Source organism: Heptranchias perlo, chromosome 42 (assembly GCF_035084215.1).
Source record: "Heptranchias perlo isolate sHepPer1 chromosome 42, sHepPer1.hap1, whole genome shotgun sequence".
NCBI classification, from domain to species: domain Eukaryota; kingdom Metazoa; phylum Chordata; class Chondrichthyes; order Hexanchiformes; family Hexanchidae; genus Heptranchias; species Heptranchias perlo.
In genome coordinates, this window is record NC_090366.1 from 6,042,291 (window position 1) to 7,048,407 (window position 1,006,117).

At 49.7% G+C, this 1,006,117-nt stretch overlaps 3 protein-coding genes across 3 annotated transcripts in view; 2 read left to right on the forward strand and 1 right to left on the reverse strand.

The window, feature by feature from the left end:
- Positions 1-140,196: 140,196 nt before the first annotated feature.
- LOC137306166 (POU domain, class 2, transcription factor 2-like) lies at positions 140,197-705,560 on the reverse strand. The gene is made up of 16 exons (XM_067975227.1): positions 705,366-705,560; positions 677,423-677,488; positions 665,936-665,970; positions 664,172-664,234; positions 577,580-577,693; positions 571,127-571,321; positions 568,183-568,300; positions 558,246-558,337; positions 544,976-545,161; positions 252,818-252,959; positions 251,204-251,352; positions 244,611-244,784; positions 162,965-163,031; positions 155,593-155,722; positions 154,283-154,356; positions 140,197-140,720 (listed from the first exon to the last, which is right to left on the reverse strand). Exons 1-16 carry the CDS (start codon positions 705,391-705,393, stop codon positions 140,452-140,454), a joined length of 1,902 nt encoding a protein of 633 aa, XP_067831328.1. The 5' UTR covers positions 705,394-705,560; the 3' UTR covers positions 140,197-140,451.
- A 233,122-nt stretch (positions 705,561-938,682) lies between these two features.
- LOC137306167 (DNA-binding death effector domain-containing protein 2-like) lies at positions 938,683-976,282 on the forward strand. The gene is given in 7 exon segments (XM_067975228.1): positions 938,683-940,020; positions 951,562-951,672; positions 962,153-962,296; positions 965,028-965,080; positions 965,333-965,356; positions 965,359-965,425; positions 972,306-976,282. Coding segments are annotated over 7 exon segments (1,230 nt in total). The 5' UTR covers positions 938,683-939,554; the 3' UTR covers positions 972,671-976,282.
- Positions 976,283-1,005,719: 29,437 nt separating this feature from the next.
- LOC137306117 (uncharacterized) overlaps positions 1,005,720-1,006,117 on the forward strand; it is a 44,542-nt gene continuing 44,144 nt past the window's right edge. The window contains exon 1 of the mRNA XM_067975178.1: positions 1,005,720-1,005,936. The gene's annotated coding sequence lies outside the window, so the exon portion shown is untranslated. The remainder of the gene's footprint in view (positions 1,005,937-1,006,117) is intronic.

Here is a 1,006,117-nt window from a genome sequence, read left to right on the forward strand (position 1 = left end):
TGAGGGAGGGGCGGGGTCAGGGGCATAGGGACGGGGACGGGGTCAGGGAGAGAGGGGCAGGGTCAGGGGATAGCGGTGGGGTCAGGGGGTGAGGGGCTGAATCAGGGGGATGAGTCGGGGTCAGTGGGATAGGGGCGGGGTCAGGGGGATGGGGCGGAGTCAGGGGATAGGGGCGGGGTCATGGAGGGTGGGTCGGGGTCAAGGGGATAGGGACGGGGTCAGGGAGAGAGGGGCGGGGTCAGGGAGAGAGGGGCAGGATCAGTGGGATGGGGCGGGGTCAGGAGGATGGGGCGGGGTCAGGGAGATAGGGGTGGGGTCAGCGAGATGGGACGGGGTCAGGGGGATTGGGGCGGAGTCAGGGAGATAGGGGCGGGTTCAGGGGGATAGGGGCGGGTTCAGGGGGATAGGGGCGGGGTCAGGGATATGGGGGTTTGGGGGGATGGGGCGGGGGTCAGGAGGAATGTGGCGGAGTCAGGGGTTTGGGGGGATGGGGCGGGGTCCCTTTATCTCTCCCCCCCCCCCCATATCCCACTCCTTCTCGTAACCTAGTCAAGGAGTTCGGGTCGATAGAGAGAAACTATTTCCTCTGGTGGGGGGAGTCCAGAACAAGGGGGCAGAACCTTAAAATTAGAGCCGGGCCGTTCAGGGGTGATGTCGGGAAACACTTGTTCACACAAAGGGGAGTGGGAATCTGGAACTCTCTCCCCCCAAAAAAACTGCGGTTCAATTGGAGCTTTCAAGACTGAGGTCGATAGATTTTTGTTGGGTGAGGATATCAAGGGAAATGGAGCAAAGGCAGGTAAATGGAGTTGAGGTGCAGATCAGCCATGATCTGATTGAATTGTGGAACGGGCTAGAGGGGCTGAATGGCCTCCTCCTGTTCCTATGTCCCTGAGACTGGCATATGACAAGGGAACAGGCAGGGCTGGGACATGAACGAGAGATGGGGTGAGGGTAACGGCAGGGCTGGGACATCAACAACTTGCATTTATATGGCGCCTTTAACGTAGTGAAACGTCCCAAGGAGCTCCAACCAAAACAAAATTTGACACCGAGCCCCTTAAGGAGATATTAGGACAGGTGACCAAAAGCTCGGTCAAAGAGGTAGGTTTTAAGGAGCATCTTAAAGGAGGAGAGAGAGGCGGAGAGGTTTAGGGAGGGAATTCCAGAGCTTAGGGCCGAGGCAGCTGACTGCACGGCCGCCAATGGTGGAGCGATTAAAATCGGGGATGCACAAGAGGCCAGGGGGTGATGGGAGAACGGGACTTGGTGCCAGTTAGGGTACGGGCAGCAGAGTTTTGGATGAGCTGGAGTTTATGGAGGTTGGAAGATGGGAGACCAGGAGAGCATTGGAATCGTCCAGTCTGGAGGTAACAAAGACATGGATGAGGGTTTCAGCAGCAGATGAGCTGAGCCAGGGGCGGGGACGGGCGATGTTACGGAGGTGGAAGTAGGCGGTCTTGGTGATGGAGCAGATATGGGGTCGGAAACTCATCTCAGGGTCAAATAGGACGCCGAGGTTGCCAACAGTCTGGTTCAGTCTCAGACAGCGGCCGGGGAGAGGGGTGGAGTCGGTGAGTCGGGAACGGAGTTTGTGGCGGGGACCAAAGACAATGGCTTCAGTCTTCCCAATATTTAGTTGGAGAAAGTTTTTGCTCACCCAGTACTGGATGTCGGACAAGTAGTGTGACAAATGAGAGAGAGTGGAGGGGTCGAGAGAGGTGGTGGTGAGGTAGAGCTGGGAGTCGTCAGTGTACATGTGGAATCTGACGTCGTGTTTTCGGATGATTTCACCGAGGGGCAGCATGTAGATGAGAAATAGGAGGGGGCCAGAGTGGGAAGAGAAGACATTGCAGGTGATTCTCTGGCTACGACTGGATAGATAAGAATGGAACCAGGAGAGTGCAGTCCCACCCAGCTGGACCACGGAGGAGAGGCGATGGAGGAGGATGGTGTGGTCAACTGTGTCAAAGGCTGCAGACAGGTGGAGAAGGATGAGGAGGGATAGTTTACCACGGTCACAGTCAGAGGATATGATTTGTGACTTTGATGAGGGCCGTTTCTGCACTGTGGCCGGGGCGGAAACCTGATTGGAGGGATTCAAACATGGAGTTGCGGGAAAGATGGGCACGGATTTGGGAGGCGACAACATGTTCAAGGACTTTGGAGAGGAAAGGGAGATTGGAGATGGGGCGGGAGTTTACAAGGACAGAGGGGTCAAGGGTGGGTTTTTCGAGGAGATTTGAAGGGGAGGGGGACAGTACCTGAGGAGCTAACCTTATCAGCTAACATGGGGGCCAGGAAGGGAAGTTGAGTGGTCAGCAGTTTGGTGGGAATAGGGTCGAGGGAGCAGGAGGTGGGGTCACATGGTCAAGATGAGCTCGGAGAGGACATGAGGGGAGATAGGAGAGAAACTAGAGTTCAGGGCTAAGGCAGGGGGAACATAGAATTACATAGAATGTGCAGCACAGAGACAGGCCATTCAGCCCAACAGGTCTGTGCTGGTGTTTTTGCTCCACACGAGCCTCCTCCCACACTTCTTCACCATATCCTTCTATTCCTTTCTCCCTCATGTGTTTATCCAGCTTCCCCTTAAATCCATCGATGTTATTCACCTCAACAACTCCTTGTGGGAGCGAGTTCCACATTCTCACCACTCTCTGGGTAAAGAAGTTTCTCCTGAATTCCCGATTGGATTTATTAGTGACTATCTTATATTTATGGCTCCTACTTCTGGTCTCTCCACAAGTGGAAACATCTTCTCTACGTCTACCCCATCGAACCCCTTCATAATTTTAAAGACCTCTAGAGAAAAGAGCCCCAGCCTGTTCAATCTTTCCTGATCGGTATAACCTCCCAGTTCTGGTATCATCCTAGTAAATCTTTTTTGCACCTTCTCCAGTGCCTCTATATCCCATTTACAACATGGAGACCAGAACTGTTCACAATACTCCAAGTGTGGTCTAACCAAGCTTCGATACAAGTTTAACATAACTTCTCTGCTTTTCAATTCTATCCCTCTAGAAATGAACCCCAGTGCTTGGTTTGTTTTTTAATGGCCTTATTAACCTGTGTTGCTACTTTCAGTGATTTGTGTATCTGTACCCCCAGATCCCTCTGCTCCTCTCCCCCATTGAGACTCTTATTATCCAAGCAGTATGTGACCTCCTTATTCTTCCTACCAAAATGCACCACCTCACATTTATCTATATTGAAATTTATTTCCCAATTACCCGCCCATTCTGTAAGTTTATTAATACCCTCTTGCATTTTAACATGTTCTTCCTTTGTATTAATTCCACCCCCCAATTTCATGTCGTCCGCAAGTTTTGAAATTGTACTTCTGACTCCCGAGTCCAAATCATTAGTGAACTCCAGTGGTCCCAGCACCGATCCCTGTGGAACACCACTTCCACCTTTTGCCAGTCTGAGTAACTGCCTTTAACCCCCACTCTCTATTTTGTAGCCAGCTTGTTATCCATTCTGCTACCTGTCCCCTGACCCCACATGCTCTGACCTTATCCAAATATATTACATCTACCACATTACCCTTGTCTACTCTTTCTGTTACTTCCCTTCTGAAATCCGTGTTGACTATTCTTTATTATATTTTTCATTTCTAGATGTTTTTCTATTACATCTTTGAGTAAGGATTCCATTATCCTACCTACCACTGACCTTAAACTAATTGGTCTATCGTTCCCTGGACTTGTTCTCTCTCCCTTTCTAAATCTGGGAATAACATCAGAAGTCGGCCAGTCCTCTGGCACTAGTCCCTTTTCCAATGAACTTTTATATATATGTAATCGTGCCTCTGCTATCTCCTCCCTAACTCCTTTTAATATTCACGGATGCAATCCATCCGGACCAGGGGTCTTATCCTCTCTAAGTTTGATTAATTTATCAATTATCTCCCCCCCTTTCTACCTTAAATGTCTTTATATCTTTTTTGAGCTCCTCTTCTATTGTCCTGCCCACCTTGTTAGTCTCCCTGGTAAATACTGAGGCAAAGTAATTATTTAATATTTCTGCCATTTCGCTGTCATTACCTGTGAGTTTATTGTGTGTATCCCTTAGTGGCCCTATCACGACACTGATTGTTCTTTTGTTATTCGTGTGATTGTCGAATACTTCACCATTCCTTTATATATTCCTTGATAATTTAATTTTGTAGTTTCTCTTTGCCTTCCTGATTGTATTTTTAGCATCTTTCCCACCTTTCCATATTCCCTCTCGTCACCCTCTCCTTTATTGTCTGTGTACTTAGTGTGTTCCTTTCTCTTTAGTTTCAATTTTGCCCTTATTTCTTGATTCATCCATGGTGTATCATTACTGGCGAGTTTGTTCTTGCTTTTTAGTGGGATATATTATTCCTGGACTCTATTAATCACCGTTTTAAATGTTTCCCACTGCTGTTCTGTTTCTTTGTTAATCAGTAAATTTTTCCAGTTTATTTTCCCTAGTTCCATTCTCATTGCCTAAAAATCAGCTTTATTCCAATTTATTACTTTGGTCTTTATTTATCTTAAACCTTATTATGTTGTGATCGCTATTGCCTCGATGCTCCCCTACGCTTACTTCTCTTATCTGCTCTGGTTCATTTCCCATTACTAGGTCCAGCAGTGATTCCTCTCTTGTTGGGCTTCTCACATACTGGCTACAAAAGGAGTCCTGCACACATTGTAAAGTCTCAATTCCCTGTATCCCTTTACCTACCTCTTCTTGACAGTTTATTTGGAGATTAAAGGAAATGTCCTGTACTCATCTCACTTATTTGTTCCTTCACCTCCTTTCCACTATCAGGTGGTCTGGAGTATACTCCCATTAGTGTGATTGATCCCTGATCTTTTATGTCAATCCATATGGATTCTGTTTCTATCCTTCTGTTAGTTTCATATCATAGTATCATGGTATGGTACAACACAGGAGGAGGCCGTTCGGCCCATCGTGCCTGTGCCGGCTCTTTGAAAGAGCTACCCAATTAATCCCAATTGGTTCGGCCACAGCTGGAGTATTGCGTCCAATTCTGGGCACCGCACTGTAGGGAGGATGTGAAGGCCTTAGAGAGGGTGCAGGAGAGATTTACTGGAATGGTGCCAGGGATGAGGGACTTCAGTTATGTGGAGAGACTGGAGAAGCTGGGGTTGTTCTCCTTAGAAGAGAGAAGGTTGAGAGGAGATTTGATAGAAGTGTTCAAAATCATGAAGGGTTTAGATAAAGTAAATAAAGAGAAACTGTTCCCATTGGCGGAAGGGTCGAGAACCAGAGGACACAGATTTAAGGTGATTGGCAAAAGAACCAAAGGCGACATGAGGAAAAACTTTTTTACGCAGCGAGTTGTGATGATCTGGAATGCACTGCCCGAGGGGGTGGAAGCAGATTCAATCTGTAAGATTCTCAAAATTCACAGATCCCCCAAAAACTCAGAGAAAAACCCTAAAGAAATTCACCTTTTCCCTGAGTATGGAAAAACTGTGGCCCCTGACTAAAATCCTAAGATGGAAGGATAGGTGAGAGGTCACCAGACAAATCCACAACCCACACGTGGAAGGTGGGAGAATTACTGCTTCAGACGGGTCTCTGTTCTAATGCAAAACGGACAGCAGGGGGTCGACAATCACTCCCATTGAAAGAGGCAACTTTTTCCAGACATGGTGGGGCCATGCTTTTGTTTAAAGCAAAACCAACAACACCTAGGACGTTGGATACAAAAGGAAGCCTTATGTGACAAGCTCTAAATCAGAATTAAAACAATGACACATTGGGAGAAGCAATTTGCAATATGATTGGGACCATCAAAAGGCCATCAAAGAACTTTGTAAGAACTGTTTAAACAGACCATTGTCGAAGAGACAGCCGCAAGGCGAAAGCTCTCTCTCTCTCTCTCTCTGGCTTGCTGGCTGTGGTGGGCTGCTGGTCTTAGTTCTGCCTGTGTCTGGAAAGAAGGGCAGTTTCCAGCAGACAACGAGGAAAGCAGTTCGACAGGGAAGGACAGCAGCTCTAGAAGCAGGCCGACACACAAGAAGAAACCAGAGCAACAGTCCCAGTGACCATCAGACACCTCGCGGCAACAAGGGCCTTACGAAACAACCAACCGAATATTACCACCAACCGACCGGGTAATATTGAGCCACCGCGACCAAAGAAAACCAACTCGGGAGAAAACCGAAGATCCGCAAAGTTTCCACTCTACAATCTATTTCTGACTTACCTCTGGGTGAATTACTGTCAAGGTTTCGTTTGGTGAACATTATCCCTGGTCCTTTCGAGTCCAACCTAACTAGTACAGTGGGATTGGGAGGGGTGAGATATCCTTCCGACTGTAATTTCCCTCGCGTGTACTGTAGTGTTCCCCATTTTATTAGAGCGTTAAGATTCTTGTGTTGTATTTCCTCTCTTGAATAAAGGTCAAAGTTTCTTGCACCAAAATCAGTTGTCTGCTGCACTTTTTGTCACAACCTCCAAATAAGTCCAAGGTCCAGAACCCAGGGAGTGGGAGCGATTCGGACCGCTCAGTAGTCAGAGGTGAAGCTGACACAGACCAAACCCCCTACAAATCATGGCTTTCAAAAAGGAATTGGATAAATACTTGGAGGGAAAACATTTGCAGGGCTGCGGGGAAAGAGCGGGGGAATGGGACTGACTGGATTGCTCGACGGGCCAAATTATTTTTTTATTCGTTCACGGGATGTGGGCGTCGCTGGCGAGGCCGGCATTTATTGCCCATCCCTAATTGCCCTTGAGAAGGTGGTGGTGAGCCGCCTTCTTGAACCACTGCAGTCCGTGTGGTGACGGTTCTCCCACAGTGCTGTTCGGGAGGGAGCTCCAGGATTTTGACCCAGCGACAATGAAGGAACGGCGATATATTTCCAAGTCGGGATGGTGTGTGACTTGGAGGGGAACGTGCAGGTGGTGTTGTTCCCATGTGCCTGCTGCCCTGGTCCTTCTCGGTGGTAGAGGTCACCTCCTTCTGTGCTGTAACCATTCCATGATTCTGTGTATCAGTCATTCCTGCTGCATCTGGTTCCTCGCTACGGATTATTGCCTCCAGTTGTTTACGTTGGACGCTGTTTACGTTTAATTCACCTTTAATAATTCTTTCTTTTACTTTTAACAGTCCTTTTCTTCTTCTGTTTTATAATTGTATTTGTTCCTTGACTGTTTATGTTATCTTCCCTACTCCGATCTGACCTTTGCACTCATCTCCTGTTTCTTTTATCTTTAAGCTTGTCTTATTGCTACCCAATCCCATCCCCCATCTTGCCAGTTTGAAGTCCAACCCTCTGCCCTTTTATCCTCTCCGCTGGGACTCTGGTCCCGTTCTGCTCCAGGTGGAGCCCGTCCCAGCGCTACAGCTCCTTCCTGTCCCAGTCAGTGTCCCGTGAAATGGACCCCCCCCCCCCAACTTAGGGGAAGTTTGGCTCGGTGGGCAAGGGGAAGGGAGGAAAGGGGAAGAGGCAGCTGAACGGATGGTCTCAATCTTAGTGACAAAGAAGTCCATGAGCTCCTGGCACTTGTTGTCGGAGGTGAGGGCGAAGGGGGCAGGGGAGAGGGGTTTAAGAGGACGGTTTGTAGCGGAGGAGAAGCCGGGGGTTATCTTTGCATTCCAGGATGATCTGGTGTCCGGCCTGGGTCGAAACTTGTCAGAGGCACTTTACATTGAACTGCATTGAATTTATAGCCCAGAAACAGGCCATTCGGCCCAACAGGTCCGTGCTGGGGTTTATGCTCCACATGAGCCTCCTCCCTCCCTATCAGCAAAGCCTGCTAGTGTGGTACATGATGAGGGAACAGGCAGGTCTAGAGATAAAGGGAATTGCAACAGGCAAGGTGGGAGATAGCAAGGGGACATGGGAATCTTGGCAATGAGGAGGATTCAGTCTTGATATGGGGAGGGGTGGCATATGGGTGGAGGGGGTGGATTGGGGAGTGGAGTGGCAGAGTGGGGTATGGGGTTAAGGACAGGGGGGTGAAAGAGGCAGGGGTGGGATAAGAGGCAGGCAACAGCGTATGGAGGAACAGACTCGCTGGGGGAGGAGAAGGCAAGCGAGGGATATGGATTGAAGGAGCGGGGGAGGGATATGGATTGAAGGAGCGGGGGAGGGATATGGATTGAAGGAGCGGGGGAGGGATATGGATTGAAGGAGCGGGGGTGGGATATGGATTGAAGGAGCGGGGGTGGGATATGGATTGAAGGAGCGGGGGTGGGATATGGATTGAAGGAGCGGGGCAGGGATATGGATTGGAGGAGTGGGGGGGGATATGGATTGAAGGAGTGGGGGGGATATGGATTGAAGGAGCGGGGGTGGGATATGGATTGAAGGAGCGGGGGTGGGATATGGATTGAAGGAGCGGGGGGGATATGGATTGAAGGAGTGGGGGGGATATGGATTGAAGGAGTGGGGGGGATATGGATTGAAGGAGTGGGGGGGGGATATGGATTGAAGGAGCGGGGGACGGATATGGATTGAAGGAGTGGGGGGGATATGGATTGAAGGAGTGGGGGGGATATGGATTGAAGGAGCGGGGGAGGGATATGGATTGAAGGAGCGGGGGGGGATATGGATTGAAGGAGCGGGGGAGGGATATGGATTGAAGGAGCGGGGGAGGGATATGGATTGAAGGAGCGGGGGAGGGATATGGATTGAAGGAGCGGGGGGGATATGGATTGAAGGAGTGGGGGGGGGATATGGATTGAAGGAGTGGGAGGGGATATGGATTGAAGGAGTGGGGGGGATATGGATTGAAGGAGTGGGGGGGATATGGATTGAAGGAGCGGGGGGGGATATGGATTGAAGGAGTGGGGGGGGATATGGATTGAAGGAGTGGGGGGGATATGGATTGAAGGAGTGGGGGGGATATGGATTGAAGGAGTGGGGGGGGATATGGATTGAAGGAGCGGGGGAGGATATGGATTGAAGGAGCGGGGGAGGGATATGGATTGAAGGAGCGGGGGTGGGATATGGATTGAAGGAGCGGGGGAGGGATATGGATTGAAGGAGCGGGGGTGGGATATGGATTGAAGGAGCGGGGGAGGGATATGGATTGAAGGAGCGGGGTGGGATATGGATTGAAGGAGCGGGGGGGATATGGATTGAAGGAGCGGGGGAGGGATATGGATTGAAGGAGCGGGGGGGGATATGGATTGAAGGAGCGGGGGGGGATATGGATTGAAGGAGCGGGGGAGGGATATGGATTGAAGGAGCGGGGGGGATATGGATTGAAGGAGTGGGGGGGATATGGATTGAAGGAGCGGGGGAGGGATATGGATTGAAGGAGCGGGGGGGGATATGGATTGAAGGAGCGGGGGAGGGATATGGATTGAAGGAGCGGGGGGGATATGGATTGAAGGAGCGGGGGAGGGATATGGATTGAAGGAGCGGGGGGGGATATGGATTGAAGGAGCGGGGGAGGGATATGGATTGAAGGAGCGGGGGAGGGATATGGATTGAAGGAGCGGGGGAGGGATATGGATTGAAGGAGCGGGGGAGGGATATGGATTGAAGGAGCGGGGGGGATATGGATTGAAGGAGTGGGGGGGGGATATGGATTGAAGGAGTGGGGGGGGATATGGATTGAAGGAGTGGGAGGGGATATGGATTGAAGGAGTGGGGGGGATATGGATTGAAGGAGCGGGGGGGATATGGATTGAAGGAGCGGGGGGGGATATGGATTGAAGGAGCGGGGGAGGGATATGGATTGAAGGAGCGGGGGGGGATATGGATTGAAGGAGTGGGGGGGGATATGGATTGAAGGAGTGGGGGGGATATGGATTGAAGGAGTGGGGGGGATATGGATTGAAGGAGTGGGGGGGGATATGGATTGAAGGAGCGGGGGAGGGATATGGATTGAAGGAGCGGGGGAGGGATATGGATTGAAGGAGCGGGGGTGGGATATGGATTGAAGGAGCGGGGGAGGGATATGGATTGAAGGAGAGGGGGGGGATATGGATTGAAGGAGTGGGGGGGGATATGGATTGAAGGAGTGGGGAGGGATATGGATTGAAGGAGCGGGGGAGGGATATGGATTGAAGGAGTGGGGGAGGGATATGGATTGAAGGAGCAGGGGAGGGATATGGATTGAAGGAGCGGGGGGGGGATATGGATTGAAGGAGTGGGGGTGGGATATGGATTGAAGGAGCGGGGGAGGGATATGGATTGAAGGAGCGGGGGGGGATATGGATTGAAGGAGTGGGGGGGATATGGATTGAAGGAGCGGGGGGGGGATATGGATTGAAGGAGTGGGGGGGGATATGGATTGAAGGAGTGGGGGTGGGATATGGATTGAAGGAGCGGAGGAGGGATATGGATTGAAGGAGTGGGGGTGGGATATGGATTGAAGGAGCGGGGGTGGGATATGGATTGAAGGAGCGGAGGAGGGATATGGATTGAAGGAGCGGGGGAGGGATATGGATTGAAGGAGCGGGGGAGGGATATGGATTGAAGGAGTGGGGGGGATATGGATTGAAGGAGCGGGGGAGGGATATGGATTGAAGGAGCGGGGGGGGATATGGATTGAAGGAGTGGGGGGGGATATGGATTGAAGGAGCGGGGGGGGATATGGATTGAAGGAGCGGGGGAGGGATATGGATTGAAGGAGCGGGGGAGGGATATGGATTGAAGGAGCGGGGCAGGGATATGGATTGAAGGAGCGGGGGGGATATGGATTGAAGGAGCGGGGGGGGGATATGGATTGAAGGAGCGGGGGGGGATATGGATTGAAGGAGTGGGGGGGGATATGGATTGAAGGAGTGGGGGAGGGATATGGATTGAAGGAGAGGGGGGGGGATATGGATTGAAGGAGTGGGGGAGGGATATGGATTGAAGGAGCGGGGGAGGGATATGGATTGAAGGAGCGGGGGGGGATATGGATTGAAGGAGCGGGGGAGGGATATGGATTGAAGGAGAGGGGGGGGATATGGATTGAAGGAGCGGGGGAGGGATATGGATTGAAGGAGCGGGGGTGGGATATGGATTGAAGGAGCGGGGGAGGGATATGGATTGAAGGAGCGGGGGGGGGATATGGATTGAAGGAGCGGGGCAGGGATATGGATTGAAGGAGCGGGGGAGGGATATGGATTGAAGGAGTGGGGGGGGATATGGATTGAAGGAGAGGGGGGGGATATGGATTCAAGGAGTGGGGGGGGATATGGATTGAAGGAGAGGGGGGGGATATGGATTGAAGGAGCGGGGGTGGGATATGGATTGAAGGAGCGGGGGTGGGATATGGATTGAAGGAGCGGGGGAGGGATATGGATTGAAGGAGCGGGGGAGGGATATGGATTGAAGGAGCGAGGCAGGGATATGGATTGAAGGAGCGGGGGTGGGATATGGATTGAAGGAGCGGGGGTGGATATGGATTGAAGGAGCGGGGGAGGGATATGGATTGAAGGGGCGGGGGTGGGATATGGATTGAAGGAGCGGGGGTGGGATATGGATTGAAGGAGAGGGGGGGGATATGGATTGAAGGAGCGGGGCAGGGATATGGATTGAAGGAGCGGGGGAGGGATATGGATTGAAGGAGCGGGGGAGGGATATGGATTGAAGGAGCGAGGCAGGGATATGGATTGAAGGAGCGGGGGTGGGATATGGATTGAAGGAGCGGGGGAGGGATATGGATTGAAGGAGTGGGGGGGGGATATGGATTGAAGGAGCGGGGGTGGGATATGGATTGAAGGAGCGGGGGTGGGATATGGATTGAAGGAGCGGGGGGGGGATATGGATTGAAGGAGCGGGGGTGGGATATGGATTGAAGGAGCGGGGGAGGGATATGGATTGAAGGAGCGGGGGTGGGATATGGATTGAAGGAGCGGGGGTGGGATATGGATTGAAGGAGCGGGGGAGGGATATGGATTGAAGGAGCGGGGGTGGGATATGGATTGAAGGAGCGGGGGTGGGATTTGGATTGAAGGAGCGGGGGAGGGATATGGATTGAAGGAGCGGGGGTGGGATATGGATTGAAGGAGGGGGGGGGGATATGGATTGAAGGAGCGGGGGAGGGATATGGATTGAAGGAGCGGGGGTGGGATATGGATTGAAGGAGCGGGGGAGGGATATGGATTGAAGGAGGGGGGGGGATATGGATTGAAGGAGCGGGGGAGGGATATGGATTGAAGGAGCGGGGGTGGGATATGGATTGAAGGAAAGGGGGGGGGATATGGATTGAAGGAGCGGGGGTGGGATATGGATTGAAGGAGCGGGGGAGGGATATGGATTGAAGGGGCGGGGGTGGGATATGGATTGAAGGAGCGAGGGGGTGGGATATGGATTGAAGGAGCGGGGGTGGGATATGGATTGAAGGAGCGAGGGGGTGGGATATGGATTGAAGGAGCGGGGGTGGGATATGGATTGAAGGAGCGGGGGAGGGATATGGATTGAAGGAGCGGGGGTGGGATATGGATTGAAGGAGCGGGGGGGGGATATGGATTGAAGGAGCGGGGGAGGGATATGGATTGAAGGAGCGGGGGTGGGGTATGGATTGAAGGAGCGGGGGAGGGATATGGATTGAAGGAGCGGGGGAGGGATATGGATTGAAGGAGCGGGGGTGGGATATGGATTGAAGGAGCGGGGGAGGGATATGGATTGAAGGAGCGGGGGTGGGATATGGATTGAAGGAGCGGGGGAGGGATATGGATTGAAGGAGCGGGGGAGGGATATGGATTGAAGGAGCGGGGGTGGGATATGGATTGAAGGAGCGGGGGAGGGATATGGATTGAAGGAGCGGGGGAGGGATATGGATTGAAGGAGAGGGGGAGGGATATGGATTGAAGGAGCGGGGGGGGATATGGATTGAAGGAGCGGGGGAGGGATATGGATTGAAGGAGCGGGGGAGGGATATGGATTGAAGGAGCGGGGGGGGATATGGATTGAAGGAGCGGGGGTGGGATATGGATTGAAGGAGCGGGGGAGGGATATGGATTGAAGGAGAGGGGGAGGGATATGGATTGAAGGAGCGGGGGGGGATATGGATTGAAGGAGCGGGGGAGGGATATGGATTGAAGGAGCGGGGCAGGGATATGGATTGAAGGAGCGGGGGTGGGATATGGATTGAAGGAGTGGGGGGGGATATGGATTGAAGGAGCGGGGGAGGGATATGGATTGAAGGAGCGGGGGAGGGATATGGATTGAAGGAGCGGGGGAGGGATATGGATTGAAGGAGCGGGGGGGGTGGGATATGGATTGAAGGAGCGGGGGGGTGGGATATGGATTGAAGGAGCAGTGGGAGTGGGATATGGATTGAAGGAGCAGTGGGGGTGGGATATGGATTGAAGGAGCAGTGGGGGTGGGATATGGATTGAAGGTGCGGGGGGGTGGGATATGGATTGAAGGAGCAGTGGGGGTGGGATATGGAATGAAGGAGCGGGGGGTGGGATATGGATTGAAGGAGCGGGGGGAGGGGGAGATATGGATTGAAGGAGCAGGTGGGGGATATGGATTGAAGGAGCTGCGGGGTGGGATATGGATTGAAGGAACGTGGGAGGGATATGGATTGAAGGAGCTGCGGGGTGGGATATGGATTGAAGGAACGGGGGGGGGATATGGATTGAAGGAGCTGCGGGGTGGGATATGGATTGAAGGAGCGGTGGGGTGGGATATGGATTGAAGGAGCGGGGGGGGTGGGATATGGATTGAAGGAGCGGGGGGGGTGGGATATGGATTGAAGGAGCTGCGGGGTGGGATATGGATTGAAGGAGCGGGGGGGGTGGGATATGGATTGAAGGAGCGGGGGGGGTGGGATATGGATTGAAGGAGCAGTGGGGGTGGGATATGGATTGAAGGAACGGGGGGGGTGGGATATGGATTGAAGGAGCGGGGGGGGTGGGATATGGATTGAAGGAGCGGGGGGAGGTTATGGATTGAAGGAGTGGGGGTGGGATATGGATTGGAGGAGTGGGGGGATATGGATTGAAAGAGAAGTGGGTGGGATATGGATTGAAGGAGCAGTGGGGGTGGGATATGGATTGAAGGAGCGGGGGTGGGATATGGATTGAAGGAGCGGGGGTGGGATATGGATTGAAGGAGCGGGGGAGGGATATGGATTGAAGGAGCTGGGGGGGATATGGATTGAAGGAGCAGGTGGGGTGGGATTTTTTTTTTCTTTATTCGATCACGGGATGTGGGCGTCGCTGGCGAGGCCGGCATTTATTGCCCATCCCTAATTGCCCTTGAGAAGGTGGTGGTGAGCCGCCTTCTTGAACCGCTGCAGTCCGTGTGGTGAAGGTTCTCCCACAGTGCTGTTAGGAAGGGAGTTCCAGGATTTTGACCCAGCGACGATGAAGGAACGGCGATATATTTCCAAGTCGGGATGGTGTGTGACTTGGAGGGGAACGTGCAGGTGGTGTTGTTCCCATGTGCCTGCTGCCCTTGTCCTTCTAGGTGGTAGAGGTCGCGGGTTTGGGAGGTGCTGTCGAAGAAGCCTTGGCGAGTTGCTGCAGTGCATCCTGTGGATGGTACACACTGCAGCCACAGTGCGCCGGTGGTGAAGGGAGTGAATGTTTAGGGTGGTGGATGGGGTGCCAATCAAGCGGGCTGCTTTATCTTGGATGGTGTCGAGCTTCTTGAGTGTTGTTGGAGCTGCACTCATCCAGGAAAGTGGAGAGTATTCCATCAGACTCCTGACTTGTGCCTTGTAGATGAAGGAAAGGCTTTGGGGAGTCAGGAGGTGAGTCACTCGTCGCAGAATACCCAGCCTCTGACCTGCTCTTGTAGCCACAGTATTTATATGGCTGGTCCAGTCAAGTTTCTGGTCAATGGTGACCCCCAGGATGTTGATGGTGGGGGATTCGGCGATGGTAATGCCGTTGAATGTCAAGGGGAGGTGGTTAGACTCTCTCTTGTTGGAGATGGTCATTGCCTGGCACTTATCTGTCGCGAATGTTACTTGCCACTTATCAGCCCAAGCCTGGATGTTGTCCAGGTCTTTCTGCATGCAGGCTCGGACTGCTTCATTATCTGAGGGGTTGCGAATGGAACTGAACACTGTGCAATCATCAGCGAACATCCCCATTTCTGACCTTATGGTGGAGGGAAGGTCATTGATGAAGCAGCTGAAGATGGTTGGGCCTAGGACACTGCCCTGAGGAACTCCTGCAGCAATGTCCTGGGACTGAGATGATTGGCCTCCAACAACCACTACCATCTTCCTTTGTGCTAGGTATGACTCCAGCCACTGGAGAGTTTTCCCCCTGATTCCCATTGACTTCAATTTTACTCGGGCTCCTTGGTGCCACACTCGGTCAAATGCTGCCTTGATGTCAAGGGCAGTCACTCTCACCTCACCTCTGGAATTCAGCTCTTTTGTCCATGTTTGGACCAAGGCTGTAATGAGGTCTGGAGCCGAGTGGTCCTGGCGGAACCCAAACTGAGCATCGGTGAGCAGGTTATTGGTGAGTAAGTGCCGCTTGATAGCACTGTCGACGACACCTTCCATCACTTTGCTGATGATTGAGAGTAGACTGATGGGGCGGTAATTGGCCGGATTGGATTTGTCCTGCTTTTTGTGGACAGGACATACCTGGGCAATTTTCCACATTGTCGGGTGGATGCCAGTGTTGTAGCTGTACTGGAGCAGCTTGGCAAGAGACGCGGCTAGTTCTGGAGCACAAGTCTTCAGCACTACAACCGGGATGCTGCCGGGGCCCATAGCCTTTGCTGTATCCAGTGCACTCAGCCGTTTCTTGATATCACGTGGAGTGAATCGAATTGGCCGAAGACTGGCTTCTGTGATGGTGGGGATATCGGGAGGAGGCTGAGATGGATCATCCACTCGGCACTTCTGGCTGAAGGTATGGAATGAAGGAGCGGGGTGGTGGGATATGGATTGAAAGAGAAGGTGGGTGGGATATGGATTGATGGAGTGGGGGGGTGGGATATGGATTGAAGGAGCATGGGGAGTGTGATATGGATTGAAGGAGCATGGGGGGATATGGATTGAAGGAGCGGGGGGGGGGATATGGATTGAAGGAGCATGGGGGGATATGGATTGAAGGAGCGGGGGGGGGATATGGATTGAAGGAACGGGGGGGGATATGGATTGAAGGAGCATGGGGGGGGATATGGATTGAAGGAGCGGGGGGGTGGGATATGGATTGAAGGAGCAGTGGGGGTGGGATATGGATTGAAGGAGCATGGGGGGGGATATGGATTGAAGGAACGGGGGGGGGATATGGATTGAAGGAGCATGGGGGGGGATATGGATTGAAGGAGCGGGGGGGGGATATGGATTGAAGGAGCGGGGGGGTGGGATATGGATTGAAGGAGCGGGGGGGGGATATGGATTGAAGGAGCAGTGGGGGTGGGATATGGATTGAAGGAGCGGGGGAGTGAGATATGGATTGAATGAGCGGGGGGGTGGGATATGGATTGAAGGAGCAGGGGAGTGGGATATGGATTGAAGGAGCGGGGGGGGTGGGATATGGATTGAAGGAGCATGGGGGGGATATGGATTGAAGGAGCGGGGGGGGGGATATGGATTGAAGGAGCGGGGAGGTGGGATATGGATTGAAGGAGCGCGGGGGGTGAGATATGGATTGAAGGAGTGGGGGAGTGTGATATGGATTGAAGGAGCGAGGGGGGTGGGTTATGGATTGAAGGAGTGGGGGTGGGATATGGATTGGAGGAGCTGGGGGTGTGATATGGATTGAAGGAGCGGGGGAGTGTGGGAAATGGATTGAAGGAGCGGGGGGGTGAGATATGGATTGAAGGAGCGGGGGAGTGTGGGAAATGGATTGAAGGAGCGGGGGGGGGTGATATGGATTGAAGGTGCAGGGGTGGGTGGGATATGGATTGAAGGAGCGGGGGGGGGTGATATGGATTGAAGGTGCAGGGGTGGGTGGGATATGGATTGAAGGAGCGGGGGTGTGGGATATGGATTGAAGGAGCGGGGGGGTGAGATATGGATTGAAGGAGCGGGGGGGTGGGATTTGGATTGAAGGAGAAGGGGGTGGGATATGGATTGAAAGAGAAGGGGGTGGGATATGGATTTAAGGAGCAGGGGGGATGGGATATGGATCGAAGGAGCAGGTAGGGTGAGATATGGATTGAAGGAGCGGGGGGGTGGGATATGGATTGAAGGAGCGGGGGGGTGGGATATGGATTGAAGGAGCAGGGGAGTGGGATATGGATTGAAGGAGCAGGGGGGGTGGGATATGGATTGAAGGAGCATGGGGGGGGATATGGATTGAAGGAGCAGGGGAGTGGGATATGGATTGAAGGAGCGGGGGGACGGGATATGGATTGAAGGAGCAGGGGGGGTGGGATATGGATTGAAGGAGCAGGGGAGTGGGATATGGATTGAAGGAGCAGGGGGGTGGGATATGGATTGAAGGAGCGGGGGGACGGTATATGGATTTAAGGAGCAGGGGGGATGGGATATGGATTGAAGGAGCAGGTGGGGTGGAATATGGATTGAAGGAGCAGGTGGGGTGGGATATGGATTGAAGCAGCCGGGGTGGGTGGGATATGGATTGAAGGAGCTGGCAGGGTGGGATATGGATTGAAGGATCTGGCAGGGTGGGATATGGATTGAAGGAGCAGGGTGGGTGGGATATGGATTGAAGGAGCAGGTGGGGTGGGATATGGATTGAAGCAGCCGGGGTGGGTGGGATATGGATTGAAGGAGCTGGCAGGGTGGGATATGGATTGAAGGAGCTGGCAGGGTGGGATATGGATTGAAGGAGCGGGGGATGGGATATGGATTGAAGGAGCAGGTGGGGTGGGATATGGATTGAAGGAGCGAGGGGGTTAGGATATGTGTGAGGATACCTATTTCATAGAATCATAGAAAATTTACGGCACAGAAGGAGGCCATTCGGCCCATCATGTCCGTTCCGGCTGAGAATGAGCCGCCCAGCCGAATCCCACTTTCCAGCTCTTGGTCCGTAGCCCTGTAGGTTACAGCACTCCAAGTGCACATCCAGGTACTTTTTAAATGAGTTGAGGGTTTCTGCCTCTCCCACCCTCTCAGGCAGTGAGTTCCAGACCCCCACCACCCTCTGGGTGAAAACATTTCTCCTCAGCTCCCCTCTAATCCTTCTACCAATTACTTTAAATCTATGTCCCCTGGTTATTGACCTCTCTGCTATGGGAAATTGGTCCTTCCTATCCACTCTATCTGGGCCCCTCATAATTTTGTACACCTCAATTAAATCTCCCCTCATCCTCCTCTGTTCCCAGGAAAACAACCCCAGCCTATCCAATCTTTCCTCATAGCTAAAATTCTCCAGTCCTGGCAACATCCTCGTAAATCTCCTCTGCACCCTCTCTAGTGCAATTACATCCTTCCTGTAATGTGGTGACCAGAACTGTACACAGTACTCAAGCTGTGGCCTAACTAGTGTTTTATACAGTTCCAGCATAACCTCCCTGCTCTTATATTCTATGCCTCGGCTAATAAAGGAAAGTATTCCATATGCCTTCTTAACCACCTTATCTACCTGTCCTGCGACCTTCAGGGATCTGTGGACATGCACTCCAAGGTCCCTCACTTCCTCTACACCTCTCAGTATCCTCCCATTTATTGTGTATTCCCTTGCCTTGTTTGCCCTCCCCAAATGCATTACCTCACACTTCTCTGGATTGAATTCCATTTGCCACTTTTCTGCCCACCTGACCAGTCCATTGATATCTTCCTGCAGTCTACAGCTTTCCTCCCCACTATCAACCACACGGTCAATTTTTGTATCATCTGCAAACTTCTTAATCAAGCCCCCGACATTTAAGTCCAAATCATTAATATATACCACAAAAAGCAAGGGACCCAGTACTGAGCCCTGTGGAACCCCACTGGAAGCAGCCTTCCAGTCACAAAAACATCCATCAACTATTACCCTTTACTTCCTGCCACTGAGACAATTCTGGATCCAATTTGCCACTTTCCCTTGGATTCCATGGACTTTTACTTTTTTGACCAGTCTGCCATGTGGGACCTTGTCAAAAGCCTTGCTAAAATCCATGTAGACTGCATCAAACCCATTACCCTCATCGACCCTCCTTGTTTCCTCCTCAAAAAACTCAATCAAGTTAGTCAGACATGACCTTCCCTTAACAAATCCATGCTGACTGTCCTTGATTAACCCGTGCCTTTCTAAATGACGATTTATCCTGTCCCTCAGAATTGATTCCAATAATTTGCCCACCATCGAGTTTAGACTGACTGGCCTGTAATTACTCGGTCTATCTCTTTCTCCCTTTTTAAACAACGGTACAACGTTAGCAGTCCTCCAATCCTCCGGCACCACGTCTGTATCCAGGGAGGATTGGAAAATGATGGTCAGAGCCTCTGCTATTTCCTCCCTTGCTTCTCTTAACAGCCTGGGATACATTTCATCCGGGCCTGGCGATTATCTACTTTCAAAGATGCTAAACCCCTGAATACTTCATCTCTCACTATGTTTATCCCATCCAATATTTCACACTCCTCCTCCTTAACTACAATCTCTGCATTGTCCCCGTCTTTTGTGAAGACAGACGCAAAGTATTCATTTAGAACCAGACCCACATCTTCCACCTCCACACACAGGTTACCTTTTTGGTCTCTAATAGGCCCTTCTCTTTCCTTAGTTATCCTCTTTCTCTTTATGTATTTATAAAAGATCTTTGGGTTTTCCTTGATTTTACTTGCCAGTATTTTTCATGCCCTCTCTTTGCTTTCCTAATTTCCTTTTTAATTTCACCCCTGCACTTACTATACTCCTCGAGGCTTTCTGCAGTATTGAGCTCTCGGTGTCTGACATAATCTTCCCTTTTTTGCCTTATCTTACCCTGTATGCTCCTTGTCATCCAGGGAGCTCTAGATTTGACAGTCCCTCCCGTTCTCTTTGTGGGAATGTGTTTACTCTGAACCCCTTGAATCTCCCCCTTGAATCTCTCCCACTGCTCTGACACTGATTTACCTTCAAGCAGCTGTTTCCAGTCCACTTTTGCTAAATCATTTCTCAGCTGAGTAAAATTGGCCTTTCCCCAATTGAGAACTTTTACTCCTGTTCAATCTTTGTCCTTTTCCATAACTACGCTAAATCTAACTGAATTATGATCACGACCACCAAAATACTCTCCCACTGATACTCCATTTGGTCGGGATATAATAGAGGAGACAGGAATGGGTGGATTATGAGGAGCGGGCTGGTTGGAGTGATATTTGAGAATCTGCCTGTCCCCATCACATACCCAACCCTTTATAGTACCGTTCCCGCCCCCCTTTTTACACTGTCACTGTCCTGCATGTCACCTTCACCTGGTCCCTCCATCATATTCCACCAGGTCTGTTTCTCCACTGGATCACAGCTCGCACCACCCATGCTTGTTCCCATCCCCCATCCTCACTTCTCCCCAGACCTTAACCCACCCCGACCTGTATGCTCCCCATTGCCCACACACACATGTACCCCCAATCCCATCGCAGCCTGTACGTTCTCCATATACCATCCCCATCTACTCCTTCCCCATATACCAACCCCATCTACTCCTTCCCCATATACCAACCCCATCTACTCCTTCCCCATATACCATCCCCATCTACTCCTTCCCCCATATACCAACCCCATCTACTCCTTCCCCATATACCAACCCCATCTACTCCTTCCCCCATATACCACCCCCATCCACTCCTTCCCCCATATACAATCCCCATCAACTCCTTCCCCCATATACCAACCCCATCTACTCCTTCCACCCATATACCACCCCCATCTACTCCTTCCCCCATATACCAACCACATCCACTCCTTCCCCATATACCAACCCAATCTACTCCTTCCCCCATATACCAACCACATCCACTCCTTCCCCATATACCATCCCAATCTACTCCTTCCCCCATATACCAACCACATCCACTCCTTCCCCATATACCACCCCCATCTGCTCCTTCCCCCATATACAATCCCCATCAACTCCTTCCCCCATATACCATCCCCATCCACTCCTTCCCCCATATACCATCCCCAACCACTCCTTCCCCCATAGACCACCCCCATCTACTCCTTCCCCCATACACCATCCTCGTCTACTCCTTCCCCCATATAGCACCCCTTCTACTCCTTGCCTCATATACCACCCCCGTCTACACCTTCCCCCATATACCACCCCCGTCTACTCCTTCGTTCATATACCACCCCCGTCTACTCCTTCCCTCATATACCACCCCCATCTACTCCTTCCCCCATATACCACCGCGTCTACTCCTTCCCTCATATACCACCGCGTCTACTCCTTCCCTCATATACCACCCCCGTCTACACCTTCCCCCATATACCACCCCGTCTTCTCCTTCCCTCATATACCACCCCCGTCTACTCCTTCCCTCATATACCACCCCCGTCTACTCCTTCCCCCATATACCACCCCGTCTTCTCCTTCCCTCATATACCACCCCCGTCTACTCCTTCCCTCATATACCACCCCCGTCTACTCCTTCCCCCATATACCAACCCGTCTACTCCTTCCTCACATACCACCCGTCTACTTCTTCCCCGTCTAATCCTTCCCACATATACCAGCCCGTCCACTCCTTCCCTCATATACCACCCCAGTCTTCTATTTCCCTCATATACCAACCCCGTCTACTCCTTCCCCATATACCACCCCCATCGACTCCTTCCCCCATATACCACCCCCGTCTACTCCTTCCCTCATATACCACCCCCGTCTACTCCTTCCCCCATCTACCACCCCCGTCTACTCCTTCCCCCATATACCACCCCCGTCTACTCCTTCCCTCATATACCACCCCCGTCTACTCCTTCCCCATATACCACCCCCGTCGACTCCTTCCCCCATATACCACCCCCGTCTACTCCTTCCCTCATATACCACCCCCGTCTACTCCTTGACCCATATACCACCCCCGTCTACTCCTTCCCTCATATACCACCCCCGTCTACTGCTTCCCTCATATACCACCCCCGTCTACTCCTTCCCCATATACCACCCTCGTCTACTCCTTCCCAATATACCACCCCCGTCTACTCCTTCCCAATATACCACCCCGTCATCTCCTTCCCTCATATACCACCCCTGTCTACTCCTTCCCCAGATACCACCCCCATCATCTCCTTCCCTCATATACCACCCCCGTCTACTCCTTCCCCATATACCACCCCCGTCTACTCCTTCCCTCATATACCACCCCTGTCTACTCCTTCCCCAGAGACCACCCCCGTCGACTCCTTCCCTCAATTACCACCCCCGTCTACTCCTTCCGCCATGTACAACCCCGTCTACTCCATCCATCATATACCACCCCCGTCTACTCCTTCCCCCATATACCACCCCCGTCAACTCCTTCCCAATATACCACCCCGTCATCTCCTTCCCTCATATACCACCCCCGTCTACTCCTTCACTCATATACCACACCCGTCTACTCCTTCCCTCATATACCACCCCCGTCTAATCCTTCCCTCATATACCACCCCCATCTAATCTTTGCCTCATATACCACCCCCGTCTACTCGTTGCTTCATATACCACCCCCGTCTACTCCTTCCCCCATATACCACCCCAGTCTTCTCCTTCCCTCATATACCACCCCCGTCTACTCCTTCCCAATATACCACCCCGTCATCTCCTTCCCTCATATACCACCCCCGTCTACTCCTTCCCTCATATACCACCCCCGTCTACTCCTTCCCCCATATACCACCGCGTCTACTCCTTCCCTCATATACCACCCCCGTCTACTCCTTCCCCATATACCACCCCCGTCTACTCCTTCCCCCATATACCACCCCCATCTACTCCTTCCCTCATATACCACCCCCGTCTACTCCTTCCCCCATATACCAACCCGTCTACTCCTTCCTCACATACCACCCGTCTATTTCTTCCCCGTCTAATCCTTCCCACATATACCAGCCCGTCCACTCCTTCCCTCATATACCACCCCAGTCTTCTATTTCCCTCATATACCACCCCCGTCTACTCCTTCCCCATATACCATCCCCGTCTACTCCTTCCCTCATATACCACCCCCGTCTACTCCTTCCCCCATATACCACCCCCGTCTACTCCTTCCCCCATATACCACCCCCGTCTACTCCTTCCCCCATATACCACCCCCGTCTACTCCTTCCCCCATATACCATCCCCGTCTACTCCTTCCCTCATATACCACCCCCGTCTACTCCTTCCCCCATATAGCACCCCCGTCTACTCCTTCCCCCATATACCACCCCTGTCTACTCCTTCCCTCATATACCACCCCCGTCTACTCCTTCCCCCATATACCACCCCCGTCAACTCCTTCCCTCACATACCATCCCCGTCTACTCCTTCCCTCATATACCACCCCCGTCAACTCCTTCCCTCATATACCACCCCCGTCTACTCCTTCCCCATATACCATCCCGTCTACTCCTTCCCAATATACAACCCCGTCTACTCCTTCCCCCATATACCACCCCCGTCTACTCCTTCCCCCATATACCACCCCCGTCTACTCCTTCCCCCATATACCATCCCCGTCTACTCCTTCCCTCATATACCACCCCCGTCTACTCCTTCCCCCATATAGCACCCCCGTCTACTCCTTCCCCCATATACCACCCCCGTCTACTCCTTCCCCCATATACCACCCCCGTCAACTCCTTCCCTCACATACCATCCCCGTCTACTCCTTCCCTCATATACCACCCCCGTCATCTCCTTCCCTCATATACCACCCCCGTCGACTCCTTCACCCATGTACCACCCCCGTCCACTCCTTCCCTCAGATACCACCCCCGTCTACTCCTTCCCCAAATACCACCCCCGTCGACTCCTTCCCTCATATACCACCCCCGTCTACTCCTTCCCTCATATACCACCCCTGCCTACTCCTTCCCCATATACCACCCCCGTCTACTCCTTCCCTCATATACCACCCCCGTCTACTCCATCCCTCATATACCACCCGTCTACTCCTTCCCTCATACACCACCCCCGTCTACTCCTTCCGCCATATACCACCCCAGTCTACTCCTTCCCTCATATACCACCCCCGTCTACTCCTTCCCCCATATACCACACCCGTCTACTCCTTCCCTCATATACCACCCCGTCTACTCCTTCCCCCATATACCACCCCCGTCTACTCCTTCCCCCATATACCACCCCCGTCTACTCCTTCCCCCATATACCACCCCGTCAACTCCTTCCCTCATATAACACCCCCGTCTACTCCTTCCCCCATATACCACACCCGTCTACTCCTTCCCTCATATACCACCCCGTCTACTCCTTCCCCCATATACCACCCCCGTCTTCTCCTTCCCCCATATACCACTCCGTCTACTCCTTCCCTCATATAACACCCCCGTCTACTCCTTCCCCCATATACCACCCCCGTCTACTCCTTCCCTCATATACCACCCCGTCTACTCCTTCCGTCATATACCACCCCCGTCTACTCCAGCCCTCATATACCACCCCGTCTACTCCTTCCCCCAGATATCACCCCCGTCTACTCCTTCCCCCATATACCATCCCCGTACACTCCTTCCCCCATATACCACCCCCGTCGACTCCTTCCCTCATATACCACCCCCGTCTACTCCTTCCCCATATACCACCCCCGTCGACTCCTTCCCCCATATACCACCCCCGTCTACTCCTTCCCTCATATACCACCCCCATCTACTCCTTGACCCATATACCACCCCCGTCTACTCCTTCCCTCATATACCACCCCCGTCTACTGCTTCCCTCATATACCACCCCCGTCATCTCCTTCCCCCATATACCACCCCCGTCCACTCCTTCCCCCATATACCACCCCCGTCTACTCCTTCCCTCATATACCACCCCTGTCTACTCCTTCCCCCATATACCACCCCCGTCTACTCCTTCCCCCATATACCACCCCCGTCTACTCCTTCCCCCATATACCACCCCCGTCCATTCCTTCCCCCATATACCACCCCCGTCTACTCCTTCCCCATATACCACCCCCATCGACTACTTCCCCCATATACCACCCCCGTCTACTCCTTCCCTCATATACCACCCCCGTCTACTCCTTCCCCAGATACCACCCCCGTCGACTCCTTCCCCCATATACCACCCCCGTCTACTCCTTCCCTCATATACCACCCCCGTCTACTCCTTCCCCATATACCACCCCCGTCGACTCCTTCCCCCATATACCACCCCCGTCTACTCCTTCCCTCATATACCACCCCCATCTACTCCTTGACCCATATACCACCCCCGTCTACTCCTTCCCTCATATACCACCCCCGTCTACTGCTTCCCTCATATACCACCCCCGTCTACTCCTTCCCCATATACCACCCTCGTCTACTCCTTCCCAATATACCACCCCGTCATCTCCTTCCCTCATATACCACCCCTGTCTACTCCTTCCCCAGAGACCACCCCCGTCTACTCCTTCCCTCATATACCACCCCCGTCTACTCCTTCCCCATATACCACCCCCGTCGACTCCTTCCCCCATATACCACCCCCGTCTACTCCTTCCCTCATATACCACCCCCATCTACTCCTTGACCCATATACCACCCCCGTCTACTCCTTCCCTCATATACCACCCCCGTCTACTGCTTCCCTCATATACCACCCCCGTCATCTCCTTCCCTCATATACCACCCCTGTCTACTCCTTCCCCAGATACCAACCCCATCATCTCCTTCCCTCATATACCACCCCTGTCTACTCCTTCCCCAGAGACCACCCCCGTCTACTCCATCCCTCATATACCACCCGTCTACTCCTTCCCTCATACACCACCCCCGTCGACTCCTTCCGCCATATACAACCCCGTCTACTCCATCCATCATATACCACCCCCGTCTACTCCTTCCCAATATACCACCCCGTCATCTCCTTCCCTCATATACCACCCCCGTCTACTCCTTCACTCATATACCACACCCGTCTACTCCTTCCCTCATATACCACCCCCGTCTAATCCTTCCCTCATATACCACCCCCATCTAATCTTTGCCTCATATACCACCCACGTCTACTCGTTGCCTCATATACCACCCGCGTCTTCTCCTTCCCCCATATACCACCCCAGTCTTCTCCTTGCCTCATATACCACCCCCGTCTACTCCTTCCCAATATACCACCCCGTCATCTCCTTCCCTCATATACCACCCCCGTCTACTCCTTCCCTCATATACCACCCCCGTCTACTCCTTCCCCCATATACCAGCCCGTCCACTCCTTCCCTCATATACCACCCCAGTCTTCTATTTCCCTCATATACCACCCCCGTCTACTCCTTCCCCAAATACCACCCCCGTCTACTCCTTCCCTCATATACCACCCCCGTCTACTCCTTCCCTCATATACCACCCCTGCCTACTCCTTCCCCATATACCACCCCCGTCTACTCCTTCCCTCATATACCACCCCCGTCTACTCCATCCCTCATATACCACCCCCGTCTACTCCTTCCCTCATACACCACCCCCGTCTACTCCTTCCGCCATATACAACCCCGTCTACTCCATCCATCATATACCACCCCAGTCTACTCCTTCCCTCATATACCACCCCCGTCTACTCCTTCCCTCATATACCACACCCGTCTCCTCCTTCCCTCATATACCACCCCGTCTACTCCTTCCCCCATATACCACCCCCGTCTACTCCTTCCCCCATATACCACCCCCGTCTACTCCTTCCCCCATATACCACCCCGTCAACTCCTTCCCTCATATAACACCCCCGTCTACTCCTTCCCCCATATACCACACCCGTCTACTCCTTCCCCCATATACCACCCCCCGTCTACTCCTTCCCCCATATACCACCCCCGTCCACTCCTTCCCCCATATACCACCCCCGTCTACTCCTTCCCTCATATACCACCCCGTCTACTCCTTCCCCCATATACCACCCCCGTCTACTCCTTCCCCCATATACCACCCCCGTCTACTCCTTCCCCCATATACCACCCCCGTCTACTCCTTCCCCCATATACCACCCCCGTCCATTCCTTCCCCCATATACCACCCCCGTCTACTCCTTCCCCATATACCACCCCCGTCTACTCCTTCCCTCATATACCACCCCCGTCTACTCCTTCCCCCATCTACCACCCCCGTCAACTCCTTCCCCCAGATACCACCCCCGTCTACTCCTTCCCTCATATACCACCCCCGTCTACTCCTTGACCCATATACCACCCCCGTCTACTCCTTCCCTCATATACCACCCCCGTCTACTGCTTCCCTCATATACCACCCCCGTCTACTCCTTCCCCATATACCACCCTCGTCTACTCCTTCCCAATATACCACCCCGTCATCTCCTTCCCTCATATACCACCCCTGTCTACTCCTTCCCCAGATACCACCCCCATCATCTCCTTCCCCCATATACCACCCCCGTCTACTCCTTCCCCATATACCACCCCCCTCTACTCCTTCCCTCATATACCACCCCTGTCTACTCCTTCCCCAGAGACCACCCCCGTCGACTCCTTCCCTCAATTACCACCCCCGTCTACTCCATCCCTCATATACCACCCGTCTACTCCTTCCCTCATACACCACCCCCGACTACTCCTTCCGCCATATACAACCCCCGTCTACTCCTTCCCCCATATACCACCCCCGTCTACTCCATCCATCATATACCACCCCCGTCTACTCCTTCCCAATATACCACCCCGTCATCTCCTTCCCTCATATACCACCCCCGTCTACTCCTTCACTCATATACCACACCCGTCTACTCCTTCCCTCATATACCACCCCCGTCTAATCCTTCCCTCATATACCACCCCCATCTAATCTTTGCCTCATATACCACCCCCGTCTACTCGTTGCCTCATATACCACCCCCGTCTACTCCTTCCCCCATATACCACCCCAGTCTTCTCCTTCCCTCATATACCACCCCCGTCTACTCCTTCCCAATATACCACCCCGTCATCTCCTTCCCTCATATACCACCCCCGTCTACTCCTTCCCTCATATACCACCCCCGTCTACTCCTTCCCCCATATACCAACCCGTCTACTCCTTCCTCACATACCACCCCGTCTACTTCTTCCCCGTCTAATCCTTCCCACATATACCAGCCCGTCCACTCCTTCCCTCATATACCACCCCAGTCTTCTATTTCCCTCATATACCACCCCCGTCTACTCCTTCCCCATATACCACCCCCATCGACTCCTTCCCCCATATACCACCCCCGTCTACTCCTTCCCGCATATACCACCCCCGTCTACTCCTTTCCCCATATACCACCCCCGTCTACTCCTTCCCCCACATACCACCCCCGTCTACTCCTTCCCTCATATACCACCCCCGTCTACTCCTTCCCCCATATACCATCCCCGTCTACTCCTTCCCTCATATACCACCCCCGTCAACTCCTTCCCTCATATACCATCCCCGTCTACTCCTTCCCTCATATACCACCCCCGTCAACTCCTTCCCTCATATACCACCCCCGTCTACTCCTTCCCCATATACCATCCCGTCTACTCCTTCCCAATATACCACCCCGTCATCTCCTTCCCCCATGTACCACCCCCGTCCACTCGTTCCCTCAGATACCACCCCCGTCTACTCCTTCCCCAAATACCACCCCCGTCTACTCCTTCCCTCATATACCACCCCCGTCTACTCCTTCCCTCATATACCACCCCCGTCTACTCCTTCCCTCATATACCACCCCCTCTACTCCATCCCTCATATACCACCCGTCTACTCCTTCCCTCATACACCACCCCCGTCTACTCCTTCCGCCATATACAACCCCGTCTACTCCTTCCCTCATATACCACCCCGTCTACTCCATCCATCATATACCACCCCAGTCTACTCCTTCCCTCATATACCACCCCCGTCTACTCCTTCCCTCATATACCACACCCGTCTCCTCCTTCCCTCATATACCACCCCGTCTACTCCTTCCCCCATATACCACCCCCGTCGACTCCTTCCCCCATATACCACCCCCGTCTACTCCTTCCCCCATATACCACCCCGTCAACTCCTTCCCTCATATAACACCCCCGTCTACTCCTTCCCCCATATACCACACCCGTCTACTCCTTCCCTCATATACCACCCCGTCTTCTCCTTCCCCCATATACCACCCCCGTCTACTCCTTCCCCCATATACCACCCCCGTCCACTCCTTCCCCCATATACCACCCCCGTCTACTCCTTCCCTCATATACCACCCCGTCTACTCCTTCCGTCATATACCACCCCCGTCTACTCCAGCCCTCATATACCACCCCGTCCACTCCTTCCCCCAGATATCACCCCCGTCTACTCCTTCCCCCATATACCATCCCCGTCCACTCCTTCCCCCATATACCACCCCCGTCTACTCCTTCCCTCATATACCACCCCCGTCTACTCCTTCCCCCATATACCACCCCCGTCAACTCCTTCCCCCATATACCACCCCGTCTACTCCTTCCCCCATATACCACCCCCGTCTACTCCTTCCGTCATATACCACCCCGTCTACTCCTTCCCCCATATACCACCCCGTCTACTCCTTCCACCATATACCACCCCCGTCTACTCCAGCCCTCATATACCACCCCGTCTACTCCTTCCCCCATATACCACCCCCGTCTACTCCTTCCCCCATATACCACCCCCGTCTACTCCTTCCTCCATATACCACCCCCGTCCACTCCTTCCCTCATATACCACCCCCGTATACTCCTTCCCCCATATACCACCCCCGTCTACTCCTTCCCCCATATACCACCCCCGTCTACTCCTTCCCCCATATACCACCCCGTCTACTCCTTCCCCCATATACCACCCCCGTCCACTCCTTCCCCCAGGTACCACCCCCGACTACTCCTTCCGTCATATACCACCCCCGTCTACTCCTTCCCTCATATACCACCCCCGTCTACTCCTTCCCTCATATACCACCCCCGTCTACTCCTTCCCCATATACCATCCCGTCTACTCCTTCCCAATATACCACCGCGTCATCTCCTTCCCTCATATACCACCCCCGTCTACTCCTTGCCTCATATACCACCCCCGTCGACTCCTGCCCCCATGTACCACCCCCATCCACTCCTTCCCTCATATACCACCCCCGTCTACTCCTTCCCCATATACCATCCCCGTCTACTCCTTCCCTCATATACCACCCCTGCCTACTCCTTCCCCATATACCACCCCCGTCTCCTCCTTCCCTCATATACCACCCCAGTCTTCTCCTTCCCTCATATACCACCCCCTTCTACTCCTTCCCTCATATACCACACCCGTCTACTCCTTCCCTCATATACCACCCCGTCTACTCCTTCCCCCATATACCACCCCCGTCTACTCCTTCTCCCGTACACCACCCCGTCTACTCCTTCCCTCATATAACAGCCCCGTCTACTCCTTCCCCCATATACCACACCCGTCTACTCCTTCCCTCATATACCACCCCGTCTACTCCTTCCGTCATATACCACCCCCGTCTACTCCAGCCCTCATATACCACCCCGTCTACTCCTTCCCCCAGATACCACCCCCGTCTACTCCTTCCCCCATATACCACCCCCGTCAACTCCTTCCATAATATACCACCCCCGTCTACTCCTTCCCCCATATACCACCCCGTCTACTCCTTCCCTCATATACGACCCACGTCCACTCCTTCCCTCATATACCACCCCATCTACTCCTTCCCCCAGATACCACCCCCGGCTACTCCTTCCCCCATATACCACCCCGTCTACTCCTTCCGTCATATACCACCCCCGTCTACTCCAGCCCTCATATACCACCCCGTCTACTCCTTCCCCCATACACCACCCCGTCTACTCCTTCCCCCATATACCACCCCCGTCTACTCCTTCCCCCATATACCACCCCCGTCTACTCCTTCCGCCATATACAACCCCGTCTACTCCATCCATCATATACCACCCCAGTCTACTCCTTCCCTCATATACCACCCCCATCTACTCCTTCCCTCATATACCACACCCGTCTCCTCCTTCCCTCATATACCACCCCGTCTACTCCTTCCCCCATATACCACCCCCGTCTACTCCTTCCCCCATATACCACCCCCGTCTACTCCTTCCCCCATATACCACCCCCGTCTACTCCTTCCCTCATATACCACACCCGTCTCCTCCTTCCCTCATATACCACCCCGTCTACTCCTTCCCCCATATACCACCCCCGTCTACTCCTTCCCCCATATACCACCCCCGTCTACTCCTTCCCCCATATACCACCCCCGTCTACTCCTTCCCCCATATACCACCCCCGTCTACTCCTTCCCCCATATACCACCCCGTCAACTCCTTCCCTCATATAACACCCCCGTCTACTCCTTCCCTCATATACCACCCCCGTCTACTGCTTCCCTCATATACCACCCCCGTCTACTCCTTCCCCATATACCACCCTCGTCTACTCCTTCCCAATATACCACCCCGTCATCTCCTTCCCTCATATACCACCCCTGTCTACTCCTTCCCCAGATACCACCCCCATCATCTCCTTCCCTCATATACCACCCCCGTCTACTCCTTCCCCATATACCACCCCCGTCTACTCCTTCCCTCATACACCACCCCCGTCTACTCCTTCCGCCATATACAACCCCGTCTACTCCATCCATCATATACCACCCCCGTCTACTCCTTCCCAATATACCACCCCGTCATCTCCTTCCCTCATATACCACCCCCGTCTACTCCTTCACTCATATACCACACCCGTCTACTCCTTCCCTCATATACCACCCCCGTCTAATCCTTCCCTCATATACCACCCCCATCTAATCTTTGCCTCATATACCACCCCCGTCTCCTCCTTCCCTCATATACCACCCCAGTCTTCTCCTTCCCTCATATACCACCCCCTTCTACTCCTTCCCTCATATACCACACCCGTCTACTCCTTCCCTCATATACCACCCCGTCTACTCCTTCCCCCATATACCACCCCCGTCTACTCCTTCTCCCGTACACCACCCCGTCTACTCCTTCCCTCATATAACAGCCCCGTCTACTCCTTCCCCCATATACCACACCCGTCTACTCCTTCCCTCATATACCACCCCGTCTACTCCTTCCGTCATATACCACCCCCGTCTACTCCAGCCCTCATATACCACCCCGTCTACTCCTTCCCCCAGATACCACCCCCGTCTACTCCTTCCCCCATATACCACCCCCGTCAACTCCTTCCATAATATACCACCCCCGTCTACTCCTTCCCCCATATACCACCCCGTCTACTCCTTCCCTCATATACGACCCACGTCCACTCCTTCCCTCATATACCACCCCATCTACTCCTTCCCCCAGATACCACCCCCGGCTACTCCTTCCCCCATATACCACCCCGTCTACTCCTTCCGTCATATACCACCCCCGTCTACTCCAGCCCTCATATACCACCCCGTCTACTCCTTCCCCCATACACCACCCCGTCTACTCCTTCCCCCATATACCACCCCCGTCTACTCCTTCCCCCATATACCACCCCCGTCTACTCCTTCCGCCATATACAACCCCGTCTACTCCATCCATCATATACCACCCCAGTCTACTCCTTCCCTCATATACCACCCCCATCTACTCCTTCCCTCATATACCACACCCGTCTCCTCCTTCCCTCATATACCACCCCGTCTACTCCTTCCCCCATATACCACCCCCGTCTACTCCTTCCCCCATATACCACCCCCGTCTACTCCTTCCCCCATATACCACCCCCGTCTACTCCTTCCCTCATATACCACACCCGTCTCCTCCTTCCCTCATATACCACCCCGTCTACTCCTTCCCCCATATACCACCCCCGTCTACTCCTTCCCCCATATACCACCCCCGTCTACTCCTTCCCCCATATACCACCCCCGTCTACTCCTTCCCCCATATACCACCCCCGTCTACTCCTTCCCCCATATACCACCCCGTCAACTCCTTCCCTCATATAACACCCCCGTCTACTCCTTCCCTCATATACCACCCCCGTCTACTGCTTCCCTCATATACCACCCCCGTCTACTCCTTCCCCATATACCACCCTCGTCTACTCCTTCCCAATATACCACCCCGTCATCTCCTTCCCTCATATACCACCCCTGTCTACTCCTTCCCCAGATACCACCCCCATCATCTCCTTCCCTCATATACCACCCCCGTCTACTCCTTCCCCATATACCACCCCCGTCTACTCCTTCCCTCATACACCACCCCCGTCTACTCCTTCCGCCATATACAACCCCGTCTACTCCATCCATCATATACCACCCCCGTCTACTCCTTCCCAATATACCACCCCGTCATCTCCTTCCCTCATATACCACCCCCGTCTACTCCTTCACTCATATACCACACCCGTCTACTCCTTCCCTCATATACCACCCCCGTCTAATCCTTCCCTCATATACCACCCCCATCTAATCTTTGCCTCATATACCACCCCCGTCTACTCGTTGCCTCATATACCACCCCCGTCTACTCCTTCCCCCATATACCACCCCAGTCTTCTCCTTCCCTCATATACCACCCCCGTCTACTCCTTCCCAATATACCACCCCGTCATCTCCTTCCCTCATATACCACCCCCGTCTACTCCTTCCCCCATATACCACCGCGTCTACTCCTTCCCTCATATACCAACCCCGTCTACTCCTTCCCCAATATACCACCCCCGTCTACTCCTTCCCCCATATACCAACCCGTCTACTCGTTCCTCACATACCACCCGTCTACTTCTTCCCCGTCTAATCCTTCCCACATATTGCAGCCCGTCCACTCCTTCCCTCATATACCACCCCAGTCTTCTATTTCCCTCATATACCACCCCCGTCTACTCCTTCCCCCACATACCACCCCCGTCTACTCCTTCCCTCATATACCACCCCCGTCTACTCCTTCCCCCATAGACCATCCCCGTCTACTCCTTCCCTCATATACCACCCCCGTCAACTCCTTCCCTCATATACCATCCCCGTCTACTCCTTCCCTCATATACCACCCCCGTCAACTCCTTCCCTCATATACCACCCCCGTCTACTCCTTCCCCATATACCATCCCGTCTACTCCTTCCCAATATACCACCCCGTCATCTCCTTCCCTCAGATACCACCCCCGTCTACTCCTTCCCCAAATACCACCCCCGTCTACTCCTTCCCTCAGATACCACCCCCGTCTACTCCTTCCCTCATATACCACCCCCGTCTACTCCATCCCTCATATACCACCCGTCTACTCCTTCCCTCATACACCACCCCCGTCTACTCCTTCCGCCATATACAACCCCGTCTACTCCATCCATCATATACCACCCCAGTCTACTCCTTCCCCATATACCACCCCCGTCTACTCCTTCCCTCATATACCACCCCCGTCTACTCCTTCCGCCATATACAACCCCGTCTACTCCATCCATCATATACCACCCCAGTCTACTCCTTCCCTCATATACCACCCCCGTCTACTCCTTCCCCCATATACCACCCCCGTCTCCTCCTTCCCTCATATACCACCCCGTCTACTCCTTCCCCCATATACCACCCCCGTCTACTCCTTCCCCCATATACCACCCCCGTCTACTCCTTCCCCCATATACCACCCCGTCAACTCCTTCCCTCATATAACACCCCCGTCTACTCCTTCCCCCATATACCACACCCGTCTACTCCTTCCCTCATATACCACCCCGTCTTCTCCTTCCCCCATATACCACCCCCGTCTACTCCTTCCCCCATATACCACCCCCGTCCACTCCTTCCCCCATATACCACCCCCGTCTACTCCTTCCCTCATATACCACCCCGTCTACTCCTTCCGTCATATACCACCCCCGTCTACTCCAGCCCTCATATACCACCCCGTCTACTCCTTCCCCCAGATATCACCCCCGTCTACTCCTTCCCCCATATACCATCCCCGTCCACTCCTTCCCCCATATACCACCCCCGTCTACTCCTTCCCTCATATACCACCCCCGTCTACTCCTTCCCCCATATACCATCCCCGTCAACTCCTTCCCCCATATACCACCCCGTCTACTCCTTCCCCCATATACCACCCCCGTCTACTCCTTCCGTCATATACCACCCCATCTACTCCTTCCCCCATATACCACCCCGTCTACTCCTTCCACCATATACCACCCCCGTCTACTCCAGCCCTCATATACCACCCCGTCTACTCCTTCCTCCATATACCACCCCCGTCCACTCCTTCCCCCATATACCACCCCCGTCTACTCCTTCCCTCATATACCACCCCCGTCTACTCCTTCCCCTATATACCACCCCCGTCTACTCCTTCCCCAATATACCACCCCCGTCTACTCCTTCCCCCATATACCACCCCCGTCCATTCCTTCCCCCATATACCACCCCCGTCTACTCCTTCCCTCATATACCACCCCCGTCGACTCCTTCCCCCATGTACCACCCCCGTCTACTCCTTCCATCATATACCACCCCCGTCTACTCCTTCCCCCATATACCACCCCCGTCTACTCCTTCCCCCATATACCACCCCCGTCTACTCCTTCCCCCATATACCACCCCGTCTACTCCTTCCCCCATATACCACCCCCGTCCACTCCTTCCCCCAGGTACCACCCCCGTCTACTCCTTCCGTCATATACCACCCCCGTCTACTCCTTCCCTCATATACCACCCCCGTCTACTCCTTCCCTCATATACCACCCCCGTCTACTCCTTCCCTCATATAACAGCCCCGTCTACTCCTTCCCCCATATACCACACCCGTCTACTCCTTCCCTCATATACCACCCCGTCTACTCCTTCCGTCATATACCACCCCCGTCTACTCCAGCCCTCATATACCACCCCGTCTACTCCTTCCCCCAGATACCACCCCCGTCTACTCCTTCCCCCATATACCATCCCCGTCAACTCCTTCCATAATATACCACCCCCGTCTACTCCTTCCCCCATATACCACCCCGTCTACTCCTTCCCTCATATACGACCCACGTCCACTCCTTCCCTCATATACCACCCCATCTACTCCTTCCCCCATATACCACCCCCGTCTACTCCTTCCCCCATATACCACCCCGTCTACTCCTTCCCCCATATACCACCCCCGGCTACTCCTTCCCCCATATACCACCCCGTCTACTCCTTCCGTCATATACCACCCCCGTCTACTCCAGCCCTCATATACCACCCCGTCTACTCCTTCCCCCATACACCACCCCGTCTACTCCTTCCCCCATATACCACCCCCGTCTACTCCTTCCGCCATATACCACCCCCGTCTACTCCTTCCGCCATATACAACCCCGTCTACTCCATCCATCATATACCACCCCAGTCTACTCCTTCCCTCATATACCACCCCCGTCTACTCCTTCCCTCATATACCACACCCGTCTCCTCCTTCCCTCATATACCACCCCGTCTACTCCTTCCCCCATATACCACCCCAGTCTACTCCTTCCCCCATATACCACCCCCGTCTACTCCTTCCCCCATATACCACCCCGTCAACTCCTTCCCTCATATAACACCCCCGTCTACTCCTTCCCTCATATACCACCCCCGTCTACTGCTTCCCTCATATACCACCCCCGTCTACTCCTTACCCATATACCACCCTCGTCTACTCCTTCCCAATATACCACCCCATCATCTCCTTCCCTCATATACCACCCCCGTCTACTCCTTCCCCATATACCACCCCCGTCTACTCCTTCCCTCATATACCACCCCTGTCTACTCCTTCCCCAGAGACCACCGCCGTCGACTCCTTCCCTCAATTACCACCCGCGTCTACTCCATCCCTCATATACCACCCGTCTACTCCTTCCCTCATATACCACCCCCATCATCTCCTTCCCTCATATACCACCCCCGTCTACTCCTTCCCCATATACCACCCCCGTCTACTCCTTCCCTCATATACCACCCCTATCTACTCCTTCCCCAGAGACCACCGCCGTCGACTCCTTCCCTCAATTACCACCCCCGTCGACTCCATCCCTCATATACCACCCGTCTACTCCTTCCCTCATATACCACCCCCGTCTACTCCTTCCGCCATATACAACCCCGTCTACTCCATCCATCATATACCACCCCCGTCTACTCCTTCCCAATATACCACCCCGTCATCTCCTTCCCTCATATACCACCCCCGTCTACTCCTTCACTCATATACCACACCCGTCTACTCCTTCCCTCATATACCACCCCCGTCTAATCCTTCCCTCATATACCACCCCCATCTAATCTTTGCCTCATATACCACCCCCGTCTACTCGTTGCCTCATATACCACCCCCGTCTACTCCTTCCCCCATATACCACCCCAGTCTTCTCCTTCCCTCATATACCACCCCCGTCTACTCCTTCCCTCATATACCACCCCCGTCTACTCCTTCCCCCATATACCACCGCGTCTACTCCTTCCCTCATATACCAACCCCGTCTACTCCTTCCCCAATACACCACCCCCGTCTACTCCTTCCCCCATATACCAGCCCGTCCACTCCTTCCCTCATATACCACCCCAGTCTTCTATTTCCCTCATATACCACCCCCGTCTACTCCTTCCCCATATACCACCCCCGTCTACTCCTTCCCTCATATACCACCCCCGTCTACTCCTTCCCTCATATACCACCCCCGTCAACTCCTTCCCTCATATACCATCCCCGTCTACTCCTTCCCTCATATACCACCCCCGTCAACTCCTTCCCTCATATACCACCCCCGTCTACTCCTTCCCCATATACCATCCCGTCTACTCCTTCCCAATATACCACCCCGTCATCTCCTTCCCTCATATACCACCCCCGTCTACTCCTTCCCCAATACACCACCCCCGTCTACTCCTTCCCTCATATACCACCCCCGTCTACTCCTTCCCCCATATACCATCCCCGTCTACTCCTTCCCTCATATACCACCCCCGTCAACTCCTTCCCTCATATACCATCCCCGTCTACTCCTTCCCTCATATACCACCCCCGTCAACTCCTTCCCTCATATACCACCCCCGTCTACTCCTTCCCCATATACCATCCCGTCTACTCCTTCCCAATATACCACCCCGTCTACTCCTTCCCCAAATACCACCCCCGTCTACTCCTTCCCTCATATACCACCCCCGTCTACTCCTTCCCTCATATACCACCCCTGCCTACTCCTTCCCCATATACCACCCCCGTCTACTCCTTCCCTCATATACCACCCCCGTCTACTCCATCCCTCATATACCACCCGTCTACTCCTTCCCTCATACACCACCCCCGTCTACTCCTTCCGCCATATACAACCCCGTCTACTCCATCCATCATATACCACCCCAGTCTACTCCTTCCCCATATACCACCCCCGTCTACTCCTTCCCTCATATACCACCCCCGTCTACTCCTTCCGCCATATACAACCCCGCCTACTCCATCCATCATATACCACCCCAGTCTACTCCTTCCCTCATATACCACCCCCGTCTACTCCTTCCCCCATATACCACCCCCGTCTCCTCCTTCCCTCATATACCACCCCGTCTACTCCTTCCCCCATATACCACCCCCGTCTACTCCTTCCCCCATATACCACCCCCGTCTACTCCTTCCCCCATATACCACCCCGTCAACTCCTTCCCTCATATAACACCCCCGTCTACTCCTTCCCCCATATACCACACCCGTCTACTCCTTCCCTCATATACCACCCCGTCTTCTCCTTCCCCCATATACCACCCCCGTCTCCTCCTTCCCCCATATACCACCCCCGTCCACTCCTTCCCCCATATACCACCCCCGTCTACTCCTTCCCTCATATACCACCCCGTCTACTCCTTCCGTCATATACCACCCCCGTCTACTCCAGCCCTCATATACCACCCCGTCTACTCCTTCCCCCAGATATCACCCCCGTCTACTCCTTCCCCCATATACCATCCCCGTCCACTCCTTCCCCCATATACCACCCCCGTCTACTCCTTCCCTCATATACCACCCCCGTCTACTCCTTCCCCCATATACCATCCCCGTCAACTCCTTCCCCCATATACCACCCCGTCTACTCCTTCCCCCATATACCACCCCCGTCTACTCCTTCCGTCATATACCACCCCGTCTACTCCTTCCCCCATATACCACCCCGTCTACTCCTTCCGCCATATACCACCCCCGTCTACTCCAGCCCTCATATACCACCCCGTCTACTCCTTCCTCCATATACCACCCCCGTCCACTCCTTCCCCCATATACCACCCCCGTCTACTCCTTCCCTCATATACCACCCCCGTCTACTCCTTCCCCCATATACCACCCCCGTCTACTCCTTCCCCCATATACCACCCCCGTCTACTCCTTCCCCCATATACCACCCCCGTCTACTCCTTCCCCCATATACCACCCCCGTCCATTCCTTCCCCCATATACCACCCCCGTCTACTCCTTCCCTCATATACCACCCCCGTCGACTCCTTCCCCCATGTACCACCCCCGTCTACTCCTTCCCTCATATACCACCCCCGTCTACTCCTTATCCCATATACCACCCCCGTCTACTCCTTCCCCCATATACCACCCCCGTCTACTCCTTCCCCCATATACCACCCCGTCTACTCCTTCCCCCATATACCACCCCCGTCCACTCCTTCCCCCAGGTACCACCCCCGTCTACTCCTTCCGTCATATACCACCCCCGTCTACTCCTTCCCTCATATACCACCCCCGTCTACTCCTTCCCTCATATACCACCCCCGTCTACTCCTTCCCCATATACCATCCCGTCTACTCCTTCCCAATATACCACCGCGTCATCTCCTTCCCTCATATACCACCTCCGTCTACTCCTTGCCTCATATACCACCCCCGTCGACTCCTGCCCCCATGTACCACCCCCATCCACTCCTTCCCTCATATACCACCCCCGTCTACTCCTTCCCCATATACCACCCCCGTCTACTCCTTCCCTCATATACCACCCCTGCCTACTCCTTCCCCATATACCACCCCCGTCTCCTCCTTCCCTCATATACCACCCCCGTCTACTCCTTCCCTCATATACCACCCCCGTCTACTCCTTCCCTCATATACCACCCCCGTCTACTCCTTCCCCATATACCACCCCCGTCTCCTCCTTCCCTCATATACCACCCCCGTCTCCTCCTTCCCTCATATACCACCCCCGTCTACTCCTTCCCTCATATACCACCCCTGCCTACTCCTTCCGCCATATACAACCCCGTCTACTCCATCCATCATCTACCACCCCAGTCTTCTCCTTCCCTCATATACCACCCCCGTCTACTCCTTCCCTCATATACCACACCCGTCTACTCCTTCCCTCATATACCACCCCGTCTACTCCTTCCCCCATATACCACCCCCGTCTACTCCTTCCCCCATATACCACACCCGTCTACTCCTTCCCTCATATACCACCCCGTCTACTCCTTCCGTCATATACCACCCCCGTCTACTCCAGCCCTCATATACCACCCCGTCTACTCCTTCCCCCAGATACCACCCCCGTCTACTCCTTCCCCCATATACCACCCCCGTCCACTCCTTCCCCCATATACCACCCCCGTCTACTCCTTCCATAATATACCACCCCCGTCTACTCCTTCCCCCATATACCACCCCGTCTACTCCTTCCCTCATATACGACCCACGTCCACTCCTTCCCTCATATACCACCCCATCTGCTCCTTCCCCCATATACCACCCCCGTCTGCTCCTTCCCCCATATACCACCCCGTCTACTCCTTCCCCCATATACCACCCCCGGCTACTCCTTCCCCCATATACCACCCCCATCTACTCCTACCCCCAAATACCACCCCGTCTACTCCTTCCGTCATATACCACCCCCGTCTACTCCAGCCCTCATATACCACCCCGTCTACTCCTTCCCCCATATACCACCCCGTCTACTCCTTCCCCCATATACCACCCCCGTCTACTCCTTCCCCCATATACCACCCCCGTCTACTCCTTCCGTCATATACCACCCCCGTCTACTCCAGCCCTCATATACCACCCCGTCTACTCCTACCCCCATATACCACCCCGGTCTACTCCTTCCCCCATATAGCACCCCCGTCTACTCCTTCCCCCATATACCACCCCCGTCAACTCCTTCCCCCATATACCACCCCCGTCCACTCCTTCCCCCATATACCACCCCCGTCTACTCCTTCCCTCATATACCACCCCCGTCTACTCCTTCCCCCATATACCACCCCCGTCTACTCCTTCCCCCATATACCACCCCCGTCTACTCCTTCCCCCATATACCACCCCCGTCTACTCCTTCCCTCATATACCACCCCCGTCGACTCCTTCCCCCATGTACCATCCCCGTCCACTCCTTCCCCCATATACCACCCCCGTCTACTCCTTCCCTCATATACCACCCCCGTCGACTCCTTCCCCCATGTACCAACCCCGTCCACTCCTTCCCTCATATACCACCCCCTTCTACTCATTCCCCCATATACCACCCCGTCTACTCCTTCCGTCATATACCACCCCCGTCTACTCCAGCCCTCATAAAGCACCCCGTCTACTCCTTCCCCCATATACCACCCCCGTCTACTCCTTCCCTCAAAAACGACTCCCGTCGACTCCTTCCCTTATATACCACCCCCATCTACTCCTTCCCCCATATACCACCCCCGTCTACTCCTTCCCCCATATACCACCCCCGTCCTCTCCTTCCCCCATATACAACCCCCGTCCTCTCATTCCCCCATATACCACCCCCGTCTACTCCTTCCCCGATATACCACCCCCATCTACTCCTTCCCCCATATACCACCCCCGTCCACTCCTTCCCTCATATACCACCCCCGTCTACTCCTTCCCCCATATACCACCCCCATCTACTCCTTCCCTCATATACCACCCCGTCTGCTCCTTCCCCCATATACCACCCCGTCTACTCCTTCCCCCATATACCACCCCCGGCTACTCCTTCCCCCATATACCTCCCCCATCTACTCCTACCCCCAAATACCACCCCCGTCTACTCCTTCCGTCATATACCACCCCCGTCTACTCCAGCCCTCATGTACCACCCTGTCTACTCCTACCCCCATATACCACCCCGGTCTACTCCTTCCCCCATATACCACCCCCGTCTACTCCTTCCCCCATATACCACCCCCGTCAACTCCTTCCCCCATATACCACCCCCGTCCACTCCTTCCCCCATATACCACCCCCGTCTACTCCTTCCCTCATATACCACCCCCGTCTACTCCTTCCCCCATATAGCACCCCCGTCTACTCCTTCCCCCATATACCACCCCCGTCTACTCCTTCCCCCATATACCACCCCCGTCAACTCCTTCCCCCATATACCACCCCCGTCGACTCCTTCCCCCATGTACCATCCCCGTCCACTCCTTCCCTCATATACCACCCCCTTCTACTCCTTCCCCCATATACCACCCCCGTCTCCTCCTTCCCTCATATACCACCGCCGTCCACTCCTTCCCCCATACACCACCCCCGTCTGCTCCTTCCCTCATATACCACCCCGTCTACTCCTTCCGTCATATACCACCCCCGTCTACTCCAGCCCTCATAAAGCACCCCGTCTACTCCTTCCCTCATATACCACCGCCGTCCACTCCTTCCCCCATACACCACCCCCGTCTACTCCTTCCCTCATATACCACCCCGTCTACTCCTTCCGTCATATACCACCCCCGTCTACTCCAGCCCTCATATACCACCCCGTCTACTCCTTCCCTCATATACGACTCCCGTCGACTCCTTCCCTTATATACCACCCCCATCTACTCCTTCCCCCATATACAACCCCCGTCCTCTCCTTCCCCCATATACCACCCCCGTCTACTCCGTCCCCCATATACCACCCCCGTCTACTCCTTCCCTCATCTCCGACTCCCGTCTATTCCTTCCCTTATATACCACCCCCATCTACTCCTTCCCCCATATACCACCCCCATCTACTCCTTCCCCGATATACCACCCCCATCTACTCCTTCCCCGATATACCACCCCCGTCCACTCCTTCCCTCATATACCACCCCCGTCTACTCCTTCCCCCATATACCACCCCCATCTACTCCTTCCCTCATATACCACCCCGTCTACTCCTTCCATCATATACCACCCCAGTCTACTCCTTCCCTCATATACCACCCCGTCTACTCCTTCCCTCATATACCACCCCAGTCTACTCCTTCCCCCATATACCACCCCGTCTACTCCATCCCCCATATACCACCCCCGTCCACTCCTTCCCTCATATACCACCCCCGTCTACTCCTTCCCCCATATACCACCCCCATCTACTCCTTCCCTCATATACCACCCCGTCTACTCCTTCCATCATATACCACCCCAGTCTACTCCTTCCCTCATATACCACCCCGTCTACTCCTTCCCTCATATACCACCCCAGTCTACTCCTTCCCTCATATACCACCCCGTCTACTCCTTCCCCATATACCACCCCAGTCTACTCCTTCCCTCATATACCACCCCGTCTACTCCTTCCCTCATATACCACCCCAGTCTACTCCTTCCCCCATATACCACCCCGTCTACTCCATCCCCCATATACCACCCCCATCTACTACTTCCCCATATACCACCCCCGTCTACTCCATCCCCCATATACCACCCCCGTCTACTCCTTCCCCCATATACCACCCCCGTCTACTCCAGCCCTCATAAAGCACCCCGTCTACTCCTTCCCCCATATACCAACCCCGTCTACTCCGTCCCCCATATACCACCACCGTCTACTCCTTCCCTCATATACCACACCAGTCTACTCCTTCCCCCATATACCACCCCGTCTACTCCATCCACCATATACCACCCCCATCTACTCCTTCCCCATATACCACCCCCGTCTACTCCATCCCCCATATACCACCCCCGTCTACTCCTTCCCCCATATACCACCCCCGTCTACTCCAGCCCTCATAAAGCACCCCGTCTCCTCCTTCCCCCATATACCACCCCCGTCTACTCCGTCCCCCATATACCACCACCGTCTACTCCTTCCCTCATATACGACTCCCGTCTACTCCATCCCTTAGATACCACCCCCATCTACTCCTTCCCCCATATACCACCCCCGTCTACTCCTTCCCCCATATACCAGCCCCGTCCTCTCCTTCCCCCATATACCACCCCCATCTACTCCTTCCCCCATATACCACCCCCGTCTACTCCTTCCCCCATATACCACCCCCGTCCTCTCCTTCCCCCATATACCACCCCCATCTACTCCTTCCCCCATATACCACCCCCGTCTACTCCTTCCCTCATGTACCACCCCCATCTACTCCGTCCCCCATGTACCACCCCCGTCTACTCCTTCCCCCATATACCACCCCCGTCTAGTCCTTCCCCCATATACCACCCCCGTCTACTCCTTCCCCCATATAACACCCCCGTCCATTCCTTCCCCCATATACCACCCCCGTCTACTCCTTCCCTCATATACCACCCCCGTCGAGTCCTTCCCCCATGTACCAACCCCATCTACTCCTTCCCTCATATACAACCCCCGTCTACTCCTTCCCCCATATACCACCCCCGTCTACTCCTTCCCCCTTATACCACCCCCGTCTACTCCTTCCCCCATATACCACCCCCGTCTACTCCTTCCCCCATATACCACCCCCGTCTACTCCTTCCCCCATATACCACCCCCGTCCATTCCTTCCCCCATATACCACCCCCGTCTACTCCTTCCCTCATATACCACCCCCGTCGACTCCTTCCCCCATGTAACGCCCCCGTCTACTCCTTCCCTCATATACAACCCCCGTCTACTCCTTCCCCCATATACCACCCCCGTCTACTCCTTCCCCCATATACCACCCCCGTCTACTCCTTCCCTCATATACAACCCCCGTCTACTCCTTCCCCCATATACCACCCCCGTCTACTCCTTCCCCCATATACCACCCCCGTCTACACCTTCCCTCATATACCACCCCCGTCTACTCCTTGCCTCATATACCACCCCCGTCGACTCCTTCCCCCATGTACCACCCCCGTCCACTCCTTCCCTCAAATACCACCCCCGTCTACTCCATCCCTCATATACCACCCCCGTCGACTCCTTCCCCCATGTACCACCCCCGTCCACTCCTTCCCTCAAATACCACCCCTGTCTACTCCATCCCTCATATACCACCCCCGTCTACTCCTTCCGCCATATACAACCCCGTCGACTCCATCCATCATAGACCACCCCAGTCTTCTCCTTCCCTCATATACCACCCCCGTCTACTCCTTCCCTCATATACCACCCCGTCATCTCCTTCCCTCATATACCACCCCCGTCTACTCCTTCCGCCATATACAACCCCGTCTACTCCATCCATCATATACCACCCCCGTCTACTCCTTCCCAATATACCACCCCGTCATCTCCTTCCCTCATATACCACCCCCGTCTACTCCTTCACTCATATACCACACCCGTCGACTCCTTCCCTCATATACCACCCCCGTCTAATCCTTCCCTCATATACCACCCCCATCTAATCTTTGCCTCATATACCACCCCCGTCTATTCGTTGCCTCATATACCACCCCCGTCTACTCCTTCCCCCATATACCACCCCAGTCTTCTCCTTCCCTCATATACCACCCCCGTCTACTCCTTCCCCCATATACCACCCCAGTCTTCTCCTTCCCTCATATACCACCCCCGTCTACTCCTTCCCAATATACCACCCCGTCATCTCCTTCCCTCATATACCACCCCCGTCTACTCCTTCCCTCATATACCACCCCCGTCTACTCCTTCCCCCATATACCACCGCGTCTCCTCCTTCCCTCATATACCACCTCCGTCTACTCCTTCCCCCATATACCAACCCGTCTACTCCTTCCTCACATACCACCCGTCTACTTCTTCCCCGTCTAATCCTTCCCACATATACCAGCCCGTCCACTCCTTCCCTCATATACCACCCCAGTCTTCTATTTCCCTCATATACCACCCCCGTCTACTCCTTCCCCATATACCACCCCCATCGACTCCTTCCCCCATATACCAACCCCGTCTACTCCTTCCCTCATATACCACCCCCGTCTACTCCTTCCCCCATCTACCACCCCCGTCTACTCCTTCCCCCATATACCACCCCCGTCTACTCCTTCCCTCATATACCACCCCCGTCTACTCCTTCCCCATATACCACCCCCGTCGACTCCTTCCCCCATATACCACCCCCGTCTACTCCTTCCCTCATATACCACCCCCGTCTACTCCTTGACCCATATACCACCCCCGTCTACTCCTTCCCTCAGATACCACCCCCGTCTACTGCTTCCCTCATATACCACCCCCGTCTACTCCTTCCCCATATACCACCCTCGTCTACTCCTTCCCAATATACCACCCCGTCATCTCCTTCCCTCATATACCACCCCTGTCTACTCCTTCCCCAGATACCAGCCCCATCATCTCCTTCCCTCATATACCACCCCCGTCTACTCCTTCCCCATATACCACCCCCGTCTACTCCTTCCCTCATATACCACCCCCGTCTACTCCTTCCCCAGAGACCACCCCCGTCGACTCCTTCCCTCAATTACCACCCCCGTCTACTCCATCCCTCATATACCACCCGTCTACTCCTTCCCTCATTCACCACTCCCGTCTACTCCTTCCGCCATATACAACCCCGTCTACTCCATCCATCATATACCACCCCCGTCTACTCCTTCCCAATATACCACCCCGTCATCTCCTTCCCTCATATACCACCCCCGTCTACTCCTTACCTCATATACCACCCCCGTCTAATCCTTCCCTCATATACCACCCCCATCTAATCTTTGCCTCATATACCACCCCCGTCTACTCCTTCCCCCATATACCACCCCAGTCTTCTCCTTCCCTCATATACCACCCCCGTCTACTCCTTCCCAATATACCACCCCGTCATCTCCTTCCCTCATATACCACCCCCGTCTACTCCTTCCCTCATATACCACCCCCGTCTACTCCTTCCCCCATATACCACCGCGTCTACTCCTTCCCTCATATACCACCCCCGTCTACTCCTTCCCCAATATACCACCCCCGTCTACTCCTTCCCCAATATACCACCCCCGTCTACTCCTTCCCCCATATACCACCCCCGTCTACTCCTTCCCCCATATACCACCGCGTCTACTCCTTCCCTCATATACCACCCCCGTCTACTCCTTCCCCAATATACCACCCCCGTCTACTCCTTCCCCAATATACCACCCCCGTCTACTCCTTCCCTCATATCCCACCCCCGTCTACTCCTTCCCCCATATACCAACCCGTCTACTCCTTCCTCACATACCACCCGTCTACTTCTTCCCCGTCTAATCCTTCCCACATATACCAGCCCGTCCACTCCTTCCCTCATATACCACCCCAGTCTTCTATTTCCCTCATATACCACCCCCGTCTACTCCTTCCCCATATACCACCCCCATCGACTCCTTCCCCCATATACCACCCCCGTCTACTCCTTCCCTCATATACCACCCCCGTCTACTCCTTCCCCCATATACCACCCCCGTCTACTCCTTCCCCCATATACCACCCCCGTCTACTCCTTCCCTCATATACCACCCCCTTCTCCTCCTTCCCCCATATACCATCCCCGTCTACTCCTTCCCTCATATACCACCCCCGTCAACTCCTTCCCTCATATACCATCCCCGTCTACTCCTTCCCTCATATACCAGCCCCGTCAACTCCTTCCCTCAGATACCACCCCCGTCTACTCCTTCCCCAGAGACCACCCCCGTCGACTCCTTCCCTCATTCACCACTCCCGTCTACTCCTTCCGCCATATACAACCCCGTCTAATCCATCCATCATATACCACCCCCGTCTACTCCTTCCCAATATACCACCCCGTCATCTCCTTCCCTCATATACCACCCCCGTCTAATCCTTCCCTCATATACCACCCCCATCTAATCTTTGCCTCATATACCACCCCCGTCTACTCCTTCCCAATATACCACCCCGTCATCTCCTTCCCTCATATACCACCCCCGTCTACTCCTTCCCTCATATACCACCCCCGTCTACTCCTTCCCCCATATACCACCGCGTCTACTCCTTCCCTCATATACCACCCCCGTCTACTCCTTCCCCAATATACCACCCCCGTCTACTCCTTCCCTCATATACCACCCCCGTCTACTCCTTCCCCCATATACCACCGCGTCTACTCCTTCCCTCATATACCACCCCCGTCTACTCCTTCCCCCATATACCAACCCGTCTACTCCTTCCTCACATACCACCCGTCTAATTCTTCCCCGTCTAATCCTTCCCACATATACCAGCCCGTCCACTCCTTCCCTCATATACCACCCCAGTCTTCTATTTCCCTCATATACCACCCCCGTCTACTCCTTCCCCATATACCACCCCCATCGACTCCTTCCCCCATATACCACCCCCGTCTACTCCTTCCCTCATATACCACCCCCGTCTACTCCTTCCCCCATATACCACCCCCGTCTACTCCTTCCCCCATATACCACCCCCGTCTACTCCTTCCCTCATATACCACCCCCTTCTACTCCTTCCCCCATATACCATCCCCGTCTACTCCTTCCCTCATATACCACCCCCGTCAACTCCTTCCCTCATATACCATCCCCGTCTACTCCTTCCCTCATATACCAGCCCAGTCAACTCCTTCCCTCAGATACCACCCCCGTCGACTCCTTCCCCAAATACCACCCCCGTCTACTCCTTCCCTCATATACCACCCCCGTCTACTCCTTCCCTCATATACCACCCCCGTCTACTCCTTCCCCATATACCACCCCCGCCTACTCCTTCCCCATATACCACCCCCGTCTACTCCTTCCCTCATATAACACCCCCGTCTACTCCATCCCTCATATACCACCCGTCTACTCCTTCCCTCATACACCACCCCCGTCTACTCCTTCCCTCATATACCACACCCGTCTACTCCTTCCCTCATATACCACCCCGTCTACTCCTTCCCCCATATACCACCCCCGTCTACTCCTTCCCCCATATACCACCCCCGTCTACTCCTTCCCCCATATACCCCCCGTCAACTCCTTCCCTCATATAACACCCCCGTCTACTCCTTCCCCCATATACCACACCCGTCTACTCCTTCCCTCATATACCACCCCGTCTACTCCTTCCCCCATATACCACCCCCGTCTTCTCCTTCCCCCATATACCAGCCCCGTCAACTCCTTCCCTCATATACCACCCCCGTCTACTCCTTCCCCAAATACCACCCCCGTCTACTCCTTCCCTCATATAACACCCCCGTCTACTCCATCCCTCATATACCACCCGTCTACTCCTTCCCTCATACACCACCCCCCTCTACTCCTTCCCTCATATACCACACCCGTCTACTCCTTCCCTCATATACCACCCCGTCTACTCCTTCCCCCATATACCACCCCCGTCTACTCCTTCCCCCATATACCACCCCCGTCTACTCCTTCCCCCATATACCACCCCGTCAACTCCTTCCCCCATATACCACCCCCGTCTACTCCTTCCCCCATATACCACCCCGTCTACTCCTTCCCCCATATACCACCCCCGTCTACTCCTTCCGTCATATACCACCCCCGTCTACTCCAGCCCTCATATACCACCCCGTCTACTCCTTCCCCCATATACCACCCCGTCTACTCCTTCCCCCATATACCACCCCCGTCTACTCCTTCCCCCATATACCACCCCCGTCCACTCCTTCCCCCATATACCACCCCCGTCTACTCCTTCCCTCATATACCACCCCCGTCTACTCCTTCCCCCATATACCACCCCCGTCTACTCCTTCCCCCATATACCACCCCCGTCTACTCCTTCCCCCATATACCACCCCCGTCCATTCCTTCCCCCATATACCACCCCCGTCTACACCTTCCCTCATATACCACCCCCGTCGACTCCTTCCCCCATGTACCACCCCCGTCTACTCCTTCCCTCATATACCACCCCCGTCCACTCCTTCCCCCAGGTACCACCCCCGTCTACTCCTTCCCTCATATACCACCCGCGTCTCCTCCTTCCCTCATATACCACCCCCGTCTACTCCTTCCCCATATACCATCCCGTCTACTCCTTCCCAATATACCACCGCGTCATCTCCTTCCCTCATATACCACCCCCGTCCACTCCTTCCCTCATATACCACCCCCGTCTACTCCTTCCCCATATACCACCCCCGTCTACTCCTTCCCTCATATACCACCCCTGCCTACTCCTTCCCCATATACCACCCCCGTCTCCTCCTTCCCTCATACACCACCCCCGTCTACTCCTTCCGCCATATACCACCCCTGCCTACTCCTTCCCTCATATACCACCCCAGTCATCTCCTTCCCTCATATAACACCCCCGTCTACTCCTTCCCTCATATACCACACCCGTCTACTCCTTCCCTCATATACCACCCCGTCTACTCCTTCCCCCATATAACACCCCCGTCTACTCCTTTCCCCATATACCACCCCCGTCTACACCTTCCCCCATATACCACCCCCGTTTACTCCTTCTCCCATATACCACCCCTTCTACTCCTTCCCTCATATAACACCCCCGTCTACTCCTTCCCCCATATACCACCCCCGTCTACACCTTCCCCCATATACCACCCCGTCTACTCCTTCCGTCATATACCACCCCCGTCTACTCCAGCCCTCATATACCACCCCGTCTACTCCTTCCCCCAGATACCACCCCCGTCTACTCCTTCCCCCAAACACCACCCCCGTCCACTCCTTCCCCCATATACCACCCCCGTCTACTCCTTCCATAATATACCACCCCCGTCTCCTCCTTCCCCCATATACCACCCCGTCTACTCCTTCCCTCATATACGACCCATGTCCACTCCTTCCCTCATATACCACCCCGTCTGCTCCTTCCCCCATATACCACCCCCGTCTACTCCTTCCCCCATATACCACCCCGTCTACTCCTTCCCCCATATACCACCCCCGGCTACTCCTTCCCCCATATACCACCCCCGTCTACTCCTTCCCCCAAATACCACCCCGTCTACTCCTTCCGTCATATACCACCCCCGTCTACTCCAGCCCCCCTATACCACCCCGTCTACTCCTTCCCCCATATACCACCCCGTCTACTCCTTCCCCCATATACCACCCCCGTCTACTCCTTCCCCCATATACCACCCCCGTCTACTCCTTCCGTCATATACCACCCCCGTCTACTCCAGCCCTCATATACCACCCCGTCTACTCCTACCCCCATATACCACCCCCGTCTACTCCTTCCCCCATATACCACCCCCGTCTACTCCTTCCCCCATATACCACCCCCGTCAACTCCTTCCCCCATATACCACCCCCGTCCACTCCTTCCCCCATATACCACCCCCGTCTACTCCTTCCCCCATATACCACCCCCGTCTACTCCTTCCCCCATATACCACCCCCGTCTACTCCTTCCCCCATATACCACCCCCGTCAACTCCTTCCCCCATATACCACCCCGTCTACTCCTTCCCCCATATACCACCCCCGTCTACTCCTTCCCCCATATACCACCCCCGTCTACTCCTTCCCCATATACCACCCCCCTCTACTCCTTCCCTCATATACCACCCCTGCCTACTCCTTCCCCATATACCACCCCCGTCTACTCCTTCCCTCATATACCACCCCTGTCTACTCCATCCCTCATATACCACCCGTCTACTCCTTCCCTCATACACCACCCCCGTCTACTCCTTCCGCCATATACAACCCCGTCGACTCCATCCATCATAGACCACCCCAGTCTTCTCCTTCCCTCATATACCACCCCCGTCTACTCCTTCCCTCATATACCACCCCCGTCTGCTCCTTCCGCCATATACAACCCCGTCTACTCCATCCATCATATACCACCCCCGTCTACTCCTTCCCAATATACCACCCCGTCATCTCCTTCCCTCATATACCACCCCCGTCTACTCCTTCACTCATATACCACCCCCGTCTACTCCTTCCCTCATATACCACCCCCATCTAATCTTTGCCTCATATACCACCCCCGTCTACTCGTTGCCTCATATACCACCCCAGTCTTCTCCTTCCCTCATATACCACCCCCGTCTACTCCTTCCCTCATATACCACCCCCGTCTACTCCTTCCCCCATATACCACCGCGTCTACTCCTTCCCTCATATGCCACCCCCGTCTACTCCTTCCCCAATACACCACCCCCGTCTACTCCTTCCCTCATATACCACCCCCGTCTACTCCTTCCCCAATACACCACCCCCGTCTACTCCTTCCCTCATATACCACCCCCGTCTACTCCTTGACCCATATACCACCCCCGTCTACTCCTTCCCTCATATACCACCCCCGTCTACTGCTTCCCTCATATACCACCCCCGTCTACTCCTTCCCCATATACCACCCTCGTCTACTCCTTCCCAATATACCACCCCGTCATCTCCTTCCCTCATATACCACCCCTGTCTACTCCTTCCCCAGATACCACCCCCATCATCTCCTTCCCTCATATACCACCCCCGTCTACTCCTTCCCCATATACCACCCCCGTCTACTCCTTCCCTCATATACCACCCCTGTCTACTCCTTCCCCAGAGACCACCCCCGTCGACTCCTTCCCTCAATTACCACCCCCGTCTACTCCATCCCTCATATACCACCCGTCTACTCCTTCCCTCATATACCACCCCCGTCTACTCCTTCCCCCATATACCACCCCCGTCTACTCCTTCCCTCATATACCACCCCCGTCTACTCCTTGATCCATATACCACACCCGTCTACCCCTTACCTCATATACCACCCCCGTCTAATCCTTCCCTCATATACCACCCCCATCTAATCTTTGCCTCATTTACCACCCCCGTCTACTCGTTGCCTCATATACCACCCCCGTCTACTCCTTCCCCCATATACCACCCCAGTCTTCTCCTTCCCTCATATACCACCCCAGTCTTCTCCTTCCCTCATATACCACCCCCGTCTACTCCTTCCCAATATACCACCCCGTCATCTCCTTCCCTCATATACCACCCCCGTCTACTCCTTCCCCCATATACCACCCCAGTCTTCTCCTTCCCTCATATACCACCCCCGTCTACTCCTTCCCAATATACCACCCCGTCATCTCCTTCCCTCATATACCACCCCCGTCTACTCCTTCCCTCATATACCACCCCCGTCTACTCCTTCCCCCATATACCAACCCGTCTACTCCTTCCCCGTCTAATCCTTCCCACATATACCAGCCCGTCCACTCCTTCCCTCATATACCACCCCAGTCTTCTATTTCCCTCATATACCACCCCCGTCTACTCCTTCCCCATATACCACCCCCATCGACTCCTTCCCCCAGATACCACCCCCGTCTACTCCTTCCCTCATATACCACCCCCGTCTACTCCTTCCCCCATATACCACCCCCGTCTACTCCTTCCCCCATATAACACCCCCGTCTACTCCTTCCCTCATATACCACCCCCGTCTACTCCTTCCCCCATATACCACCCCCGTCTACTCCTTCCCTCATATACCACCCCCGTCTACTCCTTCCCTCATATAACACCCCCGTCAACTCCTTCCCTCATATGCCATCCCCGTCTACTCCTTCCCTCATATACCAGCCCCGTCAACTCCTTCCCTCATATACCACCCCCGTCTACTCCTTCCCCATATACCATCCCGTCTACTCCTTCCCAATATACCAGCCCCGTCAACTCCTTCCCTCATATACCACCCCCGTCGACTCCTTCCCCCATGTACCACCCCCGTCCACTCCTTCCCTCATATACCACCCCTGCCTCCTCCTTCCCCATATACCACCCCCGTCTACTCCTTCCCTCATATACCACCCCCGTCTACTCCATCCCTCATATACCACCCCCGTCTACTCCATCCCTCATATACCACCCCCGTCTACTCCATCCATCATATACCACCCCAGTCTACTCCTTCCCTCATACACCACCCCAGTCTACTCCTTCCGCCATATACAACCCCGTCTACTCCATCCATCATATACCACCCCAGTCTACTCCTTCCCTCATATACCACCCCCGTCTACTCCTTCCCTCATATACCACACCCGTCTACTCCTTCCCTCATATACCACCCCGTCTACTCCTTCCCCCATATACCACCCCCGTCTACTCCTTCCCCCATATACCACCCCCGTCTACTCCTTCCCCCATATACCACCCCGTCAATTACTTCCCTCATATAACACCCCCGTCTACTCCTTCCCCCATATACCACACCCGTCTACTCCTTCCCTCATATACCACCCTGTCTACTCCTTCCCCCATATACCACCCCGTCTACTCCTTCCCTCATATAACACCCCCGTCTACTCCTTCCGTCATATACCACCCCCGTCTACTCCAGCCCTCATTTAACACCCCCGTCTACTCCTTCCCCCATATACCACCCCGTCTACTCCTTCCCCCAGATATCACCCCCGTCAATTCCTTCCCCCATATACCATCCCCGTCCACTCCTTCCCCCATATACCACCCCCGTCTACTCCTTCCCTCATATACCACCCCCGTCTACTCCTTCCCCCATATACCACCCCCGTCTACTCCTTCCCCCATATACCACCCCGTCTACTCCTTCCCCCATATACCACCCCCGTCTACTCCTTCCGTCATATACCACCCCCATCTACTCCAGCCCTCATATACCACCCAGTCTACTCCTTCCCCCATATCCCACCCCCGTCTACTCCTTCCCCCATATACCACCCCCGTCTACTCCTTCCCCCATATACCACCCCCGTCCACTCCTTCCCCCATATACCACCCCCGTCTACTCCTTCCCTCATATACCACCCCGTCTACTCCTTCCCCCATATACCACCCCCGTCTACTCCAGCCCTCATATACCACCCAGTCTACTCCTTCCCCCATATCCCACCCCCGTCTACTCCTTCCCTCATATACCACCCCCATCTACTCCTTCCCTCATATACCACCCCCGTCCACTCCTTCCCTCATATACCACCCCCGTCCACTCCTTCCCTCATATACCACCCCCGTCTACTCCTTCCCCCATATACCACCCCCGTCCACTCCTTCCCCCATATACCATCCCCGTCCACTCCTTCCCTCATATAACACCCCCGTCTACTCCTTCCCCCATATACCACCCCGTCTACTCCTTCCCTCATATAACACCCCCGTCTACTCCTTCCGTCATATACCACCCCCGTCTACTCCAGCCCTCATATAACACCCCCGTCTACTCCTTCCCCCATATACCACCCCGTCTACTCCTTCCCCCAGATATCACCCCCGTCTATTCCTTCCCCCATATACCATCCCCGTCCACTCCTTCCCCCATATACCACCCCCGTCTACTCCTTCCCTCATATACCACCCCCGTCTACTCCTTCCCCCATATACCACCCCCGTCTACTCCTTCCCCCATATACCACCCCGTCTACTCCTTCCCCCATATACCACCCCCATCTACTCCTTCCGTCATATACCACCCCCATCTACTCCAGCCCTCATATACCACCCAGTCTACTCCTTCCCCCATATCCCACCCCCGTCTACTCCTTCCCCCATATACCAACCCCGTCTACTCCTTCCCCCATATACCACCCCCGTCCACTCCTTCCCCCATATACCACCCCCGTCTACTCCTTCCCTCATATACCACCCCGTCTACTCCTTCCCCCATATACCACCCCCGTCTACTCCAGCCCTCATATACCACCCAGTCTACTCCTTCCCCCATATCCCACCCCCGTCTACTCCTTCCCTCATATACCACCCCCATCTACTCCTTCCCTCATATACCACCCCCGTCCACTCCTTCCCTCATATACCACCCCCGTCCACTCCTTCCCTCATATACCACCCCCGTCTACTCCTTCCCCCATATACCACCCCCGTCCACTCCTTCCCCCATATACCACCCCCGTCTACTCCTTCCCTCATATACCACCCCTGTCTACTCCTTCCCCCATATAACACCCCCATCTACTCCTTCCCCCATATACCACCCCCATCTACTCCTTCCCCCATATACCACCCCCGTCCACTCCTTCCCCCATATACGACCCCAGTCTACTCCTTCCCTCATATACCACCCCGTCGACTCCATCCCCCATATACCATCCCCATCTACTCCTTCCCCATATACCACCCCCGTCTACTCCATCCCCAATATACCACCCCCATCTACTCCTTCCCACATATACCACCCCGTCTACTCCATCCCCCATATACCATCCCCATCTACTCCTTCCCCCATATACCACCCCCGTCTACTCCATCCCCCATATACCACCCCCATCTACTCCTTCCCCATATACCACCCCCGTCTACTCCATCCCCAATATACCACCCCCATCTACTCCTTCCCCCATATCCCACCTCCGTCCACTCCTTCCCTCATATACCACCCCCGTCTACCCCTTCCCCATATACCACCCCCGTCTACTCCTTCCCTCATATCCCACCCCCGTCCACTCCTTCCCTCATATACCACCCCCGTCTACTCCTTCCCCCATATACCACCCCGTCTACTCCTTCCGTCATATACCACCCCCGTCTACTCCAGCCCTCATATACCACCCCCGTCTACTCCTTCCCCCATATACCACCCCGTCTACTCCTTCCGTCATATACCACCCCCGTCTACTCCTTCCCTCATATCCCACCCCCGTCCACTCCTTCCCTCATATACCACCCCCGTCTACTCCTTCCCCCATATACCACCCCGTCTACTCCTTCCGTCATATACCACCCCCGTCTACTCCTTCCCTCATATACCACCCCCGTCTACTCCTTCCCTCCTATACCACCCCCGTCTACTCCTTCCCCCAAATACCACCCCGTCTACTCCTTCCGTCATATACCACCCCCGTCTACTCCTTCCGTCATGTACCACCCCCGTCTACTCCAGCCCTCATATACCACCCCGTCTACTCCTTCCCCCATATACCACCACCGTCTACTCCTTCCCCCATATACCACCCCCGTCTACTCCTTCCCCCATATGCCACCCCCGTCTACTCCTTCCCCCATATACCACCACTGTCCACTCGTTCCCCCATATACCACCCCCGTCTACTCCTTCCCTCATATACCACCCCCGTCTCCTCCTTCCCCCATATACCACCCCCGTCTACTCCTTCCCCCATATACCACCCCCGTCTACTCCTTCCCCCATATACCACCCCCGTCTACTCCTTCCCCCATATACCACCCCCGTCCACTCCTTCCCCCATATACCACCCCCGTCCACTCCTTCCCCCATATACCACCCCCGTCTACTCCTTCCCCCATATACAACCCCCGTCCACTCCTTCCCCCATATACCACCCCCGTCTACTCCGTCCCCCATATACCACCCCCGTCCACTCCTTCCCCCAGGTACCACCCCCGTCTACTCCTTCCGTCATATACCACCCCCGTCTACTCCTTCCCTCATATACCACCCCCGTCTACTCCTTCCCTCCTATACCACCCCCGTCTACTCCTTCCCCCAAATACCACCCCGTCTACTCCTTCCGTCATATACCACCCCCGTCTACTCCTTCCGTCATGTACCACCCCCGTCTACTCCAGCCCTCATATACCACCCCGTCTACTCCTTCCCCCATATACCACCACCGTCTACTCCTTCCCCCATATACCACCCCCGTCTACTCCTTCCCCCATATGCCACCCCCGTCTACTCCTTCCCCCATATACCACCACCGTCCACTCCTTCCCCCATATACCACCCCCGTCTACTCCTTCCCTCATATACCACCCCCGTCTCCTCCTTCCCCCATATACCACCCCCGTCTACTCCTTCCCCCATATACCACCCCCGTCTACTCCTTCCCCCATATACCACCCCCGTCTACTCCTTCCCCCATATACCACCCCCGTCCACTCCTTCCCCCATATACCACCCCCGTCTACTCCTTCCCTCATATACCACCCCGTCTACTCCTTCCCCCATATACCACCCCCGTCCACTCCTTCCCCCATATACCACCCCCGTCTACTCCTTCCCCCATATACCACCCCCGTCCACTCCTTCCCCCATATACCACCCCCGTCTACTCCTTCCCCCATATACCACCCCCGTCCACTCCTTCCCCCATATACCACCCCCGTCTACTCCTTCCCCCATATACCACCCCCTCTACTCCTTCCCTCATATACCACCCCCGTCTACTCCTTCCCTCATATACCACCCCCGTCTACTCCTTCCCTCATATACCACCCCCGTCTACTCCTTCCCCCATATACCACGCCCGTCCACTCCTTCCCTCATATACCACCCTGTCTACTCCTTCCCCCATATACCACCCCCTCTACTCCTTCCCTCATATACCACCCCCGTCTACTCCTTCCCTCATATACCACCCCCGTCTACTCCTTCCCTCATATACCACCCCCGTCTACTCCTTCCCCCATATACCACCCCCTCTACTCCTTCCCTCATATACCACCCCCGTCTACTCCTTCCCCCATATACCACCCCCGTCTACTCCTTCCCCCATATACCACCCCCGTCTACTCCTTCCCCCATATACCACCCCCGTCCACTCCTTCCCTCATATACCACCCTGTCTACTCCTTCCCCCATATACCACCCCCGTCTACTCCTTCCCTCATATACCACCCCCGTCTACTCCTTCCCCCATATACCACCCCCGTCCACTCCTTCCCTCATATACCACCCCCGTCTACTCCTTCCCTCATATACCACCCCCGTCTACTCCTTCCCTCATATACCACCCCCGTCTACTCCTTCCCCCATATACCACCCCCATCCACTCCTTCCCTCATATACCACCGCCGTCTACTCCTTCCATCATATACCACACCCGTCTACTCCTTCCCCATATACCACCCCAGTCTACTCCTTCCCTCATATACCACCCCGTCTACTCCTTCCCTCATATACCACCCCAGTCTACTCCTTCCCTCCTGTACCACCCCCGTCTACTCCTTCCCCCAAATACCACCCCGTCTACTCCTTCCGTCATATACCACCCCCGTCTACTCCTTCCGTCATGTACCACCCCCGTCTACTCCAGCCCTCATATACCACCCCGTCTACTCCTTCCCCCATATACCACCACCGTCTACTCCTTCCCCCATATACCACCCCCGTCTACTCCTTCCCCCATATACCACCACCGTCTACTCCTTCCCCCATATACCACCCCCGTCTACTCCTTCCCCCATATGCCACCACCGTCCACTCCTTCCCCCATATACCACCCCCGTCTACTCCTTCCCTCATATACCACCCCCGTCTCCTCCTTCCCCCATATACCACCCCCGTCTACTCCTTCCCCATATACCACCCCCGTCTACTCCTTCCCCCATATACCACCCCCGTCCACTCCTTCCCCCATATACCACCCCCGTCCACTCCTTCCCCCATATACCACCCCCGTCTACTCCTTCCCCCATATACCACCCCCGTCCACTCCTTCCCCCATATACCACCCCCGTCTACTCCTTCCCTCATATACCACCCCCGTCTCCTCCATCCCCCATATACCACCCCCATCTACTCCTTCCCCCATATACCACCCCCGTCTACTCCTTCCCCCATATACCACCCCCGTCTACTCCTTCCCCCATATACCACCCCCGTCCACTCCTTCCCCCATATACCACCCCCGTCCACTCCTTCCCCCATATACCACCCCCGTCTACTCCTTCCCCCATATACCACCCCCGTCCACTCCTTCCCCCATATACCACCCCCGTCTACTCCTTCCCCCATATACCACCCCCGTCCACTCCTTCCCCCATATACCACCCCCTCTACTCCTTCCCTCATATACCACCCCCGTCTACTCCTTCCCTCATATACCACCCCCGTCTACTCCTTCCCTCATATACCACCCCCGTCTACTCCTTCCCCCATATACCACCCCCGTCCACTCCTTCCCTCATATACCACCCTGTCTACTCCTTCCCCCATATACCACCCCCTCTACTCCTTCCCTCATATACCACCCCCGTCTACTCCTTCCCTCATATACCACCCCCGTCTACTCCTTCCCTCATATACCACCCCCGTCTACTCCTTCCCCCATATACCACCCCCTCTACTCCTTCCCTCATATACCACCCCCGTCTACTCCTTCCCCCATATACCACCCCCGTCTACTCCTTCCCCCATATACCACCCCCGTCCACTCCTTCCCTCATATACCACCCCCGTCTACTCCTTCCCCCATATACCACCCCCGTCTACTCCTTCCCCCATATACCACCCCCGTCTACTCCTTCCCTCATATACCACCCCGTCTACTCCTTCCCCCATATACCACCCCCGTCTACTCCTTCCCCCATATACCACCCCCGTCTACTCCTTCCCCCATATACCACCCCGTCTACTCCTTCCCTCATATACCACCCCCGTCCACTCCTTCCCCATATACCACCCCCGTCTACTCCTTCCCTCATATACCACCCCCGTCTACTCCTTCCCTCATATACCACCCCCGTCTACTCCTTCCCTCATATACCACCCCCGTCTACTCCTTCCCTCATATACCACCGCCGTCAACTCCTTCCCCCATATACCACCCCCGTCTACTCCTTCCCCATATACCACCCCGTCTACTCCTTCCCCATATACCACCCCCATATACCACCCCGTCTACTCCTTCCCCCATATACCACCCTGTCTACTCCTTCCCCCATATACCACTCCTGTCTACTCTTTCCCCCATATACCACCCCTTGTTCCCTACTCCCATAACTCTCCCTTATATACACCTCCATATCCGGGGCTGGGAAATGAATGAGAGGCCAAGTTGGAGGGGGATATAAGGGAGGGAACTGGCAGGTGTGGGATATGGGCAGCTGGACAGGCAGTGGGGGGCATGAGGCAGGTTCAGGGTGAGATAAGACATGGTGGAAGGGACAGGCATCGGTGGGATATGGTGCAGGGCAGGGAGGTGGTTTATGGGTGGGAACAGTGGCAGAGATAGGATATAGAGAGGGGCAGACAGGACTGGGATATGGGCAGGGTTCAGGAATTCAACAAGTCGGGGAGTGATTTTGTGAGAAAGAAAGTCTTGGATTTATATCATGCCTTTCATGGCCTCAGGATGTCCCAAAGTGCTTCACAGCCAATCAAGTAACTTCGCAGTGTAGTGACTGTTGTAATGTAGGAAATTCGGCAGTTAATTTGCGCACAGCAAGATCACACAAACAGCAATGTGATAAATGACCAGATCATCTGTTTTCTACTGATGTTGGTTGAGGGATAAATATTGGTCAGCACACTGGGGAGAACTCCCGCCCTGCTCTTTGAAATAGTGGCCGTGGGATCTTTTACGTCCACCTGAGCGGAAGACAGGGCCCTCCGACAGTGCAGCGCTCCCTCAGTACTGACCCTCCGACAGTGCAGCGCTCCCTCAGTACTGACCCTCCGACAGTGCAGCGCTCCCTCAGTACTGACCCTCCAACAGTGCAGCGCTCCCTCAGTACTGACCCTCCAACAGTGCAGCGCTCCCTCAGTACTGACCCTCCGACAGTGCAGCGCTCCCTCAGCACTGACCCTCCGACAGTGCGGCGCTCCCTCAGTACTGACCCTCCGACAGTGCAGCACTCCCTCAGTACTGACCCTCCGACAGTGCAGCACTCACTCAGTACTGACCCTCTGACAGTGCAGCCATCCCACAGTACTGACCCTCCGACAGTGCAGCGCTCCCTCAGTACTGACCCTCTGACAGTGCTGCACTCCCTCAGCACTGACCCTCCGACAGTGCAGCGCTCCCTCAGTACTGACCCTCCGACAGTGCAGCGCTCCCTCAGAACTGACCCTCTGATAGTGTATATCAGTGAGGGGGTGTGGTGTATATCAGTGAGGGGGTGTGGTGTATATCAGTGAGGGGGTGTGGTGTATATCAGTGAGGGGGTGTGGTGTATATCAGTGAGGGGGTGTGGTGTATATCAGTGAGGGGGTGTGGTGTATATCAGTGAGGGGGTGTGGTGTATATCAGTGAGGGGGTGTGGTGTATATCAGTGAGGGAGTGTGGTGTATATCAGTGAGGGGGTGCGGTGTATATCAGTGAGGGGGTGTGGTGTATATCAGTGAGGGGGTGTGGTGTATATCAGTGAGTGGTTTGGTGTATATCAGTGAGGGGGTGTGGTGTCTATCAGTGAGGGGGTGTGGTATATATCAGTGAGGTGGTGTGGTGTAGATCAGTGAGGGGTGTGGTGTATATCAGTGAGGGGGTGTGGTGTATATCAGTGAGGGGGTGTGGTGTATACCAGTGAGGGGGTGTGGTGTATATCAGTGAAGGGGTGTGGTGTATATCAGTGAGGGGGTGTGGTGTATATCAGTGAGGGGGTGTGGTGTATATCAGTGAGGGGGTGTGGTGTATACCAGTGAGGGGGTGTGGTGTATATCAGTGAGGGGGTGTGGTGTATATCAGTGAGGGGGTGTGGTGTATATCAGTGAGGGGGTGTGGTGTATATCAGTGAGGGGGTGTGGTGTATATCAGTGAGGGGGTGTGGTGTATACCAGTGAGGGGGTGTGGTGTATATCAGTGAGGGGGTGTGGTGCATATAAGTGAGGGGTGTGGTGTATACCAGTGAGGGGGTGTGGTGTATATCAGTGAGGGGGTGTGGTGTATATCAGTGAGGGGGTGCGGTGTATATCAGTGAGGGGGTGTGGTGTATATCAGTGAGGGGGTGTGGTGTATATCAGTGAGGGGGTGTGGTGTATATCAGTGAGGGGGTGTGGTGTATATCAGTGAGGGGGTGTGGTGTATATCAGTGAGGGGGTGCGGTGTATATCAGTGAGGGGGTGTGGTGTATATCAGTGAGGGGGTGTGGTGTATATCAGTGAGGGGGTGTGCTGTATTTCAGTGAGGGGTCTGGTGTCGATCAGTGAGGGGGTGTGGTGTATATCAGTGAGGGGGTGTGGTGTATACCAGTGAGGGGTGTGGTGTATATAAGTGAGGGGGTGTGGTGTATACCAGTGAGGGGGTGTGGTGCATATCAGTGAGGGGGTGTGGTGTATATCAGTGAGGGGGTGTGGTGTACATCAGTGAGGGGGTGTGGTGTATATCAGTGAGGGGGTGTGGTGTATATCAGTGAGGGGTTTGGTGTATATCAGTGAGGGGTGTGGTGTATATAAGTGAGGGGGTGTGGTGTATATCAGTGAGGGGGTGTGGTGTACATCAGTGAGGGGGTGTGGTGTATATCAGTGAGGGGGTGTGGTGTATATAAGTGAGGGGGTGTGGTGTATAACAGTGAGGGGTGTGGTGTATATAAGTCAGGGGGTGTGGTGTGTATCAGTGAGGGGGTGTGGTGTATATCAGTGAGGAGGTGTGGTATATATCAGTGAGGGGGTGTGGTGTATATCAGTGAGGGGTGTGGTGTATATCAGTGAGGGTGTGGTGTATATAAGTGAGGGTGTGTTGTATATCAGTGAGGGTGTGTGGTGTATATCAGTGAGGGGGTGTGGTGTATATCAGTGAGGGGGTGTGGTGTATATCAGTGAGGGGGTGTGGTGCATATCATTGAGGGGTCTGGTGTCGATCAGTGAGGGGGTGTGGTGTATATCAGTGAGGGGGTGTGGTGTATATCAGTGAGGGGTCTGGTGTCGATCAGTGAGGGGGTGTGGTGTATATCAGTGAGGGGTGTGGTGTATATCAGTGAGGGGGTGTGGTGTATAACAGTGAGGGGTGTTGTGTATACCAGTGAGGGGTGTGGTGTATATAAGTGAGGGGGTGTGGTGTATATCAGTGAGGGGGTGTGGTGTATATCAGTGAGGGAGTGTGGTGTACATCAGTGAGGGGGTGTGGTGTATAACAGTGAGGGGTGTTGTGTATACCAGTGAGGGGTGTGGTGTATATAAGTGAGGGGGTGTGGTGTATATCAGTGAGGGGGTGTGGTGTATATCAGTGAGGGAGTGTGGTGTACATCAGTGAGGGGGTGTGGTGTATATCAGTGAGGGGTGTGGTGTATATCAGTGAGTGGTTTGGTGTATATCAGTGAGGGGGTGTGGTGTATATAAGTGAGGGTGTGTTGTATATCAGTGAGGGTGTGTTGTATATCAGTGAGGGTGTGTTGTATATCAGTGAGGGTGTGATGTATATCAGTAAGGGGGTGTGGTGTATATCAGTGAGGGGGTGTGGTGTATATCAGTGAGGGGGTGTGGTGTATATCAGTGAAGGGGTGTGGTGTATATCAGTGAGGGGGTGTGGTGTATATCAGTGAGGGGGTGTGGTGTATATCAGTGAGGGGTCTGGTGTAGATCAGTGAGGGGGTGTGGTGTATGTAAGTGAGGGGGTGTGGTGTATACCAGTGAGGGGTGTGGTGTATATAAGTGAGGGGGTGTGGTGTATACCAGTGAGGGGTGTGGTGTATACCAGTGAGGGGGTGTGGTGCATACCAGTGAGGGGTGTGGTGTATATAAGTGAGGGGGTGTGGTGTATATCAGTGAGGGGGTGTGGTGTATATCAGTGAGGGGGTGCGGTGTATATCAGTGAGGGGGTGTGGTGTATATCAGTGAGGGGGTGTGGTGTATATCAGTGAGTGGTTTGGTGTATATCAGTGAGGGGGTGTGGTGTCTATCAGTGAGGGGGTGTGGTATATATCAGTGAGGTGGTGTGGTGTATATCAGTGAGGGGGTGTGGTGTATATCAGTGAGGGGTGTGGTGTATATCAGTGAGGGGGTGTGGTGTATATCAGTGAGGGGGTGTGGTGTATCAGTGAGGGGGTGTGGTGTATATCAGTGAGGGGTGTGGTGTATATCAGTGAGGGGTGTGGTGTATATCAGTGAGGGGGTGTGGTGTATATCAGTGAGGGGGTGTGGTGTATATCAGTGAGGGGGTGTGGTGTATACCAGTGAGGGGTGTGGTATATATCAGTAAGGGGGTGTGGTGTATATCAGTGAAGGGGTGTGGTGTATATCAGTGAGGGGGTGTGGTGTATATCAGTGAGGGGGTGTGGTGTATATCAGCGAGGTGTGTGGTGCATATCAGTGAGGGGGTGTGGTGTATATCAGTGAGGGGGTGTGGTGTATATCAGTGAAGGGGTGTGGTGTATATCAGTGAGGGGGTGTGGTGTATATCAGTGAGGGTGTGTGGTGTATATCAGTGAGGGGGTGTGGTGTATATCAGTGAGGGGGTGTGGTGTATATCAGTGAGGGGGTGTGGTGTATATCAGCGAGGGGTGTGGTGTATATCAGTGAGGGGGTGAGGTGTATATAAGTGAGGGGGTGTGGTGTATATCAGTGAGGGGGTGTGGTGTATATCAGTGAGGGGGTGTGGTGTATACCAGTGAGGGATTGTGGTGTATATCAGTGAGGGGGTGTGGTGTATATCAGTGAGTGGGTGTGGTGTATATCAGTGAGGGGGTGTGGTGTATAGCAGTGAGGGGGTGTGGTGTATGTCAGTGAGGGGGTGTGGTGTATATCAGTGAGGGGGTGTGGTGTATAGCAGTGAGGGGGTGTGGTGTATATCATTGAGGGGTGTGATGTATATCAGTGAGTGGTGTGGTGTATATCAGTGAGGGGGTGTGGTGTATATCAGTGAGGGGGTGTGGTGCATATCAGTGAGGGGGTGTGGTGTATGTCAGTGAGGGGGTGTGGTGTATATCAGTTAGGGGGTGTGGTGTATATCAGTGAGGGGGTGAGGTGTATGTCAGTTAGGGGGTGTGGTGTATATCAGTGAGGGGGTGTGGTGTATATCAGCGAGGGGGTGTGGTGTATATCAGCGAGGGTGTTTTGTGTATATCAGCGAGGGGGTGTGGTGTATATCAGCGAGGGGGTGTGGTGTATATAAGTGAGGGGGTGTGGTGTATATCAGTGAGGGGGTGTGGTGTATATCAGTGAGGGGGTGTGGTGTATACCAGTGAGGGGGTGTGGTGTATATCAGTGAGGGGGTGTGGTGTATATCAGTGAGGGGGTGTGGTGTATATCAGTGAGGGGGTGTGGTGTATATCAGTGAGGGGGTGTGGTGTATATCAGTGAGGGGGTGTGGTGTATATCAGTGAGGGGGTGTGGTGTATATCAGTGAGTGGTTTGGTGTATATCAGTGAGGGGGTGTGGTGTCTATCAGTGAGGGGGTGTGGTATGTATCAGTGAGGTGGTGTGGTGTATATCAGTGAGGGGTGTGGTGTATATCAGTGAGGGGGTGTGGTGTATATCAGTGAGGGAGTGTGGTGTATATCAGTGAAGGGGTGTGGTGTATATCAGTGAGGGGGTGTGGTGTATACCAGTGAGGGGTGTGGTTTATATCAGTGAGGTGGTGTGGTGTATACCAGTGAGGGGTGTGGTGTATATCAGTGAGGGGGTGTGGTGTATATCAGTGAGGGGGTGAGGTGTATGTCAGTTAGGGGGTGTGGTGTATATCAGTGAGGGGGTGTGGTGTATATCAGTGAGGGTGTGGTGTATATCAGAGAGGGGGTGTGGTGTATATCAGCGAGGGGTGTGGTGTATATAAGTGAGGGGGTGTGGTGTATATCAGTGAGGGGGTGTGGTGTATATCAGCGAGGGGTGTGGTGTATATAAGTGAGGGGGTGTGGTGTATATCAGAGAGGGGGTGTGGTGTATATCAGTGAGGGGGTGAGGTGTATATAAGTGAGGGGTTGTGGTGTATATCAGAGAGGGGGTGTGGTGTATATCAGTGAGGGGTGTGGTGTATATCAGAGAGGGGGTGTGGTGTATATCAGTGAGGGGTGTGATGTATATCAGTGAGTGGTGTGGTGTATATCAGTGAGGGGGTGTGGTGTATATCAGTGAGGGGGTGTGGTGCATATCAGTGAGGGGGTGTGGTGTATATCAGTGAGGGGGTGAGGTGTATGTCAGTTAGGGGGTGTGGTGTATATCAGTGAGGGGGTGTGTTGTATATCAGTGAGGGTGTGGTGTATATCAGAGAGGGGGTGTGGTGTATATCAGCGAGGGGTGTGGTGTATATAAGTGAGGGGGTGTGGTGTATATCAGTGAGGGGGTGTGGTGTATATCAGCGAGGGGTGTGGTGTATATAAGTGAGGGGGTGTGGTGTATATCAGAGAGGGGGTGTGGTGTATATCAGTGAGGGGGTGAGGTGTATATAAGTGAGGGGTTGTGGTGTATATCAGAGAGGGGGTGTGGTGTATATCAGTGAGGGGTGTGGTGTATATCAGTGAGGGGTGTGATGTATATCAGTGAGGGTGTGATGTATATCAGTGAGGGTGTGGTGTATATCAGTGAGGGGTGTGGTGTATATCAGTGAGGGGGTGTGGTGTATATCAGTGAGGGGTTGTGGTGTATATCAGTGAGGGGGTGTGGTGTATATCAGTGAGGGGGTGTGGTGTATATCAGTGAGGGGGTGTGGTGTATATCAGTGAGGGGGTGTGGTGTATATCAGTGAGGGGGTGTGGTGTATATCAGTGAGGGGGTGTGGTGTATATCAGTGAGGGGGTGTGGTGTATATCAGTGAGGGGGTGTGGTGTATATCAGTGAGGGGGTGTGGTGTATATCAGCGAGGGGTGTGGTGCATATCAGTGAGGGGGTGTGGTGTATATCAGTGAGGGGTCTGTTGTAGATCAGTGAGGGGTGTGGTGTATATCAGTGAGGGGGTGTGGTGTATATCAGTGAGGGGGTGTGGTGTATATCAGTGAGGGGTCTGTTGTAGATCAGTGAGGGGGTGTGGTGTATATCAGTGAGGGGGTGTGGTTTATACCAGTGAGGGGTGTGGTGTATATAAGTGAGGGGGTGTGGTGTATATCAGTGAGGGGGTGTGGTGTATACCAGTGAGGGGTGTGGTGTATATAAGTGAGGGGGTGTGGTGTATATCAGGGAGGGGGTGTGGTGTATATCAGTGAGGGGTGTGGTGTATACCTGTGAGGGGTGTGGTGTATATAAGTGAGGGGGTGTGGTGTATATCAGAGAGGGGGTGTGGTGTATATCAGTGAGGGGTGTGGTGTATATCAGTGAGGGGGTGTGGTGTATACCAGTGAGGGGTGTGGTGTATATCAGTGAGGGGGTGTGGTGTATATCAGTGAGGGGGTGTGGTGTATATCAGTGAGGGGGTGTGGTGTATATCAGTGAGGGGGTGTGGTGTATATCAGTGAGGGGTGTGGTGTATATCAGTGAGGGGGTGTGGTGTATATCAGTGAGGGGGTGTGGTGTACATCAGTGAGGGGGTGTGGTGTATATCAGTGAGGGGGTGTGGTGTATATCAGTGAGGGGGTGTGGTGTATATCAGTGAGGGGGTGTGGTGTATATCAGTGAGGGGGTGTGGTGTACATCAGTGAGGGGGTGTGGTGTATATCAGTGAGGGGGTGTGGTGTATATCAGTGAGGGGGTGTGGTGTATACCAGTGAGGGGTGTGGTGTATATCAGTGAGGGGGTGTGGTGTATACCAGTGAGGGGTGTGGTGTATATAAGTGAGGGGGTGTGGTGTATACCAGTGGGGGGTGTGGTGTATATAAGTGAGGGGGTGTGGTGTATACCAGTGAGGGGTGTGGTGTATATAAGTGAGGGTGTGTGGTGTATACCAGTGAGGGGTGTGGTGTATATAAGTGAGGGGGTGTGGTGTATATCAGTGAGGGGGTGTGGTGTATATCAGTGAAGGGGTGTGGTGTATATCAGTGAGGGGGTGTGGTGTATATCAGTGAAGGGGTGTGGTGTATATCAGTGAAGGGGTGTGGTGTATATCAGTGAGGGGTGTGGTGTATATCAGTGAGGTGGTGTGGTGTATACCAGTGAGGGGTGTGGTGTATATAAGTGAGGGGGTGTGGTGTATACCAGTGAGGGGGTGTGGTGTATATCAGTGAAGGGGTGTGGTGTATATCAGTGAAGGGGTGTGGTGTATATCAGTGAGGGGGTGTGGTGTATACCAGTGAAGGGGTGTGGTGTATATCAGTGAGGGGGTGTGGTGTATACCAGTGAGGGAGTGTGTTGTATATCAATGAATGGGTGTGGTGTATATCAGTGAGGGGTGTGGTGTATATCAGTGAGGGGTGTGGTGTATATCAGTGAGGAGTGTGGTGTATATCAGTGAAGGGGTGTGGTGTATATCAGTGAGGGGGTGTGGTGTATATCAGTGAGGGAGTGTGTTGTATATCAGTGAATGGGTCTGGTGTATATCAGTGAGGGGTGTGGTGTATATCAGTGAGGGGTGTGTTGTATATCAGTGAGGGGTGTGGTGTATATCAGTGAGTGGTGTGGTGTATATCAGTGAGGGGGTGTGGTGTATATCAGTGAAGGGGTGTGGTGTATATCAGTGAGGGGGTATGGTGTATATCAGTGAGGGGTGTGGTGTATATCAGTGAGGGGTGTGGTGTATATCAGTGAGGAGTGTGGTGTATATCAGTGAAGGGGTGTGGTGTATATCAGTGAGGGGGTGTGGTGTATATCAGTGAGAGGGTGTGGTGTATATCAGTGAGGGGGTGTGGTGTATATCAGTGAGGGGTGTGGTGTATATCAGTGAGGGGGTGTGGTGTATATCAGTGAGGGGGTGTGGTGTATATCAGTGAGGGAGTGTGGTGTATATCAGTGAATGGGTGTGGTGTATATCAGTGAGGGGGTGTGGTGTATATCATTGAGGGGGTGTGGTGTATATCAGTGAGGGGTGTGGTGTATATCAGTGAGGGGGTGTGGTGTATATCAGTGAGGGGGTGTGGTGTATATCAGTGAGGGGGTGTGGTGTATACCAGTGAGGGGTGTGGTATATATTAGTAAGGGGGTGTGGTGTATATCAGTGAAGGGGTGTGGTGTATATCAGTGAGGGGGTGTGGTGTATATCAGTGAGGGGGTGTGGTGTATATCAGCGAGGTGTGTGGTGCATATCAGTGAGGGGGTGTGGTGTATATCAGTGAGGGGGTGTGGTGTATATCAGTGAAGGGGTGTGGTGTCTATCAGTGAGGGGGTGTGGTGTATATCAGTGAGGGGGTGTGGTGTATATCAGCGAGGGGTGTGGTGTATATCAGTGAGGGGGTGAGGTGTATATAAGTGAGGGGGTGTGGTGTATATCAGTGAGGGGGTGTGGTGTATATCAGTGAGGGGGTGTGGTGTATATCAGTGAGGGGGTGTGGTGTATACCAGTGAGGGAGTGTGGTGTATATCAGTGAGGGGGTGTGGTGTATATCAGTGAGGGGGTGTGGTGTATATCAGTGAGGGGGTGTGGTGTATATCAGTGAGGGGGTGTGGTGTATATCAGTGAGGGGGTGTGGTGTATAGCAGTGAGGGGGTGTGGTGTATAGCAGTGAGGGGGTGTGGTGTATGTCAGTGAGGGGGTGTGGTGTATATCAGTGAGGGGGTGTGGTGTATAGCAGTGAGGGGGTGTGGTGTATATCAGTGAGGGGGTGTGGTGTATATCAGAGAGGGGGTGTGGTGTATATCAGTGAGGGGTGTGATGTATATCAGTGAGTGGTGTGGTGTATATCAGTGAGGGGGTGTGGTGTATATCAGTGAGGGGGTGTGGTGCATATCAGTGAGGGGGTGTGGTGTATGTCAGTGAGGGGGTGTGGTGTATATCAGTTAGGGGGTGTGGTGTATATCAGTGAGGGGGTGAGGTGTATGTCAGTTAGGGGGTGTGGTGTATATCAGTGAGGGGGTGTGGTGTATATCAGCGAGGGGGTGAGGTGTATATAAGTGAGGGGGTGTGGTGTATATCAGTGAGGGGGTGTGGTGTATATCAGTGAGGGGGTGTGGTGTATATCAGTGAGGGGGTGTGGTGTATACCAGTGAGGGAGTGTGGTGTATATCAGTGAGTGGGTGTGGTGTATATCAGTGAGGGGGTGTGGTGTATATCAGTGAGGGGGTGTGGTGTATATCAGTGAGGGGGTGTGGTGTATATCAGTGAGGGGGTGTGGTGTATATCAGCGAGGGGTGTGGTGTATATAAGTGAGGGGGTGTGGTGTATATCAGCGAGGGGGTGTGGTGTATATCAGCGAGGGGGTTTTGTGTATATCAGTGAGGGGGTGTGGTATATATCAGTGAGGTGGTGTGGTGTATATCAGTGAGGGGTGTGGTGTATATCAGTGAGGGGGTGTGGTGTATATCAGTGAGGGAGTGTGGTGTATATCAGTGAAGGGGTGTGGTGTATATCAGTGAGGGGGTGTGGTGTATATCAGTGAGGGTGTGGTGTATATCAGAGAGGGGGTGTGGTGTATATCAGCGAGGGGTGTGGTGTATATAAGTGAGGGGGTGTGGTGTATATCAGTGAGGGGGTGTGGTGTATATCAGCGAGGGGTGTGGTGTATATAAGTGAGGGGGTGTGGTGTATATCAGAGAGGGGGTGTGGTGTATATCAGTGAGGGGGTGAGCTATATATAAGTGAGGGGTTGTGGTGTATAACAGAGAGGGGGTGTGGTGTATATCAGTGAGGGGTGTGGTGTATATCAGAGAGGGGGTGTGGTGTATATCAGTGAGGGATGTGATGTATATCAGTGAGTGGTGTGGTGTATATCAGTGAGGGGGTGTGGTGTATATCAGTGAGGGGGTGTGGTGCATATCAGTGAGGGGGTGTGGTGTATGTCACTGAGGGGGTGTGGTGTATATCAGTTAGGGGGTGTGGTGTATATCAGTGAGGGGGTGTGGTGTATATCAGTGAGGGGGTGTGGTGTATATCAGTGAGGGGGTGTGGTGTATGTCAGTGAGGGGGTGTGGTGTATGTCAGTGAGGGGGTGTGGTGTATATCAGTGAGGGGGTGAGGTGTATGTCAGTTAGGGGGTGTGGTGTATATCAGTGAGGGTGTGTGTTGTATATCAGTGAGGGTGTGGTGTATATCAGAGAGGGGGTGTGGTGTATATCAGCGAGGGGTGTGGTGTATATAAGTGAGGGGGTGTGGTGTATATCAGTGAGGGGGTGTGGTGTATATCAGCGAGGGGTGTGGTGTATATAAGTGAGGCGGTGTGGTGTATATCAGAGAGGGGGTGTGGTGTATATCAGTGAGGGGGTGAGGTGTATATAAGTGAGGGGTTGTGGTGTATATCAGAGAGGGGGTGTGGTGTATATCAGTGAGGGGTGTGGTGTATATCAGTGAGGGGTGTGATGTATATCAGTGAGGGTGTGATGTATATCAGTGAGGGTGTGGTGTATATCAGTGAGGGGTGTGGTGTATATCAGTGAGGGGGTGTGGTGTATATCAGTGAGGGTGTGGTGTATATCAGTAAGGGGGTGTGGTGTATATCAGTGAAGGGGTGTGGTGTATATCAGTGAGGGGGTGTGGTGTATATCAGTGAGGGGGTGTGGTGTATATCAGTGAGGGGGTGTGGTGTATATCAGTGAGGGGGTGTGGTGTATATCAGCGAGCGTTGTGGTGTATATCAGTGAGGGGGTGAGGTGTATATCAGTGAGGGGGTGTGGTGTATATCAGTGAGGGGGTGTGGTGTATATCAGCGAGGGTTGTGGTGTATATCAGTGAGGGGTGTGGTGTATATCAGTGTGTGGTTTGGTGTATATCAGTGAGGGGGTGTGGTGTATATCAGTGAGGGGTGTGGTGTATATCAGTGAGGGGGTTTTATGTATAACAGTGAGGGGTGTGGTGTATATCAGTGAGGGGTTGTGGTGTATATCAGTGAGGGGTTGTGGTGTATATCAGTGAGGGGGTGTGGTGTATATCAGTGAGGGGGTGTGGTGTATATCAGTGAGGGGGTGTGGTGTATATCAGTGAGGGGGTGTGGTGTATATCAGTGAGGGGGTGTGGTGTCTATCAGTGAGGGGGTGTGGTGTATATCAGTGAGGGGGTGTGGTGTATATCAGTGAGGGGGTGTGGTGTATATCAGTGAGGGGGTGTGGTGTATATCAGCGAGGGGTGTGGTGCATATCAGTGAGGGGGTGTGGTGTATATCAGTGAGGGGTCTGTTGTAGATCAGTGAGGGGTGTGGTGTATATCAGTGAGGGGGTGTGGTGTATATCAGTGAGGGAGTGTGTTGTATATCAATGAATGGGTGTGGTGTATATCAGTGAGGGGTGTGGTGTATATCAGTGAGGGGTGTGGTGTATATCAGTAAGGGGGTGTGGTGTATATCAGTGAAGGGGTGTGGTGTATATCAGTGAGGGGGTGTGGTGTATATCAGTGAGGGGGTGTGGTGTATATCAGCGAGCGTTGTGGTGTATATCAGTGAGGGGGTGAGGTGTATATCAGTGAGGGGGTGTGGTGTATATCAGCGAGGGGGTGTGGTGTATATCAGCGAGGGGGTGTGGTGTATATCAGTGAAGGGGTGTGGTGTATATCAGTGAGGGGGTGTGGTGTATATCAGTGAAGGGGTGTGGTGTATATCAGTGAAGGGGTGTGGTGTATATCAGTGAGGGGTGTGGTGTATATCAGTGAGGTGGTGTGGTGTATACCAGTGAGGGGTGTGGTGTATATAAGTGAGGGGGTGTGGTGTATACCAGTGAGGGGGTGTGGTGTATATCAGTGAAGGGGTGTGGTGTATATCAGTGAAGGGGTGTGGTGTATATCAGTGAGGGGTGTGGTGTATATCAGTGAGGGAGTGTGTTGTATATCAATGAATGGGTGTGGTGTATATCAGTGAGGGGTGTGGTGTATATCAGTGAGGGGTGTGGTGTATATCAGTGAGGGGTGTGGTGTATATCAGTGAGGGGTGTGGTGTATATCAGTGAGGGAGTGTGTTGTATATCAATGAATGGGTGTGGTGTATATCAGTGAGGGGTGTGGTGTATATCAGTGAGGGGGTGTGGTGTATATCAGTGAGGGGTGTGGTGTATATCAGTGAGGGGGTGTGGTGTATATCAGTGAAGGGGTGTGGTGTATATCAGTGAGGGGGTGTGGTGTATATCAGTGAGGGGTGTGGTGTATATCAGTGAGGGGTGTGGTGTATATCAGTGAGGAGTGTGGTGTATATCAGTGAGGGGGTGTGGTGTATATCAGTGAAGGGGTGTGGTGTATATCAGTGAGGGGGTGTGGTGTCTATCAGTGAGAGGGTGTGGTGTATATCAGTGAGGGGGTGTGGTGTATATCAGTGAGGGGTGTGGTGTATATCAGTGAGGGGGTGTGGTGTATATCAGTGAGGGGGTGTGGTGTATATCAGTGAGGGAGTGTGGTGTATATCAGTGAGGGGGTGTCGTGTATATCAGTGAGGGGTCTGTTGTAGATCAGTGAGGGGGTGTGGTGTATATCAGTGAGGGGGTGTGGTTTATACCAGTGAGGGGTGTGGTGTATATAAGTGAGGGGGTGTGGTGTATATCAGTGAGGGGGTGTGGTGTATACCAGTGAGGGGTGTGGTGTATATAAGTGAGGGGGTGTGGTGTATATCAGGGAGGGGGTGTGGTGTATATCAGTGAGGGGTGTGGTGTATACCTGTGAGGGGTGTGGTGTATATAAGTGAGGGGGTGTGGTGTATATCAGAGAGGGGGTGTGGTGTATATCAGTGAGGGGTGTGGTGTATACCAGTGAGGGGTGTGGTGTATATAAGTGAGGGGGTGTGGTGTATATCAGTGAGGTGGTGTGGTGTATATCAGTGAGTGGGTGTGGTGTATATCAGTGAGGGGTGTGGTGTATATCAGTGAGGGGGATTTGTGTATACCAGTGAGGGGGTGTGGTGTATATCAGTGAGTGGGTGTGGTGTATATCAGTGAGGGGTGTGGTGTATATATGTGAGGGGGTGTGGTGTATATCAGTGAGGTGGTGTGGTGTATATCAGTGAGTGGTTTGGTGTATATCAGTGAGGGGGTGTGTTGTATATAAGTGAGGGGTGTGGTGTATATCAGTGAGGGGTGTGGTGTATATCAATGAGGGTGTGGTGTATATCAGTGAGGGTGTGTTGTATATCAGTGAGGGTGTGGTGTATATCAGTAAGGGGGTATGGTGTATATCAGTGAGGGGTGTGGTGTATATCAGCGAGGGGTGTGGTGCATATCAGTGAGGGGGTGTGGTGTATATCAGCGAGGGGTGTGGTGTATATCAGTGAGGGGGTGTGGTGTATATCAGTGAGGGAGTGTGGTGTATATCAGCGAGGGGTGTGGTGTTTATCAGTGAGGGGGATTTGTGTATACCAGTGAGGGGGTGTGGTGTATATCAGTGAGTGGGTGTGGTGTATATCAGTGAGGGGTGTGGTGTATATCAGTGAGGGGGATTTGTGTATACCAGTGAGGGGGTGTGGTGTATATCAGTGAGGGGGTGAGGTGTATGTCAGTGAGGGGGTGTGGTGTATATCAGTGAAGGGGTGTGGTGTATATCAGTGAGGGGGTGTGGTGTATATCAGTGAGGGGGTGTGGTGTATATCAGCGAGGGGTGTGGTGTATATAAGTGAGGGGGTGTGGTGTATATCAGAGAGGGGGTGTGGTGTATATCAGTGAGTGGTGTGGTGTATACCAGTGAGGGGTGTGGTGTATACCAGTGAGGGGTGTGGTGTATATAAGTGAGGAGGTGCGGTGTATATCAGTGAGGTGGTGTGGTGTATATCAGCGAGGGGTGTGATGTATATCAGTGAGGCGGTGTGGTGTATATCAGTGAGGGGTGTGGTGTATATCAGTGATTGGGTGAGGTGTATATCAGCGAGGGTTGTGGTGTATATCAGTGAGGGGGTGTGGTGTATATCAGTGAGGGGGTGTGGTGTTGATCAGTGAGTGGTTTGGTGTATATCAGTGAGGGGGTGTGGTGTATATAAGTGAGGGGTGTGGTGTATATCAGTGAGGGGTGTGGTGTATATCAGTGAGGGTGTGGTGTATATCAGTGAGGGTGTGTTGTATATCAGTGAGGGTGTGGTGCATATCAGTGAGGGGGTGTGGTGTATATCAGCGAGGGGTGTGGTGTATATCAGTGAAGGGGTGTGGTGTATATCAGTGAGGGTGTGTGGTGTATATCAGTGAGGGAGTGTGGTGTATATCAGCGAGGGGTGTGGTGTATATCAGTGAGGGGGATTTGTGTATACCAGTGAGGGGGTGTGGTGTATATCAGTGAGGGGGTGTGGTGTATATCAGTGAGGGGTGTGGTGTATATCAGTGAGGGGGATTTGTGTATACCAGTGAGGGGGTGTGGTGTATATCAGTGAAGGGGTGTGGTGTATATCAGTGAAGGTGTGGTGTATATCAGTGAGGGGGTGTGGTGTATATCAGTGAAGGTGTGGTGTATATCAGTGAGGGGGTGTGGTGTATGTCAGTGAGGGGGTGTGGTGTATATCAGTGAGGGGGTGTGGTGTATATCAGCGAGGGGTGTGGTGTATGTCAGTGAGGGGGTGAGGTGTGTATCAGTGAGTGGTTTGGTGTATATCAGTGAGGGGGTGTGGTGTATAACAGTGAGGGGGTTTTGTGTATATCAGTGAAGGGGTGTGGTGTATATCAGTGAGGGGGTGTGGTGTATGTCAGTGAGGGGGTGTGGTGTATATCAGTGAGTGGGTGTGGTGTATATCAGTGAGGGGGTGTGGTGTATAGCAGTGAGGGGGTGTGGTGTATATCAGTGAGGGGGTTTTGTGTATAGCAATGAGGGGGTGTGGTGTATATCAGCGAGGGGTGTGGTGTATATCAGCGAGGGGTGTGGTGTATATCAGTGAGGGTGTGTTGTATATCAGTAAGGGGTTGTGGTGTATATCAGTGAGGGGGTGTGGTGTATATCAGTGAAGGGGTGTGGTGTATATCAGTGAGGGTGTGGTGTATATCAGTGAGGGGTGTGGTGTATATCAGTGAGGGGGTGTGGTGTATATCAGTGAGGGGGTGTGGTGTATATCAGTGACTGGTTTGGTGTATATCAGTGAGGGTGTGTGGTGTATATCAGTGAGTGGGTGTGGTGTATATCAGTGAGGGGGTGCGGTGTATATCAGTGAGTGGGTGTGGTGTATATCAGTGAGGGGGTGTGGTGTATATCAGTGAGGGGGTGCGGTGTATATCAGTGAGTGGGTGTGGTGTATATCAGTGAGGGGGTGTGGTGTATATCAGTGAGGGGGTGTGGTGTATATCAGTGAGGGGTTGTGGTGTATATCAGCAAGGGGTGTGGTGTATATTAGTGAGGGGGTGTGGTGTATATCAGTGAGGGTGTGGTGTATATCAGTGAGGGGGTGCGGTGCATATCAGTGAGGGGGTGTGGTGTATATCAGTGAGGGTGTGGTGTATATCAGTGAGGGTGTGTGGTGTATATCAGTGAGGGGGTGCGGTGTATATCAGTGAGTGGGTGTGGTGTATATCAGCGAGGGGTGTGGTGTATATCAGTGAAGGTGTGTGGTGTATATCAGTGAGGGGGTGCGGTGTATATCAGTGAGTGGGTGTGGTGTATATCAGTGAGGGGGTGTGGTGTATATCAGTGAGGGTGTGGTGTATATCAGTAAGGGGGTGTGGTGTATATCAGTGAAGGGGTGTGGTGTATATCAGTGAGGGGGTGTGGTGTATATCAGTGAGGGGGTGTGGTGCATATCAGTGAGGGGGTGTGTTGTATATCAGTGAGGGTGTGGTGTATATCAGTGAGGGGTGTGGTGTATATCAGTGAGGGGGTGTGGTGTATATCAGTGAGGGTGTGGTGTATATCAGTAAGGGGGTGTGGTGTATATCAGTGAAGGGGTGTGGTGTATATCAGTGAGGGGGTGTGGTGTATATCAGTGAGGGGGTGTGGTGTATATCAGTGAGGGGGTGTGGTGTATATCAGTGAGGGGGTGTGGTGTATATCAGCGAGCGTTGTGGTGTATATCAGTGAGGGGGTGAGGTGTATATCAATGAGGGGGTGTGGTGTATATCAGTGAGGGGGTGTGGTGTATATCAGCGAGGGTTGTGGTGTATATCAGTGAGGGGGTGTGGTGTATATCAGTGTGTGGTTTGGTGTATATCAGTGAGGGGGTGTGGTGTATATCAGTGAGGGGTGTGGTGTATATCAGTGAGGGGGTTTTATGTATACCAGTGAGGGGTGTGGTGTATATCAGTGAGGGGTTGTGGTGTATATCAGTGAGGGGTTGTGGTGTATATCAGTGAGGGGGTGTGGTGTATATCAGTGAGGGGGTGTGGTGTATATCAGTGAGGGGGTGTGGTGTATATCAGTGAGGGGGTGTGGTGTATATCAGTGAGGGGGTGTGGTGTATATCAGTGAGGGGGTGTGGTGTATATCAGCGAGGGGTGTGGTGCATATCAGTGAGGGGGTGTGGTGTATATCAGTGAGGGGTCTGTTGTCGATCAGTGAGGGGTGTGGTGTATATCAGTGAGGGGGTGTGGTGTATATCAGTGAGGGGGTGTGGTGTATATCAGTGAGGGGTCTGTTGTAGATCAGTGAGGGGGTGTGGTGTATATCAGGGAGGGGGTGTGGTGTATATCAGTGAGGGGTGTGGTGTATACCTGTGAGGGGTGTGGTGTATATAAGTGAGGGGGTGTGGTGTATATCAGAGAGGGGGTGTGGTGTATATCAGTGAGGGGTGTGGTGTATACCAGTGAGGGGTGTGGTGTGTATAAGTGAGGGGGTGTGGTGTATATCAGTGAGGTGGTGTGGTGTATATCAGCGAGGGGTGTGGTGTATATCAGTGAGGGGGTGTGGTGTATATCAGTGAGGGGGTGAGGTGTATATCAGCGAGGGGTGTGGTGTATATCAGTGAGGGGGTGAGGTGTATATCAGCGAGGGGTGTGGTGTATATCAGTGAGGGGGTGAGGTGTATATCAGTGAGGGGGTGTAGTGTATATCAGTGAGGGGTGTGGTGTATATCAGTGAGGGGGTGTGGTGTATATTAGTGAGTGGTTTGGTGTATATCAGTGAGGGGGTGTGTTGTATATAAGTGAGGGGTGTGGTGTATATCAGTGAGGGGTGTGGTGTATATCAATGAGGGTGTGGTGTATATCAGTGAGGGTGTGTTGTATATCAGTGAGGGTGTGGTGTATATCAGTAAGGGGGTATGGTGTATATCAGTGAGGGGTGTGGTGTATATCAGCGAGGGGTGTGGTGCATATCAGTGAGGGGGTGTGGTGTATATCAGCGAGGGGTGTGGTGTATATCAGTGAGGGGGTGTGGTGTATATCAGTGAGGGAGTGTGGTGTATATCAGCGAGGGGTGTGGTGTTTATCAGTGAGGGGGATTTGTGTATACCAGTGAGGGGGTGTGGTGTATATCAGTGAGTGGGTGTGGTGTATATCAGTGAGGGGTGTGGTGTATATCAGTGAGGGGGATTTGTGTATACCAGTGAGGGGGTGTGGTGTATATCAGTGAGGGGGTGAGGTGTATGTCAGTGAGGGGGTGTGGTGTATATCAGTGAAGGGGTGTGGTGTATATCAGTGAGGGGGTGTGGTGTATATCAGTGAGGGGGTGTGGTGTATATCAGCGAGGGGTGTGGTGTATATAAGTGAGGGGGTGTGGTGTATATCAGAGAGGGGGTGTGGTGTATATCAGTGAGGGGTGTGGTGTATACCAGTGAGGGGTGTGGTGTATACCAGTGAGGGGTGTGGTGTATATAAGTGAGGGGGTGCGGTGTATATCAGTGAGGTGGTGTGGTGTATATCAGCGAGGGGTGTGATGTATATCAGTGAGGCGGTGTGGTGTATATCAGTGAGGGGTGTGGTGTATATCAGTGATTGGGTGAGGTGTATATCAGCGAGGGGTGTGGTGTATATCAGTGAGGGGGTGTGGTGTATATCAGTGAGGGGGTGTGGTGTTGATCAGTGAGTGGTTTGGTGTATATCAGTGAGGGGGTGTGGTGTATATAAGTGTGGGGTGTGGTGTATATCAGTGAGGGGTGTGGTGTATATCAGTGAGGGTGTGGTGTATATCAGTGAGGGTGTGTTGTATATCAGTGAGGGTGTGGTGTATATCAGCGAGGGGTGTGGTGCATATCAGTGAGGGGGTGTGGTGTATATCAGCGAGGGGTGTGGTGTATATCAGTGAAGGGGTGTGGTGTATATCAGTGAGGGGGTGTGGTGTATATCAGTGAGGGAGTGTGGTGTATATCAGCGAGGGGTGTGGTGTATATCAGTGAGGGGGATTTGTGTATACCAGTGAGGGGGTGTGGTGTATATCAGTGAGGGGGTGTGGTGTATATCAGTGAGGGGTGTGGTGTATATCAGTGAGGGGGATTTGTGTATACCAGTGAGGGGGTGTGGTGTATATCAGTGAAGGGGTGTGGTGTATATCAGTGAAGGTGTGGTGTATATCAGTGAGGGGGTGTGGTGTATATCAGTGAAGGTGTGGTGCATATCAGTGAGGGGGTGTGGTGTATGTCAGTGAGGGGGTGTGGTGTATATCAGTGAGGGGGTGTGGTGTATATCAGCGAGGGGTGTGGTGTATGTCAGTGAGGGGGTGAGGTGTGTATCAGTGAGTGGTTTGGTGTATATCAGTGAGGGGGTGTGGTGTATAACAGTGAGGGGGTTTTGTGTATATCAGTGAAGGGGTGTGGTGTATATCAGTGAGGGGGTGTGGTGTATGTCAGTGAGGGGGTGTGGTGTATATCAGTGAGTGGGTGTGGTGTATATCAGTGAGGGGGTGTGGTGTATAGCAGTGAGGGGGTGTGGTGTATATCAGTGAGGGGGTTTTGTGTATAGCAATGAGGGGGTGTGGTGTATATCAGCGAGGGGTGTGGTGTATATCAGCGAGGGGTGTGGTGTATATCAGTGAGGGGTTGTGGTGTATATCAGTGAGGGGGTGTGGTGTATATCAGTGAAGGGGTGTGGTGTATATCAGTGAGGGGTGTGGTGTATATCAGTGAGGGGGTGTGGTGTATATCAGTGAGGGGGTGTGGTGTATATCAGTGACTGGTTTGGTGTATATCAGTGAGGGTGTGTGGTGTATATCAGTGAGTGGGTGTGGTGTATATCAGTGAGGGGGTGCGGTGTATATCAGTGAGTGGGTGTGGTGTATATCAGTGAGGGGGTGTGGTGTATATCAGTGAGGGGGTGCGGTGTATATCAGTGAGTGGGTGTGGTGTATATCAGTGAGGGGGTGTGGTGTATATCAGTGAGGGGGTGTGGTGTATATCAGTGAGGGGTTGTGGTGTATATCAGCAAGGGGTGTGGTGTATATTAGTGAGGGGGTGTGGTGTATATCAGTGAGGGTGTGGTGTATATCAGTGAGGGGGTGCGGTGCATATCAGTGAGGGGGTGTGGTGTATATCAGTGAGGGTGTGGTGTATATCAGTGAGGGTGTGTGGTGTATATCAGTGAGGGGGTGCGGTGTATATCAGTGAGTGGGTGTGGTGTATATCAGCGAGGGGTGTGGTGTATATCAGTGAAGGTGTGTGGTGTATATCAGTGAGGGGGTGCGGTGTATATCAGTGAGTGGGTGTGGTGTATATCAGCGAGGGGTGCGGTGTATATCAGTGAGTGGGTGTGGTGTATATCAGCGAGGGTGTGGTGTATATCAGTGAGGGGTGCGGTGTATATCAGTGAGGGTTGTGGTGTATATAAGTGAGGGTGTGGTGTATATCAGTGAGGGGGTGTGGTGTATATCAGTGAGGGGGTGTGGTGTATATCAGTGAGGGGGTGTGGTGTATATCAGTGAGGGGGTGTGGTGTATATCAGTGAGGGGGTGTGGTGTATATCAGTGAGGGGGTGTGGTGTATATCAGTGAGGGGTGTGGTGTATATCAGTGAGGGTGTGTTGCATATCAGTGAGGGGGTGTGGTGTATATCAGTGAGGGGGTGTGGTGTATATCAGTGAGGGGGTGTGGTGTATATCAGTGAGGGGTGTGGTGTATATCAGTGAGGGGGTTTTGTGTATACCAGTGAGGTGGTGTGGTGTATATCAGTGAGGTGGTGTGGTGTATGTCAGTGAGGGGGTGTGGTGTATACCAGTGAGGGGTGTGGTGTATATCAGTGAGGGGGTGTGGTGTATATCAGTGAGGGGGTGTGGTGTATATCAGTGAGGGGGTGTGGTGTATATCAGTGAGGGGGTTTTGTGTATACCAGTGAGGGGGTGTGGTGTATATCAGTGAGGTGGTGTGGTGTATGTCAGTGAGGGGGTGTGGTGTATATCAGTGAGGGGTGTGTTGTATATAAGTGAGGGGTGTGGTGTATACCAGTGAGGGGTGTGGTGTATATAAGTGAGGGGGTGTGGTGTATAACAGAGAGGGGGTGTGGTGTATATCAGTGAGGGGTGTGGTGTACATCAGTGAGGGGGTGTGGTGTATATCAGTGAGGGTGTGGTGTATATCAGTGAGGGGTGTGGTGTATATCAGTGAGGGGTGTGGTGTATATCAGTGAGGGGGTGTGGTGTATATCAGTGAGGGGGTGTGGTGTATATCAGTGAGGGGTGTGGTGTATAACAGAGAGCGGGTGTGGTGTATATCAGTGAGGGGTGTGGTGTATATCAGTGAGGGTGTGGTGTATATCAGCGAGGGGTGTGGTGTATATCAGTGAGGGTGTGGTGTATATCAGTGAGGGGTGTGGTGTATATCAGTGAGGGGGTGTGGTGTATATCAGTGAGGGGGTGTGGTGTCCATCAGTGAGGGGTGTGCTGTATATCAGTGAGGGGGTGTGGTGTATATCAGTGAGGGGTGTGGTGTATATCAGTGAGGGGGTGTGGTGTATACCAGTGAGGGGGTGTGGTGTATATCAGTGAGGGGTGTGGTGTATATCAGTGAGGGGTGTGGTGTATATCAGTGAGGGGGTGTGGTGTATATCAGTGAGGGTGTGGTGTATATCAGTGAGGGGTGTGGTGTATATCAGTGAGGGGGTGTGGTGTATATCAGTGAGGGGGTGTGGTGTATATCAGTGAGGGTGTGGTGTATATCAGTGAGGGGTGTGGTGTATATCAGTGAGGGGGTGTGGTGTATATCAGTGAGGGGGTGTGGTGTATATCAGTGAGCGGGTGTGGTGTATATCAGTGAGCGTGTGTGGTGTATATCAGTGAGGGGGTGTGGTGTATATCAGCGAGGGGTGTGGTGTATATCAGTGAGGGGTGTGGTGTATATCAGTGAGGGGGTGTGGTGTATATCAGTGAGGGGGTGTGGTGTATAACAGTGAGGGGGTGTGGTGTATATCAGCGAGGGGTGTGGTGTATATCAGTGAGGGGGTGTGGTGTATATCAGTGAGGGGGTGAGGTGTATATCAGTGAGGGGGTGAGGTGTATATCAGTGAGTGGTTTGGTGTGTATCAGTGAGGGGGTGTGGTGTATATCAGTGAGGGGGTTTTATGTATACCAGTGAGGGGTGTGGTGTATATCAGTGAGGGGGTGTGGTGTATATCAGTGAGGGGGTGTGGTGTATATCAGTGAGGGGGTGTGGTGTGTATCAGTGAGGGGTGTGGTGTATATCTGTGAAGGGGTGTGGTGTATATCAGTGAGGGGGTGTGGTGTATATCAGTGAAGGGGTGTGGTGTATATCAGTGAGGGGTGTGGTGTATATCAGTCAGGGGGTGTGGTGTATATCAGTGAGGGGGTGTGGTGTATATCAGTGAGGGGGTGTGGTGTATATCAGTCAGGGGGTGTGGTGCATATCAGTGAGGGAGTGTGGTGTATATCAGTGAGGGGGTGTGGTGTATATCAGTGAGGGGGTGTGGTGTATATCAGTGAGGGGGTGTGGTGTATATCAGTGAGGGGTCTGGTGTATATCAGTGAGGGGTGTGGTGCATATCAGTGAGGGGGTGTGGTGTATATCAGTGAGGGGTCTGGTGCATATCAGTGAGGGAGTGTGGTGTATATCAGTGAGGGGGTGTGGTGTATATCAGTGAGGGGTCTGGTGCATATCAGTGAGGGAGTGTGGTGTATATCAGTGAGGGGGTGTGGTGTATATCAGTGAGGGGGAGTGGTGTATATCAGTGAGGGGGTGTGGTGTATATCAGTGAGGGGTGTGGTGTATATCAGTGAGGGGTGTGGTGCATATCAGTGAGGGGGTGTGGTGCATATCAGTGAGGGGGTGTGGTGTATATCAGTGAGGGGTGTGGTGTATATCAGTGAGGTGGTGTGGTGTATATCAGTGAGGGGGTGTGGTGTATATCAGTGAGGGGGTATGGTGTATATCAGTGAGGGTGTGGTGTATATCAGTGAGGGGGTGTGGTGTATATCAGTGAGGGGGTGTGGTGTATATCAGTGAGTGGGTGTGGTGTATATCAGTGAGGGGGTGTGGTGTATATCAGTGAGGGGGTGTGGTGTATATCAGTGAGGGGGTGTGGTGTATATCAGTGAGGGGGTGTGGTGTATATCAGTGAGTGGGTGTGGTGTATATCAGTGAGGGGGTGTGGTGTATATCAGTGAGGGGGTGTGGTGTATATCTGTGAGGAGGTGTGGTGTATATCAGTGAGGGGGTGTGGTGTATATCAGTGAGGGGTGTGGTGTATATCAGTGAGTGGGTGTGGTGTATATCAGTGAGGGGGTGTGGTGTATATCAGTGAGGGGGTGTGGTGTATATCAGTGAGGGGGTGTGGTGTATATCAGTGAGGGGGTGTGGTGTATATCAGTGAGGGTGTGGTGTATATCAGTGAGTGGGTGTGGTGTATATCAGTGAGGGGGTGTGGTGTATATCAGCGAGGGGGTGTGGTGTATATGAGAGAGGGGGTGTGGTGTATATCAGCGAGGGGTGTGGTGTATATCAGTGAGGGGGTGTGGTGTATATCAGTGAGGGGGTGTGGTGTATATCAGCGAGGGGTGTGGTGTATATCAGCGAGGGGTGTGGTGTATATCAGTGAGGGGGTGTGGTGTATATCAGTGAGGGGGTGTGGTGTATATCAGCGAGGGGTGTGGTGTATATCAGTGAGGGTGGTAGTGTATATCAGCGAGGGGGTGTGGTGTATATCAGTGAAGGGGTGTGGTGTATATCAGTGAGGGCGTGTGGTGTATATCAGCGAGGGGTGTGGTGTTTTTCAGTGAGGGGGTGTGGTGTATATCAGCGAGGGGTGTGGTGTATATCAGTGAGGGGGTGTGGTGTATATCAGTGAGGGGGTGTGATGTATATCAGCGAGGGGTGTGGTGTATATCAGTGAGGGGGTGAGGTGTATATCATTGAGGGGTGTGGTGTATATCAGTGAGGGGGTGTGGTGTATGTCAGTGAGGGGGTGTGGTGTATAGCAGTGAGGGGTGTGGTGTATATCAGTGAGGGGGTGTGGTGTATATCAGTGAGGGGTGTGGTGTATAGCAGTGAGGGGTTGTGGTGTATATCAGCGAGGGTTGTGGTGTATATAAGTGAGGGGGTGTGGTGTATATCAGAGAGGGGGTGTGGTGTATATCATTGAGGGGTGTGGTGTATATCAGTGAGGGTGTGTGGTGTATATCAGTGAGGGGGTGTGGTGTATATCAGTGAGGGGTGTGGTGTAAATCAGCGAGGGGTGTGGTGTATAACAGCGAGGCGTGTGGTGTATATCAGTGAGGGGTGTGGTGTATATCAGTGAGGGGGTGTGGTGTATATCAGTGAGGGGGTGTGGTGTATATCAGCGAGGGGTGTGGTGTATATCAGTGAGGGTGTGTGATGTATATCAGTGAGGGGTGTGGTGTAAATCAGCGAGGGGTGTGGTGCATATCAGTGAGGGGGTGAGGTGTATATCAGTGAAGGGGTGTGGTGTATATCAGTGAGGGGTGTGGTGTTTATCAGTGAGGGGGTGTGGTGTATACCAGTGACGGGTGTGGTGTATATCAGTGAGGGGGTGTGGTGTATATCAGTGAGGGGGTGTGGTGTATATCAGTGAGGGGGTGTGGTGTATATCAGTGAGGGGGTGTGGTGTATATCAGTGAGGGGGTGTGGTGTATATCAGTGAGGGGTGTGGTGTATATCAGTGAGTGGTTTGGTGTATATCAGTGAGGGTGTGTGGTGTATATCAGTGAGGGGTGTGGTGTATATCAGTGAGGGTGTGGTGTATATCAGTGAGGGTGTGTTGTATATCAGTGAGGGGGTGTGGTGTATATCAGTGAGGGGGTGTGGTGTATATCAGTGAGGGGTGTGGTGTATATCAGTGAGGGGTGTGGTGTATATCAGTGAGGGGGTGTGGTGTGTATCAGTGAGGGGTGTGGTGTATATCAGTGAGGGGTGTGGTGTATATCAGTGAGGGGGTGTGGTGTATATCAGAGAGGGGGTGTGGTGTATATCAGAGAGGGGGTGTGGTGTATATCAGTGAGGGGTGTGGTGTATATCAGTGAGGGGGTGTGGTGTATATCAGTGAGTGGTTTGGTGTGTATCAGTGAGGGGGTGTGCTGTATATCAGTGAGGGTGTGTTGTATATCAGTGAGGGGATGTGGTGTATATCAGTGAGGGGGTGTGGTGCATATCAGTGAGGGGGTGTGGTGTATATCAGAGAGGGGGTGTGGTGTATATCAGTGAGGGTGTGGTGTATATCAGTGAGGTTGTGGTGTATATCAGTGAGGGGTGTGGTGTATATAAGCGAGGGGTGTGGTGTATATCAGTGAGGGGGTGTGGTGTATATCAGTGAGGGGGTGTGGTGTATATCAGTGAGGGGGTGTGGTGTATGTCAGTGAAGGGGTGTGGTGTATATCAGTGACGGGTGTGGTGTATATCAGTGAGGGGGTATGGTGTGTATCAGTGAGGGGGTGTGGTGTATATCAGTGAGGGGTGTGGTGTATATCAGAGAGGGGGTGTGGTGTATATCAGTGAGGGGGTGTGGTGTATATCAGTGAGTGGTTTGGTGTATATCAGTGAGGGGTGTGGTGTATATCAGTGAGGGTGTGGTGTATATCAGTGAGGGTGTGTTGTATATCAGTGAGGGGGTGTGGTGTATATCAGTGAGGGGGTGTGGTGTATATCAGTGAGGGTGTGGTGTATATCAGTGAGGGTGTGTTGTATATCAGTGAGGGGGTGTGGTGTATATCAGTGAGGGCGTGTGGTGTATATCAGTGAGGGGGTGTGGTGTATATCAGTGAGGGGTGTGGTGTATATCAGTGAGGAGGTGTGGTGTATATCAGTGAGGGGGTGTGGTGTATATCAGCGAGGGGTGTGGTGTATATCAGCGAGGGGTGTGGTGCATATCAGTGAGGGGGTGTGGTGTATATCAGTGAGGTGGTGTGGTGTATATCAGTGAGGGTGTGGTGTATATCAGTGAGGGGTGTGGTGTATATCAGTGAGAGTGTGGTGTATATCAGTGAGGGGTGTGGTGTATATCAGCGAGGGGTGTGGTGTATATCAGTGAGGGGTGTGGTGTATATCAGTGAGGGTGTGGTGTATATCAGTGAGGGTGTGGTGTATATCAGCGAGGGGTGTGGTGTATATCAGCGAGGGGTGTGGTGTATATCAGTGAGGGGGTGTGGTGTATATCAGTGAGGGGGTGTGGTGTATGTCAGTGAGGGGGTGTGGTGTATGTCAGTGAGGGGGTGTGGTGTATATCAGTGAGGGGGTGTGGTGTATATCAGAGAGGGGGTGTGGTGTATATCAGTGAGGGGTGTGGTGTATATCAGTGAGGGGTGTGGTGTATATCAGTGAGGGGGTGTGGTGTTTATCAGAGAGGGGGTGTGGTGTATATCAGTGAGGGGTGTGGTGTATATCAGTGAGGGGGTGTGGTGTATACCAGTGACGGGTGTGGTGTATATCAGTGAGGGGGTGTGGTGTATATCAGTGAGGGGTGTGGTGTATATCAGTGAGGGGGTTTGGTGTATATCAGTGAGGGGGTGTGGTGTATACCAGTGACGGGTGTGGTGTATATCAGTGAGGGGGTATGGTGTGTATCAGTGAGGGGGTGTGGTGTATATCAGAGAGGGGGTGTGGTGTATATCAGTGAGGGGTGTGGTGTATATCAGTGAGGGGGTGTGGTGTATATCAGTGAGTGGTTTGGTGTATATCAGTGAGGGGTGTGGTGTATATCAGTGAGGGTGTGGTGTATATCAGTGAGGGTGTGTTGTATATCAGTGAGGGGGTGTGGTGTATATCAGTGAGGGGGTGTGGTGTATATCAGTGAGGGTGTGTTGTATATCAGTGAGGGGGTGTGGTGTATATGAGTGAGGGGGTGTGGTGTATATCAGTGAGGGGGTGTGGTGTATATCAGTGAGGGGGTGTGGTGTATATCAGTGAGGGGGTGTGGTGCACATCAGTGAGGGGGTGTGGTGTATATCAGCGAGGGGTGTGGTGTATATCAGTGAGGGGTGTGGTGTGTATCAGTGAGGGTGTGGTGTATATCAGTGAGGGGTGTGGTGTATATCAGCGAGGGGTGTGGTGTATATCAGTGAGGCTGTGTGGTGTATATCAGTGAGGGGGTGTGGTGTATATCAGTGAGGGGGTGTGGTGTATACCAGTGAGGGGGTGTTGTGTATATCAGTGAGGGGTGTGGTGTATATCAGTGAGGGGTGTGGTGTATATCAGTGAGGGGTGTGGTGTATATCAGTGAGGGGGTGTGGTGTATATCAGTGAGTGGTTTGGTGTATATCAGTGAGGGGGTGTGGTGTATATAAGTGAGGGGTGTGGTGTATATCAGTGAGGGTGTGTTGTATATCAGTGAGGGGGTGTGGTGTATATCAGTGAGGGGGTGTGGTGTATATCAGTGAGGGGGTGTGGTGTATATCAGCGAGGGGTGTGGTGTATATCAGTGAGGGGGTTTTGGTGTATATCAGTGAGGGGGTGTGGTGTATATCAGTGAGGGGTGTGGTGTATATAAGTGAGGGGGTGTGGTGTATATCAGAGAGGGGGTGTGGTGTATATCAGTGAGGGGTGTGGTGTATATCAGTGAGGGGGTGTGGTGTATATCAGTGAGTGGTTTGGTGTATATCAGTGAGGGGGTGTGGTGTATATAAGTGAGGGGTGTGGTGTATATCAGTGAGGGGTGTGGTGTATATCAGTGAGGGGTGTGGTGTATATCAGTGAGGGGGTGTGGTGCATATCAGTGAGGGGGTGAGGTGTATATCAGCGAGGGGGTGAGGTGTATATCAGTGAAGGGGTGTGGTGTATATCAGCGAGGGGTGTGGTGCATATCAGTGAGGGGGTGAGGTGTATATCAGTGAAGGGGTGTGGTGTATATCAGTGAGGGGTGTGGTGTATATCAGTGAGGGGGTGTGGTGTATACCAGTTACGGGTGTGGTGCATATCAGTGAGGGGGTGTGGTGTATATCAGTGAGGGGGTGTGGTGTATATCAGTGAGGGGGTGTGGTGTATATCAGTGAGGGGGTGTGGTGTATATCAGTGAGGGGTGTGGTGTATATCAGTGAGTGGTTTGGTGTATATCAGTGAGGGTGTGTGGTGTATATCAGTGAGGGGTGTGGTGTATATCAGTGAGGGTGTGGTGTATATCAGTGAGGGTGTGTTGTATATCAGTGAGGGGGTGTGGTGTATATCAGTGAGGGGGTGTGGTGTATATCAGTGAGGGGGTGTGGTGTATATCAGTGAGGGGGTGTGGTGTATATCAGTGAGTGGGTGTGGTGTATACCAATGAGGGGTGTGGTGTATATCAGTGAGGGGGTGTGGTGTATATCAGCGAGGGGTGTGGTGCATATCAGTGAGGGGGTGTGGTGTATATCAGTGAGGGGGTGTGGTGTATATCAGTGAGGGGGTGTGGTGTATATCAGTGAGGGGGTGTGGTGTATATCAGTGAGGGGTGTGGTGTATATCAGTGAGGGGTGTGGTGTATATCAGTGAGGGGGTGTGGTGTATATCAGTGAGTGGTTTGGTGTATATCAGTGAGGGGGTGTGGTGTATACCAGTGAGGGGGTGTGGTGTATATCAGTGAGGGGGTGTGGTGTATATCAGCGAGGGGTGTGGTGTATATCAGTGAGGGGGTGTGGTGTATATCAGTGAGGGGTGTGGTGTAAATCAGCGAGGGGTGTGGTGGATAACAGCGAGGGGTGTGGTGTATATCAGTGAGGGGTGTGGTGTATATCAGTGAGGGGGTGTGGTGTATATCAGTGAGGGGGTGTGGTGTATATCAGCGAGGGGGTGTGGTGTATATCAGCGAGGGGTGTGGTGCATATCAGTGAGGGGCTGAGGTGTATATCAGTGAGTGGTTTGGTGTATATCAGTGAGGGGGTGTGGTGTATATCAGTGAGGGGGTGTGGTGTATATCAGTGAGGGGGTGTGGTGTATATCAGTGAGGGGTGTGGTGTATATCAGTGAGGGGGTGTGGTGTATATCAGTGAGGGGGTGTGGTGTATATCAGTGAGGGGGTGTGGTGTATATCAGTGAGGGGTGTGGTGTATATCAGTGAGGGGGTGTGGTGTATATCAGTGAGAGGGTGTGTTGTATATCAGTGAGGGAGTGTGGTGTATATCAGTGAGGGGGTGTGGTGTAGATCAGTGAGGGGGTGTGGTGTATATCAGTGAGGGGGTGTGGTGTATATCAGTGAGGGGGTGTGGTGCAGATCAGTGAGGGGGTGTGGTGTATATCAGTGAGGGGGTGTGGTGTATATCAGTGAGAGGGTGTGTTGTATATCAGTGAGGGAGTGTGGTGTATATCAGTGAGGGGGTGTGGTGTAGATCAGTGAGGGGGTGTGGTGTATATCAGTGAGGGAGTGTGGTGTATATCAGTGAAGGGGTGTGGTGTATATCAGTGAGGGAGTGTTGTGTATATCAGTGAGTGGGTGTGGTGTATATCAGTGAGGGAGTGTGGTGTATATCAGTGAAGGGGTGTGGTGTATATCAGTGAGGGAGTGTGGTGTATATCAGTGAGGGGTGTGGTGTATATCAGTGAGGGAGTGTGGTGTATACCAGTGAGGGGGTGTGGTGTATATCAGTGAGGGGGTGTGGTGTATATCAGCGAGGGGTGTGGTGTATATCAGTGAGGGGATGTGGTGTATATCAGTGAGGGGTGTGGTGTAAATCAGCGAGGGGTGTGGTGGATAACAGCGAGGGGTGTGGTGTATATCAGTGAGGGGTGTGGTGTATATCAGTGAGGGGGTGTGGTGTATATCAGTGAGGGGGTGTGGTGTATATCAGCGAGGGGTTTGGTGTATATCAGTGAGGGGGTGTGGTGTATATCAGCGAGGGGGTGTGGTGTATATCAGCGAGGGGTGTGGTGTATATCAGTGAGGGGCTGAGGTGTATATCAGTGAGTGGTTTGGTGTATATCAGTGAGGGGGTGTGGTGTATATCAGTGAGGGGGTGTGGTGTATATCAGTGAGGGTGTTTTATGTATACCAGTGAGGGGTGTGGTGTATATCAGTGAGGGGGTGTAGTGTATATCAGTGAGGGAGTGTGGTGTATATCAGTGAGGGGTGTGGTGTATATCAGTGAGGGGTGTGGTGTATATCAGTGAGGGGGTGTGGTGCAGATCAGTGAGGGGGTGTGGTGTATATCAGTGAGGGGGTGTGGTGTATATCAGTGAGGGGGTGTGGTGTATATCAGTGAGGGGTGTGGTGTATATCAGTGAGGGGGTGTGGTGCAGATCAGTGAGGGGGTGTGGTGTATATCAGTGAGGGGGTGTGGTGTATATCAGTGAGGGGTGTGGTGTATATCAGTGAGGGGGTGTGGTGCATATCAGTGAGGGGGTGTGGTGTAGATCAGTGAGGGGGTGTGGTGTATATCAGTGAGGGGGTGTGGTGTATATCAGTGAGGGGGTGTGGTGTAGATCAGTGAGGGGGTGTGGTGTATATCAGTGAGGGGGTGTGGTGTATATCAGTGAGGGGTGTGGTGTATATCAGTGAGGGGGTGTGGTGCAGATCAGTGAGGGGGTGTGGTGTATATCAGTGAGGGGGTGTGGTGTATATCAGTGAGGGGTGTGGTGTATATCAGTGAGGGGGTGTGGTGCATATCAGTGAGGGGGTGTGGTGTAGATCAGTGAGGGGGTGTGGTGTATATCAGTGAGGGGGTGTGGTGTATATCAGTGAGTGGGTGTGGTGTATATCAGTGAGGGAGTGTGGTGTATATCAGTGAAGGGGTGTGGTGTATATCAGTGAGGGGGTGTGGTGTATATCAGTGAGTGGGTGTGGTGTATATCAGTGAGGGAGTGTGGTGTATATCAGTGAAGGGGTGTGGTGTATATCAGTGAGGGAGTGTTGTGTATATCAGTGAGTGGGTGTGGTGTATATCAGTGAGGGAGTGTGGTGTATATCAGTGAAGGGGTGTGGTGTATATCAGTGAGGGAGTGTGGTGTATATCAGTGAGGGGTGTGGTGTATATCAGTGAGGGAGTGTGGTGTATATCAGTGAGGGGGTGTGGTTTATATCAGTGAGGGAGTGTGGTGTATATCAGTGAGAGGTGTGGTGTATATCAGTGAGGGAGTGTGGTGTATATCATGTGAGGGGGTGTGGTGTATATCAGTGAAGGGGTGTGGTGTATATCAGTGAGGGAGTGTGGTGTATATCAGTGAGGGGGTGTGGTGCATATCAGTGAGGGGTGTGGTGTATATCAGTGAAGGGGTGTGGTGTATATTAGTGAGGGGGTGTGGTGTATATCAGTGAGGGTGTGGTGTATATCAGTGAGGGGTGTGGTGCATATCAGTGAGGGGTGTGGTGTATATCAGTGAGGGGGTGTGGTGTATATCAGCGAGGGGTGTGGTGTATATCAGTGAGGGGGTGTAGTGTATATCAGCGAGGGGGTGTGGTGTATATCAGTGAAGGGGTGTGGTGTATATCAGTGAGGGCGTGTGGTGTATATCAGCGAGGGGTGTGGTGTTTTTCAGTGAGGGGGTGTGGTGTATATCAGCGAGGGGTGTGGTGTATATCAGTGAGGGGGTGTGGTGTATATCAGTGAGGGGGTGTGGTGTATAGCAGTGAGGGGTGTGGTGTATATCAGTGAGGGGGTGTGGTGTATATCAGTGAGGGGTGTGGTGTATAGCAGTGAGGGGTTGTGGTGTATATCAGCGAGGGGTGTGGTGTATATAAGTGAGGGGGTGTGGTGTATATCAGAGAGGGGGTGTGGTGTATATCAGTGAGGGGTGTGGTGTATATCAGCGAGGGTTGTGGTGTATATAAGTGAGGGGGTGTGGTGTATATCAGAGAGGGGGTGTGGTGTATATCAGTGAGGGGGTGTGGTGTATATAAGTGAGGGGGTGTGGTGTATATCAGAGAGGGGGTGTGGTGTATATCAGTGAGGGGGTGTGGTGTATATCAGTGAGGGGTGTGGTGTATATCAGTGAGGGGGTGTGGTGTATATCAGTGAGGGGTGTGGTGTATAGCAGTGAGGGGTTGTGGTGTATATCAGCGAGGGTTGTGGTGTATATAAGTGAGGGGGTGTGGTGTATATCAGAGAGGGGGTGTGGTGTATATCATTGAGGGGTGTGGTGTATATCAGTGAGGGTGTGTGGTGTATATCAGTGAGGGGGTGTGGTGTATATCAGTGAGGGGTGTGGTGTAAATCAGCGAGGGGTGTGGTGTATAACAGCGAGGGGTGTGGTGTATATCAGTGAGGGGTGTGGTGTATATCAGTGAGGGGGTGTGGTGTATATCAGTGAGGGGGTGTGGTGTATATCAGCGAGGGGTGTGGTGTATATCAGTGAGGGGGTGTGATGTATATCAGTGAGGGGTGTGGTGTAAATCAGCGAGGGGTGTGGTGTATATCAGTGAGGGGTGTGGTGTATATCAGTGAGGGGTGTGGTGCATATCAGTGAGGGGGTGTGGTGTATATCAGTGAGGGGGTGTGGTGTATAACAGCGAGGGGTGTGGTGGATATCAGTGAGGGGTGTGGTGTATATCAGTGAGGGGGTGTGGTGTATATCAGTGAGGGGGTGTGGTGTATATCAGCGAGGGGTGTGGTGTATATCAGTGAGGGGGTGTGGTGTATATCAGCGAGGGGGTGTGGTGTATATCAGCGAGGGGTGTGGTGCATATCAGTGAGGGGCTGAGGTGTATATCAGTGAGTAGTTTGGTGTATATCAGTGAGGGGGTGTGGTGTATATCAGTGAGGGGGTGTGGTGTATATCAGTGAGGGGGTTTTATGTATACCAGTGAGGGGTGTGGTGTATATCAGTGAGGGGGTGTAGTGTATATCAGTGAGGGAGTGTGGTGTATATCAGTGAGGGGTGTGGTGTATATCAGTGAGGGGGTGTGGTGTATACCAGTGAGGGGGTGTGGTGTATATCAGTGAGGGGGTGTGGTGTATATCAGTGAGGGGGTGTGGTGTATATCAGTGAGGGGGTGTGGTGTATATCAGTGAGAGGGTGTGGTGTATATCAGTGAGGGAGTGTGGTGTATATCAGTGAAGGGGTGTGGTGTATATCAGTGAGGGAGTGTGGTGTATATCAGTGAGGGGGTGTGGTGTAGATCAGTGAGGGGGTGTGGTGTATATCAGTGAGGGAGTGTGGTGTATATCAGTGAGGGGGTGTGGTGTATATCAGTGAGAGGGTGTGGTGTATATCAGTGAGGGGGTGTGGTGTATATCAGTGAGGGGGTGTGGTGTATATCAGTGAGGGAGTGTGGTGTATATCAGTGAGGGGGTGTGGTGTATGTCAGTGAGGGTGTGTGGTGTATATCAGTGAGGGGGTGTGGTGTATATAAGTGAGGGGGTGTGGTGTATATCAGAGAGGGGGTGTGGTGTATATCAGTGAGGGGTGTGGTGTATATCAGTGAGGGGGTGTGGTGTATATCAGTGAGTGGTTTGGTGTATATCAGTGAGGGGGTGTGGTGTATATAAGTGAGGGGTGTGGTGTATATCAGTGAGGGGTGTGGTGTATATCAGTGAGGGTGTGGTGTATATCAGTGAGGGGTGTGGTGTATATCAGTGAGGGGTGTGGTGTATATCAGTGAGGGGGTGTGGTGTATATCAGTGAGGGGGTGTGGTGTATATCAGTGAGGGGGTGTTGTGTATATCAGTGAGGGGGTGTGGTGTATATCAGTGAGGGAGTGTGGTGTATATCAGTGAGGGGGTGTGGTGTATATAAGTGAGGGGTGTGGTGTATATCAGTGAGGGGTGTGGTGTATATCAGTGAGGGGTGTGGTGTATATCAGTGAGGGTGTGGTGTATATCAGTGAGGGGTGTGGTGTATATCAGTGAGGGGGTGTGGTGTATATCAGTGAGGGGGTGTGGTGTATATCAGTGAGGGGGTGTTGTGTATATCAGTGAGGGGGTGTGGTGTATATCAGTGAGGGAGTGTGGTGTATATCAGTGAGGGAGTGTGGTGTATATCAGTGAGGGGGTGTGGTGTATGTCAGTGAGGGGGTGTGGTGTATAGCAGTGAGGGGTGTGGTGTATATCAGTGAGGGGGTGTGGTGTATGTCAGTGAGGGGGTGTGGTGTATAGCAGTGAGGGGTTGTGGTGTATATCAGCGAGGGGTGTGGTGTATATAAGTGAGGGGGTGTGGTGTATATCAGAGAGGGGGTGTGGTGTATATCAGTGAGGGGTGTGGTGTATATCAGAGAGGGGGTGTGGTGTATATCAGTGAGGGGGTGTGGTGTATATAAGTGAGGGGTGTGGTGTATATCAGTGAGGGGTGTGGTGTATATCAGTGAGGGTGTGGTGTATATCAGTGAGGGGTGTGGTGTATATCAGTGAGGGTGTGGTGTATATTAGTGAGGAGGTGTGGTGTATATCAGTGAGGGGGTGAGGTGCATATCAGTGAGGGGTGTGGTGTATATCAGTGAGGGGTGTGGTGTATATCAGCGAGGGGTGTGGTGTATATCAGTAAGGGGGTGTGGTGTATATCAGTGAGGGGGTGTGGTGTATATCAGCGAGGGGTGTGGTGTATATCAGTGAGGGGGTGAGGTGTATATCATTGAGGGGTGTGGTGTATATCAGTGAAGGGGTGTGGTGTATATCAGTGAGGGGGTGTGGTGTATATCAGTGAGGGTGTGGTGTATATCAGCGAGGGGTGTGGTGTATATCAGTGAGGGGGTGTGGTGTATATCAGTGAAGTGGTGTGGTGTATATCAGTGAGGGGGTGTGGTGTATATCAGCGAGGGGTGTGGTGTATATCAGTGAGGGGGTTTTGTGTCTATCAGTGAGGGGGTGTGGTGTATATCAGTGAGGGGGTGTGGTGTATATCAGTGAGGGGGTGTGGTGTATATCAGTGAGGGGGTGTGGTGTATATCAGTGAAGGGGTGTGGTGTATATCAGTGAGAGGGTGTGGTGTATGTCAGTGAGGGGGTGTGGTGTATATAAGTGAGGGGGTGTGGTGTATAGCAGTGAGGGGTTGTGGTGTATATCAGCGAGGGGTGTGGTGTATATAAGTGAGGGGGTGTGGTGTATATCAGAGAGGGGGTGTGGTGTATATCAGTGAGGGGTGTGGTGTATATAAGTGAGGGGGTGTGGTGTATATCAGTGAGTGGTTTGGTGTATATCAGTGAGGGGGTGTGGTGTATATAAGTGAGGGGTGTGGTGTATATCAGTGAGGGTGTGGTGTATATCAGTGAGGGGTGTGGTGTATATCAGTGAGGGGTGTGGTGTATATCAGTGAGGAGGTGTGGTGTATATCAGTGAGGGTGTGGTGTATATCAGTGAGGGGTGTGGTGTATATCAGTGAGGGGTGTGGTGTATATCAGTGAGGGGGTGTGGTGTATATTAGTGAGGAGGTGTGGTGTATATCAGTGAGGGTGTGGTGTATATCAGTGAGGGGTGTGGTGTATATCAGTGAGGGGGTGTGGTGTATATCAGTGAGGGGTGTGGTGTATATCAGTGAGGGGGTGTGGTTTATATCAGCGAGGGGTGTGGTGTATATCAGTGAGGGGGTGTGGTGTATATCAGTGAGGGGGTGTGGTGTATATCAGTGAGGGGGTGTGGTGTATATCAGCGAGGGGTGTGGTGTATATCAGCGAGGGGTGTGGTGTATATCAGTGAGGGGGTGAGGTTTATATCAGCGAGGGGTGTGGTGTATATCATTGAGGGGTGTGGTGTATATCAGTGAGGGGGTGTGGTTTATATCAGCGAGGGGTGTGGTGTATATCAGTGAGGGTGTGGTGTATATCAGTGAGTGGTTTGGTGTATATCAGTGAGGGGGTGTGGTGTATATCAGTGAGGGGTGTGGTGTATATCAGTGAGGGGTTTTTGTGTATACCAGTGAGGGGTGTGGTGTATATCAGTGAGGGGGTGTGGTGTATATCAGTGAGGGGGTGTGGTGTATATCAGTGAGGGGGTGTGGTGTATATCAGTGAGGGGGTGTGGTGTATATCAGTGAGGGGTGTGGTGTATATCAGTGAGGGGGTGTGGTGTATATCAGCGAGGGGTGTGGTGTATATCAGCGAGGGGTGTGGTGTATATCATTGAGCGTGTGGTGTATATCAGTGAGGGTGTGGTGTATATCAGTGAGTGGTTTGGTGTATATCAGTGAGGGTGTGGTGTATATCAGTGAGTGGTTTGGTGTATATCAGTGAGGGGGTGTGGTGTATATCAGTGAGGGGTGTGGTGTATATCAGTGAGGGGTTTTTGTGTATACCAGTGAGGGGTGTGGTGTATATCAGTGAGGGGGTGTGGTGTATATCAGTGAGGGGGTGTGGTGTATATCAGTGAGGGGGTGTGGTGTATATCAGTGAGGGGGTGTGGTGTATATCAGTGAGGGGTGTGGTGTATATCAGTGAGGGGGTGTGGTGTATATCAGTGAGGGGGTGTGGTGTATATCGGTGAGGGGGTGTGGTGTATATCAGTGAGTGGGTGTGGTGTATATCAGCGAGGGGTGCGGTGTATATCAGTGAGGGGGTGTGGTGTATGTCAGTGAGGGTTGTGGTGTATAGCAGTGAGGGTTGTGGTGTATATCAGTGAGGGGGTTTGGTGTATATCAGTGAGGGGGTGTGGTGTATATCAGTGAGTGGTTTGGTGTATATGAGTGAGGGGGTGTGGTGTATATCAGTGAGTGGTTTGGTGTATATCAGTGAGGGGGCGTGGTGTATATCAGTGAGGGGTGTGGTGTATATCAGTGAGGGTTGTGGTGTATATCAGTGAGGGGTGTGGTGTATATCAGTGAGTGGTTTGGTGTATATCAGTGAGGGGGTGTGGTGTATATCAGTGAGTGTTGTGGTGTATATCAGTGAGGGGTGTGGTGTGTATCAGTGAGGGGTGTGGTGTATATCAGTGAGGGGTGTGGTGTATATCAGTGAGTGGGTGTGGTGTGTATCAGTGAGGGGTGTGGTGTATATCAGTGAGTGGGTGTGGTGTATATCAGTGAGGGTTGTGGTGTATATCAGTGAGGGGTGTGGTGTATATCAGTGAGTGGTTTGGTGTATATCAGTGAGGGGGTGTGGTGTATATCAGTGAGGGGGTGTGGTGTATATCAGTGAGGGTTGTGGTGTATATCAGTGAGGGGGTGTGGTGTATATCAGTGAGAGGGTGTGGTGTATATCAGTGAGGGGGTGTGGTTTATATCAGCGAGGGGTGTGGTGTATATCATTGAGGGTGTGGTGTATATCAGTGAGGGGTGTGGTGTATATCAGTGAGGGGGTGTGGTTTATATCAGCGAGGGGTGTGGTGTATATCATTGAGGGTGTGGTGTATATCAGTGAGGGTGTGGTGTATATCAGTGAGTGGTTTGGTGTATATCAGTGAGGGGGTGTGGTGTATATCAGTGAGGGGTGTGGTGTAAATCAGTGAGGGGTTTTTGTGTATACCAGTGAGGGGTGTGGTGTATATCAGTGAGGGGGTGTGGTGTATATCAGTGAGAGGGTGTGGTGTATATCAGTGAGGGGGTGTGGTGTATATCAGTGAGGGGGTGTGGTGTATATCAGTGAGGGGTGTGGTGTATATCAGTGAGGGGGTGTGGTGTATATCAGTGAGGGGGTGTGGTGTATATCGGTGAGGGGGTGTGGTGTATATCAGTGAGTGGGTGTGGTGTATATCAGCGAGGGTTGCGGTGTATATCAGTGAGGGGGTGTGGTGTATGTCAGTGAGGGGGTGTGGTGTATATCAGTGAGGGTTGTGGTGTATATCAGTGAGGGGGTTTGGTGTATATCAGTGAGGGGGTATGGTGTATATCAGTGAGTGGTTTGGTGTATATCAGTGAGGGGGTGTGGTGTATATCAGTGAGTGGTTTGGTGTATATCAGTGAGGGGGCGTGGTGTATATCAGTGAGGGGTGTGGTGTATATCAGTGAGGGTTGTGGTGTATATCAGTGAGGGGTGTGGTGTATATCAGTGAGTGGTTTGGTGTATATCAGTGAGGGGGTGTGGTGTATATCAGTGAGGGTTGTGGTGTATATCAGTGAGGGGTGTGGTGTATATCAGTGAGTGGGTGTGGTGTATATCAGTGAGGGGTGTGGTGTGTATCAGTGAGGGGTGTGGTGTATATCAGTGAGGGGTGTGGTGTATATCAGTGAGTGGGTGTGGTGTGTATCAGTGAGGGGTGTGGTGTATATCAGTGAGTGGGTGTGGTGTATATCAGTGAGGGTTGTGGTGTATATCAGTGAGGGGTGTGGTGTATATCAGTGAGTGGTTTGGTGTATATCAGTGAGGGGGTGTGGTGTATATCAGTGAGGGGGTGTGGTGTATATCAGTGAGGGTTGTGGTGTATATCAGTGAGGGGGTGTGGTGTATATCAGTGAGAGGGTGTGGTGTGTATCAGTGAGGGGGTGTGGTGTATATCAGTGAGGGTTGTGGTGTATATCAGTGAGGGGTGTGGTGTATATCAGTGAGGGTTGTGGTGTATATCAGTGAGGGGTGTGGTGTATATCAGTGAGGGGTGTGGTGTATATCAGTGAGGGTTGTGGTGTATATCAGTGAGGGGGTGTGGTGTATATCAGTGAGAGGGTGTGGTGTGCATCAGTGAGGGGGTGTGGTGTATATCAGTGAGGGGGTGAGGTGTGTATCAGTGAGGGGGTGTGGTGTATATCAGTGAGGGGGTGTGGTGTATATCAGTGAGGGGGTGTGGTGTATATCAGTGAGGGGGTGAGGTGTATATCAGTGAGGGGGTGAGGTGTATATCAGTGAGGGGGTGTGGTGTATATCAGTGAGGGGGTGTGGTGTATATCAGTGAGGGGGTGTGGTGTATATCAGTGAGGGGGTGTGGTGTATATCAGTGAGGGGGTGTGGTGTATATCAGTGAGGGGGTGTGGTGTATATCAGTGAGGGGATGTGGTGTATATCAGTGAGGGGGTGTGGTGTATATCAGTGAGGGGGTGTGGTGTATATCAGTGAGGGGGTGTGGTGTATATCAGTGAGGGGGTGTGGTGTATATCAGTGAGGGGGTGTGGTGTGTATCAGTGAGGGGGTGTGGTGTGTATCAGTGAGGGGGTGTGGTGTATATCAGTGAGGGGATGTGGTGTATATCAGTGAGGGGATGTGGTGTATATCAGTGAGGGGGTGTGGTGTATATCAGTGAGGGGGTGTGGTGTATATCAGTGAGGGGGTGCGGTGTATATCAGTGAGGGGGTGTGGTGTATATCAGTGAGGGGATGTGGTGTATATCAGTGAGGGGATGTGGTGTATATCATTGAGGGAGTGTGGTGTATATTAGTGAGGGGTGTGGTGTATATCAGTGAGGGAGTGTGGTGTATATTAGTGAGGGGGTGTGGTGTATATCAGTGAGGGAGTGTGGCGGATATCAGTGAGGGAGTGTGGTGTATATCAGTGAGGGAGTGTGGTGTATATCAGTGAGGGAGTGTGGTGTATATCAGTGAGGGAGTGTGGTGTATATCAGTGAGGGGGTGTGGTGTATGTCAGTGAGGGGGTGTGGTGTATAGCAGTGAGGGGTGTGGTGTATATCAGTGAGGGGGTGTGGTGTATGTCAGTGAGGGGGTGTGGTGTATATCAGTGAGGGGGTGTGGTGTATCGCAGTGAGGGGTTGTGGTGTATATCAGTGAGGGGTTGTGGTGTATATCAGTGAGGGGTGTGGTGTATGTCAGTGAGGGTGTGTGGTGTATATCAGTGAGGGGGTGTGGTGTATAGCAGTGAGGGGTTGTGGTGTATATCAGCGAGGGGTGTGGTGTATATAAGTGAGGGGGTGTGGTGTATATCAGAGAGGGGGTGTGGTGTATATCAGTGAGGGGTGTGGTGTATATCAGTGAGGGGGTGTGGTGTATATCAGTGAGTGGTTTGGTGTAGATCAGTGAGGGGGTGTGGTGTATATAAGTGAGGGGTGTGGTGTATATCAGTGAGGGGTGTGGTGTATATCAGTGAGGGTGTGGTGTATATCAGTGAGGGGTGTGGTGTATATCAGTGAGTGTGTGGTGTATATTAGTGAGGAGGTGTGGTGTATATCAGTGAGGGGGTGAGGTGCATATCAGTGAGGGGTGTGGTGTATATCAGTGAGGGGTGTGGTGTATATCAGCGAGGGGTGTGGTGTATATCAGTGAGGGGGTGTGGTGTATATCAGTGAGGGGGTGTGGTGTATATCAGCGAGGCGTGTGGTGTATATCAGTGAGGGGGTGAGGTCTATATCATTGAGGGGTGTGGTGTATATCAGTGAGGGGGTGTGGTGTATATCAGTGAGGGGGTGTGGTGTATATCAGTGAGGGTGTGGTGTATATCAGTGAGGGGTGTGGTGTATATCAGTGAGGGGGTGAGGTGCATATCAGTGAGGGGTGTGGTGTATATCAGTGAGGGGTGTGGTGTATATCAGCGAGGGGTGTGGTGTATATCAGCGAGGGGTGTGGTGTATATCAGTGAGGGGGTGTGGTGTATATCAGTGAAGTGGTGTGGTGTATATCAGTGAGGGGGTGTGGTGTATATCAGCGAGGGGTGTGGTGTATATCAGTGAGGGGGTGAGGTGTATATCATTGAGGGGTGTGGTGTATATCAGTGAGGGGGTTTTGTGTCTATCAGTGAGGGGGTGTGGTGTATATCAGTGAGGGGGTGTGGTGTATATCAGTGAGGGGGTGTGGTGTATATCAGTGAAGGGGTGTGGTGTATATCAGTGAGAGGGTGTGGTGTATGTCAGTGAGGGGGTGTGGTGTATATAAGTGAGGGGGTGTGGTGTATAGCAGTGAGGGGTTGTGGTGTATATCAGCGAGGGGTGTGGTGTATATAAGTGAGGGGGTGTGGTGTATATCAGAGAGGGGGTGTGGTGTATATCAGTGAGGGGTGTGGTGCATATCAGTGAGGGGGTGTGGTGTATATCAGTGAGTGGTTTGGTGTATATCAGTGAGGGGGTGTGGTGTATATAAGTGAGGGGTGTGGTGTATATCAGTGAGGGGTGTGGTGTATATCAGTGAGGGTGTGGTGTATATCAGTGAGGGGTGTGGTGTATATCAGTGAGGGGTGTGGTGTATATCAGTGAGGGTGTGGTGTATATTAGTGAGGAGGTGTGGTGTATATCAGTGAGGGTGTGGTGTATATCAGTGAGGGGTGTGGTGTATATCAGTGAGGGGGTGTGGTGTATATCAGTGAGGGGTGTGGTGTATATCAGTGAGGGGGTGTGGTTTATATCAGCGAGGGGTGTGGTGTATATCAGTGAGGGGGTGTGGTGTATATCAGTGAGGGGGTGTGGTGTATATCAGTGAGGGGGTGTGGTGTATATCAGCGAGGGGTGTGGTGTATATCAGCGAGGGGTGTGGTGTATATCAGTGAGGGGGTGAGGTGCATATCAGTGAGGGGTGTGGTGTATATCAGTGAGGGGGTGTGGTTTATATCAGCGAGGGGTGTGGTGTATATCATTGAGGGTGTGGTGTATATCAGTGAGGGTGTGGTGTATATCAGTGAGTGGTTTGGTGTATATCAGTGAGGGGGTGTGGTGTATATCAGTGAGGGGTGTGGTGTATATCAGTGAGGGGTTTTTGTGTATACCAGTGAGGGGTGTGGTGTATATCAGTGAGGGGGTGTGGTATATATCAGTGAGGGGGTGTGGTGTATATCAGTGAGGGGGTGTGGTGTATATCAGTGAGGGGTGTGGTGTATATCAGTGAGGGGGTGTGGTGTATATCAGTGAGGGGGTGTGGTGTATATCGGTGAGGGGGTGTGGTGTATATCAGTGAGTGGGTGTGGTGTATATCAGCGAGGGGTGCGGTGTATATCAGTGAGGGGGTGTGGTGTATGTCAGTGAGGGTTGTGGTGTATATCAGTGAGGGTTGTGGTGTATATCAGTGAGGGGGTTTGGTGTATATCAGTGAGGGGGTGTGGTGTATATCATTGAGTGGTTTGGTGTATATCAGTGAGGGGGTGTGGTGTATATCAGTGAGTGGTTTGGTGTATATCAGTGAGGGGGCGTGGTGTATATCAGTGAGGGGTGTGGTGTATATCAGTGAGGGTTGTGATGTATATCAGTGAGGGGTGTGGTGTATATCAGTGAGTGGTTTGGTGTATATCAGTGAGGGGGTGTGGTGTATATCAGTGAGGGTTGTGGTGTATATCAGTGAGGGTTGTGGTGTATATCAGTGCGTGGGTGTGGTGTATATCAGTGAGGGGTGTGGTGTGTATCAGTGAGGGGTGTGGTGTATATCAGTGAGGGGTGTGGTGTATATCAGTGAGGGGGTGTGGTGTATATCAGTGAGGGGGTGTGGTGTATATCAGCGAGGGGTGTGGTGTATATCAGTGAGGGGGTGAGGTGTATATCATTGAGGGGTGTGGTGTATATCAGTGAGGGGGTGTGGTGTATATCAGTGAGGGGGTGTGGTGTATATCAGTGAGGGTGTGGTGTATATCAGTGAGGGGTGTGGTGTATATCAGTGAGGGGGTGAGGTGCATATCAGTGAGGGGTGTGGTGTATATCAGTGAGGGGTGTGGTGTATATCAGCGAGGGGTGTGGTGTATATCAGTGAGGGGGTGTGGTGTATATCAGTGAAGTGGTGTGGTGTATATCAGTGAGGGGGTATGGTGTATATCAGCGAGGGGTGTGGTGTATATCAGTGAGGGGGTGAGGTGTATATCATTGAGGGGTGTGGTGTATATCAGTGAGGGGGTTTTGTGTCTATCAGTGAGGGGGTGTGGTGTATATCAGTGAGGGGGTGTGGTGTATATCAGTGAGGGGGTGTGGTGTATATCAGTGAGGGGTTGTGGTGTATATCAGTGAAGGGGTGTGGTGTATATCAGTGAGAGGGTGTGGTGTATGTCAGTGAGGGGGTGTGGTGTATATAAGTGAGGGGGTGTGGTGTATAGCAGTGAGGGGTTGTGGTGTATATCAGCGAGGGGTGTGGTGTATATAAGTGAGGGGGTGTGGTGTATATCAGAGAGGGGGTGTGGTGTATATCAGTGAGGGGTGTGGTGCATATCAGTGAGGGGGTGTGGTGTATATCAGTGAGTGGTTTGGTGTATATCAGTGAGGGGGTGTGGTGTATATAAGTGAGGGGTGTGGTGTATATCAGTGAGGGGTGTGGTGTATATCAGTGAGGGTGTGGTGTATATCAGTGAGGGGTGTGGTGTATATCAGTGAGGGGTGTGGTGTATATCAGTGAGTGTGTGGTGTATATTAGTGAGGAGGTGTGGTGTATATCAGTGAGGGTGTGGTGTATATCAGTGAGGGGTGTGGTGTATATCAGTGAGGGGGTGTGGTGTATATCAGTGAGGGGTGTGGTGTATATCAGTGAGGGGGTGTGGTTTATATCAGCGAGGGGTGTGGTGTATATCAGTGAGGGGGTGTGGTGTATATCAGTGAGGGGGTGTGGTGTATATCAGCGAGGGGTGTGGTGTATATCAGCGAGGGGTGTGGTGTATATCAGTGAGGGGGTGAGGTGCATATCAGTGAGGGGTGTGGTGTATATCAGTGAGGGGGTGTGGTTTATATCAGCGAGGGGTGTGGTGTATATCATTGAGGGTGTGGTGTATATCAGTGAGGGTGTGGTGTATATCAGTGAGTGGTTTGGTGTATATCAGTGAGGGGGTGTGGTGTATATCAGTGAGGGGTGTGGTGTATATCAGTGAGGGGTTTTTGTGTATACCAGTGAGGGGTGTGGTGTATATCAGTGAGGGGGTGTGGTGTATATCAGTGAGGGGGTGTGGTGTATATCAGTGAGGGGGTGTGGTGTATATCAGTGAGGGGGTGTGGTGTATATCAGTGAGGGGTGTGGTGTATATCAGTGAGGGGGTGTGGTGTATATCAGTGAGGGGGTGTGGTGTATATCGGTGAGGGGGTGTGGTGTATATCAGTGAGTGGGTGTGGTGTATATCAGCGAGGGGTGCGGTGTATATCAGTGAGGGGGTGTGGTGTATGTCAGTGAGGGTTGTGGTGTATATCAGTGAGGGTTGTGGTGTATATCAGTGAGGGGGTTTGGTGTATATCAGTGAGGGGGTGTGGTGTATATCATTGAGTGGTTTGGTGTATATCAGTGAGGGGGTGTGGTGTATATCAGTGAGTGGTTTGGTGTATATCAGTGAGGGGGCGTGGTGTATATCAGTGAGGGGTGTGGTGTATATCAGTGAGGGTTGTGGTGTATATCAGTGAGGGGTGTGGTGTATATCAGTGAGTGGTTTGGTGTATATCAGTGAGGGGGTGTGGTGTATATCAGTGAGGGTTGTGGTGTATATCAGTGAGGGTTGTGGTGTATATCAGTGCGTGGGTGTGGTGTATATCAGTGAGGGGTGTGGTGTGTATCAGTGAGGGGTGTGGTGTATATCAGTGAGGGTTGTGGTGTATATCAGTGAGGGTTGTGGTGTATATCAGTGCGTGGGTGTGGTGTATATCAGTGAGGGGGTGTGGTGTATATCAGTGAGGGTTGTGGTGTATATCAGTGAGGGTTGTGGTGTATATCAGTGCGTGGGTGTGGTGTATATCAGTGAGGGCGTGTGGTGTATATCAGTGAGGGGGTGTGGTGTGTATCAGTGAGGGGTGTGGTGTATATCAGTGAGGGTTGTGGTGTATATCAGTGAGGGTTGTGGTGTATATCAGTGCGTGGGTGTGGTGTATATCAGTGAGGGGTGTGGTGTGTATCAGTGAGGGGTGTGGTGTATATCAGTGAGGGGTGTGGTGTATATCAGTGAGTGGGTGTGGTGTGTATCAGTGAGGGGTGTGGTGTATATCAGTGAGGGGTGTGGTGTATATCAGTGAGTGGGTGTGGTGTGTATCAGTGAGTGGGTGTGGTGTATATCAGTGAGGGTTGTGGTGTATATCAGTGAGGGGTGTGGTGTATATCAGTGAGTGGTTTGGTGTATATCAGTGAGGGGGTGTGGTGTATATCAGTGAGGGGGTGTGGTGTATATCAGTGAGGGTTGTGGTGTATATCAGTGAGGGGGTGTGGTGTATATCAGTGAGAGGGTGTGGTGTGTATCTGTGAGGGGGTGTGGTGTATATCAGTGAGGGTTGTGGTGTATATCAGTGAGGGGTGTGGTGTATATCAGTGAGGGTTGTGGTGTATATCAGTGAGGGTTGTGGTGTATATCAGTGAGGGGGTGTGGTGTATATCAGTGAGAGGGTGTGGTGTGTATCAGTGAGGGGGTGTGGTGTATATCAGTGAGGGGGTGTGGTGTATATCAGTGAGGGGGTGTGGTGTATATCAGTGAGGGGGTGAGGTGTATATCAGTGAGGGGGTGAGGTGTATATCATGAGGGGGTGTGGTGTATATCAGTGAGGGGGTGTGGTGTATATCAGTGAGGGGGTGTGGTGTATATAAGTGAGGGGGTGTGGTGTATATCAGTGAGGGGGTGTGGTGTATATCAGTGAGGGGGTGTGGTGTATTTCAGTGAGGGGATGTGGTGTATATCAGTGAGGGGGTGTGGTGTATATCAGTGAGGGGGTGTGGTGTATATCAGTGAGGGGGTGTGGTGTATATCAGTGAGGGGGTGTGGTGTGTATCAGTGAGGGGGTGTGGTGTGTATCAGTGAGGGGGTGTGGTGTATATCAGTGAGGGGATGTGGTGTATATCAGTGAGGGGGTGTGGTGTAAATCAGTGAGGGGGTGTGGTGTATATCAGTGAGGGGGTGTGGTGTATATCAGTGAGGGGGTGTGGTGTATATCAGTGAGGGGGTGCGGTGTATATCAGTGAGGGGGTGTGGTGTATATCAGTGAGGGGATGTGGTGTATATCAGTGAGGGGATGTGGTGTATATCAGTGAGGGGGTGTGGTGTATATCAGTGAGGGGGTGCGGTGTATATCAGTGAGGGGGTGCGGTGTATATCAGTGAGGGGGTGCGGTGTATATCAGTGAGGGGGTGCGGTGTATATCAGTGAGGGGGTGTGGTGTATATCAGTGAGGGGGTGTGGTGTATATCAGTGAGGGGGTGTGGTATATATAAGTGAGGGGTGTGGTGTATATCAGTGAGGGGTGTGGTGTATATCAGTGAGGGTGTGTGGTGTATATCAGAGAGGGGGTGTGGTGTATATCAGTGAGGGGGTGTGGTGTATATCAGTGAGGGGGTGTGGTGTATATCAGTGAGGGGTGTGGTGTATATCAGTGAGGGGGTGTGGTGTATATCAGAGAGGGGGTGTGGTGTATATCAGTGAGGGGGTGTGGTGTATATCAGTGAGGGGTGTGGTGTATATCAGTGAGGGGGTGTGGTGTATATCAGTGAGGGGTGTGGTGTATATCAGTGAGGGGGTGTGGTGTATATCAGAGAGGGGGTGTGGTGTATATCAGTGAGTGGTTCGGTGTATATCAGTGAGGGGGTGTGGTGTATATCAGTGAGGGGGTCAGGTGTATATCAGTGAGGGGGTGTGGTGTATATCAGTGAGGGGTGTGGTGTATATCAGTGAGGGGGTTTTGTGTATACCAGTGAGGGGTGTGGTGTATATCAGTGAGGGTGTGTGGTGTATATCAGTGAGGGGGTGTGGTGTATATCAGTGAGGGGGTGTGCTGTATATCAGTGAGGGGGTGTGGTGTATGTCAGTGAGGGGGTGTGGTGTATATCAGTGAGTGGGTGTGGTGTATATCAGCGAGGGGTGCGGTGTATATCAGTGAGGGGGTGCGGTGTATATCAGTGAGTGGTTTGGTGTATATCAGTGAGGGGGTGTGGTGTATATCAGTGAGTGGGTTTTGTGTATACCAGTGAGGGGTGTGGTGTATATCAGTGAGGTGGTTTTGTGTATACCAGTGAGGGGTGTGGTGTATATCAGTGAGGTGGTTTTGTGTATACCAGTGAGGGGTGTGGTGTATATCAGTGAGGGGGTTTTGTGTATACCAGTGAGGGGTGTGGTGTATATCAGTGAGGGGGTTTTGTGTATATCAGTGAGGGGGTGTGGTGTATATCAGTGAGGGGGTGTGGTGTATATCAGTGAGGGGTGTGGTGTATATCAGTGAGGGGGTGAGGTGTATATCAGTGAGGGGGTGTGGTGTATATCAGTGAGGGGGTGTGGTGTATATAAGTGAGGGGGTGTGGTGTATATCAGTGAGTGGGTGTGGTGTATATCAGTGAGGGGGTGTGGTGTGTATCAGTGAGGGGTGAGGTGTATATCAGTGAGTGGGTGTGGTGTATATTAGTGAGGGGGTGTGGTGTATATCAGTGAGTGGGTTTTGTGTGTATCAGTGAGGGGGTGTGGTGTATATCAGTGAGGGGGTGTAGTGTATATCAGTGAGGGGGTGTAGTGTATATCAGTGAGGGGGTGTGGTGTGTATCGGCGAGGGGTGTGGTGTATATCAGTGAGGGGTGTGGTTTATATCAGTGAGGGTGTGGTGTATATCAGTGAGTGGTTTGGTATATATCAGTGAGGGGGTGTGGTGTATATCAGTGAGGGGGTGTGGTGTATATCAGTTAGTGGTTTGGTGTATGTCAGTGAGGGGGTGTGGTGTATATCAGTGAGGGGGTGTGGTGTATATCAGTGAGGGGGTGTGGTGTATATCAGTGAGGGGTTGCGGTGTATATCAGTGAGGGGGTGCGGTGTATATCAGTGAGGGGGTGCGGTGTATATCAGTGAGGGGGTGCGGTGTATATCAGTGAGGGGGTGCGGTATGTATCAGTGAGAGGGTGCGGTGTATATCAGTGAGGGGGTGCGGTGTATATCAGTGAGGGGGTGCGGAGTATATCAGTGAGGGGGTGCGGTGTATATCGTTGAGGGGGTGTGGTGTATATCAGTGAGGGTGTGGTGTATATCAGTGAGGGGGTGTGGTGTATATCAGTGAGGGGGTGTGGTGTATATCAGTGAGGGTGTGTGGTGTATATCAGTGAGGGGGTGTGGCGTATATCAGTGAGGGTGTGGTGTGTATCAGTGATGGTGTGTGGTGTATATCAGTGAGGGGTGTGGTGTATATCAGTGAGGGGGTGCGGTGTATATCAGTGTGGGGGGGCGCTGTATATCAGTGAGGGTGTGGTGTATATCAGTGAGGGGGTGTGGTGTATATCAGTGTGGGGGGGCGCTGTATATCAGTGAGGGTGTGGTGTATATCAGTGAGAGGGTGTGGTGTATATCAGTGAGGGGGTGTGGCGTATATCAGTGAGGGTGTGGTGTATATCAGTGAGGGGGTGTGGTGTATATCAGTGAGGGGGTGCGGTGTATATCAGTGAGGGTGTGGTGTATATCAGTGAGGGGGTGTGGTGTATATCAGTTAGGGTGTGGTGTATATCAGTGAGGGGGTGTGGTGTATATCAGTGAGGGGGTGTGGTGTATATCAGTGAGGGTTGTGGTGTATATCAGTGAGGGGGTGTGGTGTATATCAGTGAGGGGGTGTGGTGTGTATCAGTGAGGGGGTGTGGTGTATATAAGTGAGGGGGTGTAGTGCATATCAGTGAGGGGGTGCGGTGTATATCAGTGAGGGTGTGCGGTGTCTATCAGTGAGGGGGTGCGGTGTATATCAGTGAAGGTGTGGTGTGTATCAGTGAGGGTGTGTGGTGTATATCAGTGAGGGGGTGTGGTGTATATCAGTGAGGGGGTGTGGTGTATATTAGTGAGGGGGTGTGGTGTATATCAGTGAGGGGGTGTGTTGTATATCAGTGAGGGGGTGTGGTGTATATCGGTGAGTGGGTGTGGTGCATATTAGTGAGGGGGTGTGGTGTATATTAGTGAAGGGGTGTGGTGTATATCAGTGAGGGGGTGTGTTGTATATCAGTGAGGGGGTGTGGTGTATATTAGTGAAGGGGTGTGGTGTATATCAGTGAGGGGGTGTGGTGTATATCGGTGAGTGGGTGTGGTGCATATTAGTGAGGGGGTGTGGTGTATATTAGTGAAGGGGTGTGGTGTATATCAGTGAGGGGGTGTGGTGTATATCAGTGAGGGGGTGTGGTGTATATAAGTGAGGGGGTGTAGTGTATATCAGTGAGGGGGTGTGGTGTATATCAGTGAGGGGGTGTGGTGTGTATCAGCGAGGGGTGTGGTGTATATCAGTGAGGGGTGTGGTTTATATCAGTGAGGGTGTGGTGTATATCAGTGAGTGGTTTGGTATATATCAGTGAGGGGGTGTGGTGTATATCAGTGAGGGGGTGTGGTGAATATCAGTGAGTGGTTTGGTGTATGTCAGTGAGGGGGTGTGGTGTATATCAGTGAGGGGGTGTGGTGTATATCAGTGAGGGGGTGCGGTGTCTTTCAGTGAGGGGGTGCGGTGTATATCAGTGAGGGGGTGCGGTGTATATCAGTGAGTGGGTGCGGTGTATATCAGTGAGGGGGTGCGGTGTATATCAGTGAGGGGGTGCGGTGTATATCAGTGAGGGGGTGCGGTGTATATCAGTGAGGGGGTGCGGTGTATATCAGTGAGGGGGTGCGTTGTATATCAGTGAGGGGGTGTGGTGTATATCAGTGAGTGTGTGGTGTATATCAGTGAGGGGGTGTGGTGTATATCAGTGAGGGGGTGTGGTGTATATCAGTGAGGGTGTGGTGTGTATCAGTAAGAGGTGCGGTTTATATCAGTGAGGGTGTGTGGTGTATATCAGTGAGGGTGTGGTGTGTATCAGTGAGGGTGTGGTGTATATCAGTAAGAGGTGCGGTGTATATCAGTGAGGGGGTGGTGTATATCAGTGAGGGGGTGCGGTGTATATCAGTGTGGGGGTGCGCTGTATATCAGTGAGGGTGTGGTGTATATCAGTGAGGGGGTGTGGTGTATATCAGTGAGGGGGTGTGGCGTATATCAGTGAGGGGGTGCGGCGTATATCAGTGAGGGGGGTGGTGTATATCAGTGAGGGGGTGCGGTGTATATCAGTGAGGGTGTGGTGTATATCAGTGAGGGGGTGTGGTGTATATCAGTGAGGGTGTGGTGTATATCAGTGAGGGGGTGTGGTGTATATCAGTGAGGGGGTGTGGTGTATATCAGTGAGGGGGGTGGTGCATATCAGTGAGGGGGTGTGGTGTATATCAGTGAGGGGGTGTGGTGTATATCAGTGAGGGTTGTGGTGTATATCAGTGAGGGGGTGTGGTGTGTATCAGTGAGGGGGTGTGGTGTATATAAGTGAGAGGGTGAAGTGCATATCAGTGAGGGGGTGCGGTGTATATCAGTGAGGGTGTGCGGTGTCGATCAGTGAGGGGGTGCGGTGTATATCAGTGAAGGTGTGGTGTGTATCAGTGAGGTGGTGTGGTGTATATCAGTGAGGGAGTGTGGTGTATATCAGTGAGGGGGTGTGGTGTATATAAGTGAGGAGGTGTGGTGTATATCAGTGAGGGGGTGTGGTGTATATTAGTGAGGGGGTGTGGTGTATATCAGTGAGGGGGTGTGGTGTATATCAGTGAGGGGTGTGGTGTATATTAGTGATGGGGTGTGGTGTATATCAGTGAGGGGGTGTGTTGTATATCAGTGAGGGGTGTGGTGTATATTAGTGAGGGGGTGTGGTGTATATCAGTGAGGGGGTGTGGTGTATATCAGTGAGGGGTGTGGTGTATATCAGTGAGGGGGTGTGGTGTATATCAGTGAGGGTGTGTGGTGTATATCAGTGAGGGGGTTTGGTGTATATCTGTGAGGGGGTGTGGTGTATACCAGTGAGGGGTGTGGTGTATATCAGTGAGGGGTGTGTTGTATATCAGTGAGGGTGTGTGGTGTATATAAGTGAAGGGGTGTGGTGTATATCAGTGAGGTGGTGTGGTGTATATCAGTGAGGGGGTGTGGTGTATATTAGTGAGGGGGTGTGGTGTATATCAGTGAGGGGTGTGGTGTATATCAGTGAGGGTTGTGGTGTATATCAGTGAGGGTTGTGGTGTATATCAGTGAGGGGGTGTGGTGTATATCAGTGACGGGGTGTGGTGTATATAAGTGAGGGGGTGTCGTGTATATCAGTGAGGGGGTGTGGTGTATATAAGTGAAGGGGTGTGGTGTATATCAGTGAGGTGGTGTGGTGTATATCAGTGAGGGGGTGTGGTGTATATTAGTGAGGGGGTGTGGTGTATATCAGTGAGGGGGTGTGGTGTATATCAGTGAGGGTTGTGGTGTATATCAGTGAGGGGGTGTGGTGTATATCAGTGACGGGGTGTGGTGTATATAAGTGAGGGGGTGTCGTGTATATCAGTGAGGGGGTGTGGTGTATATAAGTGAAGGGGTGTGGTGTATATCAGTGAGGTGGTGTGGTGTATATCAGTGAGGGTTGTGGGGTATATCAGTGAGGGGGTGGTGTATATCAGTAAGATGTGCGGTGTATATCAGTGAGGGGGTGTGGCGTATATCAGTGAGGGGTTGCGCTGTACATCAGTGAGGGGGTGTGGTGTATATCAGTGAGGGGGTGTGGTGTATATCAGTGAGGGGGTGTGGCGTATATCAGTGAGGGGGTGCGCTGTATATCAGTGAGGGGGTGTGGTGTATATCAGTGAGGGGGTGCCGCGTATATCAGTGAGGGGGGTGGTGTATATCAGTGAGGGGGTGCGGTGTATATCAGTGAGGGGGTGCGGTGTATATCAGTGAGGGGGTGCGGTGTATATCAGTGAAGGTGTGGTGTGTATCAGTGAGGGAGTGTGGTGTATATCAGTGAGGGGGTGTGGTGTATATCAGTGAGGGGGTGTGGTGTATATTAGTGAGGGGGTGTGGTGTATATAAGTGAAGGGGTGTGGTGTATATCAGTGAGGGGGTGTGGTGTATATCAGTGAGGGGGTGTGGTGTATATCAGTGAGGGGGTGTGGTGTATACAAGTGAGGGGGTGTGGTGTATATCAGTGAGGTGGTGTGGTGTATATCAGTGAGGGTTGTGGTGTATATTAGTGAGGGCGTGTGGTGTATATCAGTGAGGGGTGTGGTGCATATTAGTGAGGGCGTGTGGTGTATATCAGTGAGGGCGTGTGGTGTATATCAGTGAAGGGGTGTGGTGTATATCAGTGAAGGGGTGTGGTGTATATCAGTGAGGGTTGTGGTGTATATCAGTGAGGGGTGTGGTGTATATAAGTGAAGGGGTGTGGTGCATATCAGTGAAGGGGTGTGGTGTATATCAGTGAGGGGTGTGGTGTATATCAGTGAGGGGGTGTGGTGTATATCAGTGAGTGGTTTGGTGTATATCAGTGAGGGGGTGTGGTGTATATAAGTGAGGGATGTGGTGTAAATCAGTGAGGGGTGTGGTGTATATCAGTGAGGGGGTGTGGTGTATATAAGTGAAGGGGTGTGGTGTATATCAGTGAGGGGGTGTGGTGTATATTAGTGAGGGGGTGTGGTGTATATCAGTGAGGTGGTGTGGTGTATATCAGTGAAGGGGTGTGGTGTATATCAGAGAGGGGGTGTGGTGTATATCAGTGAGGGGTGTGGTGTATATCAGTGAGGGGGTGTGGTGTATATCAGTGAGGAGGTGTGGTGTATATCAGTGAGGAGGTGTGGTGTATATAAGTGAGGGGTGTGGTGTAAATCAGTGAGGGGTGTGGTGTATATCAGTGAGGGGTGTGGTGTATATCAGTGAGGGGGTGTGGTGTATACCAGTGAGGGGGTGTGGCGTATATCAGTAAGGGGGTGTGGTGTATATCAGCGAGGGGTGTGGTGTATATCAGTGAGGGGGTTTTGTGTATACCAGTGAGGGGTGTGGTGTATATCAGTGAGGGGGTGTGGTGTATATCAGTGAGGGGGTGTGGTGCATATCAGTGAGGGGGTGTGGTGTATGTCAGTGAGGGGGTGTGGTGTATATCAGTGAGTGGGTGTGGTGTATATCAGCGAGGGGTGCGGTGTATATCAGTGAGGGGGTGCGGTGTATATCAGTGAGTGGTTTGGTGTATATCAGTGAGGGGGTGTGGTGTATATCAGTGAGGGGGTTTTGTGTATCCCAGTGAGGGGTGTGGTGTATATCAGTGAGGGAGTGTGGTGTGTATTAGTGAGGGGTGTGGTGTATATCAGTGAGGGGGTTTTGTGTATACCAGTGAGAGGTGTGGTGTATATTAGTGAGAGGGTGTGGTGTATATCAGTGAGGGTGTGTGTTGTATATCAGTGAGTGGGTGTGGTGTATATCAGTGAGGGGGTGTGGTGTATATCAGTGAGTGGGTTTTGTGTATATCAGTGAGGGGGTGTGGTGCATATCAGTGAGGGGGTGTGGTGTATATCAGTGAGGGGGTGTGGTGTATATCAGTGAGGGGGTGTGGTGTATATCAGTGAGGGGGTGTGGTGTATATCAGTGAGGGGGTGTGGTGTATATCAGTGAGGGGGTGTGGTGTATATAAGTGAGGGTGTAGTGTATATAACTGAGGGGGTGTGGTGTATATAACTGAGGGGGTGCGGTGTATATCAGTGAGGGGGTGTGGTGCATATCAGTGAGGGGGTGTGGTGTATATCAGTGAGGGGGTGTGGTGTATATCAGTGAGTGGTTTGGTATATATCAGTGAGGGGGTGTGGTGTATATTAGTGAGGGGGTGTGGTGTATATCAGTGAGGGGGTGTGGTGTATATTAGTGAGAGGGTGTGGTGTATATCAGTGAGGGGGTGTGGTGTATATCAGTGAGAGGGTGTGGTGTATATCAGTGAGGGGGTGTGGTGTATATTAGTGAGAGGGTGTGGTGTATATCAGTGAGAGGGTGTGGTGTATATCAGTGAGGGGGTGTGGTGTATATCAGTGAGGGGGTTTGGTGTATATCAGTGAAGGGGTGTGGTGTATATCAGTGAGGGGTGTGGTGTATATCAGTGAGAGGGTGTGGTGTATATCAGTGAGGGGGTGTGGTGTATATCAGTGAGTGGGTGTGGTGTATATCAGTGAGGGGGTGTGGTGTATATCAGTGAGGGGGTGTGGTGTATACCAGTGAGGGGGTGTGGTGTATATCAGTGAGTGGGTGTGGTGTATATCAGTGAGGGGGTGTGGTGTATATCAGTGAGGGGGTGTGGTGTATATCAGTGAGGGGGTTTGGTGTATATCAGTGAAGGGGTGTGGTGTATATCAGTGAGAGGGTGTGGTGTATATCAGTTAAGGGGTGTGGTGTATATCAGTGAGGGGGTGTGGTGTATATCAGTGAGGGGTGTGGTGCATATCAGTGAGGGGGTGTGGTGTATATCAGTGAAGGGGTGTGGTGTATATTAGTGAAGGGGTGTGGTGTATATCAGTGAGGGGGTGTGGTGTATATCAGTGAGGGGGTGTGGTGTATATCAGTGAGGGTGTGTGGTGTATATCAGTGAGGGTTGTGGTGTATATCAGTGAGGGGGTGGTGTATATCAGTAAGATGTGCGGTGTATATCAGTGAGGGGGTGTGGTGTATATCAGTGAGGGGGTGTGGCGTATATCAGTGAGGGGTTGCGCTGTACATCAGTGAGGGGGTGTGGTGTATATCAGTGAGGCGGTGTGGTGTATATCAGTGAGGGGGTGTGGCGTATATCAGTGAGGGGGTGCGCTGTATATCAGTGAGGGGGTGTGGTGTATATCAGTGAGGGGGTGTGGTGTATATCAGTGAGGGGGTGCGCTGTATATCAGTGAGGGGGTGTGGTGTATATCAGTGAGGGGGTGTGGTGTATATCAGTGAGGGGATGCCGCGTATATCAGTGAGGGGGGTGGTGTATATCAGTGAGGGGGTGCGGTGTATATCAGTGAGGGGGTGCGGTGTATATCAGTGAGGGGGTGCGGTGTATATCAGTGAAGGTGTGGTGTGTATCAGTGAGGGAGTGTGGTGTATATCAGTGAGGGGGTGTGGTGTATATCAGTGAGGGGGTGTGGTGTATATAAGTGAAGGGGTGTGGTGTATATCAGTGAGGGGGTGTGGTGTATATCAGTGAGGGGGTGTGGTGTATATCAGTGAGGGGGTGTGGTGTATACAAGTGAGGGGGTGTGGTGTATATCAGTGAGGTGGTGTGGTGTATATCAGTGAGGGTTGTGGTGTATATTAGTGAGGGCGTGTGGTGTATATCAGTGAGGGGTGTGGTGCATATTAGTGAGGGCGTGTGGTGTATATCAGTGAGGGCGTGTGGTGTATATCAGTGAAGGGGTGTGGTGTATATCAGTGAAGGGGTGTGGTGTATATCAGTGAGGGTTGTGGTGTATATCAGTGAGGGGTGTGGTGTATATAAGTGAAGGGGTGTGGTGTATATCAGTGAAGGGGTGTGGTGTATATCAGTGAGGGGTGTGGTGTATATCAGTGAGGGGGTGTGGTGTATATCAGTGAGTGGTTTGGTGTATATCAGTGAGGGGGTGTGGTGTATATAAGTGAGGGATGTGGTGTAAATCAGTGAGGGGTGTGGTGTATATCAGTGAGGGGGTGTGGTGTATATAAGTGAAGGGGTGTGGTGTATATCAGTGAGGGGGTGTGGTGTATATTAGTGAGGGGGTGTGGTGTATATCAGTGAGGTGGTGTGGTGTATATCAGTGAAGGGGTGTGGTGTATATCAGAGAGGGGGTGTGGTGTATATCAGTGAGGGGTGTGGTGTATATCAGTGAGGGGGTGTGGTGTATATCAGTGAGTGGTTTGGTGTATATCAGTGAGGAGGTGTGGTGTATATCAGTGAGGAGGTGTGGTGTATATAAGTGAGGGGTGTGGTGTAAATCAGTGAGGGGTGTGGTGTATATCAGTGAGGGGTGTGGTGTATATCAGTGAGGGGCCTGGTGTATACCAGTGAGGGGGTGTGGTGTATATCAGTAAGGGGGTGTGGTGTATATCAGCGAGGGGTGTGGTGTATATCAGTGAGGGGGTTTTGTGTATACCAGTGAGGGGTGTGGTGTATATCAGTGAGGGGGTGTGGTGTATATCAGTGAGGGGGTGTGGTGCATATCAGTGAGGGGGTGTGGTGTATGTCAGTGAGGGGGTGTGGTGTATATCAGTGAGGGGGTGTGGTGTATATCAGTGAGTGGGTGTGGTGTATATCAGCGAGGGGTGCGGTGTATATCAGTGAGGGGGTGCGGTGTATATCAGTGAGTGGTTTGGTGTATATCAGTGAGGGGGTGTGGTGTATATCAGTGAGGGGGTTTTGTGTATCCCAGTGAGGGGTGTGGTGTATATCAGTGAGGGAGTGTGGTGTATATCAGTGAGGGGGTGTGGTGTATATCAGTGAGGGGGTTTGGTGTATATCAGTGAAGGGGTGTGGTGTATATCAGTGAGAGGGTGTGGTGTATATCAGTTAAGGGGTGTGGTGTATATCAGTGAGAGGGTGTGGTGTATATTAGTGAGGGCGTGTGGTGTATATCAGTGAGGGGTGTGGTGCATATTAGTGAGGGCGTGTGGTGTATATCAGTGAGGGCGTGTGGTGTATATCAGTGAAGGGGTGTGGTGTATATCAGTGAAGGGGTGTGGTGTATATCAGTGAGGGTTGTGGTGTATATCAGTGAGGGGTGTGGTGTATATAAGTGAAGGGGTGTGGTGTATATCAGTGAAGGGGTGTGGTGTATATCAGTGAGGGGTGTGGTGTATATCAGTGAGGGGGTGTGGTGTATATCAGTGAGTGGTTTGGTGTATATCAGTGAGGGGGTGTGGTGTATATCAGTGAGGGGGTGTGGTGTATATCAGTGAGGGGGTTTGGTGTATATCAGTGAAGGGGTGTGGTGTATATCAGTGAGAGGGTGTGGTGTATATCAGTTAAGGGGTGTGGTGTATATCAGTGAGAGGGTGTGGTGTATATCAGTGAGGGGTGTGGTGTATATAAGTGAAGGGGTGTGGTGTATATCAGTGAGGGGGTGTGGTGTATATCAGTGAGGGGGTGTGGTGTATATCAGTGAGGGGGTGTGGTGTATATCAGTGAGGGGGTGTGGTGTATATCAGTGAAGGGGTGTGGTGTATATTAGTGAAGGGGTGTGGTGTATATCAGTGAGGGGGTGTGGTGTATATCAGTGAGGGGGTGTGGTGTATATCAGTGAGGGGGTGTGGTGTATATCAGTGAAGGGGTGTGGTGTATATTAGTGAAGGGGTGTGGTGTATATCAGTGAGGGGGTGTGGTGTATATCAGTGAGGGGGTGTGGTGTATATCAGTGAGGGTGTGTGGTGTATATCAGTGAGGGTTGTGGTGTATATCAGTGAGGGGGTGGTGTATATCAGTAAGATGTGCGGTGTATATCAGTGAGGGGGTGTGGTGTATATCAGTGAGGGGGTGTGGCGTATATCAGTGAGGGGTTGCGCTGTACATCAGTGAGGGGGTGTGGTGTATATCAGTGAGGCGGTGTGGTGTTTCTCAGTGAGGGGGTGTGGCGTATATCAGTGAGGGGGTGCGCTGTATATCAGTGAGGGGGTGTGGTGTATATCAGTGAGGGGGTGTGGTGTATATCAGTGAGGGGGTGCGCTGTATATCAGTGAGGGGGTGTGGTGTATATCAGTGAGGGGGTGTGGTGTATATCAGTGAGGGGGTGCCGCGTATATCAGTGAGGGGGGTGGTGTATATCAGTGAGGGGGTGCGGTGTATATCAGTGAGGGGGTGCGGTGTATATCAGTGAGGGGGTGCGGTGTATATCAGTGAAGGTGTGGTGTGTATCAGTGAGGGAGTGTGGTGTATATCAGTGAGGGGGTGTGGTGTATATCAGTGAGGGGGTGTGGTGTATATTAGTGAGGGGGTGTGGTGTATATCAGTGAGGTGGTGTGGTGTATATCAGTGAGGGTTGTGGTGTATATTAGTGAGGGCGTGTGGTGTATATCAGTGAGGGGTGTGGTGCATATTAGTGAGGGCGTGTGGTGTATATCAGTGAGGGCGTGTGGTGTATATCAGTGAAGGGGTGTGGTGTATATCAGTGAAGGGGTGTGGTGTATATCAGTGAGGGTTGTGGTGTATATCAGTGAGGGGTGTGGTGTATATAAGTGAAGGGGTGTGGTGTATATCAGTGAAGGGGTGTGGTGTATATCAGTGAGGGGTGTGGTGTATATCAGTGAGGGGGTGTGGTGTATATCAGTGAGTGGTTTGGTGTATATCAGTGAGGGGGTGTGGTGTATATAAGTGAGGGATGTGGTGTAAATCAGTGAGGGGTGTGGTGTATATCAGTGAGGGGGTGTGGTGTATATAAGTGAAGGGGTGTGGTGTATATCAGTGAGGGGGTGTGGTGTATATTAGTGAGGGGGTGTGGTGTATATCAGTGAGGTGGTGTGGTGTATATCAGTGAAGGGGTGTGGTGTATATCAGAGAGGGGGTGTGGTGTATATCAGTGAGGGGTGTGGTGTATATCAGTGAGGGGGTGTGGTGTATATCAGTGAGTGGTTTGGTGTATATCAGTGAGGAGGTGTGGTGTATATCAGTGAGGAGGTGTGGTGTATATAAGTGAGGGGTGTGGTGTAAATCAGTGAGGGGTGTGGTGTATATCAGTGAGGGGTGTGGTGTATATCAGTGAGGGGGTGTGGTGTATACCAGTGAGGGGGTGTGGTGTATATCAGTAAGGGGGTGTGGTGTATATCAGCGAGGGGTGTGGTGTATATCAGTGAGGGGGTTTTGTGTATACCAGTGAGGGGTGTGGTGTATATCAGTGAGGGGGTGTGGTGTATATCAGTGAGGGGGTGTGGTGCATATCAGTGAGGGGGTGTGGTGTATGTCAGTGAGGGGGTGTGGTGTATATCAGTGAGGGGGTGTGGTGTATATCAGTGAGTGGGTGTGGTGTATATCAGCGAGGGGTGCGGTGTATATCAGTGAGGGGGTGCGGTGTATATCAGTGAGTGGTTTGGTGTATATCAGTGAGGGGGTGTGGTGTATATCAGTGAGGGGGTTTTGTGTATCCCAGTGAGGGGTGTGGTGTATATCAGTGAGGGAGTGTGGTGTGTATTAGTGAGGGTTGTGGTGTATATCAGTGAGGGGGTTTTGTGTATACCAGTGAGAGGTGTGGTGTATATTAGTGAGAGGGTGTGGTGTATATCAGTGAGGGTGTGTGTTGTATATCAGTGAGTGGGTGTGGTGTATATCAGTGAGGGGGTGTGGTGTATATCAGTGAGTGGGTTTTGTGTATATCAGTGAGGGAGTGTGGTGCATATCAGTGAGGGGGTGTGGTGTATATCAGTGAGGGGGTGTGGTGTATATCAGTGAGGGGGTGTGGTGTATATCAGTGAGGGGGTGTGGTGTATATCAGTGAGGGGGTGTGGTGTATATCAGTGAGGGGGTGTGGTGTATATCAGTGAGGGGGTGTGGTGTATATAAGTGAGGGTGTAGTGTATATAACTGAGGGGGTGTGGTGTATATAACTGAGGGGGTGCGGTGTATATCAGTGAGGGGGTGTGGTGCATATCAGTGAGGGGGTGTGGTGTATATCAGTGAGGGGGTGTGGTGTATATCAGTGAGTGGTTTGGTATATATCAGTGAGGGGGTGTGGTGTATATTAGTGAGGGGGTGTGGTGTATATCAGTGAGGGGGTGTGGTGTATATTAGTGAGAGGGTGTGGTGTATATCAGTGAGGGGGTGTGGTGTATATCAGTGAGAGGGTGTGGTGTATATCAGTGAGGGGGTGTGGTGTATATTAGTGAGAGGGTGTGGTGTATATCAGTGAGAGGGTGTGGTGTATATCAGTGAGGGGGTGTGGTGTATATCAGTGAGGGGGTTTGGTGTATATCAGTGAAGGGGTGTGGTGTATATCAGTGAGAGGGTGTGGTGTATATCAGTGAGGGGTGTGGTGTATATCAGTGAGAGGGTGTGGTGTATATCAGTGAGGGGGTGTGGTGTATATCAGTGAGGGGGTGTGGTGTATATCAGTGAGGGGGTGTGGTGTATATCAGTGAGGGGGTGTGGTGTATATCAGTGAGGGGGTGTGGTGTATACCAGTGAGGGGGTGTGGTGTATATCAGTGAGTGGGTGTGGTGTATATCAGTGAGGGGGTGTGGTGTATATCAGTGAGGGGGTGTGGTGTATATCAGTGAGGGGGTTTGGTGTATATCAGTGAAGGGGTGTGGTGTATATCAGTGAGAGGGTGTGGTGTATATCAGTGAGGGGTGTGGTGTATATCAGTGAGGGGGTGTGGTGTATATCAGTGAGGGGGTGTGGTGTATATCAGTGAGGGGGTGTGGTGTATATTAGTGAGGGGGTGTGGTGTATATCAGTGAGGGGGTGTGGTGTATATCAGTGAGAGGTTGTGGTGTATATCAGTGAGGGGGTGTGGTGTATATCAGTGAGGGGGTGTGGTGTATATCAGTGAGGGGGTGTGGTGTATATCAGTGAGGGGGTGTGGTGTATATCAGTGAGAGGGTGTGGTGTATATCAGTGAGGGGGTGTGGTGTATATCAGTGAGAGGGTGTGGTGTATATCAGTGAGGGGGTGTGGTGTATATCAGTGAGGGGTGTGGTGTATATCAGTGAGGGGGTGTGGTGTATATCAGTGAGGGGGTGTGGTGTATATTCGTGAGAGGGTGTGGTGTATATCAGTGAGGGGTGTGGTGTATATCAGTGAGGGGGTGTGGTGTATATCAGTGAGGGGGTGTGGTGTATATCAGTGAGGGGGTGTGGTGTATATCAGTGAGGGGGTGTGGTGTATATCAGTGAGGGGGTGTGGTGTATATTAGTGAGGGGGTGTGGTGTATATCAGTGAGGGGGTGTGGTGTATATCAGTGAGAGGGTGTGGTGTATATCAGTGAGGGGGTGTAGTGTATATCAGTGAGGGGGTGTGGTGTATATCAGTGAGGGGGTGTGGTGTATATCAGTGAGGGGGTGTGGTGTATATCAGTGAGAGGGTGTGGTGTATATCAGTGAGAGGGTGTGGTGTATATCAGTGAGGGGGTGTGGTGTATATCAGTGAGGGGTGTGGTGTATATCAGTGAGTGGGTTTTGTGTATATCAGTGAGGGGGTGTGGTGCATATCAGTGAGGGGGTGTGGTGTATATCAGTGAGGGGGTGTGGTGTATATCAGTGAGGGGGTGTGGTGTATATCAGTGAGGGGATGTGGTGTATATCAGTGAGGGGGTGTGGTGTATATCAGTGAGGGGGTGTGGTGTATATCAGTGAGTGGTTTGGTATATATCAGTGAGGGGGTGTGGTGTATATTAGTGAGGGGGTGTGGTGTATATCAGTGAGGGGGTGTGGTGTATATTAGTGAGAGGGTGTGGTGTATATCAGTGAGGGGGTGTGGTGTATATCAGTGAGAGGGTGTGGTGTATATCAGTGAGGGGGTGTGGTGTATATTAGTGAGAGGGTGTGGTGTATATCAGTGAGAGGGTGTGGTGTATATCAGTGAGGGGGTGTGGTGTATATCAGTGAGGGGGTTTGGTGTATATCAGTGAAGGGGTGTGGTGTATATCAGTGAGAGGGTGTGGTGTATATCAGTGAGGGGTGTGGTGTATATCAGTGAGAGGGTGTGGTGTATATCAGTGAGGGGGTGTGGTGTATATCAGTGAGGGGGTGTGGTGTATATCAGTGAGGGGGTGTGGTGTATATCAGTGAGGGGGTGTGGTGTATACCAGTGAGGGGGTGTGGTGTATATCAGTGAGTGGGTGTGGTGTATATCAGTGAGGGGGTGTGGTGTATATCAGTGAGGGGGTGTGGTGTATATCAGTGAGGGGGTTTGGTGTATATCAGTGAAGGGGTGTGGTGTATATCAGTGAGAGGGTGTGGTGTATATCAGTGAGGGGTGTTGTGTCTCTCAGTGAGGGGGTGTGGTGTATATCAGTGAGGGGGTGTGGTGTATATCAGTGAGGGGGTGTGGTGTATATTAGTGAGGGGGTGTGGTGTATATCAGTGAGGGGGTGTGGTGTATATCAGTGAGAGGGTGTGGTGTATATCAGTGAGGGGGTGTGGTGTATATCAGTGAGGGGGTGTGGTGTATATCAGTGAGGGGGTGTGGTGTATATCAGTGAGGGGGTGTGGTGTATATCAGTGAGAGGGTGTGGTGTATATCAGTGAGGGGGTGTGGTGTATATCAGTGAGAGGGTGTGGTGTATATCAGTGAGGGGGTGTGGTGTATATCAGTGAGGGGTGTGGTGTATATCAGTGAGGGGGTGTGGTGTATATCAGTGAGGGGGTGTGGTGTATATTAGTGAGAGGGTGTGGTGTATATCAGTGAGGGGTGTGGTGTATATCAGTGAGGGGTGTGGTGTATATCAGTGAGGGGGTGTGGTGTATATCAGTGAGGGGGTTTGGTGTATATCAGTGAAGGGGTGTGGTGTATATCAGTGAGAGGGTGTGGTGTATATCAGTGAGGGGTGTGGTGTATATCAGTGAGAGGGTGTGGTGTATATCAGTGAGGGGGTGTGGTGTATATCAGTGAGGGGGTGTGGTGTATATCAGTGAGGGGGTGTGGTGTATATCAGTGAGGGGGTGTGGTGTATATCAGTGAGGGGGTGTGGTGTATACCAGTGAGGGGGTGTGGTGTATATCAGTGAGTGGGTGTGGTGTATATCAGTGAGGGGGTGTGGTGTATATCAGTGAGGGGGTGTGGTGTATATCAGTGAGGGGGTTTGGTGTATATCAGTGAAGGGGTGTGGTGTATATCAGTGAGAGGGTGTGGTGTATATCAGTGAGGGGTGTTGTGTATATCAGTGAGGGGGTGTGGTGTATATTAGTGAGGGGGTGTGGTGTATATCAGTGAGGGGGTGTGGTGTATATTAGTGAGGGGGTGTGGTGTATATCAGTGAGGGGGTGTGGTGTATATCAGTGAGAGGGTGTGGTGTATATCAGTGAGGGGGTGTGGTGTATATCAGTGAGGGGGTGTGGTGTATATCAGTGAGGGGGTGTGGTGTATATCAGTGAGGGGGTGTGGTGTATATCAGTGAGGGGGTGTGGTGTATATCAGTGAGGGGGTGTGGTGTATATTAGTGAGGGGGTGTGGTGTATATCAGTGAGGGGTGTGGTGTATATCAGTGAGGGGGTGTGGTGTATATTAGTGAGGGGGTGTGGTGTATATCAGTGAGGGGGTGTGGTGTATATCAGTGAGGGGTGTGGTGTATATCAGTGAGGGGGTGTGGTGTATATCAGTGAGAGGGTGTGGTGTATATCAGTGAGGGGGTGTGGTGTATATTAGTGAGAGGGTGTGGTGTATATCAGTGAGGGGGTGTGGTGTATATCAGTGAGGGGGTGTGGTGTATATTAGTGAGAGGGTGTGGTGTATATCAGTGAGGGGGTGTGGTGTATATCAGTGAGGGGGTGTGGTGTATATCAGTGAGGGGGTGTGGTGTATATCAGTGAGGGCTGAGATTGCTCACTGTGACCTGTGTCAGTGGTGATTCTGTGAATCTCAGTCATGGATCCTCGGAGCCGAGCGTTCTTTAACTGTACAGTTTATTTTTGATGTTTGACACTCAAGTTACAAAAATGACGTGGATTAACGTCACTGTACACATCAAGCTCGTGAAACACACCAGAACATCTACTCACTAGCACAGGACGGAGAGACTAGCACATCTTAACAGACGCCCAAATAAAATCAAAATCTGGGAGAGAGGCAGCGAGAGACAGACACAGGCCCTCCCTTCACTACCGGTGTGAGCTGGGACCGAGGGAGAAGGCTCAGGGGCCGAGAGACAGACGGTGGGGGGTTAGAATCAGCCCCTGGGGCAGGCTCGGAGTGCACAGGAGTAGTTGGAGGCTGTTTGGGCTGTCAGGCTCCACGTTGGACAGTGCGGCATCGATCGTTACTCTTTGACCCTTCCTTCGCGTGTGAGCTGCCTGTCCTGATCAGTGTGTCACTGGCGCACAGGCCCCGTTACCAGGGTTACCCTCAGGCTGAGTGTGTCACTGGCGCACAGGCCCCGTTACCAGGGTTACCCTCAGGGTGAGTGTGTCACTGGCGCACAGGCCCCGTTACCAGGGTTACCCTCAGGGTGAGTGTGTCACTGGCGCACAGGCCCCGTTACCAGGGTTACCCTCAGGGTGAGTGTGTCACTGGCGCACAGGCCCCGTTACCAGGGTTACCCTCAGGGTGAGTGTGTCACTGGCGCACAGGCCCCGTTACCAGGGTTACCCTCAGGGTGAGTGTGTCACTGGCGCACAGGCCCCGTTACCAGGGTTACCCTCAGGGTGAGTGTGTCACTGGCGCACAGGCCCCGTTACCAGGGTTACCCTCAGGGTGAGTGTGTCACTGGCGCACAGGCCCTGTTACCAGGGTTACCCTCAGGGTGAGTGTGTCACTGGCGCACAGGCCCTGTTACCAGGGTTACCCTCAGGGTGAGTGTGTCACTGGCGCACAGGCCCTGTTACCAGGCTTGCTCTTTCGAGGGCCTGAGACACTGCGCCGCTTCTCTTGTTAAAGACTCACAGTGACAGTGGGAGCTCATTTCAATGCCAGATTTATCTGTGAATGGGGTCAGGAAACCTTGTACACAGGTCAGGGACCGAGTACAGCCGGTCTCAGAATGGTCTGAGAACAATCTGAGAACGGTCCGAGAACAGTCTGAGAACAGTCTGAGAACAGTCTGAGAACAGTCCGAGAACGGTCCGAGAACAGTCCGAGAACAGTCCGAGAACAGTCTGAGAACAGTCTGAGAACGGTCCGGGAACAGTCTGAGAACAGTCTGAGAACGGTCCGAGAACAGTCTGAGAACAGTCTGAGAACGGTCCGAGAACAGTCTGAGAACAGTCTGAGAACGGTCCGAGAACAGCCCGAGAACAATCTGAGAACAGCCTGAGAATGGTCTGAGAACAGCCCGAGAACAATCTGAGAACAGACTGAGAACGGTCTGAGAACAGCCCGAGAACAATCTGAGAACAGCCCGAGAACAATCTGAGAACAGCCTGAGAACAATCCGAGAACGGTCCGAGAACAGCCCGAGAACAGTCTGAGAACGGTCTGAGAATGGCCCGAGAACAGTCTGAGAACTATCTGAGAACAGTCCGAGAACAGTCTGAGAGCAGTCTGAGAACAGCCTGAGAACGGTCTGAGAACAGCACGAGAACCGAGAACTGTCTGAGAACAGCATGAGAACAGTATGAGAATGACCCGAGAACAGCCCAAGAACTGTCTGAGAACAGCCCGAGAACAGCCAGAGAACAGCCAGAGAACAGTCCATGAACGGCCCGAGAACAGCCCGAGAACTGTCTGAGAACAGCCCGAGAACTGTCTGAGAACAGCCCGAGAACTGTCTGAGAACAGCCCGAGAACTGTCTGAGAACAGCCCGAGATCTGTCTGAGAACAGCCCGAGAACTGTCTGAGAACAGCCCGAGAACTGTCTGAGAACAGCCTGAGAACTGTCTGAGAACAGCCTGAGAACAGTCTGAGAACGGTCTGAGAACAGCCCGAGAACTGTCTGAGAACAGCCCGAGAACTGTCTGAGAACAGCCCAAGAACTGTCTGAGAACAGCCTGAGAACAGTCTGAGAACGGTCTGAGAACAGCACAAGAACAGTCTGAGAACAGTCTGACAACAGCCTGAGAACAGCCCAAGAACAGCCCGAGAACAGCCTGAGGACGGTCTGAGAACAGCACACGAACAGTCTGAGAACAGCCTGATAGCAGTCTGAGAACAGCCCGAGAACAGTCGGAGAACAGTCTGAGAACAGCATAAGAACAGCCCGAGAACTGTCTGAGAACAGCCCAAGAACAGCCTGAGAACAGTCTGAGAACAGCACAAGAACAGTCTGAGAACAGTCTGACAACAGCCCAAGAACAGCCCGAGAACAGCCTGAGAACGGTCTGAGAACAGCACACGAACAGTCTGATAGCAGTCTGAGAACAGCCCGAGAACAGTCGGAGAATAGTCTGAGAACAGCCCGAGAACTGTCTGAGAACAGCCCGAGAACTGTCTGAGAACAGCCAGAGAACTGTCTGAGAACAGCCCGAGAACTGTCTGAGAACAGCCCGAGAACTGTCTGAGAACAGCCCGAGAACTGTCTGAGAACAGCCCAAGAACTGTCTGAGAACAGCCTGAGAACAGTCTGAGAACAGCACAAGAACAGTCTGAGAACAGTCTGACAACAGCCTGAGAACAGCCCAAGAACAGCCCAAGAACAGCCTGAGGACGGTCTGAGAACAGCACACGAACAGTCTGAGAACAGCCTGATAGCAGTCTGAGAACAGCCCGAGAACAGTCGGAGAACAGTCTGAGAACAGCATAAGAACAGCCCGAGAACTGTCTGAGAACAGCCCAAGAACAGCCTGAGAACAGTCTGAGAACAGCACAAGAACAGTCTGAGAACAGTCTGACAACAGCCCAAGAACAGCCCGAGAACAGCCTGAGAACGGTCTGAGAACAGCACACGAACAGTCTGATAGCAGTCTGAGAACAGCCCGAGAACAGTCGGAGAATAGTCTGAGAACAGCACAAGAACAGCCCGAGAACAGCCCAAGAACTGTCTGAGAACAGCCCGAGAACTGTCTGAGAACTGTCTGAGAACAGCCCGAGAACTGTCTGAGAACAGCCAGAGAACAGTCCATGAACGGCCCGAGAACAGCCCGAGAACTGTCTGAGAACAGCCCGAGAACTGTCTGAGAACAGCCCGAGAACTGTCTGAGAACAGCCCGAGAACTGTCTGAGAACGGTCTGAGAACAGCACAAGAACAGTCTGAGAACAGTCTGACAACAGCCTGAGAACAGCCCAAGAACAGCCCAAGAACAGCCCAAGAACAGCCCGAGAACAGCCTGAGGACGGTCTGAGAACAGCACACGAACAGTCTGAGAACAGCCTGATAGCAGTCTGAGAACAGCCCGAGAACAGTCGGAGAACAGTCTGAGAACAGCATAAGAACAGCCCGAGAACTGTCTGAGAACAGCCCAAGAACAGCCTGAGAACAGTCTGAGAACAGCACAAGAACAGTCTGAGAACAGTCTGACAACAGCCCAAGAACAGCCCGAGAACAGCCTGAGAACGGTCTGAGAACAGCACACGAACAGTCTGATAGCAGTCTGAGAACAGCCCGAGAACAGTCGGAGAATAGTCTGAGAACAGCCCGAGAACTGTCTGAGAACAGCCCGAGAACTGTCTGAGAACTGTCTGAGAACTGTCTGAGAACAGCCCGAGCACTGTCTGAGAACAGCCCGAGAACTGTCTGAGAACAGCCCGAGAACTGTCTGAGAACAGCCCGAGAACTGTCTGAGAACAGCCCGAGAACTGTCTGAGAACAGCCCGAGAACTGTCTGAGAACAGCCCGAGAACAGCCTGAGAACAGTCTGAGAACAGCACACGAACAGTCTGATAGCAGTCTGAGAACAGCCCGAGAACAGTCGGAGAATAGTCTGAGAACAGCACAAGAACAGCCCGAGAACAGCCCAAGAACTGTCTGAGAACAGCCCGAGAACTGTCTGAGAACTGTCTGAGAACAGCCCGAGAACTGTCTGAGAACAGCCAGAGAACAGTCCATGAACGGCCCGAGAACAGCCCGAGAACAGCCCGAGAACTGTCTGAGAACAGCCCGAGAACTGTCTGAGAACAGCCCGAGAACTGTCTGAGAACAGCCCGAGAACTGTCTGAGAACAGCCAGAGAACAGTCCATGAACGGCCCGAGAACAGCCCGAGAACTGTCTGAGAACAGCCCAAGAACTGTCTGAGAACAGCCCGAGAACTGTCTGAGAACAGCCAGAGAACTGTCTGAGAACAGCCAGAGAACAGTCTGAGAACGGTCTGAGAACAGCACAAGAGCAGTCTGAGAGCAGCACAAGAGCAGTCTGAGAGCAGCACAAGAACAGCCTGAGAACGGTCTGAGAATAGTCCGAGAACAGCCTGAGAACAGCCTGAGAACAGCCCAAGAACAGCCCGAGAACAACCTGAGAACGGTCTGAGAACAGCACAAGAACAGTCTGTGAACAGCCTGATAGCAGTCTGAGAACAGCCCGAGAACAGTCGGAGAATAGTCTGAGAACAGCACAAGAACAGCCCGAGAACAGTCTGAGAACAGCCTGAGAACAGCCTGAGAACAACCTGAGAACGGTCTGAGAACAGCACACGAACAGTCTGAGAACAGCCTGATAGCAGTCTGAGAACAGCCCGAGAACAGTCGGAGAACAGTCTGAGAACAGCATAAGAACAGCCCGAGAACTGTCTGAGAACAGCCCAAGAACAGCCTGAGAACAGTCTGAGAACAGCACAAGAACAGTCTGAGAACAGTCTGACAACAGCCCAAGAACAGCCCGAGAACAGCCTGAGAACGGTCTGAGAACAGCACACGAACAGTCTGATAGCAGTCTGAGAACAGCCCGAGAACAGTCGGAGAATAGTCTGAGAACAGCCCGAGAACTGTCTGAGAACAGCCCGAGAACTGTCTGAGAACAGCCAGAGAACTGTCTGAGAACAGCCCGAGCACTGTCTGAGAACAGCCCGAGAACTGTCTGAGAACAGCCCGAGAACTGTCTGAGAACAGCCCGAGAACTGTCTGAGAACAGCCCGAGAACTGTCTGAGAACAGCCCGAGAACAGCCTGAGAACAGTCTGAGAACAGCACACGAACAGTCTGATAGCAGTCTGAGAACAGCCCGAGAACAGTCGGAGAATAGTCTGAGAACAGCACAAGAACAGCCCGAGAACAGCCCAAGAACTGTCTGAGAACAGCCCGAGAACTGTCTGAGAACAGCCCGAGAACTGTCTGAGAACAGCCAGAGAACAGTCCATGAACGGCCCGAGAACAGCCCGAGAACTGTCTGAGAACAGCCCGAGAACTGTCTGAGAACAGCCCGAGAACTGTCTGAGAACAGCCAGAGAACAGTCCATGAACGGCCCGAGAACAGCCCGAGAACTGTCTGAGAACAGCCCAAGAACTGTCTGAGAACAGCCCGAGAACTGTCTGAGAACAGCCAGAGAACTGTCTGAGAACAGCCAGAGAACAGTCTGAGAACGGTCTGAGAACAGCACAAGAGCAGTCTGAGAGCAGCACAAGAGCAGTCTGAGAGCAGCACAAGAACAGCCTGAGAACGGTCTGAGAATAGTCCGAGAACAGCCTGAGAACAGCCTGAGAACAGCCCAAGAACAGCCCGAGAACAACCTGAGAACGGTCTGAGAACAGCACAAGAACAGTCTGTGAACAGCCTGATAGCAGTCTGAGAACAGCCCGAGAACAGTCGGAGAATAGTCTGAGAACAGCACAAGAACAGCCCGAGAACAGTCTGAGAACAGCCTGAGAACAGCCTGAGAACAACCTGAGAACGGTCTGAGAACAGCACAAGAACAGTCTGTGAACAGCCTGATAGCAGTCTGAGAACAGCCCGAGAACAGTCGGAGAATAGTCTGAGAACAGCACAAGAACAGCCCGAGAACGGTCTGAGAACAGCCCGAGAACAGCCCGAGAACAGCCTGAGAACGGTCTGAGAACAGCACGAGAACAGTCTGAGAACAGTCGGAGAACAGCCAGAGAACAGTCCATGAACGGCCCGAGAACAGCCCGAGAACTGTCTGAGAACAGCCCAAGAACAGTCTGAGAACGGTCTGAGAACAGCACAAGAACAGTCTGTGAACAACCTGAGGACGGTCTGAGAACAGCACAAGAGCAGTCTGAGAGCAGCACAAGAACAGCCCGAGAACGGTCTGAGAATAGTCCGAGAACAGCCTGATAGCAGTCGGAGAACAGCCCAAGAACAGTCGGAGAACAACCTGAGAGCAGCCCGAGAATGGTCTGAGAACGGTTTGAGAACAGCACAAGAACAGCCCGGGAACAGTCTGAGAACGGCCTGAGAACCATCTGAGAACAGCCCGAGAACAGTCGGAGAATAGTCTGAGAACAGCACAAGAACAGCCCGAGAACGGTCTGAGAACGGCCTGAGAACCATCTGAGAACAGCCCGAGAACAGTCGGAGAATAGTCTGAGAACAGCACAAGAACAGCCCGAGAACGGTCTGAGAACAGCACAAGAACGGTCTGAGAACAGCCCAAGAACAGTCTGGGAGCAGTCTGAGAACAGCCCGAGAACGGTCTGAGAACAGCCCAAGAACAGTTGGAGAACAGTCTGAGAACAGCCCGAGAACAGTCGGAGAACAGCCGGAGAACAGCCCAAGAACAGCCCGAGAACAGTCTGAGAATAGCCTGAGAACAGTCGGAGAACAGTCTGAGAACAGCCTGAGAACAGCCTGAGAACTGTCTGAGAACAGCCCAAGAACAGTCGGAGAACGGCCTGAGAGCAGTCTGAGAACGGTCTGAGAACGGCCCGAGAACAGCCTGAGAACGGTCTGAGAACAGCCCAAGAACAGTCGGAGAACGGCCTGAGAGCAGTCTGAGAACAGTCTGAGAATGGTCTGAGAACAGCCTGAGAACGGTCTGAGAACAGCCCAAGAACAGTCGGAGAACGGCCTGAGAGCAGTCTGAGAACCATCTGAGAACAGCCCGAGAACGGTCTGAGAACAGCCTGAGAACGGTCTGAGAACAGCCTGAGAACGGTCTGAGAACAGCCTGAGAAAGGTCTGAGAACAGCCTGAGAACGGTCTGAGAACAGTCTGAGAACGGTCTGAGAACAGTCTGAGAACGGTCTGAGAACAGCCTGAGAACGGTCTGAGAACAGCCTGAGAACGGTCTGAGAACAGTCTGAGAATGGTCTGAGAACAGTCTGAGAACGGTCTGAGAACGGTCTGAGAACAGCCTGAGAACGGTCTGAGAACAGCCCAAGAACAGTCGGAGAACGGCCTGAGAGCAGTCTGAGAACAGCCCGAGAACGGTCTGAGAACAGCCCAAGAACAGTCGGAGAACGGCCTGAGAGCAGTCTGAGAACAGCCCGAGAACGGTCTGAGAACAGCCCAAGAACAGTCGGAGAACGGCCTGAGAGCAGTCTGAGAACGGTCTGAGAACAGCCCGAGAACGGTCTGAGAACGGTCCGAGAACAGCCTGAGAACGGTCTGAGAACGGTCTGAGAACGGTCTGAGAACAGCCTGAGAACGGTCTGAAGCTGCAGCTGCAGTCATGCCCCAGGATCGCAAGCTCATCAATTCAGCCCAAGTAACATTCACAATCATGTCCCACTGGCTCAGAGTCCCTCTGGGATGAGGATCGCACTGGAATGTGGGTCCCACTGGGATGAGGAGTCCGACTGGGATGAGGGTCGTGCTGGATTAAGGGTCCCACTGGGATGGAGGTCGCACTGGGATGAGGCCAGTAACTGTCAGTAACATCACTGCAGAGGAGGGACAGTGCGAGTGTGGGCCAGTGAATCTCACTGCACAGTCTGGTCACCTGGAGCTGTACCAGAGGGCAGAACAGGTGCTCACACTCAGAGCTCACACTCAGTGCTCACACCCTTCAGGAGCCCCGCTCCACACCATTAACGGGAATCATGCGACACAGCCTGCGGCAGAATCTGCAGGGCATGAATCCATCCCAAATTCTACACAGCGGGACCCCCACTATCTCAGTGGAGAGGGTCCCACCCGCTGTGGGACCGAGGCCCCCACACAGAGCAGGAAAGGCCCAGGTTGATCCCCGGCCTGTGCCGGGTCAGCTGATCTCCTGAAAAACCCAGCGAGATGGCAGTCCTTGCCCAGGGACGGGAGCACTGGGCACAGCTGGTGAGGGGGTGAGGGCGATACTTGCACTGCCGTCTGATACACGTCAACAGGAGGCCTGGCCCAGGTCTGTCTCTCTCTGAATAGGTTGGGGAGGTTGATTGAGGTGGGAAAGGGAGGGGGTGGGGAGAGGGCAGTGGGGTACGTGAGGAATGGGGAGGGCTCGGGATATGGGAAGGGGATGATGGGAAGGGGATATGGGGAGGGGTGGAGTGGGGAATATGGGGAGAGGGATATGGGGAGGGAATGGGGTGGGGATATGGGGAGGGAATGGGGTGGGGATATAGGGAGGGGTTGGGGAGAGGGATATGGGGAGGGGTTAGGAGAGGGATATGGGGAGGTGGGATATGGGGAGAGGGATATGGGGAGGTGGGTTATGGGGAGGTGGGATATGGGGAGGTGGGATATGGGGAGGTGGGATATGGGGAGGGGTTGCGGTGGGGATATGGGGAGGGGGTGGGGATATGGGGAGGGAGTGGGGAGAGGGATATGGGGAGGGGGGATATGGGGAAGGGATGGGGTGAGGGGGAGGGGGGATATGGGGAAGGGGTGGGGTGAGGGGGATGGGGAGGCGGTGGGGAGTGATATGGGGAAAGGGATACAGGGAGGGGGGATACAGGGAGGGGGGATACAGGGAGGGGGGATACAGGGAGGGGGGATATGGGGAGGGGGGATACGGGGAGGGGGGATATGGGGAGGCGGGGTGGGGGACAGGTTCACAAACAAGAGGAGAAAAGATTTGTTTACAAAGACGTACAGAAATACAGACAAACAGCTTCTCATCTCCTAGGTGTAGTGGCGTCCCCCAGCATCGGGTGCTGTCGGTACAAGAGATCGAACAAGATACAGAACATTACAAAGCTAAACCCAGGACAATATAATAAAATATACAATTTCACTTTGGATAGCTGAGGTCAAAGGTTAAAGTTCACTTTGGCTGGGTAATTAGATTTAAACACTGAAGGTAGTGGAGTTGTGGACTTTGAAGTTTCTTTGGTTTTATTCCGCAAGAAAAGCGTTTTAATCACATTTTCATTTATTTAATACTTTGTTTCTAGCTTTGGGTTCGAGCTGTTGTTCAGGTCAATGCTCTCACTGAATGGAGGTAAGGCCATCTCGCTGTGGTCTCTCTCCCTCGCCCCTCACCCTCTCCCCTCGCCCTCTCTCCCTCGCTCTCTCCCTCGCCCTCTCCCCTCACACCCACTCCCCTCACACCCACTCCCTCTCCCCTCGCCCTCTCCCCTCACCCTCTCCCCTCACACCCACTCCCCTCACACCCTCTCTCCCTCGTCCCTCACCCTCGCCCTCTCCCCTCGCCCTCTCCCCTCACCCTCTCCCCTCACACCCACTCCCCTCACCCTCTCCCCTCACCCTCTCCCCTCACCCACTCCCCTCACACCCACTCCCCTCACACTCCCCTCACACCTCACCCACTCCCCTCACACCCTCTCCCCTCACACCCTCCCCCCTCACCCACTCCCCTCACACCCTCTCCCCTCACACCCTCCCCCCCTCACCCACTCCCCTCACACCCTCTCCCCTCACCCTCTCCCCTCACACCCTCCCCTCACACCCTCCCCTCACCCACTCTCCCCTCACACCCACTCACCTCTCACACTCCCCTCACTCACTCCCCTCACACCCACTCCCCTCACCCTCTCCCCTCACACCGACACCCCTCGCCCCCACTCCCCTCCACTCCCCTCACCGCTCACACTCCCCTCACACTCACTCCCCTCACCCCCACTCCCTCTCCCCTCACCCCCACTCCTCACCCTCTCCCCTCACCCACTCCCCTCATCCCCTTTCCCCTCACCCTCTCCCCTCACCCACTCCCCTCATCCCCTTTCCCCTCACCCCTCACACCCTCTCCCCTCACACCCTCTCCCCTCACACCCACTCCCCTCCTCCCCTTTCCCCTCACACTCCCCTCACCCACTCCCTCACACCCTTTAGAATTGTCTGTCATAACCAGGCTGCTCTGGAACTCGGGTGCCTGGAATTTCAAACCCACTCCCCACACCCACACTCTCACACCCACTCCCCACACCCACACTCTCACACCCACTCCCCACACCCACACTCTCACACCCACTCCCCACACCCACACTCTCACACCCACTCCCCACACCCACACTCTCACACCCACTCCCCACACCCACACTCTCACACCCACTCCCCACACCCACACTCTCACACCCACTCCCCACACCCACACTCTCACACCCACTCCCCACACCCACACTCTCACACCCACTCCTCACACCCACACTCTCACACCCACTCCCCACACCCACACTCTCACACCCACTCCTCACACCCACACTCTCACACCCACTCCTCACACCCACACTCTCACACCCACTCCTCACACCCACACTCTCACACCCACTCCCCACACCCACACTCTCACACCCACTCCCCTCACACCCACTCCCCTCACACCCAGTCTCCTCACCCACTCCCCTCACCCACCCACCTCACACCCACTCCCTCAAACCCACTCCCCTCACACCCACCCACCTCACACCCACTCCCCACACCCACTCCCTCAAACCCACTCCCCTCACACCCACCCACCTCACACCCACTCCCCACACCCACTCCCTCAAACCCACTCCCTCAAACCCACTCCCCACACCCACTCCCTCAAACCCACTCCCTCAAACCCACTCCCCACACCCACTCCCTCAAACCCACTCCCTCAAACCCACTCCCCTCACACCCACTCCCCACACCCACTCCCTCAAACCCACTCCCTCAAGCCCACTCCCCTCACACCTACCCACCTCACACACCCACTCCCCACACCCACTCCCCACACACCCACTCCCCTCATCCCACTACCCCACCCACCTCACCCCCACTCCCCTCACACCCAGTCTCCTCACCCACCTCACACCTGTCCAATGTCTCTGTGGGTGATGGAGTGATGGGATTCTACCTATGGGTGTTGAGAGGAGAGAGAGAGGCAGAGACACCCCCGATGCCCATCATTCAGCGAGACACGCGCCCTGGAGTGCATAAATGCGAATCACCCAGCTGGGAGCAATGCCGCCCTTGGATCAGTGTTGGTGCCAGCAAATCACCCGCTTTCCCCTCCTGCTTCCTGCGGTTTACACTCCTCACCCCTCACATGCAGAATGTCACAAAATGGCAGCCCTGGCTCGGCTGGTGGAAGTGAGAACAGTGCCAGGGAGTCAAAGTGGTCTCCTCGCGGGGAGAGGGCATCATGCCAATCGCCCATCGCACCCACCCCCCGCCGGGGTCAGGTCCGGGGAGAGACACAGAGCTCCCTCTGCATTACTCACACGCACCTCAGTGTCTAAACAGCTCCCCTCCCCGCCCCGGTGACTGGGCTCTGTGAGATGTGTGGGTCGCACATCTCACTGTAGACTGGTGCCCAGTCCGGGGGGAACGTGGAAAGGGCCTTCAGTGATAGCGGGGGTGTTGGGAGAGGGGGCAGTGCCATCTCTCCCGGGTCTGGATTTGATCCCAGGGAGGGGAGAGACGTACTTGTACCCACTGCTTCATGTTAAGGCCCTGAGGCTAAACCAGAGCGGGCACCCAAGGGTGCCCGGGCAAGGGTGCTGGGTAGCAGTCCCCCTCCAACAACCAGGTACCACAATCGCCCTGTCTTTGGTTGTAGATAAAAGTTACTGAGCTTTTCTTTGTATATTTTGGTTTCCCCCCTCGCGTCCACAGTACAAAGTTTACAAGTTATTGAGAACACAAGTCGTTTGCCCAGAGATTTAGGCGATGTAACCTTTGGTAAGTTCCTTTGGAGCTTTATTCGATATTTTTTTTTTTACAAAAGTTTTTGTCTTTTCCCGTTTGGTTATAATGGTTTGAGGGAAGCACTGAGACGGTCACAGTGTGACTGCTGCCCCAATTATACTGGAGGGCTTTCCAATGTCCAGAAATCACAAACGACAGCACGGACTCGAGCGGCCAGCCCAGCAGGCTCATGGCTGTTTGCTCTCTCTCTGTTGAAGGGGCTTTCTTTGATTCCAGATTCTGGGAACTGCCTCAGAAAACCCCTCAGGGACAATATGGCGACTCGGTCCAGTCCCACACGGAACGGCCAATAACCCAGCAGCAAGAGTAACAGAGCATCCCACAATCCTCTCACTACAATCCTACAGGCCCAGAGCCCGATACCTGCCTTCACCCAGGTCTCCCTCAAATTCATCACCTTCTGCAAACCATTTGCTATCCTATCTTCACCCAGAGATTCTCAGCCTCTAATCCTTTCTCTCTCTGGATTTCTCAGGGTTGCATTGCACACTGTGCTCTCCCTCTGGATTACACTGGATGCTCAGCTCTCTCTCTCTCTCTCTCTGGATTACACTGGACGTTCTGATCTCTCTCTGGATGCTCTGTTCTTTTTCTCTCTCTGGATTACACTGGGTGCTCCGCTTTCTCTCTGGGTTGCACTGTACACTGTTCTCTCTCTCTGGATTACACTGGATGCAATTACACTGGATGCACTATTCTCTCTCTGGATAACACTGGGTGCTCTGTTCTCCCTCTCTGGGTTGCACTGTACACTGTTCTCTCTCTCTCTGGATTACACTGGATGCAATTACACTGGATGCATTATTCTCTCTCTGGATAACACTGGGTGCTCTGTTCTCCCTCTCTGGATTAGACTGGATGCTCTGTCCTCTCTCTGGGTTGCACTGTACTCTGTTCTCCCTCTCTGGATTACACTGGATGCTCTGTGCTCTGTCCGGGTTGCACTGCATGCTGTGCTGAGATATTTGGTAAAGTGTTGTTCCAGGGCAGGTAGTGAGGGTTCTGGAATCAAAGAGAGGATCCCTCTGTTTCCCCCCCTGGATTCAGCATTTGTTGCATGTGGTACAGTCTGAGACACAGGGGGCAGGACGAGCCCCACCCTAAACACTGAGTGGAGTGGAGGGAGAGTCCTTGGACAGGGTGAGGACATCACCTCACCAGTGAGTGCCCTCGTGGGTCAACTCACTATCCCCAGGGTCGGCCTGAGAGAGCAAACCGTATTGAGACGGACCGTACTGAGCCGAGCCAGACCGTATCGAGCAGTGCCATACCGAGCCGGACCGAGCCGAGCGGTACCGTACCGAGCCGAGCCGTACCGAGCCAGACCGTACCGAGCCGGACCGAGCCGAGCGGTACCGAGCCAGACCGTAACCGTACCGAGCCGAGCCGTACCGAGCCAGACCGTACCGGGCCGAGCGGTACCGTACCGAGCCGAGCCGTACCGAGCCGAGCCGGACCGAGCCGAGCGGTACCGTACCGAGCCGGACCGTACCGAGCCGAGTGGTACCGTACCGAGCCGGACCGTACCGAGCCGAGCCAGACCGAGCCGAGCCAGACCGAGCCAAGCGGTACCGTACCGAGCCGAGCCAGACCGAGCCGAGCGGTACCGTACCGAGCCGGACCGAGCCGAGCCAGACCGAGCCGAGCGGTACCGTACCGAGCCGAGCCAGACCGAGCCGAGGTACCGTACCGAGTAGTGCTGTGCCGAACGGTGCCGTACCGAGCCGGACCGTACAGGGCTGGCCTGGGCCCGCGCTGTCCAGTGTTCCGCAAAAGCCTTTATTTGGTTCATCAAAGTATATGAGGTATATGACGGGCTATCTCCCTACTCCAGGGTGGTGCCATGGCGCATTCGTTAGTCAAGGTATCTGCGGTTTATTTGGTTGCGTTTATTTAAAGCTCTTTATGTGCACGGACTTGGCCCAGACAATGTTCACTCAGCGTTGGCATGGACCCCCTGACACGGGATAGACCCCCTGACACGGGATGGACCCCCTGACACGGGATAGACCCCCTGACACGGGATGGACCCCCTGACACGGGATGGACCCCCTGACACGGGATAGACTCCCGACACAGGATAGACCCCCTGACACGGGATGGACCCCCAACCCGGGATAGACCCCCTAACACGGGATAGACCCCCTGACACGGGATAGACCCCCTGACACGGGATAGACCCCCGACACAGGATAGACCTCCTGACCCGGGATGGACCCCCTGACCCGGGATAGACCCCCTGACCTGGGATAGAACCCCTGACATGGGACAGGCCCCCTGGCATGGGAAAGAGCTCTGACCCAGGATAGACCCCCTGACACTGGGTAGATTTCCTGACCCAAAATAATCAGATTATCCAAACCCAATGAGTAACAGTGAATATCAGTCAAATAATGGCCATCAACGATACTAATTAATATGAACGATACTAATTAACATTAATGCCACTACTTGATATGAATGGTGCTAATTAAAATTAGTGATGTTAATTGCCACTAAACGACTGTGCTGAACATTATGAGACTGAGATTCACTGGGATGCTCTGGTCAGACGGGTTGGTCCCAGCGCTGAGTGAGTGGGAGGGGCCGGGGTCAGGGTCAGGGCTGGGGTCAGGGTTGGGGGTCAGGACTGGGATCGGGGTTGGGGTCAGGGTCGGGGTTGGGGTCAGGGCCGGGGTTGGGGGTCAGGACTGGGGTCGGGGTTGGGGTCAGGGCCGGGGTTGGGGTCAGGGCTAGGGTCAGGGCCGGGGTCGTGATTGGGGTCAGAGTCAGGGTTTGGGGTCAGGGTTGAGGTTGGGGCCGGAGTTGGGGTCAGGGCTGGGGTCAGGATTGGATTCAGGGCTGGGGTCAGGGTTGGGGTCAGAATCAGGGTTGGGGTTGGGGCCAGGGCTGGGGTCAGGGCCGGGGTCAGGGTCGGGGTTAGGGTCGGGGCCAGGGTCGGGGTCGGGGTCAGGGCCGGGGTCGGGGTCGGGGTCGGGGCCGGGGTCGGGGTCGGGGTCAGGGCCAGGGTCGGGGTCGAGGCAGGGGTCGGGGTCGGGGCCGGGGTCAGATCCGGTTTTATTTTTGGTATTTCTGTGCATCAGTTCTGCGATGACAACCACCAGGCAGTTAATGTAGAGATAGGAGAATTTTTGGTCTAAAGTCAAGTTTCCTTTGTTTTTTTTATACATATGCAATAAAAGCCGAACATAGATTTCTTCTATAAAAACTATTTAGCTAAACAGATACATTCCATCTAAAGTAGGTGAGGATCATTTCAGTTCCAGGTTTAAAGGGGGTTTAAAGGGAGGCAGTGAGGAGGAGGCTGGGGCTCCCTATGACCCCTGCACACACACTCCTAAAGCTGTACTCGTGTACACATTGGTTCACACACTCGTATACACACTGGATCACAGTCCTGTGTACACGCTGGTTCACACACACACATGCACACACACACGTGTACACGGTGGTTCACACACTTGTGTACACGCTGGTTCACACACTCATGTACACACCGGTTCACAGTCCTGTGTACACACTGGTTCACAGTCCTGTGTACACACTGGTTCACAGTCCTGTGTACACACTGGTTCTAACACTTGTGTACACGCTGGTCCACAGTCTCGTGTACACACTGGTTCACAGTGCTGTGTGCACACAGGTTCACATACTCGTGTACGCACTGGATCACAAACCCGTGTACACACTGGTTCACACACTCATGTACACACTGATTCACAGTCCTGTGTACACACTGGTTCATAGTCCTGTGTACACACTGGTTCTCACTTGTGTGCACGCTGGTCCACAGTCTCGTGTACACGCTGGTTCACACTCATGTATACACTGGCTCACAGTGCCATGTGCACACAGATTCACATACTCGTGTACACACTGGATCACAAACCCGTGTACACACTGGTTCAGTCTCGTGCACACACTGGTTCACACTCGTGTATACACTGGCTCACACGCTCGTGTACACACTGGTTCGCAATCTAGAGTTAAACACCTGAAATCAGAAAGCTAAACTGAGGTCAGAGATTTGGGGATCAGGATGGGAGATGGTGGCCCCCTCCACCCCATTTAGTCCCATCCTGTTGACATGTCCCACCCCTCTCAACTATACTTTGGTTTTTTTTATTTATTATTAAATATATTTAGGAGGAAAGTCATTTGGAGAAAAGCCAGGGCTTGTACGTGGGAGAGGGGAAGCCCCTGGGAGCAGAGCGAGAGGAGAGTCTGGGTCTTTCATTGTCACCTGCCCCTGGCTATGAGGTATATTGGAGCAGAGACAGACTGCTCACTCTCTGTCACATCTCGAAATAAAACCCACTCTTGTTTTATTTTAAATATTCAAATGCTGGAGAAACGTTTTAAAAAGCATTGTTATTTTCTTTTGGTGACTGTTATAACCAGGAGTTCAGGCACTGGATTGTAGTAATAATAATGAGATGATTCTTTGTTTTTTTTGGTTAGAGGGAGGTGTTTGTATCTGAATAAAATATTTCAAAATGTAAATAAATAGATAAATTCCCTCCCCACTGGGACATACAAAATAAACACTACAAATGATATAAAACCCCCAAAATCCCAGAGAAAACATAAAGGTGAAGCGAAATAATTCCAGAATCCATTTGAAGAAATAAAAGTCGGGAGTCAGGCTGTGAGCCTCACCCTCCGGGAGCACAGGTGAAGGGGCTGTCGGAGTAAGCTTCACCCCTCTGGGCTTACTCCTCCGTGGGTCCAGAGGGAGCTGATGAAGTGGAGTCAGAGCGAGTGTTGCTCCCCTCCCCTGGGTCACTCTGCACTGGTTCCCGCTGGGCCAATGCTAACCTCGGCCAGCCCTGGCTCACTGCAGGCTGGGAGGGGTTTGGTTTGGAGTGAGGCAGCCGAGGCCAGACTGACAGCGGCTGGGTTACTGGCGAGGAGAGGCAGGCCGGGGTGGTTGAGGAAGAGGGGTGAGGTAACAATGCTCTGTGTCGCTGAACAGCCAGCACCGGTCGACAGCACCAGGTGACCACCGGCGTCAAGGCTGGTAATTGGAATGTTTCCACCACTCGCGAGGGCTGCAAGAGAAGAGGGAAGAACGTGAGGCACAGGCAGTGACAAGATAGCATATACAGTGAGAATACAGTGAGAATACACCATATACAGTGAGAATACACAGTGAGAATACACCATACACAGTGAGAATAGTGAGAATACACCATATACAGTGAGAATACAGTGAGAATACACCATATACAGTGAGAATACAATGAGAATACACCATATACAGTGAGAATACAGTGAGAATACACCATATACAGTGAGAATACACCATATACAGTGAGAATACACAGTGAGAATACACCATATACAGTGAGAATAGTGAGAATACACCATATACAGTGAGAATACACAGTGAGAATACACCATATACAGTGAGAATACAGTGAGAATACACCATATACAGTGAGAATACAGTGAGAATACACCATATACAGTGAGAATACACAGTGAGCATACACCATATACAGGGAGAATACAGTGAGAATACACCATATACAGGGAGAATACAGTGAGAATACACCATATACAGTGAGAATACACTATATACAGTGAGAATACAGTGAGAATACACCATATACAGGGAGAATACAAAGTGAGAATGCACAGTGAGAACACACCATATACAGGGAGAATACATAGTGAGAACACACCATGTACAGTGGGAATATACAGTGAGAATACACAGTGAGGATACACAGTGAAGATACACAGTGAGGATACACCAAATACAGGAGAATACACAGTGAGAATACACCATATACAATGAGAACACATAGTGAGAATACACAGTGAGAACACAACATATACAGTGAGAATACAGTGAGAACACAACATATAGTGAGAATACAGTGAAAACACACCATATACAGTGAGAACACACCAAATACAGTAAGAATACAGTGAAAACACACCATATACAGTGAGAAAACACAGTGAGGACACACCATATACAGTGAGAATATACAGTGAGAACACAACATATACAATGAGAATACACAGTGAGAACACACCATATAGTGAGTAAAGACAGTGAGAACACAGGTGAGAACACACCTTATGCAGTGAAAATACACAGTGAGAACACAACATATACACTGAGTATACACAGTGAGAACACGCCGTATACACAGTGAGAACACACCACATACAGTGAGAACACAGAGTGAGGACATACCATATACATTGAGAATACATGATGTGGAGATGCCGGTGATGGACTGGGGTGTACAAATGTAAGGAATCTTACAACACCAGGTTATAGTCCAACAATTTTATTTGAAAATCACAAGCTTTCGGAGGCTTTCTCCTTCGTCAGGTGAGTGTTGGATTCCTTGAAAATTACTGCATATATAGACAGAGAACAATGCCTGATGATTACAGATAATCTTTCCAACTGCCCGTTATCAAGGCAATCAAAGGAATTGAATAATGTTCAGACAGAGAGATATTAGATACAAGACTACTGAATATACAAACGGCCAGAACCAAAGACAGAGAGAGAGAGAGAGAGAGAGAAACATCCGAAAGGAAGAGAAAGAGAGAGAATGACCAGTTGTATTAAAAACAGATAACTTTTTTTCGCTGGTGGGGTTACATGTAGCGTGACATGAACCCAAGATCCCGGTTGAGGCCGTCCTCATGGGTGCGGAACTTGGCTATCAATTTCTGCTCGACGATTTTGCGTTGTCGTGTGTCTCGAAGGCCGCCTTGGCGAACGCTTACCCGAAGATCGGTGGCTGAATGTCCTTGGCTGCTGAAGTGTTCCCCGACTGGGAGGGAACCCTCCTGTCTGGCAATTGTTGCACGGTGTCTGTTCATCCGTTGTCACAGTGTCTGCAGTCAAGGACATTCAGCCACCGATCTTTGGGTAAGTGTTCTCCAAGGTGGCCTTCGAGACACACGATAACGCAAAATCGTCGAGCAGAAATTGATAGCCAAGTTCCGCACCCATGAGGACGGCCTCAACCGGGATCTTGGGTTCATGTCACGCTACATGTTACCCCACCAGCGAAAAAAAAGTTATCTGTTTTTAATACAACTGGTCATTCTATCTCTTTCTCTGTCTTTCGGATGTTTCTCTCTCTCTCTCTCTCTGTCTTTGGTTCTGGTCGTTTGTATATTCAGTAGTCTTGTATCTAATGTCTCTCTGTCTGAACATTATTCAATTCCTTTGATTGCCTTGATAACGGGCAGTTGGAAAGGTTATCTGTAATCACCAGGCATTGTTCTCTGTCTATATATGCGGTAATTTTCAAGGAATCCCGACACTCACCTGACGAAGGAGAAAGCCTCCGAAAGCTTGTGATTTTCAAATAAAACTGTTGGACTATAACCTGGTGTTGTAAGATTCCTTACAATTGAGAATACAGTGACAATACAACATAAACTGCGAGAGCACACAGAGAGAAAACACCATAAATAGTGAGAACACACAATATGCAGCGAGAATACACCGTGAGAACACACCATCTACAGTGAGAACACAATATATAATGAGAATACAGTGAGAACACACCATATATGGTGAGACTACACAGTGAGAACAGACCATATACAGTGAGAATACACATTGAGAACACATCATGAGAACACACCATATACATTGAGAACACACGATGAGAACACAGCGAGAACACACCATATACAGTGAGAATACATTGTGAAAACACACCATATACAGTGAGAATACACATTGAGAACACATAGTGAGAACACACCATATACATTGAGAACACATGGTGAGAACACAGTGAGAACACACCATATACAGTGAGAATATGCAGTGAAAACATACCATTTACAGAATGGAGAATACACAGTGGTGATACACCAAATACAGTAAGAATACACAATGAGAACACACCATATATAGAGAGAATACACAGTGAGAACACACCAAATACAGTGAGAACACAGGGCTGAGAACACACCATATACAGTGAGAATAACTGTGAAAACACACCATATATAGCGAGAACACACAGTGAGAACATACCATATACAGTGAGAATACACAGTGAGAACATACCATAGAGTGAGAACACAGTGAGAACAGACCATAGTGAGAACACACAGTAAAAACACAACATATAGTGAGAATAGTGAGAACGCACCATATACAGTGTGACTACACTGTGAGAATACAGTGAGAACGCACCATATACAGTGAGAATACACAGTGAGAACACACCATATTCAGTGAGAATACTCATTGAGAACACATAGTGAGAACACACCATACACATTAAGAACGCACGATGAGAACACACCATATACAGTGAGAATACACAGTGAGAACACACCATATTACAGTGAGAATACACAGTGATGATACACCAAATACAGTAAGAATACATATTGATAATAGTGAGAACACACAATATACAATGTGAATACAGTGAGAACACACCGGATACAGTGAGAACACACCGTATACAGTGAGAACACACAGTGAGAACACACCGTTAGAACACACCATATGCAGTGAGTACACACCATAGACAGTGAGAATACATGTCGAGAATACACAGTGGGAACATACAGTGAGAACACACAATATACACTGAGAATACGTAATGAGAACACACCATAAATAGTGAGAATACACAGTGTGAACACTCCATAAATAGTGAGAACAGTGAGAACATACCATATACAGTCAGAATGTATAGTGAGAACAAAACATATAGAGTTAGAACACACCATATACAGTGAGTATGCACAGTGAGAACACATGTACAGTGAGAAGACAGTGAGAACACACCATACACCGTGAGAACACCAAGAGAGAACACACCATGTACAGTGAGAACACACAGAGAGAACACACCATGTACACTGAGATTTCAGTGAGAACACATCGTATATAATGAGAGTACACCATACACAGTGAGAAAACACAGTGAGAGCACACCATATGCAGTGAGAGCACAAAGTGAGAACACACCATATACAGTGAGAATACAGTGAGAACACACCATGTATAGTGAGAACACACAGTGAGAACACACCATAAATAGTGAGAATGCAGTGAGAACACAGCATATACAGTGAAAGTACAGAGAGAACACACCATATACAGTGAGAATACACATTGAGAATACACTGTGAGAACACATCATCTAAAGTGAGTATGCACAGTGAGAACACAGTGAGAAATCACCACCAATTATTGCCTGAGCCATGGGAAAATTGGCATTGGGTCAAACAGATCAGAGAGTTAAATGGATGGAGCAAAGAGTGGGGTCGGAGACAGGGGTTTCGATTCATGGGGCACTGGCTCCAGTACTGGGGAAAGAGGGGGCTGTTCCGATGGGACGCGCTCCACTTAAACCGGGCTGGGACCAGCGTCCTGGCGAATCAAATAACTAGGGCGGTAGATAAACTAAAAAGGGGGGAGAAGGGGTCAGGTGAGGGGAAATTTAGAAATCTAATGAGAAAAGTTAAGACAATAGAACAGCGTAGTGATTTGGGTAAAGATAAGCAGAGTGTGGCAGGAGGGACAGAGAGTTTACCAATAATAGTGCAACAAGTAAAGTCAAAGCAGAAAAAACTGGTTAAAAAGTCAAAATTAAAGACTCCATCTGAATGCACGGAGCATTCGTAACAAGATGGATGAATTAATTGCACAAATAGAGATAAATGGGTTTGATCTGATAGCCATTCCAGAGCAGTGGTTGCAAAATGACCAAGGTTGGGAACTAAATATTCCAGGGTACTTGACATTTAGAAAAGACAGGCAGAATGTAAAAGGAGGGGGTGGAGCCCTGATAATAGAGGATGAGATAAGGACAGTGGTGAGAAAGGATCTTGGGTCGGAGAATCGGGAAGTAGAATCAGTCTGGGTGGAAATAAGAAATAACAAGGGGCAGAAAACACTGGTGGGAGTGGTTTACAGGCCCCCTAACAGTAGCTATACTGTCGGACAGAGTATTAATCATGAAATAATAGAAGCTTGTAACAAAGGTAATGCAATAATCGTGGGGGACTTTAATCTGCATATAGACTGGGCAAATCAAATTGGCAAAAGGTAGTTTGGAGGACAAGTTCATGAAATGTATTCAAGATATTTTCCTAGAGCAATACATCATGGAACCAACTGGGGAACAGGCTATTTTAGATTTCGTATTGTGTAATGAGATAGGGTTAATTGGTAATCTCACAGTCAAAGAACCTCCGGGGAAGAGCGATCATAATATGATAGAATTTCACATTCAGTTTGAAAGTAATATTCTTAAGTCAGAAACTAGAGTCTTAAACTTCGATAAAGACAATTACGTCGGTATGAGGGGCAAGTTGGCTGAGGTAGATTGGGAAATTAAATTAAAGGGTTTGACAGTTGAAAAGCAATGGCAAACATTTAAAGAAATATTTCAATATTCTCAATGAATGTACATTCCATTGAGAAATAAGAACTCCACAGGAAAAGTGATCCACCCATGGCTAACTAAAGAAGTTAAGGATAGTATTAGATTAAAAGAAGAGGCTTATAATGTTGCCTAGAAGAGTAGTAAGCCTGAGGATTGGGAGAGATTTAGAAACCAGCAAAGGATGACCAAAAAATTGATTAAAAAGGAGAAAATAGAATATGAGAGTAAACTAGCAAGAAATATAAAAACGGATTGTAAGAGCTTCTACAAGTATGTAAAAAGGAAGAGAGTAGCAAAAGTAAACGTTGGTCCCTTAGAGGCTGAGACAGGAGAAATTATAATGGGGAATCAGGAAATGGCAGATGCGTTAAACAAATATTTTGTATCTGTCTTCACAGATGATGACCCAAAAAGCATACCAGAAATAGTGGGGAACCAAGGGGCTAATGAGAGTGAGGAACTTAAAGCAATTAATATCACGAAAGAAAAATTGCTGGACAAACTATATAGTGAGAATACACAGTAAGAACACAGTATACACAGTGAGAATACACAGGGAGAACACACCTTATACACTGAGAATACAGTGAGAACACACCATATGCAGTGAGAATACAGTGAGAACACACCATATGCAGTGAGAATACACAGTGAGAACACACCATACACAGTGAGAATACACAGTGATAATACACCATATACAGTGAGAATACACAGGGAGAACACACCTTATACACTGAGAATACAGTGAGAACACACCATATGCAGTGAGAATACAGAGTGAGAACACGCCATATACAGTGGGTATCCATCATGTACAGTGAGCACACACCATATACATAAGATTACACAGTGAGAACACAACATATTCACTGAGAATACATAGTGAGAATGCACCACATACAGTGCAAATACACCATATACAGTGAGAATACACCGTATACAGTGAGAATACACCGTATACAGTGAGAATACACAATGAGAACTCACCATATACAGTAAGAATACACCATATACAGTAAGAATACACCATATACAGTGAGAACTCACTACATGCAGTAAGAACACAAAATATACAATGAGAACACACCATACACAGTGAGAACACACCATGTACAGTGAGAATACACAGTGCAAAAACACCGTATACAGAGAATACACAGTAAGAACTCACCATATATATGTGAGAATTTAGTGAGAATACACCGTATACAGTGAGAATACACACTGCACAGTCAGAATAGCCAGTGCAGTGAGAATACCCTGTGCACTTTGACCAGCCAGTTCAGTCATAAAACCCTGTACACTGTCAATAGCCAGTACAGTGAGAAAAATCTGTGCCCAAAAGTGGGATATAGAGGGCACACACTAGGGAGCGGTGGGATGTAGAGGGGACAGACTGGAGAACACAGGGGTATAGAGGGGACACATTGGGGAACAGAGGGGTATAGAGGGCACATTGGGGAAGAGAGGGATATAGAGGGGACACACTGGGGAACAGTGGGGTATAGTGGGACACACTGGTGAACAGAGGGATATAGAGGGGACACACTGGGGAACAGAGGGATATAGAGGGGACACACTGGGGAACAGAGGGATATAGAGGGGACACACTGGGGAACAGAGGGATATAGAGGGGACACACTGGTGAACAGTGGGATATAGTGGGACACACTGGGGAACAGAGGGATATAGAGGGGACACACTGGGGAACAGAGGGATATAGAGGGGACACACTGGGGAATAGAGGGATATAGAGGGGACACACTGGGGAACAGTGGGATATAGTGGGACACACTGGGGAACAGTGGGATATAGTGGGACACACTGGTGAACAGAGGGATATAGAGGGGACACACTGGTAAACAGAGGGATATAGAGGGGACACACTGGGGAACAGTGGGATATAGAGGGGACACACTGGGGAACAGTGGGATATAGGGGAGACACACTGGGGAAAAGTTGGGTACAGGATGGAGACACTGGGGAACAGAGGGATATAGAGGGGACACACTGGGGAACAGAGGGATAGAGAAAGGACACACTGGGAAGAGAGGGAAACAGAGGAGACACTTTAGGGTACATTGGGAAACATAGGGGACACACAGGAGAACAGTGGGATATAGAGGGGACACACTGGAGAACAGTGGGGAAAAGAGGGGACATGCAGGAATAACAGTGGGATATAGAGGAGACAAACTAGGGAACAGAGGATTACAGAGAGGATGCATTGAGGAACAGGGGTATAGAGGGGACACACTGGGGAACAGAAGGAACACACTGGGAAACAGTTGGATATAGACAGGGCACAATTGTGAACAGAGGGATATAGAAAGGACACACTGTGGAACACAGAGATATAGAGGAGACACACTGGGGTACAATGGTATCTCGAGGGGCAAAACTGGGTAACAGCGGGGTATCGAGGGGACACACTGGGGAACAGAGGGATATCGAGAGGACACACTGGGGAGCAGTGCGATATAGAGGGGACACACTGGGGAACAGAGGGATGTAGAGGGGACACACTGGGGATCAGAGGGATATAGACGGGGCACGCTGGCAAAACAGAGGCAATTAGAGGGGACACACTGGGGAACAGTGGTACATAGAGAGGATATCCTGGGGAACAGAGGGAAAAAGAGGGGATGCACTGGGGAACAAAAGGATATAGAGGGGACACACTGGGGAACAGTGGAATATAGAGGGGACACACTGGGGAACAGAGGGATAGAGAAAGGACACACTGAGAAGAGAGGGAAACAGAGGAGACACATTGGGGTACATTGGGAAACACAGGGGACACACCTGAGAATAGTGGGATAAGGAGGGGACACACTGGGGAAAAGAGGGAAATAGAGAGCACACACTGGGGAACTAGGCGATATAGAAGGGACACACTGGGAAGCTGTGGGATATAGAGGGGACACACTGGGGAACAGGGGGATATCGCAGGGACACACTGGGGAACAGTGGGCTATAGAGGGGACACACTGGGGAACAGTGGGCTATAGAGGGGACACACTGGGGAACAGAGGGATATAGAGGGGACACACTGGGGAACAGAGGGATATAGAGGGGACACACTGGGGAACAGAGGGATATAGAGGGGACACACTGGGGAACAGAGGGATATAGAGGGGACACACTGGGGAACAGAGGGATATAGAGGGGACACACTGGGGAACAGTGGGATACAGAGGAGACACACTGGGGAACAGTGGGATATAGAGGAGACACACTGGGGTACAGAGCGATATAGACACACTGGGGAACAGTGGTATATGGAGGGGACACACTGGGGAACAGTGGGATATCGAGGAGACACAGTGGGGTACAGAGGGATATAGACACACTGGGGAACAGTGGTATTTCGAGGGGCAAAATTGGGTAACAGCGGGGTATAGAGGGGACACACTGGGGAACAGTGGGATATCGAGGGAACACACTTGAGAACAGAAGGATATAGAGGGGGCACGCGGGGGAACAGGGTGATATAGAGGAGACACAGTGCGGAACAAGGGGATTATGGGGAGACGTATTGGGGAACAGTGGGATGAGGAGGGGACACACTGGGGAACAGAGGGGCATAGAGAGGAAACTCTGGGGAACAGAGGGATATGGAGGGGACACACTGGGGAATATAGCGATATGGTGGGGACACGACAAAGGCAAACCAAGCCCAGTCGACCCTGCAAAGTCCTCCTCACTAACATCTGGGGACTTGTGCCAAAATTGGGAGAGCTGTCCCACAGACTAGTCAAACAACAGCCTGACATAGCCAGACTCACAGAATCATATCTTTCAGCCAACGTCCCAGACTCTTCCATCACCATGCCTGGGTATGTCCTGTCTCACCGGCAGGACAGACCCACCAGAGGTGGCGGTACAGTAATATACAGTCAGGAGGGAGTGGCCCTGGGAGTCCTCAACATTGACTCTGGACCCCATGAAATCTCATGGCATCAGGTCAAACATGGGCAAGGAAACCTCCTGCTGATTACCACCTACCGTCCTCCCTCAGCTGATGAATCAGTCCTCCTCCATGTTGAACACCACTTGGAGGAAGCACTGAAGGTAGCAAGGGTACAGAATATACTCTGGGTGAGGGACTTCAATGTCCATCACCAAGAGTGGCTCGGTAGCACCACTACTGACCGAGCTGGCCGAGTCCTGAAGGACATAGCTGCCAGACTGGGCCTGCGGCAGGTGATGAGCGAACCAACACGAGGGAAAAACCTACTAGACCTCGTCTTCACCAATCTACCTGACGCAGATGCATCTGTCCATAACAGTATTGGTAGGAGTGACCACTGCACAGTCCTCATGGAGATGAAGTCCTGTCTTCACACTGAGGACACCATCCAACGTGTTGTGTGGCACTACCACCGTGCTAAATGGGATAGATTCAGAACAGATCTAGCAGCTCAAAACTGGGCATCCATGAGACACTGTGGGCCATCAGCAGCAGCAGAATTGTATTCCAGCACAATCTGTAACCTCATGGCCTGGCATATTCCTCACTCTACCATTACCAACAAGCCAGGGGATCAACCCTGGTTCAATGAGGAGTGTCGAAGAGTATGCCAGGAGCAGCACCAGGCATACCTAAAAATGAGGTGCCAACCTGGTGAAGCTACAACTCAGGACTACATGCATGCTAAACAGTGGAAGCAACATGCTATGGACAGAGCTAAGCGATTCCACAACCATCGGATCAGATCAAAGCTCTGCAGTCCTGCCACATCCAGTCGTGAATAGTGGTGGACAATTAAACAACTAAAGGGAGGAGGAGGCTCTGTAAACATCCCCATCCTCAATGATGGCGGAGTCCAGCACGTGAGTGCAAAAGACAAGGCTGAAGTGTTTGCAACCATCTTCAGCCAGAAGTGCCGAGTGGATGATCCATCTCGGCCTCCTCCCGATATCCCCACCATCACAGAAGCCAGTCTTCAGCCAATTCGATTCACTCCATGTGATATCAAGAAACGGCTGAGTGCACTGGATACAGCAAAGGCTATGGGCCCCGGCAGCATCCCGGTTGTAGTGCTGAAGACTTGTGCTCCAGAACTAGCTGCGCCTCTAGCCAAGCTGCTCCAGTACAGCTACAACACTGGCCTCTACCCGACAATGTGGAAAATTGCCCAGGTATGTCCTGTCCACAAAAAGCAGGACAAATCCAACCCGGCCAATTACCGCCCCATCAGTCTACTCTCAATCATCAGCAAAGTGATGGAAGGTGTCGTCGACAGTGCTATCAAGCGGCACTTACTCACCAATAACCTGCTCATCGATGCTCAGTTTGGGTTCCGTCAGGACCACTCGGCTCCAGACCTCATTACAGCCTTGGTCCAAACATGGACAAAAGAGCTGAATTTCAGAGGTGAGGTGAGAGTGACTGCCCTTGACATCAAGGCAGCATTTGACCGAGTGTGGCACCAAGGAGCCCGAGTAAAATTGAAGTCAATGGGAATCGGGGGAAAACTCTCCAGTGGCTGGAGTCATACCTAGCACAAAGGAAGATGGTAGTGGTTGTTGGAGGCCAATCATCTCAGCCCCAGGGCATTGCTGCAGGAGTTCCTCAGGGCAGTGTCCTAGGCACAACCATCTTCAGCTGCTTCATCAATGACCTTCCCTCCATTATAAGGTCAGAAATGGGCATGTTCGCTGATGATTGCACAGTGTTCAGTTGCATTCCTCAGATAATGAAGCAGTCCCTGCCCGCATGCAACAAGACCTGGACAACACCCAGGCTTGGGCTGATAAGTGGCAAGTAACATTTGCTCCAGACAAGTGCCAGGCAATGACCATCTCCAACCTCCCCTTGACATTCAACGGCATTACGATCACCGAATCACCCACCATCAACATCATAGGGGTCACCACTGACCAGAAACTTAACTGGACCAGCCACATAAATACTGTGGCTACAAGAGCAGGTCAGAGGCTGGGTATTCTGCGGCGAGTGACTCACCTCCTGACTCCCCAAAGCCTTTCCACCATCTGCAAGGCACAAGTCAGGAGTGTGATGGAATACTCTCCACTTGCCTGGATGAGTGCAGCTCCAACAACACTCAAGAAGCTCGACACCATCCAGGACAAAGCAGCCCACTTGATTGGCACCCCATCCACCACCCTAAACATTCACTCCCTTCACCGCTGGCGCACTGTGGCTGCAGTGTGTACCATCCACAGGATGTACTGCAGCAACTCGCCAAGGCTTCTTCAACAGCACCTCCCAAACCCATGACCTCTACCACCTAGAAGGACAAGGGCAGCAGGCACATGGGAACAACACCACCTGCACGTTCCCCTCCAAGTCACACACCATCCCGACTTGGAAATATATCGCCGTTCCTTCATCATCGCTGGGTCAAAATCCTGGAACTCCCTTCCCAACAGCACTGTGGGAGAACCGTCACCACACGGACTGCAGCGGTTCAAGAAGGCGGCTCACCACCACCTTCTCAAGGGCAATTAGGGATGGGCAATAAATGCCGGCCTCGCCAGCAATGCCCACATCCCATGAACGAATAAAAAAAAACACTGGGGAATAGTGGGATATGGAGGGGACACACTGGGGAATAGAGGGATATGGAGGGGACACACTGGGGAATAGAGGGATATGGAGGGGACACACTGGGGAATAGAGGGATATGGAGGGGACACACTGGGGAACAGAGGGATATGGAGGGGACAGACTGGGGAATAGAGGGATATGGAGGGGACACACTGGGGAATAAAGGGATATGGAGGGGACACACTGGGGAACAGAGGGATATGGAGGGGACAGACTGGGGAATAGAGGGATATGGAGGGGACACACTGGGGAACAGGGGGATATAGAGGGGACACACTGGGGAATAGAGGGATATAGAGGGGATACACTGGGGAATAGAGGGATATGGAGGGGACACACTGGGGAATAGAGGGATATGGAGGGGACACACTGGGGAATAGAGGGATATGGAGGGGACACACTGGGGAACAGGGGGATATAGAGGGGACACACTGGGGAATAGAGGGATATGGAGGGGACACACTGGGGAACAGAGGGATATGGAGGAGACACACTGGGGAACAGAGGGATATAGAGGGGACACACTGGGGAACAGAGGGATATGGAGGGGATACACTGGGGAATAGAGGGATATGGAGGGGACACACTGGGGAACAGAGGGATATGGAGGGGACACACTGGGGAACAGAGGGATATGGAGGGGACACACTGGGGAACAGAGGGATATGGAGGGGACACACTGGGGAACAGAGGGATATAGAGGGGACACACTGGGGAACGGAGGGATATAGAGGGGACACACTGGGGAACAGAGGGATATGGAGCGGACAGACTGGGGAATAGAGGGATATGGAGGGGACACACTGGGGAACAGAGGGATATGGAGGAGACACACTGGGGAACAGAGGGATATAGAGGGGACACACTGGGGAACAGAGGGATATGGAGGAGACACACTGGGGAACAGAGGGATATAGAGGGGACACACTGGGGAACAGAGGGATATGGAAGGGACACACTGGCGAACAGAGGGATATGGAAGGGACACACTGGCGAACAGAGGGATATAGAGGGGACACACTGGGGAACAGAGGGATATAGCCACACTGGGGAACAGAGGGATATGGAGGGGACACACTGGGGAACAGTGGGATATAGAGGGGACACACTGGGGAACAGAGGGATACAGAAGGGACACACTGGGGAACAGAGGGATATAGAGGGGACACACTGGGGAACAGAGGGATATAGAGGGGACACACTGGGGAATAGAGGGATATGGAGGGGACACACTGGGGAACAGAGGGATATAGACAGGACACACTGGGGAACGGTCAGATCTGGCCCACTGTCTGTAAGAGCTGTCACCTCAAACGTCCTCAAGGTCACAGAGGCCAGAGGCCGGGGACACAGGGGCGGCAAAATAGGTAGTCTGCATTCAAATGGAAGAAATATGATTCAGCCCTTTGGGGTGGGGGGAGAGTCAGCACCTTCAGTGAAACATATGAAGTGCTTTGTGTGACACGGATGAAGTGCTTTGTGTGACACGGATGAAGTGCCATGTGTGACACGGATGATGTGCTATGTGTGACACGGATGATGTGCTATGTGGTATGATCACTGCACAGACAGCACTATGGAGTGTGTGTGGGAAATGGAGTGAGTTCACACACAGATACAAACAAACCTTGGATGGTGGCCAAGGGATTGTTGGCCATTAGCGAGGGATTAATCCCGTGGTTCACACCCAGCACTGAACTCCTGTAATCCAACCAAATAAAAGGCATTCAGAACCTGTGCTCACCCTGTGCACACATGGTGATGTCGGTGAGGGGGGTAGAGTGGAGACGAACTCCCAGAGCCCAGTGACCCTTCCACAAGCTCTCGTCAGACACCAGCTCACCCCACATCACAAGCTCCTTCTCCATCTCACTCACTCTCTCTCCTCTCTCCAACTCTCTCTCTGCCTCCCTCGATTTCTGTCTCCCTCTCCTTTCTCGCTATCTCCCTCTCTCTTTCTCTCACTATCATTCCCTTTCCTTTCTCCCTATCTCTCCTTCTCTCTCTACTTTCTCCCTCTCTCTCCCCTCTCTCTCTTTATCCCCGTCTCCTCTCTCTCCATCTCCTTTCTCCCCATCTCACCAACTCCCCTCTCGCTTCTTTCTTTCTGTCTTCCTCTCTTTTTCCTTGTCTCTCCCTCTCTGTCTCCTTGTCTCTTCCTCTCTCCCTCTCCGTCTCCCCTTGTCTCTCTCTCCTTCCCTGTGTCTCTCCCTGTTTCCCTGCCTGTCTCCTTGTCTCGCCCTCTGTCTCTCCTAGTCTCTCCGTCTGTCTGCCTCTCCCTGTCTCTCTCCCTCTCCCCTTGTCTCTCCCTCTCTCCCTGTCCCTCCCCCTCTCTGTCTCCCTCTCTCTATCTCTTTCTCCCTCCCTCTCTCTCTCTGTCTCCCCTTGTCCCTCCCTCTCTCTCTCCATCTCGCCTTGTCCCTCCATCCCTCTCTCTCCCTCTCTCTTTCTCCCTCCCTCTCCTTGTCTCTCCCTGTCTCTCCTTGTCCCTCCCTCCCTCTTTTCCTCTCACTTTTTCTCTCTCCATCTCCCTATTTTTCCGAGACCCTCTGTCTCTCTCTCTCTCTCTCTCCTCTATCTCTCCCTCCCTCCCTCTCCCTGTCTCACTCACTCTCCTTCTCCCTGTCTCTCTCTCTCTCTCCGTCTCTCCCTCCCTGTCCCTCTCTCTCTCTCTCCCTCCCTGTCTCCCTCTCTCTCTCCCTCCCTGTCTCCCTCTCTCTCTCTCCCTCCCTGTCTCCCCCTCTCCCTGTCTCTCTCCCTCTCCCTGTCTCTCCACCTCTCCCTTTCTCTCTCCCTCTCCGTCTCTCTCCCTCTCCCTGTCTCTCTCCCTCTCGCTCCCTGTCTCTCTCCATTGTTCCTTGTGAGGATGAGAGAGTGGGTGAGTGTTTGTCAGGTGTACGTTCTGGCCCCTGGTGACGGCCATTTCTTGCTGCTTACCCTGTGCTTGAGGTGAGGCCGGTCAGTGCCAGTGAGTGGCTGCTGTTTGTGCTGTTATTGGGTGGGGTGGGAGAGGAGTTCAGTGCAGACATTGAGCACCCAGTAATCCCCGCAGTGTTCATCACACCAGCTGAAAGGGCAAAGAGTCACAGTCAAAATTATTGCTCAGAGCGACACAATCACGGCCAGGACCTGTCCCAAACCATGTCCCAGTCCCGCACCCTGTCCCGGTCCCGCACCCTGTCCCATTCCCGTACCCTGTCCCGGTCCCACACCCTGTCCCATTCCCGCACCCTGTCCCGGTCCCGCACCCTGTCCCATTCCCGTACCCTGTCCCGGTCCCACACCCTGTCCCATTCCCGCACCCTGTCCCGGTCCCGCACCCTGTCCCATTCCCGCACCCTGTCCCATTCCCGCACCCTGTCCCATTCCCGCACCCTGTCCCGGTCCCGCACCCTGTCCCATTCCCGCACTCTGTCCCATTCCCACACCCTGTCCCATTCCCGCACCCTGTCCCGGTCCCACACCCTGTCCCATTCCCGCACCCTGTCCCATTCTCGCACCCCGTCCCATTCCCGCACCCCGTCCCATTCACGCACCCTGCACCGGTCCCGCACCCAGTCCCGTTCCCGCACCCCGTCCCGGTCCCGCACCCCGTCCCGGTCCCGCACCCCGTCCCGGTCCCGCACCCTGTCCCATTCCCGCACCCTGTCCCATTCCCGCACCCTGTCCCATTCCCGCACCCCATCCCATTCCCGCACCCCGTCCCATTCCCGCACCCCGTCCCGGTCCCGCACCCCGTCCCATTCCCGCACCCCGTCCCATTCCCGCACCCCGTCCCGGTCCCGCACCCTGTCCCATTCCCGCACCCCGTCCCGGTCCCGCACCCCGTCCCATTCCCGCACCCCGTCCCATTCCCGCACCCCGTCCCATTCCCGCACCCCGTCCCGGTCCCACACCCCGTCCCATTCCCGCACCCCGTCCCATTCCCGCACCCCGTCCCATTCCCGCACCCCATCCCATTCCCGCACCCCGTCCCATTCCCGCACCCCGTCCCATTCCCGCACCCATTCCCGCACCCATTCCCGCACCCTGTCCCATTCCCGCACCCCGTCCCGGTCCCGCACCCCGTCCCGGTCCCGCACCCCGTCCCATTCCCGCACCCCGTCCCGGTCCAGCACCCCGTCCCATTCCCGCACCCCGTCCCGGTCCCGCACCCCGTCCCATTCCCGCACCCCGTCCCATTCCCGCACCCCGTCCCATTCCCGCACCCCGTCCCATTCCCGCACCCCGTCCCGGTCCCGCACCCCGTCCCATTCCCGCACCCCGTCCCGGTCCCGCACCCCGTCCCATTCCCGCACCCTGTCCCGGTCCCACACCCTGTCCCATTCCCGCACCCCGTCCCGGTCCCGCACCCCGTCCCATTCCCGCACCCCGTCCCGGTCCCGCTCCCCGTCCCATTCCCGCACCCTGTCCCGGTCCCACACCCTGTCCCATTCCCGCACCCCGTCCCATTCCCGCACCCCGTCCCATTCCCGCACCCCGTCCCGGTCCCGCACCCCGTCCCGTTCCCGCACCCCGTCCCATTCCCGCACCCCGTCCCGGTCCCGCACCCCGTCCCGTTCCCGCACCCCGTCCCGGTCCCGCACCCCGTCCCATTCCCGCACCCCGTCCCATTCCCGCACCCCGTCCCGGTCCCGCACCCCGTCCCATTCCCGCACCCCGTCCCATTCCCGCACCCCGTCCCGGTCCCGCACCCCGTCCCATTCCCGCACCCCGTCCCGGTCCCGCACCCCGTCCCATTCCCGCACCCCGTCCCATTCCCGCACCCCGTCCCATTCCCGCACCCCGTCCCGGTCCCGCACCCCGTCCCATTCCCGCACCCCGTCCCATTCCCGCACCCCGTCCCATTCCCGCACCCCGTCCCGGTCCCGCACCCCGTCCCGGTCCCGCACCCCGTCCCGGTCCCGCACCCCGTCCCGGTCCCGCACCCCGTCCCGTTCCCTCACCCCGTCCCGTTCCCGCACCCCGTCCCATTCCCGCACCCCGTCCCGGTCCCGCACCCCGTCCCATTCCCGCACCCCGTCCCATTCCCGCACCCCGTCCCATTCCCGCACCCCGTCCCGGTCCCGCACCCCGTCCCGGTCCCGCACCCCGTCCCGGTCCCGCACCCCGTCCCGGTCCCGCACCCTGTCCCGTTCCCTCACCCCGTCCCATTCCCGCACCCCGTCCCATTCACGCACCCTGCACCGGTCCCGCACCCTGCCCCGGTCCCGCACCCTGTCCCGTTCCCGCACCCCGTCCCGGTCCCGCACCCCGTCCCGGTCCCGCACCCTGTCCCATTCCCGCACCCTGTCCCATTCCCGCACCCCGTCCCGGTCCCGCACCCCATCCCATTCCCGCACCCCGTCCCATTCCCGCACCCCGTCCCGGTCCCGCACCCCGTCCCATTCCCGCACCCCGTCCCGGTCCCGCACCCCGTCCCATTCCCGCACCCCGTCCCATTCCCGCACCCCGTCCCATTCCCGCACCCCGTCCCATTCCCGCACCCCATCCCGGTCCCGCACCCTGTCCCATTCCCGCACCCTGTCCCGGTCTCACACCCTGTCCCATTCCCGCACCCTGACCCGGTCCCACACCCTGTCCCATTCCCGCACCCCGTCCCGGTCCCGCACCCCGTCCCATTCCCGCACCCCGTCCCGGTCCCGCACCCCGTCCCATTCCCGCACCCTGTCCCGGTCCCACACCCTGTCCCATTCCCGCACCCCGTCCCGGTCCCGCACCCTGTCCCATTCCCGCACCTCGTCCCATTCCCGCACCCTGTCCCATTCCCGCACCCTGTCCCATTCCCGCACCCCGTCCCGGTCCCGCACCCCGTCCCATTCCCGCACCCCGTCCCATTCCCGCACCCCGTCCCATTCCCGCACCCCGTCCCATTCCCGCACCCCGTCCCATTCCCGCACCCCGTCCCATTCCCGCACCCCGTCCCATTCCCGCACCCCGTCCCATTCCCGCACCCCGTCCCATTCCCGCACCCCGTCCCATTCCCGCACCCCGTCCGGGTCCCGCACCCCGTCCCATTCCCGCACCCCGTCCCGGTCCCGCACACCGTCCCATTCCCGCACCCCGTCCCGGTCCCGCACCCCGTCCCATTCCCGCACCCCGTCCCATTCCCGCACCCCGTCCCATTCCCGCACCCCGTCCCGGTCCCGCTCCCCGTCCCATTCCCGCACCCCGTCCCGGTCCCGCACCCCGTCCCATTCCCGCACCCTGTCCCGGTCCCACACCCTGTCCCATTCCCGCACCCTGTCCCGGTCCCACACCCTGTCCCATTCCCGCACCCCGTCCCGGTCCCGCACCCCGTCCCATTGCCGCACCCCGTCCCTGTCCCGCACACCGTCCCATTCCCGCACCCCGTCCCATTCCCGTACCCCGTCCCATTCCCGCACCCCGTCCCATTCCCGCACCCCGTCCCATTCCCGCACCCCGTCCCGGTCCCGCACCCCGTCCCATTCCCGCACCCCGTCCCATTCCCGCACCCCGTCCCGGTCCCGCACCCCGTCCCGGTCCCGCACCCCGTCCCGGTCCCGCACCCCGTCCCGGTCCCGCACCCTGTCCCGTTCCCTCACCCCGTCCCATTCCCGCACCCCGTCCCGGTCCCGCACCCTGCACCGGTCCCGCACCCTGCCCCGGTCCCGCACCCTGTCCCGTTCCCGCACCCCGTCCCGGTCCCGCACCCCGTCCCGGTCCCGCACCCCGTCCCATTCCCGCACCCTGTCCCATTCCCGCACCCCGTCCCGGTCCCGCACCCCGTCCCATTCCCGCACCCTGTCCCGGTCCCGCACCCCGTCCCATTCCCGCACCCCGTCCCATTCCCGCACCCCGTCCCATTCCCGCACCCCGTCCCGGTCCCGCACCCCGTCCCATTCCCGCACCCTGTCCCGGTCCCGCACCCCGTCCCATTCCCGCACCCCGTCCCATTCCCGCACCCCGTCCCGGTCCCGCACCCTGTCCCGGTCCCGCACCCCGTCCCATTCCCGCACCCCGTCCCATTCCCGCACCCCGTCCCGGTCCCGCACCCCGTCCCATTCCCGCACCCCGTCCCATTCCCGCACCCCGTCCCATTCCCGCACCCTGTCCCGGTCCCGCACCCTGTCCCATTCCCGCACCCTGTCCCGGTCCCACACCCTGTCCCATTCCCGCACCCTGTCCCGGTCCCGCTCCCTGTCCCCGTCCCGTACCCTGTCCCATTCCCGCACCCTGTCCCATTCCCGCACCCCGTCCCGGTCCCGCACCCCGTCCCATTCCCGCACCCCGTCCCATTCCCGCACCCCGTCCCATTCCCGCACCCATTCCCGCACCCTGTCCCATTCCCGCACCCCGTCCCATTCCCGCACCCCGTCCCGGTCCCGCACCCCGTCCCATTCCCGCACCCCGTCCCATTCCCGCACCCCGTCCCGGTCCCGCACCCCGTCCCATTCCCGCACCCCGTCCCGGTCCCGCACCCCGTCCCATTCCCGCACCCTGTCCCGGTCCCACACCCTGTCCCATTCCCGCACCCCGTCCCGGTCCCGCACCCCATCCCATTCCCGCACCCCGTCCCATTCCCGCACCCCGTCCCGGTCCCGCACCCCGTCCCATTCCCGCACCCCGTCCCGGTCCCGCACCCCGTCCCATTCCCGCACTCCGTCTCATTCCCGCACCCCGTCTCATTCCCGCACCCCGTCCCATTCCCGCACCCTGTCCCGGTCCCGCACCCTGTCCCATTCCCGCACCCTGTCCCGGTCCCACACCCTGTCCCATTCCCGCACCCTGTCCCGGTCCCGCACCCTGTCCCCGTCCCGCACCCTGTCCCATTCCCGCACCCCGTCCCATTCCCGCACCCCGTCCCATTCCCGCACCCCGTCCCATTCCCGCACCCCGTCCCGGTCCCGCACCCCGTCCCATTCCCGCACCCTGTCCCGGTCCCGCACCCTGTCCCGGTCCCACACCCTGTCCCATTCCCGCACCCTGTCCCGGTCCCGCACCCTGTCCCGGTCCCGCACCCTGTCCCGGTCCCGCACCCTGTCCCCGTCCCGCACCCTGTCCCAGTCCCGCACCCTGTCCCATTCCCGCACCCTGTCCCAGTCCCGCACCCTGTCCCAGTCCCGCACCCTGTCCCAGTCCCGCACCCTGTCCCGGTCCCGCACCCTGTCCCATTCCCACACCATGTCCCGGTCCCACACCCTGTCCCATTCCCGCACTCTATCCCGGTCCCGCACCCTGTCCCGGTCCCGCACCCCGTCCCATTCCCGCACCCCGTCCCATTCCCGCACCCCGTCCCATTCCCGCACCCCGTCCCATTCCCGCACCCCGTCCCGGTCCCGCACCCCGTCCCATTCCCGCACCCTGTCCCGGTCCCGCACCCTGTCCCGGTCCCACACCCTGTCCCATTCCCGCACCCTGTCCCGGTCCCGCACCCTGTCCCGGTCCCGCACCCTGTCCCGGTCCCGCACCCTGTCCCATTCCCGCACCCTGTCCCAGTCCCGCACCCTGTCCCAGTCCCGCACCCTGTCCCATTCCCGCACCCTGTCCCATTCCCGCACCCTGTCCCATTCCCGCACTCTGTCCCGGTCCCACACCCTGTCCCATTCCCGCACCCTGTCCCAGTCCCGCACCCTGTCCCAGTCCCGCACCCTGTCCCAGTCCCGCACCCTGTCCCAGTCCCGCACCCTGTCCCTGTCGCGCACTCTGTCCCATTCCCGCACCCTGTCCCGGTCCCGCACCCTGTCCCGGTCCCGCACCCTGTCCCGGTCCCGCACCCTGTCCCATTCCCGCACCCGGTCCCATTCCCGCACCCCGTCCCGGTCCCGCACCCCTTCCCATTCCCGCACCCCGTCCCATTCCCGCACCCCGTCCCATTCCCGCACCCCGTCCCATTCCCGCACCCCGTCCCATTCCCGCACCCCGTCCCATTCCCGCACCCTGTCCCGGTCCCGCACCCTGTCCCGGTCCCGCATCCTGTCCCATTCCCGCACCCTGTCCCATTCCCACACCATGTCCCGGTCCCGCACCCTGTCCCATTCCCGCACTCTATCCCGGTCCCGCACCCTGTCCCGGTCCCGCACCCCGTCCCATTCCCGCACCCCGTCCCATTCCCGCACGCCGTCCCATTCCCGCACCCCGTCCCATTCCCGCACCCCGTCCCGGTCCCGCACCCTGTCCCGGTCCCGCACCCTGTCCCGGTCCCGCACCCTGTCCCATTCCCGCACCCTGTCCCATTCCCGCACTCTGTCCCGGTCCCACACCCTGTCCCATTCCCGCGCCCTGTCCCAGTCCCGCACCCTGTCCCAGTCCCGCACTCTGTCCCATTCCCGCACCCTGTCCCGGTCCCACACCCTGTCCCGGTCCCACACCCTGTCCCATTCCCGCACCCCGTCCCATTCCCGCACCCCGTCCCATTCTCGCACCCTGTCCCGGTCCCGCACCCTGTCCCGGTCCCACACCCTGTCCCATTCCTGCACCCCGTCCCATTCCCGCACCCCGTCCCGGTCCCGCAGCCCGTCCCATTCCCGCACCCCGTCCCATTCCCGCACCCCGTCCCATTCCCGCACCCCGTCCCATTCCCGCACCCAGTCCCATTCCCGCACCCCATCCCATTCCCGCACCCCGTCCCATTCCCGCACCCTGTCCCACACCCTGTCCCATTCCCGCACCCCGTCCCATTCCCGCACCCCGTCCCATTCTCGCACCCTGTCCCGGTCCCGCACCCTGTCCCGGTCCCACACCCTGTCCCATTCCTGCACCCCGTCCCATTCCCGCACCCCGTCCCGGTCCCGCAGCCCGTCCCATTCCCGCACCCCGTCCCATTCCCGCACCCCGTCCCATTCCCGCACCCTGTCCCGGTCCCGCACCCTGTCCCAGTCCCGCACCCTGTCCCAGTCCCGCACCCTGTCCCATTCCCGCACCCTGTCCCATTCCCACACCCTGTCCCGGTCCCACACCCTGTCCCATTCCCGCACCCTGTCCCAGTCCCGCACCCTGTCCCATTCCCGCACCCTGTCCCATTCCCGCACCCTGTCCCAGTCCCGCACCCTGTCCCATTCCCGCACCCTGTCCCAGTCCCGCACTCTGTCCCATTCCCGCACCCTGTCCCATTCCCACACCCTGTCCCGGTCCCACACCCTGTCCCGGTCCCACACCCTGTCCCATTCCCGCACCCTGTCCCAGTCCCGCACCCTGTCCCATTCCCACACCCTGTCCCAGTCCCACACCCTGTCCCGGTCCCACACCCTGTCCCAGTCCCGCACCCTGTCCCAGTCCCACACCCTGTCCCAGTCCCACACCCTGTCCCAGTCCCACACCCTGATGCAGAATTAACCCGTTCCTTTACCTGTTGTGCTCAGGCTGTTTGTGCCTTGTGACACCGGGACGTTCAAACCGGTCGGGTGAGGGGAAACCTGAATGAGAGGAGCAAAGGGAGAAATGGTTTGAGTTGTGTAACAGAGTGCAAGCAGGTCGATCTGTGTGCCATAAGATCATAGGAATCATAGAAAGGTTACAGCACAGAGGGAGGCCATTTGGCCCATCGATTCCGTGCCGACTCGAGACACGAATAATCCAGCCAGTCCCACTCCCCCGCCCTATCCCCGTAGCCCTGCAAATTTTTTCCTTTCAAGTACTTATCCAGTTCCCTTTTGAAGGCCATGATTGAATCTGCCTCCACCACCCCCTCGGGCAGTGCATTCCAGATCCTAAACACTCGCTGTGTAAATAAGTTTTTCCTCATGTCGCCTTTGGTTCTTTTGCCAATCACCTTAAATCCATGCCCTCTGGTTCTTGACCCTTCCGCCAATGGGAACAGTTTCTCCCGATCTACTCTGTCTGGACCCTTCATGATTTTGAAAACCTCGATCAAATCTCCTCGCAACCGTCTCTGTTCCAAGGAGAACAATCCCAGCTTCTCCAGTCTATCCACGTAACTAAAGTCCCTCATCCCTGGGATCATTCTAGTAAATCCCACTCTAAGGCCTTCACATCTTTCCTAAAGTGCGGTGCCCAAAACTGGGTAACATTAAAGGGAAACCAAAAGTTTCTAGAGGGAGGTGTGCAGAGCCACTTCCTTTAGTACGCCATGTTCCCAGTGCATTTCTCTCCCGGTGTTGCCAGTGTATTCACCATTTCCCAGTTTTCCCAGTGTATTTACTGTCTGCCTATTTTCCCACTTTATTCAATCTCTTCAAGTCTACCCAGTGTATTTATTGTCTCCCAGTGTTCCCACTGTATTCACTCTCCAAGTTTTCCCAGTTTCTCTTCAAGTATTCCCAGTGTATTGATTCTCTCCCAGTATTCCCTGTGTTATTATTGTCTCCCAGTGTTCCCAGTGAATTGAACTCTCTTCACTTGTTCCCTGTGTGTTTACCCTGGTTCAGTGTTTCCAGTGTATTTACTCTCTCACAGTGTTCCCAGTATATTTACTCTCTCCCAGTGTTCCCAGTATATTTACTCTCTCACAGTGTTCCCAGTGTATTTACTCTCTCCCAGTGTTCCCAGTATATTTACTCTCTCCCAGTGTTCCCAGTATATTTACTCTCTCACAGTGTTCCCAGCATATTTACTCTCTCCCAGTGTTCCCAGTATATTTACTCTCTCCCAGTGTTCCCAGTATATTTACTCTCTCCCAGTGTTTCCAGTATATGTACTCTCTCCCTCTGATCCCTGTATATTTACTCTGTCCCTGTGTTCCCAGTATATTTACTCTCCCCCTGTGTTCCCAGTGTATTCACTCTCAAGTGTTCAGTATTTTACCCATTTCTGGTATTTATGCAGTCTCTGTATATTGACTATGTTTCAGTGTTCCCAGTGAATTTACTGTCTCCCAGTGTTCACAGTGTAATCTCTCTCTCCAAGTGTTCATAGTATATTTATTTTCTCCCAGTTACGATATGCATTGTAGCCCACTGTTCCCTGTGTATTCATTCTCTTCAAGCATTCCCAGTGTATTTGCCCTGTTTCAATGTTTCCAGTATATTGACTCTGTCCCAGTTGTCCCCAAATTATTCACTCTGTTCAAGTGTTCCACGGATATTTACCGTGCGTCAGGTTTCCCTGCATGAATAACGTGTGTCAGGTTTCCCTGTATATTTACCGTGCGTCAATGTTCCCTGTATATTTACAGTGTGTCAGTGTTCCCTGTATATTGACCGTGCGTCAGTGTTCCCTGTATATTTACAGTGTGTCAGTGTTCCCTGTATATTTACAGTGTGTCAGTGTTCCCTGTATATTTACCGTGCGTCAGTGTTCCCTGTATATTTACAGTGTGTCAGTGTTCCCTGTATATTAACCGTGCGTCAGTGTTCCCTGTATATTTACCGTGTGTCAGGTTTCCCTGTACATTAACCGTGCGTCAGTGTTCCCTGTATATTTGCCGTGCGTCAGTGTTCCCTGTATATTTACCGTGCGTCAGTGTTCCCTGTATATTTACCGTGCGTCAGGTTTCCCTGAAAATTTACCGTGCGTCAGTGTTCCCTGTATATTTACAGTGTGTCAGTGTTCCCTGTATATTTACCGTGCGTCAGGTTTCCCTGAAAATTTACCGTGCGTCAGTGTTCACTGTATATTTACCGTGCGTCAGTGTTCCCTGTATATTTACCGTGCGTCAGTGTTCCCTGTATATTTACAGTGCGTCAGTGTTCCCTGTATATTTACCGTGCGTCAGTGTTCCCTGTATATTTACAGTGTGCCAGTGTTCCCTGTATATTTACAGTGCGTCAGTGTTCCCTGTATGTTTACCGTGCGTCAGGTTTCCCTGTATATTTACCGTGCGTCAGTGTTCCCTGTATATTTATCGTGCGTCAGTGTTCCCTGTATATTTACTGTGCGTCAGGTTTCCCTGTATATTTACCATGCGTCAGTGTTCCCTGTATATTTATCGTGCGTCAGTGTTCCCTGTATATTTACCGTGCGTCAGGTTTCCCTGTATATTTACCGTGCGTCAGTGTTCCCTGTATATTTACCGTGCGTCAGGTTTCCCTGTATATTTACCGTGCGTCAGTGTTCCCTGTATATTTATCGTGTGTCAGGTTTCCCTGTATATTTACCGTGCGTCAGTGTTCCCTGTATATTTACCGTGCGTCAGGTTTCTCTGTATATTTATCGTGTGTCAGGTTACCCTGTATATTTACCGTGCGTCAGTGTTCCCTGTATATTTACCGTGCGCCAGGTTTCCCTGTATATTTACCGTGCATCAGTGTTCCCTGTATATTTACCGTGCATCAGTGTTCCCTGTATATTTACCGTGCATCAGTGTTCCCTGTATATTTACCGTGCGTCAGTGTTCTCTGTATATTTACCGTGCGTCAGGTTTCTCTGTATATTTACCGTGCATCAGTGTTCCCTGTATATTTACCGTGTGTCAGTGTTCCCTGTATATTTACCGTGTGTCAGTGTTCCCTGTATATTTACCGTGCGTCAGGTTTCCCTGTATATTTACCGTGTGTCAGTGATCCCTATATATTTACCGTGCGTCAGTGTTCCCTGCATATTTACTGTGCGTCAGTGATCCCTGCATATTTACCGTGTGTCAGGTTTCCCTGTATATTTACCGTGCGTCAGTGTTCTCTGTATATTTACCGTGCGTCAGGTTTCCCTGTATATTTACCGTGCGTCAGTGTTCCCTGTATATTTACCGTGCGTCAGGTTTCCCTGTATATTTACCGTGCGTCAGGTTTCTCTGTATATTTACCGTGTGTCAGGTTTCCCTGTATATTTACTGTGTGTCAGTGTTCCCTGTATATTTACCGTGCGTCAGTGTTCCATGGATATTTACCGTGCGTCAGGTTTCCCTGTATATTTACCGTGCGTCAGGTTTCTCTGTATATTTACCGTGCGTCAGTGTTCCCTCGATATTTACCGTGCGCCAGGTTTCCCTGTATATTTACAGTGTGTCAGGTTTCTCTGTATATTTACCGTGCGTCAGTGTTCCCTGTATATTTACCGTGCGTCAGGTTTCCCTGTATATTTACTGTGTGTCAGTGTTCCCTGTATATTTACCGTGCGTCAGTGTTCCCTGGATATTTACCGTGCGTCAGGTTTCCCTGTATATTTACCGTGCGTCAGGTTTCTCTGCATATTTACCGTGCGTCAGTGTTGCCTCGATATTTACCGTGCGTCAGGTTTCCCTGTATATTTACAGTGTGTCAGGTTTCTCTGTATATTTACCGTGCGTCAGTGTTCCCTGTATATTTACCGTGCGTCAGTGTTCTCTGTATATTTAACGTGCGTCAGTGTTCCCGGTATATTCACCGTGTGTCAGTGTTCCCTGTATATTTACCGTGCGTCAGTGTTCCCTGTATATTTACCGTGCGTCAGTGTTCCCTGGATATTTACCGTGCATCAATGTTCCCTGGATATTTACCGTGCGTCAGGTTTCCCTGTATATTTACCGTGCGTCAGGTTTCCCTGTATATTTACCGTGCGTCAGTGTTCCCGGTATATTCACCGTGTGTCAGTGTTCCCTGTATATTTACCGTGCGTCAGTTTTCCCTGTATATTTACCGTGCGTCAGGTTTCTCTGTATATTTACCGTGCGTCAGGTTTCTCTGTATATTTATCGTGTGTCAGGTTTCCCTGCATATTTACCGTGCGTCAGGTTTCTCTGTATATTTACCGTGCGTCAGGTTTCCCTGTATATTTGCCGTGCGTCAGTGATCCCTGTATATTTACCGTGCGTCAGTGTTCCCTGTATATTTACCGTGCGTCAGTGTTCCCTGTATATTTACTGTGCGTCAGTGATCCCTGTATATTTACCGTGTGTCAGGTTTCCCTGTATATTTACCGTGCGTCAGTGTTCCCTGTATATTTACTGTGCGTCAGTGATCCCTGTATATTTACCGTGTGTCAGGTTTCCCTGTATATTTACCGTGCGTCAGTGATCCCTGTATATATACCGTGTGTCAGGTTTCCCTGTATATTTACCGTGCGTCAGTGTTCTCTCTATATTTACCGTGCGTCAGTGTTCTCTGTATATTTACCGTGCGTCAGTGTTCCCTGTATATTTACCGTGCGTCAGGTTTCCCTGCATATTTACCGTGCGTCAGGTTTCCCTGTATATTTACCGTGTGTCAGGTTTCCCTGTATATTTACTGTGTGTCAGTGTTCCCTGTATATTTACCGTGCGTCAGTGTTCCCTGTATATTTGCCGTGCGTCAGGTTTCCCTGTATATTTACCGTGCGTCAGTGTTCTCTGTATATTTAACGTGCGTCAGTGTTCCCTGTATATTCACCGTGTGTCAGTGTTCCCTGTATATTTACCGTGCGTCAGGTTTCCCTGTATATTTACCGTGCGTCAGTGTTCCCTGTATATTTACCATGCGTCAGTGTTCCCTGTATATTTACCGTGTGTCAGGTTTCCCTGTATAATTACCGTGCGTCAGTGTTCCCTGGATATTTACCGTGCGTCAGGTTTCTCTGTATATTTACCATGCGTCAGTGTTCCCTGGATATTTACCGTGCGTCAGGTTTCCCTGTATATTTACCGTGCGTCAGGTTTCTCTGTATATTTACCGTGCGTCAGGTTTCTCTGTATATTTATCGTGTGTCAGGTTTCCCTGTATATTTACCGTGCGTCAGGTTTCTCTGTATATTTACCGTGTGTCAGGTTTCCCTGTATATTTACCGTGCGTCAGTGTTCCCTGTATATTTCCGTGCGTCAGGTTTCCCTGTATATTTACCGTGCGTCAGTGTTCCCTGTATATTTACCGTGCGTCAGGTTTCCCTGTATATTTGCCGTGCGTCAGTGTTCCCTGTATATTTACCGTGCGTCAGTGTTCCTTGTATATTTACCGTGCGTCAGTGTTCCCGAAATATATAACTTGCGTCAGTGTTCCCTGGAAATTTACCGTGCGTCAGGTTTCGCTGTATATTTACCGTGCGTCAGTGTTCCCTGTATATTTACCGTGCGTCAGTGTTCCCTGTATATTTGCCGTGCGTCAGTGTTCCCTGTATATTTGCCGTGCGTCAGTGATCACTGTATATTTACCGTGCGTCAGGTTTCTCTGTATATTTACCGTGCGTCAGTGTTCCCTGTATATTTACTGTGCGTCAGTGTTCCCTGTATATTTGCCTGCGTCAGTGTTCCCTGTATATTTACCGTGCGTCAGTGTTCCCTGTATATTTGCCGTGCGTCAGTGTTCCCTGTATATTTACCGTGCGTCAGTGTTCCCTGTATATTTGCCGTGCGTCAGTGTTCCCTGTATATTTACCGTGCGTCAGGTTTCTCTGTATATTTACCGTGCGTCAGTGTTCCCTGTATATTTGCCGTGCGTCAGTGATCACTGTATATTTACCGGGCGTCAGGTTTCTCTGTATATTTACCGTGCGTCAGTGTTCCCTGTATATTTACCGTGCGTCAGTGTTCCCTGTATATTTACCGTGCGTCAGTGTTCCCTGTATATTTACCGTGCGTCAGGTTTCTCTGTATATTTACCGTGCGTCAGAGTTCCCTGGATATTTACCGTGCGTCAGGTTTCCCTGTATATTTACCGTGTGTCAGTGTTCCCTGTATATTTACCGTGTGTCAGTGTTCCCTGTATATTTACCGTGCGTCAGGTTTCTCTGTATATTTACCGTGTGTCAGGTTTCTCTGTATATTTACCGTGTGTCAGTGTTCCCTGTATATTTACCGTGTGTCAGTGTTCCCTGTATATTTACCGTGTATCAGGTTTCCCGATATATTTACCGTGCGTCAGTGTTCCCTGTATATTCACCGTGTGTCTGTGTTCCCTGTATATTTACCGTGCGTCAGGTTTCCCTGTATATTTACCGTGCGTCAGTGTTCCCTGTATATTTACCATGCGTCAGTGTTCCCTGTCTATTTACCGTGCGTCAGGTTTCCTTGTATATTTACCGTGCGTCAGTGTTCCCTGGATATTTACCGTGCGTCAGGTTTCTCTGTATATTTACCGTGCGTCAGTGTTCCCTGGATATTTACCGTGCGTCAGGTTTCCCTGTATATTTACCGTGCGTCAGGTTTCTCTGTATATTTACCGTGCGTCAGGTTTCTCTGTATATTTATCGTGTGTCAGGTTTCCCTGTATATTTACCGTGTGTCAGGTTTCCCTGTATATTTACCGTGCGTCAATGTTCCCTGTATATTTACAGTGTGTCAGTGTTCCCTGTATATTTACAGTGTGTCAGTGTTCCCTGTATATTTACCGTGCGTCAGTGTTCCCTGTATATTTACAGTGTGTCAGTGTTCCCCGTATATTAACCGTGCGTCAGTGTTCCCTGTATATTTACCGTGTGTCAGGTTTCCCTGTATATTAACCGTGCGTCACTGTTCCCTGTATATTTGCCGTGCGTCAGTGTTCCCTGTATATTTACAGTGTGTCAGTGTTCCCTGTATATTTACCGTGCGTCAGGTTTCTCTGAAAATTTACCGTGCGTCAGTGTTCCCTGTATATTTACAGTGTGTCAGTGTTCCCTGTATATTTACCGTGCGTCAGGTTTACCTGAAAATTTACCGTGCGTCAGTGTTCCCTGTATATTTACCGTGCGTCAGTGTTCCCTGTATATTTACCGTGCGTCAGTGTTCCCTGTATATTTACAGTGCGTCAGTGTTCCCTGTATATTTACTGTGCGTCAGTGTTCCCTGTAAATTTACAGTGTGTCAGTGTTCCCTGTATATTTACAGTGCGTCAGTGTTCCCTGTATGTTTACCGTGCGTCAGGTTTCCCTGTATATTTACCGTGCGTCAGTGTTCCCTGTATATTTATCGTGCGTCAGTGTTCCCTGTATATTTACCGTGCGTCAGGTTTCCCTGTATATTTACCATGCGTCAGTGTTCCCTGTATATTTATCGTGCGTCAGTGTTCCCTGTATATTTACCGTGCGTCAGGTTTCCCTGTATATTTACCGTGCGTCAGTGTTCCCTGTATATTTACCGTGCGTCAGGTTTCCCTGTATATTTACCGTGCGTCAGTGTTCCCTGTATATTTATCGTGTGTCAGGTTTCCCTGTATATTTACCGTGCGTCAGTGTTCCCTGTATATTTACCGTGCGTCAGGTTTCTCTGTATATTTATCGTGTGTCAGGTTTCCCTGTATATTTACCGTGCGTCAGTGTTCCCTGTATATTTACCGTGCGTCAGGTTTCTCTGTATATTTACCGTGTGTCAGGTTTCCCTGTATATTTACTGTGTGTCAGTGTTCCCTGTATATTTACCGTGCGTCAGGTTTCCCTGTATATTTACCGTGCGTCAGTGTTCCCTGTATATTTACCGTGCGTCAGTGTTCCCTGTATATTTACCGTGCGTCAGTGTTCCCTGTAAATTTACAGTGCGTCAGTGTTCCCTGTATGTTTACCGTGCGTCAGGTTTCCCTGTATATTTACCGTGCGTCAGTGTTCCCTGTATATTTATCGTGCGTCAGTGTTCCCTGTATATTTACCGTGCGTCAGGTTTCCCTGTATATTTACCATGCGTCAGTGTTCCCTGTATATTTATCGTGCGTCAGTGTTCCCTGTATATTTACCGTGCGTCAGGTTTCCCTGTATATTTACCGTGCGTCAGTGTTCCCTGTATATTTACCGTGCGTCAGGTTTCCCTGTATATTTACCGTGCGTCAGTGTTCCCTGTATATTTATCGTGTGTCAGGTTTCCCTGTATATTTACCGTGCGTCAGTGTTCCCTGTATATTTACCGTGCGTCAGGTTTCTCTGTATATTTATCGTGTGTCAGGTTTCCCTGTATATTTACCGTGCGTCAGTGTTCCCTGTATATTTACCGTGCGTCAGGTTTCTCTGTATATTTACCGTGTGTCAGGTTTCCCTGTATACTTACTGTGTGTCAGTGTTCCCTGTATATTTACCGTGCGTCAGTGTTCCCTGGATATTTACCGTGCGTCAGGTTTCCCTGTATATTTACCGTGCGTCAGGTTTCTCTGTATATTTACCGTGCGTCAGTGTTCCCTCGATATTTACCGTGCGTCAGGTTTCCCTGTATATTTACAGTGTGTCAGGTTTCTCTGTATATTTACCGTGCGTCAGTGTTCCCTGTATATTTACCGTGCGTCAGTGTTCTCTGTATATTTAACGTGCGTCAGTGTTCCCGGTATATTCACCGTGTGTCAGTGTTCCCTGTATATTTACCGTGCGTCAGGTTTCCCTGTATATTTACCGTGCGTCAGTGTTCCCTGTATATTTACCATGCGTCAGTGTTCCCTGTATAATTACCGTGCGTCAGTGTTCCCTGGATATTTACCGTGCATCAATGTTCCCTGGATATTTACCGTGCGTCAGGTTTCCCTGTATATTTACCGTGCGTCAGGTTTCCCTGTATATTTACCGTGCGTCAGTGTTCCCGGTATATTCACCGTGTGTCAGTGTTCCCTGTATATTTACCGTGCGTCAGGTTTCCCTGTATATTTACCGTGCGTCAGTGTTCCCTGTATATTTACCATGCGTCAGTGTTCCCTGTATATTTACCGTGCGTCAGTGTTCCCTGGATATTTACCGTGCATCAATGTTCCCTGGATATTTACCGTGCGTCAGGTTTCCCTGTATATTTACCGTGCGTCAGTGTTCCCTGGATATTTACCGTGCGTCAGGTTTCCCTGTATATTTACCGTGCGTCAGGTTTCCCTGTATATTTACCGTGCGTCAGGTTTCTCTGTATATTTACCGTGCGTCAGGTTTCTCTGTATATTTATCGTGTGTCAGGTTTCCCTGTATATTTACCGTGCGTCAGGTTTCTCTGTATATTTACCGTGCGTCAGGTTTCCCTGTATATTTGCCGTGCGTCAGTGATCCCTGTATATTTACCGTGCGTCAGTGTTCCCTGTATATTTACCGTGCGTCAGTGTTCCCTGTATATTTACTGTGCGTCAGTGATCCCTGTATATTTACCGTGTGTCAGGTTTCCCTGTATATTTACCGTGCGTCAGTGATCCCTGTATATATACCGTGTGTCAGGTTTCCCTGTATATTTACCGTGCGTCAGTGTTCTCTCTATATTTACCGTGCGTCAGTGTTCCCTGTATATTTACCGTGCGTCAGGTTTCCCTGCATATTTACCGTGCGTCAGGTTTCTCTGTATATTTACCGTGTGTCAGGTTTCCCTGTATATTTACTGTGTGTCAGTGTTCCCTGTATATTTACCGTGCGTCAGTGTTCCCTGTATATTTGCCGTGCGTCAGGTTTCCCTGTATATTTACCGTGCGTCAGTGTTCTCTGTATATTTAACGTGCGTCAGTGTTCCCTGTATATTCACCGTGTGTCAGTGTTCCCTGTATATTTACCGTGCGTCAGGTTTCCCTGTATATTTACCGTGCGTCAGTGTTCCCTGTATATTTACCATGCGTCAGTGTTCACTGTATATTTACCGTGCGTCAGGTTTCCCTGTATATTTACTGTGTGTCAGTGTTCCCTGTATATTTACCGTGCGTCAGTGTTCCCTGTATATTTGCCGTGCGTCAGGTTTCCCTGTATATTTACCGTGCGTCAGTGTTCTCTGTCTATTTAACGTGCGTCAGTGTTCCCTGTATATTCACCGTGTGTCAGTGTTCCCTGTATATTTACCGTGCGTCAGGTTTCCCTGTATATTTACCGTGCGTCAGTGTTCCCTGTATATTTACCATGCGTCAGTGTTCACTGTATATTTACCGTGCGTCAGGTTTCCCTGTATATTTACCGTGCGTCAGTGTTCCCTGGATATTTACCGTGCGTCAGGTTTCTCTGTATATTTATCGTGTGTCAGGTTTCCCTGTATATTTACCGTGCGTCAGTGTTCCCTGTATATTTACCGTGCGTCAGGTTTCTCTGTATATTTACCGTGTGTCAGGTTTCCCTGTATATTTACTGTGTGTCAGTGTTCCCTGTATATTTACCATGCGTCAGTGTTCCCTGGATATTTACCGTGCGTCAGGTTTCCCTGTATATTTACCGTGCGTCAGGTTTCTCTGTATATTTACCGTGCGTCAGTGTTCCCTCGATATTTACCGTGCGTCAGGTTTCCCTGTATATTTACAGTGTGTCAGGTTTCTCTGTATATTTACCGTGCGTCTGTGTTCCCTGTATATTTACCGTGCGTCAGTGTTCTCTGTATATTTAACGTGCGTCAGTGTTCCCGGTATATTCACCGTGTGTCAGTGTTCCCTGTATATTTACCGTGCGTCAGGTTTCCCTGTATATTTACCGTGCGTCAGTGTTCCCTGTATATTTACCATGCGTCAGTGTTCCCTGTATATTTACCGTGCGTCAGTGTTCCCTGGATATTTACCGTGCATCAATGTTCCCTGGATATTTACCGTGCGTCAGGTTTCCCTGTATATTTACCGTGCGTCAGGTTTCCCTGTATATTTACCGTGCGTCAGTGTTCCCGGTATATTCACCGTGTGTCAGTGTTCCCTGTATATTTACCGTGCGTCAGGTTTCCCTGTATATTTACTGTGCGTCAGTGTTCCCTGTATATTTACCATGCGTCAGTGTTCCCTGTATATTTACCGTGCGTCAGTGTTCCCTGGATATTTACCGTGCATCAGTGTTCCCTGGATATTTACCATGCGTCAGTGTTCCCTGTATATTTACCGTGCGTCAGTGTTCCCTGGATATTTACCGTGCGTCAGGTTTCCCTGTATATTTACCGTGCGTCAGTGTTCCCTGGATATTTCCCGTGCGTCAGGTTTCCCTGTATATTTACCGTGCGTCAGGTTTCCCTGTATATTTACCGTGCGTCAGGTTTCTCTGTATATTTACCGTGCGTCAGGTTTCTCTGTATATTTATCGTGTGTCAGGTTTCCCTGTATATTCACCGTGCGTCAGGTTTCTCTGTATATTTACCGTGCGTCAGGTTTCCCTGTATATTTGCCGTGCGTCAGTGATCCCTGTATATTTACCGTGCGTCAGTGTTCCCTGTATATTTACCGTGCGTCAGTGTTCCCTGTATATTTACTGTGCGTCAGTGATCCCTGTATATTTACCGTGTGTCAGGTTTCCCTGTATATTTACCGTGCGTCAGTGATCCCTGTTTCTATACCGTGTGTCAGGTTTCCCTGTATATTTACCGTGCGTCAGTGTTCTCTCTATATTTACCGTGCGTCAGTGTTCCCTGTATATTTACCGTGCGTCAGGTTTCCCTGCATATTTACCGTGCGTCAGGTTTCTCTGTATATTTACCGTGTGTCAGGTTTCCCTGTATATTTACTGTGTGTCAGTGTTCCCTGTATATTTACCGTGCGTCAGTGTTCCCTCTATATTTGCCGTGCGTCAGGTTTCCCTGTATATTTACCGTGCGTCAGTGTTCTCTGTATATTTAACGTGCGTCAGTGTTCCCTGTATATTCACCGTGTGTCAGTGTTCCCTGTATATTTACCGTGCGTCAGGTTTCCCTGTATATTTACCGTGCGTCAGTGTTCCCTGTATATTTACCATGCGTCAGTGTTCACTGTATATTTACCGTGCGACAGGTTTCCCTGTATATTTACCGTGCGTCAGTGTTCCCTGGATATTTACCGTGCGTCAGGTTTCTCTGTATATTTACCGTGCGTCAGTGTTCCCTGGATATTTACCGTGCGTCAGGTTTCCCTGTATATTTACCGTGCGTCAGGTTTCTCTGTATATTTACCGTGCGTCAGGTTTCTCTGTATATTTATCGTGTGTCAGGTTTCCCTGTATATTTACCGTGCGTCAGGTTTCTCTGTATATTTACCGTGTGTCAGGTTTCCCTGTATATTTACCGTGCATCAGTGTTCCCTGTATATTTCCGTGCGTCAGGTTTCCCTGTATATTTACCGTGCGTCAGTGTTCCCTGTATATTTACCGTGCGTCAGGTTTCCCTGTATATTTGCCGTGCGTCAGTGTTCCCTGTATATTTACCGTGTATCAGGTTTCCCGATATATTTACCGTGCGTCAGTGTTCCCTGTATATTCACCGTGTGTCTGTGTTCCCTGTATATTTACCGTGCGTCAGGTTTCCCTGTATATTTACCGTGCGTCAGTGTTCCCTGTATATTCACCGTGTGTCAGTGTTCCCTGTATATTTACCGTGCGTCAGGTTTCCCTGTATATTTACCGTGCGTCAGTGTTCCCTGTATATTTACCATGCGTCAGTGTTCACTGTATATTTACCGTGCGTCAGGTTTCCCTGTATATTTACCGTGCGTCAGTGTTCCCTGGATATTTACCGTGCGTCAGGTTTCTCTGTATATTTATCGTGTGTCAGGTTTCCCTGTATATTTACCGTGCGTCAGTGTTCCCTGTATATTTACCGTGCGTCAGGTTTCTCTGTATATTTACCGTGTGTCAGGTTTCCCTGTATATTTACTGTGTGTCAGTGTTCCCTGTATATTTACCATGCGTCAGTGTTCCCTGGATATTTACCGTGCGTCAGGTTTCCCTGTATATTTACCGTGCGTCAGGTTTCTCTGTATATTTACCGTGCGTCAGTGTTCCCTCGATATTTACCGTGCGTCAGGTTTCCCTGTATATTTACAGTGTGTCAGGTTTCTCTGTATATTTACCGTGCGTCAGTGTTCCCTGTATATTTACTGTGTGTCAGTGTTCCCTGTATATTTACCATGCGTCAGTGTTCCCTGGATATTTACCGTGCGTCAGGTTTCCCTGTATATTTACCGTGCGTCAGGTTTCTCTGTATATTTACCGTGCGTCAGTGTTCCCTCGATATTTACCGTGCGTCAGGTTTCCCTGTATATTTACAGTGTGTCAGGTTTCTCTGTATATTTACCGTGTGTCAGGTTTCCCTGTATATTTACTGTGTGTCAGTGTTCCCTGTATATTTACCATGCGTCAGTGTTCCCTGGATATTTACCGTGCGTCAGGTTTCCCTGTATATTTACCGTGCGTCAGGTTTCTCTGTATATTTACCGTGCGTCAGTGTTCCCTCGATATTTACCGTGCGTCAGGTTTCCCTGTATATTTACAGTGTGTCAGGTTTCTCTGTATATTCACCGTGTGTCAGTGTTCCCTGTATATTTACCGTGCGTCAGGTTTCCCTGTATATTTACCGTGCGTCAGTGTTCCCTGTATATTTACCATGCGTCAGTGTTCACTGTATATTTACCGTGCGTCAGGTTTCCCTGTATATTTACCGTGCGTCAGTGTTCCCTGGATATTTACCGTGCGTCAGGTTTCTCTGTATATTTGCCGTGCGTCAGTGTTCCCTGGATATTTACCGTGCGTCAGGTTTCCCTGTATATTTACCGTGCGTCAGGTTTCTCTGTATATTTACCGTGCGTCAGGTTTCTCTGTATATTTATCGTGTGTCAGGTTTCCCTGTATATTTACCGTGCGTCAGGTTTCTCTGTATATTTACCGTGTGTCAGGTTTCCCTGTATATTTACCGTGCATCAGTGTTCCCCGTATATTTCCGTGCGTCAGGTTTCCCTGTATATTTACCGTGCGTCAGTGTTCCCTGTATATTTACCGTGCGTCAGGTTTCCCTGTATATTTGCCGTGCGTCAGTGTTCCCTGTATATTTACCGTGTATCAGGTTTCCCGATATATTTACCGTGCGTCAGTGTTCCCTGTATATTCACCGTGTGTCTGTGTTCCCTGTATATTTACCGTGCGTCAGGTTTCCCTGTATATTTACCGTGCGTCAGTGTTCCCTGTATATTCACCGTGTGTCAGTGTTCCCTGTATATTTACCGTGCGTCAGGTTTCCCTGTATATTTACCGTGCGTCAGTGTTCCCTGTATATTTACCATGCGTCAGTGTTCACTGTATATTTACCGTGCGTCAGGTTTCCCTGTATATTTACCGTGCGTCAGTGTTCCCTGGATATTTACCGTGCGTCAGGTTTCTCTGTATATTTATCGTGTGTCAGGTTTCCCTGTATATTTACCGTGCGTCAGTGTTCCCTGTATATTTACCGTGCGTCAGGTTTCTCTGTATATTTACCGTGTGTCAGGTTTCCCTGTATATTTACTGTGTGTCAGTGTTCCCTGTATATTTACCATGCGTCAGTGTTCCCTGGATATTTACCGTGCGTCAGGTTTCCCTGTATATTTACCGTGCGTCAGGTTTCTCTGTATATTTACCGTGCGTCAGTGTTCCCTCGATATTTACCGTGCGTCAGGTTTCCCTGTATATTTACAGTGTGTCAGGTTTCTCTGTATATTTACCGTGCGTCAGTGTTCCCTGTATATTTACCGTGCGTCAGTGTTCTCTGTATATTTAACGTGCGTCAGTGTTCCCGGTATATTCACCGTGTGTCAGTGTTCCCTGTATATTTACCGTGCGTCAGGTTTCCCTGTATATTTACCGTGCGTCAGTGTTCCCTGTATATTTACCATGCGTCAGTGTTCCCTGTATATTTACCGTGCGTCAGTGTTCCCTGGATATTTACCGTGCATCAATGTTCCCTGGATATTTACCGTGCGTCAGGTTTCCCTGTATATTTACCGTGCGTCAGGTTTCCCTGTATATTTACCGTGCGTCAGTGTTCCCTCTATATTTGCCGTGCGTCAGGTTTCCCTGTATATTTACCGTGCGTCAGTGTTCTCTGTATATTTAACGTGCGTCAGTGTTCCCTGTATATTCACCGTGTGTCAGTGTTCCCTGTATATTTACCGTGCGTCAGGTTTCCCTGTACATTTACCGTGCGTCAGTGTTCCCTGTATATTTACCATGCGTCAGTGTTCACTGTATATTTACCGTGCGTCAGGTTTCCCTGTATATTTACCGTGCGTCAGTGTTCCCTGGATATTTACCGTGCGTCAGGTTTCTCTGTATATTTACCGTGCGTCAGTGTTCCCTGGATATTTACCGTGCGTCAGGTTTCCCTGTATATTTACCGTGCGTCAGGTTTCTCTGTATATTTACCGTTCGTCAGGTTTCTCTGTATATTTATCGTGTGTCAGGTTTCCCTGTATATTTACCGTGCGTCAGGTTTCTCTGTATATTTACCGTGTGTCAGGTTTCCCTGTATATTTACCGTGCATCAGTGTTCCCTGTATATTTCCGTGCGTCAGGTTTCCCTGTATATTTACCGTGCGTCAGTGTTCCCTGTATATTTACCGTGCGTCAGGTTTCCCTGTATATTTGCCGTGCGTCAGTGTTCCCTGTATATTTACCGTGTATCAGGTTTCCCGATATATTTACCGTGCGTCAGTGTTCCCTGTAGATTCACCGTGTGTCTGTGTTCCCTGTATATTTACCGTGCGTCAGGTTTCCCTGTATATTTACCGTGCGTCAGTGTTCCCTGTATATTTACCATGCGTCAGGTTTCTCTGTATATTTACCGTGTGTCAGGTTTCCCTGTATATTTACTGTGTGTCAGTGTTCCCTGTATATTTACCGTGCGTCAGTGTTCCCTGGATATTTACCGTGCGTCAGGTTTCCCTGTATATTTACCGTGCGTCAGGTTTCTCTGTATATTTACCGTGCGTCAGTGTTCCCTCGATATTTACCGTGCGTCAGGTTTCCCTGTATATTTACAGTGTGTCAGGTTTCTCTGTATATTTACCGTGCGTCAGTGTTCCCTGTATATTTACCGTGCGTCAGTGTTCTCTGTATATTTAACGTGCGTCAGTGTTCCCTGTATATTCACCGTGTGTCAGTGTTCCCTGTATATTTACCGTGCGTCAGGTTTCCCTGTATATTTACCGTGCGTCAGTGTTCCCTGTATATTTACCATGCGTCAGTGTTCACTGTATATTTACCGTGCGTCAGGTTTCCCTGTATATTTACCGTGCGTCAGTGTTCCCTGGATATTTACCGTGCGTCAGGTTTCTCTGTATATTTACCGTGCGTCAGTGTTCCCTGGATATTTACCGTGCGTCAGGTTTCCCTGTATATTTACCGTGCGTCAGGTTTCTCTGTATATTTACCGTGCGTCAGGTTTCTCTGTATATTTATCGTGTGTCAGGTTTCCCTGTATATTTACCGTGCGTCAGGTTTCTCTGTATATTTACCGTGTGTCAGGTTTCCCTGTATATTTACCGTGCGTCAGTGTTCCCTGTATATTTCCGTGCGTCAGGTTTCCCTGTATATTTACCGTGCGTCAGTGTTCCCTGTATATTTACCGTGCGTCAGGTTTCCCTGTATATTTGCCGTGCGTCAGTGTTCCCTGTATATTTACCGTGTATCAGGTTTCCCGATATATTTACCGTGCGTCAGTGTTCCCTGTATATTCACCGTGTGTCTGTGTTCCCTGTATATTTACCGTGCGTCAGGTTTCCCTGTATATTTACCGTGCGTCAGTGTTCCCTGTATATTTACCGTGCGTCAGGTTTCTCTGTATATTTACCGTGTGTCAGGTTTCCCTGTATATTTACTGTGTGTCAGTGTTCCCTGTATATTTACCGTGCGTCAGTGTTCCCTGGATATTTACCGTGCGTCAGGTTTCCCTGTATATTTACCGTGCGTCAGGTTTCTCTGTATATTTACCGTGCGTCAGTGTTCCCTCGATATTTACCGTGCGTCAGGTTTCCCTGTATATTTACAGTGTGTCAGGTTTCTCTGTATATTTACCGTGCGTCAGTGTTCCCTGTATATTTACCGTGCGTCAGTGTTCTCTGTATATTTAACGTGCGTCAGTGTTCCCGGTCTATTCACCGTGTGTCAGTGTTCCCTGTATATTTACCGTGCGTCAGGTTTCCCTGTATATTTACCGTGCGTCAGTGTTCCCTGTATATTTACCATGCGTCAGTGTTCCCTGTATATTTACCGTGCGTCAGTGTTCCCTGGATATTTACCGTGCATCAATGTTCCCTGGATATTTACCGTGCGTCAGGTTTCCCTGTATATTTACCGTGCGTCAGGTTTCCCTGTATATTTACCGTGCGTCAGTGTTCCCGGTATATTCACCGTGTGTCAGTGTTCCCTGTATATTTACCGTGCGTCAGGTTTCCCTGTATATTTACCGTGCGTCAGTGTTCCCTGTATATTTACCATGCGTCAGTGTTCCCTGTATATTTACCGTGCGTCAGTGTTCACTGGATATTTACCGTGCATCAATGTTCCCTGGATATTTACCGTGCGTCAGGTTTCCCTGTATATTTACCGTGCGTCAGTGTTCCCTGGATATTTACCGTGCGTCAGGTTTCCCTGTATATTTACCGTGCGTCAGGTTTCCCTGTATATTTACCGTGCGTCAGGTTTCTCTGTATATTTACCGTGCGTCAGGTTTCCCTGCATGTATAACGTGTGTCAGGTTTCCCTGTATATTTACCGTGCGTCAATGTTCCCTGTATATTTACAGTGTGTCAGTGTTCCCTGTATATTTACAGTGTGTCAGTGTTCCCTGTATATTTACCGTGCGTCAGTGTTCCCTGTATATTTACAGTGTGTCAGTGTTCCCTGTATATTAACCGTGCGTCAGTGTTCCCTGTATATTTACCGTGTGTCAGGTTTCCCTGTATATTTACCGTGCGTCAGGTTTCTCTGTATATTTACCGTGCGTCAGGTTTCTCTGTATATTTATCGTGTGTCAGGTTTCCCTGTATATTTACCGTGCGTCAGGTTTCTCTGTATATTTACCGTGCGTCAGGTTTCCCTGTATATTTGCCGTGCGTCAGTGATCCCTGTATATTTACCGTGCGTCAGTGTTCCCTGTATATTTACCGTGCGTCAGTGTTCCCTGTATATTTACTGTGCGTCAGTGATCCCTGTATATTTACCGTGTGTCAGGTTTCCCTGTATATTTACCGTGCGTCAGTGTTCCCTGGATATTTACTGTGCGTCAGTGATCCCTGTATATTTACCGTGTGTCAGGTTTCCCTGTATATTTACCGTGCGTCAGTGTTCTCTCTATATTTACCGTGCGTCAGTGTTCCCTGTATATTTACCGTGCGTCAGGTTTCCCTGCATATTTACCGTGCGTCAGGTTTCTCTGTATATTTACCGTGTGTCAGGTTTCCCTGTATATTTACTGTGTGTCAGTGTTCCCTGAAAATTTACCGTGCGTCAGTGTTCCCTGTATATTTGCCGTGCGTCAGGTTTCCCTGTATATTTACCGTGCGTCAGTGTTCTCTGTATATTTAACGTGCATCAGTGTTCCCTGTATATTCACCGTGTGTCAGTGTTCCCTGTATATTTACCGTGCGTCAGGTTTCCCTGTATATTTACCGTGCGTCAGTGTTCCCTGGATATTTACCGTGCGTCAGGTTTCTCTGTATATTTACCGTGCGTCAGTGTTCCCTGGATATTTACCGTGCGTCAGGTTTCCCTGTATATTTACCGTGCGTCAGGTTTCTCTGTATATTTATCGTGTGTCAGGTTTCCCTGTATATTTACCGTGCGTCAGGTTTCTCTGTATATTTACCGTGTGTCAGGTTTCCCTGTATATTTACCGTGCGTCAGTGTTCCCTGTATATTTCCGTGCGTCAGGTTTCCCTGTATATTTACCGTGCGTCAGTGTTCCCTGTATATTTACCGTGCGTCAGGTTTCCCTGTATATTTGCCGTGCGTCAGTGTTCCCTGTATATTTACCGTGTATCAGGTTTCCCGATATATTTACCGTGCGTCAGTGTTCCCTGTATATTCACCGTGTGTCTGTGTTCCCTGTATATTTACCGTGCGTCAGGTTTCCCTGTATATTTACTGTGCGTCAGTGTCCCCTGTATATTTACCATGTGTCAGTGTTCCCTGTATATTTACCGTGCGTCAGGTTTCCCTGTATATTTACCGTGCGTCAGTGTTCCCTGGATATTTACCGTGCGTCAGGTTTCTCTGTATATTTACCGTGCGTCAGTGTTCCCTGGATATTTACCGTGCGTCAGGTTTCCCTGTATATTTACCGTGCATCAGGTTTCTCTGTATATTTACCGTGCGTCAGGTTTCTCTGTATATTTATCGTGTGTCAGGTTTCCCTGTATATTTACCGTGCGTCAGGTTTCTCTGTATATTTACCGTGCGTCAGGTTTCCCTGCATGTATAACGTGTGTCAGGTTTCCCTGTATATTTACCGTGCGTCAATGTTCCCTGTATATTTACAGTGTGTCAGTGTTCCCTGTATATTTACAGTGTGTCAGTGTTCCCTGTATATTTACCGTGCGTCAGTGTTCCCTGTATATTTACAGTGTGTCAGTGTTCCCTGTATATTAACCGTGCGTCAGTGTTCCCTGTATATTTACCGTGTGTCAGGTTTCCCTGTATATTAACCGTGCGTCAGTGTTCCCTGTATATTTGCCGTGCGTCAGTGTTCCCTGTATATTTACAGTGTGTCAGTGTTCCCTGTATATTTACCGTGCGTCAGGTTTCCCTGAAAATTTACCGTGCGTCAGTGTTCCCTGTATATTTACCGTGCGTCAGTGTTCCCTGTATATTTACCGTGCGTCAGTGTTCCCTGTATATTTACAGTGCGTCAGTGTTCCCTGTATATTTACCGTGCGTCAGTGTTCCCTGTAAATTTACAGTGTGTCAGTGTTCCCTGTACATTTACAGTGCGTCAGTGTTCCCTGTATGTTTACCGTGCGTCAGGTTTCCCTGTATATTTACCGTGCGTCAGTGTTCCCTGGAAATTTACCGTGCGTCAGGTTTCGCTGTATATTTACCGTGCGTCAGTGTTCCCTGTATATTGACCGTGCGTCAGTGTTCCCTGTATATTTGCCGTGCGTCAGTGCTCCCTGTATATTTGCCGTGCGTCAGTGATCACTGTATATTTACCGTGCGTCAGGTTTCTCTGTATATTTACCGTGCGTCAGTGTTCCCTGTATATTTACTGTGCGTCAGTGTTCCCTGTATATTTGCCTGCGTCAGTGTTCCCTGTATATTTACCGTGCGTCAGTGTTCCCTGTATATTTGCCGTGCGTCAGTGTTCCCTGTATATTTACCGTGCGTCAGTGTTCCCTGTATATTTACCGTGCGTCAGTGTTCCCTGTATATTTGCCGTGCGTCAGTGTTCCCTGTATATTTACCGTGCGTCAGTGTTCCCTGTATATTTACCGTGCGTCAGGTTTCTCTGTATATTTACCGTGCGTCAGTGTTCCCTGTATATTTGCCGTGCGTCAGTGATCACTGTATATTTACCGTGCGTCAGGTTTCTCTGTATATTTACCGTGCGTCAGTGTTCCCTGTATATTTACCGTGCGTCAGTGTTCCCTGTATATTTACCGTGCGTCAGTGTTCCCTGTATATTTACCGTGCGTCAGGTTTCTCTGTATATTTACCGTGCGTCAGTGTTCCCTGGATATTTACCGTGCGTCAGGTTTCCCTGTATATTTACCGTGTGTCAGTGTTCCCTGTATATTTACCGTGTGTCAGTGTTCCCTGTATATTTACCGTGCGTCAGGTTTCTCTGTATATTTACCGTGTGTCATGTTTCTCTGTATATTTACCGTGTGTCAGTGTTCCCTGTATATTTACCGTGTGTCAGTGTTCCCTGTATATTTACCGTGTATCAGGTTTCCCGATATATTTACCGTGCGTCAGTGTTCCCTGTATATTCACCGTGTGTCTGTGTTCCCTGTATATTTACCGTGCGTCAGGTTTCCCTGTATATTTACTGTGCGTCAGTGTCCCCTGTATATTTACCATGCGTCAGTGTTCCCTGTATATTTACCGTGCGTCAGGTTTCCCTGTATATTTACCGTGCGTCAGTGTTCCCTGGATATTTACCGTGCGTCAGGTTTCCCTGTATATTTACCGTGCGTCAGGTTTCTCTGTATATTTACCGTGCGTCAGGTTTCTCTGTATATTTATCGTGTGTCAGGTTTCCCTGTATATTTACCGTGCGTCAGGTTTCTCTGTATATTTACCGTGCGTCAGGTTTCCCTGCATGTATAACGTGTGTCAGGTTTCCCTGTATATTTACCGTGCGTCAATGTTCCCTGTATATTTACAGTGTGTCAGTGTTCCCTGTATATTTACAGTGTGTCAGTGTTCCCTGTATATTTACCGTGCGTCAGTGTTCCCTGTATATTTACAGTGTGTCAGTGTTCCCTGTATATTAACCGTGCGTCAGTGTTCCCTGTATATTTACCGTGTGTCAGGTTTCCCTGTATATTAACCGTGCGTCAGTGTTCCCTGGATATTTACCGTGCGTCAGGTTTCTCTGTATATTTACCGTGCGTCAGTGTTCCCTGGATATTTACCGTGCGTCAGGTTTCCCTGTATATTTACCGTGCGTCAGCGTTCCCTGTATATTTACCGTGCGTCAGGTTTCCCTGTATATTTACCGTGCGTCAGTGTTCCCTGGATATTTACCGTGCGTCAGGTTTCTCTGTATATTTATCGTGTGTCAGGTTTCCCTGTATATTTACCGTGCGTCAGGTTGCTCTGTCTATTTACCGTGTGTCAGGTTTCCCTGTATATTTACCGTGCGTCAGTGTTCCCTGTATATTTACCCTGCGTCAGGTTTCCCTGCACATTTGCCGTGCGTCAGTGTTCCCTGTATATTTCCGTGCGTCAGGTTTCCCTGTATATTTACCGTGTGTCAGTGTTCCCTGTATATTTACCGTGCGTCAGGTTTCCCTGTATATTTGCCGTGCGTCAGTGTTCCCTGTATATTTACCGTGCGTCAGTGTTCCTTGCATATTTACCGTGCGTCAGTGTTCCCTATATATATAACTTGCGTCAGTGTTCCCTGGAAATTTACCGTGCGTCAGGTTTCCCTGAAAATTTACCGTGCGTCAGTGTTCCCTGTATATTTACCGTGCGTCAGTGTTCCCTGTATATTTGCCGTGCGTCAGTGTTCCCTGTATATTTGCCGTGCGTCAGTGATCACTGTATATTTACCGTGCGTCAGTGATCACTGTATATTTACCGTGCGTCAGTGTTCCCTGTATATTTACTGTGCGTCAGTGTGCCCTGTATATTTGCCTGCGTCAGTGTTCCCTGTATATTTACCGTGCGTCAGTGTTCCCTGTATATTTGCCGTGCGTCAGTGTTCCCTGTATATTTACCGTGCGTCAGTGTTCCCTGTATATTTGCCGTGCGTCAGTGTTCCCTGTATATTTACCGTGCGTCAGTGTTCCCTGTATATTTACCGTGCGTCAGGTTTCTCTGTATATTTACCGTGCGTCAGTGTTCCCTGTATATTTGCCGTGTGTCAGTGATCACTGTATATTTACCGTGCGTCATGTTTCTCTGTATATTTAACGTGCGTCAGTGTTCCCTGTATATTTACCGTGCGTCAGTGTTCCCTGTATATTTACCGTGCGTCAGGTTTCTCTGTATATTTACCGTGCGTCAGTGTTCCCTGGATATTTACCGTGCGTCAGGTTTCCCTGTATATTTACCGTGTGTCAGTGTTCCCTGTATATTTACCGTGCGTCAGTGTTCCCTGTATATTTACCGTGTGTCAGTGTTCCCTGTATATTTACCGTGTGTCAGTGTTCCCTGTATATTTACCGTGCGTCAGGTTTCTCTGTATATTTACCGTGTGTCAGGTTTCTCTGTATATTTACCGTGTGTCAGTGTTCCCTGTATATTTACCGTGAGTCAGTGTTCCCTGTATATTTACCGTGCATCAGGTTTCCCGATATATTTACCGTGCGTCAGTGTTCCCTGTATATTCACCGTGTGTCTGTGTTCCCTGTATATTTACCGTGCGTCAGGTTTCCCTGTATATTTACCGTGCGTCAGTGTTCCCTGTATATTTACCATGCGTCAGTGTTCCCTGTATATTTACCGTGCGTCAGGTTTCCCTGGATATTTACCGTGCGTCAGGTTTCTCTGTATATTTACCGTGCGTCAGTGTTCCCTGGATATTTACCGTGCGTCAGGTTTCCCTGTATATTTACCGTGCGTCAGGTTTCTCTGTATATTTACCGTGCGTCAGGTTTCTCTGTATATTTATCGTGTGTCAGGTTTCCCTGTATATTTACCGTGCGTCAGGTTTCTCTGTATATTTACCGTGCGTCAGGTTTCCCTGCATGTATAACGTGTGTCAGGTTTCCCTGTATATTTACCGTGCGTCAATGTTCCCTGTATATTTACAGTGTGTCAGTGTTCCCTGTATATTTACAGTGTGTCAGTGTTCCCTGTATATTTACCGTGCGTCAGTGTTCCCTGTATATTTACAGCGTGTCAGTGTTCCCTGTATATTAACCGTGCGTCAGTGTTCCCTGTATATTTGCCGTGCGTCAGTGTTCCCTGTATATTTACAGTGTGTCAGTGTTCCCTGTATATTTACCGTGCGTCAGGTTTCCCTGAAAATTTACCGTGCGTCAGTGTTCCCTGTATATTTACAGTGTGTCAGTGTTCCCTGTATATTTACCGTGCGTCAGGTTTCCCTGAAAATTTACCGTGCGTCAGTGTTCCCTGTATATTTACCGTGCGTCAGTGTTCCCTGTATATTTACAGTGCGTCAGTGTTCCCTGTATATTTACCGTGCGTCAGTGTTCCCTGTAAATTTACAGTGTGTCAGTGTTCCCTGTATATTTACAGTGCGTCAGTGTTCCCTGTATGTTTACCGTGCGTCAGGTTTCCCTGTATATTTACCGTGCGTCAGTGTTCCCTGTATATTTATCGTGCGTCAGTGTTCCCTGTATATTTACCGTGCGTCAGGTTTCCCTGTATATTTACCATGCGTCAGTGTTCCCTGTATATTTATCGTGCGTCAGTGTTCCCTGTATATTTACCGTGCGTCAGTGTTCCCTGTATATTTACCATGCGTCAGTGTTCCCTGTATATTTATCGTGCGTCAGTGTTCCCTGTATATTTACCGTGCGTCAGGTTTCCCTGTATATTTACCGTGCATCAGTGTTCCCTGTATATTTACCGTGCGTCAGGTTTCCCTGTATATTTACCGTGCGTCAGTGTTCCCTGTATATTTATCGTGTGTCAGGTTTCCCTGTATATTTACCGTGCGTCAGTGTTCCCTGTATATTTACCGTGCGTCAGGTTTCTCTGTATATTTATCGTGTGTCAGGTTTCCCTGTATATTTACCGTGCGTCAGTGTTCCCTGTATATTTACCGTGCGCCAGGTTTCCCTGTATATTTACCGTGCGTCAGTGTTCCCTGTATATTTACCGTGCATCAGTGTTCCCTGTATATTTACCATGCGTCAGTGTTCCCTGTATATTCACCGTGTGTCTGTGTTCCCTGTATATTTACCGTGCGTCAGGTTTCTCTGTATATTTACCGTGCGTCAGTGTTCCCTGTATATTTACTGTGCGTCAGTGTGCCCTGTATATTTGCCTGCGTCAGTGTTCCCTGTATATTTACCGTGCGTCAGTGTTCCCTGTATATTTACCGTGCGTCAGTGTTCCCTGTATATTTACCGTGCGTCAGGTTTCTCTGTATATTTACCGTGCGTCAGTGTTCCCTGTATATTTGCCGTGTGTCAGTGATCACTGTATATTTACCGTGCGTCATGTTTCTCTGTATATTTAACGTGCGTCAGTGTTCCCTGTATATTTACCGTGCGTCAGTGTTCCCTGTATATTTACCGTGCGTCAGGTTTCTCTGTATATTTACCGTGCGTCAGTGTTCCCTGGATATTTACCGTGCGTCAGGTTTCCCTGTATATTTACCGTGTGTCAGTGTTCCCTGTATATTTACCGTGCGTCAGTGTTCCCTGTATATTTACCGTGTGTCAGTGTTCCCTGTATATTTACCGTGTGTCAGTGTTCCCTGTATATTTACCGTGCGTCAGGTTTCTCTGTATATTTACCGTGTGTCAGGTTTCTCTGTATATTTACCGTGTGTCAGTGTTCCCTGTATATTTACCGTGTGTCAGTGTTCCCTGTATATTTACCGTGTATCAGGTTTCCCGATATATTTACCGTGCGTCAGTGTTCCCTGTATATTCACCGTGTGTCTGTGTTCCCTGTATATTTACCGTGCGTCAGGTTTCCCTGTATATTTACCGTGCGTCAGTGTTCCCTGTATATTTACCATGCGTCAGTGTTCCCTGTATATTTACCGTGAGTCAGGTTTCCCTGGATATTTACCGTGCGTCAGGTTTCTCTGTATATTTACCGTGCGTCAGTGTTCCCTGGATATTTACCGTGCGTCAGGTTTCCCTGTATATTTACCGTGCGTCAGGTTTCTCTGTATATTTACCGTGCGTCAGGTTTCTCTGTATATTTATCGTGTGTCAGGTTTCCCTGTATATTTACCGTGCGTCAGGTTTCTCTGTATATTTACCGTGCGTCAGGTTTCCCTGCATGTATAACGTGTGTCAGGTTTCCCTGTATATTTACCGTGCGTCAATGTTCCCTGTATATTTACAGTGTGTCAGTGTTCCCTGTATATTGACCGTGCGTCAGTGTTCCCTGTATATTTACAGTGTGTCAGTGTTCCCTGTATATTTACAGTGTGTCAGTGTTCCCTGTATATTTACCGTGCGTCAGTGTTCCCTGTATATTTACAGTGTGTCAGTGTTCCCTGTATATTAACCGTGCGTCAGTGTTCCCTGTATATTTGCCGTGCGTCAGTGTTCCCTGTATATTTACAGTGTGTCAGTGTTCCCTGTATATTTACCGTGCGTCAGGTTTCCCTGAAAATTTACCGTGCGTCAGTGTTCCCTGTATATTTACAGTGTGTCAGTGTTCCCTGTATATTTACCGTGCGTCAGGTTTCCCTGAAAATTTACCGTGCGTCAGTGTTCCCTGTATATTTACCGTGCGTCAGTGTTCCCTGTATATTTACAGTGCGTCAGTGTTCCCTGTATATTTACCGTGCGTCAGTGTTCCCTGTAAATTTACAGTGTGTCAGTGTTCCCTGTATATTTACAGTGCGTCAGTGTTCCCTGTATGTTTACCGTGCGTCAGGTTTCCCTGTATATTTACCGTGCGTCAGTGTTCCCTGTATATTTATCGTGCGTCAGTGTTCCCTGTATATTTACCGTGCGTCAGGTTTCCCTGTATATTTACCATGCGTCAGTGTTCCCTGTATATTTATCGTGCGTCAGTGTTCCCTGTATATTTACCGTGCGTCAGGTTTCCCTGTATATTTACCGTGCATCAGTGTTCCCTGTATATTTACCGTGCGTCAGGTTTCCCTGTATATTTACCGTGCGTCAGTGTTCCCTGTATATTTATCGTGTGTCAGGTTTCCCTGTATATTTACCGTGCGTCAGTGTTCCCTGTATATTTACCGTGCGTCAGGTTTCTCTGTATATTTATCGTGTGTCAGGTTTCCCTGTATATTTACCGTGCGTCAGTGTTCCCTGTATATTTACCGTGCGCCAGGTTTCCCTGTATATTTACCGTGCGTCAGTGTTCCCTGTATATTTACCGTGCGTCAGTGTTCCCTGTATATTTACCATGCGTCAGTGTTCCCTGTATATTCACCGTGTGTCTGTGTTCCCTGTATATTTACCGTGCGTCAGGTTTCCCTGTATATTTACTGTGCGTCAGTGTCCCCTGTATATTTACCATGCGTCAGTGTTCCCTGGATATTTACCGTGCGTCAGGTTTCTCTGTATATTTACCGTGCGTCAGTGTTCCCTGGATATTTACCGTGCGTCAGGTTTCCCTGTATATTTACCGTGCGTCAGGTTTCTCTGTATATTTACCGTGCGTCAGGTTTCTCTGTATATTTATCGTGTGTCAGGTTTCCCTGTATATTTACCGTGCGTCAGGTTTCTCTGTATATTTACCGTGCGTCAGGTTTCCCTGCATGTATAACGTGTGTCAGGTTTCCCTGTATATTTACCGTGCGTCAATGTTCCCTGTATATTTACAGTGTGTCAGTGTTCCCTGTCTATTTACAGTGTGTCAGTGTTCCCTGTATATTTACCGTGCGTCAGTGTTCCCTGTATATTTACAGTGTGTCAGTGTTCCCTGTATATTAACCGTGCGTCAGTGTTCCCTGTATATTTACCGTGTGTCAGGTTTCCCTGTATATTAACCGTGCGTCAGTGTTCCCTGTATATTTACCGTGCGTCAGGTTTCCCTGAAAATTTACCGTGCGTCAGTGTTCCCTGTATATTTACCGTGCGTCAGTGTTCCCTGTATATTTACCGTGCGTCAGTGTTCCCTGTATATTTACAATGCGTCAGTGTTCCCTGTATGTTTACCGTGCGTCAGGTTTCCCTGTATATTTACCGTGCGTCAGTGTTCCCTGTATATTTACCGTGCGTCAGTGTTCCCTGTATATTTGCCGTGCGTCAGTGCTCCCTGTATATTTGCCGTGCGTCAGTGATCACTGTATATTTACCGTGCGTCAGGTTTCTCTGTATATTTACCGTGCGTCAGTGTTCCCTGTATATCTACTGTGCGTCAGTGTTCCCTGTATATTTGGTGCGTCAGTGTTCCCTGTATATTTACCGTGCGTCAGTGTTCCCTGTATATTTGCCGTGCGTCAGTGTTCCCTGTATATTTACCGTGCGTCAGTGTTCGCTGTATATTTACCGTGCGTCAGTGTTCCCTGTATATTTGCCGTGCGTCAGTGTTCCCTGTATATTTACCGTGCGTCAGTGTTCCCTGTATATTTACCGTGCGTCAGGTTTCTCTGTATATTTACCGTGCGTCAGTGTTCCCTGTATATTTGCCGTGCGTCAGTGATCACTGTATATTTACCGTGCGTCAGGTTTCTCTGTATATTTACCGTGCGTCAGTATTCCCTGTATATTTACCGTGCGTCAGTGTTCCCTGTATATTTACCGTGCGTCAGTGTTCCCTGTATATTTACCGTGCGTCAGGTTTCTCTGTATATTTACCGTGCGTCAGTGTTCCCTGGATATTTACCGTGCGTCAGGTTTCCCTGTATATTTACCGTGTGTCAGTGTTCCCTGTATATTTACCGTGTGTCAGTGTTCCCTGTATATTTACCGTGCGTCAGGTTTCTCTGTATATTTACCGTGTGTCAGGTTTCTCTGTATATTTACCGTGTGTCAGTGTTCCCTGTATATTTACCGTGTGTCAGTGTTCCCTGTATATTTACCGTGTATCAGGTTTCCCGATATATTTACCGTGCGTCAGTGTTCCCTGTATATTCACCGTGTGTCTGTGTTCCCTGTATATTTACCATGCGTCAGTGTTCCCTGGATATTTACCGTGCGTCAGTGTTCCCTGGATATTTACTGTGCGTCAGTGTCCCCTGTATATTTACCATGCGTCAGTGTTCCCTGTATATTTACCGTGCGTCAGGTTTCCCTGTATATTTACCGTGCGTCAGTGTTCCCTGGATATTTACCGTGCGTCAGGTTTCTCTGTATATTTACCGTGCGTCAGTGTTCCCTGGATATTTACCGTGCGTCAGTGTTCCCTGGATATTTACCGTGCGTCAGGTTTCCCTGTATATTTACCGTGCGTCAGGTTTCTCTGTATATTTACCGTGCGTCAGGTTTCTCTGTATATTTATCGTGCGTCAGGTTTCCCTGTATATTTACCATGCGTCAGTGTTCCCTGTATATTTATCGTGCGTCAGTGTTCCCTGTATATTTACCGTGCGTCAGGTTTCCCTGTATATTTACCGTGCATCAGTGTTCCCTGTATATTTACCGTGCGTCAGGTTTCCCTGTATATTTACCGTGCGTCAGTGTTCCCTGTATATTTATCGTGTGTCAGGTTTCCCTGTATATTTACCGTGCGTCAGTGTTCCCTGTATATTTACCGTGCGTCAGGTTTCTCTGTATATTTATCGTGTGTCAGGTTTCCCTGTATATTTACCGTGCGTCAGTGTTCCCTGTATATTTACCGTGCGCCAGGTTTCCCTGTATATTTACCGTGCGTCAGTGTTCCCTGTATATTTACCGTGCATCAGTGTTCCCTGTATATTTACCATGCGTCAGTGTTCCCTGTATATTCACCGTGTGTCTGTGTTCCCTGTATATTTACCGTGCGTCAGGTTTCCCTGTATATTTACTGTGCGTCAGTGTCCCCTGTATATTTACCATGCGTCAGTGTTCCCTGGATATTTACCGTGCGTCAGGTTTCTCTGTATATTTACCGTGCGTCAGTGTTCCCTGGATATTTACCGTGCGTCAGGTTTCCCTGTATATTTACCGTGCGTCAGTGTTCCCTGTATATTTATCGTGTGTCAGGTTTCCCTGTATATTTACCGTGCGTCAGTGTTCCCTGTATATTTACCGTGCGTCAGGTTTCTCTGTATATTTATCGTGTGTCAGGTTTCCCTGTATATTTACCGTGCGTCAGTGTTCCCTGTATATTTACCGTGCGCCAGGTTTCCCTGTATATTTACCGTGCGTCAGTGTTCCCTGTATATTTACCGTGCATCAGTGTTCCCTGTATATTTACCATGCGTCAGTGTTCCCTGTATATTCACCGTGTGTCAGTGTTCCCTGTATATTTACAATGCGTCAGTGTTCCCTGTATGTTTACCGTGCGTCAGGTTTCCCTGTATATTTACCGTGCGTCAGTGTTCCCTGTATATTTACCGTGCGTCAGTGTTCCCTGTATATTTGCCGTGCGTCAGTGCTCCCTGTATATTTGCCGTGCGTCAGTGATCACTGTATATTTACCGTGCGTCAGGTTTCTCTGTATATTTACCGTGCGTCAGTGTTCCCTGTATATCTGCTGTGCGTCAGTGTTCCCTGTATATTTGGTGCGTCAGTGTTCCCTGTTGATTTACCGTGCGTCAGTGTTCCCTGTATATTTGCCGTGCGTCAGTGTTCCCTGTATATTTACCGTGCGTCAGTGTTCGCTGTATATTTACCGTGTGTCAGGTTTCCCTGTATATTAACCGTGCGTCAGTGTTCCCTGTATATTTACCGTGCGTCAGGTTTCCCTGAAAATTTACCGTGCGTCAGTGTTCCCTGTATATTTACCGTGCGTCAGTGTTCCCTGTATATTTACCGTGCGTCAGTGTTCCCTGTATATTTACAATGCGTCAGTGTTCCCTGTATGTTTACCGTGCGTCAGGTTTCCCTGTATATTTACCGTGCGTCAGTGTTCCCTGTATATTTACCGTGCGTCAGTGTTCCCTGTATATTTGCCGTGCGTCAGTGCTCCCTGTATATTTGCCGTGCGTCAGTGATCACTGTATATTTACCGTGCGTCAGGTTTCTCTGTATATTTACCGTGCGTCAGTGTTCCCTGTATATCTACTGTGCGTCAGTGTTCCCTGTATATTTGGTGCGTCAGTGTTCCCTGTATATTTACCGTGCGTCAGTGTTCCCTGTATATTTGCCGTGCGTCAGTGTTCCCTGTATATTTACCGTGCGTCAGTGTTCGCTGTATATTTACCGTGCGTCAGTGTTCCCTGTATATTTGCCGTGCATCAGTGTTCCCTGTATATTTACCGTGCGTCAGTGTTCCCTGTATATTTACCGTGCGTCAGGTTTCTCTGTATATTTACCGTGCGTCAGTGTTCCCTGTATATTTGCCGTGCGTCAGTGATCACTGTATATTTACCGTGCGTCAGGTTTCTCTGTATATTTACCGTGCGTCAGTGTTCCCTGTATATTTACCGTGCGTCAGTGTTCCCTGTATATTTACCGTGCGTCAGTGTTCCCTGTATATTTACCGTGCGTCAGGTTTCTCTGTATATTTACCGTGCGTCAGTGTTCCCTGGATATTTACCGTGCGTCAGGTTTCCCTGTATATTTACCGTGTGTCAGTGTTCCCTGTATATTTACCGTGTGTCAGTGTTCCCTGTATATTTACCGTGCGTCAGGTTTCTCTGTATATTTTCCGTGTGTCAGGTTTCTCTGTATATTTACCGTGTGTCAGTGTTCCCTGTATATTTACCGTGTGTCAGTGTTCCCTGTATATTTACCGTTTATCAGGTTTCCCGATATATTTACCGTGCGTCAGTGTTCCCTGTATATTCACCGTGTGTCTGTGTTCCCTGTATATTTACCGTGCGTCAGGTTTCCCTGTATATTTACTGTGCGTCAGTGTCCCCTGTATATTTACCATGCGTCAGTGTTCCCTGTATATTTACCGTGCGTCAGGTTTCCCTGTATATTTACCGTGCGTCAGTGTTCCCTGGATATTTACCGTGCGTCAGGTTTCTCTGTATATTTACCGTGCGTCAGTGTTCCCTGGATATTTACCGTGCGTCAGGTTTCCCTGTATATTTACCGTGCGTCAGGTTTCTCTGTATATTTACCGTGCGTCAGGTTTCTCTGTATATTTATCGTGTGTCAGGTTTCCCTGTATATTTACCGTGCGTCAGGTTACTCTGTATATTTACCGTGCGTCAGGTTTCCCTGCATGTATAACGTGTGTCAGGTTTCCCTGTATATTTACCGTGCGTCAATGTTCCCTGTATATTTACAGTGTGTCAGTGTTCCCTGTATATTTACAGTGTGTCAGTGTTCCCTGCATATTTACCGTGCGTCAGTGTTCCCTGTATATTTACAGTGTGTCAGTGTTCCCTGTATATTAACCGTGCGTCAGTGTTCCCTGTATATTTACCGTGTGTCAGGTTTCCCTGGATATTAACCGTGCGTCAGTGTTCCCTGTATATTTGCCGTGCGTCAGTGTTCCCTGTATATTTACAGTGTGTCAGTGTTCCCTGTATATTTACCGTGCGTCAGGTTTCCCTGTATATTTACCGTGTGTCAGTGTTCCCTGTATATTTACCGTGTGTCAGTGTTCCCTGGATATTTACCGTGCGTCAGGTTTCCCTGCATATTTACTGTGCGTCAGTGATCCCTGTATATTTACCGTGTGTCAGGTTTCCCTGTATATTTACCGTGCGTCAGTGTTCTCTGTATATTTACCGTGCGTCAGGTTTCTCTGTATATTTACCGTGCGTCAGTGTTCCCTGTATATTTACCGTGTGTCAGTGTTCCCTGTATATTTACCGTGTGTCAGTGTTCCCTGGATATTTACCGTGCGTCAGGTTTCCCTGTATATTTACCGTGTGTCAGTGATCCCTGTATATTTACCGTGCGTCAGTGTTCCCTGCATATTTACTGTGCGTCAGTGATCCCTGTATATTTACCGTGTGTCAGGTTTCCCTGTATATTTACCGTGCGTCAGTGTTCTCTGCATATTTACCGTGCGTCAGGTTTCCCTGTATATTTACCGTGCGTCAGTGTTCCCTGTATATTTACCGTGAGTCAGGTTTCCCTGTATATTTACCGTGCGTCAGGTTTCTCTGTATATTTACCGTGTGTCAGGTTTCCCTGTATATTTACTGTGTGTCAGTGTTCCCTGTATATTTACCGTGCGTCAGTGTTCCCTATATATATAACTTGCGTCAGTGTTCCCTGGAAATTTACCGTGCGTCAGGTTTCCCTGAAAATTTACCGTGCGTCAGTGTTCCCTGTATATTTACCGTGCGTCAGTGTTCCCTGTATATTTGCCGTGCGTCAGTGTTCCCTGTATATTTGCCGTGCGTCAGTGATCACTGTATATTTACCGTGCGTCAGGTTTCTCTGTATATTTGCCTGCGTCAGTGTTCCCTGTATATTTACCGTGCGTCAGTGTTCCCTGTATATTTGCCGTGCGTCAGTGTTCCCTGTATATTTACCGTGCGTCAGTGTTCCCTGTATATTTACAGTGCGTCAGTGTTCCCTGTATATTTACCGTGCGTCAGTGTTCCCTGTATATTTACAGTGCGTCAGTGTTCCCTGTATATTTACCGTGCGTCAGTGTTCCCTGTATATTTACCGTGCGTCAGGTTTCTCTGTATATTTACCGTGCGTCAGTGTTCCCTGTATATTTGCCGTGTGTCAGTGATCACTGTATATTTACCGTGCGTCAGGTTTCTCTGTATATTTAACGTGCGTCAGTGTTCCCTGTATATTTACCGTGCGTCAGTGTTCCCTGTATATTTACCGTGCGTCAGGTTTCTCTGTATATTTACCGTGCGTCAGTGTTCCCTGGATATTTACCGTGCGTCAGGTTTCCCTGTACATTTACCGTGTGTCAGTGTTCCCTGTATATTTACCGTGCGTCAGTGTTCCCTGTATATTTACCGTGTGTCAGTGTTCCCTGTATATTTACCGTGTGTCAGTGTTCCCTGTATATTTACCGTGCGTCAGGTTTCTCTGTATATTTACCGTGTGTCAGGTTTCTCTGTATATTTACCGTGTGTCAGTGTTCCCTGTATATTTACCGTGTGTCAGTGTTCCCTGTATATTTACCGTGTATCAGGTTTCCCGATATATTTACCGTGCGTCAGTGTTCCCTGTATATTCACCGTGTGTCTGTGTTCCCTGTATATTTACCGTGCGTCAGGTTTCCCTGTATATTTACCGTGCGTCAGTGTTCCCTGTATATTTACCATGCGTCAGTGTTCCCTGTATGTTTACCGTGCGTCAGGTTTCCCTGGATATTTACCGTGCGTCAGTGTTCCCTGTATATTTACCGTGTGTCAGTGTTCCCTGCATATTTACCGTGTGTCAGTGTTCCCTGTATATTTACAGTGTGTCAGTGTTCCCTGTATATTGACCGTGCGTCAGTGTTCCCTGTATATTTACAGTGTGTCAGTGTTCCCTGTATATTTACAGTGTGTCAGTGTTCCCTGTATATTTACCGTGCGTCAGTGTTCCCTGTATATTTACAGTGTGTCAGTGTTCCCTGTATATTAACCGTGCGTCAGTGTTCCCTGTATATTTGCCGTGCGTCAGTGTTCCCTGTATATTTACAGTGTGTCAGTGTTCCCTGTATATTTACCGTGCGTCAGGTTTCCCTGAAAATTTACCGTGCGTCAGTGTTCCCTGTATATTCACAGTGTGTCAGTGTTCCCTGTATATTTACCGTGCGTCAGGTTTCCCTGAAAATTTACCGTGCGTCAGTGTTCCCTGTATATTTACCGTGCGTCAGTGTTCCCTGTATATTTACCGTGCGTCAGTGTTCCCTGTATATTTACAGTGCGTCAGTGTTCCCTGTATATTTACCGTGCGTCAGTGTTCCCTGTAAATTTACAGTGTGTCAGTGTTCCCTGTATATTTACAGTGCGTCAGTGTTCCCTGTATGTTTACCGTGCGTCAGGTTTCCCTGTATATTTACCGTGCGTCAGTGTTCCCTGTATATTTATCGTGCGTCAGTGTTCCCTGTATATTTACCGTGCGTCAGGTTTCCCTGTATATTTACCATGCGTCAGTGTTCCCTGTATATTTATCGTGCGTCAGTGTTCCCTGTATATTTACCGTGCGTCAGGTTTCCCTGTATATTTACCGTGCATCAGTGTTCCCTGTATATTTACCGTGCGTCAGGTTTCCCTGTATATTTACCGTGCGTCAGTGTTCCCTGTATATTTATCGTGTGTCAGGTTTCCCTGTATATTTACCGTGCGTCAGTGTTCCCTGTATATTTACCGTGCGTCAGGTTTCTCTGTATATTTATCGTGTGTCAGGTTTCCCTGTATATTTACCGTGCGTCAGTGTTCCCTGTATATTTACCGTGCGCCAGGTTTCCCTGTATATTTACCGTGCGTCAGTGTTCCCTGTATATTTACCGTGCATCAGTGTTCCCTGTATATTTACCATGCGTCAGTGTTCCCTGTATATTTACCGTGCGTCAGTGTTCTCTGTATATTTACCGTGCGTCAGGTTTCTCTGTATATTTACCGTGCGTCAGTGTTCCCTGTATATTTACCGTGTGTCAGTGTTCCCTGCATATTTACCGTGTGTCAGTGTTCCCTGTATATTTACCGTGCGTCAGTGTTCCCTGTATATTTACCGTGCGTCAGGTTTCTCTGTATATTTACCGTGTGTCAGTGTTCCCTGTATATTTACCGTGTGTCAGTGTTCCCTGTATATTGACCGTGCGTCAGTGATCACTGTATATTTACCGTGCGTCAGTGTTCTCTGTATATTTACCTTGCGTCAGTGTTCCCTGTATATTTACCGTGCGTCAGTGTTCCCTGTATATTTGCCGTGCGTCAGTGTTCCCTGTATATTTACCGTGTGTCAGGTTTCCCTGTATATTTACCGTGCGTCAGTGTTCCCTGTATATTTACCGTGCGTCAGTGTTCCCTGTATATTTGCCGTGCGTCAGTGTTCCCTGTATATTTGCCGTGCGTCAGTGATCACTGTATATTTACCGTGTGTCAGGTTTCCCTGTATATTTACCGTGCGTCAGTGTTCCCTGTATATTTACCGTGCGTCAGGTTTCCCTGTATATTTACCGTGCGTCAGGTTTCCCTGTATATTTACAGTGCGTCAGTGTTCCCTGGATATTTACCGTGCGTCAGTGTTCCCTGTATATTTACCGTGCGTCAGGTTTCCCTGTATATTTACCGTGCGTCAGTGTTCCCTGGATATTTACCGTGCGTCAGTGTTCCCTGGATATTTACCGTGCGTCAGGTTTCCCTGGATATTTACCGTGCGTCAGGTTTCCCTGTATATTTACCGTGCGTCAGTGTTCCCTGTATATTTACCGTGCTTCAGTGTTCCCTGTATATTTACCGTGCGTCAGTGTTCCCTGTATATTTAACTTGCGTCAGTGTTCCCTGTATATTTAACGTGCGTCAGGTTTCCCTGTATATTTACCGTGCGTCAGTGTTCCCTGGATATTTACCGTGCGTCAGTGTTCCCTGTTTATTTACCGTGCGTAAGGTTTCCCTGTATATTTACCGTGCGTCAGTGTTCCCTGTATATTTACCGTGCGTCAGTGTTCCCTGTTTATTTAACTTGCGTCAGTGTTCCCTGTATATCTACCGTGCGTCAGGTTTCTCTGTATATTTACTGTGCGTCAGTGTTCCCTGTATATTTACCGTGCGTCAGGTTTCGCTGTATATTTACCGTGCGTCAATGTTCCCTGGATATTTACCGTGCATCAGTGTTCCCTGTATATTGACCGTGCGTCAGGTTTCCCTGTATATTTGCCGTGCGTCAGTGTTCCCTGTATATTTAACGTGCGTCAGTGTTCCCTGTATATTTACCATGCGTCCGTGTTCCCTGTATATTTACCGTGCGTCAGTGTTCCCTCTGTGTTTACCGTGCGTCCGTGTTCCCTCTATCTTTACCTTGCGTCAGCGTTCCCTGTATATCTACCGAGCGTCAGGTTTCCCTGTATATTTAACGTGCGTCAGTGTTCCCTGGATATTTACCGTGTGTCACGTTTCCCTCGAAATTTACCGTGCGTCAGTGTTCCCTGTATATTTACCGTGCGTCAGTGTTCCCTGTATATTTACCGTGCGTCAGGTTTCTCTGTATATTTACCGTGCGTCAGGTTTCCCTGTATATTTATCGTGTGTCAGTGTTCCCTGTATATTTACCGTGCGTCAGTGTTCCCTGTATATTTACCGTGCGTCAGTGTTCCCTGTATATTTACCGTGTGTCAGGTTTCTCTGCATATTTACCGTGCGTCAGTGTTCCCTGTATATTTACCGTGCGTCAGTGTTCCCTGTATATTTACCGTACGTCAGTGTTCCCTGTATATTTACCGTGTGTCAGGTTTCCCTGTATATTTACCGTGTGTCAGGTTTCTCTGCATATTTACCGTGCGTCAGTGTTCCATGTATATTTACCGTGCGTCAGTGTTCCCTGTATATTTACCGTACGTCAGTGTTCCCTGTATATTTACCGTGCGTCAGTGTTCCCTGTATATTTACCGTACGTCAGTGCTCCTTGTACATTTACCGTGCGTCAGTGTTCCCTGTATATTTACCGTGCGTCAGTGTTCCCTGTATATTTACCGTGCGTCAGTGTTCCCTGTATATTTACCGTGCGTCAGTGTTCCCTGTATATTTACCGTGTGTCAGGTTTCCCTGTACATTTACCGTGCGTCAGTGTTCCCTGTATATTTACCGTGCGTCAGTGTTCCCTGTATATTTACCGTGTGTCAGGTTTCCCGATATATTTCCCGTGCGTCAGTGTTCCCTGTATATTTACCGTGCGTCAGTGATCACTGTATCTTTACCGTGCGTCAGTGTTCCCTGTATATTTACCTTGCGTTAGGGTTCCCTGTATATTTACCGTGCGTCAGTGTTCCCTGTATATTTACCGTGCGTCAGTGTTCACTGTATATTTACCGTGCGTCAGTGTTCCCTGTATATTTACCGTGCGTCAGTGTTCCCTGTATATTTACCGTGTGTCAGGTTTCCCTGTATATTTACTGTGCGTCAGTGTTCCCTGTATATTTACCGTGCGTCAGGTTTCCCTGTATATTTACCGTGCGTCAGGCTTCCCTGTATATTTACCGTGCGTCAGTGTTCTCTGTATATTTACCGTGCGTCAGTGTTCCCTGTATATTTGCCGTGCGTCAGTGTTCCTTGTTTTTTTGCCGTGCGTCAGTGATCACTGTATATTTACCGTGTGTCAGGTTTCCCTGTATATTTACCGTACGTCAGTGTTCCCTGGATATTTCCCGTGCGTCAGTGTCCCCTGTATATTTACCGTGCGTCAGTGTTCCCTGTATATTTACCGTGCGTCAGGTTTCCCTGTATATTTACCGTGCGTCAGGTTTCCCTGTATATTGACCGTGCGTCAGTGTTCCCTGTATGTTTACCGTGCGTCAGGTTTCCCTGTATATTGACCGTGCGTCAGTGTTCCCTGTATATTTACCGTGCGTCAGAGTTCCCTGGATATTTACCATGCGTCAGGTTTCCCTGTATATTTACCGCGTGTCAGTGTTCACCGTATATTTACCGTGCGTCAGTGTTCCCTGTATATTTACCGTGCGTCAGGTTTCGATGGATATTTGCCGTGCGTCAGTGTTCCCTGTATATTTATCGTGCGTCAGGTTTCGATGGATATTTGCCGTGCGTCAGTGTTCCCTGGATATTTACCGTGCGTCACTGTTCCCTGTATATTGACCGTGCGCCAGGTTTCCCTGTATATTTACCGTGTGTCATTGTTCCCTGTATATTTACCGTGTGTCAGTGTTCCCTGTATATTTACCGTGCGTCACTGTTCCCTGGATATTTACCGTGCGTCAGGTTTCCCTGTATATTTACCGTGCGTCAGGTTTCCCTGTATATTTACCGTGCGTCAGCTTTCCCTGTATCTTTACCGTGCATCAGGTTTCCCTGTATATTTACCGTGCAGCAGTGTTCCCTGTATATTTACCGTGCGTCAGTGTTCCGTCGATATTTACCGTGCGTCAGGTTTCCCTGTATATTTACCGTGCGTCAGGTTTCCCTGTATATTTACCGTGCGTCAGTGTTCCCTGTATATTTCCCGTGCGTCAGTGTTCCCTGTATATTTACCGTGCGTCAGGTTTCTCTGTATATTTACCGTGCGTCACTGTTCCCTGGATATTTACCGTGCGTCAGTGTTTCCTGTATATTTACCGTGCGTCAGGTTTCCCTGTATATTTAACGTGCGTCATGTTTCCCTGTATATTTACCGTGCTTCAGTGTTCCCTGTATATTTACCGTGCGTCAGTGTTCCCTGTCTATTTACCGTGCGTCAGTGTTCCCTGTATATTTACCGTGCGTAAGTGTTCCCTGTATATTTACCGTGCGTCAGTGTTCCCTGTATATTTACCGTGCGTCAGTGTTCCCTGTATATTTACCGTGCGTCACTGTTCCCTGTATATTTACCGTGCGTCAGGTTTCCCTGTATATTTACCGTGCGTCAGTGTTCCCTGGATATTTACCGTGCGTCAGTGTTCCCTGTATATTTACCGTGCGTCACTGTTCCCTGTATATTTACCCTGAGTCAGTGTTCCCTGTATATTTACCGTGCGTCAGGTTTCCCTGTATATTTACCGTGCGTCAGTGTTCCCTGTATATTTACCGTGCGTCAGGTTTCCCTGTATATTTACCGTGCGTCAGTGTTCCCTGTATATTTACCGTGCGTCACTGTTCCCTGGATATTTACCGTGTGTCTGTGTTCCCTATATATTTACCGTGCGTCAGTGTTCCCTGTATATTTACCATGCGTCAGGGTTCCCTGTATATTTACCGTGCGTCAGTGTTCCCTGTATATTTACCGTGCGTCAGTGTTCCCTGTAAATTTACCGTGTGTAAGGTTTCCTTGTCTATTTACCGAGCGTCAGGTTTCCCTGTATATTTACCGTGCGTCAGTGTTCCCTGTATATTTACCGTGCGTCAGGTTTCCCTGTATGTTTACCGTGCGTCAGGGTTCCCTGTATATTTACCGTGCGTCAGTGTTCCCTGTATATTTACCGTGCGTCAGTGTTCCCTGTATATTTACCGTGTCAGGTTTCCCTTTCTATTTACCGTGCGTCAGTGTTCCCAGTATATTTACCGTGCGTCAGGTTTCCCTGTATATTTACCGTGCGTCAGTGTTCCCTGTATATTTACCGTGCGTCAGTGTTCCCTGTATATTTACCGTGCGTCAGGTTTCCCTGTATATTTACCGTGCGTCAGTGTTCCCTGTATATTTACCGTGCGTCAGTGTTCCCTGTATATTTACCGTGCGTCACTGTTCCCTGTATATTTACCGTGCGTCAGGTTTCCCTGTATATTTACCGTGCGTCAGTGTTCCCTGGATATTTACCCTGAGTCAGTGTTCCCTGTATATTTACCGTGCGTCAGGTTTCCCTGTATATTTACCGTGCGTCAGTGTTCCCTGTATATTTACCGTGCGTCAGGTTTCCCTGTATATTTACCGTGTCAGGTTTCCCTTTCTATTTAACGTGTGTCAGTGTTCCCTGTATATTTACCGTGCGCCAGGTTTCCCTGTATATTTACCGTGTCAGGTTTCCCTTTCTATTTACCGTGTGTCAGTGTTCCCTGTATATTTACCGTGCGCCAGGTTTCCCTGTATATTTAACGTGCGTCAGTTTTCCCTGTATATTTACCGTGCGTCAGTGTTCCCTGTATATTTACCGTGTGTCAGTGTTCCCTGTAGATTTACCGTGCGCCAGTGTTCCCTGTCTATTTACCGTGCGTCAGGTTTCCCTGTGTATTTACCGTGTGTCAGGTTTCCCTGTATATTTACCGTGTGTCAGTGTTCACCGTATATTTACCGTGCGTCAGTGTTCCCTGTATATTTACCGTGCGTCAGGTTTCGATGGATATTTGCCGTGCGTCAGTGTTCCCTGTATATTTATCGTGCGTCAGGTTTCGATGGATATTTGCCGTGCGTCAGTGTTCCCTGTATATTTACCGTGCTTCAGTGTTCCCTGTATATTTACCGTGCGTCAGTGTTCCCTGTATATTTAACTTGCGTCAGTGTTCCCTGTATATTTAACGTGCGTCAGGTTTCCCTGTATATTTACCGTGCGTCAGTGTTCCCTGGATATTTACCGTGCGTCAGTGTTCCCTGTTTATTTACCGTGCGTAAGGTTTCCCTGTATATTTACCGTGCGTCAGTGTTCCCTGTATATTTACCGTGCGTCAGTGTTCCCTGTTTATTTAACTTGCGTCAGTGTTCCCTGTATATCTACCGTGCGTCAGGTTTCTCTGTATATTTACTGTGCGTCAGTGTTCCCTGTATATTTACCGTGCGTCAGGTTTCGCTGTATATTTACCGTGCGTCAATGTTCCCTGGATATTTACCGTGCATCAGTGTTCCCTGTATATTGACCGTGCGTCAGGTTTCCCTGTATATTTGCCGTGCGTCAGTGTTCCCTGTATATTTAACGTGCGTCAGTGTTCCCTGTATATTTACCATGCGTCCGTGTTCCCTGTATATTTACCGTGCGTCAGTGTTCCCTCTGTGTTTACCGTGCGTCCGTGTTCCCTCTATCTTTACCTTGCGTCAGCGTTCCCTGTATATCTACCGAGCGTCAGGTTTCCCTGTATATTTAACGTGCGTCAGTGTTCCCTGGATATTTACCGTGTGTCACGTTTCCCTCGAAATTTACCGTGCGTCAGTGTTCCCTGTATATTTACCGTGCGTCAGTGTTCCCTGTATATTTACCGTGCGTCAGGTTTCTCTGTATATTTACCGTGCGTCAGGTTTCCCTGTATATTTATCGTGTGTCAGTGTTCCCTGTATATTTACCGTGCGTCAGTGTTCCCTGTATATTTACCGTGCGTCAGTGTTCCCTGTATATTTACCGTGTGTCAGGTTTCTCTGCATATTTACCGTGCGTCAGTGTTCCCTGTATATTTACCGTGCGTCAGTGTTCCCTGTATATTTACCGTACGTCAGTGTTCCCTGTATATTTACCGTGTGTCAGGTTTCCCTGTATATTTACCGTGTGTCAGGTTTCTCTGCATATTTACCGTGCGTCAGTGTTCCATGTATATTTACCGTGCGTCAGTGTTCCCTGTATATTTACCGTACGTCAGTGTTCCCTGTATATTTACCGTGCGTCAGTGTTCCCTGTATATTTACCGTACGTCAGTGCTCCTTGTACATTTACCGTGCGTCAGTGTTCCCTGTATATTTACCGTGCGTCAGTGTTCCCTGTATATTTACCGTGCGTCAGTGTTCCCTGTATATTTACCGTGCGTCAGTGTTCCCTGTATATTTACCGTGTGTCAGGTTTCCCTGTACATTTACCGTGCGTCAGTGTTCCCTGTATATTTACCGTGCGTCAGTGTTCCCTGTATATTTACCGTGTGTCAGGTTTCCCGATATATTTCCCGTGCGTCAGTGTTCCCTGTATATTTACCGTGCGTCAGTGATCACTGTATCTTTACCGTGCGTCAGTGTTCCCTGTATATTTACCTTGCGTTAGGGTTCCCTGTATATTTACCGTGCGTCAGTGTTCCCTGTATATTTACCGTGCGTCAGTGTTCACTGTATATTTACCGTGCGTCAGTGTTCCCTGTATATTTACCGTGCGTCAGTGTTCCCTGTATATTTACCGTGTGTCAGGTTTCCCTGTATATTTACTGTGCGTCAGTGTTCCCTGTATATTTACCGTGCGTCAGGTTTCCCTGTATATTTACCGTGCGTCAGGCTTCCCTGTATATTTACCGTGCGTCAGTGTTCTCTGTATATTTACCGTGCGTCAGTGTTCCCTGTATATTTGCCGTGCGTCAGTGTTCCTTGTTTTTTTGCCGTGCGTCAGTGATCACTGTATATTTACCGTGTGTCAGGTTTCCCTGTATATTTACCGTACGTCAGTGTTCCCTGGATATTTCCCGTGCGTCAGTGTCCCCTGTATATTTACCGTGCGTCAGTGTTCCCTGTATATTTACCGTGCGTCAGGTTTCCCTGTATATTTACCGTGCGTCAGGTTTCCCTGTATATTGACCGTGCGTCAGTGTTCCCTGTATGTTTACCGTGCGTCAGGTTTCCCTGTATATTGACCGTGCGTCAGTGTTCCCTGTATATTTACCGTGCGTCAGAGTTCCCTGGATATTTACCATGCGTCAGGTTTCCCTGTATATTTACCGCGTGTCAGTGTTCACCGTATATTTACCGTGCGTCAGTGTTCCCTGTATATTTACCGTGCGTCAGGTTTCGATGGATATTTGCCGTGCGTCAGTGTTCCCTGTATATTTATCGTGCGTCAGGTTTCGATGGATATTTGCCGTGCGTCAGTGTTCCCTGGATATTTACCGTGCGTCACTGTTCCCTGTATATTGACCGTGCGCCAGGTTTCCCTGTATATTTACCGTGTGTCATTGTTCCCTGTATATTTACCGTGTGTCAGTGTTCCCTGTATATTTACCGTGCGTCACTGTTCCCTGGATATTTACCGTGCGTCAGGTTTCCCTGTATATTTACCGTGCGTCAGGTTTCCCTGTATATTTACCGTGCGTCAGCTTTCCCTGTATCTTTACCGTGCATCAGGTTTCCCTGTATATTTACCGTGCAGCAGTGTTCCCTGTATATTTACCGTGCGTCAGTGTTCCGTCGATATTTACCGTGCGTCAGGTTTCCCTGTATATTTACCGTGCGTCAGGTTTCCCTGTATATTTACCGTGCGTCAGTGTTCCCTGTATATTTCCCGTGCGTCAGTGTTCCCTGTATATTTACCGTGCGTCAGGTTTCTCTGTATATTTACCGTGCGTCACTGTTCCCTGGATATTTACCGTGCGTCAGTGTTTCCTGTATATTTACCGTGCGTCAGGTTTCCCTGTATATTTAACGTGCGTCATGTTTCCCTGTATATTTACCGTGCTTCAGTGTTCCCTGTATATTTACCGTGCGTCAGTGTTCCCTGTCTATTTACCGTGCGTCAGTGTTCCCTGTATATTTACCGTGCGTAAGTGTTCCCTGTATATTTACCGTGCGTCAGTGTTCCCTGTATATTTACCGTGCGTCAGTGTTCCCTGTATATTTACCGTGCGTCACTGTTCCCTGTATATTTACCGTGCGTCAGGTTTCCCTGTATATTTACCGTGCGTCAGTGTTCCCTGGATATTTACCGTGCGTCAGTGTTCCCTGTATATTTACCGTGCGTCACTGTTCCCTGTATATTTACCCTGAGTCAGTGTTCCCTGTATATTTACCGTGCGTCAGGTTTCCCTGTATATTTACCGTGCGTCAGTGTTCCCTGTATATTTACCGTGCGTCAGGTTTCCCTGTATATTTACCGTGCGTCAGTGTTCCCTGTATATTTACCGTGCGTCACTGTTCCCTGGATATTTACCGTGTGTCTGTGTTCCCTATATATTTACCGTGCGTCAGTGTTCCCTGTATATTTACCATGCGTCAGGGTTCCCTGTATATTTACCGTGCGTCAGTGTTCCCTGTATATTTACCGTGCGTCAGTGTTCCCTGTAAATTTACCGTGTGTAAGGTTTCCTTGTCTATTTACCGAGCGTCAGGTTTCCCTGTATATTTACCATGCGTCAGTGTTCCCTGTATATTTACCGTGCGTCAGGTTTCCCTGTATGTTTACCGTGCGTCAGGGTTCCCTGTATATTTACCGTGCGTCAGTGTTCCCTGTATATTTACCGTGCGTCAGTGTTCCCTGTATATTTACCGTGTCAGGTTTCCCTTTCTATTTACCGTGCGTCAGTGTTCCCAGTATATTTACCGTGCGTCAGGTTTCCCTGTATATTTACCGTGCGTCAGTGTTCCCTGTATATTTACCGTGCGTCAGTGTTCCCTGTATATTTACCGTGCGTCAGGTTTCCCTGTATATTTACCGTGCGTCAGTGTTCCCTGTATATTTACCGTGCGTCAGTGTTCCCTGTATATTTACCGTGCGTCACTGTTCCCTGTATATTTACCGTGCGTCAGGTTTCCCTGTATATTTACCGTGCGTCAGTGTTCCCTGGATATTTACCCTGAGTCAGTGTTCCCTGTATATTTACCGTGCGTCAGGTTTCCCTGTATATTTACCGTGCGTCAGTGTTCCCTGTATATTTACCGTGCGTCAGGTTTCCCTGTATATTTACCGTGTCAGGTTTCCCTTTCTATTTAACGTGTGTCAGTGTTCCCTGTATATTTACCGTGCGCCAGGTTTCCCTGTATATTTACCGTGTCAGGTTTCCCTTTCTATTTACCGTGTGTCAGTGTTCCCTGTATATTTACCGTGCGCCAGGTTTCCCTGTATATTTAACGTGCGTCAGTTTTCCCTGTATATTTACCGTGCGTCAGTGTTCCCTGTATATTTACCGTGTGTCAGTGTTCCCTGTAGATTTACCGTGCGCCAGTGTTCCCTGTCTATTTACCGTGCGTCAGGTTTCCCTGTGTATTTACCGTGTGTCAGGTTTCCCTGTATATTTACCGTGTGTCAGGTTTCCCTGTATATTTACCGTGTGTCAGTGTTCCCTGGATATTTATCGTGCGTCAGGTTTCCCTGTATATTTACCGTGCGTCAGTGTTCCCTGTGTATTTACCGTTCGTCACTGTTCCCTGTATATTTACCGTGCGTCAGTGTTCCCTGTATATTTACCATGCGTCAGGGTTCCCTGTATATTTACCGTGCGTCAGTGTTCCCTGTATATTTACCGTGCGTCAGTGTTCCCTGTATATTTACCGTGCGTCAGGTTTCCCTGTATATTTTCCGTGTGTCAGGTTTCCCTGTATATTTACCATGAGTCAGGGTTCCCTGCATATTTACCGTGCGTCAGGTTTCCCTGTATATTTACCGTGTGTCAGTGTTCCCTGCATATTTACCGTGCGTCAGTGTTCCCTGTATATTTACCGTGCGTAAGTGTTCCCTGTATATTTCCCGTGCGTCAGTGTTCCCTGTATATTTACCGTGCGTCAGTGTTCCCTGTATATTGACCGTGCGTCAGGTTTCCCTGTATATTTACCGTGCGTCAATGTTCCCTGTCTATTTACCGTGCGTCAGGTTTCCCTGTGTATTTACCGTGTGTCAGGTTTCCCTGTATATTTACCGTGTGTCAGGTTTCCCTGTATATTTACCGTGTGTCAGTGTTCCCTGGATATTTATCGTGCGTCAGGTTTCCCTGTATATTTACCGTGCATCAGTGTTCCCTGTGTATTTACCGTTCGTCACTGTTCCCTGTATATTTACCGTGCGTCAGTGTTCCCTGTATATTTACCATGCGTCAGGGTTCCCTGTATATTTACCGTGCGTCAGTGTTCCCTGTATATTTACCGTGCGTCAGTGTTCCCTGTATATTTACCGTGCGTCAGGTTTCCCTGTATATTTTCCGTGTGTCAGGTTTCCCTGTATATTTACCATGAGTCAGGGTTCCCTGCATATTTACCGTGCGTCAGGTTTCCCTGTATATTTACCGTGTGTCAGTGTTCCCTGCATATTTACCGTGCGTCAGTGTTCCCTGTATATTTACCGTGCGTAAGTGTTCCCTGTATATTTCCCGTGCGTCAGTGTTCCCTGTATATTTACCGTGCGTCAGTGTTCCCTGTATATTTACCGTGCGTCAGGTTTCCCTGTATATTTACCGTGCGTCAATGTTCCCTGTACATTTACTGTGTGTCAGTGTTCCCTGTATATTTGAGGTGCGTCAGTGTTCCCTGTATATTTGCCGTGCGTCAGTGTTCCCTGTATCTTTACCGTGCGTCAGGTTTCCCTGTATATTTACCGTGCGTCAGTGTTCTCTGTATATTTACCGTGCGTCAGTGTTCCCTGTATATTTGCCGTGCGTCAGTGTTCCTTGTTTTTTTGCCGTGCGTCAGTGATCACTGTATATTTACCGTGTGTCAGGTTTCCCTGTATATTTACCGTACGTCAGTGTTCCCTGGATATTTCCCGTGCGTCAGTGTTCCCTGTATATTTACCGTGCGTCAGTGTTCCCTGTATATTTACCGTGCGTCAGGTTTCCCTGTATATTTACCGTGCGTCAGGTTTCCCTGTATATTGACCGTGCGTCAGTGTTCCCTGTATGTTTACCGTGCGTCAGGTTTCCCTGTATATTGACCGTGCGTCAGTGTTCCCTGTATATTTACCGTGCGTCAGAGTTCCCTGGATATTTACCATGCGTCAGGTTTCCCTGTATATTTACCGCGTGTCAGTGTTCACCGTATATTTACCGTGCGTCAGTGTTCCCTGTATATTTACCGTGCGTCAGGTTTCGATGGATATTTGCCGTGCGTCAGTGTTCCCTGTATATTTATCGTGCGTCAGGTTTCGATGGATATTTGCCGTGCGTCAGTGTTCCCTGGATATTTACCGTGCGTCACTGTTCCCTGTATATTGACCGTGCGCCAGGTTTCCCTGTATATTTACCGTGTGTCATTGTTCCCTGTATATTTACCGTGTGTCAGTGTTCCCTGTATATTTACCGTGCGTCACTGTTCCCTGGATATTTACCGTGCGTCAGGTTTCCCTGTATATTTGCCGTGCGTCAGGTTTCCCTGTATATTTACCGTGCGTCAGCTTTCCCTGTATCTTTACCGTGCATCAGGTTTCCCTGTATATTTACCGTGCAGCAGTGTTCCCTGTATATTTACCGTGCGTCAGTGTTCCGTCGATATTTACCGTGCGTCAGGTTTCCCTGTATATTTACCGTGCGTCAGGTTTCCCTGTATATTTACCGTGCGTCAGTGTTCCCTGTATATTTCCCGTGCGTCAGTGTTCCCTGTATATTTACCGTGCGTCAGGTTTCTCTGTATATTTACCGTGCGTCACAATTCCCGGTATATTCACCGTGCGTCACTGTTCCCTGGATATTTACCGTGCGTCAGTGTTTCCTGTATATTTACCGTGCGTCAGGTTTCCCTGTATATTTAAGGTGCGTCATGTTTCCCTGTATATTTACCGTGCTTCAGTGTTCCCTGTATATTTACCGTGCGTCAGTGTTCCCTGTATATTTACCGTGCGTCAGTGTTCCCTGTATATTTACCGTGCGTAAGTGTTCCCTGTATATTTACCGTGCGTCAGTGTTCCCTGTATATTTACCGTGCGTCAGTGTTCCCTGTATATTTACCGTGCGTCAGTGTTCCCTGTATATTTACCGTGCGTCACTGTTCCCTGTATATTTACCGTGCGTCAGGTTTCCCTGTATATTTACCGTGCGTCAGTGTTCCCTGGATATTTACCGTGCGTCAGTGTTCCCTGTATATTTACCCTGAGTCAGTGTTCCCTGTATATTTACCGTGCGTCAGGTTTCCCTGTATATTTACCGTGCGTCAGTGTTCCCTGTATATTTACCGTGCGTCAGGTTTCCCTGTATATTTACCGTGCGTCAGTGTTCCCTGTATATTTACCGTGCGTCACTGTTCCCTGGATATTTACCGTGTGTCTGTGTTCCCTATATATTTACCGTGCGTCAGTGTTCCCTGTATATTTACCATGCGTCAGGGTTCCCTGTATATTTACCGTGCGTCAGTGTTCCCTGTATATTTACCGTGCGTCAGTGTTCCCTGTAAATTTACCGTGTGTAAGGTTTCCTTGTCTATTTACCGAGCGTCAGGTTTCCCTGTATATTTACCGTGCGTCAGTGTTCCCTGTATATTTACCGTGCGTCAGGTTTCCCTGTATGTTTACCGTGCGTCAGGGTTCCCTGTATATTTACCGTGCGTCAGTGTTCCCTGTATATTTACCGTGCGTCAGTGTTCCCTGTATATTTACCGTGTCAGGTTTCCCTTTCTATTTACCGTGCGTCAGTGTTCCCAGTATATTTACCGTGCGTCAGGTTTCCCTGTATATTTACCGTGCGTCAGTGTTCCCTGTATATTTACCGTGCGTCAGTGTTCCCTGTATATTTACCGTGCGTCAGGTTTCCCTGTATATTTACCGTGCGTCAGTGTTCCCTGTATATTTACCGTGCGTCAGTGTTCCCTGTATATTTACCGTGCGTCACTGTTCCCTGTATATTTACCGTGCGTCAGGTTTCCCTGTATATTTACCGTGCGTCAGTGTTCCCTGGATATTTACCCTGAGTCAGTGTTCCCTGTATATTTACCGTGCGTCAGGTTTCCCTGTATATTTACCGTGCGTCAGTGTTCCCTGTATATTTACCGTGCGTCAGGTTTCCCTGTATATTTACCGTGTCAGGTTTCCCTTTCTATTTAACGTGTGTCAGTGTTCCCTGTATATTTACCGTGCGCCAGGTTTCCCTGTATATTTACCGTGTCAGGTTTCCCTTTCTATTTACCGTGTGTCAGTGTTCCCTGTATATTTACCGTGCGCCAGGTTTCCCTGTATATTTAACGTGCGTCAGTTTTCCCTGTATATTTACCGTGCGTCAGTGTTCCCTGTATATTTACCGTGAGTCAGTGTTCCCTGTAGATTTACCGTGCGCCAGTGTTCCCTGTCTATTTACCGTGCGTCAGGTTTCCCTGTGTATTTACCGTGTGTCAGGTTTCCCTGTATATTTACCGTGTGTCAGGTTTCCCTGTATATTTACCGTGTGTCAGTGTTCCCTGGATATTTATCGTGCGTCAGGTTTCCCTGTATATTTACCGTGCGTCAGTGTTCCCTGTGTATTTACCGTTCGTCACTGTTCCCTGTATATTTACCGTGCGTCAGTGTTCCCTGTATATTTACCATGCGTCAGGGTTCCCTGTATATTTACCGTGCGTCAGTGTTCCCTGTATATTTACCGTGCGTCAGTGTTCCCTGTATATTTACCGTGCGTCAGGTTTCCCTGTATATTTTCCGTGTGTCAGGTTTCCCTGTATATTTACCATGAGTCAGGGTTCCCTGCATATTTACCGTGCGTCAGGTTTCCCTGTATATTTACCGTGTGTCAGTGTTCCCTGCATATTTACCGTGCGTCAGTGTTCCCTGTATATTTACCGTGCGTAAGTGTTCCCTGTATATTTACCGTGCGTCAGTGTTCCCTGTATATTTACCGTGCGTAAGTGTTCCCTGTATATTTACCGTGCGTCAGTGTTCCCTGTATATTTACCGTGCGTCAGTGTTCCCTGTATATTTACCGTGCGTCAGTGTTCCCTGTATATTTACCGTGCGTCACTGTTCCCTGTATATTTACCGTGCGTCAGGTTTCCCTGTATATTTACCGTGCGTCAGTGTTCCCTGTATATTTACCGTGCGTCACTGTTCCCTGTATATTTACCCTGAGTCAGTGTTCCCTGTATATTTACCGTGCGTCAGGTTTCCCTGTATATTTACCGTGCGTCAGTGTTCCCTGTATATTTACCGTGCGTCAGGTTTCCCTGTATATTTACCGTGCGTCAGTGTTCCCTGTATATTTACCGTGCGTCACTGTTCCCTGGATATTTACCGTGTGTCTGTGTTCCCTATATATTTACCGTGCGTCAGTGTTCCCTGTATATTTACCATGCGTCAGGGTTCCCTGTATATTTACCGTGCGTCAGTGTTCCCTGTATATTTACCGTGCGTCAGTGTTCCCTGTAAATTTACCGTGTGTAAGGTTTCCTTGTCTATTTACCGAGCGTCAGGTTTCCCTGTATATTTACCGTGCGTCAGTGTTCCCTGTATATTTACCGTGCGTCAGGTTTCCCTGTATGTTTACCGTGCGTCAGGTTTCCCTGTATGTTTACCGTGCGTCAGTGTTCCCTGTATATTTACCGTGCGTCAGTGTTCCCTGTATATTTACCGTGTCAGGTTTCCCTTTCTATTTACCGTGCGTCAGTGTTCCCAGTATATTTACCGTGCGTCAGGTTTCCCTGTATATTTACCGTGCGTCAGTGTTCCCTGTATATTTACCGTGCGTCAGTGTTCCCTGTATATTTACCGTGCGTCAGGTTTCCCTGTATATTTACCGTGCGTCAGTGTTCCCTGTATATTGACCGTGCGTCAGTGTTCCCTGTATATTTACCGTGCGTCACTGTTCCCTGTATATTTACCGTGTGTCAGGTTTCCCTGTATATTTACCGTGCGTCAGGTTTCCCTGTATATTTACCGTGCGTCAGTGTTCCCTGGATATTTACCCTGAGTCAGTGTTCCCTGTATATTTACCGTGCGTCAGGTTTCCCTGTATATTTACCGTGCGTCAGTGTTCCCTGTATATTTACCGTGCGTCAGGTTTCCCTGTATATTTACCGTGTCAGGTTTCCCTTTCTATTTAACGTGTGTCAGTGTTCCCTGTATATTTACCGTGCGCCAGGTTTCCCTGTATATTTACCGTGTCAGGTTTCCCTTTCTATTTACCGTGTGTCAGTGTTCCCTGTATATTTACCGTGCGCCAGGTTTCCCTGTATATTTAACGTGCGTCAGTTTTCCCTGTATATTTACCGTGCGTCAGTGTTCCCTGTATATTTACCGTGTGTCAGTGTTCCCTGTATATTTACCGTGCGTCAGTGTTCCCTGTCTATTTACCGTGCGTCAGGTTTCCCTGTGTATTTACCGTGTGTCAGGTTTCCCTGTATATTTACCGTGTGTCAGGTTTCCCTGTATATTTACCGTGTGTCAGTGTTCCCTGGATATTTATCGTGCGTCAGGTTTCCCTGTATATTTACCGTGCGTCAGTGTTCCCTGTGTATTTACCGTTCGTCACTGTTCCCTGTATATTTACCGTGCGTCAGTGTTCCCTGTATATTTACCATGCGTCAGGGTTCCCTGTATATTTACCGTGCGTCAGTGTTCCCTGTATATTTACCGTGCGTCAGTGTTCCCTGTATATTTACCGTGCGTCAGGTTTCCCTGTATATTTTCCGTGTGTCAGGTTTCCCTGTATATTTACCATGAGTCAGGGTTCCCTGCATATTGACCGTGCGTCAGGTTTCCCTGTATATTTACCGTGTGTCAGTGTTCCCTGCATATTTACCGTGCGTCAGTGTTCCCTGTATATTTACCGTGCGTCAGTGTTCCCTGGATATTTCCCGTGCGTCAGTGTTCCCTGTATATTTACCGTGCGTCAGTGTTCCCTGTATATTTACCGTGCGTCAGTGTTCCCTGGATATTTCCCGTGCGTCAGTGTTCCCTGTATATTTACCGTGCGTCAGTGTTCCCTGTATATTTACCGTGCGTCAGTGTTCCCTGTATATTTACCGTGCGTCAGTGTTCCCTGTATATTTACCGTGCGTCAGGTTTCCCTGTATATTTTCCGTGTGTCAGGTTTCCCTGTATATTTACCATGAGTCAGGGTTCCCTGCATATTTACCGTGCGTCAGGTTTCCCTGTATATTTACCGTGTGTCAGTGTTCCCTGCATATTTACCGTGCGTCAGTGTTCCCTGTATATTTACCGTGCGTCAGTGTTCCCTGGATATTTCCCGTGCGTCAGTGTTCCCTGTATATTTACCGTGCGTCAGTGTTCCCTGTATATTTACCGTGCGTCAGTGTTCCCTGGATATTTCCCGTGCGTCAGTGTTCCCTGTATATTTACCGTGCGTCAGTGTTCCCTGTATATTTACCATGCGTCAGGGTTCCCTGTATATTTACCGTGCGTCAGTGTTCCCTGTATATTTACCGTGCGTCAGTGTTCCCTGGATATTTATCGTGCGTCAGGTTTCCCTGTATATTTACCGTGCGTCAGTGTTCCCTGTATATTTACCGTGCGTGACTGTTCCCTGTATATTTACCGTGCGTCAGTGTTCCCTGTATATTTACCATGCGTCAGGGTTCCCTGTATATTTACCGTGCGTCAGTGTTCCCTGTATATTTACCGTGCGTCAGTGTTCCCTGTATATTTACCGTGTGTCAGGTTTCCTTGTATATTTACCGAGCGTCAATGTTCCCTGTATATTTACCGTGCGTCAGTGTTCCCTGTATATTTACCGTGCGTCAGGTTTCCCTGTATGTTTACCGTTTGTCAGTGTTCCCTGTATATTTACTGTGCGTCAGTGTTCCCTCTATATTTACCGTGCGTCAGGTTTCCCTGTATATTTTCCGTGTGTCAGGTTTCCCTGTATATTTACCGTGTGTCAGTGTTCCCTGTATATTTACCGTGCGTCAGTGTTCCCTGTATATTTACCGTGTGTCAGGTTTCCCTGTATATTTACCGTGCGTCTGTGATCCCTGTATATTTACCGTGCATCAGGTTTCCCTGTATATTTACAGTGCGCCAGGTTTCCCTGTATATTTATCGTGTGTCAGTGTTCCCTGTATATTTACCGTGTGTCAGTGTTCCCTGTATATTTACCGTGTGTCAGGTATCCCTGTATATTTACCGTGCGTCAGTGTTCCCTGTATATTTACCGTGCGTCAGTGTTCCCTGTATATTTACCGTGCGTCAGTTTTCCCTGTATATTTACAGTGCGTCAGTGTTCCCTGTATATTTACCGTGCGTCAGTTTTCCCTGTATATTTACAGTGCGCCAGGTTTCCCTGTATATTTATCGTGTGTCAGTGTTCCCTGTATATTTACCGTGTGTCAGGTTTCCCTGTATATTTACCGTGCGTCAGTGTTCCCTGTATATTTACCGTGCGTCAGTGTTCCCTGTATATTTACCGTGCGTCAGTGTTCCCTGTATATTTTCCGTGTGTCAGGTTGACCTGTATATTTACCATGCGTCAGGTTTCCCTGTATATTTACCGTGCGTCAGGTTTCCCTGTATATTTACCGTGCGTCAGTGTTCCCTGTATATTTCCCGTGCGTCAGTGTTCCCTGGATATTTCCCGTGCGTCAGTGTTCCCTGTATATTTACCGTGCGTCAGTGTTCCCTGTATATTTACCGTGCGTCAGTGTTCCCTGGATATTTCCCGTGCGTCAGTGTTCCCTGGATATTTACCATGCGTCAGTGTTCCCTGTATATTTACCGAGCGTCAGGTTTCCCTGTATATTTACCGTGCGTCAGTGTTCCCTGGATATTTACAGTGCGTCATTGTTCCCTGGATATTTACCGTGCGTCAGGTTTCCCTGTATATTTACCGTGCGTCAGGTTTCCCTGTATATTTACCCTGCGTCAGTGTTCCCTGTATATTTACCGTGCGTCAGTGTTCCCTGTATATTTATCGTGCGTCAGTGTTCCCTGTATATTTACCGTGCGTCAGGTTTCCCTGTATATTTACCGTGCGTCAGTGTTCCCTGTATATTTACCGTGCGTCAGTGTTCCCTGTATATTTACCTTGCGTCAGTGTTCCCTGTATATTTACCGTGCGTCAGGTATCCCTGTATATTTACCGTGTGTCAGGTTTCCCTGTATATTTACTGTGTGTCAGGGTTCCCTGTATATTTACCGTGTGTCAGGTTTCCCTGTATATTTACCGTGCGTCAGGTTTCCCTGTATATTTACCGTGCGTCAGGTTTCCCTGTATATTTACCGTGCGTCAGGTTTCCCTGTATATTTACCGTGCGTCAGTGTTCCCTGTGTATTTACCGTTCGTCACTGTTCCCTGTATATTTACCGTGCGTCAGTGTTCCCTGTATATTTACCATGCGTCAGGGTTCCCTGTATATTTACCGTGCGTCAGTGTTCCCTGTATATTTACCGTGCGTCAGTGTTCCCTGTATATTTACCGTGCGTCAGGTTTCCCTGTATATTTTCCGTGTGTCAGGTTTCCCTGCATATTTACCATGAGTCAGGGTTCCCTGCATATTTACCGTGCGTCAGGTTTCCCTGTATATTTACCGTGTGTCAGTGTTCCCTGCATATTTACCGTGCGTCAGTGTTCCCTGTATATTTACCGTGCGTAAGTGTTCCCTGTATATTTACCGTGCGTCAGTGTTCCCTGTATATTTACCGTGCGTAAGTGTTCCCTGTATATTTACCGTGCGTCAGTGTTCCCTGTATATTTACCGTGCGTCAGTGTTCCCTGTATATTTCCCGTGCGTCAGTGTTCCCTGTATATTTACCGTGCGTCACTGTTCCCTGTATATTTACCGTGCGTCAGGTTTCCCTGTATATTTACCGTGCGTCAGTGTTCCCTGTATATTTACCGTGCGTCACTGTTCCCTGTATATTTACCCTGAGTCAGTGTTCCCTGTATATTTACCGTGCGTCAGGTTTCCCTGTATATTTACCGTGCGTCAGTGTTCCCTGTATATTTACCGTGCGTCAGGTTTCCCTGTATATTTACCGTGCGTCAGTGTTCCCTGTATATTTACCGTGCGTCACTGTTCCCTGGATATTTACCGTGTGTCTGTGTTCCCTATATATTTACCGTGCGTCAGTGTTCCCTGTATATTTACCATGCGTCAGGGTTCCCTGTATATTTACCGTGCGTCAGTGTTCCCTGTATATTTACCGTGCGTCAGTGTTCCCTGTAAATTTACCGTGTGTAAGGTTTCCTTGTCTATTTACCGAGCGTCAGGTTTCCCTGTATATTTACCGTGCGTCAGTGTTCCCTGTATATTTACCGTGCGTCAGGTTTCCCTGTATGTTTACCGTGCGTCAGGTTTCCCTGTATGTTTACCGTGCGTCAGTGTTCCCTGTATATTTACCGTGCGTCAGTGTTCCCTGTATATTTACCGTGTCAGGTTTCCCTTTCTATTTACCGTGCGTCAGTGTTCCCAGTATATTTACCGTGCGTCAGGTTTCCCTGTATATTTACCGTGCGTCAGTGTTCCCTGTATATTTACCGTGCGTCAGTGTTCCCTGTATATTTACCGTGCGTCAGGTTTCCCTGTATATTTACCGTGCGTCAGTGTTCCCTGTATATTGACCGTGCGTCAGTGTTCCCTGTATATTTACCGTGCGTCACTGTTCCCTGTATATTTACCGTGCGTCAGGTTTCCCTGTATATTTACCGTGCGTCAGGTTTCCCTGTATATTTACCGTGCGTCAGTGTTCCCTGGATATTTACCCTGAGTCAGTGTTCCCTGTATATTTACCGTGCGTCAGGTTTCCCTGTATATTTACCGTGCGTCAGTGTTCCCTGTATATTTACCGTGCGTCAGGTTTCCCTGTATATTTACCGTGTCAGGTTTCCCTTTCTATTTAACGTGTGTCAGTGTTCCCTGTATATTTACCGTGCGCCAGGTTTCCCTGTATATTTACCGTGTCAGGTTTCCCTTTCTATTTACCGTGTGTCAGTGTTCCCTGTATATTTACCGTGCGCCAGGTTTCCCTGTATATTTAACGTGCGTCAGTTTTCCCTGTATATTTACCGTGCGTCAGGTTTCCCTGTATATTTTCCGTGTGTCAGGTTTCCCTGTATATTTACCATGAGTCAGGGTTCCCTGCATATTTACCGTGCGTCAGGTTTCCCTGTATATTTACCGTGTGTCAGTGTTCCCTGCATATTTACCGTGCGTCAGTGTTCCCTGTATATTTACCGTGCGTCAGTGTTCCCTGGATATTTCCCGTGCGTCAGTGTTCCCTGTATATTTACCGTGCGTCAGTGTTCCCTGTATATTTACCGTGCGTCAGTGTTCCCTGGATATTTCCCGTGCGTCAGTGTTCCCTGTATATTTACCGTGCGTCAGTGTTCCCTGTATATTTACCGTGCGTCAGTGTTCCCTGTATATTTACCGTGCGTCAGTGTTCCCTGTATATTTACCGTGCGTCAGGTTTCCCTGTATATTTTCCGTGTGTCAGGTTTCCCTGTATATTTACCATGAGTCAGGGTTCCCTGCATATTTACCGTGCGTCAGGTTTCCCTGTATATTTACCGTGTGTCAGTGTTCCCTGCATATTTACCGTGCGTCAGTGTTCCCTGTATATTTACCGTGCGTCAGTGTTCCCTGTATATTTACCGTGCGTCAGGTTTCCCTGTATATTTACCGTGTCAGGTTTCCCTTTCTATTTAACGTGTGTCAGTGTTCCCTGTATATTTACCGTGCGCCAGGTTTCCCTGTATATTTACCGTGTCAGGTTTCCCTTTCTATTTACCGTGTGTCAGTGTTCCCTGTATATTTACCGTGCGCCAGGTTTCCCTGTATATTTAACGTGCGTCAGTTTTCCCTGTATATTTACCGTGCGTCAGTGTTCCCTGTATATTTACCGTGTGTCAGTGTTCCCTGTATATTTACCGTGCGTCAGTGTTCCCTGTCTATTTACCGTGCGTCAGGTTTCCCTGTGTATTTACCGTGTGTCAGGTTTCCCTGTATATTTACCGTGTGTCAGGTTTCCCTGTATATTTACCGTGTGTCAGTGTTCCCTGGATATTTATCGTGCGTCAGGTTTCCCTGTATATTTACCGTGCGTCAGTGTTCCCTGTGTATTTACCGTTCGTCACTGTTCCCTGTATATTTACCGTGCGTCAGTGTTCCCTGTATATTTACCATGCGTCAGGGTTCCCTGTATATTTACCGTGCGTCAGTGTTCCCTGTATATTTACCGTGCGTCAGTGTTCCCTGTATATTTACCGTGCGTCAGGTTTCCCTGTATATTTTCCGTGTGTCAGGTTTCCCTGTATATTTACCATGAGTCAGGGTTCCCTGCATATTTACCGTGCGTCAGGTTTCCCTGTATATTTACCGTGTGTCAGTGTTCCCTGCATATTTACCGTGCGTCAGTGTTCCCTGTATATTTACCGTGCGTCAGTGTTCCCTGGATATTTCCCGTGCGTCAGTGTTCCCTGTATATTTACCGTGCGTCAGTGTTCCCTGTATATTTACCGTGCGTCAGTGTTCCCTGTATATTTCCCGTGCGTCAGTGTTCCCTGTATATTTACCGTGCGTCAGTGTTCCCTGTATATTTACCGTGCGTCAGTGTTCCCTGTATATTTACCGTGCGTCAGTGTTCCCTGTATATTTACCGTGCGTCAGGTTTCCCTGTATATTTTCCGTGTGTCAGGTTTCCCTGTATATTTACCATGAGTCAGGGTTCCCTGCATATTTACCGTGCGTCAGGTTTCCCTGTATATTTACCGTGTGTCAGTGTTCCCTGCATATTTACCGTGCGTCAGTGTTCCCTGTATATTTACCGTGCGTCAGTGTTCCCTGGATATTTCCCGTGCGTCAGTGTTCCCTGTATATTTACCGTGCGTCAGTGTTCCCTGTATATTTACCGTGCGTCAGTGTTCCCTGGATATTTCCCGTGCGTCAGGTTTCCCTGTATATTTACCGTGTCAGGTTTCCCTTTCTATTTAACGTGTGTCAGTGTTCCCTGTATATTTACCGTGCGCCAGGTTTCCCTGTATATTTACCGTGTCAGGTTTCCCTTTCTATTTACCGTGTGTCAGTGTTCCCTGTATATTTACCGTGCGCCAGGTTTCCCTGTATATTTAACGTGCGTCAGTTTTCCCTGTATATTTACCGTGCGTCAGTGTTCCCTGTATATTTACCGTGTGTCAGTGTTCCCTGTATATTTACCGTGCGTCAGTGTTCCCTGTCTATTTACCGTGCGTCAGGTTTCCCTGTGTATTTACCGTGTGTCAGGTTTCCCTGTATATTTACCGTGTGTCAGGTTTCCCTGTATATTTACCGTGTGTCAGTGTTCCCTGGATATTTATCGTGCGTCAGGTTTCCCTGTATATTTACCGTGCGTCAGTGTTCCCTGTGTATTTACCGTTCGTCACTGTTCCCTGTATATTTACCGTGCGTCAGTGTTCCCTGTATATTTACCATGCGTCAGGGTTCCCTGTATATTTACCGTGCGTCAGTGTTCCCTGTATATTTACCGTGCGTCAGTGTTCCCTGTATATTTACCGTGCGTCAGGTTTCCCTGTATATTTTCCGTGTGTCAGGTTTCCCTGTATATTTACCATGAGTCAGGGTTCCCTGCATATTTACCGTGCGTCAGGTTTCCCTGTATATTTACCGTGTGTCAGTGTTCCCTGCATATTTACCGTGCGTCAGTGTTCCCTGTATATTTACCGTGCGTCAGTGTTCCCTGGATATTTCCCGTGCGTCAGTGTTCCCTGTATATTTACCGTGCGTCAGTGTTCCCTGTATATTTACCGTGCGTCAGTGTTCCCTGTATATTTCCCGTGCGTCAGTGTTCCCTGTATATTTACCGTGCGTCAGTGTTCCCTGTATATTTACCGTGCGTCAGTGTTCCCTGTATATTTACCGTGCGTCAGTGTTCCCTGTATATTTACCGTGCGTCAGGTTTCCCTGTATATTTTCCGTGTGTCAGGTTTCCCTGTATATTTACCATGAGTCAGGGTTCCCTGCATATTTACCGTGCGTCAGGTTTCCCTGTATATTTACCGTGTGTCAGTGTTCCCTGCATATTTACCGTGCGTCAGTGTTCCCTGTATATTTACCGTGCGTCAGTGTTCCCTGGATATTTCCCGTGCGTCAGTGTTCCCTGTATATTTACCGTGCGTCAGTGTTCCCTGTATATTTACCGTGCGTCAGTGTTCCCTGGATATTTCCCGTGCGTCAGTGTTCCCTGTATATTTACCGTGCGTCAGTGTTCCCTGTATATTTACCATGCGTCAGGGTTCCCTGTATATTTACCGTGCGTCAGTGTTCCCTGTATATTTACCGTGCGTCAGTGTTCCCTGGATATTTATCGTGCGTCAGGTTTCCCTGTATATTTACCGTGCGTCAGTGTTCCCTGTATATTTACCGTGCGTGACTGTTCCCTGTATATTTACCGTGCGTCAGTGTTCCCTGTATATTTACCATGCGTCAGGGTTCCCTGTATATTTACCGTGCGTCAGTGTTCCCTGTATATTTACAGTGCGTCAGTGTTCCCTGTATATTTACCGTGTGTCAGGTTTCCTTGTATATTTACCGAGCGTCAATGTTCCCTGTATATTTACCGTGCGTCAGTGTTCCCTGTATATTTACCGTGCGTCAGGTTTCCCTGTATGTTTACCGTTTGTCAGTGTTCCCTGTATATTTACTGTGCGTCAGTGTTCCCTCTATATTTACCGTGCGTCAGGTTTCCCTGTATATTTTCCGTGTGTCAGGTTTCCCTGTATATTTACCGTGTGTCAGTGTTCCCTGTATATTTACCGTGCGTCAGTGTTCCCTGTATATTTACCGTGTGTCAGGTTTCCCTGTATATTTACCGTGCGTCTGTGATCCCTGTATATTTACCGTGCATCAGGTTTCCCTGTATATTTACAGTGCGCCAGGTTTCCCTGTATATTTATCGTGTGTCAGTGTTCCCTGTATATTTACCGTGTGTCAGTGTTCCCTGTATATTTACCGTGTGTCAGGTATCCCTGTATATTTACCGTGCGTCAGTGTTCCCTGTATATTTACCGTGCGTCAGTGTTCCCTGTATATTTACCGTGCGTCAGTTTTCCCTGTATATTTACAGTGCGTCAGTGTTCCCTGTATATTTACCGTGCGTCAGTTTTCCCTGTATATTTACAGTGCGCCAGGTTTCCCTGTATATTTATCGTGTGTCAGTGTTCCCTGTATATTTACCGTGTGTCAGGTTTCCCTGTATATTTACCGTGCGTCAGTGTTCCCTGTATATTTACCGTGCGTCAGTGTTCCCTGTATATTTACCGTGCGTCAGTGTTCCCTGTATATTTTCCGTGTGTCAGGTTGACCTGTATATTTACCATGCGTCAGGTTTCCCTGTATATTTACCGTGCGTCAGGTTTCCCTGTATATTTACCGTGCGTCAGTGTTCCCTGCATATTTACCGTGCGTCAGTGTTCCCTGTATATTTCCCGTGCGTCAGTGTTCCCTGGATATTTCCCGTGCGTCAGTGTTCCCTGTATATTTACCGTGCGTCAGTGTTCCCTGTATATTTACCGTGCGTCAGTGTTCCCTGGATATTTCCCGTGCGTCAGTGTTCCCTGGATATTTACCATGCGTCAGTGTTCCCTGTATATTTACCGAGCGTCAGGTTTCCCTGTATATTTACCGTGCGTCAGTGTTCCCTGGATATTTACAGTGCGTCATTGTTCCCTGGATATTTACCGTGCGTCAGGTTTCCCTGTATATTTACCGTGCGTCAGGTTTCCCTGTATATTTACCCTGCGTCAGTGTTCCCTGTATATTTACCGTGCGTCAGTGTTCCCTGTATATTTATCGTGCGTCAGTGTTCCCTGTATATTTACCGTGCGTCAGGTTTCCCTGTATATTTACCGTGCGTCAGTGTTCCCTGTATATTTACCGTGCGTCAGTGTTCCCTGTATATTTACCTTGCGTCAGTGTTCCCTGTATATTTACCGTGCGTCAGGTATCCCTGTATATTTACCGTGTGTCAGGTTTCCCTGTATATTTACTGTGTGTCAGGGTTCCCTGTATATTTACCGTGTGTCAGGTTTCCCTGTATATTTACCGTGCGTCAGGTTTCCCTGTATATTTACCGTGCGTCAGGTTTCCCTGTATATTTACCGTGCGTCAGGTTTCCCTGTATATTTACCGTGCGTCAGTGTTCCCTGTGTATTTACCGTTCGTCACTGTTCCCTGTATATTTACCGTGCGTCAGTGTTCCCTGTATATTTACCATGCGTCAGGGTTCCCTGTATATTTACCGTGCGTCAGTGTTCCCTGTATATTTACCGTGCGTCAGTGTTCCCTGTATATTTACCGTGCGTCAGGTTTCCCTGTATATTTTCCGTGTGTCAGGTTTCCCTGCATATTTACCATGAGTCAGGGTTCCCTGCATATTTACCGTGCGTCAGGTTTCCCTGTATATTTACCGTGTGTCAGTGTTCCCTGCATATTTACCGTGCGTCAGTGTTCCCTGTATATTTACCGTGCGTAAGTGTTCCCTGTATATTTACCGTGCGTCAGTGTTCCCTGTATATTTACCGTGCGTCAGTGTTCCCTGTATATTTACCGTGCGTCAGTGTTCCCTGTATATTTACCGTGCGTCAGTGTTCCCTGTATATTTACCGTGCGTCACTGTTCCCTGTATATTTACCGTGCGTCAGGTTTCCCTGTATATTTACCGTGCGTCAGTGTTCCCTGTATATTTACCTTGCGTCACTGTTCCCTGTATATTTACCCTGAGTCAGTGTTCCCTGTATATTTACCGTGCGTCAGGTTTCCCTGTATATTTACCGTGCGTCAGTGTTCCCTGTATATTTACCGTGCGTCAGGTTTCCCTGTATATTTACCGTGCGTCAGTGTTCCCTGTATATTTACCGTGCGTCACTGTTCCCTGGATATTTACCGTGTGTCTGTGTTCCCTATATATTTACCGTGCGTCAGTGTTCCCTGTATATTTACCATGCGTCAGGGTTCCCTGTATATTTACCGTGCGTCAGGGTTCCCTGTATATTTACCGTGCGTCAGTGTTCCCTGTATATTTACCGTGCGTCAGTGTTCCCTGTAAATTTACCGTGTGTAAGGTTTCCTTGTCTATTTACCTAGCGTCAGGTTTCCCTGCATATTTACCGTGCGTCAGTGTTCCCTGTATATTTACCGTGCGTCAGGTTTCCCTGTATGTTTACCGTGCGTCAGGTTTCCCTGTATGTTTACCGTGCGTCAGTGTTCCCTGTATATTTACCGTGCGTCAGTGTTCCCTGTATATTTACCGTGTCAGGTTTCCCTTTCTATTTACCGTGCGTCAGTGTTCCCAGTATATTTACCGTGCGTCAGGTTTCCCTGTATATTTACCGTGCGTCAGTGTTCCCTGTATATTTACCGTGCGTCAGTGTTCCCTGTATATTTACCGTGCGTCAGGTTTCCCTGTATATTTACCGTGCGTCAGTGTTCCCTGTATATTGACCGTGCGTCAGTGTTCCCTGTATATTTACCGTGCGTCACTGTTCCCTGTATATTTACCGTGTGTCAGGTTTCCCTGTATATTTACCGTGCGTCAGGTTTCCCTGTATATTTACCGTGCGTCAGTGTTCCCTGGATATTTACCCTGAGTCAGTGTTCCCTGTATATTTACCGTGCGTCAGGTTTCCCTGTATATTTACCGTGCGTCAGTGTTCCCTGTATATTTACCGTGTCAGGATTCCCTTTCTATTTAACGTGTGTCAGTGTTCCCTGTATATTTACCGTGCGCCAGGTTTCCCTGTATATTTACCGTGTCAGGTTTCCCTTTCTATTTACCGTGTGTCAGTGTTCCCTGTATATTTACCGTGCGCCAGGTTTCCCTGTATATTTAACGTGCATCAGTTTTCCCTGTATATTTACCGTGCGTCAGTGTTCCCTGTATATTTACCGTGTGTCAGTGTTCCCTGTATATTTACCGTGCGTCAGTGTTCCCTGTCTATTTACCGTGCGTCAGGTTTCCCTGTGTATTTACCGTGTGTCAGGTTTCCCTGTATATTTACCATGTGTCAGGTTTCCCTGTATATTTACCGTGTGTCAGTGTTCCCTGGATATTTATCGTGCGTCAGGTTTCCCTGTATATTTACCGTGCGTCAGTGTTCCCTGTGTATTTACCGTTCGTCACTGTTCCCTGTATATTTACCGTGCGTCAGTGTTCCCTGTATATTTACCATGCCTCAGGGTTCCCTGTATATTCACTGTGCGTCAGTGTTCCCTGTATATTTACCGTGCGTCAGTGTTCCCTGTATATTTACCGTGCGTCAGGTTTCCCTGTATATTTTCCGTGTGTCAGGTTTCCCTGTATATTTACCATGAGTCAGGGTTCCCTGCATATTTACCGTGCGTCAGGTTTCCCTGTATATTTACCGTGTGTCAGTGTTCCCTGTATATTTACCGTGCGTCAGTGTTCCCTGGATATTTCCCGTGCGTCAGTGTTCCCTGTATATTTACCGTGCGTCAGTGTTCCCTGTATATTTACCGTGCGTCAGTGTTCCCTGGATATTTCCCGTGCGTCAGTGTTCCCTGTTTTATTTACCGTGCGTCAGTGTTCCCTGTATATTTACCGTGCGTCAGTGTTCCCTGGATATTTACCATGCGTCAGGGTTCCCTGTATATTTACCGTGCGTCAGTGTTCCCTGTATATTTACCGTGCGTCAGTGTTCCCTGTATATTTACCATGCGTCAGGGTTCCCTGTATATTTACCGTGCGTCAGTGTTCCCTGTATATTTACCGTGCGTCAGTGTTCCCTGGATATTTATCGTGCGTCAGGTTTCCCTGTATATTTACCGTGCGTCAGTGTTCCCTGTATATTTACCGTGCGTCACTGTTCCCTGTATATTTACCGTGCGTCAGTGTTCCCTGTATATTTACCATGCGTCAGGGTTCCCTGTATATTTACCGTGCGTCAGTGTTCCCTGTATATTTACCGTGCGTCAGTGTTCCCTGTATATTTACCGTGTGTCAGGTTTCCTTGTATATTTACCGAGCGTCAATGTTCCCTGTATATTTACCGTGCGTCAGTGTTCCCTGTATATTTACCGTGCGTCAGGTTTCCCTGTATGTTTACCGTTTGTCAGTGTTCCCTGTATATTTACTGTGCGTCAGTGTTCCCTCTATATTTACCGTGCGTCAGGTTTCCCTGCATATTTTCCGTGTGTCAGGTTTCCCTGTATATTTACCGTGTGTCAGTGTTCCCTGTATATTTACCGTGCGTCAGTGTTCCCTGTATATTTACCGTGTGTCAGGTTTCCCTGTATATTTACCGTGCGTCTGTGATCCCTGTATATTTACCGTGCATCAGGTTTCCCTGTATATTTACAGTGCGCCAGGTTTCCCTGTATATTTATCGTGTGTCAGTGTTCCCTGTATATTTACCGTGTGTCAGTGTTCCCTGTATATTTACCGTGTGTCAGGTATCCCTGTATATTTACCGTGCGTCAGTGTTCCCTGTATATTTACCGTGCGTCAGTGTTCCCTGTATATTTACCGTGCGTCAGTTTTCCCTGTATATTTACAGTGCGTCAGTGTTCCCTGTATATTTACCGTGCGTCAGTTTTCCCTGTATATTTACAGTGCGCCAGGTTTCCCTGTATATTTATCGTGTGTCAGTGTTCCCTGTATATTTACCGTGTGTCAGGTTTCCCTGTATATTTACCGTGCGTCAGTGTTCCCTGTATATTTACCGTGCGTCAGTGTTCCCTGTATATTTACCGTGCGTCAGTGTTCCCTGTATATTTTCCGTGTGTCAGGTTGACCTGTATATTTACCATGCGTCAGGTTTCCCTGTATATTTACCGTGCGTCAGGTTTCCCTGTATATTTACCGTGCGTCAGTGTTCCCTGCATATTTACCGTGCGTCAGTGTTCCCTGTATATTTCCCGTGCGTCAGTGTTCCCTGGATATTTCCCGTGCGTCAGTGTTCCCTGTATATTTACCGTGCGTCAGTGTTCCCTGTATATTTACCGTGCGTCAGTGTTCCCTAGATATTTCCCGTGCGTCAGTGTTCCCTGGATATTTACCATGCGTCAGTGTTCCCTGTATATTTACCGTGCGTCAGGTTTCCCTGTATATTTACCGTGCGTCAGTGTTCCCTGGATATTTACAGTGCGTCATTGTTCCCTGGATATTTACCGTGCGTCAGGTTTCCCTGTATATTTACCGTGCGTCAGGTTTCCCTGTATATTTACCCTGCGTCAGTGTTCCCTGTATATTTACCGTGCGTCAGTGTTCCTTGTATATTTACCGTGCGTCAGTGTTCCCTGTATATTTACCGTGCGTCAGGTTTCCCTGTATATTTACCGTGCGTCAGTGTTCCCTGTATATTTACCGTGCGTCAGTGTTCCCTGTATATTTACCTTGCGTCAGTGTTCCCTGTATATTTACCGTGCGTCAGGTATCCCTGTATATTTACCGTGTGTCAGGTTTCCCTGTATATTTACTGTGTGTCAGGGTTCCCTGTATATTTACCGTGTGTCAGGTTTCCCTGTATATTTACCGTGCGTCAGGTTTCCCTGTATATTTACCGTGTGTCAGGTTTCCCTGTATATTTCCCGTGCGTCAGGTTTCCCTGTATATTTACCGTGCGTCAGTGTTCCCTGTATATTTACCGTGCGTCAGTGTTCCCTGTATATTTACCGTGCGTCAGTGTTCCCTGTATATTTACCGTGCGTCAGGTTTCCCTGTATATTTACCGTGCGTCAGTGTTCCCTGTATATTTACCGTGCGTCAGTGTTCCCTGTATATTTACCTTGCGTCAGTGTTCCCTGTATATTTACCGTGCGTCAGGTATCCCTGTATATTTACCGTGTGTCAGGTTTCCCTGTATATTTACCGTGTGTCAGGGTTCCCTGTATATTTACCGTGTGTCAGTGTTCCCTGTATATTTACCGTGCGCCAGGTTTCCCTGTATATTTACCGTGCGTCAGTTTTCCCTGTATATTTACCGTGCGTCAGTGTTCCCTGTATATTTACCGTGTGTCAGTGTTCCCTGTATATTTACCGTGCGTCAGTGTTCCCTGTATATTTACCGTGCGTCAGGTTTCCCTGTATATTTACCGTGTGTCAGGTTTCCCTGTATATTTACAGTGCGCCAGGTTTCCCTGTATATTTACCGTGTGTCAGTGTTCCCTGTATATTTACCGTGTGTCAGGTTTCCCTGTATATTTACCGTGCGTCAGTGTTCCCTGTATATTTACCGTGCGTCAGTGTTCCCTGTATATTTACCGTGCGTCAGTGTTCCCAGTATATTTACCGTGCGTCAGTTTTCCCTGTATATTTACAGTGCGTCAGTGTTCCCTGTATATTTACCGTGCGTCAGTGTTCCCTGTATATTTACCGTGCGCCAGGTTTCCCTGTATATTTACCGTGCGTCAGTGTTCCCTGTATATTTACCGTGCGTCAGTGTTCCCTGTATATTTACCGTGCGTCAGGTTTCCCTGTATATTTACCGTGCGTCAGTGATCCCTGTATATTTACCGTGCGTCAGTTTTCCCTGTATATTTACAGTGCGTCAGTGTTCCCTGTATATTTACCGTGCGTCAGTGTTCCCTGTATATTTACCGTGCGCCAGGTTTCCCTGTATATTTACCATGCGTCAGTGTTCCCTGTATATTTACCGTGCGTCACTGTTCCCTGTATATTTACCGTGCGTCAGTGTTCCCTGTATATTTACCGTGCGGCAGTGTTCCCTGTATATTTACCGTGCGTCAGGTTTCCCTGTATATTTTCCGTGTGTCAGGTTTCCCTGTATATTTCCCGTGCGTCAGGTTTCCCTGTATATTTACCGTGCGTCAGTGTTCCCTGCATATTTACCATGCGTCAGTGTTCCCTGTATATTTACCGTGCGTCAGTGTTCCCTGGATATTTCCCGTGCGTCAGTGTTCCCTGTATATTTACCGTGCGTCAGTGTTCCCTGTATATTTACCGTGCGTCAGTGTTCCCTGGATATTTCCCGTGCGTCAGTGTTCCCTGTATATTTACCGTGCGTCAGTGTTCCCTGGATATTTATCGTGCGTCAGGTTTCCATGTATATTTACCGTGCGTCAGTGTTCCCTGAATGTTGACCGTGCGTCACTGTTCCCTGTATATTTACCGTGCGTCAGTGTTCCCTGTATATTTACCGTGCGTCAGTGTTCCCTGTATATTTACCGTGCGTCAGGTTTCCCTGTATATTTACCGTGCGTCAGTGTTCCCTGTATATTTACTGTGCGTCAGTGTTCCCTGGATATTTACCGTGCATCAGGTTTCCCTGTATATTGACTGTGCGTCAGTGTTCCCTGTATATTTACCGTGTGTCAGGTTTCCCTGTATATTTGCCGTGCGTCAGTGTTCCCTGTATATTTACCGTGCGTCACAATTCCCTGTATATTTACCGTGCGTCAGGTTTCCCTGTATATTGACCGTGCGTCAGTGTTCCCTGTATATTTACCGTGTGTCAGTGTTCCCTGTATATTTACCGTGCGTCAGGTTTCCCTGTATATTTACCGTGCGTCAGTGTTCCCTGTATATTTACCGTGCGTCACAATTCCCTCTATATTTACCGTGCGTCAGCGTTCCCTGTATATTTACCGTGCGTCACGTTTCTCTGTATATTTACCATGCGTCAGGGTTCCCTGTATATTTACCGTGTGTCAGGTTTCCCTGTATATTTGCCGTGCGTCAGTGTTCCCTGTATATTTACCGTGCGTCAGTGTTCCCTGTATATTTGCCGTGCGTCAGTGTTCCCTGGATATTTACAGTGTGTCAGGTTTCCCTGTATATTAACCGTGCGTCAGTGCTCCCTGGATATTTACCGTGTGTCAGGTTTCCCTGGAAATTTACCGTGCGTCAGGTTTCCCTGGATATTTACCGTGCGTCAGTGTTCCCTGTATAATTACCGTGCGTCAGTGTTCCCTGTATATTTACCGTGCGTCAGTGTTCCCTGTATATTTACCGTGCGTCAGGATTCCCTGTATATTTATCGTGCGTCAGTGTTCCCTGTATATTTACCGTGCGTCAGTGTTCCCTCGATATTTACCGTGCGTCAGGTTTCCCTGTATATTTACTGTGCGTCAGTGTTCCCTGTATATTTACCGTGCGTCAGTGTTCCCTGTATATTTACCGTGCGTCAGGTTTCCCTGTATATTTACCGTGCGTCAGGTTTCGATGGATATTTCCCATGCGTCAGTGTTCCCTGTATATTTACCGTGCGTCAGGTTTCCCTGTATATTTACCGTGCGTCAGGTTTCGATGGATATTTGCCATGCGTCAGTGTTCCCTGGATATTTACCGTGCGTCACTGTTCCCTGTATATTTACAGTGTGTCAGTGTTCCCTGTATATTTACCGTGTGTCAGTGTTCCCTGTATATTTACCGTGCGTCAGTGTTCCCTGTATATTTACCGTGCGTCACTGTTCCCTGGATATTTACCGTGCGTCACTGTTCCCTGGATATTTACCGTGTGTCAGTGTTCCCTGTATATTTACCGTGTGTCAGTGTTCCCTGTATATTTACCGTGCGTCAGGTTTCCCTGTATATTTACCGTGCGTCAGTGTTCCCTGTATATTTACCGTGCGTCAGGTTTCCGTGTATATTTACCGTGCGTCACGTTTCTCTGTATATTTACCATGCGTCAGGTTGCCCTGTATATTTGCCGTGCGTCAGTGTTCCCTGTATATTTACCGTGCGTCACGTTTCTCTGTATATTTACCATGCGTCAGGGTTCCCTGTATATTTACCGTGTGTCAGGTTTCCCTGTATATTTGCCGTGCGTCAGTGTTCCCTGTATATTTACCGTGCGTCAGTGTTCCCTGTATTTTTGCCGTGCGTCAGTGTTCCCTTGATATTTCCCGTGCGTCAGTGTTCCCTGTATATTTACCGTGCGTCAGTGTTCCCTGTATATTTACCGTGCGTCAGTGTTCCCTGGATATTTACCGTGCGTCAGTGTTCCCTGGATATTTATCGTGGGTCAGGTTTCCCTGTATATTTACCGTGCGTAAGTGTTCCCTGTATATTTACCGTGCGTCACTGTTCCCTGTATATTTACCGTGCGTCAGTGTTCCCTGGATATTTACCATGCGTCACTGTTCCCTGTATATTTACCGTGCGTCAGTGTTCCCTGGATATTTATCGTGCGTCAGGTTTCCCTGTATATTTACCGTGCGTCAGTGTTCCCTGTATATTTACCGTGCGTCAGTTTTCCCTGTATATTTACCGTGTGTCAGTGTTCCCTGTATATTTACAGTGCGCCAGGTTTCCCTGTATATTTATCGTGTGTCTGTGTTCCCTGTATATTTACCGTGTGTCAGGTTTCCCTGTATATTTACCGTGCGTCAGTGTTCCCTGTATATTTGCCGTGCGTCAGTGTTCCCTGTATATTTACCGTGCGTCAGGTTTCCCTGTATATTTTCCGTGTGTCAGGTTTCCCTGTATATTTACCGTGCGTCAGGTTTCCCTGTATACTTACCGTGCGTCAGGTTTCCCTGTATATTTACCGTGTGTCAGTGTTCCCTGCATATTTACCGTGCGTCAGTGTTCCCTGTATATTTACCGTGCGTCAGTGTTCCCTGGATATTTCCCGTGCGTCAGTGTTCCCTGGATATTTAACGTGCGTCAGTGTTCCCTGTATATTTACCGTGCGTCAGTGTTCCGTGGATATTTCCCGTGCGTCAGTGTTCCCCGTATATTTACCGTGCGTCAGTGTTCCCTGTATATTTACCGTGCGTCAGTGTTCCCTGGATATTTACCGTGCGTCAGTGTTCCCTGGATATTTATCGTGGGTCAGGTTTCCCTGTATATTTACCGTGCGTAAGTGTTCCCTGTATATTTACCGTGCGTCACTGTTCCCTGTATATTTACACTGCGTCAGTGTTCCCTGGATATTTACCATGCGTCAGTGTTCCCTGTATATTTACCGTGCGTCAGTGTTCCCTGTATATTTACCGTGCGTCAGGTTTCCCTGTATATTTACCGTGCGTCAGGTTTCGATGGATATTTGCCATGCGTCAGCGTTCCCTGTATATTTACCGTGCGTCAGGATTCCCTGTATATTAACCGTTCGTCAGTGTTCCCTGTATATTTACCGTTTGTCAGTGTTCCCTGTATATTTACCGTGTGTCAGTGTTTGCTGTATATTTACCGTGCGTCAGGTTTCCCTGTATATTTACCGTGTGTCAGGTTTCCCTGTATATTTACCGTGTGTCAGTGTTCCCTGTATATTTACCGTGCGTCAGTGTTCCCTGTATATTTACCGTGTGTCAGGTTTCCCTGTATATTTACCGTGCGTCAGTGTTCCCTGTATATTTACCGTGCGTCAGGTTTCCCTGTATATTTTCCGTGTGTCAGGTTTCCCTGTATATTTACCGTGCGTCAGATTTCCCTGTATATTTACCGTGCGTCAGGTTTCCCTGTATATTTACCGTGTGTCAGTGTTCCCTGCATATTTACCGTGCGTCAGTGTTCCCTGTATATTTACCGTGCGTCAGTGTTCCCTGGATATTTCCCGTGCGTCAGTGTTCCCTGGATATTTACCGTGCGTCAGTGTTCCCTGTATATTTACCGTGCGTCAGTGTTCCCTTGATATTTCCCGTGCGTCAGTGTTCCCTGTATATTTACCGTGCGTCAGTGTTCCCTGTATATTTACCGTGCGTCAGTGTTCCCTGGATATTTACCGTGCGTCAGTGTTCCCTGGATATTTATCGTGGGTCAGGTTTCCCTGTACATTTACCGTGCGTAAGTGTTCCCTGTATATTTACCGTGCGTCACTGTTCCCTGTATATTTACCGTGCGTCAGTGTTCCCTGGATATTTACCGTGCGTCACTGTTCCCTGTATATTTACCGTGCGTCAGTGTTCCCTGGATATTTATCGTGCGTCAGGTTTCCCTGTATTTTTACCGTGCGTCAGTGTTCCCTGTATATTTACTGTGCGTCAGTGTTCCCTGTATATTTACCGTGCGTCAGTGTTCCCTGTATATTTACCGTGTGTCAGGTTTCCTTGTATATTTACCGAGCGTCAATGTTCCCTGTATATTTACCGTGAGTCAGTGTTCGCTGTATATTTACAGTGCGTCAGGTTTCCCTGTATGTTTACCGTGCGTCAGGTTTCCCTGTATATTTACCGTGCGTCAGTGTTCCCTGTATATTTACCGTGCGTCAATGTTCCCTGTATATTTACCGTGCGTCAGGTTTCCCTGTATATTTACCGTGTGTCAGGTTTCCCTGTATATTTACCGTGTGTCAGTGTTCCCTGTATATTTACCGTGCGCCAGGTATCCCTGTATATTTACCGTGCGTCAGTGTTCCCTGTCTATTTACCGTGTGTCAGTGTTCCCTGTATATTTGCCGTGCGTCAGTGTTCCCTGTATATTTACCGTGCGTCAGGTTTCCCTGTATATTTACCGTGTGTCAGGTTTCCCTGTATATTTACCGTGTGTCAGTGTTCCCTGTATATTTACCGTGCGTCAGTGTTCCCTGTATATTTACCGTGTGTCAGGTTTCCCTGTATATTTACCGTGCGTCTGTGATCCCTGTATATTTACCGTGCGTCAGGTTTCCCTGTATATTTACAGTGCGCCAGGTTTCCCTGTATATTTATCGTGTGTCAGTGTTCCCTGTATATTTACCGTGTGTCAGTGTTCCCTGTATATTTACCGTGTGTCAGGTTTCCCTGTATATTTACAGTGCGCCAGGTTTCCCTGTATATTTATCGTGTGTCAGTGTTCCCTGTATATTTACCGTGTGTCAGTGTTCCCTGTATATTTACCGTGTGTCAGGTTTCCCTGTATATTTACCGTGCGTCAGTGTTCCCTGGATATTTACCGTGCGTCAGGTTTCCCTGTATATTTACCGTGCGTCAGTGTTCCCTGTATATTTACCGTGTGTCAGGTTTCCCTGTATATTTACCGTGCGTCAGTGTTCCCTGGATATTTACCGTGCGTCAGGTTTCCCTGTATATTTACCGTGCGTCAGTGTTCCCTGTATATTTACCGTGTGTCAGTGTTCCCTGTATATTGACCGTGTGTCAGGTTTCCCTGTATATTTACCGTGCGTCAGTGTTCCCTCGATATTTACCGTGCGTCAGGTTTCCCTGTACATTTACCGTGCGTCAGTGTTTCCTGTATATTTACCGTGCGTCAGTGTTCCCTGCATATTTACCGTGCGTCAGGGTTCCCTGTATATTTACCGTGCGTCAGTGTTCCCTGCATATTTACCGTGCGTCACGTTTCTCTGTATATTTACCATGCGTCAGGTTTCCCTGTATATTTACCGTGTGTCAGTGTTCCCTGTATATTTGCCGTGCGTCAGTGTTCCCTGTACATTTACCGTGTGTCAGTGTTCCCTGTATATTTACCGTGTGTCAGTGTTCCCTGTATATTTGCCGTGCGTCAGTGTTCCCTGTATATTTACCGTGTGTCAGTGTTCCCTGTATATTTACCGTGTGTCAGTCTTCCCTGTATATTTGCCGTGCGTCAGTGTTCCCTGTCTTTTACCGTGTGTCAGTGCTCCCTGTATATTTACCGTGAGTCAGTGTTCCCTGTATATTTACCGTGCGTCAGTGTTCCCTGTATATTTGCCGTGCGTCAGTGTTCCCTGTATATTAACGTGCGGCAGTGTTCCCTGTATATTTACCGTGCGTCAGGTTTCCCTGTATATTTACCGTGCATCACTGTTCCCTGTATATTTACCGTGTGTCAGGTTTCCCTGTATATTTACAGTGCGTCAGGTTTCCCTGTATATTTACCGTGCGTCAGAGTTCCCTGGATATTTACCGTGTGTCAGGTTTCCCTGGAAATTTACCGTGCGTCAGTGTTCCCTGTATAATTACAGTGCATCAGTGTTCCCTGTATATTTACCGTGTGTCAGTGTTCTCTGTATATTTACCGTGTGTCAGTGTTCCCTGTATATTTACCGTGCGTCACTGTTCCCTGGATATTTACCGTGCGCCAGGTTTCCCTGTATATTTACCGTGCGTCAGGTTTCCCTGTATATTTACCGTGCGTCAGTGTTCCCTGTATATTTACCGTGCGTCAGTGTTCCCTGTATATTTACCGTGCGTCAGGTTTCCCTGTATATTTACCGTGCGTCAGGTTTCCCTGTATATTTCCCGTGCGTCAGTGTTCCCTGTATATTTACCGTGCGTCAGGTTTCCCTGTATATTTACCGTGCGTCAGTGTTCCCTGTATATTTACCGTGCGTCAGTGTTCCCTGTATATTTACCGTGCGTCAGGTTTCCCTGTATATTTACCGTGCGTCAGTGTTCCCTGTATATTTACCGTGCGTCAGGTTTCCCTGTATATTTTCCGTGTGTCAGGTTTCCCTGTATATTTACCATGCGTCAGGTTTCCCTGTATATTTACCGTGCGTCAGGTTTCCCTGTATATTTACCGTGTGTCAGTGTTCCCTGCATATTTACCGTGCGTCAGTGTTCCCTGTATATTTACCGTGCGTCAGTGTTCCCTGCATATTTACCGTGCGTCAGTGTTCCCTGTATATTTACCGTGCGTCAGTGTTCCCTGTATATTTACCGTGCGTCAGTGTTCCCTGGATATTTACCGTGCGTCAGTGTTCCCTGTATATTTACCGTGCGTCAGTGTTCCCTGTATATTTACCGTGCGTCAGTGTTCCCTGGATATTTATCGTGCGTCAGTGTTCCCTGGATATTTCCCGTGCGTCAGTGTTCCCTGTATATTTACCGTGCGTCAGGTTTCCCTGGATATTTACCGTGCGTCAGTGTTCCCTGTATATTTACCGTGCGTCAGTGTTCCCTGTATATTTACCGTGCGTCAGGTTTCCCTGTATATTTACCGTGTGTCAGGTTTCCCTGTATATTTACCGTGTGTCAGTGTTCCCTGTATATTTACCGTGCGTCAGTGTTCCCTGTATATTTACCGTGTGTCAGGTTTCCCTGTATATTTACCGTGCGTCTGTGATCCCTGTATATTTACCGTGCGTCAGGTTTCCCTGTATATTTACCGTGCGTCAGTGTTCCCTGTATATTTACCGTGCGTCAGTGTTCACTGTATATTTACCGTGCGTCAGTTTTCCCTGTATATTTACAGTGCGTCAGTGTTCCCTGTATATTTACCGTGCGTCAGTTTTCCCTGTATATTTACAGTGCGCCAGGTTTCCCTGTATATTTATCGTGTGTCAGTGTTCCCTGTGTATTTACTGTGTGTCAGGTTTCCCTGTATATTTACCGTGCGTCAGTGTTCCCTGTATATTTACCGTGCGTCAGTTTTCCCTGTATATTTACCGTGCGTCAGTGTTCCCTGGATATTTCCCGTGCGTCAGTTTTCCCTGTATATTTACCGTGCGTCAGTGTTCCCTGTATATTTACCGTGCGTCAGTGTTCCCTGTATATTAACCGTGCGTCAGTTTTCCCTGTATATTTACAGTGCGCCAAGTTTCCCTGTATATTTATCGTGTGTCCGTGTTCCCTGTATATTTACCGTGCGTCAGGTTTCCCTGTATATTTACCGTGCGTCAGTGTTCCCTGTATATTTACCGTGCGCCAGGTTTCCCTGTATATTTACCGTGCGCCAGGTTTCCCTGTATATTTACCGTGCATCAGGTTTCCCTGTATATTTACCGTGCGTCAGTGTTCCCTGTATATTTACAGTGTGTCAGGTTTCCCTGTATATTTACCGTGCGTCAGTGTTCCCTGTATATTTACCGTGCGTCAGGTTTCCCTGTATATTTACCGTGCGTCAGTGTTCCCTGTATATTTCCCGTGCGTCAGTGTTCCCTGTATATTTACCGTGCGTCAGGTTTCCCTGTATATTTTCCGTGTGTCAGTGTTCCCTGCATATTTACCGTGCGTCAGTGTTCCCTGGATATTTCCCGTGCGTCAGTGTTCCCTGTATATTTACCGTGCGTCAGTGTTCCCTGTATATTTACCGTGCGTCAGTGTTCCCTGTCTATTTACCGTGCGTCAGTGTTCCCTGTATATTTACCGTGCGTCAGTGTTCCCTGGATATTTACCGTGCGTCAGGTTTCCCTGTATATTTTCCGTGTGTCAGGTTTCCCTGTATATTTACCGTGCGTCAGATTTCCCTGTATATTTACCGTGCGTCAGGTTTCCCTGTATATTTACCGTGTGTCAGTGTTCCCTGCATATTTACCGTGCGTCAGTGTTCCCTGTATATTTACCGTGCGTCAGTGTTCCCTGGATATTTCCCGTGCGTCAGTGTTCCCTGGATATTTACCGTGCGTCAGTGTTCCCTGTATATTTACCGTGCGTCAGTGTTCCCTTGATATTTCCCGTGCGTCAGTGTTCCCTGTATATTTACCGTGCGTCAGTGTTCCCTGTATATTTACCGTGCGTCAGTGTTCCCTGGATATTTACCGTGCGTCAGTGTTCCCTGGATATTTATCGTGGGTCAGGTTTCCCTGTACATTTACCGTGCGTAAGTGTTCCCTGTATATTTACCGTGCGTCACTGTTCCCTGTATATTTACCGTGCGTCAGTGTTCCCTGGATATTTACCGTGCGTCACTGTTCCCTGTATATTTACCGTGCGTCAGTGTTCCCTGGATATTTATCGTGCGTCAGGTTTCCCTGTATTTTTACCGTGCGTCAGTGTTCCCTGTATATTTACTGTGCGTCAGTGTTCCCTGTATATTTACCGTGCGTCAGTGTTCCCTGTATATTTACCGTGTGTCAGGTTTCCTTGTATATTTACCGAGCGTCAATGTTCCCTGTATATTTACCGTGAGTCAGTGTTCGCTGTATATTTACAGTGCGTCAGGTTTCCCTGTATGTTTACCGTGCGTCAGGTTTCCCTGTATATTTACCGTGCGTCAGTGTTCCCTGTATATTTACCGTGCGTCAATGTTCCCTGTATATTTACCGTGCGTCAGGTTTCCCTGTATATTTACCGTGTGTCAGGTTTCCCTGTATATTTACCGTGTGTCAGTGTTCCCTGTATATTTACCGTGCGCCAGGTATCCCTGTATATTTACCGTGCGTCAGTGTTCCCTGTCTATTTACCGTGTGTCAGTGTTCCCTGTATATTTGCCGTGCGTCAGTGTTCCCTGTATATTTACCGTGCGTCAGGTTTCCCTGTATATTTACCGTGTGTCAGGTTTCCCTGTATATTTACCGTGTGTCAGTGTTCCCTGTATATTTACCGTGCGTCAGTGTTCCCTGTATATTTACCGTGTGTCAGGTTTCCCTGTATATTTACCGTGCGTCTGTGATCCCTGTATATTTACCGTGCGTCAGGTTTCCCTGTATATTTACAGTGCGCCAGGTTTCCCTGTATATTTATCGTGTGTCAGTGTTCCCTGTATATTTACCGTGTGTCAGTGTTCCCTGTATATTTACCGTGTGTCAGGTTTCCCTGTATATTTACAGTGCGCCAGGTTTCCCTGTATATTTATCGTGTGTCAGTGTTCCCTGTATATTTACCGTGTGTCAGTGTTCCCTGTATATTTACCGTGTGTCAGGTTTCCCTGTATATTTACCGTGCGTCAGTGTTCCCTGGATATTTACCGTGCGTCAGGTTTCCCTGTATATTTACCGTGCGTCAGTGTTCCCTGTATATTTACCGTGTGTCAGGTTTCCCTGTATATTTACCGTGCGTCAGTGTTCCCTGGATATTTACCGTGCGTCAGGTTTCCCTGTATATTTACCGTGCGTCAGTGTTCCCTGTATATTTACCGTGTGTCAGTGTTCCCTGTATATTGACCGTGTGTCAGGTTTCCCTGTATATTTACCGTGCGTCAGTGTTCCCTCGATATTTACCGTGCGTCAGGTTTCCCTGTACATTTACCGTGCGTCAGTGTTTCCTGTATATTTACCGTGCGTCAGTGTTCCCTGCATATTTACCGTGCGTCAGGGTTCCCTGTATATTTACCGTGCGTCAGTGTTCCCTGCATATTTACCGTGCGTCACGTTTCTCTGTATATTTACCATGCGTCAGGTTTCCCTGTATATTTACCGTGTGTCAGTGTTCCCTGTATATTTGCCGTGCGTCAGTGTTCCCTGTACATTTACCGTGTGTCAGTGTTCCCTGTATATTTACCGTGTGTCAGTGTTCCCTGTATATTTGCCGTGCGTCAGTGTTCCCTGTATATTTACCGTGTGTCAGTGTTCCCTGTATATTTACCGTGTGTCAGTCTTCCCTGTATATTTGCCGTGCGTCAGTGTTCCCTGTCTTTTACCGTGTGTCAGTGCTCCCTGTATATTTACCGTGAGTCAGTGTTCCCTGTATATTTACCGTGCGTCAGTGTTCCCTGTATATTTGCCGTGCGTCAGTGTTCCCTGTATATTAACGTGCGGCAGTGTTCCCTGTATATTTACCGTGCGTCAGGTTTCCCTGTATATTTACCGTGCATCACTGTTCCCTGTATATTTACCGTGTGTCAGGTTTCCCTGTATATTTACAGTGCGTCAGGTTTCCCTGTATATTTACCGTGCGTCAGAGTTCCCTGGATATTTACCGTGTGTCAGGTTTCCCTGGAAATTTACCGTGCGTCAGTGTTCCCTGTATAATTACAGTGCATCAGTGTTCCCTGTATATTTACCGTGTGTCAGTGTTCTCTGTATATTTACCGTGTGTCAGTGTTCCCTGTATATTTACCGTGCGTCACTGTTCCCTGGATATTTACCGTGCGCCAGGTTTCCCTGTATATTTACCGTGCGTCAGGTTTCCCTGTATATTTACCGTGCGTCAGTGTTCCCTGTATATTTACCGTGCGTCAGTGTTCCCTGTATATTTACCGTGCGCCAGGTTTCCCTGTATATTTACCGTGCGTCAGGTTTCCCTGTATATTTCCCGTGCGTCAGTGTTCCCTGTATATTTACCGTGCGTCAGGTTTCCCTGTATATTTACCGTGCGTCAGTGTTCCCTGTATATTTACCGTGCGTCAGTGTTCCCTGTATATTTACCGTGCGTCAGGTTTCCCTGTATATTTACCGTGCGTCAGTGTTCCCTGTATATTTACCGTGCGTCAGGTTTCCCTGTATATTTTCCGTGTGTCAGGTTTCCCTGTATATTTACCATGCGTCAGGTTTCCCTGTATATTTACCGTGCGTCAGGTTTCCCTGTATATTTACCGTGTGTCAGTGTTCCCTGCATATTTACCGTGCGTCAGTGTTCCCTGTATATTTACCGTGCGTCAGTGTTCCCTGCATATTTACCGTGCGTCAGTGTTCCCTGTATATTTACCGTGCGTCAGTGTTCCCTGTATATTTACCGTGCGTCAGTGTTCCCTGGATATTTACCGTGCGTCAGTGTTCCCTGTATATTTACCGTGCGTCAGTGTTCCCTGTATATTTACCGTGCGTCAGTGTTCCCTGGATATTTATCGTGCGTCAGTGTTCCCTGGATATTTCCCGTGCGTCAGTGTTCCCTGTATATTTACCGTGCGTCAGGTTTCCCTGGATATTTACCGTGCGTCAGTGTTCCCTGTATATTTACCGTGCGTCAGTGTTCCCTGTATATTTACCGTGCGTCAGGTTTCCCTGTATATTTACCGTGTGTCAGGTTTCCCTGTATATTTACCGTGTGTCAGTGTTCCCTGTATATTTACCGTGCGTCAGTGTTCCCTGTATATTTACCGTGTGTCAGGTTTCCCTGTATATTTACCGTGCGTCTGTGATCCCTGTATATTTACCGTGCGTCAGGTTTCCCTGTATATTTACCGTGCGTCAGTGTTCCCTGTATATTTACCGTGCGTCAGTGTTCACTGTATATTTACCGTGCGTCAGTTTTCCCTGTATATTTACAGTGCGTCAGTGTTCCCTGTATATTTACCGTGCGTCAGTTTTCCCTGTATATTTACAGTGCGCCAGGTTTCCCTGTATATTTATCGTGTGTCAGTGTTCCCTGTGTATTTACTGTGTGTCAGGTTTCCCTGTATATTTACCGTGCGTCAGTGTTCCCTGTATATTTACCGTGCGTCAGTTTTCCCTGTATATTTACCGTGCGTCAGTGTTCCCTGGATATTTCCCGTGCGTCAGTTTTCCCTGTATATTTACCGTGCGTCAGTGTTCCCTGTATATTTACCGTGCGTCAGTGTTCCCTGTATATTAACCGTGCGTCAGTTTTCCCTGTATATTTACAGTGCGCCAAGTTTCCCTGTATATTTATCGTGTGTCCGTGTTCCCTGTATATTTACCGTGCGTCAGGTTTCCCTGTATATTTACCGTGCGTCAGTGTTCCCTGTATATTTACCGTGCGCCAGGTTTCCCTGTATATTTACCGTGCGCCAGGTTTCCCTGTATATTTACCGTGCATCAGGTTTCCCTGTATATTTACCGTGCGTCAGTGTTCCCTGTATATTTACAGTGTGTCAGGTTTCCCTGTATATTTACCGTGCGTCAGTGTTCCCTGTATATTTACCGTGCGTCAGGTTTCCCTGTATATTTACCGTGCGTCAGTGTTCCCTGTATATTTCCCGTGCGTCAGTGTTCCCTGTATATTTACCGTGCGTCAGGTTTCCCTGTATATTTTCCGTGTGTCAGTGTTCCCTGCATATTTACCGTGCGTCAGTGTTCCCTGGATATTTCCCGTGCGTCAGTGTTCCCTGTATATTTACCGTGCGTCAGTGTTCCCTGTATATTTACCGTGCGTCAGTGTTCCCTGTCTATTTACCGTGCGTCAGTGTTCCCTGTATATTTACCGTGCGTCAGTGTTCCCTGGATATTTATCGTGCGTCAGTGTTCCCTGGATATTTCCCGTGCGTCAGTGTTCCCTGTATATTTACCGTGCGTCAGTGTTCCCTGTATATTTACCGTGCGTCAGGTTTCCCTGGATATTTACCGTGCGTCAGTGTTCCCTGTATATTTACCGTGCGCCAGGTTTCCCTGTATATTTACCGTGCGTCAGTGTTCCCTGTATATTTACCGTGCGTCAGTGTTCCCTGGATATTTACCGTGCGTCAGGTTTCCCTGTATATTTACCGTGCGTCAGGTTTCGATGGATATTTGCCATGCGTCAGTTTTCCCTGTATATTTACAGTGCGTCAGTGTTCCCTGTATATTTACCGTGCGTCAGTTTTCCCTGTCTATTTACCGTGCGTCAGTGTTCCCTGTATATTTACCGTGCGTCAGTGTTCCCTGGATATTTATCGTGCGTCAGTGTTCCCTGGATATTTCCCGTGCGTCAGTGTTCCCTGTATATTTACCGTGCGTCAGTGTTCCCTGTATATTTACCGTGCGTCAGGTTTCCCTGGATATTTACCGTGCGTCAGTGTTCCCTGTATATTTACCGTGCGCCAGGTTTCCCTGTATATTTACCGTGCGTCAGTGTTCCCTGTATATTTACCGTGCGTCAGTGTTCCCTGGATATTTACCGTGCGTCAGGTTTCCCTGTATATTTACCGTGCGTCAGGTTTCGATGGATATTTGCCATGCGTCAGTTTTCCCTGTATATTTACAGTGCGTCAGTGTTCCCTGTATATTTACCGTGCGTCAGTTTTCCCTGTATATTTACCGTGTGTCAGTGTTCCCTGTATATTTACAGTGCGTCAGGTTTCCCTGTATATTTACCGTGCGTCAGTGTTCCCTGTATATTTGCCATGCGTCAGTGTTCCCTGTATATTTACCGTGCGTCAGGTTTCCCTGTATATTTACCGTGCGTCAGTGTTCCCTGTATATTTGCCGTGCGTCAGGTTTCCCTGGATATTTACCGTGCGTCAGGTTTCCCTGTATATTTACCGTGCGTCAGTGTTCCCTGTATATTTACCGTGCGTCAGGTTTCCCTGGATATTTACCGTGCGTCAGTGTTCCCTGTATATTTACCGTGCGTCAGGTTTCCATTCCCTCTCTCTCACTCTCGGGGGGCTGCGACTCTCACTCTCGGGGGGCTCTTGCTCTCACTGTCTCAGGGGGCTGTGACTCTCACTCTCGGGGGGCTCTCGCTCTCACTCTCGGGGGGGCTCTTAATCTCACTCTCTTCAGGGGCTCTCAATCTCACTCTCTCGGGGGGCTGTGAATCTCACTCTCTCGGGGGGCTCTTAATCTCACTCTCTCGGGGGGCTGTGACTCTCAATCTCAGGGGCCCTCCCTCTCACTCTCGGGGGCCCTCGCTCTCACTCTCTCGGGGGGCTGAGATTCTCACTCTAGTTGGCTCTCAATCTCACTCTCTCGGGGGTCTCTCACGCTCGCTGTCTCGGGGGGGGGCTCTCGCTCTCTCTCACTCTCTCGGGGGTCTCTCACGCTCGCTCTCTCGGGGGGGGCTCTCGCTCTCTCTCACTCTCTCGGGGGGCTCTCACGCTCGCTCTCTCGGGGGGGGCTCTCGCTCTCTCTCACTCTGTCGGGGGGCTCTCACGCTCGCTCTCTCGGGGGGGGCTCTCGCTCTCTCTCACTCTCTCAGGGGGCTCTCACGCTCGCTCTCTCGGGGGGGGCTCTCGCTCTCTCTCACTCTCTCAGGGGGCTCTCACGCTCGCTCTCTCGGGGGGGGCTCTCGCTCTCTCTCACTCTCTCGGGGGGCTCTCACGCTCGCTCTCTCGGGGGGTCTCTCGCTCTCTCTCACTCTCTCGGGGGGCTCTCACGCTCGCTCTCTCGGTGGGGGCTCTCGCTCTCTCTCACTCTCTCGGGGGGCTCTCACGCTCGCTCTCTCGGGGGGGGCTCTCGCTCTCTCTCACTCTCTCGGGGGGCTGCGACTCTCACATTCACACTGTGGGGTTTGTAAGGCTCACTCTCGGGGGACTGTAACACTCACGCTGTGTGGTCTGTAACGCTCACCATGTGGGGTCTGTAACGCTCACTGTGTGGGGTCTGTAACGCTCACTCTGTGGGGTCTGTAACGCTCACTCTGTGGGGACTGTAACGCTCACTCTGTGGGGACTGTAACGCTCACTCTGTGGGGACTGTAACGATCACTGTGGGGACTGTAACGATCACTCTGTGGGGACTGTAACGATCACTATGTGTGGACTGTAACGTTCACTCTGTGGGGACTGTAACGCTCACTCTGTGGGGTCTGTAATGTTCACTCTCGGGGGACTGTAACGCTCACTCTTGGGGGTCTGTAACGCTCACTCTGTAGGGACTGTAACGCTCACGGTGGGTTCTGCAACGCTCACTCTGTGGGGACTGTTATGATCACTCTGTGGGGACTGTTACGATCACTCTGTGGGGACTGTAACGCTCACTCTGTGGGGACTGTAATGCTCATTATGTGGGGTACGTAACGCTCTCTCTGTGGGGACTGTAACGCTCTCCCTGTGGGGACTGTACTCACCATGTGAGTGTTGTAGATGGACGGTTTGCTGTGTGTGGACAGCCCACTGTTGCTGGCTGGATTGATTCGTTTTTCTTTCTGTCTCCTGTTACAGAACCAGACGCGAATCACCTCCTTTTCCATCGTAAGCTGCTCCGCAATCAGCAGAATCTCCTCTGAGTTCGGCTTCTGATTCTGGAGGAACACAGAGACACAGTCGCTGTCACACAGAGTCGCCGTCACAGTGTCCCCGTCACACAGTGTCCCCGTCACACAGTGTCCACGTCACAGTGTCCCCGTCACACAGTGTCCCCGTCACACAGTGTCCCCGTCACACAGTGTCCCCGTCACACAGTGTCCCCACTTCACACAGTGTCCCCGTCACACAGTGTCCCCGTCACACAGTGTCCCCGTCACACAGTGTCCCCACTTCACACAGTGTCCCCGTCACACAGTGTCCCCGTCACACAGTGTCCCCGTCACACAGTGTCCCCACTTCACACAGTGTCCCCACTTCACACTGTGTCCCCGTCACACAGTGTCCCCGTCACACAGTGTCCCCGTCACACAGTGTCCCCACTTCACACAGTGTCCCCGTCACACAGTGTCCCCGTCACACAGTGTCCCCACTTCACACAGTGTCCCCACTTCACACAGTGTCCCCGTCACACAGTGTCCCCGTCACACAGTGTCCCCGTCACACAGTGTCCCCGTCACACAGTGTCCCCACTTCACACAGTGTCCCCGTCACACAGTGTCCCCACTTCACACAGTGTCCCCGTCACACAGTGTCCCCGTCACACAGTGTCCCCACTTCACACAGTGTCCCCGTCACACAGTGTCCCCGTCACACAGTGTCCCCGTCACACAGTGTCCCCACTTCACACAGTGTCCCCACTTCACACAGTGTCCCCGTCGCACAGTGTCCCCGTCACACAGTGTCCCCACTTCACACAGTGTCCCCGTCACACAGTGTCCCCGTCACACAGTGTCCCCACTTCACACAGTGTCCCCGTCACACAGTGTCCCCGTCACACAGTGTCCCCACTTCACACAGTGTCCCCGTCACACAGTGTCCCCGTCACACAGTGTCCCCACTTCACACAGTGTCCCCGTCACACAGTGTCCCCACTTCACACAGTGTCCCCGTCACACAGTGTCCCCACTTCACACAGTGTCCCCGTCACACAGTGTCCCCGTCACACAGTGTCCCCGTCACACAGTGTCCCCGTCACACAGTGTCCCCGTCACACAGTGTCCCCACTTCACACAGTGTCCCCGTCACACAGTGTCCCCACTTCACACAGTGTCCCCGTCACACAGTGTCCCCACTTCACACAGTGTCCCCGTCACACAGTGTCCCCACTTCACACAGTGTCCCCGTCACACAGTGTCCCCACTTCACACAGTGTCCCCGTCACACAGTGGCCCCGTCACACAGTGGCCCCGTCACACAGTGTCCCCACTTCACACAGTGTCCCCGTCACACAGTGTCCCCACTTCACACAGTGTCCCCGTCACACAGTGTCCCCGTCACACAGTGTCCCCATCACACAGTGTCCCCACGTCACACAGTGTCCCCACTTCACACAGTGTCCCCACTTCACACAGTGTCCCCGTCACACAGTGTCCCCGTCACACAGTGTCCCCGTCACACAGTGTCCCCACTTCACACAGTGTCCCCGTCACACAGTGTCCCCACTTCACACAGTGTCCCCGTCACACAGTGTCCCCACTTCACACAGTGTCCCCACTTCACACAGTGTCCCCGTCACACAGTGTCCCCGTCACACAGTGTCCCCGTCACACAGTGTCCCCACTTCACACAGTGTCCCCGTCACACAGTGTCCCCGTCACACAGTGTCCCCGTCACACAGTGTCCCCACTTCACACAGTGTCCCCGTCACACAGTGTCCCCGTCACACAGTGTCCCCGTCACACAGTGTCCCCGTCACACAGTGTCCCCACTTCACACAGTGTCCCCGTCACACAGTGTCCCCGTCACACAGTGTCCCCACTTCACACAGTGTCCCCGTCACACAGTGTCCCCGTCACACAGTGTCCCCGTCACACAGTGTCCCCACTTCACACAGTGTCCCCACTTCACACAGTGTCCCCGTCACACAGTGTCCCCACTTCACACAGTGTCCCCGTCACACAGTGTCCCCGTCACACAGTGTCCCCGTCACACAGTGTCCCCACTTCACACAGTGTCCCCACTTCACACAGTGTCCCCGTCACACAGTGTCCCCGTCACACAGTGTCCCCACTTCACACAGTGTCCCCGTCACACAGTGTCCCCGTCACACAGTGTCCCCACTTCACACAGTGTCCCCACTTCACACAGTGTCCCCGTCACACAGTGTCCCCGTCACACAGTGTCCCCGTCACACAGTGTCCCCACTTCACACAGTGTCCCCACTTCACACAGTGTCCCCGTCACACAGTGTCCCCACTTCACACAGTGTCCCCGTCACACAGTGTCCCCACTTCACACAGTGTCCCCACATCACACAGTGTCCCCGTCACACAGTGTCCCCATCACACAGTGTCCCCACTTCACACAGTGTCCCCGTCACACAGTGTCCCCGTCACACAGTGTCCCCGTCACACAGTGTCCCCACTTCACACAGTGTCCCCGTCACACAGTGTCCCCGTCACACAGTGTCCCCGTCACACAGTGTCCCCACTTCACACAGTGTCCCCGTCACACAGTGTCCCCGTCACACAGTGTCCCCGTCACACAGTGTCCCCACTTCACACAGTGTCCCCGTCACACAGTGTCCCCACTTCACACAGTGTCCCCACTTCACACAGTGTCCCCACTTCACACAGTGTCCCTGTCACACAGTGTCCCCGTCACACAGTGTCCCCACTTCACACAGTGTCCCCACTTCACACAGTGTCCCCGTCACACAGTGTCCCCGTCACACAGTGTCCCCACATCACATAGTGTCCCCCCCGTCACACAGTTTTGGACGTGGGGCCTGGGTGAGGGGCTGTGACTGGTTCCTGGGGCCTGGGTGAGGGGCAGTGACTGGGCCGAGGGGCCTGGGTGAGGGGCAGTGACATGGCCCTGGGGCAAGGGTGAGGGGCAGTGACTGGGCTGAGGGGCCTGGGTGAGGGGCAGTGACAGGGCCCTGGGGCCTGGGTGAGGGGCAGTGACTGGGTTCTGGGCCCTGGGTGAGGGGCAGTGACTGGGCCCTGGGGCCTGGGTGAGGGGCAGTGACTGGGCCCTGGGTGAGGGGCAGTGACTGGGCCCTGGGGCCTGGGTGAGTGGCAGTGACTGGGGACTGGGGCCTGGGTGAGGGGCAGTGACTGGGCCCTGGGGCCTGGGTGAGGGGCAGTGACTGGGGACCTGGGCCCTGGGTGAGGGGCAGTGACTGGGGACCTGGGCCCTGGGTGAGGGGCAGTGACTGGGGACCTGGGCCCTGGGTGAGGGGCAGTGACTGAGCCCTGGGTGAGGGGCAGTGACTGGGCCCTGGGTGAGGGGCAGTGACAGGGCCCTGGGTGAGGGGCAGTGACAGGGCCCTGGGTGAGGGGCAGTGACTGGGCCCTGGGGCCTGGGTGAGGGGCAGTGACTGGGGACTGGGCCCTGGGTGAGGGGCAGTGACTGGGCCCTGGGGCCTGGGTGAGGGGCAGTGACTGGGGACTGGGCCCTGGGTGAGGGGCAGTGACTGGGGTCTGGGGCCTGGGTGAGGGGCAGTGACTGGGGTCTGGGGCCTGGGTGAGGGGCAGTGACTGGGGACTGGGGCCTGGATGAGGGGCAGTGACTGGGGACTGGGCCCTGGGTGAGGGGCAGTGACAGGGCCCTGGGTGAGGCGCAGTGACTGGGCCCTGGGCCCTGGGTGAGGGGCAGTGACTGGGCCCTGGGGCCTGGGTGAGGCGCAGTGGCTGGGCCCTGGGGCCTGGGTGAGGGGCAGTGACTGGGGACTGGGGCCTGGGTGAGGGGCAGTGACTGGGGACTGGGGCCTGGGTGAGGGGCAGTGACAGGGGACTGGGGCCTGGGTGAGGGGCAGTGACAGGGGACTGGGCCCTGGGTGAGGGGCAGTGACTGGGGACTGGGCCCTGGGTGAGGGGCAGTGACTGGGGACTGGGGCCTGGGTGAGGGGCAGTGACTGGGGACTGGGGCCTGAGTGAGGGGCAGTGACTGGGGACTGGGCCCTGGGTGAGGGGCAGTGACTGGGGACTGGGCCCTGGGTGAGGGGCAGTGACTGGGCCCTGGGGCCTGGGTGAGGGGCAGTGACTGGGCCCTGGGGCCTGGGTTTGGGGCAGTGACTGGGCCCTGGGTGAGGGGCAGTGACTGGGGACTGGACCCTGAGTGAGGGGCAGTGACTGGGGACTGGGCCCTGGGTGAGGGGCAGTGACTGGGCCCTGGGGCCTGGGTGAGTGGCAGTGACTGGGCCCTGGGGCCTGGGTGAGTGGCAGTGACTGGGGACTGGGGCCTGGGTGAGGGGCAGTGACTGGGCCCTGGGTGAGGAGCAGTGACTGGACCCTGGGGCCTGGGTGAGGGGCAGTGACTGGGCCCTGGGTGAGGGGCAGTGACTGGGCCCTGGGTGAGGGGCAGTGACTGGGGACTGGGGCCTGGGTGAGGGGCAGTGACTGGGGACTGGGGCCTGAGTGAGGGGCAGTGACTGGGGACTGGGCCCTGGGTGAGGGGCAGTGACTGGGGACTGGGCCCTGGGTGAGGGGCAGTGACTGGGCCCTGGGGCCTGGGTGAGGGGCAGTGACTGGGCCCTGGGGCCTGGGTTTGGGGCGGTGACTGGGCCCTGGGTGAGGGGCAGTGACTGGGGACTGGACCCTGAGTGAGGGGCAGTGACTGGGGACTGGGCCCTGGGTGAGGGGCAGTGACTGGGCCCTGGGGCCTGGGTGAGTGGCAGTGACTGGGCCCTGGGGCCTGGGTGAGTGGCAGTGACTGGGGACTGGGGCCTGGGTGAGGGGCAGTGACTGGGCCCTGGGTGAGGAGCAGTGACTGGACCCTGGGGCCTGGGTGAGGGGCAGTGACTGGGCCCTGGGTGAGGGGCAGTGACTGGGCCCTGGGTGAGGGGCAGTGACTGGGGACTGGGCCCTGGGTGAGGGGCAGTGACTGGGGACTGGGCCTTGGGTGAGGGGCAGTGACTGGGCCCTGGGGCCTGGGTGAGGGGCAGTGACTGGGCCCTGGGGCCTGGGTGAGGGGCAGTGACTGGGCCCTGGGTGAGGGGCAGTGACTGGGGACTGGACCCTGAGTGAGGGGCAGTGACTGGGGACTGGGGCCTGGGTGAGGGGCAGTGACTGGGCCCTGGGGCCTGGGTGAGGGGCAGTGACTGGGCCCTGGGTGAGGGGCAGTGACTGGGCCCTGGGTGAGGGGCAGTGACTGGGCCCTGGGCCCTGGGTGAGGGGCAGTGACTGGGCCCTGGGTGAGGGGCAGTGACTGGGCCCCGGGGCCTGGGTGAGGGGCAGTGACTGGGGCCTGGGTGAGGGGCAGTGACTGGGCCCTGGGTGAGGGGCAGTGACTGGGCCCTGGGCCCTGGGTGAGGGGCAGTGACTGGGCCCTGGGTGAGGGGCAGTGACTGGGCCCTGGGTGAGGGGCAGTTTCTGGGGACTGGGGCCTGGGTGAGGGGCAGTGACTGGGCCCTGGGTGAGGGGCAGTGACTGGGGACTGGGGCCTGGGGCCTGGGTGAGGGGCAGTGACTGGGCCCTTGGTGAGGGGCAGTGACTGGGCCCTTGGTGAGGGGCAGTGACTGGGCCCTGGGCCCTGGGTGAGGGGCAGTGACTGGGCCCTGGGTGAGGGGCAGTGACTGGGCCCTGGGTGAGGGGCAGTGACTGGGCCCTGGGTGAGGGGCAGTGACTGGGGACTGGGGACTGGGGCCTGGGTGAGGGGCAGTGACTGGGCCCTTGGTGAGGGGCAGTGACTGGGGCCTGGGTGAGGGGCAGTGACTGGGCCCTGGGTGAGGGGCAGTGACTGGGCCCTGGGCCCTGGGTGAGGGGCAGTGACTGGGCCCTGGGTGAGGGGCAGTGACTGGGCCCTGGGTGAGGGGCAGTGACTGGGCCCTGGGTGAGGGGCAGTGACTGGGGACTGGGGCCTGGGTGAGGGGCAGTGACTGGGCCCTGGGTGAGGGGCAGTGACTGGGGACTGGGGCCTGGGTGAGGGGCAGTGACTGGGCCCTTGGTGAGGGGCAGTGACTGGGCCCTGGGCCCTGTGTGAGGGGCAGTGACTGGGCCCTGGGTGAGGGGCAGTGACTGGGCCCTGGGTGAGGGGCAGTGACTGGGCCCTGGGTGAGGGGCAGTGACTGGGGACTGGGGCCTGGGTGAGTGGCAGTGACTGGGCCCTGGGTGAGGGGCAGTGACTGGGCCCTGGGTGAGGGGCAGTGACTGGGCCCTGGGTGAGGGGCAGTGACTGGGCCCTGGGCCCTGGGTGAGGGGCAGTGACTGGGGACTGGGGCCTGGGTGAGGGGCAGTGACTGGGCCCTTGGTGAGGGGCAGTGACTGGGCCCTGGGCCCTGGGTGAGGGGCAGTGACTGGGCCCTGGGCCCTGGGTGAGGGGCAGTGACTGGGCCCTGGGCCCTGGGTGAGGGGCAGTGACTGGGCCCTGGGTTCTCACACACACCGTTCCTGTCTAGTATTTGATTATTTACTGCGAGAAAGCTCTTCTCTAAGGCCACTCGGACATTGGTCTCGATGCTCGTGCGCTTTTTCCGCCGGCGCCCTCCGATGCCCTCGATGCCGATTGGCGGACTGCTCATTGCATTCGGGCTTGGCAGTGTGGAGTCTGCGGACATGTTTTCTAAAGAAAGAGTCACATGGAAGGGAGGTGAACACACTCGCTAACAGCAGCCCCTCCTCCAACTCCCCCTCCCCAACAACCCTTCCCCCAACTCCTCCATCTCCCCCTCCCCAACTCTCCCTTCCCCCAACCCCCTCCCCAACAACCCTTCCCCCAACTCCTCCATCTCCCCCTCCTCAACACCCCTTTCTCCAACTCCCCCTCCCCCAACTCCCCTGCCCTCACTCCCTCACCCAATTCCCCCCCAACTCCCCCTCCCGAATGCCCCTTCTTCTCCCCCAACTCCCCGTCCCCCAATTACCCCTCCACTGACTCCCCAACATCCTCTCCCCAACTCCATTCCCAGAACAACGTTACCCCTTCCCCTACTCCTGTTTCCCCCGCGACTCCCCCTCCCGAACACCCCTTCCTCTCACCCAAATCCACCGCTCCCAATTCCCCCAACACCACTTCCCCAATTCCTCCTCCCCTGACTCCCCCAATTCCTCCTCCCCTGACTCCCCCAATTCCTCCTCCCCTGACTCCCCCAATTCCTCCTCCCCTGACTCCCCCAACTCACCTACCCCTCCCCAACTCCTCATCCTCCCGCAACACCCCCAGCCCAACTCCTCGTCCCACAACATCCCTACCCCTTTCCTTACTCCTGTTCCCCTCCCCCGAATGCACCTCCCCAACTCCCCTCCCCCAACCCCGAATCTGCCTCCCCAACTCCCTTCCCCCAACCCCGAATCTGCCTCCCCAACTCCCCTCTCCATCCCCCTCCCCAACTCCCCTCTCCATCCTCCTCCCCAACTCCCCTCTCCATCCTCCTCCCCAACTCCCCTCTCCATCCCCCTCCCCAACTCCCCTCTCCATCCCCCTCTCCATCCCCCTCCCCAACTCCCCTCTCCATCCCCCTCCCCAACTCCCCTCTCCATCCCCCTCCCCAACTCCCCTCCCCAACTCCCCTCTCCATCCTCCTCCCCAACTCCCCTCTCCATCCCCCTCCCCTCTCCATCCCCCTCCCCAACTCCCCTCTCCATCCCCCTCCCCAACTCCCCTCTCCATCCCCCTCCCCAACTCCCCTCTCCATCCCCCTCCCCAACTCCCCTCTCCATCCCCCTCCCCTCTCCATCCCCCTCCCCAACTCCCCTCTCCATCCCCCTCCCCTCTCCATCCCCCTCCCCAACTCCCCTCTCCATCCCCCTCCCCAACTCCCCTCTCCAACCCCCTCCCCAACTCCCCCTTCCTGCCCCAGATTCCCGCTCCGCTCCTATTCCCCACCCCGGTAACCCCCTCCCCGATGCACCTTCCCCCGTCCCACATTCCACCCCTCCCATGTTCCCCCCTGCCCGTCGCCCACTCCCCTGAGACCTTTCTCACCGGAACCTGAGAGGTGACCAATTCCAGGAGCAGATCAGAGAAGAATATCCAATTAAAGCAGGAGGTTGACTGGAGAGAGTTGAAGACCCAGGTCTTCACCTACCTGCATCATTCAGCCACTTCTCCAGTAAGGGTTTCAGTTTACACATGTTCTTAAAGCTCAGATTCAGGGCCTCAAAACGGGAGATTGTCGTCTGGCTGAAGTCATTTCCGTAGAGTTTCCCCATCGCCAGTCCGACATCACCCTGGAGACACAGAACAAACCATGGGTCACAGAGTCAGTTACAGGAGTGAGAATCACCGACACACACAGTTACTGGAGAGAGACTCACCGACAAACTCAGTGACAGCAGAGAGACTCACCGACAGACTCAGTTACAGCAGAGAGACTCACCGACAGACTCAATTACAGGAGAGAGAGTCACCGACAGACTCAGTTACTGGAGAGAGACTCACCGACGGACTCAGTTACAGGAGAGAGAGTCACCGACAGACTCAGTTACAGGAGAGAGAGTCACCGACAGACTCAGTTACAGGAGAGAGAGTCACCGACAGACTCAGTTACAGGAGAGAGAGTCACCGACAGACTCAGTTACAGGAGAGAGAGTCACCGACAGACTCAGTTACAGGAGAGAGAGTCACCGACAGACTCAGTTACAGGAGAGAGAGTCACAGACAGACTCAATTACAGGAGAGAGAGTCACCGACAGACTCAGTTACTGGAGAGAGACTCACCGACAGACTCAATTACAGGAGAGAGAGTCACCGACAGACTCAGTTGCAGGGGAGAGAGTCAACGACAGACTCAGTTACAGGAGAGAGACTCACCGACGGACTCAGTTAGAGGAGAGAGAGTCAGCGACAGACTCAGTTACAGGAGAGAGAGTCACCGACAGACTCAGTTACAGGAGAGAGCCACCGACAGACTCAGTTACAGGAGAGAGTCACCGACAGACTCAGTTACAGGAGAGAGACTCACCGACAGACTCAGTTACAGGAGAGAGACTCACCGACGGACTCAGTTACAGGAGAGAGAGTCACCGACAGACACAGTTACAGGAGAGAGAGTCACCGACAGACTCAGTTACAGGAGAGAGAGTCAGACAGACTCAGTTACAGGAGAGAGAGTCATCGACAGACTCAGTTACAGGAGAGAGACTCACCGACAGACTCAGTTACAGCAGAGAGACTCACCGACAGACTCAGTTACAGGAGAGAGAGTCACCGACAGACTCAGTTACAGGAGAGAGAGTCACAGACAGACTCAGTTACAGGAGAGAGAGTCACCGACAGACTCAGTTACAGGAGAGAGAGTCACCGACAGACTCAGTTACAGGAGAGAGAGTCACCGACAGACTCAGTTACAGGAGAGAGAGTCACCGACAGACTCAGTTACAGGAGAGAGATTCACCGACAGACTCAGTTACAGGAGAGAGAGTCACAGACAGACTCAGTTACAGGAGAGAGAGTCACCGACAGACTCAGTTACAGGAGAGAGATTCACCGACAGACTCAGTTACAGGAGAGAGAGTCACCGACAGACTCAGTGACAGGAGAGAGACTCACCAACAGACTCAATTACAGGAGAGAGAGTCACCGACAGACTCAGTTACTGGAGAGAGACTCACCGACAGACTCAGTTACAGGAGAGAGATTCACCGACAGACTCAGTTACAGGAGAGAGAGTCACCGACAGACTCAGTGACAGGAGAGAGACTCACCAACAGACTCAATTACAGGAGAGAGAGTCACCGACAGACTCAGTTACAGGAGAGAGAGTCACCGACAGACTCAGTTGCAGGAGAGAGACTCACCGACAGACTCAGTTACAGGAGAGAGAGTCAGACAGACTCAGTTACAGGAGAGAGAGTCATCGACAGACTCAGTTGCAGGAGAGAGAGTCACCGACAGACTCAGTTACAGGAGAGAGACTCACGGACAGACACAGTTACAGGAGAGAGAGTCACCGACAGACTCAGTTACAGGAGAGAGAGTCAGACAGACTCAGTTGCAGGAGAGAGAGTCACCGACAGACTCAGTTACAGGAGAGAGTCACCGACAGACTCAGTTACAGGAGAGAGAGTCACCGACAGATTCAATTACAGGAGAGAGTCACCGACAGACTCAGTTACAGGAGAGAGACTCACCGACGGACTCAGTTACAGGAGAGAGACTCACCGACGGACTCAGTTACAGGAGAGAGAGTCACCGACAGACACAGTTACAGGAGAGAGAGTCACCGACAGACTCAGTTACAGGAGAGAGAGTCAGACAGACTCAGTTACAGGAGAGAGAGTCATCGACAGACTCAGTTACAGGAGAGAGACTCACCGACAGACTCAGTGACAGCAGAGAGACTCACCGACAGACTCAGTTACAGGAGAGAGAGTCACCGACAGACTCAGTTACAGGAGAGAGAGTCACAGACAGACTCAGTTTCAGGAGAGAGATTCACCGACAGACTCAGTTACAGGAGAGAGAGTCACCGACAGACTCAGTGAAAGGAGAGAGACTCACCAACAGACTCAATTACAGGAGAGAGAGTCACCGACAGACTCAGTTACAGGAGAGAGAGTCACCGACAGACTCAGTTTCAGGAGAGAGACTCACCGACAGACTCAGTTACAGGAGAGAGAGTCAGACAGACTCAGTTACAGGAGAGAGAGTCATCGACAGACTCAGTTGCAGGAGAGAGACTCACGGACAGACACAGTGACAGGAGAGAGAGTCACCGACAGACTCAGTTACAGGAGAGAGAGTAAGACAGACTCAGTTACAGGAGAGAGAGTCACCGACAGACTCAGTTACAGGAGAGAGTCACCGACAGACTCAGTTACAGGAGAGAGAGTCACCGACAGACTCAGTTACAGGAGAGAGTCACCGACAGACTCAGTTACAGGAGAGAGACTCACCGACGGACTCAGTTACAGGAGAGAGACTCACCGACGGACTCAGTTACAGGAGAGAGAGTCACCGACAGACACAGTTACAGGAGAGAGAGTCACCGACAGACTCAGTTACAGGATAGAGAGTCAGACAGACTCAGTTACAGGAGAGAGAGTCATCGACAGACTCAGTTACAGGAGAGAGACTCACCGACAGACTCAGTTACAGCAGAGAGACTCACCGACAGACTCAGTTACAGGAGAGAGAGTCACCGACAGACTCAGTTACAGGAGAGAGAGTCACAGACAGACTCAGTTTCAGGAGAGAGAGTCACCGACAGACTCAGTTACAGGAGAGAGAGTCACCGACAGACTCAGTTACAGGAGAGAGAGTCACCGACAGACTCAGTTACTGGAGAGAGACTCACCGACGGACTCAGTTACAGGAGAGAGAGTCACCGACAGACTCAGTTACAGGAGAGAGAGTCACCGACAGACTCAGTTGCAGGAGAGAGAGTCACCGACAGACTCAGTTACAGGAGAGAGAGTCACCGACAGACTCAGTTACAGGAGAGAGAGTCACCGACAGACTCAGTTACTGGAGAGAGAGTCACCGACAGACTCAGTTACAGGAGAGAGAGTCACAGACAGACTCAATTACAGGAGAGAGAGTCACCGACAGACTCAGTTACTGGAGAGAGACTCACCGACAGACTCAATTACAGGAGAGAGAGTCACCGACAGACTCAGTTACAGGGGAGAGAGTCAACGACAGACTCAGTTACAGGAGAGAGACTCACCGACGGACTCAGTTAGAGGAGAGAGAGTCAGCGACAGACTCAGTTGCAGGAGAGAGAGTCACCGACAGACTCAGTTACAGGAGAGAGTCACCGACAGACTCAGTTACAGGAGAGAGAGTCACCGACAGACTCAGTTACAGGAGAGAGTCACCGACAGACTCAGTTACAGGAGAGAGACTCACCGACGGACTCAGTTACAGGAGAGAGAGTCACCGACAGACACAGTTACAGGAGAGAGAGTCACCGACAGACTCAGTTACAGGAGAGAGAGTCAGACAGACTCAGTTACAGGAGGGAGAGTCATCGACAGACTCAGTTGCAGGAGAGAGACTCACCGACAGACTCAGTTACAGCAGAGAGACTCAGCGACAGACTCAGTTACAGGAGAGAGAGTCACCGACAGACTCAGTTACAGGAGAGAGAGTCACAGACAGACTCAGTTACAGGAGAGAGAGTCACCGACAGACTCAGTTACAGGAGAGTCACCGACAGACTCAGTTACAGGAGAGAGAGTCACCGACAGACTCAGTTACAGGAGAGAGAGTCACCGACAGACTCAGTTACAGGAGAGAGATTCACCGACAGACTCAGTTACAGGAGAGAGATTCACCGACAGACTCAGTTACAGGAGAGAGAGTCACCGACAGACTCAGTGACAGGAGAGACTCACCGACAGACTCAATTACAGGAGAGAGAGTCACCGACAGACTCAGTTGCAGGAGAGAGAGTCACCGACAGACTCAGTTGCAGGAGAGAGTCACCGACAGACTCAGTTACAGGAGAGAGAGTCACCGACAGACTCAGTTACAGGAGAGAGTCACCGACAGACTCAGTTACAGGAGAGAGACTCACCGACGGACTCAGTTACAGGAGAGAGACTCACCGACGGACTCAGTTACAGGAGAGAGAGTCACCGACAGACACAGTTACAGGAGAGAGAGTCACCGACAGACTCAGTTACAGGAGAGAGAGTCAGACAGACTCAGTTGCAGGAGAGAGAGTCATCGACAGACTCAGTTACAGGAGAGAGACTCACCGACAGACTCAGTTACAGCAGAGAGACTCACCGACAGACTCAGTTACAGGAGAGAGAGTCACCGACAGACTCAGTTACAGGAGACAGAGTCACAGACAGACTCAGTTCCAGGAGAGAGATTCACCGACAGACTCAGTAACAGGAGAGAGAGTCACCGACAGACTCAGTGACAGGAGAGAGACTCACCGACAGACTCAATTACAGGAGAGAGAGTCACCGACAGACTCAGTTACAGGAGAGAGAGTCACCGACAGACTCAGTTTCAGGAGAGAGACTCACCGACAGACTCAGTTACAGGAGAGAGAGTCAGACAGACTCAGTTACAGGAGAGAGAGTCATCGACAGACTCAGTTGCAGGAGAGAGACTCACGGACAGACACAGTTACAGGAGAGAGAGTCACCGACAGACTCAGTTACTGGAGAGAGACTCACCGACAGACTCAGTTACAGGAGAGAGATTCACCGACAGACTCAGTTACAGGAGAGAGAGTCACAGACAGACTCAGTTACAGGAGAGAGAGTCACCGACAGACTCAGTTACAGGAGAGAGATTCACCGACAGACTCAGTTACAGGAGAGAGAGTCACCGACAGACTCAGTGACAGGAGAGAGACTCACCAACAGACTCAATTACAGGAGAGAGAGTCACCGACAGACTCAGTTACTGGAGAGAGACTCACCGACAGACTCAGTTACAGGAGAGAGATTCACCGACAGACTCAGTTACAGGAGAGAGAGTCACCGACAGACTCAGTGACAGGAGAGAGACTCACCAACAGACTCAATTACAGGAGAGAGAGTCACCGACAGACTCAGTTACAGGAGAGAGAGTCACCGACAGACTCAGTTGCAGGAGAGAGACTCACCGACAGACTCAGTTACAGGAGAGAGAGTCAGACAGACTCAGTTACAGGAGAGAGAGTCATCGACAGACTCAGTTGCAGGAGAGAGAGTCACCGACAGACTCAGTTACAGGAGAGAGACTCACGGACAGACACAGTTACAGGAGAGAGAGTCACCGACAGACTCAGTTACAGGAGAGAGAGTCAGACAGACTCAGTTGCAGGAGAGAGAGTCACCGACAGACTCAGTTACAGGAGAGAGTCACCGACAGACTCAGTTACAGGAGAGAGAGTCACCGACAGATTCAATTACAGGAGAGAGTCACCGACAGACTCAGTTACAGGAGAGAGACTCACCGACGGACTCAGTTACAGGAGAGAGACTCACCGACGGACTCAGTTACAGGAGAGAGAGTCACCGACAGACACAGTTACAGGAGAGAGAGTCACCGACAGACTCAGTTACAGGAGAGAGAGTCAGACAGACTCAGTTACAGGAGAGAGAGTCATCGACAGACTCAGTTACAGGAGAGAGACTCACCGACAGACTCAGTGACAGCAGAGAGACTCACCGACAGACTCAGTTACAGGAGAGAGAGTCACCGACAGACTCAGTTACAGGAGAGAGAGTCACAGACAGACTCAGTTTCAGGAGAGAGATTCACCGACAGACTCAGTTACAGGAGAGAGAGTCACCGACAGACTCAGTGAAAGGAGAGAGACTCACCAACAGACTCAATTACAGGAGAGAGAGTCACCGACAGACTCAGTTACAGGAGAGAGAGTCACCGACAGACTCAGTTTCAGGAGAGAGACTCACCGACAGACTCAGTTACAGGAGAGAGAGTCAGACAGACTCAGTTACAGGAGAGAGAGTCATCGACAGACTCAGTTGCAGGAGAGAGACTCACGGACAGACACAGTGACAGGAGAGAGAGTCACCGACAGACTCAGTTACAGGAGAGAGAGTAAGACAGACTCAGTTACAGGAGAGAGAGTCACCGACAGACTCAGTTACAGGAGAGAGTCACCGACAGACTCAGTTACAGGAGAGAGAGTCACCGACAGACTCAGTTACAGGAGAGAGTCACCGACAGACTCAGTTACAGGAGAGAGACTCACCGACGGACTCAGTTACAGGAGAGAGACTCACCGACGGACTCAGTTACAGGAGAGAGAGTCACCGACAGACACAGTTACAGGAGAGAGAGTCACCGACAGACTCAGTTACAGGATAGAGAGTCAGACAGACTCAGTTACAGGAGAGAGAGTCATCGACAGACTCAGTTACAGGAGAGAGACTCACCGACAGACTCAGTTACAGCAGAGAGACTCACCGACAGACTCAGTTACAGGAGAGAGAGTCACCGACAGACTCAGTTACAGGAGAGAGAGTCACAGACAGACTCAGTTTCAGGAGAGAGAGTCACCGACAGACTCAGTTACAGGAGAGAGAGTCACCGACAGACTCAGTTACAGGAGAGAGAGTCACCGACAGACTCAGTTACTGGAGAGAGACTCACCGACGGACTCAGTTACAGGAGAGAGAGTCACCGACAGACTCAGTTACAGGAGAGAGAGTCACCGACAGACTCAGTTGCAGGAGAGAGAGTCACCGACAGACTCAGTTACAGGAGAGAGAGTCACCGACAGACTCAGTTACAGGAGAGAGAGTCACCGACAGACTCAGTTACTGGAGAGAGAGTCACCGACAGACTCAGTTACAGGAGAGAGAGTCACAGACAGACTCAATTACAGGAGAGAGAGTCACCGACAGACTCAGTTACTGGAGAGAGACTCACCGACAGACTCAATTACAGGAGAGAGAGTCACCGACAGACTCAGTTACAGGGGAGAGAGTCAACGACAGACTCAGTTACAGGAGAGAGACTCACCGACGGACTCAGTTAGAGGAGAGAGAGTCAGCGACAGACTCAGTTGCAGGAGAGAGAGTCACCGACAGACTCAGTTACAGGAGAGAGTCACCGACAGACTCAGTTACAGGAGAGAGAGTCACCGACAGACTCAGTTACAGGAGAGAGTCACCGACAGACTCAGTTACAGGAGAGAGACTCACCGACGGACTCAGTTACAGGAGAGAGAGTCACCGACAGACACAGTTACAGGAGAGAGAGTCACCGACAGACTCAGTTACAGGAGAGAGAGTCAGACAGACTCAGTTACAGGAGGGAGAGTCATCGACAGACTCAGTTGCAGGAGAGAGACTCACCGACAGACTCAGTTACAGCAGAGAGACTCAGCGACAGACTCAGTTACAGGAGAGAGAGTCACCGACAGACTCAGTTACAGGAGAGAGAGTCACAGACAGACTCAGTTACAGGAGAGAGAGTCACCGACAGACTCAGTTACAGGAGAGTCACCGACAGACTCAGTTACAGGAGAGAGAGTCACCGACAGACTCAGTTACAGGAGAGAGAGTCACCGACAGACTCAGTTACAGGAGAGAGATTCACCGACAGACTCAGTTACAGGAGAGAGATTCACCGACAGACTCAGTTACAGGAGAGAGAGTCACCGACAGACTCAGTGACAGGAGAGACTCACCGACAGACTCAATTACAGGAGAGAGAGTCACCGACAGACTCAGTTGCAGGAGAGAGAGTCACCGACAGACTCAGTTGCAGGAGAGAGTCACCGACAGACTCAGTTACAGGAGAGAGAGTCACCGACAGACTCAGTTACAGGAGAGAGTCACCGACAGACTCAGTTACAGGAGAGAGACTCACCGACGGACTCAGTTACAGGAGAGAGACTCACCGACGGACTCAGTTACAGGAGAGAGAGTCACCGACAGACACAGTTACAGGAGAGAGAGTCACCGACAGACTCAGTTACAGGAGAGAGAGTCAGACAGACTCAGTTGCAGGAGAGAGAGTCATCGACAGACTCAGTTACAGGAGAGAGACTCACCGACAGACTCAGTTACAGCAGAGAGACTCACCGACAGACTCAGTTACAGGAGAGAGAGTCACCGACAGACTCAGTTACAGGAGACAGAGTCACAGACAGACTCAGTTCCAGGAGAGAGATTCACCGACAGACTCAGTAACAGGAGAGAGAGTCACCGACAGACTCAGTGACAGGAGAGAGACTCACCGACAGACTCAATTACAGGAGAGAGAGTCACCGACAGACTCAGTTACAGGAGAGAGAGTCACCGACAGACTCAGTTTCAGGAGAGAGACTCACCGACAGACTCAGTTACAGGAGAGAGAGTCAGACAGACTCAGTTACAGGAGAGAGAGTCATCGACAGACTCAGTTGCAGGAGAGAGACTCACGGACAGACACAGTTACAGGAGAGAGAGTCACCGACAGACTCAGTTACTGGAGAGAGACTCACCGACAGACTCAGTTACAGGAGAGAGATTCACCGACAGACTCAGTTACAGGAGAGAGAGTCAGACAGACTCAGTTACAGGAGAGAGAGTCATCGACAGACTCAGTTGCAGGAGAGAGAGTCACCGACAGACTCAGTTACAGGAGAGAGACTCACGGACAGACACAGTTACAGGAGAGAGAGTCACCGACAGACTCAGTTACAGGAGAGAGAGTCAGACAGACTCAGTTGCAGGAGAGAGAGTCACCGACAGACTCAGTTACAGGAGAGAGTCACCGACAGACTCAGTTACAGGAGAGAGAGTCACCGACAGATTCAGTTACAGGAGAGAGTCACCGACAGACTCAGTTACAGGAGAGAGACTCACCGACGGACTCAGTTACAGGAGAGAGACTCACCGACGGACTCAGTTACAGGAGAGAGAGTCACCGACAGACACAGTTACAGGAGAGAGAGTCACCGACAGACTCAGTTACAGGAGAGAGAGTCAGACAGACTCAGTTACAGGAGAGAGAGTCATCGACAGACTCAGTTACAGGAGAGAGACTCACCGACAGACTCAGTGACAGCAGAGAGACTCACCGACAGACTCAGTTACAGGAGAGAGAGTCACCGACAGACTCAGTTACAGGAGAGAGAGTCACAGACAGACTCAGTTTCAGGAGAGAGATTCACCGACAGACTCAGTTACAGGAGAGAGAGTCACCGACAGACTCAGTGAAAGGAGAGAGACTCACCAACAGACTCAATTACAGGAGAGAGAGTCACCGACAGACTCAGTTACAGGAGAGAGAGTCACCGACAGACTCAGTTTCAGGAGAGAGACTCACCGACAGACTCAGTTACAGGAGAGAGAGTCAGACAGACTCAGTTACAGGAGAGAGAGTCATCGACAGACTCAGTTGCAGGAGAGAGACTCACGGACAGACACAGTGACAGGAGAGAGAGTCACCGACAGACTCAGTTACAGGAGAGAGAGTCAGACAGACTCAGTTACAGGAGAGAGAGTCACCGACAGACTCAGTTACAGGAGAGAGTCACCGACAGACTCAGTTACAGGAGAGAGAGTCACCGACAGACTCAGTTACAGGAGAGAGTCACCGACAGACTCAGTTACAGGAGAGAGACTCACCGACGGACTCAGTTACAGGAGAGAGACTCACCGACGGACTCAGTTACAGGAGAGAGAGTCACCGACAGACACAGTTACAGGAGAGAGAGTCACCGACAGACTCAGTTACAGGATAGAGAGTCAGACAGACTCAGTTACAGGAGAGAGAGTCATCGACAGACTCAGTTACAGGAGAGAGACTCACCGACAGACTCAGTTACAGCAGAGAGACTCACCGACAGACTCAGTTACAGGAGAGAGAGTCACCGACAGACTCAGTTACAGGAGAGAGAGTCACAGACAGACTCAGTTACAGGAGAGAGAGTCACCGACAGACTCAGTTACAGGAGAGAGAGTCACCGACAGACTCAGTTACAGGAGAGAGAGTCACCGACAGACTCAGTTACTGGAGAGAGACTCACCGACGGACTCAGTTACAGGAGAGAGAGTCACCGACAGACTCAGTTACAGGAGAGAGAGTCACCGACAGATTCAATTACAGGAGAGAGTCACCGACAGACTCAGTTACAGGAGAGAGACTCACCGACGGACTCAGTTACAGGAGAGAGACTCACCGACGGACTCAGTTACAGGAGAGAGAGTCACCGACAGACACAGTTACAGGAGAGAGAGTCACCGACAGACTCAGTTACAGGAGAGAGAGTCAGACAGACTCAGTTACAGGAGAGAGAGTCATCGACAGACTCAGTTACAGGAGAGAGACTCACCGACAGACTCAGTGACAGCAGAGAGACTCACCGACAGACTCAGTTACAGGAGAGAGAGTCACCGACAGACTCAGTTACAGGAGAGAGAGTCACAGACAGACTCAGTTTCAGGAGAGAGATTCACCGACAGACTCAGTTACAGGAGAGAGAGTCACCGACAGACTCAGTGAAAGGAGAGAGACTCACCAACAGACTCAATTACAGGAGAGAGAGTCACCGACAGACTCAGTTACAGGAGAGAGAGTCACCGACAGACTCAGTTTCAGGAGAGAGACTCACCGACAGACTCAGTTACAGGAGAGAGAGTCAGACAGACTCAGTTACAGGAGAGAGAGTCATCGACAGACTCAGTTGCAGGAGAGAGACTCACGGACAGACACAGTGACAGGAGAGAGAGTCACCGACAGACTCAGTTACAGGAGAGAGAGTAAGACAGACTCAGTTACAGGAGAGAGAGTCACCGACAGACTCAGTTACAGGAGAGAGTCACCGACAGACTCAGTTACAGGAGAGAGAGTCACCGACAGACTCAGTTACAGGAGAGAGTCACCGACAGACTCAGTTACAGGAGAGAGACTCACCGACGGACTCAGTTACAGGAGAGAGACTCACCGACGGACTCAGTTACAGGAGAGAGAGTCACCGACAGACACAGTTACAGGAGAGAGAGTCACCGACAGACTCAGTTACAGGATAGAGAGTCAGACAGACTCAGTTACAGGAGAGAGAGTCATCGACAGACTCAGTTACAGGAGAGAGACTCACCGACAGACTCAGTTACAGCAGAGAGACTCACCGACAGACTCAGTTACAGGAGAGAGAGTCACCGACAGACTCAGTTACAGGAGAGAGAGTCACAGACAGACTCAGTTTCAGGAGAGAGAGTCACCGACAGACTCAGTTACAGGAGAGAGAGTCACCGACAGACTCAGTTACAGGAGAGAGAGTCACCGACAGACTCAGTTACTGGAGAGAGACTCACCGACGGACTCAGTTACAGGAGAGAGAGTCACCGACAGACTCAGTTACAGGAGAGAGAGTCACCGACAGACTCAGTTGCAGGAGAGAGAGTCACCGACAGACTCAGTTACAGGAGAGAGAGTCACCGACAGACTCAGTTACAGGAGAGAGAGTCACCGACAGACTCAGTTACTGGAGAGAGAGTCACCGACAGACTCAGTTACAGGAGAGAGAGTCACAGACAGACTCAATTACAGGAGAGAGAGTCACCGACAGACTCAGTTACTGGAGAGAGACTCACCGACAGACTCAATTACAGGAGAGAGAGTCACCGACAGACTCAGTTACAGGGGAGAGAGTCAACGACAGACTCAGTTACAGGAGAGAGACTCACCGACGGACTCAGTTAGAGGAGAGAGAGTCAGCGACAGACTCAGTTGCAGGAGAGAGAGTCACCGACAGACTCAGTTACAGGAGAGAGTCACCGACAGACTCAGTTACAGGAGAGAGAGTCACCGACAGACTCAGTTACAGGAGAGAGTCACCGACAGACTCAGTTACAGGAGAGAGACTCACCGACGGACTCAGTTACAGGAGAGAGAGTCACCGACAGACACAGTTACAGGAGAGAGAGTCACCGACAGACTCAGTTACAGGAGAGAGAGTCAGACAGACTCAGTTACAGGAGGGAGAGTCATCGACAGACTCAGTTGCAGGAGAGAGACTCACCGACAGACTCAGTTACAGCAGAGAGACTCAGCGACAGACTCAGTTACAGGAGAGAGAGTCACCGACAGACTCAGTTACAGGAGAGAGAGTCACAGACAGACTCAGTTACAGGAGAGAGAGTCACCGACAGACTCAGTTACAGGAGAGTCACCGACAGACTCAGTTACAGGAGAGAGAGTCACCGACAGACTCAGTTACAGGAGAGAGAGTCACCGACAGACTCAGTTACAGGAGAGAGATTCACCGACAGACTCAGTTACAGGAGAGAGATTCACCGACAGACTCAGTTACAGGAGAGAGAGTCACCGACAGACTCAGTGACAGGAGAGACTCACCGACAGACTCAATTACAGGAGAGAGAGTCACCGACAGACTCAGTTGCAGGAGAGAGAGTCACCGACAGACTCAGTTGCAGGAGAGAGTCACCGACAGACTCAGTTACAGGAGAGAGAGTCACCGACAGACTCAGTTACAGGAGAGAGTCACCGACAGACTCAGTTACAGGAGAGAGACTCACCGACGGACTCAGTTACAGGAGAGAGACTCACCGACGGACTCAGTTACAGGAGAGAGAGTCACCGACAGACACAGTTACAGGAGAGAGAGTCACCGACAGACTCAGTTACAGGAGAGAGAGTCAGACAGACTCAGTTGCAGGAGAGAGAGTCATCGACAGACTCAGTTACAGGAGAGAGACTCACCGACAGACTCAGTTACAGCAGAGAGACTCACCGACAGACTCAGTTACAGGAGAGAGAGTCACCGACAGACTCAGTTACAGGAGACAGAGTCACAGACAGACTCAGTTCCAGGAGAGAGATTCACCGACAGACTCAGTAACAGGAGAGAGAGTCACCGACAGACTCAGTGACAGGAGAGAGACTCACCGACAGACTCAATTACAGGAGAGAGAGTCACCGACAGACTCAGTTACAGGAGAGAGAGTCACCGACAGACTCAGTTTCAGGAGAGAGACTCACCGACAGACTCAGTTACAGGAGAGAGAGTCAGACAGACTCAGTTACAGGAGAGAGAGTCATCGACAGACTCAGTTGCAGGAGAGAGACTCACGGACAGACACAGTTACAGGAGAGAGAGTCACCGACAGACTCAGTTACTGGAGAGAGACTCACCGACAGACTCAGTTACAGGAGAGAGATTCACCGACAGACTCAGTTACAGGAGAGAGAGTCAGACAGACTCAGTTACAGGAGAGAGAGTCATCGACAGACTCAGTTGCAGGAGAGAGAGTCACCGACAGACTCAGTTACAGGAGAGAGACTCACGGACAGACACAGTTACAGGAGAGAGAGTCACCGACAGACTCAGTTACAGGAGAGAGAGTCAGACAGACTCAGTTGCAGGAGAGAGAGTCACCGACAGACTCAGTTACAGGAGAGAGTCACCGACAGACTCAGTTACAGGAGAGAGAGTCACCGACAGATTCAGTTACAGGAGAGAGTCACCGACAGACTCAGTTACAGGAGAGAGACTCACCGACGGACTCAGTTACAGGAGAGAGACTCACCGACGGACTCAGTTACAGGAGAGAGAGTCACCGACAGACACAGTTACAGGAGAGAGAGTCACCGACAGACTCAGTTACAGGAGAGAGAGTCAGACAGACTCAGTTACAGGAGAGAGAGTCATCGACAGACTCAGTTACAGGAGAGAGACTCACCGACAGACTCAGTGACAGCAGAGAGACTCACCGACAGACTCAGTTACAGGAGAGAGAGTCACCGACAGACTCAGTTACAGGAGAGAGAGTCACAGACAGACTCAGTTTCAGGAGAGAGATTCACCGACAGACTCAGTTACAGGAGAGAGAGTCACCGACAGACTCAGTGAAAGGAGAGAGACTCACCAACAGACTCAATTACAGGAGAGAGAGTCACCGACAGACTCAGTTACAGGAGAGAGAGTCACCGACAGACTCAGTTTCAGGAGAGAGACTCACCGACAGACTCAGTTACAGGAGAGAGAGTCAGACAGACTCAGTTACAGGAGAGAGAGTCATCGACAGACTCAGTTGCAGGAGAGAGACTCACGGACAGACACAGTGACAGGAGAGAGAGTCACCGACAGACTCAGTTACAGGAGAGAGAGTCAGACAGACTCAGTTACAGGAGAGAGAGTCACCGACAGACTCAGTTACAGGAGAGAGTCACCGACAGACTCAGTTACAGGAGAGAGAGTCACCGACAGACTCAGTTACAGGAGAGAGTCACCGACAGACTCAGTTACAGGAGAGAGACTCACCGACGGACTCAGTTACAGGAGAGAGACTCACCGACGGACTCAGTTACAGGAGAGAGAGTCACCGACAGACACAGTTACAGGAGAGAGAGTCACCGACAGACTCAGTTACAGGATAGAGAGTCAGACAGACTCAGTTACAGGAGAGAGAGTCATCGACAGACTCAGTTACAGGAGAGAGACTCACCGACAGACTCAGTTACAGCAGAGAGACTCACCGACAGACTCAGTTACAGGAGAGAGAGTCACCGACAGACTCAGTTACAGGAGAGAGAGTCACAGACAGACTCAGTTACAGGAGAGAGAGTCACCGACAGACTCAGTTACAGGAGAGAGAGTCACCGACAGACTCAGTTACAGGAGAGAGAGTCACCGACAGACTCAGTTACTGGAGAGAGACTCACCGACGGACTCAGTTACAGGAGAGAGAGTCACCGACAGACTCAGTTACAGGAGAGAGAGTCACCGACAGACTCAGTTACAGGAGAGAGAGTCACCGACAGACTCAGTTACAGGAGAGAGAGTCACCGACAGACTCAGTTACTGGAGAGAGAGTCACCGACAGACTCAGTTACAGGAGAGAGAGTCACAGACAGACTCAATTACAGGAGAGAGAGTCACCGACAGACTCAGTTACTGGAGAGAGAGTCAGCGACAGACTCAGTTACAGGAGAGAGAGTCACCGACAGACTCAGTTACAGGAGAGAGTCACCGACAGACTCAGTTACAGGAGAGAGAGTCACCGACAGACTCAGTTACAGGAGAGAGTCACCGACAGACTCAGTTACAGGAGAGAGACTCACCGACGGACTCAGTTACAGGAGAGAGAGTCACCGACAGACACAGTTACAGGAGAGAGAGTCACCGACAGACTCAGTTACAGGAGAGAGAGTCAGACAGACTCAGTTACAGGAGGGAGAGTCATCGACAGACTCAGTTACAGGAGAGAGACTCACCGACAGACTCAGTTACAGCAGAGAGACTCACCGACAGACTCAGTTACAGGAGAGAGAGTCACCGACAGACTCAGTTACAGGAGAGAGAGTCACAGACAGACTCAGTTACAGGAGAGAGAGTCACCGACAGACTCAGTTACAGGAGAGAGAGTCACCGACAGACTCAGTTACAGGAGAGAGAGTCACCGACAGACTCAGTTACAGGAGAGAGATTCACCGACAGACTCAGTTACAGGAGAGAGAGTCACAGACAGACTCAGTTACAGGAGAGAGAGTCACCGACAGACTCAGTTACAGGAGAGAGATTCACCGACAGACTCAGTTACAGGAGAGAGAGTCACCGACAGACTCAGTGACAGGAGAGAGACTCACCAACAGACTCAATTACAGGAGAGAGAGTCACCGACAGACTCAGTTACTGGAGAGAGACTCACCGACAGACTCAGTTACAGGAGAGAGATTCACCGACAGACTCAGTTACAGGAGAGAGAGTCACCGACAGACTCAGTGACAGGAGAGAGACTCACCCACAGACTCAATTACAGGAGAGAGAGTCACCGACAGACTCAGTTACAGGAGAGAGAGTCACCGACAGACTCAGTTGCAGGAGAGAGACTCACCGACAGACTCAGTTACAGGAGAGAGAGTCAGACAGACTCAGTTACAGGAGAGAGAGTCATCGACAGACTCAGTTGCAGGAGAGAGAGTCACCGACAGACTCAGTTACAGGAGAGAGACTCACGGACAGACACAGTTACAGGAGAGAGAGTCACCGACAGACTCAGTTACAGGAGAGAGAGTCAGACAGACTCAGTTGCAGGAGAGAGAGTCACCGACAGACTCAGTTACAGGAGAGAGTCACCGACAGACTCAGTTACAGGAGAGAGAGTCACCGACAGATTCAATTACAGGAGAGAGTCACCGACAGACTCAGTTACAGGAGAGAGACTCACCGACGGACTCAGTTCCAGGAGAGAGACTCACCGACGGACTCAGTTACAGGAGAGAGAGTCACCGACAGACACAGTTACAGGAGAGAGAGTCACCGACAGACTCAGTTACAGGAGAGAGAGTCAGACAGACTCAGTTACAGGAGAGAGAGTCATCGACAGACTCAGTTACAGGAGAGAGACTCACCGACAGACTCAGTGACAGCAGAGAGACTCACCGACAGACTCAGTTACAGGAGAGAGAGTCACCGACAGACTCAGTTACAGGAGAGAGAGTCACAGACAGACTCAGTTTCAGGAGAGAGATTCACCGACAGACTCAGTTACAGGAGAGAGAGTCACCGACAGACTCAGTGAAAGGAGAGAGACTCACCAACAGACTCAATTACAGGAGAGAGAGTCACCGACAGACTCAGTTACAGGAGAGAGAGTCACCGACAGACTCAGTTTCAGGAGAGAGACTCACCGACAGACTCAGTTACAGGAGAGAGAGTCAGACAGACTCAGTTACAGGAGAGAGAGTCATCGACAGACTCAGTTGCAGGAGAGAGACTCACGGACAGACACAGTGACAGGAGAGAGAGTCACCGACAGACTCAGTTACAGGAGAGAGAGTCAGACAGACTCAGTTACAGGAGAGAGAGTCACCGACAGACTCAGTTACAGGAGAGAGTCACCGACAGACTCAGTTACAGGAGAGAGAGTCACCGACAGACTCAGTTACAGGAGAGAGTCACCGACAGACTCAGTTACAGGAGAGAGACTCACCGACGGACTCAGTTACAGGAGAGAGACTCACCGACGGACTCAGTTACAGGAGAGAGAGTCACCGACAGACACAGTTACAGGAGAGAGAGTCACCGACAGACTCAGTTACAGGATAGAGAGTCAGACAGACTCAGTTACAGGAGAGAGAGTCATCGACAGACTCAGTTACAGGAGAGAGACTCACCGACAGACTCAGTTACAGCAGAGAGACTCACCGACAGACTCAGTTACAGGAGAGAGAGTCACCGACAGACTCAGTTACAGGAGAGAGAGTCACAGACAGACTCAGTTTCAGGAGAGAGAGTCACCGACAGACTCAGTTACAGGAGAGAGAGTCACCGACAGACTCAGTTACAGGAGAGAGAGTCACCGACAGACTCAGTTACTGGAGAGAGACTCACCGACGGACTCAGTTACAGGAGAGAGAGTCACCGACAGACTCAGTTACAGGAGAGAGAGTCACCGACAGACTCAGTTGCAGGAGAGAGAGTCACCGACAGACTCAGTTACAGGAGAGAGAGTCACCGACAGACTCAGTTACAGGAGAGAGAGTCACCGACAGACTCAGTTACTGGAGAGAGAGTCACCGACAGACTCAGTTACAGGAGAGAGAGTCACAGACAGACTCAATTACAGGAGAGAGAGTCACCGACAGACTCAGTTACTGGAGAGAGACTCACCGACAGACTCAATTACAGGAGAGAGAGTCACCGACAGACTCAGTTACAGGGGAGAGAGTCAACGACAGACTCAGTTACAGGAGAGAGACTCACCGACGGACTCAGTTAGAGGAGAGAGAGTCAGCGACAGACTCAGTTGCAGGAGAGAGAGTCACCGACAGACTCAGTTACAGGAGAGAGTCACCGACAGACTCAGTTACAGGAGAGAGAGTCACCGACAGACTCAGTTACAGGAGAGAGTCACCGACAGACTCAGTTACAGGAGAGAGACTCACCGACGGACTCAGTTACAGGAGAGAGAGTCACCGACAGACACAGTTACAGGAGAGAGAGTCACCGACAGACTCAGTTACAGGAGAGAGAGTCAGACAGACTCAGTTACAGGAGGGAGAGTCATCGACAGACTCAGTTACAGGAGAGAGACTCACCGACAGACTCAGTTACAGCAGAGAGACTCAGCGACAGACTCAGTTACAGGAGAGAGAGTCACCGAAAGACTCAGTTACAGGAGAGAGAGTCACAGACAGACTCAGTTACAGGAGAGAGAGTCACCGACAGACTCAGTTACAGGAGAGTCACCGACAGACTCAGTTACAGGAGAGAGAGTCACCGACAGACTCAGTTACAGGAGAGAGAGTCACCGACAGACTCAGGTACAGGAGAGAGAGTCAACGACAGACTCAGTTACAGGAGAGAGATTCACCGACAGACTCAGTTACAGGAGAGAGATTCACCGACAGACTCAGTTACAGGAGAGAGAGTCACCGACAGACTCAGTTGCAGGAGAGAGACTCACCGACAGACTCAGTTGCAGGAGAGAGTCACCGACAGACTCAGTTGCAGGAGAGAGAGTCACCGACAGACTCAGTTACAGGAGAGAGTCACCGACAGACTCAGTTACAGGAGAGAGACTCACCGACGGACTCAGTTACAGGAGAGAGACTCACCGACGGACTCAGTTACAGGAGAGAGAGTCACCGACAGACACAGTTACAGGAGAGAGAGTCACCGACAGACTCAGTTACAGGAGAGAGAGTCAGACAGACTCAGTTGCAGGAGAGAGAGTCATCGACAGACTCAGTTACAGGAGAGAGACTCACCGACAGACTCAGTTACAGCAGAGAGACTCACCGACAGACTCAGTTACAGGAGAGAGAGTCACCGACAGACTCAGTTACAGGAGACAGAGTCACAGACAGACTCAGTTCCAGGAGAGAGATTCACCGACAGACTCAGTAACAGGAGAGAGAGTCACCGACAGACTCAGTGACAGGAGAGAGACTCACCGACAGACTCAATTACAGGAGAGAGAGTCACCGACAGACTCAGTTACAGGAGAGAGAGTCACCGACAGACTCAGTTTCAGGAGAGAGACTCACCGACAGACTCAGTTACAGGAGAGAGAGTCAGACAGACTCAGTTACAGGAGAGAGAGTCATCGACAGACTCAGTTGCAGGAGAGAGACTCACGGACAGACACAGTTACAGGAGAGAGAGTCACCGACAGACTCAGTTACTGGAGAGAGACTCACCGACAGACTCAGCTACAGGAGAGAGATTCACCGACAGACTCAGTTACAGGAGAGAGAGTCAGACAGACTCAGTTACAGGAGAGAGAGTCATCGACAGACTCAGTTGCAGGAGAGAGAGTCACCGACAGACTCAGTTACAGGAGAGAGACTCACGGACAGACACAGTTACAGGAGAGAGAGTCACCGACAGACTCAGTTACAGGAGAGAGAGTCAGACAGACTCAGTTGCAGGAGAGAGAGTCACCGACAGACTCAGTTACAGGAGAGAGTCACCGACAGACTCAGTTACAGGAGAGAGAGTCACCGACAGATTCAGTTACAGGAGAGAGTCACCGACAGACTCAGTTACAGGAGAGAGACTCACCGACGGACTCAGTTACAGGAGAGAGACTCACCGACGGACTCAGTTACAGGAGAGAGAGTCACCGACAGACACAGTTACAGGAGAGAGAGTCACCGACAGACTCAGTTACAGGAGAGAGAGTCAGACAGACTCAGTTACAGGAGAGAGAATCATCGACAGACTCAGTTACAGGAGAGAGACTCACCGACAGACTCAGTGACAGCAGAGAGACTCACCGACAGACTCAGTTACAGGAGAGAGAGTCACCGACAGACTCAGTTACAGGAGAGAGAGTCACAGACAGACTCAGTTTCAGGAGAGAGATTCACCGACAGACTCAGTTACAGGAGAGAGAGTCACCGACAGACTCAGTGAAAGGAGAGAGACTCACCAACAGACTCAATTACAGGAGAGAGAGTCACCGACAGACTCAGTTACAGGAGAGAGAGTCACCGACAGACTCAGTTTCAGGAGAGAGACTCACCGACAGACTCAGTTACAGGAGAGAGAGTCAGACAGACTCAGTTACAGGAGAGAGAGTCATCGACAGACTCAGTTGCAGGAGAGAGACTCACGGACAGACACAGTGACAGGAGAGAGAGTCACCGACAGACTCAGTTACAGGAGAGAGAGTCAGACAGACTCAGTTACAGGAGAGAGAGTCACCGACAGACTCAGTTACAGGAGAGAGTCACCGACAGACTCAGTTACAGGAGAGAGAGTCACCGACAGACTCAGTTACAGGAGAGAGTCACCGACAGACTCAGTTACAGGAGAGAGACTCACCGACGGACTCAGTTACAGGAGAGAGACTCACCGACGGACTCAGTTACAGGAGAGAGAGTCACCGACAGACACAGTTACAGGAGAGAGAGTCACCGACAGACTCAGTTACAGGATAGAGAGTCAGACAGACTCAGTTACAGGAGAGAGAGTCATCGACAGACTCAGTTACAGGAGAGAGACTCACCGACAGACTCAGTTACAGCAGAGAGACTCACCGACAGACTCAGTTATATGAGAGAGAGTCACCGACAGACTCAGTTACAGGAGAGAGAGTCACAGACAGACTCAGTTTCAGGAGAGAGAGTCACCGACAGACTCAGTTACAGGAGAGAGAGTCACCGACAGACTCAGTTACAGGAGAGAGAGTCACCGACAGACTCAGTTACTGGAGAGAGACTCACCGACGGACTCAGTAACAGGAGAGAGAGTCACCGACAGACTCAGTTACAGGAGAGAGAGTCACCGACAGACTCAGTTACAGGAGAGAGAGTCACCGACAGACTCAGTTACAGGAGAGAGAGTCACCGACAGACTCAGTTACTGGAGAGAGAGTCACCGACAGACTCAGTTACAGGAGAGAGAGTCACAGACAGACTCAATTACAGGAGAGAGAGTCACCGACAGACTCAGTTACTGGAGAGAGAGTCAGCGACAGACTCAGTTACAGGAGAGAGAGTCACCGACAGACTCAGTTACAGGAGAGAGTCACCGACAGACTCAGTTACAGGAGAGAGAGTCACCGACAGACTCAGTTACAGGAGAGAGTCACCGACAGACTCAGTTACAGGAGAGAGACTCACCGACGGACTCAGTTACAGGAGAGAGAGTCACCGACAGACACAGTTACAGGAGAGAGAGTCACCGACAGACTCAGTTACAGGAGAGAGAGTCAGACAGACTCAGTTACAGGAGGGAGAGTCATCGACAGACTCAGTTACAGGAGAGAGACTCACCGACAGACTAATTTACAGCAGAGAGACTCAGCGACAGACTCAGTTACAGGAGAGAGAGTCACCGACAGACTCAGTTACAGGAGAGAGAGTCACCGACAGACTCAGTTACAGGAGAGTCACCGACAGACTCAGTTACAGGAGAGAGAGTCACCGACAGACTCAGTTACAGGAGAGAGAGTCACCGACAGACTCAGTTACAGGAGAGAGAGTCACCGACAGACTCAGTTACAGGAGAGAAATTCACCGACAGACTCAGTTACAGGAGAGAGATTCACCGACAGACTCAGTTACAGGAGAGTCACCGACAGACTCAGTGACAGGAGAGAGACTCACCGACAGACTCAATTACAGGAGAGAGAGTCACCAACAGACTCAGTTGCAGGAGAGAGAGTCACCGACAGACTCAGTTGCAGGAGAGAGTCACCGACAGACTCAGTTACAGGAGAGAGAGTCACCGACAGACTCAGTTACAGGAGAGAGTCACCGACAGACTCAGTTACAGGAGAGAGACACACCGACGGACTCAGTTACAGGAGAGAGACTCACCGACGGACTCAGTTACAGGAGAGAGAGTCACCGACAGACACAGTTACAGGAGAGAGAGTCACCGACAGACTCAGTTACAGGAGAGAGAGTCAGACAGACTCAGTTGCAGGAGAGAGAGTCATCGACAGACTCAGTTGCAGGAGAGAGACTCACCGACAGACTCAGTTACAGCAGAGAGACTCACCGACAGACTCAGTTACAGGAGAGAGAGTCACCGACAGACTCAGTTACAGGAGAGAGAGTCACAGACAGACTCAGTTCCAGGAGAGAGATTCACCGACAGACTCAGTAACAGGAGAGAGAGTCACCGACAGACTCAGTGACAGGAGAGAGACTCACCGACAGACTCAATTACAGGAGAGAGAGTCACCGACAGACTCAGTTACAGGAGAGAGACTCACCGACAGACTCAGTTGCAGGAGAGAGACTCACCGACAGACTCAGTTACAGGAGAGAGAGTCAGACAGACTCAGTTACAGGAGAGAGAGTCATCGACAGACTCAGTTGCAGGAGAGAGAGTCACCGACAGACTCAGTTACAGGAGAGAGACTCACGGACAGACACAGTTACAGGAGAGAGAGTCACCGACAGACTCAGTTACAGGAGAGAGAGTCAGACAGACTCAGTTACAGGAGAGAGAGTCACCGACAGACTCAGTTACAGGAGACGGTCACCGACAGACTCAGTTACAGGAGAGAGAGTCACCGACAGACTCAGTTACAGGAGAGAGTCACCGACAGACTCAGTTACAGGAGAGAGACTCACCGACGGACTCAGTTACAGGAGAGAGACTCACCGACGGACTCAGTTACAGGAGAGAGAGTCACCGACAGACACAGTTACAGGAGAGAGAGTCACCGACAGACTCAGTTACAGGAGAGAGAGTCAGACAGACTCAGTTACAGGAGAGAGAGTCACCGACAGACTCAGTTACAGGAGAGAGACTCACCGACAGACTCAGTTACAGCAGAGAGACTCACCGACAGACTCAGTTCCAGGAGAGAGAGTCACCGACAGACTCAGTTACAGGAGAGAGAGTCACCGACAGACTCAGTTGCAGGAGAGAGACTCACCGACAGACTCAGTTACAGGAGAGAGAGTCAGACAGACTCAGTTACAGGAGAGAGAGTCATCGACAGACTCAGTTGCAGGAGAGAGAGTCACCGACAGACTCAGTTACAGGAGAGAGACTCACGGACAGACACAGTTACAGGAGAGAGAGTCACCGACAGACTCAGTTACAGGAGAGAGAGTCAGACAGACTCAGTTACAGGAGAGAGAGTCACCGACAGACTCAGTTACAGGAGACGGTCACCGACAGACTCAGTTACAGGAGAGAGAGTCACCGACAGACTCAGTTACAGGAGAGAGTCACCGACAGACTCAGTTACAGGAGAGAGACTCACCGACGGACTCAGTTACAGGAGAGAGACTCACCGACGGACTCAGTTACAGGAGAGAGAGTCACCGACAGACACAGTTACAGGAGAGAGAGTCACCGACAGACTCAGTTACAGGAGAGAGAGTCAGACAGACTCAGTTACAGGAGAGAGAGTCACCGACAGACTCAGTTACAGGAGAGAGACTCACCGACAGACTCAGTTACAGCAGAGAGACTCACCGACAGACTCAGTTACAGGAGAGAGAGTCACCGACAGACTCAGTTACAGGAGAGAGAGTCACAGACAGACTCAGTTTCAGGAGAGAGATTCACCGACAGACTCAGTTACAGGAGAGAGAGTCAGCGACAGACTCAGTGACAGGAGAGAGACTCACCAACAGACTCAATTACAGGAGAGAGAGTCACCGACAGACTCAGTTACAGGAGAGAGAGTCACCAACAGACTCAGTTGCAGGAGAGAGACTCACCGACAGACTCAGTTACAGGAGAGAGAGTCACCGACAGACACAGTTACAGGAGAGAGAGTCACCGACAGACTCAGTTACAGGAGAGAGAGTCAGACAGACTCAGTTACAGGAGAGAGAGTCACCGACAGACTCAGTTACAGGAGAGAGACTCACCGACAGACTCAGTTACAGCAGAGAGACTCACCGACAGACTCAGTTACAGGAGAGAGAGTCACCGACAGACTCAGTTACAGGAGAGAGAGTCACCGACAGACTCAGTTGCAGGAGAGAGACTCACCGACAGACTCAGTTACAGGAGAGAGAGTCAGACAGACTCAGTTACAGGAGAGAGAGTCATCGACAGACTCAGTTGCAGGAGAGAGAGTCACCGACAGACTCAGTTACAGGAGAGAGACTCACGGACAGACACAGTTACAGGAGAGAGAGTCACCGACAGACTCAGTTACAGGAGAGAGAGTCAGACAGACTCAGTTACAGGAGAGAGAGTCACCGACAGACTCAGTTCCAGGAGACGGTCACCGACAGACTCAGTTACAGGAGAGAGAGTCACCGACAGACTCAGTTACAGGAGAGAGTCACCGACAGACTCAGTTACAGGAGAGAGACTCACCGACGGACTCAGTTACAGGAGAGAGACTCACCGACGGACTCAGTTACAGGAGAGAGAGTCACCGACAGACACAGTTACAGGAGAGAGAGTCACCGACAGACTCAGTTACAGGAGAGAGAGTCAGACAGACTCAGTTACAGGAGAGAGAGTCACCGACAGACTCAGTTACAGGAGAGAGACTCACCGACAGACTCAGTTACAGCAGAGAGACTCACCGACAGACTCAGTTACAGGAGAGAGAGTCACCGACAGACTCAGTTACAGGAGAGAGAGTCACAGACAGACTCAGTTTCAGGAGAGAGATTCACCGACAGACTCAGTTACAGGAGAGAGAGTCAGCGACAGACTCAGTGACAGGAGAGAGACTCACCAACAGACTCAATTACAGGAGAGAGAGTCACCGACAGACTCAGTTACAGGAGAGAGAGTCACTAACAGACTCAGTTGCAGGAGAGAGACTCACCGACAGACTCAGTTACAGGAGAGAGAGTCAGACAGACTCAGTTACAGGAGAGAGAGTCATCGACAGACTCAGTTGCAGGAGAGAGAGTCACCGACAGACTCAGTTACAGGAGAGAGTCACCGACAGACTCAGTTACAGGAGAGAGTCACCGACAGACTCAGTTCCAGGAGAGAGACTCACCGACGGACTCAGTTACAGGAGAGAGACTCACCGACGGACTCAGTTACAGGAGAGAGAGTCACCGACAGACACAGTTACAGGAGAGAGAGTCACCGACAGACTCAGTTACAGGAGAGAGAGTCAGACAGACTCAGTTACAGGAGAGAGAGTCATCGACAGACTCAGTTACAGGAGAGAGACTCACCGACAGACTCAGTTACAGCAGAGAGACTCACCGACAGACTCAGTTACAGGAGAGAGAGTCACCGACAGACTAAGTTCCAGGAGAGAGAGTCACAGACAGACTCAGTTTCAGGAGAGAGAGTCACCGACAGACTCAGTTACAGGAGAGAGAGTCACCGACAGACTCAGTGACAGGAGAGAGAGTCACCGACAGACTCAGTTACAGGAGAGAGAGTCACCGACAGACTCAGTTACAGGAGAGAGAGTCACCGACAGACTCAGTTACAGGAGAGAGAATCACCGACAGACTCAGTTACTGGAGAGAGAGTCACCGACAGACTCAGTTACAGGAGAGAGAGTCACAGACAGACTCAATTACAGGAGAGAGAGTCACCGACAGACTTCGTTGCTGGAGAGAGACTCACCGACAGACTCAATTACAGGAGAGAGAGTCACCGACAGACTCAGTTACAGGGGAGAGAGTCAACGACAGACTCAGTTACAGGAGAGAGACTCACCGACGGACTCAGTTCGAGGAGAGAGAGTCAGCGACAGACTCAGTTACAGGAGAGAGAGTCACCGACAGACTCAGTTACAGGAGAGAGTCACCGACAGACTCAGTTACAGGAGAGAGAGTCACCGACAGACTCAGTTACAGGAGAGAGTCACCGACAGACTCAGTTACAGGAGAGAGTCACCGACAGACTCAGTTACAGGAGAGAGAGTCACCGACAGACTCAGTTACAGGAGAGAGTCACCGACAGACTCAGTTACAGGAGAGAGACTCACCGACGGACTCAGTTACAGGAGAGAGAGTCACCGACAGACACAGTTACAGGAGAGAGAGTCACCGACAGACTCAGTTGCAGGAGAGAGAGTCAGACAGACTCAGTTACAGGAGAGAGAGTCACCGACAGACTCAGTTACAGGAGAGAGACTCACCGACGGACTCAGTTACAGGAGAGAGACTCACCGACGGACTCAGTTACAGGAGAGAGAGTCACCGACAGACACAGTTACAGGAGAGAGAGTCACCGACAGACTCAGTTACAGGAGAGAGAGTCAGACAGACTCAGTTACAGGAGAGAGAGTCACCGACAGACTCAGTTGCAGGAGAGAGACTCACCGACAGACTCAGTTACAGCAGAGAGACTCACCGACAGACTCAGTTACAGGAGAGAGAGTCACCGACAGACTCAGTTACAGGAGAGAGAGTCACAGACAGACTCAGTTTCAGGAGAGAGATTCACCGACAGACTCAGTTACAGGAGAGAGAGTCAGCGACAGACTCAGTGACAGGAGAGAGACTCACCAACAGACTCAATTACAGGAGAGAGAGTCACCGACAGACTCAGTTACAGGAGAGAGAGTCACTAACAGACTCAGTTGCAGGAGAGAGACTCACCGACAGACTCAGTTACAGGAGAGAGAGTCAGACAGACTCAGTTACAGGAGAGAGAGTCATCGACAGACTCAGTTGCAGGAGAGAGAGTCACCGACAGACTCAGTTACAGGAGAGAGTCACCGACAGACTCAGTTACAGGAGAGAGTCACCGACAGACTCAGTTCCAGGAGAGAGACTCACCGACGGACTCAGTTACAGGAGAGAGACTCACCGACGGACTCAGTTACAGGAGAGAGAGTCACCGACAGACACAGTTACAGGAGAGAGAGTCACCGACAGACTCAGTTACAGGAGAGAGAGTCAGACAGACTCAGTTACAGGAGAGAGAGTCATCGACAGACTCAGTTACAGGAGAGAGACTCACCGACAGACTCAGTTACAGCAGAGAGACTCACCGACAGACTCAGTTACAGGAGAGAGAGTCACCGACAGACTCAGTTCCAGGAGAGAGAGTCACAGACAGACTCAGTTTCAGGAGAGAGAGTCACCGACAGACTCAGTTACAGGAGAGAGAGTCACCGACAGACTCAGTGACAGGAGAGAGAGTCACCGACAGACTCAGTTACAGGAGAGAGAGTCACCGACAGACTCAGTTACAGGAGAGAGAATCACCGACAGACTCAGTTACTGGAGAGAGAGTCACCGACAGACTCAGTTACAGGAGAGAGAGTCACAGACAGACTCAATTACAGGAGAGAGAGTCACCGACAGACTTCGTTGCTGGAGAGAGACTCACCGACAGACTCAATTACAGGAGAGAGAGTCACCGACAGACTCAGTTACAGGGGAGAGAGTCAACGACAGACTCAGTTACAGGAGAGAGACTCACCGACGGACTCAGTTCGAGGAGAGAGAGTCAGCGACAGACTCAGTTACAGGAGAGAGAGTCACCGACAGACTCAGTTACAGGAGAGAGTCACCGACAGACTCAGTTACAGGAGAGAGAGTCACCGACAGACTCAGTTACAGGAGAGAGTCACCGACAGACTCAGTTACAGGAGAGAGTCACCGACAGACTCAGTTACAGGAGAGAGAGTCACCGACAGACTCAGTTACAGGAGAGAGTCACCGACAGACTCAGTTACAGGAGAGAGACTCACCGACGGACTCAGTTACAGGAGAGAGACTCACCGACGGACTCAGTTACAGGAGAGAGAGTCACCGACAGACACAGTTACAGGAGAGAGAGTCACCGACAGACTCAGTTGCAGGAGAGAGAGTCAGACAGACTCAGTTACAGGAGAGAGAGTCATCGACAGACTCAGTTGCAGGAGAGAGACTCACCGACAGACTCAGTTACAGCAGAGAGACTCACCGACAGACTCAGTTACAGGAGAGAGAGTCACCGACAGACTCAGTTACAGGAGAGAGAGTCACAGACTGAATCAGTTTCAGGAGAGAGATTCACCGACAGACTCAGTTACAGGAGAGAGAGTCACCGACAGACTCAGTGACAGGAGAGAGACTCACCAACAGACTCAATTGCAGGAGAGAGAGTCACCGACAGACTCAGTTACAGGAGAGAGAGTCACCGACAGACTCAGTTGCAGGAGAGAGACTCACCGACAGACTCAGTTACAGGAGAGGGACTCACGGACAGACACAGTTACAGGAGAGAGAGTCACCGACAGACTCAGTTACAGGAGAGAGAGTCAGACAGACTCAGTTACAGGAGAGAGAGTCACCGACAGACTCAGTTACAGGAGAGAGTCACCGACAGACTCAGTTACAGGAGAGAGAGTCACCGACAGACTCAGTTACTGGAGAGAGAGTCACCGACAGACACAGTTACAGGAGAGAGAGTCACCGACAGACTCAGTTACAGGAGAGAGAGTCAGACAGACTCAGTTACAGGAGAGAGAGTCACCGACAGACTCAGTTACAGGAGAGAGACTCACCGACAGACTCAGTTACAGCAGAGAGACTCACCGACAGACTCAGTTACAGGAGAGAGAGTCACCGACAGACTCAGTTACAGGAGAGAGAGTCACAGACAGACTCAGTTTCAGGAGAGAGATTCACCGACAGACTCAGTTACAGGAGAGAGAGTCAGCGACAGACTCAGTGACAGGAGAGAGACTCACCAACAGACTCAATTACAGGAGAGAGAGTCACCGACAGACTCAGTTACAGGAGAGAGAGTCACTAACAGACTCAGTTGCAGGAGAGAGACTCACCGACAGACTCAGTTACAGGAGAGAGAGTCAGACAGACTCAGTTACAGGAGAGAGAGTCATCGACAGACTCAGTTGCAGGAGAGAGAGTCACCGACAGACTCAGTTACAGGAGAGAGTCACCGACAGACTCAGTTACAGGAGAGAGTCACCGACAGACTCAGTTCCAGGAGAGAGACTCACCGACGGACTCAGTTACAGGAGAGAGACTCACCGACGGACTCAGTTACAGGAGAGAGAGTCACCGACAGACACAGTTACAGGAGAGAGAGTCACCGACAGACTCAGTTACAGGAGAGAGAGTCAGACAGACTCAGTTACAGGAGAGAGAGTCATCGACAGACTCAGTTACAGGAGAGAGACTCACCGACAGACTCAGTTACAGCAGAGAGACTCACCGACAGACTCAGTTACAGGAGAGAGAGTCACCGACAGACTAAGTTCCAGGAGAGAGAGTCACAGACAGACTCAGTTTCAGGAGAGAGAGTCACCGACAGACTCAGTTACAGGAGAGAGAGTCACCGACAGACTCAGTGACAGGAGAGAGAGTCACCGACAGACTCAGTTACAGGAGAGAGAGTCACCGACAGACTCAGTTACAGGAGAGAGAGTCACCGACAGACTCAGTTACAGGAGAGAGAATCACCGACAGACTCAGTTACTGGAGAGAGAGTCACCGACAGACTCAGTTACAGGAGAGAGAGTCACAGACAGACTCAATTACAGGAGAGAGAGTCACCGACAGACTTCGTTGCTGGAGAGAGACTCACCGACAGACTCAATTACAGGAGAGAGAGTCACCGACAGACTCAGTTACAGGGGAGAGAGTCAACGACAGACTCAGTTACAGGAGAGAGACTCACCGACGGACTCAGTTCGAGGAGAGAGAGTCAGCGACAGACTCAGTTACAGGAGAGAGAGTCACCGACAGACTCAGTTACAGGAGAGAGTCACCGACAGACTCAGTTACAGGAGAGAGAGTCACCGACAGACTCAGTTACAGGAGAGAGTCACCGACAGACTCAGTTACAGGAGAGAGTCACCGACAGACTCAGTTACAGGAGAGAGAGTCACCGACAGACTCAGTTACAGGAGAGAGTCACCGACAGACTCAGTTACAGGAGAGAGACTCACCGACGGACTCAGTTACAGGAGAGAGAGTCACCGACAGACACAGTTACAGGAGAGAGAGTCACCGACAGACTCAGTTGCAGGAGAGAGAGTCAGACAGACTCAGTTACAGGAGAGAGAGTCACCGACAGACTCAGTTACAGGAGAGAGACTCACCGACGGACTCAGTTACAGGAGAGAGACTCACCGACGGACTCAGTTACAGGAGAGAGAGTCACCGACAGACACAGTTACAGGAGAGAGAGTCACCGACAGACTCAGTTACAGGAGAGAGAGTCAGACAGACTCAGTTACAGGAGAGAGAGTCACCGACAGACTCAGTTGCAGGAGAGAGACTCACCGACAGACTCAGTTACAGCAGAGAGACTCACCGACAGACTCAGTTACAGGAGAGAGAGTCACCGACAGACTCAGTTACAGGAGAGAGAGTCACAGACAGACTCAGTTTCAGGAGAGAGATTCACCGACAGACTCAGTTACAGGAGAGAGAGTCAGCGACAGACTCAGTGACAGGAGAGAGACTCACCAACAGACTCAATTACAGGAGAGAGAGTCACCGACAGACTCAGTTACAGGAGAGAGAGTCACTAACAGACTCAGTTGCAGGAGAGAGACTCACCGACAGACTCAGTTACAGGAGAGAGAGTCAGACAGACTCAGTTACAGGAGAGAGAGTCATCGACAGACTCAGTTGCAGGAGAGAGAGTCACCGACAGACTCAGTTACAGGAGAGAGTCACCGACAGACTCAGTTACAGGAGAGAGTCACCGACAGACTCAGTTCCAGGAGAGAGACTCACCGACGGACTCAGTTACAGGAGAGAGACTCACCGACGGACTCAGTTACAGGAGAGAGAGTCACCGACAGACACAGTTACAGGAGAGAGAGTCACCGACAGACTCAGTTACAGGAGAGAGAGTCAGACAGACTCAGTTACAGGAGAGAGAGTCATCGACAGACTCAGTTACAGGAGAGAGACTCACCGACAGACTCAGTTACAGCAGAGAGACTCACCGACAGACTCAGTTACAGGAGAGAGAGTCACCGACAGACTCAGTTCCAGGAGAGAGAGTCACAGACAGACTCAGTTTCAGGAGAGAGAGTCACCGACAGACTCAGTTACAGGAGAGAGAGTCACCGACAGACTCAGTGACAGGAGAGAGAGTCACCGACAGACTCAGTTACAGGAGAGAGAGTCACCGACAGACTCAGTTACAGGAGAGAGAATCACCGACAGACTCAGTTACTGGAGAGAGAGTCACCGACAGACTCAGTTACAGGAGAGAGAGTCACAGACAGACTCAATTACAGGAGAGAGAGTCACCGACAGACTTCGTTGCTGGAGAGAGACTCACCGACAGACTCAATTACAGGAGAGAGAGTCACCGACAGACTCAGTTACAGGGGAGAGAGTCAACGACAGACTCAGTTACAGGAGAGAGACTCACCGACGGACTCAGTTCGAGGAGAGAGAGTCAGCGACAGACTCAGTTACAGGAGAGAGAGTCACCGACAGACTCAGTTACAGGAGAGAGTCACCGACAGACTCAGTTACAGGAGAGAGTCACCGACAGACTCAGTTACAGGAGAGAGAGTCACCGACAGACTCAGTTACAGGAGAGAGTCACCGACAGACTCAGTTACAGGAGAGAGTCACCGACAGACTCAGTTACAGGAGAGAGAGTCACCGACAGACTCAGTTACAGGAGAGAGTCACCGACAGACTCAGTTACAGGAGAGAGACTCACCGACGGACTCAGTTACAGGAGAGAGACTCACCGACGGACTCAGTTACAGGAGAGAGAGTCACCGACAGACACAGTTACAGGAGAGAGAGTCACCGACAGACTCAGTTGCAGGAGAGAGAGTCAGACAGACTCAGTTACAGGAGAGAGAGTCATCGACAGACTCAGTTGCAGGAGAGAGACTCACCGACAGACTCAGTTACAGCAGAGAGACTCACCGACAGACTCAGTTACAGGAGAGAGAGTCACCGACAGACTCAGTTACAGGAGAGAGAGTCACAGACTGAATCAGTTTCAGGAGAGAGATTCACCGACAGACTCAGTTACAGGAGAGAGAGTCACCGACAGACTCAGTGACAGGAGAGAGACTCACCAACAGACTCAATTGCAGGAGAGAGAGTCACCGACAGACTCAGTTACAGGAGAGAGAGTCACCGACAGACTCAGTTGCAGGAGAGAGACTCACCGACAGACTCAGTTACAGGAGAGAGAGTCAGACAGACTCAGTTACAGGAGAGAGATTCATCGACAGACTCAGTTGCAGGAGAGAGAGTCACCGACAGACTCAGTTACAGGAGAGGGACTCACGGACAGACACAGTTACAGGAGAGAGAGTCACCGACAGACTCAGTTACAGGAGAGAGAGTCAGACAGACTCAGTTACAGGAGAGAGAGTCACCGACAGACTCAGTTACAGGAGAGAGTCACCGACAGACTCAGTTACAGGAGAGAGAGTCACCGACAGACTCAGTTACAGGAGAGAGTCACCGACAGACTCAGTTACAGGAGAGAGACTCACCGACGGACTCAGTAACAGGAGAGAGACTCACCGACGGACTCAGTTACAGGAGAGAGAGTCACCGACAGACACAGTTACAGGAGAGAGAGTCACCGACAGACTCAGTTACAGGAGAGAGAGTCAGACAGACTCAGTTACAGGAGAGAGAGTCACCGACAGACTCAGTTGCAGGAGAGAGACTCACCGACAGACTCAGTTACAGGAGAAAGAGTCAGACAGACTCAGTTACAGGAGAGAGAGTCATCGACAGACTCAGTTGCAGGAGAGAGAGTCACCGACAGACTCAGTTACAGGAGAGAGACTCACGGACAGACACAGTTACAGGAGAGAGAGTCACCGACAGACTCAGTTACAGGAGAGAGAGTCAGACAGACTCAGTTACAGGAGAGAGAGTCACCGACAGACTCAGTTACAGGAGAGAGTCACCGACAGACTCAGTTGCAGGAGAGAGAGTCACCGACAGACTCAGTTACAGGAGAGAGTCACCGACAGACTCAGTTACAGGAGAGAGACTCACCGACGGACTCAGTTACAGGAGAGAGACTCACCGACGGACTCAGTTACAGGGGAGAGAGTCACCGACAGACACAGTTACAGGAGAGAGAGTCACCGACAGACTCAGTTACAGGAGAGAGAGTCAGACAGACTCAGTTACAGGAGAGAGAGTCATCGACAGACTCAGTTACAGGAGAGAGACTCACCGACAGACTCAGTTACAGGAGAGAGAGTCACAGACAGACTCAGTTTCAGGAGAGAGATTCACCGACAGACTCAGTTACAGGAGAGAGAGTCACCGACAGACTCAGTGACAGGAGAGAGACTCACCAACAGACTCAATTACAGGAGAGAGAGTCACCGACAGACTCAGTTACAGGAGAGAGAGTCACCGACAGACTCAGTTGCAGGAGAGAGACTCACCGACAGACTCAGTTACAGGAGAAAGAGTCAGACAGACTCAGTTACAGGAGAGAGAGTCATCGACAGACTCAGTTGCAGGTAAGAGAGTCACCGACAGACTCAGTTACAGGAGAGAGACTCACGGACAGACACAGTTACAGGAGAGAGAGTCACCGACAGACTCAGTTACAGGAGAGAGAGTCAGACAGACTCAGTTACAGGAGAGCGAGTCACCGACAGACTCAGTTACAGGAGAGAGTCACCGACAGACTCAGTTACAGGAGAGAGAGTCACCGACAGACTCAGTTACAGGAGAGAGTCACCGACAGACTCAGTTACAGGAGAGAGACTCACCGACGGACTCAGTTACAGGAGAGAGACTCACCGACGGACTCAGTTACAGGAGAGAGAGTCACCGACAGACACAGTTACAGGAGAGAGAGTCACCGACAGACTCAGTTACAGGAGAGAGAGTCAGACAGACTCAGTTACAGGAGAGAGAGTCATCGACAGACTCAGTTACAGGAGAGAGACTCACCGACAGACTCAGTTACAGCAGAGAGACTCACCGACAGACTCAGTTACAGGAGAGAGAGTCACCGACAGACTCAGTTACAGGAGAGAGAGTCACAGACAGACTCAGTTTCAGGAGAGAGAGTCACCGACAGACTCAGTTACAGGAGAGAGAGTCACCGACAGACTCAGTTACAGGAGAGAGAGTCACCGACAGACTCAATTACAGGAGAGAGAGTCACCGACGAACTCAGTTACTGGAGAGAGACTCACCGACGGACTCAGTTACAGGAGAGAGAGTCACCGACAGACTCAGTTACAGGAGAGAGAGTCACCGACAGACTCAGTTACAGGAGAGAGAGTCACCGACAGACTCAGTTACAGGAGAGAGAGTCACCGACAGACTCAGTTACTGGAGAGAGAGTCACCGACAGACTCAGTTACAGGAGAGAGAGTCACAGACAGACTCAATTACAGGAGAGAGAGTCACCGACAGACTCAGTTACTGGAGAGAGACTCACCGACAGACTCAATTACAGGAGAGAGAGTCACCGACAGACTCAGTTACAGGGGAGAGAGTCAACGACAGACTCAGTTACAGGAGAGAGACTCACCGACGGACTCAGTTAGAGGAGAGAGAGTCAGCGACAGACTCAGTGACAGGAGAGAGAGTCACCGACAGACTCAGTTACAGGAGAGAGTCACCGACAGACTCAGTTACAGGAGAGAGAGTCACCGACAGACTCAGTTACAGGAGAGAGTCACCGACAGACTCAGTTACAGGAGAGAGACACACCGACAGACTCAGTTACAGGAGAGAGACTCACCGACGGACTCAGTTACAGGAGAGAGAGTCATCGACAGACTCAGTTACAGGAGAGAGAGTCAGACAGACTCAGTTACAGGAGAGAGAGTCACCGACAGACTCAGTGACAGGAGAGAGTCACCGACAGACTCAGTTACAGGAGAGAGAGTCACCGACAGACTCAGTTACAGGAGAGAGTCACCGACAGACTCAGTTACAGGAGAGAGACTCACCGACGGACTCAGTTACAGGAGAGAGACTCACCGACGGACTCAGATACAGGAGAGAGAGTCACCGACAGACTCATTTACAGGAGAGAGAGTCACCGACAGACTCAGTTACAGGAGAGAGAGTCAGACAGACTCAGTTACAGGAGAGAGAGTCATCGACAGACTCAGTTACAGGAGAGAGACTCACCGACAGACTCAGTTACAGCAGAGAGACTCACCGACAGACTCAGTTACAGGAGAGAGAGTCACCGACAGACTCAGTTACAGGAGAGAGAGTCACAGACAGACTCAGTTACAGGAGAGAGAGTCACCGACAGACTCAATTACAGGAGAGAGAGTCACCGACAGACTCAGTTACTGGAGAGAGACTCACCGACGGACTCAGTTACAGGAGAGAGAGTCACCGACAGACTCAGTTACAGGAGAGAGAGTCACCGACAGACTCAGTTACAGGAGAGAGAGTCACCGACAGACTCAGTTACTGGAGAGAGAGTCACCGACAGACTCAGTTACAGGAGAGAGAGTCACAGACAGACTCAATTACAGGAGAGAGAGTCACCGACAGACTCAGTTACTGGAGAGAGACTCACCGACAGACTCAATTACAGGAGAGAGAGTCACCGACAGACTCAGTTACAGGGGAGAGAGTCAACGACAGACTCAGTTACAGGAGAGAGACTCACCGACGGACTCAGTTAGAGGAGAGAGAGTCAGCGACAGACTCAGTTGCAGGAGAGAGAGTCACCGACAGACTCAGTTACAGGAGAGAGTCACCGACAGACTCAGTTACAGGAGAGAGAGTCACCGACAGACTCAGTTACAGGAGAGAGTCACCGACAGACTCAGTTCCAGGAGAGAGACTCATCGACAGACTCAGTTACAGGAGAGAGACTCACCGACAGACTCAGTTACAGCAGAGAGACTCACCGACAGACTCAGTTACAGGAGAGAGAGTCACCGACAGACTCAGTTACAGGAGAGAGAGTCACAGACAGACTCAGTTACAGGAGAGAGAGTCACAGACAGACTCAGTTTCAGGAGAGAGATTCACCGACAGACTCAGTTACAGGAGAGAGAGTCACCGACAGACTCAGTGACAGGAGAGAGACTCACCAACAGACTCAATTACAGGAGAGAGAGTCACCGACAGACTCAGTTACAGGAGAGAGAGTCACCGACAGACTCAGTTGCAGGAGAGAGACTCACCGACAGACTCAGTTACAGGAGAAAGAGTCAGACAGACTCAGTTACAGGAGAGAGAGTCATCGACAGACTCAGTTGCAGGAGAGAGAGTCACCGACAGACTCAGTTACAGGAGAGAGACTCACGGACAGACACAGTTACAGGAGAGAGAGTCACCGACAGACTCAGTTACAGGAGAGAGAGTCAGACAGACTCAGTTACAGGAGAGAGAGTCACCGACAGACTCAGTTACAGGAGAGAGTCACCGACAGACTCAGTTACAGGAGAGAGAGTCACCGACAGACTCAGTTACAGGAGAGAGTCACCGACAGACTCAGTTACAGGAGAGAGACTCACGGACAGACACAGTTACAGGAGAGAGAGTCACCGACAGACTCAGTTACAGGTGAGAGAGTCAGACAGACTCAGTTACAGGAGAGAGAGTCACCGACAGACTCAGTTACAGGAGAGAGTCACCGACAGACTCAGTTACAGGAGAGAGAGTCATCGACACACTCAGTTACAGGAGAGAGACTCACCGACAGACTCAGTTACAGCAGAGAGACTCACCGACAGACTCAGTTACAGGAGAGAGAGTCACCGACAGACTCAGTTACAGGAGAGAGAGTCACCGACAGACTCAGTTACAGGAGAGAGAGTCAGACAGACTCAGTTACAGGAGAGAGAGTCATCGACAGACTCAGTTACAGGAGAGAGACTCACCGACAGACTCAGTTACAGCAGAGAGAATCACCGACAGACTCAGTTACAGGAGAGAGAGTCACCGACAGACTCAGTTACAGGAGAGAGAGTCACAGACAGACTCAGTTTCAGGAGAGAGAGTCACCGACAGACTCAGTGACAGGAGAGAGAGTCACCGACAGACTCAGTTACAGGAGAGAGAGTCACCGACAGACTCAATTACAGGAGAGAGAGTCACAGATGGACTCAGTTACTGGAGAGAGACTCACCGACGGACTCAGTTACAGGAGAGAGAGTCACCGACAGACTCAGTTACAGGAGAGAGAGTCACCGACAGACTCAGTTACAGGAGAGAGAGTCACCGACAGACTCAGTTACAGGAGAGAGAGTCACCGACAGACTCAGTTACTGGAGAGAGAGTCACCGACAGACTCAGTTACAGGAGAGAGAGTCACAGACAGACTCAATTACAGGAGAGAGAGTCACCGACAGACTCAGTTACTGGAGAGAGACTCACCGACAGACTCAATTACAGGAGAGAGAGTCACCGACAGACTCAGTTACAGGGGAGAGAGTCAACGACAGACTCAGTTACAGGAGAGAGACTCACCGACGGACTCAGTTAGAGGAGAGAGAGTCAGCGACAGACTCAGTTACAGGAGAGAGAGTCACCGACAGACTCAGTTACAGGAGAGAGTCACCGACAGACTCAGTTACAGGAGAGAGAGTCACCGACAGACTCAGTTACAGGAGAGAGTCACCGACAGACTCAGTTACAGGAGAGAGACACACCGACAGACTCAGTTCCAGGAGAGAGACTCACCGACGGACTCAGTTACAGGAGAGAGAGTCATCGACAGACTCAGTTACAGGAGAGAGAGTCAGACAGACTCAGTTACAGGAGAGAGAGTCACCGACAGACTCAGTTACAGGAGAGAGTCACCGACAGACTCAGTTACAGGAGAGAGAGTCACCGACAGACTCAGTTACAGGAGAGAGTCACCGACAGACTCAGTTACAGGAGAGAGACTCACCGACGGACTCAGTTACAGGAGAGAGACTCACCGACGGACTCAGATACAGGAGAGAGAGTCACCGACAGACACATTTACAGGAGAGAGAGTCACCGACAGACTCAGTTACAGGAGAGAGAGTCAGACAGACTCAGTTACAGGAGAGAGAGTCATCGACAGACTCAGTTACAGGAGAGAGACTCACCGACAGACTCAGTTACAGCAGAGAGACTCACCGACAGACTCAGTTACAGGAGAGAGAGTCACCGACAGACTCAGTTACAGGAGAGAGAGTCACAGACAGACTCAGTTTCAGGAGAGAGAGTCACCGACAGACTCAGTTACAGGAGAGAGAGTCACCGACAGACTCAGTTACAGGAGAGAGAGTCACCGACAGACTCAATTACAGGAGAGAGAGTCACCGACAGACTCAGTTACTGGAGAGAGACTCACCGACGGACTCAGTTACAGGAGAGAGAGTCACCGACAGACTCAGTTACAGGAGAGAGAGTCACCGACAGACTCAGTTACAGGAGAGAGAGTCACCGACAGACTCAGTTACAGGAGAGAGAGTCACCGACAGACTCAGTTACTGGAGAGAGAGTCACCGACAGACTCAGTTACAGGAGAGAGAGTCACAGACAGACTCAATTACAGGAGAGAGAGTCACCGACAGACTCAGTTACTGGAGAGAGACTCACCGACAGACTCAATTACAGGAGAGAGAGTCACCGACAGACTCAGTTACAGGGGAGAGAGTTAACGACAGACTCAGTTACAGGAGAGAGACTCACCGACGGACTCAGTTAGAGGAGAGAGAGTCAGCGACAGACTCAGTTGCAGGAGAGAGAGTCACCGACAGACTCAGTTACAGGAGAGAGTCACCGACAGACTCAGTTACAGGAGAGAGAGTCACCGACAGACTCAGTTACAGGAGAGAGTCACCGACAGACTGTTACAGGAGAGAGACTCACCGACAGACTCAGTTACAGGAGAGAGACTCACCGACAGACTCAGTTACAGCAGAGAGACTCACCGACAGACTCAGTTACAGGAGAGAGAGTCACCGACAGACTCAGTTACAGGAGAGAGAGTCACAGACAGACTCAGTTTCAGGAGAGAGATTCACCGACAGACTCAGTTACAGGAGAGAGAGTCACCGACAGACTCAGTGACAGGAGAGAGACTCACCGACAGACTCAATTACAGGAGAGAGAGTCACCGACAGACTCAGTTACAGGAGAGAGAGTCACCGACAGACTCAGTTGCAGGAGAGAGACTCACCGACAGACTCAGTTGCAGGAGAGAGAGTCAGACAGACTCAGTTGCAGGAGAGAGAGTCACCGACAGACTCAGTTACAGGAGAGAGACTCACGGACAGACACAGTTACAGGAGAGAGAGTCACCGACAGACTCAGTTACAGGAGAGAGAGTCAGACAGACTCAGTTACAGGAGAGAGAGTCACCGACAGACTCAGTTACAGGAGAGAGTCACCGACAGACTCAGTTACAGGAGAGAGAGTCACCGACAGACTCAGTTACAGGAGAGAGACTCACGGACAGACACAGTTACAGGAGAGAGAGTCACCGACAGACTCAGTTACAGGAGAGAGAGTCAGACAGACTCAGTTACAGGAGAGAGAGTCACCGACAGACTCAGTTACAGGAGAGAGTCACCGACAGACTCAGTTACAGGAGAGAGAGTCATCGACAGACTCAGTTACAGGAGAGAGACTCACCGACAGACTCAGTTACAGCAGAGAGACTCACCGACAGACTCAGTTACAGGAGAGAGAGTCACCGACAGACTCAGTTACAGGAGAGAGAGTCACAGACAGACTCAGTTACAGGAGAGAGAGTCACCGACAGACTCAGTTACAGGAGAGAGAGTCACCGACAGACTCAATTACAGGAGAGAGAGTCACCGACAGACTCAGTTACAGGAGAGAGAGTCACCGACAGACTCAGTTACAGGAGAGAGAGTCACCGACAGACTCAGTTACAGGAGAGAGATTCACCGACAGACTCAGTTACTGGAGAGAGAGTCACCGACAGACTCAGTTGCAGGAGAGAGACTCACCGACAGACTCAATTACAGGAGAGAGAGTCAGACAGACTCAGTTACAGGAGAGAGAGTCATCGACAGACTCAGTTGCAGGAGAGAGAGTCACCGACAGACTCAGTTACAGGAGAGAGACTCACGGACAGACACAGTTACAGAAGAGAGAGTCACCGACAGACTCAGTTACAGGAGAGAGAGTCAGACAGACTCAGTTACAGGAGAGAGAGTCACCGACAGACTCAGTTACAGGAGAGAGTCACCGACAGACTCAGTTACAGGAGAGAGAGTCACCGACAGACTCAGTTACAGGAGAGAGTCACCGACAGACTCAGTTACAGGAGAGAGACTCACCGACGGACTCAGTTGCAGGAGAGAGACTCACCGACGGACTCAGATGCAGGAGAGAGAGTCACCGACAGACACAGTTACAGGAGAGAGAGTCACCGACAGACTCAGTTACAGGAGAGAGAGTCAGACAGACTCAGTTACAGGAGAGAGAGTCATCGACAGACTCAGTTACAGGAGAGAGACTCACCGACAGACTCAGTTACAGCAGAGAGACTCACCGACAGACTCAGTTACAGGAGAGAGAGTCACCGACAGACTCAGTTACAGGAGAGAGAGTCACAGACAGACTCAGTTACAGGAGAGAGAGTCACCGACAGACTCAGTTACAGGAGAGAGAGTCACCGACAGACTCAGTTACAGGAGAGAGAGTCACCGACAGACTCAGTTACAGGAGAGAGAGTCACCGACAGACTCAGTTACTGGAGAGAGAGTCACCGACAGACTCAGTTACAGGAGAGAGAGTCACAGACAGACTCAATTACAGGAGAGAGAGTCACCGACAGACTCAGTTACTGGAGAGAGACTCACCGACAGACTCAATTACAGGAGAGAGAGTCACCGACAGACTCAGTTACAGGGGAGAGAGTGAACGACAGACTCAGTTACAGGAGAGAGACTCACCGACGGACTCAGTTAGAGGAGAGAGAGTCAGCGACAGACTCAGTTACAGGAGAGAGAGTCACCGACAGACTCAGTTACAGGAGAGAGTCACCGACAGACTCAGTTACAGGAGAGAGAGTCACCGACAGACTCAGTTACAGGAGAGAGTCACCGACAGACTCAGTTACAGGAGAGAGACTCACCGACAGACTCAGTTACAGGAGAGAGACTCACCGACAGACTCAGTTACAGCAGAGAGACTCACCGACAGACTCAGTTACAGGAGAGAGAGTCACCGACAGACTCAGTTACAGGAGAGAGAGTCACCGACAGACTCAGTTACAGGAGAGAGAGTCACCGACAGACTCAGTTGCAGGAGAGAGAGTCAGACAGACTCAGTTACAGGAGAGAGAGTCACCGACAGACTCAGTTACAGGAGAGAGAGTCACAGACAGACTCAGTTTCAGGAGAGAGAGTCACCGACAGACTCAGTTACAGGAGAGAGAGTCACCGACAGACTCAGTTACAGGAGAGAGAGTCACCGACAGACTCAATTACAGGAGAGAGAGTCACCGACGGACTCAGTTCCTGGAGAGAGACTCACCGACGGACTCAGTTACAGGAGAGAGAGTCACCGACAGACTCAGTTACTGGAGAGAGAGTCACCGACAGACTCAGTTACAGGAGAGAGAGTCACAGACAGACTCAATTACAGGAGAGAGAGTCACCGACAGACTCAGTTACTGGAGAGAGACTCACCGACAGACTCAATTACAGGAGAGAGAGTCACCGACAGACTCAGTGACAGGGGAGAGAGTCAACGACAGACTCAGTGACAGGGGAGAGACTCACCGACGGACTCAGTTAGAGGAGAGAGAGTCAGCGACAGACTCAGTTACAGGAGAGAGAGTCACCGACAGACTCAGTTACAGGAGAGAGTCACCGACAGACTCAGTTACAGGAGAGAGAGTCACCGACAGACTCAGTTACAGGAGAGAGTCACCGACAGACTCAGTTACAGGAGAGAGACTCACCGACAGACTCAGTTACAGGAGAGAGAGTCACCGACAGACTTAGTTACAGGAGAGAGAGTCATCGACAGACTCAGTTACTGGAGAGAGAGTCACCGACAGACTCAGTTACAGGAGAGAGAGTCACAGACAGACTCAATTACAGGAGAGAGAGTCACCGACAGACTCAGTTACAGGAGAGAGACTCACCGACAGACTCAATTACAGGAGAGAGACTCACCGACAGACTCAATTACAGGAGAGAGAGTCACCGACAGACTCAGTTACAGGGGAGATAGTCAACGACAGACTCAGTTACAGGAGAGAGACTCACCGACGGACTCAGTTAGAGGAGAGAGAGTCAGCGACAGACTCAGTTACAGGAGAGAGAGTCACCGACAGACTCAGTTACAGGAGAGAGTCACCGACAGACTCAGTTACAGGAGAGAGAGTCACCGACAGACTCAGTTACAGGAGAGAGTCACCGACAGACTCAGTTACAGGAGAGAGACTCACCGACAGACTCAGTTACAGGAGAGAGACTCACCGACGGACTCAGTTACAGGAGAGAGAGTCACCGACAGAAACAGTTACAGGAGAGAGAGTCACCGACAGACTCAGTTACAGGAGAGAGAGTCAGACAGACTCAGTTACAGGAGAGAGAGTCATCGACAGACTCAGTTACAGGAGAGAGACTCACCGACAGACTCAGTTACAGCAGAGAGACTCACCGACAGACTCAGTTACAGGAGAGAGAGTCACCGACAGACTCAGTTACAGGAGAGAGAGTCACAGACAGACTCAGTTACAGGAGAGAGAGTCACCGACAGACTCAGTTACAGGAGAGAGAGTCACCGACAGACTCAGTTACAGGAGAGAGAGTCACCGACAGACTCAGTTACAGGAGAGAGAGTCACCGACAGACTCAGTTACAGGAGAGAGAGTCACCGACAGACTCAGTTACAGGAGAGAGATTCACCGACAGACTCAGTTACAGGAGAGAGAGTCACCGACAGACTCAGTTGCAGGAGAGAGACTCACCGACAGACTCAATTACAGGAGAGAGAGTCAGACGGACTCAGTTACAGGAGAGAGAGTCATCGACAGACTCAGTTGCAGGAGAGAGAGTCACCGACAGACTCAGTTACAGGAGAGAGACTCACGGACAGACACAGTTGCAGAAGAGAGAGTCACCGACAGACTCAGTTACAGGAGAGAGAGTCAGACAGACTCAGTTACAGGAGAGAGAGTCACCGACAGACTCAGTTACAGGAGAGAGTCACCGACAGACTCAGTTACAGGAGAGAGAGTCACCGACAGACTCAGTTACAGGAGAGAGTCACCGACAGACTCAGTTACAGGAGAGAGACTCACCGACGGACTCAGTTGCAGGAGAGAGACTCACCGACGGACTCAGATACAGGAGAGAGAGTCACCGACAGACACAGTTACAGGAGAGAGAGTCACCGACAGACTCAGTTACAGGAGAGAGAGTCAGACAGACTCAGTTACTGGAGAGAGAGTCACCGACAGACTCAGTTACAGGAGAGAGAGTCACAGACAGACTCAATTACAGGAGAGAGAGTCACCGACAGACTCAGTTACTGGAGAGAGACTCACCGACAGACTCAATTACAGGAGAGAGAGTCACCGACAGACTCAGTGACAGGGGAGAGAGTCAACGACAGACTCAGTGACAGGGGAGAGACTCACCGACGGACTCAGTTAGAGGAGAGAGAGTCAGCGACAGACTCAGTTACAGGAGAGAGAGTCACCGACAGACTCAGTTACAGGAGAGAGTCACCGACAGACTCAGTTACAGGAGAGAGAGTCACCGACAGACTCAGTTACAGGAGAGAGTCACCGACAGACTCAGTTACAGGAGAGAGACTCACCGACAGACTCAGTTACAGGAGAGAGAGTCACCGACAGACTTAGTTACAGGAGAGAGAGTCACCGACAGACTCAGTTACTGGAGAGAGAGTCACCGACAGACTCAGTTACAGGAGAGAGAGTCACAGACAGACTCAATTACAGGAGAGAGAGTCACCGACAGACTCAGTTACAGGAGAGAGACTCACCGACAGACTCAATTACAGGAGAGAGACTCACCGACAGACTCAATTACAGGAGAGAGAGTCACCGACAGACTCAGTTACAGGGGAGATAGTCAACGACAGACTCAGTTACAGGAGAGAGACTCACCGACGGACTCAGTTAGAGGAGAGAGAGTCAGCGACAGACTCAGTTACAGGAGAGAGAGTCACCGACAGACTCAGTTACAGGAGAGAGTCACCGACAGACTCAGTTACAGGAGAGAGAGTCACCGACAGACTCAGTTACAGGAGAGAGTCACCGACAGACTCAGTTACAGGAGAGAGACTCACCGACAGACTCAGTTACAGGAGAGAGACTCACCGACGGACTCAGTTACAGGAGAGAGAGTCACCGACAGAAACAGTTACAGGAGAGAGAGTCACCGACAGACTCAGTTACAGGAGAGAGAGTCAGACAGACTCAGTTACAGGAGAGAGAGTCATCGACAGACTCAGTTACAGGAGAGAGACTCACCGACAGACTCAGTTACAGCAGAGAGACTCACCGACAGACTCAGTTACAGGAGAGAGAGTCACCGACAGACTCAGTTACAGGAGAGAGAGTCACAGACAGACTCAGTTACAGGAGAGAGAGTCACCGACAGACTCAGTTACAGGAGAGAGAGTCACCGACAGACTCAGTTACAGGAGAGAGAGTCACCGACAGACTCAGTTACAGGAGAGAGAGTCACCGACAGACTCAGTTACAGGAGAGAGAGTCACCGACAGACTCAGTTGCAGGAGAGAGACTCACCGACAGACTCAATTACAGGAGAGAGAGTCAGACGGACTCAGTTACAGGAGAGAGAGTCATCGACAGACTCAGTTGCAGGAGAGAGAGTCACCGACAGACTCAGTTACAGGAGAGAGACTCACGGACAGACACAGTTGCAGAAGAGAGAGTCACCGACAGACTCAGTTACAGGAGAGAGAGTCAGACAGACTCAGTTACAGGAGAGAGAGTCACCGACAGACTCAGTTACAGGAGAGAGTCACCGACAGACTCAGTTACAGGAGAGAGAGTCACCGACAGACTCAGTTACAGGAGAGAGTCACCGACAGACTCAGTTACAGGAGAGAGACTCACCGACGGACTCAGTTGCAGGAGAGAGACTCACCGACGGACTCAGATACAGGAGAGAGAGTCACCGACAGACACAGTTACAGGAGAGAGAGTCACCGACAGACTCAGTTACAGGAGAGAGAGTCAGACAGACTCAGTTACAGGAGAGAGAGTCATCGACAGACTCAGTTACAGGAGAGAGACTCACCGACAGACTCAGTTACAGCAGAGAGACTCACCGACAGACTCAGTTACAGGAGAGAGAGTCACCGACAGACTCAGTTACAGGAGAGAGAGTCACAGACAGACTCAGTTTCAGGAGAGAGAGTCACCGACAGACTCAGTTACAGGAGAGAGAGTCACCGACAGACTCAGTTACAGGAGAGAGAGTCACCGACAGACTCAATTACAGGAGAGAGAGTCACCGACAGACTCAGTTACTGGAGAGAGACTCACCGACGGACTCAGTTACAGGAGAGAGAGTCACCGACAGACTCAGTTACAGGAGAGAGAGTCACCGACAGACTCAGTTACAGGAGAGAGAGTCACCGACAGACTCAGTTACAGGAGAGAGAGTCACCGACAGACTCAGTTACTGGAGAGAGAGTCACCGACAGACTCAGTGACAGGAGAGAGAGTCACAGACAGACTCAATTACAGGAGAGAGAGTCACCGACAGACTCAGTTACAGGAGAGAGACTCACCGACAGACTCAATTACAGGAGAGAGAGTCACCGACAGACTCAGTTACAGGGGAGAGAGTCAACGACAGACTCAGTTACAGGAGAGAGACTCACCGACGGACTCAGTTAGAGGAGAGAGAGTCAGCGACAGACTCAGTTACAGGAGAGAGAGTCACCGACAGACTCAGTTACAGGAGAGAGTCACCGACAGACTCAGTTACAGGAGAGAGAGTCACCGACAGACTCAGTTACAGGAGAGAGTCACCGACAGACTCAGTTACAGGAGAGAGACTCACCGACAGACTCAGTTACAGGAGAGAGACCCACCGACGGACTCAGTTACAGGAGAGAGAGTCACCGACAGACACAGTTACAGGAGAGAGAGTCACCGACAGACTCAGTTACAGGAGAGAGAGTCAGACAGACTCAGTTACAGGAGAGAGAGTAATCGACAGACTCAGTTACAGGAGAGAGACTCACCGACAGACTCACTTACAGCAGAGAGACTCACCGACAGACTCAGTTACAGGAGAGAGAGTCACCGACAGACTCAGTTACAGGAGAGAGAGTCACAGACAGACTCAGTTCCAGGAGAGAGAGTCACCGACAGACTCAGTTACAGGAGAGAGAGTCACCGACAGACTCAGTTACAGGAGAGAGAGTCACCGACAGACTCAGTTACAGGAGAGAGAGTCACCGACAGACTCAGTTACAGGAGAGAGAGTCACCGACAGACTCTGTTGCAGGAGAGAGATTCACCGACAGACTCAGTTACAGGAGAGAGAGTCACCGACAGACTCAGTGACAGGAGAGAGACTCACCAACAGACTCAATTACAGGAGAGAGAGTCACCGACAGACTCAGTTACAGGAGAGAGAGTCACCGACAGACTCAGTTGCAGGAGAGAGACTCACCGACAGACTCAGTTACAGGAGAGAAAGTCAGACAGACTCAGTTACAGGAGAGAGAGTCATCGACAGACTCAGTTGCAGGAGAGAGAGTCACCGACAGACTCAGTTACAGGAGAGAGACTCACGGACAGACACAGTTACAGGAGAGAGAGTCACCGACAGACTCAGTTACAGGAGAGAGAGTCACCGACAGACTCAGTTACAGGAGAGAGACTCACCGACGGACTCAGTTACAGGAGAGAGACTCACCGACGGACTCAGTTACAGGAGAGAGAGTCACCGACAGACACAGTTACAGGAGAGAGAGTCACCGACAGACTCAGTTACAGGAGAGAGAGTCAGACAGACTCAGTTACAGGAGAGAGAGTCATCGACAGACTCAGTTACAGGAGAGAGACTCACCGACAGACTCAGTTGCAGCAGAGAGACTCACCGACAGACTGAGTTACAGGAGAGAGAGTCACCGACAGACTCAGTTACAGGAGAGAGAGTCACAGACAGATTCAGTTTCAGTAGAGAGAGTCACCGACAGACTCAGTTACAGGAGAGAGAGTCACTGACAGACTCACTTACAGGAGAGAGAATCACCGACAGACTCACTTACAGGAGAGAGAGTCACCGACAGACTCAGTTACAGGAGAGAGATTCACCGACAGACTCAGTGACAGGAGAGAGAGTCACCGACAGACTCAATTACAGGAGAGAGAGTCACCGACAGACTCAGTTACAGGAGAGGGAGTCACCGACAGACTCAGTTACAGGAGAGAGAGTCACCGACAGACTCACTTACAGCAGAGAGACTCACCGACAGACTCAGTTACAGGAGAGAGAGTCACCGACAGACTCAGTTACAGGAGAGAGAGTCACAGACAGACTCAGTTGCAGGAGAGAGAGTCACCGACAGACTCAGTTACAGGAGAGAGAGTCACCGACAGACTCAGTTACAGGAGAGAGAGTCACCGACAGACTCAGTTACAGGAGAGAGAGTCACCGACAGACTCAGTTACAGGAGAGAGAGTCACCGACAGACTGAGTTACAGGAGAGAGAGTCACCGACAGACTCAGTTGCAGGAGAGAGATTCACCGACAGACTCAGTTTCAGGAGAGAGAGTCACCGACAGACTCAGTGACAGGAGAGAGACTCACCAACAGACTCAGTTGCAGGAGAGAGAGTCACCGACAGACTCAGTTACAGGAGAGAGACTCACGGACAGACACAGTTGCAGAAGAGAGAGTCACCGACAGACTCAGTTACAGGAGAGAGAGTCAGACAGACTCAGTTACAGGAGAGAGAGTCACCGACAGACTCAGTTACAGGAGAGAGTCACCGACAGACTCAGTTACAGGAGAGAGAGTCACCTACAGACTCAGTTACAGGAGAGAGTCACCGACAGACTCAGTTACAGGAGAGAGACTCACCGACGGACTCAGTTGCAGGAGAGAGACTCACCGACGGACTCAGATACAGGAGAGAGAGTCACCGACAGACACAGTTACAGGAGAGAGAGTCACCGACAGACTCAGTTACAGGAGAGAGAGTCAGACAGACTCAGTTACAGGAGAGAGAGTCACAGACAGACTCAGTTACAGGAGAGAGAGTCACCGACAGACTCAGTTACAGGAGAGAGAGTCACAGACAGACTCAGTTTCAGGAGAGAGAGTCACCGACAGACTCAGTTACAGGAGAGAGAGTCACCGACAGACTCAGTTACAGGAGAGAGAGTCACCGACAGACTCAGTTACAGGAGAGAGACTCACCGACGGACTCAGTTAGAGGAGAGAGAGTCAGCGACAGACTCAGTTACAGGAGAGAGAGTCACCGACAGACTCAGTTACAGGAGAGAGTCACCGACAGACTCAGTTACAGGAGAGAGAGTCACCGACAGACTCAGTTACAGGAGAGAGTCACCGACAGACTCAGTTACAGGAGAGAGACTCACCGACAGACTCAGTTACAGGAGAGAGACTCACCGACAGACTCAGTTACAGCAGAGAGACTCACCGACAGACTCAGTTACAGGAGAGAGAGTCACCGACAGACTCAGTTACAGGAGAGAGAGTCACCGACAGACTCAGTTACAGGAGAGAGAGTCACCGACAGACTCAGTTGCAGGAGAGAGAGTCAGACAGACTCAGTTACAGGAGAGAGAGTCACCGACAGACTCAGTTACAGGAGAGAGAGTCACAGACAGACTCAGTTTCAGGAGAGAGAGTCACCGACAGACTCAGTTACAGGAGAGAGAGTCACCGACAGACTCAGTTACAGGAGAGAGAGTCACCGACAGACTCAATTACAGGAGAGAGAGTCACCGACGGACTCAGTTCCTGGAGAGAGACTCACCGACGGACTCAGTTACAGGAGAGAGAGTCACCGACAGACTCAGTTACTGGAGAGAGAGTCACCGACAGACTCAGTTACAGGAGAGAGAGTCACAGACAGACTCAATTACAGGAGAGAGAGTCACCGACAGACTCAGTTACTGGAGAGAGACTCACCGACAGACTCAATTACAGGAGAGAGAGTCACCGACAGACTCAGTGACAGGGGAGAGAGTCAACGACAGACTCAGTTACAGGAGAGAGACTCACCGACGGACTCAGTTAGAGGAGAGAGAGTCAGCGACAGACTCAGTTACAGGAGAGAGAGTCACCGACAGACTCAGTTACAGGAGAGAGTCACCGACAGACTCAGTTACAGGAGAGAGACTCACCGACAGACTCAGTTACTGGAGAGAGAGTCACCGACAGACTCAGTTACAGGAGAGAGAGTCACAGACAGACTCAATTACAGGAGAGAGAGTCACCGACAGACTCAGTTACTGGAGAGAGACTCACCGACAGACTCAATTACAGGAGAGAGACTCACCGACAGACTCAATTACAGGAGAGAGAGTCACCGACAGACTCAGTTACAGGGGAGATAGTCAACGACAGACTCAGTTACAGGAGAGAGACTCACCGACGGACTCAGTTAGAGGAGAGAGAGTCAGCGACAGACTCAGTTACAGGAGAGCGAGTCACCGACAGACTCAGTTACAGGAGAGAGTCACCGACAGACTCAGTTACAGGAGAGAGAGTCACCGACAGACTCAGTTACAGGAGAGAGTCACCGACAGACTCAGTTACAGGAGAGAGACTCACCGACAGACTCAGTTACAGGAGAGAGACTCACCGACGGACTCAGTTACAGGAGAGAGAGTCACCGACAGAAACAGTTACAGGAGAGAGAGTCACCGACAGACTCAGTTACAGGAGAGAGAGTCAGACAGACTCAGTTACAGGAGAGAGAGTCATCGACAGACTCAGTTACAGGAGAGAGACTCACCGACAGACTCAGTTACAGCAGAGAGACTCACCGACAGACTCAGTTACAGGAGAGAGAGTCACCGACAGACTCAGTTACAGGAGAGAGAGTCACAGACAGACTCAGTTACAGGAGAGAGAGTCACCGACAGACTCAGTTACAGGAGAGAGAGTCACCGACAGACTCAGTTACAGGAGAGAGAGTCACCGACAGACTCAGTTACAGGAGAGAGAGTCACCGACAGACTCAGTTACAGGAGAGAGAGTCACCGACAGACTCAGTTACAGGAGAGAGATTCACCGACAGACTCAGTTACAGGAGAGAGAGTCACCGACAGACTCAGTTGCAGGAGAGAGACTCACCGACAGACTCAATTACAGGAGAGAGAGTCAGACAGACTCAGTTACAGGAGAGAGAGTCATCGACAGACTCAGTTGCAGGAGAGAGAGTCACCGACAGACTCAGTTACAGGAGAGAGACTCACGGACAGACACAGTTGCAGAAGAGAGAGTCACCGACAGACTCAGTTACAGGAGAGAGAGTCAGACAGACTCAGTTCCAGGAGAGAGAGTCACCGACAGACTCAGTTACAGGAGAGAGTCACCGACAGACTCAGTTACAGGAGAGAGAGTCACCGACAGACTCAGTTACAGGAGAGAGTCACCGACAGACTCAGTTACAGGAGAGAGACTCACCGACGGACTCAGTTGCAGGAGAGAGACTCACCGACGGACTCAGATACAGGAGAGAGAGTCACCGACAGACACAGTTACAGGAGAGAGAGTCACCGACAGACTCAGTTACAGGAGAGAGAGTCAGACAGACTCAGTTACAGGAGAGAGAGTCATCGACAGACTCAGTTACAGGAGAGAGACTCACCGACAGACTCAGTTACAGCAGAGAGACTCACCGACAGACTCAGTTACAGGAGAGAGAGTCACCGACAGACTCAGTTACAGGAGAGAGAGTCACAGACAGACTCAGTTTCAGGAGAGAGAGTCACCGACAGACTCAGTTACAGGAGAGAGAGTCACCGACAGACTCAGTTACAGGAGAGAGAGTCACCGACAGACTCAATTACAGGAGAGAGAGTCACCGACAGACTCAGTTACTGGAGAGAGACTCACCGACGGACTCAGTTACAGGAGAGAGAGTCACCGACAGACTCAGTTACAGGAGAGAGAGTCACCGACAGACTCAGTTACAGGAGAGAGAGTCACCGACAGACTCAGTTACAGGAGAGAGAGTCACCGACAGACTCAGTTACTGGAGAGAGAGTCATCGACAGACTCAGTGACAGGAGAGAGAGTCACAGACAGACTCAATTACAGGAGAGAGAGTCACCGACAGACTCAGTTACAGGAGAGAGACTCACCGACAGACTCAATTGCAGGAGAGAGAGTCACCGACAGACTCAGTTACAGGGGAGAGAGTCAACGACAGACTCAGTTACAGGAGAGAGAGTCACCGACAGACTCAGTTACAGGAGAGAGAGTCAGACAGACTCAGTTACAGGAGAGAGAGTAATCGACAGACTCAGTTACAGGAGAGAGACTCACCGACAGACTCACTTACAGCAGAGAGACTCACCGACAGACTCAGTTACAGGAGAGAGAGTCACCGACAGACTCAGTTACAGGAGAGAGAGTCACAGACAGACTCAGTTCCAGGAGAGAGAGTCACCGACAGACTCAGTTACAGGAGAGAGAGTCACCGACAGACTCAGTTACAGGAGAGAGAGTCACCGACAGACTCAGTTACAGGAGAGAGAGTCACCGACAGACTCAGTTACAGGAGAGAGAGTCACCGACAGACTCTGTTGCAGGAGAGAGATTCACCGACAGACTCAGTTACAGGAGAGAGAGTCACCGACAGACTCAGTGACAGGAGAGAGACTCACCAACAGACTCAATTACAGGAGAGAGAGTCACCGACAGACTCAGTTACAGGAGAGAGAGTCACCGACAGACTCAGTTGCAGGAGAGAGACTCACCGACAGACTCAGTTACAGGAGAGAGAGTCAGACAGACTCAGTTACAGGAGAGAGAGTCATCGACAGACTCAGTTGCAGGAGAGAGAGTCACCGACAGACTCAGTTACAGGAGAGAGACTCACGGACAGACACAGTTACAGGAGAGAGAGTCACCGACAGACTCAGTTACAGGAGAGAGAGTCACAGACAGATTCAGTTTCAGCAGAGAGAGTCACCGACAGACTCAGTTACAGGAGAGAGAGTCACTGACAGACTCACTTACAGGAGAGAGAATCACCGACAGACTCACTTACAGGAGAGAGAGTCACCGACAGACTCAGTTATAGGAGAGAGATTCACCGACAGACTCAGTGACAGGAGAGAGAGTCACCGACAGACTCAATTACAGGAGAGAGAGTCACCGACAGACTCAGTTACAGGAGAGGGAGTCACCGACAGACTCAGTTACAGGAGAGAGAGTCACCGACAGACTCACTTACAGCAGAGAGACTCACCGACAGACTCAGTTACAGGAGAGAGAGACACCGACAGACTCAGTTACAGGAGAGAGAGTCACAGACAGACTCAGTTGCAGGAGAGAGAGTCACCGACAGACTCAGTTACAGGAGAGAGAGTCACCGACAGACTCTGTTGCAGGAGAGAGATTCACCGACAGACTCAGTTACAGGAGAGAGAGTCACCGACAGACTCAGTGACAGGAGAGAGACTCACCAACAGACTCAATTACAGGAGAGAGAGTCACCGACAGACTCAGTTACAGGAGAGAGACTCACCGACAGACTCAGTTGCAGGAGAGAGACTCACCGACAGACTCAGTTACAGGAGAGAGAGTCAGACAGACTCAGTTACAGGAGAGAGAGTCATCGACAGACTCAGTTGCAGGAGAGAGAGTCACCGACAGACTCAGTTACAGGAGAGAGACTCACGGACAGACACAGTTACAGGAGAGAGAGTCACCGACAGACTCAGTTACAGGAGAGAGAGTCACAGACAGATTCAGTTTCAGCAGAGAGAGTCACCGACAGACTCAGTTACAGGAGAGAGAGTCACTGACAGACTCACTTACAGGAGAGAGAATCACCGACAGACTCACTTCCAGGAGAGAGAGTCACCGACAGACTCAGTTACAGGAGAGAGATTCACCGACAGACTCAGTGACAGGAGAGAGAGTCACCGACAGACTCAATTACAGGAGAGAGAGTCACCGACAGACTCAGTTACAGGAGAGGGAGTCACCGACAGACTCAGTTACAGGAGAGAGAGTCACCGACAGACTCACTTACAGCAGAGAGACTCACCGACAGACTCAGTTACAGGAGAGAGAGACACCGACAGACTCAGTTACAGGAGAGAGAGTCACAGACAGACTCAGTTGCAGGAGAGAGAGTCACCGACAGACTCAGTTACAGGAGAGAGAGTCACCGACAGACTCAGTTACAGGAGAGAGAGTCACCGACAGACTCAGTTACAGGAGAGAGAGTCACCGACAGACTCAGTTACAGGAGAGAGAGTCACCGACAGACTCAGTTGCAGGAGAGAGATTCACCGACAGACTCAGTTTCAGGAGAGAGAGTCACCGACAGACTCAGTGACAGGAGAGAGACTCACCAACAGACTCAGTTGCAGGAGAGAGAGTCACCGACAGACTCAGTTACAGGAGAGAGACTCACGGACAGACACAGTTGCAGAAGAGAGAGTCACCGACAGACTCAGTTACAGGAGAGAGAGTCAGACAGACTCAGTTACAGGAGAGAGAGTCACCGACAGACTCAGTTACAGGAGAGAGTCACCGACAGACTCAGTTACAGGAGAGAGAGTCACCGACAGACTCAGTTACAGGAGAGAGTCACCGACAGACTCAGTTACAGGAGAGAGACTCACCGACGGACTCAGTTGCAGGAGAGAGACTCACCGACGGACTCAGATACAGGAGAGAGAGTCACCGACAGACACAGTTACAGGAGAGAGAGTCACCGACAGACTCAGTTACAGGAGAGAGAGTCAGACAGACTCAGTTACAGGAGAGAGAGTCACAGACAGACTCAGTTACAGGAGAGAGAGTCACCGACAGACTCAGTTACAGGAGAGACAGTCACCGACAGACTCAGTTACAGGAGAGAGAGTCACCGACAGACTCAATTACAGGAGAGAGAGTCACCGACAGACTCAGTTACTGGAGAGAGACTCACCGACGGACTCAGTTACAGGAGAGAGAGTCACCGACAGACTCAGTTGCAGGAGAGAGAGTCACCGACAGACTCAGTTACAGGAGAGAGAGTCACCGACAGACTCAGTTCCAGGAGAGAGAGTCACCGACAGACTCAGTTACTGCAGAGAGAGTCACCGACAGACTCAGTGACAGGAGAGAGAGTCACAGACAGACTCAATTACAGGAGAGAGAGTCACCGACAGACTCAGTTACTGGAGAGAGACTCACCGACAGACTCAATTACAGGAGAGAGAGTCACCGACAGACTCAGTTACAGGGGAGAGAGTCAACGACAGACTCAGTTACAGGAGAGAGACTCACCGACGGACTCAGTTAGAGGAGAGAGAGTCAGCGACAGACTCAGTTACAGGAGAGAGAGTCACCGACAGACTCAGTTACAGGAGAGAGTCACCGACAGACTCAGTTACAGGAGAGAGAGTCACCGACAGACTCAGTTACAGGAGAGAGTCACCGACAGACTCAGTTACAGGAGAGAGACTCACCGACAGACTCAGTTACAGGAGAGAGACCCACCGACGGACTCAGTTACAGGAGAGAGAGTCACCGACAGACACAGTTACAGGAGAGAGAGTCACCGACAGACTCAGTTACAGGAGAGAGAGTCAGACAGACTCAGTTACAGGAGAGAGAGTAATCGACAGACTCAGTTACAGGAGAGAGACTCACCGACAGACTCACTTACAGGAGAGAGAGTCACCGACAGACTCAGTTACAGGAGAGAGAGTCACAGACAGACTCAGTTACAGGAGAGAGAGTCACCGACAGACTCAGTTACAGGAGAGAGAGTCACCGACAGACTCAGTTATAGGAGAGAGAGTCACCGACAGACTCAGTTACAGGAGAGAGAGTCACCGACAGACTCAGTTACAGGAGAGAGAGTCACCGACAGACTCTGTTGCAGGAGAGAGATTCACCGACAGACTCAGTTACAGGAGAGAGAGTCACCGACAGACTCAGTGACAGGAGAGAGACTCACCAACAGACTCAATTACAGGAGAGAGAGTCACCGACAGACTCAGTTACAGGAGAGAGAGTCACCGACAGACTCAGTTGCAGGAGAGAGACTCACCGACAGACTCAGTTACAGGAGAGAGAGTCAGACAGACTCAGTTACAGGAGAGAGAGTCATCGACAGACTCAGTTGCAGGAGAGAGAGTCACCGACAGACTCAGTTACAGGAGAGAGACTCACGGACAGACACAGTTACAGGAGAGAGAGTCACCGACAGACTCAGTTACAGGAGAGAGAGTCAGACAGAATCAGTTACAGGAGAGAGAGTCACCGACAGACTCAGTTACAGGAGAGAGTCACCGACAGACTCAGTTACAGGAGAGAGAGTCACCGACAGACTCAGTTACAGGAGAGAGACTCACCGACGGACTCAGTTACAGGAGAGAGACTCACCGACGGACTCAGTTACAGGAGAGAGAGTCACCGACAGACACAGTTACAGGAGAGAGAGTCAGACAGACTCAGTTACAGGAGAGAGAGTCATCGACAGACTCAGTTACAGGAGAGAGAGTCACCGACAGACTCAGTTACAGGAGAGAGAGTCAGACAGACTCAGTTACAGGAGAGAGAGTCATCGACAGACTCAGTTACAGGAGAGAGACTCACCGACAGACTCAGTTGCAGCAGAGAGACTCACCGACAGACTCAGTTACAGGAGAGAGAGTCACCGACAGACTCAGTTACAGGAGAGAGAGTCACAGACAGATTCAGTTTCAGTAGAGAGAGTCACCGACAGACTCAGTTACAGGAGAGACAGTCACTGACAGACTCACTTACAGGAGAGAGAATCACCGACAGACTCACTTACAGGAGAGAGAGTCACCGACAGACTCAGTTACAGGAGAGAGATTCACCGACAGACTCAGTGACAGGAGAGAGAGTCACCGACAGACTCAATTACAGGAGAGAGAGTCACCGACAGACTCAGTTACAGGAGAGGGAGTCACCGACAGACTCAGTTACAGGAGAGAGAGTCACCGACAGACTCACTTACAGCAGAGAGACTCACCGACAGACTCAGTTACAGGAGAGAGAGTCACCGACAGACTCAGTTACAGGAGAGAGAGTCACAGACAGACTCAGTTGCAGGAGAGAGAGTCACCGACAGACTCAGTTACAGGAGAGAGAGTCACCGACAGACTCAGTTACAGGAGAGAGAGTCACCGACAGACTCAGTTACAGGAGAGAGAGTCACCGACAGACTCAGTTACAGGAGAGAGAGTCACCGACAGACTCAGTTGCAGGAGAGAGATTCACCGACAGACTCAGTTACAGGAGAGAGAGTCACCGACAGACTCAGTTACAGGAGAGAGTCACCGACAGACTCAGTTACAGGAGAGAGACTCACCGACGGACTCAGTTGCAGGAGAGAGACTCACCGACGGACTCAGATACAGGAGAGAGAGTCACCGACAGACTCAGTTACAGGAGAGAGAGTCAGACAGACTCAGTTACAGGAGAGAGAGTCACAGACAGACTCAGTTACAGGAGAGAGAGTCACCGACAGACTCAGTTACAGGAGAGACAGTCACCGACAGACTCAGTTACAGGAGAGAGAGTCACCGACAGACTCAATTACAGGAGAGAGAGTCACCGACAGACTCAGTTACTGGAGAGAGACTCACCGACGGACTCAGTTACAGGAGAGAGAGTCACCGACAGACTCAGTTGCAGGAGAGAGAGTCACCGACAGACTCAGTTACAGGAGAGAGAGTCACCGACAGACTCAGTTCCAGGAGAGAGAGTCACCGACAGACTCAGTTACTGCAGAGAGAGTCACCGACAGACTCAGTGACAGGAGAGAGAGTCACAGACAGACTCAATTACAGGAGAGAGAGTCACCGACAGACTCAGTTACTGGAGAGAGACTCACCGACAGACTCAATTACAGGAGAGAGAGTCACCGACAGACTCAGTTACAGGGGAGAGAGTCAACGACAGACTCAGTTACAGGAGAGAGACTCACCGACGGACTCAGTTAGAGGAGAGAGAGTCAGCGACAGACTCAGTTACAGGAGAGAGAGTCACCGACAGACTCAGTTACAGGAGAGAGTCACCGACAGACTCAGTTACAGGAGAGAGAGTCACCGACAGACTCAGTTACAGGAGAGAGTCACCGACAGACTCAGTTACAGGAGAGAGACTCACCGACAGACTCAGTTACAGGAGAGAGACCCACCGACGGACTCAGTTACAGGAGAGAGAGTCACCGACAGACACAGTTACAGGAGAGAGAGTCACCGACAGACTCAGTTACAGGAGAGAGAGTCAGACAGACTCAGTTACAGGAGAGAGAGTAATCGACAGACTCAGTTACAGGAGAGAGACTCACCGACAGACTCACTTACAGGAGAGAGAGTCACCGACAGACTCAGTTACAGGAGAGAGAGTCACAGACAGACTCAGTTACAGGAGAGAGAGTCACCGACAGACTCAGTTACAGGAGAGAGAGTCACCGACAGACTCAGTTATAGGAGAGAGAGTCACCGACAGACTCAGTTACAGGAGAGAGAGTCACCGACAGACTCAGTTACAGGAGAGAGAGTCACCGACAGACTCTGTTGCAGGAGAGAGATTCACCGACAGACTCAGTTACAGGAGAGAGAGTCACCGACAGACTCAGTGACAGGAGAGAGACTCACCAACAGACTCAATTACAGGAGAGAGAGTCACCGACAGACTCAGTTACAGGAGAGAGAGTCACCGACAGACTCAGTTGCAGGAGAGAGACTCACCGACAGACTCAGTTACAGGAGAGAGAGTCAGACAGACTCAGTTACAGGAGAGAGAGTCATCGACAGACTCAGTTGCAGGAGAGAGAGTCACCGACAGACTCAGTTACAGGAGAGAGACTCACGGACAGACACAGTTACAGGAGAGAGAGTCACCGACAGACTCAGTTACAGGAGAGAGAGTCAGACAGAATCAGTTACAGGAGAGAGAGTCACCGACAGACTCAGTTACAGGAGAGAGTCACCGACAGACTCAGTTACAGGAGAGAGAGTCACCGACAGACTCAGTTACAGGAGAGAGACTCACCGACGGACTCAGTTACAGGAGAGAGACTCACCGACGGACTCAGTTACAGGAGAGAGAGTCACCGACAGACACAGTTACAGGAGAGAGAGTCAGACAGACTCAGTTACAGGAGAGAGAGTCATCGACAGACTCAGTTACAGGAGAGAGAGTCACCGACAGACTCAGTTACAGGAGAGAGAGTCAGACAGACTCAGTTACAGGAGAGAGAGTCATCGACAGACTCAGTTACAGGAGAGAGACTCACCGACAGACTCAGTTGCAGCAGAGAGACTCACCGACAGACTCAGTTACAGGAGAGAGAGTCACCGACAGACTCAGTTACAGGAGAGAGAGTCACAGACAGATTCAGTTTCAGTAGAGAGAGTCACCGACAGACTCAGTTACAGGAGAGACAGTCACTGACAGACTCACTTACAGGAGAGAGAATCACCGACAGACTCACTTACAGGAGAGAGAGTCACCGACAGACTCAGTTACAGGAGAGAGATTCACCGACAGACTCAGTGACAGGAGAGAGAGTCACCGACAGACTCAATTACAGGAGAGAGAGTCACCGACAGACTCAGTTACAGGAGAGGGAGTCACCGACAGACTCAGTTACAGGAGAGAGAGTCACCGACAGACTCACTTACAGCAGAGAGACTCACCGACAGACTCAGTTACAGGAGAGAGAGTCACCGACAGACTCAGTTACAGGAGAGAGAGTCACAGACAGACTCAGTTGCAGGAGAGAGAGTCACCGACAGACTCAGTTACAGGAGAGAGAGTCACCGACAGACTCAGTTACAGGAGAGAGAGTCACCGACAGACTCAGTTACAGGAGAGAGAGTCACCGACAGACTCAGTTACAGGAGAGAGAGTCACCGACAGACTCAGTTGCAGGAGAGAGATTCACCGACAGACTCAGTTTCAGGAGAGAGAGTCACCGACAGACTCAGTGACAGGAGAGAGACTCACCAACAGACTCAATTACAGGAGAGAGAGTCACCGACAGACTCAGTTACAGGAGAGAGAGTCACCGACAGACTCAGTTGCAGGAGAGAGACTCACCGACAGACTCAGTTACAGGAGAGAGAGTCAGACAGACTCAGTTACAGGAGAGAGAGTCATCGACAGACTCAGTTGCAGGAGAGAGAGTCACCGACAGATTCAGTGACAGGAGAGAGACTCACGGACAGACACAGTTACAGGAGAGAGTCACCGACAGACTCAGTTACAGGAGAGAGAGTCACCGACAGACACAGTTACAGGAGAGAGAGTCACCGACAGACTCAGTTACAGGAGAGAGAGTCAGACAGACTCAGTTACAGGAGAGAGAGTCATCGACAGACTCAGTTACAGGAGAGAGACTCACCGACAGACTCAGTTACAGCAGAGAGACTCACCGACAGACTCAGTTACAGGAGAGAGAGTCACAGACAGACTCAGTTTCAGGAGAGAGATTCACCGACAGACTCAGTTACAGGACAGAGAGTCACCGACAGACTCAGTGACAGGAGAGACACTCACCAACAGACTCAATTACAGGAGAGAGAGTCACCGACTGACTCAGTTACAGGAGAGAGAGTCACCGACAGACTCAGTTGCAGGAGAGAGACTCACCGACAGACTCAGTTACATGAGAGAGAGTCAGACAGACTCAGTTACAGGAGAGAGAGTCATCGACAGACTCAGTTGCAGGAGAGAGAGTCACCGACAGACTCAGTTACAGGAGAGAGACTGACGGACAGACACAGTTACAGGAGAGAGAGTCAGACAGACTCAGTTACAGGAGAGAGAGTCATCGACAGACTCAGTTGCAGGAGAGAGAGTCACCGACAGATTCAGTTACAGGAGAGAGACTCACGGACAGACACAGTTACAGGAGAGAGTCACCGACAGACTCAGTTACAGGAGAGAGAGTCACCGACAGACACAGTTACAGGAGAGAGAGTCACCGACAGACTCAGTTACAGGAGAGAGAGTCAGACAGACTCAGTTACAGGAGAGAGAGTCATCGACAGACTCAGTTACAGGAGAGAGACTCACCGACAGACTCAGTTACAGCAGAGAGACTCACCGACAGACTCAGTTACAGGAGAGAGAGTCACCGACAGACTCAGTTACAGGAGAGAGAGTCACAGACAGACTCAGTTTCAGGAGAGAGATTCACCGACAGACTCAGTTACAGGAGAGAGAGTCACCGACAGACTCAGTGACAGGAGAGACACTCACCAACAGACTCAATTACAGGAGAGAGAGTCACCGACAGACTCAGTTCCAGGAGAGAGAGTCACCGACAGACTCAGTTGCAGGAGAGAGACTCACCGACAGACTCAGTTACATGAGAGAGAGTCAGACAGACTCAGTTACAGGAGAGAGAGTCATCGACAGACTCAGTTGCAGGAGAGAGAGTCACCGACAGACTCAGTTACAGGAGAGAGACTGACGGACAGACACAGTTACAGGAGAGAGAGTCACCGACAGACTCAGTTACAGGAGAGAGAGTCAGACAGACTCAGTTACAGGAGAGAGAGTCACCGACAGACTCAGTTACAGGAGAGAGTCACCGACAGACTCAGTTACAGGAGAGAGAGTCACCGACAGACTCAGTTACAGGAGAGAGTCACCGACAGACTCAGTTACAGGAGAGAGACTCACCGACGGACTCAGTTACAGGAGAGAGACTCACCGACGGACTCAGTTACAGGAGAGAGAGTCACCGACAGACACAGTTACAGGAGGGCGTCTCCGACAGACTCAGTTGCAGGAGAGAGAGTCACCGACAGACTTAGTTATTCGAGAGAGACTCATCGACAGACTCAGTTGCAGGAGAGAGAGTCACCGACAGACTCAGTTACAGGAGAGAGAGTCACAGACAGACTCAGTTACAGGAAAAATAGTCACCGACAGACTCCGTTGCAGGAGAGTCACCGACAGACTCAGTTACAGGAGGGCGTCTCCGACAGACTCAGTGACAGGAGAGACACTCACCAACAGACTCAATTACAGGAGAGAGAGTCACCGACAGACTCAGTTACAGGAGAGAGAGTCACCGACAGACTCAGTTATTCGAGAGAGACTCATCGACAGACTCAGTTGCAGGAGAGAGAGTCACCGACAGACTCACTTGCAGGAGAGAGAGTCACCGACAGACTAAATTACAGGAGAGAGAGTCACCGACAGACTCAGTAATTGGAGAGAGAGTCACCGACAGACTCAGTTACAGGAGAGAGAGTCACCGATAGACTCAGTTACAGGAGAGAGAGTCACCGACAGACTCAGTTACAGGAGAGAGAGTCACCGACAGCCTCACTTGCAGGAGAGAGAGTCACCGACAGACTAAATTACAGGAGAGAGAGTCACCGACAGACTCAGTTACAGGAGAGAGAGTCACCGACAGACTCAGTTACAGGAGAGAGAGTCAGACAGACTCAGTTACAGGAGAGAGAGTCACCGACAGACTCAGTTACAGGAGAGAGAGTCACCGACAGACTCACTTGCAGGAGAGAGAGTCACAGACAGACTCAGTTACAGGAAAAAGAGTCACCGACAGACTCAGTTGCAGGAGAGAGAGTCACCGACAGACACAGTTACAGGAGGGAGTCTCCGACAGACTCAGTTGCAGAAGAGAGAGTCACCGACAGACTCAGTTACAGGAGGGAGTCTCCGACAGACTCAGTTGCAGGAGAGAGAGTCACCGACAGACTCAGTTATTCGAGAGAGACTCATCGACAGACTCAGTTAAAGGAGAGAGACTTGCCGACAGACTCAGTTACAGGAGAGAGAGTCATCGACAGACTCAGTTGCAGGAGAGAGAGTCACCGACAGATTCAGTTACAGGAGAGAGACTCACGGACAGACACAGTTACAGGAGAGAGTCACCGACAGACTCAGTTACAGGAGAGAGAGTCACCGACAGACACAGTTACAGGAGAGAGAGTCACCGACAGACTCAGTTACAGGAGAGAGAGTCAGACAGACTCAGTTACAGGAGAGAGAGTCATCGACAGACTCAGTTACAGGAGAGAGACTCACCGACAGACTCAGTTACAGCAGAGAGACTCACCGACAGACTCAGTTACAGGAGAGAGAGTCACCGACAGACTCAGTTACAGGAGAGAGAGTCACAGACAGACTCAGTTTCAGGAGAGAGATTCACCGACAGACTCAGTTACAGGAGAGAGAGTCACCGACAGACTCAGTGACAGGAGAGACACTCACCGACAGACTCAGTTGCAGGAGAGAGAGTCACCGATAGACACAGTTACAGGAGGGAGTCTCCGACAGACTCAGTTGCAGAAGAGAGAGTCACCGACAGACTCAGTTACAGGAGGGAGTCTCCGACAGACTCAGTTGCAGGAGAGAGAGTCACCGACAGACTCAGTTATTCGAGAGAGACTCATCGACAGACTCAGTTAAAGGAGAGAGACTTGCCGACAGACTCAGTTACAGGAGAGAGAGTCATCGACAGACTCAGTTGCAGGAGAGAGAGTCACCGACAGATTCAGTTACAGGAGAGAGACTCACGGACAGACACAGTTACAGGAGAGAGTCACCGACAGACTCAGTTACAGGAGAGAGAGTCACCGACAGACACAGTTACAGGAGAGAGAGTCACCGACAGACTCAGTTACAGGAGAGAGAGTCAGACAGACTCAGTTACAGGAGAGAGACTCACCGACAGACTCAGTTACAGCAGAGAGACTCACCGACAGACTCAGTTACAGGAGAGAGAGTCACCGACAGACTCAGTTACAGGAGAGAGAGTCACAGACAGACTCAGTTTCAGGAGAGAGATTCACCGACAGACTCAGTTACAGGAGAGAGAGTCACCGACAGACTCAGTGACAGGAGAGACACTCACCAACAGACTCAATTACAGGAGAGAGAGTCACCGACAGACTCAGTTACAGGAGAGAGAGTCACCGACAGACTCAGTTGCAGGAGAGAGACTCACCGACAGACTCAGTTACATGAGAGAGAGTCAGACAGACTCAGTTACAGGAGAGAGAGTCATCGACAGACTCAGTTGCAGGAGAGAGAGTCACCGACAGACTCAGTTACAGGAGAGAGACTGACGGACAGACACAGTTACAGGAGAGAGAGTCACCGACAGACTCAGTTACAGGAGAGAGAGTCAGACAGACTCAGTTACAGGAGAGAGAGTCACCGACAGACTCAGTTACAGGAGAGAGTCACCGACAGACTCAGTTACAGGAGAGAGAGTCACCGACAGACTCAGTTACAGGAGAGAGTCACCGACAGACTCAGTTACAGGAGAGAGACTCACCGACGGACTCAGTTACAGGAGAGAGACTCACCGACGGACTCAGTTACAGGAGAGAGAGTCACCGACAGACACAGTTACAGGAGGGCGTCTCCGACAGACTCAGTTGCAGGAGAGAGAGTCACCGACAGACTTAGTTATTCGAGAGAGACTCATCGACAGACTCAGTTGCAGGAGAGAGAGTCACCGACAGACTCAGTTACAGGAGAGAGAGTCACAGACAGACTCAGTTACAGGAAAAATAGTCACCGACAGACTCCGTTGCAGGAGAGTCACCGACAGACTCAGTTACAGGAGGGCGTCTCCGACAGACTCAGTGACAGGAGAGACACTCACCAACAGACTCAATTACAGGAGAGAGAGTCACCGACAGACTCAGTTACAGGAGAGAGAGTCACCGACAGACTCAGTTATTCGAGAGAGACTCATCGACAGACTCAGTTGCAGGAGAGAGAGTCACCGACAGACTCACTTGCAGGAGAGAGAGTCACCGACAGACTAAATTACAGGAGAGAGAGTCACCGACAGACTCAGTAATTGGAGAGAGAGTCACCGACAGACTCAGTTACAGGAGAGAGAGTCACCGATAGACTCAGTTACAGGAGAGAGAGTCACCGACAGACTCAGTTACAGGAGAGAGAGTCACCGACAGCCTCACTTGCAGGAGAGAGAGTCACCGACAGACTAAATTACAGGAGAGAGAGTCACCGACAGACTCAGTTACAGGAGAGAGAGTCACCGACAGACTCAGTTACAGGAGAGAGAGTCAGACAGACTCAGTTACAGGAGAGAGAGTCACCGACAGACTCAGTTACAGGAGAGAGAGTCACCGACAGACTCACTTGCAGGAGAGAGAGTCACAGACAGACTCAGTTACAGGAAAAAGAGTCACCGACAGACTCAGTTGCAGGAGAGAGAGTCACCGATAGACACAGTTACAGGAGGGAGTCTCCGACAGACTCAGTTGCAGAAGAGAGAGTCACCGACAGACTCAGTTACAGGAGGGAGTCTCCGACAGACTCAGTTGCAGGAGAGAGAGTCACCGACAGGCGCAGTTACAGGAGAGAGACTCACCGACAGACTCAGTCATTGGAGAGAGAATCACCGAGAGACTCAGTTACAGGAGAGAGAGTCACTGACAGACTCACTTACAGGAGAGAGAGTCACCGACAGACTCACTTACAGGAGAGAGACTCATCGACAGACTCAGTTAAAGGAGAGAGACTTGCCGACAGACTCAGTTACAGGAGAGAGAGTGACCAACAGACTCAGTTGCAGGAGAGAGAGTCACCGACAGACTCAGTTCCAGGCGAGAGAGTCACCGACAGGCGCAGTTACAGGAGAGAGACTCACCGACAGACTCAGTCATTGGAGAGAGAATCACCGAGAGACTCAGTTACAGGAGAGAGAGTCACTGACAGACTCACTTACAGGAGAGAGAGTCACCGACAGACTCACTTACAGGAGAGAGAGTCACCGACAGACTCAGTTACAGGAGAGAGAGTCACCGACAGACTCAGTGACAGGAGAGAGAGTCACCGACAGATTCAATTACAGGAGAGAGAGTCACCGACAGACTCAGTAACAGGAGAGGGAGTCACCGACAGACTCAGTTACAGGAGAGAGAGTCACCGACAGACTCAGTTACAGGAGAGAGAGTCACCGACAGACTCAGTTACAGGAGAGAGAGTCACCGACAGACTCAGTTACAGGAGAGAGACTCACCGACAGACTCAATTACAGGAGAGAGAGTCACCGACAGACTCAGTTGCAGGAGAGAGACTCACCGACAGACTCAGTTACAGGAGAGAGAGTCAGACAGACTCAGTTACAGGAGAGAGAGTCATCGACAGACTCAGTTGCAGGAGAGAGAGTCACCGACAGACTCAGTTACAGGAGAGAGACTCACGGACAGACACAGTTACAGGAGAGAGAGTCACCGACAGACTCAGTTACAGGAGAGAGAGTCAGACAGACTCAGTTACAGGAGAGAGAGTCACCGACAGACTCAGTTACAGGAGAGAGAGTCACCGACAGACTCAGTTACAGGAGAGAGAGTCACAGACAGACTCAGTTACAGGAAAAATAGTCACCGACAGACTCAGTTGCAGGAGAGAGAGTCACCGACAGACTCAGTTACAGGAGGGCGTCTCCGACAGACTCAGTTGCAGGAGAGAGAGTCACCGACAGACTCAGTTATTCGAGAGAGACTCATCGACAGACTCAGTTGCAGGAGAGAGAGTCACCGACAGACTCACTTGCAGGAGAGAGAGTCACCGACAGACTAAATTACAGGAGAGAGAGTCACCGACAGACTCAGTAATTGGAGAGAGAGTCACCGACAGACTCAGTTACAGGAGAGAGAGTCACCGATAGACTCAGTTACAGGAGAGAGAGTCACCGACAGACTCAGTTACAGTAGAGAGAGTCACCGACAGACTCACTTGCAGGAGAGAGAGTCACCGACAGACTAAATTACAGGAGAGAGAGTCACCGACAGACTCAGTTACAGGAGAGAGAGTCACCGACAGACTCAGTTACAGGAGAGAGAGTCAGACAGACTCAGTTACAGGAGAGAGAGTCACCGACAGACTCAGTTACAGGAGAGAGAGTCACCGACAGACTCAGTTACAGGAGAGAGAGTCACAGACAGACTCAGTTACACGAAAAAGAGTCACCGACAGACTCAGTTGCAGGAGAGAGAGTCACCGACAGACTCAGTTACAGGAGGGAGTCTCCGACAGACTCAGTTGCAGGAGAGAGAGTCACCGACAGACTCAGTTACAGGAGGGAGTCTCCGACAGACTCAGTTGCAGGAGAGAGAGTCACCGACAGACTCAGTTATTCGAGAGAGACTCATCGACAGACTCAGTTAAAGGAGAGAGACTTGCCGACAGACTCAGTTACAGGAGAGAGAGTGACCAACAGACTCAGTTGCAGGAGAGAGAGTCACCGACAGACTCAGTTCCAGGCGAGAGAGTCACCGACAGGCGCAGTTACAGGAGAGAGACTCACCGACAGACTCAGTCATTGGAGAGAGAATCACCGAGAGACTCAGTTACAGGGGAGAGAGTCACCGACAGACTCAGTTGCAGGAGAGAGACTCACCGAAAGACTCAGTTACAGGAGAGAGAGTCACAGACAGACTCAGTTACAGGAGAGAGACTCACCGAAAGACTCAGTTACAGGAGAGAGAGTCACAGACAGACTCAGTTCCAGGAGAGAGAGTCAACGACAGACACAGTTACAGGAGAGAGAGTCACCGACAGAATCAGTTACAAGAGAGAGAGTCACAGACAGACTCAGTTCCAGGAGAGAGAGTCACCGACAGACTCAGTTACAGGAGGGAGAGTCACCGACAGACTCAGTTACAGGAGAGAGAGTCACCGACAGACTCAGTTACAGGAGAGAGAGTGACCGACAGACTCAGTTACAGGAGAGAGACTCACCGACAGAAACAGTTACAGGAGAGAGAGTCACCGACAGACTCAGTTACAGGAGAGAGAGTCACCGACAGACTCAGTTACAGGAGAGAGAATCAACGACAGACTGCGTTGCAGGAGAGAGAGTCACCGACAGACTCAGTTGCAGGAGAGAGAGTCACAGACAGACTCAGTTGCAGGAGAGAGAGTCACCGACAGACTCATTTGGAGGAGAGAGAGTCACCGACAGACTCAGTTACAGGAGAGAGAGTCACCGACAGACTCAGTTACAGGAGAGACAGTCACCGACAGACTCAGTTACAGGAGAGAGAGTCACAGAAAAACTCAATTACAGGAGAGAGACTCACCGACAGACTCACTTACAGCAGAGAGACTCACCGACAGACTCAGTTACAGGAGAGAGAGTCACCGACAGACTCAGTTACAGGAGAGAGAGTCACAGACAGACTCAGTTACAGGAGAGAGAGTCACCGACAGACTCAGTTACAGGAGAGAGAGTCAGACAGACTCAGTTACAGGAGAGAGAGTCATCGACAGACTCAGTTGCAGGAGAGAGAGTCACCGACAGACTCAGTTACAGGAGAGAGACTCACGGACAGACACAGTTACAGGAGAGAGAGTCACCGACAGACTCAGTTACAGGAGAGAGAGTCAGACAGACTCAGTTACAGGAGAGTCACCGACAGACTCAGTTACAGGAGAGAGTCACCGACAGACTCAGTTACAGGAGAGAGAGTCACCGACAGACTCAGTTACAGGAGAGAGTCATCGACAGACTCAGTTACAGGAGAGAGAGTCACCGACAGACTCAGTTACAGGAGAGAGAGTCAGACAGACTCAGTTACAGGAGAGAGAGTCACCGACAGACTCAGTTACAGGAGAGAGAGTCACCGACAGACTAAATTACAGGAGAGAGAGTCACCGACAGACTCAGTTACAGGAGAGAGAGTCACCGATAGACTCAGTTACAGGAGAGAGAGTCACCGACAGACTCAGTTACAGTAGAGAGAGTCACCGACAGACTCAGTTACAGGAGAGAGAGTCAGACAGACTCAGTTACAGGAGAGAGAGTCACCGACAGACTCAGTTACAGGAGAGAGAGTCACCGACAGACTCAGTTACAGGAGAGAGAGTCACAGACAGACTCAGTTACAGGAAAAAGAGTCACCGACAGACTCAGTTGCAGGAGAGAGAGTCACCGACAGACTCAGTTACAGGAGGGAGTCTCCGACAGACTCAGTTGCAGGAGAGAGAGTCACCGACAGACTCAGTTACAGGAGGGAGTCTCCGACAGACTCAGTTGCAGGAGAGAGAGTCACCGACAGACTCAGTTATTCGAGAGAGACTCACCGACAGAAACAGTTACAGGAGAGAGAGTCACCGACAGACTCAGTTACAGGAGAGAGAGTCACCGACAGACTCAGTTACAGGAGAGAGAATCAACGACAGACTGCGTTACAGGAGAGAGAGTCACCGACAGACTCAGTTGCAGGAGAGAGAGTCACAGACAGACTCAGTTGCAGGAGAGAGAGTCACCGACAGACTCATTTGGAGGAGAGAGAGTCACCGACAGACTCAGTTACAGGAGAGAGAGTCACCGACAGACTCAGTTACAGGAGAGACAGTCACCGACAGACTCAGTTACAGGAGAGAGAGTCACAGAAAAACTCAATTACAGGAGAGAGACTCACCGACAGACTCACTTACAGCAGAGAGACTCACCGACAGACTCAGTTACAGGAGAGAGTGTCACCGACAGACTCAGTTACAGGAGAGAGAGTCACAGACAGACTCAGTTACAGGAGAGAGAGTCACCGACAGACTCAGTGACAGGAGAGAGACTCACCAACAGACTCAATTACAGGAGAGAGAGTCACCGACAGACTCAGTTACAGGAGAGTCACCGACAGACTCAGTTGCAGGAGAGAGACTCACCGACAGACTCAGTTACAGGAGAGAGAGTCAGACAGACTCAGTTACAGGAGAGAGAGTCATCGACAGACTCAGTTGCAGGAGAGAGAGTCACCGACAGACTCAGTTACAGGAGAGAGACTCACGGACAGACACAGTTCCAGGAGAGAGAGTCACCGACAGACTCAGTTACAGGAGAGAGAGTCAGACAGACTCAGTTACAGGAGAGAGAGTCACCGACAGACTCAGTTACAGGAGAGAGTCACCGACAGACTCAGTTACAGGAGAGAGAGTCACCGACAGACTCAGTTACAGGAGAGAGTCATCGACAGACTCAGTTACAGGAGAGAGAGTCACCGACAGACTCAGTTACAGGAGAGAGAGTCAGACAGACTCAGTTACAGGAGAGAGAGTCACCGACAGTCTCAGTTACAGGAGAGAGTCACCGACAGACTCAGTTACAGGAGAGAGAGTCACCGACAGACTCAGTTACAGGAGAGAGTCACCGACAGACTCAGTTACAGGAGAGAGACTCACCGACGGACTCAGTTACAGGAGAGAGACTCACCGACGGACTCAGTTACAGGAGAGAGAGTCACCGACAGACACAGTTACAGGAGAGAGAGTCACCGACAGACTCAGTTACAGGAGAGAGAGTCAGACAGACTCAGTTACAGGAGAGAGAGTCATCGACAGACTCAGTTACAGGAGAGAGACTCACCGACAGACTCAGTTACAGCAGAGAGACTCACCGACAGACTCAGTTACAGGAGAGAGAGTCACCGACAGACTCAGTTACAGGAGAGAGAGTCACAGACAGACTCAGTTTCAGGAGAGAGATTCACCGACAGACTCAGTTACAGGAGAGAGAGTCACCGACAGACTCAGTGACAGGAGAGAGACTCACCAACAGACTCAATTACAGGAGAGAGAGTCACCGACAGACTCAGTTACAGGAGAGAGACTCACCGACAGACTCAGTCATTGGAGAGAGAATCACCGAGAGACTCAGTTACAGGGGAGAGAGTCACCGACAGACTCAGTTGCAGGAGAGAGACTCACCGAAAGACTCAGTTACAGGAGAGAGAGTCACAGACAGACTCAGTTACAGGAGAGAGACTCACCGAAAGACTCAGTTACAGGAGAGAGAGTCACAGACAGACTCAGTTCCAGGAGAGAGAGTCAACGACAGACACAGTTACAGGAGAGAGAGTCACCGACAGAATCAGTTACAAGAGAGAGAGTCACAGACAGACTCAGTTCCAGGAGAGAGAGTCACCGACAGACTCAGTTACAGGAGGGAGAGTCACCGACAGACTCAGTTACAGGAGAGAGAGTCACCGACAGACTCAGTTACAGGATAGAGAGTGACCGACAGACTCAGTTACAGGAGAGAGACTCACCGACAGAAACAGTTACAGGAGAGAGAGTCACCGACAGACTCAGTTACAGGAGAGAGAGTCACCGACAGACTCAGTTACAGGAGAGAGAATCAACGACAGACTGCGTTACAGGAGAGAGAGTCACCGACAGACTCAGTTGCAGGAGAGAGAGTCACAGACAGACTCAGTTGCAGGAGAGAGAGTCACCGACAGACTCATTTGGAGGAGAGAGAGTCACCGACAGACTCAGTTACAGGAGAGAGAGTCACCGACAGACTCAGTTACAGGAGAGACAGTCACCGACAGACTCAGTTACAGGAGAGAGAGTCACAGAAAAACTCAATTACAGGAGAGAGACTCACCGACAGACTCACTTACAGCAGAGAGACTCACCGACAGACTCAGTTACAGGAGAGAGAGTCACCGACAGACTCAGTTACAGGAGAGAGAGTCACAGACAGACTCAGTTACAGGAGAGAGAGTCACCGACAGACTCAGTGACAGGAGAGAGACTCACCAACAGACTCAATTACAGGAGAGAGAGTCACCGACAGACTCAGTTACAGGAGAGTCACCGACAGACTCAGTTGCAGGAGAGAGACTCACCGACAGACTCAGTTACAGGAGAGAGAGTCAGACAGACTCAGTTACAGGAGAGAGAGTCATCGACAGACTCAGTTGCAGGAGAGAGAGTCACCGACAGACTCAGTTACAGGAGAGAGACTCACGGACAGACACAGTTCCAGGAGAGAGAGTCACCGACAGACTCAGTTACAGGAGAGAGAGTCAGACAGACTCAGTTACAGGAGAGAGAGTCACCGACAGACTCAGTTACAGGAGAGAGTCACCGACAGACTCAGTTACAGGAGAGAGAGTCACCGACAGACTCAGTTACAGGAGAGAGTCATCGACAGACTCAGTTACAGGAGAGAGAGTCACCGACAGACTCAGTTACAGGAGAGAGAGTCAGACAGACTCAGTTACAGGAGAGAGAGTCACCGACAGTCTCAGTTACAGGAGAGAGTCACCGACAGACTCAGTTACAGGAGAGAGAGTCACCGACAGACTCAGTTACAGGAGAGAGACTCACCGACGGACTCAGTTACAGGAGAGAGACTCACCGACGGACTCAGTTACAGGAGAGAGAGTCACCGACAGACACAGTTACAGGAGAGAGAGTCACCGACAGACTCAGTTACAGGAGAGAGAGTCAGACAGACTCAGTTACAGGAGAGAGAGTCATCGACAGACTCAGTTACAGGAGAGAGACTCACCGACAGACTCAGTTACAGCAGAGAGACTCACCGACAGACTCAGTTACAGGAGAGAGAGTCACCGACAGACTCAGTTACAGGAGAGAGAGTCACAGACAGACTCAGTTTCAGGAGAGAGATTCACCGACAGACTCAGTTACAGGAGAGAGAGTCACCGACAGACTCAGTGACAGGAGAGAGACTCACCAACAGACTCAATTACAGGAGAGAGAGTCACCGACAGACTCAGTTACAGGAGAGAGAGTCACCGACAGACTCAGTTGCAGGAGAGAGACTCACCGACAGACTCAGTTACAGGAGAGAGAGTCAGACAGACTCAGTTACAGGAGAGAGAGTCATCGACAGACTCAGTTGCAGGAGAGAGAGTCACCGACAGACTCAGTTACAGGAGAGAGACTCACGGATAGACACAGTTACAGGAGAGAGAGTCACCGACAGACTCAGTTACAGGAGAGAGAGTCACCGACAGACTCAGTTACAGGAGAGAGAGTCAACGACAGACTGCGTTACAGGAGAGAGAGTCACCGACAGACTCAGTTGCAGGAGAGAGAGTCACCGACAGACTCATTTGGAAAAGAGAGAGTCACCGACAGACTCAGTTACAGGAGAGGGAGTCACCGACAGACTCAGTTACAGGAGAGAGAGTCACAGAAAAACTCAATTACAGGAGAGAGAGTCACCGACAGACTCAGTTACAGGAGAGACAGTCACCGACAGACTCAGTTACAGGAGAGAGAGTCACAGAAAAACTCAATTACAGGAGAGAGAGTCACCGACAGACTCAGTTACAGGAGAGAGAGTCACCGACAGACTCAATTACAGGAGAGAGAGTCACCGACAGACTCAGTTACAGTAGAGAGAGTCAACGACAGACTCAGTTGCAGGAGAGAGAGTCACCGACAGACTCAGTTACAGGAGAGAGAGTCACCGGCAGACTCAATTGCAGGAAAGAGTCACCGACAGACTCAGTTACAGGAGAGAGAGTCGCCGACAGTCTCAGTTCGAGGAGAGTGAGTCACCGACAGACTCAATTGCAGGAAAGAGTCACCGACAGACTCAGTTACAGGAGAGAGAGTCGCCGACAGACTCAGTTACAGGAGAGAGAGTCACCGACAGACTCAGTTGCAGGAGAGAGAGTCACCGACAGACTCAGTTACAGGAGAGAGAGTCACCGACAGACTCAGTTCCAGGAGAGAGAGTCACCGACAGACTCAGTGACAGGAGAGAGACTCACCGACAGACTCAGTTCCAGGAGAGAGAGTCACCGACAGACTCAGTGACAGGAGAGAGAGTCACCGACAGACTCAGTTGCAGGAGAGAGAGTCGGCGACAGACTCAGTTAAAGGAGAGAGAGTCACTGACAGACTCAGTTACAGGAGAGAAAGTCACAGACAGACTCAGTTACAGGAGAGAAAGTCACCGACAGACTCAGTTACAGAAGAGAGAGTCAACGACAGACTCCGTTACAGGAGAGAGAGTCACCGACAGACTCAGTTACAGGAGACAGAGTCACCGACAGACTCAGTTACAGGAGAGAGAGTCACCGACAGACTCAGTTACAGGAGAGAGAGTCACCGACAGACTCGGTTACAGGAGAGAGAGTCACCGACAGACTCAGTTGCAGGAGAGAAAGTCACAGACAGACTCAGTTACAGGAGAGAGAGTCACCGACAGACTCAGTTACAGGAGAGAGAGTCACCGACAGACTCAGTTACAGGAGAGCGAGTCACTGACAGACTCAGTTACAGGAGAGAGAGTCACCGACAGACTCAGTTACAGGAGAGAGAGTCACCGACAGACTCAGTTACAGGAGAGAGAGTCACCGACAGACTCAGATGCAGGAGAGAGAGTCACCGACAGACTAAGTTACAGGAGAGAGAGTCACCGACAGACTCAGTTACAGGAGAGAGAGTCACCGACAGACTCAGTTACAGGAGAGAGAGTCACCGACAGACTCAGTTACAGGAGAGAGAGTCACCGACAGACTCAGTAACAGGAGAGAGAGTCACCGACAGACTCAGTTACAGGAGAGAGAGTCACCGACAGACTCAGTTACAGGAGAGAGAGTCACCGACAGACTCAATTACAGGAGAGAGAGTCACCGACAGACTCAGTTGCAGGAGAGAGAGTCACCGACAGACTCAGTTACAGGAGAGAGAGTCACCGACAGACTCAGTTACAGGAGAGAGAGTCACCGACAGACTCAGTTCCAGGAGAGAGAGTCACCGACAGACTCAGTTGCAGGAGAGAGAGTCACCGACAGACTCAATTACAGGAGAGAGAGTCACCGACAGACTCAGTTACAGGAGAGAGAGTCACCGACAGACTCAGTTACAGGAGAGAGAGTCACCGACAGACTCAGTTACAGGAGAGAGAGTCACCGACAGACTCAGTTACAGGAGAGAGAGTCACCGACAGACTCAGTTACAGGAGAGAGACTCACCGACAGACTCAGTTACAGGAGAGAGAGTCACCGACAGACTCAGTTACAGGAGAGAGACTCACCGACGGACTCAGTTACAGGAGAGAGAGTCACCGACAGACTCAGTTACAGGAGAGAGAGTCACAGACAGACTCAGTTACAGGAGAGAGAGTCACCGACAGACTCAGTTACAGGAGAGAGAGTCACCGACAGACTCAGTTGCAGGAGAGAGTCACCGACAGACTCAGTTACAGGAGAGAGACTCACCGACCGACTCAGTTACAGGAGAGAGACTCACCGACGGACTCAGTTACAGGAGAGAGAGTCGCCGACAGACTCAGTAACAGGTGAGAGAGTCACCGACGGACTCAGTTACAGGTGAGAGAGTCACCGACAGACTCAGTTACAGGAGAGAGAGTCAACGACAGACTTCGTTACAGGAGAGAGAGTCACCGACAGACTCAGTTACAGGAGAGAGAGTCGCCGACAGACTCAGTTACAGGAGAGAGAGTCAACGACAGACTTCGTTACAGGAGAGAGAGTCAACGACAGACTTCGTCACAGGAGAGAGAGTCACCGACAGACACAGTTGCAGGAGAGAGAGTCACCGACAGACTCAGTTGCAAGTGAGAGAGTCAACGACAGACTTCGTTATAGGAGAGAGAGTCACCGACAGACTCAGTTGCAGGAGAGAGAGTCACCGACAGACTCAGTTACAGGAGAGAGACTCACCGACAGACTCAGTTGCAGGAGAGAGAGTCACAGACAGACTCAGTTACAGGAGAGAGAGTCACAGACAGACTCAGTTACAGGAGAGAGAGTCACCGACAGACTCAGTTGCAGGAGAGAGACTCACCGACAGACTCAGTTACAGGAGAGAGAGTCAGACAGACTCAGTTCCAGGAGAGTCATCGACAGACTCATTTGCAGGAGAGAGACTCACGGACAGACACAGTGACAGGAGAGAGAGTCACCGACAGACTCAGTTACAGGAGAGAGAGTCACCGACAGACTCAGTTGCAGGAGAGAGAGTCACAGACAGACTCAGTTACAGGAAAAAGAGTCACCGACATACTCAGTTGCAGGAGAGAGAGTCACCGACAGACTCAGTTACAGGAGGGAGTCTCCGACAGACTCAGTTACAGGAGAGAGAGTCGCCGACAGACTCAGTAATTGGAGAGAGAGTCACCTCCAGACTCAGTTACAGGAGAGAGAGTCACCGACAGACTCAGTAATTGGAGAGAGAGTCACCGACAGACTCAGTTACAGGAGAGAGAGTCACCGACAGACTAAATTACAGGAGAGAGAGTCACCGACAGACTCAGTCATTGGAGAGAGAGTCACCGACAGACTCAGTTACAGGAGAGAGAGTCGCCGACAGACTCAGTTACAGGAGAGAGAGTCGCCGACAGACTCAGTTGCAGGAGAGAGAGTCACAGACAGACTCAGTTACAGGAGAGAGAGTCGCCGACATACGAAGTTACAGGAGAGAGACTCACCGACAGACTCAGTTACAGGAGAGAGAGTCACCGACAGACTCAGTTACAGGAGAGAGAGTCAACGACAGACTCCGTTACAGGAGAGAGAGTCACCGACAGACTCAGTTACAGGAGACAGAGTCACCGACAGACTCAGTTACAGGAGAGAGAGTCACCGACAGACTCAGTTACAGGAGAGAGAGTCACCGACAGACTCGGTTACAGGAGAGAGAGTCACCGACAGACTCAGTTGCAGGAGAGAAAGTCACAGACAGACTCAGTTACAGGAGAGAGAGTCACCGACAGACTCAGTTACAGGAGAGAGAGTCACCGACAGACTCAGTTACAGGAGAGCGAGTCACTGACAGACTCAGTTACAGGAGAGAGAGTCACCGACAGACTCAGTTACAGGAGAGAGAGTCACCGACAGACTCAGTTACAGGAGAGAGAGTCACCGACAGACTCAGATGCAGGAGAGAGAGTCACCGACAGACTAAGTTACAGGAGAGAGAGTCACCGACAGACTCAGTTACAGGAGAGAGAGTCACCGACAGACTCAGTTACAGGAGAGAGAGTCACCGACAGACTCAGTTACAGGAGAGAGAGTCACCGACAGACTCAGTAACAGGAGAGAGAGTCACCGACAGACTCAGTTACAGGAGAGAGAGTCACCGACAGACTCAGTTACAGGAGAGAGAGTCACCGACAGACTCAATTACAGGAGAGAGAGTCACCGACAGACTCAGTTGCAGGAGAGAGAGTCACCGACAGACTCAGTTACAGGAGAGAGAGTCACCGACAGACTCAGTTACAGGAGAGAGAGTCACCGACAGACTCAGTTCCAGGAGAGAGAGTCACCGACAGACTCAGTTGCAGGAGAGAGAGTCACCGACAGACTCAATTACAGGAGAGAGAGTCACCGACAGACTCAGTTACAGGAGAGAGAGTCACCGACAGACTCAGTTACAGGAGAGAGAGTCACCGACAGACTCAGTTACAGGAGAGAGAGTCACCGACAGACTCAGTTACAGGAGAGAGAGTCACCGACAGACTCAGTTACAGGAGAGAGACTCACCGACAGACTCAGTTACAGGAGAGAGAGTCACCGACAGACTCAGTTACAGGAGAGAGACTCACCGACGGACTCAGTTACAGGAGAGAGAGTCACCGACAGACTCAGTTACAGGAGAGAGAGTCACAGACAGACTCAGTTACAGGAGAGAGAGTCACCGACAGACTCAGTTACAGGAGAGAGAGTCACCGACAGACTCAGTTGCAGGAGAGAGTCACCGACAGACTCAGTTACAGGAGAGAGACTCACCGACCGACTCAGTTACAGGAGAGAGACTCACCGACGGACTCAGTTACAGGAGAGAGAGTCGCCGACAGACTCAGTAACAGGTGAGAGAGTCACCGACGGACTCAGTTACAGGTGAGAGAGTCACCGACAGACTCAGTTACAGGAGAGAGAGTCAACGACAGACTTCGTTACAGGAGAGAGAGTCACCGACAGACTCAGTTACAGGAGAGAGAGTCGCCGACAGACTCAGTTACAGGAGAGAGAGTCAACGACAGACTTCGTTACAGGAGAGAGAGTCAACGACAGACTTCGTCACAGGAGAGAGAGTCACCGACAGACACAGTTGCAGGAGAGAGAGTCACCGACAGACTCAGTTGCAAGTGAGAGAGTCAACGACAGACTTCGTTATAGGAGAGAGAGTCACCGACAGACTCAGTTGCAGGAGAGAGAGTCACCGACAGACTCAGTTACAGGAGAGAGACTCACCGACAGACTCAGTTGCAGGAGAGAGAGTCACAGACAGACTCAGTTACAGGAGAGAGAGTCACAGACAGACTCAGTTACAGGAGAGAGAGTCACCGACAGACTCAGTTGCAGGAGAGAGACTCACCGACAGACTCAGTTACAGGAGAGAGAGTCAGACAGACTCAGTTCCAGGAGAGTCATCGACAGACTCATTTGCAGGAGAGAGACTCACGGACAGACACAGTGACAGGAGAGAGAGTCACCGACAGACTCAGTTACAGGAGAGAGAGTCACCGACAGACTCAGTTGCAGGAGAGAGAGTCACAGACAGACTCAGTTACAGGAAAAAGAGTCACCGACATACTCAGTTGCAGGAGAGAGAGTCACCGACAGACTCAGTTACAGGAGGGAGTCTCCGACAGACTCAGTTACAGGAGAGAGAGTCGCCGACAGACTCAGTAATTGGAGAGAGAGTCACCTCCAGACTCAGTTACAGGAGAGAGAGTCACCGACAGACTCAGTAATTGGAGAGAGAGTCACCGACAGACTCAGTTACAGGAGAGAGAGTCACCGACAGACTAAATTACAGGAGAGAGAGTCACCGACAGACTCAGTCATTGGAGAGAGAGTCACCGACAGACTCAGTTACAGGAGAGAGAGTCGCCGACAGACTCAGTTACAGGAGAGAGAGTCGCCGACAGACTCAGTTGCAGGAGAGAGAGTCACAGACAGACTCAGTTACAGGAGAGAGAGTCGCCGACATACGAAGTTACAGGAGAGAGACTCACCGACAGACTCAGTTACAGGAGAGAGAGTCACCGACAGACTCAGTTGCAGGAGAGAGAGTCACCGACAGACTCAGTTACAGGAGAGAGACTCACCGACAGACACAGTTACAGGAGAGAGACTCACCGACAGACTCATTTACAAGAGAGAGAGTCACCGACAGCCTCAGTTGCAGGAGAGAGAGTCACCGACAGACTCAGTTCCAGGAGAGAGAGTCACCGACAGACTCAGTTACAGGAGACAGAGTCACCGACAGACTCAGTTAAAGGAGAGAGAGTCACCGACAGACTCAGTTACAGGAGAGAGAGTCACCGACAGACTCGGTTACAGGAGAGAGAGTCACCGACAGACTCGGTTACAGGAGAGAGAGTCACCGACAGACTCAGTTGCAGGAGAGAAAGTCACAGACAGACTCAGTTACAGGAGAGAGAGTCACCGACAGACTCAGTTACAGGAGAGAGAGTCACCGACAGACTCAGTTACAGGAGAGCGAGTCACTGACAGACTCAGTTACAGGAGAGAGAGTCACCGACAGACTCAGTTACAGGAGAGAGAGTCACCGACAGACTCAGTTACAGGAGAGAGAGTCACCGACAGACTCAGATGCAGGAGAGAGAGTCACCAACAGACTAAGTTACAGGAGAGAGAGTCACCGACAGACTCAGTTACAGGAGAGAGAGTCACCGACAGACTCAGTTGCAGGAGAGTCACCGACAGACTCAGTTACAGGAGAGAGAGTCACCGACAGACTCAGTTACAGGAGAGAGAGTCACCGACAGACTCAGTTACAGGAGAGAGAGTCACCGACAGACTCAGTTACAGGAGAGAGAGTCACCGACAGACTCAATTACAGGAGAGAGAGTCACCGACAGACTCAGTTACAGGAGAGAGAGTCACCGACAGACTCAGTTACAGGAGAGAGAGTCACCGACAGACTCAGTTACAGGAGAGAGAGTCACAGACAGACTCAGTTCCAGGAGAGAGAGTCACCGACAGACTCAGTTGGAGGAGAGAGAGTCACCGACAGACTCAATTACAGGAGAGAGAGTCACCGACAGACTAAATTACAGGAGAGAGAGTCACCGACAGACTCAGTTACAGGAGAGAGACTCACCGACGGACTCTGTTACAGGAGAGAGAGTCACCGACAGACTCAGTTACAGGAGAGAGAGTCACAGACAGACTCAGTTACAGGAGAGAGAGTCACCGACAGACTCAGTTGCAGGAGAGAGAGTCACCGACAGACTCAGTTGCAGGAGAGAGTCACCGACAGACTCAGTTACAGGAGAGAGACTCACCGACGGACTCAGTGACAGGAGAGAGACTCACCGACGGACTCAGTTACAGGAGAGAGAGTCGCCGACAGACTCAGTTACAGGTGAGAGAGTCACCGACGGACTCAGTTACAGGTGAGAGAGTCACCGACAGACTCAGTTACAGGAGAGAGACTCACCGACAGACTCAGTTACAGGTGAGAGAGTCACCGACAGACTCAGTGACAGGAGAGAGAGTCAACGACAGACTTCGTTACAGGAGAGAGAGTCAACGACAGACTTCGTTACAGGAGAGAGAGTCACCGACAGACTCAGTTACAGGAGAGTCACCAACAGACTCAGTTGCAGGAGAGAGAGTCACCGACAGACTCAGTTACAGGAGAGAGACTCACCGACAGACTCAGTTACAGGAGAGAGAGTCACCGACAGACTCAGTTGCAGGAGAGAGAGTCACAGACAGACTCAGTTACAGGAGAGAGACTCACCGACAGACACAGTTACAGGAGAGAGACTCACCGACAGACTCATTTACAAGAGAGAGAGTCACCGACAGACTCAGTTGCAGGAGAGAGAGTCACCGACAGACTCAGTTCCAGGAGAGAGAGTCACCGACAGACTCAGTGACAGGAGAGAGAGTCACCGACAGACTCAGTTACAGGAGAGAGAGTCACCGACAGACTCAGTGACAGGAGAGAGAGTCACCAACAGACTCAGTTGCAGGAGAGAGAGTCGGCGACAGACTCAGTTAAAGGAGAGAGAGTCACTGACAGACTCAGTTACAGGAGAGAAAGTCACAGACAGACTCAGTTACAGGAGAGAAAGTCACCGACAGACTCAGTTACAGAAGAGAGAGTCAACGACAGACTCCGTTACAGGAGAGAGAGTCACCGACAGACTCAGTTACAGGAGACAGAGTCACCGACAGACTCAGTTACAGGAGAGAGAGTCACCGACAGACTCAGTTACAGGAGAGAGAGTCACCGACAGACTCGGTTACAGGAGAGAGAGTCACCGACAGACTCAGTTGCAGGAGAGAAAGTCACAGACAGACTCAGTTACAGGAGAGAGAGTCACCGACAGACTCAGTTACAGGAGAGAGAGTCACCGACAGACTCAGTTACAGGAGAGCGAGTCACTGACAGACTCAGTTACAGGAGAGAGAGTCACCGACAGACTCAGTTACAGGAGAGAGAGTCACCGACAGACTCAGTTACAGGAGAGAGAGTCACCGACAGACTCAGATGCAGGAGAGAGAGTCACCGACAGACTAAGTTACAGGAGAGAGAGTCACCGACAGACTCAGTTACAGGAGAGAGAGTCACCGACAGACTCAGTTGCAGGAGAGAGAGTCACCGACAGACTCAGTTACAGGAGAGAGAGTCAACGACAGACTCCGTTACAGGAGAGAGAGTCACCGACAGACTCAGTTACAGGAGAGAGAGTCACCGACAGACTCGGTTACAGGAGAGAGAGTCACCGACAGACTCAGTTGCAGGAGAGAAAGTCACAGACAGACTCAGTTACAGGAGAGAGAGTCACCGACAGACTCAGTTACAGGAGAGAGAGTCACCGACAGACTCAGTTACAGGAGAGCGAGTCACTGACAGACTCAGTTACAGGAGAGAGAGTCACCGACAGACTCAGTTACAGGAGAGAGAGTCACCGACAGACTCAGTTACAGGAGAGAGAGTCACCGACAGACTCAGATGCAGGAGAGAGAGTCACCGACAGACTAAGTTACAGGAGAGAGAGTCACCGACAGACTCAGTTACAGGAGAGAGAGTCACCGACAGACTCAGTTGCAGGAGAGAGAGTCACCGACAGACTCAGTTACAGGAGAGAGAGTCACCGACAGACTCAGTTACAGGAGAGAGAGTCACCGACAGACTCAGTTACAGGAGAGCGAGTCACTGACAGACTCAGTTACAGGAGAGAGAGTCACCGACAGACTCAGTTACAGGAGAGAGAGTCACCGACAGACTCAGTTACAGGAGAGAGAGTCACCGACAGACTCAGATGCAGGAGAGAGAGTCACCGACAGACTAAGTTACAGGAGAGAGAGTCACCGACAGACTCAGTTACAGGAGAGAGAGTCACCGACAGACTCAGTTGCAGGAGAGAGAGTCACCGACAGACACAGTTACAGGAGAGAGAGTCACCGACAGACTCAGTTACAGGAGAGAGAGTCACCGACAGACTCAGTTACAGGAGAGAGAGTCACCGACAGACTCAGTTACAGGAGAGAGAGTCACCGACAGACTCAATTACAGGAGAGAGAGTCACCGACAGACTCAGTTACAGGAGAGAGAGTCACCGACAGACTCAGTTACAGGAGAGAGAGTCACCGACAGACTCAGTTACAGGAGAGAGAGTCACAGACAGACTCAGTTCCAGGAGAGAGAGTCACCGACAGACTCAGTTGCAGGAGAGAGAGTCACCGACAGACTCAGTTACAGGAGAGAGAGTCACCGACAGACTCAGTTGCAGGAGAGAGAGTCACCGACAGACTCAGTTACAGGAGAGAGAGTCACCGACAGACTCAGTTACAGGAGAGAGAGTCACCGACAGACTCAGTTACAGGAGAGAGACTCACCGACAGACTCAGTTACAGGAGAGAGAGTCACCGACAGACTCAGTTACAGGAGAGAGACTCACCGACGGACTCAGTTACAGGAGAGAGAGTCACCGACAGACTCAGTTACAGGAGAGAGAGTCACAGACAGACTCAGTTACAGGAGAGAGAGTCGCCGACAGACTCAGTTACAGGTGAGAGAGTCACCGACGGACTCAGTTACAGGTGAGAGAGTCACCGACAGACTCAGTTACAGGAGAGAGACTCACCGACAGACTCAGTTACAGGTGAGAGAGTCACCGACAGACTCAGTTACAGGAGAGCGAGTCACTGACAGACTTCGTTACAGGAGAGAGAGTCACCGACAGACTCAGTTACAGGAGAGAGAGTCGCCGACAGACTCAGTTACAGGAGAGAGAGTCAACGACAGACTTCGTTACAGGAGAGAGAGTCAACGACAGACTTCGTTACAGGAGAGAGAGTCACCGACAGACACAGTTGCAGGAGAGAGAGTCACCGACAGACTCAGTTGCAAGTGAGAGAGTCAACGACAGACTTCGTTATAGGAGAGAGAGTCACCGACAGACTCAGTTGCAGGAGAGAGAGTCACCGACAGACTCAGTTACAGGAGAGAGACTCGCAGAAAGACTCAGTTACAGGAGAGAGAGTCACAGACAGACTCAGTTGCAGGAGAGAGAGTCAGACAGACTCAGTTCCAGGAGAGTCATCGACAGACTCAGTTGCAGGAGAGAGACTCACGGACAGACACAGTTACAGGAGAGAGAGTCACCGACAGACTCAGTTACAGGAGAGAGAGTCACCGACAGACTCAGTTGCAGGAGAGAGAGTCACAGACAGACTCAGTTACAGGAAAAAGAGTCACCGACACACTCAGTTGCAGGAGAGAGAGTCACCGACAGACTCAGTTTCAGGAGGGAGTCTCCCACAGACTCAGTTACAGGAGAGAGAGTCGCCGACAGACTCAGTTACAGGAGAGAGAGTCACCGACAGACTCAGTTGCAGGAGGGAGTCTCCGACAGACTCAGTTGCAGGAGAGAGAGTCACCGACAGACTCAGTTCTTCGTGAGAGACTCATCGACAGACTCAGTTAAAGGAGAGAGACTTGCCGACAGACTCAGTTACAGGAGAGAGAGTGACCAACAGACTCAGTTGCAGGAGAGAGAGTCACCGACAGACTCAGTTCCAGGAGAGAGAGTCACCGACAGGCGCAGTGACAGGAGAGAGACTCACCGACAGACTCAGTCATTGGAGAGAGAATCACCGACAGACTCAGTTACAGGGGAGAGAGTCACCGACAGACTCAGTTGCAGGAGAGAGACTTGCTGACAGACTCAGTTAAAGGAGAGAAAGTAACCGTCAGACTCAGTTACAGGAAAGAGAGTCACTGACAGACTCAGTTCCATAAGAGAGAGACACCGACAGACTCAGTTACAGGAGAGAGAGTAACCGACAGACTCAGTTACAGGAGAGAGACTCACCGACAGACTCAGTCATTGGAGAGAGAATCACCGACAGACTCAGTTACAGGGGAGAGAGTCACCGACAGACTCAGTTGCAGGAGAGAGACTTGCCGACAGACTCAGTTAAAGGAGAGAGAGTCACCGACAGACTCAGTTCCAGGAGAGAGCGTCACCGACAGACTCAGTTAAAGGAGAGAGACTCACCGAAAGACTCAGTTACAGGAGAGAAAGTCACAGACAGACTCAGTTGCAGGAGAGAGAGTCACCGACAGACACAGTTGCAGGAGAGAGAGTCACCGACAGACTCAGTTGCAGGAGAGAGAGTCACAGACAGACTCAGTTCCAGGAGAGAGAGTCACCGACAGACTCAGTTGCAGGAGAGAGAGTCACCGGCAGACTCAGTTACAGGAGAGAGACTCACCGACAGAATCAGTTACAGGAGAGAGAGTCACCGACAGACTCAGTTACAGGAGAGAGACTCACCGACAGACACAGTTACAGGAGAGAGAGTCACCGACAGACTCAGTTACAGGAGAGAGAGTCACCGACAGACTCAGTTACAGGAGAGAGAGTCAACGGCAGACTGCGTTACAGGAGAGAGAGTCACCGACAGACTCAGTTACAGGAGAGAGAGTCACCGACAGACTCAGTTACAGGAGAGAGAGTCACCGACAGACTCAGTTACAGGAGAGAGAGTCACCGACAGACTCAGTTACAGGAGAGAGAGTCACCGACAGACTCAGTTACAGGAGAGAGAGTCACCGACAGACTCAGTTACAGGAGAGAGACTCACCGACAGACTCAGTTACAGGAGAGAGAGTCACCGACAGACTCAGTTACAGGAGAGAGACTCACCGACGGACTCAGTTACAGGAGAGAGAGTCACCGACAGACTCAGTTACAGGAGAGAGACTCACCGACAGACTCAGTTACAGGAGAGAGAGTCACCGACAGACTCAGTTACAGGAGAGAGAGTCACAGACAGACTCAGTTGCAGGAGAGAGAGTCACCGACAGACACAGTTACAGGAGAGAGAGTCACCGACAGACTCAGTTGCAGGAGAGAGAGTCACAGACAGACTCAGTTCCAGGAGAGAGAGTCACCGACAGACTCAGTTACAGGAGGGAGTCTCCGACAGACTCAGTTACAGGAGAGAGAGTCGCCGACAGACTCAGTTACAGGAGAGAGAGTCACCGACAGACTCAGTTACAGGAGGGAGTCTCCGACAGACTCAGTTGCAGGAGAGAGAGTCACCGACAGACTCAGTTCTTCGTGAGAGACTCATCGACAGACTCAGTTCAAGGAGAGAGACTTGCCGACAGACTCAGTTACAGGAGAGAGAGTGACCAACAGACTCAGTTGCAGGAGAGAGAGTCACCGACAGACTCAGTTCCAGGAGAGAGAGTCACCGACAGGCGCAGTTACAGAAGAGAGAGTCAACGACAGACTCAGTTCCATAAGAGAGAGACACCGACAGACTCAGTTACAGGAAAGAGAGTCACTGACAGACTCAGTTCCATAAGAGAGAGACACCGACAGACTCAGTTACAGGAGAGAGAGTAACCGACAGACGCAGTTACAGAAGAGAGAGTCAACGACAGACTTCGTTACAGGAAGAAGAGTCACCGACAGACTCAGTTGCAGGAGAGAGAGTCACCGACAGACTCAGTTACAGGAGGGAGTCTGCGACAGACTCAGTTACAGGAGAGAGAGTCGCCGACAGACTCAGTTACAGGAGAGAGAGTCACCGACAGACTCAGTTGCAGGAGAGAGACTCACCGACAGACTCAGTTACAGGAGAGAGAGTCAGACAGACTCAGTTCCAGGAGAGTCATCGACAGACTCAGTTGCAGGAGAGAGACTCACGGACAGACACAGTTACAGGAGAGAGAGTCACCGACAGACTCAGTTGCAGGAGAGAGAGTCACCGACAGACTCAGTTATTCGTGAGAGACTCATCGACAGACTCAGTTAAAGGAGAGAGACTTGCCGACAGACTCAGTTACAGGAGAGAGAGTGACCAACAGACTCAGTTGCAGGAGATAGAGTCACCGACAGACTCAGTTCCAGGAGAGAGAGTCACCGACAGGTGCAGTTACAGGAGAGAGACTCACCGACAGACTCAGTCATTGGAGAGAGAATCACCGACAGACTCAGTTACAGGGGAGAGAGTCACCGACAGACTCAGTTGCAGGAGAGAGAGTCACCGACAGGCGCAGTTACAGGAGAGAGACTCACCGACAGACTCAGTCATTGGAGAGAGAATCACCGACAGACTCAGTTACAGGGGAGAGAGTCACCGACAGACGCAGTTGCAGGAGAGAGACTTGCCGACAGACTCAGTTAAAGGAGAGAGAGTCACCAACAGACTCAGTTCCAGGAGAGAGCGTCACCGACAGACTCAGTTACAGGAGAGAGACTCACCGAAAGACTCAGTTACAGGAGAGAGAGTCACAGACAGACTCAGTTGCAGGAGAGAGAGTCACCGACAGACACAGTTACAGGAGAGAGAGTCACCGACAGACTCAGTTGCAGGAGAGAGAGTCACAGACAGACTCAGTTCCAGGAGAGAGAGTCACCGGCAGACTCAGTTACAGGAGAGAGACTCACCGACAGACTCAGTTACAGGAGAGAGAGACACCGACAGACTCAGTTACAGGAGAGAGACTCACCGACAGACACAGTTACAGGAGAGAGACTCACCGACAGACACAGTTACAGGAGAGAGAGTCACCGACAGACTCAGTTACAGGAGAGAGAGTCACCGACAGACTCAGTTACAGGAGAGAGAGTCAACGGCAGACTGCGTTACAGGAGAGAGAGTCACCGACAGACTCAGTTACAGGAGAGAGAGTCACCGACAGACTCAGTTACAGGAGAGAGAGTCACCGACAGACTCAGTTACAGGAGAGAGAGTCACCGACAGACTCAGTTACAGGAGAGAGAGTCACCGACAGACTCAGTTGCAGGAGAGAGAGTCACCGACAGACTCAGTTACAGGAGAGAGACTCACCGACAGACTCAGTTACAGGAGAGAGAGTCACCGACAGACTCAGTTCCAGGAGAGAGACTCACCGACGGACTCAGTTACAGGAGAGAGAGTCAACGACAGACTCAGTTACAGGAGAGAGACTCACCGACAGACTCAGTTGCAGGAGAGAGACTCACCGACAGACTCAGTTACAGGAGAGAGAGTCACCGACAGACTCAGTTACAGGAGAGAGAGTCACAGACAGACTCAGTTACAGGAAAAAGAGTCACCGACAGACTCAGTTGCAGGAGAGAGAGTCACCGACAGACTCAGTGACAGGAGAGAGACTCACCGACAGACTCAGTTACAGGGGAGAGAGTCACCGACAGACTCAGTTGCAGGAGAGAGACTTGCCGACAGACTCAGTTAAAGGAGAGAGAGTCACCGACAGACTCAGTTCCAGGAGAGAGCGTCACCGACAGACTCAGTGACAGGAGAGAGACTCACCGAAAGACTCAGTTACAGGGGAGAGAGTCACAGACAGACTCAGTTGCAGGAGAGAGAGTCACCGACAGACTCAGTTACAGGAGAGAGAGTCACCGGCAGACTCAGTTACAGGAGAGAGACTCACCGACAGACTCAGTTACAGGAGAGAGAGTCACCGACAGACTCAGTTACAGGAGAGAGACTCACCGACAGACAGTTACAGGAGAGAGAGTCACCGACAGACTCAGTTACAGGAGAGAGAGTCACCGACAGACTCAGTTGCAGGAGAGAGAGTCAACGGCAGACTGCGTTACAGGAGAGAGAGTCACCGACAGACTCAGTTACAGGAGAGAGAGTCACCGACAGACTCAGTTACAGGAGAGAGAGTCACCGACAGACTCAGTTACAGGAGAGAGAGTCACCGACAGACTCAGTTACAGGAGAGAGACTCACCGACGGACTCAGTTACAGGAGAGAGACTCACCGACGGACTCAGTTACAGGAGAGAGAGTCGCCGACAGACTCAGTTACAGGTGAGAGAGTCACCGACGGACTCAGTTACAGGTGAGAGAGTCACCGACAGACTCAGTTACAGGAGAGAGACTCACCGACAGACTCAGTGACAGGAGAGAGAGTCAACGACAGACTTCGTTACAGGAGAGAGAATCAACGACAGACTTCGTTGCAGGAGAGAGATTCACCGACAGACTCAGTTACAGGAGAGAGAGTCGCCGACAGACGCAGTTACAGGAGAGAGAGTCAACGACAGACTTCGTTACAGGAGAGAGAGTCAACGACAGACTTCGTTACAGGAGAGAGAGTCACCGACAGACTCAGTTGCAGGAGAGAGACTCACAGACAGACTCAGTTACAGGAGAGAGAGTCACCGACAGACTCAGTTCCAGGAGAGAGAGTCATCGACAGACTCAGTTGCAGGAGAGAGACTCACGGACAGACACAGTTACAGGAGAGAGAGTCACCGACAGACTCAGTTACAGGAGAGAGAGTCACCGACAGACTCAGTTGCAGGAGAGAGAGTCACAGACAGACTCAGTTACAGGAAAAAGAGTCACCGACAGACTCAGTTGCAGGAGAGAGAGTCACCGACAGACTCAGTTATTCGTGAGAGACTCATCGACAGACTCAGTTAAAGGAGAGAGACTTGCCGACAGACTCAGTTACAGGAGAGAGAGTGACCAACAGACTCAGTTGCAGGAGAGAGAGTCACCGACAGAATCTGTTCCAGGAGAGAGAGTCACCGACAGGCGCAGTTACAGGAGAGAGACTCACCGACAGACTCAGTCATTGGAGCGAGAATCACCGACAGACTCAGTTACAGGGGAGAGAGTCACCGACAGACTCAGTTGCAGGAGAGAGACTTGCTGACAGACTCAGTTAAAGGAGAGAAAGTAACCATCAGACTCAGTTACAGGAAAGAGAGTCACTGACAGACTCAGTTCCATAAGAGAGAGACACCGACAGACTCAGTTACAGGAGAGAGAGTAACCGACAGACTCAGTTACAGAAGAGAGAGTCAACGACAGACTTCGTTACAGGAGAGAGAGTCACCGACAGACTCAGTTGCAGGAGAGAGACTCAACGACAGACTCAGTTGCAGGAGAGAGAGTCACCGACAGGCTCAGTTACAGGAGAGAGAGTCGCCGACAGACTCAGTTGCAGGAGAGAGAGTCACCGACAGACTCAGTTCCAGGAGAGAGACTCAACGACAGACTCAGTTACAGGAGAGAGAGTCACCGACAGACTCAGTTGCAGGAGAGAGACTCAACGACAGACTCAGTTGCAGGAGAGAGAGTCACCGACAGGCTCAGTTACAGGAGAGAGAGTCGCCGACAGACTCAGTTGCAGGAGAGAGAGTCACCGACAGACTCAGTTCCAGGAGAGAGAGTCACCGACAGACTCAGTTGCAGGAGAGAGAGTCACCAACAGACTCAGTTCCAGGAGAGAGAGAGAGACCGACAGACTCAGTTACAGGAGACAGAGAGAGTCACCGACAGACTCAATTGCAGGAGAGAGACTCATCGACAGACTCAGTTACAGGAGAGAGAGTGACCAACAGACTCAGTTATTGGAGAGAGAGTCACCGACAGACTCAGTTACAGGAGAGAGAGTCAGCGACAGACTCAGTAATTGGAGAGAGAGTCATCGACAGACTCAGTTCCAGGAGAGAGAGTCACCGACAGACTCAGTTACAGGAGAGAGAGTCACCGACAGACTCAGTTACAGGAGAGAGAGTCACCGACAGACTCACAAACAGGAGAGAGAGTCACCGACATACGAAGTTACAGGAGAGAGACTCACCGACAGACTCAGTTACAGGAGAGAGAGTCACCGACAGACTCAGTTGCAGGAGAGAGAGTCGCCGACAGACTCAGTTTCAGGAGAGAGAGTCAACGACAGACTTCGTTACAGGAGAGAGAGTCAACGACAGACTTCGTTACAGGAGAGAGAGTCACCGACAGACACAGTTGCAGGAGAGAGAGTCACCGACAGACTCAGTTGCAAGTGAGAGAGTCAACGACAGACTTTGTTATAGGAGAGAGAGTCACCGACAGACTCAGTTGCAGGAGAGAGAGTCACCGACAGACTCAGTTACAGGAGAGAGACTCACCGAAAGACTCAGTTACAGGAGAGAGAGTCACAGACAGACTCAGTTACAGGAGAGAGAGTCACCGACAGACTCAGTTGCAGGAGAGAGAGTCACAGACAGACTCAGTTACAGGAGAGAGAGTCACCGACAGACTCAGTTACAGGAGAGAGAGTCACCGACAGACTCAGTTGCAGGAGAGAGACTCACCGACAGACTCAGTTGCAGGAGAGAGAGTCAGACAGACTCAGTTCCAGGAGAGAGAGTCATCGACAGACTCAGTTGCAGGAGAGAGACTCACGGACAGACACAGTTACAGGAGAGAGAGTCACCGACAGACTCAGTTACAGGAGAGAGAGTCACCGACAGACTCGGTTGCAGGAGAGAGAGTCACCGACAGACTCAGTTGCAGGAGAGAGAGTCACCGACAGACTCAGTTATTCGTGAGAGACTCATCGACAGACTCAGTTAAAGGAGAGAGACTGGCCGACAGACTCAGTTACAGGAGAGAGAGTGACCAACAGACTCAGTTGCAGGAGAGAGAGTCACCGACAGAATCAGTTCCAGGAGAGAGAGTCACCGACAGGCGCAGTTACAGGAGAGAGACTCACCGACAGACTCAGTCATTGGAGCGAGAATCACCGACAGACTCAGTTACAGGGGAGAGAGTCACCGACAGACTCAGTTGCAGGAGAGAGACTTGCTGACAGACTCAGTTAAAGGAGAGAAAGTAACCATCAGACTCAGTTACAGGAAAGAGAGTCACTGACAGACTCAGTTCCATAAGAGAGAGACACCGACAGACTCAGTTACAGGAGAGAGAGTAACCGACAGACTCAGTTACAGAAGAGAGAGTCAACGACAGACTTCGTTACAGGAGAGAGAGTCACCGACAGACTCAGTTACAGGAGAGAGACTCAACGACAGACTCAGTTGCAGGAGAGAGAGTCACCGACAGGCTCAGTTACAGGAGAGAGAGTCGCCGACAGACTCAGTTGCAGGAGAGAGAGTCACCGACAGACTCAGTTCCAGGAGAGAGAGTCACCGACAGACTCAGTTGCAGGAGAGAGAGTCACCAACAGACTCAGTTCCAGGAGAGAGAGAGAGACCGACAGACTCAGTTACAGGAGACAGAGAGAGTCACCGACAGACTCAATTGCAGGAGAGAGACTCATCGACAGACTCAGTTACAGGAGAGAGAGTCACCGACAGACTCAGTTACAGGAGAGAAAGTCACCGACAGACTCAGTTACAGAAGAGAGAGTCAACGACAGACTCATTTTCAGGAGAGAGAGTCACCGACAGACTCAGTTGCAGGAGAGAGAGTCACCGACAGACTCAGTTCCAGGAGAGAGACTCATCGACAGACTCAGTTAAAGGAGAGAGACTTGCCGACAGACTCAGTTCCAGGAGAGAGAGTCACCGACAGACTCAGTTCCAGGAGAGAGAGTCACCGACAGACTCAGTGACAGGAGAGAGAGTCACCGACAGACTCAGTTGCAGGAGAGAGAGTCACCGACAGACTCAGTTCCAGGAGAGAGACTCATCGACAGACTCAGTTAAAGGAGAGAGACTTGCCGACAGACTCAGTTCCAGGAGAGAGAGTCACCGACAGACTCAGTTCCAGGAGAGAGAGTCACCGACAGACTCACCAACAGGATAGAGAGTCACCGACAGACTCACTAACAGGAGAGTCATCGACAGACTCAGTTCCAGGAGAGAGAGTCACCGACAGACTCAGTTGCAGGAGAGAGAGTCGCCGACAGACTCAGTTACAGGAGAGAGAGTCACCGACAGACTCAGTTAAAGGAGAGTGAGTCACTGACAGACTCAGTTGCAGGAGAGAAAGTCACCGACAGACTCAGTTACAGAAGAGAGAGTCAACGACAGACTCAGTTGCAGGAGAGAGAGTCACCGACAGACTCAGTTACAGGAGAGAGACTCAACGACAGACTCAGTTGCAGGAGAGAGAGTCACCGACAGGCTCAGTTACAGGAGAGAGAGTCGCCGACAGACTCAGTTGCAGGAGAGAGAGTCACCGACAGACTCAGTTCCAGGAGAGAGAGTCACCGACAGACTGAGTTGCAGGAGAGAGAGTCACCAACAGACTCAGTTCCAGGAGAGAGAGAGAGACCGACAGACTCAGTTACAGGAGACAGAGAGAGTCACCGACAGACTCAATTGCAGGAGAGAGACTCATCGACAGACTCAGTTACAGGAGAGAGAGTGACCAACAGACTCAGTTATTGGAGAGAGAGTCACCGACAGACTCAGTTACAGGAGAGAGAGTCACCGACAGACTCAGTAATTGGAGAGAGAGTCATCGACAGACTCAGTTACAGGAGAGAGAGTCACCGACAGACTCAGTTACAGGAGAGAGAGTCACCGACAGACTCAGTTACAGGAGAGAGAGTCACCGACAGACTCACTAACAGGAGAGAGAGTCACCGACATACGAAGTTACAGGAGAGAGACTCACCGACAGACTCAGTTGCAGGAGAGAGAGTCGCCGACAGACTCAGTTGCAGGAGAGAGAGTCGCCGACAGACTCAGTTTCAGGAGAGAGAGTCAACGACAGACTTCGTTACAGGAGAGAGAGTCAACGACAGACTTCGTTACAGGAGAGAGAGTCACCGACAGACACAGTTGCAGGAGAGAGAGTCACCAACAGACTCAGTTGCAAGTGAGAGAGTCAACGACAGACTTCGTTATAGGAGAGAGAGTCACCGACAGACTCAGTTGCAGGAGAGAGAGTCACCGACAGACTCAGTTACAGGAGAGAGACTCACCGAAAGACTCAGTTACAGGAGAGAGAGTCACAGACAGACTCAGTTACAGGAGAGAGAGTCACCGACAGACTCAGTTGCAGGAGAGAGAGTCACAGACAGACTCAGTTACAGGAGAGAGAGTCACCGACAGACTCAGTTACAGGAGAGAGAGTCACCGACAGACTCAGTTGCAGGAGAGAGACTCACCGACAGACTCAGTTACAGGAGAGAGAGTCAGACAGACTCAGTTCCAGGAGAGAGAGTCATCGACAGACTCAGTTGCAGGAGAGAGACTCACGGACAGACACAGTTACAGGAGAGAGAGTCACCGACAGACTCAGTTACAGGAGAGAGAGTCACCGACAGACTCGGTTACAGGAGAGAGAGTCACCGACAGACTCGGTTGCAGGAGAGAGAGTCACAGACAGACTCAGTTACAGGAGAGAGAGTCGCCGACAGACTCAGTTACAGGAGAGAGAGTCACCGACAGACTCAGTTACAGGAGGGAGTCTCCGACAGACTCAGTTGCAGGAGAGAGAGTCACCGACAGACTCAGTTATTCGTGAGAGACTCATCGACAGACTCAGTTAAAGGAGAGAGACTTGCCGACAGACTCAGTTACAGGAGAGAGAGTGACCAACAGACTCAGTTGCAGGAGAGAGAGTCACCGACAGACTCAGTTGCAGGAGAGAGAGTCACCGACAGACACAGTTACAGGAGAGAGACTCACCGACAGACTCAGTTCCAGGAGAGAGAGTCACCGACAGACTCAGTTCCAGGAGAGAGAGTCACCGACAGACTCACTAACAGGAGAGAGAGTCACCGACAGACTCACTAACAGGAGAGAGAGTCACCGACAGACTCACTAACAGGAGAGTCATCGACAGACTCAGTTCCAGGAGAGAGAGTCACCGACAGACTCAGTTGCAGGAGAGAGAGTCGCCGACAGACTCAGTTACAGGAGAGAGAGTCACCGACAGACTCAGTTAAAGGAGAGTGAGTCACTGACAGACTCAGTTACAGGAGAGAAAGTCACCGACAGACTCAGTTTGCAGAAGAGAGAGTCAACGACAGACTCATTTTCAGGAGAGAGAGTCACCGACAGACTCAGTTGCAGGAGAGAGAGTCACCGACAGACTCAGTTCCAGGAGAGAGACTCATCGACAGATTCAGTTAAAGGAGAGAAACTTGCCGACAGACTCAGTTCCAGGAGAGAGAGTCACCGACAGACTCAGTTCCAGGAGAGAGAGTCACCGACAGACTCAGTGACAGGAGAGAGAGTCACCGACAGACTCAGTTGCAGGAGAGAGAGTCACCGACAGACTCAGTTGCAGGAGAGAGAGTCACCGACAGACTCAGTTCCAGGAGAGAGACTCATCGACAGACTCAGTTAAAGGAGAGAGACTTGCCGACAGACTCAGCTCCAGGAGAGAGAGTCACCGACAGACTCAGTTCCAGGAGAGAGAGTCACCGACAGACTCACCAACAGGATAGAGAGTCACCGACAGACTCACTAACAGGAGAGTCATCGACAGACTCAGTTCCAGGAGAGAGAGTCACCGACAGACTCAGTTGCAGGAGAGAGAGTCGCCGACAGACTCAGTTACAGGAGAGAGAGTCACCGACAGACTCAGTTAAAGGAGAGTGAGTCACTGACAGACTCAGTTACAGGAGAGAAAGTCACCGACAGACTCAGTTACAGAAGAGAGAGTCAACGACAGACTCAGTTGCAGGAGAGAGAGTCACCGACAGACTCAGTTACAGGAGAGAGAGTCACCGACAGACTCAGTTACAGGAGAGAGAGTCACCGACAGACTCAGTTGCAGGAGAGAGAGTCACAGACAGACTCAGTTACAGGAGAGAGAGTCACCGACAGACTCAGTTACAGGAGAGAGACTCACCGACAGACTCAGTTACAGGAGAGAGAGTCAGACAGACTCAGTTCCAGGAGAGAGAGTCATCGACAGACTCAGTTGCAGGAGAGAGACTCACGGACAGACACAGTTACAGGAGAGAGAGTCACCGACAGACTCAGTTACAGGAGAGAGAGTCACCGACAGACTCGGTTACAGGAGAGAGAGTCACCGACAGACTCAGTTGCAGGAGAGAGAGTCACAGACAGACTCAGTTACAGGAGAGAGAGTCGCCGACAGACTCAGTTACAGGAGAGAGAGTCACCGACAGACTCAGTTACAGGAGGGAGTCTCCGACAGACTCAGTTGCAGGAGAGAGAGTCACCGACAGACTCAGTTATTCGTGAGAGACTCATCGACAGACTCAGTTAAAGGAGAGAGACTTGCCGACAGACTCAGTTACAGGAGAGAGAGTGACCAACAGACTCAGTTGCAGGAGAGAGAGTCACCGACAGACTCAGTTGCAGGAGAGAGACTCACCGACAGACACAGTTACAGGAGAGAGACTCACCGACAGACTCAGTTCCAGGAGAGAGAGTCACCGACAGACTCAGTTCCAGGAGAGAGAGTCACCGACAGACTCACTAACAGGAGAGAGAGTCACCGACAGACTCACTAACAGGAGAGTCATCGACAGACTCAGTTCCAGGAGAGAGAGTCACCGACAGACTCAGTTCCAGGAGAGAGACTCAACGACAGACTCAGTTAAAGGAGAGAGAGTCACCGACAGACTCGGTTACAGGAGAGAGAGTCACCGACAGACTCGGTTACAGGAGAGAGAGTCACCGACAGACTCAGTTGCAGGAGAGAGAGTCACAGACAGACTCAGTTACAGGAGAGAGAGTCGCCGACAGACTCAGTTACAGGAGAGAGAGTCACCGACAGACTCAGTTACAGGAGGGAGTCTCCGACAGACTCAGTTGCAGGAGAGAGAGTCACCGACAGACTCAGTTATTCGTGAGAGACTCATCGACAGACTCAGTTAAAGGAGAGAGACTTGCCGACAGACTCAGTTACAGGAGAGAGAGTGACCAACAGACTCAGTTGCAGGAGAGAGAGTCACCGACAGACTCAGTTGCAGGAGAGAGACTCACCGACAGACACAGTTACAGGAGAGAGACTCACCGACAGACTCAGTTCCAGGAGAGAGAGTCACCGACAGACTCAGTTCCAGGAGAGAGAGTCACCGACAGACTCACTAACAGGAGAGAGAGTCACCGACAGACTCACTAACAGGAGAGTCATCGACAGACTCAGTTCCAGGAGAGAGAGTCACCGACAGACTCAGTTGCAGGAGAGAGAGTCGCCGACAGACTCAGTTACAGGAGAGAGAGTCACCGACAGACTCAGTTAAAGGAGAGTGAGTCACTGACAGACTCAGTTACAGGAGAGAAAGTCACCGACAGACTCAGTTTGCAGAAGAGAGAGTCAACGACAGACTCATTTTCAGGAGAGAGAGTCACCGACAGACTCAGTTGCAGGAGAGAGAGTCACCGACAGACTCAGTTCCAGGAGAGAGACTCATCGACAGACTCAGTTAAAGGAGAGAGACTTGCCGACAGACTCAGTTCGAGGAGAGAGAGTCACCGACAGACTCAGTTCCAGGAGAGAGAGTCACCGACAGACTCAGTGACAGGAGAGAGAGTCACCGACAGACTCAGTTGCAGGAGAGAGAGTCACCGACAGACTCAGTTCCAGGAGAGAGACTCATCGACAGACTCAGTTAAAGGAGAGAGACTTGCCGACAGACTCAGTTCCAGGAGAGAGAGTCACCGACAGACTCAGTTCCAGGAGAGAGAGTCACCGACAGACTCACCAACAGGATAGAGAGTCACCGACAGACTCACTAACAGGAGAGTCATCGACAGACTCAGTTCCAGGAGAGAGACTCACTGACAGACTCAGTTGCAGGAGAGAGAGTCGCCGACAGACTCAGTTACAGGAGAGAGAGTCACCGACAGACTCAGTTAAAGGAGAGTGAGTCACTGACAGACTCAGTTACAGGAGAGAAAGTCACCGACAGACTCAGTTACAGAAGAGAGAGTCAACGACAGACTCAGTTGCAGGAGAGAGAGTCACCGACAGACTCAGTTACAGGAGAGAGAGTCACCGACAGACTCAGTTACAGGAGAGAGAGTCACCGACAGACTCAGTTACAGGAGAGAGAGTCACCGACAGACCCAGTTACAGGAGAGAGAGTCACCGACAGACTCAGTTGCAGGAGAGAGACTCACCGACAGACTCAGTTACAGGTGAGAGAGTCAGACAGACTCAGTTCCAGGAGAGAGAGTCATCGACAGACTCAGTTGCAGGAGAGAGACTCACGGACAGACACAGTTACAGGAGAGAGAGTCACCGACAGACTCAGTTACAGGAGAGAGAGTCACCGACAGACTCGGTTACAGGAGAGAGAGTCACCGACAGACTCAGTTGCAGGAGAGAGAGTCACAGACAGACTCAGTTACAGGAGAGAGAGTCGCCGACAGACTCAGTTACAGGAGAGAGAGTCACCGACAGACTCAGTTACAGGAGAGAGAGTCACCGACAGACTCAGTTACAGGAGGGAGTCTCCGACAGACTCAGTTGCAGGAGAGAGAGTCACCGACAGACTCAGTTATTCGTGAGAGACTCATCGACAGACTCAGTTAAAGGAGAGAGACTTGCCGACAGACTCAGTTACAGGAGAGAGAGTGACCAACAGACTCAGTTGCAGGAGAGAGAGTCACCGACAGACTCAGTTGCAGGAGAGAGACTCACCGACAGACACAGTTACAGGAGAGAGACTCACCGACAGACTCAGTTCCAGGAGAGAGAGTCACCGACAGACTCAGTTCCAGGAGAGAGAGTCACCGACAGACTCACTAACAGGAGAGAGAGTCACCGACAGACTCACTAACAGGAGAGTCATCGACAGACTCAGTTCCAGGAGAGAGAGTCACCGACAGACTCAGTTGCAGGAGAGAGAGTCGCCGACAGACTCAGTTGCAGGAGAGAGAGTCACAGACAGACTCAGTTACAGGAGAGAGAGTCACCGACAGACTCAGTTACAGGAGAGAGAGTCACCGACAGACTCAGTTGCAGGAGAGAGACTCACCGACAGACTCAGTTACAGGAGAGAGAGTCAGACAGACTCAGTTCCAGGAGAGAGAGTCACCGACAGACTCAGTTGCAGGAGAGAGAGTCACAGACAGACTCAGTTACAGGAAAAAGAGTCACCGACAGACTCAGTTGCAGGAGAGAGAGTCACCGACAGACTCAGTTATTCGTGAGAGACTCATCGACAGACTCAGTTAAAGGAGAGAGACTTGCCGACAGACTCAGTTACAGGAGAGAGAGTGACCAACAGACTCAGTTGCAGGAGAGAGAGTCACCGACAGAATCAGTTCCAGGAGAGAGAGTCACCGACAGGCGCAGTTACAGGAGAGAGACTCACCGACAGACTCAGTCATTGGAGAGAGAATCACCGACAGACTCAGTTACAGGGGAGAGAGTCACCGACAGACTCAGTTGCAGGAGAGAGACTTGCTGACAGACTCAGTTAAAGGAGAGAAAGTAACCATCAGACTCAGTGACAGGAAAGAGAGTCACTGACAGACTCAGTTCCATAAGAGAGAGACACCGACAGACTCAGTTACAGGAGAGAGAGTAACCGACAGACTCAGTTACAGAAGAGAGAGTCAACGACAGACTTCGTTACAGGAGAGAGAGTCACCGACAGACTCAGTTACAGGAGAGAAAGTCACCGACAGGCTCAGTTGCAGGAGAGTGAGTCGCCGACAGACTCAGTTGCAGGAGAGAGAGTCACCGACAGACTCAGTTCCAGGAGAGAGAGTCACCGACAGACTCAGTTGCAGGGGAGAGATTCACCAACAGACTCAGTTCCAGGAGAGAGAGAGAGACCGACAGACTCAGTTACAGGAGACAGAGAGAGTCACCGACAGACTCAATTGCAGGAGAGAGACTCATCGACAGACTCAGTTACAGGAGAGAGAGTGACCAACAGACTCAGTTATTGGAGAGAGAGTCACCGACAGACTCAGTTACAGGAGAGAGAGTCACCGACAGACTCAGTAATTGGAGAGAGAGTCATCGACAGACTCAGTTACAGGAGAGAGAGTCACCGACAGACTCAGTTACAGGAGAGAGAGTCACCGACAGACTCAGTTACAGGAGAGAGAGTCACCGACAGACTCACTAACAGGAGAGAGAGTCACCGACATACGAAGTTACAGGAGAGAGACTCACCGACAGACTCAGTTACAGGAGAGAGAGTCACCGACAGACTCAGTTGCAGGAGAGAGAGTCGCCGACAGACTCAGTTTCAGGAGAGAGAGTCAACGACAGACTTCGTTACAGGAGAGAGAGTCAACGACAGACTTCGTTACAGGAGAGAGAGTCACCGACAGACACAGTTGCAGGAGAGAGAGTCACCGACAGACTCAGTTGCAAGTGAGAGAGTCAACGACAGACTTCGTTATAGGAGAGAGAGTCACCGACAGACTCAGTTGCAGGAGAGAGAGTCACCGACAGACTCAGTTACAGGAGAGAGACTCACCGAAAGACTCAGTTACAGGAGAGAGAGTCACAGACAGACTCAGTTACAGGAGAGAGAGTCACCGACAGACTCAGTTGCAGGAGAGAGAGTCACAGACAGACTCAGTTACAAGAGAGAGAGTCACCGACAGACTCAGTTACAGGAGAGAGAGTCACCGACAGACTCAGTTACAGGAGAGAGAGTCACCGACAGACTCAGTTGCAGGAGAGAGACTCACCGACAGACTCAGTTACAGGAGAGAGAGTCAGACAGACTCAGTTCCAGGAGAGAGAGTCATCGACAGACTCAGTTGCAGGAGAGAGACTCACGGACAGACACAGTTACAGGAGAGAGAGTCACCGACAGACTCAGTTACAGGAGAGAGAGTCACCGACAGACTCGGTTACAGGAGAGAGAGTCACCGACAGACTCGGTTACAGGAGAGAGAGTCACCGACAGACTCAGTTGCAGGAGAGAGAGTCACAGACAGACTCAGTTACAGGAGAGAGAGTCGCCGACAGACTCAGTTACAGGAGAGAGAGTCACCGACAGACTCAGTTGCAGGAGGGAGTCTCCGACAGACTCAGTTGCAGGAGAGAGAGTCACCGACAGACTCAGTTATTCGTGAGAGACTCATCGACAGACTCAGTTAAAGGAGAGAGACTTGCCGACAGACTCAGTTGCAGGAGAGAGAGTGACCAACAGACTCAGTTGCAGGAGAGAGAGTCACCGACAGACTCAGTTGCAGGAGAGAGACTCACCGACAGACACAGTTACAGGAGAGAGACTCACCGACAGACTCAGTTCCAGGAGAGAGAGTCACCGACAGACTCAGTTCCAGGAGAGAGAGTCACCGACAGACTCACTAACAGGAGAGAGAGTCACCGACAGACTCACTAACAGGAGAGTCATCGACAGACTCAGTTACAGGAGAGAGAGTCACCGACAGACTCAGTTAAAGGAGAGTGAGTCACTGACAGACTCAGTTACAGGAGAGAAAGTCACCGACAGACTCAGTTACAGAAGAGAGAGTCAACGACAGACTCATTTTCAGGAGAGAGAGTCACCGACAGACTCAGTTGCAGGAGAGAGAGTCACCGACAGACTCAGTTCCAGGAGAGAGACTCATCGACAGACTCAGTTAAAGGAGAGAGACTTGCCGACAGACTCAGTTCCAGGAGAGAGAGTCACCGACAGACTCAGTTCCAGGAGAGAGAGTCACCGACAGACTCAGTGACAGGAGAGAGAGTCACCGACAGACTCAGTTGCAGGAGAGAGAGTCACCGACAGACTCAGTTCCAGGAGAGAGACTCATCGACAGACTCAGTTAAAGGAGAGAGACTTGCCGACAGACTCAGTTCCAGGAGAGAGAGTCACCGACAGTCTCAGTTCCAGGAGAGAGAGTCACCGACAGACTCACCAACAGGATAGAGAGTCACCGACAGACTCACTAACAGGAGAGTCATCGACAGACTCAGTTCCAGGAGAGAGAGTCACCGACAGACTCAGTTGCAGGAGAGAGAGTCGCCGACAGACTCAGTTACAGGAGAGAGAGTCACCGACAGACTCAGTTAAAGGAGAGTGAGTCACTGACAGACTCAGTTACAGGAGAGAAAGTCACCGACAGACTCAGTTGCAGGAGAGAAAGTCACCGACAGACTCAGTTACAGAAGAGAGAGTCAACGACAGACTCAGTTGCAGGAGAGAGAGTCACCGACAGACTCAGTTACAGGAGAGAGAGTCACCGACAGACTCAGTTACAGGAGAGAGAGTCACCGACAGACTCAGTTACAGGAGAGAAAGTCACCGACAGACTCAGTTGCAGGAGAGAAAGTCACAGACAGACTCAGTTGGAGGAGAGAGAGTCACCGACAGACTCAGTTCCAGGAGAGAGACTCAACGACAGACTCAGTTCAAGGAGAGAGACTTGCCGACAGACTCAGTTCCAGGAGAGAGAGTCACCGACAGACTCAGTTCCAGGAGAGAGAGTCACCGACAGACTCACTAACAGGAGAGAGAGTCACCGACAGACTCAGTTACAGGAGAGTCATCGACAGACTCAGTTCCAGGAGGGAGAGTCACCGACAGACTCAGTTGCAGGAGAGAGAGTCGCCGACAGACTCAGTTGCAGGAGAGAGAGTCACCGACAGACTCAGTTAAAGGAGAGTGAGTCACTGACAGACTCAGTTACAGGAGAGAAAGTCACCGACAGACTCAGTTACAGAAGAGAGAGTCAACGACAGACTCAGTTGCAGGAGAGAGAGTCACCGACAGACTCAGTTACAGGAGAGAGACTCACCGACAGACTCAGTTACAGGAGAGAGAGTCACCGACAGACTCAGTTACAGGAGAGAAAGTCACCGACAGACTCAGTTGCAGGAGAGAAAGTCACAGACAGACTCAGTTGGAGGAGAGAGAGTCACCGACAGACTCAGTTCCAGGAGAGAGACTCAACGACAGACTCAGTTACAGGAGAGAAAGTCAACGTCAGACTCAGTTACAGGAAAGAGAGTCACTGACAGACTCAGTTCCATAAGAGAGAGACACCAACAGACTCAGTTACAGGAGAGAGAGCAACCGACAGACTCAGTTACAGAAGAGAGTGTCAACGACAGACTTCGTTACAGGAGAGAGAGTCACCGACAGACTCAGTTACAGGAGAGAAAGTCACCGACAGACTCAGTTACATGAGAGAGACTCAACGACAGACTCAGTTACAGGAGAGAGAGTCGCCGACAGACTCAGTTGCAGGAGAGAGAGTCACCGACAGACTCAGTTACAGGAGAGAGAGTCACCGACAGACTCAGTTACAGGAGAGAGAGTCACCGACAGACTCAGTAATTGGAGAGAGAGTCACCGACAGAATCAGTTACAGGAGAGAGAGTCACCGACAGACTCAGTTACAGGAGAGAGAGTCACCGACAGACTCAGTTACAGGAGAGAGAGTCACCGACAGACTCACTAACAGGAGAGAGAGTCACCGACAGACTCAGTTACAGGAGAGTCACCGACAGACTCAGTTGCAGGAGAGAGAGTCACCGACAGACTCAGTTACAGGAAAGAGACTCACCGACAGACACAGTTGCAGGAGAGAGAGTCACCGACAGACTCAGTTACAGGAGAGAGAGTCACCGACATACGAAGTTACAGGAGAGAGACTCACCGACAGACTCAGTTAAAGGAGAGAGACTTGCCGACAGACTCAGTTGCAGGAGAGAGAGTCACCGACAGACTCAGTTACAGAAGAGAGAGTCAACGACAGACTCAGTTGCAGGAGAGAGAGTCACCGACAGACTCAGTTACAGGAGAGAGAGTCACCGACAGACTCAGTTACAGGAGAGAGAGTCACCGACAGACTCAGTTACAGGAGAGAAAGTCACCGACAGACTCAGTTGCAGGAGAGAAAGTCACAGACAGACTCAGTTGGAGGAGAGAGAGTCACCGACAGACTCAGTTCCAGGAGAGAGACTCAACGACAGACTCAGTTAAAGGAGAGAGACTTGCCGACAGACTCAGTTCCAGGAGAGAGAGTCACCGACAGACTCAGTTCCAGGAGAGAGAGTCACCGACAGACTCACAAACAGGAGAGAGAGTCACCGACAGACTCAGTTACAGGAGAGTCATCGACAGACTCAGTTCCAGGAGAGAGAGTCACCGACAGACTCAGTTGCAGGAGAGAGAGTCGCCGACAGACTCAGTTACAGGAGAGAAAGTCACCGACAGACTCAGTTACATGAGAGAGACTCAACGACAGACTCAGTTACAGGAGAGAGAGTCGCCGACAGACTCAGTTGCAGGAGAGAGAGTCACCGACAGACTCAGTTACAGGAGAGAGAGTCACCGACAGACTCAGTTACAGGAGAGAGAGTCACCGACAGACTCAGTAATTGGAGAGAGAGTCACCGACAGAATCAGTTACAGGAGAGAGAGTCACCGACAGACTCAGTTACAGGAGAGAGAGTCACCGACAGACTCAGTTACAGGAGAGAGAGTCACCGACAGACTCACTAACAGGAGAGAGAGTCACCGACAGACTCAGTTACAGGAGAGTCACCGACAGACTCAGTTGCAGGAGAGAGAGTCACCGACAGACTCAGTTACAGGAAAGAGACTCACCGACAGACACAGTTGCAGGAGAGAGAGTCACCGACAGACTCAGTTACAGGAGAGAGAGTCACCGACATACGAAGTTACAGGAGAGAGACTCACCGACAGACTCAGTTGAAGGAGAGAGACTTGCCGACAGACTCAGTTGCAGGAGAGAGAGTCACCGACAGACTCAGTTGCAGGAGAGAGACTCACCGACAGACTCAGTGACAGGAGAGAGAGTCACCGACAGACTCAGTTGCAGGAGAGAGAGTCACCGACAGACTCAGTTCCAGGAGAGAGACTCATCGACAGACTCAGTTAAAAGAGAGAGACTTGCCGACAGACTCAGTTCCAGGAGAGAGAGTCACCGACAGACTCAGTTCCAGGAGAGAGAGTCACCGACAGACTCACTAACAGGAGAGAGAGTCACCGACAGACTCAGTTACAGGAGAGTCATCGACAGACTCAGTTCCAGGAGAGAGAGTCACCGACAGACTCAGTTGCAGGAGAGTCGCCGACAGACTCAGTTACAGGAGAGAGAGTCACCGACAGACTCAGTTAAAGGAGAGTGAGTCACTGACAGACTCAGTTACAGGAGAAAGAGTCACCGACAGACTCAGTTACAGGAGAGAAAGTCACCGACAGACTCAGTTACAGAAGAGAGAGTCAACGACAGACTCAGTTGCAGGAGAGAGAGTCACCGACAGACTCAGTTACAGGAGAGAGACTCACCGACAGACTCAGTTACAGGAGAGAGACTCACCGACAGACTCAGTTACAGGAGAGAAAGTCATCGACAGACTCAGTTGCAGGAGAGAAAGTCACAGACAGACTCAGTTGGAGGAGAGAGAGTCACCGACAGACTCAGTTCCAAGAGAGAGACTCAACGACAGACTCAGTTAAAGGAGAGAGACTTGCCGACAGACTCAGTTCCAGGAGAGAGAGTCACCGACAGACTCAGTTCCAGGAGAGAGAGTCACCGACAGACTCACTAACAGGAGAGAGAGTCACCGACAGACTCAGTTACAGGAGAGTCATCGACAGACTCAGTTCCAGGAGAGAGAGTCACCGACAGACTCAGTTGCAGGAGAGAGAGTCGCCGACAGACTCAGTTGCAGGAGAGAGAGTCACCGACAGACTCAGTTAAAGGAGAGTGAGTCACTGACAGACTCAGTTACAGGAGAGAGACTCACCGACAGACTCAGTTACAGGAGAGAGAGTCACCGACAGACTCAGTTACAGGAGAGAAAGTCACCGACAGACTCAGTTGCAGGAGAGAAAGTCACAGACAGACTCAGTTGGAGGAGAGAGAGTCACCGACAGACTCAGTTCCAGGAGAGAGACTCAACGACAGACTCAGTTACAGGAGAGAAAGTCAACGTCAGACTCAGTTACAGGAAAGAGAGTCACTGACAGACTCAGTTCCATAAGAGAGAGACACCGACAGACTCAGTTACAGGAGAGAGAGTAACCGACAGACTCAGTGACAGAAGAGAGTGTCAACGACAGACTTCGTTACAGGAGAGAGAGTCACCGACAGACTCAGTTACAGGAGAGAAAGTCACCGACAGACTCAGTTACAGGAGAGAAAGTCACCGACAGACTCAGTTACATGAGAGAGACTCAACGACAGACTCAGTTACAGGAGAGAGAGTCACCGACAGACTCAGTTACAGGAGAGAGAGTCACCGACAGACTCACTAACAGGAGAGAGAGTCACCGACAGACTCAGTTACAGGAGAGTCACCGACAGACTCAGTTGCAGGAGAGAGAGTCACCGACAGACTCAGTTACAGGAAAGAGACTCACCGACAGACACAGTTGCAGGAGAGAGAGTCACCGACAGACTCAGTTACAGGAGAGAGAGTCACCGACATACGAAGTTACAGGAGAGAGACTCACCGACAGACTCAGTTAAAGGAGAGAGACTTGCCGACAGACTCAGTTGCAGGAGAGAGAGTCACCGACAGACTCAGTTACAGAAGAGAGAGTCAACGACAGACTCAGTTGCAGGAGAGAGAGTCACCGACAGACTCAGTTACAGGAGAGAGAGTCACCGACAGACTCAGTTACAGGAGAGAGAGTCACCGACAGACTCAGTTACAGGAGAGAAAGTCACCGACAGACTCAGTTGCAGGAGAGAAAGTCACAGACAGACTCAGTTGGAGGAGAGAGAGTCACCGACAGACTCAGTTCCAGGAGAGAGACTCAACGACAGACTCAGTTAAAGGAGAGAGACTTGCCGACAGACTCAGTTCCAGGAGAGAGAGTCACCGACAGACTCAGTTCCAGGAGAGAGAGTCACCGACAGACTCACAAACAGGAGAGAGAGTCACCGACAGACTCAGTTACAGGAGAGTCATCGACAGACTCAGTTCCAGGAGAGAGAGTCACCGACAGACTCAGTTGCAGGAGAGAGAGTCGCCGACAGACTCAGTTACAGGAGAGAAAGTCACCGACAGACTCAGTTACATGAGAGAGACTCAACGACAGACTCAGTTACAGGAGAGAGAGTCGCCGACAGACTCAGTTGCAGGAGAGAGAGTCACCGACAGACTCAGTTACAGGAGAGAGAGTCACCGACAGACTCAGTTACAGGAGAGAGAGTCACCGACAGACTCAGTAATTGGAGAGAGAGTCACCGACAGAATCAGTTACAGGAGAGAGAGTCACCGACAGACTCAGTTACAGGAGAGAGAGTCACCGACAGACTCAGTTACAGGAGAGAGAGTCACCGACAGACTCACTAACAGGAGAGAGAGTCACCGACAGACTCAGTTACAGGAGAGTCACCGACAGACTCAGTTGCAGGAGAGAGAGTCACCGACAGACTCAGTTACAGGAAAGAGACTCACCGACAGACACAGTTGCAGGAGAGAGAGTCACCGACAGACTCAGTTACAGGAGAGAGAGTCACCGACATACGAAGTTACAGGAGAGAGACTCACCGACAGACTCAGTTGAAGGAGAGAGACTTGCCGACAGACTCAGTTGCAGGAGAGAGAGTCACCGACAGACTCAGTTGCAGGAGAGAGACTCACCGACAGACTCAGTGACAGGAGAGAGAGTCACCGACAGACTCAGTTGCAGGAGAGAGAGTCACCGACAGACTCAGTTCCAGGAGAGAGACTCATCGACAGACTCAGTTAAAAGAGAGAGACTTGCCGACAGACTCAGTTCCAGGAGAGAGAGTCACCGACAGACTCAGTTCCAGGAGAGAGAGTCACCGACAGACTCACTAACAGGAGAGAGAGTCACCGACAGACTCAGTTACAGGAGAGTCATCGACAGACTCAGTTCCAGGAGAGAGAGTCACCGACAGACTCAGTTGCAGGAGAGTCGCCGACAGACTCAGTTACAGGAGAGAGAGTCACCGACAGACTCAGTTAAAGGAGAGTGAGTCACTGACAGACTCAGTTACAGGAGAAAGAGTCACCGACAGACTCAGTTACAGGAGAGAAAGTCACCGACAGACTCAGTTACAGAGGAGAGAGTCAACGACAGACTCAGTTGCAGGAGAGAGAGTCACCGACAGACTCAGTTACAGGAGAGAGACTCACCGACAGACTCAGTTACAGGAGAGAGACTCACCGACAGACTCAGTTACAGGAGAGAAAGTCATCGACAGACTCAGTTGCAGGAGAGAAAGTCACAGACAGACTCAGTTGGAGGAGAGAGAGTCACCGACAGACTCAGTTCCAAGAGAGAGACTCAACGACAGACTCAGTTAAAGGAGAGAGACTTGCCGACAGACTCAGTTCCAGGAGAGAGAGTCACCGACAGACTCAGTTCCAGGAGAGAGAGTCACCGACAGACTCACTAACAGGAGAGAGAGTCACCGACAGACTCAGTTACAGGAGAGTCATCGACAGACTCAGTTCCAGGAGAGAGAGTCACCGACAGACTCAGTTGCAGGAGAGAGAGTCGCCGACAGACTCAGTTGCAGGAGAGAGAGTCACCGACAGACTCAGTTAAAGGAGAGTGAGTCACTGACAGACTCAGTTACAGGAGAGAGACTCACCGACAGACTCAGTTACAGGAGAGAGAGTCACCGACAGACTCAGTTACAGGAGAGAAAGTCACCGACAGACTCAGTTGCAGGAGAGAAAGTCACAGACAGACTCAGTTGGAGGAGAGAGAGTCACCGACAGACTCAGTTCCAGGAGAGAGACTCAACGACAGACTCAGTTACAGGAGAGAAAGTCAACGTCAGACTCAGTTACAGGAAAGAGAGTCACTGACAGACTCAGTTCCATAAGAGAGAGACACCGACAGACTCAGTTACAGGAGAGAGAGTAACCGACAGACTCAGTGACAGAAGAGAGTGTCAACGACAGACTTCGTTACAGGAGAGAGAGTCACCGACAGACTCAGTTACAGGAGAGAAAGTCACCGACAGACTCAGTTACATGAGAGAGACTCAACGACAGACTCAGTTACAGGAGAGAGAGTCGCCGACAGACTCAGTTGCAGGAGAGAGAGTCACCGACAGACTCAGTTACAGGAGAGAGAGTCACCGACAGACTCAGTTACAGGAGAGAGAGTCACCGACAGACTCAGTAATTGGAGAGAGAGTCACCGACAGAATCAGTTACAGGAGAGAGAGTCACCGACAGACTCAGTTACAGGAGAGAGAGTCACCGACAGACTCAGTTACAGGAGAGAGAGTCACCGACAGACTCACTAACAGGAGAGAGAGTCACCGACAGACTCAGTTACAGGAGAGTCACCGACAGACTCAGTTGCAGGAGAGAGAGTCACCGACAGACTCAGTTACAGGAAAGAGACTCACCGACAGACACAGTTGCAGGAGAGAGAGTCACCGACAGACTCAGTTACAGGAGAGAGAGTCACCGACATACGAAGTTACAGGAGAGAGACTCACCGACAGACTCAGTTAAAGGAGAGAGACTTGCCGACAGACTCAGTTGCAGGAGAGAGAGTCACCGACAGACTCAGTTGCAGGAGAGAGACTCACCGACAGACTCAGTGACAGGAGAGAGAGTCACCGACAGACTCAGTTGCAGGAGAGAGAGTCACCGACAGACTCAGTTCCAGGAGAGAGACTCATCGACAGACTCAGTTAAAGGAGAGAGACTTGCCGACAGACTCAGTTCCAGGAGAGAGAGTCACCGACAGACTCAGTTCCAGGAGAGAGAGTCACCGACAGACTCACTAACAGGAGAGAGAGTCACCGACAGACTCAGTTACAGGAGAGTCATCGACAGACTCAGTTCCAGGAGAGAGAGTCACCGACAGACTCAGTTGCAGGAGAGTCGCCGACAGACTCAGTTACAGGAGAGAGAGTCACTGACAGACTCAGTTACAGGAGAAAGAGTCACCGACAGACTCAGTTACAGGAGAGAAAGTCACCGACAGACTCAGTTACAGAAGAGAGAGTCAACGACAGACTCAGTTGCAGGAGAGAGAGTCACCGACAGACTCAGTTACAGGAGAGAGACTCACCGACAGACTCAGTTACAGGAGAGAGACTCACCGACAGACTCAGTTACAGGAGAGAAAGTCATCGACAGACTCAGTTGCAGGAGAGAAAGTCACAGACAGACTCAGTTGGAGGAGAGAGAGTCACCGACAGACTCAGTTCCAGGAGAGAGACTCAACGACAGACTCAGTTACAGGAGAGAAAGTCAACGTCAGACTCAGTTACATGAGAGAGACTCAACGACAGACTCAGTTACAGGAGAGAGAGTCGCCGACAGACTCAGTTGCAGGAGAGAGAGTCACCGACAGACTCAGTTCCAGGAAAGAGCGTCACCAACAGACTCAGTTGCAGGAGAGAGAGTCACCGACAGACTCAGTTGCAGGAGAGAGAGTCGCCGACAGACTCAGTTGCAGGAGAGAGAGTCACCGACAGACTCAGTTGCAGGAGAGAGAGTCACCGACAGACTCAGTTCCAGGAGAGAGAGTCACCGACAGACTCAGTTCCAGGAGAGAGAGAGAGACCGACAGACTCAGTTACAGGAGACAGAGAGAGTCACCGACAGACTCAATTGCAGGAGAGAGAGTCACCGACAGACTCAGTTGCAGGAGAGAGAGTCACCGACAGACTCAGTTACAGGAGAGAGAGTCACCAACAGACTCAGTTCCAGGAGAGAGAGAGAGACCGACAGACTCAGTTACAGGAGACAGAGAGAGTCACCGACAGACTCAATTGCAGGAGAGAGACTCATCGACAGACTCAGTTACAGGAGAGAGAGTGACCAACAGACTCAGTTGCAGGAGAGAGAGTCACCGACAGACTCAGTTACAGGAGAGAGAGTCACCGACAGACTCAGTTACAGGAGAGAGAGTCACCGACAGATTCAGTGACAGGAGAGAGAGTCACCGACAGACTCAGTTACAGGAGAGAGCGTCACCGATAGACTCAGTTACAGGAGAGAGACTCACCGACAGACACAGTTGCAGGAGAGAGAGTCACCGACAGACTCAGTTACAGGAGAGAGAGTCACCGACATACGAAGTTACAGGAGAGAGACTCACCGACAGACTCAGTTAAAGGAGAGAGACTTGCCGACAGACTCAGTTGCAGGAGAGAGAGTGACCGACAGACTCAGTTGCAGGAGAGAGACTTGCCGACAGACTCAGTTCCAGGAGAGAGAGTCACCGACAGACTCAGTTCCAGGAGAGAGAGTCACCGACAGACTCACTAACAGGAGAGAGAGTCACCGACAGACTCAGTTACAGGAGAGTCATCGACAGACTCAGTTCCAGGAGAGAGAGTCACCGACAGACTCAGTTGCAGGAGAGAGAGTCGCCGACAGACTCAGTTACAGGAGAGAGAGTCACCGACAGACTCAGTTAAAGGAGAGTGAGTCACTGACAGACTCAGTTACAGGAGAGAAAGTCACCGACAGACTCAGTTACAGAAGAGAGAGTCAACGACAGACTCAGTTGCAGGAGAGAGAGTCACCGACAGACTCAGTTACAGGAGAGAGACTCACCGACAGACTCAGTTACAGGAGAGAGAGTCACCGACAGACTCAGTTACAGGAGAGAAAGTCACCGACAGACTCAGTTGCAGGAGAGAAAGTCACAGACAGACTCAGTTGGAGGAGAGAGAGTCACCGACAGACTCAGTTCCAGGAGAGAGACTCAACGACAGACTCAGTTACAGGAGAGAAAGTCAACGTCAGACTCAGTTACAGGAGAGAGAGTCACCGACAGACTCAGTTACAGGAGAGAAAGTCACCGACAGACTCAGTAACATGAGAGAGACTCAACGACAGACTCAGTTACAGGAGAGAGAGTCACCGACAGACTCAGTTGCAGGAGAGAGAGTCACCGACAGACTCAGTTACAGGAGAGAGAGTCACCGACAGACTCAGTGACAGAAGAGAGAGTCAACGACAGACTCCGTTACAGGAGAGAGAGTCACCGACAGACTCAGTTACAGAAGAGAGAGTCAACGACAGACTCCGTTACAGGAGAGAGAGTCACCGACAGACTCAGTTACAGGAGAGAGAGTCACCGATAGACTCAGTTACAGGAGAGAGAGTCACCGACAGACTCAGTTACAGGAGAGAGAGTCACCGACAGACTCAGTTACAGGAGAGAGAGTCACCGATAGACTCAGTTACAGGAGAGAGAGTCACCGACAGACTCAGTTACAGGAGAGAGAGTCACCGACAGATTCAGTGACAGGAGAGAGAGTCACCGACAGACTCAGTTACAGGAGAGAGTGTTACCGATAGACTCAGTTACAGGAGAGAGAGTCACCGACAGACTCAGTTACAGGAGAGAGACTCAACGACAGACTCAGTTGCAGGAGAGAAAGTCACCGTCAGACTCAGTTACAGGAGAGAGAGTCACCGACAGACTCAGTGCCAGGAGAGAGACTCACCGACAGACTCAGTTACTGGAGACTCACCGACAGACTCAGTTACAGGAGAGAGACTCACGGACAGACTCAGTTACAGGAGAGAGAGTCACCGACAGACTCAGTTGCAGCAGAGAGAGTCACCGACAGACTCAGTTACAGCAGAGAGAGTCACCGACAGACTCAGTTGCAGGAGAGAGACTCACCGACAGACTCAGTTGCAGGAGAGAGAGTCACCGATGGACACAGTTGCAGGAGAGTCACCGACAGACTCAGTTGCAGGAGAGAGACTAACCGACAGACTCAGTTGCAGGAGAGAGAGTCACCGATAGACTCAGTTGCAGGAGAGAGAGTCACCGATGGACTCAGTTGCAGCAGAGTCACCGACAGACTCAGTTGCAGGAGATGGAGTCACCGACAGACTCAATTGCAGGAGAAAGAGTCACCGACAGACTCAGTTGCAGGAGCGAGAGTCACCGACACACTCAGTTACAGGAGACTCACCGACAGACTCAGTTGCAGGAGAGAGAGTCACCGACAGAGTCAGTTACAGGAGAGAGAGACACCGACAGACACAGTTACAGGAGAAAGAGTCAACGACAGACTCATTTACAGGAGAGAGAGTCACCGACAGGCTCAGTTGCAGGAGAGAGAGTCACCGACAGACTCAGCTACAGGAGAGAGAGTCACCGACAGACTCAGTTGCAGGAGAGAGAGTCACCGACAGACTCAGTTGCAGGAGAGAGAGTCACTGACAGACTCAGTTACAGGAGGGAGACTCACCGACAGACTCAGTTACAGGAGGGAGAGACACCGACAGACTCAGTAACAGGAGAGAGAGTCACCGACAGACTCAGTTCCAGCAGAGAGACTCACCGACAGACTCAGTTACAGGAGACTCACCGACAGACTCAGTTCCAGGAGAGAGAGTCACCGACAGACTCAGTTACAGGTGAGAGAGTCCCCGACAGACTCAGTTACAGGAGAGAGAGTCACCGACAGACTCAGTTACAGGAGAGAGAGTCACTGATAGACTCAGTTACAGGAGAGAGAGTCACCGACAGACTCAGTTACAGGTGAGAGAGTCACCGACAGACTCAGTTGCAGGTGAGAGAGTCACCGACAGACTCAGTTCCAGGAGAGAGAGTCACCGACAGACTCAGTTGCAGGTGAGAGAGTCACCGATAGACACAGTTACAGGAGAGAGAGTCCCCGACACATTCAGTTACAGGAAAGAGATTCACCGACAGGCTCAGATTGAAGAGAGAGAGTCACCGACAGACTCAGTTACAGGAGGGAGACTCACCGACAGACTCAGTTACAGGAGAGAGAGTCACCGACAGACTCAGTTACAGGAGAGAGAGTCACTGACAGACTCAGTTACAGGAGAGAGCATCACCGACAGACTCAGTTCGAGGAGAGAGAGTCACCGACAGACTCAGTTACAGGAGAGAGAGTCACCGACAGGCTCAGTTACAGGAGAGAGAGTCACCGACAGACTCAGTTGCAGGAGAGAGAGTCACTGACAGACTCAGTTACAGGAGAGATAATCACCGACAGACTCAGTTACAGGAGAGAGAGTCACCGACAGACTCAGTTCCAGCAGAGAGACTCACCGACAGACTCAGTTACAGGAGAGAGAGTCACCGACAGACTCAGTTACAGGAGACTCACCGACAGACTCAGTTCCAGGAGAGAGAGTCACCGACAGACTCAGTTGCAGGAGAGAGAGTCACCGACAGACTCAGTTCCAGCAGAGAGACTCACCGACAGACTCAGTTACAGGAGACTCACCGACAGACTCAGTTCCAGGAGAGAGAGTCACCGACAGACTCAGTTGCAGGAGAGAGAGTCACCGACAGACTCAGTTCCAGCAGAGAGATTAACCGACAGACTCAGTTCCAGCAGAGAGACTCACCGACAGACTCAGTTACAGGCGACTCACCGACAGACTCAGTTCCAGGAGAGAGAGTCACCGACAGACTTCGTTGCAGGAGAGAGAGTCAGTGACAGACTCAGTGCCAGGAGAGAGAGTCACCGACAGACTCAGTTGCAGGAGACTCACCGACAGACTCAGTTGCAGGAGAGAGAGTCACCGACAGACTCAGTTGCAGGAGAGAGAGTCACCGACAGACTCAGTTACAGCAGAGAGAGTCACCGACAGACTCAGTTACAGGAGAGAGAGTCGCCGACAGATTCAGTTGCAGGAGAGAGAGTCACCGACAGACTCAGTTCAAGGAGAGAGAGTCACCGACAGACTCAGTACCAGGAGAGAGAGAGAGACCGACAGACTCAGTTACATGAGACAGAGAGAGTCACCGACAGACTCAATTGCAGGAGAAAGATTCACCGACAGACTCAGTTACAGGAGAGAGAGTCACCGACAGACTCAGTTACAGGAGAGAGAGTCAAAGATAGACTCAGTTACAGGAGAGAGAGTCGCCGACAGACTCAGTTCCAGGTGAGAGAGTCACCGACAGACTCAGTTCCAGGTGAGAGAGTCACCGACAGACTCAGTTCCAGGAGAGAGAGTCACCGACAGACTCAGTTGCAGGAGAGAGACTCAACGACAGACTCAGTTACAGGAGAGAGAGTCACCGACAGACTCAGTTACTGGAGACTCACCGACAGACTCAGTTCCAGGAGAGAGCGTCACCGACAGACTCAGTTCCAGGAGAGAGAGTCGCCGACAGACTCAGTTACAGGAGAGAGAGTCACCGACAGACTCAGTTGCAGCAGAGAGAGTCACCGACAGACTCAGTTACAGCAGAGAGAGTCACCGACAGACTCAGTTCCAGCAGAGAGACTCACCGACAGACTCAGTTACAGGTGAGAGAGTCCCCGACAGACTCAGTTACAGGAGAGAGAGTCACCGACAGACTCAGTTACAGGAGAGAGAGTCACTGATAGACTCAGTTACAGGAGAGAGAGTCACCGACAGACTCAGTTACAGGTGAGAGAGTCACCGACAGACTCAGTTGCAGGTGAGAGAGTCACCGACAGACTCAGTTCCAGGAGAGAGAGTCACCGACAGACTCAGTTGCAGGTGAGAGAGTCACCGATAGACACAGTTACAGGAGAGAGAGTCCCCGACACATTCAGTTACAGGAAAGAGATTCACCGACAGGCTCAGATTGAAGAGAGAGAGTCACCGACAGACTCAGTTACAGGAGGGAGACTCACCGACAGACTCAGTTACAGGAGAGAGAGTCACCGACAGACTCAGTTACAGGAGAGAGAGTCACTGACAGACTCAGTTACAGGAGAGAGCATCACCGACAGACTCAGTTCGAGGAGAGAGAGTCACCGACAGACTCAGTTACAGGAGAGAGAGTCACCGACAGGCTCAGTTACAGGAGAGAGAGTCACCGACAGACTCAGTTGCAGGAGAGAGAGTCACTGACAGACTCAGTTACAGGAGAGATAATCACCGACAGACTCAGTTACAGGAGAGAGAGTCACCGACAGACTCAGTTCCAGCAGAGAGACTCACCGACAGACTCAGTTACAGGAGAGAGAGTCACCGACAGACTCAGTTACAGGAGACTCACCGACAGACTCAGTTCCAGGAGAGAGAGTCACCGACAGACTCAGTTGCAGGAGAGAGAGTCACCGACAGACTCAGTTCCAGCAGAGAGACTCACCGACAGACTCAGTTACAGGAGACTCACCGACAGACTCAGTTCCAGGAGAGAGAGTCACCGACAGACTCAGTTGCAGGAGAGAGAGTCACCGACAGACTCAGTTCCAGCAGAGAGATTAACCGACAGACTCAGTTCCAGCAGAGAGACTCACCGACAGACTCAGTTACAGGCGACTCACCGACAGACTCAGTTCCAGGAGAGAGAGTCACCGACAGACTTCGTTGCAGGAGAGAGAGTCAGTGACAGACTCAGTGCCAGGAGAGAGAGTCACCGACAGACTCAGTTGCAGGAGACTCACCGACAGACTCAGTTGCAGGAGAGAGAGTCACCGACAGACTCAGTTGCAGGAGAGAGAGTCACCGACAGACTCAGTTACAGCAGAGAGAGTCACCGACAGACTCAGTTACAGGAGAGAGAGTCGCCGACAGATTCAGTTGCAGGAGAGAGAGTCACCGACAGACTCAGTTCAAGGAGAGAGAGTCACCGACAGACTCAGTACCAGGAGAGAGAGAGAGACCGACAGACTCAGTTACATGAGACAGAGAGAGTCACCGACAGACTCAATTGCAGGAGAAAGATTCACCGACAGACTCAGTTACAGGAGAGAGAGTCACCGACAGACTCAGTTACAGGAGAGAGAGTCAAAGATAGACTCAGTTACAGGAGAGAGAGTCGCCGACAGACTCAGTTCCAGGTGAGAGAGTCACCGACAGACTCAGTTCCAGGTGAGAGAGTCACCGACAGACTCAGTTCCAGGAGAGAGAGTCACCGACAGACTCAGTTGCAGGAGAGAGACTCAACGACAGACTCAGTTACAGGAGAGAGAGTCACCGACAGACTCAGTTACTGGAGACTCACCGACAGACTCAGTTCCAGGAGAGAGCGTCACCGACAGACTCAGTTCCAGGAGAGAGAGTCGCCGACAGACTCAGTTACAGGAGAGAGAGTCACCGACAGACTCAGTTGCAGCAGAGAGAGTCACCGACAGACTCAGTTACAGCAGAGAGAGTCACCGACAGACTCAGTTGCAGGAGAGAGACTCACCGACAGACTCAGTTGCAGGAGAGAGAGTCACCGATAGACTCAGTTGCAGGAGAGTCACCGACAGACTCAGTTGCAGGAGAGAGACTCACCGACAGACTCAGTTACAGGAGAGAGAGTCACCGACAGACTCAGTTACAGGAGAGAGAGTCAGACAGACTCAGTTACAGGAGAGAGAGTCATCGACAGACTCAGTTGCAGGAGAGAAAGTCACAGACAGACTCAGTTGGAGGAGAGAGAGTCACCGACAGACTCAGTTCCAGGAGAGAGACTCAACGACAGACTCAGTTCAAGGAGAGATACTTGCCGACAGACTCAGTTCCAGGAGAGAGAGTCACCGACAGACTCAGTTCCAGGAGAGAGAGTCACCGACAGACTCACTAACAGGAGAGAGAGTCACCGACAGACTCAGTTGCAGGAGAGTCATCGACAGACTCAGTTCCAGGAGAGAGAGTCACCGACAGACTCAGTTGCAGGAGAGAGAGTCGCCGACAGACTCAGTTACAGGAGAGAGAGTCACCGACAGACTCAGTTAAAGGAGAGTGAGTCACTGACAGACTCAGTTACAGGAGAGAAAGTCACCGACAGACTCAGTTACAGAAGAGAGAGTCAACGACAGACTCAGTTGCAGGAGAGAGAGTCACCGACAGACTCAGTTACAGGAGAGAGACTCACCGACAGACTCAGTTACAGGAGAGAGAGTCACCGACAGACTCAGTTACAGGAGAGAAAGTCACCGACAGACTCAGTTGCAGGAGAGAAAGTCACAGACAGACTCAGTTGGAGGAGAGAGAGTCACCGACAGACTCAGTTCCAGGAGAGAGACTCAACGACAGACTCAGTTACAGGAGAGAAAGTCAACGTCAGACTCAGTTACAGGAGAGAGAGTAACCGACAAACTCAGTTACAGAAGAGAGTGTCAACGACAGACTTCGTTACAGGAGAGAGAGTCACCGACAGACTCAGTTACAGGAGAGAAAGTCACCGACAGACTCAGTTACATGAGAGAGACTCAACGACAGACTCAGTTACAGGAGAGAGAGTCACCGACAGACTCAGTTACAGGAGAGAGAGTCACCGACAGACTCAGTTACAGGAGAGAGAGTCACCGACAGACTCAGTGACAGAAGAGAGAGTCAACGACAGACTCCGTTACAGGAGAGAGAGTCACCGACAGACTCAGTTACAGAAGAGAGAGTCAACGACAGACTCCGTTACAGGAGAGAGAGTCACCGACAGACTCAGTGGCAGGAGAGAGAGTCACCGATAGACTCAGTTACAGGAGAGAGAGTCACCGACAGACTCAGTTACAGGAGAGAGAGTCACCGACAGACTCAGTTACAGGAGAGAGAGTCACCGATAGACTCAGTTACAGGAGAGAGAGTCACCGACAGACTCAGTTACAGGAGAGAGAGTCACCGACAGATTCAGTGACAGGAGAGAGAGTCACCGACAGACTCAGTTACAGGAGAGAGTGTCACCGATAGACTCAGTTACAGGAGAGAGAGTCACCGACAGACTCAGTTACAGGAGAGAGACTCAACGACAGACTCAGTTGCAGGAGAGAAAGTCACCGTCAGACTCAGTTACAGGAGAGAGAGTCACCGACAGACTCAGTGCCAGGAGAGAGACTCACCGACAGACTCAGTTACTGGAGACTCACCGACAGACTCAGTTACAGGAGAGAGACTCACGGACAGACTCAGTTACAGGAGAGAGAGTCACCGACAGACTCAGTTGCAGCAGAGAGAGTCACCGACAGACTCAGTTACAGCAGAGAGAGTCACCGACAGACTCAGTTGCAGGAGAGAGACTCACCGACAGACTCAGTTGCAGGAGAGAGAGTCACCGATGGACACAGTTGCAGGAGAGTCACCGACAGACTCAGTTGCAGGAGAGAGACTAACCGACAGACTCAGTTGCAGGAGAGAGAGTCACCGATAGACTCAGTTGCAGGAGAGAGAGTCACCGATGGACTCAGTTGCAGCAGAGTCACCGACAGACTCAGTTGCAGGAGATGGAGTCACTGACAGACTCAATTGCAGGAGAAAGAGTCACCGACAGACTCAGTTGCAGGAGCGAGAGTCACCGACACACTCAGTTACAGGAGACTCACCGACAGACTCAGTTGCAGGAGAGAGAGTCACCGACAGAGTCAGTTACAGGAGAGAGAGACACCGACAGACACAGTTACAGGAGAAAGAGTCAACGACAGACTCATTTACAGGAGAGAGAGTCACCGACAGGCTCAGTTGCAGGAGAGAGAGTCACCGACAGACTCAGCTACAGGAGAGAGAGTCACCGACAGACTCAGTTGCAGGAGAGAGAGTCACCGACAGACTCAGTTGCAGGAGAGAGAGTCACTGACAGACTCAGTTACAGGAGGGAGACTCACCGACAGACTCAGTTACAGGAGGGAGAGACACCGACAGACTCAGTAACAGGAGAGAGAGTCACCGACAGACTCAGTTCCAGCAGAGAGACTCACCGACAGACTCAGTTACAGGAGACTCACCGACAGACTCAGTTCCAGGAGAGAGAGTCACCGACAGACTCAGTTACAGGTGAGAGAGTCCCCGACAGACTCAGTTACAGGAGAGAGAGTCACCGACAGACTCAGTTACAGGAGAGAGAGTCACTGATAGACTCAGTTACAGGAGAGAGAGTCACCGACAGACTCAGTTACAGGTGAGAGAGTCACCGACAGACTCAGTTACAGGTGAGAGAGTCACCGACAGACTCAGTTCCAGGAGAGAGAGTCACCGACAGACTCAGTTGCAGGTGAGAGAGTCACCGATAGACACAGTTACAGGAGAGAGAGTCTCCGACACATTCAGTTACAGGAAAGAGATTCACCGACAGGCTCAGATTGAAGAGAGAGAGTCACCGACAGACTCAGTTACAGGAGGGAGACTCACCGACAGACTCAGTTACAGGAGAGAGAGTCACCGACAGACTCAGTTACAGGAGAGAGAGTCACTGACAGACTCAGTTACAGGAGAGAGCATCACCGACAGACTCAGTTCGAGGAGAGAGAGTCACCGACAGACTCAGTTACAGGAGAGAGAGTCACCGACAGGCTCAGTTACAGGAGAGAGAGTCACCGACAGACTCAGTTGCAGGAGAGAGAGTCACTGACAGACTCAGTTACAGGAGAGATAATCACCGACAGACTCAGTTACAGGAGAGAGAGTCACCGACAGACTCAGTTCCAGCAGAGAGACTCACCGACAGACTCAGTTACAGGAGAGAGAGTCACCGACAGACTCAGTTACAGGAGACTCACCGACAGACTCAGTTCCAGGAGAGAGAGTCACCGACAGACTCAGTTGCAGGAGAGAGAGTCACCGACAGACTCAGTTCCAGCAGAGAGACTCACCGACAGACTCAGTTACAGCAGACTCACCGACAGACTCAGTTCCAGGAGAGAGAGTCACCGACAGACTCAGTTGCAGGAGAGAGAGTCACCGACAGACTCAGTTCCAGCAGAGAGATTCACCGACAGACTCAGTTCCAGCAGAGAGACTCACCGACAGACTCAGTTACAGGCGACTCACCGACAGACTCAGTTCCAGGAGAGAGAGTCACCGACAGACTTCGTTGCAGGAGAGAGAGTCAGTGACAGACTCAGTGCCAGGAGAGAGAGTCACCGACAGACTCAGTTGCAGGAGACTCACCGACAGACTCAGTTGCAGGAGAGAGAGTCACCGACAGACTCAGTTGCAGGAGAGAGAGTCACCGACAGACTCAGTTACAGCAGAGAGAGTCACCGACAGACTCAGTTGCAGGAGAGAGAGTCGCCGACAGACTCAGTTGCAGGAGAGAGAGTCACCGACAGACTCAGTTCAAGGAGAGAGAGTCACCGACAGACTCAGTACCAGGAGAGAGAGAGAGACCGACAGACTCAGTTACATGAGACAGAGAGAGTCACCGACAGACTCAATTGCAGGAGAAAGATTCACCGACAGACTCAGTTACAGGAGAGAGAGTCACCGACAGACTCAGTTACAGGAGAGAGAGTCAAAGATAGACTCAGTTACAGGAGAGAGAGTCGCCGACAGACTCAGTTCCAGGTGAGAGAGTCACCGACAGACTCAGTTCCAGGTGAGAGAGTCACCGACAGACTCAGTTCCAGGAGAGAGAGTCACCGACAGACTCAGTTGCAGGAGAGAGACTCAACGACAGACTCAGTTACAGGAGAGAGAGTCACCGACAGACTCAGTTACTGGAGACTCACCGACAGACTCAGTTCCAGGAGAGAGAGTCACCGACAGACTCAGTTCCAGGAGAGAGAGTCGCCGACAGACTCAGTTACAGGAGAGAGAGTCACCGACAGACTCAGTTGCAGCAGAGAGAGTCACCGACAGACTCAGTTACAGCAGAGAGAGTCACCGACAGACTCAGTTGCAGGAGAGAGACTCACCGACAGACTCAGTTGCAGGAGAGAGAGTCACCGATAGACTCAGTTGCAGGAGAGTCACCGACAGACTCAGTTGCAGGAGAGAGACTCACCGACAGACTCAGTTACAGGAGAGAGAGTCACCGACAGACTCAGTTACAGGAGAGAGAGTCAGACAGACTCAGTTACAGGAGAGAGAGTCATCGACAGACTCAGTTGCAGGAGAGAAAGTCACAGACAGACTCAGTTGGAGGAGAGAGAGTCACCGACAGACTCAGTTCCAGGAGAGAGACTCAACGACAGACTCAGTTCAAGGAGAGAGACTTGCCGACAGACTCAGTTCCAGGAGAGAGAGTCACCGACAGACTCAGTTCCAGGAGAGAGAGTCACCGACAGACTCACTAACAGGAGAGAGAGTCACCGACAGACTCAATTGCAGGAGAAAGATTCACCGACAGACTCAGTTACAGGAGAGAGAGTCACCGACAGACTCAGTTACAGGAGAGAGAGTCAAAGATAGACTCAGTTACAGGAGAGAGAGTCGCCGACAGACTCAGTTCCAGGTGAGAGAGTCACCGACAGACTCAGTTCCAGGTGAGAGAGTCACCGACAGACTCAGTTCCAGGAGAGAGAGTCACCGACAGACTCAGTTGCAGGAGAGAGACTCAACGACAGACTCAGTTACAGGAGAGAGAGTCACCGACAGACTCAGTTACTGGAGACTCACCGACAGACTCAGTTCCAGGAGAGAGAGTCACCGACAGACTCAGTTCCAGGAGAGAGAGTCGCCGACAGACTCAGTTACAGGAGAGAGAGTCACCGACAGACTCAGTTGCAGCAGAGAGAGTCACCGACAGACTCAGTTACAGCAGAGAGAGTCACCGACAGACTCAGTTGCAGGAGAGAGACTCACCGACAGACTCAGTTGCAGGAGAGAGAGTCACCGATAGACTCAGTTGCAGGAGAGTCACCGACAGACTCAGTTGCAGGAGAGAGACTCACCGACAGACTCAGTTACAGGAGAGAGAGTCACCGACAGACTCAGTTACAGGAGAGAGAGTCAGACAGACTCAGTTACAGGAGAGAGAGTCATCGACAGACTCAGTTGCAGGAGAGAAAGTCACAGACAGACTCAGTTGGAGGAGAGAGAGTCACCGACAGACTCAGTTCCAGGAGAGAGACTCAACGACAGACTCAGTTCAAGGAGAGAGACTTGCCGACAGACTCAGTTCCAGGAGAGAGAGTCACCGACAGACTCAGTTCCAGGAGAGAGAGTCACCGACAGACTCACTAACAGGAGAGAGAGTCACCGACAGACTCAGTTACAGGAGAGTCATCGACAGACTCAGTTCCAGGAGAGAGAGTCACCGACAGACTCAGTTGCAGGAGAGAGAGTCGCCGACAGACTCAGTTACAGGAGAGAGAGTCACCGACAGACTCAGTTAAAGGAGAGTGAGTCACTGACAGACTCAGTTACAGGAGAGAAAGTCACCGACAGACTCAGTTACAGAAGAGAGAGTCAACGACAGACTCAGTTGCAGGAGAGAGAGTCACCGACAGACTCAGTTACAGGAGAGAGACTCACCGACAGACTCAGTTACAGGAGAGAGAGTCACCGACAGACTCAGTTACAGGAGAGAAAGTCACCGACAGACTCAGTTGCAGGAGAGAAAGTCACAGACAGACTCAGTTGGAGGAGAGAGAGTCACCGACAGACTCAGTTCCAGGAGAGAGACTCAACGACAGACTCAGTTACAGGAGAGAAAGTCAACGTCAGACTCAGTTACAGGAGAGAGAGTAACCGACAAACTCAGTTACAGAAGAGAGTGTCAACGACAGACTTCGTTACAGGAGAGAGAGTCACCGACAGACTCAGTTACAGGAGAGAAAGTCACCGACAGACTCAGTTACATGAGAGAGACTCAACGACAGACTCAGTTACAGGAGAGAGAGTCACCGACAGACTCAGTTACAGGAGAGAGAGTCACCGACAGACTCAGTTACAGGAGAGAGAGTCACCGACAGACTCAGTGACAGAAGAGAGAGTCAACGACAGACTCCGTTACAGGAGAGAGAGTCACCGACAGACTCAGTTACAGAAGAGAGAGTCAACGACAGACTCCGTTACAGGAGAGAGAGTCACCGACAGACTCAGTGACAGGAGAGAGAGTCACCGATAGACTCAGTTACAGGAGAGAGAGTCACCGACAGACTCAGTTACAGGAGAGAGAGTCACCGACAGACTCAGTTGCAGGAGAGAGAGTCACCGATAGACTCAGTTACAGGAGAGAGAGTCACCGACAGACTCAGTTACAGGAGAGAGAGTCACCGACAGATTCAGTGACAGGAGAGAGAGTCACCGACAGACTCAGTTACAGGAGAGAGTGTCACCGATAGACTCAATTACAGGAGAGAGAGTCACCGACAGACTCAGTTACAGGAGAGAGACTCAACGACAGACTCAGTTGCAGGAGAGAAAGTCACCGTCAGACTCAGTTACAGGAGAGAGAGTCACCGACAGACTCAGTGCCAGGAGAGAGACTCACCGACAGACTCAGTTACTGGAGACTCACCGACAGACTCAGTTACAGGAGAGAGACTCACGGACAGACTCAGTTACAGGAGAGAGAGTCACCGACAGACTCAGTTGCAGCAGAGAGAGTCACCGACAGACTCAGTTACAGCAGAGAGAGTCACCGACAGACTCAGTTGCAGGAGAGAGACTCACCGACAGACTCAGTTGCAGGAGAGAGAGTCACCGATGGACACAGTTGCAGGAGAGTCACCGACAGACTCAGTTGCAGGAGAGAGACTAACCGACAGACTCAGTTGCAGGAGAGAGAGTCACCGATAGACTCAGTTGCAGGAGAGAGAGTCACCGATGGACTCAGTTGCAGGAGAGTCACCGACAGACTCAGTTGCAGGAGATGGAGTCACCGACAGACTCAATTGCAGGAGAAAGAGTCACCGACAGACTCAATTGCAGGAGCGAGAGTCACCGACACACTCAGTTACAGGAGACTCACCGACAGACTCAGTTGCAGTAGAGAGAGTCACCGACAGAGTCAGTTGCAGGAGAGAGAGACACCGACAGACACAGTTACAGGAGAAAGAGTCAACGACAGACTCATTTACAGGAGAGAGAGTCACCGACAGGCTCAGTTGCGGGAGAGAGAGTCACCGACAGACTCAGCTACAGGAGAGAGAGTCACCGACAGACTCAGTTGCAGGAGAGAGAGTCACCGACAGACTCAGTTGCAGGAGAGAGAGTCACTGACAGACTCAGTTACAGGAGGGAGACTCACCGACAGACTCAGTTACAGGAGGGAGAGACACCGACAGACTCAGTAACAGGAGAGAGAGTCACGGACAGACTCAGTTCCAGCAGAGAGACTCACTGACAGACTCAGTTACAGGAGACTCACCGACAGACTCAGTTCCAGGAGAGAGAGTCACCGACAGACTCAGTTACAGGTGAGAGAGTCCCCGACAGACTCAGTTACAGGAGAGAGAGTCACCGACAGACTCAGTTACAGGAGAGAGAGTCACTGATAGACTCAGTTACAGGAGAGAGAGTCACCGACAGACTCAGTTACAGGTGAGAGAGTCACCGACAGACTCAGTTACAGGTGAGAGAGTCACCGACAGACTCAGTTCCAGGAGAGAGAGTCACCGACAGACTCAGTTGCAGGTGAGAGAGTCACCGATAGACACAGTTACAGGAGAGAGAGTCCCCGACACATTCAGTTACAGGAAAGAGATTCACCGACAGGCTCAGATTGAAGAGAGAGAGTCACCGACAGACTCAGTTACAGGAGGGAGACTCACCGACAGACTCAGTTACAGGAGAGAGAGTCACCGACAGACTCAGTTACAGGAGAGAGAGTCACTGACAGACTCAGTTACAGGAGAGAGCATCACCGACAGACTCAGTTCGAGGAGAGAGAGTCACCGACAGACTCAGTTCCAGGAGAGAGAGTCACCGACAGGCTCAGTTACAGGAGAGAGAGTCACCGACAGACTCAGTTGCAGGAGAGAGAGTCACTGACAGACTCAGTTACAGGAGAGATAATCACCGACAGACTCAGTTACAGGAGAGAGAGTCACCGACAGACTCAGTTCCAGCAGAGAGACTCACCGACAGACTCAGTTACAGGAGAGAGAGTCACCGACAGACTCAGTTACAGGAGACTCACCGACAGACTCAGTTCCAGGAGAGAGAGTCACCGACAGACTCAGTTGCAGGAGAGAGAGTCACCGACAGACTCAGTTCCAGCAGAGAGACTCACCGACAGACTCAGTTACAGGAGACTCACCGACAGACTCAGTTCCAGGAGAGAGAGTCACCGACAGACTCAGTTGCAGGAGAGAGAGTCACCGACAGACTCAGTTCCAGCAGAGAGATTCACCGACAGACTCAGTTCCAGCAGAGAGACTCACCGACAGACTCAGTTACAGGCGACTCACCGACAGACTCAGTTCCAGGAGAGAGAGTCACCGACAGACTTCGTTGCAGGAGAGAGAGTCAGTGACAGACTCATTGCCAGGAGAGAGAGTCACCGACAGACTCAGTTGCAGGAGACTCACCGACAGACTCAGTTGCAGGAGAGAGAGTCACCGACAGACTCAGTTGCAGGAGAGAGAGTCACCGACAGACTCAGTTACAGCAGAGAGAGTCACCGACAGACTCAGTTACAGGAGAGAGAGTCGCCGACAGACTCAGTTGCAGGAGAGAGAGTCACCGACAGACTCAGTTCAAGGAGAGAGAGTCACCGACAGACTCAGTACCAGGAGAGAGAGAGAGACCGACAGACTCAGTTACATGAGACAGAGAGAGTCACCGACAGACTCAATTGCAGGAGAAAGATTCACCGACAGACTCAGTTACAGGAGAGAGAGTCACCGACAGACTCAGTTACAGGAGAGAGAGTCAAAGATAGACTCAGTTACAGGAGAGAGAGTCGCCGACAGACTCAGTTCCAGGTGAGAGAGTCACCGACAGACTCAGTTCCAGGTGAGAGAGTCACCGACAGACTCAGTTCCAGGAGAGAGAGTCACCGACAGACTCAGTTGCAGGAGAGAGACTCAACGACAGACTCAGTTACAGGAGAGAGAGTCACCGACAGACTCAGTTACTGGAGACTCACCGACAGACTCAGTTCCAGGAGAGAGAGTCACCGACAGACTCAGTTCCAGGAGAGAGAGTCGCCGACAGACTCAGTTACAGGAGAGAGAGTCACCGACAGACTCAGTTGCAGCAGAGAGAGTCACCGACAGACTCAGTTACAGCAGAGAGAGTCACCGACAGACTCAGTTGCAGGAGAGAGACTCACCGACAGACTCAGTTGCAGGAGAGAGAGTCACCGATAGACTCAGTTGCAGGAGAGTCACCGACAGACTCAGTTGCAGGAGAGAGACTCACCGACAGACTCAGTTGCAGGTGAGAGAGTCACCGATAGACACAGTTACAGGAGAGAGAGTCCCCGACACATTCAGTTACAGGAAAGAGATTCACCGACAGGCTCAGATTGAAGAGAGAGAGTCACCGACAGACTCAGTTACAGGAGGGAGACTCACCGACAGACTCAGTTACAGGAGAGAGAGTCACCGACAGACTCAGTTACAGGAGAGAGAGTCACTGACAGACTCAGTTACAGGAGAGAGCATCACCGACAGACTCAGTTCGAGGAGAGAGAGTCACCGACAGACTCAGTTCCAGGAGAGAGAGTCACCGACAGGCTCAGTTACAGGAGAGAGAGTCACCGACAGACTCAGTTGCAGGAGAGTCACCGACAGACTCAGTTGCAGGAGAGAGACTCACCGACAGACTCAGTTACAGGAGAGAGAGACACCGACAGACACAGTTACAGGAGAAAGAGTCACCGACAGACTCAGTTACAGGAGAGAGAGTCACCGACAGAGTCAGTTACAGGAGAGAGAGATACCGACAGACACAGTTACAGGAGAAAGAGTCACCGACAGACTCAGTTACAGGAGAGAGAGTCACCGACAGGCTCAGTTGCAGGAGAGAGAGTCACCGACAGACTCAGTTACAGGAGACAGAGTCACCGACAGACTCAGTTGCAGGAGAGAGAGTCACCGACAGACTCAGTTGCAGGAGAGAGAGTCACCGACAGACTCAGTTGCAGGAGAGAGAGTCAACGATCGACATAGTTACAGGAGAGAGAGTCCCCGACACATTCAGAAACAGGAGAGAGATTCACCGACAGACTCAGTTACAGGAGAGAGAGTCAACGATCGACATAGTTACAGGAGAGAGAGTCCCCGACACATTCAGAAACAGGAGAGAGATTCACCGACAGACTCAGTTACAGGAGAGAGAGTCACAGACAGACTCAGTTACAGGAGCGAGACTCACCGACAGACTCAGTTACAGGAGAGAGAGTCACCGACAGACTCAGTTCCAGCAGAGAGACTCACCGACAGACTCAGTTACAGGAGACTCACCGACAGACTCAGTTCCAGGAGAGAGAGTCACCGACAGACTCAGTTGCAGGTGAGAGAGTCCCCGACAGACTCAGTTGCAGGAGAGAGAGTCACTGATAGACTCAGTTACAGGAGAGAGAGTCACCGACAGACTCAGTTACAGGTGAGAGAGTCACCGACAGACTCAGTTACAGGAGAGAGAGTCACCGACAGACTCAGTTACAGGTGAGAGAGTCACCGATAGACACAGTTACAGGAGAGAGAGTCCCCGACACATTCAGTTACAGGAAAGAGATTCACCGACAGGCTCAGATTGAAGAGAGAGAATCACCGACAGACTCAGTTACAGCAGAGAGAGTCACCGACAGACTCAGTTACAGGAGAGAGAGTCACCGACAGACTCAGTTACAGGAGAGAAAGTCACCGACAGACTCAGTTACAGGAGAGAGAGTCACCGACAGACTCAGTTACAGGAGAGAGAGTCACCGACAGACTCAGTTACAGGAGAGAGACTCAACGACAGACTCAGTTACAGGAGAGAGACTCACCGACAGAAACAGTTACAGGAGAGAGAGTCACCGACAGACTCAGTTACAGGAGAGAGAGTCGCCGGCAGACTCAGTTGGAGGAGAGAGACTCACCGACAGACTCAGTTACAGGAGAGAGAGTCACCGACAGACTCAGTTACAGGAGAGAGAGTCACCGACAGACTCAGTTACAGGAGAGAAAGTCACCGACAGACTCAGTTACTGGAGACTCACCGACAGACTCAGTTACAGGAGAGAGACTCACGGACAGACTCAGTTACAGGAGAGAGAGTCACCGACAGACTCAGTTACAGGAGAAAGAGTCACCGACAGACTCAGTTACAGGAGAGAGAGTCACCGACAGACTCAGTTACAGGAGAGAGAGTCACCGACAGACACAGTTACAGGAGAAAGAGTCACCGACAGACTCAGTTACAGGAGGGAGAGTCACCGACAGGCTCAGTTGCAGGAGAGAGAGTCACCGACAGACTCAGTTACAGGAGTCAGAGTCACCGACAGACTCAGTTGCAGGAGAGAGAGTCACCGACAGACTCAGTTACAGGAGAGAGCATCACCGACAGACTCAGTTCCAGGAGAGAGAGTCACCGACAGACTCAGTTGCAGGAGAGAGAGTCACCGACAGGCTCAGTTACAGGAGAGAGAGTCACCGACAGACTCAGTTGCAGGAGAGAGAGTCACTGACAGACTCAGTTACAGGAGAGAGACTCACCGACAGACTCAGTAACAGGAGAGAGAGTCACCGACAGACTCAGTTCCAGCAGAGAGACTCACCGACAGACTCAGTTACAGGAGAGAGAGTCACCGACAGACTCAGTTGCAGGAGGGAGAGACACCGACAGACTCAGTTACAGGAGAGAGAGTCACCGACAGACTCAGTTACAGGAGACTCACCGACAGACTCAGTTCCAGGAGAGAGAGTCACCGACAGACTCAGTTACAGGTGAGAGAGTCCCTAACAGACTCAGTTGCAGGAGAGAGAGTCACTGATAGATTCAGTTACAGGAGAGAGAGTCACCGACAGACTCAGTTACAGGTGAGAGAGTCACCGACAGACTCAGTTACAGGTGAGAGAGTCACCGACGGACTCAGTTCCAGCAGAGAGACTCACCGACAGACTCAGTTACAGGAGAGAGAGTCACCGACAGACTCAGTTGCAGGAGGGAGAGTCACTGACAGACTCAGTTGCAGGAGAGAGACTCACCGACAGACTCAGTTACAGGAGACTCACCGACAGACTCAGTTACAGGAGACTCACCGACAGACACAGTTACAGGAGAGAGCATCACCGACAGACTCTGTTACAGGAGAGAGAGTCACCGACAGACACAGTTACAGGAGAGAGAGTCACCGACAGACTCAGTTGCAGGAGAGAGAGTCACCGACAGACTCAGTTCCAGCAGAGAGACTCACCGACAGACTCAGTTACAGGAGAGAGAGTCACAGACAGACTCAGTTGCAGGAGCGAGACTCACCGACAGACTCAGTTACAGGAGAGAGAGTCACCGACAGACTCAGTTCCAGCAGAGAGACTCACCGACAGACTCAGTTACAGGAGACTCACCGACAGACTCAGTTCCAGGAGAGAGAGTCACCGACAGACTCAGTTGCAGGTGAGAGAGTCCCCGACAGACTCAGTTGCAGGAGAGAGAGTCACTGATAGACTCAGTTACAGGAGAGAGAGTCACCGACAGACTCAGTTACAGGTGAGAGAGTCACCGACAGACTCAGTTACAGGTGAGAGAGTCACCGACAGACTCAGTTACAGGAGAGAGAGTCACCGACAGACTCAGTTACAGGTGAGAGAGTCACCGATAGACACAGTTACAGGAGAGAGAGTCCCCGACACATTCAGTTACAGGAAAGAGATTCACCGACAGGCTCAGATTGAAGAGAGAGAATCACCGACAGACTCAGTTACAGCAGAGAGAGTCACCGACAGACTCAGTTACAGGAGAGAGAGTCACCGACAGACTCAGTTACAGGAGAGAAAGTCACCGACAGACTCAGTTACAGGAGAGAGAGTCACCGACAGACTCAGTTACAGGAGAGAGAGTCACCGACAGACTCAGTTACAGGAGAGAGACTCAACGACAGACTCAGTTACAGGAGAGAGACTCACCGACAGAAACAGTTACAGGAGAGAGAGTCACCGACAGACTCAGTTACAGGAGAGAGAGTCGCCGGCAGACTCAGTTGGAGGAGAGAGACTCACCGACAGACTCAGTTACAGGAGAGAGAGTCACCGACAGACTCAGTTACAGGAGAGAGAGTCACCGACAGACTCAGTTACAGGAGAGAAAGTCACCGACAGACTCAGTTACTGGAGACTCACCGACAGACTCAGTTACAGGAGAGAGACTCACGGACAGACTCAGTTACAGGAGAGAGAGTCACCGACAGACTCAGTTACAGGAGAAAGAGTCACCGACAGACTCAGTTACAGGAGAGAGAGTCACCGACAGACTCAGTTACAGGAGAGAGAGTCACCGACAGACACAGTTACAGGAGAAAGAGTCACCGACAGACTCAGTTACAGGAGGGAGAGTCACCGACAGGCTCAGTTGCAGGAGAGAGAGTCACCGACAGACTCAGTTACAGGAGTCAGAGTCACCGACAGACTCAGTTGCAGGAGAGAGAGTCACCGACAGACTCAGTTACAGGAGAGAGCATCACCGACAGACTCAGTTCCAGGAGAGAGAGTCACCGACAGACTCAGTTGCAGGAGAGAGAGTCACCGACAGGCTCAGTTACAGGAGAGAGAGTCACCGACAGACTCAGTTGCAGGAGAGAGAGTCACTGACAGACTCAGTTACAGGAGAGAGACTCACCGACAGACTCAGTAACAGGAGAGAGAGTCACCGACAGACTCAGTTCCAGCAGAGAGACTCACCGACAGACTCAGTTACAGGAGAGAGAGTCACCGACAGACTCAGTTGCAGGAGGGAGAGACACCGACAGACTCAGTTACAGGAGAGAGAGTCACCGACAGACTCAGTTACAGGAGACTCACCGACAGACTCAGTTCCAGGAGAGAGAGTCACCGACAGACTCAGTTACAGGTGAGAGAGTCCCTAACAGACTCAGTTGCAGGAGAGAGAGTCACTGATAGATTCAGTTACAGGAGAGAGAGTCACCGACAGACTCAGTTACAGGTGAGAGAGTCACCGACAGACTCAGTTACAGGTGAGAGAGTCACCGACGGACTCAGTTCCAGCAGAGAGACTCACCGACAGACTCAGTTACAGGAGAGAGAGTCACCGACAGACTCAGTTGCAGGAGGGAGAGTCACTGACAGACTCAGTTGCAGGAGAGAGACTCACCGACAGACTCAGTTACAGGAGACTCACCGACAGACTCAGTTACAGGAGACTCACCGACAGACACAGTTACAGGAGAGAGCATCACCGACAGACTCTGTTACAGGAGAGAGAGTCACCGACAGACACAGTTACAGGAGAGAGAGTCACCGACAGACTCAGTTGCAGGAGAGAGAGTCACCGACAGACTCAGTTACAGGAGAGAGCATCACCGACAGACTCTGTTCCAGGAGAGAGAGTCACCGACAGACTCAGTTACAGGAGAGACAGTCACCGACAGACTCAGTTACGGGTGAGAGAGTCCCCGACAGACTCAGTTACAGGAGAGAGAGTCACCGACAGACTCAGTTACAGGTGAGAGAGTCCCCGACAGACTCAGTTACAGGAGAGAGAGTCACCGACAGACTCAGTTACAGGGGAGAGAGTCACCGACAGACTCAGTTACAGGAGAGAGAGTCACTGACAGACTCAGTGACAGGAGAGAGACTCACCGACAGACTCAGTGACAGGAGAGAGCGTCACCGACAGACTCAGTTGCAGGAGAGAGAGTCACCGACACATTCAGTGACAGGAGAGAGATTCACCGACAGGCTCAGATTGAAGAGAGAGAGCCACCGACAGACTCAGTTACAAGAGGGAGACTCACCGACAGACTCAGTTGCAGGAGAGAGAGTCACCGACAGACTCAGTTGCAGGAGAGAGAGTCACCGATAGACACAGTTATTGGGGAGAGAGTCACCGACACATTCAGTTGCAGGAGAGTGATTCACCGAAACACTCAGTTACAGGAGAGAGAGTCACCGACGGACTCAGTTACAGGAGAGTCACCGACAGACACAGTTACAGGAGAGAGAGTCACCGACAGACTCAGTTGCAGGAGAGAGAGTCACCGACAGACTCAGTTGCAGGAGAGGGAGTCACTGACAGATTCAGTTACAGGTGAGAGAGTCACCGACGGACTCAGTTCCAGGAGAGAGAGTCACCAACAGACTCAGTTACAGGTGAGAGATTCACCGATAGACACAGTGACAGGAGAGAGAGTCCCCGACACATTCAGTTACAGGAAAGAGATTCACCGACAGGCTCAGATTGAAGAGAGAGAGTCACCGACAGACTCAGTTACAGGAGGGAGACTCACCGACAGACTCAGTTACAGGAGAGAGAGTCACCGACAGACTCAGTTACAGGAGAGAGAGTCACCGACAGACTCAGTTACAGGAGAGAGCATCACCGACAGACTCAGTTCCAGGAGAGAGAGTCACCGACAGGCTCAGTTACAGGAGAGAGAGTCACCGACAGACTCAGTTGCAGGAGAGAGAGTCACCGACAGACTCAGTTACAGGAGAGAGACTCACCGACAGACTCAGTAACAGGAGAGAGAGTCACCGACAGACTCAGTTCCAGCAGAGAGACTCACCGACAGACTCAGTTACAGGAGAGAGAGTCACCGACAGACTCAGTTGCAGGAGGGAGAGACACCGACAGACTCAGTTACAGGAGAGAGAGTCACCGACAGACTCAGTTACAGGAGACTCACCGACAGACTCAGTTCCAGGAGAGAGAGTCACCGACAGACTCAGTTACAGGTGAGAGAGTCCCTAACAGACTCAGTTGCAGGAGAGAGAGTCACTGATAGATTCAGTTACAGGAGAGAGAGTCACCGACAGACTCAGTTACAGGTGAGAGAGTCACCGACAGACTCAGTTACAGGTGAGAGAGTCACCGACGGACTCAGTTCCAGGAGAGAGAGTCACCAACAGACTCAGTTACAGGTGAGAGAGTCACCGATAGACACAGTGACAGGAGAGAGAGTCCCCGACACATTCAGTTACAGGAAAGAGATTCACCGACAGGCTCAGATTGAAGAGAGAGAGTCACCGACAGACTCAGTTACAGGAGGGAGACTCACCGACAGACTCAGTTACAGGAGAGAGAGTCACCGACAGACTCAGTTACAGGAGAGAGAGTCACTGACAGACTCAGTTACAGGAGAGAGCATCACCGACAGACTCAGTTCCAGGAGAGAGAGTCACCGACAGACTCAGTTACAGGAGAGAGAGTCACCGACAGGCTCAGTTACAGGAGAGAGAGTCACCGACAGACTCAGTTGCAGGAGAGAGAGTCACTGACAGACTCAGTTACAGGAGAGAGACTCTCCGACAGACTCAGTAACAGGAGAGAGAGTCACCGACAGACTCAGTTCCAGCAGAGAGACTCACCGACAGACTCAGTTACAGGAGAGAGAGTCACCGACAGACTCAGTTGCAGGAGGGAGAGTCACTGACAGACTCAGTTGCAGGAGAGAGACTCACCGACAGACTCAGTTACAGGAGACTCACCGACAGACTCAGTTCCAGGAGAGAGAGTCACCGACAGACTCAGAAACAGGAGAGAGAGTCATTGACAGACTCAGTTACAGGAGACTCACCGACAGACTCAGTTCCAGCAGAGGGAGTCACCGACAGACTCAGTTACAGGAGAGAGAGTCACCGACAGACTCAGTTCCAGCAGAGAGACTCACCGACAGACTCAGTTACAGGAGACTCACCGACAGACTCAGTTCCAGGAGAGAGAGTCACCGACAGACTCAGTTGCAGGAGAGAGAGTCACCGACAGACTCAGTTCCAGCAGATAGACTCACCGACAGACTCAGTTACAGGAGGGAGAGACACCGACAGACTCAGTTACAGGAGAGAGAGTCACCGACAGACTCAGTTCCAGGAGAGAGACTCACCGACAGACTCAGTTACAGGCGACTCACCGACAGACTCAGTTCCAGGAGAGAGAGTCACCGACAGACTCAGTTACAGGAGAGAGAGTCACCGACAGACTCACTAACAGGAGAGAGAGTCACCGACAGACTCAGTTGCAGGAGACTCACCGACAGACTCAGTTGCAGGAGAGAGAGTCACCGACAGACTCAGTGACAGGAGAGAGAGTCACCGACAGACACAGTTACAGGAGAGAGCATCACCGACAGACTCTGTTACAGGAGAGAGAGTCACCGACAGACACAGTTACAGGAGAGAGAGTCACCGACAGACTCAGTTGCAGGAGAGAGAGTCACCGACAGACTCAGTTACAGGAGAGAGCATCACCGACAGACTCTGTTCCAGGAGAGAGAGTCACCGACAGACTCAGTTACAGGAGAGACAGTCACCGACAGACTCAGTTACGGGTGAGAGAGTCCCCGACAGACTCAGTTGCAGGAGAGAGAGTCACCGACAGACTCAGTTACAGGTGAGAGAGTCCCCGACAGACTCAGTTACAGGAGAGAGAGTCACCGACAGACTCAGTTACAGGGGAGAGAGTCACCGACAGACTCAGTTACAGGAGAGAGAGTCACTGACAGACTCAGTGACAGGAGAGAGACTCACCGACAGACTCAGTGACAGGAGAGAGCGTCACCGACAGACTCAGTTGCAGGAGAGAGAGTCACCGACACATTCAGTGACAGGAGAGAGATTCACCGACAGGCTCAGATTGAAGAGAGAGAGCCACCGACAGACTCAGTTACAAGAGGGAGACTCACCGACAGACTCAGTTGCAGGAGAGAGAGTCACCGACAGACTCAGTTGCAGGAGAGAGAGTCACCGATAGACACAGTTATTGGGGAGAGAGTCACCGACACATTCAGTTGCAGGAGAGTGATTCACCGAAACACTCAGTTACAGGAGAGAGAGTCACCGACGGACTCAGTTACAGGAGAGTCACCGACAGACACAGTTACAGGAGAGAGAGTCACCGACAGACTCAGTTGCAGGAGAGAGAGTCACCGACAGACTCAGTTGCAGGAGAGGGAGTCACTGACAGATTCAGTTGCAGGAGAGAGAGTCACCGATAGACTCAGTTACAGGAGAGAGAGTCACTGACAGATTCGGTTGCAGGAGAGAGAGTCACCGATAGACTCAGTTACAGGAGAGTCACCAACAGACTCAGTTGCAGGAGAGGGAGTCACCGACAGACTCAATGACAGGAGAGAGAGCGTCACCGACAGACTCACTTACAGGAGAGAGAGAGTCACCGACAGACTCAGTTACAGGAGAGAGAGACACCGACAGACACAGTTACAGGAGAAAGAGTCACCGACAGACTCAGTTGCAGGAGAGAGAGTCGCCGACAGGCTCAGTTGCAGGAGAGAGAGTCACCAACAGGCTCAGTTGCAGGAGAGAGAGTCACCGACAGACTCAGTTGCAAGAGAGAGAGTCAATGACAGACTCAGTTACAGGAGAGAGAGTCACCGACAGACTCAGTTTCAGGAGAGAGAGTCACCGATAGACTCAGTTACAGGAGACTCACCGACAGACTCAGTTGCAAGAGAGAGCGTCACCGACAGACTCAGTTGCAGGAGAGAGAGTCACCGACAGACTCAGTTACAGGAGAGAGAGTCACCGATAGACACAGTTACAGGAGAGAGAGTCACCGACACATTCAGTTCCAGGAGAGAGATTCACCGACAGGCTCAGATTGAAGAGAGAGAATCACCGACAGACTCAGTTACAGCAGAGAGAGTCACCGACAGACTCAGTTGCAGGAGAGAGACTCACCGACAGACTCAGTTGCAGGTGAGAGAGTCACCGACAGACTCAGTTGCAGGAGAGGGAGTCACCGACAGACTCAATTACAGGAGAAAGAGTCACTGACAGACTCAGTTACAGGAGCGAGAATCACCGACACACTCAGTGACAGGAGGGAGAGACACCGACAGACTCAGTTGCAGGAGAGAGAGTCACCGACAGACTCAGTTCCAGGAGAGAGACTCACCGACAGACTCAGTTACAGGCGACTCACCGACAGACTCAGTTCCAGGAGAGAGAGTCACCGACAGACTCAGTTACAGGAGAGAGAGTCACCGACAGACTCACTAACAGGAGAGAGAGTCACCGACAGACTCAGTTGCAGGAGACTCACCGACAGACTCAGTTGCAGGAGAGAGAGTCACCGACAGACTCAGTGACAGGAGAGAGAGTCACCGACAGACACAGTTACAGGAGAGAGCATCACCGACAGACTCTGTTACAGGAGAGAGAGTCACCGACAGACACAGTTACAGGAGAGAGAGTCACCGACAGACTCAGTTGCAGGAGAGAGAGTCACCGACAGACTCAGTTACAGGAGAGAGCATCACCGACAGACTCTGTTCCAGGAGAGAGAGTCACCGACAGACTCAGTTACAGGAGAGACAGTCACCGACAGACTCAGTTACGGGTGAGAGAGTCCCCGACAGACTCAGTTACAGGAGAGAGAGTCACCGACAGACTCAGTTACAGGTGAGAGAGTCCCCGACAGACTCAGTTACAGGAGAGAGAGTCACCGACAGACTAAGTTACAGGGGAGAGAGTCACCGACAGACTCAGTTACAGGAGAGAGAGTCACTGACAGACTCAGTGACAGGAGAGAGACTCACCGACAGACTCAGTGACAGGAGAGAGCGTCACCGACAGACTCAGTTGCAGGAGAGAGAGTCACCGACACATTCAGTGACAGGAGAGAGATTCACCGACAGGCTCAGATTGAAGAGAGAGAGCCACCGACAGACTCAGTTACAAGAGGGAGACTCACCGACAGACTCAGTTGCAGGAGAGAGTCACCGACAGACTCAGTTGCAGGAGAGAGAGTCACCGATAGACACAGTTATTGGAGAGAGAGTCACCGACACATTCAGTTGCAGGAGAGTGATTCACCGAAACACTCAGTTACAGGAGAGAGAGTCACCGACGGACTCAGTTACAGGAGAGTCACCGACAGACACAGTTACAGGAGAGAGAGTCACCGACAGACTCAGTTGCAGGAGAGAGAGTCACCGACAGACTCAGTTGCAGGAGAGGGAGTCACTGACAGATTCAGTTGCAGGAGAGAGAGTCACCGATAGACTCAGTTACAGGAGAGAGAGTCACTGACAGATTCAGTTGCAGGAGAGAGAGTCACCGATAGACTCAGTTACAGGAGAGTCACCAACAGACTCAGTTGCAGGAGAGGGAGTCACCGACAGACTCAATTACAGGAGAGAGAGCGTGACCGACAGACTCACTTACAGGAGAGAGAGAGTCACCGACAGACTCAGTTACAGGAGAGAGAGACACCGACAGACTCAGTTGCAGAAGAGAGAGTCGCCGACAGGCTCAGTTGCAGGAGAGAGAGTCACCAACAGGCTCAGTTGCAGGAGAGAGAGTCACCGACAGACTCAGTTGCAAGAGAGAGAGTCAATGACAGACTCAGTTACAGGAGAGAGAGTCACCGACAGACTCAGTTTCAGGAGAGAGAGTCACCGATAGACTCAGTTACAGGAGACTCACCGACAGACTCAGTTGCAAGAGAGAGCGTCACCGACAGACTCAGTAACAGGAGAGAGAGTCACCGACAGACTCAGTTACAGGAGAGAGAGTCACCGATAGACACAGTTACAGGAGAGAGAGTCACCGACACATTCAGTTCCAGGAGAGAGATTTACCGACAGGCTCAGATTGAAGAGAGAGAATCACCGACAGACTCAGTTACAGCAGAGAGAGTCACCGACAGACTCAGTTGCAGGAGAGAGACTCACCGACAGACTCAGTTGCAGGTGAGAGACTCACCGACAGACTCAGTTACAGGAGGGAGAGACACCGACAGACTCAGTTACAGGAGAGAGAGTCACCGACAGACTCAGTTCCAGCAGAGAGACTCACCGACAGACTCAGTTACAGGAGACTCACCGACAGACTCAGTTCCAGGAGAGAGCATCACCGACAGACTCTGTTCCAGGAGAGAGAGTCACCGACAGACTCTGTTCCAGGAGAGAGAGTCACCGACAGACTCAGTTACGGGTGAGAGAGTCCCCGACAGACTCAGTTACAGGAGAGAGAGTCACCGACAGACTCAGTTACAGGTGAGAGAGTCCCCGACAGACTCAGTTACAGGAGAGAGAGTCACCGACAGACTCAGTTGCAGGGGAGAGAGTCACCGACAGACTCAGTTACAGGAGAGAGAGTCACTGACAGACTCAGTGACAGGAGAGAGACTCACCGACAGACTCAGTGACAGGAGAGAGCGTCACCGACAGACTCAGTTGCAGGAGAGAGAGTCACCGACACATTCAGTGACAGGAGAGAGATTCACCGACAGGCTCAGATTGAAGAGAGAGAGCCACCGACAGACTCAGTTACAAGAGGGAGACTCACCGACAGACTCAGTTGCAGGAGAGAGTCACCGACAGACTCAGTTGCAGGAGAGAGAGTCACCGATAGACACAGTTATTGGAGAGAGAGTCACCGACACATTCAGTTGCAGGAGAGTGATTCACCGAAACACTCAGTTACAGGAGAGAGAGTCACCGACGGACTCAGTTACAGGAGAGTCACCGACAGACACAGTTACAGGAGAGAGAGTCACCGACAGACTCAGTTGCAGGAGAGAGAGTCACCGACAGACTCAGTTGCAGGAGAGGGAGTCACTGACAGATTCAGTTGCAGGAGAGAGAGTCACCGATAGACTCAGTTACAGGAGAGAGAGTCACTGACAGATTCAGTTGCAGGAGAGAGAGTCACCGATAGACTCAGTTACAGGAGAGTCACCAACAGACTCAGTTGCAGGAGAGGGAGTCACCGACAGACTCAATTACAGGAGAGAGAGCGTCACCGACAGACTCACTTACAGGAGAGAGAGAGTCACCGACAGACTCAGTTACAGGAGAGACAGACACCGACAGACACAGTTACAGGAGAAAGAGTCACCGACAGACTCAGTTGCAGGAGAGAGAGTCGCCGACAGGCTCAGTTGCAGGAGAGAGAGTCACCAACAGGCTCAGTTGCAGGAGAGAGAGTCACCGACAGACTCAGTTGCAAGAGAGAGAGTCAATGACAGACTCAGTTACAGGAGAGAGAGTCACCGACAGACTCAGTTTCAGGAGAGAGAGTCACCGATAGACTCAGTTACAGGAGACTCACCGACAGACTCAGTTACAGGAGAGAGAGTCACCGATAGACACAGTTACAGGAGAGAGAGTCACCGACACATTCAGTTCCAGGAGAGAGATTTACCGACAGGCTCAGATTGAAGAGAGAGAATCACCGACAGACTCAGTTACAGCAGAGAGAGTCACCGACAGACTCAGTTGCAGGAGAGAGACTCACCGACAGACTCAGTTGCAGGTGAGAGACTCACCGACAGACTCAGTTACAGGAGGGAGAGACACCGACAGACTCAGTTACAGCAGAGAGAGTCACCGACAGACTCAGTTCCAGCAGAGAGACTCACCGACAGACTCAGTTACAGGAGACTCACCGACAGACTCAGTTCCAGGAGAGAGAGTCACCGACAGACTCAGTTACAGGTGAGAGAGTCCCTCACAGACTCAGTTGCAGGAGAGAGAGTCACTGATAGACTCAGTTACAGGAGAGAGAGTCACCGACAGACTCAGTTACAGGTGAGAGAGTCACCGACAGACTCAGTTACAGGTGAGAGAGTCACCGACAGGCTCAGTTACAGGAGAGAGAGTCACCGACAGACTCAGTTGCAGGAGAGAGAGTCACTGACAGACTCAGTTACAGGAGAGAGACTCACCGACAGACTCAGTAACAGGAGAGAGAGTCACCGACAGACTCAGTTCCAGCAGAGAGACTCACCGACAGACTCAGTTGCAGGAGAGAGAGTCACCGACAGACTCAGTTGCAGGAGAGAGAGTCACTGACAGACTCAGTTGCAGGAGAGAGACTCACCGACAGACTCAGTTGCAGGAAACTCACCGACAGACTCAGTTCCAGGAGAGAGAGTCACCGACAGACTCAGAAACAGGAGAGAGAGTCACTGACAGACTCAGTTACAGGAGACTCACCGACAGACTCAGTTACAGGAGACTCACCGACAGACTCAGTTCCAGGAGAGAGAGTCACCGACAGACTCAGTTGCAGGAGAGAGAGTCACCGACAGACTCAGTTCCAGCAGATAGACTCACCGACAGACTCAGTTACAGGAGGGAGAGACACCGACAGACTCAGTTACAGGAGAGAGAGTCACCGACAGACTCAGTTCCAGGAGAGAGACTCACCGACAGACTCAGTTACAGGCGACGCACCGACAGACTCAGTTCCAGGAGAGAGAGTCACCGACAGACTCAGTTGCAGGAGAGAGAGTCACCGACAGACTCACTAACAGGAGAGAGAGTCACCGACAGACTCAGTTGCAGGAGACTCACCGACAGACTCAGTTGCAGGAGAGAGAGTCACCGACAGACTCAGTGACAGGAGAGAGAGTCACCGACAGACACAGTTACAGGAGAGAGCATCACCGACAGACTCTGTTACAGGAGAGAGAGTCACCGACAGACACAGTTACAGGAGAGAGAGTCACCGACAGACTCAGTTGCAGGAGAGAGAGTCACCGACAGACTCAGTTACAGGAGAGAGCATCACCGACAGACTCTGTTCCAGGAGAGAGAGTCACCGACAGACTCAGTTACAGGAGAGACAGTCACCGACAGACTCAGTTCCGGGTGAGAGAGTCCCCGACAGACTCAGTTACAGGAGAGAGAGTCACCGACAGACTCAGTTACAGGTGAGAGAGTCACCGACAGACTCAGTTGCAGGGGAGAGAGTCACCGACAGACTCAGTTCCAGGAGAGAGAGTCACTGACAAACTCAGTGACAGGAGAGAGACTCACCGACAGACTCAGTGACAGGAGAGAGCGTCACCGACAGACTCAGTTGCAGGAGAGAGAGTCACCGACACATTCAGTGACAGGAGAGAGATTCACCGACAGGCTCAGATTGAAGAGAGAGAGCCACCGACAGACTCAGTTACAAGAGGGAGACTCACCGACAGACTCAGTTGCAGGAGAGAGAGTCACCGACAGACTCAGTTGCAGGAGAGAGAGTCACCGATAGACACAGTTATTGGAGAGAGAGTCACCGACACATTCAGTTGCAGGAGAGTGATTCACCGAAACACTCAGTTACAGGAGAGAGAGTCACCGACGGACTCAGTTACAGGAGAGTCACCGACAGACACAGTTACAGGAGAGAGAGTCACCGACAGACTCAGTTGCAGGAGAGAGAGTCACCGACAGACTCAGTTGCAGGAGAGGGAGTCACTGACAGATTCAGTTGCAGGAGAGAGAGTCACCGATAGACTCAGTTACAGGAGAGAGAGTCACTGACAGATTCAGTTGCAGGAGAGAGAGTCACCGATAGACTCAGTTACAGGAGAGTCACCAACAGACTCAGTTGCAGGAGAGGGAGTCACCGACAGACTCAATTGCAGGAGAGAGAGCGTCACCGACAGACTCACTTGCAGGAGAGAGAGAGTCACCGACAGACTCAGTTACAGGAGAGAGAGACACCGACAGACACAGTTACAGGAGAAAGAGTCACCGACAGACTCAGTTGCAGGAGAGAGAGTCGCCGACAGGCTCAGTTGCAGGAGAGAGAGTCACCAACAGGCTCAGTTGCAGGAGAGAGAGTCACCGACAGACTCAGTTGCAGGAGAGAGAGTCAATGACAGACTCAGTTACAGGAGAGAGAGTCACCGACAGACTCAGTTTCAGGAGAGAGAGTCACCGATAGACTCAGTTACAGGAGACTCACCGACAGACTCAGTTGCAAGAGAGAGCGTCACCGACAGACTCAGTTACAGGAGAGAGAGTCACCGACAGACTCAGTTACAGGAGAGAGAGTCACCGATAGACACAGTTACAGGAGAGAGAGTCACCGACACATTCAGTTCCAGGAGAGAGATTCACCGACAGGCTCAGATTGAAGAGAGAGAATCACCGACAGACTCAGTTACAGCAGAGAGAGTCACCGACAGACTCAGTTGCAGGAGAGAGACTCACCGACAGACTCAGTTGCAGGTGAGAGAGTCACCGACAGACTCAGTTGCAGGAGAGGGAGTCACCGACAGACTCAGTTGCAGGAGAGGGAGTCACCGACAGACTCAATTACAGGAGAAAGAGTCACCGACAGACTCAGTTACAGGAGCGAGAATCACCGACACACTCAGTGACAGAAGACTCACCGACAGACTCAGTTACAGGAGAAAGAGTCACCGACAGACTCAGTTGCAGGAGAGAGAGTCACCGACAGGCTCAGTTGCAGGAGAGAGAGTCACCGACAGACTCAGTTGCAGGAGAGAGAGTCACCGACAGGCTCAGTTACAGGAGAGAGAGTCACCGACAGACTCAGTTGCAGGAGAGAGAGTCACCGACAGACTCAGTTACAGGAGAGAGAGTCACCGACAGACTCAGTTACAGGAGAGAGAGCCACCGACAGACTCAGTTACAGGAGAGAGAGTCACCGACAGACTCAGTTACAGGAGAGAGAGTTACCGATAGACACAGTTACAGGAGAGTGATTCACCGAAACACTGTTACAGGAGAGAGAGTCATCGACAGACTCAGTTGCAGGAGAGTCACCGACAGACTCAATTGCAGGAGAGAGAGTCACCGACAGACTCAGTTACAGGAGAGAGAGTCACCGACAGACTCAATTGCAGGAGAAAGAGTCACCGACAGACTCAGTTACAGGAGAGAGAGTCACCGACAGACTCAGTTACAGGAGAGAGAGTCACCGACAGACTCAGTTACAGGAGAGAGAGTCACCGACAGACTCAGTTGCAAGAGAGAGAGTCAATGACAGACTCAGTTGCAGGAGAGAGAGTCACCGACAGACTCAGTGACAGGAGAGAGAGACACCGACAGACTCAGTTACAGGAGAGAGAGTCACCGACAGACTCAGTTACAGGAGAGAGAGTCACCGACAGACTCAGTTGCAGGAGAGTCACCGACAGACTCAGATTCAGGAGAGAGAGTCACCAACAGACTCAGTTACAGGAGAGAGAGTCACAGACAGACTCAGTTGCAGGAGAGACAGTCACCGGCAGACTCAGTTACAGGAGAGAGAGAGTCACCGACAGACTCAGTTACAAGAGAGTCACCGATAGACTCAGTTTCAGGAGAGAGCGTCACCGACAGACTCAGTTACAGGAGAGAGAGTCACCGACACACTCAGGTATAGGAGAGAGAGTCACCGACAGACTCAGTTACAGGAGAGAGGGTCACCGACAGACTCAGTGACAGGAGAGAGAGTCACCGACAGACTCAGTTGCAGGAGAGAGACTCACCGACAGATTCAGTTAAAGAACAGAGAGTCACCGATAGACTCAGTTCCAGGAGAGAGAGTCACCGACAGACTCACATACAGGAGAGAGAGTCACCGACACACTCAGTTATTGGAGAGAGAGTCACCGACACACTCAGTTACAGGAGAGAGAGTCACCGACAGACTCAGTTACAGGAGAGAGAGTCACCGACAGTCTCAGTTACAGGAGAGACAGTCACCGACAGACTCAGTTGCAGGAGAGAGAGTCACCGACAGACTCAGTTACAGGAGAGAGACTCACCGACAGACTTCGTTACAGGAGAGAGAGTCACCGACAGACTCAGTTACAGGAGAGAGAGTCACCGACAGACTCAGTTACAGGAGAGAGAGTCACCGACAGACTCAGTTGCAGGAGAGAGAGTCACCGACAGACTCAGTTACAGGAGAGAGAGTCACCGACAGACTCAGTTCCAGGAGAGAGATTCACCGACAGGCTCAGATTGAAGAGAAAGAGTCACCAACAGACTCAGTTACAGGAGAGAGCATCACCGACAGACTCAGTTACAGGAGAGAGACTCACCAACAGACTCAGTTGCAGGAGAGAGAGTCACCGACAGAGTCAGTTACAGGGGAGAGAGTCACCGAAAGACTCAGTTGCAGGAGAGAGAGTCACCGACAGACTCAGATACAGGAGAGAGTCACCGACAGACTCACTTACAGGAGAGAGAGTCACCGACAGACTCAGATACAGGAGAGAGTCACCGACAGACTCACTTACAGGAGAGAGAGTCACCGACAGACTCAGTTGCAGGAGAGAGAGTCACTGACAGAGTCAGTTACAGGAGAGAGAGTAACCAACAGACTCAGTTGCTTGAGAGTCACCGACAGACTCAGTTACAGGGGAGAGAGTCACCGACAGACTCAGTTACAGGAGAGAGAGTCACTGACAAACTCAGTGACAGGAGAGAGACTCACCGACAGACTCAGTGACAGGAGAGAGCGTCACCGACAGACTCAGTTGCAGGAGAGAGAGTCACCGACACATTCAGTGACAGGAGAGAGATTCACCGACAGGCTCAGATTGAAGAGAGAGAGCCACCGACAGACTCAGTTACAAGAGGGAGACTCACCGACAGACTCAGTTGCAGGAGAGAGAGTCACCGACAGACTCAGTTGCAGGAGAGAGAGTCACCGATAGACACAGTTATTGGAGAGAGAGTCACCGACACATTCAGTTGCAGGAAAGTGATTCACCGAAACACTCAGTTACAGGAGAGAGAGTCACCGACGGACTCAGTTACAGGAGAGTCACCGACAGACACAGTTACAGGAGAGAGAGTCACCGACAGACTCAGTTGCAGGAGAGAGAGTCACCGACAGACTCAGTTGCAGGAGAGGGAGTCACTGACAGATTCAGTTGCAGGAGAGAGAGTCACCGATAGACTCAGTTACAGGAGAGAGAGTCACTGACAGATTCAGTTGCAGGAGAGAGAGTCACCGATAGACTCAGTTACAGGAGAGTCACCAACAGACTCAGTTGCAGGAGAGGGAGTCACCGACAGACTCAATTGCAGGAGAGAGAGCGTCACCGACAGACTCACTTGCAGGAGAGAGAGAGTCACCGACAGACTCAGTTACAGGAGAGAGAGACACCGACAGACACAGTTACAGGAGAAAGAGTCACCGACAGACTCAGTTGCAGGAGAGAGAGTCGCCGACAGGCTCAGTTGCAGGAGAGAGAGTCACCAACAGGCTCAGTTGCAGGAGAGAGAGTCACCGACAGACTCAGTTGCAAGAGAGAGAGTCAATGACAGACTCAGTTACAGGAGAGAGAGTCACCGACAGACTCAGTTTCAGGAGAGAGAGTCACCGATAGACTCAGTTACAGGAGACTCACCGACAGACTCAGTTGCAAGAGAGAGCGTCACCGACAGACTCAGTTACAGGAGAGAGAGTCACCGACAGACTCAGTTACAGGAGAGAGAGTCACCGATAGACACAGTTACAGGAGAGAGAGTCACCGACACATTCAGTTCCAGGAGAGAGATTCACCGACAGGCTCAGATTGAAGAGAGAGAATCACCGACAGACTCAGTTACAGCAGAGAGAGTCACCGACAGACTCAGTTGCAGGAGAGAGACTCACCGACAGACTCAGTTGCAGGTGAGAGAGTCACCGACAGACTCAGTTGCAGGAGAGGGAGTCACCGACAGACTCAGTTGCAGGAGAGGGAGTCACCGACAGACTCAATTACAGGAGAAAGAGTCACCGACAGACTCAGTTACAGGAGCGAGAATCACCGACACACTCAGTGACAGAAGACTCACCGACAGACTCAGTTACAGGAGAAAGAGTCACCGACAGACTCAGTTGCAGGAGAGAGAGTCACCGACAGGCTCAGTTGCAGGAGAGAGAGTCACCGACAGACTCAGTTGCAGGAGAGAGAGTCACCGACAGGCTCAGTTACAGGAGAGAGAGTCACCGACAGGCTCAGTTACAGGAGAGAGAGTCACCGACAGACTCAGTTGCAGGAGAGAGAGTCACCGACAGACTCAGTTACAGGAGAGAGAGTCACCGACAGACTCAGTTACAGGAGAGAGAGTCACCGACAGACTCAGTTACAGGAGAGAGAGTCACCGACAGACTCAGTTACAGGAGAGAGAGTTACCGATAGACACAGTTACAGGAGAGTGATTCACCGAAACACTGTTACAGGAGAGAGAGTCATCGACAGACTCAGTTGCAGGAGAGTCACCGACAGACTCAATTGCAGGAGAGAGAGTCACCGACAGACTCAGTTACAGGAGAGAGAGTCACCGACAGACTCAATTGCAGGAGAAAGAGTCACCGACAGACTCAGTTACAGGAGAGAGAGTCACCGACAGACTCAGTTACAGGAGAGAGAGTCACCGACAGACTCAGTTACAGGAGAGAGAGTCACCGACAGACTCAGTTGCAAGAGAGAGAGTCAATGACAGACTCAGTTGCAGGAGAGAGAGTCACCGACAGACTCAGTGACAGGAGAGAGAGACACCGACAGACTCAGTTACAGGAGAGAGAGTCACCGACAGACTCAGTTACAGGAGAGAGAGTCACCGACAGACTCAGTTGCAGGAGAGTCACCGACAGACTCAGATTCAGGAGAGAGAGTCACCAACAGACTCAGTTACAGGAGAGAGAGTCACAGACAGACTCAGTTGCAGGAGAGACAGTCACCGGCAGACTCAGTTACAGGAGAGAGAGAGTCACCGACAGACTCAGTTACAAGAGAGTCACCGATAGACTCAGTTTCAGGAGAGAGCGTCACCGACAGACTCAGTTACAGGAGAGAGAGTCACCGACACACTCAGGTATAGGAGAGAGAGTCACCGACAGACTCAGTTACAGGAGAGAGGGTCACCGACAGACTCAGTGACAGGAGAGAGAGTCACCGACAGACTCAGTTGCAGGAGAGAGACTCACCGACAGATTCAGTTAAAGAACAGAGAGTCACCGATAGACTCAGTTCCAGGAGAGAGAGTCACCGACAGACTCACATACAGGAGAGAGAGTCACCGACAGACTCAGTTATTGGAGAGAGAGTCACCGACACACTCAGTTACAGGAGAGAGAGTCACCGACAGACTCAGTTACAGGAGAGAGAGTCACCGACAGTCTCAGTTACAGGAGAGACAGTCACCGACAGACTCAGTTGCAGGAGAGAGAGTCACCGACAGACTCAGTTACAGGAGAGAGACTCACCGACAGACTTCGTTACAGGAGAGAGAGTCACCGACAGACTCAGTTACAGGAGAGAGAGTCACCGACAGACTCAGTTACAGGAGAGAGAGTCACCGACAGACTCAGTTGCAGGAGAGAGAGTCACCGACAGACTCAGTTACAGGAGAGAGAGTCACCGACAGACTCAGTTCCAGGAGAGAGATTCACCGACAGGCTCAGATTGAAGAGAAAGAGTCACCAACAGACTCAGTTACAGGAGAGAGCATCACCGACAGACTCAGTTACAGGAGAGAGACTCACCAACAGACTCAGTTGCAGGAGAGAGAGTCACCGACAGAGTCAGTTACAGGGGAGAGAGTCACCGAAAGACTCAGTTGCAGGAGAGAGAGTCACCGACAGACTCAGATACAGGAGAGAGTCACCGACAGACTCACTTACAGGAGAGAGAGTCACCGACAGACTCAGTTGCAGGAGAAAGACTCACCGACAGACTCAGTTCCAGGAGAGAGAGTCACCGACAGACTCAGTTCCAGGAGAGAGAGTCACCGACAGACTCAGTTGCAGGAGAGAGAGTCCCCGACAGACTCAGTTGCAGGAGAAAGACTCACCGACAGACTCAGTTGCAGGAGAAAGACTCACCGACAGACTCAGTTCCAGGAGAGAGAGTCACCGACAGACTCAGCTCCAGGAGAGAGACTCACTGACAGACTCAGTTGCAGGAGAGAGAGTCACCGACAGACTCAGTTACAGGAGAGAGACTCACCGACAGACTCAGTTACAGGAGAGAGAGAGACCGACAGACTCAGTTGCAGGAGAGAGAGTCACCGACAGACTCAGTTACAGGAGAGAGAGTCACCGACAGACTCAGTTACAGGAGAGAGAGTCCCCGATATATTCAGTTCCAGGAGAGATTCACCGACAGAGTCACTTACAGGAGAGAGAGTCACCGACAGACTCAGTTGCAGGAGAAAGACTCACCGACAGGCTCAGATTGAAGAGAAAGAGTCACCAACAGACTCAGTTACAGGAGAGAGCATCACCGACAGACTCAGTTACAGGAGAGAGACTCACCAACAGACTCAGTTGCAGGAGAGAGAGTCACCGACAGAGTCAGTTACAGGGGAGAGAGTCACCGAAAGACTCAGTTGCAGGAGAGAGAGTCACCGACAGACTCAGATACAGGAGAGAGTCACCGACAGACTCACTTACAGGAGAGAGAGTCACCGACAGACTCAGTTGCAGGAGAAAGACTCACCGACAGACTCAGTTCCAGGAGAGAGAGTCACCGACAGACTCAGTTCCAGGAGAGAGAGTCACCGACAGACTCAGTTGCAGGAGAGAGAGTCACCGACAGACTCAGCTCCAGGAGAGAGACTCACTGACAGACTCAGTTGCAGGAGAGAGAGTCACCGACAGACTCAGTTACAGGAGAGAGACTCACCGACAGACTCAGTTACAGGAGAGAGAGAGACCGACAGACTCAGTTGCAGGAGAAAGACTCACCGACAGAGTCAGTTGCAGGTGAGAGAGTCACCGAAAGACTCAGTTGCAGGGGAGAGAGTCACCGACAGACTCAGTTACAGGAGAGAGAGTCACCGACAGACTCAGTTACAGGAGAGAGAGTCCCCGATATATTCAGTTCCAGGAGAGATTCACCGACACACTCACTTACAGGAGAGCGAGTCACCGACAGACTCAGTTGCAGGAGAAAGACTCACCGACAGACTCAGTTCCAGGAGAGAGAGTCACCGACAGACTCAGTTACACGAGAGTCACCGACAGACTCAGTTGCAGGAGAGAGAGTCACCGACAGACTCAGTTACAGGAGAGAGACTCACCGACAGACTTCGTTACAGGAGAGAGAGTCATCGACAGACTCAGTTACAGGAGAGAGAGTCACCGACAGACTCAGTTGCAGGAGAGAGAGTCACCGACAGACTCAGTTACAGGAGAGAGAGTCACCGACAGACTCAGTTCCAGGAGAGAGATTCACCGACAGGCTCAGATTGAAGAGAAAGAGTCACCAACAGACTCAGTTGCAGGAGAGAGCATCACCGACAGACTCAGTTACAGGAGAGAGACTCACCAACAGACTCAGTTGCAGGAGAGAGAGTCACCGACAGAGTCAGTTACAGGGGAGAGAGTCACCGAAAGACTCAGTTGCAGGAGAGAGAGTCACCGACAGACTCAGATACAGGAGAGAGTCACCGACAGACTCACTTACAGGAGAGAGAGTCACCGACAGACTCAGTTGCAGGAGAAAGACTCACCGACAGACTCAGTTGCAGGAGAAAGACTCACCGACAGACTCAGTTCCAGGAGAGAGTCACCGACAGACTCAGTTCCAGGAGAGAGACTCACTGACAGACTCAGTTGCAGGAGAGAGAGTCACCGACAGACTCAGTTACAGGAGAGAGACTCACCGACAGACTCAGTTACAGGAGGGAGATTCACCGACAGACTCAGTTACAGGAGAGAGAGTCACCGACAGACTCAGTTACAGGAGAGAGAGTCACCGACAGACTCAGTTGCAGGAGAGAGAGTCACTGACAGAGTCAGTTACAGGAGAGAGAGTAACCAACAGACTCAGTTGCTTGAGAGTCACCGACAGATTCAGTTGCAGGGGAGAGAGTCACCGAAAGACTCAGTTGCAGGGGAGAGAGTCACCGACAGACTCAGTTACAGGAGAGAGAGTCACCGACAGACTCAGTTACAGGAGAGAGCGTCACTGACAGACTCAGTTACAGGAGAGAGCGTCACTGACAGACTCAGTTACAGGAGAGAAAGTCACCAACAGACTCAGTTACAGGAGAAAGACTCACCAACAGACTCAGTTACAGGAGAGAGAGTCACCGACAGATTCAGTTACAGGAGAGAGAGTCACCGACAGACGCAGTTACATGAGAGAGATTCACCGACAGACTCAGTTACAGGAGAGAGAGAGACCGACAGACTCAGTTGCAGGAGAAAGACTCACCGACAGAGTCAGTTGCAGGGGAGAGAGTCACCGAAAGACTCAGTTGCAGGGGAGAGAGTCACCGACAGACTCAGTTACAGGAGAGAGAGTCACCGACAGACTCAGTTGCAGGGGAGAGAGTCCCCGACATATTCAGTTCCAGGAGAGATTCACCGACACACTCAGTTGCAGGAGAGAGAGTCACCGACAGACTCAGTTACAGGAGAGTCACCGACAGACTCAGTTGCAGGAGAGAGAGTCACCGACAGACTCAGTTACAGGAGAGAGACTCACCGACAGACTTCGTTACAGGAGAGAGAGTCACCGACAGACTCAGTTACAGGAGAGAGAGTCACCGACAGACTCAGTTGCAGGAGAGAGAGTCACCGACAGACTCAGTTACAGGAGAGAGAGTCACCGACAGACTCAGTTCCAGGAGAGAGATTCACCGACAGGCTCAGATTGAAGAGAAAGAGTCACCAACAGACTCAGTTACAGGAGAGAGCATCACCGACAGACTCAGTTACAGGAGAGAGACTCACCAACAGACTCAGTTGCAGGAGAGAGAGTCACCGACAGAGTCAGTTACAGGGGAGAGAGTCACCGAAAGACTCAGTTGCAGGAGAGAGAGTCACCGACAGACTCAGATACAGGAGAGAGTCACCGACAGACTCACTTACAGGAGAGAGAGTCACCGACAGACTCAGTTGCAGGAGAAAGACTCACCGACAGACTCAGTTCCAGGAGAGAGAGTCACCGACAGACTCAGTTCCAGGAGAGAGAGTCACCGACAGACTCAGTTGCAGGAGAGAGAGCCCCCGACAGACTCAGTTGCAGGAGAAAGACTCACCGACAGACTCAGTTGCAGGAGAAAGACTCACCGACAGACTCAGTTCCAGGAGAGAGAGTCACCGACAGACTCAGCTCCAGGAGAGAGACTCACTGACAGACTCAGTTGCAGGAGAGAGAGTCACCGACAGACTCAGTTACAGGAGAGAGACTCACCGACAGACTCAGTTACAGGAGGGAGACTCACCGACAGACTCAGTTACAGGAGAGAGAGTCACCGACAGACTCAGTTGCAGGAGAGAGAGTCACTGACAGAGTCAGTTACAGGAGAGAGAGTAACCAACAGACTCAGTTGCTTGAGAGTCACCGACAGACTCAGTTGCAGGGAGAGAGTCACCGAAAGACTCAGTTGCAGGGGAGAGAGTCACCGACAGACTCAGTTACAGGAGAGAGAGTCACCGACAGACTCAGTTACAGGAGAGAGAGTAACCAACAGACTCAGTTGCTTGAGAGTCACCGACAGACTCAGTTACAGGAGAGAGAGTCACCGACAGACTCAGTTACAGGAGAGAGCGTCACTGACAGACTCAGTTACAGGAGAGAAAGTCACCAACAGACTCAGTTACAGGAGAAAGACTCTCCAACAGACTCAGTTACAGGAGAGAGAGTCACCGACAGACTCAGTTACGGAAGAGACAGTCACCGGCAGACTCATGTTACAGGAGAGAGAGTCACCGACAGACTCAGATGCAGGAGAGAGAGTCACCGACAGACTCAGTTACAGGAGAGTGAATCACCGACAGACTCAGTTACAGGAGAGAGAGTCACCGACAGACTCAGTTACAGGAGAGAGGCTCACCGACTGACTCAGTTACAGGAGAGAGAGTCACCGACAGACTCACTTGCAGGAGAGAGAGTCACCGACAGACTCACTTACAGGAGAGAGAGTCACCGACAGACTCACTTACAGGAGAGAGAGTCACCGACAGACTCACTTACAGGAGAGAGAGTCACCGACAGACTCAGTTGCAGGAGATACAATCACCGACAGACTCAGTTCCAGGAGAGAGAGTCACCGACAGACTCAGTTACAGGAGAGAGAGTCACCGACAGACTCAGTTACAGGAGAGAGAGTCACCGACAGACTCAGTTACAGGAGAGAGAGACACCGACAGACTCAGTTGCAGGAGAGAGAGTCACCGACAGACTCAGTTGCAGGAGAGTCACCGACAGACTCAGATTCAGGAGAGAGAGTCACCAACAGACTCAGTTACAGGAGAGAGAGTCACAGACAGACTCAGTTGCAGGAGAGAGACTCACCGACAGATTCAGTTAAAGAACAGAGAGTCACCGATAGACTCAGTTCCAGGAGAGAGAGTCACCGACAGACTCACATACAGGAGAGACAGTCACCGGCAGACTCAGTTACAGGAGAGAGAGAGTCACCGACAGACTCAGTTACAAGAGAGTCACCGATAGACTCAGTTTCAGGAGAGAGGGTCACCGACAGACTCAGTTACAGGAGAGAGAGTCACCGACACACTCAGGTACAGGAGAGAGAGTCACCGACAGACTCAGTTACAGGAGAGAGGGTCACCGACAGACTCAGTTGCAGGAGAGAGACTCACCGACAGATTCAGTTAAAGAACAGAGAGTCACCGATAGACTCAGTTCCAGGAGAGAGAGTCACCGACAGACTCACATGCAGGAGAGAGAGTCACCGACAGACTCAGTTATTGGAGAGAGAGTCACCGACACACTCAGTTACAGGAGAGAGAGTCACCGACAGACTCAGTTACAGGAGAGAGAGTCACCGACAGACTCAGTTACAGGAGAGAGAGTCACCGACAGTCTCAGTTACAGGAGAGACAGTCACCGACAGACTCAGTTGCAGGAGAGAGATTCACCGACAGGCTCAGATTGAAGAGAAAGAGTCACCAACAGACTCAGTTACAGGAGAGAGCATCACCGACAGACTCAGTTACAGGAGAGAGACTCACCAACAGACTCAGTTGCAGGAGAGAGAGTCACCGACAGAGTCAGTTACAGGGGAGAGAGTCACCGAAAGACTCAGTTGCAGGAGAGAGAGTCACCGACAGACTCAGATACAGGAGAGAGTCACCGACAGACTCACTTACAGGAGAGAGAGTCACCGACAGACTCAGTTGCAGGAGAGAGAGTCACTGACAGAGTCAGTTACAGGAGAGAGAGTAACCAACAGACTCAGTTGCTTGAGAGTCACCGACAGATTCAGTTGCAGGGGAGAGAGTCACCGAAAGACTCAGTTGCAGGGGAGAGAGTCACCGACAGACTCAGTTACAGGAGAGAGAGTCACCGACAGACTCAGTTACAGGAGAGAGCGTCACTGACAGACTCAGTTACAGGAGAGAGCGTCACTGACAGACTCAGTTACAGGAGAGAAAGTCACCAACAGACTCAGTTACAGGAGAAAGACTCACCAACAGACTCAGTTACAGGAGAGAGAGTCACCGACAGATTCAGTTACAGGAGAGAGAGTCACCGACAGACGCAGTTACATGAGAGAGATTCACCGACAGACTCAGTTACAGGAGAGAGAGAGACCGACAGACTCAGTTGCAGGAGAAAGACTCACCGACAGAGTCAGTTGCAGGGGAGAGAGTCACCGAAAGACTCAGTTGCAGGGGAGAGAGTCACCGACAGACTCAGTTACAGGAGAGAGAGTCACCGACAGACTCAGTTGCAGGGGAGAGAGTCCCCGACATATTCAGTTCCAGGAGAGATTCACCGACACACTCAGTTGCAGGAGAGAGAGTCACCGACAGACTCAGTTACAGGAGAGTCACCGACAGACTCAGTTGCAGGAGAGAGAGTCACCGACAGACTCAGTTACAGGAGAGAGACTCACCGACAGACTCCGTTACAGGAGAGAGAGTCACCGACAGACTCAGTTACAGGAGAGAGAGTCACCGACAGACTCAGTTGCAGGAGAGAGAGTCACCGACAGACTCAGTTACAGGAGAGAGAGTCACCGACAGACTCAGTTCCAGGAGAGAGATTCACCGACAGGCTCAGATTGAAGAGAAAGAGTCACCAACAGACTCAGTTACAGGAGAGAGCATCACCGACAGACTCAGTTACAGGAGAGAGACTCACCAACAGACTCAGTTGCAGGAGAGAGAGTCACCGACAGAGTCAGTTACAGGGGAGAGAGTCACCGAAAGACTCAGTTGCAGGAGAGAGAGTCACCGACAGACTCAGATACAGGAGAGAGTCACCGACAGACTCACTTACAGGAGAGAGAGTCACCGACAGACTCAGTTGCAGGAGAAAGACTCACCGACAGACTCAGTTCCAGGAGAGAGAGTCACCGACAGACTCAGTTCCAGGAGAGAGAGTCACCGACAGACTCAGTTGCAGGAGAGAGAGCCCCCGACAGACTCAGTTGCAGGAGAAAGACTCACCGACAGACTCAGTTGCAGGAGAAAGACTCACCGACAGACTCAGTTCCAGGAGAGACAGTCACCGACAGACTCAGTTGCAGGAGAGAGATTCACCGACAGGCTCAGATTGAAGAGAAAGAGTCACCAACAGACTCAGTTACAGGAGAGAGCATCACCGACAGACTCAGTTACAGGAGAGAGACTCACCAACAGACTCAGGTGCAGGAGAGAGAGTCACCGACAGAGTCAGTTACAGGGGAGAGAGTCACCGAAAGACTCAGTTGCAGGAGAGAGAGTCACCGACAGACTCAGATACAGGAGAGAGTCACCGACAGACTCACTTACAGGAGAGAGAGTCACCGACAGACTCAGTTGCAGGAGAGAGAGTCACTGACAGAGTCAGTTACAGGAGAGAGAGTAACCAACAGACTCAGTTGCTTGAGAGTCACCGACAGATTCAGTTGCAGGGGAGAGAGTCACCGAAAGACTCAGTTGCAGGGGAGAGAGTCACCGACAGACTCAGTTACAGGAGAGAGAGTCACCGACAGACTCAGTTACAGGAGAGAGCGTCACTGACAGACTCAGTTACAGGAGAGAGCGTCACTGACAGACTCAGTTACAGGAGAGAAAGTCACCAACAGACTCAGTTGCAGGAGAAAGACTCACCAACAGACTCAGTTACAGGAGAGAGAGTCACCGACAGATTCAGTTACAGGAGAGAGAGTCACCGACAGACGCAGTTACATGAGAGAGATTCACCGACAGACTCAGTTACAGGAGAGAGAGAGACCGACAGACTCAGTTGCAGGAGAAAGACTCACCGACAGAGTCAGTTGCAGGGGAGAGAGTCACCGAAAGACTCAGTTGCAGGGGAGAGAGTCACCGACAGACTCAGTTACAGGAGAGAGAGTCACCGACAGACTCAGTTGCAGGGGAGAGAGTCCCCGACATATTCAGTTCCAGGAGAGATTCACCGACACACTCAGTTGCAGGAGAGAGAGTCACCGACAGACTCAGTTACAGGAGAGTCACCGACAGACTCAGTTGCAGGAGAGAGAGTCACCGACAGACTCAGTTACAGGAGAGAGACTCACCGACAGACTCCGTTACAGGAGAGAGAGTCACCGACAGACTCAGTTACAGGAGAGAGAGTCACCGACAGACTCAGTTGCAGGAGAGAGAGTCACCGACAGACTCAGTTGCAGGAGAGAGAGTCACCGACAGACTCAGTTCCAGGAGAGAGATTCACCGACAGGCTCAGATTGAAGAGAAAGAGTCACCAACAGACTCAGTTACAGGAGAGAGCATCACCGACAGACTCAGTTACAGGAGAGAGACTCACCAACAGACTCAGTTGCAGGAGAGAGAGTCACCGACAGAGTCAGTTACAGGGGAGAGAGTCACCGAAAGACTCAGTTGCAGGAGAGAGAGTCACCGACAGACTCAGATACAGGAGAGAGTCACCGACAGACTCACTTACAGGAGAGAGAGTCACCGACAGACTCAGTTGCAGGAGAAAGACTCACCGACAGACTCAGTTCCAGGAGAGAGAGTCACCGACAGACTCAGTTCCAGGAGAGAGAGTCACCGACAGACTCAGTTGCAGGAGAGAGAGCCCCCGACAGACTCAGTTGCAGGAGAAAGACTCACCGACAGACTCAGTTGCAGGAGAAAGACTCACCGACAGACTCAGTTCCAGGAGAGAGAGTCACCGACAGACTCAGCTCCAGGAGAGAGACTCACTGACAGACTCAGTTGCAGGAGAGAGAGTCACCGACAGACTCAGTTACAGGAGGGAGACTCACCGACAGACTCAGTTACAGGAGAGAGAGTCACCGACAGACTCAGTTGCAGGAGAGAGAGTCACTGACAGAGTCAGTTACAGGAGAGAGAGTAACCAACAGACTCAGTTGCTTGAGAGTCACCGACAGACTCAGTTGCAGGGAGAGAGTCACCGAAAGACTCAGTTGCAGGGGAGAGAGTCACCGACAGACTCAGTTACAGGAGAGAGAGTCACCGACAGACTCAGTTACAGGAGAGAGAGTAACCAACAGACTCAGTTGCTTGAGAGTCACCGACAGACTCAGTTACAGGAGAGAGAGTCACCGACAGACTCAGTTACAGGAGAGAGCGTCACTGACAGACTCAGTTACAGGAGAGAAAGTCACCAACAGACTCAGTTACAGGAGAAAGACTCTCCAACAGACTCAGTTACGGGAGAGAGAGAGTCACCGACAGACTCAGTTACAAGAGAGTCACCGATAGACTCAGTTTCAGGAGAGAGAGTCACCGACAGACTCAGTTACAAGAGAGTCACCGATAGACTCAGTTTCAGGAGAGAGGGTCACCGACAGACTCAGTTTCAGGAGAGAGAGTCACCGACACACTCAGGTACAGGAGAGAGAGTCACCGACAGACTCAGTTGCAGGAGAGAGACTCACCGACAGATTCAGTTAAAGAACAGAGAGTCACCGATAGACTCAGTTCCAGGAGAGAGAGTCACCGACAGACTCACATGCAGGAGAGAGAGTCACCGACAGACTCAGTTATTGGAGAGAGAGTCACCGACACACTCAGTGACAGGAGAGAGAGTCACCGACAGACTCAGTTACAGGAGAGAGAGTCACCGACAGTCTCAGTTACAGGAGAGACAGTCACCGACAGACTCAGTTGCAGGAGAGAGAGTCACCGACAGACTCAGTTACAGGAGAGAGACTCACCGACAGACTTCGTTACAGGAGAGAGAGTCACCGACAGACTCAGTTACAGGAGAGAGTCACCGACAGACTCAGTTGCAGGAGAGAGAGTCACCGACAGACTCAGTTACAGGAGAGAGAGTCACCGACAGACTCAATTCCAGGAGAGAGATTCACTGACAGGCTCAGATTGAAGAGAAAGAGTCACCAACAGACTCAGTTACAGGAGAGAGCATCACCGACAGACTCAGTTACAGGAGAGAGACTCACCAACAGACTCAGTTGCAGGAGAGAGAGTCACCGACAGAGTCAGTTACAGGGGAGAGAGTCACCGAAAGACTCAGTTGCAGGAGAGAGAGTCACCGACAGACTCAGATACAGGAGAGAGTCACCGACAGACTCACTTACAGGAGAGAGAGTCACCGACAGACTCAGTTGCAGGAGAAAGACTCACCGACAGACTCAGTTCCAGGAGAGAGAGTCACCGACAGACTCAGTTCCAGGAGAGAGAGTCACCGACAGACTCAGTTGCAGGAGAGAGAGTCCCCGACAGACTCAGTTGCAGGAGAAAGACTCACCGACAGACTCAGTTGCAGGAGAAAGACTCACCGACAGACTCAGTTCCAGGAGAGAGAGTCACCGACAGACTCAGTTCCAGGAGAGAGACTCACTGACAGACTCAGTTGCAGGAGAGAGAGTCACCGACAGACTCAGTTACAGGAGGGAGACTCACCGACAGACTCAGTTACAGGAGAGAGAGTCACCGACAGACTCAGTTGCAGGAGAGAGAGTCACTGACAGAGTCAGTTACAGGAGAGAGAGTAACCAACAGACTCAGTTGCTTGAGAGTCACCGACAGACTCAGTTGCAGGGGAGAGAGTCACCGACAGACTCAGTTACAGGAGAGAGAGTCACCGACAGACTCAGTTTGCAGGAGAGAGCGTCACTGACAGACTCAGTTACAGGAGAGAAAGTCACCAACAGACTCAGTTACAGGAGAAAGACTCTCCAACAGACTCAGTTACAGGAGAGAGAGTCACCGACAGACTCAGTTACGGAAGAGACAGTCACCGGCAGACTCAGTTACAGGAGAGAGAGAGTCACCGACAGACTCAGTAACAGGAGAGTCACCGACAGACTCATGTTACAGGAGAGAGAGTCACCGACAGACTCAGATGCAGGAGAGAGAGTCACCGACAGACTCAGTTACAGGAGAGTGAATCACCGACAGACTCAGTTACAGGAGAGAGAGTCACCGACAGACTCAGTTACAGGAGAGAGACTCACCGACAGACTCAGTTACAGGAGTGAGAGTCACCGACAGACTCACTTACAGGAGAGAGAGTCACCGACAGACTCACTTACAGGAGAGAGAGTCACCGACAGACTCACTTCCAGGAGAGAGAGTCACCGACAGACTCACTTACAGGAGAGAGAGTCACCGACAGACTCAGTTGCAGGAGATACAATCACCGACAGACTCAGTTCCAGGAGAGAGTCACCGACAGACTCAGTTACAGGAGAGAGAGTCACCGACAGACTCAGTTACAGGAGAGAGAGTCACCGACAGACTCAGTTACAGGAGAGAGAGTCACCGACAGACTCAGTTGCAGGAGAGAGAGTCACCGACAGACTCAGTTGCAGGAGAGAGAGTCACCGACAGACTCAGTTACAGGAGAGAGAGTCACCGACAGACTCAGTTACAGGTGAGAGAGACACCGACAGACTCAGTTGCAGGAGAGAGAGTCACCGACAGACTCAGTTACAGGAGAGAGAGTCACCGACAGACTCAGTTGCAGGAGAGTCACCGACAGACTCAGATTCAGGAGAGAGAGTCACCAACAGACTCAGTTACAGGAGAGAGAATCACAGACAGACTCAGTTGCAGGAGAGAGACTCACCGACAGATTCAGTTAAAGAACAGAGAGTCACCGATAGACTCAGTTCCAGGAGAGAGAGTCACCGACAGACTCACATACAGGAGAGACAGTCACCGGCAGACTCAGTTACAGGAGAGAGAGAGTCACCGACAGACTCAGTTACAAGAGAGTCACCGATAGACTCAGTTTCAGGAGAGAGGGTCACCGACAGACTCAGTTGAAGGAGAGAGAGTCACCGACACACTCAGGTACAGGAGAGAGAGTCACCGACAGACTCAGTTACAGGAGAGAGGGTCACCGACAGACTCAGTGACAGGAGAGAGAGTCACCGACAGACTCAGTTGCAGGAGAGAGACTCACCGACAGATTCAGTTAAAGAACAGAGAGTCACCGATAGACTCAGTTCCAGGAGAGAGAGTCACCGACAGACTCACATACAGGAGAGAGAGTCACCGACAGACTCACATACAGGAGAGAGAGTCACCGACACACTCAGTTACAGGAGAGAGAGTCACCGACAGACTCAGTTACAGGAGAGAGAGTCACCAACAGACTCAGTTACAGGAGAGAGAGTCACCGACAGACTCAGTTACAGGAGTGAGAGTCACCGACAGACTCACTTACAGGAGAGAGAGTCACCGACAGACTCACTTACAGGAGAGAGAGTCACCGACAGACTCACTTCCAGGAGAGAGAGTCACCGACAGACTCACTTACAGGAGAGAGAGTCACCGACAGACTCAGTTGCAGGAGATACAATCACCGACAGACTCAGTTCCAGGAGAGAGTCACCGACAGACTCAGTTACAGGAGAGAGAGTCACCGACAGACTCAGTTACAGGAGAGAGAGTCACCGACAGACTCAGTTACAGGAGAGAGAGTCACCGACAGACTCAGTTGCAGGAGAGAGAGTCACCGACAGACTCAGTTGCAGGAGAGAGAGTCACCGACAGACTCAGTTACAGGAGAGAGAGTCACCGACAGACTCAGTTACAGGTGAGAGAGACACCGACAGACTCAGTTGCAGGAGAGAGAGTCACCGACAGACTCAGTTACAGGAGAGAGAGTCACCGACAGACTCAGTTGCAGGAGAGTCACCGACAGACTCAGATTCAGGAGAGAGAGTCACCAACAGACTCAGTTACAGGAGAGAGAATCACAGACAGACTCAGTTGCAGGAGAGAGACTCACCGACAGATTCAGTTAAAGAACAGAGAGTCACCGATAGACTCAGTTCCAGGAGAGAGAGTCACCGACAGACTCACATACAGGAGAGACAGTCACCGGCAGACTCAGTTACAGGAGAGAGAGAGTCACCGACAGACTCAGTTACAAGAGAGTCACCGATAGACTCAGTTTCAGGAGAGAGGGTCACCGACACACTCAGGTACAGGAGAGAGAGTCACCGACAGACTCAGTTACAGGAGAGAGGGTCACCGACAGACTCAGTGACAGGAGAGAGAGTCACCGACAGACTCAGTTGCAGGAGAGAGACTCACCGACAGATTCAGTTAAAGAACAGAGAGTCACCGATAGACTCAGTTCCAGGAGAGAGAGTCACCGACAGACTCACATACAGGAGAGAGAGTCACCGACAGACTCACATACAGGAGAGAGAGTCACCGACACACTCAGTTACAGGAGAGAGAGTCACCGACAGACTCAGTTACAGGAGAGAGAGTCACCGACAGACTCAGTTACAGGAGAGAGAGTCACCGACAGACTCAGTTACAGGAGAGACAGTCACCGACAGACTCAGTTGCAGGAGAGAGAGTCACCGACAGACTCAGTTACAGGAGAGAGACTCACCGACAGACTTCGTTACAGGAGAGAGAGTCACCGACAGACTCAGTTACAGGAGAGAGAGTCACCGACAGACTCAGTTGCAGGAGAGAGAGTCACCGACAGACTCAGTTACAGGAGAGAGAGTCACCGACAGACTCAGTTCCAGGAGAGAGATTCACCGACAGGCTCAGATTGAAGAGAAAGAGTCACCAACAGACTCAGTTACAGGAGAGAGCATCACCGACAGACTCAGTTACAGGAGAGAGACTCACCAACAGACTCAGTTGCAGGAGAGAGAGTCACCGACAGAGTCAGTTACAGGGGAGAGAGTCACCGAAAGACTCAGTTGCAGGAGAGAGAGTCACCGACAGACTCAGATACAGGAGAGAGTCACCGACAGACTCACTTACAGGAGAGAGAGTCACCGACAGACTCAGTTGCAGGAGAAAGACTCACCGACAGACTCAGTTCCAGGAGAGAGAGTCACCGACAGACTCAGTTCCAGGAGAGAGAGTCACCGACAGACTCAGTTGCAGGAGAGAGAGTCCCCGACAGACTCAGTTGCAGGAGAAAGACTCACCGACAGACTCAGTTGCAGGAGAAAGACTCACCGACAGACTCAGTTCCAGGAGAGAGAGTCACCGACAGACTCAGTTCCAGGAGAGAGACTCACTGACAGACTCAGTTGCAGGAGAGAGAGTCACCGACAGACTCAGTTACAGGAGAGAGACTCACCGACAGACTCAGTTACAGGAGGGAGACTCACCGACAGACTCAGTTACAGGAGAGAGAGTCACCGACAGACTCAGTTGCAGGAGAGAGAGTCACTGACAGAGTCAGTTACAGGAGAGAGAGTAACCAACAGACTCAGTTGCTTGAGAGTCACCGACAGACTCAGTTGCAGGGGAGAGAGTCACCGAAAGACTCAGTTGCAGGGGAGAGAGTCACCGACAGACTCAGTTACAGGAGAGAGAGTCACCGACAGACTCAGTTACAGGAGAGAGCGTCACTGACAGACTCAGTTACAGGAGAGAAAGTCACCAACAGACTCAGTTACAGGAGAAAGACTCACCAACAGACTCAGTTACAGGAGAGAGAGTCACCGACAGATTCAGTTACAGGAGAGAGAGTCACCGACAGACGCAGTTACATGAGAGAGATTCACCGACAGACTCAGTTACAGGAGAGAGAGAGACCGACAGACTCAGTTGCAGGAGAAAGACTCACCGACAGAGTCAGTTGCAGGGGAGAGAGTCACCGAAAGACTCAGTTGCAGCGGAGAGAGTCACCGACAGACTCAGTTACAGGAGAGAGAGTCACCGACAGACTCAGTTACAGGGGAGAGAGTCCCCGACATATTCAGTTCCAGGAGAGATTCACCGACACACTCAGTTGCAGGAGAGAGAGTCACCGACAGACTCAGTTACAGGAGAGTCACCGACAGATTCAGTTACAGGAGAGAGAGTCACCGACAGACGCAGTTACATGAGAGAGATTCACCGACAGACTCAGTTACAGGAGAGAGCGTCACCGACAGACTCAGTTACAGGAGAGAAAGTCACCGACAGACTCAGTTACAGGAGAAAGACTCACCAACAGACTCAGTTACAGGAGAGAAAGTCACCGACAGACTCAGTTACAGGAGAAAGACTCACCAACAGACTCAGTTACAGGAGAGAGAGTCACCGACAGACGCAGTTCCATGAGAGAGATTCACCGACAGACTCAGTTACAGGAGAGAGCGTCACCGACAGACTGAGTGTGCTGAGAGTTCGGTACGTGTGGGAGTTGAAGGGTTAATCTCTTTAAGGGTTAATCTCTTTAAACCTAGTGCATGTTGCTTCAACTGTTTAAGGTCAATTTAAAAGTTTAAATTTCTAAGTTTCTGTCTGGCTTCAGCAGAGAGCTGCTGTTGCAAGTTAATTGGTTAGCCAGATTCAATTGGTCCCTGAAGGTGGGGCAGGCCTGATTCATCTGAGTCTCAACTGTAGAAATACAGGGGCCTGTCAGTGCGGACAGCACGGTGTGAGGACAACAGTGTGCTGAGAGTTCGGTACGTGTGGGAGTTGAAGGGTTAATCTCTTTAAGGGTTAATCTCTTTAAATCTAGTGCATATTGCTTCAACTGTTTAAGGTCAATTTAAAAGTTTAAATTTCTAAGTTTCTGTCTGGCTTCAGCAGAGAGCTGCTGTAGCAAGTTAATTGGTTAGCTAGATTCAATTGGTCCCTGAAGGTGTGAGGACAACAGTGTGCTGAGAGTTCGGTCCGTGTGGGAGTTTGGTAAAGTGGGGGAAGGAGGTGCTGCTTTGCCTTGCTTTTCCTGCAGAGCGGTAGTGGACCTGAGAGCGGTGAGCGGCGGTAAAGAGCGAGACCAGAGCGGGGATAAAAACAGCGCAGAGAGAGCGAGAGTTCAGTCGGTGAGCGGCGGGAGAGAGCGAGACCAGAGCGGAGATATAAACAGCGCGGAGAGAGCGAGAGTTCAGTCGGTGAGCGGCGGGAGAGAGCGAGACCAGAGCGGAGATATAAACAGCGCGGAGAGAGCGAGAGTTCAGTCGGTGAGCGGCGGGAGAGAGCGAGACCAGAGCGGAGATGTAAACAGCGCGGAGAGAGCGAGAGTCCAGTCGGTGAGCGGCGGGAGAGAGCGAGACCAGAGCGGGGATATAAACAGCGCGGAGAGAGCGAGAGTTCAGTCGGTGAGCGGCGGGAGAGAGCGAGACCAGAGCGGAGATATAAACAGCGCGGAGAGAGCGAGAGTCCAGTCGGTGAGCGGCGGGAGAGAGCGAGACCAGAGCGGAGATATAAACAGCGCGGAGAGAGCGAGAGTCCAGTCGGTGAGCGGCGGGAGAGAGCGAGACCAGAGCTTACTCTGAGAGCGAGACTCTGAGACCAGCGGCAGAGTTCAGGGTGACGTCACCAGTCAGAAAGTGACGCGGCACAGGGGAGGCAGCTGATTGGTGAGTAGGTTCAGGTGAGTATTTCTACCATTTTACTGTAAGTAAAGTAATCAGAAAGGGAAGATCTGCAGGTTTTATAGCAGATAGTGTTTTTTGTTCGTGAACCTAGGTCCCTAGTATAGTTAACATTTTCTAATTTCAACGTAATTTAAAAGGGGTAACTCAGCTCAGGCAAGTCATGGCAGCAGACCTCGCACCCGTGATATGCTCCTCCTGCAAGATGTGGGAAGTCATGGACACTACCAGTGTCCCTGCCGACCATGTGTGCGGGAAGTGTGTCCACCTGCAGCTACTGACCAATCGTATCTCGGAGCTGGAGCTGCGGGTGGACTCACTGTGGAGCATTCGCGATGCAGAGAAACTCGTGGATAGCACGTTTAGCGAGTTGGTCACACCGCAGGTAAAGGGTATACAGGCAGGAAGTGAATGGGTGACCACCAGGAAGAGTAAGAGATGCAGGCAGGTAGTGCAGGGGTCCCCTGTGGCCATCCCCCTCTCAAACAGATATGCCACTTTGGATGCTGTTGGGGGGGATGACTTATCAGGGGAAGGCAGCAGCAGCCAACTTCCTGGCACCACGGGTAGCTCTGCTGCACAGGCTGGGAGGAAAAAGAGTGGCAGAGCTATAGTGATAGGGGACTCAATTGTAAGGGGAATAGACAGGCGTTTCTGCGGCCGCAACCGAGACTCCAGGATGGTGTGTTGCCTCCCTGGTGCAAGGATCAAGGATGTCTCGGAGCGGCTACAGAACATTTTGGAGGGGGAGGGCGAACAGCCAGCTGTCGTGGTGCACATAGGCACCAACGATATAGGTAAAAAAGGGGATGAGGTCCTAAAAGCAGAATATAGGGAGTTAGGAGGTAAATTAAAAAATAGGACCTCAAAGGTAGTAATCTCAGGATTGCTGCCAGTGCCACGTGCTCGTCAGAGTAGAAATAGGAGGATATTTCAAATGAATACGTGGCTAGAGGAATGGTGCAAGGGGGAGGGATTCAAATTCCTGGGACACTGGAAACGGTTCTGGGGGAGGTGGGACCAGTACAAACCGGATGGTCTGCACCTGGGCAGGGCCGGGACTGCTGTCCTAGGAGGAGTGTTTGCTAGTGCTGTTGGGGAGGGTTTAAACTAAAGTGGCAGGGGGTTGGGAACCTGAGCAGGGAGAGAGAGGAAAGCGTAACAGGAAGGGACAGAAGGTATGGAGTAATAGGTAAAGTGTTAAAAAAGGAAAAAGCAGGAACTAAGCGTCACAAAACAGATTTGAAAGTTCTTTATCTGAATGCACGTAGCATTCGTAATAAAATGGACGAGTTAACGGCACAAATAACTACGTATGGGTATGATCTTGTGGCCATTACAGAAACATGGCTGCAGGGTGACAACGACTGGGAATTAAATATGCCAGGGTATTTAACAATCAGGAAGGACAGGCAGGAAGGAAGGGGAGGTGGGGTGGCTATGTTAATAAAGGAAGGAATCACTGTAATACAGAGAAATGATATTGGGACAAAGCATCAAGATAATGAAACAGTTTGGGTGGAGATAAGGAATAATAAGGGAAAAAAAACATTAGTGGGCGTAGTATATAGGCCTCCTAATAGTTGCAACTCTGCTGGAAGAAGTATTAATCAGGAGATAGTCGGGGCATGTAATAAGGGAACAGCCATAATTATGGGGGATTTTAATTATCATATTAACTGGACAAATCAAATTGGGCAGAGCAGCCTTGAGGACGAGTTCATTGAGTGCATCAGGGATGGATTTCTTGAGCAGTATGTAACTGATCCCACAAGGGGGCAGGCAACCTTGGACCTGGTCCTGTGTAATGAGTCAGGATTAATTAATAATGTCCTAGTTAAGGATCCCCTTGGAACGAGCGACCACAACATGGTTGAATTCCATATCCAATTAGAGGGTGAGAAGGTTGATTCTCAAACAAGCGTACTGAGCTTGAATAAAGGAGACTATGATGGTATGAGAGCGGAATTGATTAAAGTGGACTGGGAAAATAGATTAAAGGGTAAGACGGTACATGAGCAGTGGTGTTCATTTCGGGAGTTATTTTACAACTTTCAAAATAAATATATTCCACTGAGGAAAAAAGGGTGTAAAAGAAATGACAGCCATCCGTGGCTAAGTAAAGAAATCAAGGAGAGTATCCGACTAAAAACAAGGACATTTTAGGTAGCCAAACTTAGTGGGAGGACAGAAGATTGGGAATTCTTCAAAAGACAGCAAAAAGTAACTAAAGGATTGATTAAGAAAGGGAAGTTAGATTATGAAAAGAAATTAGCAAAAAATATAAAAACAGATAGCAAGAGTTTCTATAGTTATATAAAAAGAAAAAGGGTGGCTAAGGCAAACATAGGTCCCTTAGAGGATGAGACCGGGAAATTAATGGTGGGAAACATGGAGATGGCAAAAATGCTGAACAAATATTTTGTTTCAGTCTTTACAGTAGAGGACACTAAGAATATCCCAACACTGGACAAACAGGGGACTCTCGGGGGGGGGAGGAGCTAAATACGATTAAAATCACTCAGGAGATGGTACTCAGTAAAATAATGGGACTCAAGGCGGATAAATCCCCTGGACCTGATGGCTTCCATCCTAGGGTCTTGAGGGAAGTGGCAGTAGGGATTGTGGATGCTTTGGTGATAGTTTTCCAAAATTCCCTGGACTCAGGAGAGGTCCCGGCAGATTGGAAAACTGCTAATGTAACACCGTTATTTAAAAAGGGTAGTAGGCAGAAGGCTGGAAATTATAGGCCAGTTAGCTTAACATCTGTGGTGGGTAAAATTTTGGAGTCTATTATTAAGGAGACAGTAACGGAACATTTAGATAAGCATAATTTAATAGGACAAAGTCAGCATGGCTTTATGAAGGGGAAGTCATGTCTGACAAATTTGCTTGAGTTCTTCGAGGATATAACGTATAGGGTGGATAAAGGGGAACCAGTGGACGTAGTGTATTTAGACTTCCAGAAGGCATTCGACAAGGTGCCACATAAAAGATTATTACTTAAGATAAAAAATCACGGGATTGGGGGTAATATTCTGGCATGGGTGGAGGATTGGTTATCGAACAGGAAGCAGAGAGTTGGGATAAATGGTTCATTTTCGGACTGGCAACCAGTAACCAGTGGTGTTCCACAGGGGTCGGTGCTGGGTCCCCAACTCTTTACAATCTATATTAACGATTTGGAGGAGGGGACCGAGTGCAACATATCAAAATTTGCAGATGATACAAAGATGGGAGGGAAAGTAGAGAGTGAGGAGGACATAAAAAACCTGCAAGGGGATATAGACAGGCTGGGTGAGTGGGCGGAGATTTGGCAGATGCAATATAATATTGGAAAATGTGAGGTTATGCACTTTGGCAGGAAAAATCAGAGAGCAAGTTATTTTCTTAATGGCGAGAGACTGGAAAGTACTGCAGTACAAAGGGATCTGGGGGTCCTAGTGCAAGAAAATCAAAAAGTTGGTATGCAGGTGCAGCAGGTGATCAAGAAAGCCAACGGAATGTTGGCTTTTATTGCTAGGGGGATAGAATATAAAAACAAGGAGGTATTGCTGCAGTTATATAAGGTATTGGTGAGACCGCACCTGGAATACTGCATACAGTTTTGGTCTCCATACTTAAGAAAAGACATACTTGCTCTCGAGGCAGTACAAAGAAGGTTCACTCGGTTAATCCCGGGGATGAGGGGGCGGACATATGAGGAGAGGTTGAGTAGATTGGGACTCTACTCATTGGAGTTCAGAAGAATGAGAGGCGATCTTATTGAAACATATAAGATTGTGAAGGGTCTTGATCGGGTGGATGCAGTAAGGATGTTCCCAAAGATGGGTGAAACTAGAACTAGGGGGCATAATCTTAGAATAAGGGGCCACTCTTTCAAAACTGAGATGAGGAGAAACTTCTTCACTCAGAGGGAAGTGGGTCTGTGGAATTTGCTGCCCCAGGAAGCTGTGGAAGCTACATCATTAGATAAATTTAAAACAGAAATAGACAGTTTCCTAGAAGTAAAGGGAATTAGGGGTTATGGGGAGCGGGCAGGAAATTGGACATGAAGCTGAGTTCGGATCGGTCAATGCCCTGTGGGTGGCGGAGAGGGCCCAGGGGCTATGTTACCGGGTCCTGCTCCGACTTCTTGTGTTCTTTAGATTTGTGGTTGGGATCAGATCAGCCATGATCTTATTGAATGGCGGAGCAGGCTCGAGGGGCCGATTGGCCTACTCCTGCTCCAATTTCTTATGTTCTTATGTTCTTGTTCACCGACAGATTCAGTTGCAGGAGAGAGAGTCACCGACAGATTCAGTTACAGGAGAGAGAGTCACCGACAGACGAAGTTACATGAGAGAGATTCACCGACAGACTCAGTTACAGGAGAGAGAGAGACCGACAGACTCAGTTGCAGGAGAAAGACTCACCGACAGACTCAGTTACATGAGAGAGATTCACCGACAGACTCAGTTACAGGAGAGAGAGAGACCGACAGACTCAGTTGCAGGAGAGAGAGTCAGCGACAGACTCAGTTACAGGAGAGAGAGTCACCGACAGACTCAGTTACAGGAGAGAGAGTCACCGACAGACTCAGTTATGGGAGAGAGAGTCACCGACAGACTCAGCTGCAGGAGAGAGCGTCACCGACAGACTCAGTTACAGGAGAGAAAGTCACCGACAGACTCAGTTACAGGAGAAAGACTCACCGACAGACTCAGTTACAGGAGAGAGATTCACCGACAGACTCAGTTACAGGAGAGAGACTCACCGACAGACTCAGTTGCAGGAGAGAGAGTCACCGACAGACTCAGTTATGGGAGAGAGAGTCACCGACAGACTCAGCTGCAGGAGAGAGCGTCACCGACAGACTCAGTTACAGGAGAGAAAGTCACCGACAGACTCAGTTACAGGAGAAAGACTCACCGACAGACTCAGTTACAGGAGAGAGATTCACCGACAGACTCAGTTACAGGAGAGAGACTCACCGACAGACTCAGTTGCAGGAGAGAGAGTCAGCGACAGACTCAGTAATTGGAGAGAGAGTCATCGACAGACTCAGTTGCAGGAGAGAGAGTCACCGACAGACTCAGTTCCAGGAGAGGGAGTCACCGACAGACTCAGTTCCAGGAGAGGGAGTCACCGACAGACTCAGTTACAGGAGACTCACCGACAGACTCAGTTCCAGGAGAGAGAGTCACCGACAGACTCAGTTCCAGGAGAGAGAGTCACCGACAGACTCAGTTCCAGGAGAGAGAGTCACCGACAGACTCAGTTCCAGGAGAGAGAGTCACCGACAGACTCAGTTACAGGTGAGAGAGTCACCGACCGACTCAGATACAGGGGAGAGAGTCCCCGACACATTCAGTTAAAGGAGAGAGATTCACCGACAGACTCAGTTACAAGGGAAAAAGTCCCCGACACATTCAGTTCCAGGAGAGATTCACCGACACACTCAGTGACAGGGGAGAGAGTCACCGACAGACTCAGTGACAGGGGAGAGAGTCACCGACAGAATCAGTTGCAGGAGAGAGAGTCACCGACAGACTCAGTTACAGGAGACTCACCGACAGACTCAGTTACAGGAGAGAGACTCACCGACAGACTCAGTTACAGGAGGGAGACTCACCGACAGACTCAGTTACAGGGGAGAGAGTCACCGACAGACTCAGATACAGGGGAGAGAGTCACCGACACATTCAGTAAAAGGAGAGAGATTCACCGACAGACTCAGTTGCTTGAGAGTCACCGACAGACTCAGTTACAGGAGAGAGAGTCACCGACAGACTCATTTACAGGAGAGAGAGTAACCAACAGACTCAGTTGCTTGAGAGTCACCGACAGACTCAGTTACAGGAGAGAGAGTCAACGACAGACTCAGTTACAGGAAAGAGAGTCAACGACAGACTCAGTTACAGGAGAGAGAGTCAACGACAGACTCAGTGACAGGAGAGAGAGTCACCGACAGACTCAGTGACAGGAGAGAGAGTCACCGACAGACTCAGTTACAGGAGAGAGAGCAACCAACAGACTCAGTTGCTTGAGAGTCACCGACAGACTCAGTTACAGGAGAGAGAGTCACCGACAGACTCAGTTACAGGAGAGAGAGTCACCGACAGACTCAGTAGCAGGAGAGAGCGTCAACGACAGACTCAGTTACAGGAGAGTGAATCACCGACAGACTCAGTTACAGGAGAGAGAGTCACCGACAGACTCAGTTACAGGAGAGAGAGTCACCGAGAGACTCAGTTACAGGAGAGAGAGTCACCGAGAGACTCAGTTACAGGAGAGAGAGTCACCGAGAGACTCAGTTACAGGAGAGAGAGTCAACGACAGACTCAGTTACAGGAGAGAGAGTCAACGACAGACTCAGTTACAGGAGAGAGTCAACGACAGACTCAGTTGCAGGAGAGAGCGTCACCGACAGACTCAGTTACAGGAGAGAAAGTCACCGACAGACTCAGTTACAGGAGAAAGACTCACCAACAGACTCAGTTACAGGAGAGAGAGTCACCGACAGATTCAGTTACAGGAGAGAGATTCACCGACAGATTCAGTTACAGGAGAGAGAGTCACCGACAGATTCAGTTACAGGAGAGAGAGTCACCGACAGATGCAGTTACATGAGAGAGATTCACCGACAGACTCAGTTACAGGAGAGAGAGAGACCGACAGACTCAGTTGCAGGAGAAAGACTCACCGACAGACTCAGTTACATGAGAGAGATTCACCGACAGACTCAGTAACAGGAGAGAGAGAGACCGACAGACTCAGTTGCAGGAGAAAGACTCACCGACAGACTCAGTTACAGGAGAGAGAGTCAACGACAGACTCAGTTGCAGGAGAGAGAGTCACCGAGAGACTCAGTTCCAGGAGAGGGAGTCACCGACAGACTCAGTTCCAGGAGAGGGAGTCACCGACAGACTCAGTTACAGGAGAGAGATTCACCGACAGACTCAGTTACAGGAGAGAGATTCACCGACAGACTCAGTTCCAGGAGAGAGAGTCACCGACAGACTCAGTTCCAGGAGAGAGAGTCACCGACAGACTCAGTTCCAGGAGAGAGAGTCACCGACAGACTCAGTTACAGGTGAGAGAGTCACCGACCGACTCAGATACAGGGGAGAGAGTCCCCGACACATTCAGTTAAAGGAGAGAGATTCACCGACAGACTCAGTTACAAGGGAGAGAGTCCCCGACACATTCAGTTCCAGGAGAGATTCACCGACACACTCAGTTGCAGGGGAGAGAGTCACCGACAGACTCAGTGACAGGGGAGAGAGTCACCGACAGAATCAGTTGCAGGAGAGAGACTCACCGACAGACTCAGTTACAGGTGAGAGAGTCCCCGACACATTCAGTTAAAGGAGAGAGATTCACCGACAGACTCAGTTACAGGAGACTCACCGACAGACTCAGTTACAGGAGAGAGAGTCACCGACAGAGTCAGTTACAGGGGAGAGAGTCACCGAAAGACTCAGTTGCAGGGGAGAGAGTCACCGACAGACTCAGTGACAGGAGAGAGAGTCACCGACAGACTCAGTTACAGGAGAGAGAGTAACCGACAGACTCAGTTGCTTGAGAGTCACCGACAGACTCAGTTACAGGAGAGAGAGTCACCGACAGACTCAGTTGCAGGAGAGAGCGTCAACGACAGACTCAGTTACAGGAGAGTGAATCACCGACAGACTCAGTTACAGGAGAGAGAGTCACCGACAGACTCAGTTCCAGGAGAGGGAGTCACCGACAGACTCAGTTACAGGAGAGAGAGTCACTGACAGACTCAGTTACAGGAGAGAGAGTCACCGACAGACTCAGTTCCAGGACAGAGAGTCACCGACAGACTCAGTTGCAGGAGAGGGAGTCACCGACAGACTCAGTTACAGGAGAGAGCGTCACCGACAGACTCAGTGACAGGAGAGAGCGTCACCGACAGACTCAGTTGCAGGAGAGAGAGTCACCGACAGACTCAGTTGCAGGAGAGGGAGTCACCGACAGACACAGTTACAGGAGAGAGAGTCCCCGACACATTCAGTTACAGGAGAGAGATTCACCGACAGACTCAGATACAGGGGAGAGAGTCCCCGACACATTCAGTTGCAGGAGAGAGATTCACCGACACACTCAGTTACAGGGGAGAGAGTCACCGACAGAATCAGTTACAGGGGAGAGAGTCACCGACAGAATCAGTTGCAGGAGAGAGAGTCACCGACAGACTCAGTTACAGGAGACTCACCGACAGACTCAGTTACAGGAGAGAGACTCACCGACAGACTCAGTTACAGGAGGGAGAGTCACCGACAGAGTCAGTTGCAGGGGAGAGAGTCACCGACAGACTCAGTTACAGGAGAAAGCGTCACCGACAGACTCAGTTACAGGAGAGAAAGTCACCGACAGACTCAGTTACAGGAGAAAGACTCACCAACAGACTCAGTTACAGGAGAGAGAGTCACCGACAGATTCAGTTACATGAGAGAGATTCACCGACAGACTCAGTTACAGGAGAGAGAGAGACGACAGACTCAGTTGCAGTAGAAAGACTCACCGACAGAGTCAGTTACAGGGGAGAGAGTAACCGAAAGACTCAGTTGCAGGGGAGAGAGTCACCGACAGAATCAGTTACAGGGGAGAGAGTCACCGACAGAATCAGTTGCAGGAGAGAGACTCACCGACAGACTCAGTTACAGGAGACTCACCGACAGACTCAGTTACAGGAGAGAGACTCACCGACAGACTCAGTTACAGGAGAGAGACTCACCGACAGACTCAGTTACAGGAGGGAGAGTCACCGACAGACTCAGTTGCAGGGGAGAGAGTCACCGACAGAGTCAGTTGCAGGGGAGAGAGTCACCGACAGACTCAGTTACAGGAGAAAGCGTCACCGACAGACTCAGTTGCAGGAGAGAAAGTCACCGACAGACTCAGTTACAGGAGAAAGACTCACCAACAGACTCAGTTGCTTGAGAGTCACCGACAGACTCAGTTGCAGGAGAGAGAGTCACCGACAAACTCAGTTGCAGGAGAGAGAGTCACCGACAGACTCAGTTGCAGGAGAGAGAGTTACCGACAGACTCAGTTCCAGGAGAGAGACTCAACGACAGACTCAGTTGCAGAAGAGAGAGTCACCGACAGACTCACGTACAGGAGAGAGAGTCACCGACAGACTCACTAACAGGAGAGAGAGTCACCGACACATTCAGTTAAAGGAGAGAGATTCACCGACAGACTCAGTTACAAGGGAGAGAGTCCCCGACACATTCAGTTCCAGGAGAGATTCACCGACACACTCAGTTGCAGGAGAGAGAGTCACCGACAGATTCAGTTGCAGGAGAGAGAGTTACCGACAGACTCAGTTGCAGGAGAGAGAGTTACCGACAGACTCAGTTCCAGGAGAGAGAGTCACCGACAGAATCAGTTGCAGGAGAGAGAGTCACCGATAGACTCAGTTACAGGAGACTCACCGACAGACTCAGTTACAGGAGAGAGACTCACCGATAGACTCAGTTACAGGAGGGAGACTCACCGACAGAGTCAGTTACAGGTGAGAGAGTCACCGACAGACTCAGTTACAGGTGAGAGAGTCACCGACAGACTCAGATACAGGGGAGAGAGTCCCCGATACATTCAGTTCAAGGAGAGAGATGCACCGACAGACTCAGTTACAGGGGAGAGAGTCCCCGACACATTCAGTTCCAGGAGAGATTCACCGACACACTCAGTTGCAGGAGAGAGAGTCACCGACAGACTAAGTTACAGGGGAGAGAGTCACCGACAGAATCAGTTGCAGGGGAGAGAGTCACCGACAGACTCAGTGACAGGAGAGAGAGTCACCGACAGACTCAGTTACAGGAGAGAGAGTAACCAACAGACTCAGTTGCTTGAGAGTCACCGACAGACTCAGTTACAGGAGAGAGAGTCACCGACAGACTGAGTTGCAGGAGAGAGAGTCACCGACACTCAGTTGCAGGAGAGAGAGTCACCGACACTCAGTTGCAGGAGAGAGAGTCACCGACAGACTCAGTTGCAGGAGAGAGAGTCACCGACAGACTCAGTTGCAGGAGAGAGACTCAACGACAGACTCAGTTACAGGAGAGAGAGTCACCGACAGACTCAGTTACAGGAGAGAGAGTCAACGACAGACTCAGTTACAGGAGAGAGAGTCACCGAGAGACTCAGTTACAGGAGAGAGAGTCACCGAGAGACTCAGTTACAGGAGAGAGAGTCACCGAGAGACTCAGTTACAGGAGAGAGAGTCAACGACAGACTCAGTTACAGGAGAGAGAGTCAACGACAGACTCAGTTACAGGAGAGTCAACGACAGACTCAGTTACAGGAGAGAGAGTCACCGAGAGACTCAGTTACAGGAGAGAGAGTCACCGACAGACTCAATTCCAGGAGAGGGAGTCACCGACAGACTCAGTTACAGGAGAGGGAGTCACCGACAGACTCAGTTGCAGGAGAGAGAGTCACCGACAGACTCAGTTACAGGAGAGAGACTCACCGACAGACTCAGTGACAGGAGAGAGCGTCACCGACAGACTCAGTTGCAGGAGAGGGAGTCACCGACAGACTCAGTTGCAGGAGAGAGAGTCCCCGACACATTCAGTTCCAGGAGAGATTCACCGACACACTCAGTTGCAGGCGAGAGAGTCACCGACAGACTCAGTTACAGGGGAGAGAGTCACCGACAGAATCAGTTACAGGGGAGAGAGTCACCGACAGAATCAGTTACAGGAGAGAGAGTCACCGACAGACTCAGTTACAGGAGAGAGAGTCACCGACAGACTCAGTTACAGGAGGGAGAGTCACCGACAGACTCAGTTACAGGGGAGAGAGTAACCGAAAGACTCAGTTGCAGGGGAGAGAGTCACCGACAGACTCAGTTACAGGAGAGAGAGTCACCGACAGACTCAGTTACAGGGGAGAGACCCCGACACATTCAGTTCCAGGAGAGATTCACCGACAAACTCAGTTGCAGGGGAGAGAGTCACCGACAGACTCAGTTGCAGGGGAGAGAGTCACCGACAGAATCAGTTACAGGGGAGAGAGTCACCGACAGAATCAGTTGCAGGAGAGAGAGTCACCGACAGACTCAGTTACAGGAGAGAGAGTCACCGACAGACTCAGTTACAGGAGAGAGAGTCACCGACAGACTCAGTGACAGGAGGAAGAGTCACCGACAGAGTCAGTTGCAGGGGAGAGAGTCACCGACAGAGTCAGTTGCAGGGGAGAGAGTCACCGACAGACTCAGTTACAGGAGAGAAAGTCACCGACAGACTCAGTTACAGGAGAAAGACTCACCAACAGACTCAGTTGCTTGAGAGTCACCGACAGACTCAGTTGCAGGAGAGAGTCACCGACAAACTCAGTTGCAGGAGAGAGAGTCACCGACAGACTCAGTTGCAGGAGAGAGAGTTACCGACACACTCAGTTCCAGGAGAGAGAGTCACCGACAGACTCAGTTGCAGGAGAGAGAGTCACCGACAGACTCAGTTCCAGGAGAGAGTCTCAACGACAGACTCAGTGACAGGAGAGAGACTCACCGACAGACTCAGTTACAGCAGAGAGAGTCACCGACAGACTCAGTTACGGGAGAGACAGTCACCGGCAGACTCAGTGACAGGAGAGAGAGAGAGTCACCGACAGACTCAGTTACAGGAGAGAGAGTCACCGACAGACTCAGTTCCAGGAGAAAGACTCTCCAACAGACTCAGTTGCAGGAGAGAGAGTCACCGACAGACTCAGTTACGGAAGAGACAGTCACCGGCAGACTCAGTTACAGGAGAGAGGGAGTCACCGACAGACTCAGTCACAGGAGAGTCACCGACAGACTCATGTTACAGGTGAGAGAGTCACCGACAGAATCAGTTGCAGGGGAGAGAGTCCCCGACAGAATCAGTTGCAGGGTAGAGAGTCACCGACAGACTCAGTTGCAGGAGAGAGAGTCACCGACAGAGTCAGTTACAGGGGAGAGAGTCACCGACAGAATCAGTTGCAGGAGAGAGAGTCACCGACAGACTCACTTACAGGAGACTCACCGACAGACTCAGTTACAGGAGAGAGAGTCACCGAAAGACTCAGTTGCAGGGGAGAGAGTCACCGAAAGACTCAGTTGCAGGGGAGAGAGTCACCGAAAGACTCAGTTGCAGGGGAGAGAGTCACCGAAAGACTCAGTTGCAGGGGAGAGAGTCACCGACAGACTCAGTGACAGGAGAGAGAGTAACCAACAGACTCAGTTGCTTGAGAGTCACCGACAGACTCAGTTACAGGAGAGAGAGTCACCGACAGACTCAGTTACAGGAGAGAGAGTCACCGACAGACTCAGTTGCAGGAGAGAGCGTCAACGACAGACTCAGTTACAGGAGAGTGAATCACCGACAGACTCAGTTACAGGAGAGAGAGTCACCGACAGACTCAGTTACAGGAGAGAGAGTCACCGACAGACTCAGTTACAGGAGAGAGAGTCACCGACAGACTCAGTTACAGGAGAGAGAGTCACCGACAGACTCAGTTACAGGAGAGAGAGTCAACGACAGACTCAGTTACAGGAGAGAGAGTCAACGACAGACTCAGTTACAGGAGAGAGAGTCACATACAGACTCAGTTACAGGAGAGAGAGTCACCGACAGACTCAGTTACAGGAGAGAGAGTCACCCACAGACTCAGTTCCAGGAGAGGGAGTCACCGACAGACTCAGTTCCAGGAGAGGGAGTCACCGACAGACTCAGTTCCAGGAGAGGGAGTCACCGACAGACTCAGTTGCAGGAGAGAGACTCACCGACAGACTCAGTGACAGGAGAGGGAGTCACCGACAGACTCAGTTCCAGGAGAGGGAGTCACCGACAGACTCAGTTCCAGGAGAGGGAGTCACCGACAGACTCAGTTCCAGGAGAGGGAGTCACCGACAGACTCAGTTCCAGGAGAGAGAGTCCCCGACACATTCAGTTCCAGGAGAGAGATTCACCGACAGACTCAGTTGCAGGAGAGAGAGTCACCGACAGAATCAGTTGCAGGAGAGAGAGTTACCGACAGACTCAGTTCCAGGAGAGAGAGTCACCGACAGAATCAGTTGCAGGAGAGAGAGTCACCGACAGACTCAGTTACAGGAGACTCACCGACAGACTCAGTTACAGGAGGGAGACTCACCGACAGACTCAGTTACAGGAGGGAGACTCACCGACAGACTCAGTTACAGGGGAGAGAGTCACCGACAGACTCAGTTACAGGTGAGAGAGTCACCGACAGACTCAGATACAGGGGAGAGAGTCCCCGACACATTCAGTTAAAGGAGAGAGATTCACCGACAGACTCAGTTACAGGGGAGAGAGTCCCCGACACATTCAGTTCCAGGAGAGATTCACCGACACACTCAGTTGCAGGAGAGAGAGTAACCAACAGACTCAGTTGCTTGAGAGTCACCGACAGACTCAGTTACAGGAGAGAGAGTCACCGACAGACTGAGTTACAGGAGAGAGAGTCACCGACAGACTCAGTTGCAGGAGAGAGCGTCAACGACAGACTCAGTTACAGGAGAGTGAATCACCGACAGACTCAGTTCCAGGAGAGAGAGTCACCGACAGACTCAGTTCCAGGAGAGAGAGTCACCGACAGACTCAGTTCCAGGAGAGAGAGTCACCGACAGACTCAGTTGCAGGGGAGAGAGTCACCGACAGACTCAGTTGCAGGGGAGAAACTCACCGACAGAATCAGTTGCAGGAGAGAGAGTCACCGACAGACTCAGTTACAGGAGACTCACCGACAGACTCAGTTACAGGAGAGAGAGTCACCGACAGACTCAGTTACAGGAGGGAGAGTCACCGACAGACTCAGTTACAGGGGAGAGAGTAACCGACAGACTCAGTGACAGGAGAGAGAGTCACCGACAGACTCAGTTACAGGGGAGAGAGACCCCGACACATTCAGTTCCAGGAGAGATTCACCGACAAACTCAGTTGCAGGGGAGAGAGTCACCGACAGACTCAGTTGCAGGGGAGAGAGTCACCGACAGAATCAGTTACAGGGGAGAGAGTCACCGACAGAATCAGTTGCAGGAGAGACAGTCACCGACAGACTCAGTTACAGGAGACTCACCGACAGACTCAGTTACAGGAGGGAGAGTCACCGACAGACTCAGTTGCAGGAGGGAGAGTCACCGACAGAGTCAGTTGCAGGGGAGAGAGTCACCGACAGAGTCAGTTGCAGGGGAGAGAGTCACCGACAGACTCAGTTACAGGAGAGAAAGTCACCGACAGACTCAGTTACAGGAGAAAGACTCACCAACAGACTCAGTTGCTTGAGAGTCAACGACAGACTCAGTTGCAGGAGAGAGAGTCACCGACAAACTCAGTTGCAGGAGAGAGAGTCACCGACAGACTCAGTTGCAGGAGAGAGAGTTACCGACAGACTCAGTTCCAGGAGAGAGAGTCACCGACAGACTCACTTACAGGAGAGAGAGTCACCGACAGACTCAGTTACAGGAGAGAGAGTCACCGACAGACTCAGTTACAGGAGAGAGACTCACCGACAGACTCAGTTGCAGGAGAGAGAGTCACCGACAGACTCAGTTACAGGAGAGAGAGTCACCGACAGACTCAGTTACAGGAGAGAGAGTCACCGACAGACTCAGTGACAGGAGAGAGACTCACCGACAGACTCAGTTACAGCAGAGAGAGTCACCGACAGACTCAGTTACAGGAGAAAGACTCTCCAACAGACTCAGTTACAGGAGAGACAGACACAGACAGACTCAGTTACGGGAGAGACAGTCACCGGCAGACTCAGTTGCAGGAGAGAGAGAGAGAGTCACCGACAGACTCAGTTACAGGAGACTCACCGACAGACTCAGTTACAGGAGAGAGAGTCACCGACAGACTCAGTTCCAGGAGAAAGACTCTCCAACAGACTCAGTTACAGGAGAGAGAGTCACCGACCGACTCAGTTACGGAAGAGACAGTCACCGGCAGACTCAGTTACAGGAGAGAGGGAGTCACCGACAGACTCAGTAACAGGAGAGTCACCGACAGACTCATGTTACAGGTGAGAGATTCACCGACAGACTCAGTTCCAGGGGAGAGAGTCACCGACAGACTCAGTTGCAGGAGAGAGAGTCACCGACAGACTCAGTTGCAGGAGAGAGAGTCACCGACAGACTCAGTTACAGGAGAGAGACTCACCGACAGACTCAGTTGCAGGAGAGGGAGTCCCCGACACATTCAGTTCCAGGAGAGATTCACCGACACACTCAGTTGCAGGGGAGAGAGTCACCGACAGACTCAGTTGCAGGGGAGAGAGTCACCGACAGAATCAGTTGCAGGGGAGAGACTCACCGACAGACTCAGTTCCAGGAGACTCACCGACAGACTCAGTTACAGGAGAGAGAGTCACCGACAGACTCAGTTACAGGAGGGAGAGTCACCGACAGACTCAGTTACAGGGGAGAGAGTAACCGAAAGACTCAGTTGCAGGGGAGAGAGTCACCGACAGACTCAGTGACAGGAGAGAGACTCACCGACAGACTCAGTTACAGGGGAGAGAGACCCCGACACATTCAGTTCCAGGAGAGATTCACCGACAAACTCAGTTGCAGGGGAGAGAGTCACCGACAGACTCAGTTGCAGGGGAGAGAGTCACCGACAGAATCAGTTACAGGGGAGAGAGTCACCGACAGAATCAGTTGCAGGAGAGACAGTCACCGACAGACTCAGTTACAGGAGGGAGAGTCACCGACAGAGTCAGTTACGGGGGAGAGAGTCACCGACAGACTCAGTTACAGGAGAAAGACTCACCAACAGACTCAGTTGCTTGAGAGTCAACGACAGACTCAGTTGCAGGAGAGAGAGTCACCGACAAACTCAGTTGCAGGAGAGAGAGTTACCGACAGACTCAGTTCCAGGAGAGAGAGTCACCGACAGACTCAGTTCCAGGAGAGAGACTCAACGACAGACTCAGTGACAGGAGAGAGACTCACCGACAGACTCAGTTACAGCAGAGAGAGTCACCGACAGACTCAGTTACAGGAGAAAGACTCTCCAACAGACTCAGTTACAGGAGAGAGAGACACAGACAGACTCAGTTACGGGAGAGACAGTCACCGGCAGACTCAGTTGCAGGAGAGAGAGAGAGTCACCGACAGACTCAGTTACAGGAGACTCACCGACAGACTCAGTTGCAAGAGAGAGAGTCAATAACAGACCCAGTTACAGGAGAGAGAGTCACCGACAGACTCAGTTACAGGAGAGAGAGTCACCGACAGACTCAGTTACAGGAGAGAGAGTCACCGACAGACTCAGTTACGGAAGAGACAGTCACCGGCAGACTCAGTTACAGGAGAGAGGGAGTCACCGACAGACTCAGTAACAGGAGAGTCACCGACAGACTCATGTTACAGGTGAGAGAGTCACCGACAGACTCAGATACAGGGGAGAGAGTCCCCGACACATTCAGTTAAAGGAGAGAGATTCACCGACAGACTCAGTTCCAGGGGAGAGAGTCCCCGACACATTCAGTTCCAGGAGAGATTCACCGACACACTCAGTTGCAGGAGAGAGAGTCACCGACAGAATCAGTTGCAGGAGAGAGACTCACCGACAGACTCAGTTACAGGAGACTCACCGACAGACTCAGTTACAGGAGAGACACTCACCGACAGACTCAGTTGCAGGAGAGAGAGTCACCGAAAGACTCAGTTGCAGGGGAGAGAGTCACCGACAGACTCAGTTACAGGAGAGAGAGTAACCAACAGACTCAGTTGCTTGAGAGTCACCGACAGACTCAGTTACAGGAGAGAGAGTCACCGACAGACTCAGTTACAGGAGAGAGAGTCACCGACAGACTCAGTTACAGGAGAGAGACTCACCGACAGACTCAGTTACAGGAGAGAGAGTCAACGACAGACTCAGTTACAGGAGAGAGAGTCACCGACAGACTCAGTTACAGGAGAGAGAGTCACATACAGACTCAGTTACAGGAGAGAGAGTCACATACAGACTCAGTTCCAGGAGAGGGAGTCACCGACAGACTCAGTTCCAGGAGAGGGAGTCACCGACAGACTCAGTTACAGGAGAGAGACTCACCGACAGACTCAGTGACAGGAGAGAGCGTCACCGACAGACTCAGTTGCAGGAGAGAGAGTCACCGACAGACTCAGTTCCAGGAGAGGGAGTCACCGACAGACTCAGTTACAGGAGAGAGATTCACCGACAGACTCAGTTACAGGGGAGAGAGTCCCCGACACATTCAGTTCCAGGAGAGATTCACCGACACACTCAGTTGCAGGAGAGAGATTCACCGACAGACTCAGTTCCAGGGGAGAGAGTCACCGACAGACTCAGTTCCAGGGGAGAGAGTCACCGACAGACTCAGTTCCAGGAGAGAGAGTCACCGACAGACTCAGTTCCAGGAGAGAGACTCAACGACAGACTCAGTTACAGCAGAGAGAGTCACCGACAGACTCAGTTACAGGAGAAAGACTCTCCAACAGACTCAGTTACAGGAGAGAGAGACACAGACAGACTCAGTTACGGGAGAGACAGTCACCGGCAGACTCAGTTGCAGGAGAGAGAGAGAGTCACCGACAGACTCAGTTACAGGAGACTCACCGACAGACTCAGCTGCAAGAGAGAGAGTCAATAACAGACTCAGTTACAGCAGAGAGAGTCACCGACAGACTCAGTTACAGCAGAGAGAGTCACCGACAGACTCAGTTACAGGAGAGAGAGTCACCGACAGACTCAGTTCCAGGAGAAAGACTCTCCAACAGACTCAGTTACAGGAGAGAGAGTCACCGACAGACTCAGTTACGGAAGAGACAGTCACCGGCAGACTCAGTTACAGGAGAGAGGGAGTCACCGACAGACTCAGTTACAGGAGAGTCACCGACAGACTCATGTTACAGGTGAGAGAGTCACCGACAGACTCAGATACAGGGGAGAGAGTCCCCGACACATTCAGTTCCAGGAGAGATTCACCGACACACTCAGTTGCAGGAGAGAGAGTCACCGACAGACTCAATTACAGGAGAGAGAGTCACCGACAGACTCAGTTACAGGAGAGGGAGTCAACGACAGACTCAGTTACAGGAGAGAGAGTCAACGACAGACTCAGTTGCAGGAGAGAGAGTCAACGACAGACTCAGTTACAGGAGAGAGAGTCAACGACAGACTCAGTTACAGGAGAGAGAGTCAACGACAGACTCAGTTACAGGAGAGAGAGTCACCGAGAGACTCAGTTGCAGGAGAGAGAGTCACTGACAGACTCAGTTACAGGAGAGAGAGTCACCGACAGACTCAGTTGCAGGAGAGAGCGTCAACGACAGACTCAGTTACAGGAGAGTGAATCACCGACAGACTCAGTTACAGGAGAGAGAGTCAACGACAGACTCAGTTGCAGGAGAGAGAGTCAACGACAGACTCAGTTGCAGGAGAGAGAGTCAACGACAGACTCAGTTGCAGGAGAGAGAGTCAACGACAGACTCAGTTACAGGAGAGAGAGTCAACGACAGACTCAGTTGCAGGAGAGAGAGTCACCGACAGACTCAGTTCCAGGAGAGAGAGTTACCGACAGACTCAGTTCCAGGAGAGAGAGTCACCGACAGACTCACTTACAGGAGAGAGAGTCACCGACAGACTCAGTGACAGGAGAGAGACTCACCGACAGACTCAGTGACAGGAGAGAGAGTCAACGACAGACTCAGTTGCAGGAGAGAGAGTCACCGACAGACTCAGTTCCAGGAGAGAGACTCACCGACAGACTCAGTTGCAGGAGAGAGAGTCACCGACAGACTCAGTTCCAGGAGAGAGACTCACCGACAGACTCAGTTACAGGAGAGAGAGACACAGACAGACTCAGTTACAGGAGAGAGAGAGAGTCACCGACAGACTCAGTTACAGGAGACTCACCGACAGACTCAGTTGCAAGAGAGAGAGTCAATAACAGACTCAGTTACAGGAAAGAGAGTCACCGACAGACTCAGTTACAGGAGAGAGAGTCACCGACAGACTCAGTTCCAGGAGAAAGACTCTCCAACAGACTCAGTTACAGGAGAGAGAGTCACCGACAGACTCAGTTACGGAAGAGACAGTCACCGGCAGACTCAGTTACAGGAGAGAGGGAGTCACCGACAGACTCAGTAACAGGAGAGTCACCGACAGACTCATGTTACAGGTGAGAGAGTCACCGACAGACTCAGATACAGGGGAGAGAGTCCCCGACACATTCAGTTAAAGGAGAGAGATTCACCGACACACTCAGTTCCAGGGGAGAGAGTCACCGACAGACTCAATTACAGGAGAGAGAGTCACCGACAGACTCAGTTACAGGAGAGGGAGTCAACGACAGACTCAGTTACAGGAGAGAGAGTCAACGACAGACTCAGTTACAGGAGAGAGAGTCAACGACAGACTCAGTTACAGGAGAGAGAGTCACCGAGAGACTCAGTTGCAGGAGAGAGAGTCACCGACAGACTTAGTTACAGGAGAGAGAGTCACCGACAGACTCAGTTGCAGGAGAGAGCGTCAACGACAGACTCAGTTACAGGAGAGAGAGTCACCGACAGACTCAGTTGCAGGGGAGAGAGTCACCGACACATTCAGTTCCAGGAGAGATTCACCGACAAACTCAGTTGCAGGAGAGAGAGTCACCGACAGACTCAGTTACAGGGGAGAGAGTCACCGACAGAATCAGTTGCAGGGGAGAGAGTCACCGACAGACTCAGTTACAGGAGGGAGAGTCACCGACAGACTCAGTTACAGGAGGGAGAGTCACCGACAGACTCAGTTACAGGGGAGAGAGTAACCGAAAGACTCAGTTGCAGGAGAGAGAGTCAACGACAGACTCAGTTACAGGAGAGAGAGTCAACGACAGACTCAGTTACAGGAGAGAGAGTCAACGACAGACTCAGTTACAGGAGAGAGAGTCACCGAGAGACTCACTTGCAGGAGAGAGAGTCACCGACAGACTTAGTTACAGGAGAGAGAGTCACCGACAGACTCAGTTGCAGGAGAGAGCGTCAACGACAGACTCAGTTACAGGAGAGTGAATCACCGACAGACTCAGTTACAGGAGAGAGAGTCACCGACAGACTCAGTTACAGGAGAGAGAGTCAACGACAGACTCAGTTACAGGAGAGAGAGTCAACGACAGACTCAGTTGCAGGAGAGAGAGTCAACGACAGACTCAGTTGCAGGAGAGAGAGTCAACGACAGACTCAGTTACAGGAGAGAGAGTCAACGACAGACTCAGTTACAGGAGAGAGAGTCAACGACAGACTCAGTTACAGGAGAGAGAGTCAACGACAGACTCAGTTACAGGAGAGAGAGTCAACGACAGACTCAGTTACAAGAGAGAGAGTCACCGAGAGACTCAGTTGCAGGAGAGAGAGTCACCGACAGACTCAGTTACAGGAGAGAGAGTCACCGACAGACTCAGTTGCAGGAGAGAGAGTCACCGACAGACTCAGTTGCAGGAGAGAGAGTCACCGACAGACTCAGTTGCAGGAGAGAGAGTCACCGACAGACTCAGTTACAGGAGAGAGACTCACCGACAGACTCAGTGACAGGAGAGAGCGTCACCGACAGACTCAGTTGCAGGAGAGGGAGTCACCGACAGACTCAGTTACAGGAGAGAGAGTCCCCGACACATTCAGTTACAGGAGAGAGATTCACCGACAGACTCAGTTACAGGGGAGAGAGTCCCCGACACATTCAGTTCCAGGAGAGATTCAACGACAAACTCAGTTGCAGGAGAGAGAGTCACCGACAGACTCAGTTACAGGGGAGAGAGTCACCGACAGAATCAGTTGCAGGGGAGAGAGTCACCGACAGAATCAGTTGCAGGAGAGAGAGTCACCGACAGACTCAGTTACAGGAGACTCACCGACAGACTCAGTTACAGGAGGGAGAGTCACCGACAGACTCAGTTACAGGAGACAGAGTCACCGACAGACTCAGTTACAGGGGAGAGAGACCCCGACACATTCAGTTCCAGGAGAGATTCACCGACAAACTCAGTTGCAGGAGAGAGAGTCACCGACAGACTCAGTTGCAGGGGAGAAAGTCACCGACAGACTCAGTAACAGGAGAAAGACTCACCAACAGACTCAGTTGCAGGAGAGAGAGTCACCGACAGACTCAGTTGCAGGGGAGAAAGTCACCGACAGACTCAGTAACAGGAGAAAGACTCACCGACAGACTCAGTTGCAGGAGAGAGAGTCACCGACAGACTCAGTTGCAGGAGAGAGAGTCACCGACAGACTCAGTTGCAGGAGAGAGAGTCACCGACAGACTCAGTTGCAGGAGAGAGAGTCAATGACAGACTCAGATACAGGAAAGAGAGTCACCGACAGACTCAGTTCCAGGAGAGAGAGTCACCGACAGTTACAGGAGAGAGACTTGCTGACAGACTCAGTTACAGGAGGGAGAGTCACCGACAGACTCAGTTGCAGGAGGGAGAGTCACCAACAGACTCAGTTACAGGAGAGAGAGACACAGACAGACTCAGTTACGGGAGAGACAGTCACCGGCAGACTCAGTTACAGGAGAGAGAGAGTCACCGACAGACTCAGTTACAGGAGACTCACCGACAGACTCAGTTGCAAGAGAGAGAGTCAATAACAGACTCAGTTACAGGAGAGAGAGTCACCGACAGACTCAGTTACAGGAGAGAGAGTCACCGACAGACTCAGTTACAGGAGAGAGAGTCACCGACAGACTCAGTTACAGGAGAGAGAGTCACCGACAGACTCAGTTACAGGAGAGAGAGTCACCGACAGACTCAGTTACAGGAGAGAGAGTCACCGACAGACTCAGTTTCAGGAGAGAGAGTCACCGACAGACTCAGTTGCAGGAGAAAGACTCTCCAACAGACTCAGTTACAGGAGAGAGAGAGTCACCGACAGACGCAGTAACAGGAGAGTCACCGACAGACTCATGTTACAGGAGAGAGAGTCACCGACAGACTCAGTTGCAGGAGAGTCACCGACAGACTCAGTTACAGGAGAGTGACTCACCGACAGACTCAGTTACAGGAGAGAGAGTCACCGACAGATTCACTTGCAGGAGAGAGAGTCACCGACAGACTCACTTGCAGGAGAGAGAGTCACCGACAGACTCACTTACAGGAGAGAGAGTCACCGACAGACTCAGTTGCAGGAGAGAGAGTCACCGACAGACTCAGTTGCAGGAGATACAATCACCGACAGACTCAGTTACAGGAGAGAGAGTCACCGACAGACTCAGTTGCAGGAGAGAGAGTCACCGACAGACTCAGTTACAGGAGAGAGAGTCACCGACAGACTCAGTTACAGGAGAGAGAGTCACCGACAGACTCAGTTACAGGAGAGAGAGTCACCGACAGACTCAGTTACAGGAGAGAGAGTCACCGACAGACTCAGTTCCAGGAGAGAGACTCAACGACAGACTCAGTTACAGAAGAGAGAGTCACCGGCAGACTCAGTTACAGGAGAGAGAGAGTCACCGACAGACTCAGTTACAGGGGAGAGAGTCACCGACAGACTCAGTTACAGGAGAAAGACTCACCGACAGACTCAGTTGCTTGAGAGTCACCGACAGACTCAGTTGCAGGAGAGAGAGTCACCGACAAACTCAGTTGCAGGAGAGAGAGTCACCGACAAACTCAGTTGCAGGAGAGAGAGTTACCGACAGACTCAGTTCCAGGAGAGAGACTCAACGACAGACTCACTTACAGGAGAGAGACTCAACGACAGACTCACTGACAGGAGAGAGAGTCACCGACAGACTCACTGACAGGAGAGAGAGTCACCGACAGACTCACTGACAGGAGAGAGAGTCACCGACAGACTCACTGACAGGAGAGAGAGTCACCGACAGACTCACTTACAGGAGAGAGAGTCACCGACAGACTCACTTACAGGAGAGAGAGTCACCGACAGACTCACTTACAGGAGAGAGAGTCACCGACAGACTCACTTACAGGAGAGAGAGTCACCGACAGACTCACTTACAGGAGAGAGAGTCACCGACAGACTCACTTACAGGAGAGAGAGTCACCGACAGACTCACTTACAGGAGAGAGAGTCACCGACAGACTCACTTACAGGAGAGAGAGTCACCGACAGACTCACTTACAGGAGAGAGAGTCACCGACAGACTCACTTACAGGAGAGAGAGTCACCGACAGACTCACTTACAGGAGAGAGAGTCACCGACAGACTCACTTACAGGAGAGAGAGTCACCGACAGACTCACTTACAGGAGGGAGAGTCACCGACAGACTCACTTACAGGAGAGAGAGTCACCGACAGACTCACTTACAGGAGAGAGAGTCACCGACAGACTCACTTACAGGAGAGAGAGTCACCGACAGACTCACTTACAGGAGAGAGAGTCACCGACAGACTCACTTACAGGAGAGAGAGTCACCGACAGACTCACTTACAGGAGAGAGAGTCACCGACAGACTCACTTACAGGAGAGAGAGTCACCGACAGACTCACTTACAGGAGAGAGAGTCACCGACAGACTCACTTACAGGAGAGAGAGTCACCGACAGACTCACTTACAGGAGAGAGAGTCACCGACAGACTCACTTACAGGAGAGAGAGTCACCGACAGACTCACTTACAGGAGAGAGAGTCACCGACAGACTCACTTACAGGAGAGAGAGTCACCGACAGACTCACTTACAGGAGAGAGAGTCACCGACAGACTCACTTACAGGAGAGAGAGTCACCGACAGACTCACTTACAGGAGAGAGAGTCACCGACAGACTCACTTACAGGAGAGAGAGTCACCGACAGACTCACTTACAGGAGAGAGAGTCACCGACAGACTCACTTACAGGAGAGAGAGTCACCGACAGACTCACTTACAGGAGAGAGAGTCACCGACAGACTCACTTACAGGAGAGAGAGTCACCGACAGACTCACTTACAGGAGAGAGAGTCACCGACAGACTCACTTACAGGAGAGAGAGTCACCGACAGACTCACTTACAGGAGAGAGAGTCACCGACAGACTCACTTACAGGAGAGAGAGTCACCGACAGACTCACTTACAGGAGAGAGAGTCACCGACAGACTCACTTACAGGAGAGAGAGTCACCGACAGACTCACTTACAGGAGAGAGAGTCACCGACAGACTCACTTACAGGAGAGAGAGTCACCGACAGACTCACTTACAGGAGAGAGAGTCACCGACAGACTCACTTACAGGAGAGAGAGTCACCGACAGACTCACTTACAGGAGAGAGAGTCACCGACAGACTCACTTACAGGAGAGAGAGTCACCGACAGACTCACTTACAGGAGAGAGAGTCACCGACAGACTCACTTGCAGGAGAGAGAGTCACCGACAGACTCACTTGCAGGAGAGAGAGTCACCGACAGACTCACTTGCAGGAGAGAGAGTCACCGACAGACTCACTTGCAGGAGAGAGAGTCACCGACAGACTCACTTGCAGGAGAGAGAGTCACCGACAGACTCACTTGCAGGAGAGAGAGTCACCGACAGACTCACTTGCAGGAGAGAGAGTCACCGACAGACTCACTTGCAGGAGAGAGAGTCACCGACAGACTCACTTGCAGGAGAGAGAGTCACCGACAGACTCACTTGCAGGAGAGAGAGTCACCGACAGACTCACTTGCAGGAGAGAGAGTCACCGACAGACTCACTTGCAGGAGAGAGAGTCACCGACAGACTCAGTTGCATGAGAGAGAGTCACCGACACATTCATTTACAGGAGACTCACCGACAGACTCAGTTACTTGAGAATCACCGACAGACTCATGTTACAGGAGAGAGAGTCACCGACAAACTCATGTTACAGGAGAGAGAGTCACCGACAGACTCAAGTTGCAGGAGAGTCACCGACAGACTCAGTTACAGGAGAGTGACTCACCGACAGACTCAGTTGCAGGAGATACAATCACCGACAGACTCAGTTGCAGGAGAGAGAGTCACCGACAGACTCAGTTACTTGAGAATCACCGACAGACTCAGTTACTTGAGAATCACCGACAGACTCAGTTGCAGGAGAGAGAGTCACCGACAGACTCAGTTACAGGAGAGAGAGTAACCGACACACTCAGTTGCAGGAGAGAGAGTCACCGACAGACTCAGTTACAGGAGAGAGAGTCACCGACAGACTCAGTTGCAGGAGAGAGAGTCACCGACAGACTCAGTGACAGGAGAGAGAGTCACCGACAGACTCAGTGACAGGAGAGAGAGTCACCGACAGACTCAGTTACAGGAGAGAGAGACACCGACAGACTCAGTTACAGGAGAGAGAGTCACCGACAGACTCAGTTGTAGGAGACTCACCGACAGACTCAGATTCAGGAGAAAGACTCACCGACAGACTCAGATTCAGGAGAAAGACTCACCGACAGACTCAGTTGCAGGAGAGAGAGTCACCGACAGACTCAGTTACAGGAGAAAGCGTCACCGACAGACTCAGTTACAGGAGAGAAAGTCACCGACAGACCCAGTTACAGGAGAGAGAATCACCGACCGACTCAGTTACAGGAGGGAGACTCACCGACAGACTCAGTTGCATGAGTCACCGACAGACTCAGTTACAGGAGAGAGACTCACCGACAGACTCAGTTGCAGGAGAGAGAGTCACCAACAGACTCAGTTGCAGGAGAGAGAGTCACCGACAGACTCAGTTGCATGAGAGAGAGTCACCGACACATTCATTTACAGGAGACTCACCGACAGACTCAGTTACAGGAGAGAGATTCACCGACAGACTCAGTTGCATGAGAGAGAGTCACCGACACATTCATTTACAGGAGACTCACCGACAGACTCAGTTACAGGAGAGAGATTCACCGACAGACTCAGTTACAGGAGAGAGAGTCACCGACAGACTCAGTTACAGGAGAGAGAGTCACCGACAGACTCAGTTACAGGATAGAGAGTCACCGACACATTCATTTACAGGAGAGAGATTCACTGACAGACTCAGTTACAGGAGAGGGAGTCACCGACAGACTCAGTTACATGAGAGAGAGTCACCGACACATTCATTTACAGGAGAGAGAGTCACCGACAGACTCAGTTGCAGGAGAGAGAGTCACCGACAGACTCAGTTGCAGGCGACTCACCGACAGACTCAGTTACAGGAGAGAGAGTCACCGACAGACTCAGTTACAGGAGAGAGAGTCACCGACAGACTCAGTTACAGGAGAGAGAGTCACCGACAGACTCAGTTACAGGAGAGAGATTCACCGACAGACTCAGTTGCAGGAGAGAGTGTCAGCGACAGACTCAGTTACAGGAGAGAGAGTTACCGACAGACTCAGTTACAGGAGAGAGAGTCACCGACAGACTCAGTTGCAGGAGAGGGAGACGCACCAACAGACTCAGTTGCATGAGAGTCACCGACAGACTAAGTTACAGAAAAGAGCGTCACCGACAGACTCAGTTACAGGAGAAAGACTCACCGACAGACTCAGTTCCAGGAGAGAGAGTCACCGACAGACTCAGTTCCAGGAGAGAGAGTCACCGACAGACTCAGTTACAGGAGACTCACCGACAGACTCAGTAACTGGAGGGAGAGTCACCGACAGACTCCGTAACAGGAGAGAGAGTCACCGACACATTCATTTACAGGATAGAGAGTCACCGACACATTCAATTACAGGAGAGAGAGTCACCGACAGACTCAGTTGCAGGAGAGAGAGTCACCGACAGACTCAGTTGCAGGAGAGAGAGTCACCGACAGACTCAGTTGCAGGAGAGAGAGTCACCGACAGACTCAGTTGCAGGAGAGAGAGTCACCGACAGACTCAGTTGCAGGAGAGAGAGTCACCGACAGACTCAGTTGCAGGAGAGAGAGTCACCGACAGACTCAGTTGCAGGAGAGAGAGTCACCGACAGACTCAGTTGCAGGAGAAAGATTCACCGACAGACTCAGTTGCAGGAGAAAGATTCACCGACAGACTCAGTTGCAGAAGAGAGAGTCGCCGACAGACTCAGTTGCAGGAGAGAGGGTCACCAACAGACTCAGTTGCAGGAGAGAGAGTCACCAACAGACTCAGTTGCTTGATAGTCACCGACAGACTCAGTTGCAGGAGAGAGAGTCACCGACAGACTCAGTTGCTTGAGAGTCACCGACAGACTCAGTTACAGGAGAGTGAGTCACCGACAGACTCAGTTACAGGAGAGTGAGTCACCGACAGACTCAGTTACAGGAGAGTGAGTCACCGACAGACTCAGTTGCAGGAGAGTGAGTCACCGACAGACTCAGTTACAGGAGAGAGAGTCACCGACAGACTCAGTTACATGAGAGTCACCGACAGACTCAGTTACAGGAGAGAGAGTCACCAACAGACTCAGTTGCAGGAGAGAGAGTCACCGACAGACTCAGTTGCATGAGAGAGAGTCACCGACACATTCATTTACAGGAGACTCACCGACAGACTCAGTTACTTGAGAATCACCGACAGACTCATGTTACAGGAGAGAGAGTCACCGACAAACTCATGTTACAGGAGAGAGAGTCACCGACAGACTCAAGTTGCAGGAGAGTCACCGACAGACTCAGTTACAGGAGAGTGACTCACCGACAGACTCAGTTGCAGGAGATACAATCACCGACAGACTCAGTTGCAGGAGAGAGAGTCACCGACAGACTCAGTTACTTGAGAATCACCGACAGACTCAGTTACTTGAGAATCACCGACAGACTCAGTTACTTGAGAATCACCGACAGACTCAGTTGCAGGAGAGAGAGTCACCGACAGACTCAGTTACAGGAGAGAGAGTAACCGACACACTCAGTTGCAGGAGAGAGAGTCACCGACAGACTCAGTTACAGGAGAGAGAGTCACCGACAGACTCAGTTGCAGGAGAGAGAGTCACCGACAGACTCAGTGACAGGAGAGAGAGTCACCGACAGACTCAGTGACAGGAGAGAGAGTCACCGACAGACTCAGTTACAGGAGAGAGAGACACCGACAGACTCAGTTACAGGAGAGAGAGTCACCGACAGACTCAGTTGTAGGAGACTCACCGACAGACTCAGATTCAGGAGAAAGACTCACCGACAGACTCAGATTCAGGAGAAAGACTCACCGACAGACTCAGTTGCAGGAGAGAGAGTCACCGACAGACTCAGTTACAGGAGAAAGCGTCACCGACAGACTCAGTTACAGGAGAGAAAGTCACCGACAGACCCAGTTACAGGAGAGAGAATCACCGACCGACTCAGTTACAGGAGGGAGACTCACCGACAGACTCAGTTGCATGAGTCACCGACAGACTCAGTTACAGGAGAGAGACTCACCGACAGACTCAGTTGCAGGAGAGAGAGTCACCAACAGACTCAGTTGCAGGAGAGAGAGTCACCGACAGACTCAGTTGCATGAGAGAGAGTCACCGACACATTCATTTACAGGAGACTCACCGACAGACTCAGTTACAGGAGAGAGATTCACCGACAGACTCAGTTGCATGAGAGAGAGTCACCGACACATTCATTTACAGGAGACTCACCGACAGACTCAGTTACAGGAGAGAGATTCACCGACAGACTCAGTTACAGGAGAGAGAGTCACCGACAGACTCAGTTACAGGAGAGAGAGTCACCGACAGACTCAGTTACAGGATAGAGAGTCACCGACACATTCATTTACAGGAGAGAGATTCACTGACAGACTCAGTTACAGGAGAGGGAGTCACCGACAGACTCAGTTACATGAGAGAGAGTCACCGACACATTCATTTACAGGAGAGAGAGTCACCGACAGACTCAGTTGCAGGAGAGAGAGTCACCGACAGACTCAGTTGCATGAGAGTCACCGACAGACTAAGTTACAGAAAAGAGCGTCACCGACAGACTCAGTTACAGGAGAAAGACTCACCGACAGACTCAGTTCCAGGAGAGAGAGTCACCGACAGACTCAGTTCCAGGAGAGAGAGTCACCGACAGACTCAGTTACAGGAGACTCACCGACAGACTCAGTAACTGGAGGGAGAGTCACCGACAGACTCCGTAACAGGAGAGAGAGTCACCGACACATTCATTTACAGGATAGAGAGTCACCGACACATTCAATTACAGGAGAGAGAGTCACCGACAGACTCAGTTGCAGGAGAGAGAGTCACCGACAGACTCAGTTGCAGGAGAGAGAGTCACCGACAGACTCAGTTGCAGGAGAGAGAGTCACCGACAGACTCAGTTGCAGGAGAGAGAGTCACCGACAGACTCAGTTGCAGGAGAGAGAGTCACCGACAGACTCAGTTGCAGGAGAGAGAGTCACCGACAGACTCAGTTGCAGGAGAGAGAGTCACCGACAGACTCAGTTGCAGGAGAAAGATTCACCGACAGACTCAGTTGCAGGAGAAAGATTCACCGACAGACTCAGTTGCAGAAGAGAGAGTCGCCGACAGACTCAGTTGCAGGAGAGAGGGTCACCAACAGACTCAGTTGCAGGAGAGAGAGTCACCAACAGACTCAGTTGCTTGATAGTCACCGACAGACTCAGTTGCAGGAGAGAGAGTCACCGACAGACTCAGTTGCTTGAGAGTCACCGACAGACTCAGTTACAGGAGAGTGAGTCACCGACAGACTCAGTTACAGGAGAGTGAGTCACCGACAGACTCAGTTACAGGAGAGTGAGTCACCGACAGACTCAGTTGCAGGAGAGTGAGTCACCGACAGACTCAGTTACAGGAGAGAGAGTCACCGACAGACTCAGTTACATGAGAGTCACCGACAGACTCAGTTACAGGAGAGAGAGTCACCAACAGACTCAGTTGCAGGAGAAAGATTCACCGACAGACTCAGTTGCAGGAGAGAGAGTCACCAACAGACTCAGTTGCAGGAGAGAGAGTCACCGACAGACTCAGTTGCAGGAGAGAGAGTCACCGACAGACTCAGTTTCAGGAGAGAGAGTCACCGACAGACTCAGTTGCAGGAGAGAGAGTCACCGACAGACTCAGTTGCTTGAGAGTCACCGACAGACTCAGTTACAGGAGAGAGAGTCACCGACAGACTCAGTTACAGGAGAGAGAATCACCGACAAACTCAGTTACAGGAGAGTGAGTCAACGACAGACTCAGTTACAGGAGAGAGAGTCACCAACAGACTCAGTTCCAGGAGGGAGACTCACCGACAGACTCAGTTGCATGAGTCACCGACAGACTAAGTTCCAGGAGAGAGAGTCACCGACAGACTCAGTTCCAGGAGAGAGAGTCACCGACAGACTCAGTTACAGGGCAGAGAGTCCCCGAAACATTCATTTGCAGGAGAGAGATTCATCGACAGACTCACTTGCAGGAGAGGGAGACTCACCAACAGACTCAGTTGCATGAGAGTCACCGACTGACTCAGTTACAGAAAAGAGCGTCACCGACAGACTCAGTTACAGGAGAAAGACTCACCGACAGACTCAGTTACAGGAGAGAGAGTCACCGACACATTCAGTTACAGGAGAGAGATTCACTGACAGACTCAGTTACAGGAGAGAGTCACCGACACATTCAGTTACAGGAGAGAGAGTCACCGACAGACTCAGTTACAGGAGAGAAAGTCACCGACACATTCATTTCCAGGAGAGAGAGTGACCGACAGACTCAGTTGCAGGAGACTCACCGACAGACTCAGTTGCAGGAGAGAGAGTCACCAACAGACTCAGTTGCAGGAGAGAGAGTCACCGACAGACTCAGTTGCAGGAGAAAGATTCACCGACAGACTCAGTTGCAGGAGAGAGTGTCACCGACAGACTCAGTGACAGGAGAGAGAGTCACCGACAGACTCAGTGACAGGAGAGAGAGTCACCGACAGACTCAGTTGCAGGAGAGAGAGTCACCAACAGACTCAGTTGCTTGAGAGTCACCGACAGACTCAGTTACAGGAGAGAGAGTCACCGACATACTCAGTTACAGGAGAGAGAATCACCGACAGACTCAGTTACAGGAGAGAGAGTCACCGAGAGACTCAGTTGCAGGAGAGTCACCGAGAGACTCAGTTGCAGGAGAGAGCGTCACCGACAGACTCAGTTACAGGAGAGAGCGTCACCGACAGACTCAGTTACAGGAGAGAGCGTCACCGACAGACTCAGTTACAGGAGAGAGCGTCACCGACAGACTCAGTTACAGGAGAGAGCGTCACCGACAGACTCAGTTACAGGAGAGAGAGTCACCGACAGACTCAGTTCCAGGAGAGAGAGTCACCGACCGACTCAGTTACAGGAGGGAGACTCACCGACAGACTCAGTTGCATGAGTCACCGACAGACTCAGTTACAGGAGAGAGAGTCACCGACCGACTCAGTTGCAGGAGAGAGAGTCACCGACAGACTCAGTAACAGGAGAGAGAGTCACCGACCGACTCAGTTACAGGAGGGAGACTCACCGACAGACTCAGTTGCATGAGTCACCGACAGACTCAGTAACAGGAGAGAGAGTCACCGACTGACTCAGTTACAGAAAAGAGCGTCACCGACAGACTCAGTTACAGGAGAAAGACTCACCGACAGACTCCGTTACAGGAGATAGAGTCACCGACAGACTCAGTTACAGGAGACTCACCGACAGACTCAGCGACAGGAGAGAGAGTCACCGACAGACTCAGTTACAGGAGAGAGAGTCACCGACAGACTCAGTTACAGGAGAGAGAGTCACCGACAGACTCAGTTGCAGGAGAGAGAGTCACCGACAGACTCAGTTACAGGAGACTCACCGACAGACTCAGTTACAGGAGAGAGAGTCACCAACAGACTCAGTGACAGGAGAGAGAGTCACCGACAGACTCAGTGACGGGAGAGAGAGTCACCGACAGACTCAGTGACAGGAGAGAGAGTCACCGACAGACTCAGTTACAGGAGAGAGAGTCACCGACAGACTCAGTTGCACGAGAGAGAGTCACCAACAGACTCAGTTGCTTGAGATTCACCGACAGACTCAGTTGCAGGAAAGAGAGTCACCGACACACTCAGTTGCAGGAGAGTCACCGAGAGGCTCAGTTGCAGGAGAGAGAGTCACCGACAGACTCAGTTACAGGAGAGAGCGTCACCGACAGACTCAGTTCCAGGAGAGAGAGTCACCGACAGACTCAGTTCCAGGAGAGAGAGTCACCGACCGACTCAGTTACAGGAGGGAGACTCACCGACAGACTCAGTTGCATGAGTCACCGACAGACTCAGTTACAGGAGAGAGAGTCACCGACAGACTCAGTTACAGGAGAGAGAGTCACCGACAGACTCAGTTACAGGAGAGAGAGTCACCGACAGACTCAGTTACAGGAGAGAGAGTCACCGACAGACTCAGTTACAGGAGAGAGAGTCACCGACAGACTCAGTTACAGGAGAGAGAGTCACCGACAGACTCAGTTACAGGAGAGAGAGTCACCGACAGACTCAGTTACAGGGCAGAGAGTCCCCGACACATTCATTTGCAGGAGAGAGAGTCACCGACAGACTCAGTTACAGAAAAGAGCGTCACCGAAAGACTCAGTTACAGGAGAAAGACTCACCGACAGACTCAGTTACAGGAGAGAGAGTCACCGACAGACTCAGTTACCGGACAGAGAATCCCCGACACATTCAGTTACAGGAGAGAGATTCACTGACAGACTCAGTTACAGGAGAGGGAGTCACCGACAGACTTAGTTACATGAGGGAGAGTCACCGACACATTCATTGACATGAGAGAGAGTCACCGACACATTCATTTACAGGAGAGAGAGTCACCGACAGACTCAGTTGCAGGAGAGAGAGTCACCGACAGACTCAGTTACAGGAGACTCACCGACAGACTCAGTTACAGGAGAGAGACTCACCAACAGACTCAGTTACAGGAGGGAGAGTCACCGACAGACTCAGTGACAGGAGAGAGAGTCACCGACAGACTCAGTTGCTTGAGAGTCACCGACAGACTCAGTTACAGGAGAGAGAGTCACCGACAGACTCAGTTACAGGAGAGAGAGTCACCGACAGACTCAGTTGCAGGAGAGAGAGTCACCGACAGACTCAGTTACAGGAGAGAGAGTCACCGACAGACTCAGTTACAGGAGAGAGAGTCACCGACAGACTCAGTTACAGGAGAGAGAGTCACCGACAGACTCAGTTACAGGAGAGAGAATCACCGACAGACTCAGTTCCAGGAGAGCCACCGAGAGGCTCAGTTGCAGGAGAGAGAGTCACCGACAGACTCAGTTGCAGGAGAAAGACTCACCGACAGACTCAGTTGCAGGAGGGAGACTCACCGACAGACTCAGTTACAGGAGAGAGAGAGTCACCGACAGACAGTTGCAGGAGAGAGAGTCACCGACCGACTCAGTTGCAGGAGAGAGAGTCACCGACAGACTCAGTTGCAGGAGAGAGAGTCACCGACAGACTCAGTTACAGGAGAGAGAGTCACCGACAGACTCAGTTGCAGGAGAGAGAGTCACCGACAGACTCAGTTACAGGGCAGAGAGTCCCCGACACATTCATTTGCAGGAGAGAGATACACCGACAGACTCACTTGCAGGAGAGGGAGACTCACCAACAGACTCAGTTGCATGAGAGTCACCGACAGACTCAGTTACAGGAGAGAGAGTCACCGACAGACTCAGTTGCAGGAGAGTCACCGAGAGGCTCAGTTGCAGGAGAGAGAGTCACCGACAGACTCAGTTACAGGAGAGAGCGGCACCGACAGACTCAGTTACAGGAGAGAGAGTCACCGACAGACTCAGTTACAGGAGAGAGAGTCACCGACAGACTCAGTTGCAGGAGAGAGAGTCACCGACCGACTCAGTTGCAGGAGAGAGAGTCACCGACAGACTCAGTTACAGGAGAGAGAGTCACCGACCGACTCAGTTGCAGGAGGGAGACTCACCGACAGACTCAGTGACAGGAGAGAGACTCACCGACAGACTCAGTTACAGGAGAGAGACTCACCGACAGACTCAGTTACAGGAGAGAGAGTCACCGACAGACTCAGTTACAGGAGAGAGAGTCACCGACAGACTCAGTTACAGGAGAGAGAGTCACCGACAGACTCAGTTACAGGAGAGAGAGTCACCGACAGACTCAGTTACAGGAGAGAGACTCACCGACAGACTCAGTTACAGGAGAGAGACTCACCGACAGACTCAGTTACAGGAGAGAGAGTCACCGACAGACTCAGTTACAGGAGAGAGAGTCACCGACAGACTCAGTTGCAGGAGAGAGAGTCACTGACAGACTCAGTTGCAGGAGAGAGAGTCACCGACAGACTCAGTTACAGGAGAGGGAGTCACCGACACATTCATTTCCAGGAGAGAGTCACCGACAGACTCAGTTGCAGGAGAGAGAGTCACCGACAGACTCAGTTGCAGGAGAGAGAGTCACCGACAGACTCAGTTACAGGAGAGAGAGTCACCGACAGACTCAGTTACAGGAGAGAGAGTCACCGACAGACTCAGTTGCAGGAGAGAGAGTACCCAACAGACTCAGTTGTAGGAGAGAGAGTCACCGACAGACTCAGTTGCTTGAGAGTCACCGACAGACTCAGTTACAGGAGAGAGAGTCACCGACAGACTCAGTTACAGGAGAGAGAGTCACCGACAGACTCAGTTCCAGGAGAGTCACCGACAGACTCAGTTCCAGGAGAGTCACCGACAGACTCAGTTCCAGGAGAGTCACCGACAGACTCAGTTCCAGGAGAGTCACCGACAGACTCAGTTCCAGGAGAGTCACCGACAGACTCAGTTCCAGGAGAGTCACCGACAGACTCAGTTCCAGGAGAGTCACCGACAGACTCAGTTCCAGGAGAGAGCGTCACCGACAGACTCAGTGACAGGAGAGAGAGTCACCGACAGACACAGTTCCAGGAGAGAGAGTCACCGACAGACACAGTTCCAGGAGAGAGAGTCACCGACAGACTCAGTGACAGGAGAGAGAGTCACCGACAGACTCAGTGACAGGAGAGAGAGTCACCGACAGACACAGTTCCAGGAGAGAGAGTCACCGACAGACTCAGTTGCAGGAGAAAGACTCACCGACAGACTCAGTTACAGGAGAGAGAGTCACCGACAGACTCAGTGACAGAAGAGAGACACCGACAGACTCAGTGGCAGGAGAGAGAGTCACCGACCGACTCAGTTGCAGGAGAGAGAGTCACCGACAGACTCAGTTACAGGAGAGAGAGTCACCGACAGACTCAGTTACAGGAGAGAGAGTCACCGACCGACTCAGTTGCAGGAGGGAGACTCACCGACAGACTCAGTGACAGGAGAGAGACTCACCGACAGACTCAGTTACAGGAGAGAGACTCACCGACAGACTCAGTTACAGGAGAGAGAGTCACCGACAGACTCAGTTACAGGAGAGAGAGTCACCGACAGACTCAGTTACAGGAGAGAGACTCACCGACAGACTCAGTTACAGGAGAGAGACTCACCGACAGACTCAGTTACAGGAGAGAGAGTCACCGACAGACTCAGTTGCAGGAGAGAGAGTCACCGACAGACTCAGTTGCAGGAGAGAGAGTCACCGACAGACTCAGTTGCAGGAGAGAGAGTCACCGACAGACTCAGTTGCAGGAGAGAGAGTCACCGACAGACTCAGTTGCAGGAGAGAGAGTCACCGACAGACTCAGTTACAGGAGAGGGAGTCACCGACACATTCATTTACAGGAGAGAGTCACCGACAGACTCAGTTGCAGGAGAGAGAGTCACCGACAGACTCAGTTGCAGGAGAGAGAGTCACCGACAGACTCAGTTACAGGAGAGAGAGTCACCGACAGACTCAGTTACAGGAGAGAGAGTCACCGACAGACTCAGTTGCAGGAGAGAGAGTACCCAACAGACTCAGTTGTAGGAGAGAGAGTCACCGACAGACTCAGTTGCTTGAGAGTCACCGACAGACTCAGTTACAGGAGAGAGAGTCACCGACAGACTCAGTTACAGGAGAGAGAATCACCGACAGACTCAGTTCCAGGAGAGTCACCGACAGACTCAGTTCCAGGAGAGTCACCGACAGACTCAGTTCCAGGAGAGTCACCGACAGACTCAGTTCCAGGAGAGTCACCGAGAGACTCAGTTGCAGGAGAGAGCGTCACCGACAGACTCAGTGACAGGAGAGAGAGTCACCGACAGACACAGTTCCAGGAGAGAGAGTCACCGACAGACTCAGTGACAGGAGAGAGAGTCACCGACAGACTCAGTGACAGGAGAGAGAGTCACCGACAGACACAGTTCCAGGAGAGAGAGTCACCGACAGACTCAGTTGCAGGAGAGAGACTCACCGACAGACTCAGTGACAGGAGAGAGAGTCACCGACAGACACAGTTCCAGGAGAGAGAGTCACCAGACAGGCTCAGTTACAGGAGAGAGAGTCGTCGACAGACTCACTTACAGGAGAGAGTCGTCGACAGACTCACTTACAGGAGAAAAACTCACCGACAGACTCAGTTACAGGGAAGAGAGTCACCGAAAGACTCAGTTACAGGAGAGAGAGAGTCACCGACAGACTCAGTTACAGGAGAGAGAGAGTCACCGACAGACACAGTTCCAGGAGGGAGAGTCACCGACAGACTCAGTTACAGGAGAGAGAGAGTCAGCGACAGACACAGTTACAGGAGAGAGAGGCACCGACCGACTCAGTTGCAGGAGAGAGAGTCACCGACAGACTCAGTTGCAGGAGAGAGATTCACCGACAGACTCACTTGCATGAGAGTCACCGACAGACTCAGTTACAGGAGAGAGAGAGTCACCGACAGACACAGTTCCAGGAGGGAGAGTCACCGACAGACTCAGTTACAGGAGAGAGAGAGTCAGCGACAGACACAGTTACAGGAGAGAGAGGCACCGACCGACTCAGTTGCAGGAGAGAGATTCACCGACAGACTCAGTTGCAGGAGAGAGATTCACCGACAGACTCACTTGCAGGAGAGGGAGTCTCACCAACAGACTCAGTTGCATGAGAGTCACCGACAGACTCAGTTACAGGAGAGAGAGTCACCGACACATTCATTTACAGGAGAGAGAGTCACCGACAGACTCAGTTGCAGGAGAGAGAGTCACCAACAGACTCAGTTACAGGAGACTCACCGACAGACTCAGTTACAGCAGAGAGAGTCACCAACAGACTCAGTTACAGCAGAGAGAGTCACCGACAGACTCAGTTACAGGAGAGAGAGTCACCAACAGACTCAGTTCCAGGAGGGAGACTCACCGACAGACTCAGTTACAGGAGAGAGAGAGTCACCGACAGACACAGTTACAGGAGAGAGAGTCACCGACCGACTCAGTTGCAGGAGAGAGAGTCACCGACCGACTCAGTTGCAGGAGAGAGAGTCACCGACAGACTCAGTTACAGGAGAGAGAGTCACCGACAGACTCAGTTACAGGAGAGAGAGTCACCGACCGACTCAGTTGCAGGAGGGAGACTCACCGACAGACTCAGTGACAGGAGAGAGACTCACCGACAGACTCAGTTACAGGAGAGAGACTCACCGACAGACTCAGTTACAGGAGAGAGAGTCACCGACAGACTCAGTTACAGGAGAGAGAGTCACCGACAGACTCAGTTACAGGAGAGAGACTCACCGACAGACTCAGTTACAGGAGAGAGACTCACCGACAGACTCAGTTACAGGAGAGAGAGTCACCGACAGACTCAGTTGCAGGAGAGAGAGTCACCGACAGACTCAGTTGCAGGAGAGAGAGTCACCGACAGACTCAGTTGCAGGAGAGAGAGTCACCGACAGACTCAGTTGCAGGAGAGAGAGTCACCGACAGACTCAGTTGCAGGAGAGAGAGTCACCGACAGACTCAGTTACAGGAGAGGGAGTCACCGACACATTCATTTACAGGAGAGAGTCACCGACAGACTCAGTTGCAGGAGAGAGAGTCACCGACAGACTCAGTTGCAGGAGAGAGAGTCACCGACAGACTCAGTTACAGGAGAGAGAGTCACCGACAGACTCAGTTACAGGAGAGAGAGTCACCGACAGACTCAGTTGCAGGAGAGAGAGTACCCAACAGACTCAGTTGTAGGAGAGAGAGTCACCGACAGACTCAGTTGCTTGAGAGTCACCGACAGACTCAGTTACAGGAGAGAGAGTCACCGACAGACTCAGTTACAGGAGAGAGAATCACCGACAGACTCAGTTCCAGGAGAGTCACCGACAGACTCAGTTCCAGGAGAGTCACCGACAGACTCAGTTCCAGGAGAGTCACCGACAGACTCAGTTCCAGGAGAGTCACCGACAGACTCAGTTCCAGGAGAGTCACCGAGAGACTCAGTTGCAGGAGAGAGCGTCACCGACAGACTCAGTGACAGGAGAGAGAGTCACCGACAGACACAGTTCCAGGAGAGAGAGTCACCGACAGACTCAGTGACAGGAGAGAGAGTCACCGACAGACTCAGTGACAGGAGAGAGAGTCACCGACAGACACAGTTCCAGGAGAGAGAGTCACCGACAGACTCAGTTGCAGGAGAGAGACTCACCGACAGACTCAGTTACAGGAGAGAGAGTCACCGACAGACTCAGTGACAGAAGAGAGACACCGACAGACTCAGTGGCGGGAGAGAGAGTCACCGACACATTCATTTATAGGAGAGAGAGTCACCGACAGACTCAGTTCCAGGAGAGAGAGTCATCGACACATTCATTTACAGGAGAGAGAGTCACCGACACATTCATTTACAGGAGAGAGAGTCACCGACAGACTCAGTGACAGGAGAGAGAGTCACCGACAGACTCAGTTGCAGGAGAGAGAGTCACCAACAGACTCAGTTGCTTGAGAGTCACCGACAGACTCAGTTGCAGGAGAGAGAGTCACCGACAGACTCAGTTGCAGGAGAGAGAGTACCCAACAGACTCAGTTGCTTGAGAGTCACCGACAGACTCAGTTGCAGGAGAGAGAGTCACCGACCGACTCAGTTGCAGGAGAGAGAGTCACCGACAGACTCAGTTACAGGAGAGAGCGTCACCGACAGACTCAGTTCCAGGAGAGAGAGTCACCGACGGACTCAGTTCCAGGAGAGTCACCAAGAGACTCAGTTGCAGGAGAGAGAGTCACCGACCGACTCAGTTACAGGAGGGAGACTCACCGACAGACTCAGTTGCATGAGTCACCGACAGACTCAGTTACAGGAGATCGACTCACCGACAGACTCAGTTACAGGAGAGAGAGTCACCGACACATTCATTCACAGGAGAGAGAGTCACCGACAGACTCAGTTGCAGGAGAGAGAGTCACCGACAGACTCAGTTGCAGGAGAGAGAGTCACCGACAGACTCAGTTGCAGGAGAGAGAGTCACCGACAGACTCAGTTGCAGGAGAGAGAGTCACCGACAGACTCAGTTACAGGAGAGAGAGTCACCGACACATTCATTTACGGGAGAGAGCATCACCGACAGACTCAGTTGCAGGAGAGAGAGTCACCGACAGACTCAGTTGCAGGAGAGAGAGTCACCAACAGACTCAGTTACAGGAGAGAGAGTCACCGACAGACTCAGTTGCAGGAGAAAGATTCACCGACAGACTCAGTTGCAGGAGAGAGTGTCACCGACAGACTCAGTTACAGGAGAGAGAGTCACCGACAGACTCAGTGGCTTGAGAGTCACCGACAGACTCAGTTACAGGAGAGAGAGTCACCGACAGACTCAGTTGCAGGAGAGAGAGTACCCAACGGACTCAGTTGCTTGAGAGTCACCGACAGACTCAGTTACAGGAGAGAGAGTCACCGACATACTCAGTTACAGGAGAGAGAATCACCGACAGACTCAGTTACAGGAGAGAGAGTCACCGACAGACTCAGTTACAGGAGAGAGAGTCAACGACAGACTCAGTTGCATGAGTCACCGACAGACTCAGTTACAGGAGATAGACTCACCGACAGACTCAGTTACAGGAGATAGACTCACCGACAGACTCAGTTACAGGAGAGAGATTCACCGACAGACTCACTTGCAGGAGAGGGAGACTCACCAACAGACTCAGTTGCATGAGAGTCACCGACAGACTCAGTTACAAGAGAAAGACTCACCGACAGACTCAGTTACAGGAGAAAGACTCACCGACAGACTCAGTTACAGGAGAGAGAGTCACCGACAGACTCAGTTGCAGGAGAGAGAGTACCCAACGGACTCAGTTGCTTGAGAGTCACCGACAGACTCAGTTACAGGAGAGAGAGTCACCGACATACTCAGTTACAGGAGAGAGAATCACCGACAGACTCAGTTACAGGAGAGAGAGTCACCGACAGACTCAGTTACAGGAGAGAGAGTCACCGACAGACTCAGTTGCAGGAGACTCACCGACAGACTCAGTTACAGGAGGGAGATTCACCGACACATTCATTTACAGGAGAGAGAGTCACCGACAGACTCAGTTACAGGAGAGAGAGTCACCGACAGACTCAGTTGCAGGAGAGAGAGTCACCGACAGACTCAGTTACAGGAGACTCACCGACAGACTCAGTTACAGGAGAGAGACTCACCGACAGACTCAGTTGCAGGAGAGAGAGTCACCGACAGACTCAGATTGAAGAGAGAGACTCACCGACAGACTCAGTTGCAGGAGAGAGTCACCGACAGGCTCAGATCGAAGTGAGAGAGTCACCAACAGACTCAGTTCCAGGAGGGAGACTCACCGACAGACTCAGTTACAGGAGAGAGAGAGTCACCGACAGACTCAGTTACAGGAGAGAGAGTCACCGACAGACTCAGTTACAGGAGAGAGAGAGTCACCGACAGACTCAGTTACAGGAGAGAGAGAGTCACCGACCGACTCAGTTGCAGGAGAGAGAGTCACCGACAGACTCAGTTGCAGGAGAGAGAGTCACCGACCGACTCAGTTACAGGAGAGAGAGTCACCGACAGACTCAGTTACAGGAGAGAGAGTCACCGACAGACTCAGTTACAGGAGAGGGAGTCACCGACAGACTCAGTTACATCAGAGAGAGTCACCGACACATTCATTTACAGGAGAGAGAGTCACCGACAGACTCAGTTGCAGGAGAGAGAGTCACCGACATTCTCAGTTACAGGAGAGAGAGTCACCAACATTCTCAGTTACAGGAGAGAGAGTCACCGACAGACTCAGTTGCAGGAGAGACAATCACCGACAGACTCAGTTACAGGAGAGAGAGTCACCGACAGACTCAGTTCCAGGAGAGCCACCGAGAGACTCAGTTGCAGGAGAGAGAGCCACCGACAGACTCAGTTACAGGAGAGAGCGTCACCGACAGACTCAGTTCCAGGAGAGAGAGTGACCGACAGACGCAGTTGCAGGAGAAAGACTCACCGACAGACTCAGTTACAGGAGAGAGAGTCACCGACAGACTCAGATTGAAGGGAGAGACTCACCGACAGACTCAGTTACAGGAGGGAGACTCACCGACAGACACAGGTCCAGGAGAGAGAGTCACCGACAGGCTCAGTTCCAGGAGAGAGAGAGTCACCGACAGACACAGTTACAGGAGAGAGAGTCAACGACAGACTCAGTTACAGGAGAGAGAGTCATCGACCGACTCAGTTGCAGGAGGGAGACTCACCGACAGACTCAGTTGCATGAGTCACCGACAGACTCAGTTACAGGAGAGAGACTCACCGACAGACTCAGTTGCAGGAGAGAGAGTCACCGACAGACTCAGTTACAGGAGAGAGAGTCACCGACAGACTCAGTTACAGGAGAGAGACTCACCGACAGACTCAGTTACAGGAGAGAGAGTCACCGACAGACTCAGTTACAGGGCAGAGAGTCCCCGACAGACTCAGTTACAGGAGACTCACCGACAGATTCAGTAACAGGAGAGAGAGTCACCGACACACTCATTTTCAGGAGAGAGAGTCACCGACGGACTCAGTTGCAGGAGAAAGACTCACCGACAGACTCAGTTACATGAGAGAGAGTCACCGACAGACTCAGATTGAAGGGAGAGACTCACCGACAGACTCAGTTACAGGAGGGAGACTCACCGACAGACTCAGGTCCAGGAGAGAGAGTCACCGACAGACTCAGTTCCAGGAGAGAGAGTCACCGACAGACACAGTTACAGGAGAGAGAGTCACCGACCGACTCAGTTACAGGAGAGAGAGTCACCGACATACTCAGTTGCAGGAGAGAGAGTCACCGACATACTCAGTTGCAGGAGAAAGACTCACCGACAGACTCAGTTGCAGGAGAGAGAGTCACTGACAGACTCAGTTGCAGGAGAGAGAGTCACCGAGAGACTCAGTTACAGGAGAGAGAGTCAACGACAGACTCAGTTACAGGAGAGAGAGTCATCGACCGACTCAGTTGCAGGAGGGAGACTCACCGACAGACTCAGTTGCATGAGTCACCGACAGACTCAGTTACAGGAGAGAGAGTCACCGTCAGTCTGAGATTGAAGGGAGAGTGTCACCGAAAGACTCAGTTATAGGAGGGAGACTCACCGACAGACTCAGTTGCAGGAGAGAGAGTCGCCGACAGACTCAGTTACAGGAGAGAGAGTCGCCGACAGACTCAGTTACAGGAGAGAGAGTCGCCGACAGACTCAGTTGCAGGAGAGAGAGTCGCCGACAGACTCAGTTGCAGGAGAGAGAGTCACCGACAGACTCAGTTGCAGGAGAAAGAGTCACCGACAGACTCAGTTACAGGAGAGAGAGTCACCGACAGACTCAGTTACAGGAGAGAGAGTCACCGACAGACTCAGTTGCAGGAGAGAGACTCACCGACAGACTCAGTTACAGGAGAGAGACTCACCGACAGACTCAGTTGCAGGAGAGAGAGTCACCGACAGACTCAGTTGCAGGAGAGAGAGTCACCGACAGACTCAGTTGCAGGAGAGAGAGTCACCGACAGACTCAGTTGCAGGAGAGAGAGTCACCGACAGACTCAGTTACAGGAGAGAGACTCACCGACAGACTCAGTTACAGGAGAGAGACTCACCGACAGACTGAGTTACAGGAGAGAGAGTCATCGACAGACTCAGTTACAGGAGAGAGAGTCACCGACAGACTCAGTGACAGGAGAGAGAGGCACCGACGGACAAAGTTACAGGAGAGAGAGTCACCGACAGACTCAGTAACAGGAGAGTCACCGACAGACTCAGTTACGGGAGAGAGAGTCACCGTCAGTCTGAGATTGAAGAGAGAGAGTCACCGAAAGACTCAGTTACAGGAGACTCACCGACAGATTCAGTTGCAGGAGAGAGCGAGCCAAGGACAGACGCAGATACAGGAGGGAGCGTGGCCGACAGGCTCAGTTACAGGAGAGAGAGTCACCGACAGGCTCAGTTCCAGGAGAGAGTGTCACCGACAGACTCAGTTGCAGGAGAGAGAGAGACACCGACAAGCTCAGATTGAATAGAGAGAGTCACCGACAGACTCAGTTACAGGAGAGAGAGTCACCGACAGACTCAGTTGCAGGAGAGTGATCGACAGACTCAGTTGCAGGAGAGAGAGTCACCGACAGACTCAGTTGCAGGAGAGAGAGTCACCGACAGACTCAGTTACGGGAGAGAGAGTCACCGACGGACAAAGTTACGGGAGAGAGAGTCACCGACAGACTCAGTAACAGGAGAGAGAGGCACCGACAGACTCAGTTACAGGAGACTCACCGACAGACTCAGTTACGGGAGAGAGAGTCACCGAAAGACTCAGTTACAGGTGAGAGAGTCACCGACGGACAAAGTTACAGGAGAGAGAGTCACCGACAGACTCAGTAACAGGAGAGAGAGGCAGCGACAGACTCAGTTACAGGAGACTCACCGACAGACTCAGTTACGGGAGAGAGAGTCACCGAAAGACTCAGTTACAGGTGAGAGAGTCACCGACGGACAAAGTTACAGGAGAGAGATTCATCAACAGACTCAGAAACAGGAGAGAGAGTCACCGAAAGACTCAGTTGCAGGAGAGAGACTCCCCGACACATTCAGTTACAGGAGAGAGATTCACCGACAGACTCAGTTGCAGGAGAGAGAGTCACCGTCAGTCTGAGATTGAAGAGAGAGTGTCACCGAAAGACTCAGTTTTTGGAGGGAGACTCACCGACAGATTCAGTTTCAGGAGAGAGAGTCACCGACAGACTCAGTTACGGGAGAGAGAGTCACCGACGGACAAAGTTACGGGAGAGAGAGTCACCGACAGACTCAGTAACAGGAGAGAGAGGCACCGACAGACTCAGTTACAGGAGACTCACCGACAGACTCAGTTACGGGAGAGAGAGTCACCGAAAGACTCAGTTACAGGTGAGAGAGTCACCGACGGACAAAGTTACAGGAGAGAGAGTCACCGACAGACTCAGTAACAGGAGAGAGAGGCAGCGACAGACTCAGTTACAGGAGACTCACCGACAGACTCAGTTACGGGAGAGAGAGTCACCGAAAGACTCAGTTACAGGTGAGAGAGTCACCGACGGACAAAGTTACAGGAGAGAGATTCATCAACAGACTCAGAAACAGGAGAGAGAGTCACCGAAAGACTCAGTTGCAGGAGAGAGACTCCCCGACACATTCAGTTACAGGAGAGAGATTCACCGACAGACTCAGTTGCAGGAGAGAGAGTCACCGTCAGTCTGAGATTGAAGAGAGAGTGTCACCGAAAGACTCAGTTTTTGGAGGGAGACTCACCGACAGATTCAGTTTCAGGAGAGAGAGTCACCGACACACTCAGTTTCAGGAGAGAGAGTCACCGACGGACTCAGTTACAGGTGAGAGACTCACCGACAGACTCCGTTACAGGAGAGAGAGTCACCGACAGACTCAGTTGCAGGAGAAAGACTCACCGACAGACTCAGTTGCAGGAGAGAGAGTCACTGACAGACTCAGTTGCAGGAGAGAGAGTCGCCGACAGACTCAGTTACAGGAGAGAGAGCCGCCGACAGACTCAGTTGCAGGAGAGAGAGTCGCCGACAGACTCAGTTACAGGAGACTCACCGACAGATTCAGTTGCAGGAGAGAGCGAGCCAAGGACAGACGCAGTTCCAGGAGGGAGCGTGGCCGACAGGCTCAGTTGCAGGAGAGAGAGAGACACCGACAGGCTCACTTGCAGGAGAGAGAGTCACCGACAGACTCAGTTGCAGGAGAGAGAGTCACCGACAGACTCAGTTACAGGAGAGAGAGTCACCGACAGACTCAGTTACAGGAGAGAGAGTCACCGACAGGCTCAGTTACAGGAGAGAGAGTCACCGACAGACTCAGTTGCAGGAGAGAGAGAGACACCGACAGGCTCAGTTGCAGGAGAGAGAGTCACCGACAGACTCAGTTCCAGGAGAGAGAGTCACCGACAGACTCAGTTGCAGGAGAGAGAGAGACACCGACAGGCTCAGTTGCAGGAGAGAGACTCACCGACAGACTCAGTTACAGGAGAGCGAGTCACCGACAGGCTCAGTTGCAGGAGAGAGAGTCACCGACAGACTCAGTTGCAGGAGAGAGAGTCACCGACAGACTCAGTTGCAGGAGAGAGAGTCACCGACAGACTCAGTTGCAGGAGAGAGAGTCACCGACAGACTCAGTTGCAGGAGAGAGAGTCACCGACAGACTCAGTTGCAGGAGAGAGAGTCACCGACAGACTCAGTTGCAGGAGAGAGAGTCACCGACAGACTCAGTTAAAGGAGAGAGAGTCACCGACAGACTGAGTTACAGGAGAGAGAGTCATCGACAGACTCAGTTGCAGGAGAGAGAGTCATCGACAGACTCAGTTGCAGGAGAGAGAGTCATCGACAGACTCAGTTGCAGGAGAGAGAGTCACCGACAGACTCAGTTGCAGGAGAGAGAGTCACCGACAGACTCAGTTACAGGAGAGAGAGTCACCGACAGACTCAGTGACAGGAGAGAGAGGCACCGACGGACAAAGTTACAGGAGAGAGAGTCACCGACAGACTCAGTTACAGGAGGGAGACTCACCGACAGACTCAGGTCCAGGAGAGAGAGTCACCGACAGACTCAGTTACAGGGGAGAGAGTCACCGAAAGACTCAGTTACAGGAGAGAGAGTCACCGACAGACTCAGTGACAGGAGAGAGAGGCACCGACGGACAAAGTTACAGGAGAGAGAGACACCGACAGGCTCAGATTGAAGTGAGAGTCACCAACAGACTCAGTTCCAGGAGGGAGATTCACCGACAGACTCAGTTACAGGAGAGAGAGAGAGTCACCGACAGACACAGTTACAGGAGAGAGAGTCACCGACCGACTCAGTTGCAGGAGAGAGAGTCACCGACAGACACAGTTACAGGAGAGAGAGTCAACGACAGACTCAGTTCCAGGAGAGAGAGTCATCGACCGACTCAGTTGCAGGAGGGAGACTCACCGACAGACTCAGTTGCATGAGTCACCGACAGACTCAGTTACAGGAGAGAGAGTCACCGACAGACTCAGTTGCAGGAGAGAGAGTCACCGACAGACTCAATTACAGGAGACTCACCGACAGACTCAGTTACGGGAGAGAGAGTCACCGACAGACTCAGTTACGGGAGAGAGAGTCACCGACGGAAAAAGTTACAGGAGAGAGAGTCACCGACAGACTCAGTTACAGGAGAGAGAGTCGCCGACAGACTCAGTTGCAGGAGAGAGAGTCACCGTCAGTCTGAGATTGAAGAGAGAGTGTCACCGAAAGACTCAGTTATAGGAGGGAGACTCACCGACAGATTCAGTTGCAGGAGAGTCACCGACACACTCAGTTTCAGGAGAGAGAGTCACCGACGGACTCAGTTGCAGGAGAAAGACTCACCGACAGACTCAGTTAGAGGAGAGAGAGTCACTGACAGACTCAGTTGCAGGAGAGAGAGCCCCCGACAGACTCAGTTGCAGGAGAAAGACTCACCGACAGACTCAGTTACAGGAGGGAGACTCACCGACAGACTCAGGTCCAGGAGAGAGAGTCACCGACAGACTCAGTTACAGGGGAGAGAGTCACCGAAAGACTCAGTTACAGGAGAGAGAGTCACCGACAGACTCAGTGACAGGAGAGAGAGGCACCGACGGACAAAGTTACAGGAGAGAGAGACACCGACAGGCTCAGATTGAAGTGAGAGTCACCAACAGACTCAGTTCCAGGAGGGAGATTCACCGACAGACTCAGTTACAGGAGAGAGAGAGAGTCACCGACAGACACAGTTACAGGAGAGAGAGTCACCGACCGACTCAGTTGCAGGAGAGAGAGTCACCGACAGACACAGTTACAGGAGAGAGAGTCAACGACAGACTCAGTTCCAGGAGAGAGAGTCATCGACCGACTCAGTTGCAGGAGGGAGACTCACCGACAGACTCAGTTGCATGAGTCACCGACAGACTCAGTTACAGGAGAGAGAGTCACCGACAGACTCAGTTGCAGGAGAGAGAGTCACCGACAGACTCAATTACAGGAGACTCACCGACAGACTCAGTTACGGGAGAGAGAGTCACCGACAGACTCAGTTACGGGAGAGAGAGTCACCGACGGAAAAAGTTACAGGAGAGAGAGTCACCGACAGACTCAGTTACAGGAGAGAGAGTCGCCGACAGACTCAGTTGCAGGAGAGAGAGTCACCGTCAGTCTGAGATTGAAGAGAGAGTGTCACCGAAAGACTCAGTTATAGGAGGGAGACTCACCGACAGATTCAGTTGCAGGAGAGTCACCGACACACTCAGTTTCAGGAGAGGGAGTCACCGACGGACTCAGTTGCAGGAGAAAGACTCACCGACAGACTCAGTTAGAGGAGAGAGAGTCACTGACAGACTCAGTTGCAGGAGAGAGAGTCGCCGACAGACTCAGTTGCAGGAGAGAGAGTCACCGACAGACTCAGTTACAGGAGAAAGACTCACCGACAGACTCAGTTAGAGGAGAGAGAGTCACTGACAGACTCAGTTGCAGGAGAGAGAGTCGCCGACAGACTCAGTTGCAGGAGAGAGAGTCGCCGACAGACTCAGTTGCAGGAGAGAGAGTCGCCGACAGACTCAGTTGCAGGAGAGAGAGTCACCGACAGACTCAGTTGCAGGAGAGAGAGTCACCGACAGACTCAGTTGCAGGAGAGAGAGTCACCGACAGACTCAGTTACAGGAGAGAGACTCACCGACAGACTCAGTTGCAGGAGAGAGAGTCACCGACAGACTCAGTTGCAGGAGAGAGAGTCACCGACAGACTCAGTTGCAGGAGAGAGAGTCACCGACAGACTCAGTTACAGGAGAGAGACTCACCAACAGACTCAGTTCCGGGAGAGAGAGTCGCCGACAGACTCAGTTACAGGAGAGAGAGGCACCGACGGACAAAGTTACAGGAGAGAGAGTCACCGACAGACTCAGTAACAGGAGAGTCACCGACAGACTCAGTTACGGGAGAGAGAGTCACCGACAGACTCAGTTACGGGAGAGAGAGTCACCGACAGACTCAGTTGCAGGAGAGAGAGTCACCGACAGACTCAGTTCCAGGAGACTCACCGACAGATTCAGTTGCAGGAGAGAGAGAGCCAAGGACAGACTCAGTTACAGGAGGGAGCGTGACCGACAGGCTCAGTTACAGGAGCGAGAGTCACCGACAGACTCAGTGACAGGAGAGAGACTCACCGACAGACTCAGTGACAGGAGAGAGAGTCACCGACAGGCTCAGTTAAAGGAGAGAGAGTCGCCGACAGGCTCAGTTGCAGGAGAGAGAGTCACCGACAGACTCAGTTGCAGGAGAGAGAGTCACAGACAGACTCAGTTGCAGGAGGGAGACTCACCGACAGACTCAGTTACAGGGGAGAGAGTCACCGAAAGATTCAGTTACAGGGGAGAGAGTCACCGAAAGACTCAGTTACAGGAGAGAGAGTCACCGACAGACTCAGTTCCAGGAGAGAGAGTCACCGACAGACTCAGTTCCAGGAGAGAGAGTCACCGACAGGCTCAGTTACAGGAAAGAGAGACACCGACAGGCTCAGATTGAAGTGAGAGAGTCACCAACAGACTCAGTTCCAGGAGGGAGATTCACCGACAGACTCAGTTACAGGAGAGAGAGAGTCACCGACAGACTCAGTTGCAGGAGAGAGAGTCACCGACCGACTCAGTTGCAGGAGAGAGAGTCACCGACCGACTCAGTTGCAGGAGAGAGAGTCACCGACAGACTCAGTTACAGGAGAGAGAGTCAACGACAGACTCAGTTACAGGAGAGAGAGTCATCGACCGACTCAGTTGCAGGAGGGAGACTCACCGACAGACTCAGTTGCATGAGTCACCGACAGACTCAGTTACAGGAGAGAGAGTCACCGTCAGTCTGAGATTGAAGAGAGAGTGTCACCGAAAGACTCAGTTGCAGGAGAGAGAGTCACCGACAGACTCAGTTGCAGGAGAGAGAGTCACCGACAGACTCAGTTGCAGGAGAGAGACTCACCGACAGACTCAGTTGCAGGAGGGAGAGTCACCGACAGACTCAGTTGCAGGAGGGAGAGTCACCGACAGACTCAGTTACAGGAGAGAGAGTCACCGACAGACTCAGGTACAGGAGAGAGACTCACCGACAGACTCAGTTACAGGAGGGAGACTCACCGACAGACTCAGTTGCAGGAGAGAGACTCACCGACAGACTCAGTGGCAGGAGAGAGAGTCACCGACAGACTCAGTGGCAGGAGAGAGAGTCACCGACAGACTCAGTGGCAGGAGAGAGAGTCACCGACAGACTCAGTGGCAGGAGAGAGAGTCACCGACAGACTCAGTGGCAGGAGAGAGAGTCACCGACAGACTCAGTTGCAGGAGAGAGAGTCACCGACAGACTCAGTTACAGGAGGGAGACTCACCGACAGACTCAGGTCCAGGAGAGAGAGTCACCGACAGACTCAGTTACAGGGGAGAGAGTCACCGACAGACTCAGTTCCAGGAGAGAGAGTCACCGACAGACTCAGTTCCAGGGGAGAGAGTCACCGAAAGACTCAGTTCCAGGAGAGAGAGTCACCGACAGACTCAGTTCCAGGAGAGAGAGTCACCGACAGGCTCAGTTACAGGAAAGAGAGACACCGACAGGCTCAGATTGAAGTGAGAGAGTCACCAACAGACTCAGTTCCAGGAGGGAGATTCACCGACAGACTCAGTTACAGGAGAGAGAGAGTCACCGACAGACACAGTTACAGGAGAGAGAGTCACCGACCGACTCAGTTGCAGGAGAGAGAGTCACCGACCGACTCAGTTGCAGGAGAGAGAGTCACCGACAGACTCAGTTACAGGAGAGAGAGTCAACGACAGACTCAGTTACAGGAGAGAGAGTCATCGACCGACTCAGTTGCAGGAGGGAGACTCACCGACAGACTCAGTTGCATGAGTCACCGACAGACTCAGTTACAGGAGAGAGAGTCACCGTCAGTCTGAGATTGAAGAGAGAGTGTCACCGAAAGACTCAGTTGCAGGAGAGAGAGTCACCGACAGACTCAGTTGCAGGAGAGAGAGTCACCGACAGACTCAGTTGCAGGAGAGAGACTCACCGACAGACTCAGTTACAGGAGGGAGAGTCACCGACAGACTCAGTTGCAGGAGGGAGAGTCACCGACAGACTCAGTTACAGGAGAGAGAGTCACCGACAGACTCAGGTACAGGAGAGAGACTCACCGACAGACTCAGTTACAGGAGAGAGACTCACCGACAGACTCAGTTACAGGAGAGTCACCGACAGACTCAGTTACAGGAGAGAGAGTCACCGACAGACTCAGTTGCAGGAGAGAGAGAGTCACCGACAGACTCAGTTGCAGGTGAGAGAGTCACCGACAGACTCAGTTACAGGAGAGAGAGTCCCCGACACATTCAGTTACAGGAGAGAGATTCACCGACAGACTCAGTTGCAGGAGAGAGAGTCACCGACAGACTCAGTAACAGGAGGGAGACTCACCGAGAGATTCAGTTACATGAGTCAACGACAGACTCAGTGACAGGAGAGAGAGTCACCGATAGACACAGTTATTGGAGAGAGAGTAACCGACACATTCAGTTGCAGGAGAGAGAGTCACCGACAGACTAAGTTACAGGAGAGAGAGTCACCGACAGACTAAGTTACGGGAGAGAGAGTCACCGAAAGACTCACTTGCAGGAGAGAGAGTCACCGACAGACTCAGTTGCAGGAGAGAGAGTCACCGACAGACTCAGTTGCAGTCGAGAGAGTCACCGACAGACTCAGTTGCAGTCGAGAGAGTCACCGACAGACTCAGTTGCAGGAGAGAGACTAACCGACAGACTCAGTTACAGGTGAGAGAGTCACCGACAGACTCAGTTGCAGGAGAGTCACCGACAGACTCAGTTACAGGAGATAGTCACTGACAGACTCAGTTACAGGAGAGAGAGTCACCGACATACTCAGTTGCAGGAGAAAGACTCACCGACAGACTCAGTTACAGGAGAGAGAGTCACCTACAGACTCAGTTACAGGAGAGAGAGTCGCCGACAGACTCAGTTACAGGAGAGAGAGTCACCGACAGACCCAGATACAGGAGAGAGAGTCGCCGACAGGCTCAGTTGCAGGAGAGAGACTCACCGACAGACTCAGTTGCAGGAGAGAGAGTCACCGACAGACTCAGTTGCAGGAGAGAGAGTCATCAACAGACTCAGTTACAGGAGAGATACTCAATGACAGACTCAGTTGCAGGAGAGAGAGTCGCCGACAGACTCAGTTACAGGAGAGAGACTCAATGACAGACTCAGTAACAGGAGAGAGAGTCACCGACAGACTCAGTTACAGGAGACAGAGAGCCAACGACAGACTAAGTTAGAGGAGAGAGAGTCACCGACAGACTCAGTGACAGGAGAGAGAGTGACCGACAGACTCAGTTACAGGAGAGAGAGTGACCGACAGACTCAGTTACAGGAGAGAGAGTCACCGACAGACTCAGTTACAGGAGAGAGACTCACCGACAGACTCAGTTACAGGAGAGAGAGTCACCGACAGACTCATTGACGGGAGAGAGAGTCACCGACAGACTCATTGACAGGAGAGAGAGTCACCGACAGACTCAGTAACAGGAGAGAGAGTCATCGACAGACTCAGTTGCAGGAGAGAGAGTCGCCGACAGGCTCAGTTACAGGAGAGTCACCGACAGACTCAGGAACAGGAGAGAGAGAGACACCGACAGGCTCACTTGCAGGAGAGAGAGTCACCGACAGACTCAGTTGCAGAAGAGAGAGTCACCGACAGACTCAGTTGCAGGAGAGAGAGTAACCGACAGACTCAGTTGCAGGAGAGAGAGTCACAGACAGACTCAGTTGCAGGAGAGAGAGTCACAGACAGACTCAGTTGCAGGAGAGAGAGTCACAGACAGACTCAGTTGCAGGAGAGAGAGTCACCGACAGACTCAGTTGCATGAGAGTCACCGACAGACTCAGTTACAGGAGAGAGAGTCACCGAAAGACTCAGTTACAGGAGAAAGACTCACCGACAGACTAAGTTTGAGGAGAGAGACTCACCGACAGACTCAGTTACAGAAGAGAGAGTCGCCGACAGACTCAGTTGCAGGAGAGACAGAGACACCGACAGGCTCAGATTGAAGAGAGAGAGTCACCAACAGACTCAGTGACAGGAGAGAGAGTCACCGCCAGACTCAGTGACAGGAGAGAGAGTCACCGAAAGACTCAGTTGCAGGAGAGAGAGTCACCGTCAGTCTGAGATTGAAGAGAGAGTGTCACCGACAGACTCAGTGACAGGAGCGAGAGTCACCGACAGACTCAGTAACAGGAGGGAGACTCACCGAGAGATTCAGTTGCAGGAGAGAGAGAGACACCGAGTGGCTCAGATTGAAGAGAGAGAGTCACCAACAGACTCAGTTGCAGGAGAGACACCGACGGACTCAGTTACAGGAGAGAGAGTCACCGACAGACTCAGTCACAGGCGAGAGACTCACCGACAGACTCCGTTGCAGGAGAGAGAGTCACCGACAGACTCAGTTACAGGAGATAGTCACTGACAGACTCAGTTACAGGAGAGAGAGTCGCCGACAGACTCAGTTACAGGAGAGAGAGTCGCCGACAGGCTCAGTTGCAGGAGAGAGACTCACCGACAGACTCAGTTGCAGGAGAGAGAGTCGCCGACAGACCCAGAGACAGGAGAGAGAGTCGCCGACAGGCTCAGTTGCAGGAGAGAGACTCACCGACAGACTCAGTTGCAGGAGAGAGACTCAATGACAGACTCAGTAACAGGAGAGAGAGTCGCCGACAGACTCAGTTACAGGAGAGAGAGTCACCGACAGACTCAATTGCAGGAGAGAGAGTCACCGACAGAGTCAGTAACAGGAGAGAGACTCACCGACAGACTCAGTTGCAGGAGATAGACTCAGCAACAGACTCAGAAACAGGAGAGAGAGTCACCGAAAGACTCAGTTGCAGGAGGGAGACTCACCGACAGATTCAGTTGCAGGAGAGAGAGTCACCGACAGATTCAGTTGCAGGAGAGAGAGTCACCGACAGACTCAGTTGCAGGAGAGAGAGTCACCGACAGACTCCGTTGCAGGAGAGAGAGTCACCGAAAGACTCAGTTGCAGGAGAGAGACTCCCCGACAGACTCAGTTGCAGGAGAGAGAGTCACCGACAGACTCAGTTGCATGAGAGTCACCGACAGACTCAGTTACAGGAGAGAGAGTCACCGAAAGACTCAGTTACAGGAGAAAGACTCACCGACAGACTAAGTTTGAGGAGAGAGACTCACCGACAGACTCAGTTACAGGAGGGAGAGTCGCCGACAGACTCAGTTGCAGGAGAGACAGAGACACCGACAGGCTCAGATTGAAGAGAGAGAGTCAACAAGAGACTCAGTTACAGGAGACCCACCGACAGACTCAGTTGCAGGAGAGAGAGTCACTGACACACTCAGTTACAGGAGAGAGAGTCACCGACAGACTCAGTTACAGGAGAGTGATCGACAGACTCAGTTGCAGGAGAGAGAGTCACCGACAGACACTGTCGCAGGAGAGAGAGTCACCGACAGACTCAGTTGCAGGAGAGTCACCGACAGACTCAGTTGCAGGAGAAAGACTCACCGACAGACTCAGTTACAGGAGAGAGAGTCACCGACAGACTCAGTGACAGGAGGGAGCATCACCGACAGCCTCAGTGACAGGAGAGAGAGTCACCAACAGCCTCAGTGACAGGAGAGAGAGTCACCGACAGACTCAGTTGCAGGAGAGAGACTCGCCGACAGGCTCAGTTGCAGGAGAGAGAGTCGCCGACAGACTCAGTTGCAGGAGAGAGAGTCGCCGACAGACTCAGTTGCAGGAGAGAGAGTCGCCGACAGACTCAGTTACAGGAGCGAGAGTCGCCGACAGGCTCAGTTACAGGAGAGAGAGTCACCGACAGACTCAGTTACAGGAGAGAGAGTCGCCGACACATTCAGTTACAGGAGAGAGATTCACCGACAGACTCAGTTGCAGGAGAGAGCATAACCGACAGACACAGTTACAGGAGAGTCACCGACAGACTCAGTTACAGGAGAGAGACTCACCGACAGACTCAGTTACAGGAGAGAGAGTCACCGACAGACTCAGTTACAGGAGAGAGAGTCACCGACAGACTCAGTAACAGGAGAGAGAGTCATGGACAGACTCATTGACAGGAGAGAGAGTCACCGACAGACTCAGTTACAGGAGAGAGAGACACCGACAGACTCGGTGAAAGGAGAGAGAGTCACCGACAGACTGAGTTACAGGAGAGAGAGTCACCGACAGACTCAGTTACAGGAGGGAGAGTCGCCGACAGACTCAGTTGCAGGAGAGAGAGAGACACCGACAGGCTCAGATTGAAGAGAGAGAGTCAACAAGAGACTCAGTTACAGGAGACCCACCGACAGACTCAGTTGCAGGAGAGAGAGTCACTGACACACTCAGTTACAGGAGAGAGAGTCACCGACAGACTCAGTTACAGGAGAGTGATCGACAGACTCAGTTGCAGGAGAGAGAGTCACCGACAGACACTGTCGCAGGAGAGAGAGTCGCCGACAGACTCAGTTGCAGGAGAGAGAGTCACCGACAGACTCAGTGACAGGAGAGAGAGTCGCCGACAGACTCAGTTGCAGGAGAGAGAGTCGCCGACAGGCTCAGTTGCAGGAGAGAGAGTCGCCGACAGACTCAGTTGCAGGAGAGAGAGTCGCCGACAGACTCAGTTGCAGGAGAGAGAGTCGCCGACAGACTCAGTTGCAGGAGAGAGAGTCACCGACAGACTCAGTGACAGGAGAGAGAGTCACCGACAGACTCAGTGACAGGAGAGAGAGTCACCGACAGACTCAGTGACAGGAGAGAGAGTCACCGACAGACTCAGTGACAGGAGAGAGAGTCACCGACAGACTCAGTGACAGGAGAGAGAGTCACCGACAGACTCAGTGACAGGAGAGAGAGTCACCGACAGACTCAGTGACAGGAGAGAGAGTCACCGACAGACTCAGTGACAGGAGAGAGAGTCACCGACAGACTCAGTTACAGGAGAGAGAGTCACCGACAGACTCAGTTGCAGGAGAGGGAGTCACCGACAGACTCAGTTGCAGGAGAGAGACTTGTCGACAGACTCAGTTACGGGAGAGAGAGTCACCGACAGACTCAGTTACAGGAGAGAGAGTCACCGACAGACTCAGTTACAGGAGAGAGACTCACCGACAGACTCAGTTACAGGAGAGAGAGTCACCGACAGAATCAGTTGCAGTCGAGAGAGTCACCGACAGACTCAGTTACAGGAGAGGGAGTCACCGACAGACTCAGTTGCAGGAGAGTCACCGACAGACTCAGTTACAGGAGAGAGAGATTGACACCGAGAGGCTCAGATTGAAGAGAGTGAGTCACCGACAGACTCAGTTGCAGGAGAGACACCGACAGACTCCGTTACAGGAGAGAGAGTCACCGACGGACTCAGTTGCAGGAGAGAGTGTCACCGACGGACACAGTGACAGGAGAGAGAGTCACCGACAGACTCAGTTACAGGAGAGAGAGTCACTGACAGTCTCAGTCACAGGCGAGAGACTCACCGACAGACTCAGTTGCAGGAGAGAGAGTCACCGACAGACTCAGTTACTGGAGAGAGAGTCGCCGACAGACTCAGTTGCAGGAGAGAGAGTCACCGACAGACTCAGTTGCAGGAGAGAGAGTCGCCGACAGGCTCAGTTGCAGGAGAGAGAGTCGCCGACAGGCTCAGTTACAGGAGAGAGTCACCGACAGACTCAGTTACAGGAGATAGAGTCACCGACAGACTCAGTGACAGGAGAGAGAGTCACCGACAGACATAGTTACAGGAGAGTCACCGACAGGCTCAGTTACAGGAGATAGAGTCACCGACAGACATAGTTACAGGAGAGAGAGTCACCGACAGACTCAGTTACAGGAGAGAGACTTGCCGACAGACTCAGTGACAGGAGTGAGAGTCACCGACAGCCACAGTTCCGGGACAGAGAGTCATCGACAGACTCAGTTACAGGAGAGAGAGTCACCGACAGACTCAGTTCCGGGAGAGAGAGTCATCGACAGACTCAGTTACAGGAGAGAGAGGCACCGACGGACAAAGTTACAGGAGAGCGAGTCACCGACAGACTCAGTTACAGGAGAGAGAGTCACCGACAGACTCAGTTACAGGAGAGAGACTCACCGACAGACTCAGTTGCAGGAGAGAGACTCACCGACAGACTCAGTTACAGGAGAGAGACTCACCGACAGACTCAGTTACAGGAGAGAGAGTCACCGACAGACTCAGTTACAGGAGAGAGACTCACCGACAGACTCAGTTACAGGAGAGAGAGTCACCGACAGAAGCAGTTCCAGGAGAGAGAGTCACCGACAGACTCAGTTCCAGGAGAGAGAGTCACCGACAGACTCAGTTGCAGGAGAGTCACCGACAGACTCAGTTGCAGGAGAGACACCGACAGACTCAGTTGCAGGAGGGAGAGTCACCGACAGACTCAGTTACAGGAGAGAGACTCACCGACAGACTCAGTTGCAGGGGAGAGACTCACCGACAGACTCAGTTACAGGAGCGAGAGTCACCGACAGACTCAGTGACAGCAGATAGAGTCACCGACAGACTCAGTGACAGCAGATAGAGTCACCGACAGACTCAGTGACAGCAGATAGAGTCACCGACAGACTCAGTTACAGGAGAGAGAGTCACCGACAGACTCAGTTCCAGGAGAGAGAGGCACCGACAGACTCAGTTACAGGACAGGGATTCACCGACACACTCAGTTGCAGGAGAGAGAGACACCGACAGGCTCAGTTACAGGAGAGAGAGTCACCGACAGACTCAGTTACAGGAGAGAGAGTCACCGACGGACTCAGTTACAGGAGAGAGAGTCACCGACAGACTCAGTTGCAGGAGAGTCACAGACAGACTCAGTTGAAGGAGAGAGAGACACCGACAGACTAACTGACAGGAGAGAGAATTGCCGACAGACTGAGTTACAGGAGACTCACCGACAGGCTCAGTTGCAGGAGGGAGAGTCACCGACAGACTCAGTTGCAGAAGAGAGAGTCACCGACAGACTCAGTAACAGGAGACTCACCGACAGACTCAGTTACAGGAGAGAGAGTCGCCGACAGACTGAGTTACAGGAGAGAGAGTCACCGATTGACTCAGTTACAGGAGACTCACCGACAGACTCAGTTACAGGAGAGAGAGTCGCCGACAGACTGAGTTACAGGAGAGAGAGTCACCGATTGACTCAGTTACAGGAGACTCACCAACAGACTCAGTTACAGGAGAGAGAGTCACCGACAGACTCAGTGACAGGAGGGAGAGTCACCGACAGACTCAGTTACAGGAGAGAGAGTCACCGACAGACTCAGTTACAGGAGAGAGAGTCACCGACAGACTCAGTTACAGGAGAGAGACTCACCGACAGACTCAGTTACAGGAGAGAGAGTCACCGACAGACTCAGTTACAGGAGAGAGACTCACCGACAGACTCAGTTACAGGAGAGAGAGTCACCGACAGAAGCAGTTCCAGGAGAGAGAGTCACCGACAGACTCAGTTCCAGGAGAGAGAGTCACCGACAGACTCAGTTGCAGGAGAGTCACCGACAGACTCAGTTGCAGGAGAGACACCGACAGACTCAGTTGCAGGAGGGAGAGTCACCGACAGACTCAGTTACAGGAGAGAGACTCACCGACAGACTCAGTTGCAGGGGAGAGACTCACCGACAGACTCAGTTACAGGAGCGAGAGTCACCGACAGACTCAGTGACAGCAGATAGAGTCACCGACAGACTCAGTGACAGCAGATAGAGTCACCGACAGACTCAGTGACAGCAGATAGAGTCACCGACAGACTCAGTTACAGGAGAGAGAGTCACCGACAGACTCAGTTCCAGGAGAGAGAGGCACCGACAGACTCAGTTACAGGACAGGGATTCACCGACACACTCAGTTGCAGGAGAGAGAGACACCGACAGGCTCAGTTACAGGAGAGAGAGTCACCGACAGACTCAGTTACAGGAGAGAGAGTCACCGACGGACTCAGTTACAGGAGAGAGAGTCACCGACAGACTCAGTTGCAGGAGAGTCACAGACAGACTCAGTTGAAGGAGAGAGAGACACCGACAGACTAACTGACAGGAGAGAGAATTGCCGACAGACTGAGTTACAGGAGACTCACCGACAGGCTCAGTTGCAGGAGGGAGAGTCACCGACAGACTCAGTTGCAGAAGAGAGAGTCACCGACAGACTCAGTAACAGGAGAGAGAGTCACCGACAGACTCAGTAACAGGAGAGAGAGTCACCGACAGACTCAGTTGAAGGAGAGAGAGTCACCGACAGACTCAGTTACAGGAGAGAGAGTCACCGACAGACTCAGTTACAGGAGAGAGTCAATGACAGACTCAGTTACAGGAAAAAGAGTCACCGACAGACTCAGTTACAGGAGAGAGATTCACCGACAGACTCAGTTGCAGGAGAGAGAGTCACCGACAGACTCAGTTGCAGGAGAGAGAGTCACCGACAGACTCAGTTAGAGGAGAGAGTCAATGACAGACTCAGTTACAGGAGAGAGATTCACCGACAGACTCAGTTGCAGGAGAGAGTCAATGACAGACTCAGTTACAGGAGAGAGAGTCGCCGACAGACTCAATTACAGGAGAGAGAGTCACCGACAGACTCAGTTACGGGAGAGGTCGTCACCGACAGACTCAGTTACGGGAGAGGTCGTCACCGACAGACTCAGTTACGGGAGAGGTCGTCACCGACAGACTCAGTTACGGGAGAGAGTCAATGACAGACTCAGTTACAGGAGAGAGAGTCACCGACAGACTCAGTTGCAAGAGAGAGACGCACCGACAGACTCAGTTACAGGAGACTCACCGACAGACTCAGTTACAGGAGAGAGGGTCACCGACAGACTGAGTTACAGGAGAGAGAGGAACCGACAGACTCAGTTACAGGAGAGAGAGGCACCGACAGACTCAGTTACAGGAGATAGGGTCACCGACAGACTCAGTTACAGGAGAGAGAGGCACCGACAGACTCAGTTACAGGAGAGAGAGGCAACGACAGATTCAGTTCCAGGAGACTCACCGACAGACTCAGTTACAGGAGAGAGAGTCACCGACAGACTCAGTTACAGGAGAGAGAGTCACCGACAGACTCAGTTGCAGGAGGGAAAGGCACCGACAGACTCAGTTACAGGAGAGTCACCGACAGACTCAGTTACAGGAGAAAGAGTCACCGACAGCCTCAGTTACAGGAGAGTCACCGACACACTCAGTTACAGGAGAGACAGTCACCGACAGACTCAGTTACAGGAGGGAGAGTCACCGACAGACTCAGTTGCAGGAGAGAGAGTCACCGACACACTCAGTTACAGGAGAGAGAGAGTCACCGACAGACTCAGTTGCAGGAGAGAGAGTCACCGACAGACTCAGTTGCAGGAGAGAGAGTCACCGACAGACTCAGTGACAGGAGAGAGAGTCACCGACAGACTCAGTTACAGGAGAGAGAGGCACCGACAGACTCCGTTACAGGAGACTCACCGACAGACTCAGTTACAGGAGAGAGAGTCACCGACAGACTCAGTTGCAGGAGTGAGAGTCACCGACAGACTCAGTTGCAGGAGAGAAAGGCACCAACAGACTCAGTTGCAGGAGAGAAAGGCACCGACAGACTAAGTTACAGGAGAAAGAGTCACCGACGGACTCAGATGCAGGAGAGTCACCGACAGACTCAGTTGCAGGAGAGAGAGTCACCGACCGACACAGTTGCAGGAGTGAGTCACCGACAGACTCAGTTCCAGGAGAGAGAGTCCCCGACACATTCAGTTACAGGAGAGAGAGTCACCGACAGACGCAGATTGAAGAGAGAGAGTCACCGACCGACTCAGTTGCAGGAGAGAGACTCACCGACAGACTAAGTTACAGGAGAGAGACTCACCGACAGACTCAGTTACAGGCGAGAGACTCAACGACAGACTCAGTTGCAGGAGAGAGAGAGTCACCGACAGGCTCAGATTGAAGAGAGAGACTCACCGACAGACTCAGTTACATGAGAGTCACCGACAGACTCAGTTGCAGGAGAGAGCATTACCGACAGACTCAGTTGCAGGAGAGAGAGTCACCGACAGACTCAGTTACAGGAGAGAGAGTCACCGACAGACTCAGTTACAAGAGAGAGAGTCACCGACAGACTCAGTTACAGGAGAGAGAGTCACCGACAGACTCAGTTACAGGAGAGGGAGAATCACCGACAGACTCAGTTACAGGAGAGAGAGTCACCGACAGACTCAGTTACAGGAGAGAGAGTCACCGACAGACTCAGTTCCAGGAGAGAGACTCACCGACAGACTCAGTTGCAGGAGAGAGAGTCACCGACAGACTCAGTTGCAGGAGGGAGAGTCACCGACAGACTCAGTTGCAGGAGACTCACCGACAGACACAGTTGCAGGAGAGAGAGTCATCGACAGACTCAGTTGCAGGAGAGAGAGTCATGGACAGACTCAGTTACAGGAGAGAGACTTACCGACAGACTTCGTTACAGGAGAGAGAGTCACCGACAGACTGAGTTACAGCAGAGAGAGTCACCGACAGACTCAGTTGCAGGAGAGAGAGTCATCGACAGACTCAGTTACAGGAGAGAGACTTACCGACAGACTTAGTTGCAGGAGAGAGAGTCACCGATAGAATCAGTTACAGGAGACTCACCGACAGACTCAGTTACAGGAGAGAGAGTCACCGACAGACTGAGTTACAGGAGAGAGAGTCACCGATAGAATCAGTTACAGGAGACTCACCGACAGACTCAGTTACAGGAGAGAGAGTCGCCGACAGACTGAGTTACAGGAGAGAGAGTCACCGATTGACTCAGTTACAGGAGACTCACCGACAGACTCAGTTACAGGAGAGAGAGTCGCCGACAGACTGAGTTACAGGAGAGAGAGTCACCGACAGACTCAGTGACAGGAGGGAGAGTCACCGACAGACTCAGTTACAGGAGAGAGAGTCACCGACAGACTCAGTTACAGGAGAGAGAGTCACCGACAGACTCAGTTACAGGAGAGAGAGTCACCGACAGACTCAGTTGCAGGAGAGAGACTCACCGACAGACTCAGTTGCAGGAGAGAGACTCACCGACAGACTCAGTTACAGGAGAGAGACTCACCGACAGACTCAGTTACAGGAGAGAGAGTCACCGACAGACTCAGTTACAGGAGAGAGACTCACCGACAGAAGCAGTTCCAGGAGAGAGAGTCACCGACAGAAGCAGTTCCAGGAGAGAGAGTCACCGACAGACTCAGTTGCAGGAGAGAGAGTCACCGACAGACTCAGTTGCAGGAGAGTCACCGACAGACTCAGTTGCAGGGGAGAGACTCACCGACAGACTCAGTTACAGGAGCGAGAGTCACCGACAGACTCAGTGACAGCAGATAGAGTCACCGACAGACTCAGTTACAGGAGAGAGAGGCACCGACAGACTCAGTTCCAGGAGAGAGAGGCACCGACAGACTCAGTTGCAGGAGTGAGAGTCACCGACAGACTCAGTTGCAGGAGTGAGAGTCACCGACAGACTCAGTTGCAGGAGAGAAAGGCACCAACAGACTCAGTGACAGGAGAGAAAGGCACCAACAGACTCAGTTACAGGAGAGTGAGTCACCAACAGACTCAGTTACAGGAGAGTGAGTCACCGACAGACTCAGTTGTCGGAGAGACAGTCACCGACCGACACAGTTACAGGAGAGAGAGGCACCGACAGACTCAGATACAGGAGAGTGAGTCCCCGACACATTCAGTTGCAGGAGAGAGAGACACCGACAGACTCAGTTACAGGAGAGAGAGTCACCGACAGACTCAGCAACAAGAGAGAGAGTCACCGATAGACTCAGTTACAGGAGAGAGAGTCACCGACAGACTCAGTTGCAGGAGAGAGAGTCATGGACAGACTCAGTTACAGGAGAGAGACTTACCGACAGACTTCGTTACAGGAGAGAGAGTCACCGACAGACTGAGTTACAGCAGAGAGAGTCACCGACAGACTCAGTTGCAGGAGAGAGAGTCATCGACAGACTCAGTTACAGGAGAGAGACTTACCGACAGACTTAGTTGCAGGAGAGAGAGTCACCGATAGAATCAGTTACAGGAGACTCACCGACAGACTCAGTTACAGGAGAGAGAGTCACCGACAGACTGAGTTACAGGAGAGAGAGTCACCGATAGAATCAGTTACAGGAGACTCACCGACAGACTCAGTTACAGGAGAGAGAGTCGCCGACAGACTGAGTTACAGGAGAGAGAGTCACCGATTGACTCAGTTACAGGAGACTCACCGACAGACTCAGTTACAGGAGAGAGAGTCGCCGACAGACTGAGTTACAGGAGAGAGAGTCACCGATTGACTCAGTTACAGGAGACTCACCAACAGACTCAGTTACAGGAGAGAGAGTCACCGACAGACTCAGTGACAGGAGGGAGAGTCACCGACAGACTCAGTTACAGGAGAGAGAGTCACCGACAGACTCAGTTGCAGGAGAGAGACTCACCGACAGACTCAGTTGCAGGAGAGAGACTCACCGACAGACTCAGTTACAGGAGAGAGACTCACCGACAGACTCAGTTACAGGAGAGAGAGTCACCGACAGACTCAGTTACAGGAGAGAGACTCACCGACAGACTCAGTTACAGGAGAGAGAGTCACCGACAGAAGCAGTTCCAGGAGAGAGAGTCACCGACAGACTCAGTTGCAGGAGAGAGAGTCACCGACAGACTCAGTTGCAGGAGAGTCACCGACAGACTCAGTTGCAGGAGAGACACCGACAGACTCAGTTGCAGGAGGGAGAGTCACCGACAGACTCAGTTGCAGGAGAGAGAGAGTCACCGACAGGCTCAGATTGAAGAGAGAGACTCACCGACAGACTCAGTTGCAGGAGAGAGAGTCACCGACAGACTCAGTTACAGGAGAGAGACTCACCGACAGACTCAGTTGCAGGGGAGAGACTCACCGACAGACTCAGTTACAGGAGCGAGAGTCACCGACAGACTCAGTGACAGCAGATAGAGTCACCGACAGACTCAGTTACAGGAGAGAGAGTCACCGACAGACTCAGTTCCAGGAGAGAGAGGCACCGACAGACTCAGTTCCAGGAGAGAGAGGCACCGACAGACTCAGTTGCAGGAGTGAGAGTCACCGACAGACTCAGTTGCAGGAGTGAGAGTCACCGACAGACTCAGTTGCAGGAGAGAAAGGCACCAACAGACTCAGTGACAGGAGAGAAAGGCACCAACAGACTCAGTTACAGGAGAGTGAGTCACCAACAGACTCAGTTACAGGAGAGTGAGTCACCGACAGACTCAGTTGTCGGAGAGACAGTCACCGACCGACACAGTTACAGGAGAGAGTCACCGACAGACTCAGTTACAGGAGAGAGAGGCACCGACAGACTCAGATACAGGAGAGTGAGTCCCCGACACATTCAGTTGCAGGAGAGAGAGACACCGACAGACTCAGCAACAAGAGAGAGAGTCACCGACAGACTCAGCAACAAGAGAGAGAGTCACCGATAGACTCAGTTACAGGAGAGAGAGTCACCGACAGACTCAGTTACAGCAGAGAGAGTCACCGACACACTCAGTTACAGGAGAGAGAATTGCCGACAGACTGAGTTACAGGAGACTCACCGACAGGCTCAGTTGCAGGAGGGAGAGTCACCGACAGACTCAGTTGCAGAAGAGAGAGTCACCGACAGACTCAGTTGAAGGAGAGAGAGTCACCGACAGACTCAGTTGAAGGAGAGAGAGTCACCGACAGACTCAGTTGAAGGAGAGAGAGTCACCGACAGACTCAGTTACAGGAGAGAGAGTCACCGACAGACTCAGTTACAGGAGAGAGTCAATGACAGACTCAGTTACAGGAAAAAGAGTCACCGACAGACTCAGTTACAGGAGAGAGATTCACCGACAGACTCAGTTGCAGGAGAGAGAGTCACCGACAGACTCAGTTGCAGGAGAGAGAGTCGCCGACAGACTCAGTTACGGGAGAGGTCGTCACCGACAGACTCAGTTGCGGGAGAGGTCGTCACCGACAGACTCAGGTCCGGGAGAGAGATTCACCGACAGACTCAGTTACAGGAGAGAGTCAATGACAGACTCAGTTACCGGAGAGAGAGGCACCGACAGACTCAGTTACAGGAGAGAGAGGCACCGACAGACTCAGTTACAGGAGACTCACCGACAGACTCAGTTACAGGAGAGAGAGTCACCGACAGACTCAGTTCCAGGAGAGAGCATCACTGACAGACTCAGTTACAGGAGAGAGAGTAACCGACAGACTCAGTTACAGGAGAGAGAGGCACCGACAGACTCAGTTCCAGGAGAGAAAGGCACCGACAGACTCAGTTACAAGAGACTCACCGACAGACTCAGTTACAGGAGTGAGAGTCACCGACAGACTCAGTTCCAGGAGAGAGAGTCACCGACAGACTGAGTTACAGGAGAGAGAGTCACCGATAGAATCAGTTACAGGAGACTCACCGACAGACTCAGTTACAGGAGAGAGAGTCATCGACAGACTCAGTTGCAGGAGAGAGACACCGACAGACTCAGTTGCAGGAGAGAGAGTCACAGACAGACTCAGTGACAGGAGAGAGAGTCACAGACAGACTCAGTGACAGGAGAGAGAGTCACAGACAGACTAAGTGACAGGAGAGAGAGTTACAGACAGACTCAGTTACAGGAGAGAGAGTCACAGACAGACTCAGTTACAGGACAGGGATTCACCGACACACTCAGTTGCAGGAGAGAGAGACACCGACAGGCTCAGTTACAGGAGAGAGAGTCACCGACAGACTCAGTTGCAGGAGACTCACCGACAGGCTCAGTTGCAGGAGGGAGAGTCACCGACAGACTCAGTTGCAGAAGAGAGAGTCACCGACAGACTCAGTTCCAGGAGAGAGTCACCGACAGACTCAGTTACAGGAGAGAGAGTCACCGACAGACTCAGTTACAGGAGAGAGAGTCACCGACAGACTCAGTTGCAGGAGACTCACCGACAGGCTCAGTTGCAGGAGGGAGAGTCACCGACAGACTCAGTTGCAGAAGAGAGAGTCACCGACAGACTCAGTTGCAGGAGAGAGAGTCACCGACAGACTCAGTTGCAGAAGAGAGAGTCACCGACAGACTCAGTTGCAGGAGTGAGAGTCACCGACAGACTCAGTAACAGGAGAGAGAGTCACCGACAGACTCAGTTACAGGAGAGAGTCAATGACAGACTCAGTTACAGGAAAAAGAGTCACCGACAGACTCAGTTACAGGAGAGAGATTCACCGACAGACTCAGTTACAGGAGAGAGAGTCACCGACAGACTCAGTTACAGGAGAGAGAGTCACCGACAGACTCAGTTACAGGAGAGAGTCAATGACAGACTCAGTGACAGGAGAGAGATTCACCGACAGACTCAGTTTCAGGAGAGAGAGAGTCACCGACAGACTCAGTTACTGGAGAGAGAGTCACCGACAGACTCAGTTACAGGAGAAAGACTCACCGACAGACTCAGTTACGGGAGAGGTCGTCACCGACAGACTCAGTTACGGGAGAGGTCGTCACCGACAGACTCAGTTACGGGAGAGGTCGTCACCGACAGACTCAGTTACGGGAGAGGTCGTCACCGACAGACTCAGTTCCGGGAGAGAGATTCACCGACAGACTCAGTTACAGGAGACAGAGTCACCGACAGACTCAGTTGCAGGAGACTCACCGACAGACTCAGTTACAGGAGAGAGAGTCACCGACGGACTCAGTTCCAGGAGAGAGCATCACCGACAGACTCAGTGACAGGAGAGAGAGTCACCGACAGACTCAGTTGCAGGAGTGAGAGTCACCGACAGACTCAGTTACAGGAGAGAGAGTCATCGACAGACTCAGTTACTGGAGAGAGACTTACCGACAGACTTCGTTGCAGGAGAGAGAGTCACCGACAGACTGAGTTACAGGAGAGAGAGTCACCGATTGACTCAGTTGCAGGAGACTCACCGACAGACTCAGTTACAGGAGAGTCATCGACAGACTCAGTTACAGGAGAGAGACACCGACAGACACAGTTACAGGAGAAAGAGTCACCGACAGACTCAGTGACAGGAGAGAGAGTCACAGACAGACTCAGTTACAGGAGAGAGAGTCACAGACAGACTCAGTTACAGGACAGGGATTCACCGACACACTCAGTTGCAGGAGAGAGAGACACCGACAGGCTCAGTTACAGGAGAGAGTCACCGACAGACTCAGTTACAGGAGAGAGAGTCACCGACAGACTCAGTTGCAGGAGACTCACCGACAGGCTCAGTTGCAGGAGGGAGAGTCACCGACAGACTCAGTTGCAGAAGAGAGAGTCACCGACAGACTCAGTTACAGGAGAGAGAGTCACCGACAGACTCAGTTGCAGAAGAGAGAGTCACCGACAGACTCAGTAACAGGAGAGAGAGTCACCGACAGACTCAGTAACAGGAGAGAGAGTCACCGACAGACTCAGTAACAGGAGAGAGAGTCACCGACAGACTCAGTTACAGGAGAGAGTCAATGACAGACTCAGTTACAGGAAAAAGAGTCACCGACAGACTCAGTTACAGGAGAGAGATTCACCGACAGACTCAGTTACAGGAGAGAGAGTCACCGACAGACTCAGTTACAGGAGAGAGAGTCACCGACAGACTCAGTTACAGGAGAGAGTCAATGACAGACTCAGTGACAGGAGAGAGATTCACCGACAGACTCAGTTACGGGAGAGGTCGTCACCGACAGACTCAGTTACGGGAGAGGTCGTCACCGACAGACTCAGTTACGGGAGAGGTCGTCACCGACAGACTCAGTTCCGGGAGAGAGATTCACCGACAGACTCAGTTGCAGGAGACTCACCGACAGACTCAGTTACAGGAGAGAGAGTCACCGACGGACTCAGTTCCAGGAGAGAGCATCACCGACAGACTCAGTTGCAGGAGTGAGAGTCACCGACAGACTCAGTTACTGGAGAGAGACTTACCGACAGACTTCGTTGCAGGAGAGAGAGTCACCGACAGACTGAGTTACAGGAGAGAGAGTCACCGATTGACTCAGTTGCAGGAGACTCACCGACAGACTCAATTACAGGAGAGAGACACCGACAGACACAGTTACAGGAGAAAGAGTCACCGACAGACTCAGTTGCAGGAGAGAGAGTCACCGACAGACTCAGTTGCAGGAGAGAGAGTCACCGACAGACTCAGTTGCAGGAGAGAGAGTCACCGACAGACTCAGTGACAGGAGAGAGAGTCACAGACAGACTCAGTGACAGGAGAGAGAGTCACAGACAGACTCAGTGACAGGAGAGAGAGTCACAGACAGACTCAGTGACAGGAGAGAGAGTCACAGACAGACTCAGTGACAGGAGAGAGAGTCACAGACAGACTCAGTGACAGGAGAGAGAGTCACAGACAGACTCAGTTGCAGGAGAGAGAGTCACAGACAGACTCAGTTGCAGGAGAGAGAGTCACAGACAGACTCAGTTACAGGAGAGAGACTCACCGACAGACTCAGTTGCAGGAGACTCACCGACAGACTCAGTTGTAGGTGAGAGAGTCACCGACAGACTCAGTTGCAGGAGAGAGAGTCACCGACAGACTCAGTTACAGGAGAGAGAGTCACCAACAGACACAGTTACAGGAGAGAGAGTCACCAACAGACACAGTTACAGGAGAGAGAGTCACCGACAGACTAAGTTACAGGAGAAAGAGTCACCGACCGACACAGTTACAGGAGAGAGAGTCACCGACAGACTCAGTTCCAGGAGAGAGAGTCCCCGACACATTCAGTTACAGGAGCGAGATTCACCGACAGACACAGTTACAGGAGAGAGAGTCACCGACAGACGCAGATTGAAGAGAGAGAGTCACCGACCGACTCAATTGCAGGAGGGAGACTCACCGACAGACTCAGTTACAGGAGAGAGAGTCACCGACAGACTCAGTTGCAGGAGAGAGACTCACCGACAGACTCAGTTGCAGGAGAGAGACTCACCGACAGACTCAGTTGCAGGAGAGAGACTCACCGACGGACACAGTTTCAGGAGAGAGAGTCACCGACAGACTCAGTTGCAGGAGAGAGAGTCACCGACAGACTCAGTTGCAGGAGAGAGACTCACCGACAGACTCAGTTACAGGAGAGAGAGTCACCGACAGAATCAGTTACAGTCGAGAGAGTCACCGACAGAATCAGTTACAGTCGAGAGAGTCACCGACAGACTCAGTTCCAGGAGAGAGCATCACCGACAGACTCAGTTGCAGGAGTGAGAGTCACCGACAGACTCAGTTGCAGGAGTGTGAGTCACCGACAGACTCAGTTGCAGGAGAGAAAGGCACCGACAGACTCAGTTACAGGAGAGAAAGGCACCGACAGACTCAGTTGCAGGAGAGTGAGTCACCGACAGACTCAGTTGTCGGAGAGACAGTCACCGACAGACTAAGTTACAGGAGAAAGAGTCACCGACAGACTCAGTTGCAGGAGAGTCACCGACAGACTCAGTTACAGGAGAGAGAGTCATCGACAGACTCAGTTACAGGAGAGAGAGTCAACGACAGACTCAGTTACAGGAGGGAGAGTCACCGACAGACTCAGTTACAGGAGAGAGAGTCACCGACCGACACAGTTGCAGGAGTGAGTCACCGACAGACTCAGTGACAGGAGAGAGAGTCACCGACAGACTCAGTTCCAGGAGAGAGAGTCCCCGACACATTCAGTTACAGGAGAGAGAATCACCGACCGACGCAGATTGAAGAGAGAGACTCACCGACCGACTCAGTTGCAGGAGGGAGACTCACCGACAGACTCAGTTACAGGAGAGAGAGTCACCGACAGACTCAGTTGCAGGAGAGAGACTCACCGACAGACTAAGTTACAGGAGAGAGACTCACCGACAGACTCAGTTCCAAGAGAGAGAGTCACCGACAGACTCAGTTGCAGGAGAGAGACTCACCGACGGACACAATTTCAGGAGAGAGAGTCACCGACAGACTCAGTTACAGGAGAGAGACTCACCGACAGACTCAGTTACAGGAGAGAGAGTCACCGACAGAATCAGTTGCAGTCGAGAGAGTCACCGACAGACTCAGTTCCAGGAGAGAGAGTCACCGACAGACTCAGTTGCAGGAGAGTCACCGACAGACTCAGTTACAGGAGAGAGAGAGAGACACCGAGAGGCTCAGATTGAAGAGAGAGAGTCACCAACAGACTCAGTTGCAGGAAAGACACCAACAGACTCAGTTACAGGAGGGAGAGTCACCGACAGACTCAGTTGCAGGAGAGAGAGTCACCAACAGACTCAGTTACAGGAGCGAGAGTCACCGACAGACTCAGTTACAGGAGAGAGAGTCACCGACAGACTCAGTTACAGGAGAGAGAGGCACCGACAGACTCAGTTACAGGAGAGAGAGGCACCGACAGACTCAGTTGCAGGAGACTCACCGACAGACTCAGTTACAGGAGAAAGAGTCACCGACCGACACAGTTACAGGAGAGAGTCACTGACAGAATCAGTGACAGGAGAGAGCGTCACCAACAGAGTCAGTTGCAGGAGAGTGAGTCACCGACAGACTCAGTTGTCGGATAGACAGTCACCGACAGACTAAGTTACAGGAGAAAGAGTCACCGACCGACACAGTTACAGGAGAGAGTCACCGACAGACTCAGTTCCAGGAGAGAGAGTCCCCGACAGACTCAGTTGCAGGAGAGAGACTCACCGACAGACGCAGATTGAAGAGAGAGAGTCACCGACAGACTCAGTTACAGGAGAGAGAGTCACCGACTGACTCAGTTGCAGGAGAGAGACTCACCGACAGACTCAGTTACAGGAGAGAGACTCACCGACAGACTCAGTTACAGGAGAGAGACTCACCGACAGACTCAGTTGCAGGAGAGAGAGTCACCGACAGAATCAGTAAGTCGAGAGAGTCACCGACAGACTCAGTTCCAGGAGAGAGAGTCACCGACAGACTCAGTTGCAGGAGAGTCACCGACAGACTCAGTTACAGGAGAGAGAGAGACACCGAGAGGCTCAGATTGAAGAGAGTCACCAACAGACTCGGTTGCAGGAGAGACACCAACAGACTCAGTTACAGGAGGGAGAGTCACCGACAGACTCAGTTGCAGGAGAGAGAGTCACCGACACACTCAGTTACAGGAGAGAGAGAGAGTCACCGGCAGGCTCAGATTGAAGAGAGAGACTCACCGACAGACTCAGTTACATGAGAGTCACCGACAGACTCAGTTGCAGGAGAGAGAGTCACCGACAGACTCAGTTACAGGAGTGAGAGTCACCGACAGACTCAGTTACAGGAGTGAGAGTCACCGACAGACTCAGTTGCAGGAGGGAAAGGCACCGACAGACTCAGTTACAGGAGAGTGAGTCACCGACAGACTCAGTTGTCGGAGAGACCGTCACCGACAGACACAGTTACAGGAGAGTCACCGACAGACTCAGTTACAGGAGAAAGAGTCACCGACAGCCTCAGTTGCAGGAGAGTCACCGACACACTCAGTTACAGGAGAGACAGTCACCGACAGACTCAGTTACAGGAGGGAGAGTCACCGACAGACTCAGTTACAGGAGAGAGAGGAACCGACAGACTCAGTTGCAGGAGACTCACCGACAGACTCAGTTACAGGAGAGAGAGTCACCGACAGACTCAGTTCCAGGAGAGAGCATCACCGACAGACTCAGTTACAGGAGAGAGAGTCACCGACAGACTCAGTTGCAGGAGTGAGAGTCACCGACAGACTCAGTTGCAGGAGAGAAAGGCACCAACAGACTCAGTTGCAGGAGAGTGAGTCACCGACAGACTCAGTTGTCGGAGAGACAGTCACCGACAGACTAAGTTACAGGAGAAAGAGTCACCGACCGACACAGTTACAGGAGAGAGTCACCGACAGACTCAGTGACAGGAGAGAGCGTCACCAACAGACTCAGTTGCAGGAGAGTGAGTCACCGACAGACTCAGTTGTCGGAGAGACAGTCACCGACAGACTAAGTTACAGGAGAAAGAGTCACCGACCGACACAGTTACAGGAGAGAGTCACCGACAGACTCAGTGACAGGAGAGAGAGTCACCGACAGACTCAGTTCCAGGAGAGAGAGTCCCCGACAGACTCAGTTGCAGGAGAGAGACTCACCGACAGACGCAGATTGAAGAGAGAGAGTCCCCGACAGACTCAGTTGCAGGAGGGAGACTCACCGACAGACTCAGTTGCAGGAGAGAGACTCACCGACAGACTAAGTTACAGGAGAGAGACTCACCGACAGACTCAGTTACAGGAGAGAGAGTCACCGACAGACTCAGTTGCAGGAGAGAGACTCACCGACGGACACAGTTTCAGGAGAGAGAGTCACCGACAGACTCAGTTACAGGAGAGAGACTCACCGACAGACTCAGTTGCAGGAGAGTCACCGACAGACTCAGTTACAGGAGAGAGAGAGACACCGAGAGGCTCAGATTGAAGAGAGAGAGTCACCAACAGACTCGGTTGCAGGAGAGAGAGTCACCGACAGACTCAGTTGCAGGAGAGAGAGTCACCGACAGACTCAGTTACAGGAGAGAGACTCACCGACAGACTCAGTTGCAGGGGAGAGACTCACCGAATGACTCAGTTGCAGGAGAGAGAGTCACCGACAGACTCAGTTACAGGAGCGAGAGTCACCGACAGACTCAGTTGCAGGAGGGAAAGGCACCGACAGACTCAGTTACAGGAGAGTGAGTCACCGACAGACTCAGTTGTCGGAGAGACCGTCACCGACAGACACAGTTACAGGAGAGTCACCGACAGACTCAGTTACAGGAGAAAGAGTCACCGACAGACTCAGTTACAGGAGAAAGAGTCACCGACAGCCTCAGTTACAGGAGAGTCACCGACACACTCAGTTACAGGAGAGACAGTCACCGACAGACTCAGTTACAGGAGGGAGAGTCACCGACAGACTCAGTTACAGGAGGGAGAGTCACCGACAGACTCAGTTGCAGGAGAGAGAGTCACCGACACACTCAGTTACAGGAGAGAGAGAGTCACCGACAGACTCAGTTGCAGGAGAGAGAGTCACCAACAGACTCAGTTACAGGAGAGAGAGGCACCGACAGACTCAGTTGCAGGAGAGAGAGGCACCGACAGACTCAGTTCCAGGAGAGAGCATCACCGACAGACTCAGTTACAGGAGAGAGAGTCACCGACAGACTCAGTTGCAGGAGTGAGAGTCACTGACAGACTCAGTTGCAGGAGAGAAAGGCACCTACAGACTCAGTTACAGGAGAGAAAGGCACCGACAGACTCAGTTACAGGAGAGAGAGTCACCGACAGACTCAGTTTCAGGAGGGAGAGTCACCGACCGACACAGTTGCAGGAGTGAGTCACCGACAGACTCAGTTCCAGGAGAGAGCATCACCGACAGACTCAGTTACAGGAGAGAGAGTCACCGACAGACTCAGTTGCAGGAGTGAGAGTCACTGACAGACTCAGTTGCAGGACAGAGCGTCACCGACAGACGCAGATTGAAGAGAGAGCGTCACCGACCGACTCAGTTACAGGAGGGAGACTCACCGACAGACTCAATTACAGGAGAGAGACTCACCGACAGACTCAGTTGCAGGAGAGAGACTCACCGACAGACTCAGTTGCAGGAGAGAGACTCACCGACAGACTAAGTTACAGGAGAGAGACTCACCGACAGACTCAGTTACAGGAGAGAGACTCAACGACAGACTCAGTTGCAGGAGAGAGAGAGTCACCGACAGGCTCAGATTGAAGAGAGAGACTCACCGACAGACTCAGTTGCATGAGAGTCACCGACAGACTCAGTTGCAGGAGAGAGAGTCACCGACAGACTCAGTTAAAGGAGAGAGACTCACCGACAGACTCAGTTGCAGGAGAGAGGCTCACCGAAAGACTCAGTTGCAGGAGAGAGAGTCACCAACAGACTCAGTTACAGGAGCGAGAGTCACCGACAGACTCAATTACAGGAGAGAGACTCACCGACAGACTCAGTTGCAGGAGAGAGACTCACCGACAGACTCAGTTGCAGGAGAGAGACTCACCGACAGACTAAGTTACAGGAGACAGAGTCACCGACTGACACAGTTACAGGAGAGAGTCACCGACAGACTCAGTGACAGGAGAGAGCGTCACCAACAGACTCAGTTGCAGGAGAGTGAGTCACCGACAGACTCAGTTGTCGGAGAGACAGTCACCGACAGACTAAGTTACAGGAGAAAGAGTCACCGACCGACACAGTTACAGGAGAGAGTCACCGACAGACTCAGTTGCAGGAGAGAGACTCACCGACAGACTCAGTTGCAGGAGAGAGAGTCACCGACAGACTCAGTTGCAGGAGAGAGACTCACCGACAGACTCAGTTGCAGGAGAGAGACTCACCGACAGACTAAGTTACAGGAGAGAGACTCACCGACAGACTCAGTTACAGGAGAGAGACTCACCGACAGACTCAGTTACAGGAGAGAGAGTCACCGACAGACTCAATTACAGGAGAGAGACTCACCGACAGACTCAGTTGCAGGAGAGAGACTCACCGACAGACTCAGTTGCAGGAGAGAGACTCACAGACAGACTAAGTTACAGGAGAGAGACTCACCGACAGACTCAGTTACAGGAGAGAGACTCAACGACAGACTCAGTTGCAGGAGAGAGAGAGTCACCGACAGGCTCAGATTGAAGAGAGAGACTCACCGACAGACTCAGTTACATGAGAGTCACCGACAGACTCAGTTGCAGGAGAGAGAGTCACCGACAGACTCAGTTACAGGAGAGAGACTCACCGACAGACTCAGTTGCAGGAGAGAGGCTCACCGACAGACTCAGTTGAAGGAGTGAGTCACCGACAGACTCAGTGACAGGAGAGAGAGTCACCGACAGACTCAGTTACAGGAGAGAGAGGCACCGACAGACTCAGTTCCAGGAGAGAGCATCACCGACAGACTCAGTTGCAGGAGTGAGAGTCACCGACAGACTCAGTTGCAGGAGTGAGAGTCACTGACAGACTCAGTTGCAGGAGAGAAAGGCACCTACAGACTCAGTTACAGGAGAGAAAGGCACCGACAGACTCAGTTACAGGAGAGAGCGTCACCGACAGACTCAGTTACAGGAGGGAGAGTCACCGACAGACTCAGTTTCAGGAGGGAGAGTCCCCGACACATTCAGTTACAGGAGCGAGATTCACCGAGAGACACAGTTACAGGAGAGAGAGTCACCGACAGACGCAGATTGAAGAGAGAGCGTCACCGACCGACTCAGTTACAGGAGGGAGACTCACCGACAGACTCAGTTGCAGGAGAGAGACTCACCGACAGACTCAGTTACAGGAGAGAGACTCAACGACAGACTCAGTTGCAGGAGAGAGAGAGTCACCGACAGGCTCAGATTGAAGAGAGAGACTCACCGACAGACTCAGTTGCATGAGAGTCACCGACAGACTCAGTTGCAGGAGAGAGAGTCACCGACAGACTCAGTTGCAGGAGTGAGAGTCACCGACAGACTCAGTTGCAGGAGAGAAAGGCACCAACAGACTCAGTTGCAGGAGAGTGAGTCACCAACAGACTCAGTTGCAGGAGAGTGAGTCACCGACAGACTCAGTTGTCGGAGAGACAGTCACCGACCGACACAGTTGCAGGAGTGAGTCACCGACAGACTCAGTGACAGGAGAGAGAGTCACCGACAGACTCAGTTACAGGAGAGAGACTCACCGACAGACTCAGTTACAGGAGAGAGAGTCACCGACAGACTCAGTTCCAGGAGAGAGAGTCACCGACAGACTCAGTTGCAGGAGAGTCACTGACAGACTCAGTTACAGGAGAGAGAGAGACACCGAGAGGCTCAGATTGAAGAGAGAGAGTCACCAACAGACTCAGTTGCAGGAGAGACACCAACAGAATCAGTTACAGGAGGGAGAGTCACCGACAGACTCAGTTGCAGGAGAGAGAGTCACCGACACACTCGGTTACAGGAGAGAGAGAGTCACCGACAGACTCCGTTACAGGAGAGAGAGTCACCGACAGACTCAGTTACAGGAGAGAGAGGCACCGACAGACTCAGTTCCAGGAGAGAGAGTCACCGACAGACTCAGTTGCAGGAGTGAGAGTCACCGACAGACTCAGTTGCAGGAGAGAAAGGCACCTACAGACTCAGTTACAGGAGAGAAAGGCACCGACAGACTCAGTTACAGGAGAGAGCGTCACCAACAGACTAAGTTACAGGAGAAAGACTCACCGACAGACTCAGTTGCAGGAGAGTCACCGACAGACTCAGTTGCAGGAGAGAGAGTCACCGACAGACTCAGTTACAGGAGAGAGACTCACCGACAGACTCAGTTGCAGGGGAGAGACTCACCGAAAGACTCAGTTGCAGGAGAGAGAGTCACCGACAGACTCAGTTACAGGAGCGAGAGTCACCGACAGACTCAGTTACAGGAGTGAGAGTCACCGACAGACTCAGTTGCAGGAGGGAAAGGCACCGACAGACTCAGTTACAGGAGAGTGAGTCACCGACAGACTCAGTTGTCGGAGAGACCGTCACCGACAGACACAGTTACAGGAGAGTCACCGACACACTCAGTTACAGGAGAGACAGTCACCGACACACTCAGTTACAGGAAAGAAAGGCACCTCCAGACTCAGTTACAGGAGAGAAAGGCACCGACAGACTCAGTTACAGGAGAGAGCGTCACCAACAGACTCAGTTGCAGGAGAGTGAGTCACCGACAGACTCAGTTGTCGGAGAGACAGTCACCGACAGACTAAGTTACAGGAGAAAGACTCACCGACAGACTCAGTTGCAGGAGAGTCACTGACAGACTCAGTTCCAGGAGGGAGAGTCACCGACAGACTCAGTTCCAGGAGGGAGAGTCACCGACAGACTCAGTTACAGGAGAGAGAGTCACCGACCGACACAGTTGCAGGAGTGAGTCACCGACAGACTCAGTGACAGGAGAGAGAGTCACCGACAGACTCAGTTCCAGGAGAGAGAGTCCCCGACACATTCAGTTACAGGAGAGAGAGTCACCGACAGACGCAGATTGAAGAGAGAGAGTCACCGACAGACTCAGTTGCAGGAGGGAGACTCACCGACAGACTCAGTTACAGGAGAGAGAGTCACCGACAGACTCAATTACAGGAGAGAGACTCACCGACAGACTCAGTTGCAGGAGAGAGACTCACCGACAGACTCAGTTGCAGGAGAGAGACTCACCGACAGACTAAGTTACAGGAGAGAGACTCACCGACAGACTCAGTTGCAGGAGAGAGAGAGTCACCGACAGGCTCAGATTGAAGAGAGAGACTCACCGACAGACTCAGTTACATGAGAGTCACCGACAGACTCAGTTGCAGGAGAGAGAGGCACCGACAGACTCAGTTCCAGGAGAGAGCATCACCGACAGACTAAGTTGCAGGAGTGAGAGTCACCGACAGACTCAGTTGCAGGAGTGAGAGTCACCGACAGACTCAGTTGCAGGAGAGAAAGGCACCAACAGACTCAGTTACAGGAGAGAAAGGCACCGACAGACTCAGTTGCAGGAGAGAGACTCACCGACGGACACAGTTTTAGGAGAGAGGGTCACCGACAGACTCAGTTACAGGAGCGAGATTCACCGACAGACACAGTTACAGGAGAGAGAGTCACCGACAGACTCAGTTACAGGAGAGAGAGTCACCGACAGACTCAGTTGCAGGAGAGAGACTCACCGACGGACACAGTTTCTGGAGAGAGGGTCACCGACAGACTCAGTTACAGGAGAGAGCCTCACCGACAGACTCAGTTACAGGAGAGAGAGTCACCGACAGACTCAGTTGCAGGAGAGTCACCGACAGACTCAGTTACAGGAGAGAGAGAGACACCGAGAGGCTCAGATTGAAGAGAGAGAGTCACCAACAGACTCAGTTGCAGGAGAGACACCAACAGACTCAGTTACAGGAGGGAGAGTCACCGACAGGCTCAGATTGAAGAGAGAGACTCACCGACAGGCTCAGATTGAAGAGAGAGACTCACCGACAGACTCAGTTGCAGGAGAGAGAGTCACCGACAGACTCAGTTGCAGGAGAGAGAGTCACCGACAGACTCAGTGACAGGAGATAGAGTCACCGACAGACTCAGTTACAGGAGAGAGAGTCACCGACAGACTCAGTTACAGGAGAGAGAGGGACCGACAGACTCAGTTACAGGAGAGAGAGTCACCGACAGACTCAGTTACAGGAGACTCACCGACAGACTCAGTTACAGGAGGGAGAGTCACCGACAGACTCAGATCCAGGAGAGAGCATCACCGACAGACTCAGTTGCAGGAGTGAGAGTCACCGACAGACTCAGTTGCAGGAGTGAGAGTCAACGACAGACTCAGTTACAGGAGAGAGCGTCACCGACAGACGAAGTTACAGGAGAAAGAGTCAACGACAGACACAGTTGCAGGAGAGTCACCGACAGACTCAGTTGCAGGAGGGAGAGTCACCGACAGACTCAGTTGCAGGAGGGAGAGTCACCGACAGACTCAGTTACAGGAGAGAGAGTCACCGACCGACACAGTTGCAGGAGTGAGTCACCGACAGACTCAGTTGCAGGAGAGAGACTCACCGACAGACTTAGTTGCAGGAGAGAGACTCACCGACAGACTCAGTTGCAGGAGAGAGACTCACCGACAGACTCAGTTGCAGGAGAGAGACTCAACGACAGACTCAGTTGCAGGAGAGAGAGAGTCACCGACAGGCTCAGATTGAAGAGCGAGACTCACCGACAGACCCAGTTACATGAGAGTCACCGACAGACTCAGTTACATGAGAGTCACCGACAGACTCAGTTGCAGGAGAGAGAGTCACCGACAGACTCAGTTACAGGAGCGAGAGTCACCGACAGACTCAGTTGCAGGAGACTCACCGACAGACTCAGTTACAGGAGAGAGAGTCACCGACAGACTCAGTTCCAGGAGAGAGCATCACCGACAGACTCAGTTCCAGGAGAGAGAGTCACCGACAGAATCAGTTCCAGGAGAGAGAGTCACCGACAGACTCAGTTGCAGGAGAGTCACCGACAGACTCAGTTACAGGAGAGAGAGAGACACCGAGAGGCTCAGATTGAAGAGAGAGAGTCACCAACAGACTCAGTTGCAGGAGAGACACCAACAGACTCAGTTGCAGGAGAGAGAGTCACCGACAGACTCAGTTACAGGAGAGAGACTCACCGACAGACTCAGTGACAGGAGATAGAGTCACCGACAGACTCAGTTACAGGAGAGAGAGTCACCGACAGACTCAGTTACAGGAGAGAGAGTCACCGACAGACTCAGTTACAGGAGAGAGAGTCACCGACAGACTCAGTTACAGGAGAGAGAGGCACCGACAGACTCAGTTACAGGAGAGAGAGGCACCGACAGACTCAGTTACAGGAGACTCAACGACAGACTCAGTTGCAGGAGGGAGAGTCACCGACAGACTCAGTTCCAGGAGAGAAAGGCACCAACAGACTCAGTCACAGGAGAGAAAGGCACCGACAGACTCAGTTACAGGAGAGTGAGTCACCGACAGACTCAGTTACAGGAGAGAGAGGCACCGACAGACTCAGATACAGGAGAGTGAGTCCCCGACACATTCAGTTACAGGAGCGAGAGACACCGACAGACTCAGTTACAGTAGACTCACCAACAGGCTCAGTTACAGGAGACTCACCGACAGACTCAGTTGCAGGAGAGAGAGACACCGACAGACTCAGTTACAGGAGCGAGAGACACCGACAGACTCAGGAACAGCAGACTCACCGACAGGCTCAGTTACAGGAGACTCACCGATAGACTCAGTTACAGGAGAGAGAGTCACCGACAGACTCAGTTACAGGAGAGAGAGTCACCGACAGACACAGTTGCAGGAAAGAGAGTCACCGACAGACACAGTTGCAGGAGAGAGAGTCACCGACAGACACAGTTGCAGGAGAGAGAGTCCCCGACAGACTCAGTTACAGGACAGGGATTCACCGACACACTCAGTTACAGGAGAGAGAGACACCGACAGACTCAGTTGCAGGAGAGAGAGTCACCGACAGACTCAGTTGCAGGAGAGAGAGTCACCGACAGACTCAGTTGCAGGAGAGTCACAGACAGACTCAGTTGCAGGAGAGAGAGTCACCGCCAGACTCAGTTACAGGAGAGAGTCACCGACAGACTCAGTTACAGGAGAGAGAGTCCCCGACAGACTCAGTTACAGGAGAGAGAGTCCCCGACAGACTCAGTTACAGGAGAGAGAGTCACCGACAGACTCAGTTGCAGGAGAAAGACTCAACAACAGACTCAGTTAAAGGAGAGAGAGACACCGACAGACTCACTGACAGGAGAGAGAATTGCCGACAGACTCAGTTACAGGAGACTCACCGACAGGCTCAGTTACAGGAGAGAGAGTCACCGACAGACTCAGTTACAGGAGAGAGAGAAACCGACAGACTCACTGACAGGAGAGAGAATCGCCGACAGACTCAGTTACAGGAGACTCACCGACAGGCTCAGTTACAGGAGAGAGAGTCACCGACAGACTCAGTTGCAGAAGAGAGAGTCACCGACAGACTCAGTTGAAGGAGAGAGAGTCACCGACAGACTCAGTTACAGGAGAGAGAGTCACCGACAGACTCAGTTACAGGAGAGTCACCGACACACTCAGGTACAGGAAAGAGTCACCGACAGACTCAGTTGCAGGGGAGAGAGAGTCACCGACAGACTCAGTGACAGGAGATAGAGTCACCGACAGACTCAGTTACAGGAGAGAGAGTCACCGACAGACTCAGTTACAGGAAAAAGAGTCACCGACAGACTCAATTACAGGAGAAAGACTCACCGACAGACTCAGTTACAGGAGAGAGAGTCACCGACAGACTCAGTTACAGGAGAGAGAGTCACCGACAGACTCAGTTACAGGAGAGAGAGGCACCGACAGACTCAGTTACAGGACAGAGAGGCACCGACAGACTCAGTTACAGGAGACTCACCGACAGACTCAGTTACAGGAGAGAGAGTCACCGACAGACTCAGTTCCAGGAGAGAGCATCACCGACAGACTCAGTTACAGGAGAGAGAGTCACCGACAGACTCAGTTGCAGGAGTGAGAGTCACCGACAGACTCAGTTGCAGGAGAGAAAGGCACCAACAGACTCAGTTACAGGAGAGTGAGTTACCGACAGACTCAGTTGTCGGAGAGACAGTCACCGACAGACTAAGTTACAGGAGAGAGAGTCACCGACAGACTAAGTTACAGGAGAGAGAGTCACCGACAGACTCAGTTACAGGAGAGAGAGTCACCGACAGACTCAGTTACAGGAGAGAGAGTCACCGACAGACTCACTTGCAGGAGAGAGACTCACTGACAGACTCAGTTACAGGAGAGAGAGTCACCGACAGACACACTTGCAGGAGAGAGAGTCACCGACAGACTCACTTGCAGGAGAGAGTCACCGACAGACTCAGTTACAGGAGAAAGAGTCACCGACAGACTCAGTTACAGGAGAGTCACCGACACACTCAGTTACAGGAGAGACAGTCACCGACAGACTCAGTTACAGGAGGAAGAGTCACCAACAGACTCAGTTGCAGGAGAGAGACTCACCGACAGACTCAGTTACAGGAGAGACAGTAACCGACAGATTCAGTTACAGGAGAGTGAGTCACAGACAGACTGTTACAGGAGAGAGAGTCACCGACAGACTCACTTGCAGGAGAGAGTCACCGACAGACTCAGTTACAGGAGAGAGAGTCACCGACAGACTCAGTTGCAGGAGAGTCACCGACAGACTCAGTTGCAGGAGAGAGAGACACCGACAGACTCAGTTGCAGGAGAGAGAGTCACCGACAGACTCAGTTGCAGGAGAGTCACCGACACACTCAGTTACAGGAGAGACAGTCACCGACAGGCTCAGATTGAAGAGAGAGACTCACCGACAGACTCAGTTGCAGGAGAGAGAGTCACCGACAGACTCAGTTGCAGGAGAGAGAGTCACCGACAGACTCAGTTACAGGAGAGAGAGGCAACGACAGGCTCAGATTGAAGAGAGAGACTCACCGACAGACTAAGTTACATGAGAGTCACCGACAGACTCAGTTGCAGGAGAGAGACTCACCGACAGACTCAGTTGCAGGAGAGAGACTCACCGACAGACTCAGTTACAGGAGAGACACTCACCGACAGACTCAGTTACAGGAGAGAGAGTCACCGACAGAATCAGTTCCAGGAGAGAGACTCACCGACAGACTCAGTTACAGGAGAGACACTCACCGACAGACTCAGTTACAGGAGAGAGAGTCACCGACAGAATCAGTTCCAGGAGAGAGAGTCACCGACAGACTCAGTTGCAGGAGAGTCACCGACAGACTCAGTTACAGGAGGGAGAGTCACCGACAGACTCAGTTGCAGGAGAGAGAGTCACCGACAGACTCAGTTGCAGGAGAGAGAGTCACCGACAGACTCAGTTACATGAGAGACACCAACAGACTCAGTTACAGGAGGGAGAGTCACCGACAGACTCAGTTGCAGGAGAGAGAGTCACCGACAGACTCAGTTACATGAGAGTCACCGACAGACTCAGTTGCAGGAGAGAGAGTCACCGACAGACTCAGTTACAGGAGAGAGACTCACCGACAGACTCAGTGACAGGAGATAGAGTCACCGACAGACTCAGTTACAGGAGAGAGAGTCACCGACAGACTCAGTTCCAGGAGAGAGGCACCGACAGACTCAGTTACAGGAGAGAGAGGCACCGACAGACTCAGTTACAGGAGGGAGAGTCACCGACAGACTCAGTTGCAGGAGTGAGAGTCACCGACAGACTCAGTTGCAGGAGAGAAAGGCACCAACAGACTCAGTTACAGGAGGGAGAGTCACCGACAGACTCAGTTACAGGAGAGAGAGTCACCGACCGACACAGTTACAGGAGAGAGAGACACCGACAGACTCAGTTACAGTAGACTCACCGACAGGCTCAGTTACAGGAGACTCACCGATAGACTCAGTTACAGGAGAGAGAGTCACCGACAGACTCAGTTACAGGAGAGAGAGTCACCGACAGACACAGTTGCAGGAAAGAGAGTCACCGACAGACACAGTTGCAGGAGAGAGAGTCACCGACAGACTCAGTTACAGGAGAGAGAGTCACCGACAGACTCAGTAACAGGAGAGAGAGTCACCGACAGACTCAGTTGAAGGAGAGAGAGTCACCGACAGACTCCGTTACAGGAGAGAGAGTCACCGACAGACTCAGTAACAGGAGAGAGAGTCACCGACACACTCAGTTACAGGAAAAAGAGTCACCGACAGACTAAGTTACAGGAGAAAGGGTCACCGATAGATTCAGTTACAGGAGAGAGAGTCACCGACAGACTCAGTTACAGGAGAGAGAGTCACCGACAGACTCACTTGCAGGAGAGAGACTCAGTGACAGACTCAGTTACAGGAGAGATACTCACCGACAGACTCAGTTACAGGAGAGAGACTCACCGACAGACTCAGTTACAGGAGAGAGAGTCACCGACAGACTCACTTGCAGGAGAGAGACTCAGTGACAGACTCAGTTACAGGAGAGAGGGTCACCGACAGACTCAGTTACAGGAGAGAGAGTCACCGACAGACTCAGTTACAGGAGAGAGAGTCACCGACAGACTCAGTTACAGGAGAGAGAGTCCCCGACAGACTCAGTTACAGGAGAGAGAGTCCCCGACAGACTCAGTTACAGGAGAGAGAGGCGCCGACAGACTCAGATACAGGAGAGTGAGTCACCGACAGACTCAGTTACAGGAGACTCACCGACAGACTCAGTTGCAGGAGAGAGAGACACCGACAGACTCAGTTACAGGACAGGGATTCACCGACACACTCAGTTGCAGGAGAGAGAGAAACCGACAGACTCAGTTACAGGAGAGAGAGAAACCGACAGACTCAGTTACAGGAGAGAGAGAAACCGACAGACTCAGTTACAGGAGAGAGAGAAACCGACAGACTCAGTTACAGGAGAGAGAGAAACCGACAGACTCACTGACAGGAGAGAGAATCGCCGACAGACTCAGTTACAGGAGACTCACCGACAGGCTCAGTTGCAGGAGGGAGAGTCACCGACAGACTCAGTTGCAGAAGAGAGAGTCACCGACAGACTGAGTTACAGGAGAGAGAGTCACCGACAGACTCAGTTGCAGGAGAGTCACCGACACACTCAGGTACAGGAAAGAGTCACCGACAGACTCAGTTGCAGGGGAGAGAGAGTCACCGACAGACGCAGTTACAGGAGAGAGTCACCGACAGACTCAGTTGCAGGGGAGAGAGAGTCACCGACAGACTCAGTTACAGGAGAGAGTCACCGACAGACTCAGTTGCAGGGGAGAGAGAGTCACCGACAGACTCAGTTACAGGAGAGAGTCAATGACAGACTCAGTTACAGGAGATAGAGTCACCGACAGACTCAGTTGCAGGAGAGAGAGTCACCGACAGACTCAGTTACAGGAGAAAGACTCACCGACAGACTCAGTTACTGGAGATAGTCACCAACAGACTCAGTTACAGGAGAGAGTCAATGACAGACTCAGTTACAGGAGATAGAGTCACCGACAGACTCAGTTGCAGGAGAGAGAGTCACCGACAGACTCAGTTGCAGGAGAGAGAGTCACCGATAGATTCAGTTCCAGGAGAGAGAGTTACCGACAGACTCAGTTGCAAGAGAGAGAGTCACGGACAGACTCAGTTACAGGAGAGAGAGTCACGGACAGACTCAGTTACAGGAGAGAGAGTCACCGACAGACTCAGTTACAGGAGAGAGAGACACCGACAGACTCAGTTACAGGAGAGAGAGTCACCGACAGACTCACTTGCAGGAGAGAGACTCACTGACAGACACACTTGCAGGAGAGAGACTCACCGACAGACTCAGTTACAGGAGAGAGAGTCACCGACAGACACACTTGCAGGAGAGAGAGTCACCGACAGACTCACTTGCAGGAGAGAGTCACCGACAGACTCAGTTACAGGAGAGAGAGTCACCGACAGACTCAGTTACAGGAGACTCACCGACAGGCTCAGTTACAGGAGACTCACCGACAGACTCAGTTGCAGGAGAGAGAGACACCGACAGACTCAGTTACAAGAGAGAGAGTCACCGACAGACTCAGCAACAAGAGAGAGAGTCACCGACAGACTCAGTTACAGGAGAGAGCGTCACCGACAGACTCAGTTACAGGAGAGAGAGTCACCGACAGACTCAGTAACAGGAGAGAGAGTAACCGACAGATTCAGTGACAGGAGAGAGAGTCACCGACAGACTCAGTTACAGGAGAGTGAGTCACCGACAGACTCACTTGCAGGAGAGAGTCACCGACAGACTCAGTTACAGGAGAGAGAGTCACCGACAGACTCAGTTGCAGGAGAGAGAGTCACCGACAGACTCAGTTGCAGGAGAGAGAGTCACCGACAGACTCAGTTACAGGAGAGTCACCGACACACTCAGTTACAGGAGAGACAGTCACCGACAGGCTCAGATTGAAGAGAGAGACTCACCGACAGACTCAGTTACAGGAGAGAGACTCACCGACAGACTCAGTTGCAGGAGAGAGACTCACCGACAGACTCAGTAACAGGAGAGAGAGTCACCGACAGACTCAGTAACAGGAGAGAGAGTCACCGACAGACTCAGTTGCAGGAGAGTCACCGACACACTCAGGTACAGGAAAGAGTCACCGACAGACTCAGTTGCAGGGGAGAGAGAGTCACCGACAGACTCAGATTGAAGAGAGAGACTCACCGACAGACTAAGTTACATGAGAGTCACCGACAGACTCAGTTGCAGGAGAGAGAGTCACCGACAGACTCAGTTACAGGAGATCGAGTCACCGACAGACTCAGTTACAGGAGTGAGACTCACCGACAGACTCAGTTGCAGGAGAGAGACTCACCGACAGACTCAGTTGCAAGAGAGAGAGTCACGGACAGACTCAGTTATTGGAGAGAGAGTCACCGACACACTCCGTTGCAGGAGAGAGAGTCACCGACAGACTCACTTGCAGGAGAGAGACTCACTGACAGACTCAGTTACAGGAGAGAGAGTCACTGACAGACACACTTGCAGGAGAGAGAGTCACCGACAGACTCACTTGCAGGAGAGAGTCACCGACAGACTCAGTTACAGGAGAGAGAGTCACCGACAGACTCAGTTACAGGAGACTCACCGACAGGCTCAGTTACAGGAGACTCACCGACAGACTCAGTTGCAGGAGAGAGAGTCACCGACAGACTCAGTTGCAGGAGAGAGCGTCACCGACAGACTCAGTTGCAGGAGAGAGCGTCACCGACAGACTCAGTTACAGGAGAGAAAGGCACCGACAGACTCAGTTACAGGAGAGAGCGTCACCGACAGACTCAGTTACAGGAGTGAGAGTCACCGACAGACTCAGTGACAGGAGAGAGAGTCACAAACAGACTCAGTTACAGGAGAGAGAGTCACCGACAGACTCAGTTCCAGGAGAAAGAGTCACCGACAGACTCAGTGACAGGAGAGAGAGTCACCGACAGACTCAGTTACAGGAGAGAGAGTAACCGACAGATTCAGTGACAGGAGAGAGAGTCACCGACAGACTCACTTGCAGGAGAGAGTCACCGACAGACTCAGTTACAGGAGAGAGAGTCACCGACAGACTCAGTTGCAGGAGAGTCACCGACAGACTCAGTTGCAGGAGAGAGAGACACCGACAGACTCAGTTGCAGGAGAGAGAGTCACCGACAGACTCAGTTGCAGGAGAGTCACCGACAGAGTCAGTTACAGGAGAAAGAGTCACCGACAGACTCAGTTACAGGAGAGTCACCGACACACTCAGTTACAGGAGAGACAGTCACCGACAGGCTCAGATCGAAGAGAGAGACTCACCGACAGACTGAGTTACATGAGAGTCACCGACAGACTCAGTTGCAGGAGAGAGAGTCACCGACAGACTCAGTTACAGGAGATAGAGTCACCGACAGACTCAGTTACAGGAGAGAGACTCACCGACAGACTCAGTTGCAGGAGAGAGACTCACCGACAGACTCAGTTACAGGAGAGAGAGGCAACGACAGGCTCAGATTGAAGAGAGAGACTCACCGACAGACTGAGTTACATGAGAGTCACCGACAGACTCAGTTGCAGGAGAGAGAGTCACCGACAGACTCAGTTACAGGAGAGAGACTCACCGACAGACTCAGTTGCAGGAGAGAGACTCACCGACAGACTCAGTTGCAGGAGAGAGAGTCACCGACAGACTCAGTTACAGGAGAGAGAGTCACCGACAGACTCAGTTACAGGAGAGAAAGTCACCGACAGACTCAGTTACAGGAGAGAGAGTCACCGACAGACTCAGTTACAGGAGAGTCACCGACAGACTCAGTTTCAGGAGAGAGACTCACCGACAGACTTAGTTACAGGAGAGAGAGTCACCGACAGACTCAGTAACAGGAGAGAGAGTCACCGACAGACTCAGTAACAGGAGAGAGAGTCACCGACAGACTCAGTTACAGGAGAGTCACCGACACACTCAGGTACAGGAAAGAGTCACCGACACACTCAGTTGCAGGGGAGAGAGAGTCACCGACAGACTCAGTTACAGGAGAGAGTCAATGACAGACTCAGTTCCAAGAAAAAGAGTCACCGACAGACTCAGTTGCAGGAGAGAGAGAGTCACCGACAGACTCAGTTACAGGAGAGAGATTCACCGACAGACTCAGTTGCAGGAGAGAGAGTCACCGACAGACTCAGTGACAGGAGAGAGAGTCACCGACAGACTCAGTTACTGGAGATAGAGTCACCGACAGACTCAGTTGCTGGAGAGAGAGTCACCGACAGACTCAGTTGCTGGAGAGAGAGTCACCGACAGACTCAGTTGCAGGAGAAAGACTCGCCGGCAGACTCAATTACAGGAGAGAGAGTCACCGACAGACTCAGTTACGGGAGAGGTAGTCACCGACAGACTCAGTTACGGGAGAGAGATTCACCGACAGACTCAGTTACGGGAGAGAGAGTCACCGACAGACTCAGTTACTGGAGAGAGAGTCACCGACAGACTCAGTTACGGGAGAGAGAGTCACCGAAAGACTCAGTTACAGGTGAGAGAGTCACCGACAGACTCAGTTACAGGAGAGAGAGTCACCGACAGACTAAGTTACGGGAGAGAGAGTCACCGAGAGACTCCGTTGCAGGAGAGAGACTTGCCGACAGACTCAGTTACAGGAGAGTGAGAGACACCGAGAGGCTCAGATTGAAGAGAGAGAGTCACCAACAGACTCAGTTGCAGGAGAGACACCGACAGACTCAGTTACAGGAGAGAGAGTCACCGACAGACTCAGTTGCAGGAGAGAGAGTCACCGACGGACTCAGTTGCAGGAGAGAGTGTCACCAACGGACACAGTGACAGGAGAGAGAGTCACCGACTGACTCAGTTGCAGGAGAGAGTGTCACCAACGGACACAGTGACAGGAGAGAGAGTCACCGACAGACTCAGTTGCATGAGAGGAAGTCACCAACAGACTCAGTAACAGGAGAGAGAGTCACCGACAGACTCAGTTACAGGAGAGAGAGTCACCGACAGACTCAGTTACAGGAGAGAGAGTCACCGACAGACTCAGTTACAGGAGAGAGAGTCACCGACAGACACACTTGCAGGAGAGAGAGTCACCGACAGACTCAGTTGCAGGAGAGAGTCACCGACAGACTCAGTTACAAGAGAGAGGGTCACCGACAGACTCAGTTACAGGAGAGAGAGTCACCGACAGACTCAGTTACAGGAGAGAGAGTCACCGACAGACTCAGTTACAGGAGAGAGAGTCCCCGACAGACTCAGTTACAGGAGAGAGAGTCCCCGACAGACTCAGTTACAGGAGAGAGAGGCGCCGACAGACTCAGATACAGGAGAGTGAGTCACCGACAGACTCAGTTACAGGAGACTCACCGACAGACTCAGTTGCAGGAGAGAGAGACACCGACAGACTCAGTTACAGGACAGGGATTCACCGACACACTCAGTTGCAGGAGAGAGAGAAACCGACAGACTCAGTTACAGGAGAGAGAGAAACCGACAGACTCAGTTACAGGAGAGAGAGAAACCGACAGACTCAGTTACAGGAGAGAGAGAAACCGACAGACTCAGTTACAGGAGAGAGAGAAACCGACAGACTCAGTTACAGGAGAGAGAGAAACCGACAGACTCAGTTACAGGAGAGAGAGAAACCGACAGACTCACTGACAGGAGAGAGAATCGCCGACAGACTCAGTTACAGGAGACTCACCGACAGGCTCAGTTGCAGGAGGGAGAGTCACCGACAGACTCAGTTGCAGAAGAGAGAGTCACCGACAGACTGAGTTACAGGAGAGAGAGTCACCGACAGACTCAGCAGCAGGAGAGAGAGTCACCGACAGACTCAGTAACAGGAGAGAGAGTCACCGACAGACTCAGTAACAGGAGAGAGAGTCACCGACAGACTCAGTTGCAGGAGAGTCACCGACACACTCAGGTACAGGAAAGAGTCACCGACAGACTCAGTTGCAGGGGAGAGAGAGTCACCGACAGACTCAGTTACAGGAGAGAGTCACCGACAGACTCAGTTGCAGGGGAGAGAGAGTCACCGACAGACTCAGTTACAGGAGAGAGTCACCGACAGACTCAGTTGCAGGGGAGAGAGAGTCACCGACAGACTCAGTTACAGGAGAGAGTCAATGACAGACTCAGTTACAGGAGATAGAGTCACCGACAGACTCAGTTGCAGGAGAGAGAGTCACCGACAGACTCAGTTACAGGAGAAAGACTCACCGACAGACTCAGTTACTGGAGATAGTCACCAACAGACTCAGTTACAGGAGAGAGTCAATGACAGACTCAGTTACAGGAGATAGAGTCACCGACAGACTCAGTTGCAGGAGAGAGAGTCACCGACAGACTCAGTTGCAGGAGAGAGAGTCACCGATAGATTCAGTTACAGGAGAGAGAGTTACCGACAGACTCAGTTGCAAGAGAGAGAGTCACGGACAGACTCAGTTACAGGAGAGAGAGTCACGGACAGACTCAGTTACAGGAGAGAGAGTCACCGACAGACTCAGTTACAGGAGAGAGAGTCACCGACAGACTCAGTTACAGGAGAGAGAGTCACCGACAGACTCACTTGCAGGAGAGAGAGTCACCGACAGACTCACTTGCAGGAGAGAGTCACCGACAGACTCAGTTACAGGAGAGAGAGTCACCGACAGACTCAGTTACAGGAGACTCACCGACAGGCTCAGTTACAGGAGACTCACCGACAGACTCAGTTGCAGGAGAGAGAGACACCGACAGACTCAGTTACAAGAGAGAGAGTCACCGACAGACTCAGCAACAAGAGAGAGAGTCACCGACAGACTCAGTTACAGGAGAGAGCGTCACCGACAGACTCAGTTACAGGAGAGAGAGTCACCGACAGACTCAGTAACAGGAGAGAGAGTAACCGACAGATTCAGTGACAGGAGAGAGAGTCACCGACAGACTCAGTTACAGGAGAGTGAGTCACCGACAGACTCACTTGCAGGAGAGAGTCACCGACAGACTCAGTTACAGGAGAGAGAGTCACCGACAGACTCAGTTGCAGGAGAGAGAGTCACCGACAGACTCAGTTGCAGGAGAGAGAGTCACCGACAGACTCAGTTACAGGAGAGTCACCGACACACTCAGTTACAGGAGAGACAGTCACCGACAGGCTCAGATTGAAGAGAGAGACTCACCGACAGACTCAGTTACAGGAGAGAGACTCACCGACAGACTCAGTTGCAGGAGAGAGACTCACCGACAGACTCAGTAACAGGAGAGAGAGTCACCGACAGACTCAGTAACAGGAGAGAGAGTCACCGACAGACTCAGTTGCAGGAGAGTCACCGACACACTCAGGTACAGGAAAGAGTCACCGACAGACTCAGTTGCAGGGGAGAGAGAGTCACCGACAGACTCAGATTGAAGAGAGAGACTCACCGACAGACTAAGTTACATGAGAGTCACCGACAGACTCAGTTGCAGGAGAGAGAGTCACCGACAGACTCAGTTACAGGAGATCGAGTCACCGACAGACTCAGTTACAGGAGTGAGACTCACCGACAGACTCAGTTGCAGGAGAGAGACTCACCGACAGACTCAGTTGCAAGAGAGAGAGTCACCGACAGACTCACTTGCAGGAGAGAGACTCACTGACAGACACACTTGCAGGAGAGAGACTCACCGACAGACTCAGTTACAGGAGAGAGAGTCACCGACAGACACACTTGCAGGAGAGAGAGTCACCGACAGACTCACTTGCAGGAGAGAGTCACCGACAGACTCAGTTACAGGAGAGAGAGTCACCGACAGACTCAGTTACAGGAGACTCACCGACAGGCTCAGTTACAGGAGACTCACCGACAGACTCAGTTGCAGGAGAGAGAGACACCGACAGACTCAGTTACAAGAGAGAGAGTCACCGACAGACTCAGCAACAAGAGAGAGAGTCACCGACAGACTCAGTTACAGGAGAGAGAGTCACCGACAGACTCAGTAACAGGAGAGAGAGTAACCGACAGATTCAGTGACAGGAGAGAGAGTCACCGACAGACTCAGTTACAGGAGAGTGAGTCACCGACAGACTCACTTGCAGGAGAGAGTCACCGACAGACTCAGTTACAGGAGAGAGAGTCACCGACAGACTCAGTTGCAGGAGAGAGAGTCACCGACAGACTCAGTTGCAGGAGAGAGAGTCACCGACAGACTCAGTTACAGGAGAGTCACCGACACACTCAGTTACAGGAGAGACAGTCACCGACAGGCTCAGATTGAAGAGAGAGACTCACCGACAGACTCAGTTACAGGAGAGAGACTCACCGACAGACTCAGTTGCAGGAGAGAGACTCACCGACAGACTCAGTAACAGGAGAGAGAGTCACCGACAGACTCAGTAACAGGAGAGAGAGTCACCGACAGACTCAGTTGCAGGAGAGTCACCGACACACTCAGGTACAGGAAAGAGTCACCGACAGACTCAGTTGCAGGGGAGAGAGAGTCACCGACAGACTCAGATTGAAGAGAGAGACTCACCGACAGACTAAGTTACATGAGAGTCACCGACAGACTCAGTTGCAGGAGAGAGAGTCACCGACAGACTCAGTTACAGGAGATCGAGTCACCGACAGACTCAGTTACAGGAGTGAGACTCACCGACAGACTCAGTTGCAGGAGAGAGACTCACCGACAGACTCAGTTGCAAGAGAGAGAGTCACGGACAGACTCAGTTATTGGAGAGAGAGTCACCGACACACTCCGTTGCAGGAGAGAGAGTCACCGACAGACTCACTTGCAGGAGAGAGACTCACTGACAGACTCAGTTACAGGAGAGAGAGTCACTGACAGACACACTTGCAGGAGAGAGAGTCACCGACAGACTCACTTGCAGGAGAGAGTCACCGACAGACTCAGTTACAGGAGAGAGAGTCACCGACAGACTCAGTTACAGGAGACTCACCGACAGGCTCAGTTACAGGAGACTCACCGACAGACTCAGTTGCAGGAGAGAGAGTCACCGACAGACTGAGTTGCAGGAGAGAGCGTCACCGACAGACTCAGTTGCAGGAGAGAGCGTCACCGACAGACTCAGTTACAGGAGAGAAAGGCACCGACAGACTCAGTTACAGGAGAGAGCGTCACCGACAGACTCAGTTACAGGAGTGAGAGTCACCGACAGACTCAGTGACAGGAGAGAGAGTCACAAACAGACTCAGTTACAGGAGAGAGAGTCACCGACAGACTCAGTTCCAGGAGAAAGAGTCACCGACAGATTCAGTGACAGGAGAGAGAGTCACCGACAGACTCAGTTACAGGAGAGAGAGTAACCGACAGATTCAGTGACAGGAGAGAGAGTCACCGACAGACTCACTTGCAGGAGAGAGTCACCGACAGACTCAGTTACAGGAGAGAGAGTCACCGACAGACTCAGTTGCAGGAGAGTCACCGACAGACTCAGTTGCAGGAGAGAGAGACACCGACAGACTCAGTTGCAGGAGAGAGAGTCACCGACAGACTCAGTTGCAGGAGAGTCACCGACAGAGTCAGTTACAGGAGAAAGAGTCACCGACAGACTCAGTTACAGGAGAGTCACCGACACACTCAGTTACAGGAGAGACAGTCACCGACAGGCTCAGATCGAAGAGAGAGACTCACCGACAGACTGAGTTACATGAGAGTCACCGACAGACTCAGTTGCAGGAGAGAGAGTCACCGACAGACTCAGTTACAGGAGATAGAGTCACCGACAGACTCAGTTACAGGAGAGAGACTCACCGACAGACTCAGTTGCAGGAGAGAGACTCACCGACAGACTCAGTTACAGGAGAGAGAGGCAACGACAGGCTCAGATTGAAGAGAGAGACTCACCGACAGACTGAGTTACATGAGAGTCACCGACAGACTCAGTTGCAGGAGAGAGAGTCACCGACAGACTCAGTTACAGGAGAGAGACTCACCGACAGACTCAGTTGCAGGAGAGAGACTCACCGACAGACTCAGTTGCAGGAGAGAGAGTCACCGACAGACTCAGTTACAGGAGAGAGAGTCACCGACAGACTCAGTTACAGGAGAGAAAGTCACCGACAGACTCAGTTACAGGAGAGAGAGTCACCGACAGACTCAGTTACAGGAGAGTCACCGACAGACTCAGTTACAGGAGAGTCACCGACACACTCAGGTACAGGAAAGAGTCACCGACACACTCAGTTGCAGGGGAGAGAGAGTCACCGACAGACTCAGTTACAGGAGAGAGTCAATGACAGACTCAGTTCCAAGAAAAAGAGTCACCGACAGACTCAGTTGCAGGAGAGAGAGAGTCACCGACAGACTCAGTTACAGGAGAGAGATTCACCGACAGACTCAGTTGCAGGAGAGAGAGTCACCGACAGACTCAGTGACAGGAGAGAGAGTCACCGACAGACTCAGTTACTGGAGATAGAGTCACCGACAGACTCAGTTGCTGGAGAGAGAGTCACCGACAGACTCAGTTGCTGGAGAGAGAGTCACCGACAGACTCAGTTGCAGGAGAAAGACTCGCCGGCAGACTCAATTACAGGAGAGAGAGTCACCGACAGACTCAGTTACGGGAGAGGTAGTCACCGACAGACTCAGTTACGGGAGAGAGATTCACCGACAGACTCAGTTACGGGAGAGAGAGTCACCGACAGACTCAGTTACTGGAGAGAGAGTCACCGACAGACTCAGTTACGGGAGAGAGAGTCACCGACAGACTCAGTTACAGGAGAGAGAGTCACCGACAGACTAAGTTACGGGAGAGAGAGTCACCGAGAGACTCCGTTGCAGGAGAGAGACTTGCCGACAGACTCAGTTACAGGAGAGTGAGAGACACCGAGAGGCTCAGATTGAAGAGAGAGAGTCACCAACAGACTCAGTTGCAGGAGAGACACCGACAGACTCAGTTACAGGAGAGAGAGTCACCGACAGACTCAGTTGCAGGAGAGAGAGTCACCGACGGACTCAGTTGCAGGAGAGAGTGTCACCAACGGACACAGTGACAGGAGAGAGAGTCACCGACTGACTCAGTTGCAGGAGAGAGTGTCACCAACGGACACAGTGACAGGAGAGAGAGTCACCGACAGACTCAGTTGCATGAGAGGAAGTCACCAACAGACTCAGTAACAGGAGAGAGAGTCACCGACAGACTCAGTTACAGGAGAGAGAGTCACCGACAGACTCAGTTACAGGAGAGAGAGTCACCGACAGACTCAGTTACAGGAGAGAGAGTCACCGACAGACACACTTGCAGGAGAGAGAGTCACCGACAGACTCAGTTGCAGGAGAGTCACAGACAGACTCAGTTGCAGGAGAGAGAGTCACCGACAGACTCAGTTGCAGGAGAGTCACAGACAGACTCAGTTGCAGGAGAGAGAGTCACCGACAGACTCAGTTCCAGGAGAGAGAGTCACCGATAGATTCAGTTACAGGAGAGAGAGTTACCGACAGACTCAGTTGCAAGAGAGAGAGTCACGGACAGACTCCGTTGCAGGAGAGAGAGTCACCGACACACTCCGTTGCAGGAGAGAGAGTCACCGACAGACTCACTTGCAGGAGAGAGACTCACTGACAGACTCAGTTACAGGAGAGAGAGTCACTGACAGACACACTTGCAGGAGAGAGAGTCACCGACAGACTCACTTGCAGGAGAGAGTCACCGACAGACTCAGTTACAGGAGAGAGAGTCACCGACAGACTCAGTTACAGGAGACTCACCGATAGACTCAGTTACAGGAGAGAGAGTCACCGACAGACTGAGTTACAGGAGAGAGCGTCACCGACAGACTCAGTTGCAGGAGAGAAAGGCACCGACAGACTCAGTTACAGGAGAGAGAGTCACCGACAGACTCAGTTCCAGGAGAAAGAGTCACCGACAGATTCAGTGACAGGAGAGAGAGTCACCGACAGACTCAGTTACAGGAGAGAGAGTAACCGACAGATTCAGTGACAGGAGAGAGAGTCACCGACAGACTCACTTGCAGGAGAGAGTCACCGACAGACTCAGTTACAGGAGAGAGAGTCACCGACAGACTCAGTTGCAGGAGAGTCACCGACAGACTCAGTTACAGGAGAGAGAGGCAACGACAGGCTCAGATTGAAGAGAGAGACTCACCGACAGACTGAGTTACATGAGAGTCACCGACAGACTCAGTTGCAGGAGAGAGAGTCACCGACAGACTCAGTTACAGGAGATAGAGTCACCGACAGACTCAGTTACAGGAGAGAGACTCACCGACAGACTCAGTTGCAGGAGAGAGACTCACCGACAGACTCAGTTACAGGAGAGAGAGTCACCGACAGACTCAGTTACAGGAGAGAGAGTCACCGACAGACTCAGTTACAGGAGAGAGAGTCACCGACAGACTCACTTGCAGGAGAGAGACTCACCGACAGACTCAGTTACAGGAGAGAGAGTCACCGACAGACTCAGTGACAGGAGAGAGACTCACCGACAGACTCAGTGACAGGAGAGAGAGTCACCGACAGACTCAGTTACAGGAGAGAGAGTCACCGACAGACTCAGTTACAGGAGAGAGAGTCACCGACAGACTCAGTTACAGGAGAGAGAGTCACCGACAGACACACTTGCAGGAGAGAGAGTCACCGACAGACTCAGCAACAAGAGAGAGAGTCACCGACAGACTCAGTTGCAGGAGAGAGAGTCACCGACAGGCTCAGTTGCAGGAGAGAGAGTCCCCGACAGACTCAGTTACAGGAGAGTCACCGACAGACTCAGTTTCAGGAGAGAGAGTCACCGACAGACGAAGTTACGGGAGAGAGAGTCACCGACGGACTCAGTTGCAGGAGAGAGTGTCACCGACGGACACAGTGACAGGAGAGAGAGTCACCGACAGACTCAGTTGCATGAGAGGAAGTCACCAACAGACTCAGTAACAGGAGAGAGAGTCCCCGACAGACTCAGTTACAGGAGAGAGAGTCCCCGACACATTCAGTTACAGGAGCGAGATTCACCGACAGACACAGTTACAGGAGAGAGACTCACCGACAGACTCAGTTACAGGAGAGAGAGTCCCCGACACATTCAGTTACAGGAGCGAGATTCACCGACAGACTAAGTTCCAGGAGAGAGACTCACCGACAGACGAAGTTACAGGAGAGAGACTCACCGACAGACTCAGTTGCAGGAGAGAGACTCAGCGACAGACTAAGTTCCAGGAGCGAGACTCACCGACAGACTCAGTTGCAGGAGAGAGAGTCACCGACAGACTCAGATACAGGAGAGAGACTCACCGACAGACTCAGTTACAGGAGAGAGAGTCACCGACAGAATCAGTTACAGTCGAGAGAGTCACCGACAGACTCAGTTACAGGAGAGAGAGTCACCGACAGATTCAGTTGCAGGAGAGTCACCGACAGACTCAGTTACAGGAGAGAGAGAGACACCGAGAGGCTCAGATTGAAGAGAGAGTCACCGACAGACTCAGTTACGGGAGAGAGAGTCACCGACAGACTCAGTTACAGGAGAGAGAGTCACCGACAGACTCAGTTGCAGGAGAGAGAGTCCCCGACACATTCAGTTACAGGAGCGAGATTCACCGACAGACACAGTTACAGGAGAGAGAGTCACCGACAGACTCAGATTGAAGAGAGAGAGTCACCGACCGACTCAGTTACAGGAGGGAGACTCACCGACAGACTCAGTTACAGGAGAGAGACTCACCGACAGACTCAGTTACAGGAGAGAGACTCACCGACAGACTCAGTTGCAGGAGAGAGACTCACCGACAGACGCAGTTGCAGGAGAGAGACTCACCGACAGACTCAGTTGCAGGAGAGAGAGTCACCGACGGACAAAGTTACGGGAGAGAGAGTCACCGACAGACTCAGTTGCAGGAGAGAGAGTCCCCGACACATTCAGTTACAGGAGGGAGACTCACCGACAGACTCAGTTGCAGGAGAGAGAGTCGCCGACAGACTCAGTTACAGGAGAGAGAGAGTCACCGACAGACTCAGTTACAGGAGAGAGAGTCACCGACAGACTCAGTTGCAGGAGAGAGAGTCGCCGACAGACTCAGTTACAGGAGAGAGAGTCGCCGACAGACTCAGTTACAGGAGAGAGAGTCGCCGACAGACTCAGTTACAGGAGAGAGAGTCGCCGACAGACTCAGTTACAGGAGAGAGAGTCGCCGACAGACTCAGTTACAGGCGAGAGACTCACCGACAGACTCAGTTACAGGTGAGAGAGTCACCGACAGACTCAGTTACAGGAGAGAGAGAGACACCGAGAGGCTCAGATTGAAGAGAGAGTCACCGACAGACTCAGTTACGGGAGAGAGAGTCACCGACAGACTCAGTTGCAGGAGAGAGAGTCCCCGACACATTCAGTTACAGGAGCGAGATTCACCGACAGACACAGTTACAGGAGAGAGAGTCACCGACAGACTCAGATTGAAGAGAGAGAGTCACCGACCGACTCAGTTACAGGAGGGAGACTCACCGACAGACTCAGTTACAGGAGAGAGACTCACCGACAGACTCAGTTACAGGAGAGAGACTCACCGACAGACTCAGTTGCAGGAGAGAGACTCACCGACAGACTCAGTTGCAGGAGAGAGACTCACCGACAGACTCAGTTGCAGGAGAGAGACTCACCGACGGACAAAGTTACGGGAGAGAGAGTCACCGACAGACTCAGTTGCAGGAGAGAGAGTCGCCGACAGACTCAGTTACAGGAGAGAGAGTCGCCGACAGACTCAGTTACAGGAGAGAGAGTCGCCGACAGACTCAGTTACAGGAGAGAGAGTCGCCGACAGACTCAGTTACAGGCGAGAGACTCACCGACAGACTCAGTTACAGGTGAGAGAGTCACCGACAGACTCAGTTACAGGAGAGAGGATTACCGACAGACTCAGTTACAGGAGAGAGAGTCACCGACAGACACACTTGCAGGAGAGAGAGTCACCGACAGACTCAGCAACAAGAGAGAGAGTCACCGATAGACTCAGTTGCAGGAGAGAGAGTGACCGACAGACTCAGTTGCAGGAGAGAGAGTCACCGACAGACACAGTTACAGGAAAGAGAGTCACCGACAGACACAGTTGCAGGAGAGACAGTCACCGACACACTCAGTTGCAGGAGAGAGAGTCCCCGACAGACTCAGTTGCAGGAGAGGGATTCACCGACACACTCAGTTGCAGGAGAGAGAGACACCGACAGGCTCAGTTACAGGAGAGAGTCACCGACAGACTCAGTTACAGGAGAGAGAGTCACCGACAGACTCAGTTACAGGAGAGAGAGTCACCGACAGACTCAGTTGCAGGAGAGTCACAGACAGACTCAGTTTCAGGAGAGAGAGTCACCGACAGACTCAGTTGCAGGAGAGTCACAGACAGACTCAGTTGCAGGAGAGAGAGTCACCGCCAGACTCAGTTGCAGGAGAGAGAGTCCCCGACAGACTCAGTTGCAGGAGAGAGAGTCCCCGACAGACTCAGTTGCAGGAGAGAGAGTCCCCGACAGACTCAGTTGCAGGAGAGAGAGTCACCGACAGACTCAGTAACAGGAGAGAGAGTCACCGACAGACTCAGTTACAGGAGAGTCACCGACAGACTCAGGTACAGGAAAGAGTCACCGACAGACTCAGTTGCTGGAGAGAGAGTCGCCGGCAGACTCAATTACAGGAGAGAGAGTCGCCGGCAGACTCAGTTACGGGAGAGAGATTCACCGACAGACTCAGTTACGGGAGAGAGAGTCACCGACAGACTCAGTTACTGGAGAGAGAGTCACCGACAGACTAAGTTACGGGAGAGAGAGTCACCGAGAGACTCAGTTGCAGGAGAGAGAGTCACCGTCAGTCTGAGATTGAAGAGAGAGAGTCACCGAAAGACTCAGTTGCAGGAGAGAGAGTCGCCGACAGACTCAGTTGCAGGAGAGAGAGTCACCGACAGACTCAGTTGCAGGAGAGAGAGTCACCGACAGACTCAGTTGCAGGAGAGAGAGTCACCGACAGACTCAGTTACAGGAGAGAGAGTCACCGACAGAATCAGTTACAGTCGAGAGACACCGACAGACTCAGTTACAGGAGAGAGAGTCACCGACAGACTCAGTTGCAGGAGAGAGAGTCACCGACGGACTCAGTTGCAGGAGAGAGTGTCACCAACGGACACAGTGACAGGAGAGAGAGTCACCGACAGACTCAGTTACAGGAGAGGGAGTCACCAACAGACTCAGATTGAAGAGAGAGAGTCACCGACCGACTCAGTTCCAGGAGAGAGACTCACCGACAGACGAAGTTACAGGAGAGAGACTCAGCGACAGACTCCGTTGCAGGAGAGAGACTCAGCGACAGACTAAGTTACAGGAGAGAGACTCACCGACAGACTCAGTTGCAGGAGAGAGACTCACCGACGGACACAGTTACAGGAGAGAGAGTCACCGACAGACTCAGTTGCAGGAGAGAGACTCACCGACAGACTCAGATACAGGAGAGAGACTCACCGACAGACTCAGTTACAGGAGAGAGAGTCACCGACAGACTCAGTTCCAGGAGAGAGACTCACCGACAGACGAAGTTACAGGAGAGAGACTCACCGACAGACTCCGTTGCAGGAGAGAGACTCAGCGACAGACTAAGTTACAGGAGAGAGAGTCACCGACAGACTCAGTTACAGGAGAAAGACTCACCGACAGACTCAGTTACAGGAGAGAGAGTCGCCGACAGACTCAATTACAGGAGAGAGAGTCGCCGACAGACTCAATTACAGGAGAGAGAGTCGCCGACAGACTCAATTACAGGAGAGGTAGTCACCGACAGACTCAGTTACGGGAGAGAGATTCACCGACAGACTCAGTTACGGGAGAGAGAGTCACCGACAGACTCAGTTGCAGGAGAGAGAGTCACCGACAGACTCAGTTACAGGAGAGAGAGTCACCGATAGACTCAGCAACAGGAGAGAGAGTCACCGACAGACTCAGTTGCAGGAGAAAGACTCAACAACAGACTCAGTTACAGGAGAGAGAGACACCGACAGACTCACTGACAGGAGAGAGACTCACCGACAGACTTAGTTGCAGGAGAGAGAGTCACCGACAGACTCAGTTACAGGAGACTCACCGACAGGCTCAGTTGCAGGAGGGAGAGTCACCGACAGACTCAGTTACAGGAGAGTCACCGACAGACTCAGTTGCAGGGGAGAGAGAGTCACCGACAGACTCAGTTACAGGAGAGAGTCAATGACAGACTCAGTTACAGGAAAAAGAGTCACCGACAGACTCAGTTACAGGAGAGAGATTCACCGACAGACTCAGTTACAGGAGAGAGAGTCACCGACAGACTCAGTTACAGGAGAGAGTCAATGACAGACCCAGTTCCAAGAAAAAGAGTCACCAACAGACTCAGTTGCTGGAGAGAGAGTCACCGACAGACTCAGTTGCAGGAGAAAGACTCACCGACAGACTCAGTTACAGGAGAGAGAGTCGCCGACAGACTCAGTTACGGGAGAGGTAGTCACCGACAGACTCTGTTGCTGGAGATGGTGTCACCAACAGACTCAGTTACAGCAGAGAGAGTCACCGACAGACTCAGTTGCAGGAGAGAGAGTCACCGACAGACTCAGTTGCAGGAGAGAGAGTCACCGACAGACTCAGTTACAGGAGAGAGAGAGACACAGAGAGGCTCAGATTGAAGAGAGAGAGTCACCGACAGACTCAGTTACGGGAGAGAGAGTCACCGACAGACTCAGTTGCAGGAGAGAGAGTCCCCGACACATTCAGTTACAGGAGAGAGACTCACCGACGGACACAGTTACGGGAGAGAGAGTCACCGACAGACTCAGTTACAGGAGAGAGACTCACCGACAGACTCAGTTACAGGAGAGAGAGTCACCGACAGACTCAGTTACAGGAGAGAGAGTCACCGACAGACTCAGTTACAGGAGAGAGACTTGCCGACAGACTCAGTTACAGGAGAGAGAGTCACCGACAGACTCAGATTGAAGAGAGAGAGTCACCGACCGACTCAGTTACAGGAGGGAGACTCACCGACAGACTCAGTTGCAGGACAGAGAGTCACCGACTGACTCAGTTGCAGTAGAGAGTGTCACCAACGGACACAGTGACAGGAGAGAGAGTCACCGACAGACTCAGTTACAGGAGAGAGAGTCACCGACAGACTCAGTCACAGGCGAGAGAGTCACCGACATACTCAGTTGCAGGAGAAAGACTCACCGACAGACTCCGTTACAGGAGAGAGAGTCACCGACAGACTCAGTTAGAGGAGAGGGAGTCACAGACAGACTCAGTTACAGGAGAGAGAGTCGCCGACAGGCTCAGTTACAGGCGAGAGAGTCACCGACAGACTCAGTTACAGGCGAGAGACTCAGTTACAGGTTGGAGAGTCACCGACAGACTCAGTTACAGGAGAGAGAGTCACCGACAGACATAGTTACAGGAGAGTCACCGACAGACTCAGTCACAGGCGAGAGAGTCACCGACAGACTCAGTTGCGGGAGAGAGAGTCACCGACAGACACAGTTACAGGAGAGAGACTTGCCGACAGACTCAGTTATTGGAGAGAGAGTCACCGACAGACTCAGTTACAGGAGAGTCACCGACAGACTCAGTTGCAAGAGAGAGAGTCAATGACAGACACAGTTACAGGAGAGAGAGTCACCGATAGATTCAGTTGCAGGAGAGAGAGTCACCGATGGACTCAGTTCCAGGAGACTCACCGACAGACTCAGTTGCAAGAGAGAGAGTCAATGACAGACTCAGTTGCAGGAGAGAGAGTCACCGACAGACTCAGTTCCAGGAGAGACAGTCAACGACAGACTCAGTTACAGGAGAGAGAGTCACCGACAGACAGAGTTACAGGAGAGAGACTTGCCGACAGACTCAGTTGCAGGAGAGAGAGTCGCCGACAGACTCAGTTACAGGAGAGAGAGTCACCGACAGATTCAGTTGCAGGAGAGTCACCGACAGACTCCGTTACAGGAGAGAGAGAGACACCGAGAGGCTCAGATTGAAGAGAGAGAGTCACCGACAGACTCAGTTGCAGGAGAGAGAGTCACCGATAGACTCAGTTCCAGGAGACTCACCGACAGACTCAGTTGCAAGAGAGAGAGTCAATGACAGACTCAGTTACAGGAGAGAGAGTCACCGACAGACTCAGTTACAGGAGAGAGAGTCAACGACAGACTCAGTTCCAGGAGAGAGAGTCACCGACAGACTCAGTTACAGGAGAGAGAGTCACCGACAGACTCAGTTACAGGAGAGAGAGAGTCAACGACAGACTCAGTTGCAGGAGAGAGACTCACCAACCGACACAGTTACAGGAGAGAGAGTCACCAACAGACTCAGTTGCAGGAGAGAGAGTCACCGACAGACTCAGTTACAGGAGAGTCACCGACAGACTCAGTTACAGGAGAGAGAGTCACCGACAGACTCAGTTGCAGGAGAGTCACCGCCAGACTCAGTTGCAGGAGAGAGAGTCACCGCCAGACTCAGTTACAGGAGAGAGAGTCACCGCCAGACTCAGTTACAGGAGAGAGAGTCACCGACAGACTCAGTTGCAGGAGAGAGAGTCACCGACAGACTCAGTTGCAGGAGAAAGACTCAATAACAGACTCAGTTACAGGAGAGAGAGACACCGACAGACTCACTGACAGGAGAGAGAATCGCCGACAGACTCAGTTACGGGAGAGAGAGTCACCGACAGACTCAGTTACTGGAGATAGTGTCACCAACAGACTCAGTTGCTGGAGAGAGAGTCACCGACAGACTAAGTTACGGGAGAGAGAGTCACCGACAGAATCAGTTACAGTCGAGAGAGTCACCGACAGACTCAGTTACAGGAGAGAGAGTCACCGACAGACTCAGTTACAGGAGAGAGAGTCACCGACAGACTCAGTTACAGGAGAGAGAGTCACCAACAGACTCAGTTACAGCAGTGAGAGTCAACGACAGACTCAGTTCCGGGAGAGAGAGTCATCGACAGACTCAGTTGCAAGAGAGAGAGTCACCGACAGACTCAGTTGCAAGAGAGAGAGTCACCGACAGACTCAGTTGCAAGAGAGAGACTTGCCGACAGACTCAGTTACAGGAGAGAGAGTCACCGACAGACACAGTTGGAGGAGAGAGAGTCACCGATAGAATCAGTTACAGGAGAGAGATTCACCGACAGACTCAGTTGCAGGAGAGTCACAGACAGACTCAGTTGCAGGAGAGAGTCACTGGCAGACTCAGTTACAGGAGAGAGAGTCACCGCCAGACTCAGTTACAGGAGAGAGAATCGCCGACAGACTCAGTTACGGGAGAGAGATTCACCGACAGACTCAGTTACTGGAGATAGTGTCACCAACAGACTCAGTTGCTGGAGAGAGAGTCACCGACAGACTCAGTTACAGGAGAGAGAGTCACCGACAGACTCAGTTGCAGGAGAGTCACCGACAGACTCAGTTACAGGAGAGTGAGAGACACCGAGAGGCTCAGATTGAAGAGAGAGAGTCACCAACAGACTCAGTTGCAGGAGAGACACCGACAGACTCAGTTACAGGAGAGAGAGTCACCGACAGACTCAGTTGCAGGAGAGAGAGTCACCGACGGACTCAGTTGCAGGAGAGAGTGTCACCAACGGACACAGTGACAGGAGAGAGAGTCACCGACAGACTCAGTTGCAGGAGAGAGAGTCACCGACAGACTCAGTCACAGGCGAGAGACTCACCGACAGACTCCGTGACAGGAGAGAGAGTCACCGACAGACTCAGTTACAGGAGATAGAGTCACCGACATACTCAGTTGCAGGAGAGAGAGTCCCCGACACATTCAGTTACAGGAGCGAGATTCACCGACAGACACAGTTACAGGAGAGAGAGTCCCCGACAGACTCAGTTGCAGGAGGGAGACTCACCGACAGACTCAGTTACAGGAGAGGGAGTCACCAACAGACTCAGTTGCAGGAGAGGGAGTCACCAACAGACTCAGTAACAGGAGAGAGAGTCACCGACACATTCAGTAACAGGAGAGAGTGTCACCGACAGACTCAGTTGCAGGAGAGAGACTTACCGACAGACTCAGTTACAGGAGAGAGAGTCACCGACAGACTCAGTTACAGGAGAGAGAGTCCCCGACACATTCAGTTGCAGGAGCGAGATTCACCGACAGACACAGTTCCAGGAGAGAGAGTCACCGACAGACTCAGTTGCAGGAGAGAGACTCACCGACAGACGAAGTTACAGGAGAGAGACTCACCGACAGACTCAGTTGCAGGAGAGAGACTCACCGACAGACGAAGTTACAGGAGAGAGACTCACCGACAGACTCAGTTGCAGGAGAGAGACTCAGCGACAGACTAAGTTACAGGAGAGAGACTCACCGACAGACTCAGTTGCAGGAGAGAGACTCACCGACAGACTCAGTTGCAGAAGAGACACTCACCGACAGACTCAGTTGCAGGAGAGAGACTCACCGACGGACACAGTAACAGGAGAGAGACTCACCGACAGACTCAGTTACAGGAGAGAGACTCACCGACAGACTCAGATACAGGAGAGAGACTCACCGACAGACTCAGATACAGGAGAGAGAGTCACCGACAGAATCAGTTACAGTCGAGAGAGTCACCGACAGACTCAGTTACAGGAAAGAGAGATACACCGCGAGGCTCAGATTGAAGAGAGAGAGTCACTGACAGACTCAGTTACAGGAGAGAGAGTCACTGACAGACTCAGTTACAGGAGAGAGAGTCACCGACAGACTCAGTTACAGGAGAGAGAGTCACTGACAGACTCAGTTGCAGGAGAGAGAGTCACCGACAGACTCAGTTGCAGGAGAGAGAGTCACCGATAGACTCAGTTACAGGAGAGTCACCGACAGACACAGTTCCAGGAGAGAGAGTCACCGACAGACTCAGTTGCAGGAGAGAGACTCAACGACAGACTCAGTTGCAGGAGAGAGAGTCACCGATAGACTCAGTTACAGGAGAGTCACCGACAGACTCAGTTGCAGGAGAGAGAGTCACCGACAGACTCAGTTACAGGAGAGAGAGTCAACGACAGACTCAGTTACAGGAGAGAGTCACCGACAGACTCAGTTGCAGGAGAGAGAGTCACGGACAGACTCAGTTACAGGAGAGAGTCACCGACAGACTCAGTTGCAGGAGAGAGAGTCACGGACAGACTCAGTTACAGGAGAGAGTCACCGACAGACTCAGTTACAGGAGAGAGAATCACCGACAGACTCAGTTACATGAGAGTCACCGACACACTCAGTGACAGGAGAGAGAGTCACCGACAGACTCAGTTACAGGAGAGAGCATTACCGACAGACTCAGTTGCAGGAGAGAGAGTCACCGACAGACACAGTTACAGGAGAAAGAGTCACCGACAGACTCAGTTCCAGGAGAGAGAGTCACCGACAGACTCAGTTACAGGAGAGAGAATCACCGACAGACTCAGTTACAGGAGAGAGAGTCACCGACAGACTCAGTTGCAGGAGAGAGAGTCACCGACAGACTCAGTTACAGGAGAGTCACCGACAGACTCCGTTGCAGGAGGAAGAGTCACCGACAGACACAGTTACAGGCGAGAGAGGAACCGACAGACTCAGTTACAGGAGCGAGAGTCACCGACACACTCAGTTGCGGGAGAGAGAGTCACCGACAGACACAGTTGCAGGAGAAAGAGTCACCGACAGACACAGTTACAGGCGAGAGAGGAACCGACAGACACAGTTACAGGAGCGAGAGTCACCGACAGACTCAGTTACAGGAAAGAGAGATACACCGCGAGGCTCAGATTGAAGAGAGAGAGTCACTGACAGACTCAGTTACAGGAGAGAGAGTCACCGACAGACTCAGTTACAGGAGAGAGAGTCACTGACAGACTCAGTTGCAGGAGAGAGAGTCACCGACAGACTCAGTTGCAGGAGAGAGAGTCACCGATAGACTCAGTTACAGGAGAGTCACCGACAGACACAGTTCCAGGAGAGAGAGTCACCGACAGACTCAGTTGCAGGAGAGAGACTCAACGACAGACTCAGTTGCAGGAGAGAGAGTCACCGATAGACTCAGTTACAGGAGAGTCACCGACAGACTCAGTTGCAGGAGAGAGAGTCACCGACAGACTCAGTTGCAGGAGAGAGTCACCGACAGACTCAGTTACAGGAGAGAGAGTCAACGACAGACTCAGTTACAGGAGAGAGTCACCGACAGACTCAGTTGCAGGAGAGAGAGTCACGGACAGACTCAGTTACAGGAGAGAGTCACCGACAGACTCAGTTGCAGGAGAGAGAGTCACGGACAGACTCAGTTACAGGAGAGAGTCACCGACAGACTCAGTTACAGGAGAGAGAATCACCGACAGACTCAGTTACATGAGAGTCACCGACACACTCAGTGACAGGAGAGAGAGTCACCGACAGACTCAGTTACAGGAGAGAGCATTACCGACAGACTCAGTTGCAGGAGAGAGAGTCACCGACAGACACAGTTACAGGAGAAAGAGTCACCGACAGACTCAGTTCCAGGAGAGAGAGTCACCGACAGACTCAGTTACAGGAGAGAGAATCACCGACAGACTCAGTTACAGGAGAGAGAGTCACCGACAGACTCAGTTGCAGGAGAGAGAGTCACCGACAGACTCAGTTACAGGAGAGTCACCGACAGACTCAGTTGCAGGAGGAAGAGTCACCGACAGACACAGTTACAGGCGAGAGAGGAACCGACAGACTCAGTTACAGGAGCGAGAGTCACCGACACACTCAGTTGCGGGAGAGAGAGTCACCGACAGACACAGTTGCAGGAGAAAGAGTCACCGACAGACACAGTTACAGGCGAGAGAGGAACCGACAGACACAGTTACAGGAGCGAGAGTCACCGACACACTCAGTTGCAGGAGAGAGAGACACCGACAGACACAGTTACAGGAGAAAGAGTCACCGACAAACTCAGTTGCAGGAGAGAGAGTCACCGACAGACACAGTTACAGGCGAGAGAGGCACCGATAGACACAGTTATTGGAGAGAGAGTCACCGACACATTCAGTTGCAGGAGAGTGATTCACCGACGGACTCAGTTCCAGGAGAGTCACCGACAGACACAGTTCCAGGAGAGAGAGTCACCGACAGACTCAGTTGCAGGAGAGAGACTCACCGACAGACTCAGTTGCAGGAGAGAGAGTCACCGATAGACTGTTACAGGAGAGTCACCGACAGACTCAGTTGCAGGAGAGGGAGTCACCGACAGACTCAATTACAGGAGAAAGAGTCACCGACAGACACAGTTACAGGCGAGAGAGGAACCGACAGACACAGTTACAGGAGAAAGAGTCACCGACAGACTCAGTTGCAGGAGAGAGAGTCACCGACAGACTCAGTTACAGGAGATAAAGGCACCAACAGACTCAGTTACAGAAGAGAGCGTCACCGACAGACTCAGTTGCAGGAGAGAGATTCACCGACAGACTCAGTTGCAGGAGAGAGAGTCACCGACAGACTCAGTTACAGGAGAGAGAGTCACCGACCGTATCAGTTACAGGAGTGGAGAGTCACTGACAGACTCAGTTGCAGGAGAGAGAATCAACGATAGACTCAGTGACAGGAGGCTCACCGACACACTCAGTTACAGGAGAGAAAGTCACCGACAGACTCAGTTACAGGAGAGAGAGAGTCACCGACAGAGTCAGTTACAGGAGAGACAGTCACCCACAGACCCAGTAACAGGAGAGAGAGTCACCGACAGAGTCAGTTACAGGAGAAAGAGTCACCGACAGACTCAGTTACAGGAGAGAGAGTCACCGACAGACTCAGTTACAGGAGAGAGAGTCACCGACAGACTCAGTTGCAGGAGAGAGACTCACCAACAGACACAGTTACAGGAGAGAGAGTCACCGACAGACTCAGTTACAGGAGAGAGTCATCGACAGACTCAGTTGCAGGAGAGAGAGTCACCGATAGACTCAGTTACAGGAGACTCACCGACAGACTCAGTTGCAAGAGAGAGAGTCACCGACAGACTCAGTTGCAGGAGAGAGAGTCACTGACAAACCCAGTTACAGGAGAGAGAGTCACCGACAGACTCAGTTACAGGAGAGAGAGTCACCGACAGACTCAGTTACAGGAGGGAGAGTCACCGACAGACTCAGTTACAAAGAGAGAGTCACTGACAGACTCAGTTACAGGAGAGAGAGTCACCGACAGACTCAGTTACAGGACAGAGAGTCACCGATAGACACAGTTATTGGAGAGAGAGTCACCGACAGACTCAGTTGCAGGAGAGAAAGGCACCAACAGACTCAGTTACAGAAGAGAGCGTCACCGACAGACTCAGTTGCAGGAGAGAGAGTCACCGACGGACTCAGTTCCAGGAGAGTCACCGACAGACACAGTTCCGGGAGAGAGAGTCACCGACAGACTCAGTTGCAGGAGAGAGAGTCACCGATAGACTCAGTTACAGAAGAGAGCGTCACCGACAGACTCAGTTCCAGGAGAGAGAGTCACCGACGGACTCAGTTCCAGGAGAGTCACCGACAGACTCAGTTACAGGAGAGAGCATTACCGACAGACTCAGTTGCAGGAGAGAGAGTCACCGACAGACTCAGATTGAAGAGAGAGAGTCACCGACAGACTCAGTTGCAGGAGAGAGATTCACCGACAGACTCAGTTGCAGGAGAGAGAGTCACCGACAGACTCAGTTGCAGGAGAGAGAGTCACCGACAGACTCAGTTACAGGAGAGAGAGTCACCGACCGTCTCAGTTACAGGAGAGAGAGTCACCGACCGTCTCAGTTACAGGAGAGAGAATCAACGATAGACTCAGTGACAGGAGGCTCACCGACAGACTCAGTTGCAGGAGGGGGATTCACCGACAGACTCAGTTACAGGAGAGAGAATCACCGACAGACTCAATTACAGGAGAAAGAGTCACCGACAGACACAGTTACAGGCGAGAGAGGAACCGACAGACTCAGTTACAGGAGAAAGAGTCACCGACAGACTCAGCTGCAGGAGAGAGAGTCACCGACAGACTCAGTTACAGGAGAGAAAGGCACCAACATACTCAGTTACAGAAGAGAGCGTCACCGACAGACTCAGTTGCAGGAGAGAGATTCACCGACAGACTCAGTTGCAGGAGAGAGAGTCACCGACCGTCTCAGTTACAGGAGAGAGAGTCACCGACCGTCTCAGTTACAGGAGAGAGAATCAACGATAGACTCAGTGACAGGAGGCTCACCGACAGACTCAGTTGCAGGAGGGGGATTCACCGACAGACTCAGTTACAGGAGAGAGAATCACCGACAGACTCAGTTACATGAGAGTCACCGACACACTCCGTTACAGGAGAGAGAGTCACCGACAGACTCAGTTACAGGAGAGAGCATTACCGACAGACTCAGTTACAGGAGAGAGAGTCACCGACAGACTCAGTTCCAGGAGACTCACCGACAGACTCAGTTGCAAGAGAGAGAGTCAATGACAGACTCAGTTACAGGAGCGAGAGTCACCGACAGACTCAGTGACAGGAGAGAGAGTCACCGACAGACTCAGTTACAGGAGAGAGCATTACCGACAGACTCAGTTACAGGAGAGAGAGTCACCGACAGACTCAGTTACAGGAGAGAGAGTCACCGACAGACTCAGTTACAGGAGAGAGAGTCACCGACAGACTCAGTTACAGGAGAGAGAGTCACCGACAGACTCAGTTACAGGAGAGAGAGTCACCGACAGACTCAGTTACAGGAGAGAGAGTCACCGACAGACTCAGTTACAGAAGAGAGCGTCACCGACAGACTCAGTTGCAGGAGAGAGATTCACCGACAGACTCAGTTGCAGGAGAGAGAGTCACCGACAGACTCAGTTACAGGAGAGAGAGTCACCGACAGACTCAGTTACAGGAGAGAGAGTCACCGACAGTCTCAGTTGCAGGAGAGAGAGTCACCGACAGACGCAGTTGCAGGAGAGAGACTGACCGACAGACTCAGTTGCAGGAGAGAGAGAAACCGACAGACTCAGATTGAAGAGAGAGACTCACCGACAGGCTCAGTTTCAGGAGAGAGAGAGTCACCGACAGACTCAGTTACAGGAGAGAGAGTCACCGACAGACACAGTTACAGGAGAGAGACTTGCCGACAGACTCAGTTACAGGAGAGAGAGTCACCGACAGACACAGTTACAGGAGAGAGAGTCACCGACAGACTCAGTTGCAGGAGAGAGACTCACCAACAGACTCAGTTCCAGGAGAGAGAGTCACCGACAGACTCAGTTCCAGGAGACTCACCGACAGACTCAGTTGCAAGAGAGAGAGTCAATGACAGACTCAGTTACAGGAGAGAGAGTCGCCGACAGACTCAGTTGCAGGAGAGAGAGTCGCCGACAGACTCAGTTCCAGGAGATTCACCGACAGACTCAGTTGCAGGAGGGGGATTCACCGACAGACTCAGTTACAGGAGAGAGAGTCACCGACAGACTGAGTGACAGGAGAGAGATTCACCGACAGACTCAGTTACAGGAGGGAGAGTCACCGACAGACTCAGTTACAGGAGAGAGAGTCACCGACAGACTCAGTTACAGGAGAGGGGGTCACTGACAGACTCAGTTCTAGGAGAGAGGGTCACCGACAGACTCAGTTACAGGAGAGGGGGTCACCGACAGACTCAGTTACAGGAGAGAGAATCACCGACAGACTCAGTTACATGAGAGTCACCGACACACTCAGTTACAGGAGAGAGAGTCACCGACAGACTCAGTTGCAGGAGAGAGAGTCACCGACAGACTCAGTTGCAGGAGAGAGAGTCACCGACAGACTCAGTTACAGGAGTGAGAGTCACCGACAGACTCAGTTGCAGGAGAGAGACTCACCGACAGACTCAGTTGCAGGAGAGAGAGTCACCGACAGACTCAGTTGCAGGAGAGAGAGTCACCGACAGACTCAGTTGCAGGAGAGAGAGTCACCGACAGACTCAGTTACAGGAGAGAGAGTCATCGACAGACTCAGTTACAGGAGAGGGAGAGTCACCGACGGACTCAGAAACAGGAGAGAGAGTCGCCGACAGACTCACTGACAGGAGAGAGAGTCGCCGACAGACTGAGTTACAGGAGACTCACCGACAGACTCAGTTGCAGGAGAGAGACTCACCGACAGACTTAGTTCCAGGAGATAGAGTCACCGACAGACTCAGTTACAGGAGGGAGAGTCACCGACAGACTCAGTTACAGGAGAGAGAGTCACCGACAGACTGAGTTACAGGAGAGAGTGTCACCGACAGACTCAGTTACAGGAGAGGGGGTCACAGACAGACTCAGTTACAGGAGAGAGAGTCACCGACAGACTCAGTAACAGGAGAGTCACCGACAGACTCAGTTCCAGGAGAGAGAGTCACCGACAGACTCAGTTACAGGAGAGAGAGTCAATGACAGACTCAGTTGCAGGAGAGAGAATCACCGACAGACTCAGTTACAGGAGAGAGAGTCACTGACAGACTCAGTTACAGGAGAGAGAGTCACCGACAGACTCAGTAGCAGGAGAAAGAGTCACCGACAGACACAGTTACAGGAGAAAGAGTCACCGACAGACTCAGTTGCAGGAGAGAGAGTCACCGACAGACTCAGTTGCAGGAGAGAGAGACACCGACAGACACAGTTACAGGAGAAAGAGTCACCGACAGACTCAGTTGCAGGAGAGAGAGTCACCGACAGGCTCAGTTGCAGGAGAGAGAGTCACCGACAGACTCAGTTGCAGGAGAGAGAGACACCGACAGACACAGTTACAGGAGAAAGAGTCACCGACAGACTCAGTTGCAGGAGAGAGAGTCACCGACAGACTCAGTTACAAAGAGAGTCACTGACAGACTCAGTTACAGGAGAGAGAGTCACCGAAAGACACAGTTATTGGAGAGAGAGTCACCGACACATTCAGTTACAGGAGAGTGATTCACCGAAACACTCAGTTACAGGAGAGAGAGTCACCGACGGACTCAGTTACAGGAGAGTCACCGACAGACACAGTTCCAGGAGCGAGAGTCACCGACACACTCAGTTACAGGAGAGAGCATTACCGACAGACTCAGTTACAGGAGCGAGAGTCACCGACAGACACAGTTGCAGGAGAGAGAGTCACCGACAGACTCAGTTACAGGAGAGAAAGGCACCGACAGACTCAGTTGCAGGGGTGAGAGTCACCGACAGACTCAGTTACAGGAGAGAGAGTCACCGACAGACTCAGTTGCAGGAGGGAGAATCAACGATAGACTCAGTGACAGGAGGCTCACCGACAGACTCAGTTACAGGAGAGAGAGTCACCGACAGACTCAGTTACAGGAGAGAGAGGCACCGACAGACTTAATTACAGGAGAAAGAGTCACCGACAGACTCAGTTGCAGGAGAGAGAGGCACCGACAGACTCAGTTACAGGAGTGAGACTCACCGACAGACTCAGTTACAGGAGAGAGAGTCACCGACAGACTCAGTTACAGGAGAGAGAGACACCGACAGACACAGTTACAGGAGAAAGAGTCACCGACAGACTCAGTTACAGGAGAGAGAGTCACCGACAGACTCAGTTGCAGGAGAGAGAATCAACGATAGACTCAGTGACAGGAGGCTCACCGACAGACTCAGTTGCAGGAGGGGGATTCACCGACAGACTCAGTTGCAGGAGAGAGAGTCACCGACAGACTCAGTTACATGAGAGTCACCGACACACTCAGTTACAGGAGAGAGACTCACCGACAGACTCAGTTGCAGGAGAGAGAGTCACCGACAGACTCAGTTACAGGAGACTCACCGATAGACTCAGTTACAGGAGAGAGAGTCACCGACAGACTCAGTTGCAGGAGAGAGAGTCACCGACAGACTCAGTTACAGGAGAGAGAGTCATCGACAGACTCAGTTACAGGAGAGGGAGAGTCTCCGACGGACTCACTGACAGGAGAGAGAGTCGCCGACAGACTCACTGACAGGAGAGAGAGTCGCCGACAGACTGAGTTACAGGAGAGAGTGTCACCGACAGACTCAGTTACAGGAGAGGGGGTCACTGACAGACTCAGTTCTAGGAGAGAGGGTCACCGACAGACTCAGTTACAGGAGAGGGGGTCACCGACAGACTCAGTTACAGGAGAGAGAGTAACCGGCAGATTCACTTATAGGATAGGGGGTCACCGACAGACTCAGTTACAGGAGAGAGAGTCACCGACAGACTCAGTTGCAGGAGAGAGAGGCACCGACAGACTCAGTTACAGGAGAGAGAGGCACCGACAGACTCAGTTACAGGAGACCCACCGACAGACTCAGTTACAGGAGAGAGACTTACCGACAGACTCAGTTGCAGGAGAGAGACTCACCGACAGACTTAGTTGCAGGAGATAGAGTCACCGACAGACTCAGTTACAGGAGAGAGAGTCACCGACAGACTCAGTTACAGGAGAGAGAGTCACCGACAGACTCAGTTACAGGAGAGAGAGTCACCGACAGACTCAGTTACAGGAGAGAGAGTCACAGACAGACTCAGTTGCAGGAGAGAGAGTCACAGACACACTCAGTTGCAGGAGAGTCACCGACAGACTCAGTTACAGGAGAGAGAGTCACAGACAGACTGAGTGACAGGAGAGAGAGTCCACCGACAGACTCAGTTGCAGGAGAGAGAGGCTCCGACAGACTCAGTTGCAGGAGAAAGAGACACCGACACACTCAGTTACAGGAGAGGGAGTCACCGACAGACTCAGTTGCAGGAGACTCACCGACAGACGCAGTTACAGCAGAGAGAGTCACCGACAGACTCAGTTACAGCAGAGAGAGTCACCGACAGACTCAGTTGCAGGAGAGAGAGTCATCGACAGACTCAGTTGCAGGAGAGAGAGTCATCGACAGACTCAGTTACAGGAGAGAGACTCACCAACAGACTCAGTCGCAGGAGAGTCACCGACAGACTCAGTTCCAGGAGACTCACCGACAGACTCAGTTGCAAGAGAGAGAGTCAATGACAGACTCAGTTACAGGAGCGAGAGTCACCGACAGACTCAGTTACAGGAAAGAGAGTCAACGACAGACTCAGTTACAGGAGAGAGTCACCGACAGACTCAGTTACAGGAGAGAGAGTCACCGACAGACTCAGTTGCAGGAGAGAGACTTGCCAACAGACTCAGTTCCAGGAGAGAGAGTCACCGACAGACACAGTTACAGGAGAGAGAGTCACTGACAGACTCAGTTCCAGGAGAGAGACTCACCAACAGACTCAGTTGCAGGAGAGAGAGTCACCGACAGACTCAGTTACAGGAGAGAGAGTCACCGACAGACTCAGTTACAGGAGAGAGAGTCACCGACAGACTCAGTTACAGGAGAGAGAGTCACCGACAGACTCAGTTTCAGGAGAGAGAGTCACCGACAGACTCAGTTGCAGGAGAGAGACTCACCGACAGACTCAGTTACAGGAGGGAGAGTCACCGACAGACTCAGTTACAGGAGAGAGAGTCACCGACAGACTGAGTTACAGGAGAGAGTGTCACCGACAGACTCAGTTACAGGAGAGTCACCGACAGACTCAGTTACAGGAGAGTCACCGACAGACTCAGTTGCAGGAGAGAGAGTCACTGACAGACTCAGTTCCAGGAGAGAGAGTCACCGACAGACACAGTTACAGGAGAGAGACTTGCCGACAGACTCAGTTACAGGAGAGGGAGTCACCGACAGACACAGTTACAGGAGAGAGAGTCACCGACAGACTCAGTTGCAGGAGAGAGACTCACCAACAGACTCAGTTGCAGGAGAGAGAGTCACCGACAGACTCAGTTGCAAGAGAGAGAGTCAATGACAGACTCAGTTACAGGAGACAGAGTCACCGACAGACTCAGTTACAGGAGAGAGAGTCACCGACAGACTCAGTTACAGGAGAGAGAATCACCGACAGACTCAGTTACAGGAGAGAGAGTCACCGACAGACTCAGTTACAGGAGACAGAGTCACTGACAGACTCAGTTACAGGAGAGAGAGTCACCGACAGACTCAGTTACAGGAGAGAGAGTCACGGACAGACTCAGTTACAGGAGAGAGAGTCACCGACAGACACAGTTACAGGAGAAAGAGTCACCGACGGACTCAGTTGCAGGAGAGAGAGTCACCGACGGACTCAGTTACAGGAGAGTCACCGACAGACACAGTTCCAGGAGAGAGAGTCACCGACAGACTCAGTTACAGGAGCGAGAGTCACCGACACACTCAGTTGCAGGAGAGAGAGACACCGACAGACACAGTGACAGGAGAAAGAGTCACCGACAGACTCAGTTGCAGGAGAGAGAGTCACCGACAGACTCAGTTACAGGAGAGAAAGGCACCAACAGACTCAGTTACAGAAGAGAGCGTCACCGACAGACTCAGTTGCAGGAGAGAGATTCACCGACAGACTCAGTTGCAGGAGAGAGAGTCACCGACAGACTCAGTTGCAGGAGAGAGAGTCACCGACAGACTCAGTTACAGGAGAGAGAGTCACCGACAGACTCAGTTGCAGGAGAGAGAATCAACGATAGACTCAGTGACAGGAGGCTCACCGACAGACTCAGTTGCAGGAGGGGGATTCACCGACAGACTCAGTTGCAGGAGAGAGAGTCACCGACAGACTCAGTTACATGAGAGTCACCGACACACTCAGTTACAGGAGAGAGACTCACCGACAGACTCAGTTGCAGGAGAGAGAGTCACCGACAGACTCAGTTACAGGAGACTCACCGACAGACTCAGTTACAGGAGAGAGAGTCACCGACAGACTCAGTTGCAGGAGAGAGAGTCACCGACAGACTCAGTTACAGGAGAGAGAGTCATCGACAGACTCAGTTACAGGAGAGGGAGAGTCTCCGACGGACTCAAACAGGAGAGAGAGTCGCCGACAGACTCACTGACAGGAGAGAGAGTCGCCGACAGACTCAGTTGCAGGAGAGAGACTCACCGACAGACTTAGTTACAGGAGATAGAGTCACCGACAGACTCAGTTACAGGAGGGAGAGTCACCGACAGACTCAGTTCTAGGAGAGAGGGTCACCGACAGACTCAGTTACAGGAGAGGGAGTCACCGACAGACTGAGTTACAGGAGAGAGTGTCACCGACAGACTCAGTTACAGGAGAGGGGGTCACCGACAGACTCAGTTCTAGGAGAGAGGGTCACCGACAGACTCAGTTACAGGAGAGGGGGTCACCGACAGACTCAGTTACAGGAGAGAGAGTCACCGACAGACTCAGTTACAGGAGAGAGAGTCACCGACAGACTCAGTTACAGGAGAGAGAGTCACCGACAGACTCAGTTACAGGAGGGAGAGTCACAGACAGACTCAGTTACAGGAGAGAGAGTCACAGACAGACTCAGTTGCAGGAGAGAGAGTCACAGACACACTCAGTTACAGGAGAGAGAGTCACAGACAGACTCAGTTACAGTAGAGAGAGTCACAGACAGACTGAGTTACAGGAGAGCGAGTCCACCGACAGACTCAGTTACAGGAGAGAGAGGCTCCGACAGACTCAGTTGCAGGAGAAAGAGACACCGACACACTCAGTTACAGGAGAGGGAGTCACCGACAGACTCAGTTACAGGAGAGAGAGTCACAGACAGACTGAGTTACAGGAGAGAGAGTCACCGACAGACTCAGTTGCAGGAGACTCACCGACAGACGCAGTTGTAGGTGAGAGAGTCACCGACAGACTCAGTTACAGCAGAGAGAGTCACCGACAGACTCAGTTGCAGGAGAGAGAGTCATCGACAGACTCAGTTACAGGAGAGAGACTCACCAACAGACTCAGTTGCAGGAGAGTCACCGACAGACTCAGTTCCAGGAGACTCACCGACAGACTCAGTTGCAAGAGAGAGAGTCAATGACAGACTCAGTTACAGGAGCGAGAGTCACCGACAGACTCAGTTACAGGAAAGAGAGTCAACGACAGACTCAGTTACAGGAGAGAGTCACCGACAGACTCAGTTACAGGAGAGAGAGTCACCGACAGACTCAGTTGCAGGAGAGAGACTTGCCAACAGACTCAGTTCCAGGAGAGAGAGTCACCGACAGACACAGTTACAGGAGAGAGAGTCACTGACAGATTCAGTTCCAGGAGAGAGAGTCACCGACAGACACAGTTACAGGAGAGAGACTTGCCGACAGACTCAGTTACAGGAGAGGGAGTCACCGACAGACTCAGTTACAGGAGAGAGAGTCACCGACAGACTCAGTTGCAGGAGACTCACCGACAGACTCAGTTGCAAGAGAGAGAGTCAATGACAGACTCAGTTACAGGAGAGAGAGTCACCGACAGACTCAGTTACAGGAGACAGAGTCACCGACAGACTCAGTTGCAGGAGAGAGAGTCACCGACAGACTCAGTTGCAGGAGAGAGAGTCACCGACAGACTCAGCGACAGGAGAGAGAGTCACCGACAGACTCAGTTGCAGGAGAGAGAATCAACGATAGACTCAGTGACAGGAGGCTCACCGACAGACTCAGTTGCAGGAGGGGGATTCACCGACAGACTCAGTTGCAGGAGAGTCACCGACACACTCAGTTACAGGAGAGAGAGTCACCGACAGACTCAGTTGCAGGAGAGAGAGTCACCGACAGACTCAGTTGCAGGAGAGAGAGTCACCGACAGACTCAGTTGCAGGAGAGAGAGTCACCGACAGACTCAGTTGCAGGAGAGAGAGTCATCGACAGACTCAGTTACAGGAGAGGGAGAGTCACCGACGGACTCAGAAACAGGAGAGAGAGTCGCCGACAGACTCACTGACAGGAGAGAGAGTCGCCGACAGACTCACTGACAGGAGAGAGAGTCGCCGACAGACTGAGTTACAGGAGACTCACCGACAGACTCAGTTGCAGGAGAGAGACTCACCGACAGACTCCGTTCCAGGAGATAGAGTCACCGACAGACTGAGTTACAGGAGAGAGTGTCACCGACAGACTCAGTTACAGGAGAGGGGGTCACAGACAGACTCAGTTCTAGGAGAGAGAGTCACCGACAGACTCAGTTACAGGAGAGAGAGTCACCGACAGACTCAGTTCCAGGAGAGAGAGTCACCGACAGACTCAGTTCCAGGAGAGAGAGTCACTGACAGACTCAGTTCCAGGAGAGAGAGTCACTGACAGACTCAGTTCCAGGAGAGAGGGTCACCGACAGACTCAGTTACAGGAGAGGGGGTCACCGACAGACTCAGTTACAGGAGAGAGAGGCACCAACAGACTCAGTTACAGGAGACCCACGACAGACTCAGTGACAGGAGAGAGAGTCACCGACAGACTCAGTTACAGAAGAGAGCGTCACCGACAGACTCAGTTGCAGGAGAGAGAGTCACCGACAGACTCAGTTACAGGAGAGAGAATCAACGATAGACTCAGTTACAGGAGAGGGAGAGTCACCGATGGACTCGGAAACAGGAGAGAGAGTCACCGACAGACTGAGTTACAGGAGAGAGACTCACCGACAGACTCAGTTGCAGGAGAGAGACTCACCGACAGACTTAGTTACAGGAGAGAGAGTCACCGACAGACTCAGTTACAGGAGAGAGAGTCACCGACAGACTCAGTTACAGGAGAGAGAGTCACCGACAGACTCAGTTACAGGAGAGAGAGTCACAGACAGACACAGTGACAGGAGAGAGAGTCACAGACAGACTCAGTGACAGGAGAGAGAGTCACAGACAGACTCAGTGACAGGAGAGAGAGTCACAGACAGACTCAGTTGCAGGAGAGTCACCGACAGACTCAGTTGCAGGAGAGAGAGTCACAGACAGACTGAGTTACAGGAGAGAGAGTCCACCGACAGACTCAGTTACAGGAGAGAGAGGCTCCGACAGACTCAGTTGCAGGAGAAAGAGACACCGACACACTCAGTTGTAGGAGAGAGAGTCACCGACAGACTCAGTTACAGGAGAGAGAGTCACCGACAGACTCAGTTACAGGAGAGAGAGTCACCGACAGACTCAGTTACAGGAGAGAGAGTCACCGACAGACTCAGTTACAGGAGACTCACCGACAGACGCAGTTGTAGGTGAGAGAGTCACCGACAGACTCAGTTACAGCAGAGAGAGTCACCGACAGACTCAGTTGCAGGAGAGAGAGTCATCGACAGACTCAGTTACAGGAGAGAGACTTACCGACAGACTTAGTTGCAGGAGAGAGAGTCACCGACAGACTGAGTTACAGCAGAGAGAGTCACCGACAGACTCAGTTGCAGGAGAGAGAGTCATCGACAGACTCAGTTACAGGAGAGAGACTTACCGACAGACTGAGTTACAGGAGAGAGAGTCACCGATAGACACAGTTACAGGAGACTCACCGACAGACTCAGTTGCAGGAGAGAGAGTCACCGACAGACTCAGTTACAGGAGGGAGAGTCACCGACAGACTGAGTTACAGGAGAGAGAGTCACCGACAGACTCAGTTACAGGAGAGAGAGTCACCGACAGACACAGTTACAGGAGAGAGAGTCACCGACAGACTCAGTTGCAGGAGAGAGACTCACCAACAGACTCAGTTACAGGAGAGAGACTCACCGACAGACTCAGTTACAGGAGAGAGAGTCACCGACAGTCTCAGTTACAGGAGAGAGAGTCACCGACAGACTGAGTTACAGGAGAGTCACCGACACACTCAGTTACAGGAGAGACAGTCACCGACAGGCTCAGATTGAAGAGAGAGACTCACCGACAGACTCAGTTACAGGAGGGAGAGTCACCGACAGACTCTGTTGCAGGAGAGAGAGTCACCGACAGACTTAGTTACAGGAGGGAGAGTCACCGACAGACTGAGTTACAGGAGAGAGAGTCACCGACAGACTCAGTTACAGGAGAGAGAGTCACCGACAGACACAGTTACAGGAGAGAGAGTCACCGACAGACTCAGTTGCAGGAGAGAGACTCACCAACAGACTCAGTTACAGGAGAGAGACTCACCGACAGACTCAGTTACAGGAGAGAGAGTCACCGACAGTCTCAGTTACAGGAGAGAGAGTCACCGACAGACTGAGTTACAGGAGAGTCACCGACACACTCAGTTACAGGAGAGACAGTCACCGACAGGCTCAGATTGAAGAGAGAGACTCACCGACAGACTCAGTTACAGGAGGGAGAGTCACCGACAGACTCTGTTGCAGGAGAGAGAGTCACCGACAGACTTAGTTACAGGAGAGAGAGTCACCGACAGACTCTGTTGCAGGAGAGAGAGTCACCGACAGACTCAGTGACAGGAGGCTCACCGACAGACTCAGTTGCAGGAGGGGGATTCACCGACAGACTCAGTTACAGGAGAGAGAATCACCGACAGACTCAGTTGCAGGAGAGAGAGTCACCGACAGACTCAGTTGCAGGAGAGAGAGTCACCGACAGACTCAGTTGCAGGAGAGAGAGTCACCGACAGACTCAGTTACGGGAGAAAGACTCACCGACAGACTCAGTTACAGGAGCAAGACTCACCGACAGACTCAGTTACAGAAGAAAGACTCACCGACAGAGTCAGTTACAGGAGAGAGAGTCACCGACAGACTCAGTTACAGGAGAGAGAATCACCGACAGACTCAGTTGCAGGAGAGAGAGTCACCGACAGACTCAGTTACAGGAGAGAGAATCACCGACAGACTCAGTTGCAGGAGAGAGAGTCACCGACAGACTCAGTTGCAGGAAACTCACCGACAGACTCAGTTGCAAGAGAGAGAGTCAATGACAGACTCAGTTACAGGAGAGAGAGTCACCGACAGACTCAGTTACAGGAGAGAGAGTCACCGACAGACTCAGCGCCAGGAGAGAGAGTCACCGACAGACTCAGTTACTGGAGAGAGAGTCACCGATAGACTCAGTTACTGGAGAGAGAGTCACCGACAGACTCAGTTGCAGGAGAGAAAGGCACCAACAGACTCAGTTGCAGGAGAGAGAGTCACCGACAGACTCAGTTACAGGAGAGAGAGTCACCGACAGACTCAGTTACAGGAGAGAGAGTCACCGACAGACTCAGTTACAGGAGAGAGAGACACCGACAGACTCAGTTACAGGAGAGAGAGTCACCGACAGACTCAGTTACAGGAGAGAGCATTACCGACAGACTCAGTTGCAGGAGAGAGAGTCACCGACAGACTCAGTTACAGGAGAGAGAGTCACCGACAGACTCAGTTGCAGGAGACTCACCGACAGACGCAGTTGTAGGTGAGAGAGTCACCGACAGACTCAGTTACAGCAGAGAGAGTCACCGACAGACTCAGTTGCAGGAGAGAGAGTCATCGACAGACTCAGTTGCAGGAGAGAGACTTCCCGACAGACTTAGTTGCAGGAGAGAGAGTCACCGACAGACTTAGTTACAGGAGGGAGAGTCACCGACAGACTCAGTTACAGGAGAGAGAGTCACCGACAGTCTCAGTTACAGGAGAGAGAGTCACCGACAGTCTCAGTTACAGGAGAGAGAGTCACCGACACACTCAGTTACAGGAGAGACAGTCACCGACAGGCTCAGATTGAAGAGAGAGACTCACCGACAGACTCAGTTGCAGGAGAGAGAGTAACCGACAGACTCAGTTACAGGAGAGAGAGTCACCGACAGACTCAGTTACAGGAGAGAGAGTCACCGACAGACTCAGTTACGGGAGAAAGACTCACCGACAGACTCAGTTACAGGAGCAAGACTCACCGACAGACTCAGTTACAGGAGAAAGACTCACCGACAGACTCAGTTACAGGAGAGAGAGTCGCCAACAGACTCAGTTGCAGGAGAGAGAGTCACCGACAGACTCAGTTGCAGGAGAGAGAGTCACCGACAGACTCAGTTACAGGAGAGAGAGTCACCGACAGACTCAATTACAGGAGAGAGAGTCCCCGACAGACTCAGTTACAGGAGAGGGAGTCACCGACAGACTCAGTTGCAGGAGAGGGAGAGTCACCGACAGACTTAGTTACAGGAGAGAGAGTCACCGACAGACTCTGTTCCAGGGGAGAGAGTCACCGACAGACTCTGTTACAGGGGAGAGAGTCACCGACAGACTCAGTTGCAGGAGAGAGAGTCACCGACAGACTAATTTACAGGAGAGAAAGTAACCGACACACTCAGTTACAGGAGAGAGAGTCGCCAACAGACTCAGTTACAGGAGAGAGAGTAACAGACAGACTCAGTTCCAGGAGAGAGAGTCACCGACAGACTCAGTTACAGGAGAAAGACTCACCGACAGACTCAGTTCCAGGAGAGAAAGTAACAGACAGAGTCAGTTACAGGAGAGAGAGTCGCCAACAGACTCAGTTACAGGAGAGAGAGTCGCCGACAGACTCAGTTACAGGAGAGAGAGTCACCGACAGACTCAGTTACAGGAGAGAAAGTCACCGACAGACTCAGTTACAGGAGAGAGAGTCACCGACAGACTCAGTTACAGGAGAGAGAGTCACCGACAGACTCAGTTCCAGGAGAGTGAGAGACCGACAGACTCAGTTACAGGAGAGAGAGTCACCGACAGACTCAGTTACAGGAGAAAGACTCACCGACAGACTCAGTTACAGGAGAGAGCATTACCGACAGACTCAGTTACAGGAGAGAGAGTCACCGACAGACTCAGTTACAGGAGAGAGAGTCACCGACAGACTCAGTTGCAGGAGACTCACCGACAGACGCAGTTGTAGGTGAGAGAGTCATCGACAGACTGAGTTACAGGAGAAAGACTCACCGACAGACTCAGTTACAGGAGAGAGACTTACCGACAGACTTAGTTGCAGGAGAGAGAGTCACCGACAGACTCAGTTGCAGGAGAGAGACAGACCGACAGACATAGTTACAGGAGAGAGAGTCACCGACAGACTGAGTTACAGGAGAGAGAGTCACCGACAGACTCAGTTACAGGAGACTCACCGACAGACTCAGTTACAGGAGGGAGAGTCACCGACAGACTGAGTTACAGGAGAGAGAGTCACCGACAGACTCAGTTCCAGGAGAGAGAGTCACCGACAGACACAGTTATTGGAGAGAGTCACCGACAGACTCAGTTACAGGAGAGAGAGTCACCGACAGACTCAGTTGCAGGAGAGAGACTTGCCGACAGACTCAGTTACAGGAGAGAGAGTCACCGACAGACACAGTTACAGGAGAGAGATTCACCGACAGACACAGTTACAGGAGAGAGAGTCACCGACAGACACAGTTACAGGAGAGAGACTTGCCGACAGACTCAGTTACAGGAGAGAGAGTCACCGACAGACACAGTTACAGGAGAGAGAGTCACCGACAGACTCAGTTGCAGGAAACTCACCGACAGACTCAGTTGCAAGAGAGAGAGTCAATGACAGACTCAGTGACAGGAGAGAGAGTCAATGACAGACTCAGTGACAGGAGAGAGAGTCACCGACAGACTCAGTTACAGGAGAGAGAGTCACCGACAGACTCAGCGCCAGGAGAGAGAGTCACCGACAGACTCAGTTGCAGGAGAGAAAGGCACCAACAGACTCAATTACAGAAGAGAGCGTCACCGACAGACTCAGTTGCAGGAGAGAGATTAACCGACAGACACAGTTGCAGGAGAGAGAGTCACCGACATACTCAGTTCCAGGAGAGTCACCGACAGACTCAGTTACAGGAGAGAGAGTCACCGACAGACTCAGTTACAGGAGGGAGAGTCACCGACAGACTGAGTTACAGGAGAGAGAGTCGCCGACAGACTGAGTTACAGGAGAGAGAGTCGCCGACAGACACAGTTACAGGAGAGAGAGTCACCGACAGACTCAGTTCCAGGAGAGAGAGTCACCGACAGACACAGTTACAGGAGAGAGACTTGCCGACAGACTCAGTTACAGGAGAGAGAGTCACCGACAGACACAGTTACAGGAGAGAGAGTCACCGACAGACTCAGTTGCAGGAGAGAGACTCACCGACAGACTCAGTTGCAGGAGAGAGAGTCACCGACAGACTCAGTTGCAGGAAACTCACCGACAGACTCAGTTGCAAGAGAGAGAGTCAATGACAGACTCAGTTACAGGAGAGAGAGTCACCGACAGACTCAGTTACAGGAGAGAGAGTCACCGACAGACTCAGCGCCAGGAGAGAGAGTCACCGACAGACTCAGTTACTGGAGAGAGAGTCACCGACAGACTCAGTTGCAGGAGAGAAAGGCACCAACAGACTCAGTTGCAGGAGAGAGAGTCACCGACAGACTCAGTTACAGGAGAGAGAGTCACCGACAGTCTCAGTTACAGGAGAGAGAGTCACCGACAGTCTCAGTTACAGGAGAGAGAGTCACCGACAGGCTCAGATTGAAGAGAGAGACTCACCGACAGACTCAGTTACAGGAGGGAGAGTCACCGACAGACTCAGTTGCAGGAGAGAGAGTCACCGACAGACTCAGTTACAGGAGAGAGACTCACCGACAGACTAAGTTGCAGGAGAGAGAATCACCGAAAGACTCAGTTGCAGGAGAGAGAGTAACCGACAGACTCAGTTACAGGAGAGAGAGTCACCGACAGACTCAGTTACAGGAGAGAGAGTCACCGACAGACTCAGTTACGGGAGAAAGACTCACCGACAGACTCAGTTACAGGAGCAAGACTCACCGACAGACTCAGTTACAGGAGAAAGACTCACCGACAGACTCAGTTACAGGAGAGAGAGTCGCCAACAGACTCAGTTGCAGGAGAGAGAGTCACCGACAGACTGAGTTACAGGAGAGAGAGTCGCAAACAGACTCAATTACAGGAGAGAGAGTCCCCGACAGACTCAGTTACAGGAGAGGGAGTCACCGACAGACTCAGTTGCAGGAGAGGGAGAGTCACCGACAGACTTAGTTATAGGAGAGAGAGTCACCGACAGACTCTGTTCCAGGGGAGAGAGTCACCGACAGACTCTGTTACAGGGGAGAGAGTCACCGACAGACTCAGTTGCAGGAGAGAGAGTCACCGACAGACTAATTTACAGGAGAGAAAGTAACCGACACACTCAGTTACAGGAGAGAGAGTCGCCAACAGACTCAGTTACAGGAGAGAGAGTAACAGACAGACTCAGTTCCAGGAGAGAGAGTCACCGACAGACTCAGTTACAGGAGAAAGACTCACCGACAGACTCAGTTCCAGGAGAGAAAGTAACAGACAGACTCAGTTACAGGGGAGAGAGTCGCCAACAGACTCAGTTACAGGAGAGAGAGTCGCCGACAGACTCAGTTACAGGAGAGAGAGTCACCGACAGACTCAGTTACAGGAGAGAAAGTCACCGACAGACTCAGTTACAGGAGAGAGAGTCACCGACAGACTCAGTTACAGGAGAGAGAGTCACCGACAGACTCAGTTCCAGGAGAGTGAGAGACCGACAGACTCAGTTACAGGAGAGAGAGTCACCGACAGACTCAGTTACAGGAGAGAGAGTCACCGACAGACTCAGTTACAGGAGAAAGACTCACCGACAGACTCAGTTACAGGAGAGAGCATTACCGACAGACTCAGTTACAGGAGAGAGAGTCACCGACAGACTCAGTTGCAGGAGACTCACCGACAGACGCAGTTGTAGGTGAGAGAGTCACCGACAGACTCAGTTACAGCAGAGAGAGTCACCGACAGACTCAGTTGCAGGAGAGAGAGTCATCGACAGACTCAGTTACAGGAGAGAGACTTACCGACAGACTTAGTTGCAGGAGAGAGAGTCACCGACAGACTCAGTTGCAGGAGAGAGACAGACCGACAGACATAGTGACAGGAGAGAGAGTCACCGACAGACTGAGTTACAGGAGAGAGAGTCACCGATAGACACAGTTACAGGAGACTCACCGACAGACTCAGTTGCAGGAGAGAGAGTCACCGACAGACTGAGTGACAGGAGAGAGAGTCACCGACAGACTGAGTTACAGGAGAGAGAGTCACCGACAGACACAGTTACAGGAGAGAGATTCACCGACAGACACAGTTACAGGAGAGAGAGTCACCGACAGACACAGTTACAGGAGAGAGACTTGCCGACAGACTCAGTTACAGGAGAGAGAGTCACCGACAGACACAGTTACAGGAGAGAGAGTCACCGACAGACTCAGTTGCAGGAAACTCACCGACAGACTCAGTTGCAAGAGAGAGAGTCAATGACAGACTCAGTGACAGGAGAGAGAGTCAATGACAGACTCAGTGACAGGAGAGAGAGTCACCGACAGACTCAGTTACAGGAGAGAGAGTCACCGACAGACTCAGCGCCAGGAGAGAGAGTCACCGACAGACTCAGTTGCAGGAGAGAAAGGCACCAACAGACTCAGTTACAGAAGAGAGCGTCACCGACAGACTCAGTTGCAGGAGAGAGATTAACCGACAGACACAGTTGCAGGAGAGAGAGTCACCGACATACTCAGTTCCAGGAGAGTCACCGACAGACTCAGTTACAGGAGAGAGAGTCACCGACAGACTCAGTTACAGGAGGGAGAGTCACCGACAGACTGAGTTACAGGAGAGAGAGTCGCCGACAGACTGAGTTACAGGAGAGAGAGTCGCCGACAGACAGTTACAGGAGAGAGAGTCACCGACAGACTCAGTTCCAGGAGAGAGAGTCACCGACAGACACAGTTACAGGAGAGAGACTTGCCGACAGACTCATTTACAGGAGAGAGAGTCACCGACAGACACAGTTACAGGAGAGAGAGTCACCGACAGACTCAGTTGCAGGAGAGAGACTCACCGACAGACTCAGTTGCAGGAGAGAGAGTCACCGACAGACTCAGTTGCAGGAAACTCACCGACAGACTCAGTTGCAAGAGAGAGAGTCAATGACAGACTCAGTTACAGGAGAGAGAGTCACCGACAGACTCAGTTACAGGAGAGAGAGTCACCGACAGACTCAGCGCCAGGAGAGAGAGTCACCGACAGACTCAGTTACTGGAGAGAGAGTCACCGATAGACTCAGTTACTGGAGAGAGAGTCACCGACAGACTCAGTTGCAGGAGAGAAAGGCACCAACAGACTCAGTTGCAGGAGAGAGAGTCACCGACAGACTCAGTTACAGGAGAGAGAGTCACCGACAGTCTCAGTTACAGGAGAGAGAGTCACCGACAGTCTCAGTTACAGGAGAGAGAGTCACCGACAGGCTCAGATTGAAGAGAGAGACTCACCGACAGACTCAGTTACAGGAGGGAGAGTCACCGACAGACTCAGTTGCAGGAGAGAGAGTCACCGACAGACTCAGTTACAGGAGAGAGACTCACCGACAGACTAAGTTGCAGGAGAGAGAATCACCGAAAGACTCAGTTGCAGGAGAGAGAGTAACCGACAGACTCAGTTGCAGGAGAGAGAGTCACCGACAGACTCAGTTACAGGAGAGAGAGTCACCGACAGACTCAGTTACGGGAGAAAGACTCACCGACAGACTCAGTTACAGGAGCAAGACTCACCGACAGACTCAGTTACAGGAGAAAGACTCACCGACAGACTCAGTTACAGGAGAGAGAGTCGCCAACAGACTCAGTTGCAGGAGAGAGAGTCACCGACAGACTGAGTTACAGGAGAGAGAGTCACCGACAGACTCAGTTCCAGGAGAGAGAGTCGCAAACAGACTCAATTACAGGAGAGAGAGTCCCCGACAGACTCAGTTCCAGGAGAGAGAGTCACCGACAGACTCTGTTCCAGGGGAGAGAGTCACCGACAGACTCTGTTACAGGGGAGAGAGTCACCGACAGACTCAGTTGCAGGAGAGAGAGTCACCGACAGACTAATTTACAGGAGAGAAAGTAACCGACACACTCAGTTACAGGAGAGAGAGTCGCCAACAGACTCAGTTACAGGAGAGAGAGTAACAGACAGACTCAGTTCCAGGAGAGAGAGTCACCGACAGACTCAGTTACAGGAGAAAGACTCACCGACAGACTCAGTTCCAGGAGAGAAAGTAACAGACAGACTCAGTTACAGGAGAGTGAGAGACCGACAGACTCAGTTACAGGAGAGAGAGTCACCGACAGACTCAGTTACAGGAGAGAGAGTCACCGACAGACTCAGTTACAGGAGAGAGACTCACCGACAGACTCAGTTACAGGAGAGAGCATTACCGACAGACTCAGTTACAGGAGAGAGAGTCACCGACAGACTCAGTTGCAGGAGACTCACCGACAGACGCAGTTGTAGGTGAGAGAGTCACCGACAGACTCAGTTACAGCAGAGAGAGTCACCGACAGACTCAGTTGCAGGAGAGAGAGTCATCGACAGACTCAGTTACAGGAGAGAGACTTACCGACAGACTTAGTTGCAGGAGAGAGAGTCACCGACAGACTCAGTTGCAGGAGAGAGACAGACCGACAGACATAGTGACAGGAGAGAGAGTCACCGACAGACTGAGTTACAGGAGAGAGAGTCACCGATAGACACAGTTACAGGAGACTCACCGACAGACTCAGTTGCAGGAGAGAGAGTCACCGACAGACTGAGTGACAGGAGAGAGAGTCACCGACAGACTGAGTTACAGGAGAGAGAGTCACCGATTGACTCAGTTGCAGGAGGGAGAGTCCCCGACAGACTCAGTTACAGGAGAGAGAGTAACAGACAGACTCAGTTCCAGGAGAGAGAGTCACTGACAGACTCAGTTACAGGAGAGAGAGTCCCCGACAGACTCAGTTACAGGAGAGAAAGTAACAGACAGAGTCAGTTACAGGAGAGAGAGTCCCCGACAGACACAGTTACAGGAGAGAGACTTGCCGACAGACACAGTTACAGGAGAGAGAGTCACCGACAGACTCAGTTGCAGGAAACTCACCGACAGACTCCGTTGCAAGAGAGAGAGTCACCGACAGACTCAGTTGCAGGAGAGAGATTCACCGACAGACTCAGTTGCAGGAGAGAGAGTCACCGACAGACTCAGTTACAGGAGAGAGAGTCACCGACAGTCTCAGTTACAGAAGAGAGAGTCACCGACAGACTCAGTTACAGGAGAGTCACCGACACACTCAGTTACAGGAGAGACAGTCACCGACAGGCTCAGATTGAAGAGAGAGACTCACCGACAGACTCAGTTGCAGGAGAGAGAGTCACCGACAGACTCAGTTACAGGAGAGGGAGAGTCACCGACAGACTCTGTTACAGGGGAGAGAGTTACCGACAGACTCTGTTACAGGGGAGAGAGTCACCGACAGACTCAGTTGCAGGAGAGAGAGTCACCGACAGACTCAGTAACAGGAGAGAGAGTCACCGACAGACTCAGTTACGGGAGAAAGACTCACCGACAGACTCAGTAACAGGAGAGAGAGTCACCGACAGACTCAGTTACAGAAGAAAGACTCACCGACAGACTCAGTTGCAGGAGAGAGATTCACCGACAGACTCAGTTACAGGAGAGAAAGTAACCGACACACTCAGTTGCAGGAGAGAGAGTCGCCAACAGACTCAATTACAGGAGAGAGAGTCCCCGACAGACTCAGTTACAGGAGAGAGAGTAACAGACAGACTCAGTTCCAGGAGAGAGAGTCCCCGACAGACTCAGTTGCAGGAGAGAAAGTAACAGACAGAGTCAGTTACAGGAGAGAGAGTCACCGACAGACTCAGTTACAGGAGAGAAAGTCACCGACAGACTCAGTTACAGGAGAGAAAGTCACCGACAGACTCAGTTACAGGAGAGAGAGTCCCCGACAGACTCAGTTACAGGAGAGAAAGTAACAGACAGAGTCAGTTACAGGAGAGAAAGTAACAGACAGAGTCAGTTACAGGAGAGAGAGTCGCCAACAGACTCAGTTACAGGAGAGAGAGTCACCGACAGACTCAGTTGCAGGAGAGAAAGTAACAGACAGAGTCAGTTACAGGAGAGAGAGTCGCCAACAGACTCAGTTACAGGAGAGAAAGTCACCGACAGACTCAGTTACAGGAGAGAGAGTCCCCGACAGACTCAGTTACAGGAGAGAAAGTCACAGACAGAGTCAGTTACAGGAGAGAGAGTCACCGACAGACTCAGTTACAGGAGAGAAAGTCACCGACAGACTCAGTTACAGGAGAGAAAGTCACCGACAGACTCAGTTACAGGAGAGAGAGTCACCGACAGACTCAGTTCCAGGAGAGAGACTCGTGACAGCCTCAGTTAGAGTCGAGTCCCGATTATTCCCCAGCTCTTCACATTCCCCACACTGTAAACTCTCTGCCCACGTGGCACTGAGACCATTACCTGGGTGAAGCCCAGTTTGATACGACGCTGTTTGAAGGTGCGAGCAAACTGCTCGAGTTCCTCCAGATCGCTGGGTTCCTCGGGATGCGATGGGGCCTCCATACCTTTGGTTGTCTGTGAGTGGGGGAGCCCCTGCAGGTGAGGCTCATGGGCTAAGGACCCGGGGAGGCCTGTCCGGGTCACTGCCTGCAAAACAAGAGTCATATTCACACAGTTAGCAATGGAATGGGCTGGCCTTGGGAGGTGTTGCTTCCGACTGCCCCTCCACCGATAGAGGCCCCACTCTCAGGAAATGGTGTCTGTATCAGGCCCACTGAAAGGGCTCGCCATAATACACACCCATCACTCACACATCCTACCCCTCCCCTCCCTGCACCTCCATTCCCCTTCTCCCCTCTCCCTCCATTCCCGTCTCCCACCCTCTCCCTCCATTCCCCTCTCCCACCCTCTGACCTCTCCCTCCATTCCCCACTCCCGCCCTCTCCATTCCCCTTTCCCGCCCTCTCCATTCCCCTTTCCCACCCTCTCCCCTCTCCCTCCATTCCCCTCTCCCACCCTCTTCCCTCTCCCTCCATTCCCCTCTCCCACCCTCTGACGTCTCCCTCCATTCCCCACTCCCGCCCCCTCCATTCCCCAATCCTGCCCTCTCCCCTCTCCATCCATTCTCCACTCCCACCCCCTCCATTCCTCTCTCCTGCCCTCTCCCCTCTCCATCCATTCCCCTCCCATCTGCCTCCATTCCCCTCTCCCGCTCTCTGACGGCTCCCTCCATTCCCGACTCCCACACCCTCCATTCCCCTCTCCCGGCCTCTCTCCTCTCCCTCCTTTACACTCTCCCTCTCCTCCACTCCCCTTTATCGCCCCTCGCCTTGCCTCTCCTGCCCCTCCATTCCACTCTCCTGCCCCTCCAATCCCATGTCTCAACCCTCCTCTCCACTCTCCCCGGCCTCCATTCCAATCTCCCACTCCGCCCCTTCGTCTCGCCCATCCCCTGCTCTAACATGAACACTCGAGGAATGCATGCAGTGAGTGTGTGTAGAGATTAACACAGGCACTGAGTGTGTGTAGAGACCAATAGTCAGTGAGTGTGTGCAGAGACTAACACAGGTACTGAATGTGTGTAGGGACTAACATAGGCACTGAGTGTGTGCAGGGACTAACACAGGCACTGAGTGTGTGTAGGGACTAACACAGGTACTGAGTGTGTGTCAGGACTAACACAGATACTGAGTGTGTGTAGGGACTAACACAGGCACTGAGTGTGTGTAGGGACTAACACAGGCACTGAGTGTGTGTAGGGACTAACACAGATACTGAGTGTGTGCAGGGACTAACACAGGCACTGAGTGTGTGTTCGAACTAACACAGGCACTGAGTGTGTGTAGGGACTAACACAGGCACTGAGTGTGTGTAGGGACTAACACAGACACGGAGTGTGTGTCGTGACGACACAGGTACTGAGTGTGTGTCAGGACTAACACAGATACTGAGTGTGTGTAGGGACTAACACAGGCACTGAGTGTGTGTAGGGACTAACACAGGCACTGAGTGTGTGTAGGGACTAACACAGATACTGAGTGTGTGCAGGGACTAACACAGGCACTGAGTGTGTGTTCGAACTAACACAGGCACTGAGTGTGTGTAGGGACTAACACAGGCACTGAGTGTGTGTAGGGACTAACACAGACACGGAGTGTGTGTCGTGACGACACAGATACTGAGTGTGTGTCAGGACTAACACAGATACTGAGTGTGTGCAGGGACTAACACAGGCACTGAGTGTGTGTTGGAACTAACACAGGCAATGAGTGTGTGTAGGGACTAACACAGGCACTGAATGTGTGTCGGGACTAACACAGGCACTGAATGTGTGTAGGGACTAACACAGGCACTGTGTGTGCGTAGGGACTAACACAGGCACTGAATGTGTGTAGGGACTAACACAGGCACTGAGTGTGTGTAGGGACTAACACAGGCACTGAGTGTGTGTAAAGACTAACACAGGCACTGAGTGTGTGTAAAGACTAACACAGGTACTGAATGTGTGTAAACACTAACACAGCACTGAGTGTGAGTAGCGACTAACACAGACACCGAGACTGTGTAGGGATTAACACAGAAACTGAGTGTGTGTAAAGACGAACACAGGCAATGGGTGTGTGTAGGGACTAACACAGACACGGACTGTGTGTAGTGACGACACACATACTGAGTGTGTGTTGGAACCAACACAGGCACTGAGTGTGTGTAGGGACTAACACAGGCACTGAATGTGTGTAGGGACTAACACAGGCACTGAATGTGTGTAGGGACTAACACAGGCACTGAATGTGTGTAGGGACTAACACAGACACTGAGTGTGTGTGGGGATTAACACAGGCACTGAGTGTGTGTAAAGACTAACACAGGCACTGAGTGTGTGTAGGGACTAACACAGGTACTGAGTGTGTGTAAAGACTAACACAGGCACTGAGTGTGTGTAAAGACTAACACAGGCACTGAGTGTGTGTAAACACTAACACAGCACTGAGTGTGTGTAGGGATTAACACAGACACTGAGTGTGTGTAGGGACTAACACAGGTACTGAGTGTGTGTAAAGACTAACACAGGCACTGAGTGTGTGTAGGGACTAACACAGGCACTGAGTGTGTGTAGGGAATAACACAGGCACTGAGTGTGTGTAGGGACTGACACAGGCACTGAATGTGTGTAGGGACTAACACAGACACTGAGTGTGTGTAGGGACTAACACAGACACTGAGTGTGTGTAGGGACTAACACAGGCACTGAGTGTGTGTAGGGACTAACACAGGCACTGAGTGTGTGTCGGGACTAACACAGGCACTGAATGTGTGTAGGGACTAACACAGGCACGGAGTGTGTGTAGGGACTAACACAGGCACGGAGTGGGTGTAGGGACTAACACAGGCACTGAGTGTGTGTAGGGACTAACACAGCACTGAGTGTGTGTAGAGACTAACACAGGCACTGAGTGTGTGTAGGGACTGACACAGGCACTGAATGTGTGTAGGGACTGACACAGACACTGAGTGTGTGTCGGGACTAACACAGGCACTGAGTGTGTGTAGGGACTAACACAGGCACTGAGTGTGTGTAGGGACTGACACAGGCACTGAATGTGTGTAGGGACTAACACAGTCACTGAGTGTGTGTAGGGACTAACACAGGCACTGAGTGTGTGTCGGGACTAACACAGGCACTGAATGTGTGTAGGGACTAACACAGGCACTGAATGTGTGTAGGGACTAACACAGGCACTGAGTGTGTGTAGGGACTAACACAGGCACTGAGTGTGTGTAGGGACTAACACAGGCACTGAGTGTGTGTAGGGACTAACACAGGCACTGAGTGTGTGTAGGGACTAACACAGGCACTGAGTGTGTGTAGGGACTAACACAGGCACTGAGTGTGTGTAGGGACTGACACAGGCACTGAGTGTGTGTCGGGACTAACACAGGCACTGAGTGTGTGTCGGGACTAACACAGGCACTGAGTGTGTGTAGGGACTAACACAGACACTGAGTGTGTGTCGGGACTAACACAGGCACTGAGTGTGTGTCGGGACTAACACAGGCACTGAATGTGTGTAGGGACTAACACAGGCACTGAATGTGTGTAGGGACTAACACAGGCACTGAGTGTGTGTAGGGACTAACACAGACACGGAGTGTGTGTAGGGACTAACACAGATACTGAGTGTGTGCAGGGACTAACACAGACAGGGAGTGTGTGAAGTGACTAACACAGATACTGAGTGTGTGTAAAGACTAACACAGATACTGAGTGTGTGTTCGGACTAACACAGGCACTGAGTGTGTGTAGGGACTAACACAGGCACTGAATGTGTGTAGGGACTAACACAGGCACTGAATGTGTGTAGGGACTAACACAGGCACTGAATGTGTGTAGGGACTAACACAGGCACTGAGTGTGTGTAGGGACTAACACAGGCACTGAGTGTGAGTCGGGACTAACACAGGCACTGAGCGTGTGTAGGGATTAACACAGACACTGAGTGTGTGTAGGGATTAACACAGACACTGAGTGTGTGTAGGGACTAACACAGGCACTGAGTGTGTGTAGCGACTAACACAGGCACTGAGTGTGTGCAGGGATTAACACAGGCACTGAGTGTGTGTAGGGATTAACACAGGCACTGAGTGTGTGTAGGGACTAACACAGGCACTGAGTGTGTGCAAAGACTAACACAGACACTGAGTGTGTGTTCGAACTAACACAGGCACTGAGTGTGTGTAGGGACTAACACAGGCACTGAGTGTGTGTAGGGACTAACACAGACACGGAGTGTGTGTCGTGACGACACAGATACTGAGTGTGTGTCAGGACTAACACAGATACTGAGTGTGTGCAGGGACTAACACAGGCACTGAGTGTGTGTTGGAACTAACACAGGCAATGAGTGTGTGTAGGGACTAACACAGGCACTGAATGTGTGTCGGGACTAACACAGGCACTGAATGTGTGTCGGGACTAACACAGGCACTGTGTGTGCGTAGGGACTAACACAGGCACTGAATGTGTGTAGGGACTAACACAGGCACTGAGTGTGTGTAGGGACTAACACAGGCACTGAGTGTGTGTAAAGACTAACACAGGCACTGAGTGTGTGTAAAGACTAACACAGGTACTGAATGTGTGTAAACACTAACACAGCACTGAGTGTGAGTAGCGACTAACACAGACACCGAGACTGTGTAGGGATTAACACAGAAACTGAGTGTGTGTAAAGACGAACACAGGCAATGGGTGTGTGTAGGGACTAACACAGACACGGACTGTGTGTAGTGACGACACACATACTGAGTGTGTGTTGGAACCAACACAGGCACTGAGTGTGTGTAGGGACTAACACAGGCACTGAATGTGTGTAGGGACTAACACAGGCACTGAATGTGTGTAGGGACTAACACAGGCACTGAATGTGTGTAGGGACTAACACAGACACTGAGTGTGTGTGGGGATTAACACAGGCACTGAGTGTGTGTAAAGACTAACACAGGCACTGAGTGTGTGTAGGGACTAACACAGGTACTGAGTGTGTGTAAAGACTAACACAGGCACTGAGTGTGTGTAAAGACTAACACAGGCACTGAGTGTGTGTAAACACTAACACAGCACTGAGTGTGTGTAGGGATTAACACAGACACTGAGTGTGTGTAGGGATTAAAACAGACACTGAGTGTGTGTAGGGACTAACACAGGTACTGAGTGTGTGTAAAGACTAACACAGGCACTGAGTGTGTGTAGGGACTAACACAGGCACTGAGTGTGTGTAGGGAATAACACAGGCACTGAGTGTGTGTAGGGACTGACACAGGCACTGAGTGTGTGTAGGGACTGACACAGGCACTGAATGTGTGTAGGGACTAACACAGACACTGAGTGTGTGTAGGGACTAACACAGACACTGAGTGTGTGTAGGGACTAACACAGGCACTGAGTGTGTGTAGGGACTAACACAGGCACTGAGTGTGTGTCGGGACTAACACAGGCACTGAATGTGTGTAGGGACTAACACAGGCACGGAGTGTGTGTAGGGACTAACACAGGCACGGAGTGTGTGTAGGGACTAACACAGGCACTGAGTGTGTGTAGGGACTAACACAGGCACTGAGTGTGTGTAGGGACTAACACAGGCACTGAGTGTGTGTAGGGACTAACACAGGCACTGAGTGTGTGTAGGGACTAACACAGGCACTGAGTGTGTGTAGGGACTGACACAGGCACTGAGTGTGTGTCGGGACTAACACAGGCACTGAGTGTGTGTCGGGACTAACACAGGCACTGAGTGTGTGTAGGGACTAACACAGACACTGAGTGTGTGTCGGGACTAACACAGGCACTGAGTGTGTGTCGGGACTAACACAGGCACTGAATGTGTGTAGGGACTAACACAGGCACTGAATGTGTGTAGGGACTAACACAGGCACTGAGTGTGTGTAGGGACTAACAGAGACACGGAGTGTGTGTAGGGACTAACACAGATACTGAGTGTGTGCAGGGACTAACACAGACAGGGAGTGTGTGAAGTGACTAACACAGATACTGAGTGTGTGTAAAGACTAACACAGATACTGAGTGTGTGTTCGGACTAACACAGGCACTGAGTGTGTGTAGGGACTAACACAGGCACTGAATGTGTGTAGGGACTAACACAGGCACTGAATGTGTGTAGGGACTAACACAGGCACTGAATGTGTGTAGGGACTAACACAGGCACTGAGTGTGTGTAGGGACTAACACAGGCACTGAGTGTGAGTCGGGACTAACACAGGCACTGAGCGTGTGTAGGGATTAACACAGACACTGAGTGTGTGTAGGGATTAACACAGACACTGAGTGTGTGTAGGGACTAACACAGGCACTGAGTGAGTGTAGGGACTAACACAGGCACTGAGTGTGTGTAGCGACTAACACAGGCACTGAGTGTGTGCAGGGATTAACACAGGCACTGAGTGTGTGTAGGGATTAACACAGGCACTGAGTGTGTGTAGGGACTAACACAGGCACTGAGTGTGTGCAAAGACTAACACAGACACTGAGTGTGTGTAGGGACTGACACAGGCACTGAATGTGTGTAGGGACTAACACAGTCACTGAGTGTGTGTAGGGACTAACACAGGCACTGAGTGTGTGTCGGGACTAACACAGGCACTGAATGTGTGTAGGGACTAACACAGGCACTGAGTGTGTGTAGGGACTGACACAGGCACTGAATGTGTGTAGGGACTAACACAGTCACTGAGTGTGTGTAGGGACTAACACAGGCACTGAGTGTGTGTCGGGACTAACACAGGCACTGAATGTGTGTAGGGACTAACACAGGCACTGAGTGTGTGTAGGGACTAACACAGGCACTGAGTGTGTGTAGGGACTAACACAGGCACTGAGTGTGTGTAGGGACTAACACAGGCACTGAGTGTGTGTAGGGACTAACACAGGCACTGAGTGTGTGTAGGGACTAACACAGGCACTGAGTGTGTGTAGGGACTAACACAGGCACTGAGTGTGTGTAGGGACTGACACAGGCACTGAGTGTGTGTCGGGACTAACACAGGCACTGAGTGTGTGTCGGGACTGACACAGGCACTGAGTGTGTGTAGGGACTAACACAGACACTGAGTGTGTGTAGGGACTAACACAGGCACTGAGTGTGTGTCGGGACTAACACAGGCACTGAATGTGTGTAGGGACTAACACAGGCACTGAATGTGTGTAGGGACTAACACAGGCACTGAGTGTGTGTAGGGACTAACACAGACACGGAGTGTGTGTAGGGACTAACACAGATACTGAGTGTGTGCAGGGACTAACACAGACAGGGAGTGTGTGAAGTGACTAACACAGATACTGAGTGTGTGTAAAGACTAACACAGATACTGAGTGTGTGTTCGGACTAACACAGGCACTGAGTGTGTGTAGGGACTAACACAGGCACTGAATGTGTGTAGGGACTAACACAGGCACTGAATGTGTGTAGGGACTAACACAGGCACTGAATGTGTGTAGGGACTAACACAGGCACTGAATGTGTGTAGGGACTAACACAGGCACTGAATGTGTGTCGGGACTAACACAGGCACTGAGTGTGTGTAGGGACAAACACAGGCACTGAGTGTGAGTCGGGACTAACACAGGCACTGAGCGTGTGTAGGGATTAACACAGACACTGAGTGTGTGTAGGGATTAACACAGACACTGAGTGTGTGTAGGGACTAACACAGGCACTGAGTGTGTGTAAAGACTAACACAGGCACTGAGTGTGTGTAGGGACTAACACAGGCACTGAGTGTGTGTAAACACTAACACAGCACTGATTGTGTGCAGGGATTAACACAGACACTGAGTGTGTGTCGGGACTAACACAGACACTGAGTGTGTGTCGGGACTAACACAGACACTGAGTGTGTGTAGCGACTAACACAGGCACTGAGTGTGTGTAGGGATTAACACAGGCACTGAGTGTGTGTAGGGATTAACACAGGCACTGAGTGTGTGTAGGGACTAACACAGACACGGAGTATGTGTAGTGACTAACACAGATACTGAGTGTGTGTTCGGACTAACACAGGCACTGAGTGTGTGTTGAGACTAACACAGGCACTGAATGTGTGTAGGGACTAACACAGGCACTGAATGTGTGTAGGGACTAACACAGGCACTGAATGTGTGTCGGGACTAACACAGGCACTGAATGTGTGTAGGGACTAACACAGGCACTGAGTGTGTGTAGGGACTAACACAGGCATTGAGTGTGTGTAAAGACTAACACAGGCACTGAGTGTGTGCAGGGACTAACACAGGTACTGAATGTGTGTAGGGACTAACACAGACACTGATTGTGTGTTGGGACTAACACAGGCACTGAGTGTGTGTAGGGACTAACACAGGCACTGAGTGTGTGTAGGGACTAACACAGACACGGAGTATGTGTAGTGACTAACACAGATACTGAGTGTGTGTTCGGACTAACACAGGCACTGAGTGTGTGTAGGGACTAACACAGGCACTGAATGTGTGTAGGGACTAACACAGGCACTGAATGTGTGTAGGGACTAACACAGGCACTGAATGTGTGTAGGGACTAACACAGGCACTGAATGTGTGTCGGGACTAACACAGGCACTGAATGTGTGTCGGGACTAACACAGGCACTGAGTGTGTGTAGGGACAAACACAGGCACTGAGTGTGAGTCGGGACTAACACAGGCACTGAGTGTGTGTAGGGACAAACACAGGCACTGAGCATGTGTAGGGATTAACACAGACACTGAGTGTGTGTAGGGATTAACACAGACACTGAGTGTGTGTAAAGACTAACACAGGCACTGAGTGTGTGTAAAGACTAACACAGCACTGAGTGTGTGTAGGGACTAACACAGGCACTGAGTGTGTGCAGGGACTAACACAGGCACTGAGTGTGTGCAGGGACTAACACAGGTACTGAGTGTGTGTCGGGACTAACACAGGTACTGAATGTGTGTAGGGACTAACACAGACGCTGAGTGTGTGTCGGGACTAACACAGGCACTGAGTGTGTGTAGGGACTAACACAGGCACTGAGTGTGTGTAGGGACTAGCACAGACACTGAATGTGTGTCGGGACTAACACAGACGCTGAGTGTGTGTCGGGACTAACACAGGCACTGAGTGTGTGTAGGGACTAACACAGGCACTGAGTGTGTGTAGGGACTAGCACAGACACTGAATGTGTGTCGGGACTAACACAGCACTGAGTGTGTGTAGAGACTAACACAGGTACTGAGTGTGTGTAGGGACTAACACAGGCACTGAGTGTGTGTGGGAACTAACACAGGCACTGAGTGTGTGTAGGGACTAACACAGGCACGGAGTGGGTGTAGGGACTAACACAGGAACTAAGTGTGTGCAGGGATAAACACAGGCACAGAGTGTGTGCAGGGACTAACACAGGCACTGAGAGTGTGCAGGGCCTAACACAGGCACTGAGTGTGTGTAGGGATTAACACAGACACTGAGTGTGTGTAGGGATTAACACAGACACTGAGTGTGTGTAAAGACTAACACAAGCACTGAGTGTGTGTAGGGACTAACACAGGCATTGTGTGTGTAAAGACTAACACAGGCACTGAGTGTGTGCAGGGACTAACACAGACACTGATTGTGTGTAGGGACTAACACAGGCACTGAGTGTGTGTAGGGACTAACACAGGCACTGAGTGTGTGTCGGGACTAACACAGACACTGAGTGTGTGTAGGGACTAACACAGGCACTGAGTGTGTGTAGGGACTAACACAGGCACTGAGTGTGTGTAGGGACTAACACAGGCACTGAGTGTGTGTAGGGACTAACACAGGCACTGAGTGTGTGTAGGGACTAACACAGCACTGAGCGTGTGTAGGGATTAACACAGGCACTGAGTGTGTGTAGGGACTAACACAGCACTGAGCGTGTGTACGGACTAACACAGGTACTAAATGTGTGTAGGGACTAACACAGACACTGATTGTGTGTTGGGACTAACACAGGTACTGAGTGTGTGTCGGGACTAACACAGGCACTGAGTGTGTGTAGGGACTAACACAGGCACTGAATGTGTGTAGGGATTAACACAGGCACTGAATGTGTGTAGGGACTAACACAGGCACTGAATGTGTGTAGGGACTAACACAGGCACTGAATGTGTGTAGGGACTAACACAGGCACTGAATGTGTGTAGGGACTAACACAGGCACTGAATGTGTGTAGGGACTAACACAGGCACTGAATGTGTGTCGGGACTAACACAGGCACTGAGTGTGTGTAGGGACAAACACAGGCACTGAGTGTGAGTCGGGACTAACACAGGCACTGAGCGTGTGTAGGGATTAACACAGACACTGAGTGTGTGTAGGGATTAACACAGACACTGAGTGTGTGTAGGGACTAACACAGGCACTGAGTGTGTGTAAAGACTAACACAGGCACTGAGTGTGTGTAGGGACTAACACAGGCACTGAGTGTGTGTAAACACTAACACAGCACTGATTGTGTGCAGGGATTAACACAGACACTGAGTGTGTGTCGGGACTAACACAGACACTGATTGTGTGTAGGGATTAACACAGACACTGAATGTGTGTAGGGACTAACACAGGCACTGGGTGTGTGTAGGGACTAACACAGGCATTGAGTGTGTGTAAAGACTAACACAGCACTGAGTGTGTGCAGGGACTAACACAGGTACTAAATGTGTGTAGGGACTAACACAGACACTGATTGTGTGTTGGGACTAACACAGGTACTGAGTGTGTGCAGGGACTAACACAGACACGGAGTGTGTGTAGTGACTAACACAGATACTGAGTGTGTGTAGGGAGTAACACAGATACTGAGTGTGTGTTGAGACTAACACAGGTACTGAATGTGTGTAGGGACTAACACAGACACTGAGTGTGTGTTCGGACTAACACAGGCACTGAGTGTGTAGGGACTAACACAGGCACTGAATGTGTGTAGGGACTAACACAGGCACTGAATGTGTGTAAGGACTAACACAGGCACTGAATGTGTGTAGGGACTAACACAGGCACTGAATGTGTGTAGGGACTAACACAGGCACTGGGTGTGTGTAGGGACTAACACAGGCATTGAGTGTGTGTAAAGACTAACACAGCACTGAGTGTGTGCAGGGACTAACACAGGTACTAAATGTGTGTAGGGACTAACACAGACACTGATTGTGTGTTGGGACTAACACAGGTACTGAGTGTGTGTAGGGACTAACACAGGCACTGAGTGTGTGTAGGGACTAACACAGACGCTGAGTGTGTGTCGGGACTAACACAGGCACTGAGTGTGTGTAGGGACTAACACAGGCACTGAGTGTGTGTAGTGACTAACACAGATACTGAGTGTGTGTAGGGAGTAACACAGATACTGAGTGTGTGTTGAGACTAACACAGGTACTGAATGTGTGTAGGGACTAACACAGACACTGAGTGTGTGTTCGGACTAACACAGGCACTGAGTGTGTGTAGGGACTAACACAGGCACTGAATGTGTGTAGGGACTAACACAGGCACTGAATGTGTGTAGGGACTAACACAGGCACTGAATGTGTGTAAAGACTAACACAGACACTGAGTGTGTGTAGGGACTAACACAGGCACTGAGTGTGTGTAAAGACTAACACAGGCACTGAGTGTGTGTAGGGACTAACACAGGCACTGAGTGTGTGTAGGGACTAACACAGGCACTGAGTGTGTGTAGGGACTAACACAGGCACTGAGTGTGTGTAAACACTAACACAGCACTGAGTGTGTGCAGGGATTAACACAGACACTGAGTGTGTGTAGCGATTAACACAGACACTGAGTGTGTGTAAAGACTAACACAGGCACTGAGTGTGTGTAAAGACTAACACAGACACTGAGTGTGTGTAGGGACTAACACAGGCACTGAGTGTGTGTAAAGACTAACACAGGCACTGAGTGTGTGTAGGGACTAACACAGGCACTGAGTGTGTGTAGGGACTAACACAGGCACTGAGTGTGTGTAAACACTAACACAGCACTGAGTGTGTGTAGCGACTAACACAGATACTGAGTGTGTGTAGGGACTAACACAGGCACTGAGTGTGTGTCGGGACTAACACAGGCACTGAGTGTGTGTCGGGACTAACACAGGCACTGAGTGTGTGTCGGGACTAACACAGCACTGAGTGTGTGTAGAGACTAACACAGGTACTGAGTGTGTGTAGGGACTAACACAGGCACTGAGTGTGTGTAGGGACTAACACAGGCACTGAGTGTGTGTAAACACTAACACAGCACTGAGTGTGTGTAGCGACTAACACAGATACTGAGTGTGTGTAGGGACTAACACAGGCACTGAGTGTGTGTCGGGACTAACACAGGCACTGAGTGTGTGTCGGGACTAACACAGGCACTGAGTGTGTGTCGGGACTAACACAGGCACTGAGTGTGTGTCGGGACTAACACAGGCACTGAGTGTGTGTCGGGACTAACACAGCACTGAGTGTGTGTAGAGACTAACACAGGTACTGAGTGTGTGTAGGGACTAACACAGGTACTGAGTGTGTGTGGGAACTAACACAGGTACTGAATGTGTGTAGGGACTAATACAGACGCTGAGTGTGTGTAGGGACTAATACAGACGCTGAGTGTGTGTAGAGACTAACACAGACACTGAGTGTGTGTCGGGAATAACACAGGTACTGAGTGTGTGTGGGAACTAACACAGGTACTGAATGTGTGTAGGGACTAATACAGACGCTGAGTGTGTGTAGGGACTAATACAGACGCTGAGTGTGTGTAGAGACTAACACAGACACTGAGTGTGTGTCGGGAATAACACAGGCACTGAGTGTGTGCAGGGATAAACACAGGCACGGAGTGTGTGTTGAGACTAACACAGGCACTGAGTGTGTGTAAAGACTAACACAGGCACTGAGTGTGTGTAGGGACTAACACAGGCACTGAGTGTGTGTAGGGACTAACACAGGCACTGAGTGTGTGTAGGGACTAACACAGGCACTGAGTGTGTGTCGGGATTAACACAGGCACTGAGTGTGTGTAGAGACTAACACAGGCACTGAGTGTGTGTAGGGACTAACACAGGCACTGAGTGTGTGTAGGGACTAACACAGGTGATGATGGTGGAGACTAACGGTCACTCTTGCACCTCTGAGTTGCCTCTTAGTGGGTGCCGATGATTGTGGCCTGGTAATATGCCGATTAACTGACCTGCGCGGAGAGCCCGAGGCGGGGTTGAGCCTGCAGGAGTCCCCCTTGGCTTTGCTGAGGTAGCTGTAAAAGATTTGGTGTCGAGAGCAGACCTGGAATGGGAAGGAGAGTCACATGATCAGTGAGATCAGAAGCCCAGGGAGCAGCGCGGCCAGTGTGGGACTCAGCGAGGGCTCCCCTCCACAAGGGAGACCCTGTGGCCTTCTCCACCTAACAAGTGTGAGCAGACCCAAAGTCTGGCCAACTCATTCACACTGACCAGCAGCAGAAGGAGCTGAAACCGGGACACCGGGATAGGGAGAGGTGACAAATGCACAGGAAATCTGCCAGTTTCAAAGAGCATTTCAGGAGAATTTTTGGATTGATTCAAACACAGTGACCAGACCAGAGATGTATCCTTCACATAGAACACTCCCAGATCAGGTACAACACGGGTTAGATACAGAGTAAAGCTCCCTCTAAACTGTCCCATCAAACACTCCCAGGGCAGGTACAGCATGGGTTAGATACAGAGTAAAGCTCCCTCTAAACTGTCCCATCAAACACTCCCAGGGCAGATACAGGGGGTTAGATACAGAGTAAAGCTCCCTCTACACTGTCCCATCAAACACTCCCAGGGCAGGTACAGCATCAGTAAGATGGATTAAATACTGATCATCTCTCTCGATGAATCACTGGTCATCTCTCTCTCTCTCTGTGAATCCCTGGTCAACTCTCTCTCTGGGAATCACTGGTCAACTCTCTCTCTGGGAATCACTGGTCATCTCTCTCTCTATTAGTCACTGGTCATCTCTCTCTCTGTGAGTCACTGGTCATCTCTCTCTCTGTGAGTCACTGGTCATCTCTCTCTCTGTGAGTCACTGGTCATCTCTCTCTCTGTGAGTCACTGGTCATCTCTCTCTCTGTGAGTCACTGGTCATCTCTCTCTCTGTGAGTCACTGGTCATCTCTCTCTCTGTGAATCACTGGTCATCTCTCTCTGTGAATAACTGGTCATCTCTCTCTCTGGGAATCACTGGTCATCTCTCTCTCTGTGAGTCACTGGTCATCTCTCTCTCTGGGAATCACTGGTCATCTCTCACTCTGGGAATCACTGGTCATCTCTCACTCTGGGAATCACTGGTCATCTCTTTCTCTCTCTGGGAATCCCTGGTCATCTCTCTCTCTCTGGGAATCACTGGTCATCTCTCTCTCTCTCTCCGGGAATCACTGGTCATCTCTCTCTCTGGGAATCACTGGTCATCTCTCTCTCTGGGAATCACTGGTCATCTCTCTCTCTGGGAATCACTGGTCATCTCTCTCTCTGGGAATCACTGATCAGCTCTCTCTCTGGGAATCCCTGGTCAGCTCTCTCTCTGGGAATCACTGGTCAGCTCTCTCTCTCTGGGAATCACTGGTCATCTCTCTCTCTGGGAACCACTAGTCATCTCTTTCTGGGAATCACTGATCATCTCTCTCTCTGGGAATCCCTGGTCATCTCTCTCTCTCTGGGAATCACTGGTCATCTCTTTCTCTCTGAGTCACTGGTCATCTCTCTCTCTCTGTGAATCACTGATCATCCCTCTTTCTGGGAATCACTGGTCATCTCTCTCTCTGGGAATCACTGGTCATCTCTCTCTCTGGGAATCACTGGTCATCTCTCCCTCTGGGAATCACTGGTCGTCTCTCTCTCTGGGAATCACTGGTCGTCCCTCTCTCTGGGAATCACTGGTCATCTCTCTCTCGGGAATCAGTGGTCATCTCTCTCTCTGGGAATCCCTGGTCATCTCTCTCTCTGGGAATCCCTGGTCATCTCTCTCTCTGGGAATCCCTGATCATGTCTCTCTCTGGGAATCACTGGTCATCTCTCTCTCGGGAATCAGTGGTCATCTCTCTCTCTGGGAATCACTGCTCATCTCTCTCTCGGGAATCACTGCTCATCTCTCTCTCGGGAATCAGTGGTCATCTCTCTCTCTGGGAATCCCTGGTCATCTCTCCCTCTGGGAATCACTGGTCATCTCTCTCTCTCTGTGAGTCACTGGTCATCTCTCTCTGGGAATCACTGGTCATCTCTCTCTCTATTAGTCACTGGTCATCTCTCTCTCTGTGAGTCACTGGTCATCTCTCTCTCTGTGAGTCACTGGTCATCTCTCTCTCTCTGAGTCACTGGTCATCTCTGTCTCTGGGAGTCACTGGTCATCTCTCTCTCTCTCTGGGAATCACTGGTCATCTCTCTCTCTCTCTGGGAATCACTGGTCATCTCTCTCTCTGGGAATCACTGGTCATCTCTCTCTCTGGGAATCACTGGTCATCTCTCTCTCTGGGAATCACTGGTCATCTCTCTCTCTGGGAATCACTGGTCATCTCTCTCTCTGGGAATCACTGGTCATCTCTCTCTCTGGGAATCACTGGTCATCTCTCTCTCTGGGAATCACTGGTCATCTCTCTCTCTCTGGGAATCACTGGTCATCTCTCTCTTTGGGAATCACTGGTCATCTCTCTCTGGAAATCACTGATCATTTCTCTCTCTGTGAATCACTGATCATCTCTCTCTCTGTGAGTCACTGGTCATCTCTCTCTGTGAGTCACTGGTCATCTCTCTCTCTGGGAATCACTGGTCATCTCTCTCTCTCTGGGAATTACAGGTCATCTCTCTCTCTGGGAATCACTGGTCATCTCTCTCTCTGGGAATCACTGGTCATCTCTCTCTCTGGGAATCACTGGTCATCTCTCTCTCTGGGAATCACTGGTCATCTCTCTGGGAATCACTGGTCATCTCTCCCTCTGGGAATCACTGGTCATCTCTCTCTCTCTGGGAATCACTGGTCATCTCTCTCTCTAGGAATCACTGGTCATCTCTCTCTGGGAATCACTGGTCATCTCTCTCTCTGTGAGTCAATGGTCATCCCTCTCTGTGAGTCACTGGTCATCTCTCTCTCTGGGAATCACTGGTCATCTCTCTCTCTGGGAATCACTGGTCATCTCTCTCTCTGGGAATCACTGGTCATCTATCTCTCTGGGAATCACTGTTCATCTCTCTCTCTGTAAGTCACTGGTCATCTCTCTCTGTGAATCACTGGTCATCTCTCTCTCTGTGAATCACTGATCATCTCTCTCTCTGTGAGTCACTGGTCATCTCTCTCTGGGAATCACTGGTCATCTCTCTCTCTGGGAATCACTGGTCATCTCTCTCTCTGGGAATCACTGGTCATCTCTCTCTCTGGGAATCACTGGTCATCTCTCTCTCTGGGAATCACTGGTCATCTCTCTCTCTGGGAATCACTGGTCATCTCTCTCTCTGGGAATCACTGGTCATCTCTCTCTCTGGGAATCACTGGTCATCTCTCTCTCTGGGAATCACTGGTCATCTCTCTCTCTGGGAATCACTGGTCATCTCTCTCTCTGGGAATCACTGGTCATCTCTCTCTCTGGGAATCACTGGTCATCTCTCTCTCTGGGAATCACTGGTCATCTCTCTCTCTGGGAATCACTGGTCATCTCTCTCTCTGGGAATCACTGGTCATCTCTCTCTCTGGGAATCACTGGTCATCTCTCCCTCTGGGAATCACTGGTCATCTCTCTCTCTCTGGGAATCACTGGTCATCTCTCACTCTGGGAATCCCTGGTCAGCTCCTTCTCTGGGAATCACTGGTCAGCTCTCTCTCTCTCTGGGAATCACTGATCATCTCTCTCTCTGTGAGTCACTGATCATCTCTCTCTCTGTGAGTCACCGGTCATCTCTCTCTCTGGGAATCACTGATCATCTCTCTCTCTGGGAATCACTGATCATCTCTCTCTCTCTGGGAATCACTGGTCATCTCTCTCTCTGGGAATCACTGGTTATCTCTCTCTCTGTGAGTCACTGGTCATCTCTCTCTCTGGGAATCACCGGTCATCTCTCTCTCTCTGGGAATCACTGGTCATCTCTCTCTCCGGGAATCACTGGTCATCTCTCTCTCTGTGAGTCACTGGTCATCTCGCTCTCTGTGATTCACTGGTCATCTCACTCTCTGGGAATCACTGGTCATCTCTCTCTCTCTGTGAATCACTGGTCATCTCTCTCTCTGGGAATCACTGGTCATCTCTCTCTCTGTGAGTCACTGGTCATCTCTCTCTCTGTGAGTCACTGGTCATCTCTCTCTCTGTGAGTCACTGGTCATCTCTCTCTGAGTCTCTGGTCATCTCTCTCTCTCTCTCTGTACCACTAGTCATCTCACCCTCTGATAATCACTGGTCATCTCTCTCTCTGTGAGTCAGTCCTGATGTCTCTCTGTGAGTCACTGGTCGCGATGTGCCCAGGGTGGGGTATTAATAGCCGTGGTGTGTTCAGGGTGGGGTATTAATAGCCGTGGTGTGTTCAGGGTGGGGTATTAATAGGCGTGGTGTGTTCAGGGTGGGGTATTAATAGCCGTGGTGTGTTCAGGGTGGGGTATTAATAGCCGTGGTGTGTTCAGGGTGGGGTATTAATTGCCGGGGTGTGTTCAGGGTGGGATATTAATATCCGGGGTGTGTTCAGGGTGGGGTATTAATATCCGGGGTGTGTTCAGGGTGGGGTATTAATAGCCATGGTGTGTTCTGGGTGGGGTATTAACAGCCGGGTTGTGTTCAGAGTGGGGTATTAATTGCCGGGGTGTGTTCAGGGTGGGGTATTAATTGCCGGGTGTGTTCAGGGTGGGGTATTAATAGCTGGGGTGTGTTCAGGGTGGGGTATTAATTGCCTGGGTGTGTTCAGGGTGGGATATTAATAGCCGCAGTGTGTTCAGGGTGGGGTATTAATTGCCAGGGTGTGTTCAGGGTGGGGTATTAATTGCCAGGGTGTGTTCAGGGTGGGGTATTAATAGCCGGGGTATGTTCAGGGTGGGGTATTAATTGCCGGGCGTGTTCTGGGTGGGGTATTAATTGCCGGGTGTGTTCAGGGTGGGGTATTAATAGCCGGGGTATGTTCAGGGTGGGGTATTAATAGCTGGGGTGTGTTCAGGGTGGGGTATTAATAGCCGGGGTGTGTTCAGGGTGGGGTATTAATTGCCGGGTGTGTTCTGGGTGGGGTATTAATAGCCAGGGTGTGTTCAGGGTGGGGTATTAATAGATGGGGTGTGTTCAGGGTGGGGTATTAATTGCCGGGTGTGTTCAGGGTGGGGTGTTAATAGCCGGGGTGTGTTCAGAGTGGGATATTAATTGCCGGGTGTGTTCAGAGTGGGGTATTAATTGCCGGGTGTGTTCAGAGTGGGGTATTAATTGCCAGGGTGTGTTCAGAGTGGGGTATTAATTGCCAGGGTGTGTTCAGGGTTGGGTATTAATAGATGGGGTGTGTTCAGGGTGGGGTATTAATTGCTGGGTGTGTTCAGGGTGGGGTATTAATGGATGGGGTGTGTTCAGGGTGGGGTATTAATAGCCGGGGTATGTTCAGGGTGGGGTATTAATTGCCGGGTGTGTTCTGGGTGGGGTATTAATTGCCGGGTGTGTTCTGGGTGGGGTATTAATTGCCGGGTGTGTTCTGGGTGGGGTATTAATTGCCGGGTGTGTTCTGGGTGGGGTATTAATTGCCGGGTGTGTTCAGGGTGGGGTATTAATAGATGGGGTGTGTTCAGGGTGGGGTATTAATTGCCGGGTGTGTTCGGGGTGGGGTATTAATTGCCGGGTGTGTTCGGGGTGGGGTATTAATTGCCGGGTGTGTTCAGGGTGGGGTATTAATAGCTGGGGTGTGTTCAGGGTGGGGTATTAATTGCCGGGTGTGTTCTGGGTGGGGTATTAATTGCCGGGTGTGTTCAGGGTGGGGTATTAATAGCTGGGGTGTGTTCAGGGTGGGGTATTAATTGCCTGGGTGTGTTCAGGGTGGGATATTAATAGCCGCAGTGTGTTCAGGGTGGGGTATTAATTGCCAGGGTGTGTTCAGGGTGGGGTATTAATTGCCAGGGTGTGTTCAGGGTGGGGTATTAATAGCCGGGGTATGTTCTGGGTGGGGTATTAATTGCCGGGTGTGTTCTGGGTGGGGTATTAATTGCCGGGTGTGTTCAGGGTGGGGTATTAATAGCCGGGGTATGTTCAGGGTGGGGTATTAATAGCCGGGGTGTGTTCAGGGTGGGGTATTAATAGCCGGGGTGTGTTCAGGGTGGGGTATTAATTGCCGGGTGTGTTCAGGGTGGGGTATTAATAGCCAGGGTGTGTTCAGGGTGGGGTATTAATAGATGGGGTGTGTTCAGGGTGGGGTATTAATTGCCGGGTGTGTTCAGGGTGGGGTGTTAATAGCCGGGGTGTGTTCAGAGTGGGATATTAATTGCCGGGTGTGTTCAGAGTGGGGTATTAATTGCCGGGGTGTGTTCAGAGTGGGATATTAATTGCCGGGTGTGTTCAGAGTGGGGTATTAATAGCCGGGGTGTGTTCAGAGTGGGGTATTAATTGCCGGGTGTTTTCAGAGTGGGGTATTAATTGCCAGGTGTGTTCAGAGTGGGGTATTAATTGCCAGGGTGTGTTCAGAGTGGGGTATTAATTGCCAGGGTGTGTTCAGGGTTGGGTATTAATAGATGGGGTGTGTTCAGGGTGGGGTATTAATTGCTGGGTGTGTTCAGGGTGGGGTATTAATGGATGGGGTGTGTTCAGGGTGGGGTATTAATAGCCGGGGTATGTTCAGGGTGGGGTATTAATTGCCGGGTGTGTTCTGGGTGGGGTATTAATTGCCGGGTGTGTTCTGGGTGGGGTATTAATTGCCGGGTGTGTTCAGGGTGGGGTATTAATTGCCGGGTGTGTTCAGGGTGGGGTATTAATAGCTGGGGTGTGTTCAGGGTGGGGTATTAATTGCCGGGTGTGTTCTGGGTGGGGTATTAATTGCCGGATGTGTTCTGGGTGGGGTATTAATAGCCGGGGTGTGTTCAGGGTGGGGTATTAATTGCCGGGTGTGTTCAGGGTGGGTTATTCATAGATGGGGTGTGTTCTGGGTGGGGTATTAATTGCCGGGTGTGTTCAGGGTGGGGTATTAATTGCCGGGTGTGTTCGGGGTGGGGTATTAATTGCCGGGTGTGTTCGGGGTGGGGTATTAATTGCCGGGTGTGTTCAGGGTGGGGTATTAATAGCTGGGGTGTGTTCAGGGTGGGGTATTAATTGCCGGGTGTGTTCTGGGTGGGGTATTAATTGCCGGGTGTGTTCTGGGTGGGGTATTAATAGCCGGGGTGTGTTCAGGGTGGGGTATTAATTGCCGGGTGTGTTCAGGGTGGGTTATTAATAGATGGGGTGTGTTCTGGGTGGGGTATTAATTGCCGGGTGTGTTCAGGGTGGGGTATTAATAGCCAGGGTGTGTTCAGGGTGGGGTATTAATAGCTGGGGTGTGTTCTGGGTGGGTATTAATTGCCGGGTGTGTTCAGGGTGGGGTATTAATTGCCGGGTGTGTTCAGGGTGGGGTATTAATTGCCGGGTGTGTTCAGGGTGGGTTATTAATAGCCGGGGTGTGTTCAGGGTGGGGTATTAATTGCCGGGTGTGTTCTGGGTGGGGTATTAATTGCCGGGTGTGTTCAGGGTGGGTTATTAATAGCCGGGGTGTGTTCAGGGTGGGGTATTAATAGCTGGGGTGTGTTCTGGGTGCGGTATTAATTGCCGGGTGTGTTCAGGGTGGGTTATTAATAGCCGGGGTGTGTTCAGGGTGGGGTATTAATGGATGGGGTGTGTTCAGGGTGGGGTATTAATAGCCGGGGTGTGTTCAGGGTGGGGTATTAATTGCCGGGTGTGTTCTGGGTGGGGTATTAATTGCCGGGTGTGTTCAGGGTAGGGTATTAATTGCCGGGTGTGTTCTGGGTGGGGTATTAATTGCCGGGTGTGTTCAGGGTAGGGTATTAATAGCCGGGGTGTGTTCAGGGTGGGGTATTAATTGCCGGGTGTGTTCAGGGTAGGGTATTAATAGCCGGGGTGTGTTCAGGGTAGGGTATTAATTGCCGGGTGTGTTCAGGGTGGGGTATTAATAGCTGGGGTGTGTTCAGGGTGGGGTATTAATTGCCGGGTGTGTTCTGGGTGGGGTATTAATTGCCGGGTGTGTTCTGGGTGGGGTATTAATTGCCGGGTGTGTTCAGAGTGGGGTATTAATCGCCAGGGTGTGTTCAGGGTGGGGTATTAATAGCCAGGGTGTGTTCAGGGTGGGGTATTAATAGATGGGGTGTGTTCAGGGTGGGGTATTAATTGCCGGGTGTGTTCAGGGTGGGGTATTAATAGATGGGGTGTGTTCAGGGTGGGGTATTAATAGATGAGGTGTGTTCAGGGTGGGGTATTAATTGCCGGGGTGTGTTCTGGGTGGGGTATTAATAGCCGTGGTGTGTTCAGGGTGGGGTATTAATACCGGGGTGTGTTCAGGGTGGGGTATTAATAGATGGGGTGTGTTCAGGGTGGGGTATTAATAGATGGGGTGTGTTCAGGGTGGGGTATTAATAGATGGGGTGTGTTCAGGGTGGGGTATTAATTGCCGGGTGTGTTCAGGGTGGGGTATTAATTGCCGGGTGTGTTCTGGGTGGGGTATGAATAGATGGGGTGTGTTCAGGGTGGGGTATTAATTGCCGGGTGTGTTCAGGGTGGGGTATTAATAGCCAGGGTGTGTTCAGGGTGGGGTATTAATAGATGGGGTGTGTTCAGGGTGGGGTATTAATTGCCGGGTGTGTTCAGGGTGGGGTATTAATAGATGGGGTGTGTTCAGGGTGGGGTATTGATAGATGAGGTGTGTTCAGGGTGGGGTATTAATTGCCGGGGTGTGTTCTGGGTGGGGTATTAATAGCCGTGGTGTGTTCAGGGTGGGGTATTAATACCGGGGTGTGTTCAGGGTGGGGTATTAATAGATGGGGTGTGTTCAGGGTGGGGTATTAATAGATGGGGTGTGTTCAGGGTGGGGTATTAATTGCCGGGTGTGTTCAGGGTGGGGTATTAATAGCCGGGGTGTGTTCAGAGTGGGATATTAATTGCCGAGTATGTTCATGGTGGGGTATTAATAGCTGGGGTGTGTTCAGGGTGGGGTATTAATAGCTGGGGTGTGTTCAGGGTGGGGTATTAATAGCTGGGGTGTGTTCAGGGTGGGGTATTAATAGCTGGGGTGTGTTCAGGGTGGGGTATTAATAGCTGGGGTGTGTTCAGGGTGGGGTATTAATAGCTGGGGTGTGTTCAGGGTGGGGTATTAATAGATGGGGTGTGTTCAGGGTGGGGTATTAATAGCTGGGGTGTGTTCTGGGTGGGGTATTAATAGCTGGGGTGTGTTCAGGGTGGGGTATTAATAGATGGGGTGTGTTCAGGGTGGGGTATTTAATAGCTGGGGTGTGTTCAGGGTGGGGTATTAATAGATGGGGTGTGTTCAGGGTGGGGTATTAGTTGCCGGGTGTGTTCAGGGTGGGGTATTAATAGCCGGGGTGTGGAATGAAGCCTCTTACCATGTGGACATGTTTGTTTACTAGCTATAACTGTTTTATTGTGGTATTTCACTCTGGAGGGTACATGGGATGCCAACAACACTCTCCTGTGCACTTTGAAGGGTGGTAAATATTCTCATGCCAGACCATATAATTCTGGCTAAAAGTAAAGGTGTAATTTATTTACAAATTGGATAATTATAGGGAAGTAGAAGATGACGGAAGAGCAATACTCGGCTTATACAATACTTCAATTGTTACAAAACACTAAAGAGTCCAGCTCTTTGTATTTCTCTCCAGAATCTTTTATCGTAATGGTTGATGAAGGATTATTCGCACAGTGATCCCCACTGAGCCCCCTTTTTGCAGAGTGTTGGGGAGAGGAGATTCTCGGGTCCGGGCTGACACAGGCTCTGGGAAGACCTACCTTCCTATTTCAACCGTTCGCACTTGGAAGAAGGAGGAAAGGAAACTCGTCCATGCCACCAAATAGCCCAGGAGCAGGCGGGGTGAGAGGGAAGGCCCTGATGGCTAGGCTCTGCTCCGATATACCTAGCCACACAATGCGAGTGAGCTGTGAACTCCGCCTACCTTGCTGTCCTTGTTGTGCCTGTGGCAGGAGGAACTGTGCAGGTCCTTGGAGGTTGGCAGCGAGGTGATGCCCAGGGACAAGGACCAACTGCTGGAGCTGAAGCAACTGCTGAAGGTCCTAAACACAAACACCAGCCGGTCAGTCAGGTCCTCTCAGGACATCAAAGAACTTCAGGACATTGCGAGGTTGGCCCCACTGCCCAGATGCTCACAGACAGCCATGGACGTTGCAGAGTGTCAGAACGTGAGAACAGATGAGTGGGTCAGAGTGTGTAAGGGTGAGAAGGTGTGAACAAAAACATCTTGTGATGGTGTGTCAGTGACTGGGTGTATGTGTAAGTGGGTGTGTATCAGTGACTGGGTGGGTGTGAGTGGGTGTGTGTGAGTGGGTGGATACACGTGAATGAGTGGGTGCACTTGGGTGAGTGGGTGTGTTTGTCAGTGAGCGGGTGAGTGGGTTGTGTCAGTGAGTGGGTGTGTGTTAGAGAGTGGGTATGTATGTGCAAGAATGTGTGGGTGAATATGTGTGATTGAGTGTTTGTGTGTGTGAGTGCACGTAAGTGGGTGTGTGAGTGAGTGTGTGTCGGTGAGTGGGCATGTGAGTGTGTAACAATGTGCGAGTGGGTGTGAGCGAGTGAGTGTGTTTCGGTGAGTGGGTGTGTGAGTTTGTGTATCAGCGTGTGAGTGTGCATGTGAGTGAGTGTGTGTTGGTAAGTGCACGTGTGAATGAATGTGAGTGTGAATGAGTGGGTCTGTATGAATGTGAGTGTGAATGAGTGGGTCTGTATGAATGTGAGTGTGAATGAGTGGGTCTGTATGAATGTGAGTGTGAATGAGTGGGTCTGTATGAATGTGAGTGCGAATGAGTGGGTCTGTATGAATGTGAGTGTGAATGAGTGGGTCTGTATGAATGTGAGTGTGAATGAGTGGGTCTGTATGAATGTGAGTGTGAATGAGTGGGTCTGTATGAATGTGTGTGAATGAGTGGGTCTGTATGAATGTGAGTGTGAATGAGTGGGTCTGTATGAATGTGAGTGTGAATGAGTGGGTCTGTATGAATGTGAGTGTGAATGAGTGGGTCTGTATGAATGTGAGTGTGAATGAGTGGGTCTGTATGAATGTGAGTGTGAATGAGTGGGTCTGTATGAATGTGAGTGCGAATGAGTGGGTCTGTATGAATGTGAGTGTGAATGAGTGGGTCTGTATGAATGTGAGTGTGAATGAGTGGGTCTGTATGAATGTGAGTGCGAATGAGTGGGTCTGTATGAATGTGAGTGTGAATGAGTGGGTCTGTATGAATGTGAGTGCGAATGAGTGGGTCTGTATGAATGTGAGTGTGAATGAGTGGGTCTGTATGAATGTGAGTGTGAATGAGTGGGTCTGTATGAATGTGAGTGTGAATGAGTGGGTCTGTATGAATGTGAGTGTGAATGAGTGGGTCTGTATGAATGTGAGTGTGAATGAGTGGGTCTGTATGAATGTGAGTGCGTTGATAAGTGATTGTGTGAGTGAGTGTTTGTACATGAGTGAGTGAATGGGTGTGTGTGTGTCGGTGAATGGGTGTGTAAGTGTGTATAAGTGTGAATGGGTGTGAGTGAGTGTGTGTCATGGGTGTGAATGAGCGGGTGTGAGTGTGCACGAATGTGAGTAAGTGTGTGACATAGTGTGCATGAGTGAGTGTGAGTGAGTTTGTGAGTGAGTGTAAGTGTGAGTGTGAGTGAGTGTGCATGAGTGAGTGTGAGTGTGTGACTTAGTGTACACAAGTGAGTGTGAGTGAGTTTGAGTGAGCGTGTGTGAGTGAAGGTGTGTGTGAGAGTGAGTGTGAGTGAGTGTGTGTGAGTGTGAGTGTGCATGACTTAGTGTACATCAGTGAGTGTAAGTGTGAGTGTATGAGTATATGTCAGTGTGAGTGTGAGTGAGTATGTGGTTGAGGGTGTGAGTGTGTGTGACTTAGTGTGCTTGAGTGAGTTTGAGTAAATGCGTGTGTGTGTGTGAGTGAGTGTGTGTGTTTGTGTGTGTGTGTGAGTCTGAGTGAGAATATGTGCAACTGTGAGTGAGTGTGCATGAGTAAGTGTGACTGGGTGTGTGATTTAGCATACATTAGTGATTGTGAGTGACTGTGTCAGTGAGGTTGAGTGAATGTGAGAGTGAGAGTGTGTGAGAGTGTGTGAGAGTGTGTGAGAGTGTGTGAGAGTGTGTGAGAGTGTGTGAGAGTGTGTGAGAGTGTGTGTGTGAGAGTGTGTGTGTGAGAGTGTGTGTGTGAGAGTGTGTGTGTGAGTGTGTGTGAGAGTGTGTGTGAGAGTGTGTGTGAGAGTGTGTGTGAGAGTGTGTGTGAGAGTGTGTGTGTGAGAGTGTGTGTGAGAGTGTGTGTGAGAGTGTGTGTGAGAGTGTGTGTGAGAGTGTGTGTGTGAGAGTGTGTGTGTGTGAGAGTGTGTGTGTGTGAGAGTGTGTGTGTGTGAGAGTGTGTGTGTGTGAGAGTGTGTGAGTGAGTGAGAGTGTGTGTGTGAGAGAGTGTGTGTGTGAGAGTGTGTGTGTGTGAGAGTGTGTGTGTGTGAGAGTGTGTGTGTGTGAGAGTGTGTGAGTGAGTGAGAGTGTGTGAGTGAGTGAGAGTGTGTGTGTGAGTGAGTGAGAGTGTGTGAGTGAGTGAGAGTGTGTGTGTGAGTGAGAGTGTGTGTGTGAGTGAGAGTGTGTGTGTGAGTGAGAGTGTGTGTGTGAGGGTCTGATTTAGTGTGCATGAGTGTGTGAGTGAGTGACTGAGTGTGATTCAGTGTACATGAGTGTGAGTGAGTGTGTGAGTGAGTGTGTGAGTGAGTGTGTGAGTGAGTGTGTGAGTGAGTGTGTGAGTGAGTGTGTGAGTGAGTGTGCGAGTGTGTGTGAATGTGACCACTCCTGGATTCCCCATACACCAGACTGACTGGTGCCCCAGACCCTGCCTGCTCCTTACCTGGGCAGTGATTTGGATTGGCTGGGACAGAGCTAATGGTGCTGTCTGCTGGTGACTGCTGGGTTGCTGTGGGTCGAGGGCCGAGTGTTGGGAAACGGCCGCTGCCGCACTGGACTGTTGGACGGCAGCCGCCAACAGCTGGGCCTGGGCCTGCTGGAGGAGGAGCTGCTGCTGGGCCGGTAATAGAGCTGTGAGCTGGGGAATGGGGAATGAACGGGGAACGGGGAACGGGGAATGGAGAATGGGGAATGGGGAATGGGGAATGGGGAATGGGGAATGGAGAATGGGGAATGGGGAATGGAGAATGGGGAATGGAGAATGGGGAATGGAGAATGGAGAGTGGGGAATGGAGGATGGAGAATGGGGAATGGAGGATGGAGAGTGGGGAATGAACGAAGAATGGGGAATGGGGAATGGGGAAGGAATGGGGAATGAACGGAGAATGGGGAATGGAGAATGGGGAATGAACGAAGAACGGGGAATGGGGAATGGGGAATGAACGGAGAATGGGGAATGGGGAATGGGGAATGAACGGAGAATGGGGAATGGAGAATGGGGAATGAACGAAGAACGGAGAATGGGGAATGGGGAATGAACGAAGAACGGGGAATGGGGAATGGGGAATGAACGGAGAATGGGGAATGGGGAATGGGGAATGAACGGAGAATGGGGAATGGAGAATGAACGGAGAATGGGGAACGGAGAATGGGGAATGAACGGAGAATGGGGAACGGAGAATGGGGAATGAACGGGGAAAATGGAATGGGGAATGGGGAGTGGGGAATGGAGAATGGAAAATGAGGAATGGGGAATGAACGGAGAATGGGGAAAGGGGAATGGAGAATGGAGAATGGAGAATGGGGAATGGAGAATGGGGAATGGAGAATGGGGAATGGGGAATGGGGAATGGAGAATGGGGAATGGAGAATGGGGAATGGGGAATGGAGAATGGGGAATGGACGGGGAAAATGGAATGGGGAATGAGGAGTGGGGAATGGAGAATGGGGAATGGAGAATGGGGAATGGAGAATGGGGAATGGAGAATGGGGAATGAATGGGGAATGAACGGAGAATGGGGAAAGGGGAATGGGGAATGGACAATGTGAATGGGGAATGGAGAATGGAGAATGGGGAATGGAGAATGGGGAATGAACGGAGAATGGGGAATGGAGAATGGAGAATGGGGAATGAACGGAGAATGGGGAACGGAGAATGGAGAATGGGGAATGAACGGAGAATGGGGAACGGAGAATGGGGAATGGAGAATGGGGAATGGAGAATGGGGAATGGAGAATGGGGAATGGAGAATGGGGAATGGAGAATGGGGAATGGAGAATGGGGAATGAATGGGGAATGGGGAGTGGGGAATGGAGAATGGGGAATGGAGAATGGGGAATGGGGAGTGGGGAACGGAGAATGGAAAATGAGGAATGGGGAATGGACAATGTGAATGGGGAATGGAGAATGGAGAATGGGGAATGAACGGAGAATGGGGAATGGGGAATGAACGGAGAATGGGGAATGGGAATGGGGAATGAACGGAGAATGGGGAACGGAGAATGGGAATGGGGAATGGGAAATGGAGAATGAGGGATGGGGAATGGAGAATGGGGAATGGCGAATGGGAATGGGGAATGAACGGAGAATGGGGAATGAACGGAGAATGGGGAATGGGGAATGAATGGGGAATGGGGAATGGAGAATGGGGAATGAACGGAGAATGGGGAATGGGGAATGGAGAATGCAGAATGAACGGAGAATGGGGAATGGGGAACGGGGAATGAACGGAGAATGGGGAATGGAGAATGGGGAATGGAGAATGCAGAATGCAGAATGAACGGAGAATGAGGAATGGGGAATGAACGGAGAATGGGGAATGGAGAATGGGAAGGGGGAATGGAGAAAGAATGGGGAATGGGGAATAGAGAATAGGGAATGAACGGAGAATGGAGAATGAACGGAGAATGGGGAATGGGGAATGGGGAATGGGGAATAGAGAATAGGGAATGAACGGAGAATGAGGAATGGAAAATGGGGAACGGAGAATGGGGAAGGAATGGGGAATGGAGAATGGGGAATGGGGAATAGAGAAAGGGGAATGAACGGAGAATGGGGAATGGAAAATGGGGAATGAACGGAGAATGGGGAATGGAGAATGGGGAATAGAGAATAGGGAATGAACGGGGAATGGGGAATGGAGAATGGGGAATAGAGAATGGGGAATGGGGAATAGAGAATGGAGAATGAATGGAGAATGGGGAATGGAGAATGGAGAATGGTGAATGGGAATGGGGAATAGAGAATGGAGAATGGTGAATGAATGGAGAATGGAGAATGGAGAATGGGGAATGAATGGAGAATGGAGAAAGAATGGAGAATGGGGAATGGGAACAGGGAATAGAGAATGGGGAATGGAGAATGATGAATGAACGGAGAATGGAGAATGAGGGATGGGGAATGAATGGAGAATGGGGAAAGGAGAATGGAGAATGGGGAATGAACGGAGAATGGGGAATGGAGAAAGAGGAATGAACGGAGAATGGGGAATGGAGAATGGGGAATGAACGGAGAATGGGGAATGGAGAATGGGGAATGAACAGGGAATAGGGAATGAATGGAGAATGGGGAATGGTGAATGGAGAATGGGGAATGAACGGAGAATGGGGAATGGGGAATGGCAAATGAATGGGGAATGGGGAATGGAGAATTGGGAATGAACGGAGAATGGGGAATGGGTGGTGAGGGAGGGGGTGAAGAGAGGGGAACGGTGAGAGGAGAGAGGGATGGGGAGAGGAGAGGGTAATGGGGAGAGGAGAGGGGAATGGGGAGAGGAGAGGGGAATGGGGAGAGGAGAGGGGGATGGGGAGAGGAGAGGGGGATGGGGAGAGGAGAGGGGGATGGGGAGAGGAGAGGGGGGATGGGGAGAGGAGAGGGGGATGGGGAGAGGAGAGGGGGATGGGGAGAGGAGAGGGGGATGGGGAGAGGAGAGGGGGATGGGGAGAGGGGTGGGGGTTGTGAGAGGCGAGTGGGGATGAGGGGGCAGTGTGTATGTGAAGTGAGGAGATGGAGTGGGGTGTAAATGAGTGGTGTAAGATTAAAGGGTCAGTGGGAGATAAAAGGGGAGAAATACAAAGTTTAGATAACAAAGGCAACAAATTCATTTGTCAGCCTGCCCTAACATCTGCTCCCTGATTCATCTCATCTTCCCTCCTACTCCTTAAAACCCTGTTGAACCTCCAACAAGAGCCCACGGTCTCCAGACTGGACTCACAATGAAAAGAAGGACTGAATTAGCTCGGTGGTTACAATCGATCCCCAATCATTGAGGCCCCAACTCACCGACCGACCCTGGCCCTGACTCACCCAGAGACCCCTACACCCAATCAGCGACCTCACCCAGAGACCCCTACACCCAATCAGTGACCTCACCCAGAGACCCCTACACCCAATCAGTGACCTCACCCAGAGACCCCTACACCCAATCAGTGACCTCACCCAGAGACCCCTACACCCAATCAGTGACCTCACCCAGAGACCCCTACACCCAATCAGTGACCTCACCCACTGCCCCCTGCATCCAATCAACATCCAGTGTAAATGATCACTATAAAGCCAGCTCTGAATGGAGGCCTGACAGGACAGGGTCTGTCCAGTGTTCTGACAGGACAGGGTCTGTCCAGTGTTCTGACAGGACAGGGTCTGTCCAGTGTTCTGACAGGACAGGGTCTGTCCAGTGTTCTGACAGGACAGGGTCTGTCCAGTGTTCTGACAGGACAGGGTCTGTCCAGTGTTCTGCCTCTATTGAAACTCTTTAACCCTTCCTCGAACCAACTTACTCAAACCTACGAACCCACCCTACTGAACACCTCAAATCCATCCTATTACATCCTCTAACACTCTCAAATTGTCTCACCCTGAAACCCTTCTAACCCACCTTCTTAAACCCCCTCTGCCTTCCCTCTTTCACCTTTTCTAACTGACCTTCTCACAACAACCACTTGCATTTATATAGCATAGTTAACAGAAAAAATGTCCAAGGTGTTTCACAGAAAAGTAAACGGACAAAAACCGACACCGACCCACATCAGGAGATATTAGGACAGGTGACCATAAGCTCGGTCAAAAAGGTAGGTTGAATGGAGCATCTTAAAGGAGAGAGAGGCAGAGAGATTTAGGGAGGGAATTCCAGAGCTTAGGACCCAGGCAGCTGAAGGCTCGGCCGCCAATGGTGGAGCAAAGGAAGTGGGAAATGCAGAAGAGGCCAGAATTGGAGGAACGCAGAGATCTCGGAGGGTTGTAGGACTGGAGGAGGTTACAGAGATAGGGAGGGGCGAGGCTATGGAGGGATTTGAACACAAGGATGAGAATTTTAAAATCGAGGCATTACCGGACCGGGCCAATGTAGATCAGTGAGCACAGGGGTGATGGGTGAACAGGAGTTGGTTCGAGTTAGGATACGGGCAGCAGAGCTTTAGATGAGCTCAAGTTTACAGAGGGTGGAAGATGGGAGATCGGCCAGGAGAGCATTGGAATCGGTCGAATCTAGAGGTGACAAAAGCATGGATGAGGGTTCAGCAGCAGATGAGCTGAGGCAGGGGCGGAGATGGGCGATGTTACGGAGTTGGAAGTAGGCGGTCTCGGTGATGGAGTGGATATGTGGTCGGAAGCTCAGGTCAGGGTTGAACAGGATGCCAAGGTTGCGAAAAGTCTGATAAAGTCTGATTCAGCCTGAGATGGTGGCCAGGGGGAGGGATGGTTCCCTCGATGGCTGGGGAACAGAGCTTGTGGTGGGGGCCGAAGACAATGGCTTCAGTCTTCCTCAGTGTTTAACTGGAACAAATGCGGCTCATCCAGCACTGGATATTGGACAAGCAGTGTGACAACACAGAGGCGATGGAGGGTCAACGAAGGTGGTGGAGAGGTAGAGTTGAACGTCATCAATGTACATGTGAAACCTGACCCTATGTCTTTGGATGTCACCAAGGGGTAGATGAGGAAAACGAGGGGGCCAAGAATCGGGACTCCAGAGGTAACGGTGTGGGAGTGGGAAGAGAAGCCATTGCAGGTGATTCTCTGGCTACGACTGGATAGATTGGAATGGAACCAGGAGAGCGCAGTCCCACCCAGCTGGACCACGGAGGAGAGGCGATGGAGGAGGAAGGTGTGGTCAACTGTGTCAAAGGCTGCAGACTGGTGGAGAAGGATGAGGAGGGATAGTTTACCACGGTCACAATCACAGAGGATATGATTTGTGACTTTGATAAAGGCCAATTCAGTACTGTGTCCGGGGCGGAAACCTGATTGGAGGGATTCAAACATGGAGTTGTGGGAAAGCTGGTCATGGATTTGGGAGGCGACAACACAGTCAAGGACTTTGGAGAGGAAAGGGAGGTTGGAGATGGGGCGGTAGTTTGCAGGGACAGAGGGGTCAAGGATGGGTTTTTTGAGGAGGGGGGGTGATGACGGCAGATTTGAAGGGGAGGGAGACAGTACCTGAGGAGAGGGAACCGTTAACAATGTCAGCTAACATGGGGGCCAGGAAAGGAAGTTGGGTGGTCAGCGGTTTAGTGGGAATAGGGTCGAGGGAGCAGGAGGTGGGTCACATGGTCAAGATGAGCTCGGAGAGGGCATGAGGGGAGATAGGAGAGAAACTAGAGAAAGATGCGAGTTCAGGGCCAGGGCGGGGGGAACCGTAGGGGAAGTTCGGCTTGGTTGGTGAGGGAAAGGAAGGGAAACGGCAGAGGCAGCTGAACGAATGGTCTCAATCTTAGTGACAAAGAAGTCCATGAGCTCCTCGCACTTGTTGGAGGTGAGGGTGGAGGGGGCAGGGGAGAGGGGTTTAAGAAGACGGTTTGTAGTGGAGAAGAGAAACCGGGAGTTATCACTGCATTTCAGGATCATCCTGAAATCGTGAGGGAGGAAATGGGAGCCGTACCAGGGGGAATGACCAGGATGGGAGAGAGTAAAGGTTTTGCTCGGGACCAGTGTATCAAAGGTAGAGATCGATGGCTGCAGAACTATTGGGGTGAATGGAGGACCAAAGGCTGGGCAGTTGAGGGAGAGTTTATCTGGAGAGAGAGGTTTAGGGAGGACTGGGAGGGCAAGGAATTTAGAGGAGAGGGAGCCACTCTCCTAAATCTCCTCAATCCCCTCTACCCTAAAATCCCACCCTCTTAAAGCTCCACTAACTCTTACGAAGTCTAGTTTGGTTCGAGGTAGTGAACAGATCTGGTGTTTTTCCTATGCTGCCTGTCACACAACAACATGAGGGAATCTTCTCCCTTAGAAACAAAGAGGGAAAAATGAGCTGGACTCGAGACTACAGCACTTAGAACTCCAGGTGCCTCTTCATCATGCGGATTTATTCAATGTGTGACCAGAGATTACCTATCAACTCTTACCCTTCACCGAGCTTTGGGTGGCGTGAGGGCGCAAAGTATCGCGGGCACTTACCCCTGCCAACTGGCTGCTTGCCAACATGAGCTGGGCCTGAGGGAGGTGACTATGTTGCTGTTGAGACGTCTGTGTGGGTGCCTGAGGGGAATCACTGGACTCTTCTGTCTTGAACTGAAAAGGAATGTTGACATTATTAACTAAAATCACATTCTGGGGTGTAGGGTGAAGGTACAGGGTGTAGGGTGTAGATACAGGGTGTAGGGTGCAGGTACAGGGTGTAGGTACAGGGTGTAGGTACAAGGTGCAGGTACAGGGTGTAGACTGTAGGTACAGGGTATAGGGTGCAGGTATAGGGTGTAGGTACAGGGTGTAGAGTGTTGGTACAAGGTGTAGGTACAGGGTGTAGGGTGTAGGTACAGGGTGTAGGGTGTAGGTACAAGGTGTAGACTGTAGGTACAGGGTGTAGGTACAGGGTGTAGGGTGTAGGTACAGGGTGTAGGTACAGGGTGTAGGGTGTAGGTACAGGGTGTAGGTACAGGGTGTAGGGTGTAGGTACAGGGTGTAGGGTGTAGGTACAGGGTGTAGGTACAGGGTGTAGGTACAGGGTGTAGGGTGTAGGTACAGGGTGTAGGTACAGGGTGTAGGTACAGGGTGTAGGTACAGGGTGTAAGGTGTCGGTACAGGGTGTAGGATGTAGGTACAGGGTGTAGGTACAGGGTGTAGGTACAGGGTGTAGGTACAGGGTGTAGGTACAGGGTGTAGGTACAGGGTGTAGGTACAGGGTGTAGGTACAGGGTGTAGGTACAGGGTGTAGGTACAGGGTGTAGGTACAGGGTGTAGGTACAGGGTGTAGGGTGTAGGTACGGGGTGTAGGTACGGGGTGTAGGTACAGGGTGTAGGTACAGGGTGTAGGTACAGGGTGTAGGTACAGGGTGTAGAGTGTAGGTACAAGGTGTAGGTAACAGGGTGTAGGGTGTTGGTGTAGGGTGTAGGTACAGGGTGTAGACTGTAGGTACAGGGTGTAGTTACAGGGTGTGGAGTGTAGGTATAGGGTGTAGGTACAGGGTGTAGGGTGTAGGTATAGGGTGTAGGTACAAGGTGTAGGGTGTAGGTATGGGTATAGGTACAAGGTGTAGAGTGTAGGTACAGGGTGTAGGGTGTAGGTACAGGGTGTAGGTACAGGGTGTAGAGTGTCGGTACAGGGTGTAGGTACAGGGTGTAGGGTGTAGGTATAGGGTGTAGGTACAGGGTGTAGAGTGTAGGTACAGGGTGTAGAGTGTAGGTACAGGGTGTAGAGTGTAGGTACAGGGTGTAGAGTGTAGGTACAGGGTGTAGAGTGTAGGTACAGGGTGTAGAGTGTAGGTACAGGGTGTAGAGTGTAGGTACAGGGTGTAGAGTGTAGGTACAGGGTGTAGAGTGTAGGTACAGGGTGTAGAGTGTAGGTACAGGGTGTAGAGTGTAGGTACAGGGTGTAGAGTGTAGGTACAGGGTGTAGAGTGTAGGTACAGGGTGTAGAGTGTAGGTACAGGGTGTAGGGTGTAGGTACAGGGTGTAGGGTGTAGGTACAGGGTGTAGGGTGTAGGTACAAGGTGTAGGGTGTGGGTGTAGGGTGTAGGTATAGGGTGTAGGTACAGGGTGTAGGTACAAGGTGTAGGGTGTAGGTACAGGGTGTAGGGTGTAGGTACAGGGTGTAGGGTGTGGGTACAGGGTGTAGGGTGTAGGTACAGGGTGTAGGTACAAGGTGTAGAGTGTAGGTACAAGGTGTAGGTAACAGGGTGTAGGGTGTTGGTGTAGGGTGTAGGTACAGGGTGTAGACTGTAGGTACAGGGTGTAGTTACAGGGTGTGGAGTGTAGGTATAGGGTGTAGGTACAGGGTGTAGGGTGTAGGTATAGGGTGTAGGTACAAGGTGTAGGGTGTAGGTATGGGTATAGGTACAAGGTGTAGAGTGTAGGTACAGGGTGTAGGGTGTAGGTACAGGGTGTAGGTACAGGGTGTAGAGTGTCGGTACAGGGTGTAGGGTGTAGGTACAGGGTGTAGGGTGTAGGTATAGGGTGTAGGTACAGGGTGTAGAGTGTAGGTACAGGGTGTAGAGTGTAGGTACAGGGTGTAGAGTGTAGGTACAGGGTGTAGAGTGTAGGTACAGGGTGTAGAGTGTAGGTACAGGGTGTAGAGTGTAGGTACAGGGTGTAGAGTGTAGGTACAGGGTGTAGAGTGTAGGTACAGGGTGTAGAGTGTAGGTACAGGGTGTAGAGTGTAGGTACAGGGTGTAGAGTGTAGGTACAGGGTGTAGAGTGTAGGTACAGGGTGTAGGGTGTAGGTACAGGGTGTAGGGTGTAGGTACAAGGTGTAGGGTGTAGGTACAGGGTGTAGGGTGTGGGTACAGGGTGTAGGGTGTAGGTACAAGGTGTAGGGTGTAGGTACAGGGTGTAGGGTGTAGGTACAGGGTGTAGGGTGTAGGTACAGGGTGTAGGGTGTGGGTACAGGGTGTAGGGTGTGGGTACAGGGTGTAGGGTGTGGGTACAGGGTGTAGGGTGTAGGTACAAGGTGTAGGGTGTAGGTATAGGGTGTAGGTACAGGGTGTAGGGTGTAGGTACAGGGTGTAGGTACAGGGTGTAGACTGTAGGTACAGGGTGTAGAGTGTAGGTACAGGGTGTAGGGTGTAGACTGTAGGTACAGGGTGTAGAGTGTAGAGTGTAGGTGTAGGGTGTAGACTGTAGGTACAGGGTGTAGAGTGTAGGTACAGGGTGTAGGGCGTAGACTGTAGGTACAGGGTGTAGGGTGTAGAGTGTAGGTACAGGGTGTAGGGTGTAGAGTGTAGGTACAGGGTGTAGGGTGTAGAGTGTAGGTACAGGGTGTAGAGTGTAGAGTGTAGGTACAGGGTGTAGGGTGTAGGTACAGGGTGTAGAGTGTAGGTATAGAGTGTAGGTACATGGTGTAGAGTGTAGGTACAGGGTGTAGGGTGTAGGTACAAGGTGTAGAGTGTAGAGTGTAGGTACAAGGTGTAGGGTGTAGGTGTAGAGTGTAGGTACAAGGTGTAGAGTGTAGGTACAAGGTGTAGAGTGTAGGTACAAGGTGTAGAGTGTAGGTACAAGGTGTAGAGTGTAGGTACAAGGTGTAGAGTGTAGGTACAAGGTGTAGAGTGTAGGTACATGGTGTAGAGTGTAGGTACATGGTGTAGGTACATGGTGTAGGGTGTAGGTACATGGTGTAGAGTGTAGGTACAGGGTGTAGAGTGTAGGTACAGGGTGTAGAGTGTAGGTACAGGGTGTAGGGTGTAGGTACAGGGTGTAGAGTGTAGGTACAGGGTGTAGAGTGTAGGTACAGGGTGTAGAGTGTAGGTACAGGGTGTAGAGTGTAGGTACATGGTGTAGAGTGTAGGTACATGGTGTAGAGTGTAGGTACATGGTGTAGAGTGTAGGTACATGGTGTAGGTACATGGTGTAGGGTGTAGGTACATGGTGTAGAGTGTAGGTACAGGGTGTAGAGTGTAGGTACAGGGTGTAGAGTGTAGGTACAGGGTGTAGGGTGTAGGTACAGGGTGTAGGGTGTAGGTACAGGGTGTAGAGTGTAGGTACAGGGTGTAGAGTGTAGGTACAGGGTGTAGAGTGTAGGTACAGGGTGTAGAGTGTAGGTACATGGTGTAGAGTGTAGGTACATGGTGTAGAGTGTAGGTACATGGTGTAGAGTGTAGGTACATGGTGTAGAGTGTAGGTACATGGTGTAGAGTGTAGGTACATGGTGTAGAGTGTAGGTACATGGTGTAGAGTGTAGGTACATGGTGTAGAGTGTAGGTACATGGTGTAGAGTGTAGGTACATGGTGTAGAGTGTAGGTACATGGTGTAGAGTGTAGGTACATGGTGTAGAGTGTAGGTACATGGTGTAGAGTGTAGGTACATGGTGTAGAGTGTAGGTACATGGTGTAGAGTGTAGGTACATGGTGTAGAGTGTAGGTACATGGTGTAGAGTGTAGGTACATGGTGTAGAGTGTAGGTACATGGTGTAGAGTGTAGGTACATGGTGTAGAGTGTAGGTACATGGTGTAGAGTGTAGGTACATGGTGTAGAGTGTAGGTACATGGTGTAGAGTGTAGGTACATGGTGTAGAGTGTAGGTACATGGTGTAGAGTGTAGGTACATGGTGTAGAGTGTAGGTACATGGTGTAGAGTGTAGGTACATGGTGTAGAGTGTAGGTACATGGTGTAGAGTGTAGGTACATGGTGTAGAGTGTAGGTACATGGTGTAGAGTGTAGGTACATGGTGTAGAGTGTAGGTACATGGTGTAGAGTGTAGGTACATGGTGTAGAGTGTAGGTACATGGTGTAGAGTGTAGGTACATGGTGTAGAGTGTAGGTACATGGTGTAGAGTGTAGGTACATGGTGTAGAGTGTAGGTACATGGTGTAGAGTGTAGGTACATGGTGTAGAGTGTAGGTACATGGTGTAGAGTGTAGGTACATGGTGTAGAGTGTAGGTACATGGTGTAGAGTGTAGGTACATGGTGTAGAGTGTAGGTACATGGTGTAGAGTGTAGGTACATGGTGTAGAGTGTAGGTACATGGTGTAGAGTGTAGGTACATGGTGTAGAGTGTAGGTACATGGTGTAGAGTGTAGGTACATGGTGTAGAGTGTAGGTACATGGTGTAGAGTGTAGGTACATGGTGTAGAGTGTAGGTACATGGTGTAGAGTGTAGGTACATGGTGTAGAGTGTAGGTACATGGTGTAGAGTGTAGGTACATGGTGTAGAGTGTAGGTACATGGTGTAGAGTGTAGGTACATGGTGTAGAGTGTAGGTACATGGTGTAGAGTGTAGGTACATGGTGTAGAGTGTAGGTACATGGTGTAGAGTGTAGGTACATGGTGTAGAGTGTAGGTACATGGTGTAGAGTGTAGGTACATGGTGTAGAGTGTAGGTACATGGTGTAGAGTGTAGGTACATGGTGTAGAGTGTAGGTACATGGTGTAGAGTGTAGGTACATGGTGTAGAGTGTAGGTACATGGTGTAGAGTGTAGGTACATGGTGTAGAGTGTAGGTACATGGTGTAGAGTGTAGGTACATGGTGTAGAGTGTAGGTACATGGTGTAGAGTGTAGGTACATGGTGTAGAGTGTAGGTACATGGTGTAGAGTGTAGGTACATGGTGTAGAGTGTAGGTACATGGTGTAGAGTGTAGGTACATGGTGTAGAGTGTAGGTACATGGTGTAGAGTGTAGGTACATGGTGTAGAGTGTAGGTACATGGTGTAGAGTGTAGGTACATGGTGTAGAGTGTAGGTACATGGTGTAGAGTGTAGGTACATGGTGTAGAGTGTAGGTACATGGTGTAGAGTGTAGGTACATGGTGTAGAGTGTAGGTACAGGGTGTAGAGTGTAGGTACATGGTGTAGAGTGTAGGTACATGGTGTAGAGTGTAGGTACAGGGTGTAGAGTGTAGGTGCATGGTGTAGGGTGTAGGTGCATGGTGTAGGGTGTAGGTGCAGGGTGTAGGGTGTAGGTGCAGGGTGTAGGGTGTAGGTGCAGGGTGTAGGGTGTAGGTGCAGGGTGTAGGGTGTAGGTGCAGGGTGTAGGGTGTAGGTGCAGGGTGTAGGGTGTAGGTGCAGGGTGCAGGGTGTAGGTGCAGGGTACAGGGTGTAGAGTGTAGGCAGACGCTTTGTGACCTCCTCACAGCTCACTTTCCCACCTAGCTTTATATCGTCAGCAAACTTGGATCCATTACACTCGGTCCCTTCATCCAAGTCATTAATATAGATTGTAAATTGCTGAGGCCCAAGCACTGATCCTTGTGGCACCCCACTAGTTACAGCCTGCCAACCTGAGAATGACCCCTTTATTCCTATTCTCTATTTTCTGTCCGTTAACCAATCCTCTATCCACGCAAATATATTACCCCCAACCCCATGAGCCCTTTCCTTGTGTAACAATCTTTTATGTGGCATCTTTTTAAATGTCTTTTGAAAATCCAAATATACTACATCTGGTTCCCCTTTATCTACCCTGCTAGTTACATCCTCAAAAATCTTTAATAAATTTGTCAAACACGATTTCCCTTTCATAAAACCATGTTGACTCTGCCTAATCATATTATGATTTTCTAAGTGCCTTGTCACAACATCCTTAATAATAGATTCTAGTATTTTCCCGACGACTGATGTCAGGCTAACTGGCCTGTTGTTCCCTGTTTTCTCTCTCCTTTCTTGAATAGCAGGGTTACATTTGCTAACTTCCAATCCACTGGGAGTTCTAGAATCTAGGGAATTTTGGACGATCATAACCAATGCATCCACTATCTCTGCAGCCACCTTTTCTGGAACACTAGGATGCAGGCCATCAGGTCCAGGGGATTTGTCGGCTTTTAGTCCCATTAATTTCTCCAGTACTTTTTCTTTACTAATCTTAATTGCTTTAAGTTCCTCACTCTCATTAGCCCCTTGGTTCCCCACTATTTCTGGTATGCTTTTTCTGTCTTCTACTGTGAAGACAGATACAAAATATTTGTTTAACGTCTCTGCCATTTCCTGATTCCCCATTATAATTTCTCCTGTCTCAGCCTCAAGGGGACCCACGTTTACTTTTGCTACTCTCTTCCAATTTCCACACTTGTCGAAGCTCTTACAATCCATTTTTATATTCCTTGCTAGTTTACTCTCATATTCTACTTTCTCCCTCTTCTATCAATTTCTCAGTCATCCTTTGCTGATTTCTAAAACCCTCCCAATCCTCCAGCTTACTACTCTTCTTGGCAGCTTTATAGGCCTCTTCTTTTAATCCAATACTATCCTTAACTTCTCGAATTAGCAACAGTTGGATCACTTTTCCCGTGGACTTTTTATTCGTCAAGGGAATGTATATTCGTTGAGAATTATGAAATATTTCTTTAAATGTTTGCCATTGCTTATCTACCGTCATATCCTTTAATCTAATTTCCCTATCTACCTTAGCCAACTCGCCCCTCGTCCCTACGTTTTGTTTAAATTTAAGACCCTCGTTTTGGACTTAACTACATCACTCCCAAACTCAATACGAAATTCTATCATATTATAATGACTCTTCCCCAGAGGATCCATAATCGTAAGATTACGAATGAGTGCTGTTACACACCCCTAGATCTGAAATGGCCTGTTCCCTGGTTGGTTCCTTGACATATTGTTCTCGATAACTGTCTCGGATGCATTCCATGAACTCATCCCCCAAACTACTTTTGCCAATTTGGTTTGCCCCATCCAAATGAATATTAAAGTCCCCCACGATTATTGCATTGCCCTTGTTACATGCTCCTGTAATTTCCTGATTTATACTCTGTCCAACACTAAAACTACAATAGGGGGCCAATAAACTACTCCCACCAGTGTTTTCTGCCCCTTGTTATTGAGCTTCACCCAGACTGATTCGACATCCTGATTTTCTGAGTTAAGATCCTTTCCAATACAGTCTTTATCTCATCCTTTATCTCAATACAATGACACAGCAGTTATGGTACTGGACAAGCAATCCAGGTCATGGGTTCAATTCCAATGTGCTAAATTGTGAAAATGAATTCAATGTAGCACCGGAAAATATCATGAAAGCTGTCGGATTGTAAAAACTCAACTAACATCCTTCAGGAAAGGGGAGGTGGCACCTTATCCAGTCTGCCCTCCACATGACTCCCCCCCCACAGGTTGAATCTTAACACTTCAATCCAGTCTGTAACTCACTCCCGGGTACCTGTGATTCTATATATAAACCCCCCAAACCTCTCGATTCGATTCCAGCCTGTAACTCACTCCCGGGTACCTGTGATTCTATATATAAACCCCCCAAACCCCGCGATTAGATTCCAGCCTGCAACTCACTCCCGGGTATCTGTGATTCTATATATAAACCCCCCAAACCCCGTGATTAGATTCCAGCCTGTAACTCACTCCCGGGTACCTGTGATTCTATATATAACCCCCCCGAACCCCTCGATTAGATTCCTGCCTGTAACTCACTCCCGGGTATCTGTGATTCTACGTATAAACCCCCCAAACCTCTCGATTAGATTCCAGCCTGTAACTCACTCCCGGGTATCTGTGATTCTAAACATAAACCCCCCAAACCTCTCGATTAGATTACAATCTGTAACTCACTCCCGGGTACCTGTGATTCTATATATAAACCCCCCAAACCTTTCGATTAGATTCCAGCCTGTAACTCACTCCCGGGAATCTGTTATTCTATATATAAACCCCCCGAACCCCTCAATTTGATTCCAGCCTGTCGCTCACTCCCGGGTACCTGTTATTCTACATATAAACCCCCCAAACCCCTCGATTAGATTCCAGCCTGTAACTCACTCCCGGGTACCTGTGATTCTATATATAAACCCCCCAAACCTTTCGATTAGATTCCAGCCTGTAACTCACTCCCGGGAATCTGTTATTCTATATATAAACCCCCCGAACCCCTCAATTTGATTCCAGCCTGTCGCTCACTCCCGGGTACCTGTTATTCTACATATAAACCCCCCAAACCCCTCGATTAGATTCCAGCCTGTAACTCACTCCCGGGTACCTGTGATTCTATATATAAACCCCCCAAACCCCTCGATTCGATTCGAGCCTGTAACTCACTCCCGAGTACCTGTGATTCTATATAAAAACCCCCCAAACCCCTCGATTAGATTCCAGTCTGTAACTCACTCCCGGGTACCTGTGATTCTATACATAAACCCCCCAAACTTCTCGATTAGATTCCAGCCTGTAACTCACTCCCGGGTATCTGTTATTCTAAACATAAACCCCCCAAACCTCTCGATTAGATTCCAGCCTGTAACTCACTCCCGGGTATCTGTTATTCCACATATAAACCCCCCGAACCCCTCGATTAGATTCCAGCCTGTAACTCACTCCCGGGTATCTGTTATTCTATATATAAACCCCCCGAACCCCTCGATTAGATTCCAGCCTGTAACTCACTCCCGGGTATCTGTTATTCGATATATAAACCCCCCAAACCCCTCAATCACAGTCCAGCCTTTAAATCACCTTTCATCCAGATAGACCTTTTCGAATTTTTCAGCTGTACACACATGCTGTTACACACTTGTGTACTCACAATCGCCCTCCCATCCCAAGTCACACAGTTGTGAACTCACAATCATCCTCCCACCCTCATTCACACTTGTGCACTCACAATCGCCCTCCCATCCCAAGTCACACAGTTGTGAACTCACAATCATCCTCCCACCCTCATTCACACCTGTGTACTCACAATCGCCATCCCATCGCCAGTCACACACTTTTGTACTCACAATTGCCCTCCCATCCCCAGTAACACACTTTTGTACTCACAATCACCCTCCCTTCCCCAGTAACACACTTTTGTACTCACAATCGCCTTCCCATCCCCAGTCACACTCACTCGGACTCACAATCACCCTCCCATCCCCAGTCACACTTTTGTACTCACAATCGCCTTCCCAACCCCAGTCACACTCACTTGTACTCACAATCGCCCTCCCTTCCCCAGTCACACACTTTTGTACTCACAATTGCCCTCCCATCCCCAGTCACACACTTTTGTACTCACAATCGCCTTCCCATCCCCAGTCACACTCACTTGTACTCACAATCGCCCTCCCTTCCCCAGTCACACACTTTTGCACTCACAATCACCCTCCCTTCCCCAGTCACACACTTTTGTACTCACAATCGCCTTCCCATCCCCAGTCACACTCGCTTGTACTCACAATCGCCCTCCCTTCCCCAGTAACACACTTTTGTACTCACAATCACCCTCCCTTCCCCAGTCACACTTTTGTACTCACAATCACCCTCCCTTCCCCAGTCACACCTTTGTACTCACAATCACCCTCCCTTCCCCAGTAACACACTTTTGTACTCACAATCACCCTCCCTTCCCCAGTCACACACTTTTGTACTCACAATCGCCCTCCCATCCCCAGTCACACTTTTTTTACTCACAATCACCCACCCTTCCCCAGTCACACACTTTTGTACTCACAATCACCCTCCCTTCCCCAGTCACACTTTTGCATTCACAATCACCCTCCCTTCCCCAGTAACACACTTTTGTACTCACAATCGCCTTCCCATCCCCAGTCACACTCACTTGTACTCACAATCAGCCTCCCATCCCCAGTCACACTTTTGTACTCACAATCACCCTCCCTTCCCCAGTCACACTTTTGCATTCACAATCACCCTCCCTTCCCCAGTAACACACTTTTGTACTCACAATCGCCTTCCCATCCCCAGTCACACTCACTTGTACTCACAATCAGCCTCCCATCCCCAGTCACACTTTTGTACTCACAATCACCTTCCCATCCCCAGTCACACTTTTGTACTCACAATCGCCATCCCTTCCCCAGTCACACACTTTTATACTCACAATCACCCTCCCTTCCCCAGTCACACTTTTGTACTCACAATCACCCTCCCTTCCCCAGTCACACTTTTGTACTCACAATCACTCTCCCTTCCCCAGTAACACACTTTTGTACTCACAATCACTCTCCCATCCCCAGTAACACACTTTTGCACTCACAATCACCCTCCCTTCCCCAGTGACATACTTTTGTACTCACAATTGCCTTCCCAACCCAGTCACACTCACTTGTACTCACAATCACCCTCCCATCCCCAGTCACACTTTTGCATTCACAATCGCCTTCCCATCCCCAGTCACACTCGTACTCAAAATCGCCCTCCCTTCCCCAGTCACACACTTTTGTACTCGCAATAGCCCTCCCATCCCCAGTCACACACTTTTGTACTCACAATCGCCCTCCCATCCCCAGTCACACTCACTTGTACTCACAATCGCCCTCCCTTCCCCAGTCTCACACTATTGTACTCACAATCACCCTCCCATCCCCAGTCACACACTTTTGTACTCACAATCACCCTCCCTTCCCCAGTGACATACTTTTGTACTCACAATTGCCTTCCCAACCCAGTCACACTCACTTGTACTCACAATCACCCTCCCTTCCCCAGTCACACCTTTGTACTCACAATCACCCTCCCTTCCCCAGTAACACACTTTTGTACTCACAATCACCCTCCCTTCCCCAGTCACACACTTTTGTACTCACAATCGCCCTCCCATCCCCAGTCACACTTTTTTTACTCACAATCACCCACCCTTCCCCAGTCACACACTTTTGTACTCACAATCACCCTCCCTTCCCCAGTCACACTTTTGCATTCACAATCACCCTCCCTTCCCCAGTAACACACTTTTGTACTCACAATCGCCTTCCCATCCCCAGTCACACTCACTTGTACTCACAATCAGCCTCCCATCCCCAGTCACACTTTTGTACTCACAATCACCTTCCCATCCCCAGTCACACTTTTGTACTCACAATCGCCATCCCTTCCCCAGTCACACACTTTTATACTCACAATCACCCTCCCTTCCCCAGTCACACTTTTGTACTCACAATCACCCTCCCTTCCCCAGTCACACTTTTGTACTCACAATCACTCTCCCTTCCCCAGTAACACACTTTTGTACTCACAATCACTCTCCCATCCCCAGTAACACACTTTTGCACTCACAATCACCCTCCCTTCCCCAGTGACATACTTTTGTACTCACAATCACCCTCCCATCCCCAGTCACACTCACTTGTACTCACAATCACCCTCCCATCCCCAGTCACACTTTTGCATTCACAATCGCCTTCCCATCCCCAGTCACACTCGTACTCAAAATCGCCCTCCCTTCCCCAGTCACACACTTTTGTACTCGCAATAGCCCTCCCATCCCCAGTCACACACTTTTGTACTCACAATCGCCCTCCCATCCCCAGTCACACTCACTTGTACTCACAATCGCCCTCCCTTCCCCAGTCTCACACTATTGTACTCACAATCACCCTCCCATCCCCAGTCACACACTTTTGTACTCACAATCACCCTCCCTTCCCCAGTCACACACACATGTACTCACAATCGCCCTCCCTTCCCCAGTCACAGATTTTGTACTCACAATCGCCCACCCACCCCCAGTCACACACTCAACTGCTCACAATCAGATTATTGCGCTCAGTCAGCTTTCTTGCCTCAGATCAGTGCTGGCTGGGCTCGGTTCGTGCCGCTCTCTGTGTCTGTCAGTTGCAGAGGGCGTGTGACATTTCGATTGAGATCATTGTGCTCAGGTAATGTGAACTCAGCTCAAGTCCAAACCTTTACATATTTGCATATTCTCCTCCACGTCACTTCTACGCAAATCATTATCCGGTGAAAAGGCAGGAATATCCAACCTTGCCTGTCCAATTCCCAAACTGCCGGCTGTGTGACGCAGGGAATTCAAACTGATCAGGACTCTCAACTCAACCTGTTTCTGGAAAATCAGCACAGCTGCCGATTCACCAGGATTCCTCCCAGACTGTCCATTAACCCTGTGTGTGCTGAGTATTGAATGGACCAGACACAGTACCAGCAGCCCCACCAGCCAAAGCACCACCAGCAGGCCAAACAGCCCCAGCCCCAACATCAAGAGAAGGCACATCAACAGTGCCACCAGCCCCAGCACCAACAGCAGCTCTCGGTACGAGACTAAATGTAACACGCTGCCCTCCTGTACGAGTCTAATTGAGACGCGCTGCCCTCCTGTACGAGTCTAATTGAGACGCGCTGCCCTCCTGTACGAGATTAATTGAGACGCGCTGCCCTCCTGTACAATACTAATTGTGACACGCTGCCCTCCTATACAAGACTAATTGAGACGCGCTGCCCTCCTGTACGAGTCTAATTGTGACGCACTGCCCTCCTGTACGAGACTAATTGTGACGTGCTGTCCTCCTGTACGAGTCTAATTGTGACGCAGTGCCCTCCTGCACGAGTCTAATTGTGATGCACTGCCCTCCTGTACGAGACTAATTGTGACGTGCTGTCCTCCTGTACGAGTCTAATTGTGACGCACTGCCCTCCTGTACGAGTCTAATTGTAACACGCTGTCCTCCTGTACGAGTCTAATTGTGACGCGCTGCCCTCCTGTACGAGTCTAATTGTGATGCACTGCCCTCCTGTACGAGACTAATTGTGACGCGCTGCCCTCCTGTACTAGAATAATTGTGATGCACTGCCCTCCTGTACGAGACTAATTGTGACGCACTGCCCTCCTGTACGAGACTAATTGTGAGCACAGCCCTCCTGTACGAGTCTAATTGTGATGCACTGCTCTCCACCACGAGACTAATTGAGACACGCTGCTCTCCTATATGAGTCTAATAGTGACGCATTGCTCTCTTGTACGAGTCTAATTGTGACGCACCGCCCTCCTGTACGAGACTAATTGTGACGCACTGCCCTCCTGTACGAGACTAATTGTGATGCGCTGCCCTCCTGTACGAGTCTAATTCTGACACACTGCTCTCTTGTACGAGTCCAATTGTGATGCGCTGCTGTCCTGTACGAGACTAATTGTGACGCACTGCTCTCCTGCACGAGACTAATTGTAACACGCTGTCCTCCTGTACAAGACAAATTGTGACGCACTGCTATTCTGTACGAGACTAATTGTGACGCACTGCTCTCCTGCACGAGACTAATTGTAACACGCTGTCCTCCTGTACAAGACTAATTGTGACGCACTGTCGTACTGTGCGAGACTAATTGTGACGCACTGCCCTCCGAAACGAGACTAATTGTGACGTGCTGCCCTCCTGTGCGAGACTAATTGTGACGTGCTGCCCTCCTGTACGAGACTAATTGTGACGAACTGCTCTCCTGTGCGAGACTAATTGTGACGCATTTCTCTCCTGTACGAGACTAATTGTGACGAACTGCTCTCCTGTGCGAGACTAATTGTGACGCACTGTCCTCCTGTACGAGTCTAATTGTGACGCGCTGCCCTCCTATTCGAGACTCATTTTGACGTGCTGTCCTCCTGTACGAGTCTAATTGTGACGCACTGCTCTCCTGTACGAGACTAATTGTGACGAACTGCCATCCTGTGAGAGACTAATTGTGACGCACTGTCCTCCTGTATGAGACTAATTGTGACGCACTGTCCTCCTGTACGAGACTAATTGTGACGCGCTGCTCTCCTGTACGAGACTAATTGTGACGCACTGCTCTCCTGTACGAGACTAATTGTGACGAACTGCCCTCCTATTCGAGACTAATTGTGACGCACTGTCCTCCTGTACGAGTCTAATTGTGACGCGCTGCCCTCCTATTCGAGACTAATTTTGACGCGTTGCCCTCCTGTACGAGCCTAATGGTGACGCACTGCCCTCCTGTACGAGACTAATTGTGATGCGCTGCTCTCCTGTACGAGTCTAATTGTGACGCATTTCCCTCCTGTACGAGTCGAAAAGTGACGCATTGCCCTCCTGTACGAGCCGAATGGTGACGCACTGCCCTCCTGTACGAGCCTAATTGTGACGCACTGCCCTCCTGTACGAGACTAATTGTGATGCGCTGCCCACCTGTACGAGATTAATTGTAACGCGCTGCTCTCCTGTACGAGCCTAATGGTGACACACTGCTCTCCCGTACGAGACTAATTGTGACGCACTGCCCACCTGTACGAGATTAATCGTAACGCGCTGCTCTCCTGTACGCGTCGAATTGTAATGCGCTGTACTCCTGTACAAGACTAATTGTGACGCGCTGCCCTCCAGTACAAGACTAATTGTGACACACTGCCCTCCTGTACAAGACTAATTGTGACGCACTGCCCTCCTGCACGAGACTAATTGTGACACGCAGCCCTCCTGTACAAGACTAATTGTGACGAACTGCTCTCCTGTACGAGACTAATTGTGACGCACTGCCCTCCTGTACGAGTCGAATTGGAACACGCTGCTCTCCTGAACGAGACTAACTGTGACGAGCAGTCGTCGTGCACGAGTCTAATTGTGATGCACTGCTCTCCTCTACGAGACTAATTTTGACGCACTGCTCTCCTCTACGAGACTAATTGTGAGGCGCTGCCCTCCTGAACGAGACTAATTTTGACACACTGCTCTCCTGCACGAGTCGAATTGTAACACGCTGCTCTCCTGTACGAGCCGAATTGTGTCGCCGTGCCTTCCCGTGCGTGACTAATTGTGATGCACTGCCCTCCTGCACGAGACTAATTGTGGCACACTGCCCTCCTGTACGAGACTAATTGTGACGCACTGCTCTCCTGTACGAGTCTAATTGTGACGCATTTCTCTCCTGTACGAGACTAATTGTGACGAACTGCCCTCCTGTACGAGACTAATTGTGACGCACTGCCCTCCTGCACGAGTCTAATTGTAACACGCGGCCCTCCTGTACGAGACTAATTGTGATGCACTGCCCTCCTGTACGAGTCTAATTGTGACGCACTGCCTTCCTGTACGAGACAAATTGTAACACGCTGCCCTCCTGTACGAGACTAAATGTGACAAACTGCTCTCCTGTACGAGTCTAATTGTGACGCATTTCTCTCCTGCACATGACTAATTGTGACACGCAGCCCTCCTGTACAAGACTAATTGTGACGCACTGCTCTCCTGTACGAGACTAATTGTGACGCACTGCTCTCCTGTACGAGACTCATTGTGACACACTGCTCTCCTGTACGTGACTAATTGTGACACGCAGCCCTCCTGTACAATACTAATTGTGACGAACTGCTCTCCTGTACGTGACTAATTGTGACACGCTGCCCTCCTGTACGAGACTAATTGTGACGCACTGCCCTCCTGTACGAGTCGAATTGGAACACGCTGCTCTCCTGAACGAGACTAACCGTGACGAGCAGTCCTCGTGTACGAGTCTAATTGTGACGCACTGCTCTCCTCGACGAGACTAATTTTGACGCACTGCTCTCCTCGACGAGACTAATTTTGACGCACTGCTCTCCTCTACGAGACTAATTGTGAGGCGCTGCCCTCCTGAACGAGACTAATTTTGACACGCTGCTCTCCTGCACGAGTCGAATTGTAACACGCTGCTCTCCTGTACGAGCCGAATTGTGACGCACTGCTCTCCTGTACGAGACGAATTGTGACGAACTGCTCTCCTGCACATGACTAATTGTGACACGCAGCCCCCCTGTATAAGACTAATTGTGACGCACTGCCCTCCTGTACGAGACTAATTGTGACGAACTGCCCTCCTGTACGAGTCTAATTAGAATCACAGAATCATATAAGTTTACAACATGGAAACAGGCCCTTCGGCCCATGTCCATGTCGCCCAGTTTATACCACTAAGCTAGTCCCAATTGCCTGCACTTGGCCCATATCCCTCTATACCCATCTTACCCATGTAACTGTCCAAATGCTTTTTAAAAGACAAAATTGTATCCGCCTCTACTACTGCCTCTGGCAGCTCGTTCCAGACACTCACCCCCTTTGAGTGAAAAAATTGCCCCTCTGGACCCTTTTGTATCTCTCCCCTCTCACCTTAAATCTATGCCCCCTCATTATAGACTCCCCTACCTTTGGGAAAAGATTTTGACTATCGAGCTTATCGATGCCCCTCATTATTTTATAGACTTCTATAAGATCACCCATAAACCTCCTACTCTCCAGGGAAAAAAGTTTCAGTCTATCCAACGTCTCCCTATAAGTCAATCCATCAAGTCCTGGTAGCATCCTAGTAAATCTTTTCTGCACTCTTTCTAGTTTAATAATATCCTTTCTATAATAGGGTGACCAGAACTGTACACAGTACTCCAAGTGTGGCCTCACCAATGCCCTGTACAACTTCAACAGGACATCCCAACTCCTGTATTCAATGTTCTGACCAATGAAACCAAGCATGCTGAATGCATTCTTCACCACCCTATCCACCTGTGACTCCACATTCAAGGAGCTATGAACCTGCACTCCTAGATTTCTTTGTTCAATAACTCTCCCCAACGCCCTACCATTAACGGAGTAAGTCCTGGCCCAATTCGATCTACCAAAATGCATCACCTCACATTTATCTAAATTGTAACACGCTGCCCTCCGAAACAAGACTAATTGTGACGCACTGCCCTCCTGTACGAGACTAATTGTGACGCACTGCCCTCCTGTACGAGACTAATTGTGACACGCAGCCTTCCTGTACGAGTCTAATTGTAACACGCTGCCCTCCTGCACAAGACTAATTGTGATGCACTGCCCTCCTGTACGAGACTAATTGTGACGCACTGCCCTCCTGTACGAGTCTAATTGTAACAAGGATGTCACGGAGCGGCTGCAGGGCATTCTGGAGCGGGAGGGTGAACAGCCAGTCGTCGTGGTCCATATTGGTACCAACGACACAGGTTAAAAAAAGGGATGAGGTCCTGCAAGGTGAATTTAAGGAGTTAGGAGATAAATTAAAAAGCAGGACTTCAAAGGTAGTGATCTCAGGATTACTACCGGTGCCACGTGCTAGTGAGTATAGGAACAGGAGAATAGACAGGATGAATGCGTGGCTGCAGGGATGGTGTAGGAGGGAGGGATTTAGATTCCTGGGGCATTGGGACCGGTTCTGGGGAAGGTGGGACCTGTACAAGCGTGACGGGTTACACCCGAGCAGGACCGGGACCAATGTCCTCGCGGGGGTGTTTGCTAGTGCTGTTGGGGAAGGTTTAAACTAGAGTGGCAGGGGGATGGGAACCTGAGCGGGGAGTCAGAAGGGAGTAAAGTTGAGAGCAGCAAGAGAGGGGAAGACCCAGGGGAAATCTACAATACAAATAGTACAAACAGTTGTTCAAGAACAAGTGAAAGGGAAAAGCGTAGAGCAGCGGAAAGAAAGTGCACTTTAGGCACGAGAGATAAAATAAAAACTCGAAGGTGCAAGGCGATTAACCCAGCATCAAAGCTGTGGCAGGGGGTTGGGAACCTGAGCAGAGAGACAGAGGAAAGCGTGTCAGGAAGGGACAGAAGGTATGGAGAAAAAGGTAAAGTGTTAAAAAAGGAAAAAGCAGGAACGAAGTGTCACAAAACATATTTGAAAGTTCTTTATCTGAATGCACGTAGCATTCGTAACAAATGGACGAGTTAACGGCACAAATAACGACGTATGGGTATGATCTTGTGACCATTACAGAAACATGGCTGCAGGGTGACAACGACTGGGAATTAAATATGCCAGGGTATTTAACAATCAGGAAGGACAGGCAGGAAGGAAGGGGAGGTGGGGTGGCTATGTTAATAAGGGAAGGAATCACTGTAATACAGACAAAAGATATTGGGACAAAGGATCAGGATAATGAAACAGTTGTAACTGTACAGGAGGGCTGCGTGTCACAATTAGTCACGTACATCCCCTTGGAATGAGTGACCATAACATGGTTACATTCCATATCCAATTAGAGGGTGAGAAGGTTGGTTCTCAAACAAGCGTCCTGAGCTTGAATAAAGGAGACTATGATGGTATGAGAGCGGAATTGATTAAAGTGGACTGGGAAAATAGATTAAAGGGTAAGACGGTACATGAGCAGTGGTGTTCATTTAGGGAGTTATTTTACAACTTTCAAAACAAATATATTCCACTGAGGAAAAAAGGGTGTAAAAGAAATGACAGCTATCCGTGGCGAAGAAAAGAAATCAAGGATAGTATCCGACTAAAAACAAGGACATATAAGGTAGCCAAACTTAGTGGGAGGATAGAAGATTGGGAAGTCTTCAAAAGACAGCAAAAAGTGACGAAAGGATTGATTAAGAAAGGGAAGATAGATTATGAAAATAAATAAGCAAAAAATATAAAAACAGATAGCAAGAGTTTCTACAGTTATATGAAAAGAAAAAGGGTGGCTAAGGCAAACGTAGGTCCTTTAGAGGATGAGACCGGGAAATTAATGGTGGGAAACATGGAGATGGCAAAAATGCTGAACAAATATTCTGTTTCAGTCTTTACGGTAGAGGACACTAAGAATATCCCAACAGTGGACAAACAGGGGGCTCTAGGGGGGGAGGAGCTAAATACGATTAAAATCACTAAGGAATTGGTACTCAGTAAATTAATGGGACTCAAGGCGGATAAATCCCCTGGACCTGATGGCTGACATCCCAGGGTCTTGAGGGAAGTGGCAGTAGGGATTGTGGATGCTTTGGGAATAATTTTCCAAAATTCTCTGGACTCGGCAAAGGTCCCGGCAGATTGGAAAACTGCTAATGTAACACCGTTATTTAAAAAGGGTAGTAGGCAGAAGGCTGGAAATTATAGACCAGTGAGGCTAACATCTGTGGTGGGTAAAATTTTGGAGTCTATTATTAAGGAGACAGTAGCGGAACATTTGGATAAACATAATTTAATAGGACAAAGTCAGCATGGCTTTACGAAGGGGAAGTCATGTCTGACAAATTTGCTTGAGTTCTTTGAGGATATAACGGACAGAGTGGATAAAGGGGAACCAGTGGACGTAGTGTCTTTAGACTTCCAGAAGGCATTCGACAAGGTGCCACATAAAAGATTGTTGCTCAAGATAAAGAATCACTGGATTGGGGGTAATATTCTGGCATGGGTGGAGGATTGGTTATCTAACAGGAAGCAGAGAGTTGGGATAAATGGTACATTCTCGGACTGGCAACCAGTAGCCAGTGGTGTTCCGCAGGGGTCGGTGCTGGGTCCCCAACTCTTTGCAATCTATATTAACGATTTGGAGGAGGGGACCGAGTGTAACATATCAAAGTTTGCAGATGATACAAAGATGGGAGGGAAAGTAGAGAGTGAAGAGGACATAAAAAACCTACAAGGGGATATAGACAGGCTGGGTGAGTGGGCGGAGATTTGGCAGATGCAATACAATGTTGGAAAATGTGAGGTTATGCACTTTGGCAGGAAAAATCGGAGAGCAAGTTATTATCTCAATGGCGAGAAACTGGAAAGTACTGCAGTGCAAAGGGATCTGGGGGTCCGAGTGCAAGAAAATCAAAAGGTTAGTATGCAGGTGCAGCAGGTGATCAAGAAGGCCAACGGAATGTTGGCTTTTATTGCTAGGGGGATAGAATATAAAAACAGGGAGGTATTGCTGCAGTTATATAAGGTATTAGTGAGACCGCACCTGGAATACTGCATACAGTTTTGGTCTCCATACTTAAGAAAAGACATACTTGCTCTCGAGGCAGCACAAAGAAGGTTCACTCGGTTAATCCCGGGGATGAGGGGGCGGACATCTGAGGAGAGGTTGAGTAGATTGGGACTCTACTCATTGGAGTTCAGAAGAATGAGAGGCGATCTTATTGAAACATATAATATTGTGAAGGGGCTTGATCGGGTGGATGCGGTAAGGATGTTCCCAAGGATGGGTGAAACTAGAACTAGGGGGCATAATCTTAGGATAAGGGGCTGCTCTTTCAAAACTGAGATGAGGAGAAACTTCTTCACTCAGAGGGTAGTAGGTCTGTGGAATTTGCTGCCCCAGGAAGCTGTGGAAGCTGCATCATTAAATACATTTAAAACAGAAATAGACAGTTTCCTAGAAGTAAAGGGAATAAGGGGTTACGGGGAGCGGGCAGGAAATTGGACATGATTTTAGATTTGAGGTGAGGACCAGATCAGCCATGATCTTATTGAATGGCGGAGCAGGCTCGAGGGGCCGATTGGCCTACTCCTGCTCCTATTTCTTATGTTCTTATAACACACTGCCCTCCTGTATGAGTCTAATTGTAACACGCTGGCCTTCTGTACAAGACTAATTGTGACGCACTGCCCTCCTGTACGAGTCTAATTGTCACACACTGCCCTCCTGTACGAGACTAATTGTGACGCACTGCCCTCCTGTACGAGTCTAATTGTAACACGCTGCCCTCCTGTACGAGACTAATTGTGACGCACTGCCCTCCTGTACGAGTCTAATTGTTACACACCGCCCTTCTGTACGAGACTAATTGTGACGCGCTGCCCGCCTGTACGTGACTAATTGTGACACGCAGCCCTCCAGTACGAGACTAATTGTGGCGCGCTGCCTTCCTGTATGAGACTAGTTGTAACACACTGCCCTCCTGTACGAGTCTAATTGTAACACGCTGCCCTCCTGTACGAGTCTAATTGTAACACGCTGCCCTCCTGTATGAGACTAATTGTGACGCACTGCCCTCCTGTTCGAGACTAATTGTAACACGCTGCCCTCCTGTACAAGACTAATTGTGACGCACTGCCCTCCTGTACGAGACTAATTGTGACGAACTGCCCTCCTGCACGTGACTAATTGTGACACGCAGCCTTCCTGCACGAGACTAATTGTGACGCACTGCCCTCCTGTACGAGACTAATTGTGATGCACTGCCCTCCTGTACGAATCTAATTGTAACACACTGCCCTCCTGTACGAGACTAATTGTAACGCACTGCCCTCCTGTCCGTGACTAACTGTGACACGCAGCCCTCCAGTACAAGACTAATTGTGGCGCGCTGCCTTCCTGTATGAGACCAGTTGTAACACACTGCCCTCCTGTACGAGTCTAATTGTAACACGCTGCCCTCCTGTACGAGACTAATTGTGACGCACTGCCCTCCTGTACGAGTCTAATTGTAACACTCTGCTCTCCTGAATGAGACTAATTGTGATGCACTGCCCTCCTGTACGAGACTAATTGTGACGCACTGCCCTCCTGTGCGAGGCTAATTGTGACGAACTGCTCTCCTGCACGTGACTAATTGTGACACGCAGCCCTCCTGTGCAAGACTAATTGTGACGCACTGCCCTCGTGCACGAGACAAAGTGTGATGAACTTCCCTCCTGTACGAGTCTAATTGTAACACGCTGCCCTCCTGTACGAGACTAATTGTGACGCACTGCCCTCCTGTACGAGTCTAATTGTAAAACGCTGCCCTCCTGTACGAGACTAATTGTGACGCACTGCCTTCCTGTACGAGTCTAATTATAACACACTGCCCTCCTGTACGAGACTAATTGTGACGCACTGCCCTCCTGTACGAGTCTAATTGTTACACACCGCCCTTCTGTACGAGACTAATTGTGACGCACTGCCCGCCTGTACGTGACTAATTGTGACACGCAGCCCTCCAGTACGAGACTAATTGTGGCGCGCTGCCTTCCTGTATGAGACTAGTTGTAACACACTGCCCTCCTGTACGAGTCTAATTGTAACACGCTGCCCTCCTGTACGAGTCTAATTGTAACACGCTGCCCTCCTGTATGAGACTAATTGTGACGCACTGCCCTCCTGTACGAGACTAATTGTGACGCGCTGCCCTCCTGTACGAGACTAATTGTGACGCGCTGCTCTCCTGTACGAGACGAATTGTGACACGCTGCTCTCCTGTTCGAGACTAATTGTGACGCACTGCCCTCCTGTACGTGACTAATTGTGACACGCAGCCCTCCAGTACGAGACTAATTGTGACGCACTGCCCTCCTGTACGAGACTAATTGTGACGCACTGCCCTCCTGTACGAGTCTAATTGTGACGCACTGCCCTCCTGTCCGAGTCGAATTGGAACACGCTGCTCACCTGAATGAGACTAATTGTGATGCACTGCCCTCCTGTACGACCCTAATTGTAACACGCTGCCCTCCTGTACAAGACTAATTGTGATGCACTGCCCTCCTGTACGAGACTAATTGTGACGCACTGCTCTCCTGTACGAGACTAATTGTGACGCACTGCTCTCCTGTTCGAGACTAATTGTGACGCACTGTCCTCCTGTACGTGACTAAAAGTGACACGCATCCCTCCAGTACGAGACTCATTGTGGCGCGCTGCCTTCCTGCATGAGACTAGTTGTAACACACTGCCCTCCTGTACAAGACTAATTGTGACGCACTGCCCTCCTGGACGAGTCTAATTGTAACACGCTGCTCTCCTGTACGAAACTCGTGGATAGCACGTTTAGCGAGTTGGTCACACCGCAGGTAAAGGGTATACAGGCAGGAAGTGAATGGGTGACCACCAGGAAGAGTAAGAGATGCAGGCAGGTAGTGCAGGGGTCCCCTGTGGCCATCCCCCTCTCAAACAGATATGCCACTTTGGATGCTGTTGGGGGGGATGACTTATCAGGGGAAGGCAGCAGCAGCCAACTTCCTGGCACCACGGGTAGCTCTGCTGCACAGGCTGGGAGGAAAAAGAGTGGCAGAGCTATAGTGATAGGGGACTCAATTGTAAGGGGAATGGACAGGCGTTTCTGCGGCCGCAACCGAGACTCCAGGATGGTGTGTTGCCTCCCTGGTGCAAGGATCAAGGATGTCTCGGAGCGGCTACAGAACATTTTGGAGGGGGAGGGCGAACAGCCAGCTGTCGTGGTGCACATAGGCACCAACGATATAGGTAAAAAAGGGGATGAGGTCCTAAAAGCAGAATATAGGGAGTTAGGAGGTAAATTAAAAAATAGGACCTCAAAGGTAGTAATCTCAGGATTGCTGCCAGTGCCACGTGCTAGTCAGAGTAGAAATAGGAGGATATTTCAAATGAATACGTGGCTAGAGGAATGGTGCAAGGGGGAGGGATTCAAATTCCTGGGACACTGGAAACGGTTCTGGGGGAGGTGGGACCAGTACAAACCGGATGGTCTGCACCTGGGCAGGGCCGGGACCGCTGTCCTAGGAGGAGTGTTTGCTAGTGCTGTTGGGGAGGGTTTAAACTAAAGTGGCAGGGGGTTGGGAACCTGAGCAGGGAGAGAGAGGAAAGCGTAACAGGAAGGGACAGAAGGTATGGAGTAATTGGTAAAGTGTTAAAAAAGGAAAAAGCAGGAACTAAGCGTCACAAAACAGATTTGAAAGTTCTTTATCTGAATGCACGTAGCATTCGTAATAAAATGGACGAGTTAACGGCACAAATAACTACGTATGGGTATGATCTTGTGGCCATTACAGAAACATGGCTGCAGGGTGACAACGACTGGGAATTAAATATGCCAGGGTATTTAACAATCAGGAAGGACAGGCAGGAAGGAAGGGGAGGTGGGGTGGCTATGTTAATAAAGGAAGGAATCACTGTAATACAGAGAAATGATATTGGGACAAAGCATCAAGATAATGAAACAGTTTGGGTGGAGATAAGGAATAATAAGGGAAAAAAAACATTAGTGGGCGTAGTATATAGGCCTCCCAATAGTTGCAACTCTGCTGGAAGAAGTATTAATCAGGAGATAGTCGGGGCATGTAATAAGGGAACAGCCATAATTATGGGGGATTTTAATTATCATATAAACTGGACAAATCAAATTGGGCAGAGCAGCCTTGAGGACGAGTTCATTGAATGCATCAGGGATGGATTTCTTGAGCAGTATGTAACTGATCCTACAAGGGGGCAGGCAACCTTGGACCTGGTCCTGTGTAATGAGCCAGGATTAATTAATAATGTCCTAGTTAAGGATCCCCTTGGAACGAGCGACCACAACATGTTGAATTCCATATCCAATTAGAGGGTGAGAAGGTTGATTCTCAAACAAGCGTACTGAGCTTGAATAAAGGAGACTATGATGGTATGAGAGCGGAATTGATTAAAGTGGACTGGGAAAATAGATTAAAGGGTAAGACGGTACATGAGCAGTGGTGTTCATTTAGGGAGTTATTTTACAACTTTCAAAATAAATATATTCCACTGAGGAAAAAAGGGTGTAAAAGAAATGACAGCCATCCGTGGCTAAGTAAAGAAATCAAGGATAGTATCCGACTAAAAACAAGGACATATAAGGTAGCCAAACTTAGTGGGAGGATAGAAGATTGGGAATTCTTCAAAAGACAGCAAAAAGTAACTAAAGGATTGATTAAGAAAGGGAAGTTAGATTATGAAAAGAAATTTGCAAAAAATATAAAAACAGATAGCAAGAGTTTCTATAGTTATATAAAAAGAAAACGGGTGGCTAAGGCAAACATAGGTCCCTTAGAGGATGAGACCGGGAAATTAATGGTGGGAAACATGGAGATGGCAAAAATGCTGAACAAATATTTTGTTTCAGTCTTTACAGTAGAGGACACTAAGAATATCCCAACACTGGACAAACAGGGGACTCTCGGGGGGGAGGAGCTAAATACAATTAAAATCACTCAAGAGATGGTACTCAGTAAAATAATGGGACTCAAGGCGGATAAATCCCCTGGACCTGATGGCTTCCATCCTAGGGTCTTGAGGGAAGTGGCAGTAGGGATTGTGGATGCTTTGGTGATAGTTTTCCAAAATTCCCTGGACTCAGGAGAGGTCCCGGCAGATTGGAAAACTGCTAATGTAACACCGTTATTTAAAAAGGGTAGTAGGCAGAAGGCTGGAAATTGTAGACCAGTTAGCTTAACATCTGTGGTGGGTAAAATTTGGGAGTCTATTATTAAGGAGACAGTAACGGAACATTTAGATAAGCATAATTTAATAGGACAAAGTCAGCATGGCTTTATGAAGGGGAAGTCATGTCTGACAAATTTGCTTGAGTTCTTCGAGGATATAACGTATAGGGTGGATAAAGAGGAACCAGTGGACGTAGTGTATTTAGACTTCCAGAAGGCATTCGACAAGGTGCCACATAAAAGATTATTACTTAAGATAAAAAATCACGGGATTGGGGGTAATATTCTGGCATGGGTGGAGGATTGGTTATCGAACAGGAAGCCGAGAGTTGGGATAAATGGTTCATTTTCGGACTGGCAACCAGTAACCAGTGGTGTTCCACAGGGGTCGGTGCTGGGTCCCCAACTCTTTACAATCTATATTAACGATTTGGAGGAGGGGACCGAGTGCAACATATCAAAATTTGCAGATGATACAAAGATGGGAGGGAAAGTAGAGAGTGAGGAGGACATAAAAAACCTGCAAGGGGATATAGACAGGCTGGGTGAGTGGGCGGAGATTTGGCAGATGCAATATAATATTGGAAAATGTGAGGTTATGCACTTTGGCAGGAAAAATCAGAGAGCAAGTTATTTTCTTAATGGCGAGAGACTGGAAAGTACTGCAGTACAAAGGGATCTGGGGGTCCTAGTGCAAGAAAATCAAAAAGTTGGTATGCAGGTGCAGCAGGTGATCAAGAAAGCCAACGGAATGTTGGCTTTTATTGCTAGGGGGATAGAATATAAAAACAAGGAGGTTTTGCTGCAGTTATATAAGGTATTGGTGAGACCGCACCTGGAATACTGCATACAGTTTTGGTCTCCATACTTAAGAAAAGACATACTTGCTCTCGAGGCAGTACAAAGAAGGTTCACTCGGTTAATCCCGGGGATGAGGGGGCGGACATATGAGGAGAGGTTGAGTAGATTGGGACTCTACTCATTGGAGTTCAGAAGAATGAGAGGCGATCTTATTGAAACATATAAGATTGTGAAGGGTCTTGATCGGGTGGATGCAGTAAGGATGTTCCCAAAGATGGGTGAAACTAGAACTAAGGGGCATAATCTTAGAATAAGGGGCTGCTCTTTCAAAACTGAGATGAGGAGAAACTTCTTCACTCAGAGGGTGGCAGGTCTGTGGAATTTGCTGCCCCAGGAAGCTGTGGAAGCTACATCATTAGATAAATTTAAAACAGAAATAGACAGTTTCCTAGAAGTAAAGGGAATTAGGGGTTATGGGGAGCGGGCAGGAAATTGGACATAAAGCTGAGTTCGGATCGGTCAATGCCCTGTGGGTGGCGGAGAGGGCCCAGGGGCTATGTGGCCGGGTCCTGCTCCGACTTCTTGTGTTCTTTAGATTTGTGGTTGGGATCAGATCAGCCATGATCTTATTGAATGGCGGAGCAGGCTCGAGGGGCCGATTGGCCTACTCCTGCTCCAATTTCTTATGTTCTTATGTTCTTATGTTCTAATTGTGACGAGCAGACCTCGTGTACGAGTCTAATTGTGACGCACTGCTCTCTTCTATGAGACTAATTGTGACGCACTGCCCTCCTGTACGAGACTAATTGTAACACGCTGCTCTCCTGTACAAAACTAATTGTGACGAGCAGACCTCGTGTACGAGTCTAATTGTGACGCACTGCTCTCCTCTATGAGACTAATTCTGACGCACTGCTCTACTTTACGAGACTAATTGTGACGCACTGCCCTCCTGTACAAGTCCAATTGTGAGGCGTTGCTCTCCTGTACGAGACTAATTGAGACGCACTGCCCTCCTGTAGGAGACTAATTGTGACACACTGCCCTCCTGTACGAGACTAATTGTAACACGCTGCCCTCCTGTACGAGACAAATTGTAACACGCTGCCCTCCTGTCCGAGACGAATTGTGACGAACTGCCCACCTGTACGAGTCTAATTGTAACATGCTGCCCTCCTGTACGAGACGAATTGTAACACGCTGCCCTCCTGTCCGAGACTAATTGTGACGAACTGCCCACCTGTACGAGTCGAATTGTAACACGCTGCCCTCCTGTACAAGACTAATTGTGACGCACTGCCCTCCTGTACGAGACGAATTGTGACGCACTGCCCCGCTGTACGTGACTAATTGTGACGCACTGCCCCCCTCTACGAGACTAATTGTGATGCACTGCCCTCCTGTACGAGTCTAATTGTAACACACTGCCCTCCTGTACGAGTCTAATTGTAACACACTGCCCTCCTGTACGAGACTAATTGTGACGCACTGCCCTCGTGTACGAGACTAATTATAACACGCTGCGCTCCTGTACGAGACTAATTGTGACGCACTGCCCTCCTGTACGAGACTAATTGTAACACACTGCCCTCCTGTACGAGACTAATTGTGACGCACTGCCCCCCTGTACGAGTCTAATTGTGACAAACTGCCCTCCTTTACGAGACTAATTGTGACGCACTGCTCTCCTGTACGAGACTAATTGTGACGCACTGCTCTCCTGTTCGAGACTAATTGTGACGCACTGTCCTCCTGTACGTGACTAAAAGTGACACGCATCCCTCCAGTACGAGACTAATTGTGGCGCGCTGCCTTCCTGCATGAGACTAGTTGTAACACACTGCCCTCCTGTACGAGACTAATTGTGACGCACTGCCCTCCTGGACGAGTCTAATTGTAACACGCTGCTCTCCTGTACGAAACTAATTGTGACGAGCAGACCTCGTGTACGAGTCTAATTGTGACGCACTGCCCCGCTGTACGTGACCAATTGTGACGCACTGCCCCCCTCTACGAGACTAATTGTGATGCACTGCCCTCCTGTACGAGTCTAATTGTAACACACTGCCCTCCTGTACGAGTCTAATTGTAACACACTGCCCTCCTGTACGAGACTAATTGTGACGCACTGCCCTCGTGTACGAGACTAATTATAACACGCTGCGCTCCTGTACGAGACTAATTGTGACGCACTGCCCTCCTGTACGAGACTAATTGTAACACACTGCCCTCCTGTACGAGACTAATTGTAACACACTGACCCCCTGTACGAGTCTAATTGTGACACACTGCCCTCCTTTACGAGACTAATTGTGACGCACTGCTCTCCTGTACGAGACTAATTGTGAGGCACTGCTCTCCTGTACGAGACTAATTGTGACGCACTGTCCTCCTGTACGTGACTAAAAGTGACACGCAGCCCTCCAGTACGAGACGAATTGTGGCGTGCTGCCTTCCTGTATGAGACTAGTTGTAAAACACTGCCCTCCCGTACGAGACTAATTGTGACGCACTGCCCTCCTGTACGAGACTAATTGTAACACGCTGCTCTCCATTACGAAACTAATTGTGACGAGCAGACCTCGTGTACGAGTCTAATTGTGACGCACTGCTCTCCTCGATGAGACTAACTGTGGCGCGCTGCCCTCCTGTACGAGACTAATTGTGACGCGCTGCCCTCCTGTACGAGACTAATTGTGACGCATTTCTCTCCTGTACGAGACTAATTGTGATGCACTGCCCTCCTGTACGAGACTAATTGTGACGCACTGCCCTCCTGTACGAGACTAATTGTGAGGCGTTGCTCTCCTGCACGAGACTAATTGTGACGAACTGCTCTCCTGCACGAGACTAATTGTGACGCACAGCCCTCCTGTGCGAGACTAAATGTGACGCACTGCTCTCCTGTAGGAGACTAATTGTGACGCACTGCCCTCCTGTACGAGTCTAATTGTGAGGCACTGCTCTCCTGTACGAGACGAATTGTGACGAACTGCTCCCCTGTACGAGACTAATTGTGACGCATTTCTCTCCTGTACGAGACTAATTGTGACGCACTGCCCTCCTGTACGAGACTAATTGTGAGGCGTTATTCTCCTATACGAGACTAATTGTGACGTTCCGCCCTCCTGTACGAGTCTAATTGTAACACGCTGCCCTCCTGTACAAGACTAATTGTGACGCACTGCCCTCCTGTACGAGACTAATTGTAACACACTGCCCTCCTGTCCGAGACTAATTGTGACGCACTGCCTCCCTGTACGAGTCTAATTGTAACACGCTGCCCTCCTGTACAAGACTAATTGTGACGCACTGCCCTCCTGTACGAGACTAATTGTAACACACTGCCGTCCTGTACGAGACTAATTGTGACGCACTGCTCACCTGTACGAGACTAATTGTGAGGCACTGCTCTCCTTTACGAGACTAATTGTGACGCATTTCTCTCCTGCACGAGACTAATTGTGACGCACGGCCCTCCTGTACGAGACTAATTGTGACGCACTGCCCTCCTGTACGAGACTAATTGTGACGCACTGCCCTCCTGTACGAGACTAATTGTGACGCACTTCTCTCCTGTACGAGACTAATTATGACGCACTGCCCTCCTGTACGAGACTAATTGTGACGCACTGCCCTCCTGTACGAGACGAATTGTAACACGCTGCTCTCCTGTACGAAACTAATTGTGACGAGCAAACCTCGTGTACGAGACTAATTGTGACGCACTGCCCTCCTGTACGAGACTAATTGTGACGCATTTCTCTCCTGTACGAGACTAATTGTGACGCACGGCCCTCCTGTACGAGACTAATTGTGACGCACTGCCCTCCTGTACGAGACTAATTGTGACGCACTGCCCTCCTGTACGAGACTAATTGTGACGCACGGCCCTCCTGTATGAGACTAATTGTGACGCACTGCCCTCCTGTACAAGACTAATTGTGACGCACTGCCCGCCTGTATGAGTCTAATTGTGAGGCGTTGCTCTCCTGTACGAGACTAATTGTGACGAACTGCTCTCCTGTGCGAGACTAATTGTGACGCACTGCTCTCCTGTACGAGACTAATTGTGACGAACTGCTCCCCTGTACGAGACTAATTGTGACGCATTTCTCTCCTGTACGAGACTAATTGTGACGCACTGCCCTCCTGTACGAGACTAATTGTGACGCACTGCCCTCCTGTACGAGTCTAATTGCGAGGCGTTGCTCTCCTGTACGAGAATAATTGTGACAAACTGCTCTCCTGTACGAGACTAATTGTGACGCACTGCCCTCCTGTACGAGACTAATTGTGACGCACTGCCCTCCTGTACGAGACTAATTGTGATGCACTGCCCTCCTGTACGAGACAAATTGTAACACGCTGCCCTCCTGTCCGAGACGAATTGTGACGAACTGCCCACCTGTACGAGTCTAATTGTAACACGCTGCCCTCCTGTACAAGACTAATTGTAACACACTGCCCTCCTGTACGAGACTAATTGTGACGCACTGCCCTCGTGTACGAGACTAATTATAACACGCTGCGCTCCTGTACGAGACTAATTGTGACGCACTGCCCTCCTGTACGAGACTAATTGTAACACACTGCCCTCCTGTACGAGACTAATTGTAACACACTGCCCTCCTGTACGAGACTAATTGTGACGCACTGCCCCCCTGTACGAGTCTAATTGTGACACACTGCCCTCCTTTACGAGACTAATTGTGACGCACTGCTCTCCTGTACGAGACTAATTGTGAGGCACTGCTCTCCTGTACGTGACTAAAAGTGACACGCAGCCCTCCAGTACGAGACGAATTGTGGCGTGCTGCCTTCCTGTATGAGACTCGTTGTAAAACACTGCCCTCCTGTACGAGACTAATTGTGACGCACTGCTCTCCTGTACGAGACTAATTGTAACACGCTGCCCTCCTGTACGAGACTAATTGCGACGAGCAGACCTCGTGTACGAGTCTAATTGTGACGCACTGCTCTCCTCGATGAGACTAATTGTGGCGCGCTGCCCTCCTGTACGAGACTAATTGTGACGTGCTGCCCTCCTGTACGAGACTAATTGTGACGCATTTCTCTCCTGTACGAGACAAATTGTGACGCACTGCCCTCCTTTACGAGACTAATTGTGACGCACTGCCCTCCTGTACGAGACTAATTGTGATGCACTGCCCTCCTGTACGAGACTAATTGTGACGCACTGCCCTCCTGTACGAGACTAATTGTGAGGCGCTGCTCTCCTGCACGAGACTAATTGTGACGCACAGCCCTCCGGTGCGAGACTAATTGTGACGAACTGCTCCCCTGTACGAGACTAATTGTGACGCACTGCCCTCCTGTACGAGACTAATTGTGACGCACTGCCCTCCTGTACGAGACTACTTGTGACGCACTGCCCTCCTGTACGAGTCTAATTGTGAGGCGTTACTCTCCTATACGAGACGAATTGTGATGCACTGCCCTCCTGTACGAGTCTAATTGTAACACACTGCCCTCCTGTACAAGACTAATTGTGACGCACTGCCCTCCTGTACGAGACTAATTGTAACACACTGCCGTCCTGTACGAGACTAATTGTGACGCACTGCTCACCTGTACGAGACTAATTGTGAGGCACTTCTCTCCTTTACGAGACTAATTGTGACGCATTTCTCTCCTGCACGAGACTAATTGTGACGCACGGCCCTCCTGTACGAGACTAATTGTGACGCACTGCCCTCCTGTACGAGACTAATTGTGACGCACTGCCCTCCTGTACGAGACTAATTGTGACGCACTTCTCTCCTGTACGAGACTAATTGTGACGCACTGCCCTCCTGTACGAGACTAATTGTGACGCACTGCCCTCCTGTACGAGACTAATTGTAACACGCTGCTCTCCTGTACGAAACTAATTGTGACGAGCAAACCTCGTGTACGAGACTAATTGTGACGCACTGCCCTCCTGTACGAGACTAATTGTGACGCATTTCTCTCCTGTACGAGACTAATTGTGACGCACGGCCCTCCTGTACGAGACTAATTGTGACGCACTGCCCTCCTGTACGAGACTAATTGTGACGCACTGCCCTCCTGTACGAGACTAATTGTGACTCACTGCCCTCCTGTATGAGACTAATTGTGACGCACTGCCCTCCTGTACAAGACTAATTGTGACGCACTGCCCGCCTGTATGAGTCTAATTGTGAGGCGTTGCTCTCCTGTACGAGACTAATTGTGACGAACTGCTCTCCTGTGCGAGACTAATTGTGACGCACTGCTCTCCTGTACGAGACTAATTGTGACGAACTGCTCCCCTGTACGAGACTCATTGTGACGCATTTCTCTCCTGTACGAGACTAATTGTGACGCACTGCCCTCCTGTACGAGACTAATTGTGACGCACTGCCCTCCTGTACGAGTCTAATTGCGAGGCGTTGCTCTCCTGTACGAGACTAATTGTGACAAACTGCTCTCCTGTACGAGACTAATTGTGACGCACTGCCCTCCTGTACGAGACTAATTGTGACGCACTGCCCTCCTGTACGAGACTAATTGTGATGCACTGCCCTCCTGTACGAGCCCAATTGTAACACACTGCTCTCCTGTATGAGACTAATTGTGACGCACTGCCCTCCTGTACGAGACTAATTGTGACGCACTGCTCACCTGTACGAGACTAATTGTGACGCACTGCTCACCTCTCGAGACTAATTGTGAGGCACTGCTCTCCTTTACGAGACTAATTGTGACGCATTTCTCTCCTGCACGAGACTAATTGTGACGCACGGCCCTCCTGTACGAGACTAATTGTGACGCACTGCCCTCCTGTACGAGACTAATTGTGACGCACTGCCCTCCTGTACGAGACTAATTGTGACGCATTTCTCTCCTGTACGAGACTAATTGTGACGCACTGCCCTCCTGTACGAGACTAATTGTGACGCACTGCCCTCCTGTACGAGACTAATTGTAACACGCTGCTCTCCTGTACGAAACTAATTGTGACGAGCAGACCTCGTGTACGAGACTAATTGTGACGCACTGCCCTCCTGTACGAGACTAATTGTGACGCATTTCTCTCCTGTACGAGACTAATTGTGACACACGGCCCTCCTGTACGAGACTAATTGTGACGCACTGCCCTCCTGTACGAGACTAATTGTGACGCACTGCCCTCCTGTACGAGACGAATTGTGACGCACTGCCCTCCTGCACAAGACTAATTGTGACGCACTGCCCGACTGTATGAGTCTAATTGTGAGGCGTTGCTCTCCTGTACGAGACTAATTGTGACGAACCGCTCTCCTGTGCGAGACTAATTGTGACGAACTGCTCTCCTGTACGAGACTAATTGTGACGAACTGCTCCCCTGTACGAGACTAATTGTGACGCATTTCTCTCCTGTACGAGACTAATTGTGACGCACTGCCCTCCTGTACGAGACTAATTGTGACGCACTGCCCTCCTGTACGAGTCTAATTGCGAGGCGTTGCTCTCCTGTACGAGACTAATTGTGACGCATTTCTCTCCTGTACGAGACTAATTGTGACACACGGCCCTCCTGTACGAGACTAATTGTGACGCACTGCCCTCCTGTACGAGACTAATTGTGACGCACTGCCCTCCTGTACGAGACTAATTGTGACGCACTGCCCTCCTGCACAAGACTAATTGTGACGCACTGCCCGACTGTATGAGTCTAATTGTGAGGCGTTGCTCTCCTGTACGAGACTAATTGTGACGAACCGCTCTCCTGTGCGAGACTAATTGTGACGAACTGCTCTCCTGTACGAGACTAATTGTGACGAACTGCTCCCCTGTACGAGACTAATTGTGACGCATTTCTCTCCTGTACGAGACTAATTGTGACGCACTGCCCTCCTGTACGAGACTAATTGTGACGCACTGCCCTCCTGTACGAGTCTAATTGCGAGGCGTTGCTCTCCTGTACGAGACTAATTGTGACGCACTGCCCTCCTGTACGAGACTAATTGTAACACGCTGCTCTCCTGTACGTGACTAAAAGTGACACGCAGCCCTCCAGTACGAGACTAATTGTGGCACGCTGCCTTCCTTTATGAGACTAGTTGTAACACACTGCCCTCCTGTACGAGACTAGTTGTAACACACTGCCCTCCTGTACGAGACTAATTGTGACGCACTGCCCTCCTGTACGAGACTAATTGTGACGCATGAGACGAATTGTGACGCACTACCCTCCTGTACAAGACTAATTGTGACGCACTGCCCGCCTGTATGAGTCTAATTGTGAGGCGTTGCTCTCCTGTCCGAGACTGATTGTGACGAACTGCTCTCCTGTGCGAGACTAATTGTGACGCACAGCTCTCCTGTACGAGACTAATTGTGACGAACTGCTCCCCTGTACGAGACTCATTGTGACGCATTTCTTTCCTGTACGAGACTAATTGTGACGCACTGCCCTCCTGTACGAGACTAATTGTGACGCACTGCCCTCCTGTACGAGACTAATTGTGACGCACTGCTCTCCTGTACGAGACTAATTGTGACGAACTGCTCCCCTGTACGAGACTCATTGTGACGCATTTCATTCCTGTACGAGACTAATTGTGACGCACTGCCCTCCTGTACGAGACTAATTGTGACGCACTGCCCTCCTGTACGAGACTAATTGTGACGCACTGTCCTCCTGCACGAGACTAATTGTAACATGCTGCTCTCCTGTACGAAACTAATTGTGACGAGCAGACCTCGTGTACGAGACTAATTGTGACGCACTGCCCTCCTGTACGAGACTAATTGTGACGCATTTCTCTCCTGTACGAGACTAATTGTGACACACGGCCCTCCTGTACGAGACTAATTGTGACGCACTGCCCTCCTGTACGAGACTAATTGTGACGCACTGCCCTCCTGTACGAGACGAATTGTGACGCACTGCCCTCCTGCACAAGACTAATTGTGACGCACTGCCCGACTGTATGAGTCTAATTGTGAGGCGTTGCTCTCCTGTACGAGACTAATTGTGACGAACCGCTCTCCTGTGCGAGACTAATTGTGACGAACTGCTCTCCTGTACGAGACTAATTGTGACGAACTGCTCCCCTGTACGAGACTAATTGTGACGCATTTCTCTCCTGTACGAGACTAATTGTGACGCACTGCCCTCCTGTACGAGACTAATTGTGACGCACTGCCCTCCTGTACGAGTCTAATTGCGAGGCGTTGCTCTCCTGTACGAGACTAATTGTGACAAACTGCTCTCCTGTACGAGACTAATTGTGACGCACTGCCCTCCTGTACGAGACTAATTGTAACACGCTGCTCTCCTGTACGTGACTAAAAGTGACACGCAGCCCTCCAGTACGAGACTAATTGTGGCACGCTGCCTTCCTTTATGAGACTAGTTGTAACACACTGCCCTCCTGTACGAGACTAGTTGTAACACACTGCCCTCCTGTACGAGACTAATTGTGACGCACTGCCCTCCTGTACGAGACTAATTGTAACACGCTGCTCTCCTGTACAAAACTAATTGTGACGAGCAGACCTCGTGTACGAGTCTAATTGTGACGCACTGCTCTCCACTATGAGACTAATTGTGACGCACTGCTCTCCTGTACGAGACTAATTGTGACGCACTGCCCTCCTGTACGAGACTAATTGTGACGCACTGCCCTCCTGTACGAGACGAATTGTGACGCACTGCCCTCCTGTACGAGACTAATTGTGAGGCGTTGCTCTCCTGTACGAGACTAATTGTGACGCACTGCCCTCCTGTACGAGACTAATTGTAACACGCTGCTCTCCTGTACGAAACTAATTGTGACGAGCACACCTCGTGTACGAGTCTAATTGTGACACACTGCTCTCCTCTCTGAGACTAATTGTGAAGCACTGCCCTCCTGTACGTGACTAAAAGTGACACACTGCCCTCCTGTACGAGACTAATTGTGACGCACTGCCCTCCTGTGCGAGGCTAATTGTGACGAACTGCTCTCCTGCACGTGACTAAATGTGACACGCAGCCCTCCTGTGCAAGACTAATTGTGACGCACTGCCCTCCTGTCTGAGACAAAGTGTGATGAACTTCCCTCCTGTACGAGTCTAATTGTAACACGCTGCCCTCCTGCATGAGACTAATTGTGACGCACTGCCCTCCTGTACGAGACTAATTGTGACTTTCTGCTCTCCTGTACGAGACGAGTTGTGACGCACTGCTCTCCTGTTCGAGACTAATTGTGACGCACTGCCCTCCTGTACGTGACTAATTGTGACACGCAGCCCTCCAGTACGAGACTAATTGTGACGCACTGCTCTCCTGTTCGAGACTAATTGTGACGCACTGCCCTCCTGTACGACTCCAATTGGAACACGCTGCTCTCCTGAACGAGACTAATTGTGATGCGCTGTCCTCCTGTACAAGTCTAATTGTGACGCACTGCCCTCCTGTTCGAGACTAATTGTGACGTTCTGCTCTCCTGTACGAGTCTAATTGTAACGCGCTGCCCTCCTGTACAAGCCGAATTGTAACGCGCTGCCCTCCTGGACAAGACTAATTGTAACGCGCTGCTCTCCTGTACGAAACTAATTGTGACGAGCAGTCCTCGTGTACGAGTCTAATTGTGACGCACTGCTCTCCTCTACGAGTCTCATTGTGAATCGCTGCCCTTCTGTACGAGTCTAATTGTGACACACTGCCCTGCTGTACGAGACTAATTGTCACACGCTGCTCTCCTGTACGAGCCGAAATATGTCGCCCTGCCGTCCTGCACGTGACTAATTGTGACACGAAGCCCTCCTGTACGAGTCGAATTGTAATGCACTGCCCTCCTGTACGAGACCAATTGTGACGCACTGCCCTCCTGTACGAGACCAATTGTGACGCACTGCCCTCCTGTACGAGTCTAATTGTGACGCACTGCCCTCCTGTATGAGACGAATTGTGACGCACTGCCCTCCTGTATGAGACGAATTGTGACGCACTACCCTCCTGTACAAGACTAATTGTGACGCACTGCCCGCCTGTATGAGTCTAATTGTGAGGCGTTGCTCTCCTGTCCGAGACTGATTGTGACGAACTGCTCTCCTGTGCGAGACTAATTGTGACGCACAGCCCTCCTGTACGAGACTAATTGTGACGAACTGCTCCCCTGTACGAGACTCATTGTGACGCATTTCTTTCCTGTACGAGACTAATTGTGACGCACTGCCCTCCTGTACGAGACTAATTGTGACGCACTGCCCTCCTGTACGAGACTAATTGTGACGCACTGCTCTCCTGTACGAGACTAATTGTGACGAACTGCTCCCCTGTACGAGACTCATTGTGACGCATTTCTTTCCTGTACGAGACTAATTGTGACGCACTGCCCTCCTGTACGAGACTAATTGTGACGCACTGCCCTCCTGTACGAGACTAATTGTGACGCACTGTCCTCCTGCACGAGACTAATTGTAACATGCTGCTCTCCTGTACGAAACTAATTGTGACGAGCAGACCTCGTGTACGAGTCTAATTGTGACGCACTGCTCTCCTTTACGAGACTAATTGTGACGCATTTCTCTCCTGTACGAGACTAATTGTGACGCACGGCCCTCCTGTACGAGACTAATTGTGACGCACTGCCCTCCTGTACGAGACTAATTGTGACGCACTGCCCTCCTGTACGAGACTAATTGTGACGCACTGCCCTCCTGTATGAGACTAATTGTGACGCACTGCCCTCCTGCACAAGACTAATTGTGACGCACTGCCCGACTGTATGAGTCTAATTGTGAGGCGTTGCTCTCCTGTACGAGACTAATTGTGACGAACCGCTCTCCTGTGCGAGACTAATTGTGACGAACTGCTCCCCTGTACGAGACTAATTGTGACGCATTTCTCTCCTGTACGAGACTAATTGTGACGCACTGCCCTCCTGTACGAGTCTAATTGCGAGGCGTTGCTCTCCTGTACGAGACTAATTGTGACAAACTGCTCTCCTGTACGAGACTAATTGTGACGCACTGCCCTCCTGTACGAGACTAATTGTGACGCACTGCCCTCCTGTACGAGACTAATTGTAACACGCTGCTCTCCTGTACAAAATTAATTGTGACGAGCAGACCTCGTGTACGAGTCTAATTGTGACGCACTGCTCTCCACTCTGAGACTAATTGTGACGCACTGCCCTCCTGTACGAGTCTAATTGTGAGGCGTTGCTCTCCTGTACGAGACTAATTGTGACACACTGCCCTCCTGTCCGAGACTAATTGTAACACACTGCCCTCCTGTACGAGACTAATTGTGACGCACTGCCCCCCTGTACAAGACTAATTGTGACGCACTGCTCTCCTGCACGATACAAATTGTGACGCACTGCTCTCCTGTACGAGACTAATTGTGACGCACTGCTCTCCTGTACGAGACTAATTGTGAGGCACTGCTCTCCTGTACAAGACTAATTGTGACGCACTGTCCTCCTGCACGTGACTAAAAGTGACACGCAGCCCTCCAGTACGAGACTAATTGTGGCGTGCTGCCTTCCTGTATGAGACTCGTTGTAACACACAGCCCTCCTGTACGAGACTAATTGTGACGCACTGCCCTCCTCTACGAGACTAATTGTAACACGCTGCTCTCCTGTACGAAACTAATTGTGACGAGCAGACCTCGTGTACGAGTCTAATTGTGACGCACTGCTCTCTTCTATGAGACTAATTGTGACGCACTGCCCTCCTGTACGAGACTAATTGTGACGCACTGCTCTCCATTACGAGACTAATTGTGACGCACTGCCCTCCTGTACGAGACTAATTGTGACGCATTTCTCTCCTGTCCGAGACTAATTGTGACGCACTGCCCTCCTGGACGAGTCCAATTGTGAGGCGTTGCTCTCCTGTACGAGACTAATTGTGACAAACTGCTCTCCTGCACGAGACTAATTGTGACGCACTGCCCTCCTGTACGAGACTAATTGTGACGAGCAGACCTCGTGTACGAGTCTAATTGTGACGCACTGCTCTCCTCTATGAGACTAATTGTGACGCACTGCTCTCCTTTACGAGACTAATTGTGACGCACTGCCCTCCTGTATGAGACTAATTGTGACGCATTTCTCTCCTGCACGAGATTAATTGTGACGCACTGCCCTCCTGTACGAGACTAATTGTGACGCACTGCCCTCCTGTCCGAGACTAATTGTGACGCACTGCCCTCCTGCACGAGACTAATTGTGAGGCGTTGCTCTCCTGTACGAGACCAATTGTGACGAACTGCTCTCCTGTGCGAGACTAATTGTGACGCACAGCCCTCCTGTGCGAGACTAATTGTGACGCACTGCTCTCCTGTACGAGACGAATTGTGACGAACTGCTCCCCTGTACGAGACTAATTGTGACGCATTTCTCTCCTGTACGAGACTAATTGTGACGCACTGCCCTCCTGTACGAGACTAATTGTGACGCACTGCTCTCCTGTACGAGACTAATTGTGACGAACTGCTCCCCTGTACGAGACTAATTGTGACGCATTTCTCTCCTGTACGAGACTAATTGTGACGCACTGCCCTCCTGTACGAGACAAATTGTGACGCACTGCCCTCCTGTACGAGTCTAATTGTGAGGCGTTGCTCTCCTGTACGAGACTAATTGTGACAAACTGCACTCCTGTACGAGACTATATTGTGACGCACTGCCCTCCTGTACGAGACCAATTGTGAAGCACTGCCCTCCTGTATGAGACTAATTGTGACGCACTGCCCTCCTGTACAAGACTAATTGTGACGCACTGCCCGCCTGTATGAGTCTAATTGTGAGGCGTTGCTCTCCTGCACAAGACTAATTGTGACGCACTGCCCTCCTGTACGAGACTAATTGTAACACACTGCCCTCCTGTACGAGACTAATTGTGAAGCACTGCCCCCCTTTACGAGTCTAATTGTAACACACTGCCCTCCTGTACGAAACTAATTGTGTCGCAGTGCTCTCCTGTACGAGACTAATTGTGACGCACTGCCCTCCTGTACGAGACTAATTGTGACGCACTGCCCTCCTGTCCGAGACTAATTGTGACGCACTGCCCTCCTGCACGAGACTAATTGTGAGGCGTTGCTCTCCTGTCCGAGACCAATTGTGACGAACTGCTCTCCTGTACGAGACTAATTGTGACGCACTGCCCTCCTGTACGAGACTAATTGTGACGCACTGCCCTCCTGTACGTGACAAATTGTAACATGCTGCCCTCATGTATGAGACTAATTGTGACGCACTGCCCTCCTGTACGAGACTAATTGTGACGCACTGCCCTCCTGTAAGAGTCTAATTGTAACACGCTGCCCTCCTGTACGAGACTACTTGTGACACACTGCCCTCCTGTACATGACAAATTGTGACGCACTGCCCTCCTGTACGAGGCTAATTGTGACGCACTGCCCTCCTGTACGAGTCTCATTGCGAGGCGTTGCTCTCCTGTACGAGACTAATTGTGACAAACTGCTCTCCTGTACGAGACTAATTGTGACGCACTGCCCTCCTGTACGAGACTAATTGTGACGCACTGCCCTCCTGTACGAGACTAATTGTAACACGCTGCTCTCCTGTACAAAATTAATTGTGACGAGCAGACCTCGTGTACGAGTCTAATTGTGACGCACTGCTCTCCACTATGAGACTAATTGTGACGCACTGCCCTCCTGTACGAGTCTAATTGTGAGGCGTTGCTCTCCTGTACGAGACTAATTGTGACACACTGCCCTCCTGTCCGAGACTAATTGTAACACACTGCCCTCCTGTACGAGACTAATTGTGACGCACTGCCCCCCTGTACAAGACTAATTGTGACGCACTGCTCTCCTGCACGATACAAATTGTGAGGCACTGCTCTCCTGTACAAGACTAATTGTGACGCACTGTCCTCCTGCACGTGACTAAAAGTGACACGCAGCCCTCCAGTACGAGACTAATTGTGGCGTGCTGCCTTCCTGTATGAGACTCGTTGTAACACACAGCCCTCCTGTACGAGACTAATTGTGACGCACTGCCCTCCTCTACGAGACTAATTGTAACACGCTGCTCTCCTGTACGAAACTAATTGTGACGAGCAGACCTCGTGTACGAGTCTAATTGTGACGCACTGCTCTCTTCTATGAGACTAATTGTGACGCACTGCCCTCCTGTACGAGACTAATTGTGACGCACTGCTCTCCATTACGAGACTAATTGTGACGCACTGCCCTCCTGTACGAGACTAATTGTGACGCATTTCTCTCCTGTCCGAGACTAATTGTGACGCACTGCCCTCCTGGACGAGTCTAATTGTGAGGCGTTGCTCTCCTGTACGAGACTAATTGTGACAAACTGCTCTCCTGCACGAGACTAATTGTGACGCACTGCCCTCCTGTACGAGACTAATTGTGACGAGCAGACCTCGTGTACGAGTCTAATTGTGACGCACTGCTCTCCTTTACGAGACTAATTGTGACGCACTGCCCTCCTGTATGAGACTAATTGTGACGCATTTCTCTCCTGCACGAGATTAATTGTGACGCACTGCCCTCCTGTACGAGACTAATTGTGACGCACTGCCCTCCTGTCCGAGACTAATTGTGACGCACTGCCCTCCTGCACGAGACTAATTGTGAGGCGTTGCTCTCCTGTACGAGACCAATTGTGACGAACTGCTCTCCTGTACGAGACTAATTGTGACGCACAGCCCTCCTGTGCGAGACTAATTGTGACGCACTGCTCTCCTGTACGAGACTAATTGTGACGAACTGCTCCCCTGTACGAGACTAATTGTGACGCATTTCTCTCCTGTACGAGACTAATTGTGACGCACTGCCCTCCTGTACGAGACAAATTGTGACGCACTGCCCTCCTGTACGAGACTAATTGTAACACACTGCCCTCCTGTACGAGACTAATTGTGAAGCACTGCCCCCCTTTACGAGTCTAATTGTAACACACTGCCCTCCTGTACGAAACTAATTGTGTCGCAGTGCTCTCCTGTACGAGACTAATTGTGACGCACTGCCCTCCTGTACGAGACTAATTGTGACGCACTGCCCTCCTGTCCGAGGCTAATTGTGACGCACTGCCCTCCTGCACGAGACTAATTGTGAGGCGTTGCTCTCCTGTCCGAGACCAATTGTGACGAACTGCTCTCCTGTACGAGACTAATTGTGACGCACTGCCCTCCTGTACGAGACTAATTGTGACGCACTGCCCTCCTGTACGTGACAAATTGTAACATGCTGCCCTCATGTATGAGACTAATTGTGACGCACTGCCCTCCTGTACGAGACTAATTGTGACGCACTGCCCTCCTGTAAGAGTCTAATTGTAACACGCTGCCCTCCTGTACGAGACTACTTGTGACACACTGCCCTCCTGTACATGACAAATTGTGACGCACTGCCCTCCTGTACGAGACTAATTGTGACGAGCAGACCTTGTGTACGAGTCTAATTGTGACGCACTGCACTCCTCTATGAGACTAATTGTGACGCACTGCTCTCCTTTACGAGACTAATTGTGACGCACTGCCCTCCTGTATGAGACTAATTGTGACGCATTTCTCTCCTGCACGAGATTAATTGTGACGCACTGCCCTCCTGTACGAGACTAATTGTGACGCACTGCCCTCCTGAACGAGACTAATTGTGACGCACTGCCCTCCTGTCCGAGACTAATTGTGACGCACTGCCCTCCTGCACGAGACTAATTGTGAGGCGTTGCTCTCCTGTACGAGACCAATTGTGACGAACTGCTCTCCTGTACGAGACTAATTGTGACGCACTGCCCTCCTGTATGAGACTAATTGTGACGCATTTCTCTCCTGCACGAGATTAATTGTGACGCACTGCCCTCCTGTACGAGACTAATTGTGACGCACTGCCCTCCTGAACGAGACTAATTGTGACGCACTGCCCTCCTGTCCGAGACTAATTGTGACGCACTGCCCTCCTGCACGAGACTAATTGTGAGGCGTTGCTCTCCTGTACGAGACCAATTGTGACGAACTGCTCTCCTGTACGAGACTAATTGTGACGCGCAGCCCTCCTGTGCGAGACTAATTGTGACGCACTGCTCTCCTGTACGAGACTAATTGTGACGAACTGCTCCCCTGTTCGAGACTAATTGTGACGCATTTCTCTCCTGTACGAGACTAATTGTGACGCACTGCCCTCCTGTACGAGACTAATTGTGACGCACTGCTCTCCTGTACGAGACTAATTGTGACGAACTGCTCCCCTGTACGAGACTAATTGTGACGCATTTCTCTCCTGTACGAGACTAATTGTGAGGCGTTGCTCTCCTGTACGAGACTAATTGTGACAAACTGCTCTCCTGTCCGAGACTATATTGTGACGCACTGCCCTCCTGTACGAGACTAATTGTGACGCACTGCCCTCCTGTACGAGACTAATTGTGAGGCGTTGCTCTCCTGTACAAGACTAATTGTGACGCACTGCCCTCCTGTACGAGACTAATTGTAACACACTGCCCTCCTGTACGAGATTAATTGTGACGCAGTGCTCTCCTGTACGAGACTAATTGTGACGCACTGCCCTCCTGTACGAGACTAATTGTGACGCACTGCCCTCCTGTACGTGACAAATTGTAACATGCTGCCCTCATGTATGAGACTAATTGTGACGCACTGCCCTCCTGAACGTGACTAATTGTAACATGCTGCCCTCCTGTATGAGACTAATTGTGACGCACTGCCCTCCTGTACGAGTCTAATTGTAACACGCTGCCCACCTGTACGAGACTACTTGTGACACACTGCCCTCCTGTACATGACAAATTGTGACGCACTGCCCTCCTGTACGAGACTAATTGTGACGCACTGCCCCCCTGTACGAGTCTAATTGTAACACACTTCCCTCCTGTACGAGACTAATTGTGACGCACTGCCCTCCTGTACGAGACTAATTGTGAGGCACTGCTCTCCTGTACGAGACTAATTGTGACGCACTGTCCTCCTGTAGGTGACTAAAAGTGACACGCAGCCCTCCAGTACGAGACTAATTGTGGCGTGATGCGTTCCTGTATGAGACTAGTTGTAACACAATGCCCTCCTGTACGAGACTAATTGTCACACGCTGCTCTCCTGTACGAAACTCATTGTGACGAGCAGACCTCATGTACGAGTCTAATTGTGACGCACTGCTCTCCTCTATGAGACTAATTGTGACGCACTGCTCTACTTTACGAGACTAATTGTGACGCACTGCCCTCCTGTACGAGACTAATTGTGATGCACTGCCCTCCTGTACGAGACTAATTGTGACGCACTGCCCTCCTGTACGAGACTAATTGTGACGTACTGCCCTCCTGTACGAGACTAATTGTGACGCACTGCCCTCCTGTACGAGACTAATTGTGACGCACTGCCCGCCTGTACGAGTCTAATTGTGAGGCGTTGCTCTCCTGTACGAGACTAATTGTGACGCACAGCCCTCCTGTGCGAGACTAATTGTGACGCACTGCTCTCCTGTACGAGACTAATTGTGACGAACTGCCCTCCTGTACGAGTCCAATTGTGAGGCGTTGCTCTCCTGTACGAGACTAATTGTGACAAACTGCTCTCCTGTACGAGACTAATTGTGACGCACTGCCCTCCTGTACTAGACGAATTGTAACACGCTGCCCTCCTGCACGAGACTAATTGTGACGCACTGCCCTCCTGTACGAGACTAATTGTGACGCAATGTCCTCCTGCACGAGTCTAATTGTGACACGCTGCCCTCCTGTGCAAGACTAATTGTGACACACTGCCCTCCTGTACGAGACTAATTGTGACGTTCTGCCCTCCTGTACGTGACTAACTGTGACGCACTGCCCTCCTGTTCGAGACTAATTGTGACGTTCTGCCCTCCTGTCCGAGTCTAATCGTGACGCACTGCCCTCCTGTACCTGACTAATTGTGACGCACTGCCCTCCTGTACGAGTCTAATTGTGACGCACTGCCCTCCTGTACGTGACTAATTGTGACGCACTGCCCTGCTGTACGAGACTAATTGTGACGCACTGCCCTCCTGTACGAGACTAATTGTGAAGCGCTGCCCTCCTGTACGAGACTAATTGTGACGCACTGCCCTCCTGTACGAGTCTAATTGTAACACGCTGCCCTCCCGTACGAGACTAATTGTGACGCACTGCCCTCCTGTACGAGACTAATTGTGACGCACTGCCCTCCTGTACAAGTCTAATTGTGAGGCGTTGCTCTACTGTACGAGACTAATTGTGACGCGCTGCCCTGCTTTCCGAGAACTTATTGTGACGCGCTGCCCTCCTGTACGAGACTAATTGTGACGCACTGCCCTCCTGTACAAGTCTAATTGTGAGGCGTTGCTCTACTGTACGAGACTAATTGTGACGCGCTGCCCTGCTGTACGAGACTTATTGTGACGCGCTGCCCTCCTGCACGAGACTAATTGTGAGGCGCTGCTCTCCTGTACAGGTCTGATTGTAACACACTGCCCTCCTGTACGAGACTAATTGTGACGTTCTGCACTCCTGTACGAGTCTAATTGTAACACGCTGCCCTCCTGCACAAGACTAATTGTGACACACTGCCCTCCTGTACGAGACTAATTGTGACGCAATGCCCTCCTGTACGAGACTAATTGTGACGCACTGCCCTCCTGCACAAGTCTAATTGTGAGGCGTTGCTCTGCTGTACGAGACTAATTGTGACGCGCTGCGCTCCTGTACGAGACTAATTGTGACGCGCTGCTCTCCTGCACGAGTCCAATTGTGACGCACTGCCCTCCTGTACGAGACTAATTATGACGCACTGCCCTCCTGTACGAGACTAATTGTGACGCACTGCCCTCCAGTACGAGACTAATTGTGACGCGCTGCGCTCCTGTACGAGACTAATTGTGACGCGCTGCTCTCCTGTACGAGTCTGATTGTAACACGCTGCCCTCCTGTACGAGACTAATTGTGACGCGCTGCTCTCATGAACGAGACTAATTGTGACGAAATGCTCTCCTGTGCGAGACTAATTGTGACGCACAGCCCTCCTGTGTGAGACTAATTGTGACTCACTGCCCTCCTGTAAGAGACTAATTGTGACGCACTGCTCTCCTGTGCGAGACTAATTGTGACGCACTGCTCTCCTGTTTGAGACTAATTGTGACGAACTGCTCCCCTGTCCGAGACTAATTGTGACGCATTTCTCTCCTGCACGAGACTAATTGTGATGCACTGCCCTCCTGTGCGAGACTAATTGTGACGCACTGCTCTCCTGTATGAGACTAATTGTGACGAACTGCTCCCCTGTACGAGACTAATTGTGACGCATTTCTCTCCTGTACGAGACTAATTGTGATGCACTGCCCTCCTGTACGAGACTAATTGTAACACGCTGCCCTCCTGTACGAGACAAATTGTGATGCGCTGCCCTGCTGCACGAGTCCAATTGTGACGCACTGCCCTCCTGTACGAGACTAATTATGACGCACTGCCCTCCTGTACGAGACTAATTGTGACGCACTGCCCTCCTGTACAAGTCTAATTGTGAGGCGTTGCTCTACTGTACGAGACTAATTGTGACGCGCTGCCCTCCAGTACGAGACTAATTGTGACGCGCTGCTCTCGTGAACGAGACTAATTGTGACGCACTGCCCTCCTGTACGAGACTAATTGTGACGCACTGCCCCCCTGTACGAGTCTAATTGTAACACGCTGACCTCCTGTACAAGACTAATTGTGACGCACTGCCCTCCTGTACGAGACTAATTGTGACGCACTGCCCCCCTGTACGAGTCTAATTGTAACACACTGCCCTCCTGTACGAGACTAATTGTGACGCACTGCCCTCCTGTACGAGACTAATTGTGACGCACAGCCCTCCTGTACGAGACTAATTGTGACGCACTGTCCTCCTGGACGTGACTAAAAGTGACACGCAGCCCTCCAGTACGAGACTAATTGTGACGAACTGCCCTCCTGTACGAGACTAATTGTAACACACTGCCCTCCTGTACGAGACTAATTGTGACGCGCTGCTCTCCTGTACGAGTCTAATTGTAACATGCTGCCCTCCTGCACAAGACTAATTGTGACGCACTGCCCTCCTGTACGAGACCAATTGTGACGCACTGCCCTCCTGTACGAGTCTAATTGTAACACACTGCCCTCCTGTACGAGTCTAATTGTAACACGCTGCCCTCCTGTACGAGACTAATTGTGACGCACTGCCCCCCTGTACGTGACTAATTGTAACACACTGCCCTCCTGTACGAGACTAATTGTGACGCACTGCCCCCCTGCACGAGTCTAATTGTAACACACTGCCCTCCTGTACGAGACTAATTGTGACGCACTGCTCTCCTGTACGAGACTAATTGTGAGGCACTGCTCTCCTGTACGAGACTAATTGTGACGCACTGCCCGCCTGTACGTGACTAAAAGTGACACGCAGCCCTCCAGTACGAGACTAATTGTGGCGTGCTGCCTTCCTGTATGAGACTAGTTGTCACACACTGCCCGACTGTACGAGACTAATTGTGAGACACTGCCCTCCAGTACGAGACTAATTGTGGCGTGCTGCCTTCCTGTATGAGACTAGTTGTCACACACTGCCCTCCTGTACGAGACTAATTGTGACACACTGCCCTCCTGTACGAGACTAATTGTGACGCATTTCTCTCCTGTACGAGACTAATTGTGACGCACTGCCCTCCTGTACGAGACTAATTGTGACGCACTGCCCTCCTGTACGAGACTAATTGTGACGCACTGCCCTCCTGTACGAGACTAATTGTGACGTACTGCCCTCCTGTACGAGACTAATTGTGACGCACTGCCCTCCTGTACGAGACTAATTGTGACGCACTGCCCTCCTGTACGAGACTAATTGTGACGCACTGCCCGCCTGTACGAGTCTAATTGTGAGGCGTTGCTCTCCTGTACGAGACTAATTGTGACGCACAGCCCTCCTGTGCGAGACTAATTGTGACGCACTGCTCTCCTGTACGAGACTAATTGTGACGAACTGCTCCCCTGTACGAGACTAATTGTGACGCATTTCTCTTCTGTACGAGACTAATTGTGACGCACTGCCCTCCTGTACGAGTCCAATTGTGAGGTGTTGCTCTCCTGTACGAGACTAATTGTGACAAACTGCTCTCCTGTACGAGACTAATTGTGACGCACTGCCCTCCTGTACGAGACTAATTGTGACGCAATGCCCTCCTGCACGAGTCTAATTGTGACACGCTGCCATCCTGTACGAGACTAATTGTGACGTTCTGCCCTCCTGTCCGAGTCTAATCGTGACGCACTGCCCTCCTGTACCTGACGAATTGTGACGCACTGCCCTCCTGTACGAGTCTAATTGTGACGCACTGCCCTCCTGTACGTGACTAATTGTGACGCACTGCCCTGCTGTACGAGACTAATTGTGACGCACTGCCCTCCTGTACAAGTCTAATTGTGAGGCGTTGCTCTACTGTACGAGACTAATTGTGACGCGCTGCCCTGCTGTCCGAGACTTATTGTGACGCGCTGCCCTCCTGTACGAGTCTAATTGTGACACGCTGCCCTCCTGCACAAGACTAATTGTGACACACTGCCCTCCTGTACGAGACTAATTGTGACGCAATGCCCTCCTGTACGAGACTAATTGTGACGCACTGCCCTCCTGTACAAGTCTAATTGTGAGGCGTTGCTCTACTGTACGAGACTAATTGTGACGCGCTGCGCTCCTGTACGAGACTAATTGTGACGCGCTGCTCTCCTGTACGAGTCTGATTGTAACACGCTGCCCTCCTGTACGAGACTAATTGTGACGCGCTGCTCTCATGAACGAGACGAATTGTGACGAAATGCTCTCCTGTGCGATACTAATTGTGACGCACAGCCCTCCTGTGTGAGACTAATTGTGACGCACTGCCCTCCTATACGAGACTAATTGTGACGCACTGCCCTCCTGTACGAGACTAATTGTGAAGCACTGCCCTCCTGTACGAGACTAATTGTGACGCACTGCCCTCCTGTACGAGACTAATTGTGACGCACTGCCCTGCTGTACGAGACTAATTGTGACGCACTGCCCTCCTGTACGAGACTAATTGTGACGCACTGCCCGTCTGTACGAGTCTAATTGTGAGGCGTTGCTCTCCTGTACGAGACTAATTGTGACGAACTGCTCTCCTGTGCGAGACTAATTGTGACGCACAGCCCTCCTGTGCGAGACTAATTGTGAGGCACTGCTCTCCTGTGCGAGACTAATTGTGACGAACTGCTCCCCTGTACGAGACTAATTGTGACGCATTTCTCTCCTGTACGAGACTAATTGTGACGCATGCCCTCCTGTACGAGTCCAATTGTGAGGCGTTGCTCTCCTGTACGAGACTAATTGAGACAAACTGCTCTCCTGTACGAGACTAATTGTGACGCACTGCCCTCCTGTACGAGACTAATTGTAACACGCTGCCCTCCTGTACGAGACTAATTGTGGCGCACTGCCCTCCTGTACGAGACTAATTGTGACGCAATGCCCTCCTGTACGTGACTAATTGTGACGCAATGCCCTCCTGTACGAGACTAATTGTGACGCAATGCCCTCCTGTACGAGTCTAATTGTAACACGCTGCCCTCCTGTACGAGACTACTTGTGACGCAATGCCCTCCTGTACGAGACTAATTGTGACGCAATGCCCTCCTGTACGAGTCTAATTGTAACACGCTGCCCTCCTGTACGAGACTACTTGTGACACACTGCCCTCCTGTACATGACAAATTGTAACATGCTGCCCTCCTGTATGAGACTAATTGTGACGCACTGCCCTCCTGTACGAGACTAATTGTGACGCACTGCCCTCCTGTACGTGACTAATTGTGACGCACTGCCCTCCTGTACGAGTCCAATTGTGACACACTGCCCTCCAGTACGAGACTAATTGTGACGAACTGCCCTCCTGTACGAGACTAATTGTAACACGCTGCCCTCCTGTACGAGACTAATTGTGACGAACTGCCCTCCTGTACGAGACCAATTGTGACGCACTGCCCTCCTGTACGAGTCTAATTGTAACACGCTGCCCTCCTGTACGAGACTAATTGTGACGAACTGCCCTCCTGTACGAGACTAATTGTAACACACTGCCCTCCTGTACGAGACTAATTGTAACACACTGCCCTCCTGTACGAGTCTAATTGTAACACGCTGCCCTCCTGTACGAGACTAATTGTGACGCACTGCCCTCCTGTACGAGACTAATTGTGACGCACTGCTCTCCTGTACGAGACTAATTGTGACGCACTGCCCTCCTGTACGTGACTAATTGTAACACACTGCCCTCCTGTACGAGACTAATTGTGACGCACTGCTCTCCTGTACGAGACTAATTGTGAGGCACTGCTCTCCTGTACGAGACTAATTGTGACGCACTGCCCGCCTGTACGTGACTAAAAGTGACACGCAGCCCTCCAGTACGAGACTAATTGTGGCGTGCTGCCTTCCTGTATGAGACTAGTTGTCACACACTGCCCTCCTGTACGAGACTAATTGTGACACACTGCCCTCCTGTACGAGACTAATTGTAACACGCTGCTCTCCTGTACGAAACTAATTGTGACGAGCAGACCTCGTGTATGAGACTAATTGTGACGCACTGCCCTCCTGTACGAGACTAATTGTGACGCATTTCTCTCATGTACGAGACTAATTGTGACGCACTGCCCTCTTATACGAGACTAATTGTGACGCACTGCCCTCCTGTACGAGACTAATTGTGAAGCACTGCCCTCCTGTACGAGACTAATTGTGACGCACTGCCCTCCTGTACGAGACTAATTGTGACGCACTGCCCTGCTGTACGAGACTAATTGTGACGCACTGCCCTCCTGTACGAGACTAATTGTGACGCACTGCCCGTCTGTACGAGTCTAATTGTGAGGCGTTGCTCTCCTGTACGAGACTAATTGTGACGAACTGCTCTCCTGTGCGAGACTAATTGTGACGCACAGCCCTCCTGTGCGAGACTAATTGTGAGGCACTGCTCTCCTGTGCGAGACTAATTGTGACGAACTGCTCCCCTGTACGAGACTAATTGTGACGCATTTCTCTCCTGTACGAGACTAATTGTGACGCATGCCCTCCTGTACGAGTCCAATTGTGAGGCGTTGCTCTCCTGTACGAGACTAATTGAGACAAACTGCTCTCCTGTACGAGACTAATTGTGACGCACTGCCCTCCTGTACGAGACTAATTGTAACACGCTGCCCTCCTGTACGAGACTAATTGTGGCGCACTGCCCTCCTGTACGAGACTAATTGTGACGCAATGCCCTCCTGTACGAGACTAATTGTGACGCACTGCCCTCCTGTACGTGACTAATTGTGACGCAATGCCCTCCTGTACGAGACTAATTGTGACGCAATGCCCTCCTGTACGAGTCTAATTGTAACACGCTGCCCTCCTGTACGAGACTACTTGTGACGCAATGCCCTCCTGTACGAGACTAATTGTGACGCAATGCCCTCCTGTACGAGTCTAATTGTAACACGCTGCCCTCCTGTACGAGACTACTTGTGACACACTGCCCTCCTGTACATGACAAATTGTAACATGCTGCCCTCCTGTATGAGACTAATTGTGACGCACTGCCCTCCTGTACGAGACTAATTGTGACGCACTGCCCTCCTGTACGTGACTAATTGTGACGCACTGCCCTCCTGTACGAGTCCAATTGTGACACACTGCCCTCCTGTACGAGACTAATTGTGACGCACTGCCCTCCTGTACGAGTCTAATTGTAACACGCTGCCCTCCTGTACGAGACTAATTGTGAGGCACTGCCCTCCGGTACGAGACTAATTGTGACACACTGCCCTCCTGTACGAGACTAATTGTGACGCACTGCCCTCCTGTACGAGACTAATTGTGACGCACTGCCCTCCTGTACAAGTCTAATTGTGAGGCATTGCTCCACTGTACGAGACTAATTGTGACGCGCTGCCCTCCTGTACGAGACTAATTGTGACGCGCTGCCCTCCTGTACGAGTCTAATTGTAACACGCTGCCCTCCTGTGCAAGACTAATTGTGACACACAATAACCTGCTCACCGATGCTCAGTTTGGGTTCCGCCAGGACCACTCTGCTCCAGACCTCATTGCAGCCCTGGTCCAAACATGGACAAAAGAGCTGAATTCCAGAAGTGAGGTGAGAGTGACTGCCCTTGACATCAAGGCAGCATTTGACCGAGTGTGGCACCAAGGAGCCCTAGTAAAATTGAAGTCAATGGGAATCAGGGGGAAAACTCTCCAGTGGCTGGAGTCATACCTAGCACAAAGGAAGATGGTAGTGGTTGTTGGAGGCCAATCATCTCAGCCCCAGGACATTGCTGCAGGAGTTCCTCAGGGCAGTGTCCGAGGCCCAACCATCTTCAGCTGCTTCATCAATGACCTTCCCTCCATCATAAGGTCAGAAATGGGGATGTTCGCTGATGACTGCACAGTGTTCAGTTCCATTCGCAACCCCTCAAATAATGAAGCAGTCCGAGTCCGCATGCAGCAAGACCTGGACAACATCCAGGCTTGGGCTCATAAGTGGCAAGTAACATTCGCGCCAAACAAGTGCCAGGCAATGACCATCTCCAACAAGAGAGAGTCTAACCACCTCCCCTTGACATTCAACGGCATTACCATCGCCGAATCCCCCACCATCAACATCCTGGGGGTCACCATTGACCAGAAACTTAACTGGACCAGCCATATAAATACTGTGGCTGCGAGAGCAGGTCAGAGGCTGGGTATTCTGCGGCGAGTGACTCACCTCCTGACTCCCCAAAGCCTTTCCACCATCTACAAGGCACAAGTCAGGAGTGTGATGGAATACTCTCCACTTGCCTGGATGAGTGCAGCTCCAACAACACTCAAGAAGCTCGACACCATCCAAGATAAAGCAGCCCGCTTGATTGGCACCCCATCCACCACCCTAAACATTCACTCCCTTCACCACCGGCGCACTGTGGCTGCAGTGTGTACCATCCACAGAATGCACTGCAGCAACTCGCCAAGGCTTCTTCGACAGCACCTCCCAAACCCGCGACCTCTACCACCTAGAAGGACAAGAGCAGCAGGTACATGGGAACAACACCACCTGCACGTTCCCCTCCAAGTCACACACCATCCCGACTTGGAAATATATCGCCGTTCCTTCATTGTCGCTGGGTCAAAATCCTGGAACTCCCTTCCTAACAGCACTGTGGGAGAACCGTCACCACACGGACTGCAGCGGTTCAAGAAGGCGGCTCACCACCACCTTCTCAAGGGCAATTAGGGATGGGCAATAAATGCTGGCCTCGCCAGCGACGCCCACATCCCTGAACGAATTAAAAAAAAACAAAAAAAAACACTGCCCTCCTGTACGAGACTAATTGTGACGCACTGCCCTCCTGTACGAGACTAATTGTGACGCACTGCCCTCCTGTACGAGACTAATTGTGACGCACTGCCCTCCTGTACGTGACAAATTGTAACATGCTGCCCTCCTGTACGAGACTAATTGTGACGCAGTGCCCTCCTGTACGAGACTAATTGTGACGCACTGCCCTCCTGTACGTGACAAATTGTAACATGCTGCCCTCCTGTACGAGACTAATTGTGACGCACTGCCCTCCTGTACGAGACTAATTGTGACGCACTGCCCTCCTGTACGTGACAAATTGTAACATGCTGCCCTCCTGTATGAGACTAATTGTGACGCACTGCCCTCCTGTACGAGACTAATTGTGACGCACTGCCCTCCTGTATGAGACTAATTGTGACGCACTGCCCTCCTGTATGAGACTAATTGTGACGCACTGCCCTCCTGTACAAGACTAATTGTAACGCGCTGCTCTGCTGTACGAAACTAATTGTGACGAGCAGTCCTCGTGTACGAGTCTAATTGTGACGAACTGCTCTCCTCTACGAGACTAATTGTGACGCACAGCCCTCCTGTGCGAGACTAATTGTGACGCACTGCCCTCCTGTTCGAGACTAATTGTGACCCGCTGCTCTCCTGTACGAGTCTAATTGTGACGCACTGCCCTCCTGTACGAGACTAATTGTGACGCACTGCCCTCCTGTATGGGACTAATTGTGACACACTGCCCTCCTGTACGGGACTAATTGTGACGCACTGCCCTCCTGTACGGGACTAATTGTGACGCACTGCCCTCCTGTACGGGACTAATTGTGACGCACTGCCCTCCTGTACGGGACTAATTGTGACGCACTGCTCTCCTGTACGAGTCTAATTGTGACGCACTGCCCTCCTGTACGGGACTAATTGTGACGCACTGCCCTCCTGTACGGGACTAATTGTGACGCACTGCCCTCCTGTACGGGACTAATTGTGACGCACTGCCCTCCTGTATGGGACTAATTGTGACGCACTGCCCTCCTGTATGGGACTAATTGTGACGCACTGCCCTCCTGTATGAGACTAATTGTGACGCACTGCCCTCCTGTACGGGACTAATTGTGACGCACTGCCCTCCTGTACGGAACTAATTGTGACGCACTGCCCTCCTGTATGGGACTAATTGTGACGCACGGCCCTCCTGTACGAGACTAATTGTGACGCACTGCCCTCCTGTACGGGACTAATTGTGACGCACGGCCCTCCTGTACGAGACTAATTGTGACGCACTGCCCTCCTGTATGGGACTAATTGTGACGCACGGCCCTCCTGTACGAGACTAATTGTGACGCACTGCCCTCCTGTATGGGACTAATTGTGACGCACTGCCCTCCTGTATGGGACTAATTGTGACGCACTGCCCTCCTGTATGGGACTAATTGTGACGCACGGCCCTCCTGTACGAGACTAATTGTGACGCACTGCCCTCCTGTATGGGACTAATTGTGACGCACTGCCCTCCTGTACGGGACTAATTGTGACGCACTGCCCTCCTGTACGGGACTAATTGTGACGCACTGCCCTCCTGTACGAGACTAATTGTGACGCACTGCCCTCCTGTACGGGACTAATTGTGACGCACTGCCCTCCTGTACGGGACTAATTGTGACGCACTGCCCTCCTGTACGGGACTAATTGTGACGCACTGCCCTCCTGTACGGGACTAATTGTGACGCACTGCCCTCCTGTACGGGACTAATTGTGACGCACTGCCCTCCTGTATGGGACTAATTGTGACGCACTGCCCTCCTGTATGGGACTAATTGTGACGCACTGCCCTCCTGTACGGGACTAATTGTGACACACTGCCCTCCTGTATGGGACTAATTGTGACACACTGCCCTCCTGTACGGGACTAATTGTGACGCACTTCGTTCCTGCCTCCCGATTCTGTTTCCCAGTGTTGGGGCCATTAGTCCATTGGCCACAGGCACATCTGCGGGGACAGAGGTCAACCTCCACAGCTGTCTCTGGCGCTGTGTGTCATTGAAGGGTACTGTCGGGTGGGGAAGGTTACAGGTCTTTCCGAGTGATAGTAATAGATCTCAGTCCTACATTGTGCTACCCTGCACCATCGGGAAAGCTCTTCCTCCTGTTCCTCTGCACCCACCCAGCACCAGATGTGCAGACCACAGGGGATAGCTGGTTTCCCTCTGCGCTCCGTACAGCACAACTCAAAATGCAGCAAACACTCAGTGGGGCGGAGACAGGGAGGTTTGTGTCTGAACCAGTTCCTCTCAATTAGTCTCGTACAGGAGGGCAGCGTGAAAGAATTAGTCTCGTACAGGAGGGCAGTGCGTCACAATTAGTCTCGTACAGGAGGGCAGCGTGTCACAATTAGACTCGTACAGGAGGGCAGCGGGTCACAATTAGTCTCGTACAGGAGGACAGTGATGCAAACTTTAACTCCTCTGCACACTCAACAGACTCTGTCTGACCTGCTGAGTGATTCCGGCATTTCCTGCTTTGTTTTCCCATTTCTGCAGTATTTTGCTGTCTGTTCAAAATTACACACACTAGGGAGACCTCCCGATCGTGTACAGGAGACCAGGCTCATTGATCGGGTATAGAATGCACTGGGGCAGTATGTCAACGAGTATTAATGGCCGTGGTGGGGTATTAATAGTCGCAGTGTGTTCTGGGTGGGGTATTAACAGCCGGGGTGTGTTCTGGGTGGGGTATTAACAGCCGGGGTGTGTACTGGGTGGGGTATTAACAGCCGCAGTGTGTTTTGGGTGGGGTATTAATTGCCGGGGTGTGTTCAGGGTGGGGTATTAATAGCCGCAGTGCATTCTGGGTGGGGTATTAATAGCCGCAGTGCATTCTGGGTGGGGTATTAATAGCCGCAGTGCATTCTGGGTGGAGTATTAATAGCCGGGGTGTGTTCTGGGTGGGGTATTAATAGCTGGGGTGTGTTCTGGGTGGGGTATTAATAGCCATGGTGTGTTCAGGGTGGGCTATTAATAGCCGGGGCGTGTTCAGGGTTGGGTATTAATACCGGGGTGTGTTCAGGGTGGGGTATTAATAGCCGGGGTGTGTTCTGGGTGGGGTATTAATAGCCGGGGCGTGTTCAGGGTTGGGTATTAATACCGGGGTGTGTTCAGGGTGGGGTATTAATAGCCGGGGTGTGTTCTGGGTGGGGTATTAATAGCCGGGGTGTGTTCTGGGTGGGGTATTAATAGCCGGGGTGTGTTCTGGGTGGGGTATTAATAGCTGGGGTGTGTTCTGGGTGGGGTATTAATAGCTGGGGTATGTTCTGGGTGGGGTGTTAATAGATGGGGTGTGTTCTGGGTGGGGTATTAATCGCTGGGGTGTGTTCTGCGTGGGGTATTAATAGCCGCAGTGCATTCTGGGTGGAGTATTAATAGCCGGGGTGTGTTCTGGGTGGGGTATTAATAGCTGGGGTGTGTTCTGGGTGGGGAATTAATAGCCGGGGTGTGTTCTGGGTGGGGTATTAATAGCTGGGGTGTGTTCTGGGTGGAGTATTAATAGCCGGGGTGTGTTCTGGGTGGGGTATTAATAGCTGGGGTGTGTTCAGGGTGGGCTATTAATAGCCGGGGCGTGTTCAGGGTTGGGTATTATTAGCCGGGGTGTGTTCAGGGTGGGGTATTAATAGCCGGGGTGTGTTCTGGGTGGGGTATTAATAGCTGGGGTGTGTTCTGGGTGGGGTATTAATAGCTGGGGTGTGTTCTGGGTGGGGTATTAATAGATGGGGTGTGTTCTGGGTGGGGTATTAATAGCTGGGGTGTGTTCTGGGTGGGGTATTAATAGATGGGGTGTGTTCTGGGTGGGGTATTAATAGCTGGGGTGTGTTCTGGGTGGGGTATTAATAGCTGGGGTGTGTTCTGGGTGGCGTATTAATAGCCGGGGTGTGTTCTGGGTGGGGTATTAATAGCTGGGGTGTGTTCAGGGTGGGGTATTAATAGCTGGGGTGTGTTCAGGGTGGGGTATTAATATCGGGGTGTGTTCAGGGTGGGGTATTAATAGCCGCAGTGTGTTCTGGGTGGGGTATTAATTGCCGGGGTGTGTTCAGGGTGGGGTATTAATAGCCGGGGTGTGTTCAGGGTAGGGTATTAATAGCCGTGGTGTGTTCAGGGTGGGGTATTAATAGCCGGGGTGTGTTCTCGGTGGGGTATTAATAGCCGGGGTGTGTTCAGGGTGGGGTATTAATAGCCGGGGTGTGTTCTGGGTGGGCTATTAATAGCCGGGGCGTGTTCAGGGTGGGGTATTAATAGCCGGGGTGTGTTCAGGGTGGGGTATTAATAGCCGGGGTGTGTTCTGGGTGGGGTATTAATAGCTGGGGTGTGTTCTGGGTGGGGTATTAATAGCTGGGGTGTGTTCTGGGTGGGGTATTAATAGATGGGGTGTGTTCTGGGTGGGGTATTAATAGCTGGGGTGTGTTCTGGGTGGGGTATTAATAGATGGGGTGTGTTCTGGGTGGGGTATTAATAGCTGGGGTGTGTTCTGGGTGGGGTATTAATAGCCGCAGTTTGTTCAGGGTGGCGTATTAATAGCCGGGGTGTGTTCTGGGTGGGGTATTAATAGCTGGGGTGTGTTCAGGGTGGGGTATTAATAGCCGGGGTGTGTTCAGGGTGGGGTATTAATAGCTGGGGTGTGTTCAGGGTGGGGTATTAATAGCCGCAGTGTGTTCTGGGTGGGGTATTAATTGCCGGGGTGTGTTCAGGGTGGGGTATTAATAGCTGGGGTGTGTTCAGGGTGGGGTATTAATAGCCGGGGTGTGTTCTGGGTGGGGTATTAATAGCTGGGGTGTGTTCAGGGTGGGGTATTAATAGCCGCAGTGTGTTCTGGGTGGGGTATTAATTGCCGGGGTGTGTTCAGGGTGTGGTATTAATAGCCGGGGTGTGTTCAGGGTGGGGTATTAATAGCCGCAGTTTGTTCAGGGTCGTGTATTAATAGCCGGGGTGTGTTCATGGTGAGGTATTAATCGCCGGGGTGTGTTCTGGGTGGGGTTTTAATAGATGGGTTGTGTTCAGGGTGGGGTATTATTGTGGTATTTCACTCTGGAGGGTACATGGGATGCCAACAACACTCTCCTGTGCACTTTGAAGGGTGGTAAATATTCTAATACCAGACCATATAATTCTGGCTAAAAGTAAAGGTGTAATTTATTTACAAATGGGATAATTATAGGGATGTAGAAGATGACAGAAGAGCAATACTCGGCTTGTACAATACTTCAATTGTACAAAACACGAAAGAGACCAGCTCTTTGTCTTTCTCTCCAGAATCTTTTATCGGAGTGGTTGATGAAAGATTATTCGCACACTGATCCCCACTGAGCCCCCTCTTAGCTGCCTCTCCTTCAGCAAACCCTTCCCCACTCGAAAGAAAACTTTCTGGGACATCCAAAGACAGCTTTCAACGTCCAAGATCAGTGACGTTATACCAAGGATTGTCAGTGTGCCGGACACACATACACTGTCCAAGTCTCACACCTGGAACCAAGGTGAGACATCATGGTCCTTGAGCCATGAGAGATCAGCACCCAGATATTTCTCTCGTTCTTATTCCCCAAGAATGAGCATTAACTCATTTTAGACAAGACTGAAATGGAAGTTGGCCCAGATCATTAACAAACTGTCTCCTCTGGTGGGGGGAGTCCAGAGCAAGGGGGCATAGCCTTAAAATTAGAGCTCGGCCATTCAGGGGTGATGTCAGGAAGCACTTCTTCACACAAAGGGTAGTGGAAATCTGGAACTCTCTCCCCCAAAAAGCTGTTGACGCTGAGGGTCAACTGAAAATTTCAAACCTGGGATTGATCGATGTTGAGGAAGGGTATTCAGGGTTACGGAACCAAGACGGGCAGATGGAGTTAAGATTTTTTTTAATCACTCATGGGATGTGGGCGTCGCTGGCAAGGCCAGCATTTATTGCCCATCCTTAATTGCCCTTGAGAAGGTGGTGGTGGTGAGCCGCCTTCTTGAACCGCTGCAGTCTGTGTGGTGACGGTTCTCCCGCGGTGCTGTAACGGAGGGAGTTCCAGTGCCTAGTGGTCCGATGCCGGATCGTCTGTCCGTTTTTTTTCTTATTGTGACTTTCTGTAGCGAGATTGTACAACTGAGTGGCTTGCTGGGCCATTTCAGAGGGTTAAGAATCAAACACATTGCTGTGGGTCTGGAGTCACATATCGGCCAGACCGGGTCAGGACGGCAGGTTTCCTCCCCTAAAGTACATTCGTGAACCACATGGGTTCTTACAACAATCCGGTCATTTCATGGTCACCATGACTGATGATAGCTTTTTATTCCAGATTTTATTTTATTTTAATTAACATATAGATACACATCAGATCAGATCAATAAGATACAGATCAGCCATGATCTAATTGAATGGCGGAACAGGCTCGAGGGGCTGAATGGCCTCCTCCTGTTCCTATGATCCTAAGTTCCCATGTGCCTATAACTTCAGATAGAACTTAAGGTGGCTCTAAAGAGGTTTCTAGTGGTGGGAAAGGTGAAAAGGGATGAGGACAGTGAAAGGGAGTGTTGTAATAGGGGAACAACGCTTCTGAAAGCCGTTGGAAAGCCGAAGAAGGTAACCCAGGCCAATATCTCCCTTTGCCTTGGGTACAGGGGCAGGTGAGAAAAGGGAGATGGGCAAAATAAAGGGCTAGGAAAGCAGAAATGCAGGAATGAATCTGGAGCCCGGCACATGCCCCGTTTGATGGGTCTCCTGTAATGAGAGTGGTGCTTGTGATGGTACAATAATCCCCGATGAATACCCCACTACACCAGCCCAACTGGGCAGCATCGCAAGGAGATGGAGGCAAGGTCTGAGGCTGGTCACTGGATGTGTCAGTCCTGTGCTGTGTCATGGCTGCAAGTGTATTTGCAGGTGCCTTTCAACTGGCCCAGTGCTCCATGGGTCATTGCCAGGTGGGCGGACCAGGGCCTGCAGCCATTGGTGGCCGTATTTTGGGAGGTGCAGCCAATCAGGATGCACTGCTTGTTGAGCCCCCTGGTGTACCTGCAGTGCCATGTGAAGAACGATATTAGGTAAGGGAGATCCCACAGTACGATCACTCGTGACTTTTGGTCTGCTGTCCCAGTTGCTTTGAGAGGTTTAACCTGAACCTACACTAATCATCTTCCAAAGTGAGGTACGTCCAAATCTGACCGTACCATCGCCCGTCTCCGCTCCTGCCTCAGCTCATCTGCCGCTGAAACCCTCATCCATGTCTTTGTTACCTCCCGACTCCATTATTCCAATGCTCTCCTGGCCGGCCTCCCATCTTCCACCCTCCATAAACTCCAGCTCGTCCAAAACTCTGCTGCCCGTACCCGAACTCGCACCAAGTCCCGTTCTCCCATCACCCCCCCACCCCGGACTCGCTGATCTACACTGGCTCCTGGTCCTGGAACACCTCAATTTTAAAATTCTCATCCTTGTGTTCAAATCTCTCCCTACCTCTATAACCTGCTCCAACCCTACAACCCTCTGAGATCTCTGCGCTCCTCCAATTCTGGCCTCTTGCACATCTCCAATTTCCATCGCTCCACCATTGGCGGCCGTGCCTTCAGCTGCCTGGGCCCTAAGCTCTGGAATTCCCTCCCTAAACCTCTCTGCCTCTCTCTCCTCCATTAAGATGATCCTTAAAACCTACCTCTTTGACCTGTCCTAATATCTCCTTCTGTGGCTCGGAGTGTAATTTTGTTTGTCAATCGCTCCTGTGAAGAGCCTTGGGACGTTTTACAACGTTAAAGGCGGCTGTATAAGTGCGAGTGGTTGTTGTTGTTGTTGTTGTTGTTGACATGGATACTGGTGAGATACCAGGCAGGGGAATTCCCATTGGGAAACCCACTGGTGCCCGTAATGCTTAGAAATGATGCACAGCAATTAGCAGAAAGACTCACGGGAACCAAAGTTCCAAGAGGAAGAAAAACACAAATAAATGAAGCAAAACCCGTTCAAAATGGCTACAACACGTTTCTTCAGATCCATACATCCTTCCCATGACCTCCTGGGTGTTCTCATAGAATCTTACAGCACAGAAGGAGGCCGTTCGGCCCACTGTGCCTGTGCCGGCTCTTTCAACAAGCTATCCAATTAGTCCCACTCCCCCTGCTCTTTGCCCAGAACCCTGCAAACTTCTGTACAGTGCCTCCGCTTTATCTATTCCTATCCTATCCAATTTCTCCACTGCGTCCTCCTTTGCTGTGACATTGGAAGCAACCTCTCCTGTTGTGAAGAAGCATCCTCTGTCCCCCTGTCTGGTATCTCATCAGTACCCATGTTAACAACAACAACAACGTGCATTTATATAGCGTCTTTAACGTCCCAAGGCTCTTCACAGGAGCGATTGTCAAACAAAATTTCACACAGAGCCACTAAAGGAGATATTAGGACAGGTGACCAAAAGCTTAGTCGAAGAGATAAGCTTTAAGGAGCATCATAATGGAGGAGAGAGAGGTGGAGAGGTTTTTTTTATTCATTCATGGGATTTTTAAAAAAAATTTTATTCGTTCACGGGATGTGGGCGTCGCTGGCAAGGCCGGCATTTATTGCCCATCCCTAATTGCCCTCGAGAAGGTGGTGGTGAGCCGCCTTCTTGAACCGCTGCAGTCCGTGTGGTGACGGTTCTCCCACACTGCTGTTAGGAAGGGAGTTCCAGGATTTTGACCCAGCGACAATGAAGGAACGGCGATATATTTCCAAGTCGGGATGGTGTGTGACTTGGAGGGGAACGTGCAGGTGGTGTTGTTCCCATGTGCCTGCTACCCTTGTCCTTCTAGGTGGTAGAGGTCGCGGGTTTGGGAGGTGCTGTCGAAGAAGCCTTGGCGAGTTGCTGCAGTGCATCCTGTGGATGGTGCACACTGCAGCCACAGTGCGCCGGTGGTGAAGGGAGTGAATGTTTAGGGTGGTGGATGGGGTGCCAATCAAGCGGGCTGCTTTATCTTGGATGGTGTCGAGCTTCTTGAGTGTTGTTGGAGCTGCACTCATCCAGGCAAGTGGAGAGTATTCCATCACACTCCTGACTTGTGCCTTGTAGATGGTGGAAAGGCTTTGGGGAGTCAGGAGGTGAGTCACTTGCCACAGAATACCCAGCCTCTGACCTGCTCTCGTAGCCACAGTATTTGTATGGCTGGTCCAGTTAAGTTTCTGGTCAATGGTGACCCCCAGGATGTTGATGGTGGGGGATTCGGCGATGGTAATGCCGTTGAATGTCAAGGGGAGGTGGTTAGACTCTCTCTTGTTGGAGATTGTCATTGCCTGGCACTTATCTGGCGCAAATGTTACTTGCCACTTATCAGCCCCAGCCTGGATGTTGTCCAGGTCTTGCTGCATGCAGGCTCGGACTGCTTCATTATCTGAGGGGTTGCGAATGGAACTGAACACTGTGCAGTCATCAGCGAACATCCCCATTTCTGACCTTATGATGGAGGGAAGGTCATTGATGAAGCAGCTGAAGATGGTTGGGCCTAGGACACTGCCCTGAGGAACTCCTGCAGCAATGCCCTGGGGCTGAGATGATTGGCCTCCAACAACCACTACCATCTTCCTTTGTGCTAGGTATGACTCCAGCCACTGGAGAGTTTTCCCCCTGATTCCCATTGACTTCAATTTTACTAGGGCTCCTTGGTGCCACACTCGGTCAAATGCTGCCTTGATGTCAAGGGCAGTCACTCTCACCTCACCTCTGGAATTCAGCTCTTTTGTCCATGTTTGGACCAAGGCTGTAATGAGGTCTGGAGCCGAGTGGTCCTGGCGGAACCCAAACTGAGCATCGGTGAGCAGGTTATTGGTGAGTAAGTGCCGCTTGATAGCACTGTCGACGACACCTTCCATCACTTTGCTGATGATTGAGAGTAGACTGATGGGGCGGTAATTGGCCGGATTGGATTTGTCCTGCTTTTTGTGGACAGGACATACCTGGGCAATTTTCCACATTGTCGGGTAGTTGCCAGTGTTGTAGCTGTACTGGAACAGCTTGGCTAGAGGCGCAGCTAGTTCTGGAGCACAAGTCTTCAGCACTACAGCTGGGATGTTTTCAGGGCCCATAGCCTTTGCTGTATCCAGTGCACTCAGCCGTTTCTTGATATCACGTGGAGTGAATCGAATTGGCTGAAGACTGGCTTCCGTGATGGTGGGGATATCGGGAGGAGGCTGAGATGGATTATCCACTCGGCACTTCTGGCTGAAGATGGTTGCAAACGCTTCAGCCTTGTCTTTTGCACTCACGTGCTGGACTCTGCCATAATTGAGAATGGGGATGTTTGCAGAGCCTCCTCCTCCCGTTAGTTGTTTAATTGTCCACCACCATTCACGACTGGATGTGGCAGGACTGCAGAGCTTTGATCTGATCCGTTGGTTGTGGAATCGCTTAGCTCTGTCTATAGCATGTTGCTTCCGCTGTTTAGCATGCATGTAGTCCTGAATTGTAGCTTCACCAGGTTGGCACCTCATTTTTAGGTACGCCTGGTGCTGCTCCTGGCATGCTCTTCTACACTCCTCATTGAACCAGGGTTGATCCCCTGGCTTGTTGGTAATGGTAGAGTGAGGAATATGCCGGGCCATGAGGTTACAGATTGTGCTGGAATACAATTCTGCTGCTGCTGATGGCCCACAGCGCCTCATGGATGCCCAGTTTTGAGCTGCTAGATCTGTTCTGAATCTATCCCATTTAGCACGGTGGTAGTGCCACACAACACGTTGGATGGTGTCCTCAGTGTGAAGACGGGATTTCATCTCCACGAGGACTGTGCGGTGGTCACTCCTACCAATACTGTCATGGACAGATGCATTTGCGACAGGTGGATTGGTGAGGACGAGGTCAAGTAAGTTTTTCCCTCGTGTTGGTTCGCTCACCACCTGCCGCAGGCCCAGTCTAGCAGCTATGTCCTTCAGGACTCGGCCAGCTCGGTCAGTAGTGGTGCTACCGAGCCACTCTTGGTGATGGACATTGAAGTCCCCCACCCAGAGTACATTTTGTGCCCTTGCTACCCTCAGTGCTTCCTCCAAGTGGTGTTCAACATGGAGGAGGACTGATTCATCAGCTGAGGGAGGACGGTAGGTGGTAATCAGCAGGAGGTTTCCTTGCCCATGTTTGACCTGATGCCATGAGATTTCATGGGGTCCAGAGTCAATGTTGAGGACTCCCAGGGCCACTCCCTCCTGACTGTATATCACTGTACCTGCCGGTGGGACAGGACATACCCAGGGATGGTGATGGAAGAGTCTGGTACGTTGGCTGAAAGATATGATTCTGTGAGTATGGCTATGTCAGGCTGTTGCTTGACTCGTCTGTGGGACAGCTCTCCCAATTTTGGCACAAGTCCCCAGATGTTAGTAAGGAGGACCTTGCAGGGTCGACTGGGCTTGGTGTTTTGCCGTTGTCGTGTCCGGTGCCTAGTGGTCTGATGCCGGGTGGTCCGTCCGGTTTTATTCTTATTATGACTTTTCGTAGCGAGATTTTACAACTGAGTGGCTTGCTAGGCCATTTCAGAGGGCAATTAAGAATCAACCACATTGCTGTGGGTCTGGAGTCACATCTCGGCCAGACCGGGTAAGGGCGGCAGGCTTCCTTCCCTAAAGGACATTAGTGAACCAGATGGGTTTTTACGACAATCCGGTAGTTTCATGGCCATCATTACTGATACTAGTATTTTAATTCCAGATTTTTATTTAATTAATTGAATTTTAATTAATTAATTGAATTTAAATTCGCCAGCTGCCGTGGCGGGATTTGAACTCATGACTCTGGATTTTAGTCCAGGCCTCTGGATTACTAGCCCAGTAACATAACCACTCTGCTACCGTACCCGTACGGAGGGAATTCCAGACAAGGCAGATGTGAAGTACTCCAGGTTTTCTGCCAACTGGATTCCCATTTAACATTTGCGTGATTAATGCCAGGTGAGCTCTGTGCCAGAACTGCCGAAACGGGTGTGGAGGCCCAACCGTAAAAGGAGGGACAAAGGGACAAGAGGAGGCCATTCAGCCCCTCGAGCCTGTTCTGCCATTCAACTTGATCAGGGCTGATCTGCACCTCAACTCCATTTACGGACCTTGATTTTTTTTTCTTCGTTCATGGGATGTGGGCGTTGCTGGCGAGGCCGGCATTTATTGCCCATCCCTAATTGCCCTTGAGAAGGTGGTGGTGAGCCACCTTCTTGAACCGCTGCAGTCCGTGTGGTGACGGTTCTCCCACAGTGCTGTTGATAGGGAGTTCCAGGATTTTGACCCAGCGACGATGAAGGAACGGCGATATATTTCGAAGTCGGGATGCTGTGTGAGACTTGGAGGGGAACATGCAGGTGGTGTTGTTCCCATGTGCCTGCTGCTCTTGTCCTTCTCGGTGGTAGAGGTCGCGGGTTTAGGAGGTGCTGTCGAAGAAGCCTTGGCGAGCTGCTGCAGTGCATCCTGTGGATGGTACACACTGCAGCCACTGTGCGCCAGCCTCTGACCTGCTCTTGCAGCCACAGTATTTATGTGGCTGGTCCAGTTCAGTTTCTGGTCAATGGTGACTCCCAGGATGTTGATGGTGGGGGATTCGGCGATGGTAATGCCGTTGAATGTCAAGGGGAGGTGGTTAGACTCTCTCTTGTTGGAGATTGTCATTGCCTGGCACTTATCTGGCGCGAATGTTACTTGCCACTTATCAGCCCCAGCCTGGATGTTGTCCAGGTCTTGCTGCATGCAGGCTCGGACTGCTTCATTATCTGAGGGGTTGCGAATGGAACTGAACACTGTGCAGTCATCAGCGAACATCCCCATTTCTGACCTTATGATGGAGGGAAGGTCATTGATGAAGCAGCTGAAGATGGTTGGGCCTCGGACACTGCCCTGAGGAACTCCTGCAGCAATGCCCTGGGGCTGAGATGATTGGCCTCCAACAACCACTACCATCTTCCTTTGTGCTAGGTATGACTCCAGCCACTGGAGAGTTTTCCCCCTGATTCCCATTGACTTCAATTTTACTAGGGCTCCTTGGTGCCACACTCGGTCAAATGCTGCCTTGATGTCAAGGGCAGTCACTCTCACCTCACCTCTGGAATTCAGCTCTTTTGTCCATGTTTGGACCAAGGCTGTAATGAGGTCTGGAGCCGAGTGGTCCTGGCGGAACCCAAACTGAGCATCGGTGAGCAGGTTATTGGTGAGTGAGTGCTGCTTGATAGCACTGTCGACGACACCTTCCATCACTTTGCTGATGATTGAGAGTAGACTGATGGGGTGGTAATTGGCCGGATTGGATTTGTCCTGCTTTTTGTGGACAGGACATACCTGGGCAATTTTCCACATAATCGGGTAGATGCCAGTGTTGTAGCTGTACTCGAACAGCTTGGCTAGAGGCGCGGCTAGTTCTGGAGTGCAAGTCTTCAGCCATACAGCCGGGATGTTGTCGGGGCCCATAGCCTTTGCTGTATACAGTGCACTCAGCCGTTTCTTGATATCACGAGGAGTGAATCGAATTGGCTGAAGACTGGCTTCTGTGATGGTGGGGATATCGGGAGGAGGCCGAGATGGATCATCCACTCGGCACTTCTGGCTGAAGATGGTTGCAAACGCTTCAGCCTTGTCTTTTGCATTCACGTGCTGGACTCTGCCATCATTGAGGATGGGGATGTTTACAGAGCCTCCTCCTCCCGTTAGTTGTTGCATTGTCCACCACCATTCACAACTGGATGTGGCAGGACTGCAGAGCTTTGATCTGATCCATTGGTTGTGGAATCGCTTAGCTCTGTCTATAGCATGTTGCTTCCGCTGTTTAGCATGCATGTCGTCCTGAGTTGTAGCTTCACCAGGTTGGCACATCATTTTTAGGTACACCTGGTGCTGTTCCTGGCATGCACTTCTACACTCCTCATTGAACCAGGGTTGATCCCCTGGCTTATTGGTAATGGTAGAGTGAGGAATATAAGAACATAAGAACATAAGAAATTGGAGCAGGAGTAGGCCAATCGGCCCCTCGAGCCTGCTCCGCCATTCAATAAGATCATGGCTGATCTGATCCCAACCACAAATCTAAAGAACACAAGAAGTCGGAGCAGGACCCGGCCACATAGCCCCTGGGCCCTCTCCGCCACCCACAGGGCATTGACCGATCCGAACTCAGCTTCATGTCCAATTTCCTGCCCGCTCCCCATAACCCCTAATTCCCTTTACTTCTAGGAAACTGTCTATTTCTGTTTTAAATTTATCTAATGATGTAGCTTCCACAGCTTCCTGGGGCAGCAAATTCCACAGACCTACCACCCTCTGAGTGAAGAAGTTTCTCCTCATCTCAGTTTTGAAAGAGCAGCCCCTTATTCTAAGATTATGCCCCCTAGTTCTAGTTTCACCCATCTTTGGGAACATCCTTACTGCATCCACCCGATCAAGACCCTTCACAATCTTATATGTTTCAATAAGATCGCCTCTCATTCTTCTGAACTCCAATGAGTAGAGTCCCAATCTACTCAACCTCTCCTCATATGTCCGCCCCCTCATCCACGGGATTAACCGAGTGAACCTTCTTTGTACTGCCTCGAGAGCAAGTATGTCTTTTCTTAAGTATGGAGACCAAAACTGTATGCAGTATTCCAGGTGCGGTCTCACCAATACCTTATATAACTGCAGCAATACCTCCTTGTTTTTATATTCTATCCCCCTAGCACCTGCATACCAACTTTTTGATTTTCTTGCACTCGGACCCCCAGATCCCTTTGTACTGCAGTACTTTCCAGTCTCTCGCCATTAAGAAAATAACTTGCTCTCTGATTTTTCCTGCCAAAGTGCATAACCTCACATTTTCCAATATTATATTGCATCTGCCAAATCTCCGCCCACTCACCCAGCCTGTCTATATCCCCTTGCAGGTTTTTTATGTCCTCCTCACTCTCTACTTTCCCTCCCATCTTTGTATCATCTGCAAATTTTGATATGTTGCACTCGGTCCCCTCCTCCAAATCGTTAATATAGATTGTAAAGAGTTGGGGACCCAGCACCGACCCCTGCGGAACACCACTGGTTACTGGTTGCCAGTCCGAAAATGAACCATTTATCCCAACTCTCTGCTTCCTGTTCGATAACCAATCCTCCACCCATGCCAGAATATTACCCCCAATCCCGTGATTTTTTATCTTAAGTAATAATCTTTTATGTGGCACCTTGTCGAATGCCTTCTGGAAGTCTAAATACACTACGTCCACTGGTTCCCCTTTATCCACCCTATACGTTATATCCTCGAAGAACTCAAGCAAATTTGTCAGACATGACTTCCCCTTCATAAAGCCATGCTGACTTTGTCCTATTAAATTATGCTTATCTAAATGTTCCGTTACTGTCTCCTTAATAATAGACTCCAAAATTTTACCCACCACAGATGTTAAGCTAACTGGCCTATAATTTCCAGCCTTCTGCCTACTACCCTTTTTAAATAACGGTGTTACATTAGCAGTTTTCCAATCTGCCGGGACCTCTCCTGAGTCCAGGGAATTTTGGAAAACTATCACCAAAGCATCCACAATCCCTACTGCCACTTCCCTCAAGACCCTAGGATGGAAGCCATCAGGTCCAGGGGATTTATCCGCCTTAAGTCCCATTATTTTACTGAGTACCATCTCCTGAGTGATTTTAATCGTATTTAGCTCCTCTCCCCCGAGAGTCCCCTGTTTGTCCAGTGTTGGGATATTCTTAGTGTCCTCTACTGTAAAGACTGAAACAAAATATTTGTTCAGCATTTTTGCCATCTCCATGTTTCCCACCATTAATTTCCCGGTCTCATCCTCTAAGGGACCTATGTTTGCCTTAGCCACCCTTTTTCTTTTTATATAACTATCGAAACTCTTGCTATCTGTTTTTATATTTTTTGCTAATTTCTTTTCATAATCTAACTTCCCTTTCTTAATCAATCCTTTAGTTACTTTTTGCTGTCTTTTGAAGAATTCCCAATATGCCGGGCCATGAGGTTACAGATTGTGCTGGAATACAATTCTGCTGCTGCTGATGGCCCACAGCGCCTCATGGATGCCCAGTTTTGAGCTGCTAGATCCATTCTGAATCTATCCCATTTAGCACGGTGGTAGTGCCACACAACACGTTGGATGGTGCCCTCACGGCGAAGACGGGACTTCGTCTCCATGAGGACTGTGCGGTGGTCACTCCTACCAATACGGTCATGGACAGATGCATTTGCGACAGGTCGATTGGTGAGGACGAGGTCAAGTAAGTTTTTCCCTTGTGTTGCTTTGCTCACCACCTGCCGCAGGCCCAGTCAGGCAGCTATGTCGTTCAGGACTCGGCCAGCTCGGTCAGTAGTGGTGCTACCAAGCCACTCTTGGTGATGGACATTGAAGTCCCCCACCCAGAGTATATTCTGTGCCCTTGCTCCCTTCAGTGCTTCCTCCAAGTGGTGCTCAACATGGAGGAGGACTGATTCATCAGCTGAGGGAGGGCGGTAGGTGGTAATCAGCAGGAGGTTTCCTTGCCCATGTTTGACCTTGATTCTGTCGCCCTCAATGCCCTTGCCCAAGAAAAATCTATCAATCTCAGTTTTGAAATTTGGAATTGATGCCCAGCATCCATGGCTTTTTTGGGGGAGAGAGTTCCAGGTGAGGCGTCTGTTTGTTTGCTAATGCTGGTGCTGGCCCTGGCACTGGGCAATTCACTGGGGCACAAACCTGGCACATTTCTGGTGGGGCAAGGACTTGCTTTGATTTTCTTCCTCTGGCCACCTTGATACAGCCTGAAACCAGGCCACAAGCTGACAGACTCCCCATCTAAACAGTCCTGCCTTTGCTCCTAGTCTGCAAACCTGAACACATTAACATTTCAAAAACATGGGGGAGGAAGCTATTACTGCAGTAATCGAATGAATACAAAAAATAACTGGAGCCAGGTGCCCCCTCAAAATTTTGTGTCATTTTTCTCCCCAGCAACAAAATGAAAGAATTCTGTGCCTCACAGTGAAGTCAATTTTAAATCTTGTTACTCTGAACCACCGAAAGTTTTCTCTTTAAAAAATTAGAGATTTTCTTTTTTGGTGCCAGAGTTACTCCCATAGAATTACGTTGAATCCACAGAACTGAAACAGGCAATTCAGCCCAAGTGGTATAAGCAAGTGTATATTCTCCGCACAAGCCTCCTCTCACCCTGGCCCCATTTTCATCTATTCCCTTCTCCCATTCGGCCCATTGGGCCCATGCTGTCAATTTGAAAGAGCTATCCGATTAGTCCCATTCCCCTGCTCTTTCCCCGCAGCCCTGTAATTTTTTTCCCCTCAAGTATTTATGCAATTCCCTTTTGAAAGTTACTCTTGAATCTGCTTCCACCGCCCTTTCAGGCAGCGCATTCCAGATCATCACAACTCACTGCGAAAAAAAATGTTTCCTCCTGTCATCTCCGGCTCTTTTGCCGATCACCTTAAATCCGTGTCCTCTGGTTACCGACCCTTCTGCCACTGGAAACAGTTTCTCCTGATTTACTCCATCAAAACCCTTCATGATTTTGAACACCTCTATCAAATCTCCCCTTAACCTTCTCTGTTCCAAGGAGAACAACCCCAGCTTCTCCAGTCTCTCCACATAACTGAAGTCCCTCATTCCTGGTACCATTCTGGTAAATCTCCTCTGCACCCTCTCTAAGGCCTTGACATCCTTCCTAAAGTGCGGTGCCCAGAATTGGACACAATACTCCAGCTGAGGCCTAACCAGTGTTTTATAAAGGTTTGGCATAACTTCCTTGCTTTTGTACTCTATGCCTCTATTAATAAAGCCCAGGATCCATTCCACCTTTTTAACTGCCTTTTCAACCTGTCCTGACACCTTCAGAGATTTGTGTACATACACCCCCAGGTCTCTCTGTTCCTGCACCCCCTTTAAAATTGTACCATTTAGTTTAGATTGCCTCTCCTCATTCTTCCTACCAAAATGTATCACTTCACACTTCTCTACGTTAAATTTCATCTGCCATGTGTCTGCCCATTTCACCAGTCTGTCTCTGTCCTCCTGAAGTCTGTTACTATCCTCCTCATTGTTCACAACATTTCCAAGTTTCGTGTCATATGCAAATTTTGAAATTCTACCCTGTATGCCCGAGTGCAGGTCAATAATATGCAGATTGAATTTCATTTGCCATTAATCCGCCCACACTAAAAGCCCGTTTATGTCTTTATGAAATTTGAAGAAGTATTCCACATTATAAGCTCTGCCCCACAATTTGGAATCGTTTGCAAATTTAAAACCATGACTAATTTACCTGCCCCATCACTTACTTATTTTGTATTCCTCTCGTTTACCTGTTCAGTGTTCCTGTCCTTTCCCTGTTCTGTATTCCTGTTCTTTATCTGTTCAGTGTTCCTCTCCTTTACCTGTTCTGTATTCCTGTCCTTTCCCTATTATGTATTCCCATCCTTTACCTGTTCTGTATTCCTGTCCTTTCCCTGTTCTGTATTCCCATCCTTTACCTGTTCTGTATTCCCATCCTTTACCTGTTCTGTATTCCTCTCCATTACCTGTTCTGTATTCCTGTCTTTTACCTGTTCTGTATTCCAGTCCTTTACCTGTTCTGTACTTTTGTCCTTTACCTGTTCTGTATTCCCGTCCATTACCTGTTCTGTATTCCCGTCCTTTTCCTGTTCAGTATTCCTCTCCTTTACCTGTTCTGTATTCCTCTCCTTTACCTGTTCTTTATTCCAGTCCTTTACCTGTTCTGCATTCCTGTAGCTGACTTGTTCTCTATTCCTCTCCTTTACCTGTTCTGTATTCCCGTCCTTTACCTGTTCTGTATTCCCGTCCTTTACCTGTTCTGTATTCCCGTCCTTTTCCTGTTCTGTATTCCTGTCCTTTACCTGTTCTGTATTCCCGTCCTTTACCTATTCTGTATTACTCTCCCTTACCTGTTCTGTAATACTGTATTTTGCCTGTTCTGTTTTCCCATCCTTTACCTGTTCTGTATTCCCGTCCTTTACCTGTTCTGTATTCCTGTCCTTTACCTGTTCTGTATTCCTCTCCTTGACCTGTTCTGTATTCCCGTCCTTTACCTGTTCTGTATTCCTGGCCTTTACCTGTTCTGTGTTCCTCTCCCTTACCTGTTCTGTATTCCTCTCCCTTACATGTTCTGTATTCCCATCCATTACCTGTTTTGTATTCCCGTCCTCTTCCTGTTCTGTATTCCTCTCCCTTTCCTGGTCTGTATTCCTGTCTTTCACCTGTTCTGTATTCTGCTCCCTTACCTGTTCTTTATTCCAGTCCTTTACCTGTTCTGCATTCCTGAAGCTGACCTGTTCTCTATTCCTCTCCTTTACCTGTTCTGTATTCCCGTCTTTTACCTGTTCTCTATTCCTCTCCTTTACCTGTTCTGTATTCCCGTCTTTTACCTGTTCTGTATTCCTGTCCTTTACCTGTTCAGTATTCCTGTCCTTTACCTGCTCTGTATTCCCGTCCTTTACCTGTTCTGTATTCCTGTCCTTTACCTGTTCTGTATTCCCGTCTTTTACCTGTTCTGTATTCCTCTCCTTTACCTGTTCTGTATTCCCGTCTTTTACCTGTTCTGTATTCCTCTCCTTTACCTGATCTGTATTCCCGTCTTTTACCTGTTCTGTATTCGCGTCCTTTACCTGTTCTGTATTCCCGTCCTTTACCTGTTCTGTATTCCCGTCTTTTACCTATTCTGTATTCCTCTTCTTTACCTGTTCTGTATTCCCGTCTTTTACCTGTTCTGTATTCCTCTTCTTTACCTGTTCTGTATTCCTGTCCTTTACCTGTTCTGTATTCCCGTCCTTTACCTGTTCTGTATTCCCGTCCTTTACCTGTTCTGTATTCCCGTCTTTTACCTGTTCTGTATTCCCGTCTTTTACCTGTTCTGTATTCCTGTCCTTTACCTGTTCTGTATTCCTGTCCTTTACCTGTTCTGTATTCCCGTCCTTTACCTGTTCTGTATTCCTCTCCCTCACCTGTTCTGTATTCCTGTCCTTTACCTGTTCTGTATTCCTGTCCTTTAACTGTTCTGTATTCCCGTCCTTTACCTGTTCTGTATTCCTCTCCTTTACCTGTTCTGTATTCCTGTCCTTTACCTGTTCTGTATTTCAGTCCTTTACCTGTTCTGTATTCCTGTCCTTTACCTGTTCTGTATTCCTGTCCTTTACCTGTTCTGTATTCCCGTCCTTTACCTGTTCTGTATTCCTCTCCCTCACCTGTTCTGTATTCCTGTCCTTTACCTGTTCTGTATTCCTGTCCTTTAACTGTTCTGTATTCCCGTCCTTTACCTGTTCTGTATTCCTCTCCTTTACCTGTTCTGTATTCCTGTCCTTTACCTGTTCTGTATTTCAGTCCTTTACCTGGTCTGTATTTTTGTCCTTTACCTGTTCTGTATTTCAGTCCTTTACCTGTTCTGTATTTCAGTCCTTTACCTGGTCTGTATTTTTGTCCTTTACCTGTTCTGTATTCCTGTCCTTTACCTGTTCTGTATTTCAGTCCTTTACCTGGTCTGTATTTTTGTCCTTTACCTGTTCTGCATTCCTGTCCATTACCTGCTCTGTATTCCTGTCCTTTACCTGTTCTGTATTCCCGTCCTTTACCTGTTATGTATTCCTCTCCCTTACCTGTTCTGTGATCCCATCCTTTACCTGTTCTGAATACCTGTCCTTCACCTGATCTGTATTCCTCTCCCGTACATGTCTGTATTCCCGTCCTCTTCCTGTTCAGTATTCCTGTCCTTTACCTGTTCTGTATTCCTCTCCTTTACCTGCTCTGTATTCCTGTCCTTTACTTGTTCTGTATTCCTGTCCTTTACCTGTTCTGTATTCCCGTCCTTTACCTGTTATGTATTCCTGTCCTTTACCTGTTCTGGATTCCTGTCTTTTACCTGTTCTGTATTCCTCTCCCTTACCTGTTCTGTGATCCCATCCTTTACCTGTTCTGAATACCTGTCCTTCACCTGATCTGTATTCCTCTCCCGTACATGTCTGTATTCCCGTCCTCTTCCTGTTCAGTATTCCTGTCCTTTACCTGTTCTGTATTCCTCTCCTTTACCTGCTCTGTATTCCTGTCCTTTACTTGTTCTGTATTCCCGTCATTTACCTGTTCTGTATTCCCGTCGTTTAACTGTTCTGTATTCCTGTCCTTTACCTGTTCTGTATTCCTGTCCTTTACTTGTTCTGTATTCCCGTCGTTTACCTGTTCTGTATTCCCGTCGTTTAACTGTTCTGTATTCCTGTCCTTTACCTGTTCTGCATTCCCGTCCTTTACCTGTTCTGTATTCCTGTCCATTACCTATTCTGTATACCTGTCCTTTACCTGTTCTGCATTCCTGCAGCTTACCTGTTCTGCATTCCTCTCCTTTACCTGTTCTGTATTCCCATCCTTTACCTGTTCTGCATTCCTCTCCTTTACCTGTTCTGTATTCCCATCCTTTACCTGTTATGTATTCCTGTCCTTTACCTGTTCTGTGTTCCTCTCCCTTACCTGTTCTGTATTCCTCTCCTTTACCTGCTCTGTATTCCTGTCCTTTACCTGTTCTGTATTCCTCTCCTTTATCTGTTCTGTATTCCTCTCCTTTACCTGTTCTGTATTCCTCTCCTTTACCTGTTCTGTATTCCTGTCCTTTATTCCAGTCCTTTAACTGTTCTGCTTTCCTGCAGCTTACCTGTTCTGTATTCCCGTCCTTTACCTGTTCTGTATTCCCGTCCATTACCTGATCTGTATTCCTGTCCTTTACCTATTCTGTATTTCACTCCCTTAACCTGTTCTGAATTCCTGTCCATTACCTGTTCTGTATTCCTGTTCTGTCTTCCAGTCCTTTACCTGTTCTGTATTCCTGTCCTTTACTTGTTCTGTATTCCTCTCCTTTACCTGTTCTGTACATCTGTAGTTTTCCTGTTCGGTACATCTGTCCTTTACCTGTTCTGTGCATCTGTCCTTTACCTGTTCTGTGCATCTGTCCTTTACCTGTTCTGTACATCTGTCCTTTACCTGTTCTGTGCATCTGTCCTTTACCTGTTCTGCGCATCTGTCCTTTATCTGTTCTGTATTCCTATCCTTCACCTGCTCTTCCCCCTCTGCCTCCCCTCTTATGTGAGCTCAGTAGAGTACTGGGACTGCGACTGCTGTCACGTGAGTTCTGATCAATGGGCCCTGAAATATGAAGCTGTCCGAGGACCTGAGAAGCATGTTCAGAGTTTTTTGTTATTATTACAGAGCAGTCAAGTTCTGGGTGTGGATCGTTTCAGCGTCTTGCTCTGGGGGTGAAAGGGTTAAAGTCATGCATAGTGAAGGAAAGGAGGTGCTTGCTGCTTCCTGTTTGGTACAAAGAACGAGAGAGAGGGGCTTCCCCTCGCGCAGTTCGCAGCGGAAAGGTCTGACTCACAAAGCCCACAGAGGAGAAAGTGCTTGAAAAACATGTTAGTCACAAAACCATGTGGGAGAGGCAGGCAGAATCTGCGTGTAAGATCGAGATAAAAGCTACCCCTCTCCACAAACACACACATTGATTCCTTCAACACAGCAATATCTCCACTCAGGTCTCTTAGAGTGAGTATCCCAGTCGCCCACTGAACACAGAGAGTCTCTGAAGCGGCTCTTGGAGAGGCAAATAATGTGTTCAGCTCGGAAATGGAGATCTCACTATGCTGAGACACGTTGATCGGACAAAGTAGAGGCACCTTTACCCTGTGTCGAAACCCTGCTGTACCTGCCCCGGGAGAGTTTGATGGGACAGTGTAGAGGGAGCTTTACTCTGTATCTAACCCGTGCTATACCTGCCCTGGGAGTGTTTGATGGGACAGTGTAGAGGGAGCTTTACTCTGTATCCAACCCGTGCTGTACCTGCCCTGGGAGTGTTTGATGGGACAGTGTAGAGAGAGCTTTACTCTGTATCTAACCCATGCTATACCTGCCCTGGCAGTGTTTGATGGGACAGTGTAGAGGGGGGTTTACTCTGTATCTAACCCGTGCTATACCTGCCCTGGGAGTGTTTGATGGGACAGTGTAGAGAGAGCTTTACTCTGTTTCCAACCCGTGCTGTACCTGCCCTGGGAGTGTTTGATGGGACAGTGCAGAGGGAGCTTTACTGTGTATCTAACCCCCTGTGCCTGCCCTGGGAGTGTGTGATGGGACAGTGTAGAGGGAGCTTTACTCTGTATCTAACCCCCTGTACCTGCCCTGGGAGTGTGTGATGGGACAGTGTAGAGGGAGCTTTACTCTGTATCTAACCCCCTGTATCTGCCCTGGGAGTGTTTGATGGGACAGTGTAGAGGGAGCTTTACTCTGTATCTAACCCCCTGTACCTGCCCTGGGAGTGTTTGATGGGACAATGTAGAGGGAGCTTTACTCTGTATCTAACCCGTGCTGTACCTGCCCTGGGAGTGTTTGATGGGACAGTGTAGAGGGAGCTTTACTCTGTATCTAACCTGTGCTGTACCTGCCCTGGGAGTGTTTGATGGGACAGTGTAGAGGGAGCTTTACTCTGTATCTAACCCCCTGTACCTGCCCCGGGATTGTTTGATGGGACAGTGTAGAGGGAGCTTTACTCTGTATCTAACCCCCTGTACCTGCCCCGGGATTGTTTGATGGGACAGTGTAGAGGGAGCTTTACTCTGTATCTAACCCGTGCTGTACCTGCCCTGGGATTGTTTGATGGGACAGTGTAGAGGGAGCTTTACTCTGTATCTAACCCGCGCTGTACCTGCCCTGGGAGTGTTTGATGGGACAGTGTAGAGGGAGCTTTACTCTGTATCTAACCCTGTACCTGCCCTGGGAGTGTTTGATGGACAGTGTAGAGGGAGCTTTACTCTGTATCTAACCCCCTGTACCTGCCCTGGGAGTGTTTGATAGGACAGTGTAGAGGGAGCTTTACTCTGTATCTAACCCCCTGTACCTGCCCTGGGAGTGTTTGATGGGACAGTGTAGAATCATTGAATCATTGAATCATAGCATGAGGCCATTCGGCTCTCTGTTAGAGCAATCCAGTTAGTCTCACTCCCCTGCTCTTTCCCCGTAGCCCTGCAGTTTATTTCCCTTCAAGTATTTATCCAATTCCTCTTTGAAAGCCATGATTGAATCTGCTTCCACCACCCTTTCAGGCAGCACATTTCAGATTCTAACCACTCGCTGTGTAAAAAAGATTTTCCTCATGTCGCCTTTGGTTCTTTTGCCAATCACCTTAAATCCTTGTCCTCTGGTTCTTGACCCTTCCGCCAATGGGAAAGTTTCTCTCTATCTACTCTGTCTAGACCCTTCATGATTTTGAATACCTCTATCAAATCTCCTCTCAACCTTCTCTATACTAGGAAAACAACCCAGGTTCTCCAGTCTATTCATGTAACTGAAGTCCTTCATCCCTGCTACCGTTCTAATAAATCTTTTCTGCACCCTTTCTAAGGCCTTAACATCTTTCCTAAAGTGCAATACCCAAAATTGGACACAATACTCTAGTTGTGGCTGAACCAGTGTTTTATAAAGGTTCATCATAACTTCCTTGCTTTTGTACTCTATGCCTCTATTTATAAAGCCCAGGATCCCGCATGCTTTTTTAACCGCCCTGCCACCTTCAACGATTTGTGCACATAAACCCCCAGGTCTCTCTGTTCCTGTACCCCCTTTAGAATTGTACCCTTTAGTTTATATTGCGACTCCTCATTCTTCCTGCCAAAATGTATGACTTCGTACTCTGTGTTAAGTTTCATCTGCCCATTCCACCAGCCTGTCTGTATCCTCTTGAAGTCTATCACTATCCTCCCCACTGTTCACTACACTTTCAAATTTTGTGTCATCTGCAAATTTTGAAATTGTGCCCTGCACACCCAAGTCCAAGTCATTAATATATATCAAGAAAAGCAGTGGTCCCAGCACCGACCCCTGGGGAACACCACTGTACACCTCCCTCCAGTCCAAAAAACAACCGTTCACCACTACTCTCTGTTTCCTATCACTTAGCCAATTTCGTTTCCATGCTGCCACTGCCCCTTTTATTCCATGGACTATGTTCCTACGGGAATCAAGGGATATGGGGATTGGGCGGGAAAGTGGAGTTGAGATTGATGATCAGCCATGATCTGATTGAGTGGCGGAGCCGGCACGAGGGGCCGTATGGCCTACTCCTGCTCCAATTTCTGATGTTTTTATGTTCAACTTTGCTGACAAACCTATTATGCGGCTCTTTATCAAATGCCTTTTGAAAGTCCATATTCACCATATCAACGACATTGCCCTCATCAACCCTCTCTGTTACCTCATCAAAAAACTCTATCAAGTTAGTTAAACACGATTGGCCTTTAACAAGTCTGTGCTGGATTTCCTTAATTAATTCACACTTGTCCAAGCTGCTGTTAATTTTGTCCCAGGATTATCGTTTCTAAAATCTTCCCCACCACCGAGGTTAAACTAAACTGTAGCTGCTGGGTTTATCCTTACATCCTTTTTTGAACAAAGGTGTAATATTTGCAATTCTCCAGTCCTCTGGCACCACCCCTATATCTAAGGAGGATTGGAAGATTATGGCCAGCACCTCTGCAATTTCCACCCTTACTTCCCTCAGCAACCTCGGATGCATCCCATCCAGACAGGTGACTTATCTACTTTAAGTACAGCCAGCCTTTCTCATACCTCCTTTATCAATTTTTACCCCATCCAGTATCTCAACTACCTCCTCTTTTACTGTGACTTTGGCAGCATCTTCTTCCTTGGTAAAGGCCGATGCAAAGTACTCATTTAGTACCTCAGCCATGCCCTCTATCTCCATGAGTAGATCTCCTTTTTGGTCCCGAATCAGCCCCACCCTTCCTTTTGCTACCCGTTTACTGTTTACATGCCTGTAGAAGACTTTGGATTTCCTTTTATGTTTGCCACCAGTCTATTCTCATACTCTCTCTTTGCCCCTCTTATTTCCTTTTTTACTTCCCCTCTGAACTTTCTATACACAGCCTGGTTCTCATCAACCTGACATCCGTCATACTCCCCCTCTTCATGCTTCATCTCACTCTCTATCTCTTTTGTCATCCAGGGAGCTCTGGCTTTAGTTGCCCTACCTTTCTCCCTTGTGGGAATGTACCTGGACTGTACCCGAACCATCTCCTCTTTAAAGGCCGCCCATTGTTCGATTACAGTTTTGCCTGCCAATCTTTGATTCCAATTTACCCGGGTCAGATCCGTTCTCAACCTACTGAAATTCGCCCTCCTCCAATTAAGTATTTTTACTCGAGATTGCTCCTTGTCCTTTTCCATAACTAATCTAGTGATTCTATGATCACTGTTCCCTAAATGCTCCCCCATTGTCACTTGCTCCACTTGACCCACCTCATTCCCCAGAACCAGATCCAGCAATGTCTCCTTTCCTTTTGGGCCAGAAACAATCAAGAAAGGTCTCCTGAACATACTTCAGAAATTCCTCCCCCTCTTTGCCCTTTACACTATTACTATCCCAGTCTATATTAGGATAGTTGAAGTCCCCCTTTATCACTGCTCTATGGTTCTTGCACCTCTCTGTAATTTCCCTGAAAATTTGCTCCTCTATATCCTTCCCACTAGTTGGTGGCCTATAGAATACACCCAGTAGTGTAATGGCACCTCTATTGTTTCTTAACTCTAACCAAAGAGATTCTGTCTTTGACCCCTCCAAGACATCCTCTCTCTCCAGCACTGCAATATTCTCCTGAATCAATACTATCCCCACCCCCCTCCTTTCTTTCCTTCCCGATCTTTCCTGAACACCTTGGATCCAGGAATATTTAGTACCAATCCTGCCCTTTTTTGAGCCTGGTCTCCGTTATCGCCACAAATCATATTCGCATGAGGCTATTTGTGCCTGAAGCTCACCGACCTTGTTTACCACACTTCGTGTGTTTACACACACGCACTGCAAACCAGTCTCAGACCTCCTCGTACTCTCTCTTAGTCTGATCCTACCTAATACTGTACTATTTCTTTCTCTAGTGCTATCTGACTCTCCCAATCCTTTGTGCAACTTGTTTCTCCTTTCTATTCCTACATCCTGGTGCCCATCCCCCTGCCACATTAGTTGAAACCCTCCCCCACAGCACGACTGAACCTCCCCACGGCTAAATTGTTCCCAGTTCCGTTGAGGTGCAACCCGTCCGGCATGCACAGGTCCCTCCTTCTCCAGAACTGGTCCCAATGCCCCAGGAATCTAAAGCCCTCCCTCCTGCACCATCTCTCCAAGCCACGCATTCATCTGCTCTATCCTCCTATTTCTATACTCACTAGCACGTGGCACTGGGAGTAATCTGGAGATTACTACCTTTGATGTCCTGCTTCTTAATCTCTTTCCTAACTCCATAAAATCTGCCTGCAGGACCTCATCCCGTTTTCTACCTATGTCGTTGATACCGATATGGACCAAGGCCCCTGGCTGTTCACCCTCCCCCCTCCAGAATGTTCTGCAACCGCTCAGTGACATCCTTGACCCTGGCACCAGGGAGGCAACATACCATCCTGGAATCACGTCTGCTGCTGCAGAAATGCCTGTCTGTCCCCCTGACCTTCCTCCTCCCCCCCTGTACAGCTGAGCCACCCGTGGTGCTGTGGACTTGGCACTGGCTGTACTCCCCAGAGGAACAATTGCCTTCACCAGTATTATACAGGTTAGAGAGCGAGATGCCCTCAGGGGACTCCTGCACTACCTGCCTGGTCCTCCTTGTCTGTCTGGCGGTCACCCACTCCCTTTCTGCCTGCACTCTCTTAAGCTGCGGGGTGACCACCTCCTGATACATGCTATCCACGTAGCTCTCAGCCTCGCCGATGCACTGCAGTGAAGCCAGCTGCTGCTCAAGCTCTGAAACCAAGAGCTCGAGCACATGCTGTTCCTGCCCTGGGAGTGTTTGATGGGACAGTGTAGAGGGAGCTTTACTCTGTCTCTAACCTGCACTGTCCCTGCCCTGGGAGTGTTTGATGGGACAGTGTAGAGGGAGTTTTACTCTGTATCTAACCCAGGCTGTACCTATCCTAGGAGATTTTAATGGCGCATTGTAGAAGGAGCTTAACTCTGTAGCTAACTCGTTCTGTACCTGCCCTGGCAGTGTTTGATGGGACAGTGTAGAGGGAGATTTGCTCTGTATCTAAACTGTGCTGTACCTGCCATGGAAGTGTTTGATGGGACAGTGCAGAATTATAGAATCATAGAATGGTGCCGGCACAGAAGGAGGCCATTTGGCCCATCGAGCACATGTCGGCTCTTTGTAAGGGCAATCCAGTCAGTCCCATCCCCCGCTCTTTCCCCGTAGCCCTGCAGATTTTTCCCTTGAAGTATTTATCCAATTCCTCTTTGAAAACCACGATTGAATCTGCTTCCACTGCCCTTTCAGGCAGCGCATTCCAGATCAAATCTACTCACTGCATAAAAAAGTTTTTCCTCATGTTGTCTTTGATTCTTTTGTGAATCACCTTAAATCTGTGTCTTTACTTTGTATATAACCCGTGCTATACCATCTCTGGGAGTGTTTGTTGGGGCAGTGTAGAGGGAACTTTACTCTGCGTCTGACCCGTGCTGTACCTACTCTGGGAATGTTTGATGGGACAGTGTAGAGGGAGATGCACTCTGTATCTAACCCGTGTTGTATCTGACCTGGATATGTATGATGGACAGTGTAGAGGGAGCATTATTATTCTGTATCTAACACGTGCTGTACCTGCCCTGGGAATGTTGGATGTGACAGTGTAGAGAGTACTTTTTTCTGTATCTAACCCGTGCTCAACCTGCCCTGGGAGTTTTCAATGGGACATTGTAGAGGGAACTTAACTCAGTATCTAACCCACGCAGACCTGCGTTGGGAGTGTGTAATGGGGAAGTCTGGAGGGAACTTTACTCTGCATCGAACCTGTGCTGTCCTTGTCCTGGAAGTGTTTGATCGGACAGTATAGAGGGCGCTTTACTCTGTATCCAAACCGAGCTGTACCTGCCCTAGGAGTGTTTGATGGGAGAGTGCACAGGAAGCTTTACTCTGTATCGAACCCATGCTGGGTGTAAATGGGTCGGTGTTCAACACGAACACTGGGTGTAAATGGGTCGGTGTTGAACACTAACACTGGGTGTAAATGGGTCGGTGTTGAACACAAACACTAGGTGTAAATGGGTTTGTGTTGAACACTAACACTGGGTGTAAATGGGTTTGTGTTGAACACTAACACTGGGTGTAAATGGGTCGGTGTTGAACACTAACACTGGGTGTAAATGGGTCGGTGTTGAACACCAGCACTGGGTATAAATGGGTTTGTGTTGAACACTAACACTGGGTATAAATGGGTTTGTGTTGAACACTAACACTGGGTGTAAATGGGTCGGTGTTGAACACTAACACTGGGGGTAAATGGGTCGGTGTTGAACACTAACACTGAGTGTAAATGGGTCATTGTTGAACACTAACACTGGGTGTAAATGGGTCATTGTTGAACACTAACACTGGGGGTAAATGGGTCGGTGTTGAACACTAACACTGGGGGTAAATGGGTCGGTGTTGAACACTAACACTGAGTGTAAATGGGTTTGTGTTGAACACTAACACTGGGTGTAAATGGGTCGGTGTTGAACACTAACACTGGGTGTAAATGGGTCGGTGTTGAACACTAACACTGGGTGTAAATGGGTCGGTGTTGAACACTAACACTGGGGGTAAATGGGTCGGTGTTGAACATTAAGACTGGGGGTAAATGGGTCGGTGTTGAACATTAACACTGGGTGTAAATGGGTCGGTGTTGAACACTAACACTGGGTGAAAATGGGTCGGTGTTGAACACTAACACTGGGTGTAAATGGGTCGGTGTTGAACACTAACACTGGGTGTAAATGGGTCGGTGTTGAACACTAACACTGGGTGTAAATGGGTCGGTGTTGAACACTAACACTGGGTGTAAATGGGTCGGTGTTGAACACTAACACTGGGTGTAAATGGGTCATTGTTGAACACTAACACTGAGCGTAAATGGGTTTGTGTTGAACACTAACACTGGGTGTAAATGGGTCGGTGTTGAACACTAACACTGGGTGTAAATGGGTCGGTGTTGAACACTAACACTGGGGGTAAATGGGTTTGTGTTGAACACTAACACTGGGTGTAAATGGGTCGGTGTTGAACACTAACACTGGGTGTAAATGGGTCGGTGTTGAACACCAGCACTGGGTATAAATGGGTTTGTGTTGAACACTAACACTGGGTATAAATGGGTTTGTGTTGAACACTAACACTGGGTGTAAATGGGTTTGTGTTGAACACTAACACTGGGGGTAAATGGGTTTGTGTTGAACACTAACACTGGGTGTAAATGGGTCGGTGTTGAACACTAACACTGGGTGTAAATGGGTCGGTGTTGAACACCAGCACTGGGTATAAATGGGTTTGTGTTGAACACCAGCACTGGGTATAAATGGGTTTGTGTTGAACACTAACACTGGGTGAAAATGGGTCGGTGTTGAACACTAACACTGGGTGTAAATGGGTTTGTGTTGAACACTAACACTGGGTGTAAATGGGTCGGTGTTGAACACTAACACTGGGTGTAAATGGGTCGGTGTTGAACACTAACACTGGGGGTAAATGGGTCGGTGTTGAACACTAACACTGGGTGTAAATGGGTCGGTGTTGAACACTAACACTGGGTGTAAATGGGTCATTGTTGAACACTAACACTGGGGGTAAATGGGTCGGTGTTGAACACTAACACTGAGTGTAAATGGGTTTGTGTTGAACACTAACACTGGGTGTAAATGGGTCGGTGTTGAACACTAACACTGGGTGTAAATGGGTCGGTGTTGAACACTAACACTGGGTGTAAATGGGTCGGTGTTGAACACTAACACTGGGGGTAAATGGGTCGGTGTTGAACATTAAGACTGGGGGTAAATGGGTCGGTGTTGAACATTAACACTGGGTGTAAATGGGTCGGTGTTGAACACTAACACTGGGTGAAAATGGGTCGGTGTTGAACACTAACACTGGGGGTAAATGGGTCGGTGTTGAACACTAACACTGGGTGTAAATGGGTTTGTGTTAGACACTAACACTGGGTGTAAATGGGTCATTGTTGAACACTAACACTGGGTGTAAATGGGTCATTGTTGAACACTAACACTGGGTGTAAATGGGTCGGTGTTGAACACTAACACTGGGTGTAAATGGGTCGGTGTTGAACACTAACACTGGGTGTAAATGGGTCGGTGTTGAACACTAACACTGGGTGTAAATGGGTCGGTGTTGAACACTAACACTGGGTGTAAATGGGTCGGTGTTGAACACTAACACTGGGTGTAAATGGGTCGGTGTTGAACACTAACACTGGGTGTAAATGGGTCGGTGTTGAACACTAACACTGGGTGTAAATGGGTTTGTGTTGAACACTAACACTGGGTGTAAATGGGTCGGTGTTGAACACTAACACTGGGGGTAAATAGGTCGGTGTTGAACACTAACACTGGGGGTAAATAGGTCGGTGTTGAACACTAACACTGGGTGTAAATGGGTCGGTGTTGAACACTAACACTGGGTGTAAATGGGTTTGTGTTGAACACTAACACTGGGGGTAAATGGATCGGTGTTGAACACTAACACTGGGTGTAAATGGGTCGGTGTTGAACACTAACACTGGGTATAAATGGGTTTGTGTTGAACACTAACACTGGGGGTAAATGGGTCGGTGTTGAACACTTACACTGGGTGTAAATGGGTTTGTGTTGAACACTAACACTGGGTGTAAATGGGTCGGTGTTGAACACTAACACTGGGTGTAAATGGGTCATTGTTGAACACTAACACTGGGGGTAAATGGGTCGGTGTTGAACACTAACACTGGGTGTAAATGGGTCGGTGTTGAACACTAACACTGAGTGAAAATGGGTCGGTGTTGAACACTAACACTGGGGGTAAATGGGTCGGTGTTGAACACTAACACTGAGCGTAAATGGGATTGTGTTGAACACTAACACTGGGTGTAAATGGGTCGGTGTTGAACACTAACACTGGGTGTAAATGGGTTTGTGTTAGACACTAACACTGGGTGTAAATGGGTCATTGTTGAACACTAACACTGGGTGTAAATGGGTCATTGTTGAACACTAACACTGGGTGTAAATGGGTCGGTGTTGAACACTAACACTGGGTGTAAATGGGTCATTGTTGAACACTAACACTGGGTGTAAATGGGTCATTGTTGAACACTAACACTGGGTGTAAATGGGTCGGTGTTGAACACTAACACTGGGTGTAAATGGGTCATTGTTGAACACTAACACTGAGCGTAAATGGGTTTGTGTTGAACACTAACACTGGGCGTAAATGGGTCGGTGTTGAACACTAACACTGGGTGTAAATGGGTCGGTGTTGAACACTGACACTGGGGGTAAATGGGTCGGTGTTGAACACTAACACTGGGTGTAAATGGGTCGGTGTTGAACACTGACACTGGGGGTAAATGGGTCGGTGTTGAACACTAACACTGGGTGTAAATGGGTCATTGTTGAACACTAACACTGGGTGTAAATGGGTCATTGTTGAACACTAACACTGGGTGTAAATGGGTCATTGTTGAACACTAACACTGGGTGTAAATGGGTCGGTGTTGAACACTAACACTGGGTGTAAATGGGTTTGTGTTGAACACTAACACTGGGTGTAAATGGGTCGGTGTTGAACACTAACACTGGGTGTAAATGGGTTTGTGTTGAACGCTAACACTGGGTGTAAATGGGTTTGTGTTGAGCGCTAACACTGGGTGTAAATGGGTTTGTGTTGAGCGCTAACACTGGGTGTAAATGGGTTTGTGTTGAACACTGACACTGGGTGTAAATGGGTCGGTGTTGAACACTAACACTGGGTGTAAATGGGTCGGTGTTGAACACTGACACTGGGTGTAAATGGGTCGGTGTTGAACACTGACACTGGGGGTAAATGGGTCGGTGTTGAACACTAACACTGGGTGTAAATGGGTCATTGTTGAACACTAACACTGGGTGTAAATGGGTCATTGTTGAACACTAACACTGGGTGTAAATGGGTCATTGTTGAACACTAACACTGGGTGTAAATGGGTCATTGTTGAACACTAACACTGGGGGTAAATGGGTCATTGTTGAACACTAACACTGGGTGTAAATGGGTCATTGTTGAACACTAACACTGGGTGTAAATGGGTTTGTGTTGAACACGAACACTGGGTGTAAATGATTTTGTGGTTTCAGAGGAATCTGCTAAATACATGGTTGGAACGAGATGACGTGTGGCTTCTGACTGACATCTGGTGAGAGGAATGAGGATGTGACAAGTTCAGACCCGCTGACTGTTCCAGAACTAATTGCAACTGTGGCCATTTCCGGACCCCAGTCCTTCCATGTTGCAGTGTCGTGGATGATGCTGTTGTTGATGGAAAGACCTGGGGTGAGGCAGTTATTTCAGTCACACTTACCTTGGTGCTGAGGTTGGCAGAAGCAGGTGTTGAGGAAAATGATGGCACCTTACTTGACTGCGTCTGAAATATAAACAGACACGTCTAGTTACTTTCTTTTTTATTCTCCCCCATTTGTCTAGACATGGTCCCTCAGATAAATCTTCACAGATAACCGGGTCGAGATAAATCTTCACAGATAACCTGCTCGAGATAAATCTTCACAGATAACCGGCTCGAGATAAATCTTCACAGATAACCGGCTCGAGATAAATCTTCACAGATAACCTGCTCGAGATAAATCTTCACAGATAACCGGCTCGAGATAAATCTTCACAGATAACCGGCTCGAGATAAATCTTCACAGATAACCGGCTCGAGATAAATCTTCACAGATAACCGGCTCCAGATAAATCTTCACAGATAACCTGCTCGAGATAAATCTTCACAGATAACCGGCTCGAGATAAATCTTCACAGATAACCGGCTCGAGATAAATCTTCACAGATAACCGGCTCGAGATAAATCTTCACAGATAACCGGCTCGAGATAAATCTTCACAGATAACCTGCTCGAGATAAATCTTCACAGATAACCGGCTCGAGATAAATCTTCACAGATAACCGGCTCGAGATAAATCTTCACAGATAACCTGCTCGAGATAAATCTTCACAGATAACCGGCTCGAGATAAATCTTCACAGATAACCTGCTCGAGATAAATCTTCACAGATAACCGGCTCGAGATAAATCTTCACAGATAACCGGCTCCAGATAAATCTTCACAGATAACCGGGTCCAGATAAATCTTCACAGATAACCGGCTCGAGATAAATCTTCACAGATAACCGGCTCGAGATAAATCTTCACAGATAACCGGGTCGAGATAAATTGATACAGATAACCGGGTCGAGATAAATTGATACAGATAACCGGGTCGAGATAAATTGATACAGATAACCGGGTCCAGATAAATCTTCACAGATAACCGGCTCGAGATAAATCTTCACAGATAACCAGCTCGAGATAAATTGATACAGAGTAAATAACGGAAATCCCAGTCCACCAACAGCCCCCACACACACCCTTTGTCCCCTACCTCCTCCATGCTCCCCTACCCCCTGTGTCCCTCACCCTCTCCCTGTGTCCCCCACCCCTCCCTGTGTCCCCAACCCCACCCAGCTCCCCCAACCCCTCCCTCTTTCCCCAACTCCCTCCCTGTGTCCCTCACACCCTCACTGCTCCCCCACCCCCACTCTGTGTTCCCCCACCACCTCCTTGTTCCCCCACCACCTCCCTGCTCCCCATGCCCTCACTGTGTCAGCCACCCCATCCCTGCTCCCCAATGCCCTCCCTGTTTCCCCCATCCCCTCCTTGTGTCCCCCACTCCCCCCTGCTCCCTCCTCCTCCTCCTTGCTCCCCTCAATCTGCCTCACCACCTCCCTGAGCACCCTTCAGTACCTCACACAAGGGGCCATCAAGCATGTGTCAACCTAGACAAAGTAGATTGGCCGGAGATTTGGGCATGTGGTATGATACACTGCTCACCTGCCATCCCCATACAGACAGTGATCAGAAGCCAGGAATTCCCTGTCCCACCTGTGCTGCTGAGGGCCTGTAACTCACTGACTGCTACCCAGCCTGGACCTGAGAACCCAGGGACTGAAAAGCCGGTGTGTTTCAGTCCCAAGCTGAGACTCATCGGCAGGACCCCTATGGGCTCCACCTCTTGCCCAGAACCCAAGGCTTTCACTTGTTCACGAATGCCGGTGTTGACATTACATACCTGGTGATTATTGTCCGGCCCATTTTTTTCGGTGTCTGAAAGGGAGAGAGAGACAGCGAGTTGGTATTGATCACGCACACAGAATGAGTGTTGGCCAGCGTTATTGAGCAGAGACAGAGGTTGTGGAGGGATACTGCAAACATTGGAGTTAGTCAGTGAAAAGGGAAGTCTTTAGTTTAACTTGCTGCACTCAACTGTGTCGAAAGGATGGAGTACCGAGGATGTGCTGCACTGTCGGAGGGTCAAAACTGAGGGAGCGCTGCACTGTCGGAGGGTCAGAACTGAGGGAGTGCTGCACTGTCGGAGGGTCAGTATTGAGGGAGTCCTGCACTGTCGGAGGGTCAGTACTGAGGGAGTCCTGCACTGTGGAAGGGTCAGTACTGAGGGAGTGCTGCACTGTCGGAGGGTCAGTACTGAGGGAGTCCTGCACTGTCAGAGAGTCATTCCTGAGGGAGTGCTGCACTGTCAGAGAGTCATTCCTGAGGGAGTGCTGCACTGTTGGAGGGTCAGAACTGAGGGAGCGCTGCACTGTCGGAGGGTCAGTATAGAGGGAGTGCTGCACTGTCGGAGGGTCCGTACTGAGGGAGCGCCACACTGTAGAAGGGTCAGTACCGAGGGAGCGCTGCACTGTCGGAGGGTCAGTACCGAGGGAGCGCTGCACTGTCGGAGGGTCAGTACTGAGGGAGCGCTGCAATGTCGGTGGGTCAGTTCTGAGGGAGTGCTGCACTGTTGGAGGGTCAGTACCGAGGGAATGCTGTACTGTCGGAGGGTCAGTACTGAGGGAGCCTTACACTCCATTGTCTGGCACAGCGGGGAATTGGAACTGGAGGGATCGGGGAATTGTCCACACCTCATCACAATTCTCTCTGGTTAAACCCTATCCTGTAATGGGTTAATTCACACCGATGAGTCTCACATTAACAAAATCAGTGCAATGGACAAACAGGAGCAGCAGAATCATTGGGAATGGCGGAAACTAATAATCCCTGACCCACAGGGCCTGGGTGTGGAGTTTAGATAATCCCTGACTCACAGGGCCTGGGTGTGGAGTTTAGATAATCCTGACTCACAGGGCCTGGGTGTGGAGTTTAGATAATCCCTGACTCACAGGGCCTGGGTGTGGAGTTTAGATAATCCTGACTCACAGGGCCTGGGTGTGGAGTTTAGATAATCCCTGACTCACAGGGCCTGGGTGTGGAGTTTAGATAATCCCTGACTCACAGGGCCTGGGTGTGGAGTTTAGATAATCCTGACCCACAGGGCCTGGGTGTGGAGTTTAGATAATCCCTGACTCACAGGGCCTGGGTGTGGAGTTTAGATAATCCTGACCCACAGGGCCTGGGTGTGGAGTTTAGATAATCCCTGACTCACAGGGCCTGGGTGTGGAGTTTAGATAATCCTGACCCACAGGGCCTGGGTGTGGAGTTTAGATAATCCTGACCCACAGGGCCTGGGTGTGGAGTTTAGATAATCCCTGACTCACAGGGCCTGGGTGTGGAGTTTAGATAATCCCTGACTCACAGGGCCTGGGTGTGGAGTTTAGATAATCCCTGACCCACAGGGCCTGGGTGTGGAGTTTAGATAATCCCTGACTCACAGGGCCTGGGTGTGGAGTTTAGATAATCCTGACCCACAGGGCCTGGGTGTGGAGATTAGATAATCCTGACCCACAGGGCCTGGGTGTGGAGTTTAGATAATCCCTGACTCACGTTACAGAGAGACACGTTACAGAGAGAAATGTTTCAGAGAGAAATGTCTCAGGGAGACACGTTATGGAGAGAAATGTTTCAGAGAGACACGTTACGGAGAGAAATGTCCCAGAGAGGCACGTTACAGAGAGAAACATTACAGAGAGACATGTTACGGAGAGAAATGTCCCAGAGAGGCACGTTACAGAGAGAAACATTACAGAGAGACATGTTACGGAGAGGCACGTTACAGAGAGACACGTTACAGAAAGAAACATTACAGAGAGAAACATTACAGAGAGAAACATTACAGAGAGAAACATTACAGAGAGACACGTTACGGAGAGGCACGTTACAGAGAGAAATGTTACAGAGAGGCGCGTTACAGAGAGAAATGTAACAGAGAGGCATGTTACAGAGAGGAATGTTACAGAGAGGCATGTTACAGAAAGAAACGTTACAGAGAGAAATGTAACAGAGAGGCATGTTACAGAGAGGCATGTTACAGAGAGGCATGTTACAGAAAGAAACGTTACAGAGAGAAATATTCGAGAGAAACATTGGAGAGAGACACGTCACAGAGAAGCATAATACAGAGAGACACGTTACAGAATGGCATCTTACAGAGAGACACATTACATAAAGGCACGTTACAGAGAGACACATTACATAAAGGCACGTTACAGAGAGACACATTACATAAAGGCACGTTACAGAGAGACACATTGCATAAAGGCACCTTACAGAGAGGCACGTTACTGAGAGGCACGTTACTGAGACTTGTTACAGAGAGGTATGTTACAGAGCGAAACGTTACAGATGGAGAAGTATATTACAAAAAGAAAACCGATCAGGTACAAAATTCTGCAGAGCCGAGAGGTGGTGAGAGAAAGAGAGACATAAAGAAATGTCAACTATTTGATGAACAAAAGGCAGCTTTTTCTGTAAAAAGGAAAAAATATTTGGGAAACCACTATTGACTTTCACGTGTTCAGCTCACTGCTGGCGATCCGACATTCGAATACATCACAATGGGAACATTCCCCATTGTCATTGTATGTTACTGATATCGTAAACACAGAGGGAAGGATTCCCATTGTCACTGTGTGTTACCCACATCGTAAACACAGAGGGAACGTTCCCCATTGTCACTGTGTGTTACCCACATCGTAAACACAGAGGGAAGGATTCCCATTGTCACTGTGTGTTACCCACATCGTAAACACAGAGGGAACGTTCCCCATTGTCACTGTGTGTTACCCACATCGTAAACACAGAGGGAAGGATTCCCATTGTCACTGTGTGTTACCCACATCGTAAACACAGAGGGAAGGATTCCCATTGTCACTGCGTGTTACCCACATCGTAAACACAGAGGGAACGTTCCCCATTGTCACTGTGTGTTACCCACATCGTAAACACAGAGGGAACGTTCCCCATTGTCACTGTGTGTTACCCACATCGTAAACACAGAGGGAAGGATTCCCATTGTCACTGTGTGTTACCCACATCGTAAACACAGAGGGAAGGATTCCCATTGTCACTGTGTGTTACCCACATCGTAAACACAGAGGGAAGGATTCCCATTGTCACTGTGTGTTACCCGCATCGTAAACACAGAGGGAACGTTCCCCATTGTCACTGTGTGTTACCCACATTGTAAACACAGAGGGAAGGATTCCCATTGTCACTGTGTGTTACCCACATCATAAACACAGAGGGAACGTTCCCCATTGTCATTGTGTGTTACCCGCATCGTAAACACAGAGGGAAGGATTCCCATTGTCACTGTGTGTTACCCACATCATAAACACAGAGGGAACGTTCCCCACTGTCACTGTGTGTTACCCACATTGTAAACACAGAGGGAAGGATTCCCATTGTCATTATGTGTTACCCACATCGGAAACACAGAGGGAAGGATTCCCATTGTCACTGTGTGTTACCCACATTGTAAACACAGAGGGAAGGATTCCCATTGTCACTGTGTGTTACCCGCATCGGAAACACAGAGGGAAGGATTCCCATTGTCACTGTGTGTTACCCACATCGTAAACACAGAGAAGGATTCCCATTGTCACTGTGTGTTACCCACATCGTAAACACAGAGAAGGATTCCCATTGTCACTGTGTGTTACCCACATCGGAAACACAGAGGGAAGGATTCCCATTGTCACTGTGTGTTACCCACATCGGAAACACAGAGGGAAGGATTCCCATTGTCACTGTGTGTTACCCACATCGGAAACACAGAGGGAAGGATTCCCATTGTCACTGTGTGTTACCCACATCACCAGCTCACAGCGAGCGGGAGAAACCTTCCCACTGTGTTTACGATGTCGCCAACTCATGAATGTCACTGAGCGGCTACAGGGCATTCTCAAGGGGGAGGGTGAGCAGGCAGAGGTCGTGGTCCACATTGGGACCAACGACATAGGTAGGAAGGGAGATGAGGTCCTGCATCAAGAATTTAGGGAGCTAGGTAGCAGATTAAAGAGCAGGACCTCAAAGGTTGTAATCTCTGGATTACTCCCAGTGCCACGGGCTAGTGAGTATAGAAATAGGAGGATAGAACAGATGAATGCGTGGCTAAAGAGTTGGTGCAGGAGGGAGGGTTTCAGTTTCGTGGATCACTGGGCCTGCTTCTGGGGAAGGTGGGACTTGTACAAGTCGGACGGGTTGCACCTGAACCAGAGCGGGACAAATATCCTTGCGGGGAGGTTTGCCAGCACTGTTGGGGGGGGGTTTAAACTAACTTGGCAGGGGGATGGGATACAGAGTGGAGCTACAATAGGGGGTGATGTGCAGCCAAATATAGAGAAAAAAACAAGTCAGCTTGGAAGACAGGGCAAATATGTGAGGGCAAGGCTGGATGGCATCTATTTTAATGCAAGGAGTCTTGCGAATAAGGTGGATGAACTGAAGGTGTTGATAAACACATGGGAGTATGATATTGTTGCTGTCACAGAGACATGGTTGAGGGAGGGGCAAGACTGGCAGCTCAATATTCCGGGGTACAGAATCTTCAGGCGAGACAGAGGGGGAGGTATAAGAGGAGGGGGGGTCGCAATATTAATTGAAGAATCAATTACTGCCATAAGGAGGGATGATATATTAGCAGGTTCCTCTAATGAGGCCATATGGGTGGAGCTTAAAAACAAAAAGGGGGCAAGCACTTTGATGGGAGTGTACTATAGGCCCCCAAACAGTCAGGGGGAGATAGAGGAACAGATATGTAGGCAAATCTCAGAAAATTGTGCAAATAATAAGGTAATAATAGTGGGGGATTTCAACTTCCCCAATATTAACTGGGATACTCAGAGTGTAAAAGGCTTAGAGGGTACAAAATTCTTAACGTGCATCCAGGAGAGCTTTTTGAGCCAGCATGTAGAAAGTCCTACAAGAGAGGGGGCGGTACTGGACCTAATTCTAGGGAATGTGGCCGGCCAAATGGAAGAAGTGCTAGTAGGTGAGCACTTTGGTGAGAGTGACCATAATTCGGTGAGATTTAAGGTGGTCATGGAAAAGGATAGGGAGGGGCCGGAAATAAAGGTTCTAAATTGGGGGAAGGCCGATTTTATTAGGATAAGGCAGGATCTGGCCAAAATGGACTGGGATCAGCTGCTTGTAGGAAAATCCGCATCGGAGCAATGGGAGTCTTTCAGAAGGGAGATTGAGACCATACAATGGCAACATGTTCCCGTAAAGGTCAAGGGTGGTTCCAAGAACTCCAGGGAACCTTGGATGTCAGGGGATATACGAGAATGGATTACGAAAAAAAGGAGGGCTTTTGGCAGATACAAAAGGCTAAAGACTGAGGAAGCCCTAGAGGAGTACAAAAAGTGCAGGGGGATACTTAAAAAAGAAATTAGGAGATCAAGGAGGGGCCATGAAATAACACTGGCGAGCAAAATAAAGGAAAATCCTAAGATGTTTTATAAGTATATTAAGGGTAAGAGGATGACGAGGGAAAAAATAGGGCCCATTAGGGACAAAAATGGCAATGTGTGTGTGGAGCCGGCAGATGTAGGAGGGGTTCTAAATAAATTTTTTGCATCTGTTTTCACTATGGAGAAGGACGATGCAGACATAGAAATACGGCAGGGGGACTGTGATATACTCGAACATATTAACATCGAGCGGGAGGAGGTATTGGCGGTTTTAGCAGGCCTAAAAATGGATAAATCCCCAGGCCCGGACGAAATGTATCCCAGGTTACTGTGTGAGGCAAAGGAGGAGATTGCGGGGGCTCTAACACATATATTCAGAACCTCTCTGGCCACAGGGGATGTGCCAGAGGACTGGAGAACCGCTAATGTAGTACCATTATTCAAGAAGGGGAGTAGGGAAAAACCGGGGAACTACAGGCCAGTGAGCCTAACATCAGTGGTAGGAAAATTATTGGAAAAAATTCTGAAGGACAAAATTAGTCTCCACTTGGAGAAGCAAGGATTAATCAGGGATAGTCAACATGGCTTTGTCAAGGGAAGATCATGTCTGACTAATTTGATTGAATTTTTTGAGGGGGTGACTTGGCGTGTGGATGAGGGTAACGCAGTGGATGTGGTATACATGGATTTCAGTAAGGCCTTCGATAAAGTCCCCCACAGGAGACTGGTCAAGAAGGTACGAGCCCATGGAATCCAGGGTGCCTTGGCACTTTGGATACAAAACTGGCTTAGTGGCAGAAGGCAGAGGGTGATGGTCGAAGGTTGTTTTTGTGACTGGAAGCCTGTGGCCAGTGGGGTACCACAGGGATCGGTGCTGGGTCCCTTGCTGTTTGTGGTCTACATTAATGACTTGGATATGAATGTAAAAGGTATGATCAGTAAGTTCGCTGATGATACAAAAATTGGTAGGGTGGTAAATAGCGAGGAGGATAGCCTCAGTCTGCAGGACGATATAGATGGGTTGGTCAGATGGGCGGAACAGTGGCAAATGGAATTTAACCCGGAAAAGTGCGAGGTGATGCACTTTGGAGGGACTAACAAGGCAAGGGAATACACAATGAATGGGAGGACCCTCGGCAAGACAGAGGGTCAGAGGGATCTTGGTGTGCAAGTTCACAGATCCCTGAAAGCGGCGGAACAGGTAGATAAGGTGGTAAAGAAGGCATATGGGATACTTGCCTTTATTAGCCGAGGCATAGAATATAAGAGCAAGGAGGTTATGATGGAGCTGTATAAAACACTGGTTAGGCCACAGCTGGAGTACTGTGTGCAGTTCTGGTCGCCACACTACAGGAAGGATGTGATCGCTTTGGAGAGGGTGCAGAGGAGATTCACCAGGATGTTACCAGGGCTGGAGCGCTTCAGCTATGAAGAGAGACTGGGAAGATTGGGTTTGTTTTCCTTGGAGCAGAGGAGGCTGAGGGGGGACATGATTGAGGTGTACAAAATTATGAGGGGCACAGATAGGATGGATACTAAGGAGCTTTTTCCCTTCGTTGAGGGTTCTATAACAAGGGGACATAGATTCAAGGTAAAAGGCGGGAGGTTTAGAGGGGATTTGAGAAAGAACTTTTTCACCCAGAGGGTGGTTGGAGTCTGGAACTCACTGCCTGAAAGGGTTGTGGAGGCAGGAACCCTCACAACATTCAAGAAGCATTTGGATGAGCACTTGAAATGCCATAGCATACAAGGCTACGGACCAAATGCTGGAATATGGGATTAGAGTAGACAGGGCTTGATGGCCGGCGCGGACACGATGGGCCGAAGGGCCTCTATCCGTGCTGTATAACTTATGACTCTATGACTCTAACTCACAGCGAGCGGGAGAAACCTTCCCACTGTGTGTATGATTTTGCCAGCTCACAGCGAGCGGGAGAAACCTTCCCACTGTGTTTACGATGTCGCCAGCTCACAGCGAGCGGGAGAAACCTTCCCACTGTGTTTACGATGTCGCCAGCTCACAGCGAGCGGGAGAAACCTTCCCACTGTGTTTATGATTTTGCCAGCTCACAGCGAGCGGGAGAAACCTTCCCACTGTGTTTATGATTTTGCCAGCTCACAGCGAGCGGGAGAAACCTTCCCACTGTGTTTATGATTTTGCCAGCTCACAGCGAGCGGGAGAAACCTTCCCACTGTGTTTATGATTTTGCCAGCTCACAGCGAGCGGGAGAAACCTTCCCACTGTGTTTATGATGTCGCCAGCTCACAGCGAGCGGGAGAAACCTTCCCACTGTGTTTACGATGTCGCCAGCTCACAGCGAGCGGGAGAAACCTTCCCACTGTGTTTATGATTTTGCCAGCTCACAGCGAGCGGGAGAAACCTTCCCACTGTGTTTATGATTTTGCCAGCTCACAGCGAGCGGGAGAAACCTTCCCACTGTGTTTATGATTTTGCCAGCTCACAGCGAGCGGGAGAAACCTTCCCACTGTGTTTATGATTTTGCCAACTCACAGCGAGCGGGAGAAACCTTCCCACTGTGTTTATGATTTTGCCAGCTCACAGCGAGCGGGAGAAACCTTCCCACTGTGTTTATGATTTTGCCAGCTCACAGCGAGCGGGAGAAACCTTCCCACTGTGTTTATGATGTCGCCAGCTCACAGCGAGCGGGAGAAACCTTCCCACTGTGTTTACGATGTCGCCAGCTCACAGCGAGCGGGAGAAACCTTCCCACTGTGTTTATGATTTTGCCAGCTCACAGCGAGCGGGAGAAACCTTCCCACTGTGTGTATGATTTTGCCAGCTCACAGCGAGCGGGAGAAACCTTCCCACTGTGTGTATGATTTCGCCAGCTCACAGCGAGCGGGAGAAACCTTCCCACTGTGTTTATGATGTCGCCAGCTCACAGCGAGCGGGAGAAACCTTCCCACTGTGTTTACGATGTCGCCAACTCACAGCGAGCGGGAGAAACCTTCCCACTGTGTTTACGATGTCGCCAGCTCACAGCGAGCGGGAGAAACCTTCCCACTGTGTTTACGATGTCGCCAGCTCACAGCGAGCGGGAGAAACCTTCCCACTGTGTTTATGATTTTGCCAGCTCACAGCGAGCGGGAGAAACCTTCCCACTGTGTTTACGATGTCGCCAACTCACAGCGAGCAGGAGAAACCTTCCCACTGTGTTTATGATTTCGCCAGCTCACAGCGAGAGGGAGAAACCTTCCCACTGTGTTTACGATGTCGCCAACTCACAGCGAGCAGGAGAAACCTTCCCACTGTGTTTATGATTTCGCCAGCTCACAGCGAGAGGGAGAAACCTTCCCACTGTGTCTACAATGTCGCCAGCTCACAGCGAGCGGGAGAAACCTTCCCACTGTGTTTATGATTTTGCCAGCTCACAGCGAGCGGGAGAAACCTTCCCACTGTGTTTATGATTTTGCCAGCTCACAGCGAGCGGGAGAAACCTTCCCACTGTGTTTACGATGTCGCCAACTCACAGCGAGTGGGAGAAACCTTCCCACTGTGTTTACGATGTCGCCAACTCACAGCGAGCAGGAGAAACCTTCCCACTGTGTTTATGATTTCGCCAGCTCACAGCGAGAGGGAGAAACCTTCCCACTGTGTTTACGATGTCGCCAACTCACAGCGAGCAGGAGAAACCTTCCCACTGTGTTTATGATTTTGCCAGCTCACAGCGAGAGGGAGAAACCTTCCCACTGTGTCTACAATGTCGCCAGCTCACAGCGAGCGGGAGAAACCTTCCCACTGTGTTTATGATTTCGCCAGCTCACAGCGAGAGGGAGAAACCTTCCCACTGTGTCTACAATGTCGCCAGCACGCAGCAAGCGGGAGAAACCTTCCCACTGTGTCTACAATGTCGCCAGCTCACAGCGAGCGGGAGAAACCTTCCCACTGTGTTTATGATTTCGCCAGCTCACAGCGAGAGGGAGAAACCTTCCCACTGTGTCTGCAATGTCGCCAGCACGCAGCAAGCAGGAGAAACCTTCCCACTGTGTCTACAATGTCGCCAGCTCACAGTGAGCAGCGGAAATCTTTGCTCACTGAGTCGCTATGACACTGCTAGAACTGACCTCTGGCACCGGTTTGAGCCCAGTATCTGCTGAGAGCAATGTGGAACAGGCAAATATGAGTCATACTGACACTTGCACATGGTTTGATTGCTGGGCATGCTCATGCAATGCTCACACAGCTGCTGCGAGCATCAGCAGGACGATAGTCTGCTCACAACACTGCAACAAACATTCAATGTGAAGTTCAAAGTCCTCCGGCAAACGAACAAAGTTGTGGGAATCAAAACAAGGGGCCATAAATATAAGATAGTCTAAATCTATCTAAGATTATCTAAGATAAAATCTATCTTATCTAACATAAGATAGTCACTAATAAATCCAATAGGGAATTCAGGAGAGAGTGGTGAGAATGTGGAACTTGCTAACACACGGAGTAGTTGAGGTGAATAGCATAGAAACATTTAAGGGGAAGTTAGATAAACACATGGGGGAGAAAGGAAAGGAAGGAAATGGTGATAGGGTGAGATGAAGTAGGGAGGGAGGAGGCTCATGTGGAGCATAAACACTGGCATGGACCAGTTGGGCCGAATAGCCTGTTTGTGTGCTGTACTTTCAATGTAATCCTAAGTAACTCGTTCCTCCTCTTTTCACCCCCCCGTCTGGCACTGTGGCCCTTGCCCTGGTCCTCAATCTCACTGTGAGCTGGAGCTCAGTTGACGTGTACAGGCCCCTTCACCAATGTACTTTCTCTTTCAGGAAGTTAGAATGTTCTCATGCCTTTTAAATCTACTTTTTCTGCTTGAGTCTAATGCCCGTTTACACTGCAGGCTTGGAACAGGAAGCAAGATTGTGCAGGCATTTGCATTTCTCTGTTAGTGGACCCCCCATCCATTAGATCAGCTGGTTCACCTTGTCCCGATCAGTAGAACCAGAGGACACAGCCTGCTCTTTCAGGGGGGGTAAATTCAAAACTAACCTGCGGAAACATTATTTCAGTGAGCAAGTAGCCGATCTATGGAACAGGCTCCCTAGGGAGACGGTGAAAGCAGTTAGTATTGATCCATTCAAATGTAAATTAGATAGATTTCTCTCAGAAATTAACATTTTAGGATCCAGACTATGAGTAATTTGAGGCATGACGTGTGGTGAGTGTAGCAGGCTCGGGAGGAACAGGTGACTTCGGACCAATGGGTCCAAAGCTCTCAACCACTGGGGGTTTTCCTCACCTCATGTCTGGGTCTGTGGCAAACTCATTGGTAGTGATTGATTGCCATGATTAGTCAACAGATCAGCCATGATTTAATTGAATGGCAGAACACGCTCGAGGGGCTGAATGGCCTACTCCTGCTCCTATGTTCCTAAAAACTCCGCTATCATTGTATCATGCGACTACCAGGATGGTAGAAGGCAAACCAGGTGGACCTTGGTCTTTTTCCATCTAGTAATCCCTATGGTCCAATATTCCTACCCTCAACACCACCATTATGAATGAATGCCTCAAGCAGACTCTGTCCCAAACATCCACACATACCGTGCTGCACTTCACTGCACTATCTGCCTCAGTTACATGCTCCTAACTCACTCCGAACACTTCCTGTACAAAACTACCGGCTGATCAATACCCACCACACAAGAGGGAAGGGTACTAATGTGGGAGGTACATTACTAATGGGTGAGAGCGAACTGGACATGGGTATTTAGACATGGAGAATGGAAGGACACTGGGATAGGGGACAAGTGAGCGAGAGACACAATGACAAACAGATATCAGGGATCGCTGGGAGAGGGGGGTGAGATGTATGGCAGTGAGATTGAGCCATGAGCTGTGACACTCCTGTCCTAACAATGATGAGGTAGCTCTCTGCTCCTCGAGGGTACAATACCTGTCAGTTCCAGCTGGGAATCCAATCCAGCCTTCTCACATTCTGTCCCTTTGTTCATTCTTATTTCTGCAAAAAGAACAGAAGCAAATAAAATACTTAGAACCTACAACAAGAGCTGGATAGAGAGATAGAGGGAGAGAAAGGAAAAGAGAGAGACAGGCAGACAGAAAGAGAGACAGAGACAGAGAGAAAGAGAGGCAGAGAAAGAGGGACAGAAAGAGAAAGAGAGAGAGAAAGAGAGACAACAGAAGAGAAAGGGAGAGAGAGAGAACGAAAGAGAGAGACAGAGAGAAAGAGAGAGACAAAGAAAGAGAAAGGGAGAGAGAGAGAGAGAGAGACAGAGAACAAAAGAGAGAAACAGAGAGAGAGAGACAGAGAGAGAGACAGGTAAAGAGACAGAAAGTGAGAGAAAAAGAGAGACAGATGAAGAGACAGAAAGACAGAGAGAAAGAGACAGAGAGAGACAGAAAGAAAGCAAGAGACAGAGAGAGAGAAAGGGAGAGAGACAAAAAGTGAGACAAACAGATAGAGAAAGAGACAAAGAGAGACAGAGAAAGAAAGAATGAAGAGAGAGTTAGAGAAAGACAGAGAGGGAGTGAGAGAGATATAGAGAGAGAGATAGAAAGATAGAGAGAGAGACAGAGTGAGTGAGAGAGAGAGAGAGATAGAGATAGCGAGAGAGAGGGAGAGATAGAGAGAGGGAGAGAGATTGTAAGAGAGAAAGGGAGAGAAGAGATAAAGAGAGAGACAGAGAGATATAAAGAGAGAGAGAGATAGAGAGAGATATATAAAGAGAGGGGGAGATAGAGAGATAGTGAGAAAGAGAGAGAGCTAGAGAGATAAACAGAGAGGTAGGTAGAGAGAGACAGGGTGAGAGAGACAGAGAGAGAGCAAAAGAGAGAGGGAGAAATAAAGAGAGATCGAGAGAGAGAGAGACAGAGGGATATAGAGAGTTAAAGAGAGAAAGATAGAGAGAGAGATACAGAGAAGGGGAGAGAGAGAGAGATAGAGAGAGAGGGGGGTGGGAGAGAGCTAGAGAGATAAAGAGAGAGGGCAGTAGACAGACTAGAGATCATTTTAGTATACCAAGAAGAAGAGTGTCCCAGCACAGACCCTGGCCCATTAATAGCTCGCTCTGTAACCTAACTCCCTCTGCCTCCTATACCTGTCCCTTTGCAGGAAGTCTGTCTATGAGCAGCATGCCCACATCCATGCTGACAGACCCAGGGCTCAACCATTAGATATAACATTCACTCATTTTCTTTTAAACTTTCACCTATTTTTCTGGATGTTATTCTTAATGAAGTATAGTTGCTTATTTATAAACCTGTGTGTCACGGATGAGAATCGTCACTGCTCACTCCCACTCTCTCTCACTCTCACTTCCTCTCTCCCTCTCACCCTCACACTCTCTCTCTCTCTGTCTCACTCAATCTCTCTCAATCTCTCTGTCTCACTCACTCTCTCTCACACTCTGTCTCATTCACTCTCTCTCACTCATTCGCTCTCTCTCACTGCCTTTCTCACTCACTCTCTCATTGTCTCTCTCCCTCACTTGTTCACCCTCTCATTGTCTCTCTCCCTCACTTGTTCACCCTCTCATTGTCGCTCTCACTCTCTCTCTCCCTCACTCCCTCGCCCCCTCATTCTCTCTCTCACTCCCTCTCCCTCACTTGCTCACCCCCTCATTCTCTCTCTCCCTCCTCTCTCTCACTCTCTCTCCTTCACTCGCTCATCCCCACATTCTCTCTCACCCTCCCACTTTCTCTCCCTGACTCGATCATCCCCTCACTCTCTCTCTCACACTCTCTCTCCCCCCTCTCTCACTCGCTCACCCCCTCATTCTCTCTCTCCCCCTCTCTCTCACTCTATCTCCCTCTCACTCTTGTATTAACCCGATCGTTCAATCACACTGGCTGCTCCTGGAGACAGCCTGACAGGAACAGCGTTATTTCAAAATTTTATAAAAGGGACGATGGTTCCCTCAATGGTTGAGCACATTCATGGCAGTGAGCAGCTGAGCTACACCAAGCAGGAAAGGTCCCGGCCTGTGCTTAGTGAGCTGATCTGCTCTGGTGTGGGACTGAGCCCCCCCACACACCGCAGGAAAGGTCCAGGCTCCAGCCCGGGCCTGTGCTGAGTGAGCTGATCTCCCCCAATATGGGACCCCGCTGTCCTGGGGAGGGGCGAGAGAGAATGCGATGGAAAGGGAGGGTCACAGGACTGATGGCCATTCTGCTGAAGAGTTTATTGGGAGCAGATGTTAGAACTGAAGAGAACGCCACAAGACTCCCATCGAGCAGTGCGTCTGGTTCATATGGGGGAAGGCCTGAGTTTGCCAATGCTGGAGAACTTCGATGAGTGGAGGAATCGCAGGGTTTGATGCAGCCTAACTCCTCCTCGCTGCCTCTTCTCAGCCATCAAATTCAAGATGGGCGCCATCGATTGTGTACCACACCAGCCTCCCCCGCCACAGTGAGACAAGGAACAGGCCACCCAGAGTTCCAACAATATCTGACAACACGTGCCTACTACAGCTCAGTCAGCTGGAGACAGCCAAGGCTGGCAATGACGCCAGCACTGGCACTGGCACTGTCACTGGGACCCATCCCAGGCCCGAGGGAGGGGCCAGGGCATTACCGTGAAAGTTTACACCACTGCCCAGGATGTGGAGGAGAGGGTTCCGATCGGCAATGGAAACTCACAGCCTGTCAGAGTGTTACCGTTGGGCAAATCATTTGAATCTTCTCTGGACATTTGCATATCGACAGGTTGAGTCATAAAGGAGCAGTTCGAGGTGGACCCAGCTCCCAGACTCAGAGAGAAACAGAGCACGGCCCAAAACTATCACTAAACAGAGACTGAACCCATGGACCCAGCCCCCAGACTCAGATACACAGGGCTCCGATCAGGATCCAGTACAATGTGAAAAGTGATGGAGTGGCCTGTGGACAACTCCATAACTTATTCACAATTCCATAGTATGGAGTATTTTGAATTTCACAGTCCACATGTGAACTAAATGGCAAAAAGCCATTTCTGGTGAAGCTCTGGCTACAACTGTAGAGATAAGAGTGGAACCAGTCGAGGGCAGTCCCACACACCTGGACAATGGACGAGAGGTGTTGAAGGAGGATAGTGTGGTTAACCCTGAAATACCCCACTTTAACATATACATGAGGACATAACATACATCTTTATATCATGAGGAAAATTGCCCAGGTATGTCCTGTCCACAAAAAGCAGGACAAATCCAATCCGGCCAATTACCGCCCCACCAGTCTATTCTCAATCATCAGCAAAGTGATAGAAGGTGTTGTCGACAGTGATATCAAGCAGCACTTATTCACCAATAACCTGCTCACCGATGCTCAGTTTGGGTTCTGCCAGGACCACTCATTACAGCCTTGGTCCAACCATGGACAAAAGAGCTGAATTCCAGAGGTGAGGTGAGAGCGGGTGCCCTTGACATCAAGGCAGCATTTGACCGAGTGTGGCACCAAGGAGCCCTAGTAAAATTGAAGTCAACGGGAATCAGGAGGAAAACTCTCCAGTGGCTGGAGTCAAACTTAGCACAAAGGTAATGGTTGTTGGAGGCCAATCATCTCAGTCCCAGGACATCACTACACCATCACCCAGGAGTTCCTTGGGCAGTGTCCTAGGCCCAACCATCTTCAGCTGTTTCATCAATGACCTTCCCTCCATCATAAGGTCAGAAATGGGATGTTCGCTGATGATTGCACAGTGTTCAGTTCCATTCGCAACCCCTTAGATAATGAGGCAGTCCGTGCCCGCATGCAGCAAGGCCTGGACAACATCCACGCTTGGGCTCATAAGTGGCAAGTAACATTTGTGCCAGACAAGTGCCAGGCAATGACCACCTCCATCAAGAGAGAGTCTAACCACCTCCCCTTGACGTTCAACAGCATTACCATTGCCAAATCCCCCACCATCAACATCCTGGGGGTCACCATTGACCAGAAACTAAACTGGACCAGCCACATAAATACTGTGGCCACAAGAGCAGGTCAGAGGCTGGGTATTCTGCGGCGAGTGACTCACCTCCTGACTCCCCAAAGCCTTTCCACCATCTACAAGGCACAAGTCAGGAGTGTGATGGAATACTCTCCACTTGCCTGGATGAGTGCAGCTCCAACAACACTCAAGAAGCTCGACACCATCCAGGCAAAGCAGCCCGTTTGATCGGCACCCCATCCACCACCCAAAACACTCACTCCCTTCACCACCAGCGCACTGTGGCTGCAGTGTGTACCATCCACAGGATGCACTGCAGCAACTCGCCAAGGCTTCTTCGACAGCACCTCCCAAACCCGTGACCTCTACCACCTAGAAGGACAAGGGCAGCAGGCACATGGGAACAACACCACCTGCACGTTCCCCTCCAAGTCACACACCATCCCGACTTGGAAATATATCACCGTTCCTTCATCATCGCTGGGTCAAAATCCTGGAACTCCCTATCTAATAGCACTGTGGGAGAACCTTCACCACACGGACTGCAATGGTTCAAGAAGGCGGCTCACCACCACCTTCTCAAGGGCAATTAGGGATGGGCAATAAATGCCGGCCTCGCCAGCGACGCCCACATCCCATGAATGAATCAAAAAAAAAGGTAGGATAAATATAACTGCACTGCAGAAACTCCCCATATTCCTGTGCAACATCAGTGGAACTCGTTCTGACTTGGTAAGGCAGCAAATAATCAAAGGAGAGAGTAAGGAAGAACTTCCATACATTCCTCTAGCCCCTTATCATGTCCTCAAGGGGGCCCAAAGTGTTTCCCAGCCAATAAATTCCTTTTGAAGTGCGAGCCATTGTTGTGATGTAGGCAAACGTGAAAGCCAAGTTGCACAAAGAGCAACTGAATGAATAAGCCATTAATCTGGTTCTGGAGATGGTTAAAAGAACAATTTTGGGCAGAAATCCAGGATTATTATTCAGATAATCCTCTAGTTTACAGCTGTTTGCAAGGCTATTATTATGCAGATAATCCTCTAGTTTACTGCTGGTTACAAGGTTATAATTGTACAGATAATCCTCTAGTTTACTGCTGGTTACAAGGTTATAATTGTACAGATAATCCTCTAGTTTACTGCTGGTTACAAGGTTATTATTTTACAGATAATCATCTAGTTTATTGCTGGTTACAAAGTTAGTATTGAACAGATAATCCACGAGTTTACTGCTGGTCGAAAGGTTCTTATTTTACAGTTAATCCACTAGTTTATTGCTGGTTTCAAGGTTATTATTGTTCAGATAATCCACTAGTTTATCACTGGTTATAAGATTATTGTTGTACAAATAATCCTCTAGTTTATTGCTGGTTACGATGTTATTATTGCACAGATAATCCTCTAGTTTATTGCTGGTTACCAGGTTAGTATTGTACAAATAATCCTCTAGTTTATTGCTGGTTACAAGGTTGGTATTGTAAGATAATCCACCAGTTTACTGCTGGTCACAAGGTTATAATTATACAGATAATCCTCTAGTTTATTGCTGGTTACCAGGTTAGTATTGTACAAATAATCCTCTAGTTTATTGCTGGTTACAAGGTTGGTATTGTACAGATAATCCACTAGTTCACTGCTGATCACTTACTTTGCATGTAATGGGAGTGAGATTAATGGCGATGTTGCCTTTGTCTGTTCTGTCACAATGTTTGAATATGGGCATCACATTAATCTGTTTTCAATCGACTGGCACATCCCCACTCTCCATTGACACCCTTATGATGACCATCCATGCCTCACAAATCTCCTCCCTCGTCTCCCTTATCCCTCTGGATTAAACACGTTATGTACAGTGAGGGTTGACCAGTTTTGAGCCCTTATACTCTCATTTATATCAAAGCCATTAATTTTGCCGGAGATGACCGTGCTCGGGGAGGGCCAGTTACTCATGAATACGAATGTTTAAAAACTTGTGCCTATCCTCTTAGTCCCATTTTGAGTTAGCTGTGGCTCAGTGGGTAGCTTTCTTGCCTCTGTGTCAGAAGGTCGTGGGTTCAAGTCCCACTCCAGATTCTTAAGTACATAATCCAGGCCAACAGTCCCAGTGCAGTACTGAGGGAGGCTGCACTGTTGGAGGTGCTGTCTTTTGGATGAGACGTTAAACCGAGGCCTTGTCTGCCCTCTCATGTAAAAGATCCCAAGGCAACTATTGCAAAAAAGAGCAGGGAGGTTCTCCCTGGTGTCCCGGCCAACATTTTTCCCTCAACCAACATCACTAAAAAAACAGATGATCTGGTCATTATCACATTGCTGTTTGTGGGATCTTGCTGTGCGCAAATTGGCTGCCGTGTTTCCGACATTACAACAGTGACGACAATTTATAAAAGTACTTCATTGGCTGTAAAGCGCTTTGGGATGTCCTGAGGTTGCGAAAGGCGCTGTAGAAATGCAAGTTCTTTCTTTCCTTTTTGCATCTTTTATCATTCTCACCTGACTGATGTGGGACTGAAATAATTCCTTCCACTTCTGTTTGGCAGAGGTCGCTTTACCTCTTTATTTCTCTGCTGATATGTTTATTGGTCTGTGCAGGATAATGTGGGGCAGGCTTTGTGGACCAGCTGGCCGATTCCTGCCCCTCATTTTCCGATGTTCCTTTGTTTTTCCTTCAATCCAGTCGATAACTCACTGTGATAGGCTTCCTGTTCCAATCTGCATTACACATTCCATTTACCCACAGATCCATTCTCCGTTCTGTGGCTCATCGGTTTCACTGGTGGAGATCAGCTCTCCCCTGTCTATCGGGTCAGTGTGACAGTGCCTGGGCACAGGGGACAGGTTCAGCGTGACAGGATCAGGGCACTGTACAGGGTCAGTGTGACAGTACCAGGACACCGTACAGGGTCAGTGTGACAGTACCAGGGCACCGTACAGGGTCAGTGTGACAGTATCAGGGCAACGTACAGGGTCAGTGTGACAGTATCAGGGCAACGTACAGGGTCAGTGTGGCAGTATCAGGGCACCGTACAGGGTCAGTGTGACAGTATCAGGGCACCGTACAGGGTCAGTGTGACAGTACGTGGGCACAGTACAGGGTCAGTGTGACAGTACCTGGGCACAGTACAGGGTCAGTGTGACAGTACCTGGGCACCGTACAGGGTCAGTGTGACAGTACCTGGGCACCGTACAGGGTCAGTGTGACAGTACCTGGGCACAGTACAGGGTCAGTGTGACAGTACCAGGGCACAGTACAGGGTCAGTGTGACAGTACCTGGGCACAGTACAGGGTCAGTGTGACAGTACCTGGGCACAGTACAGCGTCAGTGTGACAGTACCTGGGCACCGTACAGGGTCAGTGTGACAGTACCTGGGCACCGTACAGGGTCAGTGTGACAGTACCAGGGCACCGTACAGGGTCAGTGTGACAGTACCAGGGCACCGTACAGGGTCAGTGTGACAGTACCTGGGCACCGTACAGGGTCAGTGTGACAGTACCAGGGCACAGTACAGAGTCAGTGTGACAGTACCTGGGCACCGTACAGGGTCAGTGTGACAGTACCTGGGCACAGTACAGGGTCAGTGTGACAGTAACAGGGCACAGTACAGGGTCAGTGTGACAGTACCAGGGCACAGTACAGGGTCAGTGTGACAGTACCAGGGCACAGTACAGGGTCAGTGTGACAGTACCTGGGCACAGTACAGGGTCAGTGTGACAGTACCTGGGCACAGTACAGGGTCAGTGTGACAGTACGTGGGCACAGTACAGGGTCAGTGTGACAGTACCTGGGCACAGTACAGGGTCAGTGTGACAGTACCTGGGCACAGTACAGGGTCAGTGTGACAGTATGTGGGCACAGTACAGGGTCAGTGTGACAGGACCTGGGCACAGTACAGGGTCAGTGTGACAGTACCTGGGCACAGTACAGGGTCAGTGTGACAGTACGTGGGCACAGTACAGGGTCAGTGTGACAGTACCTGGGCACAGTACAGGGTCAGTGTGACAGTACCTGGGCACAGTACAGGGTCAGTGTGACAGTACCAGGGCACAGTACAGGGTCAGTGTGACAGTACCTGGGCACAGTACAGGGTCAGTGTGACAGTACCTGGGCACAGTACAGGGTCAGTGTGACAGTACCAGGGCACAGTACAGGGTCAGTGTGACAGTACATGGGCACAGTACAGGGTCAGTGTGACAGTGCCTGGGCACAGTACAGGGTCAGTGTGACAGTACGTGGGCACAGTACAGGGTCAATGTGACAGTACCTGGGCACAGTACAGGGTCAGTGTGACAGTACCTGGGCACAGTACAGGGTCAGTGTGACAGTACGTGGGCACAGTACAGGGTCAGTGTGACAGTACCTGGGCACAGTACAGGGTCAGTGTGATGGTACCTGGGCACAGTACCTGGGCACAGTACAGGGTCAGTGTGACAGTACCTGGGCACAGTATAGGGTCAGTGTGACAGTACCTGGGCACAGTACAGGGTCAGTGTGACAGTACCTGGGCACGGTACCTGGGCACAGTACAGTGTCAGTGTGACAGTACCTGGGCACAGTACAGGGTCAGTGTGACAGTACCTGGGCACAGTACAGGGTCAGTGTGACAGTACCTGGGCACAGTACAGGGTCAGTGTGACAGTACCAGGGCACAGTATAGGGTCAGTGTGACAGTACCAGGGCACAGTACAGGGTCAGTGTGACAGTACCAGGGCACAGTATAGGGTCAGTGTGACAGTACCAGGGCACAGTATAGGGTCAGTGTGACAGTGCCTGGGCACAGTACAGGGTCAGTGTGACAGTACATGGGCACAGTACATGGGCACAGTACAGGGTCAGTGTGACAGTACCAGGGCACAGTATAGGGTCAGTGTGACAGTACCTGGGCACAGTACAGGGTCAGTGTGACAGTACCTGGGCACAGTACAGGGTCAGTGTGACAGTACGTGGGCACAGTACAGGGTCAGTGTGACAGTACCTGGGCACAGTACAGGGTCAGTGTGACAGTACCTGGGCACAGTACAGGATCAGTGTGACAGTACCTGGGCACAGTACAGGATCAGTGTGACAGTACCAGGGCACAGTACAGGGTCAGTGTGACAGTACATGGGCACAGTACAGTGTCAGTGTGACAGTACCTGGGCACAGTACAGGGTCAGTGTGACAGTACCTGGTCACTGTACAGGGTCAGTGTGACAGTACCAGGGCACAGTACAGGGTCAGTGTGACAGTACCAGGGCACAGTACAGGGTCAGTGTGACAGTTCCTGGGCACAGTACAGGGTCAGTGTGACAGTACCTGGGCACAGTACAGGGTCAGTGTGACAGTACCAGGGCACAGTACAGGGTCAGTGTGACAGTACCTGGGCACAGTACAGGGTCAGTGTGACAGTACCTGGGCACAGTACAGGGTCAGTGTGACAATACGAGGGCACAGTACAGGGTCAGTGTGACAGTACCTGGGCACAGTACAGGGTCAGTGTGACAGTACCTGGGCACAGTACAGGGTCAGTGTGACAATACGAGGGCACAGTACAGGGTCAGTGTGACAGTACCTGGGCACAGTACCTGGGCACAGTACAGGGTCAGTGTGACAGTACCTGGGCACAGTACAGGGTCAGTGTGACAGTACCTGGGCACAGTACAGGGTCAGTGTGACAGTACCTGGGCACAGTACAGGGTCAGTGTGACAGTACGTGGGCACAGTACAGGGTCAGTGTGACAGTACCTGGGCACAGTACAGGATCAGTGTGACAGTACGTGGGCACAGTACAGGGTCAGTGTGACAGTACCTGGGCACAGTACAGGGTCAGTGTGACGGTACCTGGGCACAGTACAGGGTCAGTGTGACAGTACCTGGGCACAGTACAGGGTCAGTGTGACAGTACCTGGGCACAGTACAGGGTCAGTGTGACAGTACGTGGGCACAGTACAGGGTCAGTGTGACAGTACCTGGGCACAGTACAGGGTCAGTGTGACAGTACCTGGGCACAGTACAGGGTCAGTGTGACAGTACCTGGGCACAGTACAGGGTCAGTGTGACAGTACCTGGGCACAGTACAGGGTCAGTGTGACAGTACCTGGGCACAGTACAGGGTCAGTGTGACAGTACCTGGGCACAGTACAGGGTCAGTGTGACAGTACCTGGGCACAGTACAGGATCAGTGTGACAGTACGTGGGCACAGTACAGGGTCAGTGTGACAGTACCTGGGCACAGTACAGGATCAGTGTGACAGTACGTGGGCACAGTACAGGGTCAGTGTGACAGGACCTGGGCACAGTACAGGATCAGTGTGACAGTACCTGGGCACAGTACATGATCAGTGTGACAGTACGTGGGCACAGTACAGGGTCAGTGTGACAGTACCTGGGCACAGTACTGGGTCAGTGTGACAGTACCTGGGCACAGTACAGGGTCAGTGTGACAGTACCTGGGCACAGTACAGGGTCAGTGTGACAGTACCAGGGCACAGTACAGGATCAGTGTGACAGTACCTGGGCACAGTACAGGGTCAGTGTGACAGTACCTGGGCACAGTACAGGGTCAGTGTGATGGTACCTGGGCACAGTACAGGGTCAGTGTGACAGTACCTGGGCACAGTACCTGGGCACAGTACAGGGTCAGTGTGACAGTACCTGGGCACAGTACAGGGTCAGTGTGACAGTACCTGGGCACAGTACAGAGTCAGTGTGACAGTACCTGGGCACAGTGCAGGGTCAGTGTGACAGTACCTGGGCACAGTACAGTCACACACATTTCCCAGCTCTCACTCACACCTGTCCCATGTACGCCCTCTAATGCTGAGCTGAATTGTGCACATGTGCTGTACAGGAAAAGAACAAAATCCAAATCCTGATTTCCGTGTTACTGAATACCACCGAAAGGGTCAGTGTGTGAATCCCATTAACCCCCGGAGTACTGAGGGGAGAGTCTGTCCCCGATCACTGAATGCCCAGGGTCAGTGTGTGATTCCCATTAACCCCCGGAGTACTGAGGGGAGAGTCTGTCCCCGATCACTGAATACCCAGGGTCAGTGTGTGATTCCCATTAACCCCCGGAGTACTGAGGGGAGAGTCTGTCCCCGATCACTGAATACCCAGGGTCAGTGTGTGATTCCCATTAACCCCCGGAGTACTGAGGGGAGAGTCTGTCCCCGATCACTGAATACCCAGGGTCAGTGTGTGAATCCCATTAACCCCCGGAGTACTGAGGGGAGAGTCTGTCCCCGATCACTGAATACCCAGGGTCAGTGTGTGAATCCCATTAACCCCCGGAGTACTGAGGGGAGAGTCTGTCCCCGATCACTGAATACCCAGGGTCAGTGTGTGAATCCCATTAATACTCGATGTGCTGAGGAAGTCAATCAGTCAGCAGGTTTGTTAGTGTGTACAAGTTCGAGGAAGGATCAGGCAGCAATTGATAGCTGCACACTTTGTCCTGAGGCTGAGATTCTGTGAGTGAACAGGCTCCTTTGATACAGGAAGTACTTTGATCATTTATTGAAACGATACCAGCTTGTCACTTTCACTGACTGAAATAAGTCAGCTCCCACTCGCTGACAGCTGCGTGGGATCACAGGGGTGAACAGCCTCATCATAGAAAGCACACAACAGATCAGACCAATCTCATAGACACACGTCCTCCATCAGAGTGACTCACTCAAACACCAATGCACCAAAGTGCTCACACCCAAAAACCAGGGAGTCCGTAACCGAAACACCACAACAATACCGTCAGTGGCCACAGGAAGGGTCAGCGAGCAATCATCATCCACTCCCAGTCTCAATCGCACCCTCCATCACTGAGACTCTCACCATCTGTTACTGATACTTTCAAACATTGTTGCTGAGACTCTCACACCCTGTTACTGATACTCTCTCACACTGTTACTCATACTCTCACCACCTGGAACTGATACTCTCAAAAACTGCTACTGATACTCTCACAGATTGTTACTGATACTCCCACCATCTGTTACTGATATTCTCAAACACTGTTACTGATACTCTCACACATTGTTACTGATACTCTCAAACACTGTTACTGATTACTCTCACACATTGTTACTGATACTCTCACCATCTGTTACAGATACTCTCACACATTGTTACTGATACTCTCACCATCTGTTACTGATACTCTCACACATTGTTACTGATACTCTCACCATCTGTTACTGATACTCTCACACATTGTTACTGATACTCTCACCATCTGTTACTGATACTCTCAAACACTGTTACTGATACTCTCACACATTGTTACTGATACTCTCAAACACTGTTACTGATTACTCTCACACATTGTTACTGATACTCTCACCATCTGTTACTGATACTCTCACACATTGTTACTGATACTCTCACCATCTGTTACTGATACTCTCACACATTGTTACTGATACTCTCACCATCTGTTACTGATACTCTCACACATTGTTACTGATACTCTCACCATCTGTTACTGATACTCTCACACATTGTTACTGATACTCTCACCATCTGTTACTGATACTCTCAAACACTGTTACTGATACTCTCACACATTGTTACTGATACTCTCAAACACTGTTACTGATTACTCTCACACATTGTTACTGATACTCTCACCATCTGTTACTGATACTCTCACATATTGTTACTGATACTCTCACCATCTGTTACTGATACTCTCACACATTGTTACTGATACTCTCACCATCTGTTACTGATACTCTCACACATTGTTACTGATACTCTCACCATCTGTTACTGATACTCTCACACATTGTTACTGATACTCTCACCATCTGTTACTGATACTCTCACTCTCTGTTACTGCTGCTCCCACGATCTGTTACTGATATTCACACACTCTCTGTTACTAATATTCCCACACTCTCTGTTACTAATATTCACACACTCTCTGTTACTGATATTCTCACACTCTGTTGCTGATATTCGCACACTCTCTGTTACTGATATTCACACACTCTCTGTTACTGATATTCACACACTCTCTGTTACTGATATTCACACACTCTCTGTTACTGATATTTTCACACTCTCTGTTACTGATATTCACACACTCTCTGTTACTGATATTCACACACTCTCTGTTACTGATATTCACACACTCTCTGTTACTGATATTCTCACACTCTGTTACTGATATTCACACACTCTCTGTTACTGATATTCACACACTCTCTGTTACTGATATTCCCACACTCTCTGTTACTGATATTCACACACTCTCTGTTACTGATATTCATACACTCTCTGTTACTGATATTCCCACACTCTCTGTTACTGATATTTACACATTCTCTGTTACTGATATTCCCACACTCTCTGTTACTGATATTCCCACACTCTCTGTTACTGATATTTACACATTCTCTGTACTGATATTCCCACACTCTCTGTTACTGATATTCCCACATTCTCTGTTACTGATATTCATACACTCTCTGTTACTGATATTCCCACACTCTCTGTTACTGATATTTACACATTCTCTGTTACTGATATTCATACACTCTCTGTTACTGATATTCCCACACTCTCTGTTACTGATATTTACACATTCTCTGTACTGATATTCCCACACTCTCTGTTACTGATATTCCCACATTCTCTGTTACTGATATTCATACACTCTCTGTTACTGATATTCCCACACTCTCTGTTACTGATATTCCCACACTCTCTGTTACTGATATTCATACACTCTCTGTTACTGATATTCCCACACTCTCTGTTACTGATATTTACACATTCTCTGTTACTGATATTCCCACACTCTCTGTTACTGATATTCCCACATTCTCTGTTACTGATATTCACACACTCTCTGTTACTGATATTCATACACTCTCTGTTACTGATATTCCCACACTCTCTGTTACTGATATTTACACATTCTCTGTTACTGATATTCATACACTCTCTGTTACTGATATTCACACACTCTCTGTTACTGATATTCTCACACTCTCTGTTACTGATATTCCCACACTCTCTGTTACTGATATTCACACACTCTCTGTTACTGATATTCACACACTCTCTGTTACTGATATTCACACACTCTCTGTTACTGATATTCACACACTCTCTGTTACTGATATTCACACACTCTCTGTTACTGATATTCTCACACTCTCTGTTACTGATATTTACACATTCTCTGTTACTGATATTCACACACTCTCTGTACTGATATTCTCACACTCTCTGTTACTGATATTTACACATTCTCTGTTACTGATATTCACACACTCTCTGTACTGATATTCCCACACTCTCTGTTACTGATATTCACACACTCTCTGTTACTGATATTCCCACATTCTCAGTTACTGATATTCACACACTCTCTGTTACTGATATTCTCACACTCTCTGTTACTGATATTTACAAATTCTCTGTTACTGATATTCACACACTCTCTGTACTGATATTCCCACATTCTCTGTTACTGATATTCACACACTCTCTGTTAGTGATATTCCCACATTCTCTGTTACTGATATTCACACACTCTCTGTTACTGATATTCACACACTCTCTGTTACTGATATTCCCACACTCTCTGTTACTGATATTCACACACTCTCTGTTACTGATATTCACACACTCTCTGTTACTGATATTCCCACACTCTCTGTTACTGATATTCACACACTCTCTGTTACTGATATTCCCACACTCTCTGTTACTGATATTCTCACACTCTCTGTTACTGATATTCTCACACTCTCTGTACTGATATTCCCACATTCTCTGTTACTGATATTCACACACTCTCTGTTAGTGATATTCCCACATTCTCTGTTACTGATATTCACACACTCTCTGTTACTGATATTCACACACTCTCTGTTACTGATATTCCCACACTCTCTGTTACTGATATTCACACACTCTCTGTTACTGATATTCACACACTCTCTGTTACTGATATTCACACACTCTCTGTTACTGATATTCCCACACTCTCTGTTACTGATATTCCCACACTCTCTGTTACTGATATTCCCACACTCTCTGTTACTGATATTCACACACTCTCTGTTACTGATATTCACACACTCTCTGTTACTGATATTCTCACACTCTCTGTTACTGATATTTACACATTCTCTGTTACTGATATTCACACACTCTCTGTACTGATATTCTCACACTCTCTGTTACTGATATTTACACATTCTCTGTTACTGATATTCACACACTCTCTGTTACTGATATTCACACACTCTCTGTTACTGATATTTACACATTCTCTGTTACTGATATTCCCACATTCTCAGTTACTGATATTCACACACTCTCTGTTACTGATATTTACACACTCTCTGTACTGATATTCTCACACTCTCTGTTACTGATATTTACACATTCTCTGTTACTGATATTCACACACTCTCTGTACTGATATTCTCACACTCTCTGTTACTGATATTCATACACTCTCTGTTACTGATATTCACACACTCTCTGTACTGATATTCCCACACTCTCTGTTACTGATATTCTCACACTCTCTGTTACTGATATTCACACACTCTCTGTTACTGATATACCCACATTCTCTGTTACTGATATTCACACACTCTCTGTACTGATATTCCCACACTCTCTGTTACTGATATTCTCACACTCTCTGTTACTGATATTCACACACTCTCTGTTACTGATATACCCACATTCTCTGTTACTGATATTCACACACTCTCTGTACTGATATTCTCACACTCTCTGTTACTGATATACCCACATTCTCTGTTACTGATATTCACACACTCTCTGTTACTGATATTCCCACATTCTCAGTTACTGATATTCACACACTCTCTGTTACTGATATTCACACACTCTCTGTTGCTGATATTCACACACTCTCTGTTACTGATATTCCCACATTCTCAGTTACTGATATTCACACACTCTCTGTTACTGATATTCTCAGACTCTCTGTTACTGATATTCACACACTCTCTGTTACTGATATTCCCACATTCTCAGTTACTGATATTCACACACTCTCTGTTACTGATATTCTCAGACTCTCTGTTACTGATATTCACACACTCTCTGTTACTGATATTCACACACTCTCTGTTACTGATATTCACACACTCTCTGTTACTGATATTCACACACTCTCTGTTACTGATATTCTCAGACTCTCTGTTACTGATATTCACACACTCTCTGTTGCTGATATTCATACACTCTCTGTTACTGATATTCACACACTCTCTGTTACTGATATTCTCACACTCTCTGTACTGATATTCACACACTCTCTGTTACTGATATTCACACACTCTCTGTACTGATATTCCCACACTCTCTGTTACTGATATTCACACACTCTCTGTTACTGATATTCACACACTCTCTGTTACTGATATTCACACACTCTCTGTTACTGATATTCCCACATTCTCAGTTACTGATATTCACACACTCTCTGTTACTGATATTCTCAGACTCTCTGTTACTGATATTCACACTCTCTCTGTTACTGATATTCTCAGACTCTCTGTTACTGATATTCACACACTCTCTGTTACTGATATTCACACACTCTCTGTTACTGATATTCGCACACTCTCTGTACTGATATTCCCACACTCTCTGTTACTGATATTCACACACTCTCTGTTACTGATATTCTCACACTCTCTGTACTGATATTCTCACACTCTCTGTTAGTGATATTCCCACATTCTCAGTTACTGATATTCACACACTCTCTGTTACTGATATTCTCACACTCTCTGTTACTGATATTTACACACTCTCTGTTACTGATATTCTCACACTCTCTGTTACTGATATTTACACATTCTCTGTTACTGATATTCACACACTCTCTGTACTGATTTTCCCACACTCTCTGTTACTGATATTCCCACACTCTCTGTTACTGATATTCACACACTCTCTGTTACTGATATTCTCACACTCTCTGTTAGTGATATTCACACACTCTCTGTTACTGATATTCCCACACTCTCTGTTACTGATATTCACACACTCTCTGTTACTGATATTCTCACACTCTCTGTTAGTGATATTTACACACTCTCTGTTACTGATATTCTCACACTCTCTGTTACTGATATTCACACACTCTCTGTTACTGATATTCACACACTCTCTGTTACTGATATTCCCACACTCTCTGTTACTGATATTCTCACACTCTCTGTTACTGATATTCCCACACTCTCTGTTACTGATATTCACACACTCTCTGTTACTGATATTCATACACTCTCTGTTACTGATATTCCCACACTCTCTGTTACTGATATTCTCACACTCTCTGTTACTGATATTCCCACACTCTCTGTTACTGATATTCACACACTCTCTGTTACTGATATTCCCACACTCTCTGTTACTGATATTCACACACTCTCTGTTACTGATATTCCCACATTCTCAGTTACTGATATTCACACACTCTCTGTTACTGATATTCACACACTCTCTGTTACTGATATTCCCACACTCTGTTACTGATATTCCCACACTCTCTGTTACTGATATTCTCACACTCTCTGTTACTGATATTCCCACACTCTCTGTTACTGATATTCACACACTCTCTGTTACTGATATTCTCAGACTCTCTGTTACTGATATTCACACTCTCTCTGTTACTGATATTCTCAGACTCTCTGTTACTGATATTCACACACTCTCTGTTACTGATATTCACACACTCTCTGTTACTGATATTCACACACTCTCTGTTACTGATATTCACACACTCTCTGTTACTGATATTCACACACTCTCTGTTACTGATATTCCCACACTCTCTGTACTGATATTCCCACACTCTCTGTTACTGATATTCACACACTCTCTGTTACTGATATTCTCACACTCTCTGTACTGATATTCTCACACTCTCTGTTAGTGATATTCCCACATTCTCAGTTACTGATATTCACACACTCTCTGTTACTGATATTCTCACACTCTCTGTTACTGATATTTACACACTCTCTGTTACTGATATTCTCACACTCTCTGTTACTGATATTTACACATTCTCTGTTACTGATATTCACACACTCTCTGTACTGATTTTCCCACACTCTCTGTTACTGATATTCCCACACTCTCTGTTACTGATATTCACACACTCTCTGTTACTGATATTCTCACACTCTGTTACTGATATTCCCACACTCTCTGTTAGTGATATTCACACACTCTCTGTTACTGATATTCACACACTCTCTGTTACTGATATTCACACACTCTCTGTTACTGATATTCCCACACTCTCTGTTACTGATATTCTCACACTCTCTGTTACTGATATTCCCACACTCTCTGTTACTGATATTCACACACTCTCTGTTACTGATATTCATACACTCTCTGTTACTGATATTCCCACACTCTCTGTTACTGATATTCACACACTCTCTGTTACTGATATTCCCACACTCTCTGTTACTGATATTCACACACTCTCTGTTACTGATATTCACACACTCTCTGTTACTGATATTCCCACACTCTCTGTTACTGATATTCACACACTCTCTGTTACTGATATTCACACACTCTCTGTTACTGATATTCCCACACTCTCTGTTACTGATATTCATACACTCTCTGTTACTGATATTCCCACACTCTCTGTTACTGATATTCACACACTCTCTGTTACTGATATTCCCACACTCTCTGTTACTGATATTCACACACTCTCTGTTACTGATATTCCCACATTCTCAGTTACTGATATTCACACACTCTCTGTTACTGATATTCACACACTCTCTGTTACTGATATTCCCACACTCTGTTACTGATATTCCCACACTCTCTGTTACTGATATTCTCACACTCTCTGTTACTGATATTCCCACACTCTCTGTTACTGATATTCACACACTCTCTGTTACTGATATTCACACACTCTCTGTTACTGATATTCCCACACTCTCTGTTACTGATATTCTCACACTCTCTGTTACTGATATTCACACACTCTCTGTTACTGATATTCTCAGACTCTCTGTTACTGATATTCACACACTCTCTGTTACTGATATTCACACACTCTCTGTTACTGATATTCACACACTCTCTGTTACTGATATTCTCAGACTCTCTGTTACTGATATTCACACACTCTCTGTTACTGATATTCCCACATTCTCAGTTACTGATATTCACACACTCTCTGTTACTGATATTCACACACTCTCTGTTACTGATATTCCCACACTCTCTGTTACTGATATTCTCACACTCTCTGTTACTGATATTCACACACTCTCTGTTACTGATATTCTCAGACTCTCTGTTACTGATATTCACACACTCTCTGTTACTGATATTCACACACTCTCTGTTACTGATATTCACACACTCTCTGTTACTGATATTCACACACTCTCTGTTACTTATATTCACACACTCTCAAACACACACAGTCTGAAACACATACACACTGAAATACAATCTGAAACAGACAATCTGAAACACACACAATCTGAAACACACACTATGTGAAACACACACTATGTGAAACACACAGTCTGAATCACAACAATCTGAAACACAGAGTCTGAAACACATATGCACTGAAACACATACACACTGAAACAGACAGTCTGAAACATGCACACTGAAACAGACAGTCTGAAACACGCACACTGAAACACATAGTCTGAAACACACACAATGGTTAACCCGCCCAATAAAATCTGTCCGTTTTCCACGCGATTGCGGGTCAATTGGAGCCACTTAACGTGGCTTCCGGGTTTCCCGACAGAAACCTGCGCAGCGGGCGGACTGCGCACCCGCATCACAGGCTGTCAGCTGGAGGAGCTCTCTTTCAAGGGGCAGTTCTCCAATGGCTGCTCCTGGATCAAACACCCAAACAGCACAATGGAGCAGCACAGGGGAAAGGCTGCTCCTTGATTCGGTGATGACTCACTCCAGATACTATAGGCTGAGATGAAGAGGCGGAGTAGCGATGTCTTCTAGCTGACGGACGGGAGGAAGTGGCCTGCCTCTGCCATCAAGAAGGCGTGGCTCGAGGTGGCGGAGGAGGTCAGCAGCAGCACCAATGTCTCCCGCACCTGGATCCAGTGCAGGAAGCGCTTCAATGACCTAACTAGGTCAGCCAAAGTGAGTACACTTACTCACTCTCCTACACTCCGTCTTCCACATCATCGCCCCCACCCCCAACTCATACTGCACTGCCAAAACTACTCTATCTCATCACTCCCCACACCCACCTCAGGCTCATCCTCAACTTTCCTGCACTTCCTCAGCACTTCCTCACCTCCCCATTACTCACCCCACCACTACCACTCAACCCAACCCTCATACAATGTCATGGTCTATCTCATCCTCAGCCTCTGATGCATCTCTTTCACAGTCCGCCGCACCCAAACCAATGCATTCATCGGTTGGCCACGTCACCATCACTCACTCACGTGTCTGTACTTTCTCCCCTTCTCGGAGAAGAGAGCCCAGAATACACGGGAGAGGGTGAGGACCCGAGGGGGGGCCGCAACAAATCATCGTCCTCACAGTCGTGGAGCAGGAGGCGCTGGAGCTGAGCCGCACCCTCGAGTGCCTGTCCATCGGGGACACCGAGACTGGAACTTGACAAACGGCTGGTGACAGAACTTTAACATTCAGCACTCACAATATCAATTGATGTTAACATGCCCCGCCATCTTCAGCACCTCAGTATGCTCATCGCAACATGACACGACTGTGATCATACTTAATATTGCCTTCTGTTCCCTTACAGGGCCTTCAGCAACCGCCATGACGGCGGAGGGTGATTCCTCAGAGGACCTGCCAGCCTCTGAGGGGGCATCGTCACATCTGAGCAAGCCAACCACCAGCACAGATACACACACCTCGGTGGGTCCTAGTCCTCAGTTAGTTGGGGTCGCACACGGTGAGTCACCACACATGTGAGCACGAGTGGACACTGGTGGCAGGGGCAGCTGTGGAGAGTCCGTGTCGGTGGGAGCACTCTTCTCCAGGCTCTGCTCAGCTGGACACAGATGCTGAACCCTGGGGGCCATCCATTAAAAGGAGAATGATCGAGGGTCAGCAGCACATCTGCGAGGTGCTGGAACAGGTGCCACGCGCACTCTCCACAATCGCGCAGAGGATGGAGGAATCCAACTCCTGCATTCGTGGAATGGTGGCACAAGTACAGGAGGGCATCTCTGAGATACTGTCACAGGAACGTGAGGCATCTCCGACAGACCGTCGCGGGTAAGTGCGGGAATGTCTGCGATGGAGGGAAGGCTCGCCTTCATGGAGCTTCAGGCCCTGACAATGTCTGTTCGGACTCAGGGTGAACAACATTCTGCCGCCCTAAACAGGCAGGCAGATACACTAGCACTGGCCTTACAAGGCTTCACACATGTTCTGCAAACTGTAATCCAGCAAGGCGGCAGGAGTGGTGTGGGCCTGGCCCAGAGGACATGGAAGCGGGGATGCCACTCAAAGCGCTCCCATATCTCACCCGTTGCCCCCCTCTCACCAAGTACCCGCAATGCTGCCTCCTCTCCAGGTGGTCGAGTCTGCCCCTACACAGGTGCAGGTGGAGCAGTCTTTGGAGGGGCCCTCACGGGCACCGAAACACAGAGGGCGTAGGCCCAAAGCATCTAATCGGTCAGGGCATGAACAAGAGCAACCTGCCACTACCTCTGCTGCAGCCACAGGGGAAGCACCATGTAGGAGTAGTCAGAAGCGTAAGGCAAAGGTTTTGTGAGCACAAAGGGGATGCACAAGGGTGTTTGACGGTTGGTCATGTTTTTTATTTATATTAGCTTTTTGTTAAACTCACATTAAATATTATTATTGGAATCACTACTGCCACGTCTTGGCCATTAGAACCATAGAACCATAGAAAAGATACAACACAGAAGGGGGCCATTCCGCCCATCGTGTCCGTGCCAGCTCGAAGAACAACCAGATGCCCATTCTAATCCCACCTTCCAGCACCCGGTCCGTAGCCCTGCAGCTTACAGCACTTTAGGTGCAGGTCCAGGTACTTTTTAAAAGAGTTGAAGGTCCTTGCCTCTACCACCAATTCGGGCAGCGAATTCCATACACCCACCACCCTCTTGGTAAAAAAGTTTTTCCTCATGTCCCCTCTAATCCTTCCGCCAATCAGCTTAAATCTCTGTCCTCTAGTTCTTGAACTCTCCGCTAGGGGAAACAGGTACTTCCTGTCTACTCTATCTGGGCCCCTCATAATTTTGTACACCTCAATCAAATCTCCCCTCAGCCTCCTCTGCTCCAAGGAAAACAACCCCAGCCTATCCAATCTCTCCTCATGGCTGCAATTTTCAAGCCCTGGCAACATTCTTGTAAATCTCCTCTGCACTCTCTCCAGAGCAATTACGTCCTTCCAGTAATGTGGTGACCAGAACTGCGCATAATTCTCCAGCTGTGGCCTTACCAGCGTTTTATACATTTCCATCATTACATCCCTGCTTTTGTATTCTATACCTCGGCTAATAACGGAGAGCATTCCGTATGCCTTCTTCACAACCTTATCTACCTGTACTGCCACCTTCAGGGAACTGTGCACATGCACTCCAAGGTCTCTCACTTCCTCTACCCCTCTCAATATATTCCCGTTTACTGCGTATTCCCTTTTACTGTTTGCCCTCCCTCAGTGCATTACCTCACACTTCTCCGGGTTGAACTCCATTTGCCACTTTTCCGCCCACTCCACCAACCCATTGATATCTTCTTGGAGTCTACAGCTATCCTCTTCACTATCAACTACACGGCCAATTTTTGTGTCGTCTGCAAATTTGCCAATCATGCCCCTTACATTCAAGTCCAAATCATTAATATATACCACAAACAGCAAGAGACCCAACACTGAGCCCTGTGGCACACCACTGGAAACGGATTTCCATTCGCAAAGACATCCATCCACTTTTACCCTTTGTTTCCTGTTCCTGAGCCAATTTTGGATCCAATTCACCACATTTCCCTGTATCCCATGGGCTTTTACCTTTCTGACCAGTCTGCCATGTGGGACCTTGTCAATTGCCCTACTAAAATCCATGTAGACAACATCCACCGCACTACCCTCATCAATCCTCCTTGTCACTTCCTCAAAGAATTCAATCAGATTTGTAAGGCATGACCTTCCCTGAACAAATCCATGCTGACTATCCCTGATTAAACCTTGCCTTTCCAAGTGACAGTTTATCCTATCTCTCAGTATTGATTCTAATAGTTTGCCCACCACCGAGGTAAGACTGACCGGTCTATAATTGTTCGGCCTTTCCCTCGTACCCTTTTTAAACAATGGTACTACGTTTGCAGTCTTCCAGTCCTCCGGTACCTCCCCTGTATCTAGTGAGGATTGGAAAATGATCCTCGGAGCATCTGCTATTTCCTCCCTGGCTTCCTTCAATAGCCGAGGAAACAATCCATCCGGCCCTGGTGACTTATCAACTTTCAAGGATTCCAGTCCCTCTAGTACTTCCTTGCTCGTTATGTTTACCTTATCCAATATATTCTCGACTGGCTTCTGTAATAAGGCCCTTTCATGAGGTTCACCATGAACGCCGACACTTGATGCCACCCATTGGGTCACTCTACAGTGGGTGTATGTGTAGTTGCAGGCCTGTTTTGTGAAGGGAGGACGGGGGAGGGGGGTGGCTGGTATGGGCGTTGCTCTATCCAGGTGGTGTGACTCTTCACACTGTTAGGAGAACTGTTCACATATCAGTGACTCCCTCGCCTCACGAGCAGCCAGATGAGCCGCTGTTCTGCCCATGGGTTGCTCCTGCTCCTCCTCCTCTGCCTCCTCCTCAATATGGATAGCAGATGTAGATGGGGCCTCCTCCAGCGGCACCCCTCTCTGCTGTGCCATGTTGTGCAGGGCACAACACACGACTATAATGCGTCCCACTCTGTCTGGTGCATATTGAAGCGCTCCCCCAGAACAATCAAGGCACCTGAAGCGCATCTTGAGCAGCCCTATAGCATGCTCAATTGTACAACTGGTAGCGATGTGGCTGTCGTTATATCGACGCTGTTGCTCGATGATGGGGTTCCTCAGAGGTGTCATGAGCCACGTGTGCAGGGAGTATCCCTTGTCCCCGAGGAGCCAGCCCTTACAGGTGTTTGGTGCGTGGAAGAGGGGTGGGATGTTGGACTCCCGGAGCATGAAGGAATCGTGGCAACTGCCAAAGTATCTGGCGCACACGTGAAGGAATCTCTTGCGGTGGTCACAAATGAGTTAAGTTGATGGAGTGATAGCCCTTCCTGTTGATGAACAGTCCTGGCTCGTGTGGAGGTGCTCTTATTGCTATATGGGTGTAATCGATTACACCCTGCACCAGTGGGAAGCCAGACACAGTGTGGAATCCCACTGCCCTCTCCATCTCGCTGAGGTTGTCCATGGGGAAGTTGACATAGTGCGAGGCCCTGCGAAACAAGCCGTCAGTGACCTGCCTTATGCACTTGTGTGTAGACAACTGAGAGACCCTCGGCGATGTCCCCAGTGGCACCCTGGAATGATCCGGAGGTGAAGAAGTTGAGGGCAGTGGTGACAGGTAAGGAGGTGCTGCTCGGGCCAGCTGGGAGCAGCTCAGCGTGAAGGAGGCTGAAGATCTGCGACCACCTGGCGACTGACTCTGAGCCTCTGTATGCACCGCTCCTCAGAGAGGTCCAGGAAGCTGAGCCTCAGTCTGTAGACCCTGTGGCGAGGGTAGTGCCTCCTGCAACGTCACTCTCTCTGTTGTTGCCCTCCGTGCTCTTGTGCGGGTGCCTGTGGCGCAGCACTGTGTGGAGGTGGACGCCGTGCCTGGTGAGGCTGGTGATGTTGCTCGTCCTCGGACGAAGTGATGAATGCAGCCATGGCGCCCCCCATCCTGACAGTGTGAGTTTGAGGGGGTCCGCAAGGTAGTTAAATATGTTTGAACAGCAGAGTTTTGGGTGGAAAGTGAGAATTTTGATTGAAAACACAAAGGTCTTGCAGCCAAAACTTTGTCTGAAGTGACAGAGTGCCCTGACAAACTATGCAAATTATTATCCCGCCGGCTTTAACTGCCGGTGGGACTTATGCATTCGGGAGGCGCGCACACACCTGGACGCGTCACTGGGGAACCTGGAAGTCGGTGGGTTGGAGCCGGGCTCCGAACCCGCTCGGCATTTCAGCGATTTTCGGAGCCCCCCCGCCCCCGCTCCCAACGCACCCGCTCCTTCAACTGAAAATCGAACCCCAATATATCTCAAACACACACACTGAAAACGCACACAGTCTGAAACACACACACTGAAACAAAGACACACACACACACACACAGAAACATACACACCCACTGAAATACACATACACAATCTCTGAAACACACACCCACTGAGACACACACAAACACTGAAACACAACACAATCTCAAACACAACAATAACTTGCATTTATACAGCGTCTTTAACATGGTAAATGTCCCAAGGCGCTTCACAGGAGCGATTATCAAACAAAATTTGACACCGAGCCATATAAGGAGATATTAGATCAGGTGAAAGAGGGAGGTTTTACAGAGCATCTTAAAGAAGTAGAGGTAGAGAGGAGGAGAGGTTTCGGGAGGGAATTCCAGAGCTTAGGGCCTAGACAGCTGAAGGCACGGCCTCAAATGGTGGAGCAATTAAAATCGGGGATGCGCAAGAGGCCAGAACTGGAGGAGCGCAGAGATCTCGGTGGGTTGTAGGACTGGAGAAGGTTACAGAGATAGAGAGGGGCGAGGGACATGGGGAGGATTTTAAAATCGAGGCGTTCCTGGACCAGGAGCTAATGTAGATCAGCGAGCACAGGGATGATGGGAGAACGGGACTTGGTGCCAGTTAGGATACAGGCAGCAGAGTTTTGGATGAGCTGGAGTTTACGGAGGGTGGAAGATGGGAGACCAGGAGAGCATTGGAATAGTCCAGTCTGGAGGTAACAAAGACATGGATGAGGGTTTCAGCAGCAGATGAGCTGAGCCAGGGGCGGGGACGGGCGATGTTACGGAGGTGGAAGTAGGCGGTCTTGGTGATGGAGCAGATATGGGGTCGGAAACTCATCTCAGGGTCAAATAGGATGCTGAGGTTGCGAACAGTCTGGTTCAGTCTCAGACAGTGGCCGGGGAGAGGGGTGGAGTCGGTGAGTCGGGAACGGAGTTTGTGGCGGGGACCAAAGACAATGGCTTCAGTCTTCCCAATATTTAGTTGGAGAAAGTTTTTGCTCACCCAGTACTGGATGTTGGGCAAGCGACATGACAAATGAGAGAGCGTGGAGGGGTCGAGAGAGGTGGTGGTGAGGTAGAGCTGGGGGTGGTCAGTGTACATGTGGAATCTGACGTCGTGTTTTCGGATGATGTCGCCGAGGGGCAGCATGTAGATGAGAAATAGGAGGGGGCCAGAGTGGGAAGAGAAGACATTGCAGGTGATTCTCTGGCTACGACTGGATAGATAGGAATGGAACCAGGAGAGTGCAGTCCCACCCAGCTGGACCACGGAGGAGAGGCAATGGAGGAGGATGGTGTGGTCAACTGTGTCAAAGGCTGCAGACAGGTGGAGAAGGATGAGGAGGGATAGTTTACCACGGTCACAGTCAGAGGATGTCATTTGTGACTTTGATAAGGGCCGTTTCTGCACTGTGGCCGGGGCAGAAACCTCATTGGAGGGATTCAAACATGGAGTTGAAACACACACAGATACTGAAACTATTCCAATGCTCTCCTGGCCAGCCTCCCATCTTCCACCCTGAAACACACACACACTGAAACACACAAAGACACACTGAAACACACACACAGTCTGAAACACACACAGACACACTGAAACACACACACAGTCTGAAACACACACAGACACACTGAAACACACACACAGTCTGAAACACACACAGACACACTTTGAAACACACGCAGACACACTTTGAAACACACAGACACTCTGAAACACACAAACACACTGAAACACACACAGACACAGTCTGAAACACATGCAGTCTGAAACACACAAACACACACTGAAAAACACACACACACACACACTGAAACACACACGGACACAGTCTGAAACGCACACAGACACACTGAAATGCACACAGACACACTGAAACACACAGACACACTTTGAAACACACACAGACACACTTTGAAACACACACAGACACACTTTGAAACACACACAGACACAAACACACACAGACACGCTTTAAAACACACAGACACGCTTTGAAACACACACACAGTCTGAAACACACACACAGTCTGAAACACACACACAGTCTGAAACACACACACAGTCTGAAACACACGCACGCACACCAAAGTACAAGGGCTGCAGTCGTTCGACTTCCCTCTGATTTAGAATCCTGTATCTGAATCAAAATGAACTCTTTCAGCACTGGTTGTCTTTTGAACTTTCTGAACTCGGGTCTTGCTGAGGGAATTTCAAACAGTGAAACGGCTCCTCCAGATCCACAGAGGGGAGTTAACCATGGCCCTGTGACACATATCAGGTGCCTGCTGCCTCTCAGCCAGCTAGCCCTGTGCAGGTGTCTGTTAAATCAAGGTATCTGGAAGGACAGTTACTCCATGCACAGTACTGCGTCACACTGCCCTCAGAACAACAAGAAAAACTCACATTTATATAGTGCCTTTAACGTCCTGTGGCGCTTCACAGGAGTGTTATCAGACAAAATTTAACACTGACCCACAAAAGGAGATATTAGGAGAGGAGTCCAAAAGCTTGGTTAAAAGAGAGGTAGAAAGATGGAGGGGTTTAGGGAGGGAATTCCAGAGCTTAGGGCCCAGGCAGCTGAAGGCACGGCCACCAATGATGGAGCGATGAAAATCGGGGATTGGAGGAGCGCAGAGATCTCAGGCTGGAGGAAGTTACAGAGATAGGAAAGAAGGAAAGAAGTATTAAATGTACGGCTTAACTCAGTACCTGGGCTCCACAGACTGGGATCCAACATCACCCAGACACCATCCTCTTAGTGCTCCATGTTCACTGGCACCAACTCAAACCACCACCAGCACCAGAGTTCCAGATTTCCACACGGATTTAGTGGGTATTGCCCAGTGCTGGGCTGTTAACGGGAGAGGAAGCAGGTCACGGAGAGGCCTGATGAGCAATGGAGAGCAGTGAGACACCCAAACTCACAACCCAGCTGGCTCAAGGTGACATCAGGAGAGGTGCTTGACTCAACTCCTGGGGGTGGAGGAAGAACGTGTGTCACTCAGCCTCTGACCCCACCCTTCTCTCCACTCCATGCCTGTAGGCAAATTACCTTCATTTGCATGTGGCGGGGTACGGGGCAAGGAGGAGGCACAAGAAAAACAACCACATGAAATGGCAGAGGCCTCTGGTGGAGTTTTGACCCAGATAGATGAACTCTGCCCGGTGCAACGTTCCCCTCACTCTTCATTCACAATAAAGGATTAACCCTTTTAGCACCCAACAGCTACCTCTGGCCTGGCCCAGAGCTGTGAGCACGTACTCCCGATTCACACACTCCCGATTTACGCCCCCACTCCCAATTTACATCCCCCACCCCCGATTTACATCCCCCACACTCCTGGTTTACACCCCCCACTCCCGATTTACACACTCCCGATTTACGCCCCCACTCCCAATTTACATCCCCCACCCCCCCGATTTACACACTCCCGATTTACACCCCCCACCCCCGGATTTACATCCCCCACCCCTGGATTTACACACTCCCGATTTACATCCCCCACCCCCCGATTTACATCCCCCACCCCCCGATTTACATCCCCCACCCCCCGATTTACACACTCCCGATTTACACACTCCCGATTAACACCCCCCACCCCCCGATTTACATCCCCCACCCCCCGATTTACACACTCCCGATTTACATCCCCCACCCCCCGATTTACACACTCCCGATTTACACACTCCCGATTTACATCCCCCACTCCCGATTTACACCCCCCACCCCCCGATTTACATCCCCCACTCCCAATTTACACCCCCCGATTTACACACTCCCGATTTACACACTCCCGATTTACACCCCCCACCCCCCGATTTACATCCCCCACCCCCCGATTTACACACTCCCGATTTACACACTCCCGATTAACACCCCCCACCCCCCGATTTACATTCCCCACCCCCCGATTTACACACTCCCGATTAACACCCCCCACCCCCCGATTTACATTCCCCACCCCCCGATTTACACACTCCCGATTTACACACTCCCGATTTACATCCCCCACCCCCGATTTACACACTCCCAATTTACACACTCCCGATTTACACCCCCACCCCCGATTTACATCCCCCACCCCCGATTTACACACTCCCGATTTACACCCCCCACTCCCGATTTACACACTCCCGATTTACACACCCGACACCCGGATTTACATCCCCCACTCCCGATTTACACCCCCCTCCCCCCGATTTACATCCCCCACCCCCCGATTTACACACTCCCGATTTACATCCCTCACTCCCGATTTACACACTCCCGATTTACACCCCCCACTCCCGATTTACACACTCCCGATTTACACCCCCACCCCCGATTTACATCCCCCACCCCCGATTTACACACTCCCGATTTACACCCCCCACTCCCGATTTACACACTCCCGATTTACACACCCGACACCCGGATTTACATCCCCCACTCCCGATTTACACCCCCCTCCCCCCGATTTACATCCCCCACCCCCCGATTTACACACTCCCGATTTACATCCCTCACTCCCGATTTACACACTCCCGATTTGCACCCCCCACTCCCGATTTACACCCCCACTCCCGATTTACACACTCCCGATTTACATCCCTCACTCCCGATTTACACACTCCCGATTTACACCCCCCACTCCCGATTTACACCCCCCACTCCCGATTTACACACTCCCGATTTACACACCCGACACCCGGATTTACATCCCCCACTCCCGATTTACACCCCCCTCCCCCCGATTTACATCCCCCACCCCCCGATTTACACACTCCCGATTTACATCCCTCACTCCCGATTTACACACTCCCGATTTACACCCCCCACTCCCGATTTACACCCCCACTCCCGATTTACACACTCCCGATTTACATCCCTCACTCCCGATTTACACACTCCCGATTTACACCCCCCACTCCCGATTTACACCCCCCACCCCCCGATTTACATCCCCCACACTCCTGGTTTACATCCCCCCACCCCCGGATTTACATCCCCCACTCCCGATTTACACCCCCACCCCCCGATTTACATTCCCCACTCCCGATTTACACCCCGCACCCCCCGATTTACATCCCCCACACTCCTGGTTTACATCCCCCCACCCCCGGATTTACACCCCCCTCCCTCCAATTTACATCCCCCTCCCCCAATTTACATCCCCCACCCCCCGATTTACACACTCCCGATTTACATCCCCCACCCCCGATTTACACCCCCACCCCCCATTTACATCCCCCACCCCCCGATTTACACCCCCACCCCCGATTTACATCCCCCACCCCCCAATTTACACCCCCCACCCCCGATTTACACACACCCACCCCCGATTTACACACTACCGATTTACACACACCCACCCCCGATTTACACACTCCTGATTTACACCACCCACCCCCTGATTTGCACACTCCCGGTTTACACTCCCCACCCCCAATTTACACACTCCCGATTTACACCCCCACCTCCCGATTTACACACTCCCGATTTACACCACCCACCGCCTGATTTACACACTCCCGATTTACATCCCTCACTCCCGATTTACACACTCCCGATTTACACCCCCCACTCCCGATTTACACCCCCACTCCCGATTTACACACTCCCGATTTACATCCCTCACTCTCGATTTACACACTCCCGATTTACACCCCCCACTCCCGATTTACACACTCCCGATTTACACACCCGACACCCGGATTTACATCCCCCACTCCCGATTTACACCCCCCTCCCCCCGATTTACATCCCCCACCCCCCGATTTACACACTCCCGATTTACATCCCTCACTCCCGATTTACACACTCCCGATTTACACCCCCCACTCCCGATTTACACCCCCCACCCCCCGATTTACATCCCCCACACTCCTGGTTTACATCCCCCCACCCCCGGATTTACATCCCCCACTCCCGATTTACATCCCCCACTCCCGATTTACACCCCCACCCCCCGATTTACATCCCCCACTCCCGATTTACACCCCCCACCCCCCGATTTACATCCCCCACACTCCTGGTTTACATCCCCCCACCCCCGGATTTACACCCCCCTCCCTCCAATTTACATCCCCCTCCCCCAATTTACATCCCCCACCCCCCGATTTACACACTCCCGATTTACATCCCCCACCCCCGATTTACACCCCCACCCCCCATTTACATCCCCCACCCCCCGATTTACACCCCCACCCCCGATTTACATCCCCCACCCCCCAATTTACACCCCCCACCCCCGATTTACACACACCCACCCCCGATTTACACACTACCGATTTACACACACCCACCCCCGATTTACACACTCCTGATTTACACCACCCACCCCCTGATTTGCACACTCCCGGTTTACACTCCCCACCCCCAATTTACACACTCCCGATTTACACCCCCACCTCCCGATTTACACACTCCCGATTTACACCACCCACCGCCTGATTTACACACTCCCGATTTACACCCCCACCCTCCAATTTACACCCCCACTCCCGATTTACACCCCCACCCTCCAATTTACACCCCCACTCCCGATTTACACCCCCACCTCCCGATTTACACACTCCCAATTTACATCCCCACTTCCGATTTACACACTCCCAATTTAAACCCCCACCTCCCGATTTACACACTCCCAATTTACAACCCCACTCCCGATTGACACCCCCACCCTCCGATTTGCACACTCCCGGTTTAAACACCCCACCCCCGATTTACACACTCCCGATTTACACCACCCAATCCCTGATTTACACACTCCCGATTTACACCACCCAATCCCCGATTTACCCACTCCCGGTTTACACCACTCCGATCCCTGATTTTCACACTCCTGATTTACACCCCCCACCCCCCATTTACACACTCCTGATTTACACCCCCCACCCCCGATTTACATGCTTCCAATTTACACCCCCTGGATTTACACATTCCCATCTTACACACTCCCGATTTACATACTCCTGATTTACACACTCCCAGTTTACATACTCCCGGCTTTACAGACTTCGCAATAAACAAACTCCTGGTTTCCACACTCCTGGTTTACACACTCCTGGCCTGACACACTCCTGACCTTACACACTCCTGACCTTACACAATCCTGATTTACACACTCCTGACCTTACACACTCCTGATTTACACACTCCTAATTTACACACTCCCAATTTACACACTTCTCAGGAAGCTGCACACTAAGTACAAAAGCCACATTTTGAAGAATTCCTCTATTATAATGATGGAGATATTCGAGAAGTCTGATAACAAACAGCCCACATTCACCACGGAATTCAGAAGTGCAGTGCTCAGAATGCCTGGTCTCTGGGGGTCAAATTGGTCCCTGGTGGTTGCACGAAACAGGAGGCTGCTTCACACCCTGCTCCAGGTTCCTTCCTATTGGTCAAGGGTGTAAATTGAGCTGCTGATTCACAATCATCCATTTTATTCCATTCATTGAAGTAGCATTTTGAGCTTGACAAATATTAACACTTGTGACGTATTTGTATATTTGTTATATATAATGTAAGATGTTTGCCAAAGACAAATTTCACCAGTAACCAGTGTCAAACACACAGCACCTCTCACAGCCCCGCGCACACCCAGCAGGAAAGGGCCAGGTTCGTTCCTGGGCCTGTAGTGAGTGAGCTGATCACACCCAGAGTGGGATTAGCTCAATGTCTGGCACTGCAGTCTGGCTCAATGTCTGGGACTGTAGTCTGGCTCAATGTCTGGGACCGCAGTCTAATTCAATGACTGGCACTGTAGTCTGGCTCAATGTCTCGGTCGGGAATCTGGCTCAATATCTGGGACCGCAGTCTAATTTAATGTCTGGCACAGCTGTCTGGCTCAATGTCTGGGACTGCAGTCTGGCTCAATGTCTGGGACCGCAGTCTAACTCAATGTCTGGCACAGCTGTCTGGTTCAATGTCTGGGACTGCAGTCTGGCTCAATGTCTGGGACCGCAGTCTGGCTCAATGTCTGAGACAGTAGTCTAATTCAATGTCTGGCACTGAAGTCTGGCTCAATGTCTGGGACCGCAGTCTGGCTCAATGTCTGGGACCTCAGTCTAATTCAATGTCTGGGACCGCAGTCTGGCTCAATGTCTGGGACCGCAGTCTGGCTCAATGTCTGGGACCGCAGTCAGGCTCAATGTCTGGGACCGCAGTCTGGCTCAATGTCTGGGGCCGTAGTCTGATTCAATGTCTAAGACCGCAGTCTGGCTCAATGTCTGGCTCCGCAGTCTGGCTCAATGTCTGGGACCGCAGTCTGGCTCGATGTCTGTGACCGTAGTCTGACTCAATGTCTGGATCCGCAGTCTGGCTCAATGTCTGGAGCCGCAGTCTGGCTCAATGTCCGGGACTGCAGTCTGGCTCAATGTCTGGGACCGCAGTCTGGCTCAATGTCTGGGACGGCAGTCTGGCTCAATGTCTGGGACCGCAGTCTGGCTCAATGTCTGGGACCGCAGTCTGGCTCAATGTCTGGAACCGCAGTCTGGCTCTATGTCTGGGGCCGTAGTCTGGCTCAATGTCTGGGACCATAGTCTGGCTCAATGTCTGGGACCGCAGTCTGGCTCGATGTCTGGGACCGCAGTCTGGCTCGATGTCTGGGACCACAGGCTGGCTCGATGTCTGGGACCGCAGTATGATTCAATGTCTGGGACCGCAGTTTGGCGCGATGTCTGGGACCGCAGTCTGGCTCAATGTCTGGATCCACAGTCTGGCTCAATGTCTGGGACCGCAGTCTGGTTCAATGTCTGGGACCGCAGTCTGGCTCAATGTCTGGGACCGCAGTCTGGCTCGATGTCTGGGACCGCAGTCTGGCTCAATGTTTGGGATCGCAGTCTGGCTCAATGTCTGGGACCGCAGTCTGGCTCGATGTTTGGGACTGCAGTCTGGCTCAATGTCTGGGACCGCAGTCTGGCTCGATGTCTGGGACTGCAGTCTGGCTCAATGTTTGGGATCGCAGTCTGGCTCAATGTCTGGGACTGCAGTCTGGCTCAATGTTTGGGATCGTAGTCTGGCTCAATGTCGAGGACCGCAGTCTGGTTCAATGTCTGGCTCCGCAGTCTGGCTCAATATCTGAGACCGCAGTCTGGCTCATTGTCTGGCTCTGCAGTCTGGCTCAATGTCTGGGACCGCAGATTGTGTCCACGGCTCTCAGACGCAGGCTGTCTCAATATCTGGGATCACAGCACGGCTCAATGTCTTGAGTTCCAGACAGGATCAATGTCTGTGTGTCTAGTCCCAGAATAGCTCAGTCTGCGACCCAGCCACAGGCTGGTTCGATGTCTGGAACCCCAGCCGCCAGCTGGCACAATGTCTGCGACCCCAACCACAGGCTGGCTCAATGTCTGGGGCCCGCGTGCGTCTCAAAGGTTCCAGTTTTGATGAAGTAGAAACAGGAAGCAGAGTCAGTTCTTATTTTAGATCCCAAGAAAGACTGAGGGGGTGTCCCTAGCCTGCTCTGAAACTCACAGTGAGACTCGCTGACACGATCTTCAGCACACCAGGGAATCCAGTGTGAGGGACTCAGCACCTCACTCAGTCTCTCCCACCCACCCGCTCTCACTGAGCAAGCTTCATGCATTCAACTACAACGCCAGCACAAAAAGCACAACATCTACTGCGTCAGCATGTCAACCCATGGACACACAATGGAACAGAAATAACACGCCTCTTCTCACCACAAACGCAAAGGGAAGACTCAGTGACTAACAGGACACAGTTACCTTCGATCACCCCCTGTATCTCAAACTCCATTATACACAGAGACAGGTCTCACTGTGAGACCCCCACAGACCCTGATCGATGAGCTCGAACTCCATTATACACAGGGACAGGTCTCACTGTGAGACCCCCACAGACCCTGATCGATGAGCTCGAACTCCATTATACACAGGGACAGGTCTCACTGTGAGACCCCCACAGACCCTGATCGATGAGCTCGAACTCGATTATACACAGGGACAGGTCTCACAGTGAGACCCCCACAGACACTGATCGAGGGGCTCTAACTCCATTATACACAGAGAAGGTCTCACTGTGAGACCCCCACAGACCCTGATCGAGGGGCTCGAACTCCATTATACACAGGGACAGGTCTCACTGTGAGACCCCCACAGACCCTGATCGATGAGCTCGAACTCCATTGTACACAGGGACAGGTCTCACTGTGAGACCCCCACAGACCCTGATCGAGGGGCTCGAACTCCATTATACACAGGGACAGGTCTCACTGTGAGACCCCCACAATCCCTGATCGAGGGGCTCTAGCTCCATTATACACAGGGACAGGTCTCACTGTGAGACCCCCACAATCCCTGATCGAGGGGCTCGAACTCCATTATACACAGGGACAGGTCTCACTGTGAGTCCCCCACAGTCCCTGATCGAGGGGCTCTCGCTCCATTATACACAGGGACAGGTCTCACTGTGAGACCCCCACAGACCCTGATCGAGGGGCTCGAACTCCATTATACACAGGGACAGGTCTCACTGTGAGACCCCCACAGACCCTGATCGAGGGGCTCAAACTCCATTATACACAGAGACAGGTCTCACTGTGAGACCCTCACAGACCCTGATCGATGAGCTCGAACTCCATTATACACAGGGACAGGTCTCACTGTGAGACCCCCACAGACCCTGATCGAGGGGCTCAAACTCCATTATACACAGGGACAGGTCTCACTGTGAGACCCCCACAGACCCTGATCGAGGGGCTCTAGCTCCATTATACACAGAGACAGGTCTCACTGTGAGACCCCCACAGACCCTGATCGAGGGGCTCTAGCTCCATTATACACAGGGACAGGTCTCACTGTGAGACCCCCACAGTCCCTGATCGAGGGGCTCTAACTCCATTATACACAGGGACAGGTCTCATTGTGAGACCCCCACAGACCCTGATCGAGGGGCTCGAACTCCATTATACACAGGGACAGGTCTCACTGTGAGACCCCCACAATCCCTGATCGAGGGGCTCGAACTCCATTGTATACAGGGACAGGTCTCACTTTGAGACCCCCACAGTCCCTGATCGAGGGGCTCGAACACTATTATACACAGGGACAGGATTCACTGTGAGACCCCCACAGTCCCTGCTCGAGGGGCTCGAACTCCATTATACACAGGGACAGGTCTCACTGTGAGACCCCCACAGTCGCTGCTCGAGGGGCTCGAACTCCATTATACACAGGGACAGGTCTCAGTGTGAGACCCCCACAATCCCTGATCGAGGGGCTCGAACTCCATTATACACAGGGACAGGTCTCACTGTGAGACCCCCACAGACCCTGATCGAGGGGCTCTAACTCCATTATACACAGAGACAGGTCTCACTGTGAGACCCCCACAATCCCTGATCGAGGGGCTCTAACTCCATTATACACAGGGACAGGTCTCACTGTGAGACCCCCACAGACCCTGATCGAGGGGCTCGAACTCCATTATACACAGGGACAGGTCTCAGTGTGAGACCCCCACAATCCCTGATCGAGGGGCTCGAACTCCATTATACACAGGGACAGGTCTCACTGTGAGACCCCCACAGACCCTGATCGAGGGGCTCGAACACCATTATACACAGAGACAGGTCTCACTGTGAGACCCCCACAATCCCTGATCGAGGGGCTCTAACTCCATTATACACAGGGACAGGTCTCACTGTGAGACCCCCACAATCCCTGATCGAGGGGCTCGAACTCCATTATACACAGGGACAGGTCTCACTGTGAGACCCCCACAGTCCCTGATCGAGGGGCTCAAACTCCATTATACACAGGGACAGGTCTCACTGTGAGACCCCCACAGTCCCTGATCGAGGGGCTCTAACTCCATTATACACAGGGACAGGTCTCACTGTGAGACCCCCACAGTCCCTGATCGAGGGGCACGAACACTATTATACACAGGGACAGGATTCACTGTGAGACCCCCACAGTCCCTGCTCGAGGGGCTCGAACTCCATTATACACAGGGACAGGTCTCACTGTGAGACCCCCACAGACCCTGATCGATGAGCTCGAACTCCATTATACACAGAGACAGGTCTCACTGTGAGACCCCCACAGACCCTGATCGAGGGACTCGAACTCCATTATACACAGGGACAGGTCTCACTGTGAGTCCCCCACAGTCCCTGATCGAGGGGCTTGAACTCCATTATACACAGGGACAGGATTCACTTTGAGACCCCCACAGACCCTGCTCGAGGGGCTCGAACTCCATTATGCACAGGGACAGGTCTCAGTGTGAGACCCCCACAATCCCTGATCGAGGGGCTCGAACTCCATTATACACAGGGACAGGTCTCACTGTGAGACCCCCACAGACCCTGATCGAGGGGCTCTAACACCATTATACACAGAGACAGGTCTCACTGTGAGACCCCCACAATCCCTGATCGAGGGGCTCTAACTCCATTATACACAGGGACAGGTCTCACTGTGAGACCCCCACAATCCCTGATCGAGGGGCTCGAACTCCATTATACACAGGGACAGGTCTCACTGTGAGACCCCCACAGTCCCTGATCGAGGGGCTCAAACTCCATTATACACAGGGACAGGTCTCACTGTGAGACCCCCACAGTCCCTGATCGAGGGGCTCTAACTCCATTATACACAGGGACAGGTCTCACTGTGAGACCCCCACAGTCCCTGATCGAGGGGCACGAACACTATTATACACAGGGACAGGATTCACTGTGAGACCCCCACAGTCCCTGCTCGAGGGGCTCGAACTCCATTATACACAGGGACAGGTCTCACTGTGAGACCCCCACAGACCCTGATCGATGAGCTCGAACTCCATTATACACAGAGACAGGTCTCACTGTGAGACCCCCACAATCCCTGATCGAGGGGCTCGAACTCCATTATACACAGGGACAGGTCTCACTGTGAGACCCCCACAGTCCCTGATCGAGGGGCTCAAACTCCATTATACACAGGGACAGGTCTCACTGTGAGACCCCCACAGTCCCTGATCGAGGGGCTCTAACTCCATTATACACAGGGACAGGTCTCACTGTGAGACCCCCACAGTCCCTGATCGAGGGGCACGAACACTATTATACACAGGGACAGGATTCACTGTGAGACCCCCACAGTCCCTGCTCGAGGGGCTCGAACTCCATTATACACAGGGACAGGTCTCACTGTGAGACCCCCACAGACCCTGATCGATGAGCTCGAACTCCATTATACACAGAGACAGGTCTCACTGTGAGACCCCCACAGACCCTGATCGAGGGACTCGAACTCCATTATACACAGGGACAGGTCTCACTGTGAGTCCCCCACAGTCCCTGATCGAGGGGCTTGAACTCCATTATACACAGGGACAGGATTCACTTTGAGACCCCCACAGACCCTGCTCGAGGGGCTCGAACTCCATTATGCACAGGGACAGGTCTCACTGTGAGACCCCCTCAGACCTTGATCGATGAGCTCGAACTCCATTATACACAGGGACAGGTCTCATTGTGAGACCCCCACAGACCCTGATCGCGGGGCTCGAACTCCATTATACACAGGGACCGGTCTCATTGTGAGACCCCCACAGACCCTGATCGCGGGGCTCGAACTCCATTATACACAGGGACAGGTCTCACTGTGAGACCCCCACAGTCCCTGATCGAGGGGCTCAAACTCCATTATACACAGGGACAGGTCTCACTGTGAGACCCCCACAGTCCCTGATCGAGGGGCTCTAACTCCATTATACACAGGGACAGGTCTCACTGTGAGACCCCCACAGTCCCTGATCGAGGGGCACGAACACTATTATACACAGGGACAGGATTCACTGTGAGACCCCCACAGTCCCTGCTCGAGGGGCTCGAACTCCATTATACACAGGGACAGGTCTCACTGTGAGACCCCCACAGACCCTGATCGATGAGCTCGAACTCCATTATACACAGAGACAGGTCTCACTGTGAGACCCCCACAGACCCTGATCGAGGGACTCGAACTCCATTATACACAGGGACAGGTCTCACTGTGAGTCCCCCACAGTCCCTGATCGAGGGGCTTGAACTCCATTATACACAGGGACAGGATTCACTTTGAGACCCCCACAGACCCTGCTCGAGGGGCTCGAACTCCATTATGCACAGGGACAGGTCTCACTGTGAGACCCCCTCAGACCTTGATCGATGAGCTCGAACTCCATTATACACAGGGACAGGTCTCATTGTGAGACCCCCACAGACCCTGATCGCGGGGCTCGAACTCCATTATACACAGGGACCGGTCTCATTGTGAGACCCCCACAGACCCTGATCGCGGGGCTCGAACTCCATTATACACAGCGACCGGTCTCATTGTGAGACCCCCACAGACCCTGATCCACAGACTAATGTATGAGTCAGGTGATGTGAAGAGTGGGTGATTGACTGATCGAACCTGTTCACACACTTGGACGGATTGAGTGAAGATGTGGAGAAGCACGTGCTGATCCAGTCCCAGGCCCCTGTCCTTGTACAATTCAGAAAGACGGAGTAGGTGAATTCCATGTTCTCCAGCAGAGGGAGGCCTGACCTTAGACAGAGTGCAGTTCCTCTCCCGGAGTGTCCCAGCACAGCCCAGTAGAGGGCTCACTCATCCAATCGTTACCTTCTCCAATCCTGGACACGATGTCCATGTAGTGTAGTGTCTGGACACTGACCCTGACCCTGGGACCCTCCAGTCCTGGACACTGTGTCACTGTAGTGTAGTGTCTGGACACTGACCCTGACCCTGGGACCCTCCAGTCCTGGACACTGTGTCCGTGTAGTGTAGTGTCTGGACACTGACCCTGACCCTGGGACCCTCCAGTCCTGGACACTGTGTCACTGTAGTGTAGTGTATCGACACTGACCCTGACCCTGGGACCCTCCAGTCCTGGACACTGTGTCACTGTAGTGTAGTGTCTGGACACTGACCCTGACCCTGGGACCCTCCAGTCCTGGACACTGTGTCACTGTAGTGTAGTGTCTGGACACTGACCCTGACCCTGGGACCCTCCAGTCCTGGACACTGTGTCCATGTAGTGTAGTGTCTGGACACTGACCCTGACCCTGGGACCCTCCAGTCCTGGACACTGTGTCACTGTAGTGTAGTGTATCGACACTGACCCTGACCCTGGGACCCTCCAGTCCTGGACACTGTGTCCATGTAGTGTAGTGTATCGACACTGACCCTGACCCTGGGACCCTCCAGTCCTGGACACTGTGTCCATGTAGTGTAGTGTATCGACACTGACCCTGACCCTGGGACCCTCCAGTCCTGGACACTGTGTCACTGTAGTGTAGTGTATCGACACTGACCCTGACCCTGGGACCCTCCAGTCCTGGACACTGTGTCCATATAATGCAGTGTGTGGACACTGATCCTGACCATAAGACCCTCCAGTTGTGGGTAATTCTGAGTGAGTGTGTGGATTTACACAGGTAGTTAATTCCATGTTGGTCTGTCGATTTACACAGGTGTGTGATTCCATGTGAGTGTGTGCATTTAAACAAGTGTGTTATTTCATGTGAGAGTGTGGTTTTTCACAGGTGTGTAATTCCATGTTAGTGTGTGCATTTAGGTAGGCTCATGCTTCAATGTGAATGTGTGGATTTACACAGGTGTGTGATTCCGTGCGAGTCAGTGGATTTACACGTATGTGTGATTACGTGTGGATTTACACAGGTATGAGATTCCGTGTGAGTCTGTAGATTTACAAAGCTGTAAGATTCCATTTAAGTGTGTGAATTTACACAGATGTTTGATTCCCCGTGAGTGGGTAATTCCTTGTGAGCGTGTGGATTTACACAGGTGGGTAATTCCGTGTGAGTGTGTGGATTTACACAGGTGGGTAATTCCGTGTGAGTGTGTGGATTTACACAGGTGGGTAATTCCTTGTGAGCGTGTGGATTTACACAGGTGGGTAATTCCTTGTGAGCGTGTGGATTTACACAGGTGGGTAATTCCTTGTGAGTGTGTGGATTTACACAGGTGGGTAATTCCGTGTGAGTGTGTGGATTTACACAGGTGGGTAATTCCGTGTGAGTGTGTGGATTTACAAAGATGTGTGATTCTGAGCGAGTGTGTGGATTTACACAGGTATGTGATTCCATGAGGGTGTGGATTTACAAAGGTATATGATTCCATGTGAATGTGTGTTTTACACGGCAGCTGGCGAATTTAAATTCAATTCAATTAATTAATTAAAAAAATTCAATTAATTAAAAATAAAAAAAAAATCTGGAATTAAAATACTAGTATCAGTAATGATGGCCATGAAACTACCGGATTGTCGTAAAAACCCATCTGGTTCACTAATGTCCTTTAGGGAAGGAAACCTGCCGTCCTTACCCGGTCTGGCCTATATGTGACTCCAGACCCACAGCAATGTGGTTGATTCTTAATTGCCCTCTGAAATGGCCTAGCAAGCCACTCAGTTGTAAAATCTCGCTACGAAAAGTCACAATAAGAATAAAACCGGACGGACCACCCGGCATCGGAACAGCACTGTGGGAGAACCGTCACCACACGGACTGCAGCGGTTCAAGAAGGCGGCTCACCACCACCTTCTCAAGGGCAATTAGGGATGGGCAATAAATGCTGGCCTCGCCAGCGACGCCCACATCCCGTGAACGAATAAAAAAAAAACAAGTGTGTGAACCCATGTTACTGTGTGGATTTACAAAGGTGCGTGATTCCCTTTAAATGTGTGGATTTACTCGGGTTTGTGATTCCATGTGAGTGTGTGGATTTACGCAGGAGCTTGATTCAGTGTGAGTGTGTGGATTTAAACAGGTGTGTGATTCTGTGCGAGTCTGTGGATTTACACAGATGTGTCATTACGTGTGAGTGTATCGATTTACCCAGATTTATGATTCCATGTTTGTTTTTTTTTATTCGTTCATGGGATGTGGGCATCGCTGGCAAGGCCAGCATTCATTGTCCATCCCTAATTGCCCTTGAGAAGGTGGTGGTGAGCCGCCTTCTTGAACCGCTGCAGTCCGTGTGGTGAAGGTTCTCCCACTGTGCTGTTAGGAAGGGAGTTCCAGGATTTTGACCCAGCGACGATGAAGGAACGGCGATATATTTCCAAGTCGGGATGGTGTGTGACTTGGAGGGGAACGTGCAGGTGGTGTTGTTCCCATGTGCCTGCTGCCCTTGTCCTTCTAGGTGGTAGAGGTCGCAGGTTTGGGAGGTGCTGTCGAAGAAGCCTTGGCGAGTTGCTGCAGTGCATCCTGTGGATGGTACACACTGCAGCCACAGTGCGCCGGTAGTGAAGGGAGTGAATGTTTAGGGTGGTGGATGGGGTGCCAATCAAGCGGGCTGCTTTGTCCTGGATGGTGTCGAGCTTCTTGAGTGTTGTTGGAGCTGCACTCATCCAGGCAGGAGGAGATATTCCATCACACTCCTGACTTGTGCCTTGTAGATGGTGGAAAGGCTTTGGGGAGTCAGGAGGTGAATCACTTGCTGCAGAATACCCAGCCTCTGATCTGCTCTTGTAGCCACAGTATTTATGTAGCTGGTCCAGTTAAGTTTCTGGTCAATGGTGAGCCCCAGGATGTTGATGGTGGGGGATTTGGTGATGGTAATGCCATTGAATGTCAAGGGGAGGTGGTTAGACTCTCTCTTGTTGGAGATGGTCATTGCCTGGCACTTGTCTGGCATGAATGTTACTTGCCACTTATCAGCCCAAGCCTGGATGTTGTCCAGATCTTGCTACATGCGGGCACGGACTGCTTCACTATCTGAGGGGTTACGAATGGACTGAACACTGTGCAATCATCAGCGGACATCCCCATTTCTGACCTTATGATGGAGGGAAGGTCATTGATGAAGCAGCTGAAGATGGTTGGGCCTCGGACACAGCCCTGAGGAACTCCTGCAGCAATGCCCTGGGGCTGAGATATTTGGCCTCCAACAACCACTACCATCTTCCTTTGTGCTAGGTATGACTCTAGCCACTGGAGAGTTTCCCCCTGATTCCCATTGACTTCAATTTTACTAGGGCTCCTTAGTGCCACACTCGGTCAAATGCTGCCTTGATGTCAAGGGCGGTGTGGACTTAGACAGGTGTGTGATTCCACGTGAGTTTGTGGCTTTAAACAGGTGAGTGATTCTGTGTGAGTGTGTCAATTTACACAGGTGTGAGATTCTGTGTGATTCTGCAGATTTACACAGATATGTGATTCCATGTGCGTGTGTGGATTCACACGGGTATGTAATTCCATGTGAGTGTGTGGATTTACCCTGGTGTATGATTCCATGTGAGTGTGGATTTACACAGGTGAGTGATTCCTTGTCTGTTTGTGGATTAGGCAGGTTCATGATTCAGTGAGAGTCTGTGGATTTACAAAGGTGTGAGATTCCATGTGAGTGTGTGGATTTACACAGGTGTGTGATTCCATGTGAGTGTGTGGATTTACACAGGTGTGTGATTTCATGTGAGTGTGTGGATTTACAAAGGTGAGTGATTCCATGTGACTCTGCAGATTTCCACAGGTGTACGATTCCATGTGAGTGTGTGGATTTACACATGCGTGTGATTCTGTGTGTGTGGATTTGCACATGCATGTGATTATGTGAGCGTGTGTGGATTTACACATGTGTGTGATTCCATGTGTGTGGATTTACACAGGTGTATGATTCCATGGGAGTGTGTGGATTTACAAATGTGTGTGATTCCGTGTGTATGCATTGGATTTACACAGATGTGTGATTCCATGGGAGTGAATGGATTTATCCAGTTGTATGATTCCATGTGAGAGTGTGGTTGTACACAGGTGAGTAATTCCATGTGAGTGTGTGGATTTACACATGCGTGTGATTCCATGTGTGTGTGGATTTACACAGATGTGTGATTCCATGTGAGTGTGTGGATTTGCACAGATGTGTGATTCTGTGGATTTACACAGGTGTGAGATTCCGCATGCATGTGTGGATTCACACAGTCGTGTGATTCTGTGTGAATGTGTGGATTTACACAGATGTGTGATTCCTTGTGAGTGTGTGGATATTCACAAGTGTGTAGATCCATGTGAGTCTGTGGATTTACACAGATGTGTGATTCCATGTGAGTGTGTGATTCCATATGAGTGTGTGGATTTACACAGGTGTGCGATTCTGTGTGAGTCTGGATTTGCACAGGTGTGTAATTCTGTATGAATGTGTGGATTTACATGTGCATGATTCCGTGTGAGTGTGTGGATTTACACAGCTGGGTAATTCCATATGCGTGTGTGGATTTAAAATGATGTGCGATTCCCTGTGAGTGTGTGGATTTACACGTGTGGTTCTGTGTTAGTGTGTGGATTTACACAGGTGTGTGATTCAGTGTGAGTGTGTGGATTTACACAGGGTGTGTGATTCCAGGTGAGTGTGTGGATTTACAAAGGTGTGAAATTCCATGTGATTGTGTGGATTTATATTGGTGCAAGATTGTGTGTGTGTGTGTGTGTGTGTGTGGATTTACACAAGTGTGTGATTCTTTGTGATTGTGTGGGTTTACACAGATGTGTGATTCCATGCGAGTGTGTGGATTTACACAGATGTGTGATTCCATGAGAGTGTGTGGATTTACACAGATGTGTGATTCCATGCGAGTGTGTGGATTTACACAGGTGTGTGATTCCGTGTGAATGTATAAATTTACAAAGGTGTGTGATTCTGTGAGTGTGTGGATTTACACAGGTGTGTAATTCTGTGTGAGTGTGTGAGTTCGTGTGAGTATGTGGATTTAACCAGGTGTGAAATTCCATGTGATGGATTGTGTGGATTTATGTAGGTTCAAGATTCAGTGTGTCTGTGTGGATTTACACAGGTGTGAAATTCGGTGTGCTTTTGTGGATTTATATAGGTGCAAGATTTCATGTGTGTGAGTCTGTGGATTTACACAGGTGTATAATTCTTTGTGATTGTGTGGATTGCAAAGGTATGTGATTCCATGTGAGTCTGTGGATTTACACAGGCGTACGATTCCATGTGCGTGTGTGGATTTACACAGGTGGGTAATTCCGTGTGAGTGTGTGGATTTACACAGGTGGGTAATTCCATGTGAGTGTGTGGATTTACACAGGTGGTTAATTCCGTGTGAGTGTGTGGATTTGCACAGGTGGGTCATTCTGTGTGAGTGTGTGGATTTACACAGGTGGGTAATTCCATGTGAGTGTGTGAATTTACACAGATGTGTGATTCCATGTGTGTGAATGGATTTACACAGGTGTGTGATTCCCTGAGAGTGTGTGGATTTACACAAGAGTGTGGTTCCATATGAGTGTGTGGATTTACACGTGTGTGATTCCATGTGAGTGTGTGGTTTTACACAGGTGTGTGATTCTGTGTGAGTGTGTGGATTTACACAGGTGGGTACTTCCAAGTGAGCATGTGGATTTACACAGGAATAAGATTCCATGTGAGTCTGTGGATTTACACAGGTGTGTAATTCCGTGTGAGTGTGTACATTTACACATGTGTGTGATTCCATGAGAGTGTGTAGATTTACACAGGTGTGTGAGTTTGTTTGTGTGGATTGCCCCAGGTAAATGATTCCATGTGAGAGTGTGGTTTTGCACCAGCGTGTAATTCCATGTCAGTGTGTGGGTTTAGGCAGCTTCATGACTCAGTGTGAGTTTGTGGATTTACTCAGTTGTGTGATTCTGTGGATTTACACAAATGTGTGATTATGTGTGATTGTGTGGATTTACACAGGCAGTTAATTCAGTGTCACTGTGTGGATTTACGCAGATGTGTGATTCCACGTGAGGCTGTCGATTTAGACAGGTGCATGATTCCGTGTGTGTCTTTTACACAGGTGTGAGATTCCGTGTATGTGTGGATTTACATAGGTGTGTGATTCCGTGTGGTTGTGTGGATTTATACAGGTGTGTGGTTTTGTGTGAGTGTGTGGATTTACACATGTGTGATTCCATGTGAGTGCGTAGATTTACACAGGTGTGTCATTCCGTGTGCATCTGTGAATTTATACAAGTGTCTGACTCCGTGTGAGTGTTTGGATTTATACAATTGTGTGATCCCATGTGAGTGTGAGGATTTGCATAGGTGTGTAATTCTGTGTGAGTCTGTGGATTTACCCAGTTGTATGATTCCATGTGAGTGTGTATTTGTAGAAGTGTGTAATTCTGTATGAGCGTGTGCATTTACACAGATATATGATTTTATGTGTGTGGATTTACACAAATGTGTGATTCCATGTGAGTGTGTGGATTTACACAGGTGTGTAATTCTGTGTGAGTGTGTTCATTTACACATATATGAATTCCCATGTGAGTGCATGGATTTACACAGCTGTATGATTCTATGTGAGTGTGTGCATTTAAACAAGTGTGTGATTCCGTGAGAGTGTGTGGATTTACACAGCTATGTGATTCTATGTGGGTGTGTGCATTGAAACAAGTGTGTGATTCTGTGAGAGTGTTTGGATTTACCCAGGTGTATGATTCCACGTGAGAGTGTGGATTTACACAGGTGTATCATTCCGTGTGAGTCTGTGGATTTACACAGGGTGTTTCATTCCATGTGAGTGTGTAGATTTACACAGGTGTGTGAGTCTGTGGATTTACACAGGTGTGTGATTCTATGGATTTATACAGATGTGTGATTATGTGCGGATGTTTGGATTTATACAGGCGGGTAATTCCATGTGTGTGTGGGGATTTACACAGGTGCATGATTCCGTGTAATTGTGTTGATTTACACATGTGTGAGTGTATGGATTTACCCAGTTGTAAGATTCCATGAAAATGTGTGGATTTACACAGGTGTATGATTCCATGTGAGTGTGTGGATTTACACAGGTGTGTGATTCCATGTGAGTGTGTGGATTTACAAAGGTGTGAGATTCCATGTATGGATATAAACAAGTGTGTGATTCAGTGTGAGTGGATTTAGTTTGTGGATTTAGGCAGGTTCATGATTCAGTGTGAGTCTGTGTATTTACACAGGTGTGTGATTCTGTGTGAGTCTGTGGATTTACAAAGGTGTGAGATTCCGTGTGTGTGTGTGTGTGTGTGTGTGTGTGTGGATTTGCACAGGTGTATGATATTCCATGTGAGTGTGTGGATTTACAAAGGTGTGAGATTCCATGTATGGATATAAACAAGTGTGTGATTCAGTGTGAGTGGATTTAGTTTGTGGATTTAGGCAGGTTCATGATTCAGTGTGAGTCTGTGTATTTACACAGGAGTGTGATTCCGTGTGAGTCTGTGGATTTACAAAGGTGTGAGATTCCGTGTGTGTGTGTGTGTGTGTGTGTGTGTGGATTTGCACAGGTGTATGATATTCCATGTGAGTGTGTGGATTTACAAAGGTGTGAGATTCCATATGAGTGTGTGTGTGCGCGTGCGCGTGTGCGGTTTATACAATGATTCCGTATGAGTGTGTTGATTTACACATGTGTGATTCAATTTGCCTGTGGATTTGCACAGGTGGGTAATTCTGTGTGAGTGTGTGGATTTACAGAGGTGTGTGATTCCGTGAGTGTGTGGCTCTACAAAGATGTGTGATTCCATGTGAGTGGGTGGATTTACACAGATGTGTGATTCCATATGAGTATGTGGATTTATACATGTATGTGATTCCATTTGCCTGTGGATTTACACAGGTGTGTAATTCCGTGTGAGTGTGTGGATTTAGGCAGCTTCATGATTCCATGTGAGTATGTCTTTTACACAGAGATTTACAGAGGTGACTAATTCCGTGAGTGTGTGATTCAGTGTGAGTCTGTGGATTTACACAGACGTGATTCCATGTGAATGTGTGGATTTACACAGCCGTGTGATTCTGTGTGAGTGTGTGCATTTAAACAGGTGTGTGATTCCGTCTGAGTCTGTGGATTTACACAGGAGTGTGATTCTGTGAGAGTGTGTGGATTTACACAGGTGTGTGATTCCAGGTGAGTGTGTGGATTTACACAGGAGTGTGATTCTGTGAGAGTGTGTGGATTTACATAGGAGTGTGATTCCAGATGAGTGTGTGGATTTACACAGGTGTGTGATTCCAGGTGAGTGTGTGGATTTACAAAGGTGTGTGATTCCACGTGAGTGTGGTTTTACACAGGTGTGAGATTCTGTATGAGTGTGTGGATTTACACAAATGTGTGATTCCCTGTAAGTGTTTAGATTTACACAGGTGTGTGATTCCATGTGAGTTTGTGGATTTACTCAGGTTTGTTTTCATGAGAGTGTGTGGATTTACACAGGTGTGTGATTCCATGTGAGTTTGTGGATTTACACAGGGGTGTGATTCTGTGTGAGTGTGTAGATTTACACTGGTGCGTGATTCTATGAGAGTGTGTGGGTTTACAAAGGGGCGTGTGTGTATTTACACAGATGTGTGATTCCGTGTGAGTGTTTGTTTTATACAAGTGTGTGATTTACACAGGGGTGTGATTCTGGCTGAGTGTGTAGATTTACAAAGGTGTGTGATGCCATGTGAGTGTGTGGATTTACACAGGTGTGTGTGTGTATTTACACAGATATGAGATTTCCTGTGAGTATTTGGATTTACACAGGTGTGTGATTCCATGTGAGCGCGTGCATTTACACATGTGATTCCGTCTGAGTGCGCAGATTTACACAGATGTGTCATTTTGTGTGCTTGTGAATTTATACAAGTGTCTGATTCCGTGTGAGGGTATGGATTTATACACATCTGTGATCCATGTGAGTGTGTATTTTACACAGCTGTGAGATTCCTTCTGTGTGTGTGTGTGTGTGTGTGATTTACATGTGTGTGTGATTCCGTGTGAGTGTGTAGGTTTACACAGGTGTGTGATTCCGTGTGAGTGTGTAGATTTACACAGGTGTGTGATTCCGTGTGAGTGTGTGGATTTACACAGGTGTGTGATTCCGTGTGAGTGTGTGGATTTACACAGGTGTGTGATTCCGTGTGAGTGTATGGATTTACACAGGTGTGTGATTCGATGAGAGTGTGTGGATTTACACAGGTGTGTGATTCCATGTGAGTGTGTGGATTTACACAGGTGTGTGATTCCATGTGAGTGTGTGGATTTACACAGGGGTGTGATTCTGTGTGAGTGTGTGGATTTACACAGGGGTGTGATTCTGTGTGAGTGTGTGGATTTACACAGCTGTGTGATTCCGTGTGAGTGTGTGGATTTACACAGCTGTGTGATTCAGTGTGAGTCTGTGGATTTACTCAGATGTGTGATTCGATGAGAGTGTTTGGATTTACACAGGGGTGTGATTCCATGTGAGTGTGTGGATTTACACAGGGGAGTGATTCCATGTGAGTGTGTGGATTTACACAGGGGTGTGATTCCATGTGAGTGTGTGGATTTACACAGGGGAGTGATTCCATGTGAGTGTGTGGATTTACACAGGGGAGTGATTCTGTGTGTGTGTAGATTCACACTGGTGTGTGATTCTATGAGAATGTGTGGGTTTACAAAGGGGTGTGTGTGTATTTACACAGATGTGTGATTCCGTGTGAGTGTTTGTTTTATACAAGTGTGTGATTTACACAGGCGGGTAATTCTGGCTGAGTGTGTAGATTTACAAAGGTGTGTGGATTTACACAGGTGTGATTCCGTGTGAGTGTGTGCATTTACACATGCATGTGTTTCTGTGTGAGAGCATGGATTTGCACAGGCGTGTTATTCCGTGTGCAAGTGAGTTTATACAAATGTCTGATTGCGTGTGAGTGTGTGGATTTCTACAGGTGTGTGATCCCATGTGAATGTATGGATTTACACAGGTGTGTGATTCTGTGTGAGTATGTGGATCTACCCAGATGTATGATTCCATGTAAATGTGTGGTTTTACACCGGTGTGCAATTCTGTGTGATTGTGCGGATTTATTTGGATGCAAGATTTCATGAGTATGTGGCTTTACATTGGTGTGTGATTCCATATGAGCGTGTGGATTTACACAGGTATTTGATTCTGTGTGATTCTGTGGATTCACAGAGATATGTGATTCCTTGTGAGTGTGTGGATTTACACATTTGGGTAATTCCGTGTGAGTGTTTGACTTGTGGATTTATACAGGTCCGTGATTCAGTGTGAGTTTGTGGATTTATACAGGTCCGTGATTCAGTGTGAGCTTGTGGATTTATACAGGTCAGTGATTCAGTGTGAGCTTGTGGATTTATACAGGTCAGTGATTCAGTGTGAGCTTGTGGATGTATACAGGTCAATGATTCAGTGTGAGCTTGTGGATTTATACAGGTCCGTGATTCAGTGTGAGCTTGTGGATTTATACAGGTCAGTGATTCAGTGTGAGCTTGTGGATTTATACAGGTCAATGATTCAGTGTGAGCTTGTGGATTTATACAGGTCAATGATTCAGTGTGAGCTTGTGGATTTATACAGGTCAGTGATTCAGTGTGAGCTTGTGGATTTATACAGGTCCGTGATTGCGTGCCAGGTGCAGTTTGTGCAGCGCCCCCATACGACTGTGCATCCATGTGTGCTGTACTCCCCTTGTACTGAACTCCATTCTCTCCGGATTACCCCTGCATCCTGTGACTCTCACCTTCTCCCCGAGTGTCTATCGTGGGCCCCACTCCACCTCTGCCTCCAGCTGTGCCTCCACCTGTGTCCTCCGCCTGTGTCCTCCAGCTGTGCCCTCCAGCAGTGCCTCCCCCTGTGCTCCCCAGCTGTGCCTCCACCTGTGCCCTCAACGTGTTCCCTCTACCTGTGCCCTCCACCTGTGCTCTCGAGCTATGCCTCCACCTGTGCCTCCAGTGTGTGCCCCCCACCTGTGCACTCTACCTGTGCCTCCAGTGTGTGCCCTCCACCTGTGCCCCCCACCTGTGAGCTCTACCTGTGCCTCCACCTGTGCCTCCACCTGTGCCTCCAGTGTGTGCCCTCCACCTGTGCTCTCTAGCTATGCCTCCACCTGTGCCTCCAGTGTGTGCCCTCCACCTGTGCCCCCGAGCTATGCCCCTCCAGTGTGTGCCCTCCACCTGTGCTCTCTAGCTATGCCTCCACCTGTGCCTCCGGTGTGTGCCCCCCACCTGTGCCTCCAGTGTGTGCCCTCCACCTGTGCTCTCTAGCTATGCCTCCACCTGTGCCTCCGGTGTGTGCCCCCCACCTGTGCCTCCAGTGTGTGCCCTCCACCTGTGCTCTCTAGCTATGCCTCCACCTGTGCCTCTGGTGTGTGCCCCCGACCTGTGCCTCCAGTGTGTGCCCTCCACCTGTGCCTCCGGTGTGTGCATGCACTGTTAGCGTGTGTCCTGGGAGTACGAGGCTGCCTTGAGGACTTGGCCCTGCTCAGTCACAAAATCCCGTCATCTTCTCTCAGCTAATTTATAAGAAACAGCGACTGTTACGTTCTCGGCCAAAATTCTGTCAGCGCCGCTCAGAGACAAATAACATAAGTGCAGTAATTAAAGGAGACTGATTGTGTTCAGGTATACGGCTCCCCAGAGTGTGCGGTTATTGGAAGTGACAAGCCTCCTCCATTGCTCTGCTCATATTTCTCCTAAAATCAATACCTTTGACTCAGTACAAGACAATAATCGCTTGTATGCAGTCCAGGAGTCGATCAAACGCATTATTAGTGCAGTCTCCCGGGGCCCTTGCAGAGCTGGAGGATGGGAGAAGGTGTAATGGTAACAAATGAAGAGACTTGGATTAACCCTAGGTAGACTGGCCCCTGTTTCAGGCCCAGACAGAGGGCCGAGTACAGACAGACGACTGGTCCCTAAGACTCTGTGTAATGCAGATGGATGCCCAGTCCATCCCCCACCTCGCTTACGTCGCACAGCTCAGGCTCAAGCTGCCTCACAACAGGCATACAGGGAGCTGCCCCAGCCCCAGCCGAACATCACATTCTCAGTTACTGCTTTGCACCAGAAAGCCGCCACACTCAGGAACAGGCAGCCATTGGTTTCCACTATGACTGATTCACATCCCAATGTTTTCTCAAACTCCGCTCCCTCCAGTGGCTCACTGCAGTCTCACTTCATTCACAATTTAACAAAGGCATTTGCACCCTTCTATTTTTTAATGTTATTGGACACAGAGGGGGAAGAGACATCACAGTCAGCATCGAACGCTCCAAGGGCAGATACAGCACGGGATTAGGTACAGAGTAAAGCTCCCTCTACACTCTCCCATCAAACACTCCCAGGGCAGGTACAACACGGGTTAGATACAGAGTAAAACTCCCTCTACACGGTCCCATCAAACACTCCCAGGGCAGGTACAGGGGGGTTAGATACAGAGAAAAGCTCTCTCCACACTGTCCCATCAAACACTCTCAGGGCAGGTACAACGAGTTAGATACAGAGTAAAGCTCCCTCTACACTGTCCCATCAAACACTCCCAGGGCAGGTACAACACGGGTTAGATACAGAGTAAAACTCCCTCTACACTGTCCCATCAAACACTCCCAGGGCAGGTACAACACGGGTTAGTTACAGAGTAAAACTCCCTCTACACTGTCCCATCAAACACTCCCAGGGCAGGTACAGCACGATTTAGATATAAAATAAAGCTCCATCTACATGATCCCATCAAACACTCTCAGGGCAGGCACAGAACAGGTTAGATACTGAGTAAAGCTGTGTCTATACTGTCCCATCAAACACTCCCAAGGCAGGTACAGCAAGGGTTAGATACAGAGTAAAACTCTCTCTCCACGGTCCCTTCAAACATTCCCAGGTCAAGTACAAGACAGCTTAGATACATAGTAAAGCTCCCTCTACACTATCCCATCAAACACTCCCGTGGCAGGTAAAGCACAGTTTAAATACACTGTAAAGCTCCCTCCACACCATCATTTCAAACATTCACAGGGCAGGTACAACACGGGTTAGATACAGAGTAAAGCTCCCTCTACACTGTCCCATCAAACATTCCCAGGGAAAGGTACACCGGTTAGATACAGAGTAAAGCTCCCTCTACACTGTCCCATCAAACACTCCCAGGGCAGGTACAGCATGGGTTAGATACAGAGTAAAGCTCCTTCTATACTGTTGCATCAAACACTCTCAGGGTAGGTACGAGTTAGATACAGGCAGGTACAGCACGGTTAGAGAGTGGAGCTCTCACTACACCATCCCATCAAACACTCTCAGTGCAGGTACAGCATGGTTCAGATACAGAGTAAAGCTCCCTTTATATTGCCTTATCAAACAATCACAGGGCAGGTACAGCACGGGTTAGATAGAAAGTAAAGCTCCCCCTGCACTGTCACATCAAACATTCCCAGGGCATCTACAGCACGCGTTTGAGACAGAGTATAGCTGTCTCGACACTGTCCCATCAAACATTCCCAAGGCAGGTGCAGCATGGTTTAGATACAGAGTAAAGCTCCGTATATATTGTCCCATCAACACTCCCAGGGCAGGTACAGCACAGGATAGATACAGAATAAAGCACCATCTATATGATCCCATCAAACACTCTTAGGACAAGTACAGAACAGGTTAGATACAGAGTAAAGCTCCCTCTACACTGTCCCATCAAACACTCCCAGGTCAGGTAAAACATGGATTTTATACAGAGTAAAGCTCCCTCTACACTGTCCCATCAAATACCCGAACGGCAGGTCGGCTCCAGACCTCATTACAGCCTTGGTCCAAACATGGACAAAAGAGCTGAATTCCAGAGGTGAGGCGAGAGTGACTGCCCTTGACATTAAGGCAGCATTTGACCGAGTGTGGCACAAAGGAGCACCAGTAAAATTGAAGTCAGTGGGAATCAGGGGGAAACTCTCCAGTGGCTGGAGTCATACCTAGCACAAAGGAAGATGGTAGTGGTTGTTGGAGACCGATCATCTCAGTCCCAGGACATTGCTGCAGGAGTTCCTCAGGGCAGTGTCCTAGGCCCAAGCCTCTTCAGCTGCTTCATCAATGACCTTCCCTCCATCATAAGGTCAGAAATGGGCACGTTCGCTGATGATTGCACAGTGTTCGGTTCCATTCACAAGCCCTCAAATAATGAAGCAGTTCGTGCCTGCATGCAGCAAGACCTGGACAACATCCAGGCTTGGGCTGATAAGTGGCAAGTCACATTCATGCCAGACAAGTGCCAGGCAATGACAATCTCCAACAAGAGATAGTCTAACCACCTCCCCTTGACATTCAACAGTATTACCATCGCCAAATGCCCCACCATCAACATCCTGGGGGTCACCATTGACCAGAAACTTAACTGGACCAGCAACATAAATACTGTGGCTACAAGAGCAGGTCAGAGGCTGGGTATTCTGCGGCGAGTGACTCACCTCCTGACTCCCCAAAGCCTTTATACCATCTACAAGGCACAAGTCAGGAGTGTGATGGAATACTCTCCACTTGCCTGAATAAATGCAGCTCCAACAACACTCAAGAAGCTCGACACCATCCAGGACACAGCAGCCTACTTGATTGGCACCCCATCCACCACCCGAAACATTCACTCCCTTCACCACTGGCGCACCGTGGCTGCAGTGTGTACCATCCACAGGATGCACTGCAGCAACTCACCAAGGCTTCTTCGACAGCACCTCCCAAACCCGCGACCTCTACCACCTAGAAGGACAAGAGCAGCAGGCACATGAGAACAACACCACCTGCACGTTCCCCTCCAAGTCACACACCATCCCGACTTGGAAATATATCGCCGTTCCTTCATCGTCGCTGGGTCAAAATCCTGGAACTCCCTTCATAACAGCACTGTGGGAGAACCGTCACCACATGGACTGCAGCGGTTCAAGAAGGTGGCTCACCACCACCTTCTCATGGGCAATAAATGCCGGCCTCGCCAGCGACATCCACATCCCACGAACGAATTTTAAAAAAACTATAGAGTGGTGATAATGGGCGACTTCAATTATCCCAATGTGGACTGGGACAGTAACAGTGTAAAGGGCAAAGCAGGGGAGGAATTCCTGAAATGTGTATGAGAGAACTTTCTGGAACAGTGTGCTTCCAGCCCAGCTAGGAAGGAAACAGTGCTGGATCTAATTCTGGGGAATGAAGTGGGGCAGGTGGAGCATGTATCAGTGGGGGAGCAATTAGGGAACAGTGATCATAATATCATTAGGTTTAGAATAGTTACGGAAAAGGACAAGGAACAATCAAATGTGAAAATACTTAACTGGAGGAGGACAAATTTCAGTGAGTTAAAAAGGGATCTTGCCCAGGTGGATTGGAATCAAAAATTGGTGGACAAAACGGTAATTGAACAATGGGAGGCCTTCAAGGAGGAGATGGTCCGGGTACAGAGTCGACACATCCCTATGAAGGGGGTAAGAAAGGGCATCCAAATCTGGAGCTCCCTGGATGACTGAAGATATAGAGATTAAAATGAAACAGAACAAGGAGACTTTTAAGCTTCATAATTCAGTGGAGAACCAGACTGAATACAGAACGTACAGAGGAGATCAAAAAAAGGGAATCAGAGGGGCAAAGAGCGAGTATGAGAATAGGCTAGTGGGTAACATAAAAGGAAACCCAAAAGTCTTTTATAAACATATAAATATTAAAAGAGTAGTCAAAAGAAAGGTGAGATCGATTAGGGGCAAAAAAGGAGATCTTCTTGTGGAAGCAGAGGGCATGTCTGAGGTACTGAATGAATACTTCACATCGGTCTTCACTAGAGAAGAGGATGCCGTCATTGTAGCAGTAAAGGAGGAGGTAGTAGTGATAGTGGATAGGATAAAAATAGATAAAGAGGAGGTACTTAAAAGATTGGCAGTACTCAAAGTAGAAAAGTCACCCAGTCCAACTGGGATGCATCCTAGGTTACTGAGGGAAGTAAGGGTGGAAATTACAGATGCTCTGGTCACAATCTTCCAATCCTCCTTCGATATGGGGACGGTGCCGGAGGACTGGAGGATTGCAAATGTTACACCCCTGTTCAAAAATAGGGAAAACGATAAACCCATCAATTAAAGGCCAGTCAGCCTAATGTCAGTGGTGGAGAAAATTTAAGAGACAATAATCTGGGACAAAATAAATTGGCACTTGTAAAATTAAGGGCTAATAAATGAAAGTCAGCACAGATTTGTTAAAGGAAAATCATGTTTGACTGACTTGATTGAGTTCTTTGATGAATTAACGGAGAGGGTCGATGAGGGTAGTGCAGTTGATGTTTAAAAGGCATTTGATAAAGTGCCACATAATAGACTTGTTAGCAAAATTAAAGCCCATGGGGTTAAAGGGACAGTGGCAGTGTGGACACAAAATTGGCTAAGGGACAGAAAGCAGAGAGTCGTGGTGAATGGTTGTTTTTCAGGCCGGAGGGAAGTATACAGTGGTGTTCCCCAGGGGTCAGGATTAGGACCGCTGCTCTTTTTCATATTTATTAGTGACCTGGACTTGGGTATGGAGGGTATACTTTCAAAGTTTGCAGATGAGATGAAACTCGGAAATGTAGCAAACAATGTGGAGGATAGTAACAGACTTCAGAAGGACAGAGACAGACTGGTGAAATGGGCAGGCACTCAGCTGGAGTATTGTATTCAATTCTGGGTGCCACACTTTAGGAAGGATGTCAAGGCCTTAGAGAAGAGGCAGAGGAGATTTACGAAAATGGTACCAGGGATCATCGAATCATAGAATAGTTACAGCACAGAAGGAGGCCATTTGGCCCATCGAGCCCGTGCCGGCTCTTTACAAGAGCAATCCAGTCAGTCCCATTCCCCCACTCTTTCCCTGTAGCCCTGCAAATTTTTTATCTTCAAGTATTTATCCAATTCCTTTTTGAAAGCCATGATTGAATCTGCCTCCACCACTCTTTCAGGCAGCGCATTTAAGATTATAACTTCTCGCTGCGTTAAAAAGGCTTTTCCTCATGTCGCCTTTGGTTCTTTTGCCAATCACCTTAAATCTGTGTCCTCTGGTTCTCGACTCTGCTGCCAATGGGAACAGTTTCTCTTTATATACTTTATCTAAATCCTTCATGATTTTGAACACTTCTATCAAATCTCCTCTTAACCTTCTCTGCTCTAAGGAGAACAACCCCAGCTTCTCCAGTCTATCCACGTAACTGAAGTCCCTCATCCCTGGGACCATTCTAGTAAATCTCTTCTGCACCCTCTCTAAGGCCTTGACATCCTTCCTAAAGTGCAGTGCCCAGAATTGGACACAATACTCCAGCTGTGGCCGAACCAGTGTTTTCTAAAGGTTCAACATAACTTCCTTGCTTTTCTACTCTATGCCTCCATTGAGAAAGCCCAGAATCCCATATGCTTTTTTAACTGCTTTCTCAACCTGTTCTGCCACCTTCAAAGATTTGTGCACATGTATCCCCAGGTCTCTCTGTTTCTGCATCCCATTTAGAATTGTACCATTTAGTTTATATTGCCTCTCTCCATTCTTCCTGGCAGAATGTATCACTTCGCACTTCTCTGCATTAAATTTCATCTGCCATGTGTCCGCCCATTCCACCAGCCTGTCTATGTCCTCTTGAAGTCCATCATTATCCTCTTCACTGTTCACTACACTTGTTTTGAAATTGTGCCCTGTACATCCAAGTTCAAGTCATTAATACATATCAAAAAAAGCAGTGGTCCCAGCACCGACCCCTGAGGAACACCACTGTACACCTTCCTCCAGTTCGAAAAACAACTGTTCACCACGACTCTCTGTTTCCTGTCACTTAGCCAATTTCATATCCATGCTGCCACTGCCCCTTTTATTCCATGGGCTTCAATTTTGCTGACAAGCCTATTATGTGGCACTTGATCAAATGCCTTTTGAAAGTCTTTATGCACCACATCAACCACATTGCCCTCATCAATCCTCTCTGTTGCTTCATCAAAAAACTCAATCAAGCTAGTTAAACACGATTTGCCTTTAACAAATCCGTGCTGGCTTTCCTTTATTAATCCACATTTGTCCAAGTGACTATTAATTTGTCCCGGATTATCATTTCGAAAAGTTTCCCCACCACCGAGGTTAAACTGACTAGCCTGTGGTTGCCGGGTTTATCCTTACACTCTTTTTTGAACATGGGTGTAACATTTGCAATTCTCCAGTCCTCTGGCACCACCCTGTATCTACAGATGTTTGGAAGATTATGGCCAACACCTCTGCAATTTCCACCCTCACTTCCCTCAGCAACCGAGGATGCATCCCATCCGGACGGGGGACTGATCTACTTCAAGTTCAGCCAGCCTTTCTGGTACCTCGACTTTATCAATTTTTAGCCCATTTAGTATCTCAACTACCTCCTCTTTTATTGTGACTTTGGCAGCATCTTCTTCCTTGGTAAAGACAGATGCAAAGCATTCATTCAGTCTAACCACCTCCCCTTGACATTCAACAGCATTATAATCACCGAATCCTCCACTATCAACATCCTGTGGGGTTACCATTGGCCAGAAACATGGACCAGCCACATAAATACTGTGACTACAAAAGCAGGTCAGAGGCTGGGTATTCTGTGGCGAGTGACTCACCTCCTGACTCCCCAAAGCTTTTCCACCATCTACAAGGCACAAGTCAGGAGTGTGATGGAATACTCTCCACTTGCCTGGATGAGTGCAGCTCCGACAACACTCAAGAAGCTCGACACCATCCAGGACAAGGCAGCCCGCTTGATTGGTACCCCATCACTCCCTCCACCATCTGCGTACTGTGGCTGCAGTGTGTACCATCCACAGGATGCACTGCAGCAACTCGCCAAGGCTTCTTCGACAGCACCTCCCAAACCCGCGACCTCTACCACCTAGAAGGACAAGAGCAGCAGGCGCATGGGCTCACCATCACCTGCACGTTCCCCTCCAAGTCACACACCATCCCGACTTGGAAATATATTGTCGTTCCTTCATTGTCAAGGGGTCACAATCTTGGAATTCCCTACCTAACAGCACTGTGGGAGAACCTTCACCACACGGACTGCAGCGGTTCAAGAAGGCGGCTCACCACCACATTCTCAAGGGCAATTGGGGATGGACAATAAATGCTGGCCCTGCCAGCGACGCCCACATCCCATGAATGAGTAAAAAAAAATTTAGACCTCAGCCATACTCTGTGCCTCCATGCATAGATCTCCTTTTTCGTCCCTAATCAGCCCCACCCTTCCTGTTACTACCCGTTTACTATCTTTATGCCAATAGAAGACTTTTGGATTCCATTTTACGTTAGCTGCCAGTCTATTCTCATACACTCTCTTTTCCCCCCTTATTTCCTTTTTCACTTCCCCTCTGAACTTTCTATATTCAGCCTGGTTCTCACTTGTATTATCAACCTGACATCCGTCATACTCCCCCTTTTTCTGCTTCATCTTACTCTCTATCTCTTTCATCACCCAGGGAGCTCTGGCTTTAGTTGCCCTACCTTTCTCCCTTGTGGGAATGTACCTGGACTGGACCCGAAGCATCTCCTCTTTAAAGGTCTCCCATTGTTCAATTACAGTTTTGCCTGCCAATCTTTGATTCCAATTTACCCGGGTCAGATCCATTCTCAACCCACTGAACTTGGCTCTCCTCCAATTAAGTATTTTTACTCGAGATTGCTCCTTGACTTTTCCATAACTAATCTAATGATACTATGATCACTGTTCCCTAAATGTTCCCCCATTGTCACTTGCTCCATTTGACCCACCTCATTCCCCAGAACCAGATCCAGCAATGCCTCCTTCCTCGTTGGGGTGGAAACATACTGATCATGAAAGTTCTCCTGAACACACTTCAGAAATTCCTCTCCCTCTTTGCCCTTGAAACTATTACTATCCCAGTCGATGTTAGGATAGTTGAAGTTCCCAATTATCACTACCCTACGGCTCTTGCACCTCGCTGTAATTTCCCTGCAAATTTGCTCCTCTATATCCTTCCCACTAGTTGGTGGCCTATAGAATACACCCAGTAGGGTAATGGCAACTCTATTGTTTCTTAACTCTAACCAAATAGATTCTCTCCTTGACCCCCCAAGGACATATGGGGCGCTAAATTGGGCCATGTAGCGCCCGTTGTTTCGGCTTTACACGGCCTCCCAAAGTGCCAAGATGGCGTCTTGGCTGCGCACGCAAGTTTCCAGCGTGACGTACACCGGACACCATCTTGGTATAGGAGTTAGCGCAGGCACAGATAACGAGAGCTGGAATCATGTAAAGTAAGGAGAAAATGGATACAATCAGAATGCAACGCTGATTTAAAGTGATAGACACCATTTTGGGACTTAACGCTCAACTCAACGCAGTCTTAACTCCGACCATCTGAACGTGTCTTAGAGTGCCTGAAGGACCTCCCCCACCAGCGTTATTTAAAGGGGCCATGCAGGATTTACAGGTTAGTGGCTGGATTTTTGCTTCTGGTTGGCCAGATATTTGTAACTGTTTTTGGAAGTCTCATATACTTGAATACTAGTTCTAGGGGACATAGCCTAACATTTAGAGTCAGGACATGCAGGAGTGAAGTTAGGAAATGTTTCTACATGCGAAGGATGGGAGAAGTTTGCAAAGCTCTTCTCTAAACGGCAGTTGATGCTAGCTCAACTGTGAATGTTAATTCTGAGATTGATAGATTTCTGTGAACCAAGGGTATTATGGGATATGGAGTTAGGTCACAGGTCCACCGTGATCTCATTGAATGGCAGAACAGGCTCGAGGGGCTGCATGCCACTGTCACTTGCTGCCTCCTGATATACGCTACCTTCTCCTGCAAGAAAGTGGTCCGATCCACTCTATCTCGGACTGGGTATCAATGGAATCATAGAAAATTTACGGATCAGAAGGAGGCCATTTGGCCCATCGTGCCTGCGCCGGCTGAGAAACGAGCCATCCAGCCTAATCCCACTTTCCCGCATTTGATCCATAGCCCTGCAGGTCATGGCTCTTCAAGTGCACATCCAGGTATTTTTTAAATGAGTTGAGGGTTTCTGCCTCTACCACCCTCTCAGGCAGTGAGGTCCAGATCCCCACCATCCCCTGGGTGAAAAATTCTTTACTCATTTCTGCTCTAATCCTTCTACCAATCACTTTAAATCTATGCCCCCTGGTTATTGACCCCTCCACTAAGGGAAATAGGTCCTTCTATCTAGGTCCCGCATAATTTTGTACACCCTCAGCCAAGGAAAACAACCCCAGCTTATCCAATCTGTCATCACAGCTAAAATTCTTCAGTCCTGGCAACATCCTCGTAAATCTCCTCTGCACCCTCTCTAGTGCAATTACATCCTGCCTGTAATGTGGTGACTAGAACTGTGCACAGTACTCAAGCTGTGACCTAACTAGTGTTTTTTACAGTTCCAGCATAACATCCCTGCTTTTATATTCTATGCCTCGGCTAATAAAGGAAAGTATTCCATATGCCTTCTTAACCACCTTATCTACCTGTCCTGCCACCTTCAGGGATCCGCGGACATGCACTCCAAGGTCCCTCACTTCCTCAACACCTCTCAGTATCCTCCCATTTATTGTGTATTCCCTTGCCTTGTTTGCTCTCCCCAAATGCATTACCTCACACTTCTCCAGATTGAACTCCATTTGCCACTTTTCTGCCCATCTGACCAGTCCACTGATATCTTCCTGAGGTCTACAGCTTTCCTCCTCACTATCAACCACACGGCCTATCTTTGTGTCATCCGCAAATTTCTTAATCATGCCCCCCTGTGCCTGTCATGGTTGAATAGCTGCCAGTGTGTGTGGCCTATGAGCTCTGGGTAGGCGGCTTGCAACAGTGGTAATGTACAAGGGTGAGAGGAAGCATCTGATTGGAAGAGTTGAGTACTGATGGAAAGAGTTTGTTGGTAGGTGGGTGATGGGGGTGTACTGTGTGGAGCAGTGGATGCGGCTAATGGTGTAGTTGGTAGGAGACGCCACTTGACAGTTGACCTCACTCATCTTGACCGCTCATGTCAAAGCATTGAATTTCTTCCTGCACTGCATCCATGTTCATGATGCTGTGTGCTCGGCATTGACTTCATCCCCTACTGCCTCCCACTGCCTTTTGGGTATATGTCTGGAGAGACTCTTGACCCCCCCACCACCACCACCCTCCGGATATAGGATGTCCCTCCTTCTGTCCACCTCTTGCACCAAGGCCTCTGGTGCATCAGCAGAGAACCTTGGTGCACGGACTCTCGCAGGCCTGGTGAGGTCTGGAATGCAGATTGGAGGATGTGGGATTTAGTGGTGCGCAACCTTTATTCAATGTTTTAACATAACTCATCAGTGTGTAAACATAGGGATGGAACCTGCATCTGTGCTTTACGTGTGCGATGTCTGATCTCCGTTCAGACTCCGTGCAGATAGCAGGCTGTTATATTCAGCAAATAACAGGTACAAGATACCTTTAAGAGATTTCGAACAGCCGGCGTTTAAGAGGTTGGAGCTTACCCGAGCTGGTGGAAAGTGCGAAGTGCATGGAATCCTCGTTCAATGCTGATTTCCAACGCAGATTGCAGGTAAGTCCTCAGGCACGACCAAAGCCTGGTCCTGCCTGTGCATGGGCCATTGGGCACGGGTAATAGTCGATCGTGCTATTCCCGCCCAAAAACAGGCCCTATCGAATTTTCCCCCCACTCTCTCTCCAGCACTGCAATATTTTCCTTAATCAATACTGCCACCAACCCCCCTAGCAAAAAAGGACCAAGAGATTGATTAAAAGGGGAAAAATAGAGTATGAGAGTAAACTTGCAAGGAACATAAAAGTGGACTGTAAAAGCTTCTACAAGTATGTAAAAAGAAAAAGATTAGTGAAGACAAATGCAAGTCCCTTACAGTCAGAAATGGGAGAATTTATAATGGGGAACAAAGAAATGGCAGAGCAATTAAACAAATACTTTGGTTCTGTCTTCATGGAAGAGGACACAAATAACTTCCCAGAAATGCCAGGGAACCAAGGGACTAGTGAGAAGGAGGAATTAAAGGAAATTGGTATTAGTAAAAAAATAGTGCTGGAGAAATTAATGGGACTGAAAGCCGATAAATCCCCAGGGCCTGATAATCTGCATCCCAGAATAGTAAAAGAGGTAGCCATGGAAATAGTGGATGCATTAGTTGTCATCTTCCAAAATTCTATAGATTATGCAACAGTTCCTGCAGATTGGAGGGTGGCAAATGTAACCCCACTATTTAAAAAAGTAGGGAGAGGGAAAACACGGAACTACAGACCAGTTAGCCTTATATCAGTAGTCGGGAAAATGCTAGAGTCTATTATAAAGGATGTGATAACAGGATACTTGGAAAATATCAATGGGATTAGACAAAGTCAACATGGATTTATGAAAGGGAAATCATGTTTGACAAACCTACTGGAGTTTTCTGAGGATGTAACTGGTGGAATAGATAAGGGAGAACCAGTGGATGTGGTTTATTTGAATTTTCAGAAGGCCTTTGATCAAGTCTCACATAAGAGGTTAGTGTGCAAAATTAAAGCACATGGGATTGGGGGGAATATACTGGCATGGGTTGAAAATTGGTTAACAGACAGGAAACAGAGAGTCGGAATAAATGGGTCTTTTCTGGGGTGGGGTACCGCAGGGATCAGTGCTTGGGCTCTAGCTATTCACAATATATATCAATGATTTGGATGAGGGAACCAAATGTAATATTTCCAAGTTTGCTGACGACACAAAACTAGGTGGGATCGTGAGTTGTGAGGAGGATGCAAAGAGGCTTCAAGACGATTTTGACAAGTTGAGTGAGTGGGCAAATATGTGGCAGATGCAGTATAACGTGGATAAATCAGAAGGAAAAACAGAAAGGCAGAGTATTATTTAAATGGTGATAGATTGGGAAATGTTGATGTACAAAGGGACCTGGGTGTCTTTGTACACCAGTCACTGAAAGCAAACATGCAGGTGCAGCAAGCAGTTAGGAAGGCCTTCATTGCAAGAGGATTAGAGTACAGAAGCAAGGATGTCTTACTGCAGTTATACAGGGCCTTGGAGAGACCACACCTGGAGTATTGTGTGCAGTTTTGGTCTCCTTATCTAAGAAAGGATATACTTGCCATAGAGGGAGTGCAGAAAAGGTTCACCAGACTGATTCCTGGGATGGCAGGACTGTCATATGAGGAGAGATTGGGTCGACTCGGCCAGTATTCACTCGAGTTTAGAAGAATGAGAGGGGATCTCATTGAAACATGTAAAATTCTGACAGGGTTAGACAGACTGGATGCAGGGAGGATGTTTCCCATGGCTGAGGGTCCAGAACGAGGGGTCACAGTCTCAGGATACGGGGTAGGACATTTAGGTCTGAGATGAGGAGAAATTTCTTCACTCAGAGGGTGGTGAACCTGTGGAATTCTCTACCACAGAAGGCTGTGGAGGCCAAGTCACTGAATATATTTGAGAAGGAGATGGATAGATTTCGAGACACAGAAGGCATCAAGGGGTAGGGGGAGAGAGCGGGAATATGGTATTGAGATAGAGGATCAGCCATGATCATATTGAATGGCGGAGCAGGCTTGAAGGGCCAAATGGCCTACTCCTTCTCCTATTTTCTATGTTTCTATGTTTCTAACCTTATTTACCTCACTTCGTGCGTTTATACACATGCACTCTAAAGCTATCTTCGACCTTCTTGTATTCTCTCTTAGTCTAATCCCACCTAATACTGTATTATTTCTTGCTCCAGTGCTATCTGTCTCTCCCAATCCTTTGTGCACCTTGTTTCTCCTTTCCAATGTTACATCCTAGTGCCCACCCCCCTGCCACATTAGTTTAAACCCTCCCCCACAACACTAGTGAACCTCCCCGCGAGGACATTGGTCCCAGCTCTGTTGAGGTGCAACCCGTCCATCTTGTACAGGTCCCTCCTGCCCCAGAACTGGTCTCAATGCCCCAAGAATCTGAAGCCCTCCCTCTTGTACGATGTCTCTAGCCATGCATTAACCTGCCTTATTTTCCTATTTCTGTAGTCACTCGCGTGTGGCACTGGGAGTAATCCCGAGATTACTACTTTTGAGGATGTAACCATTCTATGAAGTCCTGCTTTTTAACTTCTTCCCTTCTGCCTGAAACTCTGACTGCAGGACCTCATCCCTTTTCTTTCCTATGACTTTGGTACCCACATGGACCATGACTTCTGGCTGTTCCCCTTCCCCCCACAGCTGTGGGGAAAAAGCAGGTGAGTGGGACTAATTGAATAATTCTTTCAAAGAGCCGACAGAGGCAGGATGGGCTGAAAGACCCCCTTCTGTGCTGTACTAAACCATGATCCTATGATACTAGGTACAGCACGGGTTAGAATCAGAGTAAAGCTCCCTCTACATTGTCCATCAAACACCCCCAGGTCAGGTGTAGCAGGGTTTAGCTGCAGAGTAAACCTCCTTCCACACAGTCCCGTCAAACATCATCAGGACACATACAGAATGGTTTAGGTACAGAGTAATGCTCCGTCCACACTGTCCTGTCAATCACTCCCAGGTCAAGTATAGCTTGGGCTAGATATAGAGAAAAGCTCCCTCCACACTGTCCAATCAAACATTTCCAGGTCAAGTACAGCCCGGGTTAGATACAGAGTAAAGCTCTCTCCACACTGTCCCATCAAACAGTCCCAGGTCAAGTGCAGCACAGGCTATACACATAGTAATGCTCCATACACACTGTCCCATCAAACAGTCCCAGGTCAAGTGCAGCACAGGCTATACACATAGTAATGCTCCATGCACACTGTCCCATCAAACAGTCCCAGGTCAAGTGCAGCACAGGCTATATATATAGTAATGCTCCCTCTACACTGCTCCATCAAACACTTCCAGGTCAAGTATAGCACGGGGTAAATACATAGTAAAGCTCCCACCACACTATCCAGAGACTGATTGTAATGTATCCAAGTTTGCTGACGATACCCCTGAGGAGCAAGAACTCTACTTGCCAAAAAAAAACAGCCATGGAAAACTAAAGAGGTAAGGGACAGTATAAGACATAAGGAAAGGGCATACAAAAAGGCAAAAAATGGCACAGATCCTGGCGAATGGGAAAGATACAAAGATCAACAAAGGATCACAAAACAGATAGTAAGGGTTACAAAAAGAGAGTATGGAAAAAAACTTGCAAGGGATATAAAAACCAATACGAAGAACTTTTATAGTTATATTAGGAAAAAGAGGGTGGTCAGGAGCAGTATTGGCCCCTTAAAAACTGAAAGTGGGGATATTGTCATTGACAATGGGGAAATGGCAGACATGTTGAATAATTACTTTGCGTCAGTATTTATAGTAGAAAAAGAGGATAGCATGCCGGAAATCCCAAGAAAGCTAATACTGAATCGGGGACAGGGACTCAATAAAATTAACATAAGTAAAGCAACAGTAATGAAGAAAATAATAGCACTAAAGAGTGACAAATCCCCAGGACCAGATGGTTTCCATCCCAGGGTTTTAAAGGAAGTAGGTGAGCACATTGCACATGCCCTAACTATAATCTTTCAAAGTTCTCTAGATTCAGGAACTGTCCCTCTCGATTGGAAAATTGCACTTCACTCCGCTTTTTAAGAAAGGAGAGAGAGGGAAACCAGGGAATTATAGACCAGACAACATCTGTTGTGGGGAAAATGCTGGAGTCTGTAATTAAGGATAGGGTGACTGAACACCTCGAGAATTTTCAGTTAATCAGAGAGAGCCAGCATGGATTTGTGAAAGGTAGGTCGTGCCTGATAAGCCTGATTGAATTTTTTGAAGAGGTGACTAAAGTAATGGACAGGGGAATGTCAATGGATGTTATTTATATGGACTTCCAGAAGGCATTTGATAAAGTCCCACATAAGAGACTATTAGCTAAGATAGAAGCCCATGGAATCGAGGGAAAAGTACAGACTTGGTTAGGAGATTGGCTGAGCGAAAGGCGACAGAGAGTAGGGATAATGGGTAGGTGCTCACATTGGCAGGATGTGACTAGTGGAGTCCCGCAGGGATCTGTCTTGGGGCCTCAATTATTCACAATATTTATTAACGACTTAGATGAAGGCATAGAAAGTCTCATATCTAAATTTACCGATGACACAAAGATTGGTGGCATTGTAAGCAGTGTAGATGAAAACATAAAATTACAAAGGGATATTGATAGATTAGGTGAATGGGCAAAACTGTGGCAAATGGAATTCAATGTAGACAAATGTGAGGTCATCCACTTTGGATCAAAAAAGGATAGAACAGGGTACTTTCTAAATGGTAAAAAGTTAAAAACAGTGGATGTCCAAAGGGACCTAGGGGTTCAGGTACATAGATCATTGAAGTGTCACAACAGGTGCAGAAAATAATCAAAAAGGCTAATGGAATGCTGGCCTTCATATCTAGAGGACTAGAGTACAAGGGGGCAGAAGTTATGCTGCAGCTATACAAAACCCTGGTTAGACCGCACCTGGAGTACTGTGAGCAGTTCTGGGCACCGCACCTTCGGAAGGACATATTGGCTTTGGAGGGAGTGCAGCGTACGTTTACTAGAATGATACCCGGACTTCAAGGGTTAAGTTACAAGGAGAGATTACACAAATTGGGGTTGTATTCTCTCGAGTTTAGAAGGTTAAGGGGTGATCTGATCAAAGTTTATAAGATATTAAGGGGAACAAATAGGGTGGATAGAGAGAAGCTATTTCCCCTGGTTGGGGATTCTAGGAGTAGGGGGCACAGTCTAAAAATTAGAGCCAGACCTTTCAGGAGCAAGATTAGAAAACATTTCTGCACACAAAGGGTGGTCGAAGTTTGGAATTCTCTTCCACAAACGGCAATTGATACTAGCTCAATTGCTAAATTTAAATCTGAGATAGATAGCTTTTTGGCAACCAAAGGTATTAAGCGATATGGGTCAAAGGCAGGTATATGGAGTTAGATCACAGATCAGCCATGATCTTATCAAATGGTGGAGCAGGCTGGAGGAGCTGAATGGCCTAAACCTGTTCCTATATTCCTATACAAATCTAGGTGGGAAAGCAAGCTGTGAGGAGGACACAAAGAGTCTGCAAAGGGATATAGACAGGTTCGGTGAGTGGGCAAGAAGGTGGAGTATAATGTGGGGAAATGTGAAATTATTCACTTTGATAGGAAGAATAGAAAAACAGAATATTTTTTAAAAGGTGAGAGATTAAGAAATGTTGGTAGTCAGAGGGATTTGGGTGTCCTGATACACGAATCACGGAAGGTTAACATGCAAGTAGAGCAAGCAATTAGGAAGGTAAATGGTATATTCGCTTTTATGGCAAGGGGGGGATGGAGTTTAAAAGTAAGGAAGTCTTGCTGCAATTATATAGGGCTCTCGTGAGACCACACCTGGAGTACAGTGCACAGTTTTGGTCTCCTTACCTAAGGAAGGATATACTTGCCTTAGAGGCAGTGCAACGAAGGTTCATGAGATTGATTCCTGAGATGAGAAGGTTGTCCTATGAGAAGAGATTGAGGAGTTTAGAAGAATGAGAGGTGATCTCATTGAAGCATAAAAGATTCTGAGGGGGCTTGACAGGGTAAATGCTGAGAGGTTGTTTCTCCTGGCTGGAGAGTCTAGAACTAGGGTTAGGATAATCTCAGGATAAGAGGTTGGCCACTTAGGTCAGAGATAAGGAAAATTTCTTCACTCAGAGGGTGTGAATCTTTGGAATTCCCTACCCCAGGGGGCTGTGGATGATCAGTCGTTGAGTATATTCAAGACAGAGATTGATAGATTTTTGGACACTAAAGGAGTCAAGGAATATGGGGATCGAGCGGACAAGTGGAGTTGAGGTCGAAGATCAGCCATGATCTTATTGAATGGCGGAGCAGGCTCGAGGTGCCGTATGGCCGACTCCTGCTCCTATTTCTTATGTTCTTATGTTCTCTGCACTGTCCCGTTAAACACTCCCAGATCAAGTACATCATGGATTAGATATAGAGTAAAGTTCCCTCTACACTGTCCCAGCAAACACTCTCAGGGAGCTTTACTTTGTATCCAACCCATGCTGAACCTGCCCTGGGAGTGTTTGATGGGACAGTGTAGAGGGAGCTTTACTTTGTATCCAACCCATGCTGAACCTGCCCTGGGAGTGTTTGATGGAACAGTGTAGAGGGAGCTTTACTCTGTATCTAACCCGTGCTGTCCCCAACATCAGAGTGATTGATGTGGCAGTGCAGAGCGAGCTTTACTTTGTATCTAACCCATGCTGTACCTGCCCTGGGAGTGTTTGATGGGACAGTGTAGAGGGAGCTTTACTCTGTATCTAACCCCCTGTACCTGCCCTGGGAGTGTTTGATGGGACAGTGTAGAGGGAGCTTTACTCTGTATCTAACCCGTGCTGTCCATCCGTGGGAGTGTTTGATGGAACAGTGTAGAGGAAGCTTTACTCTGTATCTAACTCGTGCTGTACCTGGCATCAGAGTGATTGATGGGACAGTGCAGAGGGAGCTTTACCTTGTGTCTAACCTGTGCTGTAACTGTCCTGGGGGTGTTTGATGGGACAGTGTGGAGGGAGTTTGAATGGGACAGTGTGGAGGGAGTTTTACTCTCTATCTAACCTGTGCTGTCCTTGCTCTGGGAGTGTTTGATGGGACAGTGTGGAGAACGTAAGAACATAAGAACATAAGAAATAGGAGCAGGAGTAGGCCATACGTCCCCTCGAGTCAGCTCCGCAATTTAATAAGATCATGGCTGATCTTCGACCTCAACTCCACTTTCCTGCCCGATCCCCATATCCCTTGATTCCCTTAGAGTCTAAAAATCTATCGATCTCAGCTTTGAATATACTCAATGACTGAGCATCCACAGCCCTCTGGAGTAGAGAATTCCAAAGATTCACAACCCTCTGAGTGAAGGAATTTCTCCTCTTCTCAGTCCTAAATAGCCGACCCCTTATCCTGAGACTATGCCCTCTAGTTCTAGATTCTCCAGCCAGGGGAAACAGCCTCTCAGCATCTACCCTGTCAAGCCCTCTCAGAATCTTATATAGTTCAATGAGATCACCTCTCATTCTTCTAAACTACAGAGTAGGCCCATTCTACTCAATCTCTCCTCATAGGATGACCTTCTCCAAGGAATCAATCTAGTGATCCTTCATTGCACCCCCTCAAAGGCACGTATATCCTTCCTTAGCAAAGGAGACCAAAACTGTACACCGGTGTGGCCTCACCAGAGCCCTACACTCCTATCTCCTTGCAATAGAGGCTAATGTACCAAGATTTACAACATGGGTTAAAGGATAAAGCTCCTTCCACACTGTCCCATCAAACACTCCCAGTCAAGTACAACATGGTTCAGATACAGAGTAAAGCTCCCTCTACACTTTCCCAGCAAACATTCCCAGTCAAGTACAACATGGTTCAGATACAGAGTAAAGCTCCCTCTACACTTTCCCAGCAAACATTCCCAGGGCAGTACAGCATGGGTTAGATACAGAGTAAATCTCCCTCTACACTGTCCAATCAAACACTCCCAGGGCAGGTAAAGTATGGGTTAGACACAGAGCAAAGTAACAGAAAGTGTAGGCAAGGGCAATGCAGTAGATGTAATATGTTTGGATTTTCGATGAGGTACCACATAGTAGACTCGTGGCTAAGGTCAGAGCATGTGGAGTCAGAAGACAAGTAGCAGAATGGATAGCAAGCTGGCTACAAAACAGAAAACAGAGAGTTGGGGTTAAAGGTAGTTACTCAAACTGGCAAAAGGTGGGAAGTGGTGTTCCACAGGGAGCAGTGCTGAGACCACTGGAGTTCACCATACACATAAACGATTTGGACTTGGAAGTACAATTTGGAAATTTGCGGAGAACACCAAATTGGGGGTTATACTTCAGGAGAACTGCGACAAAATACAGGAAGACATTAATAAACTTGTAGAATGGGTGTGCAATTGGCAAATGAATTTCAATATCGGTAAGTGTGAGGTGGTACATTTTGGTCAGAATAATAAGGAGGCCACATACTGCTTGGAAAATAAGAGTCTAAAAGGGGTATTGGAACAGAAGAATTTAGGGGTACAGATACACAAATCATTAAAAGTAGCGACACACGTGAATAAGACCGTAAAAAACAAACCAAGCACTGGGGTTCATTTCAAGAGGGATAGAATTGAAAAGCAAAGAAGTTATGTTAAACTTCTACAGACCACACTTGGAGTACCGCGAACAGTTCTGGTCTCCACATTATAAAAAGGATATCGAGGCACTGGAGAAGGTGCAAAAAATATTTACCAGGATGATATCAGAACTGAGAGTTTATACCTATCAGAAAAGATTGAATAGGCTGGGGCTCTTTTCTCCAGAAAAGAGAAGACTGAGGGGTGACCTGATAGAGGTCTTTAAGATTATGAAAGGGTTTGATGGGGTAAATGTAGACTAGATGTTTCCACTTGCGGGGAAGTTAGAACTAGGGGCCATAAATAGAAGGTAGTCATCCACAAATCCAATAGGGAATTCAGGAGAAACTTCTTCACCCAGTGAGTGGTTCGAATGTAGAACTCGCTACCACAAGGAGTAGTTGAGGCGACTAGCATAGATGCATTTAAGGGGAAGCTAAATGAACACATGAGGGAGAAGGGGATAGAAGGATATGTTGATAGGGTTAGATGAAGAAGGGTGGGAGGAGGCTCATGTGGAGCATAAACACCAGCTTGGAAGTGTTGGGCCAAATGGCCTGTTTTGGTGTTGTACATTCTTTGTAGATTCAGCACAGCTTAGATACAGAGTAAAGCTCCCTCTACACTGTCCTGTCAAACACTTCCAGGGCAGGTACAGCATGGGTTAGAAGATACAGAGCAAAACTGCCTCCACACTGTCCCATCAAACACTGGCAGGACTGGTGCACCACGGATCAGAATACAGAGTAAAGCTCCCTCCACACTGTCGCATCAAACACTCAAAAGGTCAAGTAAAGCACGGTTTAGAAGCATATTAAAGCTCGCTCTACACTATCCCGTCAAACACTCCCAGGACAGGAACACGACAAGTTAGATACAGAGTAAAACTGCCTCTACTCCAGCCCAGCAAACACTCCCAGGGCAGGTACAGCATGGTTTAGATACACAGTACAGCTTCCTCCACACTGTCCCATCAAATACTCCCAGGGCAGGTACAGCACTGTTCAGTTACATATTAAAGCTCCTTCTACACTGTCCCATAAAACAGTCCCATGGCAGATAAAGCATGAATCAGATACAGAGGAAAGCTCCCTCTATATTGTCCCATCAAACACTCCCAGGGCAGGAACAGGACAGGTTAGATACAGAGTAAAGCTCCCTCCTACATTGTCCCATCAAACACTCACAGAGCAGGTAAAGCACAGGTCAGATACAGAGTAAAAGTGCCTCCAGCAAAAACTCTCAAGAAAAGTACAGCACAGTTCAGATACAGACTATTGTCCCCTCCACACTGTTTCGTCAAACTCTCACATCAAGTACAGCACAGTACAGGGAAGGGGGAGAGAGTCAGCACCTTCAGGGGAGGGGGGAGAGAGTCAGCACCTTCAGGGGAGGGGAGAGAGAGTCAGCACCTTCAGGGGAGGGTAGAGAGAGTCAGCATCTGCAGGGGAGGGGGGAGAGAGTCAGCACCTTCGGGGGAGGGGAGAGAGAGTCAGCACCTTCAGGGGAGGGGGGAGAGAAACAGCACCTACAGGGGAGGGGAGAGAGTCAGCACCTTCAGGGGAGGAGAGAGAGAGTCAGCACTTTCAGGGGAGGGGGAGAGAGTCAGCACTTTCAGGGGAGGGGGGAGAGAGTCAGAATCTTCAGAGGAGGGGAGAGAGAGTCAGCGTCAACAGGGGAGGGGAGAGAGAGTCAGCATCTTCAGGGGAGGGGAGAGAGAGTCAGCGTCTACAGGGGAGGGGAGAGAGAGTCAGCGTCTACAGGGGAGGGGAGAGAGAGTCAGCACCTACAGAGGAGGGGGGGAGAGTCAGGACCTTCAGGGGAGGGGGGAGAGAGAGATAGGACCTTCAGGGGAGGGTGGGGGGGGGAGGGGGGAGAGTCAGCACCTTCAGGGGAGGGGGGAAGAGAGTCAGGACCTGCAGGGGAGGGGGGAGAGAGTCAGGACCTTCAGGGGAGAGGGGAGAGAGAGATTGGACCTTTAGGGGAGGGGGGAGAGAGTCAGCACCTTCAGGGGAGGGGAGAGAGAGTCAGCACCTTCAGGGGAGTGGGGGGGGAGAGTCAGCACCTTCAGGGGAGGGGGGAGAGAGTCAGCACCTACAGAGGAGGGGGGAGAGAGTCAGGATCTTCAGGGGAGGGGGGAGAGAGTCAGTGCCTGCAGGGGAGGGGGGAGAGAGTCAGCACCTTCAGGGGAGGGGGGGAGAGTCTGCACCTTCAGGGGAAGGGGGGAGAGTCAGCGTCGACAGGGGAGGGGGGAGAGAGTCAGCACCTTCAGGGGAGGGGGGAGAGAGTCAGTGCCTGCAGGGGAGGGGGGAGAGAGTCAGTGCCTGCAGGGGAGGGGGGAGAGAGTCAGCACCTTCAGGGGAGGGGGGGAGAGTCTGCACCTTCAGGGGAGGGGGGGAGAGTCAGGACCTTCAGGGGAGGGGGGAGAGAGAGATAGGACCTTCAGGGGAGGGTGGGGGGGGGAGGGGGGAGAGTCAGCACCTTCAGGGGAGGGGGGAAGAGAGTCAGGACCTGCAGGGGAGGGGGGAGAGAGTCAGGACCTTCAGGGGAGAGGGGAGAGAGAGATTGGACCTTTAGGGGAGGGGGGAGAGAGTCAGCACCTTCAGGGGAGGGGAGAGAGAGTCAGCACCTACAGAGGAGGGGGAGAGAGTCAGCACCTTCAGGGGAGGGGAGAGAGAGTCAGCGTCTGCAGGGGAGGGGGGAGAGAGTCAGCACCTTCAGGGGAGGGGGGGGGGGGGAGAGTCAGCACCTTCAGGGGAGGGGGGAAGAGAGTCAGGACCTACAGGGGAGGGGAGAGAGAGTCAGGACCTTCAGGGGAGGGGGGAGAGAGAGATGGGACCTTCAGGGGAGGGTGGGGGGGGGGGGGAAGAGTCAGCACCTTCAGGGGAGGGGGGAGAGAGTCAGGACCTTCAGGGGAGGGGGGAGAGAGTCAGCACCTTCAGGGGAGGGGGGGAGAGTCAGCACCTTCAGGGGAGGGGGGAAGAGAGTCAGCATCTGCAGAGGAGGGGGGAGAGAGTCAGGATCTTCAGGGGAGGGGGGAAGAGAGTTAGCACCTTCAGGGGAGGGGAGAGAGCACCAAGGGGTCAGTGTCTCCCTGATCAGCGCCCTGCAGCAAGAAGATTCTGGAAACAGTTAAAGGCAGCAAGTTGTGTATTTTTTAATTGAAGTTTGATGAGAAGTGTGAAAGCTGCCCAGCCTGAGCTGGATAAACGTGAGCCTTGCTCAGAGCCAGGGTTCTTTTGTGGGTTGTTGGGGGTTGAGTGGAAAAGATGAGAATTGTGTTGAGCAGAAGCGTGAGGCTGGAGGCGAGATATTGCCAACCGTCAGCTCGATTCCCATTCTGCACACAGCCTGTGTGACAATGAGAATGTTTTATTGTCAGCTCCATCCATCGATCGGGGAAACGGGGCCCTGGCAGGGGGACTCCCTGCTCTCAATCTGCTTTAGAAATATTAAACCAATATCTCACCCAGCTTTCAGCTCCAACTCTCTGTAGAATTGTGTAGCCGAGAAAATAGCGGCTGTCAAAATCAGTTAACCCGTTCACTACCAAATACGCCTTTGTCGCAGCCTCGCTTCTCTCTCCCACTAAAGCACACACAGGATATAACAATAAATGTGATGCTGTAAAATACAAGAAGACATTAATAAACTTGCAGAATGGGTGTGTGATTGGCAAATGAATTTCAATATACTTAAGTGTAAGGAGTTGCATTTTGGTAGGAGGAATAAGGAGGCCACATACTCCTTGGAAAATAAGAGTGTAAATGGGGTTGAGGAGCAAAGGGATCGCCAGGTACAGATACACAAATCACTAAAGTAGCAACGCAAGTTAATAAGGCCATAAAAAAAGCAAACAAAGTAGCAGGGTTCATTTCGAGAGAGATAGAATTTAAAAGCAGAGAAGTTATGTTAAACTTGTATAGAACCTTGGTTAGGCCAGTCTTGGAGTACTGGTCTCCGTGTTGTGAATAGGATATAGAGACACTGGAGAAGGTGCAAAAAAGATTTACAAGGATGTTACCAGAACTGAGAGGTTATACCGATCAGTAAAGGGTGAAAAGGCTGGGGCTCTTTTCTCCAGAAAAGAGAAGGCTGAGAGGTGTCCTGGCAGAGGTCTTTAAGATTATGATTGGGCTTTGATAGGGTGGATGTAGAGAAAATGTTTCCACTTGCGGGGGAGACCAAAACTAGGGGCCAAAAATATAAGATAGTCACTAATAAACCCAATAGGGAATTCAGGAGAAACTTCTTTACACAGAGAGCAGTGAGAATGTGGAACTCACTACCACAAGGAGTAGTTGAGGCGAATGGCATGGATAGATTTAAAGGGAAGCTAGATCATGAGGGAGAAAGGAATAGAAGGATATGCTGATAGGGTGAGATGAAGTAGAGAGGGAGGAGGCTCGTGTGGAGCAAAAACATCGGCAGATGAGTTGGGCCAATTGGCCTGCTTCATTGCAGTAAATTCAAAGTAATTATATGTAATTCCAGGTCACCAAACTCTTACCATTAACTCCCAGTGAACAGAATCCCACTGGACAAACCTTTTCCCATTCACTCCCAGTGAACAGAATCCCACTGGACAAACTTCTGTATCCCAATGGAATAAGCCCCTTTCCATTCTCTCACAGGCTGCTGTATCCCAATGGAAAAAAACTCTGCTCATTCATGCCCAGCGTACAGAATCCCAATGGACAAACACCATTCCCATTCACTCCCAGAGTACAGAATCCCAATGATCCAAACCCCTTCCCATTCACTCCCAGGCTGCAGAATCCTAACGGACAAATCCCTTCCCATTCATTCCCAGAGTACAGAATCCCAATGGGCAAACCCCTCCCCATTCACTCCCAGAGTACAGAATCCCAATTTACCAAACTCCTTCTCATTCATTCCCAGAGTGCAGAATGCCAATGGACAAACCCCTTCCCATTCACTCCCAGAGTACAGTAACCCAATGATCCAAACCATTTCCCATTCACTCCAAGAGTGCAGGATCCCATTGGACCTAACCCCATCCCATTCACTCTCAGAGTCATTATCCCAATGGACCAAACACCTTCCCATTCACTCCCAGAGTACAGAACCCCAAAGGACCAAATCATTTCCCATTCATTCCTAGTGCACAAAATCCCAACATGCCAAACACCATCCTATTTGCTCGCAGCGTACAGAAACCCAATGGACAATACCATATCCCATTCACTCCCAGAATACGGAATCCCAATGGTCCAAACCACTTCCCATTCATTCCAAGAGTGCAGAATCCAAATGGACCAAACCACTTCCCATTCACTCCCAGAGTACAGAATCCAAATGGTCCAAACCGCTTCCCATTCACTCCCAGAGTACAGAATCCAATGGTCCAAACCACTTCCCATTCACTCCCAGAGTACAGAATCCAATGGTCCAAACCACTTCCCATTCACTCCCAGAGTACAGAATCCAAATAGACCAAGCCACTACCCACTCACCCCCATATTACAGAAACCCAATGGACCAAACCGCTTCCCATTCACTCCCAGAGTACAGAATCCCAATGGTCCAAACCGCTTCCCATTCACTCCCAGAGTACAGAATCCCAATGGTCCAAATCGCTTCCCATTCACTCCCAGAGTACAGAAACCCAATGGACCAAACCGCTTCCCATTCACTCCCAGAGTACAGAAACCCAATGGACCAAACCGCTTCCCATTCACTCCCAGAGTACAGAATCCCAATGGTCCAAACCGCTTCCCATTCACTCCCAGAGTACAGAATCCTAATGGACCAAAGCGCTTCCCATTCACTCCCAGAGTCCAGAATCCCAATGGACCAAAGCGCTTCCCATTCACTCCCAGAGTACAGAATCCCAATGGTCCAAACCGCTTCCCATTCACTCCCAGAGTACAGAATCCCAATGGTCCAAACCCCATCCGATTCACTCCCATAGTGCACATTCCCAAAGAACCAAATGCCATCCCATTTACTCCAAGAGTGCAGAAAACAATGGTCCAAACTGCTTCCCATTCACTCCCAGAGTACAGAATCCCAATGATCCAAACCGCTTCCCATTCAGTCCCAGAGCACAAAATCCCAATGGACAAATCCCATCCCATTTACTCCCACAGTGCAGAATCCCAATAATCCAAATCCCTTCCCATTCACTCCCAGAGTGCAAAATCCCAGTGGACCAAACACCTTCCCATTAACTCACAAAATGCAGAAACCCAACGGTCCAAATCCCATACAGATTCACTCGCAAAGTGCTGTATCCCAAAGCACAAATTCCATTCGCATTCACTTTCAACGTACAGAATCCCAATGATCCAAACTCCTTTCCATTCACTCCCAGAGTGCAGAATCCCAATGATCCGAACCCCTTCCCATTTACTCCCACAGTGCAGAATCCCAATGGACCAAACCCCTTCCCATTCACTCCCAGAGTACAGAATCCCAATGGACCAAACCCCTTCCCATTCACTCCCAGAGTACAGAATCCCAATGGACCAAACCCCTTCCCATTCACTCCCAGAGTACAGAATCCCAATGGACCAAACCCCTTCCCATTCACTCCCAGAGTACAGGATCCCAATGGACCACACCCCTTCCCATTCACTCCCAGAGTGCAGAATGCCAATGGACGAAACCATTCCCCCTTCATTCCCTGAGTACAGAATCCCAATGGTTCAAGCATGTTCCCTTTCACTCCCAGAGTACAGAATCCCAATGGGCCAAACCCCATTCCCATTCAATCCCAGAGAACAGAATCCCAATGGACCAAACCCCGTTCCCATTCCCTTCCGGTGTACAGAATCCCAATGGACTAAACCCCGTTCCCTTTCACTCCCAGAGTACAGAATCCTAATGGTCCAAACACCTTCCCATTCACTCCCAGAGTACAGAATCCCAATGGTCCAAACACCTTCCCATTCACTCCCAGAGTACAGAATCCCAATGGTCCAAACACCTTCCCATTCACTCCCAGAGTACAGAATCCCAATGGACCAAACCCCGTTCTCTTTAACTGCCAGAGTGCAGAATTTCAATGTGCCAATCATCTTCCCATTCCCTGGTATATGGATCTCTAACAAGATGGAGCATGTTTTGAAACTCCAATGGGAGACACTGAGACAGAGAATCAGCACAGACGAGGGATCAGGGCCTTTACCCAGTAAACTATCAGGGAATCAGCACACACCAGGGATCAGGGCCTTTACTCAGTAAACTTTCAAGGAATCTGCACAGACTAGGGATCAGGGCCCTAACATAGTAAACTATCAGGGAATCAGCACACACCAGGGATCAGGGCCTTTACTCAGTAAACCATCAGGGAATCAGCACAGACCAGGGATCAGGGCCTTTACCCAGTAAACCATCAGGGAATCAGCACACACCAGGGATCAGGGCCTTTACTCAGTAAACCATCAGGGAATCAGCACACACCAGGGATCAGGGCCTTTACCCAGTAAACTATGAGGGAATCAGCACAGACCAGGGATCAGGGCCTTTACCCAGTAAACTATCAGGGAATCAGCACAGACCAGGGATCAGGGCCTTTACCCAGTAAACTATGAGGGAATCAGCACAGACCAGGGATCAGGGCCTTTACCCAGTAAACTATCAGGGAATCAGCACACACCAGGGATCAGGGCCTTTACTCAGTAAACCATCAGGGAATCAGCACACACCAGGGATCAGGGCCTTTACCCAGTAAACTATGAGGGAATCAGCACAGACCAGGGATCAGGGCCTTTACCCAGTAAACTATCAGGGAATCAGCACAGACCAGGGATCAGGGCCTTTACCCAGTAAACTATCAGGGAATCAGCACACACCAGGGATCAGGGCCTTTACCCAGTAAACTATCAGGGAATCAGCACAGACCAGGGATCAGGGCCTTTACCCAGTAAACTATGAGGGAATCAGCACAGACCAGGGATCAGGGCCTTTACCCAGTAAACTATCAGGGAATCAGCACAGACCAGGGATCAGGGCCTTTACTCAGTAAACTATGAGGGAATCAGCACAGACCAGGGATCAGGGCCTTTACCCAGTAAACTATCAGGGAATCAGCACACACCAGGGATCAGGGCCTTTACCCAGTAAACTATCAGGGAATCAGCACACACCAGGGATCAGGGCCTTTACCCAGTAAACTATCAGGGAATCAGCACACACCATGGATCAAGGCCCTTACCCAGTAAACTATCAGGAAATCAGCACGCACCATGGATCAAGGCCCTTACCCAGTAAACCATCAGGAAATCAGCACGCACCAGGGATCAGGGCCATTACATCCTTTCTGTGCAGCACAGTGACATTGTTTAAGGGGTTAACCATTGGGTTGTTGATGGTCTAATATTAGATCAAAGGCTGGGAGGCTTTGAAATCTTTGATTAATTGTGAAGGTCCTTTTTTAAAATGTCTTCCTGATTTACCAAACAATAGAGAGGCAGGTAGTGAGGCTGGTAGACTCGGCTCTCCAAATCCCACCTCACTGCACCAATATTTGGCACAGAGATTGTCAGGAAAAAGCTTTACATCACTGCAGCAGGATCCCATCTATAAAAGTTCCTGCAGAGAACTCCAGTGTATAGGACTTTAATCTCTTTGGAAATTTCAAAATTAAGAAGGGTTTGGATAGAGTAAATAAGGAGAAACTGTTTCCACTGGCAGGGGGCTTGTTAACCAGAGGACACAGATTTAAGATAATTGGCAAAAGAGCCAGAGGGGGAGATGAGGAGAATTTTTTTACGCAGTGAGTGGTTATGAGCTGGAATGCACTGCCTGAAAGGGTGGTAGAAGCAGATTCAATAATAACTTTCAAAAGGGAATTGGGTGAATACTAGAAGGGGAGAAAAACGCAGGGCTATTTGACCCTGAGATGAGCTTCCGACCCCATATCTGCTCCATCACCAAGATTATCCGCTTTCACCTCCGTACAATCTCCCGTCTCCGCTCCTACCTCAGCCCATCTGCTGCTGAAACCCTCATCCATGCCTTTGTTACCTCCCGACTCGACTATTCCAATGCTCGCCTAACAGGCCTCCCACCCTCTTGAGCTCATCCAAAACTCTGCTGCCCGTATCCTAACTCGCACCAAATCCCGTTCACCCATCACCCCTGTGCTCACTGACTTACATTGACTCCTGGTCTGGCCATGCCTCGATTTTAAAATTCTCATCCTCTGTTCAAATCCCCCCATAGCCTCGCCTCTCCCTATCTCTGTAACCTCCTCCAGCCCTACAACCCTCCGAGATCTCTGCGCTCCTCCAATTCTGGCCCTTGTGCATCCCCCATTTTAATCACTCCATCATTGGCGGCCGTGCCTTCAGTTGCCTGGGCCCTAAGCTCTGGAATTCCCTCCCTAAACCACTCCACCCCACTCTCCTCCTTTAAGACGCTCCTTAAAATCTCCCTCTTTGACTAAGCTTTTGGTCATCTGTCCTAATTTCTCTTTATATGGTTCGTTGTCAAATTTTGTTTGATAATCACTCCTGTGAAGCGCCTTGGGACATTTTACTACGTTAAAGGCGCTATATAAATGCAAGTTGTTGAAAGAGCAGTGGAGTGGGCAGCTATGGAGTGGATTCCATGAATCTATAAATAATTTTAATGTACTGGTTAGAATATATTCACTCCACTGATTGATCCATTTTCCTTCTGTATTATTTCTGTCTCTTAATGAGAAAAAGACTTGCATTTCTATATCGCCTTTCACGACCTCAGGATATCCCAAAGCGCTTTGCAACCAATGAAGTACTTTTGAAGTGTAGTCACTGTTGTAATGTAGGAAATGCAGCAGCCAATTTGCACACAGCAAGGTCCCACAAACAGCAATGAGATAAACGATCAGATAATCTGTTTTAGTGTTGTTGGTTGAGGGATAAATATTGGCCAGGACACTGGGGAGAAATCCTTTGCTCTTCTTCCAATAGAATCATAGAATCTTACAGCACAGGAGGAGGCCATTCGGCCCGTCGTGCCTGTGCCGGCTCTTTGAGTCACTCCCACTCAAAGTCCCACTCCCCTGCTCTTTCCCCATAGCCCTGCAATTTTCTTCCCTTCAAGTAATTATCCAATTCCCTTTTGAAAGTTACAATTAAATCTGCTTCTTCCACCCTTTCACACAGTGCATTCCAGATCATTACAACTCACTGCGAACAAAAATTTCTCCTCATCTCATCTCATAGTGACATGAGATTTGCTACATCCACCTGAGAGAGCAGATGGGCCTCAGTTTAACGTGTCATCCGTAAGACAGCACCTCTCAGTACTACACTGGGAGTGTCAGCCTGGATTATGGGCTCAAGTCTCTGGAGTGGGACTTGAACCCAGGACCTTCCGATTTAGAGGGGAGAGTGCTACCCACTGAGTCACGGCTGACACCTAATAAACTCGAATAATGATAAAACTCAGAATAAATGCTAATCAGTAGTTTTTTAACCTGAACTATATGACATTGGGAGTTACTTGAATATCCCGTATTGTGTCAGTGCTAAATCCAAGTTGCTTTTGCATACCAGGCCCAGTTTCAGTTCAGAGAATGCCTGTGCTATAAAAGCTGAATTTTGCATAAGAGACACCTCAAATTATAACATGCAACATCTGCTTTTTTAATTTATATTGACAACTCAAACAACTACCGTTCATTTAAAGAGATTTATTTACGTAACCGTGGTATTTGTTTTCCAGGTATCAATCTCACTGTCTTTGGGGAGATCCCTGACAAAATGTTTTACAGATTCTTTCACCGGGGATTCACCCCCTACCAACAAAATCTCTGACTCGGCGTGAGCAACATTACGGGAAATCACACATATATAAATGAACCTGTTGAACTCACACACTGTTATTCAATTACGCTGATACACTATTGGGCTATTACACAAAATCATGGTTTCACACTGCCCATTTACAACATTACAACAGTGGCTACATTTCAAAAGTACTTCATTAACTTATAGCGTCTTGGGACATCCTGAGGTCGTGAAAGGCTCCATAGGAATGGAAGGTCTTACTTTCTTTTTACACCTATTACATGAGTACACCGCTACCTGTAATCAGCATATACACCGGGTGAAAGAAAGACTTGCATTTTATAGCACCTTTCATGACCTCAGGATATCCCAAAGCGCTTTAAGCCAATTAAGTACTTTTGCAGTGTAGTCACTGTTGTAATATAGGAAACATGGCAGCTGATTTACACACAGCAAGTTCCCACAAACAGCAATGTGATAATGACCAGATATTCTGTTTTAGTGATGTTGGTTGAGGGATAAATATTGGCCAGGACACAGGGGAGAACTCCCCTGCTCTTCTTCCAATAGTGCCTTGGGATCTTTTACATCCACCCGAGAGGGCAGATGTTTAACATCTCATCCCAAAGGCTGCCCCTCTGACAGTGCAGCACTCCCTCAGTACTGGCACTGGGAGTGTTGGCCTGGATTATGGGCTCAAGTCTCTGGAGTGGGACTTGAACCCACGACCTTCTGACTTAGCGGCGAGGGTGCTCTCCATTGAGCCACAGCTGACTGTAAAAACGTGCATGTGAAGTCACTAACACACACAGACACCCACGTGCACATGCACACCATGGTGTGCCATGACAGTGACATATGGAGGGGTTTTGATAATGTCAGGAGGCATGCAAGTGATCTGTGTAGGATTTAACATTACTTCATCCCTCCGACATGTCATGTTTGCACCGACACTCCCACTTGCAACATTCTCTGTGACCAGAACAAGTGCAGTCGAAGGGGATATTTCACTTCACTTTCTGCAATCTCTACGAGCTGAATTGTTTAATTATAACTGAAGTGAAAGCCAGCTTTACCTCACTGTACCAGGCAATATGTGGAATAACAAATACCTGACAGTGAGTTACAGGCTGGAATCGAAACGAGGGCTTGGGGGGGTAATATACAGAATAACAGATACCCGGGAGTGAGTTACAGGCTGGAATCTAATCGAGTGATTCGGGGGGTTTATATACAGAATAACAGATGCCTGCGAGTGAGTAACAGACTGGAATCTAATCGAGGCATTTGGGGGGTTTATATTTCGAATAACAACAACAGCACTGTCACCAGTCTGGGTGTAAACCCATTCCAATTGTAGTATCACCAGTCTGAATTTGAATCCGTTCCAATTGTACTGTCACCAGTCTGAGTGTGAACCCGTTCCAATAAGGGTGGCCTTTGAGGCAAAAGACCAGCCAGTAAGTATCAGTCCCTCCCCCACAGTTATTGTTATTCAGAGACAACCATTAAAGTGATGTTCAGGAGTTGCACACTGCACATGTGTGACATCACATCAGTACTGACCCTGCACTGTAGGAGGGGCAGTGTGAGGGAGTGCTGCACTGTCGGAGGGGCAGTACTGAGGGAGTGCTGCACTGTCGGAGGATCAGTACTGAGGGAGTGCTGCACTGTCGGAGGGTCAGTACTGAGGGAGTGCTGCACTGTCGGAGGGGCAGTACTGAGGGAGTGCTGCACTGTCGGAGGGTCAGTACTGAGGGAGTGCTGCACTGTCGGAGGGGCAGTACTGAGGGAGTGCTGCACTGTCGGAGGGGCAGTACTGAGGGAGTGCTGCACTGTCGGAGGGGCAGTACTGAGGGAGTGCTGCACTGTCGGAGGGGCAGTACTGAGGGAGTGCTGCACTGTCGGAGGGGCAGTACTGAGGGAGTGCTGCACTGTCGGAGGGGCAGTACTGAGGGAGCGCTGCACTGTCGGAGGGTCAGTACTGAGGGAGTGCTGCACTGTCAGAGGGTCAGTACTGAGGGAGCGCTGCGCTGTCGGAGGGGCAGTGTGAGGGAGCGCTGCACTATCGGAGGGTCAGTACTGAGGGAGTGCTGCACTGTCAGAGGGTCAGTACTGAGGGAGTGCTGCACTGTCAGAGGGTCATAAGAACATAAGAAATAGGAGCAGGAGTAGGCCTTACGGTCCCTCCACGGAGTGCAGCGGAACACAGAGTGAACACTTCAGAGTTTGTTAAGTGTGGGAGTTCGGTGAAGTGGGGGAAGGAGGTGCTGCTTTGCCTTGCTTTTCCTAACCTTTTCCGCAGAGCGGCGGTGGACCTGAGCAGCAGAAGACTGAGAGTGGGGATAAAAGCAGAAGACCTGCAACAAGAGACAACTACTGTGTGACGTCGCAGGTGAGGCAGGAGAGTCCGAGAGGTGAGCACAGTATAAAAAGAGAGAACGAGAGCTGGAGGAGAGTCTGAGAGGTGAACGCAGGGTAACTCTAAGGCAAGTCATGGCAGCAGAGCTCGCACCCGTGATATGCTCCTCCTGCACTATGTGGGAAGTCAAGGACACTACCAGTGTCCCTGGTGACCATGTGTGCAGGAGGTGTGGCCAGCTGCAGCTACTGGCTAACCGCATTTCGGAGCTGGAGCTGCGGGTGGATTCACTGTGGAGCATCCGCGATGCTGAGACGATCGTGGATAGCACGTTCAGTGAGGTGGTCACACCGCAGGTAAAGATTACGCAGGCAGAAAGGAAATGGGTGACCGCCAGGCAGAGTAAAAGGACCAGGCAGGTAGAGCAGGAGTCCCCTGGGGCCATCTCCCTCTCAACAGATATACCACTTTGGATACTGTTGGGGGAGATGGCTTATCGGGGAAAGCAGCAAGAGCCAAGTTCGTGGCACCACGGGTGGCTCTGCTGCACAGGAGGGGAGGAAGAAGAGTGGCAGGGCTATAGTGATAGGGGATTCAATTGTAAGAGGAACAGATAGGCGTTTCTGCGGCCATAAACGTGACTCCAGGAAGGTATGTTGCCTCCCTGGTGCCAGGGTCAAGGATGTCACGGAACGGCTGCAGGGCATTCTGGAGGGGGAGGGTGAACAGCCAGTAGTTGTGGTCTATATTGGTACCAACGACATAGGTAAAAAAAAGGGTTGAGGTCCTGCAAGGTGAATTCAAGGAGTTAGGAGATAAATTAAAAAGCAGGACCTCAAAGGTAGTGATTTCAGGATTACTACCGGTGCCACGTGCTAGTGAGTATAGGAACAGGAGAATAGACAGGATGAATACGTGGCTGCAGGGATGGTGCAGGAGGGAGGGATTTAGATTCCTGGGACATTGGGACCGGTTCTGGCGACATTGGGACCTGTACAAGAGAGACGGGTTACACCTGAGCAGGACCGGGACCAATGTCCTCACTGGGGTGTTTGCTAGTGCTGTTGGGGAAGGTTTAAACTAGAGTGGCAGGGGGATGGGAACCTTAGCGGGGAGTCAGAAGGGAGTAAAGTTGAGAGCAGCAAGAGAGGGGCAGACCCAGGGGAAATCTACAATACAAATAGTACAAACAGTTGTTCAAGAACAAGTGAAAGGGAAAAGCATAGAGCAGTGGAAAGAAAGTGTACTTTAGGCACTACAGATAAAGTAAAAACTAGAAGGCATAAGGCGATTATCCCGACATCAAAGCTGAAGGTCAGACTAGGGTGTGTGGCCCAATTAAAAGTTCTATATACAAATGCACGGAGTATAAGGAATAAATTAAATGAACGACAGGTTCAAATTCAAATTAGAGGGTATGACATGTTAGCTATTACTGAGACATGGCCGCAGGATGGTCATGATTGGGAACTAAATATACCGGGTTATAAGCCATGGACAACTAAAGAGGTAAGGGACAGTATCAGACATAAGGAAAGGGCATACAAAAAGGCAAAAAATAGAACAGATCCTGGCGAATGGGAAAGATACAAAGATCAACAAAGGGTCACAAAACAGATAGTAAGAGCTACAAAAAGAGAGTATGGAAAGAAACTTGCAAGGGATATCAAAACCAATACAAAGAACTTTTATAGTTATATTAGGAAAAAGAGGATGGTCAGGAGCAGTGTTGGCCCCTTAAAAACTGAAAGTGGGGATATTGTCGTTGACAATGGGGAAATGGCGGACAGGTTGAATAATTACTTTGCGTCAGTATTTATAGTAGAAAAAGAGGATAGCATGCCGGAAATCCCAAGAAAACTAATATTGAATCGGGGACAGGGACTCAATAAAATGAACATAAGTAAAGCAACAGTAATGAAGAAAATAATAGCACTAAAGAATGACAAATCCCCAGGACCAGATGGTTTCCATCCCAGGGTTTTAAAGGAAGTAGGTGAGCACATTGCAGATACCCCAACTATAATCTTTCAAAGTTCTCTAGATTCAGGAACTGTCCCTCTAGATTGGAAAATTGCACATGTTACTCCGCTTTTTAAGAAAGGAGCGAGAAGGAAACTGGGGAATTATAGACCAGTTAGCCTAACATCTGTTGTGGGGAAATTGCTGGAGTCTATCATTAAGGATAGGGTGACTGAACACCTCGAGAATTTTCAGTTAATCAGGGAGAGCCAGCACGGATTTGTGAAAGGTAGGTCGTGCCTGACAAACCTGATTGAATTATTTGAAGAAGTGACTAAAGTCGTGGAGAGGGGAATGTCAATGGATGTTATTTATATGGACTTCCAGAAGGCATTTGATAAGGTCCCACATAAGAGACTGTTAGCTAAGTTAGAAGCCCATGGAATCGAGAGAAAAGTATGGACTTGGTTAGGAAATTGGCTGAGCGAAAGGCGACAGAGAGTCGGGATAATGGGTAAGTACTCACATTGGCTGGATGTGACTAGTGGAGTCCCGCAGGGATCTGTCTTGGGGCCTCAATTATTCACAATATTTATTAACGACTTAGATGAAGGCATAGAAAGTCTCATATCTAAGTTTGCCGATGACACAAAGATTGGTGGCATTGTAAGCAGTGTAGATGAAAACATAAAATTACAAAGGGATATTGATAGATTAGGTGAATGGACAAAATTGTGGCAAATGGAATTCAATGTCGACAAATGTGAGGTCATCCACTTTGGATCAAAAAAGGATAGAACAGGGTACTTTCTAAATGGTAAAAAGTTAAAAACAGTGGATGTCCAAAGGGACTTCGGGGTTCAGGTACATAGATCATTGAAGTGTCATGAACAGGTGCAGAAAATAATCAATAAGACTAATGGAATGCTGGCCTTTATATCTAGAGGACTAGAGTACAAGGGGGCAGAAGTTATGCTGCAGCTATACAAAACCCTGGTTAGACCGCACCTGGAGTACTGTGAGCAGTTCTGGGCACCGCACCTTCGGAAGGACATATTGGCTTTGGAGGGAGTGCAGCGTAGGTTTACTAGAATGATACCCGGACTTCAAGGGTTAAGTTACAAGGAGAGATTACACAAATTGGGGTTGTATTCTCTGGAGTTTCAAAGGTTAAGGGGTGATCTGATCAAAGTTTATAAGATATTAAGGGGAACAGATAGGGTGGATAGAGAGAAACTATTTCCGCTGGTTGGGGATTTTAGGAGTAGGGAGCACAGTCTAAAAATTAGAGCCAGACCTTTCAGGAGTGAGATTAGAAAACATTTCTACACACAAAGGGTTGTAGCGGTTTGGAACTCTCTTCCGCAAACGGCAATTGATACTAGCACAATTGCTAAATTTAAATGTGAGATAGATAGCTTTTTGGCAACCAAAGGTATTAGGGGATATGGACCAAAGGCAGGTATATGGAGCTAGATCACAGATCAGCCATGATCTTATCGAATGGCGGAGCAGGCACGAGGGGCTGAATGGCCTACTCCTGTTCCTATGTTCCTGTGTTCCTATGTTCCTATGCCTGCTCCGCCATTCAATAAGATCATGGCTGATCTTTGACCTCAACTCCACTTTCCCGCCCGATCCCCATATCCTTTGATTCCCTTAGAGTCCAAAAATCTATCTATCTCAGCCTTGAACATATTCAACGACTCAGCATCCACAGCCCTCTGAGGTAGAGAATTCCAAAGATTCACAACCCACTGAGTGAAGAAATTCTCCTTATCCCAGTCCTAAATGGTTGACTCATTATCCTGAGACTATGCCCCCTAGTTCTAGGCTCTTCAACCAGGGGAAACAACCTCTCAGCATCGATCCTTCCTTAGATAAGGAGACCAAAACTGTACACCGTACTCCAGGTGTGGTCTCCCCAAAGGCCACTGCAATTGTAGTAAGACTTCCTTACTCTTGTACTCCAACCCCCTTGCAATAAAGGCCAACATGCCATTTGCTTTCCTAATTGCTTGCTGTACCTGCATGCTAACTTTTTGTGTTTCTTGTACGAGGACACCCAAGTCTCTCCGAACACCAACATTTAATAATTTCTCACCATTTAAAAAATGTTCTGTTTTTCTATTCTTCCTACCAAAGTGAATAACCTCACATTTCCCTATATTATACTCCATCTGCCACCTTTTTGTCCACTCACTTAAATTGTCTATATCCCTTTACAAACTATTTGCAGCCTCCTCAGAGCTTACTTTCCCACCTAACTTTGGATCATCAGCAAACTTGGATACATTACACTTGGTCCCTTCCTCTAAGTCATTAATTTAGATTGTAAATAGCTGAGGCCCAAGCACTGATCCTTGTGGCACCCCACTAGTTACAGCCTGCCAACCTGAAAATGACCCCTTTATTCCTACTCTCTGTTTTCTGTCCGTTAACCAATCCTCTATCCATGCTAATATATCACCCCCAATCCCATGAGCTCTTATCTTGTGTAACAACCTTTTATGTGGCACTGTATCGAATGCCTTTTGAAAATCCAAATATACTACATCCACTGGTTCCCCTTTATCTACCCTGCTAGTTACATCCTCAAAAAACTCGAATAAATTTGTCAAACAAGATTTTCCTTTCATAAAACCATGTTGACTCTGCCTAATCATATTATGATTTTCTAAGTGCCCTGTTACCACTTCTTTCACAATGGATTCCAGCATTTTCCCGATGACTGATATCAGGCTTACTGGCCTGTTGTTCCCTGTTTTCTCTCTCCCTCCTTTCTTGAATAGTGGGGTTACATTTGCTACCTTCCAATCTGTTGGGACTGTTCTCGGATTTGAGAATTTTGGAAGATCAAAATCAATGTATCCACTATCTCTGCAGCCACCTCTTTTAGAACCCTCGGATGTAGGCCATCAGGTCCAGGGGATTTGTCAGCTTTTAGTCCCATTAGTTTCTCCAGTACTTTTTCTCTACTGATAATAATTACTTTAAGTTCCTCACTCTCATTAGCCCCTTGGTTCCTCACTATTTCTGGTATGCTTTTTGTGTCTTTTACTGTGAAGACAGATACAAAATATTTGTTTAACATCTCTGCTATTTCCTTATTCCCCATGACAGTTTCTCCTTTCTCAGCCTCTAAGGGACCAATGTTTACTTTTGCTACTCTCTTCCTTTTTACGTACTTGTAGAAGCTCTTGCAATCCGTTTTTATATTTCTTGCTAGTTTATTTTCAGATTCTATTTTCTCCCTTTTATCAATTTTTTGGTCATCCTTTGCTGGTTTCTGAAACTCTCCCAATCCTCAGGCTTACTGCTCTTCTTGGCAACATTATAGGCCTCTTCTTTTAATCTAATACTATCCTTAACTTTTTTTAGTTAACCTCAGGTGAATCACTTTTCCCGTGGAGTTTTTATTTCTCACTGGAATATATAGTCGTTGAGAATATTAAAATGTTTCTTTAAATGTTTGCCATTGCTTATCTACCATCATACCCCTCAATCTAATTTCCCAAACCACCTTCGCCAACTCACTCCTCATGCTTTTATTTAAGTTTAAGACTCTAGTTTCAGACTTAAATATGTCACTCTCAAACTCAATGTGAAATTCTATCATATTATGATCACTCTTCCCCAGAAGATCCTTTACTGTGAGATTACTAATTAACCCTGTCTCATTACACAATACAAGCTCTAAAATACCCTGTTCCCTGGTTGGTTCCATGACGTATTGTTCTCGGAAAAAGTCTCGAATGCATTCTATAAACTCGTCCTCCAAACTGCTTTGCCAATTTGATTTGTCCAGTCTACGTGAAGATTAAAGTGCCCCAAGATTACTGCATTACCTTTGTTACAAGTTTCTATTATTTCTTGATTAATACTCTGTCCAACATCATAGCTACTGTTAGGGGGCCTATAAACGACTCCCACCAGTGTATTCTGCCCCTTATTATTTCTTATTTACACCCATAGGGTCAGTACTGAGGGATATTGCACTGTCGGAAGTTCAGTACTGAGGGAGCGCTGCACTGTCCAAGGGGCAGTACTGAGGGAGCGCTGGCACTGTCGGCAGTTCAGTACTGAGGGAATGCTGCACTGTGAGAGGGACAGTGCTGAGGGAGTGCTGCACTGTAAGAGGGGCAGTACAAAGGAAGTGCTGCACTGTCAGAGGGGCAGTACAGAGGAAGTGCTGCACTGTCAGAGGGGCAGTACAGAGGAAGTGCTGCACTGTCAGAGGGGCAGTACAGAGGAAGTGCTGAACTGTCAAAGGGGCAGTACAGAGGATGTGCTACACTGTCAGAGGGGCAGTACAGAGGAAGTGCTGCACTGTCAAAGGGGCAGTACAGAGGAAGTGCTGCACTGTCAGAGGGGCAGTACAGAGGAAGTGCTGCACTGTCAGAGGGGCAGTACAGAGGAAGTGCTGCACTGTCAAAGGGGCAGTACAGAGGAAGTGCTGCACTGTCAGAGGGGCAGTACAGAGGAAGTGCTGCACTGTCAGAGGGGCAGTACAGAGGAAGTGCTGCACTGTCAGAGATGCCAACATTCAGATGAGACGTTAAACCGAGGCCCCGTCTGCCCTCTCAGGATGAAATAAAAGATCCATTGGCACTATTCCGCAGAAGAGCAGGGGAGTTCTCCTCGATGTCCTGGGCCAACATTAATCCCTCAACCAACATCACCAGAACAGATTATCTGGTCATTTATTTCCTTATGCTTAGCGGCATCTCGCTGTGTGCAAATTCCCTGCCGAGTATCCAACATTACAACTGTGACGACACTTCAAAAAATGTACTTCATTGGCTATAAAGAGCTTAGGGACCTCCTAAGGTTGTGAAAGGTGCTGTATAAATGCAACTTCTAACTGTCAAACCATCGAATATCTTTCAGTTCTCTAACAAGTAAAAATGGAGCAGTGATCAGGACACATGGGGGGGTCACAGGATATGCAGGCTCCCTTGGGAGTAAATGATTGTTATTCCATCCTTCCTTCAGCCAGCAGCAGCAAAGTCAGGAACTGACTGCAACTGGATCAAGCTGGATGCAAAGGTTAATGTTTCCTCTGGGAAATGTGTGTCCAAGACGTGACTGGGACTGGGGAAAGAGGTAAGTTGTTCATGAAGGAGTCCAATTCGACCCTGCTGATGCTTCATACATACAATCCCCGAGAGAGACAGTAACTGTGTACGTCCTGCTCCCTCACACACTGTCCCCAGCTCATTCAATCCCCAGGAGAGAGACAGTAACTGTGTCCATCCTGCTCCCTCGCACACTGACCCCAGCTCATTGAATCCCCAGGAGAGAGACAGTAACTGTGTCCATCCTGCTCCCTCGCACACTGACCCCAGCTCATTGAATCCCCGGGAGAGAGAGAGAGACAGTAACTGTGTCCATCCTGCTCCCTCACACACTGTCCCCAGCTCATTCAATCCCCCGAAAGACAGCAACTATGTACATTCTGCTTCCTCATAAAACTGTCCACAACTCAATCCCCTGAGAGAGACAGTAACTGTGTACATCCTGCTCCCTCACACACTGTCCCCAGCTCATTTAATCCACAAGAGAGAGAGAGAGAGACAGTAACTGTGTACATCCTGCTCCCTCAAACACTGCCAAAGCTCATTCAATTCCTGACAGAATCGATAACTGTGTACATCCTGCTCCACCATACGCTGTCCCCAGCTCATTTGATCCCCGAGATAGGGGGACAGTAACTGTGTACATCCTGCTCCCTCACTCGCTGGCCCCAGCTCATCCAATCTCCCGAGGCGCAGACAGTAACTGTGTCCATCCTGCTCCCTCATACATTGTCCCCAGCTCATTCAATCCCAGAGAGAGAGGGACAGTAACTGTGTCCATCCTACTCCCTCACACACTGTCCCCAGCTCATTCAATCCCAATGTAAGGAGCCTTACAACACCAGGTTATAGTCCAACAGTTTTATTTGAAATCACAAGCTTTCGGAGGCTTCCTGCTTCGTCAGGTGAGTGTAGGATTCCATAAAGGTATAGCACATATAGTCAGAGAACAATGCCTGGTGATTACAGATAATCTTTCCAACTACCCGTTATCAAAGCAATCAAAGGACTTGAATGGTGTTCAGACAGGGAAACATTACATACAAGACTACCGAATACACAAACGGTCACACCACAAAGACAGAGAGAGAGAGAGAGAGAGAGACACACACCCGAAAGGCAGAGAAAGAGATAGAATGACCAGTTGTATTAAAAACAGATAACTTTTTTTTGCTGGTGGGGTTACATGTAGCGTGACATGAACCCAAGATCCCGGTTGAGGCCGTCCTCATGGGTGCGGAACTTGGCTATCAATTTCTGCTCGACGATTTTGCGTTGTCGTGTGTCTCGAATGCCGCCTTGGCGAACGCTTACCCGAAGATCGGAGGCTGAATGTCCTTGACTGCTGAAGTGTTCCCCGACTGGGAGGGAACCCTCCTGACTGGCGATTGTTGCACAGTGTCCATTCATCCGTTGTCGCAGCGTCTGCATGGTCTCGCCGATGTACCATGCTCTGGGGCATCCTTTCCTGCAACGTATGAGGTAGACAACGTTGGCCGATTCGCAGGAGTATGAACCATGTACCTGGTGGGTGGTGTCCTCTCGTGTGATGGTGGTATCTGTGTCGATGATCTGGCATGTCTTGCAGAAGTTGCCGTGGCAGGGTTGTGTGTTGTCGTGGACGCTATTCTCCTGAAAGCTGGGTAATTTGCTGCGAATGATGGTCTGTTTGAGGTTAGGTGGCTGTTTGAAGGCGAGTAGTGGAGGCATGGTGATGGCCTTAGCGAGGTGTTCGTCGTCATCGATGACATATTGAAGGCTGCGAAGAACATTTCTGCTCGACGATTTTGCGTTGTCGTGTGTCTTGAAGGCCGCCTTGGCGAACGCTTACCCGAAGCTTGCTCCGAGGAAGGACTGGACGACGAAGGGTACTCTGTTGGTTGTGTCCCGTGTTTGTCTTCTAAGGAGGTCTATGCGATTTTTCGCTGTGGCCTGTCGGAACTGTCGATCGACGTGTCGAGCGTCATATCCCATTCTTACGAGGGCGTCTTTCAGCGTCTGTAGGTGTCCATTGCGTTCCTCCTCGTCTGAGCAAATCCTGTGTATTCGCAGGGCCTATCCATCGGGGATGGCCTCTTTGACATGGTTAGGGTGGAAGCTGGAAAAGTGGAGCATCGTGAGGTTGTCCATGGGCTTGCGGTAGAGTGAGGTGCTGAGGTGCCGGTCTTTGATGGAGATTTTGTGTGTCCAAGAATGAAACCGATTCTGAGGAGTAGTCAATAGTGAGTTTGATGGTGGGATGGAACTTGTTGATGTCATCGTGTAGTCTCTTCAGTGATTCTTCGCCGTGGGTCCATAGGAAGAAAATGTCGTCGATGTATCTGGTGTATAGCGTTGGTTGGAGGTCCTGTGCAGTGAAGAAGTCTCCAAGGCGGCCTTCGAGACACACGACAACGCAAAATCGTCGAGCAGAAATTGATAGCCAAGTTCCGCACCCATGAGGACAGCCTCAACCGGGATCTTGGGTTCATGTCACGCTACATGTAACTCCACCAGCGAAAAAAAAGTTATCTGTTTTTAATACAACTGGTCATTCTATCTCTTTCTCTGCCTTTCGGGTGTGTCTCTCTCTCTCTCTCTGTCTTTGTGGTGTGACCATTTGTGTATTCGGTAGTCTTGTATGTAATGTTTCCCTGTCTGAACATCATTCAAGTCCTTTGATTGCTTTGATAACGGGTAGTTGGAAAGATTATCTGTAATCACCAAGCATTGTTCTCTGACTATATGTGCTATACCTTTATGGAATCCTACACTCACCTGACAAAGGAGGAAGCCTCCGAAAGCTTGTGATTTCAAATAAGACTGTTGGACTATAACCTGGTGTTGTAAGACTCCTTACATTTGTCCACCCCAGTCCATCACTGGCATCTCCACATCATTCAATCCCAGAGAGAGAGAGACAGTAACTGTGTCCATCCTGCTCCCTCACACACTGTCCCCAGCTCAATTAATCCTCCGAGAGAGAGGGACAGCAACTGTGTCCATCCTGCTCCCTTACACACTGTCCCCAGCTCAATTAATCCTCCGAGAGAGAGGGACAGTAACTGTGTCCATTCTGCTCCCTCACACACTGTCCCCAACTCATTCAATCTCCCGAGGGGTAGGCAGTAACTGTGTACATCCTGCCCCCTCACACACTGTCCCCAGCTCATTCAACCCCCAAGAGAGAGAGACAGTAACTGTGCACATGGTTCACTAATGTACTTTAGGGAAGCAATCCTGCCGTCCTTACCCGGTCTGGCCTATATAAGACTCCAGACCCACAGCAATGTGGTTGATTCTTAATCGCCCTCTGAAATGGCCTAGCAAGCCACTCAGTTGTACAATCTCGCGACAGAAAGTCACAAGAATAATAAAACCGGACGGACCACCCGGCATCGGACCACCAGGCACCGGACACGACAAAGGCAAACCAAGCCCACTTGACCCTGCAAAGTCCTCCTCACTAACATCTGGGGACTTGTGCCAAAATTGGGAGAGCTGTCTCACAGACTAGTCAAGCAACAGACTGACATAGCCATACTCACAGAATCATACCTTTCAGCCAACGTCCCAGACTCTTCCATCACCATCCCTGGGTATGTACTGTCCCACCGGAAGGCTAGACCCACGAGAGGTGGTAGTACATTGGTAGACAGTCAGGAGAGAGTGGCCCTGGGAGTCCTCAACATTGACTCTGGACCCCATGAAATCTCATGGCATCAGGTCAAACATGGGCAAGGAAACCTCCTGCTGATTACCACCTACCGCCCTCCCTCAGATGATGAATCAGTCCTCCTCCATGTTGAACACCACTTGGAGGAAACATTGAGGGTAGCAAGAGCACAGAACGTACTCTGAGTGGGGGACTTCAATGTCCATCACCAAGAGTGGCTCGGTAGCACCACTACTGACCGAGCTCGCTGAGTCCTGAAGGACATAACTGCCAGACTGGGCCTGCGGTAGGTGGTGAGGGAAAAACCTACTTGACCTCGTCTCATCAATCTATCTGTCGCAAATGCATCTGTCCATGACAGTATTGGTAGGAGTGACCACCGAACAGTCCTTGTGGAGACAAAGTCCCGTCTTCACAATGAGGACACCATCCATCGTGTTGTGTGGCACGACCAGTGTGCTGAATGGGATAGATTCAGAACAGATCTAGCAGCTCAAAACCGGGCATCCATGAGGCGCTGTGGGCCATCAGCAGCAGCAGAATTGTATTCAACCACAATCTGTAACCTCGGCATATTCCTCACTCTACCATTACGAACAAGCCAGGGGATCAACCCTGGTTCCATGAGGAGTGTAGAAGAGCATGCCAGGAGCAGCACCAGGCGTACCTAACAATGAGAGCCAACCTGGTGAAGCTACAACACAGGACTACATGCATGCTAAACAGCGGAAGCAACATGCTATAGACAGTCCCAGGGGAAATCTACAATACAAATAGTACAAACAGTTGTTCAAGAACAAGTGAAAGGGAAAAGCATAAAGCAGCGGAAAGAAAGTGTACTTTAGGCACTTTAGGTACTTTAGACACGACAGATAAAATGAAAATTAGAAGGCGTAAGGCGATTAACCCAGCATCAAAGCTGTGGCAGGGGGTTGGGAACCTGAGCAGGGAGACAGAGGAAAGCGTATCAGGAAGGGACAGAAGGTATGGAGTAAAAGGTAAAGTGTTAAAAAAGGAAAAAGCAGGAACTAAGTGTCACAAAACATATTTGAAAGTTCTTTATCTGAATGCACGTAGCATTGGTAACAAAATGGACGAGTTAACGGCACAAATAACGACGTATGGGTATGATCTTGTGGCCATTACAGAAACATGGCTGCAGGGTGAAAACGACTGGGAATTAAATATGCCAGGGTATTTAACAATCAGGAAGGACAGGCAGGAAGGAAGGGGAGGTGGGGTGGCTATGTTAATAAGGGAAGGAATCACTGTAATACAGACAAAAGATATTGGGACAAAGGATCAGGATAATGAAACAGTTTGGGTAGAGATAAGGAATAATAAGGGGCAAAAAACACTCGTGGGCATAGTATATAGGCCTCCTAATAGTTGCAACTCTGCTGGAAGAAGTATTAATCAGGAAATAGTCGGGGCATGTAATAAGGGAACAGCTATAATTATGGGGGATTTTAACTATCATATTAACTGGACAAATCAAATTGGGCAGGGTAGCCTTGAGGAAGAGTTTATTGAGTGTATTAGGGATGGATTTCTTGAGCAGTATGCAACTGAACCGACAAGGGGGCAAGCAACCTTGGACCTGGTCCTGTGTAATGAGCCAGGATTAATTAATAATGTCCTAGTTAAGGATCCCCTTGGAATGAGTGACCATAACATGGTTACATTCCATATCCAATTAGAGGGTGAGAAGGTTGGTTCTCAAACAAGCATACTGAGCTTGAATAAAGGAGACTATGATGGTATGAGAGCGGAATTGATTAAAGTGGACTGGGAAAATAGATTAAAGGGTAAGACGGTACATGAGCAGTGGTGTTCATTGAAGGAGTTAGCTTACAACTTTCAAAAAATATATATTCCACTGAGGAAAAAAGGGTGCAAAAGAAATGACAGCCATCCGTGGCTAAGTAAAGAAATTAAGGATAGTATCCGACTAAAAACAAGGACATATAAGGTAGCCAAACTTAGTGGGAGGATAGAAGATTGGGAAGTCTTCAAAAGACAGCAAAAAGTGACGAAAGGATTGATTAAGAAAGGGAAGATAGATTATGAAAATAAATTAGCAAAAAATATAAAAACAGATAGCAAGAGTTTCTACAGTTATATAAAAAGAAAAAGGGTGGCTAAGGCAAACGTAGGTCCTTTAGAGGATGAGACCGGGAAATTAATGGTGGGAAACATGGAGATGGCAAAAATGCTGAACAAATATTTTGTTTCAGTCTTTACGGAAGAGGACACTAAGAATATCCCAACACTGGACAAACAGGGGGCTCGAGGTGGGGAGGAGCTAAATACGATTAAAATCACGAAGGAATTGGTACTCAGTAAATTAATGGGACTCAAGGCGGATAAATCCCCTGGACCTGATGGCTTACATCCTCGGGTCTTGAGGGAAGTGGCAGTAGGGATTGTGGATGCTTTGGTAATAATTTTCCAAAATTCTCTGGACTCGGCAAAGGTCCCGGCAGATTGGAAAACTGCCAATGTAACACCCTTATTTAAAAAGGGTAGTAGGCAGAAGGCTGGAAATTGTAGACCAGTTAGCTTAACATCTGTGGTGGGTAAAATTTTGGAGTCGATTATTAAGGAGACAGTAGCGGAACATTTGGATAAACATAATTTAATAGGACAAAGTCAGCATGGCTTTACGAAGGGGAAGTCATGTCTGACAAATTTGCTTGAGTTCTTTGAGGATATAACGTACAGGGTGGATAAAGGGGAACCAGTGGACGTAGTGTATTTGGACTTCCAGAAGGCATTCGACAAGGTGCCACATAAAAGATTATTGCTCAAGATAAAGAATCACTGGATTGGGGGTAATATTCTGGCATGGGTGGAGGATTGGTTATCTAACAGGAAGCAGAGAGTTGAGATAAATGGTACATTCTCGGACTGGCAACCTGTAGCCAGTGGTGTTCCGCAGGGGTCGGTGCTGGGTCCCCAACTCTTTACAATCTATATTAACGATTTGGAGGAGGGGACCGAGTGTAACATATCAAAGTTTGCAGATGATACAAAGATGTGAGGGAAAGTAGAGAGTGAGGAGGACATAAAAAACCTACAAGGGGATATAGACAGGCTGGGTGAGTGGGCGGAGATTTGGCAGATGCAATACAATATTGGAAAATGTGAGGTTATGCACTTTGGCAGGAAAAATCGGAGAGCAAGTTATTATCTTAATGGCGAGAAACTGGAAAGTACTGCAGTACAAAGGGATCTGGGGGTCCAAGTGCAAGAAAATCAAAAAGTTAGTTTGCAGGTGCAGCAGGTGATCAAGAAGGCCAACGGAATGTTGGCTTTTATTGCTAGGGGGATAGAATATAAAAACAGGGAGGTATTGCTGCAGTTATATAAGGTATTGGTGAGACCGCACCTGGAATACTGCATACAGTTTTGGTCTCCATACTTAAGACATACTTGCTCTCGAGGCAGTACAAAGAAGGTTCACTCGGTTAATCCCGGGGATGAGGGGGTGGACATATGAGGAGAGGTTGAGTAGATTGGGACTCTACTCATTGGAGTTCAGAAGAATGAGAGGCGATCTTATTGAAACATATAAGATTGTGAAGGGGCTTGATCGGGTGGATGCGGTAAGGATGTTCCCAAGGATGGGTGAAACTAGAACTCGGGGGCATAATCTTAGAATAAGGGGCTGCTCTTTCAAAACTGAGATGAGGAGAAACTTCTTCACTCAGAGGGTAGTAGGTCTGTGGAATTTGCTGCCCCGGGAAGCTGTGGAAGCTACATCATTAAATAGATTTAAAACAGAAATAGACAGTTTCCTAGAAGTAAAGGGAATTAGGGGTTTTGGGGAGCGGGCAGGAAATTGGACATGAATTTAGATTTGAGGTTAGGATCAGATCAGCCATGATCTTATTGAATGAAGGAGCAGGCTCGAGGGGCCGATTGGCCTACTCCTGCTCCTATTTCTTATGTTCTTATGTTCTTATAGTCCTGTGTTAAGTGATTCTACAACCAATGGATCAGATCAAAACTCTGCAGTCCTGGCACATCCAGTCATGAATGGTGGTGGACAATTAAACAACTAACAGGAGGAGGAGGCTCCATGAACATCCCCATCCTCAATGATGGCAGAGTCCAGCACGTGAGTGCAAAAGACAAGGCTGAAGCGTTTGCAACCATCTTCAGTCAGAAGTGCCGAGTGGATGATCCATCTCGGCCTCCTCCCAATATATCCACTTTCACAGAAGCCAGTCTTCAGCCAATTCGATTCACTCCACATGTTATCAAAAAACAGCTGAGTGCATTGGATGCAGCAAAGGTTATGAGCCCCGACAACATCCCGGCTGTAGTGCTGAAGGCTTGTGCTCCAGAACTAGACGCGCCTCTAGCCAAACTGTTCCAGTACAGTTATAACACTGGCATCTACCTGACAACGTGGAAAATGCCCAGGTATGTCCTGTCCAAAAAAAGCTGGACAAATCCAATCTGGCCAATTACCACCCCATCAGTCCACTCTCAATCAGCAGCAAAGTGATGGAAGGTGTCGTCGACAGTGCTATCAAGCGGCACTAACATTCCAATGACCTGCTCACCGATGCTCAGTTCGGGTTCCGCCAGGACCACTCGGCTCCAGATCTCATTACAGCCTTGGTCCAAACATGGACAAAAGAGTTGAATTCCAGAGGTGAGGTGAGAGTGACTGCCCTTAACATCAAGGCAGTATTTGACCGAGTGTGGTACCAAGGAGCCCTCGTAAAATTGAAGTCCATGGGAATCAGGAGGAAAACTATCTAGTGGCTGGAGTCATACCTAGCACAAAGGAAGATGGTATTGTTTGTTGGGAGTCCAATCATCTCAACCCCAGGACATTGATGCAGGAGTTCCTCAGGGCAGTGTCCTAGGCCCAACCATCTTCAGCTGCTTCATCAATGACCTTCCCTCCATCATAAGGTCAGAAATGGGGATGTTCTCTGATGATTGCACAGTGTTCAGTTCCATTTGCAACCCCTCAGATAATGAAGCAGTCCATGCCCACATGCAGCAAGACCTGGACAACATCTCGGCTTGGGCTCATAAGTGGCAAGTAACATTCGCGTCAGACAAGTGCCAAGCAATGACCATCTCCAACAAGAGAGAGTCTAACCACCTCCCCTTCACATTCAACGGCATTACCATTGCCGAATCCCCCACCATCAACATCCTGGGGGTCACCATTGATCAGAAACTTAACTCGACCAGCCACATGAATACTATGGCTACATGAGCAGGTCAGAGGCTGGGTATTCTGCGGCGAGTGACTCACCTCCTGACTCCCCAAAGCCTTTTCACCATCTGCAAGGCACAAGTCAGGAGTATGATGGAATACTCTCCACTTGCCTCGATGAGTGCAGCTCCAACAACACTCAAGAAGCTCAACACCATCCAGGACAAAGCAGCCCGCTTGATTGGGACCCCATCCACCACCCTAAACACTCATTCCTTTCACCACCGGCGCACTGTGGCCGCAGTGTGTACCATCCACAGGATGCACTGCAGCAACTGGACTAGGCTTCTTCGACAGCACCTCCCAAACCTGCGACCTCTACCACCTAGAAGGACAAGAGCAGCAGGCACGTGGGAACAACACCACCTGCACGTTCCCCTCCAAGTCACACACCATTCCGATTTGGAAATATATTGCCATTCCTTCATCGTCACTGGGTCAAAATCTTGGAACTCCCTACCTAACAGCACTGTGGGTGAACCTTCACCACACGGACTGCAGCAGTTCAAGAAGGTGGCTCACCACCACCTTCTAAAGGGCAATTAGCGATGGGTAATAAATGCTGGCCTTGCCAGTGACGCCTACATCAAATGAACGAATAAAAAATAACCTAATCCCTCACACTGTCGCCAGCTCATTGAATCCCCAAGAGAGAGACAGTAACTGTCTACATCCCGCTCCCTCACACACTGCCCCAGCTCATTCAATCACCCGTGAGAGACAGGAACTGTGTAGATCCTGCTCCCTCACACACTGTCCCCAGCCAGTTCAATCCTCCGAGAGACAACAACTGTGTACATACTGTTCCCTCGCACACTGTCCCCAGCTCATTCAGTCCCCCGAGAGAGACAGTAACTGTCTACATCCCGCTCCCTCACACACTGTCCCAGCTCATTCAATCACCCGTGAGAGACAGGAACTGTGTAGATCCTGCTCCCTCACACACTGTCCCCAGCCAGTTCAATCCTCCGAGAGACAACAACTGTGTACATACTGTTCCCTCGCACACTGTCCCCAGCTCATTCAGTCCCCCGAGAGAGACAGTAACTGTGTACATCCTGCTCCCTCACACAATGTCCCCAGCTCATTTAATCCGCCGAGAGAGACAGTAACTGTGCACATCCTGCTACCTCACACACTGTCCCCAGCTCATTGAATCCCCCGAGAGAGAGAGAGACAGTAACTGTATACATCCTGCTCCAAAACAAACTGTCCCCAGCTCATTCAATCCCGAGAGAGAGAGAGAGAGACAGTAAGTGTGGACATTCTGTTCCAAAACAAACTGTCCACGGCTCATTCAATTCCTCAAGTGACAGCAACTCTGTGCATCATCCTCCCTCGAGCACTGTCCCCAGTTCATTCAATCCATGAGAGAGACAGTAACTGTGTCCATCCTGTTCCCTCACACACTGTCCCAGCTCATTCAATCCCCAGAGAGAGAGAGAGACAGTAACTGTGTCCATCCTGTTCCCTCACACACTGTCCCCAGCTCATTCAATCCCAGAGAGAGAGGGACAGTAACTGTGTCCATCCTGTTCCCCCACACACTGTCCCCAGCTCATTCAATCCCAGAGAGAGAGGGACAGTAACTGTGTCCATCCTGTTCCCTCACACACTGTCCCCAGCTCATTCAATCTCTGAGAGAGAGACAGTAACTGTGTCCATCCTGTTCCCCCACACACTGTCCCAGCTCATTCAATCTCTGAGAGAGAGAGAGACAGTAACTGTGTCCATCCTGTTCCCTCACACACTGTCCCCAGCTCATTCAATCTCTGAGAGAGAGAGACAGTAACTGTGTCCATCCTGTTCCCTCACACACTGTCCCCAGCTCATTCAATCCCAGAGAGAGAGGGACAGTAACTGTGTCCATCCTGTTCCCTCACACACTGTCCCCAGCTCATTCAATCTCTGAGAGAGAGACAGTAACTGTGTCCATCCTGCTCCCCCACACACTGTCCCAGCTCATTCAATCTCTGAGAGAGAGAGACAGTAACTGTGTCCATCCTGTTCCCCCACACACTGTCCCAGCTCATTCAATCTCTGAGAGAGACAGTCGCTGTGTCCATCCTGCTCCCCCACACACTGTCCCCAGCTCATTCAATCTCTGAGAGAGAGAGACAGTAACTGTGTCCATCCTGTTCCCTCACACACTGTCCCCAGCTCATTCAATCCCAGAGAGAGAGAGACAGTCGCTGTGTCCATCCTGTTCCCTCACACACTGTCCCCAGCTCATTCAATCTCTGAGAGAGAGAGAGACAGTAACTGTGTCCATCCTGTTCCCCCACACTGTCCCCAGCTCATTCAATCCCAGAGAGAGAGAGAGACAGTAACTGTGTCCATCCTGTTCCCTCACACACTGTCCCCAGCTCATTCAATCTCTGAGAGAGAGAGAGACAGTAACTGTGTCCATCCTGTTCCCCCACACACTGTCCCAGCTCATTCAATCTCTGAGAGAGAGAGTAGCTGTGTGCATCCTGCTCCCTCACACACTGTCCCCAGCTGTGTGCATCCTCCTCCGCCACACACTGTGCCCAGCTCTTTGAATCTCCAAGAGAAACAGTACAAACTTACGAACAGACAAATTAGGAGCAGGAGTAGGCCATTCGGCCCCTCGAGCCTACTCTGCCATTTGATAAGATCATGGCTGATCTCAACTCTATTTTCCCATCTACCTACTATAACCTTCGACTCCCTTGTTAATCAGGAGTCAATCTAACTCAGCCTTAAAAATATTCAATGACCCTGCCTCCACCGCTCTCTGGGGAAGGGAGTTCCACAGACTCATGTCCGTCCAAGAGAAAAAAATTCTCCTCATCTCCGTCTTAAATGGGAGACCCCTTATTTTTAAAATGTGGCCCCTAGTTCTATTCTCTCCCACAAGGGGAAACATCCTCTCAGCATCTACCCCTTCAAGTCCCCTCAGGATCTTATATGTTTCAATAAGATCACCTCTCATTCTTCCAAACTCCAGTGTATACAGGCCCAACTTTCCAACCTTTCCTCATAAGATAACCCCCTCATCCCAGGAATCAGTCGAGTGAACCTTCTCTGAACCGCCTCCAAAGCAATTATGTCCTTTCTTAAATAAGGAGACCAAAACTGCACACAGTATTCTAGATGTACGTAGCATTCGTAACAAAATGGACGAGTTAACGGCACAAATAACAACGTATGGGTATGATCTTGTGGCCATTACAGAAACATGGCTGCAGGGTGACAACGGCTGGGAATTAAATATGCCAGGGTATTTAACAATCAGGAAGGACAGGCAGGAAGGAAGGGGAGGTGGGGTGGCTATGTTAATAAGGGAAGGAATCACTGTAATACAGACAAAAGATATTGGGACAAAGGATCAGGATAATGAAACAGTTTGGGTAGAGATAAGGAATAATAAGGGGCAAAAAACACTCGTGGGCGTAGTATATAGGCCTCCTAATAGTTGCAACTCTGCTGGAAGAAGTATTAATCAGGAAATAGTCGGGGCATGTAATAAGGGAACAGCTATAATTATGGGGGATTTTAACCATCATATTAACTGGACAAATCAAATTGGGCAGGGTAGCCTTGAGGAAGAGTTTATTGAGTGTATTAGGGATGGATTTCTTGAGCAGTATGCAACTGAACCTACAAGGGGGCAAGCAACCTTGGACCTGGTCCTGTGTAATGAGCCAGGATTAATTAATAATGTCCTAGTTAAGGATCCCCTTGGAATGAGTGACCATAACATGGTGACATTCCATATCCAATTAGAGGGTGAGAAGGTTGGTTCTCAAACAAGCGTATTGAGCTTGAATAAAGGAGACTATGATGGTATGAGAGCGGAATTGATTAAAGTGGACTGGGAAAATAGATTAAAGGGTAAGACGGTACATGAGCAGTGGTGTTCATTTAAGGAGTTAGCTTACAACTTTCAAAACAAATATATTCCACTGAGGAAAAAAGGGTGTAAAAGAAATGACAGCCATCCGTGGCTAAGTAAGGAAATTAAGGATAGTATCCGACTAAAAACAAGGACATATAAGGTAGCCAAACTTAGTGGGAGGATAGAAGATTGGGAAGTCTTCAAAAGACAGCAAAAAGTAACAAAAGGATTGATTAAGAAAGGGAAGATAGATTATGAAAATAAATTAGCAAAAAATATAAAAACAGATAGCAAGAGTTTCTACAGTGAAATAAAAAGAAAAAGGGTGGCTAAGGCAAACGTAGGTCCTTGAGAGGATGAGACCGGGAAATTAATGGTGGGAAACATGGAGATGGCAAAAATGCTGAACAAATATTTTGTTTCAGTCTTTACGGTAGAGGACACTAAGAATATCCCAACACTGGACAAACAGGGGGCTCTAGGGGGGGAGGAGCTAAATACGATTAAAATCACGAAGGAATTGGTACTCAGTAAATTAATGGGACTCAAGGCGGATAAATCCCCTGGACCTGATGGCTTACATCCTAGGGTCTTGAGGGAAGTGGCAGTAGGGATTGTGGATGCTTTGGTAATAATTTTCCAAAATTCTCTGGACTCGGCAAAGGTCCCGGCAGATTGGAAAACTGCCAATGTAACACCCTTATTTAAAAAGGGTAGTAGGCAGAAGGCTGGAAATTGTAGACCAGTTAGCTTAACATCTGTGGTGGGTAAAATTTTGGAGTCTGTTATTAAGGAGACAGTAGCAGAACATTTGGATAAACATAATTTAATAGGACAAAGTCAGCATGGCTTTACAAAGGGGAAGTCATGTCTGACAAATTTGCTTGAGTTCTTTGAGGACATAACGGACAGGGTGGATAAAGGGGAACCAGTGGACGTAGTGTATTTGGACTTCCAGAAGGCATTCGACAAGGTACCACATAAAAGATTATTGCTCAAGATAAAGAATCACTGGATTGGGGGTAATATTCTGGCATGGGTGGAGGATTGGTTATCTAACAGGAAGCAGAGAGTTGGGATAAATGGTACATTCTCGGACTGGCAACCAGTAGCCAGTGGTGTTCCGCAGGGGTCGGTGCTGGGTCCCCAACTCTTTGCAACCTATATTAACGATTTGGAGGAGGGGACCGAGTGTAACATATCAAAGTTTGCAGATGATACAAAGATGGGAGGGAAAGTAGAGAGTGAGGAGGACATAAAAAACCTACAAGGGGATATAGACAGGCTGGGTGAGTGGGCGGAGATTTGGCAGATGCAATACAATATTGGAAAATGTGAGGTTATGCACTTTGGCAGGAAATATCGGAGAGCAAGTTATTATCTTAATGGCGAGAAACTGGAAAGTACTGCAGTACAAAGGGATCTGGGGGTCCTTGTGCAAGAAAATCAAAAGGTTAGTTTGCAGGTGCAGCAGGTGATCAAGAAGGCCAACGCAATGTTGGCTTTTATTGCTAGGGGGATAGAATATAAAAACAGGGAGGTATTGCTGCAGTTATATAAGGTATTGGTGAGACCGCACCTGGAATACTGCATACAGTTTTGGTCTCCATACTTAAGAAAAGACATACTTGCTCTCGAGGCAGTACAAAGAAGGTTCACTCGGTTAATCCCGGGGATGAGGGGGTGGACATATGAGGAGAGGTTGAGTAGATTGGGACTCTACTCATTGGAGTTCAGAAGAATGAGAGGCGATCTTATTGAAACATATAAGATTGTGAAGGGGCTTGATCGGGTGGATGCGGTAAGGATGTTCCCAAGGATGGGTGAAACTAGAACCAGGGGGCATAATCTTAGAATAAGGGGCTGCTCTTTCAAAACTGAGATGAGGAGAAACTTCTTCACTCAGAGGGTAGCAGGTCTGTGGAATTTGCTGCCCCAGGAAGCTGTGGAAGCTACATCATTAAATAAATTTAAAACAGAAATAGACAGTTTCCTAGAAGTAAAGGGAATTAGGGGTTATGGGGAGCGGGCAGGAAATTGGACATGAATTTAGATTTGAGGTTAGGATCAGATCAGCCATGATCTTATTGAATGGCGGAGCAGGCTCGAGGGGCCGATTGGCCTACTCCTGCTCCTATTTCTTATGTTCTTATGTTATGTGGTCTCACCAATGCCCTGCACAACTGTAGCAAAGCATCTCTACTTTTATATTCCATTCCCCTTGCAATAAATGACAACATTCCATTTGCCTTCCTCATCACTTTTTGTGATTCATGTACTCGGACACCCAGATCCCTCTGTACCTCAGAGTTCTGCAATCTCTCTCCATTTAAATAATATACTGCTTTTCTATTCCTCCTGCCAAAGTGGACAAGTTCACATTTTCCCATGTTATATTCCATCTGCCAAATTTTTGCCCACTCACTTATCCTATCTATATCGCTTTGCAGACTCCTTATGTCCTCTTCACAACTTACTTTCCGACCTACCTTTGTGTCATCAGCAAATTTAGCAACCATACATTCGGTCCCTTCATCCAAGTCATTGATATAGATTGTAAATAGTGAGGCCCAGCACTGATCCCTGTGGCACTCCACTCGTTACATCTTGCCAACCTGGAAATGACCCATTTATGCCTACTCTCTGTTTCCTGTTAGCTAACCAATCCTTTATCCATGCTAATATGTTATCCCCCTACACCATGAGCTCTTATTTTGTGTAGTAGCCTTTGATGTGGCACCTTGTCAAAAGCCTTCTGGAAATCCAAGTACACCACATCCACAGGATCCCCTTTATCCACGTTGCTTGTTACTTCTTCAATTAGTCAAATTAGTTAAATTAGTCAAACACGATTTCCCTTTCACAAAGCCCTGTTGACTCTGCCTGATTGCATTGAGATTTTCTAAGTGCCCTGTTATAACCTCCTTAATAATAGATTCTAGCATTTTCCCTATGACCGATGTTAAGCTAACTGGCCTGTAGTTTCCTGCTTTCTGTCTCCCTCCTTTCTTGAATAGAGGAGTTACATTCGCTATTTTCCAATCTGATGGGACCCTTCCAGAATCTAGGGAATTTTGGAAAATTAATACCAATGTATCTACTATCTCTGCAGCCACTTCTTTTAAGACCCTGGGATGAAGTCTGTCAGGACCGAGGGATTTGTCAACTTTTAGTTCCAATAATTCTTTCAAAACCCTTTCCCTGGTGATTGTAAATGTTTTAAGTTCCTCCCTCCCTTTCACCTCTTGAGTCACAATTATTTCTGGCATGTTATTTGTATCCCCTCCATTGAAGACGGATGCAAAATATCTGTTCAATTCATCCGCCATTTCCTTATTCTCCATTATTAATTTCCCAGACTCACTCTCTGGAGGACCAACACTCACTTTACTTACTCTCTTCCTTTTTAAATGCTGGAGAGACTCTTACTATCTGTTTTTATATTTCTACGAAGCTTTCTCTCGTACTCTAATTTCTCCCTCATTATTCTTTTGGTCATTCTTTGCTGTTTTTTATATTTTGACCAATCTTTTGTCCTGCCACTAATCTTCGCAGAATTATATGCTTTTTCATTCAATTTGATACTATCTTTAACTTCCTTAGTTAGCCACGGATGGTACGTCCTTCCCCTGGAGTCCTTCTTTCTTGCTGGGATATATCTTTGCTGAGTGTTATGAAATATCTCATTAAATGTCTGCCACTGCATCTCTACTGACCTATCCCTTAACCTAATTTCCCAGTTCACTTTAGTCAGCTCTGTCTTCATGCCCATATAATTGCCCTTATTTAACTTTAAAACACTTGTCTCTTCTCTCCATCAAACTGGATGCGAAATTCAATCATATTGTGATCACTGCTACCTAGAGGCTCCTTTACAATGAGGTCATTAATTAATCCTGTCTCATTACACATTATCAGATCTGGTTGGCTCGAGAACATGCTGCTCCAAGAAACTGTCCAGAAAGCACTCCATGAACGCATCGTTGGGCTACCTTTGCCAATCAGATTCTTCCAATCCATATGTCGATTAAAATCACCCATGATTATCGCTGTTCCATTCTCACAAGCCCCCATTATTTCTTCCTTTGTATCCTGTCCTACAGTCCGGTCACTGTTAAGGGGCCTATAAACTACTCCCACAAGTGACTTCTTGCCTTTACTATTTCTGATCTCGAACCAAACTGATTCGACATCTTGGTCTTCAGAACTAAGGTCATTTCTCTCCATTATACTCATGTCATCCTTGTAACTGTGTACATTCTGCTCCCTCACACACTGTCCCAGCTCACTCAATCCCCAAGAGAGACAGTAACTGTGTACATCCTGCTCCCTCACACACTGTCCCCAGCTCATTCAATCCCCAGAGAGAGGCAGTAACTGTGTCACTCCTACCACCGCACAGTCCTTGTGGAGACGAAGTCCCGTCTTCACACTGAGGACACCATCCAACATGTTGTGTGGCACTACCACCGTGCTAAATGGGATAGATTTAGAACAGAGCTAGCAGCTCAAAATCTGGCATCCATGAGGCGCTGTGGGCCATCAGCAGCAGCAGAATTGTATTCCAGCACAATCTGTAACCTCATGGCCCGGCATATTCCACGCTCTACCATTACCAACAAGCCAGGGGATCAACCCTGGGTCAATGAGGAGTGTAGAAGAGCATGCCAGGAGCAGCACCAGGCATACCTAAAATGAGGTGCCAACCTGGTGAAGCTACACACAGGACTTCATGCATGCTAAACAGCGGAAGCAACATGCTATAGACAGAGCTAAGTGATTCCACAACCAACGCATCAGATCAAAGCTCTGCAGTCCTGCCACATCCAGTCGTGAATGGTGGTGGACAATTAAACAACCAACGGGAGGAGGAGGCTCTGTAAACATCCCCATCCTTAATGATGGCAGAATCCAGCATGTCAGTGCAAAAGACAAGGCTGAAGTGTTTGCAACCATCTTCAGCCCCGAAGTGCCGAGCACATGATCCATCTCAGCCTCCTCCCGATATCCCCACCACCGCAGAAGCCAGTCTACAGCCAATTCGATTCAATCCACGTGATATCAAGAAACGGCTGAGTGCACTGGATACAGCAAAGGCTCTGGGCCCCGACAACATCCTGGCTATAGTGCTGAAGACTTGTGCTCCAGAACTAGCTGCCCCTCTAGCCAAGCTGTTCCAGTACAGCTACAACACTGGCATTTACCTGACAATGTGGAAAATTGACCAGGTATGTACTGTCCACAAAAAGCAGGACAAATCCAATCCAGCCAATTACCGCCCCATCAGTCTACTCTCAATCATCAGAAAAGTGATGGAAGGTGTCGTCGACAGTGCTATCAAGCGGCACATACTCACCAATAACCTGCTCACCGATGCTCAGTTTGGGTTCCGCCAGGACCACTCGACTCCAGACCTCATTACAGCCTTGGTCCAAACATGGACAAAAGAGCTGAATTCCAGAGGTGAGGTGAGAGTGACTGCCCTTAACATCAAGGCAACATTTGACCGAGTGTGGCACCAAGGAGCCCTAGTAAAATTGAAGTCAATGGGAATCAGGGGGAAAACTCTCCAGTGGCTGGAGTCATACCTAGCACAAAGGAAGATGGTAGTGGTTGTTGGAGGCCAATCATCTCAGCCCCAGGACATTGCTGCAGGAGTTCCTCAGGGCAGTGTCCTAGGCCAAACCATCTTCAGCTGCTTCATCAATGACCTTCCTTCCATCATAAGGTCAGAAATGGGGATGTTCGCTGATGATTACATCGTGCTCAGTTCCATTTGCAACCCCTCAGATAATGAAGCAGTCCGAGCCCGCATGCAGCAAGACCTGGACAACATCCAGGCTTGGGCTCAATAAGTGGCAAGTAACATTCACGCCAGACAGTGCCAGACAATGACCATCTCCAACAAGAGAGAGTCTAACCACCTCCCCTTGACAGTCAACGGCATTACCATCACCGAATCCCCCACCATCAACATCCTGGGGATCACCATTGACCAGAAACTTAACTGGACCAGCCACATAAATACTATGGCTACAAGAGCTACAATGTCCTGGGGCTGAGATGATTGGCCTCCAACAACCACATTGACTGGGACAGCCATAGCATTAGGGGCTTGGATGGAGAGAAATTTGTTGAGTGTATTCAGGAGGAATTTCTCATTCAGTATGTGGATGGCCCGACTAGAGAGGGGGCAAAACTTGACCTCCTCTTGGGAAATAAGGAAGGGCAGGTGACAGAAGTGTTAGTGAGGGATCACTTTGGGACCAGTGATCATAATTCCATTAGTTTTAAGATAGCTATGGAGAAGGATAGGTCTGGCCCAAAAGTTAAAATTCTAAATTGGGGAAAGGCCAATTTTGATGGTATTAGACAGGAACTTTCAGAAGTTGATTGGGAGAGTCTGTTGGCAGGCAAAGGGACGTCTGGTAAGTGGGAGGCTTTCAAAAGTGTGTTAACCAGGGTTCAGGGTAAGCACATTCCTTATAAAGTGAAGGGCAAGGCTGGTAGAAGTAGGGAACCTTGGATGACTCGGGAGATTGAGGCACTAGTCAAAAAGAAGAAGGAGGCATATGACATGCATAGGCAGCTGGGATCAAGTGGATCCCTTGAAGAGTATAGAGATTGCCGGAGTAGAGTTAAGAGAGAAATCAGGAGGGCAAAAAGGGGATATGAGATTGCTTTGGCAGATCAGGCAAAGGTGAATCCAAAGAGCTTCTACAAATACATAAAGGGCAAAAGGGTAACTAGGGAGAGAGTAGGGCCTCTTAAGGATCAACAAGGTCATCTAAGTGCGGAACCACAAGAGATGGGTGAGATCCTGAATGAATATTTCACATCGGTATTTACGGTTGAGAAAGGCATGGATGTTAGGGAACTTGGGGAAATAAATAGTGATGTCTTGAGGAGTGTACATATTACAGAGAGGGAGGTGCTGGAAGTCTTAATGCGCATCAAGGTAGATAAATCTCCGGGACCTGATGAAATGTATCCCAGGACGTTATGGGAGGTTAGGGAGGAAATTGCGGGTCCCCTAGCAGAGATATTTGAATCATCCACCGCTACAGGTGAGGTGCCTGAAGATTGGAGGGTAGCAAATGTTGTGCCTTTGTTTAAGAAGGGCGGCAGGGAAAAGCCTGGGAACTACAGACCAGTGAGCCTGACATCTGTAGTGGGTAAGTTGTTAGAGGGTATTCTGAGGGACAGGATCTACAGGCATTTGGAGAGGCAGGGACTAATTAGGAACAGTCAGCATGGTTTTGTGAGAGGAAAATCATGTCTCACGAATTTGATTGAGTTTTTTGAAGGGGTAACCAAGAAGATAGATGAGGGCTGTGCAGTAGACGTGGTCTACATGGACTTCAGCAAAGCATTTGACAAGGTACCGCATGGTAGGTTGTTACATAAGGTTAAATCTCATGGGATCCAAGGTGAGGTAGCCAATTGGATACAAAATTGGCTTGACGACAGAAGACAGAGGGTGGTTGTCGAGGGTTGTTTTTCAAACTGGATGCCTGTGTCCAGCGGTGTGCCTCAGGGATCGGTGCTGGGTCCGCTGTTATTTGTTATTTATATTAATGATTTGGATGAGAATTTAGGAGGCATGGTTAGTAAGTTTGCAGATGACACCAAGATTGGTGGCATTGTGGACAGTGAAGAAGGTTATCTAGGATTGCAACGGGATCTTGATAAATTGGGCCAGTGGGCCGATGAATGGCAGATGGAGTTTAATTTAGATAAATGTGAGGTGATGCATTTTGGTAGATCGAATCGGGCCAGGACCTACTCCGTTAATGGTAGGGCGTTGGGGAGAGTTATAGAACAAAGAGATCTAGGAGTACAGATTCATAGCTCCTTGAAAGTGGAGTCACAGGTGGATAGGGTGGTGAAGAAGGCATTCAGCATGCTTGGTTTCATTGGTCAGAACATTGAATGCAGGAGTTGGGATGTCTTGTTGAAGTTGTACAGGGCATTGGTGAGGCCACACTTGGAGTACTGTGTACAGTTCTGGTCACCCTATTATAGAAAGGATATTATTAAACTAGAAAGAGTGCAGAAAAGATTTACTAGGATGCTACCGGGACTTGATGGTTTGACTTGCAGGGAGAGGTTAGACAGACTGGGACTTTATTCCCTGGAGAGTAGGAGGTTAAGGGGTGATCTTATAGAAGTCTATAAAATAATGAGGGGCATAGATAAGGTCGATAGTCAAAATCTTTTCCCAAAGGTAGGGGAGTCTATAACGAGGGGGCACAGATTTAAGGTGAGAGGGGAGAGATACAAAAGGATCCAGAGGGGCAATTTTTTCACTCAAAGGGTGGTGAGTGTCTGGAACGAGCTGCCAGAGGCAGTAGTAGAGGCGGGTACAATTTTGTCTTTTAAAAAGCATTTGGACAGTTACATGGGGAAGATGGGTATCGAGGGATATGGGCCAAGTGCAGGCAATTGGGACTAGCTTAGTGGTATAAACTGGGCGACATGGACATGTTGGGCCGAAGGGCCTGTTTCCATGTTGTAACTTCTATGATTCTATGATTCTATGATTCTAAGAGCAGGTCAGAGGCTGGGTATTGTACACCGAGTGACTCACCTCCTGACTCCCCAAAGCCTTTCCACCATCTACAAGGCACAAGTCAGGAGTGTGATGGAATACTCTCCACTTGCCTGGATGAGTGCAGCTCCAACAACACTCAAGAAGCTCAACACCATCCAGGACAAAGCAACCCACTTGATTGGCTCCCCATCCACCATCCTAAACATTCACTCCCTTCACCACCGGCGCACTGTGGCTGCAGTGTGTACCATCCACAGGATGCACTGCAGCAACTCGCCAAGGCTTCTTCGACAGCACCTCCCAAACCAGCGACCTCTGCCACCTAGAAGGACAAGGGCAGCAGGCACATGGAAACAACACCACCTGCACGTTCCCCTCCAAGTCACACACCATCCCAACTTCGAAATATATCGCCGTTCCTTCATCGTCGCTGGGTCAAAATCCCTACCTAACAGCACTGTGGGAGAACCTTCACCACACAGACTGCAGCGGTTCAAGAAGGCGACTCACCACCACCTTCTCAAGGGCAATTAGGGATGGGTAATAAATGCTGGCCTTGCCAGCGACGCCCGCATCCCATGAAAGATTATTAAAAAAAATATCCAGCGCCCTCAGAAACTGTCCCCAATTCATTCAAATCCCGAGAGAGACAGTAACTGTGTACATCCTGCTCCCTCACACACTCTCCGCAGCTCATTCAATCCCGAGAGGGACAGTAACTGTGTACATTCTGCTCCCTCACACATTGTACCAAGCTCAATTAAACCCCCGAGTGAGTCAGTAACTCTGTACATCCTGCTCCCTCACATACTGTCGCCAGCTCATTCAATCCCCTGAGAGAGAGAGAGAGAGAGAGAGAGAGACAGTAACTGTCTAAGTCCTGCTCTCTTACCCACTGTCCCCAGCTCATTCCATGCTGAAGACAGAGACAGTAACTGTGTACATCCTGCTCCCTCACACACTGTCTCTAGCTCATTCCATGCCGAAGACAGAGACAGTAACTGTGTACATCCTGCTCCCTCACACACTGTCCCCAGCTCATTCCATGCCGAAGACAGAGACAGTAACTGTGTACATCCTGCTCCCTCACACACTGTCTCTAGCTCATTCCATGCTGAAGACAGAGACAGTAACTGTGTACATCCTGCTCCCTCACACACTGTCTCTAGCTCATTCCATGCTGAAGACAGAGACAGTAACTGTGTACATCCTGCTCCCTCACACACTGTCCCCAGCTCATTCCATGCCGAAGACAGAGACAGTAACTGTGTACATCCTGCTCCCTCACACACTGTCTCTAGCTCATTCCATGCTGAAGACAGAGACAGTAACTGTGTACATCCTGCTCCCTCACACACTGTCTCTAGCTCATTCCATGCTGAAGACAGAGACAGTAACTGTGTACATCCTGCTCCCTCACACACTGTCCCCAGCTCATTCCATGCCGAAGACAGAGACAGTAACTGTGTACATCCTGCTCCCTCACACACTGTCTCTAGCTCATTCCATGCTGAAGACAGAGACAGTAACTGTGTACATCCTGCTCCCTCACACACTGTCCCCAGCTCATTCCATGCCGAAGACAGAGACAGTAACTGTGTACATCCTGCTCCCTCACACACTGTCTCTAGCTCATTCCATGCTGAAGACAGAGACAGTAACTGTGTACATCCTGCTCCCTCACACACTGTCTCTAGCTCATTCCATGCCGAAGACAGAGACAGTAACTGTGTACATCCTGCTCCCTCACACACTGTCTCTAGCTCATTCCATGCTGAAGACAGAGACAGTAACTGTGTACATCCTGCTCCCTCACACACTGTCTCCAGCTCATTCCATGCTGAAGACAGAGACAGTAACTGTGTACATCCTGCTCCCTCACACACTGTCTCCAGCTCATTCCATGCTGAAGACAGAGACAGTAACTGTGTACATCCTGCTCCCTCACACACTGTCTCTAGCTCATTCCATGCTGAAGACAGAGACAGTAACTGTGTACATCCTGCTCCCTCACACACTGTCTCCAGCTCATTCCATGCTGAAGACAGAGACAGTAACTGTGTACATCCTGCTCCCTCACACACTGTCTCCAGCTCATTCCATGCTGAAGACAGAGACAGTAACTGTGTACATCCTGCTCCCTCACACACTGTCTCTAGCTCATTCCATGCTGAAGACAGAGACAGTAACTGTGTACATCCTGCTCCCTCACACACTGTCTCTAGCTCATTCCATGCTGAAGACAGAGACAGTAACTGTGTACATCCTGCTCCCTCACACACTGTCCCCAGCTCATTCCATGCCGAAGACAGAGACAGTAACTGTGTACATCCTGCTCCCTCACACACTGTCTCAAGCTCATTCCATGCCGAAGACAGAGACAGTAACTGTGTACATCCTGCTCCCTCACACACTGTCCCCAGCTCATTCTATTCCCAAGGGAGACTGGAAAAACTGAGAAGGATAGACAACTGAAATTTCCTCCCAATTTCCAGAGGAGAGTAAACAAAACACTGCACCTGGAATCATAGAATTATTGAATGGTTACAGCACAGAAGGAGGCCATTCGGCCTATCGAGCCTGTGCCGGTCCTTTCTAAGAGCAATCCAGTTCGTCCCATGACCCCACTCTTTCCCCATAGCCCAGCAAATTTTTTGCCATCAAGTATGAATCCAATTAAAAGTACTAGAAAGGCTGGCTGTACTTAAAGTAGATAAGCCACCCATTCCGGATGGGATGCATCCTAGGTTGCTGAGGGAAGTAAGGGTTTAAATTGCAGAGGTACTGGCCATAACCTTCCAAGCATCCGTAGATATGGGGGTGGTGCCAGAGGACTTGAGAATTGCAAATGTTACACCCTTGCTCAAATAAGGGTGTAAGGCTAAACCCAGCAACGACAGGCCAGTCAGTTTATCCTCAGTGGTGGGGAAACTTTTAGAAATGATAATCCAGGACAGAATTAGCAGTCACTTGGACAAGTGTGGATTGTTTAGGAAAAGCCAACTCGGATTTGTTAAAGGAAAATCGTATTTAACTAACTTGATAGAGTTTTTTGATGAGGTAACAGGGAGGGTAGATGAGGTCAATACAGTTGATTTGGTGTATATGCCCATGGAATGAAAGCGGCAGTAGCAGCATGGATACAGAATTGCCTTACGGACAGGAAACAGACAGTAGTGGTGAATGGTTGTTTTTCAGACTGGAGGGAGGTGTACAGTGGTGTTCCCCAGGGTCGGTGCTGGGACCACTGCTTTTCTTGATATATATTAATGACGTGGACTTGGATGTACAGGGCACAATTTCAAAATCTGCAGATGACACAAAACTTGGAAGTGTAGTGAACAGTGAGGAGGATAGTGATAGACTTCGAGAGAATATAGACAGGCTGGTGGCATGGGCTCGACACAAGGCAGATGAAATTTAACGTGGAAAAATGCAAGATGATACATTTCGGTAGGATGAATGAAGAGAGGCAATGTAACTCAATGGTTCCATTCTAAAAGGGGTACAGGAACAGAGAGACCTGGGGGTATATGTACACAAATTGTTGAAGGTGGCAGGGCAGGTTGAGAAAGCGGTTACAAAAGCGTACAGGGTCCTGGGCTTTATAAATAGAGACATAGAGTACATTGGAACATAGGAACATAGGAACAGGAGTCGGCCATTCAGCCCCTTGTGCCTGCTCCACCATTTGATAAGATCATGGCTGATCTGTGATCTAACTCCATATACCCGCCTTTGGCCCATATCCCTTAATACCTTTGATTGCCAAAAAGCTATCTATCTCAGATTTAAATTTAGCAATTGAGCTAGTATCAGTTGCCGTTTGCGGAAGAGAGTTCCAAACTTCTACCACCCTTTGTGTGTAGAAATGTTTTCTAATCTTTAGACTGTGTCCCCAACCAGCGGAAATAGTTTCTCTCTATGCACCCTATCCGTTCTCCTTAATATCTTATAAACTTCGATCAGATCACCCCTTAACCTTCGAAGCTCGAGAGAATACAACCCCAATTTGTGTAATCTCTCCTCGTAACTTAACCCTTGAAGTCCGGGTATTATTCTAGTAAACCTACGCTGCACTCCCTCCAAAGCCAATATGTCCTTCTGAAGGTGCGGTGCCCAGAACTGCTCACAGTACTCCAGGTGCAGTCTAACCAAGGTTTTGTATAGCTGCAGCATAACTTCTGCCCCCTTGTACTCCAGTCCTCTGGATATAAAGGCCAGCATTCCATTAGCCTTATTGATTATTTTCTGCACCTGTTCATGACACTTCAATGATCTATGTACCTGAACCCCTCGGTCCCTTTGGACATCCACTGTTTTTAACTTTTTACCATTTAGAAAGTACCCTGTTCTATCCTTTTTTGATCCAAAGTGGATGACCTCACATTTGTCTACATTGAATTCCATTTGCCACAGTTTTTCCCATTCACCTAATCTATCAATATCCCTTTGTAATTTTATGTTTCCATCAACCTTCTCAGCTCTAAGGAGAACAAACCCAGTCTATCCATGTAACTGAAGTCCCTCATCCCTGGAACCATTCTAGTAAATATTTTTTGCACCCTCTCATATCCTTTCTTATGTGCGGTACCCAGAATTGAACACAATATTCCAGTTGTGGCCGAACCAGTGTTTTATAAAGATTCAACATAACTTCCTTGCTTTTCTACTCTATGCCTCTATTTATAAAGCCCAGGATCCCACATGCTTTTTTAACCGCTTTCTCAACACGTCCTGCCATCTTCAAAAATTTGTGCACATATATCCCCTAGTCTCTCTGTTCCTGCACTCTCTGTAGAATTATACCATTTAGGTTATATTGTGTCTCCTCATTCTTCCTGCCAAAATGTATCACTTTGCACTCCTCTGCGTTAAATTTCATCCACCATGTGTCCACCCATTGCACCAGCCTGCTTACGTCCTCCTGAAGTCTATTACTATCCTCCCCACTGTTTACTACACTTTCAGGTTTTCTGTCATCTGCAAACTTTGAAATTGTGCCCTGTACACCCAAGTCCAAGTCAAAATCATTAATATATATCAAAAAAAGCCACTGCCCATTTTATTCCATGGGCTTCAATTTTGCTGACAAGCCTATTATGTGGCACTTTATCAAACACTTTTTGAAAGTCCATATACACCACATCAAGCACATTGCCCTCATCAACCCTCTCTATACCTCATCAAAAAACTCTATCAAGTTAGTTAAACGGGATTCGCCTTTAACAAATCCGTGCTGGCTTTCCTTTAAAATTCCACATTTGTCCAAGTGACTATTAATTTTGTCCCGGATTATCATTTCTAAAAGTTTCCCCACCACAGAGGTTAAACTGACTAGCCTGTAGTTGCTGGGTTTAACCTTACACCCTTTTCTGAACAAGGGTGTAACATTTGCAATTCTCCAGTCCTCTGGCACCACGCACATATCTAAGGAAGATTGGAAGATTATGGCCACTACCTCTGCAATTTCCACTCTTCCTTCCCTCAGCAACCTAGGATGCATCCCATCCGGACCGGTTGACTTAACTACTTTAAGCACAGCCAGCCTTTCCGTGCCCACATGCAGCAAGACCTGGACAACATCCAGGCTTGGGCTAATAAGTGGCAAGTAACATTCGTGCCAGACAACTGCCGGGCAATGACCATCTCCAACAAATGTAAGGAATCTTACAACACCAGGTTATAGTCCAACAATTTTATTTTAAAATCACAAGCTTTCGGAGATTATCTCCTTCGTCAGGTCAATAAAATTGTTGGACTATAACCTGGTGTTGTAAGATTCCTTACATTTGTCCACCCCAGTCCATCACCGGCATCTCCACATCATCTCCAACTGATGAACTGGATTCTTTTTTTTTCCTCAGTCTGGTTCAGCAAACACTGAGTCGAATACACCTTTAAAGTTCAACACAACTTTAATAGCAGGTCTTAGTCTGCAGCTTCGATTCAAACTCCTGAGGGAGTCCGGATGATTCTAACAGAATAAGAAGACAAAGACATATACAAAAATTCATACCTTTATACAGATCAATAGGGGTTGGAACATCGTTAACACAAGGGTCAACACCAATCATAAGCTGGGCATAGACTGGCCATGCGAGGTTACCTAATTTCAAGCCAATCACAGGTAGCCCATGGCCTGATCATGCCGCAGTGACAGACACTGATGGATGCATCCTTTTCTTCTCACTAGGAATGTCCCTTTTGGTCTTGCTAAGGTGTTACCAATCTTGATTAGCTCGCAACATGGAGACACTCAGTCCAAACCCTGAATCACATCAAAGACTCTACATTGATAAGACAATGCAGGCCTGCTGACTATGCAAACATATGGCCTAGCAGGGGGGCGGGTCCCTTTACCAACCTCAGCTACCAACTTATTAACCCTTTCCTAACCATTTTGCATTCTGCTCCTTTGCCACGTAGGCATTTTAATACTTTACTGGACACTGACCACACAGGGATTCTCACAACAAGAGAGAGTCTAACCACCTCCCCTTGACATTCAACGGCATTATAATCACCGAATGTCCCACCATCATCATCCTGGGGGTCACCATTGACCAGAAACATAAATACTGTGGCTACAAGAGCAGGTCAGAGGTTGGGTATTCTGCGGCGAGTGACTCACCTCCTGACTCCACAAAGCCTTTCCACCATCTACCAGGCACAAGTCAGGAGTGTGATGGAATACTCTCCACTTGCCTGGATGAGTGCAGCTCCAACAACACTCAAGAAGCTCAACACCATCCAGTACAAAGCAGCACGCATGATTGCTACCCCACCCACCACCCTAAACATTCACTTCCTTCACCACCGGCGCACTGTGGCTGCAGTGTGTACCATCCACAGGATGCGCTGCAGCAACTCGCTAAGGCTTCTTCGACAGCACCTCCCAAACCCACGACCTCTACCACCTAGAAGGACAAGGGCAGCAGGCACATGGGAACAACACCACCTGCACGTTCCCCTCCAAGTCACATACCATCCCGACTTGGAAATATATCGCCGTTCCTTCATCGTCGCTGGGTCAAAATCCTGGAACTCCTACCAAACAGCACTGTGGGAGAACCTTCACCACACGGACTGCAGCGGTTCAAGAAGGCGGCTCGCCACCACCTTCGCAAGGACAATTAGGGATGGGCAATAAATGCTGGCCTTGCCAGTGACGCCCACATCCCATGAACGAATAAAAAAAAACCTCCTCTTTATCAATTTTTAGCCCATCCAGTTTCTCAACTATCCCTTCTTTTACTGTGACTTCGGCAGCATCTTCTTTCTTGGTAAAGACAGATGCAATGTACTCATTTAGTACTTCAGCCGTGCCCTCTGCCTCGACGTGTAGATCTCCTTTTTGGTCCCTAATCGGCCCCACCCCTCCTCTTATTACCCGTTTACTATTTATATGCCGATCGAAGACTTTTGGATTCCCTCAGTCATAGGAACAGGAGGAGGCCATTCAGCCCATTGAGCCTGTTCCGCTATTCTATTAGATCATGGCTGATCTGTACCTTAACTCCATTTACTCACCTAGGTTCCGTAACCCTTAATACCCTAGTCTAACATCGATCAATCTCAGTTTTGAAATTTTCAATTGACTCGCAGCCTCAACAGCTTTTCGAGGGGAGAGAGTTCCAGATTTCCACTCCCTTTGTGTGAAGAAGTGCTTCCTGACATCACCCCTGAACGGCCTAGTTTTAAGGTTATGCCCCCTTGTTCTGGACTCCCCCACCACAGGAAATAGTTTTTTCTATCTACACTATTGATTTCTGGAATTGGACCCCCTGAATCTCTCTGCTCATCCACAGTTCCGAGCTTCTCACCATTGAGAAAATACTCTGATTTATCTTTCTTAGGTCCAAAGTGGATGACCTCACACTTTCCCCACAATGAACTCCATCTGCCCCAGTTTCACCCACTCACTTAATCTCTCAATGTCCCTTTGCAACTTTCTGCTCCCATTAACGCTATTTACTGTGCCTCCTAACTCAGTGTCGTCAGTAAACTCGGATATAGGACTCTCTATTCCTTCATAGGAACAGGAAAGGGCGGGGGAGTGGGACTAATTGGATAGCTCTTTCACAGTGCTGGCACAGGCACGATGGGCCAAATGGCCTCCTTCTGTGCTGTTTCATTCTATGATTCTATGATTCATCCAAGTCATTTATAAATACAGTGAAAAGCTGAGGCTCAGTTCAGATCCCTGGAGGACACCACTAGTCACATCCTGCCAATTTGAGTACATACCCATTATACCAATTCCCTTGCCAAACCAATAGGTTGCCTACAATTCCATGTGCTCTCATTTTTGTTAACAGTCTCTTATGTGGAACCTTGTCGAATGCCTTCTGGAAAGAATATACATCCATAGACACTCCCTTATTTATCACATTAGTTACCTCCTCAAAAATTCAACTAGGTTCGTTAGACCTGACTTACCCGTTACAAATCCATGCTGGCTTTCTCTGACATCAGTCTCACATCACAACCCCTAATATTCAGCTCTGAACGTCACATCTCACAGAACAACCCCCACTCACACCATCTCTATCCATTGCTCCTAGTGCTACAACAACCTGCCTCATGTGCCCTCTCAGTATTTCCAGATCCTTGAGTCTCTCCACTGCATAACAGAAGAGATCTGACTCCCAGTGTCATCGCTGGTCACAGTCCTCTGCTCTTCAATACACTGCACATGGTAAATAAGTAAGCTCCGTGGGGGCTTGGTATTGTAGTGGTTACAGTCGTGGGCCAGCATTGCAGAGATCATGTTCAAACCCCACTACTGAAGTCACGTGTCAGCCGGGTCTGGTCAGAGTGCCAGGCTTCCTTCCTGTGCTCCTGGAAGGACATTACTGAACCAGTTGGGTTTTTACAACAAATCTGCATTTCTTTTCGTCATTTCTTCTGGTCACTGTTTCCAGCCCACAAATTACCAAGTTCGAAACTGGTCTGGCCTATACATGACTTAAACCCCATACTGAGTTGTGCCTTTGTTTTTGTGACTGAAAGGCTGTTTCCAGTGGGGTTCCACAAGGCTCAGTACTGGGTCCCTTGCTTTTTGTGATATATATTAATGATTTGCACTTAAATGTAGGGGGCACGATTAAGAAGTTTGCAGATGATACAAAAATTGACCGTGTGATTGATAGTGAGGAGGAAAGCTGTAGACTGCAGGAAGATATCAATGGACTGGTCAGGTGGGCAGAAAAGTGGCAAATAGAATTCAATCTGGAGAAGTGTGAGGTAATGCATTTGGGGAGGGCAAACAAGGCAAGGGAGTACACAATAAATGGGAGGATACTGAGAGGTGTAGAGGAAACGAGGGACCTTGGAGTGCATGTCCACAGATCCCTGAAGGTAGCAGGACAGGTAGATAAGGTGGTTAAGAAGGCATACGGGATACTTTCCTTTATTAGCCGAGGCATAGAATATAAGAGCAGGGAGGTTTTGCTGGAACTGTATAAAACACTGGTTAACCACAGCTTGAGTACTGTGTAAAGTTCTGGTCACCACATTACAGGAAGGATGTAATTGCACTACTAATCTTTATCTATTCCTGAGCTTGTATGGCTGGGATCTAAAATTGGTCCAAGTTTTGCCATTTCTGGAATCTCTGTTGGGTAAATTCAGCCATCCCATATTCCCAGCCGGCACCACGTTCCAAGGGAGCACAGGTCAGAGAATCGGGACGACAGTGCTCTTTCCCCACCGGGACATAAGATCAGTCAATTTATATTTCTACTCAAAATTATCCCTCAAAGGGCCTCTTTGGTCTTTAATACTGAACCCATTACCCACAAAGCTGGAATATTTTTTACATAGAATTACACAGAATTTACAGCACAGAAACAGGCCACTCGGCCCAATTGGTCTATGCCAGTGTTTATGCTCCACATGAGCCTCCTCCCACCTTACTTCATCTCACCCTATCAACATCTCCTTCTATTCCTTTCTCCCTCATGTACTTATCTAGCTTCCCCTTAAATGCGTCTATGCTATTCACCTCAGCTACTCCTTGTGGTAGCGAGTTCCACATTCTAACCACCCTCTGGGCAAAGGAGTTTCTCGAACATACATACGAACATACGAATTAAGAGCAGGAGTAGGCCATTCGGCCCCTCAAGCCTGCTCTGCCAATTGACAAGATCATGGCTGATCTGATTCCAACCTCAACCCTACTTTCCCGTCTACCCACTATAACCTTTGACTCCCTTGTTAATCAGGAATCTATCTAACTCAGCCTTAAAAATATTCAATGACCCTGCCTCCACCGCTCTCTGGGAAAGGGAGTTCCACAGACTCACGACCTGAGAGAGAGAAAATTTCTCCTCATCTCTGTCGTAAATGGGAGACCCCTTATTTTTAAACTGTGGCCCCTAGTTCTAGTCCCCTAGTCTCTCCCACAAGGGGAAACATCCTCTCAGCATCTACCCCTTCTAGTCCCCTCAGGATCTTATATGTTTCAATAAGATCACCTCTCATTCTTCTAAACTCCAGTGTACACAAGCCCAACTTTCCTCATAAGACACCCCCTCATCCCAGGAATCAGTCGAGTGAACCTTCTCTGAACCGCCTCCAAAGCAATTATGTCCTTTCTTAAATAAGGAGATCAAAACTGCACACAGTATTCTAGATGTGGTCTCACCAATGCCCTGTACAACTGTAGCAAAACATTTCTACTTTTATATTCCATTCCCCTTGCAATAAATGACAACATTCCATTTGCCTTCCTAATCACTTGCTGTACCTGCATACTAACTTTTTTGTGATTCATGTACTAGGTCCTTGCTACTAGCTATAATCTAACAGCCTCTCTATTGCCTTCATTTTTCTAATACTCTCTTTCGTTATCATGAACCAATCCTTGTAGGACTCCAAATTCTCACGAGGTTGAGAGGACAACAAAAACCATGATGTCTGCACTTAAACAATGAAGCACTAATCTGCTCCTTAATGAATGTGCAATGGTCAGTTCTTTAATTACTTACTGAACTGGAGATATGCTCCTTTATATTATTACTGTATTATTAACCTGCAGGTCACATGTACAGTAATTATTTAAAGGAGAAAGTCTCTAGTACATTATTTAAAGATGGTCAGTGGATCATTAATTATTCAAAGACTTTGGTCCCTGGCACTGAAATTACTTCTAGAGCCAGGTGACAGACATACTAATAATTTACTGTACCCAGACCCGTGCACATTTAAATAATTACTGCATTTGGGACTTGTAGCTCAGGACTGCTGTAATTAAAGCAGGTCACTTGTAATTCTTTAAAGGAGCATGGCAAGGTACCTCATTTAAAGGGGCAAGTCATCGGCACGGTCATCATTTAAAAGGAAGACAGTAGCAGATTATCCATTTGCAGGAAGCCATTCATACCTGAGTGAGGTCACTGGAACAGAAAGAACGTGAGTGTCTGGGAAAGTACTGTACTTCACCAGACCCCAGCCCCTTTAAATAATCACTGCATCACCATCCACTCCCATCACTGTAAGAAGAAAAACTTGCGCTTATATAGCACTTTTCACAACCTCAGGACATCCAAAAGCACTTTACAACCCTCCGAGATCTCTGCACTCCTCCCATTCAGGCCTCTTGCGCATCCCCCATTCTCTTCGTCCCACCATTGGCGGCCGTACCTTCAGCTGCCTGGGCCCTACGCCCTGGAATTCCCTCCCTAAACCTTTCCGCCTCTTTCTCCTCCTTTAAGACGCTCCTTAAAACCTGGCTCTTTGACCAAGTTTTTGGTCACCTGTCCTAATATCTCCTTATATGGCTCAGAGTCGAATTTTGTTTGATAATGCTCCTGTGAAGCACCTTCGGTCGTTAGAGGCGCGATATAAATGCAAGTTGATGTTGTTGTTTACAACCAATGAAGTACGTTTGAAGTATAGTCACTGGTGCAATGTAGGAATATACCCATAAAATGATTGAAGGACAGGAAATCCTCCCACTCAAATGTTTCTTTGTGCTGTGATACTCAGACATTGCAATGCAGCAGCTCAGTACTACAGCAGGCCAGGCCATGTGAGTTTCCCAGTGCTGACAGGAAATGGTGGACACACATGGGCTTTCTGGCCAGTTGTCCTCTGGATTCAACGAGCAGATGACCGGATCAATTTCTCGGGTTCATTTAACTGGGGTCTCGATAGTAAGAGAAACCAGGCTGAGCCCATTTATATGGAAATGACCAGCAGCCAAGAAGCACAGACTCGATCCTCATATATCAACTAATGCTCTACCTTCATGAGCAGCCCTGTCGACCAGTCCCCCAGGGCCCAGGCTGAGAAATCAACAGCCTCTCGGGGAACGACTCATTTTCATAGCCTCGTTCAATTTTATTATCACTCTCTGTCCATTTGTCTGCTGGAAGGACCAGGAACCATGTACAGTAACCCTTACCCTGAATACACAGGGACTCTGTACAGTAACCCTTACCCTGAATACACAGGGACTCTGTACAGTAACCCTTACCCTGAATACACAGGGACTCTGTACAGTAACCCTTACCCTGAATACACAGGGACTCTGTACAGTAACCCTTACCCTGAATACACAGGGACTCTGTACAGTAACCCTTACCCTGAATACACAGGGACTCTGTACAGTAACCCTTACCCTGAATATACAGGGACCCTGTACAGTAAACCTTAACCTGAATAGACAGGGACTCTGTACTGTAAACCTTACCCTGAATACACAGGGACTCTGTACACTAAACCTTAACCTGAATACACAGGGACTCTGTACAGTAAACCTTAACCTGAATACACAGGGACTCTGTACAGTAAACCTTAACCTGAATAGACAGGGACTCTGTACAGTAAACCTTAACCTGAATAGACAGGGACTCTGTACTGTAAACCTTACCCTGAATACACAGGGACTCTGTACACTAAACCTTAACCTGAATAGACAGGGACTCTGTATAGTAAAGCTTAACCTGAATACACAAGGACCCTGTACAGTAAACCTTACCCTAAATACACAGGGACTTTGTACAGTAAGCGTTACCCTGAAGAGGTAAGAGAAGTGAAAGAGAGAGACAGACCAGTGGAGGAGACAAAAAGCAAAACAACAACCCAAAGTCAACTGAATCAGATTACAGAGAGACCATATTCTCCAATTTACTGTGTGATATGCTATGGGAAATTGATTCGCAACATAATAAAAATCTTAACTTTTGGCACTCTTCGTGCTAACTGTTTCAATTATCAATTCCGATGTCCACATTTATAATGGAAACCGCCTATGTAAACTGTCGTGCTGTAATTCCATTCTCCTGACAGTGGTGGCACTGTAAAACTCATTTTTGCATCTCCCATCTCCAAAGCTCCAACGAGCTCGACTTCCCTGCTTTGAAAATTGTCTGTAGTTTTGCTATTTATCTATAAATCAGAATATCAAATCAAAAGTACTGAATGTAAATAAGGACAGAATGTAAGATTTTAAGATGCGGACTGCAATACATTTGCAAGCTCTGGTCCAATTTAACACTGAAAACTACACTTAGTCTTATCTCCTCGTGTAATAGCAGAGGAGATGAGCCCTTGTCAACGGGTAATACATATATATTTACAGCAGCTATTGCACCCAGCTCCTCGAAAGGTTGCCGTACACGGGCACAATATATATGCTAATCAATTATTTTGAAGTTAACTTTTGTGCAAACAATATTCATTCTTCTGGCACCCATTCCTAACAGCAGGAGCCAGAAAGTTCAACCTAATCCTTCAATGTGCAAGTAGGCAATGCCAGAGGGAACATGACAAGCATATTGGGTTTTACAATAGAGGTATCAGACCCCACACACACCCCTTTATCACTGTGCTCTCTGTGTATCAGTCCCACACTCTCCCCTTTAACACTGTGCTCTCTGTGTCTCAGTCTCACACTCTCCCCTTTAACACTGTGTTCTCTGTGTCTCAGTCCCACACTCTCCCCTTTAACACTGTGCACTGTGCCTCAGTTCCCACACTCTCCCCTTGAATACTGTACTCTCTATGTCTCAGTCCCACACTCTCCCCTTTAACACTGTGCTCTCTGTGTCTCAGTCCCACACTTTCCCCTTCAACACTGTGCTCAGTGCCTCAGTTCCCACACTCTCCCCTTTAACACTGTGTTCTCTGTGTCTCAGTCTCACACTCTCCCCTTCAACACTGTGCTCTCTGTGTCTCAGTCTCACACTCCCCCCTTTAACACTGTGTTCTCTGTGTCTCAGTCCCACACTCTCCCCATTAACACTGTGCTCTGTGTCTAAGTCTCACACTCTCCCCTTTAACACTGTGTTCTCTGTGTCTCAGTCCCACACTCTCCCCATTAACACTGTGCTCTGTGTGTCTCAGTCCCACACTCTCCCCATTAACACTGTGCTCTCTGTGTCTCAGTCCCACACTGTCCCCTTTAACACTGTGCTCTCTGTGTCTCAGTCTCACACTCTCCCCTTTAACACTGTACTCTCTGAGCCTCAGTCCCACACTCCCCTTTAACACTGTACTCTCTGAGCCTCAGTCCCACACTCCCCTTTAACACTGTGCTCTCTGTGTCTCAGTACCCCACTCTCCCCTTTAACACTGTGCACGGTGTCTCAATCACACACTGTCCCCTTTATCACTGTGCTCCGTGCTTCTCAGTCCCACAATCTCCCCTTTAACTCTGTGCTCTCTGACTGAGGCCCACACTCTCCCCTTTAACACTGTGCACATTGCGTTTCAGTCCCACACTCTCCTCATTAACATAGTGCTCTCTGGGTCTCAGTCCCACACTCTCCCCTTTAACACAGTGCTCTGTGTGTCGCAGTCCCACACTCTCCCCTTTAACACTGTGCTCTCTGTGTCGCAGTCCCACACTCTCCCCTTTAACACTGTGCTCTCTGTGTCGCAGTCCCACACTCTCCCCTTCAACACAGTGCTCTCTGTGTGATAGAATCATAGAAACATAGAAAATAGGAGCAGGAGTAGGCCATTTGGCCCTTCGAGCCTACTCCACCATTCAATATGATCATGGCTGATCCTCTTTCTCAATACCATATTCCTGCTCTCTCCCCATACCCCTTGATGCCTTCTGTGTCTAGAAATCTATCGAGCTCCTTCTTAAATATATTCAGTGACTTGGCCTCCACAGCCTTCTACGGTAGAGAATTTCACAGGTTCACCACCCTCTGAGTGAAGAAATTTCTCCTCATCTCAGTCCTAAATGTCCTACCCCGTATCCTGAGACTGTGACCCCTCGTTCTAGACCCCCCAGCCAGGGAAAACATCCTCCCTGCATCCAGTCTGTCTAGCCCTGTCAGAATTTTATATGTTTCAATGAGATCCCCTCTCATTCTTCTAAACTCGAGTGAATACAGGCCGAGTCGACCCAATCTCTCCTCATACGACAGTCCTGCCATCCCAGGAATCAGTCTGGTGAACCTTTTCTGCACTTCCTCTCTGGCAAGTATATCCTTTCTTAGGTAAGGAGACCAAAACTTCACACAATACTCCAGGTGTGGTCTCTCCAAGGCCATGTATAACTGCAGTAAGACATCCTTGCTTCTGTACTCTAATCCTCTTGCAATGAAGGCCAACATACCATTTGCCTTCCTAACTGCTTGCTGCACCTGCATGCTTGCTTTCAGTGACTGTTGTACAAGGACACCCAGGTCCCTTTGTACATCAACATTTCCCAATCTATCACCATTTAAATAATACCCTGCCTTTCTGTTTTTCCTTCCGAAGTAGATAACTTCACATTTATCCACGTTATACTGCATCTGCCACATATTTGCCCACTCACTCAACTTGTCAAAATCGTCTTGAAGCCTCTTTGCATCCTCCTCACAACTCACGATCCCACCTAGTTTTGTGTCGTCAGCAAACTTGGAAATATTACATTTGGTTCCCTCATCCAAATCATTGATATATATTGTGAATAGCTGGGGCCCAAGCACTGATCCCTGCGGTACCCCACTAGTCACTGACTGCCACCCTGAAAAAGACCCATTTATTCCTACTCTCTGTTTCCTGTCTGTTAACCAATTTTCAACCCATGCCAGTATATTCCCCCCAATCCCATGTGCTTTAATTTTGCACACTAACCTCTTATGTGGGACTTGATCAAAGGCCTTCTGAAAATTCAAATAAACCACATCCACTGGTTCTCCCTTATCTATTCTACCAGTTCCATCCTCAGAAAACTCCAGTAGATTTGTCAAACATGATTTCCCTTTCATAAATCCATGTTGACTTTGTCTAATCCCGTTGATATTTTCCAAGTGTCCTGTTATCACATCCTTTATAATAGACTCTAGTATTTTCCCTGCTACTGATATTAGGCTAACTGGTCTGTAGTTCCGTGTTTTCTCTCTCCCTCCTTTTTTAAATAGTGGGGTTACATTTGCCACCCTCTAATCTGCAGGAACTGTTGCCAAATCTATAGAATTTTGGAAGATGACAACTAATGCATCCACTATTTCCATGGCTACCTCTTTTACTATTCTGGGATGCAGATTATCAGGCCCTGGGGATTTATCGGCTTTCAGTCCCATTAATTTCTCCAGCACTATTTTTTTACTAATACCAATTTCCTTTAATTCCTCCTTCTCACTAGACCCTTGGTTCCCTGGCATTTCTGGGAAGTTATTTGTGTCCTCTTCCATGAAGACAGAACCAAAGTATTTGTTTAATTGCTCTGCCATTTCCTTGTTCCCCATTATAAATTCTCCCAATTCTGACTGTAAGGGACCTACATTTGTCTTCACTAATCTTTTTCTTTTTACATACTTGTAGAAGTTTTTACAGTCCACTTTTATGTTCCTTGCAAGTTTACTCTCATACTCTATTTTCCCCTCTTAATCAATCTCTTGGTCCTTTTTTGCTGAATTCTAAACTGCTCCCAATCCTCAGGCTTGCTACTTTTTCTGGCAACTTTATATGACTCCTCTTTGGATCTAATACTATCCTTAATTTCTTTTGTTAGCCATGCTTTTCCTTCTGTGTTTTTGCACCAGAAACGAATGTATAACTGTTGCAATTCATGCATTCGTTCCTTAAATGTTAGTCATTGCCTATCCACCGTCATGCCTTTTAATGAAGCTTCCCAATCTATCACAGCCAACTCACTCCTCATACCTTTGTAGTTTCCTGTTATTTAGATTTAGGACCTTAGTTTCAGATTGTACTGCTTCACTTTCCATCTTAATGAAGAATTCTATCATGTTATGGTCACTCTTCCCTAAAGGACCCCACACAACAAGATTATTAATGAACTCCTTCTCATACACAATACCCAATCTAGGATAGCCTGTTCCCTGGTTGGCTCCTCAATGTACTGGTCTAAAAAACCATCTCGTGCACACTCCAGGAATTCATCCTCCACAGTATTATTGCTAATTTGGTTTGGCCAGTCTATATGTAGATTAAAGTCACCCATGATTACTGTTGCACCCTTGTTACATATATCCACTGATTCTCCCTTATCTATTCTACCAGTTACATCCTCAAAAAACTCCAGTAGGTTTGTCAAACATGATTTCCCTTTCATAAATCCATGTTGACTTTGTCTAATACCGTTGATATTTTCCAAGTGTCCTGTTATCACATCCTTTATAATAGACTCTAGCATTTTCCCTACTACTGATGTTAGGCTAATTGATTTGTAGTTCCCTGTTTTCTCCCTCCTTTTTTAAATAGTGGGGTTACATTTGCCACCCTCTAATCTGCAGGAACTGTTCCATAAGCTATAGAATTTTGGAAGATGACAACTAATGCATCCACTATTTCCATGGCTACCTCTTTTAGTACTCTGGGATGCAGATTGTCAGGCCCTGGGGATTTATCGGCTTTCAGTCCCATTAATTTCTCCAGCACTATTTTTTTACTAATACCAATTTCCTTTAATTCCTCCTTCTCACTGGACCCTTGGTTCCCTGGCATTTCTGGGAAGTTATTTGTGTCCTCTTCTGTGAAGACAGAACCAAAGTATGTGTTTAATTGCTCTGCCGTTTCCTTGTTCCCCATTATAAATTCTCCCGTTTCTGACTGTAAGGGACCTACATTTGTCTTCACTAATCTTTTCTTTTTACATACTTGTAGAAGCTTTTAAAGTCTACTTTTACGTTCCTTGCAAGTTTACTCTCATACTCTAGTTTTCCCCTCTTAATCAATCTTTTGGTCCTTTTTTGCTGAACTCTAAACTCCTCCCAATCCTCAGGCTTGCTACTTTTTCTGGCAACTTTATATGACTCCTCTTTGGATCTAATACTACCATTAATTTCTTTTTTTAGCCTTGGTTGGGCTGATTTTCCTTTTGTGCTTTTGTGCCAGAAAGAAATGTATAACTGTTGCAATTCATGCATTCATTCGTGAAATGATAGCCATCGCCCATCCTCCGTCATGCCTTTTAATGAAGCTCCCAGTCCCACACTCTCCCCTTTAACACTGTGCTCTCTGTGTCTCAGTCCCACACTCTCCCCTTTAACACTGTGTTCAGTGTCTCAGTCCCACACTCTCCCCTTTAACACTGTGCTCTGTGTCTCAGTCCCACACTCTCCCCTTTAACACTGTGCTCTCTGTGTCTCAGTCCCACACTCTCCCCTTTAACACTGTGCTCTGTGTCTCAGTCCCACACTCTCCCCTTTAACACTGTGCTCTCTGTGTCTGTCTCACACTCTCCCCTTTAACACAGTGCTCTCTGTGTCTCAGTCTCACACTCTCCCGTTTAACACTGTGCTCTCTGTGTCTCAGTCCCACTCTCTCCCCTTTAACACTGTGCTCTGTGTCTCAGTCCCATACTCTCCCCTTTCACACTGTGCTCTGTGTCTCAGTCCCACATTCTCTCCCCTTTAACACTGTGCTCTGGTCTCAGTCCCACACTCTCCCCTTTTACACTGTGCTCTCTGTGTCTCAGTTCCCACTCTCCCTTTTATCACTGTGCTCTCTGTGTCTCAGTCCCACATTCTCCCCTTTAACACAGTGCTCAGTCCCACACTCTCCCCTTTAACACTGTGCTCTCTGTGTCTCAGTCCCACACTCTCCCCTTTAACACTGTACTCTCTGTGTCTCAGTCCCACACTCTCCCCTTCAACACAGTGCTCTGTGTGTCTCAGTCCCACACTCTCCCCTTTAACACTGTGCTCTCTGTGTCTCAGTCCCACACTCTCCCCTTTAACACTGTGCTGTGTGTGTCTCAGTCCCACACTCTCCCCTTTAACACAGTGCTCTGTGTGTCTCAGTCCCACACTCTCCCCTTTAACACTGTGCTCTGTGTGTCTCAGTCCCACACTCTCCCCTTTGACACTGTGCTCTGAACAACAAGGCTCTAATATTGGGTGGTTTCACCGTCCTACAATAGACATGCGGTCAAAATGGGGAACGCCTTTTAGACTGATTGTGAGATCAATCTGTTTCTAATCGAATAAGGAAAGAAGCATTGCTTGATTTAATTCTGGGAAATGAAGTGGTTCAAATAACTGAGAGTAGGTCAACAGGGAAATATAACCACAGGTTTAATGCTAGAATGGAAAGGAGAATGTGGAGTCCCCTTCTGTCGATTATTAATTCAGGCCTCTGGATTACTAGCCCAGTAACATAACCACTACCCTGCTGTACCCAATTGGACTCAAAGAGGATAAAGGCTCAGACTGGAGAAGGATTGGAAGTGGTGTAACCCATGTGCTGGGTCCTCTTTTGTTCTTAGTAGAGACAGATGATTTGGACTTGGATATAGGGAATGCAAGTGTGACCTAAAAATAGGGGGTTTCAAACAGTAAGGAGGACTATAAAAGACTTTAGAAAGACATAGATAGGTTAGTGGAACAGGCAGACAGGTGGCAGCTGAAATTCAGTGTGGATAAATGTCAGGTGGAAAAAGAAGGAATGGGAGTAAAAACTCAATGGAAAGATGCTGAAGGGTGTGGGTGAACAGAGAGACCTGACGTTCAAGTACAGAATATGTGCAGGTCGATCTGGCAGGGTAATATTAGCGGTGCAAACTATTGTTCACAGGAGACTCCCAAGAGTATTCTGCGGCGAGTGACTCACCTCCTGACTCCCCAAAGCCTTTCCACCATCTACAAGGCAAAAGTCAGGAGTGTGATGGAATACTCTCCACTTGCTTGGATGAGTGCAGCTCCAACAACACTCAAGAAGCTCGACACCATCCAGGACAAAGCAGCCCGCTTGATTGGCACCCCATCCACCACCTAAAACATTCATTCCCTTCACGACCGGCGCACTGTGGCTGCAGTGTGTACCATCCACAGGATGCACTGCAGCAACTCGCCAAGGCTTCTTCGACAGCACCTCCCAAACCCGCGACCTCTACCACCTAGAAGGACAAGAGCAGCAGACACATGGGAACAACACCACCGGCACGTTCCCCTCCAAGTCACACACCATCCCGACTTGGAAATATATCGCCGTTCCTTCATTGTCACTGGGTCAAAATCCTGGAACTCCCTTCCTAACAGCACTGTGGGAGAACCGTCACCACACGGACTGCAGCGGTTCAAGAAGGCGGCTCACCACCACCTTCTCAAGGGCAATTAGGGATGGGCAATAAATGTTGGCCTCACCAGCAACGCCCACATGCCATGAACGAATAAAAAAAAAAATTTCCACAGGAGCAGAGAAGGCTACGAGGTGGTTTTTAAAATTATTACAGGTTTAAGGTTAATATGGAAACACTAATTCCACCGGTTGGAGTCAGTGATTTACAATTAATACCAAGAGAGTGAGGAGAGAGGTTAGCAGAAATTTCATTATGCAGTGAGTTGTTCGAGCATGGAATGTTTCATCACTGAGAGTGATTGAGGTAGAGACTCACTGGCTGACACAGTGGCGTCAACAGACACTCCGAGAGACCACTGCATCTTTTAAGGGGAAATTGGATAAATGTTTGAAGCAACAACAACTTGTATTTATACTGCACCTTTAACGTAAAACGTCCCAAGGCCTTTCACAGCAGCTTAATCAGACAAAATATGACACAAGCCACATAAGGCGATATTAGGACAGGACCTTGGTCAAAGAGGGAGGTTTTAAGGAGCGTCTTAAAGGAGGAGAGAGAGGTAGAGAGGCAGAGTTTAGGGAGGGAAATCCAGAGCTTAGGGCCGAGGCAACTGAAGGCATGGCCGCCAATGGTGCAGTGATGAAAATCGGGGATGCGCAAGAGGCCAGAATTGGAGGAGCGCAGAGATTCAGAGTGTTGTAGGGCTGAAGGAGGTTACGAGATAGAGAGGGGCAAGGCCTTGGAGGGATTTGAGAACAAGGGTGAGAATTTTAAAATCAGAAAAAGATACAGGGTGAGAGGGAGAGTGGGGCGGTGCGATTAGTTTTGGATTATTCTAGCAAAGAGTCTGCCATTTCACAGTCCCTGATCTGAGACTCTGCCAGACGCTTCACTGCACCAGACCCAGACCCTCAGGCACCACCTGCCAATTCAAATGATTGCCTGAAGGCAGAGAACAGGATGTGAGCGTTTTTACTGGCCATGTCTTTAAGGAGAGCATTCAGGGATTGTTGCCTTCTCTTCCTTTAACTTCCTCAGCCTATCACTGGGCTATATCTGAAGATAGTTCATTGCGTACTCCCTCAATCCGACCACTTTCCTTGATGGTGAGCTGAAGGGACGGTACTAAGGGGGAGGTGTAGAGACTGTACCCGGGGGGAGATGTAGAGACTGTACCCGGGGGGAGGTGTAGAGACTGTACCCGGGGGGGGGGGGAGGTGTAGAGACTGTACCCGGTGGGGGGAGGTGTAGAGACTGTACCCGGGGGGAGGTGTAGAGACTGTACCCGGGGGGAGGTGTAGAGACTGTACCCGGGGGGGGGGGGAGGTGTAGAGACTGTACCCGGTGGGGGGAGGTGTAGAGACTGTACCCGGGGGGGGGGGAGGTGTAGAGACTGTACCCGGGGGCAGGTGTAGAAACTGTACTCGGGGGGAGGTGTAGAGACTGTACCCGGGGGGAGGTGTAGAGACTGTACCCAGGGGGAGGTGTAGAGACTGTACTCGGGGGGAGGTGTAGAGACTGTACCCGGGGGGAGGTGTAGAGACTGTACCCGGGGGGGGGAGGTGTAGAGACTGTACCCGGGGGGGGGGGGAGGTGCAGAGACTGTACCCGGGGGGGGGGAGGTGCAGAGACTCTACCCGGGGAGGGAGGTGCAGAGACTGTACCCGGGGAGGGAGGTGTAGAGACTGTACCCGGGGGGAGGTGTAGAGACTGTACCCGGGGGGTGGTGTAGAGACTGTACCCGAGGGGAAGGTGAAGAGACTGTACCCGAGGGGAGGTGTAGAGACTGTACCCGGGGAGTAGTGTAGAGACTGTACCCGGGGGGTGGTGTAGAGACTGTACCCGGGGGGAGGTGTAGAGACTGTACCCGGGGGGAGGTGTAGAGACTGTACCCGGGGGGAGGTGTAGAGACTGTACCCGGGGGGTGGTGCAGAGACTGTACCCGGGGGGTGGTGCAGAGACTGTACCCGGGGGGTGGTGTAGAGACTGTACCCGAGGGGAAGGTGAAGAGACTGTACCCGGGGGGGGAGGTGTAGAGACTGTACCCGGGGGGAGGTGTAGAGACTGTACCCGGGGGGAGGTGTAGAGACTGTACCCGGGGGGAGGTGTAGAGACTGTACCCGGGGGGAGGTGTAGAGACTGTACCCGGGGGGTGGTGCAGAGACTGTACCCGGGGGGTGGTGCAGAGACTGTACCTGGGGGGTGGTGAAGAGACTGTACCCGAGGGGAAGGTGAAGAGACTGTACCCGGGGGGGGAGGTGTAGAGACTGTACCCGGGGGGAGGTGTAGAGACTGTACCCGGGGGGAGGTGTAGAGACTGTACCCGGGGGGAGGTGTAGAGACTGTACCCGGGGGGAGGTGTAGAGACTGTACCCGGGGGGAGGTGTAGAGACTGTACCCGGGGGGAGGTGTGAGGACTGTACCCGGGGGGAGGTGCAGAGACTGTACCCGGGGGGAGGTGTGAGGACTGTACCCGGGGGGGGGAGGTGTAGAGACTGTACTCGGGGGGAGGTGTGAGGACTGTAACCGGGGGGAGGTGTAGAGACTGTCCTCGGGGGGAGGTGTAGGGACTGTACCCGGGGGGAGGTGTAGAGACTGTACCCGGGGGTAGGTGTCGAGACTGTACCCGGGGGGAGGTGCAGAGACTGTACCCGGGGGGAGGTGCAGAGACTGTACCCGGGGGGAGGTGTAGAGACTGTACCCGGGGGGAGGTGTAGAGACTGTACCCGGGGGGAGGTGTGAGGACAGTACCCGGGGGGGGGGGTGTGGAGACTGTACCCGGGGGGAGGTGTAGAGACTGTACTCGGGGGGAGGTGTCGATACTGTAACCGGGGGGAGGTGTAGAGACTGTACTCGGGGGGAGGTGTCGATACTGTAACCGGGGGGAGGTGTAGAGACTGTACTCGGGGGGTGTTGTGGGGACTGTACTCGGGGGGGGGGGGGGGGGGGTGTTGGGGGACTGTACCCAGGGGGAGGTGTAGAGACTGTATTCGGGGGGAGGTGTAGAGACTGTACCCGGGGGAAGGTGTAGAGACTGTACCCGGGGGGAGGTGTAGAGACTGTACACGGGGGGAGGTGTAGAGACTGTACCCGGGGGGAGGTGTGAGGACTGTAACCGGGGGGAGGTGTAGAGACTGTCCTCGGGGGGAGGTGTAGAGACTGTACCCGGGGGGAGGTGTGAGGACTGTACCCTGGGGGAGGTGTAGAGACTGTACCGGGGGGAGGTGTAGAGACTGTACCCGGGGGGAGGTGTGGAGACTGTACCCGGGGGGAGGTGTCGAGACTGTACCCGGGGGGAGGTGCAGAGACTGTACCCGGGGGGAGGTGCAGAGACTGTACCCGGGGGGAGGTGCAGAGACTGTACCCGGGGGGAGGTGTAGAGACTGTACCCGGGGGGAGGTGCAGAGACTGTACCCGGGGGGAGGTGTAGAGACTGTACTCGGGGGGAGGTGTAGAGACTGTACTCGGGGGGAGGTGTAGAGACTGTACTCGGGGGGAGGTGTAGAGACTGTAACCGGGGGGAGGTGTAGAGACTGTACTCGGGGGGAGGTGTAGAGACTGTACCCGGGGGGAGGTGTAGAGACTGTACTCGGGGGGAGGTGTAGAGACTGTACTCGGGGGGAGGTGTAGAGACTGTACCCGGGGGGAGGTGTAGAGACTGTAACCGGGGGGAGGTGTAGAGACTGTACTCGGGGGGAGGTGTGAGGACAGTACCCGGGGGGGGGGGGTGTGGAGACTGTACCCGGGGGGAGGTGTAGAGACTGTACTCGGGGGGAGGTGTCGATACTGTAACCGGGGGGAGGTGTAGTGACTGTACTCGGGGGGAGGTGTCGATACTGTAACCGGGGGGAGGTGTAGAGACTGTACCCGGGGGGTGTTGTGGGGACTGTACTCGGGGGGGGGGGGTGGTGTGGGGACTGTACCCGGGGGGGGGGGGGGGTGTTGGGGGACTGTACCCAGGGGGAGGTGTAGAGACTGTACCCGGGGGGAGGTGTAGAGACTGTACCCGGGGGGGGGGGGGAGGTGTAGAGACTGTACCCGGGGGGCGGTGTAGAGACTGTACCCGGGGGGGGGGGGGAGGTGTAGAGACTGTACCCGGGGGGCGGTGTAGAGACTGTACCCGGGGGGAGGTGTAGAGACTGTACTCGGGGGGAGGTGTAGAGACTGTACTCGGGGGGAGGTGTAGAGACTGTACTCGGGGGGGTGGTGTGGGGACTGAACTCGGGGGGGTGGTGTGGGGACTGAACTCGGGGGGGTGGTGTGGGGACTGTACCCGGGGGGGTGTTGTGGGGACTGTACCCGGGGGGAGGTGTAGAGACTGTACCCGGGGGGTGTTGTGGGGACTGTACCCAGGGGGAGGTGTAGAGACAGTACCCGGGGGGAGGTGCAGATACTGTACCCGGGGGGAGGTGTAGAGACTGTACCCGGGGGGAGGTGTAGAGACTGTACCCGGGGGGAGGTGCAGATAATGTACCCGGGGGGAGGTGTAGAGACTGTACACGGGGGGAGGTGTAGAGACTGTACCCGAGGGGTGGTGCAGATACTGTAACCGGGGGGAGGTGCAGAGACTGTACCCGGGGGAGGTGTAGAGACTGTACCCAGTGGGTGTTGTGGGGACTGTACCCAGGGGGAGGTGTAGAGACTGTACCCGGAGGGCGGTGTAGAGACTGTACCCGGAGGGCGGTGTAGAGACTGTACCCGGGGGGAGGTGCAGATACTGTACCCGGGGGTAGGTGTAGAGACTGCACCCGAGGGGTGGTGCAGATACTGTAACCGGGGGGGAGGTGTAGAGACTGTAACCGGGGGGGGGGGGGGTGTAGAGGCTGTACCCGGGGGGAGGTGTAGAGACTGTACCCGGGGGGAGGTGTAGAGACTGTACCCGGGGGGAGGTGTAGAGACTGTACCCGGGGGGAGGTGTAGAGATTGTACCCAGTGGGTGTTGTGGGGACTGTACCCGGGGGGAGGTGTAGAGACTGTACCCGGAGGGCGGTGTAGAGACTGTACCCGGGGGGAGGTGTAGAGACTGTACCCGGAGGGCGGTGTAGAGACTGTACCCGGGGGTAGGTGTCGAGACTGTACCCGAGGGGTGGTGCAGATACTGTAACCGGGGGGAGGTGTAGAGACTGTACCCGGGGGGAGGTGTAGAGACTGTACCCGGGGGGAGGTGTAGAGATTGTACCCAGTGGGTGTTGTGGGGACTGTACCCGGGGGGAGGTGTAGAGACTGTACCCGGGGGGGGAGGTGCAGAGACTGTACCCGAGGGGTGGTGCAGATACTGTACCCGGGGGGGGCGGTGTGAGGACTGTACCCGGGGGAAGGTGTACAGACTGTACTCGGGGGGAGGTGTAGAGACTGTACCCGGGGGGAGGTGTAGAGACTGTACCCGGGGGGAGGTGTCGAGACTGTACCCGGGGGGAGGTGTCGAGACTGTACCCGGGGGGAGGTGCAGAGACTGTAACCGGGGGGAGGTGTAGAGACTGTACTCGGGGGAGGTGCAGAGACTGTACCCAGTGGGTGTTGTGGGGACTGTACCCGGGGGGAGGTGTGGAGACTGTACCCGTGGGGAGGTGTAGAGACTGTACCCGTGGGGAGGTGTAGAGACTGTACCCGGGGGGAGGTGTAGAGACTGTACCCAGTGGGTGTTGTGGGGACTGTACCCGGGGGGAGGTGTAGAGACTGTACCCGGGGGGTGGCGCCGATACTGTACCCGGGGGGGTGGTGTAGAGACTGTACTCGGAGCGCGGTGTCGAGACTGTACTCGGGGGGCGGTGTAGAGACTGTACCCGGGGGGGGAGGTGTAGAGACTGTACCCGGGGGGAGGTGTGGAGACTGTACCCGAGGGGTGGTGCAGATACTGTACCCGGGGGGGTGGTGTAGAGACTGTACTCGGAGCGCGGTGTCGAGACTGTACTCGGGGGGCGGTGTAGAGACTGTACCCGGGGGGGGAGGTGTAGAGACTGTACCCGGGGGGAGGTGTGGAGACTGTACCCGGGGGGAGGTGCAGAGACTGTACCCGGGGGGAGGTGCAGAGACTGTACCCGGGGGGAGGTGCAGAGACTGTACCCGGGGGGGGCGGTGTGAGGACTGTACCCGGGGGAAGGTGTACAGACTGTACTCGGGGGGAGGTGTAGAGACTGTACTCAGGGGGAGGTGTAGAGACTGTACCCGGGGGCGGTGCATGTACTGTACGCAGGGGGAGGTGTAGAGACTGCACCCGGGGGGAGGTGCAGGTACTGTCCCCGGGGGGAGGTGTCGAGACTGTACCCGGGGGGAGGTGTCGAGACTGTACCCGGGGGGAGGTGTAGAGACTGTACCCGTGGGGAGGTGTAGAGACTGTACCCGGGGGGAGGTGTGGAGACTGTACCCGGGGGGAGGTGCAGAGACTGTACCCAGGGGGAGGTGTAGAGACTGTACCCGGGGGGAGGTGCAGAGACTGTACCCGGGGGGAGGTGCAGAGACTGTACCCGGGGGGAGGTGTCGAGACTGTAACCGGGGGGAGGTGTGGAGACTGTACTCGGGGGGAGGTGTACAGACTGTACTCGGGGGGAGGTGTCGAGACTGTACTCGGGGGGAGGTGTAGAGACTGTACTCAGGGGGAGGTGCAGAGACTGTACCCGGGGGGAGGTGTAGAGACTGTACTCGGGGGGAGGTGTAGAGACTGTACCGGGAGGGGGAGGTGTAGAGAATGTACCCGGGGGGAGGTGTAGAGACTGTACTCGGGGGGAGGTGTAGAGACTGTACTCGGGGGAGGTGTAGAGACTGTACCGGGAGGGGGAGGTGTAGAGACTGTACTCGGGGGGGAGGTGTAGAGACTGTACTCGGGGGGAGGTGTAGAGACTGTACCGGGAGGGGGAGGTGTGGAGACTGTACCCGGGGGGAGGTGTGGAGACTGTACCCGGGGGGAGGTGTAGAGACTGTACCCGGGGGGAGGTGCAGAGACTGTACCCGGGGGGAGGTGCAGAGACTGTACCCGGGGGGAGGTGCAGAGACTGTACCCGGGGGGAGGTGTAGATACTGTAACCGGGGGGAGGTGTCGAGACTGTACTCAGGGGGAGGTGTAGAGACTGTACCCGGGGGAAGGTGCAGGTACTGTACCCGGGGGGAGGTGCAGTGACTGTACTCGGGGGGAGGTGTAGATACTGTAACCGGGGGGAGGTGTAGAGACTGTACTCGGGGGGAGGTGTGGATACTGTAACCGGGGGGAGGTGTAGAGACTGTACTCGGGGGGAGGTGTAGAGACTGTACTCGGGGGGAGATGTAGAGACTGTACCGGGGGGGGAGGTGTAGAGACTGTACCCGGGGGGAGGTGTGGAGACTGTACCCGTGGGGAGGTGTAGAGACTGTACCCGGGGGGAGGTGCAGAGACTGTACCCGGGGGGAGGTGTAGAGACTGTACCCGGGGGGAGGTGTGAGGACTGTACCCGGCGGGGGGAGGTGTAGAGACTGTACCCGGCGGGGGGAGGTGTAGAGACTGTACCCGGGGGGAGGTGCAGAGACTGTACTCGGGGGGAGGTGTAGAGACTGTACCCGGGGGGAGGTGCAGAGACTGTACTCGGGGGGGAGGTGCAGGTACTGTACCCGGGGGGAGGTGTAGAGACTGTACCCGGGGGGAGGTGTAGAGACTGTACCCGGGGGGAGGTGCAGGTACTGTACCCGGGGGGAGGTGCAGAGACTGTACTCGGGGGGAGGTGCAGGTACTGAACTCAGGGGGAGGTGTAGAGACTGTACCCGGGGGGAGGTGCAGAGACTGTACTCGGGGGGAGGTGCAGGTACTGTACCCGGGGGGAGGTGTAGAGACTGTACCCGGGGGGAGGTGCAGAGACTGTACTCGGGGGGAGGTGCAGAGACTGTACTCGGGGGGAGGTGCAGAGACTGTACTCGGGGGGAGGTGCAGGTACTGTACCCGGGGGGAGGTGCAGAGACTGTACTCGGGGGGAGGTGCAGGTACTGTACCCGGGGGGAGGTGTAGAGACTGTACCCGGGGGGAGGTGTCGAGACTGTACTCGGGGGGAGGTGTGGAGACTGTACCCGTGGGGAGGTGTAGAGACTGTACCCGGGGGGAGGTGTGGAGACTGTACCCGGGGGGAGGTGCAGAGACTGTACCCGGGGGGGGGGGGTGTAGATACTGTAACCGGGGGGAGGTGTCGAGACTGTACTCAGGGGGAGGTGTCGAGACTGTACCCGGGGGGAGGTGCAGGTACTGTACCCGGGGGGAGGTGTAGTGACTGTACTCGGGGGGAGGTGTAGATACTGTAACCGGGGGGAGGTGTAGAGACTGTACTCGGGGGGAGGTGTGGATACTGTAACCGGGGGGAGGTGTAGAGACTGTACTCGGGGGGAGGTGTAGAGACTGTACTCGGGGGGAGGTGTAGAGACTGTACCGGGTGGGGGGGTGTAGAGACTGTACCCGGGGGGAGGTGTGGAGACTGTACCCGAGGGGAGGCGCAGAGACTGTACTCGGGGGGAGGTGTAGAGACTGTACCCGGGGGGAGGTGTAGAGACTGTACTCGGGTGGAGGTGTAGAGACTGTACTCGGGGGGAGGTGTAGAGACTGTACCCGGGGGGAGGTGCAGAGACTGTACTCGGGGGGAGGTGTCGAGACTGTACCCGGGCGGAGGTGTAGAGACTGTACTCGGGGGGGTGGTGTGGGGACTGTACCCGCGGGGAGGTGTAGAGACTGTACCCGGGGGGAGGTGCAGGTACTGTCCCCGGGGGGAGGTGTAGTGACTGTACTCGGGGGGAGGTGTCGATACTGTAACCGGGGGGAGGTGTAGAGACTGTACTCGGGGGGAGGTGTGGATACTGTAACCGGGGGGAGGTGTAGAGACTGTACTCGGGGGGGGAGGTGTAGAGACTGTACCCGGGGGGAGGTGTGGAGACTGTACCCGGGGGGAGGTGTAGAGACTGTACTCGGGTGGAGGTGTAGAGACTGTACTCGGGGGGAGGTGTAGAGACTGTACCCGGGGGGAGGTGCAGAGACTGTACTCGGGGGGAGGTGTCGAGACTGTACCCGGGGGGAGGTGTAGAGACTGTACCCGGGGGGAGGTGTAGAGACTGTACTCGGGGGGGTGGTGTGGGGACTGTACCCGCGGGGAGGTGTAGAGACTGTACCCGGGGGGTGTTGTGGGGACTGTACTCGGGGTGAGGTGTAGAGACTGTACCCGGGGGGAGGCGCAGAGACTGTACCCGGGGGGAGGCGCAGAGACTGTACTCGGGGGGAGGTGTAGAGACTGTACTCGGGGGGAGGTGTAGAGACTGTACCCGGGGGGGGGGGGGTGGGGGGTAGAGACTGTACCCGGGGGGAGGTGCAGAGACTGTACTCGGGGGGAGGTGTCGAGACTGTACCCGGGGGGAGGTGCAGATACTGTACCCGGGGGGAGGTGTCGTGACTGTACTCGGGGTGAGGTGTAGAGACTGTACCCGCGGGGAGGTGTAGAGACTGTACCCGGGGGGTGTTGTGGGGACTGTACTCGGGGGGGGTGGTGTGGGGACTGTACCCGGGGGGAGGTGTAGAGACTGTACCCGGGGGGTGTTGTGGGGACTGTACTCGGGGGGAGGTGTAGAGACTGTACCCGGGGCGCGGTGTAGAGACTGTACCCGGGGGGAGGTGTGGAGACTGTACCCAGGGGGAGGTGTAGAGACTGTACCCGGGGGGAGGTGTGGAGACTGTACCCAGGGGGAGGTGTGGAGACTGTACCCGGGGGGAGGTGTGGAGACTGTACCCGGGGGGAGGTGTAGAGACTGTACCCGGGGGGAGGTGTAGAGACTGTACCCGGGGGGAGGTGTAGAGACTGTACCCGGGGGGAGGTGTAGAGACTGTACCCGGGGGGAGGTGTAGAGACTGTACCCGGGGGGAGGTGTAGAGACTGTACCCGGGGGGAGGTGTAGAGACTGTACCCGGGGGGAGGTGTAGAGACTGTACCCGGGGGGAGGTGTGGAGACTGTACCCGGGGGGGAGGTGTGAGGACTGCACCCGGGGGAAGGTGTAGAGACTGTACTCGGGGGGAGATGTGAGGACTGTACCCGGGGGGAGGTGTGAGGACTGTACCCGGGGGAAGGTGTACAGACTGTACCCGGGGGGAGGTGTGAGGACTGTACCCGGGGGAAGGTGTACAGACTGTACCCGGGGGGAGGTGTAGAGACTGTACCCGAGGGGTGGTGTGAGGACTGTACCCGGGGGAAGGTGTACAGACTGTACCCGGGGGGAGGTGTAGAGACTGTACCCGAGGGGTGGTGCAGATACTGTACCCGGGGGGGGGGTGGTGTGGGGACTGTACCTGGGGGGAGGTGCAGGGATTACAATGCCCTCCCCCAGCTGCTGCAGCCACGAGGATTTGATTTGTTTCATCTATTGATCATGTTTTATAATCGATTCCTCTCTCAGTGCTGGTGCAGCTCTGCTGACTGCCCATTCCCTGTTCTGTGGCAGCAACAGCAGAGTTAACCCTGCTCCCGATTCCCCATCTCCTCTTCTCTTCATTAGGAGGTGGGTGTCCTTTTGGGTAAAAGTGAGAGTGGAGCTACTGCTGGGATGAGCCCCTCACACACTCCACTCTGTCCTGATTTGATCATCTCCACCATGCGGTAAGCACCCTGGATATTGTACCTACTTCTCATTACACTGCAGTCAGTGAGAGAGAGGGAGGAAGAGAGAGAAAGGGAGGGAGAGAGAGAGCAGGACCGAGAAAGGGAGGGCAAGAGGGAGAGGTCGAGAGAGACGGAGAGAGAGAAAGAGAGAGAGACAGACAGACAGAGAGACAAACAGACACACAGATAGACAGACCGGCAGATAGACACACACAGGTGGAGAGGCACACACACACACATACACACAGGTAGAGAGAGAGCGTGAGAGAGAGCGAGAGAGAGACAGACAGACAGAGAGAAATGATAAAGAGGATAAAAGACTGAGACACTGTGTGAAGGGGAAGAGACACAAAGAGAAGAGATGCAGACACTGAGCAGGCAAAGATATACTGTGTGCACTGTGAGCTTGTGAGTGAGAGAGGGTCTGTCAACATATGTGTAAGAGAGGTATGTGGCATGAGTGCGATGTCAACCTGTACAAGGTATGAGTGTGTGAGGGCGATTGTGAGTATGTGTGAGAACGTGAAACGGTGTGAGTGTGTGTGAAAAGTGTATGTATGGGGTGTGTGTGCACATGCAAGGATGACTGCGCATGTAAAAAGTGTGTGTGTGTGTCAAATGTGTATGCATGTGGGTGTGTGTGAAAGGGATATGGGTGTGAAAAATATGTGTGTGTGAAAAGCGTATATGTGAGAAAAGTGCATGTGTGAATGTTTGTGAAAAATGTGTGAGAGAAAAGTATATGTGGGGGGGTGTGTGAGAAAAGTGTATGTGTGTGGGTGTGGAGAAAAGTGTATGTGTGGGGGGGGGGGTGAGAAAAGTGTATGTGTGTGTGGGGGCATGAGAAAAGTGTATGTGGGGGGGTGTGTGAGAAAAGTGTATGTGTGGGGGTGTGTGAGAAAAGTGTATGTGTGGGGGTGTGTGAGAGAAAAGTGTATGTGTGGGGGTGTGTGAGAAAAGTGTATGTGTGTGGGGGCATGAGAAAAGTGTATGTGGGGTGGGGTGTGAGAAAAGTGTATGTGTGGGGGTGTGTGAGAAAAGTGTATGTGTGGGGGGGTGTGTGAGAAAAGTGTATGTGTGTGGGGGTGTGTGAGAAAAGTGTATGTGTGTGCGGGTGTGTGAGAAAAGTGTATGTGTGTGGGGGTGTGTGAGAAAAGTGTATGTGTGTGCGGGTGTGTGAGAAAAGTGTACGTGTGCAGGTGTGTGAGAAAAGTGTATGTGTGTGGGGGTGTGTGAGAAAAGTGTATGTGTGCGGGGGTGTGAGAAAAGTGCATGTGTGTGCGGGTGTGTGAGAAAAGTGTACGTGTGCAGGTGTGTGAGAAAAGTGTATGTGTGTGGGGGTGTGAGAAAAGTGTATGTGTGCGGGGGGGGGGGAGAAAAGTGTATGTGTGTGGGGGTGTGAGAAAAGTGTATGTGTGGGGAAGTGTGAGAAAAGTGTATGTGTGCGGGTGTGTGAGAAAAGTGTATGTGTGTGGGGGGTGTGAGAAAAGTGTATGATTGTGGGGGTGTGTGAGAAAAGTGTATGTGTGCGGGGGTGTGAGAAAAGTGTATGTGTGGGGGTGTGTGAGAAAAGTGTATGTGTGGGGGGTGTGAGAAAAGTGTATGATTGTGCGGGTGTGTGAGAAAAGTGTATGTGTGGGGGTGTGAGAAAAGTGTATGTGTGTGGGGGTGTGAGAGAAAAGTGTATGTGTGTGGGGGTGTGAGAGAAAAGTGTATGTGTGAGGGGGGGTGTGAGAAAAGTGTATGTGTGGGGGGTTGTGAGAAATGTGTATGTGTGAGGGGGGGTGTGAGAAAAGTGTATGTGTGGGGGTGTGAGAGAAAAGTGTATGTGTGGGGGGGTGAGAAAAGTGTATGTGTGTGGGGGTGTGAGAGAAAAGTGTATGTGTGGGGGGGGGGGGGTGAGAAAAGTGTATGTGTGGGGGGGGGTGAGAAAAGTGTATGTGTGGGGGGGGGGTGAGAAAAGTGTATGTGTGGGGGGGGGTGAGAAATGTGTATGTGTGTGGGGGTGTGTGAGAAAAGTGTATGTGTGGGGGGGGGGTGAGAAATGTGTATGTGTGGGGGGGGGTGTAAGAAAAGTGTATAAGTGTGGGGGTGTGAGAGAAAAGTGTATGTGTGTGGGGGTGTGAGAGAAAAGTGTATGTGTGTGGGGGTGTGTGAGAAAAGTGTATGTGTGGGGGTGTGAGAGAAAAGTGTATGTGTGTGGGGGTGTGTGAGAAAAGTGTATGTGTGGGGGGGTGTGAGAAAAGTGTATGTGTGTGGGGGTGTGTGAGAAAAGTGTATGTGTGTGGGGGTGTGAGAAAAGTGTATGTGTGTGGGGGTGTGTGAGAAAAGTGTATGTGTGTGGGGGTGTGTGAGAAAAGTGTATGTGTGTGTGGGTGTGTGAGAAAAGTGTATGTGTGGGGGTGTGTGAGAAAAGTGTATGTGTGTGGGGGTGTGTGAGAAAAGTGTATGTGTGTGGGGGTGTGTGAGAAAAGTGTATGTGTGTGGGGGTGTGTGAGAAAAGTGTATGTGTGTGGGGGTGTGTGAGAAAAGTGTATGTGTGGGGGTGTGTGAGAAAAGTGTATGTGTGTGGGGGTGTGTGAGAAAAGTGTATGTGTGGGGGGGGTATAAGAAAAGTGTATGTGTGGGGGGGTAGTAAGAAAAGTGTATAAGTGTGGGGGTGTGAGAGAAAAGTGTATGTGTGTGGGGGTGTGTGAGAAAAGTGTATGTGTGGGGGTGTGTGAGAAAAGTGTATGTGTGTGGGGGTGTGTGAGAAAAGTGTATGTGTGTGGGGGTGTGTGAGAAAAGTGTATGTGTGGGGGTGTGTGAGAAAAGTGTATGTGTGGGGGGTGTGTGAGAAAAGTGTATGTGTGTGGGGGTGTGAGAGAAAAGTGTATGTGTGGGGGTGTGTGAGAAAAGTGTATGTGTGTGGGGGTGTGAGAGAAAAGTGTATGTGTGTGGGGGTGTGAGAGAAAAGTGTATGTGTGTGGGGGTGTGAGAAAAGTGTATGTGTGAGGGGGGGGGTGAGAAAAGTGTATGTGTGGGGGTGTGAGAAAAGTGTATGTGTGAGGGGGGGGGTGAGAAAAGTGTATGTGTGTGGGGGTGTGAGAAAAGTGTATGTGTGTGGGGGTGTGAGAGAAAAGTGTATGTGTGGGGGGGGGGGGGTGAGAAAAGTGTATGTGTGTGGGGGTGTGAGAGAAAAGTGTATGTGTGAGGGGGGGTGTGAGAAAAGTGTATGTGTGGGGGTGTGTGAGAAAAGTGTATGTGTGGGGGTGTGTGAGAAAAGTGTATGTGTGTGGGGGTGTGAGAGAAAAGTGTATGTGTATGGGGGTGTGAGAGAAAAGTGTATGTGTGAGGGAGGGTGTGAGAAAAGTGTATGTGTGAGGGGGGGTGTGAGAAAAGTGTATGTGTGTGAAAATTGTATGTGTCTGGGGGTGTGAGAGAAAAGTGTATGTGTGCGGGTGTGTGAGAAAAGTGTATGTGTGCGGGGGTGTGAGAAAAGTGTATGTGTGTGGGGGTGTGAGAAAAGTGTATGTGTGCGGGGGTGTGAGAAAAGTGTATGTGTGCGGGGGTGTGAGAAAAGTGTATGTGTGTGGGGGTGTGAGAAAAGTGTATGTGTGTGGGGGTGTGAGAAAAGTGTATGTGTGCGGGGGTGTGAGAAAAGTGTATGTGTGTGGGGGTGTGTGAGAAAAGCGTATGTGTGGGGGTGTGTGAGAAAAGTGTATGTGTGTGGGGGTGTGAGAAAAGTGTATGTGTGTGGGGGTGTGAGAAAAGTGTATGTGTGTGCGGGTGTGTGAGAAAAGTGTATGTGTGTGGGGGTGTGAGAAAAGTGTATGTGTGCGGGGGTGTGTGAGAAAAGCGAATGTGTGGGGGGGGGTGAGAAAAGTGTATGTGTGGGGGTGTGTGAGAAAAGTGTATGTGTGTGGGGGTGTGAGAAAAGTGTATGTGTGTGCGGGTGTGTGAGAAAAGTGTATGTGTGTGGGGGTGTGTGAGAAAAGCGTATGTGTGAGGGGGGGTGTGAGAAAAGTGTATGTGTGCGGGGGTGTGAGAAAAGTGTATGTGTGTGCGGGTGTGTGAGAAAAGTGTGTGTGTGTGAAAAGTGTATGTATGTGGTTGTGCACGTGTCTGAAAAGTGTATGTATGTGGGTGTGGGTGTGTGTGTGAAAAGTGTCCGTATGTGGGTGTGTGTGTGAAAAGTGTCCGTATGTGGGTGTGTGTGAGAAAAGTGTATGTGTGTGCGGGTGTGTGAGATAAGTGTATGTGTGTGAAAAGTGTATGTATGTGGTTGTGCACGTGTGTGAAAAGTGTATGTATGTGGTTGTGCACGTGTGTGAAAAGTGTATGTATGTGGGTGTGGGTGTGTGTGTGAAAAGTGTCCGTATGTGGGTGTGTGCGTGAAAAGTGTCCGTATGTGGGTGTGTGCGTGAAAAGTGTCCGTATGTGGGTGTGTGCGTGAAAAGTGTCCGTATGTGGGTGTGTGCGTGAAAAGTGTCCGTATGTGGGTGTGTGCGTGAAAAGTGTCCGTATGTGGGTGTGTGCGTGAAAAGTGTCCGTATGTGGGTGTGTGCGTGAAAAGTGTCCGTATGTGGGTGTGTGCGTGAAAAGTGTCCGTATGTGGGTGTGTGTGAAAAGTGTCCGTATGTGGGTGTGTGCGTGAAAAGTGTCCGTATGTGGGTGTGTGTGTGAAAAGTGTCCGTATGTGGGTGTGTGCGTGAAAAGTGTCCGTAAGTGGGTGTGTGTGTGAAAAGTGTCCGTATGTGGGTGTGTGTGTGAAAAGTGTCCGTATGTGGGTGTGTGTGTGAAAAGTGTCCGTATGTGGGTGTGTGTGTGAAAAGTGTCCGTATGTGGGTGTGTGTGTGAAAAGTATCTGTATGCAAGTGCATGTGTGTGAAAAGTGTCTGCATGTAGGTGTGTGAGTATGTGCACACATGCAAGGATGAGTGTGAGCGCGTGTGCGCGTGCGGTGCAAGATAGTTACACTAATTTATTCCGTATTGCTGGGAATAGCAAGAAGTGAAGTTGTTTGGATGTGTTGACTCTGGTCTGTTGTGGTCTGATCTGGGCTCACCCAGGCGATGTTCTGCTGGGACTGGCTGGAATGCGATCTCGGTTTGTCAGTTTTTTCCTGTGCTCGAGGTGCCGGCCATCACTGGGGCACAGTACCCTCGAATACCTGCTTGGGCCCTGACAGCAAATGTGACAAGCATTTCAGCCCCATCCTGTCTGCAGCTGATGCAGGACAGTGATCGGGAAGCTGGGACCCGGGGCCGATCTTTGCTGCCTAACTCTGGGGTGTCGAGGCCAAATGCTCTGGCAGAGATTGACTGGGAGCTCCTGGTCTGTGTAGCCCATTACAGCACTGGATTGTACCTAGACCCCTAGCCACTGTAGGATAACAGCTGCTGGTCTCCATCACTTGCTTCGCAGACTGTGGGATCAGCACTCGACCATTGGAAAGCAGGGTTATGGATCATGGCTTTGATTATACCAAGAGCAACAGGGATGGTGGAGCTGCAGCAGAGACCGTCTGAAGCGGCAGGGACCGTCCGAAGCGGCAGGGACCGTCCGAAGCGGCAGGGACTGTCCGAAGCGGCAGGGACAGAGTAAAACGGCAGAGACCAAGTGAAGCGGCAGAGACAGTCTGACATGGCAGGGACCGTCTGAAGCAGCAGAGACAGAGTGAAACGGCAGAGACCGTCTGAAGTGGCAGAGACCGACTGAATCAGCAGAGATCGAATGAAGCGGCAGGGACCGTCTGAAGCGGCAGGGACCGTCTGAAGCGGCAGAGATCGTCTGAAGCGGCAGGGACCGACTGAAACGGCAGAGAACGCACGAAGCGGCAGAGATCGTCTGAAGCGGCAGAGATCGTCTGAAGCGGCAGGGACCGACTGAAACGGCAGAGAACGCACGAAGCGGCAGAGATCGTCTGAAGCGGCAGAGATCGTCTGAAGCGGCAGAGATCGTCTGAAGCGGTAGAAACAGTCTGAAGCGGTAGAAACAGTCTGAAGTGGCAGAGACAGACTGAAGCGGCAGGGATCGACTGAAGCGGCAGAGACCGTCTGACGCGGCAGAGACCGACTGAAGCGGCAGGGACAGACTGAAGCGGCAGGGACAGACTGAAGCGGCAGAGACCGTCTGACGCGGCAGAGACCGTCTGACGCGGCAGGGACAGACTGACGCGGCAGGGACAGACTGAAGCGGCAGGGACAGACTGAAGCGGCAGAGACCGACTGAAGGGGCAGGGACAGACTGAAGGGGCAGGGACAGACTGAAGGGGCAGGGACAGACTGAAGCGGCAGAGACCGACTGAAGCGGCAGAGACCGACTGAAGGGGCAGGGACAGACTGAAGCGGCAGAGACCGACTGAAGCGGCAGGGACAGACTGACACGGCAGAGACCGACTGAAGGGGCAGGGACAGACTGAAGCGGCAGGGACAGACTGACGTGGCAGAGACCGACTGAAGGGGCAGGGACAGACTGAAGCGGCAGGGACAGACTGACGCGGCAGGGACAGACTGACGCGGCAGGGACAGACTGACGCGGCAGGGACAGACTGACGCGGCAGAGATAGACTGAAGCAGCAGCAGAGACCGTCTGACGCAGCAGAGACCGTCTGACGCAGCAGAGACTGTCTGACTGCAGAGACAGACTGAAGCAGCAGAGACCGTCTGACGCAGCAGAGACAGACTGAAGCAGCAGAGACAGACTGAAGCAGCAGAGACCGTCTGACGCAGCAGAAACCATCTGACTGCAGAGACCGTCTGATGCAGGAGAGACCGTCTGATGCAGGAGAGACCGTCTGACGCAGGAGAGACCGTCTGATGCAGGAGAGACCGTCTGACGCAGCAGTGTCTGTCTGACTGCAGAGACGGACTGAAGCAGCAGAGACCGTCTGACGCAGGAGAGACCGTCTGACGCAGGAGAGACCGTCTGACGCAGCAGAGACCGTCTGACGCAGCAGAGACAGACTGAAGCAGCAGAGACCGTCTGACGCAGCAGAGACAGACTGAAGCAGCAGAGACCGTCTGACTGCAGAGACAGACTAAAGCAGCAGAGACCGTCTGACACAGCAGAGACAGACTAAAGCAGCAGAGACCGTCTGACTGCAGAGACAGACTGAAACAGCAGAGACAGACTGAAGCAGCAGAGACTGTCTGACTGCAGAGACAGACTGAAGCAGCAGAGACAGACTGAAGCAGCAGAGACTGTCTGACTGCAGAGACAGACTGAAGCAGCAGAGACAGACTGAAGCAGCAGAGACCGTCTGATACAGCAGAGACTGTCTGACTGCAGAGACAGACTGAAGCAGCAGAGACAGACTGAAGCAGCAGAGACTGTCTGACTGCAGAGACAGACTGAAGCAGCAGAGACAGACTGAAGCAGCAGAGACTGTCTGACTGCAGAGACAGACTGAAGCAGCAGAGACAGACTGAAGCAGCAGAGACCGTCTGATACAGCAGAGACTGTCTGACTGCAGAGACAGACTGAAGCAGCAGAGACAGACTGAAGCAGCAGAGACTGTCTGACTGCAGAGACAGACTGAAGCAGCAGACCTTCCTCTTCAGACTGTAAACAGCTGATTAAAGAGAGGAGCCTTGAGTCAGCACGCGGTGAATAGATCAGATTGCCGATGTTGAAATTGATTCCCGCAGTGAGCAGAATCACAATCGCAGTCCTCATGCTAACAAAGAAATAATTTCTGACCCTCACGACAGCTGAATTAAATCTCTCACATGCAGACATATTCTGTAAATGAAGCTCCCGTGCTGCCCATGACAAGCTACTGCCTTTAAAAGGAGTGTGTATGTGTCTTTCTCCACACAGCTCGACTCCTTCTCCACACCCGCAAGGCAGAGGCATTCATGGAAAATTGGAGGAACGGCCAGAGGGCAAAGGTCAGAACCTCTCCTTCTTTTGTATAGAAATGAGAAACAGTTTTGTTTTTAATTTCTCTGAGACGTAGCCTGTGAATGAGCAGCTGAGTGTGGGCAAAGGCATACAGAAGTCCCATCACCTAGGATAACAGCACAAAGGATGAGATACTAGCACGAGCTAAACACACACACACACACATTGGCACCCACACATTGGCACCCACACATACAGGCACCCACACACCCAGACACACACAAACACCCACACACAGACACACACAAACACCCACACACAAACCCTAACCCTAACCCTAACCCACACAGAGAGACACCCACACACACAAGCATCCATACACAGACACATATACACACAGACACATATACACACAGACACCCACACATAAGCATCCGCACACACAAGCACCCATACACATAGACACTGACATACACACACACACAAACACACACACACAGGCACCCACAGGCAAACACACGCACACACACACACACAAGCATCCACACAGGCACACACACACACACACACCCAAGATACCCACATGCACAGACAGGCACAGACACACACCCACACACACAGACACACACCCACACAGGCACACCCACAGATGCACCCACACACACACACAAGATACCCACATACACAGACAGGCACACACACACACACACAAATAGACAGCAGGTGTTGGGGTGATCCAACTATGACAAGGAGATAATCGGAAAGAAAATGTTAGTGTTTATGTAATGAACTCACACTGGGTGCCAATCTGTGTTTCGGAATCAAGATACAGGTTACTCTGACAAAATAGGTGGAGTTTTGTACAACTGACAGCCTGCACAGAAACATGCAAACAGAATAAGACAAACAGTGAAAGAGAGTTACACTGATTGACACTGAGAGAGAGTGATGGAGACGGACCAATACACACTGAGTGAGACAGAGAGTGAAAGAGAGACACACTGACTGAGAGAGACACAGACTGAGACAGACACAGACTGAAACAGAGACAGAGACACAGACTGAGGCAGAGAGAGACAGACTGAGGTAGAGAGAGACAGACTGAGACAGTGAAAAGAACACACTTACACAGACAGTGAGATACATAAAGATAAGTGACAGAATGAGATACCTACAGATGGAGGCAGTGAGAGACATATATAATGTGAGAGAAAAAATACATATGGCGAGACAGAGACACACGTGCAGATTAATATAGTGAGAGACACACAGACAGTGAGAGAGAGAGAAACACACAGACAGACAATGGCAGAGGGCAAGATATGGAAAGAGACACAGGCACAGAGAGAGAGAGAAATAGAGAAGCAAACAGAATAAGACAATGAGAGACAGACACACAGAAACACACAAGATTGAGACAGTGACAGAGAGAAAAAGAAAGACACAGAGGGAGACACACACAAAGAAAGATATAAAGAGTGGGAGAGCCAGAGGCAGACGGAGATATATACGGAGTGAGAAAAAACATAGATAGGGTGAAAGAGACAGATAGAAACAGAGAGAGAGAGAGAGAGAGAGCCAGGGGCAGACAGTGAGAAAGAGAATGTAGAATATAGTCTCCATTTCTCAGATGATGATCAGGGAGTTTGAATTCCCTGTATGAAGTCTGATTAAAGGACCGTGGACGCTCCCCACAGAGGGATTATTAAGTGTGCTCATTGTTGCGTAATCAAATATCACAAAAATAATTAATCCAGTTAAATTAAGAGCCCCCAAGGTCCAGGAGAGGTGTGTGCAGGCATGTGGAGACTGTGTGTGCAGTGAAGATAATGAAACACATCACTCAGAGCCCTGCTGCAGCCATGTTTTCAGAGAGGACGGGATCTTTATACCAACGGCTAGCCCCTTCCATCAGTGCATTGTGCCCAATGTACTCTGAACACTTTACCTCTCTCACATTCAGGGCAGATCTCAAACAGAGGACCTCTCACCCCTGGCACTAGCTGGGCTATGACTCTCTCACACATGTGACCATCATCGGCACTAAGATTAAAACTATCAGGAAAGACTGAACAGGCTGGGGCTCTTTCCTCCAGAAAAGATAAGGCTGAGGGGTGACCTAATGAAGGGGTTCGATAGGGTAAACGTAAAGACAATGTTTCCACCTGTGGGGGAGACTAAAACTAGAGGTCATAAATACAAGATAATCACCAATAAATCCAATATGGAATTCAGAAGAAACAACTTTACTCAGAGAGTGGTTAGAATATGGAACTTGCTACCACAAGGAGTAGTTGAGGTGAATAGCATAGATGCCTTTAAGGGGAAGCTAGATAAGTACATGAGGGAAAGGAATAGAGGAATTTGCTGATAAGGTTAGATGAAGAGGGGAGGGAGGAGGCCGTGTGGAGCATAAACACCGGCACGCACCAGTTGGGCCAAATGGCCTGTTTCTGTGCTGTAAATCCTATGTAATCCACTCGCTACAATAGTCTCTGCGAATTCTGTGACATCCCCAAGGCGCTGTTCGCCACTGGGAATCAACTCATTTTGTCCTGACAAATTTGTCAATGAGAATGATGTGATGTCGGGGGTGGTTTAATCATAGAGCAATCGATAAATCCAACAAAACAAGAAATGGCACTTTGTGTTTATAGAGTCTTACCTAACCCTGCAAACTAAGTATGAAACCAAGAATCAGGTTTTATTTCCTCCAGTCCCCCCATCCTGAAGTCGGTAGGGAACTGCTTCCAGTACCTCATCTAAGTGACCTTCCTTCCTTTGTGACCCCATACGACGAGTGTCAGCCAGATACTGAGCCAGGAAGGACTCAGAGCTAAACTCGATCCTGTCCTCGGCCAGCACCCACGTCAAGAGTCACTGGATAGTGAGCAGATCTCTGTGAAATCCTGGAGTGAGGAGTGGATTCATACTGGGATCTTTACCTGACACTGGCCAAGTGGGAAGGGCAACGTACTCAACCATTTAGTGCATGACTGCTTCCCGACTCTGCTTGAGAAAACACAAGACGAGGCCCCCTCCCAGACTTTGTCCTTGTGACTGACACAGACACACTGAAGTAGTGAACAGCAAGGTGATAGAGAGCACAGCGAGACTGCATTCAAACGACTTAGAAAACAGCGAAGGCAGTAACTGACCCCAGGACACAACATTGGAGACACAAGGGCCAAGCTTAGTAATATCGACTCGGACAAAGTACCCAGATCAAGAGACACGTCTAACAATACTCAGCAAGTATGTGCAGCAAAGGCAAAGTAAACAAAATTGCTATGAAATGGACTAACAGGAAAAGTAAAGAAAAAAAGTAGACAAAATTTGTAGGGGGAAGGGACAGGACATTGAGATGGATACAAGATTATACAGAGAGGGATAAGAGTAGACAGGGCTTGATGGCCGGCGCGGACACGATGGGCCGAAGGGCCTCTATCCGTGCTGTATAACTCTATGACTCTAAGAAAGAGAATGGGGAAGGGACAGGTCATTGAGGTGGGTACAAGGTTATACAGAGAGGGATGAGAGAGAGAATGGGGAAGTGACAGAGCAGCAGATGCAAAACATAACTCCAAAAAATTCTCCCAGTGCTAAACCAGCAAGAGAGAATCAGGGAAGGGGTTAACAACAAAAAATTGGATTTATGTAGTGCCTTTATCATAACAAAATGTCCCAAGTCATTTCACAGAAGCATAATCAGGCAAAAATGGATACTGAGCCAAAGAAGGAGCTATTAGGAGGGTCTAAGAGGTGGGTTTTAATGAGGGACTAGCAGGAGGAGAGGGATCTGGAGAGGCGGAGAGGTTAGGGAGGGAATTCCAGAGGGTGGGGCCTGGGTGGCCGAAGACACGACTGCCAATGGTGGGGCGGGAGGAGGGTGCACATGAGGTCAGTCAGAGGAACAGAGAGTTCTGGGAGAAGGTTGTAGGGCTGGAGGAGGTTACAGAGATAGGGAGGGGACGAGGCCATGGAGTGATTTGAAAACAAGGATGAGAATTTTAAAATCGAGGGGTTGCCAGACCGGGATCAAATGTAGGTCAGTGAACACAGGGGTGATGGGGTGAACGGGACTGTCTGTAGGATAGCATTATTGGATGTTTTGGATGAGCTCAAGTTTATGGAGGGTGATAGATGGGAAGCCGGCCAGGAGAGCATTGGAATAGTCTGGAGGTGACAAAGTGATGGATGAGGGTTTTAGCAGCCGGTAAGCTGAGGCAAGGGCAGAGATAGGCGATGTTACAGAGGTGGAAGTAGGTGGTCTTTGTTATGGAGAGGATATGGGGTTGGAAGCTCAGGTCAGGGTCAAAGAAGAATCTGATTCAACCTGAGAGAGACTATGGAAGGACGAACAGGGGATAGTTAACACACAAAATTACTCTTTATACGAGATTCTTTTTCACCAGGAAAGGCACCATACAATATCAAACAGTAGTTACATGCACACCAGGGCCATGACATTATTGAATTACACAGAAACAGACCATACGGCCCAAGCAGTCTGTGTTAGTGTTTATCTTCCACATGAACAGCATCCTAATCCCATCTGCCCACCCTGTTCCCATATCCTTTAGAATCATAGAATCATAGAAAGGTTACAGCACGAAAGGAGGCCATTCGGCCTATCGAGTCTGCGCCGCCATATGCAAGAGCAATCCAGCTAGTCCCACTCCCCCGCCCTATCCCCGTAGCCCTACAAATTTTTGCCTTTCAAGTACTTATCCAGTTCCCTTTTGAAGGCCATGATTGAATCTGCCTCCACCACCCCCTCGGGCAGTGCATTCCAGATCCTAACCACTCGCTGTGTAAAAAAGTTTTTCCTCATGTCATCTTTGTTTTTTTTGCCAATCACCTTAAATCTATGTCCTCTGGTTCTTGACACTTCCGCCAATGGGAACAGTTTCTCTCAATCTACTCTGTCTGGACCCTTCGTGATTTTGAATACCTCGATCAAATCTCCTCACAACCGTCTCTGTTCCAAGGAGAACAACCCCAGCTTTTACAATCTATCCACGTAACTGAAGTCCCTCATCCCTGGAATCATTCTCGTAAATCTCTTCTGCACCCTCTCTAAGGCCTTCACATCTTTCCTAAAGTGCGGTGCCCAGAACTGGACACAACACTCCAGTTGTGGCTGAACCAGTGTTTTATAAAGGTTCATCATGACTTCCATACTTTTGTACTCTATGCCTCTATTTATAAAGCCCAGGATCCCGTATGCTTTTTTAACCGCTTTCTCAACCTGCCCTGCCACCTTCAACGATTTGTGCACATAAACCCCCAGATCTCTCTGTTTCTGTACCCCTTTTAGAATTGTGCCCTCTAGATTATATTGCCTCTCCTCATTCTTCCTGCCAAAATGTATCACCTCGCCTTTTCCTGCATTAAGTTTCATCTGCCACGTGTCCGCCCATTCCACCAGCCTGTCTATATCCTCTTGAAGTCTATCACTATCCTCCTCACTGTTTACTACCCTTCCAAGTTTTGTGTTATCTGCAAATTTTGAAATTGTGCCCTGTACACCCAAATCCAAGTCATTAATATATATCAAGAAAAGCAGTGGTCACAGCACGGACCCCTGGGGAACACCACTGTACACCTCCCTCCAGTCCGAAAAACAACCATTCACCACTACTCTCTGTTTCCTGTCCCTTAGCCAATTCTATATCCATGTTGCTAAAGCCCCTTTTATTCCATGAGCCGTAATCTTGATGATAAGCCTACCATGCGGCACTTTATCAAACGCCTTTTGAAAGTCCATATACACCACATCAACTGCATTGCCCTCATCTACCCTCTCTGTTACCTCATCAAAAAACTCTATCAGGTTAGTTGAACACAATTTGCCTTTAACAAATCCATGCTGGCTTTCCCTAATCAATCCACACTTGTCCAAATGACTGTTAATTCTGTCCCGGATTATCGTTTCTAAAAGTTTCCCCACCACTGAGGATAAACTGACTGGCCTGTAGTTGCTGGGTTTATCCTTACACCCTTTTTTGACCAAGGGTGTAACATTTGCAATTCACCAGTCCTCTGGCACCACCCCCGTATCTACGGATGTTTGGAAGGTTATGGACAGTACCTCCGCTATTTCCACCCTTACTTCCCTCAGCAACCTAGGATGCATCCCATCCAGACCGGGGACTTATCTACTTTAAGTACAGCCAGCCTTTCAAGTACCTCTTCTTTATCAATTTTTAGCCCATCCAGTATCTCAACTATATCTTCCTTTACTGTGACTTTGGCAGGATCTTCTTCCTTGTTAAAGACCGATGCAAAGTACTCATTTAGTACCTCAGCCATCCCTTCTGCCTCCATGAGTAGATCTCCTTTATGGTCCCTAATTGGCCCCACCCCTCCTCTTACTACCTGTTTACTGTTTACATGCCTGTAGAAGATTTTTAGATTCCATTTTATGTTGGCCGCCAGTCTATTCTCATACTCTCTCTTTGCCCCTCTTATTTCCTTTTTCACTTCCCCTCTGAACTTTCTATATTCTGCCTAGTTCTCACTTGTATTATCAACCTGACACTTGTCATATGCCCTTTTTTTCCGTTTCATCTTACTCACTATCTCTGGCTTTAGTTGCCCTACCTTTCTGCCTCGTGGGAATGTGCCTACACTGTACCCGAACCATCTCCTCTTTGAAGGCCGCCCTCTGTTCAATGCCTGCCAATCTTTGATTCCAATTTACCGGTGCCAATTTTCATCCCCCTTTCCTTCACCCACCTATCTAACTTATTCTTAAATGTTGTCATGGTCTCCGCATCAACCACTAACTCTGGTGGCACATCCCACAGCCTTAAAACCCTCTGTGTAAGAAGCTTTCTCCCGCTCACTATCTGAAACTTCTTACCTTTAATCTTATATCTATGTTCCCTTGTTCTAGATCCTTAATGATTGAAACAGTCTTTCTATCTACTCTGTCCCATCCTTTCATAATTGTAATCACATTTATCAAATCACCTCTTAATCTCCGCTCTTCTTAAAAAACAGCCCCAATTTTTTAAATCTTTCTTTGCATTTCTATTTCCTCGTAGCAGGCACCATCCGAGTGAATCTGCACTGTTCCCTCTCGAAAGCCGCCGCATCCTTTCTGTAGTGTGGAGCCCAATACTGCACACAGTATACCAACCATGATCTTAATAAGCTTTGATATAGATTCAGCATCATACATCCACTGTTAAATTCTATGGATTGGAATCAAAAATTGTTAGGCAAAACAGTAATTGAACAATGGGAAGCCTTCGAGGAGGAGTTGGTTTGGGTACAGAGTAGGCACATTCCCACGAGGGGGAAAGGAAGGGCATGCGAAGCTATAGCTCCCTGGATGACTAAAGATATAGAGATTAAAATGAAACAGCAAAAAGGAGAATTATGACAAATATAAGGTTCATAATACAGTACAGAGAAGATCTAAAAAAAGGGAATAAGAAGGGCAAAGAGAGAGTATGAGAATAGATTAGTGGGTACATAAAAGGGAACCCAAAAGTCTTTTATAAACATTTAATTAGTAAAAGGGTAGTCAAAGGCTGGGGCCGATTAGGGACAAAAAAGGGGATCTTCTTGTGGAGGCAGAGGGCATGGCTGAGGTACTGAATAAGAACATAAGAACATAAGAAGTTGGAGCAGGAGTAGGCCAATCGGCCCCTCGAGCCTGCTCCGCCATTCAATAAGATCATGGTTGATCTGATCCCAACCACAAATCTAAAGAACACAAGAAGTCGGAGCAGGACCCGGCCACATAGCCCCTGGGCCCTCTCCGCCACCCACAGGGCATTGACCGATCCGAACTCAGCTTCATGTCCAATTTCCTGCCCGCTCCCCATAACCCCTAATTCCCTTTACTTCTAGGAAACTGTCTATTTCTGTTTTAAATTTATCTAATGATGTAGCTTCCACAGCTTCCTGGGGCAGCAAATTCCACAGACCTACCACCCTCTGAGTGAAGAAGTTTCTCCTCATCTCAGTTTTGAAAGAGCAGCCCCTTATTCTAAGATTATGCCCCATAGTTCTAGTTTCACCCATCTTTGGGAACATCCTTACTGCATCCACCCGATCAAGACCCTTCACAATCTTATATGTTTCAATAAGATCGCCTCTCATTCTTCTGAACTCCAATGAGTAGAGTCCCAATCTACTCAACCTCTCCTCATATGTCCGCCCCCTCATCCCCGGGATTAACCGAGTGAACCTTCTTTGTACTGCCTCGAGAGCAAGTATGTCTTTTCTTAAGTATGGAGACCAAAACTGTATGCAGTATTCCAGGTGCGGTCTCACCAATACCTTATATAACTGCAGCAATACCTCCTTGTTTTTATATTCTATCCCCCTAGCAATAAAAGCCAACATTCCGTTGGCTTTCTTGATCACCTGCTGCACCTGCATACCAACTTTTTGATTTTCTTGCACTCGGACCCCCAGATCCCTTTGTACTGCACTACTTTCCAGTCTCTCGCCATTAAGAAAATAACTTGCTCTCTGATTTTTCCTGCCAAAGTGCATAACCTCACATTTTCCAATATTATATTGCATCTGCCAAATCTCCGCCCACTCACCCAGCCTGTCTATATCCCCTTGCAGGTTTTTTATGTCCTCCTCACTCTCTACTTTCCCTCCCATCTTTGTATCATCTGCAAATTTTGATATGTTGCACTCGGTCCCCTCCTCCAAATCGTTAATATAGATTGTAAAGAGTTGGGGACCCAGCACCGACCCCTGTGGAACACCACTGGTTACTGGTTGCCAGTCCGAAAATGAACCATTTATCCCAACTCTCTGCTTCCTGTTTGATAACCAATCCTCCACCCATGCCAGAATATTACCCCCAATCCCGTGATTTTTTATCTTAAGTAATAATCTTTTATGTGGCACCTTGTCGAATGCCTTCTGGAAGTCTAAATACACTACGTCCACTGGTTCCCCTTTATCCACCCTATACGTTATATCCTCGAAGAACTCAAGCAAATTTGTCAGACATGACTTCCCCTTCATAAAGCCATGCTGACTTTGTCCTATTAAATTATGCTTATCTAAATGTTCCGTTACTGTCTCCTTAATAATAGACTCCAAAATTTTACCCACCACAGATGTTAAGCTAACTGGCCTATAATTTCCTTCACATCGGTCTTCACTTTACTGCTACAATGATGCTGTCATTGTAGCAGTAAAGGAGGAGGTAGTAGTGATAGTGGAGAGGATAAAAATAGATAAAGAGGAGGTACTTAAAAGATTGGCAGAACTTAAAGTAGAAAAGTCACCTGGTCCAGATGGGATGTATCCTGGGTTACTGAGGGAAGTCAGGGTGGAAATTGCAGAGGCTCCGGCCACAATCTTCCAATTCTCCTTAGATATGGGGACGGTACCGGAGGACTGGAGGATTGCAAATATTACACCCTTTTTCAAAAAAGGAGAGAGGGATAAACCCGGCAATTACAGGCCAGTCAGCTTAACGTCGGTGACAGGGAAACTTTTAGAGACAATAATCCAGGACAAAATTAATTGGCACTTGGAAAAGCATGGGCTAATAAATGAAAGTCAGCATGGATTTGTTGAAAGAAAATCGTGTTTGGCTAACTTGATTGAGTTCTTTGATGAAGTAACGGAGAGGGTTGATGAGGGTAATGCGGTTGATGTTGTGTCTACGGACTTTCAATAGGCATTTGATAAAGTGCCACATAATAGACTTGTTTGCAAAATTAAAGCCCATGAGATTAAAGGGACAGTACTAGCACGGATACAAAATTGGCTAAGGGACAGAAAGCAGAGAGTAGTGGTGAACGGTTGTTTTTCAGACTGGAGAGAAGTATACAGTGGTGTTCCCCAGGGGTCAGTATTAGGACCACTGCTCTTTTTGATATATTAATGACCTAGACTTGGGCATAGAGGTATAATTTCAAATTTTGCAGATGACACGAAACTTGGAAATGTAGGAGGATAGTAGGACATAGGCTGACTGGTGAAATGGGCAAATATATGGCAGATGAAATTTAACGCAGAGAAGTGTGAAGTGATGCATTTTGGTAGGAAGAATGAGGCGAAGCAATATAAACTAAATGGTACAATTTTAAAGAGGGTGCAGGAACAGTGAGACCTGGGGGTGTATGTACACAAATCTTTGAAGGTGGCAGGACAGGTTGAGAAGGCGGTCAAAAAAGCATATGGGATCCTGGGTTTTATTAATAGAGGCATAGAGTACAAAAGCAAGGAAGGTATGCTAAACCTTTATAAAACACTAGGCCTCAGCTGGAGTATTAATTCTGGGCACCACACTTGAGGAAGAATGTCAAGGCCTTAGAAAGGGAGCAGAGAAGGTTAAGGGGAGATTTGATAAAGGTTTTCAAAATAATGACCGGTTGTGATACAGTAAACAAGGAGAAACTGTTTCCAGTGGCAGAAGGATCGGTAGGTAACCAGAGGACAGTTTTAAGGTGAATGGCAAAAGAGCCAGAGACAACATTAGGAAACATTTTTTTCACAGTGAGTTGTGATGATCTGGAATGCGCTGCCTGAAAGGGCGGTGGAAGCAGATTCAGTTGTAACTTTCAAAAGGGAATTGGAAAATACTTGAAGGGAAAACATTTACAGGGATTTGGGGAAAGAGCAGAGGAATGGGACTAATTGGATAGTTCTTTCAAAGAGCCAGCATCGGCAAGATGGGCCAAATGGCCTCCTTCTGTGCTGTAACATACTATGATATCTAATAATAGATTATCTGGTCATTTATCTCATTGCTGTTTGTGGGACCTTGTTGTGTGCAAATTGGCTGCCGCGTTTCCTACAGTGACAACTCTTCAAAAAAAAGTACTTAATTGGCTGTAAAGCACTTTGGGACGTCCTGAGGTCGTGAAAGGCGCTATATAAATGCAAGTTCTTTCTTCTTCTTTCTTTCTGTTCCATTAGCTTTCTTTATGGCCTCATCCACTTGAGGTGCTGCTTTTAATGTCCTGTGAACCTGAACCCCCAAATCTCTCAGCTTTTCACCATTCAAAGTATAATTATTACTTCTATTTTGTTTAACCAAAATGTACAAACTCATATTTACTGACATTGAATTCCATTTGCCACGTTTTTGCCCATTCCACCATCGTATTAGTATCACCTTGAAGCTTCCTTTGGTCCTCAGAATTGTTTACTATACCTTCTATTTTAGTATCAGCTGCAAATGTGGACACCACTCCCTCTATATCCACATCATTGATGTACACAGTGACCAGAAGTGGTCCCAGAACAGAACCCTGTGGGACATCACTACCCACTTTCAATCACTTGGAGAAGTGCCTGTAACTCGTAGTGTCTGTATTCTCCCATCTAACCATTTCTAATCCAATTTGCTACCTTCCCCCTAATTTCATACCCCTTCATCTTCTCCAATCGTCTCTCTTGTGTGGTACCTCGTCAAAGGCGTTCCAAAAATCCATTTGCACCACATCCACTGCATTTCCCCATTCACCATTTGTGTCAACTCAGCAAAGAACTTCACGGGCTATAAATTGGGCCGTGTAGCGCCCATTTTGTAGGCTCTACAAAATGGGCGCTACTCGGCCTCCTGAGGATCCAAAATGGCATCCAGAATGCGCATGCATACTACTAGCGTGACATGCGCCGGATGCCATCTTGGTAAATGCGTTTGCGCAGGTAACGAACGCTGGCAGCATGTAAAGTAAGGAGAATATCCGTTACATCAGTGTGCAATTCTGATTTAAAGGGACTCAATGCTCCAGCCAACGCACTGTCTTAACTTCGCACTGCTGAACAGGTCGTAAACAGTATGGAGGATCCCCCCATCTGCGCTATTTAAAGGGACAATGCAGGAGTTACAGGTTAGCTGCTGGATTATTGCTTCTGGCTGCTGATGCATTTGTACTTGTTTTTGAAAGTCTGCTATACTTGAATACTAGGACTAGGGGACATAGCCTAAAAATTAGAGCCAGGACTTTCAGGAGTGAAGTTAGGAAACGCTTCTATGCGCAAAGGGTGGTAGATGTTTGCAACTCTCTCCTGCAAAGGGCTCAATTGTTAATCTTAAATCTGAGATTGATAGACTTTTGTTAACTAAAGGTATTAAGGGATACAGGGCTAAGGAGGGTATATGGAGTTAGGTCACAGATCAACCATGATCTCATTGAATAGCGGAACAGGCTTGAGGAACTAAATGTCCAACTCCTGTTTCTATCTTCCTATGTTCCTATAATAAAGTTTCAATACTCTACAGGGTGTGGGCTGGCTAGCTGACAGGCAACAGCAAGGGTACTGGTGGAGTGGCAGGGGTGGGATAGGAATGCTATCATCCTGAGAGAGAACAGCATGTTCATGTTCCATGGAGCCACTGCCACTTGCTGCCTCCTGTTATGTGCCACCTTCTCCTGCAAGAAAGCAGGATGTCTATCGGTGATTGTCCTGCAGGATGTTTGGGTGATGTGCCTGTCATGGTTGAATAGCTGCTAGCGTGTGTGACCTGTGAGTTGTGGGTGTGCGGCTTGCAACAGTGGTAACGTGTAAGGATGAGAGGAAGCATCTGATTAGAAGAGTTGAGTAATGATGGGAAGAGTTTGTTGGTAGGTGGGTGATGGGGGTGTCGTGCATGGAGCAGTGGATGTGGCTAGTGGTGCAGTTGGTAGGAGATGCCAGTTGACAGTTGACCTCACTCACCTTGACCACTCACATCAAAGCAATAAACTTCTTCCTGCATAGCATCCACGTTCGTGGTGCTCTGTGCCTGGCATTGACTTCGTCCCCTCCTGCCTCCTGAGCATATATTTGGAGGGCCTCTTGCCCCCACTGCGGATACAGGATGCTCCTCCTTCTGTCCACCTCTTGCATTAAGGTCTCTAGTGCATCAGTAGAGAACCTTGTTGCACGCTCTCTCACAGGCCGGTACAAACTCAGATCAGCAGATTGGTGAGGTCTGGCGTGCAGATTGAAGGATATGGGATTTAATAGTGCGCATCCTTTAATCAATGTTTTAACATAACTCAACAGTTTGTAAACATAGGGACGGGACCTGCATCTGTGTTTTACGTGTGCGATGTCTGATCTCCATTCAGACTCCATGCAGACCCATATCTTATATTTTGCAAATAAGAGGTGCAGGCTGCCTTTAAATGGTTCAGGCCACTCGTGCGATATTGGGACCCACCTGCTGGTGAGCAGCCACTCAACAGTGCAGCCACGCCTGGCTGCTCGGGATATCAGGTAAATGACCAGGCAGCACAAATCTCACGTGCTGCCTGCATCTCAATGACCGGACACGGGTTAATCGTGCATCACGACTCCCGCGCCCGGATTCGGGGGTTATTGAATTTAACCTCCCACATCGTCTTTCCTGAAATCCACGTACACCACATCCACTGCATTTCCAACATCCACCATTTGTGTCAACTCAGCAAAGAACTTCACATCTTCCTTTCTGAAATCCGTGCTGGCTGCTTCAAATTATTTTCTCTTTAGTCATTTCATCTTTAATTAAAGACTCCCATTCAAGAGAAATATCATTTCAAGGAACCTCGGATATATCCCATCAGGTTGTCCTCCTTTAGCGTAACTAATATCTCTATCCTTTCCTTAAAATATATTATCTCTCACCACACTTTCAACCAATTCAGGGTTTACCTCCTCCCCATTATCCTTCTCCTTTCTAAACAATGAACTGAAGGAACGATCCAGTAGCCCTGTCAATTTCCACTGCTGCTCTAACTCCGTCCTCTCCTCTCAGGGTTCCACCTCACCTTTAACAATATTTGTCGAATATTTTACGTTCTTTTTAAACTTTTTGAAGTTCTCACCTCACACTCCCTCCATGCTGTTCTAATCGCCTTCGTAACCTCTTTTCTTATTTTCTCATTTCTTTCTTATTTTAAATCATTCCCGATTGCATGCCTGACTTCTTCTTTCACTTTAGCTAGTTCCTAACCTCTATATTTCTCCACAGCATTTTGAACCTTGAAGAAGACTCCTCTTTAGTGCAGCAGAGATTCTACACATACTGAAGCAGGCGAAAACTAACAGTACCGTGGAAATAATGAACTCTACCCCAGGATACTACAGAGATCCTGGCCGAGATTTGTACAAAACTAACAGTTATTATGTAGGAAGCCCAGGTACATTAGTGAGGTTGGAACACATAGGGAACTAGCAGCACTAACTCCCGTATTCAAAAGAGGAGACAGAATCATACACTGCATCTATACTCCCATTAACAGAGCCGTATCCTGTAACTATAGACCAACTAACAGAGTCGTATCCTGTAACTGTTAACCTATAAACAGAGTTGTACCCTGAATCTATAGACCTATTAACAGAGTCTTACACTGTAACTATAGACCCATTAACAGAGCCGTACCCTGTAATTATAGGCCCAATTAACAGAGTCTTACACTGTAACTATAGACCCATTAACAGAGCCGTACGCTGTAATTATAGGCCCATTAACAGAGTCATGCCCTGTAACTATAGACCCATTAAGAGAGTCTTGCCCAGACCTATTAACAGAGATGTAACCTGTAACTATAGAACCATTAATAAAGATGAGCCCTGTAACTATAAATGCATTAACAGAGCCTTGCACTGTAAATATAGATCCATTAACAGAATCGTACCCTGTAACTATAGACACGTTAACAGAGTCGTGCCCTGTAACTACAGATCCATTAACAGCGTTCTACCCTTTAACGACATGTCAATTAACAGAGTAGTAATCTGTAACTATCGACCTATTAACAGAATCGTACCCTGTAACTATAGACTAATTAACAGAATTGTACCCTGTAACGATAGACTCATTAACAGAATCATACCCTGTAACGACAGACTCATTAACAGAATTGTACCCTATAACTATAGACCCATTAACAGAATTGTACCCTATAACTATAGACTAATTAACAGAGTCGTACCCTGTAGTCGTTCTCTGTGAGTGACTCACCCCCTGACTCCCCAAAGCCTTACCGCCATCTACAAGGCGCAAGTCAGGAGTGTGATGGAATATTCTCCGCTTGCCTGGGTGAGTGCAGCTCCAACAACACTCAAGAAGCTCGACACCATTCAGGACAAAGCAGCCCGCTTGATTGGCACCCCGTCCACCACCTCAAACAGTCACTCCCTGCATTATCGGCGCACCTTGGCTCCAGTGTGTACCATCTACAAGATGCACTGCAGCAACTCACCAAGGCTTCTTCGACAGCACCTCCCAAACCCACGGCCTCTACCACCTAGAAGGACAAGGTCAGCATGCATATGGGAACAACACTACCTGCAAGTTCCCCTCCATGTTACACACAATCCCGACTTGGAAATATATCGCCATTCCAACATCGTTGCTAGGTCAAAATCCTGGAACTCCCTACCAAACCTCACTGTAGGAGAACCTTCACCACACGGACTGCAGCAGTTCAAGAAAGCAGCTCACCACCACCTTCTCAAGGGCAATTAGGGATGGGCAGTAAATGCCGGCCTCGCCAGCAACCCTCACACCCCATGAACGGATAAAAAAATGAAAGACCCATTAACAGAGCCGTACCCTGTAAATATCAAGCTATTAACAGAGTTGTACCCTTTAACTATAGACCTATTAACAGAAACATACCCAGTAACTATCAACCTATTAACAGAGTGGTTCCCTGCAAATATCGACCTATTCACAGAATCGTACCCTGTAACTATAGACCCATTAACAGAGTCGTACCCAGTAACTATAGATCCATTAACAGAGTCGTACCCAGTAACTACAGACCCATTAACAGAGTCGTACCCAGTAACTATAGATCCATTAACAGAGTCGTACCCTGTAAGATTAGACCCATTAACAGAATTGTACCCAGTAACAATAGACCCATTAACAGAGCTGTACGCTGTAACTATAGACCCATTAACAAATTCGTACCCTGTAACTATCAACCCATTAACAGAGTCGTGCCCTGTAACTATAGACCCATTAACAGAGTCGTACCCTGTTACAATAGACCTATTAACAGAGTCGTACCCAGTAACTGCAGATCCATTAACACAACCGTACCTGTAACTAATGTCTTATTAACAGAGTCGTACCCTGTAACTATCGAGCTATTAACAGAGTCGTACACTGTAACTATAGACCCATTAACAGAGTCGTACCCAGTAACTGCAGATCCATTAACACAGCCGTACCTGTAACTAATGTCTTATTAACAGAGTCGTACCCTGTAACTATTAACCTATTAACAGAGTCGTACACTGTAACTATAGACCCATTAACAGAACCGTACCCTGTAACTATTGATCAATTAACAGAGCCGTAATCTGTAATTATTAGCCTATGAACAGAGTCACACCCTGTAACTGTAGACCCAATAACACAGTCGTACTCTATAACTATAGATCTATTAACAGTCGTACCCTGTAACCATAGCCCCATTAACCTTTCATACTCTGTAACAATAGATTCATTAACAGAGTCGTACGGTGTAACTATAGGCCAATTAACAGAATCGTTCCCTGTAACTATAGAACCATTAACAGGATCGTACCCTGTAACTATAGAACCATTAACAGGATCGTACCCTGTAACTATAGATCCATTAACAGGGCTGTAACCTGTAACTATTAACAACATTGTACGCTGTAACTATAGGCCTATCAACAGAGCTTTACCCTGTGACTACAGACCTATTAATAGGGTCGTACCCTGTAACAATAGACCCATTAACAGAGTCGTACCCTGTAACTATAGACCCATTAACAGAGTTGTACCCAGTAACAATAGACCCATTAACAGAGCTGTACGCTGTAACTATAGAACCATTAACAAATTCGTACCCTGTAACTATCAACCCATTAACAGAGTCATGCTCTGTAACTATAGACCCATTAACAGAGCTGTATGCTGTAATTATCGACTATTTAACAGAGTCCTGCCCTGTAACTACAGAGCCATTAACAGAGTCGTACCATGTAACTATAGGCCCATTAACAGAGTCGTACCCTGTAACTATAGGCCCATTAACAGAGTCGTGCTCAGTAACTATAGATCTATTAACACAGCTGTAATCTGTAACTTTAGATTCATTAACAAAGCCTAGCTCTGTAACTATAGATCCACTAACAGAGCTTTGCCCTGTAACTACAGACCCATTAACAGAGTCGTACGCTGTAACTATTGACCCATTAACAGAGTCATACCCTGTAACTATCGACCCATTAACAGAGCCGTACCCAGTAACTATCGACCTATTAACAGAGCCGTACCCTGTAACTATAGACCCTATAATACAGTCGTACTCTGTAACTATAGACCTATCCACAGAATCTTACCCTGTAACTATAGATCCATTAACAGAATCATACCCTGTAACTATAGACCCATTAACAGAGTCGTACCCTGTAACTGCAGATCCATTAACACAGCTGTACCTGTAACTAATGTCTTATTAACAGAGTCGTACCCTGTAACTATAGACCCATTAACAGAGTCGTACCCGATAATGATAGATCCACTAATAGAATCGTTCCCTGTAACTGTAGAACCATTAACAGGATCATACCCTGTAACTATGGACCCATTAACAGAGTCGTGCCCAGTAACTATAGACCCATTAACAGAGTCGTACCCTGTAACTGCAGATCCATTAACACAGCTGTACCTGTAACTAATGTCTTATTAACAGAGTCGTACCCTGTAACTATAGACCCATTAACAGAATCGTTTCCTGTAACTGTAGAACCATTAACAGGATCGTACCCTGTAACTATAGAACCATTAACAGGATCGTACCCTGTAACTATAGATCCATTAACAGGGCCGTAACCTGTAACTATTAACACCATTGTACGCTGTAACTATAGGCCTATCAACAGAGGTTTACCCTGTGACTACAGACCTATTAATAGAGTCGTACCCTGTAATTATAGGCCAATTTACAGAGTCGTGCCCTGCAGCTACAGGTTCATAAGTGTTGTACCCTGTAACTACAGGTCCATTAACAGAGTCGTACCCTGTAACTATCAACGCATTAACAAAGTCATACCCTAGAACGACAGATCCATTAACAGAGTCGTAACCTCAAACCCACACCAGAGCTGCCAAAGTGCTGGAGCAACTCACTGGCCAGACTCCAGTGTTTTCTAAAGCTCGCTATACTGTACGAAAATTCAGTATAAGAAGAAATGAGAAGCCCCATTAACAGAGTTTTGCCCAGGAACTATCGACCCATTCACAAAGCCTAGCCCTGTAACTATAGACCCATTAACAAAGCCTTGCCCTGTAACTACAGATCCATTAAGAGTCGTAACCTGTAACTATAGACTAATTAACAGAGTCGTTCCCAGTAACTATAAGGAATCCGACAACACCAGGTTATAGTCCAACAGTTTTATTTGAAAATCACAAGCTTTCAGAGATTATCTCCTTCGTCAGATTATCTCCTTCGTCACTCACCTGATGAAGGAGATAATCTCCGAAAGCTTGTGATTTTCAAATAAAACTGTTGGACTATAACCTGGTGTTGTAAGATTCCTTACATTTGTCCACCCCAGTCCATCACCGGCATCTCCACATCATGGCCAGTAACTATAGACCCATTAACAGATTCGTACCCTGTAACTATAGATCCATGAACAGAACCGTACCCTATCGTCCGTCTTCACTGTAGGGGATGCAAATAACATGCCAGAAATAATTGTGAATCAAGAGGTGAAAGGAAGGGAGGAACTTAAAACATTTACAATCACCAGGGAAAGGGTTTTGAAAAAATATTAGAACTAAAAGCTAACAAGTCGCCAGGTCCTGACGGACTTTATCCTCGGGTCATAAAAGAAGTGGCTGCATTGGTATTAATTTTCCAAAATTTCCTAGATTCTGGAAGGGTCCCGTCAGATTGGAAAATAGCGAATGTAACTCCTCTATTCAAGAAAGAAGGGAAACTGAAAGCAGAAATCCACAGGCCAGTTAGCTTAACATCTGTCATAGGGAAAATGCTAGAATCTATTAGAAATATAGGAACATAGAAATATAGGAACTGGAGTAGGCCATTCAGCCCCTCGAGCCTGCTCCGCCATTTGATAAGATCTGTGATCTAACTCCATATGCCTGCCTTTGGCCCATATCCCTTAATACCTTTGATTGCCAAAAAGCTATCTATCTCAGATTTAAATTTAGCAATTGAGCTAGTATCAGTTGCCGTTTGCAGAAGAGAGTTCTGAACTTCTACCACTCTTTGTGTGTAGAAATGTTTTCTAATCTCACTCCTGAAAGGTCTGGCTCTAATTTTTAGACTGTACCCCCTACTCCTAAAATCGCCAACCAGCAGAAATAGTTTCTCTCTATCCACCCTATCTGTTCCCCTTAATATCTTATAAACTTTGATCAGATCACCCCTTAACCTTCGAAACTCTAGAGAATACAACCCCAATTTGTGTAATCTCTCCTCGTAACTTAACCCTTGAAGTCCGGGTATCATTCTAGTAAACCTACGCTGCACTCCCTCCAAGGCCAATATGTCCTCCCGAAGGTGCGGTGCCCAGAACTGCTCACAGTACTCCAGGTGCGGTCTAACTAGGGTTTGTATAGCTGCAGCATAACTTCTGCCCCCTTGTACTCTAGTCCTCCAGATATAAAGGCCAGCATTTATTGTCTATTATTAAGGAGGTTATAGCAGGACACTTAGAAAATCTCAATGCAATCAGGCAGAGTCAACACAGCTTTGTGAAAGGGAAATCGTGTTTGACTAATTTATTAGCATTCTTTGAGGAAGTAACAAGCAACGTGGATAAAGGGGATCCTGTGGATGTGGTGTACTTGGATTTCCAGAAGGCTTTTGACAAGGTGCCACATCAAAGGCTACTACACAAAATAAGAGCTCATGGTGTAGGGGGTAACATATTAGCATGGATAAAGGATTGGTTAGCTAACAGGAAACAAAGAGTAGGCATAAATGGGTCATTTCCAGGTTGGCAAGATGTAACGAGTGGAGTGCCACAGGGATCAGTGCTGGGCCTCAACTATTTACAATCTATATCAATGACTTGGATGAAGGGACCGAATGTATGGTTGCTAAATTTGCTGATGACACAAAGGTAGGTCGGAAAGCAAGTTGTGAAGAGGACATAAGGAGTCTGCAAAGCGACATAGATAGGATAAGTGAGTGGGCAAAAATTTGGCAGGTGGAGTACAATGTGGGAAAATGTGAACTTGTCCACTTTGGCAGGAGGAATAGAAAAGCAGTATATTATTTAAATGGAGAGAGATTGCAGAACTCTGAGGTACAGAGGGATCTGGGTGTCCTAGTACATGAATCACAAAAAGTTAGTATGCAGGTACAGCAAGTGATTAGGAAGGCAAATGGAATGTTGTCATTTATTGCAAGGGGAATGGAATATAAAAGTAGAGATGTTTTGCTACAGTTGTACAGGGCATTGGTGAGACCACATCTAGAATACTGTGTGCAGTTTTGATCTCCTTATTTAAGAAAGGACATAATTGCTTTCGAGGTGGTTCAGAGAAGGTTCACTCGACTGATTCCTGGGATGAGGGGGTATCTTATGAGGAAAGGTTGGACAAGTTGGGCCTGTATACACTGGAGTTTAGAAGAATGCAAGGTGATCTTATTGAAACATATAAGATCCTGAGGGGATTTGAAGGGATAGATGCTGAGAGGATGTTTCCCCTTGTGGGAGAGACCAGAACTAGGGACCACAGTTTAAAAATAAGGGGTCTCCCATTTAAGACGGAGATGAGGAGAAATTTTTTCTCTCCGAGGGTCATGAGTCTGTGGAACTCCCTTCCCCAGAGAGCAGTGGAGGCAGCGCATCGAATATTTTTAAGGCTGAGTTGGATAGATTCCTGATTAACAAGGGAGTCAAAGGTTATAGTAGGTAGACGGGAAAGTAGGGTTGAGGTCACAATCAGATCAGCCATGATCTTATCAAATGGCAGAGCAGGCTCGAGGGGCCGAATGGCCGACTCCTGCTCTTAATTCTTAGGTTTGTATGAATCACTATCGACCCATTAAAAGAGTCGTACCTTGTAACTATAGACCATTAACAGAGAACTACCGTCGAACTATTGACCTCTTAACACAGCCGTACCCTGTAACTATAGACCCATTAACAGAGTCGTACCCTGTAACTATCGACCCACTAACAGGGTTGTACCCTGTAACCACAGACCAATTAACACAGCCGTACCCTGTAATTATCGGCCTATTAATAGAGTCGTACCCTGTAACTCGAGACCCATTAACACAGCCGTACCCTGTAACTATCGACCTGTTAACAGAGTCGTACGCTGTAACTATCGACCTGTTAACAGAGTCGTACTCTGTAACTATCGACCTGTTAACAGAGTCATACCCTGTAACTATCGACCTGTTAACAGAGTCGTACCCTGTAACTATCGACCTGTTAACAGAGTCATACCCTGCAACCACAGATTCATTAACTGATTCGTACCCTGTAACTATCGACCTATTAACAGAGTCGTACCCTGTAACTATCGACCTGTTAACAGAGTCGTACCCTGTAACTATCGACCTGTTAACAGAGTCGTACCCTGTAACTATCGACCTGTTAACAGAGTCATACCCTGCAACCACAGATTCATTAACTGATTCGGACCCTGTAACTATCGACCTATTAACAGAGTCGTAACCTGTAACTGTAGACCCATTAAATCAGCCTAGCCCTGTAACTATAGATCCATTAACATGGCCTCACCCTGTAAATAAAGATCAATTAACAGAGGCGTACCCTGTTAGAACATAAGAACATAAGAAATAGGAGCAGGAGTCGGCCAATCAGCCCTTCGAGCCTGCTCCGCCATTCAATAAGATCATGGCTGATCTGATCCTAACCTCAAATCTAAATTCATGTCCAATTTCCTGCCCGCTCCCCATAACCCCTAATTCCCTTTACTTCTAGGAAACTGTCTATTTCTGCTTTGAATTTATTCAATGATGTAGCTTCCACAGCTTCCTGGGGCAGCAAATTCCATAGACCTACTACCCTCTGAGTGAAGAAGTTTCCCCTCATCTCAGTTTTGAAGGAGCAGCCCCTTATTCTAAGATTATACCCCCTAGTTCTAGTTTCACCCATCCTTGGGAACATCCTTACCGCATCCACCCGATCAAGCCCCTTCACAATCTTATATGTTTCAATAAGATCGCCTCTCATTCTTCTGAACTCCAATGAGTAGAGTCCCAATCTACTCAACCTCTCCTCATATGTCCGCCCCCTCATCCCCGGGATTAACCGAGTGAACCTTCTTTGTACTGCCTCGAGAGCAAGTATGTCTTTTCTTAAGTATGGAGACCAAAACTGTATGCAGTATTCCAGGTACGGTCTCACCAATACCTATATAACTGCAGCAATACCTCCCTGTTTTTATATTCTATCCCCCTAGCAATAAACGCCAACATTGCGTTGGCCTTCTTGATCACCTGCTGCACCTGCATACTAACTTTTTGATTTTCTTGCACTAGGACCCCCAGATCCCTTTGTACTGCAGTACTTTCCAGTCTCTTGCCATCAAGATAATAACTTGCTCTCTGGTTTTTCCTGCCAAAGTGCATAACCTCACATTTTCCAATATTGTATTGCATCTGCCAAATCTCCGCCCACTCACCCAGCCTGTCTATATCCCCCTGCAGGTTTTTTATGTCCTCCTCACTCTCTACTTTCCCTCCCATCTTTGCATCATCTGCAAACTTTGATATGTTACACTCGGTTCCCTCCTCCAAATCGTTAATATAGATTGTAAAGTGTTGGGGACCCAGCACCGACCCCTGCGGAACACCACTGGCCACTGGCTGCCAGTCCGAGAATGAACCATTTATCCCAACTCTCTGCTTCCTGTTAGATAACCAATCCTCCACCCATGCCAGAATATTACCCCCAATCCAGTGATTTCTTATCTTGAGCAATAATCTTTTATGTGGCACCTTGTCGAATGCCTTCTGGAAGTCCAAATACACTATGTCCACTGGTTCCCCTTTATCCACCCTGTACGTTATGTCCTCAAAGAACTCAAGCAAATTTGTCAGACATGACTTCCCCTTTGTAAAGCCATGCTGACTTTGTCCTATTAAATTATGTTTATCCAAATGTTCTGCTACTGTCTCCTTAATAATGGACTCCAAAATTTTACCCACGACAGATGTTAAGCTAACTGGTCTATAATTTCCAGCCTTCTGCCTACTACCCTTTTTAAATAAGGGTGTTACATTAGCAGTTTTCCAATCTGCCGGGACCTTTGCCGAGTCCAGAGAATTTTGGAAAATTATTACCAAAGCATCCACAATCCCCACTGCCACTTCCCTCAAGACCCTAGGATGTAAGCCATCAGGTCCAGGGGATTTATCCGCCTTGAGTCCCATTAATTTACTGAGTACCAATTCCTTAGTGATTTTAATCGTATTTAGCTCCTCCCCACCTCGAGCCCCCTGTTTGTCCAGTGTTGGGATTTTCTTAGTGTCCTCTACCGTAAAGACTGAAACAAAATATTTGTTCAGCATTTTTGCCATCTCCATGTTTCCCACCATTAATTTCCCGGTCTCATCCTCTAAGGGACCTACATTTGCCTTAGCCACCCTTTTTCTTTTTATATAACGATAGAAACTCTTGCTATCTGTTTTTATATTTTTTGCTAATTTATTTTCATAATCTAACTTCCCTTTCTTAATCAATCCTTTAGTTACTTTTTGCTGTCTTTTGAAGACTTTTGAAGACTTCCCAATCTTCTATCCTCCCACTAAGTTTGGCTACCATATATGGTTTGACTTACAGGGAGAGGTTAGACAGACTGGGACTTTTTTCCCTGGAGAGCAGGAGGTTAAGGGGTGATCTTATCGAAGTCTATAAAATAATGAGGGGCATAGATAAGGTCGATAGTCAAAATCTTTTCCCAAAGGTAGGGGAGTCTATAACGAGGGGGCATAGATTTAAGGTGAGAGGGGAGAGATACAAAAGGGTCCAGAGGGGCAATTTTTTCACTCAAAGGGTGGTGAGTGTCTGGAACGAGCTGCCAGAGGCAGTAGTAGAGGCGGGTACAATTTTGTCTTTTAAAAAGCATTTGGACAGTTACATGGGTAAGATGGGTATAGAGGGATATGGGCCAAGTGCAGGCAATTGGGACTAGCTTAGTGGTATAAACTGGGCGACATGGACATGTTGGGCCGAAGGGCCTGTTTCCATGTTGTAACTTCTATGATTCTATGATTCTATGTCCTTGTTTTTAGTCGGATACTGTCCTTAATTTCTTTACTTAGCCACGGATGGCTGTCATTTCTTTTACACCCTTTTTTCCTCAGTGGGATATATTTGTTTTGAAAGTTGTAAAATAACTCCTTAAATGAACACCACTGCTCATGTACCGTCTTACCCTTTAATCTATTTTCCCAGTCCACTTTAATCAATTCCGCCCTCAAACCATCATAGTCTCCTTTATTCAAGCTCAGCACGCTTGTTTGAGAACCAACCTTCTCACCCTCTAATTGGATATGGAATGTAGCCATGTTATGGTCACTCATTCCAAGGGGATCCTTAACTAGGACATTATTAATTAATCCTGGCTCATAACACAGTTAGGATAGATCCATTAACAGAATCGTACCCCGTAACAATAAACAAATTAACAGAGTTATACCCTGTAACTATAGACCTGTTAACAGAGTCGTACCCAGTAACTACAGATCCATTAACAGAGCGTGTAATCTCAGACGCTCGTCATAGCGTGTAATCACAGGCCTATTAACAGAGTCGAATCCTGTTACTATAGACTCATTAATACAGCCGTACCCTGTAACGATCGACCTATAAACAGAGTCGTACCCTGTAACTATCGACCTATAAACAAAGTCGTACCCTGTAACTATAGACCCATTGACAAAGCCTAGCCCTGTAACTATCGACCTGTTAACAGAATCGTACCCTGTAACCAGAGACCCATTAACAGAATCTTACCCTGTAACTATAGATCCATTAACAGAGCCGTAACCTGTAACTATAGACCCATTAACAGAATCATACCCTGTAACTATAGACCCATTAACAGAATCATACCCTGTAACTATAGACCCATTAACAGAGTCATGCACTGTAACTAGATTCATTAACTGCGTTGCACCCTGTCGCTATAGACTAATTAACAGAGTCGCACCCTGTAACTATAGACCCATTTACACAGTTGTACCCTGTAACTATAGACCCTTTAACAGAATCACACCCTGTAACTATAGACCCTTTAACAGAATCACACCCTGTAACTATAGACCCTTTAACAGAGTCGTATCCTGTAACTATCATCAGATTAACAGAGTCTACCCTGTAATTATAGATCCATTAACAGAGCCGTAACGTGTAACTATTAACCTATTAACAGAGTCGTACGCTGTAACCATAGACTCTTTAACAGAGTCAAAACCTGTAACTATAGGCCTATTAACAGAGCCGTACCATCGAACTATAGACCCATTAACAGAGTCGTGCACTGTAACTATAGACCCATTAACAGAGTCGTACCCTGTAACTATAGACCCAGTAACAGAATCGTACCCTGTAACTATAGACCCAGTAACAGAATCGTACCCATTAACTATAGGTCCTTTAACAGAGCCATAACCTGTAACTATTAACCTATTAACAGAGTCGTGCGCTGTAACTATAGACCTATTTTTAACCCGTAACTGTAGACCCATTAACAGAGCCGTACCCTGTAATTATAGATTCATGAACAGAGCCGTAACCTGTAACTATAGACCTATTAACTGAGCCGTACCCTGTAAATGTAGACCCATTAAGACCCATTACAGTCGTAACTTGCAACTATAGACCCATTAACAGAGTCGTATCCTGTAAATATAGACCCATTAAGACCCATTACAGTCGTAACTTGCAACTATAGACCCATTAACAGAGTCGTATCCTGTAAATGTAGACCCATTAAGACCCATTACAGTCGTAACTTGCAACTATAGACCCATTAACAGAGTCGTATCCTGTAAATATAGACCCATTAAGACCCATTACAGTCGTAACTTGCAACTATAGACCCATTAACAGAGTCGTACCCTGTAACTATAGACAAATTAACTGAGCCGTACCCTGTAACTACAGATCCATTAACAGAGTTGCAGCCTGTAACAAGAGACCCATAAAAAGAGCCTAGCCCTGTAACTATAGATCCATTACCATGGCCTAGCCCTGTCAATATAGATCAACTGACAGAGCCATACCCTGTAACTATAGATCAATTAATAGAATCGTACCCTGTAACTATAGACCCATTAACAGAGTCATAACCTGTAACTGTAGACCCATTAAGATAGTCATACGCTCTAACGATAGACCCATTAACAGAGTCTAGCCCAGTGACTTCAGACCTATTAACAGAATCGTGCACTGTAACTACAGATTCATTAACAGCGTTGTACCCTGTAACTACAGGTCCATTAACAGAGTTGTACACTGTACCTATAAACCCATTAACAGAGTCGTAACCTGCAACTACAGACCCATTTACACAGCCGTAATCTGTAACTTTTAACCTATTAACAGAGTCGTTCCCTGTAACTAAAGACCCATTAACAGAGACGTACCCTGCAACTATAGACTAATTAACGGAATTGTACCCTGTAACTGTTGAACCATAAACAGAGTCGTGCACTGTAACTACAGATCCATTAACAGATTCGTACCCTGTATCTATAGATCCATTAGCAGAGCCGTAACCTGTATCTATAGATCCATTAACAGAGTCGTACGCTGTAACTATAGACCCATTAACAGAGTTTTGCCCAGTAACTATAGACCCATTAACAGAGTCGTGCCCTGTAACTATAGACCCATTAATAGAGTCGTGCCCTGTAACTATAGACCCAGTAACAGAGTCGTGCCCTGTAACTATAGACCTATTAACAGGGTCGTGCCCTGTAACTACATTCATTAACAGCGAATGTAACTATAGACCCTTTAACAGAGTCGTATCCTGTAACTATAAACCCATGAACAGATTCGTACCCTGTTACCATGGAAACATAGAAAGTAGGAGCAAAAGTAGGCCATTCAGCCCTTCGAGCCTGCTCCACCATTCAATATGATCATGGCTCATCCTCTATCTCAATACCATATTCCCGCTCTCTCCCCATACTCCTTGATGCCCTTCTGTCTCTAGAAATCTATCTATATCCTTCTTAAATATATTCAGTGACTTGGCCTCCACAGCCTTCTGTGGTAGAGAATTCCACAGGTTCACCACCCTCTGCATGAAGAAATTTCTCCTCATCTCAGTCCTAAATGTCCTACCCCGTATCCTGAGATTGTGACCCCTCGTTCTGGACCCCCTCAGCCAGGGGAAACATCCTCCCTGCATCCAGTCTGTCTAGCCCTGTCAGAATTTTATATGTTTCAATGAGATCCCCTCTCATTCTTCTAAACTCAAGTGAATACAGGCCGAGGCGACCCAATCTTTCCTCATACGACAGTCCTGCCATCTCAGGAATCAATCTGGTGAACCTTCGCTGCACTCCCTCTATGGCAAGTGTATCCTTTCTTAGGTAAGGAGACCAAAACTACACACAATACTCCAGGTGTGGTCTCTCCAAGGCCATGTATAACTGCAGTAAGACATCCTTGCTCCTGTACTCAAATCCTCTTGCAACGAAGGCCAACATACCATTTGCCTTCCTAACTGCTTGCTGCACCTGCATGTTTGCTTTCAGTGACTGTTGTACAAGGACACCCAGGTCCCTTTGTACACAAACATTTCCCAATCTATCACCATTTAAATAATATTCTGCCTTTCTGTTTTTCCTTCCGAAGTGGATAACTTCACATTTATCCACATTATACTGCATCTGCCATGTATTTGCCCACTCACTCAACTTGTTTAAATTGCCTTAAAGATCCCTTAACACATTTGTACCCTGTAACTAACGAACTGTTAACAGAGGCGTACCCTGTAACCAGAGACCCCATAACAGAGTTGTACCCTGTAACTAAAGACCCATTAACAAAGCCTAGCCCTGTAACTATAGATCCATTAACATGGCCTAACCCTGTCAATATAGATCAACTGACAGAGCCATACCCTGTAACCAAAGATCCATTAACAGAGCCGTACCCGTTAACTATAGACTAATTAACAGAGTCGTACCCTGTAACTACAGACCCATTAACAGAGTCGTACCCTGTAACGACAGACCCATTAACAGAGTCGTACCCTGTAACTATCAACCTATTAACAGAGTCGTACTCAGTAACTATCGACCTATTAACAGAGTCGTACCCAGTAACTATCGACCTATTAACAGAGTTGAACCCTGTAACTATAGACTCATTAACAAAACCTTGCCCTGTAACTATAGATCCATTACATGGCCTAGCTCTGTCAATATAGATCAACTAACACAGCCAAACCCTGTAACTATAGACCCATTAACAGAGCTGTACCCTGTAAGGAAGAGGAGGCTCTGTAAACAACCCCATCTTCAATGATGGCGGAGTCCAGCACGTGAGTGCAAAAGACAAGGCTGAAGCGTTTGCAACCACCTTCAGCCAGAAGTGACGAGTGGATGATCCATCGCAACCTCCTCCCGATATCCCCACCATCACAGAAGCCAGTCTTCAGCCAATTCGATTCACTCCACGTGATATCAAGAAATGGCCGAGTACACTGGCTACATCAAAGGCTATGGGCCCTGACAACATCCCGGCTGTAGTGCTGAAGGCTTGTATTCCAGAACTAGCCGCACCTCCAGCCAAACTGTTCCAGTACAGCTACAACACTGGCATTTACCCGACAATGTGGAAAATTGTCCAGGTATGTCCTGTCCACAAAAAGCAGGTCAAATCCAATCCGGCCAATTACCACCCCATCAGTCTACTCTCAATCATCAGCAAAGTGATGGAAGGTGTCGTCGACAGTGCTATCAAGCAGCACTTACTCACCAATAACCTGCTCACTGATGCTCAGTTTGGGTTCCGCCAGCACCACTCGGCTCCACACCTCATTACAGCCTTGGTTCAAACATGGACAAAAGAGCTGAATTCCAGAGGTGAGGTGAGAGTGACTGCCCTTGACATCAAGGCAGCATTTGACCGAGTGTGGCACCAAGGAGCCCCAGTTAAATTGAAGTCAATGAGAATCAGGGGGAAAATTCTCCAGTGGCTGGAGTCATACCTAGCACAAAGGAAGATGGTAGTGGTTGTTGGAGGCCAATCATCTCAGCCCCAGGACATTGCTGCAGGAGTTCCTCAGGGCAGTGTCCTCGGCCCAACCATCTTCAGCTGCTTCATCTATGACCTTCCTTCCATCATAAGGTCAGAAATGGGGATGTTCGCTGATGATTACATAGTGCTCAGTTCCATTTACAACCCCTCAGATAATGAAGCAGTCCGTGCCCGCATGCAGCAAGACCTGAACAACATCCAGGATTGGGCTGGTAAGTGGCAAGTAACATTCATGCCAGACAAGTGCCAGGCAATGACCATCTCCAACAAGAGAGAGTCTAACCACCTCCCTTTGACATTCAAGGCATTACCATCGCCGAATCCCACACCATCAACATCCTGGGGGTCACCATTGACCAGAAACTAAACTGGACCAGCCACATAAATACTGTGGCTACAAGAGCAGGTCAGAGGCTGGGTATTCTGCGGCGAGTGACTCACCTCATGACTCCCCAAAGCCTTTTCACCATCTATAAGGCACAAGTCAGGAGTGTGATGGAATACTCTCCACTTGCCTGGATGAGTGCAGTTCCAACAACACTCAAGAAGCTCGACACCATCCAGGACAAAGCAGCCCGCTTGATTGGCACCCCATCTACCACCCCAAACATTCACTCCCTTCACCACCGGCGCACCGTGGCTGCAGTGTGTACCATCCACAGGATGCACCACCAAGGCTTCTTCGACAGCACCTCCCAAACCCGCGACCTCTACCACGTACAAGGACAAAGGCAGCAGGCACATGGGAACAACACCACCTGCATGTTCCCCTCCAAGTCACACACCATCCTGACTTGGAAATATATCGCCGTTCCTTCATCGTCGCTGGGTCAAAATCCTGGAACTCCCTTCCTAACAGCACTGTGGGAGAACCGTGACCACACGGACTGCAGCGGTTCAAGAAGGCGGCTCACCACCACCTTCTCAAGGGCAATTAGGGATGGGCAATAAATGCTGGCCTCGCCAGCGACGCTCATATCCCATGAATGAATAAAAAAAACTATAGACCCATTAACAGAGTCGTACCCTGTAACAATAGACCCATTAACAGAGTCATACCCTGTAACTATAGACCCATTAACAGAATCGTACCCTGTAAGTATAGATCCATTAACAGTGCCGTAACCTGTAACTATTAACCCGTTAACAGAGTCATACACTGTAACTATAGACCTAGCAACAGAATTTTACCCTGTAACTATAGACCTATTAACACAGCCGTAATCTGTAACTATAGACCCACTAACAAAGCCTAGCCCTGTAACTATAGATCCATTTGCAGAGCCTTGCCCTGTAATTACAGACTAATTGAAAGAGTCATACCCTGTAACTATAGACCCATTAACAGAGCCGTTCACAGTAACTATAGACCCATTAACAGAGTCGTACTCTGTAACTATAGACCCAGTAACAGAGTCGTACCCTGTAACTATAGACCCATTAACAGAATTGTACCCAGTAACTATAGACCCATTAACAGAGTCGTACCCTGTAACTATAGACCCATTAACAGTCGTAACCTGTAACTATAAACCCAGTAACAGGGTCGTACCCTGTAACTATAGACCCAGTAACAGAATCGAACCCTGTAACAATAGATCGATTAACTGGGCCGCAACCTGTAACTATTAACCTATTAACAGCCATACCCTATAACTGTAGACCCGTTAACAGAGTCTTGCCCAGTAACTATAGACCTAAAAACAGCGTTACAAGGTCAACTAAAAATGTCAAGGGTGGGAACTTATTGCATTGAATACAAGTTGAGAAAATGGTAATGGAGAAAATAATGGGACTCAAGACAGATAAATGTCCAGGGTATTTAAAGAAATGTGAGGAAATTGCAGATATGTTGGTCATAATTTTGCAAAGCTTTCTTGATTTGGGAATTCTGCCATTGGATTAGAGAATTGCAAATGTCACTCCATTATTTATGAAGGGTGGGAGTCAATAACCAGGAAAGTACAGTCCTGTCAGTCTACGGTCAATGGTGGAAATATTACTGGAATCTATCATCAGGGACAGAGTAACAGAGCACTTGGACAAATATGAACTGATCATGGATATGTAAAGGGTAGGCCATGTCTGACCAAACTAGCAAGTTTTTGAGGAGGTCATGAACATGGAGGGTAGATGAGTGTCTCTGAATGTTGTCTATATGGACTTCCAAAAGGCATTTGATAAGGTTCCGCACAAGAGATTATTAGCAAAAACGAAAACATATGGAATTGGAGGAATCTTATGACTTGTGTCGGTAATTGGTTACAAGGTAGGAGACAAAGAGTAGGGGAGTAGGGATAAAGGAAACATACTCTAATTGGTGGAATGTGACAAGTGGTATTCCCCAGGGGTCTGTACTGGGGCCTCAGCTTTTCACCATGACTTGGATGAAGGAACAGAGAGTTGTATATCCAAGTTTGCAGATCACACTAAGTTAAGAGGCACAGTAATTTGTGTGGATGGGAGCAGGAATTTACAAAGGGACACAGACAGATTAAATGAGTGGGCAAAACTGTGGCAAATGGGCAAGTGTCCACAAAAGATAAATCTGAATATTTTTTCAATTGCAAGAGACTAGGAACTGTGGAGGAGCAAAGGGATTTGGGTGTCCATGTACACAAATCACTAAAAGCTAGTGGGCAGGTACAAAAATTATTTAAAAGGCTAATCGAATGTTAGTCTTTATCTCAAGGGGGCTGGAATACAAAGGGGAGCAAGTTATGCTTCACTTGTACAGATCCTTGGTCAGACCCCATCTAGAGAACTGCATTCAGTTCTGGGCACCGCACCTCAGGAAGGATAAATTGGTCTTGGAGGGGGTACAGCGGATTCACCAGAATGATACTGGGGCTAAAAGGGTTAAATTATGAAGACAGGTTGCATAAATTTGGCTTGTATTCCCTTGAATAAACAAGATCGAGGGGTGATCAATCGAGGTGTTTAAAATAACAAAAGGATTCAACGGGGTAGATAGAGAGAAACTATTTCCTCTGGTGGAGAAGTCCAGAACAAGGGGGCATAACCTTAAAATTAGAGCTAGGCCGTTCAGGGGTGATGTCAGGAAGCACTTCTTCACACAAAGGGAGTGGAAATCCGGAACTCTCTCCCCCAAAAGGCTGTGGCCTCTCTTTTCATTGCTAGCTTCTGTACCCTTTTAAAGGCAAGGATATCCGTCCAATGATTAGATGTCCAGAATTGCACGCAGCACTCCAGATGAGCTCTAACCAACACCCAACACAGCAACAGTACAACCGCCATATTTGTATTCCAAATAAAAAGAAAAGAAAGACTTGTATTTATAAAGCACCTTTCACAACCTCAGGATGTCTCAAAGTGCTTTACAGCTAATGAAGTACTTTTGAAGTGTAGTCACTGTTGTAATGTAGGGAAACGGAGCACCAATTTGCACACAATAAGATCCCACAAACAGCAATGAGATAAAGGCCAGATAATCTGTTTTAGTGATGTTGGTTGAGGGATAAATACTGGCCAGGACACAGGGGAGAACTCCCCTGCTCTTCTTCGAATAATGCCGTGGGATCTTTTACGTCCACGAGAGGGCAGACGGGGCCTCATCTGAAAGACAGCACCTCTGACAGTGCAGTGCTCCCTCAGTACTGCACTGGATAGAACCAAAGACCTTATTTCCCTTTTTTACTGCAGCCCTCCCATTTTTAAAGATCTGTGCATCTAAACCCTTAAGTCTCTCTGTTCCTCCGCTCCTTTTAATGTTTCACTTTTTGGTGTCTGTTTCCTCTCCTTAGTCATCCTCCCAAAATGTATCCCTCACATTTTTCTGCATTAACTTTCATCTGACATCTCTATGCCCAATGAATACATGTATCCATATTTATACATACAATCACATTATACATATATACAATATGAGAGAGAAGAGCAATGATCTCAACACTGATCCCTGGGTGACACCACTGTTTACATCCCTCCAGTCTGAAAAATATCCATTAACTACTGCTCTCTGTTAAAGGACAGAAACCAATTCCCCATCCATGCTGCCACAATGCTTTTAATACCATGGGCCTTCATTTTATCAACAAGCCTGTAACCTGTAGAGGGAGGTGCTGGAAGTCTTAACGCGCATCAAGGTAGATAAATCTCCGGGACCTGATGAAATGTATCCCAGGACGTTATGGGAGGTTAGGGAGGAAATTGCGGGTCTCCTAGCAGAGATATTTGAATCATCCACCGCTACAGGTGAGGTGCCTGAAGATTGGAGGGTAGCAAATGTTGTGCCTTTGTTTAAGAAGGGCGGCAGGGAAAAGCCTGGGAACTACAGACCAGTGAGCCTGACATCTGTCGTGGGTAAGTTGTTAGAGGGTATTCTGAGGGACAGGATCTACAGGCATTTGGAGAGGCAGGGACTAATTAGGAACAGTCAGCATGGTTTTGTGAGAGGAAAATCATGTCTCACGAATTTGATTGAGTTTTTTGAAGGGGTAACCAAGAAGATAGATGAGGGCTGTGCAGTAGACGTGGTCTACATGGACTTCAGCAAAGCATTTGACAAGGTACCGCATGGTAGGTTGTTACATAAGGTTAAATCTCACGGGATCCAAGGTGAGGTAGCCAATTGGATACAAAATTGGCTTGACGACAGAAGACAGAGGGTGGTTGTAGAGGGTTGTTTTTCAAACTGGATGCCTGTGTCCAGCGGTGTGCCTCAGGGGTCGGTGCTGGGTCCGCTGTTATTTGTTATTTATATTAATGATTTGGATGAGAATTTAGGAGGCATGGTTAGTAAGTTTGCAGATGACACCAAGATTGGTGGCATTGTGGACAGTGAAGAAGGTTATCTAGGATTGCAACGGGATCTTGATAAATTGGGCCAGTGGGCCGATGAATGGCAGATGGAGTTTAATTTAGATAAATGTGAGGTGATGCATTTTGGTAGATCGAATCGGGCCAGGACCTACTCCGTTAATGGTAGGGCGTTGGGGAGAGTTATAGAACAAAGAGATCTGGGAGTACAGATTCATAGCTCCTTGAAAGTGGAGTCACAGGTGGATAGGGTGGTGAAGAAGGCATTCAGCATGCTTGGTTTCATTGGTCAGAACATTGAATGCAGGAGTTGGGATGTCTTGTTGAAGTTGTACAGGGCATTGGTGAGGCCACACTTGGAGTACTGTGTACAGTTCTGGTCACCCTATTATAGAAAGGATATTGTTAAACTAGAAAGAGTGCAGAAAAGATTTACGAGGATGCTACCGGGACTTGATGGTTTGACTTACAGGGAGAGGTTAGACAGACTGGGACTTTTTTCCCTGGAGAGTAGGAGGTTAAGGGGAGATCTTATAGAAGTCTATAAAATAATGAGGGGCATAGATAAGGTCGATAGTCAAAATCTTTTCCCAAAGGTAGGGGAGTCTATAACGAGGGGGCACAGATTTAAGGTGAGAGGGGAGAGATACAAAAGGGTCCAGAGGGGCAATTTTTTCACTCAAAGGGTGGTGAGTGTCTGGAACGAGCTGCCAGAGGCAGTAGTAGAGGCGGGTACAATTTTGTCTTTTAAAAAGCATTTGGACAGTTACATGGGTAAGATGGGTATCGAGGGATATGGGCCAAGTGCAGGCAATTGGAACTAGCTTAGTGGTATAAACTGGGCGACATGGACATGTTGGGCCGAAGGGCCTGTTTCCATGTTGTAACTTCTATGATTCTATGATTCTATAAGCCTCATACAGGGCACTTTATCAAATGCCTTTTGAAAATCCATATGCACATCATTCACTTTATTCCTGTTATCAATACACTCCATTCTATTATCAAAGAACTATATTAAAATTGTCCTTAATTAATCCATTTCTTTCTAGGCAAGCATTAATTTTCTCTCATATTATGGCCACTAGAAGCTTAACCATTACCAATCTTAGGCTGACTGGTGTCAAGTTACCAGATTTATCCCTTTCTCCCTTTTTACAGCACAGAAGGACATAGGCCTTCAATTGGAGCTGTATACTATAGTTCCATTTCTCTGCCCTATCCATGTGTCGTTTTATATTCTTCCTTTTCAATTCCACAAATCTACTTTCCTTTTAAATGCCGTAATAGCCTCTGGAAGTTAAACATTCCCTGTTCTGCTATGAAAAAAAATTGTTCCAACTTCCTCCTTCATTCTTCCAGTGATAAAGCTGATCCTATATTCCCTTGTCACAGTGAAAAAGCCCTCAATTTCTCAAGCTTTTCTTCTCAACTGTAACCTCTCATTCCCGGTAGCTTCCAGTGAATCTTCACTGTCCCATTTCCATGGCTCTAATATCTAATATCTTCTAATATGCCTTCTGGGATGCCCAGAACTGCATGCAGTATTATAATTGTGGCCAAACCAAGGGCTTGTCCTTCCTTGTACCTGCCCCATGTATAAAGCCCACAATCCCATTTGATTTTTTAATGGCCTTTACACCTATACTCCCACCTTGAAAGATCCGTGAGATCGTTGGATTTTTGCTAGTCAAGGGTATTAAGGGATATGGTGCCAAGGCAGGTAAATGGAGTTAGGATACAGATCAGCCGTGATCACAGTGAATGGCGGAACAGGCTCGAGGGGCTGAATGGCCTACTCCTGTTCCTATGTGTCTGACCCCCCCAGATCTCTCTTACCATTTAGAGTATCATTCCTTTCACAATTCTTTTTCCGAAAATGTATTCATTCACAATTTCCTTCATTGATCTGCCCACTCCACTGTGCCTGTTTGCATCCTCCTGCAATCTTCCTCAGTTGCCATGCTCCCTAATTTGGTGTCAGCAGCAAACTTTGTTATCTTTCCTCCTATGCCAAAACTACTACTAACTTGAATTTATAAAGCACCTTGCACCTGCCCTGAATGTCCCAAAGCATTGAATTATTTCTGAAGTGCAGTCACTGCCCTTATATAGGCAAGTACAGGCCCAATTCATTCCCAGATAATGGAAAACAAAAGAGATTCGGACACAGATCATAGGACAAACCACTACCCACATCTCACCAATCCAAAAACATTCATTTACCCCATTCCTTGGGTTACAAACCCAGCTACCTCCAAACTCTCTCATGTGACAAATATTCTGAAAATCCATATGCAGAACATCAAACACATTCCCTTTATCAAAAACACTCTGATTTCCTCACAAAATTCAATTACAATAGTCACCGCAATATTCTTCTCCGAATGCATGATGACTCTGCCTGATTCATCCATAACTTTCTAAGTGCTCACTAACAGGAGGAGACCATTCAGCCCCTCGAGCTTGCTCCGCCATTCAATTAGAATATAGCAGATTTGTACCTTAACTCCATTTCCTTGATACCCTTACCTAACACAAATCTATCGATTTCGGTCTTGAAAGCTCAAATTATCCCAACAGCCACTTTGGGGGAGGAGAATTCCAGATTTCTGCTACCCTTTCTGTGAAAAAATGCTTCCTGGTTTCCCTCCTAAATGGCTTACCTCTAATTTTAAGATTATGTCCTCTCGTTTCTGAATCCCCATCAGAGAAAATAGTTTCTCTGTACCTACCCCATTGAATCCATCTATCACCTCAAACAGATCATTCCTCAAGCTTCTATATTCAAGGAAATACAAGGCAAGTTTATGCAACCTGTCATCATAATTTAACCCTCTAAGCCCCAGTATCATTCTGGTGAATCTGCGATGCACCCCTTCCAAGGTCAATATTTCCTTCCTGAGGCGTGGTGTCCAAAACTTAACACAGTACTTCAGATGGGGTCTGACCAAACACTGACCCCCTCTATATAATCACACTGTACCCAATCAATGACCCAATCTATAGAATCACAATTTATCCAATCAATGACCCAATCTATGGAATCACATTGTAGCAACCATTGACACAATCCATAGAATCACAACTTACCCAATCATTGGCCCATCCGATAGAATCACATTGTACCCAATCAATGACCCAATCAATAAAATCACAATGTACCCAATCAATGACCCCAATTTATAGAATCAGAGTGCACACAATGACCCAATCTATAGAATCAGAGTGCACACAATGACCCAATCTATAGAATCAGAGTGCACACAATGACCCAATCTATAGAATCAGAGTGCACACAATGACCCAATCTATAGAATCAGAGTGCACACAATGACCCAATCTATAGAATCAGAGTGCACACAATGACCCAATCTATGGAATCAGAGTGCACACAATGACCCAATCTATGGAATCAGAGTGCACACAATGACCCAATCTATGGAATCAGAATGCACGCAATGACCCAATCTCTTGAATCACACTGTACCCAATTAATGACCCATTCTATAGAATCACATTGTACTCAATCATTGCCCCAATCTGTAGATTCACATTGTACCCAACTGATGACCCAGTCTATAGACTCACACTGTACTCAATCATTAACCCAATCTATAGATTCACAATGTCCTCAATCATTGTCCCATTCTATAGAACCATAATGTACCCAATGACATAATCTATAGAATCACACTGTACCCAATCAATAACCCAATCTAAAGAATCACACTGTACCCAATCAATGGCCAATCTACAGAATCACACTGTACCCAACTGATGACCGAATCTATAGAATCACGCTCCACTCAATCAATGCCCCAATCTATAGATTCACATTGTACCCAATCATTGTCCCATTCTATATAACCATACTGCACCCAATGACCCAATCTGTAGAATCACACTGTACCCAATCAATGGCCCATTCTATAAAATCACACTGTACCCAATCGCTATCTCATTATATAGAATCACAATGTACCCAATCAATGACCCACTCTATAGAATCACACTATAGCCAATAGTTTAACCAATCTATAGAATCACACTGTTCCTAATTAATGACCCATTCCATAGAATTACACTGTACCCAATTAATGACACAATCTATAGAATCACGGGTGTACCCAATCACTGGCACAATCTATAGAATCGCACTGGGCCCTACAATCTCAATTTAACCAAGGATACAATCTATGGAGTCACAATTTTCCCAATTAATGCCCACATTCTATAAAATCATACTACACCCAATCGCTGTCCCATTCTGTAGAATCACAATGTACTCAATCTATAGAATCACAATGTACCCAATAATTGACCCAATCTAAAGGATCACACTGTACCCAATCAATGACCCAATCTATAGGATCACATTGTACCCAATCAATGACCCAATCTAAAGAATCACACTGTACCCAATGACCCAATCTATACAATCAGAGGGTACCCAATGACCCAATCTATAGAATCACACTGTACCCAATGACCCAGTCTATAGAATCACACCGTACACAATCAATAATCAAATCTATAGAATCACATTGTGCTCAATCATTGATCCATCATATAGTATCTCAATATAATCAATGACACAATCTATAGAACCACACCTCATGCAATCGAGGACCCAATCTATAGAATTACACTATACACAATCAATGACCCAATCTATAGAATCACACTGTACCCAATGACCCAATCTATAGAATCACACTGTACCCAATCACTGTCACATTCTATTGATTCACACTGTGCTCCAATCAATGACCAATCTATAGAATCACAATGTACCCAATCAATGACCCAATCTATAGAATCACACTGTGCCCAATCACTGACCCAATCTATAGTATCACAATATAATCAACGACCCAATCTATAAAATCAGAGTGCACCAATAAATGGCGCAATCTATAGAATCACACTCTACCGAATAAATGGCCCAATCTCTGGACTCTCATAATACCACAATTAATAACCCAATCTATAGAATCATACTGTACCAAATCAATGACCCAATCTATAAAGTCACACTTCACCCAATCAATGACTGAATGTATGGAATCACACTGTACCCAATCAATGGCCAAATCTATTGAATCACACTGTACCCAATCAATAATCAAATCTATAGAATCACACTGTGCCCAATCATTGATCCATCATATAGTATCTCAATATAATCAATGACACAATCTATAGAACCACACCTCTTGCAATCAAGGATTCAATCTATAGAATTACACTATACACAATCAATGACCCAATCTATAGTATCGTACTGTATCCAATCGCTGTCCACTTCTCTAGAATCACACTGTACCCAATCAATGACCCAATTAATATAATCACACTGTACCCAATCAATGACCCAATTAATATAATCACACTGTACCCAATCAATGATCCAATTAATACAATCACACTGTACCCAATCAATGATCCAATTAATATAATCACACTGTACCCAATCAATGACCCAATTAATATAATCACACTGTACCCAATCAATGATCCAATTAATATAATCACACTGTACCCAATCAATGACCCAATTAATATAATCACACTGTACCCAATCAATGACCCAATTAATATAATCACACTGTACCCAATGACCCAATTAATATAATCACACTGTACCCAATCAATGACTCAATCTATAGAATCACACTGTACCCAATCAATGACTCAATCTATAGAATCACACTGTACCCAATCAATGACTCAATCTATAGAATCACACTGTACCCAATAACCCAATCTATAGAATCATACTTTACCCAATCACTGTCCCATTTGATAGATTCACACTGTACCCAATCACTGTCCAAATCTATAGAATCACATTGTAGCCAATCACTGTCCAAATCTATAGAATCACATTGTAGCCAATCACTGTCCCAATCTATAGAATCACACCATACCCAATTACTGTCCAAATCTATAGAATCACACTGTACACAATCACTGTCCCAATCTATAGAATCATACTGTACCCAATCGATAGAATCACAATGTACACAATCAATGACCGAATTGATAGAATCATACTGTACACAATCAATCACCCATTCTATAGAATCACTCTGTACCCAGTGACCCAATCTATAGAATTACGCTGTATGCAAACAGTCACCCAATCTAGAGAATTACACTGTACCCAGTGGCCCAATCTATAGAAGCACACTGTACCAAATCAATTACCCAATCTATAGAATCACACTGTACCCAATCAATTACCCAATCTATAGAATCACACTGTACCCAATCAATTACCCAATCTATAGAATCACACTGTACCCAATCAATTACCCAATCTATAGAATCACACTGTACCCAATCAATTACCCAATCTATAGAATCACACTGTACCCAATCGCTGTCCGAATCTATAGAATCACACTGTACCCAATCACTGTCTCATTCTATAGAATCAAACTGTACCCAATCTCTGTCCCATTGTATAGAATCACACTGTATCCAATCACTGTCCCAATCTCTAGAATCACAATGAACCCAATCACTGTCCCAATCTATAGTATCACACTGTACCCAATCACTGTCCGAATCTATAGAATCACACTGTACCCAATCACTGTCTCATTCTATAGAATCAAACTGTACCCAATCACTGTCCGAATCTATAGAATCACACTGTACCCAATCACTGTCTCATTCTATAGAATCACACTGTACCCAATCACTGTCCCAATCTAGAGAATCACACTGTACCCAATCACTGTCCCAATCTATAGAATCACACTGTACCCAATCACTGTCTCATTCTATAGAATCAAACTGTACCCAATCTCTGTCCCATTGTATAGAATCACACTGTACCCAATCACTGTCCCAATCTCTAGAATCACAATGAACCCAATCACTGTCCCAATCTATAGAATCACACTATACCCAATCACTGTCCCAATCTATAGAATCATACTGTACACAATCACTGTCCCAATCTATAGAATCACACTGTACCCAATCACTGTCCCAATCTATAGAATCACACTGTACCCAATCACTGTCCCAATCTATAGAATCACACTGTACCCAATCACTGTCCCAATCTAGAGAATCACACTGTACCCAATCACTGTCCCAATCTGTAGTATCACACTGCACCCAATCAATGACCCAATCTATAGAATCACACTGTACCCAATCACTGTCCCAATCTTTAGAATCACACTGTACCCAATCACTGTCCCAATCTTTAGAATCACAATGTACCCAATCACTGTCCCAATCTATAGAATCACACTGTACCCAATCACTGTCCCATTCTTTAGAATCACAATGAACCCAATCACTGTCCCAATCTATAGAATCACACTATACCCAATCACTGTCCCAATCTTTAGAATCACACTGTACCCAATCACTGTCCCAATCTTTAGAATCACACTGTACCCAATCACTGTCCCAATCTATAGAATCACACTGTACCCAATCACTGTCCCAATCTAGAGAATCACACTGTACCCAATCACTGACCCAATCTAGAGAATCACACTGTACCCAATCAATGACCCAATCTATAGAATCACACTGTACCCAATCACTGTCTCATTCTATAGAATCACACTGTACCCAATCACTGTCCGAATCTATAGAATCACACTGTACCCAATCACTGTCCCAATCTTTAGAATCACACTGTACCCAATCACTGTCTCATTCTATAGAATCACACTGTACCCAATCACTGTCCCAATCTATAGAATCACACTGTACCCAATCACTGTCCCATTCTATAGAATCACACTGTACCCAATCACTGTCTCATTCTATAGAATCACACTGTACCCAATCACTGTCCCAATCTACAGAATCACACTGTACCCAATCACTGTCCCAATCTTTAGAATCACACTGTACCCAATCACTGTCTCATTCTATAGAATCACACTGTACCCAATCACTGTCCCAATCTAGAGAATCACACTGTACCCAATCACTGTCCCAATCTTTAGAATCACACTGTACCCAATCACTGTCCCAATCTAGAGAATCACACTGTACCCAATCAATGACCCAATCTATAGAATCACACTGTACCCAATCACTGTCCCAATCTTTAGAATCACACTGTACCCAATCACTGTCCCATTCTATAGAATCACACTGTACCCAATCAATGACCCAATCTTTAGTATCACACTGTACCCAATCACTGTCCCAATCTATAGAATCACACTGTACCCAATCACTGTCCCAATCTTTAGAATCACACTGTACCCAATCACTGTCCCAATCTTTAGAATCACACTGTACCCAATCACTGTCCCAATCTATAGTATCACACTGTACCCAATCACTGTCCCAATCTAGAGAATCACACTGTACCCAATCAATGACCCAATCTATAGAATCACACTGTACCCAATCAATGACCCAATCTTTAGAATCACACTGTACCCAATCACTGTCCCAATCTAGAGAATCACACTGTACCCAATCAATGACCCAATCTATAGAATCACACTGTACCCAATCACTGTCCCATTCTATAGAATCACACTGTACCCAATCAATGACCCAATCTATAGAATCACACTGTACCCAATCACTGTCCCAATCTAGAGAATCACACTGTATCCAATCAATGACCCAATCCATAGAATCACACAGTACCCAATCAATGACCCAATCTATAGAATCACACTGTACGCAATCACTGTCCCATTCTATAGAATCACACAGTACCCAATCAATGACCCAATCTATAGAATCACACAGTACCCAATCAATGACCCAATCTAGAGAATCACACTGTACCCAATCACTGTCCCAATCTATAGTATCACACTGTACCCAATCACTGTCCCAATCTAGAGAATCACACTGTACCCAATCAATGACCCAATCTATAGAATCACACTGTACCCAATCAATGACCCAATCTTTAGAATCACACTGTGATTCTCTAGATTGGGACAGTGATTGGGTACAGTGTGATTCTATAGATTGGGTCATTGATTGGGTACAGTGTGATTCTCTAGATTGGGACAGTGATTGGGTACAGTGTGATTCTAAAGATTGGGTCATTGATTGGGTACAGTGTGATTCTATAGATTGGGTCATTGATTGGGTACAGTGTGATTCTATAGAATGGGACAGTGATTGGGTACAGTGTGATTCTATAGATTGGGTCATTGATTGGGTACAGTGTGATTCTCTAGATTGGGACAGTGATTGGGTACACTGTACCCAATCAATGACCCAATCTATAGAATCACACTGTACCCAATCACTGTCCCATTCTATAGAATCACACTGTACCCAATCAATGACCCAATCTATAGAATCACACTGTACCCAATCAATGACCCAATCTTTAGAATCACACTGTACCCAATCACTGTCCCAATCTAGAGAATCACACTGTACCCAATCAATGACCCAATCTATAGAATCACACTGTACCCAATCACTGTCCCATTCTATAGAATCACACTGTACCCAATCAATGACCCAATCTATAGAATCACACTGTACCCAATCACTGTCCCAATCTAGAGAATCACACTGTATCCAATCAATGACCCAATCCATAGAATTACACTGTACCCAATCACTGACCCAATCTTTAGAATCACACTGTACCCAATCACTGTCCCAATCTATAGAATCACACTGTACCCAATCACTGTCCCAATCTTTAGAATCACACTGTACCCAATCACTGTCCCAATCTTTAGAATCACACTGTACCCAATCACTGTCCCAATCTATAGTATCACACTGTACCCAATCACTGTCCCAATCTAGAGAATCACACTGTACCCAATCAATGACCCAATCTATAGAATCACACTGTACCCAATCAATGACCCAATCTTTAGAATCACACTGTACCCAATCACTGTCCCAATCTAGAGAATCACACTGTACCCAATCACTGTCCCAATCTAGAGAATCACACTGTACCCAATCAATGACCCAATCTATAGAATCACACTGTACCCAATCACTGTCCCATTCTATAGAATCACACTGTACCCAATCAATGACCCAATCTATAGAATCACACTGTACCCAATCACTGTCCCAATCTAGAGAATCACACTGTATCCAATCAATGACCCAATCCATAGAATCACACAGTACCCAATCAATGACCCAATCTATAGAATCACACTGTACCCAATCACTGTCCCATTCTATAGAATCACACAGTACCCAATCAATGACCCAATCTATAGAATCACACAGTACCCAATCAATGACCCAATCTAGAGAATCACACTGTACCCAATCACTGTCCCATTCCATAGAATCACACTGTACCCTATCAATGACCCAATCTATTAATTCACACGGTACCCAATCACTGTCGCATTCTATAGAATCATAATGTGCCCAGTCACCATGCTTATTCCCTACCTGGAAAATCTCTGTGCGAGATGGAGGGACAATCAGATGGCAATGTCTACCTGAGAGGACAGGAACCTGGGGCACTGCTGAAGGTCCAGCAGGAGACTGCAGTTCTACCAGTAAAAGTGACCTTTTTAAAATTATATTCACAGTGACTCACAGTGATCTATAGATTGGGACAGCGATTGGGTACTCTGGGTGAGGGACTTCAATATCCATCACCGAGAGTGGCTCGGTAGCACCACTACTGACCGAGCTGGCCGAGTCCTGAAGGACATAGCTGCCAGTCTGGGCCTGCGGAGGTGGCGAGTGAACCAACACGACGGAGGAACCTACTTGACCTTGTCCTCACCAATCTACCGGTCATAGATGCATCTATCCATGACAGTATAGGTAGGAGTGACCACCGCACTGTCCTCGTGGAGACGAAGTCCCGTCTTCACACTGAGGACACCATCCAACGTGTTGTGTGGCACTATCACCGTGCTAAATGGGATAGATTTAGAACAGATCTAGCAGCTCAAAACTGGGCATCCATGAGGCACTGTGGGCCATCAGCAGCAGCAGAATTGTATTCCAGCACAATCTGTAACCTCATGGCCCAGCATATTCCTCACTCTACCATTACCAACAAGCCAGGGGATCAACCCTGGTTCAACGAGGAGTGCAGTAGGACATGCCAGGAGCAGCACCAGGCGTACCTAAGAATGAGGTGTCAACCTGGTGAAGCTACAACACAGGACTGCAGGCATGCTAAACAGCAGAAGCAACATGCTATAGACAGAGCATACCGATTCCACAACCAACAGATCAAATCAAAGTTCTGCAGTCCTGCCACATCCAGTCGTGAATGGTGGTGGACAATTAAACAACTAACGGGAGGAGGAGGCTCTGTAAACAGCCCCATCCTCAATGATGGCGGAGTCCAGCACATGAGTGCAAAAGACAAGGCTGAAGCATTTGCAACCATCTTCAGCCAGAAGTGCCAAGTGGATGATCCATCTTGGCCTCCTCCCGATATCCCCATCATCACAGAAGCCAGTCTTCAGCCAATTCGATTCACTCCACGTGATATCAAGAAACGGCTGAGTGCACTGGATACAGCAAAGGCTATGGGCCCCGACAACATCCCAGCTGTAGTGCTGAAGTCTTGTACTCCAGAACTAGCCGCACCTATAGCCAAACTGTTCCAGTACAGCTACAACACTGGCATCTACCCGACAATGTGGAAAATTGTCCAGGTATGTCCTGTCCACAAAAAGCAGGACAAATCCAATCCACCCCATCAATCTACTCTCAATCATCAGCAAAATGATGGAAGGTGTCATCGACAGTGCTATCAAGCAGCACTTACTCACCAATAACCTGCTCACCGATGCTCAGTTTGGGTTCCGCCAGGACCACTCGGCTCCACACCTCATTACAGCCTTGGTCCAAACATGGACAAAAGAGCTGAATTCCAGAGGTGAGGTGAGAGCGACTGCCCTTGACATTAAGGCAGCATTTGACCGAGTGTGGCACCAAGGAGCCCCAGTTAAATTGAAGTCAATGGGAATCAGGGAGAAAACTCTCCAGTGGCTGGAGTCATACCTAGCACAAAGGAAGATAGTCGTGGTTGTTGGAGGCCAATCATCTCAGCCCCAGGGCATTGCTTCAAGAGTTCCTCAGGGCAGTGTCCTCGGCCCAACTATCTTCAGCTGCTTCATCAATGACCTTCCCTCCATCATAAAGTCAGAAATGGGGATGTTCGCCGATGATTGCACAACGTTCAGTTCCATTCACAACCCCTCAGATAATGAAGCAGTCCGTGCCCGCATGCAGCAAGACCTGGACAACATCCAGGATTGGGCCGATAAATGGCAAGTAACATTCGCGCCAGGCAAGTGCCAGGCAATGACCATCTCCAACAAGAGAGAGTCTAACCACCTCCCCTTGACATTCAACAGTATTACCATCGCCGAATCCCCCACCATCAACATCCTGGGGGTCACCATTGACCAGAAACTTAACTGGCTACAGTGGCTACAACAGCAGGTCAGAGGCTGGGTATTCTGCGGCGAGTGACTCACCTCCTGTCTCCCCAAAGCCTTTCCACCATCTACAAGGCACAGGTCAGGAGTGTGATGGAGTACTCTCCACTTGCCTGGATGAGTGCAGCTCCAACAACACTCAAGAAGCTTCACACCATCCAGGACAAAGCAGCCCACTTGATTGGCACGCCATCCACCACCCTAAACATTCACTCCCTTCACCACCGGCGCACCGTGGCTGCAGTGTGTACCATCCACAGGATGCACTGCAGCAACTCACCAAGGCTTCTTCGACAGCACCTACCAAACCCGCGACCTCTACCACTAGATGGACAAGGGCAGCAGGCACATGGGAACAACACCACCTGCACGTTCCCCTCCAGGTCACACACCATCCCAACTTGGAAATACATCGTCGCTGGATCAAAATCCTGAAACTCCCTTCCTAACAGCACTGTGGGAGAACTTTCACCACACGGACTGCAGCGGTTCAAGAAGGCGGCTCATCACCATCTTCTCAAGGGCAATTAGGGATGGGCAATAAATGCTGGCCTTGCCAGCGATGCCCACATCCCATAAATGAATAAAAATAAAACCTGGGGCACTGCTAAAGGTCCAGCAGGAGGCTGCAGTTCTACCAGTAAAAGTGACCTTTTTAAAATTATACTCACCCTCAGGATGTGGGCGTCCCTGGCAAGGCCAGTATATATTTCCCATCCCTTGTTGCACCTTGAGAAGGTGGTGATGGGCCGTCTTCTTGAACCGCTGCAGTCCGTGTGGCGAAGGCGCTCCCACAATGCTGTTCGGTCGGGAATTCCAGGATTTTGACCCAGTGACAAATCACACACCATCCCGACTTGGAAATATACTGCCGTTCCTTCATCATCGCTGGGTCAAAATTCTGGAACTCCATACCTAACAGCACTGTGGGAGAACTTTCACCACACAGACTGCAGCGATTCAAGAAGGCGGCTCATCACCACCTTCTCAAGGGCAATTAGAGATGGGCAATAAATGCCAGCCTTGCCAGCAACACCCACATCCCATGAACGAATAAAAAAAAATGTCCAAGTCAGGGTGGTGGAGGAACACAGTCTACATCCACCTCTGTACCATCGCCCGTCTCCGCCCCTGCCTCAGCCCATCTGCTGCTGAAACCCTCATCCATGCCTTTGTTACCTCCAGATTCAACTACTCCAATGCTCTCCTGGCCGGCCTCCCACCCTCCGTAAACTTGAGCTGATCCAAAACTCTGCTGCCCTGTATCCTAACTCGCACCAAGTCCCGTTCACCCATCACCCCTGTGCTCGCTGACCTACATTGGCTCCCGGTCCAGTAACACCTCAATTTTAAAATGCTCATCCTTGTGTTCAAATCGCTCCATGGCCTCACCTCTCCCTATTTCTGTGACTTCCTCCAGCCCTGGAACCCTTCGAGATCTCAGCGTTCCTCCAATTTTGGCCTCTTGCACATCCCCGATTTCCTTCGCTCCACCATTGGCGGCTGTGTCTTCAGCCATCTAGGCCCTAAGTTCTGGAATTCCATCCCTAAACCTTTCCACCTCTCTCTCCTCCTTTGAGTCACTGCCTAAAACTTACTCTTTGACCTGTTACAATATCTCTTTATGTGGCTTGGTGTCAAATTTTGTCCGGTAACGCTCCTGTGAAGTGCCTTGGGATGTTTTATTACGTTGAAGGCGCAATATAAATGCAAGTTTTGTTATTGGAGGGGAACCTGGAGGTGATGGTGTTCCCATGCGCCTGCTGCCCTTGGCCTTATAAGTGTTGGCGGTCACTGGTTTGGGAGGTGCTGTCAAAGGAGCCTTAGCGAGTTGCTGCAGTGCGTCGTGTAGATAGGACGCACTGCAGCCACGGTATGTCAGTGGTGGATGGAGTGGATGTTTAAGGTGGTCGATGAGCTGCTGATTAAGCAAGCTACTTTGTTCTGGATGGTGTCGAGCTTCTTGAGTGTTGTCGGAGCTGCACTCATCCAGGCAAGTGGAGAGTATTCCATCACACTCCTGACTTGTGCCTTGTAGATGGCGGAAAGGCTTTGGGGAGTCAGGAGGTGAGTCTCTCGCCACAGAACACCCAGCGTCTGACCTGCTCTTGTAGCCACAGTATTTATGTGGCTGGTCCAGTTGAGTTTCTGGTCAATGGTGACCCCCAGGATATTGATGGTGGGGAATTTGGCGATGGTAATGTCATTAAATGTCAAGAGGAGATGGTTAGACTCTCTCTTGTTGGAGATGGTCATTGCTTGGCACTTGTGTGGCTCGAATGTTAAATGCCACTTATCAGCCTAAGCCTGAAAAGTTGTTCAGATCTTGCTGCATGCGGGCAGGAACTGCTTCATTATCTGAGGGGTCGTGAATGAAGCTGTCGGATTGTCGTAAAAACCCAACTGGTTCACTGATGTCTTTCAGGGAAGGAAACCTGCCGTCCTTACCCGGTCTGGGCCTATATGTGACTCCAGTCTCACACCTACATGGTTGACTCTTAACTGCCCTCTGAAGTGGACTAGCAAGCCACCAAGTTGTAACTGGGGATGGGCAATAAATGCTGGTCTTGCCAGCAGCACCCACATCCTGAGAATGCATCAAAAAAAGACAGGATTGCAGACACTGAATAGATATGGAGACCACACAGAAAAAATAAAACTATACAAATTAAAGGCTGATACTATAAGGAGTGTAAGATGGCATTGACAGAATGAACCCTATATGTATGCATTAAGATTGTATCACAGAGGGTAAGGTGTCGGCTTACAACAACAATTTGCAAATTGTTGAAAAATATCCCCTGGCATTTCAGTAGCGTAATCAGAAATAAATGGATACCAAGAAAAGAGGGAGATATTAGGAAGGACGGCAAAAGTCTTGGTCAAAAAGATGGGTTTTAAATCTGGGTCTTGAAGGAGGAGAGTCAGAAAGGGGTTTATTTAGGCAGGGTACTCAGAGCATAGAGCCTACGCGGCTGAAGGCACTGCCACCAAGGATGGAGCAAAAGGAGATTCACAACAAGCCAGGGTTGGAGGAACGGAGATTTTGTTGGAGGCAGGCTGGAGGGTGTTATGGAGATGGGGAGAGGCAAGACCACAAAGGGATTTAAATAAAAGGATGAAAATTTTAAATTGGAGAAGTTGGGGGACCAGGACTTGGTACGGGATGGGATACGGGCAGCAGAGCTTCGAATGAGCTGAAGGTAGTGACTGGGTGGGTGGCCAGGAGAATATTGGAATAGTTGAGTCTGGAGATGACAAAGGCATAGATGAGACATTCAGCAACAGATGAGCTGAGGCAGGGAAGAGATGGGTGTTATTACGAAGGTGGAATTACGCTGTCTTTATGATGGAGAGGATATGGGGTCGGAAGCTCAGCTCGGGATTGAATAGGACACCGAGGTTACAAACACCGTGGTTCAGCCTGAGCCAGTGGCCATAGAAAGGGGATCTTACAATGAATTTGCTGGCTCTATTCTAGTTACAGTGAGCCTCAATAACCCCAGCGCAACCTCAGTGACACCCCAAACCTCTCCCCAATAGTGTGCCTCCATTCTCCTGTTGCAGTCTCAGAGACCAGAGTTGAACATAAGAACATAAGAAATAGGAGTAGGAGTCGGCCATACGGCCCCTCGAGCCTGCTCCACCATTCAATAAGATTATGGCTGATCTTCAACCTCAACTCCACTTTTCTGCCCAATCCCCATATCCTTTGATTCCCCTAGAGTCCCAAAAGCTATCAATTTCAGTCTTGAATATACTCAACATCCACAGCCCTCTGGGGTAGAGAATTCCAAAAATTCATAACCCTCTGAGTGAAGAAATGCCTCATCATCTCAGCCTTAAATGGCCGACCCCTTATCTTGCGACTATGCCCTCTCGTTCTAGACCCTCCAACCAGGGGAACAACCTCTCAGCCTCTACCCTGTCAAGCCCCCTCAGAATCTTATATGTTTCAATGAGATCACCTCTCATTCTTCTAAACCCCAGAGTGTACAGACCCATTGAAGGGTTCTACAGTGTGACAGGTGCTTTCTGCAAATCCATCCATTTCTGGATTACATCTTTGTCAGGTGCCCAATTCAAAAGGCAAAACTGAAATCTCATCTCAGTGCAAAGCAGTGCTGTAAGGTTCACACTTTAAAGGGTCAGTTGAAACAAGCGGTAAACCTTCACTGAAGATAAGTTCAATCTGTACTGTTAGCTGCCAGCGCAGGCCTTCCCGACACAGGTGTGGGCAGGCAAATGGAGGACAACACGGAGGAAACTGTGAAATCTTTACTCCTGTTTAAAGATGTTGTGCATTAGGATGGTGGTCGTCACCACCACCATCCACATTCTCTGAGCCCGAAGACAGGATTCGGAGGCACTGTCAGTAACAAATCATTTCCTCTGCAGCCTGGCTTTAACTCAGTCAGAATACACCTCCTTCCAACAAACCACAACAAGGGGTGGACATTTCCCACTTATCGCAATATTAAATTCCTTTTGCTCGTGAGCATGTCAATAATTCTACGAGGAAACATTCTCAATGACGACAGAAATTGCAGCAACCTTTGGAGAGCCAAGAAGACAGTCTGGATTTTGCAGACTGAAAATGTTTCGCCAATTCTGCAGCAGGATTAATTCGGGTCCAGTGGAGTTGTGTGGGGATTCTGACACACAGGGCTGCCCCGGGGTTGCTGAACGGTAGGGTCACTGATAATTACTAGCGCCGAGGTTATCAGAGAGCCTGAGTTATTAGTGAGCACGGGTGAGAAGCACAGTGCACCAAGTCCAGACACAACACCCACCATTTCTAGGCAGCCTCCCCAACCTATTACTCCAATTTTTGAATCTGCCAGGAACAACATTGATCTGAATTCCAGGATTTTGTCCCCCCACCCCAGGAGGTCAGGCATTTGTCCCCACTTACACAAGCCTTTAATACCATGAAAGCAGACACCATATTTAACATTTTAGCCTGACAGCAAAAGAAACATTTCACAGAAATAGAAAATAATTGCAAAGCATTCTACAGTCAGCGATTGTCATTAATCTCTTCCAGCTGGAGCTCGGAGATGAACACGTTTAATGATTTTAAATGTTCTTAGAACCTTCTGAAGGCCGCTGAGTTTAAACAAAGCAAGAAGTGATTTTGAAAAAGCCTGACAAGGGGCACAGCATGGAGCACCAAAAGCAACAGAAAGCAATTCGACTTGAGTGGGCATCACAGACAATAGCCACACAGCAAGGCAGCATGACATTTCATCCCAGGGAGCCAGCGACAGTTCCACATTCTTTCCCCCTCCTTTTTAATACACACAAAAAGTCCACAAACACACTAACAACTGTGACCATGTTCAAACCCATAATAAACCCCACCGGGGAAGCATCCACCTCCACCTCATCCGCCTCCACATCCACCTCATCCGCCTCCACCTCATCTACCTCACATCCACCTCACACCCACCTCACACCCACCTCCGCCTCCACCTCCACTATCACATTCACCTCATCCACCTCCACATCCACCTCCACCTTATCCACGTCCACCTCATCCTCATCCACCTCCACCTTATCCACCTCCACCTTATCCATCTCCACCTCATCCTCATCCACCTCATCCTCATCCACCTCATCCTCATCCACCTCCACCTCATCCTCATCCTCATCCACCTCCACCTCCACCACCTCATCCACCTCCACCTCCACCTCCACCTCATCCACCTCCACCTCATCCACCTCCACCTCATCCACCTCCACCTCATCCACCTCCACCTCATCCACCTCATCCACCTCCACCTCATCCACCTCCACCTCCTCCACCACAAACACACTAAAAATGCCCCAAGACTTGGGAGAAAGGGATGGGCTGGGCTGGGAGCTTGGGTTTGTGATGGGGACCACAAGCAGCAGGAATGTGGCCGTTTGCACTTAGAGCGTAATGAGGGGTCGAGAGCACGGATTCACCCCAATTAAAGAAATGAGTGCAGAAGCAGAGAGAGGACACGATGGAGAAAGAGAAAGAATTAGGACAGAGAGAAAGCGGGAAACAGACGTGAAGATGAAGCTGTGGAACTAGGAAGAAAACAAGAAAAGCCTCGGATAAAGTGGCTGTCACAAGGCACAGAACTGGAGACAAAGAATGGTAACTAAAGCAGGAAGGGTAAAAACAGCATAAGGAAGAAATGAAGGAGCTGAAGAAAGAGAAGGTAAAGACAAACCAGCTCGAGCATGGAAAGGGTGAGGCAGCAAAAAGGGAATGAAGAGAGAGTGGGGAACACAGACAACACAAGAAGGGAGAGAGAGAAAGGGAGACAGAGACACAGACGCAGAGGAGCTGGACAGCAGGCCCAGCAACTCCTCAACTGGTCAAAGGATGAAGCCACAGCCTTCGGTCTGCCTGCCTGCTCTCTCTGGATGCCTACAGCCACTCCATAGTTACACAAATGCACTGGATAAATCCACAGCAGGAACACAAGACCAGCTCCGCCTGTGCCTTTCAGTTCAACTAATAAACATAAATTATTCACTTATTGACAAACAATCACTTTCTTTATCTCCACATTATTCTCTTTATTTTCTCTCTTTCCTCAACCTCTCCCCTGCACTCCCTGCTAACAGCAGCCCAGTAATCCCCGACGCCTTTTTTCTATCGACCGGCTTCTAGCTCGGCCGCTCGATCCACACTGTGACATTCAGATCAATACTGCATGAATAAAAAGAAGCCTTTTCCTCTCTCCCGGCTTCTCTCTCTCTCTCACTCTCGTCAGCTTACCGTCAGACGCTCGCAGTCCCAGGGTCGATTTCAGCTTCCATGCGTTGTCAGATGTGGAGCGCTGGAAAACGAAGGGAACGGGCAATGGAACAAACATATCGAGGCTGACAGGCAGTTTTCCAACCTTGCATACCAGGGACCCAAGTTGGTGTGTGTGTGAGTGAGTGTGAGTGTGTGTGTGTGCGTGTGTCTTCAAACAGGGGATAAAGCCTGGGTGCTGAAGATTCTAACAGTGGCAGTTATTTGTGCTCAGAACTGACTATCTGTCTCTCTATGTATTAAAATACAGACACACACTCACATGCACACACATGCACACATACACTCTCTCACACTCACACACACATACACACACACACACACACATACACACACACACAGAGGCACACAGTACCCCTTCGATTACTGCCGTGAGTGGAGCCAGCAATTCATAGCCCAATATAAATGCATCTGGGTTTCACAGCTTGTTGGGAACAATGGACTCCCCCCTTCAACCTAATCTTCTCGCATTGTCTGCCACTATCATTCTCTCTCTCTCTTTCATACTCTTCCCCAGTTTGACAGCTGACGACCGATTCCAGGGAAAGAGCTAGCCGTCCCCTCTCAGTCCCCCCTCAGAGGAGCCCCCCCAGCCCTTCGCAGACAAAAGCAATTATTCCAAAGGTACAATGTTCTGTGTCCGCTACACACCAAAATCACACCTCCCCCTTCCTCCCCACACAGCAGACCATAGCAACCAGCCTTCCCACAGCTCCAGCTCACACTGTGCACAAAAAATTACATTTTTAAAAACTTCCTCTCCTTTAACAGATGAAATGCAGGTTGAGGGGATCCCATTCGGTGAACAGGGCAACTTCAATTTCATACAAAGGTCGAAAGTCAAGTGAGCAAAGCAGGGACCACCAGACCCTTGATCTGATCTGCAGGGGCTTCAGTCATTTCACAATTCCAAACGAATCGGCATTTTGCCTTTTATTGAGAATACCGCAGACAGGCCAATCTGCAGAATGTCAAAAATAAAGAAAAGCAAAAATTGAGGTGTTGAGTGTAAGCCATTGGACTCCTCAGTAAATTCTCCCTGTATCTGTCCCACTGACTAAATGTGAGCTGGGAGCAGCCAGCGCCCAAACTATTCAATGGGGCTAACACTTAATTACAGCAGAACATCAAAATATATCAACAGTGTCGGATGTGAGACAGACACACGGTGACCGTCCAAAGCACACTCCCACCGAGCAGGTGGTGGCCATTGGTGCAGTGCAATAAAATGTTAACCTGGGAACGATCACATTCGGGGAAATATCAGGGTGGAAGAGCCGGTCAGGATCAGTCGCTGCAGGATTCTCACTAAATTCCAATGAATAACAACCCACTTCTCATCGCTCGGACTAACTGAATGAAACGCAATTTCCCGTTCATTCCACAAAGGGCCAGAGTGACCATGGATCAAAGGGCCAGAGTGACCATGGATCAAAGGGCCAGAGTGACCATGGATCAAAGGGCCAGAGTGACCACGGGTCAAAGGGCCAGATGGAGAATGGGTCAAAGGGCTAGAGTGACCACTGGACAAAGGGCCGGAGTGACCACGGGTCAAAGGGCCAGAGGGAGAATGGGTCAAAGGGCTAGAGTGACCACGGAACAAAGGGCCGGAGTGACCACGGGACAAAGTGACCTCGGCTCAAAGGGCCAGAGTGACCGTGGGTCAGGACCAGAATGACCACGGCTCAAAGGGTCAGAGTGACCATGGCTCAAAGGGCCAGAGTCACCATGGGTCAGGACCAGAGTGACCACGGGTCGAAGGGCCAGAGTGACCCTGGATCAAAGGACCAGAGTGACCACTGGTCAGAGGTCCGGAGTGACCATGGGTCAAAAAGCAAGAGTGACCACGGGTCAAAGAGCCAGAGATCCCAGGGGTCAAAGAGCCAGAGATCCCAGGGGTCAAAGTGTCAAAGCGACCATGAATCAAAGGGTCAGAGCAACCTTGGGTCAAAGTGACGACGGATCAAAGGCCAGAGTGACCGGGGATCAAAGGGCCAGAGAGACCATGGGACAAAGGGCAGAGAGATCACGGGTCAAAGGGCCAAGGAAACCACGGATCAAAGGGTCAAAGTGACAGCAGGTCAACAGGGCCAGTGCCCACTCCACAGCAGAGTATCAGAGTGGCCACAGGGATTAGAGTGACCGCAGGGTACCAGGGGTCGGAGTGACCGCAGGTTACCAGAGACCAGGATGTCTCTTGGATGTTGATGGTGGGGGATTTGGCGATGGTAATGCCGTTGAATGTCAAGGGGAGGTGGTTAGACTCTCTCTTGTTGGAGATGGTCATTGCCTGGCACTTGTCTGGCGCAAATGTTACTTGCCACTTATCAGCCCAAGCCTGGATGTTGTCCAGGGCTTGCTGCATGTGGGCACGGACTGCTTCATTATTTGAGGGGTTGCGAATGGAACTGAACACTGTGCAATCATCAGCGAACATCCCCATTTCTGACCTTATGATGGAGGGAAGGTCATAGATGAAGCAGCTGAAGATGGTTGGGCCTAGGACACTGCCCTGAGGAACTCCTGCAGCAATGTTCTGGGGCTGAGATGATTGGCCTCCAACAACCACTAACATCTTCCTTTGTGCTAGGTATGACTCCAGCCACCGGAGAGATTTCCCCCTGATTCCCATTGACTTCAATTTAACTGGGGCTCCTTGGTGCCACACTCGGTCAAATGCTGCCTTGATGTCATTGTTCTTATTTCCATTTATTTCCTGGAGCTGCCCTGCTGTGTGGGGTATACACTCCCAGAATGAGACTGGTCGCAGTGGGTAGGCTACAGCCAGGCCTGGCAAAGGCACAGATTGCAGGTTCTCATTTAATATTCTCCCCTACAAGAAACCAAATCGAATGAAAAACAGGAGGTGACTCATTAACTGAGCTAATACTCAGACAGGATTGCTAAAGTGGCGAAATGATTGACAAGGAGCACAATGCTCAGACATCCCGTAAATATCAACAAATCTCCAATCCTGTCCGACAAGGCAGCCCAATTGCTTGATTAGAAGGCAGTTACCAACCCAATCCTTTTGGGCAACGTCCTCACCACCCAGCCCAGACGCGGGCTCCTGCAGTCCCGGCCCTGTGGGTACTGGGGCTCCTGCAGTCCCGGCCCTGCAGTCTCTGGGGTTCCTGCAGTCCCGGCCCTGCGGGCCCTGGGGTTCCTGCAGTCCCGGCCCTGCGGGCCCTGGGGTTCCTGCAGTCCCGGCCCTGCGGGCCCAGGGGCTCCTGCAGTCCCGGCCCTGCGGGCCCTGGGGTTCCTGCAGTCCCGGCCCTGCGGGCCCAGGGGCTCCTGCAGTCCCGGCCCTGCGGGCCCAGGGGCTCCTGCAGTCCCGGCCCTGTGGGTACTGGGGCTCCTGCAGTCCCGGCCCTGCAGTCTCTGGGGCTCCTGCAGTCCCGGCCCTGCAGTCTCTGGGGTTCCTGCAGTCCCGGCCCTGTGGGCCCTGGGGCTCCTGCAGTCCCGGCCCTGTGGGCCCTGGGGTTCCTGCAGTCTCTGGGGTTCCTACAGTCCTGCCCACCCTCATTGCCTGCCCTGTGTGCTATCAGCATCTCCACAGGACAGGCAGCTCTTGCCTCTCCAGATTTCTCTGCTACTCATTCTTCCAATCACAGCCGATCCACCTGACCGTACGACATCACCGGGACTCTAGGTAATGCCTGTTAGAGCCCAGGTAGCTCGAGCCCCCACCAGCGAGTGGAAGAGAGTGTGCGGCTCCGTTCCTGTCCCTCCCCGTACTTTTGCACCCCCGTGCCTGTCCCTCGCAGTGCCGGTGCGTCCCCGTGTGTCTCCGTTCCTATCCCTCCCCCTCCCCGTGCCTGTGTGCCCGTGCCTGTCCCTCCCAGTGCCTGTGCGCCCCCGTGCCTGTCTCTCCCCGTGCCTGTCCCTCCCCATGCCCCGTAGTCCCCCGTACATTCCAGTGCGTCCCTGTCCCCGTGTGTCCACGTGCACCTCCCGTCCCCCATTCCCCGTCCCCGTGCCTCCTCCAGTCTATGCCAGGCGCGCAGCCACATTCTGCAGTCCCGCAGCCTTTCACAGTGAAAGCCCCCGTCACTCACAGGCACTCAGGGTTAAATTTGAGATCAAATCCGCAGGTTCAATCGTCTACACGTGTCCGCAGTTAACACGCTTAATCAGTGCTTGTCATCTGTGGTTTGAGCTCTAGTTTAGAGAGATTTAAGGTGGGAGTCGATAGCAAATTTAAAAATCAATGCAGTTAGGATTGAAAAATCAATGCCCTTTAATCGTCTTTCCGATCCACAGTCAAAACAATTAGGAGCATGTAATGTGCAACATCCTGACATTACAACAACATCAATATTAGTGGGAGCAACATGATCGGAGGGCTCCGAGGGGGACCCACACCATCGCTCCACTAAATACCAGCAGCACAGCCAGGCTTTGGCAGACCAGCTGGGTTACTGGGAGGTGGAGGCCAATTATAGGATTACGTCAATGTTAGGGTCATCCATAACATCAGGATGTCAATATCTGGATCAAGTGGGCTATTGACACAGCACCAGAGTCAGACCCATCCCTTCCTGGAGTTGATAGTGCATGGAACAGAAAAACAGCCAAAAAAGTCATCAGTGAAGAGGCTGCAGATGCAGGCTACCCCATGTAGCTTGCACCGATGGAAGAACACAGAAAAAGCTCCAGGTTTGTGGAATTAAACAGCCTATTCTGCAATCCCAGCCCGTGCCAAGAACATATCAAGGGGACATTCTTTGACACCGAGAAAGACAAGAGCAGCAATATCACGGCAACACCATCACCTGCAGGTTTCCCTCCGAGTCACACACCATCTTAACGGGCAACTAGGGCTGGGCCTCAAAGACCACACTGGCAACATCGCCACACATCTGATATGAATACTGCAGGATATTCCACCCACTCACCGGAGTCTGTGAGAGACCCTGAATAAACACTGCAGTATATTACACACTCACCGAGTTCTGTGGGGAATATCTTACAGTTTTTACTCAGGGTCTCCCACAGAGATGGGTGAGTGGGGAATATCCTACAGTATTTATTCAATGTCTCTCACTCACCAGGCTCTGCAAGAGACCCTGAATAAATACTGCAGGATATTCCCACCACTCACCAAGCTCTGTGAGAGACCCTGAATAAATACTGCAGGATATTCCCACTCACCAGGCTCTGTGAGAGACCCTGAATAAATACTGCAGGATATTCACCACTCACCAGGCTCTGTGAGAGACCCTGAATAAATACTGCAGGATATTCCCACCACTCACCAAGCTCTGTGAGAGACCCTGAATAAATACTGCAGGATATTCCCCACTCACAGGAGTCTGTCAGAGACCTCAATAAAGGAAGATATAGTTGAGATACTGGACGGGCTACAAATTGGTAAAGAAGAGGTACTAAAACGGCTGGCTGTACTTAAAGTAGATAAATCACCCGGTCCGGATGGGATGCATCCTAGGTTGCTGAGGGAAGTAAGGGTGGAAATTGCAGAGGTACTGGCCATAATCTTCCAAACATCCGTAGATACGGGGATGGTGCCAGAGGACTGGTGAATTGCAAATGTTACACCCTTGTTCAAAAAAGGGTGTAAGGATAAACCCAGCAACTACAGGCCAGTCACTTTAACCTCAGTGGTGGGGAAACTTTTAGAAACAATAATCCGGGACAGAATTAACAGTCACTTGGACAAGTGTGGATTGATTAGGGAAAGCCAGCATCGATTTGTTAAAGGCAAATCGTGTTCAACTAACCTGATAGAGTTTTTTGATGAGGTAACTGAGAGGGTAGATGAGGGCAATGCAGTTGACGTGGAGTATACGGACTTTCAAAAGGCGTTTGATAAAATGCCGCCCGATAGGCTTATCATCAAGATTACGACCCATGGAATAAAGGGGGCTGTAGCAACATGGATATATAATTGGCTAAGGGACAGGAAACAGAGAGTAGTGGTGAACAGTTGTTTTTCGGACTGGAGGGAGGTGTACAGTGGTGTTCCTCAGGGGTCGGTGCTGGGACCACTGCTTTTCTTGATATATATTAATGACTTGGACTTGAGTGTACAGGGCACAATTTCAAAATTTGCAGATGACACAAAACTTTGAAGGGTAGTGAACAGTGAGGAGGATAGTGATAGACTTCAAGAGGATATAGACAGGCTGGTGGCATGGTGGCAGATGAAATTTAATGCAGAAAAATGTGAAGTGATACATTTCGGTAGGAAGAACAAAGAGAGGCAATATAAACTAGAGGGCACAACTCTAAAAGGGGCACAGGAGCAGAGAGATCTGGAGGTTTATGCGCACAAATCATTGAAGGTGGCAGGGCAGGTTGAGAAAGCTGTTAAAAAAGCATACGGGATCCTGGGCTTTATAAATAGAGGCATAGAGTACAAAAGTATGGAAGTCATGATGAACCTTTATAAAACACTGGTTTGGCCACAACTGGAGTATTGTATCCAGTTCCGGGCACCGCACTTTAGGAAAGATGTGAAGGCCTTAGAGAGGGTGCAGAAGAGATTTACTAGAATGATTCCAAGGATGAGGGACTTTAGTTACGTGGATAGACTGGAGAAGCTGGGGTTGTTCTCCTTGGAACAGAGACGGTTGCGAGAAGATTTGATCGAGGTATTCAAAATCATGAAGGGTCCAGACAGAGTAGATAGAGAGAAACTGTTCCCATTGGCGGAAGGGTCAAGAACCAGAGGATGTAGATTTAAGATAATTAGCAAAAGAACCAAAGGTGACATGAGGAAAAACCTTCTTACATAGTGAGTGGTTAGAATCTGGAATGCACTGCCCAAAGGGGTGGTGGAGGCAGATTCAATCATGGCCTTCAAAAGGGAACTGGATAAGTACTTGAAAGGCAAAGATTTGCAGGTCTACGGGGATAGGGCAGGGGAGTGGGACTGGCTGGATTGCTCTTGCATAGAGCCGGCGCGAACTCAATGGGCCAAATGGCCTCCTTCCATGTTGTAAGCTTTCTATGATTAATACTGCAGGATATTCCCCACTCACCGGGGTCTGTGAGAGACCCTGAATAAATACTGCAGGATATTCCCCCCACTCACTGGGGTCTGTGAGAGACCCTGAATAAATACTGCAGGATATTCCCCCCACTCACCGGGGTCTGTGAGAGACCCTGAATAAATACTGCAGGATATTCCCCCCACTCACCGGGGTCTGTGAGAGACCCTGAATAAACACTGCAGGATCTTCACTCCACTCACCGGAATCTGTGAGAGACCTTGAATAAACACTGCAGAATATTCCCCCCACTCACTGGGCTCCGTGAAAAACCCTGAATAAATACTGCAGGATATTCCCCCATTCACCAGACTCTGTGAGAGACACTGAATAAATATTGCAGTATATTACGCACTCACCGAGCTCTGTGTGGAATATTTTTCAGTTTTTACTCAGGGTCTCCCACAGAGCCAAGTGAGTGGGGAACATCCGACAGTACTTATTCAATGTCTCTCACTCACCAGGCTCTGCAAGAGACTCTGACTAAATACTGCAGTATACTCCCCACTCACTGGGTTCTGAGAGAGTTCCTGAATAAACACTGCAGGATATTCACTCCACTCAGTCGGGGTCTGTGAGAGATCGTGAAGAAATACTGCAGGATATTCCCCCCACTCACCGGGATCTGTGAGAGACCCTGAATAAATACTGCAGAATATTACCCTCAATCACTGGGGTCTGTGACAGACCCTGAATAAATACTGCAGGATATTCACCCATTCACCAGGGTGTGTGAGAAACCCTGAATAAATACTGCAGGACATTCCCACTCACCAGGCTCGGTGAGAGATCCTAAATAAATATTGCAGCCTCAGTTGGAGTATTGTGCTCAATTCTGAGCACCACACTTTAGGAAGGATATCAAGGCCTTAGAGAGGGTGCAGAAGAGATTTACTAGAATGGTACCAGGGATGAGGGACTTCAGTTATGTGCAGAGACTGGGGGTCCTAGTGCAAGAAAATCAAAAAGTTGGTATGCAGGTGCAGCAGGTGATCAAGAAGTTGGCTTTTATTGCTAGGGGGATAGAATATAAAAACAGGGAGGTATTGCTGCAGTTATATAAGGTATTGGTGAGACCGCACCTGGAATACTGCATACAGTTTTGGTCTCCATACTTAAGAAAAGACATACTTGCTCTCGAGGCAGTACAAAGAAGGTTCACTCGGTTAATCCTGGGGATGAGGGGGTGGACATATGAGGAGAGGTTGAGTAGATTGGGACTCTACTCATTGGAGTTCAGAAGAATGAGAGGCGATCTTATTAAAACATATAAGATTGTGAAGGGGCTTGATCGGGTGGATGCAGTAAGGATGTTCCCAAAGATGGGTGAAACTAGAACTAGGGGGCATAATCTTAGAATAAGGGGCTGCTCTTTCAAAACTGAGATGAGGAGAAACTTCTTCACTCAGAGGGTGGTAGGTCTGTGGAATTTGCTGCCCCAGGAAGCTGTGGAAGCTACATCATTAGATAAATTTAAAACAGAAATAGACAGTTTTCTAGAAGTAAAGGGAATTAGGGGTTATGGGGAGCGGGCAGGAAATTGGACATGAAGCTGAGTTCGGATCGGTCAATGCCCTGTGGGTGGCGGAGAGGGCCCAGGGGCTGTGTGGCCGGGTCCTGCTCCTACTTCTTGTGTTCTTTAGATTTGTGGTTGGGATCAGATCAGCCATGATCTTATTGAATGGCGGAGCAGGCTCGAGGGGCCGATTGGCCTACTCCTGCTCCAATTTCTTATGTTCTTATGTTCTTAAGCTGGGGTTGCTCTCGTTAGAACAGAGATGGTTATGGGGAGATTTGATAGAGGTGTTCAAAATAATGAATGGTTTTGATAGAGCAAATAAGGAGAAACTGTTTCCAGTAACGGAAGGGTCGGTAACGAGAGGACACAGATTTAAGGTGATCAGCAAAAGAGCCAGAGGTGACATAAAGAAACATTTCTTTTTTACGCAACGAGTTGTAATGATCTGGAATGCGCTGCCTGAAAGGGCGGCGGAAGCAGATTCAATAATAACTTTCAAAAGGGAAATGGATAAATAGTTGAAGGGAAAAAAAATTACAGAGCTGTGGGGAAAGAAATGAAGAATGGGACTAATTGGATAGCACTTTCAAAGAGCTGGCTCAGGCGTGATGGGCCGAATGGCCTCCTCCTGTGCTGTACCTACTATGATACTATGGTATTCCCCACTCATCAGGAACTGAGAAACCCCTGAGTAAATACCGTAGGATGTGTCATAAGAAATGAGGCTTATGGCAAATGTAAGGCTCATATCAGAGAACCAAGATAAATATAGAAAGTACAGAGACCAAAAAAAGGAAATAAGAGGGGCAAAGAGAGTATGAGAATAGATAAAAGAGATAAAAGGGAACCCAAAAGTCTTTTATAAACATATAAATAGTAAAGGGGTAGTCAAAGGAAGGGTGAGGCCAACTGCAGACAAAAAGATCTTCTTGTGGAGGCAGAGGGCATGGCTGAGGTAATAAATGAATACATCGCATCGGTCTTCACTGGAGAAGAGGATGCTGCCATTGTAGCAGTAAAGGAGGAGGTAGTAGTGATATTGGATAGGATAAAAATAGATAGAGGAGGTACTTAAAAGATTGGCAGCACTCAAAGTAGAAAAGTCACCCGGTCCAGATGGGATGCATCCTGGGTTACCGAGGGAAGTAAGGGTAGAAATTGCAGAGGCTCTGGCCATAATCTTCCAATCCTCCTTAGACATAGGGACTGTGCCAGAGGACTAAAGGATTGCAAATGTTACACCCCTTTCAAAAAAGGGGAGAGGGATAAACCCGGCAATTAAAGGGCAGTCAGCCTAACGTCGTTGGTGGGGAAACTTTGAGACAATAATCCAGTGCAAAATTAATTGGAAAAGTTTGGGTTAATAAATGTAAGTCAGCATGGATTTGTTAAAGGAAAATTGTGTTTGACTAACTTGATTGAGTTCTTTGATGAAGTAGTGGAGAGGGTTGATGAGGGTAGTGCGGTTGATGTTGTGTATATGGATTTTCAAAAGGCATTTGATAAAGTGCCACATAATAGACTTGTTAGAAAAATTAAAGCCCATGGGATTGAAGGGACAGTGGCGGTGTGGATACAAAATTGGCTAAGGGACAGAAAGCAGAGAGGTGGTGAATGGTTGTTTTTCAGACTGGAGGGAATTATATAGTGGGGTTCCCCAAGGGGTCAGTATTAGGACCCACTGCTCTTTTTGATATATGTTAATGACCTCGAGGGTATAATTTCAAAAAGTTTACAGAGGACACGAAACTCAAATGTAGTAAACAATGAGGAGGATAGTAACAGACCTCAGGAGGACAGAGACAGACTGGTGAAATGGGCAGACACATGGCAGATGAAATTTAACGCCGAGAAGTGTGAAGTGATACATTTTGGTAGGAAGACTGAAGAGAGGCAATATAAACTAAATGGTACAGCTTTAAAGAAAGTGCAGGAACAGAGAGACCTGGGGTGTATGTGCACAAAACTTTGAAGGTGGCAGGACAAGTTGAGAAGGTCGTTAAAAAAGCATATGGGATACTGGACTTTATTAATAGAGGCATAGAGTACAAAAGCAAAGAAGTTATGCTTTTTTTTATTCGTTCATGGGATGTGGGCGTCACTGGCAAGGCCAGCATATATTGCCCATCCCTAATTGTCCTTGAGAAGGTGGTGGTGAGTCGCCTTCTTGAACCGCTGCAGTCAGTGTGGTGAAGGTTCTCCCACAGTGCTGTTCGGAAGGGAGTTCCAGGATTTTGACCCAGCGACGATGAAGGAACGGCGATATATTTCCAAGTCGGGATGGTGTGTGACTTGGAGGGAAACGTGCAGGTGGTGTTGTTCCCATGTGCCTGCTGCCCTTGTCCTTTTAGGTGGTAGAGGTCGCGGGTTTGGGAGGTGCTGTCGAAGAAGCCTTGGCAAGTTACTGCAGTGCATCCTGTGGATGGTACACACTGCAGTCACTGTGCGCCGGTGGTGGAGGGAGTGAATGTTTAGGGTGGTGGATGGGGTGCCAATCAAGCGGGCTGCTTTGTCCTGGATGGTGTCGAGCTTCTTGAGTGTTGTTGGAGCTGCACTCATCCACGCAAGTGGAGAGTATTCCATCACACTCCTGACTTGTGCCTTGTCGATGGCGGAAAGGCTTTGAGAAGTCAAACCTTTATAAAACACTGGTTAGGCCTCAGCTGATGTATTGTGTTCAATTCTGGGCACCACACTTTAGGAAGGATGTCAAGGCCTTAGAAAGGGTGCTGAAGAGATTTACTAGAATGGTACCAGGGATGAGGGACTTTAGTTATGTGGAGAGACTGGAGAAGCTGGGATTGTTCTCCTTAGAGTAGAGAAGGTTAAGGGGAGATTTGATAGAGGTGTTCAAAATCATGAAGGGTTTTGACAGAGTAAATAAGGAGAAACTGTTTCTAGTAGCGGAAGGGTCGGTAACCAGAGGACACAGATTTAAGGTGATCGGCAAAAGAGCCAGAGGCAACACGAGGAAACATTTTTTTACCCAGCAAGTTGTTATGATCTGGAATGCGCTGCCTGAAAGGGTGATGGAAGCAAATTCAATAGTAACTTTCAAAAGGGAATTGGATAAATACTTGAAGGGAAAAAATTTACAGGGCTATGGGGAAAGAGCAGGGGAGTGGGACTAATTGGATAGCTCTTTCAAAGAGCCGGCACAGGCACGATGGGCCAAATGGTTTCCTCCTGTGCTGTACCTACTATGATACAATGATATTCCCCACAGACCAGGGATTGTGAAAGACCCTGAATAAATATTGCAGGACATTCCCCACTCACCGGGGTCTGTAAGGCCGTGAATAAATATTGCAGGACATTCCCCACTCACCGGGGTCTGCGAGAGACCCTGAATAAATACTGCAGGACCTTCCCCCCACTCACCGGAATTTGTGAGAGACCCTGAGTAAATACTGCTGCTATCACACGATAATACACAGATATTTGGTACTCCCCTGTAACTCATTTAAATACGCAGTGATATGGTTTAGATCAGAGAGTGCAGCTCCTATACCCACTGCCTTTTGCAGTGAGTGAGTAACAAAGTATCAGGAGCAAACCTGAATTCTAACCAATGAGGTCAGTGTGCGAGTTCCACCCTACGCACGAGTAACCCAATGGAAGTTCTCGTACTTGGTTCTTTTCCCCAGATCTGCCTTTACTGAGTAACTCGGCCACTTTACCGTGAGTCCATGATGTGTGTGCAGTGCCAAATACTGCAGCCCTTCTTCCATCAAGTGCCTACAGTTAAAACTCTGGCTGCACCTCACTCTACAAAGCTAATGAAGGACAGCTGAAGGGTATTCACCCACCCTCACCCTGCAAGATGCTCAGTAAAACTGTCTGTACCTCTCCCCACAACTCAAACCCTCTTGCCAACCTGATGCACCTTTGGTTACACTGTAAGCACATGGGAATCCCAAGGCGTGACTAGATCGCAGCTCTGCAGCTCCTGGGTGGACGAAATCTATGAGAACATTGGGGAGGATTAGACACCTCCCTCAGAACAGTCGTGTCCTTTATTGTTCATTTTTGCTGCATATACAACAATGACTTGCATTTATATAGCATCTTTAAAATGTAGTAAAACGTGCCAAGGCACTTCACAGGAATGTTATCAAACAGAATTGGACACCGAGACACATAAGGAGATATTAGGACAGGTGACCAAAAGGTTGGTCAAGAAGGTGGGTTTTAAGGAGCATCTGAAAGGGGGAAGAGAGAGGCGGAGAGATTTAGGGAGGGAATTCCTGACCTTAGGGCCCAGGCAACCGAAAGCACGGCCGCCAATGGTGGGTGAATCAAGTCAGTGATGCACAAGAGGCCAGAATTGGAGGAGCGCAGAGATCTCAGAGGGTTGTAGGGTTGGAGGAGGTTACAGAGATAGGGAGAGGGAGGCCATGGACGGATTTGAAAACTAGGATGGGAATTTTAAAATCAAGGTGTTGCTGGACCGGGAGCCAGTGTAGGTCAGCGAGTACGGGGGTGATGGGTGAACGGGACTTGGTGAGAGTTAGGATACGGGCAGCAGAGTTTTGGATGAGCTCAAGTTTACGACATAGAAAGTTTATCAGTTTAGAAAGATCCCCTCTCCAAAATCCCGGAATATTTGGAATGTTCTCCCAGGAGGGGATACACTGAGATTGTTCTGGGCACATCCAATACCAAACATAGGTACATTGCTGATCACACAATAGCACAGTAACCAGATTGCATCGTGAACTGTCTCACTGATGCCATCTGCTGTTTCACCACCGACAAGGAAGTCCGTTCTTTTCACATTTTGATGCTTCTTTCAATCGCATCGGCAGCACCCTCTTCAACAGCTGCCAACCTCAACCAATCGCATCGGCAGCACCCTCTTCAACAGCTGCCGACCTCAACCAATCGCATCGGCAGCACCCTCTTCAACAGCTGCCGACCTCAACCAATCGCATCGGCAGCACCCTCTTCAACAGCTGCCGACCTCAACCAATCGCATCGGCAGCACCCTCTTCAACAGCTGCCGACCTCAACCAATCGCATCGGCAGCACCCTCTTCAACAGCTGCCGACCTCAACCAATCGCATCGGCAGCACCCTCTTCAACAGCTGCCGACCTCAACCATTTTGGAGTGGTTCTGCTTCCCTTCTGCCTTTTCACAGGTTGACTGGGACAATCTTTGTGCTTTTTTATCTGGCACTTTTCTGAAATCCGTTCAGTTGCCATTTTGTGACAATAGTTAGGTACCTGTACTCGTGGTCTTTACCTGCTCTGCCCCCATCTTCCCTCTGTAGTTTTCGGTCAATCCAATAAAGGGGCTTTTCCTCCTGTAATGTGCCACTTCTGATTAAGGACAAGTTAACCTGTTTTACCTCTTTCATACCTAGCTTTCTCACCCCGCCTCCGGCCCAATATTTTAACCCTTTCACCAACTTACAGCTCAACACCAAAATAGGATGAGATGAAACAATGCAAGAAATTGTGAAAAATGAAAAGGCCAGCTAAGCTGACAAACCTGATCCTTGCTGCAGTCCTTGTACACTGTTCAGGGACTCTCCCCCAGCTTATTAAACCTCCTGAAGGGAGAATGCCAAAGGAAGCTTCAGGGGAAATGGCTCAATCACATTTCAACATTTATTGACGTGGAAGAATTTCAGGTCATTTATATGAGGATATTGCTATTAAGTTAAATTCAGCGCATAAGGAGTTAAATCCACAACATGGAGCTTCACAGAAGGCAGATTAGAATTAAAAGGAGGTGTCTGTCCACACTGGTGCTTCCCATGTAGCACATCAGCTTGAGAAAATGGAGGTTCGTTAAAGAGATTCCAGTAAACATTAACATGCAATGTGTTGGAAAGTGTATTTAAGCCAGTAATTGGGATAGTGCAGCCTGCTTTGTTTTATTCTATATAATGAGAAACATAATAAATTAAGTTCAATTTTGCTATTCGCTCACTTATATGTAAAATGAATCAGCTTATTGGTTTCACAATTTGGCTGCATTTTGCTAGAGTGTTCAATGTTTGCTAGAAATTAGGGGAAAACACACATGGGAGCACACAGTATCATAATAATAAATGTAAGGAATCTTACAACACCAGGTTATAGTCCAACAGTTTTATTTGAAAATCACAAGCTTTCGGAGCTTACCTCCTTCGTCAGGTGAGTGAGTGAAGGGTTCTAAAATCGCATAGCATATATTCGGCTGGGAGACGATCACAGCAATCAAAGGAGTCGTTGGTGTTCAGACAGGTTAGCCACAGAAAACATTACATCCCAGTATACTGAATACACAATGGGTCAGATTACAAAGACAGAGAGAAAGACTACACGATAACATCAACAAGTTCCATCCCACCATCAAACTCACCATGGACTACTCCTCAGAATCGGTTTCTTTCTTGGACACACGAATCTCCATCAAAGACGGGCACCTCAGCACCTCACTCTACCGCAAGCCCACGGACAACCTCACGATGCTCCACTTTTCCAGCTTCCACCCTAACCACGTCAAAGAGGCCATCCCCTATGGAACAGGCCCTGCGAATACACAGGATCTGCTCAGACAAGGAGGAACGCGATGGACACCTACAGACGCTGAAAGACGCCCTCGTAAGAACGGGATATGACGCTCGACTTGTCGATCAACAGTTCCGACGGGCCACAGCGAAGAATCGCATAGACCTCCTCAGAAGACAAACACGGGACGCAACCAACAGAGTACCCTTCGTCGTCCAGTACTTCCCCGGAGCGGAGAAACTACGCCATGTTCTCCGCAGCCTTCAACATGTCATCGATGACGACGAACACCTCGCTAAGGCCATCCCCACGGCTCCACTACTCGCCTTTAAACAGCCACCCAACCTCAAACAGACCATCGTTCGCAGCAAATTACCCAGCTTTCAGGAGAACAGCGTCCACGACACCACACATCCCTGCCACGGCAACCTCTGCAAGACATGCCAGATCATCGACACAGATACCACCATCACACAAGAGGACACCACCCACCAGGTACATGGTTCATACTCCTGTGACTCAGCCAACGTTGTCTACCTCATACGTTGCAGGAAAGGATGCCCCAGAGCATGGTACATTGGCGAGACCATGCAGACACTTTGACAACGGATGAACGAACACCGCGCAACAATCGCCAGACAGGAGGGTCCCCTCCCAGTCGGGGAACACTTCAGCAGTCAAGGACATTCAGCCACCGATCTTCAGGTAAACGTTCTCCAAGGCGGCCTTCGAGACACACAACAACGCAAAATCGTCGAGCAGAAATTGACAGCCAAGTTCCGCACCCATGAGGACGGCCTCAACCGGGATCTTGGGTTCATGTCACGCTACACGTAACCCCACCAGCGGAAAAAAAAGTTATCTGTTTTTAATACAACTAGACATTCTCTCTCTCTCTCTGCCTTTCGGGTCTCTTTCTCTCTCTGTCTTTGTAATCTGACCCATTGTGTATTCAGTATGCTGGGATGTAATGTTTTCCGTGGCTAACCTGTCTGAACACCAAAGACACCTTTGATTGCTGTGATCGTCTCCCAGCCTAATATATGCTATGCGATTTTAGAACCCTTCACTCACTCACCTGACGAAGGAGGTAAGCTCCGAAAGCTTGTGATTTTCAAATAAAACTGTTGGACCTGATGTTGTAAGATTCCTTACATTTGTCCACCCCAGTCCATCACCAGCATCTCCACATCATGTCATAATAATAGGTACAGCACAGGAGGAGGCCATTCGACACATCATGCCTGTGCCAGCTCTTTGAAAGAGCTATGCAATTAGTCCCATTCCCCTGCTCTTTCCCCAAATCCCAGTAAATTTTTCCCTTTATTTATCCAATTCCCTTTTGAAAGTTACTATTGAATCTGCTTCCACCGCCCTTTCAGGCAGCACATTCCAGATCATTATAACGCACTGCACAAAAATGTTTCCTCCTGCCGTCTCCGGCTCTTCTGCCGATCACCTTAAATCTGTTATCTCTGGTTACCGACCCTTCTGCTTTTTACTCTATCAAAACACTTCATTATTTTGAACACCTCTATCAAATCTCCCCTTAACTTTCTCTGTTCCAAGGAGAACAATCCCAGCTTCTCCAGTCTCTCCATATAACTGAAGTCCCTCATCCCTGGGACCATTCTAGTAAATCTTTTCTGCACCCTCTCTAAGGCCTTGACATCCTTCCTAAAGTGTGGTGCCCAGAATTGGACACAATACTCCAACTGAGGCCTAACCAGTGTTTTATAAAGGTTTAGCATAACTTCCTTGCTTTTGTCTCTATGCCTCTATTAATAAAGCCCAGGATCCCATATACCTTTTTATCAGCCTTCTCATCTTGTCCTGCCACCTTCAAAGATTTGTGTACATGCACCCTCAGGTCTCTCTGTTCCTGCACCCCCTTTAAAATTGTACCATTTAATTTAAATTGCCTCTCCTCATTCTTCCTTCCAGTCAGTCTAACGTCGGTGGTGGGGAAACTTTGAGACACAATAATCTGGGACAAAATTAATTGGCACTTGGAAAAGTATGCGCACCTATTTCTCTGTATTAAATTTCATCTGCCATGTGTCTATCCATTTCACCATTTTGTCTCTGTCCTCTTGAAGTCTATTACTGTCCTCCACATTGTTTACGACATTTCCAAGTTTCTTGTCATCTGCAAACTTTGAAATTATACCCTCTATACTCAAGTCTAGGTCATTAACATATATCAAAAAGAGCAGTGGTCCTAATACTGACCCCTGGGGAACACCACTGTATACTTCCCTCCAGTCTGAAAAACAACCGTTCACCACTACTCTCTGCTTTCTGTCCCTTAGCCAATTTTGTATCCACGCTGCCATTGTCCCTTTAATCTCATGGGGTTTAATTTTAATAACAAGTTTATTACGTGGTACTTTATCAAATGCCGTTTGAAAGTCCATAAACACATCACCCGCACTACCCTCATCAACCCTCTCTGTTACTTCATTTATTAGCGCATACTTTTCCAAATGCCAATTAATTGTGTCCCAGATTATTGTCTCTAAAAGTTTCCCCACCACCGACATTAGGCTGACTGGCCTGTAATTGCCGGGTTTATCCCTCTCCCTTGTTTTGAACAGGACTGTAACATTTGCAATCCTTCAGCCTTCTGGCACCGTCCCCATATCTAAGGAGGATTGGAAGATTGTGGCCAGAGCCTCCGCAATTTCCACCCTTACTTCCCTCAGTAACCCAGGATACATCCCATCTGGACCAGGTGACTTTTCTACTTTGAGTACTGCCAATCTTTTAAATACCTCCTCTTTATCTATTTTTATCCTATCCAATATCACTACTACCTCCTCCTTTACTGCTACAATGGCAGCATCCTCTTCTTCTCTACTGATGTGAAGTATTCATTTAGTGCCTCAGCCATGCCCTCTGCCTCTGCAAGAAAATCTTTCTTGTCCCTAATCAGTCCCACCCTTCCTTTGACTACCCTTTTACAATTTATATGTTTATAAAACACTTTTGGGTTCCCTTTTATGTTACCAGCTAATCTATTCTCAAACTCTCTCTTTGCCCCTCTTATTCCCTTTTTTAGATCTCCTCTGTACTTTCTGTATTCAGCCTGGTTCTCTACTTTATTATGAACCTTTTATTCATCATCAGTCTCCTTTGTCTGTTTCATTTTAATCTCAATATCTTTAGTCATCCAGGGAGCTCTAGCTTTGCATGCCTTTCCTTTCCCCTTCGTAGGGATGTATCGACTCTGTACCAGAACCAACACCTCCTTGAAGGCCTCCCATTGTTCAATTACCGTTTTATCTACCAATTTTTGATTCCAATCCACCTGGGCAGGATCCCTTTTTAACTCACTGAAATTTGTCCTCCTCCAGTTAAGCATTTTCACATTTGATTGTTCCTTGTCCTTTTCCATAACTGTTCTAAACCTAATGATATTATGATCACTGTTCCCTAAATGCTCCCCCATCGAAACATGCGACATTAGGATACCCAGTTCACATAATGTGGGGTTTCATTGTTCCAACTCGCTATCATATATGACTAGATATTGGTGAGTAAAAGCAAATTCCTGATGCTTACAGGAGAGACCAGTTACACAAAACCCAAATTTATAAGTGCCTCCCTCAGCTCTGGGAATCTCAGTCAAACTACAACCTAATTCTATTCAACTTTGGCCAGTTACTTTCTGCCACCAACCCACCAGGACTGGAACCATGGTGGTCTAAACTGTATTGGTACTCACCTTTATAACAGCCAATCCTTTCTCAGACAGATACTCATGCAGCTCCTTTGTGACGGTGTTAGTTGGCACAGCATCGACTGTTCTTGCTGGGAGTCTGTTCCACATATCCACTACTCTGTGGAAAACAAAATCTCCTGGTTTAACAGCTAGTTTATTTTTTTTTAAACATAATATTTCCAGCATAGAACAGGCCATTCAGCCCAACTGGTCTATACCGGTGTTTATGCTCCACACGAGCCTCCTCCCACCCTACATCATCTAATCAGCATATTGTTCTATTCCTTTCTCCCTCTTGTGTTTCTCTAGCTTCCCCTTAAATGCATCTATGCTAATCACTTCAACTACTCCTTGTAGTATTGAGTTCCTCATTCCAACCACTCCACTCAAGTTGCTCCTGAATTCCTTATTGGATTTATTAGTGACTATCTTATGTTTATGACTCGTAGTTTTGGACTCCCCCACAAGTGGAAACATCTCCTATAGATCTACCCTAACAAACCCCTTAATAATTTTAAAGACCTCGATTAGGTCACTTCTAAGCCTTCTCCGATAGGTGTAACCTCTCGGTTGTGGTATCATCCTTGTAATTCCTTTTTGCACCTTCTCCGGTGCCTCTTCATCCTTTTAGTAATAGGGAGACCAAAATTGTACACAGTAATTCAAGTGTACCCTCATCTTCCCTCTTTAGTTTGCAGTCAGTCCGATAAAAGGGCTTTTTTTTTTATTCGTTCATGGGATGTGGGCATCGCTGGCAAGGTCAGCATTTATTGCCCATCTCTAATTGCCCTTGAGAAGTGGTGGTGAGCCGCCTTCTTGAACCGCTGCAGTCCGTGTGGTGAAGGTTCTCCCACAGTGCTGTTAGGGAGGGAGTTCCAGGATTTTGACCCAGCGATGATAAAGGAACGGGGATATATTTCCAAGTCGGGATGGTGTGTGACTTGGAGGGGAACGTGCAGGTGGTGTTGTTCCCATGTACCTGCTGCTCTTGTCCTTCCAGGTGGTAGAGGCCGCAGGTTTGGGAGGTGCTGTCGAAGAAGCCTTGGCGAGTTGCTGCAGTGTATCCTGTGGATGGTACACACTGCAGCCACGGTGCGCGGTGGTGAAGGGAGTGAATGTTTAGGGTGGTGGATGGGGTGCCAATCAAGTGGGCTGCTTTGTCCTGGATGGTGTCGAGCTTCTTGAGTGTTGATGGAGCTGCACTCATCCAGGCAAGTGGAGAGTATTCCATCACACTCCTGACTTGTGCATTGTAGATGGTGGAAAGGCTTTGGGGAGTCAGGAGATGAGTCACTCGCTGCAAAATACCCAGCCTCTGACCTGCTCTTGTAGCCACAGTATTTATGTGGCTGATCCAGTTAAGTTTCTGATCAATGGTGACCCCCAGGATGTTGATAGTAGGGGATTCGGTGATGGTAATGCCATTGAATGTCAAGGGGAGGTGGTTAGACTCTCTCTTGTTGGAGATGGTCATTGCCTGGCATAAATTTTACTTGCCACTTATCAGCCCAAGCCTGGATGTTGTCCAGGTCTTGCTGCATGTGGGCACGGACTGCTTCATTATTTGAGGGGTTGTGAATGGAACTCAACACTGTGCAATCATCAGCGAACATCCCCATTTCTGACCTTATGATGGAGGGAGGATGGTTGGGCCTTGGACACTGTCTTGAGGAATACCTGCAGCAATGTCCTGGGGCTGAGATGATCGGACTCCAACAACCACTACCATCTTCCTTTGTGCTAGGTATGACTCCAGCCACTGGAGAGTTTTCCCCCTGATTCCCATTGACTTCAATTTTACTGGGGCTCCTTGGTGCCACACTCGGTCAAATGCTGCCTTGATGTCAAGGGCAGTCACTCTCACCTCACCTCTGGAATTCAGCTCTTTTGTCCATGTTTGGACCAAGGCTGTAATGAGATCTGGAGCCAAGTGGTCCTGGCGGAACCCAAACTGAGCATCGGTGAGCAGGTTATTGGTGAGTAAGTGCCGCTTAATAGCACTGTCGACGACACCTTCCATCACTTTGCTGATGATTGAGAATAGACTGGTGGGGCAGTAATTGGTCGGATTGGATTTGTCCTGCTTTTTGTGGACAAGACATACCTGAGCAATTTTCCACATTGTCGGGTAGATGCCAGTGTTGTAGCTATAGTGGAACAGTTTGGCTAGAGGCACGGTTAGCTATGGAGCACAAGTCTTCAGCACTACAGCCGGGATTTTTCCTCCTGTAATGTGCCACTTCTGATTAAGGACAAGTTAACCTGTCTTACCTCTTTCATACCTAGTTTTTTTACCTCCCCTTACGTTTTAGCCCTTTCACCAACTTACAGCTTTACACCAGAATAGGATGAGGTTGAACAATGTAAGAAATGGTGAAAGGGTATGTGGCCTACCTGGTGCAAAGGTAAAGGATATTTCAGAGGAACTGAAGGGGAACTTGGAAAGGGAGGGGGATGATCCAGTTATCGTGGTCCATGCTGGGACCAATGACAAAGGGAAGAAAAGGGAGGTGGTCCTGCTAAGGGAATATCAGAAGTTAGGAACTAAATTAATAAAAACAGGACCTCACAGGTGGTAACCTTGGGATTACTACCCGAGCCACATGCTAATTGGCATAGGGATAGGCAGATCAGGAAGGTGAATGCGTGACTGAAAGACTGGTGTGGGAAGGAGGGGTTCCATTTCATGGGACACTGGCACCAGTACTGGGACAGGAAGGAGTGTACCACTGGGATGGGCTCCACCTGAACGAAAATGGGACCAGTGTCCTAGCGGAAAGGATAAATAGGGCTGTCGATAGGACTTTAAACTGATAAGACAAGGGGAAGGATCGGGTGAAAATAATAAGTCTGAAGATAAAAGAAATAGGAGATGAGAGTAAAGGTCAGACCAAGGTAAGGATGAAGGGTAACAAATGATCAGGGAACAAATACAGTTCTAGAAAATGTTTCGCCTCATGTCGCCTCTGGTTCTTTTGCCAATTACCTTAAATCCGTGTCCTCTGGTTACCGGCCCTTTCACCACTGGAAATAATTTCTCTTCTTTTACTCTTTAACTCTTCTCTACTCCAATCACAGTTTAAGCTAAACGACTTGCTTACACTTGTACTATCCACAAACCTCAGCATTTGAAAAGCCTGGATCGTGTCCCCTGTCAATCCTTTCACATGTCCCTACCCAATCACAGACAGTCTGTTTCTGTGTGCTAGGTATTACAATCATCCTGCTGATGTGTTAGAACTGCCACAGATTGTACACTAGTCCATCAAATCACATGCATCAGGCAGCGATCATAGGTTTAGAATAGCTATTGAAAAGGACACACACCACACTAAAGTAAAAATACTCAATTGGAGGAGGGCCAATTTAAATGGGATGAGAACAGATCTGGCCCGGGTAAATTGGAATCAAACATTGGCAGGCAAAACTGTAATTGAACAGTGAGCGGCCTTTAAAGAGGAGATGGTTCAGGTACAGTCTAGATACATTCCCACGAGGCAGAAAGGTAGGGCAACTAAAGCCAGAGCTCCCTGGATGACAAAATAGACAGTGAGTAAGATGAAATGGAAAAAAGGGGCGCATGACAGATGTCAGGTTAATAATACAAGCGAGAACTAGGCAGAATATAGAAAGTTCAGAGGGGAAGTGAGAAAGGAAATAAGAGGGGCAAAGAGATAGTATGAGAATAGACTGGCGGCCAACATAAAAGGGAATCCAAAAGTCTTCGACAGGCATGTAAACATTAAACGGGTAGTAAGAGGAGGGGTGGGGCCGATTAGGGACCATAAAGGAGATCTACTCATGGAGGCAGAGGGCATGGCCGAGGTACTAAATGAGTACTTTGTATCTGTCTTTACCAAGGAAGAAGATGCTGCCAGAGTCTCAGTAAAGGACGATATAGTTGAGATACTGGATGGGCTAAAAATTGATAAAGAAGAGATACTTGAAAAGCTAGCTGTACTTAAATTAGTTAAGTCCCCCATTCCGGATGGGATGCATCCTAGGTTTCTGAGAGAAGGGTGGAAATTGTGGAGGTACTGGCCATAATCTTCCAAACATCCGTAGATACGGGGTGGTGCCAGAGGACTGGAGAATTGCAAATGTTACACCCTTGTTCAAAAAAGGGTGTAAGGATAAACCCAGCAACTACAGGCCAGTCAGTTTATCCTCAGTGGTGGGGAAACTTTTAGAAACAATAATCCGGGACAGAATTAACAGTCATTTGAACAAGGGTGGATTGATTAGGGAAAGCCAGCACAGATTTGTTAAAGGCAAATCGTGTTTAACGAAACTGATTGAGGTAACAAAGAGGGTAGAGGAGGGCAATGCAGTTGATGTGGAGTATACGGACTTTCAAAAAGCGTTTGATAAAGTGCCGCACGGAAGGCTTATCATTAAGATTGCGGCCCGTGGAATAAAGGGGGCAGTAGCAACATGGATACAGAATTGGCTAAGGGACAGGAAACAGAGAGTAGTGGTGAACGGTTGTTTCTCGGACTGGAAGGAGTTGTACAGTATTGTTCCCCAGGGGTCGGTGCTGGGACCACTGCTTTTCTTGATATATATTAATGATTTGGACTAAGGTGTATAGGGCACAATTTCAAAATTTGCAGATGACACCATAAGACCATAAGAGATAGGAGCAGGAGTAGGCCATTTAGCCCTTCGAGCCTGCTCCGCCATTTAATGAGATCATGGCTGATCTGATTTTTACCTCAACTCCACTTTCCCGCCTTTTCCCCATATCCTTTGACTCCCGTGTTGATCAAAAATTTGTCTAACTCAGCCTTGAATGAATTCAATGACTCAGCCTCCACAGCTTTTTGGGGCAAAGAATACCAAAGATTCACAACCCTCTGGGAGAAGAAATTCCTCCTCATTTCCATCTTAAACAGGCAACCACTTATTCTGAGCCTATGCCCCCTAGTTTTAGATTCCCCCATGAGGGGTAACATCCTCTCAGCATCTACCCTATTGAGTCCCCTCAGAATCTTATGTTTCAATAATATCTCCTCTCATTCTTCTAAACTCCAATGAGTATAAACCCAACCTGTTCAATCTTTCCTCATAAGACAACCCTTCCATACCAGCAATCAACCTCGTGAACCTTCTCTGAACTGCCTCCAATGCAAGTATATCCTTCCTTAAATAAGGGCACCAGAACTGTACACAGTACTCCAGGTGGGTCTCACCAGCACCCTGTACAGCTATAGCATGACTTCCCTGCTTATATACTCCATCCCCCTAGAAATAAAGGCCAATATTCCATTTGCCTTCCGGATTACCTGCTGAACCTATATGTTGACTTTTTATGTTTCATGTACGAGGACCCCTAGATCCCTCTGTACCGCAGCATTTTGTAGTATTTCTCCATTCAAATAATATTTTGCTTTTTTATTTTTCCTCCCAAAGGCGATGACTTCACATTTTACCACATTATATTCCATCTGCCAAATTTTTGCCCATTCGCTTAACCTGTCAATATCCCTTTGCAGACTTTGTGTCCTCCTCACAACTTGCTTTTCCACCTATCTTTGTATCATCAGCAAATGTGACCACAATACATCCTGTTCCTTCATCCAAGTCATTGATATATATTGCAAATAGTTGAGGCCCCGGCACTGAGCCCTGCGGCACCCCGCTAGTTACAGATTGCCATTTTGAAAATGACCCCTTTATCCCTCTTTATATCTCTTTGTTTTCTGTTCGTTAGCCAATCCTCTATCCATGCCAGTATATTATCCCCAACACCATGAGCTCTTATCTTGTGCAGTAACCTTTTATGTGACACAAAACTTGGAAGGGTAGTAAATGGTGAAGAGGATAGTGATAGACTTCAAGAGGATATAGACAGGCTGGTGGAATGGGCGGACACGTGGCAGACAAAATTTAATGCAGAAAAATGCGAAGTGATACATTTCGGTAGGAAGAACGAGGAGAGGCAATATAAACTACAGTGCACAATTCTATAGGGGGTACAGGAACAGAGAGATCTGGGGGTATATGTGCACAAATCGTTAACGGTGGCAGGTCAGGTTGAGAAAGCGGTTAAAAAAGCATACGGGATCCTGGGCTTTATAAATAGAGGCATAGAGTACAAAAGTATGGAAGTCATGATGAACCTTTATAAAACACTGGTTTGGCCACACTAGAGTATTGTGTCCAGTTTTAGGCACTGCACTTTAGGAAAGATGTGAAGGCCTTAGAGAGGGTGCAGAAGAGATTTACTAGAATGATTCCAGGGATGAGGGACTTCAGTTACGTGGATAGACTGGAGAAGCTGGGGTTGTTCTCCTTGGAATAAAGATGATTGAGAGGAGATTTGATAGAGGTGTTCAAAGTCATGAAGGGTCTAGACAGAGTAGATAGAGAGAAACGTTCCCATTGGCGGAAGGGTCAAGAATCTGAGGACATAGATTTAGGTAATTGGCAAAAGAACCAAAAGGTGACATGAGGAAAAACTTTTTTTTACACAGCGAGTGGTTAGGATCTGGAATGCACTGCCCGAGGGGGTGGTGGAGGCAGATTCAATCATGGCCTTCAAAAGGGAACTGGATAAGTACTTGAAAGGCAAAAATTTGTAGGGCTGCAGGGATAGGGCGGGGGAGTGGGACTAGCTGGATTGCTCTTGCACAGAGCCGGCGCGGACTTGATGGGCCAAATGGCCTCCTTCCGTGCTGGAACCTTTCTATGACTCTATGCACTGTGGGTAAGCACTTCCATAACAACATCATTATCCTAAACCTATAGTACAAGCAGCAGACCAAAAAGGTGGGGGGGGGGGGGTGGGGGAAGAAAGAGGAAAAGTGGACTAACAGGCAAAAAAGAATTAGAAACAGAGACCATTACATTAGCAGTAAGGGAAGATTTATGTTTAGCTTGGCATGGGTAAATAGGGGTCATGCTGAACTGTTCGGGGTCAGTCACAAAGAACATCCTTCTTGCAGTTCTGCCTCCAACTCATCTCTTCTGCTGCTGATTTGCTCATCCACACTTTCCTCCATTCAGTATTTGAAATGCTCCTCTCACAGGAAAAATGATAGGGATGAGTTGGGACTCCCTCCATCGAACAAAGCGGCCCAAAGGCAGCCATTTAAATGCAAATAAGGAACTGACCCACAGTGAAATACAGAAGACAATGGAGCCAAATGGTACAGGTGTGGAAGTAGAAGCTTGAGACAGCCAAGCGGAGCTGAAGAAATATCAGCCTCTGGCTACACAGCATGTGGACGATGATCTCAGGGAACGTGCCATGAAACCAAAGAGCAGAAAAACCATTTGGAGGTTCTGAGCAGCCTCTCCCAAGACGTGTGACAGATGCCTGGGGTAGTGATAGAGCCCACTGCCCTGCTGTGCACCAACATCCATGGGCTTTCATATCATTACAGGGAAGCCTGGTGAAAGTGGCGGCTGTGGACCTTGCTCCACTTCTAGCAGAGATCCTGACAAGTCAGCCAACTCAATGTGGAGGCTTGGGTGAAAGGCTGCAGGTCTTGGGAGACGGCTCAACAGGTGAGTGTCAACCAGATTGCAGAATTATAGAATGATACAGCACAGAAGGAAGCCATTCGGCCCATCGTACCTGCACTGCCTCTTTGAAAAAGCCATCCAATTATTCCCATTTCCCCTGCTCTTTCCCCATCGCCTTGCAAATTTTTCCCTTCAACTATTTATCCAATTCCCTTTTGAAAGTTAGTATTGAAACTGCTTCCACCGCTATTTCAAGCAGCGCATTCCAGATCATAACCACTCGCTCATTAAAAAATTATAAAGTATACAGCGAGGCATCTCGGAGGGAATAAAGAGCATTCCATTGAGCCTCTCTCAGAGATTTATAGATCTTTTTACTTCAATCAGATCAGTTGCCCTGCCTATAATCCCATTCGCAATTCCTGTAGAGTAGCTGGTGTGTGCGTCGGAGGCTGCTTCCCCTTGTGAATCGCGCAGGGGTAAAGGGGGAGGGAAGGAGAGGCCGGGGGGGGGGGGGGGGGGAGGGAGGGGGTGAAACATAGAAACATAGAAAATAGGAGCAAGAGTAGGCCATTGCCATTCAGCCCTTCGAGCCTGCTCCACCATTCAATATGATCATGGCTCATCCTCTATCTCAATACCATATTCCTGCTACCTCCCCATACCCCTTGATGCCTTTTGTGTCTAGAAATCTATCTAACTCCTTCTTAAATATATTCAGTGACTCGGCCTCCACAGCCTTCTGTGGTCGAGAATTCCACAGGTTCACCACCCTCTGAGTGAAGAAATTTCTCCTCCATCTCAGTCCTAAATGTTCTACCCCGTATCCTGAGACTGTGACCCCTCGTTCTGGACCCCCCAGCCAGGGGAAACATCCTCCCTGCATCCAGTCTGTCTAGCCCTGTCAGAATTTTATATGTTTCAATGAGATCCCCTCTCATTCTTCTAAACTCGAATGAATACAGGCCGAGTCGACCTAATCTTTCCTCATCCGACAGTCCTGCCATCCCAGGAATCAGTCTGGTGAACCTTCGCTGCACTCCCTCTATGGCAAGTATATCCTTTCTTAGGTCAGGAGACCAAAACTGCACACAATACTCCAGGTGTGGTCTCACCAAGACATCCTTGCTCCTGTACTCAAATCCTCTTGCAATGAAGGCCAACATACCAATTGCTTTCCTAACTGCTTGCTGCACCTACATGTTTGCTTTCGGTGACTGGTGTCCAAGGGCACCCAGATCCCTTTGTACATCAACATTTCCCAATCTATCACCATTTAAATAATACTCTGCCTTTCTGTTTTTCCTTCCGAAGTGGACAACTTCACATTTATCCACATTATACTGCATTTGCCATGTATTTGCCCACTCACTCAACTTGTCTGAATGCCTTGAAGCCTCTTTGCATCCTCCTCACAACTCAATCCCACCTAGTTTTGTGTCGTCAGCAAATTTGGAAATATTATATTTGGTTCCCTCATCCAAATCATTGATATATATTGTGAATAGTTGGGATCCAAGCACTGATCCCTGCGGTACCTCACCAGTCACTGCCTGCCACCCCGAAAAAGACCCATTTATTCCTACTCTCTGTTTCCTATCTGTTAACTAATTTTCAATCCATTACCACCAATCCCATGTGCTTTAATTTTGCCACTAACCTCTTATGTGGGACTTTATCAAAGGCCTTCTGAAAATTCAAATAAACCACATCCACTGGTTCTCCCTTATCTATTCCACCAGTTACATCCTCAAAAAACTCCAGTCGGTTTGTCAAACATGATTTCCCTTTCATAAATCCATGTTGACTTTGTCTAATCCCGTTGATATTTTCTAAGTGTCCTGTTATCACATCCTTATAATAGACTCTAGCATTTTCCCTACTACTGATGTTAGGCTAACCAGTTTGTCGTTCCCTGTTTTCTCTCCCTCCTTTTTTAAATAGTGGGGTTTCATTTGCCATCCTCCAATCTGCAGGAACTGTTCCAGAGTCTATCGAATTTTGGAAGATGACAACTAATGCATCCACTATTTCCATGGCTACCTCTTTTAGTACTCTGGGATGCAGATCATCAGGCCCTAGGGATTTATCGGCTTTCAGACCCATTAATTTCTCCAGCACTATTTTTTTTACTAATACTAATTTCTTTTAATTCCTCCTTCTCACTAGTCCCTTGGTTCCCGAGCATTTCTGGGAAGTTATTTCCGTGAAGACAGAACCAAAGTATTTGTTTAATTGCTCTGCCATTTCCTTGTTCCCCATTATAAATTCTCCTGTTTCTGACTGTAAGGGACCTACATTTGTCTTCACTAATATTTTTCTTTTTACATACTTGTAGAAGCTTTTACAGTCCACTTTTATGTTCCTTGCAAGTTTACTCTCATACTCTATTTCCCCCTCTTAATCAATTGCTTGGTCCTTTTTTGCTGAATTCTAAACTGCTCCCAATCCTCAGGCTTGTTACTTTTTCTGGCAACTTTATATGACTCCTCTTTGGATCTAATACTATCCTTAATTTCTTTTGTTCGCGATGGTTGGGTCGTTTTTCCCTTTGTGTGTTTGCGCCAGAAAGAGGCCGGGAGGTGAGGAGGGGGCGCAGGGCGGGAAAGGGGACGGGGGGCGCGGGGTGGGAAAACAACAAAAAGAGGACCGGGGCAGTGGGGGTTGGGGCGGGGGAGGAAAGAGAGAAAGAGGACCGGGGGGCGGAGAGGGAGAGGACGAGGACCAGTGGTTTACTGGTGACAATAATCCAGTTCGCAGTGCCTGCAGGAGTAGCTGGTGTATGCGTCAGAGGCTGCTTCCACTTCTGGATCGCGTCGGGGTAAAGAGAGAGGCAGGGGCGGGGGCGAGGGGAGAGGCCGGGGCGGGGGGCGAGAGCGGGGCATGGGCAGGGGGAAGGAGAGGATGGGGCAGGGGTAGTAGACATTGTGGCAGAAGATGTGCTTGAGGGGCCGGGGGGGGGGGGGGGGGGAGCACTCCTGCTCCTCCTGGCCCACAAGCAGTGCTGGAAAAGCACTTACCTACTGCATCTGGCAGCTCCCACCTCCCGAACCCTGGGAAATCTGGCCCACAGCCGTTAAATTCAAATGGTTCCAAAATCTGAGGAACACAGCCTCCTTTAAATACTTGAATGGCTGAGCCGCCTCTCCAGAGCGGATTACTTAAACTCCTTCCCCACCGAAACCTGCCACGATTAGACCGAAGTAGGCAGGTTCACAGCGGGTTAGGGTCGGGTTTCCCTTTTTTACCAATTGAACCCCTCTCCCAACCCTCTCCCGCCTGTCGTGGGGGGATTAAAATTCGACCGACCATGACAGCCCCCAACATATTGTACATGCAAGAAACTGTGCCTATCATCGCACATGATGTGCACACTTAGGGAATGAATCAATAGCCCCCTGGAGAATCCAGTGATTCTGTGAACAATTATTGTCCTCTCAGTCTGGGCCCAGCATCGAGGTGCAGATACTGAGTTACCCTGGCAAAGGCAGCGTTGATGACTTGCCCTATACGCCAATGTACAGTGAATCAGCTAATCTGGCTCCCTGGAACCAGCCTGTGATACGAACGTTGAGTTCTAGTAGTCACTTCCTCTGCCTGTCCCAGCTTGGTTTTGCAGATCTGGCTGCAGCGATGAGCAGTGCTGTTCCAAATCTTCAAAACTGGCGCACAGCCTCCTGAGATGAGAGATCTTTGGAAGTGCACCAAAGCGCCTGGGTCGATACACCCTGCTGAGCTGGTCTGGCTCTCCAGATGTGCTGCCTGATTTATTTGGCTTCCCTTACTGTCCCTCTTCATCCAATGTATACATCATATACAGTGGGATTCCCATTGGGAAGCCCATTCTGCAGCCTTCAAAAAGAACGCCAAGAAATAGTTAATGGTCGACAAAAGCAATCCCACTTTCAGCATCTTCCCTTTAAACAATTGCTCCTACTTTGATGAGCAGGTCCTGGCAGCTGCCCCTGTTATAGTGACGTACAATCAGAAGGGTGGAAGCCTCAGAATTTAGGAAAGATTATGTCACCCTGACCTAACTCGGCAATTTACATATTTCTGCTACTCAGACGGCCAGCCTGAAAAACTGCTAGAATTTAGGACAGGGATTTTCTGAGATGGAATCCTGGCAGATCTAAGGTCCGTCCCAAATTCCTTACCCCAGCACAGGTGCAAATCCTTATTTACGCCCTTTCCCAACCATGAATTGATAGATTAAGTGCGTGGGTAAAACTGTGGCAGTTAACTGTGGAGTTCAATGTGGGAAAGTGTGAGGTCATCCACTTTGGACCTAAGAACGATAAATCAGAGTGTTTTCTAAATGGTGAGAAGCTCGGAACTGTGGATGAGCAGAGAGATTCAGGGGGTCCAAGTACAGAAATCACTAAAAACTGGTGGACAGGTACAAAAAATAATTAAAAAGGCTAATGGAATGCTGGCCTTTATCTCAAGGGCTGAAATTTAAAAGGGCTGGAAATTATGTTATGGCTGTACAGAGCTCTGGTTTGAGCCCATCTGGAGAACTGCATTCAGTTCTGGACCCCGCACCTCAGGAAGGAGATGTTGGCCTTGGAAGGGGCGCAGATTCACCAGAATGATACCAGGGGCCAAAAAGGGTTAAATTATGAGGCCAGGTTGCATAAGCTAGATTTGTATTCCCTCGAGTATAGAAATTTAAGAGGTGATCTAATTTTTTTTTAAATTCATTCATGGGATGTGGACGTCGCTGGCAAAGCCAGCATTTATTACCCATCCCGAATTGCCCTTGAGAAGGTGGTGGTGAGCCACTGCAGTCCGTGTGGTGAAGTTCTCCCACAGTGCTGTTAGGTAGGGAGTTCCAGGATTTTGACCCAGCGATGATGAAGGAACGGCAGATATATTTCCAAGTCAGGATGGAGTGTGACTCAGAGGGAAACGTGCAGGTGGTGCTGTTCCCATGTGCCTGCTGCCCTTGTCCTTCTAATTGGTAGAGGTCATGGGTTTGGGAGGTGCTGTCGAAGAAGCCTTGGTGAGTTGCTGCAGTGCATCTTGTAGATGGTACACACTGCAGCCACAGTGCGCCGATGGTGGAGGGAGTGAATGTTTAAGGTGATGGATGGGGTGCCAATCGAGCGGGTGTTTTGTCCTGGATGGTGTCAAGCTTCTTGAGTGTTGTTGGAGCTGCACTCATTCAGGCAAGTGGAGAGTATTCCATCACACTCCTGACTTGTGCCTTGTAGATGGTGGAAAGGCTTTGGGGAGTCAGGAGGTGAGTCACTCACCGCAGAATACCCAGCGTCTGACCTGCTCTTGTAGCCACAGTATTTACGTGGCTGGTCCAGTTAAGTTTCTGGTCAAAGGTGACCCCCAGGATGTTGATGGTGGGGGTTTTGGCGATGGTAATGCCGTTGAATGTCAAGGGGATGTGGTTAGACTCTCTCTTGTTGGAGATGGTTGTTGCCTGGCACTTGTCTGGCGCGAATGTTACTTGCCACTTATCAGCCCAAGCGTGGATGTTGTCCAGGTCTTGCTGCATGCGGGCACGGACTGCTTCATTATCTGAGGGGTTGCGAATGAAGTTTTTAAGATGATTAAAGTATTTGATAGGGTAGATAGGGAGAAACTATTTCCTCTGGTGGGGGAGTCCAGAACAAGGGGGCATAACCTTAAAATTAGAGCTAGGCCGTTCAGGGGTGATGTCAGGAAACACTTCTTCACACAAAGGGTGGTGGAAATCTGGAACTCTCTCCCCCAAAAAGCTGTTGAGGCTGGGGGTCAATTGAAATTTTCAGATCAGCCATGTTCTAATATAATGGTGGAGCAAGCTCGAGGAGCTGAATGGCTTACTCCTGTTCCTATAATCCCATGAATTTCAGGGCCAGAGAGTCTCGACCAGATAACAAATACGTTTGGCTGTGGTGCCAAGACTGGGCAATTTAGGTAGCACAGATTAATCCGCTAAACACTCGAAACAAACATTACTGGTTTTATAAAACAGTCTGCATCGGCACTGCTCATCAACACCAATTTCCAACGAGGGCACAAAGCCTCCAGCTGGGACGGCAGCAGGAGAGATGTATCACAAAGCAAACCAGCCAACCTACAGTCACTCTGCTAATTCTCAAAGTTATTCTAATAGGTGTTGCTGAGGCACAATCCCATCTCCGAATCACTAAGATTTATTCACAACAACAGTTCGGCCACAACTGGAGTATTGTGTCCAATTCTGGGCACCGCACTTTAGGACGGATGTGAAGGCCTTAGAGAGGGTGCAGAAAAGATTTACTGGAATGTTTCCAGTGATGAGGGCCTTCAGTTACGTGGATAGACTGGAGAAGCTGGTGTTGTTCTCCTTGGAGCAGAGAAGGTTGAGAGGAGATTTGATAGAAGTGTTCAAAATCATGAAGGGTTTAGATAAAATAAATAAAGAGAAACTGTTCCCAATGGCAGAAGGGTCGAGAAGCAGAGGACAGAGATTTAAGGTGATTGGCAAAAGAACCAAAGGCGACATGAGGAAAAACTTTTTTAACTCAACAAGTAGTTACAATCTGGAATGCACTGCCTGAAAGAGTGGAGGAAGCAGATTCAATCATGGCTTTCAAGAAGGAATTGGATAAATACTTGAAGGGAAAAAATTTGCAGGGCTGCAGGGAATGGGTCTAACTGGATGCTCTCACAAAGAGTCGGCACGGGCTCAATGGGCTGAATGGCCTTCTTCTATGCTGTAACCATTTGATGATTCTATGAACATGACAAACGGTAGAGTACAAGTCCAAGAAAGTCATGAGGAATGGTACAGTGCTCAGACCCACAGCTCGTTGAGTACTGCGTTCAATTGTGGTCATCAAGCCCACGGCAGGGAGAGGGTCAGAAAAGCGCCACCGGACTGATCCCTAGAGTCAGAGGAAAAGACTGGAGAAGTATGGGCTTTTCACCTTTGTAAGGATCTTATAGAGGTATGCAAGGCAGTAAATAGTATGGGAACATGGGAACAGGAGTAGGCCATTCAGCCCCTCGTGCCTGCTCCGCCATTTGATAAGATCATGGCTGATCTGTGATCTAACTCCATATACCTGCCTTTGGCCCATATCCCTTAATACCTTTGGTTGCCAAAAAGCTATCTATCTCACATTTAAATTTAGCAATTGTGCTAGTATCAATTGCCGTTTGCGGAAGAGAGTTCCAAACTTCGACCACCCTTTGTGTGTAGAAATGTTTTCTAATCTCGCTCCTGAAAGGTCTGGCTCTAATTTTTAGACTGTGCCCTTTACTCCTAAAATCCCCAAACAACGGAAATAGTTTCTCTCTATCCACCCTATCTGTTCCCCTTAATATCTTTTAACTTCGATCGGATCACCCCTTAACCTTCTAAACTCTAGAGAACACAACCCCAATTTGTGTAATCTCTCCTCGTAACTTAACCCTTGAAGTCCGAGTATCATTCTCCAAGGCCAATATGACCTTCCGAAGGTGCGGTGCCCAGAACTGCTCACAGTACTCCAGGTGCGGTCTAACCAGGGTTTTGTATAGCTGCAGCATAACTTCTGCCCCCTTGTACTCCAGTCCTCTGGATGTAAAGGCCAGCATTCCATTAGCCTTATTGATTATTTTCTGCACCTGTTCATGACACTTCAATGATCTATGTACCTGAACCCCTCGGTCCCTTTGGACATCCACTGTTTTTAACTTTTTACCATTTAGAAAGTACCCTGTTCTATCCTTTTTTGATCCAAAGTGGATGACCTCACATTTGTCTACATTGAATTCCATTTGCCACAGTTTTGGAGAAGGTTAATGCAGAACACTGCCTTAAACTAAACTGTGACAGGAGAATAGGGGGCATAGTTTCAAACTGTAAAAGGCAATTCAAGACAGAGCTAGATAGATTTTGGACACTAAGGGAATCAAGGGATATGGGGAATGGGCAGGAAAGTGGAGTTGAGGTCAAAGATCAGCCATGATCTTACTGAATGGCAGAGCAGGTCGAGGGGCCGTATGGCCTACTCCTGCTCCTATTTCTTATGTTCTTATGCAAATCTAGCACTGCTATCACTAAGTTTTTCTTCATACTAAGAGTGACCAACACATGGAATGGACAATAACCTGGAATCGTGCAAGAAATATGTTGGATGATGTGATGGAGGGGATCCTGTTAGCTGCTCTGCCTTGTGATCTCAGTAGCATACATTATCCCAGAGCTTTCCCCAGTGGCTAACAAAGAACTTGCATTTAAACCATGCTTCTCATATCCTCAGGATGTCTCAAAGCACTTCACAGCCAATTCATTCCTTTTGGAAATGTAATCACTGTTGACACATAGGCAAACGCAGCAGCCAATTTGCTCCTAGCAAGGTCCCACAAGCAGCAATGAGATAAATAACTAGTTCATCTGTTTTTTTGGTGGTGTTTGGAGATTAATGTTAGCCAGGACACAGATAAATCCTCTGCTCTTTTCTGAATAGTGCCCTGGGCTCTTTCACATCCGCCTCAATAAGCAGATGGGGCCTCAGCTGCAGAGATGTAAACAAGGAAAGGGGTACATGATTCAAGCTCAACAATAGAAAATGGCTTACTACATTAGCAGGGGTGCATCACAGCCCTACAAATTATGGCAAGAAAACGAAAGAGGAAATCTGCAGTCAGATTAGAGAGATGAGCAGGAACAACAATATTATTTTGCTGGGAGATTTTGATTTTTCACCTATCGATCGGAACAGAGAGGGAATAAAAAGAGAAAAGGGAATGGAATTTTCCAAATGTGTGTCGGATTCCTTCCTCAGGCAGCATGTTAGTCCCTACAAGGGTGGAGGTTTTGCTCGGTCTGGTTCGGAGTAATGAAATAAATCAGGAGATGAGCTCAATGTGAGCGAGCACCTTGGGAGTAGTAACCACAATATGATAAGGTTTAGGAACCACACAATACAATCTCTCACCCTCCGGAACCTACAGAGCAACAAACACTCCCTCCCATCCAGGATGGGGGAGGAGCTTAAACCTCTTAGAAATGAGGATGGTGCAGCAATGCCTTTTACTAACGTTGGTTACAGATTTACAAGGGTTATCAGATTCACATCCTCTCCCCCATATTCTCCAACATTCAGCTTCTGACCAGATCCTGCAGAACGACATGTTTGTGCATTGCACTGGGAATCTTGGTTGCAATCCCTGCAAGACCCACGTGCAGTAGCCTGGAGCAGGAAGAAAGCCTTTGCTGTCTCATCTCGAAGAGGCGGCAGGGGCTGCAGGTCGGAGGTTAATCTCTGTGGATCTGCAGGTGATTTGACTTCACACGAGATAGAGGCTGAGGCAGGAAGATATCAGAGAAAACACCCAACCTCATAAATATGGATTATTGGGTAGAATGAAGATCAGTGCCAAGAGATGAGGTCTCCATCACTCAAGCTACTCGATTCACTCTCTTCCCCCTCCCATGCAACTGACTGACACACGCACACAGTCTCCCTCTTCCCCCTCCCTTACATCTGTCTCTCTTTCTCTCTCGCGCACGCACACACTCTCCCTCTTCCCCCTCCCTTGCATCTGTCTCTCTTTCTCTCTCTCACACACACACACTTTCCCTCCTCCCTGGCAATTGCATCTGTCTCTCTTTCTCACACACACACACACACACACACACACACACTTTGTCTCTGTCTGCAGCATTTCTCAGTCTTTCTGCCCGTGTCTGTATTTCTCCATTTATTTATGTCTTCTCACCTCAAGATTTGTATCTGCCTCTCCTTGTGTCTGCATTTCTGAGTCTGTCTCATTCTGTGTCTCCCTCAATTTGTTTGCATTTTGTCTGCATCTCATGGTGTCTTGCTGCCTGTACCTCTGGCCCTAACTGCTCCTCTCGCTCACTCACTTTCAGCATACCTCTCAGTGTACCTTTACTAACAGATGGAGTTGGCTCACAGTAAATGGTGCACCTATTTGAAAGGTACTTGTACCTTTGTGTTTGGGTCTCAGGAGAGTGATGCTGAAACAAAGGCACACCAGCTCCATGCAAGAGTCCCTCTGATTAATAAACTGATCTGTAATCACTCGAGATAAACCTCCTCTTAAGATGAAGACCCACATATTGCTTGTGTGCGAATGAGGGATTTTCTGTAGCAATGTCACGACATACACTGCATGAAAAGGAAAACTAAAAGATAGAATAAATCAGCCAAAAAAGGTGAGACGATTATTTGAACGACTAGTAAATCTCCCATGGTGTTTCATACATTAAGCTGGAGGATACACAATTTGACTACTTTATAACAGGGGTGTTACCAAGGGTGACAGGGAAAGTGTGACAGGAAGTAAATGTAACACTTACAAGGGCAGACTATACGCAAAAGGATACAGCCCTTTATCACGAGGGAAATCAACAAGTTGCAACCAGAAAAGCGGGACGGGGAAAGTATAAGGAGGTAAGTATGGCCTCCGTAAGAACTCTTTCTATAATTTACCAATAACGATCTCTTGTGGCAGTACTCACAGTAAGACAGAGCATACAGTCTCTCTTTCACCTCTCGCCTTGTCTCTGGTCTTTTCACTCATTTTCCTTTCTTTCCTGTTACTCTCTGTCCTCTTCTGCTATTCTCAATGTATTTTTCTCTTTTGGCCGGGAGATGATAGCTGGCAAGTAGCTGCCAAGAGTCACAGTTTCTGCCCATCACAAAAAGCAGAAGTGGGCAGCAGGTATGGGATACCCGGTCAGGGGAGGAATCCAGCCAGTGCCACGGATTAACAGGGAGTGAGTGGGAGTCCGGGGTGTGGTGAGGGACACACATTAACAGGGAGTGAGTGGGAGTCCGAGTGTGGTGAGGGACACACATTAACAGGGAGTGAGTGGGAGTCCGAGTGTGGTGACGGACACACATTAACAGGGAGTGAGTGGGAGTCCGGGGGTGTGGTGAGGGCCACAGATTAACAGGGAGTGAGTGGGAGTCCGAGTGTGGTGAGGGACACAGATTAACAGGGAGTGAGTGGGAGTCCGAGTGTGGTGAGGGACACACATTAACAGGGAGTGAGTGGGAGTCCGGGGTGTGGTGAGGGACACACATTAACAGGGAGTGAGTGGGAGTCCGGGGTGTGGTGACGGACACAGATTAACAGGGAGTGAGTGGGAGTCCGAGTGTGGTGAGGGACACAGATTAACAGGGAGTGAGTGGGAGTCCGAGTGTGGTGACGGACACACATTAACAGGGAGTGAGTGGGAGTCCGGAGGGTGTGGTGAGGGACACAGATTAACAGGTAGTGAGTGGGAGTCCGGGTGTGGTGACGGACACAGATTAACAGGGAGTGAGTGGGAGTCCGAGTGTGGTGAGGGACACAGATTAACAGGGAGTGAGTGGGAGTCCGAGTGTGGTGAGGGACACAGATTAACAGGGAGTGAGTGGGAGTCCGAGTGTGGTGAGGGACACAGATTAACAGGGAGTGAGTGGGAGTCCGAGTGTGGTGACGGACACACATTAACAGGGAGTGAGTGGGAGTCCGGGGTGTGGTGAGGGACACACATTAACAGGGAGTGAGTGGGAGTCCGAGTGTGGTGAGGGACACAGATTAACAGGGAGTGAGTGGGAGTCCGGGGTGTGGTGAGGGCCACAGATTAACAGGTAGTGAGTGGGAGTCCGAGTGTGGTGAGGGCCACAGATTAACAGGGAGTGAGTGGGAGTCCGAGTGTGGTGAGGGACACAGATTAACAGGGAGTGAGTGGGAGTCCGAGTGTGGTGAGGGCCACAGATTAACAGGGAGTGAGTGGGAGTCCGGGGTGTGGTGAGGGACACACATTAACAGGGAGTGAGTGGGAGTCCGGGGTGTGGTGACGGACACAGATTAACAGGTAGTGAGTGGGAGTCCGAGTGTGGTGAGGGACACAGATTAACAGGGAGTGAGTGGGAGTCCGAGTGTGGTGAGGGACACAGATTAACAGGGAGTGAGTGGGAGTCCGAGTGTGGTGAGGGCCACAGATTAACAGGTAGTGAGTGGGAGTCCGAGTGTGGTGAGGGACACAAATTAACAGGGAGTGAGTGGGAGTCCGAGTGTGGTGAGGGCCACACATTAACAGGTAGTGAGTGGGAGTCCGGGGTGTGGTGAGGGACACAGATTAACAGGGAGTGAGTGGGAGTCCGAGTGTGGTGAGGGACACAGATTAACAGGGAGTGAGTGGGAGTCCGAGTGTGGTGACGGACACAGATTAACAGGGAGTGAGTGGGAGTCCGAGTGTGGTGAGGGCCACAGATTAACAGGGAGTGAGTGGGAGTCCGAGTGTGGTGACGGACACAGATTAACAGGGAGTGAGTGGGAGTCCGAGTGTGGTGAGGGACACAGATGAACAGGGAGTGAGTGGGAGTCCGAGTGTGGTGACGGACACAGATTAACAGGGAGTGAGTGGGAGTCCGAGTGTGGTGAGGGCCACAGATTAACAGGGAGTGAGTGGGAGTCCGAGTGTGGTGAGGGCCACAGATTAACAGGTAGTGAGTGGCAGTCCGGGGTGTGGTGAGGGACACAGATCAACAGGGAGTGAGTGGGAGTCCGAGTGTGGTGAGGGACACAGATTAACAGGGAGTGAGTGGGAGTCCGAGTGTGGTGAGGGACACACATTAACAGGGAGTGAGTGGGAGTCCGAGTGTGGTGAGGGACACACATTAACAGGGAGTGAGTGGGAGTCCGGGGTGTGGTGAGGGACACAGATTAACAGGGAGTAAGTGGGAGTCAGAGTGTGGTGAGGGACACACATTAACAAGGAGTGAGTGGGAGTCCGAGTGTGGTGAGGGACACACATTAACAGGGAGTGAGTGGGAGTCCGAGTGTGGTGAGGGACACACATTAACAGGGAGTGAGTGGGAGTCCGAGTGTGGTGAGGGACACACATTAACAGGGAGTGAGTGGGAGTCCGGGGTGTGGTGAGGGACACACATTAACAGGGAGTGAGTGGGAGTCCGGGGTGTGGTGAGGGACACACATTAACAGGTAGTGAGTGGGAGTCCGAGTGTGGTGAGGGACACAGATCAACAGGGAGTGAGTGGGAGTCCGAGTGTGGTGAGGGACACAGATTAACAGGGAGTGAGTGGGAGTCCGGGGTGTGGTGAGGGACACAGATCAACAGGGAGTGAGTGGGAGTCAGAGTGTGGTGAGGGACACAGATTAACAGGGAGTGAGTGGGAGTCAGAGTGTGGTGAGGGACACACATTAACAGGGAGTGAGTGGGAGTCCGGGGTGTGGTGAGGGACACACATTAACAGGGAGTGAGTGGCAGTCCGGGTGTGGTGAGGGATTAACAAGGGCTGATTTGAGGTGGCAGCTCACAAGCCTAAAGCAGAGAGATATCCAGTTAGCAGGATACCTAGCCTGAGTGCAGGGAGGATCAAGCAAGCAACGTGAAGGAGGTGGAGCTGTAACCTCCTGGCCCATTGTCTGTTCCCGAGCCCGCCGACCCATGTCTTCCCTACGCCCGACTCTACCTCCTCCCCTCCCACTTCTCCTTCCCAGTACCCCATTGCTCCCCCGATCCATTCTCCATTCTACATTCTACTGCCCCTTTACCTCCTGCATCCTCTCCTCCTCTCCCCACAACCCTCCTGCTTCCCCACTTACATCGCTTTCCCGTCCACTGCCCACCAATCATCTTCTCTCCTCATGGGTGCTCTCACCCTCTATCCTTACCCCATCCCATCCTCCCCAACCAGCCTGACCCGAAAGCTGGCTTCCCAACAGCATTTTTAAAAGTGCATATTGTGCCATTAACCCGCTCACTCTGTATGATGTCCTTCCCCTTCACTTCCTGGTCAGCTTCCCAACTCCAGCCCTCTCCCCCAACTTTATTCCCTCTCTGCCAGTCTCTCTTCCCGAGCGCCTCTCCTCTCCTCACCAGCCTGACTATGATGCAATTAGCATTTCAAATACAAATTGTGATGCAACAGCCAGGAATTTTAAATTTTAAAAGGGGTGCACATACACAAGGCTTTGAACGTGGCAGGACAAGTTGAGAAGGCTGTTAAAATTACTGGATCCTTGGTTTTATAAATAGAGGCATAGATTACGAAAGCATGGAAGTTATGCTAAACCTTTATAATTCACTGGTTAGGCCCCAGCTGGGGTAGTTTGTCCAATTCTGGGCACCACACTTCAGGAAACATGTCAAAGGCTTGGAGAGGGTACAGAGGAGATTTTCTGAAATGGTAACAGGGATGAGGGGCTTCACCTACGTGGAGAGACTGGAGAAGCTGGGGTTGTTCTCCTTAGAGCAGAGAAGGCGAAGGGGAGATTTGATAGAAGTGTTCAAAATCATTAAGGAGAAACTTTTTCCAGTGGCAGAAGGATCAGTATCCAGAGGACACAGATCTAAGGTAATTGGCAAAAGAGCCGGAGGGGAGAGGAGGAGAATTTTTTTTTATGTAGCGAATTGCTATGATCTGGAATGCGCTGCCTGAAAGGGCGGTGGAAACAGTTTCAATAGTAACTTTCAAAAGGGAATTGGATAAATACTTGAAGGGGGAATATTTGCAGGGCTATGGGGAAAGAGCAGGGCAGTCTGACTAATTGGATAGCTCTTTCAAAGAGCTGGTACAGGCACGATGGGCCGAATGGCCTTCTTCTGTGCTGTAAGATTCTATGATAAATAGGCACTTTAACCCAGGATGGCAACAAGAGGGAGTGGCCCAAGCAGAAGGCCCAAATGGCCTGAACCCTAGGAGGCAATGTTTTTGCATTGGGCTGGCAGCAGTGAATAAGAAGGCCCAAGGAGCTCCGAAGAGCAGTGAGGCTGGATTTTGGAGCAGAGACTGTTACATTTCTTTTAATATTGGCCATACCCAGGGCTCCACACAGAGCTGGGAGAGCAGTTGGGTCTATTTTTGGACCAAGGAGAGGAGGCACAGCAGGTGAGCCAAAAAATGAGTGCAACCAGTAAAGGCAGACAGAATAGGTAGGAGAACATGGAAGGAGGTGCAGCAACAGCACCTAGTGACAACAGGCCTGTCATTACAATAATGCTGACATAGGCTTTCCCATTATAAATTATAATACAGGAATTTTACATTCAAATAATAACATAATAATATATAAATTTCATAACAGCCCCATTATTCTAATACTTTATAACAACTTGGATTTATAGAGCACCTGCAATGTATTAAAACGTCCCAAGGTGCTTCACAGGAGCGTAACTGGCCCCTACATTCTAACAATATTAAATATCGGCCCCTATATTCTAACAATATTAAATATCAGTCCCCATATTTTAATAGACAGATTGACAGTGCGGCTAAGTGTGATTTGGGAGAGAGAGAAACATGCATTTCTATTGCTCCTTTAACGACCACAGGACGTCCCAAAGCGCTTTATAGTCAACTAAATACTTTTGAAGTGTTGTGACTGTTGTTATGTAGGGAAACAGTAAGCTATGGTAAGCCAATTTGTGCACAGCAAGGTCCCGCAAACAATAATGAGAAAAATGACCGGATAATCTGTTGGTCCTTTTTTTTGGTGGTATTGGATGAGCAATGAATGTCGGCCAGGACATTGGGAGAACTCCACTGCTCTCTTTTGAATAGTACCATGGGATCTTTTATGTCCATGTCAAAGAGCAGACAAGACCTCAGATTAATGCCTTTTTCAAAAGATGGCACCTCCAGTAATGCAGCACTCCCTCAGCACTGCACTTGGGAATGTCAGCCTAGATTATGTGCTCAAGTGTCTGGAGTGGGACTTGAACCTATGATCTTCTGACTCAGAGGCAAGAGTCCAACCCACTGGGTCAAGACTGACACCTATGATGGCACAATGACAAAAAATAGCATCATAATGCAAGCATGCAGGTGTAAAACGAACAAGGAAAAGAGGCACTTAATCCTGCAGCAAGTCACAAGACCATCCCAGAACCTGCACGTGATGACCTTTCAACTGTTGAAGTTATCTTCTTTATATTTGAGAGTGTTTAAAATTATGAGGTTTTTTGAGAAGGTAAGTCAGCAAAAACTCTTTACACTGTTTTCTTTTTATTCATTCCCAGGGTGTAGGAGTCGCTGGCAAGGCAAGCATTTATTGCCCATCCCCAGCTGCCCATAGAAGGTGGTGGGCCTTCTTGATACAACTGGGTGGTTTGCTAGGCCACGTCAGAGGGCAGTTAAGAGTCAACCCAGACCGGGTAAGGACGGCAGGTTTCCTTCCCTAAAGGACATTAGTGAACCAGTTGGGTTTTTACAACAATCTGATTGCTTCCTGGTCGCTTTTATTAATTCTAGCTTTTTATTTCCATTTTAAAAACTGAATTCAAACTGCCATGCTAGGATTTGAACTCATGTTCTCTCAATTATTAGACCAGGCATCTGGATTGCTAGTCCAACAGCATAACCACTACACTACCTTATCCAGTGCTTAGTGAGTTGATAACTAGAAGGCATAAATTAAGGTCATCACCAAAAGGAGCGATTGGAATAATTTTTTTATGCAGAGGGTCCTTAGAACATGGAATGGCCGAGCAGATTGATAAAAGACACAATTACAGCAATAGACAGAAAGGATTTTAGGATGGGTGAGCAGGCAGTGGAAACACTATGGGTCGAGTTAGGGAACAGCAAAGGATGCAACTCTGGTGGGAGTTGTCCACAGACCTCCTGACGGTGGTGATGCAGTTGGAGGAGGGGGGTGGGTGTATAAATACGGAGATTAGGGAAGCATGTAGCAAAAACACTGCGGTTATAAATGGGAGATTTTAATTTCCCCATAGACTGGGTGAAGCAGATCAGCTCAAGCAGTAAAGGCAACAAATTTCTAGAACATATTTGCAACGGTTTTGTGGAACATTATGTTTTAGAACCGACAAGGGAACAGGCCGTACTGGATTTAGTGATGAGTAACGAACCAGAAATAGTTAACAATACAATGTGAACGTAACGAACATCTTGTGAATAGTGACCATAATATGACTGAACTTGATTTTAGGTCTGAGAGGGAGAAGGGAGAGTCACAAACCAAGGTTTTAAATTTAATTAAGGCAAATTTCAAAAGCATGAGAAATAAACTGACCACAGTAATCTGTGCTGAGCTGTTAATGGGTAAACCTACAAACAGTGGGAAGTATTCAAAGGCCCCGATATTATCAGGGAGGCGGGATGGCAGCGGGGGGGGGGCGGGTGCGACTGGGCGCGTGGGTAACCCGCCCAGTAAAATCCGTCCGTTCCCCACGCGATCATGGGTGAATAGAAGCCACTTAACATGGCTTCCGGGTTTCCCGTCAGAAACCTGCGCAGCGGGCGGACTGCGCACCCGCATCACAGGCTGACAGCTGGAGGAGCCCTATTTAAAGGGGCAGTCCTCCAATGACTGATCCTGCAGCAAACAACAACACAGCACCATGGAGCAGCCCAGGGGAAAGGCTGGGCTGCTCCAGGTTTAATGATGCCTCGCTCCAGGTCTTACTGGATAGGGTGAGGAGGAGGGAGATCGTCTACCCAGCAGACGGGAGGAAGTGGCCTGTCTCTGCCACCAAGAAGGCGTGGCTCGAGGTGGCAGAGGAGGTCAGCAACAGCAGCAACGTCTCCCGCACCTGGATCCAGTGCAGGAAGCGCTTCAGTGACCTAACCAGGTCAGCCAAAGTGAGCACACTTACTCACTCTCCGACACTCCATCTTCCACATCACTGCCCCCACCCCACAACTCCTTCTGCGCTGCCAACGCTACTCTATCACATCACTCCTCACACCCACTCAAACCTCATCCTCAACTTACCTGCACTTATTCACCTCCCCACTACCACTCAACCCAATCCTCATACAATGTCATGGCTTTGTCTCATACTCACCTTCTGTCGCATCTCTTTCACGGTCAACTTCACCCAAACCAATGCATTCAGCAGTTGGCCATGTCACCATCCCTCACTCACGCCTCTCTACTTTCTCCCCTTATAGGAAAAGAGAGCCCAGAATGCACAGGAGTGGGCGAAGACCGGAGGGGGGCCACAACATCAGGTCGTCCTCACGGACGCGGAGCAGGAGGCTCTTGAAGTGAGCTGCACCCTCGAGTGCCTGTCCGTCGGGGACACCGAGACTGCCAACGGCTGGTGGCGGAACTTAAACATTCAGCACTCACAATCGCAAATGATGTTAACATGCCTTGCCATCTTCAGCACCTCAACATCTGTCACTATGCTTATTATTGCCTTCTGTTCTCTTACAGGGCCTTCAGCAACTGCTGTGACGGTGGAGGGTGAATCCCCAGAGGACCTGCCTGCCTCTGAGGTGGCACCATCACATCTGAGCAAGCCAACCACCAGCACAGATACACACACCTCGGTGGGTCCCCGTCCTCAGTTAGTTGGGGTTGCACACGGTGAGTTACCGCACACACGTGAGCACGAGCAGACACTGCTGGCAGGGGCAGCTGTGAAGAGTCCGCGTCGGTGGGAGCGCTCTTCTCCAGGCTCTGCTCAGCTGGACACAGATGCTGAACCCTGGAGAATGACCGAGGGACAGCAGCACATTTGTGAGGTGCTGGAACAGGTGCCACGCGCACTCTCCACAATTGCACAGAGAATGAAGGAGTCCATCTCCTGCATGAGTGGAATGGTGGCACAGGTACAGGAGGGAATCTCCGAGATACTGTCACAGGGACGTGAAGGCATCTCTGAGATAGTATCGCGGGTAAGTGTGGGAATGTCTGCGATGGAGGGAAGGCTAGCTTCAATCAAGCTTCAAGCACGGCTCACCAATGAGGCCCTGACAACGGCCCTTCAGACTCAGGGTGAGCAACTTTCTGCCGCCTTAAACAGGCAGGCAGATATACTAGCACTGGCCTTACAAGGCTTCACACATGTCCTCCAAACTGTCGTCTATCAGGGTGGTAGGAGTGATGTGGGCCTGGCCCAGAAGAGGGATGATGGCGAAAGGGGACATGGAAGTGGAGACACCACTCAAACCACTCCCATATCTCACCCGTTGCCCCCCTCTCAACCAATACCCGCAATGCTGCCTCCTCTCCAGGTGGTCGAGTCTGCTCCTGCACAGGTGCAGGTGGAGCAGTCTTTGGAGGGGCCCTCACGGGCACCGAAACCCAGAGGATGTCGGCCCAAAGCATCTAATCGGTCAGGGCATGAACAAGAGCAACCTGCCACTACCTCTGCTGCAGCCACAGGGGAAGCACCATGTAGGAGTAGTCGGAAGCGAAAGGCAAAGGTTTTGTGAGCACAAAGGGGATGCACAAGGGTGTTTGACGGTTTGTCATGTTTTTTCTTTATATTTGATTTTTGTTCAACTCACATTAATTATTACATTGTCACCACTACTGCCATGTCTTGCCCATTCTTGACTGGCTTGTGCAATAAGTCCCTTTCATGAGGTTCACCATGAACACCCACACTTGATGCCACCCATTGGGTCACACTACAGTGGGTGTAGGTGTAGTTGTACAACTATTTTGTGCGGGGGGGGGGGGGGGGGGGGTAGGTGGCTGGTGTTGCCGCTCCTCTGTCCAGGTGGTGAGGACTGGACTCTTCACACTGTCTGATGTTAGGAGAACTGTTCACATATCAGTGACTCCCTAGCCTCACGAGCAGCCAGGTGAGCCACTGTTCTGCCCATGGGTTGCTCCTCCACCTCTGCCGCCTCCTCCTCAATATGGATAGCAGATGTGGATGGGGCCTCCTCCAGCGGCACCCCTCTCTGTTGTGCCATGTTGTGCAGGGCACAACAGACGACTATAATGCGTCCCACTCTGTCTGGTGCATATTGAAGCGCTCCCCCAGAACAATCAAGGCACCTGAAGCGCATCTTGAGCAGCCCTGTAACATGCTCAATTGTAGACCTGGTGGCGATGTGGCTGTCGTTATATCGACGCTGTTGCTCGGTGATGGGGTTCCTCAGAGGTATCATGAGCCACGTGTGCAAGGGGTATCCCTTGTCCCCGAGGAGTCAGCCCTTGCGGGTGTTCAGTGCGTGGAAGGGGGCGGGATGTTGGACTCCCGGAGGATGAAGGAATCGTGGCAGCTGCCAGGGTATCTGGCACACACGTGAAGGAATCTCTTGCGGTGGTCACTAACGAGCTGATTGTTGATGGGGTGATAGCCCTTCCTGTTGATGAACAGTCCTGGCTCGTGTTAGAGGTGCTTGTATTGCTATATGGGTGCAATCGATTATACCCTGCACCCGTGGGAAGCCAGCCGCAGCGTGGAATCCCACTGCCCTCTCCGTCCGGCCGAGGTCATTCATGGGGAAGTTGATATAGTGCGAAGCCCTGCGAAACAAGCCCTCAGCGACCTGCCTTGTGCACTTGTGTGCAGACTGAGAGACCCCAGCGATGTCCCCGGTGGCACCCTGGAACAATCCGGGGGCGAAGAAGTTGAGGGCAGTGGTGACTTTGATAGCAACAGGTAAGGAGATGCTGCTCGGGCCAGCCGGGAGCAGCTCGGCATGAAGGAGACTGCAGATGTCTGCGACTTCCTGGCAGCTGATTCTGAGCCTCTGCATGCACTGCTCCTCAGAGGTCCAGGAAGCTGAGCCTCGGTCTGTAGACCTTGTGGCGAGGGTAGTGCCTCCTGCGACGCTGCTATCTCTGTTGTTGCCCTCCCTGCTGTTGTGTAGGTGCCTGTGGTGCAGCACTGTGTTGCGGAGCTCCTCGTGGCGGAGATGGACGGCATGCCTGGCGAGGCTGGTCATAGAATCATAGAAAATAAGAACAAGAGTAGGCCATTCAGCCCTTCAGGCCTGCTCCACCATTCAAAATGATCATGGCTGATCGTCTAACGCAGTATCCTGTTCCCGCTTTTTCCCCATATCCCTTGATCCCTTCAGCATTAATATATCTCTCTCCTTCTTGAATATATTTAATGACTTGGCCTCCACTGGTCGAGAATTCCACAGGTTCACCACCCTCTGAATGAAGAAATTTCTCCTCATCTCGGTTCTAAATGGCATACCCTGTATCCCGAGACTGTGACCCCTCGTTATGGATTCCCCATCCATCGGGAACATCCTCCCTGCATCTAGTCCATCTAGTCCTAATGTGATGTTGCTCGTCCTCAGATGAAGTGATAAATGCAGTCATGGCGTCCCCCATCCTGACGGTGTGAGTTTGAGGGGGTCCGCAAAGTCGGTAAATGTGTTTGCACAGCAGAGTTTAGGGTATAAATTAATAATTTTGAGTGGAAAGACAAAGGTATTGCAGCCAAAACTTTGACGAAAGTGACAGAGTGCCCTGCTGCAATAAATGAGGTATTCCCCCCTCACAGCACGGGAAACACGCTGAGGATCCTTCAAAATTGCACCCCTGCCAAAATGTCCAGTCATGAGGTCTGTCAAGTACCTCAACTACCTAAATTATCATCCCGCCGGCTTTAATTGCCAGTGGGAGTCCCGTACGTGGAGCTGCGTGCGCACCTGAACGAGTTATTGGGGAACCCGGAAGCGAGCAGGTTGGAACCGGGCTCCGAACCGCTCTGGGATTCCACCATTTTCAGAGCCCCCCCAACCCCCAACGCACCCGCTTGGCCATCCGAAAATCGGCCCCAAAGTGTCTGGTGCAATACAAAACCAGTACATATCCCTAAAGGCAAAGGCTCCACTTGTGTAGTTAAGCAACCACAGTCAACAAATGAGGTAAGAGACAGTATCAAGCTGAAAGAAAAGGCTTACACAAATACAAGGAAAAGTGGAAATCGAACCGGACTGGGAGAGCGATAAAAACCAAAAGGATACAAAGAAAGTAGTAAGAGGGGCAAAAGGGAGTATGAAAAAAAACTTACAAGGAATATCAAAGCGGATATATTTATTTTATAAATATATTTTAAGAGTGGTAAAGGAGAATATGGGCCCATTAAAGGCGGAGGTAGGCGAGACTATGATGGATAAGGAAATGGCAGATTTGTTAAATGAGTACTTTGTATCTGTTTTTACAGTTGAGACAGAGGAAGAGGATGAGGACAAAATACCAGCGGTAAAAGGGAACCAAAATAAGAGCAATTTAATATATGTTAAAAAAAATGGTAATGGAGAAACTAATGGGACTTAAGATAGACAAATCTCCAGGACCTGATGGTTTCCACCCCAAGGTATAAAAAGAAATAGTGAGAAAATTGTAGATGTGTTAGTCACGATTTTCCAAAGCTCTCTAAACTCGGGAATTATGCCTTCGGATTGAAAAAATGTCATTCCTTCATTTAAAATTTATCAGGAAGTAGAATCAGTATTGGTGGATATAAGAAATAATAAGGGGCAGAAAATACTGGTGGGAGTAGTTTACAGGCCCCCTAACAGTAGCTATACCATTGGACAGAGTATTAATCAAGAAATAATAGGAGCTTGTAACTTGGGACTTTAATCTTCATAGAGACTGGACAAATCAAATTGGCAAAGGTAGTTTGGAGGAGGAGTTCATGGAATGTATTCGGCACGGTTTCCTAGAACAATATGTCGTGGAACCAACCAGGGAACAGGCTAATGAGACAGGGTTAATTAGTAATCTCATATTAAGGGATCCTCTGGGGAAGAGTGATCATAATATGACAAAGTCAATGTGAAATTCTGAGAGTGACGTACTTAAGTCAGAAACTAGAGCCTTAAACTTAAATAAAGACAGTTACATAGGTATTGTCTGGTTGGCTAAGGTAAATTGGGAAATTAGATTAAGAGGTATGCCAGTCGATAAGCAATGTTAAACATTTAAAGAAATATTTCATAATTCTCAACAAGCATACATTCCAATGAGAAATAAAAACTCCAGGGGAAAAGAGATCCATCCATGGCTAACTAAAGAAGTTAAGGACAGTATTAGATTGAAAGAAAAGCTGATAATGTTGCCAAGAAGAGTAGTAAGCCTGAGGATTGGGAGAGATTTAGAAACCAAAGGATAAACAAAAATTTGATAAAGAGGGAGAAAATGGAATATGAGAGTAAACTAGCAAGAAACATAAAAACAGATTGTAAGAGCTTCTACAAGTATGCAAAAAGGAAGAGAGTAGCAAAAGTAAACGTGGATCCCTTAGAGGCTGAGACAGGAGAAATTATAATGGGGAGTAAGGAAATGGCAGAGACGTTAACAAGTATTTTGTATCTGTCTTCGCAAAGACACAAAAAGCATACCAGAAATAGTGGGGAACCAAGAGGCTAATGAGAATGAGGAAGTTAAAGTAATTAATATTAGTAAAGAAAAAGTACTGGAGAAATTAAGGGGACTAAAAGCCGACAAATCCCCTGGACCTGATGGTCTACATCCTAGGGTTTTAAAAGAGATGGCTGCAGAGATACATTGGTTGTGGTCTTCCAAAATTCCCTAGGTTCTAGAACTGTCCCAGTGGACTGGAAGGTAACAAATGTAACCCCACTATTCAAGAAAGGGGGGGGGGGGGGGGGGGGGGAAGAGAGAAAAGAGGGAACTCCCGCCAGTTAGCCTGACATCAGTTGTCGAGAAAATGCTGGGTAATGGTAAATGCAATGGTAACAGGGCATTTAGAAAATCATAATTATGATTAGGCAGAGTCAACATGGTTTCACGAAAGGTAAATTTGTATTTGACAAATCTATTACGAGTGTTTTGAGGATGTAACTAGCAGGGTAAATAAAAGGGAACCAGTGGATATAGTAAATTTGGATTTTCAAAAGGCATTCGAAGGTGCCACACAAGAGGTTGTCACACAAGATAAGAGCTCATGGGGTTGGAGGTAAAATATTAGCATGGATACAGGATTGGTTCATGGACAGAAAACAGAGAGTAGGAATAAATGGGTCATAGAAACATAGAAAATAGGAGCAGGAGTAGGCCATTCGGCCCTTCGAGCCTGCTCCGCCATTCAATATGATCATGGCTGATCCTCTATCTCAATACCATATTCCCGCGCTCTCCCCATACCCCTTGATGCCCTTCTGTGTCTAGAAATCTATCTATATCCTTCTTAAATATATTCAGTGACTTGGCCTCCACAGCCTTCTGTGGTAGAGAATTCCACAGGTTCACCAACCTCTGAAGAAATTTCTCCTCATCTCAGTCCTAAATGTCCTACCCCGTATCCTGAGATTGTGACCCCTCGTTCTGGACCCCCCAGCCAGGGGAAACATCCTCCCTGCATCCAGTCTGTCTAGCCCTGTCAGAATTTTATATGTTTCAATGAGATCCCCTCTCATTCTTCTAAACTCGAGTGAATACAGGCTGAGTTGACCCAATCTCTCCTCATACAACTGTCCCGCCATCCCAGGAATCAGTCTGGTGAACCTTCGCTGCACTCCCTCTATGGCAAGTATATCCTTTCTTAGGTAAGGAGACCAAAACTGCACACAATACTCCAGGTGTGGTCTCACCAAGGCCCTGTATAACTGCAGTAAGACATCCTTGCTCCTGTACTCAAATTCTCTTGCAATGAAGGCCAACATACCATTTGCCTTCCTAATTGCTTGCTGCACCTGCATGTTTGCTTTCAGTGACTGGTGTACAAGGACACCCAGGTCCCTTTGTACATCAACATTTCCCAATCTATCACCATTTAAATAATACGCTGCCTTTCTGTTTTTCCTTCCGAAGTGGATAACTTCACATTTATCCACATTATACTGCATCTGCCATGTATTTGCCCACTCACTCAACTTGTCAAAATCATCCTCACAACTCATGATCCCACCTAGTTTTGTGTCGTTAGCAAACTTGGAAATATTACATTTGGTTCCCTCATCCAAATCATTGATATATATTGTGAATAGCTGGGGTCCAAGCACTGTTCCCTGCAGTACCCCACTAGTCATTGCCTACCATCCCGAAAAAGACCCATTTATTCCTATTCTCTGTTTCCTGTCTGTTAACCAATTTTCAATCAATGCCAGTATATTACCACCAAGCCCATGTGCTTTAATTTTGCACACTAACCTCTTATGTGGGACTTTATCAAAGGCCTTCTGAAAATCCAAATAAACCACATCCACTGGTTCTCCCTTATCTATTCTACCAGTTACATCCTTAAAAAAATCCAGTAGGTTTGTTCAAACACAATTTCCCTTTCATACCAGGTCATTCTCAGGTTGGCAGGCTGTAACTATTGGAGTGCTGTAAATAGCTGTGCTTGGGCCTCAACTATTTACAATCTATATTAATGACTTAGATGAAGGGACTGAATGTAATGTTTCCAAGTTTGCTGACGATACAAAGCTAGGTGGGAAAGTAAGCTGTGAGGAGGACACAAAGAGTCTGCAAAAGGATATAGACAGGTTAAGCGAGTGGGCAAGAAGGTGGCAGATGAAGTATAATGTGGGGAAATGTGAGGTTATTCACTTTGGTAGGAAGAATAGAAAAACAGAATATTTTTTAAATGGTGAGAAACAATTAAATATCAGTGTTCAAGAGTGATTTGGGTGTGCTTGTCCACAAAACACAGAAAGTTAACATGCAGGTACAGCAAGCAATTAGGAAGGCAAACAATGTGTTGGCCTTTATTGCAAGGGGGTTGGAGTACAAGATTAAGGAAGTCTTGCTATAATTGTATAGGGCTTTGGCGAGACCACACCTAGAGTACTGTGTACAGTTTTGGTCTCCTTACCTAAGGAAGGACATACTTGCTTTAGAGGCGGTGCAACGAAGGTTCACTAGATTGATTCCTGGGATGAGAGGGTTGTCCTTTGAGGAGAGATTGAGAAGAATGGGCCTATATTCTCTGGAGTTTAGATGAGAGGTGATCTCATTGAAACATATAACATTCTTAGAGAGCTTGACAGAGTAGTTGCGGAGAGGCTGCTTCCTCTGGCTAGAGAGTCTAGAACTAGAGGTCATTGTCTCAGGATAAGGAGTGAGCGACTTAGGACTGAGATGAGGAGGAATTTCTACACTCAGAGGGTGGTTAATCTTTGGAATTCTCTACCCCCGAGGGCTGTGGGTGCCCAGTCGTTGAGTATATTCAAGACTAAAATCGATAGATTTTTAGACACTAAGGGAAAGTGAAGTTGAGGTTGAAGATCAGCCATGATCTTATTAAATGGCGGAGCAGGCTCGAGGGGCCGTATGGCTTTTACCATTTAGAAAGTACCCTGTTCTATCCTTGTTTGATCCAAAGTGGATGACCTCACATTTGTCTACATTGAATTCCATTTGCCACAGTTTTGCCCATTCACCTAATCTATCAATATCCCTCTGTAATTTTATGTTTTCATCTACACTGCTTACAATGCCACCAATCTTTGTGTCATCGGCAAACTTAGATATGAGACTTTCTATGCCTTCATCTAAGGAGTCAATAAATATTGTGAATAATTGAGGTCCCAAGACAGATGCCTGCGGGACTCCACTGGTCACATCCAGCCAATCTGAGGACCTTCCCATTATCCCAACTCTCTGTCGCCTTTCGCTCAGCCAATCTCCTAACCAAGTCCGTACTTTTCCCTCGATTCCATGGGCTTCTATCTTAGCTAACAGTCTCTTATGTGGGACCTTATCAAATGCCTTCTGGAAGTCCATATAAATAACATCCATTGACATTCCCCTGTCCACTACTTTAGTCACCACTTCAAAAAATTCAATCAGGTTTGTCAGGCACGACCTACTTTTCACAAATCCATGCTGGCTCTCTCTGATTAACTGAAAATTCTTGAGGTGTACAGTCACTTAATTATAGACTCCAGCATTTTCCCCACAACAGATGTTAGGCTAACTAGTCTACAATTCCCCAGTTTCCCTCTCTCTCTCCTTTCTTAAAAAGCGGAGTGACATGTGCAATTTTCCAATCTAGAGGGACAGTTCCTGAATCTAGAGAACTTTGAAAGATTATAGTTAGGGCATCTGCAATGTGCTCACCTACTTCCTTTAAAACCTTGGGATGGAAACCATCTGGGGTCCTGGGGATTTGTCACTCTTTAGTGCATGGATTTGTGACGTGTAGGTCATGTCTGATTAATCTAGTTGAATTTTCTGTCCGTAGTGGGGCACTAGCTTTTAGTGATTTGTACTTAGACAGGTACAAAAAGTAATCAAAAAGCCAAATGGAATGTTGGCCTAATCTCCAGAGAGCTGGAATACAAAGGGGTGGAAGTTATGCTTCAGTTATACAGAGTCTTGGTCAGACCTCCATCTGGAGAACTGCATTCAGTTCTGGACAACCCACCTCAAGAATTATACATTGGCCTTGGAGCGGATACAGCGCAGATTCACCAGAATGATATCAGGGCTTAAAGGGTTAAATTATGAGAACAGATTGCATAAACAGGCTGGATGGACCAATAGGTCTTTCCTGTCCATCATTTTTCATATGCTCGAATGTAACTTGGCTTGTATTCCCTTGAGTTTTGAAGTTTGAGGAATGATTTAATTGAGGTGTTTAAAATGAGAAAAGGATTCGATTGGGTAGAAACATAGAAAATAGGAGGAGTAGGCCATTCGGCCCTTCGAGCCTGCTCCGCCATTCAATAGGATCATGACTGATTCTCTATCTCAATACCATATTCCCACTCTCTCCCCATACCCCTTGATGCCTTCCGTGTCTAGAAATCTATCTAGCTCCTTCTTAAATATATTCAGTGACTTGGCCTCCACAGCCTTCTGTGGTAGAGAATTCCACAGGTTCACCACCCTCAGTGATGAAATTTCTCCTCATCTCAGTCCTAATTGTCCTACCCCGTATCCTGAGACTGTGACCCCTCGTTCTGGACCCCCCCCAGCCAGAGGAAACATCCGCCCTGCATCCAGCCTGTCCAGCCCTGTCAGAATTTTATACATTTCAATGAGATCCCCTCTCATTCTTCTAAACTCGAGTGAATACAGGCCTAGTTGACCCAATCTCTCCTCATATGACAGTCCTGCCATCCCAGGAATCAGTCTGGTGAACCTTCGCAGCACTCCCTCTATGGCAAGTATATCCTTGCTTAGGTAAGGAGACCAAAACTGCACACAATACTCCAGGTGTGGTCTCACCAAGGCCCTGTATAACTGCAGTAAGACATTCTTGCTCCTGTACTCAAATCCTCTTGCAATGAAGGCCAACCATTTGCCTTCCTAACTGCTTGCTGCACCTGCATGTTTGCTTGCAGAGATTTCCACCCTTTGTGTGAAGGGAGAAACTATTTCTGCTGATGAGGGAGTCCAGAACGAGGAGGCATGATTTTAAAATTAGGGCTAGGCCGTTCAGGGGTGATGTCAGGAAGGATTTCTTCACACAAAGGGGAGTGGAAATCTGGAACTCTCTCCCCCAAAAGGCTGTGGATGCTGGGTAAATTGAAATTCTCAAGACTGAGATTGATAGATTTTTGATAGGCATGGGTATCAAGGGATATGGAACAAAGGCAAGTAAATGGAGGAGATACATATCAGCCATGATCTAACTGAATGGCAGAACAGGGGCTGAATGACCTACTCCTGTTCCTATGAAAAAAACAAAATAGATATGGGGAAAGGGTAGAACAGCACTAAATGGAGAGCTCTTTCACTGAGCTGGCACAGGCATGATGGGCCGAATGGCTTCCCTCTGTGCTGTAAAAATCTCTGATCGTTATCTATGACACGAGAACCACATCATTCGGGGCTAAACCAGGAATCCTTGCGTTTGTGGTTAGGCTGCTATCATAAGGGCTATTACTACTGTACCTTGACAACACCCTTAAATCACTGAGATTCCTTGGAACACCCATTAAACCCCCTCCTTCAACGGATAAGCATGGAACAAGGCCCCCACCGGCAGCAGCTCATCCCCCGAGTGCAGAATCCTGCAGAATACCGTGTGTAATGTGGAAGAGAATGTGTAGCAATGTACCTGCCGTCTAAACAGTGCACAAACACACCAACGGAGTGATGTAACAATGGCTATCGGTGCAAACTGGCTGCACAATGTGGGATGTTCAAAAGCCACACATTCCATGCAACGACATCAAAAGAAAAATCACCTTCAGAAATCTGAGAGTTTAATTCGTGTGAAGAGGGTTTTTGAAAGAGACAAAACATCACCAAACAGACACAATAATGCACCCGGGTCTATTCAAATGCTTCCCTGCAAATAAATAAAGAGCCGGGGGTTTGTCGATATGGTTTTTTACCGCTTTAACTGCAACACAAAAAAAATAACAGCGTTAGGAACAAAAGTAGGAGATTGGAGCCGAGCCTGTGCACGATTACTGAAGTTAAAGCTTGCATTTAACCAGCTCCCGGTGAATTACAATCCTGACGGCCGATGCTGCTGCACCACTCATTCACTGCCTCCCTGCCTTTCTTCCTCTGCTCTGCACACCAGCTGAAAAAACCTCGCAACCCCAATTCCACACCTTTTAATTGATTTTTTGGGGGGATAATATACAAGACATTAATTTCCGTCCCTTGCCATTGATTTTCTTTCGTAACAAGAAAAATGTTTATAAACGAAAGCTCCACGCGTTCCTGCCACCAAATGAATACACTCTCTTTAGAACCATTAAATCATTTAGCACCTACACAATTATTTGTGCTCTTGCATTAAATCACTTTCTAAAGTTTCGTTAACATCCACATTCAGAATGAAATAGTAAAAGTTTGCAATTAAATTAAATCTTATCCACTTTGGATTAGATTCTTTTATCCTGGACAACACAATAACTGCTAATAATTCACCCAATCTCTTATTTTAGATAATGGATTTGTCGCATTATACTTTTTTTGCATTCCACGATAAAGCATGCTGACTTCATCTATTGCAAATATTTTTAATCTGTTGAAAATGTGTATTTTGGATCATTTTGGTTGCATGAAATAAAACACCCAGAGCTCCTGCTTAGCAATGGGAGGAGAAAGAGTCCCAGCTACTGCATTAGCTTTTTTTTTTCCACAGCAATCAATAAAAGGCGCCCTAAATTATGCAAAGAGAAGATATTAATATGCAAAAATTAAGAAGATAGAGAGAGTGCACATTACCGGCGCTTCCATCGGTAGGCGCTGACTCCATTCACTACTCGCAGGCTGCAGAGCCCGCCTCTGCCACGCGTCACCAGGCAACAAGCTGTCAATCACCGCCCCCTCCTCCTCCGGGGACCCGGCGGAAAATAATCACATGCAAATGACGTGACGTCAGCCATCGTGCTGTCCCCTCCCCCCCCCCCGCCCGGGGCCCTCACGTCATCAATCGATAGCGGCCGGGCCTGCTGCGCAGACGCGTTACCGTGGGCGGCGGGGGAGGGGAGGAATTAGCCAACGGAGACTGGAGTTTCATTATCGGAAATCACATTTTATTTTCTCGCCGGCTAAGGATTGCTTTCGTCCCTTGTGTCCGGTCATTTACTGTGTGAAGGAGGGGGGAAGCGGAGGCCTGAGGCGGAGCCAGCGCCACCCGAAGCGGCTCCTACCAACCTGACCATCTTATAAGACGAGCCGCCCGCCGGCCGGCCGTTAACGGAAATAACGGTTTGTTTTTAAACTACAAACAAAAGGTCGCGGGGGGGGGGGGGGGGGGGAGGAGGCTGCGTCACAGAGGCGCGAGTTGTCGTAATAAAGAGCGGGGCGCGTGCGCACTGGACGCCTCTCTTTCCCCCACCCCCCCCCCCCAACCCGCGCGCGCCCCGCCCCGCGAGGACAGTTCTTGTTGGCAGAGTGTGGTGGACGTTTGGCGCATGCGCGACCGGAACGGCTGGAAAGTACCAGAAGAGGGGGGGAAAAAAACACAACAACAACAGGGCGGGATCGGTACCGGACCGAGACAGGGCCTGGAACCCGACCTGAACCGAACCGAGACACGGCCTGGAACCCGACCTGAACCGAACCGAGACACGGCCTGGAACCCGACCTGATCCGAACCGAGACACGGCCTGGAACCCGACCTGAACCGAACCGAGACACGGCCTGGAACCCGACCTGAACCGAACCGAGACACGGCCTGGAACAGAACCGGACCTGAACCGAGACACGGCCTGGAACAGAACCGGACCTGAACCGAGACACGGCCTGGAACAGAACCGGACTGAACCGAGACACGGCCTGGAACAGAACCGGACTGAACCGAGACACGGCCTGGAACAGAACCGGACCTGAACCGAGACACGGCCTGGAACAGAACCCGACCTGAACCGAGACACGGCCTGGAACAGAACCCGACCTGAACCGAGACACGGCCTGGAACAGAACCCGACCTGAACCGAGACACGGCCTGGAACAGAACCCGACCTGAACCGAACCGAGACACGGCCTGGAGCCGGACCTGAACCGACCCAGCCGAGAGCCCGTGGCCAGGAGCCGAGCCCTCGTTCCCGGGGCCCGGTCCGAGGAAGGGTCCGGCACCATTTTGTTGACTGTGGGCCGGGCCCGGTCTCTCACACTCCCTCCCCCGCGGGGATGGCGGCCGCCCGGCCGGCGCTGTGGGACGAGGAGGAGGTGCTGGCCTACTACCAGATGATGTCCCTCCACCAGATGTTCGAGCTGGTCGGCTCCCAGCTCACCCACACCGACGTGGAGACGCTTTCCTTCCTGCTGGACCAGGCCTACCCGCCCGCCCACCCGCTGGACCCGGCCCTGTGGACGGTGGCCGAGGACCCGGTGGCCGAGGGGGAGCCGGGCCCGCAGCCCGAGGCCCGCCCCTTGGACCGGAGGCTGGCGCGGTTCGGCCGCGGGGCCCGGGCCGGGGGCCAGGCCCTCGACGCCGGCTCGGTCCACCGGCCCAAGTGCGGGGTGCGGCTGCTCTTCGAGCTCGAACGGAGGGGCCTGTGCGACGAAAGCAACTTCAGGAACCTGCTGCAGCTCCTCAGGGTCATCACCCGGCACGACCTGCTGCCCTACGTCGGCCAGAAGCGGTGGAGAGCAGGTATGGAGTCAGCCCGGAGACCTGCGGACAGACCGGGACAGAAGAGAAGGCTGAGGGTGGGGGGGGGGGGGGGTGAACTGATGGGCTTTAAAATGATAGAAGGCGTTCGATGTGGAGCAGATGTTTCCACTTGTGGGGAGGCCATAAATAGGATAGTCACTCATAAATCCAATAGGGAATTCAGGTAAATAGCGTAGGCACAAGAGGGGAGAAAGGAATATGCTGATCGGGTGAGATGAAGTGGGGAGGGAGGAGCATAAACATCAGCACCGACCAGATGGGCTGAACGATCTGTTCATTCTATGTAATTCGATCTAATGCATCGAATTTACAGGGTGTGGAGATGCTGGTGATGGACTGGGGTGTACACATGTCAGGAATCTTACCACACCAGGTTATAGTCCAACAGTTTTACTTGGACTGTAACCTGGTGTTGTAAGATTCCTTACATTAGAATTTACAGGACAGCAACAGGCCATTCGGCACAACAGGTCTATGTCGGTGCTAGTTTATGGTGCCTCGTATTGGACTCCCCACAAGTGGAGATATCTACCCTGTCAAACCCCCTTCATAATTTTAAAAGGTCTATTCGGTCAGCCTTCTCTCTTTTCTAGAGAAAGGATCCCCAGCCTCATTCAGTCTTTCCCGATAGTTATACCCTCTCAGTTCTGGCCTACTTTAAACTTGCATTTATTCAGCGCTTTTCACATGGTAAAACATCCCAAGACACTTCACAGGAGCGTTATCAGTCAGAAAATTGACACCGAGCCACGTAAGGATATTGGGATAGGTGAGCTTAAGCTTGGTCAAAGAGGTGGGTTTTAAGGAGCGACTTAAAGGAGGAGAGAGAGGCAGAGAGGTTTAGGGAGGGAATTCCGGAGCTCAGGGCCTGGGCAGCTGGAGGCCCGGCCACCAAGGGTTGGGCGAAGGAAATCAGGGATGCAGAAGAGGCCAGAATTGGAAGAGTGCAGAGATCTCGGAGGGTTGTAGGGCTGGAGGAGGTTACAGAGATAGGGAGGGGTAAGGCCATGGAAAACAAGGATGAGAATTTTATAATTGAGGCATTGCCAGACCAGGAGTTAATGTAGGTCAGCGAGTACAGGGGTGATGGGTGAACGGGACTTGGTGCGAGTTAGGATAAGGGCAGCAGAGTTTTGGATAAGATCAAGTTTACGTAGGGTGGTAGATGGGAGGCCAGCCAGAGGAGCATTGGAATAGTCAAGTCTAGAGGTAACAAAGGCATGGATGAGGGTTTCAGCTGCAGAAGAGCTGATGCAGGGGCAGATACAATCCCATTAAACAACATGGCGGCAGCGTCGTCACCAGGGTTTATTATTTCTTTTAACCTTTTTATTGATCTTTTTATTTGTCCTCATCAAGTTGTCGGGTGGTGTTTGTCACACCCAGGTGTCAGCTTCAAGCATGTAGGTTGGATACTGTTGGAGCGTATTTCTTGCGTTCCACCTTTGCCCCAACCTTGGAATGCCAAGGATGCATTCCCTGTGTAATGTTTTTATAAACCACACCAGCCAGCCAGCCAGGTCTGAGATTGGAATGAAGATCGAGTAGATGGCTCCAGCTGAAGAGCAAACACTGACACTGGACCAAGTGTCCTGTAATTTCTGATTGTCAGCTTAGTGCTGAGTTAGTAGCCCACACTAGCAAGAAATCTGTTGAGACTGGCCACTTCACTTTTTTCTTGCTTTATTTTCCTTATTTGTTTTGTGATGCTTCGAAAAGTTCAGTTTCATGTTAATGAAGGCATACTCCTGAAACTCATTGCTGCAGTCTAGCCAGTACGATTTTTTTTATTCGTTCATGGCATATGGGCGTCACTGGCGAGGCCGGCATTTATTGCCCATCCCTAATTGCCTTGAGAAGGTGGTGGTGAGCCGCCTTCTTGAACCGCTGCAGTCCGTGTGGTGAAGGTTCTCCCACAGTGCTGTTGATTTCACACTAACTGTCAGCTTGGTTCAGTTGGTTGCAGAGAGTCAGAGGTCTGTTGTGGGTTCAACCCCTACTCCAGGAGTTAAGCACACAATATAAACAGACACTCTAATGCAGTACTGAGGGAGTGGTCCCAGTGTCACAGATGCTGTCCTTCACATGAGCTGTTAAACCAGCTCTGGTGAACATGGTAGTATTCAAAGCAGTGAGTTCCTCAAGTGTCCTGGCTAATATTCTTCCTGCAATCACTTCTCCAAAAATAAACCAACTGGTCATTCTGTCATTTGGACCCTGCTGTGCACTGGACTTACTGAGCCCAGTACTCATGTCTTTACAGTGTATAATAATGTACTTGCTCATCTTCTCCTGTGGCGTTGAACACAGATAGTCAAAACCAATATGGGAGACAATGGAACCAATGTGGCAACTTGAAGCAAGCGTTTTGGGGGGGAGGAGAGGAAGGGGAATTGAGATCAGCATGGGATAAGGCAATTCATCAGTGGGGTGATTGAGGGTACAACATCCTGTTAGGTCCGGCCCCATTCAATCGGTGATATAATGATGCATTTTCAGCATCACGTTTAGTCGTGAGACCACTTACTGGTTTTAATATTTGATAGACTATCGACCTCTGGGCCAGGACACCATACGTACACTAACTTTTATTGTCCTTTGACTTCTTGAATCCACTAGTGGACACTGGGGTCCGAATGGGTTCCTAGCTTCAAAATCCTGGATTCAGTCGTGCTTTGAGAGGTGACGTTATATAACATGAAAACATTGGTCGGTATCCTGTGGCACTGCAAATGAATTGTCGCGACAATGTAATCTTGAGGGGAAGCGTGATTAGAGAGTGGAGAATAATTGGGACTATGATTTTTTTTAATTTTAAAGTCATATGCCATTTTTATTTTTGTTTAATACTTGATTTTACATTATTTATAATTAAATAGGAAAAGTAATGGCAATTTGGGAAGCAGAGAAATAAAGTTTGAGTCTACAAGTTTCTCTGCAGTGCAGACTGGGGCGACAGGGAGCTGGCAATGCACCAGTGTACACGGGCAGTTTCCATTATAAATGTGGGCATAGAAATTTATAGTTGTAGTTGCCACAAAAATGTGACAGTAGAAAGTAATGTTTTGTAAGATGAATATTGAAGATGTTTCTGACCCTTGTCAAGCTGGACTATGAAAAATGGTGTTTTGGCTCTTCCAAGCCTGTTAAGCTATGAATTTCACACTAAGCAGCTACAAGGAGTTTGAAAGTCCCCAAATATGCTTGCATGTGCTGATCAGGCCTATGGTTTAAAGAAGCCCTGCCTGTAAATATTCAACAAGGATCAGTGGTAGCTCATAAATGGCACTGTTGACCTACTTTCAGTTGTGCAAGATGTTCAATTGTTCACAATCCTTGCCAGTGTGACCCAGTAGATAGATTTGCCTTACTTCATAGTTCATGTATAACATTATATCTCTTCTCCTCCTCCTTCCCCCTCTCCCCCCCCCCCCACCCCGCAGTTGATTTACTAACATTTCATATTCATGAACACAAATCATAACTGAAAAGGTCACCTAAAGGGGTAGGAAAGGAATTTCACAGATTTTTCCCCCCTAACTGGCCTGAGTTTTGTTTTCAGGTGGGGTGGGGAGTGTATATATTGTGAAGACGACCATTTTCAAAAAAAAATCAAACTTGTCTATTGAGGACAATTGTTTGAAATACATGAAACAATGTTTTCCATCTGCAACTTGTATCTGTGAGCAGCCTGAGCCTTCAGTTTATGCAGGTTGCCAGACTGTCACTTCTTACGGACATATAACAATGACAGACTGGAAAAGACCCACTCGTCCATCCAGCTTGTGCATCACAATATATACACTCCCCACCCCACCTGAAACCATATTATCTCCTGGGAGAGGCGAAAAACCAGATTAAAAAAAAACTCAGGCCAGTTAGGGGGGAAAAATCTGTGAAATTCCTTTCCTACCCCTTTAGGCGATCAGAACTATTTCAGACCCTCACTCTGGCCATGATTAATGTTATACCTTTTATATAAGATGATTTCCACCCGAGCCAGGAGCAGGTCCGGCTCTCGCTTGAAGGAATTTAGCAGATTAACTTTCACCCAGCCGGCAGGCCTGTTCCACAGGTCCACTATTCTCTTGGAAAAAGGACCACCTCCTGACATCTGGCCTTGTATAACTTGAGATCGTGACCCCTGGTCCTCCCTAACCTGTTCAATTGAAACAAACTGTCTACACAAACACAACCTATTCCCTTCATCATCTTGTAAACCTCAAATCAAATCACTCTCACATCTCTGAGCACCTCTAAAGTATAGAGTCCCAGCTCTTTGAGCCTATCCGGGTAACTGAGATGCTTTAAACTGGGAGTTAATCTTGTGGCCCTCTGCACCCTTTCCAAAGCTTCAATATCACCCACCATATGAGGAGACCAAAACGGGACATAGTATTCTAACTGAGGCCTGTCCAAGGCCTGAACTGAGAGTTCAGCTAGCAGATTAAGCTCCCAGTATGTACTTGAGTGTACAACTTCTAGAATCTGATTGACAGCATGACTAGCCACTCACAAACAGCACCATAACTTGCTGCTTGTAAGCCTGCCCTTACTCCATTGGTGTATTGGTGGATAATTACTGAGAATGAAATCCCCCATGGGAACCACTTTTAGGACACACAATAACTGGGTTATTTTTGGTTTTTGTATAAAAACATCAAAAATGAGAAGGCTTGTACCTTTCCGGGGGAGGAGGGGGTGAAATGGAGATACTGTATTTTATTTACAGTACTAAGTGTAGCAAATGGAATTTTTAACTGCCAAATTTTAAAGATTTTTTTGTGATGTATTCTAAATGCTTAAAGCAGCTGCTTTAATTTACACTGAGAACTCAATTGCCAGATGTTTTATGTAAACAGGTAACAACTTCAATCCAATTATTGGCGGGAGGTTCAGAATTAGGGGTCCTGAATTTTAAGTGGCAAGTACTAGAGCATAGATATTTAATGAAGGTGTAAAACTGCAATTAAGAAAAAAGTGTTGTATTTGGCCTTTGCTATAAACAAGCCATAACCAATAGAAGTCGATAGAGGTAAAAAGCTGCCCCCCCCCCCCCCCCCCCCCCCAATTACAAAACTAATGTATTTTTTTGTGTAACTGTTGTATTTGAAGGGAACAAATGCTTTTAATCTACCTGCTGTTGATAAGGAACCAAGCAAAAAAAAACTTCACTGTGTCTCTAGGGAGACGCTTTAATTGACAATAAGGAAGTGGCAGACTTGTATCTGTGCTCACAGTAGAGGAACAGGACAAAATACTAGCGGTACAAGGTCACCTAAAAAAAGACTTGGGGAGGAATTTATTGGATTTAATATGTTTAAAAAATGGTGATAGAGAAAATAATGGGACTTAAGACTGATAAATCTCCTGATGGAGGTACACCCTAGGGTATTAAAAGAAACAGGTGGGGGAATTGCAGATGTATTAGTCATTTTCCAGGGCACTCTAGATTTGGGAATTGTGGCTTTGGATTGCAAATGTCACTCCTTTTATTTAAGACTGGAGGGAGACACCAGGAAACTACAGATCTGTCAGTTATGGCGAAGTTACTGGAATCTATCAGGGATAGAATGGCTGAGCTGATCAGAGAGTCTACATGGATTTGTGAAGGATAGGTCTCGTCTGACTAATTTAGTTGAATTTTTTGAGGCGGTCACTAACATGGATAGGGGAGTGTCTATGAATATTGTCTATATGGACTTCAAGAAGTTATTTCATAAAGCTCCACACAACAGTGCCCATAATCGGTGGGAAATGTACAAGACAGAGGAGGAATCGTCGGAATGTACTCTGGTGATGTGACATGTTGTTCCCCAGGGATTTATACTGGGACCATGGCTTTTCACCATAAATATATATATCATGACTTGGATGAAGGAATAGACAGTTGTATATCCAAGTTTGCAGATGACACGTAAGTTTGGAGTAATTTGTGTGGATGGGACACACAGATTAAGTGAGTGGGTAAAACTGTGGCAGATGGAGTTCAATGTGAGAAAGTGAGGGGTCATCCACTTTGGATCCAAGAAAGATAAATCAGAATATTATTAATAAGAAACTAGGATCTATGGAGGAGCAAAGGGATTTAGATGTCTGAGTACACACATCACTAAAAGCTTCTGCACAGGTATAAAAAGTAATCGAGAAAGCTCGAATCATAGAATGGTTATAGCACAAAAGGAGGCCATTCGGCCCATCGAGCCTATGCTGGCTCTTTGTAAGAGCAGTCCAATTAGTCACATTCCACCGCTCTTTCCCCGTAGCCCTTCAAGCATTTATCCAAATTCTTTTTGAAAGCCCAGATTGAATCTGCTTCCACCACCTTGTCAGGCAGAACATTCCAGATCATATAACTACTTGCTGCATTAAAAAGTTTTTCCTAATGTTGCCTTTGGTTCTTTTGCCAATCACCTTAAATCTGTGCTCTTTTTACTTCATGATTTTGAATACTTCTATCAAATCTCCTCTCAACCTTTTCTGCTCTAAGGAGAGCAATCCGAGCTTCTCCAGTCTATCCACATAACTGAAGTCCCTCATCCCTGGAACCATCTTTTCTTCACCCTCTCTAAGGCCTTCACATCCTTCCTAAAGTGCGGTGCCCAGAATTGGACACAGTACTCCAGTTGTGGCCGAACCAGTATTTTATAAAGGTTCAACGTAACTTCCTTGCTTTTGTACTCTATAAGTAGAGGCATAAAGCCCAGGATCCCGTATGCTTTTTTAACCACTTTCTCAACCTGTCCTGCCACCTTCAAAGATTTGTGCACATATACCCCCAGGTGTCTCTGTTCCTGCACCCCCTTTAGAATTGTACCATTTAGTTTATATTGCCTCTCCTCATTCTTCCTGCCAAATGTGTCACTTCGCACTTCTGTGTTAACTTTCATCTGTGTGTCCACCCATTCCACCAGCCTGTTTGTCCTCTTGAAGTCTATCGCTATCCTCCTCTCTGTTTGCTACACTTCCGAGTTTTGTCATCTGCAAATTTTGAAATTGTGCCCTTTATGTCCAAGTCATTGATATATATCAACAAACATGCTAATGGAAAGTCCGCCTTTATCTCAAGGGGCTGCGAATGCAAAGGGGGGGGAGCAAGTTATGCTACAGTTATACAGAGCCTTGGTCAGATCCCTTCTGGAGTACTGTGTTCAATTTTGGGCACCGCACCTCAGGAAGGATATATTGGCTTTGGAGGGGGTGCAGCACAGATTCACCAGAATGATACCGGGGCTTAGAGGGTTAAATTATGAGAACAGGTTGCATAAACTTTGCTTGTATTTGAGTTTAGAAGGTTATGGCTGATCCAATTGAGGTGTTTAAAATGTTAAAAGGATTAAATAGAGTAGATACAGTTGAGAAATCCAGAACAAGGGGGTACAATCTTAAAATTAGAGCTAGGTCATTCAGGAGTGAAATCGGGAAGCATTTTTTCACACAGGGCCGTGGAAATCTGGAGCACTCTTGCCCCCAAAAGGCTGTGGTTGCTGGGGGTCAATTGAAATTTTCAAGACTGAGATTGACAGATTTTTGTTAGGTAAAGGTATCAAAGGATATGGATCAAAGACAGGTAAGTAGAGCTGAGGTACAGATCAGCCATGATCTAATCGAATGGCGGAACAGGCTCGAGAGCCTGAATTTCCCACTCCTGTTCCTAATTTCACATTCATAAAACTGCAACAAATCACAACTGATATAGATATAGTTGTCAAAATCAGGTACGTAAATTTCCAATGAAATCTAAAAACAACCTCGGCTGATCTGCTGCTGAAACCTTCAACCATGCTATTGTTACCTCCAGACTCGACTATTCCAATGCTCCCCTGGCCAGCCAACCATCTACTATCCTCCATAAACTTGAGCGCATCCAAAACTGCCGCTCCGAACCAAATGCACACGAAGACTCACTCACCCATCACCCCTGTGCTCACTGACCTAAACTAATTCCCGGTTCACTAACACTCACCCTCGTGTTCAAATCCATCCATGGCCTCACCCCTCCCTATCTATGAAACCTCCACCTGCCCTACAACTCTCCGAGAACTCTACGTTCCTCCAACTCTGGTCTCTTGTGTATCCCCCATGCTCTTCGGCCCACCAGTGGTGACTGTGCCTTCAGCTGTCTAAGCACTAAGCTCTAGAATTCAATCCCTAAACCTCTCTACCTCATTTAAGATGCCCCTTAAAACCTGCCTCTTTAACCAAGTCACCTCTCCTTTGGCTAGGTGTCCATTTTTGTCTGATAACGCTCCTGTGAAGCCTCGGGGCATTTTCCTACGTTAAAGGCGATATATAAATGCAAGTCATTGTTATCATTTTGGATTCTTGCTAAATTGAAAAATTCAGCAGTAGAAATTAGATTTGTAACATAATAAAATTGTTCAACTTACTTAACAGTATGATTTTTCATCAGTGGCTTGCTTCTCTCCAAGAAGTCTAGAGCCAGCCATTCATCCTCCCTCACCTCCCATTGTCCAGCCTACCTGTAATCTGCCTCACTTTCCTGCACTACATTTCTCCCCCCGCCCCCCATCCCACACCCCTGCACCGCATTCTATCCAATATTGCCTCCTTATCCCCCCTACTCCATTCGATCTGGTTTATTCAACCCGACAATGTGGAGAATTGCCCAGGTATGTCCTGTCCACAAAAAGCAGGACAAATCCAATCCGGCCAATTACCGCCCCATCAGTCTACTCTCAATAATCAGCAAAGTGATGGAAGGTGTCGTCGACAGTGCTATCAAGCGGCACTTACTTACCAATAACCTGCTCACCGATGCTCAGTTTGGGTTCCGCCAGGACCACTCGGCTCCAGACCTCATTACAGCCTTGGTCCAAACATGGACAAAAGAGCTGAATTCCTGAGGTGAGAGTGACTGCCCTTGACATCAAGGCAGCATTTGACCGAGTGTGGCACCAAGGAGCCCTAGTAAAATTGAAGTCAATGGGAATCAGGGGGAAAACTCTCCAGTGGCTGGAGTCATACCTAGCACAAAGGAAGATGGTAGTGGTTGTTGGAGGCCAATCATCTCAGCCCCAGGACATTGCTGCAGGAGTTCCTCAGGGCAGTGTCCTAGGCCCAACCATCTTCAGCTGCTTCATCAATGACCTTCCCTCCATCATAAGGTCAGAAATGGGGATGTTCGCTGATGACTGCACAGTGTTCAGTTCCATTCGCAACCCCTCAAATAATGAAGCAGTCCGAGCCTGCATGCAGCAAGACCTGGACAACATCCAGGCTTGGGCTGATAAGTGGCAAGTAACATTTGCGCCAGATAAGTGCCAGGCAATGACCATCTCCAACAAGAGAGAGTCTAACCACCTCCCCCTGACATTCAACGGCATTACCATCACCGAATCCCCCACCATCAACATCCTGGGGGTCACCATTGACCAGAAACTTAACTGCACCAGCCATATAAATACTGTGGCTACGAGAGCAGGTCAGAGGCTGGGTATTCTGCGGCGAGTGACTCACCTCCTGACTCCCCAAAGCCTTGCCACCATCTACAAGGCACAAGTCAGGAGTGAGATGGAATACTCTCCACTTGCCTGGATGAGTGCAGCTCCAACAACACAAGAAGCTCGACACCATCCAAGATAAAGCAGCCCGCTTGATTGGCACCCCATCCACCACCCTAAACACTCTCCCTTCACCACCGGCGCACTGTGGCTGCAGTGTGTACCATCCACAGGATGCACTGCAGCAACTCGCCAAGGCTTCTTCGACAGCACCTCCCAAACCCGCGACCTCTACCACCTAGAAGGACAAGAGCAGCAGGCACATGGGAACACCACCACCTGCACGTTCCCCTCCAAGTCACACACCATCCCGACTTGGAAATATATCGCCGTTCCTTCATCGTCGCTGGGTCAAAATCCTGGAACTCCCTTCCTAACAGCACTGTGGGAGAACCGTGACCACACGGACTGCAGCGGTTCAAGAAGGCGGCTCACCACCACCTTCTCGAGGGCAATTAGGGATGGGCAATAAATGCCAGCAACGCCGGCATTTGTTGCCCATCCCGTGAACGAATAGAAAAAAAACCCGATGCCCCTCATTCCCATAATCTCCAACCACCCCCATCTCCAATCTCTGGCCCCATATGCATAGCTACTCCTCTCTGCCCATATTACCCCCCTTTTGCCCTTTACTTATCCCCTTGCTCCGCTCCTACCTGTCCTGGCCACCCCTGTATCCTCACAGGTAAATCTCTGGCTTTTCTCTGCTCGCACTCCCTCATCCAACTGGCCCCAGGCCTGTGTTTGTTTGCCCTCCCTTCTCCACCTGTACCTTGCTACCCCTCTTTGACATCTGACTGCAGCTTGTGCTGGAAAACTGAAAATTTGTTTTTACAGCAGTCATTTCACTATAAGTAGTGGAGTAAATGCTTCAACTGTGAGTTGCCAGTTTCCAGGTGAAGACAACAGGCATATGGCAATCAAGGTGGGTGAGGGAAGGACAACAAACGTTACTGGGCGCAGAGGCTTGCAGGGTGTGATAGGCTGAAGTGGGCCAGAGCCCTGGTGGAGGAGTGAGTGGAGGCGTGAGCGGAAAATGATAGGTCCAGGTATGCAACAGAGAGGTGGCCCAACATTTAGGTACTGTGATGGGAGAAGCCTGTGCAGGCAGCAGTAGCTGTCAATTTAAAATTAAGTAAAAGTAACATTTACCTGAAAGGAACACGAATTTAAAAATATCTTGTCTACCTACCTAGAGCAGCAGATCTGAGAAGTAGCACTGCCAACAAGTACTGGGAGAAGTGAAAGGTGAGCGTTAACAGGTTAGGATCTGCAGTGGATACCTTCTCTGTTTCAGTGACGTTAGTCACCCCCGTGAGTGGATCCCACGCCTCTTGCATGCCAGAATTGACTCTCGCTGCCTTATATCTACTTGCGCGGTAGTGTAACCCATGGGACAAAATATTGCATCCCGTGACATACAAATGAGTGTTATATCAATGGTTAAGATACGAAGAAAGGAGATAGTAGACAAACCTAAAGAGGACAAAGTCCCAGGTCTAGATGAATTGCACTCACGGATACTCAAACTAGGGAGGAGATAGCAGGTGCACTAGTATCCATATATAAAAATTCAATAGAATAGTGCCATAGGGCTGGTGGGCAGCAAATGTAATTCCTATCTTCAAAAGGGAGGTAGAACTAATCCAGGGAACTAAGACCAGTAATCTTAAGGCCAATGGTAGGAAAAATACTAGATGCCAAAAGCACTGGTATGGTGTTCCTTCCAGCGCCGATTGCATCGACTTATCTTCAGTTTTTGCACTGTAGTATGACTCAACAATAGCCGCTTTATGATGCTGCCAGATTTATTTGGTGACTCCAAGGTTAAGCCTGTATCAGCCATTATTAGATTTTGGAGCTTTGCTTTAAAATACTAAGTGGAGAATTAAAATGGTTGCTTTTCATCTATGGATTAACTGAGACCCAGATACTGTTGCAGGTTGTTTTTCCAACTTAACAAGTTTTTATTTTCTGCACACCCCTACCCCTCCAGTGTCTCCTGAGAGGTGCACTTACGGAAGTCCAGTGTCAGGAATTGGAGAACAGATGGAAAGCTGTTTAAATTCTGAGCATGCTGACTCAACGCAAAGCGAGTGGGAATCAGGTAATCTGCAGTCTTATTTGACTTATGAACAATGACGGACAGGAAAAGACCCTCTGGTCCATTTAGCCTGTCCTGCACAATTGAGATACCTTGTGTATCACAATATCTACACTCCCCACCCCATGCCATGTAATTTCCTGGGAGAGGCGAAAAACCAGACAAAAACCCCAGCCAATTTGGGGGGAAAACAAACTTTAAAAATTCCTCTCCGACCCCTTTGGCGATGGAAACTTGTCCAGGGGATCGCTCTGATCCTGAATTCTATGTATTACATTACCTACTTTTTGTACCAGGTGATCTCCACCCCAGCCAGAAACAGGTCCAGCTCTCGCTTGAAGGAATTCAGCGAATCAGCGTTCACCGCATGAGCCGGCAGCCTGTTCCAGAGGTCCACTATTTTCTGATCTTGTACAACTTAAAATTGTGATCCCTGATCCTCAATGTATTTAATTGGAACAAACTGTTAACTGGAACACAATCTTTTTTTTAATCTTAAACCTCAATCAGATCACCCCTAAGTCTACGCTTCTAAAGTGTAGAGTCCCATCTCTTTTAGCCTGTCTTGATAACTAAGAAGCTTTAAGATGGGAATTAATCTAGTGGCCCTCCTCTGTACCCTTTCCAAAGCCTCAATATCACCCACCATGTGAGACGACCAAAACTGGATACATATTCCAAATTTGAGAAGGGAAATCATGTTTGACAAATTTATTAGTTTTTTGAGAGTGCAACTAGCAGGGTAGATAAAGGGGAACCAATAGATGTATATTTGCATTTTCAAAAGGCATTTGATAAGATGCCACATAAAAGGTTGTTACACAAGATAAGGGTTTGTGGGGTTGGGTGTAATATATTTAGCATGGATAAAGGATTGATTAAAGGACAGAAAGCAGAGAGTAGGGGTGAACGGGTCATTTTCAGATTGGCAGGCTGTAACTCGTGGGGTGCTGCAAGAGTCGGTGCTTGGGCCTCAGCAATTTACAATCTATATTAATGACTCAGATGAAGGGACCGAGTGTAATGGATCTAAGTTTGATGATGATACAAAGCTTGGTGGGAAAGTAAGCTGTGAGGAGGACACAGATAGTCTGCAAAAGAATATAGACAGTTTGTGAGTGGGCAAGAAGGTGTCAGATGGAGTAGGGAAATGTGAGGTTATTCACTTTAGTGGGAAGAGTAGAAAAACAGCATATTTTTTTAAATGATGAACTATTAAATGTTGGTGTTGAGAGATTTGGGTGTGCTCGTAAAAGAAACACAAAGTTAGCATGCAGGTACAGCAAGCAATTGGGAAGGCAAATGGCATCTTGGCCTTTATTGCAAGGGGGTTGGAATACAAGAGTAAGGAAATCTTGCAGTAATTGTTAAGGGCTTTGGTGAAACCTCACCTGGAATACGGTGTACAGTTTTGGTCTCCTTATCTAAGGACGGATATACTTGCCTTGGATACGGTGCAATGAAGGTTCACTAGATTGATTTCTGGGATGAGAGGGTTGTCCTGTTAGGAGAGATTGAATAGAATGGGCCTATATTCTCTGGAGTTTAGAAGAATGAGAGGTGATCTCATCGAAACATATAAGATTTTGAGGGGGCTTGACAGGATAGATGCTGAGAGGTTGTTTCCCCGGCTGGAGAGTCTAGAACTAGGTGTCATAGCGTCAGGATAAGGGGTCGGCCATTTAGGACTGAGATGAGGCATTTCTTCACTCAGATGGTTTGGAATCTTTGGAATTCTCCACCCCAGAGGGCTGTGGATGCTCAGTTGTTGAGTATATTCAAGGCTGAGATAGATAGATTTTTGGACTCGAGGAATCAAGGAATATGGGGATCGGGCGAGAAAGTGGAGTTGATGTCGAAGATCAGCCATGATCTTATTGAGTGGCGGAGCAGGCTCGAGGGGCCGAATGGCCTACTCCTGCTCCTATTTCTTATGTTCTTATATTATGAGGCCTGACCAAGGTCTTGTACAAGGACAAAATGGTATGCTTTGTCTTGTGGCCAATTGTCCTATAAATGCTCCCCAGCTTCAGGCTATTCTGTTTTAAAAAGAAAATTCCACTGTCATGGTGGCTGAATGGTTTATCCTGTGAGTACCTGAGACATACAACAGCTGGCAGTTCTCGAGCACTTCTCTTGTACAGACGAGGCAGAGGAAAGATAGTGGGTGCTGAACATAGAAAAAAGTGCGAGCAGGAAAAATGGGGTGTGTGGGCTCACGGTGCTGTCGAAGAGAAAGGTTTTGGGAAGCTTTTTACAAGGGAGTTTGAAGGCAGTGACAGAGTGGCCAGAGATGGAGCAGCAAGAGTGGGGAGCAAGGAATAACCTGATCTCAGGGGAGGGATGGGTATCTGCAGGGACGTGTGCCTGGAGGGGTCGGCAAGGCGATGGAGGATTTTGGAAGTGAGGATGTACGAATAAAATTAGTTTCGGCTCCTGCTCCTGATTGCTATCCAGTGATCTTTGCCGGAGGTGGCAACTGAGAGTCAGCCTTGGCTGTGATGCCTTCCATGGTTGAACAGTCTGCTGATGCTTGCTAGCGAGGCTCACGCACATATAGTGACCATCTGGTGCGATGGTTCTATCCGTTGATCTGTACGTGAGTGAGGAGTTGTTGCCTTCAGGAAAGATGGGGAGAAAATAGTTGAGATGGGAGCTGATAAACTGACATTGTCTTGGTGCCATATCAGACTGGGCCAGGCATAAATAAGATACTACACCCTAATCATTAAATAATAATAAGGAATCTGTTACCATATTGGGAGTGCATTATAGATTACCAAATACAAAACTTGCATATATACCGTTCCTTTGAAATGTCGAAAAATGTCCCAAGAAGCTTCACAGAGCCGGAGGGAAAAAATGGACACCAAACCTGAGGAGGAAAGATTAGGAGGAGTTAGCAAAAGCTTGGTCAACAAGGGTCTTAAATAAGAAATTTGAAGTGAAGAACCAGAGTGGTTTATGGAGGAAATTCTAGAGAGTGGGGCCTGGCCGCCAAAGGTGGGACAAAGGGGAATGCACAAGAGGCCTGAGTCAATGGTACAGAGTGTTGGGGCACTGAAAAGCTAATGTAGGTCAGCAAGAATATGGGTGATGGGTCAGAAGGACTTAGTGCAGGGTAAATTACAGGCATCAGAGATTTGGATGAGTTGAAGCTGATGGAGGGTGGACGGATGGCTGGAAGAGCATTGGAAGAATTGAGTCTGGAGGTGATGAAGGTATGTTTGAGGGTTTTGGTGGCACATGAGCTGGGGTAAGGGCAGTGGTGGGAGATGTTAGTGGAGGCAGTCTTTGTGGTGGAGACGATATGGGGACAGAAACTCCACTTGGGGTCAGACAGGATCCCATGATTGTCAACAGTCTGGTTCAGTGTGAGATGGTGACTGGGGAGGGGGGTGGAGTCAGTGGCAAGTAGTGGGAAATAGGTAGGTTCACATTGAAAACATAAAGGAAAAGTGGAGTCCCAAATAGAGGTGTTGGACTGGAAATGAACTGATTTATGTGGGATGAAAAGGCAGTTGTATATGAACAATTTAATTGAATGTTTGAGGAAATGAGAGCTATTCAACGGAATGTAGTGGATGTTGTATTTGTGAATTTTCAGGTGTTTGATAAGGTGCTACATAAGAAGCTTAGTTACCAAAATAAGGCAGATGGTATGAACAGCCTGGATAGAGATGCTGAGGGCCAGAAAGCGCAGAGTATGGTTAAGTGGATGGATGTGGGTAGTGATCTGTCTTGGGACTTTTGTTTTCTATTTATCTCAGTACAAAAGGAAGCGATGTCAAAGTTTGCTGATGCCAAATTAAATGGAAAGGCAAAGTGTTGAGGAAGAATGCATGATTCCATAGGTTAGCAGTGTGGGTGGGAGATGCAGATACATTTTGGGAGACAGTGCAGTAAAGAAAGTATACTCCAATTGGAGAGTTGGAGAATTCCAGAGGTGCAGGTACATCAATTTTAATGGGTGGGAGTGCAGGTAGAAAAAGCCATAAAAGGCAAATAGCATTCTGGGTTTTATAGCTAGGAGCACTGAATATAAAAGCAACAAAGTAATGTTGAATTTGTGCAAGCCATTGATAAGGTCATAGTTGGAGTACGCAGTTCTGGGCACGCCATTATCGGAAGGATATTAGAGCCATGCAAAGGGGACAGTGAAGATTCCCGAGAATGATACCATTCAGAGAATCAAGCTGAATACAGAAAGTACAAAGGAGATCTTAAAAAAAGGAAGCAAGAGGGGCAAAGAGAGAGTATGAGAATAGATTAGTGGGTAGCATGAAAGGGAGCCCAAAACATAGGAACAGGAGTAGGCCATTCAGCCCCTCGTGCCTGCTCCGCCATTTGATAAGATCGTGGTGGATCTGTGATCTAACTCCATATACCTGCCTTTGGCCCATATCCCTTAATACCTTTGGTTGCCAAAAAGCTATCTATCTCACATTTAAATTTAGCAATTGAGCTAGTATCAATTGCCATTTGCAGAAGAGTGTTTCAAACTTCTACCACCCTTTGTGTAGAAATGTTTTCTAATCTCGCTCCTGAAAGGTCTGGCTCTAATTTTTAGACTATGTCCCCTACACCTAAAATCCCCAACCAGCGGAAATAGTTTCTCTCTATTCACCCTATCTGTTCCCCTTAATATCTTATAAACTTTGATCAGCTCACCCCTTAACCTTCTGAACTCGAGAGAATACAACCCCAATTTGTGTAATCTCTTCTCGTAACTTAACCCTTGAAGTCCGGGTATCATTCTCGTAAATCTACGCTGCACTCCCTCCAAGGCCAATATGTCCTTCCGAAGGTGCGGTGCCCAGAACTGCTCACAGTACTTCAGAAGCGGTCTAACCAGGGTTTTGTATAGCTGCAGCATAACCTCTGCCCCTTTGTACTCTAGTCCTCTAGATATAAAGGCCAGCATTCCATTAGTCTTATTGATTATTTTCTGCACCTGTTCGTGACACTTCAATGATCTATGTACCTGAACCCCTAAGTCCCTTTGGACATCCACTGTTTTTAACTTTTTACCATTTAGAAAGTACCCCGTTCGATCCTTTTTTGATCCAAAGTGGATAACCTCACCTTTGTCTACATTGAATACCATTTGCCACAGTTTTTCCCATTCACCTAATCTATCAATATCCCTTTGTAATTTTATGTTTTCATCTACACTGCTTACAATGCCACCAATCTTTGTGTCATCAGCAAACTTAGATATGAGACTTTCTATGCCTTCTTCTAAGTCGTTAATAAATATTGTGAATAATTGAGGCTGCAAGACAGATCCCTGCAGGACACCACTGGTCACATCCTGCCAATGTGAGTACCTTCCCATTATCCCTACTCTCTGTCGCCTTTCGCTCAGCCAATTTCCTAACCAAGTCCGTATCTTTCCCTCGATTTCATGGGCTTCCATCTTAGCTACCAGTCTCTTATGTGGGGCCTTATCAAATGCCTTCTGGAAGTCCATTTAAATAACATCCATTGACATTCCCCTGTCCACTACTTTAGTCACCTCTTCAAATAATTCAATCAGGTTTGTCAGGCACGTCCTACCTTTCACAAATCCATGCTGGCTCTCTCTGATTAACTGAAAATTCTCGGTGTTCAGTCACCCTATCCTTAATTATAGACTCCAGCAGTTTCCCCTCAACAGATGTTAGGCTAACTGGTCTATAATTCCCCGGTTTCCCTCCCTCCTTTCTTAAAAAGCAGAGTGACATGTGCAATTTTCCAATCCAGAGGGACAGTTCCTGAATCTAGAGAACTTTGAAAGCTTATAGTTCGGGCATCTGCAATGTGCTCACCTTCCTTTAAAACCCTAGGATGGAAACCATCTGGTCCTGGGGATTTGTCACTCTTTAGTGCTATCATTTTCTTCATTACTGTTGCTTTACTTATGTTAATTTTATTGAGTCCCTGTCCCCGATTCAGTATTAGTTTTCGTGGGATTTCCAGCATGCTATCCTCTTTTTCTGCTATAAATACTGACGCAAAGTAATTATTCAACATGTCCACCATTTCCCCATTGTCAACGACAATGTCCCCACTTTCAGTTTTTAAGGGGCCAACACTGCTCCTGACCACCCTCTTTTTCCTAATATAACTATAAAGGTTCTTCGTATTGGTTTTGATATCCCTTGCAAGTTTCTTTTCATACTCTCTTTTTGTAGCTCTTACTATCTGTTTTGTGACCCTTTGTTGATCTTTGTATCTTTCCCATTCGCCAAGATCAGTGCCATTTTTTGTCTTTTTGTATGCCCTTTCCTTACGTCTTATACTGTCCCTTACCTCTTTAGTTGTCCATGGCTTTTTTTTTGGCAAGTAGAGTTCTTGCCCCTCAGGGGTATAAACCGGTTCTGTATCTCATTAAATGTTTCTTTAAACATTTCCCACTGATCATCAGTCGTTTTACCCATTAACAGATTTGCCCAGTTTACTGTGGACAGTCTCTGTCTCATCCCATTGAAGTCTGTCTTATCCAAGTCTAGAATCTTAGCAGCTGACTCACTTTTTTCCCTTTCGAACACTACATTGAACTCGATCATGTTATGATCGCTATTGGATAGATGTTCACACACAGTTAAGTAGTTAACTAAATCTGGTTCATTACTCATTACTAAATCTAGTATGGCTTGCCCCCTTGTTGCCTCCAGGACATACTGCTGTAGAAAACTATCCCGGACACACTCAAGAAATTCACTACCTTTCTGACAGTTGCTAGTCTGCTTTTCCCAATCTATGAAGGTTAAAATCCCCCATTAAGACCACTATGCCTTTGTTACACGCTTGTCTAATCTCTGCATCTATACACTCTAGCACTTCAGAGCTGCTGCCAGGGGTCCTATACACAACTCCCACTATTGTCTTAGATCCTTTCCTATTCCTCAATTCAACCCATAAGGTCTCTGTTGGCTGCTTACCTCTTGTTATATCCTCCTTTGTCATTGAAGTGATTTCATCTCTAATCACTAAGGCTACTCCTCCCCCTCTTCCATTTTCCCTATCTCTCCTGTAGACCTTATAACCCGGTATATTTAGTTCCCAATCCTGACCATCCTGCAGCCAAGTCTCAGTAATAGCTATCATGTCATACCCTCCAATTTGAATTTGAATCTGTAGTTCATTTAGTTTATTCCTTATACTCCATGCATTTGTATATTGAACTCTTAGTTGGGCCACACACCCTAGTCTGACCTTCAGCTTTGATGGTGGATTAATCGCCTTACGCCTTCTAGTTTTCACTATCTGTATTGCCTAAAGATCACTTTCTTTCTGCTGCTCTACGCTTTTCCCTTTTACTTGTTCTTGAACAACTGTTTGTATAGTAAATTTCCCCTGGGTCTTCTCCTCTCTTGCTGCTCTCAACTTTACTCCCTTCTGACTCCCCGCTAAGTTTCCCATCCCACTGCCCCTCTAGTTTAAACCTTCCCCAACAGCACTAGCAAATACCCCCGCGAGGACGTTGGTCCCGGTCCTGCTCGGGTGTAACCCGTCTCGCTTGTACAGGTCCCACCTTCCCCAGAACCGGTCCCAATGTCCCAGGAATCTAAATCCCTCCCTCCTACACCATCCCTGCAGCCACGTATTCATCCTGTCTATTCTCCTGTTCCTATACTCACTAGCACGTGGCATTGGTAGTAATCCTGAGATCACTACCTTTGAGGTTCTGCTTTTTAATTTATCTCCTAACTCCTTGAATTCACCTTGCAGGACCTCATCCCTTTTTTTAACCTATGTCGTTAGTACCGATATGGACCACGACTACTGGCTGTTCACCCTCCCCCTCCAGAATGCCCTGCAGGCGTTCCGTGACGTCCTTGACCCTGGCACCAGGGAGGCAACATACCATCCTGGAGTCACATTTATGACCGCAGAAACGCCTATCAGTTCCCCTTACAATTGAATCCCCTATCACTATAGCCCTGCCACTCTTATTCCTCCCCTCCTGTGCAGCAGAGCCACCCGTGGTGCCACGAACTTGGCTCTTGCTGCTTTCCCCTGATAAGCCATCTCCCCCAACAGTATCCAAAGTGGTATATCTGTTGAGAGGGAGATGGCCCCAGGGGACTCCTGATCTACCTGCCTGGTCCTTTTACTCTGCCTGGCGGTCACGCATTTCCTTTCTGCCTGCGTAATCTTTACCTGCGGTGTGACCACCTCACTGAACGTGCTATCCACGATCGTCTCAGCATCGCGGATGCTCCACAGTGAATCCACCCGCAGCTCCAGCTCCAAAATGCGGTTAGCCAGTAGCTGCAGCTGGCCACACTTCCTGCACACATGGTCACCAGGGACACTGGTAATGTCCATGACTTCCCACATAGTGCAGGAGGAGCATATCACGGGTGCGAGCTCTGCTGCCATGACTTGCCTTAGAGTTACACTGCGTTCACCTCTCACTCTCCTCCCGCTCTCGGTCTCCTTTTATACTGTGCTCACCTCTCGGACTCCTGCCTCACCTGCGACGTCACACAGTAGTTTTCTCTTGTTGCAGGTCTTCTGCTTTTATCCCCACTCTCAGTCTTCTGCTGCTCAGGTCCACCGCCGCTCTGCGGAAAAGGTTAGGAAAAGCAAGGCAAAGCAGCACCTCCTTCCCCCACTTCACCGAACTCCCACACTTAACAAACTCTCAGCTGACCACTCGGTGCTCCGCTGCACTCTGTGCTCGGTTTGCACTAACAGGCCCCTGTTTTTCTACTGTTTGTGACTCAGATGAATCAGGCCTGCTCCACCTTCAGGAACCAGTTTAATCTAGCTAACCAATTAACTAACTACAGCAGATCTCTGCTGAAGCCTGACAAATTTAAAAATTTAAACTTTAAAATTGAACTTAAACAGTTGATAGCAATTTACACTAGATTTTAAAGAGATTAACCCTTAAACTCCCACACTCACCAAATTCTCAGCTGTCCACTCAGTGCTCTGCTGCACTCCGTGGTAAAAGGGTAGTCAAAGGAAGGGTGGGACCGATTAGGGACAAAAAAGATGATCTTGTGGAGACAGAGAGCATGGCTGAGGTACTAAATGAACACTTCACATCGGTCTTCACTAGAGAAGAGGATGCTGCTATTGTAGCAGTAAAGGAGGAGGTAGTAGTGATATTGGATAGGATAAAAATAGATAGAGGAGGCACTTAAAAGATTGACAGAACTCAAAGTAGAAAAGTCACCTGGTCCAGATGGGATGCATCCTGGGTTACTGAGGGAAGTAAGGGTGGAAATTGCGTAGTCTCTGACCACAATCTTCCAATCCTCCTTAGATATGGGGACGGTGCCAGATGACTGGAGGATTGCAAATGTTACACCCTTTTTCAAAAAAGGGGAGAGGGATAAACCCGGCAATTACAGGCCAGTCAGCCTAACGTCGGTGGTGGGGAAACCTTGAGAGAATAATCCGGGACACAATTAATTGGCACTTGGAAAAGTATGGGTTAATAAATGAAAGTCAGCATGGATTGGTTAAAGGAAAATTTGCATTTGACTCACTTGATTGAGTTCTTTGATGAAGTAATGGAGAGGGTTGATGAGGATAGTGTGGTTGATGTGTATATAGACTTTCATAAGGCATTTGACAATGTACCACATAATACTTGTTAGCAAAATTAAAGCCCATGGAATTAAAGGGACAATGGCAGCATGGATACAAAATTGGCTAAGGGACAGAAAGCAGAGAGTAGTGGTGAACGGTTGTTTTTCAGACTGGAGGGAAGTATACAGTGGTGTTCCTCAGGGGTCAGTATTAGGACCACTGCTATTTTTGAAATATATTAATGACCTGGGCCTGGGTACAGAGTATAATTTCAAAGTTTGCAGAACCAGAGGTGACATGAGGGAACATTTTATTATGCGGTGAGTTGTAATGATCTGGAATGTGCTGCCTGAAAGGTCGGTGGAAGCAGAGTCAGTAGAACTTTCAAAAGGGAATTGGATAAATACTGGAAGGGAAAAAAATTACAGGGCTATGGGGAAAGAGCAGGGAAGTGGGACTAATTGGATAGCACCTTCAAAGAGCTGGCACAGACACTAATGGCCTCCTTCTCTGCTGTACCTACTGTGATATCGCGAATGAAGAAGGGGCCAAAACACTGGGGTATTTGTTGCTGATGCAGTGAAGGTTCTGGAGGATCTGATTGTAATTTTCAAAATTCAGAGCTCGGTGAGGGCAAATGTTGAAATGGTCATTTCTACCTGTTGTGATTGGTAACAAAGGGGCACAGGCTGAGGATTCTTACAAGGTTATTAGAACATGGAAAGCTTTGCCACAGGTGGATACTGAGGCATGTAGTGTAGCCTCATTTGAACTGGAATTGGATAAGTATTTGAAAAGAATATAAAAGGATACAATGGAAAATGGGATTGGACAACTCCAGTTAGAGCTAGCATAGAAGCGATGGACCAAATGTCCTCCTGTGATCTTACCTGCTGGTTCTGACTTGTATTTGGACTGGAATGTGTTGAAATCAGTGTTTTCTGTACAGGTACATCTCGGAGTAAACGTCAGAGTACAAGTCGCAGGAGAGGTCAACAAGGTGGCGGTAAGCGAAGGGGGCGTAAGAGAAATGTGTCCCGTAACCATGAAGAAACAGAGCAGCAGTTTCCCCATCAACAGAAAGCAACCTGTGGTGAGTATTTGCCCCTGTGTGCTTATTTTTATTTTTTATATATATATACTTCAGCCCCTGCAAAGTTTAAGTAGCAAGGAAAGTTTTTTGCGGGGGTGTTGCTGGTTCTGCTAAGCACTGTTTAGGCGATTGAAATTCAGTGAGCAGTGATGTGTTGGGCACTAAGTGCTGCCTGCTTCTAAAACGCAAATATCGTCCCAACGTGAAACGGAGTTACTATAATGTAAGATCTGGGTTAAAAAGTACATGTGTATCGATGAAAATAAACGGGACCAGCACAAGAAACAGCAGCTATCAGCAAAAGCATGTCCTGTTAATGAGAGCTTTTCTACCAAACCAATAAACCTAGCAATTCCAAATACCACCCCCCCCCCCCCCCCCAACCCCAAAAGAAAGAACTGGTTGACACAGAATTATTTTCAGATAAAATTGACCTTTTGTTGGGAGTGGTGTCCCAAGTATTCTTAAAAGAAACCAGTCACTCCAGCAAAGAAACACTTCTGTAAATTTGATGTATTTTTGTATTTTGGAGAGGAAAACGGTCACTGTACCATCGGGGGTGGTACCTAACATTCGAAGTGCATTGCAGCTTGAATTCACTATAGAAGATGTGGAATTCCATTTTTATTGGCACTGTCTACAAGTGGGATCTGAATATCCATGAGGGTCAGTGAGGAGTGACAGTCCAATGAGTTAGTGTCTCTCTGAGGGAATGGTACAGTCTTTAAGATCTTCCTGATGTCAAATGAGGTTCCCACAGCTATGTAAATTCCCATTGTATTATTTCTCATCAAGTTTAGATTCCTTTTTTGGGGGAGGGTGGGGGGGGTGTAGTGGGGGGGCATTCAGTACTTAAACTGTACTTGTAAGAAATTTTAACCAGTGAGTGTGGGACTGACCTGGAGTGCCCATCCCTAGACAAGCCTTGAACTGTCTTCTCTAAAAGTTCCATTCTTTTCCCCTTTGGAAAGATGGGCTGCTCTAGTGAATAGGATTCACAGGTCAGTACTTTGCATGGTATCCACTTTGGAGCAATCAAGAGGTTTGTTTCTTTTGTCCTTAACAATCCATAATGTTCCTCAATCCACTTCAAGCACCACAGTATGAGATTGCAATCTGTAAACAACTGCAGGAGTAAAGCCTGCACAGAAAAACAAGTGTCAGAACTGAACTGTCTCAGCAGGCCTCTGGGCAACTCGACAGTCACCAACGTGCTCAAATGCTCACAGACTGGTCTTCGATAGTATTCTGCGAATGATCCCATACTAATCCTCTCAGTCCAATGTTGTTTAATATTAAACCTGCAGTATTTGTACAGTGATACACTTACAGGAGCCTTGAGATGTGACTTGCTCATGTGACCTCCATCTAGCTAATATATATCTTGACATCCGTTGGGTGGGAGGGTGCATGATTCCTACTCTGCTCAAAGTTCAGCTGCACGCAAACAGCATGCCAAGAATTCTTGAAGTGTCAATAGCTTCCCTTGGTGGGTCAGTGGATTATTAACATCCACCAGTGTAGTACTGAGCCAGGCAGAGAAAGAAGGTCCCAGCTTCAATCCCAGGAGTGGTGGAGCCGTTAGAGATCGATACCCTGTGGAAAAGTGTATCTATGTGGATATCAGGAGAGGACATAATGCCCCTCAGAATCCACTGTGCAATAGAAATTTGTAATCTTTCCATTACTTATCCATTTTCAAAAGAGCCAGCACATAGTCTCGGAACATTTCCAGACTATAGCATGTGCTGAAGGCCATTATTAAGACTGTTTTATGAGTCTGTTAGCCAAAGGACACTCAACGGAATTTTGGAAGATGCGGCTTCTCCAACAGAAGGTTGAATTTCCTGAATAACATTCTCTCGCACTCTGCTCCTGGTACACTAGATTTAATCCTCCATAACTTCACTACAACAACATCTCTATTCACTGTGTTATAAGAAGTGACACTAAAATGGCCAGCCCATGTGTTCTCTTAACCCTCCCTGTTCATTCCTCCCCAAAAAGGAACCTATATGGTACTGCATTTTCTGCACTAGGGTAGGTCTGTTGGAGTGACTGGCAGCCCCAGGATTCAGATTTACCAGCCTCTGTGGGAGTTGAGCACCCAGCTGTTTGTACTTCAGAGACCAGAGCAAGTTTGATTTATCTGATGAACACTCAAACCACAGAGAAATAACAGTTGTACTGACAACTTTTAGAGCTGCGAATCCTCTAACATCCATGGCAGTGACCAAGGCTTGTCCCCTGAACCTTTCCATTACTCATTCAAACTAGCAACTTTGCACCAGTCTGTGAGCATATGTAATAACCTACACAGTCCAAAGAACTTCAGCATGTCATGTTCCTGAATGAACTGGGATTGTCGCAATATATTGGTCTTGAGTTAAACTGTAATGTTGCAGTACTCTGTCACTGCTAGTGAATTGAGGATTGTAACCCTACAGTAAGAGCGCCCTGTCAATTTGCATACTGGTATCTTCTCGAACAATGGTGGACCCCTCCCTCGGAGTTGATTTACTTGCATTTTCACACTTGAGTGTTAAATAAATAAATGGTGAGAGGAATTTTGTGCAACAAAACGATGCTTTGCAAAAGTCTGGTGAAATGTGTTGATCCTGTTTGTGTCCATGTTGCCTACGTGACAGCAATCCTACCCTCTGAGCGATCCGCAGGATATGTGTTCTAAAGAAGAGTCTCTCTATGCACACGTTCTTTCAAAAAAAAATAGGTTGGCTCTCTTGTACAACAACTTCCTTCATGATGTGGCAACAGAAGTTTCTGGTAGGTCCGAGTACAGCATCAACGACAAAAAGCAGTATGTGATTTTCTTCAAATATTAATCGCAAAAAAAACTTAATTCTTTAAAAGCAGTCGAAGGACTCTTGTTTTATGTACATACTATAATATAACATAGAATCTAACTGTACGTTGCTTTGAAAAGTAGTGTAACTTGTTTTATACTTGAACACTTCAACTTCTTTCGTGAGATCTGTTTTTTTTTGAGGATTTTTGTGATCAAACATTTAATTGCAGGTGTACCACTCAAAGGTTGGTGATAAAAGAGAGTCTGTCTCTCTGACAAAGATTCAACTTTAAGGAAATGTTCTGACACAAGAATAGAAAAAGGTAAACCTTTAATCTTGTTGAGGGGGAACAAACACTTGCCAGACTAAAGTGGCCAAAGTGTTGAAGATGGCAGCCAGACTAGTCCCTGTAGATAGGACGCAGTGTCCTGTCCTTGTTAAACTGTCCTCAATGTCTACAGGAAGGGCCAGAGTTAGTTCAAACTAAAGAAAGGGACTATTGGAATTGCTAACTACCCTCAATCTGTTGTATACAATCCTACCATAGCAAACCGACAGGCTGTAAAAGATCCTGAGTCTATGACTCCATTGAAAAAGAAGTCTCTATTTTAGTGTTGTGCGTCCCAACAACTGGCCTTAATCCCAGATCTGGAGTGGTCTTTGGTTATCTGGCCCCTGCATTATCTTCTGTTACAAAATCCTGGGCAGTTAGTAAGTGAGCATCTCAACAACACTCACAACTCCCCCAAATGTGTTGGTGGCAGGTCCTGAGGGGTGGGGGAAGGTTGCTGAGAAGCTGCTGATGCTTCCGGGATACAGACTACAGTTTTTGACTGCCATTTTCTGGTGGAGTTGAATATCCAGATAGTTACTGAAGCAAACTTTGGGTCACTGAAATTCCTGTGGAAAATGTTGTGGTCAGAGCTGATGTGAGGTCTCAGGAATCAGGTTTCCACCCACTACTGGAAGGATCGCTGTCCCTGTCCCTTAAAGCGAGTTGGTAGACGTTTGGAATTACCCATTCATGGAGTGGGTGCCTGGGCTGTACCTGTTTGCTGCTATTATATGAAACTAGTTTTAGTGCACACTTTTTTTAAAACCCTAAAGGATTAACTCCCAAAGAACATTAATGTTCCAGGAACCTGCATGCGATTATTGGTCAAAACTTATCGTTAAAATTTGGAAAGATTAAACGCAGTTTGTTTGTGGCAGTCGTGACACTTTTGAGATGCTCTCTGAGATGGAACTTCAAGTCAATTATGTCCATGATTACATTCAAAGTTATCAGACTTTGCACTGGGGTCAAGCCTTTATGGGGGGGGGGAAAGAAGCTCTGCTGCTCCTGCTCCTGCCCCTGCCCCTGCCTATTCTGGAAAATGGTACCAAATATTGTCCACTTGGGCTCCTTATTTTTAATGGATGGATGGAATGACTGAGTCCATTTTTTTTTCTGCATCAGACTTCTAATGTCACTGTATACTTTCTAAACAGTACTGAAAGCATTTTATTGGGAGGGTAACAAACTCCAGGGCCGAATCATGGAACCACTCATAATGCAAGGATCTGTATGAAGAAAATGCCACCTTATTATGAACACTATTCCCATAATATCAGCCTAAGCACTTATAACCCTTTTATAGCTTTCTTAATGGTACTTGTGACATCTGCATTTCTGTACATCTCTGGTTGGAATACCATGTACTGAACCAATTAATACTCTGGGAACAAAAACAAATGTTACAATCTATGTTTCTTTTGGTGCCCTGAGGGTGAAACCCTGTCCACCCTTTGACTCACTTCATCATTGTTCTTTTCCTCTCCCCATTTCCTACCCACACCACCTGGTCAGATGAAACTGATGTGGTTCCCTTGGACTAAGAGCACTGGTTATGGTGTTTGTCACTTATTCTCCCACACTTCAGTGAATAGCTGCAAGTTAGTGGCAGAATAGTGTCTTGTGGAGGGAGGAAGAATAATTCTTGTATTACACAGTGGCCAATCGGACACAAAGCAACAGTAGACAGTTACAGGTGGTGTGGTCATTGTTATCTCCAACATGCAGCACATGTGTCTTGGAGGTACAATAACTGCCATTCCTGCCTCTGTTTGGTCTGAGCTTCGTGTGTGTGCGTGTGTGTGTGCGTGTGTGTTGTGAAGGTGAGGCCTGCCTGTCTGTGTTGCTGGTTGTATAGTCCGAGCTCTGTATGCGTAACTGTTCTTTTGATGAAGCATTTATCAAATGGCAGAAATGTTTTAAAAGTCAAAACCTGTCTCTCTCAGTTCACAGTTAACACTCTGCAACAAGATGATAAAGTAGACGCAAAGAAAGAGCTGGTGGGCTAATTATCACCAGCAAAACGCAGGAATTAAAACAAACGGGGGTCCCCTCAGCCTCAAGGAAATCAACTTACATAGGAATTACTCTTTCAAAGCAATCTGCTCTCCTGTATCTACGTTGTCTTTTGGACTAAGGTGCACATCTTCTCACAAAATGAAGCTTGAGATTCAGAGCTGGAATTGGGGATGTTCTTTATCCCCACAATAACCAAAGGTTGGAAAATGCATGGACAGAGGTGTTTGTCAGTGAATTCAACTGGCGTGTCCGTCTGGAAATGTTGTGTTTATGTCAAGGATACATCTGCTGGGTGCTGTTCCGTTGCCAAATGGGTCTCATCCAGTAGGGAGAACAATCTTGTGACAGAATATAAAGTTACAGCCAATTAATGATGCTGTAGACCTTTCCTACTGTGCACTCAGGATTATACAAGTACTTTGCAAAATGTTGGATTAAAAAAATTGTCAGACGAGGCTTTCCTGTCCAGATATGTACCCGCTTCTCAGTCGTAACTCAGCGGGTGTAAATTCAAATTCAGAAGTGTCCAGCTGCAACCATTTTAAGGTCAAAAAGCAAGGCTTGAATTTGCAAGGAAATGACTCTTAACACTGTTATATAATGCACTGGGGTTTGATGAAATGTGTCCAGCCCAAATAGTCCAAAGTATGCCTGTGTTGTGAGGGCCGGATCTCTGGGCATTAGCTGGAAGGACCCTCGGAGCTCTCCCACTCGGGAGTCCGCAGTATACAGATCTAGAGTTGTGTGATGAATTCCTGTTGTGAACTGTCATGGCATCACTGGGGAAGTGAGCTGGAAAGAGTTAATGCTCCAGAATAATGTGCTGAACTGCAGACAGATGCTTACTCTGGGTATCTTGCTGTTTGTGATTCCAAGATTCTGGAACTGAAGCAAAGCCAGGCACCTCCAGTGTGCCGTAAAGCTAGCTCAATCTGGCTTAGCCTTGCTTCGTGGTGTCCCCCTCTCTCCTACTCTAAATTGATTTGTCTAATGTGCACGTGAAGTGCAGAATCCATATTGCTGCCGGAGATTTGGAAAGTATTTTGTATTGTATATGCAGCCCGAGTTAATTTTTAAACTTTCCTTAAATAGTGAGAGGGCCCACCCCTACAGAAACGGAATTATATGTCAGCCATGGATGTTCTGTTGTAAGAGCTGCACGCCTCTTGCTGCTTTTAGTACTTCTTCCCTGTTCTTTACAAAAGAAGGAAGCCCTGTGAGTCTGATTTGTACAGAAAGCTCGGGTTCCTGCACAGTTACATGTTGCTGGGTGAGGGCCTGAGTGGAATCCCTGAACTACCCTCATGTTTACATATGGATGCCCATAAAGATATCACCTCCATTTCTGGCAATAACTTTTCAAAACTAGTTTAACCAAATCCAAGAAAAGTAATGTTGACAGAGCCTGACCTGCCAATGGTGCTGGTGAATTTCTGACCAGTGAACCTTGCTGAGGTTCTATAGATAGATATATAATTCTTTTGTTGTGCCGATTTCACTGACCAGTGTGTTCATTGTTTAGATATTCCACTGTTTAAAAACCTGTTCTACTTTCAGCAGGGTTCCCAAACTCTGACTCTGCTCTGTAAATACCCACCCATTTTTACTTTCGAGGCCATTCAGGGTGCTATCTCTCTTTCTCCCCCTCCCTCCCCCCTGCCTGTTCCCTTGGCTGATCTGTGTCTGGTGGGAACACCACCAGTGTTAATCGTTTGAGTACTATTTGGCGTATGTGTTCACATTTTTTAAAAGAGCAACTTGTATTTAAAAATTGGCCATTATGCAGTGTCTTTACTCTCCGTTCTCCATTTTAAAAATGGTTCTCATCTCATATTGTGGGGGTACTGAGCAGTGTTTGGCCAGTCTGAGGGAGACTCTACTCAAAGGGTTCTGTTGTAATTCTGGCTCTATATTACTGATAAGTGGGGAGTAGTATGATTTCCTTCCCTCCAGCAGGCCATGAGCATTTTACAAGGTCTACAGTGTACCCCTGCAGCGCAGGGCCCAGGGCTGGGTGCTGAAAGCCCCCTTCCAATGATCAGATATTGTTAATCAAAGTGTCAAACTGAATCTGCTGTATAATGGACACCACTCATAACCTGTTGATTTGTTACTCGACTTGTCAATGGTAAATTTTGTATGTGATAAATGTCCCAATATGTTGCTGAATCCGCTTTCTCCTTGGTGGGAGGGGGTCAGAGATGTGATTATACGAGTTGCTGCTTTCACAGGTGTCCATCCATGAGGGGAAAGTGATGTAAAGAAAATTCATGATGGTGCTCAGCGTATGTAAAATCCTTCAATCACCTGCATTTCTTGACTAGATGATATTAACTGACTTGCTCGTCCTGTTCTTCACTGTTTAAAGAAAAGGGAGTGAGAGAAACAGGAGCCTCGGTGTGTACAACTCTGGCTAAAAGTATTGGTACAATGAACGTAGCAACTTAACTCCACCCAGTATTTGGCTGATTTCAGGTGTAGTTAATAACAGCAAACCATGCCGCCTTGAACTCAAACACAGCAAAATACTTTGTTCTAAAATTTTCCTGGCACAAATATTAGTGACTTCTGTCTGTAAAAGTTGAATATTGTATAGGTATTTGAAAGAGGGTTTCTAATTTACTGAGAACTCTAAATCCACAATAAAGGCACAGTTTCTCTCAGCCACAGAATTCTTTACTCATTTTTCTTTCTCCATCCCAAAGTTAAGTAAAACATTTGCTTGACCATTTTCCAGAGACTGCGCTCCAGCCTCTGAGTGGATCTGGTGTGAAGTGGAACAAGCCTTTGTTTCTCCATTCTTTTTCAAGTTCAACTTTACATAGCGTGTGAAAGGACCTGTTCAGCATTCTACATGCTAGCTCCCTAAACCAGTGGGAGGAAACTCATTGGGATTGATCCAATCTTAAAGCACACTTTTACACAATTTATTGGATAGCTTCCTGAAAGTTTTGGTTCTAAGGGCTGTCGTTCATGTTTCTAAATCCAGAACCATTCCTGAAAGTTTAATGTGCTCTTGAAGCTCCCGTGTTAATGTTTCCTTACGCTATACAAGGGGAAGAATAGTGTAGCCAAACTGGACACAATATTCCAATTTGTGGGACCAATTGTGTAAAAGTATTTGACCCAAATGTTGCATCATTTCCATTCGATGCTCACAATAAACAGTGGAGGTCAGACCATTGAAGTGCTGACTCTGCTACAGTACGTCCCAGCCATTGACTTGCATTTACGTACAGACTGGTCATTGTGAGAATACACAATTTAAGGATCTTTCACTCTGAAGGAAGGATCCTAGCTGGAGTTGTGAAGGTCTGTTCATGGCCTCCAACTCCCAAATTGTCCTCTTCATTGTCGAACCTCATACTATTGACTTCAGTATGTTCAGGGGTAATGTTGCACTTCGACATGTAATAGTCTGCTGCATAGAGCGCAGCATCACATGTAAGGCATCATAACCGAAAGCAAGGCGACACCTTCCCCACCACCGATCACAAAGTGTGACTGAGACTTGAGTCCTTTGTACATGCACTCCGTACACAGCGTAGTGCAGAGCAAAGGAAAATGGCATTTTCTCTTTGTCCACTTGTTAATTTGTTTAAGTCCAAAGGCATCCTTGTGGTGGTGGTTCAGTCGCAGTATGTGAAATGGGTTGGTTACTGCGTGACCTGCACACTAGGGAGTAGTAGCTTTCGTATATTGTGGCTGTATCCAAAAGAATGGCAATCGTTGGTCCCACTGTAAAGACTCCATTACTTCTTATCTGTTTCAAAAGTAATTGAATGCTGGGAAAAAAAGAAATTACATTTTCTCTGCCTGTGCGACTCTCGCTCTCTCTCTCTCTCTCTCTGCCTGTCTGTGTTTCTGCCTCCACCACCACCCCCCCCCCCCCCCCACAAATTGGATTTTTATGCCAGCAACTGGCACCAGTCTGTAAATGCAAGTCATGGCTCAATTGCCCTTCCCTCACAAACAGCAAGGAACTGACCCAAGGCCAGTGGTGCCTGGTTTGTAACCCGTGGCAACTGTTATTTAAATTTGAAGCTAGTTGAACATCAATTGCAACCCTCTGGCTCTCTGATCGGTAGTTTGTAAGTATACTAGTTTGTCCCTGGAATCGTACTGATTGAGTTTACCCAGTAAGGTGGGTGCTCTGTAACCCAACAAAGTATCCTGGCCAAAGTGAATGTTTAGATGTTGTACTGTTAGAAATATTCATTATTGCAAGAATTGCAGAGCCCACCTCCACCCTGTTAACATTTGAAAATTCGATCTATGCCGGACAGTAGAAGTGATGTCATCTCTTTAAAGCCAAGAGACTTATTCCTTTTTCTGCAAGAATCCCGTTAACTGAGAAAAGGGTCAATTCTGCCACACTGGCTGGAATCTTGCGACTTGGTGCTTAACTGCAGGTTTGTTGTACGGCATTGGAAGGGTGTTAGTGTAAATGTCAGCCGGGTCTGCTCATTGCATGACTATCTGATTCACTTTAGGGGGTGGGGGGGGCGGGGGGGAAAAGTTGCAGCCTTTTTACAAATCACAGTTGAAAGGATACAGTTACCAGGAACTGAGTGACAGGTACTTAAAGAACTGGTTAAAATGTGACATTGTGAAAGAAACTAGACTTTCTCCTTTTCCCCACCCCTTCCATTCCCACCCCCTTAAAATTTATCCTTTCTGGTTACAGCAGGACTGCCCACTGGTTCCAGCAGTTTGATTTTTTTTGGCAGCAAAGTGTTCCTGATGATTGGATCCTTTCAGCAAACATTCATTAACAGTTACTGAAAAGTTAAGTTTCTGCTGCAGGAGCACTAATACAGAACATTTGCTGTTTTCTCTCCTAATGCAGACATAAGGCTACGGGTGCGAGCTGTATATTCTGATCAGGATACCGTGCTGCGAGGGAACGTAATCTCTGTAAAACAGGACCCCCTCGATCGCTGTTTCGACCTCTTTGGGCAGGCGAACACCATCCTGAAATCCCGGGATTTGGGTTCCATCATCTGTGACATTAAATTCTCTGAGCTCTCCTACCTGGATGCCTTCTGGAACGACTACATCAATGGCTCGCTGCTGGAGGCGCTGAAAGGTGTGTTTATAACAGACTCGCTGAAGCAAGCCGTGGGGCAAGAGGCAATCCGACTGCTTGTCAATGTGGATGAGGATGATTATGAAGAGGGCAGACATGTTCTGCTTCAGAATATTTCCCCATGAGGGGTGTGCGTGGAGATCTAGCTGGAACTGAGATCATTGACTATATTAACTGTTAAAAGCTAATTAACTTCTTTTATATGAAGTAAAATAAAGAGAAGTAATTAGTTCATTATATAACTTCTGTTTTATTCAGTCCCTTCCCTGTTTTTCACATTGGAGACTGCAGTTCTGGATCAGGAACTTGTGATGTGTGCTGATCTTGGTGCTCTTTTTGTGTTGGTGCAAACACAAGCATTCAGTCAGCATATCAGTCCTTTGTAAAGGCAGCCTCTGTGGTTTAGTGTAACATCATATTTTGTTTGTATGAGTTAGGAATTGCAGAGTTTGAGCTAGGGCTGCCCTTTCTAACTTAACCTATTGTGGGTGTGGTGTATAAACAGGCCCTGGAAATTCAGCCGAGCACAGATTAGCAAACTCGATGGAGTAAAGACCCATTTACACTGTGGCGCAGTGTAGACTTATGTTCCTGTAAAGCAATTCCAAAGGAGCCCCGAGCAAAGCTCTCCTATTTTTATGCTCCTGCAGCCCGATTGAGTACACATGGCTGTACCTCTGATAGTGGCCCAAGACCTGTGGGAGAAAAGTGGCTCTCCAGTTTCAATTTCAGATGTCGAGCACGTGAACCTGGCTTAACAGCTGTAAGAACATCGCAAGATAACTCCAAATCACTCGGGCCTGAATTTGCAGAGTGCTAGCTGATGTCCAATAAGAAGGTTGGATTTGAAATTCCCCAGGGACAGTCAATGATTCCCGCTCTTCAAAATGGATTCTAAGGCTATGAGTTTAACACCAGATCCGGTGACTTGAAAGCTGCAGGCATTGAGTCAGGACTGGCTGCTTTTGTGTGTTTCCAAACTCTTTATTTCTGGCCCTCCAGTTCTGATCCGACTCCACACTCTGCTTCCATTTCTGATGGGTAACAATTCATCATTAACTGTGAAAGTGTGGATTAGGATTGATTGTGCACCCAGGCTCAAAGCACGAGGATAGTTGTAGGAGTTGGGAATATTATGCACTGCTTCTGTTATATGGCCCAGTGTTGGGGCAGTATAGAGAGAGCGGAGTTATATCCAACCTCCCATCTATGCAGGGTGGAGGGAAGAGAGAAGGGAATGGATTGGCTTTTTGTTCAAAGTGTATTCAGTTTTCTTTTCTATCTTTCCCACTCTCCTCTCCCTCCCCGAGATGCTGCTCCTTCCTGGATACAGATTCCTGGGACCTGGCACCCACTTGTTCCATTCTTCTTGTGAGGCCACAGCTCACGTGATATCCACATGCACTTTCCAACAGAAACCCAGCCCGTAGTGTCTGTACTGCTGGTCAGGCTAAGATCAGCTAATTTAGCATAGTCTAGGCCCAAAATCTGGGACAATATGGCTTGTGTGGTTCAGTGCCTTTAATCATCAGACCGCTGGGAGAGGGATTCTAAGTGAGTTTTATGCTATCTTAATCCAGCTTTCTCTGCACTCAATCCTCTGCACAATGTAGAATTTTGGATTGATTGTGCACCCAGGCTTAAAGCACGAGGATAGTTGTAGGAGTTGGGAATATTATGTGCTGCTTCTGTTATATGGCCCAGTGTTGGGGCAGTATAGAGAGAGGGAGGTTGGATATAACTCCGCATCTGTGCAGTGCTTATGGGTTGGGGGGGGAAGAGAGAAGGGAATGGAATGGCTTTTTGTTCAAAGTGCAGTGCTGTACCGAATTCTCTGCCCAAAACTCTGAGCACTGTAATGGCCAGTCTGGAAACAAGAACTAGTGACCCCTATGCGGGTCTGAGTGTTAAATCCCAACCATTTCAGTTCACACACATGATGCTCATTGGGATTAAGTTTATTAAAGTTAGCAGGGGAACACATAGATATATTGTATAGACTTGTATATTTCTCCTGGTTTGTTTTGGAACTAGTAAAACATTGGTGGTTGAGTTTATTGCTGAAAGTGGTCCTGCAGTTACTAGGTTTGGTTGGGGAGTGCAGTGATGTTCCTGCACCAACATCTGTCTGTCTTGGGCTCACTCCGCTCTCTTCCACTCAGTTTCTATCCTGCCTCTTTATTCTCTTGCACAGTCTGCCTGTGTCTCGCAAGCCTTCTCACTGTCTGCCGTACAGTGGTCCGTGTCCCTAGAGGTCAGCTCTTCAGATGGTCGCCAGCAGTGATGCTTTTTGAAGGCAATGAAATCTTATTAAAACTGAGAGTCCAATTGAGCATGATTCTGTCACAGGCTGAATTTGTGAGACAATGCACGCTGATATTGGAGAGAAATGCTTTTGTCCCCAGAGAGAGGGAGGAAGAACGAGCTTCGTGAAACGTCTGCCCAAATGCGGCCTCGTGGGGAGTGGCAGGGAACGTACTGGGGTAATTGGTTAGGATCTTAATGTTCTATAGACTTAGAAAGGTGAAGAGAGTGCCTAGCGCGTACCACTCAATGGGGAGAGGCAACGTTTTCACAGAAAGAAACTGGAAACCAAGATTTTCGTGGTCTTATCAGTAAAGATGGAGAGACCTGACACACAGATGATCCTTTTCCTCCACTGGAATATGGGTTATGTCCTTTAAACATCTAATTGTACAAGTCATGCTCTGCTACTAGCTTAGTTCCAGTGCTGTGACACCCTCCTCTCCCACCCAGATGTGAGGTGCTGCCTCAGCTTAATAACTGGACAGGAGAACTCGCTGGATTGGAACACCCTAAGTTGGTATGATCGCGAGACATATGCCCCTTCCTCGACTTGTTCACAAAATGGTGGAGATGTTCTCTATTCAACCTTTGAGCTGAAGAAATAGTTTAACAAAAGAAAAAAGCTTTCATGAAGTTAGAACATTGGTGTTTGTATGTTGTTTAAAAACTATTATAGCAACTGACCATTTTTCTAGAAGGTTTGGGGGGGGCTGGGGGCGCTGGGGGAAGAGTGAGGATATTGTGATATTGGCTTCTCAAGGGAGTAACGACTGTTTCACATCTTTCTGGGGGGTGGGAGTAAGGGCTGAGAAGGGAATCAGCAAGTAACATGCAAAGGCTAGCTGACATTGTGTCCTTGCTGTGAATAAGCAGGCATTTGAGGTGGCTGTCCAGGTAGTCATGTTTTAGAGAGATGTAGAGAAATAAGTGAAGAGGCCTAAAGATTCTCACAGTTCCTCTTGTTAAGCTGACTGAGAGAAAACCTGCTCTCAGTCACCATATGTATCTGCAAGTTGGGTACGTGTGGAACATGTACATAGCTGATAGTGGCAGTGTGGTGTGCCTACTGCTGGCTGCCCAAAGCCAGTATTGTGGCCATATGGCTCTTCAGTAGCAGGTAGGTACCTGCTAAGGAAACTGCCTTCAGCCAGCTTGGAAATGGCCATGTAATCTGAAAGTTTTTTTTCCTTTTGGCCAATTGATTTAAGGAAAATCTTATTTTTATTGTAAACTTGTGTGTATAGCTAATACTGTTCTGTATATTTGTTGAAATACAGTGTAGATGGAACATGCATGTAAAGTGCTTTTTCTTGGTGACTTGGGTAACATCTCTCTAGATTGGAGAGGTTTTGGTGAAGGCTTCCCCCAAATACACAGCAATTTGGGGGATCTTTTTGTAAAGCATGTCTTCAATAAAGATTTTCACAATGTTTGGTATGGTGTTTTCTTAGAGAAACCTAGATTCATAGTGCAGGACACCACTACATTTGAAAACAGGAGAGATAAATAAAGCAGAAAGAGAAAAGATGTATGGGGTGTATGGAGTTCCACAGTTTGGAGATTCTGGGAATTAACAGGGGTAGGGAATAGTGTGAGGAATTGATCTCAACTGAGTGAGGATGCAGAGAACTGAGTTGGTGTAAGATGGTGCGTTGAGAGGTTTTGGAGGTACCTGTGAGACAAAGTCAGAGGACAACTGAACATAGTGGCAGAAATAGATATGAAAGGTTGAAACAAAGGTAAGTTGGAAACTAGAGGACCAGAGGAATCACCTGTCAGGTGACGAGCTTCCTTGTATCCTGTCCAGCAATGCGAGCTGCTGGAGTCTCCCCAGATATGGCAGTAGGGCTCAATGTTTGGACAAATTATCGAGTGTTGTTATTGGTGGGGGGGGTGGGATGAGGTGACTTTTCTGTCCAAAAGAATAAAGCAAGCTTCTTGGAAGCAATGGAACAGAGGCGGAAGTGCCATTTGAGATATTGAGCTCAAAGATGGCAAGAGATGAGAAGTGGAGTCATAAAAGATGAGGTTGGAATTGTTTGGGTTTGTAAGAGAAAGACTTTATTTCTGTAGCGCCTTTCATGACCTCAGGTTGTCCCAAAGCGCTTTACAGCCAATTAAGTACTTTTTTGAGAAGTCACTATGGTAATGTAGGAAATGCGGTAGCCAATTGGTGCACAGCAAGATCCCACAAACAGCAATGTGATAAATGACCAGATAATTTTTTAGTGATGTTGGTTGAGTGATAAACATTGGCCAGGACACTGGGGAGAACTTCCCAGCTCCTCTTTGAGATAGTGTCGTGGGATCTTTTACGTCTACCTCAGAGGGTAGACGGGACCTCAGTTTAACATCTCATCCAAAAGACGGCACCTCTGACAGTGCAGCACTCCCTCAGTACTGCAATGGGAGTGGCAATTGAACCCATGTCCTTCTGACTCAGATGGGAGTGATACCACTCAGCCACAGCTGAAGAGAAGGAAACAGCTGTGCCTTTGTGAGGAATTGAAAGTTAATTTTCATTGTCCCATGGAAGATAATGGATTTCCAAGCTTGGTATCAACCCCTTCCTGTCGAGCCTTTGTCCTGTGAGTAAAAAGGAGAATCTGGGCCTGGGAGGAGATTAGAACAATACAATTTTACATAACGATAGGAACAGGAGGAGGCCATTCAATGAGATCATGGCTGATCTGTGACCTAACTCGATATACCTGCCTTAGTTCCATATCCCTTAATACCTTTAGTTAACAAAAATCCATCAATCTCAGATTTAAAACTAACAATTGAGCTGGTATCAACTGTTTGCAGAAGAGAGTTCCCAAACTTCTACCACCCTTTGCATGTAGAGGTGTTTCCTAAACTTTCTGAAAGTCCTGGCTCTAATTTTTTAGGCTATGTCCCCCAGTCCTGGACTCCCCAACCGGCAGAAATAGTTTCTCTCTATCTACCCCATCCGTTCCCCTTAACAGCTAGAAAACTTCGATCAAATCACCCCTTAATCTTCTAAATTCCAATTTAACCTTGGAGTCCAGGTATCATTCTAGTAAATCTATGCTGCACTCCCTCCAAGGCCAATATTTTCTTCCTAAGGTGTGGTGCCCAGAACTGAACACAGTACTCCAGGTGTGGTCTAACCAGGGCTTTGTAGAGCTGTAGCATAACTTCTACCCCCTTGTATTCTAGGCCTCTAGATATAAAAGCCAGCATTCCATTAGCCTTTTTGATTATTTTCTGTACCTGTCCATGACATTTTAATGATCTATGCACATGGACCCCCAAGCTCCATTGTTTCAAGCTTTTCACCATTTGGAAAGTTCTCTGATCTATCTTTTAGGTCCAAAGTGGATGACCTCACACTTGCCTACATTGAAATCCATTTGCCACAGTTTTGCCCATTCATCTAATCTATTAATATCGCTGTAATTTTATGCTTTCATCTACACTGCTTACAACGCTGCCTATCTTTATGTCATTGGCAAACTTGGATATGTGGCTCTCTATCCCATCATCTAAGTCGTTATTAAATACAGTGAATAGTTGAGGTTCCAACACAGATCCCTGTGGGACACCACTGGTCACATCCTGCCAATTTCAGTACCTGCCCATTATCCCTATTCTCTGTCTCCCGTCGCTCAGGCAATTTTCTAAACAGGTCAATAATTTGCCCTCAATTCCATGAGCTTCAACTTTAGCTAACAGTCTCTTATGAGGGACTTTATCGAATGCCTTCTGGAAGGCCATATAAACAACATCCATAGACATTATGTCCACTACTTCAGTCACCTCTTCAAAAAAAAAAAAATTCAATCAGGTTCCTCATAGAATATATAACACAGAAACAAGCCATTCGACCCAACTGGTCAATGCTGTTGTTTATGCTCCACACGAGCCTCCTCTCACCACTCTTCATCTAACCCTATCAACATATCATTCTATTCCTTTCTCCCTCATGTGTTTATCTAGCTTTCCCTTAAATCCATCTATGCTATTCGCCTCAACTGCTCCATGTGGTAGTGAGTTCCACATTCTCACCACTCTCTGGGTAAAGAAGTTTCTCCTAAATTTCCTATAGGATTTATTAGTGTATATCTTAGACTAAATCTAGGGGTCATAAATATATCAGGTCACCCTTCAGCTTTTTTTCTAGAGAAAAGAGCCCAACCCTGTTCAATCTTTCCTGATAGGTATCATCCTTGTAAATCTTTTTTGCACCTTCTCCAGTTCCTCTATATCCTTATAATATGGAGACCAGAACTGTTCACAGTACTCCAAGTGTGATCCAACTAAGTCTCTACACAAGGTTAACATAACTTCTCTGCTTTTCAATTCTATTCCTCTAGAAATACACCCCAGTGCTTTTTTATGGCTGTATTAACCTATGTTGCTACTTGTAGTGATTTTTGAATCTGTACCCCCCTAGATCCCTTTGTTCCTCTATCCCATTTAGACTTATTTTCCAATGAGTAGGTGGCCTCTTTAATCTTTCCACCAAAATGCTCCACCTCACACTTATCTATGTTGAAATTCATTTGCCAATTACACATCCATTCTGCAAGTTTATTAGTGTTGTCTTGTATTGTAAACATGTTTGTCAATGCAATGTACCCCTATTGATTCTGGGCCCTAGATTTGTTAGATAAAGGAGTACTTTGCAAGAAGCACCTTGGTTGGGAATAAAACAAAACCAAAATATTAGAAAACCTAGCTACTCAGGTCTGTCCTCATAGAACCAACTACAACATAAAATGGAAAGTCTGTCTGTTTCTGGTTTTATACAATTCAGGAGGTGAAGTCCTCCAGTGTTGCACCGAGGGTCCTTGTGTTTACAATAAACTGTCTTCAGTCATGTGGAGAGATTAGAGAAGGTTAAGGGGAGATTTGATAGAGGTGTTCAAAATCATGAAAGGTTTTGATAGAGTAAATAAGGAGAAGCTGTTTCCAGTAGCAGGGGGTTCAGTAAGCAGAGGACACAGATTTAAGATAATTGGCAAAAGATCCAGAGGTGAGATGAAAATTATTGTACGCAGCAAGTTGATATGATCTGGAATACGCTGCCTGACAGTGTGGTGGAAGCAGATTCAATAGTAACTTTCAAAAGGGAATTGGATAAATACTTGAAGGGGAGAAAATTGCATAGCTATGAGGAAGGAGCAGGTGATGGGACTAATTGGATTGCTTTTTCACAGGCACAATGGGCCGAATGGCCGCCTTCCATGCTTTATGATTCTGAGTTGAAAAATACCCACTTAACATCTTCCATTTGAAAGTTGCAATTTCAGAAAATGTATTATGTTGAAATGTTGCATCGAACTGCAAAAGAAAGTGAACAGGTCCTGTGCTGTCCTCATTAAAACGTGATATTGGGAAAAGTGCCACCATCTGATATTCACACAGAGGCATTCCATCAGGGACAGACCCAGAGAACATAGGCCCATTTTACTCAATCTCTCCTCATAGGACAACCCTCTCATCCCAGGAATCAATCTAGTGAACCTTCGTTGCACCGCCTCCAAGGCAAGTACATCCGTCCTTAGATAAGGAGACCAAACCTGTACACTGTATTCCAGGTGTGGTCTCACCAAAGCCCTGTACAACTGTAGCAAGACTTCCTTATTCTGACAACAGGAAACAGGCCAATCACATTTACCCATGTCCCTTTTCCCTCATCCACCTCTCCAATCCAATCTTGAATGTTGACATAGTTTCTGTCTCAACATCTAACCCTGGAAGTGAATTCTACAGCCTCACAACCCTCTGTGTGAAGAAGTTTCTCCTGCCCTCTGTTTTAAATCTTTTACATTTAATCTTGTATCTGATGTTGCAGGCGAGGAAAGTGATGGTGATTCAGACCGATGAGCCTTGCGATCATTAGCACCTCTGGGCCTAAGAAATGTTCCAGACACCTCAATGACTGGAAATGGTCTATTTCTATCCACCCTGTCTCACCTTTTATAACTTTAAACACTTCTATCATATTGCCCTGTAACCTGTGTTCTAATGAAAAAGATCCAATTTTCAGGTCTTTCTGCCTATTTGTATTTCCTCGTCCTAGTGAATCTGTGTTGTCCCCTCTCGAAAGCCTCAATATCCTCTCTGTAGTGTGGAGCCCAATACTGCACACACTACTTACTCTAACTGAGGTCTTGAGGTTTTATATAGGTTCGTCATTACCCCTTGGATTTTATATTCTATACTGCTTGTGATAAAACCTACAATTCTGTTAGCTGTTTTAGAGCCTTATCACCCTGGGGTGCTGCCTTTAATGTCCTGTGAACCTGTCCCCCCAAATCCCTCTGCTCTTCCCAGCACCGAGCCCACTTCCATTCAGAGTGTATTATTTTTTAACCAAAATGGATCACCTCACACTTATATTGAATTCCATCTGTCACTTTTTAGCCCATTATCCCGTCATATCGATAGCCCTTTGTAGCTTCCTTTGGTCTTTTAAAGAATTAACTACAGCTCCTATTTTAGAAATGTTGACACCACTCCCTCTAGGCCTATATCCAAATCATTGACGTACACAGTGAACAGACGTGGCCCCAGAAATGAACCCTGTGGGACACCACAGCCCACTGCCAAGCATTCAGAGAAACTGCCCTTAACTCCGACTTTCCGACTGGTAGGAAGAATGAAGAGAGGCAATATAAACTAAATGGTACAATTTTAAAAGGAGTGCAGGAACAGAGAGACCTGGGGGTGTATGTACACAAGTCTTTGAAGGTGGCAGGACAAGTTGAGCAGGCTGTTAAAAAGGCATTCGGGATCCTGGGCTTTATTAATAGTGGCGTAGAGTACAAAAGCAAGGAAGTTATGCAAAACCTTTATAAAACACTGGTTAGGCCTCAGCCGGAGTATTGTGTTCAATTCTGGGCACTACAGTTTAGGAAGGATGTCAAGGCCTTAGAGAGGGTGCAGAAAAAATTTACTGGAATGGTCCCAGGGATGAGGGATTTCAGTTATGTGGATAGACTGGAGAAGCTGGGGTTGTTCTCCTTAGAGCAGAGAAGGTTAAGGGGAGATTTGATAGAGGGGTTCAAAGTAATGAATGGTTTTGATAGAGTAAATAAGGAGAAACTGTTTCCAGTGGCAGAAGGGTCGGTAACCAGAGGACACAGATTTAAGGTAATTGGCAAAAGAACTAGAGGCGAGATGAGGAGAAAAAAATTTACACAATGGTTGTTCTGATCTGGAATGCGCTGCCTGAAAGGGCGGTGGAAGCAGATTCAATAATAACTTTCAAAGGGAATTGGATAAATAGTTGAAGTAGAAAAATTTACAGCGCCATGGGGAGAGATCAGGGGAGTGGGACTAATTGGATAGCTTTCAAAGGGCCGGCACAGGCACGATGGGCTGAACGGCCTGCTCCTGTGCTGTATTATTCTATGAGTCTCTCTGCTTTCTCCCTTCTAACCACTTTTGAATCCAGTTTGCTATCCTCCCCCTAATTCCATACCCCTTAATCTTCTCTCGTAATCTCCCATGTGGTACTTTGCCAAAGGTTTTCCTAAAGTCTACATATACTGCATTTCCCATCTACCATTTCTGTTACCTCCTCAAAGAATTCTACGAGCTTTGACAAGGACAATCGCCCCTTTTGAAATCCGTGCTGGCGCCTTCTAAATATTTTCTCTTTATCTAGATACATGTTAATTCCATCCTTAATTAAAGATTCTAAAATTTCCCCTACCACAGACGTTAAGGTAACTGGCTTGTAATTACCAAAATTGCTCTATCTCTATATCTTCTAAGGCCCCCATAATATCCTCTCTCAGGACCCTAGGCTGTATCCCATTGGGTGCCGGTGGTTAGCCTAACTAACTTATCTAAAATTTTCCTTTTATCCATCATAATATCACTCATCTCACTCTCACACACTTCCAGATCCAGTGCTCTCTGAAATCCTCTTTAGTAAAGACAGAGGCAGAGTGTTTTTAATCATTACCTCACCTCTTATGGGTCCCAATTTGCTTTTAACAATTCTCTTTTTACTGATATGCCTGTAAAATATTTTACTGTTCTTTTTGATGATCTTTGAATTTTTTTCCTCATATTTCCTTTATCTGTTTCTTAACCACTTTTCCTATTTTCCTCTAGTTTTTTTCATTATTATAGTCCTCTTCAATTTTAATTGATTTCAAACTCTTTATTTATGCATGGCATCCTAAATCTCCTCGTGGTTTCCTTGTTTGGTGGAATATACTTATTCTGTACCTTTGCAATTTCCTTTTTTTAAACATCCTGTTGTGCTACAGTCCTGTGGGCCAATTTCTCCTTCCACCTTACCGAGCTCGCCCCTCGTCCTTCTAAAATCTGCCCTGATCCAATCTGGTGTTCCAGTTTTTGCGCTGACTTTTTCCCTTTCTAGTTGGTTCCTAAACCTTATCATATTGTGGTTACTACTCCCAAGGTGCTCGCTCACATTGAGCTCATCTCCTGATTTATTTCATTACTCCGAACCAGACCGAGCAAAACCTCCGCCCTTGTAGGGACTAACATGCTGCCTGAGGAAGGAATCCTACACACATCTGAAAATGACATTCCCAATTCGAATTGGCACCTATGTAACCCTGCTCTCCCTCCCCACCACAACGCCCCCCCACCGCCCCCCAGATAGTAACATTGGCACTTGTTCTGAAGGGTAGTGATTCCATGTGAAAAGTAAACCATCCTGACATCTTACCTAGTTCTACATTGACGCACACCTGCTTCTCTAACCTCTCTATCTCAAATAGTCAATCCACATGGACACATCATCATAAATATTTCAACCAAATCTCTCTCAAGTCTACAACAACAATGACTTGCATTTATATAGAACCAATGACGTAGTAAAACATCGCAAGGCGCTTCACAGAAGCTCAGTCAGACAAACACTGACACCGAGCCAGAGAAGGAGATATTGGGACAGGTGACCAAAAGCTTGGTCAAAGAGGTAGGTTTTAAGCAGTGGCTGAAAGGAGGAGAGAGAGGTGGAGAGATTTGGGACGGAATTTCAGAGCTTAGGGCCTAGACGGCTGAAGGCACGGCCGCCAATGGTGGGACGAGATGTGTGGGGGGGTGCACAAGAGGCCAGAGTTGGAGTAACACAGAGTTCTCAGGGGGTTTTAGGGCTGGAGAAGGTTACAGGGCTTGGGAGGGGCGAGGCCATGGAGGGATGAGAATTTTAAAATCGAGGAGTTGGTGGACTGGGAGCCAATGTCGGTCAGCAAGCACAAGGGCGATGGGCGAATGGGACTTGGTGCGAGTTAGGATACGGGCAGCAGAGTTTTGGATGAGCTCCAGTTCACAGAGGGTGGAAGGTGGAAGGCCAGCCAGGAGAGCATTGGAATGGTCGAGTCGGGAGGTAACAAAGGCAGATGAGTTGAGGCAGGGCGGAGACAGGCGATGTTACTGAGGTGCAAGTAGGCGGTCTTGGTGATGGAGCAGATATGTGGTCGGAAGCTCATCTCAGGGTCAAATAGGATGCCAAGGTTGTGAACAGTCTGATTTAGCCTAAAACGGCGGCCAGGGAAAGGGATGGAGTCGGTGAGTCGGGAACGGAGTTTGTGGCGGGGACCAAAGACAATGGCTTCAGTCTTCCCAATATTTAATTGCAGGAAATTTCGGCTCATCCAGTACTGGATGTCGGACAAGCAACGTGACAAATGAGAGAGAGTGGAGGGGTCGAGAGAGGTGGTGGTGAGGTAGAGCTGGGAGTCGTCAGTGTACATGTGGAATCTGACGTTGTGTTTTCAGATGATTTCACCGAGGGAGATGAGAAATAGGAGGGGGCCAGAGTGGGAAGAGAAGACATTGCAGGTGATTCTCTGGCTACGACTGGATAGATAGGAATGGAACCAGGAGAGTGCAGTCCCACCCAGCTGGACCACGGAGGAGAGGCGATGGAGGAGGATGGTGTGGTCAACTGTGTCAAAGGCTGCAGACAGGTGGAGAAGGATGAGGAGGGATAGTTTACCACGGTCACAGTCAGAGGATGTCATTTGTGATTTTGATAAGGGCCGTTTCTGCACTGTGGCCGGGGCAGAAACCTGATTGGAGGGATTCAAACATGGAGTTGCAGGAAAGATGGGCACGGATTTGGGAGGTGACAACATGTTCAAGGACTTTGGAGAGGAAAGGGAGGTTGGAGATGGGGCGGGAGTTTACAAGGACAGAGGGGTCAAGGGTGGGTTTTTTGAGGAGGGGAGGTGATGATGGCAGATTTGAAGGGGAGGGAGTCGGTACCTGAGGAGAGGGAACCATTAACAATGTCAGCTGACATGGGGGCCAGGAAGGGAAGTTGGGTGGTCAGCAGTTTAGTGGGAATAGGGTCGAGGGAGCAGGAGGTGGGTCCCATGGTCAAGATGAGCTCGGAGAGGGGCATGAGGGGAGATAGGAGAGAAACTAGAGAAAGATGTGAGTTCGAGGCTGGGGTAGGGGGGAACCGTAGGGGAAGTTTGGCTTGATGGGCTAGGGAAAGGGAGGAAACGGCAGAGGGAGGTGAACGAAAGGTCTCAATCTTAGTGACAAAGAAGCCCATTTACGCTTTTCTAGGCTAAAAAGACCCAGCTCTCTGAGCCTATCAGCTTTTAGGCTGAGTATGAATCTGGTGGCCCTTATTTGGACCTTTTGCAGGGCCTCTATATCTCCTGCCATGCTAGAGGAGAACTGGACACAGTATTCTGGGCTGGGCCTGACCAAAGCCTTACCCAAGGACAATATGGTGCTTTTATAAAAAGCAGAATACTGGAATCTGAAACAAAGGCAGAAAATGCCGGAGACACGGGGTAATTTTAAGTTTGGGTGATGTGGAACGAGCCACCGATTATACACCGGCTGGATCATCCTTCCCATTGACATCAATCGGACAGGTGGATAACAGGCTCTTCATCCAATGTCACCTGTTTTACACAATCGCCCAAACTTAAGCTTTTCTGCTTCTGCCCACAAATTCAATGGCGTCTCCCCCGTTTTTCAGGGGCAAAACGGGCGCTACGGGTAGAAATGAGGAATAGAAACCCTGAGATGCAAGACTTTGGTGGGAGTTGTCTACAGTGATAGCAGTGATAAAAACACGGAGATCAGAGAAGCTTGTTGCAAAAGCAGAGTGGTTGTAACGGGAGACTTTAATTATCACATAGACCGGGAAACCAGAACAGGTAATGAATTTCTTGGGTGTATTAGAGACAATTTTCTGGAAGATTATGTTCTTGAACCAGCAAGCAAACAGGCCATCTTAGATTCAGTAACGAGTAATGAGCCTGAATTAGTCAATAATCTAAAGGTAAGGGAACACTTAGCTAACAGTGGCCATAATATGATGGAATTCGATATTAGATTTGCGAGGGAGAAGGGTGAGTCAAGAAGCTTGGTTTTGTATTGAGGTGAGGCTGACTTTGGAGGGAGGAGGCAGGAATTGACCACAATAAACTGGGCAGATCTATTAACGGATAAAACTACGGATAAACAGTGGGAGGTTTCAAAAAAGTATTTGGGAGAATAGAAGACCTGTACAATCCCCTGAAGGGCAAGAGCTCTACTTGTGTAATTAAACAACCTTGGTCAACAAGGGAAGTGAGAGATCGTCTAAAACTAAAAGAAGGGACGTATACAAATGCAAAGAACAGTAAAGAACCTACGGACTGGGGGAGATATAAAGAACAGCAAAGGGATACTCACAAAGTGGTAACAGCTGCAAAAAGGGAATATGAGAGAAAGCTTGCGAGGGCTATCAAGGACAACACAAAAGGTGTTATTATTAAGAGAACATCTATTAAGAGAAAGAGCATGGCTAAGAGTAATGTGGGCCCCTTAATGCCAGATGCAGATGATATCGTAATTAGAAATCAGGAAATGGCAGACTCACCAACTAGCTACTTTGCATCGGTCGTCACAGTAGAGCAAGAGGATAAAATACCAAAGATACGAGGAAAACTAAAAATAAATCAAGGGGAGGAACAAACTCGAATCAATATCAATGATAATTGGTGATGGAGAAACTAATATTATTAAAGATAGAGAAATCTCCAGGATACCGATGGTTTCCACCTCAGAGAATTAAAAGAAGTCGGTGAGGAACTTGTTGATGCCTTAGTCATGATCTTCCAAAACTCTCTCGATTCAGGAATTGTTCCCTTAGATTACCTCCCTGGTGCCAGGGTAAAGGACATCAATGAGAGGGTGCAGAACATTTTGAGGGGGGAAGGGGAACAGCCAGAAATCATGGTCCACGTGGGAACCAATGACATAGGAAAGAAAAGGGTCGAGGTCCTGCAGTCAGAGTTTCAGGAGGTAGGAAGCAAGTTAAACAGCAGGACCTCAAAGGCAGTAATCTCTGGATTACTCCCAGTGTCACACGCTAGTGAGTATAGGAATAATTGGATAAGACAGGTTAATGCGTGGCTGGAGAAATGGTGCAGGAGGGAGGCATTGGGACCAGCTCTGGGGCAGGAGGGACCTGTCCAGGCCGGACAGGTTGCAGCTCAACAGGGCTGGGACCAATGTCCTCGGGGGGAGGTTCACTGGTGCTGTGGGGGAGGGTTTAAACTAATTTGGCAGGGGGATGGGCACCAGGATGAAACATTAGGGATGGAGAAAGAAGATGTACAGAGGACTGGGAGAGATAAACAGCATTGGAATAAAGAGTAGTTCAGAAATAGGAGGGATCAGACAGGGGGGAAATGCGAGGCAGTCTGAGATGGGTTTGGAGTGCCTGTGCGTAAACGCACGGAGCGTGGTAAATAAGGGTGGTGGAGCAAGTCGTCACATGGGACTATGATATAGTGACAATACCAGAGAGCTGGCTCAAAGAAGGGGAGGATTGGGCACTTAATATTCCTGGCTACAAGGTATTCAGGAATGGCAGTGAAGGAAAGAAAGGAGGGAGGGAGGTGGCAGTATTGATCAAAGAAACTATTATAGCACTGGAAAGGGATGATGTAGTTGAGGGGTCAAAGTCAGAATCTTATTTGGTCAGAATTAAGGAACAATAGAAGAGCTGTTACACGACTGGGTGTAGACTATAGGCCACCAAACAGTGGGAAAGAGATAGAGGAGCAAATTTTCATGCAAATTACAGAAAGATGCAAGAACTATAGAGTGGTGATAATGGGGAACTTCAATTATCCCAATATAGACTGGGATAGTAACAGGGCAAAGGGCAAAGAGGGGGAGGAATTCCTGAAGTGTGTTCAAGAGAACTTTCTGGAACAGTGTGCTTCCAGCCCAACCAGGAAGGAAACAGTGCTGGATCTACTTCTGGGAAATGAAGTGGGGCAGGTGGAGCATATTTCAGTGGGGGAGCATTTGGGGAACAATGATCATAATATCATCAGGTTCAGAATAGTTATGTAAAAGGACAAGGAACAATCAAATGTGAAAATACTTAACTGGAGGAGGGCAAATTTCAGTGAGTTAAAAAGGGATCTTGCCCAGGTGGATTGGAATCAAAAATTGGCAGGCAAAACGGTAATTGAACAATGGGAGGCCTTCAAGGAGGAGATGGTCCGGGTACAGAGTCGACACATCTCTCCGATCGGGAAAGGAAGGGCATCCAAATCTAGAGCTCCCTGGATGACTAAAGATATAGAGATTAAAATGAAAAAGATAAAGGAGGCTTATGACGAATGTAAGGTTTATAATTCAGTGGAGAACCAGACTGAATACAGAAAGTACAGAGGAGATCAAAAAAAGGGAATAAGAAGGGCAAAGAGAGAGTTTGAGAATAGATTAGTGGGTAGCATAAAAGGGAACCAAAAGTCTTTTATAAATATATAAATAGTAAAAGGGTCATCAAAGGAAGGGTGGGACCGATTAGAAACGAAAAAGGAGATCTTCTTGTGGAGGCAGAGGGCATGTCTGAGGTACTGAATGAATACTTCACATCGGTCTTCACTAGAGAAGAGGATGCCGTCATTGTAGCAGTAAAGGAGGAGGTAGTAGTGATAGTGGAGAGGATAAAAATAGATAAAGAGGAGGTACTTAAAAGATTGGCAGTACTCAAAGTAGAAAAGTCACCCGGTCCAGGTGGGATGTATCCTGGGTTACTGAGGGAAGTAAGGGTGGAAATTGCGGAGGCTCTGGCCACAATCTTCCAATCCTCCTTAGATATGGGGATGGTGCCGGAGGACTGGAGGATTGCAAATGTTACACCCCTGTTCAAAAAAGGGGAGAGGGATAAACCCGGCAATTACAGGCCAGTCAGTCTAACGTTGGTGACGGGGAAACTTTTAGAGACAATAATCCAGGACAAAATTAATTGGCACTTGGAAAAGTCTGGGTTAATAAATGAAAATCACACTGATTTATTAAAGGAAAATCATGTTTGACTTACTTGATTGAGTTCTTTGAGGAAGTAACGGAGAGGGTTGATGAGGGTAGTGCGGTTGATGTTGTGTATAGGAAACATAGGAACATAGGAACAGGAGTAGGCCATTCAGCCCCTCGTGCCTGCTCCGCCATTTGATAAGATCGTGGCGGATCTGTGATCTAACTCCATATACCTGCCTTTGGCCCATATCCCTTAATACCTTTGGTTGCCAAAAAGCTATCTATCTCAGATTTAAATTTAGCAATTGAGCTAGTATCAATTGCCGTTTGCGGAAGAGAGTTCCAAACTTCTACAACCCTTTGTGTGCAGAAATGTTTTCTAATCTCACTCCTGAAAGGTCTGGCTCTAATTTTTAGACTGTGTCCCCTACTCCTAGAATCCCCAACCAGCGGAAATAGTTTCTCTCTATCCACCCTATCTGTTCCCCTTAATATCTTATAAACTTCGATCAGATCACCCTTTAACCTTCGAAACTCTAAAGAATACAACCCAAATTTGTGTAATCTCTCCTCGTAACTTAACCCTTGAAGTCCGGGTATCATTCTAGTAAACCTACGCTGCACTCCCTCCAAGGCCAATATGTCCTTCCGAAGGTGCGGTGCCCAGAACTGCTCACAGTACTCCAGGTGCGGTCTAACCAGGGTTTTGTATAGCTGCAGCATAACTTCTGCCCCCTTGTACTCTAGTCCTCTAGATATAAAGGCCAGCATTCCATTAGCCTTTTTGATTATTTTCTGCACCTGTTGTGACACTTCAATGATCTATGTACCTGAACCCCTAAGTCCCTTTGGACATCCAATGTTTTTAACTTTTTACCATTTAGATAGTACCCTGTTCTATCCTTTTTTGATCCAAAGTGGATGACCTCACATTTGTCTACATTGAAATCCATTTGCCACAGTTTTGCCCATTCACCTAATCTATCAATATCGCTTTGTAATTTTATGTTTTCATCTACACTGCTTACAATGCCACCAATCTTTGTTGTGGAGATGCCGGTGATGGACTGGGGTTGACAATTGTAAACAATTTTACAACACCAAGTTATCGTCCAACAAATTTATTTTAAATTCCACAAGCTTTCGGAGGCTTCCTCCTTCCTCAGGTGAATAGTGTGGACACTATTCACTCAGGTGAACACTATTCACCTGAGGAAGGAGGAAGCCTCCAAAAGCTTGTGGAATTTAAAATAAATTTGTTGGACTATAACTTGGTGTTGTAAAATTGTTTACAATAACCAATCTTTGTGTCATCGGCAAACTTAGATATGAGACTTTCTAGGCCTTCATCTAAGTCGTTAATAAATATTGTGAATAATTGAGGCCCCAAGACAGATCCCTGCGGGACTCCACTGGTCACATCCTGCCAATGTGAGTACCTACCCATTATCCCTACTCTCTGTCGCCTTTCGCTCAGCCAACTTCCTAACCAAGCCTGTACTTTTCCCTCGATTCCATGGGCTTCTATCTTAGCTAACAGTCTCTTATGTGGGACCTTATCAAATGCCTTCTGGAAGTCCATATAAATAACATCCATTGACATTCCCCTGTCCACTACTTTAGTCACCTCTTCAAAAAATTCAATCAGGTTTGTCAGGCACGACTTACCTTTCACAAATCCATGCTGGCTCTCTCAGATTAACTGAAAATTCTCAAGGTGTTCAGTCACCCAATCCTTAATTATAGACTCCAGCAATTTCCCCACAACAGATGTTAGGCTAACTGGTCTATAATTCCCTGGTTTCCCTCTCTCTCCTTTCTTAAAAAGCCGAGTGACATGTGCAATTTTCCAATCCAGAGGGACAGTTCCTGAATCTAGAGAACTTTGAAAGATTATAGTTCGGGCATCTGCAATGTGCTCACCTACTTCCTTTAAAACCCTGGGATGGAAACCATCTGGTCCTGGGGATTTGTCACTCTTTAGTGCTATCATTTTCTTCATTACTGTTGCTTTACCTATGTTAATTTTATCGAGTCCCTGTCCCCGATTCAATATAAGTTTTCTTAGGATTTCCGGCATGCTATCCTCTTTTTCTACTGTAAGTACTGACGCAAAGTAATTATTCAACATGTCTGCCATTTCCCCATTGTCAGTGACAATATCCCCACTTTCAGTTTTTAAGGGGCCAACACTGCTCCTGACCACCCTCTTTTCCCTAATATAACTATAAAAGTTCTTCGTATTGGTTTTGATATCCCTTGCAAGTTTCTTTTCATACTCTCTTTTTGTAGCTCTTACTATCTGTTTTGTGACCCTTTGTTGATCTTTGTATCTTTCCTATTCGCCAGGATCTGTGCCATTTTTTGTCTTTTTGTATGCCCTTTCCTTACGTCTTATACTGTCCCTTACCTCTTTAGTTGTCCATGGCTCTTTTTTTGGCAAGTAGAGTTCTTGCTCCTCAGGGGTATAAACCGGTTCTGTATCTCATTAAATGTTTCTTTAAACATTTCCCACTGATCATCAGTTGTTTTACCCATTAACAGATTTGCCCAGTTTACTGTGGACAGTCTCTGTCTCATCCCATTGAAGTCAGCCTTACCCAAGTCTAGAATCTTAGCAGCTGATTCACTTTTTTCCCTTTCAAACACTACATTGAACTCGATCATGTTATGATCACTATTGGATAGATGTTCATGCACAGTTAAGCTGTTAACTAAATCTGGTTCATTACTCATTACTAAATCTAGTATGGCTTGCCCCCTTGTTGCCTCTCGGACATACTGCTGTAGAAAACTATCCCGGACACACTCAAGAAATTCACTACCTTTCTGACAGTTGCTAGTCTGCTTTTCCCAATCTATGTGAAGGTTAAAGTCCCCCATTAAGTCCACTATGCCTTTGTTACACGCTTGTCTAATCTCTGCATTTATACAATCTAGCACTTCAGAGCTGCTGCCAGGGGTCCTATACACAACTCCCACTATAGTCTTAGATCCTTTCCTATTTCTCAATTCAACCCATAAGGTCTCTGTTGGCTGTTTACCTCTCGTTATATCCTCCTTTGTCATTGAAGTGATTTCATCTCTAATCACTAAGGCTACTCCTCTCTCTCTTCCATTTTCCCTCTCTCTCCTGTAGACCTTATAACCCGGTATATTTAGTTCCCAATCATGACCATCCTGCAGCCATGTCTCAGTAATAGCTATCATGTCATACCCTCCAATTCGAATTTGAACCTGTAGTTCATTTAATTTATTCCTTATACTCCATGCATTTGTGCATAGAACTCTTAGTTGGGCCACACACCCTAGTCTGACCTTCAGCTTTGATGCTGGGTTAATCGCCTTACGCCTTCTAGTTTTTATTTTATCTGTCGTGCCTAAAGTACACTTTTTTTCCGCTGCTCTACGCTGTTCCCTTTCACTTGTTTTTGAACAATTGTTTGTACTATTTGTATTGTAGATTTCCCCTGGGTCTTCCCCTCTCTTGCTGCTCTCAACTTTATTCCCTTCTGACTCCCCGCTCAGGTTCCCATCCCCCTGCCACTCCAGTTTAAACCTTCCCCAACAGCACTAGCAAACACCCCCGCGAGGACATCGGTCCCGGTCCTGCTCGGGTGTAACCCGTCACGCTTGTACAGGTCCCACCTTCCCCAGAACCGGTCCCAATGTCCCAGGAGTCTAAATCCCTCCCTCCTACACCATCCCTGCAGCCACGCATTCATCCTGTCTATTCTCCTGTTCCTACACTCACTAGCACGTGGCATTGGTAGTAATCCTGAGATCACTACCTTTGATGTTCTGCTTTTTAATTTATCTCCTAACTCCTTAAATTCACCTTGCAGGACTTTCAAAAGACATTTGATAAAGTACCACATAATCGACTTGTTATTAAAATTAAACCCCATGGGATTAAAGGGACAGTGGCAGAGTGGATACAAAATAGGCTAAAGGACAGAAAGCAGAGAGTAGTGGTGAACGGTTGTTTTTCAGACTGGAGGGAAATATACAGTGGTGACTCCCCGGGGTCAGTATTAGGACCACTGCTCTTTTTAACATATATTAATGATCTAGACTTGGGTATAGAGGGTATAATTTCAAAGTTTGCAGATGACACGAAACTCGGAAATGTAGTAAACAATGTGGAGGATAGTAAAAGACTTCAGGAGGACAGAGACAGACTGGTGAAATGGGCAGACACATGGCAGATGAAATTTAATTCAGAGAGGTGTGAAGTGATGCATTTTGGTAGGAAGAATGAGGACAGGCAATATAAACTAAATGGTACAATTTTAAAGGGAATGCAGGAACAGAGAGACCTGGGGGTGTATGTACACAAATCTTTGAAGGTGGCAGGACAAGTTGAGAAGGCTGTTAAAAAAGCATATGGGATCCTGGGCTTTATTAATAGAGGCACAGAGTACAAAAGCAAGGAAGTTATGCTAAACCTTTATAAAACACTGGTTAGGCCTCAGCTGGAGTATTGTGTTCAATTCTGGGCACCGCACTTTAGGAAGGATGTCAGCGCCTTAGAGAGGGTGCAGAGGAGATTTACTAGAATGGTGCCAGGGATGAGGGACTTCAGTTATGTGGAGAGACTGGAGAAGCTGGGATTGTTCTCCTTAGAGCAGAGAAAGTTAAGGGGAGATTTGATAGAAGTGTTCAAAGTAATGAAAGGTTTTGATAGAGTAAATAAGGAGAAACTGTTTCCAGTGGCAGAAGGGTCGGTAACCAGAGGACACAGATTTAAGGTGATTGACAAAAGAGCCAGAGACGAAATGAGGAAACATTTTTTTACGCAGCGAGTTGTGATGATCTGGAATGCACTGCCTGAAAGGGCGGTGGAAGCAGATTCAATAATAACTTTCAAAAGGGAATTGGATAAATACTTGAAGGAAAATAATTTTACAGGTCTATGGGGAAAGAGCAGGGGAGTGGGACTAATTGGATAGCTCTTTCAAAGAGCCAACACAGGCACGATGGGCCGAATGGCCTTCTCTTGTGCTGTTCCTACCATGATGCTATGATTGGAAAATTGCCAATGTCATTCCCTTGTTTAAGAAGGTGCAAGAGATAAACTAGGAAATTATAGGCCTATTAGTCCAATGTCAGTTGTGGGGCAGTTACTGGAATCTGTTGTTAGGGACAGAGTGACTGAGCATTTAGGCAAATTTGAGCTGATCAGAGAGAGTGGGCATGGATTTGTAAAGGGTAAGTCAGGTCTAATGAACCTAGTTGAATTTTTTCAGGAGGTAACTAAGGTGGTAGATGAGGGAGTGTCGATGGATGGTTTTTATACGGACTTCCAGAAGGCATTTGACAAGGATCCACATAAGAGACTGTTGCCACAATTGTACAGGGCTTTAGTGAGACCACACCTGGAGTACAATGTACAGTGTTGGTCTCCTTACCCAAGGAAGGATATACTTGCCTTAGAGGGGGTGCAATGAAGGTTCACTAGATTGATTCCTGGGATGAGAGGGTTGTCCTATGAGGAGAGATGGAGTCCGATGGACCTATAGTCTCTGGAGTTTAGAAGAACGAGAGGGGATTCTCATTGAAACACGATGGCCCAGAGATTACTCACCCAAGGACGCTGTTCCATAGACGCTGTTCCATAATGGCGTCCTCTCCGACCACCGGTGAATCCATGGAGTAAGTTCATGAATGCGCATTAAAACCAGGAAATTATGAACTTGCTCCCATTGGTTCACCGTCGATTTGACAGGCCCGAATTAAAGGGCCACCTTGGTGCACGCTCTCCCGCAGGCCCGGTGCAAACTCAGATCGGCAGATTGGTGAGGTCTGGAGTGCAGATTGGAGGATGTGGGATTTAGTGGTGCGCAACCTTCAATGTTTAAACATAATTCAACAGTTTGTAAACATAGGGATGGGACCTGCACCTGTGTTTTACGTGTGCGATGTCTGATCTCCGTTCAGACTCCATGCACACCCATATCTTATATTTAGCAAATAAGAGGTGCAGGCTCCCTTTAAGAGGTGTGAGCAACTGGTGAGAAGTGCAAAGCTGGTGTGAACATTGCAAACAGGCCTGGCTGCTGCGCCACAATACGGTAAGTGAGGAGGCAGCACGAATCTCACGACCCCCGCGCCCAGCATTGGGCCGTATCCAATTTAACCCCCTGGGAGCTTTACGTTTGGGTGATGGTAGAAAACGAGTGATATGGAATTCGCCGCCCATTATACAGCTGCTCGACTTTCCTTCCCATTGACATCAATCGGACGGGTGTATAAAGGCCGCTTGATCCGATATTGCCCAAACTTAGGTGTTTCTGTTTCTGTGTACAAATTCAATGGTGTTGCACCCGTTTTTCAGGTGCAAAACAGGCGCCTTGGCATCCAATATGGCGGGCGTGGCACACTCATTCCAAGCCGGAAGTGCGTCTCCTGCCACATTGGATCGGGCTGCTCCGCAGGCGCCCAGGGCACACGCCAGAACTATTAAGTGGCTGACTATAATATTTAAATTAGGGTCCTATGCTAGTTGCAGGACACTTGTGATATTGGTCTCTCCCAGGGCCTGACTCACCCTGTGATAAACTCGCAACTCATGGTGGTAACAGGCTGCAAGGACCCTTCACGAAGGTCTTTCAAAATCACGAAGGGTCTGGACAGAGTAGATAGAGAGAAACTGTTCCCATTGGCGGAAGGGTCAAGAACCAGAGGATGTAGATTTAAGGTGATTGGCAAAAGAACCAAAGGTGACATGAGGAAAAACTTTTTCACACAGCGAGTGGTTAGGATCTGGAATGCACTGCCCGAGGGGGTGGTGGAGGCAGATTCAATCATGGCCTTCAAAAGGGAACTGGATAAGTACTTGAAAGTAAAACATTTGCAGGGCTACGGGGATAGGGCGGGGGAGTGGGACTAGCTGGATTGCTCTTGCATAGAGCCGGTGCGGACTCGATGGGCCGAATGGCCTCCTTCCGTGCTGTAACCTTTTTATGATTCTATGATTCACCAACGCCACATAAGGGGCTCATCCACTACGTGCAGGTCAGTTGCTGGTTTGTCCTTTCAGGCTGCTGGTTAACTTCTGGGAGTTTCTGTCTCTGGAAACTTCAGTTTGATGCTTAAGAAGAGGATTTCTCTGGTACGTCACTGTTTGTAGCTGCCTTATAAACAGCGGTGCTGCAGGCATCGGTGGTCTGGTAGGGCTGCCTTCGGAGCTGCGGGAGGAGGGGGAGCAGCAAGGGAGTCAGGAGAGAGCAGGAGCAGCTGGGACAAGAGGGAGGAGGGCACTGGACAAGGGGCCATACCCACAGCGGGTCTTCAGGGAGCAGGTCTGTCTCAAGTCCACTGAGGAGCAATGTCTGAGGCGTCTTTGCCTCACCAAGGAGACTGTCCCTCTGCTCTGTCACTTGCTGCAGACACAACACGAGCCTCACACCGGGGGCACGGAAAGTACTGCCTGTGGCTGTCGGGGTCACCGTGGCCCTTAACTTTTATGCCACAGGCTCCTTCCAGGCTGCAGTAGATGCCATCTCACAATCTGCCACTGTCTCAGGGACGTCACCGAGGCTCTTTACACCAGGAGGAACATCTACATCCCTTTCCCCATGGACAGAGCAAAGCAGGAGGAGAAAGAGCACAGGAACAGGAACAGGGGCCATTCAGCCCCTCGAGCCTGTTCCGCCATTCCATCAGATCATGGCTGATCTGCGCCTCAACTCCATCTGCCTTCCTTTGCTGCATGTCCACTGATACCCTGACCCAACAAAACTCGATCGATCTCAGTTTTGAAATTTCCAATTAACTCGCAGAAATACAGCTTTTTGGGGGAGAGAGTTCCAGATTCCCACTCCCCTTTGTGTGAAGAAGTGCTTCCTGACATCACCCCTGAACGGCCCGGCTCTAATTTTAAGGTTATGCCCCCTTGTTCTGGACTCCCCCCACCAGAGGAAATAGTTTCGAATCCTTTAATCATCTTCAACACCTCGATTAGATCACCCCTTAATCTTCTACACTCGAGGGAATACAAGCCCAGTCTGTGCAACCTGTCCTCATAATTTAACCCTTTTAGCCCCGGTATCATTCTGGTGAATCTGCGCTGTACCCCCTCCAAGGCCAGTATATCCTTCCTGAGGTGCGGTGCCCAGAACTGAATGCAGTTCTCCAGATGGGCTCTAACTAGAGCTCTGTACAGCTGGAACACAACTTCAAACTCATCTCACTGGGAGTATCAGTCCCATCTCACTGGGGGTATCTGTCCCATCTCACTGGGAGTATCAGTCCCACCTCACTGGGAGTATCAGTCCCACCTCACGGGGAGTATCAGTCCCATCACATTGGGAGTATCAGTCCCATCTCACTGGGAGTATCAGTCCCATCTCACTGGGAGTATCAGTCCCACCTCACTGGGAGTATCAGTCCCATCACATTGGGAGTATCAGTCCCATCTCACTGGGAGTATCAGTCCCATCTCACTGGGAGTATCAGTCCCATCTCACTGGGAGTATCTGTCCCACCTCACTGGGAGTATCAGTCCCATCTCACTGGGAGTATCAGTCCCATCTCACTGGGAGTATCAGTCCCATCTCACTGGGAGTATCAGTCCCATCACACTGGGAGTATCAGTCCCATCTCACTGGGAGTATCAGTCCCACCTCACTGGGAGTATCAGTCCCATCTCACTGGGAGTATCAGTCCCATCTCACTGGGAGTATCAGTCCCACCTCACTGGGAGTATCTGTCCCACCTCACTGGTAGTATCAGTCCCACCTCACTGGGAGTATCTGTCCCACCTCACTGGGAGTATCAGTCCCATCTCACTGGGAGTATCAGTCCCATCTCACTGGGAGTATCAGTCCCATCTCACTGGGAGTATCAGTCCCATTTCACTGGGATTATCAGTCCCATTTCACTGGGATTATCAGTCCCATCACACTGGACTATCGATCCCATCTCACTGGGAGTATCTGTCCCATCTCACTGGGAGTATCAGCCCATCTCACTGGGAGTATCAGTCCCATCTCACTGGGAGTATCTGTCCCACCTCACTGGGAGTATCAGTCCCATCTCACTGGGAGTATCAGTCCCACCTCACTGGGAGTATCAGTCCCATCTCACTGGGAGTATCTGTCCCATCTCACTGGGATTATCAGTCCCATTTCACTGGGAGTATCAGTCCCATCACACTGGACTATCGATCCCATCTCACTGGGAGTATCTGTCCCATCTCACTGGGAGTATCAGTCCCATCACATTGGGAGTATCTGTCCCATCTCACTGGGAGTAGCAGCCCATCTCACTGGGAGTATCAGTCCCATCTCACTGGGAGTATCTGTCCCACCTCACTGGGAGTATCAGTCCCACCTCACTGGGAGTATCAGTCCCATCTCACTGGGAGTATCAGTCCCATCTCACTGGGAGTATCAGTCCCATCTCACTGGGAGTATCAGTCCCATCTCACTGGGAGTATCAGTCCCATTACACTGGGAGTATCAGTCCCGTCACACTGGGAATATCAGTCCCATCACACTGGACTATCGATCCCATCTCACTGAGAGTAATGGACTAATCTCACTGGGACTATATGCCCACCTCAATGTGGGTAATGGTCCAAAATCGAAGGAAGTATCGGTCCCATCTGTGTTGGAGTATTGGGCCTCATCTCACTGGCATTATCCACTTCTTCTCAGTGGGAATATCAGCACCATCTCACTGGGAGTATCAATTCGATCTCACTGGGAGCATCGGTCCCATCTCACTGGGAATATCAGCCCCTTCTCACTGGGAATATCAGCCTATCTAACTGGGAGTATCAGTGCCATCTCACTGGGTGTATCAGTCCAATCGCACTGGGAGTATCAGTCCCATCTCACTGGGAGTATCAGTCCCATCACACTGGAATATCGATCCCATCACACTGGAATATTGATCCCATCTCACTGAGAGTAATGGACTAATCTCACTGGGAGTATATGCCCATCTCACTGTGGGTAATGGTCCAAAATCGAAGGAAATATCAGTCCCATCTGTGTTGGAGTATTGGGCCTCGTCTCACTGGCATTATCGACTTCATCTCACTGGGAATATCAGCACCATCTCACTGGGAGTATCCGTTCGATCTCACTGGGAGCTTCGGTCCGATCTCACTGGGAGCATCGGCCCATCTCACTGGGAGTATCAGTCCATTCTCAGTGGGAGTATCAGTCCCATCTCACTGGGAGTATCAGTCCCATCTCACTGGGAGTATCAGTCCCATCTCACTGGGAGTATCAGTCCCATCACACTGGACTATCGATCCCATCTCACTGGGAGTATCTGTCCCATCTCACTGGGAGTATCAGCCCATCTCACTGGGAGTATCAGTCCCATCTCACTGGGAGTATCTGTCCCACCTCACTGGGAGTATCAGTCCCATCTCACTGGGAGTATCAGTCCCACCTCACTGGGAGTATCAGTCCCATCTCACTGGGAGTATCAGCCCCGTCACATTGGGAGTATCAGTCCCATCTCACTGGGAGTATCAGTCCCATCTCACTGGGAGTATCAGTCCCATCTCACTGGGAGTATCAGTCCCATCTCACTGGGAGTATCAGCCCCGTCACACTGGGAATATCAGTCCCATCACATTGGACTATCGATCCCATCTCACTGAGAGTAATGGACTAATCTCACTGGGACTATATGCCCACCTCAATGTGGGTAATGGTCCAAAATCGAAGGAAGTATCGGTCCCATCTGTGTTGGAGTATTGGGCCTCGTCTCACTGGCATTATTGACTTCATCTCACTGGGAATATCAGCACCATCTCACTGGGAGTATCAATTCGATCTCACTGGGAGCATCGGTCCCATCTCACTGGGAATATCAGCCCCTTCTCACTGGGAATATCAGCCCATCTAACTGGGAGTATCAGTGCCATCTCACTGGGAGTATCAGTCCAATCGCACTGGGAGTATCAGTCCCATCTCACTGGGAGTATCAGTCCCATCACACTGGAATATTGATCCCATCTCACTGGGAGCATCGGTCCCATCTCACTGGGAATATCAGCCCCTTCTCACTGGGAATATCAGCCCATCTAACTGGGAGTATCAGTCCCATCTCACTGGGTGTATCAGTCCAATCGCACTGGGAGTATCAGTCCCATCTCACTGGGAGTATCAGTCCCATCTCACTGGGAGTATCAGTCCCATCACACTGGAATATTGATCCCATCTCACTGGGAGCATCGGCCCATCTCACTGGGAGTATCCGTTCGATCTCACTGGGAGCATCAGTCCATTCTCACTGGGAGTATCGACCCATCTCACTGGGAGTATCGACCCATCTCAATGGGAGTATTGAACCATTTCACTGGGAGTATCAATCCATTCTCAGTGGGAATATCAATCCGTTCTCAGTGGGAGTATCATAGAATCATAGAATCATAGAAGTTACAACATGGAAACAGGCCCTTCGGCCCAACATGTCCATGTCGCCCAGTTTATACCACTAAGCTAGTCCCAATTGCCTGCACTTGGCCCATATCCCTCTTTACCCATCTTACCCATGTAACTGTCCAAATGCTTTTTAAAAGACAAAATTGTACCCGCCTCTACTACTGCCTCTGGCAGCTCGTTCCAGACACTCACCACCCTTTGAGTGAAAAAATTGCCCCTCTGGACCCTTTTGTATCTCTCCCCTCTCACCTTAAATCTATGCCCCCTCGTTATAGACTCCCCTACCTTTGGGAAAAGATTTTGACTATCGACCTTATCTATGCCCCTCATTATTTTATAGACTTCTATAAGATCACCCCTTAACCTCCTACTCTCCAGGGAAAAAAGTTCCAGTCTGTCTAACCTCTCCCTGTAAGTCAAACCATCAAGTCCCGGTAGCATCCTAGTAAATCTTTTCTGCACTCTTTCTAGTTTAATAATATCCTTTCTATAATAGGGTGACCAGAACTGTACACAGTACTCCAAGTGTGGCCTCACCAATGCCCTGTACAACTTCAACAAGACATCCCAACTCCTGCATTCAATGTTCTGACCAATGAAACCAAGCATGCCGAATGCCTTCTTCACCACCCTATCCACCTGTGACTCCACTTTCAAGGAGCTATGAATCTGTACTCCTAGATCTCTTTGTTCTATAACTCTCCCCAACGCCCTACCATTAACGGAGTAGGTCCTGGCCCGATTCGATCTACCAAAATGCATCACCTCACATTTATCTAAATTAAACTCCATCTGCCATTCATCGGCCCACTGGCCCAATTGATCAAGATCCCGTTGCAATCCTAGATAACCTTCTTCACTGTCCACAATGCCACCAATCTTGGTGTCATCTGCAAACTTACTAACCATGCCTCCTAAATTCTCATCCAAATCATTGATATAAATAACAAATAACAGCGGACCCAGCACCGATCCCTGAGGCACACCGCTGGACACAGGCATCCAGTTTGAAAAACAACCCTCTACAACCACCCTCTGTCTTCTGTCGTCAAGCCAATTTTGTATCCAATTGGCTACCTCACCTTGGATCCCAGTGGGAGTATCGACCCATCTCACTGGGAGTATCGACCCATCTCACTGGGAGTATCGACCCATCTCACTGGGAGTATCAATCCGTTCTCAGTGGGAGTATCGACCCATCTCATTGGGAGTATCGACCCATCTCACTGGGAGTATCGACCCATCTCACTGGGAGTATCGATCCATCTCACTGGGAGTATCGACCCATCTCATTGGGATTATTTGTCCCTCAGGCTCTGCACTGAGTGACTCAGTGTTTTCAATCTTCATTTGAGCTCCCCTTCCCCTCTCTCCTCTGAATTCACTGACCTCCCTAAACCTCTCATCTGATATAAACTCTACTACTCATATTGATGGCCAACCCATGACCTTACCATCTCTCGAGGACTCTCTACTTCGGTGGTCTTGGTCACAACGAAGGCCGTGTCTGACCATTTCCGTTTATCCCTCACCACCCACATTCCTCTCCCACCTTCCAATCCCATCTCCTTCCCACTTCCCAACTACCTAACTTTTGACCCTCCGCCCATGATACTTCTGTTGATCTGCTTAACCAATCGCTCACCTCTACCTTTGCTGCCCTTGTCCCCAGTAAAACCTTCACTGTCTCCCACCCTGGCCATTCCTTCCGGTATGGCTTGTGTTTCATCATCTCGAGTCCACGAAGAATAGACTTCAACGTATCTGGTGCACGACTGGTTCACCATCCATCAAGCTCCACTGGGCCTCACTCTCCCCAGACAAAACCTCTCACTACTCTTAGGATCATTCTGGAGGCCCCGGCTTATATTCACCCCCTCCCTTCTCAAAAACCCATCCTTGACCCCTCTGCCCTCGCAAACTATCGCCCCATCTCCAACCTTCATTTCCCCGCCACTGTCCTTGAACATGTTGTCACCTCCCAAACTGCCTCCTTAAACCCCTCTCCCCGCCTCCAACAAGAGCTCGTGCATTTCTTTTCACCAGAATTGAGTCCATCAGTTCAGCTGCCTCTGCTGCTGGCCCCTTCCCACCAAGCCCACACCTCCCCTGCTCCCCACCACCACCACCCCACCCCCGACACTGCCTGAACCCAGTTTCTCTCTCATCTCCTCCTATACCTGCTCCAAATTCATCTCATGCTCCTGCTCCCTCAACGTGATTCCATCAAACTGCTGACCACCCAACTTCCCTTCCTGGCCCCCATGTTAGCTGATATTATTAATGGTTCCCTCTCCTCAGGTACTGTCCATCTCCCCTTCAAATCTCCTCAAAAAACCCACCTATAACCCCTCTGTCCTTGCAAACCACAGCCCCATCTCCAACCTCCCTTTCCTCTCCAGACAAAGTCAGACCATGAAATCAGGAATTAATATTTGTTCATTAACACATTTGATATAATTAGCAGCATGTTAGCAATAAACAGTAAGAGTACTCAAGGCACTTGGGTATTATTAACTAACAGTTTAAGTAATTCAGTACCAATTATTTCACACTGATATCGAGCTCTACGTCCAGGGCTGATGAAGTTAGTCTACGTTAAACTCTATATAGCTGACAATACTTCTGAATAACCGGCTGTTGAATGGCTAGTTAGTTAAGTTTATTGCTGGTAACCTCACAGCTTCAGCAGTGATTTGCATATTTTATACAGCCTCGTCCTTCCGATTCCATGTTGTGAGGTTGATGGCTTTGCTTCTCTCTGAGGTGCACAGCACAGAGACAGGCCATTCGGCCCATCTGGTCCATGCCGGTGTTTTTTGCTCCACACGAGCCTCCTCCCTCCCTACTTCATCTCACCCCATCGGCATGTCCTTCTATTCCTTTCTCCCTCATGTATCATAGTATGTTACAGCACAGTAGGAGGCCATGTGTTTATCCAGCTTCCTCTAAAATCCATCGACGTTATTCACCTCGACTACTCCCTGTGGGAGCGAGTTCCACATTCTCACCACTCTCTGGGTAAAGAAGTTTCTCCTGAATTCCCTATTGGATTTATCAGTGACTATCTTATATTTATGGCCCCTTGTTCTGGTCTCCCCCACAAGTGGAAACATCTGCTCTATATCTACCCTATCGAACCCCTTCACCATTTTAAAGACCTCTATCAGGTCACCCCTCAGCCTTCTCTTTTCCAGAGAAAAGAGCCCCAGCCCGTTCAGCCTTTCCTGATAGTTATAATCTCTCAGTTCTGGTATCATCCCTACAAATCTTTTGTTGCACCTTCCCCAGTGCCTCTATATACGGTGACCAGAACTGTGCAAAGTCTGCAGGTAGTCGATGAAATCAGACATCTTCTGGTCGATCGCCTCTCCTGGTCACAGTTAACTCACTGCTCTTCTCGGGACTCCTGGAACCTCTGGCTTCTCTTGTATTTTCTCTGACTAACATCTCTCCTTTTCATCTCCCTAATCTTTTGTGTCAAAAGCAACCGTTGATTCTCAAAGTAAATTCCTTATTAACCAGTGGATGCCACACCTTGTTACAGAAATTCCCTTAGTTGCTGACAATACCTCTGACAGGTGAATGTCCATCTCCCATGGTCCCAGCTCCAGCCATCAATGTGAATGGCGAACTGACAAAAATCCTTTGTCCTCACGGTGGTATCTTGAAGTACCCCTGGTTTTTAGCATCAAACACTTTCAGTTATGCCACACTTTTCCTCCGCGTTCCACTCCCACCTCTCCAATCGTAGCCAGAGTCTCTCTGTCATTGGCTTCCTCTCTTCAGGTGTTGTCCCTGTCATCACCCTCTCCTCAAAAAACCTACCTCCTACCCCTCTGTCCTTGCAAACCGCCGCCTCCCTCTCCAACCTCCCTTTGCTCTCCAAGGTCCGCGGACATCTTCCCTCCTCATCACAATCACCTCGGGAGTCCCCAGGAGTCGATCCTTGGCCCCCTCCTCTTCCTCATCTACACGCTGCCTCTTGGCAACATCATCTGCAGACAAGTACACCGGAGACAGCCGCCTCTACCCCTCCACCATCCCTTTCAACCCCTCCACTGCCCCACTGCTGGTCCAACATCCAATCCTCGATGAGTCGAAATATCCTCCAACTAAATATTGGGAAGACCGAAGACATCTCGCAGACTCCTCATTGGTGACCCCCAGGCTGCTCCCTCTGGTGATAATCCTCCCAGAGACACCTCCCTCTGGTCCCAATCACACCAGACCCCTCCCCCTGGTCCCCACCCCCACAGACCCCTCCCCCTGATCCCCCCCAGACACCTCCCCTGGTCCCAATCACACCAGACCCCTCCCCCTGGTCCCCCCCCAGACCCCTCCCCCTGGTCCCCCCCAGACACCTCCCTCTGGTCCCAATCACACCAGACCCCTCCCCCTGGTCCCCACCCCCACAGACCCCTCCCCCTGGTCCCCCCCAGACACCTCCCCCTGGTCCCAATCACACCAGACCCCTCCCCCTGGTCCCCACCCCCACAGACCCCTCCCCCTGGTCCCCCCCAGACACCTCCCCTGGTCCCAATCACACCAGACCCCTCCCCCTGGTCCCCCCCAGACCCCTCCCCCTGGTCCCCCCCAGACACCTCCCTCTGGTCCCAATCACACCAGACCCCTCCACCTGCATCCCCCCCAGACCCCTCCCCCTGGTCCCCACCCCCACAGACCCCTCCCCCTGGTCCCCCCCCAGACACCTCCCCTGGTCCCAATCACACCAGACCCCTCCACCTGCATCCCCCCCAGACCCCTCCCCCTGGTCCCCACCCCCACAGACCCCTCCCCCTGGTCCCCACCCCCCCAGACCCCTCCCCCTGGTCCCCCCCAGACCCCTCCCCCTGGTCCCCCCCAGACACCTCCCTCTGGTCCCAATCACACCAGACCCCTCCACCTGCATCCCCCCCAGACCCCTCCCCCTGGTCCCCCCCCCTGACCCCTCCCCCTGGTCCCCCCCAGACCCCTCCCCCTGGTCCCCACCCCCACAGACCCCTCCACCTGCATCCCCCCCAGACCCCTCCCCCTGGTCCCCCCCACAGGCCCCGCCTCCGCCCCGGGCCACGTGTTCCAAACTGCCAATGGCGGCCCGCCAGGCGGGCGTTGCCTGGTGACCGGGCCGCGGGGGCCGCTGGGAGTTGCAGTTCCCCCGCGGATTGGTCGGCGGCTCGGTGACGTTGGCCAATCGGAGCGCGGGATGGTGCGAGGTGCGGCGGGAGCGGGAGCGGCGGCGGGCGGCGGTTGGAAGGAGCGGGCGGTGAGGAGCCGGCGGGCGGAGAGCGGAGAGTCCCCGGGGCCCAGGCCCAGGCAAGGCCGCGGCCTCACCCACTCCCACTCCCGGCACACGGGCCGCGGCCGCCGGCCAATCCAGCACTGGGGGGCGGGACTTCCGGCAGCAGCTTCCCGGGACTGAGGTGAGAAAACAGGGAGGGAGAGGAGAGGAGAGAGAGGGGGGGGGGAGGGGAGAGAGAGGGGGGGGGGAGGGGAGAGAGAGAGAGAGAGGGGAGGGAGAGAGAGAGAGAGAGAGGGGAGAGGGAGAGAGAGAGAGAGAGGGATAGAGAGAGGGGGAGAGGGGGGGGGAGGGAGGGAGGGAGA

Coding starts and splice junctions, on each gene's coding strand:
- LOC137306166 (XM_067975227.1), bottom strand. CDS start 705,393: ATGTTGGATCCCAGTCTGTGGAGCCCAG. Junction 558,338..568,182: donor GGCACAACAAGGACAGCAAG/GTAGGCGGAGTT, acceptor TTCCCATTCCAG/GTCTGCTCTCGACACCAAAT. Junction 244,785..251,203: donor TAGAGAAGAGCTTTCTCGCA/GTAAATAATCAA, acceptor GTGTTCCTCCAG/AATCAGAAGCCGAACTCAGA.